At 41.4% G+C, this 1,131,582-nt stretch overlaps 1 protein-coding gene across 11 annotated transcripts; it reads left to right on the forward strand.

The window, feature by feature from the left end:
- The first annotated feature begins 54,651 nt into the window (after positions 1-54,651).
- CACNA2D1 (calcium voltage-gated channel auxiliary subunit alpha2delta 1) lies at positions 54,652-894,867 on the forward strand. Of its 11 annotated transcripts, XM_044280115.1 has the most exons (42): positions 54,652-55,719; positions 180,883-180,964; positions 209,064-209,180; positions 394,582-394,641; positions 449,907-449,951; positions 519,769-519,895; positions 619,437-619,568; positions 643,514-643,583; positions 644,940-644,990; positions 646,598-646,697; positions 713,237-713,395; positions 717,880-717,984; positions 752,340-752,418; positions 769,822-769,871; positions 773,118-773,207; positions 798,184-798,252; positions 801,103-801,177; positions 808,838-808,912; positions 809,846-809,902; positions 816,940-817,011; positions 819,958-820,029; positions 822,007-822,068; positions 836,982-837,058; positions 838,255-838,275; positions 838,509-838,538; positions 838,922-838,982; positions 840,301-840,398; positions 843,297-843,381; positions 846,971-847,033; positions 847,533-847,636; positions 848,072-848,158; positions 849,984-850,051; positions 860,855-860,896; positions 862,293-862,364; positions 865,032-865,184; positions 873,595-873,647; positions 874,489-874,544; positions 879,802-879,931; positions 880,453-880,565; positions 881,286-881,368; positions 887,593-887,657; positions 893,397-894,867. In XM_044280115.1, exons 1-42 carry the CDS (start codon positions 55,625-55,627, stop codon positions 893,431-893,433), a joined length of 3,342 nt encoding a protein of 1,113 aa, XP_044136050.1. In that variant the 5' UTR covers positions 54,652-55,624; the 3' UTR covers positions 893,434-894,867. The 11 variants fall into 11 exon arrangements, with proteins under 11 accessions (XP_044136050.1, XP_044136049.1, XP_044136052.1 ...); XM_044280114.1 differs by lacking the exon at positions 887,593-887,657 and having other exon boundaries at positions 54,653-55,719; XM_044280117.1 differs by lacking the exon at positions 838,509-838,538 and having other exon boundaries at positions 54,653-55,719.
- The last annotated feature ends 236,715 nt before the right edge of the window (positions 894,868-1,131,582 follow it).

Raw genomic sequence — 1,131,582 nt, forward strand, 5'->3', positions numbered from 1 at the left:
AAGCAATTTTTTGTCACCTTACATCATAAAAATTGCAACACCAAGCGATCAAAAAGGCGTGTGCCCCCCAAAATAATACCAATCAAGCCATCACCTCATCCCGAAAAAAATTAGACCTAACTAAGACAATTGGTCAAAAAATAAAAAAGCAATGGCTCTTAGACTATGGAGACACTAAAACATAATTTTTCTTGTTTCAAAAATGCTATTATTGTGTAAAACTTAAATAGATAAGAAAAAGTATACATATTAGGCTACTTTCACACTTGCGTTCAGAGCGGATCCATCTGAGACGGATCCGCTCATATAATGCAGACGGTGGATCCGTTCAGAACGGATCCGTCTGCATTATATTGTAAAAAAAATTCTAAGTGTCAAAGTAGCCTCAGACGGATCCGTCCAGACTTTACATTGAAAGTCAATGGGGGACGGATCCGTTTGAAAATTGAGCCATAGTGTGTCATATTCAAACGGATCCGTCCCCATTGACTTACATTGTAAGTCTGGACGGATCCGCTTGCCTCCGCACGGCCAGGCGGACACCCGAACGCTGCAAGCAGCGTTCAGGTGTCCGCTTGCTGAGCGGAGCGGAGGCTGAACGCTGCCAGACTGATGCATTCTGAGCGGATCCGCGTCCACTCAGATTGCATTAGGGCTGGACGGATGCGTTCGGGGCCGCTTGTGAGAGCCTTCAAACGGAGCTCACAAGCGGACACCCGAACGCTAGTGTGAAAGTAGCCTTAGGTATTGCCATGTCCGTACCGATCTGCTATATAAAAATATCACATGACCTAACCCATCAGGTGAATGCTGTAAAAACAAGTACATAAAAACAACCAATTTTTTGGTCACCTTGCCCCATAAAGTGCAATAATGAATGATCAAAATATCATATGTACCCAAAAATTGTACCAATAAAAACGTCAACTCTTCCTGCAAAAAACTAGCCCCTGCACAAGACGATCAGCAGAAAAAATATATATATATATGACATTCAGAAAATGGAGGCACAAAAACATTTTTTTTGTAAAAAATAAAGAAATAAAAACAGTCCAAAAATTTGTGGTTACCTTGTCTCACAAAAAACATAATATAGAGCAATTAAAAATCATATGTACACTGTAATGTTCTGAAGCGGGGCAGGTGACACAGAGGCAACAGTCCCAATGCAGTAATGTAGAGATTCATTTCAGCTCCACAGGATTCAGCAAGATAACATAAATAAATAAACCAAAAACACATTCGATGGGAGCATGGCTTCATGGGGTGGGGGCGTGGCTTCACAGGGGCGTGATACAGTGGGCTTGTGCCCCGGATGTTTTCAGACCCTAGCAACGCCCCTAGAAACACCATTAACTAACTCTGATGCTGAGTACTTTGTAGATGGCTCCAGATGGTGGAATGATGAACAAGGACACTTTGTCACCGGGTATGCGGTAATTCAAGATGGTATTTATACAAAAAACACTCCCATCCTGTGCTTCTGCACAGGATGCAAAATTGAAGACACTCACTGATGCATGTACATTGGATAAGGGACTGAGAATAAATTGTTATACAGATTTCAGGTATGCTTTCAGGGAAGCACATGACTTTGGTGTTATCTGGAAAACTAGAGGATTTCTGACTTCATTGGGCAAACCAATTAAGAATTCAGAAGCTGTACAGAGCCTCATAGAGGCCCTAAAGCTGCCCACAGAGGTAGCCATTAATAAAGTACCAGCCCATGTGAAGAAAGATGATCCGCAAGCCGTGGGAAAGGCTCAAGCAGACCAAACAGCCAAACAAGCTGACAATGTCTTTGCCAACTAGACAATAACACCTCAAGACAAAAAAGTAATGATGGAGGCGGGGCAACAAAGGCAGGAGAGCTCTGGCAGGTAAATGGCAGAACATGTTTGCCTCAGCGTTTGTATCCAATGATGGCCAATTTTGCACATGGCCCTACACATTTGTCGAAAGGAGCTATGAGCACACTAGTGTTAGAACATTGGTTTTCCCCTGGAATTCAGACTCTCTTTGAAAAGTTTGTTCAGGGTTGTCTTACATGTGCCAGATATAACCCTGGGAGGTTCGTAAAGACCCCCAAGAAACACATTTCCAAACCTTTGGACTAGTTTCAAAGAGTGCAGGTGGATTACATACAGCTACTAAAGGTGGGCACATATGATTATGTCCTTGTAGCCATTAAAGTATTCTCAGGCTGGCCAGGTGCCTGGCCAGTAACTATTGCTATGGCCAAAAACACTGCTAAGAAAATATTGTCTGCAGATATGGGATTCCAGAGGTGATAGAGTCAGACAGAGGAACTCACTTCACTGGGGAGATAATGAGACACATACTGAAGACCCCAGGGATCACACAAGCCCTGCACATTCCCCACCACTCAGAAAGCAGCGGAAAGGTGGAAAGACTTAACAGGACAATTAAATTAACATTGAAAAAGTATTTAGATACACACAGTTTTATGAACTGGGTAGAAGCTTTGCCAGTGGTATTATATACCATCCGCACTAGTCCTACTAGACAAGAAAAGCTTAGTCCTTTATTTGGTTCTGTGCCAAGGACAGGGTTATAATTTCTCCAACAGCTGCAAGCAGACTACTCTACCCAGACTTCATACTTGGTAGAGTTGCATGAACATCTCTCAAAGGTGCATTCACGTGGTTTCTCTTCTATACCAGATCCTAATTCTCTCGAAGGTACACATGCTCTGGTTCCTGGAGATTGGGTAGTCCTGAAGAGGCATGTGAGAAAGACCTTGGAGCCAAGGTTTAATGGTCCATATCAGATGCAACTGACCACACCCACCACCGTCAAGCTGAACAGGAGACCAGTCTGGGTCCATGCAAGCCACTGCAAAAAGGTTCTGAAGACAGTCACGAACAGGAAAGCAGTCCTACTGTTATGGATCCAACCAGTTGTGAAAGTAACTTGGATTAGCAGACTACCACAATGCATGTACCGCCTTGCCTGTTTCTTTGTATTTTATGTTTCTGTGCACAGATCAAAGGAGGGAAGCATACGAATTCCATCTGGCAACTACATCAGCAGACTGCCAAGCAGCTGAATGCTACTTACTGTTGGATATGCTCTCACACCCCTGCTAATCACAGAGGGATTCCTCTGATAGGTGTTCCAATCTCTATTAATGATTTGAATCTCACAGACTATAGTTATGATGTCCAAATAGATGTAGATCACACCTCACATAATGCAATTTCTGATCAAGGCATATACTTGGAAATTGCCGAAATAATCTCTCCACCCACTATATGTTTGTGTCACGGTGGGGAGTGGGGGAAACTCCCCACCGTATAGTAGGAACTGTTACTAGGCCAGACTACAGTAAAGGGAGCAGGCCACAACCTACAGCCACCCTAATCCTGACCCTGATTTTCTGACCGCATGAGCAAACCCTGAAGGTGGGAGGGATCCATACACTGGAACCTGGATCCTGCTGACCCTGACGGTCCCTGGCATGGGGGTCAGGAATAGGAGACAACTGGTTTCAGATGCCTAGTAACAGGTGGAGGGAAAGACCATATGCAGCAACTGAACGGCAGGTAACTACACAGTGTAACAACAGAACACTAGCAACAACCAACACTTACCTGCCACAGCAAAGATGGAAAGACGGCACCAAACATAACCGGACCTCCATGCGAACACCCGATGCACGAACGCTCCAGGCAGCGCTGCATACAGGCTTATGGTTCCCCCTCCGGGAAACCAGCCCCCTCGCAGAGGTACAACACACACAGGGAAAAGTCTTGCACACATGCAGGGACAAACACCAACAACAGCCCAAACATGTAACAACAAACAAGACGTACAACAAACCCTGAACAAAAACCCACACCAAACATACAAGTGAGGTTGGGTACATAGAGGATACAAGTGAGAAACTGAGAAGACCTTGATGACTAGTGTTGATCACGAATATTTGAATTTCGAATATTTATCGCGAATATAGGTACTTCGCAAATATTTCGAATATAGTGATATATATTCGTAATTTCAAATATTTGTTTTTTATAGAGGGTGGGACTTGTGCCGTCATAGGAGAAGAATGCTGCACCTTGGTCGAGAATTCACATGATCCCATAGAGGCCCACATGAATAAGGTGAAGGAATTGCAACAAAGGGCCAGAAACATAGCTAAAGAAGGATGGAACCCCTTCTCATGGATAGGGTCCATAGGTGTTTAGTTCAATAATATGATCTCTGACTTGCTGAAGTGCATAGTGGTAGTGATACGATTGATTTTGACATTGCTAATTGTCTGGAAATTACTAATGTTGTGTATTTCTCGTTGCAGTAGGGGAAACCCCCTCCCTTGAAAATAGATGATACAACAGCCCTGGAGATGACAGTCTGGAAGCTCCCCTGCTGCAGTGTATCTCTGGTTGATGTTGTCATCCACTTAGATAGTTTGTGCTTGTGTGCATTGTGTGGTTTTAATAAAAATGTATGAGTGCTTAGGAATAATGAAAACTGCTAGACAGACCGAAATTGATGCTTGCATCGCATGGTCTATGCAGCTTATCTGTATACTCTGCAGGGTGGATTTGATTTAAATCAAACCGATTTAAATCACGATTTAAATCACGATTTAAATCACTAGTCAGTAAGGCTTGATTTAAATCCTAGTTTTTTACATAAAGATTCATATTTGGACAATTTTTCTGTTGTACTTAGGAAGGAGAAAAATAATCATTACCTTAATAATAACAATTTAAATAGGATTTATTCAACTGAAACAATAACATTACAGCATGTTATTTGCTTAAACATCCATGTTTGTTGCAGTGTTTGCATTTTGCACACATGCCTGCCTTACCGATAGGTAAAGGAACTTCATTAAAATATTGCCAAACTGGGTCTCTTTTACGGCCTGCTGCCATTATAGTTTTTTTCCTCCAAGGAAAGAATGTGATAAACCTCAGGTCATACACACAAAAAGATCCAAAGACTGTCTGTCTGTGGCTGTGCAGTACTGTGCTCAGAAAGTTTCACTTTCATTTTGTAGTACTCCTTGTCTGCTTGCCTTTTCCTCCTTACACTTAGTTTCACTTTCTTCTTGTGCAGATCTATTCCACTCCAAACAATCAGAAAAATATTGTTTATATTCTATTCACTGAACTTTAAACTTAGCACTGAAGGGGTTGATTCTGTATTTATAGGTTTGTAGAAGTTAGGATTAAGATCTTTTTCTCAACTCTTTTCATGTTATAAATTCAGTTTTGAGAACTCCAAAATTAAACCAAGCATCTGTGATAATATCTTGTAGGCAGAGAAATTACCCAGTAATCTTACAAAAACCTCTAAAAGAGCATGACATTGTGAATGGATTAATGGAATTTAACAAAAAATTAAACATATACAGCCTTATTCTACATAATTAAAAAATTAATCTTAATTTCATAATGAAATAACCTTTGGATGGTAATATATTTTCCTCAAAAAGCATTTTATATTAAAAAAAATCTGATTTCAATCAAAAAAATCTGATTTCAATCAAAAAAATCTGATTTAAATAAAAAAAAACGATTTTTTTCAATGTAAAAAAAAAAAATCATTGATTTTTATCCACCCTGATACTCTGTTATATACGGGCTGTCTAAGGTGTCATTTGTTTGCTTAGGAAGGTTAGTAATTAGAAAAGAGATGCACAAACGATACAATGGAGCTTTCAGAGGAAACATCTACTATGTGAAGAGATGCTCCACTGCCCTCAGAAATTGAAACAAGAGGATGGAAATGTTAAAGAAGTATCTAGCTTTCCTGTGACTTCCATTTCCTAATGTACTTTTGTGGTTAAATTTCTGTGTGCCTATAAGAAGATGAAGATGGCGATGACATTCACCTTGAACACGTAGCTCGATTCTCACGTGACTGACCCTAGGTCTACCACAACACCATTATACAGCTCTGTAATTGCAGCAAACCGTTCTTGTTATTGGGGTGCAAGAGCTGTTTGATACAGCCATTAGCAGGGTTTATTACAAGGAAATATTTCTATGTCTTATTTGGCCATGTGCGGTGCAGTTATATGTTCTAAAGCATTTTTTGGCTTGTATTAGTGGGGAAAAAAGGGCTTATTAGCCGTTGTGTGGTGAAGTGAAAAAAAATAAGGGCGTATTTGACGTTCAGTGGTGCAGTTATATGTTCTAAAGCCCTTTTTGTTGTGTATTTGTGGCAAAATATAAATCTGTTGCTGTTCAGCAGTGCAGTTATATGTTCTAAAGCCCTTTATGCCATGTGTAAGTGGCAAAATAAAATACATTTGCTGTTCAGCGGTGCAGTTATATGTTCTAAAGCCCTTTTTGCCATGTATTAGTGGCAAAAATAAAAAATATTTGCATTTCAGCGGTGGAGTTATATGTTCTAAAGCCCTTTTTGCCCTGTATTAGTGACAAAAGTAAAATATATTTGCCGTTCAGCGGTGTAGTTATATGTTCTAAAGCCTTCTGTGGCGTGTATAAGTAAAAAAAAAATAAGGGCCTATTTGCCGTTCAGTGGTGCAGTTATATGTTCTAAAGCCTTTTTGCTGTGTATTAGTGGCAAAAGTAAAATATATTTGCCGTTCAGCGGTGCAGTTATATGTTCTAAAGCCTTTTTGCTGTGTATAAGTGGCAAAAGTAAAATATATTTGCCGTTCAGCGGTGCAGTTATATGTTCTAAAGCCTTCTGTGACTTGTATAAGTGGCAAAATAAAATATATTTGCTGTTTAGCAGTGCAGGTATATGTTCTAAAGCCCTTTTTGCTGTGTATTCGTGGCAAAATATAAATATATTTGCTATTCAGCGGTGCAGTTATATGTTCTAACGTCTTCTGTGGCGTGTATAAGTGGAAAAAAATAAGCGTCTATTTGCCATTTAGCGGTGCAGTTATATGTTCTAAATCCTTCTGTGGCATGTATACGTGGAAATAAAATAAGTGCCTATTTGCCGTTCAGCTGTGCAGTTATATGTTCTAAAGATGTTTTTTGTGTAGTAAAGTGATAAAATTACAGACTTTTTTGGGATGTTTTAATTTCCTTTTTATTTATTTATTTTGTCTAATAGCATGTCAGCCAGAGAAGTGCCAGACCCTTCACAGGGGAGTGTCAGAGGCCTAAATGTTTATGGCGCAGGCAGAGGTCGCAGCAGAGTAAGGGGCCATGGCAGCAGGGGTCACTTCGAGAGGCCTGAGATCCTAGTGTCAGCTAGCAGTCGTGTCTTGATCAGCAGCCCAGCGGTTCTTGAATGGTTGACCCGATCGTCCCAAGTGACATCAGACACCCCCAATCCAAGAGTCGGTGGGTTCGTCAGACACAGCCCTTAGTTGGCATGGCTCGGGAGCAGGCCCTGTGCCCTCGCCTGTCCTCAACCTGCCTATGTCCTTTTCTGTTCCCTCAGCCAGAGAAGTATTGTATGCTGTAAGCTCAGCTCCACTATACAGTGAGGACGAGCTACTAGAAAACAGTCAGCAGCTACTGGCAAGCCAAGATGTGGAGGAGACATCCACCGCTTCCTCCACTAGGCGGGAAAGTAGTCATGAGCAGAGTGGCATGGGAGCTGGTGTTGCGAGCAGTCAGGCTCCTGACCCAGTGACGGTTGAGGAGGACATCAGTGACATGCAGACATTACTCGGTGATGATGATGTAGCTGATCGCACTTGGGAGTCTGGTGACAAAGGGGCTTCATCATCAGGAGAATAGGGTGGCAGCTTGCCCGTGAGGCAGTGGCAGAGCCAGCAAGTCGCTAGCGTGGCCGGGAGTCAGCAGTGGGAGGTTGGTAACCAAACGTGCCACCCGCTTTGCAGAAGCCTACATGCCTGGGAAGTAGCAGTGCTCCATTTCGTGGAGGCATTGGTGGTAGCAGTCAGTCAGTAAGTAGTGTTGGGGGTAAAATAACCTACTTGGCGGTGTGGCAGTTTTTTGATAAACCGCCGAAGGTGAACATGGCCATATGTAGAATCTGTGGGAAGAAGGTGAAGCGTGGCCAGGGTGTTGGCACCGTAGCCCTGCGTCAACATATGCAGCGTCACTGGGAGAACCAGGCCATGAAGTGGCCTAGGAGAACCGTGGCTTTTATGTGGTTGTCCTGCCTGCTCAGCAACCGTTGCATCACCCAGTGGCACGCAGCCGATTTCATCACTCATCCATTAGCAATCGATCATCGAAGAGATTGCCAAGAGACAACAGTATGCATGCACTCATCCAATGGCGCAGAAGCTGAACGTGCTCCTGTCCAAGTTGCTGGTGCTGCAGTCCCTCCCTTTCCAAGTGGTTGACTCTGCACCTTTCAGAGAACTGAAGGCTTGTGCCGAGCCAAGGTGGAGAGTCCCAAGCCATCATTTCTTTGCCAAAAAGGCAGTACCAGCACTGCACACACATGTAGAACAGAAGGTGGGCCAGTCCTTGAGCTTGTCGGTGTCTGCCAAAGTGCACAGCAGCACCGATGTGTGGAGCTGTAACTAGGGTCAGGGACAATACATGTCCATTACAGCCCACTGGGTAAATGTGGTACTTTCACAGCCACACCAGCAACTTGGCCAAGTCACGCCGCTTCCGCCTACACGTTCTCATGCCGTTGGTCCTGGGAGAATATCCACCTCTGCCTCCTCATCCTCCATCATGTGGCTGGAAGTCAAGATATACATGGAATTTATTAAGCAAGTTTAAAATAAAAGTAATGAGCATTTTATAGCCCCCTCCTTTATTTGACTCTCTCTTATTTACTACAATAATTTTAATAATTGTCATGTAGGTTTAAAAATCTATATTGTGATAAAGCCATGAAAGTTAGTAGAATAATTGTGAATCTAATGAGAATTCCTCAACATGAGTTTAAGTTCATTTATTTTTCCTAAAATGCCTAACAAAGCTTGTCTATGTCTTTGTCTTACCCTATGCCTGCATCTGAGCAAGCAGAAATCAGTTTTCAATTTCTTCAGTAAAAGTATTACCTGTTGCTGATATTACATTTCTCCATAGGAACCCATCACCAGGTGGGCAAACACTTCCATTATGGAAGTGCTCATTAGTTCCGTAGGACCGGAAAGAGGTGAATCCAGCGCTCCCCAGGCTCTGTACTCACCACTTCCTGGTCCTCTGCTGTTGGCTGTGCTGTGGCTGCATCGCTGTGACAGAGCGCTGGAGGTGAGGAGCGGCGGCATCCGGAGCAGTAGAGGTGAGTGGATTTTTTATTTTGTCATCTGAGGCTGCTGAAATGAGGTTGGGGGCTGCTGAAATGAGGTTGGGGACTTATATATGGCTGGACTGATATAAGGTATAGGGGTCTCATCTGAGGTCTGATTGGGGGTCATTCACATTGGGGTCTGAGCTGAGATCTGATTGTGGGTATGATCTGAGGTCTTATTGGGGTCTTATTAACATTGGGGTCTGATCTGAGGTCTGATTGAGTGTCTTATTAACATTAGGGGTCTGAATGGTGCTATGAGCTGAGGTCTGATTAACATTGGAGTCTGATTGGTGGTCTGATCTAAAGGTCTAATAAAAAAGATATTTTTTGTCCTTCTTTTTTATTGTCCTTCTCTAAAACCTAGGTACATCTTATGCCCTGGTGCGTCTTATAGGGCAAAAAATATGGTACATAGCAGACATATTATGGCCACTTAAACACCGCACCTTAGGTTATTTCCAGCCTCAACTTAATGAATTACTTTTGGTGCAAAAATTCTCCAAACCAACATAATCCTGTTGCCTCTGAATTAACTCAAGCTAAAAACATTTATTATAAATATACCATAACTAGGAGGGGTAATTTCTCTAGAACCTTAAATGGGTTTTCAGGGATTAAACTTTTATTTTTCATTAAACATGCCCTGGCCATAGTAACATATGTTATATGGTTGTATTACTATTCTGCCCGGTTTGCTCCCTTTACAAACCAGTTATGTGACCTGTAGGAGGAGGGCACATCTGACTCCCATCCGGCACTATTCTTCCTACACAGACCAGCAGCTCAATGTGTGACAGTACATCATACTGGTGGGGAGCGCTGGCTGCTGAGGTGAATAGTGATGTGGAGAGCGAATGGCTCCCTGCTTCACCATTACAAGCGGCTGTCTCTGCGTCCTATGGACACAGAGATAGCTGAGAGAGACACATACCTCAGCCGAGTGGCATCCAACAAAGTGCTACTGTACAGTGGGTATGTCAAGGATGAGGAGGGAGGTGGTGGAGGCAGTAAAGGGGCATCAATGGAGGTGGGGAAAGGTGATGCAGGGCTGTGGACACCGGAGAGGGACATGCACATACACAGAGACAGTCTCTCCCTGACTCTGCCCCTCAATGCTGACATCACGTTGACAGGCAGTGCAGCTCAGGAGGGGGAAGGGGGAGGTTACCCATCAATGTGACATCAGCAACAGAACAAACCAGGTCACATGACTGGTTTGTAAAGTGTGCAAATGGGGAAGAATAGTTAATACAACCGCATTAGATATACTGTATGCTAGTATGGCCAGAGCATGTTTTATTTAAAAGTTTTTTTTTAACTCATTTTATTGAACAGATGCAATAAACAAAATAGTATCAAAAGAAATTAGGTATACAGATATACAGGTGTACATTGACATCAATCCACATAAATATACATGTGCAGCATTTAAGTAATAGAGGTTAAGGCAATGTTCAATGATTGAGTAGAGTACAAAGTATGCGAAGAAGAAAACCTTGATCCCTATATCCTCCAGAATTTGGCAGAACAGCATCTATGCTTATATACATTGTTTTCACACGGGATGATTGTATTCATGAGTAGAGTTGAGCGAACCCGCTCTGAAGTTCGGGTTCGGTGTTCGGGTGATATTATTATTTTCCGTTATAATATGGTTATAACGGAAAATAATAGCATTCTTAAAAGAGAATGCTATATCTTCATTCAGCAGGGCCTGCAGTGACGTCACCACTCTCACCACGTGGTGAGCGAGGTGACGTCACCACAGGTCCTTTTGCAGGTCCTGAAGAAAAGAAGATACCGGCTGTGTGATCAAGTGGATAAGGTGAGTTGTTGCTTTTTTAACCCCTCAATAGACATTTTATTTAACATTCCGTTTTAAGAATGCTATTATTTTATGTTATAACCATGTTATAACAGAAAATAATAAAGTGAAGTTCGGATCCCCATTGACTTAAATGGGGACCAGGTTCGGGTTGAAGTTCAGGTCAAATTCGGGTCCCGAACCCGAACTTTGACCTGAAGTTCGGCCGAACCCGGTGAACCCGAACTTCCACAAGTTCGCTCAACCATTTCATGAGGGCTTTCCAATGAGACAAAGAAGGGCATCTATCACCCATCCATCTGAGAACGATTGCTTTGCATGCCAAAAATAGGGATTCACGCAGAAATATCCAGATATAATGAGGATATCTAGCCTCATCTAAGACACCAAATAAACATATAAAAGGAAGAGTGGGAAGTAGAGATCTGGGAGAAACTTAACAACCTCTTTCCAGAACTTGTGCATATATGGGCAGTCCCAAATAAGGTGCCAGAAGTTTGCGTCCTCTCTATACAGTTGTGAGGGTGACAAATAACTTTGATGTAGGTACTGGGCTGTAACATAAAAGTTTAATCCTAAAAACCCATTTAATATTTCAGGAGAATAGGGCTTCTCAGACCCCAATAGCATGTCAGCTCATAATGGCCACTAAGGGGAAAAGATGTCAAGGAGAACTTTACAGCTGAGTGAGTCAGTTCTCCTTCTCACTATTTAGCAATTTGGTATCCTAACACATAATATATACAATATATTCCTTCTTTTACTGGGATAACCCTTTTAGTACCTAGTTAGCCCCAAAACACTAACAATGAATGGATATTAAGCCACTGGATAACTATCGATCATAGTGATAGTGAATTACTAAAGATCACAGGCGATAAACTACCCACGACTGTATTACCAGGGACTGGATACTGCTATATTGAAAATTATAATAAAGTATATGTTACGGACAGTGGGTGTGAAACTACTGCATCAACCAGTTTGACTTTGGGCTAATCCTCAGGCAGTCCCCGGGTATACACCCTTTAACCCCTATACAGGGATCAGGACTTTAATAAGGGGAGTCACTAGGCTGCTACCTCCTGCAGTGGTGTACAGCTTACCAACAGAGGTCAAAAACACCAATGCAAAGCCGCAAGGGATCAGGCAAAACTGGTAGTCAGTAACATTGCAGGCAGAGTACGTGCAAATCCAAGAAACAGGCCAAAGGGCAGGGCAGTCAACAGAGGATCCATATGGTGAATGGGAACAAGTCAGGTCAGACAACCGAGGTCACAATCCAGAAATCGGTACATTGGCACAAAATCAGATACAGCGCAACTTAGCAGGAACTAGAAGACTAGTGAACCTATTGCTCAGGCAGAGAATTAGACAAACAGCACAGCATATATCACAGACGTGGAATAGAAATTGGAAACAGCCTAGAAGCAGAACACAGAGCCACTTAGGGTATTAACCACTGCAATACTACAGAAGGAGGTGAGGTTCAATGAAGAGACACAGGGTGAGTAGAGCTGTCAACGTAACATTATAATTGGGATCATCAAAAAGAAAACAGTGAGTCATCATGGAGGCATCCAAAGGTAGAAAGATGTCACTGAGAAACCAGAAACAATTATCTGTGTCACCTGGGACCCATTAGTTTATGCACTGATGGATCACCATGCACTGTACTATGGTAACATACAGTACTTGAATTTCTGAAATTTTGTGCAGTTGTGTGGTTTATTTTACCTATGATATGAAAACCTAAACAGTCTTTATTTCTAGCTGTGAAGAATAGCTTCAGTGGTATCCAGGTACAATAATAATGGCATTAAGAAAATATTCACTATATTTAGCATGCACCATGTTCAAGAAGGTGTCATTGTGCCTAAAGAATAACTGAGAAGCTTCTCTCTTCGTACTTTGTTAACCAATAAAAATTTAATCCTAATTGTCCACATAGTAAATGGAATAAAATGAATATTCTTTCATATGTGTGTACATGAAGCATTGCAAATTCTTCTTTAACTTTTGTTTGGATGAGCTGAGGACACGCCAAGTTTTAGATGTTTACTGATTTAAATATAGTGAAGAATCCTGGAGCTAAAATGTCCATGATTTTTTTGTAGTAAAATATCGAAAAGCTTCCCAGAGGGTGTTACTCTGAGAGATGAATTGAATCCAGGAATGCATTTTTTTTATATATTTCAGGCTAAGGCCTCATGCACACGACCGTTGTTGTGTTCCATTCCGCAAAATGGGGTTCCGTTGTTCCGTGATCCGTTTTTGTTTCCGTGTGTCTTCCTTTATTTTTGGAGGATCACCAGACATGAAGGAAAGTAAAAAAAAGTCTAAGTCAAGTTTGCCATGCAAATGATAGGAAAAAACGGACGCGCAGACGCGGATGACAATCTTGTGTGCCTCCGTGTTTTTTCACGGTCCCATTGACTTGAATGGGTCCGCGAACCATTTTCCGTGAAAAAAATAGGACAGGTTATATTTTTTTGACGGACTGGAACCACGGATACGGAATGAAACAACGGTCGTGTGCATGAGGCCCAATGGGTAGAATTTTGAACCTAGTAGACAGAGATGAGCAAATTGATTCTACAGAAATCAAATTTATTTAAAATTTCCCAAAAGCTGTATCGGCGTATCCAAATCACGAAAAACGGAACAACGGACACGGAATGAAACAACGGTCGTGTGCATGAGGCCTAATGGGTAGAATTTTGAACCTAGTAGACAGAGATGAGCAAATAGATTCTACAGATATCAAATTTATTTAAAATTTCCCAAAAGCTGTATCAGTGTTTCCAAAACTTTTGACCCTGATCCATCGTTTTACAGATCAGAAGACAAAGAAGATACAGTAGGATCAAATGACCCTGGACAGTGGCCTACCCCAGTGAGCTTGCCCATAGTGCCTTGCAGGCAGTGTGATTTTCCATGTACTAACTCGACTTTGGCTATGATTAAGGATGTTTTTCATCTTAAACATGTGAGCGAGTTTTAGTTTACTGTATTTTGTACTGCACCTTTGTAGATATGTTGCAATAGAAGAAACTGCTTTAATGAGATTGCCCTGCAGTGCTGTAGCTTCCTTTATCTATTTGCGCTGCTCCTTCATCCTTCGTGCACATGGAACACCTCCAATTAAAGTCAGTTAGCTGGCTTTGGCTATTTTTTATTGCCTTTAGGAGTAAAGATAGATTTACACTGCCCAATAATTGGGCAGATTATCGGGAATGAACATTCCTGCAAATGCTCGTTCCTGACAATCTGCCATCTGTCACTAAGGGGTCTTGCGCTAGGGTGCAGCCTTTTCATTCTAGCACTTTAGCCAAAGCTAACGCTAAAACAAAGGGCTAAAGTTCCGGGCCCACAGCTACCTGAGGTAGTTAAGGGCTTGGAACAAAGATCTGATACCATAACAAGCTGTCTCTAATCAAGTGATCTGTGATACACTGTATCACGGCAATCCCTGAAAAATCACTCGGGCTGCTGGAAGGAAATAAGAGAGGAGAGAAAGTCTTTGGTGTCCTGTTCAGGTCCCCCAGTGTCCTGACCCCCCCCCCCCCCTCCTTCTCCGTAGCCCCAAACTGTATAACAAACTGGTGCACTCATGCACAATAGATTACTGTGCTCAGGCTTTTCCTCTAGCACAGTAACTATCAGGGACCATTACCACAGATTGTCGGTAAGTAGGTGTCAGTTATTGTTATTGTTATTGGTTAGTTGGTGACTGTCACTGGGCGTCCATTACTATCTGTCACTGGTCATCCTTTACTCTCCATCACTGGATGTCAGTTACTGTTCATTATTGTCCATCACTGAGCATTCACTAATGTCCATCACTGGATGTCAGTTAATGTCCGTTACTGTCCATCCCTGGGTGTCCATTAATGTCCATCATTGGACGTTCGTTATTGTCTATTACATCATTACTGAACTTGTTTTACTTTGTACATTTCTTTGTTTTTTACCTACTGGGGTTTATAACAAAAAAATGTTCAAGGCTGTGTAGTGTGGAGCAAGTATATGAGTTTTTATGCTCCAAGAGTTGAGATGTGAACTCCCACAAGTATCAAGGTCCAGGTGCTTCAGCACTACCTGATGAAGTGAAAAGAGGGCCTACTACAAAAAGGTAACAATCTATCTTATTCACATTGCTACCTATATTAGTTTTGTTTTATAAAAAGAAATCTGAAGAAATGTTTATTTTCCTTGAGTTCCAGGAAAAAGTAGTTTATCATGTTTGAGTCCTCCACAGTTGGACAATCATTTAAGTCTGAGGATGTTTCAGAACATCACTTTCTTCACCCTATCCCTGCCATTGATACACAGCTTAAGCCTGAAAAAAGATATAGCAACCACGGAAGAAGGAGGGATACCCACTGCTTTTACTGACCTAGTTACCAATCAAAAACAGGCCTTTAAAATTACCTATGTTTTGAAACGTACCATACGATTTCCAATTATTAATTGTATTTAATACTAAAAAGGGTGGTTTAGGGGGGTCTTTTCAGGAAGCAAATTTATTCTTATTTTCTGTTTAGTTTGTGGAATTTCCTGGTAAAAAGAAGATCAGAAGAACTGAAAAATAATGGTGATGTGAGATCTTACTAAGGATGCGTTGTGTTTTTTTTAGTTTTTTTTTTGCTGATGCAGATCCTCTACACTGCATTACCTGCTCAGCCACATCCCTTGGCAGAATGATTCTCATAGACTGCTGAACCACCAAAATAATCATTTCTATATACAGAGTCCAATAAGCTCTAGTAGACATGGCTATACAAATAAAATGTATGTTGGTTGGACTAGCTGTTTTTGGTGGAACCAACCGACCATCTAATGTGTATGGGCTCTCCCCTAACTTTCCCCCAGGGACAAAGGATTAGGCAGGTTGGATTTCAAATACCCAATCCTTTCGTTCCCAGGGAGATATGCCACTGCCAGAGGAGTCTGCCAGTGACCTCCTGCCCCTCTTCCTACTGACAGCATGTGCTTGATTGACTAATCTGAGCATGAGGGGATCGGTAGTGGTAATGACTGCTTTCATAACAGTCAACATGAGGAGTTAGGTGCAACACTGATGGCCTCCATAGCTGAAGCCCACAGAACTAGTGAGCTTGGGGGATGGTTAAATTCTGTATTGAAGCCTCATAAGTCTCAGTACCATGGGACAATGACCTAGGAAAGTGGCATGGGTTTGGTTGGTAAATGCAAGGATTCATCCACCCTTCTTCATACACTGCATGTGCTGTCCACATTTGTGTTAGGCTACTTTTGCACAGAAGAGATACAGGTCTTTCCATTATACCATTTCTCTGTAGGTACCATTCCTAGTTTTGCTGGAATGCTTCCCAAACGTGTAAAAGAATCCTGAATATAGTTGTTTTTCACCACATAAAATAGGAATATTTTGATTGAATTACATCTTGATTGAAGAGAAGCTGCTGTTTAGAAGCTTTTGAATCCGAAAATGCTTTCCATCCAAAGCCTATACGCAAATGACGAAGTGGGTGGATTTCAGTAATCCCTTTGCAACCATCACCCTCTGTAGATATCAACAATGCAAAGTCTATTAGTTTGGTCCCAAGCTTCAAAAACATCAATAATGCTTAGTTCCTCACTCTGCTAAAACAGTGACATACCTAAAATAAGTACTTTAATTTTACAATGTAAAAAGAAATCTGCAAAACTATTTCTACAGAGATATGGTGCTTTCCTTTTAACAATAGCATCAGGAGGGCATTAGCTTTAAGAGGTTGTCCAGGCTTTTTAATATTGATGATCTATCCTCAAGATAGGTCATCTATCAATATCAGATCGGCGAGGGTCCGACACTCAGCACCCTCGCTGATCAGCTGTATGTGGAGACAGAGTGCGCAGTGAGCACATGCAGTCTCCCTACTCTCTTCCTGCTCTCTAATTTATGTCTATGGGACCACAGAAGCGGACAGGAAGATGGAAGGGAGACACCACCTGCACATAGCGTGTGCCATCTTCCTGTACAGCTGATCGGCAGGGGTACTGGGTGCTGGGTGTCCGATCCCTGCCAATCTGATATTGATGACCTATCCTGAGAATAGCAGATCCTACATTGTGGCTTGCCTACTATTAAGGAATTTGAATTACCTCCCATGGTGGCATACAAAAGGGGCCCCAACATTCGTCATCGAGTTGTTAAGGCAGATGTTGGAGGGAAAGATTTAGATAGACAACTACTCCTGGCCCCCCAAAAATATGGGAATTTCCCTTGTCTCTCATGCTGCAACTGCAGTGGCATCATGAGAGGCGATAGCTTCCCACATCCATACAGTGGCAAAATATTTAAGTTGAAGGGATATTACACATGCAGATCCAGAGATGTCATTTATGAGATACAGTGACCATGCAGTTTTATATATGTTGGTGAGACGACGATGGAATTAAGAGAGCGAATCAATAAGCATAAGTGCACAATAAGGAAAGGCATGATTGATAAACCTGTAGCAAAGCACTTTATTGAATGTGGACATTCCATAAATCAATAACGTTTTCATGCAATAGATGGGGTAGGTTATCTCCGAAGGGGAGGGGACAAGAATAAGATTTTGAGGAAAAAAGAACTCAAATGGATACACAATTTGAAGTCACTCCAACCTTATGGATTGAACATTGAGTTCAATGCTGCCACAATAGATTAAGTTTAGGTTGTGTGATTTCTTTGTGGGTGTACAATGCTATCATTGTTTTTACATACAGTGGCCTTTTCCCCATCCAGGATTGTCTGAGGGAGTGTATATGCCAATTCTGTCATGAGATGTTGGTGCCCACATGTGACATTGAGGGGACAGAATTAAGCGATGAGGAGTGTGTATAGTGACATTACGACATGGATTATGCCTCTGTAAATTAGATTACATATGGGTTGCCCTGATCGTAATCGTGTCTGATATTACTGTAACATGCGGATCTATTATCTGGACAGTCTGGGGTCACTACCCCATAATCCATACCTTAGTGTGGATTGGGATGACTGGGGGTTTCCCCTATGTATGTGATTGATCACTGTTTACAGTCATGGGACTTCTATGGATCCCTGGATACCTTCAGTGTCGCTGTGGGTTGCTGTGGTAACATTGGGAGTAAGTTGCGCGTCGACACCAGGATGATATAATCGGGAGCGCTTGTCGTGACTGTATGACTTCGGCAGTGGAGGACGGAGCAACGTGACGATTAGGGGCGGACCCACGGATGCATTACGTGGACCATTAATGATGATGTGAATGATTAGACAGCTGGGTATACATGCGCACTGAGCGGTAAGGAACGCCGAACATGGCAATTGATGTTTTGCTTTATAGCTGATACATAGCAATTACAGACATTGTGCGATGATGGGGTTAACCTCTAGGAGGATTGGTGGGCACTCAGGTGAGAATTATAGGTGAATTAGGCTAAGTAAATATGCATTCTCATTGGTCAGTCTGTGCCATTGCCTGCAATTGGATAATCTGGATGGGGGTGGCGCACTTGTTTTTACTATAAATTTATGTATGTAACACAATGTGAGTAGGCTTGACAAAGGCTGTGCATCAGCCGAAATGTTGCTTTGAAGTCCAAATAAAGTCAATGTTGTAAGATGCTGCTGATACCGTCTGCACTTTTCTATATATTCTGGCCGTTGGATCCAAGGCCATCGGTGAGGCTGTTGCATCTATTTGGATACATCAACAAGGACCGAGTGGTGCTGCTTCTACACTTTGTTTATTGCTATCCTCAGAAAAGGTCATCAATATTAAAAAGCCCAGACAACCCCTTATATAATGACATTGAAGTGCTACTATGACTTTTCCATAACCAGTAACAGCAAAGTGGAAAACAAAAGTGTAGAACTACAGAATGCTCAGTTGAAAGCAATGGGCTGGCCTTGCCACTTTTCCGCTGGCCTTGCCACTTTCCTGAATTCCACATTTATTGTCTTCTACGCCAGTTTTTCTGGCATAGAAGAACACAAAAATCTATGCCAGCCAAATCTATGGTCTATTAATTTAGGGATTCTGAACCCAATGAGGAAGAAAAGGAAAAGTGAACCACTCAAATCCGTGGAGACGTCACTTGTGAGTCACTCGATTTAAATTTGGCTGGAGCCATATCTATACCCCTTCCCTCTACCTCTATCATGCTGGTGCACGTGAGATTGGGTTCACATCTGCGTTGTGAACTTCAGCACTCTGTTAGGGTCACTCTATCCAGCATATATACCGGCTTTTAGCCAGACAAAAATACCAAAAGGTAGCGCACGGTGGTATCTGGCTGGATATAGTGAACTTTGGCAGTCTTTTTCACCACCAGAACAGACTGTCGGAGTTCACAGCACATATGTGGACATGGTCTAAGGCAAGAATTTTAGGAGGAGGGAGCTGGGTTTAGCCTGGATAACTTTAGTCGCACGCAGCTTGAGTGGCCATTTTGTTGGAAGGAATCTCCTAGTTAGAAATAGTAAAATTAGATTTGGTCACCACCATGTGAAACTGTAATATATACATAAACTAAGCAAGTTTTAGACAAAAAAATTATATTTCCTCATTTTCCTAGTTCTGTTCTGGCCCTTTGTTGACATGCAGTTGCAGAGCTGTGGGGTGTGTGACAACCAGGGCTTTTTTTCTGGCGGAACGCACCGGAACGGCGTTCCGCCACCTTTTGACATCGCAGCCTGCCGTGCTCCAGCGTCGCAGGCTGCGATGTATCAGCGTGGAGGGACTGGGAGGAGGAGCTGGGGGCCGGTGCGTTCACTGTGCTCCGGCCCCCAGCTCCAGTAGAGTTATAGAATGTGGAAAATGAATAATGATTCTTCTATTCATGCTGCCCCCTCTGTGTACTTTATAACATTCAAAATATCCATCCGATCCTACTCACAGGGGCAGGGCTACTGTTCTCTTAATGCAGGGCGGCCGGGCAGATGAGCGGCAGCGTCACTGACTGACGTCACGTGCCTGCGCCGCCTACTTCATAAAGTAGGCGGCGCAGGCACGTGACGTCAGTCAGTGACGATGCCGCTCGTCTGCCCGGCCGGCCTGCATTAAGAGAACAGTAGCCCTGCCCCTGTGAGTAGGATCGGATGGATATATTGAATGTTATAAAGTACACAGAGGGGGCAGCATGAATTGAAGAATCATTATTCATTTTCCACATTCTATAACTCTACTGGAGCGGCAATGGGGGGTCTGTGGATGGCACTGTTAAGGGGGGGGGGGTCTGGATGGCACTGTTAAGGGGTGGGGGGGGTCTGTGGATGGCACTGTTAAGGGGTGGGGGGGGGGGTCTGTGGATGGCACTGTTAAGGGGTGGGGGGGGTCTGTGGATGGCACTGTTATGGGGTGGGGGGTCTGTGGATGGCACTGTTATGGGGTGGGGGGGGTCTGTGGATGGCACTGTTATGGGGTGGGGGGGTCTGTGGATGGCACTGTTATGGGGTGGGGGGGTCTGTGGATGGCACTGTTATGGGGTGGGGGGGGTCTGTGGATGGCACTGTTATGGGGTGGGGGGGGTCTGTGGATGGCACTGTTATGGGGTGGGGGGGGTCTGTGGATGGCACTGTTATGGGGTGGGGGGGTGTGTGGATGGCACTGTTATGGGGTGGGGGGGGGGTCTGTGGATGGCACTGTTATGGGGTGGGGGGTCTGTGGATGGCACTGTTAAGGGGTGGGGGGGGGGGTCTGTGGATGGCACTGTTAAGGGGTGGGGGGGGTCTGTGGATGGCACTGTTAAGGGGTGGGGGGGGTCTGTGGATGGCACTGTTATGGGGTGGGGGGGTCTGTGGATGGCACTGTTATGGGGTGGGGGGTCTGTGGATGGCACTGTTATAGGATGGGGGGGGTCTGTGGATGGCACTGTTATAGGATGGGGGATCTGTGGATACCATCCACAGATCCCCCATAACAGTGCCATCCACAGATCCCCCATTAACAGTGCCATCCCCATCTGGGGGGTTTCTTTGCTGGGCTGGACTTTTAAAACCCCACTCAAATTTTACTTGCATCCCTGTTCTCTAAAGGGGCGGTTTTAGGGGGCGGTCCTAGGGGTGGGTAGGGGCGTGGCCAGGGGAGGGGGGGGGTGAGTTCCACCACCTTTTCTCTGAGAAAAAAAGCCCTGGTGACAACAATCTCTGTCTACAAAGACTGCCTTTCCCCTCCCCCTTCTCTGCAAAGGGAGTGAATAAAATTGCTGCCCTGTCTGCGGTCTGACTGCTGGGATACTCATGTTGCATGTACAGTACAATGACATTGTGGATACACACAAAATACACACAGGATCTTCCTCCAACCCGTTCTTGTGCAATGCTCTGCAGACACTTCCTCACAGCCAACAGAAGAGTACAGAGGAGTGAACTCCTCCAGTCTCTGACAGCTCTGTGTTTCCACGGTGAGAAGGGAAGATCTTTTGCACAGCATTTATCTCTTCACTGCCTGGAGAAGAGGAAACCCTGCAGCTGCTTAGTACCTGAGGCAGAGCCAACGTCCCTGAGTATGTGCTGCTGATGATAGAAGGGGTTAAACTGTGCTGAAGAATCCAGAGGAAAGGGAGACACAGAGCAAATAGCTCAGCCAGCAGATCGGCAGTGTAGGGGGCATGGCTTATCACTCCAACCAGCACAGCCTTCACAGTGAGGTTCTATGCACAGAGGCAGAGCTGCTCCTTCTGCTCCCTAAGGATTGTGCATGGAACGTTATCGGCGCAAGGAAAGAAGCTGACATCATAGGTCTTGTGACGCTCAGCTAACTACGAAAACAGGGCCACTAGAGATTAAGTGAACTGAAAACCCCTTACATTTGCTTAGTTAGAAACATACAAAGAACAAAAAATAACTTGGACAACCCCTTAAATAAAACAAATAGATTTGCTTATCTCTATTTATAGGGGTTGGCCACCATCAGTAAAAATATCCAAAGTTTCCCAGATAATAAACAAAGCAAAGAAGGTATTCATATCATGACAAATATACTGTGTAAATAATGTCTGCTGGTGCTATATAAATAAGTAAAATAGATTCACACACAAACATATCACATTTTTGTGTGGGAAGGGTAATAACAAGTGATGGATGAACATCTGCCGGGACTGTTCGCGAACGCGATCAAATGTTCGCGAACCGCAAGTTTGTGGTGGGTCCCATTCATTTTAATGGCAGGCGAACCTGAAAAACCTTCAGCTCATATTTGCTCCATTTATTATTTTTTGCAATGCAAAATATCGGCAATATAATTTTCGCGTACGCGCATATGCACTATACAGTACCCAAATGCACTATAAAGAAAGTATATTGGTATATAACACCCCCCTTCAATCCGTTTTTTGGGGGACGACTGGTATATCACACCAGTAGAAATTATTTGTTCCAATAACGCTTGTCTCTCTATATACCTATATATCGCAGCAGAACCGCAGTATCGCAGCAGAACCGCACACAACTGCCACACAATACAAATGCACTATAATATACTTTTGTAATATAGAAAGTATATTATAACATTGTACAAGGAAAGCAATCCATTAGAATATACATAAAGATAATACGTAACCTTTAATAATGTTACTATGAGGGTCCATTCACATGTCCGTAAGTGTTTTGCAGATCCGCAAAACACGGACACCGGCAATGTGCATTCCGCAATTTGCGGACCGCACATCACCGGCACTATAATAGAAAATGCCTAATCTTGTCTGTAATTGCAGACAAGAATAGGACATGTTCTATTTTTTGGCGAAAAAAGGAAGCACGGATGCGGAAGTGCGAATCTACAAATGCGGATGTGGACAGTACATTCCGGCCCCATTGAAAATAAATGGGTCTGCACCCGTTACGCAAAATTGCGGAACAGATGCGGACCCATTTTGCAGACATGTGAATGTAAAAGATATCCCTTAAAATGAAAATAAATAAAATTATTAAAGTTAAGCAAAAAGCATAGATGTGGTAGGCAATAGCAAGTGCTCGGCGGCACTAAATCAGGTGCTCGGCGGCACCAAATCAGAAACCATATGTCCTACCACAATCCGGGAGGTTCCAGTGCACATCCATGAATCCCAGGGGGAAAGCAAAAAACATCCATCCCTGGGCTAGATGATGAAGTGGTATTGAAGGACAGGGTGGGCAAAGTACTGTCCCTGATATTACCCTACAGAGGGTGCTATTCTTGCCCTGATAGCCTAACCACAGACCACCCGCCCTGATAAGAGCGGCCCGTCCGGAACATTACCCTGTATAAAAATGGCCCTAGTAAGCCCCTAGCCCCTAGGCCCCTGACTTACAGGTGAGCACTATATAGATCTATGTGTTTTTGACTCATTATAAAAGTATATTATAAGTATATCGCACCCCTCTGTGTATCTCACCTATCGATAGCACACCTATACCAGTCCTTAAAAGGACTTTTGTGGCCCTATTAGCTAGCGTGTGGTGTCCCTTACAGTCTGTCCCTGCTCCACACAGCAACCTCTCCCTACACTGGCAAAACACTGAATGTAAAATGGTGGTCAGATCGGGTTTATTTATAAGGTGGGGTATGTCCATGTGCTGAAACGTCTCAATTGGCAGTCCTGTACCACCTGATGGATGTGTCATGGGTCAAAGTTCTTCACAATGTAAAAGAATATGGCGGGCGTGAATATCTCCATATGTTCGCATGTTCGTTGAATCGCGAACACGCAAAGTTTGCCGCGAAACGACCGCCAAGCGAACCGCAAGGCCATCTCTAGTAATAACCTGCATTTACTGCTGGAAATGAGGCTTCTCACCACTGTTATTATGTCAGTGAAATTATTTGCAGTGATAAGATGCTGTCTCTGTGGAAACACAAGTAGGCAGAGATGTCATGTGACTGCTCCTCTGAAGATGTTTGTTGTGATGCATTCTGGGATTTTTACTTTTACATTGCAGCTGCTCCACCCACACAGCCTGTCTGAGGATGCTCTGGTGATCTCATATATACCTGAGGACCGGCTCAGAGGAATTGGCTGGAGAGGATGGAAGTGGTGGCTGAGGAATATGAGGGGTGTAGTAGTCCTCCCAGTGGCTAATCCCAACTACAATTCTCTATGGGCAGCGGCTGCAGTGGTTGGAGGGGCACAGCCCTTCTACCCCTCAGGGGTAGTCCTTCCTAAACGTCTCTCTAGATACACAATGTCTAGCGGCCCAGGAGAAGTGAGCAGCGGATGGGAGTAGCGGTTTGGGCTCACTAGTGCTGTGCAGTGACTGGAGCTTGCATTCTTTCTTCCCTTGGGGCACACCTTGGTAGTGAGGCTCCTGTCTGGTGTTGGTTGGGGTGCCCTTGATATTGGTTGATTTTCTGGTGCCAGGCAGGACTGATGAATAGTGGAAAAATGATCAGGTCTGTTAGTTCTAATAAATAAAGTCTCTTTTTACTAAGTGGATGATAAGGTTAGTAGTACAAATAGCAGCAAGGCACAATTCCTCAGTATATCACAGTGTATTATTTTCCCAATAGCAGCATATGGACAGCAACAATGATGGTGGTTAAAGTACTCTTTCTCTCTGAAGAACACTTTGCAGTCCTTCTGCAGTTCATGAACAGAGGGGTGCAGAAGTTTTGAATCAGGTGGCCAATGTGTCTTAAAGTATGGAGGAAAGTATGAAGCAATAAGCCTTCCGTAGCAGCAAAGCCTTTTAGCCTAAATGAGCTTAACACAAGGGTGACCCATGAAAAAGTAGCCGGCCTCCATCGATAGTAAACAAGATGAACGAGCAAGTGGATTGTTGTTTTTTTTTAATTACCTACAAGTCACAAAAGATGCGGAAAGTGGTCCCATTCATGTCTATGTATCTTTGGGCACGTTGGATTATGTTGGCTGATACTGCCTGTGATGCTGTGGATAGTGTTTGTGATGTTTTCCTTGAGTTCATCGAGGGGATGTAGATTGTTAGCAGACACTTTCTGTTTTAAATTTTCCCACAGATAAAAATTGCATTGGACAAGTCGGAGGAATGTGGTGTCCGTAACCCCTTGATCACAGTTGGCTCCTCCGTAAACAGTTCATGTACCCGTATCAGTGAGTTCTGTGAGGTCTGGCATGTTTCCCCATCTTGTTGGAAAAAGCAGGAATTTTTTTCTTCTGGTGTTGGTTGTATAACTATTCAAATATGTCTAGATAAATTGCGGTATTCACAATTGTTTTCAAGAAAATTGGGCCCACTATTTGTATTCCTGACACTGAGCACTAAACGACAATGTTTTGGTCGTGAAGTGGTGTTTCGTGAGTCAAATGGGGATTTTCAGTGGACCAGTACCTAGTATTCTGGGAACTTACGTGACCTGATAAATGAAACCAAGCTTCATGCTTCATGAATTTCATGCACAACTTCATGATCGATAAAGGTCTCGATTTCTTCATGTTTGCAACAGAACCAGTTTGATGCCTTTTCCAAACCAGACTCTGAATACAATGTTTAGCTGGTAGTTTTGTTCCTGGGTACTTGTCGGCAAAGGTCTTTTGTGTTTCTTTAATCGATCTGCTTCGCACATAGCCTGTAGCTTTGCACTGAGCTCTAATTGGTTACTATTAGGCAGTTTGATTTGATGATATTGGAGGCAGGCTACTTTTTCGTGGGCCACCGTGTATCTTGCTATCGGAAGCTTGCACAGTCTTGTAAGTTCTAGACCTTGTCAGATGTCTAGTCTCTCTTTCTTCAGGGGTACTTCAGTAGTAAGGTTACTTCTACGGCAATTGTAGGCTCAGAGATAAAGATTTTCTGAACTTGGACCTAGTTGTGAAGAAGCTATAACAACCAGTCATCTTCCTTGCACTGTTCAGACTACACTCTCTACAGACTAACTAGACAGGGGGTGGACCTGGTCCATCTGACAACATAACACAATTTTTCAAGATATTAAGTATTAGTTGTCCATACTGTGCCATTTACTGCATGTACATAACAAAATACAACATTTAACTCAATAAACATTGCATTAACTTTGGTAATGGTAAACCTTTGCAGTAGTCCTTCTGAGGTACTGCATATGCAGTCTTCCGAAATTAACCATAGACATGCAAAGTCTCATTATACTTTCTGCAGTTCCCAGTCTGCAGGGTGAAGTCTTTAGATCCGGATCGACAGTCTCAGAAGTGTGTTGGCCACCGTAAGCAAGTAACACTTTCCACATGCAGTAAAGTCTAATGCCAGAAATGTGTTTACCTTCTCAGTCCAGCATGACCTTTAAAATGGTTCTCAATCTTCTGTAAGTATTCAATGCTTTCCTTTCTCAGGGGATAATCCTTAGCAGAGTTGCTTTCTGTTAGTTTTCCAATCTCAGGAATATTGTTTTCAGTAGCACTCGTAAACTGGTTGCTAGACACTGTACCTGAGGAAAGGGAAGGGGCATCAGGTTCAGCCTGTCTCCCAGCAATCAACTGAAGACTTCCAGATTAACAAATTTTTAGCCAGGGGGTGGCCTGACTAGGCATGTAAGCAAAAGCACTGTGCAGACTTGAATTTTATCATTTACCCGATAACCTGCTTGTATTGACTGAAGATGCTTCATACTCACTAAGGAACAGCTCTTTGCCTGACAAGGCACCCGCACAAGGTGAAATGACATGCCAGAAAGGATGGGAAGGAGAGCGCCCTGGCCACGCTGGCTAAACAACATAGAACCTTGCATGTTGCAAAGATATCAGAGGTGGCAGCAGGGCTTGTAAAGTTTGCCCATACCTCTGCACCTTCCCCTGACCACTCTGAAACGGAGGCCATGATAGAAGGTGCCTTGGGACCCGCCACTGCAGCAGGAGACCACAGTCACAGATTGCTGACTCAGTCGGCTATGGAGCATCAATATTTCCTGACTTCTCTGCAGAGGTCCAGAAAAAACTATCTTAATTCCTGGATGTTAAGAAAAGGCTCAGTGCTCTACAATTGTTGTACTTCATTACTTATTCTTGACAGACTACGCATTGTAGCGTTGGATGCCATTCATATGTTCAATACTCCTCTGGCGGCATCTGAATGGCTAGATATTCATCAAAAGGATCGTCACGGCACCATCTGAATTGGAGGGGGACTTTCATCTGTGCCTCTGTCAAACTCAGGTTACATACCCTGTACCGATTGTACAGATTCTAGATGATATGCAATGAAGATTGTTCCTATTCATAACAGAACTTATATGTATTTGCTGTTCCTTAACTGTTACCTTGCTTTGCAGCAGGACTTTTGTATTATGGTATGCCTGGCTAACGAACTGCAATTTATGTTATTCGGTTGACACCCCTTTTCCCATTCCTATTCTGCATTACAGGGTCAGGAATTTGTTATTCCCCTGGTTCTCCAATAAGGGGAGAAATGTCTGTACCTACACAGTTTTTTGTTAGGAATTGGAGGAGGGGGGTTGTTTAGGGGTGGGTTGAGACAGTATGCCGGGTTAATTTGCGATTGACCTATTCTGGGACTGCAACAAAGTGACACAAGTACTCTTCTGGTTTTATGATGGTGGGTCTTAACTTAGTACTAATAGCTCTCTATATACATCTGCCATACTCAGGTGAGGATTTAAAGAAAATCTTAACTTTTGTGGCTAAGTTCCCTACAGCACAGGTCCTAATCGTAGGAGATTTTAATATGTATTTGGATCAATCATTGGATAAATTTAGACCTGATGTCTCTGCATGTGTTGCTTCTCCTACGTCACTCGTTAGGTTGCTGGCGGAGGTGGATTTGTGCAATCTTTGGAGAACTAAACCTGGAGATGAACAAAGATATTTACGCTATTTCTCGTCTCACAACTCTCTGTCTAGAATTGATCTAGCGATAGGGTTCCCATCTTTGATGCATATAATGCAAGATGTCACCTATCTACCGCATAGGATCTCTGATCATTCACCAATCCTGATACACATAAGGGTGGGAGATGGGTGTAGAAGGAGTAGGCAGGCCTGCCCCTTGAATCCATTTTGGCTAAATCTTGTTGATACAAGCGATGTTATTTCTAATGTTATTGTGGAGTTTTTTCGCCTTAACACAGAATCTACATCGTGTTAGGTGGTGTGGGATGCCATGAAACATATATGCGGGGTTGATGAATTAAAATAATTAGTGTACACAAAACAAAAAGTAAGGAGCTATATCAATAGGGTAATAAGTACAGAACAGAAGTATGTGGAGTGCCCAAATACGGATGCTGAGAACAACTCGAAGGAAACACAGAAATTATTGAAGGAATGTCTATATCAAACCCCTCAATCAGTATTTTGTGGAAGCAGGTATCTCGCAGGCCTCAATCAATATTTGGTTTGAGCAGGTATATCAATCCCCTTAATCAGTATTTTGTGGAAGCAGGTGTATCGCAGGCCTCAATCAGTATTTGGTGGAAGCAGGTATATCAAACCCCTTAATCAGTATTTTGTGGAAGCAGGTGTATCACAGGCCTAAATCAGTATTTGGTGGAAGCAGGTATATTAAACCCCTTAATCAGTATTTTATGGAAGCAGGTGTATTGCAGGCCTCAATCAGTATTTGGTGGAAGCATGTATATCAAACCCCTTAATCAGTATTTTGTGGAAGCAGGTGTATTGCAGGCCTCAATCAATATTTGGTGAAAGCAGGTATATCAATCACCTTAATCAGCATTTTGTGGAAGCAGGTATATCGCACCCCTCAATCAGTATTTTGTGGAAGCAGGTATATAGAACCCTTTAATTAATATTTGGTGGAAGCAGGTATATTGCACCCCTCAATCATTTTTTTTGGTGGAAGCAGGTATATCAAACCCCTTAATCAGTATTTTGTGGAAGCAGGTATATCGCACCCCTCAATCAGTATTTTATGGAAGCAGGTATAGCAAACCCCTTAATCAATATTTTGTGAAAGCAGGTGTATCGCAGGCCTCAATCAATATTTGGTGGCAGCAGGGATATCAAACTCCTTAACTCCTTAAGGACACAGCCTTATTTCACCTTAAGGACCAGGCCATTTTTTGCAAATCTGACCAGTGTCATTTTAAGTGGAGATAACTTTAAAACGCTTTGACTTATCCAGGCCATTCTGAGACTGTTTATTTGTCACATATTTTACTTCATGACACTGGTAAAATGAAGTAAAAAAAAAAAAACATTTTTATTTATAGAAAAATACCAAATTTAGCAAAAATTTGTAAAAACATTGCAAATTTCCAAGTTTCAATTTCTCTACTTCTATAATACATAGGAATACCTACAAAAATAGTTATTACTTTACATTTCCCATATGTCTACTTCATGTTTGGATCCTTTTGGGAATAATATTTTATTTTTTGGGCATGTTACAAGGCTTAGAAATTTAGAAGCAAATCTTGAAATTTTTCAGAAATTTTCAAAAACCCAATTTTTAGGGACCAGTTCAGGACTGAAGTCACTTTGCGAGGCTTACATAATAGAAACCACCCAAAAATGACCCCATTCTAGAAACTACACCCCTCAAGGTATTCAAAACTGATTTTACAAACTTTGTTAACCCTTTAGGTGTTCCACAAGAGTTAATGGAAAATAGAGATATCATTTCAAAATTTCACTTTTTTGGCAGATTTTCAATTTTAATACTTTTTTTCAGTTACAAAGCAATGGTTAACAGCCAAACCAAACTCAATATGTGGTCGTAAACCACTGTACAGGCACACGGCAGGGCGAAGAAGGAAAGGAATGCCATACGGTTTTTGGAAGGCAGATTTTGCTGGACTGTTTTTTTGACACCATGTCGCATTTGAAGCCCCCTGATGCAACCCTAGAGTAGAAACTCCATAAAATTGACCCCATCTAAGAAACTACACCTCTCAAGGTATTCAAAACTGATTTTACAAACATCGTTAACCCTTTTGGTGTTCCACAAGAATTAATGGAAAATACAGATACAATTTCATAATTTCACTTTTTTGGCAGATTTTCCATTTTAATTTTTTTTTTTACTTTTACAAAGCAAGGGTTAACAGCCATACAAAAATCAATATTTATGGCCCTGATTCTTTAGTTTACAGAAACACCCCATATGTGGTTGTAAACTGCTGTACGGGCACACGGCGGGGCGCAGAAGGAAAGGAATGCCATACGGTTTTTGGAAGGCAGATTTTGCTGGACTGTTTTTTTTTTTTTTACACCATGCCCCATTTGAAGCCCCCTGATGCACCCCTAGAGTAGAAACTCCAAAAAAGTGACCCCATTTTAGAAACTACGGGATAGGGTGGAAGTTTTTTTGGTACTAGTTTAGGGTACATATGATTTTTGGTTGCTCTATATTACACTTTTTGTGAGGCAAGATAACAAGAAATAGCTGTTTTGGCACCGTTTTTATTTTTTGTTATTTACAACATTCATCTGACAGGTTAGATCATGTGGTATTTTTATAGACCAGGTTGTCACGGATGCGGTGATACCTAATATGTATACTTTTTTATTTATTTATGTAAGTTTTACACAATGATTTAATTTTTAAAGAAATAAAAACATGTTTTAGTGTTTCCATAGTCTGAGAGCCATAATTTTTTCAGTTTTTGGGCGATTACCTTAGGTAGGGTATGATTTTTGCGGGATGAGATGACGGTTTTATTGGCACTATTTTGGGGTGCGTGTAACTTTTTGATTGCTTGCTATTACACTTTTTGTGATGCAAGGTGACAAAAAATGGTTTATTTAGCACAGTTTTTATTTAGAATTTTTTACGGTGTTCATCTGAGGGGTTATGTCATGTGATATTTTTATAGAGCCGGTCGATACGGACGTGGCGATACCTAGAATGTATACTTTTATTTATGTAAGTTTTACACAATAATGTTTTAGTGTCTCTATAGTCTGAGAGCCATAGTTTCTTCAGTTTTTGGGCGATTATCTTAGGTAAGGTCTCATTTTTTGCGGGATGAGATGAAGGTTTGATTGTCACTATTTTGGGGTGCATATGACTTTTTGATCGCATGATATTACACTTTTTGTGATGTAAGGTGACAAAAAATGGTTTATTTAGCACAGTTTTTATTTTTTACGGCGTTCATCTGAGGGGTTAGGTCATGTGATAAGTTTATAGAGGCGGTCGATACGAACCCAGAGATACCAAATATGTATACTTTTTTTATGTAACTTTTACACAATAACAGCTTTTTTAAAACAAAAAAAATGATGTTTTAGAGTCTCCATATTCTGAGCCATAGTTTTTTTTATTTTTTGGGCAATTGTCTCAGGTAGGGGCTCATTTTTTGCGGTATGAGGTAACGGTTAGATTGGTACTATTTTGGTGGGCAAATGCCTTTTTGATCGCTTGCTGTTGTACTTTTTGTGATGTAAGGTGACAAAAAAATTGTTTATTTAGCACAGTTTTTATTTTTTACGGTGTTCATCTGAGGGGTTAGGTAATGTGATGTGTTTATAGAGCCGTTCGATACGGACGCGGTAATACTTAACATGTATACTTTTTTTTGTTCCCCTATTTTTTACCATTTTTTTTTTTACTTTATTTGGGGAAAATTACGTTTTTGTTTATTTTTACTTGAAACTTTTAATTTTTGGGGGGAAAACTTAATTTTTTTCACTTTATTTTTTGTCCCACTTTGGGATTTGAACTTTTCGGGGTCTAATCCTTTACAATCCATTCCAATACTTCTGTATTGGAATGCATTGGCTGTATGAGTAATACTGTGTGTATTACTCATACAGCTCCCGGGGCCTGTGAGATCCAGGGGGCTGGATCTCACAGGCACATCACCGGAAGGCAGTGCGATGTCTTCCTTAGACATCGCGCTGCCTTCCATGCCATCGGGTCCCCCCTACAGCCGCATGGGGACCCAATGGCTCCGCCCGCCGCCACAACTTAGAAAAGCCGCAAACCGCAGGTCTGAACTGACCTGCGGTTTGCAGCGATCGCCGACATGGGGGGGGGGGGTCACAGAACCCCACCGGACAGTTAGCCGAGGTGCCTGCTCAATGATTTGAGCAGGCACCAGCTTCCGATCACCGCCCGCAGGGCGTACAGGTACGCCCTGTGTCCTGAAGAGGTTAATCAGTATTTTGTGAAAGCAGGTGTATCGCAGGCATCAATCAATATTTGGTGCAAGCAGGTATATCAATTACCTTAATCAGTATTTTGTGGAAGCAGGTATATCGCACCCCTCAATCAGTATTTTGTGGAAGCAGGTATATAGAACCCTTTATTCAATATTTGGTGGAAGCAGGTATATCGCACCCCTCAATCAGTATTTTGTGGAAGCAGGTATATCAAACCACTTAATCAGTATTTTGTGGAAGCAGGTGTATCGCAGGCCTCAATCAATTTTTGGTGAAAGCAGGTTTATAAATCCCCTCAATCAGTATTTTGCGGAAGCTGGTGTATCGCAGGCCTCAATCAATTTTTGGTGAAAGCAGGTTTATAAATCCCCTTAACCCCTTCTCACCCGCAATCCATCTATATATGTGATAGCTGCACATACCCCATGCAGCTACCACGTGTATAGATGTCAGGCAGTGTCACGGATGATGTTGCAGAAAACAAGAAGTAACAAATAAAGATCCGACTGACTTGATATAAAACTAAGGAACAAAAGGGTGAGCCCTATTAAAGCCCTAGAGCTCTCCCTTACTGCTCAGCCCATGCAAAGATCTCAATGATAGAAAGTTGCATGTCCACGTACCTAGAGTGACACCTGCAAACCCTATAATAGTGAGGGGACACGACCACCGGCTCCCTGCACTTAATACAGAGGGAGTCAGGGTCACCTAGAATCAAACCAACAGGAAAACACAAATACAGAAAGAGACTTATCTGAGGAACCAGCAATAGCAACTTCAAGCAGTGAACACAATCCAGGAAGTAGTATAAACCGCAAAGTGAGGCAGTATGGGAGGAGATATAAAGGGAGGCAATCACTGCTAATAGATGACAGCTGGGAGAGGGAGAAGAGATGTCAAAGCAAAACAAAAAAAAAAGAACATCATGCAGGAGGTACTGAAGAACGTCTGTCAGAACTTCTCAGAGATCTGGCGGTGACAGGCAGTTATTTAATCTAAGCGCTGCAAAGCGCTTGGATTAAAGCTTCTTCCCCTGCCCTGCTGCTGTTCCGGACAGCATACAGTCTAGTAATGCCGGCAAGGGACCAATCTGAGTGGTCCCTTGCCAGCAATCGATCCGATTGATTAGTCTGTGCAGACTAACCAATTGGATCGCGGCAGTGTTAAAATGCCGGTTTCAGGCTCTGATCTGCACTCTGCACATCAGAGTCTGAAATCAGGTAATGTGGAATGAAGCCCCCCGATCTGTGCCCCCGATCTTTGCCCCTTCCTGTGCGCCTCCAACCCCCCACCCCACCTGTGAGCCCTGCCTCCGATGCGATCCCCGCCCCCCCATCCATGTATTGTACCCCTGATGCGGTCCGCCCCCTCCCCGCCCCATGCATGCATCCGACTCCCAAATGTGCCCGCTCCTGCTGGCCATGCCCCCCTTTACAATGCTGCCCCATTTGTGCCTCCTGCCCCCGATGCGGTCCCCCTGCTTTATTTGATGTTGGTGGCTCCATTCCTGAGCTGCCGACATCAGCAGCGAGTGTCAGCTATATGCTGACACTCTGCTGTAACCCCTAAGATGCCGCAGTAGCGGCATCCATGGGGTTAATAGAGGAAGCTCCCTCTCTCAACCATCGGGGCTTCTGCGCTGTGATGGCAGCGCCCGATGGTTGCCATGGCAACCGGACGCTTTGCAAAAGCGCCCGGTGTTGCCATCTAAAGGACATTTGATAGTATTGTACTTTGCAATGCAAAAGCATTGCAAAGTATAGTACAGCCATCAGCCCCACTGGATCTTCAAGATCCAAGTGGGACTTGATAAAAAAAAAAAGTGAAAATAATAAAAGTAAAAATAAATAAATAAATAAAAATGTAATTAAAAAAAATTAATTACCTTTTCCTATTAAAATTAAAAAATACACATATAAGATATCATTGCGTCCGTAATGACAGTCTTTTTTAAATATATCACATGATCGACCCCATTTGATAAACACCCAAAAAAATAAAAAATAAAAAATGTGTCAAAAAAAGACATTTTTGTCACCTTACACCACAAAAAGTTCAACACCGAGCGATCAAAAAGGCATATGTCCCACAAAATGGTACCAATAAAACTGTCAGCTCATCCCGCAAAAAATGAGACCCTACATAAGAAAATCACTAAAAAAATTAATAAAACTATAGCTCTTAGAACACAGAGACACTAAAACATCATATTGTGTTAAAGTTAAAAAAAAAAAAAAAGTGTACATATTAGGTATTGGCGCGTCCGTAACAACATGCTCGATAAAAATATCACATGACCTAACCCCTCAGGGGAACACCGTAAAAAAATAAAAAATAAAAAGAGTGCCAAAAAGCTATTTTTTTCACCTTACATCACAAAAAGTGCATATGCCAAGTGATCAAAAAGGCATATGCCCCCAAAAATAGTACCAATCAAACCATCACCTCATCCCTGCAAAAAATGATACCCTATTTAAGACAATCGGCAAAAAAATAAAAAGGCTATGGCTAATTTTTGGGGTTTCGAAAATGCTATTATTGTGTTAAACTTAAATAAATAAGAAAAAGTAGACATATTAGGTATCGTCACGTCCGTAACGATCTGCTCTATAAAACTGTCACATGACCTCCCTCAGATGAACGCTGTAAAAAGAAATAAATATAAACTGTTCCAAAACAGCCAATTTTGGGGTCATAAAGTGTAATAATGAATGATCAAAAAATCCTATATACCCAAAAATGGTACCAATAAATCTGGCACCTTATCCCCCAGTTTCCAAAATAGGGTCACTTTTTGGGAGTTTCTACTCTAGCTTTGCATAGGGGGGTCTTTAAATGTGACATGGCATCTAAAAACCAGTCCAGCAAAATCTGCCTTCCAAAAACCATGCGACAGTCTTTTTCTTCTGCGCCCTGCCATGTGCACTTACATCAGTTTACGACCACATGTGGGGTGTTTCTGTAAACCGCAGAATCAGGGTAATAAATATTGAGTTTTGTTTGGCTGTTAACCCTCAATGTGTTAAAGAAAAAAATGTAATAAAATGGAAAATCTGCCAAAAAAGTGAAATTTAGAAATGTATTCTCCATTTTCCTTTAATTCTTGTGGAACACCAAAAGGGTTAACAAAGTTTGTAAAATCAGTTTGAGTAACTTGAGGGGTGTAGTTTCTACAATGGGGTAGTTTATGGGGATATCCACTATGTAAGCCCCACAAAGTGACTTCAGATCTGAACTGGTCCTTAAAAAGTGGGTTTTAGAAATTTTCTTAAAATTTTTAAGAATTGCTTCTAAACTTCTAAGCCTTCTAACGTCCTAAAAAAATAAAATGACATTTCCAAAATGATGCCAACATAAAGTAGACATATGGGGAATGTTAAGTAATAAATGTTTTATGAGGAATCACTTTTTTTTTAAAAGCAGAGAAATAAGATTTTTGAAAATTGCAAATTTTTCAGACTTTTTGGTAAATTTGGGATTTTTTCATAAATAAAGGTGAAATATATTGACTCAAATTTATGACTATCATGAAGTAGAATGTGTCACAAGAAAACAATCTCAGAATGGCTTGGGTAAATAAAAGTGTTCCAAAGCTATTACCATATAAAGTGACGCATGTCAGATTTATAAAATTTGACCTGGACACTGGGGCATCAATGACCCTTGGTCATGAAAGGGTTAATCAGTATTTTGCGGAAGCTGGTGTATCGCAGGCCTTAATCAATATTTGGTGGAAGCAGATACAGTCCTGATTAAAAGTAAAAAAAAAATCATATTTAGCATGGCTGGATCTTAACAAGGTTCCAAGTAGAGCTTCAACATGCAACAAGAAGAAATGGGAGTGAGACAAAACATTTTTTGAGCATTCAATTTAATGAAAAAAATGAATAAACTGAAACAGGCTGTTTTTCAGCTGATCAAAAGTTTAGGACCACACCTCCCAAAAAAAAAAACGAAACCCCCCAAAACAGAAATTCAACTTCCAAACATGAACTCAGTAATGAGTAGCTCCGCCGTTATTGTTTATCGCTTCCAAAATTTGTTTCGGCATGCTTGATGCAAGCGTTTCCATGAGGTGAGTGGGAACATTTCTCCAAGTGGTGAAGACGGCCGCACAAAGGCCATCTACTGTCTGGAACTGTTGTCCATTTTTGTAAACTTCCCTTGCCATCCATCCCCAAAGGATCTCAATTGGATTTAGATCAGGGGAACACGCAGGATGGGCCAAAAGAGTGATGTTATTATCGTGGAAGAAGTCCCTTGTCCTGCGGGCATTGTGTACTGTAGCCTTGTCCTGTTGAAAAACCCAGTCGTTACCACACAGACGAGGGCCCTCAGTCATGAGGAATGTTCTCTGCAACATCTGGACATAGCCAGGCGCTGTTTGACGCCCCCGCCATTTCCTGAAGCTCCATTGTTCCACTGAAGGAAAAAGCCCCCCTGACCATTATGGCGCCCCCTCCACTGTGGCGCGTAGAAAACATCACAGGTGGGATCTGCTTGTCATGCCAGTAACGTTGGAAACCATCAGGGTTAAAATTTTTCTCATCAGAGAATAAAACTTTCTTCCACCTTTGAATGTCCCGTGTTTGGTGCTCTCTTGCAAAGTCCAAACGAGCAGTTCTGTGGCATTCAAGGAGACAAGGTCTTTGAAGACGTTTTTTGTTTTTGAAGCCCTTCAGTCAGCACCAGTAAGGGCCTTAATTTGGGTCGAGGATCATCCAGTGTCTTGACGGACAGCCAATTGGATCCTCCGACTCAGTGCTGATGAAATTTTTTGGGTCTTCCACTTGACTTTTTTGTTCCATAACCCTCAGGATCATTTAAGAAATTCCAAATGACTGTCTTACTGTGTCCCACCTCAGCAGCGATGGCGCGTGGTGAGAGACCCTGCTTATGCAGTTCAACAACCCGACCACGTTCAAAAACAGAGTTTTTTTGCCTTTGCCATCACAACGTGGGACTACCTGACAGAAAATGACAATGAATCCACATCTTTGCACAGATTTGGCCTTTTAAAGGCATGTCCTAAAATTTGAATCTGCTGAAAAACAGCCTGTTTCAGTTTAATAGTTATTTTCAATTAATTGAATGCTCAAAAAATGTTTTGTCTCACTCTCATTTCTTCTTGTTGCATGCTGAATCTCTACTTGGAACCTTGTTAAGATCCAAAAATGTAAAATATGATTTTTTGCCATTTTTCAAGTGGTCTTAAACTTTTGATCAGGACTGTATGTCAAACCCCTTAATCAGTATTTTGTGGAAGCAGGTATATCGCACCCCTCCATAAGTATTTTGTGGAGCAGGTATATAGAACTTTTTAATCAATATTTGGTAGAAGCAAATCTGACATGTGTCACTTTATGTGTTAATAACTTTAAAACGCTTTTACTTATCCAAGCCATTCTGAGACTGTTTTCTCCTCACATATTGTACGTTATGACAATGGTAAAATTGAGTCAAAATATTACATTAATATAAACGAAATTAACAAAACCTTTGGAAAAATTAGCAAATTTCAATTTCTCTACTTTTATAATAGATAGTAAAGAAGAAAACCTATAAACAATAGATAGTAATATCTCCAAAACTAGTTAATACTTTACATTCCCCATATGTCTACTTCATGTTTGGATCATTTTGCAAATGACATTAAATTTTTTGGGGGATGTTAGAAGGCTTGGAAGTTTAGAAGCAACTCTAAGAAAATTTCCAAAATCCAATTTTTTAAGGACCAGTTCAGTTATGAAGTTACTTTCTGGGGCTTACATATTAGAAACCACTCGTAAATCACCTTATTTTATAATCTACACCCCTCAAGCTACTCAAAACTGATTTTACAAACTTTGCTAACCCTTTAGGTGCCCCACGAGAATTAAAGGAAAATGGGAATTAAATTAAAAAATTTCACTTTTTCTAGCAAATGTAAAATTTTAATCTATTTTTTTTGCAACACATCAAGGGTTAACAGACAAACAAAACTCAAAATCTATTACTCTGAATTTGAGTTTACAGAAACACCCCATATGTGCTCAAAAACTGATGTATGGGCGCACAGCAGGCTTCAGAGTGGAAGGAGCACCATATGGCTGTAAGAGCGGATTTAGCTGGAATGGTAATTGGGAGCTATGTCACATATGAAGACACCCTGAGGTGGCCCTACAGTGGAAATCCCCAAAAAGTGACCCCATTTTGGAAACAACAGCCCTCAAGGAATCTTTTAAGGTGTTTAGTGAGCACTTTGACCTTAAAGGTGTTTCCTAGAATTAGGAAACACTTGGCAGTAAAAAAGAAAAAATGTATTTATTTTTTCACAAAAAAAGTTGCTTTACACCCACATTTTTCACTTTTCAAAAGGGTAACATGACAAAATTCACCGTGCATTTTGTTCCCTATTTCCTCCCAAATACAGAAACACCCCATATGTGCTCAAAAATGATGTACAGCAGGGCTCTTGAGTCAAACAGCAAAATATGGATTTTGCTGCACTGAATTGGCAGACATTTTAGGTGCCATGTCGCATTTAAAAGACTCCTGAGGTCCCCAGAAATTAAAAATCCCAAGTAGTGACCCCATTTTGGAAAGAGCACCCCCATACGAACATTTTAAGTATTGGAAAGATTTTCATCAAACAGGTGTCTCACAGAAGGCAGAAACACTTGTTAAAGGATTTTAAAGCACACATGTCACGGCTGAGGATGGGGGAAACCCTCAGCCGTGTGATGCCAGATGATGTTGTAGCTGCTCGGCCAGGAGAACAGGATAGGGAGCAGGTCACCTCCTACAGCGTCCCTACCCTGACCCTAACTCCTATCTGCATGAGCCGACCTTAAAGGTAGGAGGACCCATGCACAGGAACCTCAGAGCCCTGACTTACCCTCCGCAGATCCCTGAGCTAGGAGCTGGGTAAGACGACCTACTCCTCCTAGGCACGGAGAAGCAGGAGTCTCCATGGCCACGCTGCTGGGAAAAGGGGAACACAAACAGCTTTACGGGTATGGCAGGCTAACTAATAGTTCCACCAACCTGCCACAGCCTTGCTGACTGGATCCCTGTGCAAACAGGAATCCAGAACCGTAAACTGCACCAAATCACATAGGAAGGTCCCAACAGAACATCACATACAACATCACACACATAAAGACATAAACATAAGGACAATATCTTTATGACCACAGGGGTGGCTCTCACTGGCAGGTAGAATAGACAGGAGGCTGCTCCAGCCAAGCATGACTGAAGCAACCCTCAGACCTGAACTAACAGTGAGGCTTTATAGGCCAAGAAGCCACACCCCACAGTCAGACACACCCAGTGACACACACACACTGGGAAGGGAGTTAACCCTTCCAGCACCAGAGAAGGGAAACACCACTTAAAGGAAAAGTGTCCAACAGTAGCAACACACTGTGGTTGTTGCCGCTGGCAACGACATGGGTGGCAACCGTGTCCTGGGAGATAGCCCGGAGGCCGGGACACTGCCACCACATGTACAGACAGCCAAAGGTTGCCACAAGCAACCACAGTGCAGGAAAAGTGTCAGTGCACACCACACACTACACAGAGTGCACACAGACAACACAAAAGTGCATACATACACGCACACAAACTCCAAGGGACTGCACACACACCTGTTGTCCGCGGAAACCGCACCTGAGACAAGAAACATCATGCCTCAAGCTGCGGTTGAAACAACAACCCAAACCGCGGGCAACAGTATGCGGCTCCCAAGGAGTCACGGCCAAAACCGTGGCCGTGACAACACATTTGTGAAAATGAAAAATTACCAGCAGACCTCAATTTTTATTTTTCACAAGGGGTTAAAAGAGAAAATGCACCCCAGTATGTGTTCCCCATTTTCTCCCCATTCAAGAAACACCCAATATGTGCTTGTAGTTTGCTGTATGGGCGCACAGCAGGCAAACCGCTAAATGTGAATTTGGCTGGCCTGAATTAGCAGACATGGATTTTAGGTGCCATGTCGCATTTAAACAATTCATTAGGCCCCTAGAAATTAAAGACCCCAAGAAGTGACGACGATTTGGAAATACCACCCCCGTACTAACATTTGAAATGGTGGATAGGGTACTTTTCATCAAACAGCCAACACTTGTTAATGGATTTTAAAGCACACATTTGTTAAAATCAAAAATTACTAGCAGGCCCCAATTTTTCACATTCACAAGAGGTTAAAGGAGAAAATGCACCCCTGTATGCGTTCCCCATTTTCTCCCCATTCAGGAAACACCCTTTATGTGCTTGTAGCCTGCTGTATGGGTGCAGAGCAGGCAAACAGATAAATGTGAATTTGGCTGGCCTGAATTGGCAGCCATGTCACATTTAAAAAAAAAATTAGGTCCCCAGAAATGAAAAACTTTAAGAAGTGACTCCATTTTGGAAAGAGCACTCCCGTACAAACATTTTAAGGGGTGGAAAGGGCACTTTTGACCTAACAGGTGTTTCACAGAAATGAATATGTAATGGTTGGTGAAAAGTGGATCTGTAAGCTATGCGGACTAAATCAGAGATATAAGGTGGTAAAACTGCAGGGTACATCATGGATGAAATTAAATTAATACTCCATGGATGTGTGGTAGATTTTAAAACACTCCTGCATGCACAGGCCAGGTTTCGCAGTGGTATCCTTATCCCTCTTTTGGAACTCATCCTGCATCTTTTTTGGGTCCTTCCTTCCTTGCTGTCTGGGGGACTTGACCTGGAAAATGTTTCCCTGGTACAACCTGGGCACCATTACTTCCTGAAGTACTGGGACCCTCCCCTGACTTTGAAAAATTAGGGCCTTGATAACTACCTCTTGGAACTGAAGAAAAGTTCCTGTGTGTCCTGCAGATTGAAATAGCACATACGCATTGCATATTGCTATCTGTACAATGTGTACGGCTAGCTTTTTGTACTACACTTTCGTTTGGCACTGTAGGGCTTTAGAAGTTGATCTGAAAGATCCACCCCTCCCATTTGCCTGTTGTAGTCCAGGATACAAACTGGTTTGGGGGTAGTGGTTGTGGCACCTCATACAGGAGCAAGGGAGCTGGTGCTAGTGTGAATGGTGGACAGTACAAGAAGGTCCCTCTTGTCCTTGTACTTAACCACCAGCATGTTCTCATGGAGGAGAGCCCTACTTTCACCCATTCTCACTGGTTGCCCTACCAGGGATCTAGGGAGGCCTCTCTGATTTTTGTGCACTGTGCCGCAAGCCACAGTACCTCTGGCAGTTAGGGACATGACTAGGGGTATGCTGGTATAATAGTTATCCAAATAGAGGTGGTAAGTACCCTTATCCAGTAGTGGGTGCAGTTAGTCCCTCCCGATCTTCTCACTAACTCCTAGGATGGGGGGTCATTCTGGGGGTTCTATCCAGGAATCTTTCCCTTTGTAAATGCTGAATTTGTGGGTGTACCCGGAGCTACTCTCACAAAGTTTGTTTATCTTTATCCCATATCTTGCACGTTTGCTAGGCAGGTACTGGCGGAATATAATCCTCCCTTTTTTTAAAGTAGTAGGGACTCATCTACGCTGACATTTTTATGTGGGTTGCACACCTCAGCAAACTTGATGTTAAAGTGGTCAATGACAGGCCTAACCTTGAACAGTCAAATGTTAGGTCGTTTTGGGGTGGGCACTGTGCGTTGTCGTTGTAGTGTAGGAATTTCCTAATTGACTCAAATTGCTTTTCGGGTCATGGTCTTACTGTAAATTGGAGTCTGGTAGAAAATGTCCGAACTCCAATATTGTCTAACGTTTGGCTTCTTTACAACGCCCATATGCAGTACGAGTCCCAAAAACGTAATCATTTCTGCTGCACTTACCGGGATACAACCTAGGGGTCTAGCTTATGCCAATGTATGGTTCTGATCAATGAATTGTTGGGCGTATACATTTTTTTGGACCACCATTACATTTACAAAATCTTCAGAGAAGAAGATTTTTTAAAAATCTAGTTCAGTGAAGCCCGCACAAGCTATCTGTATTCCGGACCTGCCCTCAGAATCCGGAATTTGGGGCTGATAATCGTCACGGGGTGAGTTCCATAAGGTTTCACTCTAGGGGCTGCCTCCGCTGCTACCCTGGGGCGCCTTCTAGAGGGTTCCTTATCAGCGGATGATGATGATGAGGGGGTAGAGGAGTAGAGGAAAGTGGCATCCTCTTCTCCCTCACTGGCAGACTCAATATCGGAGGCAAGCATGGCGTATGCTTTTTCAGCTGAGTATACTCGTTGGGATGGATGGGATATTTTTATTTTTTTAGGGTGTGACGTGTGAAATGTGTAAATCTTTATTTCATGTGAGGGGTGTGTATGTTGTGATTTCACACGTAAAGGGGCTTTTAATAAATTTGAAACAAAATTTAGAAGAAAAAAAGGAGAAGGAGAAAAAAAATTGTAAAAAAAAAAGTATTTTCTGGAAAAAAAAGGATTTTCTGCGCAAAAAAAAGGTATTTTCTGCATGCAAAAAAAACTTCCAGTGCAAACTGAGCAGACGCGATCAGTAATAGACACTACTAATCGGTGCTCAGTGCACGTACGCAGATGGTGCATTCGTGCAAAATTCTAAACCGACTCTGACTGAAATGTGTGTATATAAATATATATTGTGAGGAAGTGACAGGCCTCATGGTTGTTAGGGGAGATATATGGCAGGATTTGCTGTGTCTTCCCCCAGAATCGCCAGGTCTGAAGAAAGACCAGGTGCAGTAATCACCTGGGGATAAAGGAATCCTCAGAGTGAGAGGGGGTGGGGACTTGCACACAGAAGGCTGGAGTGGCTCTGTGTGGTCTGAGCCGGGAGGGCTGAGAGACTTCTATCCCCCAAGAGACACTGGTGTGAGAGCAGCCTGGAGGCTGCAGGAGGTTGGGCTGGGAAAGCTGCATCTCATCACGGATGTGAACTGTGGTACGCTTTAGGTGAGTCAGGGAAACCTATGCGTTTAGATAGGGCTCTGACGGGCAAGGTATTTTATTTTGGCTTGGTGTGTTTTTGCTTTATGCCGTGTGCCACAATAAAGCACAGGTTGACCCCTAAATCCTGGTGTCTGTGAAGAAGTGTGTGTTTGCAACCCCTGAAAAAGAGCTAATCCCCTACATTTGGTGTCGGATGCGGGCACATGTCCGTGCTGAAAAGTAAAAAAACAACGTGGTTGCTAGGGGCAACAACATCACTGAAAAGAGCAGGTGCTGCTGAATCTTGCCAAGGAATTGCTGTGCAGTGATTTAAAGGGCCGGAAGCCTGCTAGTTTGCAGGAGCAGAGACTGCTGGTGTTAGTCTGGACATTTTTTTTTTTTTCTGTGGTGCAAACAGTGCAGGACTTAAAGGGCCAGTAGCTGAGTAAAAGAGACTGACTTGTGGCATTTTTGGTCAAAATGGCTGCAGCTTGGTATCATCCATGGGAGAAGGACTGCGAGCTAGTGATTGGGGGAATCCCGCTGGGGGTCACTCTAGATGCCCGCCAGCAGGTGTCTCGCGTCAGGCCTGAAGTGCTGGACTTTCTGGAGAGAGGGCCAGAGACAGATGTCACCGTGTCTCTGACCTTTATAACAGACTATGGCCCTGTGCAATGGGAGCTCTTAAAATGTGAGACCCTGGAAGTGGAGTTTGTGCTTGGCAAAGACTTCCCATTATTTTGGCAGCTGTGGAGCGGAGAAAATGCTACAAATTGTGCACCTGGAGAATCCGATGAGCAGCAGATATATGCCGTTGCCAAGGGCACCCGTCGGGAAGACAAAGAGGTGGAGAGCGGTGCGGTTCTCAGGAGTGCGTATCTTCCCTGCGACTGTGTCCGGAGTCCTAGAGAGGAAGTGCGGAGGTGCAGTAAAGCTGTTGCTAGGAGCAACCACAACCTTGATGAGTCCGCGGGAGAGGATGTCACTGCTTTACCGGAAAGGTTGATTGCAAAGGGTAAGACTGTTCCTGTTATTAACTATGTGGCAGACCCAGTGACAGTGAGCCGGCGGCAGTTGATAAGTCACACAGAGAAAAAACTGTGTCTGAACAGGCGGATAAGCCTGCTGTGATTGCTCCCTCGCAGAAATCTGCAGGGGAGAAGGTTTCTGGGTTACCTCAGTTGCCCATGACCAAAGCTAGTTTTGGGATGACAAGGATCCGGGATCCCATGCTAGCCCGGGTAAGAGGTAGCACCATATTGAAACCTGAGACTCCACCTGAGCATGAGACTCCAATGAGAACAGAGACTGATGAACTTGATGTTACAGATAAGCTCATGCAGAAGGGAGTGTTGGGGTGTAATTTTCCCTTATGCTGGGAGTTGTGGGGTAATGGAGACACTTCTGCAGAGAGTGCAAAAACTCCTGCAGAACTTGTACCTGTCCCTTTAAGTAAACGTGTAAGGGAAAGGACCATTGAAAACAGTGATGTAGTTGAAGTGAAAAATGAAAATGTGAGGTCATGTGACGTATATAAGGATGATGATGACATGCCTTTTCCCTTTCAGGATGTGATCAGGAGAGAAGCGCCCACAGGTGGTAAAAATGTAAATGATGATGAATCTTTATTTTCTTCATCTGCTATTTTTCATGAAGAACTTTATGACTTGATCAGGAGGTTTGAAGAATTGCATATAAGTAATGTGAACCAGGCACCTGAAAGAGAGCCTGAGCAAGTGCAGATGGTTCTCACTGAGGGGGAGTCTCCAGTAAGAACTGGGTCTTATGGACCTAATGTTACAAATATGTTCTTATATGATGTGATGTTGGGTTGTGATAACGTTTCGTTGTTATGGGGCAAGGTAGACACTTCTGCAGATAGTGACGAAACTCCTGCAGAACCTGTACTTGCCTGTGTAAATGAAGGTCTAAGGGAGCTGCACATTGACTGCCATAAGGAAAGAATCTTGCCTATTGAAAACAATGATGCAGAAGTGCAGATAAATGTTGTGAGCACTGAGTGGAGCAATCCTACTCTGGTGAATGTGCAAGAAAGGGTAGCAGTCCTAGAGGGAGTATCACAAGTACCAGAGGTGGACATGCAGTCTCCACAGTGTTTTATGGACCATAAAGTAATGTCCCAGGTAGGGATTAACTCAGCAGTGCCCCTAGAGGTCACAGTTAATAATGACACCAGTGACATAGGCGATATATGCGCTGTGACCATTAGCAACTCTGAGAAGGAAGCTACCAAGTCAAGGTATTGCAAAAATCAGGTGGTCACTAGTAGCGACCAGACGACAGTTATGCCTGACGTGACAAGAGCTGAGTGGGGAGATGGCAGCCTAGTGTCTGAGACCCATACCCAGGCAGGGGTAGATGACCTGACACGTCAGTACAGCTGCAATCCTGAAGATTTTTCTCTCTCCACACGGTCCATAGATATGTTAGAGAAGGGACTAGATGTCTTCACAGAGTCACCGAAGAAGACTGCAGTAGATACAAACAAAGTGCTTAAAGAGACCCTGCGTGGAACCCCCACAGGGTGGCCAAAAGAGAATGGTAATACTCCTACATCGGCTGCAGCAGAGCCAAGTGAAGAGCATCTGGAACAGGAGACACTCTCCTTGGCTCGATCCCTTGAAGAAGCGCTTGAGGAGCGAGATAAATGTGAGAGGCTGAACAGACAACTCAAGGCAGGGATGGAAGATCTCATGCGCTCAAAGGATGATGTCAGGAAGAACGTCTATGAGTTGAAGAAGTCTAAGCCAGAGCCTGTTAAGAATGGGTCTGGAGATGGTGGCGCCGTGGTGCAAACCGAGGTGGAGAAGATGGAAGATCTTTCTGCTCACCCAACTGATGGTGCTGATGTGAATGCAGAGGCCAAGAGACTCGTGGCAATAAGTAGCCAGGACCTGGTCATGAAAGATGTTCCCTCTGCCGTCAGTGCCTTACAGAAAGCCAGCGGTCTGCTGGAGAAGAAATACCAGGAAACAGACGATCAGCATACAGATGGTGTCTACTACTGTGATATGGCTCCACTAGAGCTTAAGCGATTGGGGAACAATATCCTGAGTGAACCTCTAGAGGGTTTGCCAGAAGGCAACGAGTCTGGTGAAGATCCTGATGTCCCCAGTGCCTCCAACCTTGATGAGAAGGAGGAGGCGTTAAGAAGGCAAGGATATGAGGCCAAGTCCGTGAAGGATGAAAAGGATAATAAAGCCACTGAAGACGCAGAAGACTCTGAAGTTGGCTCCAAACCCGAAGAAACCCCTACTGAGAATAATGGTAAAGGGGTCCAGATGTGTGGAAAAGGAGCGAGACATAAGAAACCTGCTCTGCTGAAGGAGCCCCGCAAGGCAAAAGAGAAATGGTTGGGACACTACCATGACTGGGACCAGTTCAGTCAAGAGTTGCCGCAGTCCAAGAAAGGACGTGAGGGGCCTGTGCAGAAGCCAGGAAATATAAAAAGACAGTACCTGCTCATGAGATGGGCAAGAAAATCCCAGAGGCCTTGTCAGCTCTGTAATAAACTCATGAGGGTGACAAACCAAGCGCTGTTGTTCTGGGTCTGGCAGAACAAAGGGAAGGTACGTGTCACCGAGGTTCCTGGCCTCGGTGAAATAAGAACCAGTAATTTTCTGTGTCAGTGGCAGCTAGTGCTCGCTGACACTGGGTTACTTAGTGTGGCTGTAAAGCGAATCTGGTCCGGTTCTTATTGGGAGCAGCCAAAGAGCAGGGTGGGTGGCTGTTCCCCACGTCCAGGCCAGGTGGATGCCCTCTCACCAGCCTCCCCTGGTTATGCAGGTGTTCACCCTTACGGGCTTGAACAAAGGGGGGGGGGGGGGGAATATGTGAGGAAGTGACAGGCCTCATGGTTTTTAGGGGAGATATATGGCAGGATTTGCTGTGTCTTCCCCAGAATCACCAGGTCTGAAGAAAGACCAGGTGCAGTAATCACCTGGGGATAAAGGAATCCTCAGAGTGAGAGGGGGTGGGGACTTGCACACAGAAGGCTGGAGTGGCTCTGTGTGGTCTGAGCCGGGAGGGCTGAGAGACCACTATCCCCCAAGAGACCCTGGTGTGGGAGCAGCCTGGAGGTTGCTGGAGGTTGGGCTGGGAAAGCTGCATCTCATCACGGGTGTGAACTGTGGTACGCTTTAGGCGAGTCAGGGAAACCTATGTGTTTAGATAGGGCCCTGACTGGCAAGGTATTTTATTTTGGCTTGGTGTGTTTTTGCTTTATGCCGTGTGCCACAATATAGCACAGTTTGGCCCCTAAATCCTGGTGTCTGTGAAGAAGTGTGTGTTTGCAACCCCTGAAAAAGAGCTAATCCCCCTACAATATATATATGAAAAGCAAAAAATTGGCCGCACCGAAAAATAGAGTATGAAAACTGGACGGGTGCTATGTCCTAGGGCATAGGCTGATAGCCCAATATATAAATGGAAAGATGGACAGCACTCCAAGGTTATAAAATATAAGAAAATGTATTCACCAATGTGGAACAAAATAGCAGCAGCAACGTTTCGGCTCATCCATAGAGCCTTCCTCAAGCCTACCACTAACTGCAAGTCTTTTTTCACACCCAAATTATTTTTTTTTAAACGTGCAGATGTAAATGAGCACACTACTTATCGGTGCTCTGCAGCACGCACGTACACAGATCGTGCGTGCGTGCAAAGACTGTAGTATAAAAATTCACTACAGTGTTAAAAAAATGAACACTGGCTAAAAATTAACTTTTTTTATCTCTCTCTCTCTCTCTCTCTCTCTCTCTCTCTCTCTCTCTCTCTATATATATATATATATATATATATATATATATATGTATATACAGTACAGACCAAAAGTTTGGACACACCTTCTCATTCAAAGAGTTTTCTTTATTTTCATGACTGAAAATGTCACGGACGGTGTACAGGAAACGAGACAAAGCAACATGCATATATGACTCACTGGATCCAAAGCTAAGGAACCAAAGGGAGACCCCTGCACAAGACCTGAGACTTTCCCTGGCTGCTCAGCCTATGCAAAGATCCCAGAGGTGGATGGTTGCATACCCACGTACCTCGACTATATAACCCCTGAACACCCTACAATAGTGAGGGGACACGACCACCGGCTCCCTACACCAGACACGGAGGGAGTCAGGGTCACCTGGGATCCAGCAAACAGAAAATAACAGATAAATGTTCAGCACTTAACTTTGTAGCAGACTGGAAAACAAGATCAGCATGCACACACACTCCAGGAAGTAGTATAAGCCGCCCAGTAATGCATTATGGGGCGGAATTTAAAGGGATGCAATCAGTCCAACTACATGACAGCTGAGAGAGGCTAACGAGATGAGGAACTGAACATCACAACAAAGAAACTCAAGGAGGAGGTTCTGAAAAGCTTCTGTCAGAGCTTCTCAGCTGTCTGGTTGTGACAGAAAATTGTAGATTCACACTGAAGGCATCAAAACTATGAATTAACACATGTGGAATTATATACATAACAAAAAAGTGTGAAACAGAAAATATGTCATATTCTAGATTCTTCAAAGTAGCCACCTTTTGCTTTGATTACTGCTTTGCACACTCTTGGCATTCTCTTGATGAGCTTCAAGAGGTAGTCACCTGAAATGGTTTTCACTTCACAGGTGTGCCCTGTCAGGTTTAATAAGTGAGATTTCTTCCCTTACAAATGGGGTTGGGACCATCAGTTGCGTTGTGGAGAAGTCAGGTGGATACACAGCTGATAGTCCTACTGAATAGACTGTTAGCTGCTTTTTTCTTGCCATAATACAAATTCTAAGTAAAGAAAAACAAGTGGGCATCATTACTTTAAGAAATGAAGGTCAGTCAGTCCGAAAAATTGGGAAAACTTTGAAAGTGTCCCCAAGTGCAGTCACAAAAACCATCAAGCGCTACAAAGAAACTGGTTCACATGCGGACCGCCACAGGAAAGGAAGACCAAGAGTCACCTCTGCTGCGGAGGATAAGTTCATCTGAGTCACCAGCCCCAGAAATCGCAGGTTAACAGCAGCTCAGATTAGAGACCAGGTCAATGCCACACAGAGTTCTAGCAGCAGACACATCTCTAGAACAACTGTTAAGAGGAGACTGTGTGAATCAGGCCTTCATGGTAGAATATCTGCTAGGAAACCACTGCTAAGGACAGGCAACAAGCAGAAGAGACTTGTTTGGGCTAAAGAACACAAGGAATGGACATTAGACCAGTGGAAATCTGTGCTTTGGTCTGATGAGTCCAAATTTGAGATCTTTGGTTCCAACCACCATGTCTTTGTGCGATGCAGAAAAGGTGAACGGATGGACTCTACATGTCTGGTTCCCATCGTGAAGCATGGAGGAGGAGGTGTGATGGTGTGGGGGTGCTTTGCTGGTGACACTGTTGGGGATTTATTCAGAATTGAAGGCATACTGAACCAGCATGGCTACCACAGCATCTTGCAGCGGCATGCTATTCCATCCGGTTTGCGTTTAGTTGGACCATCATTTATTTTTCAACAGGATGATGACCCCAAACACACATCCAGGCTGTGTAAGGGCTATTTGACCATGAAGGAGAGTGATGGGGTGCTGCGCCAGATGACCTGGCCTCCACAGTCACCGGACCTGAACCCAATCGAGATGGTTTGGGGTGAGCTGGACCGCAGAGTGAAGGCAAAAGGGCCAACAAGTGCTAAGCATCTTTGGGAACTCCTTCAAGACTGTTGGAAGACCATTTTAGGTGACTACCTCTTGAAGCTCATCAAGAGAATGCCAAGAGTGTGCAAAGCAGTAATCAAAGCAAAAGATGGCAACTTTGAAGAACCTAGAATATGACATATTTTAAGTTGTTTCACCCTTTTTTGTTATGTATATAATTCCACATGTGTTAATTCATAGTTTTGATGCCTTCAGTGTGAATCTACAATTTTCATAGTCATGAAAATAAAGAAAACTCTTTGAATGAGAAGGTGTGTCCAAACTTTTGGTCTGTACTGTGTGTGTGTGTGTATATATATATATATATATATATATATATATATAACTGTATATATATTTATATAAAGCCCTAACTACAATTTCTTCTTTTTGAACCAAAAAAAAAGGAGACATTGGCAAAAAAATCAACACAGATGTAAAAAAAAGAAACGGAAAGAAAAATCCCCAGGTAATGATCAGGCCGGTATGCACTGAACAGCACTTGGCGGTCACAGATCACACGCAGAAAAAGTGGTGCAGAGCTGGAAAATTGCAAAAAAACACTAAAATGGCCAACTAAAGCGCATGGACCAAATGGCGTCCTTAAAAAAATGACGGGGGGAGGGGGCGGGAAGGGTAAGGGACGGAGGTTGGTTTAGGGATCTGGAACAGCTGCAAATGAAAAAAAGAATTAGTGCAGCAATTCCAGATGTTCTTCCTTTCTTCTTTCAGCAGGAAAGTGTGAAATCGCAGTGGTGGTGCACCACAAGTCACAGCAAGCCAACAGCAGCACAGAAAAACACAGAACCACTCTGCATGCAGTCACCAGCTAGAATGGCTGCATGCAGGGAGGTTCAGCCCATTCCTGTGCAGCAATAGAGTTGTTCCAGCCAATCGCAGCGTTGGCAGGGGACGCCAAACACTGGTGTCCCCTGCCTCACCTCGGAGGAGACCGGTGCTGACCAGTTCAGCACCGGTCACATCCCCCTGACCCCCCCCCCCACCCCTTTCCTGACCCGTCCTGCAGCTTTTTTCAGCTTCCGGTGCTGCAATGTGCCAGTCTTCATTGACCAGCCAATCGCATCGCTTGGAGCTGCAGGGGGGTGGTGCTGCACGATGCTGCCCTTACCTGGCATGGCTGCCTGCCAGTAAGAGCAGCTATGGTGCCCCGATTCCCCCGCGATCCTCCCCCAGCACCTGGCGGACCTTGCGCAGTTCATGTACGGTGCTAGTCCTTAACCGCCTCCGGACCGCCTAACGCAGATCCGCGGTCCGGAGGCGGCAGTTCTGCGCAGAGTGACGCGCCGGCGCGTCATCTCGCGAGAGCCGAGACTTCCTGTGAACGCGCGCACACAGGCGCGCGCGTTCACAGGAACGGAAGGTAAGAGACAGGATCTCCAGCCTGCCAGCGGCGATCGTTCGCTGGCAGGCTGGAGATGCGATTTTTTTTAACCCCTAACAAGTATATTAGACGCTGTTTTGATAACCTGCTACCTGGTCCTCTGGTGGTCCCTTTTGTTTGGATCGACCACCAGAGGACACAGGTAGCTGTGTAAAGTACCACAAAACACCACTACACTACACTACACCTTCCCCTGTCACTTATTAACCCCTTATGAACCCCTGATCACCCCATATAGACTCCCTGATCACCCCCCTGTCATTGATCACCCCCCTGTCAGGCTCCGTTCAGACGTCCGTATGATTTTTACGGATCCACGGATACATGGATCGGATCCGCAAAACACATACGGACGTCTGAATGGAGCCTTACAGGGGGGTGATCAATGACAGGGGGGTGATCATTTTGGAAAGAAGACATCCCAAGGTATTTTGTGATGGGCATAGTGAGTTCATGGAAGTTTTTATTTTTTGTCACAAGTTAGTGGAATATGAGACTTTGTAAGAAAAAAAAAAATATCATAATTTTCCGCTAACTTATGACAAAAAAAAAAGTTATATGAACTCACTATGCCCATCAGTGAATACCTTAGGGTGTCTACTTTCCGAAATGGGGTCATTTGTGGGGTTTTTCTACTGTCTGGCCATTGTAGAACCTCAGGAAACATGACAGGTGCTCAGAAAGTCAGAGCTGCTTCAAAAAGCGGAAATTCACATTTTTGTACCATAGTTTGTAAACGCTATAACTTTTACCCAAACCATTTTTTTTTACCCAAACATTTTTTTTAATCAAAGACATGTAGAACAATAAATTTAGCGAAAAATTTATATATGGATGTCGTTTTTTTTGCAAAATTTTACAACTGAAAGTGAAAAATTACATTTTTTTGCAAAAAAAGTTAAATTTTGATTAATAACAAAAAAAGTTAAAATGTCAGCAGCAATGAAATACCACCAAATGAAAGCTCTATTAGTGAGAAGAAAAGGAGGTAAAATTCATTTGGGTGGTAAGTTGCATGACCGAGCGATAAACGGTGAAAGGAGTGTAGTGCCGAAGTGTAAAAAGTGGCCTGGTCATTAAGGGGGTTTCAGCTAGAGGTGGTGAGGTGGTTAAGTCACGTCCAGTTGCGCTGTACATGTTCAGTGAGGGTCCTTAAGGGGTTAAAGATAAATAGTGTTACATATTCTAGCATCTGTATTTTCTATTTGAAATTGACATGTGTGTAGCACTACAACTCCAAGCATGCACTTTGCAAAATACTATGGATTTATTATTTTAGCTAAGGTGATAAATAAATAATAAATAGTAAAATAACTGATATTCTAAATTAAGGGTGGCTGCGGATTCCACAAGTTTTTTTTATCGAGGATTTAATGTGAAAAAACTGCAGCAAAATGGTCCATTCACGTCCGTAAGTGTTCTGCAGATCCGCAAATTGCGGATCCACGAAACACGGACACTGGCAATGTGCATTCCGCAATCTGCGGACCGCACATCGCCGGCACTATAATAGAAAATGCCTAATCTTGTCTGCAATTGTGGACAAGAATAGGACATGTTCTATTTTTTTGCGGAAGTGCGGATCGGTAAATGCGGACAGCACATTCCGACCCCATTGAAAATGAATGGGTCCGGATGCGGACCCATTTTGCGGACGTGTGAATGGACCCTAATACAGTACCAGCAAAGTGAATGTGATTTGACAAATAGTTTTCTTGGGTGTAGAAATTGACCTGTGGTGCGAACTTTAAAATCTGCAAAATATCAATTGTTTGTGCGATTCTGTACCTTCTGTAGAGTGGTTTTCCCATAGACTTTTATGGGGTTGCTTACATCATCAAAAAATATAAAAAAAACATGCCAAAAGCTGCATAAAAACGAACCAAAACTGATAAATAATGTGGATTTATGTGCATTTTTGGTACAGATTTTCTGCACACATATCTGCACTGTGTACAGACACCCTAAGGATACTTTCACACTTGCGCTTTCCCTTTCCGCTATTGAGATCCGTCATACCCGGGGAAAGCGTTTCTGTTTCGTCTCCATTCATTGTCAATTGGGACAAAACTGAACTGAATGAAACAGAATGATCCAAAATGCAGTTTCGCTCCGTTTAGTTGCGCTTCAATCGTGGACAGAATAACGCTGCAAACAGCGTTTTTCTGTCCGCGATGTGGTGAGGAGAAAGACGGATCCGTCCTGACACACAATGTAAGTCACTGGGGACGGATCCTTTTCTCTGACACAATAAAAAAAACGGATCCGTCCTCCATTGACTTCCTATGGTGTTCATGATGGATCCGTCTTGGCAATGTTAAAGATAATACAACCGGATCCGTTCATAACAGATGCAGATGGTTGTATTATCAGTAACAGAAGCGTTTTTGGTGATCCATGACACATCCAGCTGTGTGAAAGTAGCCTAAGTCATATATATGGCACCACTAGTCCCAGCATGCACATTCTGAAAAAAAGTGTCCAATGATGTATGCTGTAGTACAACAAATCCCAGGATGATAATGTCGAACAGTCTTTCTGCTGGGTTTACTGAATGAAAACCATTCCAAGGGTTCTCCAACTGATGACTTAGGGCTCATGCACACGACTGTATGTATCTTGAGGTCCGCATAAAATACGGATGACGTCCGTGTGCATTCCGTATTATGCGGAACAGAACAGCTGGCCCCTAATAGAACAGTCCGATCCGTGTCCGTAATGTGGACAATAATAGGACATGTTCTATTGTGTTGCAAAACGGAGATAAGGAAACTGAATGCACGCGGAGTAACTTCAGTTTTTTTTTGCAGACCCATTGAAATGAATAATTATGCATATGGACCGCAAAAAAAACGGACACGGAAAGAAAATATGCTTGTGTGCATGAGCCCTTATCCTCAGTATCTGATCAGTGGGGGTCCGACACCCGGGAGCCCTGCTAATCAGCTGTTTGTGAAGGCACCGGCGCTCCTCTGCTTGGTATCGCTTTCAGCCCCATTCACTTCTATTTATTTATTGTATGCACTTATATGGCGCTACTATATTCCACAGCACTTTTCAGACACTAGCATCCAACTGTCCCCAATGGGGCTCACAATCTAAGGTCCCTATCAGTGTGTCTTTGGAGTGACTTCTATGGGGCTGAACTGCTCCTAGGCCACATGACCGATGAACGTGTCGTCACTGGCCTAGGGAAAACTGTGAGAATGCTGCGGTGCCTTCTCGATCAGCTAAACGGCAGGGGTCCCGGGTGTCAAACCCCCACCGATCAGAGGATAGGTCATTAGTAGGGATAAGCAAATCCGAACTTCAGGTCAAGGTTCGGGTTCGGGACCTGAACTTGACCCCCCACGGAAGTCAATGGGGACCCGAGCCTCACTTTATTATTTTCCATGGTTATAGAGGAAAACAATAGCATTCTTAAGACAGAATGCAAAAGAATATGGCCATTTAGGGGTTAAAAAAAAACAACAACTCCCTTCATCACCACGTGGTGAGCGCGGTGACGTCATTGCGGGCCGCGGCACCACGGTCAAGTGGATGAGGTGAGTTGTGTCTTTACCCCTAAGTGGCCATATCCTTTCGCATTCTGTCTTAAGAATGCTATTATTTTCCACTCTAATTATGTTATAACGGAAAATAATCAAATCACCCGAACTTCAGCGAAAAAGTCCAGTTCGTGTTTGCTCATCCCTAGTTATTAGTTGTAAAGTCTTGGGAAAACCCCTTTAAATATCGCAGTACCACAAGTCCCAGCCTGCACATCTGAACAGTCTACTGGCAGGTAAGTCTCTTCTATTAAACAGACGATAGGTAAATAGTGTGGCACTACAAGTCCCAGCATGTACATCTGAACAGTCTACTGGCAGGTAAGTCTCTTCTATTAAACAGACGATAAGTAAATAGTGTGGCACTACAGGTCCCAGCATGCACATCTGAACAGTCTACTGCAGGTAAGTCTCTTCTATTAAACAGACGATAAGTAAATAGTGTGGCACTACAAGTCCCAGCATGAAGCTTCTAAAGCAGCTCCTGAAGGCTGGGATTGGGCTGTCACTGCAGAGAATACTATGGGGGAGGCCGAATACTAGCCCGCCTCACGGGGGCGCCTCTGAGGCCGCTCGCCTCCCGTCACGTAGATGCGCCCGGAGATAAGAAGTGCCCGCTAACGCCAGACATGGTGGTAATGGGAAACAATAGCAGTAATTACGGTAATGAAGGGGCGGCCAGGCTGGGAGGCTCGCGCCTGCAGGGACTGACAGAAGTTGCACCTTGTGGTCCCTGGACAGGGCGTGGCTGCTGTCAGCCGTGATTGAGCCCCAGACTGTGCACTTAACTTTCCAGCAGCGTGTGATCAGTGCAGGAGCCTCCCCTCACTCCTCCCTGCAACTTACCCTCCTCATCCTCCCTCCTCTCCTCTGCCATCGGGGGATAAAGCAGACGAGGAAGCGGAGAGAGGGAGACTGGGAGCCGAGACCTCTTCCTAAAGTAGTCCTGATGGCAGCCGCTCAGATCTGACCGCCGGGAGTTTATTCTTCTCTTCTTCCCTTCCACCCCATCCCTGCCTGGGATTCTGGATAGCAGATCTGCCTGTTAGATTGTGAAGATGGCTGCTTCCTGGTTTCTAGTCCTTGTCCTGACACTTTTCCAATCCTTGCTGATCTGTCCTTCCTCTGAAGAATACTTTCCATCTGCTGCCACGTAAGTAACCCTGCTTTCATGTCTGAGAAGGTGCTAGGTGACCAAGGTGGTCCATGCTTCTTCATCCTGGGGCTGAGAAGGTGCTAGGTGACCTGTCCAGAAGGTGGTCCATGCTTCTTCATCCTGGGGCTGAGAAGGTGCTAGGTGACCTGTCCAGAAGGTGCTCAATGCTTCCTGATTCTGGGGGCTGAGAAGGTGCTAGGTGACCTGTCCAGAAGGTGCTCCATGCTTCTTCATCCTGGGGCTGAGAATGTGCTAGGTGACCTATACAGAAGGTGCTCCATGCTTCTTCATCCTGGCGCTGAGAATGTGCTAGGTGACCTGTCCAGAAGGTGCTCCATGCTTCTTCATCCTGGGGCTGAGAATGTGCTAGGTGACCTGTCCAGAAGGTGCTCCATGCTTCTTCATCCTGGGGCACTTCTGTCTTTTCTGCTAGTCATTAGATCAGCTTGTGATAGGGCTTTACTTTTTCATAATCCCTGGGAATCTGCAAGGGAGCAAAAGCCAGGTCCCATCTCTAAATATAACTGGCAATTCAGCTGAGCTGGGAATAAAGTTTCATGGTATCTCCTCCTCAGAGAAGGTCATGGATCTGGAATAAGCTTGATTAAAGTTCTCCGCTTTCTCCATGTGTTACCTTCCTCATTGAATATACTACCAAACCCAGGGAGCCATCAAGCACGCTTGTTGTGACAGTTCCTGGGGAAAAAAAAAGACCCATGAATCTCTGCTGCCTTTAGTCATCCATCAAGCATGTGTCTAGAAGACATGTGAGCAAGGCTGAGATGTCATCTGTGCCCCCAGCTCCACTCCAGGACTGCAGGGAGGGATGACGGATGCTTAGGTTACTTTCATGATGCACAACACTTTAGAAATGGAGGGATCTTAAATAGATATTTGATCTGCCCCCCCCCCCCAAAAAAATCTAGGAATTAAAATACCCATTTCCAGTATTCAGGAAGATGATTCCAGTCGGCTAATTACAGGGGCTGCTCCCAGCATGACGGAGACAGAGAATAGGACCTGTTCAGGAAAAGCACTCAACCAAACAAAGCCCAAGTCTTGATGTGATCTTCTCCTGCTACTATTGTGTCTTGGCTCTTAGGCGAGGGCAGTGCAGAATGGAAGGGAGTTTTCCCCGCTTGCCAGTAGTACATTTGTCCAATTAGCGCTGCTGTGTGCTGTTATAAATGGATCCTGTTCCCAGGATTTATTCCATTATGTATCCGACCAAGAATAATTGGCAGCACATAGCACATACAGTAGTTGACTGGGAAGCAGAGAACGTTGCAATGTTAAAAAATCCAGGACGGCGCGCCATTCATTACGGCTGATTTTGTATTAGGCGAAAATAATAAAATAGACATTTTCTTACATGAGCTTCACGTTAGCGCATTTCCTGGCAATTGGAGAGAAACCGCAATTGAAATGAGCACCAAGGCTCATTGGGCCATCTCTATACATTTCGCATGAAGTCACTTTTCCAAAGTGAGAGGATTCATTTTTAGGATGCTTTACGCTCTACGCGTATACGTTGGTAATTTGTAGTCTATAAAGTCTCAGGAGCGTCCTTAGATGTCTGAGTGCTATTCACCAACTCGGATGTCAGGAGCACATTAAATTTTCATTCACTGTTGTGAAAAGTGTTTACTATATTCCAGAGGGAGTTTATGTCACTGCATCCAGCCAGAAGAAGGGCTGCTTCATGGCATAGCCCGTGCTATGATACTCATCGGGATTCTAATAAAGAACTCGCTGTTTCCTGGAGATTTAAAAAAATATATATCTACAGGTCCTTTTTTAATACGTGAATCTGGGGGAAAAACATTTATGTCTATCTTACCAAAAAATAAAAATACATTATATTTATATATATATATATATATATATATATATATATATATAGAGGAAAAAATGCTTGAGAAAGGCTCTATTGTTGAGCTGAAATGTCGCTGTACCACATGGGTGAATAAAAGGTTTTATTTTTTGTATTTCTTGGAGTGCTGCCCGTTATTTCTATTAGAATATATATATATGTATTATTTGTGTATAGTGTGTGTATATATATATATATATATATATATATATATATTTATATTATTATATATATACAAATAATACTTAGAATATATTATGTGCATCTCTCTCTCTCTCTCTCTCTCTCTCTCTCTCTCTCTCTCTCTCTATATCTATATATATATAATATATATAGAATCAGTTTGGTATTCCCAACTATTCCTGTATAAAATTGTAAAAAAAAGTATGGTTATAAATATTTTTTTTTACACGAGTCACGTCTGTCTGTATATCCATCATGTGTGGATTTTTTATATGTTTACAGTTATATTTATATATATTTTTCCTAATTAATTTAATATACAGCTAAATACTCCCATCATTTATATATATTTATTTCGGTTCATGACGAGCTTGGTAAATTGTCCTAATTCCCTTGCACGTCTCCAACAAGAAAGTGACTACTAATATTCAGAAACGCGGTCACTTGTTTCACAGTAGAACAGTTTGCAGATTCTGGGAACAGGTGGCGCTTGCACATATTCTTTTCGGTTTAAGCTGGTGTGTCATCTGCTGTTATGTGTCAAATCTCTAATGATCTTGGACCCTGTGTATATATGTAACTGTTGTGAGAAACGGATTTCTTAAAGGGGGTTTGTAACTGTAGGATGCGATTTATATTGGAGATGAATGTGGCTGTGAAATGTACTACACTGATAAATACAGGATAACATTGTGCATATGGGCGTCCCCTGCAGACCTAAAAATGAATACAGAGCTGGTACCACCAGTGATGTCCACAGGTTTCTCAATAATAGTGAATGGATGCATGCCGACCTCTGCCCGTCACAGGGGCTCAATACCGGAAAAGAACTGATCAGTTTTATCCTAATGCATTCTGAATGGAGAGCAATCCGTTCAGGATGCATCAGTTCAGTCCCTCTTACGTTTTTTGGCCAGAGAAAATACCGCAGCATGCTGCATACTGAACACTTGCCAGAATGCTGGTATTAGTGATGGATCCGGCATCAAGTGTTCCGGCAAAACTGCGCATGCACAGACCTTTAAAAATGCAGAAATAAATAAATACCAGATCCGTTTTTCCGGATGACACCGGAGAGACAGATCTGGTATTTCAATGCATTTGTCAGACGGATCTGGATGCGCCAGGATTGCCGGATTTGGCAGGCAGTTCCAGCGACTGAACTGCCTGCCGGAATCCTCTGCCGCAAGTGTGAAAGTACCCTTATTGTAACCTTAATTTAGAACCTTCCATTTCAGCCTTTAGTTCGGAATATGCCGCCCTGCGACATATCGGATGCTGTTCGCACTCGATGTATAAGATTGTTTTTAAATGACCCATGTATCACAAAAGATCATTATACGGTTTAGATCCTCATAGAAGATTTTACTAAAGTGCAAACCTCGTGTATTTCATCTTTACAGACAACATGAATGTGTTTCCAGCACATTAGCATTCAAGGAAATGTTCATTCACCTGACGGATGCTTGAGAGAAAACATTGCTTTATGTATTGAAAGCAAACAAATCCCCAAAGTGGCTGGATTGTCACCTGGGTGGCACCTGCCAGCATTGTGGTACCCATGTACCCTGCCATCTGAAGACTAGACCAATAAATGGACACCGTACCTGTGCCATCACCTTTCTATTGTATGCTCTGTGTTGTAGGACACATTGTTATTGCTATTGTATACACAGCCCTGATTTATTTGGGGGGGTATTTTCAGTATTTCATGTTTCATTATTTTATCAAAATGTTATATAAAGTAACGTCTATTTAGGAAGTAAAGGCGCGTTTCCTAGCCGCGGTATTCAAGGTGATTCTTTATGTCTCATTATATTATAGTGGTTTTTATGTATTGTCTTATACACTGATATACAGAATTTTTGGTTGCCTCATCACAAGTATTGAAAATACAGGAGAAACTCGGAAAATGAGAATATCGTGCAAAAGTCCATTCATTTCAGTAATGCAAATTAAAAGGAATTGCATTAATGCAGCTTAAAATTAGAATTTTGTGAAAAGGTTCAATATTCTAGGCTCAAAGTGTCACACTCTAGTCAGCTAATTAGTCCATACCCCCTGAGACAAGGGGACCCGAGATTGTGACTTTGGGGTTTCATAAGCTGTAAGCCATAATCATAGAAATTCTAACAAATAAAGGCTTGAAATATCTCACTTTGCCTGTAATGAGTCTCTCTCATATATTAGTTTCACCTTTTAAGTTGCATTACTGAAATATATGAACTTTGCATGATATAATTTTTTTTTTTAGTTTCACCTGTATGTATAGAGATAGATAGATACATGGATGGATGGATAGATAGATATGAAGTAGGTAGGTAGATAGATAGATACATGGGGAGAGATAGATAGATATGAAATAGATAGATAGATAGATAGAAGAAAAAGCATCATCATCAAATGTTAGATTTGTTTCCAATATCCACCCAATTAAAAAAAATAATAATAATTGGCAGCGCTCCCAAGAATATACATGAAAAAATATATATCTTGTATTCACCCATACAATAGCTATTAGTGAGTAAAAGTCTTTTTATATATATATATTCTTGGCAGTGCTGCCAATGTGGTGTTTTTTTTGTTGTTGTTGTTTAGTTTTTTAGATAGATGATTGATATATAAGAGATAGATAGATGATTGATATATAATAGATAGATGATAGATATATAATAGATAGATGATAGATATATAATAGATAGATATATAATAGATAGATGATAGATATATAATAGATAGATATATAATAGATAGATGATAGGTAGATATGAGATAGATATATAATAGCTAGACAGACAGACATAGATAGATAAATAGATATGTAATAGACAAACAGATAATTAGATCGATCAATATTGGACAGATAGATAGATACAGTAGAGGATAAATAGATAGACGTGTTGCATGTAAATGTGAGTACTATCGGTAGCGACATCCAGCCCACCCCGCTATACCACAGCTGTGCACGCGCAGGATGTCAGGCTGGCCAATAGCTTTGTGTACTTGTTGCCTATGAGGAGAGGTATGTGGCTCTTCGGAGTAGGGTGCTGCCTATATTTTCAATGAATTGAGAACACAAATGGGATTTTCAGACAATAGCATGTTCAGCCCACAGCCAGTCTTAGCAATGTAAATCAAATTAAATGGATGTGCACATATATCCAATGGAAAAAACTGGTCCCTTCACAAAGGCAGCTCAGTGCTCCCCTGAATAATCTGATTAGCCGATCCGCCTAATTTGCATGTAGATCCCCGAGGGCAGACAGGGAGCATGTGTTACATGAGACAGTTATACATCACCACACACTACGAAATCAATCACCGGGCTCATCTTGAGCTGCACGGCTCTGGCACATACCCCGTTCGGATGCCTGTGTGTGTGAATTTACTGGAGCAGGTCCGATGGCCCTCCTTTGTGCTATGTGACACTTTGGTAAAATATGAATTTTAATTACATGTGCTTGGTTACCTTGGCGCCATCCTTCATTTATCCCGGCATTGCTGTCTGGAGACTGGCTTTCCCCTGCAGTCAATTCACTACTAGATGTGATTTATTTGTACAAATTAAGACCCGGTTAGATGCGATACTTCTGTATGGACCTAGGACCAATTATTATTTAGTTTATTTCACACTTGCTAATCAGGCAACGTCTGCTGGAACATTTTAATTAGAGCGGCTTAGTTCATGACCATGACCAGATCTTTTTCTTTAATTCCTGTGTATTACAAGTTGATTAAACGCGTTCACCGCAGCAACATTGTCTAGTCAGTCCTTTATGTGGCGCACGCTACTAAATATCTTCTTTTGTGTAGCATGAGTTATGTGTAGATCAGTGCTTTATGTGTTTCCAGCTTATCTACGTCTTCCTTAGGCTAGATGCCGTCACCAAATAATGGAGCCTACATTAGGAAATATCAATGTAAGACGTGATGATAAACGATTGAACCGGAGATATATAGTGTAATTATCGTTATAAAAATATACTCTCAATGTATTTATTGCAGAGTGTGTATTAATACGTCTGATTTCTATACGTTGCTTGATTTTGCTATGTAGATTGTATGATTATTATTGTTATATGTCTAGACAATAGATTTGAGTAACTAAAACCAGTTTAAATTGTTTTAAGGTATCGCCTTTGGCCTATATGTCTTAAAATTATCCTAGCATGTGCATCTGTTGTGTCCACAGACGGTGCTTGAGTGTCCTTTTTAGCATATGTTTGGGCTGTGTATTGAGATTGAGCCACTAGAGATGAGCGAAGGTCTCAAAAATTTAAATCGGCTGCTTTTTGAATTTCACTGAGAAATTAGCTTTGTGACGAATTATTTTGTCACAAAGCACATTTCTTTGTGAGTAGTGGTCGGCAATGATGAGGAATGTCGATGGTGCCTGCCCCCGTCATTGCACCCCTCAGATGCCTCGTTCATCGCTGTTCGCGTCATCTGAGAGGACCACTGAGGGCTGTCAGGGGTTAATCTGTAAAAAAATAAAATAAAAAATAATATACTCACCTCATCCATTTGATCACAAAGAGTCCACGGCAGCCATCTTGATTGAAGATCCAGCATGAAATCGCACAGTGTGTGGCGACGTCATACATCACAGCGCACAAGATTTTGTGCGGGATCTTAAAGATGGCTGCGGTGGACTCTTTGCTCATAAAATGGATGAGGTGAGTATGACATATTTTTTTTTTTAACCACCATTTTAGGAAAAAATTGATTCGTTACCACGAAGCACGAGGAAATTCGGCTCCACGGCGAATCAAATTTTCCCTGAAATTCTGATCGAAGTCCACTTTGTGAACTTCGCTTCACCCAACACGAATGGTGGCCACTGACTTCCCAGGGAGTCGCTCCACTTACACAACTGTCTCTGTGAGAAAAGCGGATTACGCATATTTGTCATGAATGTCAACCAAACCTGCTGTTTTAAGCAGTATCGGCATCCATCTAATGCTTATGGGGATGTCCAGAGAAAGAATGTCCAGAGATGTCCAGAGAAAGAAGGATCGGGCATGATTTGTTTCAACATGCTCAATCCTTTATTTCCATGAGATATTAGCCTCTGCCAGAACTTCCTGACAGCAACTTATTCCCTTCCCGTTCTTGAGCGCACATGCATGTTCATGTGTTTGGAGGGGGAACTCTGGAGTAATAGCTGTCAGCCAACAGCTACAGAGGTAGCCAAGCTAAAATTGACTTGGATAACAAGTGTCACAATGTTGTCTCGTGACAAAAGCCATTGAAACTAAATCCATTGAAAAGGCCCAAAAACTTTTTCTTGACATTGTTTACTTAATGCGTTAACCATCAAGTTTAGCTCCGCTCCATCTGTATCTAATGGTGATCATACCAACATGCCTGATCCTTCTTTCCCTCTACATGCGTAGTGCTCCCCATGAAGCAAGGTTGGTGGACAACTCTGGAAGTCACAATAATGGCTAAACACTGTTTAGAAGCATCATTAGGGCAAACATAGTGCAGCGTGCTACAGTAGATGTCTAAGGTCAGGAGACCCTCAATACGCACTAGATGGTCAGATAGTCCTGCCAAGACCAGCAGATTCAGTCAACATTATTCTAATGTGTATGGCCACTTAAATGAGGTTTGCCGGGATTACTATGGTTTTTCACAGATATGTTCATGTAGTTACTAACGTCAGGTACATATTCCCCAATATGGCCACAAACCAGAATGGAAGAGGCAATAAAGATGAAAGAATACGTTACAGAATTACAGCCATCTTCATAAATGATAATTTTAAGGGATGTTGATGCAAACGGGAAAACCCCTTTAAAGCGTATGTCTGGGGCATTGCCCAAAACCCCCTGAAAGATACCCAAACATGGCAGGGAGGAACTTTGTATCATATAACTGAATCAATGTGGCCTGTTCTGCTAGCTGCAGACGCCGCGCCATATATCACAGCGTAACCAACGGAGACCTGTTATTCCGGATTACTACTGAATGTAATAAATCATACTACAGTGTACTCCTGACTAGGGAAAGTATCCAGTTGGGATTTTGAGTATTCTATAGGCCTTTTTAGAGTATAATTAAACGTTATGTATTCATTTGAGCGCAATTACATGCATTTAATGGAGTGGGAATTGTGTATATTTTTGCCTGTGTGGCACGTTGGTGAACATCGTCAGTCTTGCCAATACAGGCATTCATCTTTAGCAATCTTTTCCATTAGCAGTCTGATTTCTTTATTTGATTATTATATTTAATTGATACATTACATTTATTTTTGGGTTTGTACACAAATGATGCGAAAAAAGGCTGAATCTGCAGTCCTTTCCTCTGTTCTCTCATGGTACCCAATAGTTCTGTCTTTTGTCTCCATCCTACCTTTTTTAGGTATATTGGTCTTCCAAGCAAAGACCGGTCTACTGTTTGCTTTGCCTTTACATAGAATAGGTATATGGTGTGTCAGATGTCGTAATAAATCCTGTCTCCAGAACTGTCCTGATGAAGTTTATTGTCATGTCTTCATGGCATATTTCCATATGAACAAAACTTTTAGATATCCTAGAAGTGTGAGCAGGTACTACATCTCCGGAACTCCCATAGAAATGAATGAACAGGCTGCTTCCATGTGATAATGGCCGCTCTTTTCATTTAAGGGGAGCTGCAGGCGTGATCGTGGGAAACCCCGTTGGTAGGACAGCCACCGATCTGATAGATATCCCCTATGCTGTGAATACCCCTTTAATGCTTTTCACATGGGCTGACAATCGGGAGAATGATCAGGAAGGAACATTCCTAAAAACACTTGTTCCTGATAACTGCCCTGTGTAAAGGTGCCGCCATTTACCAGATGAATGAGCAAGCGTTTATTCATTGGGTGAAGGCATCACTAGTTCAGACACCATCGTTTCTGTGTGGCAGATTGTGCTGTGTGAACAGCGATCAGCTGCCCCGAAACAATGATTCTCTATGGGGACGAGCATCCTCATACAGGGAGGGTGGTTTCTGCATGTAAATGCAGTTCTCACCTTCTCTGATGAGCATGCAATTATTGGGAATGAACAGTTTGTTCCCAATAATCGCCTGCTGTGTCATCCCGTGTAAAGGGGATTTTTATAATTGCATGCGCACTGCGATGCCCATTGCTGGCACGGCATCGCAGTAGCCTATGCGCATGCCCCGACCAAGGAAGTTATCGCGTCGGCGCGGGATCTCGCTGAGGGGGAGAGAAAACAGATGGGCGGACAGAGGAAGAGGCTGGGCGGGGATAAGAGCCGAAGAGGCAGAGCTGCCTGGGCTCCAACGCGGTGGACGCCGCCCTGGGCACTTGCGAGCCCTCATTTACATATGCATCAAAGTTTGTTTTTGGCAGTTTTAAAAGTCCACAAAAGCATATAAAGGTGCCGTTTTAATCATCTGTGTTGCGGCTACAGCGGTATGGCAACTGTTAAAAAGGGGTAAATGTGCTGACAGACTCCCTTTAAATAACATTTTGTTACAGCCTTACATTTGGCATATACTCTGGAAAATGACATACAGATGTGTGTCCTTCCTTACCTGTCATTTGGGTTGATTTTTACACCAGCCATATAGCAATGGAATATGCAATGGTGTTCTACAGTATATGGTTACATATATCTTCCATTGCTAGAAAAAAGTGGACAGCATGGTATACTTTTTCTGTGGCATCTCTTTGTATTACAAAGCATAAGTAACCATGTTCTGAATCTGTTCACATCAGGTTTGGTGCCTACAGTGAAAGTTTACTTCAGGAGGACCTCTTGATCTATACCTCTAATGCTGTGATGGCTAACCTCCGGCACTCCAGCTGTGGTAAAACTACGAGACATACACCTTCTTGACTGTTCTCAGAACTCCATAGAAATGAGGGAAACATGCTGGGAGTCGTAGTTTCTCCACGGCTGGAGTGCCGGAGGTTAGCCATTACTACAAATGAAATACAAAGAGATATGTTGCTGAAAGGCTTCTGCTCCATTGTTGCTGTACATCTTTGCACAGAATGGCGTAGTCTATATTGCTGTTTTTACCATGAGATATACTGACATAAACAGTCCCATTGGGTAACTGAAGCCAACATGGTTGCTATGGGGCTCACTGGAGGTACCCATTCTGGGACTGATCTGAAGAGTACCTGCTCTATACTACCGAGGCCCAGAACTCTAACTTGAAGGAGGATGGACCTTCAGGATACTCCTGTACGTTTAACTTTTATTACAGTTTTTTTCCAGATTGTTGCTGCTCGGTCTTGAACATAGAACCTGCTGTGCGGGAAGCAGGAACCTTACCAGTTAATCCACAGGCTGATTTTCTCTGTCTGAAAGCCTCAATAGTATTCCCATTCCAACGGCTGCATCTCTTTCAAGTGAATGGGATGGAACAGTTGTAATTACGCTGCACCTCTGCTGCAAAGGAGATCATGCGCAGGTCATTTTGGAACAGAAGCAGCGCTACCCCTTCTAACAGCTGGGGGCGGCCAGGTTGCCAGCAGTTGTACCCCCGTGTTTTGACATTAGTCCTCAGGATAGGTCATCAATATTAATCCACTGCACAACCCCTTTAATGCATTTGTTAGGGTGCTGCTAAACTATTGTATGTCTTTTTCTTGGCCTTTTTTTTTTTACAAACATTTTTTGGGGTAGTGTTTTTTAGTCAAGCAACCTTTTTTTTAGACATCTTTTTTTCCTATAGAGAAATCTATGGAAAACATCTGAAAAAAAAACATCACACCAGAGCATACTGGTTTTAAAAAAAAAAAAGACAAAAGAATAAAAAATTTAAGGAAACTGCCTTAAAAAAATAAAAACTGTATTGCTAGGGCACTTTATTCAGTTTCTTATTGGCCAACATGTAAGATCTGGTTGTGGTGCTTTTCACTAAAAAGAACAAAAAAAAAAATGGCCCAAAAAATCCAGTTTTTCTAAGATCTAGAGTGAAACCACCCTTAAAGAGGACCTTTCACCGATTTTTTACACTGTGAATAAAGAATACAGACATGTAGAGCGGCGCTCGGGGATCTCACTGCACTTACTATTATCCCCGGGCACCGCTCCGCTCTCCCGTTATGCCCTCTGGTATCTCCGGTCACAAAGTTATAGTAGGCGGAGTCTGCCCTTGTTCTTCTGTAGCGCTGGCCAATCGCATTGCAGAGCTCACAGCCTGGGAGAAAATACCCTCCCAGGCTGTGAGCTCTGCGCTGCGATTGGCCAGCGCTAGAGCAGAACAAGGGCAGACTCCGCCTACTATAACTTAGTGACTGAAATCTCCGCCTACTATAACTTAGTGAGCGGAGATACCGGAGGGAATAGCGGGAGAACGAAGCTGCGCCCGGGGATAATAGTAAGTGCAGTGAGATCCCCGGGCGCCGCTCTCCATGTCTGTATACTTAGTTCACAGTGTAATAATCGGTGAAAGGTCCTCTTTAAGCCAGCCATTGATAGAGTGATTTCTTAGCATGACCACTAGCACAGTATCGAAGGGTGATTCTCTCAATCTCTTTTAGAAAAGGGAAGGTGCATTAAAGTCATCTGGTGATTTACATCATGTCGTGTCCTGATAATGAGAAGTCCTTAGCAGCCTTATACATGGCGTGATTCTTAAACTGGGTGTAAAAAAAAAAAAACAGACCCTTTGTTCCCTCCAACTGCATTATAAAAAGAGATAGTTTTGATGCGACAAACCCTTATATTTCCGTACTGCGTGCTATTTTTGTATGTGAGACCTTTTAGTTTACCCAGAAAATAAATCTAAATTGACTGTGAATAGCCTCCATAGCATGTAGTGGAAACCTTCATTCCACACCACATTGTAGACGAGCTTCAGTTGTAAATTAATGGAACAAAGATTTTGCTGAAGGAAGAGAAGCGATTCTTGACCTTTGTAGGGCCAGAGGCCGGGGGAAAGTTTCCGTTGGTGCTTTGAAGGCATTCTGTACTCTCGTAATGTATATTTATGCATGTAATGTACAGTATCTACCCACTCTTTTTATGTTTCATCCCACTCAGATATAATCTGAATTTCCCAGCCAATAATGATGCTAAACTGCTCAAGGAGAAGCAACCTGCATATAATTATTATTTTTGACAGAAAGCTGAGATGGTATCCAGAATAGAAGGAAAAGGAGGCTATGAAATAAGCCATATGATATGACATTTAGGCTAGGACTACATGGTGTCTTTGGCTCTCTGACTGTGCCACATTTGGGGTATACCGTATTTTTTGCCCTATAAGACGCACTTCCCCCCCCCAAAAGGGGGGGGGGGGAAGGCAGTGCGTCTTATGGGGCGAATGCTGCCGTTTACACTGATACACCGCCGACCGCATGCTGCAAAGCGCGGTCGGAGGTGTATCAGCGAGGAGGGAGGATGGGCTGGGGGCCGGCATCTAGTTTTGTAATGGCAGCGGGGCCCGATGCAGTCACTGTATTCTATTGCACCGGGCCCTGCTCACTGTACTAATTGTATCTAACTGCAGGCAATGTTTAACTATAGAATAGCTTCAATCCATAAGCTGTACTTACGTCCGTAGCAGGCAGAAAGCACTAGAAGCGTAACTCACTATGTCACGCGCCTGCTCCGCCCACTTTATGAATGAAGCAGGCGGCGCGGGCGCGTGACGTAGTGAGTTATGCTGCCAGTGCCCGCCCTGCTACCGTCGTAAGTAAAGGCTGCTGGATTGAATATTTTCTATAGTTAAACATTGCCTGCAGTTAGATACCATTAGTACAGTGAGAGGGGCCCGGTGCAATAGAATACAATGACTGCACTGGGCCCCTGCTGCCATTACAAAACTTTGCAGATGCCAGCCCACACCCCCTGTATTGGGGGTCATTCACAATACACAGGGACACTGTTATGGGGGGATCTGTGGATGACACATAACATAAGATGCTATTTATCTGTCATCCACAGATCCCCCCCATAGCAGTGTCATGCCATCCACAGACGCCCCCATAACAGTGTCAGCCACAGACGCCCCCATAACAGTGTCAGCCACAGACGCCCCCATAACAGTGTCAGCCACAGACGCCCCCATAACAGTGTCAGCCACAGACGCCCCCATAACAGTGTCAGCCACAGACCCCCATAACAGTGTCAGCCACAGACCCCCATAACAGTGTCAGCCACAGACCCCCATAACAGTGTCAGCCACAGACCCCCATAACAGTGTCAGCCACAGACCCCCATAACAGTGTCAGCCACAGACCCCCATAACAGTGTCAGCCACAGATCCCCCATAACAGTGCGTCATCCACAGATCCCCCATAACAGTGTCAGCCACAGACACCCCCCCTTAACAGTGCCATCCACAGACACCCCCCCTTAACAGTGCCATCCACAGACGCCCCCATAACAGTGTCAGCCACAGACCCCCATAACAGTGTCAGCCACAGACCCCCATAACAGTGTCAGCCACAGACCCCCATAACAGTGTCAGCCACAGATCCCCCATAACAGTGCGCCATCCACAGACGCCCCCATAACAGTGTCAGCCACAGACGCCCCCATAACAGTGTCAGCCACAGACCCCCATAACAGTGTCAGCCACAGACCCCCATAACAGTGTCAGCCACAGATCCCCCATAACAGTGCGTCATCCACAGATCCCCCATAATAGTGTCATTCACAGGCTACCATTAGTTCAAAACCCACCAAACGCACACCTTTTGGTTCAAAATATATTTTTCTTATTTTCTTCCTCAAAAACCTAGGTGCGTCTTATGGGCCGGTGTGTCTTAGGCTACTTTCACACTAGCGTTCGATCGGATCCGTTCTGAACGGATCCGATCATAATAATGCAGACGGAGGCTCCGTTCAGAACGGATCCGTCTGCATTATATTGGCAAAAAAAAAGCTAAGTGTGAAATTAGCCTGAGCGGATCCGTCCAGACTTTTACATTGAAAGTCAATGGGGGACGGATCCGCTTGAAGATTGAGCCATATTGTGGCATCTTCAAACGGATCCGTCCCCATTGACTTACATTGCAAGTCTGGACGGATTCGCACGCCTCTGCACGGCCAGGCGGACACCCGAATGCTGCAAGCAGCGTTCAGGTGTCCGCCTGCTGAGCGGAGCGGAGGCTGAACGCCGCCAGACTGATGCATTCTGAGCGGATCCGCATCCATTCAGACTGCATCAGGGCTGGACGGCTGCGTTCGGGTCCGCTCGTGAGCCCCTTCAAACGGAGCTCACGAGCGGACAGCCGAACGCTAGTGTGAAACTAGCCTAATAGGTCGAAAAATACGGTATGTACACAGTGCATATTGCTTAAGTTTTTTTAACTGTAGATTTTAGGGTAGTAATTGACATGGATATAGAAATATGCTGCATGTCAGTTATGTTGGTGATTTTTGGTGTGGATTTCACCCTTTGCAATGGAAGGGTGGGATCTGCGACAACACCACATTAAATCTGCCTCAAAAACTGGAATTTTAACGCATGCGACTATTGGTGCAGTTTTGGTGTGGAAAAGCACAGAGATCTGCACAGAAATTTGTAGATCTCCTGCATATTGACTCGCACCTGTGTGCAGGTTCTGTATGGATTCAGGAATGTTTTAAAACAAATCTGATCACAAGAACAAACCCATAGGGTATATGCACATGATGCGTATTACACGTGGATTTTCCTGCAGAAAATTTGCAGTGTAAGGCCTCTTGCACACGACCATATGGCTTTTTCGGTATTTTGCGGTCCGCAAAAAACAGATCCACAAAAAATACGGATGACATCCGTGTGCATTCCGCTTTTTGCGGAGCGGAACAGCTGGCCCCTGATAGAACAGTACTATCCTTATTTGTTATGTGGACAATAGTAGGACATGCTCTATTTTTGAACGGAATGGAAATACGGAAACGGAAGGCATACAGAGTACCTTCTGTTTTTTTGCGGACCCATTGAAATTAATGGTTCTGTATACGGAACGCAAAAAGCGAAAAAAAAAGAGGCCTAATACAGTACCAGCTAAGTAGATGAAATTTTCTAAATGTCATGTACACAATGTGGAAATTGACCTGCGGTGTTGATTTTGAAATCTGTAGCAGCATGTCCGTGGTTTGTATGGATTTTCAGTGCAGATTTCAATACAAATGCTGAGATCTGGAGCAAATCCGTGTCAAAAAATCTGCAAGTAACACATGCGGATTTTGGTGCAGATTTTATGTGGAAGCACAGTGAAAACCACACAAAAATCTCCATGGAAAATCTGCATAAACTTAATGTAGATGAAATGTTCAAAATCTCAATGCAAAGGTTGAGATTTGGAGCAAAATCTGCATCACAATTCACAAATAACACATATGGATTTTGGTGCAGAAACAGCAAAAACAATGCACAAAAATCCATGCAGAAAACCCACATAAACAACACTGCCATATACTTGTACTCTTAGATCCCAATTAGGCTCCATTCACACGTCCGCAATTGTGGTCCACATCCGTTCCGCAATTTTGCGGAACGGTGTGGACCCATTCATTCTCTATGGGGACGGAATTTCTGGAGTGCGCCGTGATCTTCTGGTCCGCTGCTCCGGAAAAAAATAGAACATATCCTATTCTTGTCTAAATTGCAGACAAGAATAGGCATTTCTATAGGGGTGCCAGCCGGGTATATAGCGGATCCGCAATACACTACGGACGTGTGAATGGAGCCTTATTATTATTAGATCTGAATGTGGTTGCGTTGAAATTGAACAGATTTGGATTTCTGACAATTGTTGTGTTGCGATCACATTAAGTGGCGGGTTGCAACACGACCAAATTCACTATCCTAAGTTGCGGTTTAGCAGGACGACATTGCGATCTTTATATCACATGACCAAAGTCTCGGCTACAGGCGGCAATAAATCATTTATTGGGCCGATTTTACAGTTCACTAAACTAGATGAGGAAATCTATATATGAATATACAGTATATTTCAATGAAATACAAGGTAGAGCATATGATTTAAAAACGATACAACCTACTGTTGAGCTGGACCCCTGCTGATCAAGGATAAATTCAAAGGGATCCTTCCTTTTATGATAAATCAGGGGTCCTGAATAACATGGTAATACCCCTAGGAATTAAGTGGGAGGTGCAGGAAGAAGGACATGTTCTAACTTAGCTTTTTTTAAAATCCAATTATTTTGGTTACATCTTAATTGAGAAAAATAGAAAAAACGAAGTGTAGCAGCACAAGCGAAAAAATAGTAATAAATTACCTTTCCTTAATGTGGTGGTGCCAGCCGTGTTGGGAGTCAGTCCTGTACTCCCCCTAACATGAATAAACTGGTAAAGAAACCGCAGCACTCTCTAGTCTTCAGTATCCAAAGGTTTATTCACCCAAGCAATGCGACGTTTCGACCTCAAGCCTGAGAAAGACCACACAGGTCGAAACGTTGCATTGCTTGGGTGAATAAACCTTTGGATACTGAAGACTAGAGAGTGCTGCGGTTTCTTTACCAGTTTATTCATTGAGAACGAGGTATGCAAACCTTTCCTGAATCCTTAGTATTCACTCTAAGGACACATCCCCATAGCAGTGTCGTTTATGCAAATTGTCCACTCGGATTTATGAGTGGTTTTCGCATGTGTTATTTGTGAATTGTGTTGTGGATTTTGACTTGGATTTGTGCTTTTGCATTGTAAGGCGAAATCTACACTAAAGATCTGTACAAACAATTGACATGCCGCAAATTTTAAAATTTCCACGCCATGTACGTGAGAATTTAAAAATGTCACATCGGATCCTCCACATACTCCACAGCAGAAGCCAACACTGTTTGTGCTGCCATTTTTGAATTCCACGGACCCACTTGTGGTTTTGTCCCAGAGCAAATGGACACCCAGCGCAGCTTCCAGCGGCATCCCTCTGGACACTACACCCAGAAAGGACATGTCGGCGTCCCTTTGGACACTACACCCAGAAAGGACATGTTGGCGTCCCTCTGGACACTACACCCAGAAAGGACATGTTGGCGTCCCTCTGGACACTACACCCAGAAAGGACATGTCGGCGTCCCTCTGGACACTACACCCAGAAAGGACATGTCGGCCTCCCTCTGGACACTACACCCAGAAAGGACATGTCGGCGTCCCTCTGGACACTACACCCAGAAAGGACATGTCGGCGTCCCTCTGGACACTACACCCAGAAAGGACATGTCGGCGTCCCTCTGGACACTACACCCAGAAAGGACATGTCAGTGTGGTTGCAGCTTTAATCCGTTGGCCGTGCCAAAATTCTGACCCAAAAATGTGCAATACCATTACCTCATACTGTATTGTGCTGTGGACTTTCTGCACAGAAATCCGTGCAGGCAAAATCTGCACATAATACACGCCATGTGCATAGACCTTAGGGGGTTGTTCAACGGTCAGATTTGTTTTAGAAATTTCAGAATCCGTACATCTAAATGGCTTTTGCTGAAATTCATGTGCATGCTTCAGAAACGGCTCTATTGTGAGCATTGAATTGTGGTCTGAAACAAATCCGCCACGTGCTCCCGACATGTGCATTGTACCTCCCATCCCTATGGGGATGTTTTCACTTAGTATTTGGAGTCTTTGACCCAGAAGTAATCATGTCTATTACTTGCCTTAGCCATTGTCCGTAGACTTTTGTGGACAGGACTATAAGAAAGACTTGGTGCTTGACATGTCAGCAGTCTTGTCGACATATCGACCAAAAAATACTGGGAATTGTGTTTTCACATTTGAGTAGCATTAATTACCCAATGTGAGTATTGTCAATACCAGTTAGTGATAGGGACTAATGGCCACAACACAACCACTGGTTTTGGTATCGCTTTGCACCTGGAATGTTATAAAATTGATTCTACATAATAATGTAATTTCCACTTTTGAACCAATATAGGTTCAACATTCACTTTACATCCAAATTCATAATTTAGCTGTATAAATCTATTAGCTTTACGCCTGGATAATGGACTTCTCCCTCTCGGGGAAATACCTTTTGTCTATTATTATGCATTTACTGGCAATTTATTGTTTACAGCATTTTTCAGCCACTCTATTAGTATAATAAAACTGAAGGTGATTATAGGCGATGGGAACCGTCCCCTTCCCCCCAATGTGCGATGCCTTTTTCAGATTTTTATAAAAAATGTGTTCCTTTTGTAAACGAAGTGTTAAATTCAAGATTTAGCTGAGCCCATGTGCAGCACAACAAAGCTGTCTAAGAGATGTGACTCATTCCGCCAAAGCTGATATTAGAGTTGGTGCGAATAACTAAAAATAGCCTGTTGACGGTATTTCTTATTATATGCGAGTAGTGGGGAATGAACAGCCATTCAGATGATAGACGCCTTACCCTCCAATATCAATATTAAGAAGTCAGAGGTCACACGACAAACTCTAATAATGGAAGAATCTTCAATTGAAGTTCTGTCCATTTATCATAATGAATATATTCATCTTATTGTTCTGTATAAAACCCGGTGCTGTAGAAAGCGCGGCCATCCGAGCTGATTAACTCCGGTATTTTCCCCTCACAGCTCCCACAGATTTCTGTACAGACTGAAATAACAATGCATAATTTACATGTGTTTCACACAGAGCTTTAAAAGGAAAAGTGAAGTGATGTATCACTCCCTTTCTGAATTTAGAGGCAAGTATACATTGGCAGATTGTATACAGAAGCCAGCCGTCCCCCAGTATATATTACCTGACAGCATCTGGAAAGTGTTGCTTTCATTTAAGGTGCATGATATGTCTAAAACATACAGACGTAGCACCAATCTATCTATTTTTATTTTATTTTGCACTTAAACCACCTTCTATCATTAAGTACACAGTGCGTATCAATGCGGTCTGTAAGGCCCCTGTGGCACCCTAGAGAGAGTTGTGTTTTAACTTAAAAAGCATCAAGATATAGGTCAGATCCCCTGATTATACCAGATATAGATCAGATCCCCTGTTTATACCAGATATAGATCAGATCCCCTGTTTATACCAGATATAGATGAGATTCCCTATTTATATATGTTATGAATCAAACCCCTGTTTATAAAGGATATAGATCAGAACCCCTACTAATACATAATATAGATCAGATCCCCTGTTTATACCAGATATAGATCAGATCACTTGTTTATACATTATATAGATCAGATCCCTTCTTTATACCAAATACAGATCAGATCCCTTGTTTATACAGATATAGATCAGATCACTTGTTTATACATTATATAGATCAGATCCCTTCTTTATACCAAATACAGATCAGATCCCTTGTTTATACCAGATATAGATCCTATCACTTGTTTATACCAGATATAGATCAGATCACTTGTTTATACCAGATATAGATCAGATCCCTTCTTTATACCAAATATAGATCAGATCCCTTGTTTATACCAGATATAGATCATATCACTTGTTTATACATGATATAGATTACATCCCCTGTTTATACCAGATATAGATCAGGTCCCTTGTTTATACCAGATGTAGATCAGATTCCCTGTTTATACCATATATAGATCAGATACCCTGTTTATACCAGATATAGAGCAGATCCCCTGTTTACACATTATATAGATCAGATCCCTTGTTTATTAATGATGTAAATCAGATCCCATATTTATACATGATATAGATCAGATCCCCTGTTTATACATGATGTCGATCAGACCCCCTATGTATGGATGATATAGATCAGAGCCCTCCTTTGTAGAGCCACCTTTTGCGGCAATCACAGCCCCTTTGGATAATTGTCTATGAGCTTGCCACATTTTACTACTGGGGTTTTTGCCCATTCCTCCTTGCTAAACTGCTCCAGCTCCTTCAAGTTGAATGGTTTGCACTTGTGAACAGCAATCTTTAAGTCTGACCACAGATTTTCTATTGGAATAAGATCTGAGCTTTGACTAGGCCAGGCATGTCCAAACCGCGGCCCTCCAGCTGTTGCAAAACTACAACTTCCAGCATGCCCTAATAGCTTTAAGCTATCCAGGCATGCTGGGAGTTGTAGTTTTGCAACAGCTGGAGGGCCGCAGTTTGGACATGCCTGGACTAGGCCATTCCAACACATTTACATGTTTCCCCTTAAACCACTCAAGTGTTGCTTTAGCAGCGTGTTTGGGGTCATTGTCCTGCTGGAAGGTGAACTTCTGTCCTAGCCTCAAATCACGAACAGTGTGGTACAGGTTTTGCTCAAGAATATCCCTGTATTTAGCACCATCCATCTTTTCTTTAACCAGTTTCCCAGTCCCAGCTGCTGAAAAACATCCCCCCAGCATGATGCTGCCACCACCATGTGTCACTGTGGGGATGGTGTTCTTTGGATGATGTGATGTGTTGGGTTGGGTTTGCGCCAGATATAGCGTTATCTTTGATGGATGAAATTTTTCTTGTTTGGAGAGTTCCTTGGTCTTCATGGCAGTGTTTGCTTAGGTGTTGCAGCCTCTGGGGCCTTTAAAAAAAGGTGTGTATATGTAATGACATATCATGTGACACTTAAATTGCACACAGGTAAACATAATTTCACTAATTATGTGACTTCTGAAGGTAATTGGTTGCACCAGAGCTTTTTATGGGCTTTCTCACAAAGGGGGTGAATACATACGCACATGCCAATTTTCTGTTTCCTATTTCTAAACAATAGTTTTATTTATATATTTTTCTCATTTCCCTTCAACAACTTAGACTATTGTGTTCTGATCTATCACATACAATTCAGATTAACAAAACATTGAATTTAAAGCTGTAATGTAACACAATACAAAAAAAGTCAAGGGGGTTAATACTTTTGCAAAGCACTGTAGATCAGATGCCCTGTTTATACATGATATAGATCGGATCCCCTGTCTATACATTTTATTGATCAGATCCCTTTTTATTACACAATATAGTTTAGAACCCTTGTATATACACAACGTAGATCAGACTTCCTGTTCATACATGATATAGATCCGATCCCCCCTTTTTATACACTATATAGATCATCCTTTTGTTTATACAAAATGTGACTTCATACAAAGTGTAATGTTAAAGACAGTTTTTTGTACAGAGAACATGAAAATGAAGAAGCACACCCAAAAATGTATCACCCTATTTCTCCTGTCTTCAGAAATCTCCCCATTGTGGCCCTAGTCTAGACACATGGCAGGGCCCAAACATAAAGGAGCACCTAGTTACTTTCAGAACACAAATTGCAAATGCTTCAGGCCCCATTGCATACTTGTAAAAGCGTTGAGATGCCGAAACAATAGAATCAATAGAAATGACCCCATTTTATAAACTCAGTGCCTTAAAGCATGCATCCAGTGCTGTAGTGAGCATGCCGGGTGCAACATTTATATAGGACAAAATAATGAGTGCGTGTGGTTTTCTTCAAATTTTTATAAAATTTTTACACAGAACAGGAATTTTTTTTTTTTTTTTTTAATGGGTAACAGACGAGAAGCAAAGCTGTGTACTTTTAAGTAAGGTATATTTTTAAAAAAAGGCATTTGCCTGTGCATATGACTGTGTCTCGCTAAGGTTAGATTCACACTAGCGCTATGTATCTGGCAGGTTGTTCTGGAAGGGAACAGTCTGCCGGATCTCTCTGCTTTCTTGCATTGCCGGAAGCTTGAGCGTCGCTGTCTGGTCCCATTAACTATAATGGTGACGGCGGAGATTCGGACGCAACCCAGAAAATATGCCAAGAATCGGCCAGAGGAAAACGGCTGCGTGGAACAGCCTGCCGGATACGTAGCGCTAGTGTGGAACTTTCCTAACAAAGCAGTTGTCCTGCATTTCTGTCATTCTGATGCTGTTGTGAACAGCGGTCTAGTCTGACATATAATAAATTATTGCAGGAGAAAAACTGTACTGCAGTGAAAGCAACCTGTCCAAGAAAATAGAGGAAAATGTGGCCAACTACGTTGCAAATTCGAGTTTGTTCACATAATGAAAAACCACCTGTGGGGCGATAATGACAAGCTATTTTTCAAAGTGACTGGTCGTGCAACGTCTCTTTAGCCTCATCAATCCCTATATGTGAGACGAAGGTGCCAAGCTACAGGGTGCACCATAACAGATCCCTGCCCGGCAAGGTTGAAACCGCTACGCACACAAACTGCCAATCACCCACACAATATATTAAAGGACAGTGTCCAGGACCATCTGTAGGAACAGTAATTGATCACTAATTCCCAAAATGATGTCAGTGGTCTAGATGTATTGTTAGTTATAAGAGGTTCACCAAAAACAAAATGCTTAATTCTTGCTCTTTCTATACCTTGGAGTCCAGTTGGTGGTCCTACTTAATAATTAACAGCTACCTTTTGTATGCACCACTCATGGGGAAGGTGTCATTCATTTCACTGAACTGCCCTCTGGGCCCTAAGCTTAGAAGAGGCAGAGAGGTTTGAAAGCCTAAATGCAAAGTTTTACTGAATCTATGTATGACTCTGCTCAGATCCTCCTGCTCTATAACGCGCTTTATTGCACTTACTGTCAGGTTCGCTTTAAATATGATGCATAGTAAGATTGCTACACTTTGAGTGATACAATTACTTTGCCAGGTTTTCTATATTTTCCGAATTGCATATTTGTCACATAGTGCAGTCAATTGTCACATACATTTATAAAGCAATCCCTCCCCCCCTGTGTTTAATATGACCATGCTATTGCACAGGTCACATCTGCGGGTAAATATATGACACACTTCTAGGTGGCCTCTAGAGGGTTACTCTTATTTGCTATGCGGAGATTAAATTAAATCCCAACAGACTAAGATATCATTGTCATCCTTCAGCGTGTAACAGAACACAGTTTAATGTGTGATAAAATATGTGGGGGGAGGAAAGAAATCAAAGCAGAAGCCATGGCACTTTGTTTTATCTCATCCAATATATGTAGATGTGTGGGTAATACTTTGCAGCATGTCTTTTCCTATAGAAGGAAATTGATGAAAATGCTTTGCAGTTAATTTTAATTGAAACTGGACCTGTTCTACTTTACATTTTTATGCAGATTAGTAGCATAGCTTTTAATCATGAATGGACACCATATTAGGTATTTTGTATGTGAAAATAATATTCCTTCCATCAGGATCAATTATGTAGATGCTTAGATTTCAAGGTTAATTATGAAAAGGAAAACTCACATTATGAAACATGGGTATTATAGAATTGAATAAATGATTGGTTATATGCCAGACGATTCAGGAAATGAAGGCTGCGGGTTTGTGTGACCTGCTGACAACCAGAACGTGAGTGTTTGTTGTGTTGGCTCTTGGCTAAACATTTATTTGTGATTCAGGTGAACTCCAATTCAAATCTCATTAAAACCGAGTGTGATCAGTGCTCTCAAAGCACATGAGTAGTGAATTGATAACTATTGCTCTGCACAACTTCATAATACAAGTATATGGGCCCTTAGTGTAACTCCATATGTTTCCTCCAGATTCATAGAGGCCTACAGAGATTTAGCGCTGTTTCACACGAGCGGATGTCGTGCGTGGAATCCACTGTGTGAAAGAGAGCCAAGCCCAGTTCCGGACAGTAGAGACACGGAGCATTAACATGATTGATAATGCTCTTTGCCTCTTTGTGACCTTTTTACTACAAAATCACAGTGACAACTTTATCTCACTGTGATTTTTTAGTAAAAAGATCACAGAGAGGCACGGAGCATATGGTAATGCTCTGTGCTTCTGCTGTCCGGAACGGGGCTTGGCTCTCTATCACGCAGTGGATTACCCGCACGGCATCCACTCATGTGAAAGAGCTCTTAGTGTTGGAATATTTATGAATCTCTTGGAAATTGTGGCATTCTTCATTAGACAATAGGAGAGCATTTATTAAAGGGGTTGTCTCACTTCAGCAAATAGCATTTATTATGTAGAGGGAGTTAAAGAGGACCTTTCACCACGTCTGACATGTCTGTTTTAATAGCTTCATGCATTCCCCACGTACTAACAATTCTGGAGCATCTACTCTTATGGCTCTATGTTGTGCCATTCCTCTATTATTTCTACTAGAAGTTATGAATGAATTACTAGCAGTCTGCAGTAAGAGTACAGAGGGGAGGTAACCAGTTGGGGGGTGTACCTGCACAGTCTGAAAATGGGTAGAGTCAGTCTGTGCAGGTACACCCCCCCCCCCCCCCCAACTGGTTACCTCCCCTCTGTACCCTTACTGCAGACTGCTAGCAATTCATTTATAACTTCTAATAGAAATAATGAAGGAATGGCACAACATAGAGACATAAGAATAGATGCTCCAGAATTGTTATTATATGGGGAATGCATGAAGCTATTAAAACAGGAATGTGAGTGGTGAAAGTTCCTCTTTAATACACTTACTAATGTATTGTTATTATCATTCAGTTTGCAAGCTAGCATGCACCTTTTCTCGTCAGCATGCCTGAGGACCTAGTTCTTAACAGCTCTGCCTGCCACTGAGATGACTGGATGTCGGGATAATCAGTATCAGCCTTTTGCTTTTCCTCCACCACTAACTTTCCCACCTCCTCCTCCTCCTCCAGTTGTAGCTCCTCATCCTCCTGTTCTCTTTCTCCATGGGACTTTCTCCTTTTTGGTCCCCAGCACCTGTATGTGTAAGCTGTTCTTCCACCATCATCCCTTGTTGAATCATAGTGAGCATCTGTTGTAAGATAAATATCGAGGGAATTACATAATTTATGGAACAGTTGTCCCTACTTGAAAATTTTGTGGCCTCTTCCAAAGGCTTTAGTACACAATGGGTGTGTCTAATGAGCTGCCACTGCCTGACCTCAAAACAACACATAGTTTCTGCTGAGGTGGTCAGGTGCATGACAAAATCATTTACACTGCTCATTCATTTTAGTATCTGTAAAGTGGAATTCCAGCGATTTGGAACGTCGCAGATTAAGCAGTGTAACGACAGACCATTCTGTCGCTGCGAGTCCAGAAGGGTGTTCCTTGCAACATAAGAATGGATGAAATGTGAGGACATTGCCAGCACCCATTTCAAGCCAATGTACTTTATGAAAAAGAATTGCACAACTAGGTTATTTCTCCCAAATGCAGCACTGCCACAATGTTTCGAGTATTGTTGATGACCAGCTTGCCTAGTTGAGTTAGCAGGAAGATAGCTAGTGGGAAGTTTGCTGCTTAATGTATTTTAGCAAGTGATCAGCTTTGTGGCTATTCTCGCCCAGGCCATTCAGCGCTAACATCGCATGGCATCACTTCGCATTACACAAAACTAACCCTAAAATGTTCTTCAATTATATAAATAGTAAAAAGTATAAATCTGAAGGTGTCAACCCTTTACAGAGTGATGAGGGGGTAGTTGCCAAGAGCGATGAGGAGAAAGCAAAGCTATTAAATATTTTTTTTCTCCACCGTATTCACAGAAGAAAATAAACTGTCAGATGAAATGTAGAATGTAAAAGTAAATTCTCCATTAAAAGTGCCCTGTCTGACCCAGGAAGAAGTACAGCAGCATCTTAAAAAGATGAAAATAGACAAATCGCCAGGACCAGATGGCATAAACTGTTTGGAGCAGCTCAATGAAAATAAACTAATAATGCCATATCAGCATGGCTTCATGAGGGATTGGTCATGTCAAACTAATACATTTCAGTTTCTATGAGGATGTTAGTTCTAGACTTGACAGCGGTAAATCAATGGCTGTCGTATATCTGGACTTTTCCAGACACTGTACCGCATAAAAGGTTAGTATATAAAATAAGAATGCTCTGACTGGGAGAAAATGTCTGTATGTGGGTAACTGGCTCAGTAATAGAAAACAGGGTGGTTATTAATGGTACACACTCAGATTGAGTCACTGTCACTAGTGGTGTACCTCAGAGGTCAGTACTGGGCCCTATTCTCTTCAATATATTTATTAATTATCTTGTAGAAGGCTTGAACAGTAAAATAACCTTTTTTGAAGATGACACTAAACTGTGTAAAGTAATTGACAAGGAAGAGGACAGTATACTGCTACAGATGGATCTGGATAGATTGGAGGCTTGGGCAAAAAGGTGGCAGATGAGGTTTAACACTGACAAATGTAAGGTTATGCACATGGGAAGGAATAATGCAAGTCACCTGTACATACTAAATGGTAAAACACTGGGTAACACTGACATGGAAAAAGACCTAGGAATTTTAGTGAACAGCAAACTAAGCTGTAAAAACCAGTGTCAGGCAGTTTGCTGCCAGGGCCAATAAGATGATGGGTTGCATCAAAAGGATGCATAGATGCCCGTGATGAGAACATAGTCCTATCACTTTACAAGTAACTGGTCAGACCACACATGGAGTACTGTGTACAGTTCGGGTCTCCTGTGAACAAGGCAAACATAGCAGAGCTGGAGAGGGTTCAGAGGAGGGCAGCAAAAGTACTAACTGGAATGAGGGAACTACAGTACCCCGAAAGAATATCAAAATTAGGGTTATTCACTTTAGAAAAAAGATGACTGAGGGGAGAATTATTACCATGTATAAATATATCAGGGGTCAGTACAGAGATCTCTCCCATCATCTATTTATCCACAGGACTGGGACTGTGACAAAGGGACATCCTCTGAGCCTGGAGGAAAGAAGCTTTGTACACAAACATAGAAGAGGACTCTTTACGGTAAGAGCAGTGAGACTATGGACCTCTCTTCCTGAGGAGGTGGTGATGGTGAGTTCACTAAAAGAGATCAAGAGGGGCCTGGATGTATTTCTGGAGTGTAATAATATTACAGGCTACAGCTAATAGAGAGGGGTCGTTGAGTTATTCCGATTGCCTGAATGGAGTCAGGAAGGATTTTTTTTTTCCCTCTTAAGTGGCGAAAATTGGCTTCTACCTCACTTTTTTTTGTTTGTTTTTGCCTTCCTCTGGCTCAACTTACAGGATAACAGTCTTAACTGGATGGACAAATGTATTTTTTCGGCCTTATATACTATGTTACTAGGAGGGAAGGGGAGTGGTTGTGATGCTCTTCCCTGCTACTTTTCGGGATGGTAGGAGGTCCATGGAGGATGATGTGGAAGAGGCAGATAAGCACCTGGTGTAGGAACCTGATCGTCACAACCATGGAGGTATCAGTAGGACCTGGCCTTCTTGCTACGGTGCCATCTGACTGTGAAAAACATTGATCAAGTGAGCCATGAAAGACATGCATTGTACCTGCCCATAGCAGCTGATCCAGGTGTCCACAGTGGCATGCAGCATGCTGCACAGTCACAATTGCGTTGTTAGAGTTGTTTCTTGGCCACACATTTTATCGATGGCTGACGATGGAACGGAGTAGGAGGAGGAAGAATAGTCTGAGCACAAGAAGCAGTAATAAAGATGATGATAAGGACAACAAGAGCACTGCCCTGTATGTAAATGTGGCCTGGCTGCCGCAAAGTAGACCAGGAGAAGGAGGACACTCTTGTTGCTCTAACTAGAGGCCACTTCTATTTTCCCACTGGATCAGGTAATGCCACTACATGTGCTTCGGTAGAGCTGTGGTGCCTAAGTTTGTGTTTGAATGGTCACAGCTTATTTTAATCCTGTAGATCTTGCAAACAGCAATGCTTTTGTCTGTTCAGACACACTGCCAGATGGGAGACAATCTGACACTTGTCTGTACTGTCAATCTGAACTAAGGTATTTCACTCCAGAAAAGGCAGGAAGTGCAGAACTACAGACCAACGGTAAGCCTGAATAGATGAGAATGGACAATCCCTTTAGGCTTCCAAGAACAGCCCCAACCTCACCATGGCTGTCCATTTCTGAACGGGCCTTCCTGAAGCCCTGGCCACAATGGCACAAATGCATTTTTCCCAGTACCACCCCATTAATAATTTCTTTGTAACTTGTCATTATATCATATGCATTATAAAATGGTGCATTTCTCAACAAAAAAAGAAGAAAAAACAGAAAAAATAAAATGTTATGGGTCTTGAAATGCAGGAAAGAAAAAATAAATAGAAAAAAAAATTGTTTACGACATCAAGGAGTTAAAGGAGTTTTGTGGCTTTATAATATTGATGGTCTATCCTCAGGAAAGGCCATACATTTGTGATTGATTAGGTGTCTGACTCTTGGCACCTCCAAGAATCAGATGTGATGAAGGTGCAAAACCGCTTTAAGGGGAGTAAGATATATTTTACTATGTAGAGTTCAAAACAGGAAAACAACCCATAATCTGCTGTTTCCAATATGTTATTATTATTATTTTTTATTATGGAATGGATGCAATGTTCTCTAGAAATAGGACCAGGATTTTAAAAGAAACAATTGAATGCTACAGCACTGCTCTGTATATGTCTATATTCGTTATTATACCTAATGATAGACACAACACACGTACATCAGTGTATGGTGATATTGAGTTCACAAGTCAACCTTTTTAATGCTATCTAAACATTATTGCTCTTATTTCCTATAGTTGATTTGTAAAAAAATGTATACAAAAAAAATAATTGTTGAACTATCACATGCTATTTAACTCAAATGCTATTTAACGCAAATTTATTGAAATGAAAAAAAACTAAAACAAAAAAATATTATATTGACATAAGTATTTAGCCCTTTACTCAGGACTTAGTTGAAGCAGTTTTGGCAGTGATTACAGCCTCCAGTCTTCCTGGGTGTGATGCCACAAGGTTTTCACACTTGTATTTTGGGATTTTCTGCCATTTTTCTCTGCAGAGCCTTTCTAGCTCTGTCAGTTTAGACAGGGACCGTTGATTAACAGCAATTTTCCGGCCTCTCAAGAGATGTTTGATTGGTTTCAAGTCATGGTTCTGGCTGGGCCACTCAAGGACATTCACAGAGTTGTCCCTAAGCTACTCTTGTGTTGTCTTGGCTTTGTGTTCATTGAGGGACATTTATCAAGACTGGCATTCCAATACCTGTGCGCCAGAGTGAAATGCACCTAATTTATTAAGAGGCAGATGCCTCTTAATAAATTAGGCACATGACTGCCTTGTCGTGTGCCATAAACTGAAGTCTATGCCAGCTACTTGCTGGCGCAATCTTCAGCTATAACATATGCCATAGGCCCCTTAAAGCACCGCTCCCTCCCATGAAGCCCCACCCCTTTTCTTTGCACTTGGCATGGAAAAGTGTTGAGAAGCTCTAAAAGTTAAAAATGTTGGTGCAAATTTGGCATACGCCATAATTTACAACTTTTTTATGCTACAATAATGTCATAATACCCTTAATAAATGTCCCTTATTGTCCTGAGGGCCAGAGCATTGAGGCCAACAAATGTAATCTTGTTTCTTACACTCTGAGAGGTGGGCTTTCCAGATTGGCTTCCATGTGTGTTTTATTTAGGGGAGTCTTCTTCCTGGCCACTCTGTCATAAAGTCCGGATTGGTGGAGTGTTTCAGCGATGATTGCCCTTTTGAAAGTTTCTCCCATCTACACACAGGAGATTATTTAGTTTGGTGAGATGGCCAGCTCTCGAAGGAGTCTTGGTTGTTCCAAACTTTTTCCATTTAAGAATTACAGAGGCCACTGTAGTCTTTGGAACTTTTAGTGCAGCAGAATTTTTTTTTGTAGCTTTTTCCAGATTTGTGCCTCCACACAATCCTATCTCTGAGCTCTACAGGTAGTTGTTTCCTACTCATGGCTTGTTTTTTACTCTGATATGCATTGTCAGCTGTGAGACCTTATATAGTTAGAGTTGTATCTTTCCAGATCATGTCCAGTCAACTGAATTTACCATAAGTTGACTCTAATCAAGGTGCTGAAACATCTAAAAGATGATCAAGAGAAATGGTATGTCCCAGAGATAAATTTCAAGTATTTTTGCAAAGGTTCTGCATGTCTATGTCCATCTTCTTTTTTTTTTTTAATAAATTTGCATACATTTCTAAAATTATGTTTTAACTTTTTCTTTATGGGGTTTTGAGCGCAGAATGATCGGGGTAAAATTGCATTTTGTTTATTTTATCACAAGTCCGCAACATAACATATTGTAAAAAAGTTAAAGGGTCTGAAGAATTTCCAAAGAATTGCATATGGGATTTAAAATGGTCTGCTTTTCACCAGTGTAGCTGGTGCTTGGCATTAAACATAGTCCTCTCAGTGTGTGGCAGCTTAGTCGAATAACATGGCCATCGAACCATTTGCTGTTCTTTTGCTGTCATTGTTTCATTTTGTGACTTTTTGAGGGTTTGGAGCTTTTTTCCAAAAAGTGGGCTGACAGTGGACCAAGCGGTGCAGCCAACCCATCACATCTGATATAATCTATGCCAGAAAACTGGCATAGATAATAGCAGAGAACTACCCCAGCTCCCTTGCTGATACATATATCCGTTTTGGCGCACAGATCACTCACCTCTCCCTTAAATATGTAACCCATATCATCAAGAAGGAAAATATAGAACATAGAATCACCTAGTCATATGGTATCATTAATCCTTGTTTAATAAATCCAATAGATTAGGGCTTCTCAAGCTTTATATACTCAGGCTACATCATCGAAAAAAATACAAAAATGCCAAATATGGTGGTGCAGCACAAACAAAATGCCACCATGCAGTGAACATAATACCCCCTAGCATCACCAAATAAAAGTGCAAGACAGAATGAAGGTCACTTACTAAGATCATTATGGCAGTTTTATGGCGTAAAAAAGTGTTATAAGACTCAATTTTGAGACTTTTTAAGCAACCATATGACATAAATTTGTCGCACATATGTTTTTATACTGCCCTTGGCACTGGGGAGTGGGAAGGCGTAAATGACATCCAGTGAGGGACTGGAGTAGATTTTGAAATAGGTGCATGGACTGCTGTAGAATGCACTGAATTTAACACGCCTCATCATAGGGAGATGCTACAGTGCAGCACCACTAGCAGCAATGTTTCTTCCCTCCCCATGGGGAGCAACACTATCCCCCATATTACTTCTTCCCCACGGGCAGCAGGTCTGCCTACCTTCTTACCTCTCCTCCACTTGCATCAGCAGTGGCTTCTTCTTCCCCAGGGGCAGCAACATTTTTCTGGGTTGATGCATTTCTCTGTAAGGCAGTTCACTGCTGCTACTCCAATTAGAAAGCAAACAGTTGCTGCAGAGGGTACAAAAATGAATGCAAGGAAAGAAAATGGTAACATGTCTACCACCTCCAGGTACAATGTGCAACGTTAATCAGTGAGTGATAGGTCAGACTGCCCCTTCACTTTACATTACATTCCTAATTACATTTTATAGAACTGTTCCATAGAACTTCACATGGTGGATTTCAGTGTTTATTGAGCATTTTTTCCACCTTCCCCTCATTTTTTGCTAGCTGCTGTACTCAACTGTGAACTCTGTTCTGTTAGGCAGCTTCACTGCTCACTCAGCTTTCCTGGTTACTGAAAGGTAGTATCCAAACTCTATGAAGCCTCCATCCCAAAGTGATCATTCACCTCACTGTTAACATCATCATTAGGGTTAGCTATTATGTTGAAATTATTAATTTTTATTACCAGAGTGCATGAGATCAACATATTTCTCTGATATTACATCCTGCAGCAGCTTCAAACCCACATGACTAGCATGTTATGTGACCTTGTGACATCACAAGGTTCTTACGGCACATGGAGTTTAGATACAAGTGTTACTGAAAGTAAGCATTGATTGGGTGAAGGACCTTTGTGAAGAACCTGTGATGGTAATTTGATCATGACATCATCAAAGGTCCTTCATCACTTCTAGCCATGGAAAGTCCCCTGATAATGCAGATATCTGCAGTGTTGGGGACCCACATCACCTCACACTGCACCTCACCTCTTTCAGTGGCCCACTGGCATACCCGCCCAATGGGAATCTGCCCAGTAAGTAATCCTTTCATACAGTTGCCTAAATAAAAATGCTATGCACTGCTGTCATCGCTATACATTGTAAAAATAATATACTGTATATTAGTAGTGCCACATAGTTCCTAAGTCCAACTATACATTATTCAAATAGTACAAACATACAGTGACCAAATAACAGCTCCATATATAAAGTAGTGTAGTGTAATAATTGTGCTACACAATGTCTAATTGAAACTGCTACAATTAGAATCCATTGGGAACATGAATCTGGGGTGTTAGGCCTTCTGTGGCACCTCATTCACCTGCGGAAGCTGCAACTGCATAGGACACAGTTTGTCCACAATTTAACATGCAAAGGGTCATGTTCATGTTTGCTATACCCCTGTATTAGATTAAGTGCATAGAGAACTATTTAGTTCTAATAAGAGATCATAGGAGATAATCTTTTATTCCATTGTCAATGGATCCCACAAATGTAAAGTTCAGTTGAATGAATAAAAAAACATGAGATATACAGTACAGACCAAAAGTTTGGACACACCTTCTCTTCAAAGAGTTTTCTTTATTTTCATGACTATGAAAATTGTAGATTCACACTGAAGGCATCAAAACTATGAATTAACACATGTGGAATTATATACTTATCAAAAAAAGTATGAAACAACTAAAAAAATGTCATATTCTAGGTTCTTCAAAGTAGCCACCTTTTGCTTTGATTACTGCTTTGCACACTTATGGCATTCTCTTGATGAGCTTCAAGAGGTAGTCACCTGAAATGGTCTTCCAACAGTCTTGAAGGAGTTCCCAGAGATGCTTGGCACTTGTTGGCCCTTTTGACTTCACTCTGCGGTCCAGCTCACCCCAAACCATCTCGATTGGGTTCAGGTCCGGTGACTATGGAGGCCAGGTCATCTGGCGCAGCACCCCATCACTCTCCTTCATGGTCAAATAGCCCTTACACAGCCTGGAGGTGTGTTTGGGGTCATTGTCCTGTTGAAAAATAAATAATGGTCCAACTAAATGCAAACCGGATGAAATAGCATGCTGCTGCAAGATGCTGTGGTAGCCATGCTGGTTCAGTATGCCTTAAATTTGAATAAATCCCCAACAGTGTCACCAGCAAAGCACCCCCACACCATCACACCTCCTCCTCCATGCTTCACGGTGGGAACCAGGCATGTAGAGTCCATCCGTTCACCTTTTCTGCGTCGCACAAAGACACGGTGGTTGGAACCAAAGATCTCAAATTTGGACTCATCAGACCAAAGCACAGATTTCCACTGGTCTAATGTCCGTTCCTTGTGTTCTTTAGCCCAAACAAGTCTCTTCTGCTTGTTGTCTATCCTTAGCAGTGGTTTCCTAGCAGATATTCTACCATGAAGGCCTGATTCACACAGTCTCCTCCCAAAAGTTGTTCTAGAGATGTGTCTGCTGCTAGAACTCTGTGTGGCATTGACCTGGTCTCTAATCTGAGCTGCTGTTAACCTGCGATTTCTGAGGCTGGTGACACGGATGAACTTATCCTCCGCAGCAGAGGTGGCTCTTGGTCTTCCTTTCCTGGGGTGGTCCACATGTGAGCCAGTTTCTTTGTAGTGCTTGATGGTTTTTGTGACTGCACTTGGGGACACTTTCAATGTTTTCCCAATTTTTCGGACTGACTGACCTTAATTTCTTAAAGTAATGATGGCCACTCGTTTTTCTTTACTTAGCTGCTTTTTTCTTGCCATAATACAAATTCTAAGTCTATTCAGTAGGACTATCAGCTGTGTATCCACGTGACTTCTCCACAATGCAACTGATGGTCCCAATCCAATTTATAAGGCAAGAAATCCCACTTATTAAACCTGACAGGGCACACCTGTAAAGTGAAAACCATTTCAGGTGACTACCTCTTGAAGCTCATCAAGAGAATGCCATAAGTGTGCAAAGCAGTAATCAAAGCAAAAGGTGGCTACTTTGAAGAACCTAGAATATGACATATTTTTTTCAGTTGTTTCATACTTTTTTTGATAAGTATATAATTCCACATGTGTTAATTCATAGTTTTGATGCCTTCAGTGTGAATCTATAATTTTCATAGTCATGAAAATAAAGAACTCTTTGAATGAGAAGGTGTGTCCAAACTTTTGGTCTGTACTGTATGTATCTGCACTTCATGCACTTTAAATGGAATTAAGGAGACAAGAATACATTTGTCTCTCCTTACATGTAAATAATGCAGGAAATGGCTTGGGGATTATTACAATAGACACACAGCCAGATCAGGAGAAGGACATTTCTTAAAGGGCTTCCCACTAAAGTCTTTTTTTTTTTTGGGCTAGTTAAATTCCTTATAGTGCGATATATGAAAATATAATGGTGTTACTTACTTTCATTCAGCCGTTTCTTATAAAAACAAAGTTTTATAATATGTAAATCAGGTCTCTACCAGCAAGTAGGGCGTCTACTTGCTGGTAGCCGCCGCAAAAAAACGCCCCCTCGTCGTGTTGATTGACAGGGCCAGCCGCGATCTCCTCCTCCGGCCGGCCCAGTCAGCATTTTAAAAATCACGCGCCTGTGTTCATTCGGCGCAGGCGCTCTGAGATGAGGAGACTCGGCTGAAAAACTGAATGAACGGCTGAATGAAAGTAAGTAACACCATTATATTTTCATATATCGCACTATAAGGAATTTAACTAGCCCAAAAAAAAAAAATATGACTTTAGTGGGGTGACAGAAGCCCTTTAAAAGTTGGTGAAATAATTCCAAATGTTGTAATATTGTATATATGATCAAGGCGGGCTATGTCTACAATAAAAGCACATATTTGGGATTGACTCATGTACACAACTCCATTACTTTATGAAGATGTACTTGTGATTGGCTAGTCTCTGGATTCAGCAGCTGAGACCCCCAGAACTGGAGTAAGCTGTAGGTGGCCACACATTTCTGAGAAACGTGGTATTAGCTCCCATTCTAATTGAGAGGCAAGTATGTAATATATGATTGTGTCAAGTCCTCCAGAGTGGAACCGTTTTTTTGCAAGGATTCTCAGATCTGGCTAACGGAAGGGAATTATGATCAGAGGAGACCTCCCTTTTATGTAACCCTAGCAAACTTGGATACACTTGGTAAAATGTGCTAGATACCAGGGCAATTATAAAGTAATCACATTCTTTATCCTTATGCAGGCGAATACAGGCAGCTTGTTTATTGCAGTCTATGTTCTTCAGGAAGAGCAACAGGTTGACATAAAACAGCCTACAGTATGTCAGCAGAATGGCTGCAGCTAAACACAGGGAGTACAAATTCTCCATGGCTTTCTTGCTGTATTATTAGATTACTTCTGCTTCTGAAGGGAGCTGAACTAAAGATAAATGTATATTAGGAAATTCTGTTTACGCAAAAGGACAATCTGCCCTTTGAAGCCACGTGCAGATTTATTATGTATGTAACTTCTTGACATCTGTTGGGGATACCAGTTTTAAAAGGATTTGTAGAATGAGACATTGGAGTTTATTTAACTTGCTAATTATAGATTGGTTGCATGTTCGCCACATTGCTCTACTCAAGAGTCATGTAATTTTAATGCTGTTCATCTGTAAAACACCCAGTTGTCCTATTTATGGAACAAAAATGGAAATTGCAGTAGGAAACACTCCCAAAGGGCTTGTTCACACTTGCGATACATTAAAACAGGGCTGTGGAGTCGGAGTCATGGAGTCGGAGTCGTTGTCCATTTTGAAGGAGTCGGAGTCGTTATAAAATGGACCAACTCTGACTCCAAAAATGGATCATAAATTGGTACAGTTAGTTCAATGCAGTATGTGCTAAATATATTTTCATAAGAATTCGGGAAAATGATGAAATGTCCAATAAATGTTCGTTCTCTTCCTGATCTAAGGATCTAGGCTTTTAGTTGAGATGAATGTGTGCTACCATTTATGTAGATGCTCAGTAGTGAAGCTACTGGGCCACAATGGGTTCATATATTGGACCCGGGGGCCGGACCAAGAGTAGATGGATGGAGCGTTTGTGTGAATTAATATAAATAAAATTTAAATTTTGTAACATTAAAGGTTTAGTTTAATTCAAGGAAGGTAGAAAAGCATAAAAAGAGTTATTGTACAAAACTTTTATGCAATGTATTTCTTTCATAACATAGTATGCATAACTCACCTTCAATTTTAGTTGGAACAGTGTTGTTAGTCTCCCTTTTTTGCTAAGGCATCAAAGTCTGGAGTTAGCTTTGTTGTTGCAATTCGCAGAATAGGTACTGTGCCAGTATATAGGGCCTCCATAGTGCCCTCCTTAATGTGCCAGTATATAGGGCCCCCATAGTGCCCCCCATAATGTGCCAGAATATAGGGCCCCCATAGTGCTTCCCCTCTTCTCCATGGTGCCCCCATATTGTGCCAGTATATAGGGCCCCCATAGTGCTTCCCCTCTTCTCCATAGTGGCCCCCATAGTGCTTCCCCCTCTTCTCCCTAGTGCCCCCCTCATATTTTGGCAGTATATAGGGCTCCCATAGTGCTTCCCCTTTTCTCCATAGTACCAATCCATATTGTGCCAGTATATAGGACCCCCACCCCCTTTATTGCCACAGTATACTATAAATAATAAAAACATTAAACACATATACTTATGCTGCTGTCAGTGATGCGATGCAGGCCTCTTCCGGCCTGTGTCCCGCTCTGTACGGCAAAAAAAACGTTGCCAAAATAGCTATTTTTGTAAACTTGTCTCACAAAAAGTGTAATATAGAGCAACCAAAAATCATATGTACCATAAAATAATACCAAGAAAACTGCCACCTTATCACGTAGCTTCCAAAATGGGGTCTTTTTTTGAAGTTTCTACTCTAGAGGTGCATCAGGGTGGCTTCAAATGGGACATGGTGTCAAAAAAACAGTCCATCAAAATCTGCCTTCCAAAAACCATATGATGCTCCTTTCCTTCTGCGCCCTGCTGTGTGCCCATACAGCAGTTTGCAACCAAATATGGGGTGTTTCTGCAAACTACAGAATTAGGGCAAATAATATTGAGTTTTGTTTGGCTGTTTACCCTTGCTTTTTTAGCGGAAAAAAATTGATTAAAATGGAAAATCTTCCAACAAAGTGAAATTCTGAAATTTCCTCCCCATTTTCCATAAATTTTTGTGGAACACCTAAAGGGTTAGCAAAGTTTGTAAAATCAGTTTTGAATACCTTGAGGGGTGTAGTTTCTAAAATGGGGTCATTTTTGGGTGGTTTCTATGATGTAAACCTCACAAATTGACTTTATACCTGAACTGGTCTTTAAAAAGTGGATTTTGGAAATTTTCTGACCAATTTCAAGATTAACTTCTAAACTTCTAAGCCTTCTAAAGTCCGCAAAAAATAAAATAGCATTCACAAAATTATCCAAACATGAAGTAGACATCTGGGGAATGTAAAGTAATAACTATTTTTGGAGTTATTGCTATCTATTATAAAAGTAGAGAAATGGAAATTTGCAAATTTTTGGTAAATTAGGTTTTCTTATGAATAAAAATGAAATTTTCAGACTCTTTTTTTACCACTGTCATGAAGTACAATATGGGACGACTAAACACTCTCAGAATGGCCTGGATAAGTAAAAGTGTTTTTAAGTTATTACCACATAAAGTGACACTTTTTAGATTTGCAAACATCGGCCCTAGATTTAAGGTGGCTCGGTAGTGAAGGGGTTAAACGTGTGCCATGTATGAGGGATTATTCTGATAATGATTTTTATTTTTTGGGGACTTTAGAAGGCTTAGAATTTTAGAATCAATTCAAAAAAAATGTAAGAAAATTTCCAAAACCCACTTTTTAAAAACCATTTCAGGTCTGAAGTCACTTTTTGGGGCTTACATAATAGAAACCCCCCCATAAATGACCCCATTGTAGAAACTACACCCCTCCAGTTACTGAAAACTGATTTTACAAACTTTGTTAACCCTTTAGGTGTTCCACAAGAATTAAAGGAATATGGGGATTACATTTATAAATTTCACTTTTTGCAGATTTTCCATTTTAATAAAAAAAATCTTTAACACATCAGCCAAACAAAACACAACTTTTATTACCCTGATTCTGAGGTTTACAGAAACACCCCATATGTGGTCATAAACTAATGTAAGGGCGGAGAAGGAAGGGACTGCCGCATGGTTTTTGGAAGGCAGATTTTGTTGGACTGGTTTTTAGACACCATGAGCCATTTGAAGCCCCCCTGATACACGCCTACAGTGGAAACTGTCACTGCCTGCCCTGTGAGAGATCTGAGAAGATTGGATAGACTTGCTGCACGTGAGTCTAGGACTCACTGACAGGCCTTTCTGTGTTTCCTTTCTGTTTGTTGTTGTGGTCTGGATCCCACCACTCCACAGGTTCTGCTTGTTAGCTGTTTAACAGGCTCTATTTAAGTCCGCCTCTTACTGCTGAGTTTGCAGTTGATATTTTCCTTCTGGAGTTCTGTACTGGTTATTTGTGGATCCTCTACTTCCTGCTCGTCTCAAGCTAAGTCCTCCTGTTTTCTACTTTGTGCGTGTGTTGCTGCTATTTCTCAGGGAGACGTTGGTCTCTTCACGGTGGAAGTTACTGCTGTCTCAGTCCCCTCTCCCTAAGTTAGGGTTTGCTACAGTGTCAGCAGGGCTTAGGTTCCAACGAATGAGTTTGTTCACCATCAGGACTTTCTCATACTGTCAGCAGTCAGGGAGAGGCTCAGGGATTGTTAGGAGGTTACCATTTCCTCCTCCCTAGCTTTGGGGCCTAGTCTGTTTGCCTGTTGTTTGTTTACTTGGTGTTCCGCTTATTCCCACTTGCTGTTACAGAAACTCCCAAAAGTGACCCCATTTTGGAAACTAGGGAATAAGGTGACAGATTTATTGGTACTATTTTGGGGTACATTTAATTTTTAATCGCAAGGTAACAAAAAAAATTCTGCTTTGGCACAGTTAGATCATGCGCTATTTTTATAGAGCAGGTTGTTATGGATGTGGTGATATCAAATATGTCTACTTTCTTTGTTTGTTTCAGTTTTACATAATAAAGCATTTTTGAAAAAAAAAAAGTTTTTGTGTCTCCATTTTCTGAACGCCATATTTTTTTTCTTTTTCTGCCAATCGTCTTGTGCAGGGGCTAATTTTTAGCAGGAAGAGTTAACATTTTTATTGGTACCATTTTTGGGTACATATGATTTTTTTGATCATTCATTATTACACTTTATGAGGCAAGGTGACCCCAAAAATTGTTTTGGCACAGTTTTTATTTATTTTTTACAGCATTCATCTGAGGGGATAGTTCACGTGATATTTTTATATAGCAGGACGTTACGGACGTGGCAATACCTAATATGTATACTTTTTTTTCTTATTTATTTAAGTTTTACACAATAATAGCATTATTTTTTGACCGATTGTCTTAAATAGGGGCTCATTTTTTGTGGGATGAGGTGGTGGTTTTATTGGTACCATTTTTGGGGGTATACGCCTTTTTGATCGCTTGGACTTACGCTTTTTGTGAAGTAAGGTGGCAAAAATGGCTTTTTTTTAAACAGTTTTTATTTATTTTACGGTGTTTATCGGACGGGGTGGATCATGTGATATATTTATAGAGCCGGTCATTACAGACGCGGCGATACCTAATATGTGTGTGTTGTTTTTTTTCCGTTTTTTTTTATATAAAATCAGTGGAAAGGGTCTTTTATTCTTTTTTTTTACTTGAAACTTAATTTTTAAGTGGGGTTAATCCGCCAGCATGCCAGTGGATACAGCAGGGGCCTGGCTACCAGGGACTATAGGCCCCTGCAGTGATTGGGCGCACACCGCTCTGGTGACCGCCCGATCACCATGACGTAATAGTACGTAAAAATGCGGGAACGGACCTGCCGCCGTGACTTACTATTGCGTCATATGTCGGGAAGGGGTTAAGCAAAGATTTTGTGACTTTTTGAAGTTTTACACCACTTCTGTTTTGAAATATGGGTAGAAAGTGGGTGTGGTTATTTATGTTAATGAGCTTCACTCCAGATTTATCATTGAGACTTTTTTCAAAAGTAGGAGGGTGGAGTAGGAAAACTGGAGCAGCTTCTCTACACAAAAGTGGTAAGTTTAAGGATGATACAAATTTATCAAACAACATGAGACATTTGATAAATGTGGCATAAAATACGCCAACAAAAACTGACTTCAAATATTCCCCTCATGAAAAATTTCCCCATAGTATCAGAATTAGCACTAATTACTAAGTTATAGTCCTTAAGCATGATCACTGTAATTATTGTAGCTTGACAATGTATTTTGGTAATATACTAATAATTATCTGCTGATACTTAGGAAGTAGCTCAACGACCCTCAATCAGCAATAGGAACTTCACATAATTGTCACATGGCTCAGTAAAGCAGTTTCTTCTAGTGCTCCTTTAAAAAATGGTGTTCACCATGAGGTTTAATTATCATCTGTCAGTGTACCTGTCATGTTAGTCTACTTTCACACTAGCGTTTTGGCTTTCCGTTTGTGAGATCCGTTCAGGGCTCTCACAAGTGGTCCAAAACGGATCAGTTTTGCCCTTAATGCATTCTGAATGGAAAAGAATCCGCTCAGAATGCATCAGTTTGCCTCCGTTCTGTCTCCATTCCGCTCTGGAGGCGGACGCCAAAACGGTGCCTGGAGCCAAATGGAGACAAGATATCATGTTATTTCCAGCACATCCAGTTATTTGATAATTATTAGTTTAGCAGCTGTCTCTATATTATAACTAATCACTGAAGGTACATTGACTGCTTATACATGACTAGTGACTATAATAGAAAATGTGTCAACTGCAGAGTTCTTGTCCCAGGACAACAACTGCTATCTACATATATAAATATCCAGGCTTATAAAAATGACTTGTATAGCGAAATTGAGGCACACAGATTTTTTGTGTTGCAATCAAGATTTTAATTTTTTTATTTTTTTTGTTTTGCAGTAGTTTCATCAATCCAATTGCCCAAGATTTTTCTTCTATGTATAAACAGAATATCTAGACCGGACGTTTCGGTGCATCCGAGCCCAGATTACCCACTACTTCCACCAGCACAGATAAAAAATGTGACCGCTGATGAAGGTCTGAGATGACAAAAACGTCCGGTCTAGATATTCTGTTTGTACATTGAAGAAAAATATTGGGCAATTGGATTGATGAAACTACTAAACTACTGCGAAACTAAAAAATAAAAAAATCTTGATTTGCAACACTTAAAATCTGTGTGCCTCAATTTCGCTATATATATATATATATATATATATATATATATATATTGGCTGTTCCCAGCCCTTGATTGGCACCAGAATCAACTGAACTGAGTGTGGTTCTCCACTTTATGATATACATAAAAATTACTTGGTGAAATAGGAATAATAGTTATAATAATGCATCAGCGAATACGCAAAATAGATGACCTCAGCCTTCTTCTCGGCCTAGCATTTTGATGTATGAACCAAATTCAGCAGTCCCTGATCTGAGAGGCAATCCTCCTCCACTCCCCCACTTTCTCTTGCTTGGGCAGCGAGCACTACTTGGCACAGGAGCCAATTATCATGGACACCCTTGTGCTTACTAGCGCCCACATCCCACTTCACATTCCTTTACAGCGGTTTGATGTTGATGCTGAATGCAGTAGTAGCAGCTCGCCACAGGTTGGTGAAGCAGGAGAAGCTGAGTCATACGTGCAGGTAAGTGTAGCAGGAGCCCCTCCACTGCACTGCGGAGTGCAGGGTACAGAGCACAGTGGAATGAGTTTGAATGAGATGGCTTCCTTCTCCCGCCTGTACAGCACTTTGATATAGGCGCTGACTGTGAGTGTAGCATGAGCCGCTCTCCACTCCACTGGTAAGTGTTTTTTTCTCAACCCCCATCCCAGGCTTGTGGGAGCAGGCCACAGTGTCCTCTACAGTATAGACAATTAGGTGTCAAGTCCTCCTGTATTGGCCCACATATATAAATACCTTAGTGTGTCACAAGGTCATCCAACCACGTGGTGGCAGTATTTCAGTTACAAACTGACACATATATATTAGATTAGTCAAAGCTTCTGATGAAAAAATAGACAAACTTTTACCCTATTGTACAGAGATAGCTAAATGGACTAGTGGAAATCTTATCTGGTTCAGGGTATAGCCATATTTAGTATGTTCGTATTATACATTTTCTATTTTTGGGTTTTTGTGAATAAAGCAGGTTTCTTGTTTTTCTTTCTAGAATTTAAGCTTAAAGGGAACCTGTCACCAGGATTTTGTGTATAAGGTTGAGGACATGGGCTGCTAGATGGCCGCTAGCACATCCGCAATACCCAGTCCCCATAGCTCTGTGTGCTTTTATTGTGTAAAAAAACGATTTGATACATATGCAAATTACCCTGAGATGAGTCCTGTACGTGAGATGAGTCAGGGACAGGACTCATCTCAGGTTAATTTGCATATGTATCAAATCGTTTTTTTTGGTGGGGGAGCCGGGTGTGGGACACCCACCGATCTGATAATGACCTATCCTGAGAATCTGTAGACCAGAGAACTCTTTCAGTTCTTTATAATTCTGTTTATATGCCATATTTACATAAAGCTGGAAATCCTCTTAAATTCTACAGTTGCAATAACCCACCTTGAACATTCAAGATAATCTGTTCAGTCTGCTTCTTGGTGATGAAGAAAGCTAGACAAAATAATACTCGGCCATTACGGCAAATCCAAATATAAAATGTAGATGAGAGCTTAACAAGATTGCACAGATATGCTTCCTTGGCAGACTGACATACAAAGGTTCAATTACTGAACACTTCAGAAAGTGTCTGTACCCTGGAAGGCGTTGAAAAGCTTATATCATAGGTGTTCAATGTCATAATTGTGACATTTAAAGGGCTTCTGTCACCCCCCAAACAGCAATTTTCAGTATTGGACCTAATATAATTGCTAATGAACGCAGAATCCATATATACCCCTCTTACCTCTGGCTGTGCTTTAAATTCTTTTAAAAATAGTACTTTTGTGATATGCAAATTTCTTCACTACCAGCAAGTTTGGCGGTAACTTGCTGGTAGCCGCCGCATCCTCGGTCTAAAAAACGCCCCCTCCTCCACTTGATTGATGGGGACAGTGAGCGCACTCCTCCTTCCGCTGGCCCTGTTTGCAGCTCATATCCCGCGCCTGCGCCGTACCGGTCCTCATTCGACGCAGGCGCTCTTAGAGAAGGACACTCGCTTGGCTGCTCCTTCCTCAGTGTGCTTGCGCCGATGACGTCAACCCTACACCCGGAAGAGAAGACACCGGCATCGCTGGTAAGGAGGCGGAGAGTCCAGTGACGTTCCTGGATGCTTGATTCAGGTAAGTATTTGCCTAATAAGCATGCAGCCACTGCAACCACCAACGAAATGGGGTGCCATTATCTTACAAAAAGTATATTTAGACACACTATACCACCAACGCTTATAAATAATATACCCATAATTAATAAATTCAAATTCCCCAACACTAAAATAAACAACAAAAAATAAACTTTGTCCCAAAATGCCTGTACTATTATAAAGGGCAAATTGGGTATTTTTATATTTTTTGTCAATTGTCATAAAAAGTGATCAAAATGTCATGCACACTCTGAAATGGTATAAATAAAAATGCATAACCCGCCACAAAAAAATGTGCTCTCAAATGGAAAATCACCATGTCCTCCAAGGGTTTAAAATCAATACTTAGGTTTCTGAAGGTAATTGTTGCCTATAAAGAATTTTTTTTCCCGCAACTTGGCCTTATTTAACTTATTTCATTACATCTCAGTTTGAGACATTTTTACGGACTCGGTGATGCTAACAGCATTTCAGCATTTACTATGAGGCAGCTGTTGAACACAGCAAGACGTACCTGGCCGAACAGGTCATTTGATGATTGGATGTGTGTCAAATAATCAGCTCATATTCTTTCCTGGAACAACTTGCTGCCCTCCATTCCATTCACTTAAGATTCACACATTTTAGCATTTTTTCACTTCAAATGTTGCTACTGCCTTGAGTTAAGCTATATAGTAGATGTATTCTGTCGGTGCCTGGATTTACATACTGTATCTGATGCACCAGATACATGTGAGCTAAAAATACTCTGCGCTCACTGGTGGAACAGAACTCTTGCTGCCATTTATTTATGTAATGACCACAAATTCGGTTAATCTAACGTAGATGTGGAGCTTCCTGCTTTTTTCAACCACCAAATACCATTATCATTATGAATGAGCATTTCCATACAACCATATACGGAAATTGTATTTGTATCTGTTAATAACTAGAATTATAGCTTAAAGTCTTGTCCTACCACTGAATAGGTGATCAGTGATGCCTCTATATATGTATAGGCTCTATATGCAATATAATACCTAAAGGCTATGTACACCTTCGGGGGCAGTTTTTTATGATTGAATTTTACTCATTTTGGGCTAAAGATCTATTTATTTTTTTCAGTTGGTCTTTATTAAAAATATTCTGCCGTTGTGTCACAAAGGGTTAGCAGTTTGTCTAGCTGTGTGAATTGTACTTTTTGTGCCAGTCATCTTATCTCTGAATTACTAAAAGATCATAAACACTTAATTAAGACACATTCTTCTCAGTAGGTTAAGGAGCCCTCAGCTAAGCTGCCTTATGGGAAACAGTAAAAATATACAGTATGCTACTAGATAATCTCAAAGCTATACAGAGAAAGGGGCCCAAAATGCTAACAAGACCAATTGAAAGGTTAAACTTGATGGATGGATGTCTTTTTCAACCGTATTAACTATGAAAAAATGTTTAGTTATTTTTTTTTTGCTTAAAATGTGTACAATGCAATAATAAAATAAATTGTACGTAGCCTTTGAAGGGGTTGTCCAGCCTAGAAGCTGATAATCCCCATGGCCGTAGCTTGTGCTCCATTAAGAAAATAAAAACTCACCTGGCGTTCTGATGTATGTGACTGCTGAGGCCAGTGATTGGTTGCAGAGGTCAGGGGACCAATCCATTTCCAGTCCAGCGAGGACCAGGAGCGGCCCAGAACAGGGCATGTTAACATCGGGGACTGCAGACATTTATTTTTTATTTTTTATGTGGCACAAGTCAGGAACATTTGGGACGTCGGCTCCTAAGCCAGACAACCCCTTTAAATATTTTAGTGACATAGCCATGTATGGCATCAGGAATGTACGTATATGGAGTGCAGAGGTAGTAGATGCACTTAGCCACTGTTTCCTGAGAAGAAAACTCTTTTGCTACATAAGAAGACACCAGTATTACAAATGGAACATTGCAGATAATAGGGGCCCTGCTATAGATTCTGCACTGGGCCCAAAAGATGGAAGTCATGTTTATCTTTTGCATACAAAACTAAGATATTGGCACAATCAGTCATTGTCCTTGATCGCCACCAGCATATGGTGTTATTTTTATGTAGCATCAATGATCTATGGACTCCCTGGACTTGGGGGTTGCAACTTTTAAAATCTCTATAAATACACTAATTCAAACAAGATTTTCAACCTGATGTTCATGTCAGGAAGATATTTCAAATTGTCTGAAAAATGTTGAATTTAAGGGCATTTCCGGGTCCAGAAAGTACTATGACCCACTGCCATTAAGTGTGTAGGTAGCAGCATGAATGCAGTGGCCCATTCAGACAGATGTCTTTGGGCAATATAATGATATTACCAGCCCCATCAGTCACTTTTAAGTCTCATTTCGACGAGTAGATAATCCTTCAGTTGATTGACAACACGAGTGACCTACCGAGACAATACCAATGATAAGCATTTACTTGCAGGGAGTATCGTGTATAATTTGTTCATACTCTATCGTGTACTCACTTAAATCATGATCATTGACTGGGTTCGGACAGGTCTAGTCATCGTGCCTATCGGCGAAAGGTCAAGCGATGCATATTTACATTACCACAATTATTTAATGACAAACTATAATTTACTTGTTCACTTCAACAACTTCACAAGCACTGAATGAGCGTATATGGTAAAATCGTTCAGTCGGCTCATACATTCACATTACACGATTATTGCCCACCATGAATCGCTAGAGTTTCAATCATAACAATTGTCTACTCGTCTAAAAGAGCCTTCAGGCTTTGTTAAACGTGTGTTAAAGGACTGTTATATAATGATGAAGACTTTATCAGTGCTTACTGCAAAGAAGAGATAGAAATCTTAATCTGGTGTGATCCTCTTAAAAGAACTACAAGGTATGCTGTGTATATAAGCCTTGGCCAATACATGCGGCGCAGGCTGATTTTATTGGCTGGTACTTAGTGAATGGACCTGTAGTGATTGCTTGGTCTGTGTATCAGAAAAATGTGGGTCAGCTAGGTTCACCTCCAAGAAGGGCTTTTAATTAGTCTCTGACTCAATCTGAAAGCAAGTCTCGCTAGACAACTACCACCTGGCAAAGTAACAACTTAATGCATTTCATTTGGCCATTATTCTGAGTTACCTAAGCTTCCTTCAAGTGGTCTGCATCAAACCAATTGTACGGATTTCTTTCACTAAAAAGGACCAAAAAAATCAAAAGTAGTGTTTTAACCCTTAAACCCTTAAACATGTTATCCTCTTTGATGACTGATTTAGTAACACTTGCTTTATGCAGTTTAACGCTGTATTGTCACATCAATACAAATACATGTGACACGTTTCGGCTCAGACATGAGCCTTCTTCAAACATACATACACCCTTAGGGTACTTTCACACTTGCGTTTTTCTTTTCCGGCATAGAGTTCCGTCACAGGGGCTCTATACCGGAAAAGAACTGATCAGGATTATCCCAATGCATTCTGAATGGAGAGTAATCCATTCAGTTTGCATCAGGTTGTCTTCAGTTCAGTCGTTTTGACTGATCAGGCAAAAGAGAAAACCAGCAGCATGCTACGGTTTTATCTCCGGCGAACAAAACTGAAGACTTGCCTGAACGCCTGAAATCCGGCATTTTTTCCCATAGGGATGTATTAGTGCCGGATCCGGCGTTCAGAATACCGGAATGCCGGATCAGTCGTTCCGTTATGCGCATGCGCAAACTGAAAAAAAGGTGAAAAAAATAAATGCTGGATCCGTTTTGCCGGATGACACCAGAACGACGGTTTCGGCATTTCAATGCATTTTTTTCGACTGATCAGGCATTTTTAAGACTGATCAGGATCCTGATCAGTCTTACTAATGCCATCAGTTAGCATACATTTTGCCTGATCCGGCAGGCAGTTCCGGCGACGGAACTGCTTGCCGGATCTCTCTGCCGCAAGTGTGAAAGTAGCCTTAATGAAATAAAACCCCTTATATAACAACCTAGACACCTAGTGATGACATCATATTACCATAGTAACAATAATACACAGGAAATACTCTGCTCCTCTATTTTCTATAGTAGCGCCAACTGGGACACAGACTGGCTTTGAATCGGTAACCCTCTGACATACAGTGCCTTGCAAAAGTATTCACCCCCTTGACTTTTTATTTTTTGTGATATTACAGCCTTAAGTTCAATGTTTTGTTAATCTGATTTTTTTGTGATGGATCAGAAGACAATAGTCTAAGTTGGTGAAGTGAAATGAGAAAAATATATACATAAAACTATTGTTTAGAAATAGAAAACAGAAAATTGGCATGTGCGTATAAAATACTTTGTTAGGAAGCCCATAAAAAGCTTTGGTGCAACCAATTACCTTCAGAAGTCACATAATTAGTGAAATGATGGCCACCTGTGTGCTATCTAAGTGTCACATTATTTGTCACTACATATACACACCTTTTTTGAAAGGCCCAGAGCCTGCAACACCTAAGAGGCATCACAAACCAAACACTGCCATGAAGACCAAGGGACTCTCCAAACAAGTGAGGGACAATGTTGTTAAGAAGTCAAGGTTAGGTTATAAAAAAATATCCAAATCTTTGATGATCCCCAGCAGCACCATCAAATCTATCATAACCAAATGGAAAGAACATGGCACAACAGCAAACCTGCCAAGAGATGGCCGCCCACCAAAACTCATGGACGGGACAAGGAGGGCATTAATCAGAGAGGCAGCACAGACCTAAGGTAACCCTGGAGGAGCTTCAGAGTTCTACAGCAGATAGTGCAGTATCTGTACATAGCATGACAATAAGCCGTTCGCTCCATAGAGTTGGGCTTTATGGCAGAGTGGACAGAAGAAAGCCATTACTTTAAGCAAAAAAACAAAAAGGAACATTGTGACTTTGCGAAAAGGCATGTGGGAGACTCCCAAAATGTATGGAGGAAGGTGCTTTGGTCTGATGAGACTAAAATTGAACTTTTCGGCCATCAAAGATAGGCCTCTTTCACACTTGCGTTGTCCGGATCCGGCGTGTACTCCACTTGCCGGAATTACACGCCGGATGCGGAAAAACGCAAGTGTACTGAAAGCATTTGAAGACGGATCCGTCTTCAAAATGCTTTCAGTGTTACTATGGCACCCAGGACGCTATTAAAGTCCTGGTTGCCATAGTAGTAGTGGGGAGCGGCATACTTACAGTCCGTGCGGCTCCCGGGGCGCTCCAGAGTGACGTCAGAGCGCCCCATGCGCATGGATCATGTCATCCATGCGCTTGGGGAGCCTTGACGTCACTCTGGAGCGCCCCGGGAGCCGCACGGACGGTAAGTATGCTGCTCCCCGCTCCCCACTGCACTTTACCATGGCTGCCAGGACTTTAGCGTCCCGGCAGCCATGGTAACCATTGAGAAAAAGCTAAACGTCGCATCCGGCAATGTGCCGAAACGACGTTTAGCTTAAGGCCGGATCCGGATCAATGCCTTTCAATGGGCATTCATTCCGGATCCGGCCTTGCGGCAAGTGTTCCGGATTTTTGGCCGGAGCAAAAAGCGCAGCATGCTGCGCTATTTGCTGCGGCCAAAAAACGTTCCGTTCCGGAACGGAAGACATCCTGATGCATCCTGAAGGACGGACTGTCCATTCAGGATGCATTAGGATAATCCTGATCAGTATTCTTCCGGCATAGAGCCCCGACGACGGAACTCTATGCCGGAAGAAAAGAACGCAGATGTGAAAGAGCCCATAAGCTATGTCTGGCGCAAACCCAACACATTACATCTTTAAGGCAAAGATGGATGGTACTAAATACAGAGATATTCTTGAGCAAAACCTGTACCACTCTGCGTAATTTGAGGCTAGGGCTGAGGTTCACCTTCCAGCAGGACAATGACCCCAGACACACCGCTGAAGCAACACTTGAGTGGTTTAAGGGGAAACATGTAAATGTGTTGGAATGGCCTAGTCAAAGCCCAGATCTCAATCCAATGGAAAAGCTGTGGCTAGACTTAAAGATTGCTGTTCACAAGCGCAAACTATCCAACTTAAAGGAGCTGGAGCAGTTTTGCAAGGAGGAATGGGCAAAAATCCCCTTGTTAAGATGTGTCAAGCTCATATAGTTTTATCTAAAGTGACTTTGAGCTGTAATTGCCGCAAAAGGTGGCTTTACAAAGTATTGACTTTAGGGGGGGTGAATAGTTATGCACATTGACTTTTTCTGTTATCCTTTCCTATTTTTTGTTTGCTTCACAATAAATAAATAAAAACTCAAAGTTGTGGGCTTATTCTGTAAGTTAAATGATGCAAATCCTTAAACAATCCATGTTAATTCCAGGTTGTGAGGCACCAAAACACAAAAAAAGTCAGGGGGGGGGGGGGGTGAATACTTTTTCAAGGCACTGTACTCTTCATGGTGCAATTGTGTTTCCATTTACTAATTTATGGGGTCCAACATGTTAAATGCTGCTGCTCCGTCACAGATTTTCCTCAGCCACCCACTTTGCTGGAAACTGCATCCCACCTGCGTTCAAATATTTGGGGCTGTGCTGAAATTCGCTGCACAGTTGGAGGCCTGGTGCATTGCTGATCGGGAATATCTGCTGCTGGTGATCTGCCATTACCCATAAGTTAACTGTCGGCTAAATTCTTGTTCGGCCAACAATGATTTCTCCCACTCCTCTCATAAATATGCATACTGGAAAAAAAAGGATCTGGAATTTGAAATCTAACATGCCCAATCCTTATCTCCTCTGACATCAACTATCAGGAGAGAGTTGGGAGGATGCCATGCAAATTAGATGATTAACTGATCCCACCAAAATCATCTGACATAGATCTAATGTGTGTGGCCAGCATTTCACCTTGGAGCCACGATAAATCATACATTGCAAAGTTATAGACCTATTATATACATATTTTCAACCCAAATGTAAAGTTTGGTTTATGAATTGAGCCATCTGGCCAGTTTGATTCTCTTCCATCCCTGTCATATGAATACAGGCTTTCTCGTAAGAAAGACGCCCATTGACCGCCTTTAAATGGAGGGAAAAAAGTATCATTACCAGCTAAACGCCACTGAGACAGTCCTTCGGGTCTTAAAAGATGACGACTTTTTTTGCAATGGGAATAGGTTTATCTGAAGTACTGTGTGAAATCACACATGAAACCATGAAGTAGTGTTCTCACATTGCAAACTTCAGCCGATACTAAAGACAACATTTAAGGACTTATCCACTAAAATATAAAATCATACTGCACAATCTGAACCACTGAGTAGCAGTGGCATTTGTGTCGTAGTTTAGCTGCAGAATTCTCTCCTCTTGGGTAACAGCTTGAAGGACTCAAAAAGTGACAGCAGCTCCCATGAGGAGAAAATGTTCTCACAAGTTGTCACCACCCTGCCCTCACTTGGCATTGAGAAGTTCTTTGCACTGCTCTTTCAGAGGTTCAAAATGCTTGTGTATGGTCATGCAAAATGAATAGCAATGCACAGAAAGCCCCCGAGGTATACTGTACAACTAAAGCAAATCCAAATAGTTATGACATTAAATGTAGACATTCTCAACCATATTAGTATGAGGGAGTTATGAAGAAGCCTATAGGGTCTTAAAAACTAAACTCAATATTCTGAATCTTGGATTATGTATCTTGCTTTAATTGGGGTCATGTCAGCTTTGCTTGCATTGGTAACAGGAGGCATGCGGTAGATGTGTCAGTGTTCTTCATCACTTTTCCGCCAGATGTTTAGTAGGGTGAAATGTATTTCCCTACAGGTGTTTGTTGTGTTTTACAATACTGTACCTACTAAGGTGTTTGTTAGAGTAGTATCATACATGAACTAGCCATATGTATAGTGTAAAAATCTATTTATCTTCTTTACCTTTGCATAGGAGAGAAGAGCCCGATATCAAAAATCTAAGTATCCATCCTTAATAATTATTCATGTGTCTATAGCCTTCAGCGGGGGTCACTTGGAGGAGAGAAGGCTGAAACTATACACAGGTTCATGCCACCTATGGGCAAGGAGTATTGCAATATAGCTATCCTGAGCTGACCTAACGGCAGCCGTATTATAAATCCTACCTGCTTTTAATGCTCTTGTGTTTCGGCGCAGGTGTGACTCTACGGACTTACTGAATACATACACTTAGTATAAAAGGTAAATTTATAATAGAAAAAGATTAAAGAAGCACTCTCACCAAAAATTTGATTCTCTAGCCTGTTAGAAAGGTACATGATGTAAATTGCAGTGAGGATAATCTTCTTACCGGTTACTGTATTTGTGAATTATCCCCTCCCTTCTTGTCCTCGGATGTGTCATGTGACTAGTACTTTGACTTTCTGAGTCACAGTAGGGGAGATTTGTCAAAAGTGGCTTAGTTGCCCATATCAACCAATCCAATTCCACCTTTTGTTTTCCAAAGGAGCTCTGAAAAATGAAAGGTGGCATCTCCTTGGTTGCTATGGGCAACTAAGCCAGTTTTCCCTTACACTAGTTTTGATAAGTCTTGCGTGGATAGGAAGTCAGTTTCTCTATTCATTCCTATGTGACTGACATTGAGGCTCTCATAGGAATGTGGAACTGACATTCTGTCCACTCATAAGACATTGAGGGACATTTATCAAAACTGGCATTTCCATACAGAGTAAGATGCCTCTTCATAAATTAGTCTCATTTCTGGCATAGACTTCCACTATAACTTACTCCAGTTTTTGGCGTAAGTTATAGTAATGTCACGGTCTCTCCCATGACAGGGCTCAGAAGATCTAAGAGACTGGTTGCACGTGATGTGATCTGACAGCCTCTTTGGTTTCACTTGTTTCTGTGTTGTGTTGCTGGTTATGACCACACCTCTTGTCTCAGGTGTAGCTTAAGTGGTCATTCCAGCTCCTCTATTTAGTCTGGTCTCACTCATCATTCTATGCGGTTGATAGCTCCTTTCTGGTTGTGGAAGTGCTGGTGTTTGGTTCTCCTCTGAATTCCTGCTTGTCCACGTATACTTTTCCTATTTCTTGTTTGTTGTGTTCCCCTATATTTTGGTATTAGGCCTGAGGGAATCTCCTGTTCCTTCAGCTGGGAAGGAACAGGTTATCTTTTGTCCTGACACTATTTCCAGGGCCCTTTAGGGTCAGATAGGGTTCTTGGTTCCTGTGTATGAACATTCCTACCATCGAGGTCTGTTCATACTGATAGTAGTCAGGGCTCGGTTTAGGGATTCACTAGGTGGTGACCTTTCCCTAGTTTCCAGGCCTAGTACCTTTTCCCTTTCCTCCTGTGTTTGGTGTGGAGTTTACCATCCACACCGCACCATGACAAGTAAATCCGACAGGCTGTGTGAAGACTGCCCCTCCCACTAAATCCCACCCCTCTTCTAGACACTTTAGAAAAGTACCAAGAAGCTCAAAATGTAGCAAATTATGGCGTAAATAAGATGTACACCAGGGGCGGACTGGGAATTTAAAGTGGCCCTGGAAAAAAAAACTAAAAGTGGCCCCATGTTGTAGGCAGGTCCAAATTGACAGAAGGCAGGGCCAACACAAGTAGGCAGGGGCAACAGAAGTAGGCGGGGCCTGCAGTACAATACAAAATACTGCCCCAACAGAACCAAATACCACAGTGCAACACAAAATACTGCTGCCTTAGTCATCTGTATCACTGTCCCGAGGACGACTATACAGTTGAATTCAAGAGAGCTCATGCGGCCGCAAGCCAGGTGCATAAGTACCTGATGTCCCTAAGAGCATCAGATTATTATGTACCCTACATCTTTGGCAGCCCCCTGAACATTGGCCTACCGGGAAATTTCCCTATAAGGTCTATAGCCAGTCCGCCCCTGGTGTGCACCATGATTTTTTTGACTTTGTATATCACTATGTAAAAACTTTAGTAAATGCTCCTCTGTCAGTTGGAGAGTCAAAGTATTGGTGACTTGATACAGCTGAGGACCAGAAATGTCACAACTACAGTCACCGGTAAGAAGGTTATCTTCACTACAATTTACATCTTGTACCTTTCTAAGAGGTACATAGAATAGTTGGTGGTGCTTTTGGCAAAGATCAGTTGTCAGAATATTATGCAGGGTTTAGATGTAGGGAAGTTAATTATTTAGCACAATAAGCTGTTTATTGCAGATCCTGATAGTACATCTGCTTGATGAACAAGAAAAATCTTTAACAGATGTTAGCAAGGTGAGCATTAACTGCTGAGATACGTCATCTTGTGCCACTGGTTTCATTTGCATTTTCTGAGCATATGCATGTTATGCCCTGGAACATATGCTTAACTTTCATAGTGAATGCCTGTGATCTTACTTGGTATATTAATGCCTTTCTGCTTGAAAAACATTAGTCTGAAAAGTGTAATATTTCTGGATTTCAGATCTATTAATAAAGTTGCCAAAGGCCTATGCAGATCACAAATGTTACAAAAGGATGAAGTAATAATCAGAGTTTTATGAAAAAAGACCCAAGGCGTGTGCATTCTTGTGTTATAGAACTTTCCAAAATGTATTTAGACCATAGATCATGTCTATATGACAGATTAACAAATTAGTTACTAAAACATGAAAACAAAAATATAAATAAAAAATAAAATCAGCCACTAGTAACTCAATGCATACCGTCTGTTATATGTGGCGCTGCATTGATGACACATCACATATATCTATGTTGTTTGCAGGATGCAGGTGTCTGGTTTTATGAATGTGTATCAGGGCCAGAGGCAGGGCCGGTGCAAGGATTTTTGCCGCCCTAGTCAAAGATCCATTTTGCCGCCCACTCATGTCACTCACTCACTGACAGACACACACACACACACTGACAGACAGACATGCACTCAAACACTAACTGAATGACGTACACAGAAACTCACTGACAGACACACATACACTCACAGACACACATACACTCACTGACAGACAGACACACACTCACTCACTGACAAACACTCACTGACAGACATACACCTACCCACTGAAACACACACACACACAGAAACTCACTGACAGACACTCACTCACTGGCAGACAAACACACACATATACTCACTGACAGACACACACACACTGACAGACAGACATGCACTCAGACACTCACTGAATGACGTACACAGAAACTCACTGACAGACACACATACACTCACAGACACACATACACTCACAGACACACATACACTCACTGACAGACAGACACACACTCACTCACTGACAAACACTCACTGACAGACATACACCTACCCACTGAAACACACACACACAGAAACTCACTGACAGACACTCACTCACTGGCAGACAAACACACACATATACTCACTGACAAACACACAGACACTTACTGACCGACAGACTTCCACACTCACTGACATACACTCACTCACTGACATACACACACAGACACTCAATGACAGACACACATACATTTACTGACAGAAAGACAGACCTACATACACTCACTGACATAAATACACAGGCAGACACTCACTCAGTCAAACACTTAAACACTCACCTCCCTGGGGTCCAGTGTGGTGCAGCTCCTCAGTCCTCCAGCGCGCCGTTTAGTATGCTGGGGCCGGAATGCTGCAGCCCCAGTCAGGGGGAGCCCACCAGGGCGGCCCTAGCAGGCCGGCGCTCTAGGCGAACGCCTAGTTCGCCTATATGGTTGCGCCGGCCCTGGCCAGAGGTAATTTTATAAAAGATACATACATATATATATATATTTTTATGAAGATCACTTTATGCCTAGAAACCCCCCCCCCCCTCATATTTCTTACACTGAATCTGTCACCTTCTTTCTGCTGACCTCACTGAGTGACAGAAACACTGAAATCAGCGGTCTGACACTTTTATCTGCTAAAGATCAGCTGCTGCCAAAAATGTTGTTTAATGCCGGGAACTCACACTGGAGAAGAGACAAATGCTGCCAGCAAAGAATTAACGTTATCAATGGGTTTCATCCTCTCCCCATTCTCTGATGGCAGTTTTATTCTAGTGAGAAAACCAATGAGAAAACTGTCAATCACTGTCTCTTTGGCAGGGAGAGAGGAAGCTCATGAATAAGCCGGACTCTTCTCTGGCGAGTGTGACTCTCCAGTGTGCGCTGCCAATGTTAGATTATAAGGGAGATGACAAATTCCTTTTACCGTAATAAATGATGGGGGACATTATTATGAATAATACGCCACTTCATGGCATATTAATGTTGCAGATCTTTTCGCAATTGTTTTTTTTTTGCAGCAAATTCTGCCACTTTTTGGTACTGATGGTTGATTGATTGCCAAGAAAAGGGGAAGTGGTGTGGGCAGGGAAGAGGGCGGACCGATAGGCCTGGCTCATTTATCATTTTCCACGCCAGTTTTTGCACCTCCACCGGCAATAAAGAGGGACTAAGACTGGCATCTAAATTGCCGATCTTAATAAATGTCCTCCCATGTTTTAAAAAAATATTGTACAAACCTAACTTCAGTTCCCCCACAGCCAAACCTTCTAGCCAGCTGAATTAGAACAAAGTGGCCAGGCAGGTACTGGTGACTGATTTAAAAAATCTGTTCCTCAAACCCATAGCTGAAATATCTGCTGCATGTAAATATGGTTTTCAAAACCAATTCATATACGGTATGTTGTATCTGCAGCAACATTGTGTAGTAGAACTACCATTTCTGAATGTTGCCATTTAGCCTCAATATTTTGGCATGGAAATGTTAGCATAACAATGACCACCTTGTCATATTACATTTGTAATTAATGAATCATTTTTAAAATGATTTTTAATTGATGTGCTGTCTATTCACAATACATATCATTAAATGGTAATGGAATTATTATTATTTTTTTCTGTTGGAATAAATGTTAGAGTTATATAGAGATGATACAGTGAGTTATGTTCACATTGTTTTATTATTAAATATTGTTATATTCTAAATTATATATACCATATTTTTGGCTCTATAAGATGCACCTGCCCATAAGATGCACAGAGGTTTTAGAGGAGGAAAATAAGAAAAAAATATTCTTTTTTAGACTTCTGCTCAGACACCCAACGAACCCCCCAATGATAATCATACCTCAGCTCAGAATCCATATCAGACCCCCAATGTTAATCAGACCTTAGCACACACCTCCAATCTTAATAAGACCCCCAATCAGACCTCAGATCAGACCCCCAATGTTTATAAGACCCCCATTTAGACCTTAGATCAGACCCACAATATTTATTAGACCCCCATTTAGACTTCAGATCAGACTCCCATGTTAATAAGACCTCCATGTTAATCAGACCTCAGATCAAAGAAAAAAAAAATCAACTTTTCCTGCTCCGGACGCCAACACCACTTCTGAAATTCAGCTCCTGCTCTTCTTGTGCTGTGACCAAGTAAGCAGTGAATACAGAGCCTGCACAGGGAGTGCTCTATTCATCGTGCCCTGGTCCTGCTGTACTGGTGAACATATAATGGAAGTGCTCATTAGTATTTGTCCCTTAAGATGCACTGACATTTTTCCCCCACTTTGGTGGAAGGGGGGAGAAAAGTGCATCTTATAAGGCGAAAAATACGGTGTGTATATATATATATATACTCTGTACACTATTTGTTCAATACTAATTCAATCTCCTGCTGAGGAAGTGGAGCTTAGCAAAGGGGGAGGGAATAACAATGAGCGAGCATGCTCTGCTAAACTGCTGTTCGGCTCGAGTATCGCTATGCTCCGCAGATCCGAGTCCTCGGCCGAATAATTTGGGTTCTCGAATACAATTTAATACAATGGAAGTACCCCAGGCACCCCCTGCTCGGAAGAGAAGAGAGTGTCTGGTTCATAAAAAAAGGTTAGAAATTGATGGAAACCCCATCAAAATGGTTTGGCAACCGCATTGAATATAGCTGGATGCATCTTACAATCCTATTATGTACAACATACAATAGACAACCACACAAAGGCTATATGGCAAAAGCCAGGTATGTACAAGCCATCAATCTATCCATGAGATAGATAACAGCCAGCATACCTTACAATGGCAGTCTTGTGCACTATGAGATATTCCAAACCAGCTCTCATCTGACTTAGAACCAGTAAACCTCAAAGTTATTTTGCATCTGTTGGATGGCTTGGGTGGACCTGCACACCTAGATCAATATCATTAGGACGACAAAAAGTTTTCTGATTGTCCTAACATAATATTCAATAACCTTTCTATACAGTTTTGTCATGTAAAAACTCATTTGCATAAACATGGACATATGGGAAAGACATGCAAATCAGCAGAATCTCTCATGAACAGCTCCCTCTATTAGTTCCATAGTGTTATGACAAGACTATTCGCTGAGATCATATTCGCTATATTGCTCTACATTCCTTTTTTAGAATATTCCTAATAGTATTTGTGTCCTACTGTAAGATCCCAGGCTTGCTCTTTTGATGTGGTGGGAAAGGAGAGTTGTGAGGCACTCATTTAACCATTTACTTCAGGAAAAGACTCACAGGTCTCAGTAGCAGGTAAAAATGGTGGGAGCATCACAGTCCTTTAGTCCTTCTCTCTCAGCTGGACAGCACCAACATCACTGGTATGCCTCTGCTTGGTCCTGACATCTTGCAGCTTGCACTGTTCACCATTTTTGTGCTGACTCAGCAATTGACAGGCGTGGCTGTGCCGTGCATCAATTCTTTGTGCTTCTGGGACTCCCCTGACTGCATATGATTGACTCTTTGGTGGGATGAGTGACCTATGAGCCATCCTATGACCTGTGTGCCCACGCTGGAGAGCTTGAAGAGTGACTTCCCTCCCTTTAATGCATAAATACAGAATTTCTAACCCCTCCAAGACTTGAACTGATCCCTCCCACCATTACAACTCAAAAGTAGCAGGAGGAGATGAAGTGGGAAGTGCTGGGATATATATATATATTTTATTAATTTGTGCATTTTCTATGTTACTGTTTAGTGTAATAATTTTGTTTCCTTTATTCTTGGTAATTAGTAAATGGTGTGTAATACTTTTTCTTTTTAGCTGCAGAAAATCAATGTAGTCATATATGAAAGACTTCACAGCATTTGTGTATGATGTATGGAGATAGTGCCCCATGTTGTTCATACTGAACAAACAGATGGTGTTGGTAGGTCAGATATGCCACTCCATAGTCCACGCAAGTTTCATCAGTGACTTAATATTCTATGCTGCTAATGGAAAATCCAATACATGCCTGCCCAGTGACCTATCTGGGTGACCAGTATATTAAAGCTACATTACCCTGAAAGCTTTGGGTTATTAAACACCAGTAAGATTTTATAGGACAATTTCCAATCTGAGCACTTTCAGATGATTGATGTACATTAGACATGTCCATTTTTAGCAAGGGTGACTACTTATTTAAGACTATGGGCAAGTATATACTTGATCTGATCAAGGTCCTTTAAAGAAAAAAAAAAGGCACAAAGAGGTATCTTTAAACAGGGGTCATTTATCAAACCGTTGTAAAGTAGAACTGGCTTAGTAGCCCATAGCAACCAAACAGATTCCTCCTTTTATTTTCCAAAGGAGCTGTCCAAAATGAAAGGTGGAATCTGATTGGTTGCTATGGGCAACTAAGCCAGTTCTACTTTACACCAGTTTGATAAATGACCCCCGTCAACAGCTCATGATGAAAGGCATATGTTGTGAGCTGCAAGGTGGGTACATAGGTTTTGCACTCATGTCCCTTGTTGCTGTGATTAATAAAAGGGGAAACTTATCAGTTCCAAAAAGGGCTGATTATTGGCTTTCAGGACAAGGGTGGCAGTATTTTCTAAACTGCGCAGTTTATTAACTTTTCAGTTCTTCTATGGGGAAAGTGCATGGTGCGTGGACAAATATCAATATTACAAATAATCAATGTGGACACTGCTGAGCACCACGTGCTATTGATGTGAGAGGGAAACGTTGGCTACAAAGGTGCTCAAGGGCAGACTGACATCCTAGAGAAGAGCCGCTTACCATCATAATAAGCCAGAGTACAATCAGTGCTGCTATTTTCAGACTGTGCAGGTACACCCCCCCCCCCCCCCCCCCCAAACTGGTTACCAATCCCCCTGTACCCTTACTGCAGACTGCTAGCAATTCATTCATAAATTCTAGTAGAAATAAAAAAAGAAATGGCACAACATAGAGCCATAAGAATAGATGCTCCAGAATTGTTATTACATGGGGAATGCATGGAGCTATTAACACAGGGATGACATGAGCGGTGACAGGTCATCTTTAACCTTAGGGACTACTAAATAATGAATGACAGAATACATTCACTAAAGTTTACTGCTCAGCATGCATTTCCAGAGCAGAATGTATACATACGCAAGTAAAGTACAGTATAACATTTTAGCCTTTTTCTGATCACGTAATATACTGTAGATACAAATTTATGACATTATTAGGGAGGATAGCACCTTTAATTATAAGTAAAATGCATTTATTATATTGTTAGCTACATTACTAACCCAGTAAGACAGCCGATAAATTGGTTCAGTTGGGTGAGATTTATCGTTAAAATGATGCCAATTTGTAGCCAGGAATAAAATTCTAAAAATCGTATCCAACACAAATAACATATTAATAATACAGTAATTCTGCGCATGCCCCATTTTGTATCAGTAAAAACAGTGCAAGTGATTTACTAACATTAACACCACTTTTCTACACATAAACCTAGCATTGTTTTGTAGCAGGTTCTGTTCTCCTGCAAGCATGCTCCATGTGCAGACTAGTTCTGTAGAACAATCTTCATAAATGTGGCATAATGCTTATATAATCATCATTGTATACATTGTGAACTGTACATAGCCTGCAGCTAAAAGTTTCTTACAGTAGAAGATTTATTACAGTGATGCATGTTGGCTTTGGTGAGGTTCTCCATGAACAGCTGTCTCATGAATACATTTCTATTTGAACCATGAGGACTATGTTTTAGACTACCAGACTCGGAGGTGCCGTTTTTATGTCATATAACAGATAGATGTGTTTAAGTGTCTCCATTTTTGGAGTTGTTTTAATAAAATCCACAGTGTTTGGATTATGGTAAAATGTGGTTTATGTACAGTATGTAGCATGGTCATATGCCATAATGCTGTATGTATTAAGAGCCTCCCATACACTCCAGATGGTTGGCTAGTCCCTCTGAAATTGATGGTCTGGATGGAAAGTGTATTACTGGCTTTAGGCTTTGTTCACATTAGGATTTTACTGTTTTTGTGTAACAAAAAAAAAATAAAAAAAAAAAAAAAAAATATATATATATATATATATATATATATATATATGTATATATACAGTACAGACCAAAAGTTTGGACACACCTTCTCATTCAAAGAGTTTTCTTTATTTTCATGACTATGAAAATTGTAGATTCACACTGAAGGCATCAAAACGATGAATTAACACATGTGGAATTATATACATAACAAAAAAGTGTGAAACAACTGAAAATATGTCATATTCTAGGTTCTTCAAAGTAGCCACCTTTTGCTTTGATTACTGCTTTGCACACTCTTGGCATTCTCTTGATATATATATATATACCGTATTTTCCGCTTTATAAGACTCAATTGATAAGACTCACCTAAGTTTTTGAGGAGGAAAATAAGAAAAATATTTTTCATCAGACCTCAGACCCCCAAACTTCATCAGATCTCCAAATTAGACCCCTAGTCTTCATAAGACTTTACATTTGTCCCCCATATCAGACATTAGATCAGATCCCTATATCAAATCTCAGATCAGACCGCCATATCAAACATTAGATAAGACCTCTGTTAAAGATGCCCTCAATCAGGGCTAATTATGTTTGCTCTGCTGCTCCAAATCAATAGCAACCAAAGGGTTTTATGTGCACGGAAGAAAATAACTGACACACACACTGGGTTCAAAGCAAATTCTCATTTATTACAGGAAGTACAGCAGTTTAAAAAGACATCGGAGAGGCATTCCCCCTGAGGAATGTGGCATTGTTACATTGGCAATAATATGGAAATATGAAAAGAGATTTCACTTGGCATCTGCGCATTGTGTATTGTTTTACTAACTCTGGTATGTGAACTATGTAAATATCTAACTACAGGTGTCATCTTGTAATAGAGTCTACACGAACATCAGAAAAGCATATATGATGTAGCAAGGAGGCGTGTTCTCTTCGGTAGGATGAAACCTTCGTGGTCTGGAGAAGATAAGCTGTTGTCTGAGACCTGGAGTATATGGGAGCTTTCTTAGCTGATTCAAAGAATGAAGTCCACATCTCTATCACCTCCATATCAGACCACAGATCAGATCCCCATATCAGACCTGACATCAGATCCATATATCAGATCAGACTACCATGTCAGACCTCAAATAAGACCCCCATCAGAGATAAAATAAAGAAATGAACACACTATATCTTTCCTCCTCTGCTGCCATTCTGCAGATCCAGTGGTCTCTCCTGCACTCACCACTCCTTGGTCTTCTCAGGGTCCATACTGCACTGTGACCTGACGTTATACAAATGTCAAGGTCATAGTGCGCTCACTACGTCCTGATTCTGTATGCGGTCAGGACAGTGCCGTGTGTGCGCCCGGAGAAGACCAGGGAGCTCCCTGGGCTTGTGTTCACTTTATAAGATGCACTGCATAGCTAACCACACCTAATTTCCCTACCCACTTTTCAAAAGTAACGAGGCTGCCATAAAACAATAAGCAATGACATATTATTGCACAAAATGGCCCTTGTGACAAAATTAGTGATTTCCTTTTTTAATGCCAGCTTTCTGGAGTTTCCTAATGAAAATGTTATAATTAGTGTTGCGCGAACTTGTGGTTTCAAGTTCGGCGTACAAACGTGAAACCACAAGTTCACTCAACACTAGTTATAATGTTAATATTCACGACAGACAGAAAACAGTGCACAAATATTGTTCAAAGGAAATATGGACGTTATTGCCCGAGTCAGAAAAGTGTTAACACATTAGACCTATTCAGTATGGATTTCAGTACTTACTGTGATACAACCATTTATTTTTTTAATGTAGGTGTCCATCGGGGAAGGGGGGGGGGGGGTGCAAGGAATAGTCAACGTAACATATCTAGCCCCTTCATGGGTTTTATAGTTTAGTATAATAACAATAAATAACCATATAACTTTTCATGTTTTTGCATTTTTGAAATGAAGTAATTTAGTATGGGTAGAATGTTTCCTTGTCTCTTCTTTAAAACTGTGTAGTTAGTTCTATAAATCTCAGTAGACAATGGAGTCATCCCAGCTGAGCACATGGGTTTTACTGCTATAGCCTAGAAAGTGTGTTCACACTTCATGTCACACTTCAACATGTTCTATCAAGTAGGTGGGGATCAGCTCTGAGAGCACTGATTGCATTGTTCAAGCCTATTAATCTTACAGATGTCATCAATTAATAGGTCATCCTGTGATTGTATGGGCTGGCCTGCTTTTTAATCACTGCTTTATCTCTGTCCGTGCTTTTCAGAATGGAATAAGGCATTGCTGTATAATGGCCTAAAATATAAAGCATTCATCCATTATGTTCACGAAATTTCAGAATGTTATACGTCTCTGTTTTTTTATTTTATTTCTTTGTGATTTAATAATATTTTTTCCTGTTTCTGAAAGAGAAATTTTATTCCAAAAAGTTTCACCGATGTAGTAGATTTCATTTCAGTAACTTACCGCTAGTTAAATCTTATGTGTCAAGTCTCCTTTGCAACCCTATAGGAAATAAGCTTGGGAACATACTTTATTTATTTATTTAATTAATTTATATAAAAAAATTGTACAGATATTGTCTGGACCCACTGAGAATGATTGTGACTCCTGCTTTCCACAACATTTAAAGGGGTTGTCCCGTGAAAAATATTCTACAGTTTCAAAACCAGAACCTTCAGTAGCATAGCTACTGAATTATTCAATTAACTGTATCTGTATAGTGTCACCTGCTCTTAGTTTTTTTCCTGATTTCTTTGACCTGATCACTGAGAATGGCCGCACATGCTCAGTTTCATCCTTCAACTGCCTCCTGAGCTGTGATAGGGAGAGCTGAGACATGCTCCCTTAGCTGCAGCAGAAAAGACACTCCCTTGAGCTGTCAGCTTGATATACAGGTGAAACTCGAAAAATTAGGATATCATGCAAAGTTCATTTATTTCAGTAATGCAACTTAAAAGGTGAAACTAATATAAGCGAGATATTTCAAGCCTCTATTGGTTATAATTTGGATGATTATGGCTTACAGCTTATGAAAACCCCAAAGTCACAATTTTGAGGTACCCTTTGCTCAGGGGATATGTACTAATTAGCTGACCAGAGTGTGACACTTTGAGCCTAGAGTATTGAACCTTTTCACAATATTCCAATTTTAATTTGCATTACTGAAATAAATGGACTTTTGCACGATATTCAAATTTTTTGAGTTATCTTTGTCAGCAAAAATGGACAAGAATAGGACATTCCCTCCTGGCACTCGCCTGCTCACTAGCGGAGGAGACCACTACTATTATATGTAGCGATCTCCTCCGCAGCATGGGGAGGAGTGATCGCTATGCCATTTCTCGTGCCCATGCTGTGCAGTGGTTTAGCAGCAGATCTATTAGACACCACAATCTGCTGCCTGCAAAGGATAATTTTTTTAACATGTCAAAGATGGCTCATTCATCAGGGAATCGGCAGCAGTATTACACTGCAAAATTCATGCGAACGCTCCTTAGCGATTATCTGCCGAAAAATCGGGCAGTGTAATACGGGCTTTAGTGTCCGAGCTCGTATAGAGAGCTGTCGGTCATTGTGTGTGGACAGGGGAATCGGGACTCAAAAGCTTTTTCTAAGAGTCCTAGCAACATTTAACCAGTTACATACAAGTAACTGTAACACAAAAAAACTGACTGCTATATAAATAAATAAATATTACTATTATTTTCATTATTATTATTATTATTTACAAACCAAAATGCCATAAACGTCCGATGGGTGTTGGTTCCACCTCTTGGACCTGCTGCTATCTGAAGAAATGTGTCTAGACATGAATGAAGTGAAAGCTCACTGCTATAGGACTTCTGAAACTAGACGAGCATTGGCTCAGCTATTTTCGGATGTCCCATAGTGGTAAAAGGAGGGGTGGCCGTGCATTCGCTTTGTCCTCTACGATCACTGCTGTGGGAGTATCGAAAATAGTTGACCATGCTCACTCGGGTATTTTTCCCTCATAGCAGTAAATGGGAAAGAATGCTGCACACACGTGGCATGCTTTTCATTCATGTTGAAGCCCTGTACAGGAGATAGTAATGGATCCCAGATGTGAGACCCACACCTATCGGACATTTATGTCATTCGGCCGACCACCATCATTCTCAATGCCCCATGCAACAGCATGCTTGACACAGCCCTAGTCCTTCCAAAATTGGCAGGATGGCTGGCAGGAAATTGCTTGCGCAGTTTTAGGCTCTGTTCACATTAGGGGTTTATGTCCAGGTATGGAAATGGATCTATGCTGCAAATCCAGTACAAGGGTCCCGCTCCAACGACGTGATAAATCCAAGCATCAAGGTATTGGTCCAGCATCAGCATAAAAGCAACTCCTTTTATTGAGGAATCACATTAAAAAAATACCATGAGTAAGATCAATTGTATGTTAAAAACGCGTTGGAGGTACCTGGCAGTGCGGTACAGGAATTTTTTAATGTGATTTTTCAGGAAAAGAAGTTGCTTTTATTCTGGTGCTGATCAATACTTTTTTGCTTTTATGTCCAGGACTCCTTGTGTACAGTGAGTGCATCCTGTTGATGAGCATTAGGCATCTGCCAGGCAGGTAAATGTCGGTATACCCTTTCTTTTTTTTACTGTATAGGAAAACATAGTCTACAACACTTTCTTTTTATACAGTGGGTGACTTCAAAAACGATGTACCGTGTCATATTGTTTTTTTTTTTGCATATGGACAATATTTGCCATTGTATGATGTACCTTTACACTCAACAGGTCAGAATATTTCACCAGTGTAAATGCAGAAAGTAAAAATGAAAGCATATTGTGAACAGCGGCTTAGATGCTTGATGTTCTGAGCAGTACTTTGTATATCTGTGTAAAAAGAATTCTTTGATCACTGGTGTGTACACATTGCTTCTATGGCTGCATACAGGTTGGATAGTAAGAGCCTGCCATCTGCTATCCTGTCAAGCTTTATGTGCTGTTTAAACAAGCAGGACACCTATATAGTGCCGTCGGCCTTACCGTTCATTTCTTTCAGGCTGCGCACAGTTAAATCTCTTCTTAACAGATGTCGGTTAAGGATTCGTTTGAAACACAGATACATGTGATCTCCCTATTTTCTGTGCTGACAAAACATTAGATGAAAACATGTCATTATTCAGAGACTACAATTACAATATAGGTGAAACTCGAAAAATAAGAATATCGTACAAAAGTTAATTTATTTCAGTAATGCAACTGAAAATTAGAATTTTGTGAAAAGGTTCAATATTCTAGGCTTAAGGTCTCACACTCTAGTCAGCTAATTAATCCATATCCTCTGAGCAAAGGGTGCCTCAAAATTGAGACTTTGGGGTTACATAAGCGGTAAGCCATAATCATCCAAATTATAACAAATAAAGGCATGAAATATCTTGCTTTGCATGTATTGAGTCTATCTTATATATTAGTTTCACCTTTTAATAGTACTTTCACACTAGCGTTTTTTTTTGAGTTCCGTCAAAAGGGCTCAATGCCGGAAAATAACTGATCAAGCATATCCCCATGCATTCTGAATGGAGAGCAATCCGATCAGGATGTCTTCAGTTTTGACTGATCAGGCAAAAGATAAAACCGCAGCATGCTACAGTTTTATCTCCGGCCAAAAAAACTGAAGACTTGCCTGAATGCCGGATCCGGAATTTTTTTCCATGAGAATGTATTAGTTCTGGCATTCAAAATACCGGGATGCCTGTAGGTGAAAAACATAAATGCAAGATCCGTTTTGCCGGGTGACACCGGAAAGACGGATCCGGCATTTCAATGCATTTTTCTGACTGATCAGGCATTTTTAAGACTGATCAGGATCCTGATCAGTCTTACAACTGCCATCAGTTGGCATACGTTTTGCCGGATCACTCTGCCGCAAGTGTGAAAGAGGCCTAAGTTGCATTACTGAAATAAATGAACTTTGCATGATATTCTAATCTAGTTTCACCTGTATTGTAATGCATTTGTTTTCATGCTACGTGATAGTTATAGTCTAGTATGTACTTGTGCAAGATAGACTCATAAATTCTGGAGATCAGAAGCTGGAGGAAGTGAGAAGCAGTTTTCTAGTTTTGATGACCCTTATCCATTTGAAGGTTCCTGTCCTGTTCTTACAACATGTACCCCCGGGGTCTATATGCAGTTTAACAGGCAGATATCACCATTGTACTAGGTAATAAGATGAGACTTCTTTCTGTAGTCTGTGGTTTTATTAACCGGCAGGAGATAAGGTAAACTATAAGAAAATGAACATACAAGAACTGAATATACAGCACAATGTACACAAAGCCTATACAAAAACATGAATTAATCCCTTACCGACGATGCTTTAGTAAGAGACACACAATGTGCAGCTGTTCCTTCCATGAGGCGAGGGGAAAAAGGAAGAAGGTGCCTGTCTCTTTCCCAGAATGCACTGTGAGCAGGAAGTCAGGTGACCTAATGAATATGCATAATTTAAGAAGGCAGAAGATGCACTTACAGCTAAAGGTCACTAGATGGTGCTGAAGGCGCTCATATGAACACACACATTAACAAACCATGCAGAGAAGACAGTACACTCCCCGCTTGACATCAGCCGATGTCACTATTAGAGTCCTCAACAGATAACAGTAGGATTAGTTCAGAAGTAAGTCTGATAAACAGTTTGGTCTCATTTTGTTTGAAAATCTTGACCTCAACTTTACGGACATGTCCATCTTCACTTGGGAACACTTTAGTAATGAGGCCCAAAGGCCAATGATTTCTTTGAGCCTGAGAGTCTTTAACAAGAACAATGTCATCCGGTTTCAGGTTGGGCTTAACTGTGTGCCATTTCGTTCTTGTCTATAAGGTGGGAAGATATTGCTTCTTCCACCTATTCCAGAAAGTATCGGCAAGGCCTTGCACTTGTCTCCATTGGCGTTTGTAGAGATCTTTGGTGCCAAACTCTCCAGAAGGAGCATTCACTAACACACTGTCTTTTGATACAGGTTTTTTGTTGTTGATTGTAACGGAAGGTGTACAGGAAACAAGGAAACACAAAATGACTAAACGACTGACTGGATCCAAAACTAAGGAGCAAAAAGGGAGAGCCCTGCATCAGACCTGGCTCTCTCCCTGACTGCTCAGCCTATGCGAAAATCCCAATGGTAGATGATCGCATATCCTCGTACCTCGACTGTATAACACCTGAACACCCTATAATAGTGAGGGGACACGACCACCGGCTCCCTACACTAGATACGGAGGGAGTCAGGGTCACCTGGGATCCAGCAAACAGAAAAACACAAATGAATGCACAACACTTATCTTGTAGAAGACTGAGAAGTAGGATCAGCATGCACACACACTCCAGGAAGTAATATAAACCGCAAACTGATGCACTATGGGGAGGGATTTAAAGGTATGCAATCAGTACAACTACATGACAGCTGAGAGAGGCTAACGAGATGAGGAACTGAAAGCAAAACAAAGGAAGCTCAAGGAGGAGGTTCTGAAAGGCATCTGTCAGAGCTTCTCAGATGTCTGGTGGCTGACATTGATGCAGTAGAGTTCCTTAGCGAATGTCTCTCGTTGCATTGAACAAATAATTAGATTTTTCGATTGTTCTAGCTCACTTAGTGAGTATCCATTCTTACAATGGTGCCAACCTTTGCAGTTACATTCCATAACAAATAGGGCATGCTTGAAGGAACGGGCTACGTGTGCTAAGCAGGGAATAGCTCGCACAAGTGACTTCCAGGTGGAAAACCTGATGAAACGGTGACTACCGAGCTGATTGTACAAATTTACAGTAAGTAGCACAGATACTTGGGGGCGGATCAGAATCCGCATCTAACAACTCATATGAGTCACAGGCAGAAGAATGTTCTGAGTTGTATACAAAAGCAGGACCCGTGAACCAATCTGTGTCCTTAAGGTGACTGGCAGCAACTGACCTGGTTGCTAAGTCTGCTGGGTTATGGTCAATAGGTACAAAGTGCCATTGCTTTGGGAAAGTGGACCTTCCGATTCTTAACACTCGGTTGTTAACGTGAAAGTAAAAACGCCTAGTTTGGTTGTAAATGTAGCCATGGACCACTTTACTGTCTGTATAAAACTCTGTGTCTCGGATCTCTAGGTTTATCTCTGATGTTATTAATTCAGCTAGTACAGCGGCACAGGGTACTAGCCTGGGTATTGTATGTTCGAGAAGTGGTGCGAGTTTTGCTTTGCCCATGACAAACCCTGTGTGGCACTGACCTTTGTTGTCTAGCAGTTTTCAGATAAGCTACAGCGGCAATTGCTTTGACGGACGCGTCAGAGAATACGTAAAGTCTTTGTGTTTTTACTTCTGTGGATGGCACAGGAGCGTAAGAACCTGGAACATGGAGGCTAGATAAAGTCTTTAGGGAGTTTCTCCACTCTATCCATATGTTTCTTTTTTCAGGGGAAAGTGGGTGATCCCAATCCAATGTCTCCTGAGTTAAGTCTCTTAGTGATTTGCCCTGGATTGTAACGGGGCTGTGAATCCTAAGGGATCATAAAGACTGTTTATGTCAGACAGGACACCTCGACGGGTAAAACGCTTCTCTTCCTGGCTGACTTGGAAGGTAAACGTTTCGGATTTTAGATCCCAGAGGAGACCAAGGCTACGTTGTATAGGAAGGGATGCTTCTATCAGGCTATTTTGTGGAGTCTCAGGTTCGAGCATGAAAGCATTTTTTGAGCTCTCCTAAGGAGACTTATTGCACCCTCGACAGTGGGTAGTGATTTTAGACAGTCATCTACATAAAAGTCTCTTTCTACGAATTCGTGCCGCCGCTGCTGTACAGTAATACACTCATATAGATCATACCAGTGTATTACTGTACAGCAGCGGTGGCACTAAGCGCACAGTGTCATAGCAACCAATGACGCCGTGCGCTCCTGCACTCAGGAGGATGCCAGTTGGGTATCTCACGGACCGTGTTCCACGGACATCTGCATGAGGCTTTAGAGATGAGCGAAGTATTGAAACATTTGATTCAGCTGCTTCAGCGAGTTAAAAAAAAAATGGTTTAGTGACGAATTACTGTAGTAGTGGGTGCAATGACAGAGAGCCGCGATTGCGCCGCCCCCATGTCATTGTATCCCTCAGCTGTGACACAATTTTACAGCGTAAAATTGTGTCACAGCTTACAGGATTTCGTACAAGATCTTCAATCAAGATGGTGGAGACCGGTTCTTCACACTCATAAGAAGGAGGTAAGTATGATATATTTTTTATATTTTTTACAGCCATTCAGGCAAATCAATTTGCTACGATGAAGCACAAGGAAATTCGGCGGTGCCTTACAGCGCTGGGGTCCTAGGTTTGAATCTGACCATGGACAACATCTGTATGGAGTTTGTATGTTCTCCCCGTGTTTGGGTGGCTTTCCTCCAGGTTCTCCGCTTTCCTCCCACACTCGAAAGACATATTGATTGAGACTTTAGATTGTGAGCCCCATTGGGGACAGCTTGATGCTAATCTCTGTAGAGCGCTGCAGAATATAGTAGCTCTATATAAGTGCATAAAATAAATATAGTTGCAGTGTTTCTGAGAAGCTTTCTCCATTGAAGCCTATGGGAGTAAACAAGCATACTATACTGCAGAAAAAAATAGTGCTATACAGATAGCCCCCCCCCTCCCCCCCGAACTAGTACCATATAAAAATAATGATACCAAATAGATTGTCCTTAACAGTCATAGTGTTCCCTTATTGTGCCCCCAGTAGTTAGAATGTCTTCTTATAGTGGCCCCAATAGTGATATGCTCCTCCAGAGTGACTCCGTAGACCAGGGATGTCAAACTCGTGGCCCTCCAGCTGTTGCAAAACTACAACTCCCATCATGCCTGGCCATACTACAGCTATCAGGGAATGATGGGAGTTGTAGTTTTGCAACATCTGGAGGGCCATGAGTTTGAAATCCATGCCGTAGACTGTAGAAATAAAACTCCCTGTCGTGCCCACAGTAGTCATAAGGCCCCCTATAGTGTTCCTGGTAGTAATAAAGTTCCCTTTAGTGCCACCATCAATTAAAATGCTCCTATAGTGCCCCTAGTAATAATAATGCCCTGTATAATGCCTTGAGTAATAATGATGTCCCCAGAGTGCCCACAGTAATGACCCCTATAGGGCACCAGTATTAAAAATGTCCCCCTCTAGTGGTCCTAGAAATGCTGCTTTAGTGTGCCCAGTATTATTAATACCCCCTATAGTGCCACCAGCAGTAATAATAATAATGCCCACTATAGTATAGGAAATTAGAAAAAAAATCTAAAACTGACCTGAGTCCTATTCTATGTCATCATCTGCAATGCAGGCCACAGGCCTTTGAGTCCTCTATCACGCTGTAGGTGGTAACGGTTATGTCATCATTCAACCTGCATCCTGGCACATGTGGTCTTGATGATGTTGCCGCATTGTGACCTCTTGTACACTTCCTCATAAGCTTCAGGCCTAGTGGCCTGTGATGGTGAATGACGAGGCAGGGAGCAATATTTAACCATATAACTTTTCTGAGCATGGCGATACAGTTAAAATAAGGAGTGCACCAGTGGCCGGCGGCCGGGTACATGAATACCTGATGTTCCCAGTGTTAACGCTAGAAGCATCAGGTCATTAGTTATTCAGCTGGTGGCTGTGAGGAGAGTTTGGCCAGTCCCCTGGGCTTTGGCCAACCAGGAGTCTTCTCAATAGGGCCTATGAATATGATACATTGACAAGACTGGTAAGTTGCATGAAAACAATGGAAAGAACTCCTGAGCACAAGCTCAGAAGTCTTCTCTATGTATTACAGGGGAGGTTTTGCGGGGCGCACATTAGGGAAAAGGGGGGGCGGTGTCAACATATATACTATTTACCTTATTTTTTAGACTATAAGACGCACTAGACTATGAGACGCACCTAGAATTTAGAGAAGGAAAATAAGAAAAAGATATATTTTTCAACACACCTCAGATCAGACCCCCGATCATTATTAGACCTTCAAATCTGAACCCTATTTTTCATCAGATGTCAGATCAGATCCCAGACATCAGACTCCCAAGCTCCGTCAGCCTCAGATCAGACCTCCATCAGTCTCAGGTCAGACACCTCCCAGCCTCCCTCAGCCTCAGATCAGACCCCAACGTCTTTGAACTTCAGATCAGACCCCCATCAGCCTCAGATCAGACCACCATTAGACCTCAAATCAAACCCCATCACCCTAAGATCAGACCTCCATAAGCCTCAGATCAGACCCCCATCAGACGTCAGATCAGATATTTAAAAAATAAATAAATTACCTTGCTTGCTCCAGACAGCACTGCCAATCTCCAGATCCAGGACTCACCGGTCCCTGCTCTTCTTCTGGCGCATGCTGCACTGTGACCTGACATTGCACAGCATCAGGTTATAGTGCACAAATTATGTCCTGACGCTGTAAGCTGGAAGAAGACCAGAGAGGGTGAGTAGAGCCAGCACAGCGCTTCTGTCACCGCTCCCTGCACCTCCTGAATGCTGATGACTGCTTTCACAATGGAAGCGGCAATTTAGCATTCGGACTATAAGACGCACTGCCATTTCCCTCACTTTAGGGGGAAAAAGGTGCATCTTATAGTCCACAAAATACGGTAATTGTAGTGACAGTGAACTGAATGTAAGAACTATCATCACAGAAATAATCTGTCCTGTATCCATTTCAGCATCCTCCTACACAATTTAAGCTTGGAACACTGAAAGTTAAACAAATCATGAGCACAAGCACATAACCCAACTCTGGAAAGCAGAAAAGGCATACCACATATTAAATAATCATTACACTATATTTAGACTTGCAGCTGTCAGAAGCCCAACAGCATATATCAGAGCGCCCAAGTTCTCAGCAAACGTTCTGTACATTGCACATTATTGGGAAATAAGAATGGATTTATAGTGAGACATTGTTAGTTCTGGGTTTTATCTTGCATGGTGCTGAAAGGGTTATGTAAATGTTGGCTCGCTGGTGTCCTAGCAACCACATGCTGAGGTGCAGGCTGAAATGTATGCGCTCTATCCCCATGGTTTACACCCATTGAAAAGTATCAGGTCTGTGCATGAATGTGACAAAAGCAAGCAACATTTTTCGAAAATTTCCTGGTCAGGGATTGTGACCTGATTAAAGGGAGTCTGTCGCCTGGAAATTCACTGGTAAACCAGACACAATGCCTTGTGGGGCAAGCTCAGCTAAATGTAATGCTACCTCTCACTTAGTCATCAGTTGCTTTATTCTGGAGAAAAAAGAACATTGAATCCATATGCAAATGAGCAGTTATGTGCACAGAGGGCGGGCCCAAGCCAGTCTGTGCACCCTTTTACCTCCTGCTTGCTCTGCCAGCCCCTCTGATAGATAAGATGACCGTGCGGGAACCTGGCCCTGTCAATCAAGAAGAGAGAGGGGCAGGGTAAGCAAGGGTGCATAGACTGGCTTGGGTCTGCCCTCAGTGCACCTAACTGATGACTTCTATTTGGATTAAAAGTACTTTTTCACCAGAATAAAGCAATAGATCACTAAGTCAAATGTAGCAATACATTCAGCTAAGCTAGCCCTACAGTGAATTTTCTGGTAACAGACTCCCTGTAAATTAAAGAAGATCTCTCTGTCACGTTGTTGCAGCATGTAAGTGGGTCCTTCTCTGTCTGGTGCCAAAGGGGTTAATTTTTTTTCATCGAGGATTCGTTTGTGTCATGTGACCATGGAGCGGGAGTGAAGCGTTTGCTATAACTTACCGCTTTGTGGTCACCCGCTGGCCCGTTGGTGGCACTGGTGGGCAGTTGGTGGCACTGGGGGGCACTAGGGGGCAAGCTGGTGGCGCTGAGGGGGCAGCTGATGGGGCTGAGGGGGGCAGCTGATAGCGTTGGGGGGAGCTGATGGCACTGGGGGGAAGCTGATGGCACTGGGGTGGGGGAGAGCTGAAGGCACTGGGGTGGGGGAGAGCTGAAGGCACTGGGTAATGGAGCTGATGGCACTGGGGGGAACGGAGCTGATGGCACTGTGGGGAACGGAGCTGATGGCACTGGGGGGAACGGAGCTGATGGCACTGGGGGGAACGGATGCACTTGGGCTGATTGCAGAGGGGAAACAAAGGATGATGGGGACTGATGGCAGGGGGTCTGATGAGTTTAATTTTTCGATTAATCGTAAAAAAAAACTCAATAAAATACTAAATTTCTAAAGTAATCGTTTACTGCAGCCCTAGTTGATTCACTTTATTTAGTTGCATTTAATAATGCACAGTTTGTCTGCTACATTCTAGGCATTTAAGTGGATGGAAATAAAAAGACATGTTGCCAAATGCCAATCACATATATAGCTTGTATACATTAGTACAGATTTGTTTCCAGGAGATGAGTATATTGATCTGCCTGGAAGCCGTAAATCATTGACATCTGTAATCCTTTAAATGACTATAGGATTATATGGAATAGGGCACAGGTGTACGGGAGGAATTAAGTAGTTATCACTAACATATTCCACAGCACTGTGTCATCTCACATCTGTCCCTGTCCCCAAAGACGTGCACAAAATTGACATTGTGATAGAAGTACCACAGTATTTATTATTAATGGGAAAATGCTTTAATATTTCAATTTAAAGTTCTTCCATGCTAATTTCACCTTTATCTCAGTATACCTATTTAGCAAGGTTGGAGATGGTGGAATCCAGCATCCATAAACTGTAAAATCACACCTTTTATGTTCTCATAAAATCTAACATGACACTGGACAGCTGACACACATTTCAGGCTTGTATGGCCCTAAGGGTTTATTCAAGCAAGCATTGTTCATCTGTGTGCTGTCTGTGTGTGTAGAATAGACTGAGCACTGACCCATTATAATCCAAGGTACAATTCACAGGGGTGATTTTCCATATGGACTATTGGTCCATTCAGCATAAAGGTCCTTTTACATGAGGCAATTCTCTGTTGGGAAGAAATATCCATATAAACACTCGTTCCCAATAATGGACCCATGTAATAGTGAAGCAAATGCTGGTTCATCAGGCGAAGACATCCTTGATGCAGACAATCCTCGTTTCAGGGCAGTAGACTTTTCTATGTAAACAGGGATCTGCTGTCTGGAAACATTAACTCTGTATGGGGATGACAAGCACAGCTGGGATCCCTCAACATCATACAGTGTAGGTGATTACTGTATGTAAATGCAGCTCTCAAGTCTACTGATGAGCAAGCAATTATCGGGAATAAATAGTTCATTTCTGATAATTGCCTGCTCAGGTGGGCCATGTAAAGTGGTCTTAATTGGGTTATCTGGGATTCAATATATCTGTATAGGTCATCTGTCACGTGTCGGGGGCCCAAAGGCAGACCTCGGGGACATCTTGCAAACAGGACACAAGCAAGATTCAGACCAGGGACCAACAGAATACTTTATTACATATGTAATAAAAGAACATGACAGTACAGCAGTCAAGCAAAAGTGGTAGCTCTACCACAGAACCAAGTGCACCGGAAGACCAGAGACAAAACCCAGAGGGTGGACAGCCAGTGAGCCCCGTTCTTCACAGAGCCCCTGGTGGTGGGGATAAACTGGGCCGAGGGCTCACTGGTTGCACCTCCAGGACGGTCCTGGTACACTTGGCTGCTACCTGCGGAGAACCACGCTGGTGCAAGCACCAGCGGAACAGGCAACAGAACTGGGACCCAAGCAAACACAGGACATGGAACAGACAATAAGATGAACTGGAACCAGCACAGAAGCAGATGCCTGGACCCCAAGCGGAATGGAAGCATGGCGGTCTCAGGCAGAATAACACAGACCAGAGATTCTCCCTCCGGAGAACCCATTGGCCCTCTCACAAAGGCAGGACAAACACAGGAACAGAAGCAATAAGGCACTGCAGGACAGACAAGGAGCAGAAGCAGTAGGCACTGTCAGGCTGGACATAGGACAGGATAACAAGTAGTTTAGCACTGCCAGGCTATACAACGAACAGAATCAGAAGCAATTTAGCACTGACAGACTATCAGATGCAGTTAGAGCACTGCTAGGCTAGACATGGAACAGAGTGAAACCACACATAGAACAGGTACAGAAGATCAGACAAGGCAATAACATCAACAATACCAATGCAATACCAGGCGACACCACACAGAAAGGCAGTTGGTATAAAAAAACTGGGTCAGCAGCAGGGGGCTACATCCAGTAAGGCACAGGACAGACAGAACTTCCTGGTTGAGCAGCAAGGTACTACACTGAGCAAGACACAAGAAAGACTGACCACAAGCCCCCACAGCTCACAGATAGATATAGCTGGATAAACGAGGGTACCTCATAAGACACACCCAGGAACAGACCAGGGGACGTTAACCCTATCAAGACAGGAGTACCAGAACCATAGAACATGCAATCACAAGTGTATCCAAACTCAGTCCCAGTTCAAACACAAGGCCGCAGTCAGCACGCATCGCAGAACCAGCAAGCATGGGAACACCCATGTTGCATTGCGACACCATAGACTATCATTATAAAAATTGTTGCGCGAGATTGGTGCGACAAAATGTTGCGCGACAAATGTCTTTGTGTAGACCTAGCCTTAATGTTCATTTGAATTGGCCCACGATATATATGGACACCACACAGAGAACATCCATGTCTGGTCCTTTTAAAGAATCATTCATTTTTTCATCTGATACATGGACAGATTTCACATGGAATGTCTGAAAGAACCCCTAGTCATAGCCATTGCTGTATTCCTCTCCTGTCTTTGCATTCTATAGGCGAGATTTATCAGGATCAAAACATTTTAGGAGCATTCTCTATCAGTTCATGGGCCTAAACTGAAATCTACAGCAGCTCTGAGCTGCCAAAGTTTCCTGTCATTATTTAGATCAGGGAACTGGTGTAAATGAAGTTAAATATGCTAGTCTCAATGGCCGGGCCCCCTCCCCATCCTCACCACACCCTTTTTGGAAAGCGGTGAGGGTGGCTATATTTTGTCTCAATAACATTTAAAATGTAGAGAACACTGAGTTTGTGACTTTTTCTCTGCTAGAAAACTGATGTAGGGAGACAACAAATCTCCCTCTCTATGCCTCCTTACACCTCTTTGCATCCTTGTTGTGCAGATAGCAAGATTGAGTTATATTGTTTCACAGATACATTTCTGGACAAATAAAACACTTCTGGTAATATAAGATTTTGTAAAACATAAAAATAAAAGTTATGTAGCTTTTTCACACTCATTGTGTTTTAACTAATAACCATGTTATATATTTCTTTTTAGTTTTAAAAATGTGTTCTATTTTCGGGGATTTTCACTGTTGGGCTACCTCAGGGTCCCTTCAAATGCGACATTGCGCCTAAAACCATTCAAGCAAAATCTGCTCTCCAAAAGCCAGATGATACTTGTTCCTTTCTGAGCCCTGTGGTGTGCCCATACAGCAGTTTATGACCACATATGGGTGTTGCTGTATTCAGGAGAAAATGCATAAAAAATTGAGGGGCGCTTTTTCTCCTGTCACCCTTTGTGACATCTGTCGGGTCAAAGCAATAACTATACCCCTCAAAAAATTCCTTGAGGGTGAAGTTTCCAAAATTGTGCCACTCTTAGGATGTTTCTAATGTAGGAATACCTCAGGATTTCTTCAAATGTGACATGGATCATTACAGCAAAATCTGCCCTCCAGAAGCAAAATTATTCTCCTTCCCTTCTGAACCCTGCATTGTGCGCATACAGAAAATTACAACCACATCTGGGGTGTTGACATATTCAGGAGAAATGGGTAACAAATTGTGGAGTGTTTTTCTCCTGTTACCCCTTGTGAAAAGGAAAAATCTGGGGCTGAAACAACATTTTATTGACAGAAATAAAAATGTTCATTTCACAAGTATTTCTAAATTCTGTGAAATTCCAGTGGGGTCAAAGTGCTCACTACACCACTCCAAAATTTCCAAAATGGGGTCACTTGAATGTTTTAGTTAAATCATTTTGCTTTAATTTCTAAAGGATTAACTGATTCAAAAATCTGTTTTAATATATTTTGAGGAGTATAGTTTGTAAAATAGGGTCATTTATGAGTGGTTTTGGAAATTTTCTTGAAAATGTAAAAACATGTTTCTAAAATTGTAAGCCTTTTAGCATCCTTAAAAATAAAATGACATTTACAAAATGATAACAGCATAAAGTAGACATATGGTGAATGTTAATGAATAACTATTTTATGAGTTATCGCTATCTGTTTTAAAAGCAGATTTCAAACTCAGAAAATCGCGTTTATTTCCAAATTTTCTGAAAACTTTAAATTTTTTATAGGTTTTAGGTCAAACTGGTATGATTATGAAGAGGTTAAAGGGGTTGCGAAGGCAGTATATATTGTTGACCTATCCTCCGGATAGGTCATTAATATCTGATCAGCAGGGGTCCGTCACTCCACAAACAGCTTGTGAGCTCTGCTTCCTCTTCATTATATTACTTCACTTTAATGGAGTGAGTACTTTTAATTACACTATGCTGCTGCTGCAAGGGAGATGAAGTGTCGTGTGAGGAAGAGGAAGCTGCACTTGCATGGAGCGCCGCCTCCTCTTCAAACAGCTGATTGTGGGGGTGCTGGGTGTCAGACCCCTGCCGATCAGATATTGATTAACTATCCTGAGGATAAACTGCCTGCACAACCCCTTTAAGGCCCTTTTACATGAGACAATAATTGGCTGAACAAATGATCATACAGATATTATTTCCCAATCATTGCCCTTCGTGAAAATACCATAATTAGCATAAAGTCTTTTGGCAACTTGTCTTCGCATGTAAAAAGGTAATGTGTTGCCAACGAACATTGTAATTCTATAAGGGAGTTTTGAATGAATGATCGCAAGAATAATAAATCTTTACAAACCACTTGAGATAACTGCTGTGTGAAGATGAAAATAAAAGAGTGTCGACTACCTATAGCACTCATTCAGGCATTTCCTCTACCCATGTAGAAGGACCCTTACTGTTGTACGCACACTTAATAAACTGAAATAATAGCAACATTGCCTTCAGACTCCATCATAATCATGTAATCTGCTTCATGCTGAGATCATCTTGTTAGTCATCAGAGTTATGTCACATTGAGTATGAAGGAAGGCATAGCCTTTTTTATAGTGCTTTGCCACTGTATACAGTCCTAATGTAAAACAGCTTAATTTAATGATTTGTATAGAAATATAGAACAGATACATAAATGTACACAAATGTGAAGATAAAAGATACATTTAATTTAAAGAGGTATTTCCACCTTTAACCTTTTCAGGATGAAGCCATTTTTCACCTTTGTGTCCAGGCAATTTTTAGCAAATCTGACATGTGTCACTTTATGTGGTAATAACTTTAAAATGCTTTTACTTATCCAGGCCATTCTGAGATTGTATTCTCGTCACATATTGTACTTCATGACAGTGGTAAAATTGAGTAAAAAAATGTTGATTTTTATTTATAAAAAAATACCAAATTTACCAAAAGTTTAAAAAAATTAGCAAATTAGCAAATTTCAATTTCTCAACTTTTATAATAGATAGTAATAACTCCAAAAATAGTTACTACTTTACATTCCCCATATGTCTACTTCATGTTTGGATCATTTTGTGAATGTAATTTAATTTTTTGGGGAAGTTAGAAGGCTTAGAAGTTTAGAAGCAAATCTTGAAATATTTCAGAAAATTTCCAAAACCCACTCTTTGAGGACTAGTTCAGGTCTGAAGTCACTTTTGTGAGGCTTACATAATAGAAACCACCCAAATGACCTCATTTTAGAAGCTACACCCCTCAAGGTATTCAAAACAGATTTTTACAAACTTTGTTAACCCTTTAAGTGTTCCACAAGAATTAATGGAAATGGAAATAAAATTTCAGAATTTCACTTTTTTGGCAGATTTTCAATTTAAATCAATTTTTTCACACTAACAAAGCAAGGGTTAACAGCCAAACAAAACGCAATATTTATTGCCCTGATTCTTTAGTTTACAGAAACACCCCATATGTGGTCGTAATCTACTGTACGGCCACACGGCATTGCACAGAAGGAAAGGAGCGCCATATGGTTTTTGGAAAGCAGATTTTACTGAGATAATTTTAAGCTGCCATGTCACATTTGAAGCCCCCCTGATGCACCCCTAAAGTAGAAACTCCCAAAAAGTGACCTAATTTTAGAAACTACACCCCTCAAGATATTCAAAACTGATTTTACAAACTTTGTTAACCCTTTAGGTGTTTCACAAGAATTAATGGAAATATGGAGATGAAATTTCAGAATTTTACTTTTTGGGCAGATTTTCCATTTTAATCAGTTTTTTCCACTAACAAGGCAAAGGTTAACAACCATATTTGAAGACCCCCATGATGCACCCCTAGAGTAGAAACTCCCAAAAAATTACCCAATTTTGGAAACTATGGGATAAGGTGACAGTTTTGTTGTTACTATTTTTGGGTACATATGATTTTTGGTTGCTCTATATTACATGTTTTAGTGTCTCCATATTCTGAGAGCCTTAGTTTATTTTTATTTTTTGGTTGATTGTCTTAGGTAGGGTCTCACTTTTTGCAGGATGAGATGACGATTTGATTGCTACTATTTTGGGGTGCATATTACTTTTTGATTGCTTGGTATTACACTTTTTGTGATGTAAGGTGACAAAAATAGCTTTTTTGACACATAAAAAAAAAAAATGTTACGGTGTTCACCTAAGTGGTTAGGTCATGTAGTATTTTTATAGAGCAGGTCGTCACAGACGTGGAAATACCTAATATGTATACTTTTATTAATTTATGCCGGCGCATACAGCAGGGGTTCGGCTATCAGTGACTGCCGGACCCCTGCCGCGGATGGTGCGGGCGCAGCTCCTGCACCTGCCCAATCAGCACGCCGTACATGTACGGTGCTGGGCGTTAAGTCACGTCCTGTTAAGGGGTTAAAATTTCAGAAATGTATGATGGGTATGGCATGGGTCATACCTCTTGGACCCTATATTTCTGAATATCAGAAAAAAAACTAAAGAAGGAGCCAAGGCGCCAGATAATAAATGTAATAAATCCTTTATTATGATATGACAAATATAAAATGTTTTACATATAAAAAATGCAGGGGGACAAGAGAAAGAGGGAGCAGGGAGGTGAAAAAACGCCACCCTGGGAGGAACACTCCGTGTGAATGCTATAATATATGAGAGGTCAGCGGGATAAAAGTATACAGAAAGTAGATAGCCTGCCCGCAGACAACTCTGGTTATATGCTAAACAGGTGGGTCAAAGTAGATGACAGAACCCAACACCAAGCTGGATGTTGGCGCCCGGCCATGCAAGGATCTAGCATGGAGATGAACAATCAAAAAAGTGGAGACCGGGGAAAACAATAGACAAAACCTCACCTCAAACAGACCAGGAGTGAACCGACCAGGATGGCGCTACCCCAACGTGCGTTTCGGCGTGCCTTCGTCACGTTTCTGAAGCATGATCCCTTATTGTCAATTCTGTATGGCCACATTCCCCCTTTAAATATAACTAAGAGGTGGCCTTTGGTAGTTCTCCTCTTTGTATGACTCCCGAAAACTTTAAGGAAGAGAGGCATACGCATCAATCGATTGAGTTCTATAGGGAAAGCAGCTGCACAGATTTGGCAGCCAAGGGCCGTGGGACATCTGTGTATCTATATTCTCCTGTGTATATTCTATAAATATGTAAGATAAGAATAATAAATGCTAATTATATTTGTAGAGCTAGGATACTTTCTCCCAGAAATTGTTTCAATTTTCATGAAAAGCGTTTGAAGAGATCACTCTGAACAACCCAATAAATAATTTATAGAGAATACAATGAATTGTTTTTTTTTTAAGTAATTTCTCTGTGTTCATGTAAAATCATACAAGACTGACTTTTCCTTGAGCACCTGGGAAGTGCATACTGCATGCGCGGTTTAAAGCAGGGTATTTTTTACGTACCGTATGTGTATACAGAAATTTTATTTAAAATACCGCCCCTATTTACACTCTGTATTTTGTATAACCAGAGATCTGACTGTTACAGTATAGACAAGGAAAATTAATAATACATGGACAATTGGTTGAAGAAAAAGCTCATACAATAATAATAGAATGATATATGAATGCACTGTGCTTTCTTCTTAGTTGGGAACAACACACAATAATATGGTAGGTAAGCTGGGACGTATAGCAGTTTAACCCTTTCATGACCTGAATGTCCAGGCAATTTTTTCGTGATTTTGTGCACGTGGAGGTTTAGTGACTTTAACTTTTTTATTTGTTTGACACTTAGGACTTTTTTTAACATGTTTTTTTTAGAGATTTTTTTTTTCTTTTTTAGGCTTAAAGGCGGCCCGGCGGTAAACAGTGAGAACGCCGCGGCGCTGCTGGAGCGCCGCTGCCTTCTCAAACAGCTAAACGGTGGGGGTCCTGGGTGTCGGACCCCGGTCGATCAGAAGCTGATGATCTATCCAGAGGATAGATCATCAGTTAAATGAAAGTGCAGAACCCCTTTAATTTGGGGGAAAAACTGCTTATTCGTATTAAAAAGTCATTTTTTTTATAATTATAGCTTTTTATTTCTGAAATATTAAAACTGACACAAAAATAAATTATTGCAGTGGGTTCCCTATTTTGTGACGATAGTTTTGATGCATAACATGTATAGGTTTCGGTTAGCGGGGTGACTTTTTTTTTTTTACTCCACAGGAGCCCCAATCATAGGGGAAAACAGACCATTATGGGGGCATTACACACAGGCAGAGGTAATCAGGGTCTCCTTAGACCCTACAGTTCTGCTCCTGCCCCCAGACACCCAGCAGTCACGTGACCGCCAGGACTAACAGAGGAAGCGACTCGGCCGCTTCCTGCTCTTCCCCCTGCGCTCGTGCAGCGCTTTCCGTGCGGCACAGGTGAGGGCAAGTGCGGGAATCAACCACTACTGTTTTCTACTAAGGGTCCCCGCTGTGTCTCACAGCCAGGACCCGACCTGCTCCTGCTAGATTTCAGGAGCAGAAGCTTTAACCCCTTAAGGACATAGGGCGTACCGGTACGCCCTATTTCCCGAGTCCTTAAGGACCAAGGGCGTACCGGTACGTCCTAACTTAAAATCTTAATTCCGGCGCCGCTGGGGTTAATCGGAACGGGATTTCGGCTGAAATCATTCAGCCGGCATCCCGTAACAACGCAGGGGGGGGTCATTTGACCCCCCCGTATCGGCGATCGCAGAAAACCGCAGGTCAATTCAGACCTGCGGTTTGCTGCGCTTTTTGCCGTTTCTGATCCCCGCGGTCCCTGACCGCGGGGATCAGAAACTTCAGAGTGCCCGAAATCAATATTGTTAACCCCCCCCTGCACCCCTGCACGATTTGATGGCGGCGGGTGGTGCAGGGGGGGTGTCGCATGCAGTGGGGGCGTTGCGGGAGGCGGGCGGTGCGGCAGGCGGGATCGCGATCCCCCGCCCGCCTCCCATTGCATAATCGTTGGTGTACAGTGGGTATACCAGGGTGCCAGCACATTGCTGGCACCCTGGTATAAACGGCTGACATCGTTGATGCAATGTCAGCCGTTTAACCCTTTCCATACAGCGGTCCGTACGGACCGCTGTATGGAAAAGGTTAACAGTAAGAGGGAGCTCCCTCCCTCTCCGATCGGGGGGCTGCTGTGCCTTTACAGCCCCCCGATGGGAGAAGGAGAGAGCCCCCAGACAGCCCCCCCAGAACCCCGTCCTTACCCTTCCCCGTCTGCGAAGTTCTGACCATAACTGAGCAGACGGGGAAGGTTCCCATGGCAACAGGACGCCTGATCAGGCGTCCTGCTGTCCATGGTGCTGAACAGATCTGTGCTGAAAGCATAGACCTGTTCAGTGTAAGTAAAATACAGTGCAGAAACCTATATAGGTTCTGTTCTGTATTTTACAGACATCAGACCCACTGGATCTTCAAGAACCAAGTGGGTCTGGGTCAAAAAAATCAAATAAAAAGTGAAAAAAGTTAAGATAAAAAAAAAAAAACATTTATCACTGAATAAAAATTAAAAAAATAAAATACACTACACATATTAGGTATCGCCGCGTCCGTAACGACCTGATCTATAAAATGGTCATGTTACTTTCCCCGCACAGTGAACGCCATAAAAATAAAAAAATAAAAACTATGAGAAAATTGAAATTTTGCCCACCTTACTTCCCAAAAAAGGTAATAAAAGTGATCAAAAAAGTCGCATGTACGCCAAAATAGTACCAATCAAACCGTCATCTCATCCCGCAAAAAATGAGACCCTACTCAAGATAATCGCCCAAAAACTGAAAAAACTATGGCTCTTAGACTATGGAAACACTAAAACATGATTTTTTTTGGTTTCAAAAATAAAATCATTGTGTAAAATGTACATAAATAAAAATAAAGTATACATATTAGGTATCGCCGCGTCCGTATCGACCGGCTCTATATAAATATCACATGACCTAACCCCTCAGGTGACCACCGTAAAAAAAAAAAAAAAAAAAACTGTGTAAAAAAAGCAATTTTTTGCCATCTTACGTCACAAAAAGTGTAATAGCAAGCGATCAAAAAGTCATATGCACCCCAAAATAGTGCCAATCAAACTGTCATCTCACCCCGCAAAAAATTAGACCCTACTCAAGATAATCACCCAAAAACTGAAAAAACTATGGCTCTTAGACTATGGAGACACTAAACAATTTTTTGGTTTTCAAAATGAAGTTATTGTATAAAACTTACATAAATAAAAAAAATTGTATACATATTAGGTATCGCCGCGTCCGTGACAACCTGCTCTATAAAATTACCACGTGATCTAACCTGTCAGATGAATGTTGTAAATAACAAAAAAAAAAAACATGCCAAAAAAGCTATTTCTTGTTACCTTGCCGCACAAAAAGTGTAAGCAACCAAAAATCATATGTACCCTAAACTAGTACCAACAATACTGCCACCCTATTCCGTACTTTCTAAAACGGGGTCACTTTTTTTGGAGTTTCTACTCTAGGGGTGCATCAGGGGGGCTTCAAATGGGACATGGTGTCAAAAAACCAGTCCAGCAAAATCTGCCTTCCAAAAACCGTATGGCATTCCTTTTCTTCTGCACCCTGCCGTGTGCCCGTACAGTAGTTTAGGACCACATATGGGGTGTTTCTGTAAACTACAGAATCAGGGCCATAAATAATGAGTTTTGTTTGGCTGTTAACCCTTGCTTTGTTACAGGAAAAAAAATATTAAAATGGAAAATCTGCCAAAAAAGTGAAATTTTGAAATTGTATCTCTATTTTCCATTGAATCTTGTGCAACACCTAAAGGGTTAACAAAGTTTGTAAAATCAGTTTTGAATACCTTGAGGGGTGTAGTTTCTTAGATGGGGTCACTTTTATGGAGTTTCTACTCTAGGGGTGCATCAGGGGGGCTTCAAATGGGACATGGTGTCAAAAAAACTGTCCAGCAAAATCTGGCTTCCAAAAACCATACGGCGCACCTTTCACTCTACGCCCCGCTGTGTGGCCGTACAGTAGTTTATGGCCACATATGGGGTGTTTCTGTAAACAGCAGAGTCAGGGCAATAAAGATACAGTCTTGTTTGGCTGTTAACCCTTGCTTTGTTAGTGGAAAAAATGGGTTAAAATGGAAAATTAGGCAAAAAAATGAAATTCTCAAATTTCATCCCCATTTGCCAATAACTCTTGTGCAACACCTAAAGGGTTAACGGAGTTTGTAAAATCAGTTTTGAATACCTTGAGGGGTGTAGTTTATAGAATGGGGTCATTTTTGGGCGGTTTCTATTATGTAAGCCTCGCAAAGTGACTTCAGAGCTGTAGTGGTCCCTAAAAATTGGGTTTTTGTAAATTTCTGAAAAATTTCAAGATTTGCTTCTAAACTTCTAAGCCTTGTAACATCCCCAAAAAATAAAATATCATTCCCAAAATAATTCAAACATGAAGTAGACATATGGGGAATGTTAAGTCATCACAATTTTTTGGGGTATTACTATGTATTACAGAAGTAGAGAAACTGAAACTTTGAAATTTGCTAATTTTTCCAAATTTTTGGTAAATTAGGTATTTTATTATGCAAAAAAATTAATTTTTTTGACTTTTTTTTACTAGTATCATGAAGTACAATATGTGACGAAAAAACAATCTCAGAATGGCCTGGATAAGTCAAAGCGTTTTAAAGTTATCACCACTTAAAGTGACACTGGTCAGATTTGCAAAAAATGGCCTGGTCCTTAAGGTGAAAATGAGCCCGGTCCTTAAGGGGTTAATCAGCTGGGTTTAAAGCACTTCCTGACCGTTGATATACATGCTATCTGCATGGAGTATGTGCAGATAGGACGTATATACCCAGTAGGCAGTCGGGAATTATGAACTATTAGTACATGCTGATCTAAACAAATGTCCCCTAAGGCCTCTTTCACACTTGCGTTGTCCGAATCCGGCGTGTACTCCACTTGCCGGTATTACACGCTGGATCCGGAAAAACGCAAGTGTACTGAAAGCATTTGAAGACGGATCCGTCTTCAAAATGCTTTCAGTGTTACTATGGCACCCAGGACGCTATTAAAGTCCTGGTTGCCATAGTAGGAGCGGGGGAGCGGTATACTTACCATCCGTGCGGCTCCCGGGGCGCTCCAGAGTGACATCAGAGCGCCCCATGCGCATGGATGACGTGCCATGCGATCACGTCATCCATGCGCCTGGGGCGCCCTGACGTCACTCTGGAGCGCCCCGGGAGCCGCACGGATGGTAAGTATGCTGCTCCCCGCTACACTTTACCATGGCTGCCGGGACTTTAGCGTCCTGGCAGCCATGGTCACCACTCTAAAAAAGCTAAACGTCGTATCCGGCAATGCGCCGAAACGACGTTTAGCTTAAGGCCGGATCCGGATCAATGCCTTTCAATGGGCATTCATTCCGGATCCGGCCTTGCGGCAAGTCTTCAGTTTTTTTGGCCGGAGCAAAAAGCGCAGCATGCTGTGGTATTTTCTCCGGCCAAAAAACGTTCCGTTCCGGAACTGAAGACATCCTAATGCATCCTGAACAGATTTCTCTCCATTCAGAATGCATTAGGATAAAACTGATCAGGATTCTTCCGACATAGAGCCCCGACAACGGAACTCTATGCCGGAAGACAATAACGCAGGTGTGAAAGAGCCCTAATCTGGGCAACCCCCCACTCATGAGCTAAAGTCAAGAGTCACTTTTTGTATGTTAAATACAGTAGACACCTGCACTCCCAGCAAATTCAACAAATGGGCTATGTGATACTGGTAATAATATTGAGATTAATAACAAAACCTTAAAGGGGTTGTCCCGAGTTTTCTAAATGGTGGCCTGTCCTCAGAAAGAGGATGGAGCTACACCTGAACAGCTGATTAGAACTTGGACCCCAGAGGTTTTTTCCAGGGCCCCCAATTTATTGGTTGCCGACTCTATTCATGTCCTCAGGATAGCAATACAGTTGGATTACTGCAGTAGGACATGGGAGCCAATTTTTTCCTGCTCTATTATTTACTCTCATAGGCCACAGGACACTAAGCCTGAAGCCTGTGAGGTGGGAGGATGGCGCAGGCGGTTGTGAAACGATGAAGTCATCTTCTGCGCCTGCGCCAAGAAGCTAGCAACTCAGGCCTGTAGCCTGCATAACAGATGGTTGTGGGGAGTGGGGAGTCATATGAGTTTTTTCTCTTTGTCACTGGGGGAAGATAGTACTGGGGCACTATTTTTGGGTGTTATAAGTAGTGGGGTTACTACAGTTGATCGTTATACCTATTGGGAGCAACTACTGTGGGAATTACATTGGGCATTAAAACTACTGGGGCACTACATGGGGCATTATACTTACTAGGAGCACTATTGGGGCATTATACTTATTGATGGCGCTACAGTGTAACATTATTATAACTGGGGTCATGACGGGAATATTATAACTACTGGTGGTACTAGCATGGAGCATAATACCTACTGGGGGAACTATAGAATGCATTATACCTACTGGAGGCACTACATGGAGTTATTATAAATGCTAGAGGGGGCATTATAACTACTGGGAGCACTACAGGGATGGCATTATAACAGGGGGGCCAATATACATACTAAGCGGGATCATATAGGGCATTATAATTGCCGAGGGCTCTATACATGGTCCTAATAGTGGGACCTTATTACTACTGAAGGCACTATTCTGTAGGGGAATTATGATCGGGCACAATATAGAGAGCACTACTACTAACAGGGGCACTCCTGGGGAGCATTATTAATGTAGGGGGCACCATTGCTAATGAAGGCATTCTGGGAAAGAATTATTACTATCTTGAGGACTTTTGGGAGCACTTTGAGAGCTATCTTTATGGCTCTGTTATTTCGTAAGTATAATATTTGAGAACATTGTGGACCACAGAGTGCACAGTATTGGGGATAGTAGCAGATTTAACACTGTTGGGGCACCAATCGATAGAGGTTGAATAGTGAGGAACCTAAGATGTCTGTGCAGAAAACTGCAGATATTAGGCATGGCTGAAAGAAGTTGTCATGACAGTCTGAGCCAAATGGAGAAGATGAGGAAAGTGAACATCCACATCAGAGGCGACATCAGTGGATGTAGCAGGTACATGGTGCTGTATTCTCCTAAATGTGTGATTGCGCTGAATGGAACGTGCAGCCAAATATGCCTTCAGAATTGGGTCTGGGGGGTTGGATTGAGAATTTAACACATATGCCCCTGCCAAATAAACTTACTATTCATCCTATGTTTTAGATCCTAAATGCACCTACTGTAGATGAGATATATAATTCCAGTGAATGTCTTCAAGGTTGTATTTTATTTGAAGTGTTCTTGTATATGCAACAGAAAAGACTCCTGGCCTGTATACCAAACATATTGGCCAGGGGGTATGCAAGTTGCAAAAGCCTTCCATTGCAAAACATATTGTGTATCATAGCAAACACCATCTTTTGTGCGATGTCTTGATGTCTTTGAATTGAAAAGCCTGGTCATCTATGCTTTTCAGTGCTGTTAAAAAAGTCATGCTGATACATACAAGCCAATATTTCAAAAGGACACTATTTAGCATACACTGGGTCCACGGATAACTACGGACGCTTTGGGTTAGTAGCCAGGAGATGACTGAATGTGCCACTTCTGCTCTCCGCATATCTCCTGTTTAAAATATAGACCTCAGTCATACGGCTGTCTGTTGGAAATGACCCCTACTAGGCCATGAAAGGTGCTGTCTTTATTGTCATGCTCTGTTACAACCTATTCTAAGAAGAGCTGAGAATCTAGCGCTCTCCAAAGCAGCTCTATCTGAAATCGATAAATGAAATCTAAGATGCTGGCAGAGGGACAGGAAGGCAGTGTGGCCCCAATGAAGCAAGTCAGTTTCTATTAGGTGCAAAGTCTGCCATGTGTAATGTGGGATCGATTGAGAATCTCTCTGACAAAATTTGGATAATGGATTAGCAGTGGTGGAAATTAAGTGATTCCATGACTTATTCTGCTTTGATGTAGATAATATAGTCAATAACGCTTAGAAGCAAGCAAAAAAATAAAGAAAGCATACTTATATAACAGCACAAAAGACCTCCAGCTAGGTTACTCCATTTGAAGAACTGTAAGTTCCAATATACCTTGTAATCTAGGAAGGTTACTTATTGTAAGAGGTTTTTATCCTGTTTATGGGAAGTACTGGATTTACTAATAAGGGGCACAAAGAGAATCCGTTCCTATGAAATATAATGCAATCCGCAGGCAGCATGTTATAGAGCAGGAGGAGCTGAGCAGACTGATATATAGTTTTATGGGGAAGGCTACTTTCACACTGGCGTTAAATACCAACAGAAGCTGGGACCAGCAAATTGTACCGTGCGGTACACAACCGTAAACTCCTATAAACAGCAAAACAAACCCGCGGATAGTTACTACATGATTCTTTATTGAACAAATATAATGACATACGTGATAAAAATCAAGAAATGCAGAGAAGTGTGGATAGAAGCCTCCAGAACCAAGGAAAATGCAATAGTAATATTGCAAAAAAGTCACTGTTGTGCGTGTGATACACCAGAAGAAGGAAAATATGCTGAGTACAGCCCTACATGCAAATATGTTTTTGCGCCAATAAATGGCATATGCAAGATTGAACATGAGAAATATGGGCAACCAGCGTACAAGTGCAGCACTATAATACTGGTAAAAATCACACGGACAACAGTGACAAGCATGAACATATAAAAAGTACCAACCCTGGCTGGAGGAACGGCTTTGAAAAAGCGCATTAGCGAAACGGACGTCGGGCCATTCCTCCAGCCAGGGTTGGTACTTTTTATATGTTCGTGCTTGGCACTGTTGTCTCATGTTCAATCGTGCATATGCCATATTTTGGAGCAAAAACATATTTGCTATACTCAGCATATTTTCCTTCTTCTGGTGTATCACACGCACAGCAGTGACTTTTTGCAGTATTACTATTGCATTATCCTTGGTTCTGTGGTTCAAATGGTCTGCATTGCTGAAGCTGGGATGAGCCATAGTGGCATGAGATTACGCCAGTAAATTACTAGCTGCAGAAGTCATGCGTCATCGCCACTGCTACTATAACTAAGGAATACTCTTTGGCGTGCATCAGTCCCATTATTGCCACATGTTTAACTGCCCCAGACCACCTGTGTATAGCTGATGACCATATGCGTCTCCTTATCATTGCAGAGGTCTCACCTTTAGGCTACATTCACACATCAGTATTTTCCTATATCCCGATTTTCGGTCCGTTTTTTGCGGATCCGTTGTTCCTGAAAATGTTTCCGTATGTCATCCGTTTTTTGCGGATCCGCAAAAAACGGAAACATGTATAAAGTTCAATATTCAAATAAAGTTGTTTGGATTTCTTTGAAAAAAAATTGAAAGGAACGGATTCCGCATAAAACGGATGACATACGGAATGACATCCGAATGTCTTCCGTTTTTTGCGGATCCATTGACTTTGTATTGTACCAGGATCCAAAATTTTGCGGACAAGAATAGGACATGTTTTATATTTAAACGGACATGCGGAACGGAACAACGGAAACGGACAGCACACATTGTGCTGTCCGATTTTTTCCAGGACCCATTGAAAATGAATGGGTCCAGATCTGGTCCTGATCTGTTCCGCAAAAAACGGACGTGTGAATGGACCCTTAACCAGAATTTTCCAACATAAACTAATATGTCACTTGGTTTCACAAATACGGCAATGAATTAAGTCTAGTTCAATGATTCACACATGGCACCTTCCCAGTTTGATAGTAAAATGATCACTGATTCAGCCTCTCCCAGTCTTCCCATAGGGCACACGCTCCCTGTGCTCTTAAAAGGCCACTGTGTATGCACCCTAATCTTCACCATCCAGTGGCTGTGGGAAAGTGCCTGAGCAATTGGTTCCTAGTCTGGTAGTATCCTGCTAAGGTGTGCTGTATTCTTTTGTCTGCCCATGTAACGATATGCCTGTTTCTTCAGCTGCCTGACCTGAACTGTGCCTCATCTCCATTTTCACCGTTTGCTAATTGCCCTGACCTCAGAATGTTTTCTGGATTTCACATACTCTGCCTACCCCAATCTTGGCCTATCCCTGACTTTAGTTTTGCCTGACCCCTTGGTTCCCTGCATCGGTGTCCCCTGACCACTGAGAGTCAGCTGTCAACCAAAGACTACTCCAGGAGCTAGCAGCCTCCTGGTTACCCTGCAGCGAAATCCAGATTGCTGTAAAGAGGTTAAAAGGTAAACTGGATAACTCCCTTAGAAGTTGCCCTAACTTCTGTCCAGTTGACACAGTGTTTCCACACCCACTGCATAACAGTCTCCCACTTTTGGGAACCCCAGCTATTGGTTGTTATCATTGGGAAGTATGTGTATAATTTCCTGGCAGCACCACCACAGGAGAAACTAAGCTTTGTCCATTCAGTAATGGGTTGTGTCATGCAGGACAGGTCCTCCAGAGCGAGGAACATTCTTTGTAACCACTCTCAACTGGACAAACCACCATTCAAGCCCTTTGATGAGCATTTGCCTGTAATATTAATCATGATTGTCACCTTTTAAACTTACTATACACTAAACATTTAGACATAGCAAATATTACTCATTACTAATTTTTAGTGGGCAATTTCTGTCTACTCTGTATCTACAACGATGTAATCTTAGCTGTAAATGAATACTATCCTTTTTGATCGTCTTGTCAGTCAGTTCTTTTAGCTCCCAAATGAACACATTGTATACTCGCCATTAGTATATGAGAAGAACTAATATTTCCTAAAATGGAAAAGGTGTTTGACTGTTCATTTGACCATTTTCAACCTTCTGCATCTGTTAATACAGTACCTATAGTGTATGGGTTCCTACTCTACCTCCACACAAAGCCCCAGGGACTCACTGTATGCGCCTACACACAGGCTCTATGCTCACTGATGTGAATTGACACAAAAATGCTATTTTATATGTCGGTATTTTATATTTTTTGTATTGGTCTGTCCACAAGAACATGAATGACAGAGGTCTCTGTGAAGAAATAATTTTACAGTGATCGAGTGATTTTATGACCTTGCAGCGGACCTGCTTGCCGTTGTAACATATAGACCGTCGATGTCAGGCTCCATTTTGCCATGAAAAAAAGAATTATTGAGTATTTTACAAATCTTGTGTTTACAGAAATGTCTGATGGAGCATGGTTTCATCCCTGTGTAGGTCTACCAGTAAATTGCTAAGGGAAATGAGAAAATCTGAATGTGTTTTCACTTAAATAGATTGTCTTTTAAGCAGCTGCTCATAAACAGCGCTGCTTTATGAGATGCTTTCATCAAAACGCCTCCAAAAATCAGACAAAGCAGTGGTGTGCTTCATTTCAGGCTTTATTTATGGCGCCTCCCGATTCCTGCCACCGTTAACTTTTCAATGTGACAAGATGAACGAGAGAGTGACAAAAATCCTGTGTCAGGACTCTAACCTCTCACTGGTGATGTCTTGATCAGCTTGTACATCTCCCTTAGGAATCCATGGGCAATTAGGTTTAGCCACTGCTCACCGAGCCCCCTCTGTACATACAGAATTTATAGAAGAATGGGTAATTCTTGTTAATGACTACTACATCTGTTCAATTACACAGCTTTATATTGCTGCTTAATTAGGAATGTGTCAAGATAGGGAAGAAAGACTGGAAAAGGGGAGGGAGACGCCATCGAAATGTCACTGACTGCTCTTCAATGGGCTGTCTTTGTGAATTTGTGACCCTGAACAGTTCAGCTAGTCGGGGAAAAGAATAATATGCCGTTCCAGGGCCGAAACTAATACAAATCTGAAATATGAGAGCGATCCCGAAGCGTTATCGTTATAAAACTATTCTGTATATTATATTCTAAACACAGTCACGTCATGCCTGATCAGTCAGATCTAACAATAATTGTCTGATGGAATATCTAATGTATGAGCAATTGCTAAGAATACGTTAGAGCAGTGCTAACTACTGGTCTTCAAAAGACCAATGCACCCTTAGGGTACGGTCACACAGTCAGCCAAAATCAGAGGTGGATCATAAATGGAGAGAAAGTATAAAGGACAGATGTGACTTCTCTTTGTATTTGAATCCACTCCTGGTTTTGGCTTCCAAAACTGCGTTTAAAAAAAACCCTGACCACATGGCCATACCCTTAAAGGAAATGTGTCACCTATAATTATTTCTGCCAGTTAAAACCATATAGTGACACATATTTATTTTTTATTTTTCTGACTGTAGATTTTTTTTTAAATTGTATTTCCTGAACATGATTATGGGGACGGCCATCTTGCCTTAACAGCATTTAGAGAATTGCTTTACAGCAGCCACTTGGACTTCACTGACTTCTATGGGAGAGTTTTCTAGGCATGCTCTGTGACCTGTGCAGAGGTCAGGAAGGGGCAGATAACCTGTGATGTCACTTATCGTGAATGGTGGATCCTGGGTTATCTATAAATAGATGAGAGCAATCATTGTAATCCTACTTGTGTTGATAATGAAATGACTGCAGAAAAGCGATCTGTATAGTCCAAGAAGTGGTGCCTGTTATTAAGCTTAGTGGCCTGTGCAAGAACTTTCGGATGAGACATTTCCTTTAAATATTTCAAGAATGTTTTCTTTCCTTGCTTAATTTCATGATCGATAATTGGCATACAAAGTCTACCTCCTAATTAGAATAGCAGTAGACGTGTGGGGGCTATGTATAGACTAATTAAGGGTCACATTGACAGCTGGCTGCTTGCAGAACCATCTGGACATTGTAAGGTGGAGCTTGACATGTATAAGAAGATCAGACAGGATGGGTTCCTTAGAGAGTGGAGTAGTACACATGGATGTTTAATGCAGTTAGGTAGAGCGGACTTATTGAAAAGAAGACTATTCACTACTTTTTCATCATTTGCTTCCATAGTTGTGATTGATCAGTGCTTATTAGGTAGAAAAGAAAAACAGAAATAAATTTGGTTTATGGTATGTTCTCATGGGGCATGGACAATGTGAATTCTCAGTATAGATTCTGCGGGTGTGAAATCTACAACATACTACTGCAGCAGCACAATGGATGAGATTTTAACATTGGTCATTCACACACTGTGGAAGAATATCCAATTAGAATCTGCAGAAATTGACCTTGTACAGAAATGCCGCATGAAATCTGCACCAAAACGCACAAAAAATGTACATAAATCAACACTATTTATTGCGTTTTTGGTGTAGTTTTTCATGCAGATTTGATGCGGATTTTGTGCAGATCTCACCCTTCCATTGACGGTGCAGATTTCAAAATCCACACAGCAGCTCAATTTTTGCATGGATGGAACTGTATTACAAATATTTGCGGGCACCCTAAATCTGCAATATATAGGGGTATGCAAATGAACGTATGCCAGCTACGAGCCTAACTGGAAACACCCATTTGCAGATGCTCCTCATCGGTACAGAACAGGGTACCGACTGCAGGATGAGATAGTTATGACACTCTCACACAGTCAGTTTGGTCAGTGTTTGATCAGTGATTTCCATCAGTGATTGAGAGCCAAAAACACAGAACCAGTGGCAATTTTTCCATTATACCTTATCAGTGTGTTGCCTCCACTTTTCAGGCAATGCTTCAAGCAAAAAATGATGCAACTCCACCCTTAAACAGCACTGTCTCCAGATGAGTGCCACAGGTGTGGCTGCTATGACTTAGGGGACGCATTCACACGACCGTACTGTTTTGCAGTCCACAAATTACGAATTCTTAAAACACAGATACCAGCCCGTGTATGTTCCGCAATTTGCGGACCGCACATGGCCGCCACCATAATAGAAAATGCCTACTCTTGTCTGCAATTCCGGACAAGAATAGGACATGCTCTGACTTTTTTGCAGGGCAGCAGAACAGCACCATGGATGAGGACAGCACGTGGTGTGATCCGGATCTTTTGCATCCCTATTGAATGAATGGGTCCGCACCCGTTCCGCAAAATTGCAGAACAGATTCGGACTCTTTCATACGGTCGTGTGAATGAGCCATAAGGCTGAGGTAACGTCACTGTTCATTTTCCTTTTCTTCTTATCCGTCACATTTGGCATTTGTTTGAGCCATTTCGGTCTGAGATCCGTTTTTTTTTAAAGATGGAAAAATAAGTCCTGCATGCAGAGCATGTGACCGTACCCTTAGAGCATGTTCACCTATCTGATTTTCCTCATGTAGCTTGTTTTACTGTATAGTCTATACCATAATTCATGTGAAAACCAAGAATTCCGCCTTCCATTGTTTTTCAGGTGTAAGGAAACTTCCACCATCATATTAGCCCCATTTAATGGGGTTATCCTCAGATTTCTGCGGGTTTTCCTTCAGCATCTCATTTTTTAGGATGGATAATCATCTATTTGAACAAGGCCCTTAGGCTTTTTGGACTTATGTACAGTACATTTTCTAGTAGCATTAGTATTACAATGGCCCAATACTTCTCTGTTCAGAGGTGTTCTCTGCGTTACTACATATGTGGCCTACTGTGAATGAGATTAGGGCTGCACGGACATTTTAAGCCTGACAGCTTCAGAACTGTGCAGTATTTTCAGTGTTGCCAGAGCTGGAAAGCAACTTGCCAGTGTTTTGAGTTATTTGGATTCCACTGTTGGATGGAGAAGATGTTGGTTGCATCATCATGTGTTTGGTCTATGTACCTTATATGCATATGGACTAATGCAAAGCCACTGCAGTGTCACATGTGTTATTTAAAAGGGTGATCCCATGATTAATGTAAAAAAATAAATAAAAAATCTGGCATAATATAACATGTGAAAATCTCTTTCTAACAAGGCTAGAACCTGTACCTCACCTGGATCCAGAGACCCCCCCCCCCATTCATTGCTCCAATTGGACTCTTGTTTTTTTTAGGCCAGCAGCTCAGAGGGCATGTCCTTTCTCATGGGGAGTGTCCTTGCAGAGGTAAGCTGTAGATAACTCAAGAAGAGTATATAGTGCTTTCATACAGTGAGAGGCTGGGGCACGCGAGGAAAGAGCTCAGATCTGTATAGTTGGACTCTCTTTTCATCTCTGTACAATCCTCTGTCCACTACTGTGTAAGTCTCCTTAGAAAACTGAGAAGACATTTTCTATTTGCTGTCAAGAATATCAATAAACAAGATCAGACTACTGTTTTGACACTAGAAAACTGGTTTGGGGGTTTGATACGTATGTTTAGTAATATAACACTCGTTTTTATCTCTGATGCTAACAGTTCAAAATTAGAGCATGTGATTATCCTGAATAATAATAATAATAATATTTATTTAAATAGAGCTAACCTATTCCATAGCACTTTACAATCAGAGGCTTCATGTACAAAAAGTCATAAATTACATATCAGCAGACAAGAGGAGTGAGGGTTCTGCTCAGAAGGGCTTAAAATCTGATGAGGAGATAGGGGTGACACAAAAGGTAAAAAGTGCTTGTTTTGTACAATGATCCATCCGTCTTAAAATTGGAGAGTATGTATGAAGCTGCATGAGCCAGGTACCTGCCGATATCTGTAGAGCTTCTGAGTGCATGGGGTGTGGATGTTTGACAATGGATCAGGTTCAGAAGAATGATGATGGTGAATGGTGATGAGTTAGATTAGGGGATGTGATAGGCCAACCTAAAATGATGTGTTTTTAGGGAGCACCGAAAAGTTTGGATGTTGTGAATTAAGGAAGAACAACATTTTTATTCTTTAACCTGTGTGGCAATGTGAACATTGAGGTGTGCAGTAAAGTCCCGGGGGAAGCATGATAAAAGGGGTGTTGTTTGCACCAGGACCGTGTCACCAAGGGGCCCGGCCTTGGTGGAGTAAAGGCCCCCTAGATAGGTGGCCACTAAGCTGGTGGACACCAATATAGTTAGAATAGCTCGTTCCAGCTAGTCCTTGGCTAGCTTTTACTGGGAACAGACAATGTGCTGGGTGGGTGCCTGTTCGGCATGCTCACATCCAGGAATTCCATTTAATCTGGTTTCTGGAATTGGGTGGGTCTCACTCTGGAGAGTGTGCAGACAGAGGCCTGGTGAGGCTCTGTCAGTGTGGTCTCAGCTAGGCAAGGCTGAGGGGCCACGAGGCTATGCAATAGCCTGGACTTGGGGGACTCAGCAATGCCCGGAAACAAGTGTTGAGAGGTCGGAGTTGGGAGGACTTCTAGACCACATCCCCCTCTAAAGGTACTGCAATTGTTACAGCCTGGGGGCTGGTGGACTGTATGTCTAGGGTAAGCTGCACCTGGTTTCATGTTTGAACGCTATTGTATAGCCGAATTAGGGATACGATGTTTATTATGTTTAGGTAGAGCCCAGACGGGCAGGCTTTTGTTTTATGCCATGCTGTGTATGAAGAGTGTCAAATAAATCGCACTGTTTGGACCTGAAACCCAGTTGCTATGAAGATAATAACCCCTGAATAAGAGACGATCCCTACACCTGTTAGAAAGGTACATGATGTCATCTGTAGTGAATGTTATCTTCTTACCAGAGACTGTATTATTAAGTTATACCCCCCTTATGCTTCTCACCTGTGTCATGTGACCAGCAATCAGACTCTCCAAGTGACACAGCATCTTATGTGTGGACAGGAAGTCAGTTTCTCTATGTATTCCTATGGGAGCCTCACTCTCAGTCTCATAGGAATGAATAGAGAGGTAACTGACTTCCTGTCCTGTGTCAGTTGGAGATCAGAGAGTTGGTCACATGACATCACTTTCTAGCAGGTCAGAGAATAAACATTTTGCTGGGAGGTCTACTTTAACCTTATTGCTTGGGTAGGGCATTCCAGACAACTGGTGCAGCTCGGGAGAAGCCTTGGAAATGGGAGTGAGGGGTTTGGATTATGGTGGATGTCATATTGTTTGCAGAACGTGGAGCACAGGTGGGGTTGTAGACTGAGATGAGAGAGGAGATGTAGGGGGGTGCAGTACTATGGAGAGCTTTGTGGGTGAGAATGAACACTTTAATTTGAATTCTATACTGTATGGGCAACCAGTGCAATGACTGGCACAGGGCAGAGGCATTGGAGTAGCGGTTAGACAGATAGATCAGCCTGGCTGCTGCATTGAGGTTAGATCGGAGACGGGAAAGTTTAATGAGGGGGAGACGACTAGTAATGAGTTACAGTAATTGAGACAAGAATGGAACTAGGCAACAATGAGGTTTTATTTGTTTCCATGGTAAGAAACGGGAGGATTCTAGAGATGTTTTTGAGGTGCACACAGCATGAGTAAGCGAGAGATTAAAGATAAGGGATGAACGAAAGATCAGTGTCTGGCTAGGTTTTATGGTAGTGCCACATGCTAAGAGGGAGATACCAGGTTCAGGTAGGTTAGTAGATGGAGAAAACACAAGTTCAGTTTTTGATGGTTTCAGATAGAGAGAGTACATGATGTTAGACAGCGGACAGTCACTGGTGTTTCCTTGTACAGCAGGGGTGATGTCATGGGTTGAAGTCTATTGTTGGGTATAGTCAGCATAGCGGTGGTACTGAAACCCAAATCTACTGATAATCTGTACGATAGGGGCTGCATGTAGACAAAAGAGGAGAGAACCTAGGACTGAACCCTGGGGAACACAAACAGAAATGAGGATGAGGAGACAAAGTAGAGCCAGTAAAAGACACACCGAAGGAGCAGCCAGAGATAGGAAGAGAACCAAGAGAGAGCAGTGTCCTTAAAGGAAATCTGCCAGTTCCAAAACACCCCCAAACCAGAGTAAGTGGTGTGTAGCGTGAGTGGTGTTGAGTCTGGCTGTGCAATTTTTGTCTTTATACTCTATTGCAGGGGTAGGCAACCTCTGGCACTCCAGCTGTTTTGAAACTACAACTCCCAGTATGCATACTTGCTGTGTTCTTTTCAGAACTCCAATACAAATGAAGGGAGCATGCTGGGAATTGTAGTTTCACAACAGCTGGAGTGCCGAGGGTTGCTGACCACTGCTCTATTGCATTCCGATGCTGTGCTCCAACAAACCAGCAGTAAAATACATTGAGAGGACTCCTCTTTAAGTCCCTCCCATTATGTGCATGAGCATAGGCGTCCTCCCAATGCATTTTACCGCTGGTTTGTTGGAGAAGTTACACCATGTATACCCACAGTGTGATAAAAGTACATGATTGCATAATTAACATCAGTTCACATCACCGTTCAGCCTTTCCATTCTCCTGCCCCGTTCAGGGGCAGGAAATCAGAAAGGAGGGATTCGGCACATAACTGAGGGGCCTCATAGACTATAATGGGGTCCGTTTAGGTTTCTGCTCAGAAGAAGAATTTTGAAGCGGAGACAAAAGTCCTGCATGCACAACTTTTGTCTCCGCTCCAAAATATATGGGCCCCTGTTCGGCTCAGTTATGTGCCGAATCCGTTCTTTCCATTTTCCTGCCCCTGATCGGGGCAGGAGAACGGAAAGGCTGAACGGTGATGTGAACGAAGCCTAAGTACATAAAGTGTAAAGAATTCATAATAATGTGATATATTACATGATTTCCATTAGATCAGTTATATCATGATTATATCAATATTATAAAAATATAATATGTTGTGCAAAAAATAAAATGACCAGTGCATAAGTGGTTAATGACACCACCTGAAGTGTCTAAAATCAGCTTAAGTGAAGACAGCAACAGCTATATATGTACATAATTATACCTAACATGTACTATACCATTGGTGGTTCCAGTGAAGAAAGTGGCATCTGTTGCTGGCCAGTGCTCATGTCCCGGTGACGCAATGTTGCCACACCGCTCGCCCAAGGACGTCAGTCACCCGCCCAGTGTTGCCTGTACATAATGTAAATTGATGTTAATTATGCAATCATGAACTTTTATCACACTGTGGGTATATATTGTTGCACATGACATTATCCTATTGCTTGACAAAGGCCTCATTGTGCTGGGCTGAAACGTTGCGACTGGGGAAATAAACAGGTCTAACACCTTCACTGATATTGGAGTGCTGCCTCATCATTTGGTTTTGGATACTGGTTATGGATTTTTGCCTGAAGTCCAGGAGAGATTGCCCCGAACCTCATTATTCTTTGGTTTTGTATTAGATAGATAGATGATGGATAGATAATAGATAGACAGATAAATAATAGATAGATAGATAATGAGATGAATAGATAGATAGATGATAGATAGATAGATAAATATGAGATAGATAGATAGCTATTAGATAGATATGAGATGGATAGATAGATAGGCGATAGATCGATAGGAGATAGATAATGAGATGGATAGATAGATGGATAGATATGAGATAGATAGATAATGAGATGGATAGCTAAATAGATAGATGGATAGATAGATGTGTAGTGATACATATATCTTCCATCTGAATCTTCTCACTATGTGAGCATTGTAGCAGTGATTGTGAACATGGTATTTTTTCAGCTAGAACATAGTAACATCTGTCTTCTGCCAAGGTTCAGAGCAGTGTGGTTAGTAATTAATGTGCCATCTGCCCGGGCCCACTGCTCATTGTGTAGTATTGTCTCTCCTAGCAGCACTGCTGAATGTCTGCCGTTCTCCATCTCAATGCCACCTATGCCTCTTTCAGTATGCATATGGGAATAGCCGTATTGTTTACTGGGAGGTTGTGTTCTAGTGGCTATGGGGAATGCCCCATAAATAGAATATTAATCTGCATTAATAAGGATTTGGAAGAAGTGAACTGATTCTGTTGAGGACTATTACCTTGTAAGCTCTCTTTCTCACTTCCATAGCTGGCACTGTGCCTGAGAATTGTAGCTGGCCGGCTGTCAGCATCTCGGTTACAGCCTGTTAAATAAGCCTTTCTTTAACCAGCTAATGTATAGTGTAGAAATTCACTAATGGGACTTTTTAGTATTAGATAAACATAGTATAAATTGTACGACAGCAGGAAATGTCATTTCTTAGGACATGTTAAAGAGGACCTGTCACCCTTCCTGAAAAGTCTGTTTTAGTAACTACTTCTCCATGTAATAACAGTTCTCGAGAATCATTTCCTAGGACTCTGTGTTATACCTCTATTATTCCTACTACAAGTTGCCAACAGTGTTTCCTTCCATTCCTATCCAACCAGTGCTGCCATTGTCAGACTGTGCAGGGACACACCCCAACTGGTAACACCCAGACGGACCTTTATTGCAGACTGCTGACAATTGATTCATAAACTTCTAGTAGGAATAACATAGGAATGGCACAACATAGAGTAACATGAAAATATGCTTCATAATTAGGTGACAGGTTATTAAGTTCATTGGCTGAAACTGTCTTGTATTCCATGTTCCTCATGTATAGCACACCAAGTGGCTAAGCTTGGTATTGCAATGGGGGGGGGGGGATGCAGTGATGGATGAAACGAGTGAGTGTAGGATCTTTTCTTATTTTAACATAACTCCTGTCTGTTACATCTGCGGACCATCCATGGCACCTTCCTGATGTTCACTGTAGGTGTCGACACCTAGCCACTTACCATGTCATCCAGCACCCTGGTCGCCGATGTCCTCTCCATGCTTCTGCCTCTATACTCCTGGATATTGCTGTGGGAAAGTGCACACTTCCAAATCCTTCCCCTGCCAAGGTCTGAGGGTCCCTGGGCATCTAAGGCACCCTCTCCAGTAGTTGGATGTTTGATAATCTTGTGCTATTTCAATTAATCTGTGTTTGTCCTGCATTATTTCCTGTATTCCTGCCGTGTTTCATCCTGCCTATGTGCCCAATGCACTCTCAAGTTTAAAGGGAACCTGTCATCAACTTTATGCTGACCTCACTGAGGGCAGCATAAAGTAGTGACAGAAATGCTGATATCAGCGGTGTGTCACACATGAGCTAAAAGTAAGTGGTTGCTGAGAACCAGCATCATAATCATTGCAGCCCGGGCCTGGAAAAGAGTCAAATCTACCTGAGAAGAGTCCTGGTTATCCATAATCTCCTGCACTCGCCCATCTGCTGATGGTTGGCAGTTCTCTCCTAGACAGAAAGGGAGAAAACTAGGTAGAGGACTGTCAGTAATCAGCAGGTGGGCAGGAGAGCAGGAATCCATGAATAACCAGGACTCTTCTCAGGTGGCCGGGAATCTTTTCCAGGCCCAGTCTGCAATGATTGTGCTGTTGGATCTCGGCAACCAGTTACTTTTAACTTATAAATGGCAGACCGCAGACCTGTCTCTACTTTATGCTGCTGTTAGTATGGGCAGCATAAAGCTGATGGCAGGTTCCCTTTAAGTTCATGATTAAGTTAACCCAGTTTGTCTACCCTGTCTGTGCTCCAGTCTAGTCCCGAGCCTGCCTTCCTTGTGTTTGTCACATAACTACTGCGCCCGCAAGTCTTTCCTGTGTCTGCATTAACCGTGCACTGCCTGGATCATTAAAAACCAGCATTCTAGTCTTGGTGACTGCTCAGACTATACCTGCAGTTTTCCAGCATTTTCTGTACCCTGAGCTTCTGGTTGCTGCACAAGAGTCCCTGATCCCAGTGGGTCAGCTGCCAACTACACTGGGACTATCCGAGGAGGTAGCGGTCTGGTTGCTTCCATGCAGCCCCAGAATGACGCCCTTAGGGGAAATTCTTCATTATCTCAAACAACCCCTTTAAGTTAATATCCTAAGCATTTTACATATGTGTATCTTTTGTATTGTACTCAATCCTAGACAAGTTCTATTCTTATTATTCTGGACTCTGGACTGCGTTGAAGAGCAAAGTCACAGTTCTAGCTTCTGTCCTGGTGAGGCTGGGTTCACATCACCCTTTCATTTTCCATTCTTCTGATCTGTCAAAAAAAACTAAAACGGATTCTGTATTATAAGAATCCATTATGCTCAGTTATGCACATTTTGCATCCGTTTTAGCCATTGCCGTCTGAGATCCATTATTTCAGATGAAAAAAAGTCTAAAATAACAGATCTCGGCCAGAAATGGCTAAAACGGATGCAAGCGGAGCACAACTGAGCATAATGGATGCTTACAATACAGGATCTGTTGTTTTTTTGTTCTGATAGATCAGAAGAAGAACGGAAAACTAACCAAACAGTGATGTGAACCCAGCCTTAGAGATCTCTTCTCCCATTGATGTGGGGGAAGGGAAATACAATCAACCGTCTCTAAAGGAGACTGGCTACCTTTTATGCCTTGCCCTCTCATCGAGGGGCTCCCACTGCTGTTTCATAAAATATCTGATTACTTTTCATAAAACATTTTTTTTGTGTTTGATACTCATTTCTAAGCATTTCGGAGCAGTGTTTCTGCTATGATAATTATAAAATGTGTTAGGTTGCTCTTCTACAGCCTCTATGCCGAAACAGTGTAGATAACCCTTTTTATGTGCTATACAGTAGTTGAGATCTAAAGACAGGCTGCAACTGAGAATCAAATTCTCCAAGAAAGCAGAGGTCATTCCGCAATAAAATGGATTTTCTGAGCAAGCTATGAAAAATTGTGATCCACGCTGGATAGCCCTGCTTGTAATAAACTTGTAGTGGTGAATATGTTGTACCCAAGTGTATCTTGTAAACACCTTGTAAAACTCATATACTGATTTTTAGATATATTGTATAAATCTTTTATTTTTATAACTTATCTGATTCCCAATAGTGACTGCTGTGTATATTACTGGGTGGTGTAGTGCTCTATTATTTACCTGGCTCTGCAGCACATTCTTTTCTTTATGTAACTTGACAGGCTGGCATTCATCAATTTGACATCTTTTTCAGTTGTATTAGATAATTTGTGCTCATAGATTTGAGAAATTTTCATATATTTTTTTTTCTTTTTTTTCTAACCAGGTATTTGTTAAGGGCCCTTTACACGGGCCGACAATTGAACAGATTATCACTAACGAGCGTTGCTAGTAATGCTCGTTAGCTATGTTCTTGCGGTGTAAATGCACCGCCAATTAATTATATATTTTGTGCAGCACAAAAGATCATCGTTTCCCAGTGGCAGATCGTGTTGACGGGAAAGAGTAAACGCGCCGGTCTCCTCCGCTAGCTATCAGCAGATTGTTGTGAAGGAACGCTTATTTCCCAACAATCTACTAGATTGTCATCCCGTGTAAAGGGACCTTTAGGCTCTTTTCATATCTGCATTTGGTCTCTTAAAAATGGAGAGCCACATCAAGGACACCAATGATATCCACTGGACTCCCTCTAACTTAAACTAAAGATCCCCATTAGGCTAGTTTCACACTAGCGATAAATTCTTCCGGCAGGCTATGCCGGCAGAGGAGCAGCCTGTTGGAAGACATCGCATCGGGCATAGCCGTAAAAGACCAGAGTGTTGTCAGGACCTATTGACTATAATAAGACTCAGCGGGGATCCGGCCTGGCCGAATCGCAGCATTGATACCTGAAATAAGATGGATCCCCACTACGTCCTATTATAGTCAATGGGTTCTGGCAGGGTCAGGTAAAACATTTTCTCTAGTGTAAAACTAGCCTATTGGGATTGTTGTGTTCCCCACAGTGTTTATGGCTTTAAAGGGAAAAATAGCAGCGCATACAATGTTGTTATACCCATTTAAAGACCCAAACCCACGACAGAGGCTCTTAACAGACCCATCTGAACAGACCTCTTTAGAAGCAGTTCATGGATTATGTGTATATGTCAAAATTTTTGTAGCATGGAAGTAGGAACTGCAACTAGTTCTAAACAGGAATCAAGTTGTGCAGTAGGCTTCATAATGTCTTTTTTATTGCCACACAACAAATAGATATCAATAAGAAAGGAAATATATGACAAACAGTTTGCACGTTGTATGCATTTGTCTGTGTATAGTCCCAGCCTTGGGGGGGGGGGGGGGGGTACTGTCATCTGGACAACTCTTGTCTACATGCCATAGAATACAACCATATCCAAGTGTGGTTATTACATTTCTGCTGCTTCTTGTAGTTCCATAAGGTTGTAGGAGACCACCCACTAAGAGCTCTGACTTCCCTCTTGCTGTCCCCCCTCCAGCTCTATAAACATACAAAAGCACGTACAAAAAATAGTGTAGTATGCCAGGACTTAAGGGCCCTTTACGCGGGCTGAGAATCCACACTAACGCTATTTATTCATAGGAACACTCGTTAGGGATTATCTGGCGGTGTAAAAGTGCCTGTAATTACCTGATGAACAAGCAAAGCGCTCTTTCATCTGGTAATTGGATGGTTTGTGTCGGCACCTAAGTCATCGTTTGCCACCAGTAGATCATGCTGTGTAAACAGCCTATACTGCTGGCAATTGAGTATATACATCAAGAAGCAAGCATAATGTGAACATTGCGCTAACTATTCATACACCCATAATTTTTTTAGGTATGCAGGCAACTATAGCAGCACCATTACAATTTTGCAAGAAAAACCTTAAAGGAGTCCAAGGATTTCAAAATGGATGGAAAAAGATTTAGCTTCACTAGATAAATGGTCCAAACAATGGAAACTGCGGTTCAATGTTTCCAAATGTAAAATAATGCACTTCGGGAGTGTTCTGTCTTCATACACGTTCACACAGTGTGCAGCCTGACATTCAGCATAAACCATTCCTGTCTTCCAAATAAGAGGACTGTTCTTTGTATTCTAACTTGTTTATTGGTCAACAGGTTGTACTCTCTGTGCAATGTGCGTGAATAAGTGATTGTACAAGTGTACGATTGATTGATAAAACAGGATTGTTTCGTAAAACTACAAGAATACAAATAGCAAGTATAAGCATAAAGTATAGATAGCATGTACTATAACATTTGCATTAACACTGAAGCACATGGTAAAATGGCTGCCTATCATAGGACTACATATCTAACTAACATTAGTAACAGCTCCCTGAGTAACAATTACAACTGACTGAACAGCTTTGTATAACATAATATCCCTGAAACAAAGGTAGATCTCTCACCAGATATGCTTTTACAAGGATGGTAGAGTTTGAGAAGGATATATGCAGAAGGACAGCTCTGCTGATGTGTCCTGGTGACTGGAGACTTCTCTTTCCCAGGATGCTTTGCACTCCCACAATGCAATGCACCACCCACAATGCAGTAGTATTGTAACAGAAAAAACAAAAGTGTAATACAACTTAACAACGCTAGATTCTGGTATAACCACACTAAACACTTGAGAAATACAAAGACTTAGGCAGGCGTGATCTGAAATAATTCTCTAACTCAGCTGAGCAGAACAGGGAGAAGGAAACTTCAGTCTGAATATAATATTGGCAGCTCTGTGTTTGTGAGGAATTCAGAACAGAAGGATTTAAGTGTTCTGATATCAGAGAGCTTCAAAATGAGAGCACAGTGTGGACAGGTAGCAGGGAAAGCAAGTAGGGTACTTGGCTGAATAACTAGAGGTATAACCAGTAGAGAGAGACTGTGATCCCACTGTATAGCGACCACATCTAGAATACTGTGTCTAGTTCTGGAGACCCCACCTACAAAAAGACATTCATAAAATAGAATAGGTGAAAAGATGGGCTACAAAAATGGTGGAGGGTCTGAAGCATAAAACATTCCAGGATAGACATAAAGAACTTAGGAGCCATTTATTAAGACTGGCTTTAGACGCCAGTCTTAAGCCCTATACCAGGCAGTGGATCCGCCAGAGTTATGAAGAGGCGTCGGCCTCTCCATAACTTTGGCATATACAGCGCCACTTCTAAATGTAAGACAACTTCCAAGCTGTCTTACATTTGGACCTTATTCTATGCCTGAAATAGGCATGGAAAATAGTAAATGATTTGGGCCTACTGGCCCGTCCCTTTCCCCGCCTGCACCACACCCACTTTTTAAGACCTGGCGTGAGCGGTGAGAAGTAGTAGATTGTGACAACTAACCGTTGTGCCACAATCTACGCCTGAAGTACGCCCACTTTAGGTGTATTTTAGCTTGATAAATGACCACTTAATCTGTATAGCCTTGAGGTAGGGTAAGGGGGACATGATCGAAACCTTTATGTATGTTAAAGGTCTAAATAAGCTTCAGGAGGGATGTGTTATCAGAAGCTAAATACAAGAACTAGGGGACACAATCTGAAATTAGCTGGGGGTAAGATCAGGAGCAATGTCAGGAAATATTATTTTACCGAAAGAGTGGTTGAAGCTCGGAACAAACTTCCAGCAGATAAGGTTGGGAAATTTACAGTAAGTGATCTAAAATAAAAAGGAAATAATATAAGGGCAGACTAGATGGAGCAGGCGGTCTTTTCTGCCATCAATCTTCTATGTTTCTATGATTTAACATACCAACACTACAAGTGCACACGTATAGGGATTAAACAGGTCTTTTAGAGCACAGCTATTCACCTGTATGAATGGAGGATTCACTGTAGCTATGAGAGAGTTGGGGCCCAATTAAACAAAACAATTTTCAGTCCAATTATCGGGAACAAGCTTTCATAGAAACACTCGTTCTCGATAATTGGCTTGTATAATCGTGATGACTGGTCTGCCGATAAATGGGCAATTACTCATTTGTCAGCTGATTTGCATCAGGATGAAAGATGCTCGATTAACTTCCGCACATGTCCCAGTGGAATCAGGGCAGTGCTGCCACTCACTAACAGAACTTTATGATAGAGGAATGACTGCCGTAGCAAGCATTTCTCCGAATTCACTTTGCGCCGGCCTGTATAATAGACTGGTGCAATCGAGCACTCTCTCGTCCATTGGTCCTTGTCCTTCCTGGATTTCTGGCAGTTTAATAGGCCCCTTAGCTCTCTCTGCCTAAGGACACACAAAGCCGGGTCAAAAGTAAGTAAAGGGTTGCTGGTGGTGTTTTTGTCACAGGTAAGGGAAAAGCTCTCAAGGAAGCTGTCTTACATTTAGGCCTCATGCACACGACCGTGCCGTTTTTTGCAGTCCGCAAACCGCGGATCTGCAAAACACAGAAGGCGCCCATGCTGCCTACCACAATTTGCGGAACGGAGCGGGTGCCGGCAATTTATATGCCTATTCTTGTCCGCAAAGCGCGGACAAGAATAGGACATGTTATATTTTTTGAGCGGGCCCGCGGAACGGAGCCGTGGAATGGAACTCCGTGTGCTGTCCGCATCTTTTGCGGCCCCATTGAAAACGGCGGCTTGGATGTGGACCTAAATAATGGGTGCATGAGGCCTTAGAAGCAGCTGTTAATCTGCCGAAGTTATGTAGACGCTGGCACCTCTTCATAACTTCAGCGGAACCACCGCCAGTGCAGAGCTTTATTAAGACCAGTGTCTAAACCGCCGGTCTTTATAAACGTGCCTCTATATCTACACATTTGTTTTCATATTCAGTATTGTCACCCACATTAGATTAAAGACCGGTGGTTTAATTTAGAGGTCTCAATCACCACGAAGAGGAACAAATATACATTAGCAACCAGGATCCAACTGAGCTGCATATGTGGGTCGCTCAGACAGTAAAATAATATGGTAATGGATGTGTGCAGGGTGGCAGCACTTTTCTTTAAACATTTATGACTTTAACCCATTAATGATATAATAATACACATTTATATGGTGTCCTTAACAGCAAGTACGAAACATGGATCAATAAAGTTCTTTTAACTTTTCAATCGAACCTCAAGGCTCTGCACTTTAAAGGGGATTGTCTCACCAGTACAGATTAGTTGAACAGTGACTTAAAAAAATAAAATGTCCACTAAAGAGGTCATCAAGGGTTATCTGGCTGGAATATCTTTTTTTTTTTAAATGGTAGAATGGCTTGAAAAATAAAATGGCAGACGTCTCACTGATTCCCCGATGCTCTTGTTCGAGTGCCTCCCAGCCCTAGCCGCAGTGATGACCTGCCTCAGCCTGTAATTGGCTAAGTGGTCATATTTCTGTGTTTAAAGGAACCAGGAAGGAACCTGGGAAATGTCAGAATAGGAATGTCGGAGAATTGGTTAGGTAAATATAATTTTTTTTACGCCATTCCCCGATGCTCCTGTTCTAGTGCTTTCCAGCCCTAGCCTCAGTGACAACCTGCCTCAGACAGTCACTGGCTAAGTGATCATATTTCCATGTTTAGAGGAACCAGGAAGGAACCTGGGAAATGTCAGAATAGGAATGTCGGAGAATTGGTTAGGTAAATATAATTTTTTTTACGCCATTCCCCGATGCTCCTGTTCTAGTGCTTTCCAGCCCTAGCCGCAGTGACAACCTGCCTCAGACAGTCACTGGCTAAGTGATCATATTTCCATGTTTAGAGAAACCAGGAAGGAACCTGAGAAACGTTAGAGAATTGGTTAGGGGAGTATGTTTTTTTTTTTTTTTATATCATTCTGCCCTTTTGACAGAAAATATTCCAGTCAGACAACGCATTGAGGACCCTTTTAGTGACATGGATTTGATGCAATAGCTGCTGGTGCTATTTAACACTGATTATAACCCTGTATTGTTTTATATATATTTACTCTGAATGGAATTTGTAGAAAAAAAAATACCGGTAGTTTTGTTTTTGTTTTTTCATTGGAGAAAACACGACCTGAATAAGACCTGGGAGATTATGGCTCGTTTATTGATGAGGCAGAATGATTCAGAGAAGGAATATCAGGCCAGAGGATTTCTTGGTGATATCTACAGTAGCATCTTTGAATTTCCATGGAAATAAATAAGGACCTTGGAGTGAGCTCTGTGTATTATATCCTTGGAGAATGGATGTCAGATGTTAGTTCTGTTGCCATAATCCAGGAAGGTAAATAACACATTTGTGAGCTCAGCTACATAAAGCCGCCTCTAGCTGCTGTTTACCAGGATGTTAAGCACATTTCAGTATTCCCTAGCAGTACAGTACTACCGGCTATATATAGCTTCACCATGGCTCATCCCCGAAAGGGACTCTGCCTCGCTGCCAAACAGAACATATCCGACATGAATACATTACTGACTACTTAAACAATTTTGTGGTCTTGGCTCCGTTTTAAAATAACATCTGATTTGACAAAGGAAAGATTAGGACTTACGTTTAAACCAATAACTTCCTATATCTAGACTATAATGGAATATTTAGTTAAAAGGTACACGAATGCTTTCCATTTAACATAATTACCCTGCTATACAGATTCAGTTTGTAATGTTGGGAGCAAATCTACCATATCTAGATGCAGTAAATAAGTGAGATTACATTAATCGAGGATTTATCAGTATTCACACGGGGTGCCCACACTAGTCATGAAGACAGGGGCCCTGTGTCTCCATATTGGCGCTCAGTTCACGCCCTGTGGGACCGCTGATAATAGCTGATCACTCCACGCGGCCACCTCCAGCAGTCTCGGAGAGAGTGAGCAGAGCAGGAGTGTGCCATCTTGACCTGTCACTCCATTCATATAGGGACCTTCTGTGATCAGTGGGTTTCCAGTAGTTAGACTCCCCCTAATCTCCTATCCTATGGATAGGAGATCATTTTATAGTATGAGAAAACCTCCTTGACCCAGGTATTCATGCATTGAGTCTTCCCAACTTCTATAAAGCAAACCCTGGCCCAATGAACCACACATGCCTTGGCCAGCGTTTTTTCTTCTGACTCGGAATTGTTCATAATCTAAAATCTACTGGTGTATTCAGACACGGCAGAAACGTCTACAACTGAAATATACTTCTGTTCTGAATAGACTTGGTTGGTTTTGTTGGAAGCACGTGGATTTCTGCAAGCCCCAGTCCCATAAATGAGACAATAGGAAAAACAAGCTCACGTCACCTATGTGTATAATGCCGTGGCCTGGGACATCATACAGTGGACAATCCAGAATAAGGACATTTCCAAAAGTCATAAACTCTTCTAGCATCATTAATCCAATGAGCTAGGCTGTGTCTTTTTAACTTACTGCGTTAAAGATTACCTTTTCGCAATCAGGATCAAGTACCTGTTGCTCTGTTCACATACAGGTGGTCCAGTTCTGAAAGTTTTTATGTTTTTTCATTTATTTTACTCAGGCTACTTTCACACCTGCGCTTTCCGCTATTGAGATCTGTCGTAGGGTCTCAATAGCGGAGGAAAACGCTTCAGTTTTGTCCCCATTCATTGTGAATGGGGACAAAACTGAATTGAAGGGAACGGAGTACACCAGAATGTATTCCGTTTCATTGCGTTCCTATGACGCACACAAAAGTGCAGCCAGCAGCGTTTTTAAATGCGTCCTGGGATGTGGAGCAAGACAGATCCGTCATGACTCACAATGTAAGTCAATGGTGATGGAGCCGTTTTCTTTTGTGTCAGAGAAAATGGATCCGCTCCCCTTTGACTTACAATGGTTTTAGAGACAGATCAGTCATGGCTATTTTATAGATAATAGAACCGGATCCGTTCAGAACGGATGCAGCAGGTTGTGTTATCATGACGGATGTGAAAGTAGCCTCACTCATGTAGAGCAGACATATTCTGCACATTATCACTTCCTGTCTCCAGTGGAGTTCACAATCTAAGCTCCCTGGAGTGTGGGAGGAAAGCCACGCAAACACACGGAGAACATACAACCTCCAGGCAGATGTTGTCCTTGGTCAGATTCAAACCCAGGACCCCTGTGCTGCAAGGCACCAGTGCTAACCACTGAGCCACCGTGCTTGAAGGGCTCATTCAGACGACTGCGCCGTGTTTTGCGGTCCACAAATTGCGGAACCGCAAAACATGGATGCCGTCTGTGTGCGTTCGGCAATTTGTGGAACGGACAGCACATTAGAGAAAAGGCAATTTTTGATTGCGGACAAGAATGAGACATGCTCTATTTTTTTTGCAGGGCCACGGAATTGAACAACCGTGTACTGTCCTCATCTTTTGCGGCCCTAAAATGAATGTGTCCAGACCTGTTCCACAAAATTGCCGAACTGATGCGGACCCATTCATACGGTCGTGTGAATGAGCCCTAATTATTATGAATAATTTGTGGGAAATTCAGAGCTATCTGTATAAGAAAAATATCCTTTGTGGATCAAAAATCTGGCCAAAAATGTTGCAAATTTTTAAGCATTGTGATTTTTGTTTTGGCCATTTGCTGACATTGGGGGAACTTTCCCAAAACATATACAGGGCTCAGTGGGAGGGAGTGTGACCTCCCATGGCCTGGTAGGTTTACTAATAATTTATTCCAGAAACTGGTATAAATAGCAGCTCGTCTACACTAACCCCTAGCTGGCTTAGACTTGACTTTCTGGTGCACACAGGGTCAGAGATGAGCCTAATTTATTAAGAGTCATCTGCCTCATAATAAATTAGACGCATCGCACCCCGGCGCACAGGGGATCAAGACTGATGCAGGAAACTAGTCTTGATAAATCTCTCATGTTTTTTATTTGGAAGGCAGAAAAGCACTGATGTAAAGAAACCAAAACACAAAACAGCATTCTTTGTCAGCAATAAATTTATAGAGGATTAAGAACTACAATCTTCAGTGGAGAAACATTTTGCTGGTCACAGGGGAATCACTGGAAGCACATTCGGATTCTTACAGTTCACTCAGGGGAGTAGGAACATAATATTAGTGAGAGAATATAAAGCTTAAAAAATGTACAAACAGCCAGAAACAATAATTCAACTTCATAGCAAAGGAGTAATTACTGCATGAATGAAGCATTTGTGGAGCAAATGACCTAATGAGGGAATGAGTACCCATAATTCCTTGATAATATGATATATGATTTCTGGCTTGAGAAAGGACTCATCGCAGTTGGCGTGAATAAAATCGGGTCCACCACTCTTCACCATATCTGGAGTGCTGCCTCTTCTTTGTAAATTTGACACTGAGTCCTAGAACCAACAGTTGGAGGGATTGCACCCAACTCCTACAGTCACAGGTCAGCTAGCTTCCCAGGCTTTTTGACACTCACTGGCCATCTGAGGCCTGATTTTATTCCCCAGTAATGGTCCCAGCAGTCACACCTGAGATCACCCCAGGCCAGAGGAAATAGCCATGCTGGAGTAAAGGCTCATTCAGATGTCCGTATGCTATCCGCAAATATGCAGATCTGTTTTTTTGCGGATTAGATGCTGACCTATTCACTTCTATGGGGCCCTTTTCTATTCCACTGTTCCGCAAAACAAATGAAACATGTCATATACTTGTCCATGAAAATCAGGACATGGCCCCATTGAATATGGGTCCGCAAAAATACTGAATGCTATCTGTTTTTTTACGGACATGCGGAACTGTCTGCAAAAAAATGGATCCACATTTTTGCGGACAGCATACGGCCGTCTGAATGAGGCCTAAGGGTGTGGACTGGTAGGTCCCACTTCCATCTACCCACCAGTCCAATAAAGTGCAGCCCAGAAGAGAATCTAACCAAACCTGGATCAGCAAACCACGCTTTGCTGAAACCACTGCAGCTTTCTGGATTTCATTTACCCCACCCATCGGAGGATTCTGGGTGAAATATACACCCAGGGGTTTAGCTATAGGGGTTCAGAGGTAGCAGTCGCTACCGGGCCTGGGGGCCCAAAGACCCTTGTGCCTCATAAGGCTGAAGGGAAGGGGTGAGGTAAAAAATTTGGCATAGGGGGTGCCGTTGAAATTTTTGCCTAAGGCAGCATGAATGCTATGTGCTTCCCGGCCCCTGGTCACAAAGCACTGAGGGAAGGGGGTCCCAAGCTAAAGCCTTGCACCAGGGCCCATGAGCCTTTAGCTACAGCCCTGCATACACCACTTCCAGCACTTTACCATACACCTTACCACTATATATATATATATATATATATATATATATATATATATATATATATATATACAGTATAATATATTTTCTTTTGTGTTTAGAAGTGAGTCAACAGATGAGGTTCACATTAAATTTGCTGAGATCATTTTAAATTTCACGCACCATTTTCTTCTCCATACAAATTAGATTGTTCTTTTTACCCAGCAGGCCCCACCTTAGTAGTAGAATTCATGTTCTTTGGTTTATTTTGCTTTTGGAATCATGACATTAAACTTCACGATATCATGTGAACACAGCACAACAGCCAGATGTTTTATTGCATCAGAAACTCTTTGTTCTGAAATTAGCTACTTTATTATTACAATGCAAAAGATGAAGGGCGTAAATAATAAAGAAAATATAACATTGTAGCGCTCATTTACTATTAACTGCCAGAAGCAATTTTTACAATGCTCATTATATTAGTACTTCCAACAGTTCTTGTTATTAGCTGTAAAGCTTTGCTAGTTATGAAAAACATTACTTTTGATAATACTCGAACACGCATTTACTTGACAACAAAACTGTTAAAATTACAGTTATCTATTATCTCCTACCTGATCAGTCTAACAATACACACATTAATATGGACATGTATTGTGAACATTGCTATTTTGGCTATTTTACAACACAATATTTTATTTACTGTTGCTTGTATAGTGCCAATATATTCTGGAGCCCTGTACAGAGAGCGCAATGTCTCACATCAGTCTCCGTCTCTGTTTGTATCTCATATATACAATGATAAACTAGAGTTGTGTTCGGATCGGCTATCAGAAAGGTGTCCCTAACCTATCTAACCCTATCTTCAACAAGCAGTAGAATTGTGCCGTAACTGCTGCTGTAGGGTAGCCTAAAGGGGCCAAAAAGCATGGACCTTATTTAGAGTAAATATATACATACCATTACGATGCCCGCTTTGAACGCCGAAAACTCTGCCCGATGAAGGTGCGGAATATACCGTACATATCAGCGACTTCTATATACCTTACCTCTTTGTCACGTGCCGTTGTTTTAGGAGGTAGCTAAAGTTGATGTTTTGAAAGAGCGGTCGGTAGTCAGAAACGATTTACCCCTATGTTGACGATCATATGAACATATTGCAAGAAGGTCTGAACCCGGGAGCTGCGGACTGAAATAACAATGGTGAATGTGATAGAAGACTTAATGAAGTCCAACCATTCGCTAAGGGCCCTGCTCGGACACCGACTATTGCTGGTAGCAAATACTACACCTATACTTATCCCCCAGGCCACTGCTTAAATTATTTCTTATTATTAATAAAGGACCCAAAAACTTAGAGGATGGCATAAGCCGCTTAAGGGTCCATTCACACGTCCTGTTTTTTTTCATCCTGAAAAACGGTCCGTTTTTTGCGGATCCGTTGTTCCTGAAAATGTTTCCGTATGTCATCCGTTTTTTGCGGATCCGCAAAAAACGGAAACATGTATACATTTCAATAATCAAATAAAGTTGTTTGGATTTCTTTGAAAAAAAAAAAAAAAAAAAAAATTTGGTTATGTGTTTCCAGGAACGGAATCCGCAAAAAACGGATGACATACGGAATGACATCCGAATGTCATCCGTTTTTTGCGGATCCATTGACTTTTGTATTGTACCAGGATCCGATTTTTCAGGACAAGAATAGGACATGTTTTATATTTAAACGGACATGCGGAACGGAACAACGGAAACGGACAGCACACATTGTGCTGTCCGATTTTTTCCAGGACCCATTGAAAATGAATGGGTCCAGATCTGGTCCTGATCTGTTCCTGAAAAAACGGAACAGATCAGGAAAGAAAAAACGGACGTGTGAATGGACCCTAACTCTGATAATGGATCGGGACGTAATCGCCTGAAGACGTGACAGGACTTATTAACCTGTAGACGTGACAGGATTTCGTAATCGCCTGAAGACGTGACAGGACTTATTAACCTGTAGACGTGACAGTATTTCGTAATCGCCTGAAGACGTGACAGGACTTATTAACCTGTAGACGTGACAGGATTTCGTAATCGCCTGTAGTCGTGACAGGACTTATTAACTGCCAGGCGCGAGAGACCCTAATGGCGGGGCCAGGCATCTGCGAGGGAAGAAATGTAACCTGAAGGAAAGCAGCTATGTTCATTTAGGAGAACGGTATCAGAGCAGTGCACTGACTGCCCCCGAGAAAATACTGAGTAACCATGATGTAGTAATGAAAAGAAAAATGCGGCCTTAAGTGGAAGCCGAAGTGATGTATGAACAGGTGGGTGAACGCAGCTCTGGATGTGAGTAGTGCCTGAAAACATGGTATGGGCCCAGCTGTGAGCATGAAGAGCACTGTATAACGCAGCTGTGAATGCAATCTGAGCTAACAGGGTATCAATGTTATGCAACAGCAACGCATGAACGCAGCTCTAGTGGTGAACAGAGTATAAATTGTAAATGAAGACACATGGACATAGCTATGAAGGTAACGCCCCCACATAATGCTGCAGGCTTTTTTTTTTTTTGCTTTTTTTCTTCTTCCAGGATGGTCACCACAGCACCACCAAAAAAGGAAAACAAAAAACAAAACATAAACGTGTATGAACATGAACCTTGAAGCAACGACAATAAGGCAACATATAATGCACCTGTACCCCAGCACAGAACCGCTGACACATGTGTGCCCATAACATACAGTTTATAGATAAACCACTCTTACCTATAGGAGCATCAGAACTCAAATGCAGGCGCCTCGACTGATCTGCATGGATCCCCACATGCAGACCCCTGGTATACATACCCCAACTCCTTGCCTGTTTGGCATTAGCTACGGATGTGCCCCTGCATGTTAAAAACACACATTTATTTTATTTTTTTTAATAGAGGAAACCTGCGACCATACCTACACCAGGCGCCTGCTAGGCCAACAACTATATGCAATGACCCCCAACAAGCCCCTGGACAGCCGAGCATTCACTAGACCATAAGCACCCCGCTCTGCTTTGAACCAGAGTACTGCACATCGCATGCCACCCTGTAGGCACCATGCCATCAAATGCAATACCACAGCATTTTTTATTTTATTTTTTCCTTACCATTGATATAAAACACAGCGTGCATGACTTGAACCAACTAACAACCCTCATTCAACCGTTTAGCGCCCGACTCTGCTACATCTCAGAGCGCTACATGTCGCGGACCGCAGCGTTGGTCCCATGCAAACCACTCCGATCCTACCGTGAATACCAGCGCCCTGCTAAGACATTCTGCCATCGCCCAGCCGTAAGGAGCCTCCACACCATGCTGCAGTATCCTAGAGCTGACTCACAGGTAGTGAAATCAGCTGACCCATCGTCAGCCTAGGCCTACAGGAGCCTATAAATAGCCTAGTACCCACCCAGCCTGGCCTCACAGGTGCAAGTAAGTAGCCGTGTAATCAGCCTCTCCTCTCACAAATACAGCCAAATACTAGTATTTTGCTTAACACTTAACTTTATAGGAAGCAGTTGACCAATCAGATCTACTAAGTGCTGAGGGTATCAGAAGTACACTGAGGAAACTATGGGGAGGACATATAATACAAACTTCATAAAGATGTTCTCCCCTGCTGAATTTAAATCCGCTGTACAGTATAAACTATGGAGGTCATTATCTATACTGAAATATGCCAAAATTTGGTGTATTTCAGGTGCAGATGGGGGCACAACAGTTAGTTGCACCTCTATCTGCGACTTTTCCAAGCTCTTCTCTGCTCATCCTTTCTGGAGTTTCTATTATGTCTTGTTCTTGCTTTAATTATATTCATATAAATTATGGCCGCTCTATTTGTTATTTGAAGTACTCAGAGATGGGATCAAAAATGATGTAATCACTGCCTTTAATAGTCCCAAGACCACATTTTCCCTGTTGTAACTATTTTCAGTGTTCTTTATGATGTTCTCAGTAGCTGACCACACACAACTTAATACTTTATATAGTTGCCATCAAGTTTTACAAACATTCTCCTGTTTGACCAGCTTAGAAGAAATAGTGTGTCTATTAACTTCTCTAACTTTTGATGAATGTATATAAATTTTACTTATGTAATCCTGTCTTGGTTTTTTATTTCTCAATCTCCATTACATTCATATTCAGCAATTTCATTAGCATAGCCTGAAATCACTAAAAGGGCTGTCTAATATAAAAGCTATGGATCGGAGATACTGTGCAAGTTTAAAGGGACACTGACAGGCAAATTCAGCATATTGTGTTATATATCTGACATTACAGGTCTTATACAGTCTATTAAAAGCATGTAAGTATCCCCCCTGTCCACCTTCTAAATACCGAAATATAAAGTTTTATAACTTGCCTGTCTCCTCACCAATGTGCCCAAGGGGCAGCATTTCATCTGAAAATGCGCCCAGCCAGCTGCTCCCAACTGCCGTTCTGTAGCCCCGCCCAGCTCATCAATATTCACTTCGCTGGGCGGGGCTACAACTCTCCCCAGTCACGATCCTGTGTATGGTTGATAGAATCCTCTTGGCAGCGTCCGTCTAATCCTCTGCGCCTGCGCCCCGCCGTGGTTAGATCGCGCCTGCTGTACATACCCTGCCTGCGTTCCCAGAGGCAGCTGCAGCCTCTGCCTCATGCGCATGCCCCAGGCACTGTTCAAAGCAGCGCTTCAGAGCGCTGCTCACTCACATCTCCAAAGGGGTTAATGATAGTGCGGAGAGTTGTAGCCCCGTCCAGCGAAGTGAATATTGATGAGCTGGGCGGGGCTACAGAACGGCAGTTGGGAGCAGCTGGCTGGGCGCATTTTCAGATGAAACGCCGCCCCTTGGGCAGATTGGTGAGGAGACAGGCAAGTTATAAAACTTTATATTTCGGTATTTAGAAGGTGGACAGGGGGGTCACTTACATGCTTTTAATAGACTGTATAAGACCTGTAATGTCAGATATATAACACAATATGCTGAATTTGCCTGTCAGTGTCCCTTTAAGGTGTTAGCTGGAAAGGGATTTTGGAGGGACAATGAGAATAGTGGAAATCCTAGCCCTCCTGCGCATATATAAGTGGCTCATCCCCCTTCCCAGCTGCCTCAGCATCAAAATCCTTGTGTTCTGCCAAGGTTCCTGATTTCCGCTTTTGTTCCTGTATTCCTGACTCGTACCTGTATTCCTGGACTCTTCTACCTGTTAGTTCCCTGCCTGCTTTCCTTGACTCTCCTGTTGCCAACTCGGATTGCCTGATCTGTACCTGTGCCGCCTACCCTGACCTTTTGCCTGTCCGACTTCGCCTCTTGCTCATCCTTCGGTCCTGCATTGTTGCTCCTGGTTATGACTCAGCCTGCCGACAATGCCTGCACCTCTGGTACCTTTCTCAGGTACCTCCTGGTCCGCTTGGACCAGCTGCCTCATGTGTCTATCCTCCTCAAGAGGTAGCGATCTGATGTTCTCGGGAAAATCCCTACCATCAGGGGTACTGTGAAGAATGAGGGGTTCATTTAGACTACGCCCTTAGAGGAGATAGGACACGTGGCACAGTGGGTTCACACCCACTGATTCGTGACAGTATGCTGAGGCTATGGACCCCACTTGTCACCCCAAGCCTATAGTTCAGGAATTGCAACATGAAGTGAGGCGTCAGAGTGAATGTCAGGATGTCATGATGCAGTTCTCCAGCTACTGCAGGGTCACCAGTCATTGCTACCCCTGCAATACCCACACCGGTGAATCCGGATTTGTGTGCCGCTGGTGTTCAACTCCCGCTGCCATCACGCTATGGTGGAGATCCCAAAAAAACTGTAGTGGATTCCTGAACCAGTGGCTGATCCACTTTGAGCTGCATGGGCAGAAGTTTACCACTGAGCGTCCAATGATGCCTTTATTGTGACCCTGCTGTCTGATGAGGCCCTTGCTTGGGCAAATCCTATTTGGGAACATAGAGGTCCAGAGACCACTAATCTGCAGATTTTCCTGGCTACCTTCTGGCTTTGAATAGCCCAGCCACACGTCCTCCACTGCATCAGCACTGCTGCGTCTACAAACAGGGTTTCTTGTCTGTGGGTCAGTACGCCATCCAGTTTTCGTACCCTGGCTGCCGAACTTGCATCGAACAAGACTCTACTGGCGGTGTTCTGGGAGGGCCTTTCTGGCCAGATTAAGGATGAATTAGCTGGTTGCGACCGTCCGTCTACTCTGAATGAACTGATCACCTTGGTCACAAGGATTGATATGCGTTTCAGGGAACGTTCTAAGGAGGTCACATGCATCAGAATACCACCTCGTTTGGCTCCATCCTTCCAGAGGCGGGTTCTTCCTCTAGTGCCCACCCCATCTAAAGAGCCCATGCAAATAGAGCGCCTACGATTGTCTGACCAGGAACTTTTACGCCGCAAAGCAGATAAGGCTGCTTTCACACTGGCGTTTCTGGGTCCGCTGGTGAGATCCGTTTCAGGGCTTTCACAAGCGGCCCAAAACGGATCAGTTCAATCCCAATGCATTCTGAATGGATAAGTATCCATTCAGAATGCATTAATTTGGCTGCGTTTGGTCTCTGTTGCGTTTTTTAGACGGTCACTAAAACGCAGTTTGCAGCGTTTTGGTGACCGTCTGACTATGCAGAGTCAAATGGATCCATCCTAACTTACAATGTAAGTCAATGGGGACGGATCAGTTTTTCACTGACACAATATGGTGCAATTGAAAACGGATCCGTCCCCTATTGACTTTCAATGTAAGTCAAGATGGATCCGTTTTGACTTAGACATTTTTTGAATGACTAATGCAAACGGATCCGTTATTAATGGATACAAGCGTTTGCATTATTGGTGCGGATCCGTCTGTGCAGATACAAGACAGATCCGCACCAAACGTGAGTGTGAAAGTAGCCTAACATGTGTCTGTATTGTGGAGGAAAGGCCCACTTTGTGCGTAATTGTCCACAGAAGCCGGGAAATGCCAATGTCTAGGATCAGTTGGATAGGTGGTCCTGTCTGTGCTTGCATTCTTAGACTCTGGGTCAGCCGGTAACTTCATTCAGCATCTGTCTAGAAAGGCCTCTGTCTGTGGCTTCCGTAAATGGACTGCCATTTCCTGAACCTGTGCTTTCTGTTACTTTGCCCTTTAAATTGCAAATAGGGGTTCTGCATTCAGAGATGAACTCCTTCTATGTGCTGCCAGCGTCCGTGAATCCTGTTATCCTGGGTCTTCTCTGGCTGCGTCGGCACACTCCAGTTGTGGACTGGCACTCCGGTCAGATTCTGCATTGGGGATTATCCTGTCTGTCCACCTAGCTTATCGGAGGTCCTGCCTCCTCGCCTACTGTACCTGTAGATCTGCCTGGACTTCTGCCTCGACTTTATGCCAAACTAGAGAATTGCATCTTTGAAAAATCTACTGTACCGTTCCTTGGATACATCATCTCGGATGCCGGGTTGCAGATGGATCCTGAAAAATTGAATGCAGTAAGGGAATGGCCCCGCCCACAGGGTCTTCGTACTATACAGCACTTATTTGCTAATTTCTATAATCAGTTCATCCCGAATTTTTTATCTCTTACATCTCTGATCTACGCTCTTACTAAGAAAGGGTTGAATGCCAAAGACTGGACTCCTGAGGCCACCTTCGTCTAATTAAAGAGGTCATTTGCTTCTGCACGTGTTCTGCATCATCCAGATGTCTCCCGCCAATTCTTTTTAGAAGTGGACGCCTCCTCCATAGGAGCCGGTGATCTTTTACTAAGGTTCCAAGGGCAAGATGTGTACATTTGGATTATCCTCCAAGCTCTTCTCCGCTGCTGAGAGGAATTACTGTATTGGAGACATAGAGCTTCATGCCATAAAACTTGCCTTGGGGGAGTGGCATTAGCTATTGGAGGGGGCCCAGCATCCAGTAATAATCTTCACCGACCACCGCGCCGCTGTTCCCATGCTTACCGCCGCGGCCCTGGGCGCTGTGTTCAGCAGTGATCTGCGGACGGTGCTTCCCATTCACCGCTGCAGTTCTGGGCTTTGTCTGTGTAGGTACTGTTGTTCTGGGATCCGCTCCACAGTTTCTTCTCAGCCCTGGCCTTTAATGCGTTTACTAAACAGATTTGGCTTGGAGCTCCTCCTGAGGGCTCTATCCTGGCGGCCCCCGGTCTTCACCCTTTAACCCCTATACAGGGATCTGGACTCTGCTGCAGGGAAAACAACAGACCATTACCTCTTGGAATAGTCTGTTTGATAGATATTTGACCCATGGGAGTCAAGAGACACCAGTGTAGAGCACCAAAAGATCAGGAGAAACCAAAGTCATGGACTAACCAAGGAAGAGCTATCCAGTGAACACTTAAAGGTCAGGGCCTACAGCTAAGGGTCAGAACGGGAATCAGGCTTGTCAGGCAGCAAAGTGTTAAATTCAGGAAACAGGCAGAAGTTGGTATATGGGCAGAGAAACTAATAAACAGCACACCTTTGCAGGAACCTAGCGAACTAGAACCTACTGCTCAGACACCCTTTAACAGGGGAGGTCCTTAAAGGGGTTATCTCATGATTATTGTAATAAATGAAAATCAGACATCATATAGTACTTGGTAGTCCCTTTCTAACAAAGCTAGAACCAGCCCTGTGCCTCACATGGATCCAGAGATCTCCCCAATTATCTCTGTGCTAGATTTATATTAATCTGACAGCTTAAAAGGACTGTTTTTTCTGCTGCAGCTCAGGAGGTGTGTATTTTCTGCTGGAGCTCTCTCCCTATCACAGCTCAGGAGGCTGTTGAAGGATGAAACTGAGCATGTGCGGCCATCTCAGTGAGCAGGACACAGAAATAAGAGAAAGAACAAACAGCAGGTGGCGCTATACAGAAACATTTTATTGAATAGCTCAGTGGCTATGCTAAATTTTTAATTACATGGAATTACAAAATAATTCCGATCCAGCTGCTGTAGACTATTTTTCATGCTCTTTAAGTACCCCTTGATGATCACATGCACAATCCTTTTAAGGGACAGGGGAAGCAGGCTCACCCAACAGGTACAGCAGAAGCAGGCCTAAATCTGCAAAGTAGGGGAGGAATGATGGAATTACTACTTCGGTGGCTGGTCCAGTCGAATGGGAGGAGAGAGATGCCACTGGGATTCCAGGACGGTAGAGCGGGTAAACAGAGCTGCGACCATGTCTGCCAGAAAGAGCAGAGTGACAATTGGCATGGGCTGCCACCATGACACCCAAGCATTGAGAAGGACTTCTCTTGAGTGCTGCACCTTATTCTACATGAAAACCAAAACACAGCTAACGCTAGTATAAACAAATGGGTCATATTTGGAGCCATAATTGCCTAGCCAACTGAATGACATGAACCACACATGTAGTATGAAAGAATCTACTTTATTATAGACAATCAGAGTAATAATATACAAAACATCAAAATGACATAGTAAAATATTGCGGATGAGTGCTATGAACCATGGTCCCCCAAAAACATAGGTTGTGTGTATTACATAAAAAGGATATCTGTCAAATAAATGCCAGTACATACAAAAAATATGCAATATAAACTATATCAAATTGTCAAATCTTGTACAAGGCATAATGCAATAATCCAAATTTGGTTGCATCATATACGAAACAGCAAACCATGGATGTATAATCATATACTATATATAGTCCGTAAACACGGCTCAAAAATCCAAACAGGATGCTGTTTGCTGGTATGAACAAATCAAGTCAACACAATCATGTAGGCAAGATCGAATAACATACAAACCCAATTTCCAAGGGGGACCGGAATTCCCATGACGTACGTTTCGCCTAGCTTTCTCAAAGGGGCTTGTACCTCTGAGTTATACCCTTATTCTACAAGTGAATACTTTCATAGAGACATACAGCAGACTGGACTAGGAGACTCACATTAGCTCATAAAGAAGTGTTGTACCCACCCTATAAATGACATTATTGATATGCAGATATTGCAGAATTTGTGCGCATTTATTCTATTATATTAGTAATCAATTAATTTGAACTATATATGCACTACTTGATCTGCCCAGAGATTATATCCAAATAAAGTAATTCTATTTTAGTCCATTTTAATGTATATTATAGAAACTGGATGGCACCCAATTTCCTCCTTTCATTCACCTCTGCATAACAGTCCAGCTTTTGGTCACTGAAATATGTATGCTTTATCTAAATGTGTTGCAATTCTACTAATAGCTTTCTGGCAGATTAGATGATTCATCATGATCCCCGTTCTCTGTGCCTCACTTGTCTTATTCAGCAGAATCATTATGTGAAAAAATGGCATAGTGAAAAGAAATCCACTTAAAAGGCCAGAAATGTCTTGATTTTGCGTCATTTTAATTGGTTACTATGTAATCTTGCTGATGTGTTTTAAAAGCCATCTTTTTAAATTTATGGTACTAAATTGCTTCTATTTATACAGCGCTGGTGGAATATTCTGCTTACTCATATTAAAATATGCTCCAAACGCCATTTATTTTTGCATATAAGCTTGATGAAACAAAAAATTTACGTGTTGCAGATAACTATATAAAACTGACATACAGATCACAGTTTAAGGCTACTTTCAGATTAGCGGCAGCTTCCCCGGCAGGCTGTTCCGGCGGGTGAACAGCCTGCCAGATCCGGGCTCCGCTCCGGCTCCATTGACTATAATAGTGGCGGAACAGCCTGCCGCGGAAGGCTGCCACTAAAGTGAAAGTAGCCTAAGGCTGACCATATACTTCAGACGGCTGTCTAACAGCTCTTCCTCCTGATCCCCTAGACACATGCACTTTTGGCTTGTGTTCCAAATGGGTAGACAGGAGAAAGATGCTGTTTGACACCTCTGGGGACAGCTTATATGTTGTGTATGGCTAGCTTTAGGCTCTGGTTGTACTACATTTGCTGTTTGCTCTATACAACTTTATGCCCTAAAAATGTACCGTATATGCAATATATGTAGACTTTTTATGTCATCGGTAGCAGACCTCATACAGTTTTATACCAGCCCTGTACCTCATATGAATCAAGAGTTCTCCCCATTCATTGCTCTATTTGTTCTGCTAGAATCATTTCAAGCTAACAGCTCATGGGTGTGTCCTTTCTCAGGGGATGTGACTTTTCTCAGGGGGCATGTCCATTTGGTGCAACTGGTGGCAGTTGAAAGATGGAACTGGTCAAAGGTGCCACCACCTCACTGACTTGGACAAAGGACATCTACAGATGGAGTTAATTAAATAACTTAGTAGCTATAGTAAATTACATGCAATTATAAAAGTATTCATATCTCGGTGGTGTGTTTTTTTTTTTCCCCATTGACAACCCCTTTAGCCCAGGTGTTTATTCTTACCTATGCTTTTTTTCTTCATTTTATGTAGATATTTTGTAGAGATGTGGGGGACAATAGGTTTCCTAAAGAGGTTGTGGCAAATCACCTACACAGAATACTTCTGTCCTTCACAAATATAACCTCAACAAATGAGGTGTACATGCCTAAATGCATATCATTATGTCTCTATGGCAATCTAAGGAGCATTATAATACATGGACGGTATCTTTTTCATTCGGGTGGGAGACACAGAATAGTGTGATCTGCCAATAACATTTGGGAGCAGTGCATTGTCTATGGATATCAATCTCAACCATTGGCAAGGTGGACCCTTAAATAAGTCATTTTAGTATGATATAATTTTTTGAGAAAATATACACAATTTCTTACCTAGTGACTGTACTTAATCTATTTTACATTCTTTTGTTTCCTTAGCATTAAGCAATGGGTTGATAAGATGCAGAATGATCTTGTAACCTTGGCAAGAACAGCAAGTGGCGTGGATCAGCTAGCAGAAGTAAGTGAACAGATTCACTACTAATTGTAGGGTATGTTAGGAACACCCTTCAGATCTGTTTGGCCGAAAATGTTTTTTGACTATACTATGACAAGAGGGTTTGTTTTGTGCAGACTCCCCATTTTTCAGTACATGATATGGCAAATTAAATGGTGACATTAATAAATACAATTTGTTCTGAAAAAAAAAAAAATAATATGTTATAGGACTATGTGAATGGAAAATAAAAATGTTATAGGTATTATAAACTGGGGAAGAAAAAACAAACACAAAAAAAATATGAAAATGTCCTTGAAAGGAAAGGGATAAATAGCTTTTTCCTGTTAATCAGTGCTTAAAAGCCTCACCGTGACCCCATGATGTTACCCCATAAAACATAAAAAGTCAACGGAGGTTAATGCTTTTAGAAATGGGTTATGAAATGTATTGCATATTCTTTTTGTGCAAATTGCAATGCTTGTTTTTGTATTAAATATTTGTTTTATTAGTAAAGACGTGATTTTTTTGCTCTCGAGTAAGCTGCTAACATTGATTTATTTCAATGTGAGCTTTTTATGTTATTTCGTTTGAAGAAACCAAAATCGGCCACTTTTTATTTTTTTTATTTTATTCCTACAAAATCAGCTAAACTTTTAAGTTAATATTTAATCATGCCCTGTATGTTTTACTGCAGTATGAGGCAACACATCTTTTGTGTGTTTTTTAGAACTAGATATGTATGGAATCAAAAGCAGGAATGAAAGCTAACAGCAGTGTAGCTTGCAGTGTGTTGACCTTTGCAGTGTTGGAAGTACTGCATGAAAGGGCTTCCCAAGATGACTTACAGTACTGGAAGGCTGCACGCTTCTGAGTCATACTGAGATGTATACTAATTACTCCAAGTCTTTCTCTGGCCTTGCAGCGATATACGAGAACTATTTTTAATAGAGTTAGCGCCAATATTATCACCATTTGTGAAAGTCTAAATACCTTCATAATATTTTTTAATGCTACTGGTAAAATACTGCAGCTCATAGAAACAGCAAATACACATAAAGAACAATGGATAACAAAATAAAAAAAGTATTGATCATTTTGGCAGCTTTCCCGGACAGAGCATAGCTTTGTCGCTTTTAGGCTTATTACTGGAGAATGTCAGCCAAATGCTTATGATTTAATTTTCTCGCTGTACTCCTTTACGTCATCTCTCCTTGCTCTTTGCTCTTAATGAGTTATATCAGCCATTCAGCTTCCCGCTTGTAATTTCTTTAGGAGAACTGGCTGTGCCTCTCTTTATAACTTAATTTGTCTTTGACCATCCTTCCTTCTCTATATTGATAGCATCTTTGCCATCTATTTATTTTGAGATTGTCCTTCCTTATGCCTCTTTTTTATCATTTGTCCTCACTATCTGCCTCTGACCCGTATATAATTGTACATATAGGTATTGATTGACTCTTTGTCTCAGATACCTGAAATTTGTGTTGACTTGCATTAAGAAGCTTGTTCTTGCTTCCTCTTGGGATGTGAGGGTACGGCCATACTGTCAAGTTTCTTCATGCAAGTTTTGGAAGACAAAACCAGGAGTGCACTAAAAAAAGAAGAGAAGTTGTATCTGTTCTGTAGGCTTTCTTTCCTCTTATAATCCCGTCCTGATTTTGGCTTCTAAAATTGCATGCAGAAACCTGACCGTGTGGTTGTACCCTTAGAAAAACCGCTGTAGCCTGAGTTTATAGGATATAGAAGATATAGGAGAGCTGAATTTGTAATTTAAAGTATTTCCCATAAAGTTCTTACTCTCTCTCCCTTATCACATCATTGTTATTCCTCCTAGAAATGTGTGAATTAATTTGACATCTAGGTGTTATAAATTCTCCTTGCCAAAGGACGTATCCCAACATACAATTAAATCAAACACATTCTATTGACAAGTGGAATGGTAATGTCCATCTATAAATTTATCCATACATTTTCAGGAGGAAAAATAGAAGAATGCAATTGTTAGAATCTAATAAAACTTTATATGTGTGGACACAAGAGGAGATACAGTTGGGGATGGAGGCATACTGGTTCAGTATGGTATCGTGCAGCACATTTGTCCACAGATATTGTAGCCTGGCCTGTAGATGCTGTGCACTCATATGTTGCTGAAGTTGGTATCCCAGTTGGTCCCTTAAATCGTCAATATAAATTAAATCTTGTGACTGGACAGGCTAAGGAACATTGGCGGATTAAGTGCATGATAGGCCCGGGGCTGTCTACCCAACTTGGGCCCCTCCCTCCATTTTAGTTTATAATTTTTTTTGTATGAAGAGACTGCGGTGCTTTGTGAGCTCCACAGTTTATCCTAGGCCATATGACATCTCCAGACTAAAAAAAAAATACCCCAACATACGCCAAATTGGCTCCTAAACTGAAAAATTTGGTCACCAAATTTAAAATACATATAATTATAATAAAATAAAATTGGAGAAGAATACAGCACCACATACCTCTTACATCCAGGGACTTCTCCTGTCATGTAGACCTTCTCTTTCCTCTTCTCCTCCATGACAAATTCTTTAAGCCGCATCTCATCTCTACATAGTTTGTAACACAGACACGTTAGATTTCTAAATTTTTCCATCAACCTCCCCATTCTGGTGTCCCGACAGTGTCATTCTGCTGCCACTCCCAATACTGTGCCCGTGGTGCTCCCCAATGTCCCAGGACTGCTGAAAAAATAGTGACCCTAATAGACATAATTGGGGTCATTTATCAAACTGGTGTAAAGTAGAACTGGATTTCAAAAAGAGCTGTCAAAAATGAATGGTGGAATCTGATTGACTGCTATGGGCAACTAAACAAGTTCTACTTTACACCAGTTTGATAAATTACCCCAAATGTCCCTATAGTGTTTACAGCAATTATAATGCCTCCTAGAGTGCCCCCAGTTATAATAACACCCTATATTGTGCTCCAGGTAATAATCCCTGTACAGTGTCCCCAAAAATAATAGAATTTCCCCTACATTGCCTCCCCAATAGCAACGCCCCCCCATGCTGCATCCATATAGTAATTTCCCCACACTGCCCTCACATTGTAATCCCCACATAGTAATTTGCCCCCACACAGTAATTTGCCCCCACACAGTAATTTCCCCCACTGCCCCATATAGTATTTTCCCCCACACTGCCCCCATATTGTAATTTACTCCCACATAGTAATTTCCCCCACACTGCCCCCACATAGTAGTTTCCCCCACACTGCCCACATAGTAATTCCCCCCAACACAGTCGTTTCCCCCACACTGCCCCCAAACAGTAGTTTCCTCCACACTGCCACCACACAGTAATTTCCCCCACACTGCCCAACATAGTAATTTCCCCCACACTGCCCAACATAGTAATTTCCCCCACACTGCCCCACATAGTAATTTCCCCCACACTGCCCTACATAGTAATTTCACCCACACTGCCCCACTTAGTAATTATCCCCACACTGCCCCACATAGTAATTTCCCCCACACAGTAGTTTCCCTCACACAGTAGTTTCACCCACACTGCCCCACATAGTAATTTGCCCCCACATAGTAATCCCTACCATAATAATTTTCCCCCACACAGCCCCCACATAGTAATTTCCCACAGACTGCCCCACATAGTAATTTCCCCCACACTGCCCCACATAGTAATTCCCCCCACACTGCCCCACATAGTAATTTCCCCCCACACAGTAGTTTCTCTCACACAGTAGTTTCACCCGCATTGCCCCACATAGTAATTTCCCCCACATAGTAATCCCTCCCATGATAATTTCCCCCCACATAGTCATTTTCCCCCTTACAGCCAGCCCCAATATAGTAATTTTCCCCCAATGTACTCAATGTCTCTTCACTAATATGTCCCCCTGTTTGTCCCCTCCATGTCCCCCAAATTAGGCACATAAAAAAAACTAAAAGCAAAATACTTGCCTATATCCGGGGCCAGGCGCTTGCTCGCAGATCGTACGAGCCGGACTGAGGCAGGCACGCACACGTCACAGAGCGGCACAGGTGCGCAATCATGTCATCACGCTCACCTGTGTTGGGATTTCACTTCCGCATAGGCCTCAGGCCTACTAAGCATGAGGCCTATGCCGGTGATTGGCGGCGGGGCAGGGAACTATGCGCTCCCATGCCCCGACGCAGTATGTGGGCGTTTGGGTCGGTATCGGGCCATTGCTAAGGAACTGTTGCAATCTGGTGGAGACATGCCTGAGAAAACTTTCCTGTGTGCAGGCAAGCATTATCCTGCTGAAAAATGAGGCAACACATAGCTGCAGGATGTTCTGTACATATCGCTGAGCTGTTAGTGTCCCTCGTATCACTACTCATGATGACAGCTGTTGTCAATGGCTCCCCAGATCATCACACCAGCAATGTGTCATTCCATAACAAAGGCAGTACTGAAGCACTTGCTACAAGGCCTCCATACTCAAACATGACTACCATGGGATTCCAAACAGAACGTGAATTCATTGCCAAAGGTGATGCAGTTCTAGTCTGTAGCTGTCCATGTTTCTCTTTCACGACACCACTGTAAATGAAGGTGATGGTGGCTGGCTGTCAATGGTAGGACACTTAATGGGCACAGTGCATTTTCCTTTTAATAAGAGCCTTAAAATGGTCTGGGCAGAGACAGAGATGTGTAATGAAGGTGCCACCGGTGGACAAGGAAAACTGTGAGAGCTGCTCCTGTTTGTTGGTGGATGATATAATCCTCACTACTGGTGGTTTGTCTGGGCTGACTGGAGCTTGTTTGTCATGTGTGCATGCCCTCAAGTAACCACTGCTCTTAAAACCTCCTAACAGCTAGGTCAGAATGGCCTAGATGGCAGACAATTTGTCAAACCAACCATCCTGCTTAGTTCCATAATGCATCCCCTCTTAAAGTTGTCAACTGGGTAAAATGTCTTCTTCGTTGTTTAGTTATGTCTAGCAGTAAATAATATCTCATCAACAGGTACGCTACCCAAAAGTAGCCTCTGATAGCCTTGTTATTGGTCAGCGGGGCAACACTTTTGCATGCCGAGCAATGCAACATTTCTATCTGGGAGCATTTTTTTTGTCAGTGAGTGCATATCATCTCACTACACACTGATTTTCTGTTGAGTTGGTGCTCAATTTTATACTGTAGCTGTATGCATCTAAATCAGAGCTAAAAAGTATTCAAGCCTGTAGACAGAAAATAATATCAGGTAAACATCATTCTTACAAATATGTAAATTTTATAGCTGATGTCTTTTATAAGGGTAATAGAAACTTTTTTGTCCAAATGACTGGACTAGAAGTTGAAAATATTGTTACTTCTGAAGATGCCAGTGCACTGGTAGTAGAGAAGGGCAGTATTAGTTGTATTCCACCACCATTGCCCAGTGTAGCTTCATGTAGCTGCTGACTGATCTTAAAATTGATATTACTAGTTGATGGCAAATCTCCTATTTAGTTATGCAACTTCACTAAAATATATTTTACAATTGTTTTTAATTAAAATTCATTTCAACAGAAACGTGTTATATATTTTACTTGATACAAGTTTAACACATGCTGAAATTGTATTCCATTTTGTGTTTATTCATATAGCTTGTCAATGTGGTAGCTTTTTGAGCCTCTAGAGACTGGAGATAGTCAAAAACAAGCATGCTCCAAAGGAGACAGATATTGAATGACCTACATGCAGCTCGAGACATCTTACCTAGTAGCAAGACAGAAGAGCGTTTACAAATGCCTAAAACTGTAAACTATGGCTTACACAATGTCAGGTTAACATTAGAATAGAAAATTTATGCAGCGTTTAATTTTTATGGTGCTAAAATGGTATACAATATAGAATAAAAAACAATTCTATACAGAACAGATGGTAGCAATAAATGTAGACATATAAATCTTAACCCACTACATGGAGACACTGTTTTATTGGAAAGGAAAGTAATGCTCAATGAGGCATCAAGCTATGGCAAGTGTGCCACACTGATTCATTGTCCATAGACTGCAATGGGAAAAATAATAAGCATATTACTCTCTTCGCAACAACCTCAACCATGTGAAATCATTTCAACCAACATATCCCAATATACAGTCAGGTCCACACAATTCTAACATTTTTGGCTCTATACACCACCACAATGGATTTGAAATGAAACAAACAAGATGTGCTTTAACTGCAGACTGTCAGCTTTAATTTGAGGGTATTTACATCCAAATCAGGTGAACGGTGTAGAAATTACAACAGTTTGCATATGTGCCTCCCACTTGTTAAGGGACCAAAAGTAATAGGACAGAACAATAATCATAAATCAAAGTTTAACTTTTTAATACTTGGTTACAAATCCTTTGCAGTCAATTACAGCCTGAAGTCTTGAACACATAGACATCACCAGACGCTGGGTTTCATCCCTGGTGATGCTCTGCCAGGCCTCTACTGCAACTGTCCTCAGTTCCTGTTTGTTCTTGGGACATTTTCCCTTCAGTTTTGTCTTCAACAAGTGAAATGCATGTTCAATCGGATTCAGATCAGGTGATTGACTTGGCCATTGCATAACATTCCACTTCTTGCCCTTAAAAAATTATTTGGTTGCTTTTGCAGTATGCTTTGGGTCATTGTCCATCTGCACTGTGAAGCGCCGCCCAATGAGTTCTGAAGCATTTGGCTGAATATGAGCAGATAAATTGCCCTAAACACTTTAGAATTCATCCTGCTGCTTTTGTTAGCAGTCACATCATCAATAAATACAAGAGAACGAGTTCAATTGGCAGCCATACATGCCCACGCCATGACACTACCACCACCATGCTTCACTGATGAGGTGGTATGCTTAGGATCATGAGCAGTTCCTTTCCTTCTCCATACTCTTCTCTTCCCATCACTCTGGTACAAGTTGATCTTGGTCTCATCTGTCCATAGGATGTTGTTCCAGAACTGTGGAGGCTTTTTTAGATGTCGTTTGGCAAACTCTAATCTGGCCTTCCTGTTTTTGAGGCTCACCAATGGTTTACATCTTGTGGTGAACCCTCTGTATTCACTCTGGTGAAGTCTTCTCTTGATTGTTGACTTTGACACACATACACCTACCTCCTGGAGAGTGTTCTTGATCTGGCCAACTGTTGTGAAGGGCGTTTTCTTCACCAGGGAAAGAATTCTTCGGTCCACCACCACAGTTGTTTTCCGTGGTCTTCCGGGTCTTTTTGTGTTATTGAGCTCACCGGTGCATTCCTTCTTTTTAAGAATGTGCCAAACAGTTGTTTTGGCCACCCCTAATGTTTTTGCTATCTCTCTGATGGGTTTGTTTTGTTTTTTTCAGCCTAATGATGGCTTGCTTCACTGACAGTGACGGCTCTTTGGATCTCATCTTGAGAGTTGACAGCAACATATTCCAAATGCAAATAGCACACTTGAAATGAACTCTGGACCTTTTATCTGCTCATTGTAATTGGGATAATGAGGGAATAACACACACCTGGCCATGGAACAGCTGAGAAGCCAATTGGCCCATTACTTTTGGTCCCTTAACAAGTGGTAGGCACATATGCAAACTGTTGTAATTCCTACACCGTTCACCTGATTTGGATGTAAATAACCTCAAATTAAAGCTGACAATCTGCAGTTAAAGCACATCTTGTTCGTTTCATTTCAAATCCATTGTAGTGGTGTATGGAGCCAAAAATGTTAGAATTGTGTCAATGTCCCAATATTTATGGACCAGACTGTATAAGCAAATAGCAAAATAGGCAGATCAATGTGTTCATTTGTATCTACTATACTTATCCCTCTGTGTGGCTGTAGATCTACTGTAGCTTGTTTTTCTTCGTGAGCAAACTGGAAAATAAAAACCGCTCAGAAATTATTTTTAAGTCACCAACACTGATCTTTAGCTGGGCACATGTTGGCATGTCAGTTTTATTTGTAAACAGTTTACCCACATCTTAATTCTCCTGTTGGACTACTACATTTAGAGAACAGAAGCTATATTAGATGCATAGGTCACAGTTACATCTGGATTCCAGTGTCTTAGAGGGCCCAAAGGATCCTCTTCCTGTAAGGATGCACTAGCATCATAAATGGTACATGGAAAGTGGTGGCTTCACTCACAGGTTTTACACTGATGCCTAGGAGCGTCATTTTATGCCTCTGACCACATTTGGTGGCAGGCCTGTAACCAGGGTGGCCACAATGAGGCATATGAGCCACATGCAGCTTGCAGCTCTCTTTTACACCCCTAACCTCTCAAGACAATAAGTGTCAAGAATTCAGTGAGAAGTTTTAGGTTTTGCCACTCATGGAATATTGCATATTTGCTTTGAGATAGTCCATCTGCAGATAGAAAGGCACAGTGGTTCCATATATTGACAGCTGGAATTGCAATCCAATGTTTCTGAGTGTTCTAAGGAATCAGGAGTCTCTCTATCCCTTCTGGGTTGCAGTACTTCAATAAGACATGCAATTAGTAGAATTGGACAGTTCTTTTCTACGGTATATGCAGTTCTTCTGTTACAGGTCAGATGTCCTGGCACTCCCACAGCTCTTTCTAGTTCACACAGGCCTTATGCAATGCTCTTGGTACCAGTGTCTTAGACCTTTGGTCAGACAGTCAACCTTACTTCAGGGCCTGCTCACTGAACCCCAAATAATTGGCTCAGTTTTATTATTTTATCCTTTTTGGCAACTGTGACACCATGTACTCACAAATGTCTTGGCTAACATGAACATCTGCCCTAATCATGGCAAATTGAGTTTGTGTTTTCTCTACCACCATCCCTGAATTAAGGAACAAATAATACACATGTATATATATTTTTTATTAAAATGGAAAGCCACTGCTGTGGACAAGAGCAAATCTCATCACAATTGCATAACAAAATGGACACCAGAGGAAGGATCACTCCCCACTTAACAGAGTAGAGAATAGGGCGAGACCATGCAGAACATAAACGTGTTGTTGATGGGGTCTGAGAGACCTGGTGTGTCCATACAACTGCCTGGTACATTGGTCTAGGCAGTACTAGAACAGTAGTTAGTCTGAAGGCACTGCAATGGGATTATGGCGTGATCACTATTGTGTTGCCATAAGGGCATGTTCAAACAGCATAAATACCTGTAGGAAGAAATCATCAGATGAAGGATGATCCTCAAGTTTCTGCTGTGGTTTGCAATTTTCACTGCCACAAAATCTGCCTGGTACAATTTCCACATGGAAACTGTTTAATTTTTCCAATTTTTTTTTTCCATGATGTGGATTTCAAATCCACTGACTGAAAAATTCACCAATGACCTTACTTAATTGAAGGGAAAAAAACTGCTCCCATGGGTTCAGCACACATGAAATTCATGGGTTGCAGCACACATGAAAATTAAGGGTAACAATGCTTTACAGTAATTCCATAAAAGCATAACATGGCTTATTACTAGAGATGAGTAAATTTCTTAAAAGTTTGATCTGGCTGATCCGCCAAATTTCACCCAAAAATTTGCTTTGTGACTAATTACTTCGTAACAAAGCACAGTTTTTTGTAAGTAGGGGTACCCCTAATCATACATGATTGCGGCATCTGATTGTAAAATTACCAATAAAAAATAATTTTTAATCAAACTTACTGCCTCCATTTGCTTGCGATGGACCGGCCCCCACCATCTTGCTTGAAGATCTCAGCCAAAATCCTGTGCGGCGCGAGATTACGTCATCACCCGCTGCACGGGATTTCGGCCGAGATCTTCAAGCAAGATGGAGGCTGGCGTCCCGTCGCTAGCAAATGGAGGAGGTAAGTTTGATTTTTTTTTTATACTATTTCAGGATAAATCGATTCGCTGACGCAAAGCACGAGGAAATTCGACTTCTAGGCGAATCTTATTTATCCTGAAATTCGGATTGAATTCCATTTAGTAGCATTTGATTCGCTCATCTCCACTTATTACCTTCTATCAAGAAATTGTTCAAACATATTAGCATAGTAAACACAATTATTGAAAGACTCCCTGATGAATAAGACTTTGGTTTGTACTTAAGTATCCTAATTTCAGCATTTACAAACAGAATCTTTTGCTATAATGAACAATTTTATATCAGAAATATTTCCCATGCTACCAAAATTAAAGGAGTTATCATGTTTCATAATGGCATTTTTTTAATCTACCCAGATATACCCCTTTTTTTTTTTCTATCCAGATGTACCCCAAACACTGCTTTGTTTTTCTCCCATATACATGTTTTTATTGTCAGCATGTTACTCCCCCTTATATCAGCCTGACTGCATCCTTGCAGGATGTTTACATGCAGGACTTCCTGTTTTCCCATCAGCTTCCGGCTGGGTTTTTCCAACCATGCTCAGCTCTGTGATGTTCCCTGACCTTGGTCCACCTGCCTTACCGTTCTCTCTGAAGTAGTCAAGACTCCGACACCTTCCCTCTCCATGTTACTTAGGTGGAGCAAGCCCTATGAAATGTTACAGAGCAGAGCATTATGGATTTGGTTAGAAAACCCAGCAGGATGCTGATGAAAACAGGAAGTTCTGCATGTAAACATCCTGCCAGGATACAGTGAGGATAAAAAAAAAAGGGGGAAGGAGAATGCTGACATGACAAACAAGTATATGGGGCAGAAATATGCAGTGTTTGGGGTACTCGGGACAGATAAAACATCATAATGAACACTAAATAGCCCCTTTAATCTCTACCATTTTCTAAAATGTAGATTACTCTGTGATCTTTCAACCACAACAGTAACATTTTCTTAAAAAGAGAAAATATATGTGGTTCTCGCAGCAAATATTTCACAGTGATACATTGCTGCTAAACCACTGTAAGATATTTGATGCCTGGACCATACTATACTACATAACCATAATAATATAACCCTGAGTGAAAAAAGGAAGCTGCAATAAAGCTAAAAAATTACATTTTCACTGGACAGTATTACATCATTTTAACAACCTCTTTTGGATCCTTGTGATCTTCATTTAAGGCCACAGCTTACAAGCATTCAGACATTAAATGATTGCAGTTCAGACACAATGATAATTGTCTAAAAAGCTGACTGCACAATGAACAGTGCTGTTGTGAGCATGTCTATAAGATACTGTACCTAACAAAGGCACAACACAATGGAAGTAATATAACTGAACTGCTCTGTTATGAATCACCCTGGAGTATAAGAAATTCTTAGCAAAAAATGCTAATATTTATGTCTAATTTATCTGCCCAATTTTTTTGTAACAAAGATCTGTTTCCCATGCACTGATGAAAAAATAACCAAGTTCAGATATTTAGATCTGCGCTGTCAATATCTTGAACCAGAAATCCAAAGCAGCTGGGAAGACCAAATTCCTCCTCTCCACATGAGCACACAGACAATCACTGCAAGCTGGCCATGTTGTCTCTCTCTCTCTCTCTCTCTCCTCTCTTTCTATCCCCTCTCTCTCTCCTCTCTCTCTTCTCTCTCTCTCTCTCTCTCTCTCCTAGTTTCTTCCTCCTTTAATCCCTCTCAGAGACAAACCAGAGAAGATCCAAGATAGTGAAGTACTGCAACACTAGGTTCAACCAAGGATATTTATTATACTTACAAGATATTATATAAAACACGCATATAATAAAACCAGTTGTCCTGGCAAGCCTGACTCAGGTTTCACCATGCTTTTTCAAGGCGCATAGTATCTTCTATGTTATTTGATCTTAAATAACACCCCGATTTGCATATGGATGGGTCTTACATAGCTCATTCAAATGTTCAAATTGCCAATCGCAAATACCAATATATAGAACAAACAGACATACGTAGCAAATGTAAAATTATGACTAAAATGCATTTATAATTCATAAAACAATTTCATAGGGCCTATTTAGCCCATATTCACACACTTCCTCATTCGCAGTCCTTTTAAACCGATCACATGTTTCTGGCAACCAATCATGTATTTCTGTTTGTTTTACTTTTTGTTACTTATGATTTATAAGGATTTGGCAATTTAACTTTTGAATGAGCTATGTAAGACCCACCCATATGCAAATAGGGGCAATATTTAAAGGGGTTATCCAGGAATTAAAAAATGAAAATACTTAAATATTATTTTATAATAAATATATTCACAAACACCTTTCATTACTTACAATTACTTGTTTTGTCCAGGGAGCAATCATTAGGAGACATAAAATGGCCGCCGTCCTATCAGTACACACAAAACCTGTCCTAATCACACAGCAGGACAGGTTACTTCACCACAATGAGCCATAGTGCTGCCTCATCCTCCTCTCTGCTTGTCAGGAATCATGATCCTGAATACAGGTGAATCTCTGTGGGAATGGAGATCATGAGGAGACATGAGAGGAGGGTGAAATGTGGCTAATGAGCAGCAGCACTTCTTTACAGTCTCCATTATCACAACAACACATTACCACAGTCTGCCCTGTCCATCCTCTCTGTACCTCATGTCTCCTCATTAACTAAATTCCCCAGAGATTCAGCTAAAGTTCTTATAATCTGTATTCAGGATCATTATCCCTGACAAGTAGAGAGGATGAGGCAGCTCTTTACCTCAGTGTTGTAAAGTAACGTGTCCTCGTGTGATCAGGACAGGTTTTGTGTGCACTAATAGGAGGACAGCATTTTTTTCCCTCTAATGATTGCTCCCCAGACAAAACCAGCCATTTTAAATAATGAAAGCTATTTGAGAATATATTTATAATAAAGTAATATTTAAGTATTTTCATTTTCTTTATTCCCGGAGAACCCCTTTTAAGATCGAATAACATGGAAGATACTAAGGTGAAACTTGGGTCGGGCTTGCCAGGACACCTGGTTTTATTATATGTGTGTTTTATATAATATCCTGTAAGTATAATAAATATCCTTGGCTGAACCTAGTGTTGCAGTACTTCAATATCTTGGATCTTCTCTGGTTTGTCTCTGAGAAGGTTTACAGGAGGAGGAAACCAGGAGAGAGAGAGGCAACATGGCCAGCTTGCAGTGATTGTCTGTGTGCTCGTGTGGAGAGGAGGAACCTGGTCTTCCCAGCTGCTTTGGATTTCTGGTTCGGGATATTGTCAGAGCAGATCTAAATATCTGTTCTTGTCTGCAGTAAAGGTGGCCAACTTCTACAGATCCTGCAGCACCAAAAAACAGTGGACTCTGGACAATAAGGTTTTTTATACTTTGAAAAAAAATAACCAAGACATTGTAGAGACAAACAATGAATATAGATTATTCTTTTTTTTTTATTTTTAGGTTTTTAATTAAATTTTAAATATATTTGTAAAGATAATCGGTAAAGACAACCATTCTATCAATCTATTTCCCCCAAAAAATACAACGATGGTGGCAGCTTTCCAAAATGATATCAGTGATGCAAAGCTGGTACTTTATTCACCTATTTGTGCGCAAATTTTCAGCTAATACAGAGTCCTTTTCTATCCATATATCTGTACACTATCTGTCTGTCAGGAACAACACTGTTTGGTAACAAGCCTGCAGAACTGGACTTTACCTATGTCAGTTATCTCTATTAGTCCTTGGTACTAATAGTGTCTCCCAGTACTCAGATACCCGCAACAGAACCAAATTATATAACAACCAGACAGTCACTAGAATAATATTATGAAGTATAGTAGGCAACAAATACACAGAGGAAAACCTACCTATACATGACAGAAACCAAATTATGATGGTAAATGGATGACAGCAGAAACAGATGACGAAGATGGCAGTGGACCAAATGGAAAATAGTGATAGTATACAGATAGAGAGCAGATGGATGACAGTGTGAAAAAATAAATGACAGTGACAGAGAATGACCCTAATCTGCAATACTACACCAGCAAGAAATTAAGAAAGATCTAGGACCTGGAGAAAAAACTAAGCAGATAGACATTGACACAGGAAAGCAACTCACTTCAATGCTAGCTGCAATGAAGGTGCAAGAAGGACTATAGGTACCAAACTGCACAGACATGATACATACAGTGGGATGCAAAAGTTTGGGCAACCTTGTTAATCGTCATGATTTTCCTGTATAAATCATTGGTTGTTACGATAAAAAATGTCAGTGAAATATATCATATAGGAGACACACACAGTGATATTTGAGAAGTGAAATGAAGTTTATTGGCTTTACAGAAAGTGTGCTACAATTGTTTAAACAAAATTAGACAGGTGCATACATTTGGGCACTGTCATTTTATTGATTCCAAAACCTTTAGAACTAATTATTGGAACTCAAATTGGCTTGGTAAGCTCAGTGACCCCTGACCTACATACACAGGTGAATACAATTATGAGAAAGAGTATTTAAGGGGGTCAATTGTAAGTTTCTCTCCTCTTATAATTTTCTGTGAAGAGTAGCAACATGGGAGTCTCAAAACAACTCTCAAATGACCTGAAGACAGTTCACCATCATGGTTTAGGGGAAGGATACAGAAAGCTGTCTCAGAGATGTCAGCTGTCTGTTTCCACAGTTAGGAACATATTGAGGAAATGGAAGACTACAGGCTCAGTTCAAGTTAAGGCTTAAAGTGGCAGACAAAGAAAAATCTCGGATAGACAGAAGTGACGAATGTTGGGAACAGTCAGAGTCAACCCACAAACCAGCACCAAAGACCTACAACATCATCTTGCTGCAGATGGAGTCACTGTGCAACGTTCAACCAACTTCACACAAGGAGATGCTGTATGTGAGAGTGATGCAGAGGAAGCCTTTTCTCCGCCCACAGCACAAAAAGTACCGCTTGAGGTGGGCTGAAGCACATTTGGAAAAGCCAGCTTCATTTTTGAATAAGGTGCTGTGGACTGATGAAACTAAAATTGAGTTATTTGGCCATAACAAGGGGCGTTATGCATGGAGGAAAAAGAACACAGCATTAGAAGAAAAACACCTGCTACATACAGTAAAATATGGTGGTGGTTCCATCATGCTGTGGGGATGTGTGGCCAGTGCAGGGACTGGGAATCTTGTCAAAGTTGAGGGAAGCATGGATTCCACTCAGTATCAGCAGATTCTGGAGACCAATGTCCAGGAATCAGTGACAAAGCTGAAGCTGCGCCGGGGCTGGATCTTTCAGCAAGACAACGACCCTAAACACTGCTCAAAATCCACTAAGGCATTTATGCAGAGGAACAAGTACAACATTCTGGAATGGCCATCTCAGTCCCCAGACCCGAATATAATTGAAAATCTGTGGTGTGACTTAAAGAGAGCTGTCCATGCTCGGAAGCCATCAAACCTGAATGAACTAAAGATGTTTTGTAAAGAGGAATGGTCCAAAATACATTCAACCAGAATCCAGACTCTCATTGGAACCTACAGGAAGAGTTTAGAGGCTGTCATTTCTGCAAAAGGAGGATCTACTAAATATTGATTTCATTTCTTTTTTGTGGTGCCCAAATTTATGCACCTGCCTAATTTTGTTTAAACAATTATAGCACACTTTCTGTAAATCCAATAAACTTCATTTCTCTTCTCAAATATCGCTGTGTGTGTCTCCTATATGATATATTTAACTGACATTTTTTATCGTAACAACCAACGATTTATACAGGAAAATCATGACGATTAACAAGGTTGCCCAAACTTTCGCATCCCACTGTATAAGCTAGAAGCAACATATAAAGAATACTAAGGATTATGGATACAAACATACAGAGCAGTCGCTATACCCGACAACTAAAGAGCAGAAAGCATGAACATTTAAAGGGAGGCTGACTATTCATAAACTCCCACGTAAATTAAAAAAGAGATCAGAAGTAAGGTATAGCAACTGCTATAAACAATGTTAGGAAACAATAGAGAAATCACTGCTGCTCGTAACATTATCTCTATCTATCTGTCTATCTATCTGAACTTTATTTAGCCTGTGTGTGATGTCGCAGTCCATATAACAAGCTTGAGAAAGGATATTGTTATATGGACTGAAACATCGCATATGGGCTAAATAAAGTCCTCACTTTTTTGGATATTGGGAGCTCTGCCTTTTTTCTGCTTTATATATGAAGGATTGAATGATACAGTAGATCCCTATCTGTCATTTATTTCTTATAATACCGTTTATTTCAAATTATATATTCTAACAAAGTTTATAGAACAGAAAAGATAAAGCATAACAGTGTATTTATTGACTACAGCACTGTGAGCAAAGAATGTATATATGAACTAAAATCGAATTACGACGTCAGAATAAAAAAAATTAAAAAAAATGTTGAGCAAGCTGTATTCTTTTTTCCTTTCTAATAGTCTCTTCCATAACAGACTGAATTGCCGTAGGACATAATTAGCAGTTAGAACTCCTGTAGGCTATTGCCTCTACTTGTTGAACTCTCCCTTTTCTTTTTTCCCCCTAGTAAGTTGGGTCGTGCTGTCAGAGTATTCTAGCAGAAGATTCTGATATGTGCAACAGTGGCATTTGTCCAGAGCACTGAGTGCCAATTAGTTGTTTAATTGATGGAAGAGATTCAGGAAGAATGAGGGATGTGTACTTGGGAAAAGTAACAGTCAACTACTTTGTGACATTTAGAATAAAATGTTGGGCTCACATCAAAGCTGTGCTTCCAAAATGCCGCAAAGAAAAATCACATACAGTACATGTATGCGTATTATTATACAACTCCATATCTTACCAAAAGCTGGACATTGCACACCCAGGATTAAGTGCATTCTTATTTTCTCTCAGTTAACACTCTTCTATATGCCTTCACGTTTTGGATATTGTTAATACTTTATAAATCTTAAAGGGCATTTATTTTTTCCCCTTGAATGCAATTTTTTATTTTATTTTATCCAGCAGCATTTTAAGTAACAGCAACAGCCCAGGGAAACAGTGAACTTACCAATACATACACATAGTGAATAGAAGTGTTTATTCACCCATATCAGTCCTGTCACAGGGCTTTTTTTCAAGCAGTGCAATACAGATGATGCAGGCCGGTACTGTATATAAACCATGTGGTACAGTGATGTCATTATTTACAGTACAATTAAAGTGATTCTGTCATCTCGTTTTCGGTTATAGAGCTGCGGACATGCACGGCTAGATCGCTGGAACCTAGTGATCGGCACTTGGGGCAGCAACAATGGTATATAAATTAAATATAGTGGTAGGCTGAAGTGTAACATACAAACGTAATACATTTTTCATTTTGACATAATGGTGTCAGATATTATTTTGTGATATAATTAATCAACTAGGCTTTTTTTATTACAACAATGTTGTATATTGTGTTGTATAGCTTGTTAGCATGTCTCTATCTATCTATCTATCTATCTATCTATCTATCTATCTATCTAAAGACAAATGGTGAGGAAGTACTCAAGGTACAGTGAAAGGGTGTTAGACCCATCTATCTATCCATCTTTTTTTTTGTTTATTTTTAGATTTTTAGGAAATCCTTCAACTCCAAAATCAGTTATAAACTAAGTAGAGATGAGTGAATTTCCAAAAATTAGATTCAGGTTTGATTAATCAGAATCGGACAAGAGGTTCGATTTGACTATGAATTGATCCAAATGAAATGTACTGTGAATGCCCGGAAAAGTCTCTCTATCTGTCTCTCTTTCTCAAAAAATTCTCCGAAATTGAATCTCAGGAAATTTGGATTCTGATGAATCAGAATTTTTTGAAAAACTTTGAGTCAAATTTCAATTCTAAAGAATCTATTTGCTCATCTCTAATAGTATGTATAGGTCCCCAGAAATATAACTATACCATTCTTGTGAAAATCCGGACCTAGAAATGCTCATTTTGTATTTTTGATCTAATACGGTTTTTGGTGCACCATGGGCAGGGCTGCTCTGTCTGGTGCACCATTTAATAATGCCACCCAGCACCTCTACCTCTTCCTTGTTGACATGGGAACCCAATTGCACCAAAAACCTATTTGTATAAAAATAAAAAGAAGCATTTGCCAGAATGAGAGGACTAGATTTTCACAAGGAAGGCATGGTTATGTTTCGGGGGACCTACCCTACATGGCTGTATGCTTACTATGAGACTGATTATGGAGATGGCAGACTCCCTATTTAACCATTGTTCCAATAATAAATATTATAAAAACTGTAATGGAATGAGAATATTCTGATCTTCTCTTTCAAACCTTTCTTTCCAGCAGCAATGGTCTGATGGGAATTATCTGCATATTACTGCATCTGTCATACTTTGATAGTATAACCAATTATTGCAGAGGATAAGATAGTTGGGAAGAAGAGAAATATTAAACACAATAAACATCCTGTAATAACACTGTACCAGACATAGCAATATTCAGATAAAAAAGTGACCTTTTTTTTTTTTAGCTAGAATTGTAATAAACAAGCATAGAAACAAGATTATGTTTCATGTCAGTGCGCCATGTCTTATGAAGAGCCTGTGGTTCTTGTAACACCTTTTAGAAACTATGGGGGTGCTTTATCAAACTGGTGTAAAATAGAACTGGCTTAGTAGCCCATAGCAACCAATCAGATACCTTCTTTCATTTTCCAAAGGAGCTGAATGAATGAAAGGTGGAATCTTATTGCTTGCTATAGGTAGCTAAGCCAGTTCTACTTTACACCAGTTTGATAAATGACCCCCTGTGTACCTAAACAGAACCCCAAGATGCTGTGTGTATATTGAGGCTACAAAGCTTTACTGTTATAGCAATTATCTGTTAAGGGAGTATTCTAGTTTTAGTGAATACATTCCTTGTGCTTTTCATGATTTCTGCTTCAATTGGAACCTTAACATTTTCCTTCCATGGATAAATGTGGCCTGTCATATGAGGGACACACAGGTTTAAAGAGGACCTGTTGCCACAAAATGCATGTTATAGAGCAGGAGGAGCTGAACAGATTGATTTATAGTTTTGTGGGAAAAGATTCATTAAAACCAGTAATTTATACATTTATATCTCAGCTTTTTCTGCTTCCTGTGAATACCTATCGGTACAGGAGGGAGGTGTTATCAGTGATTGATAACATTGTATGTATGTGTTCATATACAGAAGTGAACAAAGCAGAGATATGAATGTAGAAATTACAGGTTTTACTAAATATTTCCCCACAAAATTATTTATTAATATGCTTAGCTCCTCCTGCTCTGTAATATGCTGCCTGTACATTACACTGCATTTTGTGATAAGTCCTGTTTAACCCCTTCTACCCCGGGCCAGTTTGCACCTTCCTGCCCAGGCCATTTTTTGCAAATCTGACATGCATCACTTTATGTGGTAATAACTTTGGAACACTTTTACTTATCCAAGCGTTTCTGAGACTGTTTTCTCGTGACACATTGTACTTCATGACAGTCATAAATTTGAGTCAATATATTTCACCTTTATGAAAAAATCCAACATTTCCCCAAAATTTAGAAAAATTAGCAATATAAAAAATTTCAATTTCTCTGCTTTTTAAACAGAAAGTGATACCTCATAAAATATTTATTACTTAACATTCTCCATATGTCTACTTTATGTTGGCATCATTTTGAAAATATCATTTTATTTTTTGGAACGTTAAAAGGCTTAAAATTTTAGAAGCAATTCTTTAAATTTTTAAAGAAAATTTCCAAAACCCACTTTTTAAGGACCAGTTCAGGTCTGAAGTCACTTTGTAGGGCTTACATTGCAGAAATGTAGTGTCCCACTAGGTAAAGGTGGGCACTACACAAGGGTCAATTGGGCCACGTTGTCCTCCTACTCATAAGGGACAGTGGCAGTGTGTTTTAACAGTCCATTTTAATGTATTTCCATATGCTTTTATGTGTATTCTTCCCTGTGATGTGTGTAGCAGGCCTATTAGGGTGCAGTTTATCATCCTCACTAGAGGGAGCTAGAGAACCCTATTATGTATAGTTAGGCCCAGACAGGAAAGAGTAGTGCAGTCCAGGAGGCTAGTAAGTGCAGTCTAGCCTGCCTGAAGTTCCTGAGCCTCAGTTAGCTCAGAAGATTCACCCGAAGAGAAGAGTTTACCTCCTGTGAGAAACCAGGTTCTCTAACCAGAGCAGAGCAGAGCCATTGCTCCAGCCAGACAAGTAAGCTGAAGGGCAGAAGGACTATTAACCTAATGCAAGGGATATATACCTGAGGAAAATTGCTACCAAGGATAAAAGCCAGCATTAGGGCATACGGGCCTTGGAATACAGACAGCCAGGATATCCGAGGAATAGTGCAGCCTGGTCTGTGAGTGTTGTTTTACCCTCTGAGTATCTTGCAAAGAACATTACCTGCCATTGATGTAAAAGCCTGCTATTGATTGCTGCTGCAAAGTGGAACTGAACTCAAACTGTATAAAGTTGAACTGTTTCCAGTAAAGAAAGTTTGGTTCACCATAACATTGTGTTTCTTACTTATTACTCCTATAAATTGGTGTGCCACCGTTACAGGCACTGGCGTCACAAACCTTAAAGGGATCTTGCCCTAGGCACATTAAACACCTGCAACATCCAGGGCACCTCATCCACCATCTGGCCTTGTCCCTAAATCCAGAGTGTGCCCCAGAGGACCCCTGTGCCAGCCTCTCCATCACTGCTGTACGCCTGCCCAGGGTTTTCCTACAAACTGTGAGTAACCCTCGCTTGCCCATTAACCGTGACCTCACATCGCAATACCCCGCAGGTCTGCGTACTGCAGAAACCACCCATAAATGATGCCATTTAAGAAACTACACCCCTCTAATTATTTAAAACAGATTTTACAAACTTTGTTAACCCTTTAGTTATTTCACAAGAATTAAAGGAAAATGGAGATTACATTTTTTAATTTCACTTTTCTGTCAGATTTTCCCATTTTATAAAAAAAATTATTCTGTAACACATCAAGAGTTAACAGTTAAAACTCAATATATATTATCCTGATTTTCAAAAAACACCACACATGTGCCCACGGCAGCGCGCAGAAGCAAAGGAGTGCCACATGGTTATTAAATGGCAGATTTTGCTGGACTGATTTTTAGACACCATGTCCCATTTGAAGCACCCCTGCAGTAGAAACTCCCCAAAAGTGACCCCATTTAGGAAACAAAGGGATAAGGTGATGGTTTGATTGGTACTATTTTGGGGGGGGGGGGCATATGCCTTTTTGATCACTTGGCGTTGCACTTTTTGCGATGTAAAGTGACAAAAAATAGCTTTTTCTTCCATAGTTTTGAAAAAGAAATTACAGTGTTTTTCTGACGGGGCCACATTGTCTGATTTATTTATAGAGCAAGCCGTTACAGACGTGGTGATACCTAATATGTGTGGTTTTTTTTATTTATTTATTTATTTTTATTATAATATCAGGCAAAGGGTTGGTTTTGTTTTTTACTTGAATTTTTTTTTTTTTACTATAAACAAACTTTTAGCTTTTTTTTTTACCTATTTTGACTTCAACTTTTGGGGGTCTGATCCCCTCTGCAATGCATTACAATGCATCTGATATGAGTGTTAAATTACCAGGAGTGCTCTCCCTGTTTCCAAATGGTTCCCTCACGGAGAGACAGTGGAAACCGTTCTGTTGCTATGGCAGCCTCAGACCTTCTTAAGGGGCCAAGGCTTACCATATCCCATGGCAGGGTTTGATAGGAACGTAGCAAAGCTACAGCAGTAAATCATGGTAAAAAAAAAAGTTTTTAAAACTATTAAAAAAATATGAAGAAAATGTCAACGGAACCTCAGCTGTTTACGTATCAGGATTGATGGGAGTTCCAGAGGTAGAATCCTAATTGATCAAAAACAATGAACTTAATTATTTATTGACTTTACTACTTATTGAAATATTTCTTTAGCTTCTCTGGAATTCATGACTTCCAATTGTACATCACACTGTAAGTTGCTTTGAAGGTAATGCAGAGGCATCAATAGTTATGGTAACCTACTACTTATACAACATCCAAAGGCCACATAAAGGCCTCATCTATAAATGGTAAAGATCAAAATGGCCTTTCCTGTACAGGTTTAAAAAATAGAAAGTTGAACTCTAAATGGAGGCAAAAATATTTTTTAAAGATGATCCTTGATGACAGCATAAACTGGTGACAGATCCAGTGAGCAAAACACGGGTTCACTTGCTTGAAATAAAACTGCTGTTTTGCTAAAATCAGTATCAAGCAGGCGGGTGCAAGCCAAGCACTGGAGTCCACTCAATTCACTGCATGCACCAGGGAGTCCTCATATTTATGAACTTACATCTCTCTACGCCCCTGCCACTGATTCCTATAGAAAGAGAGCTGCCAATCAGTGTGTTGGTGAGGGGGGGGGGGGGGGGTGAAAGAGCTGAGAGCTTAGGAATTTGACCTATTTTATGCAAAATGCTGGGTCATTCCAAGAAAGTAAGAGGGTATCCGTCAGCAGCAATACTGCCCTAAGACAGAACAGCATAAAACTGATGACAGATTCTGGTTAAATGGCAAACACTCCAGAATCCAGATAACGGGGTGAGGGGGACAAAAGTTTTCTTCATCTTTCTCTCTAGTATGGGATTTCTTTCCACTTTTCATAAAAACCTAAATACCTGTGACCCGGCCTTAGCTTTTCAATTCAGAGGATCTAATTGAGGATCCATGTGCGTTGTAATATTACACAATATATTTGTTAATAAGGAAAACTCTGATACAAAAAAATGAACAACACAGACATCCATTAATGGAGTTTGAAACAGCACAAAGAAGCCCCATGATTACTGGCACAAATCTCATTGCTTATATGTAACACCTGCCTTTTAGGGTCTGAAATTCATGTAGTAGTTCTAATGAGCTAGTTCCCTCAATGCTTTTTTGAATGTGCCTTTCAGACTAATTTACAAAATGAATTCTGTTCCTTTAGCATAATATAATATATATTGTATATGACAAAATAATAAGCTGACAGGTTCCTTTATAGGGATTTTTGGGCTGAACAAATTTAAAGGGGTAGTTCGTTAAAAAAAATTGAACTGCATTAAGGCTGCAAGCTGTGACCCAACCAGAACCCATACCTATACATATAACCAGTTTCATTTTACCTTGCAATCCATTTGTCTAGCTCCTGTGTGAGTCTACAACACACAGAGTATCATGGAGCCTGATCTTCCCTCGCAAAACTACAATCCCCACAATCCTTAGCTTTCCTGCTGTGAGTGTTGCTGTTTGTTGATTGGCTGCCTGATATACAGTCTGGTCACGGCCCCTCTACTCAGTAATCACCAGCATACTGACACGCCCTTTGTTTCACAAGACATTTAGCTAGAGAATTGATAGCAACACACTGAGCATGCTCGAACTAACAAAGGCTCAGAACTAGAGGTCGATGCCATGGTAATTTATGAGGAAACACAAAGGGTAGCTGAGGAAGAAACTACTTTTATAACTACTAACTGGTAAATATGTGAAATTTACATTATATAATTTACATTATATTAGGTAATTATTGATGATGAATTAGTCTAAAATATAAGTTATATTTATGGTAACCGGAATACCCCTTTAAAGTATTTTTCTACATTGATTAATATTCAGTCCAAAAAGTGGGAAACAATATTTTAAATAAATCCCTAAAAAAATACAAATATTTCATGTTATGGAAGCGGGAAATGAGTGATATACAATATATTAAGTTTGCTAGAATTTTATGGAGAATATGTTCTCCGCTAGAAACAATAGAATATTTATGGAATACAGTGCTGCAAGGAGCACCATGTGATATGGATCTGCAGAAACACCTCATCCTTCCTTAAAACACAGGAAAAGTATGTCTCATATGCATACTTGTAAGAGGAGCTCCCTAGAATTACGCAGTTCTACCAACTTCTTTTTAACAAGTGTCATAACTTTTTGTTGAGCGACGTGAGCTTTGGATGCTTCATCCGAAGTCACCTTGTTGAAAACTTCAAAATAATACTGTACGAAGATTAGTACCTGTACAGTATTAGAATGTATGGGCTCCGATGAGCCGAAATTAGTTATTTACGAATTCACTCGTGACTTAGTTGAATAGTACCTCGAAACCGAAGCCGAGTTCGGTTTTAAGTTTTAAAGTGGTTTTCCACTTTAGAAAATCAACTACCAAAGTTATTCAACAAAGTCACGCGCGACCTTGTGAATAACTTTCTCCGTACAGTATTATTCTGAAGTTTTGAACAAAGCAACTTCGGATGACGCATGCAAAGCTCGCTTTCCTCAACCCTAGTAACCTTTCAAAGTGGTCCTTAAACTGGGATTCAGGGTCTCACCTTTTACAGTAGTTTCCACCAAGTCAGTCTGCAACAGAGTGACTTGTCATATAACCCATCCTACTGTGTAGCGACAGATCTTTCAAAGGCTAGCCTTTACTATACCTTGACCCACCCATGCATCAGATAAGGGTTTGCAGAAGTTTCTAGGAGGAATGCTCTGTGACTTTGTGGGATCTCATAGTTGCTAAGGCACTGCCTTTTTATAGATCTTGACCACCATCGAGTACAAGTGTGCAATGTGCATGTCACAAAATATTTTATGAAACATGATGAGAAAGGTCCCCTAAGCAAAATGTTGGTAGATACAGTGCCAGTACTATATAATGGGGTAAAAAATAGGGTACAGTTTACCTAAAAAACCACACAGCTTTAATAACAGAAGCTTCAATAACTGTAGTAGGGCTTGTAGTTCCGGGATAGCTAGTGACTCTATCCACTGCTTAGTCCATCTCTTGGTAGGTCATCGTTTTGTCCCTAATAGTGGACAAAGTTTGACAAAGTGTCCTTCAGTCTCTTGCGCTCTGTCCATCTGCTTGTCTCACAGCAGTTGAAAACAGACCTACTGCTTTGCAACATTGGCAGCATATACTTCTGCTATTACAGGCGGTGACTAAGACACTGTTGCTGACTTTCTTCTTCTTCCACCTTAAACACACTATTTTGGTTCATCTCTATGCGGCAGCGCCATGGTGCAACATTTAGTATTATACCACTGCTCCCATGTCAGCATTGATCCCCTCATGGGTCCATGATGATTCCAAGCTCCTCCTCCTGTCATTTTCTGGTGATCATAAATGCTGTGCTGCTGCATGCATTGGCCGACCAGACATCAGCAACCATGGAGGAACCAGGCAATTACCCAGAAAAAAGGAAAGATGCACCAGAGCCAGAGGTTAAGGTCACACACACAGTGGGGACAGCAATAAATATAAATAGGAGAACACAAATATTATAAGGGAGAATAAGGGTTACCACTAGAGATGAGCGAATCGAATCCAACGAAGTTGAAGTCGATTCGAATTTCAGGATAAATTTGATTTGCCGTGCTTCATGGTAGTGAATCAATTTAACCTGAAACAGTGTAAAAAAAAAAATCACACTTACCTTACATTTTTTTGCAACGGGCCAGCGACTGCCATCTTGATTGAAGATCTCAGCTGAAATCCTGTGTGTGGTGGCATATGACGGGATGATGTCATCTCCGGCCGCGCAAGATCTTCAAGCAAGATGGCGGCATCTGGCCCATCACGAGCAAATTACTTAATTATTTTTTATGTTAATTTTACACTGTATTATTAGTCTCAGATGCCACAATAATGTATGAACGTGGCATCTGAGGGGTACAATGATGAGGAGCGGTGCTATCGCAGCTCCCTGTCATTGCACCCGCTAATTACAAAAATATGCACTTTGTGACAAAGTAATTCGTACCAAAGGAAATTTTTTGTAAAATTTGGCAAAGCAACCAAATTGAGTTTTCCAAAACTTTGCTCATCTCTAGTTACCATCATTAGGGTGGTGTTGCATAGCGTTTGTGGAAATTTTTTAGTCAGAATCAGAAGTGGATTAGTAGAGAATGAGAATTATAAAGGAATGACTTCTGGATCCATTTTTGCCTTTGGCTCAAAAACTGTATCATAACGTCGCCATGGTTATATTTCTATAATCCATACAGGTTGCAGATTACAATACAGAGCATATCATATATTTCAAAAACATACACAATGCACCCACCTCCAGTGACCTACTGCTGCGGTGTGACATGAGTAAGCTCTGGTTATGCCAATTACAAATGATTTATCATGTTGATTTCATCACTCTTAGGGCTGGTTCACACGACCGTGCCGTTTTTTGCGGTCTGCAAATTGCGGATCCGCAAAAAAAAGGATTCCGCCCATGTGCCTTCCGCAATTTGCGGAACGGACCAAGAGGCCCATTTTAGAAATGCCTATTCTTGTCTGCAAAATAGACAAGAATAGGACATGCCTCATAATTTTTGTGGGACCACGGAACGGAGCAACGGATGCGGACAGCACACATCTTTTGCGGACCCATTGAAATGAATGGTTTTATATACGGACCATATGCGGAATGCATAAAACGGCCCGTATACGAAACGCTAAATACGTTCGTGTGAACGAGCCCTTAATCAGAGTAAGATCTGAGATGCTGAATGGTAATGACGCAAGCCAGAAATAAATCAGTTGATTTTCAAATGATAAGAATTGTCACTTGATAATTATCTTGCACTGATGGACGTTAACACCTGTGCAGCACGGTACAGGAACTTATATGATGTTACAGTGAACATTCAGTTGCATTCACTTTGGTTGCATGTGACAGCAGAAATTGGGAACCTGTAAAAGAAATGGTACAGTCTGTACTCTCATCATACAGCTAAGCTCTGGCCTTGTGCGCCCAAACGTTCCCATTCGGCACATCCAGCACTATTGTAAAAATGCCTATTCTTGCCCTCAATATCGACAATGATCAGACATGTTCTACCTTTTTTTGCGGAGAGGTGGAGCGGACATACACTGTGTGCAATAATAAATAAAATAAATGCAGATCAGATCCAGAGAAAAAAAAAATGGTTGTGCGCATTGGGCCTAACTGAAAGACTTCTACTTGTCACAGTTCCAACATATTGCTACTTTCATTCATACTAGGACTTGTATAAAGTAAAACATATGATGTCTTTCACGTTGTAAATTCTTTATCTAATATGTTCCTGTGGCAATGCTCAAGCCTTTATGGGCAGAAATTATTTGTAATGCACTTAGGTGCCCGAGGAGTCACACATGCTACACTGAATGGGCCTGTGTCTACCCTTTGCCATCAGGTGCAGGTATCCCACTGACCCTTGTTTGTGATAGGAATAGCAATAATTTTTTAATGAAACAGCAGAATTGTGTGGTCTATACTTTCTTTTAAAATTAGTGGCACTTGCTAACCACCTTTTGACTATATATGTCTGGGCTATCGGCATATCTCTGCTCGGATGTATTTAAAAGTCTTTGCATAAAAGTCTTTGATCGACAGTGACAGCAGGGCTCCCCATGGAGAAGGCAGGCATGATGTTTCACCATCCACTCGCTATCCACCGCTCAACCACTGATCCCTTTAAGCCGCGGGATTGAAAGAGTTAAAAATCCAAACTCTGCAGTGGTTTAAGCTGTTATTGGGATCATTTATCCTCATTACCATGTTGTTTTCCCTTAAAGAAGACAAGGATGGTTTTTCACTATCCCTGCCTTCACTTCAATGAGCGATGTGTATAGAGATCAGGAACAGTGATGTCAGTTCGCAGTGTTCGCCAGCAAACACATGCGGGCTGCCATTTTTAGTAAGGCAGACTCACCGTTCCGGCGATGCACAGGTAAGCCCTGACCTGTGCCTGTGCCGGGAACCTGTCTGAAATCAAATGCAGTCACCGGGAGCAGGCAGTTCTGAGAACAGCCCGATGAAGGTCCCCGGCGGCTGTTTCCGGAACTACCTGCTCCCAGTGACTGCAATTGATTTCAGACCGGCTCCCGGCACAGGCACAGGTAAGGGCTTACCTGTGCATCGCCGGACGGGTGAGTCTACCTTACTAAAGATGGCAGCCCGCATGTGTTCGCTGGCGAACACTGCCAACTGACCATCACTGTTCCTGATCTCTATACACAGCGCTCATTGAAGTGAAGGCAGGGATAGTGAAAAACCATCCTTGTCTTCTTTAAGGATGACAGCCAGTTCCCCGCTCTGTGGTTAAAATAGTTTGAGAAGTAACTGTTTAATTACATTAAATATCTGTTTAATTACATTTCTTCTAATGGATATGTTTGAAAGTGGATTTCTTACTTGACACTGAAAAAAATAAAACTCCGCTATGCTGTAATTATAAAATCAGAACAAAACATAAAATATTCTGTTTAAACCATCCTATATTGTTTTCAAATGTATTTTTTTCATTATTTTTCATTAGATTTACTTGAAAAACAAAAATTTGTATACGGTGGAGGCCAATAATGCACGGCAGCTGGTGGAAAGTGCTGCAACCAATATAGAAAAACTTCTAAGGAATCGATCCAAAGCACTTGAGGTGAGTCCGTTGAAAATTTCAACAAATTTACCAGCGCTTACTTTTAATCATATTTGGATAGGCAAAAATCACTTGTATAGCTTTACTTCATAGTTTTCTGTTTTAATTTCAAAACCTAGAAATGTTTAACTTTTATTGAATATTTAGGATTTTTAAGAAGCATTGTACGGTAGTGTTTCAGTGGACTGTATATGCTACTGCATATTCTCATACTGATTATTAAAGGGATTTTCCTGCAGTATTTATAGGTGATAAATGTCTTATTGTTAAAGAAACCTCCTCTACCCGATTATTCAAAACCCATGGGACCAACATGACTGCTCCATTTTATCTGTATTATCTGCCTGCTTTTCTTTGATTCTCATTTGTACTTATTTTGGACTGAGTTTTGAAGGCTTTGAACTAACTTATAGACTTCCATAGAGTTAAGGTCTTTAAGGGATTAACGAGGACCTTGTTTGTGTTAATAGCTCCATGGATTCCCCATGTAATAACAATTCTGGAGCATCTATTCTTATGGCTCTATGTTGTGCCATTCCTTTATTATTTCTACCAGAAGTTATGAATGAATTGCTAGCAGTCTGCAGTAAGAGTACAGAGGGGTGGTTGTCCCTTAAGAAGTGACCGGTGGTGCGCATGCTTGACCACTGCTCCATTCACCCCTATGGGGTTGCTACAAGGGCTGTACTCAGCAGTCCCATATAAGAGAATGGAGCCATTCAACAGATGCTTTAAGTTACAATATTTTTTTAATTTACAATGGTCATACAGGAACAAATTACAAATATATAATAATACCATTGAACTTTGTGACTAGAATAAGGCTATTTTCACATCTGCAGCACCAATTCTGGAAACCGGAATGCGCGCTGTACCTGGAATGCTGAGAATTGGACGGTTAGAAAACGTTGCATGTTGCAGTTTGTGTCCAGCCAATTCCCAGCATTCTCTGCTCAAACTCGCGGCGGGATTACATTATCTTTACACATTTTGTTGTGCTGAGGCCAGACATGCAACGGGAATTTGGGTTTTGTTTATGTTACACATTTTACATTGAATTCTGGTAGGTACAAGTTATCTTATCTAATTAACAGGATTTATTCCTTTAAAAGTTAGAGCAACATTGATAATAGACAACATTTTTCAGATTTACAGTTTAGGTCTTGTTGGTTTCTTCCGTCTTAATTTATCTTGTTAACATTCACTGTAGTATTGCTGTTACTTTACATAGAGTACATTTGTAATCGGCAAAGCATGCTTGAAATGTGTTTTCCATTTCCTCGACCGTACATGCTATAACAGTCTAATTTTGCTCCATTGAATTCCATGAGATAACATTAGTTAATCAAGGTCACCAGGACTGTCAGGTGGCATAATGTCATCTTATATTAGGTGTACCAGAATTGTGTTACATTCACTATATTATTTCTTGTTTTGCTTTATTAAAAAGGGCAAAATCATGCCAAATTCCTAAATGGGTTTTCTGAGAGTTTTTTTTTTACTGATTAATAGTGTTAAGCGAACTTGTATTTTCAAGTTCGGCGTGCAGGTTCCATAATGGAATTCTATGATGACATGCACCAAGGAAGCCTATGAGAGGCATTCCGCATTGCATTCCATCATAATAGAAGTCTGCTGGCTTGGTGGGCTGAGAGAAGGCCGCAGCACTAATGTGAGCACCGGTGCCTTCTCAAACAGCTGATCAACAGGTGCTCCGAGTGTTGGACCCCCACTGATCACATGCTGATGACCTATTCATAGGATAGATCATCTGTAAAAAACTCTCAGAAAACCCCTTTAAATTTATTAACAAATGAGAGAATAAAACAATTTATTTGTGTTCTCTAGTAGAACCTCATAATTTCATATGACTTGTTCATATTAGTTCTGCTGTTTGTTAAGGTAGTCACAAGTGAGTCAATCATACCATAATGGTGCTCTTAAGCACATTTCATTTAAAAATCAAGAGAACCAATCACAGTTCACTTAAAAGAGCTCATGATTTAGGTCACAACTGACAGTGATGAGATATATAAACATGATCTTAAGTATTAGACATCAACAAATATAGAAATTTCTGTATTTCTCTTTCAATGCCCACACAGGTAAAATCTGAAATATCTCCACAAAGGGCCCCTTAGCAAAATAAGTTGTGGCTTTACCACCTAGTGTAAGAAAATTCTAATTGAAGTATAAGTATAAGTAATTAAAGGTATGTATAACAGCACCATTTATCAGAGAACCAACATTATAGCAAAAAGTAGAGATGAGTGATTCGAAGTTGACGAAGTAGAATTCAATCAGAATTTCAGGAAAAAATGTATTTGCACCGAATCCAAATTTACTAATGCTTTGTGGTAATGAATCAAATTTTTTCCTAAAATGGCTGCTACACATGTTAGGACATGGAGCAAAGAACTCTGGGAACGAGGGATCACCCACAATGCCATGCATGCAGCCAATCAGCAGCCAGCCAGCCCTGTGATGTCACAGCCCTATAAATAGCCTCAGCCATCTTGGATTCAGCCATTTTCCAGTGTGCTTAGTGCAGGGAGAGATGTCAGCAGGCGCTAGGGAAAGTGCTAGGAAAGACTTGAAAACTTTTATTTTGCTGAATAGAAGTTCAGGGAAAGACAATTAGAAGTGTAGGGAAAGGATAGGGAGGAATTATTCCACAGTACTGAAGCAGGACAGGGTCCAATAGGGGAGTGTACAGCCTGGGTAATAGGAGCAATTCTATTACACCTTGCTGCTCTGATTGGAGATCCAAATTGCCATTATAATGTGGCTCATTTCAGATTTGCAATAGATGATACCTCTGTAATTCCAGTAAACCTTGCTTGTCATTGGGGTGCACGTGCTGTGTGATACAGCCATTAACAGGGAGTATTACTAGGAAATATTTATATGTCTTATATTAGCCCTTGTGCAATGCAGTTGTATGTTCTAAAGCCTTTTTTGGCGTGTTTAAGTGGAAAAAAATAAGAGTTTATCTGCCGTTATCAGCGGTGCAGTTATATGTTCTAAAGCTTTTCTTAGGGTGTACTAGCGCAAAAAAAAGGGCTTATTAGCCGTTGTGTGGTGAAGTGAGAAAATTACAGCCTTTTTTAGGGTGTATTAGTGGGGAAAAAAAGTATTATTTGCCGTTCAGCGGTGCAGTTATATGTTCTATAGCCTTTTTTGGCGTGTATTAGTGGGGAAAAAATAAGGGCTTTTTTGCCGTTCAGCCGTACATTTATATGTTCTAAAGCCTTTTTTGGGGTGTATTAGTGGGAAAAAAGGGGGCTTATTAGACGTTGTGTGGTGAAGTGAGAAAATTACAGCCTTTTTTGGGGTGTATTAATTTACTTTTTATTTATTTATTTGATCTAACAGTATCTCAGACAGAGAAGTGACAGGCCCTGCACAGGGGGAGGGGCAGAGGCCTAAATGTTTCTGATGCAGGCGCAGGTCGCAGCAGAGTAAGGGAGCGTGGCAGCAGGGGTCACTTCAAGAGGCCTGAGCTCCTGGTGTCATCTAGCGGTCGTGTCTTGATCAGCAACCCAGCGATTCTTGAATGGTTGACTCGGTCATCCACTTCGTCCCAAGTGACATCAGACACCCCCAGCCAAGAGTTGGTGGGTTCGTCAGACACAACCCTTAGTTGGCATGACCCTGGGAGCAGGCCCTGTGCCCTCACATGTCCTCAACCTGTGTCTGTCTTTTTCTGTTCCCTCAGCCAGAGAAATATTATATGCTGTGGGCTCAGCTCCACTATACAGCGAGGATGAGCTACTAGAGGACAGTCAGCAGCTACTGCCAAGCCAAGATCTGGAGGAGTCATCCGTTGCTTCCTCTGGTGGGCATGCAAGTAGTGATGAGAAGTGGCGTGGGAGCTAGTGTTGTGAACGGTCAGGCTCCTGTCTCAGAGACTGTTGAGGAGGACATCAGTCACGTGCAGACAGTACTCAATAATTATGTAGCCGATCACAATTGGGAGTCGGGTACTCTATGATCATGTAGCCAATCGCAATTGGGAGTCGGGTGATGAACAGGGTCTCAGTTTGCGCGTAAGGCAGTATCTGAGCTAGAAAGTCGGTTGTGTGGCCGGGAGTCAGCAGGGTGGCAGCAGTGGTAGGTCGGGAGCCAAATGTGCCCGGGGTAGACCACCTGCTTTGCAGGAGCCTAACTGCCTGGAAAGTAGTGGTTCAGGGGTTCACGGAGACAGTGGCGATAACAGTCAGTCAGTGCGGAGTGTTGGGGTAAAATCACCTACTCGGCAGTGTGACAGTTTTTTGTTAAGCTGTCAGAGTAGGTGAATAAGGCAATTTGCCAAATCTGTGGACAGAAGGTGAAGCATGGCCAGGGTGCCAATGTTGGCACCAAGGCCCTGCCTCAACATATGCAGCATCATTATAAAGTGGCCTGGGAGAACATTGGCTCCAATGTGGTGGTCTAGCCTTCTGCAGCAACCACTGCATCACGGAGTAGCACAGACCCAATTTCAGGCAGTGAAGGCTTCACCACCTGATGCTTCAGTTCCTCGCCCTCCTACTCGTCGTCAGTCATTCTGTCAGTAATCGATCACCGAAGCAAATTCCAAGAGACAACAGTATGCATGCGGCTAAACGTGCTCCTGGCCAAGTTGCTGGCCTCCCTTTCCAAGTGGTGGAGTCCCAAGCCATCATTTCTTTGACAAAAAGGCAGTACCAGCCCTGCACAAATATGTAGAACAGATGGTGGGCCAGTCCTTGAGCCTGTCGGTGTCTGCCAAAGTGCATGGCAGCGCCGACGTGTGGTGCTGTAACTACGGTCAAGGACAATATATGTCCTTTATGGCCCACTGGGTAGATGTGGTTCCTGCCCAGCCAAACTAGCAACTTGGCCAGGTGATGCCACTTCCGCCTCCACGTTCTCACGCCGTTAGTCCTGCGACAATGTCCGCCTCTGCCTCCTCATCCTCCACCGTGTCCTCAGCCTCCACTGCAGGGACAATTCACAGTGCCCCTCCAGCATACCACATGTGCAGGGCACAGTGGTGTCATGCTGTTCTGCATCTAGTTTGCCTGGGCAAACTGAGTCACACAGGGGAGGAACTGCTCCGCGTCCTTCATGAAGAAATGGAATCCTGGCATTCTCTACAACAACTCAAAATCGTAACCATTGTGACCGATAACGGGAAGAACATGGTGTCGGTACTGCGTCAAGGAGGGATGAGCCTCGTGTTCCATCTGGTTGTCAAGCGTTTCCTGAAGTCTTCCAGCCATCTGCAAGATATCCTTAAAATGGCCAGGAAACTTTGCATGCACTTCAGCCACTCGTACACCGCAAAGCACACCCACCTTGAGCTGCAGCGGCAGAACGGCATCCCCCAACATAGGCTGATATGCGACATTTCTATACCACTATACAGGTTCTATGCAACCATCAAATAGCTGTTTTTTATCGCGATTCGCTGCAAATAAATTCGGATCAAATTGAATATTTTCGGAAAATTCAGCAAACTGGACAAATCAAATTTTTGAGACATTTGTTCATCTCTGGCAAAAAGCCAGCATATTGTTATTGCGCACAAAAAGGTGCAATACTCTTGCACCTGATTGGACTCTGCTTCCATCGCTGTGCCACATAGCAAGTTCTATGGCTGCGATGGCTATAATTACAGCCCTGCTAAGAAAAGTCTTTTCACATCTGATGAAACACTAATGCTGTAAGAAATTATTATATATAAATATATATTAAATATATAGTATATACAATACACCCTCTTACTGGGTCTGATTCGAAGATTGGATGCAATAAATGAGACATAAGAGTGAACGTGTAAAAAAAGATATATTGTATAGTGTAGAAAATTGATATTACAGTATTATTGATGAGTATATATGGCGTTACAGTGGAGCAAAAAGAAATAAATATTACATGGGGAGAGACTTATACACACATAGCAGTAATTATAATTACTAGCAATTTCCAGGATACAATATAATGCTACTATAACCCAACAGTAAAATTCCTTACAGTTACCACACATGGGCCTCCAATCCTTGTCTGTCCTCTGCCCTCTCCAGTCCTCTCTTCCTCCTAGCCTCCATCTCCAGCTTCCCCTCCAGCTTCCCCCAGCATGCATGGGATAGGCATAAGGCCATCCTTCATATAAGATAGGGCGAGGGGGTATCCATAGTACTTAGTATATTGGGCAGACTAGATGGGCCAAATGGTTCTTATATGCCGACACATTCTATGTTTCTATGTTTCCCCCATATACCCCAAACATGGATCTTTTATCCCTTGAAAGCTCTCAACCCCCATCCTTGCCAACGCCCCATATCAGTTATCTGATAGTCTGTAGGCCTGCCGAGAAACTGAAACCAGTCATTTTAGCATTTTATGACACTGTGCTCTTATTCACACATTTTGAGTGCCTTTTGTTCTCTACCAATCAGCATATAGGATATTCCAGGACCTTTATCTGTGAGAATCAGAGTAAGACAAAAGGATCTAGATACATACTAATGAAGTATACACACGTACAGTCACCTACCCGTCTTTGATTCACACAAATAAATCCCTCATAATCTATAAAATATAATGCATATATTATTTCTCAAACCTGTATTTCTTACAATGCCACTCCTGTCTCATAGAAGCTTTGTGTAGGAGCAAGTATCAGGTATCTGATTGGTGGGGGTCGCTGATGATCAGCTATTTGAGAAAGCATTGACGCTCGCAGTAGAGCTGCGGCCTTCTCCAGCTTTGCCTAGTCCATGTGAAGCAAATGTATGGCACTGTGCCTGGTAAGCAAGCGCTACTGCCTTCTGAAACAACTGGTCGGCAGGAGTCCCAGGTGTGCCAAATAACAAGACACTGGTATTATTGAAAGTGCATGCTTGTCAAGTTACACCTCTGGCTGGAGGGAAGGGGTTAGGTCAATTTGGCATGGGTGGAAGAGTGCCATTTCACTTTTTACCTCAGGCAGCTTGAAGGCTATGTGCTTCCCTACCTCTTGCCACAAAGCACTGAGGGAAGGGGGGCCCAAGCTGAACTCTTGCACCAGGGCCCATGAACCTTTAGCTACGCCCCTGGTAATAGGCTTGATTTTTGTGTTCTGATCAGGACCTGGAAACTCTGGTCTACAAAGCTACTCTTATTGCCAAGAATACTAGGACACTAATAGACCGCAGATCTGTTTGCTATGAAATCTGTCATGACTGTTCCTGCTCCATTATAAATGGAAGCAATGACAGTAGTGTAAATAGTGTTGTCAGTCTGCAGAATTATGTTCACTTACTGATGTCATTATTATGAACAGCGTTCTCCAGCAGACAGTATTGTACACCATTAAAGAGGTTATCTCAAAACTGCTGTGTCACAAATGCACTGTCCAAGCACCTTTTGCACGCATGATTGAAAGAGGTTAATCTGTTTCCACTCACTCAATCTTGCTCTTAGCTTCTGTTTAGATTGCAGATTGAGCATAAATTACACACCAGCGCAGTCCACACATCCCAGATACAATGTTTAACCACTTATCGAAAAAGCTGATAATTAAGCTCTAATAGAAAAGGTGTAGTACTTACAAAAATAAAAATGAGAAAATACATAAAATTATAACCCATTTACAAGCTGTAGCCTTTTCTGCTACTTGAAAGTAAGAGAGTTCAGAACACAGTCTCATTTAGGCTGACTCCCCCACAAATGTGTACCCTTCTCAAAAAAAAATCCTTCACCATTGGGTATGAGGGATGTTCAGTTTGGATGAATAGATGGCCATGTTCTTTCTCATTCTTTGAACCATGTACAGACCGGCTTAAGGGTTATAGGGGGTCTGTTACCAGTGGCATCCCTATACAAATAAGAGATCACTAAACCAATTGCTCCTCCAACCCACCCTGATGTACAGTAGCTCTTCTTCAGGCAGAGGAGAGCAGCAGGACCACATGTGTCAATAAAGTGCTATCCCCAAGACTCCCTACATAACATATCCAGACTGCTGCCCTGCAGTACTTTACACATTATCCTATGATAATATTTTTCTTTAAAGACCGTCTACAAGGGCTGCAGTCTGGGAAATAAAGACAAGTTGATATGGCAGGGCAACAATATTTTATGTTAGTAGAGAGGAGCAGGACAGAAGACAGAATGTCCCACATCCTGGCCTCCAGAAGATCAAGTCTCAGAATTCCCTGTAGCCCCTGCTATCAATGTTCCGTTTGAAAAGCAGGAAGGGAAGAAGTCCATCACACACTGAGGATAGGTCACTTATCTGTGCATCTACATCCACCTTAGAATTCTACGTCTAGTGGATTTTCCCTAGAAAAACCAATACAAACAGTGAGTGCTCTATTGTCTATGCCCTGGCAGGCAAATTGTCACCTATGCATTTTTAACTACATATAATTAAAAATATTATTGGTTATAAGTATGGAGGCTAATTAGAGAACAGGAGAAGACTGTGGTGAGACAGCCTCTTTAACCTACTTACTAATCTATTGAGTTACTGTATTTTTTGCCCTATAAGACTGACCGGCCCATAAGATTCACCTAGGTTTTAAAGGAAAAAAAATAAGAAATTTTTTTTTTTTCATCAAAGCTCAGTTTAGACCCCCAATCAAACCTCAGCACTGAGCCTCAATCAGACCTCAGTGTTAATCAGACTTCAGAACAGACCCCCCCAATGTTAATAAGACCCCCTATCAGACCTCAGATCAGACTCCCAATGTTAATAATAACTCCAACCAGACCTCAGATTAGACCCCCAATGTTAATAAAGATCCTATTCAGACCTTAAGATCAGACCCACAAACAAACCTCCATGTGAAGCAGACTTGAGATCATACCTCCATGTTAAAAAGACCCCCATATTAATCAAACCTCAGATCAGAGATAAAAATAAATTAACTTACCTCTCCTGCTCTGGATGTCGCTGCCGCTTCTAACATCAAGCACACTTCCTGATCTTCTTGACACGCTGTTCTGCGTCCCAACACCGCACAGCGTTAGGTCACAGAGCGCAGATGCCCTTACGCTGTGAGCAGGACACAGCATAGCAAGCAGCTGAGGAAGACCAAGAAGCAGTGAGTATGCTCCATTCACCACTTCTCCATCTTCCTGTACTAATGAGCGATTCCATAAAGTAAGCACTTAATAGTATTTGCTCCATAAGATGTACTTAAACTGTGTCTTATAGGGCAAAAATATGGTATATTGCTGTAGTGTGTAATAACATAATTATTGCCAAATTATGCCAAAATAATAGCAAAACTAGATAAAAAGAGTCCTAATAATAGAAATAAAAATCAGAAGACCCATTTAGCCTTAATGCCTAAAAGTAAAGTATTTCACAGTATTTTTTTTTATGAAAATAGTGTAGGGGAGATTTGGGGTGACAGTCACAAAGTGGTGTGCATCTCTTCTGCAGTATCTCGTGCCACCACAGTTTATCTCAAGACTGATGTTAGAAGCACCTGTAATAACTTTTATTATTGATTAATCAGATATCCTAGTTGATAATAATTTTTTATATTATTTTTTTGCTCATCAGTGTATTAAGTAATAAATGAAGTAATATAGTAGTATTTTGCTACACCGTTATATGTTTAGAGGGCAGAGGACAGACATTTTTGGACCTTGAATATTAAATAGACTACTATTATAATAGTGAATTAGTATGACTGAAAACGAAGCCATGGCTTTACTATAAGGACAACGCTCTTTTTCTCTTTATGGGGTGCTTATAGCTGGCATTACACTAGAGCAACGTCCTGAGTACTTCTCGTGTTGGTCGGCTGTCCATAGAGAAGCTCAAAGTATTGTGCATGCAAGTGGCAATTCAAGAGCAGCAGCTCATTGCAACTTGGATGGATTTGCTGCATTAATGCTTCATTAAGAAAGTACATTGTAATTCTTGTGGCAAATTTAGTGCGACCAATGTACAACAGATCATGGACGAGAGTCAAAGAGAAATTACATTCTGGCTCTGAACCAATCTATTTGTTTTTTTTTTCCTCAAATGAGAGAATGTGACTTGTACGCGGCAAGGGGTTGTTAAGTCATTGCTGACCTTTTTTTGCATCAGGTTTGAAGCCTGTTAGCAGTAATGTGAAATAGCACATTTTCCGGCTGCTGAATTTAATAGGACTGTACAGCTCTGTATGTTAATGTTGCAACCAAAAGGAGCATAGTTTATAAAGGATAGCATCCCCAGTGACTACATCACATATTTTAATTTCATAATTTTTAAGAATTTTCAACACTATTGTATAAACAATGAACATTTGGGACATCTACGCTAAGCAAAAATTATTTGTACCCTATTGGGGTTAATAACAGCTCAGAATACTTTGTCAACACTAAGCATTATTATTACTGCATTAATTATTCCAGTGATGCAAAATGACCTTTTTTTGCAAGTGAGACAGCGTCAGGAAGAATTCTGTGCGCTGTCGGCTGTGTTTACGACTGCTATTTGCAGCTCTTCCCTGAAGATACTAAATAATGGGCAGAATGGGATGCACAAAACACACAAACCAATTCTACTCTCAACCATTATGTAAATAATATATCAAATAAAAGTCTTCCATTCGGCCATTTTCCAAGGGTGCCAAACTCAAAATCTGGGCAAAGTTTTTTTTTGCATTTACTTTGCTACATGTTCCTGCATATATTTACATATTTTAATCCACAAATATAATTCCTTATTTTTTTCAGCACTGGTAAAATGTTAATGATCCAAATGGATATTGATAGGTTATATAAACATAGTAAAAATAACTGAAAATGTACAGTGCGGATGTGCTGGGCTCCAATGTGTCCGTATCGACAAAAGAAAATCACCATTCACAAAGCTGGTGCTGCTTAGATAGCAGCTCTAAACTGACCAAACAACCAGCTAAGTAAACGGAGCAAAAACTAAGGCAAGATGGATTATTCATAGCCTCATAGAATCAGAATATACTCAAAAAAGGGTCTGCATGGCTGATATATCACTATTGTAATTATGCCTGCGCTATGTCTTGAAAGTGAAAAAAGGTGGGAATTATTTTTTTTATTTCCTGGTGCTTTACAGGGGGTTCAGACCTGAGCGTTCTGCAACGAGCGCTCTGTATGCGCGATTGTACGAGCGTTTACAATCGCGCATACAGAGACAGGCGTGCACACATTGTCGCGCGTTCCCGAATATCTATGTGCGGGAACGCGTGACAAACGCCCCCAAAAAAGCTCAAGAACTTGTTTGAGCATCGGGCGTTTTACAGCGCGATCGTACGCGCTGTAAAACGCCCAGGTGAGAACCATTCCCATAGGGAATCATTGGTTTCTCCGTGTTGAGCGTTTTACAGCGCGTAGGAACGCGCTGTAAAACGCTCAGGTCTGAACTTAGGGTTAGTCTGCCCAGTGTAAAGGGCACCTACTGTTAGCAGCAGCATCATGGATATGGAGAATCTGTTGTAGTAGAAATGAAAGTGCTTTAGTGCATCATCTTTTATACAAGGAAAGCTGCCTGCCAGTAAAACAATAATGTTTTCGTTGGGTTGAGTTTTCACAAAAAAATAATTTATAACTAGTGATGAGAGAATTAATTCTCCAAGAATTGAATTTCTTAAATTTTTCCACCAAAATTAGAATTTTGTGAATATGAAACTTTTGTGATTCATCCCTCATGAATCATTCAAAGTAGAGGCTGCCATCAGTGACAGAGCAGAAGACATAGAAGAAGGTATCTGCCACCAAAACTGACTATTTTTTAATTAAAAAAATACAACAGTGCATTGTGTTTTATATTGGCTTTGTTATCACTGCCTACCATACGTTTACCCATCACCATATATGTGACTTTCACATTGACGTTACTAATGCTGTCTTGGTGTTAAAGAGCTAAAAGGAGTAGGAAACGGTCCTATGAGACCTCCGACTATCATACATGACTTTCCAGTGCAATTGGGGCACCTTCAGTTCGGGAAGAAGTTATTTGGACTGAGTTAAATCTAACAGCCGATTCTACCAAAGTGGACTCGAACCAAATTTTGGGAAATGTGCTCATGATAAATGTTAGATTAGTGGTTACCTGATCGGGGGACCCCATCCCCAATTCTTTCTTCCATATAGTGACACAGTGAGGGGAAGAGTTTTATGGAGTGCTGGCAAAGCATGCACTCCATACAATCCAATGGATTACAGCAACAGACATGTAAAGAATGGTCAACTGCACTCCCTACGCAATCTATTAGCCGTGCCCATCCTCTATAGGTAAAGCAGCCAGAAAAATAAAAATATAGGGGCACATTTATTAAGACCAGCGTTTTAGATGCCAAACTTAATAAACCGCTAAGCTGGCAGTGGATATGCTGGAGTTATGAAGGAGCGCCAGCCTCTTCATAACTTTGGCTGATCCAGTGCTGCTTCTAAATGTAAGACACCTTTCTAGCTGTCTTATATTTAGACCTTTTCTAAGCCTGAAACAGGTGTAAAAAATGGTAAATCAGACCGGCCTACTGGCCCATCCACTTCCCCGCCCATGCCGTGCCCACTTTTAAGATCCGGTGTGAGCAGGGAGAAGTTGCAGATTGCAGCACAACTAGCCGTTGGGCTGCAATCTGTGCATGAAATGCGCCTAATATAGGCGTATTTCAGCTTCATAAATGACCCCCCAAATCCTTATAGCATCTGTGTGACATGTAGCATTTCCTTAGAGAAGGAAATCTACAGCATTTAGCTAATACATCTGTCACTTTTGAACTGCTGAAGGTCGATATGCAAATAGCGCATTTACTACTGTGCAGTAAGCCATTACTGTTACCTGGTGAATTGACATTTTAGCTTTTCTGAAGTTTTATCACTAGCTGCTTTGTTAGAACGGCTGTAAATCTGGTATCAGAATATGGTTATTTTGTGTCATGAATTGTATTTTTCTACATTATTGTTGATGCTGTATGCAATTTATGCCCAGAGCCTACATTAATGAGCTTTGCGTAACCGGGTCTTTGATGTGTGATGCATAATAAAAGCGTTTGATGAATCAACCAGGAACTGGCATTTAGAGACATCAGAGATTTATTTATTTCCTGTAACATGAATGAGTTTCTGCGTAAAAAACAATCATCCAGGGAAGTTCTAAACCTACACACAGTGCGTGTGTACAGTAGAGAATATGCATTACTTTTCATACCGTTGTGTATTCGGTACCATCAGAATATTTTCCAATAGAGTATCTATACTATGAGATATCAAAGTAGGATTGTGTACAATATGCATACAGTATAGATACTTTGGTTCAAAAACAACTCATACTTCCTTGGTAGTTGTAGATGGTCATTAGAAGTAGTTTTGTTAGTGTTTTGTGTAATCCACCTTTTCGTCTCTACAACCTTTCTTAAAATGTTTATTCTTGCTGAGTTGGCATTCTGAGATGATGTCTGAACTTTGCTCTGTGCTATGAGTCAATCAAATGTCTCCATCTGCATATTTCCCCTCCCCACATACTGCACACGTTAGAAGCTGCAGCTGCGTTCCCCTCCTCACCCACAATTTCTGTCTTCTATTAATTCTGTTGCTCTAGATCAGGGATGGCCAACCTGTGACTCTCCAGCATGCCCAGACTGCCTACAGCTATCGGCCTACAGGAGGGCATGGTGGGAATTGTAGTTTTACAACAGCTGGAGAGCCACAGGTTGGCCATTCCTGCTCTAGATTGACATTTTGGTGATTGAAGAGGCTTCTAAACAGTAACAGTGAGCCTGTGGCCAGTTAAAAGTGGACTGCATGTTTGTTGATGGTGACGAACATATCACGTTTCCCACAAAGATACATAGATAAATCTTTCCAAATGACCCCCTCTTTGAGACCTTCCCCTTATCCAGATCAGATTTTCAGTTCCACCATGCACACTTTCTCTCTTCCTTGTAAAGTCTGCCCCCTCAAAAGACCACATATTAATGCAATTTTGGTTCAAATTTGTTTTCCAAAGTTTTATATATTTACATGTCTTAAGTATGCAAATCAATAGCGAATTGAAGTTAATGCAGTGGACTTTGACCAGAATTTCAGGGAAAATTCAATAAGCCGCAAATACGAATTTCCTCGTGCTTTGTGGTAATGAATCAGTTTTTTATATAATGGTGGTAAAAAACATTCAAGCTCCCCTCATCCATTTGAACGTGAAGAGGCAAAAACTGGGTAAAACTGTGTGTTTGTCAATGAGGTGAGGACTGAAGGACCTACAAACTTCTATAGGCCAGTAGGGTTCAATATTCGAATTTGCGATATTTCACAAATATTTGGGCTAATATTCATAATATATTTGCAAATTCGACATTATTTTCTTGATTGCGAAAATCGGCAATGTAATATGCGCTTATTGCGTGTGCAATACAGACATGGGTCACTTTTGCTACATTTTTCAAGCTGCTATAAGTTTCCTGAGACTGAAGAAAATGTTTGGCAATACAGAACATTGCAATAGCTTTATATGCAGATAGAGTGCTCCAATATATTCGCGATTGCGCAAATCAGCAATTAATGATGCACATATTTTAGCACAATACGTGCAACTTCACATTTTAGCAGGTATGACTACGTATTACTGATTGGTCACATGTATTGTTGTGACATCACAAGCACTATGTATGTATGGACAGTAGAACCATATATCAGCTACACTATATCACTATCTAACCTACACTGACTATCTCCCACTAACTATCTGTAATATATATATATATATATATATATATAAAAGCTAACTAACTATCTAATGTAATGACACAGCAGAGCACAGAGCACAGCAATGACACTGCTGTCTCTCTCAGAACTGCAGAAAATGGCTGCTGTCGAGGTTCTTATATAGTAAGGGGTAGGCGACTTTCCTATTGGTTGCTAGGGATGTTGCTAAGCTCAGACAAAGACATTGCAGCCTTTTCATTGGCCCACAAGAAAGAAGCAGGGAAGGATCATGTGTTCAGATGAAAAAAAATCTAGAATATTCTTGAATACGAATATATAGCACTATATTATAAATCTTCGCAAATTCTCGAAGTCGTGATATTCGCGATTAAAATTAGCGATTTGAATATTTGTGCCCAACACTAGTGACCATGTATATGTCAGTTAGGATATAAAAGAAGGACCTGAGAGCTTATATAGGGCTAATACTGGTCATGTGATGGTGACATATTAGCTTTTTTGTGAATATTCAAGAACTGTACATCTGAGAGAGATGAAACCTGGTCTACAACCCTTCTAAGCACCTGGTTTACCTATATGCCACGTTTGGCCATGCATACAGAACAGAAGACAACAGATAGAAATTAATTTGTATATATAAGAGATAAAAGATTATGTAAGAGCTACAAAAAATTGTCTGTTTCTTGAAATTCATAAAACAGCAGGCCTGATTTTTTATTTTTTATTATGTAAAGATATTACATGGGGGATTCAGCCCGCACAACCCTATGCAGGTGCAGATTGATATGGCGAAATACAGATACAAACGCAAAAACACAAATGCAATCGCACTCTGCAACCAGCACTCTGCCCTGCCTCTATGCTGGATGTTGAATAAGGCATTGGTGTACATTTTGGCCAAAGCGTAATAAGCCACTCACCACGTCAAGGTCGCCTCCATGAGTGGTCCCTAACACTAGTTCCTACCTGTTATGGGCCATGACAACCACACAAAGTCCAGGGAGCGCAGGTACAGCATGCACACCAAGCACACTCTGCTTTTAACCCCGTCCGGTGCCATTACAGTTTTCATCGGATCCAGGGATGCAAGTACCAACAGGCATGCTGAGCCCACTATATACCTCTCCTGGAGCCAAATGGCTACTGGTAGGTGCTATATGAGCAGACTCAGTTTTAAACTGACTTTAAAACCAGCCTCCAGGGCATACTAACTGGTCAGGTGTGCATGACTGCATGAAGATCGCCACGCCTCCAATATATACTACAAAGAAAAAATATGGGGGATTCAGCCCGCACAATCCTATGAAGGTGCAGATTGCTATGGCGAAATACAGATACAAACGCAAAAACACAAATGCAATCGCACTCTGCAACCAGCACTCTGCCCTGCCATGGCCAATAACAGGTAGGAACTAGTGTTAGGGACCACTCATGAAGGCGACCTTGACGTGGTGAGTGGCTTATTACGCTTTGGCCAAAATGTACACCAATGCCTTATTCAACATCCAGCATAAAGGCAGGGCAGAGTGCTGGTTGCAGAGTGCGATTGCATTTGTGTTTTTGCGTAAAGATATTACATGTTTTCCAATTCAAGCAAGTACACTAATCACCTATTTTTATTTCAGTAATTGTCTATCTTTGTTCTGGGATTACAAATAAATGTAATCATTTCAGGCGCTAAATTGTTCATAATTTTTCAAGTTTCTCTTTTGGCAAAAGTAAAATTCATATACATCTCGCCTGTCATAAAATAGCTAACATAATATCTAACACATAAAAATGAAGCTATTCAAATGAGGCTGAATTTGTTTCTGCTGCAATGAAATCTCTGCAAGCAGTAATATAATATTTCTACTAATTAATGTTCATCATCTTTAAGCGGCTAAAGTTTCTTGGTATCAAAGTGTTGTAGAGTACACCCTGAGAAGATATTGCTCATTAGTGATAGTTCTTCATGATAATTTTGTGTTTAATGTCTTTTAAGTGGTAGATTTCTTATTAAAACTTCAATCACCTTGTACTTGATTGTAATTAAATCCACCCTGGGCAATACATTGTTTCCCCTGTAAATATGGCAAACATAATTATGAGAAACTTTATAGTTCATGTATCATTGGCTTTCAAGCAGTGATTAAGCTTGCTAAGGGAGGCAAAATTGTAATTCACTCAAGGCATAATATTTATTTCAATAATTCATGCATACAATATTTCTACACTATTTCTTCCATGGTTTTCATCTTAAAAAGTTCTTACAAAGTTACTTTGAGTGATGGATACCTGAAGATTAAAGGTGCAAAATATTTGTATAACATCTATATTTCATAACTGTTCAGTTTGAATTATCCAAGTCTATTGAGTTGAGATGAACACTTGATGCAATTTGTGATTCATCCAAAAGAAAAGATTGATTCCTTTGAAATACCTAAGGGTAAGTGATATGGAAAGAAGAGATGTTTAAGACATGCATTTTTAACATTTCTAAATAATATTGGAGACTGTATTATTACAAAACTTGGGTGAAATAAGATTTGGCAATCAGCAAGATAAGTAAGGATTAAAGGGGTTGTCCAAGTTATATTTATTGATGACCTATCCTCAGGATAGGTCATCAATATCAGATCGGCGGGGGTCCGACACCCGGCACCCCCTCCGATCAGCTGTTTGAAGAGAAGGCGTGCGTGGTGTCAGCGCTGCCTCCTCTTCACTGTTTACCTTCTAGCTGTTGCATCTGCAGTGGTGAGCAGGTGTAATTACACCCAAGCCGTCCAATTGAAATGAATGGGAAGGTTAGGTGTAATTACACCTGCTCACCACTGCAGATGCAACAGCTAGAAGGTAAACAGTGAAGAGGAGGCAGCGCTGACACCACGCACGCCTTCTCTTTAAACAGCTGATCGGAGGGGGTACCGGGTGTCGAACCCCCGCCGATCTGATATTGATGACCTATCCTGAGGATAGGTCATCAATAAATATAACTTAGACAACCCCTTTAAGGAACCACATATGTTTTTGTTATAAGAATGATACTTTTAGGGTCAATATGGCAATCGGGAAACCCTTGTATATCTCACTTTGTAACATACCGTACAATAGACATAATTTCTGAAGAATAATTGAAATGCTGGAGTGTGTTGCTCATATCCATGACTCAAGCGTTCATGGTAAGAGAAAAGAGGGCCGGAGTGCTCTCAGTTTGGAACCCTGATGGGATATTGATTGTGTATACAATCTATGCCGCTTACTAAGAACTGTTGTGCTGGGGGTACAATGCCATTGAAGGTCCTGCGCGATCATATAGAGCAAAATCAGCTGCTGCTTCCTCCTGCTGGTGGCTCTCAGACATGGCCTCCATCTGAAGATCAGCAATGTGGAGTAAATAAAAGAGGTATCAGGGGCACTGCTGGTAAGAATATTTATTGGATTAAAATTACAGTACCATGAATGGGTCAATATGCACAACATACTTCAGAGGCAAACCTCTTCATTCCTTAGGTGCTTACAGAGATTGGGGAGACTGAGGGCTTCATATACCCCTGATCCAGAAATGCAACTGGAGTCAGAGTTCACATGAAAAAAGTGTTAGATAAATGGCATTAAAAAAGAACAAATTACATATAAAACAATAAGACTTAAAGTGAAATCACACTGTTAATAAAAGACACCGAATAAATGGACTGGTCGCTATCTGACACCAGATGGTATCAAAGTTTGTCCACATGGCAGATAGTTGGAGTGTCTTAGTGTTGACAATGCTGGGTGATACCTCTGGGTTTGATGGGGTCCCTATGAAATTATGTAGGGCACTACAGGAAATACTCATTCCTCTTATGTTACCAATGTTTAATACATCTCTAGAGAATGGTTATTTGTTATTAGAAATCCTTCCCTTGGAAGCTGGCACTTGCGCTTTTGACTTTCATTTGGAGATAATTTATGAAAACGCTCCATTTAAATACTTAGGTGTGGTAGTGTCTAGTACAGGGATCAGCAACCTTCAACACTCCAGCTGTTCTGAAACTACAACTCCCAGAATCCTCCTTTCACTTCTGTGGGAGTTACAAGAACAGCCAAGAAAGTGTGCATTCTGGGAGTTGTAGTTTCACAGGAGCTGGAGTGCTGAAGGTTGCTGATCCATGGTCTAGTAGATTTGAAGATTATGTTGATTTTAACATGATCCTCTTGATGCATAGATTGAGTGGGGAAATTAAGAAACGGCTTCCATTATCCTTTGCTTCTCAGGTGCTGTTATGTAAAATGGATGTACACATTTTTTGCAAATACCCCAGTGTGGTTCCCCCCGAAGTGTTTAGGACAATTCATGCATTACTTACTGAGTTGATTTGAAGGGGTAAATGTCCAAGAACTGCTCTCCCATATCTGTAGCTTCCAAGAGATTTTAGTTTTTTTAGCAGGCCAGTTTAAGCATTTTCTGTATTGGGAGTCTGGTTGGTCAATATATCCAGAACATGTGTCTAGGTGGTGGAAACTGTTGCTGTTTGAGTTTTTAGATGTGGGACAATTTGGTTTTAAGTTCGCTAAGTATGGTACTGTTATTTTAATGCATAAAGTGTGGAGAGTGATTAAGAAAATGTCTTCAATTACAGAATATACTGTGCATGGGTCTCACCTCTCTGAGGTAATAATATACTGCCTTGCTTTACATTTGATCTGGATCCACAATTCTCGATTAAATTTGATATTATCTGAATTGTTCAATTGATGCATTTGGGGATTTTTATTTCATTTAGGTAGTGAAACAATATTACAACTTCTCTATTCTCCATTATTTAGATATTACCAGTGAATTAACGCTCTTAGGGGGTCATTTATTAAGACCGACATTTTAGACACCGGTCTTAATAACCCTTCTAGCTGGATATATTTAAATATATAAATAACAATTAAATAAAATTGTTTCCATTAAAAGGGTTGCTGGAGATATATATATGTTTTGGTCATAGATTAGAAATCAATTATTTTTCCAATATGCATGTGTTTAAAATTTTACCCTCATACCTTTCTTATATCAGTCTGGAAAGAAAATGGTATATCCCGCAGAGAAATAGATAGAAATGCTTCTCATAGCCCAGCTAAGTGGTCTAAACATGGCATCAGTCACGTGACCCACTACAGACATGTCATGTATCCAATTTTTACTATCCAGATTTAGATAATTATTGAGTAACAGTACCTACAGCAGCTTCTTATTATGTAGGTCATACTGTAGTTGCCAACAGTCCCAACTTTGCAGAGACTTTTCCTAATTTTCAGAGACAGTTAAAGCAGATTTGAGCTTTCCTAGGCTGAAATGGGAGGGACTTATGTAAGCCCTGTCCGTAAGTGGCCAGTTCTGGATGGGTGTGGAGGCGTTCTTGACGTAGGGCTTACTTCTTGAATATACCAGCTAGGTTAGTACGTATGGTCTGTGAGTGTCTGTGCAGCTCTTACATCCCCCTCACTCTCCTTTGAGTGATTTGTTTAACTTTATTAACAACATGAGAACTTCACCTAAAGACAATTGTCTTTTTAATCAGCTAGCTTTATTAACAATAAGACAGACAGATGCAAGTAAATATACACAATGAATTTTTTTTTACAATAACCATAATAATTACTTCTCTACCCATATTTTAATTTAGTTAGCACATATCATGTTACCCTGTTGACAGTTGAATTCCAGGGTCACATGTCTAGCCTCATTAAGTTAGCCCATGGACGCATTACAATGATCAATGGGCGTTACTTTACTGTGTAGGCGGTGTAATTGTATTGGTACCAGACTCCGCCTTTCATTTTACAATGCAGCTGTAAAAAATTTAAGGTGGAATCTGATTGGTTGCTATGGGCAACTAAGCCAGTTCTACTTTACACCAGTTTGATAAATCTCCCCCTGTCTGTAAGCAGAATTTTTAAAATACATTTATGTTAGAAAATTGTGTGATTTTCTATTTTATATATACATACTTATATATGAGCAGGAGGGCTAGGATTGGTCAGCAAGGTCACATGACCTAACCCATAAATCATAAGAAGTGACGCACGCCGGCCCTTAAGGAAGTGCTGCAGGAAAGAAGCAGCAAGCATGCTGTGGCCAGGGCTGAGAGGAAACTGTGGACCAGATCCCAGAACAACAGTACGTACACAGACAGAGCCCAGGACTGCAGTGGTGACTGGGAAGCACCGGCAGCAGATTAGCGCTGAACATGGCACCCGGGACCGCGGTGTTAAGCAGCGGAACAGCGGTGCACAGCAGCCGCTGTTACAATTTCACATTAATGAAAAGTGCACCTTGTCTTAATGACTATTGATCCTTGCTTCTCTGGCCAATATGCGATACCTCTTTGCATATTATTTTTCCATGAAGCATTGCACTCTCCATACACCAATGACCTATTTAAGGAGAAACACTAACCTCCCTAAGCTACTTCCGAGGCATCTTACTCAGCCAGTTAAAATCCTACTCAATATGAAAGAGTTTCAAACACCTTGAAACACCTGTCTGTAGACCGATATTTGGCTATACTATTTCGCCTGTCATCTTCCAAGACTTATAGGGTGACAATTCCAAAAGATGCCACTAGTGAGATGGTTCATTTTCCTGGGATATACCTCTTTGCCCAATTTATTAAGTGTGCGTCATTGTTACCTTGCTTACCAATATTCTGATTATTCTTGATGGATACCACCACAAGGATGTCCACTGTGAGCACAATAAGTGCATCTAGTGTTGCAAATATGGCGAAAATAAAATAATGCAACATACAGTGCAGTAGAAAGTTTTGTTAATGGGTTTGTTCCATGATCAGTAAAGTTTTTTTTTTCAATATTTCAGAAAAGTGAACACAGTACTGTTTATTGCAAAACCAAGACAATGAGTTTTGCTATTTTTTGGTGTCATATTCACTTTAGCATAAACTTGACAGACGGATTCTTCTTGTCGACTGCGAAAATAATTGGAAAAACTGTGCATGCTGTGTGCACAATTGAGTGTTGAAAGCAACAGTTTCTCAAGGGCATTGATGAACTACACTTATACAAGTGCAGCTTGAACGTGTTTTCTTAGCTCCAGTCATTTATAGTGGGGTCATTCAAGTTACAGAACTCTCCGACAGAACAGCCTCACTTTTTCAGATCACATTTTTATGTGACACTGGTATAAGAGTCTGGAGATGAGTACAGTGTGTCAGGAAGAATTCAGTTAAGAAATAACATTCCTCTTTATTTTGGATTGTAATTATCAATAAGTCTACAATAAGGACCTCATGGCATCTCTGTTTTAGCAAATAATTGAAGCCCCAAGAAGTAACCCTTCAGGAGCATATTTTCTTAGAAAGCAGCATTTACCAAGGAAATGTTAAGCCTGCATTCTGCCAGATGATCGCTAAAGAGTATTCATAGTAATGCTTCTTATAGATCATCCATGCACACGAACGCGGGTCCGCAATAGATGGGCAACAGCCATGTGAACTTTGTATCATTGATTCAGACCCATTCACTTGAATGGATCTGCAATCCATACGGGGCAGAGGCATGGAGTGGAAGGCCATGGTAACTCTATAGAACACTTCTGTAGCATTTCGATCCGTGCCTCTGCACTGAAAAAATATTGAACATGATGGATTTCATACTCATTCCAGTTGAATGAGTCTGCCTCCGCCAGCCCCGGCCACATGGATGGTGCTCTTGCATTGGGGACCGCAATGGATGGCACACGTTCATGTGCATGAGCCCTAATACTGCCTCTGATTACCAGATGAATGATCAAATGCTCGATCATCAGGCAATCCAAATCTTCTGACGTTAAAAAATTATCATTTGCAGGCGGCATATTGTGCTGTCTAATCACGCTCTGCTGCTAGCAACCAGTGATCCAGTGTAGGGAAGTGTGATGGCATATAGATCCCTCTTCCCTATACTAAGGAGACGATCACTGCATGTAATAACAGCAGTCTCCTACACTAGCGAGCAGGTGATTGCCGGGAAGGAATGGTTCCTTCCCAACAATCGCTGGCAGAATCAAGCCGTCTAATACACCCTTTACACACAGCTGTCAATTCATTTATGTGCAGGAATAATAGAGGAAATGCACAATGTGGCGTTCTAAAAAAAAAATGCCCCAGCATTGTTATTTCATCTGGAGAACAAGTGTTACTAATAGAGATCATTTAGAATAGTGGAGAGATTTTGAGCAATATTGGCTTACCTTGGATGCAACAAATTTAAAATGAATAAAATTATTAAAAAAATAAGAAAGTATCTAGTACAGATAATATGGGGGACATGTAAGATGTGTAAAATCAGCCATTTTTATAACTATTGGTTCTAAAATAGTGAGATTGTGAAGATTTGACCTATGACACATCCTATCTAGAGATGAGCGAATTTCTGAAAAGTTTAATTCAGACAATTCGGATAGCGCCCCCCCCCCCCCCCCCGTCATTGTACCCCTCAGATGCTGCATTCATACATGATCGTGGCCATCTGAGTGTAAATACAGTGTGAAATTAACATTAACATTTTTCAATCAAACTTACCGCCTCCATTTGCTCGCGACCGTCTTCATCTTGCTTTAAGATCTGGAGCAAAACCTTGTGTGGTGCAACATTACGTCACCACACACAGGATTTCGGACCAGATCTTCAATCAAGATGAAGGCTGGCAGGCCCATTGAGAGCAAATGGAGGAGGTAAGTATGCTTTTTTTTTCTTTCTTTTTTTTTACACTATTTCAGGTTAAATCGATTCGCCGACACGAAGCATGAAGAAATTCAAGGCAAATCGAATTTATCCTGAAATTCTGATCGAATTCACTCATCTCTAGTTATATCTATTCTGTATGTTATATGTACTGTATATGATATACTTGTATGACTAGGATTGTCAGAGTTGACCAGAGAGCTCAAAAATTGGGAGTTGTATTATGGCTTAAAATGGCACCTTTCAGAATGATTTATTGTCGGCATCAATATTCCTATCACTTCTGCTCTGAGTCACTGACAGACTCGGAAACACCATACAAAAACAGAGGCGATTCCTTCATAGTGTGACATGAATATATACATTTCAATAGAAATTCCAATTCAGGCTTTTCGTAGCACTCACATATATATCCTCAATGACTAACCACCACATGTTCAAGGAAGATCACATTTCTTAGCATTACTGATGCAGGCTAAATAAACTGTAGTGAAATAAAGGCAACAATCTATTTTATTTTCATGTTTACAAAGTATAATAGTTTGGTTTATTTTGTGATTAATCTGATCAAAGACTTCCCGTTTCCCCGAAGACGCCAGAGTTACTGGCGAAACATGTCGGGGGCAGTGTTTGAGAATTGTTAAGAGCAGGAGTGAGGCATTCTTAGAATTGGAAGAAACTTAAAGTGACTGTAGCAATGAAAGACAGATTATGACCTGGAACTAGCGCGTAAGGACCAGCCCCTTAGAGTCCCATGGTAATGCAACAGTACCGTGGGAACAACAGCGCTCATATATTTTAAACATAAAAGGAAAAAGAATGTGACACAACTGAAAGTTTTACAATGATTTAATTGGTTCATTATTTATTTTATACATTGATAATTAAAAGTTATGTCTTATTAATAAGTAACAAGAGACATATGTGAAAATAAGGCAACTACTAGTCTGAATGACTATTTGTAAATAATGTTCTAAAGTGCCTTTATGTATGTCTAGGGTCTCTTGTCCTTATAAACCATTACTAAGTAGACACCACTGCAGCACCTTCAACCTTCAATGGGTTGTAGAGAGCTGGAACTTCACTGATCTGATATCAATATCCTGAGGATAGGACATTATTATTGTCATCTTGGAAAATCCCTTTAAATATTGAACTATTGCTTTTATAATTTCAATTACAGTATCATTGTATAAGTCTACAGAGTGATCAACGCTTGAGTTCAGCAACATGAGACCTCATTTCATACTTGTATTTCATACCTATGTATATATCCTGGATGTAACACCTGGACTCCCTTATAGAAAGAGAGAAAGCCCTGTTACACCACTTTTAAGGCTACTCTACACACTCGCGTTTTGTGTGGACCCGTCATGGACGGATCAGTTCACATATTACAACCGTCTGCATCCGTTCAGAACGAATCAGTTTGTATTATCTTTAACATAGCCAAAACGGATCCGTCTTGAACACCATTGAAAGTCAATGGAGGACGGATCAGTTTTCTATTGTGTCAGCAAAAACGGATCAGTCCCCATTGACTTACATTGTGTGCCAGGATGGATCCGTTTGGCTCAGTTTCATCAGACAGACACCAAAACGCTTCAAGCAGCGTTTTAGTGTCCGTCTCCAAAGCGGAATGCATTCTGAGCGGATCCTTTTCCATTCAGAATGCATTAGAAGGCAAACTGATCCGTTTTGGACCGCTTATGAGAGCCCTGAACGGATTTCACAAATGGAAAGCCAAAACGCAAGTGTGAAAGTAGACTAAGGCAGATTTTTGATTTGCAAATCAGTACAGTAGGGGGGAGCCATAGACAAATCAGAGTAGCATTTGTAGATAAAAGTCTTAGGTTTAGTGTCAATTCACACGTCTGCAATTTCATATCATATCAGACCTTATATCAGCCCTTTATTAACCCCTATAAGACCTTTATTAACCCCTATCAGACCTCAGATCAGCCCTTTATTAACCCCTATCAGACCTCAGATCAGCCCTTTATTAACCCCTATCAGACCTCAGATCAGACCTTTATTAACCCCTATCAGACCTCAGATGAATAAAATAAAAAAAACTCCTCTTCATCTCCGGGTCCGGCGTATCGCTCCCCTGTGTTCTCTGGCCCACGCTGCACTGTCACCTGATGCTGTATGGGATCAGGACAGTGCAGCACGGGCCCCATCAAAGAAGACCAGGGAGGGTGAGTATCCGAAGCACTTGGTGCGCTTCTTCCCCACTCCCTCACCCGATGCATACTAATGCACGCTTCCATAATGAAAGCGCTCACTATTCGCTTTATACGCATTATCAGTATATCGGCAAGGTTAGATAAAGTTTTTTACTAGATAAAATGTTATTACTAGAAATACTGCTTAAAGGGGTTGTCTGTGATTCAAAATAAATGACGAACAGCAGAAAAGTTTATAAACTAACAAAAAGTGCCCTAAACTCACCTGTTCAATCCCCCAGCGCTGTTGATCATTGGGCTGCTGCTTGTCTCTGCAGTGATGATGTCACGTATATATGCTCGTGACCACTGCAGCCAATTACTGGCCTCATCGGTCATGTGCCACAGTATGCTAGCATCACCACAAAGGCAGTCATGTGCATGTAGAGCACGTCCTCAGAGACTGGCAGGGTCCACCAAAGGGACAGCACTGTAGTGGTTGGGGATTTAACACGTGCAAATAGTTATTTTTATATTTTATCAGCTTTCCTGCTCTTTGCATTTTTTTTATGGTGAAAAGCCCTTTAATAGCTCATAGTATAAAACTTCTCTCCTTTTTTACATCCGCTTGTCACAAAGGATGACTTTCATAATAGTATAATCATAATAATGTGTGTCATGCTGTTTACTGAGTACTGGATGGAAGAAATGTGTAAAATGATCCTCGGAATCTGGGATAGATAAAATATGTCAGCATCTCACTGTGTGACTTGTCATTCTTGCTATCCTTTGGATGTGTTTTCTAATACGTTAAACATGCTAAATTGTTGCTTCTGGTAAGTAATTATAGGTTCTCAATGGAAATAACACAGTTTTGCCTGCTGGATGGTGCTTGTCACAGTGGTGAGAGCACAAAGCATACATAGACCACGGGTTTACTTGAGAAAGCCCCCTCCCTGTGATAATGATAGATCTGTTTGTTGGACTGAAGGGATCAGATATAACCTGGTGGGAGGGTATTCAACAATCACCTTATATGAACAGCGGCACCATTCAAGAAGAAGGAACAGAAAGATTTTAGAGTAATAAGAGAAAACACCCACCCTGTTTATCACTGGGGGTTAGACTTTTTAGAGGTTCTATACTTGGATGATCACAATTTATAATCAGAGAAAATGTATGTGTGGAAGTTATGTAAGGAATAGGATCTGTAATCACAGTGAAATAGACTGATCAGTGGTAAAGTTGTCAGCACATCCTAGAATGAAAAACTGTAATCCTCCAACAATGAAAACAACACAATCTTAAGCTATTCAATTAAGATATTTTCTCTATATATAATCAGGTCCGATTCGTCAAAGTTTGATTCGGATACAGATCGATTCTACTCAAATCAAATATGCTCCAATTGCTCTTAAAGTTGAAAGTTCGTATGTTAAACTCTCTGGTCTCTTAAACTCTAGAATGAGAGAGAGAGAGTATGTTGTAAGCCAGTCAACGCTCCTCTGGTTTCCTTGGAAAAGTAAAGCAACATTCAAATTTGAATATCTTTCCCAGAAACCCAGAGGGGCATTCCCTAGCCTACAAAACTCCACACCGTTACTAGACACTCTTGCTAATAAGAGAGTATCCCCAGACAACACATCTATATTGCCCAGAAACCAAGAGTACCATACTAGTCTCTCTCTCTCTCTCTCTCTCTCGCGTGCGCAAAACTAATCACCAAAAATTTGGGTTTGTTAGAATCCAAAATTTAGGACACATTATGAACCAGTAAAATTGATTCACTCATCTTTAATGTATATATATATATATATATATATATATATATAGTGGGAATTAGCTCTGTGGCGGTAGACAAAAATGCAATCAAATGCAGTCACAGACAATGACAAGCAGGGCCGTCTTTACCAAGGGGAAAAAGGGGCAACTGCCCCGGGCCCAGTTGCTCCTGGGGGGCCCAAGTGTGGGGGCCTGTATACTGTGTGGGGGGGGGCTGTATACTGTGTGTGGGGGGGGGGGCTGTATACTGTGGGGGCCTGTATACTGTGTGGTGGGCTGTATACTGTGTGGGGGCCTGTATACTGTGTGGGGGCCTTATACTGTGTGGGGGGGCTATATACTGTGTGGGGGTGCTGTATACTGTGTGGGGGTGCTGTATACTGTGTGGGGGGGGCTGTATACTGTGTGGGGGGCCTGTATAGTGTGGAGGGGGGCCTGTATAGTGTGGGGGGCTGTATATTGTGGAGTGCTATACTGCTGTACTGTATACTGTGGGGGTCTGTATACTGTGGGTGCGGTATAGTGTGGAGTGCTATACTGCTGTACTGTATAGTGTGGGGGCTGTATCGTGTATAGTTTGGGGTGCTGTATACTGTGAGGTTTTGTATACTGTGAGGTTTTGTATACTGTGGGGTGCTGTATACTGTGGGCTGCTATACTGCTCTACAATATACTGTGGGGTACTGTATAGTGTGGGGTGCTATACTGCATACTTTGTGGTGCTGTATACTATAGGGTGCTATACTGCATACTGTGGGGTGCAGGGGTGCACTGTAACACTAGGGTGATCCGAGCCCTGGTCTCCTTCCTGCAGAGCGGTGCCCACTTCCAGCCCAGAGCACTGATCCTGAGCCGCTGCAGTCTTTAGAACTGGAAGTATTTACAGTCATTCACTGTACTCTACCAGATGTGTGGATTTTTTGTGTGTGTGTTGTGGTGGAGGGCGTGATTGCCTGCTAAGGTGTGGGAAGGCGGGATCCAGGGGGCCCAAGTAAATTTTTGCCCAGGGTCCAATCAATATTAAAGACGGCCCTGATGACAAGTAAGTTCAATCAGGGCTTTGCCTCTTCTTTGTTTTGTTGATTGTATCGCTTATACATTGAAGCATGGAAACTAAATTAACCTCAAATTAGCTGAGCGCTAACTAACCAAAAGTTTCCCCTACTACACGAGTGGCATACTACCAACTACTCGAACAAACAGCAAATGTCCATTTGGAGCCTAGCAACCTCAGTAGCTCCAAGCCAATGTCTGCTAGACATTCAGACTTAGCTGACCTTATGCTGTCGCAAAGCTGGACCTGTCACGTGGTGCAGCTCATCATGATATCATAATTTAACATAAGCCTCCTGGGAAATGTGCTACATTATCTTAAAGCAGGCTTCCTCAAAATCCGGCCCTCCAGTTGTTGCAAAACTACAACTCCCAGCATGCCCGAACAGCCTACAGGTATTGGCCTACAGCAGGGTATTGTGGGAGTTGTAGTTTTACAACAGCTGGAGGGCCGCAGTTTGAGGATGCCTGTCTTAAAGGGATACTAACCAAGAAAACAAGTTAATTTAATTTAACAACAAACTGGTCATTCTACTTGTAGGCCATGAACAGTAGAAATAGAGATTTATCTCAATAAATTAGAATATCTTTGAAAAGTTTATTTATTTTAGTAATTCAGTTAAAAATATTCAACTCATATTTTAAATAGATTCATTACACGCAGAGTATTCTACTTCAATTATTTATTTATTTTAATGTTGTTGATTATGGCTTACAGCTAATGAAAACCCCAAAGTTGATTTCTCAGAAAACTAGAATATTATATAACACCAACTAATAAAATTATTTTTAATGTTATTATTAAAATGGCCTACTGAAAAGTATGTACAGTATATGCAGTCCGTCAATACTTGGTCAGGGCTCCTTTTGTATGAATTACTGAATCTATGAGGCGTGGCATGGAGGCTATCAGCCTGTGGGACTGCTAAGGTGTTATGGAAGCCCAGGTTGCTTTGATAGCTGCCTCAATCTTGTCTACATTGTTGGGTCTGGTGTCTGATCTTCCTCTTGACAATACTCCATAGATTCTCTATGGGGTTTAGGTCACACAAGTTTGCTGGCCAATCAACCTTAGTGATATCCTGGTTATTAAACCAAGTATTGGTACTTTTGGCAGTGTGGGTTTGTGCCAAGCCCTGCTCTAAAATGAAATCAGCATCTCAATAAAGCTTGCCAGCAGAAGGAAGCATGAAATGCTCTAAAATGGAATGGTAGATGGCTGTGACTTTGTACTTGATATAGAACATATAGACATTGCTCCCCAAACCATCACTGACTATGCAAACCTCACACTGGACCTCAATCAACATGGACTCTTCCTCCAGAATATGGGACCTTGATTTCCGAATGAAATGCAACATTTTATTTCATCCGAAAAAAGGAGCAAAAGTCCAGTCATTTTTTCTACTTCACCCAGGTAAGACACTTCTAACGTTGTCTCTGGGTCATGAATGGCTTGATACAAGGAATGCAACAGTCCTGGATACGTCTGTGTATGGTTGCTCTTGAAGCACCGACTCCAGCCACAGTCCACCCCTTGTAAATCTCCCCCAAATTCTTGAATTACCTTTTTTGACAATTCTTTCAACGGTGCAGTTGTGCAACTTTTTTCACCACACATTTTCCTTCCGCTCAACAGTCCATTTACATGATTGGATGCAGTACACTGTGAACAGCCAGCTTCTTTATCAATCGCCTTTTGTGGCTTACCCTCCTTGTCATTGACTCTCTTCGGGACAACTGTCAAGCCAGGAATCTTCTCCTTGATTGCAACTTATTGAACCAGACCGAGGGATCATCTAAATCCTTAGGAAACCTTTGTAGGTGTTTTGTGTTGATTAGCTGATTTTAGTGTAACACCATGAGTCTACTATATTGAACTTTTTCACAATATTCTAGTTTTTTCTGAGATACTGACTTTTGGATTTTCATTAGCTATCAGCTTCCAACAGAAGATACAGCTGGTGGCATTTGAACATTTAAACTGATCACGTTTGACCAACTCAATGAGACTGACAACAAATAAAGAAAACAACAAACAGCAGGTGGCACTATACACATACAGATATTGAATAGCTCACTGGCTAGTCTAAATTTTTAATTACATGCTATTACAAAAGTATTCAAATCCAGGTGCTGGTTTTCGAAATGTAGAATAAGTTTTCTGACACAACCCCTTTTAAGAAATTACTGTTCTACAAAATTATTTTATATTTATATTCCTGTATGCTAATATAATATATTATGCTCTATGTCTCTTTGGCACAGGCTGTGGTTAGGGCAACACTAGTCTGAATGCAGAGGGCTTGCCCATCCTCCAATCATATCACTGAGACCTAATCAGAGGGGGAAATCCCCTTTGATCATGCCACGGTCACAGACTGCAGCAGTCAAAGGGTTACCTGTTGGGATTGGAGCTACCTTTGATCCTGGCTTTATAATAAAAGGCTGCTCTAATAACCAGAGCTGTTCATTCATAGAACAGAAATGCTCACAGAAGCAGGCAGCTCCCTCTAAAACTCAGATGACAAAGATAGTGGGTTGTCATTGAGGGGTTATATTACCTTGGATTTTAAAGCAATTACATCTGAATGAAAAATAAGTTCTGTGCTTCAGTAATATATAAAGGGGGACATCCTCTATAGTGAGGATGTTTACATTGGGAGGTCATCAGTTCATGTCCATGCCGTGTTGTCATTTGGTATCTTTCCGTGCTTGTTAACATAAAAACATATGTGCTGCCAATGGGGATTACCTAGAGCGGTTTCATAATGGGGTTTATGGAGTAGAGTAATTGGCAATACACATGGACTCTCTCTTTGAAATAATGATTGTGTTCACAGCCAGCCTTCCTTTTCGGAGTTCTGTCATGCCTCATCTGCCTCATTGTGTGCTGTCTGTTTTACTACTTCTCATGCATGTAATTAACATTTAATTATACATGGTGAATCATGTTTAAGGTCATCTATTGATTGGTATGAAATTCTATGAGAATTGCTTCCTGTTTTCAGAGTGTTTATCCCAAACACAGATACCATGGTATTGTACTATGGGATATAGAGATGTCAAAAAATTATTAATAGGCAAATCAACAACGGCCAGAAAATGGACGGTGCTTAGGGAGTAAGAAAATACACCAGAAGTTGAAACCATACAGATGAGTTGATACTTTATTGACATTCTCCACACATTAAGGTATGAAGGGCACCACTAGTGTTTCGGTACTACTAGGACCTTGATCACCGTTTATAATACAGTATATCTCTCTTTCTCTCTCTCTCTCTCTCTCTCTCTCTATATATATATATATATATATATATGTATATATAGGTAAATGATGGCGGCACTGGAAAAACAAGTGCTAGCGGGTGCTAGGTCCAGGGATATAGCTGCTTACCCCGTATAGATAAAGACGAAAAGCGGACAGCACTCCAGATAAAAAAGCAATGGTGTTTATTTACCCAAGGCAACGTTTCAGCTCATACAAGAGCCTTTCTTAGGCTTGAGAAAGGCTTTTGTATGAGCTGAAACGTTCCCTTCCACATGGGTGAATAAACACCATTGCTTTTTTATCTGGAGTGCTGTCCGCTTTTCGTCTTTATATATATATATATATATATATATATATATCATAGTAACATAGTAACATAGTACATAAGGCCGAAAAAAAACATTTGTCCATCCAGTTCGGCCTGTCATCTTGCAAGTTGATCCAAAGGAAGACCCCTCTCTAGTAGCTATAGCCTGTAATATTATTAAGCTCCAGAAATACATCCAGGCCCTCTTGAATTCCTTTATTGTACTCACCATCACCACCTCCTCAGGCAGAGAGTTCCATAGTCTCACTGCTCTTACCGTAAAGAATCCTCTTCTATGTTTGTGTACAAACCTTCTTTCCTCCAGGAGCAGAGGATGTCCCCTCGTCACAGTCACAGTCCTGGGGATAAATAGCTGATGGGATAGATCTCTGTACTGACCCTTGATATATTTATACATATTAATTAGATCTCCCCTCAGTCGTCTTTTTTCTAAAGTGAATAACTCTAATTTTGATAATCTTTCAGGGTACTGTAGTTGCCCCATTCCAGTTATTACTTTAGTTGCCCTCCTCTGGACCTTCTCCAGCTCTGCTATGTCTGCCTTGTTTACTGGAGCCCAGAACCGTACACAGTACTCCATGTGTGGTCTGACTAATGATTTGTAAAGTGGTAGGACTATGTTCTTATCACGGGAATCTATGCCCCTTCTGATGCAACCCATTATCTTATTGGCCTTGGCAGCAGCTGCCTGACACTGGTTTTTGCAGCTTAGTTTGCTGTTTATTAAAATTCCTAGATCCTTTTCCATGTCAGTGTTACCGAGTGTTTTACCATTTAGTATGTACGGTTGACTTGCATTTTTCCTTCCAATGTGCATAACTTTACATTTATCAGTGTTAAACCCCATCTGCCACTTATCTGCCCAAGCCTCCAGTCTATCCAGATCCCTCTGTAGTAGTATACTGTCCTCATCAGTGTAAATTATATATATATACCAGTGAGTCAACGTATATGCAGAAATATACTAATATATATATATATATATATATATATATATCTATATATGTGTATAGAATAAATGTAAGTCCTCCAAATGACTTCCCACTATGTAACATAAAATAACACAAACATATACAGCTATGATGTCTCAAGAAAAAGCAACTCCTAATGTAAGTACAAGTATGGAGGTAACTAGCTCAAGTATGGAGGTAACTAGCTCCAATGAGGGTCCCAAGAAAGAGGCTCTTCAAGTTAACACAAAAATAGGACTAGACAGCCCCATTCACTATTTCTCATAGATCCTGCTTTAACCTTCTCAGTAGGTAAGCCCCCTCAGTGTAAAAAGATACAGCGCCAAGTGCTACATAGACTAGTGGAATGACAATGAGTGGTACATCTGTAGGTATTGCTCTCACTGTTGGTGGTTGTGAACAGTTACAAGCACTATATACACATATCTCTATTACTCAGGTGAAGTACAGGCTGCAGGTGCACAGCAGTCATCACAGGTGTGATCTAGACGGCAAGCACCTAAGGAAGATAAAATGGAGAAAAAAAGGCTCCAAAACATGAGCGCTCAAATACCAATGATCCAATAACGTTAAGTCCTTTACTCTGTACTTGTAATGCTTTTCGGGAGTAACCTCTTCTTCAGACAAAACATCACGTCCACTGTTTGTGTTAACCCCCAAAGCATGTTACAAGTGTGGAATAAAGGTTTCAACATTGGTGTTTGGGCACTCGTATTCAAGGAGGCTCTTTCATCTGGATCAACCCTTTTAAACTAGGCATGCGCATCATGCTGCTTAAATCCATACCTTTATTTTGTCTGTATGATAAATAGCTGCAGAGAGATCTGCATTTTATTCATATGCAAATTAGAAGTTGGAGCACCAGGAGGCTTGTACACTATAGGAAAAAGTGCCGGCCTCTCTGGTGACCGTGGAAGTGCACATAGGCTGGTGGTTTTTCCTACAGTGAGCAAGCACGGCCACTGCTGCTGGATTGCAGGGTGATCATAACCCCTGGATACGAGCAGTGTATAATGTGATGAAAAAATGAATCAAGCCAGCAAAGGAGGCAATATGGACAGTCACAATACATTAGTCAGTGCCCTGTATTAACTTTATTTTCAGGAGTGACACAACTCCTTTACCCTAAGTTCACACCTGAGCGCTTTACAGCGCGTTCCTACGCGCTGTAAAACGCTCAACAAGGAGAAACCAATGCTTCCCTATGGGAATGGTTCTCACCTGTAAAACGCCCGACGCTCAAACAAGTTCTTGAGCTTTTTTGGGGGCGTTTGTCGCGCGTTCCCGTACATAGACTTTCGGGAACGCGCGACAATGTGTGTTCGCTTGTCTCTGTATGCGCGATTGTAAACGCCGGTACAATCGCGCATACAGAGCGCTCGTTTCAGAACGCTCAGGTCTGAACCCAGGGTAAGGCTACTTTCACACTAGCGTTTTTCTTTTCCGGCGCTGAGTTCCGTCCTAGGGGCTCAAATCTGGAAAAGAACTGATCAGTTTTATCCTAATGCATTCTGAATGGAGAGTAATCCGTTCAGGATGCATCAGGATGTCTTCAGTTCAGTCTTTTTGACTCATCAGGCTTTTCAGAAAACCGTAGCATGTTGTATTTTTACCTCCGGCCAAAAATCCTGAACACTTTGACTGAACGCCGGATCAGGCCTTTTTCCCATTGACTTGCATTAACGCCGGATCCGGCGCCGTGTGTTCAGTCAAACCTGGGGGGCCGTGTGTTCAGTCAAACCGGATCTGGCTTTTGCATGTTAAACCCGAAAAATGTGAAAAAAAAGTCAAAGTCCATAAATGGCGGATCCGTTTTTTCCAATGCATTTTTTCATTGTGATCAAAATCCTGATCAGGATTCAAATGTAATCCATTTTCACACGTTTTTCCGGAATTGAACGCCAGATTTAAACAACGCTAGTGTGAAAGTAGCCTTAAGCACTTCCAATATACTTTATAGCAGTTGCATGCAGTCATGTGATCCATATTACCGTTACCTAGTGATGGATTGTCTTCCTATTGAGGGATCAATGCTTTCATTTGTTTCTTTTTCTCCATGTTGCCCCTTTTACATGTTGTTTATTGCTGAGGATATTTTTTTTATGAGCAAGTGGGTCCCTTTGAGTTGGTCCTCTTGTGTGCGACCTCCAACTTTACTCATTTATCGTATATATAATTATTTCATTACTAATAGCCCTATTTTAGACAACAGTCTTTATTTTTACTGCTGCATGGTTACATTTTGCTATTTACATCATGTGTAGTCTATTTGATGCTGAAATCATATATCTCTATTTCTGCAGGACCCCTAGTATTACTTGATATTCATTGGGGGATACCTATTCCTATTTTTGTACTTACCTGAGGAGTGACTCTTTCTTGAGATATCATAGCTTTATATTCTCATGCCATTCTATCTTACATAGTGTGTAGTCTGTTGAGGGACTTACATTTATTTTTTTTGTACCATGTATTTGTTGGCTAATGGGTATATATATATGTATTGTAAGCCGTGATCCAAGTCCGAAACACTACTGTTAGCCCTCTTGCTCTAATATGTGGAGCATGATTTCTTCTTCAACTTCTAGAAAATGATAAATAGAGACAGTTTTCAGCCACTATTACGGCACCTCCACACACAGCTTTATGTATTCATTTTATTGGGGGGTGGAGGGGTGGCCAGATGTTTGGAATCTATAGCTCTTCTTGAAAAATACAGCCAGTGGAAGGTATGGCATATTTTAAGTTGCTTATCTTTGCATATTTTTCAATAGAAAAATAAAAGAGAAAAAGGTTGTAAAAATGTATATAAATGCAGGTAAAGTGCAGACATTTTTCACATTTGTTGTTAAAAGCTGTTTCAAGGAGGATTTCATTCAGGAATGGTAGACTGGAGTTTTTACAACCAATTTGAATAGGGATAGCAGAAATCCATGTACATGCTTCAGAAACAGTCTAATTCAAATGTACAGAACGTATTTTCATTTACAGGAATCTGCCATACCGTAGGGGACCATTCCTTACTGTTCAGCACAATACAGAACATACAGGATTTTCATTGTCATTGAATGCTCTTAAAATTGGAGAAATTACCCATAAAATACAATTTATAACATAGAGGTTTGATAAGACCATGATTCACATGTACCCATAAAACATTGATTGTAACAGAACCATCATTTTAGTGTATTATTTATTACAAAATCAGTACCTAAAAACAGTGTATTAAACTCATTACCAAGACCATATCTAAACTGCAACTTCCACCAAAAATATGTCTTCCATATAAGAATTCTAAATGATAAAAAATTATTCTCTTGTTTTTGGAAAGTCTTTCCAGCTCCATGTTGTGATGATGATATCATGATGTCTTGTCCATGACAATGTCACATTAGTTAAAAAGCCAATGATATATCTTCAAGGCCAATTGGCCATCCATCTGTCTGATTTTGTCTGATGTCAACCGTTAGCTGTAGGACCCCTTTACACATGTATCAAATTATAAGGTCAAGTGAACGAACTAGACCAATTACTCCCAAAAATGAATGGCAAATATACTAATCCCCTAGGGGACAAAGGGGTAAAACTTAACATTTAATGTGAATGCTCCTAAAATGAATAAGCGCAGAAGGAGCCTCTAAAATAAACAAATATAAGACAGCCCAATAGGGTCTAAACAAGATATACACAGCGTGGTGACAAAAAAAAGAGAAAAATGGAAAAACAGGAACGTTCTCACCCATGTATGCAGTAGAACTGGATATTGAATTCTCTTCCGTGTTGCGGATGTCAGACAGTAGACATTATTAATGTGTCACCACACCAAATCATTATCATCACCACAGCATAGACAGGAATCGGGAGCAGCAGGCTCTAGACTACCCTACTAGAGGGGCAGGGGCTATTACACCCTACCTGTCTATACGAGGTACTTGAACCGCAAGGAGCATCCCCGTCCGGATACCTATCCTTGTGTGGGGCAGAATTCCTAGTACACCCTATTCAGGTAACTTACCCCTTTGTCCCCTAGGGGATTAGTATATTTCCCCTTTACACATGACAGCTCAGCAGGCAATTATTGGGAATTAACCATTCACTCCCAATAACTGCCGGCTAGTCAGAAGAGGTGAGAGCTGCATTTACATGCAGTAACATCTCTTCTATATGGCTGCTGTGATCGCTCTTCTCCATTAAGAATCATTGTTTCTGAGCACCAGATCCCTGTTTACACAGGATAATATGCTGCTCATAATCAATGATTTTTGTGTCTGCATCAATGATGCTTTTACCCAATGAAAAAATGTTTGCTCATTCATTGGGTAATCGGCGTCACCTTTATACATGACCTCCCTAAGAATGTTTCTTCCTGATAATTGCCCCAATCATCAACCTATGTAAAAGGACTTTCAGACTCTCAGTGTTTGGCTTCTCGGGTCTGAAAGACCTTGGAAGTGCTGTACCGACATTTAATGTCCAAAAGGCAAATTGCTTGGAAAAGTGCTTGAAACCACCCTCTATGAGCCATATTAGATTCAGGGTTCCCCTATAACGCTTGAAGTGCCATTTATATAAATGGCTACCCTGTATATTTTCCCCGCAGCAGACATGACATGCATGACCGGCTGACTCTCCCGGTCCCCTCAACAACAAAAAAAGAAAAGAAAACAAACTGCCAAGATCTTTGAATTGTTTGCAAGGTAATGCTTATCACGATGTGTTTTGTAAATTATTGATTAGCCAATTTGTCCAATGTAAAAGAAGGTATTAGTGAATGAAGACAATGCACTGTTCAGGCAATTGACTTGTAAGTGATATCAAGGTGAGAACATCAATAAGTTGTTACAACGTATAGCATTGTGTATAATCTTAAAATTCCATGTTAATTAAAGTTAATTTACTTTGGAGGACAATCCGATTACCTGATAGTATTATAGATAATGGCTCTAAAGTACATTTTCTTAAAACATCACATAGTAGTCATTTTACTGTTGTTTAAAAAAAAAAAAAATAAGACTTTTTAAACATAATTTTGAGTAAATTAGTGGAGAAATTTGAGATCCCTCAGTTTATAGTTAATTAATGGAGAACAAAAGATCATCTTTCTCTCATTGGGTCTTAGCAACAGAACAAGAAGGACTTTATTTTTTTTGGAAAAGTGCACAACCTACTTTTTCTAGGTTAGTTACATTTATCTAGGGGTTCATTTTACTCATTTGCACATCACATATTAAATAGATTTCCTTTTAGTTAATAAAACATAAGTCTCTGGAGATATACTGTATAAATCGTCAATAACAGGTCACCAAGGTCACTAATATCAATCAGCTGCTTCTAAGGCCGCCAAGATACTGTCATGCATTTAACGAGGCATGGAATCAATCGCGGGGCAGGGATGTAATATTACTACTTTACAAAGCGCTGGTGCGGCCTCATCTGGAATATGCAGTCCAGTTCTTGTCACCAGTCAATAGAAAGGGCACACTGCAGCTGGAAAAAGTACAGAGGAGAGCGACTAAACTGATAAGGGGCATGGAGGGTCTTCGTTATGGAGAAAGATTAAAAGAATTACATTTATTTAGTCTTGAGAAAAGACGTCTAAGGGGGGACATGATTAACCTATATAAATATATAAATGGGCCATACAAAAAATATGGTGAAAAACTGTTCCATGTAAAATGCCCTCAAAAGACAAGAGGGCACTGCCTCCGACTGGGGAAGAAAAAGTTCAGTCTCCAGAAGCATCAAAGATTCTTTACTGTAAGAACTGTGAATCTGTGGAATAGGCTTTCTCAGAACGTGGTCACAGCAGAAATAGTGGACAGTTTTTAAAAAGATTTACAGTAGATGAATTCTTAAAAGTAAATGACATTAGTGCTTCTGAAAATGTGTAGAAATCTGAGTCTCACTTGATGGACTTATGTCTTTTTTTTCAACCACATTAACTATGTAAGGTATTTGCAGGGAATATACCCATTTTTTCAGTTAAACACAGAAACCTCCAAGACTTGTTTTTAATTAAAGATCATCTTCTACCTGCACCTATTAAACATATACGTAATATCCAATCGATATGCCATCATTCTCCACATAGGAAAATCCTTTTAAAGAGGACCTGTCATCAGTTTTGACATAGGCTAATTAGGGTATTTCCTTGTAGGGCTGCTCCGACTGATGCCATGGGTGTATTTTTTTCCTGTCCGCTGTGGTCCCCCGTTATTTTGGCGTGCTGTATTGTGATGAGCTGTAACTTTGCAATGGGGAGGAGATGCAGTCTTCTGCTGTGGGCGTCTCCTTCTCCCTGGCTGTGAGCGCGATCCAATCAGAGCGGACCGCTCACAGCCAGGGAGAAGGAGACTCCCACAGCAGAAGACTGCATCTCCTCCCCGTTGCAAAGTTACAGCTCATTACAATACAGAGCGCCAAAATATTGGGGGACCACAGCGGATGAACAGTGTGGGGGGGGGGGGGTTGAAAAAAAAAACACCCACGGCATCAGTGGGGTCCGCCCTACAAGGTAATACCATAATTAGCCTATGTCAAAACTGATGACAGGTCCTCTTTGATGACTCTTTAGGATAATCTTTAAGGAAAGATATTGTGTAACATTGTAAGTGCATGCATTTTGGTCATGTTTTGCAGTTGATAATTAGAGCAAAGCAGTATTCGCGTGAAATAAAATGTAACTTGGCACCTGGCATAATAAGTGAAACATTATGCCCCTTACATAACATCCCTGTGTCATTACCAATACATTTTATCAGGCAAAGCTGCCATCCTAAAGTTGGGATAATCTCATTTTAAAGCCTTAGGCACAGGCAGAACGAGTTATGCACTGAAATCCCTGATGTAAACGTAAGCAAAGGAAGCAAACTGCATCATGCGTATAAAAGAAATGTTTGTTATAAGACACAATAAGAAGTTTCAACTTTGATGAATAAGGGATGCATTTCTTTTTGATAAAGTTTTCCTCCAGTTTGTCACCCCATAAAGTGTTCTATTCCCATAGCAGCTGCCAACATTGGTCTATATAGCTGCTGATAAGCACATGAAGCGATGTGATCACAAAGTGGCTGTCATTTATTTACTACCTATCATTTCCAGGAGACAGACACCCTCACTTCTCACGGTACACTGACAATTCATACAGGACACAAGTCATACAGACTTTTTATACCTAGAGAAAGTGATTTTGTGATTGCAGTCATCATTTTGCCCACCTTGTCACCATCTGCTTGATATTAGGTGACATAGAGTCATAGAGTCTGGGATGTTTTGACAAAATCAAAATTATTTTTTACTGGAAGATAATTTTGATATCAGAATCTGGTTTTAGCAAATGTAATACATTCATTGTATAATTAAAAGTTTATATGCATACTTCTGATATATTCTTTTATATTCAGTTCTTGTGTGTGGCGAAACTAGAAATGACTGGGCCCCACAGCACATTTTTGAACACCCCCCCAACCCAGAAATGTATTTGCAACCCCATCCTCCTGTGCATCTCCTATTCCTGGGGCTAGTCAACATATCTCTCTCAGACGAGGTCCGACACCCACTCCCTCCATCTCTTTCCTACTTTGTCACTGTATATAATGTCATTGTTATAATACTGTTGAGGGGGCTCTGACAACGCAATCTATTAGACCTCCTCCTGGGTGGGCCCTTCAGAGTTCGGGCCCCAAAGCAGCCTCTTCCCCTGTTTACCCTATAGTTATGCCCTGGTTCTCAGTTTGCATTCAGCGAATGGGACTTTAAAGCATGAATATTTATCTTGATCACACAAGTGAATACATTACGATTAATTAATCATTACAAGCTTTGTTAACTGTACTACAATGAGTCAATGAACCTCTATGAGAATCCCACGGCTAGGACAGATTTTCATCCTTTGTACTTAATGAAAGTTTTAATTCAATAACAATCAAATCTTATTTTTGATTATACAATGAGAACACTGGTTTCGAGCAGCAGAATAATCCTTTGACATATGCTTTGCCTTCTAGGGGTTGCCTCATCAAGGTATTCCTCTTTAAAGGGAACCTGTCAAGTTGAATGTGGTGTCTGAGCTACAGTCTGTATCTCATAGAGCAGGAAGAGCTAAGCAGATGGATATATCGTTTTAAGGAAAAAGATTCAGTAAAACTTGTAATTCATCCATTTAAATTCTTGCTCATTCTGGGCTTAAAGTCAAGGAGTCGGTCCTGTGATGGGGGTCAAAGACACCCAGGGTCAGATTGGCCATAGACCTTACAAGGAAATTTCCCAGTGGGCTGCCCAAGCCCCCATCACTGCTGCTAGCTGGGTACACAATAAGCTCTCAGTGGTAATTAACGCTTTGAGAATCAGGTACTCGTGTACCCAGCCAGCAACAAGCCCTCTTGAATTCATTTATGTCCCACATCATACCTTAGCCCCCTTCTCCATATCTTATTCAGAAAAGATTGGAGGAGAAGGAAAGAATATAGCTGCTACTGATGGCCAACTCAGAGGCACAGCTTTTGGAGCAATACATTGAATGGAAATGTGGTATATGGTATTTTGTGTTATGATATTGATGACCCCTCTACTTTTGTTGACCCTCCTACAACATGGGGCACTTTGAAGTATTCTTTCCAGGGCCACTTTAGGTTTCCAATCCGCCCCTGAAGACACCAGTGCGAATGCAGATCTGTAAGAACAGCATATTGCAGGTTCAACTCAAACTTGAAAACAATTTGTGCTGTTTGGTTATAGCAGGAGGACTAATAGCTCAGATTCACACATGGTGTTTTGTCTGTCTGTATTTCCTCTGTGTGTGACAGCCTTACTGCTGCTTCAACTAACCTAAAACTCACCGCATTACAGGATTCCATGATGCTGTGAGCTCTTGTCAGATAAACCCATGGTCGTGCCATGGCATAAGTCGGTAATTTGGCCTTATAGATCTGCCGCAGTGCTACCATGTTTTTATGTATCATTGTACTTAATCTGTGATATGCCATATACCATAATTAGTTTTTTTTATCATATTACATTTTTTACTTTTTTATAGTATTTTATAAATCTTTATTTTGTGTCATTAATTTTGTGTCATTTGTGATTGCAGATGATTAGACCACAAAAAAAATGTTTACTTATCCATTACTGGATTTTTAAGATAATCTTATCAATGTGATTCCTACACTTTCACTTATTTCTGAACTTATCATGGTGGTTATCCCTTCCAGGGATTACAGTTCTTTGGCCATTGGTTCCTGGAATCCTACAATGTTCCTTTCATCAATACAATGGAGAAATATATAGACCTCTAGGAAGGATTATTTATTAAAAACATATTGTAGACCGACTACAGACAGATTAACTAATCCTGTGTAGATGCTGTAAACATAGGCTTAGTTTACTCTTCTGTGTTGTGGTTAGTGTTTGGTCAGTGATTGTGTTTCCAAAACCAGGAGTAGGATTGGAAAGATGTGCACCTGTTCTGTGTTTTTGACCTGGAGCTGGTTTTAGCTCACAATCACTGATGGAAATCACTGGCCAAACACTGATCAAAAAGGTATAGAAAAAAGAAAGGAGGTTAGTAAGACCTTAAAACAAGGGAAATCCCACTCGCAAGGCGCCAACGGTGATGGGGCTAGGAGATATTGAAATGAAATAAATAAATAAATGGGTTGGAGTAGTAAGGACAACAGTGATAGGGGAGGCTGCACACAAGGAAAATGATTAGTGTTAACACCAGGTTAAACACTTAGATAGCAAGAAGATGAATTTATGTGTAAAATTTGGTCTATAATGTTGGTGACCTTTAGAACTTTTAAATACACATAGATGGCGCCTAATCCCCACAAACATAAAACTATGTAAAAAGCGCAATGGGATATAGCGATACCCCTAAAAGACGAATAATCAGCGATAGCCATAAATAATAATGGATGATAACTTACTTTGGTGGGGGGCTGTCAACCGGTATAAAGGCACCTGTGACAGTGGCCCCCCAAGTAGGAGAAACACAAATAAATAACAGTGTTTGATATTTTGAAGTGAACTAAGGTACTCACTTCACTGGGGGGGCTGTCACATAGGTCAGGTGTCACAACTACCTAGGACAGTGAACCCCCCTGGCCTGGGTTGCTGTAATTCACTTGGGAACACAAGTGGATCAAAAAAAGGGCAGTTTTTACTCACTTCACTGGGGGGCTGCCAAACAGGTGTAATGCAAGTTACCTGAGACAGTACCCCCCCCCCCGGCCGAGTCTGCTTCTCACAGTCCTCAATTGGAGAATTAGTGTCCTCACTCTTAAAATGGGTATCTTCAAGTACTTTAATAAGGCTCAACGCGTTTCGGGGTTATACAAGACCCCTTCCTCAGGAGCAAGGTATTGAGTAACACTGATAAACACTGATAAAAACAATGAAGTGCGAACTAGGCCTTAGGATGGATGGCTCCAGAAAAGTGGAGTGTTTTTGTCCTGTTTTGGCTGTGGAGTAGGCATTTGCAACAAATTTACGGAGTGCATATCTCATTTTTACTATGGTTTATGCTATGCTGGCAGTTAACATTCACCTTGAGGAGGCCAGAAATGTTCCGGATGGAGACAGATTTTTAGCCAGATTTATCATTGTGAATTTGGCCCTGGCTGTGTACAAACCGAGAGAACCTTTGTAATAAATATGACTACAATTTAGACTAAGGGTACTTTTACACTAGCGTTGTTTGAATCCAGCGGGCAGTTCGTCGCCGGAACTGCCTGCCGGATCAGGGAAAACGTTTGAAAACAGATTACATTTGAATCCTGATCAGGATTCTGATCACAATGAAAAAATGCATTGGTAAAAACGGATCCGCTATTTATGGACTTTAACTTTTTTTAAAATTTTTGGGATTTAACATGCAAAAGCCGGATCCGGTTTGACAGAACACACGGCACTGGGTCCGGCATTAATGCAAGTCAGTGGGAAAAATAGCGGATCCGGTGTTCAGTCAAAGTGTTCCGGTTTTTTGTCTGGAGCTAAAAATACAACATGCTACGGTTTTCTGAAAAGCCTGATAAGTAAAAAAGACTGAACTGGATGCATCCTGATGCATCCTGAACTGATTGTTCTCCATTTAGAATGCATGGGGATAAAACTGATCAGTTCTTTTCCGGATTTGAGCCCCTAGGACAGAACTCACTGCCGGAAAAGAAAAACGCTAGTGTAAAAGTACTCTAAGAAATGACTATTCAATTTGTATGACAAATTTAACAAATGGGGTACGATATTTGTCGCAAACATGGATTCAAACCAAGCAGGCACGGCAAAGAAAACTGCAAAAAATCATATCTTGATCATCAAGATTTGATGCACTATACCCTTAGACCAGGCAGTTTAAAGATCACCAAATTTGTCATAGTGGCTTATGCGGGATGATAAATTTGGTGAATTGATGCATATGTTTGTCTAACTTTACACTATTGGTTGGCTTGCTGTACTGTTTTACTCCCAAAAAAAATTCCAATATTGTTGCTCAATTTATATGCACCTTGTCACAAATTAAGAAAAGCCATGCCCCGTTCTCAAGCTTCCTTCAGACTAGGTTTCTGGGATTTCACCCAAAACTGAGGATACATTTGTAGTGCCCACAGGATTTGGAGGGTGCCTTCACACACAGCAGATTTTGGTGCAGAAATTTCTGCATCTGAAAATCAGTTCCATTGATATGAAAGGGGCTTGAAGAAATCCATGTGCTTAAGGCCTAAACAACCCATTCAGACAAATAAAACCGATTTTCAGTCGCAGAAATTTCTGCAACAAAATAGGCCACGTATGAATTCATCCTTCAATTCTAGCACAAGGAATGGTACAAGTAAAGGAAACAGAATCTAGAAGAGTAGATACTGTACGTCAATAATAAAAAATAATAGTAGTAAATTATCTCTAAATAGTATCAGGCAATACATTGATAGTATAAAGCCCTAAAGAACCATGCCTGGTGTAACATTATGCTCTTGGCTGTTAGTAGAGGCATTGATCTGCTTCCAATGCACCTTACATCAATATCCTTGGCAACATTCAAGCTTAATAAAGCCCCCAGACGTGTCTCAAAGCATAACTCACAAATAGGAAATTTATCTAAGCAGAAAGCTCCAAAAGTCAAACTCTATTCCTATGTTTTAAAATAATATATTTTGTTATTTCAATGAAAGATAACCACCGTTCTGATCAGATTTTGCACTAAATCCCTCTGAGCCATTCTGTGAAATGTTCTTTTTTTTCTGGTGCACTAAGCCATCAGAGATCCCAGCCCCATTAAGATGTGCTACAGCTTGTTGAAGAATAGAAAATAAGATTGGTTCATCGGCTGCAGGCAAATTTCAGTCCATGGATCCATTCACCCTTCCCTCCCTCCTACTAACTTCCATTCATTTCTCAGTCTACATTTCTCTTCAGGTCAGGGGCTTGTAACGTAATTAAAATTTGAATTATTTATGAAGAGCCATTTAAGTGGGCGGCAGGCAGCTTAGTCAAAGGCAGACTCTCTGTGGCATCCAGACGCATGCCTGCCTCTCTAGCACACAGTGAATGATGCTTTCCCTGGGACTTTTACTTATGAGTCTGAACTGTGTTTATGTGGATCAAAATTAGTTTTCCTAAATGACCATATCTGTCATTTGTTTTATGGGGTGGTCATATGTGCTATTTATTTTTATTTATTTATTTATTTATCATGTTATCATACATCTTATATGTCTCTTTTATAAAACCCATTAACTGCCAGTAGTACTGAAATTGCTTATCATAGTTTTACCCATATATTAACATTATCGTATAAGTGATTTGTTACTGGGACCCCTAAATAAAATAAATACATTAAATGAAAACAATTGCATAAGGATGGATTTCTTCCTCCATACTTATCATTAGAATTATCCAGAGTTATAGATTACCCTAAGTAGAATTGGATGTGATTAAAAGCTGGTGTCTCTTTTCCGAGTCCAATTTTGAGCTGCAAGTATCTCATGATGTTAGTTTATTGTTATAGAAAGAGTTAGCGGTGGAGATTTTTACACCACATGACTAGTGCAGACTTGCTTCAGGCTCACCATAGACATCAGTGATTTGGTGAGTAAAAGTATCTTTGACAGGACGATCCATCTGTTCAAACTGCACGTAAGCACATGATATGTGTAATCTGTCAGTGATAGTAGCCAAGTAGTAGATATAAACAACAGCACTCTGTATGCAGAATTCAATCTTTATTCATAAGGCAACTTCACATTCAAGTGATGTTTCAGTCAGACATGACCTTTTTCAAACACTGTGAGACAATATAAACAATATATAGTAGTGAAAAAAAGAATGACATCAAGTGTGAACATGTTTAAAGAAAATAAATAAACGTTCAATTTGCATTATAGTAGTTATCAGGTCTGAATATTAATTTGCAGACATTGGATTCATGTCAAAAAACATATTAGTTAGGCATGTATAAATATTGGAAAAATACAGAAGCAATGATAACTGAATGTGCAGAGCTCACGATATGCCCAGTATGAGCGGCTTAGGCATAACAGTATAGAATTAGCTGAACAAGGCATACACGAGGAGTAAAATATACGATACCCAAAAAAGATAATGTAGGTTTGCATATCTATCTGGAATAGTCAAGGACATATAGAAACATAGGCCTTACAATGCACTGGAAATGTATGGTTAAACATAACAGATAAAATAAAGTAAATACAGTAAATCTCTAATTTGAGAGAGGAATTGGGTGCCCCCATGTGGGGTTGAACTTACCAAGTTGCCAGAGAAGTAACTAGAAGAAAGTACATGAAGAAAATCGAGCTCAGGAATGGTGTATGAACACCGATTTATAAGCTAGCCCTTATGGACTAAAGCTTTCTTAAATATCCCGGGCACCGGACATGGCGTCCGGAAACCGGAAGTGGGATGCGTTTCAGAGTGGAACGCATGCCTCCAATGGAGAAATCTAAGCATAAAGTCTCCAATACTGGGACTGTGTCCAAATAAGATAGGTGCAGATATTTGTAGTAATATGGGTATAGCTATATGGCATGCAAAGAGGATTCAGTGTGCTGCTCTGGGCGCCGAGGGTTCTGAAGTAGGCGGGAGATCGGCTGAGAGCGGCTAATGTTCTCGAGCATTATGTGTAGGGAGCGTTGCGTTTCACAGCGGAACGCATCACAGACCTGTGTAACATGTGTCGGAGGGAAATGCATGGAAGAACAGCGCAGCGCCCGTGGAACACGCTCATCGAGATGTCACTGTGTTTCACTAATATTAAAGAGGCATAATGGAAATAAATGTGTATATGATTATATTATTACAAAGAGAAATGATTATATTATTGTCACTTGAAATGTTAGAGATATGTTGCTAATAAATAAGCCAAAAAGAAGAAAAAAAAAGAAAAAGATGGGAAAAAGGGGATTGTAAATAAGTGGTTTATAATGTTCAGTCAATGCATGTGATCAGATGAAGGCTGACAGCTCGTAATCTCTATTGAGACCCCTAGGTTCCAAGCTTTGTAGCCTGTGTATCCAGTATGCTTCTCATTTTGTCAGCATATGTTGTCGATTACCACCTTGCCTGTGCATATTGATCTGTTCTATGACCTAGAGCTTAAGTTGAGATATATTGTGCTTCATTTTGTAAAAATGGTGTAGAACTGGAAGTAGGAGGTTTTGGCAGCGGATAGTGGATTTGTGCTGGCAGACCCTATCTCTAACACTTTGGGTTGTCTCGCCAACATACATCAGGCTACAAGGGCATTTGAGGAGATAATTTACATAATTAGAATGACATGTGTGATAACCCTTGATCTCTTGTCCCCTTTCAACACATTAGAACACTGTGCACAGTGTAGGCAAGGGAATGTACCCTGTCTGGCCCTCCCTAATATACATTGGACCATGTAGCTATTGGCGTAAGGTGGTGCTGCATGTGAACCCATAGTGGTTCCTTGTTTCTGGATATAAAAATAGTCCTCAAACATAAAAAAATTATTTTGTATAATGATGGTTAGAAGATCAATGTAAAACTCAATCAAATGAGGTGACATACTTGCTTCTTCCAACAGAAGCCTGGTGGCCCTGATCCCTTTAGTGTGCTGGTTGGAGGTGTACAGGCTGTTTACATCCCAGGTTACAAGTCTGCATATTGTCAGAGAGGAGTTCTACTTGTCTGATCAAATTAAGAAAAGTGGATGTGTCCGATAAAAAAAGAAGTAGTGGTTTTAATGAGTGGGGTCAAGACATTTTCTAATAGAATAGATAGGGGTGCTAGGATTGAATCTGTGGATGCAACAATAGGTCGTCCAGTAGGTTTTTCTAATGTTTTATGGGTCTTTGGGAGTACATAAAAAATTGGAGTAATGAGATGTAGATTGGTCAAGAAATGTATTATATCCTTGTTGATGGTGTCCTGTCTAAGATGATGGGCAAGTGTTTGAATCAAAGTGCCGAACTTAGAGGATAATTTTTCATATATCTCTATGTTGTTAAGCTGCCAATGTATTGCTTCAATATATATAATCTGAGCGATCCATAACCACAATAGCCCCTCCCTTGTCTGCCGGCTTTATAATTAGTTTACAATTTTTAGTTTGAGACATCAAGGTTTGTCGTTCGATGTTGGACAAATTTGGCGAGACCCGGTATTCTCTATCTTTAATTTTTTTCGTGAATGTAGAGACATCCCTATTTACCAGATTCACAAAAGTCTCAATTGTGGGGGCTGTTTTGGGTGGGGTAAATGAATATTTAATTCGTAACACCAAAGTCTTAAGGGTAACCAGAGGGGTCGTACCCGGTTCAGGGGTATTAGTGGCCGGTTTGTCACTAAAGTATGTCTTCAATCTTAGGCTATGAAAGAATCTCTGTAAGTCCATTTCTAGCTGAAAAGTATCAAATGTATATATCGGACAGAAGGATAACCCATTCTGGAGCCGGACTTAGGAGATGTGGGGAAATGTTAATAACTAAAGGTTCCGCCTTACCTTCGAATGTGTGGTTATTGTACCCCTTTCTCTTGGATTGCCCGCCCCTCTGCACTGGTATCTGCTTTATGGGCATTGGCCTAAAAAAGTCGCTGATTGGGTGGATTCCATTCCCATCTTTGTGCTGGATCCTGATGAGACTTGTGAAGAAGATATTCTGCGGTTGTATGTTGCGTATGATTCTTGCTATCTATAAACTCGGTTGTTCCTGTAGTCTTCTGAATCTCTTAGAAACTTTTTCCTTTTAGTTGCTTTGGCTTTCCTATGATTGGCAAGAGTAGATATTACTCCTTCTTATAGTTGTGAAAAGGCCTCAGGTGCTAAGGTGGTTTTGAGCTGTTGTTCAGCTGTAAGAACAGAATCCTTGATCGTTTTGATGGACGTCTGTAGATGTGCTATGGTCAGGGTCATCAGGTCCAGGGAACACTTGTTGAGAATCTGTTCTCAACTGGTCACAAAAGGCCATATCTTTCTCGGATATCGTTGGTCGTGTAGACATACATAGGCCTCTAGGGATACATTTTACCCTCACGTATTCAGCCAACGTAACACAATGCAGTTCATAATTTAGCAGCTTTCTTGAATCCCGTTCATTTTATTCACCGGCTCTAAATTCAGACACTGGAGTCTGTATGAACTCACTCGGGAGAGTGACTTGAGATAAGATGGATGCTGTTTCCTCTTGGTTGTGTGAGAAGGTCAAACTTGACATCGCGGACTGGTGCCACTGTCAGGGAATTCTCAATTGTGTAGAAATGGTGCGGCACTCTTGCCTACTCTGTCTTAGGTGCTAGTTGTTATGGCTTCCCGGAGTGCTGTTGTTTATACCTACTACTTATATCAGGCTAGGAAGCCATAACAACTAGCACCTAAGACAGAGTAGACAAGAGTGCTGTGCCATTTCTACACAAGTGATAGTGCCCAGTCAGAAAAGTCAGTGTTGAATTGAACAGGATGTTACTGGTGATAATCTTCATTAGAGTAAAGCCTCATTCAAATGTCAGTGTTCCACGGCCGTGTTCTCCATGGACAGCACATGTCCCCACTCATTTAATATGTGTATTCAGACAGCAGTGTTTTAGCACGGTCTGTAGATCCGTGTTTTCAGCATGGATGCATGCTCTATTTTGTCCGTGTTCACGGATCCATAACGCCCATTATAGTCTATCAGTCTGTGAAAGCCATGGATGCAACACAGATGCCATCCATGTTGCATCTGTGTTTCACGGATCATTAGGAAGAGATGTTTTGAAAATTATTTTTCATCTGTGCAGTGTCAGTGAAACACGGATGGCACATGGACAGCAAAAAATGGACACACGAACCACACATGGATCCTTCATGGACAACTCCACGGATGCATCACTGACCACCTTCTCACGGATTTCCGCACGGACATGTGAATGAGGCGTAACACTGTATGTGCAAACAGTGGGTAGATTTCCTAGAAAAAATCTGGATTCTGTCTTAAATTGTGTCAAGAAATAGTAGAGTGTATAACTTTGCCAAATTTATTATATATTTTATACATTTTTACACCTTGTTCATAAGTTTTGCCAAAAATGTTATCTCCGTATCTGGTTGCTTAGCCAGTGGAGGCTACTATTTTGTTAAAAGAGATTTTTGGTGATTGGTTATTGTATTCTGTTACCTGGTAAAAATTGTAAAGACTGTGAGAGACAAAATTTCAACATGTGAAAAACCTGGTGCATTTTAATGACATGTTAAATTATGTTAGGTCTTCAGTTTTTCATTGGACATACAGTAGAATACTAAATGAAGGAACATGACAAGACAAGTGGAGGTAACAAACAAATGTGTAAGGATGAGATGGTGGCTCTCCATATTCATACAAATGTGATTATTAGTAATTTTGAAAAAAAGAAGGTAGTAAGGGAGTAAAATTTTTATATGAAGATAATAACAGTTGATCTACCAGTGGAGAGGCTGAAATATCCATGTTTTTTTTTCCCAGGATAGGTGTGTGACCCACGCAAAGAATAAAAAATAAAACGGTTATCTAAGCGAGGTAGACAATAATGATTTCCATTTAGAGATGAGCGTATCAATTCCAAAATTGCTTGACAAAGGCCCCAGTGTGTGGGCTGAAACGTTGCCTGGAAATAAACGGGTCATCACCTTTATCACATTTGGAGTGCTGCCTATTCTTTGGATACACTATACTGGAGGAAAGGTTGTCCACCTTTTCAGAGGATTTTGCACCCTAACTACTCTTGTACACTGTGCTGCTGTTGCTATCTGGTTTTTGTAATTCCAAAATTATGAAATATGCCCAATTTTTATGAAAAAGTTCTCATTCTAGTGAACCTGAATTCTGCGCACTTCAATTCAGGGAGCAGAGAGAAAAAAGAAAAAAAGATTTTCCACACAATCAAACACTTTGATTGATTCAAACCCAAATTTAAATGGCTCACTGTCAAACCCAAATAGAATTTAAGAAGTTTGCACATATCTATTACATATACAGAGAGAAAATGTCAATGTTATTGGCACTGCAATTTGCAACTTTTCCCCGCTCACAGGTCTAAAAAAGGGTGTGTGGCGTGGGCGGGGAAGGGTGTGTGTCTCCAGGTCCATCTCATTTATCATTTTCTACACCTGTCTTAGGCATAGAAAATGTTCTAAATCTATGCCGGCAAGGAAGCTGGCGTAGGTTTAGACTGGCGGTGGATTCGCAGAAGTTATGTACAGGCTGGCGCCTCGACAAAACTTCGGCTGATCCACCTCCAGCGCAGACATTATTAAGATTGGTGTCTAAAATGCCGGTCTTAATAAATGCCCCCCAGTATGTCTAGCCACCACCATGCTTGTTTCCAAATTGTAGACCATTTCAAGGGAGCCATTCTGCTTATTTTGTGGTTTAAGAATATAATTTTATTTCCTGTTTTTACTAAAGTCTGCTATAGTAGTTTGAATATAGTTTAATTAATATTAAGGTAATTTCAAAAATGGTTTTGTTGTGCAAATACTAGAGTTTCATCTTTTTACAGATTTCTGTTTATAGATCACTTATGGTACCTAAGCATTTAGGATAGCAACCTATTTTATATTTCTGTTTGACAACCCAAAACGAATAGACTAGGAAGCTCTGGAAATATTACTGATTTTCTCAAGTTATTTGTTGACCCCAGCATGTTTCTGGACTCACTGAAGAAGCCTAACAAGCGGATCCACTGTATATAGGGTATCTCAATGCTCTCTTATTTATCTTCACCTGTTGAGATGTATACTGCCTTTCATGAATGTTCTTTCTGACCTTAGCTAAATATAATGTTTTATTTTCTTTAAACAAATAATAGTAATGTACAGCAGCTACCTCAGCATACAGAACTGAAACAGATTCTTTGTACAGCCCAAAATTGGTTCTAATTCTAAGCCTTTTCCCATCTCTGAGATATATTTCTCTTTTACACTCTGTATAATCAAACAACTAATCAATACTGACCCCACCTCAATGGCCAACATCACTCACAATTTCTTGATGGAACATATAACAGTAATGGATTGCAAGGCAACTCATCTCTTTGAAGTAGCTTGTTAGAGTATTCCCAAGTTGACTGATAGATCTGCTGTCTCACACAAAAAGAAGCCTCTGACTTCTGGTGTTAGTGTAGACTTTGATACCATCACGGTGTAAGTAGGAAGCAAAACATATACAAGGAATCACAGAGACAAATCTTGATTGGAGCCTTGCTTGTATGCAAAGTAAACTACTGTTAGTAATGCTCTACTGAACGAGGACAATATACATCATTGTATTTTGCAGAATATAAGTACAAACTGTCTTATGGCATTGGCATGAGTAATGGTAGTGCACAGTGGACATTTTGGCTAAACAGATGGTTGCTCATAGTGTTCAGCGAATCGAAGTCCATGAAGGGGACTTTGATACAAATTTAAGGGAAAATTTGATTAGTCGCAAAGCCAAATTTCCTCGTGCTTCCCGATTTTCCCTGGAATTGGGCAAAAAGCTAAAAAGTGATACTTACCTCATCCATTTGCTCGAAACGGCCCAGCCACCATCTTGAATGAAGATCTTGCACAAAATCCCTTGCATGGTGACATATGACGTCACCATGCCAGCTGTCGTGACGATGTCATCACCGGCCGTGCAAGATTTCACGCTAGATCTTCAGTCAAGATGGTCACAAGCAAATGTATGAGGTAAGTATGATTTTTATTTTTTATTTTTTTACACTTGTTTATTACTATCAGATGCCGCAATCATGTATGAACGCTACATTTGAGGGGTACAATGACGGGGAACACTGCAATCGCCGCTCCCTGCCATTGTTCCCACTACTTACAAAGAAATGCGCTTTGCGACAAAGTAATTAGTCACAAGGCAATTTTTTTTCTTAAATTCGGCAAAGCAGCTAAATCGAATTTATAAATACTTCGCTTATCTAAAACTCCCATCCATATCTATCAATATCATATCTATCTGATATCATATCTATCATCTTTCTCATATCTTTCTATCTAGAAAAAGCAAAAAATAAAAAGCAGCACACTGTAATGAGGGTGCAAATACTTCAGATAGACCGGAGACCAGGGTCCACTTAATAGTAGTAGAAAAAGAGGCAGCACTCTAGCGTAACGTGAAAGTGGATGGTTGATTAACCCATCTAGCAGCAATGTTTCAGCTCTACTCAATGGAGCCTTTGTCAAGCTTTGATAACATGTGCCATACAGGATATATAAATACTAGTGTCAATCATGTGTAACATAAATGCATGATTAGTGATGACTGCAAGAGCACAGTGCAGACTGCTCAATGAGGTGAAGAAGAATCCTAGAGTGTCAGCTAAAGACTTACAAAAGTCTCTGGCATATGCTAACATCCCTGTGAGTCAAATCTACGATACATAAAACACTAAACAAGAATGGATTTCATGGGAGGATACCACAGAGGAAGCCACTGCTGTCCAAAAAAAAATTGCTGCACGTTTACAGTTTGCACAAGAGCACCTTAATGTTCCACAGCAGTACTTGAAAAATATTCTGTGGACAGATGAAACCAAAGTTGAGTTGTTTGGAAGAAACACACAACACTATGTGTGGAGAAAAAGAGGCACAGCACACCAACATCAAAACCTCATCCCAAATGTGAAGTATGGTGGTGGGGGCATCATAGTTTTGTGCTGCTTTGCTGCATCAGGGCCTGGACGGATTATTATCGAAGGAAAAATGAATTCCCAAGTTTATCAAGACATTTTGCAGGAGAACATAAGGCCATCTGTCCACCAGCTGAAGCTCAACAGAAGATGGGTGTTTCAACAGGACAACGACCCAAAGCATAGAAGTAAATCAACAACATAATGGCTTAAACAGAAGAAAATACGCCTTCTGGAGTGGCCCAGTCAGAGTCCTGACCTCAACCTGATTGAGATGCTGTGGCATGACTTCAAGAAAGCGATTCACACCAGAAATCCCAAGAATATTGCTGAACTGAAACAGCTCTGTAAAGAGGAATGGTCAAGAATTACTCCTGACCGTTGTGCACGTCTGATCTGCAACTACAGGAAACATTTGGTTGAAGTTATTGCTGCCAAAGGAGGTTCAACCAGTTATTAAATCCAAGGGTTCACATACTTTTTCCACCTGCACTGTGAATGTTTACATGGTGTGTTCAATAAAAACATGGTAACATTTAATTCTTTGTGTGTTATTAGTTTAAGCAGACTGTGATTGTCTATTGTTGTGACTTAGATGATCACATTTTATGACCAATTTGTGCAGAAATCAATATCATTCTAAAGGGTTCACATACTTTTTCTTGCAACTGTATATATATCTAATCATCTATCTCATATATATCTATCTATCTGATTATATCTATCTTTCATCTATCTATCTATCTATCTATCTATCTATCATAGATATATATGAATATTAATGAATACTTTGCTCATCTCTAGTTACTAACATGTTGGCATCCTTATGATTGTTCATCAATATCAAATTGGCGGTGGTCAAATTCCCATCCCTATCAATCTCATATCTATCTGATATCGTATCCTATCTATCTCCTATCTATGTATAGTATGTTATGTTTTTTGTTTTTGTTTTTTACCACATAAGCTGTGATTGAATAAATGCAAAGGAAACTGAAGACATCTCCAAGAAAATGCCAGTAGTTAGCTATGTATCTGTTATTTATACCTCATTTCTACAGCTGGGTAGCTCACCAGACCCCATAACAGCTGTGGTTCATAACAAATTGTAAAGTGAACTATCTATAATATGAGGCTGTCTTGTGTTCAGAGAAGTTAATTACAGTTCTCGAGATTAGCTAAAACATTATAATACATGTAAGAAACAACACACACGCCCTGATTTGCTGCGTGAATATGCACAGTGGAGAGAAATTGGGGGATGGGCGCCATCATTCTGGAGAGATACTGCATAATTGTGGAAAGCAAGAGCCTTCAGAGTGAAGCAGATCTCTGTGAAGAGAAATCCTATTCACTGGTGTATGGCTAACAACACTTTTAACCTATGTAACCTTTCATGGCAAGATATTACACACAAAAATCTGGGACCTAGTCCCATTGGAAGTTATTAAGGGCACATTTGAATTGTAGAGTGAATTCTGCAATAAGCAGCCAGAATTGCCAGGGGCCTCGCTGTCTGACAAAAACAAATTACCGGTATGCTTTGGTGGATGATAGAACAGGGTTAGGCCCAAGAGAAATGCAAAACTGATCTCTACCTGCAAAATTCTGGTATGTGTGAATGGGGGCCAGTAACACTGATGTAATAAATGGAAACAACTGTGCCAAATGCAGATTTTGCAGATGGCTACCATCTGATGTGGCCTGACATTTGAGAACAGTGTATCTTGCAGACTCATGCAATGATTATTAATATAGCTTTTTAGCATCTGGTAGATAGCAAACCATATATTAGCATATCTGTTAGAAAGCCCTGCTGTATTGCAGTAAATACATTTAAGTAATACATTGCTTTTATAGCGCATTTGTTTGGTTACATAATGAATATATTATATATATATATATATATATATATATAATTTTTTTTTTTTTACTTTGCAGAAAATATTTGTAGGTCTCTCAGCAGAAATCTAACTACATTTCCTTTGGAATGTGTTTTAGGTATTGGATGAATTTAATGTAGCGTTGATTCTTGCCTGAATATCAAATAAGCTGCTCCAGTAATGTCTCATACCCATTGCATTCTCATAACCCCCACAGCATAGATTGTACCCACAACATTTTGCTAACTATCATGGGTAAGAATAAAACAAATTTGCATTGAATGTGTATTATTAAGATATAAGTAAAATGTAATAGTGCTCTTTTATTCATAGCCATGAGATCTGGTTATAACTAGCAACCAGCCTATGACACTGGAGGTTGTGGGAATGCTGGCATGATGGGAAACTTCACAAATCAACACTAGAGATGAGAATCAGTAATTTGTATAACTGAGAAACTCCCTAAAGAGATCTTTATTTGTATATTTTGTAGTATTTTGTTTATATTTCCAAAATATTTTTGTGGGGGTCTATCTCTCTATAAGTTAAAGGGGGGCCACTCACGATAAAAGGCCCTCTTTAAAAAAACATGCATATACTGGAGAAATATGAAAGTATGTAGTTGGTAAGGTTGAAAAAGTCGAGCCTCAATTCCCTCAATTCCACCACATTGATCTAGGGGAAGGCAAAAGACTCCTATGAGACAGATGCCAGTGGCCCCATATTAAAGGGGTTCTCAGGGAATTAAGAAAATGAAAAAAACATAAATATTACTTTATAATAAATATATTCCAAAATACCTTTCTTTATTTACAATGGTTTGTTTTGTCTAGGGAGCAATCATTAGGAAAAACAAAATGGCTGCTGTCCTATTAGTGCACACAAAACCTGTCCTAATCACACAGCAGAACAAGTTACTTCACAACACTGAGCTAAAGAGCAGCGTCATCCTCCTCTCTGCTCTACGTTTCAGGGATTATAATCCTGAATACAGCTGATAAGAACTATAGCTGAATCTCTGGGAAATTTAGTTCATGAGGAGACATGAAGTACAGAGTGGACGGACAGGACAGGATGTTCATTAGACATATTCCCACCCTCCTCTCTGTACTTCATGTCTCCTCATCATCTACATTCCCACAGAGATTCAGCTGAAGATCTTATCAGCTGCATTCAGGATTGATTGGAGGATGTGGCAGCTCTTTTGCTCACTGTACTGTAGTAACTTGTCCTACTGTGTATTTAGGACAGTTTTTGTGTGTACTAATAGGACGGCGGCCATTTGATTTCTCTTAATTATTGCTCTTGAACTTGTAAAAAATCAAACATACAATTACATGGTGTTAGTGCTCTTACAGTATAGAATTCCCATCTAATGGTGAATTCTTTGTTTTTGAAACCATTGTCCGTACATACTATATGGAGATAAGTATTGAAACATCTATACCTTATGTCTACAGGAGTTTTTCTGACATCCCATTCTAAAACCATATACATTAACCCCTTAGTGACCACCCATACTACGTTGCTAAGGGGCCTTAGGTTGGCCCACCGCTTTTTACGTTTTACGGCTGCCCAGTCTAAGTGCTGCGGGGACCCGGTTCTCATATGAGAGCCGCGGCCCTTCTCTAACAGCCCAGACTGGCAGGAGTGCTGATCTGGGCTGTTTAACACTTTACATGCAGTGGGCAATGGTGCCCGCCACATGTAAAGTGCTGACAGAGGGAACGGACTCCCTCTGTCTCCCATCGGCACCCCGCAAATGCGATTGCGGGGTGCCGTTGTGTGTGAAGACTGCCTGGGGTCTGATGTAGGTCCCAGACCAGCCTTCAGTAATTTCCAGATCTGGCGCCTCTCTGGCGCAACCTGCTGGTCAATGTCAGAATAGCATTGCCATTAAAATGCAATGCACTATAGGGATAGTGCATTGCATTTTAAAAGCAATCAGAATGTTGTCTGTTATAGTCTCCTTGTGGGACTATTAAGTGGTAAAAAAAAGTAAAAAAATCTAATTTATTCAATAAAAAAATCCCATTAAAAAAATTATGCTTTTTTTTCCATTGAAAATATGCTTTTCAATGAAAAAAAAGATTTTTTTTTTCCTGCGGTATTGCCGTGTCCGGAACGACCCAGACCACATAAATATCATGTAAATTATCCCCTACAGTGAACACCGTAAAAAAAAAAAAAAAATGACAGAATTGCTCATTTATTCTTAGTTGCCACCGAAAAACGTAATAAGAAGCTATCAAAAAGCGCCATTTACTCCAAAATGATACCAATGAAAAATACAAGTCGTCCTTCAAAAATCAAGCCCTTACACAACTCCATAGCAAGAAAAATAAAAAAGTTATGGGTCTTAGGAAGCGGCAATGCAAAAGTATTTTTTGCTTTTAATAAAAGGGGTTTTATTGCAAAAAGGTAGTAGAATGTAAAACAAAACTATATGTATTTGGTATCACTGTAATCCTACTCACCCAGAGAATAAAGATATTATGTTATTTATACCAAAAAATGAACACCGCAAACAGGGCCGGTGTCAGGGGCCCACTGCTCTTGGGAAGGCCCACTGCACTGCTATGAGTGCTTCCATCAATACAGAAGGAAGCACTCATTGCTGGAGCGCAGGGAGCTAAGTCACATGAAAGCCTTTTTCAGCAGCATGCAGAGTCTGGCTGCCATTGTCCCCCTTACAAGCTTCCATTCTTTGGAGCTTCACAAACGCCCCTCTTGCTGTGTCCACCCCTCCTGTCCATCCAGGGAAGAAACTTAAAATTCTGTTCAGTAAAGCAAATCATTATCTTTGCAATGTTTTGCAAAAAAGGTTGAAAATGTACAATTACACTAGGAAAAAGATAAGTACATCAGAGTCTGCAGTTTGAGTTACACTCAGAATATTGACTTTAGAGCACTGTTTAAAAGAAACAGCCAACTTGCAGATATTGAGAAAATGTTAAAGCGCAAAAGAACAGAGGCATTGGTGGCAGAATAACTAGAAAAAGAGTATGTGGAACAGATAACTCTTCAGAACTTGATCTGTGTAATATAATATAGTAGTATAAGGCTACTTCGGTGCTAGTAAGATTACATTAATATACCATCATACCAGAAATATTGCCACTCTGTTTTTCAGTGTCATGCAAAGCCATGTGACCAGCACTTAATTAATGCAGATTTCATCTTGCAGCAAGATAATAGTATGAAACATATACTATATGGAGAAATGTATAAATACATACCTCTTAATCATTGAACTTAGGTGTTACAGGATTGCTACAGGACAGGTGTATACAATCGAGCTCTTAGCCATGCAGTCTGCCTTTACAAACATTGGTGAAAGAATCGGTTGTTCTAAAGAACTCGCTGAATTCCAGCATGGTATTGTAATAGGATTTTACAGTTGTAACAAGTCAGTTTGTGAAATTTCTCCCCCCCCCCCCCCTAGATATTCTATCAACTATGAGTGTTAAGGAACCATAGCAACTCAACTACAAAGTGGCAGACCAAGTAAAGCTGCAGAGCAGAGTCACCAAGTTCTAAGGCACATAGGGCATAAAAATCACCAACACTCTGCTGACTCAATAACTATATACACCAAACCAAAATACAAATCCCCCACAAAAAAATCATAGATACTGATTAACAATATCTTTATTAATTTACATCAAGATTATAAACATATAAAATCAATCACAACAGCGGCATGCACATATAGAAAAAGGAGGATACAGTTGTCATGTAGTAAGTAATTTCAGGAGGGCTTGATTAGTCTTAATAACTATAAGGCGTTCAAATCAATCGGCAAAATTCATGGGTACACAAAATTAGATTAAATTTAAAGTGCATAGTGCTAACCAAAATGGAGGATATAAGTCCCAAGACAATAGAAAATGAAAACAACAATACATAAAAACCAATAGTGGTTTCACATATTAAAAAGACAAGGTATAGCCCAACATGATTGTCAGATACAGACCAGTGTGCCTCCACTTTTTTATTTTTGGTGGGAGATTTGTATTTTGGTTTGGTGTACATAATTGTATTTAGCCCCACAATACCCCACCAGCAGTCATTGGCTAGTGGTTTATATTTTTTGTGGGGATCTTGACTCAATAACTGCAGAGATCCAAATCTACTCTGGCAATAACAACAGCACAAATCTTTGTGCTGGGGATCTTCATGGCATGGACTTTTTCATGGCGAAGTAGCTGCATGCAAGCCTGACATCACCAAGAAATGGAGTGGTGTAAAGCACCCCACCGCTGGACTCTGGAGCATTAGAAATGTGTTCTGTGGACAGATGAATTATACCTCTTTATCTAGAAGTCTGATAGATTGGTCTGGGTTTAGTGAATGCCAGCAGAAAGTTACCTGTCTGACTGTATTGTCCCAAATGTAAAGTTTGGTGGAGGAGGGATAATGTTTTTTTCAGGTGTTGCCCTAGGCCCTTTACTTCCTATGAAGGCAAATCTTAACCCCATAGGGACACAGCCTTATTTCACCTTAAGGACCAGGCCATTTTTTGCAAATCTGACCACTGTCACTTTAAGTGCTGATAACTTTAAAACGCTTTGACTTATCCAGGCCGTTCTGAGATTATTTTTTCATCACATATTGTACTTCATGACACTGGTAAAATGAAGTCCCAAAAATTATTTTTTTTGTTGCACAAAATAATACCAAATTTACCCCAAAATTGCAAAAATTAGCAAATTTCTAAGTTTCAGTTTCTCTACTTCTGTAATACATAGTAATACCCCCAAAAATTGTGATGACTTTACATTCCCCATATGTCTACTTCATGTTTGTAGCATTTTGGGAATGATATTTTATTTTTGGGGGATGTTACAAGGCTTAGAAGTTTAGAAGCAAATTTTGAAAGTTTTCAGAAATCTTCAAAATCCCACTTATTATGGACCAGTTCAGGTTTGAAGTCATATTGTGAGGCTTAGATAATAGAAACCTCCCAAAAATGACCCCATATAAGAAACTACACCCCTCAAGGTATACAAAACTGATTTTACATACGCCGTTAACCCTTTAGGTGTTGCACAAGAGTTATTGGCAAATGGGGAAGAAATTTGAGAATTTCATTTTTTTTGTCTAATTTTCCATTTTAACCCATTTTTTCCACTAACAAAGCAAGGGTTAACAGCCAAACAAGACTGTATCTTTATTGCCCTGACTCTGCTGTTTACAGAAACACCCAATATGTGGCCGTAAACTACTGTACGGCCACACAGCGGGGCGTAGAGTGAAAGGTGCGCCGTTTGGTTTTTGGAAGGCTGATTTTTATGGACTGGTTTATTTACACCATGTCCCATTTGAAGCCCCCTGATGCACCCCTAGAGCAGAAACTCCCTAAAAGTGACCCCATCTAAGAAAGTACACCCCTCAAGGTATTCAAAACTGATTTTACATACGTTGTTAACCCTTTAGGTGTTGCACAAGAGTTATTGGCAAATGGGGATGAAATTTGAAAATGTATTTATTTTGCCTTATTTTCCATTTTAACCAATTTTTTCCACTAACAAAGCAAGGGTTAACAGCCAAACAAGACTGTATCTTTATTGCCCTGACTCTGCCGTTTACAGAAACACCCAATATGTGGCCGTAAACTACTGTACGGCCACACAGCGGGGCGTAGAGTGAAAGGTGCGCCGTTTGGTTTTTGGAGGGCTGATTTTTATGGACCGGTTTATTTACACAGTGTCCTGTTTCAACCCCCCTGATGCACCCCTGGAGTAGAAACTCCCTAAAAGTGACCCCATCTAAGAAAGTACACCCCTCAAGGTATTCAAAACTGATTTTACATACGTCATTAACCCTTTAGGTATTGCGCAAGAGTTATTGGCAAATGGGGATGAAATTTAAGAATTTCATTTTTTTGTCTAATCTTCCATTTTAACCCATTTTTTCCACCAACAAAGCAAGGGTTAACAGCCAAACAAGACTGTATCTTTATTGCCCTGACTCTGCCATTTACAGAAACACCCAATATGTGGCCGTAAACTACTGTACGGCCACACAGCGGGGCGTAGAGTGAAAGGTGCGCCGTTTGGTTTTTGGAGGGCTGATTTTTATGGACCGGTTTATTTACACCGTGTCCTGTTTCAACCCCCCTGATGCACCCCTGGAGTAGAAACTCCCTAAAAGTGACCCCATTTTGGAAACTATGGGATAAGGTGGCATTTTTTGGAGGACTATTTTTAGGGTACATATGATTTTTGGTTGCTCTATATTACATTTTTGTGAGGCAAGGTTACCAAAAATTGAAATTCTGAAATTTCATCTCCATCTGCCATTAACTGTTGAGGAACACCTAAAGGGTTAATAAAGTTTGTATAATCAGTTTTGAATACCTTGAGGGGTGTAGTTTCTTAGATGGGGTCACTTTTCGGGAGTTTTTACTCTAGGGGGGCATCAGGGGGGCTTCAAAACGGACATGGTGTCAATAAAAAAGGCCATCAAAATCGGCCTTCCAGAAACCATGTCGGTTCTTGCACACCAAAATGGATTGAAATGAAAAAGTGCCCAAAATTGCGTTTTTGGCACCGTTTTCTATTTTTTTTTCTTTTCTTTTAACCGTGTTAATCTGTGGGGTTAGGTCATGGGATATTTTTATAGAGGAGATTCTTACAGACGCGGCAATACCTAATAAATCTACTTTTTTTTACAATTATTTAGGTTTTTGACTATGTTATCCTTTTTGATACAAAAATAAATTTTTTGTATCTCTAAAGTCTAGGTGTCATTTTCTTTATTTACTTTTTATCCGATTATCTTATGTGGGGGCTCATTTTTTGCGGGACGAGCGGACTGTTTTTTTGGCCCTATTTTGGGGGCTATATGACTTGTTTATCGCTTGCTATTAAATTTTTTGTTATGTTTGGTGACAAAAAAATCTTTTTTTGCCCCTTTTTTTTATTTGGAACCGTGTTAATCTGGGGGGTTGGATCATGGGGTATTTTTATAGAGGAGATTCTTACGGACGCGGCGATACCTAATAAGTCTACTTTTTTTACATTTATTTAGGTTTTAGACTATATTATCCTTTTTGATACAAAAAAATAATTTTGTATCTCTAAAGTCTAAGTGTCATTTTTTATTTTCTTATCCGATTATCTTATGTGGGGGCTCATTTTTTGCGGGACGAGAGGATGGTTTTATTGGCACTATTTTGGGGGCTATATGACTTTTTGATCGCTTGCTATTAAACTTTTTGTTATGTAAGGTGACAAAAAAAAAAAATTTTGCACCTTTTTTCTTTTTTTTCCTTGACCGTGTTAATCTGGGGGGTTAGGTCATGGGGTATTTTTATAGAGGAGATTATTACCGACGCAGCAATACCTAATATGTATACTTTTAATGAATTATTTTAGTTTTTTTGGGTGTCTCAAGTCTGAGAACCTGTTTTTTTTAATCCGATGTCAGTCCTAAATTGGGATATAAATTTAGTACTCCATGGAAGTGTGATACTCCTTGAAGCAACCAATAATGCAGAGGCCCGGATGATCGGGGCACGTGTCACATTGAGTTGTGGTGTCCTTCCGTATCCCCCTCCTGTGACACACTCTGCACCTTTTTTGGGTTCGTCCCTTCTTTCCAGTATGGGGGACCACACCTGGAAAGTGTTGGCCAGGGACGATCCGGGTGCCTACAGTTCCCGAGGTACTCCGGCCTGCTCTTTCCCGGTCCGAAAAGACCAGGGCCTTGAGGACTGCATCATAGAACTGGAGGAATGTCCCTGTGCTGCCAGCGCTTCGGGATAGTACAAAAGAGTTGTACATGGCAACCTGCACCAAGTAGACCGCAACTTTTTTGTACCATGCCCGGGTTTTGCCCATGGCGTTATATGGCTTGAGGACTTGATCAGAGAGATCAACTCCTCCCATATACCGATTGTAGGCGACGATACAATCGGGCTTGAGGACCGTTGCCGCGGTACCTCGCACAGGGACAGGGGTGATGCTGTTACCATGAATTGTGGACAGCATAAGGACATCCCTCTTGTCCTTATACCTGACCAGCAACAGGTTTCCAGTGGTAAGGGCACAGGTCTCACCCCTGGGGATAGATACCTGGAGGGGGAGGGCAGCGAGGCCGCGTTGATATTTCCGCACGGTCCCACAAGCGAACGTGGATCTGGCGGCAAGGGACTGGAACAAGGGGATACTGGTATAAAAGTTATCCACGTACAGGTGGTAACCCTTATCCAGCAGTGGGTACATAAGGTCCCACACAAGTTTCCCGGTAACACCCAGAGTGGGGGGACATTCTGGGGGTTGAATCCGGGAATCTCGCCCCTCGTATATACGAAATTTGTAAGTGTACCCTGAGGTACTCTCACAAATTTTGTATAGCTTCACGCCATACCTCGCCTGCTTGGAGGGCACATACTGGCGGAAAATGAGTCTCCCCTTGAACGCAATGAGAGACTCATCAACCGCGACCTCTCTTCCAGGTACATCCATGAATTTGGCCCCAAAGTGATCGATGACCGGCCGTATCTTATACAGACGGTCATGGGCAGGATCACCTCGGGGGGGACATGCTGCATTATCGGAATAATGCAGACATTTCTGGATGGCCTCAAACCGGGAGCGTGTCATGGCCGTACTGTAAAGTGGGGTCTGGTAGAGGACGTCCCCACTCCAGTACAGCCTGACACTGGGTTTCTTGACCAGGCCCATATGCAGCACAAGGCCCCAAAATGTCCTCATTTCGGCTGCACTGACCGGCGTCCAGCCACCGGGCCTGGCCAAAAAGGAGCCCGGGTGTTGAGCGACGAACTGTTGGGCGTACAGATTCGTCTGCTCCACCATAAGATTTACCAGTGGATCACTGAAAAAATGACGAAAAATGTCGTATTCAGTGTAGCCCACTGTGGAAATCTGGATTCCTGATTGGCCTACAAAATCAGGAATCACGGGCTCGTATCGCTCTGGGCTACACCAGACAAATTCACCGGCAGGGTGCTCCGGTGGATTTAACTGGTGGGCTGGGAAACCAGCTGGTGGGCAAGTGACAGCACCCCTGGGGGTCTAGGGTCACACAGCTGTGCTGTGGACCCCAGACACCCTAACTAGGGTGATGCAATGAAAAGTTAAAAAAAACTAACTTTCCCTTTTTTTCCCTGCCTAACCCAACTTTCCCTAGCTGTCCCTATGTACCTGATGGGGGTGCTGGTGGCAGAGATCGGGTCCTGGGGGCACAGATCGGGGTGCAGGCAGCGGTGCAGCGGTGGCAGCAGACACGTGCAGGCAGCTCCTCTCTCCTCCGGCTCCGGAACACAAAAGGAGGAGGAGAGGAGCGCCTGCCTCTTTTGAATCTGCCGCCGGACCGCCCACAGACCAATCAGAAAGCGATCCTGAGTGGTGATGTCACCATCACCACTCAGGATCACTGGATGGTGATTGGTGGAGTGAAATCACACCACCATCACCATCCTGTTCCGGGTTATCGGGTCTTCAGAGACCCGAATAACCCGGAAACGCAGAAAACCGCAGGTCTGAATTGACCTGCGGTTTTTTGCAATCGCCGACATGGGGGGGTCACAGGACCCCCGGCGCATTTGCCCCAGGTGCCTGCTCAATGATTTGAGCAGGCACCGGGTTCCGATCACCGCCCGCCGAGCGGCGGTGATCGGAACCATTCATGACGTACCGGTACGTCATGTGTCCTTAAGTACCAGGACATCATGACGTACCGGTACGTCATGTGTCCTTAAGAGGTTAATGCTTCAGAATACCAAGACATTTTGGACAATTGAATGCTTCCAACTTTGTGGGAATAGTTCGGGGAAATCCCTTTTCCATTACAGCATGACTGTGCCCCAGTGCACAAGGCAAGATTCATAAAAGCATGTTTGGATAAGTTTGGTGTGCAAGAACCTAACTAGCCCAAGCAGAGCCATGACCATCAGCTTTAGCAGCGACGTGTTGCTTGTGGACATGTCATAGCTGAAGCCATTCTTTGGTTTCAGAAGAGCAGATGACCTTGCCCATGCCCGGCCAGAAGTAAACAAGACAGAGACTGGACTCTGGAGACCCGGGAGCCAGCGAGCAGGACTGGAGTGGCGGGGAGCATGTACTGTAAGTATGAATCTTTCAATAGTGGTGGCAGGTTGCAGGCATCAAAATTTTTTATTCCTGGAGATCCTGTTTAAGGACCCACTTGTGGCTAGGTTAGCAAAATATTAACCAAAATACATATGTGAAAGTAACTTAAGACAATGAAGACCTATATTTCTACCAAACATCAGCTGTTTCCATTTTTTATCTTTACCTATGTTTTAAGATCAAGACTTATTCTACAGGTGAATCGCAATAAATTAGAATATCATCAAAAAGTTAATTTATTTCAGTATTTCAACTCATATATTATATATAGGGTGGGCCATTTATAATGGATACACCTTAGTAAAATGGGAAAGGTTAGTGATATTAACTTCCTGTTTGTGGCACATTAGTATATGTGAGGGGGGAAACTTTTCAAGATGGGTGGTGACCATGGTGGCAATTTTGAAGTCGGCCATTTTAAATCCAACTTTTTTTTTTTCAATAGGAAGAGGGTCATGTGACACATCAAACTTATTGGGAATTTCACGAGAAAAACAATGGTGTGCTTGGTTTTAACGTAACTTTATTCTTTCATGAGTTATTTACAAGTTTCTGACCACTTATAAAATGTGTTCAATGTGCTGCCCATTGTGTTGAATTGTCAATGCAACCCTCTTCTCCCACTCTTCACACACCGATAGCAACTCCGCAGGAGAAATGCTAGCACAGGCTTCCAGTATCCGTAGTTTCAGGTGCTGCACATCTCGTATCTTCACAGCATATGCTGTAATAAATTACTAATTGGACTTTATTATAAACGAACCTATATACCAGAGTCCACAGAAAATCTGCTACTAAACGAGACAGACGAGGCGGCAAATCATAATGAGTTGGTTATTATGGGGGACTTCAACTACCCAGATATAGACTGGGAAACTGAAACTTGCATATCTCATTAAGGAAACACGCTCTTGGCAAAAAAACAGATAATTAGACAATTACTTTTCCCAACTGGTTCAGGACCCGACTAGAGGGACGGCCATACTGGACTTAGTATTAACCAATAGACCTGACAGAACAACGGATGTGCAGGTCGGGGTACACCTGGAAAATAGTGAAAATAGTTTGACACCCGGCACCCCAGCAATCAGTTGTTTGAAGAGGAGGTGCGTGCCGTGCCAGCGCTGCCTTCTCTTCACTGTTTCTCGCTTTCACCTCTGCAGCGGTGAGCAGGTGTAATTACACCTAACCGGCCCATTTAATGGCACGGATCGTTCCCATACACTTGTATAGGAGTGATCCAGTCCCATTGAAATAAATGGGATGGCTTGGGTGTAATTGCACCTGTTCACCGCTGCAGAAGTGACGGCGAGAAGTTAAACAGTGAAGAGAAGGCAGCTCTGGCACGGCATGCACCTCCTTTTCAAATAACTGATTGCTGGGGTGCCGGGTGTCAGACTATTTTCACTATTTTCCAGGTGTACCCCGACCTGCACATCCATTGTTCTGTCAGGTCTATTGGTTAATACTAAGTCCAGTATGGCCGTCCCTCTAGTCGGGTCCTGAACCAGTTGGGAAAAGTAATTGTCTTTGGTTTTTTGCCAAGAACCTGTTTCCTTAATGAGATATGCAAGTTTCAGTTTCTCAGTCTATATCTGGGTAGTTGAAGTCCCCCATAATAACAAACTCATTATGATTTGCCGCCTCGTCTGTCTCGTTTAGTAGCAGATTTTCTGTGGACTCTGGTATATAGGTTTGTTTATAATAAAGTCCAATTAGTAATTTATTGTTTTTGCCACCATGTATTTCTACCCACAGTGACTCAACATGTTCATGTCCCTCACGTATATCTTCCCGGACTGTGTGCTTTAGACACGACTTAACATAGAGGCAGACCCCTCCCCCTCTCCAGTTTTGGCAATCCTTTATAAACAGACTGTAACCCTGTACGTTAACTGCCCAGTCATAACTATCATCCAGCCATGTCTCTGTTATTCCCACTATGTCATAGTCCTCCTCCCACATCACTAATTCCAGTTCCCCAGTTTTTTAATTCAGGCTTCTGGCATTAGTATACATACATTTAAGAGGTTTGCGTAGTAAACAGTGTATGAAAATGTAATGGAATAACAAAATTTCAAAAAGTGTTGTTTTTCAGTTTAAAAGTCTTACTTGAGCAAGGCCCAGTACTTTAGGCATCTGATGTTGCGTTCGTTAACTGTCATATTTACCTGTTGCAAAAAAACAGCAGTAGTGCCCCATCATGTTGGGATTCCAGCGGCCTTGATACCTGTTCTCCATTGTGGAAATATATTTATGGAACCGCTCTCCATGTTAGTCACTTACGTGTCCCAAATTGCGTGGGAAAAAGTCAAGATGGGAATGTAAGAAATACACTTTCAATGACATTCAGCAGCCAAGTTGTTCATATGCTGTAAGCATGTTGACTACTAATTCAGCATAGTTTGCAGCTCGTCTGTTCCCAAGGAAGTTCTGAACTACTAGCACAAATGCATCCCAAGCTGCAAGTTCCAGGAGGTTGAGTTTTGTTCTGAATGTGTCATCATGCATTAGTTTGTTGATTTCGGGGCCAATAAAAATCCTGGGCTTTATTTTAGCATCACTTTTCAGTTTGCTAAACTTCTCCTTCAAATACTGGAAACCATTTCCATCACGATCAAGTGCAATTACAAAATTTTTCATTAAACGAAGTTTAATGTGAAGTGGTGGAAGATAAACTTGAAGTGGTTCGACCAGTGATTTGTGTTATACATTGTACTGACCATCTGTGTGCTCGACTCTGAGAGGTCACGGTCTCATTTTGTAATGATTTTTGTCATCACGACTGTTCCATAGGCACAAGAAACACATATACTTTGTGTACCCTAACTGTAGGCCAAGCAGCAGTGCTACCACTTTCAGGTGAACACAAATTTTCATTATGATTCTGGATCAGGAAATACATTGTTACAATCAACATTTTCTTCTTCATCAGGATCAGAACTGTCTGTTTCAATTGCCGTTTCTGCAGTGGGAGGGGCAGGCACTGTATTCTCTATATCGTGTGGTACTGGTTTAAGAGCAGGCTCACAGTCAGGATACACAATTTGTGACTTATTTCTCTTTGAATATCCGTCAATTTTAGTAATGCAAAAATAACAGTCTGAATGGTGATTTTTCTGCTCACGCCAAACCTTAGGCACTGCAAAATCCGGAATTCCTTTTACCATTCAACCACTGACCACTGTGTTAGCCTACAGTAACACACAGTGTAACAAACATGAGGTGCCCAGCTTTTATCATGATCTCCAATTTCACAGTCAAAGTAATACTTGTAAGCAGGACGCACTCGCTTTGAAAGATTCTTGCGCTGATCATAAATAGTGTATTTGCCACATATGTAGCAGAAATTCTCTTGATCGTTAACACATTTGCGTTTATCCATCTTATGTTTCAAAACTGATAGCACTATAACAGATCACTTTATCAAAATCTGTTTAGCTTGTCTTATATACTTATTGCTGACATCAGCCTGTGTGTGTCCAGACAGGTCTGGACATGTCCATTAGAATATTTACAATATAATGCATTAATATTATAACTGAATAGGCTTTGCACGTATCACTTAAAATCTAGATTCTCTCAGTAGCAAAATCATTGTTGTGCGGTGTTATTAATATAGCTTTTTAGCATCTGGTAGATAGAAAACCATATATTAGCATATCTGTTAGAAGGTCATGCTGTATTGCAGTATATACATTTAAGTAATACATTGCTTGTATAGCGTATTAAGCCAGGAATTGGTACTTTTGGCAGTGTAGGCAGGTGACAAGTACAGCTAGAAAATGATATCAGCTTCTCTATAAAGCTGGTCAGCAGAGGGAACTATGAAGTGCTCTAAAATTTGCTGAAAGATGGCTGCGCTGACTTGAGATGAACATTGGACCAACACCAGCAGATGACATGGATTCCCAAACCATCATTGACTGTAAAAACTTCACACTGGGCCTCAAGCAACTTAGATTGTGTTCCTCTCCACTCTTTTTACAGACTCTGGAACCTTGATTTCCAAATTAAATGCAAATTTTACTTTCATCTGAAAACAGGTGCCGGGTCCTCCACAGAGAATGAGACGGAGAGATGCGCTTTTTGAAGCTGTTTTCTGTCCTGGGACCTCCTTGTACCATCTCAAAATGTCCCTATAGGGTATTTTAAAATGTTTTTTCCAAAACCAAACAGCCCATTTAACTCAGAAAATTGTTATTTCCAAAGAATTCCACCAGATTTGTTTTTTACATTGGGAGTGCCCCACGGTATCACTCTGATTGATTGAGCAGAACACTCGTCTAACCTAGTCCCTATAGAGAATCTAGGGTTTTGTCAAGATGAAGATGATAAACACCATCAAAATAAAAAGAAATAAAGGTTTGAAATAGACCACTCTGTGTGTAATTAATGTCTAAATTATGACTTTCACTTTTTTAATTAAATTCCTGAAATAAATTAACTTTTCAATTATATTTTAATGTATTGAGATGCACCTGTAAGTGTTAAAACTGCATAGTGCATTTAAAATGTGTTGTACAGGATATTGTCATGCATTAAATGAGGCATGGACTCGCGGGGCAGGGATGTAATACTAACACTTTATGAGGCGCTGGTGCTGCCTCATCTGGAATATGCAGTTCAGTTCTGGGCACCACTCATAGAAAGGATGTGCTGCAGCTGGAAAAAGTACAGAGGAGAGCGACTAAAATTATAAGTAGCATGGAGGGTCTTCGTTATGAGGAAAGATTAAAAGAATTACATTTATTTAGTCTTGAGAAGAGAGGTCTAAGGGGGGACATGATCAACCTGTACAAGTATATAAATGGGCCATTCAAAAAATACAGCGAAAAGCTATTCCATGTAAAATGTGCTCAAAAGACAAGGGGGCACTGCCTCCGACTGAAGAAGAAAAAGTTCAGTTTCCAGAAGCGTCAAAGCGTCTTTACTGTAAGAACTGTGAATCTGTGGAATAGACTTCCTCAGGACGTGGTCACAGCAGGAACAGTGGACAGTTTCAAAAATGGTTTAGATTAATTCTTAAAAGTAAAAAACATGCTTATGAAAACGTGTAGAAATCTGAGTCTCACTTCCTTCTGGGATTCAGGTCCCCACCTATCCTTTGGTTGAGCTTGATGGACTTGTCTTTTTTCAACCATATTAACTATGTAACTATGTAAGTGCAGTGGTCGGGAGGGGCGGGGTTAAAAATAAATCACTACATGAGCTTTCCTTGACTTTCATTCGTATGCCTCTGCCTACTGTGCTTTACAGGGGAATTCTATGGTGTGGCACTTGTTAAAGATAGTAAGATGAAGGACAATACCTCATGACGTTTGGACAGTGAAGCCAATTTTCCAAGTTAAAGAACGCTTGCTGGTATGCTTGTTTAAATGGTCTAGCATTCACAGCCATTTATATAGTGGAAATTTGATGCCAAAGAACACTGGTATGAAATACATAGTAGGTTCAACTCTGCAATAATATAGGTGTTTTTTTTATTTTTTTATTCAAAACTTTCTATTTTAAATGTATTTGCTTTGAGATATTTTCAGCAATCATGTACATTAAATAGCTCTGTGTTCAGACTATGATGATGAAACAGCTCTCTCTACTCCTCTTGCAGCAGGAAGTAGCAGTACAATCTCAATTGTCAATTGTTATATTACTCCACTAAGCTAAATTTTGACAAACCCTTGTCTTTCCACTTCATCTTCATGAGTTACTGAAAATGAACTATAATTTTCTTTATATTCTATATTTTGGTTCTCTTATATAACATGGCCACCCCTCTAGAAGCCCATCCTTCACTATAATTTTAGGTTGCCATTTTGTTTTGTTTATATACTGTAGCTGTATGTTAAGTTCCAGAGAAATTAACTTAAAAACTAAACATCACAATATCCTTACATTTCCAGGTCAAGATTTTAAGAAAACGAAAATTAGGTCACAATGAAAATGTATTCTGTCGTGTTATGTGCCCCACATTGTTTACTACTGTTTCACACTTATGTGTGAAGAAGCTGGTGGGTCGCTGTATGTACTAGCACTGCAGTAAGACGTGCCCAGCATCTGTATCGACCCATGGATAGAATTATGGCTGGGGTTGGGCAAGGAAAAGTGTTATAAAGACATACTTTTGTGTCAGAATCAGTGTAGCCAGACCGCGTGAGTTGCCTGAGTATAGTGTCCAGACTTTGTTAGTGCAACAGGCCAGAGAACTGCCACTGTGAAATTCATTGTTGGTCTGAAGACAGAGACACAGTGATGGGGAGCTTGCATTGGAGTGGTGGAGTGTGATTCACTGGAACCACTGTGAAATTGTTGGCTGGCCAGAAGGAAAACTAGAGAATTAAGAGTTTGTGTGTAGAGGGACTTTAGAAGGACTGTATCAAGCCAAATGCCATTGTGAACAATAAGCCAATTGTCATTCCTCCTACTGCATGAAAAAGTTGGTGCCTTTTCTTACAAGTAATAGGTTTAAGACTGTGTTGGCCACTCCAAGTGGGACCATATTCCTTTGGGGCAGAAAATTATTTGGCTGGCACATTTAACATACACAGCTGTGTACCTCCCATGGAGACACATGGCATATCCAGACAAAGTGGCTTGTACAAGTGTACATGAAACACCTATGTGGAGCAGACTATGATGCAGAGTAGCCTCCCAGAGACCCACATAAACTTTGTAGCAAAAGCAAAAGCCATAATGTAACTAATATGCGCAAGTGATTCAATAAATAAAGTTACATCCCTCTTAGAAGGCATTTGTGACATTTTTCAAGCAGCTTTACCAGCAAAGACTCATGGTCATTGTGGTGAAACCAACCTCGCCACAGTGTTTTGGAGGGGGCTGTTTGCCAGCCTCCTGCCCCAGGATTACGGCCCTTTGAGATACTTTTGCTAACTTTTAAACCCCTGAAGCTATTCAAGAGAATTTTGGATAGGTTTGTCCCCAAGTTATACTGTTTAAATTGATGTAAGTTATATGTATGGACAATGTAACCTCACAAAGTTGTAACAATTTATAATAAGTGTAACTTGTCAGCTTGGGAGGAATATGCTGGGTGTGGTTCTATTGTCCCATTGTGTGTTTAAATGGTGATGTCTGTCCTGTTGTCTCCACATGTGTATTGGCGATCTCCCCTTTGTCCTGAGAGATAATTGGATTGCCCTCGGTTGTCTCTGGGACAGAGAGGAGGAAACCATGATGCATTGTGGGGATATGTTGTATCTGTTCTGTGTCGCAGTCTCCCTTCTGGTCCTCTAGGGGTCGTGAACGATTGGTTGCTGTACTTGCATTGTGTGTGTTGTAAGATATTGATTGGTTGGATTTCAAAACCCTGTGGGCAGTACTATGTTTGTTTTTTATGAATAAAAGAGGCTGTATCTGAAGTACAGTCAGACCACTGCTTGACCCTGATCACGGAGCCTTGTCTCGTCATTGGGGGGATTCCCTGTATGCTGTTGGAGACTGATTGCCAGGAGTGTAAGCTGACTGTATGCTTTTCCTGTTCGTCTGCTGGCAGCTATTCGCGAGGTTCCAGTTTGGAGTGCTATTTTGTATCCAGTTCGGGAGTTTGGTGTTCTGCAGTAGCTGTGCCTGTCTCTCAGAAAGGGGCATATCGCCTAAACAGATTTTAACCCCTTGTCTGCTGAAACGGTCCGTTACTTTTCATGAACAATCATGGATACGGTTTTCGGCTACTTGCCATTACCACAGCGTAGGGCAGTACCCTAAAGTTCTCATGGATTTAAATTAACCTGTTTGGTTCCGGTTGACATAACATATTGCTAGATACAGGAATATAGTTCTTGTTATGCAGAATTGTTGTCAGGTAGCAATTGTTCTATAACACAAGTAATATCCCAAGGACATTATTAGAAACAGCACCATTCTAGACAAAATAAGCAATAAGTCTACCATAAGTAAGCTGAATATCATGCCTCAGGTGGTAGGATGCAAGCAGATACACTGCAGACTGTACTCATCCTCCCTCCTGTGCTGAGGATAAGGCTGACAGGTGAAGGAGCATTTTGTGACAGTGATAATACCAGGGACAGGATAATATTGTGCTGAAACAACTTCAGTTGCTGATATAATTTTTCTTTTTTCTTCCCTTTCAAATATACTCCCCTATTTAATTATATTGTTAACAAGTTGTGTGCCTTCTTTCTTGCTGTTGAGAACAAGAACAGAAGTGCCAATATATGGTGCACATAATGAAGTGCCCATATATACAGAACATAAAAATAAAACACAAAGGAGGATTATTAAATACACAGAGTTTCAAAACTAGTAAAATATGTACATATGAATCAGTCTGTGAAGGGTCTACCACTACTAAATTCCAAAAGATGCCCAAATTTCTTAGACAAACAGTTCTTTCTATAAACATATTTGTGCCAAGAGTTTCTCCAATGAAGTCAAGGAGTAAAAGGCAAGATAAAAACCACAAAGAGATCCTGTTACAGTATATAGTTAGTTAGCTAGTGTAGGTGGAATAAAATGGAACTTATCTGCAAAGATTAACCTTTCACAGCTGTTTGAGCCAAAGAATAGCAAGAATATCTCCTTGGCCAGTTGTAGACAAATTTACAAGGTCTACAGATTCTTTTTGACCCCACACGACAGTCAGATAATATATCTGGATCAATTGATGGGATAGCATGCACCAGTTTTTGCTCAAATAAGCTATAAATGAACTAATGTAACTGAAATATAGCTTAACCTAAAAAGAAAAAGCGGGCTGTGCATAATTTTTTATAAAGGGAAGAGTGCTGAGGGTACAAGTGGGCGGGACTCCTGAACATGTGACAGAATATTCTTTACATGTTATATTTACATAGTGTTTTTATTTTATTTTTACCGTTTGTGCCTTTTTTCTAGCTTTGCTATAAGGAATATTGCATCTTTGATTCACGTCTGGCTACTCATATATGTTTTCAACTCTAAGAAGAATTATCTTGCAGACAAATGTGCTGACACATTTTGTACGCATGCTATATTTTTTGACAGGATAGCTTCATAATTGGACAACCACATTCCAGATGAAATGTTTCATGTTAGATGTAGAAAATACCTAATACATTTATATTGTTTCTAGGCATTAGCAGAATTTTGAACACTAGTTGAACACAATATTAATGTATGGACCTTGGATCTGTTGAGTCTAATTAAGTAAATAAGAGGGATACATAATCTTCAAGATATATCTACTGTACGTGTGCCACACACATGACTGTAGCTTTTCTGCTTTACTGAAACAGATATCATCTAGATTTCAGTATTGAAATCCAGTATCATGTCAATCTTATTGTAATAAAGTGCAGCAATATCTTTATAAGTAAATGTATTTCCTATGAAATTATCTACAGCATCTTTTCTTAGATCTCTGCATCGTGCACTTCCTCTGTTTTTGTCTACATAAATTTGCCACCGGACATTATCATTCCCCATCATCAATAGGTGATGGCCCTACACACTCTTTTCAATCAGGGTTGACAATTTAAAGGCCTCTTTATTGACTACTGACTCTGCAATAATCTCCAACAAAGTTAACGTTCCCAATAATTTGCTGATCGTTAGCAAAGATGAGAGCACTCATCCCCTCTGTATTGGGATGAATGATCGCTACTGTGATCACTTATCCCTCTACAGATGTATTGTTTGCTCGGAGTATGTCCCGTTTCATACAGGAAGAAGTGCTACCAGCAGTAATTTTATGTGCCACATTAAAGATGTGATCACCTAATGACCAAGAGTTTGCTCGTTTATGAGTGGTCACCAGTATATTTAAACTGGCAATTATCAGGAACGAGAGTGTGTACGAATGTTTGTCCCAGATTATTGCCCCGATCCTTTACTCTTGTATTTGTAAGAGGGCCTTAAAGGGTTGCCTCACTTCAGCAAATTGCATTTATCATGTAGAGAAAGTTAATACAAGGCACTTACTAATGAATTGTGATTGTCCATATTGTCTCCTTTGCTGACTGGATTAATTTTTTCCATCACATTATACACTGCTGGTTTCCATGTTTATGACCACCCTGCAATCCAGAAGTAGTGGTCGTGCTTGCACACTATAATAAAAGGTGGCACTTTTTCTAATAACCATCTACCCAATGGTGGGCTTATTTTTGTTTCTGTACCCCCAAAACACACATTTGAAATGTTGTATTATGTGGCATTCACTAGAATGAATAGATAATCCTGTAATCCCAGACTAACTATGTTGGCATGCAGCAGCTCTCCTGTCTGGTTACATGTGGTAACCTCCTTCATGACATATATCCTGATAATGGTAATAGATAGGAGCTGTCCAAATTGGACAACCTCTTGAATAAGTAAGGGCAGGGTCATCCATAGCTACATATTTTAGTATCTCATTATTTGCAGAATGTCTCAGGCACTAAATATTAATTTGCAATAACCAATACGCCAGCAGAAAATGTTTTGACAGTTGTAGGCAATTAACATTTTTGTTTAATTATAGTATATAGGCAATCAATGTAACGCTAACAATCTTCTGTAACGTGACATCCAGCAACTTTCCTGCATGCAGTGATCTCTACTGTAGATCAGTTTTCTCTTCTGTAATAATTATATTAATCATTATAGAAAATCTCAGTTTACTATTATGCTAGAGAACGTTCATTAAAAATGAAGCATCTATAGCTGCCTATATCTGTTTGCTGCTGTCAGGTTGATGTAGCCGGGGTTTAGCATCCAACAGCAGTTCTATAATGACAGCACAGTGCTGTGCTTAAAGGGAACCTGTCATCAACTTTATGCTGACCTCACTAAGGGCAGCATAAAATAGTGACAGAAATGCTGATCTCAGCGGTGTGTCACTCATGAGCTAAAAGTAAGTGGTTGCTGAGAATCAGCATCATAATCATTGCAGCCCGGGCCTGGAAAAGAGTCAAATCTACTTGAGAAGAGTCATGGTTATGAATAATTTCCTGCACTTTCACCCATCTGCTGATGATTGGCAGTTCTCTCCTAGAGAGAAAGGGAGAACACTAGGTAGACACCTGTCAATCATCAGCAGGTGTGCAGGAGAGCAGGAAGTCATGAATAACCAGGACTCTTCTCAGGTGGCTGCGACTCTTTCTCAGGCCCAATCTGAAATGATTGTGATGTTGCTTCTCGGCAAACACTTACTTTTAACTTATAAATGACAGACCGCTGAAATCAACTAACCTGTCTCTATTTTTTTCTGCCGTTATTATGGTTAGCATAAAGTTGATGAAAGGTTTCCTTTAATAACTATAGCTTACCATGTGTCTATAATATGCATTTGGCATATGGCCTGTCCTTTGAATTTTCATCTACAGACTAATGGACAACTGCACCCATTGGGTTGTAAACTCCAACATCTGAGTCATGTGTGTTTATGTCTGGATTTGTCATAATAGCCTGTGAATAGTGATGGCCTTGCGGTTCACGGTGAACTTTGCGAGTTCATGATCCGCCGAACATGCGAACATACGGCTATGTCCGTGCGCGCCATATTCTTTTGCATTGCGCCGAACTTTGACACATCCATCAGGTGGGACAGGACAGCCAATTGAGATGTTTCAGCACATGGACACTCCCCCAACCCTATAACAGAACCCAATCTGGCAGCCATTTTACATTGTGTGTTTTGCCAGTGTAGGAAGAAGTTGCATTTTGGAGCAGGGACAGGCTGTTAGGAACTTAGGGACACCAAACGCTAGCTAATAGGGCCACAAATGTCCATTTAAGGACTGGTAACATTGTGCTATCAATAGGTGTGATACACAGAGGGGTGTGATGTACTTATAATATACTTTCTAACATAGAAAGTATATTATAGTGTATTTGTATGCTTCCAGAAAATACTGATTGAGGATTGCGGGCTATCAGCTTCCACAAAATAGTGATTGAGGTTTTCCATATACCTGCGTCCAAAAAATTACTGCTTGAGGGTGATATACCAGCTTCAACTAGCAACTGATTGAGGCCTGCCATATATCAACTTCCACAAATACTGTTCTTCTCTAGGGACTTTGGCACAGAATCATTTTGAAAATGACAGGCAGAGGATGAGGCAGGCCATTCCGCAGGGGTCGGACAGGTGCACCAGACTGGAGCCTAAGTGGGAAGTTGGAGAAGGTGCATGCGATTATGTCAAAGAACGCAACAGAGTTAGTTGAGTGGCTCAATCAGCCTTCCGCTTCTGCACACTCCTCATCCTCTGTATCTGCACCCTCCTTACTCTCTGCTGTGTGCACCCCCATAGACACCACTACCACCATAGCACCTCCACTCGAGTCAGATGAATTATTTTCCCATCCATTCACAGAACTTACCGATGCGCAGCTATTCTTGGCATCAGATGAGGAAGAGGAGGTAGCAACGGCCGCCACCCAGCAGTCTGACAACAGTACCCAGATCAGCCCAAGGGGGCTGGTCCCCACTGTTGCTGTCTACTCCAAGATCTCTATTGTCAGTGGTGGTGAAGGTGATGATGATGATGGACATCACGCGGGGGCCCACAAGAGAGGAAGAGGAGGGGAGTTCAGAGGGAGAGATGGAGCAGTAGATAGGGAGGAGGAGGAGGAGGAGCAGCAGGCAGTACTCGCAGTGCACAGGAGGCAAAATGTATCTGGAGCGAGACATCCACCATACATGGTCACATCTTGCGCTCCCAGGATGCTGGCAGATGGCTCTGCAGTGTGAGCTTTTTTTAATGTGTCAGCTGCTGACAATAGTGTTGCCGTTTGCAGCCTGTGCTGTCAATGCATAAGTTGCTGTAAGCCCAACACTCACCTGGGGACGACCGCCTTAAGAAGGCACCTGGCCTCCCATCACCGGGCCCAGTGGGAGCAATGCCGTCAGAACCCACAAAGCCACACTCCCGGCGCTCCATGTCCTGCCTCTTCTTTTCCTTCTCCTCTTTCCTCCCATTTGTTTTCCACTCCACCTTCCACCGTGCCGTCGTTGTGTTCATCTGGCACAAGGCAGGCTTCCGTGGCCCTAATGTTCGTAAAAAAATTATGACATCGGATAATCCTCTTGCACAATGGATGACCGCTGGCTTGTCGGAACTGCTAGCCTGCCAACTACTGCCATATAAATTGGTAGACTCAGATGCCTTTAGAAAATTTGTGGTCATTGCACACCGCAATGGAAGGTCCCCGGAGGGAAATATTTCTTCCAGAAGGGCATCCCTGAACTATATGGCCACGTTCAGCGGCAAGTTACTGTCACGGCCATGGTTATGGCCGTGACTCCTTGGGAGCCGCATACAGTTGCCCGTGGTTTGGGTAGTTGTTTCAACCGCAGCTTGAGGCATGTTGTTGTTTGCCTCAAGTGCGGTTGCCGCGGACAACAGTGATGTGTGCGGTTCCCTGGGAGTTGTGTGCATGTGTGTATGCACGTTTGTATGTCTGGTGTGCACTTTGTGTTGTCTGGTGTGCACTTTGACACTTTCCCTTCACTGTGGCTGCCCGTGGCAACGTTTGGTATGTTGTACATGTGGTGGCAGTGTCCCAGCCTTCGTGCTGTCCCCCAGGACGGCTTCCACCCATGTCGTTGCCTGCGGCAACAGCCACAGTGTGATCTTAGTTTGGTCACTTCCCCTTTTATGTGTGTTTCCCTTCTGTGGTGCTGGAAGGGTTAACTCCCTTCCCAGTGTGTGTGTGTCACTGGGTGTGTCCGACTGTGGGGTGTGGCTTCTTGGCCTATATAGCCTTGGTGTTTGGCATGGCTCAGTAGGTTGCTTCAGTCATGCTTGGCTGGAGCAGCCTCCTGTACATATTACCTGCCAGTGAGAGCCACCCCTGTGGTCATAAAGATATTGTCCTTATGTTTATGTCTTGCTGTGTGTTGTTGTTGTATGTTATGTTCTGTTGGGACCTTGCTATGTGTTTTGGTGCAGCTTACGGTTCTGGATTCCTGTTTGCACAGGGATCCAGTCAGCAAGGCTGTGGCAGGTTGGTGGAACTACGTGTTCGCCTGCCATACCCGTAAGGCTGTAAGAGTTCCCCTTTTCCCAACAGCTTGGCCATTGAGACTCCTGCTCCTCCGTGCCTAGGAGGAGTAGGTCGTCTTACCCAGCTCCTAGCTCAGGGATCTGCGGAGGGTAAGTCAGGGCTCCGAGGTTCCTGCGCATGGGTCCTCCTACCTTTAAGGTCGGCCCATGCAGGTTAGGAGTTAGGGTCAGGTTAGGGATGCTTGAGGAGGTGACCTGCTCCCTATCCTGTTCTCATGGCCGAGTAGCCGCAACATCATCTGGCATCACACGGCTGAGGGTTTTCCCCATTCTCAGCCGTGACAGTTACTATATCTCTGGCACACAGTGTGGGTGCCAAGATACATCTGACCACAGACATGTGGTCTAGCAAACACGGACAGGGAAAGTACATAACTTTTACTGCCCACTGGATGAACCTTCTGACGACCATCAAGCATGTAACCCGTGGCACCCGTGTGGATCTGGTGTTACCACAACGGATTGCATGCAGGCCGGCCTCTTCTTCTCCTCCTCCTACTCCATCCTAGATCTCCTCCTCGACTGACTCCTCCTTTTCCACTGCTACCGCCTCTTCCGCTGCACCCCCCAAACTCCTCAAAACCTATTCAACGTGCCAGGTGAAACGTTGCCATGCTGTGCTGCGGCTGTTGTGCCTGGAATCCAAGAGCTACACCGGTCCTGCACTGCTTTCAGCTCTGCTGTCACAGGCCAATCAGTGGCTAACCCCGCTCAATTTGACAGTTGGTAAAGTGGTGTGTGACAAATGTGCCAATCTGCTGAGCATGCTGAAACAGGGCAAAATGACACATGCATGGCGCATGTCCTGAACTTAGTCATGCAGTGATTTGTTGCAAAATACCCCGGGGTCCAGGACGTCTTACGGCAGGCCAGGAAAATCTCTGGCCATTTTAGAAGATTTTACACGGCCATGGCTCGCCTTGCTGATTCTTAGCGACAACACCATTTGCCCGTCAGACGTCTGATTTGTGACTGCCCGACACGCTGGAACTCCACTTTGTATATGCTTGATAGGCTGCTCCAGCAGAAATGTGCTGTTAATGACTACCTGTACGAACTCTGTGGCAGGATTCTTTTCACCACGCCAGTGGCTGCTCATGCGCGACACATGCAGACTTCTGCAGCCATTTGATGAGATGACCAAACTGGTCAGTCGCAGCCAGGGCACCATCAGTGACATCGTACCTTACACCTTCTTTCTGAAGTGTGCATTGCATTGTGTCATTGAAGAAGCCACTGAGGAGCAGGAGCTGAAAGATGAGGAACTCGCAATGCTGAATGAATTCCCAGGGAGGGGCTACTCCATCTGAGACAAGTCAGCAGGAGTCTGAAGAGGAGTCAGAGAAGGATGGTGGCTGGGAGAGGAGGAGTCCTGGCGACTGACAAATAACGTGGCCTCCTCAAAGGGCCTGAGCAAACGGCAGGTGTCACGTATACGCTGCCACCGGCTGACATTGAAGTTACACAGTGGAGTACTCCTATCCACTTGCATCATCAATAAATCGCTGATGACCTTTCTCTGTTCGCATAGTCGGTCCAACATATGGAGGGTGGAATTCCAAACGGGTCAAAACGTCGCATATCAGCCTATGTTGGGGCATGCCGTTTTGCCTCAAGGAGGTTGTGCTTTGCGGTGTATGAGTGGCTGAAGTGCATTCCAAATTTCCTGCCTATTTTTAGGATGTCTTGCAGATGGGTGGAAGACTTCAGGAACCACTTGACAACTAGATTGAACACGTGTGCCATGCGGGGCTCATGGCACAGCCTTCCTTGACACAGCGTCGACACCATGTTCTTCCCATTGTCGGTCATTATGGTTCCGATTTTCAGTTGTCGCGGAGATAGCCAGGATTCGAGTTCTTGATGCATCACACGGAGCAGTTCATCCCCTTTGTGACTCCGTTTGCCAAGGCAAACCAGGTGCAGAACAGCGTGACATTGCCAATCCCAGCACATGTGGTATGCTGGAGGGGCACTGTGACTTTTCCCTGCAGTGAAGGCTGAGGACACGGTGGAGGATGAGGAGGCAAAGGCAGACATTGTTGCAGGACCAATTGGCATGACAACGTGGAGGCGGAAGCGTCGTGACCTGGCCAAGTTGCTGGTGTGTCTGTGCAGGAACCACATTCACCCAGTGGGCCGTAGAGGACATGTACTGTCCCTGACCGTAGTTACAGCTCCACATGTCGGCACTGCCATGCTCTTTGGCAGACACCAACAGGCTCAAGGACTGGCCCACCTTCTGTTCGACATATTTGTGTAGGGCTGGCACTGCCTTTTTTGCAAATAAATGACGGCTTGGGTTCTCTGAAAGGTGCAGAGTCCACCACTTGGAAAGGGAGGGACTGCAGCACCAGCAACTTGGCCAGGAGCATGTTCAGCTTCTACGCCTTTGAAAGCGTGCACACATACTGCTGTCTCTTGGCAATCGCTTCGGTAATCAATTACTGACAGAATGTCTGATAAGGAGTAGGAGCAGGAGCATCTGGACCAGCAGAAGATGAGATTGACAGACAGCTCCCTTCGGCTGAGGTGGTGGGGCCTTGACTGGGTGAAACCAGATGTGTGCCACTGGGTGATGCAGCGGTAGCTGCAGCAGGCTGGACCACCACATTGGAGCCACAGTTCTCCCAGGCCACTGCATAGCAACGCTGCATAAGTTGATGCAGGGCCGTAGTGCCAACATTGGCACCCTGGCCATGCTTCACCTTCTTCCCGCATATTCTACATGTGGCCATGTTAACCTCCTCTGGCAGCTTAATAAGGTGATTTTCCCCCCCAACGGTCTACACTGACTGACTGCTACTGCCGCTGCTTTCATGAACCCCTGCACCACTCTTTCCCGGGCAGGTAGGCTGCTGCGAAGCAGGTGGTCTACCCCGGGCATGTTTGGCTCTCGACCTGCAACTGCTACCACCCTGCTGACTCCTAGCCATGCTACCATGCAGCTGGCTCAGCTGTTGTCTCACAGGCAAGCTGCCACCCTCTTCTGATGATGATGAACCACCAGGCTCCCAAGTTCGATCGGCTTCATCATCATCAAGTAGTGTCTGCATGTCACTGATGTCTAGTGTTGAGCGTGAATATTCAAAAAGCAATTTTTTTTTCACGAATACTGCCACTTCGAGAATTTGCGAATATATATAGAATATAGTGCTATATATTCATAACGACAAATATTAGTTTTTTGTGTTTTGTAACACAGTACATATCAGGTGATCATCCCTCCCTTCTTCTAGCTTGTGGGCCAATGAGAAGGCTTTGTCACAGCTTAGCAACATCCCTAGCAAGCAATAGAAAAGTTGCCTGCCCCAGGCCGGTATTTTGCACGCATTACGCAAATAATACATTAATCTCAAATTCGTGAATTCATGAATATATTACGAATAATCTACTAAATATTCGCAATATCAAAAATTCGAATATTGCCCCTGCCGCTCATCACTACTGATGTCCTCCTCAACGGTCTCTTGGTCAGGAGCCTGACCACTCACAACACAAGCTCCTGCATCACTCTCCTCATCACTACTTGCCCACCTAGCAGAGGAAACTGCGGATGTCTCCTCCAGATTTTGGCTAGGCAGTAGCTGCTGACTCTCCTCTAGCAGCTCGTCCTCGCTGTATAGTAGAGCTAAACCCACAGCATACAATACTTCTGTGACTGAGGGAACAGCAAAGGACAGAGGCAGGTTGAGGACAAGTGAGGGCACAGGGCCCCCATGACAAATAAGGGTTGTATCTGATGAATCCACTGACTGTTGGCAGGGGGTGTCTGATGTCACTTGAGATGACGTGGATGACCAAGTTAACCTATCAAGAACCACTGAGTTTCTTGTCAAGGCACAACCGCTAGATGACACCGGGAACTCAGGCCTCTCGCTGTGACTCCTGCTGCCACACCCCCTTACTCTGCTGCAACCTCTGCTTGCACCCAAAACATTCAGGCTTCTGCCACTACTCTGTGCATGGCCTGTCACTTCTCTGCCTGACATACTTGTAGCTGAACTACACAAATTAAACATTAATTAAAAGAGCCCTGAAAGCGACAAATATTTTTTTTCTTTTTGTACTAAAATAGTCCACTAAACACTTTCACCACAATTAACTGCAGAAATGCACTGAGAATATATTTTTCTAGTAGTACTGAAATATGCCCTTATACGCTTTGACCAGAAAAAACTTAGAGTTAAGTGCGTATATATATTTCTGGAAGTACTGAAATACGCTACTAGTCGCTTTAAACAGAAATAACTGCAACAGTGCAGTGTGTATATATTTTTCTTTTTTTACTGTAATATTCCCCTAAACACTTTAAACTGAAATAACTGCAACAGTGAAGTGCGTATATATATATATATATATATATATATATTTTTTTTTTTTTTTTTTTTTTTTTTTGCTGTAATTCGACCCTACATGCTTTCAACAGAAATAACTTCAGAAGTGAAATGTGTACATATTTTTCTTGTACTAAAATACACCCCTATACACTTTCAACAGAAATGACTACAGAAGTGAACTGAGAATATATTTTTCTTGTAGTACTGAACTACCCCCTATACGCTTTCACCAGAAAAAACTGCAGCAGTGCAGTACGTATATATTTTTCTTTTTTTTTACTGTAATAAGCCCCTAAACGCTTTAAACAGAAATAACTGCAACAGTGCAGTGCATATATTTTTCTCTTGTCGTACTGAATAAGATACTATGATATTACTGACTAAAGGCTTTTCAACATAACACTTGCAGCCCAATAACAAAAAGCTGGAATGACAGAACTGTCTAATGACTATTTGTATCCCCAAATAATCATTCCCTGCACTTGTAAATCACTTTCTTATCAATGTCCCTGGCGCCTTCTGACGTCTCTTTTGCACTAAGATGCTGTGAAATGATTCCTCCCTATCCTTTCCCTGCACTTATAAATCCTTTTTTCATTATTTTTATTTTTTTTAAACATAGAGGTCTTTCCAAGTGCTGTCCCCAGTGCCTTCAAACGTCTGTCCCTGTACTCTTAACACTGGAAAATGGAAGAATCTAAAATGGCTGACGTATTTAAAGGGCAGTGAGATCACAGGGCTGGCTGGCTGCTGATTGGCTGCATGCAGGCATGTCAATCTGCGTGATCCCGCCTTCCCAGAGTTCCTTGCCCCATGTCCTCAGTCCTCACACATGTACCGCAAATTCGCATTTGTTTCCTGCTATTTGGATTGAATTCCAATTTGTCAGCTTCGATTCGGTCATCTCTAATTACTGCCAAAAATCATAAATTTTACTTTATTATAGGAAACTTTTATTATAATAAAGTTATATAATGATTTATGAATTGCATTAGCAAATTGCTACATAGATTTTTCTATGCTTTTTTTTTTTCCTCCCACAGCTGAGAAAATTAAGTAAAAGCATAGATCCCTCTGGCCCTCTAGTGGTTGGTTTTAATATTACAGTTCATTCTTTTTTTCTGCAATCTGTCAGATTTATCTATAATAGATACAATGTAAGATATCCATGCAATTTAATTCTACACATTCATAACACATGACAGTCGTACACAATTACACAGAAAAAATAAAATTGTAATTCAGTAATTATTCAAGCAATTTACATTACAGCAGATTGTATATTTGCTATACAATATGATTCCTAATTGTGTGTGTGTGTGTATATATATATATATATACATATATATATATATATATATATATATATATATATACACTCACCTAAAGAATTATTAGGAACACCATACTACTACGGTGTTGGCCCCCCTTTTTCCTTCAGAACTGCCTTAATTCTACGTGGCATTGATTCAACAAGGTGCTGATAGCATTCTTTAGAAATGTTAGCCCATATTGATAGGATAGCATCTTGCAGTTGATGGAGATTTGAGGGATTCACATCCAGAGCACGAAGCTCCCGTTCCACCACATCCCAAAGATGCTCTATTGGGTTGAGATCTGGTGACTGTGGGGCCATTTTAGTACAGTGAACTCATTGTCATGTTCAAGAAACCAATTTGAAATGATTCGAGCTCTGTGACATGGTGCATTATCCTGCTGGAAGTAGCCATCAGAGGATGGGTACATGGTGGTCATGAAGGGATGGACATGGTCAGAAACAATGCTCAGGTAGTCCGTGGCATTTAAACGATGGCCAATTGGCACTAAGGGGCCTAAAGTGTGCCCAGAAAACATCCCCCACACCATTACACCACCACCAGCCTGCAGAGTGGTAACAAGGCATGATGGATACATGTTCTCATTCTGTTTACGCCAAATTCGGAGTCTACCATTTGAATGTCTCAACAGAAATCGAGACTCCTCAGACCAGGCAACATTTTTCCAGCCTTCAACAGTCCAATTTTGGTGAGCTCGTGCAATTGTAGCCTCTTTTTCCTATTTGTAGTGGAGATGAGTGGTACCTGGTGGTGTCTTCTGCTGTTGTGGCCCATCCGCCTCAAGGTTGTGCGTGTTTTGGCTTCACAAATGCTTTGCTGCATACCTCGGATGTAACGAGTGGTTATTTCAGTCAATGTTGCTCTTCAGCTTGAATCAGTCGGCCCATTCTCCTCTGACCTCTAGCATCAACAAGGCATTTTTGCCCACAGGACTGCCGCATACTGGATGTTTTTCCCTTTTCACACCATTCTTTGTAAATCCTAGAAATGGTTGTGCGTAAAAATCCCAGTAACAAAGCAGATTGAGAAATACTCAGACCGGCCCGTCTGGCACCAACTACCATGTCACGCTCAAAATTGCATAAATCACCTTTCTTTCCCATTCTGACATTCAGTTTGGAGTTCAGGAGATTGTCTTGACCAGGACCACAACCCTACATACATTGAAGCAACTGCCATGTGACTGGTTGACTAGATAATCGCATTAATGAGAAATAGAACAGGTGTTCCTAATAATTCTTTAGGTGAGTGTATACAGTACAGACCAAAAGTTTGGACACACCTTCTCATTCAAAGAGTTTTCTTTATTTTCATGACTATGAAAATTGTACATTCACACTGAAGGCATCAAAACTATGAATTAACACATGTGGAATTATATACATAACAAAAAAGTGTGAAACAACTGAAAATATGTCATATTCTAGGTTCTTCAAAGTAGCCACCTTTTGCTTTGATTACTGCTTTGCCTACTCTTGGCATTCTCTTGATGAGCTTCAAGAGGTAGTCGCCTGAAATGGTCTTCCAACAGTCTTGAAGGAGTTCCCAGAGATGCTTTGTACTTGTTGGCCCTTTTGCTTTCACTCTGCGGTCCAGCTCACCCAAAACCATCTAGATTGGGTTCAGGTCCGGTGACTATGGAGGCCAGGTCATCTGGCGCAGCACCCAATCACTCTCCTTCATGGTCAAATAGCCCTTACACAGCCTGTGTTTGGGGTCATTGTCCTGTTGAAAAATAAATGATGGTCCAACTAAACGAAAACCGGATGGAATAGCATGCCGCTGCAAGATGCTGTGGTAGCCATGCTGGTTTCACCAGCAAAGCACCATCACACCTCCTCCTTCATGCTTCACGGTGGGAACCAGGCATGTAGAGTCCATCCGTTCACCTTTTCTGCGTCGCACAAAGACACGGTGGTTGGAACCAAAGATTTCAAATCTGGACTCATCAGACCAAAGCACAGATTTCCACTGGTCTAATGTCCATTCCTTGTGTTCTTTAGACCAAACAAGTCTTTTCTGCTTGTTGCCTGTCCTTAGCAGTGGTTTCCTAGCACATATTCTGCCATGAAGGCCTGATTCACACAGTCTCCTCTTAACAGTTGTTCTAGAGATGTGTCTGCTGCTAGAACTCTGTGTGGCATTGACCTGGTCTCTAATCTGAGCTGCTGTTAACCTGCGATTTCTGAGGCTGGTGACTCGGATGAACTTAGACTCCACAGCAGAGGTGACTACTTGGTCTTCCTTTCCTGGGGCGGTCCGCATGTGAGCCAGTTTCTTTGTAACGCTTGATGGTTTTTGTGACTGCACTTGGGGACACTTTCAAAGATTTCCCAATTTTTCGGACTGACTGACCTTAATTTCTTAAAGTAATGATGGCCACTCGTTTTTCTTTACTTAGCTTCTTTTTTCTTGCCATAATTCAAATTCTAACTGTCTATTCAGTAGGATTATCAGCTGTGTATCCACCTGACTTCTTCACAACGCAACTGATGGTCCCAACCCCATTTATAATGCAAGAAATCCCACTTATTAAACCTGACAGGGCACACCCGTGAATTGAAAACCATTTCAGGTGACTACCTCTTGAAGCTCATCAAGAGAATGCCAAGAGTGTGCAAAGCAGTAATCAAAGCAAAAGGTGGCTACTTTGAAGAACCTAGAATATGACATATTTTCAGTTGTTTCACACTTTTTTTATTATGTATATAATTCCACATGTGTTAATTCATAGTTTTGATGCCTTCAGTGTGAATCTACAATTTTCATAGTAATGAAAATAAAGAAAACTCTTTGAATGAGAAGGTGTGTCCAAACTTTTGGTCTGTACTGTATATATATAGTGTCTGTCTAAATGTTGTTTTTTCTTGATTGTAGTTAATTCTTCTAAGCGAGTAAATTGTAAGTTTTATAACAATAATGTTTTAAAAAATCTTTTGAGATGTGCCCGTTTCACTGACATTTAGAGGAGGAAATGTTGAACCTTAGATAGCCTGTCATCATTTTAAGACACACATGATAAATATGTGTATACATGAGAGCCTTTTGAAGGTAATTTTTGTAACGCCTTTCCTTGGCCATGCCTGACACCAGTCAGCAGTGCCAACAATGTCAGATAGGTCTTTGCATTTGTATCTTCATGTTTATAGTAGTTCATAATATGACTACAACTGCTTAATAAAGCAAGGAAAAAAGACAAGTGATCATTACTCTAAGACATGCAGGTCAATCAATATGGAAAACTGCAAATGCAGTAGCCAAAAGCATTAAAGGAAACCTCTCACATTGAACATAGTGTTTGAGCTGCAGGTGGTCCTATCAGCCTTACCTCTCTGACTGTGTATACAGGAATAGCTGTCAGTCACTGATAGGACCGTCTCCTAGACTTCAAAGCCCAGAATGATCAGGAATTTACATGAATAAAATTCAAATTTAACAGAATCTGCTCTACTCCTCCTCCTCTATAGTGTGCTGCCTGCAGATTGCGCTGCATTTTCATGGTGGCAGGTTCACTTTAAACACCATAATGAAACATTTTCTAATGAGGGTCATGACAGAAAAGGCTGACCAGTAGGCAGATTTATCATTTTGTGGCATTAAAAAGTCACAAACTGCACTCTTGTAGTTTCTCCACAAAAGTGGGTATGGAGAGGGCATCGAGGAGGCAGGGCTGGGGGGCCTGCAACGTTTATCATCTTCTACACCAGTTTTCTGGCGTAGAAGGACACAAAAATCTATGGAGCCAGTCAGTTCAGGCACACGGACTACTGGAGGCTGAGCCTAATTTATGAGTCGTACACTTCCTCATAAATCAAGCGCAGCATCCGGCAACACGTCTGGTTATCATAAACTGGTGTACGCTGCTGGGCTATGATACATTTGACGCCAAGTGTCTGCTGCACAGGATGAATATACTCAAGTCCCCAGCCTCAGAAATTGCAATTTAACAGCCCTTTAGTCCAACTGAATTCTTCAGTGAGTTCAAGCAGCAGACAAATCTCATCTGTTCATGGCAGAATTTTTGCAAGAAATCAGTAATTGGTATTAACTGGTTAAGGTCCACTGTATTTTGGTTCTTCGGAGCCAGTACATTTTTAGTACATGTTTAGGGGCTATGGGGGGAATTTATTATAGACTGACATCTATGGAGGATGTATCTAATATATAATAAGGCATAGGCCTCGTCATAAATTAGGTGCCTCTTCTGGCAGTCCTTGTGCCTAAACTGAAATCTATGGCAGCTAGGAGCTAGAATAGATTTCATTTTCTTTTGTACCAGAAAAACTTGTAGAAATGCTGCTTGCAAGGTTTGCAACTTTTTTACACCAGTTAACATTTTTATTTGTTTGACCATTGACATGATTTCTGCTGTTTTGGAAATTTTTATTCTTTGTAGAATTTTAAACTTGATTTTTCTGCATGATTTTTCTAGTTAATTGTTTAGGTAATCCTGTAGTTTTGCCTGAAAGTATTTTTTATTTTATTTGTCTTTATCACATTAATTTTGGTATATTGCATGCCTATTATACAGTACGTGGGCCAGGGGTAGGGTTATCACAGTGATGGGTGGGGCTATCTTATTTATTTATTTTCTTTTTCTTTCTGTTTATTTTTCTTATTTACATTTTTTTATTGCTTATTGCCTAATGGTCAATAAAGACCATTGGGTTTTTTTTGGGGTGATTTACTTCTGACTTCACTCCAGGGACCCAGCAGTCTCTGACTGCTGAAATCCTGATGTGTAGCTGCCCAAGTTGCTCAGGTAGCAGCGGAAAACCATTATATGCATACCAATTTCACAAATTTAAGGACCTTGAATGCCTGCCACTTGTGAATAGAAGGTGACCGTTAATTGGTTAATATTGATTCAGTTGTTACAAATGGTCACAATGCATTCTTTTTTTTTTTAACTTTAAATATTTTATTAATTATAATACAAAAAAATACAGATCAATACAACATTTGTAATACTATAAAATCCACAAGTCCGTCTATTCCAACCCTGAGCATACTCGGCAATAATTACATAAAGACAAATGCCCATAACCATATGAGTATTGAAAATCAAATGGAGATCCCACCCTCTGGGGGAGAGGCCAGAATCCCCCAGCATCCATCATTTAATGCCTGAGGGACCTGCCATCCCCCAGCATCTCTACAGCTTCTGCAATACTCCAGAACAACTGCACATTCTTTGCCGATACAGACAAGTAGAAAAGACCGGACTTATGAGATCTTCCCCATCCCGCCCCCCAAACCCCCCACCTTTCAGAAAAAAAAAAAAAAAAAAAAAAAAAAAAAAGGAAAAAAAAAATAATAATTCCCAATTAATTATCCGTGTCCCAATCTTCCCACAGCTGACTCCACTTTGCGCAGGATCCTCTTTGTTTGTACAGAATCCTCTCATAGTTTCTCACTTTCTCAACCAGACCCAGCCAATTACTGCAGTCTGGAGTAGAAGAGCAAAACCATGATCTGGAGATGAGAAGCCTAGCCAAAAACATCACCTTGATCAACAAACAGCGTTTTATAGGCTGGTAATCCACCTCCGATAGGTCTCCCAGGACCCATATCCTGGGAGACAAAGGAACCACAATACCGAGTTTACGAGCCAGATTGGATTGGACCTGTCTCCAATAGCTGCTCACTATTGGGCAGTCCCAAAACAGATGTAAGTGATCTGCCTCGGAGTCACCACAGCGTGGGCAGTCAGAGGAGGCTCTAAGTCCCCTCCTATATAACCATACAGGTGTCACATAGATTTTATGCATAATATTAAATTGTACAACCGTGTGATTAAAATTATGTGAAACCAACTTTAAACTTTCCCCTATATTCTCCCAATTTGGAGGGCCCACCTCTGAGAGCAAAGAAGACCAGGATTTCTGTCCTGGAGAGAGAACATCTAAAAAAAAATTCTTCATTAAGTGACTATAACAATGTGATATTTTAATTCTCGTGACAGTTTTCTTACAAATTAAATCGTGTAAAAATTCAGGAGTGTCTATAATAAAGACGTGACTATTCGTAGTGCTAGAGAGTGCTGACCTCAATTGAAAGTATGCATACCAAGCCACCTCATCTAAATTTGCCCTTTGCTTTAGTTCCTTAAGGGGCAGGATTTGTCCACCACTAACCACTTGATGTAAATACTGGATATTTTTGGTCCTCCAGTACTGGCTACAGCTCAGATCTCTCAGGTTCATAAGCTTTGAATTATGCCACAATGGGGTACAAACGAGTGATGCCTTGACTCCGCACCAACTCCTTATGGCCGCCCAAGTCTTTGTAGCCATTCTGCAGAAAAGTGTATAGCCACCCAGTATGTTTAATAAGTAGTCAGATTCCAATACGGTAAAAAAATCCGAAAAACCTGAGTCCTTCACCACTCTGCTGCAGAAATGGCTATTTTCCCAATCATTGAAAAGGCAGAGTTGGGAAGCCACAAAGTAGCCCTTAAAATAGGGGAGGTTAAGACCTCCCCGATTATAGGGCATAGAAAAATAAAGTGCCTTCAGTCTCACGCGCTTCCTCCCCCATACTAAGTCGTTAAGCATCCGCTCTATCAATCTAAAGTATTTATCTGCAATCCAAACAGGTGAGTTACGCAGGACGTAAAGAACCTGGGGAAGCACTACCATTTTTATTAAGGAAATTCTGTCCGCTCTTGCAAACAGAATTTTTTGCCATATCTTAATTTTAGCCCTCAGTTTTATCAGCAAAGGGATCAAATTGAGTTGTAAATATTCCTGTGGTTTAGCAGAAACTATTATCCCCAGGTACTTTATTGAGTCCGAGATCGTTAACTGGTTATCCCATTCGCCCCGCAACTCGTCTATAGGGAGAAGAACGGTCTTGTCCCAGTTGATCTCCAGACCAGATGGATCAGAAAAGAGACCAACCAGGTCCATTATACGAGGGAGAGTGGTATCTGTTTGGTGAATAAAGAGCAGAATATCGTCTGCATAGAGGGATACCCGATCGTGCTTCCCCATTATACCGAAGCCGACCACCTTCGGATCCTGCCTTATACTAGCCGCTAGGGGTTCGATGTAAATGTTAAATAAAAGGGGGGAGAGGGGACAGCCTTGACGGGTACCTCTTTCTAGAGCGAAGCTCTCTGTCGTCATATCATTGATCCTAATCCTAGCTACTGGAGAGTTATATAATAGCTGAACCATCGCCATAAATCTTGGGCCAAAGCCCATTTTTTTCATCACCTCCCAGAGGAAAGTCCACTCCACCCTGTCGAAGGCTTTAGTAGCGTCCAGCGACAGGATGGAGCGAGTGCCACACTCCGGGGACTGAATATTCATAAATAGCCTATGGAGATTATGCTGGGTGCCTCTTTTTGGCATAAAGCCATTTTGATCTGGATGAATGATAGTAGATATTACTCGCGAAAGCCTCCTAGCCAAAACTTTTGATAGTAACTTAACATCAGTATTTAATAAGGAGATTGGCCTGTAGGAGCTCAATTCTGCCGGGTCCTTATCCTTTTTTGGGATTAAAACAATGAGAGCCTCCATCATAGAGCATGGTAGTCCCCCTCCCTTTAATGCCTGAGTAAAAACCTCTAGCATCTGAGGGAGAGTCACCTCACTGTACTTGCGATAAACCTCATATGGAAGGCCATCCAGTCCTGGCGATGAGTTCCCCGAGATAGACCCCAGGGCCTCCTGCAGCTCCGAGAGAGACAACTCCTCTTCCAGACATTCTATTTGAGCTTTATTTAAAGTAGAGAGAGGAATTTTCTCCAAGAACCGCATCGCCAGTTCGGATGACAAACCAGGTGAGGATCTATATATCTGAGTAAAGTATTGTAAAAAAGTATCTCTCACTCCTTCTAAATCTGTTATGATTACCCCCTCTGTGTTGCGAATCAAAGTAATAGATTGTTTTTTCTTATCTTGTTGTGTAATAATTCTGGCTAAGAGCTTACCAGGGCGTCCAGACTCTGAAAAATATTTAATCCCCTTAAAAAATACTCTATGGTTTGCTTTCTCAGTTACATATTTCTCCAGAGAACAACTGGCCTTCTGAAGCTCTTCCCTGTTGTGCTCAGTGGGTTGACTGATAAATCGCTCAGTTGTAAGTGCGACAGTCTTGACCAGTTCCTCCTCTTTTTTCCTAAATGTTCTCTTTACTGCCGAGATCTCACTTATAAAAACCCCCCTCAGGTATGCTTTCATGGAGTCCCACACTATATTAATGTTAGCAGAGGGTAAATTCACCTCCAAAAAGGAGGATATCAGTATCCTGATGGACTGTGGATTGTCCAGAATAGTGAGCCAGTATGGATTCAACTTGAATCCCAACCCCCCACCATCCTTATTCTCCCCAGTGCGCACCTCAATTAGTACGGGTGAGTGGTCCGAGACTGTTCTTACTCCATATCTTATCTTCCGAATGTTACTCAGATTGCTCTCATTAGTGAATGCTAGATCGATCCTGGACATTGCTCTGCCACTCCTACTAACACAAGAGTATACTCTCTTTCCTCCGCCCAGGTGTTCCCATATATCCACCACTCCTACTTCCAAGCAGAACTGGGGCAGCGACGAATTACAAAGGTTCCTTTCCCGTGCTGCATCTGATCTAAATCTGTCTTTTTTGGGATCCATAACCGCGTTAAAATCCCCCATCAGGATTAACCGACATTCTGGTCTCTGTTCAAAAAAAAGCGTTAACTCGATAAGTGGGTACATTGAAAATGGCGGAGGTATATAAAAAAAAGCAAGGATGTAACTGTATCCATACAGCTTACCATGCAGAAAAATAAATCTGCCCTGATCATCTATATGGGATTTTATAAGGATGAAATCTACAGAGTTATGAATCAGAACTGAGACACCCCTAGAAGAGCCGCTAAAAGTGGAGTGGTAGGATTGAGCATTCCATCCCGTTGTCAAGCGGGACAAGGTTTCCTTAGTGAGGTGAGTTTCTACTATGCAGATAATTGCTGGGAGATATCTTTTTAATGCATCCATAATAGCTTGCCTTTTTACCCTTTCCCCGAGCCCTCTGACATTCCAGGATACAATTCTAGTGGACATCAATCACCAAAAAAAAAAAAAAAAAAAAAAAAAAAAAAACCCCTTCCTGCAAGGTGGGTTCCCTCCCACCCCTATCCTCCCACCCCCCCTCTCTATTGGTCCGCCCGATCTCGTCGGCGAGCCTCTAACTTCCGGCTGTTCTCCCCGTCCTGGCCCCGCCTCCCATCCATCCCTTCAATTATAGTAGTAAACAGATTTAAATATCCCTTTGCTCCATCCAATCTAACGCTTGTTGTGGTGTCTCAAAAAAAAAAGAAGTCCCACTATGGATCACTCTTAATTTCGCTGGATACTGTAAAGAATATTTAATCTCCTTAGCCGCCAAGCGTTTCTTTATCTCCATAAACTTTCTTCTTTTTTCCTGAGTCTGCCGCGCAAAATCAGGGAAGAAGAGCAGTTTAGAACCCTGATGTTCAATGGGAGTGCATTCTCTTGCTCTTCTCAGTATCATATCTCTGTCTGCGGACAGTAATAGCTTCATTAGAATCGCACGCGGCGGCCGCCCTGGGGTGGGTTTCCCTCCTGGGATTCGATGGGCTCTTTCTATTTGAAACATGGAGGAAAAATTATCGCTGCCAAGGTTGTGCATGACCACCTCTTTGAGTTGTGCCTCCAAAAGTCGGCCTTCAGCTCCTTCTGGGAAACCAATTATGCGTACATTGTTTCGCCTAGACCTATTTTCCAGGTCCTCTAGCTTATTTTGTAGAGCTAGATTTTCTGTAGTAAGAAGGAGAAGTTTAGATTTTATCATGTCCATGTCGGTTTGCAGAAGGTCGACTGTTTTTTCCACATTGAGGACTCGGTCACGGATTTTTAACAGATCTTCTCTTATTAGAGAAATATCACTCTGTACCGACCCCAGTTGAGTGGACATCCCTTGCACTACAATGCCGTTGTTTTCCACAGCGCCAAGGATTCTATCCAGAACAGATGGATCGTATTCAGTTTGCATTTGTGCAGAGAGACCTTCCTCTCCTGCCTCCGGATCCACCACCCCTGATCCATCCTCAAAGGGGTCAGCAGTTTGGGGAATTTTAGCAAATTTCCTCAAATTAGCAGAGGATTTAATTTTAGCTGGATTTTTTTCGTTTAAGAAAGGTGATTTCAAGAACTTATCGATCTTGTTCTCTGGAGTCTTAACCCCCAGTTTAGTTGCAGTAGAGTCAACAGACCGTCGCTTAGGGGCCATTCTTTTCCCTTCTTCCTGTTCCTCTATTTTGCCCTTTGTATCACCGTTTACTTCTTTTATTTTTTTTATTTTTTTTTTCCCTTTTTTTTTTTCCCCCCTTTTCTGTTCTTCCTCCTTTTAACCCCACTCTCTCTTGTTATCTTCTCCCCTTTTTTTTTTTTTTCCCTCCTTTCCTTCCCCTTTTCCTTTTTCTTTTTCCCCCTTCTCTTTTTTTTTTTTTTTTTTTCTCCTTTCTCCTTCTCTCTTTCTTTCCCCCCTCTTCCCTTCCTTCTTCCTCTTTTCCCTTCGCCGGGCACCGAAAAAATAAATAAATAAAAAATTACATAAGAAAACAGAAGTGTATCTCCTCAGTGAGCAGTGCAGCAATGCAAAGCAGCAGGGAAACCGGCAGTCCAGCACAAAAAAAAAGAGAGCAAATCATATGGAGAAGAAAGAGGCGAACAATAAGCTAATCTCACGTGTCCAGAAGAAATCTCAATCCTGGTGTGCACTGCAGCCGTGTCGGATATTAAAGTTGTACACGAAGACAACGTCCTCCCCAATCCCCAGGGCAGCAAACAGTCCAGGCGTCAGGCCGTCGCACACCAATGGAGGGAAAACTTCAAGGAGATCCACGCGGCAAACAAGTCCAGGGGAGGAAAGGAGAGCAGAGCAGGCAGCGGAGAGAGAGGTTAGGAGGATCACCAAGCAGGATCAGAGGCAGAGACGCGGCACCCAACAGCATGAAACAAAGCAGGAGAACCAGCAGGCAGACCAGCGCAGCGCCGCGGCTCAAGGCATCAGCTGTTCGGCGTCAGCGCAGCGCAGCTGTTCGGATGGAGCCGGGAGCTCGGACGGAGGAGGCCAGTGAGAGGGGAGAACGAGACGTGACGTGTTCACGTCATCACGCCGCGCTCAATCGCCGCTCACAATGCATTCTTAGGGAGATTTATCATGAGGGGAATAATTAAAGTCAGATTTGCAGGAGTCTGCGCTGCTGTAATTTGTGCCAAATGTATCTAATGCTGCATGATGCAAAACCCTACTTTATGACTTTTTGAAGCCAGACTTCCAGAGCGCTAAACTTGATAAATTTCCCCTCAAGGTATTAGAAATGGAAAGAGCTAAATATAGTACAATTTATATTAAAGGGGTCGTCTGCTTTTTACCACTGAAGGCCTATCCTCAGGATAGGTCATCAATATGAGATTAGCAAGGGTCTGACTCCTGGCACCCTCACCGATCAGCTGTTTGAAGAGAATCATATGAGCACTGCCTTCTCTGCTCTGTTTGAGAATTGCAGTGATGAGAAGGTGTAATTACAAGTATGGTGTCCCCAATGACTTCTATGGGATACCTCTGTAGTATTCACTTAAACAGACAGAGCCGTCCCATAGAAATGAATGGGGACGCCATACTTGTAATTACACCTTCTCACCATTGCAATTACTGAGGCGAGCAAAGAAGGCAGCGCTTATACGAGCTGCCTTCTCTTCAAACAGCGGACATAGGTCATCAACAGTAAAAAGGGGACAACCCCATTAATCATATTTTTTGCTGGCTACTAGAAGTTATATTGTACATAATTCTACTTCATATTTCATGTACATGAATTAGATTTATGCTCTAAATATCTTTTTGTATAACAGTTTTTGTACCTTGTTCATCTATAGATTATATTATTCATGTGGTTGATTTGGTGAAATATTCTCTCTTCTTGTGTATGATTACTTTAATTGTTTGGAGGACAAAAAATGGATAACTTCTAATTGACTTACCTTATATGCAGCATACATGTATCTATTTCCCAGACCCCTGCACCTTACTTTGGGATGATATCGTTGATTTGATAATTTATTATAACTTATGAGAGTTGTTTCTGCATCCATCTTCTAATTTAGCATTTTGTAAGCTGTAACCTTATGTCACAAACAAGAATATGTCTCGTTTTATGGAGACATAAAGGCCATAAATCTTTCAATGTGGAAAAGAACACTGTATTTCTTTATGTAAATGAGTTTACTGTAATCTAATTGTTTTGTACCTTGGTGAAATCTCATCATTAGAAAAAGTTCTAGACATTCTCAAGAGTTTTTCGCCATCTGGTGACATTTTGAGGTCCACCTATTAACTTTAATGAAATAGCAATTGGAAATGCTTGGAAGATTAAGAGCTTATGTGCTGATCTATAAATGAAATGTGGTAAAGCAATAAGTAAAGGTCTCTACTTGCCTGACAGCCAAGGTTCACACATAGAAATGTTTTATTGCAGATCTGCAAAATTACTAGGTTTCTGAGAGTGTATTTACAAAATGTGTCACTCTGCAAAGGGAGTTACCCCAAAATATTTGCATGCACATACTGTATAAATGTTTGTCTTATTGTGGGTACTATAGGACCTCATAGAATAACATGTAATCTAACATATTGTTATTGTTGGATAACAATAACCGCAATAAATGTCCTTTACTAGAGATCTGCAAATTGACTCTAAACTAATTGAGTTCAACCCAAATTTTGTAAAAAATTTGACTCAGATCTGAATCCCAATTTTGTAGAGAAATAAAACAATTAAAAAGATTAAAAAGAGATAGACTGCAGGAAAAAGTATGATTTCTATAGTGTCATACATACATTTTTATGTCAATTAGAGTACTTTCAATATGGGTAGAATCGATCTGGTTGACCAATTTGGCCGAATGAAACCCAAATAGAATTTTAAACATTGGCTCATCTCTATTTTTTGCTTATTTTTTATTTATTTTTTTATACCAGCTGTGGTTGTGATAACGATATAACAAATCATCATACACTAAATTTACTTTTTATAGTGATAAAGTGATGTACAATTATAGTTGGAGATGCAGTACATCAGCAACACTATTTTGCAAGACTTGTCATAAATGTCACAACGGACATCTTCATCCACATTAATCCAGCAAAAAGTCTAAAAAGTTATGGATTGTCCTACCAACTTATTACCTATCCACAGAATAACAGATATATTTCTGATCAGTGGAGTTCAACTGTTGCGACCCCACGATCACAATGATGGGGAGATCCCCGAGTCCCTCAAGTGAATATACTGTAGCAACGGTCACACATGCTCACTGTCATTCTATTCATCTCTCTGGGACTACCTGAGATAGCCCAGCATTCATAATCCTATCAGTCAACCACTTATTACCTACATTAGATCACCTTGATTATATTATCATTAAATAAGATCCATTTTAAAGTATATTTTAGCAAATAACATTATCAACAGCACAACATATCAGCAAATTGAGAAGAAACAATATTGTCATTGACCAAAATGGGTACCGAAAGGTATTCTTATTGACCAAAATGGGTACAGAATGGAAGTGTTTACAGGGTGTAGAAGCTTGAAACCAAGTGTAGGCTTTGGGCACACTCTTATTGTTATATTACCCCATTCTCATCCAATAAGTGTTGATATGGGTAGGGCCACAATATTAATGTAATGTGCCGTGGATAGACTATTATGTTGTAAAAAATTGTGGTGCCAAAGATTCTAACATTTCGATATGTTTCCCCCAAACACTTGCTTCGGTTCACCAGAAGAAATAAAGAGACAACAGTTTGGAAGTTCCAGACCGAAGCATATGATTACTTTGACTAATATTAATTTTGTTTCTTTGATAAACCAACACCATCTTCAACTTCAGATTCTTTGAATCATTGGAACAGATTTGCTAAACCTCTAGATAGCATAAACTTACATAGAATGTCTAGACCCACACCAGATTTATCACAGAAACCAAGGTTGGATGATAAATTTGGTGCAAGACTAACAGGATACCAGCTATTGGCTTACTTTGTTGGGCAACTATAGCACAAAATGTTGCCTCTTAGGCCATGCTCCTTTCCAGGCAAGCCCCACTCTTTCCTATCAAGCCACATCCCCTTTCTAGACCAGACATAAAAATTTGTAGACACTTTGTTGCACCACATTGTGCCAATTTGCTTCCCTTTTTAGATATGTTCTAGGTCAGACACGTTATTGAATCTGGGCCGCTGTTTATAATCTTGATTGGTTTTAAAAGAATTTTTTCCTAATATAAATAAACCTTAAAGGAAACCTGTCACCGGGATTTTGTTCATAGAGCTGAGGACATAGGTTGCTAGATGGCCGCTAGCACATCCATTAGTAACAAAAAAAACGATTTGATACATATGCAAATTAACCTGAGATGAGTCCTGTCCCTGAGATGAGTTGGGGACAGGACTCATCTCAGGTTAATTTGCATATGTATCAAATCTTTTTTTTTATACAATAAAAGCACAGAGAGCTATGGGGACTGGGTATTGCGGATATGCTAGTGGCCATCTAGCAACTCATGTCTTCAGCTCTATGCACAAAATCCCGGCGACAGGTTCCCCTTAACGTAGGTTAAATGGTTATCAAAATGTTCCTTAAAGAAGAACTCCCGCAAAAAATTGTATTCTGTGACTTGCTAGAAAGATACCTGATGCTATCCGTAGTGAAGGTAATCTTCTTACTAGTGTCTGTATTTGTGAGCTTTCCCCTCCCTTCTGTTTCTTGGCTGTGTCATGTGACCAGCAATCAGACAAAAAGCACAGCTTCCTATGTGTGGACAGGACGTCAGTTATGTGTCAGTTGGAGATCTAGGAGTTGGTCACATGACACAGCTAAAAATTAGAAGGGAGGAGATAGCTCACAAATACAGTCACTGATGAGAAAATTACCTTCAGTACCAATTACATCATGTACCTTTCTAGCAGGTCAGATAATAACAATTTTTGCAGGGGTTCTTTAATGCTTTAAAGGATTGGCTGTTTTGGCACCCCATTTTTGTTACAAGGTTCCAATAACAATAAGCTGATTGCATGGTATCCTGCTCCACCACAGCAGAGGGAAGCATTATTCATTACTCATTGAACTCAATAGGCTGTCTGTAAACAGTAAAGATGTGTTGGGTGCTCCAGAGAAAGAGAAGGTAGCTTTTAATAGGTCCTGTCTACTCTAGTTAATATTGCGTTCTAAAATAGGATGCCAATTTAGATAGCCCCTTTAACCAATATGATTTTCTGGCTATGATCTGCAGAAAATCCATATTTTGTCCATACTGTAAAAGTAATAGCTGTTTACTGCTGATGTCACTCACTGAACCTCTAAATAGGTTCTACAGAACCCTGCCTTGGGAATAATATATATAAATATATAGGCAGAGGTGTAGTTAGACTTTGCTGTTCCGAGGGCAAGGATTCAGATTTGTGCCCCTCCCCCCGCGACTCAAATTTACATAGTAGTGTAGTTAGTTTTTTTTACACTAAGCCACTTCTCTAACTCCGCCCAATGCATAACTGTACTCAACCAGTCCCACCTAATAAAACTCAGCACAAACAAATATATTGTTTCAGCTGCTATGTATAAAGTCAATGACAAAAACACAGCAGGTTTTCCAGACAAAAACAAGTTTCCATACATAACAACATAGCTAAATCCAGACATTTAAAAGGCCAGTCTGTCTACTTTTTGGTGGTAAACAAGCTTTGGTTTCCCCTCCAAAACTTGGTGGTAAACAAGTCTGTTTTTTCCCTCCAAAACATGGTGGTTAACATTATTTTTGTTTTAATAAGAAACAACGCATTTCGGGGATGAAACACTCCCCTTCATCAGTGAAACCCGATGAAGGGGAGTGTTTCATTCCCGAAACGCGTTGTTTCTTATTAAAACAAAAATAATCTATCTATCAAGACCGATCTTACTGGTGAATTTGCGCCGATGCAGAACTTCTTCTTTCCTTTACCTACGAATTATTTTGGGTGGACTGGACAACCCAGCCAAGAGATCCCAAAATCTGCGGCTCAATCCTGGTTCAAATGGTCTTGTTCTTATTAAGTCTACAGTAGCGTTGTGCCTGCCGGAGCACAACCCTATAAGGTGAGTTTGGATATTTCTCACTGTGACATCCTCATCTGGTGTTTGAACATACTACCCTATTGTGCGCTCTTCTTTCTTTTTTTTCCCCTTGTTCCCGAGGGAAATTTAGACCTGTCCATGTTTTATGCTTTATTGTTTTAAAGGCGTTTTCTATTTTATATTTAAAAAAAGAGTAGAATACCTTGCGCTCCTCCACCTTCAGTTTGAAGATGCCCTACAGATGCTCAATAGGGTTTAAATCTGGAGACATGCTTGGCCAGTCCGGCACTTTTACCCTCAGTTTCTTTGGCAAAGTAGTGGTCATCTTTGAGGTGTGTTTAGGGTTGTTATCATATTGGAATACTAAGTGGGCATTCCATATAATTTCTATTGTACCAAACTCGGGACGTGGAAATGAAGAGCAACTTTGGAATTTCATTCAGATCCATTTTGAAAAAATATATAAAAATATTCCCCTGACTGTAATACCTGTTTAAAGACGAGTACTTAAAAAGTTATATGGAAATGGAGGGAGATGTACACTATAATAATGTTGGTAACTTGATGGTGAGGATTGAATATGTTGGACAGGAAATGGGTTTATGCTAAATGGTAGCATAATGCCTCTTTGAAAATATTAGTACAGAATATAAGGTTAGATTCTGCATTCAGAATGGATTGATGTTAATCTAGAATGTTGATCAATTATCTAATGATTAAGGGTTCATTTCAAGAAGCAGATTGTAAATTATTTAGTGGAATCTAAGGTAAGGCTCCCACAGATGTTATAGATTTGCTATAGGGTAATTCATTTTTATGTAAGGTGCTTGGAAGGAGGATAGAATGAGAAAAGTGTGCATATAAGATTCCTGGGAGGCAGGATGCGATAAAGCTCCCATAGAGCTAAAGTTAGAATACAATTGATTACCTTCTCTATGTTAATGAATAGTCTCTGTAAATTGCTTTATTTTGCAAGTGAATAGAAAGCAGCACTTGCATTAAATGTTTTTAGTAAATGTTGTTGTAAACAAATCAATAAATCAATGTGAAAATTGAATGCACAGAAATGGCCAAGAACCATGAATAAAAACACAGCTTTTAAAAATGGGTAGAAAGCACCAAGTTGGCAATCACATAACAAGTAGAGTTGAGCGAACACCTGGATGTTCGGGTTCGAGAAGTTCGGCCGAACATCCCGGAAATGTTCGGGTTCGGGATCCGAACCCGATCCGAACTTCGTCCCGAACCCGAACCCCATTGAAGTCAATGGGGACCCGAACTTTTCGGCACTAAAAAGGCTGTAAAACAGCCCAGGAAAGAGCTAGAGGGCTGCAAAAGGCAGCAACATGTAGGTAAATCCCCTGCAAACAAATGTGGATAGGGAAATGAATTAAAATAAAAATTAAATAAATAAAAATTAACCAAAATCAATTGGAGAGAGGTTCCATAGCAGAGAATCTGGCTTCCCGTCACCCACCACTGGAACAGTCCATTCTCAGATATTTAGGCCCCGGCACCCAGGCAGAGGAGAGAGGTCCCGTAACAGAGAATCTGTCTTCATGTCAGCAGAGAATTAGTCTGCATGTCATAGCAGAGAATGAGGCTTCACGTCAGCCACCACTGCAACAGTCCATTGGCATATATTTAGGCCCAGCACACACACAGGCAGAGGAGAGAGGTCCCGTAACAGAGAATCTGGCTTCATGTCAGCAGAGAATCAGTCTGCATGTCATAGCAGAGAATCAGGCTTCACGTCAGCCACCACTGCAACAGTCCATTGTCATAAATTTAGGCCCAGCACCCAGGCAGAGGAGAGAGGTCCCGTAACAGAGAATCTGGCTTCATGTCAGCAGAGAATCAGTCTTCATATCATAGCAGAGAATCAGGCTTCACGTCACCCACCACTGTAAGAGTCAATTTTCATAAATTTAGGCCCAGAACCCAGGCAGAGGAGAAAGGTCCCGTAACAGACAATCTGGCTTCATGTCAGCAGAGAATCAGTCTTCATATCATAGCAGAGAATCAGGCTTCACGTCACCCACCACTGTAAGAGTCAATTTTCATAAATTTAGGCCCAGAACCCAGGCAGAGGAGAAAGGTCCCGTAACAGACAATCTGGCTTCATGTCAGCAGAGAATCAGTCTTCATATCATAGCAGAGAATCAGGCTTCACGTCACCCACCACTGTAAGAGTCAATTTTCATAAATTTAGGCCCAGAACCCAGGCAGAGGAGAAAGGTCCCGTAACAGACAATCTGGCTTCATGTCAGCAGAGAATCAGTCTTCATATCATAGCAGAGAATCAGGCTTCACGTCACCCACCACTGTAAGAGTCAATTTTCATAAATTTAGGCCCAGAACCCAGGCAGAGGAGAAAGGTCCCGTAACAGACAATCTGGCTTCATGTCAGCAGAGAATCAGTCTTCATATCATAGCAGAGAATCAGGCTTCACGTCACCCACCACTGTAAGAGTCAATTTTCATAAATTTAGGCCCAGAACCCAGGCAGAGGAGAAAGGTCCCGTAACAGACAATCTGGCTTCATGTCAGCAGAGAATCAGTCTTCATATCATAGCAGAGAATCAGGCTTCACGTCACCCACCACTGTAAGAGTCAATTTTCATAAATTTAGGCCCAGAACCCAGGCAGAGGAGAAAGGTCCCGTAACAGACAATCTGGCTTCATGTCAGCAGAGAATCAGTCTTCATATCATAGCAGAGAATCAGGCTTCACGTCACCCACCACTGTAAGAGTCAATTTTCATAAATTTAGGCCCAGAACCCAGGTAGAGGAGAAAGGTCCCGTAACAGACAATCTGGCTTCATGACAGCAGAGAATCAGTCTGCATGTCATAGCAGAGAATCAGGCTTCACGTCAGCCACCACTGCAACAGTCCATTGTCATAAATTTAGGCCCAGCACCCAGGCAGAGGAGAGAGGTCCCGTAACAGACAATCTGGCTTCATGTCAGCAGAGAATTAGTCTGCATGTCATAGCAGAGAATCAGGCTTCATGTCAGCCACCACTGCAACAGTCCATTGGCATATATTTAGGCCTAGCACACAGGCAGAGGAGAGGTTCATTCAACTTTGGGTAGCATCGCAATATAATGGTAAAATGAAAATAAAAATAGGATTGAATGAGGAAGTGCCCTGGAGTCCAATAATATATGGTTATGGGGAGGTAGTTAATGTCTAATCTGGACAAGGGACGGACAGGTCCTGTGGGATCCATGCCTGGTTCATTTTTATGAACGTCAGCTTGTCCACATTGGCTGTAGACAGGCGGCTGCGTTTGTCTGTAATGACGCCCCCTGCCGTGCTGAATACACGTTCAGACAAAACGCTGGCTGCCGGGCAGGCCAGCACCTCCAAGGCATAAAAGGCTAGCTCTGGCCACGTGGACAATTTAGAGACCGAGAAGTTGAATGGGGCCGAACCATCAGTCAGTACGTGGAGGGGTGTGCACACGTACTGTTCCACCATGTTAGTGAAATGTTGCCTCCTGCTAACACATTGCGTATCAGGTGGTGGTGCAGTTAGCTGTGGCGTGTTGACAAAAGTTTTCCACATCTCTGCCATGCTAACCCTGCCCTCAGAGGAGCTGGCCGTGACACAGCTGCCTTGGCGACCTCTTGCTCCTCCTCTGCCTTGGCCTTGGGCTTCCACTTGTTCCCCTGTGACATTTGGGAATGCTCTCAGTAGCGCGTCTACCAACGTGCGCTTGTACTCGCGCATCTTCCTATCACGCTCCAGTGCAGGAAGTAAGGTGGGCACATTGTCTTTGTAGCGTGGATCCAGCAGGGTGGCAACCCAGTAGTCCGCACAGGTTAAAATGTGGGCAACTCTGCTGTCGTTGCGCAGGCACTGCAGCATGTAGTCGCTCATGTGTGCCAGGCTGCCCAGGGGTAAGGACAAGCTGTCCTCTGTGGGAGGCGTATCGTCATCGTCCTGCCTTTCCCCCCAGCCACGCACCAGTGATGGACCCGAGCTGCGTTGGGTGCCACCCCGCTGTGACCATGCTTCATCCTCATCCTCCTCCACCTCCTCCTCATCCTCGTCCTCCAGTAGTGGGCCCTGGCTGGCCACATTTGTACCTGGCCTCTGCTGTTGCTAAAAACCTCCCTCTGAGTCACTTCGAAGAGACTGGCCTGAAAGTGCTAAAAATGACCCCTCTTCCTCATCCTCCTCCTCCTCCTCCTGGGCCACCTCCTGTTCCATCATCGCCCTAAGTGTTTTCTCAAGGAGACATAGAAGTGGTATTGTAACGCTGATAACGGTGTCATCGCCACTGGCCATGTTGGTGGAGTACTCGAAACAGCGCAACAGGGCACACAGGTCTCGCATGGAGGCCCAGTCATTGGTGGTGAAGTGGTGCTGTTCTGTAGTGCGACTGACCCGTGCGTGCTGCAGCTGAAACTCCACTATGGCCTGCTGCTGCTCGCACAGTCTGTCCAGCATGTGCAAGGTGGAGTTCCACCTGGTGGGCACGTCGCATATGAGGCGGTGAGCGGGAAGGCCGAAGTTACGCTGTAGCGCAGACAGGCGAGCAGCGGCAGGATGTGAACGCCGGAAGCGCGAACAGACGGCCCGCACTTTATGCAGCAGCTCTGACATGTCGGGGTAGTTGTGAATGAACTTCTGCACCACCAAATTCAGCACATGCGCCAAGCAAGGGATGTGCGTCAAATTGGCTAGTCCCAGAGCTGCAACGAGATTTCGCCCATTATCACACACCACCAGGCCGGGCTTGAGGCTCACCGGCAGCAACCACTCGTCGGTCTGTTGTTCAATACCCCGCCACAACTCCTGTGCGGTGTGGGGCCTGTCCCCCAAACATATGAGTTTCAGAATGGCCTGCTGACGTTTACCCCGGGCTGTGCTGAAGTTGGTGGTGAAGGTGTGTGGCTGACTGGATGAGCAGGTGGAAGAAGAGGAGGAGGAAGCCGAGAAGGAGGAGGTGGCAACAGGAGGCAAAGAATGTTGCCCTGCGATCCTTGGCGGCGGCAGGACGTGCGCCAAACAGCTCTCCGCCTGGGGCCCAGCTGCCACTACATTTACCCAGTGTGCAGTTAGGGAGATATAGCGTCCCTGGCCGTGCTTACTGGTCCACGTATCTGTGGTTAGGTGGACCTTGCTACAGATGGCGTTGCGCAGTGCACACTTGATTTTATCGGATACTTGGTTGTGCAGGGAAGGCACGGCTCTCTTGGAGAAGTAGTGCCGGCTGGGAACAACATACTGTGGGACAGCAAGCGACATGAGCTGTTTGAAGCTGTCTGTGTCCACCAGCCTAAATGACAGCATTTCATAGGCCAGTAGTTTAGAAATGCTGGCATTCAGGGCCAGGGATCGAGGGTGGCTAGGTGGGAATTTACGCTTTCTATCAAATGTTTGTGAGATGGAGAGCTGAACGCTGGCGTGTGACATGGTTGAGACGCTTGGTGACGGAGGTGGTGGTGGTGGTGTTGGTGGTACATCCCCTGTTTGCTGGGCGGCAGGTGCCAACGTTCCTCCAGAGGCGGAGGAAGAGGCCGAGGCGGCAGCAGCAGAATAGGCCGAGGCGGCAGCAGCAGAAGAGGTAGCAGGGGGAGCCTGAGTGACTTCCTTGGTTTTAAGGTGTTTACTCCACTGCAGTTCATGCTTTGCATGCAGGTGCCTGGTCATGCAGGTTGTGCTCAGGTTCAGAACGTTAATGCCTCGCTTCAGGCTCTGATGGCACAGCGTGCAAACCACTCGGGTCTTGTCGTCAGCACATTGTTTGAAGAAGTGCCATGCCAGGGAACTCCTTGAAGCTGCCTTTGGGGTGCTCGGTCCCAGATGGCGGCGGTCAGTAGCAGGCGGAGTCTCTTGGCGGCGGGTGTTCTGCTTTTGCCCACTGCTCCCTCTTTTGCTACGCTGTTGGCTCGGTCTCACCACTGCCTCTTCCTCCGAACTGTGAAAGTCAGTGGCACGACCTTCATTCCATGTGGGGTCTAGGACCTCATCGTCCCCTGCATCGTCTTCCACCCAGTCTTGATCCCTGACCTCCTGTTCAGTCTGCACACTGCAGAAAGACGCAGCAGTTGGCACCTGTGTTTCGTCATCATCAGAGACATGCTGAGGTGGTATTCCCATGTCCTCATCATCAGGAAACATAAGTGGTTGTGCGTCAGTGCATTCTATGTCTTTCACCGCTGGGGAAGGGCTAGGTGGATGCCCTTGGGAAACCCTGCCAGCGGAGTCTTCAAACAGCATAAGAGACTGCTGCATAACTTGAGGCTGAGACAGTTTCCCTGGTATGCATGGGGGTGATGTGACAGACTGATGGGGTTGGTTTTCAGGCGCCATCTGTGCGCTTTCTGCAGAAGACTGGGTGGGAGATAATGTGAACGTGCTGGATCCACTGTCGGCCACCCAATTGACTAATGCCTGTACCTGCTCAGGCCTTACCATCCTTAGAACGGCATTGGGCCCCACCATATATCGCTGTAAATTCTGGCGGCTACTGGGACCTGAGGTAGTTGGTACACTAGGACGTGTGGATGTGGCAGAACGGCCACGTCCTCTCCCAGCACCAGAGGGTCCACTAACACCACCACGACCATGTCCACGTCCGCGTCCCTTACTAGATGTTTTTCTCATTGTTATGGTTCACCACAACAACAAATATATTATTTGGCCCAATGTATTGTATTCAAATTCAGCGGGATATAAATTTGAGGCCTAGTATTTAGGCGCTGGGTGACCGGTATGGATTTAGTGACAGAATTAGACTTGGAAATGCACAGAAGCGTGTGTGTGAAGTTATTCTGAATGACCCAATGTGCACCTTGAATATTATATACCCTTTTTGGGATAGATTTCAAATAGCTCTGATATAGCAGGAACCACTAAATTATGAAATTGCTAAATTGGGAATTGTACTTCAACCCAGAACAAAAAATGTGCTTTGACGGGCACTAAATAACTTTCCCAGCTACAACAGGACAGCGGTAACGAGAGATTTAGAGGGATTTAAATTTGAGGCCTAGTATTTAGGCGCTGGGTCACCGGTATGGATTTAGTGACAGAATTAGACTTGGAAATGCACAGAAGCGTGTGTGTGAAGTTATTCTGAATGACCCTATGTGCACCTTCAATATTATATACCCTTTTAGGGATAGATTTCAAATAGCTCTGATATAGCAGAAACCACTAAATTATGAAATTGCTAAATTGGGAATTGTACTTCAACCCAGAACAAAAAATGTGCTTTGACGGGCACTAAATAACTTTCCCAGCTACAACAGGACAGCGGTAACGAGAGATTTAGAGGGATTTAAATTTGAGGCCTAGTATTTAGGCGCTGGGTCACCGGTATGGATTTAGTGACAGAATTAGACTTGGAAATGCACAGAAGCGTGTGTGTGAAGTTATTCTGAATGACCCTATGTGCACCTTCAATATTATATACCCTTTTAGGGATAGATTTCAAATAGCTCTGATATAGCAGAAACCACTAAATTATGAAATTGCTAAATTGGGAATTGTACTTCAACCCAGAACAAAAAATGTGCTTTGACGGACACTAAATATCTTGCCCAGCAACAACAGTACAGCGGTGGGTAACGAGAGATTTAGAGGGATTTAAATTTGAGGCCTAGTATTTAGGCGCTGGGTCACCGGTATGGATTTAGTGACAGAATTAGACTTGGAAATGCACAGAAGCGTGTGTGTGAAGTTATTCTGAATGACCCAATGTGCACCTTCAATATTATATACCCTTTTAGGGATAGATTTCAAATAGCTCTGATATAGCAGAAACCACTAAATTATGAAATTGCTAAATTGGGAATTGTACTTCAACCCAGAACAAAAAATGTGCTTTGACGGACACTAAATATCTTGCCCAGCAACAACAGTACAGCGGTAACGAGAGATTTAGAGGGATTTAAATTTGAGGCCTAGTATTTAGGCGCTGGGTGACAGGTATGGGTTTAGTGACAGAATTAGACTTGGAAATACACAGTAGCGGGTGTGTGTGAAGTTATTCTGAATGACCCAATGTGCACCTTCAATATTATATACCCTTTTTGGGATAGATTTCAAATAGCTCTGATATAGCAGGAACCACTAAATTATGAAATTGCTAAATTGGGAATTGTACTTCAACCCAGAACAAAAAATGTGCTTTGACGGACACTAAATATCTTGCCCAGCAACAACAGTACAGCGGTAACGAGAGATTTAGCGGGATATAAATTTGAGGCCTAGTATTTAGGCGCTGGGTCACCGGTATGGATTTAGTGACAGAATTAGACTTGGAAATGCACAGAAGCGTGTGTGTGAAGTTATTCTGAATGACCCTATGTGCACCTTCAATATTATATACCCTTTTAGGGATAGATTTCAAATAGCTCTGATATAGCAGAAACCACTAAATTATGAAATTGCTAAATTGGGAATTGTACTTCAACCCAGAACAAAAAATGTGCTTTGACGGACACTAAATATCTTGCCCAGCAACAACAGTACAGCGGTGGGTAACGAGAGATTTAGAGGGATTTAAATTTGAGGCCTAGTATTTAGGCGCTGGGTCACCGGTATGGATTTAGTGACAGAATTAGACTTGGAAATGCACAGAAGCGTGTGTGTGAAGTTATTCTGAATGACCCTATGTGCACCTTCAATATTATATACCCTTTTAGGGATAGATTTCAAATAGCTCTGATATAGCAGAAACCACTAAATTATGAAATTGCTAAATTGGGAATTGTACTTCAACCCAGAACAAAAAATGTGCTTTGACGGACACTAAATATCTTGCCCAGCAACAACAGTACAGCGGTGGGTAACGAGAGATTTAGAGGGATTTAAATTTGAGGCCTAGTATTTAGGCGCTGGGTCACCGGTATGGATTTAGTGACAGAATTAGACTTGGAAATGCACAGAAGCGTGTGTGTGAAGTTATTCTGAATGACCCAATGTGCACCTTCAATATTATATACCCTTTTAGGGATAGATTTCAAATAGCTCTGATATAGCAGAAACCACTAAATTATGAAATTGCTAAATTGGGAATTGTACTTCAACCCAGAACAAAAAATGTGCTTTGACGGACACTAAATATCTTGCCCAGCAACAACAGTACAGCGGTAACGAGAGATTTAGAGGGATTTAAATTTGAGGCCTAGTATTTAGGCGCTGGGTGACAGGTATGGGTTTAGTGACAGAATTAGACTTGGAAATACACAGTAGCGGGTGTGTGTGAAGTTATTCTGAATGACCCAATGTGCACCTTCAATATTATATACCCTTTTAGGGATAGATTCCAAATAGCTCTGATATAGCAGGAACCACTAAATTATGAAATTGCTAAATTGGGAATTGTACTTCAACCCAGAACAAAAAATGTGCTTTGACGGACACTAAATATCTTGCCCAGCAACAACAGTACAGCGGTAACGAGAGATTTAGAGGGATTTAAATTTGAGGCCTAGTATTTAGGCGCTGGGTGACAGGTATGGGTTTAGTGACAGAATTAGACTTGGAAATACACAGTAGCGGGTGTGTGTGAAGTTATTCTGAATGACCCAATGTGCACCTTCAATATTATATACCCTTTTTGGGATAGATTTCAAATAGCTCTGATATAGCAGGAACCACTAAATTATGAAATTGCTAAATTGGGAATTGTATTTCAACCCAGAACAAGAAATGTGCTTGAACGGACACTAAATAACTCGCCCAGCTACAGCACTAGGGACAGATTTAGCTGGATATAAATTTGAGGCCTAGTATTTAGGCGCTGGGTGACCGGTATGGATTTAGTGACAGAATTAGACTGGGATATGGCCAAAAAATAAACAGACTATTGCTGGTTAAATGCACTTGGTGTGACAGCTTCACCCTGATGTAGGCTTTAGCCAAAAAACAACCACACCATTGAGGGTTAAATGCACTTGGTGACAGGCGCAGCTTGCCCCTGATTTTGTATATGGCCAAAAAATGAACAGACTATTGCTGGTTAAATGCACTTGGTGTGACAGCTTCACCCTGATGTAGGCTTTAGCCAAAAAACAACCACACCATTGAGGGTTAAATGCACTTGGTGACAGGCGCAGCTTGCCCCTGATTTTGTATATGGCCAAAAAATGAACAGACTATTGCTGGTTAAATGCACTTGGTGTCACAGCTTCACCCTGATGTAGGCTTTAGCCAAAAAACAACCACACCATTGAGGGTTAAATGCACTTGGTGACAGGCGCAGCTTGCCCCTGATTTTGTATATGGCCAAAAAATGAACAGACTATTGCTGGTTAAATGCACTTGGTGTGACAGCTTCACCCTGATGTAGGCTTTAGCCAAAAAACAACCACACCATTGAGGGTTAAATGCACTTGGTCGCAGCTTGTGCTGGCGCACCACAAGACACAAAATGGCCGCCGATCACCCCAGAAAAATGAGACTGACAAACGGTCTGTGCAGCCTAAAAACAGTGAGCAATTGAGGATCAGCAGCTCAATGATCCACAGCTGCAGATCGATCAGTTAATCAAGTCCTTTGGAGGAGTTAATCTGCCTAATCTCGCCCTACTGTCGCAGCCGCAACCTCTCCCTACGCTAATCAGAGCAGAGTGACGGGCGGCGCTATGTGACTCCAGCTTAAATAGAGGCTGGGTCACATGGTGCTCTGGCCAATCACAGCCATGCCAATAGTAGGCATGGCTGTGATGGCCTCTTGGGGCAAGTAGTATGACGCTTGTTGATTGGCTGCTTTGCAGCCTTTCAAAAAGCGCCAAGAAAGCGTCACAAAAGCGCCAAGAAAGCGACGAACACCGAACCCGAACCCGGACTTTTACGAAAATGTCCGGGTTCGGGTCCGTGTCACGGACACCCCAAAATTCGGTACGAACCCGAACTATACAGTTCGAGTTCGCTCATCCCTAATAACAAGCATTGGCATTAATATATATTCCACTGAGAAAGTAAAACATTCACAGAGTAAATAGATGGCTTAAGCCTCATTGTATTGTCAGTTAGAAATACCAACAGTTTCTTCGATCAAAGCTTTTTTGGGGCTAAAAAAGGAAAGTATAATTAGCTTAAGAAGGAACATTTTTAAATTGTCCTAAAATTCCAGGACATTCATTGAAATAAGAGTAAGTAAAATATAAGTGGCTTAGATATGTGTCTCTTTGGGTTTCTTTTTTCTTTTCTTTACATAAGAAATAACTTGTTAAAAAGCATTGAATGTTACAACTAGTGTTGAGCGCGAATATTCGAAAAGCAATTTTTTATTGCTAATATCGGCACTCGAGAATTCACAAATATTTGTCATTCGTAATGACGAATATTCATTTATTTATTATTTAACACAGTACACATCAGGTGATTGTCCCTCCCTTCTTCTAGTTTGTGGGTCAATGAGAAGGCTTTGTCACAGCTTAGCAACATCCCTAGCAACCATTAAAAAATTGCGTACCCCTTAGTATATAAGAACCTCCCCAGGAGCTATTTACTAAAGTTTATTGCAGTTATGAAAGAGACAGTAGTGTCATTGCTATGCTCTGTGCTTTGTTGTATTACATTAGACAGTTAACTTATATGTATAATTCAGGTAGTTAGGGGGAGATAGTCAGTGTAGGTTAGATTGATCTATAGTGTAGCTGATAGGTTCCAGTGCAGTGTGTTAGGCAGTGTGATAGGTTCTGCTGTCCATACATACATGCTACAGACATAGTGCTGTGATTTCACAAGTTGCACATATTGCGAAAAAATATGTGCATCATTAATTGATGGAAATTTGCAAGCGCAAATATATTGGAGCACTCTATCTGCACATAAAGCTATTCTAATGTTCTGCTGTTCCAACCATTTTCTCCAGTCTCAGGAAACTTATACCAGCTTTAAAAATTTAGCATAAGTGACCCACGCCGGTATTTCGCTGCATTACGCAAATAATATATTGCCGGTTTTCGCAATCAAGAATATAACCTTGAATTCTCGAATTTGCAAATATATATTATGAATATTGTACAAAATATTAGCAAAATATCACAAATTTGAATATTGCATCTGCCGCTTATCACTAGTTAAAACCACCTGCAATCCAGCATTGGTGGTCGTGCTTGCACTACAGGAAAAAGTGCCAGCCTCTCTGGTGGCTGAGGCCCCGGGAGCTCACAAATGCATGCATATGCAGCAGTTACCATCCCGGCCACCACGTATCTGCGCTGCAGCGGTGGACGTAACCCATGGAAATTAGCAATGCATAGTGTGATGGAAAAATGAGTCACGCCAGCAAAGGAGGAAATATGGACAATCACCTATCCAGATGATAAGTTATCAATATCAGATTGGTGGGGGTTCGACACCTGGTACCCCAGCTGATCAGCTGTTTGGTGAGGTTGTGGTGCAGCTTACCAAGCACAGTGCTGTCCGCTTGAATGGGAACGAGCTGTGCCTGGGCCATGTGACCTCCATCGGTCTTATGGTCTTAGGCTGGGTTCCCAACACCTTTTTCACATCCGTTAAACATATACAAAAAGCATATACATTAAACTGATGTTTCAGACTGATGCCATAAAGTGGCATCCGTTCACCATAGAGTTCCACTGTAAAAAAAAAAGTATACTTTTTTTACCATTTTACTATGAAGGATACAAGAACGTGGTGTGCTGTGTTTTTGTATTATTTTTTTATAACGTATACGTCAAGCAGAGGCATAAAACATGATAGCATGTGAATCTAATTTAGCCTCTATTTCTGAAAACTTTATGTTGGGATTCAAACTCACAACCTTCTACATTACAGCCAAGAATGTTAACAACTACACTATAAAGCTGCATGGCCATTTACAAAAAAAGGAAAAAAAGAGACTTCTGCTGTATAGGTATACTTACTAGTATTAAGTATTCCTATACAGCAGAAGTCTCATATTTTATTTTTCATTTATTTTTTGTAACTGACCATGTAGTTTTATAGTGTAGTGGTTAACATTCTGGGCTGTAATGTAAAAGGTTGTGAGTTTGAATCCTGTGAGAAACATTTTACAAATAGAGGCTAAATTTAATTTAAACATATATATATATATATATATATATATATATATATATGTGTGTTTTTGGCCATAATATATTTACATATATTATATATTTAGAATATATAATGTATTATAATATATGTAAATATATTATGGCTAAAAAATCTGTAGTAGTTTCCCACATATTATGCATTCATATATATCAGAAGTATGATGATTATATATATATATATATATATATATATATATATATATATATATATGTGTGTATATAGAGAGAGAGAGAGAGTACAGACCAAAAGTTTGGACACACCTTCTCATTCAAAGAGTTTTCTTTATTTTCATGACTATGAAAATTGTAGATTCACACTGAAGGCATCAAAACTATGAATTAACATGTGGAATTATATACATAACAAAAAAGTGTGAAACAACTGAAAATATGTAATATTCTAGGTTCTTCAATGTAGCCACCTTTTGCTTTGATTACTGCTTTGCACACTCTTGGCATTCTCTTGATGAGCTTCAAGTGGTAGTCACCTGAAATGGTCTTCCAACAGTCTTAAAGGAGTTCCCAGAGATGCTTAGCACTTGTTGGCCCTTTTGCCTTCATTCTGCGGTCCAGCTCACCAAACCATCTCGATTGGGTTCAGGTCCGGTGACTGTGGAGGCCAGGTCATCTGGCGCAGCACCCCATCACTCTCCTTCATGGTCAAATAGCCCTTACACAGCCTGGAGGTATGTTTGGGGTCATTGTCCTGTTGAAAAATAAATGATGGTCCAACTAAACGCAAACTGTATGGAATAGCATGCCGCTCCAAGATGCTGTGGTAGCCATGCTGGTTCAGTATGCCTTCAATTTTGAATAAATCCCAACAGTGTCACCAGCAAAGCACCCCCACACCATCACACCCCCCCCCCCATGCTTCACGGTGGGAACCAAGCATGTAGAGTCTATCCGTTCACCTTTTCTGCGTCGCACAAAGCCACGGTGGTTGGAACCAAAGATCAGACCAAAGCACAGATTTCCACTGGTCTAATGTCCATTCCTTGTGTTCTTTAGCCCAAAAAAGTCTCTTCTGCTTGTTGCCTGTCCTTAGCAGTGGTTTCCTAGCAGATATTCTACCATGAAGGCCTGATTCACACAGTCTCCTCTTAACAGTTGTTCTAGAGATGTGTCTGCTGCTACAAACCGGATTCCCAAAAAGTTGGAACACTAAACAAATTGTGAATAAAAACTGAATGCAATGATGTGGAGATGGCAAATGTCAATATTTTATTTGTAATAGAACGTAGATGACAGATCAAACGTTTAATCCGAGTAAATGTATCATTTTAAAGGAAAAATACGTTGATTCAAATTTTCACGGTGTCAACAAATCCCCAAAAAGTTGGGACAAGTAGCAATAAGAGGCTGGAAAAAGTAAATTTGAGCATAACGAAGAGCTGGAAGACCAATTAACACTAATTAGGTCAATTGGCAACATGATTGGGTATAAAAAGAACTTCTCAGAGTGGCAGTGTCTCTCAGAAGCCAAGATGGGTAGAGGATAACCAATTCCCACAATGTTGCACAGAAAGTTGTGGAGCAATATCAGAAAGGTGTTACCCAGCGAAAAATTGCAAAGACTTTGCATCTATCATCATCAACTGTGCATAACATCATCCGAAGATTCAGAGAATCTGGAACAATCTCTGCGCGTAAGGGTCAAGGCCTTAAAACCATACTGGATGCCCATGATCTCCGGGCCCTTAAAGGACACTGCACCACAAACAGGAATGCTACTGTAAAGGAAATCACAGAATGGGCTCAGGAATACTTCTAGAAACCATTGTCAGTGAACACAATCCACCGTGCCATCCGCCGTTGCCAGCTGAAACTCTACAGTGCAAAGAAGGAGCCATTTTTAAGCAAGATCCACAAGCTCAGGCGTTTTCACTGGGCCAGGGATCATTTAAAATGTGGCAAAATGAGTGTGGCAAAATGGAAGATTGTTCTGTGGTCAGACGAGTCACGTTTCAAAGTTCTTTTTGGAAATCTGTGACGCCATGTCATCCGGACCAAAGAGGACAAGGACAACCCAAGTTGTTATCAACGCTCAGTTCAGAAGCCTGCATCTCTGATGGTATGGGGTTGCATGAGTGCGTGTGGCATGGGCAGCTTGCATGTCTGGAAAGGCACCATCAATGCAGAAAAATATATTCAGGTTCTAGAATAACATATGCTCCCATCCAGACGTCATCTCTTTCAGGGAAGACCCTGCATTATTCAACAAGATAATGCCAGACCACATTCTGCATCAATCACAACATCATGGCTGTGTAGGAGAAGGATTTGGGTACTGAAATGGCCAGTCTGCAGTCCAGATCTTTCACCTATAGAGAACATTTGGCACATCTTAAAGAGGAAGGTGCAACAAAGAAGGCCCAAGACGATTGAACAGTTAGAGGCCTGTATTAGACAAGAATGGGAGAGCATTCCTATTTCTAAACTTGAGAAACTGCTTTCCTCGGTCCCCAGACGCCTGTTGAGTGTTGTAAGAAGAAGGGGAGATGCCACACAGTGGTGAAAATGGCCTTGTCCCAACTTTTTGGGGATTTGTTGACACCATGAAATTCTGATTCAACATATTTTTCCCTTAAAATGGTACATTTTCTCAGTTTAAACTTTTGTTCCATGATTTATGTTCTATTCTGAATAAAATATTAGAAGTTGCCACCTCCACATCATTGCATTCAGTTTTTATTCACGATTTGTATAGTGTCCCAACTTTTTGGGAATCCGGTTTGTAGAACTCTGTGTGGCATTGACCTGGTCTCTAATCTGAGCTGCTGTTAACCTGCGATTTCTGAGGCTGGTGACTCGGATGAACTTATCCTCCGCAGCAGAGGTCACTCTTGGTCTTCCTTTCCTGGGGCGGTCCGCATGTGAGACAGTTTCTTTGTAGCGCGTGATGGGTTTTGTGACTGCACTTGGGGACACTTTCAAAGTTTTCCCAATTTTTCGGACTGACTGACCTTCATTTCTTAAAGTAATGATGGCCACTCGTTTTTCTTTACTTAGCTGTTTTTTTTCTTGCCATAATACAAATTCTAACAGTCTATTCAGTAGGACTATCAGCTGTGTATCCACCTGACTTCTCCACAACGCAACTGATGGTCCCAACCCCATTTATAAGGCAAGAAATCCCACTTACTAAACCTGACAGGGCACACCTGTTAAGTGAAAACCATTTCAGGTGACTACCTCTTGAAGCTCATCAAGAGAATGCCAAGAGTGTCAAAGCAGTAATCAAAGCAAAAGGTGGCTACTTTGAAGAACCTAGAATATGACTTATTTTCAGTTGTTTCACACTTTTTTGTTATGTATACAGTATAATTCCACATGTGTTAATTCATAGTTTTGATGCCTTCAGTGTGAATCTATAATTTCCATAGTCATGAAAATAAAGAAAACACTTTGAATGAGAAGGTGTGTCCAAACTTTTGGTCTGTACTGTGTATATATATATATATATATATATATATATATATACACACACATTTTAGTAATTACACATTACTAAAAAAAAACATAAAATATATACATTTAATTTAGCCTCTATTTCTGAAAAGTTTCTGACAGGATAAAAAAAAAAAAATATGAGACTTCTGCTGTATAGGAATACTAGTAAGTATTCCTATACAGCAGAAGTCTCATATTTTATTTTATTTTTTAAGTAACTGGCCATGCAGCTCTATAGTGTAGTGGTTAATGTTCTAGGCTGTAATGTAGAAGGTTGTGAGTTCGAATTCCGCCAGAAGCTTTTCAGAAATAGAGGCTAAGTTAGATTTAAATACACGAGTATGAGCATACGCGACGCAATATTCGGCCAAGCATACTCGCCCAACACTAGTGATTACATCATCAACCTAGAGAGAATGACCTCTCAGATTAATGTATCGACTACGATATAGATTCCTAAAGAACAACATTGTCCACAGCGATAATAATCAGTTTGTAAAACATTTTGTAACCACTTAATACCCTCATTTTGCAGCTTAAGTAACCGACCGTTCACAAGGACGTAACATAGATTTTTTGTACGTCTGAATGAACTAAGTGTCTGTTCACCGGCTATCTTACCCTGTATGGGATCTTCCGTCAGTATATGCCGGTTCTTACAAATTACAGTTTTTATTACCTCTGGCATAGGGCTATATTGAAATTTAAATATGAATCTCCTCCTATTTTTCATTTTCTTTTTGTTCACCATTAATTAATACCATACAACCTTAGGTTTTTGGAAGAATTCTTCTATCAGGGCTCTAGGGTAACCATTTTTATTTAGTCGGTCACACACATTGCTAGCCTGCGATTCAAACATTACATCATCATGAAGATACTCAGGGCATATCAAGATCTGGAGACCAAAATAATGCCTTTAAACCAAAGACGCTCTCTTTAGAAAACATATGAGGAGGGGTCGGAAAGCACTCAAGAGGCAGGAGAGGAGGAATTAAATGCAAGCAGGTCCCCTGTCGGTAGGAAATACAAAATTGGACTCCGATAAGGTTTCTACTGACACTAATGTTATACATTTTACATCAGTAACACTTACAAAAGACTGTATTTCAGTATTATCTAGGGGTCTCAATTACTGCATTTTTTTAAATGTAGATGTGAACATAAAACAAGGTACTATTCGTACAAGTTAATGCAGAAAAACAACCACAACTAGCTCTCTATTGAGATATGCTAGTTACTAGAGATGAGCGAATTTCATATTTTTAAATTCATTCATGCTTCGTTTGGTGGTAAAAGCAGAATTACGTTATGGATTCCGTTACCACAGACCAAAACACAATTCTATGATGGTATGTATGCATAATAGAATTCCTTTAGAGACATTCCATCATAATATAAGTCTATGGCAGTGATAGGCAAACTGCGGCTCTCCAAGAGCATGGGAGCGTCGGACGTGTGACGCTAGGCCCCGCCTCCCCGCGCTCCTGCACGATGGCCGCCCGTCCGTCCACCACCGCCGCTGATCGCTGACTCAATGTCTGCAGCCGCTGTAGACTCCGTGCTGTGCCTGCTCTGAGACGCACTGTGAGACCCTGACGTCGATGCTGAGGCCCCGATCATGTCCGGTCCCGATTTGGTTTGAACACTGTGCCGTTGGGAGAAGCTTGAAGCTGGAAGCCGGAAGGAGGTTTGGCAATACCAAATGTTAGTCTGTGGCTCCTCACCGCGGTGAGAGTGGAGGGGATACACGCCTGAGCCAGCGAGAGCCGTGTATTAAGGTCGGAGCGGCTGGAGAGGTTGGGGCTGCTCTTCCTGCCGCGGCCTCTGATGACTTTTTTTTTCGGGGGAAGATATACAGCAGCTGAAAAAAATACTGAAAAATACTATCGGGCCTGATACAGAGGGAGTTTATCGCTCTGTGGGTCTGTTTTTGATTCTCTCTTAAGCTGGAAGGAATAAATTAATAAATAAGAGTGGAGAGAGGGAAACAAGGAAATAGGGAAGGAGAGAGGAAAGAGAAAAAAAAAGAGTGGGACTGAAGACATCTGCTGGGAGGGAGACACAGATTGCCGTAGTTGTTGTGTTTTCCTTTGGGGATGTTCTCATATGTGTCCTGACCCTAACCCACTAAAAAGAAGTTGCTTTTTCTCCAATGGATTAACCCCCTCTTTAATACTGTCAAACTCTCTCGGACTAACCAGGAATTGGAGTTCTTCTTTCTGTTTTTTTTTTTTTTTTTTTTCTATTTGTTATGTGACACTAGAAAGTGTCTTAACTTGTTCTCTTGAATTTAACCACCCTCCCTCTATATTAACAACTTGTGGCAGTGGGTGCCGATACCCGTTCTGAGATTCCGGCAGCTTGCGGTTTTGTGGGGCTCGGCTTGGGAGACACTGAGACGTTGATATCTTGGTCTGGAATGGATAATCCAACTAACATTGTATTTTTAACCCTCAGCCGGGTTGAACCTGAGGGGACTATTTGTGCTCTATGAAAAAAATAAAAAAAAATAAGGACAGCACCTTTAACTCTGGACGTTTCCCCTTGTTGTTTTGTTTGTTCCCATTCTCCCTTCCCTTCTTGTGTTCTCGTGTGTGTTTTATTTTTTTATTTATAAGTTGTGCTCACTTTGCCTATTCTGATCTGGTTTCTAGGGACTCGGTAGGGGTGGGCGGGAGGTGAGTAGGGGAGGGAGGTAAGGAGATTCCAAAATGCCACCCAAGAAAGGCCCTACAGGGGGTGGTAATAGGAGATCAGTTACGGGATTGGAGACTGGGCCCAAACAGCAGGGCTTAAATAAATTTTTAGCTCCAAGCTCGCCTGGACTGGGGTCCCCACAAAGGGAGAGAAGGATAGAAGTAGGGTCTCAAGATTTGGTCCAGGATAGTGGGACTTCGGTGGGAGGGGGGGGAGAGGGGAACAGTAGCTGTATTTACAGAAAATGATGCAAAGATGATGAAAGACATACTTTGCACTGTCTCGAGGATGGAGAACCTAATGGGGAATATGGTCACCCAGATCGGGACAGTGCAAATGGATGTTAGTGTAATACGGGTTGAGATGGAGAAGATAAGGCAGCGTTTGCATGAGATGGAAGACAAGGTTCCCGTTTTGGAATATTCGGTACAGAAATTGGAGAAAGAGGTGGTTCTGTTAAAGGAAATGAATACTAGGATGGAACAAAAAATAATAAGTCAAGAGGATAGATCAAGGAGATCCAATATAAGATATATAGGGATTCCAGAGCGCATAGAAGGTGATAATTGTACCGAATATATGGAGAGATGGATAAGGGATAATTGTACGGAAGGTGTTCTATCTCCATTGTTTGCTATTGAAAGAGCGCATCGGGTCCCTACAAGAAAGAAAGTTCCAGGAGAATCTCCTAGACAGATATTGGTCAAATGTTTATTAGGTCGGGATCGAGATAGAATATTAAATGATGCAAGAACCTCCGAAAAGTACCAGATACAGGGTGTAAAGATAAGGCTATTTCCAGACTACTCTGCGCACACTAACGCCCACAGGAAAGAGTACATTGTGGTTAAGAAAAGATTAAGGGAAGCAGGTTTAAAGTACAGTTTACTCTTTCCGGCAAAATTAAGGGTGGAATATAAAGGCAGGACTGTTTTCTTTCAGACCCCGGAGGAGGTTAGCGATTGGGCGGATGGGGAGGGCCTTTGAGGCTGGGGGATGCGGAGAGGGAGGGAGCTAGTATGCTAAGTTATGGAGTCGCCCCGACTGCTGTACAGCAGGGAGGGGGGCTATCTGGGATGGGGGTGTGTGGGTGGTATGAGGGAGAGGGAGACGTGTTGTGAATTTTTTTTTTTTTTTTTGTTGTTGTTTGTTTTTCTTCCCCCTCTGCTAGATGGTTAGGATTGTCTCGTTGAATACGAGGGGTTTAAGGGAGAGAGTTAAGAGGTATGCTATCTTTGAGTGGATGAAGGGGTTTCTGCCAGCCATCATCTGCCTACAAGAGACACATTTGGATAAGGAATCTTTAAGATGGTTACAGAAGAGATGGATAGGGGAAAGTTATCATTCTGTATACACTACTTATTCAAGAGGGGTCTCAATTTTGATTCACAATAAAATAAAATTTGAATGTCTGATGTGTGAGGCCGATGACTGTGGCAGGTACCTCTTTCTATATTGCAATATAGATGGGGTTAAAATGGTAATTGCAAATATTTATATTCCTCCACCGTATACGCCAGAGATCTTATATCAACTGTATGAATTCATGCTGGATAGACAGGAGGCTATAATGATTGCGATTGGAGACTACAATGCGGTAATGGACCCACTCAGGGATAGAACCTCTAGCAGAGGGGGAAGAACACAGAAAGTAGATTTTTACAAACTAGCCCATGAATTTAACTGGATTGACGTTTGGCGTCTCCAGAACCCGGATGAAAATATGTATTCCTGTTACTCTAAAACACACCAAACCTGGTCTAGAATAGATATGGCCCTGGGAAATAAAAATCTGATGTCCTATGATAGGATTAAAATAAAGTATCTCCCCATGGCTCTATCAGATCATAATGCCGTGGTAATGGAACTAGATCTGAATAAAAAGAAGGCTCTATTACCGTTTAAGTTTAATTCCCATTGGTTAGCAATGATCCCAGATAAAGAAAGTATACTGGAAGAATTAAAACTTTTTTTTAGGGAGAATAATCACTCCGCAAGTAAGTTAATTGTTTGGGATACGGCTAAAGCATATTTAAGAGGATTGCTTTGTAAAAAAGTGAATCATTTAAAAAATTTTTTTAGGGAAAAGGGGATTGCTTTGGAAAAAAAAGTTCAGGAACTAGCAACAACATGTATGAGATATCCTACTGATGATAATAAGAAAATATGGGAGGAAGAACAGGAAAAGTTAAAGGTATATCATATGGAGAGAAGTAGGAAAGAATTAAGGTTTCAAGGGATCCGGCTGGCCACAGAGGGAGAAAAAGTTGGTAAAATCTTGGCAAATATAGCAAGAAATCAAAGAGAGAAAGCCTGGATAGGGGTGATTAAAGATAAAAAGGGTGAGACAATTAACACACCAGAAGGAGTTAAAGAAGTGTTTGTAAAATATTTCCAGGAGGTATACAAGTCCAGGGTACGATACTCAAAACAAGAATTAGATTTGTATTTAGATCAGATCCCTCTCAGGGAGATATCCCAGGCCCAAAAGACATTTCTTGAAAAAGAAATATCAATCGCAGAAATAAATAAGGTCCTGGGGCAAGTAAAATCTGAAAAGGCACCAGGAAGTGACGGGCTCCCTTTTGAAATCTATAAATCCTTCTCCCAGGTGTTAGTACCTGAACTAAAAACAACATTGGACGAGGCTAAAAAAATTGGGGACTTACCAGACTCTATGAAAGAGGCAATTATAACATTAATTCCAAAAAAGGGTAAAGAACAACTAGACCCGGGATCATATAGGCCAATATCACTTTTAAATACCGATGTTAAAATCTTGGCAAAAGTTTTGGCCGATAGACTTTCAAGGGTGGTTAAGGGTATAATAAATCTAGATCAAACAGGTTTTATACCGGGCAGAACGATATATTCAAATATAAGAAGGTTGTATTTAAATATCGAAGCTAATAGAACAGAAGCGGGGGAGAAAGCCGTATTATCATTGGATGCCCAAAAGGCATTCGACTGCATTGAATGGGAATATCTATGGGCAGTTCTAAAAAGGGTCGGTATAGGGGAAGGGTTTATAAGATGGATACAGTTAATATATCAGGATCCGCGGGCCAGAGTGAAGGTGGATGGGAGCTTGTCCCTGCCCCTTGCCCTATATCGGGGCACTAGGCAGGGGTGCCCTCTCTCTCCACTGTTATTTGCCATTGCGATCGAACCTATGGCAAGTATAATAAGAAACGATAGGGAAATTAAAGGCTTTCACTATGATGGAGGGGAAGAAAAATTGTTAATGTATGCGGATGATATTTTGCTATTTATGCACAATACTGGAGCCCAGTTTAATAGAGTTATAGATATAATAGATAAGTTTGGTTGTTTTTCTGGATTAAATATTAATTGGGGGAAATCATATATGTTGATGTTGGGAGATGCACAACCACAGGGGTTCCTAAAGGTGCAGGTGTTGGGAAAACAAGAAAATTTTAAATATTTAGGGATACAAATTTCCGGAAACATAGGAGATTATGAAAAACTAAATGTACTTCCCCTAATAAAAGAACTTAGGGCCAAAATACATGTCTGGCGCAGATTACCAATTTCAATACAGGGTCGGGTAAACTTAATAAAAATGGTTTTTCTCCCCAAAATACTATACGTTCTTCAAAATGCCCCAGTCAGGCTGTCGCAGGATACCTTTAGATTGCTTGATAGGTTAATGGGAGATTTCCTGTGGAAAGGTAAGAATCCCAGAATAAAGAAAGAGATACTTCAGCTCCCAGTGAGAGAAGGTGGACTCGCAGTTCCGAATTGGTTTTTCTATTATATAATTACACAATATGGTCAAATAAAGAGTAGTTTGGATGGGTTAGTGGGTAGTCAGGTAGTAAATAGATTGGGATGGAAAGAGGAATGGAACTTCTTAGAGGTGTTGGAATCGGGTACACTGGGAGGAAAAAACACAGGAAATAGAGTTTTAAACTTAATGGAATATATATGGGTAGAGATTAAAAAAACACTAGAGATTAAAGGGTTTCTGCAATACACGCCTATATGGAAAAACACTAATCTTAAGGAACTGCAGGGGATTAAAATGTACATCGACTGGGAGAAAAATGGGATGAAATACTTAAACCAGATATTCGAACAGGGTAAATTGAAAGACTTTAATACAATGGTTAGAGAGTTCGGTATACCGCATAAGGACATATATAAATACTTTCAGCTTAGGAATGCATTGAGGTCAGCTATGCAAGAGGATAAATATAAGATGGAAAGATCTGAGATATTACACAAATTTACTAACTTGGGTGAAAGAAGAGGAACAACGGCAAAAAGATATAAGATATTGATGGGGGGAAAAAAGAAACGGGTTACAATATTAGCTAGGAAAAAATGGGAGAATGAACTGGAATTTTTCACGGAAGAAAAATGGAACGATGCATTAAAGAACTATTCTCGAGTCTCAAATAGGGGCTCACACAAGATTTCACAATTTTTTGTGGTCCATAGGTTGCATAGGTCCCCATGGATACTAAAAAGAATGGGCGTTAGATCCTCGGACGATTGTGTAAAATGTGGGGGGGAGAGAGCGGACTTAATGCATTGCTTCTGGAGATGCCCCAGATTGTTTAGATATTGGACAGAAATAACAGATACTATATATCGAATTTTGAAGGTTCAAATATCAGAGGATCCGATGTCATGTATTCTGGGGGCAACCGAACATCTGGGTTTGAATAGAGATATAAGTATGGTCCTTAGTAAGGTTCTATTTCAAGCTAGACTCTTAATACTTAAGAAATGGGTAGGGGTTGACCCTCCAACAGTTCGGCAGTGGAGAAAAGCAGTAGAGGACATGATTAAAGATGAACGGGTGATGGAGGGCCACAGTAGAAAAGGAAAAATTATGGATGAAATATGGAAGAGCTGGATACTTTAGGGGCTGGATAGATAAATGTTATTTTATTTTATTATTTATTTATTTATTTATTTATTTATTTTTTTGTACTACACGTCTCCCCCTCCCCCCCCCCCCCTAAGGAGGGTGGGGGGGCGGGAAATGGGAGAGTAAAAATATTTGGGTATGTAGGGAATAAGAATGGAATGTTTTTTCCTTTCCTTTTCTCTCCATCTTTCTCCGATGGTTGTAAATAAAGTTCTAATTTCTATTTGATATATAGATGATTATTTTTGAGACGCTGGTAATAAAAGGTTATTGGTAAAGGGGAAGAGGGAGGGTGGGAGAAGGGGAAAGGAAAGATAAATATAGCTATATACTGTTGTTATATATGGTATTTTGTACTGTTTGTATAAATAGCGATGCACTTGGGACCGGGGGGGTGGTATGGGTAAAAAGTTAACTTGAATGACCATTGTAACGACCCGTTGGACGGTCAGATACTGTATATTTAATGTGCTATTTATAATAATAATAAAGAAATATAAAAAAAAAAAAAAAAAACTGCGGCTCTCCAGCTGTTGCAAAACTACAACTCCCATCATGCCCTGCTGTAGGCTGAAAGCTGTAGGCAGTCTTTGCATGCTGGGAGTTGTAGTTCTGCAACAGCTGGAGAGCCACAGTTTGCCTCTCACTGGTCTATGGGCTCCATAACGCAATTCTGCTTTTACCTCCAAACGAATTTCATAATTTCATGAAATTTGCTCATCTCTAGTAGTTTCCATCCAAGGCATGTAAAAAAAACATTACTATATGGACAATTTCTACTGTTATGGAGGCTAAACTATGATAATGCAATGTTGATGATGAATCGCAGGCTAGGAATATGGGTGACCAATTAAATAAAAGCGATTACCCGAGAGCCCTGATAGAAGAATCCTTAAAAAATGCAAAAAGTCAGGATTGTATGTTATTAATTCATGGTGATAATTAGTGATGAGCGAATTGACTTTGGATGGTACAAGTTCAGGAATTAATTACTAGTCTAAAAAACTTTGGTACTGAACGGGTCCTTATCCTAGTGGTAGTTTCTCTTGTAGTAAGTATTACATTTATATATTATATATTTTTTTTAGTAATCGTAAAAAATGTATGACACAAAATAAATGTGTAAAATATATATATAATCATACCTCTGATATATATGAATGCATAATATGTGGGGAACTACTACTGATGTTTTTAGCCATAATATATTTACATATATTATAATATATTATATATTCAAAATATATAATAATATATGTTTACATTAAATTTAGTTGCTATTTCTGAAATGTTTCTGCTGGGATTTGAACTCACAACCTCCTACATTAGAGCCAAGAACCTTAACCACTGTGCGATGGAGCTGCATGGTACCCTGCAGGTAAATATAAAATGATTCTTCTGCTATATAGGAATACTTACTACATGAGAAACTACTATGAGGTTTTTCTGGCACAGTTTATCATTCAACTTTATAGCTGAGTGGTTATGGTTCTTGGCTCTAATGTATAAGGTTGTGAGTTCAAATCCCAGCAGAACATTTTCAGAAATAAAGGCTAAATTAGATTTAAATACACTGGGTGTCCCCAAGCACTGACTCCATATATGGACATAGCTATATATGGAGTCAGAGCAGGGACTCCTAACCACGTACTCACACTGGGGGATTCTCCCACTGTACAGCAATCTTCTGCATAGACCTCAGTGGGACCCTTCATCCTCCCCTCTTCAGAGCAGGGGGGTGCTTGGGTTCTCCCATTGACTTCCATTGTGCTCAGGTACTCTGTAGAGCACTCGACCACCACTGTTTAATCAACACTAATATATTAACCAAGGCACTTGGAGCCCTCAATGAAAGAAATTACATGAGTGCATTTCTGGATTAGGTAAAATGTGATGATTTCTGAGGATCTATTATTGTTGTAATGAGTTGTTTGTATATTGAAGTGTTGACACTATGTATTAATTAGTTGTGTTATACTATGCTTAATTAATCATGTGCGTTCATGTGGATACAAATGGGGTGGCACATTTGTGCAGCTTTGGAGCCAGATGAAGTGCAGCCGGCACGGAATGGCCGTTGCTCTAACCTTGTCCACACCAGGCTGTTTTTTATGCTTTAATAAAGTGGATGAAAAGGTTGGATGGTGAGTGAGTTAAAGGGTGAATACCAGGGGACTGCCAGTATAATGCCCTCAGTTCTATCCCAATGCCAACTATAGGAATTTGTCATGGTTTGACAAATATCAAATATATTTTCATAAATGGTAAACTTGGCTGTATCCTGAAACAGTAATTATAAAAATATTAATAATAATAGATCTAGACCATACTATACATGGAAATGAGCTTTAGCCTGACAACTACAGTATGGCTCTTGAGACTTTTGAAATTCTCATTATCCTCTATAGACTACATAATCACTACATAATCCTTGCATGATGCAGCCATACATAGTCCAGTTCTTAGCCTGGTTACTGTATAGGGGGAAAAAAATGATGACATCTGACCACTTTTGCAAATCTTTTAATCTTGTAATTTAGTTAGCTCCCTGTCGTATGACTTTAATTCAAATATTGCTTTAAAATGAAGGAGAGTAGACAGCTAATAATACAATGGTTCCACTTCAAATTGCAAGGTATAGACAACTTAATAAAATAAAATAGATTCACAAATTTGCATTTCAATTGAAAAGGGAAAACACTAAAATTCTGCTTCTCCTTGCACCTAAATGGCTTTTTGAATTTGCAATGTAAATTAACTGTTACTTTTAGTGTTCAGCAGAAACAAAATTATTTGAGGATATCGTTTAAAGTTGAAAAGGAATGTTATTTGTCATTTAGCATCTCAATGTCTGCTGTCAAGTTCAGATATAGAACAGAAGTGCAAGCCGTAGGACTATTGAGACAAGTTACCACCCAGATTTTGATAAATGAACAAAAGCCTTGGACTGCTGCTGATTCAGGTAGAAAATCAGCACAAACCAGAGAATACTTGATGCATAGCTATAAAACTCCACTGCCTTCAAGGTCATCAGTGTACACTATATTAGGGGCAATGAATCAACAGGTAGGTGAGCACAGTATGAGAAGACCAACATTTGACAACCAAGGTCCACCCTATCAATTTGTATTCATGTTAATAGACACAAGCTGTGCTGTACAAATAGATCAGTTTAACATCTGCAGTATATATTTAACAGGAGCAGATTTTTATTTATTTTTTACTTATAAACATATGGGTTCCAATCAGCTGCTTGATATATACACCTGTCTAACAGCTAGGTAATTTTTGAAAAAATAAACTTCAAGCCCAACCTGGTTCAAGGTTAATGAGAGTTTTAGTTGTGGGTTGACAGGTTGACATAAAGCTCAGTCAGCTGTGGCTAGGATGAGTGATACATGCGGAACGGAAGTCAATACGTTAACGCTCAGAGTTAAAACTGTACGCCTCAACGAATCACTTGCAGCTGTCTATTGATTGAAGCAAAACATAGCGTCTGTTAAATAGAAGCAGCTCCTATTTGTACAACACTGCTAATTGGAAGCCGAACATCAGAGGTGATTCATCAGTACTTCTCCTACAGCTATAGCTTGGCTATTGATTTTGATTAAAAAAAAAAAATGACTACATTTTATATGATTTTCTGATGAATTATTAGCAAATATTAGATGCTATAGAACACTTTCGAAGTGTTACTTCATACAGTTCACTTTGAAATTGATATACTGTATTTTTGGGATGGTGGACCTTAGTTGTGTTGGGGGCTTTTGATCTAGTCACAAGGATTTAAACAATGTGGCAACCATTCAACTCTAATTTATGTATTACACAATATTTGACCTCTCAATTAATAAAAAGTAGAAAATGAATGCAACTACTTGTGCTTTGCGCTACATAATGACGTAGACATCAATGAACTTTTCTTTCACTGACTTGACTGAAGTGCTGGGACTATTGAAGTAGTTTAACCACAGGAACGACTTGTAGCCAACATCAAAGTAAAAAGGCTATGATAGATCATCAAACAGTTTTGCAACAATATATATTTGTACAATACAATTGTATCTCATCACTGTTCTCAAATATCCCCACCACATGATTAGCTTGGTCAGTAAATTTCCTAATATGGATATCAGATTATACTCTATCCACAAATTAATCTGAAACATTCTGAACTGTGCTACACATCCAGTAGATGGTTAGAATATATGAATGGTTACCTAAATACCTGATTTGAGTTGACTTAAAGGGGTTGTGTTGCCTGTATTTATTTTTTCCAGTTGTAAAGGATCAGACAAATATGGCTGCTTTCTTCCAATAACAACATGCCTTCTGTCCATAGGTTATGTGTGGTTTTACAGCTCAGCCAATGGTCAGGTGTGGTGCTGTTTCTGGAAGAAAGCAGCTATGTTGAGGGATGAACTGGCTATAGACCCTACAGGGAAATTTTCTAGTGGCCCGATGCCCAGTGGGCCACCAGAGCCCTCCTCACCGCTGCCGGCTGGGTATAAAACAATCTGATCCTTTAAGCATTAATTAATACTAGCGACATTAGGTACTTATCTACCTGGCCAACAGCCGCAGGAGCCCTCCTGTACTGCGCTGTTGCCCTCTGCTACTTAGTTCTGCTGGGTCACTATTTTGTGCTGCACTACAATATTTCAGGCCTAATCTATATCTGTTATCCATGCCTACTTGTGTTGTCCCGCCTTCTATCAATTTGGACCTGCCTACAACATGGGGCAACTTTTAGTTTTTTTTTTTTTCCAGGGCCGCTTTAAGTTCTAGTCTGCCCTTGGTCATGTTTTTCTAACCCTAGTCAACAGTCCCTTTTTTTTTCTAATCTGTTTTTATTTTTTGATTGTAGATTTTTTTTCTGTACAGTGTTATGATGGCGGACATCTTGCCTGAGTGCTGTTATCAGCATTTAGAGACATTCTTTAAAGCAGCTACATGGACTGTAGATCAAAATAGACAGGAGAAGTTTTTCAAGACATGTTCTGTGACCTGTGCAGAAGTCATTCTGCAGGGAGAGGGATAGATTTTTTTTTAATATACAGATGTGGCCGAGCTAAAATTGACAAAAGCTGGTGGTGAGCGAATTGAAGTCCAACAAATTGATTTCGATCCGAATTTCAGGAAAAATTAGATTTACCAAAAAGCTGAATTTCTTTGCACTTCATGGTAACAAATCAATTTTTTCTGTAATAGTGGTTAAAAAATAAAAACATACTCACCTCATCCATTTGCTCACAAAGAGGCCATTGTGGCCATTCTGATTGAAAAAATCTTGCACGCGGTCAAGTGAGATGTCACCATGATAGTGCTCTGCCTGGATGCTGTGACGTCATCAGTGATGATGCGACCGTTCCCGGCCAGCGTGATGATGTCACCATGCCACCGGGCGAGATTTTGCATAGTTTCTTCAATCAAGATGGCTGCGACAAATGGATAGCAAATGGCGCAAGGTATATCCAAGCAAATGGATAAGGTATGTAAGTCAGATGTCAGATGATCAGCGATGAACTCAGCACCTGAAGGGTTAAATGATGGGGGGCGGTGTGATTGCCATTCCCCATCATTGTGCCCGCTACATACAATGGATTGTGATCCGTGATTAAGTGATTCATAACAAATTGAATTTCTTTGTGAAATTCAGCAAAGCAGCCAAATCAAATTTCTTATAACTTCGCAAATATCTAACAAAAGCCATTGAAGTCCATTGAAAAAGTAAATGAAAATTTCTTTGCCATTGTTTACTTAATGCGTTAACCATCAAGTTTAGCTCGGCTGTATCTAAAGATAGTGACATGTAAAATTGAAAAATCACCAAAATTATACCATATTGTTCATTTTTTCTGGTTTGTTCTTTCTAATAGTTTAATATTGTGCTCTTGGATTTAATTTCACATTTGACATCTTTATATTTTAGGTAAAGAAGCTTCATGTTTTTATTATTATCTGGCAGCTTATTTAATTATGCTTTAAGCATCCTTTTTTAATTTTTAAGCCAAGCAAATATACTGCTCCCCTCTGTAGTATTTAAAACACTAGTCTATAATACAGAAGTTTCTCTGGAGAACATTTAAGACACAGCTAGCCAATAAACAGCACCAGCTTTGCAGAGCCTAAGGTATTGACAGATGTTTTAAATTGGATCCTACACGATCACTACCTGCTGTGCTGAGAGAATGATTATTCAAGTCATGGCATTGCTAATTTATTTCTTTACTGAACTCTAGAGAAATGAGGCCTTAGATCGGTTTCATAATTTTGCAGCACAAATCATTTAATGTGAATGTGAAGTGACATGAACTTATTTATCTGACAAAATAGACTCCATATGCCTTTCAATATCTTCCATGGATAATACAATGAACTTTGGGTGACTTACATGATAAGAAGCGCTGGTATACCGACATGTGTGACATAGTGAGGATAGCCCAAGAACTGTAAATACACTGTAAGTTTGTAGTTAGAATCCATAACTAGAATCCAACACGTCTACCATTAAGTGCATGGATACCATAATGCATCTATTAAAGAGGTTCTGTCACAGTTTAAGGGAAAGCACCAAATACACACCACAAAGAATAGATAACAACCTAGGCCTCAAAAGCTAAGGAAGAGGGATGGTGGCCTCCTAGTAATCCCTAGGCCTTTCCCTAACTCCTGCCAGTATGAGCAGATCCTGATGGTGAAAATACTCATACACTCGATACCTAAAGCCCTGCAAAAACTGATGAGCTCTAGGATAGGTAGCCAGGGGATGAGAAAGCTGGTTCCTTTCAGAATAAAGGAACCTGCATCTCCCTGAGACCTAGAAACAACACACACCAAATAATAAGAAACAGCGAAGGCAAAAAGTACTTACCTTAGAGATGTATAGAGAAGCAGGAGATCCAAGACAAACCAGCACTAGCAACTCCAAGCAGAAAACATCAACCGCATAGTCAGCAGTGTGAGGCAGATCTAAATACCGGGTGGGCCATTTATATGGATACGCCTTAATAAAATGGGAATGGTTGATGATATTAACTTCCTGTTTGTGGCACATTAGTATATGTGAGGGGGGAAACTTTTCAAGATGGGCGGTGACCATGGCGGCCATTTTGAAGTCGGACATTTTGAATCCAACTTTTGTTTTTTCAATAGGAAGAGAGTCATGTGACACATCAAACTTATTGGGAATTTCACAAGAAAACCAATGGTGTGCTTGGTTTTAACGTAACTTTATTCTTTTATAAGTTATTTACAAGTTTCTGACCACTTATAAAATGTGTTCAATGTGCTGCCCATTGTGTTGGATTGTCAATGCAACCCTCTTCTCCCACTCTTCACACAGTGACAGCAACACCGCAGGAGAAATGCTAGCACAGGCTTCCAGTATCCGTAGTTTCAGGTGCTGCACAGCATATGCTGTGAAGATACGAGATGTGCAGCACCTGAAACTACGGATACTGGAAGCCTGTGCTAGCATTTCTCCTGCGGTGTTTCCATCGGTGTGTGGGAGAAGAGGATTGCATTGACAATCCAACACAATGGGCAGCACATTGAACACATTTTATAAGTGGTCAGAAACTTGCAAATAACTCATGAAAGAATAAAGTTGACATGACCCTCTTCCTATTGAAAAAAACTAAAGTTGGATTCAAAATGGCCGACTTCAAAATGGCCGCCATGGTCACCACCCATCTTGAAAAGTTTCCCCCCTCACATATACTAATGTGCCACAAACAGGAAGTTAATATCACCAACCATTCCCATTTTATTAAGGTGTATCCATATAAATGGCCCACCCTATAGAGCCTCATCACTGATAATGAGCGGCACCTGAGGAGAGCTGAGATCCTGCCAAACAACAACATACATAGAGGAAAACAGAGAGAGACCTGTCAAATAGCCTCACGTTCAGCAAGTCTATCAGATCTTCTCAACTCTCTCACAGGAGGGACCGTGATAGGTTCCAACTGGACAACCCCTTCAGAAGATAAGCCACCCTTTTAATCTGCTGATTGTTGTGTGTTGAGCTGCAGAAATGATTAGATATTCTCTGTGAAAGAAGTTGAACGTGGACATAAATTACCCTTGCAATGGCCACAATGGCTACAGTGTAGTATAACACCCATTGAAATGAATGGCTGAACATACAATACATGGTTGTGTCATATCCACTACAGTAGAAGTGGTTTTAACAAGAAAATCACCCTTCTGGTTAATGGAGGAAGGCCCTATGCTAAGATAATCATATACCCTAATAGTGTTCTACTTTTTGAGGAAAAAACGTGTTTTATGTCAATATCTTATGAGAGCAACAACTTTTCTATAGAGATGTGTGAAAGAGCTTTAGTTTTTATCCATATCACTTTGGGGTATATATGACTTTTTGATCACTTTTTCCCCATTTATGGTAAGGTGGGATATACAAAAATAGTAGATAAGGTTGTTTCAGACACAATAGTGCCAATTTATGTGTACGTTATTTTTTTATTTTTTTTTAATAATAATTTATATTTAATGAGGAAAGGGTTCATTTTGTTTTTATATTTTCAAGTACTTTTTTGTTTGTTTGTATATTATGCTAGTGATCAAGTGCCTTAGTGGTGAAATACTCTAGGGCAGGGATCAGCAACCTCCGGCACTCCGGTGTTCTGAAACTACAACTTGCAGAATCCTCCTTTCACATTTTTTGGGGCGTTGCAAAGACAGCGAAGAAAGTGTGCTTGCTGGAAGTTGTAGTTGTACAACAAGTGGAGAGCCAAAGGTTTCTGATCCCTGTCCTAGAGTATTTCACCACTAAAGCATTTGATCAATAGTATAATAAACTGCAATACAGAGAGGATCGAGATGGCAGCATGAGGGCTATTTCCAGTCCCTCAGATGCCCTAGCAATCATCGCCACTTTGTGATTGCATAGGGGAATAGGGCTATGGTGTTGTCCCTTATCCAGGCAAATCAAATCCTTTAGATGCCGCCAGTCTTTAGGCCACTATCGACCATGGCAAGTTAAGGGGAAAAATGGTCTACATCAGAGTTATCTATGATCTCAACCACTGCTGTTGAAGCCTGGGTATTTATTTCATGGCATCCCATACACTTAACTGTATGTCCATGTGTATCAAGGAGTAAACAGGAAGTACTGTATGACTTCCATGTTCCAAAGAAAACTCTATATAAGATACACTATATTTTAGTATTTCTATGCCTTTCTTGTCTACATGGCTTAGGGCTCCATGCATTTTTTACAATATATGTTTACCTTGTAGCAACTGGTAGCTGTTACCTTTATTCCATCAATTTTTCAGCTTCACCAAAAGACTCAAGCTTCATATTGTTACTACCAGAGCCTTACACAGATGTCATTTGACAGATGTACTGTATGTAGTGTCTAAGCTCTATCCATCTATTTAGAAACTGTTTATTGGAAATTAGTAGTCCTGTGAACTAACAAAAATTAAAATGAAGTACAGTATACATAAGTTTGTTTTATGCAGAATTTAAAGGGCTTCTGTCACCCCACTAAACACATTTTTTTTGTCTACTTATAATCCCTATCCTGCCATATTGCCATACATTATGTTATTAATAATTTTCGTTCAGTAGATTTAGCCAAAACTTACTTTTATGATATGCTAATTACCTTTCTACCAGCAAGTAGGGCGTCTACTTGCTGGTAGCAGCCGCAGAAAACCGCCCCCTCCTCTTGTTAATTGACAGGGCCAGCCGCGATCTCCTCCTCCGGCCAGCCCTGTCAGTATTTTAAAAATCACGCGCCTGTGTTGATTCGGCGCAGGCGCTCTGAGATAAGAAGGCTCGCCTACTCAGCACTCCGTCAGTGCGCCTGCGCCGAATAACGTCACCGAAAGAGAAGACGTCATCGGCGCAGACGCACTGAGGGAGTGCTGAGGAGGCGAGCCTTCTTATCTCAGAGCGCCTGCGCCAAATCAACACAGGCGCGCGATTTTTGAAAAGCTGACAGGGCTGGCCGGAGGAGGAGATCGCGGCTGGCCCTGTCAATCAACACAAGGAGGTGGCTGTTTTCTACGGCTGCTACCAAAATTATTAATAACATAATGTATGGCAATATGGCAGGATAGGGATTATAAGTAGACAAAAAAAAATATGCGTTTAGTGGGGTGACAGAAGCCCTTTAAGCCGTATCATTATTGGAATCCTGTTGGTATGTGATAACCTATTTCTATTTTAAATTGGGTGCCCACCCTTGAATATACAATAATTCTGTTGCCCTCATTTAAACATGTCTGAAATTCTGTGATACAACTTTTCTAATATATTTAATAGTAATTGTAGCTCTTTTTGTGACACCTAGCTCCAATTTCCCCATATAGACATAAAGTGACATTGATATTACTAATAAAACACTTTGCAATAAGTGTCTAAGCACCCTTGTGACAGGTGCAGAGGACAACATTTGTCATTTATCTCTATGGGGCAGATTTATAAAGGATGGTGTTTCATTATGCCATTCTTAACCTGAAGCTTGTTGGAGTGCAGTAAAAAGTCACAAATTATAATTTTAGTTGCACAATACTGTTGCAAATTGAATAATAAATTCCCCCTATGTCTTTGCAGAAGAAAAAATAGCACCATTAGAAAAATAGATTTAAACATTTTTTGACAGCATTTACAATGTAAGAATTGCATTTTAATAAAAGGTGGATAATTTTGTGGGTTCTAATTCTCAAAAAATCCAGTAATGCATACTTCTTAAACTAACTTTCAAGGATTATCAAAAATGTTGCCCTCTCTAGTATTCCTTTATTAAAACGAGCATCAACAGATCAGTAACATATATAGTTCAGACACAATTTGCCCAAAAAGAGTGCTCTGTGAATGGGACATGTGAAGAATGTCAACAGAGCCCTGTGCAAGAGTTCTAGTCAAAACCTTATGTTAGCAGGCAATGCCATGAGAATTGAATTTTTAAAGGTATTTTCTGAGATTTTTTTAACTGATGGGATAGGTCATCAGTATCTGATAAGTAGGGGTCCAGTACCTGAGACTTTCACTGATCAGCTGCTCACAGTAGCTGCACGACCTTCTCACAACTTTGCCTGTGATGTCGCATTCATTAGTCACATTTTCTAGGTGCAGCTAAGCCCCATTGAAGTGAATAAGGCTGAGATGTGATACCAAGCACAGCCACTATACTGTTTGTTGAGCTGAGAGAAGGCCACAATGCTACTGCATAAGTGGGTGCCTTCTCAGACAGCTGATCGGCGGAGGTCCAGGGTGTTGGACCCTCACCTGTCACATACTGATGACCTTGACATTAATACCTTAGATGCAGTATCTTACAGAAGTGAGTACACCCCTCACATTTTTGAAAATATTTTATTATATCTTTTCATGAGACAACACTGAAGATATGACACTTTGATACAGTGTATAGTAGTCAGTGTACAGCTTGTATAACAGTGTAAATTTGGTGTACCCTCAAAATAACTCAACACACAGCCAGTAAAGTCTAAACTGCTGGCAACAAAAGTGAGTACACCCCTAAGTTAAAAAATAAATAAAAAATTGACAAATTGTTCTCAATTAGACACTTTCCCTCCCCGGTATCATGTGACTCATTAGTGTTACAAGGTCTCATGTGTGAATGGGGAGCAGGTGTGTTATAAGTTGGTGTTATCGCTCTCTCACTCTCTCATACTGGTTACTGGAGGTTCAACATGGCACCTCATGGCAAAGAACTCTATGAGGATCTGAAAACAATAATTGTTGTATTTAAAGATGGCCTAGGCAAAAAGAAGATTAACAACACCCTGATACTGAGCTGCAGCATGATAATCAAGACCATACAGTGTTTAATAACACAGGTTCCACTCAGAACAGGCCTTTCTATGGTCGACCAAGTTAAGTGCACGTGCTCAGCGTCATATCCAGCGGTTGTCTTTTCAAAATAGACGTATGAATGCTGCCAGCATTGATGCAGAGGTTAAAGGGGGTCAGCCTATGCGTATGGTCAGACCATATGCACTGCAGCAAATTGGTCTGCATTGCCAGGGGTGGACTGGGAACTTAAAGTGGCCCTAGAAAAAAAACTAAAAGTGTCCCCAGTTTTGTAGTCAGGTCCAAATTGAGGGAAGGCAGGGCCAGCAATACCATATTGTTGCACATTATACCACCCCAACAGAGCCAAATGCTACAGTTCATCACAAAATACTGCCAGCAGCACAAACTACATCCCCAAAAACGTCCAATGGCCGGCCGTGAGGAGGGCTCAGGTGCCCCCTGGGCATCAGTCCACCGGGAAATTTCCCTGCAAGGTCTATGGCCAATCTGCCCCTGTGCATGGCTGTTGTCCCAGAAGGAAGCTTCTTCTAAAGATGATGTACAAGAAAGCCCACAAACAGTTTTCTGAAGACAAGCAGACTAAGGACATGGTTTATTGGAACCATGTCCTGTGGTCTGATGAGACCAAGATAAACGTATTTGGTTCAAATGGTGTCAAGCGTCTGTGGCGGCAACCAGGTGAGGAGTGCAAAGACAAGTGTGTCTTACCTACAGTCAAGCATGGTGGTGGGAGTGTCATGGTTTGGGGCTGCATGAGTGCTGCCGGCTGTGGGCAGCTACAGTTCATTGAGGTTACCATGAATGCCAACATGTACTGTGACATACTGAAGCAGAGCATGATCCTCTCCCTTCGGAAAGTGGGCTGCAGGGCAGTATTCCAACATGATAACGACCCCAAGACGATCACTGCCTTGCTAAAGAAACTGAGAGTAAAGTTGCTGGACTGGCCAAGCATGTCTCCAGACCTAAACCCTATTGAGCATCTGTGGGGAATCCTCAAACGGAAGGCGGAGGAGCACAAGGTCTCTAACATCCACCAGCTCCGTGATGTCATCATGGAGGAGTGGAAGAGGATTTCAGTGGCAACCTGTGAAGCTCTAGTGAATTCCATGCCCAAGAGAGTTAAGGCAGTGCTGGAAATTAATGATGGCCACACAAAATATTGACATTTTGGGCACAATGTGGCCATTTTCACTTAGGGATGTACTCACTTTTGTTGCTAGTGGCTTAGACATTAATGGCTGTGTGTTCAATTATTTTGAGGCCACGCCAAATTTAAACTGTTATACAAGCTGTACACTGACTACTCTACATTGTATCAAAGTGTCATATCTTCAGTGTTGTTCCATGGAAAGATGTAATAAAATATTTACAAAAATGTAGTGGGTGTATTCACTTTTGTGAGACACTGTACACCAAAAGAAAAACTGTTGCATTCTTTTGGATTATTGTATATTGGAGAATCCTACCGCAGTACCACCAAGTTCTTAGTTGTGCGATTTCAATATTTGACTGTGAACCTTAGATTTTCTAGATTTAAGTAGTAGATTCCTATTAAAGTAGAAAAGCATAAGTGAAATAATAATCAGTCTTGGATTCATACAGTATGTCTAATTCCAATGTTGTACATTTGAAGACTTACATATTTAACAGGAGGCAGATATGCACAGCAATAATTAGAATCCTACTGTTGGCAAGCAGAGATAGGTTGTTGATGTTACCTCAAATATTCTATCTCAAAGATGTACTATTCCACTGAGTATTGCTTAATCAAGCAAAGCTCTGCTTTAACAGATGGGTCCTAAAAATCTGAGTGATGTGATAACTTTTGAAAAATTTGACTATTGACTTTTCGAGAACTTGAATTGGCAAATAGTTCCAAAGCATACATTCTCGAGATAAAAATAATGCTGTACTCAGCCAAGAAAACAGACATCCGCAGGATGATATGTCTATGGGTTTGATCACGGGTCTAAAATTACTTACAATGTAAATTGCATTTAATACATGAATATAAAGAAGTATGTAGCAAATTATGGGTGAACAAGATATCAGGTTTGCACAATATGATTTTGTCATGTTGGGCCAAAATTCTGAGCCAAGAATATTGCTAGAAAGGATAGGATCGATTCTTATTGGAAAATACTTTTTATATGCCGGTATACTTCTAATAAATTGGATTTTAACTGGAACTTTTTACTGGGTATCAGTTTGCATGCACTGTTCTGACCTTACAGTTATACAGGAAGTGCAACCCAACTTTTCTAGGCAAATCTGGCATCCATCAGTGTGAGAAAGCTGGATAACAAGTCTATATGCAATATATATATACACATTATCCAGAGAATGTTACCCTTGCATTATAGACTCAGCTTTCCCAAGAAACTGAAAGGCAAATCTGCCTAGCCATGACACTATTTAGGAATGGGGAGCAAGGTTTATCTTGATAGAGTTAATATTCTGCAATCTCTATAACAGTTCCACACGGTGGTAACCTAGCTTTACAAGGACCCTGAAAGGCAAATCTGTTTAGCTGTGGCACTATTTTTGAGTGAGGATGGTGATTTGTCCTGGTAGAGTTAGTATTCTGCCTAGCTATGGCACTATTTAGAAGTAAAAATGGGTCTGCATTACAGTTCCACATGCTGGTAACCCAGCTTTCCCGGGACAATGAAAAGCGAATGTGCCATGCTATGGCACTATTTAGGAGGGGGATTTGTCTTGGTAGATTTAGTGTTCTGCATTCTTTATTAGAGTTCCACATAGAGGTAAGCTTTCCCAGGACCCTAAAAAGAAAATCTGCCTAGCCATAGCCCTATATAGGAGTTCGGAGGACTTGTCTTGGTAGATTTCGTATTCTGAATTCTGTATTACAGTTCCACATGGTGGTAACCCACCTTTCCAGGACCCTGAAAGGCTCATGGCTAGCAAATCTGGCTAGGTATTCTACAATGCTTGGCGTTTACCAGTTCATAAATTTTACAGTCTGGGAAAGCTAGGCAACAGTCTTTATGGGGCAGTTATGGGGGCCTAATGGTTATATAAAGTACACACAATACTGCCCTGATATATTGTGTGAATCTGTCATATGGTACTAGGGCAACATCATTTGCTGTCACCAATGCAGCTCTACAGTCTTCTCACCTAACTTTTCCATAACCCTGAATGTGAATGTGAAGTTGGTCTAGCTGAAGGGATATATTACTACGTAGCTAATTTGAAATTCAGCAGTCTTGGAAATCTCTGCAGAGATTCAATGGAGGCCACACTTAGTACATGCATTCTGCATGCATTATATGGATAAATATAATATCAGGACAACCGTGAGTGTGTACTATGTATATAGTTTGCTCTCTAGCATACTTCAACTTGCTCCTCAGTTTCCAAATCTGCTGAAAGGTAAAAATGCACAATTAGCTATTCATCTGTATATACTATGGCTGGCGCTATGTAAATAGTACAGCTTGTACAATTGGTTCTGTGGCTTGCAGTTACAAATCTATTTTGAATGATTACTAACTGGGATATTCCGTCTAACAAAATGCCATGCTCACTGTGCAGTCAAATGTTATCCAGACCAAACCCAGCACCGTTCTTCTACACTTCCTGGCTCACATGCACTAGCATCAGAGGTGGGAGAGGGAGGGGGAGAAGTCATGGCTGCCACCTGAGAAAACAACACACTTCTTTTTTATTGTATTTTTTATGGTCTGCAATTGTGATATCTGAGGAAACAAGAAACAAATAACAAAGACAAAGAGTTTGCTATGTTTCGTTGACCATAGTTTTTTTGTGTTTGGATTATGGATTTCCCCTTTAATCTTGGGCTACACAGCCCACAGACTTTTTATAGAATACAAGGATGTACTAGAACAGACAGGTTACGATAGGTGACAGATCCTTTGTAAATCCAGTGATGCACAGCTGACATCTTCACTTTCAGTTTCTTCTCTATTCTGGTCCAGATTGCAATGTAGACTTCTGTAAAACTGCAAAGTTTGCTGCCAAGACATATTTGGCCCAAAATACTGCAGCAAATCTGTGCGTCCCATTTGAAAATGCATTCACATGGGACGGCCCATGCATGTAACATGCATGTAATTTTCATAATAAAGATGAATTGGTTTATTCTTAACTTTTGGACATGTCTGTTTTTGTTTTTGGTGTTATCAAGTTAAAAAGCAGGTACCTATGCGAGGTGAGCATAGTGGTGGACCAAAATATGTTGCAACTGGGCAGAGGGGAGCAAGTAAGTATGCTTATCTCCACCGATCCAACTATAAGGGGAGCCAAAACTATCTTTGTGTGTTTTATGGCCCTGTCTTCTAGATTTAGGTCTCTTTGCATTATCACCGTAGTGTTTGTGCAATTCATGGTTACAAATGCAACAAAAACATTGGTGTTTTATGCAAATCTGATACAGAACAATTTCTATCTTGCATTGCTTAAAAAACAGCGTAAAGTGGTATGTCAAAAGCAGAAATCTTTTTGCCATGGCAACAGCACAGAATAAAATCGCACTGTTTTTTGTTTTTTTTGTTTACCAGGCAGAGGTGTTAAATTTAATTCTGCATCATATTTGTTCTTCATTACCTCTCTTGGTAGCCATTATGTCTTGTATTGCCATGAGTTTAAGAGAAATTATGACTCCTGGCACAATGTGATCATGTTATTGCCATCATTTAGTTTTTTTATTACCATCGTGAAAAATAACAGAAACAGATTTTTGTATATTGAATATACTTTCATGGATTTATGATCTCTGTACTAAATTTCATTTATTCTAAATAAATATCTTAATAATAAATTATATTCTATAAAAATATTGCATGACATCATTATATAATGAACATATCGTTTCTCAATAATGCGAAACAGATGCTGTAATTTGAACTATGAGAATTACTTTATTGTGATTTAGTAAATTAACATTACCTCTCAGCATGGAAACGGGACTCATTCGCTATAGTAAATGTGAAAGCTTTTTTGCAATAAAAGCATGTACGCTTTGAGTATGACTCAGTGCTGCCACACCAGCTGGTCTTTGCAGTTTTGAAATGAAAAGGTTGAAGGGGAACAGCTAACACCTAGATTTGACAGGTCTGTGATTGGGTAACAAGAGCTGTGGCTGACCCACTGACTTTTCCGTGTTATCACAATAAGTTCCCAAGAGAGACATATGGATAATTAGTGGATGCAAGAACAGCACATCCTGTCAGGTATAAATAAATGAGAATGCTTTCCAAGTTCAGGAGTTTACGCGACATCATCAATACCAATTGTATACGTACGGAAGTCCTGTGAAATTAAGATTCAGCAGAGCATAGAGGCTGGTGGCTAAAATCTACAGTATTGATATGCTATAAGAAATAATACATTATCTTGCTTTACTATAATAAACATTAATTATTTTTCTGAATTATTTAAGTTAAAGCATACTTGTCGTTATAAAATAATTTTTGAAAAAAGCTTTTATGTGTGTACTGCACAAGCATAATAGCACTATTTATGGTCATTACATGACTTGTATATGCCATTTTTTATCTTTTCCGCTCAGGAGGCTCTCAGCTCAGGTCTAGAGTGGGTGGGGGAGATCCTGCTCCCCTATCTCTCTGTAGCATAGCCTTAGAAGCAGCAGTGTTTAGGGCATTATACAGATAATCAGTGTATGAACAGTGCTGTGAATCCAGCATTGGGACAGTGCTGTGAATCCAGCATCGGAGCGAGATAAAAAATTCCAGTCTAGGTCCTCACTGCTATGTGTAGGAATATACATTTTGTTAATTTAAACAACCACATTATGCATGGCATTAGATAATTCACTCGGCTCAAAGTTCTTTTTATATACTCTGATTTGTATTATATGTATATTTAACAATTTTATTAGAATACTGAATGTTGATGTCTGTGTAACTATAAGCATTACTAGATCAACCCATGTAATCTGTATATATTTCAATTCTTCAAGACAGGCTATGAATTTAAAGTGATTTTTGAAAAATGAGATCAGTGCTAGATAGAGGTTTTCTAATGGAAATGTCTATAGTCAATGTAATTTATGTTCCCTCCAAGTTAGGAAGCAATTAGACACATCAGCCATGAGGAATACAGAAGGTGTTCAAGATGCATAATTAACAGTTCAATGAATCTTCTGTTCATAAGTTCATTGATTTTGTAATAAACTTTCCTTGGTACTAACATTTTACTGGCTTCACACATTGTTTTACATGCAAAGCCATTACGCTAAATATGCAAATGTTGCATTGTGCTTGAAATGAATCTGTAAAAATAAGATCTTGATACAGCTCACAAATATCCTTTTTTATAATGTTTGCAAACACAACCAATGCTGCCCATTAAACCAAATAGTCAAGTGGAATGAAGATAACGTACATTACTTTGTTCTCATTTACTATTTGTCCCTAATCAGCTCAAATTACTTCTTGCATAATTACTGTTACATTGAATATTCATGCCCATACTTAAATGTCTGTAAAATCAAAAGCTGTTTTTCAGATTAGGTAATGAAAAATAAACTACTAAACTACCCGTTGAGGGCATTGCAATTTTCCATTTTTGGGTTTTTGTTTTTACCCCCTGCCTTCCCAGAGCTATAACTATTTTTTTTTCTGCTCACTTAGATTTATATTTAGAGTCATAGTTTTATGGGTTTAATTTTTGCAGCATTACCTATGTGGTAAAACTGACATGTTCCCATCATTCTCCAGGTCAGTATGATTTAGGTGGCACCACTGTATAGTTTTACTTGTATTTTAGTACAGAAAAAAAAAAAACAAGATTTGGAATTTGCTTTCCCTTTCTCATTGCCATATTCGAACTCCCATAAATTTTTTATTTTTCCATTTATGGAGCTATGTGGGGTCTAATTTTTGCTGGGTAATCTGTATTTTTTGCTGATACAATTTTGGAGTGTATATGACTTTTTGATTACTTTTTATTCCATTTTTTGGGGGGGAGGTTAAGTGATGACTAAACTTCATATTAGCCATTTAGATTTTTTTTTTTTTCGTTGCAACGTTCGCAGTACGGGATAAATAGATTTGTATTTTGATAGTTTGGGAATTTTGGGATGCTGTGGGACATATGATCTTTATTTTTTGATAAAGTAGTCTATAGTAGATTAAGTATATTTAAATGCAGAACTACCACCTGTGATTGGCCTTGTGGCCTTGTAGCCTTGTACAGGCTCCAGGATACCACCACCAACAAATGGCTTCTTCAATCTCAGTGTGGGTTAACAAATTGGGCCTGGGAGGGCAGTTCTCCTGGGGAAAGCCACCTAAAATGCAACCACTGCATCTAAGGGTTTATATGTCTGCAATCTGCATTATTGCCAATCGCAGAAATTAGCCCGACTTGTCTGCTTTGTGAAACAGCATGTACCCATGGCCTATGGCATCCACTCCACTCCAGAGTGGACAACATCTTTAAACAGTTGGCATTCAATGTATGTATATGGAAAATGTCATCCTTAAGCTGGCCATACAGTTGACAGACCCCTCTTGTGATCCTCTCAAACATGCCCTAGTTATCTCAGCTGATCGTGCATGTGTTCTCAATGGTAAGAAAGGAAAAATCCGCTGCCAGTCACCTCCGATGGTGACTTATTTCCCCTAAGAACAAAGGGATTGTGCAAGTTGAAGTCAAATAGCCACAGCACTCTCTTCCCACCAACATCTTCTGTGAGAAGGCCTCCTTACACATTATAGATGGTCAGCTTAAGTCCTAGTGTTTTTGCATGGCAAAGGGAATAAACACACCTCAAAGTTATTTTCCACAAAGATTTAGATTTTTTTATCTCATTGTATTAAAGGCTTAGCCCAAGAGTAAAACAAAAAAATCCAGCTGAACATTTAATGATTTCTCATATTACATCAAAAGGCCCCTGTCCATCTACGGCCTGCTAATTTTATTAGGAACATTATTCATTGTGTAGAGATTATGGAAAAATGTGAAGCTGTGTTTTTTTTTTTTCCTCTAAGGCTAGGTTAATATCACTGTTTATTTTTATTTTTTTCTGATCTGTCAAATCTTTTCGACTCAGGATAGTCGAAACGTCAAGTTCTATAATTATGCCTTTTGGTTAATAAATACATCACATTGCTTTGAACTGAAGGGGTGCTTAAGATTTCTCTTTGGATCTAATCACCAGGTAGTCATATATACTAATTAGAAAAATGTAACCTGTTTATAATCTGTTCAGTGACTCAACCACTGGTGGCTATTTTTGCCTGTTTTAATTGTTTCTTTTATTTTCTTCTAGCAGACAAGAACATAATGGTAGATGCCTCACTTTTTCCTTTTTTTTTTTTTTTACCCTACTGATTGTGAAATGGAACCTCACTAGATAATAGATCTAGCCTGTATTGTGGCTTCATTTTAGATGTCCAGGGAAAACATATAGGCAAAGACGTGTCCTCACCTGGGGGTATAAGTCTAAACTAGCGGGGCATCCAGGGATTTGAACAACGATTGAAATCATATCCAGGTATTACTGCTGGTTGTCTCTTCATCAAGATGTCCAAAACTTTGTTTCTGCGTGTGTGAATTGTGGCCAGAGCAAGTCTTCCAGACAAAAGCCAGCTGGTCTACTTCTCCCTTTTCCAATACCTGATACTACATGGCAATGCATTGGACTGGATTTCATTACTGAACTTCCTTCCTTTTCCAGATATACAGTAATTTGGGTAGTTGTGGACTGTTTCTCGAAAATGGTGCACTTTGGGGGTCATTTATTAAGCAGAAATACACCTATATTAGGCATATTTCTGGTGCAGATTGTGGCACAAAGGTCCTTTGCTCTGCAATCTGTGACTTTTCCCCTCTCACGCCAAGTTTAAAAAAATGGGTGCGGTGTGGGCGGGAAAGGGGACTGGCCAGAAGGCCCGTCTCATTTACCAATTTCTACGCCTGCTTTAGTAAGCTGTCTTACATTTAGAATCAGCCAGTTCCTCTACATAACTTAGGTGGATCCACCGCCAGCGCAGGGCCTTATTAAGACCGACATCTAAAAGGCTGGTCTTTATAAATGTTCCCCTTTTATCCCCTGCCTGGACTACCATCTGTCATACAGCTGACCCATTTGTATATCAAGTATTTGTTTAGTTTACACAGTATTCCTCAACATATTATTTCAGACAGAGGGGCATAATTCACTTCTAGGTTCTGGAGATCACTATGTAGGTTGTTGGAGGTGGATTTCTCCTCTGCCCATCACCCACAGTTCTCTGGGCAGGTAGAAATAAGTAACCAGATTTTGGAGAACTATCTGCACTTTTTTGTCTCTGCTAAAAAAGATGACTGGGTGTCCTTGCTCCCTTGGGCAGAGTTCTGGGACAATAACTTCTACAATTAGTCTGCCTACAGGTCACCATTCTTTATTGTTTATGAGCATTGTTTAATGTTTATAACATCCTCATTTTCCTGTACCAGCCACAAGTGCCTTGCCCAATATTTATTTGCAGATCTGGCAAGAAACCAAGGCTTCCCCTACTTGGGCTTATGGATCCACGAAGAGATGTGCAGAGAAGAAAAGTTCTTGCATAGTGTCTTCTGTGTAAGGTGATGCTGGATTTAGCAGCTGTGTCCCATTAAATGTGATAGATCTATAATGCCCTGCACCATTACTATTAATTAGATGGTGTAGAAGTAGTCAGACTAATGTCAACAGTGAAGAGGCTTCAAACAGCTGATTAATGGGGGTGCCAACAGCCATTCCTCACTGTAATCTATATTGTGAAACAAGAAATCCCTTTTAATAATTTAGTAGGGATGAGTGAACCGTGGACCCAAACTTGACCCTAAACCCAAACCCTATTGAAGTCAATGGGGACCCGAACTTCACTTTATTAGTTTCCGTTATAGTATGGTTTTAGCTGAAAATAGAATTCTTAAGACAGAATGGAAAAGATTATGGCCATTTAGGAGTGAAAAAAAAAATATATCACCTCATCCACTTGATTGTCCTGCCACAGTGTCTTCTATCTTCTTCCAGCAGGACCTGCCAAAGGACCTGCAATGACGTTACCTGAGAACAAACCTGAACTTTGCAGTTCGGGTTCGCTCATCCCTATAATTTAGCTGAATTCATTCTGTGTGTACTCTGTGGGGTAAAACAGGGCATTTAAAAAAGTAAATGCAGATTTTTTATTATTTTTTTACTCACTCCTGCCTGCCATTACCAGTGTTTTTTTCACATTAGTATGTCTAGCTTTAGTGGCAATTATATACAGTATCTAAGGGCTCTTTCACACCTGCGTTCTTTTCTTCCGGCAAAACCTGTGCTTTTTGCTCTGGCCAAAAATCCTGAAGACTTGCCGCAAGGCCGGATCTGGAATGAATGCCCATTGAAAGGCATTGATCCGGATCCGGCCTTAAGCTAAACGTCGTTTCGGCACATTGCCGGATCCGACGTTTAGCTTTTTCTGAATGGTTACCATGGCTGCCGGGACGCTAAAGTCCTGGCAGCCATGGTAAAGTGTAGTGTGGAGCGGGGGAGCAGCATACTTACCGTCCGTGCGGCTCCCGGGGCGCTCCAGAGTGACATCAGGGCGCCCCAGGCGCATAGATGACGTGATCGCATGGCACGTCATCCATACGTTTGGGGCGCTCTGACGTCATTCTGGAGCGCCCCGGGAGCTGCACGGACTGTAAGTATGCCGCTCCCCGCTCCTACTATGGCAACCAGGACTTTAATAGCGTCCTGGCTGCCATAGTAACACTGAAAGCATTTTGAAGACGGATCCGTCTTCAAATGCTTTCAGTACACTTGTGTTTTTCCGGATCCGGCGTGTAATTCCGGCAAGTGGAGTACACGCCGGATTCGGACAACGCAATTGTGAAAGAGGCCTAACAAAAGTGAGCACACCGCTCACATTTTTGTAAATATTTTATTATATCTTTTCATGGGACAACACTGAAGATTTGATACTTTGATAGAATGTAAAGTAGTCAGTGTACAGCTTGTATAACAGAGTAAATGTGATGTTCCCTCAAAATAACTCAACACACAGCCATTAATGTCTAAACAGCTGAGTACACCCCCTAAGTGAAAAGGGCCAAATCGTGCCCAATTAGCCATTTTCCCTCCCCAGTGTCATGTGACTCATTAGTGTTACAAGGTCTCAAGTGTGAATGGGGAGCAGGTGTGTTACATTTGGTGTTAGTGCTGTCATACTGGTCACTGGAAGCTCAACATGGCACCTCATGGCAAAGAACACTCTGAGGATCTGAAAAAAAAAAAAAGAATTGTTACTCTACATAAAGATGGCCTAGGCTATAAAAAGATTGCCAACACCCTGAGACTGAGCTGCAGCATACAGCGGTTTAACAAGACAGGTTCCACTCAAAATAGGTCTCGCCATATTTGACCAAAGAAGTTGAGTGCTCATGCTCAGCATCATATCCAGAGGTTGTCTTTTCGAATAGACATATGAGTGCTGCCACTATTGCTTCAGAGGTTAAAGGGGTGGAGGGTCAGCCTGTCAGTGTTCAGACCATACGCTGCACACTACATCAAATTGATCTGCATGGCTGTCATCCCAGAAGGAAGCCTCTTCTAAAGATGCACAAGATGCACAAAAAAGCCCACAAACAATATGCGGAAGACAAGCAGACTAAGGACATGGATTACTGGAACCATGTCCTGTGGTCTGATGAGACCAAGAAAACCTTATTTGGTTCAGATGGTGTCAAGCGTGTGTGGTGGCATCCAGATGAGGAGTACAAAGACAAGTGTGTCTTGCCTATAGTCATTCATCCGGCTACTTCTGTCTTTACTCACATCATCAAATAACACTAGTGACCCAGTACCATTGAAAGCCATGCATGCCCATGCCATCACACTGCCTCCACCATGTTTTACCAAGGATGTGGTGTGATTTGGATCATGAGCTGTTCCAAGCCTTCTCCATACTTTATTCTTTCTATCATTCTGGTACAGGTTAATCTTAGTTTCATCTGTTCAAAGAATGCTGTTCCAGAACTGGGCTAGCTTCTTTTGGTGTTTTTTTTGGCAAAGTCTAAACTGGCCTTTCTTTTTTTGAAGCTGATTAAAAGGTTTCTACCACCAGAAATTAGCGATGCACCCATGTCAGCACTACATAACAGTATGTTTCTAACATTAGTCCCTGCAGCCGTTTTTGTAAAAAAAAAAAGCACTTTTATTATATGCTAATGAGCATCTAGGTGCTATGTGGGCGTAAAATCAGCACCTAGAGGCTCCGTCCGCTCACCCTTTATCCTGCCCAGGTCCAGTGTTGTGCCCACCCAGCTCCTCTTAATTGATGACACTGTTACCTGCATCGTTGGCGAAATCCAGCGCCTGCGCCGTTCACCTCTGTTTTCGGCGCAGGCGCAGTGAGTGAAGGCCGCTCTACTGATGCCGGCTTCCTCACTGTGACGTAGTCGGCGCAGGCGCAGTGAGGAATCCGGCACCAGGATCGCATCATTCATTTACTGCGCCTGCGCCAAAGACAGAAGTGAATGGCGCAGGTGTGGGATTTCACCAATGATGCAGGGAACAGTGGCATCAATCAAGAGGAGCTGGGCGGGCACAACACTGGACCTGGGCGGAATACAGGGTGAGTGGACGGAGCCTCTAGGTGCTGATTTTACGCCCACTTAGCACCCAGAGGCTCATTAGCATATAATAAAAGTGCTTTTTTTTTTTTACAAAAAACGGCTGCAGGGACTAATGTTAGAAACATACTGTTATGTAGTGCTGACATTAGCTAATGTCAGTCAGCTACATAACAGTATTTCTTGTGGTAGAAACCCTTTAATCGTTTGCACCTTGTGGTGAACCCTCTGTATTTGCTCTCACGAAATATTCTTTTTATGGTAGACTTAGATACCGATATACTTCTTACTACTTACTTCCTGGAGAGTGTTATTCACTTGGGTGGATGTTGTGAAGGTTTTTTTCTTCACTATGGAAAGGATTCTGCGATCATCCACCACTGTTGTCTTCTTTGGACATCTAGGCCTTTTTGAGTTCACAAGCTCACCAGTAAGCTCTTTTTTTTTTTTACCAGCATGTACCAGTTGATTTGACCACTCCTAACATTTCGCCTATCTCTTTGATGGATTTCTTATTTTTTTCAGCCTAATCATGGTCTGTTTCACTTCCACTGAGATCTCCTTTGACCGCATGTTGTGTTTGGGTTTACATCAACAGCTTCTAAATGATTAAGCATAAAGTGTCCATGATTAAAATACATATAGTGCAACAATATTTCAGTGCAAAGCCATTAGATGATTCCGATATCAACATCTATATTATCCAACATGATTAAACTGTAACAGTGTAATTCATAGTATACTGTAAAATCTCATAACCAAAGTTGATTGGTGCGCTCAGGTGTTAGGTAATTGATGAATACATTAAAATACTGATTGAAATCCTCCTTTGGTGCCATGGCATCTCAACATTTAATCTGCGCCTGTCCAAAGTTCAAACCTTGCTCTAAGGGCGAGCTGAACACACAGTGCCGCCCCTGTCTCCTAAGACTGCACATTGTGCAATAGAACCCACTCAAAGATCGGGAACTCCGCACATATGAGCCCTGTTGGGAGACATGATGGTGGCCATCTTGGACTGGCGCATATCACTTAATATTAAATTACAAACATTAATAAACATTATAAACATTCTAGTTGCCATATTTCATTTGTTCACAGGCATTCCACTGATTTCCCCATCTGATTTAAATCCTTGAAGTACTTTACAGCAATGCAACATATTATATTGATTCTAATGTCACCATACGTGTTACATTAGGACAGACATATTACCTGCCCCTCTGTGACATATCACAGTGTATCACATCCAAATGATCCAGGTACCACAAGACTCCACCAGAAAGATAAGGAAAAATTTTGCCAGAAACTATAGTTATAATATAGAAACAACAGAAAGGAACGAAGACGAAAAGAAGAAAGGAACATCTTTAATGTGATTGTGTATGCCACAATTCCAAGGTGGCCTTGAAGTTTAGGCGCACTCTATGCACAGCTTCTAATCCATGGCATCCCAAAAAAAAAAGATAAATATAACATCTTAGTTATTATATTTCTATAATAAATAAATAAATATATATATATATATATATATATATATATATATATTTATATTTATCACAACCCCTGTCTTGTACACAAATTTAAGGAAATATTTTTATTTTTCCTTTTCTCTTTTTTTTTTTTGTTTCTATATAATCAGTATGGATACTTATGGAAACACTTTTCCTTAGCTCTTTGGTGGAGTCTTGTGGACCATCCAGATAAGAAACACTGTGATGTGTCACTGAGGGGCAAGTAATATATCTGTCCTAATGTATAGTCACATTAGGAATACTATAATCTGTTGCATTGCTTTAAGTGATCTTTGAGTGGCTTCCATCATGAGATGTGCTCTCTTGGGAGAGAGGGGTGGTGTTGTGTGTTAAGCTCACCCTTAGATTGAAATTTGATCTTTGGTCAGGCGCAGTTTGAATGGTGAGCATATTAATGAATCATTAGATAATTACCTAACACCCAAGCAAGTTTGTTTTTACTTACACCTATTAGTTGATCCAGTTATTGAAAAGTTATTTTTCTCATTATTTATTGTATACTTAGTGTCAATGGATATATTAAATAACAAAAATTAATGTATTTGCTATTCATATAGTGCGTTGAGTGTGGGACATGATTGACAGGCTGGGTATTCAACATCAGCCATCATTGCTAAGTCCCTAACCTCCGTCTGTCTGCCACTCACTTCCTCACTGTCATCTGAGCCTCTTATAAATGTCTGTTATTTATTCCATATATTGAGCCATGATGGATTGCCCTCTTGGGACTTCTAGGACATCTTAATAACACTCTGCCAGAGTTCTCCACCGTAAATAATGTGAAAGGCAAGATTTTAAATATAATAGGATCATGAAGCCCAGATTTATTAACACATGAAAAGCAGCAGCCTACAACATATTCAAGTACCTTTTATTTTCTGTCATTTTTTAATAATACCAATGGCTGGAATCTACATTTATGTGACATGGTAGATCAATGCATAATTCATAGAATAATAGAAAGAAATAATAGAAAATATAACTAATATATATTGTGGGGTTTCGCTCTGGTAGACGAGATTAGCGGACGCAGTATAGAGGCAACAACAAGTTCTTTGGATCAAACAGTTCAAACAGTGTTTAATTCACACTTTACCCAAGTGACAAAACAAGCAGTCATAAACAAGCAAAAAGTCACTGGTGTTGGTGGTAATTCACACCATCCGGCAATTCTGCCTCATAGAGTCCTTGAGCATAGCAGCACCTACCTGTTTTCAGGCCAAACAGGTAGCAAGCCTTCATCCAGACAAAAGGATCCCAGATCACAACACAGAGACCTTGCTTCTGAGCCCAGCTGCCTGTTTAAGGACAGCCAGGTGCTGTCAAAATCCGGACCGGCACTTAAAATCCGGTCCGGTATTTGACCTCACCTGGCTGTAAATGATAGCAGACAGATTCTAGTGCCCACTTGATTTCCAGGCACACTCTCTCCACTATACTATACCGGGTCTCAGCAGGGGTGAGCTTACAGCTCTGGAAGACAATGGGATGCTCCTCCTCGTTGACTTCCTGAGACAGTACAGCACTGAGGCCTACTTCGGAGGCATCGGTCTGTAGTATAAGCTCCCTTTTGAAGTCGGGCGTCACCATAACTGGGGATCCGCACAGGACCGACTCCCAGCGATCATCCCAGCGAACCATCCTTGACTTGTGTCCCTTCAAAAGTCCTGTCAAGGGCGTGGCTAGAATAGCAAAGTGGGAAACAAACCTCATGTAATAGCCAACCATTCCCAGGAATTACTTTATTTGCCTAGTGGTGACAGGTTGGGGCCGATTCCCGATTGCCTCTACTTTGTTCACTTGTGGTTTGATGACTCTGCGCCCAATTATATACCCCAGGTACTTAGTCTCATCTAACCCTATCGCACATTTTTTGGGGTTAACAGTTAGGCCAGCTTTCCGAAGGGAGGCCACTACAGCCTGCACTTTGGGTAGGTGACTTTCCTAGTCGGTACTGTGGATGACAATATCGTCCAGGTAAGCCGAAGCATACCAAAAATGTGGACAAAGCACAATGTTCATTAGTCGATGAAAAGAGGCAGGGGTGCCATGCAGACCAAAGGGTAAGACCTTATATTGTTACAGCCCCTCAGGCATGATGAAGGCAGTCTTTGGTAGCCTCTGTTAAGGGCACCTGCCAGTACCTTTTTGTGAGGTCCAAAACAGAAAAATACCGGGCTTGTCCTAACCTCTTGATGAGCTCATCCTCCAGGGGCATGGGATACGCATCAAACTTGGAAAATTTGTTAAGTTTTCGAAAGTCGTTACAATGTCACGTTCGGCTTGGGTATCAATACTATAGGACTGTCCCACTCACTTTTTGACTCCTCAATGAGGTCTAGCTGCAACATTAGCTGCACCTTCTCCGATATGGCTTATCGCCGAGCCTCGGGTACACGGTATGGTTTTAATCGGACCTTTGCCTGAGGCTCAGTGACAATGTCATGCTGGATTGTGGAAGTATGTCCAGGGAGATCCGAGAACATATCCTTGTTCCGAACTCCCTGGCCTCCTGAGTCTGTTTAGAGGAGAGGCTGTCAGCAATTTTTTCTGTGGCTGCCGCCTTTCTTGCATAAGACAGGGTGGCTGGTACCTCTTTTCCTAGAAAACCTGACCGCGGGCTGTTTTCTGTACAGATTTCCCTATCTTTCCACGGTTTGAGTAAATTCACATGGTAAACCTGCTCTGACTTTTGCCACCCTGGCTGGTGTACCTTGTAGTTTACATCTTCAATTTTCTCAAGTACCTCGTAGGGCCCCTGCCACCTAGCCAGGAACTTACTGTCCACGGTTGGCACCAGAAACAAAACCCAATCACCCAGGTTAAAGATCCGTACCTGAGCTTGCTGATTATAGTCTGACTCTGGGCTCGCTGAGCTGCCTTCATATGCTCCCTAACAAGAAGCAACATTGTCTCTATCCGACCTTGCATCTGGGTAACAAACTCAATTACACTTTTATGTGGAGTGGGTTGTTGTTCCCACGCCTCTTTGGCCACGTCCAAGAGACCATGAGGGTGTCTGCCATATAGCAGTTCGAGGGGCGAGAACCCAGTAGAGGCCTGGGATACCTCGAACATGAGATAGGGCAGAAGGAGATCCCAGTCCTTCCCATCTTTAGACACTACCTTTTTCCACATATTTTAATGTTTGGTTAAACTGTTCTACCAGACCATCCATTTGCGGATGGTAAACGGACGTCAGTAGTTTTATGTTCATCAACTTACTGATTTCCCTCATCACCTTGGACATAAAAGGGGTCCCTTGGTCAGTCAGAACCTCTTTAGGTAGTCCCACTTGGGAAAACATCTCCATTAACTCCTTAGCTATGAGTTTGGCCAAGGTATGTTGCAGTGGCACTGTCTCCGGGTACTGAGTGGCATAATCTAGATTGACTAAGATGTGTTGATGCCCTTTGGTGAACTTTTGTACTGGGCCTATGAGATCCATAGCTATTCGGTCAAATAGTACTTCGATAATCGGGAGAGGTACTAGGGGACTGTTGAAATGTGGCTGGGGGCTAGTTATCTGGCAGGTTAGTCAAGACTTACAAAACTCTTCCACTTCTTTGACTATGCTGGGCCAGTAAAACCGCTGTAAAATACAATCCTGAGTTTTCTGCAGCCCCAGGTGACCCCTGAGAACTTGTTGGTGGGCTAGATCTAACACAAGCTTGCGATAAGCCTTGGGGACCAACAATAATAGTTGGTTTAACCGATACAACATATCCTGATGAACCACAAAACAGGTAAACGCTGACTCTGCCCAAGATTGTTGTGGTTCACAATCTACTATTAACATATTTTCCCAGGCGCGGGATAGGGTTGGTTTCCGACATTGGGCGGTACCAAAATTATCCCCGGAGACATTGAGGTCTGGCAATTCAGGACCCGGCGGCACCTCCACGTCTCCCACCATCACACTTAGCTGGGTTGTCTCCCCCTCTTCCACCAAAGTGACGACTGGCGTATCGGTCTCAGGTTCCCAGGGTTCTGGTCTCCCCCTGAGCCAGGCCACTCTGCTAGGGTTACCTCTGTCTCATGTGTATCAGTCACTCTCATAGCAGACCACAGTGCCGGTAAGCCCACAAAGTCTCTCCCTATTATGAGTTCATAATGTAGATTTGTGGCGACAGCCACCTCATGGGTCCATCTACCGGCCACTGTGGTTAGAGACACCAGCTCGGTGGGTGGGGTAGTGTTTTAAGTCTCCGAGGATGCACATGACCCCAACCTTCCGGCTAGTATACTCAGCGGACCGCACCAGGGTAGCCCTTACTAGGGTCACCAGACTCCCTGAGTAAAGCAGAGCCTCCGCCGGAGTGTCTCCCACTTCCACCAGGCACAAGTGATCTAGTGACTCTGGGGTACCTGTTACACACAGCCTCCTGGCATATAGCGACTGATGGTAGCCATAGTTAGTGTCCATGGGCTCAACCCGATGAGGACAATCAGCCCTTACATGGCCAGGTTCCTGCCGCCGCCAGCAGTCTATCAGAGCCAGGTCTGTCGTAGGTACATCACAGGCGGGTTTCATCAGCTCAAATCTCTGGGCCTGGGGTAGAGATTTCCAGGGTTTGCCGACCCCCCCTCCCGACAGAACCATCCTTTAGATTCCTGGTAGCTTCATAGAGTTCCAAAAGGTCCACCATCTCAAGGGCATTGCCAGGAGACACCTGACCGATCCAGTGCTGTAGAGGGTATGACAAAGCCCTCCTGAACATATCGGCTAACAGACGATCCAGCATAGCAGTGGGACTCAGCACGTCAGGCTGTATCCATTTTTGCAAGAGGTGAAGTAAGTTATAATACTGATGCACCCTCTGGGCCCGGACCAACACATTCACCCCCAATCTTGCCAGAATCTCACCCTTGACTTTCTGATAGTCGGCCGCTTGATCGTCCGGCAAGTCGAAATACAGGGGGTCATCTTAGGAATTGTGGCACAGACTGCTTACCGGGCATCATGGATGCTGTAGGTTGCTTCTTCTGTATGCAAAGCCATCACGTGTTGTAGCAGCAACTGGTTAGTCTCCTGCTACTGCTTATTAGCCTTGCATTGCTGCAGGTTTGTCTCCATGAGGGCCTTCATAACCTCCATTTTGTTGTGGGGCACTGGTTGTAATACAGCTGGTTTAATGTACGACATACAACCGTGCCTGAAAAATGCAGAAACCAAAAATATCGGTGTTCACGCCAGCCTCATTGCTCTTGCACGCATCCTCCACCAATTGTGTGGTTTTGCTCTGGTATACAGGATTAGCGGAAGCAATATAGAGTCAACAACAAGTTGTTTGGATCAAACAGTTCAGTGTTTTATTCACTTTAGGCAAGTGACAAAACTAGCAGTCATAAACAAGCAAAAAGTCACCGTGCAGGTGGTAATTTACGCCATGCAGTAATTCTGCTTTTAAGAGTCCTTGAGCATAGCAGAACCTACCTGTTTTTTTACGCCAAACAGGTAGCAAGCCTTCATCCAGACACAAGGCTCCCAGAGCCCAACACGGAGACCTTGCTTCTGAGCCCAGCTGCCTATTTAAGGACAGCCAGGTGCTTCCAAAACCCGGACCGGCACTTAAAATCTGGTCTGGTATTTGACCTCACCTGGCTGTAAATAAGCCTAGCAGCACATGCTGGGAGGAACATACCTGTTTTTCCAGATCAAACCTCTCACTGGGTCACATTATATACAGTATATACAGTGAATATAAAAAGTCTACACACCCCTGTTTAATTTTCAAGTTTCTGTGATATAAAATGCAAAAATACTATGTTCGTGTGAATGTGCCCTTAGTCTAATATGTATGGGCATCTTTACACTTGATAAATGCATTTGAACATCACTTGACTGATGTGCTAGATAAATGAAACTGTATGCCTATACAGTTACATACAGTGGATATAAAAATTCTACACACCCCTGTTAAAATGTCAGGTTTCTGTGATTTTAAAATGTTAAAAAATGAGTCAAAGATAAATCATTTCAGAACTTTGTCTACCTTTAATGTGACCTATAAACTGTACCACTCAATTGAAAGCAAACTGAAATCCTTGAGGTGGAGGAAAGAATACAAAAAAAATATAATGTGGTTGCAAAAGTGTGCACACCCTCTTATAACTGCAGATGTATCTGTGTTCAGATTTAAGCAATCACATTCAAAATCATGTTAAACAGGAGTCAGCATACACGTGCCATCATTTAAAGTGCCTCTGATTAACCCCAAATAAAGTTCAGCTGCTCTAGTTGGTCTTTCCTGAATTTTTTTTAGTCGCATCCCACAGCAAAAGCCATGGTCCACAGAGAGCTTCCAAAGCATTGAGGGATCTCATTGTTAAAAGGTATCAGTCAGGAGAAGGGTACAAAATAATTTCCAAGGCATTAGATATACCATGGAACACAGTGAAGACAGTCATCATCAAGTGGAGAAGATATGGCCCAACACTGACATTACCAAGAACTGGACGTCCCTCCAAAATTGATGAAAAGACGAGAAAAAAAAAATGGTCTGGGAGGCTACCAAGAGGCCTACAGCAATATTAAAGGAGCTGTAGGAATATCTGGCAAGTACTGGCTGTGTGGTACATGTGACAACAATTTCCCATATTCTTCATATGTCTGTGTTATGGGGTAGAGTGGCAAGATGAAAGCCTTTTCTTGCCAAGAAAAACATCCAAGCCAGGCTACATTTTGCAAAAACAAATCTGAAGTCTCCTAAAAGCATGTGGGAAAAGGTGTTATGGTCTGATGAAACCAAGGTTGAACTTTTTGTCCCTAATTCCAAAAGATATGTTTGGCGCAAAAACAACACTGCACATCACCAACAGAACACCCTACCCACAGTGAAGCATAGTGGTGGAAGCATCATGCTTTGGGGCTGTTTTTCTTCAGCTAGAACTGGGGCCTTAGTTAAGCTAGTGGGAATTATGAACAGTTCCACATACCAGTCAATATTGGCACAAAACCTTTATGCTTCTGTTAAAAAGCTGAACATGAAGAGGAACTTTTATCTTTCAGCATGACAATGACCCAAAGCATAAATCCAAATGAACAAAGGAATGGCTTCATCAGAAGAAGATTAAAGTTTTGGAATGGCCCAGCCAGAGCCCAAACCTGAATCTGATTGAAAATCTGTCAGGTGATCTGAAGAGGGCTGTGCACAGGAGATGCCCTCGCAATCTGTCAGATTTTAAGTGTTTTTGCAAAGAAGAGTGGGCAAATCTTGCCAAGTCAAAATGTGCCATGCTGATAAACTCATTCTCAAAAAGACTGAGTGCTGTAATAAAATCTAAAGGTGCTTCAACAAAGTATTAGTTTAAGGGTGTGCTCACTTATGCAACCATATAATTTTATTTTGTTGTACAGTTTATAGGTCACATTAAAGGTGGAAAAAGTTCTGAAATGATTTATCTTTGTCTAATTTTTTTACATCACAGAAACCTGACATTTTAACACGGGTGTGTAGACTTTTTATATCCACTGTAAACATATAGTGAGGAACATAAGTATTTGAAAACCCTGCAATTTTGCAAGTTCTCCCACTTAGAAATCAGAATGTAAAAAATAAAAAATAAATCAGGAAATCACATTGTATGATTTTTTAGGAATGTATTTGTCTTGCACTGCTGAACATAAGTATTTAAACACCTGAGAAAATAAGTGCTAATATTTGGTACAGTACCCTTTGTTTGCAATTACATATTTCAAACATTTTCTGTAGTTCTTGACCAGGTTTGCACACACTGCAAAAGGGATTTTGGACGACTCCTCCACACAGATCTCCTCCAAAATCGCTAAGCAACACCAGAGTTTCAGCTCCCTCCAAAGATGTTCTATTGGATTTAGGTCTAGAGACTGGTTAGGCCACTCCAGAACCTTGATATGCTTCTTACGGAGCCACTCCTTAGTTTTCCTGGCTGTTTGCTTCGGGTTGTTGTCATGTTGGAATACCCCATCACGACCCATCTTTAATGCTCTGACTAATGCTCTGACTAAGCTAAGGAGGTTGTTGCTCAAAATCTCACAATAAATTGCCTCATTCATCCTATCCTTAATACAGTGGAGTTGTCCTGTCCCCTTAGCAGAAAATCACCTCCAAAGCATGATGTTACCACCACCATGCTTCACAGTAGGTATGGTGTTCTTGGGTTGCACAACCTTCTTTTTCCTCCAAACACGACGAGTGAAGTTTAGACCAAAAAGTTCTACTTTGGTCTCATCTGACCACATGACTTTGTCCCATGCCTCCTCTGGATCACCCAGATGGTCATTGGCAAACTTTAGACGGGCCTGGACATGTGATGACTTGAGCAGGGGAACCTTCCGTGCAATGCATGATTTGAAACCATGACGGCGTAGTGACCTGACAGTGACCTTTGAAACTGTGGTCCCAGCTCTCTTCAAGTCATTTACCAGCTCCTCCCTTGTAGTTATGGGCTGATTCCTCACCTTTCTTTTCATCAGTGATACACCACAAGGTGAGATCTTGCATGGAGCCCCAGTCCGAGTCGTCTTTAGCCTCTTCCATTTTCTAATAATTGCTCTAACAGTTGATCTGTTTTCACCAAGCTGCTTGGCAATTGCCCCGTTGCCCTTTTCAGCCTTGTGGAGGTCGACAATTATGTTTCTGGTGTCTTTTGACAGCTCTTTGATCTTGCCCATGGTAGTAGTTGGCGTCTGTCTGACTGTGGGGTAGACAGGTGTCTTTAAAGAGCTAAGACAGGTGCTACTAAGTTAGATTAATGATTGGAGTAGAGGTGGACTTTTTAAAGGCACAGTAACAGGTCTTTGAGAGCCAGAATTCTTGCTGTTTCTCAGGCGTTCAAATATTTATGTTCAGCAGTGCAAGAAAAATAAATTATTTAAAAATCGTACAATGTGATTTCCTGATTTTTATTTTTATTCTGTCTCTCAGAGTGGGAATGCAACTACAATGTGAATTTCAGACCCCTCCATGATTTCTAAGTGGGAGAACTTGCAAAATCGCTGAGTTTTCAAAACCTTTTTGCATATGTTTAGTGTAACACTTACAGTTAGCATTGGGCACGGATCAGACACCTCAAAATGAATACATTGATATAAGTGGTACAGTTTAGTGACACATAGACTCACTTAAATGGGAACACTTCCTTCATGAAGGAGTATTTATTTGACCAATATTAAATAATAGAAAACATTTTAACAATTTTTGACAGTTTTTTGTTTTAACTTTGGCAGTACTACACTGTTGTGAATTCAATGCAAAATATTGTTCTTATGCTCCAGTCAGCACAGATAGATGCATGGATAAGTAATCCATATTTTTGTTTATTGCTACTACAAAGGAATATTAGTAAAATAGCTGGTTAGTAGAGTTAAGATAACAGTGTAACATCTCTGTTGTAAGTCTAGATAAAAATTCTCACAGAAGAGCATTTCACTTAGTGTAATGTGATGCTCAAATTGGGTCACAGATTCTCATTTCTTTTCTGGAAGCATTGCATGGTCTGACTGAGAAAGTTATGCAAGGCTGCTTGTCAAGCTAAAAGTCCAAACACAGGAGGAAATAAAAGATCCAAGAAAGAAAGCAAAAGTGTTATCCCCAAAAAATCCACCCATTTAAAAAATAAAATAAAAAATAATATTCACATATAGCCTTCAAGGTAAGGAAATAAATGATGGTAGTGTCTCTTTAAAGGCTATGTACACCTATGGGGGCATTTTTTTGTTGTTATAACAGTGTACATATTTTGAGCAAAAATCATTTTTTCATTTGGTCTTTATTAAAAATGTTGAACCATTGTCTTTGTGCATCCCTCAGTTTCTCTAGTAGCGGGATCTGAATTTTCACTCTAATCTGTCAGGCAGCTCAGTATCATTATCTCTGATCTCTGACCTTGTAAACACTCCTTATAGCTCAGTTATTATCTTACCAATAAGAAAATGGTGTAAATTAGTGTTTATGACCTTTTAATAATTTAAAGATAAGGTTTATTAGATGACCAGCACAAAGGGAAAGTACCATTCACATAGCTAGACAAGCAGTTAGTCCTTTGTGAACTGCTCAATATTTTTTTTTAGTAAAGACCAATTGAAGAAATTATTTTTAGTCCAATATCAGTGAAATACAATCACAATCCAAATTGCCTCCGAATGTGTACATAGCATTTAAGTTTGATGATTATAATGATGTTAATAGTAGTTATAATAGTAGTAATTATAATACTAGATTAAGAGAAATGATGGTAAAGAGATAAAATCAATAAATAAATACAGCCTTTTATTACACAAATAACCATCTTGACCTTTTGCACTCAAATGTACACTGTAAGGGCAAATTTTTGGATGCAGTGGTTGAATAGTTTGTCCTAGTGTGAGCCGGCCTAATGCCGCCCTACTACCCTCTGCTCTGCCTCAAAAATTAAATACATTTGCCAAGTCTAATTTAACTAATTATGCAGAGCCTGCACCATCTGTTACTGGTGACTCCTGGGCTGAATAACTGCTGAGTGAAGGTGCATTACCACTCATGTTAGCCACTCTATCAAGTATTCATTTAAGTCAAGTTACTACTTATGCATTTTATGTAGTGTATGATCTTTGTGATTTTTTTAGTGTAAAGCAGTGCCTATTAGCATTTTAGTAAGGACAGCATAATTAAGTGTGATCTGAACCTATAATTATAGGAAGCCCTGGCTGCTAATGTTAATAACCCTTGCCATTTTAATTGCTTACACTGAGTTCCTTTCACGCTTCAGGTCACAAGCATCCATGGGCAGGTTCCCAGTAATCAGGAGTGTGTCCTTCTAAACCAGCATCGACAGAAACATGTTCTATTATAGTGATTTCACCACACATTAACCTCATCCATTACCCAGGTTTCTTGTCCATCACACGCTTTACACAATTCCAATCAAATAAAAAATAAAAAAAACTTTGAAAATGTATAAATTAATATTACTATTATTTTTTATGAAGGGCTTGTGATTGGCTTATTAGCATATTCCTTTATAAATTAAAAGTATAATGTTAATACAAAATCTAAATATATTGAGGTATTCCAGTGTTCTTCAGTCAAAACTGTAAATTTAGGTTGACACTACATACAAATTCTAAACGTACCCACCTACTGTGTTACAGATCTTCAAAAGAACACAGAGGTCTGCTTGTGTCACGCCCAGGCCACAGGGCACAAAACGCACAAATTAATCATTGCAGCTAAAAGTTTTCAGTGGTATTGCCCCATAGCAGACTCTGCTCCAGACGCCAGGCAAAGATGAGTTCACCTGTTCTGGAGCAGAGAGGCGAAAGGAGGCCTGGCTTGAGAGCCAGTCATTTTGATCTCTGCTCTACTTAAATCCTACTGTGGGATTAGTTTTTGCCAGTTATTGAGGTTTCAACCCGCCTTTTGTGTGTGCTAATTTATTATATGAATTTTGTGAGCATTCTTGTTTGCTACTGTATTTGACCTGTTTAGTGACTATTCTTATGCCTTTGCATCTCTGTACCTTTGTATGTCTTGGTTCTGAATTGGCTTTTTTTCCCCTTCTCATTGCCCATGGCTTGTATGACCACTTGACCTGTCCACTCCACCTGCTAGCAGCTACTCAGTGAATGCAAGATATGAATTCATACTTCCCACAGGTACTGGCCACAGTTAACTAATTAGGTTTCTGATAGTGGGATCATCTGTGGTTGTAGGCTTGCTGCAGGGCAAGTTTTTTAACTGTTGCTGAATCGGATGACTACCAACAAGTCTGATAGTGGATGCACTATCTCCTGGTCATATTACCTGTGTCCTGTCAGTTCTGTCACATTCCCTTCACATTAAACATTTTTGGGAATTTGGTATGTTAGAAAACATGCTAAAAATGTGATAGGTCATACAAGTTCTATTCTCTCTAGTCTTATTTAAAGTAAATCTCCTTTTCGTGATAAGCAAATGTTTGAGGTTCAATATTGCTTACACACATTGCTGGTATTAGCAGTGATATTACTGGTATTATTTCATTTTATTAGCATTTCCACAGCTGCTGTCAAACTGATCTATTGCTTCCACCAGGGTCTGTCATCTATTACATTAATTAAGCTGTAAAGTCTAAGGTATTCATTGCTTCTCTTCAGACTTCATTTCTATGGACCTCTTTGACAGTCTTTTCAAAGAATGCCATACAGCTCTAACATGCTAGGCATCCTTATGTGTTTTCATCTATGTACATATTTAGACTGTATAAAACCTTCAGAGCACAAAGGAATAATGTGTTTATGATATAAAATTAGGACATGGAACATACTGTAGGGTATAAAAACAGTTTTAAAGTAAAAGAGTGAAGGTAAGAAAAGTAGACAATAGTATTATATTAAATAGTACATCACTAGCATGATGTCATAGGGGTACATATATTGCACCCAGTGGTTCGGAATGCTGACAGTTGACATAAAAAAAAAATATATATATATGATATTCATCATTTAATCATTTGTACATTGCAATCAAACACTGATCGTGCTGTACATATAAATACACAAGCAGGTTCCTTCAAATATATCATTTTTGTTAACTTACATGATTGCTAATAGTAACAATCTTTGCTTGTACAGTCGTGGCCAAAAGTTTTGAGAATGACACAAATATTAGTTTTCACAAAGTTTGCTGCTAAACTGCTTTTAGATCTTTGTTTCGGTTGTTTCTGTGATGTAGTGAAATATAATTACACGCACTTCATACGTTTCAAAGGCTTTTATCGACAATTACATTACATTTATGCAAAGAGTCAGTATTTGCAGTGTTGGCCCTTCTTTTTCAGGACCTCTGCAATTCGACTGGGCATGCTCTCAATCAACTTCTGGGTCAATTCCTGACTGATTGCAACCCATTCTTTCATAATCACTTCTTGGAGTTTGTCAGATTTAGTGGGTTTTTGTTTGTCCACCCGCCTCTTGAGGATTGACCACAAGTTCTCAATGGGATTAAGATCTGGGGAGTTTCCAGGCCATGGACCCAAAATGTCAACATTTTGGTCCCCGAGCCACTTAGTTATCACTTTTGCCTTATGGCACGGTGCTCCATCGTGCTGGAAAATGCATTGTTCTTCACCAAACTGTTGGATTGTTGGAAGAAGTTGCTGTTGGAGGGTGTTTTGGTACCATTCTTTATTCATGGCTGTGGGCTCACTCAAAATTGTGAGTGAGCCCACTCCCTTGGATGAGAAGCAACCCCACACAATGAATGGTCTCAGGAATGCTTTACTGTTGGCATGACACAGGACTGATGGTAGCGCTCACCTTTTCTTCTCAGGATAAGTCTTTTTCCTGATGCCCCAAACAATCGGAAAGAGGCTTCATCGGAGAATATGACTTTGCCCCAGTCCTCAGCAGTCCATTCACCATATTTTCTGCAGAAGATCAATCTGTCCCTGATGTTTTTTTTGAGAGAGAAGTGGCTTCTTTGCTGCCCTTCTTGACACCAGGCCATCTTCCAAAAGTCTTCGCCTCACTGTGCGTGCAGATGCGCTCACACCTGCCTGCTGCCATTCCTGAGCAAGCTCGGCACTGGTGGCACTCCGATCCCGCAGCTGAATCCTCTTTAGGAGACGTTCCTGGCGCTTGCTGGACTTTCTTGGATGCCCTGAAGCCTTCTTAACAAGAATTGAACCTCTTTCCTTGAAGTTCTTGATGATCCTATAAATTGTTGATTGAGGTGCAATCTTAGTAGCCACAATATCCTTGCCTGTGAAGCCATTTTTATGCAACGCAATGATGGCTGCATGCGTTTCTTTGCGGGTCACCATGGTTAACAATGGAAGAACAATGATTTCAAGCATCACCCTCCTTTTAACAGGTCACGTCTGCCATTTTAACCCAATCAGCCTGACATAATGATTTCCAGCCTTGTGCTCATCAACATTCTCACCTGAGTTAACAAGACTATTGCTGAAATGATCTCAGCAGGTCTTTTAATGACAGAAATGAAATGCAGTGGAAAGTTTTTTGGGGGATTAAGTTAATTTTCATGGCAAAGAAGGACTATGCAATTCATCTGATCACTCTTCATAACATTCTGGAGTATATGCAAATTGCTATTATAAAAATTTAAGCAGCAACTTTTCCAATTTCCAATGTTTATGTAATTGTCAAAACTTTTGGGCACAACTGTAGTATGGTATTATTACTATAGTGTTGAGAGAATCGAGGTGGACTTTGATCGAATTTTAGGAAAAATCTGAATTTCCTCATGCTTCGTGGTAACAAATAAATTTTTCCTAAAATGATGGTTAGAAGAAAAAAAAAAACACTCATCACCTCGTCAATGAGTCAATGATAATGTCATCGTGCACACCCAGCATAATCACATGGTTCATTACACCAGATCCTTTGGTGGGTTTTCTTCAATCAAGACGGGAGCAGACAGCCTCTCTGTGAGCAAATGGACGAGGTGAGTATTATTATATTTTTAACCCCTGTAAAGCTGATTGTAAGTCACAGATGCTGTGATTGCCGTTCTCTGTCATTGTGCCCACTCCATACAACAGAAAGCGATTTGTGATAAAGTAATTTTTAACAAATCAAATATCTTGTCAAAGTTCAGGGAAGCAGCCAAATAAAATTTCTCAAAACTTTGCTAATCTCTAATTACCGTTAATAATTTAAATGTTTTGAACATGTACTGAGTACATGCTGGGTTGGAACCATCCAGGGTTATACAGTCAGGTTCATAAATATTGGGACAATATCGACACAATTATATAATTGTTGGCTCTATACACCACTACAATGGATTTGAAATGAAACAAACAAGATGTGCTTTACCTGCAGACTGTCAGCTTTAATTTGAGGGTATTTACATCCAAATCAGGTGAACGGTGTATGAATTAAAACAGTTTGCATATGTGCCTCTCACTTGTTAAGGGCCAAAAGTAATGGGACAGAATAAATCATAATTCAAACTCTCACTTTTTAACACTTGGCTGCAAATCCTTTGCAGTCAATTGCAGCCTGAAGTCTGGAATGCATAGACATCACGAGATGCTGGTTTTCATCCCTGGTGAAGCTCTGCCAGGCCTCTACTGCAACTGTCTTCAGTTCCTGCTTGTTCTAGGGGCATTTCCCCTTCAGTTTTGTCTTCAGCAAGTGAAATGCATGCTTAATCGGATTCAGGTCAGGTGATTGACTTGGCCATTGCATAACATTCCACTTCTTTCCCTTAAAAAACTCTTTGGTAGCTTTTGCAGTATGCTTTGGGTCATTGTCCATCTGCACTGTGAAGCACCGTCCAATGAGTTCTGAAGCATTTGGCTGAATATGAGAAGATAATATTGCCCGAAACACTTCAGAATTCATCCTGCTGCTTTTGTCAGCAGTCAAATCATCAATAAATACAAGAGAACTAGTTCCATTGGCAGCCATACATGCCCACACCATGACACTACCGCTACCATGCTTCACTGATGAGGTGGTACGCTTAAGATCATGAGCAGTTCCTTTCCTTCTCTATACTCTTCTCTTCCCATCACTCTTGTACAAGTTGATCTTGTTCTCATCTGTCCATAGGATGTTGTTCCAGAACTGTGAAGGCTTTTTTAGATGTCATTTAGCAAACTCTAATCTGGCCTTGTTAAGAGAAAGATACAATTGATGACTGTCAGCACTGTATTTTGTGTATTAGGCCAGTGTTCATTGTGTTATATTGAAATGTAGTGTGCAATGTTGTGCCTCACTATATTTACATGTACAGTAATTTGATGCATATTGTACACTTATGAAATAGGTGTCACAGTAGTATATTACATACAGGCTTTCAGCTGGGAAGAGGCAATAGTGTTTAGCTGAAGCCACATGGTGTGAGAGAGGACCCTTACTCAGAAGTCAGGTCAGAGTGGCAAGTCAATTAGCAAATTGTTGTGTGACAGGGAAATCACAGTTTTGGATCATCTAGATCAAGTAAAGGAGACTACTGCCAATGTGGACTGAGACCTGATTGTTGTGCTGTTTATCATTGTTATTGCCTAATAAACTTGACTGGGGACAGATGAACATCCTCTTCTCCCACAGGCTAGAGAATATATTCAAGGCACCTTAAAGTGCAATAGACTTGTAGCCAATGTAGTGCTCCATTACCACAAGTATGTCCAGAGTGCCTAAGTGGCCTTGTGAAACCATGATGCATTTGAGCCTCAAATTAGAGTAACCTTTAAGACCTGTGCCTAGATTATGTAACCATAAGCGCAAGTTCCACTAAGTGAGATAAAAATGAATTCAGCTTTTACACGTGATATCACCCAAATTCTTCAAGAACCATACCCACACAATGTCTTATATACTTCACAAGCCCTAACTCCCCCACCACCCACCCCACTGCCTGGTCCATCTTCCTGCTTTTCACCACTCTCCTGGATTCCTGCACTCAAGACCTCCTCCTGCTTATTCCCCTACTTTTCATCTACATACTCCTGGATTGGACAGTAGGGGTTCAGAAGCTGGTATTCCCAGTCAGGATTTGGATTGCATCCTGTCATTTTAGTACAATGCAGTCGTTGCAAAGTTCAGACATAGGACTGTATCATTAATTAGACTCTATGAAAATTATCTGAACTTCTAAACATGCTTGTACTTCAATGACTTGAACCACAGAAGGTTTAATAAGTTGGATATTATTGACCATTGAGGAACAGTTTCTTTATTTTCTTACCTTTTTTTTAAATGGAAGTATTACAGATATGACAGGGACTGAAGTATCAATGTCATCTTTCCTTCAGGAATAAAAGCCACAAGTTCTGAACATTAGCAGTTTGAGCCCTGGCTTTGTTGCATCTAATAATGATACTTGACTATGTTCTTTGATCTAGCTTTTGAATATGTTAGGCGATAGACATTCTAATTAAACACCTTTTGCTGAAAGAATAAAAGTATCCATGATATGACTTCTATCTGTCTCTAAACATCATTTTGTTCATAGTTATATAAAGTATTGCTGAAGATCATTCTGTTTAGTGGAATGGTGACTTCCAGTTCATACACATTTTACAGAATAATAATCTATTTTCTAATTAACTTGTACAAGCTTTGCAACACAAAATCCATACAAATATGATGCAAACAGTGTATGCATCAGATTCAGAAATAAAATTGTATCACATTCAATGTTGAGGCTGAAGATAATAGATATACACTTATTCTGGGAATTGTTTGGTCTTTCATAAATGTCATACATCTTGCATCAAGAGAAAAATCAGAAAACATATTAAAAATTGTGAATGACACTCCAAACATATTTCTTACTGTAAAACTTAAAGGGACACTACAGTCAATTTTTATCACATATTAAACAGCCTACATGTGGAGGTTCTTTTTGCAATGGGTGGATGTTTTTTTGAATATAATTTTTAAATGTTTTTCTTCCTAGCCCTCTTACCTTTCTCTCTTTTCTGGACTTTGATCATAGTAAGTAACTTCACTTAACTTTTTTTTTTTTACCAGACCATTCACTGTGGTTAGAGATGGACTATAGTGACTCAATTAGATGATCACACACTATACTGATAAGTGCAATTCTCTTCTGTGGCCATCTTCGTCCATGACTGTCAAGAGAACAATAGCGCTGTTATACTGCCATCCTAAATTCTACATTTACTATTATACTAGCCAATTATATATTTCCCTTGCAGCAGCAGTATAATAACAGTGGGATCCCTATCTATATTGATGTTTTATCGCTCAGTGCTGATAGCTATAGAAGGACAATATTTGCTTTTTAATTTAAAATGGTATAGTTCCACCAAAATGAAAAAGAAAAGCAGTCAAAAATTATTAAAGAAAAATATTTTCTCTCAATATTCAGTTTAATAAAACCCTTTCTGGAGAAACTGTCCTTTAAAGGGTTTACATTAACTTTTTGTATTTTTTTGTATTTAATTCCTTAATTTAAGCATGCATTCTCCCAAATTACCCCTGGATTGGAAGCAACATCTTTCATGACTGCTTGTGTCTTTTTTTTGCATAGAGATTCCCTGTTTCGCTCATGCTTCTTTCCTACCAAATACAATTTTTAATACCTGGTTCTCATTTGTTCTTGTTGTAAATGAAGTACTAGAGATGGAAAGAGGCAAATGAAGTGTAAGGCCTGTATTACACCAACAGATTATAGGACATATTTTCTGACCCTTGGTCTTATAGCCAATTACACACACAGATCTTTTGTTTTACACACCAACTATTGGTCTGATTGTACCAATATTTGTCAGCTAATCTGTTGGTGTAATACAAGCCTTACACAATAGTGGAAATTAAGGGGTAATTTAATAACCAAAGATATGCCTATATTAGCGACTAGTGATGAGCGGGAGGTGCCATATTCGATTTTTCTATATTTCGCAAATATTCGATTGAATATTCGTCTTGTATTCGTTGAAATCGAATATTTGTCATTATTCTATTTATCGCGAATAATATGCGATTTAATTATTTGTGTATTGCGATTTTCTTTTAACTGTATAAGGAAACTTTCCTATTGTTTGGCTATTTATATTCGTTATTTAGAATATTCAAATATTTTTTTCCAATCGGCTGTTCGCATACTCCTCCCCGACAAGCGTCCCCGTCACCATGGGAACACCTGAGGGTTAGAAAATACCATCGGATCTGAGTTTTCCCTGAGATAGTGAAAACTCAGATCCAATGGTATATTCTAACCCACAGGCGTTCCCATGGTGACGGGGACACTTGTCGGGGAGGAGTATGCCAAAGTGGAATAGCAGTACAGATTGAAAAAATAAAAAAAAGACTAAAATTTAAAATAACAAATATATTCACCATATTGCTATAACTTCGGTTTTTAGAATATAGTGAATATTCATGAAATACACATATAGACTGCAATTTAGCTAATATAGTGCTATAATTTTTTTTTATAGTCAATTTTTTTTTGTCTCTTCTGAAGTTCAGATTTGGAAAAAATGTACACTATTTAAAAAAAAAATACTATAGCACTATATTAGCTAAATTGCAGTCTATATGTGTATTTCACGAATATTCGCTATATTGCTATAACTTCGTGTTTTAGAATATGACGAATATTCTAAAAAAACAAAGTTATAGCAATATTGCAAATATATTTGTTATTTAGAATATAAAAGTGTCCCCGTCACCATGGGAACGCCTGTGGGTTAGAATATACCATCGGATCTGAGTTTTCACGATCTCAGTGAAAACTCAGATCTGATGGTATTTTCTAACCCACAGGCATTCCCATGGTGACGGGGACGCTTGTCGGGGAGGGGTATGCGAACGACCGTACAGATTGGAAAAAAAAAAGCGAATATAGCACTATATTCTTAATATTCGCGAATTAGTGAAGTTGCGATATTCGCAATTAATATTCGCTATTTGAATCTTCGCGCTCAACACTATTTGTGACTAATCTGTGACTTTTCCCTGCTTATGCCAGGTCTAAAAATTTTTTTTTTTTACACCTGGTTTAGGCGCAGAAAATGGTCTTAATGTAAGACAGCTAGGAAGCTATCTTATATTTACACGGTAACTCCGGCAAATCCACCGCCAGCTGTAGGGTATATTAAGACCGATGTCTAACACGCCGGTCTTAATAAAGGACCCCCTAAGTCTTTATCTGATTTGAGATGTTATTGCATGTAAAAAATGAGGGTAGTGGAAAAAAAAAAAACATTATGCTTGAACAGAAGTTCAATTGATTTCTTTTCTCTGCATATGTATAGTTTTTAATAAATTTATAAACTGTCACATGAATTACTTTACTTAAAAGTGTTGTTTAGCATTTTAACATTGATGGCCTATCCTCAGATCTGCGGTGGTCTGACAAGCCGCACCCCCACTGACTAGCTGTTACCCTGTAGCTTTTTGTAACAATGTGTCATGGAACTGATAACTGCATTTCTGCTTCTATTGATATGAGCAGGAGCAGTGCCGCAGTTCCAATCTCCATCCATTGCACAATGGACAGTGTTGTGTAGTTCCAGTGTTGGAGCTACAAGGAAATAGCTGATTAGTGGTGCGGGGTGTCAGACCTCTGCCAGTCTGATATTGATGGCCTATCCTGAGGATAGGCCATCAATATCCAAAACAAATCAGTCAACATTTTTAAAGGGGTTCCAAGTTAATTATTTTTTATAGCTAAAGTTTAAATAATAAAAAATAAAATAAATCAACCTACTCAATATTCAGAAACTCCTACTTTACAGTTCCACTGCTTCAGTCCTCCCACCCAGGCTTTGTTTTCATGACTGCAGCAGTGACACACCCATATACGACACATGACCACTTTATGTGCTTAAGTGTAGCCAAACTAAGCTACTTTTAGTCCTTCATATTTAAACTTTAAAGCTGATTTATTGTATTAGAGAGAAAATTAAGCTGAAACATTATACATTTTTTTCAATTTTAGTGCCAGCCACATGAGAAAGCAAATCTAATATATTATTTACCATTCCTTGTGTGCTAGAATTGTGGCATAGTCTGTACCTTTTTTTCTGGCACAATTTTCTGGTCCCATTTCATTTATTAGGTGTTTGCACTAAGAATGAACAAGTTTCTCAAAATTCATTTAGTTCTGATTTATACAAACCTGCAAAGAAATTCAATTCTGGTATTAATAATTTCTACCCAAATGGGAGAGAAAGAGAGAGATGGACTGACTTGAGGACCCTTACAGCCTAGACAGTCCTCCCTTGGGTATGCAAATTAGATTTCCTTCCAAAAGGAACAGAAAGCCTCTGATTCCACCAAATATTAGGTATCAGTCTAATAAGTCAATGCTTAGCTCAATCATTTATGCTTTTGCACCATGCATCTCACTTTTGACAGGAATAATAGACATGCCTTTGGTGAAGTAAGCGCTCTCAGAAAATGTATCTTTTATGCATTTTTTAAGAATTCACTAAATGTTTGTGCAATGCTACTCCATTACTAGGGTAAAGTAAAATACTGAGAAACATTTTTGCAAATGTGCAAAATTTATTACAGAGCAAACAGCTATTTAATTATTTGGTACAATTTAGTTTGTCAGGAAAAAAAAGCACCTAAAAAAATTGCATAAAAATGTACTCTTGATGTTTCCCCTCCAATATTTTTTGGCCATGGCCAAACCTCTGTTTAAATTCAGCAATATTTCTCTTTATATAATTTTATTTAGACACTTTTTTTATATTACAAGAAATCGAATGTTAATTTTCAAGTGTGGTACTTAATCATTTCAAGGTTTGTTTGGAAGCTGGCAGTCTTTCAAAAGAGCATAATTTGCATTGAAATTCTTGCTAAGTTACCAAAATCATTAAAGAAGAAATCTTAATGACTCTTTGATTCTTACGTGTCCTTGATTCTTCCTGCAAAAGAGAAGTCACAATGAATGTTAAGTCATAGCAACTCACCATCTATTCTCTCCCATCAGTCTGGGCATCATATAAAAAAAACTATTTTTGACTTTATATAGCATGGGAAGTGTCATCGTAACCCACGTTCGGTCATGTTTCCCACAACTAGTAGAGGAGGGCTTGCAGCTCCCGATATGTTACATTATTATTGGTCAACTCATTTGCGTGCAATTCCGTTTTGGGCCTCACTACTCCCTTACACTAAATGGATGGAAATTTAAAAATTGTGGATGGCTCCAGTTCATCCGAATATTTTCCTCTGGCACCAGATGACAAATCTCCTGAGTTGCCCTCTATTGGGCCCTATGTGCTACACAAAACACATGGGACACCTATCAGAAGCATTTTCAATTGGCTTACCCCCATTGGTTTATGATCTCCTTCTGATATAACGTGAATATCCCGCTGAGCCTGACGTTTTCCATCGTTAGGGTCTTGTCATGAATGGGTCTCTTTTGGCTGGTGGATATAGTAGATGTTTTTACTTTACAACTCAATTTTTTTTCCCAATTGCAAATCTTGTTTAATCTCCCTGACTGTGAGCATTATCAATACCTGCATATATGCAACTATGTATCCTCTATTTTTGGGTCTACTCAGGTGTCCCTTCCTTACCAGTTTGTATGCCTTTATCGGATGGACACCTCAATAAAGGGGCTGATTTTGGTTATCTATAGACTTTTAGCTTCTATGGAATGGGAGGTCCCTAACCATGGTTATATGACTAAGTGGGCAGATACCCTGAGGCTCCTATACCCTACAGCTCTTGGCTGATCATTTGGAATAGGGCAGAACAATCGTCCATTTGTACAGTTTACAGAGAACCCTAATACAAACAACTAATACATTGGTATCACACCCCAGCTTTATTACACACCCTTAATCCTACTGTGACATCTGATAGCTGGCGTTGGCAGGGGTCCTTAGGCACCCTCTTTCACATCTTTTGGAAATTTCCCTTCATAAATGGATTTTATAGATTGATGAAATCTGTGACCTTTTTTCAACTTTTATCCCATTGGACCCTAAGCTTTACCTATTTCTTAGTTGCTGGGCTTGGGGAGAAACTCCTCCAGGCTGTTCCAGTACTTATGCATGGCCACAAGCTCACTCATAGCGAAATCTTGGAAACAGACATGTTAACCCAAATAGTACATGCTGCTTTCCAGGATGTGTGAGGTTCACTCACTGAGGCGTTAACTGCTCTTTACACAATTCTGCAGAGGTGTTTCAACATGTCTGGGCAGCATGGGACTTATTTGCATAACCTCCAAGGTCTGACGACAAAATCTATTTCCCCCTACCCTTTAATCACATTACTATCTTTTAAACTTTCTCTCCTCCTTGTTCTCTGTTTGTGTTGTCTTTTGTTGTATTATTGTGTTCTAATGGCGTGTTAAAGACAGTTGACAATGTGGACCAGATTCCCATCATTTTGGTTGCTTGTGCAGTCCCTGATCCATACTGGGCTTAAGTCCTGACTGCGGATCCCTGTCATGGCTCATTATTTTCATGTCTCTTTCTAATGCTCTATTCTACATGTTGTGGCTACATGTCACATTTTCAAGTCGTTCTTGTTGATGTGTATTTTTTTTTTCATATAATCAAATTAATACAAGTTTACAGTAAAAAAAAAAGGCAGAAGCACTAGAACAGTAATGTGCCACGTCTCTTGACAACTATTTCCAGATGCTACATGATCCCACCCAGCCCATTATCATGTGTATCGAAGTAGAATATACAATTTAAGCACAGGCACATTCGTACTGGTAAAGAAAGTTGGAATACGTAGAAGGAAAGAGCTGGCTAAATAACAGCTACAGAAGAGCAGAAGAACCCAAAAATATGTATGTTTTTTGTAGTTACCATTAAACATAGGAAAAGATATTGGGGGCATTTATTATATATTATACTCCTCTTTTTGGTGTATTAATGTTGCATATTTTGATTTTTTGCGGCAAAATCTGCAACTTTTTGCTGCTCAGATCACTTTTCCAGAGTGCCAACAAAATGGGGCGGGCAAGAGGGCGGGCCGCCAGGCCTGTCTCATTTATTATTTTCCATGCCAGTTTTGGTAGGAAGCTGGCATAGATTTTAATATGTCACAAGACCTGCTGGAGGAAGCGCCAAAGTTATGTAGAGGTTTGCACCTCCACATACCTTTGGCGCATCCTCCGGCAGCGCAGATGGACTAAGACTGGCGTCTAATTCGCTGGCTTTAATACATATCCCCCATAATTTCCTAAATTGAGTACTACATGCTGTCTGCATTTGTTAACACGTTGATGTAATATTTTATATTGTCAAATTAAGCTACTTATATATTCTTTATAGACTAGCATTCAAAATATTCTTTTCACTTTTCATCTTGTAATGCTGTGCTCTCAAGAGGGAACTAGATGTGTGACTGGAATAGACAGGAAAGTTGCATATCACCGGCTTAGCAGGCTGAAATGTCTAGATGTCAGGAAGTTATTTAAGAAAGCATATAAAAGATAGCAGTATTAATAGATGGGGCTGTCTATGGTCTGCTTTTGTTGTGTCTTATCAATTGACAAGTCTCAGTAGCCCTGTGGCTTTGGAGAAGATAAAACGAGAGGCGTTGTCTATTATATGAAGAATAGCTTTATTGAATGTGAATATTTTACTGATCTGATAACATTATTGGAGATTTTACTGGTCTTATGGATATGGAGAAAATTTAAGCAGAATGTCAAGACTGCAAGACACATAGCAGTAAGTTTCAACTACACAATCCATACAGAATTTGCCTGACAAAGAGGATTCTTCGCCCTCGAAACGTGTATCAAAATAAAAACACTTTTAAGCATTATACTTACCTGCATAAGCAGCCTTCCGAGGGAGTGCGCCACAAATCGGGACCGTTCTATTCTTGTTTCCTTAAGCTGACTTCATGACCTAAGCATATGTCACTATGCCTGCAGAGGGACTGTGGCTGCCACTACCCCAATTCCGCTCACTTTGCAGGATAGACAAACAGCCGTAAATAAAGTGTTGTGTCTCACACAACATGAAAAGATAACCTAACTATACATAGCTCACATATAGGACGATTCTGCACATGTGGTGCTGCCTCTTTTTCTTATACAGATAAATCAGAGGGATATCTTATATGGCACATCTCTTACAATCCCAAGCACATTTACTCCACTCTCCACCTCCCCTGAGCAGGTATGTGTGCCAAATATCTTACCCCATCTTACCGTTGCTGACCTGGCGGTCAGGACCAGTGTGCTCTCATCTGTCACCAGTAGCTGGTGCCTTCTGCTGTCCCACTCCTATGTCGCAGGCCATGGCCTATGCTCTTCTTCCTGGTCTGTCCCCTAGGGTGCAAGTGCACTCGGTCTTGGCCTTTTAAAAGGGCAGCGTGCACATATCCAAATCCTTTCTAAGCCTGTAGCTGGTTGTCCCTGGGTATTTCTAGTGGGAGAAAGCCTGTTCTAGTTAACCAGTCAAATTGTGCTGTTCTAATAGAAGTAAAAGACCCCCCTGCGCTCCTATTGTTTAGATGTGTCAGTCTACCTATAGAGGGAGACTCCGCTGCTGAATGTCTGGCAAGGAACTATTGTCCTCCTTAAATTGTGGTATATTAATAGTATATCACCCGTGGGTGATGTGGGACATAAGCGCTGGTGGACACAGTAAACCAACTTTTTTTTTGTTTGCGTTTATTGGCCCATCATTTATTCTTTGAAAAAAAAAGTTCTGTCTGCCAGTGTACCATCCTCTCGCCTGTTTACCAACTCTGATACCCTCTGCCTGCCCTGACCTCAGAATAGTTTCACAAATATGCATGAACTCCACCTGCCCAAACCTCAGCTTGTTTCCTGACTACCAGTGCTGCCTGATCCTTTATTGCTTTTCACTGGTGTCTCTGGCCCCATGGATCAGCTGTCAACTACACCAAGACTATTCCAGGAGGAAGCAGACTGTCTGGCTATGTACAGCAAAGTCCATATCCCTGAAGTCTATTATAAGTAACATAGAGAGTAAAAATGGTTGAGCATAGAGATGAGCGGACCCGTGATTGTTCAGGTTTGGCCGAACTTCGGGTAAAAGTTCGGGACCCGAACTTGATCCGAACTCCATTGAAGTCAATGGGAACCTGAACTTTGGTGCACTAAAATGGCTGTAAAATAGTTGTAATAAGGGCTAGAGGGCTGCAAAAGGAAGCAAAATGGGGATAATAGTAGGACAATTGCCCTGCAAACAAATGTGGATAGGGAAATGATTTAAAATAACATAGAATAGAAAAAAATTAATAAAAAAATAATCTTGAACTAGGAGGCGGAGGTCCAAGTGGAGTAGGAGGTAGAGGAGGGGGTGGACGTGGTGAAAGCGGCAGTGGAGGAGGTAGCCAACACTGTTTTGGAGTGTTTTTTGTATTATAATAATAGCTGGGTGCAGCCTGTATACTTGTCTACTCAGCACAAGGTACGGACAAGTCCTGTGTGATCCATGCATGGTTCATTTTAATAAACAAGAGCTTGTCCACATTGGCTGTGGACAGGCAGCTGCGCTTGTCTGTGATCACCCCCTCTGCCGTGCTAAACACACATTCAGAGAATACACTGGCAACAGGGCAGGCCAGCACCTCCAAGGCGTAAAGGGAAAGCTCAGGCCATGTGCCCAATTTGGAGACCCAGAAGTTGAATGGGGCAGACCCATCAGTCTGTACGTGTAGGCGTGTGCACATATACTGTTCCACCATGTTGCTGAAATGCTGCCTCCTGCTAAGACTTCCGTATCAGCTTGTGGTGCTGGGTGTTGTGGCGTACTGACAAAGCTTTTCCACATTTCGGCCATGCTAACCCTCACTTCTGAAGTGCTGGCAGTGGCCCAGCTGCGTTGGCGACTTCTTCCTCCTCCTCCTCTGCCTTCGCCTTGTGCTTCCACTGAGCCCCTGCTGTCAGGTAGGAATTCCATCAGTAACGCGTCTACCAGTGTGCACTTGTACTTGCACATCTTCTGATCATGTTCCAGTAACGGCATTAAGGACAGCACATTGTCCTGGTATTGGGGATCCAGCAGTAGTCAGCACTGGCTGGAATGTGGGCAACTCGGCGGTTGTTCTGCAGGCACTGCTGCCTGTAGTCACTGCAGAAACCTCTGCACCACCAAATTCAACACACACGCCAGACAAGGGATGTGCGTCAAACAGGCTAGGCCTAGAACTGCTAAAAGATTTAGCCCATTATCGCACACCACCAACCACTCTTCGGTCTGTTGTTCTATGCCCATCCACATCTCCTGCGCTGTGTTTTTTCCCCAAACAGATGAGTTTCAAAAAAGCCTGCTGTCCTTTTCCCCTGGCCGTGCAGGTGTTACACTGACCGGATCAGGAGACGGTAGATGAAGAAGCGGAGTAGGAGGAGGCAACGAGAAACGTCCTGCAATCATCGGTGGTGGTAGGACATGCGCCAAACTGCTATCTGCCTCATGCCCAGCCGACACTGCATTTACCCATTTGTCCAGTTAGGGAGATATACTGTAACATCCCTGCCCTTGCTTACTGATCCACGTATGGGTGGACCTTGCTACAATTTGTCTGCCACTTGGTTGTGCAGGGCAGAGATGGCTTGCCTGCAAAAGTAGTGTCGGCTGGGAACCACATACTATGGGACAGCCACCGACATAAGGTTTTTAAAAGTCTCTGTCTCCACCAGACGGAATGACAGCATTTCAAAGGCCAGGAATTTTTAAATGCTGGCATTCAGGGCCAGGGATCAGGGGTGGGTAGGGGGATACTTCCTATTTCTCTCCAGTGTTTGGGGGATGGACAGCTAAACGCTTCCATGGGTTAGTGTGAAGATGTTTGGTGACTGTGGTGGAGGTGGTTTTTGTTTCTGCCACATCCTATGTTTGCGAGGTGGCAGGTGCTACTGTCACTGCAGAGGGGGAGGCCGCAGCTGAAGAGGGATCAAGAGAAGCCTGAGATCTTTTGTGGTTTTTCAGGTGTGTACTCAACTGCAGCTCGTGCTTTGCATTTAGATGCCTGGTCATGCAGGTGGTGCTCAGGTTTAGAACATTTATGTCTCGCTTCAGGCTCTGATTGCACAGCATGCAAACCACTTGAGTCTTGTCATCAGCATATTGTCTGAAGAACTGCCATGCCAGGGAACTCCGTGGAGCTGGCTTTGGTGTGCTTACAGTGGGCAGCAGCAGGCGTACTAGCTAGGGAACGGCCACTCTGCTTTTGCACCCTGCTCACTCATTTGCTGTGCGGCTGGCGCTATGCGTCCCCCACCTTTTCCTCCGAACTGCACACGTCACTCGCATGACCTTGCTTCCAAGTGGGGTCTAGGACCTCATCATCCTCCACATCATCTTCCACACACTCTTCACCCCTGACCCTCCTTGCCGGCCTGCACACTGCAAAAAGCCGCAGCACCTGTGTTTCATCATCATCAGAGACGTGCTGGGGTGGTCCTCCCATGTCCACATACTGAAGCATAAGTTGTTCGGCATCAGTGCACTTAATCTCTTCCACTTCTGGGGCAGGGCTAAGTAGATGGCTGATGGAAACCCTGCCAGCAGAGTCATCAAAAAGCTTAAGAAACTGCTGCATGAGTTGGGGCTCAGACTGCTTGGCTGATTTGCAAGGAGGTGAGGTGAAAGACTGATGCCCATGGGCTACAGGTGCCAACTCTGCACTTTCAGCAGGGGACCGGGTGGGAGACAGTGTGAAAGAACTGGAGGCACTGTCAGCCATCCAATCTACTACCGCCTCTACTTGTTCTGGCCTCACCATTTGTACACCAGTATTCAGGCCTACAAAATGACGCTTAATGTCCTAAACATTATTTAATGTTCTCATTCTTTGAGGTCAGCCACCGAACTAACAGACAGATTAACTGTATTAATTTTCCTGGCACGTATGCAGTGCAGGTGTACTTCACACCAAAAATGGGTAAATGTCACCCACCGATCTATCAGATGAATTAACTATATTATTTTCCCTGTCACGTATGCAGTGCAGGTGTACCTCACACCAAAAATGGGTATATGTCACCGGCCGAACTAACAGACAGATTAACTATATTAATTTCCCTGTCATGGATGCAGTGCAAGTGTAGCTCACACCAAAAATGTGCATATGTCACCCACCAGTCTAACAGACAGATTATATTAATTTTCCTGGCACGTATGCAGTGCAGGTGTACCTCACACCAAAAATGGGTAAATGTCACCCACCGATCTAACAGATGGATTAACTATATTATTTTCCCTGTCACGTATGCAGTGCAAGTGTAGCTCACACCAAAAATGTGCATATGTCACCCACCAATCTAACAGACAGATTAAATATATTAATTTCCCAATCACGAATGCAGTGCGGTTGTACCTCACACCAAAAATGGGTATATGTCACCCACCGATCTAACAGACAGATTATATTAATTCCCCTGTCATGTATGCAGTGCAGGTGTACCTCACACAAAAAATGGGTATATGTCACCCACCGATCTAACAGACAGATTATATTAATTCCCCTGTCATGTATGCAGTGCAGGTGTACCTCACACAAAAAATGGGTATATGTCACACACCGATCTAACAGACGGATTAACTATATTAATTTCCCTGTCACGTATAAAGGGCACACGTATCTCACATAAAAAATGGGTATATGTCAACCACCGAACTAACAGACAATTATATTTTTGTGTCAGGGGTGCAAAGATGGTGCATTGCACCCACAAAAAATCACTATAGGTCACCCACAGAATTAACAGCCAGATTACTTATTATATTTCTGTCAGGGGTGCAAAGCTGGTGTATTGCACCCACAAAAAAATCACTATAGGTCACCCACAGAATAAATAGCCAGATGAAATTCCTAACACTCTCCATCACTTCAGCTGCCTGCTTTCTGTCCTCGCACTACTCAGAGCTGATGGACAGTTCTACACTTGTATAGAGGCTGGGTCACATGATGCACCAGCCAATAACAGCCATGCCATTTCTAGGCATGGCTGTAATGGCTTCTAAGTGCCCACAGCTTAAAAACTGGTTGATTGTCTGCCCTGCAGCCTTTCAACAAGCTTCATTAATTGCCCGAACACCAAACTCGAACCTGAACTTTTGTGGCAAAGTTCGGGTTCCAGTCCGGGTACCCAAACTCGCAAAGTTCAGTACAGACCAGAACTTTGAAGTTCGGGTTCGCTCAACACTATTTGAGTATTTAAGTTATAGCTAAATGACTAAATGAACTTGTAAAAAATTTGATAGTCAGAATATTGTTTATTGATTTATTTATTTAGGATATAATAAGTTATCAAATTATATATCTGTTATATTATTTTATGTAGTCTCTGCCTGTTTGTGCATATGGAACATAGAAGTTAAGAATGCAATGCCATACCTAGCATTGTTCATGATAATTTTTCACTTGATATGACCAGAAAGCTACATCTTTTAGCAACATTAATTACAAATATTTCTTGAGTTGCAATAAGTAGTAGTGGGCCATAAAAATGGTGCTTGCACTAAATGCTCTGATTAACAAATCAATTTTTCCAGTTGTATAACTGTAATAAACTGCAATAGAGGCATTAACCCCTAGAGGACCTTTTTTGCATTTCCTTTTTTTACTCCCCGCCTTCCCAGAGACATACCTTTTTACATTTTTCTGTTCATATTCTGTTCACAAAATAAGGTCTTATTTTGCAGGACAAGTTGTACTTTGTAATAGCACTATTTTATATTGCATATGCTGTAGTGGGGAGCTGGAAAAAAAATTCCAAATGGGGTAAAACAGAAAAAAAAAAAAAAGCAACTTTGGCAATTTTATGGGAGTTATTTATGGTGCTCCCTAAGCTGTAAAATTGACCTGTTACTTTCATTTTCCAGGTCTGTACAATTGCAAAATACCACACTTGTATAGTTTTTCATTTTAATACTGAAAAACATTGAAAAAAAACATTTTTTTCTTTTCATTGCCATATTCTGACCCCTATAACTTTTTTGTGGTTTGTGTAAGGAGCTGTATGAGGGGATCTGTATTTTTCATTGATACCATTTTTAAGTGTGACTTTTTGATCATTTTTATTATATATTTTTTCAGGTGAAGCGGAAAAAAAATGGCAAATTGGCTATTTTGTGTCCCATTACTCCATTCACTGTGTGGGACAAATATTGTTATATTTTAATAGTATAGGCGTTTTCACACATGGCAATGCCCATTATGTTTTTTTTTATTGGTTATGTATTTTTATTTTGGGGAAAGTGGGGTGATTTGAATTTTTATATATATTTTTTTATATTTAAAAAAATTTTTTTTGTTTTTTAAGTCACCCTGGGTGACTATAACTAGCAATCATTAGAATGCCCATCATAGAACACTTAATTTACAATATACCAATACAATGCTGCCAACTGCTGGCCTATATTGGTATATTCTATTAACAGCTTCCCGGATTTTGTTCCAGACTGCTCAGATGCCATGTTCACATTTGACCATTGCATCCGAAGGGTTAAATATATGAGATCAGCGATAGGGCTGATTGCATACATCCGCTGCGGGTCTCTGCTGTTTCAAACAGCAGAAACCCAGCGGCTATGGCGCCCGCTGCCATCTTCAAAATGGCAACTTCCACTGTACATTTATGGAGGAGGTCACCAAGGAATTAAATAGGTTTTATAGGACTTAGATAGATATTGATGTCCTCAGGATAGTTCATCAGGATAACATGGGTTGGGATCCAACACTCCTACCAACACTCCTACCGATCAGCTGATCACTTGAATGGGAGTTATCCTGCAGTATCCCAGCCCAGATACTACAGAGTCGATGAAGCATACAACTGATTGGTGGGGTGTCAGGAGTCAAGTCCACACAGAATAGCTAAAACATTAAAGGGGTTGTGTCACTTCAGTAAGTAGCATTTATCATGTAGAGAAAGTTAATACAAGGCAGTTACTAATATATTGTGATTGTCCATATTGCTTCATTTGCTGTCCGGATTCATTTTTCCATCACGTTATACAGTGCTCGTTTTTGTGGTTACTACCATCCTGCAGTCCATCTGTGCCAATTGTGCTTGCACACTATAAGAAAAGGTGCGATCTCTAGAGTGGCCGGGACTGTGAGTGCACATAGGCTAGTGCTTTTTCCAATAGTGTGCAAGCATGACCACCACAAAAAAAAAAAAAAGTCATATCAGGTATCGTCATGTCTGAAAATGTCTGAACAATTATTATCTTTTTTTTTTATTCCTTTGCGGTGAACGCAATAACGGATAACATGAAAAACACACGATTTGCCGTCACCTTTACCCCCCAAATTGAATAACAGTGATCAAAAAGTCGTATGTACCACAAAAATGCTACCAATAATAACTACAGTTTGTCCATTAAAAAACAAGCCCTTATACAGCCCTGTGGATCGAAATTTTGAAAAGTTATGACTATCAGAAAATGGCGATGTGTAGAATTTATTTTATTTTTTTTCAAAGATTTTCATTTTTTTTAAAGTAGTAAAAATAAAAACTATAGATGTTTAATATTGCCGTATTCATTTTGAGCTGCAGAATAAGGAAGGCATGTCATTTTTAGAACACAGTGAACGCTGTGACGTCATTACCCCAAAAACCTTGGCGGAATTTATATATATATATTTTTTCTATTTAACCATGCAAAGATTCTTTATTTTTCATTTTCCAATTACAGACATGGTAAATGAAATGGTGCCCTTAATATACACAACATATCCGGCAACAAATAAGTCTTTATATGGCTATATAAAACAAACAAAAAAAAAAAATATGGCTATTGGAATGTGGGGAGGAAAACATGAAAATGTAAAAGAAAAAATAGGCCCAGTACTTAAAGGTTTAAGGAGGTTAATATTTCTAAAATGCTGATTTTGTCTATATTTACACCCATTCTTTCCAGTATTGAAGAATATTTTAACCAATATCTGACAGCTTTTAAGCAAGGTTTTAAAAGGTCAACATATCCATCAGTGGTGCACACACATAGTAAACTCCTGTAAAATTGTCCATTGATTTTTTTTTTCTCTTGAAACTGCCTTAAACAGTGGGACGTACTGCTTCCTATTCAGCAAGTTAATGATTTAACAGACTGTTCGATAACCTGCTCTGCAGGACGTTATTGTCTAAATAGGGTATCCTAAAAAGTGAGCACATCATATGTGAGGCTCTGCAAGTACAGGAGAGATGTATCTACCCGTATTTATTCACTCTGATTTCGAAAAGTATTTTCTTTTAATAGGCAACTGAAATATACTCTTTGTTCATTGAATTACTTAGATAAATATATTTAAATGAATAATTTTCATATTAATATTTTGAGGATGCAACATTTCCAATATTATTAATAAAAAAAAAAAATGTCCAGCATGATGGTCACAAATTGTCACATGTAAATTCTAATCTGCAGATCAGATAAAAATTGCAAAATCTATCCACAAAGTCCTATTTGTGTATGTAGGGCATGTGTTTTAGATGTACAGTATGCCTAGGGTTTTAACCTGTTGTACATGTTCACAAGAGTACACACCATGGGACAGATTTGCCAAGCCTATAGATGGTGCAAACTTAGACAGGCTGTCTAGACCTGCATCAGACACTTTTGTCTAGCTCTACCATAGACACTTTTGTCTAGCTCTATGCAGCTACCGGTTGGCCTTCTTTAAAAAAAAAATTTACACCAGATTTGTGGTGTAATTTTAGTGCAAAGCATGCATATTAGGACACACACCTTTTATTTTAATCCACACCCTTCCTGCTAAGCCACACCCTTTTTTGATCAAGTGAGGGAAAAATTGGAGAAACCTTAATTGTGCTAAATGCTCCAAAATGCACCAATCTGCATCTCTTTATAGACATATTCTAGACGCAGGCACATTTGTAAACCTGTCTCTAGGGGGTACTTGCCGTATTCTCATGCTGTGCTTTTAATAGATTCAGCACAATGTATGATCATAGCCTTGGAGGAACTTTGATGTAATATATTTGAATTATGGGGCACTTGGCTTCTGAACAATAAGAAACACTGCTTTATTGTGTATATAAAGTATTTAATATATGCAAACTACTTTTTGTTTCTTGCAGCATCTTGCAGAAAAAGCAGAAGAGATACAAGGATCACATCAATATAGGGACGTTTTTGCGGTATGTTTTACACATTTAATAATAAAGAGAATTTTATTTTATTTTTTTCATGACGAATCCATAAGTTTATGGACCAGCATTGATTGTATGTTTTGTTTTTCCGTTTGCAGATTATTATATCTTTCTTTTGAATATTATGAATATTATTATTTTTTTTATTATTTTGATAACTTTTTTGTGGCTTGAGAACACACAGTGTAGCCATTTATTTAACATTATTCCCCTGTAGTTTCACTGTGCCATTGTTACATTTGTATTTTGAAGTCAGTTAGGATAAAATAAAATGGATAAAACAACTTTAAGCGGTTGTCTGGGTTCAGAGCTGAACCTAGGTATAACCCCTTCTTCCCTCACTATGGGTATGCTAGGTGGAGACTTCTGCCTAGCAGTGATCCCGGTGACATCACCTGCACTAATAGGCGGTCGCTGCCCTAGCTTGTAAAAACAGGGTAGGGCAGCGCTATAGATCTCCCATTAGTGCAAGTGACATCACTGGGATCAAAACAGCCCTTGACCTGTGCGATTCAGCACAGGAGAAGTGGGAGCATCGGAGTGTGAAATGATGAATGATGAATGAGGAAAGAAGGGGTTATGTCTGGGTTCAACTCTGAACCTGGACAACCCCTTAAAAAATGTAAAAAATTATAGTTAACTGTAAATGTTGTAGGGATGTATTTTCAGTTGTTTAGTATAAATCACAGAAAAAATGCACCACACGGATATGCCACTGACTATACTGGCTAGTCATAAATGCAGATATTAAAAGCTGAGACTTTTGCCAATATATTCCTGTCAGGAAGATATCGGAGCCGGAGCCGGATGTATTTTCAGTTGTTTAGTCCATAACTCAGTATTTTAAGCTTCAAACTTAAGTTTAGCATAGACTGAAAAGGTCTCTGGAAGATGTCAGTACAGAATAATTGTTAAACTGACAGAGGTTATATCTGCGTGTTGTGCTTTGGGCAGTTTTCTAGCTAATGGTTGCACTCTTTTCAATCCTAATTACACAGCGCCTCAATCATCTACTATTGCTCTTTGTTTCCCTCTGGATCACTTATAAATATTCACTGCAGATGAATACAAAATGTTCATTCTATGTAGAAAAGGTGTAAATATGTGTAGTAAATAAGGACACATTGGTATATATTTCATAACACAACATTGTTATTCTATTTTTCCATAATTTAATGATACCGTTGAGATTATTTGCGTGTGTTATTAGTCCTATTATGACACTGGACCACTGCCAACAGTTCAACAGGCCTCAAGCACAAAGCAGAGAGGCTGTAAGCCGACATAGGGTTCCCATATAAGGCCATACAAAGCTCTTGGGTGACATATGTACAAAGCTGTTCTTCTCTAGAAAAGTTTGACATATTGGGCATCCAGTGGTATACAGTATATCACAGTTTTTTATTGTTAAAATATCCCTCTAGGCCTCTATATGAAATTGAAGACATACAGATATACAGTACAGACCAAAAGTTTGGACACACCTTCTCATTCAAAGTGTTTTCTTTATTTTCATGACTATGAAAATTGTAGCTTTCCACTGAAGGCATCAAAACTATGAATTAACACATGTGGAATTATATACAGTATAGACCAAAAGTTTGGACACACCTTCTCATTCAAAGTGTTTTCTTTATTTTCATGACTATGAAAATTGTAGATTCACACTGAAGGCATCAAAACTATGACTTAACACATGTGGAATTATATACATAACAAAAAAGTGTGAAACAACTGAAAATATGTCATATTCTAGGTTCTTCAAAGTAGCCACCTTTTGCTTTGATTACTGCTTTGCACACTCTTGGCATTCTCTTGATGAGCTTAGAGAGGTAGTCACCTGAAATGGTTTTCACTTCACAGGTGTGCCCTGTCAGGTTTAATAAGTGGGATTTCTTGCCTTATAAATGGGGTTGGGACCATCAGTTGCGTTGTGGAGAAGTCAGGTGGATACACAGCTGATAGTCCTACTGAATAGACTGTTAGAATTTGTATTATGGCAAGAAAAAAGCAGCTAAGTAAAGAAAAACGAGTGGCCATCATTACTTTAAGAAATGAAGGTCCGTCAGTCCGAAAAATTGTGAAAACTTTGAAAGTGTCCCCAAGTGCAGTCACAAAACCCATCACGCGCTACAAAGAAACTGTCTCACATGCGGACCGCCCCAGGAAAGGAAGACCAAGAGTCACTTCTGCTGCGGAGGATAAGTTCATCCGAGTCACCAGCCTCAGAAATCGTAGGTTAACAGCAGCTCAGATTAGAGACCAGGTCAATTCCACACAGAGTTCTAGCAGCAGACACATCTCTAGAACAACTGTTAAGAGGAGACTGTGTAAATCAGGCCTTCATGGTAGAATATCTGCTAGGAAACCACTGCTAAGGACAGGCAACAAGCAGAAGAGACTTGTTTGGGCTAAAGAACACAAGGAATGGACATTAGACCAGTGGAAATCTGTGCTTTGGTCTGATGAGTCCAAATTTGAGATCTTTGGTTCCAACCACCGTGTCTTTGTGCGACGCAGAAAAGGTGAACGGATGGACTCTACATGCCTGGTTCCCACCGTGAAGCATGGAGGAGGAGGTGTGATGATGTGAGGGTGCTTTGCTGGTGACACTGTTGGGGATTTATTCAAAATTGAAGGCATGCTGAACCAGCATGGCTACCACAGCATCTTTCAGCGGCATGCTATTCCATCCGGTTTGCGTTTAGTTGGACCATCATTTATTTTTCAACAGGACAATGACACCAAACACACCTCCAGGCTGTGTAAGGGCTATTTGACCATGAAGTAGAGTGATGGGGTGCTACGCCAGATGACCTGGCCTCCACAGTAACCGGACCTGAACCCAATCAAGATGGTTTGGGGTGAGCTGGACCGCAGAGTGAAGGCGAAAGGGCCAACAAGTGTTAAGCATCTCTGGGAACTCCTTCAAGACTGTTGGAATACCATTTCAGGTGACTACCTCTCTAAGCTCATCAAGAGAATGCCAAGAGTGTGCAAAGCAGTAATCAAAGCAAAAGGTGGCTACTTTGAAGAACCTAGAATATGACATATTTTCATTTGTTTCACACTTTTTTGTTATGTATATAATTCCACATGTGTTAATTCATAGTTTTGATGCCTTCAGTGTGAATCTACAATTTTCATAGTCATGAAAATAAAGAAAACTTTTTGAATGAGAAGGTGTGTCCAAACTTTTGGTCTGTATTGTATATATATATATATATATATATATATATATATATATTTATGTGCACTTAGTGAACAGGTTCAGTATGGGTAGACTGATTGCATCGGGCATAAAAGCATAGTTTTCTGCATTTTTCTGTCTGGCACTATTTTAAATCTGATATCATAAATGATGCGCCAGATGAATATGAAGAATCTCATAGGAAACAATGGGATTACTACTAGCTTCAGCTTCTCTCTAGCTTTTTTTGGACCACACTGGATGGAAAATGGTCAGGATTGCTGACGCATGAGATGACATTTTTTTTTTTTTACTTTAAAAGCTGAGACATTACTTGGTGTTATAGACACAAATGCCAATTTAAGTGGATGTTTCAAAGACACACAATGTAAAATTGAATTTCAATAATTTATCCTCTTTTATGATGGTTGCATTTCATAATTGCATTATTTTTTTAAACTCTTTTATTAGTAGAAGTAAAAATTGTATAAACAGTCATACAATATAGAATACAGTCAACGAAGTGATTGGTATACAGCAACAATCTTTAGTGCGCTGTTGCCTATAGCTTGTAATATTAACAAAAATGGCAGCATGCATGGAAATAATATAATGCCCTTTAGGAGAAATGAGCAGAGGGATTGTGGATAGCTGACAGATCTACACCATATGCCCCAGACTTTGTCAAACTTCTGAAGTCTGATTTATCTGTGTTTTCCACATGCTTAAAGTTGGCACATTTGGGCTGTACCACCTCAAAGCAATAAATTTACGTGCCAGGAACAGCAACTCCCGCAAAAGGATGGACATATAATGATCTCCGCGATCATCCATAATTGCATTATTAAGATAAATATATGTCAGATGAAGAAATGTGCAAACATATGGAAATAAATACATTATATATATATACATTATCCATAATGTGAATTTAATGTGGCAAATATGCAAAGTCTCCTTATGCCAGTTCTTCCACACATTAAAGCTAAACATAAAAATCTTCCAGAGCTCATATAAAGAGCCAGTTATTTGCATAATAAATACAAAAAGATTTATCTATCCAGGGCTGGGTTAAGGACCTTTTACACGAACCCACGATTGGGATCTTTACACCAACAAGCATTTCCTGATGAAGCGTGGTTCTTTCCCATGCAGAAATGCGTTGAGCGAGTATTAATTACCTCACTATTTTAGTATGTTAGGCAGGATTGGGATTAGCTGGGCTTAGTACTTGTGGCACCACAGCTTCTAGGTTTTAGTATATTAGCTCCCCGACCCCCAGGCGTGTTCAGGTTGGTATAACAAATTTAGGGGACTGCTAACACTTCCCGACATCTGCTGCAATTTTTGCTGTCTTATGTTGACCCTCGTGTAATATGCTCACTTTATTAAAATCAGTAACAAGAGTGAGGCTACATACACACAGGGCACTATCTATTTTTTGTCAGGCTATCGGGCATGTACAAACCGGATTCCCAAAAAGTTGGGACAGTAAACAAATTGTGAATAAAAACTGAATGCAATGATGTGGAGATGGCAAATGTCAATATTTTATTTGTAATAGATTTAATCCGAGTAAATGTATAATTTTAAAGGAAAAATAAGTTGATTCAAATTTTCATGGTGTCAACAAATCCCCAAAAAGTTGGGACAAGTAGCAATAAGAGGCTGGAAAAAGTAAATTTGAGCATAACGAAGAGCTAGAAGACCAATTAACACTAATTAGGTCAATTGGCAACATGATTGGGTATAAAAAGAGCTTCTCAGAGTGGCAGTGTCTCTCAGAAGCCAAGATGGGTAGAGGATCACCAATTCCATTTAAAATGGAGTGTGGCAAAATGGAAGACTGTTCTGTGGTCAGACGAGTCACGTTTCGAAGTTCTTTTTGGAAATCTGGGACGCCATGTCATCCGGACCAAAGAGGACAAGGACAACCCAAGTTGTTATCAACGCTCAGTTCAGAAGCCTGCATCTCTGATTGTATGGGGTTGCATGAGTGCATGTGGCATGGGCAGCTTGCGTGTCTGGAAAGGCACCATCAATGCAGAAAAAATATATTCAGGTTCTAGAACTGTTCTGTCTGCTCCCATCCAGACGTCATCGCTTTCAGGGAAGACCCTGCATTATTCAACAAGATAATGCCAGACCACATTCTGCATCAATCACCACATCATGGCTGCGTAGGAGAAGGATACGGGTAGTGAAATGGCCAGTCTGCAGTCCAGACCTTTCACCTATAGAGAACATTTGGCGCATCATAAAGAGGAAGGTGCAACAAAGAAGGCCCAAGACGATTGAACGGTTAGAGGCCTGTATTAGACAAGAATGGAAGAGCATTCCTATTTCTAAACTTGAGAAACTGGTCTCCTTGGTCCCCAGACGTCTGTTGAGTGTTGTAAGAAGAAGGGGAGATGCCACACAGCGGTGAAAATGGCCTTGTCCCAACTTTTTGGGGATTTGTTGACACCATGCAATTCTGATTCAACATATTTTTCCCTTAAAATTTTACATTTTCTCAGTTTAAACCTTTGTTCCGTGATTTATGTTCTATTCTGAATAAAATATTAGAAGTTGGCACCTCCACATCATTGCATTCAGTTTTTATTCACGATTTGTATAGTGTCCCAACTTTTTGGGAATCCGGTTTGTAGATGGCATGTATTTGAGTCCCTCTGTACATGCGGGGTATCCTGTTGGCCTATTTTTAGATATATGGTTCTAATAAAAATGTATCATTTTGTTTTTGAACGTTTTATTAGGCTGAGAATTTAGGAGCACACCTAGCTCCTAGATTGAGAACATTTCAGTCAACATTTACTCCAGTAAACAGGAGTAAATGATAATGAATGTGTTGGGGACGATTACACACCACGTTTCTGTCACTCCTCCTTTTCAGAAAGTGGCAAGGTTGGTGTAGAAATGCCAACTTGCTCCTAAATTTAGGCATGTTGTTCGACCAACCACAAATCAGTTTCAGGGACAGGGAGTCATAATAAATGACCTGGAATGTTCTTTGGTCCCAATTACGGTAGATTCTGATGACTGGTAAAATGGTGTAAATTGGTTTTCCTTCTATTAAAGTCAGTCAATTCAGAAGTGTTGTATGTTTTAACCTGCCCAAAGATACTCGGCTAGGTGGAGCCAAAGCAGTCAACATTTCTTGTCAGTAATATATCACTAGGCAAGCATTATACTACGCCAAGCTTTTTTGAGGGAGAAATGGGCTATCAATCAAGCATCGGTGGTATTATGCACATGTCATCTAGTCAAAGTGACATTAGAACCACATACAGCTATATATTCATGATAAACTTCACTTGACACAATGGTGCGAATTGATCATGCTTTATACACCAGCATTCTGTCTTAAAAAAATAAATCACAAAGTAGACTTTTAGAACTTTTTGGGCTTATTTGCATGGAAAATGGGAAACTTTTAGCATTTTTACGCCACACACTCCAGTTTTGAGCGTTTTGGTGTCCATCTGACGAAACTGAGCCAAACGGATATACAATGTAAGTCAATGGGGATGGACCTGTTTTCACTGACACAATTTGGCACAATAGAAAATGGATCTGTCCCTGTTGACTTTAAATGGTGTTCAAGACGGATCCGTTTTGGCTATGTTAAAGATAATACAAACAGATCCGTTCTGAACGGATGCAGATGGTTGTATTATCTGAACTGATGCATTTGTGCAGATCCATGACGGATCCACACCAAACGTGAGTGTGAAAGTAGCCTTACCCTCATGAAAAATCCCTCCATGTCTTTAACCTATTCATGACCAAGGGTCATTATTGCCCCGTGAACACATCTAATTTAGCAAATCTGACATTTGTCACTTTATGTGGTAATAACTTTGGAATGCTTTTACTTATCCAAGCCATTCTGAGATTGTTTTCTAGTGACACATTGTACTTCATGGTAGTCATAAATTTGAGCCAATATATTTTCCCTTTATTTATAAAAAAAATAAAAAAATTATCAACAATTATGAAAAAAAAAAAAAAAGTTCAAAATTTTTATTTCTCTGCTTTTAAAACAGAAAGTGATACCTCATAAAATATTTATTACTTAACATTCCCCATATGTCTACTTTATGTTGGCATCATTTTGTAAATGTCTTTTTTATTTTTTTTGGGACGTTAGAAGGCTTAGAATTTTAGAAGCAATTCTTAAAAGAAACTACACCCCTCAAGTTACTCAAAACTGATTTTACAAACTTTGTTAACCCTTTAGGTGTTTCACAAGAATTAAAGGAAAATTAAGATTACATTTCTAAATTTCACTTATTTGGCAAATTTTCCATTTTATTCCATTTTTTTTCTTTAACACATCGAGGGTTAATAGCCAAACAAAACTAAACATTTATTACCTTGATTCTGCAGTTTACAGAAACACCCCACATATGGTCGTAATCTGATGTGAGAGCACACAGCAGGGTGCAGAAGAAATGGAGCGCATATGGTTTTTGGAAGGCAGATTTTGCTGGACTGGTTTTTAGATGTCATGTCCCATTTGAAGCCCCCCTGATGCACCCTTACAGTAGACACTCACAAAAAAAGACCCCATTTTGGAAAGTAGGGGATAAGGTGCCAGTTTCATTGGTACTATTTTGGGGTACATATGATTTTTAATTGCTCTTTATTATGTTATATTTGTGAGGCAAGGTAACAAAAGAATGGCTGTTTTGGCACCGTTTTTATTTTTTATTTTTTATAACAATTATCTTAAAGGTAAGATCATGTGCTATTTCTATAGAGCAGGTTGTTCTGGACATAATGATATCAAATATGTATACTTTCTTTGTTTGTTTGTTTCAGTTTTATATAATAAAGCATTTTTGAAAAAAATGATGTTTTTGTGTCTCATTTTCTGAAAGCCTTATTTTTTATTTTATTTTCTGCCGATCATCTTGTGCAGGGCCTTGTTTTTTGCAGAAAGAGTTGACAATTTTATTGGTACCGTTTTTGAGTGCATATGATTTTTTTGGTCATTCATTATTACACTTTATTAGTACAACCAAAAAATTGGTTGTTTTGGAACAGTTTTTATTTGTTTATTTTTACATTGTTCACCTGAGGGGTTAGGTTATGTAACATTTTTATAGAGAAGATCGTTATGGATGTGGCGATACCTAATATGTATACTTTTTCTTATTTATTTAAGGTTTTACAGAATAATAGCATTTTTTTAATAAAAAAAATTATGTTTTAGCTTCTGCATAGTCTGAGAGCCATAGCTTTTTTTTTTTTTTTTTGACCAATTGTCTTAGGTAGGGTATCATTTTTTGCGGGATGAGGTGACTGTTTGATTTGTACTATTTTGGGGGGCATACACCTTTTTGATCACTTGGTGTTGCACTTTTTGTGATCTAAGGTGACAAAAAATTGCTTTTTTGGCAGTTTTTTTTTTTTTTTTTACGGTGTTCAGCTGAGGGGTTAGGTCATGTGATATTCTTATAGATCAGAATGTTATGGACACGGTGATACCTAATATGTATACTTTTTAAATTTATTTCACTTTAACAATAATAGCATATTTGAAACAAAAAAAAAAATTTGTAGTGTGTACATGTTCAAAGAGCTATAGTTTTTTTTATTTTTCAAGCGATTTTCTTATGTAGGGGCTCATTTTTTGTGGGATGAGGTGACGGTTTTATCGGTACCATATTGTGGGACATACGCCTTTTTTATTGCTTGGTGTTACACTTTTTGTGATGTAAGGTGACAAAAATGGCTTTTTTTTACACCGTTTTTATTTTTTACTTTTTTATAGTGTTTATCAGACGGGGTGGAGCATGTGATATATTTAAGAGCCGGTTGTTACGAACACAGTGATGCCTAATATGTGTCGTTTTTTTTTTTTTTTTTTTTTTCATTTTTTAATCAATCTCTAATAAATGAGCGGATATAGGAAAAGGCAATTTATTTTATTTTTATGGCTGTACTATACTTTGCATAGTACCATCATGTTTCCTGGTTGATGGCAACACCGGACACCTTTTCAAAGCGTCTTGTTGCCATGGCAACCATCGGGCTGCAGTGCGGCAGCCTGATGATTGAGAGAGGGAGTCCCCTCCTTCTATTAACCCCATTGATGCCGCTGCCTCGGCATCTAAGGAGTTATAGCAGAGTGTCAGCATACAGCTGAGACTCTTTGTTGATGGATGCGGCTTTTCTGTCCTGACCGCCATCACATTCAGCAGGACCCCAACAGGGGGGAGGGAGGGGGTAGGGGGCTTAAATGGGGCAGTGTTGTTAATGCCAGGGGCCGGCATGTGCAGAGCACACCGGCAAAGTTAAAAGCAGGGGGCACAGATGGGCAGCTGGCGCTCATCGGGCAGATGGCACAGAAGGGGCTGCAGGACACATTACAGGGGACAGATGGGGGCACAGATTGGGGGCACAGATCAGCAGAGTGCAGATCAGAGCCTGAAACTGGCATTTTTACACTGCTGCACTCCAATTGGTTAGTCTGCTTAGACTAACCAATCAGAGTAATCGCCGACAAATGACCACTCTGATTGGTTCCTTACTAGACTCTGCACTGTCCCTGACATCAGCAGTGCAGGGGCAGAAGTTTGAATCCAAGAACTTTGCAGTGCTTGCTTTAAAGAGCTGCCATGACGTCTATACACGTGCTAGCTGCACGGGGCATGTGTGATTAGCACGTATATCGCCGTATGGCAGTCGGGAAGGGGTTAAGATTAAATATTGGATCCCTTCTTTTATTCATTCACACAGTGTGGTCATTATTTGCGATTAAGTTGTTTAAGATATCAAATAACATAGTAGTTATATCTAGTGAAAATAAAATGTATGACTGTGACTATTGTTTCCATTAAAGCACCTTTTTTTACTTATACAATTTTTATATGCTTTTGTTTAAATTATTAGTTATGCTATAAAGGTATAATCAAATGTAATTCAGCCACTTCCAAAGTACCCAGCCATGTTCTCAGTGGAAAATGGCCAGCACATGTGTTGAATATTGAAATACATTGAAGGACACATAGTTTAATAAATTATTAGTATTGGACAGCAATTTAACCTGAATACTACAGTCCAGTATAGTATATATTCTAAGTACTTTATCATTTAGCTATAATAGCCTGCCTACATTCAGTCCGCTGCCTGTGTCATGTGCCGTTCATAGTGCGCCCTACACTGATGAATGGCAGGAAAAGTCTAAAGCATATTGGTACAGCATAGATTTTTTTCCTGGGCGGGGGTGCCCACATAGAGTTCTCTGAGTACCACCTCTGGCATAGGAGAACCTACATTATTTCCTATTGTATATAGTTGAACTCCAGATGCATCTTATACTATAATTGCATTCTAGAGAAGATTATGCATGGATGAGATGGATTTTAAATTCAATTTCTTATCATGCTAAATATTGTTTCTATTTTAGTCATTCTGCTGAACTAATACTAATTAAGTGACATATTTTGCTCTGTTCTGCAGTAGAAAGTTTAGTAAAAAATGTAGGGCAAAAGAAAGAAACATATGTTATTCAATTCTTTTGGGACAGACAATGAACGCAATAACTTATAAACAGGAAATTATGAAGCACGCTTTGTAACAACATTGAACCAAACCTCTATTTTAACAGTATGTCTAAAACTAATTCAAATTCTAGGCATGTTACATTGTAGAGGCTTGTGAGCTAGAAGCTTTTCTCAAGGTACTTTTGTGGCCCTCACCATCTGTGGCACTCCCTAACTAATCTATTGTATGACATAATTTTAAATACTGTTTGGCTCACAAACAAAGTAGATGAAGCCTTATGTATATGGTTAGGGTGTCCTGGATTGCAGATGATTAGACAGTTTAAAAATGCCACTGCAGTGTTTGATGCATTGTTGAGCCAAATCCAGAAATGGATCCACTAGGAAAATTAATCCTTTCTTTATATTTCTAATTCTTTTTAGATACATTCCAGACTTTTGCTAAAAAATTAAATAAAAAACAACATTAAAACTTTACCTCAGGGTATTCATATCTGGCATTTTAATATACTTTGGGCCATTTTTCACTCTATTTTTGTTGTCTATTTTTTTATTTTCATGAAAAACTGTAGAAAAGTCTACAAAAATGCATCAAAATGTCAACATACTCATACTCCATACTTTTAATATTCAATAAGCGAAATAAGGAAATATCTGGACTGAATGGTGCTTACATTTTTATTAAATTACAACGGGCAATTAGGTAAGTCATAGATTATTATTTTAAAATTAGCATATGTAGGAAATAAGAATGAGCGAAGTGAGCTTTGGATGTTAGGTCACTTTGCTCAAAACCTCGGTTTAATGCTGTACGGAGATCTGCCTCCATACAGCATTAAAATGTATGGCCTCCGACGAGGCGAAGTCAGTTATTCCCGAAGTCTCGCGAGATAACTCCAGTATTTAAATTTTAAACTGGAAAAACATTTTAAAACTTGAACTCGGCTTTGGTTCCAATTGGTACCTCAGAACCGAAGCCAAGTTTGGATCCAAGTGACGGATCTCCATACAGCATTAAATGGATGTTTTGAGAGAAGCGACTTCAATCATCACTAGTAAGAAATACAGTGGCTTATCTGCCTAGAAGCAAAAGGATTGGGCAGTTCCTCATTCCCCGAATGCCCATTAATTAATTTCTATATCAACCTTACGATAAATGAATATACAACCATATCTATAACGTTCTAGTGTTCAGTTTTACATTGTGGCTGAGACGATCTGCAATAACTTTAATAATATTCCATGGCATTTTAATTTTTAGAGTAACACATCTCTAAGAGCTGTAGATTGTAGTCTTATTACAAGATGAGGGAAGGAGAGCATTTGCTAATAGTGCTTTCTTATTACAAGTCTAAAGCAATGAAATGGAAACATGTGGAACTATGCAACATTAAATATAGTTAATTCATGCTTGACCTATACAGAACTGCTTCAGCCATTAAATATGAAACTAAACATCCTTCAGTGCTTGGTTCACAGTATCAGGTCACTTTGTGCTTGCATCCTACAAAGCAAGAGCACATGATTTGGTTTTCTTTGTAGCATTAATAGCCCTTGGACAAATTCAACTGTATAGCTGCAGATTTAAGATGCCTTACAGAGAACAAATATAAAGTATTTTACCTTTACTGTATAATGCTCTTAAACCTCAATATCACACTAAGTGCCCCAAATGTTCTCGCAGCTAAAATGGTGGTTTTTTTTTTTAAATTGTCCCCTCTCCGTAATAGTCAGTTTTATATAGGGGAGGTATGGGCTATGCTCACCTGGGGCAGGGCTAGAAGCTGTGGTCTGGCAGCATTTTTATTTATTTTGTATTTTATTTATTTTTTAATGTGTCTTTTTATTTTACACTCTGTGCTCCTCATAAGGGCATACAAAACCTTTAGGGGGATACTTAACATTAAATTTTTTTATTGCTAATTCCTCTTGCAACTGGGATGCACACAGGCTGCTAAAAAAATAACGGGAACACTAAAATACCACATCCTAGATCTCAATTAATGAAATATTCCAGTTTTAAATATTTAATTATTACATAGTGGAATGTGTTCAGAACAATAAAACATAAAAAAGATCAATGTAAATTGATATCCCATGGAAGTCTGAATTTAAAATCAAAGTTGAAAATTAAATTTCAGGTTGACCCAACTTCAGTGGAAATGTCTCAAGACAAATAAATGAGGCTCAATAGTGTGTGTGGCCTCCACGTGCCTGGGCATGCTCCCGATGAGGCGGCAGATATTCTCCTGAGGGGTTTCCTCAAATACCTGGATTAAAGCATCAGTCAATTCCTGGACAGTCTGTGGTGCAAAGTGGCGCTGGTGGATGGAACAAGATATGTTGCCCCAGATGTGCTTGATTGGATTCACGTCTGGGGAACGGGCAGGCCAGTCCATAGCGTCAATGCCTACATCATTAAGGAACTGCTGACACACTTCAGCCACATGAGACCTAGCATTGTCATGCATCAGAAGGAACCCAGGGCCCACTGTACCCATGTATTGTCTGAGGCTCTCATCCCATTACCTAATGGCAGTCAGAGTATCTCTGGCTAGCACATTGAGGGCTGTGCAGCCCTCCAAAGAAATGCCTGCCCACAGCATTACTGACCCAGTGCCAAACCAGTCATGCTAGAGGATGTTGAAGGTAGCAGAACATTTTCCACGGTATCTCCAGACTCTGTCACGTCTGTCACATGTGCTCAGTTTGAACCTGCTCTCATTCGTGAAGAGCACAGGGCACCAGTGTTGAATCTGCCAAACTTGTTGTTCTCTGGCAAATGCCAATCACCCTGCATGGTGTTTGGCTCTAAGCACAACACAACTTGTGGGTGTCGGGCCCTCATACCACCATCATGAAGTCTGTTTCTGACAGTTTGAGCAACTTCTGTGGGTTGTAGACACCACCTCATGCTACCTCTAGGAGTAAGAGCAATGACAACATGCAAAAGTGACCAAAACAAGTGCCAAAAAGGATGAGAACATAGAAATGGTCTGTGGTCACCACCTGCAGAACCACTCCTTTATAGGGGTTGTCTTGCCAATTGCCTATCATTTCTACCTGTTGTCTGTTCAATTTGCACGACAGCAAGAGAAATTGATTCACAATGTTGCTTCATAACTGGACAGGTTGATTTCACAGAAGTGTGATTGACTTGGAGTTACATTGTGTTCTTTAAGTGTTCTCTTTACTTTTTTTAACAGTGTATTAACCCCAGTGAAACAGTTTTTGTGGCAAAGTTATGTATAAACCAATAGTTTACTTAATTGTAATTTTACACTATGTATTTCATCTGACAGTGAATACAGTGGAGAAAAAATATATTTAATAGCTTTGTTTTCTCCTCATTGATCTCTGCAGCTCCCCCTTCATCACTCTGTAAAGGGCCGACACTTTCAGATTTATACTTTTTATAATTTATCTAATTAAAGAACTTTATATGTTTAGTTTTACTCTCTTTGGCTATGAATCTCTCTCTGTCTCCAGTTTGGCTGCTTTTATTTGTCTTTTACATATTCTATTTTTTTTTTCCTTATAAAGTACAATTAAGAGGTTTTTGTATATTTGTTTTACCCTACACCTTTCCTTACATTCCTCCCCCAGTTTCATTACCTCGCCCCTGTCTCTTCCCCTCTTTTAATGTAGTTACCCTCACCCACCAGTCCATAGATTAAACACTCCTCCAACCTTCTAGCCATCTTCTCCCCCAAAACAGCTGCACATTCCCCATTGAGGTGCTGCCTATCCCTACGATAGAGCTTGTAGCTGACAGAAAAGTTGGCCCTGCTCTCTAGGAACCCATACCCCTCCTACCCACACTAGTTCTTGAGACACTTGTTAATCTCCTTAATCTTCCAAATATTCTGCTGCCTTCCTGGTCCTTGCCCTGAGCTTTTGACCTAAATCGCTAAAATCATTTTAAGGCCTCTCCACCTACCTCTAACTTTGTCATTGGTTCCAATGTGGACCATGACTGCTGGATCTTCGCCACCCCTCCCAGTAAACTATCAACCTGATCCACAATACGGTATGTCGAACTCGAGTTCCAGGAAGACAACAGACTGTTCGACAATCCCATTCTTTAAGACAGATCACCCTTTCTGTACCCTTATTGATTTAGTTTCCCACTACCATCACCTGTCTGGCCTGCCCTGCTCTCCTGGTCACCTGCTTACTGAAGCTGATATTTCCCTGACTGGCAGACGAAGTATCTTGCTGCAGCAGTGCTCTCACTGAACTGACATCCCCCTCATCTGCTAACCTTGCAAACTTGTTGAGGTGTGCCAGATCAGGGCTTGCACTCTTCCTTTCTCTTGCAGTCATCCCACTCCCCCGCTTTCTGTTACATAGCTAGCTACTTCACTTTCCAGATCCTCCATACCACCACCCTCTACCCTTTGAGTGCCTGCTCAGTGAGCAGCAAACTCTTTTCAAAATTACCAACAGTTCTCAGTGTCAAAATTTGCTCATTTAAATATACAATATGTGATTCCAAATGGACAATTTGCTTACATTTTGAACAAAAATTTGCATACATTTGACAAGATTTGCACTGGACTGCATTGACAATAATGGAACACATGCTAATGGAAATTACACAAGAAAATTGAAAGAAAAAATACCACAATACAGTGCAATGAAAAGCAACTAGTGTAGTCCCCTTCTAAAGTCTCTAAATCTAAAGTTACTTAATCTTAAGTCATGCAATTCAAATCAAACATGCAAATGCTCACAAACTTGTATTTTTTGTCTGCTTGTATAGGTGCTGCTCCCAAACAACTTCAAACCAGACTGCTGACTTTTTTTCCACTCTGGATTTAAAAGGTGTTGGTTCACTCAGCAGAATCTAGTGATAAGTTTAATTCATACTCCATAAAACTAGAACTATCAAATAATATAAATACATATGAAAAGCAAAGGCCTGAATTTGACCTTTTCTACCACAACATCGCAACATTGTGCAACCGCAAAGAGAGAAAAAAAAAAATTATAGATGTTTTTTACAGTGAGAAAGACAAAAGATGCAATATGAGTCCTAGGAGACCTCAGAGTGGCATACACAAATTCAAGCCAATTGGAACACTTTCTATTCTGGTAGAAAAGTATCCAGACCCGAATCGAATCATTCAACCGATTTGGCCAAACCAAACCCGAATGGAATTTTGGGCGATTCACTCATCTCTAATTATCTCCAATAATACTGTAAAGTAGTATGTAACAAATGGTATAGAAACCCCATGTATATTTTAGTTTCCCCGTGGGTGACCTGGATGCTATGAAAATAGCTGATGAACTACTGTAGGGGGTAACGGTTTAACTGAAAGTAATGATGAATCGCTGCATGGTATGTGGTATAGCATCCTTCTCCTATCCTTAGCTTTATACAGTTGAAATCTTGACACTCAATAATCCATGCATCTATATATGCACTGAGCCATAATTTGTTTTCTTACTGCAGGAAAAAAAAAGAAGCAGGAAAAAAAGTCAGTGTCATAGGCAGTTTAAGCTTGATGAATTACAGGATGAAGGCTTATTGCTATAAATGGAAACAGAATTGTTCGGAGAGAGAAGCGTAGTGCTCTGCTTTTTCAGAGTTTGACAGTGTTCCTGTTAATGAACACAGACTGTGGATGCCTGGGAACACAGAAACATTAACTCTGATAACAACAAACAGACATTTCAGATGGGCCGTATTTTAGCCACAAATTCAAGTTGTTTTTTTTAGCAACATTTCCTGTGCACACAAAGAAAACTGATATGCACTATCAGTGCTATCAATTGTTTTATTGTAGCAAGATTTCAATGGAATGGACACTCACCGCTAAGCACAATGACACCAGTGTCAATAAATTCAGGTAATACTTTACTTAAACTAGAATATAACTAGTGATGAGCGGGAGGTGCCATATTTGATTTCGACGGAATTCGTGATTCACTAGAATATTCGTTTCATATTTGTTGAAATCGAATATTCTTCCTTATTCTAGTTATCGCGATTAATATGCGATTTAAGTAATCACATATTGCAATTGTAACTTAAGGCTACTTTCCTATTGGTTTGATATCTAGAATTAGCAAAGGTGACAAATATGATGAATGTATTCGTCATATTCCTCAAAACGAAGATAACAAAGTATTCTCCATCTTCGTTTTAGCTCCATATTCGTAAACTTCACTAATTCTAGCAGTCAAATAGGAAGGTTGACTATAGAAACAGCTGTGTTTAATTCGCTATGCGATTATATTACTTAGCTTTTTTTTTAAGTATTATAACTATTCTATATATTTTTTAAAAGTAATATAATCGCATAGCGAATTAAAAACGTAGCTGTCTCTACTAGTCAACTTTCCTATTTGATTGCTAGAATTAGCGAAATTGACGGATATGGAGTTAAAACGAAGATGGAGAATATTTAGTTAACTTCGTTTTGAGGAATATGACGAATACATTCGTCATAGTCGTCATCTTCGCTAATTCTAAAAGGCCAACCATAGTAAACCAGGTCTAAGTTGAAATCGCAATGCGTTTAATTCAAGTTATATTAATCACATTGCGATTACAACTTAGCACTGCTATATTCCATATTAGGCTGGAATGAACCAATATGGAATATAGCAGTGCTAAGTTGAAATCGCACTGCGATTACTTCAAGTTAGATTAATCGCATTGCGATTTCAACGTAATTCTCAAATCCGACAGTACATTCTAGTATGGAGAGGTTCCCATCGTCATGGGGACGCTCCATGAGCACGGAAGTCGGCAGAAGCGGCAACAGGCACTGACTGGAGCAGCCAGGAAGCCAGGAATCCTAAGGACAGGTAAGAACTACTTTTGGGAATTGGGAAAGAAAAAAATATAACAATAAAAAAAATATATATAATATTCGAAATAGCGAATTTATAGCACTATATTCGAAATATTCGCGAATTAGCAAAGTGTCGATATTCGCTAAAAAAAATTGATATTTGAATATTCGCGCTCAACACTAAATATAACCTTAACGGCAACAGTTACTGTAGAAATCAGGTAAATAGCTTAGCAAGTATCCACTGAAGTTTACAAGCATCTCTCGGTGGGGATAAGCTGACCCTACAGAACATTTTTATACTTTAAGGATATTTTTTAAATTTAAAGGGATCCTGACATCCCGCTTTTCTATTGTATCCTATGCCCATTACTTACTAGTTCTGACAAGTGAAAAGTTACTTTATTCCATGCCCTGCTCGTATGTAAATCCCCAAATAGGCAGGGTCTTCCCTGCAGCAAGTCGCATACTTTTCCTGCCCTCTTTTCTTTTGGTGGACATTTCAGACCTGTGTCCATGTCATCTTCTTGTGTCTCCTATTCTTGCGAACACTAATAACACTGCAATATGTGCAGGAGATACCGCGGCCACATGTGTTACCTCTCACGGCAGCGCTTCCAACTGTCAATTTTCAGCAAGCTAATGCTTGCCCACACAGAGCAAAGGTTTCCCAGGAATGTCTCTGCCGGATTGCAACACTTCCTTTGTCTGCTCAGTTGCTAGATTTATCACCTATAGAGCATTTATGGGACCAGATGGGATGCCAGCTTCAGCAGTCTACAAGTGTGCTACATCTGTGGGCAAATGTGCCGCAGGATATCATACAGAACCTATGCCTACATGCCCAACCATTTCTCATTTTGTATTCAGGCTAGAGATGGCCCAACACTACAGTTTCCTTTTAATAGTACAGTTTTTCCCAATAAACATATTCTTTTGCTCTAATATTGTAATCACCTTTTTTTTTTGTCAATGAGTGTATTTAGATTTAAACCCACTCAAGGTTTCTATGAAAACACTAAATCTGAACTAGAAGAAGGCATGTCCTCATCCCAGTCTTTCATCAATGCTGCCTCAGAGATTAAGGGGATCATTTATGAAGACTAGCATTTTAGGCGCCAGTCTTAATAACCCATTTATCTGGCAGTGGATCCGCCATAGTTATGAAGAGGCGCAGGCCTCTACATAACTTTGGAGCATCCTGTGCCAGTTTAAACGTAAGCTAACTTCCTAGCTCACTTACATTTAGACCATTTTCTATGCCCAAAACAGGCGTATAAAATGATAAATGAGGTGGGCCTGCTGGCCTGTCCCCTTCCCGGCCCACACCACGCCCACTTTTTTAGACATAGCCTAACTGTTGCGACACAATCTGTTCTAGAAATACAACTAATATAGACATATTTCTGGAAAATAAATGACCCCCAAAATATTTTTTTGAAATGTCACATTTGTAATGAAGTGTTAATTATTTTATCATGTAATAGCATAGCCTGAAATCCACTGGATTCTGATATTTCCTTTGAAACGGTTGCATTGTAAAGATGCTACCTCGCTTGCCTAGGTGGAAGGCAGAAGCATACTGTGGAGGAAGCATGTCTAGGAGGCAGCTATATAATGATTACTACTGTTCTACGGTCAATAAACTTTGTCTGGACCCCATAAGCATCTTCAATCAGTATCCCATTAACCGTATGCCATTATCTATGTTGTTTAGAATTAGGAATGTTTGTCAATGTTTGGCTGGTTTTTATTGGCAGAAATATATTATTAATCTTGATAGTAAATTAATGGATATCATCAAGCATCTGCAAATTATTTGCATGCAGTCTGGTTTATTATTTGTTTCATTCCTGGATGCGGCCCAGGGACCTGTGACAGAGCTGTCACTCAGATATTCCTGTGTGAAAAGAAAAAGGAAACAATATTCATGGAGTAATTGCTCTGATTCCCTAACCAGATATGTTACAATTATATTGGATATCATATTTGATTGCTCTGAAATGGATGGTTAGCAAAACCAATTTTGAATCATGCCATCATATAGTACTCATATACACATGTATATTATTAAAAATTAATTTCACAGCCTTCTAAAAGTACTGTACTGTAATTATCTCTATATCCTGTCCCTGAAAATACAGAAATTGTAATAAATGACTAGTATGAAAACATTAATTGGAAGAATATTTAAGTTAGGTTATAGGTTTTAATTAATCTTTATATTACCCAGTAGCACAAGAATAAAACCAAATATTAGTTTATGCTATTCTTATATTCCCCTATGGATACAACCTATTATAGCTTTCAGGACAAGACATCTATTTTATATTTTTTTTTATTGCTGCATTTAAATACACGAGACATGTTTTTTCTTATCAATGTGGCCATGTGAGGGCTTGTATTTTATAACACAATTGTATTTTGGAATGTTACCATTTTGGAGTAAATTTTGAAGATGTAACAAGCATAATCCAAATAAAAAGAAGAAGTAAAATTTCTTTATTTCATTATTTCATAATGAATGGGAAGGATGTGGAGAAGCAGGTGATGGTCCTTTTGTTTATTACTCGCTTCCTTAAGACTTTTTCTTCCTCAAGCCTTTTTCTTTTTGGGATTTTGGATACTATGCAAGTGTAGAGCACGACCTATATTTTGGTTTCTCTGCTGAAAGTGCTACAGTATTAAAGGGGGTATCCCATGATTAATGTAAAAAATAAAAATCAGACATCCTATAGTACATGTCATTCTCTCTAAAACAAAGGTAGAACCAACCCTGTGCCTCACATGGATCCAGGGATCTCCCCATTCATTGTGCCAATAGTTCTACTGGATTTATTTCAGGATGGCAGCTGAGATGGTGTCCTTTCTCATGGAGCATGTACTTTCTAAGGCAGATGTCTACTTTATTTGTAACTGTCACACCTTCTAACAGTAGATATGGCTGTTGATTCAAACTGAGCATGTGCGACCACCTCAGTTAAGAGGACAGAGAAAGAAGGAAATGTGCAAACAACGGGTGTCGCTATACAGATAGATTTTATTGAATAACTCAGGGTTTATATGGAATTATTAATTACATGCAATTGCAAAAGTATTCAGATATTGGTGGATGCTGTTTTGAAAAATGTAGACTATTTTTATGGTACAACCCACTTAAGCTAGCATGCAGGAATGAATGATCTTTATGTTTTCTCCCTTAAGGCAGCCTGCATATGAGTGTGGGTTTATAAACAGATTTTTAGTAGAGTTTTTCATGCAGATTTCTCTGTCTGTGCACACCAAATCTGCACCAAAATCCGCAACTGCTATTTGTGGATTTTGTTGTGGTTTTTTAGCAGTTTCTGCATGAAAAGAAATATGCAGAGTGCACATTAAATTTGTCAAATCTCATTTATTTTCTGGTACTGTATTATGCTATGGTTTTTCTGCATGAAAATCTGCATGGAAAAATGCTATATAATCTGCAATGTTTGCAGTTGTCCTACCATATGAAATCCCCTATCCAATCAACAGGGAAAACGTATCAGAATGTGAAGTTTGGACCATCAGGACCACCATCATCAGTCCCCTGATCAAGTTCACACATGCATGCTGCCACTCCGAGCACTCACAAAGTTAAATAGAGATTCAGCAAGCATGCGTGACCAGCAATCCATTCACTCCAGGGCTTGATGTGACAACCACTTCAACAATCACCATATAGTTAGGAGTGGTATTCCAAACAAAACCCCAATATTGCAAACTGACATCTCAATAGTAATAATGTTAAAAAAAAAAGTGCACAATTACTTAAAAGGGTTTTCAAGGATTTTTATATTGATTACTAGAAGAAGGACCTGGCTTCGCACGGATATATTTCATCTATTTCATTTAATGTTTGTGTGTGTCATTAAAAGATATTGACAGTATCCACAATAACAGTGACATCTACAGTACACCGCCCATTTAACAGTGACCCCCACAGCGGCCTGCCCCCTTAACAGTAACATCTACAGTGCCCAATCTCTTTAACAATGATTTCCACAATAACCGCCCCTTAAAAGTGACCTCAGCAGAGCTCAGTTCCCTTAAAATGTGACTTACACACTACCCCACCCCCTTAATAGTGATTTCTACAGCACCCCGCCCCTTAAAACTGACCTCCATAGTGGACCGTCCCCTTAACTGTAACCTCCACCGTTCCCTGCCCCCTTAACAGAGACCTCCACAGAGCCCACCCCTTTAACAGTGACCTCCACAGCATCTCGCCCCTTAACAGTGACTTCCACAGCACCCCGTCCCATTAACAGTGACGTCCACAGCATCCCGCCCCCTTAACAGTGGCCTCTACAGCAATCTGCCCCTTAACACTGACCTCCATAGCGTACAGTGACCTCCACAGCAGCCTGCCCCTAGGGTGGCCAGAGGTCCAGTTGTAGGCCAGACAGTTTGGCTTTCAGACTCCCTGTCCTCCATCTGGCGCAGGGATGTCCTTTTGAACAGCTCATTCTCAGACAGCAGCACTGTACTGTCTGAGTTGCAGGGAGAAAGTCACCATCCCTCCCACCCCTGCAGCTGACAGTAGTTAATTTCTACCTTCATTTTTTTCAATCACCGTCTGCTGGGGGGGGGGGGGGGTTCGGGGGAGGGGGACAGCCTAACCGGATTGTGGCATGGCTTAGCTGGGCCTGGTGGTAGGGTTTTCATGTCGGTCTTTTGAGGGTGGCCTGAATGGCCACCCTACCTGTCCCCTCAACAGTGACCTCCATAGCACTCCACTCCCTTAACAGTGTTATCCACCTTTAAAAATGGCTGGGTTGTTAGGTTGCTGTAGAAACCTGGAGTAAAACTGTGTGTATGTGGATACTAAGGGCCTGCAAGCATCTATTAGCAGAAGATAAAAATCATGTGACCAGGCTTCTATTGGCAAATTCATTTTTTGGGAATTATCTCAGGAACGGTACGTGCTAGAGAGCTGAGACCCGGTCTAAGACCTCCCCGGACACCTGATGTACCTGTTTGCCAAATTTTGTGATTGTAAATGTGATGGTGCAGATTCCTTTAGCAGACATACACACATATACACACAATACACTCCGCTTTATATATTAGATAACCTATCTTTTGGACATTTTAGACATTAAAATGATATGGAAACTTGATAGAACAAGTTAAATAATTTCATTTCAGTAGTAGAAGATGAGGATGTCAAATATTTTGTTTATTAATTCCTCAAATTACTAATCATATACTGTATATAGATAAATTAGTATTGAATGCAATAATAATGTCTATAGATTTTTTATAATGAAAGGGATCAGCGGAAATTATTTCCAGTATATTAATGAGTTTTTCCAGACTCCTGATATTAATGACCTATCCTCAGGATAAGTCATTAAAGGGGTTGTCCGGGTTCAGAGCTGAACCCGGACATATACATATTTTCATGTTAGCATCGGAGCATCTCATGTTCTGATGCGCTCCCTTGAGCTGCGCTAGATCACGCAGGGCAAAGGGCTCTTTCGTTTACAATAACACACTGCCAGGCGGAGGCTTCCATCCGACAGAGTGTTCGGTGACGTCACCGGCTCTGATGGGCGTGCTTTAGCGCTGCCCTAGCCGTTTTACTGGTCGTTGACGTCACTGGGCTTCCTGGCAGCCCCATTGAGAGCCTGGATCGTCACCAGAACTCCTGAAAATGCCTTTGCCCTGAGCATTTTCATTTTACAACAATGAGTGATTGTCTTAGGTAGGGGCTCTTTCTTTGCAGATTGAGTTAACAATTTGATTGGTACCATTTTGGGGTACATAAGACTTTTTGATCACTTAGTATTACATTTTTTGGGAGGCAAGGTGACAAAAAAAATGGCTGTTTTGGCATAGATTTTTTTAATGTTTTTACAGCATTCATCTGAGGGGCCATCTCGTGTCATATTTTTTAGAGCAGGTTGTTGCGGGTGCAGCGATACCCAAAGTGTCTATTATTTGTTTTATTTGTTTATTTGTTTTAAGTATTACACAGTGAGAGCCTTTTGAACAGAATAAAATCTTGTTTTTGTGTTGCCATTTTCTGAGAGCTATATTTTTTTATTTTTCAAGCAATTGTCTTAGGTAGGGGCTCTATTTTTGCGAGATGAGATGACAGTTTGATTAATACCATTTTGGGGTACATAAGACTTTTGATCGCTTGCTATTACACTTTTAGTGAGGCAAGGTGTCTAGAAAATGTCTTTTTTTTTTATTTATTTTTTTATACGGCGTTGACCTGACGGGGTGGATCATGTGATATTTTTATAGAGCCGGTCGATACGGACGTGACCATACCTAATATGTATACTTTTCTTTTTTTTTTCCTATTTTTCTTTTTTTATTATAACTTTAATATGGGAAAAGGACGCTTATTTTAATTTTTTAAATTGCACCCGCCCAATCAGTGTGCCATAGTACTACGGCGCTGATATTTAAGCCGGAGCAGCCAGCGCTGTACATGTATGGTGCTGGTAGCGAACGGGTTAAACTGAATGTTAGATGAGCTGCATTAACCCAAAATGACCAATAAACATTGACTGGAGCTGTGCTTCCATTTAAAGTACTAGTTCCAGCTTTGGGGGCTGCAGGGAACAGCGGGTGCGGGGTGTCGGGCCCCAATGATCAGATATTGGTCATCTGTTTTTAAAAAATAGTTCATCAATATTAGGAGCCTGAAAAACCACTTTAAATATATATAAACCGGATTCCAAAAAAGTTGGGACACTATACAAATCGTGAATAAAAACTGAATGCAATGATGTGGAGGTGCCAACTTCTAATATTTTATTCAGAATAGAACATAAATCACGGAACAAAAGTTTAAACTGAGAAAATGTACCATTTTAAGGGAAAAATATGTTGAATCAGAATTTCATGGTGTCAACAAATCCCCAAAAAGTTGGGAGAAGGCCATTTTCACCACTGTGTGGCATCTCCCCTTCTTCTTACAACACTCAACAGACATCTGGGGACCAAGGAGACCAGTTTCTCAACTGTTCAATCGTCTTGGGCCTTCTTTGTTGCACCTTCCTCTTTATGATGCGCCAAATGTTCTCTATAGGTGAAAGATCTGGACTGCAGACTGGCCATTTCAGTACCCGGATCCTTCTCCTACGCAGCCATGATGTTGTGATTGATGCAGAATGTGGTCTGGCATTATCTTGTTGAAAAAGGCAGGGTCTTCCCTGAAAGAGATGACGTCTGGATGGGAGCATATGTTGTTCTAGTACCTGAATATATTTTTCTGCATTGATGGTGCCTTTCCAGACATGCAAGCTGCCCATGCCACACGCACTCATGCAACCCCATACCATCAGAGATACAGGCTTCTGAACTGAGCGTTGATAACAACTTGGGTTGTCCTTGTCCTCTTTGGTCCGGATGACATGGTGTCCCAGATTTCCAAAAAGAACTTCGAATCGTGACACGTCTGACCACAGAACAGTCTTCCATTTTGCCACACTCCATTTTAAATGATCCCTGGCCCAGTGAAAACGCCTGAGCTTGTGGATCTTGCTTAGAAATGGCTTCTTCTTTGCACTGTAGAGTTTCAGCTGGCAACAGCGGATGGCACGGTGGATTGTGTTCACTGACAATGGTTTCTGGAAGTATTCCTGAGCCCATTCTGTGATTTCCTTTACAGTAGCATTCCTGTTTGTGGTGCAGTGTCGTTTAAGGGCCCGGAGATCACGGGCATCCAGTACGGTTTTACGGCCTTGACCCTTACGCACAGAGATTGTTCCAGATTCTCTGAATCTTCGGATGATGTTATGCACAGTTGATGATGATAGATGCAAAGTCTTTGCAATTTTTCGCTGGGTAACACCTTTCTGATATTGCTCCACTATCTTTCTGCGAGACATTGTGGGAATTGGTGATCCTCTACCCATCTTGGCTTCTGAGAGACACTGCCACTCTGAGAAGCTCTTTTTATACCCAATCATGTTGCCAATTGACCTAATTAGTGTTAATTGGTCTTCCATCTCTCCGTTATGCTCAAATTTACTTTTTCCAGCCTCTTATTGCTACTTGTCCCAACTTTTTTGGGATTTGTTGACACCGTGAAAATTTGAATCAACGTATTTTTCCTTTAAAATGATACATTTACTCGGATTAAACGCTTTATCTGTCATCTACGTTCTATTACAAATAAAATATTGACATTTGCCATCTCCACATCATTGCATTCAGTTTTTATTCACAATTTGTTTAGTGTCCCAACTTTTTTGGAATCCGGTTTGTATTAAATATGGTAAATTATTTATATTAAATATTGCATCAATATTAAATATTAGATGATAAAATCATTAAATAAATATCTGGAGATAAAGGGGTCCCCAATTCCCCCTCTAAATTGAGTGGCAGTGCACATGTCAGTGCATCACTCCAGTGGGATTGACAGTATACGGCTATGTGAGGCTCATTGAAGTGAGTGGAGTGGTGAACCAACGTGCGCAGTACTGGTCCATTCATAGAGGGCACTTGAAAACCCTATGTTTTTCAGCTCGCAGGGAGTCCCAATGATCAGACCACCCCAAACCAAAATTTATTCCTTTTCCTGTGGATAACTGATAAATAATTTGCGTTGGATAGCCCCATTAAGAAACCTCAAGTTTTCTTTAAATAGACCACCTTACATACACAATATAACATACATAACTAACGATCAATAGAGGTCAGTTTGCTGGAACAAAACCATTTGTACTTACTCAATAATCCACAAAGCGACAGGTCCCTTCCTCAAATCATGTTAGGTGCACGGACCACTCATTGGCTTGTGAGATAACCTGAATCTACTATATAATGGAAAGTCTAGTGCTGAGGGCATCTTAAAGTTTTGACAGCCAGGCTGATTTTAGCAGTCGTGCTATTATGAGGTGATTGCTGATTGCTTACAGTATAATGATGGCAGAGGGTTCCCGAGAAGAATCAATGGCTAACAGACAAGAGTCCTTCTCTCCCCATCCACCCTCCAATGATTGACAGTTGTCTCCTTTTCTCCCAAGGAAAGAAATGTCAAAGTCATTGTTGAAAAACTACAACTCCCAGCATGCCCTGATAGCTGTATGCTGTCAGTTCATGATAGAAATTATAGTTTTGCAACAGCTGGAGGGCTATGACTTTTACATCGCTGTCCTAAGAGAAATTGTTTAAACAGTTTAAAAATAATTTTATGGTTAACAGCATAATATGGGGATTGAGAACCCGGATCCCTATTTATTGCGCACATTTACTAATGTAAGTGCACTTAGACATTGTAATAAATTGTGCCAAATTATGCAATTGTTCAATTTGGCATAATCTGATGTAATTTGGCACACAGTTTTAAAAAAAGTCCATTGCTTCTAGTTTCACAAGTGGGTGTGGTTTAGCGGGAAAATAATGTGGCTTAGCATGAAAGGTGTAGGCTACGATATGACATTGCCAGTCCAAGCATAAAATTCTGTAAAAAAAATAAGTCAACCGGTAGTTTGTATACAGTTAGACAAAATTGTCCAGCCAAGCACCAAACTTACTTTAGACTTGATTTAGTCATCAAAATTCTTTAGCTAGCTTTTTAAAGCACAGTTTTTACTTGGGTTGCATACAGTAACTAACATATTGTTCACATATTGCATGGAAGGCATCCTCTCAAGGACCAAGTTCTTCTTTGTCATTATTTTTCATGACACTGGATATACACTCACCTAAAGAATTATTAGGAACACCATACTAATACGTGGTTGGACCCTCTTTTGCCTTCAGAACTGCCTTAAAGGGTTTCTACCACTTGCATATCACATATTTGGTGATCAGACACTAGCGATCCGCTAGTGTCTGATGTAGCTTACAAGCTAATTATTACCTTAATCCGTTCGGCCCATACCTCAAAAAAAGCACTTATATCTTTATGCAAATGAGCCTCTAGGTGCTATGCAGGCGTTTTTCCAGCACCTAGAGGCTCCGTCTACCTTGCAGTTTGCCGTCCATCGCCTCGCTCCTGCACGCCCATCTCTTACCGTATTCGATCCTCCCCCTGCTTCAGCCTTCAGAAATCCCGCGCCTGCGCCGTTCGTCGCGGCATTCGGAGGCATTCGGCGCAGGCGCAGTCAATGTCTGACCGCTCCGTGCTCAGACATTTCCACTGCGCCTGCGCCGATGTAATCGGCGCAGGCGCAGTGGAAATGTCTGAGCACGGAGCGGTCAGACATTGACTGCGCCTGCGCCGAATGCCGCGACGAACGGCACAGGCGCGAGATTTCGGAAGGCAGAAGCAGGGGGAGGATCGAATAGAGTTGAAGATGGGCGTGCTGGAGCGAGGCGATGGGCGGCAAACTGCAAGGTAGACGGAGCCTCTAGGTGCTGGAAAAACGCCTGCATAGCACCTAGAGGCTCATTTGCATAAAGATATAAGTGCTTTTTTTGAGGTATGGGCCGAACGGATTAAGGTAATAATTAGCTTGTAAGCTACATCAGACACTAGCGGATCGCTAGTGTCTGATCACCAAATATGTGATATGCAAGTGGTAGAAACCCTTTAATTCTATGTGGCATTGATTCAACAAGGTGCTGATAGCATTCTTTAGAAATGTTGGCCCATATTGATAGGATAGCATCTTGCAGTTGATGGAGATTTGAGGGATGCACATCCAGGGCACAAAGCTCCCGTTCCACCACATCCCAAAGATGCTCTATTGGGTTGAGATCTGGTGACTGTGGGCGCCATTTTAGTACAGTGAACTCATTGTCATGTTCAATAAACCAATTTGAAATGATTCGAGCTTTGTGACATGGTGCATTATCCTGCTGGAAGTAGCCATCAGAGGATGGGTACATGGCGGTCATGAAGGGATGGACAAGGTCAGAAACAATGCTCAGGTAGCCCGTGGCATTTAAACGAGGGCCAATTGGCACTAAGGGGCCTAAAGTGTGCCCAGAAAACATCCCCCACACCATTACACCACCACCAGCCTGCACAGGAGTAACAAGGCATGATGGATACATGTTCTCACTCTGTTTACGACAAATTCGGACTCTACCATTTGAATGTCTCAACAGAAATCAACAGTCCAATTTTGGTGAGCTCGTGCAAATTGTAGCCTCTTTTTCCTATTTGTAGTGGAGATGAGTGGAACCCAGTGGGGTCTTCTGCTGTTGTAGCCCACCTTTCTTTCCCATTCTGACATTCAGTTTGGAGTTCAAGAGATTGTCTTGACCAGGACCACAACCCTACATGCATTGAAGCAACTGCCATGTGATTGGTTGACTAGATAATCACATTAATGAGAAATAGAACAGGTGTTCCTAATAATTCTTTAGGTGAGTGTATACAGAGTGGCAGATTTACTAATCATGTAAACAGACTGCCTAGACCTGCACCAAATTTATCAGAATGGCTCATACTGGATAATAAATTTGGCACAAAATGTTATTAAAACATGCCCTTTCCCGCTAAGTCACACCCATCTCAACTTGAACTACCCCTTCTGGGACATTAATGGCATATTGTTAGGTGTGGGTCGCTTGTCTGGAACCCGCTCCTATCCTCAGGACCATCAGCTGCACATGTGTGGCCACCCTCAGTTCACTGCTATGGGAGTTCTGCAAATAGTCAATCACTGGCTCAGCTATTTTGTGCAGTCCGTAGAGGTTAAAAATAAGGTAGCAGTGCTCTCTATATATACTGCTTGGGACTTCCGAAAAATAGCCAAGCATGCTTGGATGACAATTTTTGGAACTCTCATAGGAATAAATGGAGAGCACAACATGTATGCACTGTGTGCTCTCCTTCCCTTTGGGGGGCCCTGTTTGCTAGATAGAAGCGAGTCCCAGAGGTGGGACCCAACCTATCTGACAATGATGGCTTATCCTAAAGAAATACCATTAATGTCCTAGACAGGTCAACCCTTTTAAGTCACAAGGGGACAATCCTTTTAAGGTGCAACAGAATCTTCTAAATGAGATGGGTTAAAAATGTGCCAAATTGTGCTAATTTATGTAAATTTTGATGCAATTTATGACAAGGTCTAGTTGATGTACATGAATGTGGGCCAAAGTGTTTCGAATATGAATATTGTTTCTTGTGTGTCCTGCATTAATATATAATTCTGCACTGTGAAGATTATAAAAAAAATATAAATAAAACATAAAGTAAAATGAATCACTTCACATTGCTGTAAAGTGATTGTTTAAAGCCATCGTTTTATCAAATATTGGAAGTCTATCTGCCATGTCACAGTGACCTCAATTCTCATGGCTCCCTGTACTAGCATCCTGGTCAGTAAAGCTACATTTTGAGAATAATGAAATTTTCTTTACTGCAGTCTGATATTGGAACACAGTCTCTGGTATAAAATACCACTGGGAGATTAAATCATGTAAACTGTGTTCTCGGTTTTTATAGTAACACTGCAAATAGTATAGCAGTCCTGCGTGACACATAGAAACTAGCAATGACTAGATAAAATGCAGATTTAGAGAATAATTCATGTGATGAAAAAAATAACATATATACATAAAATACATAAAAATTAGTTTCTGTCTGTCTGTTCTTTATGGGCGACCAAACAACTGGACCGATCTTCACCAAATTTGGCACACAGGTACATCAGGTATCCAGGAAGGTTTTAGACCGTTCCTGAGATATTCCCCACAAATGACCCACATTAGCCAATAGAAGCCAGCAAGCCTTTCACTTAAATTCAAACTGCCATTTACACGGTCACATGTCCCTTATTAGCCAATAGAAGCTCGCAGGTCCTACTCCAGGTTGCCGTAACAACTGATCACAGGTTTTAGCAGTTCGCATGTCCTTAAATATTCAGTCATATGACAGAACAACTACACTGCTACATGCATGGGGGCAAGTGGCCACTATTAAACGGACGGCCGCTGTGGAGTTCACTGTTAAAGGGGCGGGCACTATGAAGATCACTGTTAAAGGGATGGGCACTGATAAAGGGGTGGGCACTGTGGAGGTCACTGTTAAAGGGGTGGTCACTATTAAAGGGACGGGCAATGTGGAGGTCACTGTTAAAAGGGCAGGCATTGTGGAGGTCACTGTGGAGGACACTGCTAAAGGGGCGGATACTGTGGAGGTCACTGTTAAATGGGCGGTCACTATTAAAGGGACGGGCAATGTGGAGGTCACTGTTTAATGGGCAGGCACTGTGGAGATCACTGTTAAAGGGGTGGGCATTGTGGAGGTCATTGTGGAGGACACTGTTAAAGGGGCGGCTACTGTGGATGTCTCTACTAAAGGCGCGGGCACTGTGGAGGTTACTGTTAAAGGGGAGGTCACTGTAAATAGGGCGGGCACTGTGGAGGTCACTGTTAAAGGGGTGGGCACTATGGAGGTCTCTGTTAAAGGTGTGGGCACTGTGGAAGTCACTGATAAAGGGGCGAGCACTGCGGATATGAGTGTTAAAGGGGCGGCCATTTTGAAGGTCACAGTTAAAGGGGTGTTCAATGTTAAAGTGGCAGGCACTGTGGAGGTCATTGTTAAAGGGGAAGACATTGCGGAGGTCACTTTTAAAGGGGCGGGAACTGTGGAGGTCACTGTTAAAGGGGCAGGCACTGTAGAGGTTACTGTTAAAGGGGAGGTCACTGTAAAATGGGCGGGTACTGTGGAAGTCACTGTTAAAGGGGCAGGCACTGTGGAAGTCACTGTTAAAGGGGCGGGTACTGTGGAGGTCACTGTTAAAGGGGCAGGCACTGTAGAGGATACTGTTAATGGGGAGGTCACTGTAAAATGGGCGGGTACTGTGGAGGTCACTGTTAAAAAGGTGGACAATGTTAAAGGGGTGGGCACTGTGGAGATCATCGTTAATTGGGCAGGTACCGTGGAGGCCACTGTTAAAGGGGCGGACACTGTAAAGGTCACTATTAAAGGTGCGGGCACTGTGGAGGTCACTGTTAAAGGGGCAGGCACTATTAAATGGATGGGCAATGTGAAGGTCACTATTAAAAGGACGGGCACTGTGGAGGTCACTGTTAAAGAGGCAGGCACTATTAAAGTGATTGGCATTGAGAAGGTCACTGTTAAAAGGGCGGCCACTATGAAGTTCACTGTTAAATGGGTGGTCAATGTTAAAGGGGCGGGCACTGTGAAAGTCAATGTTAAAGTGGTGGGCATTGTGAAGGTCACTGTTAAAGGGGCGGCCACTATGAAGGTCTCTGTTAAAAGGATTGGTACTGATAAAGGGGTGGGCACTGTGGAGGTCTTTGTTAAAGGGTCGGGCACTGTGGAGGTCACTGTTAAAAGGGGCGGACAATGTGGAGATCACTATTAAAGGGGCAGGAACTGTAAAGGTCACTGTTAAAGGACAGTCATTGTGTAGGTTACTGTTAAAGATGCGGTCATTGTTAATTGGGTGGGCACTGTGGAGATCACTGTTAAAGGAGCGGGCACTATGGAGGTCAATGTTAAAGGGGCAGTCACTGGAGGTCAGTGTTAAAGGGGCGGCCACTGTGGAGGTAATTGTTAAAGGGGCGGGTACTGTAGAGGTCACTGTTATGGGGAATACTGTTGATATCTCTTTACGACACACGGAAACATGAAATAAAATACAGTACAGACCAAAAGTTTGGACACACCTTCTCATTCAAAGAGTTTACTATTACTATGAAAATTGTAGATTCACAGTGAAGGCATCAAAACTATGAATTAACACATGTGGAATTATATACATAACAAAAAAGTGTGAAACAACTGAAAATATGTCATATTCTAGGTTCTTCAAAGTTGCCACCTTTTGCTTTGATTACTGCTTTGCACACTCTTGGCATTCTCTTGATGAGCTTCGAGACGTAGTCACCTGAAATGGTTTTTACTTCACAGGTGTGCCCTGTCAGGTTTAATAAGTGGGATTTCTTGCCTTATAAATGGGGTTGGGACCAACAATTGCGTTGTGGAGAAGTCAGGTGGATACACAGCTGATAGTCCTACTGAATAGACTGTTAGAATTTGTATTATGGTAAGAAAAAAGCAGCAGTAAAGAAAAACGAGTGGCCATCATTACTTTAAGAAATGAAGGTCAGTCAGTCCGAAAAATTGGGAAAACTTTGAAAGTGTCCCCAAGTGCAGTCACAAAAACCATCAAGCGCTACAAAGAAACTGTCTCACATGTGGACCGCCCCAGGAAAGGAAGACCAAGAGTCACCTCTGCTGCGGAGGATGAGTTCATCCGAGTCACCAGCCTCAGAAATTGAGGTTAACAGCAGCTCAGATTAGAGACCAGGTCAATGCCACACAGAGTTCTAGCAGCAGACACATCTCTAGAACAACTGTTAAGAGGAGACTGTATGAATCAGGCCTTCATGGTAGAATATCTGCTAGGAAACCACTGCTAAGGACAGGCAACAAGCAGAAGAGACTTCTTTGGGCTAAAGAACAGAATTAATGGACATTAGGCCAGTGGAAATCTGTGCTTTGGTCTGATGAGTCCAAATTTGAGATCTTTGGTTCCAACCACCGTGTCTTTGTGCGACACAGAAAAGGTGAACGGATGGACTCTACATGCCTGGTTCCCACCGTGAAGCATGGAGGAGGAGGTGTGATGTGGGGGGTGGGGGTTCTTTGCTGTTGACACTGTTGGGGATTTATTCAAAATTGAAGGCATACTGAACCAGCATGGCTACCACAGCATCTTGCAGTGGCATGCTATTCCATCCGTTTTGCGTTTAGTTGGACCATCATTTATTTTTCAACAGGACAATGACCCCAAACACACCTCCAGGCTGTGTAAGGGCTATTTGACCATGAAGGAGAGTGATGGGGTGCTGCGCCAGATGACCTGGCCTCCACAGTTACCGGACCTAAACCCAATCGAGATGGTTTGGGGTGAGCTGGACCGCAGAGTGAAGGCAAAAGGGCCAACAAGTGCTAAGCATCTCTGGAAACTCCTTCAAGACTGTTGGAAGACCATTTCAGGTGACTACCTCTTGAAGCTCATCAAGAGAATGCCAAGAGTGAGCAAAGCAGTAATTAAAGCAAAAGGTGGCTACTTTGAAGAACCTAGAATATGACATATTTTCAGTTGTTTCACACTTTTTTGTTATGTATATAATTCTACATGTGTTAATTTATAGTTTTGATGCCTTCAGTGTGAATCTACAATTTCATAGTCATGAAAATAAAGAAAACTCTTTGAATGAGAAGGTGTGTCCAAACTTTTGGTCTGTACTGTAGATGAAATATACCCGTCCGAAGCTGGGTTCTTCTGCTAGTATATTATAAAATGGCTGCCAACACATTTTCACTATATTTCACTGGGTTCTTTCCAATTTTAGTCAGACACCTGAATGGCAAATCTGGCAGCTTAAGGGCTCATTTACACACCTGTTTCCCCTCCGTTGCGGGGAACATCTCCATGTATTGCGGGCCTATGGCGGGTCCGCAATACACAGAGATGCGGTGCGGAATGGAACCACAGAACGGAAGCACTACGGAGTGCTTCTATGGGTTCCGTTCCATGCCTCCGCACTGGAAAAAGATAGAACTTTCTCTATCGTTTTGCAGAACGGATGGTTTGCGGACCTATTCAAGTGAAGGTGCCCGTGCATTGATGACTGCAATTTGTGGTCCACAGTGCGGCCATGGACAGCACACGGTCGTGTGAACAAGACCTAACAGTGATGCATATTCCCACTCAATGAAGTGGTCCCTCAAGTCTCAAAGGACCTGAGGTTACAATATTTTTAACATTTAATGGTCTTTTCTGGGCCACTGATACTTGAAACCACATTTAATATACAAGGCAACAGTCACAATATTTTCAAACCACAACAGTCAGCCTGTACTTTCCTGTATAGGTACTGCAATATCTCATATAGGTAATTTGGGGCTTACGGTGGCCATATACACTAGAGAGTAGTGATGTACGACTCGCGATCAAATGTTCGCGGTGTGACCGCATTCACTTTAATGGCAGCCACCAAATACTTACAAGAACTGCACAAATCGTCCCACAACATGGACAGTGACATACCAGAGGGGAATCGATGGCAAAAATTCCCACAATATATATGTATTTTAATCATGGGCCATTTTTATGCGTCTTAAAGGGAAACTGTCAAAAATATGGCCTGCTGGAGCCTAGAAAATTTTTATTTTAGGTCACGGGATTACAGGCCCCAAAAATTAGGCATTGAACTGACAGAAAACATCAAGTGATTATGTGGCTGGAGGTATAGTAGACAGTCACTGGATATAAATTTTACTGCAGGCCAGTACAAATAAATGTCAAATACATATGTTTAAAAGAGTAAAAAATATACAATGGGATTAAAAACATGGCTAACGAAATCCCTCTTGAAAAAAAAACAAATGATAATAGTTGAAATTCGATAACACGTGGTCGTCGTCAACAGGTGTTACATTACTCCGAGGTCCCAAACATTAAGTATTCACCGGACAGAAAAGAACAAGTAATTATGTGGCTGGAGGTATATCAGGTCATTCAATATAAATTTTACTGCCATTGGGCTACAGGCCCCAAACATTAGGCATTCACTGGACATAAAATAAAAATTGATACTGTGGCTGTAGGTACATTAGGCGGTTACCGTAGAACAATTTTACTGTTGGCCAGTTAGATTATAGGCCCCAAAAATTATGCATTCAACATACATAAATGATCCAGTGATTATGTGGCCGGAGGTATATTAGACGGTCAGTGGATATCAATTTTACTGCAGGCCAGTACAAATAATTGAAAAACAAATTATTTGTACTGGCCAGTGCACCTCAATTGAAAAACAAACTGAAATCTTTTTAGATGGAGGGAAGAAAAATAAAAAACTGGGGATGTAGCTGTGTTCAGAATTAAGCAATCACATTCAAAATCATGTTAAATAGGAGTCCGCATACACCTGCCATCAATTAAAGTGCCTCTGATTAACTCCAAATAAAGTTTAGCTGCTCTAGTTGGTCTTTCCTGAAATTTTCTTAGTCACATCCCACATCAAAAGCCATGGTCCAAAGCATCAGAGGGATCTCATTGTTAAAAGGTATCAGTCAGAAGAAGGGTACAAAATAATTTCCTGGCATTAGATATACCATGGAACACAGGTAAGACAGTCATCATCAAGTGGAGAAAATATGGCACAACAGTGACATTACCAAGAACTGGACATCCCTCCAAAATTTATGAAAAGACGAGAAGAAAACTGTTCTGGGAGGCTACCAAGAGGCCTACAGTAACATTAAAGGAGCTGCATGAATATCTGGCAAGTACTGGCTGTGTGGTACATGTGACAACAATCTCCCGTATTCTTTATATGTCTGGGCTATGGGGTACAGTGGCAAGACAAAAGCCTTTTCTTACGAGGAAAAAAACATCCAAGCCAGGCTATATTTTGCAAAAACACATCTGAAGTCTCCCAAAAGCATGTGGGAAAAGGTGTTATGGTCTGATGAAACCAAGGTTGAACTTTTTGGCCATAATTCCAAAAGATATGTTTGGTGCAAAAACAACACTGCACTTCACCAAACAAACACCATACCCACAATGAAGCATGATGGTGGCAGCATCATGTTTTGGGCTGTTTTTCTTCAGCTGGAACTGGGGCCTTAGTTAAGCTAGAGGGAATTATAAACAGTTCCAAATACCAGTCAATATTGGCACAAAACCTTCAGGCTTCTGCTAGAAAGCTGAACATGAAGAGGAGCTTCATCTTTCAGCATGACAACAACTCAAAGCATACATCCAAATCAACAAAGGAATGGCTTCACCAGAAGAGGATTAAAGTTTTGAAATGGCCCAGCCAGAGCCCAGACCTGAATCTGATTGAAAATCTGTGGGGTGATCTTAAGAGGGCTGTGCACAGCAGATGCCCTCGCAATCTTTAGTGATGAGCAGCAGGGGCAATATTCGAATTCGCGATATTTCGCGAATATTTGGGCAAATATTCGCCATATATTCGAGAATTCGCGAATTCATGATCTCCAGGCATTATTTTCTTGATTGCGAAAATTCGCATAATATTCGCATAAAAATTCGCATGAACTATTATTTCCACAAAAATCGAATATTCGCAATTACGAATATATTTTGCGAAATTCGAAATATTCGCGAATTCTCGAAGTGCCGATATTCGCGATTAAAATTTGCAATTCGAATATTCATGATCAACACTAGCAATCTTATGGATTTGGAGTGTTTTTGCAAAGAAGAGTGGGCAAATCTTGCCAAGTCAAAATGTGCCATGCTGACTTATACCCAAAATGACTGAGTGCTGTAATAAAATCAAAAGGTGCTTCAACAAAGTATTAGTTTAAGGGTGTGCACACTTATGCAACCATATTATTTTATTTTTATATTTTTTCTTCCCTCTACCTTAAAGATTTCAGTTTGTTTTTCAATTGAGTTCTAAAGTTTATAGGTCACATTAAAGGTGGAAAAAGTTCTGAAATGATTTATCTTTGTCTCATTTCTTTACATCACAGAAACCTGACATTTTAACAGGGGTGTGTAGACTTTTTATATCCACTGTATGTCTACTATTGACTCTCATTGTAAAAAAAAATCCCCTTGTATTGCAAAGCATAGACAACTATATGATTCCATACAGTTTAAACACAATATATAGCTGTATACAGAACAAACATATGGCTCATATAGATTTAATGCCTTTTCTTTTGGAAAATCTTTTATTTCCGTCAAAATGTGTATAGTAGACATAGCCCATAAACATGGTGTAAATAGAATTTCGCTCCATATGAGAGATTTAAAGGCAGCTATTTTCTGCTTTCATTGAAAAAAAAAAAGGAGATAATAAAGAAGCAAATAAAAATAACTTTTATCAGCTTGAGGACTCATGCACACAAACTTATTTTCTTTCTGTGTTCTTACCGGTTACTTTTTCGGACCGTATACAAAACCGTTCATTTCAATGGGTCCGCCAAAAAAACGGAAGGTACTACGCGAGCATTCTGTTTCTGTATGTCCATATTATTGTCCGCATTATGGACAAGGATAGTATTGTTCTATTAGGCCTCTTTTACACGGGCGTCGCGTGTGAGGGCCGGATGGAACGCGGGTGCGTTTAATGCTTTTGGCACGCGCGTGAGAAAAATCGGCATGTGTAGTACCCAGACCCGAACCCGGATTTGGGTTAGGTGTTGTGTAGATTTTAGTATTTTCCCTTATAACATGGTTATAAGGGAAAATAATAGCATTCTTAATACTGAGTGCTAAGTAAATTAGGGATGGAGGGGTTAAAACTAAATATAATAATAATTAAACTCACCTCATCCACTTGTTCGCACAGCCCGGCTTCTCTACTTTCTTCTTCTTTGATGACCTGGGAGAAAAGGACCTTTGGTGACATCACTGCGCTCATCACATGGTCTATCACACAATCCATCACCATGGTGATCATTTCCTAGCAACCATGCGTGAAAATCGCACCGTATCCGCTCTTGATTTTAACGCAGCCCTATTCACTTCTATAGGGCTTGCGTTGTGTGAAAAACACACAATATAGAGCATGCACAAGGGATGCGTGAAAATGACCGCTTATGTGCACAGCCCCATAGAAATGAATAGGTCCGTATTCGATGCGGGTGCAATGCTTTCACCTCGCACATTGCACCTGCGCAGAAAACTCGCCCGTGTGAAAGAGGCCTTAGGGACCAGCTGTTCCGTTCTACAAAATACGGAATGCATACGGATGTCATCTGTATTTTTTGCGAATCCATTTTTTGCGGACCACAAAATACATACGGTCCTGTGCATGAAGCCTGACAGATGAGGACCACTCAAGGACTAATATATCTATGGTGGATAGTCTGATTCAGTGCTTTCGGTTTAGTCTTAGAATAACAATGAAAAATTCAATGCACACAATATAAAATATTTGCACTAGTAGCACAATATGTGTTAACTAGTTTCAATGTTTTCATTTGCTTTTAGGCAAAAAAAATACATTTCCATGTTTTTAGAATGGCATTAAAGCATTTGTATCCCTCACACCAGCACAATGTTCCTTCAGTGCAGTAGATTCATATTGGTTTAAATTTTCCTTTTAAATATTCATGAACACTTTTCACCATGAAAAAGAATGCAATAAACCATTCACAACCCATTAAAATTTAATTTTAATGATATATTTTCAGTTGAAATTAGCACTTTTTCACTGTGGGTAGCAATATTTACATGGCTTGATTTGTGAGCGTGAAGGCATGCTTGGGGCTATTGCTTGTCACCTTGCAAATGTAAAATGACAAGAATTATAGAGGCATAGCTATTAATGCTAGTGAATGCTGTGTTTAGATGGTGACTGCAGGACACAAAAATGAAGTATTGTCTAACAAAATGGGTAAAATGTGTAGAAGTGAAAAATTAGACATTGTCAGAGGTTCATTTTATAATTTTTTATTAGTTTCATATACCGTACTATTTAGGTTTTTTTAGAATAGGTTTTTTTTTTACCCTTCTTTTTATCCTTCTTTGTACTGTGACTTTGGCCTTCACATTTGGTTTGTATGGTCTATTTCTAAACCCACAAATCTTGCAATATTGCACTATAATTAAGACATTTCACAGAAATTAAGGGTCCACACACACATGAATTTGGCTGTGACATTTTTTATCTGTACAAAACACCAGAATAAACCCTTGTGCACACGGCTGTTGCCCGGCTGTGGCTGTATTGCTGCCTATAAACAGCGGGTCCGCAATATGCAGGCACCGACCGTGTGCTCCCCGCATCACGGATGTGGACCCATTAACTTGAATGGGTCCGCAATCCATAGCTTGCGGTGCGGAACTGGAGGCACGAAACCCCATGGAAGCACTACGGAGTGCTTCCGTGGTGTTTCTGTCCGTGCCTCCGCACCTCAAAAAAATAGAACATGTTCTATTTTTTACGGTGTGGAGAGATCACAGACCCATTCAAGTTGAATGGGTTTTAATCCATCCTGACCACTGCACGGACATTGCCCGTGCATTGGAGATCGCAAATTGCGGTCCCCAATGCATGGAACGGCCGCACGACGGCCGTGTGCATGAGGCCTAACTGAAGTTTTTTGGGAAGCTTTACCACCTGTTTCTTCCTAGTATTTTTGCACAGTGTGTTTTGCATTTTTTCATGCTGTTTTTCCCCTATAGAAAAGGTGTTTTCAAAACACTAGGAAAAACTCCAAAAGCTACAGCATGTTACAGCATTATAAAGAAGTGAGAAAGAAAAAAAGCAACAGAATGGACAAATATGCCAATAGCAAAAAAAAGCTCCTGATTTTCCTATTTCCCATAAACCTTCAGTAAACATTTTTAGCTACTAAAAACACAGATTCAAAAAAGTGACAAAAAATGTAAAACTGCTGAAAAATTCCAGAAAAAGAAACTAAATGTGAAAAGACCCTAAAGAAGTTTTTCGGAGGGAGATTTTTTTTAAAGGCCAAAGAGGGTTAAAATAAAATATAAACATGACTCACCTCACAGATCTACCTTCCTGGCAGTCCCAATTCTGCTTTGGTCCCCATTACCGCTGGCTCCTTGTTCAATTTTTGAATTTTTTTTTTTTTTACCCACTGGAATTTCATCTTTCTTTTTCTTAGCATTCACACTCAAAATGTTTTTCTACTACAATGAGCTGAGGGTCTGAGGAACGACGAGTTGTGCATTCGGATATGTTAGTTGGAGCACCAGCATTGTAGTTGGCTACAAAATGCTTGGCGATCCACTCCTCAATGATTCCTTCCATCTTCCTTTCAACCCTTTCGCCGATGACTTGTTTGCATCCCCAGAACCCCCTCTTGCTGGATGTTCTTTCCGAAATCGCACCCTTTTTTGGATGCCCTGTAAGCAAATTAGCGGTGCCTCTAATATTACCAAATTTAAGGTAGCTCTCCTGTAGTCAATGTATGGCATTGACAGAACATGCCTCCATGTAAGGGATCATATGTACTGATCAAGAACATGTTGTAGCTTCTCCTGCCACCTGTTCTTACTATGGAATGATGATTTTTTAAACTCTTCTCAGTAAAGCCCAAAATGTTATATTTTGGACAAGTGCTGAACCCTTTGACATTTCGATTACTGAGACACTGTGCATGATGTGTTAAGATTGATTAATACACTTCTAGCAATAACTGAAGAACGGAGAAACATACAGTTATATTAAAAGATGCTCCAGAATTATTTTTTTCATGGGTAATTCTGGTAGAGATTGGAACTTCTCTTGAAATAAGTGCTTCAACATGTAAAGGTATTGTGTCCCCACCATTCCCAGCAGTCAGCTATAGTGTGAAATGTATTTTTGCCTAATGGAAGGACACAATGAAGCTGCTGATCCATTGGCTTTAAAAGTAAATGCAATTCCCCAAGCCGCTTCCTCGCTTATAGAGAACCTCTCCAACCTTTTCTGCTGGAATAGAGTTTCAAATTAAAAACCAGGCAACAAAAAAGAGAAGGAATCAGATTATAGATAGCCTATTTCTTAAATGTATTCTCTGTGCCAGCCAGGTGCATTTCCATTGAATTATTCAGCATCATATACTTTCATCTTTGGATTGGATTGTGGTCTTTGGTTGTTTGCTTTGACATTGGTGATAAGTGTATTTTACTCTTCCATTATTTTCCATTGAATATATACAATCAAATGTTTAATTGTACTAGATGTAATAAAGTCATTTCAGCGACCAAGTAATACAGTTTTTCTTCACACTGAGAAATCTATATGTAGTTCATGCACCATATAATTTTTTCCGTACATGAATTGATTTACCTGATGGCAGTTTCATTAGATAAGGGAAGAAATAAATTGAATGAAAGTAACTGAGGTTTTAATGTGCGGTTTGTGGGGGACGCGGCCAAATCCATATACAGCTTCTGCTTCGCTTCCCATATATACAATCTGTAAATGTATCTGTTTATTAGGTAATGCACTGTAATGTCTTTCTCTGTATGCTTTATATGAGCTACAAAATATATTAATGAAGTTTGGCCATACAGTCAAGGTTACCAACCAGAATTTATATTTTTTTTTTTTCTGGACAATTTATCCTAAAATTATGGACAGCCAAAAATTTTTACAGACAAATTGGAAAAACATAATGAATAATACAAATTATAAGTAATACATGTTTATAGCTCAATATACTGATACGAACCTATTACAGCATTTACTGTGAACTGTAAAATGATTAGTTACCACCAAAATAATCTAGTTAAGTACCAGCAGTCTCAAAAAATCATGTCATGGGCACAACAATTTTTTTTAGACACAGGAAAAAGTTGCCAATTTTTACGGACTGTCCAGAGCATTCTGGACAGTTGACAACAGCATACACTGCACAGACTTAAGATAGTTGTCACTGCTATCACTCCCAGACTCCTCAAGAGGTGGCTTATAGAGATGGCCTTGTGGTTCGCCCGGCGGTCATTTCACTGCAAACTTTGCGTGTACGCGATTCGCCGAACATGCGAACATATGGAGATATTCGCTCCCACCATATTCTTTTACATTGTGAAGAACTTTGACCCATGACACATCCATCAGGTGGTACAGGACAGCCAATTGAGACATTTCAGCACATGGACATACCCCCTACCTTATAAATAAACCTGATCTGGCCGCCATTTTACATTCAGTGTTTTGCCAGTGTAGGGAGAGGTTGCTGTGTGGAGCAGGGACAGGCTGTTAGGGACACCAAACGCTAGCTAATAGGGCCACAAAAGTCATTTTAAGCACTAGTATAGGTGTGCTATCGATAAGTGTGATACACAGAGGGGTGCGATATACTTATAATATACTTTTATAATAAGTCAAAAACACATAGATCTATATAGTGATCACCTGGAAGTCAGGGGGCTAGGGGCTTACTAGGGCCATTTTTATATAGGATAAGGTTCCGGACAGGGTCGCTCTTATCAGGGCGGGTGGTCTGTGGTTAGGCTATCAGGGCCAGAATAGCACCCCCCTGTAGAGCAATATCGGGGACAGTTCTTTGCCCACCCTGTCCTTCAATACCACATCATCATCTAGCCCAGGGATAGATGTTTTTTTGCTTTCCCTCCTGGATTCATGGATGTGCACTGGAACCCCTCGGATTGTGGTAGGACATATGGTTTCTGATTTGGTGCCGCCGAGCACTTGTTATTGCCTACCACATCTATGCTTTTTGCTTAACTTTGACCAGCTCAGCTCCCCTAGCTTAAACCCCCTTAATGACCAGACCACTTTTAACAATTCTGCACTACACTACTTTCACGGTTTATTGCTCGGTCATACAACTTACCACCCAAATGAATTTTATCTCCTTTTTTTCTCACTAATAGAGCTTTCATTTGGTGGTATTTCATTGCTGCTGCCATTTTTACTTTTTTTGTTATTAATCAAAATTTACCCAAATTCAGTTGTAAAATGTTTCCAAAAGAAAACTACATTTCTATATAATTTTTTCTCTAAATTTATTGTTCTACATGTCTTTGATAAAAAAATTGAATAAGTGTATATTTATTGCAAAATGTGAATTTCCGCATTTTGAAGCAGCTCTGACTTTCTGAGCACCTGTCATGTTTCCTGAGGTTCTACAATGCCCAGACAGTACAAACACCCCACAAATGACCCCATTTCGGAAAGTAGACACCCTAAGGTATTCGCTGATGGGCATAGTGAGTTCATAGAACTTTTTATTTTTTGTCACAAGTTAGCGGAAAATGATGATTTTTTTTTCCTTACAAAGTCTCATATTCCACTAACTTGTGACAAAAAAATAAAAACTTCCATGAACTCACTATGCCCATCATGAAATACCTTGGGGTGTCTTCTTTCCAAAATGGGGTCACTTGTGGGGTTTTTATACTGCCCTGGCATTTTAGGGGCTCTAAAGCGTGAGAAGAAGTCTGGAATCCAAATGCGTAAAAATGCCCTGTGAAATCCTAAAGGTGCTCTTTGGAATTTGGGCCCCTTTGCGCATCTTGGCTGCAAAAAAGTGTCACACATGTGGTATCGCCGTACTCAGAAGAAGTAGGGCAATGTGTTTTGGGGTGTCTTTTCACATATACCCATGCTGGGTGAGAGAAATATCTCTCTAAAAGTAAACTTTTCCCATTTTTTTATACAAAGTTGTCATTTTAGAGAGATATTTCTCTCACCCAGCATGGGTATATGTAAAAAGACACCCCAAAACACACTGCCCTTCTTCTCCTGAGTACGGCGATACCACATGTGTGACACTTTTTTGCAGCCTAGGTGGGCAAAGGGGCCCAAATTCCAATGAGTACCTTTTAGGAGCAATTTTTAGGCATTTAGATTCCAGACTTCTTCTCACACTTTAGGGCCCCTAAAATGCCAGGGCAGTATAAATACCCCACATGTGACTCTATTTTGGAAATAAGACACCCCAAGGTATTCCGTGAGGGGCATGGCGAGTTCATAGAAGTTTTGTTTTTGTTTTTGGCACAAGTTAGCGGAAATTATTATTTATTTATTTTCTCACAAAGTCTCCCTTTCCGCTAACTTGTGACAAAAAATTCAATCTTTCATGGACTCAATATGCCCCTCAGCGATTACCTTGGGGTGTCTTCTTTCGGAAATGGGGTCACATGTGGGGTATTTATACTGCCCTGGCATTTTAGGGGCCCTAAAACGTGAGAAGAAGTCTGGAATCCAAATGCCTAAAAATGCCCTGCTAAAAGGTACTCATTGGAATTTGGGCCCCTTTGCCCACCTAGGGTCCCTAAAGCGTGAGAAGAAGTCTGGAATATAAATGTAAAAAAAAAATGTATGCATTTGGATTCCGTGAGGGGTATGGTGAGTTCATGTGAGATTTTATTTTTTTGTCACAAGTTAGTGGAATATGAGACTTTGTAAGAAAAAAAAAAAAAAAAAAAAAAAAAACAATCCGCAAAACACATACAAGCATCTGAATGGAGCCTTACAGGGGGGAGATCAATGACAGGGGGTGATTAGGGAGTCTATATGGGGTGATCACCCCCCCTGTAAGGCTCCATTCAGACGTCCGTATGTGTTTTGCGGATCCGCAGATCCATGGATCGGATCTGCAAAACACATACGGATGTCTGAATGGAGCCTTACAGGCGGGTGATCAATGACAGGAGGGTGATCAGGGAGTCTAATATGGGGTGATCAGGGGTTAATAAGGGGTTAATAAGTGACAGGGGTTGGTGTAGTGTAGTGGTGTTTGGTGCTACTTATTACAGAGCTGCCTGTGTCCTCTGGTGGTCGATCCAAGCAAAAGGGACCACCATAGGACCAAGTAGCAGGTATATTAGACGCTGTTATCAAAACAGCATCTAATATACCTTTTAGGAGTTAAAAAAATCGCATCTACAGCCTGCCAGCTGTAGATCCATTCGCTTACCTGCAGTTCCTGTGAACGCGCGCGCCTGTGTGCGCGTGTTCACAGGAAATCTCGCCTCTCGCGAGATGACGCTCTGGCGCGTGATTGTGCCTGAGTCAGCCGCCTCCGGACCGCAATCCTGCGTTAGGTGGTCCGGAGGCGGTTAATAATTTTATTTATTTTCACTTTGAGGGATATCTTTTCCATTTACACGTCCGCAAAATGGGTCCGCATCCGTTTCATAATTTTGCGGAACAGGTGCAGCCCCATTCATTTTCAATGGGGCCAGAATGTGCTGTCCGCATATGCGGATCCGAACTTCCGCATCCGTGCTTCCGTTTCCGAAAAAAAATAGAACATGTCCTATTCTTGTCCGCAATTGCAGACAAGATTAGGCATTTTCTAGTATAGTGCCGGTGATGTGCGGTCCGCAAATTGCGGAATGCACATTGCCGGTGTCCATGTTTGGCGGATCCGCAAAACACTTACGGACATGTGAATGGACCCTCATAGTAACATTATTAAAGGTTCCGTTTTATCTTTATGTATATTCTAATGGATTGCCTTCCGTGTACAATGTTATAATATACCGTATTTTTCGCCCTATAAGACGCACCGGCCTAGAAGACGCACCTAGGTTTTTGAGGAGGAAAATAAGAAAAAAAATATTTTGAACCAAAAGGTGTGCTTTTGGTGGTTTTTTAACTAATTGTGGTCTGTGGGTGACGCACTGTTATGGAGGATCTGTGGATGACACACTGTTATGGGGGATCTGTGAGTGACGCACTGTTATGGGGGATCTGTGGATGACGCACTGTTATGGGGGATCTGTGGGTGACGGACTGTTATGGGGGATCTGTGGGTGACACTGTGGGTGACACTGTTATGGGGGATCTGTGGGTGACACTGTTATGGGGGATCTGTGGGTGGCTCTTATTGAGGTCTCTGGATGGCACTGGTATGGGGATCTGTGTATGACAGTTATGGGGGGGATCTGTGGATGACACATATATAGCATCTAATGCTATGTGTCATCCACAGATCCCCTCCATAAGTGTGGGGGTCGCATTTGCTTTTATAATGGGGGTGGGGGTCGCATCTGCTTTAATAATGACAGCGGGGCCCGTGCAGTGACTGTATTCTACTACACGGGCCCCGCTTACTGTATAATCATGTCCCTAATAGTTAATTGTTGTATGCATGTAAAAGCATAATGAGCGTTAATGAGCGCTGTGTATTACTTACAATTAGAAGCGCTCGCCGTTCGGAGCAGAGATCAGAGAGGAGGGAGGAGGCAGGCCGGGAGGACGGGCGCTGGCAGTGTGAGTCATACGTCATGCGCCCACGCCGCCTGCTTCATTCATAAAGTGGGCGGCGCAGGCGCGTGACGTATGACTCACACTGCCAGCGCCCGGCCTGCCTCCTCCGTCCTCTCTGCTCTTTGCTCCGAACGGCGCTTCTAATTGTAAGTAATACACAGCGCTCATTAACGCTCATTATGCTTTTAGATGCATACAACAATTAACTATTAGGGATGTGATTATACAGTAAGCGGGGCCTGTGTAGTAGAATATATATAATTATTATTGCAGATGCCGCCCCCAGCCCCTCCTCCCTCACAGCTGATACACCCGCCGCACGGCATCGCGGCGGGTGTATCATTGAAAACAAGGCAAAATCAGCTATATTCGCCCTATAAGACGCACTGCTATTTTCCCCCCACTTTTGGGGGGGGGGGGGGAAAGTGCATCTTATACGGCGAAAAATACGGTACTTTCTATGTTAGAAAGTATATTATAGTGCATTTGTATCGTGCGGCAGTTGTGTGCGGTTCTGCTGCCATACTGCAGGTATATAGAGGGACAAGCGTTATTGGAACAAATAATTTCTACTGGTGTGATATACCAGTCGCCCCCCAAAAAAACTGATTGAAGCGGGGTGTTATATACCAATATACTTTCTTTATAGTGCATTTGGGTACTGTATAGTGCATTTGCGCCTGCGCATACGCGAAAATTATATTGCCGAAATTTAGCATTGAAAAAAATAATGAATGGAGATCGCTAATTCGAATAATACATCTGGTATGTCACTGTCCATGTTGTGGGACTATCTGTGCACTTCTAGTAATCATTTCTTGGCTGCAAATATGAGCTGAGGTTTTTCAGGTTCGCCTGCCATTAAAATGAATGGGACCCGCCGCGAACATGCGGTTTGCGAATATTTTATCGTGCTCACGCGATCGCGTTCGCAAACCGGCAGATGTTTGTCCATCACTAGTGGCTTATATCCCTGAGGACAAAAGGATCAGGACAATTAAAATCCTACATGGGCAATAAAGAAAATACAAAAAATCTGCAGCACTCGTCAATTGTAGCAAATATGGTGTAGGTTTATTCCATAAAAAACAGCAAGATGATGCGACGTTTCGACCGTCCCCGGTCTTTTTCAAGCAATACAATAAATACATAACATGTGTCTTATATAGTGCCTAATAGACAGGGTAAACCCTCCCCCAGGTGAATCAATACATCCTCATTAGTACATAGTAGTGATACGTCACCACATGTAATCATTAGTAAACAACTTTCCGGTGCAATGTGTAGTACATTAAGTTACCTCTCCTATAGGGGTAGTGTCCACGTGGGCCTCATTCCCTCTCCGCAAGTTCTTCTAGGACGAACCACGCTCGGCGTCCCAAAATTGTAGTGCGCATGCGTCCCCTTCAGTCATCAGCCAATGAGAAAAGTTCCCCAACTGACGTCACCTGTTGTCAATGACGTGGGAGCAGATTCTGTTCCACGTCATTGTAGTGCATCCACCTTGTCCCTTGTCAATGACGTGGTTCTCGTCATGGAGACGCGGTCGTCAACATAAACATCCATGCAACGCACGCGTCACCCGACTCCTCCTCTGTCACTACTCAATCGGTTCCCGGACATGTCCCGATGGGTGTAAGTGCCTCCTCCTTGAATCAGAACACCTCCAGTATTCCACTTGGGGTAATTTCTTGACAAAGTGAATTAGAGAATCCCCGTATTCACTAACTATTCAACATGGTTCTTCCAGAGTGATCGCCGTTCTCCTTCAGCCATACACCCCTCTGAAGATACCACATCTCAAACATACCATCCCTTCAGGTGAGCGGCCCCGTCCCATCCATATCACACGATGGGGCAGATGCCTCCTATTGGGATTTCTTCAGGTCGTACCAAGTGTCACAAGGGCCAGTCATGTTTAGTGACAATAGCCCCCGTGGCACTCCACGTCCATCCAAACATACACTATATTCTTCATTTTAGAGGTAATAGACCACGGATAGGACTCACCCCCCACTCTGGACACGCCCGTCGACCATACAACCTGGACAAACGACTGTATGACCTTGGGGACATCGACATTAAGAACTGCGGAACAGGGATATATATCCTCTCTATATATCCTACATTGGCAATAGACACAATGGTCAGGAGGGGACACCATATACTTCTGTAGGAAAAATTTCTAGGAATCCTCTATCATCTGTGCAGGGGTCAGGAGAGAACTGATAAACTGTGATATTACTTATTGCGAATGATGTATCCTGTGTTACCTATACAGATGTGTTATCTGTCATTGTAATGCTGCTTGTAATGATAATGAGAATATTGCTGAAAAGTAATCTATACATACCTGTAAGTGGCACCTTTTTAGTGAACAATGCAGATTTTAGTATTTTATAGATATTAGTAAAAAAATATTAGAAAAAATGCAATTCCGACAGTTTTATGGGTTGTTTTTACAGTGTTTATGGGTCAGTATGATAATGGTGATACCACATTTGCATAGTTTATCTTGTGTTTTAATACTGAAAAAAAAAAACTTTGGAAAAATATATTTTTTTCTTATTGTTACAACATTCTGACCCCATAACTTTTTTATAGTTATGTCTACAAAGCGGATGGAGTGTTTATGACTTTTTAATCACTTTTTGTTCAATTTTTTGGGGTGGTGAAGTGATAAAATAAAAAGGATAATCAGATTTTAATTTTTTTTTCTTCACACCATTCATTGTTAGACTGCAAGAAAATTTACACTAGCACATCCAAAGTCATAGGTACACATCCATAAAGGTAACATACCAAAAGCAGACAAAATATGGTAGCACACGGTTATACATACAAACAATAGAACTAGGGATTAGAGATTATTCTGGATTACAGTGGTACTATACATACTATACATGAAAAATGGAAGCTAATCTAAATTTTATTATGGTGGATTGGAAGGGGGTTAAACAATATGTAATTTTCTGATTATAAATTGAAATTAAAATAGAGCCCAGAGCACCAAAGTTAGGGCTCATGCTCACGACCGCATGGCTTTTTCAGTGTTTTGCGGTCCATTATTTTACGGATCCGTTGTTCCGTTTTTTGTTTCCGTTGTGTTTCCGTTTCCTTTCCGCTTTTCCGTTCTGTTTTTCCGTATGCGACATACAGTATACAGTAATTACATAGAAAAAATTGGGCTGGGCATAACATTTTCAATAGATGGTTCAGCAAAAATGGAACGGATACGGAAGACATATGGATGCATTTCCGTATGTGTTCCGTTTTTTTTGCGGACCCATTGACTTGAATGGAGCCAAGCACCATGATTTATGGACAATAACAGGACATGTTCTATCTTTTCACGGTACAGAAATACGGAAATACTGAAACGGAATGCACACGAAGACACTTCATATTTTTTTTTTGCTGAACCATTGAAATGAATGGTTCAGTATATGTACCGCATACTGAACTAAAAAACAGCCAGTATACTGAACGCAAAATACTGTCGTGTGCATGAGCCCTTATATCTACAAATCCACTAGTGTCTGTTAGCCATGAAATTCATTAGCTCACTCACTTATATGAAATCCAACGGAAAGTAGGATGGAGTTTTTAAGATTACATTGGACACTTTGCCTCCCGGGCCCCTGTATAACGGCACAGATTGCACATGTGATATGTCGGCCCCTGGGTGTGAGTCTTTGTAGAGTTCAATTGAGATGTCCTTTGGCTCATAATATATAATGGATCTTCAATTTAAATTATTCAGCAGCAACTCCCTGCCCTGCACAGCTTAGGTATCATGCACACAACTGTAAGGCCATGATTTATCATACCTTAACTCCAGAATTCTGGCATCAAAAAGTCACATTAATGGAATTTTTGCGACTATTTGCACTTACTTGCGCAAAATTTAAGCGATTTTTGCATTTTTATTCCACTCGCTCCAGTGGTGGAAAGTAGGTGTAGTTAGCTATTTTAATGAGTTTCACTCCAGATTTATCATTGAGACTTAAAAAAAAAATAAAGTTGCAAAAATGTGACATTCTCACTCCAGGAGGAGGGTGGAGTAGGAGAACTGGAGCAGCTTCTGTAGACAAAAGTGTTAGGCCTCTTTCACACGGGCGTCGCGTGTGAGGGCCGAACAAGATGCAGGTGCGTTGTGGGAAAATGCACAATTTTTCCGTGCGAGTGCAAAGCGTTTTTACGCGTTTTGCACGCGTGTGAGAAAAATTGACATGTTTGGTACCCAGACCCGAACCCGGGTTTCTTCACAGAAGTTCGGGTTCGAGTTAGGTTTTGTGTATATTTTATTATTTTCCCTTATAACATGATTATAAGGGAAAATAATTGCATTCTTAACCACTTCCCATCTGGGCCATTTGCCCCCTTCCTGACCAGGCCTAATTTTGCAAAACTGACATATCTCACTTCATGTGGTAATAACTTTGGAACGCCTTTATTGTTTTCTCGTGACACATTGTACTTCATGATAGTCATAAATTTGAGTCAAAATATTTCATCTTTATTTATGAAAACATCCCAAATTTACCCAAAAATTTGAAAAATTCGCAATTTTCTAAATTTCAATTTCTCTGCTTTTAAAACAGAAAGTGATACCTCATAAAATATTTATTACTTAACATTCCCCATATGTCTACTTTATGTTGGCATCATTTTGGAAATGTCATTTTATTTTTTTAGGACGTTAGAAGGCTTAGAAGTTTAGAAGAAATTCTTCAAATTTTTAAGAAAATTGCCAAAACCCACTTTATAAGGACCAGTTCAGGTCTGAAGTCACTTTGTGGGGCCTACATAGTGGATACCCCCATAAATGACCCCATTGTAGAAACTACACCCCTCAAGTTACTCAAAACTGATTTTACAAACTTTGTTAACCCTTTATGCGTTCCACAAGAATTAAAGGAAAATGGAGATCAAATTTTTTAATTTCACTTTTTGGGCAGATTTTCCATTTTAATCCAATTTTTTCTTTAACACATCGATGGTTAACAGCCAAACAAAACTGAATATTTATTACCCAGATTCTGCGGTTTACAGAAACACCCCACATGTGGTCATAAACTGCTGTATGGGCACACGGCAGGGCGCAGAAGAAAAGGAACTCCACATGGTTTTTAGATGCCATGTCCCATTTGAAGCCCCCTGATGCACCCTTACAGTAGAAACTCCCAAGAAGTGACCCCATTTTGGAAATTAGGGGATAAGGTGCCAGTTTTATTAGTACTATTTTTGGGTACATATGATTTTTTGATCATTCATTATAACACTTTATGGGGCAAGGTGACCAAAAAATTGGTTGTTTTAGCACAGTTTCTATTTATTTATTTTTACAGCGTTCACCTGAGGGGTTCAGTCAAGTGACATTTTTATAGAGCAGATTGTTACGGACGTGGCGATACCTAATATGTATACTTTTTCTCATTTATTAAAGTTTTACACAATAATAGCATTTTTGAAACAAAAAAATTATGTTTTAATGTGTCCATGTTCTGATAGCTATAGTTTTTTTATTTTTTGAGAGATTTTCTTATGTAGGGGCTCATTTTTTGCGGGATGAGGTGACTGTCTTATTGGTACCATTTTGTGGGACATACGCGTTTTTGATCACTTGGTGTTGCAGCTTTTGTGATGCAAGGTGACAAAAATTGCTTGTTTTGACACAGTTTTTTTTTTTTTTTTACGGTGTTCATCTGAGGGGTTAGCTCATGTGATATTTTTATAGAGCTGGTTTTTACGGACGTGGCAATACCAAATATGTCTATTTTATTTTATTTTTTCTATTTTAATTTTTTTTTTATTCCTTACTTGGGGACCTTTTTATTTTTACATGTGAAACTTTTTTTTATTTTATTTTTTTCAACCCTTTATTTATTTATTTATTTTTTTTACACTTTTCGTCCCCCATAAGGTCATACAAGACCTCTGGGGGACATTTGCTTCCCTTTTTCTTTTTTTTTTCACTGTTGATTTCTCCTGTAACTGGGGCTGACATAGTAGCCCCAGTTACAGAAGAAATGCACCCCCCAGAGAGGCTGTACAGCGTGATTCTGCGCTGTACAGCCTCAGAGCAGGGCTGATCGAGGTCTGTGAGAGACCTCACACAGCTCCTGCAGCTCCGGTCCCGGCGGTCACATGACCGCCGGGCCGGAACAGGAAGCGCACAGCGCTTTCCGCTCTGCAGACACAGCGCTCGGTGAGCGCTGTGTCTGCAGCGATCCGGAAGGCAGGGACACCTGGGCACTGTCCCTGCCTTATCTCTGGGTTGCCCTGCTGTCACTGACAGCGGGCAACCCGATCAGCAGCTGCACGATTAGCGTGCAGCTGCTGTTTCTGAAAGGACGTTCAGAAACGTACGTTCAGAAATAGAGGTCCACCCATAGGACGTTTATATCCTATGGGCGGACGTAAAGCGGTTAATACAGAATGCTAAGTAAATTAGGGATGGAGGGGTTAAAAAAGATCTAAAAATAATTAAAATCACCTGATCCACGTGTTTGCGCAGCCCGGCTTGTCTTCTTTCTTCTTCTTTGAGGACCTGGGAGGAAAAGAACCTTTGGTGACGTCACTGCACTCATCACATGGTCCGTCACATGGTCCATCACCATGGTGATTGACCATGTGATTTGTGCAGTGACGTCACCAAAGGTCATTTTCCTCACAGTTACTCAAAGAAGAAGAAAGAAGTCAAGCCTGGCTATGTGAACCAGTAGATCAGGTGAGTTTATTATTATTATTATTTTTTAACACCTCCATCCCTAATTTACTTAGCATTCTGTATTAAGAATTAGCCATGTTATAAGGGAAAATAATAAAGATCGGGTCCCCATCCCAATCGTCTCCTAGCAACCATGCGTGAAAATCGCACCGTATCCGCACTTGCTCGCGGATGCTTGCGATTTTCACGCAGCCCCATTTACTTCTATAGGGCCTGCGTTGCGTTAAAAACGCACAATATAGAGCTTTCTGCGATTTTCACACAACGCACAAGTAATGTGTGAAAATCACGCTCATGTGCACAGCCCCATTGGAGTGAATGGGTCCGGATTCAGTGAGGGTGCAATGCGTTCACCTCGCAGAATTCTCGCCCATGTGAAAGGGGCCTTAGGTTTAAGGGCTCATGCACACAAACATATTTTTTTTCTGCTTCTGTTCTGTTTTTTTTGCGGACTGTATGTGGAACCATTCACTTCAATGGGTCTGCAAAAACAACGGAAGGTACTCCGTGTGCATTCCCTTTCCGAAATTCCGTTCCGCAAAAATGTAGTGCATTTCCTATTATTGTCCGCAAATCATGGTCCAAGGCCCAATTCAAGTCAATGGGTACGCAAAAATTACTTAATGCACACGAAACATATCTGAATTTCATCCGTATTTCACCTGTATTTTGTGGATCCATACTGTAGAAATGCTATGCCCAGCCCATAGTGCTAATGTGTTTGGTGAGTAATAAGTTACTGTTTACATCTCCTATCCACAAAAAAATGGATAGCATACGGAAACCATACAGATATGTTGTGGAATAACGGAATGGAAGAGTACTTAAATCAGAAAAAAAATAAAACTCAGATACAGAACAATGGATCTGTGAAAAATGGACTGCAAAACAACAACGGTCGTGTACATGAGCCCTAAGGATAAGCCAAATTTATCAAGTAACGTGAGACCTTTGATAAAAGTACTCCAACGCAGACTCAAGCAAAACTGACTTAAAATTTTCCCCTCATGATAAATCTCCTCGTAAGTGTTTTGCAGTCTGAAAACCACAGATCTGCAAAACTCGGATACCAGCCGCGTGCATGCTGCCATTTTTTTTTTTTTCTTTCAATAGTTTTTATTGAAAATGAAAGGTATTACATATGACAAAGCTTGATGAAATACATACTGATATCAATTAAAGACATATGTATATTAACAATAACCAGACAATAAGACAGGTTCCATCTTACACCATTTCCAAAGGATGTACCGTACATCAGAAATTACAGGTCGCATTAACAGTTGACACATCTATAAGGGTTCGCTACCCTCTATTATTACAGTCCTCAAACCTGAGGAGTAGGTGGGGAATCATTGCATATGATATTTATGTTTCTATATGAAAACCATTCTTTCCATTGAGTTCTATATGACAGTATCCTACGGCTTTCCCACGCTGCTAACTCCTCAAACCTGCATAGCTGGTCTATTTTCCCTAGCCATAGAGAAATGGAGGGTAATTCTTCAGAAAGCCAAAATTTTGGTATTAAAAGGCGTGCAGCACTTAACAATGTATGAAATAGCCTAATTATGCTGCCATTTTTTGACAGCCAAAAAATGTAGACATATGCAGATACAAATACAGTTGTGTGCATGAGGCCTTAACACAATGTAGCAGCTCTGCTGGGAATATTCCTTTAAAGGGAACCTGTATTTAACTTTATGCTGGCCGACCGTACTGAGTGTAGTATGAAGTAGTGATAGAAATGCTGATTTCAGTGATGTGTCACTCATGAGCTAAAAGTAAGTGGTTGCCGAGAACTAGCATCATAACCATTGCAGCACAGACCTTGAAAAGAGTCACGGCCGCCTGAGAAGAGTCCTGGTTATTCATGAATTCCTGCTCTCCTGCCCACCTGCTGATGGCTGACAGTCTTCTACCTAGTTTTCTCCCTTTCTCTCTAGGAGAGAACTGCCAATCATCAGCAGATGGGTGAGAGCAGGAGATTATGTCTAACCAGGACTCTTCTCAGGTAGGTTTGACTCTTCTCAAGGCCTGTGCTGCAATGATTATGATGCTGATTCTCGGCAACCACTTACTTTTAGCTCATGTGTGACACACCGCTGACATCAGCATTTCTGTCATTATGTTCTGCTGCCCTCAGTGAGGTTAGCATAAAGTTGATGACAGGTTCCCTTTAAATAGACCCAAATTTAAAAATGAATTTGTCCGCTCTTACCCAGCAGATTATGTTATATGTGATCGTAATTAACATGGTATACCGTCTCTTTTTTTTTTTGTACTGTCACATAGGCAAGCTTGTTAAAATGGAGTGTTATTATATACAGTACAAACTATACAGTATGGTTAAAATGTAACATTTTTTTATCTGTTTTTGACAGGCTAATGATGTTGTTTACTACAACGCAAAGGAGGATCAGATGGAAGTAAGTAATTATTTCCACCTATTTGCCTCTATTTTGTCATCCTCAGCTTTCACTGATGGCTAAAAAAAAAATTATCCTTTAGCTGCTAGTTTTGCTTTTGCTTGTGACATTAAGGTTTATTCGCACTTTCATGTTTAATTTGGCTTTCGTGTGTATTATTTTTTTTAAATGGTGTCAAGTTGGCAAAATCAACTGAAGTTGTTTATTAACGACTGACTTGTATAATTGAGATCAGTGGCCTTTACTTGACAAGTTATATGAAAAATCTCAGCCATGCTTTTGAAGTTCACTGTTAACTTCCCACTGGCATTAAAGCTAATTTTGTTTTAGAGGCTGTTTTAACAGAAATGAAATAGAAGAATTGTATTTCCTATTGAAATTTTTGTATTCATTGCACTTCCACCAAGCTTTATAAGATTTACCCAAAGTGAAAGGTTGGCTTGCCTGACTGATAGATGCTTGAGAGAAACATCTTTGCGATGTCACATCACATTACCTACAGAGACATATTTATGATGTCATTAACACCTTATGTCACAGAAGCATAGTTGTGATGTCACAATTCATCATTACCCGATAGAAATGCATTAACTGGCAGAAACAGACTTGTGATGTTGCAACACAATTAGAGATGATTGAAGTTTACAAAAGTTTGATTTGGCTGCTTTGCAAATTTCACAAAGAAATTTGCTTTGTAAGAAATTGTTGATTGCGGCATCTGAGATGAAAAATGAGGGCTTTCAGGGGTTAATTTTTTTTTTTTTTAAATATTCACTTTATCCAATTGAGCGTGCAGAGGCCACCATTGCCATCTTGCTTGAAGATCCGGCACTGAATCTTGCGCGGTGCATGATGACCTCATCTCACTGGCCTGCCTGGTAACAAAATTCTGTGCGGGATCTTCAATCAAGATTGCCGTGGCAGTGTCTACGCACTTAAATGGATGGATAAGTATGTACTGTTGCATCGGGTATCGAATTATCGATACCCAATTGATACTTTTGTACCCAGATCGATTCAATACCAGGGTTTTCCTTTTATCGATACTAGGCTGCGCTAATGCAGAGAACACGCTCCATGTTCTCCTTAGCAGCACAGTGGAGAAGGAGTCTCTCCCTCCCTCCCTGCTGCTGCTGCCACCAATGTCAAGAGAGAGGGGAGGATGAGGGGAGGGACTGTGGCTACTGTGCCACCAATTAAGATAACTAACTAATTCAAATACAGGGGGCGGGTGCTGGCGGCAGAATCACAGGTCCCTGTTAAAGAGGTCGGGTGCCGGGTATGTGATTATGCCACCGGCACCCGCCCCCTTTATTTGTATTAAAAGGTTAGTTATCTTCATTGGTGGCGCAGTGCGCCCCCCCAACCCCAGTATTAGAAACATTGGTAGCGCAGTGCGCCCCCCAACCCCTTTCACAGCCTTTGGTTTGCGCTGTGACACTGTTGCCACACTTGCGGTTGCCCGCGGCAACTTGTTGCTGTGAGACCATGCGGTGGCAGTGTCTCGGCCTTCTGGGTGATTGCCGTGACATGGTTGCCATGCATGCTGTTGCCTGTGGAAACGTTTTTGGTATGCTTGTGTGTGCACTTTCCCTTTAAGTTGTAGCCTCCCTCTGTCTGGTGCTGTAAGGGTTAACTCCCTGACTGGGTGTGGTGACTTCCTTATATCTTCTGTGGTTTCCTGGCTGGAGTCAGTGGTACTTCAGCTGTGGTTAGTGCTGGAGCTCTGCTCCAGTCCAGGGTGTTCCATTTGTCCAGTGAGGGCCACCCTTGTGGTCATCAATGTTATCCCGGTGTCTCCTTCCCTTCCTGTCCCTATTTGTATGGAGTGGGTTATGTTCAGGGTGTTTGTATGTCTAGTTTGGTGTTTCATGTCTGGTGGTGTTTGGTGTCCAGCATGTTTACTAGACATTCCCCTGTCTCATGTTATTGCAGCTATGGGTGTCCTGGGCTCCTGTGTGGTTTGTGGTATGTGCTGTGTCCTTTAATGTTGGTGTGAACAGCTGCACTAGTGCACGGGTTCCAGTCAGTGTGTCTGTGGCAGGTAAGTGTGTTATTAATTGCTTACCTGCCATCTCCTTATGCTGTATGTGTTCCCCTCTCCTTGCAGCCTGACCTCAGATAGAAACTCCTGTTCCTCCATTACTGGGATGAACAGGTCGTCTCTTCCCTGCTCCTTGGTGAGGGATTACCAGGGCGACTTAGGGTCTCTAGGTATCCTGAGTATGAGTCGTCCTACCATCGGGGTCCGCTCATATGGTGAGGAGTCAGGGAGAGGATTAGGGATGTTGTAGGAGGTGACCTGCTCCCTTATTACACCTTTTGGCCAGGCTGATTCCCTTTTACCCTTTGACTCCGCACTGTGGGGGGTTTCCCCTACTCCCCACTGTGACAACCCCCTAGTATTAAAGTCATTGGTGGCAGTGGCCACAGGGTCCCTTGCCCTTCTCTTCATTGGTGGTGCAGTGGTAGCTTCTTATCTTAGCCCCAGAAGCGTAAGTGCGGGACTCCAATTGGTTGCCAGGATCCTACTGAATCCCTGGCTGCCACGGTAAGCTCCCTGCTGCTGTGTGCACAAAGGCCAGCAGGGAGAGTGTGAAGTCCTATTCACCCTAATAGAGCTCTATTAGGGTGAATAGGACAAGGGATTAAAAGATCCTAGGTTCTAACCCCTAAAGGGGCTAATAGTTATAAAATTAAAAGTAAAAAAAAAGTTTAAAAAACAAACACCAAAATATTAAGTTTAAATCACCCCGTTTCCCAATTTTGCATATAAAATATATAAAACATAAATAAGCATATTACATATTGCCACGTGCAAAAAGTCCAAACTATTAAAATATTAAAAAAATATCTCCTATGCGGTGAACGCCATAACAGGAAAAAAATAAAAAAATCACTGGTTTTTTTTGTCACCTTGTCTCCCCAAAAAATAGGATAGGACTGATTAATTATAGGTCAGACGTTCCATAAAATGTGGAATGCATGCATATTTTTGAGTGTTTTTATTCTTTTGCGTGGTATCAAATGGTATTGAGTATCGCAATACTTTTTTATGGTATCGAAATCAAATAAAAATGTTGGTATTGTGACAATCTTATGAGTATGATTGTATGATTTTTTTATGATTTTCTTTTTTACCACAATTTCAGTGAAAATTGATTCTATACTACTAAGCATGAGAAAATTCGGCTTTGAGGCGAATCAAATTTTTGCTGAAATTCGGATCGAAGTTCACTTTGGATACTTCAACACTAAACTCAATACCTGACAGAAACATAGTTGTGATATCAAAACACAATACCTAACAGAAACATAGTTTGATGTCAGAGTAGCTTAGTGAAACCCACTTCTCAGTGTCCATGTCACAGCATCATACCTGACCAAAAGACACTTGTGTAGCTTGTCTGAAAAAAGACTACTCATTGGCTTCAGTGGTGCACAAGATCCTGTTCATCTAGAAGTTTACAGGATGGGGTCTAGAAGATTGCTGAAGGGATCCAGGGAGATGGAATGGTGGCAGGAAGGTAAGTATGATTTTTTTTCAAGAGGCTAGGATTGAAAGGTAAAAAAAAAATAAAAAATCCCAAAAAACTAGACAACCCCTTTAACCGAATTCCCGATTCACAGTTTAGGGAATGTGTCTGATGACTGACTGCTGGGATCCCCACCAGCCATGGAGTTCCTCCAAATGACTGGAGCTGCTGTTATGTATGTGTACTGCTTTTCCATTCCTCTCTGTGGGACTGCCGAGATACCTGAAGACAGGCCTATGAAGAATAGAGCAGCAGTGTGCATATACAATCACCACTCTATTCATGTGGGAAGAAGGGAGCTCTCTAGTTAACAGAAATATTTAAGATATTTAATTTAATTTTTAAATTATGTAGCACATGAGCGGTCATTTTCCAATCAGAAATATGCCTATATTAGGCATATTTATGGTGCAGATTGCAACGCAAAGATTCTTTGCACCGCAATCTGAGACTTTTACCCACTAACACCAGGTCTAAAAAAGTGGGCGTGGCGTGGGAGGGGAAGGGGATCGGCAATGGATCCACCGAATTGATGTAGTGGATGGCGCTTCTACATAATTCTGGCGGATCCACCGTCAGCTATAGAGAATATTAAGACCGGCGTCTAAAACACCAGTCTTAATAAATGACCCCCACAGTTTTCTGTAGTATTCTGCAAAAGACTAAACAAAGCAACCAACTGTAATCCCTTCAGACTGAATTTGTTTTATATATGGATTTCACTGTTTTCAGAATCATTGTTATTCTGTTGCCATGCTTTACATTGTGCTTAGGTAAATCCCTGATGTTGAGTTGTTTGCCATAAATCTGTCTTAGATGAAAAACAATTTTATAATACACTATTAATGATAATAAGCTGCTGTTTCATAAACGATGAACCAAAATCTCTGTGACCTAATTTATCATATAAACTTCAAAAGACTTTCCGAATGTACTAATGAGCATCTGGAGGCTATGGGTGTTATAATAATCCATACATGTTTTATTTACATAATTTTAATATAAAATGTAATACCTATAGCTAAAAATAAAGGTAAATACATATATGTATTCATCTCTAGCCATCCAGTAAATGTTAATCACATGCTATAGAGGCGAGATCCAAATTATTTTTGTCCAGATCGCTAGAATGGAAGCATTAAAGATACTTAACATAGGGTTAAAGGGAACCTGTCACCAGCAACATCTCTAGCAAACTATTTGCATAGAGACATAGGAGGTCATTTATTAAGACTGGTGTTTTAGACTCCAGTCTTAATAAGCCCTTTAGCTGGTGGTAGAACCGCCAAAGTTATGTAGAGGCGCTGGCCTCTACATAACTTTGGCACATCCAGTAGTGGTCCAAATGTATATCAGCTTCCTTGCTGGCTTAAAGTTAGACCATTTTCTACACCCAAAACAGGCATAGAAAATGATGAATGAGATGGGCCTGCCAGCCCGTTCCCTTCCCTGCCCATGTTTTTCAGGCTTGGTGTGAGTGGGGAAAAATCACAGATTGTGGCGCAAATAACCTTTATGCCACAATCTGCGGAAGAAATATGCCTAATATAGTAAATTACCCCCATAATTGTGGTTCACCTGATTTAAACATTGTTGTGCTTTTGTTGATCCGTGGCTACATTCCAGAGTTATGATACTTTTTCTTAATATGCAAATTAGTCTTTTGGTGCAATGAGGGCATCATAATTGCTCTTGTTGCGCCCAATCTTCAAAAGTATTATAACTAAAGAACAGAAACTCAAATCAACTAAAGAAAAACTGTGGTTTAATCAAGTGAACAACAGATATGCGTCTACCAAACAGTTTCCCTTTAAAACCCTTTAGTGACCACGCACATTTTTTCTAAATTGCATTCCAAGAACTATAACTTTTTTGTTTTGTCATCAATATACCTTTATGAGGCCTTTTCTTTTGCAGGACAAGTTATAGTTTTTGATGAACCATTTTGGGTACATGTAATCATTGATTAACACCAGCTATCTACCTTAAATTCCCTTTGTTTACGTCAGTAAAAAGGCATATTGGTGGTCACTAAGAGGTTAAGACAATACTTTTGGTGATCCAGGTAGCCATACAGGCTAATGGTGAATCTTATAGTCTTAGATATCTAAATGGTAACTGTTGAGTATTCTTAATGATCTAAGATGACTTATGAGGTTTTGGAAAGTTTATTATAGCATCTCTATGAAACAATATATAGAAGTATTAAAAGTTTATTTTAATCAATTAACAGAATACAAAGTAAATGAACAAAAGAGAAATCTAAAGCAAAACAATATGTGGTATAACTCTTTATCTTCAGAGCAGAATCAATTTTTCTAGGTACACTTGCACACAGTTTCTGAAGGATTCAATGGGTCGGTTGTTCCAAACATCTTGGAGAACAACCCGCAGAACGTCTGTGGATGTAGGTTTGCTAAGATCCTTCTGTCTCTTCATATAATCCCAGAAAGACTGGATGATATTGATATCAGGCGTCTGTGGGGGCCATATCATCACTTCCAGGACTGCTTATTGTTTCTTATACTGAAGATAGTTCTTAATAAAAAAAGAAACTATTAACACTTCTATTTTTGAAAGGGTCCTTACTTTGAAACATTTTCTATACATATATAGTGTTGCTTCAAAGTTTGTCAACCCTTCAGAATTTTCTATATTTCTTCATAAATTTGATCTGCAACTGCATCAGACACACACATCCTAAAGGTAGATACAGATAACCAAATAAAATAAATGAGTCAAACATATTAGACTTGACTATTTATTTATTTAGGAAAATTATCCAATATCACATGTGAGTGGCAATAGTATGCAACACTTTGCTTTCGGTAGCTGGTGTGACTCACTTGTGCAGCAATAACTGCAACTAAACATTTCCGGTAATTGTTGAATAGTCCTGCACATTGGCTTGGAGGAATTTTAGCGTATTCCTCCATACAAAACAGCTTCAACTCTGTCATGCTGATGGGTTTCCTCCAACAAACTGCTTGTTTCAGGTCCTTCCACAACATTTCTATAGGATTAAAGGGGTTGTCCGAGTTATGAAAAAAAAAAATATATAGCACTGAAAATCTGATGGGCAGCCATATATAACTAAGCTAAGCAAGTTTTATGCAAAAAAAAAATATATATACATATATATATATATATATATATATATATATTCTCATTTCCCTGGTTCTTTTCTGGCCCTTTGTTTACATGCAATAAAAACAATCTCTGCCCCTCCCCCTGCTCTGCTAAGGGAGTGAATACAAGTGCTGCCCTGAGTGACATGTCTGCCTGCTGGGAGAATCAGCAGCATGTTGTATCTGTAGGACTACAAGTCCCAGCTGTATAATGACACTGCTAATACACACAGGATCTTCCCTTTACATTCTTGTGCAATGCTCTCTCTAGTCCTTCAGCTCCTGTGCCCAGAATTATCACTGCCTGCTAGCTGCCTGTTTTCAGTCTGTGCAGCTGAAAGGGTTAAGAATCCTAGCAGAGAGTAGACAGCAGTGAAGGGGGCGTGGCCAGCACAGTGACATCTCATTTACAGGCTTGTAAGCGAACATTATCAGAGCAGGGAGAGAAGCTGACATCACAGGTCATGTGGCCATCAGTGAAATCTGAGAAACCAGCCACTGGAGATAAAGTGAGTGAATTGGAAAGCTGTTATATTTGCCCAGTTAGGAACATAGAAAGAACAAAAAAATAACTCGGACAACCCCTTTAAGGTCAGAACTTTGACTTATTTGTTCCAAAATTTTAATTTTATTCTTTTTAAACATTCTTTGGTAGCAGGACCTGTGTGTTTATGGTCATTGTCTCATTTATGACCCATGTTCTCTTGACATTGTCCTTAAGAATTTGCTGGTATTATTTCAAATTCATTGTTCTGTCAATTAATTGGCAAGATGTCCTGTCCGGGATGCAACAAAACAGGCCCAAACCATGACATTATGACATTACTTCTAGAATGCAGTGTTTTCCTTTCTCCAAACATAATGCTTTTCTTTTAAATGAATCAAGGTTTTGTTTTGGTCTCATCTGTCCACAAAACATTGTTCCAATAGCCTTTTGGCTTGTCCAAGTGATTCTTAGCAAACTGCACACTATTACATGCCTTGCCCGTGTAGTGATCTTTGATGGTCGGCCACTGCTGGGGAGGATAATAATGGTCTTGAATTTCCTTAATTTGTACACTATCTGACTGTGAATTAGTGGAGTCCAAAATCTTTAAGATGGCTTTGCAACCTTTTCCAACCTCTTTTGGGGTGACTGGTGACTGTTCAATACCTTCAAGAGGGCCCTTCCTGATTATTGAGAGTGTGGAATGAGTTGCCACTGTGGTAGGGGCTGACTGTCTTATATAGTTTACACCCAACTGCTTCGACTGGAATTGGAGATAACTTTAATCCTGGGCATTAAATTCCTCCAATCTCCTGATCAATAAAGATCCTAGACCTTACCCCAGGTCTGCAATGTTACAGCTCCTCTTATACTCTACCTTTTGCAGGGTGTAACAGAATTCCTATGCATCCTATGTAACAGTATTCGTTTTTAAAGCAGTTCTCCTTTCAATTATTTACTATATATTTGCTTTTTCTCATATCCCCTTCTAGCAGAAGCTAGTTTAGACCAAATGCTGGAGCCCTATTTTTCAAATCTCAAATGTGTCACTTTATGTGTCACGTGATGAGTGTGTTGACATCATCGCAGGTCCAGAAGAAAGAAGACCTGCGCAATCAAGGCTGCACGTTCAAGTGGATGAGGTGAGTTTTTTTTATTATTTTTAACCCCTCCATGGTCATTTTATTTAGCATTCTTTCTTAAGAATGCTATTATTTTCTGTTATAACCATGTTATAACGGAAAATAATAAAGTGAAGTTAGGGTCCCCATTGACTCTAATAGGGTCCGGGTTTGGGGTCAAGTTCGGGTCCCGAACCCGAACTTTGACCTGAAGTTTGGCCGAACCCGGCGAACCAGAACTTCCCAGGGTTTGCTCATCCATAATCTTTGTGTGCATATTGGCTTATAGTTCAGTGTGGGTTTCTTTAGCATTTGGGTATGTTGTTGTCCAGGCCACCATGACTGTAATCATATTTGCTCTCTTTACGAGTGATTCTTTACTAGAGGAAAAAAGCTGCTGGGCAGTCTTTCCTGTCAGCTCATCAGCAAACATGGGCTGTTTTCCAGCAGCCTGTGTCTACTCTGGCTAACACAAAACACAGACTGCTTTAAACAACAGGGTACATGTGCAGGCATACAGTAAGGACATACCACTTATGGGGATTTACAAAATCACTCTTGTGATACTGATAATACTAGTAAACCATGGATTTTCAGTGTAAATTTAATCTGACAGACTTATTTATAGAAAACAAAGATTTATAATTGCCACTCATCATATATGCATAATTTTACAAGCGCATAAAGAACTGAGCATGCACTGATCATACTCTCACTGGCACATGCACAGGATTTCAGGGCAAGGTTTCCAAACAGTGAGGATACCTAACCCTGTCAATTAATGAGAGAGGGGGGAGCGGGGGAAGAATGAGGTAAAGCTGTGCTCCAAGGGCATAGGCCAGCAGCTAGCTACTCCCAGCATCTCATTAACATAAAAATTAAAGTACAAATATCTCTAAAAAGACACCTCTGTGTGCAACAAAAGGCAACAGGTGTTGTTGCACTCAACATGATCAACCCTACCAGTATGTCGTGTCTACTAGAGTTGGTTATACTGACAGATGTTCCTTAACCCCAAAACCCTCCAATGCATAATGCCATACATGTATGGAATTAGTGTGCAAGAGATATATAGAGCAATCTGATCACAGTCAACCCCTCAGATGTTGGTATCAATAGCGACCACTATATCTGTGCGGTTAGACAGAAGGAGGTGGCTCCATTTGTCCCCCATGGCAAAATTGCATGGATCAGATCAGTTGCATTGACAGCATTGTGAAGGCTGTCTAAAAAGCTGTGCCTGTCAGAATCCTATAGACTGCAAGAGTATTCCGTTGCAGTTTATGAGAAAAGCAATCACATGTTCAAGTCACCTAAGGGGACTAAAAAGTACAATATGAAAAGTAAACAAATGTTTAAGAAATAAACATTCAAATCATCCCCTTTCCAAATTTTACATATGAAAAGAAACAATAAAAAATAAATATAACAGGCATGGCTGCTTCTGAAAATGTCAGGAAGCATGTTTTCCTGCTCGGTGAATAACGTAATGGAAAAACTAAATAAATAAAGGTGCACATTTCACCATTTTTAGTCACCTTGTACCCCCACAAAATTTAATAAAGAGTAATAAAAAATGATGTACCTCAAAATGGTACCAATAAAAACTACAGTTTGACCCATGTAAAACGGTACAATATTAATAATTAATAATCACCACCTGTAGCTTAGGTTCAATAGGGGTAAAACACAACTACACTATATATATATATATATATATATATATATATATAGTGAATTAATGAACATCTGCCGGGACGGTTCGCGAACGCGATCAAATGTTCGTGAACTGCAAGTTCACGGCGGGTCCCATTTATTTTAATGGCAGGCGAACCTGAAAAACCTTTAGCTCATATTTGCAGCCAAGAAATAATTACTAGAAGTGCACAAATAGTCCTACAACATGGACAGTGACATACCAGATGTATTATGCGAATTTGCGATCTCCATTCATAATTTTTTTTTAATGCGAAATATCGGCAATATAATTTTCACGGACGCGCATGTGCAAATGCACTATACAGTACCCAAATGCACTATAAAGAAAGTATATTGGTATAAAACCCCGCTTCAATCAGTTTTTTTGTGGGACGACTGGTATATCACACCAGTAGAAATTATTTGTTCCAATAACACGTGTCCCTCTATATACCAGCAGCAGAACCGCACACAACTGCCGCACAATACAAATGCATTTTACTATACTCTCTAACATAGAAAGTATAATATAACATTGTACAAGGAAGGCAATCCATTAGAATATACATAAAGATAAAACGGAACCTTTAATAATGTTACTATGAGGGTCCATTCACACGTCAGACACCGGCAATGTGCATTCCGCAATTTGTGGACCGCACATCGCCGGCACTATAATAGAAAATGCCTAATCTTGTCTGCAATTGCGGACAAGAATAGGACATGTTCTATTTTTTTGCGGAAACGGAAGCACAGATGCGGAAGTGCGGATCCGCAAATGCGGATGTGGATCCGCAGATGCGGATGCGGACAGCACATTCCCGCCCTATTGAAAATGAATGGATCGGCACCCATTCCGCAAAATTGCGGAATGGATGCAGACCCATTTTGCGAACGTGTGAATGGAAAAGATATCCCTCAAAATGAAAATAAATTAAATGATTAAAGTTAAGCAAAAAGCATAGATGTGGTAGGCAATAACAAGTGCTCGGCGGCACTAAATCAGGTGCTCGGCGGCACCAAATCAGGAACCATATGTCCTACCACAATCCAGAGGGTTCCAGTGCACATCCATGAATCCTGGAGGGAAAGCAAAAAACATCTATCCCTGGGCTAGATGATAATGTGGTATTGAAGGACAGTGTGGGCAAAGAACTATCCCTGATATTGCCCTACAGGGGGTGCTATTCTGGCCCTGATAGCCTAACCACAGACCACGCGCCCTGATAAGAGCGACCCCGTCCGGAACCTTACCCTATATAAAAATGGCCCTAGTAAGCCCCTAACCCCTAGCCCCCTGACTTCCAGGTGATCACTATATAGATCTATGTGTTTTTGACTCATTATAAAAGTATATTATAAGTATATCGCACCCCTCTGTGTATCACACCTATCGATAGCACACCTATACCAGTCCTTAAAATGACTTTTGTGGCCCTATTAGCTAGCGTTTGGTGTCCCTAACAGCCTGTCCCTGCTCCACACAGCAACCTCTCCCTACACAGGCAAAACACTGAATGTAAAATGGCGGCCAGATCAGGTTTATTTATAAGGTAGGGGGTATGTTCATGTGCTGAAATGTCTCGATTGGCTGTCCTGTACCACCTGATGGATGTGTCATGGGTCAAAGTTCTTCACAATGTAAAAGAATATGGTGGGCGCAAATTTCTCCATATGTTTGCATGTTCGGTGAATCGCAAACACGCAAAGTTCACCGCGAGACGACCGCTGGGCGAACCGCAAGGCCATCTCTCTCACTCTCTCTCTCTCTATATATATACATATGTATTGTAAGGTAACACTCTCTCACAGGGGGTCGACAATTACAGTCTTCTCAACAAACAAGGTGTTTTCAAGGTCAGATTTGTTTATTTGTCACACAGCACATCACGATTCCAAGTTTGGCATCACTCGGCACAATGAAGTCGAAGCTTCATATCACATGTTACATCAACACAAAACAAAAAATCCTTGCCTGGCTAAGCACTTACTATACAGAGGTTTTCTCTCACCTCTAGATCATAGAAAAATAGAAACATAGAATGTGTCGGCAGATAAGAACCATTTGTCCCATCTAGTCTGCCCAATATACAGAATACTATGAATAGCCCCTGGCCCTATCTTATATGAAGGATGGCCTTATGCCTATCCCATGCATGCTTAAACTCCTTCCCTGTATTTGCAGCTACCACTTCTGCAGGAAGGCTATTCCATGCATCCACTACTCTCTCAGTAAAGTAATACTTCCTGATATTACTTTTAAACCTTTGCCCCGTTAATTTAAAACTATGTCCTCTTGTAGCAGTTTTTCTTCTTTTAAATATTCTCTCCTCTTTTACCTTGTTGATTCCCTTTATGTATTTAAAAGTTTCTATGATATCCCCTCTATCTCGTCTTTCTTCCAAGCTATACATGTTAAGGTCCTTTAAACTTTCCTGGTAAATTTTATCCTGCAATCCATGTACTAGTTTAGTAGCTCTTCTCTGAGCTCTCTCCAAAGTATCAATATCCTTCTGGAGATATGGTCTCCAGTACTGAGCACAAAACTCCAAATGAGGTCTCACTAGTGCTCTGTAGAGCGGCATGAGCACCTCCCTCTTTCTACTGGTAATGCCTCTCCCTATACACCCAAGCATTCTGCTAGAATTTTCTGCTGCTCTATGACATTGTCTGCCTACCTTTAAGTCTTTTGAAATAATGACCCCTAAATCCCTTTCCTCAGATACTGAGGTTAGGACTGTATCACAGATTTTATATTCTGCTCTTGGGTTTTTACGCCCCAGGTGCATTATCTTGCACTTATCAACATTAAATTTTAGTTGCCAGATTTTTGACCATTCCTCTAGTTTTCCTAAATCCTTTTCCATTTGATGTATGCCTCCAGGAACATCAACCCTGTTACAAATCTGTGTCATCAGCAAAACGACACACCTTACCATTGAGGCCTTCTGCAATTTCGCTGATAAAGATATTAAACAATATGGGTCCCAGAACTGATCCCTGAGATACCCCACTGGTAACAAGACCATGTTCACACTGCGGTATTCGGCTTCACTCAGCCACGCAGTCAGATACTGTAGCTTCCTAGCTGTAACCAATGCAATCCATTGGGGACTCAGTCCACCAGTTCTCCTGACGATGACCACTCAATACCTTTGGGGGATATGGTCCAACAGTCCTCCCTACTATGACTGTGCAACACCTCTTTTCTTCAGGTGTCGCTGTGCCCCCCAAAACTCACACTTTATCAGCCTTGTGGCCCTCCAGCCCTCCTGGCTGGGACCACACAGAATCTCTGCAGGCTTCCTTTTCAAATTCCCCCTTCCACACACTCTGAGGATTGCTTTATTCCTGAGTGATTCTCACACCTGGCCTCACCTCCGGCCAGCTAAACACCTGTAGTGGACTAGGGGTGAGGACTGAGATAGAAACCCCCACCACACATCTCCCCCTAACTTCATTTCAATATATATACACACTACTCAGAAAAAGTTAGGGATATTTGGCTTCCGGGTAAAATTTATGAAAAAATACAAAAAGTTCACGCTACAGTGATATTATATCATGAAAGTAGGGCATTTAAGTAGAAGTATGCAATGGTTATTTCCTCATTTCAAACAATTGATTGAAACAAAATCCAACAACAGTGGTGGGTGTACCCCCACAAAAAAAGTCAATGTCTCAATAACTTATCATATGGCCTTAAGCATCAATTACATGCTGTTCACAAGTTGACTTATTGACTGCTGAGGCATGGCATCCCACTCTTCTTGAAGGGCATCCCTTAGGTCATTGAGGTTCTGGCTTACAGGGTTACAAGCCTCTATGCAGCGACTCATCCGATCCCCTATGTTTTCAATGGGATTCAGGTCTGGAGAAAGTGCAGGCCACGCCATTTGAGGTACCCCAATCTTTAGCAGCCGTTCCATAATGATGCAACCTTGATGAGCTGGCACGTTGTTGTCCATGAAGATGAAATTAGGCTTGCGTTGTTCATGCAGTGACAAAATGACTGGAGAAATTATGTTATTCTAGTAGTATGGGCTTGTCACTTGACACACCTGCCTACACTGTAACACCACCACCACGAAAAGCTCATCTGGTAACAACAGTGGCTGATGCATAACACTCACCTTGATGTCTCCAACATTGTTGGCGACCATTTTTTCTACTCAGGGTGAATCTACTTCCATCAGTGAACAGCACTGAGGCCCACTGATCCCTTGTCCAGCGTAGATGCTCCCTGGCCCATGCAAGATGATGACACCTGTGGTGTGTTCAGGTTATCTAGCACGCAGACCATGCTGATGTAAATAGTATTAAATGGTCTGACATGACACTTGGGTGCCTCTCACCTCCCTTAAATGTGCCTGAAGTTGTGTGGCATTCATCATCCAGTTCAACAGGTCACTCTTCAAAATGAAGCGGTCATCAGTGTGGGATGTGGCCAATTCTGTGACTCTTCCAGTCTCTCTGTATCTTTGCTGCAACCCTCTAATGACACATTGTATCACTCTAAGCTCAGTGTTTACTTCCATCTGAGAACATCCTTCTTGAAGCCTGTTGATCAATTGTTAGGTGTTGTCTTGGTCCCATGATGTCAAAATGTAAACAGCATGATGAGGAGAATTGTTTTGTTTAAGTACCAATTCTTATTGGGTGATTCATGGATCAAACACCTGTTATGAATTTTGCCGTTAAGCTCCTTGTTAGAGAACAGCAAGTAGTGCAAAAAGTAATGAAACATTAAACAGTTGGACATTTGGAAAGTTTAGAGAAGGTCACATTAAGTTCAGCTGTAAAGGTTAGAGTGCATTTTAGGTTCATCCTGAAATTTCACCCACAAGCCAAATATCCTTTACTTTTTGTGAGTAGTATATATATATATATATATATATATATATATATATATAGACGAAAACGGACAGCAACTCCAAGTAGTACAAAAAATAATAATTTATTGGGCCACAGTGGCACAGAGGCAACGTTTCGGCTCAAAATCCAGAGCCTTTCTCAAGCATCAAAACACAAAGGTGAGTGCACATATAAATAGGTATACACAATTATAACATTATAATCAATTAAGTTTTGCAATTAATATCAAAGTAACAAATACATCAATAAATAGTGTTACAAAAAATGATAACATACAGGGATAAATCCAATAATACATAATTGTGAATGTGATTCATAATAAATACATGGAAAGAAATATAATTCATAATATAAACATAAGTGGCTCCAATGTAAATCATCTGTTTCACATCTTCTTTAATAATCTATAATTAAAAACAAGGAGGTGCCAGAGAGATAAGGGTGACGTACCACAGAGTTCGCTTGTATCCACATCCTGACAATGGCCACACTTGGCGTCTAGCTGAATGAAGTGCGCAGGCGCCAGTATCCGTCCCTACAGAATCGCGTCATGTTACGTCCTGCTGCGGCGCGCCCGCATCATACCTTACGTCATCAACTGCACACCACTAGCTCCACTTCAGTGCGCATGCTCAAAGCGTTCTATGCCACGCCATATTTGGTTCTGGACGGATTGCCCATAGTTCCTGAATCTATACTTGGGATGGCTAACAGGAGGCAAGAATAAGAGAACCATAACCCTCTGTCAGGGGATCATGGTAATCCCATGTTGGGCATGCATTATGGTCCCGACCGACACCTCAGTATCGGTCGCGTACCAAGTGCCGCCCCCATCTTGTCACCCATAGCCACTCAATAAGGGTTCTCCTTAGTGTTACATATTCTTAAAAGAAACAGGTATGTACAGTATGTCGGAACATGATCCGACCCCAACACGCAATCCAATCCAGATAAGACCAAATATGTGGATATCATCGGACGTGGGATACAGCACACTTCCATGTGGAAAAACGACACCCAGACTTCATAGCTCCTTTTTCTCTAATATTCATTAATCATCTGCAATATAATGATAATGACAATTAATAATGTTCAATTGAGAAAGAACAAAATCAAGTTAAATCTCATAATAACCTTTGTATAGGATCGCCACCTACAGTCAGGTGAAAGACATATAACAAATGACACAAGATCTACCAGGGGCAAACCACCTCTTCAAGTACATACCCCTAAATTAAAATCTACATTGAGACCATTTGGCCTCAAGGTGTTTAACCTGTGTATCCACAGTAATTCTCTCCTTTTTAATAATAAATTCCTATTGCCCCCCCGTCTGGGCATGGGAATGTGATCTATAATCCAGCATTTTAGTTGGTATTCTGTATGATCCATCTCAACAAAATGTTTAGGGATAGGTAGATCCCGACGTTTTTTTTCTTATGGTGGAGCGGTGATTGTTTAATCTGGTTTTCAGATCGGTGGAAGTCTCACCTATATACAGTAAATTACACGGGCAACTCAAAATATAAATCACATAATTAGAGCTACAGGTGAGATAAAAAGGAATAGGGTATCTCACATTGGTCACCGGGTGTATAAAGGTTTTTCCTTTACAGATATATTTACAGTTCACACAGCAGAGACATGGGAAACCTGTGGGGCGAAATCCTATATCCAGGACACCACAGATTTTCTGTGTAAATTGCGAGAGGTGGAATGTGAGAGATATGAGAATTTGATATTGGCGTCGTTCGATGTGACATCGCTTTACACGTCAATTAATCATGATCTAGGGATCAGAGCGGTTAGACACATGTTAGAGATGTCATCCCTTACTATAGAAGCATGTGAATTCGTGATTGATCTTTTGAATGTTATCCTGAGGCAGAACTATTTTCTGTTTCAGGACACATTCTATAAACAAATCAGAGGCGTGGCGATGGGGTCCCACGTGGCCCCCACATACGCAAATATTTTCATGAGATGTTTTGAGGAAGATGTCGTCCATGTATCCCACCACAGCAATAAAATCTTGAGGTGGTGGAGATACATCGACGACATCTTCCTCATAGGGACTGGTGACTGCCTGGAACTATTGGAGTTTCAGGAATATTTGAACAGTGTCAATAAAGAGTTACAATTTACCCTTGTGTACTTTAGTACTGAAATCCAATTTTTGGACACTACTGTCATGTATGATGAAGGACGTCTAGAAACTAGGTTATTTACTAAACCTACGGATAAGAATACCCTTTTACACTATCAGAGTAGTCATCCACGAAATATGGTGAAATTTCTTCCTTTTTCTCAGTTCCTCAGGGCCAAGAGGATTACCTCTGACCCTGATGTACTAGAGAAATCATTGGAAACCATGGTGGATAAATTTAAACACAGGGGTTATCTGACTGAACTACTATTATCCCAGGTAGACCGTGTCCATGATTTGAATAGAGATGATACATTGGTGAGGAAGATAAGAAAGGGTCCTCATAATAGAATCCCTTTTATCACAAAATATACAGAACATAGTAGTATCATCAACCGCATCATCGTCAAACACTGGGGCATCCTGGGGGGATGCCTCAGTCAAATACCTGAATTCAAATCCCCTCCATTGTTTTCTTACAAAAGATTTAAAAATTTACGTGACCAATTGGTACATGCGGATATAGGTGCAGGACCTGGTTTAACACAGAGAACATTGACACAGCAGAGCACGGGATGTTTCCCATGTCTCTGCTGTGTGAACTGTAAATATATCTGTAAAGGAAAAACCTTTATACACCCGGTGACCAATGTGAGATACCCTATTCCTTTTTATCTCACCTGTAGCTCTAATTATGTGATTTATATTTTGAGTTGCCTGTGTAATTTACTGTATATAGGTGAGACTTCCACCGATCTGAAAACCAGATTAAACAATCACCGCTCCACCATAAGAAAAAAACGTCGGGATCTACCTATCCCTAAACATTTTGTTGAGATGGATCATACAGAATACCAACTAAAATGCTGGATTATAGATGACATTCCCATGCCCAGACGGGGGGGGGGGGGGGGGGGGGGGCAATAGGAATTTATTATTAAAAAGGAGAGAATTACTGTGGATACACAGGTTAAACACCTTGAGGCCAAATGGTCTCAATGTAGATTTTAATTTAGGGGTATGTACTTGAAGAGGTGGTTTGCCCCTGGTAGATCTTGTGTCATTTGTTATATGTCTTTCACCTGACTGTAGGTGGCGATCCTATACAAAGGTTATTATGAGATTTAACTTGATTTTGTTCTTTCTCAATTGAACATTATTAATTGTCATTATCATTATATTGCAGATGATTAATGAATATTAGAGAAAAAGGAGCTATGAAGTCTGGGTGTTGTTTTTCCACATGGAAGTGTGCTGTATCCCACGTCCGATGATATCCACATATTTGGTCTTATCTGGATTGGATTGCGTGTTGGGGTCGGATCATGTTCCGACATACTGTACATACCTGTTTCTTTTAAGAATATGTAACACTAAGGAGAACCCTTATTGAGTGGCTATGGGTGACAAGATGGGGGCGGCACTTGGTACGCGACCGATACTGAGGTGTCGGTCGGGACCATAATGCATGCCCAACATGGGATTACCATGATCCCCTGACAGAGGGTTATGGTTCTCTTATTCTTGCCTCCTGTTAGCCATCCCAAGTATAGATTCAGGAACTATGGGCAATCCGTCCAGAACCAAATATGGCGTGGCATAGAATGCTTTGAGCATGCGCACTGAAGTGGAGCTAGTGGCGTGCAGTTGATGATGTAAGGTATGATGCGGGCGCGCCGCAGCAGGACGTAACATGACGCGATTCTGTGGGACGGATACTGGCGCCTGCGCACTTCATTCAGCTAGACGCCAAGTGTGGCCATTGTCGGGATGTGGATACAAGCGAACTCTGTGGTACGTCACCCTTATCTCTCTGGCACCTCCTTGTTTTTAATTATAGATTATTAAAGAAGATGTGAAACAGATGATTTACATTGGAGCCACTTATGTTTATATTATGAATTATATTTCTTTCCATGTATTTATTATGAATCACATTCACAATTATGTATTATTGGATTTATCCCTGTATGTTATCATTTTTTGTAACACTATTTATTGATGTATTTGTTACTTTGATATTAATTGCGAAACTTAATTGATTATAATGTTATAATTGTGTACACCTATTTATATGTGCACTCACCTTTGTGTTTTGATGCTTGAGAAAGGCTCTGGATTTTGAGCCGAAACGTCGCCTCTGTGCCACTGTGGCCCAATAAATTATTATTTTTTGTACTACTTGGAGTTGCTGTCCGTTTTCGTCTACATACAAGGGTAAGCAGTGAATTCCCTGGACCTAGCACCCTATCTTCTCTTTTTGGTATAATTGGTGCTGCCACACATTTTTCTTTTTATATATATATATATATATATATATATAGATATATATATACAGTACAGACCAAAAGTTTGGACACACCTTCTCATTCAAAGAGTTTTCTTTATTTTCATGACTATGAAAATTGTAGATTCACACTGAAGGCATCAAAACTATGAATTAACACATGTGGAATTGTATACATAACAAAAAAGTGTGAAACAACTGAAAATATGTAATATTCTAGGTTCTTCAAAGTAGCCACCTTTTGCTTTGATTACTGCTTTGCACACTCTTGGCATTCTCTTGATGAGCTTCAAGAGGTAGTCACCTGAAATGGTCTTCCAACAGTCTTGAAGGAGTTCCCAGAGATGCTTACACTTTGTTGGCCCTTTTGCCTTCACTCTGCGGTCCAGCTCACCCCGAACCATCTCGATTGGGTTCAGGTCCGGTGACTGTGGAGGCCAGGTCATCTGGCGCAGCACCCATCATGATCCTTCATGGTCAAATAGCCCTTACACAGCCTGGAGGTGTGTTTGGGGTTATTGTTCTGTTAAAAAATAAATGATGGTCCAACTAAACACAAACCGGATGGAATAGCATGCCGCTGCAAGATGCTGTGGTAGCCATGCTGGTTCAGTATGCCTTCAATTTTGAATAAATCCCCAACAATGTCACCAGCAAAGCACCCCCACACCATCACACCTCCTCCTCCATGCTTCATGGTGGGAACCAGGCATGTAGAGTCCATCTGTTCACCTTTTCTGTGTCACACAAAGACACGGTGGTTGGAACCAAAAATCTCAAATTTGGACTCATCAGACAAAAGCACAGATTTCCACTGGTCTAATGTCCATTCCTTGTGTTCTTTAGCCCAAACAAGTCTCTTCTTCTTGTTGCCTGTCCTTAGCAGTGGTTTCCTAGCAGATATTCTACCATGAAGGCCTGATTCACACAGTCTCCTCTTAACAGTTGTTCTAGAGATGTGTTTGCTGCTAGAACTCTGTGTGGCATTGACCTGGTCTCTAATCTGAGCTGCTGTTAACCTGCAATTTCGGAAGCTGGTGACTCGGATGAACTTATCCTCCGCAGCAGAGGTGACTCTTGGTCTTCCTTTCCTGGGGCGGTCCACATGTGAGCCAGTTTCTTTGTAGCGCTTGATGGTTTTTGTGACTGCACTTGGGGACACTTTCAAAGTTTTCGCAATTTTTCGGACTGACTGACTTTCATTTCTCAAAGTAATGATGGCCACTCGTTTTTCTTTAATTAGCTGCTTTTTTCTTGCCATAATACAAATTCAAACAGTCTATTCAGTAGGACTATCAGCTGTGTATCCACCTGACTTCTCCACAACGCAACTGATGGTCCCAACCCCATTTATAAGGCAAAAAATCCCACTTATTAAACCTGACAGGGCACACCTGTGAAGTGAAAACCATTTCAGGTGACTACCTCTTGCAGCTCATCAGGAGAATGCCAAGAGTGTACAAAGCAGTAATCAAAGCAAAAGGTGGCTACTTTGAAGAACCTAGAATATGACATATTTTCAGTTGTTTCACACTTTTTTGTTATGTATATAATTCCGTGTGAATCTACAATTTTCATAGTCATGAAAGAAAGAAAACTCTTTGAATGAGAAGGTGTGTCCAAACTTTTGGTCTGTACTGTATATATATATATATATATATATATATATATATATATATATATTTATTCATTTTATCTATATAAATATACTGTATATAAAGAAAATTTGGTTGCAAATGTGTTTGAACTTCCTTTTTACCCCACAAAAAATAAGTACTCATATACAGTGGATATAAAAAGTCTACACACCCCTGTTAAAATCTCAGGCTTCTGTGATGTAAAATGAGACAAAGATAAATAATTTCAGAACTTTTTCCACCTTTAATGTGATCTATAAAATGTACAACCCAATTGAAAAACTGAAATCTTTTAGGTAGAGGGAAAAAAAAAATATAAAAATAAAATGATATGGTTGCATAAGTGTGCACACCCTTAAACTAATACTTTATTGAAGCACCTTTTGATTTTATTACAGCACTCAGTCTTTTTAGGTATGAGTCTATCAGCATGGCACATTTTGACTTGGCAAGATTTGCCCACTCTTCTTTGCAAAAACACTCCAAATCTGTCAGATTGCGACGGCATCTCCTGTGCACAGCCTTCTTAAGATCACCCCACAGATTTTCAATCGGATTCAGGTCTGGGCTCTGGCTGGGCCATTCCAAAACCTAATCTTCTTCTGATGAAACTATTCCTTTGTTGATTTGGATGTATGCTTTTGGTCGTTGTCATGCTGAAATATGAAGTTCCTTTTTCCTGAAGGTTTTGTGCCAATATTGACTTGTATTTGGAACTGTTTATAATTCCCTCTAGCTTAACTAAGGCCCCAGTTCCAACTGAAGAAAAACAGCCCCAAAGCATGATGCTGCCTCCACCATGCTTCACTGTGGGTATGGTGTTCTTTTGGTGATGTGCAGTGTTGTTTTTGGGCCAAGCATATCTTTTGGAATTATGGCCAAAAAGTTCAACCTTGGTTTCAACAGACCATAACACCTTTTCCCACATGGTTTTGGGAGACTTCAGATGTGTTTTTGCAAAATGTAGCCTGGCTTGGATGTTTTTCTTCATAAGAAAAGGCTTTCGTCTTGCCACTCTACCCCATAGCTCAGACATATAAAGAATATGGGAAATTGTTGTCACATTTGCTACACAGCCAGTACTTGGCAGATATTCCTGCAGCTCCTTTAATGTTCCTGTAGGCCTCTTGGTAGCCTCCCAAACCAGTTTTCTTCTCGTCTTTTTCATAAATTTTGGAGGAACGTCCAGTTCTTGGTAATTTTCTACACTTGACCATGGAAATTCTTTTGTACCCTTCTCCTGACATAATATTTTAATAATTAGATCCCTCTGATGCTTTGGAAGCTCTCTGTGGACCATTGCTTTTGCTGTGGGATGACACTAAGAACATTTCAGGAAAGACCAACTAGAGCAGCTGAACTTTATTTGGGGTTAATCAGAGGCACTTTAAATCATGGCAGGTGTATGCTGACTCATATTTAGCATGATTTAGAATGTGATTGCTTAATTCTGAACACAGCTACTTCCCCAGTTATAAGAGGGTGTGCACACTTATGCAACCACATTATTTTAGTTTATTTTTTTCTTCCCTCCACCTAAAAGATTACAGTTTGTTTTTCAATTGAGTTGTACAGTTTATAGGTCACACCTCAGCCCCCCTAGCTTAAACACCCTTAATGACCAGACCACTTTTTACAATTCTCACTACACTACTTTCACCGTTTATTGCTCGGTCATGCAACTTACCACCCAAATGAATTTTACCTTCTTTTCTTCTCACTAATAGAGCTTTAATTTGGTGGTATCTCATTGCTGCTGACATTTTTTACTTTTTTTGTTATCGAAATCGAAATTTACCTAAATTTTTGCAAAAAAATGTAATTTTTCACTTTAAGTTGTAAATTCTTTTTTTTTTAAAACGACATCTATATATACATTTTTCTCTAAATTTATTGTTCTGCATGTCTTTGATAAAAAAAAGTTTGAGTAAAAAAAAAATGGTTTAGGTAAAAGTGATAGCTAGAGTTGAGCGTACACCTGGATGTTCGGGTTCGAGAAGTTCGGCCGAACTTCCCGAAAATGTTCGGGTTCGGGATCCGAACCCGATCCGAACTTCGTCCCGAACCCGAACCCCATTGAAGTCAATGGGGACCCGAACTTTTCGGCACTAAAACGGCTGTAAAACAGCCCAGGAAAGGGCTAGAGGGCTGCAAAAGGCAGCAACGTGTAGGTAAATCCCCTGCAAACAAATGTGGATAGGGAAATGAATTAAAATAAAAATTAAATAAATAAAAATTAACCAAAATCAATTGGAGAGAGGTCCCATAGCAGAGAATCTGGCTTCCCGTCACCCACCACTGGAACAGTCCATTCTCAGATATTTAGGCCCCGGCACCCAGGCAGAGGAGAGAGGTCCCGTAACAGACAATCTGGCTTCATGTCAGCAGAGAATCAGTCTTCATGTCATAGCAGAGAATCAGGCTTCACGTCACCCACCACTGCAACAGTCCATTTTCATAAATTTAGGCCCAGCACCCAGGCAGAGGAGAGAGGTCCCGTAACAGAGGATCTGGCTTCATGTCAGCAGAGAATCAGTCTTCATGTCATAGCAGAGAATCAGGCTTCACGTCACCCACCACTGTAAGAGTCCATTTTCATAAATTTAGGCCCAGCACCCAGGCAGAGGAGAGAGGTCCCGTAACAGACAATCTGGCTTCATGTCAGCAGAGAATCAGTCTTCATGTCATAGCAGAGAATCAGGCTTCACGTCACCCACCACTGCAACAGTCCATTTTCATAAATTTAGGCCCAGCACCCAGGCAGAGGAGAGAGGTCCCGTAACAGACAATCTGGCTTCATGTCAGCAGAGAATTAGTCTGCATGTCATAGCAGAGAATCAGGCTTCACGTCAGCCACCAATGCAACAGTCTATTGTCAGATATTTAGGCCCAGCACCCAGGCAGAGGAGAGAGGTCCCGTAACAGAGGATCTGGCTTCATGTCAGCAGAGAATCAGTCTTCATATCATAGCAGAGAATCAGGCTTCACGTCACCCAACATTGGAACAGTCCATTGGCATATATTTAGGCCCTGGCACCCAGACAGAGGAGAGGTTCATTCAACTTTGGGTAGCCTCGCAATATAATGGTAAAATGAAAATAAAAATAGGATTGAATGAGGAAGTGCCCTGGAGTCCAATAATATTTGGTTAAGGGGAAGTAGTTAATGTCTAATCTGGACAAGGGACGGACAGGTCCTGTGGGATCCATGCCTGGTTCATTTTTATGAACGTCAGCTTGTCCACATTGGCTGTAGACAGGCGGCTGCGTTTGTCTGTAATGACGCCCCCTACCGTGCTGAATACACGTTCAGACAAAACGCTGGCCGCCGGGCAGGCCAGCACCTCCAAGGCATAAAAGGCTAGCTCTGGCCACGTGGACAATTTAGAGACCCAGAAGTTGAATGGGGCCGAACCATCAGTCAGTACATGGAGGGGTGTGCACATGTACTGTTCCACCATGTTAGTGAAATGTTGCCTCCTGCTAACACGTTGCATATCAGGTGGTGGTGCAGTTAGCTGTGGCGTGTTGACAAAAGTTTTCCACATCTCTGCCATGCTAACCCTGCCCTCAGAGGAGCTGGCCGTGACACAGCTGCCTTGGCGACCTCTTGCTCCTCCTCTGCCTTGGCCTTGGGCTTCCACTTGTTCCCCTGTGACATTTGGGAATGCTCTCAGTAGCGCGTCTACCAACGTGCGCTTGTACTCGCGCATCTTCCTATCACGCTCCAGTGCAGGAAGTAAGGTGGGCACATTGTCTTTGTAGCGTGGATCCAGCAGGGTGGCAACCCAGTAGTCCGCACAGGTTAAAATGTGGGCAACTCTGCTGTCGTTGCGCAGGCACTGCAGCATGTAGTCGCTCATGTGTGCCAGGCTGCCCAGGGGTAAGGACAAGCTGTCCTCTGTGGGAGGCGTATCGTCATCGTCCTGCCTTTCCCCCCAGCCACGCACCAGTGATGGACCCGAGCTGCGTTGGGTGCCACCCCGCTGTGACCATGCTTCATCCTCATCCTCCTCCACCTCCTCCTCATCCTCGTCCTCCTCGTCCTCCAGTAGTGGGCCCTGGCTGGCCACATTTGTACCTGGCCTCTGCTGTTGCCAAAAACCTCCCTCTGAGTCACTTCGAAGAGACTGGCCTGAAAGTGCTAAAAATGACCCCTCTTCCTCCTCCTCCTCCTCCTCCTGGGCCACCTCCTCTTCCATCATCGCCCTAAGTGTTTTCTCAAGGAGACATAGAAGTGGTATTGTAACGCTGATAACGGCGTCATCGCCACTGGCCATGTTGGTGGAGTACTCGAAACAGCGCAACAGGGCACACAGGTTTCGCATGGAGGCCCAATCATCGGTGGTGAAGTGGTGCTGTTCTGTAGTGCGACTGACCCGTGAGTGCTGCAGCTGAAACTCCACTATGGCCTACTGCTGCTCGCACAGTCTGTCCAGCATGTGCAAGGTGGAGTTCCACCTGGTGGGCACGTCGCATATGAGGCGGTGAGCGGGAAGGCCGAAGTTACGCTGTAGCGCAGACAGGCGAGCAGCAGCAGGATGTGAACGCCGGAAGCGCGAACAGACGGCCCGCACTTTATGCAGCAGCTCTGACATGTCGGGGTAGTTGTGAATAAACTTCTGCACCACCAAATTCAGCACATGCGCCAAGCAAGGGATGTGCGTCAAATTGGCTAGTCCCAGAGCTGCAACGAGATTTCGCCCATTATCACACACCACCAGGCCGGGCTTGAGGCTCACCGGCAGCAACCACTCGTCGGTCTGTTGTTCTATACCCCGCCACAACTCCTGTGCGGTGTGGGGCCTGTCCCCCAAACATATGAGTTTCAGAATGGCCTGCTGACGTTTACCCCGGGCTGTGCTGAAGTTGGTGGTGAAGGTGTGTGGCTGACTGGATGAGCAGGTGGAAGAAGAGGAGGAGGAAGCCGAGAAGGAGGAGGTGGCAACAGGAGGCAAAGAATGTTGCCCTGCGATCTTTGGCGGCGGAAGGACGTGCGCCAAACAGCTCTCCGCCTGGGGCCCAGCTGCCACTACATTTACCCAGTGTGCAGTTAGGGAGACATAGCGTCCCTGGCCGTGCTTACTGGTCCACGTATCTGTGGTTAGGTGGACCTTGCTACAGATGGCGTTGCGCAGTGCACACTTGATTTTATCGGATATTTGGTTGTGCAGGGAAGGCACGGCTCTCTTGGAGAAGTAGTGGCGGCTGGGAACAACATACTGTGGGACAGCAAGCGACATGAGCTGTTTGAAGCTGTCTGTGTCCACCAGCCTAAATGACAGCATTTCATAGGCCAGTAGTTTAGAAATGCTGGCATTCAGGGCCAGGGATCGAGGGTGGCTAGGTGGGAATTTACGCTTTCTCTCAAATGTTTGTGAGATGGAGAGCTGAACGCTGCCGTGTGACATGGTTGAGACGCTTGGTGACGGAGGTGGTGGTGGTGTTGGTGGTACATCCCCTGTTTGCTGGGCGGCAGGTGCCAACGTTCCTCCAGAGGCGGAGGAAGAGGCCGAGGCGGCAGCAGCAGAAGAGGCCGAGGCGGCAGCAGCAGAAGAGGTAGCAGGGGGAGCCTGAGTGACTTCCTTGGTTTTAAGGTGTTTACTCCACTGCAGTTCATGCTTTGCATGCAGGTGCCTGGTCATGCAGGTTGTGCTCAGGTTCAGAACGTTAATGCCTCGCTTCAGGCTCTGATGGCACAGCGTGCAAACCACTCGGGTCTTGTCGTCAGCACATTGTTTGAAGAAGTGCCATGCCAGGGAACTCCTTGAAGCTGCCTTTGGGGTGCTCGGTCCCAGATGGCGGCGGTCAGTAGCAGGCGGAGTCTCTTGGCGGCGGGTGTTCTGCTTTTGCCCACTGCTCCCTCTTTTGCTACGCTGTTGGCTCGGTCTCACCACTGCCTCTTCCTCCGAACTGTGAAAGTCAGTGGCACGACCTTCATTCCATGTGGGGTCTAGGACCTCATCGTCCCCTGCATCGTCTTCCACCCAGTCTTGATCCCTGACCTCCTGTTCAGTCTGCACACTGCAGAAAGACGCAGCAGTTGGCACCTGTGTTCCGTCATCATCAGAGACATGCTGAGGTGGTATTCCCATGTCCTCATCATCAGGAAACATAAGTGGTTGTGCGTCAGTGCAGTCTATGTCTTCCACCGCTGGGGAAGGGCTAGGTGGATGCCCTTGGGAAACCCTGCCAGCAGAGTCTTCAAACAGCATAAGAGACTGCTGCATAACTTGAGGCTCAGACAGTTTCCCTGATATGCATGGGGGTGATGTGACAGACTGATGGGGTTGGTTTTCAGGCGCCATCTGTGCGCTTTCTGCAGAAGACTGGGTGGGAGATAATGTGAACGTGCTGGATCCACTGTCGGCCACCCAATTGACTAATGCCTGTACCTGCTCAGGCCTTACCATCCTTAGAACGGCATTGGGCCCCACCATATATCGCTGTAAATTCTGGCGGCTACTGGGACCTGAGGTAGTTGGTACACTAGGACGTGTGGATGTGGCAGAACGGCCACGTCCTCTCCCAGCACCAGAGGGTCCACTAACACCACCACGACCATGTCCGCGTCCCTTACTAGATGTTTTCCTCATTGTTATGGTTCACCACAACAACAAAAATATTATTTGGCCCAATGTATAGTATTCAAATTCAGCGGGATATAAATTTGAGGCCTAGTATTTAGGCGCTGGGTGACCGGTATGGATTTTGTGACAGAATTAGACTTGGAAATGCACAGTAGCGTGTGTGTGAAGTTATTCTGAATGACCCTATGTGCACCTTGAATATTATATACCCTTTTAGGGATAGATTTCAAATAGCTCTGATATAGCAGAAACCACTAAATTATGAAATTGCTAAATTGGGAATTGTATTTCAACCCAGAACAAAAAATGTGCTTTGACGGACACTAAATAACTTGCCCATCCACAACAGTACAGCGGTAACGACAGATTTAGCGGAATATAAATTTGAGGCCTAGTATTTAGGCGCTGGGTGACCGGTATGGATTTAGTGACAGAATTAGACTGGGATATGGCCAAAAAATAACCACACTATTGCTGGTTAAATGCACTTGGTGTGACAGCTTGACCAACCACACTACTGAGGGTTAAATGCACTTGGTGACGGGCGCAGCTTGCCCCTGATGTAGTATATGGCCAAAAAATGAACAGACTATTGCTGGTTAAATGCACTTGGTGTGACAGCTTCACCCTGATGTAGGCTTTAGCCAAAAAACAACCACACCATTGAGGGTTAAATGCACTTGGTGACAGGCGCAGCTTGCCCCTGATGTAGTATATGGCCAAAAAATGAACAGACTATTGCTCGTTAAATGCACTTGGTGTGACAGCTTGACCAACCACACTACTGAGGGTTAAATGCACTTGGTGACGGGCGCAGCTTGCCCCTGATGTAGTATATGGCCAAAAAATGAACAGACTATTGCTGGTTAAATGCACTTGGTGTGACAGCTTGACCAACCACACTACTGAGGGTTAAATGCACTTGGTTACGGGCGCAGCTTGCCCCTGATGTAGTATATGGCCAAAAAATGAACAGACTATTGCTGGTTAAATGCACTTGGTGTGACAGCTTGACCAACCACACTACTGAGGGTTAAATGCACTTGGTGACAGGCGCAGCTTGCCCCTGATTTAGTATATGGCCAAAAAATTAACAGACTATTGCTGGTTAAATGCACTTGGTGTGACAGCTTCACCCTGATGTAGGCTTTAGCCAAAAAACAACCACACCATTGAGGGTTAAATGCACTTGGTGACAGGCGCAGCTTGCCCCTGATGTAGTATATGGCCAAAAAATGAACAGACTATTGCTCGTTAAATGCACTTGGTGTGACAGCTTGACCAACCACACTACTGAGGGTTAAATGCACTTGGTGACGGTCGCAGCTTGCCCCTGATTTAGTATATACTTGGTGTGACAGCTTCACCCTGATGTAGGCTTTAGCCAAAAAACAACCACACCATTGAGGGTTAAATGCACTTGGTGACAGGCGCAGCTTGCCCCTGATGTAGTATATGCCCAAAAAATAAACAGACTATTGCTGGTTAAATGCACTTGGTGTGACAGCTTCACCCTGATGTAGGCTTTAGCCAAAAAACAACCACACCATTGAGGGTTAAATGCACTTGGTCGCAGCTTGGATGCACTTGGTCGCAGCACCGCACAAGACACAAAATGGCCGCCGATCACCCCAGAAAAAAGTGACTGACAAACGGTCTGGGCAGCCTAAAAACAGTGAGCAATTGAATTTCAGCAGCTCAATGATGCACAGCTGCAGATCGATCGATTAATCAAGTCCTTTGGAGGAGTTAATCTGCTTAATCTCGCCCTACTGTCGCAGCCGCAACCTCTCCCTACGCTAATCAGAGCAGAGTGACGGGCGTCACTCTGTGACTCCAGCTTAAATAGAGGCTGGGTCACATGGTGCTCTGGCCAATCACAGCCATGCCATTAGTAGGCATGGCTGTGACGGCCTCTTGGGGCAAGTAGTATGACGCTTGTTGATTGGCTGCTTTGCAGCCTTTCAAAAAGCGCCAAGAAAGCGTCACAAAAGCGCCAAGAAAGCGACGAACCCCGAACCCGGACTTTTACGAAAATGTCCGGGTTCGGGTCCGTGTCACGGACACCCCAAAATTCGGTACGAACCCGAACTATACAGTTCGAGTTCGCTCATCCCTAGTTATAGCGTTTACAAACTACTGTATGGTACAAAAATTTGAATTTCCGCTTTTTGAAGCAGCTCTGACTTTCTGAGCACCTGTCATGTTTCCTGAGGTTCTACAATGCCAAGACAGTAGAAAACCCCCACAAATGACCCCATTTCGGAAAGTAGATACCCTAAGGTATTCGCTGATGGGCATAGTGAAATCATGGAAGTTTTTATTTTTTGTCACAAGTTAGCGGAAAATGATAATTTTTTTTTTCCTTACAAAGTCTCATATTCCTTTAACTTGTGACAAAAAATAAAAACTTCCATGAACTCACTATGCCCATCATGAAATACCTTGGGGTGTCTTCTTTCCAAAATGGGGTCACTTGTTGGGTAGTTATATTGCCCTGGCATTTTAGGGGCCCTAATGTGTGAGACGTAGTTTGAAATCAAAATGTGTAAAAAATGCCCTGTGAAATCCAAAAGGTGCTCTTTGGAATATGGCCCCCTTTGCCCACCTAGGCTGCAAAAAAGTGTCATGTGGTATCGCCGTACTCAGGAGAAGTTGGGCAATGTGTTTTGGGGTGTCTTTTTACATATACCCATGCTGGGTGAGATAAATATCTCAGTCAAATGCCAACTTTGTATAAACAAATGGGAAAAGTTGTCTTTTGCCGAGATATTTATCTCACCCAGCATGGGTATATGTAAAATGACACCCCCCAAAACACATTTCCCAACTTCTCCTGAGTACGGCGATACCACATGTGTGACACTTTTTTGCAGCCTAGGCAAAGGGGGCCACATTTCAAAGATCACCTTTAGGATTTCACAGTGCATTTTTTACACATTTTGATTTCAAACTACTTCTCACGCATTAGGGCCCCTAAAATGCCAGGGCAATAGAACTACCCCACAAGTGACCCCATTTTGGAAAGAAGACACCCCAAGGTATTTCGGGATGGGCATAGTGAGTTCATGGAAGTTTTTATTTTTTGTCACAAGTTAGTGGAATATGAGACTTTGTAAGAAAAGAAAATAAAAATCATAATTTTCCGCTAACTTGTGACAAAAAATCTAAAATTCTAGGAACTCGCCATGCCCCTCACGGAATACCTTGGGGTGTCTTCTTTCCAAAATGGGGTCACTTGTGGGGTAGTTATACTGCCCTGGCATTTTAGGGGCCCTAATGCGTGAGAAGTAGTTTGAAATCCAAATGTGTTAAAAATGCCCTGTGAAATCCTAAAGGTGCTCTTTGGATTGTGGGCCCCTTTGCCCACCTAGGCTGCAAAAAAGTTTCACACATGTGGTATCGCCTTACTCGGAAGAAGTAGGGCAATGTGTTTTGGGGTGTATTTTTACATATACCCATGCTGGGTGAGAGAAATATCTCTCTAAAAGTCAACTTTTTCCATTTTTTTTATACAAAGTTGTCATTATAGAGAGATTTTTCTCTCACCCAGCATGGGTATATGCAAAAAGACACCCCAAAACACATTGCCCTACTTCTCCTGAGTACGTCAATACCACATGTGTGACACTTTTTTGCAGCCTAGATGCGCAAAGGGGCCCAAATTCCTTTTAGGAGGGCATTTTTATACATTTGCATCCCAGACTTCTTCTCACGCTTTAGGGCCCCTAAAATGCCAGGGCAGTATAAATACCCCACATGTGACCCCATTTTGGAAAGAAGACACCCCAAGGTATTCAATGAGGGGCATGGTGAGTTCATAGAAGATTTTTTTGGGGGGGCACAAGTTAGCGGAAATTTTCTTTTTTTTATTTCTCACAAAGTTTCCCTTTCCGCTAACTTGGGACAAAAAGTTTAATCTTTCATGGACTCAATATACCCCTCAGCGAATACCTTGGGTTGTCTTTCCGAAATGGGTTCACATGTGGGGTATTTTTGATGCCCTGGCATTTTAGGGGCCCTAAAGCGTGAGAAGAAGTCTGGAATATAAATGTCTAAAAAAATTTACACATTTGGATACTGTGAGGGGTATGGTGAGTTCATGTGAGATTTTTTTTTTGACACAAGTTAGTGGAATATGAGACTTTGTAAAAAAATAAATAAAAAAAAAATAAATTTCCGCTAACTTGTGCCAAAAAAATGTCTAAATGGAGCCTTACAGGGGGGTGATCAGGGAGTCTGTATGGGGTGATCACCACCCTGTCATTGATCACCCCCCTCTAAGGCTCCATTCAGACCTCCGTATGTGATTTGCGGATCCGCGGTGTCCGTGTTTTGTGGATCCACGGATCCGCAAAACACATACGGACGTCTGAATGGAGCCTTACAAGGGGGTGATCAATGACAGGGGGTGATCAGGGAGTGTATATGGGGTGATCGCCCCCCTCTCATTGATCACCCCCCTGTAAGGCTCCATTCAGACGTCCGTATTTGTTTTGCGGATCCGATCCATGGATCCGTGAATCCGTAAAACATATACGGAGTCTGAATGGAGCCTTACAGGGGGGCGATCATCTCATATAGACTCCCTGATCACCCCCTTGTAAGGCTCCATTCAGACGTCCGTATGTGTTTTGCGGATCCGATCTGTGGATCTGCGGATCCGCAAAACACATACGGACGTCTGAATGGAGCCTTACAGGGGGGTGATCAATGACAGGGGGTGATCAGAGAGTCTATATGGGGTGATCACCCCCCTGTCATTGATCACCCCCCTGTAAGGCTCCATTCAGACGTCCGTATGTGTTTTGCGGATCCGATCCGTAGACGCGTGACTCTGCCCGAGGCGGACCGGAGGCGGTTAAAGGTGGAAAAATTTCTGAAATGATTTATCTTTGTCTCTTTTTTTTTTATGGGTGTCAGAATATGGCGATAAGAACATTTAGATTTTTTTCAAAGTATTTTATTTTTTAAAAGCTGTAAAAAAAATATATATACAAACTTATTATCACCATCGTACTGACCCACGGAATAAGGACCTGATGGCATTTTTGTGCAATTGCTGAGTTGTTGTTTTTTTCATTTTCACCCCATAAACTTTGTTTTTCCCATTTTCCAGTATAGATTATTGGAAATAAAATGGTACCATTAGGACTACAACTTGTCCAGCAAAAAATAAGCCCTAATATGGCTATGTGAACAAAAAAAAAAAAAAAAAATATTTTTTGGAAGATAGATAAACTAAAATGCAAAAACAAAAATAGGGCCTTAAAGGGTTAAGTCTCATATAGCAAAGTAATGATTTGTAAGCTATGCCTGTGCATTACCGTAGGTTAAAGAAGCTTTGAAGAGGCACAGTAGTCACAAGTTTTATGCAATTCTTAAACTTATATGCAAATTACTTCCAGCATAAATGTGAATTTTCTATTACGCTAAATGTTTTGGCTTCAATACAAAGACAGGCCAATACTTTATACCCTTACATAATCCAATTTGAGCTGACTTCAAGTCATTTGGATCTACAGTTATGCTGTGTGTTTGCTAATAGCTCTAGTGCTTCCTTTCCATCTCCCCTTCAATTAACTGCACACATTTCTCCACAGCAAGGGCTTTGTGCCTAATTGACAGCACTGATTTATGGGAGCATAGGACTACTTGACTTAGCCTTTTTTTCTTTATTTGTATGTTTTTTTTTCAGTTTGTGTTCCTTTTGTCATCATAATTTAGAGTTCTCATAAGCAGCTTTTATTTATCCATAATAATCAATGAACTTATCCTCTCTAATAGCAAGTTACCACACATAATGATAGTGTTTTGCTCTAAGGTGGCATAAATAGCCATTTTCACGTGTTGCATTTTATTAGATAAATGTTAAAAGATCCAATTCTGACGTGTTATAAGTACTTTTATGTGAGGTTTCTGACACACGTCACTGTGAATGAAACAGCATTTACACTTATTAAATGTATCACCACAAGTCATCACAACCCATTCTCAGTCTTACACAAGTGCTGGCAGAAATTGATAGCACTTTGATGTATAAATAAGAAGGTTCAGATTTGACATTATTCTTATTTTATCTGAAATTAAGCAATGCAAAATATTCATTTTCCAAATAGTGTTTTTACAAATAGGTCTACTTCTCCGTTATAATTAATATAGCTGGCTATGATTGTATGCTACCTAAAGTAAGGCACGAAAAACTGACAAAGGATAATATCTTATCAATCTGTTTTCTTTTTGGTTGATGAATAACAGAGGAAGCAGGGCTTAACCAAAGTATGGGCCTAAGTAACCATTATGTCCAGCTGCAGATAAGGTGTACAGTAGGTAGGATTCTCCTGCTGCAGTCAGTTGTCTTACAGCCAGTCACAGATTTGTGTGCAGGGGAGTCACTAGGAAAAAACATTTGTATGGAATAACTGTGTGCAGGGGTTGACCAATTTCTGGTTACTATTGACCAATGCATTTGTAAGATAACTATATAACACTTACTAATATAGCCTTTGTTTAAATTCTGTGCCATTTTATATATTTCATAAGGTATGCCACCTTTTTTGCCAAGTCTTTTGTGCTGTCCATACAGAGATCTTGTCTATAAAATGGCTGCTGATGGAAGGTCATGTGATCTGGCAAATCATCTTCATGTGATGTTTCCTCTGTTCAAATAAACTGCCCCTACCACCTGCTCTTTAAATGGTGGGAGTTTAGTGCAGGTGCAGTGTGTTTGAATAGAGAAAACACCACATGGAGTTCATTTGTCTGGTCACATGGCCCTCCATCAGTGGCCATTTTATGGACAGGACCTCTGTGTTGACAGCACAGAAGAGTTACCTAATAAGGGGACATGGCTTATGAAGTATAGAAAATACCAACAAAGCCTATATTAGCAATTGTGATATAGTTATCTTACATACCCACTGGTCACAAGTAGCAAGAAAGTGGTTAACCCCATTTAACTTGTAAGCTCAGCCACTTGTGCTGAAGAGTTTTCCTGCTTTAGGCACCTAACACAAGAAAGGTACTTCCTGTCAGCCAAACTACTTCTTGTGTGGCTAATGTTTAGTCTCCCGGTAGATGTCCCAGTCTCTACCACAGTACCTTCTAACATAAGTGCTACATATAACTGTAAGCACAGTTTAAATATTAACATCAAACTGCTGGAATTAGTCCTCATAATGTTACTAACTATTCACATACTGCGATTAACTCTTCACATAAATGCCATTATCCTTGAAATCAACAAGTAAACTGCAACCTAGTATACTTGTAAAGAAATCCATCATTTGCTCCATACCACTATGTTCCAGCTCTCTGGCTCTCTTCATTGGTCTTCCTGTCCCCGTCTGTCACTTTCTGCACTGATGGAGTTACATTTACCGTTGCAACCAAAGACTAGCCTCAGCGGTAATGTGCCCTTCAACGGCACATGATCCAGCACTAGCAATTACTTGTCCCCATACAGAGATGATTGCTGCATGTAGAGGCATCTATCACCTCCACCAAAGATAAGGCAATTATCGGGAACATTTGGTTTGTTCACACTAATTGCCTGTGCATAGGTCAATGTAAAAGGGCCTTAGCACAATATTTAAGATAAACGTGAACAAAAATTATCCTTAAATAATTTCTTCTCCATAGTTCAGTAGATCCACAATTTTGTATTAGGTTTTTTAAGTGATTTTGTGTCTAGGTCTGTGATCTAGTTAGCGCAGTTCTATTATTATATGATTGATGGCCAAAGCTGTAAACTTTTGCTAAAATGGACAAATCTGGTTACTAACTGGTTCTTTTTAAAAAAAGCACATTTCATGATATTTAAACGTGTCTGTAATTTATATTTACACCATCACCAACAATCTAACTAGTAGGCATTTACTAGGATTTTACTATAATTCCCAAGGTGCAAGCTAGTTTAATCTTTCAAGACTTCCAAAATAGTTAGATATTTGATAGTGTTATTAGTGAAAATAGTTTTTACTATTTCTAAGGTGTCGAAATATCCACTAGAGACTGGTAGAGTATTGGAATTGTGTAGCCTGTGTGACTGTGGAAACTAATCTACCTTTAAATTTCTGCCATAGTCACACTTGTTCCAATTAACCTGCTGCTCTTGTGACTGTAGATAGTGACTAGAGTTGAGCCGACACCTGGATGTTCGGGTTCGACGGGTTCGGCCGAACTTCACAAAAAAGTTTGAGTTTGGGAGCCAAGCTTGACCTGAACTTGACCCTGAACCTGAACCTCATTGAAGTCAATGGGGACCTGAACTTTTGAGCACTAAAATGGCTGTACAGATGTCATGGAAAGGGCTAGAGGGCTGCAAAAGCGGCAGTGAAGGAGGAGGTAGCCTAGACTGCTTTTTGGTATTAAAGTTATTTTTTTTAAAATTAGGATACACCCCAAAACATTGGGAAATATAACCTGTGATAACCCCCTCCAGTCCTGCCAAACACATGTTCAGACAATACATTGGCTGCAGGGCATGCCAGCACCCCCAAGGTGTAAAGGGCAAGCTCAGGCCATGTGCCCACTTTGGAGACCCAAATTGCAGGGGGCAGACCCGTCATTCAGTGCGTGTAGGCGTGTGCACATATACTGCTCCACCATGTTGCATGTCCCCGTGATGTTCACGCTTAGCGGCGAATCAGGGTACCACACCGGAGAGGGAGTGTGAGAAAGAGAGACCACATCTAAGGAAGATCAATGGATGAAATTTAATTGTGATCGAGCGGAAATGTGGGAGAAGCTATTAAAACTGAAGAATTGAAGAAAAGGAGGGGGTGTGCAGCAATTACCCACTCCCGACTTGGGGAGGTAGTGACAATCAATAACAATACAGGACTCTTAAGATGCCCTGTTATTGGAATGATTAATAAAAAAATAATAGGGAATTTTACTGGGGTATTTTGTATTTGGAAACGTTAGACAGGAGAGGCCCTGCAGCCGCTTTGTTGACTCTAGATAACTTCTGCCTGATCGCACGTCCCCGTGACGTTCACGATCCATTTGGATATCTTCTTTATCAACTATCAATTCTCTTTTCTGAGCCTACCATGTTGATCACAGTTATCGGCGAATCAGGGTTCCACGCCAGAGAGGGAGCGTGAGAAAGGGAGACCACATCCAAGGGAGGTCAATGGCTGCAATGTGGGACAAATTATTAAAGCAGAAGGATCAAATGAAAGGGCCAATTAAAGACAAATTTTACAAATTGAATTCCCTGTCACCTATGCAGAAATGGGTTAAAGTCACCCACCAATGGAACAGATGATTTTTAAAAATTTTGGTCCCTTTCACCTATGCAGAGCAGGGGTTTATTCATGCCAAAAATGGTAAAATGTCACCCAAGAATGTAACAGAAAAATAAATGAATTTTTTTTAACTGTCTACTAGGTATAGCAGTGGTATATCACACCCAAAAATTGGTAAATTACACCCGAATATGTAACAGACAAATTAGTGAAATGTTACCTGCTACTAGGTAGAGCAGGGGTATATCACCTCAAAAAATTGGTGAATTTCACACGAATATGTAACAGACAAATTAATGATTTTTTTTTACCTGTCTACTAGGTATAGCAGTGGTATATCACAGCCAAAAATTGGTGAATTTCACCCGAAAATGTAACAAATTAGTGAAATGCTTTTACCTGTCTACTAGGTACAGCCGGGGTATATCACACCCAAAAATTGGTGAATTACACCCGAATATGTAACAGACAAATTAGTGAAATGTTACATATCTACTAGGTAGAGCAGGGGTATATCACACCCAAAAATTTGCAAATTTCACCCGAAAATGTAACAGACAAATTAGTGTTTTGTTTTTACCTGTCTACTAGGTATAGCAGTGGTATATCACACCCAAAAATTGGTGAATTTCACCCGAAAATGTAGCAGACAAATTACATAAAATAAAATATGTACAAAAAAACAAACAAAAAAAACGTGATTTATGAGGTGGAGGTCCATATGGCGTTTGAGGAACCGGTGGATGTAGCGGTGTAGGTGGAAGCGGCGGTGGAGGAGACCAAGTAGCCAACACTGGTTTTTGGTTGTAATTTTGTATTTATTTTTATTAGGGTACACTCCAAAAGAGTGTGAAATATCCAAAATACAAGAATGAGCAATTGCGCTGTAGTATAAGGCCGGTATACATGTATATTCTGCACAAGTTACGGACAAGTCCTGTGGGATCCATGCCTGATTCATTTTAATGAACGTGAGCTTGTCCACATTGGCTGTGGACAGGCTGCTGTGCTTGTCTGTGATAACGCCCCCCACCGTGCTAAACACACGTTAAGACAATACACTGGCTGCAGGGCAGACCAGCACCTCCAAGGCGTAGAGGGCAAGCTCAGGCCATGTGCCCAATTTGGAGACCCAGAAGTTGAAGGGGGCAGACCCATCATTCAGTACGTGTAGGTGTGTGCACACATACTGCTCCACCATGTTGGTGAAATGCTGCCTCCTGCTAAGACGTTCCATATCAGCTGGTGGTGCTGGTTGTTGTGGCGTGCTGACAAAGCTTTTCCACATTTCGGCCATGCTAACCCTGCCTTCTGAGGTGCTAGTGGTGCCCCAGCTGCGTTGGTGTCTTCTTCATCCTCCTCTGCCTTCGCCTTGTGCTTCCGCTGTGCCCCCGTTGTCAGGTGGAAATGCCACCAGCAGTGAGTCTACCAGTGTGTGCTTGAACTCGCGCATCTTACGATCATGCTCCAGTGACGGAATTAAGGATGGTACATTGTCCTTGCAACGGGGATCCAGCAGCCTTTGCCATCCAGTAATCAGCACAAGTTAGAATGGGGGCAACTAGGCGGTCGTTGTGGAGACACTGCAGCATGTAATCGCTCAGGTGTGCCAGGCTGCCCAGAAGCAACGAAAAGCTGTCCTCTGTGCGAGGTGTATCGTCTGTGTCCTCTGTATCCCCCCAGCCACACACCAGTGATTGCCATGAGCTGGTTTGGGTGCCACCCTGCTGTGAACATGGTTCCTCCTCCTCCATATCCTCATCCTCCACCTCGTCATCCTCCAGAACTGTGCCCTGGCTGGACAATTGTGTGCCTGGCATTTGTGGGTGCAAGAACCCACCCTCGGAGCCACTTGTGAATGACTGGCTGGAAAATTATGAAATGATCCCTCTTCCTCCTCTCCCTCCTGTGCCACATCCGCTTCCATCATCACCAGCAGCGTTTTTTTCAAGGAGGCATAGAAGTGGGATAGTAACGCTTAGAAAGGCGTTATCAGCACTGGCCATGTTGGTGGAGTACTCAAAACAGTGCAACAAGGAACACAGGTCTCGGATGGAGGCCCAATCATTGGTGGTGAAGTGGTGCTGTTCCACAGAGCGACTCACCCGTACGTGCTGCAGCTGGAACTCCACTATCGCCTGCTTCTGCTCGCACAGTCTGGCCAGCATGTGCAAGGTGGAGTTCCAACTTGTGGGCACATCGCATATGAGGCGGTGAGTGGGAAGGTCGAAATTACGCTGCAGCGCTAACAGGAGAGCAGCAGCAGGGTGAGAACGCCGAAAGCGCGCACAGGCAGTCCGCACTTTATACAGCAGCTCTGACATATTGGGGTAATTATTAAGAAATCTCTGCACCACCAAATTCAGCACATGCGCCAGGCAAGGGATGTGCATCAAACCATCTAGTCCCAGAGCTGCTACGAGATTTCGCCCTTTATTGCACACCACCAGGCCGAGCTTGAGGCTCACTGGCACCAACCATACATCGGTCTGTTGTTCAAGGCCCATCCACAGCTCCTGCGCGGTGTGGGGTTTGTCCCCCAAACAGATACGATTTAAAACTGCCTGCTGTCGTTTACCCCTGGCTGTGTTGAAGTTATTGGTGAAGGTGACCTGATGAGGAGCCGGTAGAGGATGAGGAAGCGGAGTAGGAGGAGGAAGCAATAGGAGGCAAACTGAAGCGCCCTGCAATCCTCGGTGGTGGATGGACATGCGACAAACTGCTATCCGCCTCAGGCCCAGCCACCACTGCATTTACCCAGTGTGCTGTTATAGAGATATAACATCCCTGACAGTCATTTTGAAATGCTGGTATTCAGGGCCAGGGATCGCGGGTGGGTAGGGGAGTATCTCCTCTTCCGCTCTAGTGTTTGGAAGATGGAGAGCTGAACGCTTCCGTGGGACATTGTGGAGATGCTTGGTGACCCAGGTGGTGGTGTTGCTGGCAGATCCTCTGTTTGCGGGGTGGCAGGTGGCACTGTCACTCCAGAGATGGATGAAGAGGCCAAGACTGCAGCAGAAGAGGAAGCAGGAGGAGCCAGAGACCTTTCTTGGTTTTTGAGGTGTCTACTCCACTGCATCTCGTGCTTTGCACTTAGATGCCTGGTCATGCAGGTTGTGCTCAGGTTGAGAATGTTTATGCCTCGCTTCAGGCTCTGATTGCACAGCGTGCAAACCACTCATGTCTTGTCGTCAGCACATTGTCTGAAGAACTGCCACGCCAGGGAACTCCTTGGAGCTGGCTTTGGTGTGCTCAGTCCCTTGCTCCCTCTTCTGCTGCGCTGGTGTCTCTGTGCGACCACCGCCTCTTCCTCCGAACTACATAGGTCACTCGCATTACCTTGATTCCATGTGGGGTCGAGGACTTCATTGTCCTCCACATCATCTTCCACCCAGTCTTCACCCCTGTCCTCCTTGTCGGTCTGCACACTTTTGAAAGCCACAGCAGTTAGCACCTGTGTTTCGTCATCATCTGAGACGTGCTGCGATGGTCCTCCCATGTACTCATCTTGAAAAGTAAGTGGTTGAGCATCGGTGCACTCAAGCTCTTCCACTTCTGGGGCAGGGCTAGGTGGATGGCCCTGGGAAACCCTGCTAGCAGAGTCATCAAAAATCAGAAGAGACTGCTGCATGACTTGGGGCTCAGACTGCTTGGCTGATTTGCAAGGGTGTGAGGTGAAAGACTGATGGACATCGGCTGCAGGTGCCATCTCTGATCTTTCAGCAGGGGACTGGGTGGGAGACAATATAAAGAAACTGGAGGCACTGTCAGCAACCCAATCTACTATCACCTGTACTTGTTCTGGCCTCACCATTCGTAGAGCCGCATTAGGCCTGACCAAATACCGCTGAAGGTTCTGTCGCCTACTAGCACCTGAGGAAGGTGTTTCACTTGTGCGTGTAGCTGGCAAAGATCGACCGCATCCTCTCAACAGGAGCTCCACCAGCAGCACCACGACCGGGGCCACGTCCCTTATTTGACGCTCTCCTCATATTTCTCAAATTTAGGATCTTGCCCAAAATGTTTATTTTTTTTTATAACAGAATAGAACAACAGTATATAACGCGTGTATCTCACACTGACAGATGCTGACAAGGCTGTAAATTAAGTATTTTGCCCTAAATGGGTGTTTTTTAAAACCCAGAAAATTATAGCTGTATTTCTAGCTTAAATTGCACACTGACTAATGCGGCAGAGGCCCCAGATGGAGGGTATTGCAAAAAACTGGTGTTTTTTAAAACCCAGAAAATTATTGAAGTATTTCAAGCTTGTTTTAACAATAACAGATGCAGCAAATAGTGCAATATTAGGTACTTTAGCCAAAAAGGATGTTTTATTAATAACAGAATATGACAGCAGTATATAACACTTGAATTTCACACTGACAGATGCAGACAAGGCTGCAAATTAAGTATTTTCCCCAAAATGGGTGTTTTTTTAATAACATAATATGACAGCAGTATATAACGCTTGAATTTCAACCGTACAGATGCAGCAAGGGCTGTGAAATTTAGTATTTTTCCCAAAATTGGTGTTTTTTAAAACCCTGAAAAATATAGCTGTATTTCTAGCTTAAATTGCACACTGACTAATGCGGCAGAGGCCCCAGATGTTGGTATTGCCAAAAATGGGTGTTTTTTAAAACCCAGAAAATTATTAATGTATTTCAAGCTTGTTTTTAACAATCACAGTTGAAGCAAAGGCTGCAATAATAAGTACTTTGCCCAAAATGGGTGTTTTTTTTTACTAACAGACTATGACAGCAGTATCTAAAGGTTGTATCTCACACTGACAGATTCAGCAAGGGTTGTAAAATTGAGTATTTTGCCCAAAAAGGGTGTTTTTTAAAACCCTGAAAATTATTGATGTATTCATAGCTTAAATTGCATACTGACAAATGCTTTAGAGGCACCAGATGTAGGATATTATGAAAAATAGGATTAAGGCGGCTCAACTGGTCAGTAGAATGGCTGAGGTGCTGAACTGCTGGTTTTGACTCACCCAGTCAAAAGGAGAAGATTTAGGATAAGAAGGTAGCAGGCACACTCATAGATGGGATAAATAAAGTGTTTTTTTTATTTTGTTAAAATCTTACATATGTTAAAATTGGGTACTGGTGTTTCAAGAAAAAAGGTGGGTGTAATAGTCTGGGCACTTGTTACGGGTGCCAGATGGGAGGTGACTGATATTAGGTGATCTTGGGGTAAATTCGCGGAGAATGGATGGGGGAAAAAATGGACGGTATTTAGTCCGTTGGGGTAGGTGGTGTGTTGTGATAAAAAAGGGGGATGGTCGGGGAGTACAGTCTTTTGAGACTGGCTAGAGTAGGTGGGGTAGCCTTTCCCAGTAGTTTGTGATATATGGTGTAGAATAGAGTGAATTGGGCTAAAAGGGAAAAAAACAATTCATGTAGTAGGTGAAATAAAAATGGATAAAAAATAGAAAAAATATATAAAAATAGAAAAGAGTACAGTCTTATGTATTATAGTTCAGCATCCGGTGGTCCCAAAGATAGCGCTAAAAAGAAAAATTAAAAATTAAAAATAGTAGAGAGATAGTATGTGTTACGTATGTAACATATTGTCCCATAAGTAGCACTTTAAACAAGATTTCAGTAAGTTAAAAAGTGATACTTTTCTGTGTAATAGAAGGCCTTATATTTGTGGGAAGATGTATAGCTCCTGTGGGGGAATTGGTGCTCTGGACCTCGGTGCGGCGTCCCGCACTGTCTTAGGTACAGAGATCGCTTACCCGCCACGTGGAGGTGTCTTCCTTCACTGCTCCGGTCAGTTGTTGCTTGCAGTAGGATTCTCCGGCTGTCGGCGTCCCTCGTGGTCTCCAGGCGCGCGCGCTCGTAGTTAGGTCTGTAATGTTCACGTGACCTAGTGTCGGTCACGTGATCGGGATCTGCCGGGCCGGTTTGCAAGTAGAAATAGAGCTGGGGGAGCGCTTCTACTTCTATATCCACTATCACTGCCCCGTTTGGCAAGATTCCTCCTTTCTCCTTATTTTTTAATAGAAGGCCTTATATTTGTGGGAAGATGTATAGCTCCTGTGGGGGAATTGGTGCTCTGGACCTCGGTGCGGCGTCCCGCACTGTCTTAGGTACAGAGATCGCTTACCCGCCACGTGGAGGTGTCTTCCTTCACTGCTCCGGTCAGTTGTTGCTTGCAGTAGGATTCTCCGGCTGTCCGGCTGTCCAGATGTAGGATATTGCCAAAAATGGGTGATTTTTTTTAAACCCAGATTATTATTGCAGTATTTCAAGCTTGGATTTGAATGTCACAAAAGCACATATGCTGTGCTGGTGCACTGAGCTTGCATAAAATGGCCTCCGCTGTTCACCTATCAGACTGATAAAAGTTATTTTTCTCTGTCACAGGGCTTAGGGCAGGGTAAAAAGATTGTGCACTGCACCCACAAAACTAAAGCTATGTAGATCGCTGAGTTAACAAGCACTTCAGATTAAAGATTCTTTCCTATTCTCTCCCTCACAGCATCCTCTCAGCAGCAGCATCCTCTCCCTACACTAAGCACAGCAGAGTGACGTGCAGTGCTACGTGACTCTAGCTTATATAGAGGCTGGGTCACATGCTGCACTGGCCAATCACAGCCATGCCATTAATAGGCATGGCTGTTATGGCTTCTAAGAGCACAGAGTTAAACGCTTGTTGATTGGCTGCTCTGCAGCCTTTCAAAAAGCGCCACTAAATTGCCGAACACCGAATCCGAACCCGAAATTTTACTGAAATGTTCGGGTTTGAGTCCAGCGTCCAAAGATCCTAAAGTTTGGTACGAACCCGAACTTTACAGTTCGGGTTCGCTCGACCCTAACAGTGACCCAATAAAATTAAATACCCTTTGAATGCCTGAATATATCTATATATCTATAAACAGCAACACTAGACAATGAAGTATCCAAAGTGTGGTTCACACAATCCAGACATTTGTCAAATAGCTTAAATATACTGTGTACAGTATATTTGTGGTACCTTACATGGGTGCATCATGCATACAGCAGCATACTGTATTAGGCCCCATGCACTCGGCCGTGTTTCACAGCCGTGTGCAGGCCGTGGAACCGCGGCCTGGATCCCTCCTGAGAGCAGGAGCGCACGGCGTCACTGGTTGCTATGACGTCGTGCGCTCCCTGCTGCCGCCGCAATACATTAATACACTGGTATGATCTATACCAGTGTATTACTGTACTGTGCCGGCAGCAGGGAGAGCACGGTGTCATAGCAACCAGTGACGCCGTGCGCTCCTGCTCTCAGGAGGGATCCAGGCCGTGGTTCCACGGCCCGCACACGGCTGTGAAACACGGCCGTGTGCATGGGGCCTTATAGAGCATTTATGACACTCAAAGCTGAGCTAAAAAAACGTTATGATATTTAATTTGTTTATAAGGAATTATTATTTTACAAAAACTTATTATGTAGAAAGTATCAAGAAATAATTGCAAAGGAAATGTCCATAGAAATTAGAGTTGAGCAAATCAAAATATCTAAAGTGGACTTTGATCCATATTTCAGTGAAAATTAGATTTGTGGTAACAAATCAATTTTCTCTGAAATGGCAGGGGAAAAAACATACCCACCTCATCCATTTGAGTGCAAAGAGGCAGCCGCGGCCTTCTTGATTAAATATCTTGTGCAAAGTCTTGTGCGCAGTGACGTATGACGTCAACACGCACCACGCAAGATACTTACAAAGAAATGTGCTTCATGAGGGAGTAATTCGTCTCAATGCTAATTTCTTTGTGAAATTCAACGAAGGAGCCAAATCAAATTTTTCAAAAATTTGCTTAACACTAATATAAATGCTTAGAATGCTGATATTCACTTGAAATTGTATAGTATGTAAACAAAAAAGCCAACTGGTTTCTGCTGTGTAATACTGGGAAGACCTGCCCCTTTAAATGTAACATACAAGTCTAAGCCAACATACTTTTCGGATCATATTGCCTAATTCTTACGTGTAACTTTACTAACCTTTAGGCTGGGGCTGCAAGCTTTCAGGTCATGCAACAAAAAGAGAAGGTATATGACTTGCTGTTGCAGTAGAGCAGGGGTGGGATTTAGGTGTCAGATGCATGAGAACTAGCCAACAATAAAACAGATGGGCTGATATGTTGCAAATGAGTCACCGTCACCGTGCGTAATCTGTGTGTTGCACTACCAGAATTATTCTAGCTTTAGAACCTAGGTTAACAAAGGGGCTATCAGAATTTTATGGTTTAAATAAAGATAAAAATCTTATGATGAACAATAACTGTGATATCTATTCTATCTAAGAACCTTATACAGTATTAATCCTGGCCTTCAGAGACAAGATGCTATTAGCTTTTCACTCTTTCATTTCCACATCACTCAGTTTATAGAGAACATTGGTTGTGATCCATATAAGTTTTAATTATCTTTCTATTCTCTGAGTTTGTGCCTTCCCTAAGATATATTGATTTTTTTTTCTATTCAGTGCACAGCTTTCCCATATGCCATCTTCTGATCTTTCAACTCCTATTACAGCTGATGTCATATGAAGCCCAAACTTTTTTACAGCTGACATCTGAAACGCTATACAGAAATGTTAGACAATTGTTTCCCAACTTTACAGTTATCATGTAAAACAAAGCAATATATATATATATATATATATATATATATATATATATTATATCAAACAGCCTTAGGTACATTGCCTTTCTTTCGGTGCGTCGCAAATTCCAGTAGTGAAGTGGGCAATGTTCACATCTATCGACACGTTTTCTTTAAAAGGACAGCGCTGTACCCGGACAGAGCTGAAAAATTCTCCTTTCCAGATCTCACAGGAATTTCTTGACTATGGGTAAGCAATCAGCTCACTTAAGTACACCTCTCCTCCAGGTAACCTTATGAGAAATCAAGGTGCCACCAATAGTGAAGTACATTCACACGAGGTTCCAACTGCAAGGTTTTTATTATACTTACAAGATGGATAAAATCACATGCGGTGTATACAAATCAATTCACCCGACCCGGGTTTCGCTTTGTGAAGCTTCGTCAGGGGTATCTACTACGCCTACCAAGAGGCGGTCTTTATATATCTGCCACTGATAGGCTACACTTTTTTTTTTTAATCATCATAGACCAAAGGGCTCTATACAAACATTAATACATCCAAAAAATACAAAAACATTAATTATACACATATCACATATAGACCTCCTTTGGGTCACCAAATAATTGGTTACAATGTGAATTATAAATTTCAAACATATCTGAGCTGCTTCAGACTGATCACATGACATTAAACATAATACCAGTTAAAATAATATCAAAACACCATACATGATCGCATGTTTAGCACAGAGACAAATAAATCTAAACCAGTTTAAAACCAGACTTCCTATGAATAGTAAAAAAAATACATACGCTCACACAGAGTAGTTGGGTTAAATGATATTAACAAACTCAGCCATGGCACTCCCAGGGTTAATGGACAAAATAACCACGTACACATCTCTGTGCATGCGGCACTTCCAGGGTTAATAGACAGAATCCCACATACCCATGTCTGGATTAATTATATCCTATTTGTATAGCCTTCTCCTAATCGCTACTATCCACCTATTACGGACGCATATTGCCTTATTCAATAAACCTTAGAGGCTAAACCCTCATTCACGGACAGCCAAAACGTCACCACCCCCTTAGTCAATCATAACCCCTGATCAGTCATAACTGATACCGCCCTCCTCCATACCTCACTAACCCAGAAGTCTCACATAGTATAGTTCCACCAATGAAGACGTCAAGAGACACGCGGTTCTTCCCGGCCTATAACAAAATGACACGTCATAGGGACGCACCCCAAGTGTCATAGGACTGGCCTTCAATAGTTTACACCGTGGGAACAATGATGATCTCACTTTGCGCTCTAAAGTCCTCCAACTTTGTGCAATTACGATGGATCCTTTTAAATTGGCCCCTAGGTATATTTTTCAGCCAGGGGGCATGATGACAACTGGAAGTATCTATATACCCATTGACATCAGTCTCCTTGAAGAAAGTTTTGGTCTTCAAGTGATTGTCCTCCACAAAGATTGTCAAATCGAGGAAATCAATGCTGCTGCTGACCGTACTTGTGAAGGAGAGGTTCCATTGATTGCTGTTTAGACTGTCAATAAAGTCCAAAAGACAGGGTCTTGTCATCATGCCCCCTGGCTGAAAAATATACCTAAGGGGCAACTTAAAAGGATCCATCATAATTTCACAAAGTTGGAGGACTTTAGAGCGCAAAGTGAGGTCATCAGTGAGCGGTTTCTGGAGAAAGGTTATTGCAGAGAAGATCTAGAGAAACGTAGAGAAGAAGTAGAGAGAGAAAAAATAGGAGAGGGGGCCTCAGGGAGAATAAGTAAAGATTTTTGCTTTTCCTTTCTCACTCAATACAATGTCCAAGCTGGTAATATTAAGAATATAATAAGGAAACCCTGAAAAATGATCCGGTGCTGGGGAAGGATATCCCAGAACATCCCAATGTGATTTTCAGAAAGGCACCAAGTCTACGAACTAGATTGGTGCATAGCTCTCTATATTCGGAGGGTATTTGGAAAGGGAGTAAGTTTACCTGGTGTGGGTTCTGTCTGCCGTGCCGCAATAGGAAGAAAGAAAAAAGAAAGAGGGACACCCAAAATGTACATTCGAATCAGAAGGGTCAGGATTATAAAATAAAAGGATGCATTATATGTGAAAGCATAGGGGTGGTCTACATGCTGGAGTACCCGTGTGCGCTCCAGTATGTGGGCCGCACCATGCGTAAGTTGAAAGTTAGGGTTCAGGAGCATGTCCGGAATATCAGAAAGGGACTTCAGACCCATAGTGTCTCGATGAATGGGGTAGCGTTCCCACGTTGTATAAACTACTATTGAAGGGCGGTCCTATGACACTTGGTGTGCTTCCCTATGATGTGTCATTTTGTTATAGGCCGGGAAGAACCGCGTGTCTCCTGACGTCTTCATTGGTGGGACTATACTATGTGAGACTTCTGGGTTAGTGAGGTATGGAGGAGGGCGGTATCAGTTATGACTGATCAGGGGTTATGATTGACTAAGGGGGTGGTGACATTTCGGCTGTCCGTGAATGAGGGTTTAGCCTCTAAGGTTTATTGAATAAGGCAATATGCGTCCGTAATAGGTGGATAGTAGCGATTAGGAGAAGGCTATACAAATAGGATATAACTAATCCAGACATGGGTATGTGGGATTCTGTCTATTAACCCTGGGAGTGCCATGTCTAGTAATCCTGGGAGTGCTGCATGCACAGTGATGTGTATGTGGTTACTTTGTCCATTAACCCTGGGAGTGCAATGGCTGAGTTTGTTAATATAATTTTACCCAGCTACTCTGTGTGAGCGTATGTATTTTTTTACTATTCATAGGAATGCTGGTTTTAAACTGGTTTAGATTTATTTGTCTCTGTGCTAAACATGCAATCATGTATGGTGTTTTGATATTATTTAACTGGTATTATGTTTAATGTCATGTGATCAGTCTGAAGCAGTTCAGATATGTTTGCAATTTATAATTCACATTGTAACCAATTATTTGGTGACCCAAAGGAGGTCTATATGAGATATGTGTATAATGAATGTTTTTGATGTATTTTTTGGATGTATTAATGTTTGTATAGAGCCCTTTGGGCTATGATGATAAAAAAAAAGAAAAGGTGTAGCCTATCAGGGGCAGATATATAAAGACTGCCTCTTGGTAGGCGTAGTAGATACCCCTGACGAAGCTTCACAAAGCGAAACCCGGGTCGGGTGAATTGATTTGTATACACCGCATGTGATTTTATCAATCTTGTAAGTATAATAAAAACCTTGCAGTCTTGTGAATGTACTTCACTATTGGTGGCACCTTGATTTCTCATAAGGTTACCTGGAGGAGAGGTGTACTTAAGTGAGCTGATCGCTTACCCATATTCAAGAAATTCCTGTGGGATCTGGAAAGGAAGATTTTTCAGCTCCGTCCGGGTGCAGCGCGGTCCTTTTAAAGAAAACAAATCATGTTAAACAAAGGTAAAGACTACCATTAGCAAGGGGTGAATTAAACCAAAGAGTAGGGAAATAAAGTCCAAGGACAAGGTCCTTTCCACCAATGTTTTTATCACATATGAACAACCTTTATGTGAATATTTTTCTTTGGAATTTTAAAGGGAGTCTTTCACCTAATCTGAGCGTTTTAGACCGCTCAGATCAGGTTATAGACTCTTTAACCCTCATTACGATCATACCTTTCTCTTATGTGTCCCTCGCCCAGATAATGAAAATAACACTTTTTAAACTTATGCAAATTACCTTCTGAAGGTGCCCAGGGGCGGCGTTACTGGGCGAACAGCTTTTCAATATGAAAGGATGTTCCTCTGCCCATAATGGGCAGAGCAGTGCGCAGGTGCGGGCCAGTTCCCAGCCCGCCGTCCTCTGGTGCCGCTCGTGACGTCCGCCGGCTGGAGGTGTGTTTTTCTGGGCACATCGCCCAGTAACGCCGCCCCTGGGCACCTTCAGAAGGTAATTTGCATAAGTTTAAAAAGTGTTATTTTCATTATCTGGACGAGGGACACATAAGAGAAAGGTATGATCGTAATGAGGGTTAAAGAGTCTATAACCTGATCTGAGCGGTCTAAAACGCTCAGATTAGGTGAAAGACTCCCTTTAAGCACAGTCTTGCTTAATTTTTTCAGTCAAACTAACCCTTCAACCAGAAAGTCCCTATAGTGTTCAATTAGAGCAGTATGCCTCATTCATATGTCATTGTTTTGGTCAGTGATTTCCATCAGTGATTGTGAGATCTTTCCATTATACCTTATATCTGTGGAGGCTCCAATCCTGGTTTTGACTCACAATCACTGATGGAAATCACTGACCAAAACACTGACGTGTGAATGAGGCATAATGCTCTAATCGATCATTATAGGGGATCTCTGGTTGCAGGGTTGGTTTGAATGAGGCTTAACACACTACACTGGTGTGTGCAATGCTCTTCTGTGGGCATATTGTCTAGTCCTATCCATAGAATAATAGAGCTCTCATATTGTTATTATGTCTCTACACCTAGTGTTATCTTGATGATTACCCTTCAGACATCTTCAAAGCAGCAGAGTCCCCAAAAGAAGTGACATTCCAAGTACGCAGCATACTAATTTCCCCTCACATTCTTTCCACTTTTGGCTTTATTTGATTACTTTGTTCTTTAGGGCTATTCACTTATTAGCACTTTGGGACATCAGTTTAAAATATCTCTCCTATCAAATGGTTATGTATTGGGATTATACTTGAGTCTACATGCTGACCATCCAGTTATTTTCCCTCTTTTCCTTGCTGATGCATTTACATTTTTGAATATATATATATATATATATATATATATATATATATATCACAAAAGTAAAAAGTTTGCAGCACTTTGAAATGCCAGGTGCAATGTCCTTGTATGGGAACAAATCCACCAATTGTAGTAAAAGTAAGCACAGGGCAGCACTCCGGACTAGGGTGAAGAATAGTAGATCCTTTATTACACCAAATACAATGTTTTGGCTCACCTCAATGGAGCCTTTGTCAAGCAGTATATATATATAGTATCTCACAAAAGTGAGTACACCCCTGACATTTTTGTAAATATTTTATTATACCTTTTCATAGGACAACACTGAAGATCTGACACTTTCATCCAATGTAAAGTAGTCAGTGTACAGCTTTTATAACAGTGTAAATTTGGTGTGCCCTCGAAATAACTAAAACACACAGTCATTAATATCTAAACCACTGGCAACAAAAGTTAGTACACCCCTAAATTAAAATGGTCAAATTGTGCTCAATATTTTGTATATTTGTATATATCTCTTACACTCCTCCATGACGACTTCATGGAGCTGGTGGATGTTAAAAAGCTTGCGCTCCTCCACCTCCCATTTGAGGATGCCCCACAGATGCTCAATAGGATTTAGGTCTAGAGACATGCTTGGCCTGTCTAGCACCTTTACCCTCTGTTTCTTTAGGAAGGCAGTGGTAGACCTAGAGGCGTGTTTGGAGTCTTTATCATGTTGGAATACTGCCCTGTTGCCCAATTTTTGAAAGGAGGGGATCATGCTCTGCTTCAGTATGTCACAGTACATGTTTGCATTTACAGTTCCCTCAATGAACTGTAGCTCCCTAAAGCCGACAGCACTCATGCAGCCCCAAACCGTGACACCCCCACCACCATGCTTGACTGTAGGCAAGACACACTCTACTCCTCACTTGGTTGCTGCCACACATGCTTGACATCATCTGAACCATATAAGTTTATCTTTGTCTCATCAGATCACAGGACATGGTTCCAGTAATCCATGTCCTTAGTCTGCTTGTTTTCAGCAAACTGTTTGCAGGCTTTCTTGTGCATCATCTTTAGAAGAGGCTTCTTTCTGGGACGACAGCCATGCAGACTAATCTAATGCAGTGTGTGGTGTATGGTCTGAGGACTGACAGGCTGACCCTGCACCCTTTAACCTCTGCAACATGAGCTGGAAGCACTCATATGTCTATTTTGAAAAGACAACCTCTGGATATTACACTGAGCATGTGCAGTCAACTTTGTTGGTCAACATTGGCGAGACCTGTTCTGAGTGGAACCTGTCTTGTAAAACCACTGTATGGTCTTGGCCACTATGCTGCAGCTCAGTTTCAGGTTGTTGGCAATCTTCTTATAGGCTAGGCCATCTTTATGTAGAGCAACAATTATATTTTTCAGATCCCCAGAGCATTCTTTGCCATGTGGTGCCATGTTAAACTTCCAATGACCAATATGAGAGAATGTGAGAGCGATAACACCAAATATAAAACACATGCTCCCCATTCACACCTGAGACCTTGTAACACTAACACTAACGGCTCACATGACAGGGAAAATAGCTATTTGGACAAAATATTTACAAAAATGCGAGGGGTGTACTAACCTTTGTGAGATACTGTATACAGTGCTGCCCCTAATTATTCATACCCCTGGCAAATTTTGACTTAAAGTTACTCTTATTCAACCAGCAATTAATTTTTTGGACGGGAAATAAAATAGGTGTCTCCCAAAAGATAATAAGATGATGTACAAGAGGCATTATTGTGGAAAAAAACAAACAAACAATTTCTCAGCTTTTATTTACATTTGAGCAAAAAATACAAGATGTTCCGCACCGTGGAAAATCTCAGAGGACGTGGTCGGAAGCCAGAAGTGACACCTTTGCTGGCCAGGAGGATATTTAGAGAGGTGAAAAAGAATCCAAGGATCACCACCAAGGCCATCCTGGTGAATCTGGGCTCTGCTGGTGGCAATGTCTCAAGGCAGACAATCCAACGGGCACTGCACAATGCAGACCAAGGAGGACGCCACTTCTCCAGATAAGGCACACAAAAGCTTGCTTGGCCTTTGCAAAAGCTCATCTGGATAAAGAAGAAGACTTCTGGTCTTCTGTGTTATGGTCAGATTAAACAAAAATTGAATTGTTTGATCACAATGATGTTTCCTTCATTTGGCGTAAAAAAGGAGAAACCTTCAACCCAAAGAACACCATCCCCACTGTCAAACATGGGGATGGGAACCTAATGCTTTGGGGGTGTTTTTCAGCCAATGAACCAGGGAACCTAATCACAGTAAACGGCACCATGAAAAAAGAGGAATACATGAGGATTCTCAACGACAACATCAGGCAGTCTGTAGAGAAACTTGGCCTTGGGCAACAGTGTACATTTCAGCATGACAATGACCCAAAACACATAGCAAAAGTGGTGAAGAAATGGTTAGCAGACAACAACATTAACTTTTTGGAGTGGCCCAGCCAGAGTCCAGACTTGAATCCAATTGAGAATCTGTGGATGGAGCTAAAGATCAGGGTGATGGCAAGAAGACCCTCCAAACTGAAAGATTTGGAGCTGATTGCTAAAGATGAATGGGCAAAAATACCTGAGCTGGTCTGTAATTATAGGAAGCGTTTGATTGCTGTAATAGCCAATAAAGGCTTTTCTATTGATTATTGAGAAGGGTATGAATAATTTTGGACTGGACACTCTTTGCTCAAATGTAAATAAAAGCTTAAAAATGTTTTTTTTTTCCCCACAATAATGCCTCTTGTACATCGTCTTATTATATTTTAGGAGACACCTATGTCATTTCCCGTCAAAAAATTACTTGCTGGTTGAATAAAAGTAACTTTAAGTCACAATTTGCCAGGGGTATGAATAATTATGGGCAGTGCACTGTGTATATATATATATATATATATATATATATATACATATACATGTATTTTATATATATATATATGTATTTTTATTTTGTGACACAGTAAGGGGTTGTGTCTGGCAAGGCAGGTATTTTCCTCCCAGCATGTGCGGATGGGCTGGTTTCCAGCCATGTCAGTTCAAATACTGAACCGGAGTTTAAGTGTCGATCCAGGTTTTGGCAGCACCTGGCTGTCTATAAATAGGCAGCTGGGCTCAGCAGATGTCTCTGTTTTTGGGATATGAGGCATTGTACCATGCTGGAGGGCTGAGAGCCGCGCAATGGGGAAACAGGCCCCCTAAAGCCTGCTGCGGACTACTGGAGGCAGAACTGCCAGCAAGGTGACTTGTGTTATATGAACTTTCCATTTGTGAATTAACACCAAGACTGCAAAGTTACGTGCTGTTTTGTGCAATTGCCTCAAGTTTGAATAAACATTGACATTTTGAGTTAAGAACTTGTATTTTGCCTCTGTACTGCGCCCGCTTACCCTATCTACCAGAGAGAAACCCCACAATTGCTGGAGGATGCTAGCAATAGCAGTGAGGCTGGCGTGAACGCCAATATTTTTAGTTTCTGCATTTTTCATGCACAGTTGTATGTCGTACATTAAACCAGCTGTATTACAACCAGTGCCCCATGACAAAATGGAGACTACCAAAAAGTAAAGGGTGAGATTTTGGCAAGACTGGGGGTGAATGTGTTGGTACAGGTCCAGCGGTACATCAGTGGAGGTTAAAGCCTGCTGAGCCTGCAAGTACCCAGTATTATGACTTACTCCACCTCTTGCAAAAGTGACTACAGCTTGATGTGCTGAGTCCCATGGCTATGCTGGATAGACTATTGGCTGATATGTTCTCGAGGGCTATGCCACCCCCTTTTCAACACTGGATCGGCCAGGTGTCTCCTGGCAACGCCCTAGAAATAGTGGACCTGGTGGAGCGCTACAAAGCTACTAAGACTGTTACAGGGGGTTCTTTAGGGAGGGGGGCAGTCAAATCCCATAAATCTCCATTCTAGACCCGGCGTCTTGTACCAGCCAAACCCACCGGGGTGTACCCTCTACGGACCTGGCTCCAATAGTCTGCTGGTGGTGTCAGGAGCCAGGCCATGTAAGCTGACTGTCCCCATCAGGTGGAACCCATGGATACTAACTATGGTTACTGTCAGTCACTATATGCCAGGAAGCTGTGTGCAGCAAGCACCCCAAAAACTGTAAACCACCTGTGCCAGGTGTAGGTAGGAGACACTCCAGCGGAGGCTCTGCTGGACTTGAGGAGTCTGCTGTCCCTACTAAAGGCTCCTCTGGTACGGTCAGCGTAGTATACTGGCTGGAAAGTCAGGGTCATGTGCAGCCATGGAGACTTAAAAGACTATTCCATGCCCTGGTGTCTCTAACCACAGGTGCTGGCAGATGGACTCACAAAGTGGTAGTGGCCCCAAATTTACACTACAAGCTTAAAATAGGGAGAGACTTCCCTGCACTGTGGCCTGCTATGAGAGTGACTGATACCCATGAGACATGGGTAACCTTTGCAGAGTGGCCTGGCTCAGGGGCGAGACCAGAATCCTGGGAACCTGAGAACGAAGGGCCAGAGGTAAGGGTGACCGCCACTTCGATGGAAGAGGGGGGAGACAACCCCGCTAAGTGCGATGGTGGGAGATGTGTAGGATTTGCTGCCGGGTCCTGACTTGGCAGACCTCAATGTCTCCGGGGATAATTTTGGTACCGCCCAACGTTGGGACCAAACCCTATCCCGCGCCTGGGAAAATGTGTTAATAGTAGATGGTGAACCACAACAACCTGGGGCAGAGTCAGTGTTTCCCCGTTTTGTGGTTCATCAGGATATGTTGTATTGGGTAAACCAACTACGGGGTGAGCCTGTTGAACAGTTGGTGGTCCCAGGGCTTATGGCAAGCTTGTGTTAGATCTAGCCCACAACACGTTCTCGGTGGTCACCTGGGGCTGCAGAAAACTTAGGATCGTATTCTACAGCGGTTTTACTGGCTCAGCATATTCAAGAGAAGTGAAATTCTGCCCTATCTCATGTTCGCAGTGCGAGCGTTAACCAAGGCATCTACTTGGTTCTAGTCCAAATATTTCTTCACAAAAGTCAGTGCTGTGGGGGTGTAGGCAGGTGGGGTGGGTTGTACCCGGCCGGACCTAGCCAGTCAGCCTCATGTATTACAATTTAGACCAGAAAACTGGCCTAAATTATACCTGAAATCTACACCAGCTCTTAGCTGCGGATCCATGTGAGGTAGAGGGCTGGTTATAACTTTGTTAGACATAGATTGTCATGTATAGAGATAAGCAGATTTTTTTAATAATTTTTATTTATTTATTTAAACTAAAAATTGATTTAAGCTGGATTCGACTGAATCAACCATTTAATATGACCCGAATTGAAAGTGCTCAGATTGCCTAGAAAAGTCTCTGTCTCTCAGTCCTTCTCTTTCTTTTGTCCTTGATTCTCCCGAATCAAATCACACTAAACTCAGGTTCGGTAGAATCAGAACTTTGTCAAAATATTGTGTCAATATCAAAGTTTTAGAATTGATTCGCTCATCTTTAGTTGTGTACTTTATGATGCCTGATTTCAATTTTTACATCTGACACCAGCAGAGGAGAAATTAACTGACATATAAAATATTACCTTACCCACTATGTGTGAGTCCATGGCTCTTTCCCAGAGACCTCCTCTCAATAAGATCTCCTGTATCTATTCGATGCTGATTGAGCAACACACCCCTTCAGAGCACCATTTCTTACTCAATGGGAACAACAGGACCTTGGTGTGTCCTTTCCGTCCAGAGAAAATACATTTCTTCTAGATCAAATTCCTTATATATCAAGGTGTGTTCGACTCCAAGGGAATTATAATAAAGTACTAACCTGCTAGTATTACACCCCTGAGAAGCTGCATAAATTATTCACTTTAATTAGAGATGGGCGAAGCATTGGAAAATTAGATTCGGCTGCTTTGCCAATTTTTTTTTTTTAATTGCTTTGTGACTAATTACTTTGTCACAAAGTGCATTTCTTTGTAAGTAGTGGGTGCAATGAAAGCGGTGGCAATTGTACCCCTCATTGTACCCTTCAAATGCTGCGTTCATACATGATCGGGGCCTCTAATATACGTAACACTGAGTAAAATTTAAAAAGACAAATAAAATACATACCTGATCCATTATCCATTTATGGACCCGCTGGCCGCCACTATCTTGCTTGAGGATTTGGCACAAAATCTCGCATAGCCTGAGATTACACCACGCCACCTGGCATGGATTTCATACGTCACCGCATCACGATTTCGGCCGAGATCTTCAAGCAAGATGGCAGCGGCCGGGTGGCAGATTAAATGGGATCAGATTTTTTTAGAGTGAAACAAATTGTGAACTGGGACCTGGGTTTGTCACACCTTTTAGATTTGGTCACCCTGGAAACAATATAGACACTTTGCCCTAGATTGAGGTACCACCTAAGGACACGGTTGTTCTTGCAGGCTTGGCACCACATTAAGTGCATTTTTCTTAACATGCCCTTTCTCGTTGACTGATCTTTCATATCTTCTACCCCCCCCCCCCCTAAATTTGTTCATTTATCTAGTTGGTGCTTACTCTACAGTTAGCTTTCTATGTTGCTTGATTGTCACCAACGCAATATACACTGAATGTACCTTATCATTTATATGGATAGAGCTCTGTTATTGTATAAACAAAAAATTGGACATTCTAATTTGGAATGTGAAGTCAGGGTGTTCTCTCAAGTACCTTGTTGTAAGATCTACTGATTATCTCCCGTGTATGCAGTGTCTTTAATAAAATATTTTAAAAACTTACTGTAATTAAGGTCCCTTATAGCCTTTAGTTTCTGTTGTTTCCCAGAATGTGGGATACTTGATTTTATAGAACTTCTTACTTATGGTTAGGTTTCCTTGACAAAATGTGAGTTAAAATTGTAGCATTGCCACTAATTATGCTCCAATATCAATGTATCCCTAAGGGAAAAGTAATAAGTGACCTTGAGAGCCTTAAAAAAAGTCATGTACATCTACAGAGTCAGAGTCCTTATTAAAGTGTGCTATTTGCAGAAAGAGTGGCTATTTACTTGGGCTGTCCGAGCAGGCAATTATTGGGAAGGTACTGCTAGACAGCGGAGGAAAGAGCTGCATTTACTGCAGTGATCACCTCCACTGTATAGGAATGATCGATGGCTACTGCCATCACTTGTCCTAAGACAAAATAAATGTTTTTGTTCCATGGGGAACATGTCCCTTCTTGGCGCTGTCGTGACTTTAAACTGCCGTTCCACAAATTGCAGAATTGCCTCCCTTTGAAAACAATGGGAGGCAGATACCATGCAGGCACCAAAATTCTAACAGCAAGTTCCACCATCTTAACAGGCCTGTACTGTAAAAACAAATTGTCTTGTGTTAGACATTTGCAGTGAAACTAAGGAAAAAAGGATAAAGATGGATTGACAAGCCCCAAGCTTGTTGCACACATACTGATATGATCTGTATGTGCAATAATTCTTCATCTAATTGGTGTTCTCATACATTGCCAACTAGCTGACAAATGATCAGTATTTTACTTTGAAACCAACTGCATTTCCCTGTGTGCACACAGCTTTAAAGGAAACAGTACCACTGGGATGGCAGACGCTGCAACATTGGAGTTTGGATGCCAGTGTTGTAAGCTTGCTTGACAGTATTAATAAAATGAGACTGAATCTTATATCTTCCTTGAAAGAATCATTTTAGTATGGATTTAAGAAAAAGTATTATAAAATTCTTGTAGTATAGACAGCTATAGAAATACAGTGTAATATTTCTCCTTCCTAAGCCTGCATAAAGTAACTGTCAATTCTGGTAAATGAGAGATGACTGAGAAAAGATGAAAAATTAATCAGTAGCCCACCATCCTACGGGAGTTTTCTCTGCCACTTTTGATTGAATTTCAGTCCCTGCCTCATGAGACGAATTGGTTGCGGTTGTATTTTAATTGTTTTTGCAGCATCTGAGGATTACATTCTTGAAACTGTTCAATTTTACCCAGAGACAAGAGCATTGCAGTTATGAAAAATACAGTAGGCAGACAGTTTACTCCATGAAGAATTTTTATTCTGTGTTGGAATTTTCTCCATAATGATAATGTTTTTTTTTTTTTTTTAAAGTTTCTGTTCATCTAAAAAGAGAACAAACAGGCACTAAATGCAGTACATATGTATACACTGCTATTAGACATGAGCAAATTCATTCTAAAATTTAGAAATTCAATGAATAAATTCTGATTTTACCAAATTTTTGTGTTATTCGATTTGGCAGAATCATGAGAGAGTGTGTGTGTGAGAAAGAGAGAGGCAATCACAGCACTTTTGATTTGGGTAGAGTTCAGAACTAAAATCAAATTGCATGGACAATTCAGCCAAATCATTGAAATTTGCTCATCTCCACTATCTACAACATACTGTATGTTTACTCTTTGTCCTCTAGGTGGAGAGCTTGAATATATATTTATATTCAGAAGTAAAGACTACCAGATCAGTGGAAATTTGTTTTGCTGGTGTTTCACCACTGAATACATTTCCTATCTAGGAGCAAAATTTTCATTACCTAAGACAATTGAGACTGAAATATAGACCTGTTTAGGAACATTTCACCTTATTTGTGAAAGAGGGACCTATTTAGAAATATTTTCTTCTGCGTAATAGGAAGTTTACTTCTTAGCAAAATTGCTTTTTGTAAAAAAATAAATAAAAATCTACTTGGGTTTCTACTAAAACAAATTAGTCCAATTACCTTCTCAGGTTTAATGAGCTTCCTTAACCATGTGAAGATGCCTAGCAAGAATGCTTCTCTTTAGGGCTGTATTGACTCCTCAGATCAATGGAGGTTATGTTTTAGACGGCCACTAAACCTGGAATCAAAACACAAGAAAAAGAACTATCAACTAACCTAACTAATGTGTCTTTGTTATTTGCTCTTGTTTTATAAGGTATCACAATAGCAAAATATAAAAAAAAAATACAATAGAAAAGCAGTACATTGTTCTCTCAGGTTGCAACTATGTATTCTTCCCCCTCTTATGCTAGTGCACGTGAGCCAGGAAATTTAGGAGGGGGAGGCCACAGTGAACATGGTCATTTTGTTGATAGGAGTCTCTTAGTAATAGTACAAAATAAATTTGGAAATTGTGCAATTCATATAGCCAGAAATAGTGTTGAGCGAGTAGAAGTTAATCAAGTGGAATATGATTTGAAGTTCCAAAATATTAGATTCACCATGAATCCAAATTTATTGGTGCTTCGTGGTAACTAATAAATTTTTTACTGAAATGGTGGTAAAAAAAAAATACATGCTCACCTTGTCCATTTGAGAGATAGGCCATTGCTGCCATCTTGATTGAAGAAATTGCACCAATTCTCACATGTCTTCACCACGTCTTCACACTGGGAAGGTGCCATGATGTCATCAATGTGAAATAGCGGAGACCACGTGAGATGAGTTTTTTAAAGGGCTATGACATCACAGGGGCTGGCTATCTGCTGATTGGCTGCCTACACGGCATTATGGATGATCTTGTGTTCCCGGGTTTCTTACTTTCACTTTGTAATGCATGTAGCTGCCATTTTAGGGGAAAAAAATTGTGACCACGAAGTGCAAGGAAAATCAAATTAGTTGCAAATCAAATTTTTCTTAAACTTCAGATTGAATTCCACTTTTGATGCTTTAATTTGCTCAACACTAATTGTATTCTCAATCCCTTTCTGGAAAAAAAGACCCCCATATGTTAGATTTCACCCATGTCTGTACTCAAGGATCCATCAGGAGCTTCCCTTGCAGATACTGTCAAAAATATAGGACATAATAGTGCAGCACGCGGTGTCTTCATGTCCAGTAAAATTCCAGGTTTTCTAATAGGAACAAGATCCCATTATAGTCAATGTGGCCTGTCAGGAGGTAATCATTTTAAAGTCATTACGATCTATCAGGTGGTGTTCATTTTATAGTCAGTGTGGTCCTCCAGGAGGCATTCATTTTATAATTAGTGCAGTCTGTCGGGTAGCATTCATATCCATCATTTGATATAAATGCCCCTTTCATTATTTTAATTGTTCTCCTTCTATAATGAACAGTTTTGTGAGTATTGTAATTTATTCAGTGCCATTAAATTAGATTTCTGCTTTTATTATCTTAATAATAAAAAAAATAAAAAATAAAATAAACACCCATACAATATACTGGTTTATAGTGATAGATATATCTGTAGATATCAATACATTACACATGAGAAAAATTCTTAAAGGGGTTGACTGGATTCAGAGCTGAACCCGGACATATCCCTATCTTCACCCCTCTGGATCTCTTGACATGAGCAATGGAGCATTTCATGCTCCGGTGCTCTCCCTTTCCCTGCGCTGTATCGCAGGGCAAGGGCGTTTATAACAGCACACTGCTAGGCGGAGGCTTCCGTTCAGCAGTGTTCCCAGTGACGTCACCGGCTCTGATAGGCAAAATACACCACCTAGAAGTCCCTATGGAGAGCTCGGTATGTCTCCTAAAAATGCATTTTTTTTGCGCAATTTAGCAAAGGGCAAAGGAGAGCATTGGAGCATGAAATGCTCTGAAACTCATATCAGGGGGGTTGGAGGGGTGAAGATGGGGATAAGTCCAGGTTCAGCTCTGAACTCGGACAACCCTTTTAGAGGGAACCTGTCATTAACATTATGCTGTCCATACTAATGGCAGAATAAAGTAGAGACAGGTGAGTTGATTTCAGTGGTCTGTCATTTAAAGATTAAAAGTAAGTGGTTGCCGAGAACCAACATCATTATTACAGACTGGGCCTGGAAAAGAGTCATGGCCACCTGAGAAGAGTCCTGGTTATTCATGAATTCCTGCTCTCCTGCCCACCTGCTGATGACTGACAGGCTTCTACCTAGATTTCTCCCTTTCTCTCTAGGAGAGAACTGCCAATCATCAGAAGGTGGCCAGGGAGAGCAGGAGGTCATGAATAACCATGACTCTTATCAAATAGAGTTGACTCTTTTCAAGGCCTGGGCCGCGATGATTATGATGCTGGTTCTCAGCAACCACTTACTTTTAGCTCATGAGTGACACACCGCTGAAATCAGCACGTCTGTCACTATTTTATGCTGCCCTCAGTGAGGTCAGCATAAAGTTGATGACAGGTTCCCTTTAAGGTATTTAGTATAGAAAGCCTTGGGTTCAATACCCGACTGTGATAGGTTTATGATTATTGTAATTTGGGCCATTGATTTTTTTGCAGTTACTAAAAAAAGATAAAATTATATTTCTGATTTTATCCTTTTATAAGAAAAACACCTATATAATGTAATGGCATATATACAAAGATATGTATCTGTAGGTACCAGTCCATTGTGCAAATGAATATGTTTGCCTGGTTAATGGATTTGCCTCCAATACATAAGGGCCTTGCTTTATGACCCAGCACTGACAATTTACAAGTAGAAACAGAATAAAAGTTGAATATACAGAGGTATCCTTAAAGGGGTTCTGCAGTTTGTTTAAACTCATGATCTATCCTCTGGATAGATCATCAGCATCTGATCGGCAGGGGTCAAACACCCAGGACCCCCACCGATCAGCAGTTTGAGAAGGCAGCTGCGCTACAGGAGTGCTGCGGCCTTCTCACTGTTTACCGCAGGGCCAGTGACGTCACGACTTGTATCAACTGGCCTGGGTGTGGCTAAGCTCTGTTCACTTGAATGCAGCTTAGCCCCACCCAGGCCATTGATACTAGTTGTGACGTCACTGGGTATGCGGTAAACTGCAAGAAGGCAGCGGCGATACTGCCGACACCACTGACTTCTCAAGCAGCTGATCGGCGGGGGTCCCGGGTGACGGACCCCCGCCGATCGGATGCGAATGATCTATCCAGAGGATAGATCATCAGTTTGAACAAACTGCAGAACCCCTTTAAGCATATATGGAGGGAAGCAGGGACTTATAATCAATATATGGAGTCAGCTGCAGAGCAGGGACTCCTAAACTATAAATGGAGTCAGAACAGAAACTCTTAAAGTTTGATGTAATTCACCTAGCCATTCTGTAGCCAAAGATTGAGAAGACCGAGGGAAGGAGACAGTTTTTTCCTGCAAGATCATATGGCAGAATTTTGGGGAGCACCTTACGAACATGGCTGTGTGTGCTTTATGGAGTTAAACATACTTTTTTCAGGTTTTAGTGTTCCTTTAATGTTTTAGATTTGTCATAAACTCAGTCCAGTAGAGATGGTGATATAATGAAATGCATTCATTTCTAGATAAAAGTGTTGAGTTTTAAGATGCACTATATTCAACAAACAATATGAGGTGATGTTTGATACACTTGCACAATTTATGCCATCACAGAGTCAAGGAAAACTGACTTCAAACATTACCTACATAATAAATTCCCCAAAATGTTTTTAATTTGCGAAATTTGTGTCATAGATCCTCACTGTCACTAATACACAGCCAGAGCTCCACTCTAACGTCAGAGATCAGAGGAAGGACTCCAGGGCTGTCTGATTATATTCCCTGTTCTCTTAGTACACAGGCTGATATGCTGGAAGGTACTGTAGATGTGGTTAAAAATCTAAATTATAAATACTTCTATGGGAGTTTAAAAAATCAGTTTAAAAAAATCACAAACTTTTTTACTATCAACTTTATTTAAGGAAGCATTTTTCAGTCTCCAGTCCATTAGAAAGGTACATGATATAAATGGTAGTTAAGGTAATCTTCTCACTGGTGACTGTATATATGAATTATCAACTTTGTTCTGGTCCCCAGCAGTGGCATTATGTCTTATGTGTGGACAGATAGTTTCTAAAAACCATATGAGAGCCTTAATGTCCATCTCATAGGAATGATTAGAGAAACTGGCTTCCTGTCCACACATATTTTATGTCAGTTGGAGAATCAGAGAGGCCATAGAGTGCTTCTTTAAAGGAAATGGGTAATAAATAAATAAAAAATGGCCTATTGTTTAAATCTTTTTTTTTTCACATATTAAATAATTTTTGATTATTTTTTATTTTCCATGTCACTATCTATATTTAAATAAAAATCATAACACCCTGCAGTTTTCACACCGACCACTAAGTCTAAAAGGCACCATTTTCTTAATGCTTTCTAAATGCTGTTAACCACTTAAGGACCACAGGTTTATACCCCCCTAGTGACCAGGCCCTTTTTTACAAATCGGCACTCCACAACTTTAGCGGTTTATTGCTCGGTCATGCAACTTACCACCCAAATGAATTTTACCTCCTTTTCTTCTCACTAATAGAGCTTTCATTTGGTGGTATTTCATTGCTGCTGACATTTTAACTTTTTTTGTTATTAATCGAAATTTAACGATTTTTTTGCAAAAAAATGACATTTTTCACTTTCAGTTGTAAAATTTTGCAAAAAAAACGACATCCATATATAAATTTTTCGCTAAATTTATTGTTCTACATGTCTTTGATTAAAAAAAAATGTTTGGGTAAAAAAAAAAAAAATGGTTTGGGTAAAAGTTATAGCGTTTACAAACTATGGTACAAAAATGTGAATTTCCGTTTTTTGAAGCAGCTCTGACTTTCTGAGCACCTGTCATGTTTCCTGAGGTTCTACAATGCCCAGACAGTAGAAAACCCCCACAAATGACCCCATTTCGGAAAGTAGACACCCTAAGGTATTTGCTGATGGGCATAGTGAGTTCATAGAACTTTTTATTTTTTGTCACAAGTTAGCGGAAAATGATTTATTTTTTATTTTTATTTTTTTCTTACAAAGTCTCATATTCCACTAACTTGTGACAAAAAATAAAAACTTCCATGAACTCACTATGCCCATCACGAAATACCTTGGGGTGTCTTCTTTCCAAAATGGGGTCACTTATGGGGAAGTTATACTGCCCTGGCATTCTAGGGCCCCTAATGTGTGGTTAGTAGTTTGAAATCAAAATGTGTAAAAAATGGCCTGTGAAATCCAAAAGGTGCTCTTTGGAATGTGTGCCCCTTTGCCCACCTAGGCGGCAAAAAAGTGACACACATCTGGTATCGCCGTACTCAGGAGAAGTTGGGGAATGTGTTTTGGGGTGTCATTTTACATATACCCATGCTGGGTGAGAGAAATATCTCGGCAAAAGACAACTTTTCCCATTTTTTTATACAAAGTTGGCATTTGACCAAGATATTTATCTCACCCAGCATGGGTATATGTAAAATGACACCCCAAAACACAGTGCCCAACTTCTCCTGAGTACGGCGATACCAGATGTGTGACACTTTTTTGCAGCCTAGGTGGGCAAAGGGGCCCACATTCCAAAGAGCACCTTTAGGATTTCACCGGCCATTTTTTGCAGATTTTGATTTCAAACTACGTCTCACACATTAGGGCCCCTAAATTGCCAGGGCAGTATAACTACCCCACAAGTGACACCATTTTGGAAAGAAGACACCCCAAGGTATTCCGTGAGGGGCATGGCGAGTTCCTAGAATTTTTTATTTTTTGTCACAAGTTAGTGGAATATGAGACTTTGTAAGAAAAAAAAATATATAAAATCATAATTTTCCGCTAACTTGTGACAAAAAATAAAAAATTCTAGGAACTCGCCATGCCCCTCACGGAATACCTTGGGGTGTCTTCTTTCCAAAATGGGGTCACTTGTGGGGTAGTTATACTGCCCTGGCATTCTAGGGGCCCTAATGTGTGGTAAGTAGTTTGAAATCAAAATGTGTAAAAAATGACCTGTGAAATCCGAAAGGTGCTCTTTGGAACGTGTGCCCCTTTGCCCACCTAGGCGGCAAAAAAGTGACACACATCTGGTATCGCCGTACTCAGGATAAGTTGGGGAATGTGTTTTGGGGTGTCATTTTACATATACCCATGCTGGGTGAGAGAAATATCTCTGCAAAAGACAACTTTTCCAATTTTTTTATACAAAGTTGGCATTTGACCAAGATATTTATCTCACCCAGCATGGGTATATGTAAAATGACACCCCAAAACACATTGCCCAACTTCTCCTGAGTACGGCGATACCAGATGTGTGACACTTTTTTGCAGCCTAGATGCGCAAAGGGGCCCAAATTCCTTTTAGGGGGGCATTTTTAGACATTTGGATCCCAGACTTCTTCTCACGGTTTCGGGCCCCTAAAATGCCAGGGCAGCATAAATACCCCACATGTGACCCCATTTTGGAAAGAAGACACCCCAAGGTATTCAATGAGGGGCATGGCGAGTTTTTTTTTTTGGGGCACAAGTTAGCGGAAATGTTTTTATTTTTTTTTCTCACAAAGTCTCCCTTTCCGCTAACTTGGGACAAAAATGTCAATCTTTCATGGACTCAATATGCCCCTCACGGAATACCTTGGGGTGTCTTCTTTCCGAAATGGGGTCACATGTGGGGTATTTATACTGCCCTGGCATTTTAGGGGCCCTAAAGAGTGAGAAGAAGTCTGGAATATAAATGTCTAAAAAATGTTACGCATTTGGATTCAGTGAGGGGTATGGTGAGTTCATGTGAGATTTTATTTTTTGACACAAGTTAGTGGAATATGAGACTTTGTAAGAAAAAAATAATAATAAATATTTCCGCTAACTTGGGCCAAAAAAAATTCTGAATGGAGCCTTACAGGGGGGCGATCAATGACAGGGGGGTGATCAGGGAGTGTATATGGGGTTATCACCCCCCTGTCACTGATCACCCCTCTGTCATTGATCACCCCTCTGAAAGGCTCCATTCAGACGTCCATATGTTTTTTACGGATCCACGGATACATAGATCGGAACCGCAAAACACATACGGACGTCTGAATGGAGCCTTACATGGGGGTGATCAATGACAGGGGGGTGATCAATGACGGGGTGATCAGGGAGTGTATATGGGGTGATCACCCCCCTGTCACTGATCACCCCCCTGTAAGGCTCTATTCAGACGTCCGTATGTGTTTTGCGGATCCGATCCATGTATCCGTGGATCCGTAAAAATCATACGGGCGTCTGAATGGAGCCTTACAGGGGGGTGATCAATGACAGGAGGGTGATCAATGACAGGGGGTGATCAGGAAGTCTATATGGGTGATCACCCGCCTGTCATTGATCACCCCCCTGTAAGGCTCCATTCAGACGTCCGTATGTGTTTTGCGGATCCGATCCATGTATCCGTGGATCCGTAAAAATCATACGGACGTCTGAATGGAGCCTTACAGGGGGGTGATCAATGACGGAGGTGATCAGGGAGTCTATATGGGTGATCACTCCTCTGTCATTGATCACCCCCCTGTAAGGCTCCATTCAGACGTCCGCATGTGTTTTGCAGATCCGATCCATGTATCAGTGGATCCGTAAAAATCATACGGACCTCTGAATGGAGCCTTATAGGGGGGTGATCAATGACAGGGGGGTGATCAGGGAGTCTATATGGGCTGATCAGTGGTTCATAAAGGGTTAATAAGTGACAGGGGGGGTGTAGTGTAGTGTATTGGTGTTTGGTGCTACTTTGGAGCTGCCTGGGTCCTCTGGTGGTCGATCCAAACAAAAGGGACCACCAGAGGACCAGGTAGCAGGTATATTAGACGCTGTTATCAAAACAGCGTCTAATATAGATGTTAGGGGTTAAAAAAATCACATCTCCAGCCTGCCTGCGAGTGATCGCCGCTGGCAGGCTGGAGATCCACTCGCTTACCTTCCGTTCCTGTGAGCGCGCGCGCCTGTGTGCGCGCATTCACAGGAAATCTCTGCTCACGCGAGATGACGCCTATTGGCGTTAGCGTAGCCTGGGAGAGCCGCCGCAATGATGCCTTTCGGCGTTAGCGCGGCGGCAAGTGGTTAAGAACAGTCCCCATAATGCAGTTCAGGGAATAGAATAAATAAATCTTCAATCAGAAAATAAAAAATAAAAATAGATTAGAAAAAACACATGTTTTGCTATCTGGTTTTAACTGGCAGCTAAAATTTTTGGAGACAGATTTCCTTTAATGTAAATCCCAAACACACACATATTAATTTGTCAATTATTTGCCTAAAATCCTTACTGTTAGAATATTATGCCTATGGGATATTTACCGGGGATGTTGATCATGCCTCATAGATTCTGATAAGTTGCAGATAAAAGTGTTTCCCTTTAAATGCTTTTTACACATTGCTTTGTGATTTTATTTTCTTGAAAGCCTGTGCGTAGATGAGAAAGGTGAGCCATCTCATCTTGGCAAACTGGCAAGTTAGTGATTGGGTTTAAGAGTTTGTGTAGCAGCTGAGCATAAATTCTTAACCGAGAGGAATTGCTTAACGTTTACTTTCTCTAGGGGTCAAGTGATATATTCTGCAAATAAAATACTTGCATTATTTTAAAATCATGTTACTCACTCTGATTTCATTTGGAGATCAGGAGGATAGAACAGATTATTGGTATATTTTATTATTATTGTATACTGACTGTTTTATATTGTGCTTTCACCCTATATGACTTGGGGCCTTAGTGACCAACCAATTTTGTATTTTTTTTTGATTGTTGAATTGCAAAAGCTATATTATTTTTTTCTGGCGATGTAGCAATTTGAGGGCTTATTTCTTGCAGGACAAGTTGTTGTTTTTAATGGCATTTTGGTGTACATATAGGCTTGAGCGAATCGTGCTTTGGAACATTTTAAAATAGAAATCCAAATTCAGCCTTGGTACTAAGGTACCAGCCAGTACCAAAGAAGACCTCGGTTTCCTATTAATTATTATTATTTTTTTTTTAAACGGCAGTTCCTCCATTGCAATTTTGCAGTGTGCATTTTTTTGTCATAAATAACATGATAACTTTATTTTTTGGGTCCGTACCATTACAGTGATACCAAATACATATAGTTTTTTTTTTTGAATACTTTTACACAATACTTTTTTTTTTTAAAGAATACTTTTGCATTGCCACATTCCAAGGTTTATAATCATGCAGCTGCTGAAGCTAGGAGCACACTGTAAGTGACAGTAGGGCTTCCCATAGAGAAGGCAGGGGCAGTTTTTCATCATCTCTGCCTCTATGAGTAATGGGTATACAGATCAGGAAGTACAATGCCACTTCCTTCCTGGATCCAGTCCCAGTGGTTATGTCACTGCTGGGGACTGGGAGTATGCACAAGTTGCTGGGTCTTGCTGGGTCTTAGCATACTTTTATAGTTATAAAACTCTATATATTGTAGGTACAACCTCTCTGGGGGCTGTATTCTCCCAGCTATTTTTGGTCACCTCACTTCCCAAGAAACATAATATAAACGCTAAAAAGTTGTATGTTCCCCAAAATGGTACCAGTGATTTGTGTGGTTCATTCCGATAACCAACAACACTCCTCCCATATAGCAATAATCCAGCTGCCAGGCTTGATCCATCCAGCAAGTTCGGCCCATCGGGTTATAACCCTAATACATGTCAAAAGCAAAATATCATTACGTTCATAGTATGGAGGTATCTTGGACCCTCTGGAGGGATCTACATGGACTACAATTTAATTGCACTACACAGTGACATAGAATTTGTTTAAAATTTGTTGTGGCTGTCAGAGTGACGCACAATAATATTTTCCCTAACAGAATGTGCTAGCTAGGAATGTGGAATGTGTGGTTCATTCCGATAACCAACGACACTCCTCCCGTCTTGGAATTAACTCGTAAGCTGAACTTTTTTTTATCCTTTGGTATGACAATCCCATCCAAAACATGGCAACTGATAAAGGGTCATATGAGCGGCCTATGTTAAATAACACTGCTCTCAGAACTGTGTATACGCTAGTTTTTCTTGCCATGTGCAGCATTAATTATTGGAGTCCGCTGATGTACATGTCGAATAACATGTCGAGTCAGCATCTTCTGGATGGGAGCAATGCGCAATCAGTGAAGAACTGTACTGAATAATTAGGTGGCAGTTGACAGCTTAGGACTTCTGATGTGATTTCATAACAACATTATATTTGTAAATGTATGCCTCTAGGTGGTAACGCAGAGCAACCAATAAAAAAATTATATATATATATATATATATATATATATATATTATATTGTTTAAATGATAGGTTGCTAAAGGACATTATTGTTAGGAAAAAATATTGGAAGAGGGTGTTTTGCTTTTTTCAAGGTTCTTTCTACCTATCTCTGCAGCAGTGCCTACACAATGTGCACCCAGAAGTAGGGCAGTATTTCTCCAGGGGTTGGAATGAAGTCAGGAACTTTTGTGACAAATTCTTTTTGTAACTTGAATCTATTGCCCTAGTCTATTTTTCTGGTTGTTTTCTGCATCCACCTGACCTATCTTGAACAGAACTTAATCTGCTAAGAGGGTGTTGAAGGGTGTCATATCTATTCATCTATGTATGTTGCATTTGGCTCCCTTGTCAGATAATTTAGCTCCGGGCGTGGAGTCAGATTCTGTGCAAACAAACGAAAAAATTTTCCCATCTGGAAGTCTCAACATTTCTATCACTTATGGATTATTATTTTTATCAGATTAATCTTTGGCACTCTAGCTGTTGTGTAACTACAATTCCCAGCATGCACACTTGCTTATCTGTTCTCAGAAACCCCATAGATGAGAATAGAACATGCTGGGAGTTGTGATTTTACAGCAGCTGGTATGCCGAAGGTTGCAGATCCGTGCCTTAGAGTCTACAGTAGGTAACATCAGTATATACATTGTTGATACTTTTATGCTGTATAATTATACTGTGTATACTTTGCATGAATACATAGTTTTCTCTACTAATTTTATGTAACATCTTTTTAGTCAGATAATGACAGTGAAGCAATAAGTCATCGTATCAAGCCTGCATTTCAAGAGGATCCTGTCTTTCGTCGGCAAACATCGTACCAGCACTCTGCTGTTCATATTCCCACAGATATTTACGAGGGCTGTAAGTTACTTTTATTCCTATGAATGTTTCCTTTGTTAATATATTTTGTACTAAAATATTTTACCACATTTTAAAACGTAATATAATTTCTTTATGTGTAGAAATGTTTAAGATATGTTCATCCTTGTATTAAAAAGAAGTAAAATGGGCACTCATATATCTAGATCACAAGGTAGGCAAAGTGACTCAAATATTAATTTATTAATAGCGATGAGTTGAACAAATTTATATGAGCAATGTACCCTAAATAAAACTAATTTCCCGAAATCAGCATAAAATAGTAAAACTTATAAAATTGATAAAATAAACATTACAACTGTCCACTGTTATAGCTGATAAAAGATCCAAGTGTCCAATCCAGTGTTAATAATTCAATCTGGCATTAATAGATGTAACACAGTACTTTTGTCTTCTATTATCTACAACAGTGGTTTACAGCAAATATATCTCCAGAAAATAAATAAATCAGTGAGTGAATAAATAAATTGATAATAAGTGCACAGTGACTAATAGTGACCAATGGGTAAAATGCAGCATAAACTGCTACATAAAATCCACTGGATCAAGGTATAATTATAAAACAATAAGTGAGATAATGTGTATAAATAAGTATATAAATATATTTCTGAAGAGTCAATAAAGTGGCTGTATACCACTGATGCCGCAATGTTTCTTTAGTAATAGAACATGTGGCCTAAAATCCTGGTTTGGTCCGTGCAATTGTCCACAAATATGTTCAGTCTGAGCAGATATCTGCCTGAATAGGCTGTATGTTTGAACAACCGCAATATAAGCAGCAGGATACTTGGGCAATGTTATAAATATGTCCAGCAATGTTGCGCAATATTCAAACAGCAAATCAAGATGTTTGGGCAGCAATATACATATATCCAGCAGTGTTATGGAGCTGTATGGCTCTTACTCACATATCGTCCTATTCCCACCGTGGCGTCCCACGTAGTGTAGAAGCAAACAGGACTTGCCTTTGGATAACACAGCTGAATTAGCTGTTAACGATGCTGTATCCACCCGGCTGTGAGCAAAAATGCTGGCTGTGTCAGGCTGCAGATCCACGTCCAATGTCTTTGCTTGAGGTAGATGGATATTCTGCCTCTTTGGATCGATGATAGTAGTCTTTTTAGAAAGCGCTTTCAATCCAATATCGTACAAAGTTGTTGCCGGTGATTTGTCAGATCCAATTGCTCCTTGCCAGACGCGTTTCAAAGGCTACCTGCCTTCTTCCTCAGTGGCTAATTTGGGTCTGACTAACTTGCCGGCTATTTATCCTCCCAAGGGCTCTTTGGTAAACTTGAAATGGACCCAAAGGATCTGGATCCAATTGCCTTATATTGCGATAATCCTGTGAAAATTCGCGGTTTTTTTGCGCACATGCGATTTTTTATGTGCGATAATCCTGCGTTAAATCTGCGGTTTTTATGCGCACATGCGCTTTTCTTTTTTGTGTATTCCTAAACCAACCAGAATCATTATACATAACAAATTGTACAATAGCTAGTTACAGTTAGGACCAATGTAAATAATAACATTCCATATCAAACAAAAATAAAATAAAATAAATATACAACTTCTAAATCTTTAATAATCTTATATTAAAAATGTATTAAATAATAGGGAATTTCTGTATAGGGTCTAAGATATAAAAATATAAGAAAATATATAAAAAATTTAAAATGTTTGTAAAAGATTATCGGGTATTGTATTCCATAGGGGACTCATATATATTTTCTTGTTGAATATAATTCCATCAACATTATTCCATGGGGCTCATTGCCCGAAATGGTTCGGGCGGAGTACATGGGATGAAAAAGAATATCCAGAGATAGTTTTAGAAAAAGAATATCCAGAGATAGTTGTCGAGAAAGCACTATGTAAGGTTAGAAAAATGGATAGAAAAATGTTTTTCGAAACCAAACGAAAGAAGGATGATAAACCCGCTAATGAGAATAAATTCCGTATAATACTGCCATATAATGCACAACATAAAAAAATAGAACAAAGCATCAAAAAGAATTGGCATCTTATTCAGAACGACAAAACCATAGGCCCCTTAATCCCACCTTTTCCAGAGATAGTGTATACAAAGGCCCCCAATCTGGGGATAAAAATAGCACCATCCATTAAAAATCAGACAAGGGAAACTGGATCTGGAAATAAATGGTTAAAAATGAGTGGGTTTTATAGATGTGGTCGTTGTATAAATTGCAGGAATACGTCCTTTCCAAAAAGAACTACGCGAGTGACTTCAACACAGAACAATTTTTCAGTAGAGATAAAGGATCTTCTCACTTGCAATAGTTCAAATGTAATTTATATTATTGAATGCCCATGTGCTAAACAATATATTGGCAGGACCAAAAGATCCCTAAAAGTTAGGATTACGGAACATATAAACAATATCAAGAAAGGGTACGAAAAACATGTACTATCAAAACATTTTAAATTGGTGCACAACCAAGATCCCAAGTTTTTAACTTTTGCAGCTTTTGAACAAATAGAACGCCATTGGAGGGGAGGGAACCATATTGCCCGGATGTCTAGGGCTGAGTCCAGGAAGATTTTCGAATTTGGCAGTTTGGCCCCAGCTGGACTAAATGCCGAATTTGAAATTTTTGGGTTTTTGTGATGGGTCGGGTGTCTTTGGCCCATGGGGAGTACTAGTCGGGCTGTTTAGCAGCACTATGACCCCCCCTGTGCTCGGGATCCCCGACCCCAATCCACATATACCATCATCCCATGTACTCCGCCCGAACCATTTCGGGCAATGAGCCCCATGGAATAATGTTGATGGAATTATATTCAACAAGAAAATATATATGAGTCCCCTATGGAATACAATACCCGATAATCTTTTACAAACATTTTAAATTTTTTATATATTTTCTTATATTTTTATATCTTAGACCCTATACAGAAATTCCCTATTATTTAATACATTTTTAATATAAGATTATTAAAGATTTAGAAGTCGTATATTTATTTTATTTTATTTTTGTTTGATATGGAATGTTATTATTTACATTGGTCCTAACTGTAACTAGCTATTGTACAATTTGTTATGTATAATGATTCTGGTTGGTTTAGGAATACACAAAAAAGAAAAGCGCATGTGCGCATAAAAACCGCAGATTTAACGCAGGATTATCGCACATAAAAAATCGCATGTGCGCAAAAAAAACGTGAATTTTCACAGGATTATCGCAATATAAGGCAATTGGATCCAGATCCTTTGGGTCCATTTCAAGTTTACCAAAGAGCCCTTGGGAGGATAAATAGCCGGCAAGTTAGTCAGACCCAAATTAGCCACTGAGGAAGAAGGCAGGTAGCCTTTGAAACGCGTCTGGCAAGGAGCAATTGGATCTGACAAATCACCGGCAACAACTTTGTACGATATTGGATTGAAAGCGCTTTCTAAAAAGACTACTATCATCGATCCAAAGAGGCAGAATATCCATCTACCTCAAGCAAAGACATTGGACGTGGATCTGCAGCCTGACACAGCCAGCATTTTTGCTCACAGCCGGGTGGATACAGCATCGTTAACAGCTAATTCAGCTGTGTTATCCAAAGGCAAGTCCTGTTTGCTTCTACACTACGTGGGACGCCACGGTGGGAATAGGACGATATGTGAGTAAGAGCCATACAGCTCCATAACACTGCTGGATATATGTATATTGCTGCCCAAACATCTTGATTTGCTGTTTGAATATTGCGCAACATTGCTGGACATATTTATAACATTGCCCAAGTATCCTGCTGCTTATATTGCGGTTGTTCAAACATACAGCCTATTCAGGCAGATATCTGCTCAGACTGAACATATTTGTGGACAATTGCACGGACCAAACCAGGATTTTAGGCCACATGTTCTATTACTAAAGAAACATTGCGGCATCAGTGGTATACAGCCACTTTATTGACTCTTCAGAAATATATTTATATACTTATTTATACACATTATCTCACTTATTGTTTTATAATTATACCTTGATCCAGTGGATTTTATGTAGCAGTTTATGCTGCATTTTACCCATTGGTCACTATTAGTCACTGTGCACTTATTATCAATTTATTTATTCACTCACTGATTTATTTATTTTCTGGAGATATATTTGCTGTAAACCACTGTTGTAGATAATAGAAGACAAAAGTACTGTGTTACATCTATTAATGCCAGATTGAATTATTATCACTGGATTGGACACTTGGATCTTTTATCAGCTATAACAGTGGACAGTTGTAATGTTTATTTTATCAATTTTATAAGTTTTACTATTTTATGCTGATTTCGGGAAATTAGTTTTATTTAGGGTACATTGCTCATATAAATTTGTTCAACTCATCGCTATTAATAAATTAATATTTGAGTCACTTTGCCTACCTTGTGATCTAGATATATGAGTGCCCATTTTACTTCTTTTTAATACTATTGTTTTTGGTGATTGGGTACAACATCTATTTTGGTGCACCTTGCCATCCCAAACCAGAGGTGAGCCGTCCTTTATCCCTTTATTACTTATGTTCATCCTTGTGTCAGGAGAATAAAATATCTCATCTATTTAAAGCATGAAATCCAATAAATCTACGAGCCGATCTTATTTGCAACATTGTTAACAGTACAGTTTGAGAAGAAACAATTCAAATTGCTAATTAAAAATGACAAAGACAATATATAAATATATATATAATTTATATTTTATTAAAGAGAATCTGTCGCTAGGTTTGGTTTGAAATGAATTCAGGAAAATGGGTCTTACAGCCTCCAGTGCATCTGCATTGCCCAAATAGAGGACAGTAAACATTACTTTAATGCAATTTTCCCTTCATAAGTTAATCTTCCCATAGGTCCCTTTATCAGTAAAAATACACTTATAAACCTGCAAATATGTGTGTATTTTTTTATGATGAAAGGGACAATCCAGTACCAAAATGAACTGAATTTTGAAATCATCTAAACTAGCAAGATTGTTATACTTGCCATCAACTTAAAAGTTCACTTACCTTTCATAAAACTTTGCATAAATAAAACATCATACAGTATGTACGTGTGAATATAAAAAAAAACGTTGTAATATATTTTATTAGAAGAAATGCCTTGTTCTATAGTTATCAGCTGTTTTCTTCCTCTCCACTTTTCTACATTAACTATCTCCGCAATTTGTGAGAAATAAAAGCAAGATTATTGTTGGCTCACTAAAGGACCAGGTTACCACAAAAATCTACATAGAGGGGAGGAGGAGGAGCTCATGGACAACTTATAATTAAAGATGTAGCATGCAAAGGAGAAAACTGCTAAAACAGGCCAGATATAGGTCATATAATTGTCATATAATTGGTATCACTCATGTATACACAAATGGGCAGTTTATTTGAAAAGTTATCTGAAAGTTTAGGTATGCTTTAAGTTAGAATTCCATCAGTTTTTTTGTTTCATTTTTTACAAAAAAAACCCTGCATATTTAACCCAAAAAACACTTACAATCAGATACATTGATGGCTTAATGGAGCTATATAAAGTGAACCCTTATCTATTATTTTTCATACTTTATTGACTACTTTCTCAACCAATTCTAAACCCACAGCAACTTTTGACCAGGCACATTTTTTTATTTCTTTAGTACATGCATCTTTGAAAGCCATAACTTTTTTTTATCCATTCTATTATGTCAATTTTGTGCCTTTTTCAGTTATATATGGGGGCTTTATTTTTATGTGTTTTTTTTATTATACAGTAGTATTTTTTATACTCTGGGAAAGGTTAAAAAAAGGAAAAATTGTTTGTTTTCAAATTCCTTACCTTTTTTGTGTTAATATGCAACTAAGATGCTTTTTTAAGTGATGTCTCCTTTCAATAATGGTTGTTTTTATATAGTGGGTTATGTTTTACGTTTGCCAGGGGTGGGGCAAGAAGCTTCAGTGTGATGTGTGGTGGCGTTCTGTATTATTATTTTTTGTCTAATCTTTAAAAAAAAATGTTTTGTACTCCCTTCTTGTATGACCAAAATGTCATACAAGAGGGGGCATTTAACATTCCCTTTTTTTTTATTTGTTGATTTCTCCTTTAACTCATGCACACATATTAGACCCAGTTACGGGGTCTCACTGCACAGCTCATCTGGATCTGCGAAGACCCAGCAGCTCATGCAGACACCAAACTCCCAGCGATCGCATACTGCATGCCGGGTTCTGATCTGTATACACTGCAGTCACTTAATCCATCCCTGCGCTCTCTGTGGGGAGCCCTGCTGTCACTCCCACAGTTGCATGATAAAGATTTCTGAACATCCTTGCAGAGAAAGGTGCCCAGATGAATATATGCAATCAGCAAATCCTCCATACTCTGGGGAGTGGCTTATTAGAGTGTATGCCAAGGAGCTGTTTAGTGATATAGAATTTAAAAGTGGATGCAGACTTCAGAGTGTCTTAAATAGTAAGCTCTAATAGTCTAATTCACAAAGCCACCTTAATTCACAGGTAGCATTCTAATGGAGGTCTTTTATTAAATCAGTTTACTTGTATATCCATCCACTTGTGGAGGTACTCGGCAATTATTGTATTCTTCCTTTTGACATTTTGATAGATAGTGTCTATTTGTCTTCTGTGCCTTATTGTGCAGCAAACACAAGGCCCTGCAATAAATCAGTGTCCATTTATGTCTTGTTCACTTGGTAAGGCCCAGACTTTATTGATGTTGCATCATTTTCAACAGTTATAGCAGTTTCCATGCTCAGCAGCTTTCTTGATGTAAAAAGTATTTTAATGTCAGCTTTTATATAGAGATATGTGTAAATAGTTTGTAGAATTTTTTTTTTCATAGAGACAAAACATTTTTCAAATTCCATATAGAAAAATGAATATCGCCTGACTACATGCATGAAGAGGTAATACAATTAGATCTTATTGATACTGTGCAGATTGTGCACTGCAAAAATGTCATTATTAGTGTTGAGTAGTGTTGATCGAGCACCAAAATGCTCAGGTGCTCTGGCTGAACACATTGGGATCTCAGGTGCTCTACAAGCACACAAATATAATGGAAGTCAATGGGAGAACCCCTCTGAAGAGGGGAGGGTGCCTAGTTCATAGAAAAAGGTCAGAAAATGATGGAAACACCACCCAAATGGTTTGGGAACAGCATGGGGAGGATGTCTGGATGCATCTTGGACTCCCAAGTTGCTGCTGGGAACGATGTTGCCCGAGTAGTACGCCACTTTTACAGACTGACAATAATACGCACAAAACCGAAGATAAAATCGATTTTAGAGTAAAAATTGTTCGGAAACAATCTTTCCTGTATATTTCCTTGTATATACAGTGCTAGTGCTGCCAAATTTACAAGGGAGAGGCACTCCGATACAACCTGTATATCACATAAAGGAGGGCCTCATTACAATTGTTCATGTATTTGGACTCCTACACTCATAAAGCCTATGCACTAAGTGAAAGGTCTGCCAAAAATTACAAGGAATTGGCACTGCAATACACCCTTTGTTACACATAGGAGGGCATCATACACAGCCTTGAAAAATTATGATTGATGGCCTGCTGGTGACCATCAAAAACATTTGGAGCAAGGGCCTGCTGATCTGACCATCTAAAACATTATGTGCGAGGGCCTGCTGCTTTGGTGTCTCTAGATAACCTGGGGCCAATCGCCTGTCCCCGTAACGGCGACGATCCATTCGGATGTCTGCCCTATCGACTTTCGATGTTATTTTCAGCACAAACCATGGTGACCACGGGTAATGGTGAATCAGTGTCCTGAGAAATGGCTTTGTCTACCACATCCAAACAAGGAAGCATGCGCGCAAATTACCTATTAGGTATAATTAGGTGAGGGCCTGCAGGTGAGCTGACCCTGTAAAAGATTTTAGGTGCAGGCCTGCTGGTGAGCTGACCCTGTAAAAGATTTTAGGTGCGGGCCTGCAGGTGAACTGACCCTCTAAAAGGTTGTAGGTGAGGGCCTACAGGTGAGCTGACCCTCTAAAAAATTATATGTGAGGGCCTGCTGGTGAGCTGACCCTGTAAAACATTATATGCAAGGGCCTGCTGGTGAACTCACCCTGTAAAAGATTTCAGGTGCGGGCCTGCTGGTGAGCTGACCCTGTAAAAGATTTTAGATGTGGGCCTGCTGGTGAACTGACCCTGTAAAAATGTATATGTGATGGCCTGCTGGTGAGCTGACTATTTAAAAGATTGTAGGTGAGGTCCTGCAGGTGAGCTGACCCTGTAAAAATGTATATGTGAGGGCCTGCTGTTGAGCTGACCCTGTAAAATATTGTAAGTGATGGCCTGCTGGTGAGCTGAACCTGTAAAAAATTTTTATGTGAGGGCCTGCTGGTGGGCTGACCGTGTAAAACATTGTAGGTGAGGACCTGCTGGTGAGCTGACCCTGTAAACATTATATGTGAGGGCCTGCTGGTGAGCTGACCCTCTAAAAATGTATATGCGAGGGCCTGCTGTTGAGCTGACCCAGTAAAATATTGTAAGTGATGGCCTGCTGGTGAGCTGACCCTCTAAAAAATTATATGCGAAGGGCATATATGCAAGGGCATTATATCCGACAAATAAGCATGTTCATATGATGAAAGAGGAGAAGGAGGATGAGAAAAGGAAGATTCAACCATATACCTTTATTTGTGGTAGAAGGGGTGCATGGGAATACAGTGTATTCAGTACACATTTAAAGTGCTTTTATGTTTATCAGCCGGTCAGCATTTTCAGTTCACAGGCGGATACGCTTATCTGTTATAATGCCACCAGCAGCACTAAATACCTGCTTAGACAAAACTCTGGCGGCACAGCAGGCCAGCATCTCCAAGGCGTAGAGTGCCAGTTTGTGCCACGTGTCCAGCTTGGACGCCCAATAGTTGTAAGGCACTGAGGAAACATTGAGGATGCTGACACGGTCTGCTATGTACTCCTTCCCCATCTTCCAAAATGTTTCCCTCCTTGTGACACTAGGCCGCGCATCAGGGTGAGGGTGCTGGCGCGGTGTCATGAAACTGTCCCACTGCCACGTTCCTTACTGCTCACCTTCTTCATATTAAATGTTATATATGATTGAAAGTCTGTCACACATACAGTAGCATAGGATTTGGAAGTGTATGCGCAAACCAATTTAAGAAGGAATTTGAAAACGTCACACAGGAGATATACTGCAGGTAATGTCAATGCTGTCACTAGCGGCTAATTAAAAATGACATGGAATGTCACAGATATTTGGGATAAGGAAGTGTTATACAGGAGAGGTACCACCGGTAATGTCACTGTCCGCAGCGTCTACGCAAAAAAGTACACTGTACACTGTATGTCACAGATACATTTTTGAAGCGCACACGTTACACTGCAGATGTGGGCCTGGTAAGGTCACTGTCAATAGATGGTGTCCGCTTCTGACAAAGTACACTGTATGTCACAGATATTTTTTGGGCTGTACACAATTTACTCAGATGTGGCACAGCTAATGTCACTGTCCGCATGCGGACACCGTCTATGGAAAAAGTACACTGTATGTCACAGATATTTTTTGGATGCACATACTTTACACAGGAGATGTGGAACACCTAATGTCATTGTCTGCAGCGAACACCGTCTACGGAAAAAGTACACTGGATGTCACAGATACATTTTTTCAGCGCACACTTTACACTGCAGATGTGGCATCAGTTATGTCACTTTCAGAAGCGAACACCGTCTATTCAAAAAGTAACTGTATGTCACAGAGATTTTTGAGATGCGCACACTTTACACGGGAGATGTGGTACAGCTAATGTCACTATCTGAAGTGGACACCATCTACGGAAAAAGTACACTGGATGTCACACCTAATTTTTGGATGCGCACACTTTACTCTAGAGATGTGGTGCAGCTAATGTCACACAGGGGCGTAGCTAAAGGCTCATGGGCCCTGGTGCAAGAGTTTAGCTTGGGCCCCCCATCCCTCATTGCTTTGTGGCCAGGGGCAGGGAAGCACATTGCCTTCCTGCTGCCTGAGGCCAAAATTTTAACTGCACCCCCCACCATGCCAAATTCTTGACCTAACACCTTCCCTCTAGCCAGAGGTGTAACTTGTCCAGCATGCACCTTCTATAAACCAGGTGTCTTCTCATGTGGTACAAGGATCTTTGGGCCCCCTCAGGCTCCTGGGCCCGGTAGCAACTGCTACCTCTGCACCCCCTATAGCTACGCCCCTGATGTCACTGTCTGCAGCGGCCTAACTATGCGTAGCAGCCAAGAAACGTGCAGGGCGGAGACTCGAGCATTGTGCATTCTTGGGTCTTTTTCAGAAAAGTTTGGGTTCGAGTTTGGTGTTCGGGAATTTAATAAAGCTTTTGAAAGGCTGCAGGAAAGCTAATCAACAAGCTTTTAAGCTGTGGGTACTAAGAAGCCATCACAGCCATGCCTAGTAATGGCATGGCTGTGATGCGCTGGTGCATCATGCGACCCAGCCTCTATACAAGCTGGATCACATGTAGCATCGCGCCCATCAGCTCTGAGTAGTGCAGCAACAGGAAGCAGGCAGCTGAAGCAAGAGAGAGTTTTAGGAATCTGGCTATTTGTTTTGTGGGTGAACTATAATGACTTTTTTGTGGGTGCAATACACCAGCTTTGCACCCCTGACACAGAAATGTAATAATTAATTGGGCTGTTAATTCTGTGGGTGATCTATAGTGATTTTTTTGTGGGTGAAATGCACCATATTTGTACCCCTGACACAGAAATATAATAATCTGGCTGTTAATTCTGTGGGTGACCTATAGTGATTTTTTTTGTGGGTGCAATGCACCATTTTTGTACCCCTGACACAAAAATATAATAGTTAATCTGTATGTTAGTTCGATGAGTTACATATACCTATTTTTGATGCGAGATATAGTGATGAGCGGCAGGGGTCATATTCGAATTCGCGATATTTAGCGAATATGTCATAGAATATTTGTTGAATATTCACGAATTGGAATATTAGTTTTATTCTACAATTTTTTTACTCGGAAAATCGGCAAGGTAATGATCGCGTAACATGCGAATATGCAAATTTTTGTAATGCTAATTTTTATCGTGAATTTTTCAATTGCCGCGTAAAAACATGATTCCTCCCTGCTTTTTGCTTGTGGGCCAATGAGTCATTGGCACACAAGCAACTTAAACAGGGAGAAATCATGACTTTAGATGGGAAAAATTATGAATATTCTAAAAAACAAATATATAGCACTATATCGAATATATTCATTTTTTCAAATATATGTAATAATCTAAAACAAGAATATATAGCAATATAGCAAATATTCGAAAAAAACGAATGTAGAGCAATTTAGCTAATATAGTGCTATAATCTTTTTTTTAATAGTTGTATTTTTTTTCCAGTCTGAACCTCAGATGAGAAAAATTACAACTATAAAAAAAATGATTATAGCACTATATTAGCTAAATTGCTCTATATTCATTTTTTTCCCGAATATTCGCTATTTTGCTATATATTCGCAATCAACTCTACTCCTAAAGTAAAAAATACTGCAGCCTTCTCATTGGCCCACAAGCTAGAAGCAGGGAGGGATCATGTGTACTGATTTAAAAAAAAAAATCTCCAATATTCGAAATTACGAATTTATATCACTATATTCTAAATATTCTCGAATTCTCGAAGTGTCTATATCCGCAATAAAAATTTGTAATTCGAATATTTGTGATCTACACTAGTGAGATAAACCTGCGCTTTATACGTGACAGGAAAATTAATAAAGTTTTTCTGACAGTTAGTTCGGCCGGTGGCATATACCCATTTTTGGTGTGAGATACACATGCACTCGTCTGTTAGTTCAGTGGGTGACATATACCCATTTTTGGTGTGAGATACACCTGCACTTTATACGTGACAGGGAAATTAATATAGTTAATTTGACTGTTAGTTTGGCCGGTAACATATACCCATTTTTTGTGTGAGATACTTGTGCACTGCATATGTGACAGGGAAATTAATATAGTTAATCCCTCTGTTAGTTTGTTGGTGAACATATTCCTATTTTTGGTGTGAGGTGCACCTGCGCATAAGTGACAGGGAAATTAATATAGTTAATCTGTCTGTTAGGTCGGTGGGTGACCTCAAAGAATGAGGAGAGCATCAAATAAGGGACGTGGCCCTGTTTGTGGTGCTCCTGGTGCTGGTAGAGCTTCTGTTGCAGGGAGAGGACGTGGTCGATCTGTGCCAGCTACACTCCCAAATGAAACACCTTCCTCGGGAGCATGTAGGCGACAGGATGTTAAGCGTCATTTTGTAGGCCGAATACCAGTCTAAGAATGGTGAGGACAGAACAAGTAGAGGCAGTAGTAGATTGGATGGCTGACAGTGCCTCCAGGTCCTTCACATTGTCTTTCACCCGGTCCCCTGCTGACACTGCATATTTGGCACCTGCAGCCCATGGGCATCTGTCTTTCACCTCACCCCCTTGCAAATCAGCCAAGCAGTCTGAGCCCCAAGTCTTGCAGCAGTCTCTTATGCTTTTTGATGACTTTCCGTGGGCCACCCAAACAGCCCAACCCCAGAAGTGGAAGAGATTGAGTGCACTGATGCCCAACAACTTATGTTTCAGGATGTGGACATGGGAGGACCACTGCAGCACATCTCGGATGATAATGACGAAACACAGTTGTCAACTGCTGTGGCTTTCTGCTGTGTGCAGACCAGCAAGGAGGGCAGGGGTGAAGAGTAGAGATGTCCCGAACTATTCACCGGCGAATAGTTCCCGGCGAACATAGCTTGTTCGCGTTAGCCGCGGCAAAAAACTTTGACCCTGTATCTCACAGTCAGCAGACCATTCCAGCCAATCAGCATACCCTGGTGTCACCCCTGCCCCCATCCCCCCCGAAGCCATAATAAAGAGATAAAAAGAAAAAAATAGAAGTCACTAAGTCAGCTCCAATCAGATATCTGCATAGACCCAGAGACTTGGTCTGTGTGCAGATATCTGATTGGAGCTGACTTCTTATTTTCTCTTTTGCACATAAACTTTTAAACTATATTCCTTAGTAAAAATGACCAGTCCACACCATGTGGGTCTATATTTATGAGGGCCCCCCTGAGCAAAGATTATTAAATGTGGCCGGGTGGCCCCAGCCCACAGTTCAACCCAACCCCTTATGTCTCCTGTATGTAGATAAATGTAGGGGAGGATTGCGCTGCAGGAAAGGAATCTTCTTGTAAATATAAGTTCCCTTTTGAAAGTCTTATACCAATGGGATCACAGACCAACTTTACAAACCTTCACTGGTATGGAAATCTGTGGTATAGAAAAAACACTCTATGGTGTAGCGAGTTCAAACATCTAACACGCCATGTGAACAGGATATACTCACAGGATTCCAGATAGGTGAGTGCACGTAGAGATCTAAAATGTCTCCTATAGAGCTCTGCTGAAAGGAGAAAACTATAGTGTAGTATGCAAAGACACGGTGCACGCCTGCAAGACAATTGTACTTACAGAGCTCCACTGGAAAAATGCATGTAGGATCCTGGCAAAATCTTCACAGGCAGCTGAGCAGATCGAACGGACGGAGGTCCAGGGGCGTCAGTATAGGAAATCAGCAGATTGAATACTCCTAAACCTGGATGGTATCAGACCACAGCTTTCAGAAAGATCTCAGTAGAGGGATCGCAGATGTAATACGCACCAAGGGGTCAGATGAAAAATATTTAATGTGTTTGATAAGAACAAAATTACAGCTAAAACTGTTTTTAAAAAGTCTCTAAAAAGCCCGACCCGGGTTTCGCAATGCTGCTTCGTCTGGGGCATTTCCATACCAGTGAAGGTTTGTAAAGTTGGTCTGTGATCCCATTGGTATAAGACTTTCAAAAGGGAACTTATATTTACAAGAAGATTCCTTTCCTGCAGCGCAATCCTCCTCTACATTTATCTACATAGCGGACTTCTTCCCACATTGTCTTTTGGATTTGCAGCGCTAGAGAGGACAAGTATCTTCAATAGAGACTTTATCCTTTTTATCCCTTATGTCTCCTGGCCTGGGGCCGTCTCTATAATAATCCACAGTAATTTATGAATGGGGTTAGGTTATTAACTTATTACTATTGGGGTATTCTATAAAGTACAGAGCCGCTCTACCTACCTCCTACTCCCGGCACCAGAGACTCGTGCAGGGCAGCTGTCCCACCGCTCACCAGGCTGCAGTGTGTCACAACCCTGTCCCCTTTACCACGTGACGGTGCGACCAATACAACCATTATGAACTCAGACCTAAGTTGTAATCGCAATGCGATTAATACAGGTATATTAATCGCATTGCGAATTCAACTTAGAGCTGGGTTCCTAATGGTTGTATTGTTAGAATATAACAAAGATTGAGAATAAAGTGCTATGTTCGTTATATTCGTCAATTCTAACAATACAACCATTAAACCATTAGGAACTCAGATCTAAGTTGTAATCGAAATGCGATTAATGCATGTTATATTAATCACTTTGCGAATTCAACTTACCACACTCTGCGTCAACTACGTAATTTTCCATGGGAGTTTTGCCATGGATCCCCCTCCGGCATGCCACAGTCCAGGTGTTAGTCCCCTTGAAACAACTTTTCCATAACTATTGGGGCCAGAAAGAGTCCCTGTGGGTTTTAAAATTCGCCTGCCTATTGAAGTCTATGGCGGTTCGCCCGTTCGCGAACATTTGTGGAAATTTGCGTTCGCCGTTCGCTCCACAGATGATGTGGAGGATGATCAGGTCCTAGACCCCACATGGAATCAAGGTCATGCAAGTGACGTGTGCAGCTTGGAGGATAATGTGGTGGTCACACAGCGCCAGCTGCACAGCAAAAGAGGGAGCAAGGTGCAAAAGCAAAGTGGCCGTACCCTTGCCAGTATGCCTGCTATTGCCCACCACATCCAGGGACTGAGCACACCAAAGCCAACTACAAGGAGTTTCCTGGCGTGGCAGTTCTTCAGACAATGTGCTGACGATAAGACACAAGTTGTTTTCACACTGTGCAATCAGAGCCTGAAGCGAGGCATAAATGTTCTAAACCTGAGCACCACCTGCATGACCAGGCATATAAATGAAAAGCACGAGCTGCAGTTGAGTACACAGCTGAAAAACCACAAAAGTTCTCAGGCTCCTCTTGCTCCCTCTTCTGCTGCGGTCTCGGCCTCTTCCTCCCCCTCTGGAGTGACAGTGGCACCTGCCACCCTGCAAACAGAGGATGTGGCAGGCTGGCAGCAACACCATCACCTCCACCAAAGTCACCCAGCATGTCCACACTGTCCCATGGAAGCGTTCAGCTGTCCATTCCCTAACCACTGGAGAGAAAGAGGAAGTACCCCCCTACCCACCCATGATACTTGACCCTGAATGCCAGCATTTCAGAATTCCCTGCCTTTGAAATGCTGTCATTCGGTCTGGTGGAGACAGAGACTTTTAAAAACCTTATGCCAATGGCTGTCCCACAGTATGTGGTTCCCAGCTGTCACTACTTTTCAAGGCGAGCCATCCCTGCCCTGCACAACCAAGTGGCAGACAATATCAGGTGTGCACTGCACAACGCCATCTGTGGAAAGGTCCACATAACTACCGATACGTGGACCATTAAGCACGGGAAAGGACGTTATATATCCCTAACTGTACACTGGGTAAATGCAATGGCGGCTGGGCCTGAGGCAGGTAGCAGTTTGGCACATGTCCTACCACCACCGAGGATTGCAGGACATTTCCCGTTGCCTCCTGTTGCCTCCTACTCCGCGTCCTTCTCTACCGCCTCCTAATCCGGTCAGCATAACACCTTCACCACCAACTTCAGCACAGCCAGGGGTAAACAATAGCAGGCTGTTTTTTGAAACTCATCTGTTTGGTGGAAAAAACCCACACTGTGCAGGAGCTGTGGACAGGCATGGAACAACAGACCAATGAATGGTTGTTGCCACTGAGCCTCAAGTCTGGACTGATGGTTAAATCTCCGGTTTGACGCACATCCCTTGCAGGGCCGTCTTTACCAAGGGGCAAAAGGGGCAGCTGCCCTGGGCCCAGTTGCTCCTGGGGGGCCCAAGGCAGCTGCCTCTTGAGCCCTGCTAGCTACTGCCCGGGGTGTCAGGCTGTCGGCTACACAGGCATCATGATCGTACTGTGTTAATGATCTTAATTCTAGGACCTTAATGAGTTTTGCTCTAGGACCTTAATGACATCATTACCATGTGACCAGTAACCTAGCAATTACTGGTCACATGGCTATGAGGTCATCACAGGTCCTACTGAGTTGCAGAAGTTAACTGTGGAGCTTTTTTGTGTAAAGATTACATCAGAAAAAGGTGACAGGGGCTGTTATGTTAATATACTGTAAACTACTGTATAGTGGGGTGCTGTATACTGTGTGGTGGGCTGTATATTGTGTGGTGGGCTATATATTGTGTAATAGGCTGTATATTGTGTGGTGGGCTGTATACTGTGGGGGGGGGGCTGTATACTGTGTGGGGGCCTGTCTGTATACTGTGTGGTGGGCTGTATACTGTGGGGGGCCTGTATAGTGTGGGGGGGCTGTATAGTGGGGGGGAGTGCTATACTGCTGTACTGTATAGTGTGGGGGGCTGTATCGTGTATAGTTTGGGGTGCTGTATACAGTGAGGTGTTGTATACAGTGAGGTGTTGTATACCGTGAGGTGCTGTATACTGTGGGCTGCTATACTGCTCTACTATATACTGTGGGGTACTGTATAGTGTGGGGTGCTAAACTGCATACTGTGTGGTGCTGTATACTATAGGGTGCTATACTGCATACTGTGGGGTGCTGGGGTGCACTGTAACACTAGGGTGAGCCGAGCCCTGGTCTCCTTCCTGCAGAGCGGTGCCCACTTCCAGCCTGAGCCCAGCTGCCCAGAGCACTGATCCTGAGCCGCTGGAGTCTTCAGAACTGGAAGTATTTACAGTCATTCACTGTACTCTACCAGATGTGTGGATTTTTTGTGTGTGTGTTGTGGTGGAGGGCGTGATTGCCTGCTAAGGTGTGGGAAGGCGGGATCCAGGGGGCCCAAGTAAATTTTTGCCCAGGGTCCAATCAATATTAAATTCGGCCCTGATCCCTTGCCTGGCGCAGGTGCTATATTTGGTGGTGCAGAGGTTCCTGGAAAATTACCCCGATATGTCAGATCTGCTGGAGAAAGTCTGGGCTGTCTGTGTGTGCTTTAGGCATTCTCACCCTGCTGCTGCTTGCCTGTCTGCGCTGCAGCTTAACTTCGGCCTTCCTGCTCACCACCTTATATGCGATGTGCCCACAAGGTGGAACCCCACCTTGCACATTTTGGAGAGACTGTGCAAGCAGCAGCAGGCGATAGTGGAGTTTCAGCTGCAGCACGCATGGGTGAGTTGCTCTGCGGAACAGCACCACTTCACCACCAACAATTGGGCCTCCATGCGGGACGTGTGTGCCGTGTTGCGCTGTTTCGAGTACTCCACCAACATGGCCAGTGCTGATGTTGCAGTCGGCGTTACTATCCCACTACTATGTCTCCTTGAAAAAACACTTTAAGCGATGATGGGAGAGAATGTGGCACAGGAGGAAGAGGAGGAGGAAGAGGGATCATTTCCATGGCTATCAGGCCAGTAATTCAAAAGTGGCTTGGAGGGTGGGTTCCTCCCACAGAGGACAGCTTGTCGTTGCCTCTGGGCAGCCTGGCACACATGAGCGACTACATGCTGCAATGCCTGCGCAACAACTGCCGAGTTGCCCACATTCTAACCAGTGCTGATTACTGGGTGGCCAACTTACTGGATCCCCGCTGCAAGAACAATGTGCTGTCCTTAATTCCGTCACTGGAGCATGATCGGAAGATGCGCGAGTGCTGCTGATGGGATTAACACCTGATAGCGGTGGCTCAGTGGAAGCACAGGAGAAGGCAGAGGAGGAAGAAGTCGTCAATGGAGCTGGGGCACCGCCAGAACCTCAGAAGGGAGGGTTAGCATGGCCAAAATGTGGAAAAGCTTTGTCAGCACGCCACAACAATCAGCACCACGAGCTGATACGGAACGTCTTAGCAGGAGGCAACATTTCAGCAACAGTGGAACAGTATGTGTGCACATGCCTACACATATTGACTGATGGATCTGCCCCATTCAACTTCTGGGTCTCCAAATTGGGCACATTTTCGCCTTGGAGGTGGTGGCCTGCTCTGCAGCCATTGTATTGTCTGAACATTTGTTTAGCATGGCAGGATGGGGTTATCACAGACAAGCGCAGCCGCCTGTCCACAGCCAATGTGGACAAACTCTTGTTCATTCAAATGAACTAGGCATGGATCCCACAGGACTTGTCCATACCTTGTGCTGAATAGGTATACCTGCCGCACCCAGCCATTGTTATACTCCAGCACACTTTCTCTTTGCATTCTCTTTTCTATTTCCCAATGTTTTGTGGCCTTCCCAAATTTATAAAAAATAAATAAAATAAAAAATAAAGGAAAATAAATAAAAAACAAAACAAAAACAGTGTTGGCTACCTCCTCCACTGCCGCTTCCTCCTACACCGCCACGTCCACTGCCTCCTCAACCTCCTACTCCACTTTGACCTCTGCCTCCTAGTTCAAGATTATTTATATTTTTTAATTTTCTATTCTATGCTAGTTTAAGTCATTTGCTTATCCACATTTGTTTTCAGGGCAACTTACCTGCTCTTACCCCCATTTTGCTTCCTTTTGCACCCCTCTAGCCCTTACGTTACTATTTTACAGCCATTTTAGTGCACTAAGGTTCAGGTCCCCATTGACTTTAATGGGGCTTGGCTTCGGGTTCGAGTTCAGGTCCCGAACTTTGACCCGAAGTTCGGCCGAACCCAAACATCCAAGGGTCCACTCATCCCTAATAAGCGAACCCAAACATCCAAGGGTCCGCTCATCCCTAATAAGTGGGCCTATAATTCAAATTTTCTTGAGGACAACAAAACAATAAATATCAGGAAACACATTCCAAATGTACAGTAGCATATTTTTTTTACTGTATTCACCCAAATGGTGATAATTTTTTTTTTATAGTACATATACATATATATATATATATATATATATATAATTTTTTTTTTATATTGGTTAAATTATATTGGTGACAACTATTAAATGCACTTTATAATTGCTGAGCTAAGTGAATATATGCTATACTAATGGCTTTCCTATAAACGTAACATGCTATTTATGCAATACTAAAATACCAAATGCTGTTTTATCATGCACTGTAAATCCGTCCTGCACCTGTTTACATTATTGAATGAAGGAGATCATATTTATTGCTCATTTGACCTTCATTAATCATTTTGGCTATATTTTTAGACAGAGCCTCCATCACTTTGACAGTTTCAAACTGTAACATGTTAGTTGCATGCCACACGCGTCGATATACGTTTTATATAAGTGTAAACTGGAAATATTTAATTTGTATTCAGGTCATACATGAAGGAGAGGTGGGGCACACTGGGAAGGATCTTATTCCTGAGAAACAATGAAGGTAGAAATACTTGATAAATATAGAAATAAATTATTGTGAACTTATTGGGATTTATATACAGAAGAACCCGGGGTTGTACACAGATCTTATAGGGCCCTATTGCAAAACCTTTTATGTCCTCCTTCCCCATTGAGATTTTCGAAAAATAAAAATGGAAGATTTTTTTTAAAATAACATAAATAGTGCTCCAAATTACCTACTTTACTTGACTACTATGAACACTCATTCTATGAGTGCTCATTCTGAGCACTATGAGGGTCATTTATTAAAACTGGCAATAAATTTATAACCTAAAAACTCAGTGGTAGTATTGCTGTTTTATCCATCTCCCTCCCCAAAAAAGTTCATCAGAAAAATGTATGTGTACCCCAAAATGGTGCCATTAAAACTTCAACTTGTCCCGCAAAAAACAAGCCCTTATACAGCTAAAAAAGTTATTGCTCTTAGAAGGTGACAATGAAACAAGGAAGAAAAGCATTTGGTCAGAAAGGCCCAAAACAGGCTGGTCACTAAGGGGTTAAGTATGGTTGGAAAATAATTTACAATATATTCCGTGTGATGTGATAACTCTCCAGGTTAAAATAATATATTTACAATTTTTTTAAAAAAAGTCTTAAGATTCTGTTTTAATTTTTAATTAAGAAAGTTCACAAGACATATCCTTTGTGGCATCTCTAATTTAGAATTATTTAAGCATCTAATATTCTAATGAGTTTTATCTTGTCAATTTCATTGACATTATCTTGGTTTTCTTGAATGTGTTATCCCAAATATAATTTTGTAAACAAATATAATTATCAGCAATTAGTTGGATGCATATTAATTATGTGATGCCCTACTTACATATCCCTTACTTTATAAATATTTGCTTTAATCTTTTGATTCTAATTTCCGCAAATATATTAGATCAAGCAATATAGTTTCTTTCCAAAAGTGTTAATGCTTCAGCTAAATTAAAAGTGTCATTGATGAATAAACTAGATATGTTTACAGTGTATTATCCGAGGTGCATACATGAAAATTAGTTATTCCACCATACTACAAATTCTAGGTGCATTACATTTGCAGTTTAAACTTATTATAATTAGTCTGGTCTGTGATATCAAAGATTTGTGAACCTTACAGGTACAATGCCTAAATGTGCACAGCAAAATGTATATACTATGCAATGCCTAAGACATTGGTGAATCAAAGAACACCAAAGATAGAATACATAAGTTTTGCCTGCAGTGTTCCTTCATAGAGAAACCTATTTGAATACAAATGAATGCCTTTCCATTTAAATTGAGTAAATAGTTTCTACCGAATCAGAAATCATCTTGAATTTCCCATAAAGTTCGGATTCTAATGAACTTTTTGTAAATTGTTTCGGGTGAGTTAGGGTAGTGTTCTACTCTGCGTTTCTGGGCAATATATATATATATATATATATATATATATATATCTATATATATATATATATATATATATACAGCACAGACCAAAAGTTTGGACACACCTTCTCATTCAAAGAGTTTTCTTTATTTTCATGAATATGAAAATTGTAGATTCACACTGAAGGCATCAAAACTATGAATTAACACATGTGGAATTATATACATAACAAAAAAGTGTTAAACAACTGAAAATATGTCATATTCTAGGTTCTTCAAAGTAGCCACCTTTTGCTTTAATTACTGCTTTGCACACTCTTGGCATTCTCTTGATGAGCTTCAAGAGGTAGTCACCTGAAATGGTTTTCACTTCACAGGTGTGCCCTATCAGGATTAATAAGTGGGATTCCTTGCCTTATAAATGGGGTTGGGACCATCAGTTGAGTTGTGGAGAAGTCAGGTGGATACACAGCTGATAGTCCTACTGAATAGACTGTTAGAATTTGTATTATGGCAAGAAAAAAGCAGCTAAGTAAAGAAACGAGTGGCCATCATTACTTTAAGAAATGAAGGTCAGTCAGGCCGAAAAATTGGGAAAACTTTGAAAGTGTCCCCAAGTGCAGTCACAAAAAACATCAAGCGCTACAAAGAAACTGGCTCACATGCGGATCGCCCAAGGAAAGAAAGACCAAGAGTCACCTCTGCTGCGGAGGATAATTTCATCCAAGTCACCAGCCTCAGAAATCGCAGGTTAACAGCAGTTCAGATTAGAGACCAGGTCAATGCCACACAGAGTTCTAGCAGCAGACACATCTCTAGAACAACTGTTAAGAGGAGACTGTGTGAATCAGGCCTTCATGGTAGAATATCTGCTAGGAAACCACTGCTAAGGACAGGCAACAAGTAGAAGAGACTTGTTTGGGCTAAAGAACACAAGGAATGGACATTAGACCAGTGGAAATCTGTGCTTTGGTCTGATGAGTCCAAATTTGAGATCTCTGGTTCCAACCACCGTGTCTTTGTGCGACACAGAAAAGGTGAACGGATGGACTCTACATGCCTGGTTCCCACCGTGAAGCATGGAGGAGGAGGTGTGATGGTGTGGGGGTGTTTTGCTGGTGACACTGTTGGGGATTTATTCAAAATTGAAGGCATACTGAACCAGCATGGCTACCACAGCATCTTGCAGTGGCATGCTATTCCATCCGGTTTGCGTTTAGTTGGACCATCATTTATTTTTCAACAGGACAATGACCCCAAACACACCTCCAGGCTGTGTAAGGGCTATTTGACTATGAAGGAGAATGATGGGGTGCTGCGTCAGATGACCTGGCCTCCACAGTCACCGGACCTGAACCCAATCGAGATGGTTTGGGGTGAGCTGGACCGCAGAGTGAAGGCAAAAAGGCCAACAAGTGCTAGCCATCTCTGGGAACTCCTTTAAGACTGTTGGAAGACAATTTCAGGTGACTACCTCTTGAAGCTCATCAAGAGAATGCAAAGAGTGTGCAAAGCAGTAATCAAAGCAAAAGGTGGCTACTTTGAATAACCTAGAATATGACATATTTTCAGTTGTTTCACACTTTTTTGTTATGTATATAATTCCACATGTGTTAATTCATAGTTTTGATGCTTTCAGTGTGAATCTACAATTTTCATAGTCATGGAAATAAAGAAAACTCTTTGAATGAGAAGGTGTGTCCAAACTTTTGGTCTGTACTGTATAACTGCACCGTTGAACGGCAGTTAGGCCCAATTAATTTTCTATTTTCACACAAAAGGCTTTTCAACAGATAAGTGCAACGATGAACGGTGAATATATTTGTATTTCGCCAGTAATACATCTCAAACTGGGCTGTAAAATATCTCACTGCACCACTGAACAGCAAATATATTTTTCCTTTTTCCACTAATACATGCAAAAAAGGGCTTTAAAACACATAACTGCACCACTGAGCGGCAAATATATTTTACTTTTGCTACTAATACACAACAAAAAGGGCTGTCACTTTTTGCACTTCACCACACAATGGCTAATAAGCCCCACTGATACAAGCCAAAAAACGCTTTAGAACATATAACTGCACCGCACTAGGGCAAATAAAATGTAGAAATATTTCCTTGTAATAACCCTGTTAATGCCTGTACCAAACAGCACTTGCACCCTAATAAGAACGGTTTGATGGAATTACAGAGCTGTATAATGGAAATTTGGGTCCCCAGTCAGTGCTGTAAGGTCTAATAGGAATGTTCCTATTACTCAGGCTGTCACCTCCCCGAATGAACCCTGTTCTACAGAAATGCTGTGGATTGATTCCTCCCTATCCTTTCCCTACACCTTGAATGATCTTTCCCTGCAGACACGTCTCTCCCTGCACTAAGTACACTGGAAAATGGCTGAATCCAAGATGGCTGAGGCTATTTATAGGGTTGTGACATCACAGGGCTGGCTGCTGATTGGCTTCATGCCTGTCAGTATGGGTGATCCCGCCTTCCCAAAGTTCCTTTCTCCATGTCCTCACACGTGCAGCAGCCATTTTAAGAAAAATGTGATTCGTTACCACAAAGCACGAGGAAATTCAGAACTAATTCTACTTTGTCAGCTTCGATTTGCTTATCTCTAACAGCAATAGATTAAAAAAAATCTTATTCTGAAAAAGCAATGATGAAACAATTTGAGTCTACCACTAGGGAAAAGTCTTATTATGAAAAATCACTCATTGAAGAGTTTGAGGCTACCACCAGAGGAAAGTGTTATTATGGAAATGCACTAATTTTCTCTCTCGCCTTCTAAAATGTGTATTTCAAGAAAAAATACACGTCCTAGGAGACCAGAGAGTGTTATATACAAATTTTCAGGGCAATTGGAGCTTATTTCATTTGGGTAACATTGATTTGTACCGGAATCAATTTTTTACATAAATTCTGCAAATTCAAAGCAAAATTGATTTCAAGAAATTCACTCATCTCTACTTTAAATCAAAAAAGCCATATTTAGGAAGACCCTGAGCAACACATTTATGAAGCCATGCTTCTAGTATATGCAATACAAAACATGATACATTTTGATAGGGATATGGAGCAAGACACTTTTTTTAACTCAAAGATTTGTAATAGATATGTCAGAAAATAACATCTATATGCTATATGAAGTTGAAACCATATGGAGGTACAGTAGAGTCCTTATGTACCTCTATGGGAGCCCTTTTACAAAACAGGTCTATAATATGTGTTCTTAGAAACACACTTTCTCCATAGAGGTTACATTTCTGCATTTTTCATAGTTAAATCTTTTGTTTCAGTGTCTTCATTTTTTCAGTTTAGTAAATAAAGGAAGACATAGATTTAAATTTGTGGGCTATACTTGTAAATCTGCTGACTAGCTTCTAAAAGATTTTTTATTCAATTATGGTCAGACAATACTTGTCTACCTTTTTTTTGGATTATTGGATTTCAGTGTTGTCTGAGTCCTCAGCAGCCTCACTACTAATGTGTTTGCCCTTTCAGAAGCTACTTCAGAACTAGTTCCTATGGTTACAGCTCAGTGTTAACCATCCTCCTAATTCAATGTTACTCAGTACTACATGACCTGGAATATTTTAGATACTTTTGCCTGTTTAACTCCTGCTCGATCATTGAAATTGATATGTACCATGGTTAACCATGGAAGTACTAAATAATATATTTGCTCTTAATACCTTAATCCAATTTTATAGAAAACAAGCAACTTTTCAACTTATCAGAATATTAAAGGTCCATATGGGTGTTACCAGTTAAGGGTGTGCATAGTCTGACAATGTCAGGACTGATTGGATAGTGGCAGACTGTACAGGAACACCCAGTTATCCCAGTGTCTTCTCTTGGTGATATATGATTATATGATCAAGACTTATGTCCCATGGAGACCTGTGATGGATAGCATACAGTGGCATTGACATCTAGAGTCCCACTATTTTGGCCCCTTTATAGTGAATAAAGACCTTTGGAAATGATAAACAAAGTTTGATTGCCCAGTTTGGGCTAGTTCCCCACTACTGGCGACTATCCGGCAGGCTGTTCCGGGAGGGAACAAATTGCTGGATCTCTGCGCACTTTAGCATTGCTGGAGGTTTGTAAGACTCCATCCGGCTCCATTCACTATAGTGGGGAGCGGGCAGAGATCTAGGCTCATTCAGGTAAATATGTTGAGAATCATCAGGAAGAAAACTGCTAGTGTGGAACTAGCCTTGGATGTTTTTACATTCATGTGTACTATAGACTTAGTTGTTGTTTTTTTTCTTTTAAAATTTTTATTAAAAAAAAAATCACTAAAATAAAGTGGCCTAAATGGGAGGAAATGCAGAGCATATCCAAAAACATTTCATACAGTATTTTGTGTAGTTGTAGTTGTTCTTTTGAATACAATAAAAAAGATATACCTATGCATACAAGACAAATATACAGTATGCCAATTAAAACTCTTTTGGTATATACTCAGCTAATGAAGTCCATGACATATGAAATGTGAGTCAGATTTGTAGACAGCTCCTTGGACAAACCAATCCATAGCATAATAATATACTGAAATAGAAATGGCAGCACTGTCTGAAAAAATAATGGTCAGGTGCAACAGCCCTATAGGGGTAAGGACGGCTCCTATATGCACAGTCAAGAAAAATGGGCAGCACTCCACAAGAAGTAAAATAAAAATAAAACTTGTATTCACCCATGTGGAACAAACGATGGACACAGTGCTAAGTACCTATAGCATACTCAATCAAGTGAACATTACAACAAGGCCATAATTAATAAAGGCAATTAATAGTGCAAAGTGACAAACAATGAATAAAACAGTGTTGTAAAAATAGAAGTGCTAAAGATTATTACAATATATACTCCAATAAAAAATGTGACATATAAAAATCATCAATATTGCATTTATAAATCAAATATAACATAATTACTAATTAAAGTGCATGCAATACAACTGTGTACTAATAAAATGACATGTGCAGCAACTTACATATAACGAAATGACGTGTGCAAATCATATGATGTATCTCAGATTGGGAGGAGGGAGAGAGGGCATAGGAAAATAGTGGAGTCCTTTTGACGTCTGACCAGATGAATGGCGGCATCAGCCTGTCCAGCGTGTCAACAAAACAATGCACATGTCCGGATGACGTTCCCAGCCAGTGTTACCTCATCATGTAAGGACAGCACTTCGAGCATGTGCCCAGCCATCCCATCCTAGATATGGCCATATTGATTAAGGGAAATCCACCGCAATCCACCTGGCGTATGCATACACATACATCATAGTTTACGGATCACAACCAACAGATGCGTCCAAAGGACAGAACTCACACAAGGCTTGGCAGTTGAGTGGCAGGGATTTAGTACCTCGGAGCGAGGTGTAGGATGCTTGGCATCCAAAGTTTACTGGAGGAGATATATGGGGAGTGGTTTTCAGTTTATCAACCAGTGCGAATGGGTATATCTGATCATGGGATTATTAGGGGCGGACACTCACATTGGGTCCACCAATTTAGATTTAGCCCACCATAGTAGTACTATTTAAAATGCAGCCTTTTCCCTGGCATAATGGAGATGTATGTTTGCCCCCTGGAGCCCCCCAGCTGCACATTGTGTATCTGCGAGAGGATTCATCTGGATCAGCTAAGTAGTTTCTACTTCATGGGAATATTAAGCAGTTTATCTTGATTAGTTGTTTATGCCTAATTTTTTGGCTCCTCGTTGCAGACTAATGCTGGTCTGGGGTGCTCCAGCATATTGTTTATCATGTTTTATCTGTGTATAGAACATCTAAATATCAGTCTGAATGCCGTAATTATCATTTGGTGCATCTATCACCTTTTACTATCATTATTTATGTATACGGTATTCCACCATCATACTATTGTATGTACAGTGGCATGCGAAAGTTTGGGCAACCTTGTTAATCACATGATTTTTCTGTATAAATCGTTGGTTGTTACGATAAAATATGTCAGTTAAATATATCATATAGGAGACACACACAGTGGTATTTGAGAAGTGAAATGAAGTTTATTGGATTTACAGAAAGTGTGCTATAATTGTTTAAACAAAATTAGGCAGGTGCATAAATTTGGGCACTGTTGTTGTCATTTTATTTATTCCAAAACCTTTACAACTGATTATTGGAACTCAAATTGGCTTGGTAAGCTCAGTGACCCCTGACCTACATACACAGGTGAATCCAATTATGAGAGTATTTAAGGGGGTCAATTGTAAGTTTCCCTCCTCTTTTAATTTTCTCTGAAGAGTAGCAACATGGGGGTCTCAAAACAACTCTCAAATGACCTGAAGACAAAGATTGTTCACTATCATGGTTTAGGGGAAGGATACAGAAAGCTGTCTCAGAGATTTCCGCTGTCTGTTTCCACAGTTAGGAACATATTGAGGAAATGGAAGACCACAGGCTCAGTTCAAGTTAAGGCTCGAAGTGGCAGATCAAGAAAAATCTCGGATAGACAGAAGCGACGAATGGTGAGAACAGTCAGAGTCAACCCAGAGACCAGCACCAAAGACCTACAACATCATCTTGCTGCAGATGGAGTCACTGTGCATCGTTCAACCATTCGGTGCACTTTACACAAGGAGATGCTGTATGCGAGAGTGATGCAGAGGAAGCCTTTTCTCTGCCTACAGCACAAAAAGTGACACTTGAGGTGGGCTAAAGCACATTTGGACAAGCCAGCTTCATTTTGGAATAAGGTGCTGTGGACTGATGAAACTAAAATTGAGTTATTTGGCCATAACAAGGGGCGTTATGCATCGAGGAAAGAGAACACAGCATTCCAAGAAAAACACCTGCTACCTACAGTAAAATATGGTGGTGGTTTCATCATGCTGTGGGGCTGTGTGGCCAGTGCAGGGACTGGGAATCTTGTCAGAGTTGAGGGACGCATGGATTCCACTCAGTATCAGCAAATTCTGGAGACCAATGTCCAGGAATCAGTGACAAAGCTGAAGCTGCGCCGGGGCTGGATCTTTCAACAAGACAAGACAACACTGCTCAAAATCCACTAAGGCATTTATGCAGAGGAACAAGTACAACGTTCTGGAATGGCCATCTCAGTCCCCAGACCTGAATATAATTGAAAATCGGTGGTGTGACTTAAAGAGAGCTGTCCATGCTCGGAAGCCATCAAACCTGAATGAACTAAAGATGTTTTGTAAAGAGGAATGGTCCAAAATACCTTCAACCAGAAGCCAGACTCTCATTGGAACCTACAGAAAGCGTTTAGAGGCTGTAATTTCTGCAAAAGGAGGATCTACTAAATATTGATTTAATTTCTTTTTTGTGGTGCCCAAATTTATGCACCTGCCTAATTTTGTTTAAACAATTATAGCACACTTTCTGTAAATCCAATAAACTTAATTTCACTTCTCAAATATCACTGTGTGTGTCTCCTATATGATATATTTAACTGGCATTTTTTATCGTAACAACCAACGATTTATACAGGAAAATCATGATGATTAACAAGGTTGCCCAAACTTTCGCATCCCACTGTATATTGCATTCTATTACCATACTGATACTAATAGTCCCCTGATGAACCGAAGATTACTTTTAATGTGGAATCGCATTGGGACAGTTCATGGTGTGTCAGAAAGTGATAGGGTTGTATAAGGACAGGTTAGCCTAGGAACGTGGACAGAGTACATCTACCTTTAAGGTGTGTCTCTGGGCTGAGCAGTGGAGATAAGGGCAAGAATATGGACAGATTTGACACATATTTATGTTCTGCCCAAATGCATCCTGTCCTTGCTGTTTGCTAATAGTGTTGATCACGAATATTCGAATTTTGAATTTTTATCGCAAATATAGGTACTTCGAAAATTTGCAAATATTTCGAATATAGTAATATATAGTCGTAATTTCGAATATTAGTTTTTTTGTTTTTTTTATCAGTACACATGATCCCTCCCTGCTTCTAGCTTGTGGGCCAATAAGAAGGCTGCTATATACTTGACATTAGGAGTAGTGTTGTTTGTGAATTTTCGTAATGCAAATTTTTCAACTTACAACTATTAGACAAAGAAGATTATAGCACTATATTAGCTAAATTGCTCTATAATCGTTTTTTTTTTCTAATATTCGCTATATTGCTATAACTTCAATTTTTCGAATATTCGTAATATTCTAAAACAAGAATATATAGCAATATAACGAATATTCGAAAAAAAATGAATATAGAGCAATTTAGCTAATATAGTGCTATAATCTTCTTTGTCTAATAGTTGTAATTTTTTTCTCATCTGAAGTTCAGATGAGAAAAAAATTACAACTATTAGACAAAGAAGATTATAGCACTATATTAGCTAAATTGCTCTATATTCGTTTTTTTTTTAATATTCGCTATATTGCTATATATTCTTGTTTTAGAATATTACGAATATTCGAAAAAACAAAGTTATAGCAATATAGCGAATATTCGAAAAACGAATATAGAGCAATTTAGCTAATATAGTGGTATAATATTCTTTGTCTAAAAGTTGAAAAATTTGCAATAAAAAATTGCATTACAAAAATTTGCATTACAAAAACTCGCATATTACACTATCATTACCTTGCCGATTTTTCGAGTAAAAAAAATCGTAGAACATAACGAATGTTCAAATTTGCGAATATTCGACAGATATTCTACAAAATATTCGCGAAATATTGCGAATTCGAATATGACCCCTGCCGCTCATCACTATTTGCTAACCGTCTAATGTTTTTGATAGGTTTTGTTACACTCTAAATATTCTGATTCAGCAGTCTTGCTGTATTAAGGGATATGGTATGTGGTGTTAGAAAGTGATAGGGTTGCATAAGGACAGGTTTGCCTAGGTATGTGGACAGAGTATATCTACCTTTACGGTGTATCTCTGGGGTTAGCACTGGGGTTAGGGGAAAACTAAGGACAGCTACTGTATATTTATTTGAATTGTCCCAGATGTATCCCACCACTGACTCTTACTAACCTCCTTTTTTTTGTACTATAGGTATAACACTCAACTTGTGGTTGGTTGAACAATTTTGTATTTTTATTGTATGTAGATTAAAAGTTACGTTTTAGGAAATTGCCCTCAGTATTGTCTATAGTGAAACATAAGCTACGGGCTTACACATGAAGCCATATGAAGTTATCAAAAATATTGAAATATGATTCTGGCAATTTGCCAATTAGAGGCCCTCAACTACTGTTGCCTAGCAACTAGCCTAGCATCACCAGCAGTCTGTCTCCAGCAAACGCAGAATAATTACAAAGGCAGGTCCTTTAGAAAAAGAGAATGACCCAGAACTGATAAGGTTACCATAATAATGTGTAGAACACCCATTTTTCCTATTTCCTCCTGCCCTGTTGCTTATGTTATAATGATTTATAACTTATCTACAGGAAGTTCTGAGGTTGAGTGGTTTTACTAGTCACATGGAATCATAGGAAAAATACTTTTTAGTTCTTCAGGCAATAATGTATCATGTTTTTCCTATTCATAAAGAAATTTCAGACTGCCGAAATGTTTATTTTTTATTGGTGACATCACTGGATGAGATCACATTGTGCAAACACTATGTGATCTCATCTTGTGGTGCCGCCATTTTTTTTTCCCTGCACTGTTTTTAACTCTTTTTAATGTCATTTATTAAAGTGATTAATTCTAATGCGGTATGGCATCTCTTTGATAGGTTCTTTAAGTAATTCACATAAACTGGAATCAATAAAGATACTTAATAGAAAAATAATGGATAAAATATGATATAAAGCATACAATGCAAAAAAGGTTGATTCATGTAAGTTAGCAAGAAATAAAAATAAAAATAGGGACAATTATCAAATGTTTTATGCCACCAGTGTGGCATAAAAAAGTATCAAGTTATGGTGAACTTCATATTTGCGGCATCATTTGCAACTTTTTACTTTTCTTGCCATGTTTCAGAAGTGGTAAAAAAAAGTGAACCGAGCTTAACAGAAACTGGCATAAAGCACTGTCTGCCTGGAGACGTGCCAAATTTATGAATAGGTCTGTACCTCTTGACAAATTTGGTGCATGCTGTGTCATAGGACTTTATACTAAGACATTTGTAATTCCTTTCTTATTATATCTGCACCATTAATTCCTATGGAAAAATTACAATCATTATAAAAAAATGCACTAGTACAGTATATTGCTTCATTTGAGGGGTTGTCCCACCTTGCTGTTTCTGTTTGATTATGGTAACAGCCGAGCGCACCTCTGTTTCAGTAGTTCCAGGAATCAGAATTTCCTTTAGATATGCAGCTTTATAATCTGAATAGACTACTCCAAATCCCCCTTTACACAAGCAAATGATTAGGGCAATTATTTGGAAAGTGTGTGCCTAGGAATGCTTGTTCTTGATAATTGCCCAGTGCTGATGACCCAAAGAATAAACAAAAGCTTGTTCATCAGGTGAAGGCACTATTGATGTGGTCACATAATTCATTGTTTCTGGGCTGCAGATTGTGCTGTCTAAACAGTGATCTACTGCCCAGAAACAATGATTCTCCATGGGGACGAGTGATCACAACAGTAAGCCCTTGTTCCTATACTGCAGAGGTGATTATGGCATGTAAACGCAGCTCTCAGCTTCCCTGGCAAGCAGGCAACAATGTGTAACAAATTGATTGTTCCTGATAACTGGGTGCTGTGTCGGTTCATTTAAAAAGGCATTTAGAAAGAAAAATATTAGATAGTAGAAGTTTACTAGAGAATATGACATAAATCTAAATGTAGGTTGTATTGCTTGCAATAAAATATACTGTAATATATACTGTAGTGATGCTTGGCACATCGCAGTGTTCGGCCGAATAACGCAAGTGCTCGAGCGCCAGGTAAGTACTGCCACTCACTGCAATGCCACTCACTGGCATTATAGTGATTTGCTGGCCGGTATGCGTCATCAGGTGCTATAAAGCACCTGATGAGACGTGGTTCGGCTCAGTCTTAGTCAGGGAGATCTGTGCTATAGAAGGGACATAATGTAGGGAATTAAATTTTATTTTTTTGTATGTATTTGGATGTCTGACCTCTGTGAGGTTTTACGCAACTTTGAGGAATCAACACAGATGGTGAGTGGCAATAACGCTATTATTAGCGTAACCATCCCACTTCTGTGTCTACTGAAACGCTCGCTGCTCACAATAAAGGCAGATGCTTTGCATTTGGAAGAGGTGAAAATGGAGGAAGACAGTACACAGGGTGATAGCCAGACCATCCTCATTTTGTCTTCTCAGCGCGAATTGGATGATGATGAGGAGGAGCAGGAGACTGTTGCCTCTGCTACATAGGGTAGTACCCAGTCCCAGAGCAGGTTTATTCCATCTGTTCAGAATGGATGAGCGGAAGAGGAGGAAGAGGATAAGGAGATTGAGATTCATCTTCCTGATGAGGCACACATGGCTGACTTTATGTTATGCTGCCTTTCCCGTGACCCTTGAGTGGTACGCATTTTGGCCAACACTGATTACTGGTTGTTCACCCATCTCGACGCCCGCTACAAAGAGAACTTCTCATCTCTCATTCTTGTGGTGGAGAGGATTAGCGAAATGGTGCAATGTTAGAAGGTCCTTGTAGAAAAACTGCTTCAAAAATTTCCAGCTGACAACGCTGTCCGCACAGTACATAGTTCCTTGGGTAACTGAGGAGGGGAAATGAGGGGAACTCAAAGCAGTTCCAACAGAGGCAGGGCAACACTCTCCAAGGCCTTGGACAGCTTTACGACACCCTGCCAGCACCCTCACCCTGATGGGCGTACTGGTGTCACAAGGAGGAAAACATTTTGCAAGATGGTGAAGGAGTACGTAGCAGACCTTGTCTGTGTCCTCAATGATCCCTCTGTGCCTTACAACTATTGGGTGTCCAAGCTGGACACGTGGCATGAACTGGCACTCTACGCCTTGGAGGTGATGGCCTGTCCTGCCGCCAGTGTTTTGTCAGAACGGGTATTTAGTGCTGCAGGGGGCATATTAACTGATAAGCGCATCTGCCTGTCAACTGAAAATGCTGACCGGTTGACTCTTATAAAAATGAACAAGGCCTGGATTTCCCCTGACTTCTCTACTACACCAGAGGAAAGCGGCTAAACATAAAGGCACTTTAAATGTGGCTTTTATGGTGTATTGACCCTCACCCCTAATGTTTTAGATGGTCAGCTCAGCAGCAGACCCTCACCCCTAATGTTTTAGATGGTCATCTCAGCAGCAGACTCTCACCCCTAATGTGTTAGATCGTCATATCAGCAGCAGGCCCCGGTCCCTAATGTTTTAGATGGCCAGATCAGCAGCAGACACTCGCCCCTAATGTTTTAGAGGGTCAGCTCAGCAGCAGGCCCTCGCCCCTAATGTTTTAGATGGTCAGATTAGCAGCAGGCACTCTCGCTTTTAATGTTTTAGGTCCTTGCTCCAATAGGGTCACCAATCAATCATAATTTTTCAAGGGTGTGTATGATGCCCTCTTTTATGTGTAATAAAGAGTGTATTGTAGTGCCAGTTCCTTGTAATTTTTGGCAGCCCTTTCACTTAGTGCATAGGCTTCATATGTAGGAGTCCCACTACCTGAACAATTGTACCACAAAGTGAATGAGGTCCTCCTTTATGTGATATACAGGTTGTATAGGAGTGCCTCTTCCTTGTAATTTCTGGCCGCACTTGCACTTTAGCAACAACATATTTTGCCCCCTGGAGGCCCATTCCAAGACGGTTTTGGTTGTGGCCTCCAGTTCAATGATCCATCTTTACGGATATCTGTTGAACACTTGTTGTGTTTGATTGACATTTGTTTTTGTCCCCTGATGAACCCCCCTCAATGAGAGGAAGGGGGGAAACGCGTCGGGATACGTGATTGTACAACTGATATCTATCATATATACTATTACCCAGATATCCATATGGGATAGTATACAAAGGGCACCATAAGGATAGACAGCATAGGTACGTGGACGGAGTGTGCCTACCATTAAGACACATCTCCGGGCTGAGGAGTCAAAAAGGGACATCATAGGGACAGATACTGATATGGCACAGGTTGCCTTGATGCGTTCCTCCCCTTTATCCCCCTCATATTGATCCGCTTGTCTGATCCTGATTCCGTGTGTAAATTGTTCTGTGTTTTTGTTGTGTTTTTTTTTTGCACTATTTGTGTTCCCTTCTTAGGGAATACTCATTTTTAATTGACCAAAATAAAGGTTAAATTTTAGGTAGTCGTACTTCGGTGACATTGATTAAATAGCTTTACGACCACCCGCTTTATCTAGATTTAGAGCTTTATCGCACTTGCACTTTATATACAAGTAAATATACAGGAAAGAATGTTTCCTAACAATTTTTCTCTAAAATCTATTTTATCTTCTGCTTTGCGCGTATTATTGTCAGTCTGTAAAATTGGAGTACTACTCGGACAACATCATTCCCAGCAGCAACCTGGGAGTCCAAAATGCATCCAGTATTCTTCCCCATGCTTTTCCCGAACCATTTCAGTGTTGTTTCGATCAATTTCTGACCTTTTCATGTGAACCAGACACCCTCCCCTCTTCAGAGCAGGGATTGCCTGGTTTAATGCTCGGGTTCTCCCATTGACTTTCATTGTGCTCGGGTGCTCGGTAGCATTTTGAGGTGTTCTACTCGGGCACCCGAGCACCTGAGCACTTTGGTGCTCGATCAACACTAATAATTTGTGTTAAACTTGAAATGCTACCTATTCCCATCCCAAACCTCCTACTATCTGTATACTATTCCTTATGATAGAGAGATCTTTATACGTTTCTGATTTATGGTACTACATTATATTCAATGGATCTTAAACTGTACAGTTCAACATTAAAATGCACTTTAATAGATGAGCTGAAAGTGCAATTAGGAACAATATTGATTTGCATTGATTTGGGCTAGTAATGATTGCGTGTGTCTGATCATAGCAGTCAGGCATTCATAAGCCTCTTATCGGTTGACACTCCTTAGCATTAGGTCAGTGAATCACTAAAGGATAGTTAGCTTAGGCATACAACATTACAGCTGTAATGTGCACATACATTAGGCACACATGTTGATAGGTATGAATTCTACAGGCAAAATGCTTACCTGACAAAATTTTGATGCTGAACAGTATCTGTAGTATCTGCTGCCTATAAGCTTCCTGGGAATAATAATGACATTTTAAATCGGATGAGGCATAATAAGGTCAATTTAGTTGATATTTGTCAATAATTAAAAGCCAAAACATGCTTACCTTTCCTGTATAAGTAGAAACTATTATTAAGATATTACTACATACTATGTGAACAGTATATCTATATGACTTGAGAAAGGCTCTAGTGCTGAGCCGAAACGTTGCGCTGCCCACATGGGTGAATAAAAGGTGATTGTTTATTCATTTATTTCCTGGAGTGCTGCCTATAATTGATATTTTTGTATTGAAAGGACTGCTTATCCTTTGGGCCGTGCACCCTTCCACTGATTAAATTCTCTGTGCTGCCTTATTTTTCTATATATATATATATATATATATATTTATTTATATTTTGTTAATGTGATTTGAGACTTGTTAAGTGAATAAATATATTAACTTAATTTGAGAAAAAAAAGACAAATCACATACAGAGTAGTAAAGGTAAATAGCACTCATTCACCTACCCTGCAATGCAATGCGGGAGCTCCTGTCGCCAACCTATCAACATGTTATATGGCCACTGCCTCATGGTAATACAAGAGAGAGAGAGAGAAAGAGAGAGAGTGACGTAAAACATCCTACCTGGATAATGTTCTCATTGGGTCTGTGTCCTTTGTCTTTGTGCACAAAGGTTTATACTTTTCTTCCCCTCTTCCTACCGTTGCCCAGTGTTCATCACGCATGTCCTGTAGGTTAACCACTCAGAAATGTGGCCTGGTTGCCATCTAAAACAGAACATAATATATATAATTTTTCAATTTTCCCTTTAAACTACCAGATTGCAAAGGATAATTCTGCATTTCAGGGAATGCATTTCCAATGTTTTAGGGTCAAATTGCACCATGCTTTGCATTACTCTCCAACAATGATGAAACAGCCTATAGGAAAGAGGTTGAGAACCTAGAGAGATGGAGTAAGAACAATAACCTCATACTCAATACCAAGAAAACAAAGGAGCTAATTCTGGATTTTAGGAAGAAGAAACAAAATGGACATCAACCCATTAGCATTAATGGTGGAAACGTGGAGATAGTTCAAAGTTTCAGATTCTTGGGAGTTCATATTAGTCAGGACCTGTCATGGATAAAAAACACAACAGAAATTACCAAAAAAGGCCTTTAGATGCTTTATTTTCTGAGGAGTCTGAAGAAAGTACAACTCCCAAAACAGCTGCTAGTCAATTTTTACAGGTGCACCATAGAATCTGTTATCACATACTGCATTACAGTGTGGTACTCCGGCTGCTCTTCTGAGGACAAGAAGACCCTCAAGCGCATCATCAGAATGGCTGGAAGAATCACTGGTACTCAGTTACCATCACTGGATGATATCCTCACTGCTCGCTGCAGCAACAGGGTAAAAATTATCTGCAGGGATCCAACTCACCCTGGCTACAGCCTTTTCATTCCCCTACCCTCTGGTAGGCGTCTTAGAGCCCTACATGCCCGCACCACTAGACTGAAGAACAGCTTTCACCCCAAAACAATCAGTCTCCTAAATGCTAAGAGATTATTGCCCCTTCCTAGGATAGAAACTACTACAGACTGAAAGTGACTGCTGCATTCATGAACCCATGATGACCTCTTGTCTGCTGTGGTGTCTGAATCAGTGTGTATATATACTCATAAGCACTTCCTACTTTGCTCTTGCTATATATATGCTGTGAACTGTGAATAGTAATGCCTTCTAGTGCAATGTTTAGTTTTTTTCTAGTGTAATCCTTTAGTTTAAATGTCAGTTCTTGTTCCTCTGTCCATGGCATCTAGGATTGCTCCAAACAACATTTCATTGTATTGTACATTGTATTACATTGTATTGTACAGTGACAATAAAGGCATCTTATCTACTCCAGCTGAGACTTAGAATTGCTTAAAGCTATCTCAGGCTTAGATTATGCATAAATTCAGGCCCATGAAGAATTTAAGGATTACGTACTATGTAATGCTAGCCTAACTTCTAGGCACTGTACAGCGCAGGCACTTTTCAGTTGAGCTGTTATTGCTTTAAGACATGAGAATGACTATTAAGGTAACAGGTGTCGCAGCATAGTAAAACCAAGCAGTCAAGGAAGCCCATCTGTTTAGAGGTGAGTAGTGTTGAGCGCGAATATTCGAATAGTGAATTTTCATCGCGAATATCGCCACTTCGAGAATTCGCAAATATTTAGAATATAGTGCTATATATTCATTATATCGAATATTCAGCATTTTTTTTTCCATCTGAACACATGATTCCTCTCTGCTTCTTGCTTGTGGGCCAATGAGAAGGAAGCAATGTCAAGTTCACAACAATACTACGTGCACCAATCAGTAATCTGTAGTCAGACCTGCTAAAAGTTGCACGTAGTGCGAAAAAATATTCTAATCGCTGCCAATTTACATTGACGATTTTTCGCATTCAATAAAATAATCTCGAATTTGCGAATATATGATGAATATTCTACAAAATATTTGCGAAATATCGCAAATTCGAATATAGCCCCAGCCGCTCATCACTAGAGGTGAGGTGCAGTTATCGTATTTTTAGCCCTATAAGACGCACCTGCCCATAAGAGGCACCTGGGTTTTTAAGGCGGAAAATAAGAAAAAAAAATTTAACCAAAAGGTGTGCTTTTGGTGGGTTTTGAACTACTGTAATGGTGGTCTGTGGTTGACACTATTATGGGGGATCTGTGGATGGAACTGTTATGGGGGCATCTGTGGATGGCACTGTTATGGGGATCATTGTGGGGGTATCTGGATGGCACTGTTATGGGGGCATATGTGGATGGCACTGTTATGGGGGATCATTGGGGAGGCATCTGTGGATGGCACTGTTATGGGGGCTTCTGTGGATGACACATATATAGCATGTTATGTGTCATCCACAGATCCCCCATAACAGTGTCCCTGTGTAGTGAATGGGGGCTGGCATCTGTTTCTGTAATGGCAGCGGGGCCCGGTGCAGTCACTGTATTCTACTACACTGGGCCCCGCTCTCTGTAGTATACGGTAATCATATCTATCAATGGCTATTGTTTAAAGTATTCCAATCATCTTAAATCTAGCGCTGTACTACTTACAACTAACTTCTTGGCAGTCAGGAGGCCGGGCGGCTAGGCGATCGTAGCATAGCTCACTACGCTCACTGCTCCTGCGCCGCCTTCTTCATTCATAAAATGGGCGGCGCAGTGACGTAGTGAGCTACGAGCGCCTGTTCGCCTGGCCTCCTGACTGCCAATAAGTTAGTTGTAAGTAGTACAGTGCTAAATTTAAGATGATTGAAACAATAGCCACAAGTTAGATATCATTACTGTATACTACAGAGAGCGGGGCCAGGTGTAGTAGAATACAGTGACTGCACCGGGCTCCGCTGCCATTACAGAAACAGATGCCGGCCCCCAGCCCCCCCTCCCTCTCAGCATATTCACCGGACGGTCGCAGCATTCGCCCCATAAGACGCACTGCTACCCCCCCCCCCACTTTGGGGGGGGGGGTGCATCTTATAGGGCGAAAAATACAGTAGTTATCACTATTGATGATGTTGGCTAACTCTTTAGAACAGGTTTCAGGGAGGTTCAAGAACCACTTGCAGCACAGAATTGTTTTTGCTTGTAAGCCCAAGCTTCAAAAACTAGTCATTCTCCCAGAGAAGCCAGCCTTCATTATCAGAACCAGCCAGAGTTTCTACATAAACAGTGCCAACTAAATGATGCCCTATTAACAGTACTGGTAGAGAATGTACACATGAATAGCAGTCACCTGTCACTTCCATTCTTAGCACTAATCCAATCACCCAAAAAGTGTTCTGCTTCACAAGGTAGTCATTGACTTATCACTCCAGCAGGCAAAAAGACTCCTTGGCGTTGTCTTTTAGTAGATTTCTGAAAATATATCGGTTGTCGGAAAGTATGGGATTATATACAATGAGAGGTCATTGGGTACATCTGCACAAAGATATACTTTGATGACCTGAGATCAATTGCTACAGGAAATAGTCATAATGGGTGGGAGGGGGGGCATTATGTTTTGCCATATAACTCTATAGTTACAGATGTAGCAGAGTTAACAGTCAAATTGGTGAGTGATTACGTCTTGTTAAATCATTATGACTAACTGTTATGTTTGCTACATCTGTATTTGTATAAAAAAAAGCATATGAGATATACAAATGAATGGGGAAACTCCAGCAGACAGACATTTTACAACAGATGTTTGACAGGTGGAATCCTTTAACAATGGTATGTTAGAACACATATGGGCAGATATATGAAAAGTATTAAAAAGAAAGAAACTGCCTTTACTGCCCACAGCAACCAATCCCACCACAGCTTTCATTTTTTAAGAGTAGAATAAGAAGTGGAAGCCGTTTGGCGATTGGTTATAACAAAGAAAGTTTTCTTTTAGATGGTTTTATTCTCTTCCAAAGAGTTCCCCAGTTAACAATGTATTGATTTCAATTGTAGTTTTCTGATAGCAAAGGCAGTTTATTGGTATCACTTAAAGGCAACCCATCAGGTTAAAATTGCATTCCAGAGTGGCATGAGATGATCAAACTGATAAGGTTAAGTATAACTTGTATGTAGTTTACTGCTTGATCCCTATTGTTATGTCCAGTAGGTGGTCCTACATATTGTTTGACAGGTATCTCTGTATGCACAGTCCTAACGAGAGGGCTATCAACCACTGAGTAGATCCGCCTACAGGACTCCAAGAAATGGAAACAGCAGAGAGTTCAATGAGTAAATTACAGGTTATACTGAATTGTTTCCCACAAATCCTTATATCAATCTGTTCATCTCATCCTGCTCTATAACATGCTGCCTGCAGATTACTCTACATTTTCATTGTGACATCCTTTAACCTCCATTCTGTCCAGTTTAGTTCTTTTGGTGGGTAGCATATTGTAGTGTTATACCATTTGATCACTGAAAAAAAAATCTAATGTTTTGTGTTACCAGTGGCATCATTTATGACCATTTATATCTCCCATTTAGATACTTTCCAAAAACATGTCAAACTGAGTATTGATATACTTGTGAACCGATCCATGCTAACCTAAATATTATACACTATAATCTACACATTAGAAGTCAGTTCAACATGTAATAGGCCTATCTAAGTTGTATTACATTATAATAATGCATTTGTACTATTTTGTTTAATGCAGTATTTTCCAGATTCAGTTTTCCAATGGAAGGTTTACTTTCAAAGATTTTGTGTGCTTTTAGAAATGACAGGGTTTGTGTTTTCTTTATAAAATTATGGCTCATTTTTCAACCATCGACTCATCTATGACAAGTAATACAGTCAAGGGAGCAAACTGATCCCAAGTACAGCGTTGTTGGGATTATTTACAGGTTTTCAAGATGGTTCAGCCATAAAGAAACTGTGATATAGAAAACATATCCCCCGTCTCCCTTTGGCTGAAATCAGAGGTGTGCTTGACTTGTTCAGGCTGATGAGTATAACTTGCGACAGATCACTCAGAGGCTGAAAGAAAGAAGATAATGAAATCTCAAATTAGAAGAGTTCTCAAAACAGCCTGAGAAAGAAAAGTCCAAAAAACAAATATGAGAAGGTTTAGTGTTTTAATCGCTATTGTAATTTGATTTTAAAAGTTTTAGAGCTTTGAACAGCTTTGAGCTCCATGTACTCATTGTTACAATATGATTTCTACACTGCAACAGCTTGTGGCTTTTATCTCAGTATTCCCACACCATAACATATGTCAGCCATATGTTTATCCCTTCATCCGCACAGTTGTAAGGTGCACACAGCCATGCTTTGGCCAAGCATCTCCCAAAGTGGAAAAGCAGGAAAATGGCTGCTAGTATTAATCCATGTGACCTAGCCAATACATTAAGTCATTATTTTGTGTTTAGGCCTAATAATCACTGGTGTATCTCTTGAGGGTTATCACTATTATTTTATGGTGTCTGGAGTTTTCTTTTAACTATATTAAATGCATTATTTCTAATATTAATGGAAACTGTTCTCAATTCATGTTGGCAAGCATAGGCACTATTATTTCAGGTTTAATTGTCCACCTGTCAAATATGTTTTTAAAGTGAAATCTGCTTTTGTAATCAGCAGATTCTTATGATTCTACTTCTGCATGGGAAAATGTACTATATTGTTCTGTATGGGAAAATAGACAGCCATGTTATACTGGCTGAGTATATAAGAGTCCGAGCTGCTGTTGGGGTTCTCTAAAAATTTTAGGAGAAAATTAGACAATAAATAAAACAATACTCACCTGATCAATCCACCATCTCTATAGCGCTGCTTCAGTGGTCCCCACTGGTCTCTGTTCACTTTCCTACAGAGATGATGCGCCCATCTACCCACACAACTATTGAAGCCAATCACTAGCCTTTGCATTCCTATGCTGTAGTCATTGCCTGTGACTGGCTATAGTGGTCATTTGGATAGACAGGCACATCATCACTGCACCAAAATAAAGACCAGTGGGGACCACTGAAGAGATGGTTCTGGAGCAATAGGGGATTTAACAGGTCAGTTTAGATTTTTTATTTTTTTTTGTATTTTACCTTAATACTTTAAGCCTAATTTCTTAGATTCTCAATAAACCACTTTAGAAATTCCCACTGTGGGTAATAGATGTTGGCTTTATGATGTTCATATGTGCTTTAACTAAACATTGTAACATTCCTTTGTTGTTATAATACGGCAAATACTAGAAATTTTCAAATTTATTAAAATTTGTTTTGGGAATGAATAGTCCAAATCAACCATATAAATCGATTCTACCTGACTCAAAAGTTCTTTAAATGTCGGGAAACGTTTCTCTCTCTCATCAAGAAATTCTGATTTTAACTAATCAGATTTTTTTTTTTATGTTTGGATCAATTTTTGATTCTTACTAATTTATTCGCTCACCTCTTCCCCTATCTCTAGACAATACCCACCTTTCCAGGCACAGACACTTTGCTGGCCATATGCACTTTAAGTAATCTTACAACAAATATCATGGATCCAGTATGTATAGTCATCTATCATATCTGCTTATGTTATACCTTATGACAAAAGCTTGTAAAGCCTGACTGCCTTGCTCGATCAATGTCAACCACATTTCAGGTGATATTATATTATTGTGTACAGTGAGTCGTTCATATAGGAAAAAATTGAGGTTTAGAATCAGACGTTTTCTGGGCAAGGGCTTATTCTGCTAGTTCATCTTTATTAAGCTTGACAGATCGTAGATAAAATAAGACATTGCCTAGTTGGGGAATCAGGTCATATACAAAGACAGCTGTTGTGTGTTAGACAGAGTTACTTTTCATTGCTAGCACTGATTTAGTTTCATTGTACAAGGGTAGAAAGGCTTGGCAGATATAATGATATATCCTAATAGTTTGAGTGTTAATTTATAACTTGTATCTGTTTCTTTTAAATCTCTGCATCTTATGACTACTTGTCCATTATATGGACTCAACATTAGCTTCCAGAAAGCTTCTAAATTCAATGCAGTATTATCTTCTCTGAACAGTGTGAAACTTATCAAAACTCTCACCGAGAAAAAGTGGCCATGTTACACAAAGTAAGCAAAATGCAGTTGTCATTTTTCCAAATCAGAATAAAAAAGTCGATCAAGCTGTTTGCCAAGTAGAGCACACAACTGTTCAATAGATATAGCAACAAGTTATCCCTGAATTCTACTCCCTTTAAGTCATCCATGATAATATAATAGACTGTGAAGGCCACCATGACTATTGAAGCTTACAGCTATTCTCTTTTATAATCTGCAATGGAAATCATTGCTTTTTATAATAGAAGCTGTGACTGGGATGATTTACTTGCTCTCTGGTACATATTTTGTGTAGCATGCCTCATGTCCCGTTGGGGAATATAGATTACTCTTCTGAACAATAACAGCCATGTCTCCCTTTACTATGTATGTTTTTTATTTTTTTGGACCTTGGAGTGTTGACCTGGCATGTACTGTGCTACAGTATTTAGAAAATAAAATGGGGATTTATCAGGCTCCACGCTTCAGAATTCTTCCTTCAAACAGCTGCAATATAGAGCTTTGCTACTTTTTGGGATTAGTTCATAAAATGTTTGCTCTGCTCAGTCCAGTTTTGAAAAATAGGTGGGGAAGCGGGCATGGTTAACCTCTCAAGCTGGTATAAGCCAAATTTATCAACTGGAACCTTTCGAAAAATCTGAAAAATTGTCAAGGTATTTCTCCAGTATAGAGTGTGTAAAAAGTAGAGAAAAATCTCAAGATAGAAATGTTAAACTAAATTTATCAAACCACATTTGATATATTTGATATAAATTACAAAAATGCAGACTCCTGTCAAAGTCACTTTAAACATTGTCCTCATAAAAAAATAATTATATAAGACTCATTAGACCAATCTATGCAAATTGTGTTGAACAAGGTTGCAGTCCTGTTGGAACTAATAAATACTGTCCATACTAGTGTAAATGTATGTCTTTTTTGTTAGGGAGCACAGCATTTTTGTGTAGAACTATTTGACTTTTTGCAATAAGAAACATCACTAAGAGGATGTGCTGTAGAAACAATTCAGCAATGGGGAAATGATGGCTGTCTATGCATTCTGTTTTGTGTCACTTGTTTTACTGAAATGCTTATAGCTTTCTGATTTTAGGATCTAGTTTTACTATTATAAGAAAATGTGGAGAAAAGCATAACACATTTAAATAAAGAATTTACTGCACCACTTCCTTAGGCAAATGTCAGGATTCATTTAGTAGAACCTGATTTTCCTGGGACTGTGGCTATAGGCTCTCTGGTCATAACTTCCTCATGGAAGTTCCCAGCATTCTGCACAAATAAGGCTAATTTTATTCCCGATCTGCTATGACCTGCAGCTTGAAGACATTGACATGAATTGTCTGAAAAAAAATCTCTTTTTCCTGACGTACCGATTCACCAAGGTAGAATGGTTCAAAATGATTAGGATTGTTTTATTTAGACTGTTCGGATACTAGAACCAGACTAGACTTGGCAGTTTTTTTTTCGTGCTATAAAAAAAAAAAAAAAAAAAAAGACACATTTATTATTGTGTTATGGGTCAGTAATTTAAACTTATGAATGTAAGCAGGACTATTTTGCATTTCTCATGCAATCTATAGGTACTTAACCACAGCAGATGAAACTTTGGAGCTGAATGATTTATTTACAGAGCATTGGATTTCATATGTGTGACTTTATATTAAAGTCGGGCTAGTCATCAGCTGATCACCACCTTCTGGATTCAGCCATTCATTTAAATTTAGTCAGTCAAATTAATGATATTCCTTGTAAAAGATGAATGGCTGAGGCTGGTGTTTGTTCATTGTAGTGGAATGTTCTCTGTTGTCCATCATAGGGCATAAAAAGGGATTTTTCCTTATTATAAATTCCAGTCTTTAGTTGTCCATAGTATGAGTATAAAATGGTTTCCTCATCAGGGACATTTATGGTGTATCTCTATGTAGATAGGACTTGTTTTTGTCCAGAATAAAGCCCCCAAAGTATGCATGCACAGTGTTCTCTCCATTCACTAATGTGGGACTTCTGAAAATAGCCAAGTGAGCAAATTCAGCTATTTTCAGAAATCAAGTGCGGTACCCCACCATTCATCGAATATCTGAAACAACTCTCATACAGATGCAGCTGAGCTAAAGTTGATGGTTAACGCGTTAAGTAAAGAATGGCTTTTGTCACAAGATAACCGAGATAACACTGTTACGTGTTATCAAAGTCAATTTCAGCTTGGCTACTGTACATCTATAGTTGTGAATGGAAAGTGGCCGTGCATATGTGGGTTTCTCTTTCTTCATTTTGGAGTTCCGTTCTGGAGATCTGACATTTATTGGATAGCTTAGTGATATCTTATGTGTCCCAGATGGGACAACTCTAAGAAATAATTTGAAGGACCATCCACATGTCTATGCAAATCCAAACCAAAATCACCACAATGCAGCGAGTGTGGTTCAGATAAGCAGTGTTCAGTCTGAGAAATGCGTCCATCGCACAGAGCAAATTTCCCAGACTACATATCCCATATCAAAATAGCCTTAGACGAAACCAGTCTTCAAAGCTCAGAAATTCATATGCATGATAACAATCGTTGTAATTTGCTGTGCAATAGTCAGGCACTATATAAGAATTGAGAAATAAATATTTATCATAACAACCAGTATCCAGAGCTGAATAGAATCAGGATCTACGGTACCTAGATAAGGCAGAAAATACTAAGCTCTTCTATTCCTTCTAGTGTAATATGTCAGCAATTCCAGATAACTTTCTACATTGAATACATATTTATCAATTCTTGTTTTGTTCAACTTACAAATACCAAAAACATTGTAAATAAAACAAATATGATGAGTATTTAGTCCCTCATTTTTGATGGACCTTAAAGTAATGTACACAATCTTTAACAATTCTAGTGAATTTGAACTTTGTTGAAATATCCGAAAAAATAACGAGAACATGGTTTGCACACCAACATTCTATGCATTGATCTATAACTGCTTCTCAGCACAACTAACATCGCTTCTCAGCGTAATAAATAGTATAAAGCCCCCTAAGCTACATACTGTGCATAATACATTAGTATACATTTTGATCAAAAAGCATAAGCCCACTCACAAGGTTGCCTCCTCGAGTCAGAACCTACTATAATTTGGCACGGCACCACATGGTGACCATCGACACTGCAGCACTGTGCCAGCAGGTGGGCAGGACCCAGCAGCCAAACAGCATCCCTGCTACTTGACAATGCCACTGAGGTACTGAGCCATACCAGCACAGCACCATAGCAGCAATGTCAACCACGCAGCACTGCGTGAACAGTTGTCAAAGCTTACCTTTTCATATGCTTTCAGGAACTGCAACTAAGAACCTGTAGGAATTTATTAACCCTTATGCAGTCCCCTGCTAATTCAAATCAACTAGGACTTTGTTCTGCTTAAAATTAGTTTATGCGACAAGATGTTCACAAAAATTGTTGCAACTATCTAGACATACTGTATACATTACGATTAACCTGGCATTCTCTGGGAACTAATAAAATAGTTACTTAACTTAAAATACTTAAATATTACTTTATTATAAATATAGTCAAATACCTTTCATTACTTATGTCTTGTTTTGTCTATGAAACAATCATTAGCAGAAATAAAATGGCCACCGTCCCTATAAGTACACACAAACCTGTCCTAATCACACGGGAGGACAAGTTACTTCAGAACACTGAGCTAAAGAGTTGTCTCAGCCTCCCCCCTGCTCTACTTGTCACGGATGATCCTAAATACAGTTTATAAGATCTTCAGCTAAATCTTTGTGGGAATAGAGTTCATGAGGAGACAGCTAAAGCACAGAGAGGACAGGCAGAACAGACTGTGGTAATATTGGGCTGTGGTAATATAGCCAACTGCATACTAGTGCTGCTGCTTATTAGCCACATCTCCACCCTCCTCTATGTATTTCATGTCTCCTCATGAACTCCATCTTTATAGATCTTTTAGCTGCATTCAGTATCATACTCCCTGATAAGTAGAGCAGAGAGCAGGATGAGGCAAGTCTTTAGCTCAGTGTTGTGAAGTAACTTGTCCTTCTATGTGATTAGGACAGGTTTTCAGATTACTAATATGACGGCAGCCATTTTATTTTTCCTAATGATTGCTCCCCAGACAAAATAAACCATTATAAATAATGAAAGATATTTGGGGAAATATTTATAATAAAGTAATATTCAAGTTATAGATCATATTGTAAATAGATATGAGATGGCTGGATAGATAGTGTTGTGCTTGAAGGTTTGTGAAGCCAGAATTTTCTTTATTTCTGCATTAAAACTACATCATATTTTCACACAGTCATAAAAGTAGATAAAGATAACAAAGCGTGTTAACCAAATCAAACAATCGAGTCAAAAATATTAGACTGCCATTTATTTATTGAGGAAAATGGTCCAATATCATGTGTATGTGATTAGTAAAATTATGTGAACCTTTAGATTTAGAAGATAATTTAATGGTTAAACTAGGTGTATTCAATCGTGTGAGTAGGCACCTGTTTTATTTAAAGAACATGGATCTATCAAAGTCCGATATTTACAACGCATGTTTGTGAAATTGTATCATGGCATAAACAAAAGAGATTTCTGAGGACCTCAGAAGAAGAGCTGTTGATGCTGATTAGATAAAAGGTTACAAAACATCTCTGGTTTAGACCCAAACTTCAGTCAGAAAAATTGTCACTCCCAGGAGTAATTGACCAACAAAGATCACACCAAGAGCAAGGCATATAATAGTCTTTGAGGTCACAAAGGAACCCAAAATAAGCAACACTAGCAACCTCTAAGTAACTAAAGGCTTTTCTTACATTAGCTAATATTAATATTCATGAGTTCAACATCAGGAGAACACTGAACAACGATGGTGTGCATGCAGGAGAAAGTCACTGCTCTCCAAAAAACACATCGCTGTCCATCTGCAGTTTACCAAAAATCAACCAGACCAACTTTTTGGTTTAAATGAGAAATGTTATGTTTGGAGAATGGAAAACACAGCATTCCAGCATAAAAACCTCATCCCACCTGTGAAAAAGTAGTGTTATGGTTTTAACTTGTTTTGCTGCATCTGGGCTAAGATATCATGCCATCATTGATGGACCAATGAATTCTGAATTATACCAGTAAATTCTAAAGGAAAATATCAGGACATCCTTCTGTGAGCCAAATCTCGAGAAAACATGAGTCATGCAGCAAGATAAGTTGTTCTACCAAAGAATGGTTAAAGAAGAATGAAGTAGCTTTGGAATGGCCAAGTCCAAGTCCTGACCCTAATCCAATAAAAATATTGTGGCAGGACCTGTAGTAAGCAGTTCATCACAAACATATTGGAGTTGAAACAGTTTTGTACGGAATGGGCTAAAATTCCTCTAAACTGATGTGTAGAACAAATCAACAATTTCTGGTAACGCTTAGTTGTAATTATTGCTGCAAAAGAGGTCTTGCTAGATACTGAAAGCAAAGTTTCACATGCTTTTTCCACTCACAGACATGTGATACTGGATCAATTTTCCTCAATAAATGACCAAGTCTAATATTTTTGACTGATTTGCTTGATTTGGTATCTTTATCTACTTTTAACCCCTTCACTACCAGCGCCATAGATGTAAGGCACTGTAGCAATGTGAAAACATGGGGCCTGCTCGCATGTGCAGTGTTTCAAACAGCAGAGACCTGCGGCTAATTACCACAACTGAAAATAATGCTGATCATGGTAAATAAATTCTTTAGATGCCATGCTCAAGTGAGATCACAACATCTAATGTTTTAACATTCCTGCGGCCAATGGGGATGTCGGTAGTTGCTTTTAATGCTCTGAGTCTCGCTGACAAGACACATAGCATCCATGCTGCCATTCTAATTTTAGCCACTAGATGGAAGCCAACATAATAAATGAGCAACAGACAGTAATAAACTAATTTTAAAACTACATGATTGTTCAAAATTAAAAAGCAGATTTTATAGGCTCATATATAAGCTTCAAAATAATTACAAAAATGTTTTAAAAAAGTAAAAAAAAAAAAAATATAAAAGTTTAAATCATCCCCTTTCTATATAATAAAAAATAAATACCTAAATAACAAAAAATATAAATATCATAGGTATCACCGTGATAAAACGCCCGTACTATTAAAATATAAAAATATTTTTCCCAATTTTTACACTATTTAGACACAAAAAAAATATACATATGTGGTATCGCTGTAATCGTACTGACCCAGATAATGAAGGGCATGGGTCAGTTTTGCCACAAACAAAACGCTGTGGGAACAAAACCCGTAAAATGGTGAAGGAATAGCATTTTTTCAATTTCACCCCATTTGGAATTTATTTTAATGCTTTCCACTACATTGTATGCCATAATTAATGGTGGTATTAGAAAGTACAACTTGTCCCACAAATAATAAGCCCTCATACAGCTATGTGAACGGAAATATTTATAGTTATGGCTCAAGGAAGTTAGGAAACAAAAATGAAAAAGCAAAAACAAAAAAACTCTGATATCCTAAGGGTTATGACTGATGGATTTTTAAGTCAAATTTATGCAGAAATATAGAAAATTCTGAAGGGTTCACAAACACCACTGTAGTCAGATAGAGCTTTTTTATTTTTTATTTTAAAGATCGCAGGGAGAAATTGAAGCCCCTGAAATACCTGCCAAGTATACCACACTTCATTATTACAACAAACGCGTAACACGTTGAAAATGTCACTACTGTCTTACAGAATCTATAATGGCAGGAAGAAGGCAATGGCAGATGCAGTTCATATACAAAGCAGCCATTCCATGTTCTTTTCTGCAGTCAGCATGACATTTTTAGAAAGGCCATGTCACCTGGAACTGTCAAGGTTTTTTTTTTTCTTTTCTTAATAACACTGTATTAGGAAAATACTAATTCTATTATACGTGATAATAAAGATATGATATGATATACACTGTGCTGTGAGTGTCTCAGCAAAGATATATATATATATATATATATATATATACCGTATATACACACAGAGCCTAGGGTACCTGTTCCTGCTGCAATTAGTTTTTTTTTTTTATCAGCATACACTGTTTGTAAATGTTCTTAAATGATACTGTGGCTTTTTGCTTGTTTTATTTTTAATGTTATCTATCTTGTTTTATACATACATATTCCTAACATAATAGTCCCATAAAATTATTGAAGAATCAATATGCACTCTTTGAGAGCCTTTATTTAATTGCAGCTTATATTTTTACTCTACTATGTAATCACACCACTTATCATCTCAGACGATATTCAGATAGACAATTGCAATAGCTGAGAACCAGCTTTAACATAAGGGTTCAACTTCTGAAAATTGATGATAGTTAGGACAGTTGGCCAAATACCCTGCCGTGTTATGCTGGGTATGCATACAGTGTTTTGCCATATTTTGTACTGCATTTTCATTGGGTTTTTCAACAGTTTTTTTGTTACACTATGGTCATATGTTATTTTAAAGTAATTGGCCACTTTGTGGTTACTGGTTTCTGCTGACGGAGGGTCATGTTTTCTGGCTACTGTTGATCAATGTGTTTGTAAGATGATTATATGGCACTTACTTATATAGTCTTTGTTGATATTATGCACCATTTTCTATATTTCATAAGGCATTCTCTCTTGTTGGCCAAGTCTTTTGTGCTGTCCACACAGAGGTCCTGTCCATAAAATGGCTGGTGTTGGAGGGTCATTTGACAGGCAAATCACCTCCAAATGATGTCTCCTCCATTGTAATGCATTGCACTTGACATCTACCCTTAAAATATTGGGTGTTTAGTGAAGGTGCAGTGTTTTTGAATAGAGGAGACATCACATGGAGGTGATGTGTCTGGTCATATGACCCTCCATCAGTGGCCATCTTATGGACAGGACCTCTATATGGACAACAGAAATTTGTCTAACAAAAGAGAATGGCTTAAGAAATATTGCAAATGACACAGAATATCAACAAAGGCAATTACCATATAGTCATCTTACCTACACATTGGTCACATGTAGCCACAAAGTGGCCAACCCTTTTTAAGTATCTAACTAATTATTAAAAAAATTGGGGTACCTTAGGTTTTCAAAACGCAGCATGCTCTTGGTTATTTTCTGGCAGTTTTTTAGGCTTTCCTTTAGGAAGAAGAAAAATGCACGACTTAAATATTTTAGAATAAAAATATGGCAATATAAATGCTGTATAACATTTTGATGACAAACTCATGAAACTCTTGGTGTTTTTTTTAAAAATATGCTTTTAAAAGTGTAGAACAAGTGTGTGTGTGGGTGAAGGAGCCCTCTCTCTGGGAGAAAATTTTCTGAAAATTATTCAAGATATTCTCTAATTTAATTGTGTGGGTAAATGTACCCCTAAAGCTTAAATCCTGCATATACCGACAGAACTGATACCACATGCAGTGGCATTTTTCCTGCAGTATGACGGCACTTATGCCAAAAAACTCAACGGTGAGTCAGCAGGGCCCAGCGTTGCTCGACAGTGTGCTGCTATGCCAGAGATGGTAACTCCAGAGCAGACTGCTGGATTTGTTAAAACAGCAAGCAACAGATGTCTTACTGACTATTCTTCTCCATTTAGATATTCGACATGGCAAAAAAAGGGAGTTGAGTAACTAAAACATAATCTTTAATTATGATACCAACATTTTCCCATTGGCTGCTCTAGGGCAGTTTCCACCCGAAATCTACCTGATTTACTGTACCTGCAGCTACACTAAAAAAGTTGAGACGACTGCAATCCTTATGTACTTATGGATATCAAGGGTATGATTATAGGGATCAGAAGGTAATAATTATTGCTGAAAAAGAGTTTACAGTCTTTAAAATAATGTACAGTACATTGGGAATTTAAGGCTGTATTAGACTGCCAGATTTTCTGGCAGATGATCGCTAATAAGCATTGCCTATGAACGTTCCTTACCGATCATCTGGCAGTCTAATACTGCCTCCAAATGCCCAATGAATGATCAATCGTTTGTTCATCTGGCAATTGTGATTTTTAAGCATGTTGCAAAATCACAATGGTGCCAGCGGCAGATCGGCTGTGTAATCGGGGACCTGCATGGGGACGAGCTATGGCATAGCGATTGATCCTTCCCATGACACGGAGGACATCACTGCATATAATAGAAGTGGTGTCCTCTGCTAGCTATCTGACGATTGCCAGGACGGAATCCTTTCCTCCCGACAATCATCTGTGATATTGAGGTGTCTAATACATCCTTAAATTGATAATATTAGTGTAGGAAGAAGGAACAAGCTTCTTCTTCTATTGGGTTTTAACAGAAATCAGTAGAATTAACTGAATCCATTCTAAGTGAATCTGATTGACATTAACTTTGTAAAATTTCCAGTTGATCCAGTTTGAATGTATAGTCATTCGATCATGGAAAATTTAGGTGACCGGGAGAGAGAGAGGGAGGAAAAAAAACGAAGAAAGAATTTAAAAAATGGAGAGACAAGAGAGAAAAAAAATATGAATCCTAGGAGACATACCCAAATTTCCAGGTCAATTGAAGCACCTTTGATTCAACCAAATGTAACCCCAATCAAGTTTTGAGCGATTCCCTCATCTCTATCAGTACAGATGGCAGCTCAGGACATTACAGCATGCCTTAACCAGACATAGGATTGCTACAAATTACACACATAACTGGATACAGACATAATTAACCCTATGCTCTGTGCATTCATGCAAAAAATATAAAAAATACAAGGCTCATAATTAACGCAACTAAAATCCACATGGTCATAGAGCATACATGCTCTTAGAGGATGCAGAGGCAGAGCATGCACATAGTTAGGACATTAGGTAGGAAGATCAGTATGTACACTTTTTGGGACTGTATATTTCTGCATCAGTTTTGGCCGCACTATGTCCATACCTGCCCCTGTAACATATTAGCTATGTCTACAACTTGTAAAAGCATGGGAAACAATTAGGGATTAACAGTCAAGGTTGATAATTTGCAAAGAATGCTTTGGGAAGTAAAATGGTCTAGCACTGGGATGATGAGAAATGAGCTGTTCCACAAAATAGTGCTTATTAAGAGACTGGAAAGAGAGTTTAATGAGTTACTGTACTGCTAAAAGCAAAATAAGCATCATTTTCTTAATTTAGAAATATAATTGGTGCTTTAACAGTTTTTTAAATGAAGGAAGATATCAAACAGCATATGTAAGGCTTTGTTAGATCCCCTATGATGTCCTGAGTAACAATTCATTCAATTCACTGACAGGCTGCTCTTTAATTTAGAGAGACAATATTGTCCCCTTAGTAACACATTCTCTCGTATTCTTGCAAAGAATGTTAAAGTGTTATGAAAATTTTTAAACTTTAAGATTTTTCTCAGCTAATGCTTTAACATTAGTTATTTCAACCCCCCCCCCCCCCCCCTCCACATACACACAGTTTCATAAAGTGTGTTTTTATACCAGTAAGGCTACTTTCACACTAGCGTTCGATCTGATCCGTTCTGAACGGATCCGATCATAATAATGCAGACGGAGGCTCCGTTTTTAGAGCGGATCCGTCTGCATTATATTGGCATATAAAAGCTAAGTGTGAAAATAGCCTCGGACGGATCCGTCCAGACTTTCAATGTAAAGTCAATGGGGGACGGATCCGCTTGAAGATTGAGCCATATTGTGGCATCTTCAAACGGATCCGTCCCCATTGACTTACATTGTAAGTCTGGACGGATCCGCACGCCTCCGCACGGCCAGGCGGACACCCGAACGCTGCAAGCAGCGTTCAGCTGTCCGCCTGTCCGTGCGGAGGCGAGCGGAGCGGAGGCTGAACGCCGCCAGACTGATGCAGTCTGAGCGGATCCGCATCCATTCAGACTGCATCAGGGCTGGACGGAAGCGTTCGGGTCCGCTCGTGAGCCCCTTCAAACGGAGCTCACAAGCGGACAGCCGAACGCTAGTGTGAAAGTAGCCTAAGTATTCATGTTATTACTTACTTGTTCTCCATGGACAGAGCTCATATCCATTGATATAAGTGTCGTGTGTATTCATGTAACCTTGTTTTTCCAAAACAATGGAAACGTGTTCTACAATATTTTGGTCCAGCCCAAACAAGCCCATTGAAGTCTATAGGTCTATAGAAACCACTGAGTGGATTCTCACTGCAAATCCGCGGTGGACTTTGCGGTATTTTTTCAGTCATGTGAGGACATGCCCTTGGAGCTCATTCAGATGAGCGATGTTCATGTCCGAGTGTTGTCTGCAGAACAAACAGAGCATGGAATGAACATTGACCCATCAAAGTCAACAAGCATTTCACATGTCCAATATTCTTAATGGATGTGGTAAGTGGAATTAATCAGAACATTCACCATGTTGCTGAGGCTTTCTGTGTCCATTGTTAGGATTGTAAAGAAATGCCAAGGCTTCTTTCACACAAGCTATATTGATTGTGTCAGGATCTGTTCAGGAAAACATTGATGGGTTTGCAGGCAAGTTCAATCAGTTTTTTCTGTTTCCGTGTGGTTGCTAAACACATTACATCTGGACAGAAAACTTGCTTGCGTGAAAGAGCCCTGAGATAAAAATGAATAATAAAAGTAAGCAGGAGACAAATAGAGATGGAATTGCGGTTCGCCCGGCGGTCGTTTCTTGGCTCATTCGCTGTTCGTCGAACAGGTGAACATATGATGATGTCCACTGGTGCCATATTCTTTGCATTGTGCAGAAGTGTGACCCATGACACATCCATCAGGTGGTACAGGACAGCCAATTGAGACATTCCAGCACATGGACACCCCCCTACCCTATAAATAAGCCTAATCTGACCACCATTTTACATTCTGTTTTTTGCCAGTAAAGGGAGAGGTTGCTGTGTGGATCAGGGACAGACTGTTAGAGAGTATAGAGACACCAAATGCTAGCTAATAGGGCCACAAAAGTCCATTTAAGGACTGGTATAGGTGTTCTATCGATAGGTGTGGCATACTGAGGGGTGTAATATACTTATAATATACTTTCTAACATAGAAAGTATATTATAGTGCATTTGTATGGTGCAGCAGTTGTGTGCGGTTCTGCTGTAATACTGCAGCTATATAGAGGGACAAACGCTACTGGAACAACTAATTGCAGCTGGTGTGATATAACAGTTGCATTTGTATTGTACAGCATTTGTGTGTGGTTCTGCTGAGATACTGCAGGTATACAAACAGACAAACGCCAATGGAACAACTAATTGCAACTGGTGTGATATAACAGTTGCCCCCAAAAAAATCTGATTGAGGCAGGGGTGTGATATACCTACAATATAATTTCTATATAGTGCATTTGTATGTGCAGCTTTTGTATGCGGTTCTGCTGAGATGCCGCAGCTATAAAGACAGACACACGCCATTGGAACAACAAATTGAAACTAGTGTGATATACCAGTTGTCCCCCAAAAATCTGATTGAGGCAGGGGTGCGATATACCTAGAATATAATTTCTATATAGTGCATTTGTATTGTGCAGCATTTGGGTGCGGTTCTGCTGAGATGCCGCAGCTATACAGCGAGACAAACACCATTGGAACAACTAATTGCATCTGATGTGATATAAAAGTTGACTCCCCAAAAAATCTGATTGAGGCAGGGGTGTGATATACCTATTAAATAATTTCTATATATTGCATTTGTATTGTGCTGACCACCTAATGTACCTCTAGCCACATTATCTGTATGGTGAATGAATCATTTTTGGGGCCTGTAGTCCACTGGCCTGCAGTAAAATTGATAGCCAATGACCGTCTAATATACCTCCCGCCACATCATTACTTGTTCTTTTCTGTCAGGTGAATGCCTAATGTTTGGGGCCTGTACTCCAGTGGCCTACATTAAAAAATGTATACATTGACTGCATAATGTACCTCAAACCACATAATCACAATTTATTTTATGTCCGGTGAATGCCTAATTTTTAAGAACCGTACTCCCGTGGCCTAAAATAACATTTTTCTATGCTCCAGCATTTCTGAGAATTTCCCTTTAAGACGCATAAACATGGCCCCTGATTAAAATACTTATTTTTGGGGGGGATTTTTGCCATTGAAACCCCTCTGGTATGTCACTGTTCATTTTGTGGGACGATTTGTGCACTTCTTGTAAGTATTTGCTGGATGCAAATAAGACATGGAGGTTTTTCCGGTATGCCTGCCTTTAAAGTGAATGGGGCCTGCCTCGAACTTGCAGTTTGCGAACATTTGATCGTTGACCGTTGAGCGTTCTCGAATCGTCCCGGCCGATGTTCGTCCATCACTAGATATAAACTTACTCCCAGTATTTATCAATCTGCTGCATTTTCTGAATAATCCTCTAAGAAACAATCTTGTAGAAATCTTGCATTAATCTCCTGATCCTTCCATTTTTGACTGGTAAAGAGCTTAGAGGTAGGGCTTCATATTCTTATCTATTAAAGGCACTTATTAATGTATTGGTATTGTCCATATTGCCTCCTTTGCTGGCTTAATTTTTCCATCACATTATACACTGCTTGTATTCAGGAATTACAACCAACCTACAATCCAGCAATGGCGGTTGTGCCTTCAGACCTTAGGATAAAGCATTGGCCTATGTGCGCTCCTGTGGTCCCAGCTACCGGTCTGCCACTTTTTCTTATAGTGTGCAAGCATATCCACTGCTGCTGGATTGCAGGGTGGTCGTAACCATGAAAACGAGCAGTTTTTAATGTAATGGAAATATGAATCATGCCCAAAAATTAAGATTGATAAATTGCAGTCTCTGATTAATTAATTGCAGTAAGGCAACCCATGAATGCAGAGATCAATAAGGAGAGGCACCTTCCATTTTTTTAAATTTAGTTTTATGTATTTTCTATATTTAGTGTTTCTTTATATACTATATATATATATATATATATATATATATATATTAGCAGAAGGACTTGGCTTCGCACGTGTATATTTCATCTATTTCATTTAATGTTTCTGTGTTTAAAAGATATTGACAGTATCCCCTCTATAGCACCCGCCCCACTGTCTGCTGTGATGTGTATCTAATCATATCCTGTGTGATACTGTCTGCTGAGCTGTGTATCTAATCCTATCCTGTGTGATACTGTCTGCTGAGCTGTGCATGTCGTCGTTTAGCCCTAGCCTAAAGCTGACTTAAAGCAGTGAAGAAAAATGGTTGGGTTATTATGGAAACCTGGAATAAAACTGTGTGTATGTGGAGACTAAGAGCCTGCGAGCTTCTATTGGCTGATAAGAGACATGTGACCATGTGCATGGCGGTTGTAGGGCTTGTATTGGCTAATGCAGGTCATTTATCTAAAACCTTCCCGGACACCTGATGTACCTGTGAGCCAAATTTGGTGAAGATTGGTCCAGTTGCTTGGTCGCGCATAAAGAACATCAAGACAGAGGTCTAGACAGACAGACAGAAACTCATTTTTATAATATAAGATATATATATATATATATATATATATATATATATATATATAAGAGAGAGAGAGAGATCTCACCCATTGAAGGATTTATAGCTTGCAGCAGAAAACAGCCACCGATTTACGGAAAGCTAAAACAACCAATACAATACAGTGCTGCCACCTCCAAGCTTGTATTTGTATATTTTAATAATAGTTACTGAAGCCTGCTTGAGGCTTCGGGCTATTACTATACTGTAACAGGTTCATGATCTCAGCCAGACATCACTGTTATGGATGTGGGAGTGCAGGGCTCCTGCTTCCGGTGTCACATTTGACCACTGCATCTGATGGGTTAAATGCATGTGATCAGTCGTAGGGCTGATTGTATACATCCGCCATGGATGTCTGCTGTTTGAAACAGCAGAAACCCTGTGGCTATTGAGCCCACTGTACGCACAGGTGGGTGCTATCTTTGTATGTACGGCAGAGATCGCAAGGGGTTACAAATAATGTCTATGTAAATAGCATATGGAAGTATTGTATGCTAAGGACACACAGACCATTTTTATGGCTGCAGTTGAAGTTTTACTTTTTGTGAATGATGTAGTAGATTTACAAAGATCGTCAATTATGGGTTTTCTTAGGTCTCAATGGTACAGAGGCATACTGTATCTAGTGACAGAGTGGAGGTTGAATTATTATTTATGTCTACAGTATAACTATTCTTCTACTTCAGAAACATTTCCCATCCTCAGAATTTTTGACCTGATAATTGTTTCAGACAAGAAAATTGGATGGTTCTAAATAGGCTTATTCGTGAAGAAAACTGAATGTAATATTGTAGTTTGAAGCATATTTCTTTCATTTTCTGTTACCATTCTCTGAATGTAGTCAGCAACATAAGAAATAAATGTTCTCATCCTCGCTGCCATAGCTTCCCATGGATATGAACACATTTCCACAGTAATCATATTACTGTCCTTTAAGAATAAGATCCTGTCTATTAAGCATTATTGTTACATATAGAGATTGTGCTAAAAAAATGATTGTGCAGGGAAAGATTATTTAAGGTGTAGGGAAAGGATAGGGAGGAATCTTTCCATAGCATTTATGTTGAACAGGGTTCAGTAGGGGAGGTTACAGCCCGGGTAATAGAAACAATCCTATTACACCTTGTTGCACTGACTGGGGATGCAAATTGCCATTACACAGCTCTGTAATTCCAGCAAACCGTTCTTGTTATTGGGGTTCAAGTGCTGCTTGATACAGCCATTAACAGGGTTTATTACACGAAAATATTTCTATGTCTTATTTGCCCTTGTGCGATGCAGTTATATGCTCTAAAGCATTTTTTGGCTTGTATTAGTGGGAAAAAAGGGCTTATTAGCTGTTGTGTGGTGAAGTGCTAAAATGACAGCCCTTTTTGGTGTGTATTAGTGGCAAAAGAAGAATATATTTGCTGTTTAGCAGTGTAGTTATGTGTTCTAAAGCCTTTTGTGGCGTGTATTAGTGGCAAAAGTAAAATATATTTGTCGTTCAGCGGTGCAGGTATATGTTCCAAAGCCTTTTGTGGCATGTATTAGTGGCAAAAGTAAAATATATTTGCTGTTCAGCGGTGCAGGTATATGTTCCAAAGCCTTTTGTAGCGTGTATTAGTGGCAAAAGTTAAATATATTTGCCGTTCAGCGGTGCAGTTATATGTCCTAAAGCCTTTTGTGGCGTGTATTAGTGGCAAAAGTAAAATATATTTGTCGTTCAGCGGTGCAGGTATATGTTCCAAAGCCTTTTGTGGCATGTATTAGTGGCAAAAGTAAAATATATTTGCTGTTCAGCGGTGCAGGTATATGTTCCAAAGCCTTTTGTAGCGTGTATTAGTGGCAAAAGTTAAATATATTTGCCGTTCAGCGGTGCAGTTATATGTCCTAAAGCCTTTTGTGGCATGTATTAGTGGCAAAATATATATATATATACAGTGCTGCCCATAATTATTCATACCCCTGGCAAATTTTGACTTAAAGTTACTTTTATTCAACCAGCAAGTAACGACGGGAAATGACATAGGTGTCTCCCAAAAGATAATAAGACGATGTACAAGATGCATTATTGTGGAAAAAAAATATTTCTCAGCTATTATTTACATTTGACCAAAAAGTGTCCAGTCCAAAATTATTCATACCCTTCTCAATAATCAATAGAAAAGCCTTTATTGGCTATTACAGCAATCAAACGCTTCCTTTAATTGCAGACCAGCTTTTCGCATGTCTCCACAGGTATTTTTGCCCAATCATCTTTAGCAATGAGCTCCAAATATTATGGGCAGCACTGTATATATATATATATATATATATACAGACGTGGACAAAATTGTTGGTACCCTTTGGTCAATGAAAGAAAAAGTCACAATGGTCACAGAAATAACTTTAATCTGACAAAAGTAATAATAAATTAAAATTCTATAAATGTTAACCAATGAAAGTCAGACATTGTTTTTCAACCATGCTTCAACAGAATTATGTAAAAAAATAAACTCATGAAACAGGCATGGACAAAAATGATGGTACCCCTAGAAAACACAGAACATAATGTGACCAAAGGGACATGTTAATTCAAGGTGTGTCCACTAATTAGCATCACAGGTGTCTACAACCTTGTAATCAGCCATTGGGCCTATATATATGGCTCCAGGTAATCACTGTGTTGTTTGGTGATATGGTGTGTACCACACTCGACATGGACCAGAGGAAGCAAAGGAAAGAGCTGTCTCAAGAGATCAGAAAGAAAATTATAGACAAGCATGTTAAAGGTAAAGGCTATAAGACCATCTCCAAGCAACTAGATGTTCCTGTGAGTACAGTTGCACATATTATTCATAAGTTTAAGATCCATGGGACTGTAGCCAACCTCCCTGGACGTGGCCGCAGGAGGAAAATTGATGACAAATCTAAGAGACGGATAATCCGAATGGTAACAAAAGAGCCTAGAAAGACTTCTAAAGAGATTCAAGGTGAACTTCATGCTCAAGGAACATCAGTGTCAGATCGCACCATCCGTCGTTGTTTGAGCCAAAGTGGACTACATGGGAGACGACCAAGGAGGACACCATTGTTGAAAACGAATCATAAAAAAGCAAGACTGGAATATGCCAAACTACATGTTGACAAGCCACAAAGCTTCTGGGAGAATGTCCTGTGGACAGATGAGACAAAAATCGAAGTTTTTGCCAAGGCACATCAGCTGTATGTTCACAGACGAAAAAATGAAGCATATCAAGAAAAGAACACTGTCCCTACTGTGAAACATGGAGGAGGCTCTGTTATGTTCTGGGGCTGCTTTGCTGCGTCTGGCACAGGGTGTCTTGAATCTGTGCAGGGTACAATGAAATCTCAAGACTATCAAGGAATTCTAGAGAGAAATGTACTAGCCAGTGTCAGAAAGCTTGGTCTCAGTCGCAGGTCATGGGTCTTGCAACAGGACAATGACCCAAAACACACCGCTAAAAACACCCAAGAATGGCTAAGAGGAAAAAATTGGACTATTCTAAAGTGGCCTTCTATGAGCCCTGACCTCAATCCTATTGAGCATCTTTGGAAGGAGCTGAAACATGCAGTCTGGAAAAGGCACCCTTCAAACCGGACACAACTGGAGCAGTTTGCTCATGAGGAGTGGGCCAAAATACCTGCTGAGAGGTGCAGATGTCTCATTGACAGTTACAGGAAGCGTTTGATTGCAGTGATTGCCTCAAAAGGTTGCGCAACAAAATATTAAGTTAGGGGTACCATCATTTTTGTCCATGCCTGTTTCATGAGTTTATTTTTTTACATAATTCTGTTGAAGCATGGTTGAAAAACAATGTCTGACTTTCATTGGTTAACATTTATAGAATTTTAATTTATTATTACTTTTGTCAGATTAAAGTTATTTCTGTGACCATTGTGACTTTTTCTTTCATTGACCAAAGGGTACCAACAATTTTGTCCACGTCTGTATATATATATATTTGCCGTTCAGCAATGCAGTTATATGTTATAAACCCTTTTTGTTTTGCATTAGTGGCAAAATAAAAATATATTTGCCATTCAGCGGTGCAGTTATATGTTTTAAAGCCCTTTTTGGCGTGTATTAGTGGCAAAACTAAAATATATTTGCCTTTTAGCGGTGCAGTTATATGTTCTAAAGCCTTTTGTGGCATGTATTAGTGGTAGAAGTAAAATATATTTTCTGCTCAGCATTGCAGTTATCTTTTCTAAAGCTCTTTTTGTCGTGTAATAGTGGGAAAATAAAAATATATTTGCCAGGTGGTGCAGTTATATGTTCTAAAGTCTTTTTTGGCGTGTATTAGTGGCAAAATAAAAATATATTTCTAGTTCAGCGGTGCAGTTATATGTTATAAAGCCCTTTTTTCTGTGTGTTAGTGTGAAAAAAGGGCTTATTAGCCGTTGTGTGGTGAAGTGAGAAAATTACAGACTTTTTTGGGTTGTTTTAATTTCCTTTTTATTTATTTATTTGATCTAACAGTATGTCAAACAGAGAAGTGACAGGCCCTGCACAGGGGAGTGGCAGAGGCCTAAATGTTTCTGGCGCAGGCAGAGGTTGCAGCGGAGTAAGGGGCCGTGGTAGCAGGGGTCACTTAGAGAGGCCTAAACTCCCAGTGTCATCTAGCTGTTGTGTCTTGACCAGCAACCCAGTGGTTCTTGAATGGTTGACTCGGTCATCTCTGTTTTGGATACACTCCTGTTTTTTTGGGGCATTAGCAGTACTGATGGATTACTGACCAAATGCTGACCGAGTGAAGGCGAATGCTCAACAGACAGGATCTGTTTTTTGGGGTTATTGTTCTGACGGATCAGAGGAAGGGCAAAATAATCAGTGATGTCAACAAAAACTTACTGTTGACACCCTCTCCACTCTGTTTGGGGACTCTACTTGTATAAGTGTTTAATAGATAAGGTTCTGTAGTCATCTATGTGGAATCAGCTGATGACGGTGTAAAAGGAGTGTGCTTCTTCTTGACGCTAACATCGACCTGTAAGGTTGAGTTCATACTTGAGTTATGTGGTCAGTTTTATCCCCATGACTGCCCTAATAAGTGACTTGTGCAGTGATTCTAAGAGTGACACCTGTCATCTGCATGTCATACTTAGGCCTCATGCACACGACCGTTGTGTGCATCCATGGCCGTTGTTCCGTTTTCCGTTTTTTTCCGCGGACCCATTAACTTTCAATGGGTCAGTGGAAAAATCAGAAAATGCACCGTTTGGCATCCGCGTCCGTGATCCGTGTTTCCAGTCTGTGAAAAAAATATGACCTGTCACGGACAACAGTTCACGGACCCATTTAAGTCAATGGGTCCGTGAAAAATCACGGATGCACACAAGATTGTCATCCGCGTCCGTGATCCTATCCGTGATCCGTGTCCGTTTTTTCCTATCATTTGCAAACTTGACTTAGATTTTTTTTTCATTTTTCATGTCCGTGGATCCTCCAAAAATCAAGGAAGACCCACGGAAGAAAAAACAGACACTGATCATGGAACAACGGAAACCGAGTATTATTTCACTACCACAGCAAACATGCGTTTTACTGCAAAGCACAGTATTCTACACCACTATAAAGGCTCTCTGCAGCCAGGAAATAGCCGTCTTTTAACACGATTTGCCGCAAATAAATTCGGATCAAACCAAATTTTCCCAAAAATTGGCGAACCCGCCGAATCGAATTTTTTTTTAAGTTTCGCTCATCTCTAGTTACATAGTATATTTGTATAATGGTGTAGTATAACCAGTGCTGGATAGATGAGAATTAGTAACTAAATCAGGATTTATGAGTATTATTTGAAGTATAACTTTTAATTATAATACTGAAAGAACCTATAAATACTTATAGTTTGTAATACTGATAGAACCTATAAAGAAGTACAAAGCAGTAAGTGCATGCTCTCATAAGACTAAACATACAAGTGAAACAAAAAAAATTGAATATCATGCAAAAGTTAATTTATTTCAGTAATGCAACTTAAAAGGTGAAAAATATGAGATAAACTCATTACATGCAAAGCAATATATTTCAAGCCTTTATTTGTTATAATTTGGATGATTATGGGTTACAGCTTATTAAAACCCCAAAGTCACAATCTCAGAAAATTAGAATATTACATGAAATCACAAAAAAAAAGGGTATTAAATAGAAAAATGTAGGACCTCTGAAAAGTATAATTATGCATATGTGCTCAGTATTTGGTTTGGACCCCTTTTGCATCAATTGCTGTCTCAATGCGGCGTGTCATGGATGCTATCAGCCTATAGCACTGATGAGGAAAATAAAGTCACCATTTCCATAAAGCTCGTCTGTGAAAGGAAGCATGTGTTATGGATTCATTAACTAGAGTGTGACACTTTGAGCCTAGAATATTGAACCTTTTCGCAATATTTAAATTTTCTGAGATTGTGAATTTGGGGTTTTCATAAGCTGTAACCCATGCTCTGTGTCCTCCTCCGACGCGTTTCACCAGGTAAGGACCTGGCTCTTCAGGGAGAATAGAGGATTGTTCGGACGCCTGGAGCAGTGGCTGTGCGCCTATTAGGATCAAGCGGCCTCTGGCCACTGCCGCTTGATCCTAATAGGCGCACAGCCACTGCTCCAGGCGCCCGAACAATCCTCTATTCTCCCTGAAGAGCCAGGTCCTTACCTAGTGAAACGCGTCGGAGGAGGACACAGAGCATGCCTATCATCAGGGAGGTAAGAGCGAGGTTCTGGAGGCTGGGGGTCGTCCTTTTAAGGACGAGTGCCTCGACTACGGCCAGTGAGGCTCCTCCACTGATTAGACTAGGCCAAGTAGGGTTAATATATAGGGAAAGTTACGGGTCCTGTTAGGCCCATCCCAATTATATACCAAATATCCCCTGCAGGCATTCTAGTAGGTCTACACTTCAACTATTTAGTACCTATGCTACCCTCCATATAATCCATCGCAGGAATTCACTATTATTCCATAAGTCTCACTTTTTTTAATAGATATAAATTAAAAGTTAAATCTTAATTTAAATACAATAAGGCACACTCAGTACAGACCATATATATTTTGAGACCACTGAGAAATTCTATGAGTGGGTCTATCTGACTTAGACACCAATCATAAACGTATCCTACGTGTTTCACTAATGCCTCAGAGAGCTACAAGAGGATTCTGAAAGATTGTGGTGGCTTTGTCCGTTGCAGAACATTGGCATATATATTGAAAGCACTAACCTCATGGGTGGGGTAGACTGGTTTGCAGCCAGAGAGTGAGCATTTGTGGATAAAGTTTAGGGTGTTTAGTTACAGATGTGGACGCTGCTGTACATAGATGGGCCTGTATCTCTATTGTCGTTGCCCTACATCTACCAAACTGTATGTTCTTTTTAGCCCTATCACAGAATGGACTGAATGCTTTATTTTTCCTTAAACATTCTATATGCCTTTTGCCATTATTATCAGCAATACAAATAAAGGCAATGTTTTTATTTTATAAAAATTATACCCATAGATTTATTTTTATTTTTTATTTTATTCTTTATTTTATTCTTTATTAAATCTCGTGTAACGATGTCTTTAAAGTACAGATGTTTCTTGTTCTTTTCAGGAATCCACGCTCACTCTGTCTCTGCCAAGAGACAGAGTGAGCGTGGATTCCTGAAAAGAACAAGAAACATCTGTACTTTAAAGACATCGTTACACGAGATTTTTCTCCTGCATCAAACTGGAGCACAAGTCGCACATTACTGACGTCAGTTCAACGTCAATCCAGTGACGTCAGCTTAGCGTTTAGCCGGCACCCCAGACTACCAGGTCACGTGGGACGCCACGTCTTGACCGAATACACCACACGGGACGCTGTGAGTGCACGGTAACCTGAAAAATCAACGCTGTAAGGATTCAGCCAGGAGGGGTGAGCGGAAATATCGCAAGCGACAAGAGATTGTAAGTACGGGAGCACAGTCTCCAACTTGCCATACACCTCTGTTTATCTTGCTAAGTACGGGAGCATAGTCTCCAATTGATATATACTGCTGCATGTTCAGCATACTGGACAAAGAGACATTAATATCATCAGCGCTCCAATAGGACTGGGCCATAGGGCCGATACGGACTACACTATTGCTCTAACGTCACAGGCCTTAGTCCTACACCTCTGTGGAAAGAACTCTCACTGGAATAATCATTACTAGTGAAATCTTGCACATTTTTGTTTTATGTATGTTTTAATGTTTTTAAGGGTATGTTCTTAAAATATTAATAAATACAATTATCTATACTTTATCCAGTGATCCCTCTTGAGTGTGCCCCCTCATTTCTACAATTCTCCAGTTTCAGAGTATGTAGGATGCACAGGAGAAATCTTGGAGGTGATTGTGGGAAGAGCAGATAGGAGGAGAGTAGAAAAGGAGGTCTTGTGAGAATCAGATATTCCATGAGAGAAGGTACTAGTAGATCAGGTCGTCAATCTATGGAGGGAACAGGTTGTGGATAGCTTTTTATGTCATAGTTAATGTGTTTTTTTACTGGATTCTTTGGGCAAAGGGTAACTAGTGAAGGGATTAGCAGATAAAAGAGGCAGAGTAATGGAAAGAGAGATGGATTAAACACGCAGTACAGTTGAGAATGGACTGGAGGATCTGTAGGATGGCAGATCTGGACCATTCACCCATTTATAATGATGCCCTTCCCTTATTGCGGTTTCCCATGACTGTAACAACTGATGGTAGGGGGTTATGGAATCTGAACCCATGATGTGCTATGCTGTCTTCCATTTGAAAAGTGTCTGTCGTTAGGAATCTAGCAGTTTAATCACCAATGTTGTGAAAAAGAAACCATGGACAATATAAAAGAAAGTTGTTAGGCGGATGATTTACTGTATGTACAGAGATGACAGTTGTGACAGTGTTGACAATATAAATTCCAATTTAACGTACAAAGAAATTGAATTGTATTTTATATGAAATTCATAGCTATCAAAAGGTAATAAACTTGTATAAAAACAATTAATAAAACTCTTTTATCTGTCAAGATGTCTAGTTTTGCATTTCCTTAAATTGATATTCAATTTGTTTTGTAATTGGATTTGTTATATTTCATCTCATATTTTAGTAGCGTTCCCTCACCTCATGTAGAGCAATTAATTATAGGCAATTGTGTGAGGATGCTATAGTTGCAAATGGCAGTACAGAGCCACCTTTTAACCTAAGCTGATCTTTTATCTTATGATAGAAAGGCAATCATAATTTTTTTATTTTTTTAGCCAGAGACCATGTCATAGCTCATACACTGTGAGCCGTCCCTTCTTTATGGAAAGGCTCTTTTGATAGAATTTACCTACTGAGTTCACTTGCCAGTGGTGGTTTAATAGTGGCCTACTTGAGTAGTTTCTTTATTGTTATTAGCAGTGTTCCCTTAAAGATCCATGCTTATGAAAATTTCAGGCCTGTAATACTCTGGTCACGAGATGCATAGCTAATCATATGCCTACTGTGCTCAGATTATAAAAGTGTTTGTCTACTACAAGAATAAACAGTCTTTTCGACTTTATTCATTTGCCAGATTTTAGGAACTGTTTTCTGAGTAATACAGCATAAAGTTTCCCGTTCAGTACTTAACCCCTTAGGGACCCATGACGTACCGATACGTCATGTATATTTCCGATCACCACCGCCCGGCGGGCGGTGATCGGAAACCTGTGCCTGCTCAAATCATTGAGCAGGCACCTTGGCTAAATGCGCGGGGGGGGGGGGGGTCCCGTGACCCCCCCCCCCCCCGTGTCAATTCAGACCTGTGGTTTGCAGCGGCGTGTGGCAGTGCCATCGGATCCCCATGCGGCTGTAGGGGGGACCCGATGGCATGAAAGGTAGCACAATGCCTAAGGTGATGAGCCTGTGAGTTCCAGCCCCCTGGATCTCACAGGCCGGAAGCTGTATGAGTAATACACACAGTATTACTCATACAGCCAATGCATTCCAATACAGAAGTATTGGAATGCATTGTAAAGGATTAGACCCTCAAAATTTCAAGTCCCAAAGTGGGACAAAAAATACATTTTTCAAAAATTCAGTTTTCCCTCCAAAAATGTAAAGTTTCAAGTAAAAATAAAAAACATTGGTAAAAATAGGGAAAAATAAAAGTATACATATTAGGTATCGCTGCGTTCGTATCGACCAGCTCTTTAAAAATATCACAAGACCTTGTCACCTTACATCACAAAAAGTGTAATAGCAAGCGATCAAAAAATCACACGCTTCCCAAAATCATGCCAATAAATCATCTCATCCTGCAAAAATCTTACCCTACCCAACGTAATCGCCCAAAAACTGAAAAAATTATGGCTCTTAGACTATGGAAACACTAAAACATGATTTTTTTTGCTGCAAAAAAGAAATCATTGTGTAAAACTTACATAAATAAAAAAAAGTATACATATTAGGTATTGCCGCATTCGTGACAACCTGGTCTATAAAAATGTCACATGATCTAACCTGTCAGATAAAAACGGTACCAAAACAGCTATTTCTTGTTACCTTGCCTCACAAAAAGTGTAATATAGAGCAACCAAAAATTCTATGTACCCTAAGCTAGTACCATAAATACTGCCACCCTATCCCGTAGTTTCTAAAATGGGGCCACTTTTTTGGAGTTTCTACTCTAGGGGTGCATCAGGGGGGCTTCAAATGGGACATGGTGTCAAAAAAAAACAGTCCAGCAAAATCTGCCTTCCAAAAAATGTATGGCATTCCTTTCCTTCTGCGCCCTGCCGTGTGCCCGTACAGTGGTTTACAAGCACATATGGGGAGTTTCGGTAAACTACAGAATCAGTGCCATAAATATTGAGTTTTGTTTGGCTGTTAACCCTTGCTTTGCAACTGGAAAAAAATTATTAAAATGGAAAATCGGCCAAAAAAGTGAAATTTTGAAATTGTGTCTCTATTTTCCATTAATTCTAACCTAAAGGGTTAACAAAGTTTGTAAAATCAGTTTTGAATACCTTGAGGGGTGTAGCTTATAGAATGTGGTCATTTTTGGGTGGTTTCTATAAAGTAAGCCTCGCAAAGTGACTTCAGACCTGAACTGGTCCCTAAAAATTGGGTTTTTGAAAATTTCTGAAAAATTTCAAGATTTGCTTCTAAACTTCTAAGCCTCGTAACATCCCCCCAAAAAAAAATCATTCCCAAAATGATCCAAACATGAAATAGACATATGGGGAATATACAGTAATAACTATGTTTGGAGGTATTACTATGTATTATAGAACATCCGATATCCACCTCAACCGAGGGATGATTACTTTATCCAAGTAATTGATTAAGCCTATGGCAGCTATCATATATATATAGAACCTACACAGAGAATTGCCAGACCGCTTATACTATTCAAATTCTTTATTACAAAAAATTACAATTATTTGCATGATTAGACATAAAAACAATAAAGTGCAGGAGATAAAAACGACATCACTGGAGGAGATCTACAGCGGATCTAAGTCCATATGTATTCAACATGATTTTCACTTTTTAAAGTGCATCCGCAGCAGAATGACATAAATGTATAGTAAATATTTAGTAAGTCTTTGGACATTTACCCATGCTGTTTCTCCTCCAGGATGGCGCCAACCCCAACGCGCGTTTCGGCGTACCTTCGTCTGGGGGTAGCGTCATCACTGGAGGACCCGGTTTAAGTACAGATACTGCCCAATCAGTACGCACCATCCATTGCTGATTAGCCGCATCACTGCGATCGCGCCGGAAATACGCCCTTGCATTGAGCGCCGGCGCTCAAGGAAACCATGCGATCCCGGCCGGTCACATGACCTTGCCGCAATCACATGGTATGGACGCGTCACGTGGCCGCGCACAGCCGTTGCGACCACGTGACGTCATCCTGCATCCGCATTTGAGTCGCACAAAAATGATCACATGAATATATTCGATATGCAGCATTCTAGATATGCAATAGATGTTGTGATTTCTGAAAACAAAAGATAAAAAGGGATAGACAGATGGCCACCTTCATTAGACATAAGGGAGAGGAGAAATATAGAAGGGGAGCAACAATTTTTTAAGAGGAAACACAGATTTTCGACATAGAGCAGATTACACTACAGAGATTAGAAGTATTTTGGTGCTCATTACATAAAATTTATATCAGTGATTATAAACGTTATCCAGTACAATTTGCACAATACATCATATATTATATTGCACCAATTTACCAATGGTAATTGGTGCTATATCACATTCATACCAAACATGGTGTCTTTATAAAGTGCTCACGTGCATGTATAGTCAAAATATGGTGGTAAAGAAAATAATAAAAATGGAATGATAAAAAAATAGAATAATAAAAGTAAATGGGTGATAGTATCAAGGAGATCGATATCATCATATCATCAATATCCCAGATATTTATCAGAGACATTAATAGTATCTCAACTTATACGTGAAAATACACTCAATGAAAGTGAGAATTACAAAAAATGCAAAAAATCTGTCGCTCTACCAGAATGATGATACATCCCATGCTGGAAAAGGGTAGAGGCTGTCTCCCTCGATCCCTACCATAAAAGAAAGAAAACGAAAGAGAGACCTCCATCCTCTGCCAGCCCAGACTCTCTTTAGAGCCTGTTGTCCCATCTCCCTCAATGTATTCTATGAAGGAATAATTGTATATGGTCAAACAGTAATGACCCTTAAGAATAAGGGTTAAATATATATTTCTAAAATAACGTTAAAACTAAACAAAAACCCCTTTGGGTGTGGAGACCCGTGAGCCCCATATTATAGAAATGAGGAGAAACCAGTGGATTCATTGAGACCACTCGGATGCAATGTACCCAGCTTCCAAATCCATTTGCATTCGAGCTGTCCCAATCTTTTAGTTATGTTACCACCCCTGATATTTTTTATAACACAGTCTATCGCCCGCACCTTAAAGTGTAGTGGACTGCAGTCGTGATACGCCTTAAAATGCCTTGCCACCGGTTTTAGATTGGACAGATCTTCTTCACTGGCTGCTGCTCTTATGTCCCTAACGTGTTCTCGTACTCTCACCTTTAGTTCTCTTGTGGTCAGACCCACATAAATTTTTGGACAAGGACATTTTGCATAGTATACGACTGCAGTACTGGTGCAGGAGAGACACTGCGTTATTTTGAACGTTTTCATGTGGGTCGAATCCTCAAAAGAATTTGCTCTTTCCATATTTGGACATGCTATACACTTTCCACATGGGACAAAACCCCATTTGGGTTTTCCAATTCCCGGAAACAATGATTGATTCTGCTTCACAAATAAACTGCGTACAAGGTGATCTTTTAAATTTTTAGATCGTCTGGCTGTTACCATGGGATACGGTGCGAGATATTTTGTCAAGATGGGATCAGTCATTAAAACGGGCCACGATCTCCCCAGGACCTCTTTCATCTCCATCCACCTTCCATGATAGCCTGTGATGAAACGTGTCTTGCTATCGCTGGTCCTTTGGTTTCCAGAAAACAGAAGATCTTGTCTAGAGCATATCTTTGCCCTCCTATAGGCCTTCTTGATCGCACGTTGACTGTATCCACGTTTAGTGAATCTCTCTTTTAGTTGATGGGCTTGTTGCTCAAAAATTTCGTCTGTTGAACATATCCTCCGGGCCCGAAGGAATTGCCCCGTCGGGATCGAGTTGATCATCTGTGATGGATGAGATGAAGATGCATGCAGATATGAGTTTACTGCTGTCGGTTTTCTAAATATATTTGTTACTATGGATCCATCACCACCCCTTTCCAATTGCACATCCAGAAATTCTATGGATTCCCTATTATGTTTATACGTTAGTTTGATGTTCTTGCAATTATTATTTAGTATCCCGAAAAAATCATTTAATTCCTCTGTACTTCCCTGCCAGATCATAAATACATCGTCGATGTACCGCGCCCAAAAGGTGACGCGGTCCATCGACGCGTACTGATCTGACAGGAAAAGGTCCCTCTCCCACAGCCCCAGGAACAAATTGGCATATGACGGTGCACAGGGCGCCCCCATTGCCGTACCCTGGAGCTGTAGGTAGAAGGACCCCCCAAAGGAGAAAAAATTGTGTGTCAAGACGAAGGATAGGAGTTCCACCAGGAATCCTCTCCTACTAATGTCTATATTTTCTTGCATTAGAAAAAAGTCAACAGCCTGGATACCATCTGGGTGTCTAATACTCGTATATAGTGACTCAACGTCACACGTCACCATAAGTGTGTCATCCCCAAGGTGAACACCATCAATCTTACGCAAAAAATCTGTCGTATCTTTAATATACGAGGGAAGACTACACACTATATTTTTTAGCTGGGAATCCAAATATCTCCCCACTTTCTCCGTTAGGCTTCCACGGCCTGAAATGATCGGCCTACCAGGCGGTACTTTGGCATTTTTGTGAACTTTAGGTAATAGGTATAGGGTGGGTATCACCGGTTCTTTGACAATCAGAGCATCATATAGATTTTTTGATATTATTTGATTGTCAACCGCTTTCCCCAAGATTTCACACAGGTTACTCTCAAATGATTGTAATGGATTGAACGTTAGTTTTTTATAACATTCTTTCTCCCTCAGTTGTCTATAGGCTTCTCGTTCATATAAGCTGTGGGGCCATATAACAATATTGCCACCCTTATCAGAGGGTTTGAATACCACATCCTTTAGTCTACCAAGGGTCTTCAAGCTCTGCCGTTGTACTCCTGACAAATTGTCTTTTGGAGTAAATACCGCCATGCTTTCAAATTCTTTGGAGACAAGTTTTACGAATAAATCAACTGCAGGGCATAATGACAATGGAGGGAATTTTTTAGACTTACATTTTATGGAAGCCGGAATTTCCTCCAAGGTATGTGACTCATCTTCTCCTGCTAATTCCTCCAATATTTGTACTGCCTGTAACTCTTCCACAGTGGAAAGAGACCCAGGATCGCCCTCTTTATGATGCCATCTCTTAAAAAGGAGGGAACGGGCGAAAAGATGTAGATCCTTTACTGCTGTAAATGAATCAAAATGTGCACAGGGAGAAAATGTTAAACCCTTCTCCAGCAGTGATACATCTGCTGGTGTCAAGATATGATCCGATAGATTAATTACCTTTAGCCCGTCACGATCGCTAGTGTCCCTTCTGTCTCCAAAGGGCCTCCTCTTTCCATTTGAGGTTGATCCGGGTGGTATCTTTCTTTTCTGTGTAGTACCAGATCTAGTCAATCTTCCATCTGACTCCTGGTTATCAGAGATTGATGACAAGGACAATGTTGACGATGTCCGATTCCAGGGGATATAATTCCCTCTTCTCTGCTGGTGTGTATTCTTCCGTCTCCATTTATATACATGTTTCTGTTGGAAATCCTCACAATCTCTAGTGAATTTCCTCGATTTCACTTCTTGGATTTCTTTTTCCCATTTTTCGAAATTTTTGTTCAACGTGCCCTCAAATATCACCAGAGATTCTTTGCTACATTCTTGTTTCAGGATAACCTGTAGCTTCTCAATATCTGTATCCAGTGAAGTGAGAGTCTGGCTATTGTGTTTCACTACCAGATTCATTAACTTCCTTGCTGATTCCGTACATATTTCTTCCCAGTTGGATAGAAAACTTTCACTGTCAATATCAAAGGATGGTGTCACCTGTATACGTAGGCCACGTGGTATCAAATCCATCTGAAGGTACCTCTCCAGGAATGCTTTATTCCACCATGTTTTTGTCCTTCTATGGAAGAGATTCATCAGGGTTGATTGCATCTCCTTCACATTCACTGGGTCTCCACACCCAACACCCGCACCCTTGTCTTTAAAAATACATTCCAAGGATGTAAGCCAGGATTGCTCCCTGGCCCTATAATCCATTGTGCTGGTTGCGGTTAAATCTGTAACAAAACAGAATATAAATACAACATCCGATATCCACCTCAACCGAGGGATGATTACTTTATCCAAGTAATTGATTAAGCCTATGGCAGCTATCATATATATATAGAACCTACACAGAGAATTGCCAGACCGCTTATACTATTCAAATTCTTTATTACAAAAAATTACAATTATTTGCATGATTAGACATAAAAACAATAAAGTGCAGGAGATAAAAACGACATCACTGGAGGAGATCTACAGCGGATCTAAGTCCATATGTATTCGACATGATTTTCACTTTTTAAAGGGCGTATTTCCGGCGCGATCGCAGTGATGCGGCTAATCAGCAATGGATGGTGCGTACTGATTGGGCAGTATCTGTACTTAAACCGGGTCCTCCAGTGATGACGCTACCCCCAGACGAAGGTACGCCGAAACGCGCGTTGGGGTTGGCGCCATCCTGGAGGAGAAACAGCATGGGTAAATGTCCAAAGACTTACTAAATATTTACTATACATTTATGTCATTCTGCTGCACATGCACTTTAAAAAGTGAAAATCATGTCGAATACATATGGACTTAGATCCACTGTAGATCTCCTCCAGTGATGTCGTTTTTATCTCCTGCACTTTATTGTTTTTATGTCTAATCATGCAAATAATTGTAATTTTTTGTAATAAAGAATTTGAATAGTATAAGCGGTCTGGCAATTCTCTGTGTAGGTTCTATATGTATTATAGAAATAGAGAAATTGAAACTTGGAAATGTGCTATTTTTTACTTCATTTTTGGTAAATTTGGTATTTTCTTATAACTTAAAATTATTTTTTTTACTACATTTTACCAGTGTCATGAAGTACAATATGTGACGAAAAAACTATCTCAGAATGGCCTGGATAAGTCAAAGTGTTTTAAAGTTATCAGCACTTAAAGTGACACTGGTCAGATTTGCAAAAAATTGCCAAGTCCTTAAGGTGAAATAGGGCTGAGTCCTTAAGGGGTTAATATTGGTTAAAAGCATGAATTGCATTTGTAAAGGAAAGCTTATGGTCCTGTGTAGGCATTGTCATCAGCAGCATAGATGATAATTTAAACTTAATGGTAGTTTATTGAGCAAAAGACAGACTACGTGTTTCTGGACTGGACAGATCCCCTTCATCAGGTCAGATTACCTACATGTCTCATGGTAAAGGCATGTTTACATTTAAAGGCTTTTTGTAAAAAAGAAAAAATGATTCCAAAAGGTCACATTGCAATAAAGTATTCAAAACACATACTAATCGAGAAATATTCTAAATATTGTAGTAAATTCATGTGCTATAAATAGTAGGTTCACGTGATATAGCTTTTTCTATGTGTGGAACCACTAGTCTAAAACCGGCCTAAATATTGGGCATTGCTGCTGCTCAACTATCTTGCTTAAAAATATTGTATAGTTACATTAGTTCACAATGTTAGTGTTCTATCTCAAAATTTGTGCCCTAATCAACATCTAATAATGTATCGCAGAGCTATGATGGAACGTAGCTCCTCACAATTATACAGCCTTGTCTGTTCAATGCTGTGCTGCTACACCTGCTGCTACTATTGCTGCCATATGCTACGGTGACCAGTAAACATTTGACATTAACAGTTGTGTATATAAACAGGGGGAAGCATCTGCCCCCTTTAAGAAATCATTGTTGGACAATTGTTCAGAACAAGCATCTGCTTCTTCAGACACTACCGGGTGTGTAAGCACAGTCAAGCATTTGCTCCTGTTAACCACCTCAGCTCCCCTAGCTTAAACCCCCTTAATGACCAGACCACTTTTTACAATTCTGCACTACACTACTTTCACGGTTTATTGCTCGGTCATACAACTTACCGCTCAAATGAATTTTACCTCCTTATCTTCTCACTTGTAGAGCTTTCATTTGGTGGTATTTAATTGCTGCTGACATTTTAACTTTTTTAATATTAATCGAAATTTACCAAAATTTTTGCAAAAAACTTCATTTTTCACTTTTGGTTGTAAAATTTTTCAATTAAAACTACATTTCTATATAAATTTCTCTCTAAATTTATTTTTCCACATGTCATTGATAAAAAAAATGCAATAAGTGTATATTTATTGGTTTGGGTAAAAGTTATAGCGTTTACAAACTATGGTGCAAAAATGTGAATTTCCTTATTTTGAAGCAGCTCTGACTTTCTGAGCCCCTGTCATGTTTCCTGAGGTTCTTCAATGCCCAGACAGTAGAAACACCCACAAATGACCCCATTTCGGAAAGTAGACACCCTAAGGTATTCACTGATGGGCATAGTGAGTTCATGGAAGTTTTTATTTTTTGTCACAAGTTAGCGGAAAATTATTATTATTATATTTTTTTTTTACAAAGTCTCATATTCCACTAACTTGTGACAACAAATAAAGTTTTACATGAACTAACCATACCCCTCACAGAATACCTTGGGGTGTCTTCTTTCCAAAATGGGGTCACTTGTGGGGTAGTTATACTGCCCTGGCATTTTAGGGGCCCTAAAGCGTGAGAAGTAGTTTGGAATCCAAATGCGTAAAAATGCCCTGTGAAATCCTGAAAGTACTCATTGGAAATTGGGCCCCTTTGCGCATCTTGGCTGCAAAAAAGTTTCACATGTGGTACCATGCTGGGTGAGAGAAATATCTCTCTAAAAGACAACTTTTCCCATTTTTTATACAAAGTTGTCATTTGACAGAGATATTTCTCACACAAAGTTTGGGTATATGTAAAATTACACCCCAAAACACATTGCCCTACTTCTCCTGATTATGGCGATACCACATGTGTGACACTTTTTTGCAGCCTAGGTGCGCAAAGGGGCCCAAATTCCAAAGAGTATCTTTTAGGAGGGCATTTTTAGGCATTTGGTTTCTCACGCTTTAGGGCCCCTAAAATGCCAGGGCAGTATAAATACCCCACAAGTGACCCCATTTTGGAAAGAAGACACCCCAAGGTATTCCGTGAGGGGCATGGTGAGTTCCTAGAATATTTTTTTTTTTAGGCACAAGTTAGCGGAATTTATATATTTTTTTCCTTACAAAGTCTCATATTCCACTAACTTGTGACAAAAAATAAAATTTTACATGAACTCACCATACCCCTCACAGAGTACCTTGGGGTGTCTTCTTTCCAAAATGGGGTCACATGTGGGGTATTTATACTGCCCTGGCATTTCAGGGGCCCTAAAGCGTGGGAAGAAGTCTGGAATATAAATGTCTAAAAAATTTTACGCATTTGGATTCCATGTGGGGTATGGTGAGTTCATGAACTCGCCATGCCCCTCAAAAGTGATCTTTTTATATCGCCGCAGCGATTTTACGGTGTTTTTGCAGTGATCATAAAAAAAATATTTCGGTCACTGCGGTGGGGCGGACTGAATGCAAGTGTGCACACAAGGCGAACACTGCGTTTTTTGTAGAGCCTATAGAACATGTCCTATTCTTGTTTGCAATTTCGGACAAGAAAAGGCATTTTCTATATAGGTCTGGCAATGTGCGGATCCGCAAAATGCGGAAAGCACATTGCCGGTGTCCATGTTTTGCAGATCCGCGGTGTCTGTGTTTTGCAGATCCGCGGATCCGCAAAACACATACAGACATCTGAATGGAGCCTTGCAGGGGGGTGATCAGGGAGTCTATATGGGGTGATCAGGGGTTAATAAGGGGTTAATAAGTGACGGGGGGGTGTAGTGTAGTGGTGTTTTGTGCTACTTTACAGAGCTGCCTGTGTCCTCTGGTGGTCGATCCAAGCATAAGGGACCACCAGAGGACCAGGTAGCAGGTATATCAGACGCTGTTAACAAAACAGCGTCTGATATACCTTTCAAGGGTTAAAAAAATCGCATCTACAGCCTGCCAGTGAACGATCGCCACTGGCAGGCTGTAGATGCACTCGTTTACCTGCCGTTCCTGTGAACATGCGCTCCTGTGTGCGCGCGTTCACAGGAAATCTCGCCTCTCGCGAGATGACGCGCCGGCGCGTGAAGGAGGAATAAACTTGCCGCCTTCGGACTGCAATCCTGCGTTAGGCGGTCCGGAGGCGGTTAAGGAATCATTTTTGGAATGCTTGTTAAGAACAATGCACACTGCGTGTGTAAGTGTATAATCCTTAGTTATATGTGTTCCCTTGCACAAAATGCATAAAGACAGGTTCATGGTATCTCTGGAGCTGAGATTACTTTTAGAACATTTAACATAAGAGACAGTAAAGATACTACAAGTGAATGCCTTTTACATATAAATAATGCCCATGTAAGTGAACGGATGAAGAAGTACATATTCTGATAACTTAGCAAATATATTTTTGGGATGAAAATGTCAGCAGGCTCTTCTGTTTCCTATTTGTGTTGTGTGCAGACCAACAGTTATATATAGAATTAGGGAAAGCCTGCCTTCTTTTGGCAGACAGCATGACCCAATTATTTCTGTATTGATTGTAAACCAGATTTTACAAATTGTAATGGAAGGGATATTGCGTAGCTTCTGCTGCTATTATTAGTTTTCTTTGTACTGAATATTGTATTCCTATACTGTATTATTGGATTTTCCTACATTGTATGTTGCACTGATTGTATCTTCTTCCTTATGAATTAACTATTACCATTCACAATAGACTATGGAATATGTTACGTGTAAGAGGTTTTTCATATGTTCTGGATGCATAGTTAGCCACTGGGGCAAAAAACATTTGCTTGTGTCTACCACAGCCTAAGATTACCAAATTGATTGGGGGTATTTGTATGAAAATTGTATACCAATACAGCATCTCCTGTTTTAAATGGAATGTATTACTTTTTATTACTTATTTAAATGTAGGCTGAAACATTATTTTTGCTATCCTGCATTTATTTCTGATTTTTTATATACATATATATATATATATATATATATATATATATATATTTTTTTTTGTTTTCTTTAAATGCTCATGTAGGCATCACCTTTCCGCGAGGCACTGTTAACAGCAGTTCAGAAATACTGTATGCATTTAGCAGTCAATTGGACATAGGCAACTTCAGTCTGAAAAAAAACCTCACTGATGTGGATGAGAGTGTGTTGTGTGCATGCCCTGTGCTATGTGCAGAGGTCACTGTGTAGGGAGATGGAAAAGGGAACATGTGGTGAGCTGTGACCACCACCCAGGGGCCAATTGGCCATAGACCCCCCACTGGGAAAATTCCCTGTGAGCTGATGCCCAGTGGGCCACATAAGCCCCCCGACCCATGACCTGAGCTGGATCATGCCCTTTAGGCAATAAGAGGCCTACTGTACATTGATGACTACAGTGGGGAATGGAATTCAGGTGAGTATTGCTTTTTTTCCCCTGACCTGGTCATAGGGGACATTAATGTAGGCATTGGGGGGGGGGGAAGCATTAGGGAGGGGAACTTACAAGGGACAATGGGAGTTACATTATTGAGGCAATGGGGTACATTGATTAGAGCATTGGGGGTCATTACAGGGGTAGTGGGGGGCACATTAATTGGGGCAGCAGGGGGACATTACTGGGACATTGGGGGGACATTAATGCAGCAGTGGGGGTGGCATTACCAGTGTAGTCGAGGACATTAATGGGTGCAGTGGGGGGACATTACTGGGGGAAAAAGGGGAAATTACTGGAGGCAGAGGCAGAGACAATATTTGGGGCAGTAGGAAGGAAATTACTAGGGGCAGTGGGGGAATGTTATTGGGGGGTGGAGAACATAAATGGGTGTAGAGGGGACATTACTGGGTGCAGTGGAGGTACATTAAAGGAGGCAGTAGCAGGAAATGATTAGGGAAGTCAGGGGAATTACTTGGGGCATTGGGGGACATTACTGGGGGCACTGTAAGGGATATTATTGAGGACATGGTGGAGTCAGTATTATTACTAGATTCACACTATGGGACAATATTGTTGGAGGCAATATAAGGTTCATTATTAACACTGTGGTACTATCGAGGCATTCTTACTTGGGAAGCAAAATAGGGGCATTATTGTTATTGTTGATGCTACAGGGGTATAAATATTGCTGGAGGCACTATGGGGGCATTATTATTAGGGGGCAATATGTAGACATTATTATTATTATTATTATTATGGGGGCACAATAGGGTGCATTATGGGGTAATAATAGGGGGCGCAATGGGGTGCATTATGGGGGTATAATAGGGGGCACTATAGGAGCATTATTGTTACCAGAGACACTGTAGGAGCATTATTATTACTGGAGGCGCTTTTTTGTAGGGTTATGGAAAAGTGTGGAATCTAAGATGTCTGTGTGGCAAACTCTGCAGAGATGAGACACGGCTGAAATAAGTCATCATAATGGCCTGGTTCTAATGGAGAAGTTGAGGAAAGAAAAAGTCTACCATCAGAAAAGATGTCATTGAAATAAATCATCATGGCAGTTTGATCTAAATGAAGAACATAAGGAAGGAGAGCATGTACATCAGAGGAGACATCACTGGATATAAGAGGTATGTAGTGCTTTATTCTCCTATATTATTATTATTATTATTATTATTATTATTATTATTATTTATTATTAAAGCACCATTCATTCCATAGCGCTGTAAATATGAAAAGGGATATACATACATAATACAGACAATTGCGTAAGCATAAACGAGACGAGTTACCAACTGGTACAGAAGGAGAGAGGGCCCTGCCCGTGAAGGCTTACAGTCTACATGGTATGAGAGAAGGACACAGTAGGTGAGGGTGAAGCTGGTCGTGGCAGTATAGAGGCAGCAGGATCGCTAGTTGTAAAATTCCACTGTAGGTGAGAGCCTGATATGTTGGGGTAGCGAGATCCAGAGTGTGGGAGATGCACGGGAAAAATCTTGGAGGCGATTGTGGGAAGAGGTGATAAGAGGAGAGAAGGAGGTCTTGTGAGGATCAGAGATTGCGTGTGGGGATGTATCGGGAAAGAGGCTCAGAAATGTAGGGAGAGGACAGGTTGTGGATGGCCTTGTATGTATTTGTTAGTATTTTGAACTGAATTCACTGGGCAATGGTGAGCCAGTGAAGGGATTAACAGAGGGGAGAGGCAGAGGAGTAACAGGGTGAGAGGTGGATTAGTTGAGGATAGATTGGAGGGGTGTGAGAGTGCTAGATGGAAGGCCACAGAGGATAATGTTGCAGTAGTCTAGGCGGGAGATGATGATGGCATGTACAAGCATTTTCACAAATTCAAAGTTGAGAAAAGCGCGAATGCGGGAATGTTTTTGAGTTGGAGGCAGCAGGTGGTGGAAAGGGCTTGGATATGCGGTCGGAAGGAGAGGGCAGAATCCAAGGTCACTCCACTGGACTCTGTTGACCGGGGAGAGTGTGCAGCCATTGATCATGATAGATAGGTCTGTTGGGGGGTTGAGCAATATGGGGGAAAGATGATACATTCTGTTTTATCCATGTTAAGTTTTAGAAAGCAAGTGGAGAAGAAGGATGATATGGAAGATAGGCATTGTGGGATTCTGGATAATAAGGTGGTAATGTCTGGACCAGAGAGGTAGATTTGTGTGTCATCAGCATAAAAGTGATACTGAAAGCCATGGGACTCTATGAGCTGTCACAGGCCGAAAGAATAGCTAGAGAAGAGCCTTGCGGGACACCAACAGAGAGGGAATGAAACGAGGAGGTGGTGTGAGAGTGGGAGACGCTAAGCATCCAGTCTGTGAGGTATGATGTGATCCAGGAGAGGGCCAGGTCAGTGATGCCAAGAGATGAGGGATTTTTCAACAGAAGGGAGTGGTCGACAGTGTCAAAGGCAGAGGAAAAGTCAAGGAGAAGGAGGACAGAGTAATGTTTTTTTTTTGTTTTGGCTGTTAGTAGGTCATTGGTGACTTTGGTAAGGGCAGTCTCAGTAGAGTGATGGGGTCGAAGCCAGATTGTAGCCGGTCAAAGAGGGAGCAGGAGGAGAGGTGAGAGGACAGTTCCGAATGGACATGTTCAAGTAGCTTTGAGGCATACGGAAGAAGTGATATGGGGCGATAACTGGACAAAGAAGATGGGTCAAGTGAAGGCTTTTTAAGGATGGGTGTAATGGTAGTAATGTTTAAATTCAGAGGTAGAACTGAAAGACAAGACAGGATGCTGAAGGTAGGCCAAGCTCTGTACTGTGGCCTGCTTTTCACCTCCTCATACTTCTCCTCCATATCAAACTGTGGATAGGAAACAAGCATAAGAAGGCTTCTGATTCACTGGAAGTTTAACCATTGAAACTTTTTTTTTGTAATTACTCCACTTTAGTACTGGGACATAAAGTGAACTATAAACTCCTCTAGGTGTAGTGAGAACTCTATGGTATATTGCAGAGCTTTTGAAAAGTGTAAATAATGTATAATAAATAAATATTTCAATGAATGTATCTGTTTTATAAGGCTATATGCAGATACCATAATCGAAATGGAGCATGACCTGGTGACATGTTCTAATGCATTATATCAAACAATTGTCCACCTTAAGAAAATACTGGATTCACATCTGTTTGAGGTTTACACCCTGCTGTGAGTAGTTACTTTAAACCCTTTAACTCTTTAGTGTTCGTTGGACTCAGCAGAATAAACTTTTGAGAGCACATCATGGAGCATGTACGCATCCATATACAGGACCAAATTAATTCATAGGAAACAGACCCTAGTGGCAAGTTTCAGCCAGCTTCAAATGTTTTTTTTTCTGCTGGACCTTTTGACCCTGTATTATGCCTCTGGCCCTCTAGTGCAGTGTTTCCCAACCAGTGTGCCTCCAGCTGTTGCAAAACTACAACTCCCAGCATGCCCGCACAACCAAAGACTGTCCGGGCATGCTGGGAGTTGTAGTTTTGCAACAGCTGGAGGCACACTGGTTGGGAAACACTGCTCTAGTGCACTATCCTTGTCCATAATGCGGACAAAATAATAGGACATGTTCTACTTTTTTGTGGAACGGAAATACAGAAATACGGACACATAATGCACACGGAGTAACTTCCGTTTTTTTTTGCTGACCCGTTGAAATGAATGTTTGTGCATACGGTCTGCAAAAAAAAAACAGAATGGACACAGAAATGAGCCCTAAGATATATTTAATGTGGACCTTGCAACCAGCCAGGAACACAGTTAAAATTTTTGAGAAAATGATTGCATAGTAGAAGAAAAGATCTCATTGTGGCCAGTGATCCCAAGCCATAATAAACAGTGCTGTCCCCGCCTTCTGCTAACGCCTCTTATTCACTAACCAGCTTAGAAGATATGGGAATAAACAAGAATTTGCAAATTATATATATTTTGACATTTTATTCTTTACTACTATATTTGTCTGAAATTCTATTTCCAAATCCCTTTTCAGTGATATGGGAGGCATAGACTGTATGATAAATAGTTTGAAAACAATTGACTCGGGTTGCTATCTTGAGTAGTAAATATTTATTAAAATATAATGCTTTTAAAAATTTCTACCATTTTAGGTAAGATGTCCTTGGCTGAAAAGCACTTTCTGTAAATATAGTATTAAATATATTTAGGCTTTCTGTGTTTCCTTAAGAATTATTTAGTCAATATCAAATATGGCCTACAGCAACTCTTCACTTATGTCCTTCTTTTAGCAATAATTCATTATTATGATCCATTTAGTAGAACAGGTTTATTGCTGTAGGAGTATTCTCATCAGAGAAAGCCATTTTGATAATGTAAAGGCAAATGTCGTCTGCATTTTAACTTTGCTTTGTAAAGAACCATAATGGCATAAAATATTAGGTGGTTTTAAATTAGTATTTCACATATGAGAAATAAGTTTATATGTATGTAAAATTCTGGGGGTGCTTGATATTTGTATACGTGTTTTTATCATATCATGCATTTCAATGAAAATTGTCTAATGACATGTAGAGTATGTAATTCATTTTGTTAATATTGCAATCTGATGGAGTTAGAAAGTGATTTCTAATATTCTATTTACATTTAGTAAGTAGCTAGTGCTGTCCAGGGTTTTTTATGTAATGATCTATCCTCATGATAGGCCATCATTGATTGGTAGATTTTCACAGGAGCATGATCGATCATGATCAACAACAAATGTTGTGTTTGTATACTTTGCCTGGTTGACCTTTTTGTACATTTAGACTGGTCTATGACCAATAAACGGATTTACATCATGAGGATTGGTAGCCAGTAAAAAGTTCTAAAAATTATAATGCTTCAATCCAAGTAGATTTTTTGATCTTGGCTTTTTTAATGCCAAGTAGAAACTTGACTTGTTCTTTAATGTTTATAATAATGCATAATACTTTTTAATCCCATGTCCAGTACAAAAATATGTGTTATACTTCAGAGTTCCTGAAGATGTTTTGAGTGTGTCATTAATCAAAATGTTGCAGTGATCTTGGTATACTGAAGTTAAACTGATTACGGCTTTCTAAAGTGGCTGTACTGATGTTCATGCCAATAGAAAAAAGATGAAAAAGTTTAGAAAGAAAGCTATATTTTAAACTGTTTAATTCTTTTCATCATTCATCCACTGAGGCCAAATGACCTTTCTAAATCAATGAATCACTGTCCAGTGCTGTCTAAAGATCAAGTAGTAGCAGTTTGTGCCAATCACATTAATGCAACATAGAACTCTTTGAAAATGTTGTGCAACATACTGTACTTAATTCTTGATTGTGTTCTTGTCTGTACTGGCAGCATTAATAAGCTTTTAAAATAATTCACCCAATTTCGGTTACAACTAAAAGAAGCCAAAATACAGTATCTGAGTTAAAATTTATAAGGAAGTCAAGATGTATACCATGAGCGTAAGAATTTGGAATGATTGATGAAGAGGATGTTGTCAGAGTACTAAATAATTCAAAGATGATCCTTTTCAGGATATTGAATGTTCCATACCATTATACATTAGGGAAATTTCCCTTAATTTATCTTCTTAGACACAGATCAGAAAATCTTCTGAGAGGTCCAACCCAGCTGTGAAAACAAAAAAAAAAAGTATTTAATGTTCTTTGATGCTTTAAAAAAAGTACTGTATGGTGCAGTAGTTTAAAAAAAGTTTTTCAGATGGACAGAAACCTCTGAATAGAACCAAATGGATTTCAGTACCTTGATCAAAGGGGCATTCCGAACTCAAACATTTATGGCATATCCATAAAATGTGGGCTAAATATGTGATAGATGTGGGTTCTGCTCAGCAAATCGGTGTCTAAGAATGCTAATGCTAGTGATTGGCTGATTAAACTATTCCTAGCATTTCTAGTGTGTCAAGCCAAAGCAGGAAGTACAGAGCAGGGAAGGAAGCAGAGTCATAAAAGCAATGATGGGAGATTGGTGGAGGGGAGTAAAGCTTCATTGTCATTTTCACCTTATCCCCAGAATATCCCTTTAACTAAAACAGAAAGAAGCTAAGAAATAAGAACAAATATTCAGAATAGTATACAGTAGTAGACTCAGGTCAAATAAATAACAGAAAAGTGATTAGTAACCAATGTCACGTCCATGTTTCCTTTTGGAGCAGAGCTAATTTGCATACGTTTTTCCAGGAAGCATTGCCTGTAAGACTCTTTGTGCCAGCTTGCGGTCTCTGCTAGAAGAAAGAGTACCACCCAGGCCCACTTCAATGAGTATTATCAAGAGTTAGTTTAAATGGCATGCACCTTTATAAAACATACATTTATATTGTTTAGTTTATTTAATAATTGCGATACACTGAATGGTTGATTGTTAAAACAGTGAAACATTCTCCCAACACTTTTGTATGGTCAGCTAGAAGTAACATCAGGCCCTCCAGTTTCCACAATAAAATCTAATTACAAAAATGTTTCTTGTTCAATGCTATCAATGTGGAAAAATAATTTTCTAAATGTTTGCTATTTTAATTTAAAGTACTTAGTTGAAGCCCCCTTTTTCAGTAATTACAGCCTCTCGTCTTCTTGGGTATGATGCCACAAGGTTTGCACACCTGGATTTGGGGATTTTCTGCCTTTGCTCTTTGCGGATCCCCTCAAGCTCTGTCAAGTTGGATGAGGACTATTTGTGGTCAGCCATTTTAGGTCTCTCTAGAGATGTTCGATTGAGTTCAAGTCAGGCTCTGGATGGCCACTCAAGAATATTCACAGGCATTTACTCCTGTGCTTTCTTGTTGAAAGGTGAACATTAGACCCAGTCTGAGATTCAGAGCACTCTGATAAGGTTTTCATTAAGAAAAACAGTCTCCTGCTGAAAAATACCACCACAGCATGATGCTGCCACCACCATGCTTCATTGTAGGGGTTGTATTGGGCAGATGATGAGCAGTGCCTAGATTCCTCCAGATGCTTAGAATTGAGGCCAGAATGTCCAATCTTGGTTTCCTCAGACCAAGACCTCTTATACAGTGCCTTGCAAAAGCATTCACCCCCCTTGACTTTTTTTTTTGTATTTTGTTACATTACAGCCTTAAATTCAATGTTTTGTTAATCTGAATTTTATGTGATGGATCACAACACAATAGTCTAAGTTGGTGACGTGAAATGAGAAAAATATATAAATAAAACTATTGTTCATAAAGACAAAACAGAAAATTGCCATGTGTGCATGTATTCACCCCCTTTGCTAGGAAGCCCATAAAAAGCTCTGGTGCAACCAATTACCTTCATAAGTCACATAATTAGTGAAATATTGTTCACCTGTGTGAAATCTAAGTGTCACATAACCATGCAACTTGAAAGAGCTGGAGCAGTTCTGCAAGGAGGAATGGGCAATAATCCCAGTGGTAAGATGTGGCAAGCTCTTAGAGACTTATCCAAAGCGACTTGGAGCTGTGATTGCCGCAAAATTGTTATGCACATTGACATTTTCTGTTATTTTGTCCTATTTGTTGTTTGCTATAATAATAAAAAAGAAAAAAAAAACATCTTCAAAGTTGTGGGCATGTTCTATAAATTAAATTATGCAAATCCTCAAACAATCCATATTAATTCCAGGTTGTGAGGCACCAAAATACGAAAAAAGTTAAGGGGGTAAATACTTTTGCAAGGCACTGTAGTCTTGAGAGCTACAGGTGCTTTTTTGCAAACTCCAAGAGGGCTTTCATATGTATTTTATGGAGGGGAGCTTCTTTCTGTGTTCTGTGGGGAACTGCAGTGATGTCTTGGTTTTTGCTCTGATGTTGTCACGGCTGAGGATGGGGAAAACCCTCAGCCGCGCGATGCCAGAAGATGTTAGTGGCTGCTCGGCCAGGACGACAGAATTAGGAACACACAGGAACCCAGATCCATAGGTGCATTAAATATGAAAAGGAAAACAACATCAACTAAACATCACATATAACATTTACTTATGACCACAAGGGTGGCCCTCACTGGCAGATGGTATACAAACCAGGAGGATGACTCCAGCAAAATGCCTGGAGTACCGCTCAGACCTCTGCTCTCAACTGAGGCTAAATAGCCCATGTAGCCACACCCACACACGGACACACCCAGTGTTCATACAAAGAGGGAGTTAACCCTTCCTACACCAGGCAAGGGAAAAGTGCACACAAACTAAAACCCTGTGCACACCAGACATACAAAAGATACATCTAACAAAGACAGGTTGCCAGGTGCAACCGCATGCACATTGAAGCAAGCTGCCTAGCACCAGCTCAGGCTGCTATACTGCAACATAAATAATGTTGCCAGCGGCAACCTTAGGTGAGGCAACATACTGCATGCGGTTACAGGAGGCACGACCATGACCATGGTCGTGACAGATGTGCATTGTCTGCTGTTAGACCTTATAGATATGGTCTTTCCAAATAATTTCCAAATAACTGAATTACCACAAGTGGACTCCAATCAAGGTGTAGAAACATCTTACATATGATGGAGAGAAGTGGGAGGCCTACAGAGCGAAATTTCAAGTGTCATAGCAAGAGGTCTGAATACCTGTGACAAGTCTGCAACATAACAACAACATAACAAAATGTGAAAAAGTGATAGGGTCTAAAGGCTTTCTAAATTCAGTGTATGCTCTTCAGCCTCCCTGTGAACTCTGATGAACAATGGCAAAGAATAGTGTTCAGTGATGAAAGCACATATTGCCTTGGGGCTAATGATGGCCGCATCAGAGCTTAGAATGACATATCACAGGAGGATATCCCTCATCTCTATGTCCATTACTATGCCAGAGTGGCAGCTTGTATCGCAGCAAAGGAGACTGCCACCCATTATTAATTTGACACAGCCTCAACATATATTCTGCTGCAGAACCAAAAATAAAGGGTGCACCACCTAAGTTGTGTCATCATTGACCAAGCACCGCTAGCAGTTTATATTTGTCAATCTCAGCTTAATTGTATTGTTTTTCAGGTCTTCTTTTTTCATTTTCTGGTGGTGTATATACTGGTAGTATACATTTTTCTGTATAACCTCTCTTTATAGAAAGTGCAGTTTGAAAAAATGCAAATGCATGCCATCATGGGAGAGGCTAAAAAACATAGTTTTGACTTCCCTTGGTTAAATGAAGCCCTATAAATTCATTTGACATGCTGTATACTCTATGCATTGTATATACTCCAAACATACCATAGGGTTCAGACAGTCTGCATTAAGCCTAAGCTTTTGCTATAATTGTAACATCCACACATGGAAATATGTTTGAAATTTGGCATCAGTTTAAATATATCAATGTAGGCACAGTATTATAAAGCTTTATAAAGGGTAATGATTTTTTTTTTCAGCCATCAAGATTGCATAAATTAGATCTGGAGGGCCTTCAGTTCCTCATCTAATTAATTGATACTTTACATGGAGATTAAATTAGATTCCAGTGGCTGAACCTAGAACTAGTGTTGATCGAGCACCATAGTGCTCGGGCCAAACACATTGGGATGCTCTAAAGAGGGGAGGGTGCCCGGTTCATAGGAAAAGGTCATAAAATGATGGAAACACCACCTAAATGGTTCGGGAACAGCATGGGGAGGATGTCTGGATTCCCAGGTTGCTGCTGGTAATGATGTTGTCCGAGTAGTACGCCACTTTTGCAGACTGACAATAATATGCACAAAACCGAAGATAACATCGATTTTAGAGGAAAAATTCTTAGAAAACATTCTTTCCTGTATATTTACTTGTATATAATGTGCAAATGCTGCCAAAAATTACAAGGAAGAGGCACTCCGATAGAACCTGTATATCATATAAAGGAGGGCCTCATTCACATTGTGGTACAATTTTTCAGGTATTGGTACTTCTACACTTATAAAGCTTATGTACTAAATGAAAGGGCTGTCAAAAATTACAAGGAACCGGCACTCCAATACACCATTTATTACACATAAAGGAGGGCATCATACACACCCTTGAAAAATTATGATTGATGGCCTGCTGGTGACCCTCAAAAACATTTTGAGCAAGAGGCTGAGGGATATGACCATCTGAAACATTATGGGGCGAGGGCCTGCCGGCGCTTTAGTGACTCTAGATAACCTGGGGCCGATTGCACGTCCCCGTGATGGCGATGATCCATTCGGATGTTTGCCCTATCAACTTTCGATATTATTTTCAGCCCAAACAATGTAGACCATGGGTAACGGGGGAATCATGGTTCGATTCCGGAGAGGGAGCCTGAGAAACAGCTACGGCTACCACATCCAAGTAAGGCAGCAGGCGCCCAAATTACCTATTAGGTATAATTAGGTGAGGGCCTGCAGGTGATCTGACCCTGTAAAATATTTTAGGTGCAGTCCTGCTGGGAAGCTGGCCCTGTAAAAAATTATATGCAAAATTCCAGAAGGCCTAGATGGTAAGGTGTGTCTTTTTGCTGATGACACAAAGATTTTTAACAGGGTTGATGTTCCTGGAGATATACACCAAATAGAAAAGGATTTAGGAAAACTAGAAGAATGGTAAAAAATCTGGTAACTAAAATTGTATGTTGATAAGTGCAAGATAATGCACCTAAGGGGTAAAAACCCAAGAGCAGAATATGAAATCAGTGATACAGTCCTAACCTCAGTATCTGAGGAAAGGGATTTAGGGGTCATTATTTCAGAAGACTTAAAGGTAGGCAGACAATGTCATAGAGCAGCAGGAAATGCTAGCAGAATGCTTGGGTGTATAGGGAGAGGCATTAACAGTAAAAAGAGGGAGGTGCTCATGCCGCTCTACAGAGCACTAGTGAGACCTCATTTGGAGTTTTGTGCGCAGTACTGGAGACCATATCTCCAGAAGGATATTGATACTTTGGAGAGAGTTCAGAGAAGAGCTACTAAACTAGTACATGGATTGCAGGATAAAACTTACCAGGAAAGATTAAAGGACCTTTCATGTATACAAACCAAAAAAGACAAGGTGGCATTAGCAGGAGGTGCTCAAACCCACATGCAGTCGTGCATATATATAGGGGAGCAAATCCTGCACTTGTGGCCCGTTGCTAATGGCGATCCCCAGCAAAATGCATACGGTGGAGGATGCCCGCGGCGAACCACAAGTACCACAATAGACATCTCACACAAGGTAACAAGTGCGGATGTAATAATCAATATAACAATATAACAAAACAACAACAAATACAGGTGCACTCTGCGGTCTCACTAAACCCTCAAACTGATTTTAAAATTGAGAGATTAGTCAACATGTCCTACGGTGTAGAACATGTCTAAGCCCGGGCACCACGTCAAGGTTTCTCAAGTAGCCCGGGACCTAACGCTCTCCTACCTGCGCCGTAAGGGCGATACCAGGAGCCAGTGGGCAAATTACAGGAGCATGAGGCCCACTCACAAACAGCTCACCAGTTACCTCCAGCATGTAACCATGCTTGCAATGGGAGGAGGGAGGAGTCTTTGAGTCCCACTCAAGACTGACTGATATGGCCCAGGCCTCACAGGTGCACCTAAATGTGGCCTGTAGATGGAAAACAGGCACATTTGAATTGGAGTTTATACACCTCCAGGAATCTATATATACAAACCAAAAAAGACAAGGTGGCATTAGCAGGAGGTGCTCAAACCCACATGCAGTCGTGCATATATATAGGGGAGCAAATCCTGCACTTGTGGCCCATTGCTAATGGCGATCCCCAGCAAAATGCATACGGTGGAGGATGCCCGCGGCGAACCACAAGTACCACAATAGACATCTCACACAAGGTAACAAGTGCGGATGTAATAATCAATATAACAATATAACAAAACAACAACAAATACAGGTGCACTCTGCGGTCTCACTAAACCCTCAAACTGATTTTAAAATTGAGAGATTAGTCAACATGTCCTACGGTGTAGAACATGTCTAAGCCCGGGCACCACGTCAAGGTTTCTCAAGTAGCCCGGGACCTAACGCTCTCCTACCTGCGCCGTAAGGGCGATACCAGGAGCCAGTGGGCAAATTACAGGAGCATGAGGCCCACTCACAAACAGCTCACCAGTTACCTCCAGCATGTAACCATGCTTGCAATGGGAGGAGGGAGGAGTCTGTGAGTCCCACTCAAGACTGACTGATATGGCCCAGGCCTCACAGGTGCACCTAAATGTGGCCTGTAGATGGAAAACAGGCACATTTGAATTGGAGTTTATACACCTCCAGGAATCTATATATACAAACCAAAAAAGACAAGGTGGCATTAGCAGGAGGTGCTCAAACCCACATGCAGTCGTGCATATATATAGGGGAGCAAATCCTGCACTTGTGGCCCGTTGCTAATGGCGATCCCCAGCAAAATGCATACGGTGGAGGATGCCCGCGACGAACCACAAGTACCACAATAGACATCTCACACAAGGTAACAAGTGCGGATGTAATAATCAATATAACAATATAACAAAACAACAACAAATACAGGTGCACTCTGCGGTCTCACTAAACCCTCAAACTGATTTTAAAATTGAGAGATTAGTCAACATGTCCTACGGTGTAGAACATGTCTAAGCCCGGGCACCACGTCAAGGTTTCTCAAGTAGCCCGGGACCTAACGCTCTCCTACCTGCGCCGTAAGGGCAATACCAGGAGCCAGTGGGCAAATTACAGGAGCATGAGGCCCACTCACAAACAGCTCACCAGTTACCTCCAGCATGTAACCATGCTTGCAATGGGAGGAGGGAGGAGTCTGTGAGTCCCACTCAAGACTGACTGATATGGCCCAGGCCTCACAGGTGCACCTAAATGTGGCCTGTAGATGGAAAACAGGCACATTTGAATTGGAGTTTATACACCTCCAGGAATCTATATATACAAACCAAAAAAGACAAGGTGGCATTAGCAGGAGGTGCTCAAACCCACATGCAGTCGTGCATATATATAGGGGAGCAAATCCTGCACTTGTGGCCCGTTGCTAATGGCGATCCCCAGCAAAATGCATACGGTGGAGGATGCCCGCGGCGAACCACAAGTACCACAATAGACATCTCACACAAGGTAACAAGTGCGGATGTAATAATCAATATAACAATATAACAAAACAACAACAAATACAGGTGCACTCTGCGGTCTCACTAAACCCTCAAACTGATTTTAAAATTGAGAGATTAGTCAACATGTCCTACGGTGTAGAACATGTCTAAGCCCGGGCACCACGTCAAGGTTTCTCAAGTAGCCCGGGCTTGGGAGAAAGATGAGACAGAGGGGATATGATAAAAACTTTAAAATAAATAAAGGGAATCAACAAGGTAAAAGAGGAGAGAATATTTAAATATTTAAAAGAAGAAAAACTGCTACAAGAGGACATAGTTTTAGATTAGAGGGGCAAAGGTTTAAAAGTAATATCAGGAAGTATTACTTTACTGAGAGAGTAGTGGATGCATGGAATAGCCTTCCTGCAGACGTGGTAGCTGCAAATACAGGGAAGGAGTTTAAGCATGCAAGGGATAGGCATAAGGCCATCCTTCTTATAAGATAGGGCCAGGGGCTATTCATAGTATTCAGTATATTGGGCAGACTAGATGGGCCAAATGTTTCTTATCTGCTGACACATTCTATGTTTCTATGGTGAGCTGACCCTGTAAAACATTATATGCGAGGGCCTTCAGGTGAGCTGACCCTGTAAAAGATTGTAGGTGAAGGCCTGCTGGTGAGCCGACACTTTAAAACATTATATGCAAAGGGCATTATATGCGATGAATAAGCATGTGTTGATATGATGGAAGAGAAGTATGCGCACACCTTAAACAGGAGATGTGGCGCAAATAATTTAACTGTCCGCAGCGGACACCATCTACGGAAAAAGTGCACTGGATGTCACTGATATTTTAGGGATGCGCACACTTTACACTGGAGATGTGGCACAAATAATGTAACTGTCCGCAGTGGCCTATTACTAACTGTCCGTAGTGGCCTATTACACGGTATTTAGCGCAGGATGCACTAAAAATATATATTGCTGCTTTCACACTCAATAGTCCTTTCAAGGACTTTTGGGTCTCTGAAACATTTTTGTACAAAAAAATATTCAATTACTCTCCCTACACTCTCTGTCCCTTCCTATGCTCAGCTCTCCCTGACTACGAATGAGCCGAACACTCATCATCGGGTGCTATATAACACGCGATGACGTGTTCCGACCAGCCAATCACTGTAATGCCAGTAGCCAACATGGCTACTGGCATCACAGTGAGGGCAGTACTTACCTGCACGTTTTGTTGGCTGCCAAGAAACGTGCGGGGAGGAGACTCGAGCATGGTGCTTGAGCACACGCGGTACTCGGTCGAGTAACGCCATGTGCCGAGCATCGAGATGCTCGAGCCGAACAGGTGTTCGGCCGAGCTTGCTCGATCATCACTACCCAGAACACATTTATTATGCTTTTAATATTTGCATATATTTTCAGCTCTTAAATCGAAGTCCTATTGTTGAGAAGTCAATTTGTGGATTTTTTTTTTTTCAAGAGAATATGTTTCCTTCACATAGATACTTTTTAATCATTGTATGGTCTGGGTATATGAAAATTTTTATCATGGAAGCAGCTTTTATCTCATGTTATTGTTCACTAAAGAATGCAGTTTTATTTATTTTTTTATTTCACCAACATTTGAAAGGGAATTTATAACCAGACAGACAATTTTAATAAACAAGCATCTTATAGCATGCTTATGTTATTGTACTTCAGAGAATTTAGAAAAAAAAATGTACACTGCATGGTAATTTTAGGACCTCCTCACCTGATTGGTAGCCAGGCGCTATATGGTTGTGATTGCCATTCCAGTTGGTCCATTAGTGATGTAGCCACAAACATGTAATGCTGTTGAGCAAGTCAGGCCATGAAGAACTGCACTGGAAGAGTCAAGTCTTCTGAAGTTGTCTATTGTATATGTGAACGCAAGCTTTAGTGACACATTTGCTAGGGCTGTTGTAACTATGAAAATGGCCTGGAACCTGACAAAAGTTTTCAGGCAGTATCTTGAAGCCTCTTAGAGCATACAGATGCCTGTGTGTATTTTTGTCTCAGTATATTGTAAGCAAAAACTCTATATACAATTAAAACCTGGGACAAAACAATCCACATAAAATAAACAATTAAAAAAGTAAACATGTCTTAGCTCAGGGATAAATCATGTAAAAAAATGTCTTAGCGGAATAGGTTTGCTTGACTTATCCTTCAAAATTTATATTATAAAATGTAACGCTATTGTATGCATGCTCTAAATTGTCATTTATAAATATATACAGGTGAAACTCGAAAATTTTTGCAAAAGTCCATTTTTTTCTGTAATGCAAATTAAAAGGAATTGCATTAATGCGAATTTTGTGAAAAGGTTCAATATTCTAGGCTCAGAGTATCACTATCAAGTATCATTCTAGTCAGCTAATTAAGCCATACCCTCTGAGCAAAGGGTACCTCAAAATTGTGACTTTGGGGTTTCATAAGCTGTAAGCCATAATCATCCAAATTATAACAAATAAAGGCTTAGAAATATCTCACTTTGCATGTAATGAGTCTATCTCATATGTTAGTTTCACATTTTATGGTTGCATTACTGTAATAAATAAAAACTTTGCACGATATTCAAATTTTTCGAGTTCCACCTGTATGTGCTAACTACCACAAGAATGAAACAAGACCTCATATCCATATGCCAATGAAAAAATAATAGTTATTAGTTGTGTAATGCTTAGATAAAGAAAAATTTTTTTTTTTTTTTATGTTTTATAAACCACAAAATAGTTGTGTGTGGGCACTTCTCCTTGACCAGACAATGCATTGGAGAAATAGTGTAGCAGTTTGCTATTCCTTAAACCTCCTCCCAATTTTGTATTTACTGTTTTAAACAGGATGGATTTTTGGGGCGAGTAGTATGTTACAAGGTGAAGAAATCACTATTCAAAGTGTAGGGGGCATGGCAGGTTATGGCAGCTAAGCTCCCATTCATTTCAGTGGTAGATGAGCTTCTGTAACCCAGCACAGCCACTTAACTTTGGACAGAGCTGTGGTTCTGCTCCATTCATGGGCTAGTTACCGTACCTGAAGTTGCTGGGATCAGCTGATTGTGGGGGTACAGGATGTCAGACTTTCACTGATCAGATATAAATGACCTATTCTGAGGATAAATAATCAGTATCATGAGCTTGGAAAACCCTTTTAAAGCCATTTTAGACAAGAGGACATTACTTATCACGGTTTAAAAGTAACATTATATCCAATTGTCTTATCAGATCATTAGAATGAACCCTTCACTAGTCCTAAAAATAAAAATAAAATGCAAAAAAAAAGATGTGCAGAATATAGTTTACAGCATTTTAATTAAGTCGCATATTAGACAGAGTAGTTAATATGTTATCAAGACAGTAAAACAGCAAAACATTATTTATTAAGGTTTGACTTTGCCATGACCCATTACTGGATTTTCTTTGAGGCAAACAGCCTTGTGAAAAAGATACAGTAAGCTAGGGGGAAACAGTGACACTGTTCAGATCTCAGGGGCTGTTACATATATATATATATATATATATATATATATACTTATATGAAGGCCTGATTACTGGAAGGGCACATGGGGCCAAGATAACGACCTCATGAGCTCCCATTACCAACCCACCCTCATGTCCATTTGCAGTACCCCAACATCAGTGTGTGCCCCAAGGGAAGAAATGGTGCACCTTCTTTTCACTGACCTGGCCCTAGAGAAAAAATGTGTGAGGAGAGCCACTGTGATATACTTGCAGCCAGAGCCAACACCACTCCCATCCTCTGCTCCAGCTCTTCAGGGGCTTATGGCACATTCAGTGATCTTGTATAGCCAAGAAGAGATAAAGAGGTGGTCTTGCATATTCTCAATTTTTAAGAGATCCTGGCAGACTCCATAACTGCTATAGATGCAAGACTGCCTCTCCTATTTGTGCCTTCCAAATTCTTGAATCAGGGGTTTCCACCTACTTCCACCAGCCTTGACTCATATTTCCATTTTGTTGGTTGAAAATATTATACCATGTGCATCTATACCTTTCTAAGCATATTTTATTATTTTCCATTATTTCCTAATACTGTAGGTTATATTGCTCATTAGATTATTAGTATAACATGCAATAGTTATAGTTTGTAGCTGTTCCATAAAACTTGTTTTCATGTTTCAGAAAATAGCCCCCAGGTTTCTAAAATACAAATTCATGCTGCATTCCATGCATTTCATGTTGGCTTTTGACCACACATTTTATTAAATGATTTAATAAATCAATAACAGTCTTTCATTTCTATTTATTATGTTTTTATTAGTTTTTATTTGGAAAGTGCCACAGCAGTATTGATTTTGAGAAATTATCAAGGTTTCCACTACCCATGTCATTAAGGGCTCATTCAGACGGCCATATGCTGTCCACAAAAATGCAGGTCCATTTTTTTGCGCATTAGATGCTGTCCTATTCACTTCTATGGGGCACTTTTCTTCCATTGCACAGCTCAGCAAAAAAAATTAACATGTCCTATACTTGTCAGTGAAAATCAGGACATGGCTCTATTGAAGTCTATGGATCAGCAAAACAACGGAATGCAATCCTTTTTTTGCGGACATGCTGAACTGTCCGCAAAAAAACTGATCCGCATTTTTGCAGACAGCATACGGCCGTCTGAATGAGCCCTAAGACAGAGAGAAAAGTCAAGGATACAAACATCTCAGCACTTAAGAGAAATCAGTAAACTAGTTGATTGACTTTTTTATCTTTTGTTCATGCCACAAGTGTTGGCAATAAAAAGAGTGGGAGTTTATAAAGCTGAAGGCCACTTACTTAAAGGAAGAGTCTGCAATATTTGCAATTACCTTTTGCAGTCGCAAAGAGGTGAAAAAATATATCAAAACCTAGCATTTATTATTGTCAGCATAAAAAACAGATATAGGGTGGGTTCACATCTGCGTTCTGGATTCCGTTATAAAATGGTTATAACGGAAAATAACGAAATCCATAAGATGTAAGTGAGAACGGAAGCCTTTAGAGGCATTTCGTTTTGATCCATCTTAATACAAGTCTATGGGGAATGATAACGGATCCGTCTGGGTCCCGTTATGCAAGACGGAAAACAAAGTCCTGTTGACAGGACTTTTTTCTCCGTTCTGCATAATGGAAACCAGATGGATCCGTTATGCTTCCCCAAATACTTCTATTAAGATGGAAAGCAAAATGGAATGCCTTTAAAGGCTTCCATTTTACATTCCGTCATGACACAAGTCTATGGGCAGCCTAACTGCTCCGTCCTTCTGTCTTATGGATTCTGTTATTTTCTGTTATAACCATTTTATAAGGGAAAGCCATAACGGAATCCAGAACGCAGATGTGACCCCACCCATATTGTGATTTCCAGATTTCAGCGCATCAAGGGTTACCTTGTCTGAAGTCCCTTAATCCATTGAAATCTGGAAATGACAGTATTCATCCTTCCTATCCTGCAATGTGGACCTTCCTCCTCTGCCAAACACTACATGTGGTAGCACAGAGTAGTTTACAAGCTCAATTGATACCACCACATGTCAGTCTCAATAAAGAAACTTTCTGGCATACAATGCACCTGAATTAGTAACAGGCACTAGCCTCTTAAAGGGGTTGTCTCACTTGCGTAAAATAGCATTTATCATTTAGACAAAGTTAATAAAAGGTAGTTACTAATGTAATGTGATTGTCTATATTGCTTCCTTTGCTGATTTCATTCAACTTCTTGTATCCAGGGGTTATGACCACCCTGCAAACCAACAGCGGTGGTCATGTTTTCACACTATAAGGAACAGTGCCGCTCTCTCTGGTGACTGGGACCACGGGAGTGCCAGCCATTTTTCCTGTAATGTGTAAGCACGACCACCACTGCTGGATTGTAGGGTGGTCGTAAATGAATCAAGCCAGCAAAGAAGACAATATGGACAATCACAATACATTAGTAAGTGGCTTGCATTAACTTTTTCTACATGATAAATGTCAGCGAGACAACTCCTTTTAATAATTGTGATGCACCCTCGGGAGGTCCATCCATGTGCTGGAAAATTACATCTACGATATATACTTGCAAGGAGCTGGAGCCAGTTTTCTGGCTTACATATTGGTAAATGTGTTGGGCCATGAGGTCCTTCCTATGACCCTCCCCCTCCTGCTGATGCTTCTCCCACTTTTTTTAATAGTGGAGAGGGTGCTGTAAAAAGGAAAAAATAAAATAAAAAAATAAACAGTGTTTGCAACAAATTTTGCCAGTTTTGAGTGACAGAAAACTAACATACAACTATGAAATAATCTAACTAGATACAGTATGTTTATTGCTGTGTAATATGTATGTAGAGTTTTTATATTTTTTCATATGATTTAAGGAATAGTGTTGATTTTCTTTTAAGGACATATACACTTGAATGTGCTTATTCTGCATTATCAATTTTTACTCTGTTGCTGCACATACAGTAACATCATAAATCAATAAAAAATACTGTAAAACATTCCTAGTATCCCTGGCAACTCTGCAATCCCAAAAATGAAGGGACCCAGAACACCACTATGCAGGGAACTGCAACACAGCTCTCTGCAATGAAGCGGCAACCAGGGCTGGCGAGAGTTACAAACGCAGCAGAGTGAGTTGTGCTTTGATGTTTCCGTAACTCCTATAGAATTTAAAGGATACCTGTCATATTTATTTGCTAGTTTATTAGAGCTAGGCGTGTATACCTGAGTTAGTCTGTCAATGATTGCCAAAAGAGCTGCAATTCCCTTATAATAACAGCTTTCATTAATGTCTCCTGTCCCTTTCCACTACTGCCTTAAAAGACCGTTGCTATGGCTCATCTGTCTCCGGCTAGGAAGACAGAGGGGCGGTCCTTCACACTGCATGCCTGCATTTGGCTTCACAGTAAGGAGGTGTGTCTCTCAGTAATCCAATCTGATTGGCTGGCAGGGAGCTGCTGGCTACAGCAAGTTTGTATGTGACCTGTGGGAATGCAGTTTTGGCCTCAGAGAACTGGCAGAGGAGCCATCTTGAGAAGATCCTCTTAATGTAGGATTCAAAACAGCCATAACTAAGGGGAAAACTCAAGGAAAACTGTGGTAAGTGAAGAAACTAAAGATTTCTTTATGCATAATGCTGCTACAGCAGTAACATATGCTAAAATTCTTTTTTTATTTTTATTTTTTTAATGAAAATATGACAGTTATCCTTTAACGAACCTACGGAAATACAGTGAGCCACGCTGTTTCTGTAACTCTTGCATTGGGAACTTATGATTTACATATAATTTTTGAGGTCATAACTGGAGAATTGCTTTAGTCATCACCATAGTACATGCAAATACTTGTTAAATGCTGCATGTATTCCTTCATAATCATTTTTTTATTTCCCGACAAATCTTAAGTGAAAAATGAAGCAACTTTCCATGTTAATCCCACAAACTTGCAGTCTCATTCTTTCTTCTATTTACTAAGACAAGGAAGTCCTGTCCCTCTGCTAAGTCCCAACCCAGTACTAAAATTATTTTTGCAAAAGAAAAAAAATAAGAAAATTCCAAAAATCCAATAAGTTGTACAAATTGTTACTTAATACTTATTGATTTGCTTTTTCATTTTATATACATTGAGAGAATAAAAATAAAAAAACTTTGGCTGCAAATGTGGACATAACGTTTTAAATGTTTTATTATTGGGAATATATCAACCTACAGTAGCAGTCAAGGATCTTAACTTCATATGTGCATGATGTCATTATAATTAGGCATGATGACACTGTTTATAAAAATCTTTATGATAAAGATTATTATTACAGTGTCAACGGTGCTGGCTATCAAACTAGATATACAGGTACATGATTGCCCTCAGTCACTCTAATAAGAATAACTTGGACTTTTGCAACTCTCCATTTTCAGGTATCTGACCACAAAGCAATAATTTGTTCATGCCTCTGAATATGAATTTTATCATAGCTCAGGTTCACTGTGCTATTGACCCACTGAATGAATATTCATGCACACATAACTGATTTTTCTAAGTTAGCACTTCCATAAACATGAAAATCTTGTTAAGTTGCATTAATGAGCACTGTGTTGGGAAGCTATTCCCCAATCAGCTTTAAAAGGCTAATAATATCACTGTTCTACATTATCTTTTTTGTGTTCTCTTTATATTGTTCTTTTTTTTTTTATTGGAACCTATTGCTAACCCTTATGTTGATGTCTTATTTATTTTGCCTGAGAAACTATAATATTGGTAATTATGGAGATTTAATAAAACAGTCGCAAACCATTTCTCTTTCTTTTTCAGCTGCAATCGTGTTAAATGAGCTAAACTGGACGGCTGCATTGGATGAAGTGTTTAAGGAAAACTATAATGAAGATAAAACCCTTCTGTGGCAAGTGTTTGGAAGTGCAACTGGACTGGCCAGGTATTACCCAGGTAAATAATACCAAAAATAATATTTAATGGATCAGCAAACCTGAAAGGTAACCTGTCAGGAAATTCACATATTGACAAACTTTCTCAAAAGACAGTTTTACTTTGAAATGGTGTGGCTTTTCATAGAAAACATAGTTTTAAAAAGGGCCAGGATTGGCCATGGCTCTCTCCCTATATTCAGGTGAGACCTGTCAATTAAGTCAAGCCAGGTCAGATCAGTATTTATCAACTCCAGTCCTCCGGACCAACCTGCTGTTCATGTTTTTTTTTAGAATTTCCTTAGGGTACTTTCACACTAACGGTTTTCTTATCTGGTATTAAGTTCCGTCCTAGGGGGCTCAATACCGGAAAAAACGCTTTAGTTTTATCTTAATGCATTTTGAATGGAAAGCATTCCATTCAGTATGCATCAGGATGTCTTCAGTTCAATCTCTCTTACGGTATTTGGCCGAAGAAAATACTGCAGCATGCTGCAGTATTTTCTCCGGACAAAATTCCGGAACACTTGCCTTTGAAATGTATTAATGCCGGATCTGGTACCTAGTGTTCTGGCAAAATGGATCCGGTTTCCTGGTCTGCGCATGCGCAGACCTTTAAAAATGCGGAAACAATTAATACCGGATCTGTTTTTGCAGAAGACACCGGAGAGACGGATCTGGAATTTCAATGCATTTGTCAGGCGGATCCTCATCCAGATCCATCTACAAATGATATCTGTTTGCATACGGATTTCAGGATCCTGCAGGCAGTTCCAGCAACTGAACTGCCTGCCGGATCCTCACAACGCAAGTGTGAAAGTACCCTTAGTATTGAGCAAGTGATATAATTAGTGTTGGTGCTTTAGGACTTAGCACATGTATTAATTCTATGGGATACTCTCAAATTATGACTGGCAGATGGGCCCTGAGGACTGGAGTTGAAGAACACTGACGTAGATGACCATGCTCCCCATTCTTGGCATGAATATCAAGTGTTTTCAGTAAATTGCCTGTTCATCTTTTCGTTGTTACTTCTCTTTCTGTTCCCAAATCTCAATTATGTCTGCAAACTATTAAGTGATATTAAGTAAAATGGGGATGGTTTTTGATGCAGGTTGATTCAAATACAGGACTGCAAAAGGCAGAAATATCAGTCTCTCTTTATACCATGCCATATTATAGTTTATCTTCATTTTCAATCCACTTATGATATATTTTTTAACTAGGCATATACATTTCTATTCTTGGTCTCTTATGTCAGACACATTGGAGGACATTTATTAGACCAGCGATTTAGAAGCCAGTCTTTATCCCTCTGCACTGCTGGTTGACATATTTATTATGAGGTGTAATTTGGATATACTAAATGCAAAATGTATGACCAGCAACCCATACCTACCATGTTCCTGATATCTTCCCACCTGTGCTGAGTTTATTCTGGTAAGCGCAACGCGACATAAGTGCAGCTAGACTGAAGTAGTTTGAAAACAGCAGGAGCTTGCAGGAGATATTTGGTGAGTACTTACTTTACTAAATAATTCCAGTAATCATTCATAAGGATGCCTGGCATGGTGAAATGCCTGTGAAGCAGCCCAGCAAACAACCTCCCATCCCCCAAAGACCTCAGAGGAAAAAGGCAAAGTGGACAGCTGTTGGTTCTGGGAGGTTGCAAGTTGTGGAGAATAAAAATGCTAATTGTATGTAATATATCTATCTTATATTATTCCTATAGTGTACTTTCTCACATAGAAGGTGACAATGTTGGTGGTTCAAATAGGGCTCACCATGTGGAGGATGATGTGACTTCTAAGGGAAAGATTGTCTTGCAAGATCAAGAATGATCAGGAAGAGAAAACATCTTCTTGTTGACTATTCAACCATTAGACGGGTAGAGTTAGTGCAGATGAAGGAGGTGAGATTTCATCAAGGTACCATTGTCAGTAGGGACAAGAGACATATTGCTACTAAGGATAGTGAATTTGATATTGTGGTGCATCTTGGCACCATTGATTTGGCTCATAATGATTTACAAAGGGAATTCCAGAATTTTAGCCAGGAATTAGGTAAAATAGCTGGTTCAGCTGACATTTTAAGAGGTTAAGCGGGTCCATGATCATAATAAAAATAAAAATTTTATCTCTGAGTTTAATGCGTGATGACAGAAAGTGGTGTGAAACAGAAGATTTTGGGTATGTTAGCCATAATGTAAGTAAGTGGTCTACTAAGAACTGTAAAAGAAGGATGGTTTGCATTCATCATATAAAGATATGCAAGAACTTGGTACAGAGTTAAGAAGTATTTTCGACATATATTTAAATTAGTAGGATTATTCAAGTGATGAGGATTATCTCTGTCCCCAGCCAGTTAGGATGAAGAACTGTGATGGTAGTGGTAAAAAGGTGGTTGTTTTTCTAGTACATGCAGCTGACATTGTTATGAATAATATAGGACATAACCTATGTTCAACATATATTGTGGACAAACACTCATAGCTTAGCCCTGCCCTACAAACCTATGGAGATCATGTCTAGGGATTATTTGGATCTGGTTGCTATAACTAAGACATGGTTAAATGATTGTAACGACTGGGAAATAGCCATACATGGTTACACACTGTAGAGGAAAGACAAAGTAAACAGATGAGGTGGTGGAGTAGCCATTTATGTCAAGGATAACCTTAAATATACTAAACAGTTCATTTAGCACTGAAGGGTTAAAAGGTATTTCCAGCTTTATTGAGAATACATATTAAAAACATTCCAGGGCATACCACTTCGCTATAACCCATCAACGCATTTCAACTGTTACACAGTCTTGCTCATGAGTACTCAGTGTTGGGCGAGCATGCTTGTGAAAGTAGCCTAAGAGGCAATTTCTAATATCCAGTTTGGATTGCAACATTTTGATTCAAAAGGTTTCTTATGGAGTTAGACACATTTAGTACACATTCACACTAGAGTTTCTTAATAATCAAACTTAAAAGTGTATAGTGAGTTGCAAAACTTTTTGTGCATATATCATTTTCTAATAAATACCTCATTGGCCACAGTGGGAATGTAAATAAAACAGGTTGACACTTCCTGTTCTGTAGCAATCACTTCTCAGCCGTGATCCACATTATCAATACATGTGGAATTACAATGAACAGTGACACTTCTATTATGAAGCCGGAGACTCAAAAGACATTGAAAATAAGCAATTCCACTACTCTTCCCTACATATTGACCTCTGCACATTTCACACGATGTGCCCGCAACACTATCCTGTAGCAATTAATAACACTATCCTGTAGCCAGTTATAAAACAAATCTCCACAATGACTGGTGCTGTAATACAGATAGGATGATTGTTCCCATAATCATGTAAACATATGATGATAAAATAAAAACAAATTAGAATAACAGTGTATTCAGAATATATGTTTAACCATTAACCCTTTTTCAATATTTTCTGTACATGTACAGCAGATGTCGGGTATTTAAGGATAGCTACTGCTCAGGAGCTTAGGGGGCGAATAGCCAGCAGAGTTTGTGAATGTAGACAACTCCTATCACACAGACTTTCAATCTCTCAGATGCTGTGGTCAATTGCAACCATAACATCTGATTGGTTATTTACTAGGAGATGACTGTTCCAGTAAGCAACCCCCCTTCCACAGGAGACTTTTGGTTGCTATGGCAGCTTGGAGCCATCTGAAGGCTCCTAGGTCTGCCATATTTACAGTATGTTCCCATTAAGACCTGCCTGTGGGAAGATTTAATAGAAATACAGTGACTTTACTATAGACTGCAGTAGTAAATCATTATATCTGTGATATAAGCTATCCAAAAAGAATATGTTCAAATACCCTGTGGGAAGGGAACATCTAATTACTCCCTATAAAAAAAAAAAAAAGACAAAATTTATATTTCCATATCTTAAAATGTCCGTAACTCAAATAAACTAAACTCATTTTTGCCACTTCACCTTTCATTTTATTTTATCTTTATCATAAGTGATGTACAATTTACACACATGGTGTCACGAATCAGTGGAAGTGGACCTACTGTGCTACAGACTGGCTGTACCCTGGAGGGGTGTGACTAAGCAGCTACCTGGTCTTCGCTAGAGCCTCTGGTGGTGAGGATAGACTTAGGCCGTTAGAGTAGCTACCAGGTACCACCCCAGGGCAGTCCCAGAGTTGGTAGCAGCTGGTCCGGGTGCACCAGGAGGCACCTGTGAAGGTACAGACAGTATAGACATTGTTAGGCAGGCAGGGTCATTACCAGGAGCAACCAGACAGGACCGGCAGACGAGTCAGAGACGTAGTCGAGACAAGCAATGGGTCAGGGCAGGCGGCACAGGAACGAAGTCAGACAATCCGAGTCGGTAACCAGAGGAGTGATGCAAGGAAGCAGGGATCAGACAAAGACCGTAGTCTAGGAACAAGGCAAGTAGTCAGGAACACAAGTGGTAGCAAGCTCAATTGCACAGGATAGGACCTTGACTCTGAGGCGTTTGGGTAGAGGGGTGAGCCACTTAAATACCTCCAGGAGAGCCAGGGTAGGTCAATGGAATCACCTGAAACAACTCAGCCCTGCCCAAGGAGTGATGCATCATACAGCAGTCACGCACAAGCAGCGTTCAGGTTGACTGGAAGCTGCGGAGTGGAATCTCCATAGCAGCAGCAGAGACAGGGAAGCACAGATCATGATCACAGATGAGCACGGCGCCCAGAACCGTGGTGGCGAGCAGGGGGACAGCATTGAACCGAGGACACTGTTACAGTACCCCCCCTTACGCCCCCTCTTCTTGAGTCTGAGGCGAGACAGAAATCTCTTGATGATTTCCGGAGCCTGAATGTTCTCCTGCAGCTCCCAGGACCTTTCCTCTGGACCAAATCCCTTCCAGTCCACAAGATAATAGGTCCTTCTGCCCCGCTTCTTGACGGCCATGATGTCCTTGATTTTAAAGACCTCATCAGCAGTCTCAGCAACTGGTATAGGTCTAGAAGGAGCCTAGAGAAGCAGTTAAGGACCACTGTTTTAAGCAACGACATGTGGAAGGCATTGGGAATGCGTAGCGAGAAAGGCAAGCGTAACTTGTATGTCACCTCGTTGATCCTCTTCAAGACCTCAAAGGGTCCAAGGAATCTCGGCATAAACTAAAAACTGAAGACTCTTAAGCAGATGTTTTTGGAGGAAAGCCATACCTTCTTCCCAGAGGAGAACTGAGGTGGTTTCATTCTTCTCTTGTCCGTATTGGTCTTCATGCGGATCACTGCTTTATCGAGGCAGACCTTGGTGTCACTCCAAATGTTCAAGAAATCTCTGAAGGAAGAGCAGGAACACCAGAAGATGCAGGAACAGGAAGAGGAGTACGGGGGAGTTGACCATAGACAACAAAGAATGGCAAGGATTCAGTAGACTCACTGGTGTGGTTGTTGTAGTAGAACTCTGCTCAAGGTAGTAGTGATACCCAGTTGTTATGTTGTGTTGAAACAAAATTAACCCGGATTAACCCGCTCTACTTGCCCATTGGTTTGGGGGTGATAACCAGAAGAGAGGTCCAGATCTATTTTTAAGAGACGACAGAGGGCTCTCCAGAGCTTGGACAGTAAACTGAACTCCTCGATCGAAAACAATATGCCCAGGCAAGCCATGTAGACGAAATATATGTTTTATGAACATCTTGACGAGCTCCGCGGCCAAGGGTAATCCAATCAACGGAACGAAGTCCGCCATCTTGGAGAAGCGGTCCACAACCACCCAAATCACGGTACATTCATCTGAAGAAGGCAGATCAGTAATAAAGTCCATGGCAATGTGTTGCCATGGAGCATCAGGAACGGGTAGATGTAGCAACAGGCCTTGAGGTTTGCTTGTGGATATTATATTTTGAGCACAGACGATGCAGGCCGAAACATTGTCACATACGTCTTTGGATAATGTGGGCCACCAGTGAATTCCCAGATAACCGGACAGTTTGGAGTTGTGTCCCCATGACAGGATGCTTTTCCTTTTGGCAGAGGATATGAATGTTCTCCCGGGAGGAATGTCTCTTACCAGGATAGGAGCCACCGTGATTAAACAAGCAGGATCTATCATGTATTGAAGCTCCTCCTGCTGGTCAGAAAAGTCAAAAGATCGGGACAGAGCATCAGCCTTTATGTTCTTCTCAGCCGGGTGGAAGTGTAACTCCAAATCAAAGCGAGAGAAGAAGAGTGCCCACCTGGCTTGGCGAGGGTTCCGACGCTGAGCTGTCTGTAGGTAAATAAGATTCTTATGGTCAGTGAAAATTATTACCGGACGCTGGGATTCCCTCCAATAGATAACGCCACTCCTCCAAGGTGAGTTTTATGGCCAGAAGCTCCCTGTCTCCTATACAGTAATTATTTTCAGCGGGAGAGAAGAGCTTGGAGAAGAACCCACAAGTGAACATCTTGCCCTTGGAATTCTTTTATAGTAAAACCGCACCGGCTGCTATGGAGGAGACGTCCACTTCTGAAAATAATTGATGGGAGACATCAGGATGTCGCAAAAAAGGTGCAGATGCAAAGGAGCTCTTTAATTGGACAAAAGCAGCCTCTGTCTTAGGAGGCATTCACCCCTTTCTTAGTAAGAGTGGAGATCGGAGACATTAGGGATGAAAAGTTCGGAATAAACTGCCGATAGAAGTTGGCGAATCCCAGGAAGTGCTGTATATCACGAAGACCCTGTGGGCAAGGCCAGTTCTTTACCACATTCAAGTTTTCAGGATCCATCTGAGATGATGTATCCAAAAAAACGGTACTGTAGTTTTTTCGAAGGTACATTTCTCGAGTTTGGCATAGAGCCTATTTTGCCTCACGCGGTGTAAGATTAGCCATACATGCCTCCGGTGAGTGATCCAATCTGGAGAGAAAACCAGTATATCATCTAGATACAAAATCACGCAGGTATAGAGCAGATCCTAGAAGATCATTAACTAGCTCTTGGAATATCGCAGGTGCATTGCATAGACCGAAGGGTATAACAAGATACTCGTAGTGTCCATCATGAGTGTTGAAAGCAGACTTCCACTCATCACCTTTTCGAATGCAGACCAGATTATATGCACCGCTCAGGTTGAGTTTAGTGAAGACTTTAGCCCCCCTGAGCCTGTCAAAAAGTTCGGAGATCAACGGTAGAGGATATCAGTTTCTTACTGTGATCTTATTCAGACCTCGATAATCGATACAGGGCCGTAAGGATCCATCTTTCTTCTGCACGAAGAAGAACCCGGCCCCGGCTGGTGAAGTGGACTTTTGTATGAACCCCCTCTCAAGATTCTCCTTGATGTAGTCGGTTATTGCCTGAGTCTCTGGGAGTGAGAGTGGGTAGACTCGACCATGAAGAGGAGTGGCACCAGGCAGAAGATCGATGGGACAGTCATATGGACGATGAGGGCTCAGAGTCTCGGCGTCCTTTTTTACTAAAGACGTCCGCATAGTTGGCATATTGCTGCGGTAGTCCATAGAAAAATTAAAACTCCTGTAACTCCACTGCAGTAGTCCAGGCAGGTCTACTGGTACCGTAGGCGGGGAAGTCGGTTGGACCTCCACTAAGCAGGTGGAGCGACAAGATGATCCCCATCGCAAAATCTCACCGGTGTGCCAGTCCACAATTGGTGATTGAAGACATAGCCAGAGTTGCCCAAGAATAATAGGATTTACAGAGGCTGGCAGGACATAGAAAAAGATCTGCTCCGAGTGCAGAACCCCAATTTGTAATTTAAGGGGCACAGTAACAGTAAGTACTGGTTCAGGAAGTGGTAGTCCATTTATTGAAGCCACTGACAAAGGCCTCACCAGTTGGATGGTGGGAAGCCGATACTGATTAACCAGCGCTTGTTGAATGAAGTTACCGGCTGACCCAAAATCCATGAATGCCGGCACAGATAGCGTAACTCCCTTGTGAGAGAGAGTCACTGGAACTGAAAGTTTTAAAGAAGACTTCTCCTGGTCTAGAACCACCTCTCCTACTGACCCTAGACAATGGCGTTTCACAGCCTCTGGGGACAGTTATGCACAAAATGGGTCTTGCCTCTACAATACAGACATAGATTTTCCACCTTGCGACGTAGATGCTCCTGATCAGTTTGACGAAGCCGCTCTATCATGCCGATGCTATTGGAAAGACCGGCCTCTGAAATAAAGGAGCCAGACGAAGTGGTCTTCTGGTGCATGCAACCTGTTTAGAACGTTCCCTGAAACGCACATCAATCCGTGTAAAGTAGCAACCAATCAGATTCCACCTTTTATTTTCCAACTTGCTTTGGGGAACTAAGCCTGTAATACTTTACACCAGTTTGATAAATGACCCCATATTTTTTAGACCGGCATATGAAACACCATCTTTATCTTAAATGATCTTATCTTAAAGGGGTTGTCTCGCTTCAGCAAGTGACATTTATCATGTAGTGAAAGGTAATACCAGGCACTTCCTAATGTATTGTGAGTATTCATTTTTATCACGAATATAGGTACTTCGAAAATTCGCGAATATTTAGAATATAGTAATATATATTCGTAATTTCGAATATTCAAGATTTTTTATTTTATTGAAAATTTTTGTAATGCAAATTTTTATTGCTAATTTTTCAATTGCCGAGTAAAAACATAATTCCTCCCTGCTTCTTGCTTGTGGGCCAATGAGTCATTGGCCTACAAGCAAGAAGCAGGGAGGAATCATGACTTTAAATGGGAAAAATGATGAATATTCTAAAAAACAAATATATAGCACTATATCGAATATATTAGTTTTTTCGAATATTCGTAATATTCTAAAACAAGAATATATAGCAATATAGTGAATATTCGAAAAAAATAATATATAGAGCAATTTAGGTAATATAGTGCTATAATCTTCTTTGTCTAATAGTTGTAATTTTTTTCTCATCTGAAGTTCAGATTGGAAAAAAAATTGCAACTATTGAAAAAAATGATTATAGCACTATATTAGCTCAATTGCTCTATATTATTTTTTTATATTCGCTATATTGCTATATATTCTTGTTTTAGAATATTACGAATATTTGAAAAAACAAATATATATTTTTTTAATATTCTTAATCTGAAGTTCAGATTGGAAAAAAATTACAACTATTAAAAAGAAAGATTATAGCACTATATTAGCTAAATTGCTCAATATTAATATTTGCTGTATTGCTATATATTCTTGTTTCAGAATATTACAAATACTTGAAAAAAATAATATATTCGATATAGTGCTATGACTCATTGGCCCACAAGCAAGAAGCAGGGAGGAATCATGTTTTTGCTCGGCAATTGAAACATTTGCGATAAAAATTATCATTATGAAAATTTGCATATTATGCGATCATTACTTTGTCGATTTTTCGAGTAATACTATAAAATATTCACGAAATATTGTGAATTCGGATATGACCCCTGCCACTCCTCACTACTCTTTTGGTGGCTTGATTCTTTTTTTTTTTCCACCATATTATACAGTGCTCGTTTCCATGGTCATGACCACCCTGTAATTTAGAAGTGGTGGTCGTGCTTGCACAATATAGGAAAAAAAAATAGGTCTCTCTGGTGATAGAGGGAGTGCACATAGGCTAGTGTTTTTCCTATAGTGTTCAAGCACGGCCACCACTGCTGGATTGCAGGTTGGTCGTAACCATGGAAATGAGCAGTGTGTAATGTCATGGAAAAATGAATCAAACCTGCAAAGGAAACAATATGGATAATAGCAATACATTAGTAAATGGTATGTATTAACTTTCACTACATAATAAATGCTATTTGCTGAAGTGAGACAACCCCTTTAACTGCTTCCCGACCGCCTAACGCATCCTAGCGGTGGTCGATTCATTCCTCCTGGACGCATCGGCGCGTCATCTCGCGAGACGCGAGATTTCCTGTGAACGCTCGCACACAGGTGCACGCGTTCATAGGATCGGCCAGTAAGCGAGTGGATCTACAGCCTGCCAGCGGCGATCGTTCGCTGGCAAGCTGTAGATGCGATTTTTTTTTTTAACCCCTAACAGGTATATTAGACACTGTTTTGATAACAGCGTCTAATATACCTGCTACCTAATCCTCTGGTGGTCCCCTTTTGCTTGGATCAACCACCAGAGGACACAGGCAGCTCTGTAATAAGTAGCACCAAGCACCACACTACACTACATTCCCCCCCTGGTCACTTATTAACCCCTTATTAACCCCCTGATCACCCCATACAGGGAGTGCAGAATTATTAGGCAAATTAGTATTTTGACCACATCATCATCTTTATGCATGTTGTCTTACTCCAAGCTGTATAGGCTTGAAAGCCTACTACCAATAAAGCATATTAGGTGATGTGCATCTCTGTAATGAGAAGGGGTGTGGTCTAATGACATCAACACCCTATATCAGGTGTGCATAATTATTAGGCAACTTCCTTTCCTTTGGCAAAATGGGTCAAAAGAAGGACTTGACAGGCTCAGAAAAGTCAAAAATAGTGAGATATCTTGCAATGGGATGCAGCACTCTTAAAATTGCAAAGCTTCTGAAGCGTGATCATCGAACAATCAAGTGTTTCATTCAAAATAGTCAACAGGGTCGCAAGAAGCGTGTGGAAAAACCAAGGCGCAAAATAACTGCCCATGAACTGAGAAAAGTCAAGCGTGCAGCTGCCAAGATGCCACTTGCCACCAGTTTGGCCATATTTCAGAGCTGCAACATCACTGGAGTGCCCAAAAGCACAAGGTGTGCAATACTCAGAGACATGGCCAAGGTAAGAAAGGCTGAAAGACGACCACCACTGAACAAGACACACAAGCTTGTCGTGCCTTTTCATAGGTAAATGCATTGATATCCAATTTATTTTAGTCAAGATGAATGTGCATTGCCTTTAAGAGCCATGCTCGACTATAGTTACAATTTTGTATGTCTTGAGTAGGCCAAAGTAAGGTCATACAAAGGTTTCTGCTCTTTAGTGTTATTCTTCTCATGAATGTACCAGTCTGAGAAGAGGCCTCCTTGTCTACTGATAAATTTATGACGGGAGGTAAAGATAAGCTCTATGCAGCTGGTGATAATTACCTATACAATTAGGCATTTATCAATGAAGTAAATATATAATATTCATGTATTCATTTAATGAACCTTAGTCCTTAGCATAAGACAATCAGTAGAACATATAATATATATTAAACTGTTATATGTGATGAAGACAACATGGATCCAGTATATTATATATATTTCACATTAGGAGAATCTTCATCTCTAAAAGAGTGTCTGTGAAGATGTGTGTTTTGTAACAATTATTCACCTCTTTGGTATGAGAGGAGATACTGATATCTCTGAGTCAACAAAGCCAGTGAAGTTATTTACGATTACACAAATAAACAGTGTGAGAAACAGTCAGAAAAGACGCCTAGAGGTCTGTCTCTAATTGCTACAAGTGTCAGAATTAATCCCTATAGCCTTGAATTAAAGCTTTTAAGGTCAAATGTATATAACACGTTTTACTCAGACTTACATAAGTTAACCCTTTATACTAGGATGCAAATAGCTTACACAGCAGTGCCACCTAGGTATGAGTAGGTGACATTACAACAGTAGCAAAAGTGCATTCTGGGTAAGGTTATGATGTCATTTCTTATCAATGATCACACCCATCCGACAATGATTGGAAAGCTCCAAATTAGGAAGGGGTGTCTAACTGATAAGTTTGTGTTCATAAACCATACACAGGGGGGAGAAGGAACAGAGGAAAAGACAGACAAGAAAGAGGAGAGGAGAGAGAAGTGGAGCTCTCTAGAGGGGTCTATCAAGATAAAAGCCATGGTGAGATGCACTATGATGGACCACCCAGCTTTCCTAGGAGCAGAAGTGACATTTCTACTAGGACTTGGTAAGAGACACAGAAAATGATATTTCATTTTATTAAGACTAATTTGATAGTGTGGGTGAAATTATACCATCTAGATTGGCGAATAAATAAATAAATTAATTAATTGATCATCTCCATATTGGAGGTGTAGTTTTAGGATATTATGAGGCTTCATTCTACCTGCAGAAGAATCAAGACTCATAATTTAGCAAAGCATTAAATAATTGCTTAGATATATATATATATATATATTGATAGAACATTCTTCGCCAAGCTAAGTGATGGATTCCCACAGGAAAGACATATTTCAAATCTTTCCCATTTAAGATATGGTCTAGGAAAAATCCTAGATCCCTGTTATTTGTCTTAATATTCTTACCAAAGTCATATGTGTGAAAATAGTCCAGGATGAGGCGGAAGGATACAGTTATCTCTTCTAAGTTATATCCTTGGATGGATTTGACCATGCCTGAAGTCATGTGACGTGTAGTTGGTTAGAGGGGGGAGGAATGTATTTAGCATTCCATATTGAGGTCTAGGATTAGACAGGCCCGTCCTAATATCATGAGGTTTCCTCTGAACAAAAGTAATATATATAACTTATGTTCCTACTTTGATATCCCAACCTAATAACAGCTTGGTTATAATGTGACAAGTTATTTCCACTCACATGTATTGTTAAGCTTGTAATGCTTTATATTAACCCTATATATATTCATTTGCTTGTATCATTGTGTTTATCTACTTATATATGTTTATACTCTTATAACCAATAAATCTGCATATTTTTTATAAACCTGTGTATTATTGTATAATGCAGAACTACATGTTTTATCATTAACGTCATCTCACGTCAAAAAGAACTTATTTATCTGAGGAAATAGTCGGACTCAGATGTGAATTGTATCAATTTGGTTGTCTACAATTCACCAGGTCATGATTTTAAGAATTTATGACAAATTTTATCAAATTAATTTTTTTATGGTTAATTATTTTTATGACCATAATTAATAATTCTTAATTGAATTATTACCACCCGACAAGCTGAAACGTCAAGACTGGGCCAAGAAATATATCAAGACTGATTTTTCTAAGGTTTTATGGACTGATGAAATGAGAGTGAGTCTTGATGGGCCAGATGGATGGGCCCGTGGCTGGATTGGTAAAGGGCAGAGAGCTCCAGTCCGACTCAGATGCCAGCAAGGTGGAGGTGGAGTACTGGTTTGGGCTGGTATCATCAAAGATGAGCTTGTGGGGCCTTTTCGGGTTGGGCTGCCAGTTTCTGGAAGACACCTTCTTCAAGCAGTGGTACAGGAAGAAGTCTGCATCCTTCAAGAAAAACATGATTTTCATGCAGGACAATGCTCCATCACACGCATCCAAGTACTCCACAGCGTGGCTGGCAAGAAAGGGTATAAAAGAAGAAAAACTAATGACATGGCCTCCTTGTTCACCTGATATGAACCCCATTGAGAACCTGTGGTCCATCATAAAATGTGAGATTTACAAGGAGGGAAAACAGTACACCTCTCTGAACAGTGTCTGGGAGGCTGTGGTTGCTGCTGCACGCAATGTTGATGGTGAACAGATCAAAACACTGACAGAATCCATGGATGGCAGGCTTTTGAGTGTCCTTGCAAAGAAAGGTGGCTGTATTGGTCACTGATTTGTTTTTGTTTTTGAATGTCAGAAATGTATATTTGTGAATGTTGAGATGTTATATTGGTTTCACTGGTAAAAATAAATAATTGAAATGGGTATATATTTGTTTTTTGTTAAGTTGCCTAATAATTATGCACTGTAATAGTCACCTGCACACACAGATATCCCCTTAAAATAGCTAAAACTAAAAACAAACTAAAAACTACTTCCAAAAATATTCAGCTTTGATATTAATGAGTTTTTTGGGTTCATTAAGAACATGGTTGTTGTTCAATAATAAAATTAATCCTCAAAAATACAACTTGCCTAATAATTCTGCACTCCCTGTAAAGACTCCCTGATCACCCCCCTGTCATCTATTACCCCCCTGTCATTGATCATCCCCCTGTAAGGCTACATTCAGACAACCGTATGTGTTTTACGGATCCATGGATCGGATCTGCAAAACACATACGGACGTCTGAATGGAGCCTTACAGGGGGATGATCAATGACAGGGGGGTGATCACCCCATATACACTCCCTGATCACCATCCTGTCATTGATCACCCCCCTGTAATGCTCCATTCAGACGTCCGTATGTGTTTTACGGATCCGATCCATGGATCCATGGATCCGCAAAACACATACGGACCTCTGAATGGAGCCTTACAGGGGGGTGATCAATGACAGGGGGGTGATCAGGGAGTGTATATGGGGTGATCACCCCCCTGTCATTGATCACCCCCCCTCCCCGCAAGGCTCCATTCAGACGTCCATATGTGTTTTGCGGATCCGTGGATCCGCAAAACACGGACACAGCGGATCCGCAAAACACATACGGACGTCTGAATGGAGCCTTACAGGGGGGTGATCAATGACAGAGTGGTGATCAATGACAGGGTGGTGATCACCCCATATAGACTCCCTGATCACCCCCCTGTCATTGATCACACCCCTGTAAGGCTCCATTCAGACATTTTTTGGGGCACAAGTTAGCGGAAATTGATTTTGTTTTTTTTTGTTTTTTCTTACAAAGTCTCATATTTCACTAACTTGTGTCAAAAAATAAAATCTCACATGAACTCACCATACCCTCACAGAATCCAAATGCGTAGAATTTTTTAGACATTTATATTCCAGACTTCTTCTCACGCTTTAGGGCCCCTAAAATGCCAGGGCAGTATAAATACCCCACATGTTACCCCATTTCAGAAAGAAAACACCCCAAGGTATTCCGTGAGGGGCATATTGAGTCCATGAAAGATTGAAATTTTTGTCCCAAGTTAGCGGAAAGGGAGACTTTGTGAGAAAAAACAAAAAAAATCAATTTCCGCTAACTTGTGCCCAAAAAATGCCATGCCCCTCATTGAATACCTTGGGGTGTCTTCTTTCCAAAATGGGGTCACATGTGGGGTATTTATACTACCCATGCTGGGTGAGATAAATATCTCCGCAAAAGACAACTTTTCCAATTTTTTTATACAAAGTTGGCATTTGACCGAGATATTTATCTCACCCAGCATGGGTATATGTAAAATGACACCCCAAAACACATTGCCCAACTTCTCCTAAGTACGGCGATACCACATGTGTGACACTTTTTTGCAGCCTAGGTGGGCAAAGGGGGCCACATTCCAAAGAGCACCTTTAGGATTTTACAGGCCATTTTTTACACATTTTGATTTCAAACTACTTCCCACACATTAGGGCCCCTAAAATGCCAGTGCAGTATAACTACCCCACAAGTGACCCCATTTTGGAAAGAAGACACCCCAAGGTATTTCATGATGGGCATAGTGAGTACATGGAAGTTTTTATTTTTTGTCGCAAGTTAGTGAAATATGAGACTTTGTAAGGAAAGGGAAAAAAAATTCATAATTTTCTGCTAACTTGTGACAAAAAATAAAAAGTTCTATGAACTCACTATGCCCATCAGCGAATACCTTAGGGTGTCTACTCTCCAAAATGGGGTTATTTGTGGTTTTTTTCTACTGTCTGGGCATTGTAGAACCTCAGGAAACATGACAGGTGCTCAGAAAGTCAGAGCTGCTTCAAAAAAGCGAAAATTCACATTTTTGTACCATAGTTTGTAAACGCTATAACTTTTACCCAAACCATTTTTTTTATCAAAGGCATGTAGAACAATAAATTTAGAGAAAAATTTATATATAGATGTGTTTAAAAAAAAAAAAAATTACAACTGAAAGTGAAAAATCTCGTTAAATTTCGATTAATAACAGAAAAAGTAAAAATGTCAGCAGCAATGAAATACCACCAAATGAAAGCTCTATTAGTGAGAAGAAAAGGAGGTAAAATTCATTTGGGTGGTAAGTTTCATGACTGAGCAATAAACGGTGAAATTAGTGTAGTGCAGAATTGTAAAAAGTGGTCTGGTCATTAAGGGGGTTTAAGCTAGGGGAGCCGAGGTGGTTAATATATGGTTTCATAATACATGGTGAGACATTTTCATTTATGTTTTGTTGGTTCAAAGTTCAGTTCCTACAGAAGATGAAATGATCTATTCGTAGTGAATTATTGAGAGCTATGGGTTATTTGAGGCAGTGTTTCTCAACTGTGGTCCTCAAATACACCCAACAGGTGATATTTTTCAGGACTTTTTCAGTATTACTGGATGACGTAACAACAACATCTGCAAACATTTACAATGCAATTTTCTCACATGAAGGACCTAAATTACTGCTTGGAAATTATTTTTATTATGTGAAGAGTAGTGTAACAAGGGAGTCAGTGACTGCCATCTAAGGTGCACATCCTACAACAACCACTAGGGTTAATGTCTTAGGGAGCCACTTAACCTCTCAGTATATTTTTGAAGTGTGGGTGGAGAATATACACACTGCATATCCATATAGACCAAGGACCACATGGATATGTGATCCTTGGACAGATTCATACCTAGGTCCTCAGAACTCCATCATGCCTCATGAATTGTCCTAGGTGTTGTCTTTTTTTGGATATCATTCTTACAGTGTTTTAACATTGGAACTGAAAAAGCTGCTTTAAAGTGCTTGATATGTATTTAGTAAAATGGAGATGCTTACTAATTTACCCTCTGCTAAAATGTGTTTTTTAACATTGATCATGGGAACTGTGGCCATATGTGATGCATTCCTTATCAGCATGAAGAAAGTAGTGCAGATGGGATAAATGTTGACAATGTTGTAATACTAAATATACAGTTCTTATTCATGATCATTTTTTGAAATGTATATCACTTTATAGAACTAGACTGTGGTATTAAAAACATTGGTAAGGGGACTCTCTGAAGTGCTTTGATTCTGTTTTCCCATCAGTATCTGAATCCCTGATGCTTTCTAAAAAACTGCTGCGCTTTGCAATCTAGAGTCAGTACAATTAAATAAACAGCTCTTGATTAGGATACATTGCTATAAATGAATCCAGTATTACATTACATTCAGTTTATGCAATCTATGGCCTACTGACCGGCGTAATGGCTTACACCATTATAAACGAATGTCCAGAGGGATTACGATTAGCAAGTCAGAATCCACGTTTGGCTTAAGGGTAGAACAGGTGCAGAGTGGTCATTTCAACTATTAATATTGCTAAAGATCATTCTTAATTATAGTTGTAATGCTTCTAATAACTATTAATCAATACTGCATGCATCACATTATCTTTCTCCATTAGTAATTAAGTGCTAGAAGGCTAATTTGTCTTTCTAAATTGCCTGCCCAGAATTTTCCACTCCTCATCTCATGCATATAACCTACAGCTCAGCATTACAGAACTAGTATGATGATATGGAAACATCTGATATAATTTGTGTTTTGTACTAATGTAATTGTATGCAATGTATTTGTATCACCAATCCCGCTTTGGGTTGACTGTAGTGTATATATACAGTATGTGTGTATATATATATATCATTTCATGCAAAAAGAGATATTTCAATCCTTTATTTGTCATAATTTAGATGATTATGGCTTATAGCTTATGAAAACCCCAAAGTCACAGTCTCAGGTACCCTTTGCTCAGGAGGTATGGATGAATTAGCTGACTGGAGTGTGACACTTTAAGCCTAGAATATTGAACCTTTTCACAATATTCTAATTTAAAGTTGTATTACTGAAATAAATGAACTTTTGCATTCAAATTTTTCGAGTTTCACCTGTGCATCTGGTGAAATGGTGAAATAAACACATAAACACATATCTATTTTTGGGAAGTGCCATGAAATTTCCATATAAATATATATATATATATATATATATATATATATATATATATATATGTATATATACTTTAACCCATGCCATGGAGTTCACCATATTTGTGCTATACTAATGATGAATATATATGACCTCACATTTAATTTTATAATTAAATGGGTTGCCCGCTTTTTTTATATTGATGGCCCATCTTCAGGCTGGGGTCTGACTGTCAGAACCCCCGATGATCTACTGTTTATCTATCTGTCTATCCTGGGGATAGGTCATCAATATCAGATATGAGCACTGCCTGCTCTTCATTGTTTGCCTGCTCGCTATTGCAACTGCATCAGTGAGCAGGTGTAATTACAACTCTACTGTCCCATTCACTTCAATGGGATGGCTCCGTCCTATTCACTTGAACAGGAAGAAGTCACCCCATTGAAGTGAATAGGATGGCGAGGTTGTAATTACACCTGCTCGCCTATGCAGTTGCAACAGCGAGCAGGAAACAGTGAAGAGAAGACAGTGCTCATATTTGATATAAATAACTTATATTAAGGATAGGTCATTGATACAAAAAAAGCAGACAAACCCTTTAATTCAATGCTGATGATTTTTGAAAAATATTACATACAATAACATAGATATTACATCAATGGATATTGCATCATTACTAGATCTCTAGTCATGTAAGCACCCATAAATTTGGCTTGGGGGAGGGGGCCCGGGGGGAATAAAGAAGGCGCATGTAGCACTCTGTGCAAAATTTTAAGCCCCTCCTACATATAATAGGCTACTCCCAACAAACGCTATACAGCTAAAAGATTATATTGTTGAGGATAAAGTTAAGAGTCTCACCCTCATCCTACATAGACACACTGTACTTAATACTCAGGGCCCCAACATAAAGCTACTGTACTCAAACTATTATTTTTCCCTCCCTGTGATAGGACTCGCCATCCAGATCTGTTTCACAAACTGCCCACCATGTGTCTGGCTCTGGCAGGAGCTGTTTCAGTTGTACTTCCTCCCTCCTAGTCCTGCAGGCACCAAAACAGGACTGGAGGAGAAGTTGCAAGATATTTAAGGTGTGTAGGTCTGGGTGGGAGGAGCCCAGCTCTACACATCATACAGAGAGGGCCTTGCCTGGCTGCACTGCCTGCTTTACATTATACAATAGACCACAGCAGGCACAGCCAGGAAGCTCCTCCCCTCCCCCTTCCGGATCCTGCTTGCAGCTTGTTATCCCCCAGCCCCTCCACCCATGCACAGCCTGCTGCCCCCCTCAGCTGTCATCACCAGCCAAAGTCCCACTTGTCTCATTTGGAGCCACCACCATGCTTATAGCTGCCATGCTCTGAATCTTCCCTCTGCAAATGGCAGGGGGATGAGCCTGAGCATCTCCTCTCCTGAATAGAGAGCCCGCTGCCCAGTGATCCATGTGCTGCGCTTGGAAGTGCTAAAAGCACAGGAATGCACCAAGCCATTCTGCTGCCTAAGACGAAAATTGAAATGGCACCCCACCAATCCTCATGCCAATTTCTCAACGGAACCCATTCCATCCTAACATTATAGGCATCACTACAAAAATTACAGAATAATATAGCCTCTTACATCCATTGATGTCTCCTTTCCTCATCTTCTCCATTCAGACCAGACCACCATGATGATTTTCCAGCCATCTCTTGTCTCTGAAGTTTGATAAACATACATCTTACTTAACTAATTTTCCATCATTCTCCCACCTTCTGAACACCCCATCCTGCTTCCCCAATACTGTGCATGCTATGCTCAGCAGTACTTATCTCAGACTGTTTCTATGTAGGTACAGCCCTGCCGGACTCTCCTGTGGATACACCCCTGTCTCTAATAACATAGTGTTGCCAATTGTATCAGTATTTTAAATAGACAAATAATTGAAGATAGATAGATAGATAGATATGAGATAGATAGAGGTAGGCTTAAATCTACAAGCCAGGGGCACAACAAGTAGCCATGGCCCACTATAGCAAAAATTGAAAATAGGACCCTCTACCAGGGTCTCTGGAAGTCACATCCATGATTCTATGATTTCTTTTGCCAGCTCTGTGTCTGTACAAAACATGTTCTTTTGATTTGCATTCAGAGAAGTGTTGTCTTTACTCCAGTCACTAATGAACTATACTGTAATTAAATTTATAAAAAAAAGTATGTTTTTGCAGAAAAAATGCACTGTAATTCAGTACCAGTAGAGTGTATGAGATTAGATAAATCTCATGTACATGTTGCCTTTTTTTCCCATGTGTAAATTGACCTGACTTTCTGCTGTCTGAGGAGAAAACTGAAATGGCGCCCCGCCTTCCCAATACAAATTTCGTAACCTAACCCCTTCCCTTCAGCTGCCCCGCCCCTACCTGGTGCTGCTTGAGGCGACCGCCTCACATGGCCTCATTGGTGGTACACCCCTGGCTGTGCGTATTAAGAAACCCACAGCATGTCAATTAGGTTGTGCAATTTTTGTTGCAGATTTCATCCTTTTCCATGAAACTACATCAAATCCGTGCCAAAAACCACAAGTAACACATGTGGTGTTTGTGTGTGTAAACATACAGAAATCTGCATGGAAATGTGTGCAGTTCTTCTGCATGTTTACCTGTTTACTTGTGTGTAGGCAGCTTTAGCGATGCTTCTGACAGCAAGCTTGCTGACAGTCAAATTACAACCAGCAGAATTATAAATGCATCTCTGGGCCTCGGGATCTGTACATTATAGTCATCTATATATAAACTAGAAAAAATGCTTAAAGAGGACCTTTCACTACTCCTGACATGCCTGTTTTAATAGCTTCATGCACTCCCGATGTAATAACAATTTTGGTGCATCTTATGTGAGATGTTTGTCTTTTGCCTGAGCACAACTAACACTGTGTGTAACTGGGTATCGGAGGACGTCCCATCGTGTGAGGAGTGACCGAGCAGTGCTGGCAGCTCTTTTCATTTCTTTTTTGAGTGGCACTAACGTAGGTGCTGGTGGAAACCCTAATCGACATTGGGTCCGCAATCTTTGGCATTGGTAGGACCTATGCCATCCCAGGGTACGATTCTCTCCCGGTCTCCACAACAATCACCCAGTGTGCCGTTATTGAAATGTAGCATCCCTGGCCGAATGCACTTGTCCATGTGTCCGTTGTTAAGTGGACCTTTCGTTGGTCAGGGCACATGTTAAGTAACTGCGTTGGTCAGGGCACATGTGATGTTACAGGACACATGTTGGTGTAAGGCTGGCACGGCACACCTTAAAAAATAGTGGCGACTGGGGACTGCATAAAGGGGGGACGGCCTCTGACATCAGGCTGCGGAAGGCCTCAGTGTCCACAAGCCTAAATGGCAACATTTCCAGGGCCAGTAATTTGGAAAGCTGTGCATTTAGTGCTATTGCCTGTGGGTTGGTGGCTGGGTATTTGTACTTACGTTGAAATGCCTGGGGTAAGGACATTTGGATGCTGCGCTGGGACACGGAAGTGGATGTGGTCGCTGATGGTGCTTGCTAAGGTCCCGGTGCAGGACGGGAGGCATCCGGGCCTGCGTCTTGGACAGGGGATTGGCCAGCACGTAACACAGGGGAAGAGGAGGCAGTGGTGTGATGCGCAGACACAGATTGTGGACTCAGACGTTCGGCCCACCTATTACAGTGCTTTGATGCCATGTGGCGGATCATGCTGCTGGTGGTGAGGTTGCTAGTGTTCACGACCCTGCTCATTTTTGTATGGCACAGGTTGTAAATTACAATTCTTCTGTCGTCTGCACTTTCCTTAAAAATGCGACAGACTGCGGAACACCTACCCCTTGGCAAGGGAGATTTCCGCAAGTGGGGGCTCCGTTGAACAGTTGTGGGCAACTGTGTCTCATCATCATTCACCTCAATAAACAGGAATTGACGCTCCCCACTGTCATCTTCTTGTGACTGTGGGTGCTCAAGAGTTTGGGAATCAGGGCACAAGATCTGTTACTCTTCAAGCCTGCTTGGCGGGAGGGCCAAATCAAGGAATAGCAAGGAAAAGAGGTCCTCTGAATATCCGAGTGTGGGATCACTTGTTTGGCCAGACTCTCCATGGTGGGAGGAAGGAGTATCAAGACTGGACTTGGTGGAAGATAAAGTGGTGCTTAACTGACTGGAAGCATTATCTGCTGCAATCCAACCGATCACCTGATCGCACTGGTCTGACTTCAAGAGTGGTGTCCTGTGCCGCCTTGCACGCATGGGACATGAAGCTAGGTATCGTAGGTGACAGTTTTTTTTTGCTCTGGCAGCAGGCACAGTTTCAACTCGCCCGGGGCCACGGCCTCTGCGTGCACCATCAGCATCACAGCCACTTCCCCGTCCGTTACTGCTCGCCTTGATTTCAAATGCAATATATGCTTGAAAGTATGTAACACGTACAGTAGCGTAGGATTTAGAAGTGTATGCACAAAAAAATGTAAAAATGTATTTGGGATGTGGAAACGTCACACAGGAGATATCTAGCACATAATGTCAATGCTGTCACCAGCGGCTAATAAAACATTACAGGGAATGTCACAGGTATTTGGGATGAGGAAATGTTATACAGGAGAGGTACCATGGGTAATGTCACTGTCCAAAGCGTCTATGTAAAAAGTACACTGTATATCACAGATACATTTGTAGGTGCACACTTTACACTGGAGGTGTGGCACTGGTAATGTCACTGCCCGCAGCGGACACCGTCTATTGAAAAAGTACACTGGATGTCCTAGATATTTTTGGGATGCGCACGCTTTACATTGGAGATGTCGTGCAGCTAATCTCACTGTCCACAGCGGACACAGTCTATTGAGAAAGTACACTGAATGTCACAGATATTTTTTGGATGTGCACACTTTACACAGGAGATGTGGCACGGATAATTTTACAGTCTGCAGCGGACACCGTCTGCGGAAAAAGTACACTGGATGTCACTGATATTTTAGGGATGCGCACACTTTGCACAGGAGATGTGGCGCAGATAATTTAACTGTACGCAGCGGACACCATCTACCGGAAAAGTAAACTTGATGTTACTGATATTTTAGGGATGCGCACATTTTAAACAGTATATGTGGCGTGGATAATTTAACTGTCCACAGCGGACACCGTCTATGGAAAAAGTACACTTGATGTCACTGAAATTTTAGGGATGTGCACACTTTACACATGAGATGTAGCGCAAATAATTTAACTGTCCGCAGCGGCCTATTAGACGCTATTTAGCGCAGGATGCGCTAAAAATATGTATTGCTGCTGTCACACACAATAGTCCTTAAAAGGACTTTTGGGTCTGTGAAATGTTTTTCTAATAAAAATCTTCCAATAACACTCCCTATACTTTGTCCCTTCCTATGCACAGCTCTCCCTAAAACTGAGCAATTTAGCGCAGATTGCGCTACAAACATATATTGCTGCTGTCACACACAATAGTATTTATTAAAGGACTTTTGGGTCTCTGAAAAGTTTTTGTAATAAAAATATTCCAATAACACTCCCTACACTGTCTTTCCCTTATTATGCTCAGCTCTTCCTGACTAAGACTGAGCCGAACATGTGTCATTGGGTGCTTTAAAGCTCCCAATGACGCTTTCCGGCCAGCCAATCACTGTAATGCCAGTAGCCAACATGGCTACTGCATTGCAGTGCATGCCAGTACCTCCCTTCTCGTTTATTGGCTGTGTAGGAGCCAAGAAATGTGCGGGAAGGAGACTAGAGCATTGCGCTCGAGCACATGAGGTAGTCGGCCAAGTACCCCCATGTGCCAAGCATCGAGATGCTCGAGCCGAACAGGCCGAGCATGCGCATGCTCGATCATTACTAGTAGTAATATAAAAAAAAAGGAAAAATAGAAAACTACTAAAATGTTTGGAGTAATATCAGTAATAGCATTACTTTTATTTATACTAAGTTATTATACCTTTAAACATTGATAATGGAAAATTAAAAGGCATACAAGAGCTATTGGTCATCATTAGTACTACCAAAAAGTTCACACTTCAGTTATTTAATCAGTTATTTCCATCAGTTTTTGGTAGCTAAAACCAGGTGTGGGTAAAAAATGCACAACAGGTGCAAATTTTTCCATTATACCTGATCTCTTAGTAGGCTTCACTACTGGTTTTGGCTCCCAGTCATAACTGGAAATAACTGAACAAATAACTGAGGTTTGAACTTGCCCTTGGTTCCTTTGCAATTATAATGAAAATAAATAAAATGTTTGTTTAAAAATAAGTACTGTAATTTCTGTTTTCTGTTTAGCATCTCCATGGGTGGATAAGAGCAGAACTCCAAATAAAATTGATCTTTATGATGTGCGGAGAAGACCATGGTGAGTGGACTTGTTTTCTTTATTTTAAATATAGTTCTTGTATTGTATGTTCCCTGAGGGGCAGTGAGTAAATGCTACTGTGTCAACATATCAGTGCAAGATGTAAGAAGATCAGTAAACAGGGATCATTTGGTTTTACTGCTTCATTATTTTTCATTACGAAAGCACACCAAAGAGCACTGCTTACAAATTACACTGGAATGGGCGCTGAAGTGGTCTATTAAAATGATTGTTGTTCCTGCTGAGCTTTAAGCAGAATATAAGTGTGACCTTTATTATACTAGTTAATTAGAAATTGTAACCTTAAACTGTCTAAACAGCACTTAACCAAATATGGTACCTTATTAGGCATCCTGTATTTTGTTTTATCAGTGATTTGTAATTGAAAAAAAACTAACAAACAAAAAAAAAAATGACCTGTCTATGAAATAACATCTTCTAGTATTTAGTATTTTTTATCTAATCTATGATCTGTAATTGAATGTGTATATTCATTTTATTTTTATGATGGATAAGCTAATGATTAAAATTACATACCTGCCTAGGAAATGATATATTCCTATGTTGTAAGCATTATCTAGCATTTCTTAATTAATAACTAATCTGTTTATATTAATCTCATTGTGCTTCATTGCAAATGATAGACGGTAGCCAGCTACATATAGATGTTTACAGATATACACACAGATAGAGCGATGTAAAAGTCATTCTAGCAGAGGTCAGTGCTATGTGGGAGCACATCTCTACTTTTCATAATAAGATACATCAATTAGGAAGCTATGTTCCATACAGCTATACCCTTGGAATTCTTTTGTCATACTCTGTGTTATGAGATTCAAAATAGATGTTGAGAGTTTGAATGGGAAGGTAACCACATGATGTTCTCTACTTTTGTATTTATAAAATACCAAAGGCACTTTAGCCTCGGTATAGCAGAAGGCTCTTCAAGTTCTATTTTTGAAAGACCTTTAGTACATTGCTAAAAACATCCCTCTTACACGGTTAATTGTGTTTTACGGCAAACTTCTCCTGATGCACACTACTAGAATACATACAATGCCTGCAATTAGAACAAGGTTACCATAAGTGGATACATGGAAAATGTGGTAAACACAATTGTAAGCAAAAGGGAATAAAGAGCTATTATAGAAATCCATTTCACAAAACAGCTGATCTCTCTGACTGAGTCATTTAACAACAATACTTGCAAATTAGAACCATAGAACTTCATTGAAAGTTCATGATACATATTAAATATGTTAGAATTAAATTTAGTTTATTAAATCATTTCTATTCAAAATGGGAAGTGATATATTCAGAATAACAAAACATATCCTATTTTCCTTTTTTGTTTAGGTACATACAGGGAGCTGCTTCTCCAAAGGACATGCTTATTCTGGTGGATGTGTATGTATATTGTTATTTTAGCTTTTGGGGTATTTTTTTCTATTTGAGTGGCTAACATTTTTCTCAACTTAAAGAGGTTATAGTGAAAATTTCCCTGTTTTCTGAGCAGTGGAGGGAGGTATCACGATAGGGATCAGTGTACCCCTGGACTCACCTGTCCCACTGTCCTTACCTACAGTACTTGCATGATCTGCCCTAGATAGCGGCCCACAATGGGTCAACAGTCCCTTCCTAAATAAGTGCAGGTATATATATATGGGGGAGGAAAACATAGATGTAGCCAAGCTAAACTTGCCTCTGATAACACATGTCACACTGTTACCTTGATTGTCTTGTGACAAAAGCCATTGTAGTCTATTGAAAAGTAAGTTACCCTTTTCTTGCCATTTTTTACTTAATGCGTTAACATCAAGTTTTGCTTGGCTGCATAAACTAGTGACAGATCAGCAGCCATGAAAACAGGAATAAGACAGAAACAGATCAAATCAGGGACCATAAACCAGCGTGACACCCCGAATTCTGTAACTTTGCACATTATATAGCACTATTTATTGAAAGAGAAGCCTTAGACCCACAGGCTCTCCTTCTTTTTTGTCCTCCTTCCCTTTTTCCCTGTTTTCTTTGCATCATTGCTTGATCTCTGTATTAATGTGTTGGATCACTGTTCCTGAACGTTGTTTGAGCCTCTGGTTAACCGTGCCACCTTCTTTAGGTTTCATTACCTTGACCTGTCTTGTTGCCACTGCTTTTATCCACAGCCCTAGTCTTTACCTACAGAACTTCAACTTTCAACATCTGTCTTTCTCAAGACAGCTTACTTAATTTTGGCTAGTGGGTGGAAGTGTGGGACAGGTAGCCTATATATTAGATTATACTGTCTTTTTGATGGTTTAGTTTGGAACAAATTGTTAGAAAACTTGAATAAATGTATTTAAAATATATGTTATCATTTTGATAAAAGTAATAATTAATAAACCTCTGTATAAATCTGTATGAAACTCTAGATTTATGCACATGCAATATTTAGAATTTATTTACAAAACCTGAAATGACTTTGGATTTGCTGATATTTTGCTTGCTTATTGATTCAATTTCCTAAATGTACAGATGGTATTTATTTATAGTTGTATATTCTGTATTTATAGCTGTATATTCTGAGTGAATAGTGAGAGATTGAGTCTATTAAAAACATATCTTGGTTTCCATAGAGGACTCTTTGTTAGGTTAATGTCAGGGGGAAAAGCATCAAGCCTAATGTGTCTAGTAGATTGCTTTGTACTAAAAAAAAAATCTATTCTCTAGTTTGTCGCTTTGATGAAATAGATTGCATCTGATGTTTTAAATGGATTGAGATACTTTTGTATTACTGAAATGTGTTTCATCAGCATTGGCAATGCCTCCTGTTTGAGCTTTGCCCTGAAGCAGACAAGCTGCCATTTAGATCCCTTAAAATGCCTATTATCCCAAGTAGGAAGAAATGGACGTACATGGAGAACCAAGAAAAGCTTTTCAATTAATTTCATTGACATTGCACCTGAAACTGATTAGGATATTTCAGACTGATTTATTTGTCTTACCCTCTCTCATTCTCATGTCTCTTTTTAAAGGAGCGGGAGTGTCAGTGGACTGACGCTGAAGTTGATAAGAACCTCTGTGTCTGAGATGTTGGAAACTCTTTCTGATGATGATTTTGTGAATGTTGCTGCTGTAAGTAACTCTTAAAAAAATCGAAAACTCCTATGTTTGTGATTATTAGTTTCTTGACATGCATGTGCTCTTTTGTGATACAAATAACTTATTAATTGTGAAGTTTATGAACTTTGGTTCGAAACTAATGCAGTTCTTGGTGATAACCAAAGTATTGACTTAGATAATCTCTTTTAGAAATTAAAATAAATGAAATTTTGGTGCCGTATTTTCCCCACTATTCAGTGTCCTTGATATTATATAGTACAATGCACATCATGCTTCCATAGCTTGACAAACAGAAGACATAGTAATAATAGTAATGTAGTAGATGTTCTCCTTCCAGTGGAAATGGAGGCACAACCCTGATTATAACTTATATCTCTTCCTGGCACTATTCACTTTGGAAATTATTTACCAGAAAATCATGGAAATTTTGTGTTCTTATCCCTGGTATAACATCTCCAGGCTATTAAGTGGAGTATTTCTAAGGGCTATTGTTGTTAAATAAATTCATTGCAGATCCTCTATTAGGACATTTTGAGTAGACTGGTTTGCCTTTTGGGGCTATAGGATTACAAGTATTGCTGTGCTTCTTACTGTAACTAATATTACACGCTGAATGTTGGAATGTATTATTTCACTATATCAGCCACTGTATGCAATAAACAATGATTGTGATTAGGCAGTTGGTGTGGTATCAAAGTGTCAATAAACCAGTTTTACTTTGGGCTAAACCTAAAGGGATTATCCTGGTGTCTCCCTTAAACCTCTATAAAGCTGATCCTCAGGGGTCAGAGACACCGGTGTAAGGCATCGAGGGATCAGGCAAAAGGTAGTCACAAATAGGCTGAGATCAGGGCAGGCTAAGACACAGATTCACACAAACAGAGAAGAAACATCTTAGCAAGGAACAGGTACCTAATTACTTAGGCAGCTCTGTGTTATAGCAAAGTTGATTATAAATTAGAAGCAGTTGTGCAGCTGTACACAGAACAATAAGAGGAGGGGAGTGGAACTCAAAGCAATAATAGGAGTAGTAGTTCTTCAATAAGTAATGTTCTTAACATAGAGGCAGTAATGGGCACGAGCCACTGATGTAACAGATTTCCTTGGACAAGGACAAAAAAAAACACCATTATCAGGGACCATGGTGAAGAGAGAGAATCCAAACCAAAAGCAGTAGCCTATATTTCTTACTAGGAGAACATGTCAGTACCGTTTTACAAATTTAGAGTACCACCACTGCCAAATACCATAGGTGTTCAGCTTTCTAAACATGCCCCTATCCATGTCACCTTGAAATGCAGTGCAATCTGCAGGCAGAATTTTATAGAGCAGGAGGAGCTGAGCAGATTAATATATAGTTTTATTGGAAAAGATTAAATAAGCTTGCAGTTTTATACATTTAACTCTCTGCTATTTCTGATTTCATTGTTCGCGGGGGAGGTGTTATCAATGACTGACAGCTATCTCTGTAAATACACTCTGTATACTGTAGACATAAATCTGCTCAGCTCCTCCTGCCCTATAAAATGCTTCCTGCAGATTGCACTGCATTTCTTAGTGACAGGTCTTCTTTAGTGCATTATGCAACAGAAGAACATAGATTACCACATGCAATTTATGTTAATAACTCAGAGGTGAAACTGCCCAGCTGAAGAGTTATGGTGGCCAGTCCCAAAGCATTCCTGGTTTGAATAATGTCCCTGAGGCCAGCATAAATAATCAATTGCCAGCTTTATTGCATGGGCAGTATACAGATGAAACCAAGGCCAGCACACCTCACTGTGCGGGGCACGCTCTAGATGCTGGTGGACGTCAGTCAAGCCAGATAAACTTGTTCGGTGATGAGCGTTCTTTATTCAGCAGCTAATCATCTACGGAATAAACAGTGGTAGTGCTTTAGGGGTATAAAAGCTACTGATAGTTCTCAATTACAGGAGCAAAACCGTGTGTAATGCCTAATGGAAAATGTGCTCTTCTGTGCTTTTTCATAGAGCAATCTTTAAGATGAGTTAAAGGGAGCCTGCCATGTTGAACATTGTGTTTGAGCTGAAAAGATTCGGTATAACTTGGCATTTATTCATTTAAGTTCCTGCTCATTCTGGACTGTGACATCAACGAGGCGGTCTTGTCAGTGATTGACAGCTATCTCTATATACATAGTCATAGAGGGAAGGCCAATCACTGATAGGACTGTGTCTTCTCTTCAGTGCCCAGAATAAGCATGAATTTACATTAATGAATCTTTTTCCATAAATCTATATATCAATCTGCTCAGCGTCTCCTGCTCTATAACCTGATGTAGCTAACATTGCATTTTCATAGTGACAAGTTCCCTTTAAGTGTAAAAGCCACAAAATGGATGATTTTTTTTTAATGGGCAAGTCTTGAGTGAAAATTGGGCATAGATAGGGCATGCTATGAATTTTTCTGCACAGACTAGTGGTCTGTGTGAATGACTCATAAGAATTGGTCCATTGAGTATAATGGGTCTGTCCAGACACCACCTGGATAGGAATATTTCTGAATGAGCCCTTGGTGTTCCTTTAATTCTTTTTGTCACGCACCACCCTTTCAGACTATGAAACTTTCATGATACAATGTATTAGTTTAGCCTAGAATGTCCCTTAAAAACAGGTTTTATTGTGTTTTATGACTCCCATATCAACTTGTTTCTAGTGCCAATATAGAGAGATGAAGGATATTCACACTTTCCAATCCCTTTAAATAAGACTGATGCAAAGCAATTAAGACACAATCCCCAAATATCTCTTTCCTATGCGCTTTAGACATGCAGTCCTCCAATTGCTTGCATCTATCTTGAGAATTAAGATAAAAATAAAAGTGGCACTACCAATCATGTTGTTAGCTGAACCTTACCTATCATTATTCATGGTCACAGCTAAAAGATTAGGATATACTTTCTTGCCAGTGAAGGCAGGAAAATGACACTGTGACTTAATCAGCCGTATCAGGATTTATGTTGGAGTCTCGACGAACAAGAGGCTTAAATATTAATGCCCAGAAACACTTAAGTACAGAGTTTTTAATTATATAAATGCATTTGTTTCTTGGTAAGCTGCAGTACGTGAACCATGCAGTGGCAATATTAATCACCTTAGGGTTAATGTGTCACCCCGTCCCATCTTAATTTTCATCTCTGCTACAGAAATGGCTGCTCTATGCATGTGAAGTGGAGCTTGCTGTTCTTAAAGGAAATGTGTCACCCAAAGTTTTATTTGCCAGTTAAAATCAGATAGTAACACATCTCCTTTTTTCTATTATTGCATTGACATAATTATTTAGAACATTTATTTAGTACTTAATTGAAACACCTTTGGCAAAGATTACAGCCTCCATTCTTCTTTGGTATGATGCTATATAGGGCAGTGATGGCAAACCTCTGACACTCCAGCTGTGGTGAAACTACTACTCCCAGCATGTTCCATTCATTTATGTGGCATTCTGAGAACAGCCAAGCAAGTGTCCATCTTGGGAGTTGTAGTTTTACCACAGCTGGAATGCCGGTTAGCCATCACAGCTATAGGGTTTGCACATCTGGATTTAAGGATTTTCTGCCATTCTTCTGTGCAGATTTTCTAAAGCTCTGTCAGGCTATACAAGATATGTTCTATTGGATTCAAGAAACGGTTCTGGCTGGGCCACTCAAGGACATTAACCCCTTCACGACCGCAATCTGTATATATACGTGATAGCTGCACATACCCCGTGCAGCTACCACGTATATAAACGTCAAACAAGCTCTTTAATCCAAGCGCTGCAAAGCGCTTGGATTAAAGCTTCTGCCCCTGCACTGTATGCTGTCACGGACAGCATACAGTGCAGTAATACCGGCAAGGGACCAATCAGAGTGGCCCCTTGCCGGCAATCGATCCGATTGGTTAGTCTGTGCAGACTAACCAATCGGATCGCGGCAGTGTTAAAATGCCGGTTTCAGGCTCTGATCTGCGCTCTGCAGATCAGAGCCTGAAAGCCGATAGTGTTCCTCATGCACCCCCCCCCCCCCATCTGTGCCGCTCTAAGACCATGATGCCCCACTGTGCCTCGCCGATCTGTGCCCTCATCTCCTTCCTGCCATGCGATCCGCCCCCTCCCCGCCCCCTGCATTAATTTTCTGTCCGCCCCTCCTGTAGTTTGTACCCCCCGATTTATCCCCCCCTCCCTTCCAGCGCTGCCCCCGATTCCCCATTCTGTGTGTGATGGCGGCGGCTCCATTCCTGAGCCGCCGCCATCAGCAGAGTGTCAGCTCTATGCTGACACTCTCCTGTAACCCCATAGATGCCGCGGTTGCGGCATCCATGAGGTTAACAGAGGGAGGGAGCTCCCTCTCTCCACCATCGGGGCTGCAGCGCTGTGATTGCAGCACCCGATGGTTTCCATGGCAACCGGACGCTTTGCAAAAGCGTCCGGTTGCCATGGCAAAGGTGTCCAGTGCTGCCACCTACAGGCAATCTGGAAGTACTATACTTTGGAATGCAAGAGCATTGCAAAGTATAGTACAACTATCAGCCCCACTGGATCTTCAAGATCCAAGAGGGAACTGATAAAAAAAAAATGTGAAAATAATAAAAGTAAAAATAAATCAATAAATAAAAAAATGTAAATCAAAAAAGACATTGCCTTTTCCTATAAAAAAAATGAAAAAATAAAATAAAATACACATATTAGGTGTCACCGCGTCCGTAACGACCGTCTCTATAAATATATCACATGATGGACCCCGTCCGATAAACACCATAAAAATAAAATAAAAAAAAAACAGTGCCAAAAAAGCTATTTTTGTCACCTTACATCACAAAAAGTGCAACAGCAAGCGATCAAAAAGGCTTATGACCCCCAAAATAGTACCAATCAAACCGTCACCTCGTCCCGCAAAAAATGATTCCCTATTTAAGACAATCGCCCAAAAAATAAAAAAGATATGGCTCTCAGACTATAGAGACACTAAAACATCATTTTTTGGGTTTCAGAAATGCTATTATTGTGTAAAACTTAAATAAATAAGAAAACGTATACATATTAGGTATTGCCACGTCCGTAACGATCTTCTCTATAAAACTATCACATGACCTAACTCCTCAGATGAACGCTGTAAAAATAAATAAATGAAAACTGTTCCAAAACAGCCATTTTTTGGGTCACCTTGCCCCATAAAGTGTAATAATGAATGATCAAAAAATCCTATGTACCCAAAAATGGTACCAATAAAAACCTCAACACTTTCTGCAAAAAACGAGCTCCTGCACAAGACAATCGGCAGAAAAACAAAAAACATATGGCGTTCAGAAAACCAATCCGGCACAATCTACCTTCCAAAAACCGTATGGCATTCCTTTCCTTCTGCGCCCTGCCGTGTGCCCGTACAGCAGTTTACAATCATATGTGGGGTGTTTCTGTAAACCGCGGAATCAGGGTAATAAATATTGAGTTTTGTTTGGCTGTTAACCCTCAATGTTTCAAAGAAAAAAAATATATAAAATGGAAAATCTGCCAAAAAAGTGAAATTTTTAAATTTCATCTCCATTTTCCTTTAATTCTTGTGGAACGCCTAAAGGGTTAACAAAGTTTGTAAAATCAGTTTTGAGTAACTTGAGGGGTGCAGCTTCTATATTGGTGTCATTTATGGGGGTTTCCACTATGTAAGCCCCACAAAGGGACTTCAGACCTGAACTGGTCCTTTAAAAGTGGGTTTTGGAAATTTTCTTTAAAATTGTAAGAATTGCTTCTAAACTTCTAAGCCTTCTAACGTCCTAAAAAAATAAAATGACATTTCCAAAATGATGCCAACATAAAGTAGACATATGGGGAATGTTAAGTATTAAATATTTTATTAGGTATCATTTTCTGTTTTAGAAGCAGAGAAATTGAAATTTGGAAAATTGTGAATTTTTCAATTTTTTTTGTAAATTTGGGATCTTTTCATAAATAAAGGTGAAATATATTGACTCAAATTTATGACTATCATGAAGTACAATGTGTCACGAGAAAACAATCTTAGAATGGCTTGGATAAGTAAAAGTGTTCCAAAGCTATTACCACATAAAGCGACACATGTCAGATTTGTAAATTTTGACCTGGACACTGGGGCATCAATGACCCTTGGTCATGAAAGGGTTAAGAGAAACCTTTAGACTATTTTTTTTTTTTTACTCCAGGTGGGCTTTAATGTGACTGAAGAGAGGCTTTTTTTGATGGTTGTCCTGGAAGTCTCTCTCATTTGTCCACAAGATTTTTGGAGCTCAGCCAGTGTGACCATAGATCTCTTAATCACCTGTCTTACCAAGGCCCCTCGCCCCTATTTATTTACTTTGGTGGGGTGGACAGCTCTAAGAAGAGTCCGAGTTGTTCTACACTTCTTCAATTTAAGAATTATGGAGGTCACCGTACACTTGGCAAATTTCAGCAGAAATATTTTTGTACCCTTCTCAAGATCTGAGCATCCACACAGTCCTGTCTCTGGGCTCTAGAACCATTTTTTTTCCTCCTCATGGCTTGTTTTTTGCTGTGATATGCATTGCATTGATACCCTATATATAGGTCCGTGTCTTTCAATCGACTGATTTTACCAGAGGACTCTAGTCAAGGTGTAGACTTTGGGTTTCTTTGTGGCCTCACAAACTATTACATGCCTTGCTTTTGGCGTGACCTTTGTTGGTCGACCTCTCCTATGGAGGGTAATAATGATCTTGAATTTCCTCTTTCATTTATTTGTACATAATTTTTCTGACTGTTTGGGTTCACAGTTCAAACTCTTTCAAGATGGTTTTGTCCTCAGAAATCTCTTTTGTTGATGCCATGATACACTTCCACAAACATGTGTTGTGAAGATCATACTGATCACTGTTCTGAAAACAAAACAGGTCGCCAACTCACACCTGATTGTCATCCTATTGATTCAAAATTTTGCCTTCAAATTTTCTACTAATCCTAAAGTTTCACATACTTACCCTATTTCCTGCACCATGAACTGCATCTGACTATAACACTCACCTAAGTTTTAGAAGAGGAAAATAAGAAAAAAACCTCGGATCAGGCCCCCAATCTTTATCAGACCCCCAGTCCTCATCAGACCTCAGATCAGAACATCCAAATTAGACCCTCAATCCTCATCAGACCTCAGATCAGACCCCAATATTTTATGTCTGATCTGATTCCTGATCAGACATAAAATAAATTAAAGAACTTACCTCTCCTGCTCTAGATGACACTGCCACTTACAGACCCAGTTAGATCTTTCTTTCTATCTATCTGTCTGTCTATCTATCTATCTATTATCTATCTACACACATATTGATTTCACAATTCTGTTGCTGAGGGAACATTTTGTTCTAATCTTTTCACTATCTCATTGCTATTTTCCTCATATCATACTGTATATGTAGAAAACAATGTAGCAAAGCAATCTTCCAAGGTTTTTCATTTTCATTACACGCACATAGCTTAGAATAGAAATGAATGACATCTGTAAACAAATGTATCTCATTGTTCAGTAGTCCGGACTGCTAAAGGTGAAGAATGCTTCATGTTTCAATGTGAATAGTGGCACTGCTGCAAAAATACCACAATGTTTTATTCCATTCCAGGAGCTGTTGCACCCACATATTAAATTGTTCTACAGTATTTAATTATTAGAACTGAACCCTGAGCAAAAGGATTCAGACTGAATGAAGCTTTTATATTTTTATTCTTTTGATTTTATAATTAACCAGGGTTTTTCAAAAAGTTATTATTTAACTATTATTTAACTAAATTAGCTTCACAATCCATTTTAATCATCTTACAATTATATAACATAGTAACATAGTAATATACTTTATAAGGCCAAAAAAAAGACATCTGTCCATCCAGTTCGGCCTGTTATCCTGCAAGTTGATCCAAAGCAAGGCAAAAAAAAAAAACTGTGAGGTAGAAGCCAATTTTCCCCACTTAAGGGGAAAAAATTCCTTCCCGACTCCAATCAGGCAATCAGAATAACTCCCTGGATCAACAACCCATCTCTAGTAGCTATTACCTGTAATATTATTACTTGAGATAAGAGAATTTCTAAAAAATTTAATTTTGCTTCGATCCAAATATATTCGCGCTGAATTGCGATAAAAAATGTCTATTTACGTGCTGCATATACCCTTTATATGGGTGTAAAACGCTGTGCCTTGCAGTAACACGCATAGGGAGTGGGCTGGGGTAGTGAAATAATACTGTCAGTCAGTACGACATGCAGATGACAGGCGTTGCTATTAGAATCACACTGCGCACTTCACTTATTTGGGCAATCACGGGGCCAAAACAGAACAAATAACTCAAGTATTACTCAGCCTTACAGGTCCATGTTAGTGTGAAGAAGAAGAACACTCCTTTTTTTTTCACCCTCGTCAGCTGATTCCACATAAATGTCTACAGAACCTGTTCTATTAAACGCTTATACAAGTAGAGCCCCCCCGACAGAGTGGAGAGGGTGTCAGCAGTAAGTTTGTGTTGAAGTCACTGATTCATTTGCCCTTCCTCTGATCCATCAGAACAATAACCCACAAAAAACGGATCCTGTCTGTGGAGCATACGCCTTCATTCAGTCAGCATTTGCTCAATAATCCATCAGTATTGCTAATGCCCCGAAAAAATAGGAGTGGATCTAAACCAGAGATTTGCATGTCGTGTGTATTTTCTACCCACTCCTGCTTTTGGCTACCAAATCATAAGCCAATTCTGATGGGACCATACAGGCCTTACAGCTGCTACACAGACAGGATCTGTTGTGCATCTCATTTTTCCTTCCTTCTGACAGATAAAAAGAAAGGTCAAATAAATGATTATGTCAGCCAGGCTGACAGCCAAAATAGTGGACCAGCCATAAAGTGGGGAGGGTGGAAACAGCATGAGAAGTCCACAGAGTGGCCCAATGACAGGGTCTGGTGGAGGAAGCAGTATAAGGAGGCTACCGAGTGGCACAATGACAGATTTTTGTGGATGGCAGCAGTATGATGAGGCCAGCAAGTGGCAAGGTGACATAGTGTGGATATAGCAGCAGCATGAAGAGACCAGAGAGTGGCAAGGTGACATAGTGTGGAGATGGCAGCAGCAGGAGGAGACCACAGAGTGGCAAGGTGACATAGTGTGCACATGGCAGCAGCAGCAGGATCCCACAGAGTGGCAAGGTGACATAGTGTGGAGATGGCAGCAGCAGGAGGAGACCACAGAGTGACAAGGTAACATAGTGTGGAGATGGCAGCAGCAGGAGGAGACCACAGAGTGGCAAGTTGACATAGTGTGTAGATGTCAGTAGCAGCACGAGGAGACCACAGAGTGGCAAGTTGACATAGTGTGGAGATAGCAGCAGCAGAAGGTGACCACAGAGTGGCAAGGTGACATAGTTTGTCTCTTGTATCAAAGTGTTGGTTTGGCACCATGGATGATCTAGTCTGATGCATCAGGAAATGGTGGTTGGAAATCCTGGCTGATCCACGCCTGATTCATCTTGACAAAGGTCAGTCTCTCCACATTTTGAGTGGACAGGCGATTTCTCCTTGGGGTAACTATGGCCCCCGCCGCACTAAACACCCGCACTGATGCCACACTATTGGCCGGTTAGGACAGCTTTTCCAGGGCAAACTCTGCTAGTTGCAGCCACAAATCTAGTTTGGCTACCCAGTAGTCCAGCGGATCTTCAATGTGGGGTGGCAGAGTGCTGTGCAAGTATGCCACCACCTTCTAGTTAAGGTCCTGCTCCAGGTCTAGCTGCTGCTGGTGAGTAGTTTCTTCACTATGCAGGTGAATAAAGCTACTTATCAGCGACTCTATACTCAGGCTGCTGCTGATGGAGTTGATAATGCTCCTGCCACCCCACCCCTGCCCAACAGCCATGGCAGTGGAACGTGATCGCAGAGGGCCCCCCGGTCAGACCTGTGAGAGGATGGACGATGGGGCCGATAGGCAGCGGCCAACTGACTACATAGGATGTCTCTGTAGTAGTTTAGTTTTTCCTCCCTCTCGTTGGGTGTAAAAAAGGCCCCCATTCTGGACCAGTAACGAGATCCAGCAAGGTGGAGAGCCAGAAGTCATCTCTCTGCTGAATGGTGACAATTCGGCTGTCACTACACAAGCAAATGAGCATGCAGCGGGCCATTCGTGCAAATGACTCGGAGGGACTCCCTGTCTCCATCTCTACTGCATACTGCCACGGTGTGTCCGGGTCCTCTGTCTTGTATTCCTCATCGTCCTGTAGCTCCTCTGGCTGCTCCTCCTGTTCTGTCAGCTGAGTAGAAAAAACAACCATTTGGCTACACATTGCCTGTCCTCCAATGTCCTCCTCCCCCTCCTCTTCCAGTTCAGCCCCCACATGGCTCATCTGGCCGTGAGGTCGAGGCGCCAAGTCTCCTGTCCCCTGACCAGCCATTGTTACCACCATCAGTTCCAGGACATTAAGCAGTGGAATGATGACGTTCATCCCGTGTTCCTGGTGACTGACAAATAACGTGGCGTCCTCAATGGGCCTGAGCAATCTGATTCTGCCAGTGGATGACATAGAAAATACACAGGGGAGTACTCCTATCGGCTTGCATCATCAAGAAATTTTTGATGGCCTTTCTCTGTTTGTATAGTCGGTCCAACATATGGAGGGTAGAATTCCAATGGGTGGAAATGTCGCAGATCAGCCTATGTTGGGGGATGCTGTAACTCAAGGAGGGTGTGCTTTGCGGTATACAAGTGGCTGAAGTGCATGCAAAGTTTCCTGGCCATTTTTAGGATGTCTTGCAGATGGGTGGAATACTTCAGGAACCGCTGGACAACCAGATTGAACACGTGTGCCATGCAGGGCGCATGGCTCAGCCTTCCTTTATGCAGCACCGACACAAAGTTCTTCCCGTTGTCGGTCACCATAGTTTGAGTTCTCGGGAGAAAGCCAGGATTCAATTTCTTGATGCATCACACAGAGCAGTTCCTCCCCTCTGTGACTCCATTCGCCAAGGCAAGCCAGGTGCAGAACAGTGTGACACCGCCGAGCCCTGCACATGTGGTATGCTGGAGGGGCGCTGTGACTTGTCCCTGCAGTGGAGGCTGAGGACATGGTGGAGGATGAGGAGGCATAGGCGCACATTGTGTGTGCAGGAACCGCATTCACCCACTGAGCTCTAAAGGACATATATCGTCCATATATCGTCCCTGACGGTAGTTACAGCTCTACACGTCGGTGTTGCTGTGCACTTTGGCAGACACCGACAGGCACAAGGACTGGCCCACCTTCTGTTCTACATGTGTGGACAGGGATGGTACTGCCTTTTTTGCAAAGAAATGACGGCTTGGGACTCTCCACCTCGACTTGGTACAAGTCATCCGTTCTCGGAAAGGTGCAGAGTCCACCACTTGGGGGATGGACTAAAGCACCAGCAACTTGGACAGGAGCAGTTCAGCTTCTGTGCCGTTGGATGCATGCACGCATACTGTTGTCTCTTGGCAATCGCTTCGGTGATCGATTGCTGATGGAATAAATGACAAGGAGTAGGAGCAGGAGCATCTGGACCAGCAGAAGATGGGATTGATAGACAGCTTCCTTTGGCTGAGGTGGTGGAGCGTTGACTGGCTGAAACTGGGTGCATGCCACTGGGTGATGTAGCGGTTACTGCGGCAGGCTGGAACACCACATCAGAGCCACGGTTCTCCTAGGCCACTGTATGGAGAAGCTGCATATGGCACCCTGGCCACGTTTCACCTTCTGCCCACAGATGCAACATATGGCCACATTCACCTCTGGTGCTTTGAAAAAAAACTGCTACACCGCCGAGTAGGTGATTTTCCCCCCAACAGTCCGCACTGACTGACTGCTACCGCCGCTGTTTTCGTGAACCCCTGCACCACAACTTCCCAGGCAGGTAGGCTGCTGCGAAGCAGGTGGTCTACCCCAGGCATGTTTGGTTCCTGAGCTCCCACTGCTGCCACCCTGCTGACTCTCAACCACGCTACCACCTTGTTGTCTCTGCCGCTGCCTCACGGGCAAGCTGCCACCCTCTTCTCCTGATGATGATGATGAAGCCTCTTCTGCACCCAGCTCCCAAGTGCGATCAGCTTCATTATCATCGATTAGTGTCTGCACATCACTTATGTTCTCCTCAATGGCCTCTGGGTCAGGAGCCTGACCACTCGCAGCACAAGCTTCCATGCCACTCTCCTCATCACTACTTGCCCGACTAGCGGAGGAAGCCGCAGATGTATCCTCCAGATCTTTGCTGGGCAGTAGCTGCTGACTGCCCTCTAGTACCTGTTCCTCACTGATAAGTGGAGAAGAGCCTACATACAGCATATACTACTTCTCGCAGTGAGGAAACAGAAAAGGACAGAGGCAGGATGAGGACAGGTGAGGGCTCCCGGGCCATGCCAACTAAGGGTTGTGTCTGACAAACCCACCAACTGTTGGCTGGGGGTGTCTGATGTCATTTGGAATGATGTGGATGCACGCAATGAAGAACCGCTGGGTTGCTCGTCAAGACACTACCGGTAGATGACACCGGGAGCTCAGGCCTCTCGCTGCGACTACTGCTGCCGTGACCCCTTACTCTTCTGCGACTTCTGCTTGAGCCAGAAATATTCATGCCTCTGCCACTCCTCTGTGCATGGCCTGGCCCTTCTCTGCCTGACATACTTGTATCTGAAATAAACAAATGAAATGGAAATTGAAACACCCCTAAAAGCAACAAATATATTTTTCTTTTTGTACTAAAATAGGCCACAAAATTATTTCTGCGCAAATAACAGCAAACGTGAACTGAGTATATATTTCTCGTATTGTGCTCAAATAGGCCACTAAATTATTTCTGAACAAATATAAGCAAACGTGGCCTGCGTGGCCTTCCTTTCCCCATGTCATAACACGTGTAGCCGCCATTTTAGCCGCCATTGTAGCCGACTAGCCGCCATGTTAGGAAAAATTGTGATTCGTTACCACGAAGCGCAAAAAAATTCACATTCCTTCAGAATCTAATTTTTCCTGAAATTCGGAATGAATTCGACTTTGTCAGCTTCAACTAGCTGATCTCTAATTATTACACTCCAGAAATACATCCAGGCCCCTCTTGAACTCTTTTAGAGAACTCACCATCGCCACCTCCTTAGGCAAAGAGTTCCATAGTCTCACTGCTCTTACCATAAAGAATCCTTTTCTATGTCTGTGTTCTTTCAGACGTAGAGGATGTCCCCTTGTCACAGTCACAGTCCTGGGGATAAATAGATGATGGGAGAGATCTCTGTACTGACCCCTGATATATTTATACATAGTAATTGGATCTCCCCTCAGACATCTTTTTTCTAAAGTGAATACCCATAATTTTGATAATCTTTCAGGGTACTGTAGTCCCCTCATTCCAGTTATTACTTTACTTGCCCTCCTCTGAACCCTCTCCAGCTCTGCTATGTCTTCCTTGTTGACAGGAGCCCAGAATAGGACCCAATACTGATCCCTCAGGTACTCCACTAGTGACAGTGACCCAATCTGAGTGTGCACTGTTAATAACCACCCTCTGTTTTCTATCACTGAGCCCGTTACTTACCCACATACAGACATTTTCCCCTATTCCAAGCATTCTCATTTTATATACTAACCTTTCATGCGGTACAGTGTCAAATGCTTTGGAGAAGTCCAGATATATGACATCCATTGATTCGTTGCTGTCAAGTCTAGAACTTACCTACTCATAGAAATTGAATAAATTAGTTTGACATGACCGATCCCTCATGAAGCCATTCTGAGATGGCGTTATTTGCTTATTTTCATTTACTCCAAGAAAGCATCTCTTAGAAAACCTTCAAACAGTTTACCCACAACAGATATTAATCTTACCGGCCTATAGTTTCCTGGCTCTGTTTTTGGACCCTTTTTGAATTATTGGCACCACATTTGCTATGCGCCAATCCTGTGGAACACTCCCTGTCAGTATAGAGTCCTTAATTATCAGAAAGAAGGGTCTGGCTATGACATTACTTAATTCTCTTAGGATACGGGGGTGTATGCCATCCGGTCCTGGCGATTTGTCTATTTTATTTGTTTTAAGACGCCTCTGTCCTTCTTCCTGGGTCAGACAGGTTACTTTTAATGTGGAATTTACTTTTACATTCTGCATTTCATCTGACAGTTTATTTTCCTTAGTGAATACAGTGGAAAAAAAATATTTAATAGCTTTGCTTTCTCCTCGTCGCTCTCTGCGACTCCCCCCTCATTACTCTTTAAAGGGCCGACACCTTCAGATTTATACTTTTTACCATTTATATAATTGTTGAACATTTTAGGGTTAGTTTTGCTCTCTTCGGCAATTAATCTGTCAGTCTCTAGTTTGGCTGCTTTTATTTGTTTTTTACATATTTTATTTTTTTCCTTATAGTTTTTCAGTGCTTCCTCGCTACCCTCCTGTTTTAGTGATTTAAATGCTTTCTTTTTGTCATTTATTGCTTTATTTACAGTTCTAGTTATCCACTTATTTTTCTTTCTTGTTCCCTAACCTTTTATTACCATACGGTATGTACCTCTCACAATTAGATTTTAGGATGCTTTTAAAAATATCCCATTTTATTTTTGAGGACTTTGTCCCAGTGAGTTAGGCCTATGGCCTCTCTTAGTTGTCTAAATTTCGTTTTTTTGAAGTTTGTTATGTTTGTTCATCCCTGAAGAAACATTCTTTTGAATGACAATTGGAAGGTTATTACTTTACAGCCCAGTTTGCCGTGAATTACTGACGAAATACAAATATATTTGCCGTTCATAGCTGTACTTATCTGTTGAAAAGCTTCTTGTGTAAAAATATAAAAAAACTTCGCCTAATTGCCTTTCATCGGTGCAGTGAGATATTTTTCAGCCCACGTTGGCGTGTATTAGTGGCGAAATACAAATATATTTGCCGTTCATAGTTGTACTTATCTGTTGAAAAGCCTTTTGTGTAAAAATATTAAAAAACTTGGGTCTAATTGACGTTCAGCGGTGCAGAGAGATATGTTACAGCCCAGTTTGCAGTGTATTACTGGCAAAATACAAATATTTTCGTTGTCCATAGTTGTACTTATCTGTAGAAAAGCCTTTTGTGTAAAAATAGAAAACAATTGGGGCCTAATTGATGTTCAGCGGTGCAGTGAGATATTTTATAGCCCAGTTTCCTGCGAATTACTGATGAAATACAAATATATTTGTCGTTCATAGTTGTACTTATCCGTTGAAAAGCCTTTCGTGTAAAAATATAAAAAAACTTGGGCCTAATTGTCATTCAGCGGTGCAGTGAGATATTTTGCAGCCCACTTTGGCGTGTATTAGTGGCCAAATACAAATATATTTGCTGCTCATAGTTGTACTTATCTGTTGAAAAGCCTTTTGTGTAAAAATATAAAAAAACTTGGGCTTAATTGATGTTCAGTGGTGCAGTGAGATATTGTACAGTCCACTTTGCTGTGTATTAGTGGCGAAATACAAATATATTCTCTGTTCATAGTTGTACTTATCTGTTGAAAAGCCTTTTGTGTAAAAATAGAATACAATTAGAGCCTAATTGCCGTTCAACAGTCAAGTGAGTTATTTTACAGACCACTTTGCCGTGTATTAGTGGCGAAATACAAATATATTTGCCGTTCATAGTTGTACTTCTCTGTTGAAAAGCCTTTTGTGTAAAAATATAAAAAAACTTTGGCCTAATTGCCGTTCAGCGGTGCAATAAGATATTTTACAGCCCACTTTGTCGTGTATTACTGGTGAAATACAAATATATACGCCTTATATTGTTGCACTTATCTGTAAAAAAGCCTTTTGTGAAAAAACAGAAAAAAAACTTGGGCCTAATTGCCTTTCAGTTGTGAGGTGAGTTACTTTACAGCCCAGTTTGCCGTGTATTACTGGCAAACAGTGATGGTCAGTTTGCAGTGTTCACCAGCGAACACATGCGGGCTGCCATCTTTAGTAAGGTAGACTCACCCTTCCGGCGATGCACAGGTAAGCCCTTACCTGTGCCTGTGCCGGGAGCCGGTCTGAAATCAAATACAGTCACTGGGAGCAGGCAGTTCCGAAACAGCCGTCGGGGGCCTTCATCGGCCTGTTCTCGGAGCTGCCTGCTCCATGTGACTGCATTTGATTTCAGACCGGCTCCCGGCACAGGTAAGGGCTTACCTGTGCATCGCCGGTCGGGTGAGTCTACCTTACTAAAGATAGCAGTCCGCATGTGTTCGCTGGCGAACACTGCGAACTGGCCATCACTGCTGGCGAAATACAAATATATTTGCCGTTTATAGTTGTACTTATCTGTAGAATAGCCTTTTGTGTAAAAATAGAAAACATCTTGGGCCTAATTGCTGTTCAGCGGTGCAGTGAGATATTTTGCAGCCCACTTTGCCATGTATTACTGGCAAAATACAAATATATTCGCCGTTCATAGTTGTACTTATCTGTAGAAAACCCTTTTGTTTTAAAATAGAAAAAAACTTGGACCTAATTGCCGTTCAGCGGTGCAGTGAGATATTTTACAACCCAGTTTGCCGTGTATTACTGGCGAAATACAAATATATACGTCTTTCATTGTTGCACTTATCTGTAGAAAAGCCTTTTGTGTAAAAATAGAAAAAAAACTTGGGCCTAATTGCCATTCAGCAGTGCCGTGAGACATTTTACAGCCGAGTTTGCCATGTATTACTGACGAAATACTAATATATTTGCCGTTTAATGTTGTACTTATCTGTTGAAAAGCCTTTAGTGTAAAAATATGAAAACATTTGGGCCTATTTACTGTTCAGCGGTGCAGTGAGATATTTTACAGCCCAGTTTGATGTGTATTACTGGTGAAATACAAATATATTTGCCGTTTAAAGTGGTACTTATCTGTTGAAAAGTCATTTCTGTAAAAAAAAAAATTAGGGCCTAATTGCCGTTCAGTGGTGCAGTGATTTATTCTAAAGCCCTGTTTGCTGTGTATTAGTGGCAAAATAAAAAATATTTGATCTAACATTTGGTTATTTGATCTAACAGTATGTCAGGCAGAGAAGTGCCAGGCCCTGCATAGGGGAGTGGCAGAGGCCTAAATGTTTTTGGCGCAGGCAGAGGTCACAGCAGAGTAAGGGACCGTGGCAGCAGGGGTCATTCCAAGAGGCCTGTGCACTCACCTGTCCTCAACCTGCCTCTGTCCTTTTTTGTTTCCTCGCCGAGAGAAGTATTATATGCTGTAGGCTCTGCTCCACTTTTCAGCGAGGAACAGGTACTAGAGGACAGTCAGCAGCTACTGCCCAGATAAGATGCGGAGGAGACATCCGCCGCTACTTACGCTAGGCGGGCAAGTAGTGATGAGGAGAGTGGAAAGGGAGCTGGTGTTGAGAGCGGTCAGGCTCCTGACCCAGAGACGGTTGAGTAGGACATCAGTGACATGCAGACACTAATCAATGATGATTATGTAGCTGATCGCATTTGGGGGCAGGGTGATGAAGGGGCTCCATCATGATCGGGAGAAGAGGGTGTCAGCTTGCCCGTAAGCCAGCGGCGGAGCCAGCAAGTAGCTAGCATGGCCAGAAGTCAGCAGGGTGGCAGCAGTGGGTGGTCGGGAGCCAAATGCGCCCAGGGTAGACCACACGCTTTGCTGGAGCCTACCTGCCTGGGAAGTAGCGGTGCAGGGGCTCAAGTAGGCAGCAGCGGTGCAGTCAGTTAGTGCATAGTGTCGAGGGTAAAATGACCTACTTGCCGGTGTGGCAGTTTTTTTTAAGCCACCGAAGGAGGTAAACGTGGCCGTATGTAGAATCTGTGGGCAGAGGGTGAAGCGTGGCCAGGGTGCCAATGTTGGCACTACGGCCCTGCATTAACATATGCAGCGCTGACATAAAGTGGCCTGGGACAACCGTGGCTCCGATGTGGTGGTCCAGCCTGCCGCAGCAACCGCTGCATCACCCACTGGCACGCACCAGGTATCTGGCAATTAAGGCTCCACTACCTCAGCCGAAGGGAGCTGTCTGTCCTTCCCATCATCTGCTGGTCCTGATGCTCCTATTCTTCTTCCTCCTACTCCTCGTCAGGCATTCCGTCAGCAATCGATCACCGAAGAGATTGCCAAGAGACAACAGTATGTGTGCACTCCCTCCCAGTCCCTTGCTGGTGGAGAGTCCCAAGCCGTAATTTGTTTGCCAAAAAGGCAGTATTAGCCCTGCACACACATGTAGAACAGAAGGTGGGCCAATTCTCGAGCATGTCAGTGTCTGCCAAAGTACAAGGCGGCACCGACGTGTGGAGCTGTAACTACTGTCAGGGACAATAGATGTCCTTTATGGCCCACTGGGTGAATGCGGTTCCTGCACAGCCACACTTGCAACTTGGCCAGGTGACGCCGCTTCCGCCTCCACGTTGCCACGCCGTTGGTCCAGCGACATTGTCCACCTCTGCCTCCTCATCCTCCACCTTGTCCTCAGCCTCCACTGCAGGGACAATGCACAGTGCCCATCCAGCATACCACATGTGTAGGGCACGGCGGTGTCACGCTGTTCTGCACCTCGTTTGCCTGGGTGAACAGAGTCTTCTGGCAAGAAATTGACTGCTGGCTTTCTCAGCGACAACTGAAAATCGTAACCATGGTGACCGACAATGGGAAGAACATTGTGTCGGCACTGCGTCAAGGAGGGCTCAGCCATGCGCCCTTTATGGCAGACGTGTTCAATCTGGTCATAAAGCAGTTCCTGAAGTCTTCCACCACATCCTAAAAATGGCCAGGAAACTTCAGCCACTCATACACCGCAAAGCACACCCTCCTTCAGCTGCAGCGGCAGAACTGGCATCCCCCAACATAGGCTTATATGTGACGTTTCCACCCGTTGGAAATCCACCCTCCATATGTTGGACCGACTATACGAACAGAGAAAGGTCATCAATGATTTCTTGATGATCCAAGTGGATAGGAGTACTCCCCTGTGTAACTTCGATGTCAGCCAGTAGCAGCTCATGCGTGACACCTGCCATTTGCTCAGTTCCTTTGAGGATGCCACGTTATTTGTCAGTCACCAGGACTACGGAATGAATGACGTCATTCCACTGCTTCATGTCCTGGAACAGATTCTGCTACATATAGCTGGTCAGGGGACTAGAGACATGGCGTCTAGATCTAACGGCCACATGAGCCATGTGGGGGCTGAACTGGAGGAGGACATTGGAGCACAAGCAATGTCTAGCAAAATGTGTGGTTTTTCTACTCAGGTGACAGGAGAGGAGGAGCTGGAGCAGCCAGAGGAGCTACAGGGCAATGAGGAAGATGAGGCAGAGGACCCAGACACACCATTGCAGTATGCAGTGGAGATGGACGCAGGGAGTACCTCCGAGTCACTTGCGCAAATGGCCCGCTGCATGCTCACTTGCTTGAGTAGTGACAGCCGAATTGTCACCATTCGGCAGAAGGATCTCCAACTTGTTGGACCCTCGCTACCGGTCTAAAATGGGGGCCTTTTTTACATCCGCTGAGAGGGAGGACAAACTGAACTACTATAGAGACATCCTATGTAGTCAGTTTGCCGTTGCTTATCCGTGCCATCGTCCATCCTATCGCAGGTCTGACCGGGGGGGGGGGGGGGGGGCCTCTGCGCTCACGTTCCACTGCCTTGGCTGCTGGGGATGGGTGGGGTGGGTGGAGCAGTATCAGCTCTATCAGCAGCACCCTGTAACTACAGTCGCTGATGACCAGCTTTCTCCTCCCGCATGGTGAAGATAATACTCACCAGCAGCTAGACGTAGAGCAGAACCTAAACCAGCAGGTGGTGGCATACTTGGAGTGCACCCTGCCAGCCGACCTTGTATATCCGCTGGACTACTGGACAGCCAAACTGGATTTGTGGCCGCAACTGGCCTTCTTTCACCGACCATCTTCAGCGTGTATTGGTATTGCCATCCATTTTCACACTCTGTCACCTTGCCACTTTGTGGTCTCCAGATGCTGCTCCTACCTCCACTATATGTCACCTTGCCACTCTGTGGCTTTCTGATGCTGTTGCCACCTCTACACTCTGTCATTGTTGAACTCTACGGCCTCCTGATGCTGCCGCCACCTCTAAACTATGTCATCTTGACACTCTGTGGCCTCCTCATGCTGCTCCTACCTCCACTCTATGTCAACTTGCCACTCTGTGGCCTCCTCATGCTGATGCCACTGACACACTCTGTCATTGTGCTACTCTGTGGCCTCCTCATGGTGTTGCCACCTCCACACTCTGTAATTGGCCCTCTCTGTGGCCTCCTCATGCTGCCGCCACCTCCAGACTCTGTCACTGGGCCACTCTGTGGTCTCCTCATGCTGCTGCCACCTCCACACTATGTTACCTTGCCACTTTGTGGCCTCCTCATGCTGCTGCCATCTTCACACTCTGTTGTTGTGCCACTCTGTGGCCTCCTTCTGATGCTGCTGCCTCCTCCAGACTCTGTCATTGGGCCAATCTGTGGTCTCATGTTGCTTCCACCTCACCACTATATCATAGCGCCACTCTGTGGACTTTTCATGCTGTTCCCACCCTCCTCACTTAATGACTGGGCCACTATTTTGCCTTTCGGCCTGGCTGACATCCTTATTTATTTGACCCTTCTTCTTATCTCTCAGAAGGAAGGAAAAATGAGACGCACAACGGATCCTGTATATGCAACAGCTGTAAGGTCTGCATGACATGTTCCCTATTTTACATCAGAATTGGCTTATGATTTGGTAGCCAAAAGCAGGAGTGGGTACAAAACACAGAAGACTTGCAAATATTCCGTTCACATGTCATCTCTGTTTTGGATCCACTCCAGTTTTTTATTTTTTTTTGTTGGCATTAGCAATACTGATGGATTACTGACCAAATGGTGACCGAGTGAAGGCAGATGCTCCACAGACAGGATTCGTTTTTTGTGGGTTATTGTTCTGACGGATCAGAGGAAGGGCAAAATATTTAGTGATGTCCACACACACTTACTGCTAACACCCTGTTTACTCTGTATAAGTGTATAAGCATTTAATAGAGCAGGTTCTGTAGACATCTATGTGGAATCAGCTGACGACGGTGTAAAAGGAGTGTACTTCTTCTTTTCGCTAACATCGACTTGTAAGGCTTAGTTCATACTTGAGTTATGTGGTCAGTTTTGGCCCTGTGGCTGCCCAAATAAGTGAAGTGTGCAGTGATTCTAAGTGTGATGCCTGTCATCTGCATGTCATACAGACTCACAGTATTATTTTACTACCAAGCAGACTCCCTTTGCGTGTTACTGCAAGGCACAATGTTCTACACCACTATAAATGCTCTGTGCAGCCAGGAAATAGCCGCTTTTTAACATAATTCACCGCAAATTTATTCGGATCAAACCAAATTTTTGTAAAAAATTCGGCGAATCGAATGTTTGAAAAAATCGCTCATCTCCAGTCATAGCTATCATCGAGCCATGTCTCAGTTATTCCCAAAATAGAATTCAAAATAAGTAAACTAGTGTTTTTGTAATTTATTTTATCATAAAGTATGAGTTCTCCAAAAACAAGTGCACTGTCCAGTCTTATCCACATGTTTGTACCTGTTTTTCACCCATGACGATGCCCATGTAATTTCTGTGTTTGTTCAGTGTGTCTGTTTGTGGGCCATTTGCTCTGAACTGTTCAAGCTGTGGACTGATAAGCTGAAAAAAGGATTTCCAGAGCATCCCTTACCAATAGTCTATGAAAAAATTAACAGGACAGAGACGGCATTCATGTGCTGTCCATTAACTCATAGATTTTAATGTGCGTGTTTGGTTTTGAAAGCATGCCAAAGTTGTAGATAAAACCATGATCTGTGATTTACTAAAGTGAGAATAAGACCTTAGTTAGACAGTAATCGACGTACAAGTACTGATCAGTGATGGTCAGTTCGTACTGTTTGCCAACGAACATGTGAGTCAAGATGGCAGCCCGCATGTGTTCGTTGGCAAACACTGCAAACTGACCATCACTGGTACTGATGAGAGAATTCCTAAAAAAATGTATACTGGGTCCAATTCGTCCAAATCATGTGTGATAAGATTCAGACCTGAATTGATTCTACCTGAATCAAAAATGCTTGGAGCTATACAAAATCCATCTTTCTCTGTCTATATCTTAAACTGTATCCCCTGCACAAATGATCCTAAATTGAATCACTGGAAATTCTCAATCCATAGTATCTAATTTTTTTTTTTGGGGGGGGGGGGGGAGTTCATGTTGAGTTTTGATTCTACAGAATAGATTCACCAATATCTACAAACCAGAAAGAGTCTCTCTGTCAGTCTCTCTGCCTCTGCCTTTCTGCAGCAGCTCCTCCCCTCTCCCCTTTCCCTATACTTCTATGTAATCTGATCCTTCAGGGAGCAGGCAGTTCACCTTCACTCAAAATAGATCTGATCAGTGAATTAACTTAATCGTAATGACACCTCAGCACACGTCTAATTTGAATGGCTTTTGTGGGTGCTCGTCTCTTGTTACCTCCTTCCACCCGCGGAGTGAGATTGTAGCTTTAAATAAATTTTTTCAGAAACAGCACACCGATGTAGTTTGTAATTCAACCTTTATTTACCAGTGGTATATTCTCAAGTTATTTTATGACATTTATTGCTGTCTGCAACGTTTCGGGCCCATTTGGTGCCCTTTGTCAAGCTATAAATGCAAAAAAATAAACACAGGACAATATAATTAAAAACAGAAAGGAAAAAAATTCATATACACATCACTTGGAATTCATATATATACATATATCTCAATTCTCATGAAACATATTATATTATTGCTCCTTAATGGATGGGAATTTTATCCATAATTTGACTATTTTTTCAATAAATCATTCATAATTCATATCCTTCAAAGTCCTTTGAAGGATATGAATTATGAATGATTTATTGAAAAAATAGTCAAATTATGGATAAAATTCCCATCCATTAAGGAGCAATAATATAATATGTTTCATGAGAATTGAGATATATGTATATATATGAATTCCAAGTGATGTGTATATGAATTTTTTTCCTTTCTGTTTTTAATTATATTGTCCTGTGTTTATTTTTTTGCATTTATAGCTTGACAAAGGGCACCAAATGGGCCCGAAACGTTGCAGACAGCAATAAATGTCATAAAATAACTTGAGAATATACCACTGGTAAATAAAGGTTGAATTACAAACTACATCGGTGTGCTGTTTCTGATCAGTGAATTAAGAGATAGTGAAAATGAAAGGGGAGCAGGAAAGAAATGTGTGTTTTATATGGTGAAAATACAGTATATAGTGAATATGGAACAAACTGAACATTAGAGGTTTAAACTTTTGTCAAGTTTAGCATGCAAATGTCTATGATAATAGAGTATGAAGCTTTAGTATTCAGTAAGGATCGAACAGTTGGATTTCAGCCAGATCCTTTGCCCAATCCTTTTGCTCTTAGGTAGATACAGTAATGCTTCATTTACACTGCCTATTTGGTGGACAGATTATCGGGAACAAACATTTATACATAGAATGATTCCCTATAATCTGTCTGTGTAAATGTTCAGCAGATCACCCAATGAATGAACAAAACACTTATTCATCAGGTGAAATGATTCTTTGTGCAGACACCTCAATCATTGATTTGGGGCAGCAGATTGTGGGGGTAGCACTCTTGTGTCCAGAAACAATAAACCTGTATGAGGACGAGTGATACCAGTAGCCATCGCTCATCCTCATACATTAGAGGTCATTGCTGCATGTAAATGCAGCTCTCCACTAACAAGCAGGAAATTGCCAGGAAGGAATGCTTCCTTCCAGATAATTACCTACCGTTCAGCTCAGTGTAAATGGGCCTTAAAGTGAACCTGTCACCGGGATTTTGTGTATAGAGCTGTATAGAAACAAATTAACCTGAGATGAGTCCTGTACGTGAGATGAGTCCTGTATGTGAGATGAGTCCTGTATGTGAGATGAGTCCTGTATGTGAGATAAGTCCTGTACGTGAGATGAGTCAGGGACAGGACTCATCTCAGGTTAATTTGCATATGTATCAAATTGGTTTTTTTACGGAATAAAAGCACACAGAGCTATGGGGACTGGATATTGCGGATGTGCTAGCGGCCATTTAGCAACCCATGTCCTCAGCTCTATACACAAAATCTCTGTGACAGGTTCCCTTTAAGTCAGTGTTAAAGCTGTTTGGTAGAAGTTTTCTCACCTTTCACCAGTTGGGAAAATAAGTATTCGGCCTAACCAAACATGCATGTAAATGGAGAGTTCAAGAGAGAAAGCTGTTAGCTGAAGTAGCGTTCTAGCTGTCTAATGTGTATGGTCAGCCTTATGTCATAGAAGTACACTAAAGAAATATTAATGGAAATGCTCTTCTTAGTTTTCATTATTTCAGCTGTACCCAGTAAGTCTTTTAGTTCTTGGGTGGAAGCTCTTCATTTACTGAGAAGCTGCTGTCTTTAGACAAGGAGTCTTTTCAGTTTAAGCTTGAAAGTGCACTTTACACAGAAAACATCCTGACAGCCTGCACAATTCCTTTAATGTGCAGACTTTTTTCATTATGGAAACTGACAATATCATGTTTTTTCACAAAATCTGAACGCCTCTTTCAGTTACTGCACTACACTTACACAGGGACATGATTTACCATTATATGACTGCTTTTCGTTTTTGCCCAGCTTTTGTTTAACTTTACACGTAAGTGCATTGTACAGTATTGGTATAAGAATTTGAGAATACCTGTAGGTGTAGTTGGTAAAGAGCAGAAAAATGTTGACAAGCTATTCTATATTATTCTGTCCGTGTAAAGAAGGACCCCACTGGCTATAGAGTAACACTGGGGTGGTCTCTCTTGCGTAGGAAAGCAGACAACCCGGCTGACCTTACCTAATTATCGGCAGCGGTCCAACCACTATAGGATCTGTAAGTAGAGTACAGACCAAAAGTTTAGACACACCTTCTCATTTAAAGAGTTTTCTTTATTTTCATGAATATGAAAATTGTAGATTCACACTGAAGGCATCAAAACTATGAAATAACACATGTGGAATTATATACATAACAAAAAAGTGTGAAACAACTGAAAATATGTCATATTCTAGGTTCTTCAAAGTAGCCACCTTTTGCTTTGATTACTGCTTTGCTCACTCTTGGCATTCTCTTGATGAGCTTCAAAAGGTAGTCACCTGAAATGGTCTTCCAACAGTCTTGAAGGAGTTCCCAGAGATGCTTAGCACTTGTTGGCCCTTTTGCCTTCACTCTGCGGTCCAGCTCACCCCAAACCATCTCGATTGGGTTCAGGTCCGGTGACTGTGGAGGCCAGGTCATCTGGCGCAGCACCCCATCACTCTCCTTCATGGTCAAATAGCCCTTACATGGCCTGGAGGTGTGTTTGGGGTCATTGTCCTGTTGAAAAATAAATGATGGTCCAACTAAGCGCAAACCGGATGGAATAGCATGCTGCTGCAAGATGCTGTGGTAGCCATACTGGTTCAGTATGCCTTCAATTTTGAATAAATCCCCAACAGTGTCACCAGCAAAGCACCCCCACACCATCACACCTCCTCCTCCATGCTTCACGGTGGGAACCAGGCATGTAGAGTCCATCCGTTCACCTTTTCTGCGTCACACAAAGACACGGTGGTTGGAACCAAAGATCTCAAATTTGGACTCATCAAACCAAAGCACAAATTTCCACTGGTCTAATGTCCATTCCTTGTGTTCTTTAGCCCTTCTGCTTGTTGCTCGTCCTTAGCAGTGGTTTCCTAGCAGATATTCTACCATGAAGGCCTGATTCACACAGTCTCCTCTTAACAGTTGTTCTAGAGATGTGTCTGCTGCTAGAACTCTGTGTGGCATTGACCTGGTCTCTAATCTGATCTGCTGTTAACCTGCGATTTCTGAGGCTGGTGACTCGGGTGAACTTATCCTCCGCAGCAGAGACTCTTGGTCTTCCTTTCCTGGAGCGGTCCGCATGTGAGCCAGTTTCTTTGTAGCGCTTGATTTTTTTTGTGACCGCACTTGGGGACACTTTCAAAGTTTTCCCAATTTTTCGGACTGACTGACCTTCATTTCTTAAAGTAATGATGGCCACTCATTTTTCTTTACTTAGCTGCTTTTTCCTTGCCATAATACAAATTCTAACAGTCTATTCAGTAGGACTATCAGCTGTGTATCCACCTGGCTTCTCCACAACGCAACTGATGGTCCCAACCCCATTTATAAGGCAATAAATCCCACTTATTAAACCTGACAGGGCACACCTGTGAAGTGAAAACCATTTCAGGTGACTACCTCTTGAAGCTCATCAAGAGAATGCCAAGAGTGTGCAAAGCAGTAATCAAAGCAAAATTGTTTCACACTTTTTTGTTATGTATATAATCCCACAATCCCAGTACCTAAAAAGTTTATGCCCGGTGACTATGGCACATACGATTGTATAACTGTATGACTTACTTCAAATGTTCTGTGCCGAGGGTCTCTGGGGTGCAGCAGTCAATGAAGTTTCAGAGGAATCCGATAGTTCAATGAGTAGAAGAGATCTTCTGTTTCCTCTACCAGTGTGCACGGTCCCGGCCGGTGACGCGCTAGCGCGAGGGAAACTACGCTGGAAACTTTGAAAAACTAAAGTTCTGCTTGGGTCACAATACTCCCGACACATTTCGGAATTCACAAATTCCTTCCTCAAGGATGGTCACTGACCGCTTCAATATAGGTATATATAGGCAAAGAAAAAGGAAAGTTCAGCAGCTCTCACCTGCCCCTCCTTCAGCTGTGTGCACGGAATACCCGGGTCAGGTACCGGGCGGCAATATGCAGAAAAGAGTTTCAAGGAATCCAGCTTCACTTTGATAAAGGAATACTATTTATTTTGCTTGCGGTAAAATCTCATCCATTAGTTACAAAAATAGCAGTCTTGTCTACGCGTTTCTGGCTACCAGAGACAATTCCAGCCATTCCAGATGACACTATATAGGTATATATAGGCGTTCGTCTCCATAGTTACCTAGTCTTCTGATTACTCATGATATACTCCATTAACAACATAATATTGAATTATAGTCCGTTTATACAAGGGGGAGGGAGGAGGAGATAAATTATCTATATATAATATTTTTCCTTAGAATCTTCCAAAATTACGCACCCGCACAGACTATAAAAATGTAAATAATTCTATATCCTGGTTAAGTCCCTTTGGGGCCAGGGTATCTAAGTTATATATCCATTTGGTTTAGTTTTTTGACATTAGTTTAATATAGTCCGGTATGATTTCTTCTGGTATGATTTTTTCTATCGCTCCGAAGTTAGATCCTGAAAAACTGCCTGCATGGTTAACCGCATAGTGTTATGAGAGTGGATGCCCTTCAAACTTCTTTTTAATATTTCTTATATGTTCTTTTATCCTCGTTTGAAGGCTTCTTTTTGTCCTCCCTAAATATCTTTTGGAGCACTGAAATTTTATGAAGTAGATTTTTGTGTATTTTGGGCAAAAACAAAACAAAAAAAAAACTATAAATTACTTAAATCTAACACAACAATTTAAACAATCTAAATAAATTAATAGTGAAAGGGAAAAGATTGGGGATAGTCACTAAAGATGAGGTGGAATTCATAAATACTCCCAACCCCTGTATAGCAATTTTTTATTATTTGCCCAAAATACACAATATCACTAATCCACCTGGCAGGCCGATTATATCAGGTAATGGCAGTCTGACATCTAATCTATCTAAATACATTGATGTAATGCTGCAGAAATATGTTCAAAAATTACCGGCCTACCTCAAAGATACCCAACATATTTGACGAATTCTAGAATCAATTAAATGGGAACAGGGGTATATTTCGGGCACCCTGGATGTTACTTCTTTATATACTATAATTGAAAACCAAAAGGGGAAGGCGGCCACAGAATATTTTCTAAACAAGGATGAGACACTACCCTCTGAACAAATCGAGTTCATTGGCGAATGCATTTTATTTATTCTGGAACACAACTTTTTTTAAATTCGAGGAACGTTTCTATTTACAGACGTGGGGTACCGCTATGGGGACCAGATTCGCACCGAGTTTTGCAAATCTATACATATGGAGATGGGAGGAGTCCACCATCTTTCCCAATGGACATCTTTGGGCGAATCTGGTCTTCTTGTACCGTTTTATTGTTGACATTATTTTTATTTGGAAGGGTGGTGAGGATCTTTTAAAAAAAAATATATTGAAATAAATAGAAACAAGTATTATCTTCAATTTTCTCCATGTTTTAGCTCACAACAGATACATTTCCTAGATCTAACTATCAGTATCCAAAATAACCAGATTCAGACCCAAACTTATATAAAATCCACAGACAGTAATAGTTTTATTTCCCTTGACAGTTGTCATCTACCAATCTGGTTAACCAATATCCCACAGAGCCAGTATATTAGGTTGCAACGTAATTGTACAACTTTGGCACAATTCAATAAGGAAGCCAATACCTTGCAGAATTAGTTTGAAGAAAAAGGCTATAAAAAGGATAAATTGGAGCAAATTAAATATGAAATAGCACAAATAGATAGACAAACCCTCCTTCATAGAAAAAAGGAAAAAACAATAACAGGTGTAAATAACGAAGATGAGACCACTATTTTTTAAATTCCCATTATGACGCCATATAATGAAAGAGAATTTCTCCTTAGAAGAATTAGCAAACGCCATTGGGATACTTTAAAACAGGATAAAGTTATAGGGGATAAAATCCCCCAATACGTGTGTAATATATTTAAAAAGGCACAGAATTTGGGTAATCTGGTGCCCCCCGCTGTCAAAATCCAAAGACATAAGAATTCAGAGATTACAGGGAAAAAAGTTTTTTTTTTTCCCATGTAAAATCTGTAAAGCTTGCAAACATATTAAACATAGTGGACCAATAAAAATAATAGAGGGTGCAAACAAGGTGTACAAAATATATAGCTATTTAACTTGCCATACAATCGGCGTAATCTACTTCATAAAATGCCTGTGCACCTAAAGATATGTAGGGAGGAAAAAAAGGAGCCTCCAAACGAGGATAAAAGAGCATATAAGAAATATTAAAAAGAAGTTTGAAGGGCATTCACTCTCATTCCACTATGCGGTTAAGCATGCGGGCAGTTTTTCAGGATCTACCTTTTGGAGCAATAGAAGAAATCATACCGGACAAAATCATACCGGACTATATTAAACTAATGTCAAAAAACAAAACCAAATGGATATATAACTTAGATACCCTTGCCCCAAAGGGACTTAACCAGGAGATAGAATTATTTACATTTTTATAGTCTGTGTGGGTACGTAATTTTGGAAGATTCTAAGGAAAAATATTATATATAGGTAATTTATCTCCTCCTCCCTCCCCCTTGTATAATAGGACTGTAATTCAATATTATGTTGTTAATGGAGTATATCATGAGTAATCAGAAGGCTAGGTAACTATGGAGACGAACGCCTATATATACCTATATTGAAGCGGTCACTGACCATCCCTGAGGAAGGAATTTGTGAATTCCGAAAGGCGTCGGTGGTATTGTGACCCAAGCAGGCATCCGTCCAAGGTGTGACGTCACACAGAACTTTCGTTTTTCAAAGTTACCAGCGTAGTTTCCCTCGCTGCATGTGTGTCACCGTCCGGGACCGTGCGCACTGGTAGAGGAAATAGGAGATCTCTTCTACTCATTGAACTATCGGATTCCTCTGAGACTTCATTGACTGCTGCGCCCCAGAGACCCTCGGCACAGAACATTTGAAGTAAGTCATACAGTTATACGATCGTATGTGCCATAGTCACCGGGCATAAACTTTTTAGGTACTGTGATTCATATACTTAACATACAGATCCTATAATGGTTGGACCGCTGTCTATAATTTGGTAAGGTCAGCCGGGTTGTCTGGTTTCCTACGCAAGAGAGACCACCCCAGTGTTACTCTATAGCCAGTGCGGTCCTTCTACACACGGACAGAATCCTATCTGGGCAGAGCTTTGCTAATTCACCCAGTAGTACTTATTAACCCTTTCTTTCCAACTATACAGGGGCAATCGGTGGTGTTCCTCCTTTGTGGCCAGCATGGTTTTAGGTCTTATATCCCATTTATACAGTTTTATATACTTGGAGGGTGTTTAGGCAATTAACCCTCTCTGAACCAGCAGCGGCTCAACCATACAAAGATTTTCACCATCACCTACCTCTTTTTTTCCCCCTTTTTTGGCAACGTGGGTATCCATTGCTATTTTACCTAATCTATATTATATTCCACAAAAGTATTGAGCTTTATAGCTTAAATTGAAAATATTATATGAAAAAAAGTTACTTTTTTCTTGTGCTAGAAATGCAGTTCCTTTATAATAGTTAAAAGCTTGCCTACGGGTGAGGATAAAGGAGTAAGGTTAGACAGTGGGGTCCTTGTACCTAGGTGTCATTATGCTCAAACTGAAAAATGTAGCAAATCAGTTAATGTAAGGGCAGTGCTTTTATACAGGAATGTTATGCTACTCAGTGACAACACTGAGTGCCGACCCTATGCACCACAGGGTTCAATGATGATCTAGGTTCAGTATAGTAGAACCAAGGGAGGTCTGAGTATTGGGACTTTAATGAAGACAGTAAAATGTACGAAAATTAAGGCCATTTGAAAGCAGTTTAAGGGATGTGTTACACCAGCCTATTCTGCAGGTGATTGTCGCGAAGGAAGCATTTATGCCATCGCTCAATCCTATGAACAAGCTTCTTTCTTGATTGTGAAGGACCTGCACTTTGTGTGATGACATCACCATACTCCCAGCATGATTCCATGGTGACGTGATCATGCTGAACTCAGGTCCTTTGGCAGGTCTTTCGGCAGGTACTTCACAATCAACAGAGGAGCAACTGCCTCTGCGCATCCAAGTGAATGAGGTGAGTAATTTTTTTAACCCCTAAAAGGCCTTATTGAACTAGCATACTCATTTTTAACAGCCGTTAGACGGATGAACTCCTGTCTAAGCGGCCTTTAAAAATAGTCCGCTGGCTATGAAAACAGGCAAAAATAGGACATGTCCTATTTTTTTATGGCCATGTGAATAGCCCCGTAGACTTTAATTGATGCTAAAAATGGCCACGTGATGGATTAGGATTGGAATGACAGATATCACCTCTATAAAGATAACACAGAATCCTCCATTCTCAATAAGTCTTTGTCAAAGCTGGTCTACTTGTTCCTTGTAAAATGACTACAGCACGGGTCACAGATTCTCCTCCAGTCCATTGAGAGACATTTATCAACCTATTTAAGTCACTATTGAGGATTAAATAAGTTGCAAATTATGGCACATGCCATGTATGCACAATAATTTGTAACTTTTTAAGCTTCTTGCGACTTTTCTGAAGTGGCTAAAAAAGATATAAGGCTTAGCGGGAGGGAAGGGCTTCACACAGCCTGCTAAACATGCAAAGATATGGCAATGTACGCCTGCGCCATATTCTATTGCATTGCGCTGAACTTTGACCCATGGCACATCCATCAGGTGGGACAGCAGAGCGAATTGAGATGTTTCATTACATGGACACACCCCAGCCTATAAAAGAACCCGATTTGGCAGCCATTTTACATTCTGTGTTTTGCCAGTGTAGGGATATGTTGCTTTGTGAAGCAGGGACAGGCTGTTAGGGACACAAAACGCTAGCTAATAGGGCCACAAAAGTCCTTTTAAGGACTAGTATAGGTGTGCTATCGATAGGTGTGATCTACTGAGGGGTGTGATATACTTATAATATACTTTCTAACATAGAAAGTATATTATAGTGCATTTGAATTGTGCAGCAGTTGTGTGCGGTTCTGCTGCAATACCCCAGCTATATAGAGGGACAAATGCTATTGGAACAACTTATTGCAATGGGTGTGATATACCTGTTTCCCCCCAAAAAAACTGATTGAGGGGTGTGATATACCTTCTTCCACAAAATACTGATTGAGGGCTGCAATATACCTGTTGCCCCAAATAAACAGGATGGTGTGATATAACAGTTGTGGCAAAAAAATAATAATTGAGGGGTGTGATATACCTGCTTCCACAAAATATTGATTAAGGGGGGCAATGTACCTGCTTCCAAAAAATACTGATTAAGTGGTTTGATATACCTACTTCCACCAAATATTGATTGAGGGTTGCGATATGGCTGCTTCCACAAAATACTGATTAAAGGGTTCGATATATCTGTTTCCACCAAATATTGATTGAGGGGTGCAATATACCTGCTTCCACAAAATACTGATTAAGGGGTTTGATATACCTGCTTCCACAAAATACTGATTGAGGGCTGCGATATACCTGCTACCACAAAATACTGATTAAGGGATTGTATATTTCTGTTTCCACCAAATATTGATTGAGGCCTGCGATATACCTGCTTCCACCAAATACTCATTAAGAGGTTCAATATACCTGTTTCCACCAAATCTTGATTGAGGCCTGCAATATACCTGCTTCCACAAATACTGCTCTTGTCTAGGGACTTAGGCACAGGGTCATTTTGAAAATGAAAGGCAGAGGAAGAGGCAGGCCTTTCCGCAGGGGTGGTAGGGGTCGGGCATGTGCACCAGGCTGCAGCCTAAGTGGGAAGTTGGAGAAGGCGCGTGTGATTACTTCAAAGGACGCACCAGGGTTGGTTGAGTGGCTCACTCAGCCTTCTGCTTTTGCACCCTCCTCATCCTCTGTATCTGCACCCTTCTCACTCTATGCTGTGTGCACCCCCAAAGACACCACCACCATAGCCCCTCCACTCGAGTCTGAGGAATTATTTTCCCATCTATTCCCAGACCCTACTGATGCGCAGCCATTATTGACATCGGATGAGGAAGAGGAGGTAGCAACGCCCGCCACCCAGCGGTCTGACGATCTCTAATGTCAGTGGTGGTGAAGGTGACGATGATGACATGTCGATGGACGTCACGTGGGTGCCCACAAGAGAGGGAGAGGAGAGGAGTTCAGAGGGAGAAACGGAGCAGCAGATAGGGAGGAGAAGGAGGAGAAGCAGGCAGAACTCACAGTGCACAGGAGGCAAAAAGCAGACTGCAAATGTATCTGGAGCGAGCCATCCACCATGCACGGTCACATCTTGCGCTCCCAGGACGCCGGCATATGGCTCTGCAGTGTGAATTTTTTTTAACTTGTCAGCTGCTGATAATAGTGTTGCCATCTGCAGCCTGTGATGTCAATGCATAAGTCGCATAAAGCCCAACACTCACATAGGGACGACCGCCTTAAGAAGGCACCTGGCCTTGCATCACAGAGCCCAGTAGGAGCAATGCCTTCAGAACCCACAAAGCCACGCTCCCGGCGTTCCACATCTTGCCTCTTCTCCTTCTCCTCTCTCCTCCCATTTGTCCTCCACTTCATCTTCCAACATGCCGTTGTCGCGTTTATCTGGCACAAGGCAGGCTTCCATGGCCCAAATGTTCGAGCGTAAAAAAATTATGATGCCGGATAATCCTCTTGCCCAACGCCTGACTGCTGGCTTGTCGGATCTGCTAGCCCGCTAACTACTGCCATATAAATTGGTGGACTCGGAGGCCTTTATAAAATTTGTGGCAAGTGAATGTATCTCTGGCACACAGTGTCGGTGCCAAGGCTACATCTGACCGTGGTCAAGCAAACACGGGCAGGGAAGGTACATAACTTTTACTGCCCACTGGGTGAACATTCTGATGGCCGTCAAGCATGTAACCCTTGGCACCCATGTGGATTTAGTGTTACCGCCACGGATTGCATGCAGGCCGGCCTCTTCTCCTCCTCGGCTGACTCCTCCTTTTTCACTGCTACCGCCTCTTCTGCTACACCCTCCAGCTCCCCAGAACCTATTCAACGTGCCAGGTGAGACGTTGCCATGCTGTGCTGCGGCTGTTGTGCCTGGAAGCCAAGAGCCACACTGGTCCTGCACTGCTTTCAGCTCTGCGGTCACAGGCCGATCAGTGGCTAACCCCGCTCAATTTGACAGTTGGTAAAGTGGTGTGCGACAGCGGTGCCAATCTGCTGGGCACCCTGAAACAGGGCAAAATGACACATGTGCCGTGCATGGTACACGTTCTGAACTTAGTTGTGCATCGATTCGTTGCCAAATACCCGGGGTCCAGGACATCTTGCAGGCTTTAAACTTTTTGGGGATCCCTGGTGTCATCCATGAATGAGGGGAGAAGACAGAGGACGACATTCTCCTGGGTGATGAGCAGGATCCAGGCCAGTCCACTGCTTCCAATTCAGTGTACATGGGGGCCTTTATGCTCCAGTGTTTGAAGAGAGACCCCCGTATAAAAAGAATAAAGGGCAAGGGCTAGTACTGGGTGGCAACGTACTTAGACCCCCGATATAAACACAAAATGGCGGACATGTTACCAGTATCACAGAGGGCTGTCAGAATGCATTTACAGGCCTTGCTGAAAGAGATGCTGCATTCTGCTGCATTCTGCTGTTGCGGGCGATGGCAGAGGAATTTTCACCCACAGAGAAACAGTTGTGAGTACCAATCCTACAGCACATGCAAGAAGAGGGCGGATTGAAGATGTGTTGGTCACTTTGGATATGAGATCATTCTTGCAGCCAACCCATCAACAGCCACCCTCCTGATCCAGCCTCAGGTAATGCCTAGACCAGGGGTGGCCAACCTGTGGCTCTTAATCCGAATGTAGCTTTTTGCTTCTTCAAGTGCGGCTCTAGCTGTGGAACTGGGAAGCAGTCAGACCGGCTCACTCTCCACCCCATGCTCAGATCTCTTTTATTGATCAGGCACTGTTGCTACTTTGCAGCTCCAGCTCACTCTCCACTACGTCCTGAAGCACACAGTGTGAGAACGTAGTACGTGGAGACACGCACTATGACCTGACGTTGTGCTCATCAGGTCACAGTGGAGAGCGTGTCAGACCTACAGAGTAGCAGGTGCCCAAGCAGGAGCCAAGTGCCTGATCAGGAGAGGGAAGAGATGTTTTTAAATGATCGAACTGAGCATGGGGGCTGATCTTAGCATTGGAGGTTATGATCTGAGCATGGGGAGGGGGGTCCTGATCTTGGCAATGGGGTTCTGATCTGAGCATGGGGGGGGTCCTGATCTGAGCAATGGGGGTCTGGGAGGGATCTAAGCATGGGGGTTCAGATTTGAGCATGAGGGGCATATCTGAGCATGGGGGGGTCTTGTTAGAGCTTGGGTTGGTCAGGTCTGAGCATGGGGGGTCAGATCTGAGTATGGTGGGGAGATCTTAGCATGGGGGGGGAGATCTGAGCATTGGGGGGAGATCTGAGCACTGAGGGTCTGACACTGGGAGTCTGATTTGTGTTCTCCGATCCAAGCATTGGGGATCTTATTTTGAGGGTCTGGTTTGGAGGTCTGATGAGGTTTGGGGATCTTATTTTAGGTCACATGAGGATTGGTGATCTGATTTAGGCTACTTTCACACTTGCGCTTGATCGGATCCGTTCTGAACGGATCCGATCATATTAATGCAGACGGAGGCTCCGTTCAGTACGGATCCGTCTGCATTAATAACCTAGAAAAAATTCTAAGTGTGAAAGCAGCCTGAGCGGATCCGTTCAGACTTTCAATGTAAAGTCAATGGGGGACAGATCCGCTTGAAGATTGAGCCATATGGTGTCATCTTCAAGCGGATCCGTTCCCATTGACTTACATTGTAAGTCTGAACGGATCCGCTCGCCTCCGCACGGCCAGGCGGACAGCTGAACGCTGCAAGCAGCGTTCAGCTGTCCGCCTGTCCGTGCGGAGGCGAGCGGAGCTGAGGCTGAACGCCGCCAGACTGATGCAGTCTGAGCGGATCCGCTCCATTCAGACTGCATCAGGGCTGGACGGAGGCGTTTGGGTCCGCTCGTGAGCTCCTTCAAATGGAGCTCACGAACGGACCCATGAACGCTAGTGTGAAAGTAGCCTTAGGAGTCTGATCTGAGTTCTGGTGAAAAATATTTTTATCCTTTTTTCTCTGCTAATGAAAAATAAGAAAAAAATATTTTTATCAGACCTCAGATCAGATAAAAAAAATATTTTTTTCTCTTATTTTTTTTTTTTTTAATTCTAGGTGCATCTTGTAGGGCGAAAAATATGATGACTAGTGTGTAAATGTATAGCTTGTGGCTCCTGGTAGTCATACGTTTTTTGGGGGGCTCTTTGTGTCTGTAATGTTGGCCACCCCTGGCCTAGACCGACAGGTGTCCGACTACATCGGGTCAATGGCCAATGTGGATGCTCTGAGTAGCAAGGAACCCCTGGACTACTGGGTGTGCAGGCTTGACCTGTGTCCAGAGCTGGCACAATCTGCCATGGAACTCTTGGCTTGCCCCTTGTCGAGTGTCCTGTCCGAAAGGACGTTCAGCGCAGCACGGGGGATCGTGACCGATAAGTGCACTCGCCTAGCTCACAACAGTGTGGACTACCTCACATTTCTAAAAATGAATGAGGCATGGATCTCGGAGGAATTCAACACCTGTGACAATCACGTTTAATTGAATTTCCTCATGACAGCCCACAAATATCCACCCCAGAACAAATAATGGTCTTAAGTAAATACAGCAGCATAAAAGGCCTTTTCTGTCCGATGAATGCCTAATGTTTGGGGCCTGTACTAACTGGCCTGCAGTAAAATTGATATTGAATGCCCGTCTAATATACCTCCAGCCACATAATCACTTGATATCATTTATGTACACTGAATGCATAATTTTTGGGGCCTGTCCTCTAACTGGCTAACAGTAAAATTGTTATACGGTGACCGCCTAATTTACCACCAGCCACATTATCAATTGTGCTTTTCTGTACAGTGAATTAATTATTTTTGGGGCCTGTAGTCCACTGGCCTGCTGTAAAATTGATATCCATTGACCGTCTAATATACCTCCAGCAACATAACCACTTAATCTTATATGTAAATTGAATGCTTAATTTTTGGGGCCTGTAATCTAACTGGGCAACAGTAACATTGTTATACAGTGACCGCCTAATGTACCTCCATCCACATTATCAATTGTTCTTTTCTGTCCAGTGAATGCCTAATGTTTGGGGCCTGTACTACACTGTCCTGCAGTAAAAATGTATATTGAATGACCTTCTAATATACCTCCAGCCACATAATGACTTGTTCTTTTCTGTCCGGTGAATGCCTAATGTTTGGGACCTCAGAGGAATTCAACACCTGTTGACGACGACCATGTGTCATTGAATTTAAACTATTATCATTTGCGTTTTTTTTCAAGAGGGGGGATTTCGTTAGCCATGCTTTTAATCCAATTTTATATTTTTTGTTCTTTTAAACATATGTATTTGACATCTATTTGTACTGGCCTGCAGTAAAATTGAAATCCAATGACCGTCTAATTTACCTCCAGTCACATAAGCATTTGATGTTTTCTGTCAGGTGAATGGCACATTTTTGTGGCTTGTACTTCTGTGGCCTAAAAAAAGAAAATTCTAGGCTCCAGCAGGGTATATTTCTGAGAATTTCTCTTTAAGACGCATAAAAATGGCCCCTGATTTAAAAAAAATTGTGGGAATTTTTGCCATTGATCCCCCTGTGGTATGTCACTGTCCATGTTGTGGGATGATTTGTGCACTTCTAGTAAGTATTTGGTGGCTGCAAATATGACCTTATGGTTTTTCAGGTTCGCCTGCGATTAAAGTGAATGGGGCCCGCCGCGAACTTGCGGTTCGCGAACATTTGATCGCGTTTGTGAATCGCCCCAGCCAATGTTCGTCCCTCACTACTGGCCTACAGTAACATTTTTATCCAGTGACCGCCTAATGTACTTCCAGCCACATAATCACAAGTTCTTTTATGTCAGGTGAATGCCTCATTTTTAGGGCCTGTACTGGCCTACAGTAAAATGTTTATCCAGTAACCGCTTAATGTACCTCTAGTCACATCATCACAAGTTCTGTTCTGTCAGGTTAATGCCTAATTTTGGGGCCTCTAATAGCCTACAGTAAAATTTTATCCAGTGTGACCGCCTAATGTACCTCAGGCCACATCATCACAAGTTCTTTTCTATCAGGCGAATGCCTCATTTTTGGGGCCTGTACTGGCCTTCAGTAAAATTTTTATCCAGTGACTTCCTTATGTACCTCCAGCCACATAATCAAAAGTTATTTTCTGTTAGGTGAATGCCTCATTTTTGGGGTCTGTACTCCTGTGGCCTAAAATAAATAATTTCTAGACTGCAGCACGGCAAATTTTTTAGAGTTTCCTTTTAAGACACATAAAAATGGCCCCTGATGAAAATACATATTTTTTGTGGGAATTTTTTTCCATTGATCTTCCTCTGGTATGTCACTGTCCATGTGTTTTCGGGTTTGCCTGCCATTAAAGTCAATGGGGCCTGCCACGAACGCAATTCACGAACCATCCCAGCCATTGTTCGTCCATCACTAATGGTCAGCTTTGTCTTTCTCATGTGGCAAGAATCAGGATCACCCCTTTAATGAATGATTTTTAGGTCTGTCTGCAATGAGCACTTATAGCAGAATGTGAACATTATTCTGTGGATATGGCTTTTCATTATTTTTTTTATGAAATTACATTAACCACAGTCAGATTGTAAAAGCAATCAAAAGTTCAAGATCTTTGTAATAAACAGGGTCTTATGTTTGACATCTGCAAGAGATTAACTGATCTATCAAGTTCTGATAGTGTTAGAACAGGTTGAACTGTCTACACATATTAAATCAAGACTTACCCCAAAGTACTGACATGTTAGAAATGCCATGTTTTTTAGCTCAATGAGGGGAAAGCTCTTGATGAGATAATCATAGTGAACTGGTGGAAATGAAAAGCACAACGTATTAACGTATTCAGACATTCATAGTTCTATAACTAGAAGGGATCATTAATTGAACTTTTGCAGCAAGCAGTCATTCAACTGCCCATTAACACAAAGGTCAAAGATAAGATCCTGATCAGAATAAACGACCACCTGCCATATAATCCATGTTCCCTGAATATCTATCTATCTAATAGAAGAAAAAATTCCATGGCACATCCAAGGCGTAAAAGAAGAATGGTTTTCTTTTATTCACTAGGCAGCCTAGTGTGCTTCTCCGTTGTGCGTCTCATTTTTCCTTGCTTCTGACAGATCAGAAGAAGAGTAAAATAAATAATGATATCAACCAGGCTGAAAAGGCAAAATAGTGGCCCAGTCATGGAGTGGGGAGGGTGGGAACAGCATGAGGAGACCACAGAGTGGCCCAGTGACAAAGTGTATAGGAAGAAGAGATTGCTGGTATGGCGCTGTCCAAGTAATCTTTATACAGGAGTCTGCTTTATGGCTTCAGAAGGCTTTATTATGGCTTCTGAAGGCTTTATTATGACAAGTCGACACATTTCAAGTGTTTAGAGCCCTCTTCATCAGTACAATTACAATTACAATTTTACCAGCTTAAGATGGTAAGTGGCAGTAGGAGCAGCAGGTGTGGCATCAGGTGGGTGGCAGCTTCAGAATATTATCAGAAGCAGGTAGCAAGAAGAATCAGGTCTCTTTTGTCAAAGTGTAGGTGTGGCACCATGGAATATGTAGTCTGATGCATTAGACATTGGTGTTTGAAAATCTTGGCTGATCCACACCTGATTAATCTTCACAAAGGTCATTTTTCTCCAAATTTTGGGAGGACAGGTGAGTTCTTCTTGGGGTAACGATGGCCCCCGCCGCACTACATACCTGCTCTGATGCCAAACTGCAGGCTGGACAGGAAAGCTTGTCCAGGGCAAACTCAGCCAGTTGCAGCCACAAATCGAGTTTGGCTGCGCAGTAGTCCAGGGGATCTTCGATGTGGGATGGCAATGTGCATGTCAAGTATGCCACAACCTGCTGGTTCAGGTTCTGCTCTATGTCTAGCTTCTGCTGTTGGTGAGTAGTTTCTTCAGTAGGCAGGTGACGAAAACTGCTCATCAGTGACTCTAGGCTTAAGTTGCTGTTGATGGAGCTGGTACTGCTCCTGCCACCCCACCCCACTTTAACCCCAGCAGCCATGGCAGTGGAATATGAGTGCAGAGGGCCCCCCCGGTCAGAACTGTGTGAGGATGGATGATGGCGCACATGGGCAGCGGCCAACTGACTGCATAGGATGTCTCAGTAGTAGTTCAGTTTGTCCTCCCTCTCAGCGGGTGTAAGACAGGCCCCCATTTTGGATTGGTAGCGAGGGTCTAACAAGGTGGAGAGCCAGTAGTCATGTAGTCATCTCTCTGCCGAATGGTGAAAATTTGGCTGACACTATGCAAGCAACTGAGCATGCATCGGGCAATTTGCGCAAGTGACTCGGAGGGACTCCCTGCCTCCATCTCCACTGCATACTTCCTCATCTTTATCTTGCTCCTCTGTCTCCTCCTTCTCCTCCTCTCCTGTCACTAGCGATGAGCGGCAGGGGCAATATTTTGCAAATATTTAGGTAAATATTCTTAATAAATTAGCAAATTCGAGAATTTTAAATTATTTTCTTGATTGTGAAAATCGGCAATGTAACATTCGCGTAATGTGCACACAATACAGGTGTGGGTCACTTTAGCTACAATTTTCAAGGTGCTAGAAGTTTCCTGAGACTGGAGAAATTAGTTGGCACAGCAGAAGATTACAATAGCTTTATATGCAGATAGAGTGCTCTAATATATTCACAATTGCAGAAATCGGCAATTAATGATGCAATTTTTTTTGCTCAATACATGCAACTTCACATTTTAGCAGGTCTACTACATATTACTCATCGTTGCACTAAGTATTGTTGTGAACTTCTGACATCACAGCACTATTTATGTATGTATGTATGTATGGACAGTAGAACCATATATCAGCTACACTATATCAGGATATAACCTACACTATCTCCCACTAACTGTAATATATATATATATATATATATATATATATATATAAAAGCAAACTAACTAACTATCTAATGTAATGACACAGCAAACCACAGAGCACAGCAATGACACTGCTGTCTCTCTCAGAATTGCAGAAAAATGCAGAAAATGGCTGCTGTGGATTTTTTATATAGGAAGGGGTAGGCAACTTTCCTATTGGTTGCCAGGGATGTTGCTAAGCTCAGACAAAGACATTACAGCCTTCTCATTGGCCCACAAGCAAGAAGCAGGGATGGATCATGTGTTCAAGTAAAAAAAAAACAATCTAGAATATTCGCAAATACGAATATATAGCAATATAGTCAAAATCTTCACAAATTCTTGAAGTGGCGATATTCGCAATTAAAATTTGCGATTAAAATATTCGCGCCCAACACTACCTGTCACCTGTGTAGAAAAATCGCCCAATTTGCTACGCATTGCTTGTGCTCCAATGTCCTCCTCCTCCTCCAGTTCAGCCCCCACAGGGCTCATGTGGCCATGAGATATAGGCACCACGTCTCCTGTCCCTTGATTAGACAGATTTACCAGCATCTTTTCCAGAACATGAATCAGTGGAGTGATGTTATGCATCCAGTAGTCCTGGTGACTAACAATCAAAGTGGCCTCCTCAAAGGGACCGAGCAAATGTCAGGAGCCACGCATGAGCTGCCACTGGCTAACATCAAATTTAGACAGGGGAGTACCTCTGTCTGCCTGTATCATCGATAAATCGTTTATGGCCTTTCTCTGTTCATATAATCAGTCAAACATATGGAGGGTGGAAACGTTGCCTATCAGCTATGTTGGGGGACGCCATTCTGCCGCTGCAGCTCAAGGAGGGTGTGCTTTGTGGTGTACGAGTGGCTGAAGTGCATGCAAAGTTTTCTGGCCGTTTTTATGATGTCTTGCAGATGGGGTGAAGACTTCAGAAACCGCTTGACAACCCAATTGAACACATGCAACATGCAGGGCACATGGCTCAGCCCTCCTTGACGCAGCGCTGAGACCATGCTCTTCCCGTGTTGGTCACCATGGTTCTGATTTTGAGTTTTAGAGGAGAAAACCAGGTTTCAATTTCTTGATAAAGGACGCGGAGCAGTTCCTCTGCTGTGTGACTCCGTTCACCCAGGCAAACTAGTTGCAGAACAGTCTGACACTGCACATATGTTATGCTGGTAGAGTACTGTGAATTGTCCCTGCAGTGGAGGCTGAGGACAGGGTGGAGGATGAGGAGGCAGAGGCGGACATTGTCACAGGACCATTGGCGTGAGAATGTGGAGATGGAAGCAGCGTCACCTGGCCAAGTTGCTGGTTTGGCTGGGCAGGAATCACATTCACCCAGTGGGCTGTAAAGGACATATATTGTCCTTGACCATAGTTACAGCTCCACACATCGGCGCTGCTGTGCACTTTGGCAGACACCAACAGGCTCAAGGAGTGGCCCACCTTCTGTTCTACATATGTGTGCAGGGCTGGTACTGCCTTTTTGGCAAATAAATGACAGTTTGGGACTCCCCACCTCGGCTCGGCACAAGCCATTAGTTCTCTGAAAGGTGCAGAGTCTACCACTTGGAAAGGGAGGGACTGCAGCACCAGCAACTTGGCCAGGAGTATGTTCAGCTTCTTCGCCGTTGGATGAGTGCACGCATACTGTTGTCTCTTGGCAATCGCTTCGGTGATTAATTGCTGATGGAATGACTGATGAGGAGCAGGAGCATCAGGACCAGCAGATAATGGGAAGGACAGACAGATCCCTTCGGCTGAGGTGGTGGATCCTTGACTGCATAAAATTGAGTGCATGCCACTGGGTGATGCATGGGTTGCTGCGGCAGGCTGGACCACCACATTGGAGCCACGGTTCTCCCAGGCTACTTAATGATGACGCTGCATGTGTTGATGCAGGGCGGTGTTGCCAGCATTGGTACCCTGGCCACGGTTCACCTTCTCCCCACAAATTCAGCAAATGGCCATGTTCACCTTCTCCAGCGGCCTGACAAAAAATGGCCACACCGTCAAGTATGGCTTTTTTCCCCCAACACTCGCTGACTGACTACTACCACCGCTGCCTCCATAAACCCCTGCACTGCTCTTTTTCCAGGCCGATAGGCCCCTGCAAAGTGGATAGTCTATCTCGGGCATGTTTGGCTCCCGACTTCCCACTGCTGCCACCCTTCTGACTACCGGCCACGCTACCACCCTGTTGGCTCAACCGCTGCCTCATGCGCAAGCTGCCACCCTCTTCTCTTGAGGAACCATAGTATAAATATGCGGCACACAGAACACTTTTTGCAATTTAAAGGTAATTTTATTTTGTGATGTTCACAATAAGAGGTTCTTGATCCAATTGATAGGAAATTAAATGCTGCGTAACCACTATCCATATATGAGCCAGACTTTTCGGTCCATAGGGACCTTCTTCAGCGGATTGGAGTTTCTGTGGTCAGAGATAAAGGGATATCTGGATCCAGATATCAATAGGGACATGTGTATAGAGAATATATTTTGAGAAGGCTCAGTGAATAGAGGAATATGCTAATGACCAATTTCACAAGATACCTTGTTTCTCTCAAACATTCTCTTAAAAGGGAGAACATTGTTATAGGGCTTGTCGCACAAATGATATTCTACAGTTTTCAAACCAGCACCTGGATGTGAATACTTTTGTAATTGCATGTAAACATTTTTTTTTAGTTACTGAGTTATTTAGTGAAAACTATCTGTATAGCGCCACCTGCTGTTTGCTCAGTTCCATCCTTCAACTGCCACTAGCTGCAGCAGAAAGTACACACCCCTGAGAAAGGGCATGTCCCTAAGCTAACAGCTTTAAATAAATCTAGCAGAACAATTGGAGAATGAATGTGGAGATCTCTGGATCCATGGGAGGTACAGGACTGGTTCTAGCTTTGTTATAAAGAGATTGTCATGTGCATTATGACATCTGATTTTCATTTTTTACACTAATCATGGTATAACCCCATTAAGTTGTTTTTAACTGGAAGGCCACCACAGTCTTACAACACTAGTGACCATTTTTCTTTATGTTGATTAGCTTAGGGAGGTAAAATGATTACAACCATCCAGTTAAACTATCAGGGAACTTTTGCTAAAAACACCATTTTTTTCACTTGACCAAAGCATTGCCTTTTCCCGCTGTAGCTTGTAAGTAATTGTGTTCATTTCCAGCTATATTTTCTCATGTGGGCATATTACTAAGATGCTAGGGGAACAAAATCCATTTTGCTGTTTTGGTAGATTCAACAAATTTGTATGCTTAATATTGTGAGTGTTATTTACAATGCCGGCATCTGATTCCTGTACTGTATGGAAGAGAGTGTTGTATTGTAACTGTAATGTATTGTAACTGTAATGTACACTCAATTAAGCTCCATACACCATTACCTTCTCAGCCGCCACTAGAGACCATGTAAATACTTGGCTGCCACCTAGTGGCTGTATTTAAGAATGCTTACCTTCAATCCTGTTTCTCCAGTTGTAATTACATTAATGGCATATGTATTTCAAAGACATTTTAATAACGTAATGGTCTGAGATATATTACAAACATTAAGTTATTGTTAAGTAGTGTTCTTTGCAATACTGTACTATGCTATCTACAGTATTTGTGTTAGTTGTGAAATATACTAGACCCGAGCTGCTTGCTCACATATAGCCCTTCCACAGTGCCCCTAACCTGCTGACATGGTTTTATTGTATTTCTTATTCCAATTGAACATGTTTGTGAACTTTGTATTTTGTTTAGTCTACAGCTAATAACATAGGTCTGTGGTAACATACATAATACATAGAACTTTCTTCAAATCTCTTTTTATTAAAAGAAATAAGGCATACAGAAACCATCACATTGTTAAACAGGACATAGAATTGATCAAATTAGAATTGGATAGGATAAAATTGATCAAATGATTGTAATGCAGTTTCAAGGTATTAATGGGGTAATTAATTATAAAGAAAATGATAAATGAGATGGTCGGCCCCCTTCCCTCACCCTTCGCATCCCCCCCCCCCCCTCCTTTTTTACACCTGGCGATAGCAGGGAAAAGTCACAGATTCGGCAGCAATTTCCCTTTGCGACTGAATCTGCAACAGATATACTCCAAAAATGGGTGTATATCTAATAATAAATGACCCTCTAAATTTGTATATTGCGTCCAAAATGTAGTAAATACAAAGACAGACAGATAGATATAAGATAAATAGATAATAAATAGATAAATGATAGACGATGGATGGATAGATAGATAGATAGATAGATAGATAGATAAATAGATAGACAGATATGAGATAGGAAGATAGATAGACAGATATGAGATAGATAATATATAAATATGAGATGGATAGATAGATATGAGAGATAGATAGACAGATAGATATATAGGAGACAGATGGATAGATAAATAGATAGATAGATAGAAGAGAGACAGATAGATATATAGGAGACAGATGGATAGATAAATAGATAGATAGATAGATAGAAGAGAGACAGATAGACAGCAAGACAGATGGATAGATAGGAGACAGACAGACAAATAGGAGACAGACAGATAGATAAGAGAGACGGATGGATAGATAGGAGATAAACGGATTGATGGATACATAGAAGATAGACGGATGAATGGATAAATAGGAAATAGACGGATGGATGGATGAATAGATAGGAGATAGACAAATGGATGGACAGATAGATGCATGGATAGGTAGAAAGACAGATATGAGATAGACGGATGAATGGTGAGATAGCTATTAGATAGACAGAAGGGTGGATAGATAGACGGATGGGTAGGTAGATAGACAGACAGATATGAGATAGATAATAAATATATATTAGATAGATAGATAGATAGATAGATAGATCATGTGTATAAGAAAGTAGTGGAGGGAGTGTATATCTCACCCAGGTTCCTTAGCTGGGTGAGATAGCAGAAATCTAGAAAGATGCATTTGCTTCAGCAGAATGGGAGAATGAAGCCTGTAGCGCTGAACTGTGTGGTCAGAGCCTTAAGCTTGGAAGCCTGATCTCCCTGTTCTGAACAGGACTCTATAGGTCAGACAGGAATCGCCTGTATGTTAGGTAGAGCCCAGACAGGTATTTATTTTGTATTATATTATGTTATACTGGTGCTATAACTTTACCTCACTAAGTGATGCTATGGCTTGGATGCTAATCTGTTATCCTGAAGTGACCAAATAAAGCACAGTTTGGACTTTGAAACCTGATGTTTCCTTGAAAAACTGTCATTGCCAACCCTACTGCTAGTACAGATCCCTACGATAGATTGATAGTGTGGGGTTTCGCTCTGGTAGACAGGATTAGCGGATGCAGTACAGAAGCAACAACAAGTTCTTTGGATCAAACAGTTCAGTGTTTTATTCACACTTTAGGCAAGTGACAAAACAAGCAGTCATAAACAAGCAAAAAGTCACCTTGCAGTTGTTGGTGGTAATTCACACCATGTGGCAATTCTGCCTCAAAGAGTCCTTGCTGATAGCAGCACCAAACTGTTTTCACGCCAAACAGGTAGCAAGCCTTCATCCAGACTCAAGGCTCCCAGATCCCAACATAGAGACCTCGCTTCTGAGCCCAGCTGCCTATTTAAGGACAGCCAGGTGCTGCCAAAACCCGGATTGGCACTTAAAATCCGGTCCAGTATTTAACCTCTTAAGGACACATGACGTACCGGTACGTCATGATGTCCTGGTACTTAAGGACACATGACGTACCGGTACGTCATGAATGGTTCCGATCACCGCCGCTCGGCGGGCGGTGATCGGAACCCGGTGCCTGCTCAAATCATTGAGCAGGCACCTGGGGCAAATGCGCCGGGGGGTCCTGTGACCCCCCCATGTCGGCGATCGCAGAAAACCGCAGGTCAATTCAGACCTGCGGTTTTCTGCGTTTCCGGGTTATTCGGGTCTCTGAAGACCCGATAACCCGGAACAGGATGGTGATGGTGGTGTGATTTCACTCCACCAATCACCATCCAGCGATCCTGAGTGGTGATGGTGACATCACCACTCAGGATCGCTTTCTGATTGGTCAGTGGGCGGTCCGGCGGCAGATTCAAAAGAGGCAGGCGCTCCTCTCCTCCTCCTTTTGTGTTCCGGAGCCGGAGGAGAGAGGAGCTGCCTGCACGTGTCTGCTGCCGCTGCCTGCACCCGATCTGTGCCCCCAGGACCCGATCTCTGCCACCAGCACCCCCCATCAGGTACATAGGGACAGCTAGGGAAAGTTTGGGTTAGGCAGGGAAAAAAAGGGAAAGTTAGTTTTTTTCACTTTTCATTGCATCACCCTAGTTAGGGTGTCTGGGGTCCACAGCACAGCTGTGTGACCCTAGACCCCCCAGGGGTGCTGCCACTTGCCCCCCCCCTGCCCCCCCTCCCCCCCCCCACTTTTTTGGGGTGCAGGATTTTTTTTTTTTTTTGTGTACGCTGACTGTGGCCGGCACTCTTAGTGTCCGGCCACTGTTAGCGCATCGCACACCCCACCGCTGATCAACTTCGGACGGTTGATCAGCGGTTTTGAATTTTTTTTTCCACATTTTTTGGCCTTTTTTTTAGTCAGTTTATTTTTTTATTTTTTTAGTTTTAGGGTGAGTTCGTGAACACCCGTGCCCCCACACACACGCACACAAAATAAAGAGTTACACACACGCACATATACACGCAGACACACACTCCCCTATGGCCCGCCGGACGTTCTCGGCCGAGGAGGCATACGCCCAGCTTGCCTCCGAATCCGAGAGTCCCAGTGAGGATGAGGATGACCCCACATTCCTGTTGTCATCCGCATCCTCCTCATCATCTAGCGATGATGATGAGCCCCCAAGGCGGCGGAGACGCCGCCAGGCGGAGCAAGGGGACCGCCATGTTAGGGACCCTGTGGCCCAGCCTAGTACGAGCAGCTCTGGGGCTCGTACTGGTTTCCCGGCCCACCAGTTAAATCCACCGGAGCACCCTGCCGGTGAATTTGTCTGGTGTAGCCCAGAGCGATACGAGCCCGTGATTCCTGATTTTGTAGGCCAATCAGGAATCCAGATTTCCACAGTGGGCTACACTGAATATGACTTTTTTCGTCATTTTTTCAGTGACCCACTGGTAAATCTGATGGTGGAGCAGACGAATCTGTACGCCCAACAGTTCGTCGCTCAACACCCGGGCTCCTTTTTGGCCAGGCCCGGTGGCTGGACGCCGGTCAGTGCAGCCGAAATGAGGACATTTTGGGGCCTCGTGCTGCATATGGGCCTGGTCAAGAAACCCAGTGTCAGGCTGTACTGGAGTGGGGACGTCCTATACCAGACCCCACTTTACAGTACAGCCATGACACGCTCCCGGTTTGAGGCCATTCGGAAATGTCTGCATTATTCCGATAATGCAGCATGTCCCCCCCGAGGTGATCCTGCCCATGACCGTCTGTACAAGATACGGCCGGTCATCGATCACTTTGGGGCCAAATTCATGGAGGCCTATGTACCTGGAAGAGAGGTCGCGGTTGATGAGTCTCTCATTGCGTTCAAGGGGAGACTCATTTTCCGCCAGTATGTGCCCACCAAGCGAGCGAGGTATGGCGTGAAGCTATACAAAATTTGTGAGAGTACCTCAGGGTACACTTACAAATTTCGTATATACGAGGGGCGAGATTCCCGGATTCAACCCCCAGAATGTCCCCCCACTCTGGGTGTTACCGGGAAACTTGTGTGGGACCTTATGTTGCCCACTGCTGGATAAGGGTTACCACCTTTACGTGGATAACTTTTATACCAGTATCCCCTTGTTCCAGTCCCTTGCCGCCAGATCCACGTTCGCTTGTGGGACCGTGCGGAAAAATCAACGCGGCCTCCCTGCCCTCCCCCTCCAGGTACCTATCCCCAGGGGTGAGACCCGTGCCCTTACCACTGGAAACCTGTTGCTGGTCAGGTATAAGGACAAGAGGGATGTCCTTATGCTGTCCACAATTCATGGTAACGGCATCACCCCTGTCCCTGTGCGAGGTACCGCGGCAACGGTCCTCAAGCCCGATTGTATCGTCGCCTACAATCGGTATATGGGAGGAGTTGATCTCTCTGATCAAGTCCTCAAGCCATATAACGCCATGCGCAAAACCCGGGCATGGTACAAAAAAGTTGCGGTCTACTTGGTGCAGGTTGCCATGTACAACTCTTTTGTACTATCCCGAAGCGCTGGCAGCACAGGGACATTCCTCCAATTCTATGAGGCAGTCCTCAAAGACCTGATCTTTTCGGACCGGGAAAGAGCAGGCCGGAGTACCTCGGGAACTGGAGGCGCCCGGATCGTCCCTGGCCAACACTTTCCAGGTGTGGTCCCCCATACTGGAAAGAAGGGACGAACCCAAAAAAGGTGCAGAGTGTGTCACAGGAGGGGGATACGGAAGGACACCACAACTCAATGTGACACGTGCCCCGATCATCCGGGCCTCTGCATTATTGGTTGCTTCAGGGAGTATCACACTTCCATGGAGTACTAAATTTATATCCCAATTTAGGACTGACATGGGATAAAAAAAAAAAAGGGTTCTCAGACTTGAGACACCCAAAAAAACTATAATTTATTAAAAGTAGACATATTAGGTATCGCCGCGTCGGTAATAATCTCCTCTATAAAAATACCCCATGATCCAACCCCCCCAGATTAACACGGTCCAAAAAAAAAAAAAAAAGTGCAAAAAAAGATTTTTTTTTGTCACCAAACATAACAAAAAATTTAATAGCAAGCGATCAAAAAGTCATATAGCCCCCAAAATAGTGCCAGAAAAACCGTCCGCTCGTCCCGCAAAAAATGAGCCCCCACATAAGATAATCAGATAAAAAATAAATAAAAAAAATGACACCTAGACTTTAGAGATACCAAAAAAATGTTTGGGTATCAAAAAGGATAATATAGTCAAAAACCTAAATAATTATAAAAAAAGTAGACTTATTAGGTATCGCCGCGTCCGTAAGAATCTCCTCTATAAAAATATCCCATGACCCAACCCCCCAGATTAACACGGTTAAAAAAAAAAAATGAAAACGGTGCCAAAAACTCCATTTTTGGCACTTTTTCATTTCAATCCGTTTTTTTCGGTAACAAAACAAGGGTTAACAACCAAACAAAAGTTAATATTTATTACCCTGATACTGCAGTTTACAGAAATGCCATATTTGTGGTCGTAAACTGCTGTATCAGTAAAAGGGAGGCCGCAAAAGGAAAGGACCGACATGGTTTCTGGAAGGCCGATTTTGATGGCCTTTTTTATTGACACCATGTCCCTTTTGAAGCCCCCCTGATGCCCCCCTAGAGTAAAAACTCCCTAAAAGTGACCCCATCTAAGAAACTACACCCCTCAAGGTATTCAAAACTGATTATACAAACTTTATTAACCCTTTAGGTGTTCCTCAACAGTTAATGGCAAATGGAGATGAAATTTCAGAATCTCAATTTTTGGTAACCTTGCCTCACAAAAATGTAATATAGAGCAACCAAAAATCATATGTACCCTAAAAATAGTCCCCCAAATAATGCCACCTTATCCCATAGTTTCCAAAATGGGGTCACTTTTAGGGAGTTTCTACTCCAGGGGTGCATCAGGGGGGTTGAAACAGGACACGGTGTAAATAAACCGGTCCATAAAAATCAGCCCTCCAAAAACCAAACGGCGCACCTTTCCCTCTACGCCCCGCTGTGTGGCCGTACAGTAGTTTACGGCCACATATTGGGTGTTTCTGTAAACGGCAGAGTCAGGGCAATAAAGATACAGTCTTGTTTGGCTGTTAACCCTTGCTTTGTTAGTGGAAAAAATGGGTTAAAATGGAAAATTAGACAAAAAAATCTAATTCTCAAATTTCATCCCCATTTGTCAATAACTCTTGCGCAACACCTAAAGGGTTAACGACGTATATAAAATCAGTTTTGAATACCTTGAGGGGTGTACTTTCTTAGATGGGGTCACTTTTAGGGAGTTTCTACTCCAGGGGTGCATCAGGGGGGTTGAAACAGGACACGGTGTAAATAAACCGGTCCATAAAAATCAGCCCTCCAAAAACCAAACGGCGCACCTTTCACTCTACGCCCCGCTGTGTGGCCGTACAGTAGTTTACGGCCACATATTGGGTGTTTCTGTAAACGGCAGAGTCAGGGCAATAAAGATACAGTCTTGTTTGGCTGTTAACCCTTGCTTTGTTAGTGGAAAAAATGGGTTAAAATGGAAAATTAGACAAAAAAATCTAATTCTCAAATTTCATCCCCATTTGTCAATAACTCTTGCGCAACGCCTAAAGGGTTAACGACGTATGTAAAATCAGTTTTGAATACCTTGAGGGGTGTACTTTCTTAGATGGGGTCACTTTTAGGGAGTTTCTGCTCTAGGGGTGCATCAGGGGGCTTCAAATGGGACATGGTGTAAATAAACCAGTCCATAAAAATCAGCCTTCCAAAAACCATACGGCGCACCTTTCACTCTACGCCCCGCTGTGTGGCCGTACAGTAGTTTACGGCCACATATTGGGTGTTTCTGTAAACGGCAGAGTCAGGGCAATAAAGATACAGTCTTGTTTGGCTGTTAACCCTTGCTTTGTTAGTGGAAAAAATGGGTTAAAATGGAAAATTAGACAAAAAAATGAAATTCTCAAATTTCTTCCCCATTTGCCAATAACTCTTGTGCAACACCTAAAGGGTTAACGACGTATGTAAAATCAGTTTTGAATACCTTGAGGGGTGTAGTTTCTTAGATGGGGTCATTTTTGGGAGGTTTCTATTATCTAAGCCTCACAATATGACTTCAAACCTGAACTGGTCCATAAAAAGTGGGATTTTGAAGATTTCTGAAAAATTTCAAAATTTGCTTCTAAACTTCTAAGCCTTGTAACATCCCCAAAAAATAAAATATCATTCCCAAAATGCTACAAACATGAAGTAGACATATGGGGAATGTAAAGTCATCACAATTTTTGGGGGTATTACTATGTATTACAGAAGTAGAGAAACTGAAACTTTGAAATTTGCTAATTTTTGCAATTTTGGGGTAAATTAGGTATTATTTTGTGCAAAAAAAATAATTTTTTTGACTTCATTTTACCACTGTCATGAAGTACAATATGTGACGAAAAAACAATCTCAGAACGGCCTGGATAAGTCAAAGCGTTTTAAAGTTATGTGCACTTAAAGTGACACTGGTCAGATTTGCAAAAAATGGCCTGGTCCTTAAGGTGAAATAAGGCTGTGTCCCTATGGGGTTAACCTCACCTGGCTGTAAATCAGCCCAGCAGCACATGCTGGGAGGAAACTACCTGTTTTCCCAGACAAAACCCCTCACTGTGATAGATAGATAGATTCAGACTATTACATTTTTTTAATTGATTAGAAGACTAATATAAAATTATGTAAAACATTTGTGTAGAAGTTGCTGCAGAGTAATGGCTGTAATATGGCTGTACTATATACAGTAAGCTGTAACCTGTCTTGCCGTATCATCTATTTGCATTCTTCTGACAGTAGTTGCTCGGGGAGTTTTCACATTAACAAATACGGTAATACATTTACCTCATTTATTTAATTTCTGGTTCAGCTAAAATGCACATGGTCAGCAGGCTACTGATTAATATAAATTACCCATGTGTTATTGTACTAGCATGGGGCTAATTCAAGATGAATTACAGCAGGTCATCAAAAAAATGGCTGCAGTGCTAATGTAGATTTTTCATATGCTTGTTTAATTGTGTAAAAGCACATAGTGAAATTCAATGCAGTGTGATGAATAATATAAATTGCTTACTTACCGTGGATAATTATCATTAATATCTATAAGTTAGTTGGTAAAACGCACAACTTTTTTCAAATAATGTCCTGAACAATTTGTTTTGCTGAGCTCAGTGTATTCCTATCCTATACAGGGATAGTGATGGTTCTCATTGACTTTTAATGGATCTTCAAGTTTTTCTTTTTATTAGATTTTTTCCTTTTAACTGGGCAGAAAATGTAACTCTATTTTGTCCATCTGAGCATTAAAAAATTTATGGAATAGATAGTCTGTTCTGTCCCAGCACAAGGAGATTCATTTCAATATCATTAAATATCATATCTGCTGGATTTCTGTAGTTATAGTTAGGTTATAGAACCATATAGTGGTGGTAAAAATGTATTACACTTTGTTTTTATGTTAATAAAGATTATTGTATTTTTGGGTGGTGCAAAGCATTGTGGGACTGTAATGCATCCTGAGAAAGAGAAGCCCAGTCCCCAGTCTTCATGTTACAGGACATCAGCACTGCTGTCTCCTGCATATCTCCTTTTCAAACCCCACAATCCTTTAACAAGCATACCTGGTAAGAATTCTACCTTTGTTTCTGGGACATTATGTATGCAGTGCTGTTTAGCTAGGTATAAGTGTTACTTAGGGAAAGAGGTTGTAACTGTTAGATGCTAGACATGCATTCCTATGTATAGGCAGCCATTTTGGACATATGCCCAGTTTTAATGTAACGTTATATACATGCTGTTCTATATTTTCTGCTGATACATGTTATGCTTTATACTTATACAAGTTTTTGTATTATAGTTTTACCAATCTCAAATACTCCTGTTTTGCCAATAAACAAGTTAGACCACAGAGAACAGTCCTCTTATTTGGAAGACAGAAATGGTTTATACTGAATGTCACACTGCACACTGTGTGAACGTGTATGAAAACATAATATGGGCCTGTCACGGAGGTATCGAGAACCACGCCTGACTCCGTTATACCCGGGGTCAGGAAGTCGCAGCGGTTGGCTGCACACTCTATTTAAGATAGGGCTGTTTTCCTTACGGTAGCTTTCTGGGTTTGCTTTGCAAACCCTTTTGGCTCACTCAGGGATCCATAGCTCCTTCTCCTCAGCTGTTCCTTGTCCAGCACTCCCAAACCTCCTTATATTCCTCTCTCACACTTCTCTGGTTGCCAGAGATAGAGCTTCCTGCCTGGACATCTATCCTGACCCACTGGAGCTGTGTTGCTGCGTTCTCTGACTGTTGATTCAGAACGCTACCCTCCGGATCCCTGTTGGACCTTTGTGGACAGTTGTTGTCGTCCACCTGGGTGTTTGTGTTTGTCTGTGTTTGTCTGTCCTCTCCCTGGTGTTTCCCTCTTAGTGCAGTGGTGAGGACTAGCGATCCCACCGGCCTGTTCACTATCTAGGGCTCATTTCAGGGAAAGCCAGGGTTTAGGCACGTGATCGCCGCACGGGTGAGGAACCCGTCTAGGGACGTCAGGGCAGTCAGGTGCCAGCCGCAAGGTGAGTTAGGGGTCACCACCTTTCCCTCTCCCTTAGGCAGGGCTTTCCCTGTTTTCCTCCCTGTGCGTGACACCGGTCATTACATTATCTCTGGCCCTTATTTTGTGTAGGTAAAAAAAATTAAAAAAAAAAATATATATATATATATATACAGACGTGGACAAAATTGTTGGTACCCTTTGGTCAATGAAAGAAAAAGTCACAATGGTCACAGAAATAACTTTAATCTGACAAAAGTAATAATAAATTAAAATTCTATAAATGTTAACCAATGAAAGTCAGACATTGTTTTTCAACCATGCTTCAACAGAATTATGTAAAAAAATAAACTCATGAAACAGGCATGGACAAAAATGATGGTACCCCTAGAAAACACAGAACATAATGTGACCAAAGGGACATGTTAATTCAAGGTGTGTCCACTAATTAGCATCACAGGTGTCTACAACCTTGTAATCAGCCATTGGGCCTATATATATGGCTCCAGGTAATCACTGTGTTGTTTGGTGATATGGTGTGTACCACACTCGACATGGACCAGAGGAAGCAAAGGAAAGAGCTGTCTCAAGAGATCAGAAAGAAAATTATAGACAAGCATGTTAAAGGTAAAGGCTATAAGACCATCTCCAAGCAACTAGATGTTCCTGTGAGTACAGTTGCACATATTATTCATAAGTTTAAGATCCATGGGACTGTAGCCAACCTCCCTGGACGTGGCCGCAGGAGGAAAATTGATGACAAATCTAAGAGACGGATAATCCGAATGGTAACAAAAGAGCCTAGAAAGACTTCTAAAGAGATTCAAGGTGAACTTCATGCTCAAGGAACATCAGTGTCAGATCGCACCATCCGTCGTTGTTTGAGCCAAAGTGGACTACATGGGAGACGACCAAGGAGGACACCATTGTTGAAAACGAATCATAAAAAAGCAAGACTGGAATATGCCAAACTACATGTTGACAAGCCACAAAGCTTCTGGGAGAATGTCCTGTGGACAGATGAGACAAAAATCGAAGTTTTTGCCAAGGCACATCAGCTGTATGTTCACAGACGAAAAAATGAAGCATATCAAGAAAAGAACACTGTCCCTACTGTGAAACATGGAGGAGGCTCTGTTATGTTCTGGGGCTGCTTTGCTGCGTCTGGCACAGGGTGTCTTGAATCTGTGCAGGGTACAATGAAATCTCAAGACTATCAAGGAATTCTAGAGAGAAATGTACTAGCCAGTGTCAGAAAGCTTGGTCTCAGTCGCAGGTCATGGGTCTTGCAACAGGACAATGACCCAAAACACACCGCTAAAAACACCCAAGAATGGCTAAGAGGAAAAAATTGGACTATTCTAAAGTGGCCTTCTATGAGCCCTGACCTCAATCCTATTGAGCATCTTTGGAAGGAGCTGAAACATGCAGTCTGGAAAAGGCACCCTTCAAACCGGACACAACTGGAGCAGTTTGCTCATGAGGAGTGGGCCAAAATACCTGCTGAGAGGTGCAGATGTCTCATTGACAGTTACAGGAAGCGTTTGATTGCAGTGATTGCCTCAAAAGGTTGCGCAACAAAATATTAAGTTAGGGGTACCATCATTTTTGTCCATGCCTGTTTCATGAGTTTATTTTTTACATAATTCTGTTGAAGCATGGTTGAAAAACAATGTCTGACTTTCATTGGTTAACATTTATAGAATTTTAATTTATTATTACTTTTGTCAGATTAAAGTTATTTCTGTGACCATTGTGACTTTTTCTTTCATTGACCAAAGGGTACCAACAATTTTGTCCACGTCTGTATATATATATATATATTTTTTTTTTTTTACCTACTTAGAATCCAGTATGGATCAAATTGCTGCTCTGTCCAAACAATTTCATGGCCTGTCTTTGGAGGTGGTAGGATTGAAGGCGTCGGTCCTCCAGCAACAGCAGCAATTACAACTGACCGCAAGCCCAGCGGTTGCTACTGGTAACCAGGTTGTTGCGGAACCCAAGGTCCCTCTCCCTGACAGATTTTCTGGGGGAAGGGACAAGTTTTTGACATTCCGTGAGGCCTGTAAGTTATATTTTAAACTGCGCCCTCACTCCTCTGGTAATGAAGATCAGCGGGTGGGGGTTGTTATTTCCCTGCTGCAGGGGGACCCGCAGTCCTGGGCGTTCTCTTTACCTACTGATTCCCAGGCTCTTCGGTCAGTGGATGAGTTTTTCGGGGCCTTGGGTCTCATATATGACGACCCTGACCGAGTAGCACTGGCTGAATCAAGATTACGGAGACTCTTACAAGGAGAACGGCCGGTAGAGGAGTATTGCTCTGAATTCCGTAGGTGGGCTACGGATACCCAATGGAACGACCCGGCTCTCAGGAGTCAGTTCTGCTCTGGGTTATCCGAAAGGGTTAAGGATGCGCTTGCATTATATGAGACCCCCTTTTCCCTTGATGCGGTTATGTCCCTTTCTATCCGTATAGAGAGACGCCTTAGGGACAGGTTGAAAGAACTGGAGAAATTGGTAACTCCTCTCAAGCAGCAGTTAGTCTGTACGGACTTAGACGAGCCTATGCAGCTAGGAGGAACTACTCGTCAGGTCCGTCCTCCTGAGGCTCGCCGTAGGCATGGGGTTTGTTTTTTTTGTGGGGAGAGGGGTCATTTCATTAATGTCTGTCCTTCTTTCCTCAGAAACAAAAGACCGTCGGAAAAACTACTAACCCCAGGCTGTGTGGAGGATGTCAGCCGGGGGGTATACGTCTCCTCCATACGTACATCGCAATTTGTGTTGCCAGCGGTTATTATTTTTGGTGATAAGACGGAGACTATTTCTTTCTTTTTAGACAGTGGAGCAGGGGTAAATTTGATAGATGCCCATTTTGCCCGCACTTTGGGTTTGTCTCTCTGTACGTTACAGAGACCCATTCCCATATTTGCTATTGATTCTGCTCCCCTGTCTCAGAGAAACCTCACCCACATTGTTCATAATTTACACCTTCGGGTAGGGGACCACCATAACGAGATGCTTTCAGGTTATGTTCTGGAGGGGTTTCCCACTCCGGTGGTGCTGGGTCTTCCCTGGTTGGTAGCGCACAATCCAGTAGTGGATTGGCAGGCCAGGGAGATATTGGAGAGGAGTGAGCAGTGCAGAGAAAATTGCTTAAATATTTCGGATTTTGAGGATGTTTTTTCTGAAAAGGGTTTTTAGAAGTTACCACCTCATCGTCCTTATGATTGCCCGGTTAACCTTATTCCCGGCGCAAAATTACCCAAGACCAGGTTATATAATCTTTCGGGTCCAGAGAGACAAGCCATGAAAGATTATATCTCCGAGAGCTTGGCTAAGGGACACATCAGGCCCTCTTCTTCACCCGTGGCTGCAGGGTTTTTCTTCGTTAAAAAGAAAGATGGGGGCCTGCGTCCTTGCTTAGATTTTCGCGAATTAAATCGGATAACCATCCGAGACCCATACCCTCTTCCTCTCATTCCTGACCTGTTTAATCAGATTGCGGGTGCTAGGTGGTTCTCCAAACTTGATCTTAGGGGGGCCTACAATCTGATTCGTATTAAGGAGGGGGATGAGTGGAAGACAGCGTTTAACACCCCTGAGGGGCATTATGAAAATCTAGTTATGCCTTTCGGTCTGACCAATGCTCCTGCCGTCTTTCAACATTTCGTTAATGACATTTTTAGTCATCTAATCGGCAGGTTTGTGGTAATATACCTAGATGATATTTTAATTTATTCGTCTGATCTGAGAACACATGAGGAGCATGTCAGACAAGTACTGCAGGTCCTACGGACGAATGAATTATATGCTAAAATTGAAAAATGTGTCTTCGCCGTTCAGGAGATACAATTCCTGGGTTATTTTTTATCTGCTTTAGGTTTCCGTATGGATCCTAGGAAGGTCCAGGCAATTTTAGATTGGGATCTTCCTGAGAACCTCAAAGCACTACAACGGTTCTTGGGCTTCGCGAATTTCTATAGGAAATTCATTAAAAATTATTCACTTATTGTAAAACCGCTTACTGACATGACTAGGAAGGGGACTGATTTTTCTAAATGGTCTGACGCCGCTAAAGTTGCTTTTTCCTCTCTAAAAGAGAGGTTTACCTCAGCACCTGTACTAGTCCAACCTGATGTCTCTCAGCCTTTTATTGTTGAAGTCGATGCGTCAGAGGTGGGAGTGGGGGCGGTGCTGTCTCAGGGTCCGTCTCCTGGCAAATGGTGTCCTTGTGCTTTCTTTTCGAAAAAACTATCTGCAGCAGAAAAGAACTACGATATTGGCAATAGGGAACTATTAGCTATTAAACTTGCGTTTGAGGAGTGGCGCCACTTCTTAGAGGGGGCAGTCCACCCCGTCACTGTGATTACGGACCACAAAAATCTCCTGTACCTCGAATCAGCTAAGCGTCTCACCCCTAGACAGGCTAGGTGGTCGCTATTTTTTACCAGGTTTAACTTTGTTATTACCTATCGTCCTGGGGCAAAGAACACCAAGGCTGATGCACTATCTCGTTGTTTCCCTGGAGGGGGTAATGTGAGTGATCCGGTGCCCATTCTACAAAGAGGAGTGGTTGTCTCTGCGGTACACTCTGTTCTCTGTTTTGGAGGGGAAGGTGTTAGAGGCCCAGGGGGACGCCCCGGTCTCTTGCCCCTCAGAGAAATTGTTTGTACCGTTGAACCTACGTTTCGAATTATTAAAGGAACATCATAATTCGGCACTTGCTGGGCACCCGGGTAGTAAAGCAACCTTGGAGCTATTGTCTCGTCGTTTTTGGTGGCCAAGGTTGCGTCAGGATGTATTGGATTTTGTGTCTTCTTGTTCTACCTGTGCGTGCGCAAAAGTTTCACATACACGTCCTGCAGGGTCTATATTACCACTCGTCATTCCCAATAGACCGTGGACACATCTGTCAATGGATTTTATCACTGACTTACCTTTGTCTGCGGGTAAAACAGTGATTTTGGTAGTAGTGGACAGGTTTAGCAAAATGGTACACTTCATTGTGTTACCCGCACTACCTAATGCTAAGACTCTTGCTCAGGTATTCGTCAGTGAAATCGTGAAGCTTCACGGGGTCCCCTCCGATGTTGTTTCGGATCGGGGTACCCAGTTTATTTCTAAATTTTGGAAAGCTTTTTGTTCCCGTTTGGGGGTACACTTGTCCTTTTCCTCAGCTTTCCATCCTCAGTCGAATGGACAGACTGAGCGTACCAACCAAAACCTTGAGGCATATCTAAGATGTTTTGTGTCTGAAAACCAAGACTTGTGGTCATCATATTTACCGTTAGCTGAGTTTGCCATAAATAATCGTCGTCAGGAATCCACTGGCAAGTCACCATTTCTTGGTGCATATGGTTTTCATCCCCAATTCTGTACTTTCAAAGAGGGGGGGTCTTCTGGGGTTCCCGAAGAGGAACGTTTTTCGTCATCTCTTTCATCGGTATGGCAGAAGGTGCAAGCTAACTTGAAAAATATGGGAGGTAAATACAAATGCATGGCTGATAAGAGACGGTCGCCAGGTCCGGACCTAGGAGTGAATGACTATGTGTGGTTGTCTACTAGGAATATCAAATTGAAGGTTCCCTCTTGGAAACTGGGTCCTAGGTTTATTGGCCCTTACAAAATTGTAGCCATCATCAACCCCGTGGCTTTTCGCCTGGAGTTACCTCAGACTTTTAAAATTCATAATGTTTTTCATAAGTCGTTACTCAAAAAATATGTTCCACCTCTAGAACCATCACCGCTGCCACCCCCTCCTGTTGTCGTGGATGGTAATCTAGAATTTCAGATATCCAAAATTGTTAATTCTCGTCGGGTCCGCCGCTCTCTTCAATATCTGGTGTATTGGAGAGGTTACGGTCCCGAGGAAAGAATGTGGGTTCCTGCGTCTGAGGTAAACGCCGACAGGTTAGTTCGGGTTTTTCATGCCTCTCATCCTGAGAGACCTGGTCCTGAGTGTCCGGAGGCCCCTCGTAGAGAGGGGGGTACTGTCACGAGGGTATCGAGAACCACGCCTGACTCCGTTATACCCGGGGTCAGGAAGTCGCAGCGGTTGGCTGCACGCTCTATTTAAGATATTTTTCCTTATGGTAGCTTTCTGGGTTTGCTTTGCAAACCCTTTTGGCTCACTCAGGGATCCATAGCTCCTTCTCCTCAGCTGTTCCTTGTCCAGCACTCCCAAACCTCCTTATATTCCTCTCTCACACTTCTCTGGTTGCCAGAGATAGAGCTTCCTGCCTGGACATCTATCCTGACCCACTGGAGCTGTGTTGCTGCGTTCTCTGACTGTTGATTCAGAACGCTACCCTCCGGATCCCTGTTGGACCTTTGTGGACAGTTGTTGTCGTCCACCTGGGTGTTTGTGTTTGTCTGTGTTTGTCTGTCCTCTCCCTGGTGTTTCCCTCTTAGTGCAGTGGTGAGGACTAGCGATCCCACCGGCCTGTTCACTATCTAGGGCTCATTTCAGGGAAAGCCAGGGTTTAGGCACGTGATCGCCGCACGGGTGAGGAACCCGTCTAGGGACGTCAGGGCAGTCAGGTGCCAGCCGCAAGGTGAGTTAGGGGTCACCACCTTTCCCTCTCCCTTAGGCAGGGCTTTCCCTGTTTTCCTCCCTGTGCGTGACACCGGTCATTACAGGGCCATAATGAAAACTTGCCGTCCTGGGATGCAGAGCAAAACGGATCCGTCATGACCAACAATGCAAGTCAATTGGGATGGATCCTTTTTCTCTGACACAATCTGACACAAAAGAAAACGGATCCATCCCCGGACTTTCAATAGATTTCATGACGTATCCGTTTTGGCTATGTTACTTATAATACAACTGGATCCGTTCATAATGGATGCAGATGGTTGTATTATCAGTAACCGAAGCGTTTTTGCTGAACCCTGCCAGATCGAGCAAAAACGCTAGTGTGAAAGTAGCCTAATAGGTCATTCAATGTGGATATTTAAATAATGCTTTAATATCTAATTTCAGTACTCAGATATGGTAAATTGAATTTATAGGCTCAAACCTTGAAGCTGAACTGCTGACGGGTTTTTGTAACATATTGTCCCATTGTAATGTTGGAATATGCTGATTCCTGGTGGTGAGCAAGTATGATAAAGGAACTCTAGTGAAAGATGGCTGAGTAGGCTTGTGGAGGTACAATATGTACTGTATACACCTGCATGAATAGGCAATGACCAGTCTACAACTGTACTCCCAATACACTCCAAAGACAGATTCTGGTGGAAAATTGGTGAAAAAGCACTATATACAATTATTTTTATTTTTTTAAAGAACCAAATTCGGAACCGATTTTTTTTTTTTCTTAATGTGGATTAGTTTCCAAAAAGTATCTATTACATCAGCATGGCCACTAGTCCTGTACTGTCTCAATTACACCCACAGTATAGCTGGCTTATAAGGAAAACAGGATCCCTAAATTTATAGTAGTTTGGAATAATTGACAAAATGGTATGCCATGTCTTGAAATGATCAAATACAATACTAGGATGTGTTACCATTGTTCATTTCCTGTAGTCTTTCAATTTATTTTTATTCTCTTGTCGTATATATTTGTTATGTATTGGTACAGTAAAGTAGGTTTTATTCACATGGGGATCCATTCCTGTTCTAACCCATCAATCTATATGGAATGTGTCAATCTGTATGAATAAGCTATATTGAGAAATACATTTATGGTACGTAATGTCCAATATTTGATATCTCGTACAATGTATCTCTCTAAAGGTTATAGGGTTCAGTTGAAATAAAGAGATTGAGTAAACTAGCAGAAGTCTCAAGCACTTAACTGTGCACTGGGTTGACCCCTTCCTTTCACATTACCAACAGGTCATCCGAATGTTTCCTGAGATCAGATTAAATATCAAGTTTAATACAGTTTGGTAGCTGATGCAATACTAACACTGCCGGAATAGTTTTACTCTAGTTGAGTAATGGCTGAATGTCAAGTTTTATATATATACTCAGTGATGATTCCCTTTTAAGCTTTTCTCATGTGGGTCAGAAAATGGAATGTGGGTCAGAAAATGGAGTCCGAGAACCTTGTGAATGCTATAAAGTTACTTACTTTTTCACTAAGTAGTTGTAGAATATGCTTATTGTCTGTAGTAGATTATTTTTTTTCCGATAAATTCTAAAATCTAACTCTATGTATATTGTATATGACAGTCTACACATATAAGATAAAATATTTATTTTTAAAGGACAGGTATAATTATTTTAACTATTAAAATTAACAAAAAATACAGGATAAAAATGTACATAGCTTTTATACAGCACTTTACTTATATAAATATTTATATGCATTCTTAGAGGATATGTACATTTTCATGACTAAAGTACAACTGAAAGTAAAAGGGAATACATTAAGCCCTATAGATCAGGATAGATCATCAGTATTTGATTGGCGGAGTCTGACTGGCAATCCCGTAGATCAGCTGTTGGTGAGCTTTGCGGTCTTTCCTTAGGCCAGTGATAGCGGTATAGCTAGGCTTTCCATGCTTTCCTGGCAAGCCTTCTCACAGGTACAACTTTGTAGGCAGGTCACTATGACAACGCTGGGCTCCAGGCTGTCATATCAACTCTTCAGAGCCCCGCAATTTTGTCACCGGATATGAGAACAGAGGGAGCCCCCTCCTCTGTGTAATTGCTGATGTGCCGCAGTCAATATTGAATGCAGCATCTGAGGGGTTAAATGTATTACACAGCCAGCAGCCATTGCATATGAGGTGGGATCAGGTAATGACCCTATTCCATACACCTCATGCCCATTGACATACTATTATGTCAGTGGTTCGGAATAGGTTAAAGCTTTGCTGGATTACTGATGCACACTGAGTCCTGACAATATGGATTACCTCCGGAAAGCTCATGTAGTACTGCAGTTAAGAGGGCTTGATCCAGGTGACAGACTCCTTTTTAACAAACTGCAAATAATCTTGATTGGGAAAAAAAAATCCAACCATTTTGAGTATGTGGCTCATAGGCAGATCTATATGATTCCTTGGTTACAGATTATATAATATTATTGTGCCCTCCCCAGCCTAGTAGCCTAGAAGTAGTAAAACAGTAAAGAATCAGAGTGACTGAGGTAACGTAACTGCAGGATCATTATATGCACAGTTAGTTGTAACTTGTAGCCATGGAAACACATAAGTTTACATTTGAACTGTATACACAAAAAGGATTTCTTTAATTCAAGACTATTGCGATTTGCTTAACCTTTTAGATGCACTGGAGTTATACAAATGGTCGATATGTATACATATCCGTTAATAATGCATGTAATAATTATAGATGAGCAAATCAATTCTAGATTTCAAAAATACTACCCAAATTTTCCAAAAAGTTCTGATTCTAATGAGCCCAAATTTTCCAGGCTATTGGGGCACTTTAATTTTGATCAAATTTATTACAACCCAATCAAATTGTAAGGCTGTTTCAACCAAGTAGAATGTGAATTAAATTTTAATAATAATTTCTATTTTTAATAGCAATTAGAGATGAGTGAAGTTTTCAAAAGTTCGAAAATCTTCCCCAAAAATTTGATTCAATCTGAAATTATTTGTGATGAAGTCATTTATTTCATAGCTGCAGAAAGCCTGTATATTGGTGCAGAACACTGTGCATCAAAGAAACATGCGTAGGTAGTCTTCTGTGGTAGTGAAACAGTTATTGTGTGTCACTGTGATAGACAGTTGACAGTTACGGAGCCAAAATTGACCCAAAAAATTAAGTGCAAACTCAGCCTTACAGGTCAATGTTAGCGTCAGGTATAAAGGACTTAACCTGCAGTGGCCACTCCTTTTACACTGTCTGCTGATTCCACATTGATTTCTACAGAACCTGTTCACACTAAAATTAGTAGTATTAGACCACTATTTCACCCCAATTACAGAATCAAGGATGAAAGGATTTACTTATGTATAAAAGAACGTGAACACCCCAAAGTCAGTAGTATCAGGCCACTATTTCACCCCAATTACAGAATCAAGGATGAAAGGATTTACTTATGTATAAAAGAACGTGAACACCCCAAAGTCAGTAGTATCAGGTCACTATTTCCCCCCAATTATAGAATCAAGGATGAAAGGATTTACTTATGTATAAAAGAACGTGAACACCCCAAAGTCAGTAGTATCAGACCACTATTTTACCCCAATTACAGAATCAAGGATGAAAGGATTTACTTATGTATAAAAGAACATGAACACCCCAAAGTCAGTAGTATCAGACCACTATTTCCCCCCCAATTACAGAATCAAGGATGAAAGGATTTACTTATGTATAAAAGAACGTGAACACCCCAAAGTCAGTAGTATCAGACCGCTATTTCACCCCAATTACAGAATCAAGGATGAAAGGATTTACTTATGCATAAAAGAACGTGAACACCCTAAAGTCAGTAGTATCAGACAACAATTTCACTCCAATTATAGAATCAAGGATGAAAGGATTTACTTATGTATAAAAGAACGTGAACACCCCAAAGTCAGTAGTATCAGACCACTATTTTACCCCAATTACAGAAACAAGGATAAATGGATTTACTTATGTTTAAAAGAACATATATACCTCAAAGTCAGTAGTATCAGACCACTATTTCCCCCCAATTATAGAATCAAGGCTGAAAGGATTTACTTATGTATAAAAGAAAGTGAACACCCCAAAGTCAGTGGTATCAGACCACTATTTCACCCCAATTACAGAATCAAGGATGAAAGGATTTACTTATGTATAAAAGAATGTGAACACCCCAAAGTCAGTAGTATCAGACCGCTATTTCACCCCAATTACAGAATCAAGGATGAAAGGATTTACTTATGCATAAAAGAACGTGAACACCCTAAAGTCAGTAGTATCAGACAACAATTTCACTCCAATTATAGAATCAAGGATGAAAGGATTTACTTATGTATAAAAGAACGTGAACACCCCAAAGTCAGTAGTATCAGACCACTATTTTACCCCAATTACAGAATCAAGGATGAAAGGATTTACTTATGTATAAAAGAACGTGACCACCCCAAAGTCAGTAGTATCAGACCGCTATTTCACCCCAATTACAGAATCAAGGATAAATGGATTTACTTATGTTTAAAAGAACATAAATACCTCAAAGTCAGTAGTATCAGACCGCTATTTCACCCCAATTACAGAATCAAGGATGAAAGGATTTACTTATGCATAAAAGAACAAGAACACCCTAAAGTAAGTCGTATCAGACAACAATTTCACTCCAATTATAGAATCAAGGATGAAAGGATTTACTTATGTATAAAAGAACGTGAAGACCCCAAAGTCACTAGTATCAGACCTCTATTTCACCCCAATTACAGAATCAAGGATGAAAGGATTCACTTATGTATAAAAGAACGTGAACACCCCAAAGTCAGTAGTATCACACCACTATTTCACCCCAATTGCAGAACCAAGGATGAAAGGATTTACTTATGTATAAAATAACATGAACAACCTAATATCTGTAGCATCAGACCGCAGTTTTACCCTAATAACAGAATCAAAGATTACTGGAATTACTTATGTATCAAAGAATGCAAATAACCTAAAATCTGTAGTATTAGAACACATTGTATCCCCAATTAGTGCAGCAAGGTGTAATAGAATAGCTCCTATTAGCCAAGCTTTGCACTGTTCTATTGTCCCCTGCATTCTCATTATAGTGTGGATAAAGTCTCCCTATTATCTTCCTACACTATCTCAGTGCTGTCCCTGAACTGTTGAAAACTACTATTTTTCAGATAAAGTCTTTCAAAATCACTTTCCCTAGCACTTGACACATCTGTCCCTATGCTCAGTTCACTGTAAAATGGAGGACACCAGGCAGGATAAGGCTTTTTATACGGCTGTGACATCACAGGGGCTGGCTATCTGCTGATTGGCTGGCTGCATGACATTATGGGTGATCCCTCATTCCCAGGCTTTTTATTGTCACTTTGTAACATGTGCAGCAGCCATTTTCAAAAAAATCTGATTCATTACCACGAATCGCCAGAAATTCGGATTTGTGGCGAATCTAAATTTTACTGAAATTCGGATCAAATTCCACTTCATTAACGTCATTAAATTCCACAATTGCTCAACACGACTAGCAATAATCCCTATAATGACTACAGTACTGTATAAACCTTATGTACACTGCTATCATTTTCCTTTGCAGTACAGCATCTGATTTGGATGCAGTTCTAACAGAAGAATTCACCCTACATATGTCCACATAACCAATAAATCAATATCCAACAGGGTAAACAGATGGAAACTAGAAGCATCAATGACAGTTTCATTGCTTTTTAATTGGGAATCGAGCCAGGAGAATGTATAACTTGTACTGTCTTTGATTTCCTTCCAGAATACTTTCTTTTCTGTAAGAAAAATTTAACCAACCATTAGATTAGAACTTCCTTACACTGACCTGTTCTCATTTCCATCTTTTAGTTTAACAGCAATGCTCATGATGTCAGCTGCTTCCACCATCTTGTTCAAGCAAATGTGAGAAATAAAAAGGTTCTTAAAGACGCAGTCTATAACATCACTGCCAAAGGAACGACAGACTACAAGCAAGGCTTCAAATTTGCTTTTGATCAGCTTCGTAATGTAAGTATTTAATATAATGACAGTTATTTATCCCATACTATAACTATAGAGATGAGCAAATTCATTCTAAGTGAATCTGATTTATCACAAATTTCACAAAGATTCATGTTGCAGCTTTTCTTTACACTCCTCAGCGTACCTGGACCTGTGGTGGTAATCATTCTTATCTGATCCCTACCGTTGGGTTCCAGCTCCACCACCACCCAGCAGTTCTGCCGGTCTCAGGTCTTGCCACATCATTATTTATTTTGATGTGGATTACATGACTCCTGCAGCCAGTGACTGGCCACAGTGGTCACACATGTAGTACATAACCTAGTGATGGGCCGCATGGATGACTTGTCACAGCTGTGGTCATGTGATCCTTATCAAACTTAATGTTTACATGGGGAGACATGGGGCCTGTAGGGCGGGCAGGGCAGTGATGGAGCTGGAAACCCAGTGGTAGGGGTCAGGTACGTATGATTACCACCATGGGTCTGAAGAAAAACTCACTACTGGTGAACTACCTCTTTAAACCATATTTCCACAAGTGGTTTAGTGACATAGACACCTTTAGAGAAACTTTTTTAAATTATCGTACTTACATGTATTTTGAATTAAAACATGTTTGTAAGGTCAACTTTTATTTGGGCATAAATCAGATTATAAAATCATTCAGCAGTTAGACCAGAGTTGGAAGCTATGCCTTCAGATAGTTGATCTCATGGATTTTCACACAAAAAGCATTCTGTAGCTGCTGTGTATTGTGAAACATAGAAGCTGCAGAAGACCAACAATACAAAATGTTTAAAAATAAAGTTAAAAGGGTTTTCTGACATTTTAATACTAATGAACTATCCTCAGGATAGGTCATCAGTATCTGATCGGTGGGGGTCTGGTACTCCCAACGATCAGCTGTTTTGAGAAGACACTGTGAGCGCCACTTCCTTCTCACAGCTTACCAAGGAGAGTGCCGTACATTGTATAGCATCTGTGCTTGGTATCGCAGCTCAGCCCCATTCACTTGATTGGTACTGAGCTGCTCCTAAGTCATGTGAACATTGAACATGATGTCACTGGCCTAGGAAAAGCAGCGTGAAGGCCAAGGCACTCACAGGAGTGCATCTGCCTTCTCGAGCAGCTGATCAGCGGGAGTTCCAGGTGTCGTACCCCCACCAATCAGATACTGATGACGTATCCAAAGTTTAGGTCATCAGTAAAAAATAAAAATCTCGGAAAGCCCCTTTAAGACAAATGGTTTCAAAATTGACCATAGCCTTTAATGATTTGCCTAAAGGAGGGAAATGTTTTTGAAGACTATTAAGTCCATATCAACTCATGCTTTTCTATATCTTTTCATGTTTTTCTTCCAATTAGTAACCCCAAGTACAGAACCAGTTCAATCTATCCTAGAAAAAACTTTACTCTGTTGCTAGATGCCCACACATGTTTTTAGCAGCAAAACACATATGATAAAAGTCATCTGGACCCGCCAATATTGTCTGGAGAGTTGAGCTTCCTCATAGGAGCAACTGATCTAATGAAGGAGCCTCTATGCTCCATAAACATGCAAATCTAATATTTAAGGTTGGCCAATGCTACATTTGCTTCTTTTAACACTAACGTTTTTAACATCACATAGATTTGTCTGCAGAAATATACTTACAGCTTTTATATTTAAATAAACTCCAGGTAAAAAGTAATGGCTGTGTTATGTATAGTGCAGGACTTGAGAGCGTGGTACATGACAGAGGGATGCAGGAAATATCCTTTGACTGCTGAAGTCAAGCACTGTCCTCTTCTGCCATGCACGAGGCATAATGTAGAATATAAGTTTGCCCAGTCTGGAGTGTTCCTTTAAAGATTTTTTCATAATGACTAATTCACACTATGTCTTTAACTTAGATAGACTGTACTGTGTGTGTAATATTAATACACATGTATGTATGGTAGGTATTCATGTATATCTGTATCTTATTTAGTGATACTTCATTTTCTAAGCAAAATCAGATTTCCTCCTTAATCATTCTCTGATAAAATTTTGCTCACGTAAAATTGCTTCATAGAAGGTGTCCAATTTCCCAAAGGCTTTAATGAAGGATTTCCTTTCCAAATACCACTTTTTCCATTTATGAGAGATATACTTATTAGTCAAATAATGTTGCTACAGTTTAGCCTATAAAATGAAGAGAAGAGCTGTGCAAGATTGTGAGGCTGATATATCTGGGGAAATTAAGATACGGAGAGTCACAGACTCTGGGGAAATAGAGATAATCAGTCTTTGCTGGAATCAGTTATGTATGACTAAATAATAATTTGACATTCTATATATCCTCCCAGGACAGTTACCCCACAAATAAGAAATATTACCTTTCATTAAACCATAAAACCAAGCAGTTGAAGCTTCAGGATGAACTGTAGAGTATGAATCCCACAAACTGATATATCAGATGTTTATTAGGTTTTGTAAGATTAGGTTAAATAATCCCAGATGATCTTGGAAAATGTAAAGTAAATATTTGTAAATATTACAGATTGTAATTTAGATGAGTTTCTTCAATATGTGTCATATTACTTTCTGCGTATATTGTGTCTCCCTGCGTAAAGTAGACGGATGTTTTTCTAAATCACTGGCGATATCCACATTGTAGAGAAACAAAAGTAAAAGAGGATTATTAAGACTTAAAACTTTAGTTAAACAAATGAGCTTTGGTTTTTCCTATTCCGAATTTGATATAGAAATTCCAAATGAACACAAATTGCAGCTGAGATTTGTTTACCGTGTACATTGAGGAATACTTTTCCCTTAGTGACTCTGTGGAAGACACAGAAATATACAGGGCAAATATTGTTCAAATGACTTGGCCAAAAAGAGTGTCTTTCCTATCAAAATGACCTCTGTCCATATGCTTTCTGAGGTGCATTATACAAGGGGGGTCTTCTTTAGGACCCCAAATATAAACCACAGTGGAGAGGCAATACAAATAGTCCTGTTATACATAATACTATATTATTAATACAGTGTGATAATTTAATACTATAGCTGTCATATTTCCCCCTAGTATTAGCACACCCTCTGCCATCAGTTCATTGTATCCGGGGATCCTCTTTAAAGGACACCTGTCACAGGTTTCATGCTATACTAACCACAGGCTGGGTGAAATGTTGTCAGGCTCCCTTATTATAATGAAATGACATTTTAAAAAGAGATAGGCACTGGAAAAAGGGTCTGCTGGGCAGCTCCCCTCCATATTCCCCTAACTTGGCTCAACTTTATTGACAGGTCTCTCCTTACTTGCATATAGGCATAGATGTGTCAAGCAAGCCGAGTCTTGCAGGGAGAGGTTAAAAGGTTGCAAATTATGTTTTCTATGAAGAATGGCAATATTTTGAATATTTTTTAAATATTTCAAATTAGATTTAAAAATATATTGTGCTTTTGCCATACCACTGACCCTTATCCTGCCAATATTTTATGGGGATGGTTGTTAAAGCACCAGGGAAATACTAATAGGTACCCTTGTAGCTTGTAGTAGATGGAGGTACCTGGAATGGAGTCATCTTATTGAGAATTTCTCATCAGAAAATGGCCTACTCAAATCATATTTTCATGCTAAACTTTTTTTTAAAGTGTTTTTGGTGGTTATTTAGAATTTTCTATGTCAATATCTATATTAAAAAAAACATACAATTCTGCAGTTTTCCCGCTAGACACTAAGCCTAATAATACGGGCCACTTCTTGGTGTGTGAATATCATTTTACTGCAGTTATCTGCCTATTGTTACATGCAGGATTAGAATGACATACGGTATATCACCTATACTGTAGATAACACATGATCCACCATTCACAGGAGACACCTAGAAAACTCACCCAACAGAAGTCAATAAAGTTCCCTCCTGTCCATTGCGTCTATGGCCAATGGTGATTGCTGTAAAGCATATCTCTAAATGCTGTTAAGAACAGCTCAGGTAAGATGGCAGCCCCCAGAAAATTGATGAGGAAATAGAAAATTAAAAATGATTTAGTTTTAACTGCCCTTTCCCCTTCAAAGGGCTTCAGCACACCCAACAATACTTGGCTATGATAAGAATGCTTACACTGGACCACATAATGTAAAAGCGAATAGTGGCTTTGACTAGTGACACCAACTGTAGTGCGCCTCTTGTGGGAGATCTGAATTGCTTTATTCAGGTCTATTTTAAACTCAGTATACAATATCTAACTTAGAATAATGTGTGTGTATACCCATTAAATAAATCTTATCTTAAACCATGATACTTAATTCATGGACTAATATCTATGAGGCTGGATGCTGTTATATTGCTTTCATCATGTCACGGTAATTTAATACCCAATATGACACTTTTTCATTGCTTATATATTTAGTTGCTATAATTTGCTTGTTTAAAATGTCATTGTAATTATTATTTATAAGAGGTGTCCAAAATATGTAAACACATTGTTTTTTAATGACATATCAATGATAATCTTCCTGCAGACAAATGTATCCAGAGCGAACTGTAATAAGATCATCATGCTGTTCACCGATGGAGGAGAGGATAAGGCGACAGAAACATTTAAGCTATACAACAAGAATAAAACAGTGAGTACTGTCCTAGTACACAATGTGTGTCATAGGAATATCTACAAGTATAATATCCAGAACTGCTTGTTATTGTAAGGTGAACTCGGCATTGACAGCACAGGGCAGAGTGGTGTGATCCAGATGGGCAATCTATCACTATTTCCTTGTTGGTCAGGTTTTTGTGATCAAAATTTGCTTCTCCAAACCTATAAATGTTTTTTTTTTCTTTCTTCTCCATTGGGTTAAATGGGGATCTATACAGTTCAATCACTGGCGAAGCCATTTCTAAAATGACCATCACAGTGAATCAATTTCAGGTGATGTCTAATGAGCTTTATATGCCTGAGACAGCATTATTGTCTCTTATTCCTACTCCTCTAAAAATCTACAAAAAATACCTACTTAGACACTTCTTATCAACCGCAATACTGAAACATGTAAGATATTGGAAAGTCTTAGGTTTCACATGGTGCACTGACCGACTGACCGAGTCAAATGGTGTTTGTTTAAAGTTGCATTTCATAGGACCTGATGTAAAGGGACAATTGATTGATTCAACTTTATTGTCATTACACGTATAAATACAGGGTAATGAAATGCAGTTTGCATCTAATCAGAAGTGCTGATGCGTACATACATACAGATATGCAGATGTGCTGATGTATACATATATACGGACAAACATTTGTTATTAAGACCAGGATGTTTCTAACTTTTATATGATTGGAGCTTTATAAGCCCTTCTTATTTAATGCCCATGTGAGATGAGCAAATTGTGGTAAACTCTATTCAGGTCCAATCCGATTCTTTTTGATCCAAATTGTAAGTGCTTCAATTGTCCTCCCTCTCCCTTTCTCACTCTCTCTCTGTCTCTCTCCTCCTCCCAAAAAGTTCTCCCAAATTAAATCACCTAAAATTCGAATTCTATAGAATACTAATTTTAAAAATGTTTATTTTGTTTACAAATTTGGATTGAAATCTACACTTTTCACTAATTATTATAACTATTACAATTTTTACTTTCCCTCCTCCTTTCTTCCCTTTTGCGTTCCTGTCTTTACCTGTGGTTACTAGTGATGAGCGGCAGGGGTCATATTCGAATTTGCGATATTTCGTAGTATATTCATCGAATATTTGGGATTTCTAATATTCGTTAGTAGTGTTGATTGTGAATTTTCGTAATGCAAATTTTTGTAATGAGAATTTTCATAATGCAAATTTTCGTAATGAGAATCAATGAGATTGTGAAAACGCAGATCCGATGGTATATTCTAACCCCCCAGGCGTTCCCATGGTGACGGGGATGCTTGTCGGGGAGGAGTATGCCAAAGTGGAACAACTGTACAGATAAAAAGAAAAGACAAATATTCTAAAAAACAAATATATTTGTTTTTTTAGAATATTTATAATATTCTAAAACAAGAATATATAGCGATATAGCGAATATTCGATAAAAAAAACTAATGTAGAACAATTTAGCTAATATAGTGCTACAATTTTTTTTTTATAGTTGTAATTTTTTTCCAATATGGACTTCAGATGAGAAAAAAATTACAACAATTAGACAAAGAAGATTATAGCACTATATTAGCTAAATTGCTCTATATTAGTTTTTGGAATATTCGCTATATTGCTATATATTAGTTGTAATTTTTTTTCTCATCTGAAGTTCAGAATGGAAAAAAAAAATACAACTATTTAAAAAAAAAATTATAGCACTATATTAGCTAAATTGTTCTTCATTAGTTTTTGGGGGAATATTCGCTATATTACTATATATTCTTGTTTTAGAATATTATGAATATTCTAAAAAACTAATATATTAGTTTTTTAGAATGTTTGTCTTTTTTTTTTCTATACAGCTGTTCCACTTTGGCATACTCCTCCCCGACAAGCATCCCCGTCACCCTCCTTCTTTTGCATCAGCACTGGTTAATCCCTATGGAAATTCTCTATGACAGTAGGCTAGTGCATTGAATTGTAGGGTAGGGCCGGTTCTAGGTGAAATGGGACCCTGGGGCGAAAAACGATAAGGGACCCTGCCCCCCCAACACGACACTTGCTGACTTTAACGTCCCCCCCATCACTACAGAAATACAGAGACCCATACCTCTTACATCTATTGACATCTCCTTTGATGTAGATGTTCTCTGTCCTTGTCTTCCCCTTTCAGACCAGACCACCATTTTGTCGCCATTTTCCGTCTCTGCAGTTTGACAAAAAAATCTTAGTTTACTACTACCCCCAATATTATACTGCAGAAACAGATAATACCCCTGATAATACTAGTACCACACAGAACCCCTCCTATACAATACCCCTTCTTTGTGGCCTCAGTAGAAGCCCCCATAGTGCCCCATAATAATGTGCCAGTATCAAGTGCCTCTCCATGCCCCCCATGTGCCAGTAACAAGTGCCTCTCCATGCCCCCCATGTGCCAGTATCAAGTGCCAAACCCCCATGTGCCAGTATCAAGTGCCAGACCCCCCAATGTGCCAGTATCAAGTGCCAGTTTCAAGTGCCAAACCCCCAATGTGCCAGTATCATGAGCCAACCCTCTCATGTGCCAGTATCAAGTGCCAACCCCCCATGTGCCAGTATCAAGTGCCTCCCGCACCCCCCATGGGGCAGTAAAAGTCCGGTATAAAAAAAAATAACACTTATACCTGGCATGGCAGCGATGTGATGCAGGCCTCTTCCAGCCTGTGTCCCATGCTTTGCACCGGCCTCTGATAAGCTGTGGGCCTTGTGTCTGCAGCCTATCAGAGGAACAGGGAAGGGAGACGCCTCTCCCTCCCCTGCCCCACAGCACAACCATCTGTATCGCTGGCGATACAGATGACTATGGAAATGAACGCTTCCACAATGGAAGCGTTAATCTCCCTGTCACCTGCCGTTGTCAGGTGGTGGGCTTGGAGGCCCCTAAGGACTCGGGGGCCCAGGGGCAATTGCCCCCCTTGCCTCTATGGAAGCATTGGCCCTGCCGGGGTTGCTCATCCCTATCATCTCCTAGCCATCATGCGTGAAAATCGCACCGCATCCGCACTTGCTTGCGATTTTCACGCAGCCCCATTCATTTCTTTGGGGCCCACGTTGCTTGAAAAAGAATATAGAACATGCTGCGATTTTCACGCAACGCACAATTGATGCATGAAAATCACTGCTAATCTGCACAGCCCCATTTAAGTGAATGGGTCCGGATTCAGTGCGGGTGCAATGCGTTCACCTCATGCATTGCACCCACGCGGAAAACTCGCCCGTGGGAAAGGGGCCTTACACGTTGCATCCCCCATAAGGTCATACAAGACCTTTGAGGGACAGTTAAATTCTCTTTTTTATTTTTTTTTCACTGACATAGTAGCCCCAGTTACAAGGGAAATACACCCCCCAGAGAGGCTGTACAGCAGAATACAATGTTGTACAGCCTCAGTGCAGGGCTGATCGAGCTCTATGAAAGACCCGACAGCTCCTGCATTCTCCCAGCCCTGGTGGTCACATGACCACCGAGCCGGGACAGAAAGCGCATAGTGCTTCCTGATCTGTATACACAGCACTCGCTGAGCGCTGTTTATACAGCGATCTAGAAGGCAGGGACACCTGGGAACTGTCCCTGCCTTCTCCCTGGGGTGCCCTGCTGTCACTGACAGCGTGCAGCTGCCATCTCTGAATGGACGTTCCAGAATGTCCATTCAGAGATAAACATCCACCCATAGGATGTTTTTATCCTATGGGCGGATATGAGGTGGTTAAAAACATATTATAATATACACCTCAGCTGCTGCAGAACCACTTTTAGTCTTCTAGTTTAGCACCTAATTGTCTGGACCATTATTCTGTAAATGATCTCTACTCAAAGTCTGAAATCAATCAACATAACAATAAAAATTATTTTATTAATGGTGGCATTATTTCCTGTTGATGATATAGCGCTAATATATTCTACAGCACTATACAGGACATGACCACTATTCATATTAGGGACAATTTAGAAGGAAGTCAATTAACCTATCAGTATATTTGATAACAGTTTACATCCAGTTAAACAGTATCTGATACACATGCAAGTTGGATGTGATTAATCCCATTAACAGGCTATGCTGATAGTATTGTGTCAGGCTACGGTAGTTAGTTATGTACTCACTGATAAAACAGCTCTTTGCCTTGTTTCAGTGTCAGTTGAGGTACTTCAAGTCTTTATCCTCTACACACAAATGATACAACAGAAATCTTATCTGTCCAGAAAATAATGGTGAGTCTGCCGGAAGCTAATAAATCCTTCTCGGCGGTTGTTGCTGAGACACTGCAGCATGTAATTGCTCATGTGTGCCAGGCTGCCCAGAGGCAACGAAAAGCTGTCCTCTGTGGGAGGTGTATCGTCTGTGTCCTCTGTATCCCCACAGTCACGCACCAGTGATGGCCATGAGCTGGCTTGGGTGCCACCCTGCTGTGAACATGGTTCCTCCTCCTCCATCTCCTCCTCCTCCTCCACCTAGTCATCCTCCAGAACTGTGCCCTGGCTGGACAATTGTGTACCTGGTGTTTGTGGGTGCAGGAACCCACCCTCTGAGCCACTTGTGAATGACTGGCTGGAAACCCTATGAAATGATCCCTCTTCCTCCTCCTCCTGTGCCCCATCCTCTTCTATCATCGTCAGCAGCGTTTTTTCAAGGAGGCATAGAAATAGAAATACCGGCCCAAGAGTAAGCAGACTCCATGGATGACAGAAACAAGGAGGAATAAATATCTCTGAAAATAAGGACAGAGAAGGATAAAAACTGGATTTTATTGATCAGACAAGAACTCTACCTATAACACAGACTACAAGCAACTGGGAGCATCAGACTGAGCTGAGCATCTGAAGGTATCTAAAGGTAAGAGCACCCGGCTCCATCACCTGTCTAATAGTCCTTCTAGAGAGCACACCCCATAGAAGTAAAGAATATGGAGAGCCTGCAGAAAATGGAAAACTACAATTTAGAAAATGATAATTTAGAAAAAGAAAGCTCCAAGATTATAACTGACCATAGGATAGAGCTGGAGACTGCAGCCTCAGACAGCAGGGGGTCAGACACCCAGGAGATCACATACTGTGAAGGCCAGAGAAGCACTCAAGCGAGAAAGGCCATAAAACATGGCAAAATTAGAGAAAGACCAGAAACCCTTTTCAGTGATTTTACCCTAAAAGAAGAAGAAAAGAGAAAAACTAATGTGCTTTTCTATAGCCAGCAGCCCACTGTCTGGCACACAGCCCTGTGCAGGCATTATAAGAATATCACCAGTTGTGGCATCAACAAGGGCTGACAGATCAGGGTAAAAAACCCACAAAATGACAATGACGTCACACTCACCATCAACATGTACAATAACAGCACCAAAGTCATCCAGGGCACTGAGGACAACCTCGGCCAGTTTGAAAATATCTTCCCTCATATCAAAGTCCAGGCCAAAACCTACAAAGAACTAAGAGCAGTGGTGATCCTAAATCTACAGAGACAACCACTAGAGTCCCCCTAACCCCTACAGAGAAAACTACCATAAACCCCCCTTTAGCCCCATGTCCTAATTCCTCACACCCCTTCCTAGAGATCCCAAGAGATTACTTATCTCAGCTAGAAAGAGATTTTATACACTTTAAAGAGACGCTTCAAAGAAATTCTGGTGACAAAAATGCAAATGACCAAGTGGCTGAAGAGATAACCAGACTGAAGTGTGAACAGGCCTCAGCCCTGCAGGAAATAAGAGGTAAATTACAAGAACTGCAGCAAGAAAACACAGAACTGAGAGGAGAGATAGAAAAACTGAAATCCCAGACTTATCCCCTAATCAAGGAGAAGAACCCAGGGAAAGAAGGGTCTGAGAACCAAATGAAAGCCAGCAGCCATGACACCAATACATCAATGAACTGCCAAATGGAATTTACAGAACATGAGAGCAAAGCAAAGAACAGCAGAGTAATACAAGGGGGGCCAGAGCTGACAACCTCCAAAACACAACCACAGCCGACCATTACCAGAATCCTAACACAGCAGCTTCCTACAAAAAGCCCAAGCAGCAGGCAGGACACGATCATGAGCAGCAAGCCACAGTGCCCTGATACTGTTCTGATTATAGACGCCGATGGTAAATACTTGAAAACAAAGCGACTTTTCCCAGGAAAAAGAGTCAGTAAAATTTGCTGCTCTACTATCAAACAAGCAGCATCCATCATCAATAATCCATATTTCATCAAACCCAACCACATTATCATACATATAGGCACCAACAACTTCCAGGACCAGCACCAGCAGATAGCAGGACAACTGAACCAGCTAGCAGGGATGGCACAGCAGAAGTTCCCCAGCTGTAAAATCATCCTGTCATCTCTGCTCCCAAGAAAGGACATCCCTGAACACATCATCCAGAGCATCAACACACAGCTGGCAGCTAAAATCATCGCCATGCCAGAAATCACCGTGGCACAACAACCCTCCATAAACCATCATCACCTATATGACAATAAACACCTCAATAACCAAGAAGTCAGCCTTCTAGCCAAAGAATTCAAAGACATAGTGCTCAACAGAGACCCCCGGCCCAGACCCCATACAAGACAAAAGCCTATGAAAAAGTCACCAACAACAAATAGACCTGAAACCTCATACCCTCCTCAACAAACTGGAAATGGTGACCTTTACCCAAAATATGGCCATCAGAGACACAAACCATGGAGGAATCCACCTGCCTCACATAGAGTAATGCAGAGCAGAGACATTGAGGAGATAAAGACTCTGCTCAGCACTCTGTGCAGAACACTGACTGGACCAAACTGCTAGAATATGGCCACCAGTCAATAATCCAGCTTGTCCTGCTCAGGGCAGCTCATTATAAGGTATACGGACAAACAATTACATCTCTTATTGTCAGCAGCTGTAACATTCAGGGCCTGAATGCTTCAGCCTTTGGATGTAAGACACACGATCCAGACTTTACCTAAAGACTATAAAAACATTGACATACAGATCCTCCTAGAAACATGGACTAAAACAGAGAATAAATCCTTGGTGCCCACCGGATACAGGGAGATCTTTGTCCCTGCTCTAAAAAACAAAAGGGTCAAGCTGGGCCGGAGCTCAGGAGGAATATTAGTCTGGTATAAAGAGGAGCTCCATGAGCAGATCAGACCAGTAAAGAGAGGAGACAGCCACATCTGGGTAAGGATAGCCTGCTCCATCCTCACATCTCCGACTGACGTCTACCTCTGTGCAGCATACATAGCTCCACCAGAGTCTCCATACTTCAGTCTCGACAGCTTTGAGATCCTACAGAGGGAAGCCGCCCATTTTCAGGCCCTGGGCAATGTTCTCATCTTTGGAGACCTCAATGCAAAAACAGGGAGGGAGAGAGACTACCTGACAACTGATGGAAATGTCGATATATTTGGAGCAGACACTGACTGTCACAGCTCAGTGCACACCGAGGGGAACAGCTATGACGGCACAGTAAATAAAAGTGGCAGAACACTGCTGAACTTATGTCGAAGCCTCGGACTTCATATTCTCAATGGCCGCACCAAGGGAGACTCTCTTGGTAGATATACCATAAACTCCCATGTAGGCAACAGTGTGGTAGACTATGCCATCACAGATATGGACCCCAAAAATGTTGGTGGCTTCATAGTCACCCCACAGACACACCTGTCAGACCACAACCAACTGCTCCTATACATAAAATCCACAAGTAAAGTACCGGCACTAACATCTCAGCAGACCAGCCTCTTTAACCTACCTCCATCTTTTAAATGGTCCAAGATGTCAGCCCCAAAGTATATGGAGACCATAAACAGTGCAGAGATCCAGGAGATGCTCCATAACTTCCATAGGAAAGTGTATGAGCTGAATCCAGAAGGAGTAAATCTCGTGGTAAGGGACTTTAATAATATACTTTGCACCATGGCGGAAATGTCTGACCTCAAAAGATGCAACAAAAGTCCAAAAAAGCAACAACCCAACAGTTGGTTTGACCGGGAGAGTTAAGATATAAGGAAGGTGCTAAGAATGGCCTCAAATAGGAAACACCAAGATCCGAACAACCCCAGTCTGAGGGAAGCCTACAACAACATACAAAGGCAATACAAAAATACCATCAGAAAGAAAAAGCAAGGCAACATCTCAACCAAGCTTCCTCCAACTCCAAGATGCTCTCCAGGACTACTGCTTCTGGGAACTATGGAAGCAGATGGGCAAAACCAGCAATAACACCAACCTCCACATCCAAAATGGCAACATCTTACTCCAGTACTTCAAGGATCTTTACAAAGCCATCTTGAGGGAGGACCAAAGCATAGAACAAAAATAAATCACACAAAAAGCTGAAGGATATGGAGGAAAAAATCAAAGATTTCCAAAACCCTCTAGACACACCGATCAGACTGCAGGAGATAACAGAGAGGATCTCAAAGATAAAGAGTAAAAAAGCCAGCGGCCCAGATGGGATCCTTCTAGAAATGATCAAATACAGCCCGCCAGGTATCCAGGCCGCATTAGTAAAACTCTACAATGTTGTGCTGAGTGCCGGCTACTTCCCCCAGAGCTGGAACCAGGGCATCATCACCCCCATACACAAGGGGCGGAGACAGGTAAGACCCAGCTTACCCAGCCAACTACAGAGGGATATGCATCAGCAGCAACCTGGGAAAACTCCTCACTAGTATCCTGAATAAGAGGATCCTCAGCTTTCTCACCCAGCACAACATCCTCAGCAGAAGCCAAGCAGGCTTCATACCAAACCACCGCACCACGGACCACATCTACACCCTGCAGAGCCTCAATCAAGGGTCATGTCCACAATACAAAGCATGGAAAGATCTTTGTGGACTTTAAGAAGGCCTTTGACTCAGTGTGGCATCCGGGCCTATTCCTGAAAATTCTTGAAAGCGGAATAGGAGGAAAAACATATGATGTCATCAGAACTTTTTGCAGCAGCTCTGACATATTGGGGTAATTTTTAAGGAACCTCTGCACCAGTAAATTCAGCACATGCGCCAGGCAAGGGATGTGCGTCAAACCGGCTAGTCCCAGAGCTGCTACGAGATTTCTCCCATTATCGCAGACCACCAGGCCGGGCTTGAGGCTCACTGGCACCAACCACTCATCGGTCTGTTGTTCAAGGCCCGTCCACAGCTCCTGCGCGGTGTGGGGTTTGTCCCCCAAACAGATATGTTTTAAAACTGCCTGCTATAGTTTACCCCTGGCTGTGCTGAAGTTGGTGGTGAAGGTGTTACGCTGACTGGATGAGGAAGCGGAGTAGGAATCAACAGGAGACAAACTGAAGTGCCCTGCAATCCTCGGTGGTGGAAGGACATGCGCCAAACTGCAATCTGCCTCAGGCCCAGCCGTCACTGCATTCACCCAGTGTGCTGTTATGGAGCTATAACATCCCTGACAGTGCTTATTGGTCCACATATCTGCAGATGGCTTTGCCAGTGCACACCTGATTTTGTCCCCCACTTGGTTGTGCAGGGAAAGGATGGCACGCCTGGAAAAGTAGTGGCAGCTGGGCATGACGTACTGTGGCCATAAGGCTTTTAAAACTCTCCGTCTCCACCAGACGGATTGACAGCATTTCAAAGGACAGTAATTTTGAAATGCTAGCATTCAAGGCCAGGGATCGCAGGTGGGTGGGGAGGGGGTACTTCCTCTTCCGCTCTAGTGTTTGGGAGATGGAGAGCTGAACGCTTCCGTGGGACATTGTGGAGATGCTTGGTGACCCAGGTGGTGGTGTTGCGGGCAGAACCTCTGTTTGTGGGATGGCAGGTGCCACTGTTACTCCAGAGGTGGATGAAGAGGCCGAGACTGCAGCAGAAGAGGAAGCAGGAGGAGCCAGAGACCTTTCTTGGTTTTTGAGATGTCTACTCCACTGCAGCTCGTGCTTTGCACTTAAATGCCTGGTCATTAGGTTGTGCTAAGGTTTAGAATATTTATGCCTCGCTTCAGGATTTGATTGCACAGCGTGCAAACCACTCGTGTCTTGTCGTCAGCATATTGTCTGAAGAACTGCCACACCAGGGAACTCCTTGGAGCTGGCTTTGGTGTGCTCGGTCCCTTGGAGCTGGCTTTGGTGTGCTCGGTCCCTTACTGCGGTGGGCAGTAGCAGGCGTACTGTCTAGGGGACGGCCGCTCCGCTTTTGCACCCTGCTCCCTCTGCTGTTGTGCTGGTGGCTCTGTGCGACCACCACCTCTTCCTCTGAACTTTATAGGTCACTTTTCATGTAGGGTCGAGGACCTCATCGTCCTCCCCATCATCTTCCACCCAGTCTTCACCCCTGCCCTTCTTGACGGTCTGCACACTGCAGAAAGTCACAGTAGTTGGCACCTGTGTTTCGTCATCATCCGAGACGCGTTGCGGTGGTCCTCCCATGTACTCATCTTGAAACATAAGTGGTTTGGCATCTCTTTCACTTCTGGGGTAGGGCTAGGTGGATGGCCCTGGGAAACCCTGCTAGTAGAGATATCAAAAAGCAGAAGAGACTGCTGCATGACTTGGGGCTGAGACTGCTTGGCTGATTTGCAAGGGGGTGAGGTGAAAGACTGATGGACATCTGCTGCAGGTGCCAATTCTGATCTTTCAGCAGGAGACTGGGTGTGAGACAATGTAAAGGAACTGGAGGCACTGACAGCAACCCAATCTACTATCGCCGGTACTTGTTCTGGCCTCACCATTCGTAGAGTCGCATTAGGCCCGACCAAATACCGCTGAAGGTTCTGTCGCCTACTCGCACCTGAGGAAGATGTTTCACTTGTGCTTGTAGCTGGCACAGATCGACCACGTACTCTCCTTGCAACAAGAGCTCCACCAGCAGCACCACGACCGGGCCCATTTCCCTTATTTGACGCTCCTGATATTTCTCAAATTTAGGATCTTGCCCAAAATGTGTGTTTTTTTAATAACAGACAGAATATGACAACAGTATATAACGCTTGAATTTCTCACTGACAGATGCAGACAAGGCCGCAAATTAAGTATTTAGCCCAAAATGGGTGTTTTTTTTAAATAACAGAATATGACAGCAGTATATAACGCTTGAATTTCACACTGACAGATGCAGACAAGGCCGCAATTAAGTATTTTGCCTAAAATGTTTTTTTTTTTTTAATAACAGAATAGCACAGCAGTATCTAAATTGTGTATCTCACAATGACAGATGCTGCAAGGGCTGTAAAATTTATTATTTTGCCCAAAAATTTATTTATTTTTAATGACAGAACATGACAGCAGTATATAATGCTTGAATTTCACACTGACAGATGCAGACAAGGCTGCAAATTAAGTATTTTGCCTAAAATGTTTTTTTTTTTATTAACACAATAGCACAGCAGTATCTAAAGCGTGTATCTCACAATGACAGATGGTGCAAGGGCTGTAAAATGTATTATTTTGCCCAAAGTGGGTGTTTTTTTTAATAACAGAATATGCCAGCAGTATCTATCTATGATGAGCGGCAGGGGTCATATTCAAATTTGCGATATTTTGCGAATATTTTGTAGTATATTCGTCGAATATTCACGAATTTGAATATTCGTTAGTAGTGTTGATTGCAAATTTTTGTAATGAGAATTTTCGTAATGAGAATCAATTAGATCGTGAAAACTCAGATACAGTGGTATATTCTAACCCCCAGGCGTTCTCATGGTGACGGGGACGCTTGTCGGGGAGGAGTATGCCAAAGTGGAACAACTGTACAGATTTAAAAAAATATATTCTAAAGAACAAATATATTTGTTATTTTATTTATTTGTAATATTATAAAACAAGAATATATAGCAATATAGTGAATATTCGGGAAAAAAACAAACAAATGTAGAACAAAATAGCTAATATAGTGCTATAATCTTTTTTTTTTTTAATAGTTGTAATTTTTTACCAATCTGAACATCAGATGAGAAACAAATTACAACTATTAGACAAAGAAGATTATAGCACTATATTCAGCTAAATTGCTCTATATTCGTTTTTTTTTCATATATTCTCTATATTGCTATATATTCTTTTTGTTAATATTCTTAATATTCTAAAACAAGAATATATAGCAATATAGAGAATTATTATATTACAAAAAATTTGCATTACGAAAATTCTCATTTCAAAAATTTGCATTACGAAAATTCGCAAACAACACTACTCCTAAAGTGAAAGATATTGCTGCCTTCTCATTGGCCCACAAGCTAGAAGCAGGGAGGGAGCATGTGTACTGATTAAAAAAATCTTGAATATTTGCTATATTGCTATATATTCTTGTTTTAGAATATTACAAATAGTCTAAATAACGAATATATAGCAATATCGCGAATATAGTGCTATAATCTTCTTTGTCTAATAGTATTTTTCTCATTGAAAAAAATACAACTATTAAAAAAATTATTATAGCACTATATTAGCAAAATTGTTCTTCATTAGTTTTTTTAAAATATTAGCTATATTGCTATGTATTCTTGTTTTAGAATATTACGAATATTCTAAAAAATGAATGTATTCGTTTTTTAGAATGTTTTTTTTTTTTTTTTTTAATCTGTACAGTTGTTCCACTTTGGCATACTCCTCTTGACAAGCATCCCCGTCACCATCGGAATGCTTGAGGGTTAGAATATACTACCGGATATGAGTTTTCATGATCTCTTTGATACTCATTACAAAAATTTGCATTATGAAAATTTGCAATCAACACTACTCATAAAGTCAAAGATATTGCAGCCTTCTCATTGGCCCACAAGCTAGAAGCAGGGAGGGATCATGTATACTGATTAAAAAAAATCTTGAATATTCAAAATTACATATATATATATCACTATATTCTAAATATTCTCGAATTTTCAAAGTGCCGATATTCGCAATAAAAATTTGCAATTAGAATATTCGTGATCGACACTAGTGATTACCTGTGATTAGTGGGTCCTTAATGACTTAATGATATCATACTATTGTACACCATATGTTACTTCACATAGTCAATTTTTTAGCTTCATTTTTCCAATTAGCAAAAACGAATAAATGTATTGTTCACAACTACTGTTTTCTTCCTAGTAATAGAAGAACGGTTCACATTTTACAATTCATGTAACCCAACTCATACACAGAATTAAGTTATTTGAAAAAGATTTCAGCTCTGAAAACTGAACATTATGCTGAGTGATTAAGGATGCACCCAGTAGGGGACTACCTAGCCATATGTTCACAAAATGTATCAGAGTCCCTAACTACATTATTCAATGCTGTTACTTTTACAGTTAATAAAGAGACAGTACTTTAAAGGGACACTGACAGGCCCAATAACCATAATTAGCTGTACATATCCATGCACAGGTCTTCTAATGTGCATAAAAAACATATAAGTATCCCCCCTGTCCACATTATGAATACAGTAAACTCACGTTTTATAACCTGAAGTAATCGCTGAAGCATCAGCCCAACAGCTGTTTTGAAGCGCCGCCCAGCTCATCCATATTCACTTAGCTGGGCGGCTTCTGCAGTCCCCGACCTTCCCGAGATCCGGCGCATGCCCAATAGAAAGCTATGGGTGTCGGGCGCATGCGTAGAAGCTGAAAGCGAGTCCGATGCCCATAGCTTTCTATTGGGCATGCGCGGGATCTCGGAACGTCGGGGACTGCAGAGGCCGCCCAGCTAAGTGAATATTGATGAGCTGGGCGGCGCTTCAAAACGGCTGTTGGGCTGATGCTGGCTGGGCGCAAGAGAAGCTGAAACCCCGCCCCTTGGGCAGAAAGAACAGCGATTACTTCATGTTATAAAACGTGAGTTTACTGTATTCATAATGTGGACAGGGGGGGGGTACTTATATGTTTTTAATGCACATTAGAAGACCTGTGCATGGATATGTACAGCTAATTATGGTTATTGGGCCTGTCAGTGTCCCTTTAAGCAGGTTATTTGTAGATCTACTAATGTTTATTAGCTCTGCTCGATTTTGGACAGCCATTGTTGGTGGCTTGCAGTGCTCCTCTGTCCCAGTAGCCAGAAAGAGAGAAGTTAGTGCTGTAAAATATAAACAGGGGCTTTCTCATGTACCTCTTAAATTAAGAGAGAGCTCCCATTCCTCTATTATTATTACCTGCACCATTTCTTTATTAAAATTCAGTAAGATATTGTTCTGTTATATGGCTATGAAAGTCCTGGGTGACTTCCATATCTTTGAGATTTGCTTTTAAATGTAAAATACATTTAGCTGCCACAAGGTGTCAGTAGTGAGACACTGTAAAAATGATATCAACAGCAATCCCTTTTGCTAATTTCTCATAGGTGTTCCATGTTATTCAGGGATGAAGTCAATTTAAAGAGTATGAAATATAAATCAAACTGTGGTCCTTGAGCCACTAAAGATGTATTCTGAAGCCTACAAGCTGCTTTCATTTGTTCAGCTGTTTTCTAGAGGTTTGACGCTGTTTTAAATCAGGAATCCCCACAGATGTAACCCCTTTTGGACGTATTTTGGTGCAATTTAAGGCAGAATCTAGGCGCACCCTCATTAGTAAATTTGGGTCAATGTGAGCAATGTTTATAGCTGATAGTATTTCCAGTAGTGCCAGTCTCATCAAGAGTGGTTTTGGTTCAGGGATCAGCAACCTCCGGCACTCCAGCTGTTCTCAAACTGCAACTCCCAGAATCCTCCGTTCTCTTTTATGGAAGTTACAAGAACAGCCGAATAAGTGTGGATGCTGGGAGTTGTAGTTTCACAGCAGCTGGAGAGCCAAAGGTTGCTGATTCCTGTTATAGTACTTATAGTGCAAGCTATCAGTGAAGCACATATCTGTTCCACATAGAGAAAGACACGGAGTAGTACAATTACTCTATTACTGGTCTTGTAGGGACAGAGCTAAGATTAAACGTGCATGCAAATAGAAAAATATTGCCCCCTGTTGTCCAAGAAAATAGATTTTATTTAAAATATGCAGCCGAATGCCATGGCCGAAGCTTGGAATTTCTGCATTGGATTTGCAACTGCATTAACATGGACTCACACATGGATTGGCTCTATTGAAGGTAAATGGTAATAGTTTTCAGTGTGGAATCCATGTAAAGAATGAACAGGTAGTGGATCCAAATCGGCTTCTGTTCATTATTCTATGCAAGTATTTTCCCTAAAATTCATATGCATTTACAGGTATAGCTGATGGGCAGTGGATTCTGTCCTGATTTCAGTGTGTACATCCAGGCAGAGGGCCTTATGAATTGGATGGCGCTCCGCTGCCCAGAGGAAGCCAATGCTGTAACAACACAAATACAAAAGCCATGCATATAATGCCCGTCTCAGATTTGAGCCAATAGCCATGTTCCCCTCTTATTGTTGTCTCCCTTTTTTAATCAGATCTTAGTTCTGGAGCTACTCCGGCATGCTGCAGAGTGATGTATAGATAGTGGAGGATCATGTATTTTGGATTTTTTTTAGGAACTGTTTGTATTTTAGAAGTAATACTCTCAGTAGTTACTAGATTGTTGTGCAGTGAAGCAGACAGCTCCACATTTCCATGGCTGAGCAGCTCCAGTGGCTTCAGATTAACAACTTTAGGCCTCATGCACACGACCGTATTTTTTTTTTGGTCCGCATAACACGGATCCGCAAAAAATGCGGATGATATACGTGTGCATTCCGTATTTTACGGAACAGCTGGCCCCTAATAGAACAGTCCTATCCTTCTCCATATTGCAGACAATAATAGGACATGTTCGATTTTTTGGCGGAACGTACATATGGACATACGAAAACTGAATTCACACTGAGTAACTTCAGTTTTTTTGCGGACCCATTGAAATGAATGGTTCCACATACGGAAATAAAATACATTCGTGTGCATGAGCCCTTAGGGTACGACCCCTTGGTACAGCTGGGCACATGCGACCAATCCTTGCCCACCCACTGCATCCAATGCCTGCATGATTTTCCCGCAGAGTGTCATGGCTTGACCGCATGGGGCCAGTCTCACCATGGGGTTTTAGGCTTAGGGCTTATCCATCCTGGTGCTGTGCGAGTGTAGACTGGACAGCACACAGATGAATAATGCATTAATGGGTCAATTTACATTTCAGCTTTTTTTCACTGACCATCCTTTCGTTCAGGAATAAATTGCAGTATGTTCTATCGTCAGTTGTTTTTCACGCTAGACTGGCCCATTCAAGCGAACAGGACAGTGAAAAAAAATACTGACAGCACATGGACGCCATCTGTGTGCAGTCCCTTATTTACTGATGGTTGCTAGAGATGTGGGTGTGCATTCCACTTATGTTCTTTCACTGACGTTGAAAACTGATGACAACTGAACTGATGCCACACAGATGGAAAAAAAGGACAAGCTAAAGACTGTCTGAGATAATGGAAAACAGGTTTTCATTAACAAAACTTAGGACAAATGTTACATCAGTCCTCTAAACGAGCCCTTATAGGATCCAATTAAAGCAAATCATCTCCCTATTTGCAAATCTTTCTGTTAGTGGTAAAAAGTGTTGATTTAACTATTACTAACAGGGGTATAGCTATAGTGGATACAGAGGTAGCGTCTGTGCATGGGCCGAAACCCAGAAGGGGCCAAACTAGGAGGAGGACTAAAAGATTTTATTGTCCAATGACAGTTTTATACAATGACATTATACTGTATACAATGACACTCGTCTGAGAGCCTAATCGTGAATACCTCAAGAGTGGTGGTTGCACAGGAGTTGGGAGTTGCTGGTGGAGGGGGGGGGGGGAGCCTATTCAAAAATTTGCCACTGATTACTAAGTTATGCCACTGATTACTAAGGATATGTAGTTAGTTTTCCAATAGAAATGCATAAATGTTGCCCAATTTATTATCTCTAATCTGATAGTGATGGATGTGCTACAGTATTGGAAATATACTTATTCTGTTCAGCATAAGAACTTTCCACACGTGCAGAAACCTGCCATTTTACAAGGCAATATTCCTGGATATTTTTTATATTAACATCTAGTACATTAATCAGAATTAACAGTATGAAAAAGTATGAAACACAAGCAGATGCTGAAGCGTCCTCAGAAGTCCAACTCTATTAAATTAGGTCTCCAAACACCTGCTGGTGCTGGGCCTGGAAGAGAACGGAAATTATACAGGATAATAGCATGCCGGCAAGTGGATACAAGGCGGTTAGACTATCCATCATATACAGACTTCTCAAAATCTCTTGAGAAAGGACAGCGAGATTTATTCAGCATAGATATGTAAGGCTTGTTTCATAGGCTTACTCTCTGCTTCCGTTGAATAATGTAATAGTAAATTTAAAACTGCCTGGTACTGCAGTAAGAAGATGATGGGACACAAATCATGTGTCCTACCAAGAAGGTCTCGTACGGAAGGCTACAGTGTGACAATTTTCCATGTATTTACTTGGTTTATTGTATGTGAGAGCAGTTATGTTGTATAGTATCTCGTTTCAAACCATGAATAATCTAACAAGGTAATTGAGCTATTATACTTTTTCTGGTGGAGTTGTCCTTGCACTATGTACTTCCCCTTGGGGAGCATGCAGATGTAGGAACTCTGACTTTCTCAGTGATCCGTTTTTCATGAGCACTGCTATTATTCACAAATTTAAGGTAATGAGTACATTTAAATGTTGTATGGAAAACCACAAACACGGTGCTCTGGGCAGTGTAGTACAGAGCTGAGTAGATAGATGTATTGTGTGAAAAGATTGTGTGATTGACAGCACAGCCATACAGGCAGGGCCGTCTTTGCCGCAGGGCAAAAGGGGCAGCTGCCCCGGGCCCAGTTGCTCCTGGGGGCCCATGAGAGCTCCGTTTCCCGACTCCCATTCACTAGTGGGCATCGCAAGGTTAAAACATTTGGGGCCTGGGCCCCGGATGTTTTGTCCCAGGCCCCGAATGTCCCAGGCCCCGAATGTCCTGCCTGCCTGCTAGATACAACTGTATTGCCGTACACAGAACGGCAATACAATTGAATCTAATGAAGAGGAAGAGGCGAAGGACCTTTGGTGACATCACAGGTCATGTGATCAGCAAAACAGGCTGTGATAGGATGACCTGGATGATGTCACCATCATGTGACCAGTGCAGGATTCGACTGGAGTGAAGAGGAGTACTAGGAGCCTAATGCTGATGTCTGTATATCAGGACTGGAGAGGTAAGTGAAGGGAGAGGCAGAGCAATGCTGGGAGTTGTAGTTATTTAACTGGGATGTATGTTAAGGCTGAAGGGAGGGATGTTATTGACATGGGACTGTATGTGGAAAGTGGATGGGGGGGGGGTGATGTTTATGTACATGGGACTTAATGTTTTGGCTACGTTCACACTTGCGTTTGGGGATCCGCTTGTGAGATCCATTTCAAGGCTCTCACAAGCAGCCCCAAATGCATCAGTTTAACCCCAATGCATTCTGAATGGATGCGGATCCATTCAGAATGCATTCGTTCAGCTCCATACGGCCCTCCGTTCCATTTTGGAGGCGGACCCCAAAATGCTGCAAGCAGCGTTTTTGTGTCCGTATGGCCTTGCGGAGCCAAACGGATCCGTCCTGACTTACAATGTAAGTAAATGGGGACGGATCCCTTTGCATTGACACAAAATGGTGCAATTGTAAGCGGATCCGTCCCCCATTGACTTTCAATGTAAGTCAGGACGGATCCGTATTGGGACTTAGGCTACTTTCACACTAGTGTTCGGGGCTCCGTTTGTGAGTTCGGTTTGAAGGCTCTCACAAGTGGCCCCGAACGGATCCGTCCAGCCCTAATGCATTCTGAGTGGATGCAGATCCGCTCAGAATGCATCAGTCTTGCACCGTTCAGCCTCCGCTCCGCTCAGCAGGCGGACACCTGAATGATGCTTGCAGCGTTCAGGTGTCCGCCTGGCCGTGTGGAGGCAAACGGATCCGTCCAGACTTACAATGCAAGTCAATGGGGACGGATCCGTTTGAAGTTGACACAATATGGCTCAATTTTCAAACGGATCCGTCCCCCATTGACTTTCAATGTATTCAATGTAAAGTCTGGACGGATCCGTCTGAGCAACTTTCACACTTAGAATTTTTTCTAAACTATAATGCAGACGGATCCGTTCTGAACGGATCCCATCGTCTGCATTATAGGAGCGGATCCATCTGTGCAGACACCAGACGGATCCGCTCTGAACACAAGTGTGAAAGTAGCCTTAGAAATTCAAATCTAATACAAACGGATCGGTCCTGAACGGATGCATTTGTTTGTATTATCGGTGCAGATCCGTCCTGTACAAGTACAGGACAGATCCGCACGAACGCAAGTGTGAAAGTAGCCTTAGGGGGTGATGTTTACATTGGATTGTGCGTTGGAGGCGGCTGGGGAGGAGGTGGTGTTATTTACATGGGACTGTATGGTGGAGGGAGGAGTATAACTGCAGGGGGCACTGCAGATCCAGGGGACATTATTGGCGGTCTTATTACTACTGGGGGCTCTATAGGAGGGACTTATAGATCCGCCTTATTTCTACTAACTGCACTATGGGGGCCTTATTACTACTGAGGGGTCTGTAGGGAGCTTTATTACCACTGGGGGAACAATAGGGGGCCTTGTTTCTACTAGGGACTCTGTGAGGGTATTAATAATATGGGAAGGCTCTTCTAATAATGGGGGCATTGTTGAGGAGCATTATCACGGTTGGGGCAGTGTTACTAATGAGGGCATTCTAGAAGGGAATTACTATTGGTGGGACTATGAGGAGCACTATTACTATGGGGGCAGTAATGTTTCTTCAGGATAGTATTTGGGGGTATTGGGGGGGGGGGGCATAACTAAAGGCTCATGGGCTCCGGTGCAAGAGTTCAGCTTGGACCCCCCTTCTCTCAGTGCTTTGTGTGTCTTCTTATGCGGCACAAGTGTCCTTGGGCCCCTTCATGCTCCTGGGCCCAGTAGCGACTGCTACCTCTGCACCCCCTATAGCTACACTCCTGGGGGAAGGGGGGGGGGGGGCACAGAAAGCAGCAGGATAACACTGTGGGGACTCCAGTTGGGGGATAATGATAGAATGTGAGGGAGCTAAGATGTCTGTGTGTCACACTCTGCAGAGACGAGGCGGCTGAGAGAAGTTGTCCAGACCGAGTGGAGAAGATGATAAAAGAGAAGATGATGACAGAGAGGAGACATCACCTGGAGGCCCTGGACGTGACAGGTAAGTGCTGCTGTATAGCAAGTACAGCAAAGTGCGGGCGGGTGGGGAGGGCGGGATCCAGGGGGCCCAAGTAAATTCTTGCCCAGGGTCCAACCAATATTAAAGACGGCCCTGCATACAGGGAACGTTTCAGTAATCGGGCAAATTTTGCTAAGACAGCAAAAAGATAGAGCGCACCATAGGGTAGTAGGTTCATGGGTTGTGGAACAATTGCAGAGAATAAAAAGTGGAGGCTCACCTTATGGAGTTGTGCTATCAATAGGCACAACTCTATCGTGCGTTTGTAAGTAAAACGTGTCCGGCAAACGGGTATGCAGCCGTCGTGTCCCACAGCTTCAGGAGATGAGACCCAGTCTTCTCCAAAGAAATTTGCAATGTATTGGTGCAAAAACACCTTACCAGGACACTTGGGTAGAGAATAAAGGATCTTCTTTATTGAGTATTCTTTTTTGCCAATTTGAAAACAATGCGTTTCGGGGGTCTAGAGCCCCCTGTATCAGGTTAAAATGGCTTAATAAACAATAAAACATGTACAGCAGGTATTTAAACCCAAAAAAACTCTAAAAGGAGCATCCCTAGACAGCCTAGTGGGAGTGGTACTGTCTAAGGGTTTGCATATAATTAAAAATGTATTTACATTAAAAGTAGACAATCATAGGCATATATGTGCTGCTTAAAATGCATAACGATAAGATATGTGGCAATTAGTGTGCTTTTCATTCATATTTATTTCTTTTTAAAGAGATTTAAGTAGGGTAGGGGGCTGGCGTGTGGTCGCTGTGTGGTGTGACCACATGACCTGGTATCCAGGGAGCGATAGACGCTATCGTGTTCCCGGATAGTGTGTTAACCACTGAGGTCGTGGAAATGTAGGACTGGACGGGGGAGGTCTTCCAGTCACGTGATCGCTGTGTAGTGCGATCATGTGATTTAGTCGCCAGGTAGCGAAATACACTGTTGGGCTCCTAGCTGGAGCCTCTGGGTCGCATGATAGCCTCAATAAGTCACACGACCAGTGTTGCTATAGAAATAGGACGCCTTAGAATTAATTCTTTTGGAGGCGCAAGCATAGATAAAAATGAAACAATGTGACTTCTATAGGCGAAAAATACCAAGGCAGAAGTATACTTATCAAAGAGCATAGGAATTAACTTGTGTAAATATATAAATAAAGATATGATATCATGAAAAAATGTCATATATATGGGCAGAGGTTATATCATGGATGATATCATAGAACAATTTCATATATATGGGCGGAGGTTATATAGTTGTTGACGGATGGTATCCTATATGGTTATTAGGGGATAATATCATGAAGCAATTTAATATATATGAGCAGTGATTATATAATTACTGTGGAAATATGAAAATGTAGGTATGGGGAAAAAGTATGTAATTTGCTTGCTTATGGATAGTAATGTGAATGAGCCGAAATACTAATACCACTCGATGGTGTGTTTTTTTAAGAGACTGTGTATTTTATATTGTTGTTTTAGGATTCGGATCAGGAAGAGTTTTTTTTTTCTGGACCCCTACTGGACCTCTGTTCTATGGGTGTGATTTTGAACCCAGAGAAAAGTCCTCCATGCATATTGGGCGCATGCCTGGAAACACTGTGCTTTTGAAACAGTTTTTTTTTTTACATTGGATCAGTGCTTATTTAATCTGTTCCTGAGTGTTTGTGTTGTCCTACCCACGTACTGTAAGCCACACGGGCACTCCAAGATGTAGATGACGTGGGTTGAATTACAATCCAAGCTGCTCTGTATTTGGAAGGATTCCCCCTCTTTGTTGTTATTAAATATAGTTTTTTGACATATGGTCTTACAACTCAGACACCTTGGTTGACCGCATTTTTTGCTTCCTAGTTGTTTGGGTATACTGGTATGTTTGGTTGCAGTTTCAGACTTCTTCAGCTTACTAGGCGCTAGGATGTTCTTTAGAGTCCGAGCACTTCTATATGTAAGGCGAGGTACTCTTGGAATGATTGAGGTAAGTATCGGGTCCTTTTTAGGGAGGTACCAGTTTTTGGCAAGGATTGTACTGATCCTATCATGATCCTGATTGTATGTGGTGATAAAATTCATGTCAAACTCATTCTCTCCTTTTCTCTCTGAGCCCGATTTGGGTATCAGGCAATCCCACTGTGTGAGGTTGGATACTCGTTTCTTATCTTTGTTCACTACCCCACTTGGGTATCCTTTTTCCGTTCAATCTTGTTAGAAGGGTTTTGCTTTGTTCTTCAAAGTCCACTTCTCGGGTACAATTACGTCTCACTCTCTGGAACTGGTTAAATGGGATATTATTTTCCATTTTCTATAGTGGATAACACTATAGAAAATAGAAAAATAATCTGAAACAGACAGATAGTCACTGCACCTCTGTTAACGAAGTTGCATCAGTAGAAAATACTTACATTTTTGCAGCAGTATTGGTATTAGACTCCTGCTGCTTGCCAAAGAGTTGCTTTCTTCCGTAACATTTTTTTGCTTCATTAACCAGAGAGACATTGGCATGTCAGGTGAGAAACAGAGAAAAAACACTCTGCAACCATTGATGGAAGAAAACATGCTGGTGGTGGCAGCATTATGGTCTTGCAAATGTTCTTGTGACATTCTCTGGGCCCACTCATCCATGTGGAAGGTACACACAAATCAACCGATTTGTGTATGAATCCATCCTTGCATATCATGTACACCCATACATGCTGTCTTCCCTGGGGTGGATGGCATTTTCCAGCAAGACAATGTGAAATGTCACACAGCTAGATATGTCCAACATTGGTTGAAAGAGCATTGGTTGATATTCCCCAGACTTGAACCCAGTTAAGCATTTGTGGGGTCACTTTGATCATCGTGTTTACCCTATGGATCCTCCTCCGGGGACCCTCCAGCAGCTGTGGGATTCACTACAGTCAGCATTGCTCCAGATAACTGAGACAACCTACCAGGACCTTTTGAGTCACTGTCAGCCCTTCTAGCTTCTGTCCATGCTGCACATGGCAGCTGCTTTGGAAATTAGCTGGTGGTCATATTAATGTGACTCAGCTATGTATATTCTTGATGGATCTTACGAGATGTAAAAAAAATTATAAAAAATGTTGATAGGATATTGAGGGAGGGCCATCAATATAAAAATCCTGGTGAACTATTTTAACTATATTAGGAGGACAAAAACGATTCTTGAAGGATATGACCATCTACATCTTACAAAGGTTGCAGCACTAGTCAAGGCCATTCCCCTCTTTTTAAATCAGTACTATGCATCCATTCTGCTAGAGATGCAGAAACACAATTGTGGAAGCAGTTTTCTGTGAAACTAAAGATAAAGAAATTGCTTTTGAGATGGACATTTAAAGAAAAAAAGTACTTGATCTAATTTGTCAATTAATTTTGACAACATACTTGAAATATTCCTGATTAAACACTACCAACATTTTGAAGGATATTACAGAATGTGCCATGTTTTTGTATTTCTTTTATCCGATGAACAACTCTCAAATGAACAGCAATTAAAATATTTACTGCATCAAGTGTTTAACATCCTTCTTTGGTACCAATTCTATTCAAGTAGATACTGGTCCATACGAGATTTTACAAACTCTGACATTGTCAGCAAAAATCCAGTTGTCTCAGTTATAACAATCTAATCTAAAAGTTAATATTTCCCGTAATGTTATATACTGATGTTGTTTATTTATTCTAAATTTCCAGCAAAAAGTTGTGTACGCAGAACAAGTGACATTTGTAAAAGTCATGTTTCTTTGCAGGAGGTCAATTTAGAAATATTATGGTAAATCCTAAAATAGCATCAGAGTAACATTAATAAAAATTTTTGTAAACATGTCATATATTTCGATAAGAAAGAAGAGTTCTTAGGAAAACCTCCTAATGACCCATATTCTACAGAAGCAGAAACATTGTCATTGATAGAAATGTACTCATGTGTCAATATGAGCTTGCCAATTTAGCCAGGTTAACGGTCCATTCACACGTCCATTTGCGGATATGCAAATTGCGGGTCTGCAAAACTCGGACACCGGCAATGTGCGTTCCCCATTTCACGGGCCGCAACATCGCCGGCACTATAAAACAAAATGCCTTTTCTTGTACGCAGTTGCGGACAAGAATAGGACATGTTCCGGCCCCATGGAAAATGAATGGGTCCGCACCCATTCCACAAAATTGGAACAGATCCAGACCATTCATACGGGAGTGTAAATGAAACTGAATACTTTTGTAATTGAATGTAATTTAAAATTTAGTGAAGCCACTTATTCCGTTAAATGTATCTGTATAGTCTGCCGTTAGTTTTTTTCTTATTTCTCTGCCTCCTCAGTAACATCACTGAGGTGGACGCTCATGCTCAGTTACATCCTTCAACTGCCACCAGCATGTGGATTCAAATAAAAAATCTACAAAAAAAGAAATTTTTAACATTTCACCGCCATTTTGCTTTAATTTAGGTGGAACACCTAAAGGGTTAGCAAAGTTTCTGAATTAAGTTTTTAAGTGGTGTAGTTTATAAAATTGGGTCATTTATTGCTGTTTTCTATTATGTAACCTCTCAAAGTCACTTTAGAACTGATTTGGCTCTTAAACTCTTCAGGACCCTACCATTTTTCACCTTAAGGACCTGGGTGTTTTTTGGAAATTTGACATGTGTCACTTTATGTGGTAATAACTTTGTAACTCTTTGACTTATCCAAGCCATTCTGAGATTGTTTTCTCGTGACACATTGTACTTCATTACAGTGGTAAATTTCAGTCAATATATATATTTTTTTTAAATCCCAAATTTTCCCCCTAAAAATAAAAAATTTGAAACTTTCCGATTTTCAATTGATCTGCTTTTGAAACAGATAGTGATACCTCATATAATAGTTATTACTTTACATTTCCCATATAGCTACTTTATGTTTAGATCATTTTGTGAATGCCATTTTATTTTTTATTCACGTTAGAAGGCTTAGAAATTTCCAAAACCCAGGACCAGTTCAGGTCTGAAGTCACTTTGTGGGGCTTACATAATAGAAACCAGCCCATTTTAGAAACTACACTCCTCAAGGTATTCAAAACTGATTTAACAGAGTTTGTTAACCCTTTTAGGTGTTTCACAAGAATTAAAGGAAAATGTACTTGACATTTCAGAATTTCACTTTTTTGGCAGATTTTCCACATTAATCCATTTTTTTCCGGTAACAAAGCAAAGAATTAAAGGAAAATGTACATGAAATACACCCATAGAGTATAAACTCCAAAAAAGTGACCCCATTTTAGAAACTACACCCCTCAAGGTATTCAAAACTGATTTTACAAACTTTGTTAACCCTTTAGGTGTTTCACAAAAATTAAAGGAAAATGTACTTGACATTTCAGAATTTCACTTTTTTGGCAGATTTTCCACATTAATCAATTTTTTTTCCGGTAACAAAGCAAGGGTTAACAGCCAAATAAAACTCAATATTTATTACCCTGATTCTGTAGTTTACAGAAACACCTCATTTATTATTGTAAACTGCTGTACGGTTATGGCAGGGTGCAGAAGGAATGGAGCGCCATGTGGATTTTGGAGGGCAGATTTTATTGGGATAATTTTAAAATAGCTGTTTTGGCACAGTTTTTATTTTTTGTTTTTTACATTTTTCACATGATACAGGTTAGATCATGTGCTATTTTTATAGATCAGGTTGTTACGGACGCGACAATAATAATTCTGAATATTTCTTTTGGTTGTTTGTTTCAGTTATACATAATGAACAACTTCTGAGAGCCATAGTTATTATTTATTTTTTTGGGGGGGTGATTGTCTTTGGTAGAGTTCCATTTTTTTGCGGAATGAGAAGACTATTTGATTGGTACTATTCTGGGGTGTGTAAGACTTGATCGCTTGGTATTATACTTTTTGTCATGGAAGGTGACAAAAAATGGCTTTTTTGACACAGTTTTTATTTTATTTGCTTACAGCATTCACCTGAGTGGTTAGATCATGTGATATTTTTATACAGCAGGTCTATACCTAATATGTATACTTGTTTTATTTATTTAAGTTTTACACAATAAAAGCATTTTTGAAATGAAAAAAATCATGTTTTAGTGTCTCCATATTCTGAGAGCCATATTATTTTTATTTTTTGGGCAATTGTCTTAGATAGGATCTCATTCTTTGCGGGATAAGATGACGATTTAATGGTTACTATTTTGGGGTGCGTATGACTTTTTGATCGCTTGGTATTACACTTTTTGTAAAGTAAGGTGCCAAAAATGACTTTTTTCACATATTTTTTTTTTTTTTTTTTGCGGAGATCATCTGAGGGGTTAGTTTATGTGATAATTTAATAGACCTGGTTGTTATGGACATGGCGATACTTAATATGTCTACTTTTTTATTTTTTAAACTTTTACCACAATAAAAGCATTTTTGAAACAAAAAAAATGTTTTAGTGTCTCCATATTATGAGAGCCATAGTTTTTTTTTCTTTTATGTAGGGGTTGATTTGTTGCGGGATGAGGTGACAGTTTGATTGGTACTATTTTGGGGGGGCATACGCCTTTTTGATTGCTTGGTGTTGCACTTTTTGTGATGTCGGCATATTCAGCAGGGCCCTGGCTGTCAGTGACTGCCGGTTCCGTGCTGCTGACCGGGCGGACGCAGCTCCTGCACCCACAAAATTACATTTACAAAATGATGCAAACATAAAATAGACATATGGTGAATGTTAATTAAGAACATTTTTGTGACGTATCACTGTCTTCAAAGCAAATTAAAATTTTGAAAAATTACAAATTGAATTGCACCTATGATGCAAACCCTGCAGCATGATTGTAGATCTAGGTGTATGACAGCTCAAGGACCTGTGGTGACATCATCATCATAGGTACTTAACCGTGCTTAACCCCCTGAGAGTACAGAAACTGCACTTATAATTAGCGCAGTTCCAAGGTTAGGAGCATCCCAAGCACCTGTGATGGCATCATTACCCACCTAAGAGTGCAGGTTACAGCACTAAGGGTACAGTTCCATGTCATCACAGGTCCTTAACCACCTAACAGTACTGAATAAGTGAAAAGTAGCATTTATGTAAGTGTTTTTGTATTTTGTGGGGTGAGAGACTTTTTTTCTACATGTTCTGTGTGGTTTCTTGTGTGATTTAGAGTAAAAGTTGTTTTGGTAGACATCAGTAAAATGATTTGGAGGCGAGGTTAGATCCTCTCAGAAGCCCACACATCCTAAGCACAACCAGGCTCAGTGTTTCTATGCTGTCACTCTGGAAGAGAGGTGAGAAATTTAACTCTTTTCTGACATCTACCAAATATGTATGGTGGATATTGGAGCTGGGTGGATGCTGTAGCCACTGTGTGCCAACTGTTTTACATAACAGACACTGAGCGGCAGAGTCTGTGATTGGCAGTATTGCTGATATGCAGACTTTTAACCCTTCAGATGGCATGATGCTCAATAGGGGAAAGAGCTACACTCTGACTAGATCCAAATATATTGTATCCATGCTTTTATTGTATATGTATACTGACTGCTCCTGAGGAAGGGGGTATTTGTAAACCCCCAAAACGCATTGAGCCTCAATTTAAATAAAGGGAATTTTCCAGAAGTACCTCCCATGGTGACTGCGGTTCTTTCTGTGATTCTACTAGCAATTCTGGAAGGGGAGTTTATCCTATGGGTGTCTTGAGCTTATCCCATAGACCAGGGGTGGCCAACCTGAGGCTCTCCAGCTGTTGCAAAACTACAACTCCCATCATGCCTGGGCAGTCTACAGCTATCAGCCTACAGCAGGGCATGGTGGAAGTTGTAGTTTTACAACAGCTGGAGAGCCGCAGGTTGGCCATGCCTGCCATAGACTATCTCCCCTAGTGAAGTGAGACACTCATACGTATACTTACTTTTACCTACGCTTTTATATGCTGGTATGCATAGATTTTTTTTTTTATATGCTGTTTATATGCTGGTATGCACTGATTGCTTTTATATACCAATTCTACTACACCGATCCTCCTATATATACAAATTATTCTATATCATAAGAACCTGGGATAAATATCCTTCGGGACTTTACTCTTTCCTAACCCTATTTCATTCCCACACTACAGTACTTCATTTAGGTGACTGGCACCCCTGTTGTGGCTGGGCTCTTCCTTTCCTTTTTCTTTTCCTCACTCATAGTATAATCAGGCCAGCTGTCGAATGCTCAATATGTTTCCCTGTTTACTTTGAGGGAGCTGTTCATCAGGAGCACACAGGCAGACAGCTATTGTTAGACAAACAAACATATAGGGGGAGATTTATCAAACTGGTGTAAAGTAGAACTGGTTTAGTTGCCCTTAGCAACAAATTATATTTCACTTTTCATTTTCAAAAGGAGCTGTGAAAAATTATAGGTGGAATCTGATTGGTTGCTATGGGCAACTAAGCCAGTTCTACTTTACACTAGTTTGATAAATCTCCCCCATAAAATGCTAACCACCACTGATATCAGGCGGAAGCATGATCTTCTCCAACTTACAAAGATGCTACTCTTATAACAGGAGAGAGCTCTGATACATTGTATGTCAGTTATCCATGACAAGTTTTCGACCTCAAAATGTATACAAAATGGTACACATTCACAGAAATCAAGCAGAGAACTTGAACTTATGGAAGAATTCAGACACCAAGTCATTTTATTTTGTTTTAGAAAGTTAAATAACTTTTAATTATCAGTGATTAAAGGGACACTAACACTTTGTAGGATTTAGGGAGATCAGTGCAATCATCCAATCTTTGGACTTTGGTGATCAGGAGAGTGAATATGAAATATTATTTTGCCCAGTTCTGCTATTGCAACTGCATTGGTGCACTCTTCTTATTGAGCTGCTTCACAGCCCCACTCCTTTGCTAGTAGTCTCCAGATTGGATGCAACAGCTGTCACTCATAGCGGAGGGAGAGGCCTGTGATGCAATTCAATGCAGAGAGCAGAGTTTGCTTCAGTGTGAAATTCTGCCTCCAGTGCACTTAACGAGCAGAATCTGGATAAATAAAACTTCATATTCACACTACTGCTGATATAAAAAGCTCCACCAAAGTTATATTTGTACTGCTCTCCCTATCCCCCCTATTCTCTGGTGCTTAGCATGGCTTCATTTTCATAACACTGGGTACCCCATAGTGAATTAAACCTGTTATTCAGTACAACAATTCAAGTTGTCCATTTTTTTAAATATATATTGGAGAACAGATTAGATAACTAATGAAAAAATATATTTGTACAATCCCATCTGCACATACAGTCTAAAAGACAGTAATGTGAATGTACCCTATGCAGAGTCATTTTTAGACTTTTACTCAGACAGAGAGAAGATTAAATGGGGTTTTCTGAGATCATTTTACTGATGACCTATACTCTGGATAGCTGTTTGTGAAGGCACTGGCACTTGCAGTAGCATTACAGCCTTCTCTCAGCTCACCAGGCACAGCGCAGTCCATTGGATAGCGGCTGTGCTTGGTATTGCAGGCAATGTGACCGATGAGCGTGACGGACCATGGCCTAGGTAAAGCTATGAGAATGCCGTGGCGCTAATGTGAGCTCGGTTGCCTTCTAAAATACCATAGGTCCCGGGTGTCGGAAACCCACCTATCAGTAAAAAGATCTCAGAAAACCCTGTCCTAACCCGCTATCTAAGTACCCTAGTCAATGCAGAGGGCATTCTTGGTACCCCCGAGTACCCACCATCCAGGGGAAAATAACCAGTCAGCTCCTAGCTACACTGCTGGTTTTATAGATGTTTTGCTATATAGAAAAATGTCTACATTTAGAAAGTATGATCTAGTATACATTATAAAAGTACTAATTTTTCACATTCAATGACATGGAAAGCACTAATGGATTCAGTCAGGGAAGCTGTTGTCTCATATTTGTTATATGTTTTTATTAAAAGTATTACTTAGAGAACCTGATACTTAAATGTTTGGATAAGTCCGTTACCTCCTTTACTTTACAAAGGTCAGTGTTTAATGCACTGTATTATGTCTCTAAACTTTCGTGGACGCATCTGCAATTTAGAGATGTACATTCACCGGTCTTTTGTGTCTGGTATATCTCAAAAGGGTTTCTATGGTATCCCAAGTAAGGTCATGCAGAGGAATGATTCAGATCTGTTAGTATTTTACATTTTTCACTCTGTTCTTTTTCCACAAATCCTCTTCCAATTACTGATTTTCTCTCTGTTATCATTAGAGGTGATCATGGGCAATTTATAAAGTGTTGTTCTTCATGTGACCTCTTACAAATTAAGGTCAGAAAGAAAGAAGCCACCACCCCCGGACATTAGTAAAAAAAGGACCTGCTGTTATTATTCCAATAATTAGGCAATTTTTTCAACTTCTTACAACTAATTTACTGTTTGTTGATTTTGCAAAGACACAGGACATTCTGTTTACATATATGACATTGACCCTCTGTCAGTAAGCTCAGTGACGAAAATATGGTAGAGAGGAATAGGAAACTAGACATACCGGAATGCTATTTATTTTACGCAGAGTTCTGGTCTTCAGAGCACTGCAGTAAACATGTATTTTAATGCCCTAGCAGAGTGAAATTATAGCGCCCCCTCCCCCAGCTGCCTTCCCCCAAGTATTTCAGTTTTAAAACTATGATATTTTTGCTCCAGGTTTACATAGAAGCTATGATATCTGTCTATGATGTGGTGTATTATCTCTCTAAAGACTTCTCTTTGTCTTTAGTTTTTGCACACACCCTCATTCCAGTACTTGCAGGTAGCTGTTATGAAGCCATAAGATTACATGCAATATTCTTGCTTCTTGTTTTCTTTCATGCCGGAGCGTTAAATCCTGGAGTAAACTCTGCTCCTTTGAATGGACTGCAGTGCATTATACTGATTTATAATGCTGTGTGTCTCTGTCCAACTTCAACTTTAATGATTTGCAAATTATTACAGTAGAAGTAATGAACAGGAAGTCTTGACATATTTTATCTTAGTGTCCATTTTATGAAAACTGCAGGATTTTACCATTTGTATTTAAATATAGATGAAGAAAAGGAAAACAAAATCACCAAAAAATATAAAAGATCTCTAACATAACTTGATTTAAACAATTCATTATTTTCTGATCACACATTCCCTTAAGAGTTCTGGGTAGTTTACCATTAAAGGAGTCATGCCACCTGGCTCACATCATCAAATGATTGTTACAGCAACCGGACCTGTAGCATTCTACTGATCACCAGGGCAGGTTGGTTTTCAGAAGTGGTTGCCTGACTGAAAATAAGTCTTAAATATTTATTTTTATTTTTTACAAAATATAGGGGGTCAATTATTAAGACTGGCGTTTTAATAAGGTCCTGTGCTGGCGGTGGTTCTGACAAAGTTATGTAGAGGTACAGGCCTCTACATAAAGTCAGCAGATCCACTGCCACTTCTAAATCTACTCCAGCTTCCTTGCTGGCATAGAGTTACACCATTTTCTATGGCTAAAACAGGCATAGAAAATGATGAATGATACGGGCCTGCCGGCCCATCCGCTTTATTATTATTATTATTATTTATTATTAAAGCGCCATTCATTCCATAGAGCTGTACATATGATAAGGGGTGCACATACATAATACAGACAATTGCACTAATCATAAACAAGATGAGTTACAAACTGGTACAGAAGGACAAAGGGCACTGCCCGTGAGGGCTTACAATCTACATGGTAAGGGAGAAGGACACAGTAGGTGTGGGTTAAGTTGGTCATGGCGGTATAGAAGCAGCAGGGTCACTGGTTGTAGGCTTGTCTGAAGAGGTGGGTTTTCAGGTTTCTTTTGAAGGATTCCACTGTAGGTGAGAGTCTGATATGTTGGGGTAGCAAGTTCCAGAGTATGGGGGATGCACGGGAGAAATCTTGGAGTCGATTGTGGGAAGAGGCAATAAGAGGAGAGGAGAGAAGGAGGTCTTGTGAGGATCGGAGAGTGCGTGTGGGGGTGTATCGAGAAAGTAGCTCAGAGATGTAGGGAGGGGACAGGTTATGGACGGCCTTGTATGTATTTGTTAGCACTTTGAAGTGAATTCGTTGGGCAATGGGGAGCCAGTGAAGGGATTGGCAGAGGGGAGAGGCAGAGGAGTAGTAGGGTGAGAGGTGGATTAGTCGGGCAGCAGAGTTGAGGATAGATTGGAGGGGTGCGAGAGTGCTATATGGAAGGCCACAGAGGAGAATGTTGCAGTAGTCTAGGCGAGACATAATGAGGGCATGTACAAGCATTTTCGCAGATTCAAAGTTAAGGAAAGCACGGATGCGGGAGATGTTTTTGAGTTGGAGGCGGCAGGTGGTGGAAAGGGCTTGGATGTGCAGTCAAAAGGAAAGGGCAGATTCCAAGGTCACTCCAAGGCAGCGGGCTTTGTTGACTGGGGAGAGTGTGCAGCCATTGATCATGATAGATAGGTCTGTTGGGTGAGTTGAACAAGATGGGGGAAATATTATGAGATCTGTCTTATCCATGTTAAGTTTTAGAAAGCGAGAGGCGAAGAAGGATGATATAGAAGTTAGACATTGTGGGATTCTTGATAGTAAGGTGGTGATGTCTGGACCAGAGAGGTAGATTTGTGTTTCATCAGCATAGGAGTGATATTGAAAGCCATGGGACTCTATGAGCTGTCCCAGGCCAAAATTGTAGATAGAGAAGAGCAGGGGTCCTAGGACAGAGCCTTGCGGGACACCAACAGAGAGGGAATGAGACGAGGAGGTGGTGCGCTAAACGTCCGGTCTGTGAGGTATGATGTGATCCAGGAGAGGGCCAGGTCAGTGATGCCAAGAGATGAGAGAGTTTACAACAGAAGGGAGTGGTCAACAGTGTCGAAGGCAGGGGACAGGTCAAGTAGAAGGAGGACAGAGTATTGTTTCTTGGTTTTGGCTGTCACTAGGTCATTGGTGACTTTGGTAAGGGCAGTCGAGTGGTGGGGTCAGAAGCCAGATTGTAGGCGGTCAAAGAGGGAGCAGGAGGAGAGGTGGGAGGACAGTTCTGAATGGACATGTTGTTCAAGTAGCTTTGAGGCATACAGAAGAAGTGATATGGGGCGATAACTGGACAAGGAAGATGGGTCAAGTGAAGGCTTTTTGAGGATGGGTGTAATGGTAGCATGTTTAAAAGCAGAGGGGAAGACACCAGAGTTTAGTGATAGGTTGAAGAGATGAGTTAGGGCTGGGATAAAAACTGTCTGTGGTGAGGTTAGGGATGAGGTGGGATGGGATTGGGTCAAGTGGTCAGATGAGATTTAGAGAGTAGAGTGGAGAGTTTTTCTTCTGTAATGGTGGAGAAGCGGGTTTTGGGAGAAGAGGACTGAGCAGTTGTGTAGAGGGTCTGTGGGGACTGTGTAGTAAAGCTTTCTCTGATGTTGACTACCTGAGCAGGAAAAAGTACCAGATTGCAATCTGCGTGAGAAATACGCCTAATTTTGATGTATTTCTGTAAGTAAATGACCCCCATAGTTTCCTAACCTCCACATTATTTTCAGATTGTATTCTTCTGTGATTCGTTAGGTTAATCAAGAATTTGTGATTTCATCTATTTATTAAATTCTATTTGCATATTGCATTGCATTCTGAAGTTTTGTATTTTTCATTAGTTTTTTATTTATAACTATATAAATAACGTAAGAATACTCTCTTACGTTTTCTCACATAAATGTACAATATATGGTATGTCGACCATATATGATTATTTTATGCATTTCCCTGTTTATAAGCATAGCTTATTATAGAGGACCACTCCTGTATTCCCATTAAATAACCATTTTGGAACATTTATTTTGCATAATTATGTATAATCTCTTTGTTATTCCTCCCAGAAATATATAAATACATTGACATTTGGATGTTGCCAGTAGTGGGTGTGTTCCTGTGAGACTGTGCAATCAGAATGTGCAGGGACACACTTTATTTATTTGAATCACACTGCAGAGTTATAAAAAAAAAGATGTGGCAGTTTTATTATTTTATGGAGAATGCAAGCATTTACTGAAACAGGCATGTCAGGAGTGGTGCGAAATCCTCTTTAATTATACATTAAGAAAAATAATCTAATAAGTAGTTCCGTTTATTAGCGTTTATTTGGCAATTATGAACATTTTACATTGCAGTACAACCTACTGTATAAGACGTAGACATAGATCATAAATTCTTCAAATGCTAACTTCAGTTATGTATTCCTTTCTCTAGGTTCGTGTATTCACCTTTTCTGTCGGCCAGCATAATTATGATAAGGGACCCATACAGTGGATGGCTTGTGAAAACAAAGGTACATTACTTGGAAAATGTCTTATTATAATGCTAATGTGTTTTTGTAGGTGATAACTAGGCGCATTTGAAAGAGATTTGTGTGTTCATTCATTTTAATTCCCACTTGTAGGATATGGAGTCCTTATCTAATATTTCCCTCCGTTCTATAATAAGCCTCAGACCTGTATCTGAAATGTTTAATTTTACCACATGTCAGGTTCTCATTACTACTGCAGTTTTAAGGCCCTTAACAAGAGTGGATCAAAGTGATCAATTACTGACTAGTGTAAAAGCACTGAATGATCGAATAAGAATTGGTAATTTAGTTTGTCGCTCTTGTGATCGCTGATGTAGACACCTAAATCATCGTCCACAATTCCACAAGAGTAAACAGGTATCAATTACAGCACAGGCAATGCCTGTGGGCGTGGAATCCTTACGATAGTCATGACATGCTAATTACTTCATCCGGAAATACGTGCGCAAACCACAAAAGGGTGTGGATTTGAAATGTGTTCATCCCTTCCATCTCTATAACATAAACCAACATTTTCTTGGCAAGATGACATTTTGCCCACAAGCTCTTCTTGCAATTGTGAGGTCCGAACTTAAAACAAAATGGAGATTGCATAAAAGAGGGAAGGCTGCCTTTGGTGGTAAAGATGGTGGATCAAAGGGTCTTTAAACACCTTTTTAACACTCCCTTTTTCACACCTTCAAGGGTATAACACAATTGATTTTTTTTCCCAAACACCACCTACACAGTCAGTTACCTTTTAGTGTAAATGCAACTGTTACACAATCACACTCATACACAATACTCTGCCCATCTAAAAGGTTGTCACTTGAACTTTATAGACTCAAATAACTTGTTCATCACTCAATTGAATCAATTATCTACTCATGTAAAGTAGTCTTTAAATGCCATCAGTCAGCCATCAGAAGAGTCTATTTTTCACAAAAGTACTGTGCTGTTTTAGTATTGCGTCTTACTGTCTGCTTATACCGCAGCTATTATGGGGCAAAGTTACCATACTGCTCCTTGCCACAGAATAAATCTAATTACTATGATCACCAACTGGGTGAAAAGTTTCACCTTTCTTTTAAAGGGTTGCCTGGGAATCATCGGATGATCTATCCTCAGGAGAGGTACTAGATATCTGATTGGTGGAGGTTCAAACTTCACTAATCTACTGTTTGAAGAGGTTACAGTGCTCATCCAAGTTCACTAAGCACTTGAATGGAACTGAGTTGCAAAAAGACACTGTGACTGAAGAAGAGGCTATAGCACTTGCCCAAGCACCGACACCTCTTTCCAAGAGCTGATAGGTGGGATATTGGATGTTGGACCCTCACTGATCAGATGCCATCAGTATTTAAGTCCCAGATAATGCTAGCAAAACACTTCAGACCAGATTTACTCTTACTAAAGTTGGGGAGAAAACTAAAGCTATCTTTACACGAGTAGATGATTGGTAAGATTGAGTGACAAATGAGTGGTAGCTTGAGTTGCATGCTTAAAGAAGAACTCCCGACAAAAATTGTATTCTCTGACTTGTTAGAATAGTACATGATGTAATCTGTAGTGAATGTATTTTTTTTTTTTTACCAGCGTCTGTATTTGTGAGTTATACCCCCTTATGCTTCTCACCTGTGTCATGTGACCAACTGACAAAGCATCTAATTTGTGGACAGGAAGTCAGTTTCTCTATATATTCCTATGGGAGCCTCACTCTCAGTCTCATAGGAATGAATAGAGACGCAACTGACTCCCTGTCCTGTGTAATTTGGAGTTTAGAGAGTTGGTCACATGACATCACTTTCTAGTAGGTCAGAGAATAAACAGTTTGCCAGCAGTTCTACTTGTACAATTGTTAGTAATTGTGCATGCAGTGAACAATTCCTGTTTGCATGTATGAAATCGTTAACGTTGATTTTTGTGCCCACACAAACGACTGAACCAACAAGAAATCTATTGATTGTTGGTTGGCGCTCTATTGTTCGTTGCTATTACATCGCTCGATAACTGTGCAGTTTTGCTTGATTTAATTATAATTTACACGATATTCGCCTTGTGTAAAGGTACCTTTAGACCTGCACAGGTTTTATCACACAGGCTCATACATGATGATAAACTTGTTGTTTCTAACTCCTGTGGGGTTTTGCTTTGGTAGACAGGATTAGCAGACGCAGTATAGAGGCAACAACAAGTTCTTTGGATCAAACAGTTCAGTGTTTTATTCACACTTTAGGCAAGTGACAAAACAAGCAGTCATAAACAAGCAAAAAGTCACCTTGCGGTGTTGGTAGTAATTCACACCATGCAGCAATTCTGCCTCAAAGAGTCCTTGAGCATAGCAGCACCAACCTGTATTCACGCCAAACAGGTGGCAAGCCTTCATCCAGACACAAGGCTCCCAGATCCCAACACAAAGACCTTGCTTCTGAGCCCAGCTGCCTATTTAAGGACAGCCAGGTGATGCCAAAACCCAGACCGGCACTTAAAATCCGATCTGGTATTTGACCTCACCTGGCTGTAAATCAGCCCAGCAGCACATGCTGGGAGGAAAATACCTGTTTTCCCAGACCAAACCTCTCACTGTGTCACACTCCATACAAGCTAGCTAGAATTGTGACTCAACTAGTTTAAAAAATATGTCTATCCTCCTGTCTGCATATGCAACAAAGGACCAATTGTACTTTATATCCAATGTTTGTATATGGTAATTTTAGTTCTACATGCACAGATAGATGGCGTCCAGCCTTTCCAAATAATCGCAGTGTAATATATGCTACAATCACTTTATGAAATATGAATTATAAGATGGTAGAAAAAAAATAACGTGCTTATTAAAATAATTCCTTTATTAATATTAGGGGGTAACGGAGCAAGAAACTGCTCAAGTGATAACCTATGCTTAAATACAGATACTTTAAGAAAACTCCCACCATGAATAAAATATTAGGATAAATACTTGCAGGGAGACATAGATATTCACATAGGTAACTGATATGGCTATATGGAGACAGGTAAAGGGCATTTTGGACAGGAAAGGAATATCTTTCCCTAGACGTCCCTGGAGAACTAAGACCTGTGCCCAGGGATACCCCTTAATGGTGGAGGAATCCTGTCCCTTTACCTATGTCTATACTGAACCCTGATAAGGCCCTACTTCAATGATAAGTACATTTCATGTCCTATGGGATATATAAAATTGCCCAAGGAAGAAAAAGAGATGTCTATATATTTTATTAAATGAGTTTCACCTGTGCCTGGCAGCTCATCAGGGGGTGATAGACAGAAAATATTCGTAGGGAATATAAATGGATAAATATAGATGATACTTAGCTCCCATAAGTGAAATATGAATTAGCTTGCAATACCTGTATGGCGACTTTGTAGATATGTTCAATATCCAATTTGGTCAATATACATCATTTTAGATTGTGCTTTAGTGCCCATAATGTTGGTGATATTCCCATACTTTGCCTGCTATACACTGCATATATATAAGACGTGCAATGAGGTTCAGTAAGTTGATATTTCCTTCAACAATCACATAATATCTATAGTCACATCATATATAGTGGTTTTATTTGTTCACTCCTTAAATTGGTGTACCTCACCTGAGATTAGTTGACTCTATGGTTCCTCCATGTCTTGCTCTTTTTGTGTAGGTTCACTGTATTCTGTTCCAGGGACTTTGTGCATGCATAGTTTGAAGCTCCAGACCCCAATATTGTATTGCTACAATCCACTGTCACAGTGTCTTAAATTACACCGTGCAACAATGATTTTGCTACTGAGAGAAAACATGTGATTTATACTAAAATGAGCGCGCGGATTCCAAATATGAACTCGGAATTTGTCTGACGCGTCTAGATTTTAAGTTATACATGCAAAGCCTATTCAGTTATAATATTAATGCATTATTTTGGAGATATTCCAATGGACATGTCCAGACCTGTTCGGACACACTCAGGCTGATGTCAGCAGTAAATATATAAGGCAAGCTGGACAGATTTTGATAAAGTGATCTGTTATAGTGCTATCAGTTTTGAAACTTAAGATGGATAAACACAAATGTATTAACGATCCAGACAATTTCTGCTACATATGTGGCAAATACACTACTTATGATCAGCGCAAAAATCTGACAAAGCGAGTGCGTCTTGCAGCTTGGGATGCATTTGTGCTTGTAGTGCAGAACCTTCTTTGGGAACAGACGAGCTGCAAACTATGCTGAATTAGTAGACAACATGCTTACAGCATATGAACAACGTGGCTGACGAATGTCATTGAAAGTGAATTTCTTACATTCCTATCTTGACTTTTTCCCACCCAATTTGGGACATGTAAGTGACAAACATGGAGAGCGGTTCCATAAAGATATTTCTACAATGGAGAACAGGCATCAAGGCCGCTGGAATACCAATATAATTGGGGACTGCTGCTGGTTTTTGCAACAGGAAAATTTGACCGTTCACAAAAGCAGATGCCTGAAGCACTTTTAACAGTACTGGGCCTTGCTCAAGTAAGACTTTTAAACTGAAAAACAGGACTTTTTGGAATGTTATTCCATTACATTTTCATACACTGTTTACTACGCAAACTTTGATGTAGATCAGGTAATTGTTGGAGTAAAACTCGTTCTGTTTAAAATTATTCAATGCTTTCCAAGTGCTTAATTCATTTAGGCATACTTATGCATAAAATCACAGAAATATAGTGGCCAATATGGTGGAACTTCTCAGACCCCAAACACTGTAGCGTGTTTCTCATTATGGGAGCAGTCCCACCGCATGTGGACCGCAGCAAACGACCATCCCCAGCAAAAAATGGAGGATGCCGGCAATAGAGGATGCAATGGAGGATGCCGGCGCGGTCCACATGCACCACAAAGGCATCCTACACAAAACGGAGCATTGTGCGGATGAAAATATAATTATATAAATCACAGAAAAAAAATGCACCAAACGGATATGCTACTGACTATACTAGCTAGTCATACAAGCAGATATTAAAAGCTGAGACTTTTGCCAATATATTCCTGTCAGGAACATATCGGAGCCCATCATGCACCACGTCACGGTCTCTCAGCATGGCAAGGGTCCTACCACTACACTAACTATGGTGTGAACACGGTCTAAAGGTGATGAAATCCAGCTCACAGCCAAGCTTCCACACAACCGCATAGCAGGACAACTAATGCAATGTGAACAAAGCAAGACACCCATATCAGACCGTGTGATGGAGGTTACCAGGTGCAAAGGAATGTTTAAATGCCAGGTAAAGGCACATTCAATACATATAAAACAAAATCACAGAAATATAGTGGCAAATATGGGGGAACTGCTCAGACCCCAAACACTGTAGCGTGTTTCTCATTGGGGGAGCAGTCCCACTGCATGTGGACCGCAGAAAACGACCATCCCCAGCAAAAATTGCGTACAATGGAGGATGCCGGTGCGTTCCACATGCACCACAAAGGCATCCTACACAAAACGGAGCATTGTGCGGATGAAAATATATAAATATATATAAATCACAGGAAAAAAATGCAATTTCTGTGATTTATATACTTATGCATAGCAAAATTTTGTGACGTGTTACAACAATTCTGACTTCGGATTTATAATCCCCACACTCGATTCAGTATAGAACAAATGGTTTTTGCCCAGTAGCAGACAAATATATATTTTTTTGTTCGGTGGTGTTATAGATGGAGGCAGACAGACTGTCGTTTATATTGGTATATTGTTCTAGATGTGTTTTGGAGACACTGTAATCTCCTTCCTCAGTTGACTAGTTTAGTAGATGAAACTATTCATGAACATTTGTGATTAGGTGCAGCGTATAAGTGAGTTTGCCCAGATCATACAACTTGGTCAAAGGCTCTCTTTTACTTATAGGAAGGAACTCTTGTGTACCCAAGCCTTTTAACAAAAATGGGCCAAGCATAGGTCATTTAATAGGGACAATGCATTTCAAAATGTCCTTTTAGCATGTAACTCCTGATGATAAACACATGACCAAGGCTACTTTCACACTGGCGTTTTGGCTTTCCCTTTGTTAGATCCATTCAGGGCTCTCACAAGCGGTCCAAAACGGGTCAGTTTTGCCCTAATGCATTCTGAATGGAAAAGGATCCGCTCAGAATGCATCAGTTTGTCGCAGTTTGTCTCCGTTCCGTCTCCATTCCGCTTTGGAAGCTGTTTTGGTGTCCGTCTGACGAAACTGAGCCAAACGGATCCGTTCTGACCACACAATGTAAGTCAATGGGGACGGATCCGTTTTCTATGACACAATGGTGTTCAAGACGGATCCGTCTTGGCTATGTTAAAGATAATACAAACGGGTCCGTTGTGAACGGATGCAGACATTTGTATTGACTGCACGGATGTCTGTGCAGGTCCATGATGGATCTGCACCAAACACGAGTGTGAACGTAGCCTTAGGTAGGTTCACATCTCCACTAAGGTAATCCACATGGGATACAATGTGGATCTGGCAGATTGCAGCATAAATGCTGGCTTTCTGCTGGAGAAATACTCCTACATGATCTGGTGCCATTTAAACCCACAATACATATACAAATGATAAATGAACCTCAGTAGCCATAAGCCATGTGTTATTGTGGTATGCCCTTGGTAAAATTGTGATGGTAGGGGAGTAATATATCTGAAATTGGCCTCAAATTGACATAAGCCATGCAGAAAACATTTAAGAAACAAAGACAAGACGTATGCCTTAGATTTTAATTAGTAAGGTATTTTGTATATACTTCCTGCCCTTTTATCAAGTTTTAAGATAGTATCAAGCAGTTGGCATGTGTTCAAAAAAATATACACTATTTAAGATGAAATACCAAGGTCAAGACACTGATATCCAGTCTTCTTAGATCACTGAAGCAGAAATGCAAGAGAGTATTTAGCATTGAGGTTAAGGTTTGTTGGCAAAAGTCTGGTTTTACTCATCTGGAAAATAAATGGTAAAATACAATTATCTTTGTGTCCAGAGTAAATTATTATTGTCAACCTGCTGAAATCTGCATTCAGAAGCTAAAAGCCTGACCTATTCCCTGTTTCTTTCAGTGAATATACTACTGCACTGACTTCAGTTCATGTCTGTCATATATCTATTTTATTATATTGTTAGCTTTTAGTTTGTCTTATCTTCTTTTTAAATGGATGGTAGCTTTTAGGTTATCAGAGACATAAGTAATTTGGACTGAGACACAAAACAAAGGTCTTCTATGTGGAATACTTTTTAAGAGGTGACATAAAACAAAGGTGAGGACAATTAACAAGCTAATTGTAGATTACTTTGATATCTTCAACCTATTTGGTGTAATATATATGATATACTAAAGAGTCATATATTTACAATCTATTTTCCCCTATTTCACCCACACACTGGGGCCAGTTTCATAAGAAGTCAATAAAGCTATCAGTATATGCGGTAAGAATCCCATGAAAACACTGGAAGACCATGCAAACTTTATGCAGATGTTGTCCTTGGTTAAATCAAAAAAAAACTGTGCAAACCATAGAGCCTTAATGCTGCCATAGACAAAACAGCATGTAATAAAAAACAGAAATAGTCATTCCAAGTCTCAGAATAATTGAAAAGCCTGGGAGATTAGGTCTACATATAACAATTCTTGAGTAAAGGAAAAGCATCATTCGCTATTTTATTTTTTTACTAACAGCTTCACTAAAACCAATAAAATGGGCAAAATAAATTTTCAGCAATTGAGGGCGATAGTAGGTACCTTGGAGACTCTCTTTACTGTGTATTATCACCACTGTTCAAAAATGTTCATTAGATACTTGAAACTCTTTTTTGTTGTTCAATGGAAAACTGAAACATGCAAAGACACGAGAAGGATGAGATTAAAGGGGTTCTTCACTTTTGCTACATTGATGACATATCCTCAGAATAGGTCCCTGCCAATCAACTGTATGAAGAGAATGCAGCTCTCGTACAAGCGTTGTGGTCTCTTCACTATTTACCTGTTTTCTGTCAACATGCAGGTGTAATTGCAGATCTTCTATACCATTCACTTCAATAGGAATGGCTCTGAGTGCTGAGTTCTCTTCCCACAGCTGATGCCTGTCTGCTGGCAACCCACCAATCTAATATTTATCTTAAGGATAGGGCATCAATATAGGAAAAGAAGGGAACACCTTTAAGCATTTTGACACTACCCATATTTATTGTTCTTTTATAAGATACTACACTACAAATCTGCAAGTTGTGCCCTTCTGCAGCGGTACAGAGTGTACCTTCCGTAGTCTACCGCACTGTAATCAACAATTGTATTGGAAGGGAGCAGTAGTGACTACTAAAACTTAACTTTTAATAAATAAATGGTAAAAACCATAAGGGAATGACTTTAAAAGTCCCTAAAACATCATGCCCCAAAAGAAAAACAAACAATGAGTTCTAGTGGACCAAAAAAGCACCACATACAAATGCTTGACCCTTAGTAGGGTGTATAGGGTGGACAGGTAAATCAGTAGGTAGTTCTTACCCGTCCGGAGGTTCAGTAGCGTATGGACAAGGCTTTGAATCGAAATAGGTGTATAGTGACTTTGTCTTGTTGAGGTTGTGCCTCTGTCAGCTATCAGTCCATATGGATGCGGCCTAGGGACCACGTGCATATGTTGTCATTCAATCATCTTACTAATGTAGATGTTGTGTTCACTCTTGACTCCACACCTGGCGGATAAAGACAGAGGGCCAGGTACTATACTGACCCTAGTATACCCTACTTCGGCTAATGGACCCTAATGACCTCCTAATACGGAGTCATCACCCTGAAAAGAGCGTCCCGTTCTGGAACCTTACCCTATTACAGGACTCTAGACAACCCTATCACTTATAAAAAATATGTAAGGCTAAAAGGGAACGAGAACGGTGCTAAATACACTAAAAAACGTGCCACCAAAAAACCAAAGAAAAGGACTCTTTGGTTTTCTTTTGGGGCTTGATGTTTTAGTGACTTTTGATGTTATTCCCTTACCATTTATTTATTAAAAGTTACGTTTTTTTAGTCACTACTGCTCCATTCCAATACAACAAAGGATACTACATTACCCCTTCATCAAAATGTGATGAAGAGACCCGAAAACTAGCAAATTTGGTATTTGTAGGCATTGTTGTCTTCTTTTAAGTAGCCATTAAACTATATCACATCTAAAGGATTATTGTATTTCTTATTCCAAACAATGTATTTCTGTCTACTGCCTCTCATTGAATGGTCTTTTCATTAGAGATCAACATCTAGTAACATGCTAGACCTTTTGTCTTCATAACTGCAGAAAATCATTGTGACATAGATTCCACTAGGGGTTGGAAACGTTCTGCAGGAATATTGACCCTTGTGGACTGGTTAGCTTCTCACAGTTGCCACAAGTTAGATGGACATGCTCTAAACAGCCTGTTCTAACTTGTCCCAGAGATAAAGGATTGAGAGTTGGTGACTGTGAAGGTCAGGGACGCAATGAAAGCTGAATGTCATATTCCTGGTACCTATTGATGAATATATGACTCTTGTGCCATGGGGCATTGTCCTGCCGAAAGAACATAGGGCAAACAGCTACCATGAAGGGGGGAACTTGGCTGGCCACAATTCATAGATAACACCTACTGTGGACAAGTCTACCCGCAAGACCCAAGATATAAGATGAAAGCGTTCCCTGCACCATTACGCCACCTCTACTAGCCCAAACTATTGGCACCTGACAGGAAGTATTCATTTATGGTGTAGCAGAAATCTCGATTAATCTGACCAGGCAATATTTTGACACTGCTCAGGAATTCAGTCTTTGTACTCTTTAACCCACTGAAATTTTTCCTTTCAACTTATGTTAGACAGCAGTGGCACTCGACGTGTTTGTCTGCAGTTCTAGCCCATTCATGCTAACAACAAGTGCATTCAAACATGTTGATTGTAACACCAGCACTGTATCTGACTTCAGTTTGCTTGACTGCACACTGCCCGTTTATTAGAACGATTCTTGACATCAACTATATCTGACCCCTTTTGTCAACGAGCTGTTTATATTCCCTTTCGCTGGAAGGTTTTCCTTGATCACACCATTCTCAGAATGCTCTCGGTTTGCAGTTTTTGAAATAATGGGCCATCTAGCACAGATGACCATGCCTCATTCAAAGTAACTCAGATTGTTCAATTTTACCGTTCTAATGTTGACTCACATTGAAATTGATTAACTCTTTCATAACCAAGGGTCATTGATACCCCCGTGACCACGCCTAATTTTGCAAATCTGACATGTGTCATTTTATCCGGTTAATAACTTTGGAACGCCTTTACTTATCCAAACCATTCTGGGATTTTTTTCTCGTGACACATTGTACTTCATGTATGTCATAAATTTGATTCAATATATTTCACCTTTATTTATGGAAACATCCCAAATTTACCCAAAATGTTGAAAAATTAGCAATTTTCAAAATTTAAATTTCTCTGCTTTTAAAACAGAACATGATACCTCATAAAATATTTATTACTTAACATTCCCCATATGTCTACTTTATGTTGGCATCATTTTGTAAATGCCATTTTATTTTTTTAGGATGTTAGAAGGCTTAAAAGTTTAGAAGCAATTCTTAACATTTTTAAGAAAATTTCCAAAACCCACTTTTTAAGGACCAGTTCAGTTATGAAGTCACTTTGTGAGGCTTACACAGTAGAAACTCCCCACAAATGACCCAATTTCATAAACTACACCCCTCAAGTTACTCAAAACTGATTTTACAAACTTTGTTAACCCTTTAGATGTTCCACAAGAATTAAAGGAAAATCGAGATGAAATTTCTAAATTTCACTTTTTTGGCAGATTTTCCATTTTAATGTTTTTTTTCTTTTACATATCGAAGGGTTAACAGCCAAACAAAACTCTATATTTATTACCCTGATTCTGCGGTTTACAGAAACACCCCACATGTGGTCGTAAACTGATGTAAGGGCACAGAAGAAACGGCATGCAATATGGTTTTTGGAAGTCAGATTTTGCAGAACGCCATGTCCCATTTGAAGCCCCCCTGATGCACCCTTACAGTAGGAAGTCCCCAAAAGTGACCCCATTTTGGAAATGCTCTATATTAGGTTTTTTTGTGAGGCAAGGTAACCAAAAAATTGCTGTTTTGGCTGTTTTTGCAAGATTCATCTGACAGGGTAGATCATGTGCTATTATTATAGAGCAGGTTGTTACGAACACAGTGATATCAAATATGTCTACTTTCTTTGTTTCAGTTTTATATAATAAAGCATTTTTTGTATATTTTTTGTATATTTCTGCCAATCGTCTTGTGCAGGGGCTTGTTTTTTGCAGAAAGAGTTGATGTTTTTATTGGTACCATTTTTGGGTACATATAAATTTTTGATCATTCATTATTACACTTTATGGGGCAAGGTGACCAAAAAATTGGTTGTTTTGGAACGTTCACCTGAGGGGTTAGGTCATGTGACATTTTTATAGAGCAGAATAGGGTTTAGAGTGCAGACTCAGTGCATCCTTATGTTATTCATAAAGGGCAGACAGCCGTCCATTAGGTCAGTCTAGACTATTGACTGCTTGAATGCAAGGGGTATATAGGGACTAGCAATGTGTCAGTGGGGGAGTCAGTGAGGATTACCCACATAGTGCTGTCAAGTCCCCTCCCCTTAGCTCAGCATAGTCTAGCTGCACATTGATATGGTACATCTACATTTTTAATAGAGTGATATTAACCTGTGAATATACTGCGCTACAGCATTTTCCACAGGAATTATATCAGCTTTAGGGTACCAAAATTTAAACAGCGTTTTAAATGTACATGTTGTTGGTCACTATCTAGTACAGCCACTGTGTTCCCACCAGACACGCAATGTCATAGATACTGGTGGCTTTTGGTTGCATTTTATGGTTGTTAAGTGACAAAACACATTTCTGTGTGTATGTGTTCATTTAGAGATTCACACTTCTTCCCTTATTTTTAGTGTATATCCAATAAAATACTGAAGTTTTACTTCACCCACAACATTTCTCTTAGCTATGACCATATTACAATAATGAAAAATAAACTTTCATCACCTAGCAGTGTTTTTCTGAGTATCTCCATAGTCTGAGAGCCATAGCTGTTTTATTTTTTCTAACCAATTGTCTTAGTTAGGGTCAAATTTTTTTGCGGGATGAGGTAACGGTTAGATTGGTACTATTTTAGGGGGCACACACCTTTTTGATCGCTTGGTATTGCAACTTTTGTAAAGTAAGGTGACAAAAAAAGGCTTTTTTGGCACTATTTTTTTATTTTATATTTTTACGGTGTTCAGATTAGGGGTTAGGTAATGTGAGCTTAGCTGGTTGGTTAGCTGGTTGTTACGGACACGGCAATACCTAATATGTATACTTTTTTAAATTTAATAATAGCATATTTGAAACAAAAAAAATATATATTTTAGTGTCTTTCTAAGCGCTATAGTTCTTTTTAACTTTTTAAGCGATTTTCTTATGTAGGGGCTCATTTTTTGCGTGGTGAGGTGACAGTTTTATTAGTACCATTTTGTGGTACATATGCATTTTTGATCGCTCAGTGTTGCACTTTTTGTGATGTAAGGTGACAAAAATGGCTTTTTTTTACATCGTTTTTATTTTATGGTGTTTATCGGACAGGGTGGATCATGTGATATATTTATAGAGCCGGTCATTGCGGACGCGGTGATACCTAATATGTGTAGTTTATTTATTTTTTTCAATTTTTTATCTCTTATAAATGAGCGGATATAGGAAAAGGCAATTTATTATATTTTTTATTTAAATTTGTATTTATTTATTTATTTTTCCTTTTTTTATTTTCACACTTTTATTTATCAAGTCCCACTTGGATCTTGAAGATCCAGTGGGGCTGATGGATGTACTATACTTTGTAATGCTCTTGCATTGCAAAGTATAATACTATCAGTTTTACACTGATAGATGGCAACACTGGACGCCTTTGTAAGGCATCCAGTTGCCATGGCAACCATCGGGCTGCTGCCATCGCAGCACAGCAGACTGATAGTTGAGAGGGAGCCCCCTCCCTCTGTTAACCCCTTGGATCGAAGGGGTTATAGCAGAGTGTCAACATACAGCTGACACTCGCTGCTGATGGTGGCGACTCAGGAACAGAGCTGCCGCCATCAGATACAGAAGGCGGACCACATAAGAGGGCCCATACGAAGGCTGGGGAGGGCACACATGGGCAGGGGACATGTATAGGGGCAGTCGCTGAGGCCATGGATGGGGGCAGGCCAGCCGGCACATAAACAGTGCACGGACAGCAAAGTTAGAGGCAGGGCGCACAGAACGGGGCACAGATCGGGTCAGGGGGCTCACATATTGGGGGCACAGATTGGGGTCACGGAGGATATGGTACCTGTTTTCAGGCTCTGATCAGAGAGATCAGAGTCTGAAACCGGCATTTTAACACAGCCGCGATTCGATTGTTTTTTCTGCACAGACTAACCAATCGCAGCAATCGTTGGCAAGGGACCATTCTGATTGGTCCCTTGCCGGCATTACTGGACTGTATGCTGTCCATGACAGCAGGAGTGCAGGGGCAGAAGCTTTATTTAAATGCTTTGCAGTGTTTGGATTTAAGAGGTGCCATAACGTTTATATACGCGCTATCTGCATGGGGCATGTGTAATTAGCACGTATATAGCCGTATGGCAGTCGTGAAAGGGGTTAAAGAAAGCTTGCTCACTTAATTTTATGCTGCTCTCCAGGATCATGTGTCAAATACAGGGCATCTCTAAATGTGAAGGGGCAGGTGTTGCTCATAAAGTGGCTTTTCAGTGTACATAGTACTATGTGGTTGCACTCGCCCGAAAGTGTATGTGTATTCTGTGAGAAGAGCAGAGAAAGCTGATGCCATACTCTACTGGTAGTGGGCCGTGGCCTGTCTCCCGGAAGAACAAAACAATGTTTAAAAAAAAAAAAGATTCTCCAGGATTGTTATTTCATGGGAATAGAAGTTCTTATTAAAACAGACATATCAGGAGAAGTGACATCATCTTTGCAATGATATATACTACTAATACAACAATTAAGAACAGTATTTAACATATACAGTTTTTGGTTTTATCATTTCTGCATATTTATTTTGATTGAATTGGATTTAAGTACTTCTACACTACATCATGTGCGTATGCTCATGTTACATATGAGATAGATAATGATACCTTCCACATTATAATAACCCAGTAGATTATGAAGTAATGAAACTATTAGCTGGTAAAATAAGTATTGTCTCAAATACTGTAGATAAGATCAATGTTATAGTAAAAATGCCTTGCTTTTATTAAAATCTAAGTACAGTCATTGTTATATATTTATTGTTAAAATGTAACACCTGATCTGTATTATATCCTATAATTTAATAAACTAGAATTATTTTGAAATCTTTGCTGTAGTATAAATAAAAAACTGGTGGAAATGGAATACAGAGTAAATATTGCTCACCTTCTTTTTTTTTTTTTTTTTTTTTTACAAATATTGGGCGCTGGAATGTAGGTAACATTATCACATAACAAAATCATCTCTAACTTTAATATCATTTGATTACAGATAATAATAATAATAATATAATAATAAAATAATTGTGTGTGTTATAGATTTTATTAGTCTACCCATTAAGAAAGGAGGCAGCTTTGGCTTTGAGGACACAGGGATTCTTTTTTAGGTTTGGTTAGTCTGCACTCCAGCAGCCGTAACATTTTTATTTTTTATTTTTTATATGCATGTACTGTATGAGAGCTTGTGTTTTACAGGACCAGGTGTATTATTTAACGGCAATATTTTGGGTTACATATATCTATAGTATTTAATTTTGCATTCAATTCTACCAATGATTTTTATTATATTTTTTTAAAATGCTACTTACTGTATGGTATAAAAGGTTTTCCGAGATTTAGATATTGATAACCTTTCCTCAGAACAGGTCATATATATGTGTGGGGTCTGACTCTTAGCACCCCAATCAGCTGTTTGAAAAGGCCATGGCCCTCCAAGTTAGTCTCTTTATAGGTCAGAGGTGTCATGTTCATTACTCATGTGGCATAGAAACAGCTCAGTCCCATTCAAATGAATGGGGCTGAGCTGCAATACCATGCATAGCCAATTTACATTGGATGGCACTGTACTTGGTAAGTTGCAAGGAGGCCGTGTTGCTCACTAGACTGCCACAGCCTCCTCAAAAAGCTGATCGGCGCGGGTGCTGGGACCCAGCCCCACCAATCTTGATGACCTATCCTGAGGATATGTAATCAATATGTAAATCTTGGAAAAACCCTTTAACTCTATTTTGGAAGAAATAATGTTTTCTGCATATGACAGCTATGGGGACTTTTTTATGACCCTGGCTGCCATATTTGACCTTAAGCTCTCATGACTGGAGTTGAAATTGGGACATAGAGACATAGGGCCAGATTTATCATTACAATTACATCTTATTCCACTTTTACATTTGTCCAAAGTCACTTTTGGCTAAGTCAGATTTATTAATGGTCCTTTAATACTGTGATAAATGTGGTTTGGCAGTAGCAGTTTATCCTTCAGTAAGCGGCTTTGCAAAAGTCACACATCTTTATAAAATAATCGCATGTTCTATTAAAAAGTCGTATAAGATAAGCATGGTCCTCACTGGAGTGAAATTGCACAACTTTTTAAATTGTCGCAATAGTAAATCTGTCGAGATACATTTACATAAGAAAACACCCCCACTTTCAGAAAACTGGCGAGCATAGTGCAAAGCCAATACAAGTCACACATTTCTGCGCAGTTTTAGCGATTGCGCAAACATTTGTGACTTTTTCACTCCATTATTTTTACTTGAGCTAATGATAAATCTGACCCATAAAGACTACAGGGACATTCAACATTTGGAAAAAAAATGGCATCTAAAGGGTTGGAGATCCAAGATTGCAGTTATCTCTGATTTGAGCGATTGCCATTAGAGGCCGGCTAGATCATCCTCTTGTGGGTCATGATATAAGTTTAACCATTGTGTCCACATCCTTACTGTGCTGCACATTTATGGCCCTGGCCTTTAACAGTAGACTTTCTGTGCTTTAAATGTATGATGTATGGTGCTAAGGGGCTAAATTCCTCACATTTAAACCTAAATGTGATGGCTGTATAAAACAAGTTACCCAAAACTGACCCCTGGGTTTTCTTTGGGGTCACTTCTGGCATCTAACATTTGACTTTCAGGTTAGGACTACATGGCGACATGTGTCGAACGACTTCTTGTCGCAAAATATCCATCCAATCCAAGTTAGATTTTTCTGCAACTGTTGCGTCACAGTCGCAGCATGTCGCATGGCAAAGTGCGACACCTTTAACTATCATTACAAAAAATGTCAAACAACACATGTCGCAGTGTAGTTGTACCCTGTTTGTTGCTCGACACTTGTCACCGTGTAGCCCTAGCCCTAATTCCAGATGTCTCCCTTTGCTGGTCAGAAAAATGTAAAAATATTCACTGGAGCGAGACAAACCATGCATAAGTGTTGTCAGTTGGGCCTGTTAAAGGGAATGTGTCACCATTTTTTTTTCTGTCAATTAAAACCAGATAGTAACACGTCTTTTCTAATTGTATATATATTTTTTTTATTTCCTGAACATGATTATGGGAGCTGCCATCTTAAGGCCACTAGCGTTTTCCCTTTCCGCTATTGAGATCCGTCATAGGATCTCAATAGCAGGGGAAAACGCTTCCGTTTTGTCCCCATTGATTTTAAACGGGGACACAACAGAACTGAACTAAACGGAATGCACCAAAATGCCTTCCGCTCGGTTGCGCTCCCATCGTGGACAGAATAACGCGGCAAGCTCCGTTTTTCTGTACGCTATGTGGTATGGAGCAAGATGGATCTGCCCTGGCACACAATGTAAGTCAATGGGGACGGATTTGTTTTCTCTGACACAATAGAAAAATGGATCCGTCCCCCCGTTGACTTTTAATGGCTCTAAACCATAATACAACTGGATCCATTCATGACGGATGCATGCGGTTGTGTTATTGTAACGGAAGCATTTTTGCAGATCCATGACGGATCCGCACCAAACGCGAGTGTGAAAGTAGCCTTACCTGAGCTGTTCTTAACAGCATTTAGAAAGTATTTAAAGAATTGCTTTACGGCAGCCTCATGGGTCATAGACACAATAGTCTGGAGGGGACCTTATTGACTTCTATGGGAGAATTTTCTAGGCATGCTCTGTGACCTGTACAGAGGTCATTGTACAAGGAATGAATAGATAAGCTGTGATATCACCTATTGTGAGTGGTGGATCCTGTCTTATCTATACACAGAGGTGATCTATGTCATTCTAGACCTGCCTATTTCATTGTTCCACTTTCTTATTTAAGGTTACTACTATGAAATCCCATCCATTGGAGCAATTCGTATTAACACACAGGTTAGTATATTACTTTTTTAAATTCTAATTATGCATGTATAAAAACACCAATTGCTTTGTATTCTGCATTGCTAGGGTACCACCCTATGGTGTTGGTGGCTGCCACTCTTACTTCAAAGTACTATAGTGTTTCTTGTGTAGAGTGTGGAGACTATCAGTAAGGCAAATTTCACACCAGCATACAGTAATACAGGCACATTGTCAATGAACCAACACTATTATAGGAATCTGTGATGCTATTAGTTAAGTTCATTAGACTCCAGCCAGAACATGTCGCCAAAATATGCAACCCTATTATGTTTGTGTTACAATTTTAAATGTCTCTTCTGAAGATTCTCAGAAATATAACATCACCAAGTGAACACTGCATGTGCATTAACTTAAATACTATCCTTATGTTAAATACAGAAAGTGTCCTTAAAGTACATTTTAGAATATACAAATGTTCGGACGTACAGTGAGTCGTTTTTTAGCGTTTCTTAATTGCATGATGAAGTTAGTGTTTGTAACACGCTTGTGATAGGTGCACATATGTGTCCAATATAATAGGGTATTAGAGAGTAAATAATGGTTTCAGAGATTTTAAACACAGCTGCCCCGCCTGACCTAACGTTCTGCTTGGCACATTAAGTGTGAGCAGCTGCAGTAACATAAACTCCTTGACACTAAGACAACTTCACAAATTTAGTCCATATTTTGATAGAACACTTACTGTTGCTTTGATAAATATGAATTAACTACTAATTGTCATGCATAGAGATGCTGCAACGAATGTGACCTACGGAAGCGCCCACCCTAGTACTCATCTTGTAGAAATCAGTAGTGTAGCAATGAGGGGTGTAGAAGTTTCAGTTGCCACTAGGCACCTATGTCTAAAGGTGGTCCCTCAAATAATGTAACTAGGTGGAATATAGAAACAATGAGCCATTTTGCTAATCTAATATTGCAATGTAATTATACTTTATAAACAAATACATGATATTATATATAGATCCTTACTTGTTCATGATGTCATTGTCGCATGATGCCATTGTTTCTTGGTAGAAAATCCAAATAAAGATTGACCCTAAGGCCGAATAGATTTTAAGTATTCATATACGTATGCATTACGTGTTGGAAATATCCAATGAGAAGATTGTCTAATTAAAACAAGAAATGTGCAATTTGCAGCAAAAAAAAGCAAAAAACTTTTTTGTAACACATTTAGTTTTTAGACACTTTTTCTTACTCATTTGCCTGTGATTTGGAAGAAAGGGGTTTCACAGGAAAGGTATATGACTTATAAGTGGCACATTAGTAAAAACTTCTAACAATTTTTTTTTAAATGAACTAAGCCAGCAAATAGGTGGTGTATCCTAGGCAGTAGAAAGATGTCCCATAATTATTATTTAGCATCAGACACTGTGATAAACCAGGTGTGCTGGAGGAGGGCTGCTGCGGTGAGCAAATTCCATATGTGGCGGGTGCCAGCAGGAAAAATACAACAGGCACCTGGCCACAATGGCCAGGATCGGTGATGATGCCGAAACCAGTCATTTAACCCCTCAAATGCTGTGTTCAACAGCGATCACAGCATCTGTGAGGTTAGACAGAACCCCCGCAGTGAAATTGCAGGGCTCCAATCGGTTACCAGGACAGCCTAATGCTGCTGAAGCTTTCCAGGCCTGCCATGGTAAGCTTCCTTCTAAGCTGATACAGTTGACCAAGGCTAGATGGTGGCATGTTATTTACAACGTATTTACGTTTGGTCTAGGACCACAAGTCAGAGCATTGTACAAGAACAGGTAGAGGATAAATCTTGTGTATCGTCAATTCACTGTACTGTATAGCTGGAACTTGTCCCACGCATATAACATAAGTATCCCAGCAGTCAAACTGCAGGCAGGGCATTAATTTTATTCCCTCACTCTGCAGTGCAGGGAAAGGGGAAAGGCAGTCTTAGTTGACACCCACAGAGGCTATTGTTACATGCCCCCACAGCTCTGCAACTGCATGTAAACAAAGGTGCTAGAACAGAACTAGGGAAATGAGAAAATATATTTGTTGCCTAAAACTTGCTTAGCTTATGTATATATTGATGAACCATAAGATTTGCAGTGCTTTATTTATGTACTTATTTATTTCATGCAAATTGGATAACCCTATTAACTCCCAAGTTGTCTCTTTTGGAATTTCACTGGTTGTCCTAGTTTTATCTTGTTCACAGGGTCTACAGAACTCCTGTACTTTTAACAAGGACAGATAACTGATAACAAAAAATGGCTGCAGTAATGCCCATGTGATACATATGATGTGGAAGTGTACTCAGTTGCAGGGATTCTGGAAGGAAGTCTTGGGGTTAATCAAAAGGATATGTGATTTTTATCTTCTAGTATGATGTAGACTTTGCATTTTGTAAATTCCTGACAGTCTTCAATCTAGTCCAGACGTAACCCTTGGTCTCCAATGTTTGTTGTACGAACCCAGGAATCTAATAGCCAAGATTCATCTGGTTCCCCCCTCTATCTCCGAATCTATTAATAGAGTGAATACCATCATTAGGTTGGAGTGGCTGGGGTATACTTTAAGAGGGGTACAATTTATGTTTTTTATTAGATCTGGGGACCTTGGCTTCAGACTCTGGGACTTCCTTCCCTCTTTCTAATGTTGCAGTAAAATCCACACCTATTGGTAGTATTTGGGACCACTTGCTCTGTTATAGAACAATTTCAATATGTTAGTGCTCTGTAACTGTGTATGGGTCTTAAGTCCTTATATGATATGCCCTATTCTGTGTAACTATACAATGCTGTCTGTGGAATGGGGTAGGAGGGTGGTTGGTGTTTATGTACTGTTCTTTTTCTGATTAGTATTTTTTTTGGTATGTTTGAAAAATACAATAAAAACTATTTGATCCCAGAAAAACAAAAGCAAGCATGTCAGGATCATAGTCTGTTCTCAAGCACAAGTGAATTTGTAAATCTAAGATTCATTTTCCCCATCAACCTCTGCTTGCTTAGTGTCTACTCCTTGGTGTTCTGTTATAGGATGTGTAGTTTTTTATACCAAACTTTGCATAGGATTAATATGGAGGTAAAACTCTTTCAAAATGGCCAGCTATAGAGAACATTGCAATATACAAATGAAAATATTCCCTCCATGCCATGTTCAGCAAATAATGCTTAAATCTAATGTTACAGCAGAACTGCAATCTTTGTGTAAGCTAAATTAGAGCTCTTTCATTGAATTCATTTCTCTTTTTGACAGGAATATTTAGATGTCCTTGGAAGACCAATGGTTTTGGCTAGAGAAAGGGCAAAACAAGTGCAGTGGACGAATGTTTATTTGGATGCTTTGGTAAGAACAAAATTAATTCAGGAAATGTATAGAAATAAGCTTGACATATAGTATACAATATGGATTAACACTAGCACATGTGCAAAATTCTATTATAAAATTACCTAAGTTAATAAAATTAGCTAAAATATGGTATTATACATGAAAAGTATATAGCACACAAGTACACTGGTTCATTATTTTTCTCCCATTATTCAAAAATATAGCCGTCAGTCAGTAAAAAAAAAAAAAGGTATTAAAACGGGAAATACAGAGACACACTTGCTAAGTACAAAAAACATATTTCCATAAAATATATTAAAAACGTGTTTAACATCCCTGTCCCTACACTATATTAAAGATATTAAACTGAAACAACAGTTACACAGTAAGGGTTTTTGTAACTTTTGTCCTACTTACATATTTAACTCTTTCATGACCGGGCCAAAAAATGGCCTGAATGTCCAGGCAACTTTTTGTGATTTTGTGCACGTGGTGATTTAGGGCACGTAGCTTTTTTTTTTCTTTGACTACCAAAATAATGTTTGCAATTTTTTTTTACTTGACACTTAGGATTCTTTATTAGAATGTATTTTTAGAGATTTTTCCCCCTTTTTTTAGGTTTAATTTGGAGGAAAACCACTAATTATTATTAAAAAGTATATATTTTTTAATTATAGCTTTTTATTTCTTAAATAATAAAAATGACACAAAATTAATTGTTGCAATGGGTTCCCTATGTTCCCCAGGAGGTCTCCCCTGTAACTGGGGCTGAGACCTCCTGGGGAACATATTATGCGCCAAAAAATATAAAATAAATAAAATATATTTAAAAAAAAACACAAAAAAAAAATATTATTTTTTTAAATGCAGTCTCTAAAAGAAACCATCACCAAAATCACCCAATTCGCTCAAACCTATACATTTTACATATAAAAACCTATTTTATGACGATAGGTTTTTATATGTAAAATGTATAGGTTTGAGCGAATTGGGTGATTTTGGTGATGGTTTCTTTTAGAGACTGCATTTAAAAAAAATAATATATTTTTTTTGTGTTTTTGTTTAAATATATTTTATTTATTTTATATTTTTTGGCGCATAATATGTTCCCCAGGAGGTCTCAGCCCCAGTTACAGGGGAAAACAGAACCTGTGGGGGCATTAATCCTTAGACCCTGCAGCTCTGCTCCTGCCACAGACACCACTGGCGGTCACATGACCTGCAGGATTCACAGAGGAAGCAGCACTGCCGCTTCCTGCTCTTCATACCTGCACTCATACAGTGCTCTCCTGCAGGCACAGGAGAAGGCAGAAGCGGTAATAAACCGCTCCTGTCTTCTCCTCAGGGTCCCCTCTGTGTCTCATAGCCAGGATCTGACCTGCTACTGCTAGATTGCAGGAGCTTTAATTTAAGCGCTGATCAGTGCTGGGATTAAATCGCTGCCTGAATGTGTATATACATGCTATCTGCACGGGGCATGTACAGATAGGACATATATACCCAGTTGGCAGTCAGGATGGGGTTAACAAAGGGGCATAGCTTCCAACTGGAAAGAGGAGTAAAGTAAGGCTTATATTACAGATCATATGAACACTTGTTAGCAATGATCTGGCAGTGTAATGCTGATGCTGATTACCTGATGAACGAGCAAACACAATTTTTAAACATGTTGAAAAATCATCATTTGCCAGCAGCAGATGATGCTGTTTAATCACAATCTGCAGCTAGCAAACAATGATTCAGTATTGGGACGAGCAATGGAATTAGCGATTGCGTCTCCCTATACTGTGGAGGAGATTGCTACATGTAATAGCAGCGGTCTCCTCCACTGATGAGCAGGCAATTGCCAGGAAGGAACGATTCCCTCCCAACAATCGCCTGGCTGATCATCTGGTGTATTACTAGCCTAAGCCAACTAATAATTGTTATTAAAAGGGTTTTCCAAGATATTTTTATTGCTGACCTATCCTCAGGATAGGTCATCAATATCAGATGGGCGGGGGTCCGACATGCTGGTTGAAGAGAAGGCCACGTGCCGTGACTGCGCAGCCTTCCCCTCATTGTTTACCTGCTCGCCGTTGACATTGCAGCAGTGAGCAGGTGTAATTATGAAAGCCATCCCATTCACTTCAATAGGATGATTCGCTCCTATACAAGTGTATACAATCCATAGTCATCAATATTAAAAAGAAGTAAACATTTGAAATTAGAGATGAGTAAAGTTTACAAAACTTTGATTTGGCTGCTTCTCCGAATTTCACAAAGAAACAATTACTTAATCACGAAGAACATTTCTTTGTAAATAGTGGGCACAATGAAGGGGAATGGCAATTGCGCCATCCCCTGTCATTGAACCCCTAAGATGCTGCATTCATCACTGATCTCAGCATCTGAGATAAAAAATAGGGCTTTCAGGGGTTAATCGATTAAAAACAATACTCACCTTATCCATTTGAGTGCAAACATGCCACCATGGCCAACTTGATTGAGGATCCAGTGCGAAATCTCACATGGCGTGGTAACGTCATACGTCATCGTGTACGAGATTTTCGCATTGGATCTTCAATCAAGATGGACGCAGCGGCCTAATCGCACTCAAATAGTTGAGTTGAGTATGATTTTAAATTTTTTTAACAGCCATTTTAGGGAAAATTGATTTTTTTACAACGCAGCGCAAGGAAATCCAGCTTCACGGTGAATCAAATTTTCCATGAAATTTGCATTGAAGTTCACTTCAGATACTTTGATTCACTCAACACTTCTTGAAATAGATCACTCTGTGTGTGATCAATGTATATAATATATGAGTTTCAATTTTTGATTTGAATTACTGAAATAAATTAACTTTTTGATGTTATTCTAATGTAGGCTAGTTTCACGTTAGCACTAAACTAAATTAGCACTCAAGTTTTGGCAGGAACAGCCTCCTGTGCAGAGTCCGGTAAAATCTGGTCACAGATCATCTTTAACATGTTTAGTGCTCTCATGAACAGAAACAAAATAAGAGTATTGCAGGTTTGATACCTTTAAAATAGAAGTTATATGATGTTACATAGCGAGCTTTTGAGACATCACCAGTCCCTTCATCAGGCGTATTACAAGAATATATGAAGAAACAGCAGTATATATACAATAAGAACAGAGGCATGGGGGGAATGAATGCACATTTGAAAAATAACAGAACAACATATTCTCATCTTGAGAATGAGTTCTTAATTATCTTACAGATAAGCGGTGTGAAAGTTTTATGGTCTCTAAATTGATGTTATCTGAGACCTGGTGCCCCGACTTTATCTATAGAAGACTCCTTAGATCTTGTAGTGTGTCATAAATCCTGGGGACAAATTCAGTCCAGTATACAAAGTGTCAAGCAGTGTTATAAATTTGTTTTCCCAAATTCTTCTAGCTCTTTGGGATTTGAAGTTACCTTTAAATATGAGAACTTTCATGTGTTCTTCATTGTGTCCTGGGCTACAGAAATGCTTAGCCACAGGAAAGTGTAGCTTCTTCTCTTTAATTGTGTGGTGGATGGACCTCATCCTTGCATTGAGTTTCTGTCCTGTTTCTCCAACAGGACATTTAGTGCAGAGAATCAGATAAACAACATTAGATGTAGAACATGTGAATGTCCCAGGGATCTTATAGTCCTGCTGTGTGTTTGCATCCTCTTATATCTTTAACATGTGGCATGTGTTACATGTGACAATTCATTGGTTCATACAGATATCTGTTTATCAAAAAAGAAAAGAAAACTGTCTCTAAGGTTTCATTTACCTATATGGCGACCCTGTAAGTCAATACTTCGCACATATTAGCTTCCCAGATACAACAGTCGATAGATTTGTTTCAACCTCCTCAGCACAGAGCAGGGATGTGGTAAAATATGGAAGTGATACAATAGAGACAGTATTCTTCATTTTAAATAAGCTATTTTCAGACTACTGATAAAGAGAAGACATTCCAACTGATTACAATCTTAAGCACATTAGGACAAGCATTAAATCTTATACAATTATTCACAACCTACTATGAAATGCAGACATCTTTGACATCTGTCACGTTATTTTGTCACAACAGACTGATTCCCAGACTCCGGTCTCTTGATATATTGCACATTGCTCTGAATAACTCTATTGACCATTGTATTGTGGTTTCAATACTGGCTAATATACAGAAATATTGTATTGATTTTTTATTTATTTTGAAGATCTTTAGTTTGGATTTTGTGTCATAAGATCTTCAGTACGTTGCAGTAATTTATAAACAGGTGGAAATTAATTGTCCACTGTATGGCAAAGAATGAGTGCCAAAAAGTCTGGAGTCAGAGTTTGATACACACCATACTTGGGGCTTGGAGTCCCTCTTATCACTTTTCCAAAAAGTTGGAGGAGCTGGAGGTACAGGGTTGGCTTGTTACATTTTTTGTGATCTACACCAGGGAACTGGCATGGCTTATAGCAGAAATCTACACTGGCTCTCTTGCTGGTGTAAATTTCCATTCTGGCACATGGATTTGCACAAATGCGCCAAAATGCATAATAAGTGTGGCACCTCTGATGCCAGAAGGGGGCAGGTTAAGACCAACATTTAATATGCCAGTCTTAGTAAACCCCCCTCCCCAACAACGTTTTCACCAATGTCATATAAACATATTACAAAAATAAAAGCTTGACTTTTCTGTAAATACAGAATGCAGAGATTTTTTTTACAACAATTTTATAGACAGAAACAGCAATCACAAAGTCAGAGAAAAAGCCCCATTCCAGCCATTTAAGCTCATAAATATTGCAATCAAAACTGCTTTAAGCATCTAAGAAGTTTCGATAAGGCTCATTTTCTTTCATCCCAGTCAGCTCCAGCATTGTGACTGTACTACTGTCATGTACCGGAGTCCCAAGGCAGACCTCCGGGACGTCTTGCAAACAGGACACAAGACAGGCAAGATTCAGACCAGGGACCAACAGAATACTTTATTACACATATAGTAAAAGCACATGATTGTAAAGCAGGTCAGGCAATAGTGGTAGGACTACCACAGAACCAAGTGCACCGGCAGACCAGCGGCAAAACCCAGAGGGCGGAGATCCAGTGAGCCACGTTTTTCACAGAGCCCCAGGTGGTGGGGATGAACTGGACCGAGGGCTCACTGGTCACACCTCTAGGAAGGACCCAGTATAGTTGTCCCCTACCTGCAAGGAACCACTCTGGTGCAAGCACCAGCGGAACAGACAACAGAACCGGAACCCAAGCAAGCACAGGACATGGATCAGACAACAAGACAAACGGGAACCAGCACAGAAGCAGATGCCTGGACCCCAAGTGGAATGGAAGCATGGCGGTCTCAGGCAGAGCTGCACACAGACTACAGATACTCCCTCCAGAGAACCCAGGGACCCCCTCAGGAAGGCAGGACATACTCAAGAACAGAAGCAGTAAGGCACTGCAGGACAGACAAGGAACGGACTGGATCAGAAGCAGTAGGCACTGCCAGGCTGGACATTGAACAGGCAGGAACAGAAGCAGTTTAGCACTGCCAAGCTATCAGATGCAGTTAGAGCACTGCTAGGCTAAACATGGACAGAGTGGATCCAGACAGAGAACAGGTACAGAAGACCAGGCAAGGCATGGACAAGGATAACAACATCAGCATCATCACAGGACAGGTACAGAAGAACAGACAAAGCAACAATAATACCAATGGTTTAGCAGGCGACTACACAAACAAGGACAGATGGCCAAACCCCCTGGGTCAGCAGAAAGGGGCTACACCCAGTAAGGCACAGGAAGGTCTGGCTCCTGGGTGAGCAGCAAGGGCTACACCAAGCAAGGCAGAAGATAGACTGACCAAAGCCCCACAGCTCACAGATAGATATAGCTGCCTAATGAGGGCACTTCATAAGACACACTCAGGAACACACCAGGGGAAGTTAACCCCATCAGAACCAGGAGTACCAGAACCATAGAACAAACTATACAGTCCACAATTCACACACACCATCGCAGCCAGCACGCAGTCCCAAGCAACCAGCATACACAGGTGTCAGCCTGCAGCCAGTACCCTAGGAAGCCTGCAGCCAGCCTGCATGGCATTAGAGACAGGAACTGCACAGAGAAGCAGACATGGGGAGTGCACACATTCACAGGCAGTAGTCCACACAAGACACCACAGCCAGCACGCAGCCCCAAGCAACCAGCATACACAGAAGTCAGCCTGCAGGCAGTATGCAAGAGGGCATGCAACCAGCCTACAAGGCCACAACTGTCACAGTGAACCATACCGTGACAACTACATGATATCTCGAAGTAGGTTGGTGGTAGAACAACCTTTGAATTAACTATTGTTGAGCCTTAATTTTGTAGATGTGGCCATACACATTTGGCCATTTTAGTTCTTCACACTGGCTGTACAGTCCAGTGACACGGGGTGAAGTACAAAGTATTTTTCTTGGAATTTTATTTGAAACTATGAGACCTAAATTTCAAAGCAGACAATTTCTTTTCTTTGGTCACCTAAGAAGATCATTTGTTATTAAACTTAAATCCACAAATGATCATATTGGTTTAAATCATCCATCCATTACATTAGACTAATATGCATGGGCATCTTTCAAAAGACCCTATGATATTTACTGTTAAGGTTTATATAAACTTTATTTAACAAAACATGTACAAAATCCATATATTCACTAGTGGTATCCACACAAAAACAAAACTTATTAGTCAAACAAATGGACGTCTAAAAACAAGTTACTTTAATAAGGTCAATAATTAAAAGAGGAGACCCTAAAGATTATTGGTCACCTAGAGAGCTAACTATAAGCCAATTTAGTCAAACAAGGTAAGCAATATATCCACACTCGCTAAATACAATATCAAATACTAGATGTAGTGATATCATACCATGATACTAATGTAATGATCATATCATACACAAGAGTCATAAGGCAAGGGACAATACCCGGGAGGTAAAGTGGCAGAGGTAAGGGAAGGGGACAGGGGGGCCGTATGGGCCCAAAATATAGTCAGAACAAGATAGCCCTTGCTCTTTCCCTGAGCCAACCCTAATATTGCCTCTGCCCGGAGATAGCCCCTGATGGTGGGATTGCTCCGTCCTTGTACCTATACCGAATGACCCTGGATGTCCCTAATACATCTGACTTACAGAAATATTTTCCACTATGCATTTCCCCCCAAAGAAATGGGTTCCCCAGGATGCATATCAAGTGAAAAAGATAGAAGTAAAAATGTATATGATACTTATGGTGGGAGTTCAGTCAGGAGTGTATAGAAGGGCCTTGTATGTAATCACTGTGGATGCTGATGGATGTTTACCTATAGATGGCCCCAAACCAAGTATACCGGCTGTCCCACATGTGATGGTCCCTTGCCTTATGACTCTTGTATATGATATTATCATTACATTAGTATCATGGTATGATATCACTACATCTAGTATTTGACATTGTATTTAGCGAGTGTGGATATATTGCATACCTTGTTTGACTAAAGTGGCTTATAGTTAGCTCTGTAGGTGACCATATACATATTAACCTACCGAGAATGGATAGCTCCCATCTGTTCCCCATTGGATGATGTTGGGGAAGAGAAGGATGGGGTAAACTGATTATTTTAACTCTATCCTTTTATATTCCCGGGAGATAAGCCACTGGCTTATCTGGCACCAGTTTAGAGATAGCAGTTGGTTGATGGCAGTTGGTTTAAAGTGACATTTATTCCATGGCACTGTACATAGGAAAAGGGGTATGCATACATAATAAAATAAAATAAATAAAAATAGTGCAATAAGCATGAACAAGACAAGTTACAAACTAGTACAGAAGCAGAGAGGACCCTGCCCACAAGGCTTACAATCTACGAGGAATGAGAGAAGGAAACAGTAATTGAGGGTAAAGCTGGTCATAGCTGTATAGTGACACAGGGTTACTGTATGTTGTAGGCTTGTCTGTAGAGGTTTTTTTTTTTTAAGGTTTCCACGGTAGTTGATCATCTGATATGTGGCAGTAGAGAGTTCCAGAGTACAGGGGCTGCACTGGAGAAACCTTGGAGGCGATTGTGGGACGAGGACATAACAGGAGAGTAGAAAAGGAGGTTTTGTGAGGATCGGGTATTGCATGTGGGAAGGAACTGAGAGATGAGGTCACAAATGTATTGAGGGGACATCAAGTAAGTGTTTTATACTGTATTCTCTGGGAAACATGGATCCAGTGAAGAGATTGGCCGAGAGAGCAGACAGGAGAATAATGGGAAGGGGTGGATTATCCTGGTGACAGAGTAAGGGTAGATTGGAGATGTCTGAGAGTGCTAGATGGGACGCCACAGAGGATAAAGTTACAGTAGTCTAGGCAGGAGATGATGAGGGCATGTACAAGCATTTTTGCACACTCTGGATTGAGGAATATGTGGATCCAAAATATATTTTTGAATTGGAGCTGTAAAGAGATTGGATGTGTGGTTCATATTACAGAGCAGGATTGAACATTACTCTATGGAAATGGACTTGGTTGACCAGGGAGAATGTGCAGCCATTAACTATGATAGAAAGGTCTGAAGAAGGGGCTGAGTTAGAGGGGGGGTGGGGATGATAAATTCTGTTTTATCCATGTTAAGTTTTAGAAAGTGAGAGGAGGCTATAGAGGATAGGCATTGTGGGATTCTGGATAGTAGGGTGGTGATATCTGGATCACAGAGGTAAATTTGCATATGATCAGCATATAAGTGATACTGAAAGCCATGGGACTCTATGAACTGTACCACGCCAAATGTTTAGATTGAAAAGAGCAGGGGTCCTAGGACAGAGCCTTGAGAGACAACGACAGAGAGGGGACGAGGCAAGGAGGTGTTGTGTGAGCTGGAAACACAAAATTCACACATTTATTCACAAAATTACATAGGAACAGTGAGTTAGATGTGACAAGATACAGATCCCCAATACAGGACTACAAGCTGCCAGGCACCTTCATCTGCACCACACTAAATGTAGTCTACTTGTTTATATGTACTAGATGTCCTACTGGGCGCCTCTATGTACGTAAAACTGGTCAGAGGCTTAAAACAAGAAAAGGAAAGATCTACCTGAACTGAAATGTTTGGGTAGCCATAACCACAACATCACATATATGAAAGGCTTGATACTAAAAGGAAATTTCAAATCTCAGATGGACAAGAGAGTCTAGGGGTCTCTATGTAGGTGAAATTGTTCAAGAGCAACAAAAATGAAATTTTAGCACCACACAATAAAAGAAAAAAGGAAAGATCTACCTGTACTGAAACATTTTTGTAGCCATGACCACAACAACATCACAGATATGAAAGTCTTGTTATTAAATGCAAATTTCAAATCTCAGAAAGGCAGTAGAGTCTGAGAATATAAGCTCATGACAACCTTTAACACACTCAGACCAGGAATTAACGTGTTGCCTGGATTTATCTCCTACATCTCGTAAGTAATTTGGGGGTTATTTATCAAACTGGTGCAAAGTAGAACTGGCTTAGTTGCAAATAGCAACTATATTTCTCCTTCCCCCCCCCCCCCCCCAAAGGAGCTGTCTAAAATGAAAAGTTAAATCTTATTGGTTGCTATGGGCAACTAAGTCAGTTCTACTTTACACCTGTTTGATAAATTACCCCCTTTGTCCCTAAGACCTCTTGGGTTCATCACAACAGACTGGATATCTATCAATGAACAACACTCCTTACCTTTAACTGCTACCGCAATTTACTGCTACTGTTTGTTTACTCCTCCACTAGTGTTGAAAGAAGCAAAGCATTCAAAGCGGTCTGAGGTTTAGGAAAACCACAATTTGCAACAAATCTGAATTTCCTTGTCCTTCATGGTAACAAATCGATTTTTTCTAAAATGGCGGCTGCACATGTTACAAAGTAAAAGTAAGAAGCTCGGGAACGCAAGATCATCCATAATGCCATGCAGCCAGCCAGCAAATCCACAGATACTCATCCCCTGTGATGTCACAGCCCTATAAAAACCCTCATCCCATGGTCTCCTCTTTTGTCTGTTGAGTTGAGCATAGGGAGAGACACGGCAAGTCTCATGCGCTAGGGACAGTGTTGCTGAACACGATTAATAGAAGAATATTGGAGAGTGAGAGTGCAGGGAGTCTTAGTCTGCATCAGCTTTATTTATTCCTACATTTACTTATTCCTACATCAGCCATAAATGTAATTACATACCAATAAGATGGAAGCTTTTATTACTCCACTGCCAGCGTGGCAACCAATACCTTCCAGTCTGCACCCCTTAGGGGGGCTAGATCTTAATGATGACCATCCTCATATTTTGTTGGCTACATTATTTCTTCATGTCCTACAAAAGTCATGTCCTACAAAAGTCAACAAGATAGAGTGTAGTCTTCATTATAGACTATAGAGTGTAGTCTTCATTATTAAATGAAAGGCAGCTGCGGGCTAATTGGCAGCATTGTTCTTCACCACAGCAAGGACAATTTGTGTGGCCATACCTTAATGCAGATTGGCCTGGGTATACCTGATCTATAGCGATCCGTGACAAATTAATTTGTAACAAATAGGGATGAGCGAACTCGAACTGTATAGTTCGGGTTCGTACCGAATTTTGGGGTGTCCGTGACACGGACCCGAACCCGGACATTTTCGTAAAAGTCCGGGTTCGGGTTCAGTGTTCGTCGCTTTCTTGGCGCTTTTGTGACGCTTTCTTGGCGCTTTTTGATAGGCTGCAAAGCAGCCAATCAACAAGCGTCATACTACTTGCCCCAAGAGGCCGTCACAGCCATGCCTACTATTGGCATGGCTGTGATTGGCCAGAGCACCATGTGACCCAGCCTCTATTTAAGCTGGAGTCACATAGCGCCGCCCGTCACTCTGCTCTGATTAGCGTAGGGAGAGGTTGCGGATGCGACAGTAGGGCGAGATTAGGCAGATTAACTCCTCCAAAGGACTTCACTTGATTAATCGATCGATCTGCAGCTGTGCATCATTGAGCTGCTGAAATTCAAATGCTCACTCACTGTTTTTAGGCTGCCCAGACCGTTTGTCAGTCACTTTTTTCTGGGGTGATCGGCGGCCATTTTGTGTCTTATGCGGTGCTGCGACCAAGTGCATCCAAGCTGCGACCAAGTGCATTTAACCCTCAATGGTGTGGTTGTTTTTTGGCTAAAGCCTACATCAGGGTGAAGCTGTCACACCAAGTGCATTTAACCAGCAATAGTCTGTTCATTTTTTGGCCATATACTAAATCAGGGGCAAGCTGCGCCTGTCACCAAGTGCATTTAACCCTCAATGGTGTGGTTGTTTTTTGGCTAAAGCCTACATCAGGGTGAAGCTGTCACACCAAGTGCATTTAACCAGCAATAGTCTGTTTATTTTTTGGCCATATACTACATCAGGGGCAAGCTGCGCCCGTCACCAAGTGCATTTAACCCTCAGTAGTGTGGTTCGTCAAGCTGTGACACCAAGTGCATTTAACCAGCAATAGTCTGTTCATTTTTTGGCCATATACTACATCAGGGGCAAGCTGCGCCCGTCACCAAGTGCATTTAACCCTCAGTAGTGTGGTTGGTCAAGCTATCACACCAAGTGCATTTAACCAGCAATAGTCTGTTCATTTTTTGGCCATATACTAAATCAGGGGCAAGCTGCGCCCGTCACCAAGTGCATTTAACCAGCAATAGTCTGTTCATTTTTTGGCCATATACTACATCAGGGGCAAGCTGCGCCCGTCACCAAGTGCATTTAACCCTCAGTAGTGTGGTTGGTCAAGCTATCACACCAAGTGCATTTAACCAGCAATAGTCTGTTCATTTTTTGGCCATATACTAAATCAGGGGCAAGCTGCGCCCGTCACCAAGTGCATTTAACCAGCAATAGTCTGTTCATTTTTTGGCCATATACTACATCAGGGGCAAGCTGCGCCCGTCACCAAGTGCATTTAACCCTCAGTAGTGTGGTTCGTCAAGCTGTGACACCAAGTGCATTTAACCAGCAATAGTCTGTTCATTTTTTGGCCATATACTACATCAGGGGCAAGCTGCGCCCGTCACCAAGTGCATTTAACCAGCAATAGTGTGGTTATTTTTTGGCCATATCCCAGTCTAATTCTGTCACTAAATCCATACCGGTCACCCAGCGCCTAAATACTAGGCCTCAAATTTATATCCCTGCTAAATCTCTCGTTACCGCTGTCCTGTTGTGGCTGGGAAAGTTATTTAGTGTCCGTCAAAGCACATTTTTTGTTCTGGGTTGAAGTACAATTCCCAATTTAGCAATTTCATAATTTAGTGGTTCCTGCTATATCAGAGATATTTGAAATCTATCCCTAAAAGGGTATATAATATTCAAGGTGCACATAGGGTCATTCAGAATAACTTCACACACACGCTACTGTGCATTTCCAAGTCTAATTCTGTCACTAAATCCATACCGGTCACCCAGTGCCTAAATACTAGGCCTCAAATTTATATCCCGCTAAATCTCTCGTTACCGCTGTCCTGTTGTGGCTGGGAAAGTTATTTAGTGTCCGTCAAAGCACATTTTTTGTTCTGGGTTGAAGTACAATTCCCAATTTAGCAATTTCATAATTTAGTGGTTTCTGCTATATCAGAGCTATTTGAAATCTATCCCTAAAAGGGTATATAATATTCAAGGTGCACATAGGGTCATTCAGAATAACTTCACACACACGCTACTGTGCATTTCCAAGTCTAATTCTGTCACTAAATCCATACCGGTCACCCAGCGCCTAAATACTAGGCCTCAAATTTATATCCCGCTGAATTTGAATACAATACATTGGGCCAAATAATATTTTTGTTGTTGTGGTGAACCATAACAATGAGAAAAACATCTAGTAAGGGACGCGGACGTGGACATGGTCGTGGTGGTGTTAGTGGACCCTCTGGTGCTGGGAGAGGACGTGGCCGTTCTGCCACATCCACACGTCCTAGTGTACCAACTACCTCAGGTCCCAGTAGCCGCCAGAATTTACAGCGATATATGGTGGGGCCCAATGCCGTTCTAAGGATGGTAAGGCCTGAGCAGGTACAGGCATTAGTCAATTGGGTGGCCGACAGTGGATCCAGCACGTTCACATTATCTCCCACCCAGTCTTCTGCAGAAAGCGCACAGATGGCGCCTGAAAACCAACCCCATCAGTCTGTCACATCACCCCCATGCATACCAGGGAAACTGTCTCAGCCTCAAGTTATGCAGCAGTCTCTTATGCTGTTTGAAGACTCCGCTGGCAGGGTTTCCCAAGGGCATCCACCTAGCCCTTCCCCAGCGGTGAAAGATATAGAATGCACTGACGCACAACCACTTATGTTTCCTGATGATGAGGACATGGGAATACCACCTCAGCATGTCTCTGATGATGACGAAACACAGGTGCCAACTGCTGCGTCTTTCTGCAGTGTGCAGACTGAACAGGAGGTCAGGGATCAAGACTGGGTGGAAGACGATGCAGGGGATGATGAGGTCCTAGACCCCACATGGAATGAAGGTCGTGCCACTGACTTTCACAGTTCGGAGGAAGAGGCAGTGGTGAGACCGAGCCAACAGCGTAGCAAAAGAGGGAGCAGTGGGCAAAAGCAGAACACCCGCCGCCAAGAGACTCCGCCTGCTACTGCCCGCCGCCATCTGGGACCGAGCACCCCAAAGGCAGCTTCAAGGAGTTCCCTGGCATGGCACTTCTTCAAACAATGTGCTGACGACAAGACCCGAGTGGTTTGCACGCTGTTCCATCAGAGCCTTAAGCGAGGCATTAACGTTCTGAACCTGAGCACAACCTGCATGACCAGGCACCTGCATGCAAAGCATGAACTGCAGTGGAGTAAACACCTTAAAACCAAGGAAGTCACTCAGGCTCCCCCTGCTACCTCTTCTGCTGCTGCCGCCTCGGCCTCTTCTGCTGCTGCCGCCTCGGCCTCTTCCTCCGCCTCTGGAGGAACGTTGGCACCTGCCGCCCAGCAAACAGGGGATGTACCACCAACACCACCACCACCACCTCCGTCACCAAGCGTCTCAACCATGTCACACGGCAGCGTTCAGCTCTCCATCTCACAAACATTTGAGAGAAAGCGTTAATTCCCACCTAGCCACCCTCGATCCCTGGCCCTGAATGCCAGCATTTCTAAACTACTGGCCTATGAAATGCTGTCATTTAGGCTGGTGGACACAGACAGCTTCAAACAGCTCATGTCGCTTGCTGTCCCACAGTATGTTGTTCCCAGCCGCCACTACTTCTCCAAGAGAGCCGTGCCTTCCCTGCACAACCAAGTATCCGATAAAATCAAGTGTGCACTGCGCAACGCCATCTGTGGCAAGGTCCACCTAACCACAGATACGTGGACCAGTAAGCACGGCCAGGGACGCTATATCTCCCTAACTGCACACTGGGTAAATGTAGTGGCAGCTGGGCCCCAGGCGGAGAGCTGTTTGGCGCACGTCCTTCCGCCGCCAAGGATCGCAGGGCAACATTCTTTGCCTCCTGTTGCCACCTCCTCCTTCTCGGCTTCCTCCTCCTCTTCTTCCACCTGCTCATCCAGTCAGCCACACACCTTCACCACCAACTTCAGCACAGCTCGGGGTAAACGTCAGCAGGCCATTCTGAAACTCATATGTTTGGGGGACAGGCCCCACACCGCACAGGAGTTGTGGCGGGGTATTGAACAACAGACCGACGAGTGGTTGCTGCCGGTGAGCCTCAAGCCCGGCCTGGTGGTGTGTGATAATGGGCGAAATCTCGTTGCAGCTCTGGGACTAGCCAATTTGACGCACATCCCTTGCTTGGCGCATGTGCTGAATTTGGTGGTGCAGAAGTTCATTCACAACTACCCCGACATGTCAGAGCTGCTGCATAAAGTGCGGGCCGTCTGTTCGCGCTTCCGGCGTTCACATCCTGCTGCTGCTCGCCTGTCTGCGCTACAGCGTAACTTCGGCCTTCCCGCTCACCGCCTCATATGCGACGTGCCCACCAGGTGGAACTCCACCTTGCACATGCTGGACAGACTGTGCGAGCAGCAGCAGGCCATAGTGGAGTTTCAGCTGCAGCACGCACGGGTCAGTCGCACTACAGAACAGCACCACTTCACCACCAATGACTGGGCCTCCATGCGAGACCTGTGTGCCCTGTTGCGCTGTTTCGAGTACTCCACCAACATGGCCAGTGGCGATGACACCGTTATCAGCGTTACAATACCACTTCTATGTCTCCTTGAGAAAACACTTAGGGCGATGATGGAAGAGGAGGTGGCCCAGGAGGAGGAGGAGGAGGAGGAGGAAGAGGGGTCATTTTTAGCACTTTCAGGCCAGTCTCTTCGAAGTGACTCAGAGGGAGGTTTTTGGCAACAGCAGAGGCCAGGTACAAATGTGGCCAGCCAGGGCCCACTACTGGAGGACGAGGAGGATGAGGAGGAGGTGGAGGAGGATGAGGATGAAGCATGGTCACAGCGGGGTGGCACCCAACGCAGCTCGGGTCCATCACTGGTGCGTGGCTGGGGGGAAAGGCAGGACGATGACGATACGCCTCCCACAGAGGACAGCTTGTCCTTACCCCTGGGCAGCCTGGCACACATGAGCGACTACATGCTGCAGTGCCTGCGCAACGACAGCAGAGTTGCCCACATTTTAACCTGTGCGGACTACTGGGTTGCCACCCTGCTGGATCCACGCTACAAAGACAATGTGCCCACCTTACTTCCTGCACTGGAGCGTGATAGGAAGATGCGCGAGTACAAGCGCACGTTGGTAGACGCGCTACTGAGAGCATTCCCAAATGTCACAGGGGAACAAGTGGAAGCCCAAGGCCAAGGCAGAGGAGGAGCAAGAGGTCGCCAAGGCAGCTGTGTCAATGCCAGCTCCTCTGAGGGCAGGGTTAGCATGGCAGAGATGTGGAAAACTTTTGTCAACACGCCACAGCTAACTGCACCACCACCTGATACGCAACGTGTTAGCAGGAGGCAACATTTCACTAACATGGTGGAACAGTACATGTGCACACCCCTCCACGTACTGACTGATGGTTCGGCCCCATTCAACTTCTGGGTCTCTAAATTGTCCACGTGGCCAGAGCTAGCCTTTTATGCCTTGGAGGTGCTGGCCTGCCCGGCGGCCAGCGTTTTGTCTGAACGTGTATTCAGCACGGCAGGGGGCGTCATTACAGACAAACGCAGCCGCCTGTCTACAGCCAATGTGGACAAGCTGACGTTCATAAAAATGAACCAGGCATGGATCCCACAGGATCTGTCCGTCCCTTGTCCAGATTAGACATTAACTACCTCCCCTTAACCATATATTATTGGACTCCAGGGCACTTCCTCATTCAATCCTATTTTTATTTTCATTTTACCATTATATTGCGAGGCTACACAAAGTTGAATGAACCTCTCCTCTGTCTGGGTGCCGGGGCCTAGATATACAGACGTGGACAAAATTGTTGGTACCCTTTGGTCAATGAAAGAAAAAGTCACAATGGTCACAGAAATAACTTTAATCTGACAAAAGTAATAATAAATTAAAATTCTATAAATGTTAACCAATGAAAGTCAGACATTGTTTTTCAACCATGCTTCAACAGAATTATGTAAAAAAATAAACTCATGAAACAGGCATGGACAAAAATGATGGTACCCCTAGAAAACACAGAACATAATGTGACCAAAGGGACATGTTAATTCAAGGTGTGTCCACTAATTAGCATCACAGGTGTCTACAACCTTGTAATCAGCCATTGGGCCTATATATATGGCTCCAGGTAATCACTGTGTTGTTTGGTGATATGGTGTGTACCACACTCGACATGGACCAGAGGAAGCAAAGGAAAGAGCTGTCTCAAGAGATCAGAAAGAAAATTATAGACAAGCATGTTAAAGGTAAAGGCTATAAGACCATATCCAAGCAACTAGATGTTCCTGTGAGTACAGTTGCACATATTATTCATAAGTTTAAGATCCATGGGACTGTAGCCAACCTCCCTGGACGTGGCCGCAGGAGGAAAATTGATGACAAATCTAAGAGACGGATAATCCGAATGGTAACAAAAGAGCCTAGAAAGACTTCTAAAGAGATTCAAGGTGAACTTCATGCTCAAGGAACATCAGTGTCAGATCGCACCATCCGTCGTTGTTTGAGCCAAAGTGGACTACATGGGAGACGACCAAGGAGGACACCATTGTTGAAAATGAATCATAAAAAAGCAAGACTGGAATATGCCAAACTACATGTTGACAAGCCACAAAGCTTCTGGGAGAATGTCCTGTGGACAGATGAGACAAAAATCGAAGTTTTTGCCAAGGCACATCAGCTGTATGTTCACAGACGAAAAAATGAAGCATATCAAGAAAAGAACACTGTCCCTACTGTGAAACATGGAGGAGGCTCTGTTATGTTCTGGGGCTGCTTTGCTGCGTCTGGCACAGGGTGTCTTGAATCTGTGCAGGGTACAATGAAATCTCAAGACTATCAAGGAATTCTAGAGAGAAATGTACTAGCCAGTGTCAGAAAGCTTGGTCTCAGTCGCAGGTCATGGGTCTTGCAACAGGACAATGACCCAAAACACACCGCTAAAAACACCCAAGAATGGCTAAGAGGAAAAAATTGGACTATTCTAAAGTGGCCTTCTATGAGCCCTGACCTCAATCCTATTGAGCATCTTTGGAAGGAGCTGAAACATGCAGTCTGGAAAAGGCACCCTTCAAACCGGACACAACTGGAGCAGTTTGCTCATGAGGAGTGGGCCAAAATACCTGCTGAGAGGTGCAGATGTCTCATTGACAGTTACAGGAAGCGTTTGATTGCAGTGATTGCCTCAAAAGGTTGCGCAACAAAATATTAAGTTAGGGGGTACCATCATTTTTGTCCATGCCTGTTTCATGAGTTTATTTTTTTACATAATTCTGTTGAAGCATGGTTGAAAAACAATGTCTGACTTTCATTGGTTAACATTTATAGAATTTTAATTTATTATTACTTTTGTCAGATTAAAGTTATTTCTGTGACCATTGTGACTTTTTCTTTCATTGACCAAAGGGTACCAACAATTTTGTCCACGTCTGTATATGCCAATGGACTGTTCCAATGTTGGGTGACGTGAAGCCTGATTCTCTGCTATGACATGCAGACTGATTCTCTGCTGACATGAAGCCAGATTGTCTGTTACGGGACCTCTCTCCTCTGCCTGTGTGCTGGGCCTAAATATATGCCAATGGACTGTTGCAGTGGTGGCTGACGTGAAGCCTCATTCTCTGCTATGACATGCAGACTAATTCTCTGCTGACATGAAGCCAGATTGTCTGTTACGGGACCTCTCTCCTCTGCCTGTGTGCTGGGCCTAAATATATGCCAATGGACTGTTGCAGTGGTGGCTGACGTGAAGCCTCATTCTCTGCTATGACATGCAGACTAATTCTCTGCTGACATGAAGCCAGATTGTCTGTTACGGGACCTCTCTCCTCTGCCTGTGTGCTGGGCCTAAATATATGCCAATAGACTGTTGCAGTGGTGGCTGACGTGAAGCCTCATTCTCTGCTATGACATGCAGACTAATTCTCTGCTGACATGAAGCCAGATTGTCTGTTACGGGACCTCTCTCCTCTGCCTGTGTGCTGGGCCTAAATATATGCCAATGGACTGTTGCAGTGGTGGCTGACGTGAAGCCTCATTCTCTGCTATGACATGCAGACTAATTCTCTGCTGACATGAAGCCAGATTGTCTGTTACGGGACCTCTCTCCTCTGCCTGTGTGCTGGGCCTAAATATATGCCAATGGACTGTTGCAGTGGTGGCTGACGTGAAGCCTGATTCTCTGCTATGACATGCAGACTAATTCTCTGCTGACATGAAGCCAGATTGTCTGTTACGGGACCTCTCTCCTCTGCCTGGGTGCTGGGCCTAAATATATGCCAATGGACTGTTGCAGTGGTGGCTGACGTGAAGCCTCATTCTCTGCTATGACATGCAGACTAATTCTCTGCAGACATGAAGCCAGATTGTCTGTTACGGGACCTCTCTCCTCTGCCTGTGTGCTGGGCCTAAATATATGCCAATGGACTGTTGCAGTGGTGGCTGACGTGAAGCCTCATTCTCTGCTATGACATGCAAACTAATTCTCTGCTGACATGAAGCCAGATTGTCTGTTACGGGACCTCTCTCCTCTGCCTGTGTGCTGGGCCTAAATATATGCCAATGGACTGTTGCAGTGGTGGCTGACGTGAAGCCTCATTCTCTGCTATGACATGCAGACTAATTCTCTGCTGACATGAAGACAGATTCTCTGTTACGGGACCTCTCTCCTCTGCCTGGGTTCCGGGGCCTAAATATCTGAGAATGGACTGTTCCAGTGGTGGGTGACGGGAAGCCAGATTCTCTGCTATGGGACCTCTCGCCAATTGATTTTGGTTAATTTTTATTTATTTAATTTTTATTTTAATTCATTTCCCTATCCACATTTGTTTGTAGGGGATTTACCTACATGTTGCTGCCTTTTGCAGCCCTCTAGCCCTTTCCTGGGCTGTTTTACAGCCTTTTTAGTGCCGAAAAGTTCGGGTCCCCATTGACTTCAATGGGGTTCGGGTTCGGGGCGAAGTTCGGATCGGGTTCGGATCCCGAACCCGAACATTTCCGGGAAGTTCGGCCGAACTTCTCGAACCCGAACATCCAGGTGTTCGCTCAACTCTAGTAACAAATCAAATTTCTTGGCTAACTTCGGCAAAGTTGCCAAATCAAATTTCTCACAATTTCCACTCATATTGATATGCTTTACATCATTTGGCGTTGCATAGGTGAAGGTACCTGGGATCTTGTAGTCCTGATATGTATTGGGGATCTGTATCTTGTCAAATCTACCTGACTGTTCCTATGTAATTTAGTGTTTAACTGTGTGAATCGTCAGATAGTGTCTGTCTTATATCATGTCTGATGAAGAAACCTGAGCAGTCTTGAAATATTGCAGCTTTGTCATCATCTTTAAGTTAACCATTAAAAGGTATCAAGCACAAAGAATTCTCTTTTATTTATTTATTTGGAAATATAGCATGCAGTGGCCATAATGAGTGCCCAACTGCATTACAGGAGGTCAGATAAGCTGCTAGACCAGGGATCAGCAACCTCCGGCACTCCAGCTGTTCTGAAACTGCAACTCCCAGAATCCTCCTTTCACTTCTGTGGGAGTTACAAGAACAGCCGAATAAGTTGTGGGAGTTTTAGTTTCACAATTGTAGTTTCATAGCAGCTGGAGTGACGAAGGTTGCTGATCCCTGTGATAGACTGTTTACCATTTCCAATCACAACCAGATGAACTTTAAATCTATTGTTGCTCTTTAATTTAAAGAGTAACTACAGGTTTTTTTTTCTTCAATTTTTGATATGTCATAGGGACATATCAGAAGTGTTCCCAGCTGTATCAGAAGGGGTCCCAGCTCTGAGAACGAGGAGTCAGAAGTGCTCAGCTTCTCCTTGCTGCTGAATGCAAGACTGTAGACTAACTCAATAGAGAGTCTACGAGTTTGTCTACAGTCTCGCGCTCAGCAGCAAGGAGAAGCTGCGCTCAGCTAAGCGCTTCTGATCTCTCGTTCTAGCGATCGGTGGGCGTCTCAGAGCTGTCCCTATAGCATATAAAAAAAACAAAAAAACGATAATTTCCCTTTAACAGGTTTTGATTCAGCATTGGAGAATTTATGCCATTCATTTGCAAAATGATTCTACTATTCATACAGATGATATCTATCTATAAAATGTTGAATAATACAAACCTGCACAAAATCTACTGAGGTTTTACTATTAAGATGACATTTTGAGTCAATGCCACAAGCCTAGTTGTTAAAAGGTTTGGAATATGATTACAATACAATGCTCTATTACATGTGATTTATTGCATTTGTTTCCTGCTGACTCTGACTTTAGCTGCTGCTCTTTTGCCAGTATTTCTGACGAAGCATATAGTATTGCCTCTTATCTTTGCTTGCTCCTCTTGTGGTGTAAACATCTGCAGGAAATCCGAGCATTTAGCAACATTTAGACACTGTTCCTTTGCTCCATGCTAGCGAAACTTACTGTCATACAGCAAATCTATCTCCTTACAATTACAGTAAAGTTTCTCGGCATCTCTGGTGTATCTGACAGGATACAGCACAGAAAACAGCCACTTAATAGATTTATTTGTTATATCTATTTCTACTTTGCTGACCAACAGTTCATTGGCCAGACCTTTTTATAGTCTTGTACTTTTACTGGAAACCTTAAGGACATGTTAGACTTTATTTGTACTCTATTAATTAGCTTAAATAAATCTGCAGTGAAGACTATTTTGTCTAATGCCTATAAGGGTGGACATACGATATAGTATAGTGTGAGTGTGTCCGTAAGTTCCATGTATACAGCAGATGGTATGACTAGATCTCACATTGATACCTGTATAAACATCCAGTCCAGTGTTTACAGTCATTTATAATTTTAATGTACGACTCTGTATATTTGAACTATTTTCTACATATTTTAGTTACCTAGTGTGCGTATTTTCCATGTAGTGACTGTATATCTATAACTATGTTGCTAAAGTGCCTTTACATGTAAAAAAAAAAAAAATCTAAATACTTTTAAATCCTTAAGTTGTTCTTTTTTCTTTATATATATATTTTTTTAATAAAAGTTATTAAAATGCCATTAAATTTGCCCATAAACTTCCAATAGCTGTCAGCCCACAGCTGTCTCTCCTGTATCCCCCATATACCTACACATTTGGTTTGGCTAAGCATAGTGTATGTATTTTTAAGGAAGAGAGAGGATAAAGAGGCTGTCAGACACCTCTGGAGGCAATATTTTCCTGGAGAACAAAAGGATCTGGAGTCAAAGTTCAAAGTGCTGGATCTTTTTTTCGTGACTGGGCCCGGCGGGGGATGGTTGCTTTGTGCCGCTGCACTCACATGTCACTGTCACTGTACTTCAAGCTGGGCCCCCCTTCAGATCGCTAATCACCGCAGCATTCCATCCACTCGGTCCGGCATCTATCAGGCCCCAGTGCTGCTCTACTAGTAGTAGTCACAAACTAAGTGGGTGGAGCCTAACTAACATTGGTCAGGCCACCAGCGTCATACGGGAATACTACAAAGTAGGGCAGCTCTAGGGCCTTTCAATCACATAGCTGTATTAAGGCCCTTAATTTAATAGCGGGACAAGATGCACTTTCTAATGGCACCATTTACGGTTAAATACAATTAAACATTTTTTACATTTATTTAAAATTATTAAAAAGTACCATCCCACCACACTTTTGTGTTTTTTTATTTACTTCATTTCCTATTTGGGAAAAATGACCTGTTACTTTTATTGTCTGGGTCACTACAATCACAATGATACCACATATGTATCGTTTTTCTTGCGTTTTAATACTGAAAAAAATTAAAAACTTTAGAAAAACTAATTTTTCCATTTTATTGCGACATTCTGTTCCTTTAACTTTTTTATTTGTATGTGTATGTAGCTGTGTGAGGGCTCATTTTTAGCGGGACAATCTGTACTTTTTGTACTTAGGTTGTGTACTTTTAAATTTTTATGTGTATGGACTGTGTGATGGCTAATTATTTTGCGGGAAGATCTGTATTTTTTGTGTGTATGACTTTCTGATCTGTTTTTGTAAAAAAAAAATTGTAGGAGGTGAAGCTACCAAAAGGCCATTTTGACTTTTTTTTTCAGTTTTGCTATTTGCCATATGGGATACATATTTTTTATATTTTAATAGTACAGGTGTTTTAGCGCCCAACAATGCCCATAATATTATTTTAAAATGTTTTGGAATTTTGGAAAGGGGAATGATACATTTTTTATTTTATTTTTTTAATTAATTTTTTTTTCACACTTTTTAGGGATCTATAGCAAGGAATCATCAGATTGCTTCTCTAATAGACTCCAATGCATCTATTAGAACTACACTAAGGGGGTAATTTGCTGTTCTGAAATTTCAGGCGCAGATGGCGGTTAGTTGCGCCACTATCTGCGACATCACCCCGTTCACACCAGGTCCAAAATAGTGGGTGTGGAATGGGCAGAGAGGGAGATGGGTTGGCAGGCCTATCTTATTCATCATTTTATATGCTTCGTATAGGCGTAGAAAATGGTCAAAATGTAAGACAGCTTGGAAGCTGTCTTACATTTAGAACTGGAGCTGGATGTGCCGAAGTTATGGAGAGGTCTTCATAACTTTAGCAAAATCACTGTCAGCTTTGGGCTTTGGTCTAAAACGCCATTCTTAATAAATATGTCCCTAACTTCCTATGGAGCCCTGCTATTCCTGGGTTTAGGGCCTAATGCACATACTCCGGCTCCCCTGATCCTCGTCGGGGGAGCTGAAGCATTGCCAGGAGCACACACATGCGGTCTTTAACTTCCCAGGTGCCGGGGTCATATTTGAGGGGCTAAATGTATGTGAACGACATTATTGTTCATCTCATATATTAGTCCCAGGTGCCTGCTGTTTACAATGGCTATGACACTCGCCCCTCTCGCGGGCAAGCACCATTTTTAAATGCCTGACTGCCAACGTAAATTTATGTGGGTAGGTCAGAAAGGGGTTAAAAAATAACTGAATATAATTTTGAGAATTTGACACACGAGGATAATTTTGTGACCAATGTACATTTACTGGTAATTATTTCTTCTTGATTTTCACTAGAAACTCACTTTAATCTTTAATAACATTAGATCCACACTTTTACAGTCATTATAATGTGTGTGTTTAATCCGTTGAGATATATACCATCCATTGGCTGGAAGTTTTGCATTAAAAAAGTCTCATAGTCATGATCCACGTGATATTTATTCTGGTAACACTTTCTGCTACTTGTGTGAAACCTGGGGGAGTTATCCTTCCATAGCGACATTTTAAATACAATGTGTTGTGCATCAGTTATTTCTCACTCCAAAAACACAGTTAGGTATCCTGGTTAGAAGCATTTATCACCAATCCAACCACTTAGACCTTCATTGATCACCAGTGCTTGGCTCTTTTCAAGTAGTGCCTTAGACATTTAAAGGTGCATCAGGGGGCAAATACTCAACTGCCACTCCATTTAAACTACTCCTATCTGAGGTCTTGTAGGTAGGGGGAATGTGGGGATCTGAGTATTCAGATCCCCCCATCTACCACTTATAAAAGGATAGATGATGAATGTTTATGATTGGAAAACCCATTGAAATGCTATAGTATAGATGTCAATAGAATTGGGTACACTGTTTTACAACATTACTGCGGTGTTAACAATAACCTCAATAAGGCAGGAAAAAAAGTTTGTTCAATAAGACACTCACTAATGGCACGTCATGTACTATAAGGCCAGACACGAGTGAATTGAATGTGAGGAACTCACAGTATGTGTCAGTGTGAGCTCCTGTTCTGGTGTCCCCTTCTCTGACAGGATCGCCCAGCATTATACTGATTTATAATACCGTGTGACCCTGATAGTTCTGAAATGTATTGTATTACGCTGACAGAATTATGTCAGTGTCATTAAGTATATACCAGGGTCACACTGCATTATAAATCAGTATAAAGCTTTGCGATCCTGTCAGAGAAGGGGACGCCAGAACAGGACCTCACAGTGACACACACTGCGAGTTCTTTGAATTCAACTCACTCGTGTGTCTGGCCAAACACTATAGGAGCCTATTTCCAGTATTCTCCAATATAGTTACTGTATATGAAGTTGACTGTGATGTGAACCTTTCCACTATCATTAGTTTGCTTTTTTTTAACCAAAATTATGCCAAACTGTAACAAATTTCTAGAATGTACACACAGCTTGTATCTATTATTTTACTAACCAGCATGATTAATACATGTAGTTATCCTTAGGGGCATCCAGTAATATTTTATGGCTGAAAGAATAATATGGATCATAATATTATGGACAATAAGGTTCAGACAGTATGGGAGAATGTGAAGCAAAAATAAATTAATAAATACATTTGTAATCTTGACTTTTCTTTATGTTTGCAGGAATTAGGTCTTGTTATCACCGGAACGTTGCCTGTTTTCAATGTGACAGGGGACAGAAAAGAAATTAAAGTAAGTTTTACAGATCAGCGTCTCATTGTTTCAGGGCACCACTTTATTAGTATTGACCTTAGGAACGAGGTGCTAAAACACCAATTACCATTTGTTATTATAAAAGCTTGACACTATTTAACACACTTGCAATTTCGTAATTACACAACTTTGCAATTTACCCTCAATTCAATAGACCAGTGAGGGGAAAATAGGCTAATAATAGCTTTAATATAACATCACTCACCTCCGTATGTAAGTGCTTAGTGCTGATGACTGTAATTTATTTTTTACGATAAAAGCAGGTGAAATGTGTAATATCTACCTAAAATATGTTCCTAATTTCCCTTTCGGATTATCCGTAGCCCTAAGCACACAGGATTTCCATACAGCAAAGTTTGCTTTCTTTATGACTTGCCAATATCATTGCACTCCAGGGAGGTGTAATTTATTACAATAAGTATTTAAGCTCATCCCTGCTAGCCCACAGATATTCCATTTTATGACACAGAATTTACCAGAAATGCTGTATTTACATCTTGGAGAACACGTGTGTTATAAGTGTGAGAAGTGAAGGAGCAGATGAGATAATATAGTATGTATACTACTTGAAAGGCCAGTAAAGGGACCTTCCATTGTTATGCCGTACAATTGACCATAAAACTTTTTATGTATTGTACATGCAGCTATGACATTTTTCTAAAGGCTGGGCCAATATAGAGCCTATTAAGCTAAGTCAAGACCAAACAATGTCTTAAAATGCTTTGATGACTTTGAGGTTCTAGTATCAGGAAAGAAATTTACTTTTTCGAAAAAGGGGCATTTTATGGTAGTAGCACACTGTAAGTCATCAAGCTCTTTATCCACACCCACTAGTCCTATGGAGTTGTAATAACTGTGCTTCATTTCAAGTATACTACTGTATATGGCCATGTAGTGTATCACTTTTTATACAATAAATACTATTTTAAATTCAATATATATGGCATATATTTAAAACATTTAGTAACATAAAGATACTTAAAAGGGTTTTCCCAGATTTTAATACTGATAACCTATCCTGAGGATAGGTCATCATTATCTGATCGTGGGGGTCCGACACGCGGGACCCCCGCCGATCAGCTCTTTTAAAAAAGGCAGCGGTGCTTCTTTGAGTGCCGCTGCCTTCTGTCGGCTTACCAAACACAGTGTCATATCTAGTATAGCGGCTTTGCTTGGTATTGCAGCTCAGCCTCATTCACTTGAATGGGGCTAGGCTCCTAGGCCATATGACACATGAACGTGTCGTCACTGGGCCTAGGAAAAGGAGGGAGAAAGCTGCGTCACTTAAGCGAGTGCCTCTGCCTTCTCAAACAGCTGATCAGCGGGGGTCCCAGGTGTCAGATTCTGAGGATAGGTCATCAATAAAAAAAAAAATAATGTTTAGGCTACATTTGCATGACTGTATAAAGGCCAATTTTACAGAACGGGTGCGGACCCATTAATTTCTATGGGGCCACTAAATATGCGGACAGCACACTGTGTGCTGTCCGCATCTGTAGTTCTGTGCCAACCCCCCCCCCCCCATTAAAGATAGATCATCAGTATTAGATCGGTGGATGTCTGACTAGCAGTTTAAATAGAGTTAAAAGCATAGCTCCATTCAAAGGGTAGTGGCCATGCAGCTCAGCTTCCATTTCCTCTCAACTTTTTGTAGGTGTCCGCCCAGAGCTTTCTGGTTAGCTGCTTCCTGGTGTATGCAATGGCTTCTCACAACCCCCCCCCCCCCCAACAGCATATGAAGTCAGATGTAATAACTGGTGATGTCCAGAGATCAACTGTTCCCTGCAGCCTTCAATACTGGAACTAGCATTTTGGACTAGAGTCAGAAGCAGAGGTCTATTAGAAGAGTAGTGCTTGTGTGAGGTTACTGTGGCTCAGCTCCCTCCACCTATCAACTTCCCTCCAAGAGTTGGCTGGTTAACTGCTTTCAAAGATTCTCGGTGGCCTCCATAATCCCCTACGACATATGTAACTAGCAAGATCTCACTAAATAGGTGCTCTCTACAGAATTGCCACAGCGAATAGGTTACTGCTCTGTTACCAATTGGTATCTGCGGTGTTAATTTAGAAAAAAATATTTATTTTTTGGGGCGAGCTAATGATTTTTGCAGTAAAACACATATACGCGTCCTGCTGATATGCTGATAGGTTCTCCTTAAAATATATCTATGTTCCAGTATGCTTTCACATATGTAGTCATCTGTTTCTAGTTCTCTCCTTCTGCACTGTAAAAATAAACCAGTGTGGATATAGACATATTATGCTGTCCTTTTGACAGGGAGATTCAGTCATTTTCCTCATGGCACGCTATATTTCTGTACTGTAAAGTGAAATCTAGCATGTGAGCTCTCCTTGTTGATTTCTGGTGGTTATTGATGGTGCTTTTAAACTACCCACAGTATAAATCTTAGAATCATTATTAAAGCATTTGTTTTATTAGACTTTCTAATCTCAGAAGGGAAAATCACTCTGGGCTTCCTGACAAAAGTCCATGTAATATAAACTTGGCCACACACATTAGATATTCTTTATTGGTTCCATGAGACCAAAAGAAAACTCTAATGTTTAATTGAAGTCTGGGGGAAAATACAATCAATAAGCCTTATTTATGTAGGAAGTATATTAACGTAGCCTGCACTCAGCTACTTACATCATTATTATCACTCATGATGCACCCTAGGTATTATGTAACCATTTTCAGATACTATGATGCATTCATATCTTGTTATGCATGTATAGTTTATGATCATCATTCAGTTCACAGCTATTTTCTTTTATTTTGAGCTAGCTATTGTGCTGACTTTCTTTTTGTGTGCCTTATTGTTTCAGAACCAGTTAATACTTGGTGTTATGGGCGTTGACGTTTCTTTGAAAGACATTAAACGACTTACTCCTAGATTTACAGTAAGTTTATTGTATATCCTGCATTACATGTTATAATATGTGATACGATTTATATTATGAATTTGTTTTAATCTATTATTTCATTTTTATATGTCTCAGATTAAGGGGCAGAATACATTTTTATGGGTCTGATTTAGAGATGAGCAATTTCTTGAAATTCGTTTCTGATCTTTTTCGCGAAATAGGTCCAAAATTTATTCTAGTCAAAGCAAAACTGTTCTGAAAATTAGTACATGACACTATGAGGTCTCCATGGACTATATATTTTTTTTATCTCTTGTCTTTTTTTTTTGTACTTTTCTTTTTAATTTTTGCTCTCTTCCCTCCTTTTAATCCCCTTAACGCAATGACAGTAATTGTAAATAATGTCGGAGTGACATTTACATGTATAGCTTTGGGTAAATGCATGGTTAACAGTGTTAACAAATAATAAGTTGTGTGGGTGCTCACCCGTCAAATATCATGCAAGGTGCTCTACGTCTATCTGGCTCACCCAGCCAGTGACAGGGTTACGTAAAGATAAGTTAAGAATTTAGACTGGCACACTAATATCTGGGATTCAGTGAAAAGCAAAAGAGCAAGGAGCGGAGATAATTGTATAAAATCCAATTTATTGGTCTAAAACATTGATATAAAAAATGTATACAGTATTCTAAACTGGAGCATAAATAAAAAAATAGGAAAAAAATAAATATAAGAATAAAGAATGGTGAATAGTACAGTAGTCCGGATGAAAATAGTCTTATAATATTCCAGGGAGAATGTCTGGTGTTCCAAAGAAAAAGTCAATGAAGAAATTGGTGGAAAATAGAAGAAAAATGAAGAAAAGCGAGAAAAAAGAAAGTCTCAGTGTATCGACATAGTTGTCTGTGCCTGTGCACAAGGGATGGTACACTGTGTTAGGGTGATAGTTGTGGTGCACAATATGGAGTGCTAGTTGTAGTACACGTAGTAGGAGTAAGGTAATAGATGTTTTAGAGTGGTCACATAAAATGGTGATGGCTTATTAAGAAGTAGTGTGGCAGGCAGGTGAATTGTGTGGATCTCCGGTGGCGTCCCACACGGAGGTGATTCCTCTGCCTGTTACCTTAGTGACCTCTTCTGGGTGCTGCCAATCTGATCCTATGTGCTGCGGGTGGGATTACCGGCTGGTGGGCGGAGTGCGCGTATGCTCTACGCCCCACGTGATGTTGGCGGCGAGTGCCATGTCACATTTGAAGGCGCCCTGATGCACCCCTACAGCAGAACCTCACAAAAAGTGACTCCATTTTGAAAACTACGGGATAAGGTCACAGTATTGATGGTACTATTTTGAGGTACATATGAGGCTTTTTGTGAGGCAAGGTAACAAAAAAAATGGCTGTTCTGGCACTGTTTTTATTTTTAGTTTTTTTACAGCATTATCCTGAGGGGGTATATCATGTGGTATTTTTATAGAGCTGGTCGTTATGGATGCAGCGATACTAATATGACTATTTTTTATTTTAGTTATTTCAATCTTACACACTAAAAAGCATTTTTGAAAAACAAATCTTAAAAGTATCACATTTACACTGCCTGTAAACTAAAATGTAGAGGGTGCGCCAACTGCAAAGAGAAGTCTCTAGGTGTAACGTTAATCCCCCTTTGCTCCTGGAGGTCCATTTGCATATATTAAAACTTCATTTTTCTTAACAATGCAGGCACATATGAACATGGCAGCAACAGGTGCTACGCACACATGTTACAGGTCAGCTAGTTTTATAGGTACAAATCTGCTGACAGATGCCCTTTAATGCAGAACTACAATGCTTAGAATTAAAATATTTTATTTGCGCATTAGTATAATGCGTTAAACGCTGTGTAATTTTAATGGTCCAAAATCTATTCAGCACCTCAGTGCACTTTGATTAGACGTGCCAAGGTATATAGTCACACTCCTATGTATATCAAAAATTCCTGTGTGGACAAGGTAATCTCATATTCTAAAATATAACTTTTACTAGATATGCCATAAAATAGATCAGTATAGTTAAAAACACCAAATAAAGTGAATAAATCAATGAACTGAACCGCTGTCAACACACCCTACTATTCTCTTATCATCTACTCTAGTTGCCTGAGGATGGATCACAAATTAGTAAGATACAGTCTTACCGCTTCCGGACGTGTAGATTGCAGATGAATGTAGGGTGTCCCTCGTTAGGGGCCTACTCCCTATGCTTGCCCTCACTAGATCCCTACATGCCACGTTTCGTCCTTATTGTAGGACTCATCAGGGGAGTTTATTTAGTGAAGTTCAATATTATTGCATCGACTTCTAAATAGGGGTGGACACAGTCCGACAGTGGTCCCTCTGTGTCTAGATGTAGGGAAGTGTCCCATACATCCTGCTACCGTTAGAACCGTTATGCACGGATCCTACACCATTTTAAGCTTGCAGAGGGGGGGGCAGCGTACGGTTCTGGACATTCACAGAGGCACAGATAATATAAAGATCACTTCACTTTTATTTAGGGTCCGATTTCAGGAGGTTTACATCAACACATGCTTTTAAGTGGAACCCAGGATTTCCAGTATTGCAGTAACAAATCACAAAACAAAAGTCTTCCCATCTGGGACCTACTAATAACACAAAGAGTTTGTCTCACCTATGCTACAGTTGTTAGGCTGACGTTCACACAGCAGGTAGTCTGTTCCCTGGTCCTCAGTATTCACAGCACTGTGTGCTGTCCTTGCAGGCCTCTTCCTAAGTGAGCCACAGCACTCTGTATATAGTAACTTAATGAGGTTAATTTCCTTAAGGTGTTTCAGAGCATACCAACAAACTGGCCTGGAAGGAAGGGAAGGGTTGCTCCCTCTGCGAACCTTAACAACTGTTCTGCCAGGCCCCATGTATTTCCAAAAAGAATCCTGCCTAAACAACTAAGTTTGTTAAGGCTACAGCACTCCCTGGATTACACTTACTTCACCCAGATGAGAAATCTGGGTGAAATATACCTTCCTTCCACCAGTATTCCACCTACATGACCACAATATACAGGGAGTGCAGAATTATTAGGCAAGTTGTATTTTTGAGGATTAATTTTATTATTGAACAACAACCATGTTCTCAATGAACCCAAAAAACTCATTAATATCAAAGCTGAATATTTTTGGAAATAGTTTTTAGTTTGTTTTTAGTTTTAGCTATTTTAGGGGGATATCTGTGTGTGCAGGTGACTATTACTGTGCATAATTATTAGGCAACTTAAAAAAAATTATATATATATACCCATTTCAATTATTAAATTTTTACCAGTGAAACCAATATAACATCTCAACATTCACAAATATACATTTCTGACATTCAAAAACAAAACAAAAACAAATCAGTGACCAATATAGCCACCTTTCTTTGCAAGGACACTCAAAAGCCTGCCATCCATGGATGCTGTCAGTGTTTTGATCTGTTCACCATCAACATTGCGTGCAGCAGCAACCACAGCCTCCCAGACACTGTTCAGAGAGGTGTACTGTTTTCCCTCCTTGTAAATCTCACATTTGATGATGGACCACAGGTTCTCAATGGGGTTCAGATCAGGTGAACAAGGAGGCCATGTCATTAGATTTTTTTCTTTTATACCCTTTCTTGCCAGCCACGCTGTGGAGTACTTGGACGTGTGTGATGGAGCATTGTCCTGCATGAAAATCATTTTTTTCTTGAAGGATGCAGACTTCTTCCTGTACCACTGCTTGAAGAAGGTGTCTTCCAGAAACTGGCAGTAGGACTGGGAGTTGAGCTTGACTCCATCCTCAACCCGAAAAGGCCCCACAAGCTCATCTTTGATGATACCAGCCCAAACCAGTACTCCACCTCCACCTTGCTGGCGTCTGAGTCGGACTGGAGCTCTCTGCCCTTTACCAATCCAGCCACGGGCCCATCCATCTGGCCCATCAAGACTCACTCTCATTTCATCAGTCCATAAAACCTTAGAAAAATCAGTCTTGAGATATTTCTTGGCCCAGTCTTGACGTTTCAGCTTGTGTGTCTTGTTCAGTGGTGGTCGTCTTTCAGCCTTTCTTACCTTGGCCATGTCTCTGAGTATTGCACACCTTGTGCTTTTGGGCACTCCAGTGATGTTGCAGCTCTGAAATATGGCCAAACTGGTGGCAAGTGGCATCTTGGCAGCTGCACGCTTGACTTTTCTCAGTTCATGGGCAGTTATTTTGCTCCTTGGTTTTTCCACAAGCTTCTTGCGACCCTGTTGACTATTTTGAATAAAACTCTTGATTGTTCGATGATCACGCTTCAGAAGCTTTGCAATTTTAAGAGTGCTGCATCCCTCTGCAAGATATCTCACTATTTTTGACTTTTCTGAGCCTGTCAAGTCCTTCTTTTGACCCATTTTGCCAAAGGAAAGGAAGTTGCCTAATAATTATGCACACCTGATATAGGGTGTTGATGTCATTAGACCACACCCCTTCTCATTACAGAGATGCACATCACCTAATATGCTTAATTGGTAGTAGGCTTTCGAGCCTATACAGCTTGGAGTAAGACAACATGCATAAAGAGGATGATGTGGTCAAAATACTAATTTGCCTAATAATTCTGCACTCCCTGTATATATATATAGTTACATATTTCGGGGACCAGGCGAGCCCACCACGTCACGTGACAAGGGTTGCAAAAGCCCTATAGGCAGATTCACCTCACACGCTGTTACGCCCTGCGCCGGGCCGTAACTCGAGCATAAATCGCCACCTGAAGCCTGCAAGCACACGCATGCAATAACACGAATCTTTTGCCGCCACTACCTGCCCGTTATAAGGTCGAAAGGACACCCCTGAGTGTTCCACTCGCAAGAAGACACACACAGGATAGTAAGCCTCATGGAACAACAACATACAGCCTCAGACTGCACACATACTCTTCATCGAGCTAACAGGTTCTTAAGGTTACAAGATTAGCCATCAAACTTTTCGGTTTAATGTATGAAAAATGGACAGCACTTGGTTAAAAAAAAATGATTAACAAGAGACATACATAAATGGCAAACAATTGTAAAATGAAAAGCAGAAAACATAGAAAGTTCTGAAACTTAGCAGTTGCATGGCAAAAGTCCTTTCCTCCCAGGAGATTTGGGCAGTTTAATGGTGCACAAACCAATTTGATTGGATCTCCCACTATATGACACTAAAATATCCCAGTTATTTAATTTTTATGTCATTCCTCAAAGGCCAGGCCTGAGGGGGATTCCCCCTCACACCTTTGACTCAGCCCCTCTGGGCTGAGCTTCATTACACATGCAGCCTGCCCCCCTGACCATCTAGGGAACAAGTGTGAAAATATCCAAGTTGGCAAGGTCAGTAATACCATAGTGCAGCTCAGAATACCATCCCAGAGAACCAAATACCACAGTGAGGCACAAAATACCTTCCCAGCAGCTGTCCCTCTGTGGTGGCCATCAATAACAGGTGAAGATACAGGCCCCAGCCCTTCTTCATAATTCATATCTCACCGTTCCAAGTCGTAGCATATCAAACGAGACATGTCCAGGACTCTTGGAAGGTGAGATCCATCTTTTAGGAAGATGAAGGCGAGTTGATACACCATGTCTGGTGTCCATGCGATGCCCCCATCATACCAAAGGTGATGAGCTGGATTTTGGAGACATCCGCCCCTCCTGAACAAGTCAGGATGGAAGTCCGCGATGGTCCGCTGGAATGACTAGGCGGAAGATACATTTTCCACATTGAAGTCGGTCCTGTGCGGCCCCTCCTGAACAAGTCAGGATGGAAGTCCGTGATGGTCCGCTGGAATGGCTAGGCGGAAGATACATTTTCTGCATTGAAGTCGGTCCTGTGCGGGTCACCGGTTTTGGTGACGCCCGAGTTCAAGAGTGAGTTTGTGGTACAGACCAATGCCTCTGAGATAGGCCTCGGAGCTATACTCTCTCAGGAAATAAATGGGGAGGAACATCCTGTTGTTTTCTTGAGCCACAAACTCACCCCAGCTGAGACTAGGTGTAGTGGAGAGAGAGTGCCTGGCCATCAATCAAATGGGCACTCGAGTCTCTCTGCTATGATCTGTTGGGGAGAAAGTTCTGTCTGGTGACTGACCACTCCCCTCTCAAGTGGATGAGCCAGGCCAAAGAGAGGAATGCTCGGGTCACCAGATTGTTCTTGTCATTACAGAACTTTAAGTTCTCAGTGGAACACAGGGCAGGCTGCTTACAGGGAAACGCAGATGCCCTGTCCCGGGTACACTGCTGACAAGTGTTAACCCCCTCAGGGTTGAACAAAGGGGGGAGGTATGTAGGAAGGCGCAAGGGTCATTCGTTGACGGAAGGTATGTGTCACCGAGGTTCCTGGCCTCGGTGAAGTAAGAGCCGGTATTTTCAGGTGTCAGCGGCAGCTAATGCTGATTGATACTTTGCTATTTTAGTATGGCTGTATAGCTGATCCGGGATGGCTCTTACTGGGAGTAGTTAAGGTGATGGGTGGGTGACTACTCCCCACATTCCAGCCCAGGTCTTGACTGGCCTATACAAACCCAGCCAGCAGTGTCAGCTGGGAGTGATTACCTCTCTCTGACAGAGTTGCTCTGGCAATCAATCGCTGGTGTGGGAACTGAGCTCTGTTCTGGGCTGAAAAGCTGAGACCTGTGTATTGGGCGAAGAGGCCAGAATGAATCCCCACTATATATATATATATATATATATATATATATATAGTTTACCCATTTTATGCACCCTTCACCTGTTTTCAAAGTTATACATATTGAAGCATAAGAAACTGTATTGACCATGACATGTGCATATTATTCTAAAGAGAAATGTGTAATCAGAAAATGACTTATTTAAATTACAGCAAGAAATTGTGCAATTTTCAAACAGGCCAAAGGGCCTAATATATGTGAAGACTCCCTGTCATTTGAGAACTGCTACGTGAGCCATAAATACAATGGACAGCAGGAGTTGACGACTTTTACTTATATGGAAGAGTTCAAGAGAGAACTAATAAGCTATATTAATATCACTTATTGTGAGTGGTGGATCCCGTGTTATCTATACAGAGATGTAACTTCTATAGTATAATAATAATAGCTACTGAAAAAGTTACCTTACAGAACAGGAAATCATGACCTAGTGTAATAATTGCAGGATAATATACATTTTTTAAATACAGATAGTGACATGGAAAAATTATTTTTTTTTAAATCACCAAAAATTCTAAACAATACGTTTAACATAAAACATGATTTAAATAATAGGTCTTTTTCTGATGACACATTTAATTTAAATGATTTGTAAGTCTGTCCTAGGGAGACTATTTTTATTTACATAAAACAAAGTAATGTTCAAAGGGAACTTTGCACTTGAATGGCATTAATAACTCAATACAAGTTTACGTAACATGATTTAGAGTAACCTTGTAAATTGTTTGGTTTGCTTATCTTGTACAACAATTTAATGACATGATGGACCAGACAGAAGTGCATTGTTGGAGAGACAGTTATACATTTAAAACATTCAGACAGTGAAATTGAGCTAAACCACTGTCTAGTCCAAACGAAGCCAGTAGAATTCTGAACAAGTATAGAAATAAATTATGAATAACTACAGTTATCTCTAAGGTGAGCATATAAAGTGCAGCAATATGTTTCAAATTTGTAATTTTATACATTTTTCCTTAGCTCTGTCCTAATGGATACTATTTTGCTCTTGACCCTAATGGTTATGTCCTGCTCCATCCAAATCTTCAACCAAAGGTATGAATGTGCTTTGTAAAATGTATTTTATGTATTATTGACCTGTAATTAATACAAAAAAATAAAATAAATACAACTGTTTCTTTAATGTATATTTTCAAGTTGAGAGAATAGATTGGATCTAACAAATATGGTCCTAATTAGTATTTATTATGAAAAATTGTATCCCACCCTGGAGGTTTTGAATTCAAGCTACAAACACCCCCACCCCCAATATGGTCTCACAATTTTTTTATGAGAAAATGAAGAAGGGAGCAGCAACATCAGTTCAAAGTTACTTTGAAGTACTGTGTCATTCTTCATCAACTTGCAAAGTATTAAACCGGACCTGTCACCTCTGCTGACATCTATGGATGGAGGGAAGGATAGACAGCAGGGTCAGACTGGGAACATAAAGTGGCCCTGGAAAAAAAAAATAAATGTAGCCTCAATGTTGTAGATGGGTCCAAACTGATAGCTGGTGGGGAAACACAAGTAGATGGGGCCAATAAAAGTTGGCAGGGTCAGTAATACCATAGTGCAGCTCAGAATACCATCCCAGAGAACCAAATACCACAGTGAGGCACAAAATACATTCCCAGCAGCTGTCCCTCTGTGGTGGCCATCAATAACTGCCATGTTCTGTCTTCCTCCTCCTCCTCCAATTGTCTATAATTTGGATATGGAGCAGGGGGCTTGTGAGATGAGATGTAGGCTACAACACCAAGCCAGACCCACCTTTACCATGCTGCCTGGACTTCCTCTAATAATGACCCCAATTGTTCCCCCAGTCGTATGTACCCAGCCAGCAGTAGTGAGGAGGGCTAGGGTGGCCCTATGGGCATCAGGTCACTGGGAAAATTCCTTATAGGGTCTATGGCCAATCCGCCCCTGATAGACAGACAGACAGACAGAATGTTCAATATGTAAGATCAACTTTCTTTGCTACTTCAGCCTATAGGCTTAGGTATTCCTATGGTAAATTTGAGGAAAAGAAGGCCTGGTTACCAGGTAAAATTGAATGCCAGTGAAAAGCTGAAAGAACTAACTTAGAAGGCTGTATTGTGTATCTATTTATAAGCATGCATTTGGTTTCCATAGTATAGTTGCTATTTTATCATATTTGAAAATCACATTTGAAAAATTTAAAAAGCTTTAACAGGGTTTTCCCATGACAACCATTTATTCTCTATGTACAGAATAGGGGATACATGTCTAATCTGCGGCGGTAACAGTGACTAGACCCCTGCTGATCAAACACTTCTTCCTATACTGTGGAAAGGGGATAAGTTGTTGTCATAGGACAACCCCTTTAGTGCTTTGAAAAAAAATCTGCCTTTGCCAAGCCTACTAATATGCTTTATCTTTGTATGGGCAACTTGATGCTTGGGGTGAACTCTGCTGTAAGAAATGTTAATAGATGATCTTAAAAGAGCAACAAAGTAAAAGTAGGAATTATAGAACCTTCACAGTTCTCATATAGTTATAACATTCTCAGTTATGGGCAAATTGTATAAAACGGGCAGTAGTAAAATATAACTTTTAATCTAATATCTAAAATTGAAAGCCCACAATTCTGTTCATAGACACCACTACCATTGGGCAAGTATCACCAGTGGTCCCTACCATCAAGGTTTATTCCTTAAAGATGGAGGGAGAAAAAAGAGGGTAAACTAACAAACTAACAGATTTGTCCTCAATGTGGCCATCCAGCTAAGGCTAAGACGCCACAGGCAAAACAAGGGACACCAGACATCATTTCTGGGAGCGAACCTTTGCCGCAGCACCCCCCATCTTACAAGGGGTATTTGGATCTGGAGGTGGGACCATACACCGCCCTGGATGGCCACATTGAGGACAAATCTGTCCATATTGAAGTAGTGTCAGCCCCGTGTCCCCTGACGATTCTGGGGCTATAAACTAGATAAAACGCGTATGGACACATACATCTATCATTATCTATCTACTTGAGCACTTATATAGGTTTTCTTGCACCCTTCATTATTAGTGGTGGAATCTACCCTGTGTCTGTTGTTGGTTGTCTCTCTTGGCTATATACACATACACGGACCAGACGGTGATACAGCAGCGTGGTTCTGGTCAGTTGAATACAGCAGTTTCCCTGTTTTTGGGGGAGGAGAACAACCTGAAGGTGTGCAATATTTGAAGCAAGTCACCACCTGTGTAGACTATCTGGTAAGAAGCGTTGCGTCTCAATGTTAGTTTACCCTCTTTTTTCTCCCTCCATCTTTAAGGAATAAACCTTGATGGTAGGGACCACTGGTGATACTTGCCCAATGGTAGTGGTGTCTATGAACAGAACTGTGGGCTTTCAATTTTAGATATTAGATTAAAAGTTATATTTTACTACGGCCCGTTTTATACAATTTGCTCTGCACATTGCGGTAGTCTGCTTGGACCATACAGGCCCATAAAGCAGAACAGCTTTAGGCTGTTTTTTGATCGAATTCATTCTCAGTTATGGGTCTACTCTGACTACTATATTCATATTTTATATTTTAATCATTTACTTTAACATAAGAAAGGTGGGGTTAAGGAATAAAGCACATTTTGGATACAGATGGAAACATTCTTAAAAAGATTTGCTACTTATCACTTATCACTCAGGAAGACCTAATATTCCCATGTGTTACCTAGGGAAACCATTCATAATTTAGATTGGAACTCTGTAAAGTAGGGATGTGCAAATTGATTGGTATGAACCCATTCATTCATCTGAAAAAATTCCCCACTGTGCCAGCTGACTAACATGGCCGCACATCTCACAAGACAATGATAATGTTGCATGTGTGCCATTAGTGTGAGTATCTTGTCCATACACAGGTGATATACCTACAAGAATGAACCAAAGCTTGTGCATGCCATGCTAAAATTTGTTTAGTGGCGCATGCTTATTCATTGATGCAGAGTTGTAGGCATATCATCCACACGTGTGCAGATACGCGCAGTAATGGCACATGCATGAGATTATTAAAGCAATGTGAGATGTGCAGCCATGTTAATTTGACTGGCAGAGGGAGCGTTTAGAGCTGTGGGGACACTTTTTTTGCAAGCTCAAATTTTTAAAGGTGGATGAAACTATTCACTCATCCCTAGTGTAAAGCTTTATTTCCCCTATAGAGGCACTGCAGGGAAACTGAACCTACCTGCCCAGGTTTTTGACACAGTTAACAGCTGATTGGTAGCGGTCCTGGTAGAGAAACACCCATCAATGGGCTTATCAGGGGATACTTTAAAGAGAAGATTATTGGTCAAAGTTAACATCATCTAGATTATTTTTTTATATTATGAATTATTTGTACTGTATTACATTTTTAGAACATCTACTATTGTGTTATCTGCATTTCAATATGCATTAGACAAATCTGAAGAAAGTGCCCTTTTACTTTATTGTATTTTTGTTTGACCTATGACAATAGTTTTCTTTGCCTTGTACAAACATTGGTTCATAAAAAATTTTTTCATGCGATTGTGTTTATACATTTATAATTTTTATCTGTATATCCCGTTGATTATTAGCATTTACACATGCACTATAATATACAATACAATGCAGGTCACCAAACTAAAAAATCCAAACAAATTTAATTAATTTAGTTAAAGGGAACCTGTCACCGGGATTTTGGGTATAGAACTGAGGACATGGGTTGCTAGATCGGTGCTAGCACATCCGCAATATCCAATCCCTATAGCTCTGTGTGCTTTTATTGTGTATAAAAAGAGATTTGATACATATGCAAATTAACCTGAGATGAGTCAAAGCTTGAAAATATGACTCTTCTCTGGTCACACAAGTAAGATATGACTCTTTTATGTTGTTTGCATATGTATCAAATCGGGTTTTATTACACAATAAAAGCACACAGAGCTATGGGGACTGGGTATTGGGGATGTGCTAGCGGCCATCTAGCAACCCATGTCCTCAGCTCTATACACAAAATCCCGGTGACAGGTTCCCTTTAAGGTTTTGTTGGAATGCCCTTGATGATAAATCCCCTTTCAGTGACATATTCCTAACAGTGATGCCAATCTCCTCATGCTGAACAATAAATGTAATCATGAGAATCATTAATTATCTTCATCATTTAAAAATTAATGCAATGAGTAATACAATAAATGAATGCAATACATTTAGACTAGCTTAGTTGTTATGTGTACTCATTTTAAGTAACAGATACTATCATGCTATACATTTTAATTGCATGATCATTAGGATAAATTCATACACTAGATTTGTTGCACAACTTAAAATCAGTTCCATACAACCCTTAGGTCAGATAGTTTGCGGGAGGCTGATCCACTGTGCCAACCAAGCAGTTTGACATTGGGCTATTCCTAAGGGCTTTATCCGCTACTTCTTGGAATAGTCTGGCTGCAGTTGGTTGCTGACCCACGGGGATCAGAGACATTGGTGTGTTGCACCAAAGAAATAGGCAAACATAGTCAATAACAGGACAAGATCAGGACAGGCAGAGTTTGTGCGAATCCGTGAAACAATCCAAGGGTGAGGGCAGGTGGCACAGATTCAGAATCCAGAAGACAGGCAGCAGTCAGTAAACAGTGATACAAATGGAGTATAGAAGTTTTATAGGCACTAGCTAAGTAGAGACAGACCTAGGAAGCTCTGAAGACAAGCAGAGATGAATTGCACAGGCTAGGAAGTGACGTCAGAGGAAAAGCTATAAAGGTGAGTTAATTAGCTCATTAGACAAGCTGCTGAGAACAGAGTCAGAAAAGGCATTAACCCCTTCAGTGCTGCAGGGAAAAGACTCACTAATGCACACACAGACTTTGGCCTGCAGCAAGGGACACAGGAGTCTGATGGGCAGGCAGAAGCTAAGTGAGTGATGCTGCTCCTGTGTCCGTCCTGGATAGTGGGAAGGTAGTGGGCACATAGCACCACATCAACATACAGAATAGAAATTTACCCTAAAAGTTCATCATACATTGCATGAAATGTTTTATGTCTGAAAACTAATTTGGTACTTTGGTTAATTTTCTTGCATTGCCTGTTTTGATTAGCATGCCATGTTTTTATGTTATTTTATTTTAATACTATCAAAACATACATCATTCAATACATCATTCAGTACATCATACGTCAATGCTATTCAGTGCCAAAACATTTTTTACTATTTTTTTTTTTTTAAAACATCATAAATGAGTGCATTTCTTATTACTTTATATTATGTTCTTCTGTCTTCTGCTCTTTTTTGGTTGGAATGGAAACATATCTATTCTGCATTGGCATTGCATGCTGCTTGATCTGGTCCTTCTGTTCATTATCCATTGCATGTAAGAAACTGTCTTCTTTTGCATTTTTATTATTTGTATCTATTATTCATGTATGTTTATTTATGAATGAAGAAGAGGATCAGAAATCTGAAACTAGTAATTGTCCTTTAATCTATAAATATACTTTACAGCACATTTGTAGTAAAGTATGAAGGGATCTTTTTGCACTCACATATCACCATCAAGATGGGAAATAGTCATAATTTGGCATTAACTGAGTGCTACTGTATTTATGCTCATTGCCAACTTGCACACAGTGAATTAATTTTCATTATTTGTCAAACAGTACAATCTCATGGATATGCTATAGTGCAGTAATATCCTATTTACACATAAAGTTTTTGTTTTTTTCAGGATTATCTCAGTTTTAGCTGGCCCCTCCTAGTGTGATTGACCTAATAAAAGAATCACCCTTCCCTGATTTGTTCTGGTTCTGCTCTCTGGTTACATCCAGTGATCTTCCAGTCCTGAGCTTGTTTACCCCTGGTCAAGCTACAGACAGGGTCACTAGTGCTGCTGCAGCTAATGACTGGCCTCAACAGCAATGTGTGACCCAGCAGTGACGTGCCACTTCAGGACACATGACCACATAGGCCAGTCATTGGTTGCAGTGGTGCTCATGAGCCTATCTATAGTCTGACCATCAGTAAACAATCCTGGAATTGGAAGAATGATGAATGCAGCAAGGGTGCAGAACTTGAGACTGGTAAAGTATGATTCTTTCATTCGGTCAAACACGGAAAAAGATCTACCTGAATACCAAAGGAGTCCTGGAAAATCCCTTAAGGTATTTTTAGGTTTATCTGCAGATATGCGTGCTAAGAAAACTTTGGAGATATAAGAACATATTATTAATACTATACATACAGTATATAGATGGACTTAGTATTTTTGGAACACTTGAAGTCCTGGGTCCCACAGCAAATCTGTAACAATCCCCCCACCTACCATGTGCTTTCCATAATTCTGGTATCTTCTTATGTGGCAGAGGGGGTCTTTGGGCCTTCACAGGCTCTTGAGCCTGGTAGCAAATACTGCCTCTGCACCCCTTATAGCTAATAAGTAGTACATAAGTAAGGCACATCATTTGTTTTTAATGTACTTCCTTAAAAAGCGGTTTTATTAATTATAAACACTATTTTGTATTGATTTAAAGAATAGACATAATTTTCATGAATTACATATTCCAAATAACCTTGCATAAGGGTATATTGACCACTAACTAAAAGGAATTAATGATGAGCCATAGAATTTTAGATCAAAATTTCAAAAATTAGGGTCAAATCTAAATTATTTTAATTAATTATTTATTTCAATTATTTGGTTCCGTTCATGTTGATTGATAGGTGGAGATGACACATTTTATTGTATAATATGGCACCTTAGGGCATTTGAAATGTTCTCCATTTATCGCAGTCTGAATTTATAGAATACAATTTTAACAGAGCAGGGTGATAGAACTATAATACTTTAAAGAGGAACTTCTGCAAAAAAAATAATGTTTCTGTGACCTGGTAGAAAGGTACATGATGTAATCTGTAGTGAATGTAATCTTCACATCAGTGACTGTATTTGTGAGCTATCCCCTCCCTTCTGTCATGTGACCGGCAATCAGACTCTCAAAATCACCCAGCATCTTATGTGTGGACCCAGCATCTATGTATTCCTATGGGAGCCTATAGGAATAAACAGAGAAGTAACTGACTTCCTGTCCTGTGTCAGTTGGTCACATGACACAGCTGAGGATCAGAAAAGAGGGGTTAGCTCAAAATACAGTCACTGATGAAAAGATTACATTATGCACCTTTCTAACAGGTCAGAGAACAACATTTTTTGCAGTGGTTCTTCTTTAACTAGTCTGGATCTGTTCTTGTAGCACTGGTATCTACAAGTGAGCTCATGCAATTCTGTGTTGATGTAATGTGAAAAATGTTCAATTGTAAAAAAAAAAAAAAAATTATCTTCTGCAACCAGTAACAATCCCTCCCTGTATACATCATAATATACTGTACATAGATAAAACTTACCATTGTTCACATGCCGCTATGCAATGACATGTTGTCTAGCACCACATCACTATACATGGACCATGGCAACTGATTGCAAGCATGGTTGGAATATCTATTTAGTTTAATAGGATTTATTATAAAGCAGTGTTTTTATGGAGCCATAATTAACAGTGACAGACAAAACTCAATGTGATGTCAACTTTTGTCAAAGGATATGATAAATGAGGAATGGTAAATCCAGCTACGTACATGCAACATTTTCTGGTAATTATGTAGGGAAAATATAGTTTAAAGGGGTTCTCCTTATACAGCTGATCAGCGGGGGTGCCGGCTGTCAGACCCCCACCGACCTGATAATGATGACCTATCCTGAGGATAGGTCATCAATAGTAAAAAGTGGGCAACCCCTTTATTTAACACTATTATCTTTAGTTGTATTGCTTGCCTACAATAATTCTACATAGCCATTACTAAGATAAAAGAATTGTGTTACTGCCTTTGCATTGTAATAGTATTCTAGATCTTAGCTGTGTGTTATTAGATATTCCATCATTTTAGTATATCTATATAATATGTTGCTGAAAATGGTTATTGTTTCATAGCGCAACAAATCAAAAGGGGTAAGTTACATTTCTAGTTTAGCATAGTTTAGGCTCTTTTTATAGATTAAACTAGCACAATCAGGCAAAGCTATTGTTTTATACTGTTTATTCTATGCTCTAGAATCAAAAATCCCAGGACCCAGTAACACTAGACTTTTTGGATGCAGAACTTGAAAATGAACATAAAGTGGAGGTAAGGTATCATCTTTATCACCTGTTTATGAGCAGTTCTATAATCACCCCACATTTCTTCTAGCTTAAAGGGGTTATCTTATGACTAATGTGGAAAATGAGAATCAGACATCACATACTACATCACAATCTGTAACAAAGCTAGAACCAGACCTGTACCCCACATGGATCCTGAGCTCCTCTTTCATTTCTTAAAATTCTCTTCTAGATTTATTTCAAGCTGGCAGCTCAAGGGATGTGTCCTTTCTACTGCAGCTCTCTGCCTGTCACCACTCAGGGGGCACATCCTTTCTGCTACAGATCTCTCCCTTTAGTTGTCACAGCTTCTAAAGCCTCATGCACACGTCCGTGAAACACGGACCGTGTGATACCGGCCTGGATTCCTTCTGAGTGCAGGAGCGTACAGTGTCATTGGATGCTATGACACCGTGCACTTCCTGCTGCCGCCGCAGTACAGTAATACACTGGTATAGGTCATGACGCCGTGCGCTCCTGCACTCAGAAGAAATCCAGGCCGGTATCACACGGTCCGTGTTTCACGGACGTGTGCATGAGGCTTAACATATGATATAGCTAGGGGCAGTTGAAGGATGAACTGAGCACATGTGCAGTAGACAGAGAAATAAGTAAGATAACAAACAGCAGGTGGCAATGCAGTAATAGTATAGTAATATATGTATGTGATATTAGGCATGATAACTTTATAGTTGGAAACTCTGAAAAGGAAGTGAAACTTTCAAAAACGAAAGCAGTCTACTATTACTGTTTGTGTCTCTTGAACTATGGCAGAGTTCAAGCTATTCCTGACTCTGTTTACACCTGCATTACAAGCTCTGTTTGGAGCCTCTTGCAGATTCAATCAGATTTCATAGGAAATATAGTATTTTAGTTCAATAGTGTTGATCACGAATATTGTTATCGCAAATTTCTATTGCGAATATCAACACTTCAAGAATTTGCAAAGATGTAGAATGTAATGCTATATATTCGTAATTCGCGAATATTCTAGATATTTTTTTTCATCAGTAACCTCCCTTCTTGCTTGTGGGCCAATGAGAAGGCTGCAATGTCTTTGTCTGAGCTTAGCAACATCCCTAGCAACCAATAGGAAAGTTGCCTACCCCTTACTATATAAGAACCTCCCCAGCATTTTCTGCATTTTTTTTTGCAGTTCTGAGAGAGAGAGCAGTAGCATTGCTGTGCTCTGTGCTTTCATCTGGATCCTATTCCTTATCCAATTACATTAGATAGTTAGTTAGTTAGTTAGTTAGTTAGCTCATATATTTAATACAGATAGTTAGTGAGAGATAGTCAGTGTAGGTTATATCCTGATATAGTGTAGCTGATAGATTCCAGTGCAGGGTGTTAGGTAGTGTGATAGGAATTACTGTTTCTATGTTGTCCATACATACGTGCTACAGACATAGTGCTGTGATGTCACAACAATACTTAATGCACCAATCACTAATATCTACTCAGACCTGATAAATTGGGAATTTGCATGTATTGCGCAAAAAATATGCGCATCATTAGTGCCGATTTGCGCAATAATGACTGGAGATCACGAATTCTAAAATTTGCTAATTTATTGTGAATATTATGCGAAAAATTCATGAAATATTGTGAAAACGAATATTGCCTATGCCGCTCATTACTATTCACCATTACTAATCTGGAAATGCATCTGAAAATCCAATGCAAGCGCATGCATAGCATAAACTAGGCTTCAAATAATGTGTGGATTTTTAGGCTATATGGATGTAGGTATGGAATTTTTTTGGGGGGAAAACATCTAAACTATTAGAAATATACACTGGGATAGATTTACTATTGAAAACGAGACAGAATTATGTCTTAATCTAAGGCAGAATTCTGGTGCAGAGGCCATATGCCACATTTATTAAGTGTCATAGGCACGTTCTTTGCCTCTGCCAAGGTGTAAAAAAATAAGGCGTAGCTTAACGGTGGAGGGGGCATGGATTTAGATGCACTACTATTGTTCAAAAATTTGGGTGTGTGATTTGGGCACAAGGTAAGCCACCTAAAGGGTATTAACCCCTTTGTGACCATCAATATGCCTTTTTATAGCGGTCACTAAGGGGCCTTAAGCTAGACTGTTGCCTTTTCATGGCAGCCTAGTCTAAGCACTGCACAGGTCTCTTGTCCTGCGAAATGTAGGAGCTTTGCTCTCAGATGAAAGATGAGCTCCTGCTCTAATGGCTAAGCTCGGCAGAATCACTGATCCTGGCCATTTAACCCCTTAAATATTGCAGTCAATAGTGACTATAGTATCTAAATGATTTCAAAGGGAGTGGGCTGCTACATTTAAAAAGTGATTAAAATGTGATATGTACTCCAAAATGATATCAACAAAAACTACAGATCAATTTCTAAAATCAAGCCCCTGATATGGCTCTGTAGAAGGAAAAATAAATTGCATGATAGGATGCATGATGGGCACTGGGCTTTATTGTGCAAATGTAGTAAGACTTAAAATATATATATTTGGTATGTTAGTTATGCTGTAAAGGAAATTTACAGCATAAAAAAAAAACTATGACAATATTGCTTTTTGCCCCAGAAAGAGTTAATAAAAGTCATGCCTCAACTATGTGTACCCCAAAATGGTGCATTAAAAATTGCAACTTTTCTCACAAAAACCAAGCTCTCATCGACATAAATGTAAAAAAGTTATAGCTCTTAGAATGTGACTCAAAAATGAAAAAAATAAAAAATAAAATGCTAGGTCACTAAAGGCCTAAAAACATTAGACAGTCACTGTGAGGATTTTTTTGACTGTTACATTTCACTTAGTATTAGTAAATTTGCCTCTATGTGTTTTACTGCATATCATAGATTTGGACATTTGATTATCCCACTCAGTAAAGTTGGAAATTGGTCTACAAAGACAGATGACTAGGATTCAGCTGTATTTTATCCTTTTTAGATACGTAATAAAATGATAGATGGAGAAATTGGGGAACGGACCTTTCATACTTTAGTCAAATCTCAAGATGAGGTAAGAATCCATCTAGATAAAAGAATAGTAAATGGAGATGTATTGTTCGCATAATTGCTTTGTTTAATGTTGTAGATAGCATTGAAATACATGTAAGCAGGGAGAATGCTGTTAATGTTAAAATATGATAATTTATTATATAAAAATATTTTTATTACCTGTTTACTAAAACATATTTAAGTCATGGTTATATAATGAACATGGACATAAGGTCCACACTTTTAGCTTTCATTTGACGGTATCCACATAAAAATTGGATGAAGTGTTTAGGTGTTTCAGCTCCTTTACATGTGGCACACTGTTTTTAAAGGGACCTAAAGTAATTGGACTATTGACTCAAAGGCTGTTTCATGGGCAGGCATGGGCAATTCCTTCATTATTCTCAATTAAGCACATAAAAGAAAAGGCCTGGAATTGATTTGAGGTGTGGTGCTTGCATTTTGAAGCTTTTGCTGATAAGTAAACATGCGGTCAAAGGAGCTCTCTATGCAGGTGAAACAAGCCATCCTTCATCTGCGAAAACAGAAAAAACCCATCCAAGAAATTGCTACACTATTAGGAGTGGCAAAATCAACAGTTTGGTACATCCTAAAAAATAAAGAAAACACTGGTGACCTCAACAATGCAAAAAGACCTGGACACCAAAGGAAGACAACAGTGGTAGATGATCGAAGAATAATTACCATGGTGAAGAGAAACCCCTTCACAACAGCCAACAAAGTGAACAATACTCTCCATGATATAGGCGTATCAATATCCAAATCTACCATAAAGGGAAGACTGCATGAAAGTAAATACAGAGAGTTCACTGCACGGTGCAAGTCACTCATAAGCTTCAAGAATAAGAAGACTAGATTATACTTTGCTAAAAAAAATCTAAAAAAAACCTGCATACTTCTGAAAGAACATTCTTTGGACAGATGAAACCTCAACTTCTACCAGAATGATGGAAAGAACAAAGTATGGCGAAGGCATGGTACAGCTCATGATCCAAAGCATACCACATCATCTGTAAAACATGGCGGAGGCAATGGGATGGTTTCAGCATGCATGGCTGCCAGTGGCACTGGGTCCCTAGTGTTTTTTGATAATGTGACACAGGACAGAAGCAGCCGGATGAATTCTGGGGTTTTCAGAGACATATTGTGTGGTCAAATCCAGCCAAATGCAGCCAAACAGATTGGTTGGCGTTTCATAATCTGATGAACAATGAGCCAAAACATAAAGCCAAAGCAATCCAGGAGTTTATTAAAGCAAAGAAGTGGAATATTCTTGAATGGCCAAGTCAGTCACCTGATCTGAACCCAATAGAGCATTTCACTTGTTAAAGACTAAACCTCAGACCGAATGGCCCACAAACAAACAGCAACTGAAAACCGCTGCAGTAAAAGCATGGCAGAGCATTAAAAATAAGGAAACACAGCGTCTGGTGATGTCCATGAGTTCCAGACTTCAGGCAGTCATTGCCAACAGAGGGTTTTCCACCAAGTATTAGAAATTAACATTTTACTTACAATTATTTAATTTGTCCAATTACTTTTGGTCCCCTGAAATGAAGGGATTGCGTTTCAAAATGCTTTAGTCCCTCACATTTTTATGAAATCCTTAAACCCAGTGAATTAAAGCTGAAAGTTTGAACTTGAACAGCATCTGAATTGTTTTGTTCAAAATCAATTGCGGTAATGTACAGAACAAAAATTTGATAAAAGTTGTCTCTGTCCAAATATATATGGACCTAACTGTACATATATATATATATATATATATATATATATATATATTCATATGCTATTTCAAAAATGAATGTGTGGGCTATAATTAATATGGAAGTAGTGCATTTCAATTTTGCTATGTGGCATGTAAAACACCCCAGGAAAACCCTGAAAAAACACTGCACTATGTGTGGAACTCTTCTTATAGGGAAGGTTTAGCTCAAATGAAACTAATCAAAATGATATATTTTTTTTATTGTTCTAGAGGTATATTGACAAAGCGAACAGGACATACACTTGGGGACCAGTGAACGGAACAGACTATAGGTATCAACATTTTAACTTATTTTATTATTTTGACTTGCAAGCACCTAATCTAATGTAATGTTCACATGGAAGTAACAGTCACATCTCTTATCTGCAGTAATATACAAATCCTGACATTTAATGCAGCTCTTCTTCAAGTATTAACATACATTAATCATTAAGGGGTTCTCCGGGATTTTAATATTGATGACTTATCCAACACGCAACACCCCTGCCACTCAGCTGTATGAGGCGACGGAGCGCGCAGTGTGCATGTGCCGTCTCCTCCTCTCTTCCTGCTGCTATGACTATGGGAAAGCAGCAATGAGCGGGAAGGGAGATGGCACTTGCACACTGTTCACCTCATCTCCTCATACAGCTGATTGGCGGGGGTGCCAGGTGTTGGACCCCCGCCGATCTGATATTGATGACCTATCCTGATAACTCCTTTAAATACAATAAAAATATCTTAACTCATTTCACCAAGTAAAAATGTGGAATGGTACATTTGATTTATAGTTATGATATATTTGGTTTATAGTTATATAGTATAGTGTAGGGGTAGGAACTGTAGTTTCACAGCAGCTGGAGCACCAAATGTTGCTGACCTCTGGTATATTGGGTAAGGTTAAAAAAGACACAGATCCTTCAAGTCAAAACCTGCTTAAGGTTACATTGACAATATAAAACCCAGATCAATCGTTTCAAAAGTCCAGCTCACCTGTAATTCCGTCGTGCACGGCAAAAGTTGAAGTTAAACTTGTATAGTAACGTAAAAACAAAGGTGATCCGGCACTGAAGGGTCCTATTTTCAACTTTTCTTTATTGCCAAAACTTGAACATATATGGAACAGGACAGGAAGGACCTCTTAGGGAGAAGGACCCTTCAGTGCCGGATCACTTTTGTTTTTACATTGACAACAGACATGTTCTTTCATAAATCCCATGACACAATAAGATACCCCGATAATCCATAACTGGAAAGTGATTTGAATAACAGTCATTATCTTATTACATTAGCAACTGTCAAAGGGTAAGATACATGAGGAGGAAAGTGGACAGTCAGTACACTCCATTACAATGATATTCCTAATGGCATGATAAGGCAAAAATTAGCACCTGTACCCATCTCCATGTTGACCTAACCAATGTTCTTATATCCACCACATCTCAGATCAGAACCAATGGGGAGGTAGCTATGCATGTGCACAGTTCTGTCTATTCACTTCTAGGAACTGAAACAGCCAAAACTGCTTGCATACCCTAATAGAAGTGATTGGAGAAAGTTGTGCACATGTGTGGTCACCTCCGAATTTACTTGACAAATAGATGTGGCAGCTAGCAGGCACCTCAACAAGGCAAGATAGGATTTGGGTGTCTCTCATTCTCAATATACTATAGTAGTGGGTTCCACATGTTTTAGATTTATGACATCCTAGCAGAAGGACCTGGCTTTGCTGGGTATATTTCATCTATTTCATTTAATGTTTGTTTGTCATTAAAATATATCAACAGTATACCCCATAACAGTGACCTCTACAGCACCCCGCCCCTTTAACAGTGAACTCCACAGTCCCCCACCCCTTAACACTGACCACCCCCACAGTGCCCCTCTACTTTAAAATGGGACTTCCACAGCAGCCCATCCCCTTAACTTTGACCTTCACAGCAGCCCGCCCCCTTTAACAGTGAGTTTCATAGCACGCCACTTCCTTGACAGTGACCGCCTCAGGGGCCCACCCCCTTAACAGTGACCTCCACAGTACCCCACTACCTTAACAGTGACCTCACATTACCCTGCCGCTTTAACAGTGTCCTCCACAGCAGTTGCCCCTTTAATAGTGGCTCCTGCCCTCTTAACAGTGACCTCCACAGTGTCCGCCCCTTAAACAGTGACCTCCACAGCGGCCTGCCCCCTTAACAGTAACACCCACAGTGAACACCTTTTTAACAGTGACCTCCACAGTGCCCGCACCTTTAACAGTGACCTCCACATAGCCCTGCCTCTTTAATGCTAAGGCTACACGATGACATGTGTCACGCAACATTTTGTATCAACAATTTTTATAATGATAGGCTATGGTGTCGCACTGCGACATATGACATGCTGCGACTGTGACATGACAGTTGCAAAAAATCCATCCAAGATAGATTTTTCTGCGACTGTTGCAATGCAGTCGCAGCATCTCACATGTCACAGTGCAACACCGTAAACTATAATTATAAAAATTGTCGTGCGACATTGGTGCAACATTAATGTTGCGCGACACATGTAGCAGTGTAGTTGTGCCCTAAGTGTCATGCGACTTATTGTTGCACGACATATGTCGTCGTGTATCCCTAGCGTAAGGCTGATCTACAGCAGTGAAAAAAATGGCTGGGTTGTTATGGAAAACTGGAGTAAAACTGTGTGTATGTGGAGACAAAGGGCCTGCAAGCTTCTATTGACTGATAAGTGACATGTGACCGTGTGTATGAAAGCTGGGATATGAAGAGAGAGACTCGCAGGCTTGTATTGGCTAATTAAGGTAATTTTTGGTGAATATTTTAGGAATGGTATGTCCTAGAGAGCTGTGACGCCCACAAGATTTCTTTCCAGGTAGCAAGGGATGTGTATGCCAAGTTTCATTGAAATCGATGGTTGCGTTTTTGAGTGATCACGGAACATGGATACATACATCCTTCTTTATATATATATATATATATATATATATATATATATATACAGTACAGACCAAAAGTTTGGACACACCTTCTCATTCAAAGTGTTTTCTTTATTTTCATGACTATGAAAATTGTAGATTCACACTGAAGGCATCAAAACTATGAATGAACACATGTGGAATTACATACCTAACAAAAAAGTGTGAAACAACAGAAAATATGTCATATTCTAGGTTCTTCAAAGTAGCCACCTTTTGCTTTGATTACTGCTTTGCACACTCCTGACATTCTCTTGATGAGCTTCAAGAGGTAGTCACCTGAAATGGTCTTCCAACAGTCTTGAAGGAGTTCCCAGAGATGCTTAGCACTTGTTGGCCCTTTTGCCTTCACTCTGCGGTCCAGCTCACCCCAAACCATCTCGATTGGGTGACTGTGGAGGCTAGGTCATCTGGCGCAGCACCCCATGGTCAAATAGCCCTTACACAGCCTGGAGGTGTGTTTGGGGTCATTGTCCTGTTGAAAAATAAATGGTCCAACTAAACGCAAACCGGATGGAATAGCATGCCGCTGCAAGATGCTGTGGTAGCCATGCCTTCAATTTTGAATAAATCCCCAACAGTGTCACCAGAAAAGCACCCCCACACCATCACACCTCCTCCTCCATGCTTCACGGTGGCAACCAGGCATGTAGAGTCCATCTGTTCACCTTTTCTGCGTCGCACAAAGACACGGTGGTTGGAACCAAAGATCTCAAATTTGGACTCATCAGACCAAAGCACAGATTTCCACTGGTCTAATGTCCATTCCTTGTGTTCTTTAGCCCAAACAAGTCTCTTCTGCTTGTTGCCTGTCCTTAGCAGTGGTTTCCTAGCAGATATTCTACCATGAAGGCCTGATTTACACAGTCTCCTCTTAACAGTTGATCTAGAGATGTGTCTGCTGCTAGAACTCTGTGTGGCATTGACCTGGTCTCTAATCTGAGCTGCTGTTGACCTGCGATTTCTGAAGCTGGTGACTCGGATGAACTTATCCTCCGCAGCAGAGATGACTCTTGGTCTTCCTTTCCTGGGGCGGTCCGCATGTGAGCCAGTTTCTTTGTAGCGCTTGATGGTTTTTGTGACTGCACTTGAGGACACTTTTAAAGTTTTCCCAATTTTTCGGACTGACTAACCTTCATTTCTTAAGGTAATGATGGCCACTAGTTTTTCTTTACTTAGCTGCTTTTTCCTTGCCATAATACAAATTCTAACAGTCTATTCAGTAGGACTATCAGCTGTGTATCCACCTGACTTCTCCACAACGCAACTGATGCTCCCAACCCCATTTATAAGGCAAGAAATCCCACTTATTAAACCTGACAGGGCACACCTGTGAAGTGAAAACCATTTCAGGTGACTACCTCTTGAAGCTCATAAAGAGAATGCCAAGAGTGTGCAAAGCAGTAATCAAAGCAAAAGGTGGCTACTTTGAAGAACCTAGAATATGACATATTTTCAGTTGTTTCACACTTTTTTGTGTATATAATTCCACATGTGTTAATTCATAGTTTTGATGCCTTCAGTGTGAATCTACAAATTTTCATCGTCATGAAAATACAGAAAACTCAGTGAATGAGAAGGTGTGTCCAAACTTTTGGTCTGTACTGTATATATATATAAAAATATATAATATGAGAACACATCTATCATCAGATCTTCTGCTAACATCTTGATTAGAGATGAGTGAATTTTTCAAAAATTAGATTCGGCGGTTTGGCGAATTTTGTTTAAAAAATTTGGTTTGCTCTGAACTTATTTGTGGCGCGTTTAGTTAAAAACGACTATTTTCTGGCTGCAGAGAGTCTTTATAGTCGTGTAGAACACTGTGCCTTGCAGTAACAATCATAGGGAGTCTGCTCTGGTAGTGAAATAATACTGGGATTCCATATGATATGCAGATGACAGGCGTCGCTCTTAGGATCACTGCAAACTTCACTTATTTGGGCAGTCACGGGTCCAAAACTGACCAAATAACTCAAGTGTGAATTCAACCTTACTGGTCGATGTTAGCACCAAGAAGAAGTGCACTCCTTTTACACCATCGTCAGCTGATTCCACATAGATGTCTACAGAACCTGTTCTATTAAACACTTATACAAGTAGAGCCCCCTGACAGAGTGGAGAGGGTGTCAGCAGTAAGTTTGTGTTGACGTCACTGATTATTTTGCCCTTCCTCTGATCCATCAGAACAATAACCCACAAAAATCAGATTCTGTCTGTTGAGCATCCGCCTTCACTCGGTCAGCATTTGGTCAGTAATCCATCAGCACTGCTAATGCTAATATTTGCATGTCTTCTGTGTTTTGTACCCACTCCTGTCAGCCATTCAGAAAGGGAAAATAGTGGCCCAGTCATGAAGTGGGGAGGGTGGGAACAGCATTAGAAGTCCAAAGAGTGGCCCTATGACATAGTGGTGAGTTTGAAGCAGCATGAGAATACCACAGAATGGCACAATGACAGTGTGGAGGTGGCAGCACTAGCATCAGGAGGCCACAGAGTAGCACAATGACAGAGTGTGGAAATGGCGGCCGCAGTAGAATCAGGAGGAGGCCACAGGGTGGCAAAATGACACTCCATGTCCATGTCCTCAATGCTCCATGTCCTCACACGTGCAGCAGCCATTTTATGTGATTCGTTACCACGAATTGCGGGGCAGTCCGGCTTCAGTGCTAATCAAATTTTTCCTGACATTCGGATCAAATTCCACTTCGTCAGCTTTGATTCCACATACCACAATACCACATGAGACCTTCAGAATTCTTGTGGAATCCATGTCTCAGTTGGTCGTAGCTATTTTGGCAGCCAATGGGCTACACATTGCAATATTTTACTCTATTTTAGAGAATATGAAAAACAGCTCAACTCTAATACTAAAGACATGTTTGTATTTCTTTATTTTTTTCAAAAAATAATAAGACTTAATCTGAATAGAAAGAAAAGGATTCCCAGCAAAAGTTTAAGGTTGCATTCCTTCTTCCGTTCTCTTTAGATTCCACATTGTTTTTTATTGTTTTTTATTTTTCCATAGTAAATGTGGTGTGACTGCTTCCAAAATGTTTTTCTTCATCTCCGCCGTCAGTATAGTAGCGAGATGAGCCATGTCTGGTTGCTCAGGACACACTGCCTAACAACAAATGCCAACTGTACCAACTTGTCTTTCACCAATAACTAAAATCTTAATGCAGACTTGCCATTGAATAAAATAAAATTTATATCTATTCAACTTTTTGTAAATATAGGAGACATTTTTTTTAATTCACAATTTTCTTAAAGTTCACAAAGTAATTAAAAAGGGTGGGGCTTTTATTGCCTCCTCTCATTCAAAGAGCAATAGCCTTTTAATTTTAAAGGATAAATAGCTCACGTGGCATCATGCAAACAGGACACAGGCAGAAACAGACCAGGGACCAACAGAATACTTTATTACAGATGTAATAAAAGAACATGACAGTACATTATATGCAGGTTAGAAAATAGTGGTAGACCTATCACAGAACCAAGTGCACCGGCAGACCAAAAGCAAAACCCAGAGGGTGAAGAGCCAGTGATCCCTGTTCTTCCACAGAGCCCCTGGTGGTGGGATGAACTGGGCCAAGGGCTCACTGGTTGCACTTCCAGGAAGGTCTCAGTACACTTGGCCGCTACCTACAAAGAACCACGCTGGTGCAAGCACCAGCGGAACAGACGACAGAACTGGAACACAAACAAACACAGGATATGGATCAAATGACAAGACAAACCGGAACCAGCACAGAAGCAGATGCCTGGACCCCATGCGGAACGGAAGCATGGCGATCTCAGGCAGAGTCAAACAGACTAGAGATCCTCCCTCCGTAGAGCCCAGGGACCCTCTCACGAAGGCAGGACAAACACAGGAACAGGAGCAGTAAGGCACTGCAGGACAGACAAGGAACAGACTAGATCAGAAGCAGTAGGAACTGCCAGGCTGGACATAGGACAGGATGGATCGGAAGCAGTTTAGCACTGCCAGGCTATCAGATGCAGTTAGAGCACTGCTAGACTATTCTACCAATGCTTTACCAGGCGACACCACAAACAAGAGCAGGTGGCAAAAACCCCTGGGTCAGCAGCAGGGGGCTACACCCAGAAACACACAGGACAGACTGACCCTCCTGGGTGAGCAGCAAGGTGCTACACCCACCAAGACATAAGATAGACTGACCCCAAGCCCCACAGATCACAGATAGTTATAGCTGGATAATGAAGGCACCTGATAAGCCAAACCCAGGAACAGACCAGTGGAAGTTAACCCCACCAGAACCAAACAGGGAGGGGAGCCTGCATCAACAGGGAAGTGAACACACAAGCTGCAGTACTGGGCGTTGCTCCTGGTGACCAGCATACACAGAGTCCAGCCAGTGCTTCAGAGCACAAACATAAATGCATCCATACTGAAACCCTGTTCACACACAAGGCCGCAGCGAGCACGCATCGCAGAACCAGCATACTGTACATGGGGACACCCACAGCCAGTACACAAAGCACATGCAGCCAGCCTACAAAGCATCAGGGACAGAAGCCACAGAGATGCAGACATGGGAAGTCACAAACACAGGCCACAGTTCACACACTACACTGCAACCAACACGTAGTCCCAAGCAACCAGCATACACAGGTGTCGGCCTGCAGCCAATACGCAAGCAAGCCTGCATGGCAACAGTGATAGGAACTTCTATGTTATCTTAACGTAAGCCATTTTATAGCTGTCTAAAGGTTTCAGTCATAGTTATAGTTACAAAATAGTTATATATAGTACCATGTAAAAGTATTAGGCAAGTGTGAGAAAATGCTGCATAGTAAGAATGCTTTCAAAAATAGAAGTGTTAATGCAAAGTGAATGAAGACGAGAAATGTAAATCAAATCAATATTTGGTGTGATCACCCTATGCCTTCAAAACAGCAACATTTCTTCTAGGTACACTTAACACAGTTTTTGAAGGAATTTGGCAAGGAGGTTGTTCCTAACAGCTTGGAGAGCTAACCACAGATCTTCTGCGTTTCTTAGCATGAGCAACCCTATTAACCCTTTCACACATTTGGATGTAATTGTACGTCCAAATTGCAAGTGACTTACTGCATATGGACGTACAGTCACGTCCAATCTGCTTACCGGGACTGTGACACTATGAAGTGTCACAGCCCCAGAGTCTCCAGTATCTTAGAGAGCCAAAACCCCAGGGAAGCCGGGAAGGGACCAATCAGAGTGGTCCCTTGCCGGCAAGTGGTCTGATTGGTTAGTCTCTGCAGACTAACCAATCGTAGCACTGTAGTGTGAAAATGCCGGTTTCAGACTGTGATCTCAATGCTGGAGGTCACAGCCTGAAATCAGCCATGACTCCCACTATGTCCCCAGTGCCCCTGATGATTATACTGCCCACATATGCCAAAATTACCCCCCATTGTCCCCCATCGCCCCGTGCAGCCTGATCCTCTGTGCGGCTCTGATGGCAGCAGCTCAGAAACTGAGCCGCTGCCATCAGCAGAGAGTGCCAGCTGTAATTTACAACTGACAATCTGCTGATACAGCCGAAATCGGTGCTGGCACCGATCTCGGACGTTTAACCCCATAAATGCAGCGGTCAGCAATCGCCTGCAGTGTCCATGGAGCTGAGAGGGAGGGAGCTCCCTCTCTCTTCCATCGGGCCACTGCTGCTGCGATGGCAGCGGCCTTATGGTTGCCATAGCAACCGGTCCCATTACAAATGCATCCGGGCTGCCATGTACCTAAGGCTGATCAGACCCTGAGGGTCTGGTCAACCTTAGTGTAAGAGTAATACACACTATACAGTGCATTGCAATATATGACTATTGCAATGCACTGTATAGCCATCAGGCCCACTGGATCTTCAAGACCCAGATGGGTCTTGATAATAAAAATAAAGTTAAATAAGGGGAAATAAATTAATAAAAATTTAAATAAAAATAAAATAAAAATTGTCTTTTCTCAAATCCGTACATTTATGTCATTAAAAAAATAAAGTACACATAATTGGTATCAATGCATCCATAACGACCTGATCTATAAAAGTATCATATTACTAATCCTTCGTGGTGAACGCCGTAAAAAATTATGTAGAAAAAAAATGACTGTCACCTCACATCCACAAAAAATAAATAACAAGTGATCAAAAATACATATGTACCCCAAAATGATACCAATAAAAACTACAGCCCAGCTCGCAAAAAACAAGTCCCCACACAGCTATGTAGTATATGGCGATGCAAACTATAATTTATTTTTAACACAAAAGTGATTTCATTGCTGAAAAAGTTGTAAAACATAAAAAACTACACTTGGTATTACCATAACTGTATCAACCCACAGAATAAAAAAAAATCATACACTCACTTAAAGAATTATTAGGAACACCTGTTCTATTTCTCATTAATGCGATTATCTAGTCAACCAATCACATGGCAGTTAGATCAATGCATGTAGGGTTGTGGTCCTGGTCAAGACAATCGCCTGAACTCCAAACTGAATGTCAGAATGGGAAAGAAAGGTGATTTAGGCAATTTTGAGCGTGGCATGGTTGTTGGTGCCAGACGGGCCGGTTTGAGTATTTCACAATCTGCTCAGTTACTGGGATTTTCACGCACAACCATTTCTAGGGTTTACAAAGAATGGTGTTAAAAGGGAAAAACATCCAGTATGCGGCAGTCCTGTGGGCGAAAATGCCTTGTTGATGCTAGAGGTCAGAGGTGAATGGGCCGACTGATTCAAGCTGATAGAAGAGCAACCTTGACTGAAATAACCACTCGTTACAACCGAAGTATGCAGCAAAGCATTTGTGAAGCCACAACACGCACAACCTTGAGGCGGATGGGCTACAACAGCAGAAGACCCCACCGGGTACCACTCATCTCCACTACAAATAGGAAAAAGAGGCTACAATTTGCACAAGCTCACCAAAATTGGACTGTTGAAGACTGGAAAAATGTTGCCTGGTCTGATGAGTCTTGATTTCTGTTGAGACATTCAAATGGTAGAGTCCGAATTTGGCGTAAACAGAATGAGAACATGTATCCATCATGCCTTGTTACCACTGTGCAGGCTGCTGGTGGTGGTGTAATGGTGTGGGGGATGTTTCCTGGGCACACTTTAGGCCCCTTAGTGCCAATTGGCCATCATTTAAATGCCACGGGCTACCTGAACATTGTTTCTGACCATGTCCATCCCTTCATGACCACCATGTACCCATCCTCTGATGACTACTTCCAGCAGGATAATGCACCATGTCACAAAGCTAGAATCATTTCAAATTGGTTTCTTGAACATGATAATGAGCTCACTGTACTAAAATGGCCCCCACAGTCACCAGATCTCAACCCAATAGAGCATCTTTGGGATGTGGTGCCCTGGATGTGCATCCCTCAAATCTCCATCAACTGCAAGATGCTATCCTATCAATATGTGCCAACATTTCTAAAGAATGCTATCAGCACCTTGTTCAATCAATGCCACATAGAATTAAGGCAGTTCTGAAGGCAAAAGTGTGTCCAACACTGTATTAGTATGGTGTTCCTAATAATTCTTTAGGTCAGTGTATATTATTTACGACAAGAGGAGCCCCGTAAAATATAAAAATAAAAAACACTGACAGAATTGCCATTTTTGCCCACTTCACCTCCACAAAAATTGTATAAAAAGTGATCAAAAAGACATATGTACCCCAAAATGATACCAATAAAAACTCCAGCCTGTCCTGCAAAAAAGAAGCCCCCACACAGCTAAGTTGGTGAAAAATAAAAATGTTATGGACTTTAGTATATGGTGATGCTAAATATAATTTATTTTTAACACAAAATTGATTTTATTGCTGAAAAAAGAAGTAAAACATAAAAAAACTTAATAAATTTGGTATCGCCATAACCGTATGAATCCACAGAATAAAATAATCATATAATATTTACCACAAGAGGAGCCCCATAAAAATAAAAAATAAAAAACACTGACAGAATTGCCATTTTTGCCCACTTCACCACCGCAAAAATTGGTATAAAAAGTTATCAAAAAGACATATGTACCCTAAAATGATACCAATAATAACTACAGCCTGTCCCACAAAAAAAAAAATAATTCCCAACCACAGCTACATTGGTGAAAAAATACTACCCATTTCACCAAATACATGTTAGAAAATCCTGATGCCGCTCATTCCCTTCTGAATGCTGCCATGCACCCCAAACAGTGGTTTATGACCACGTGTAAGGTGCTGCCATTCTCAGGAAGAAATGCTACTTTTGGGGTGGATTTTCTCCTGTTACCCCTTGTGAAAATGAAAAATTTGGGGATAAAGCAATTTTATATTGGAAATAAAAGTTAATTTTTCATTTTCACAGTCATGTGTTTCTAAATTCTATAAAATGCTTGTTGGGTCAAAGTATTCACTTCACCACTAAATTTATTCTTTGAGGGGATAGTTTCCAAAATGGAGTCTCTTTTTTGGGTTTTCTTTCTAGGAGTACTTCAGGGTCTCTTCAAATGTGACATGGCACCTGAAAACCATTCCTGCAAAATCCACCCTCCATTAAAAATATAGTGCTTCTTTCCTCCTGCGCCCTGCCAAAAAATGAAATTTTAACATTCCCCCCCCCCATTTTGCTTTAATTCTTGTGGAACACCTAAAGTGTTAATAAAGTTTGTAAAATCAGTTTTGAATAACCTGAGGGGTGTAGTTTCTAAAATGTGGTCATTTATTGGTGGTTTCTACTTTCTACTATGTAAGCCCCACAAAGTGACTTCATTACTGAAATAGTCCTTGAAAAAAAGTGGGTTTTGGAAATGTTCTTAAATATTTAAAAATGTGCTTCTAAATGTCTAAGCCTTCTAAACTTCCTAAAAAAAATGATAAAATTCAAATAAAATAATAAAAATAAAATTTTTACAAAATGATGCAAACATTAAGTAGACATATAGGGAATGTAAAGTAATAACAATTTTTTATTGAGTATCACTATTTGTCTAAAAAGCCAAGAAATTCTAATTTTGAAAATAGAAAATTTTCCAAATTTTCTGCAAATTTTAGATTTTTTATGCACAAAGGTAAAATGTATCAACTCAAATTCACCACTAACATGAAGTACGATGTGTCATGAGAAAACATTCTCAGAATGGCACATGTCAGATTTAAAAAATGTGGCTCCAGCATTTGGTCTAACTGGCTGTCGTTTGAAGGGGTTAAACCAGGCATACAGCCTGTTAGGGTGACCATACCCTTATTATAACTCTCTGTGACTCCATTACTGAGAAAACATATTAACCTAGGCACTAGACAACTAGCCCTGTTAGTCCAGAGTAAGCATGTAGGGACCGAAGATGAAGGAGGTGTAACAAACGGTTGGTCCAAGAGCTTCAGTTAGGTCATTTGCATATAAATAAAACATTTCGTTTTCTCAGTAATGGGGTCACGTACAACCATAGTAAAGATATAGTTTTTATCAGCATGATCGACCCTATGAAAGGTTGATCATGCCAACAAACGCTTTTTAATAACATTGGCTGTATGTTTGTGGTCTTTTTCCTGCTGCAGAATAAATTTTAATGCATTTTTTCCACACCTGACTAAAGCTTTTGCACACTCTAAAATATTACTATAAACTGATTAGGACCACAATTCCAAAAGTAGCTTAGAAATACAAGAATTATGGGTATTTGATGAGGTAGCAGCTGTAATCTGTCGCCAGCATCATAAAGCTATGTGTTATAGACGTGGTGACACTGTGAAAAATAACGGTATGCTAATGTCGAAAAAAAACTTTTTTCTCCCTGATTCACTGAACCTAAATAATTTCCACCTGTGCACAGACGGGAAGAGATTTAATGAACCCAATAACATGCAAGATGTTTGACTCTGAACAGATGTAGCCTGACGTTTTCCAATAGCTTCTGTATCAAGTTCTAAATTACAGACATCTAGAACTCCACTTCTACGGTTCAGACGTTTGTCTGCAAGCTAATTGGCTGTGTGAGTTGAAGCCATAACTTCATGACTTCATTTAAAGCCCTGTATGAGGAGGTCATCCATTTTATGTTCTGCTGCAAAGTCGTAGATCAGATTTCTTCTTATCATTTCATGAACATAAATAAATATTAAAAAGTAATTAGAAAAGGACCATATTTTGCAATATATTTTAATAACAACTTGTATTTAAATATAGTAATAATAGCAACCTATATTAATATAGTGCCATATACTTTATCTTCTTCCTTTTTTTGAACCATCTTACAGCAGTATACAATATACATACGATATGTGCACATGCTTAACAAGGACCACATAGACAAAAAGACCACTTCATCCTGAAAAGGAAAATAAAACTACTGCCTACACGATTGCATGCAAAGAGCTATACTAATGGTTCCCATGGCCCACAATTATTGGTGGATAGGTGCTTTATAGAGAGATATAAGGGAGACTCTGTCTCACCCTCAAGCTTAGCAATTGGAGCGCAACGGGCTGTTGCTATTACTGTACATGGATTTAGGGGTCATTATTTCAGAAGACTTAAAGGTAGGCAGACAATGTCACAGAGCAGCAGGAAATGCTAGCAGAATGCTTGGGTGTATAGGGAGAGGCATTACCAGTAGAAAGAGGGAGGTGCTCATGCCGCTCTACAGAGCACTAGTGAGACCTCATTTGGAGTATTGTGCGCAGTACTGGAGACCATATCTCCAGAAGGATATTGATACTTTGGGGAGAGCTCAGAGAAGAGCTACTAAACTAGTACATGGATTGCAGGATAAAACTTACCAGGAAAGATTAAAGGACCTTAACATGTATAGCTTGGAAGAAAGATGAGACAGAGGGGATATGATAGAAACTTTTAAATACATAAAGGAAATCAACAAGGTAAAAGAGGAGAGAAGATTTAAAAGAAGAAAAACTGCTACAAGAGGACATAGTTTTAAATTAGAGGGGCAAAGGTTTAACAGTAATATCAGGAAGTATTACTTTACTGAGAGAGTAGTGGATGCATGGAATAGCCTTCCTGCAGAAGTGGTAGCTGCAAATACAGGGAAGGAGTTTAAGCATGCATGGGATAGGCATAAGGCCATCCTTCATATAAGATAGGGCCAGGGGCTATTCATAGTATTCAGTATATTGGGCAAACTAGATGGGACAAATGGTTCTTATCTGCTGACACATTCTATGTTTCTATGTAACATAGTATTAGAACATAGTCATAGATTTACAGTTCTCTTGAAAGACTAGCAGTGCCTACTTGTAAATTGTATCAGGGAGGGAGCACATGTTACTAAACAGAAAATGTGTTTCTTTAATAGTTTTAGGAATAAGCACTTCTCGATAAATTGTATTTTACTCATTTAGTTTAAACAATGCTCATTGAAATCAATGGACAGAGTGCTCCATCACCTGCTGCTGCAGGGAAAATACAAATGTCTATACACAGTAGGCAAAACTTAGCTAATACCCTCCATTGTTAGATAGAAAGTGTGATGATTTCATGTTTATGGGGGAAGGGGGGGGGGGAGATATGAGATAGATACTAGATAGATAGATATGAGATAGATAGGTAGATAGATAGATATGAGATAGGTAGATAGCTATAGAAAATAGATAGATAGATACTAGATATATAGATATGAGATAGATGGGTAGATAGATAGATATAGAAATAGATATAGAAATAGATAGATATATAGATAGATAGTGTAGGGATTCGCTCTGGTAAACAGGATAAGCGGACGCAGTATATATTCACATGTTAGAAAGTTCACAGAACAAAAAAAAACCTTCAAACAAAAGTCACTTTGCAGTATTGGTGTCAGTTCACACCATGCGGCCTGTTCTGCCAACAAGAGTCCATCAGCAGGCTTTAGTCGGCCTGTTTCCCCTCACATGGGTCTCAGCCCTCCACCCCGGCACAAGCCTCAGATCCCAATACTGAGATCCCAGATGTCTTTTAAAGGCAGCTAGGTGTTAACAAAAACCTGGACCGGCACCTGCGATCCAGTCTTGTGTTTGACCTTACATGACTGCTAACTAGTCCAGCAGCACAGACTGGGAGAAAAATCCCTGCCTCCACATACAATTCCCTTTACTGTGTTACAATAGATAGATATAGATAGATAGATAGATAGATAAATATGAGATAGAAAAATAGAAATAGATAGGAGATAGATAGATATGAGATAGATCAATATTGTATTCTACCTTTCTAAATCAATTTTATTTTTGTGTTGTAGTCTTGCCCTAGTGCTGCCTTCCTACAGCTTTTATTACATTAAAGCAAAACTTGAAGAAACAATAACTCAAGCAAAATGTAAGTACTGGAATAATTGCTAACTATCAGAAATTGAGTTTTATTGCAAAGTGTCTGTTACACTTAACCGGATGATGTCATCAGTTAATGACGGTGGCGCTTTCATGAAAACCCAAAAAGATTACAATGATTCTTAGATGCTGCTGCTCAATCTGCAATGCTGATACAACTCTGTGCCTACTTATATTAACGGATTTGTCACTATATAATATAAAGGCAGCTTTAAACTTGCAGATTAAGAAGCAAAAAGTTTATATTCTGTGCAAGAATATGAACATATGTTCCCTATTTCTGTAACCAAATATTTTTTTTTTTATATTAAGAGAATCATTGTTTAATCTCTTGCTGGTGTATCAAGGATCACTTTGCAAATGTATGTGCATGGCTAGAAAGTAAATGCTAGATTATGAGGAAGCTAATGATCTACTTTAATAAATTAGCAATGTGAATTTTTTCTTCCCATTGCCCCGTATTAATCCAGGCAGAAGAAAGAGCCTTAGCGGTTCTGTTTTTGTATGGGCTCTCTACACTGGTGTGCAGACTCATGGGATCAGTATTTCATACAGATAACTAGGGGATGAGAAGATTTTCCACAAAGCTTTATCTTCCACTAACATCTCCTACGATCTGGCATAGGGTATGATAGGTTATGACAGTCTGTGATACATTTAAGGGGGATTCTCAACAAGTTATACAATAAACCGGTTGGACCCTCATCGATCAGACATTTGTGGCCTATTATCCTGTAAATAAATGTCTTAAATCAGAACATCTATTTAAATTAAAAGAAATACAGTCTTGAAATAAGTGCAAAGATACCCTGAAAACTGTATACCGTAGTATGGATGAAATAGGAAATAGTAATATGCTACACAGACACGAACATCAAAAAGGTGGTGTAAATGTGTGGACTATCCACCAATTTGGTCAGCAAATACACTGTGGCATTATTATTACTTTTGCTTAGAAGATCCTTTCAGCAACAAGGTATTACTGGGACATTAATACATTCCTGTTGTGATGGGTGTTTGTCTTTGCTTTCCAGACTTCGACTGTACATAAACCTTTGATCTTGTCACAATATCTTTATTCAAGAATTTCATTGGATAAAATATTGTTTGTGACCCCCTTTACCTTTACCCTGTTTTTCCTGTTTTTGTTTTCTCTTGCTTTCTCTCTTTGACGGATAATCACAGCCAAAAGGGGCAAATTGAAGGGCAAGTACTTCCTTTATGCTTACTTTGCTAGTCTTTACTGTCCTTTTAGCCACCTTATACTTCCCTTTATTTTGGTCTGTCATTTCTTTGTGCATGGCATATAGATATTTCAGATCCTTACAGTGGCATGCAATATCATAGCTACATGGCAGCCATTCACAAATATTAGAAGTAGATCCGTTAGTTTTAAATGTAGTTGTTAAATGGAAATTTATGTGCGTTTTTATACAAAGGACCAAGACAGTTAAACAATACTTCTAAAGGTAAGTTCAGTGGCACAGATTCATGTAAGAGTAACACAATGCCATTTGAAAGTTTTCTCCTTGCACTGTTAGGATTATTAGCAATCTAGACTATCATATTCACAATGTATAAGGTGCATGATGCCTATTGTGTAGCGTCTTCACAACATTTGCACATCAATTTGACCAAGTTTTACAACATTACTCAAGAGGCTTTTTGATTTTCCAGCACAGAATACACTCAGATTTCATCTTATTTTTCCCACTTGCCTGAATTTGCCTGACAAAGCTGCACAAATGTCTTGCTGTTGGCAGAACATTCTGCCATTCGTTGCATCAGAAGGACCCGGTGGAGAAAGACAGTAAAGCGTTCTTTATATTAAAGTCAGGTTCTTTTATTTCAGACTCTGAAACTCTGAAGCCTGAGTATTTTGAAGATGTTGGTGCAACTTACTTAGCTCCAAGGTCAATCAATTTTCTACTACATTTTAATGCTTTACGTGTCTTACATTCCATTTTGTTTATTTTAACATATCAAGTACTGTAGTTAAGTTGGTATATATACCAATTTGCATTTTCAACTTTTGTTATCTGTTTTTGAGAATTATGAAATCATCCCTAAGTTCTAATTTTGTTAACATAATAAGAACAAAGAAAGTATGCAAAAAAGAAAATAAAATCTTTGGTGCCACCATTTAGAAGGTAGCTATTCTATTTTTAAACAGGCCTTGAGAATAGAGATGGCTGAATTGATTCAAAATTAATTGAATTCAACATGCATTTTATAAATATTCTAAGTGGATCCAAATCTAATTATTTTGCGATTCAGTTTGAGCGAATTCTGGAGAGAGATGGATAGGGAGATTTAAAAAAAAAAAGTGAGAAACAAGAGACAAAAGTATTAGCCCTAGGAGAAACAAATATTCAGGCCAATTGGAGAACTTTCAAAATAGTAGAATCAATTTGGACCCAAATTGAATATGGTAATAAATTTTGCAGAATTGTACCCCAATTGAATTTTCAGTGGTTCGGTCATCTCTACTTGAGACATAACCTATGATTATAGCCAAGTCAGTGCCTCATCATCATACAGCTGCATTGGTGTGATTCCCCTTTTTCACTACTACAGAGAGAACTAAGTGAGAGGCATTTGTCTCTGCAATGATGATGGGCAATCATCTGAAACAGCTGTCTGCAGATGAGGAACTGGCTTTGTTATAGTCCTAAGTTTTGTCTCCAGGCCTATTTAAGAGGTCAGACATTGACATAGGATAGCTTGCTTCTAACTTGTGGCACGAGAAGCACAGTTTTTTTTTTTCTTTTTGGGAAGACAGTTAATCTTTCAAAATTAGAATATCATGCAAAGTTCATTTATTTCAGTAATGCAACTTAAAAGGTGAAACTAATATATGAGATAGACTCATTACATGCAAAGCGAGATATTTCAAGCCTTTATTGGTTATAATTAGGATAATTATGGCTTGTAGCTTATGAAACCCCAAAGTCACAATTTTGAGCTACCCTTTGCTCGTGGGGTAAGGATTAATTAGCTGAATAGAATGTGACACTTAGAGCGTATAATATTGAACTTTTTCACAAAATTCTAATTTTAAGTTGCATTAATGCAACTCCTTTTAAGTTGCATTACTGAAATAAATAGACTTTTGCACAATATTCAAATTTTTCGAGTTTCAATTGTATAAGACTTCTTACTCTTATATCCAACAAGAAATACGTTTTGTATTAACTCCTTGGAATTAATCTTCTCTATTCATATCAACAGGGAATTCTGCACTGACCTTCAGATGTCCAATAATAATACAGAATTCCTACTAAATTTTAATCAGTACATAGACACCAAAACACCAAGTAGCCCATCATGTAAGTAGATTTTTGTTTTGCTAAATAATTGAACTTGTTTTTTTATATTACATAATATTCCAGTGACACAAAATAATTAATAAGGTTTGAGCTCCTTTAATACCAGCTATCCTTTTATCATCTACTAATGGCTTCATGAATTAGATGTTGATTATTGTTTTTTTTTTTTACCAAAATGTAATGGTGCATCCATAGTTCAGCCATAGATAGCGCATAAAGCATATTCTATTATACCCTTGGACCTCATTAAACCTTTTGGACCTCATTTGTACCTTTTACTGTATATATGTTTTGTGAAAATTAGTTTTAAAAAAATTGAAAGGAATGATATCTGTTATGGTGATAGACCTAAATTACACCATCTAATGAACACAAGGCCTCCTCTTCACCACCCTTAAAGCCTGGTGAACAGAAAATACACAGTATATTTCAAGTGGTACAACAATAATAATCTTTATTTATATAGCTCCAACATATTCCATGGGGCTTTACAATAAGAGGATCTTGTAAACATGAAATCAGACATTACATACTGTAGTGATCAACAGTTCAAACAACAGGAATGAGGACCCAGAACTTACAATCTTTGAGGCAACAGGGAAGACACAAAAGGTAGCAGTGCTTGTTTTGTACAATGGTTCAGCCATCAACTAGATAGGGGAGGACTAGAGATGAGCACATTTTTTAAATTACCAAATCGACCAAGAAATTTGATTTGTGCATGAATCGATTCTACCTAAGTAGGGGTTGTTCAGTGAGTCATAAATATCTGATTGGTGGTGGTCCGACACCAGACACCCCTGCTGATCAGCTGTTTGATGACGTGGCGCTCCATGTCAGCACTGCTTCCTGGTCATTACACTAGCGTCATCTCCTGTGGAGGGAGCGGGAAGTCTTGGAGACAGGAGTTTGAAGTCCATATTATGGAGGATGTTGTAAATTATTGGCTGAATACAGAGCACATTTAGGGTAGTAGATATAGATGAGGGAAATATGTAGGGAGGGGCACCACTGTGGAGAGCTTTGTGAGATCATAGATAAGAGGCTGCATGATGGAAAACAGTAAAAACACATAGCGTGTTACTAGAGAATTTAAAGCCTGTACAGAGAAAGAGTCTCAAAATTTTTAATAAAGACCAAATGAAAAAAATATTTTTTAGCTCAAATTGAGCACAATGCAATAATAAAAAATACCCCCTAAAGTGTCCATAGCCTTTAAATTAAACATTAACTGCTTATCTTCAATATAAATAAAGTGATGAAACCATCCTTGATAAGGTACAGTATACCTCCAAATACACAATACAACTGGACCATATATCAAGGCCTTTACATTACACAATTAAATATAAGAAGATGGTGAACAATAATGATTTCAGTATCAATATAAAGGCACAGAGTAGTAATGAATATAATGCAAAAAATGCCCCAATAATTATTAAAAAGAAACAACAAAAACATAACAGCAGATATGTATAAGCTAGCACATTTTTGGATTAAGTCTAGTGGTAACCACTGAATGTGCAATTCACATCCACATATCATTTGTAAGATTTTTACATTTTGGTCTAGACTCCATGCATCTTCTTTTTTTGCACTTATAAATAAGTGCAAAAAAAGAGATGCATAGACCAATATGTAAAAATTCTTACAAGTGGTAAAAACTGTTCTAATTAGCTGTGTTGGTACTTCCCCACCCATATCTCCAAAAATATTGGGTTCCTTGGAGGCTTCTGTGTTGTTTTCCAGAAATGGATGTGAATTACATGTTTAATGCTTACCCATCATACTTGATCTACTGTACTTCAACAAAATTAACATTAACAAGGATTGATTAAAAGTGAATGTATAACATGAAAACAAAACTCTATAACCCATGCTGTGATTAATATCATGTTTTGGCGCTGTGGCATTTGGCTGTATATTAGCTGGAAATTATGAATCCATTCATGCTCATGGGTAACATGCAGCTGTATTGAACTCTTTGACACATATAATCATATGGATCATGCAACATTGTCTAACATTTCCTCCTTGTTTTACAAACAATACGTTATGACAGTATGTTATCTTGCGTAAAAATGCTATCCACCAAAGTGACTTCTGTCCTTCCTAATATGACCAGTCAGGAAATGTCATAGGTAATGATCCTGGGCTTTATCTAATATATTAACTATAGTACTGGGAAATTATGTAAACCGTTCCTTTAAAGTAGTTATGAGTCTGACATTTTCCTGTTCAGACCAGTAGGATACAACATTTCTATCTGTACAAATACAAGACACCTGATGGTCCTTATTTGCACAGTTAGCATTTAGTTGGTCACTGCCTATTCCGCCTTGCCCCGAAAATAGATGTGCTCATTACTTTCTTTGTTTCTGTGAATCTGATGTAATTTCTTTATATCACATATATTACTTTCCATAGAATACTGGCTAAGTGAGGGCCTGTTTGTCACCTCTCCTAAAATGTCTATTTTAGTGCATACTGATATTGTCTATGACATAGCAATAATGAGGCATCTTTTCTCAGAACTCTTTGTTGTACCATTCTTCTGTTATTAGAAATTCATGAATAAACTGACAATTGGGGGCGTTTCACTGCATGGTCTGGTATTGTGGAATCAGCTTTGACAGTGCCAGACTGTGTAGGGACCCGCCCCTTTGACAAGGAAAATTGTGGCACCCAATTGTCAATTTATTCAACAGTAAGGAAGAGAACATAAGAAACAAAATGCTTCCAATTCTTGGCGCTTTTCTGAGCTATTTAGCATGGTTTGTTTTCTTATAAGAGTTTAGTAAAAAAAGATTAATCACATTAAAACAATGGCCTTTTTGTATACTATAATCTTTCATACATTCTCAAAGTTTGCCTTCAATTCTTTATTCCATTTAATAGGCAATAAGGACCTGATTAACAGAGCTTTGCTGGATGCAGGATTTACATACGAACTGGTACAGGCTCACTGGAAAGGACCGCTACCGTAAGAAGCTAATTTATTACAGCTTATTATCATTAAACTGGACAGAGAGACATGTTGCAAATGTGAAAGTTTTATATAATATGTTTTGTAATATACAGCATCATAAATATATTTATTTGCCCTGGATTATAATGTCTAAGGGTCTTTGAATTTTATTGTCAGTAAAAGAGGTCACTGAAAACATACCTTGCTGGTAGCACGATGACTGCCAAATGTCCCATTACATAGCTGTATTCTGCCAATATAATTCAATAATTGTATACTATACAAATGAAAAAGAAGATGCAGAGCTTCATAGGATAAGTCCTGTTTATAACAAGCTGGAAAAAGTAACCTAATATGCAACTTCAGCTACTTGTCTTTGCTGGATCAAATGATCCGCAGATATGCCATTTCAAAATAGTAGGAACAAAAAGATCTATCTTGGCAGCACTGCTTTCAGAAGAATTTAAGGAGTTCCAGAATCTTGTTCAAGCACCTTATTGGGTCCAAAAGATCTACACATACCTGCACTGACATATAAGGTGTAGATGTTTTTGCACCCAATAAATTATTTGAACAAGCTTCTGAAACTCTTCTTTACTTTGACTCCTGGGAATCTGGCTATATTAAGCTGCCATGCACCCAACAGAAGTTAATTGCGGATGGGATGAGTGGACCTTACATAATGTGTTAATATTTTACTTGAAAAAGTAATTGAATTTACTTTAGATAATTTCATATTGATTAAATTGCTATTTTGTTTTACTCGACTTTGACTAATCAAGAGGCTCAGACATATCACACTGTCCCTCATTTTACATGTATGATTAAGACTAGCAGAAGGACCTGGGTTCACATGCATTTCATCTATTTAAATTCATGTTTGTATGTGTCATTAAAAGATATGGACAGTATCCCCCATAACAGTGACATCTACAGGACCCCGCTCCCTTAACAGTGATCTTCACAGCCCCCTACCACTTAACACTGTACCCCCACAGTACCCTGCCTCCTTAAAATGGGACCTCCACAGCAGCCCACCCTCTTAACTTTAACCTTCATAGCAGCCTGCCCCTTTAACAGTGAGCTCAAAAGCACCCCACCTCCTTGACAGTGGCCTCCACAGGGGTCCGCACCCTTAACAGTGACCTCTACAGCGACTGCCCCTTTAACAGTGACTTCCACAGTACCACGCTCCCTTAACAGTGACCTCACAGTACCCCACTGCCCCTTTAATAGTGGCCTCCACAGTCTCCTGCTCCCTTAACAGTTACCTCCACAGTGCCGCTTCTTTAACAGTGACCTCCACAGCTGTCTTCCCCCTTAACAGTAACATCCACAGTGCCCTCCCCTTTAACAGTGACCTCCACAGTGGCCACCCCTTTATTAGTGACCTCCACAGTTCCCCGTCTCCTTAACAGTGATTTCCACAATAACCCGCCCCCTTAACAGTGACCTCCACAGCAGCGGCCTCTTTAATAGTGACCTCCACAGTCCCCCAACCCCTTAACAGTAACCTTCACAGTGTCCACCCCTTTAACATTGACCTCCACACCGGATGGCCCTTTATTTGTGACCTTCACAGTACCCTGTCTCGTTAACAGTGATTGCCACAATAACCTGCTTCCTTAACAGTGACCTCCACAAAGTTCAGTTCCCTTAAAATGTGACCTTCACAACACCCTGCCCCCTTAACAGTGACCTTTACAACACCCCACCCTTAAACTGTGACCTTCACATTCCCTGCCCCTTAATAGAGACCTCCACAGCGCCCACCCCTTTAACAGTGACTGCCACAGTACCCCGCTACAGCAATTTGCCCCTTAACACTGAACTCCATAGTGGACTGTCCTCTTAACTGTGACCTCCACAGCAGCCTGCCCCCTTAACTTTGACCTCCACAGCACTCCCTTAACACTGTCATCTACAGCACCCTGCCCCTTTAAAGCTCATCTACAGCAGTGAAGAAAAATGGCTGGGTTGTTATTGAAACCTGGTGTAAAACTGTGTGTATGTGGAGACTAAGGGCCTGCAAGCTTCAATTGACTGATAAGGGTCACGTGACGATGCCATATTTGCATTTTTTGGGAATATCTCAGGAATGGTATGTGCTAGAGAGCTGAAACCTGGTTTAAAACCTTCCCAGACACCTGATGTACTTGTGTGATTGTAAATGCAACGGTACGGATTCCTTTAGGGGACATACATACATACATACACTCAATTTTATAAATTAGACTAGCAGAAGGACCTGGCTTTGCACGGGTATATTTAATCTATTTCATTTAATATTTATGTGTGTCGTTAAAAGATATCGACAGTAGCCACTATAACAGTGACTTCTACAGTACCCCGCTCCTTTATAACATTGATATCCACAATGACCTGTCCCCTTAACAGTAACATTCACAACGCCCCCCCCCCCTTTAACAGTGACCTTTACAGTGGCCTCCACTTTATTATTGACCTCCACTGTACCCCGTCTCGTTAACAGTGATTTCCACAATAACTCGCCCACTTAACAGTGACCTCCACAACACCCCGTCCCCTTAACAGTGACCTCTACAGCACCCCGGCCCTTAAAACTGACCTCTATAGCGGACTGTCCCCTTAACTCTGACCTCCACTGTTCCCTGCCCCCTTAACAGAGACCATAACCCTGCCCCTTTAACAGTGACCTCCACAGCGGCTGCCCCTTAATTAGTGACCTCCACAGCAGCCTGCCCCTTTACCAGTGACCTCCATAGCGGCCACCCCTTTATTAGTGACCTCCACAGTACCCCATCTCCTTAACAGTGATTTCCACAACACCCCATCCCCGTAACAGTGGTCTCTACAGCAATATTCCCCTTAACACTGACCTCCATAGCGTACAGTTCCCTTAACTGTGACCTCCACAGCAGCCTGACCCTAGGGTTGCCAGAGGTCCGGTTTTAGGCTGGACTGTCTGGCTTTCAGACTCCCTGTCCTCCATCCGCAACTGACAGAAGTTGATTTTTACCTACATTTTTTCAATCCCTGTCGGCTGCGGAGTGAGAGGGAGTGTGGCCTAACAGATTCGGGGGCGTGACTTAGCGGTAACTGGGTGCAGAGTTTTTAAGTCCATCTTTTGAGGGTGGCCTGAATGGCCACCCTACCTGCCCCCTAAACTCTGACCTCCACAGCACTCCACTACCTTAACAGTGTCACAGCGCCCTGCCCCTTTAAAGCTGACCTATAGCAGTGAAGAAAAATGGCTGGGTTGTTATGGAAACCTGGTGTATAACTGTGTGTATGTGGAGACTAAGTGCCTGCAAGCTTCTATTGTCTGATAAGCGTCATGTGACCAGGCTTCTATTTGCTAATGCATTTTTTGGAAATATCTCAGGAACGGTATGTGCTAGAGAGCTGAGATCCAGTCTAAAACCTTCCCAGACACCTGATGTACATGTGTGCCAAATTTTGTGATTGTAAATGCGACGGTGCGGATTCCTTTAGCGGACATACACACACACACACAGCTTTATATGTTAAATTACCAAGTAGGAATCATCCTGGTATTAAATGTGTTTCTAGCATGTAATAATCTTTTCAATAATGTGTAACGTTATATAATATTTATTTTCAGGAAAGGAATTATAGCTAGATTTGTAGCCACTGATGGTGGAATTACAAGAGTTTATCCGATGAGGTAAGTGTATACAGAAGCTGGGCATGTAAGTAATGATTCGGACAGCAGCATTCACTGCTGCAATATTCACTATAAAACATGTTATATAATAGACAGATATATTATATAGAATTTGTACTTAAAAAAAAGTTAAAGTGTCAGTAAACCTTGTCATGGCCATAATCAATGACAGATTTAGACTCACAGTATTTGGCAAATTGCCAGACAATCAAACCACATGTGTTTTACGCTGTGGTTTTTCAATGTGTTATTGGTGGTCCAGTGTGTTACTGGTGAAACATATTAGAAAATGTGTTTCACTTGTAACATTGCGACAGTGCAAGCATTTTTTGTCAAAATGTATAGGAATAGGGTCTCACCTTACACAAGTGCCCATCTGGGGATTGACTTGTTCCCCTGCAGACCGTAAAGGTGAACATATATTATTACATAGTAAGTATATAGATTTTGTTTTACTCTTTGCAAATTGATTATTTCATATCTGTCTTCAATTTTTTAGTGCTGGGGAGTACTGGTACGAAGATCCAGAAACATACGAAGATAGCTACTACAAACGCAGCTTGGACAATGACAATTATGTGTTTACTGCCCCTTACTTCAACAGTAAGTTACATTGCAGTGGAAATTGAAAAGTAGAGTGTGTTATTAGCCCACTCCTATACTGGTATGTTTGTGTATCTGAGAAAGCTATTTTAGATCACAAAATTGTACAAATCACTTTTGAGTGACAATTTGCTGACACTTGTGAGATGGCTGAGCATCGGTTTTAGCATTAACAAGATCATATTTCATTATTATTTGGCATTAAGATCAGTGTCATTATATTAGCTGGAACACTGTTTAGAAAGGAATCCTCTGACTGGTTTATTTTCAGATAAAATTTTGATGGTACATGTAAAAAAAAGTATGGCCCAGCCTTCTACCAGTAGGGGCCTCCCTTTCTTCTAGTTTTCTTGTCACATATAGCATTTCATATAAATCAAGCTGTATTATACCTTTCTGTTTTATCAAACCAATAGGTATTCTCTTTTTTCCTAGGAACTGGGCTTGCCACTTTTGAAAATGGAATAATGGTGAGCAAGGCAGTTGAAATAACCATTGATGGTAAACTTCTTAAGCCTGCTGGTAAGTAGTAACATATGTGTATAATTAAAATGGTTGTTGAGATGTTTAAGGCTTGTTTATTGTGGGACAAGTTTTAATTTCTATTGCATCGTTTAATATTCAGTACAATTTAGGCAAAAAATGGGGTGGAGATGAAAAAAAAATCCCAACAATTCTGATATTGGTTTATGGGTTTTGTTTTTATGATGTTTCTATGCAATAAATATTACATGTTAATTTCATTCTTCAGGTAGTATGAGTATAGCAATGTTTGTAGTTTTTCCTGTGTTTTATTACATAAATATAATAAATATGGTGGAGTCATTCAGTCAGCAGGAGTGAAGCACTCCCAGTAAATGACCACTAAGATGCCATAGTTACAGTTGACCATGGCATCTGAGGGGTTTATAGTCCATGATCAGAGTTGATTCCAAACATGGACTCTGCTTTAGCGCTCATTAACATGACCGTGGTTTGGTTCCGCATTTTTTTCAGCTTAGGTGCGGACCGATTCAGTTCAATTGGGCTGCAAGAGATGCACACTCTGTGTGCTGTTCGCATCCGTTTCTCTGTTCCGTCATGTCCTATTCTTGTCCATTTTGCGGACAAGAATAGGCATTTCTATAAAGGACCGTCCGTTCCATTCCGCAAATTGCGGAAGACACACGAGATGCATCCATGTTTTGCGGATCCACAATTTGCGGACGGCAAAATACGCCACGTTAGTGTGAACAAGACCTTACATGCATGTTGGCATGAAGTAAAGGTGTCAGGGATTCTTATCATACTTTAATGGAAGCTAACTACAGCTATGACCTGATAATATAGTAAGACCTCTTGTATATAACTTTGAATGTATTTTTGTTGAAGGCTATAGGGGTCATTTATTATACTGAAATATGCCTATGTTCAGCGTATTTCAGGCACGGATGGTGCAACGGTTAGTTAAATAATGATAATCTAATATATGGATGACATATGTACCCAAGTCAGTGCCCCCTTATATTTTAAATGAGAAAGCCATACAGGTGCACCTTCACCCACTCTCAGCTGGATAGTATTTCTGAATAACCATTGATTCACATTTTTCTGAGATTTGGGGTGGTCCAGAAGGGAGCAGTGTATACACTAACTATAAAAATAATGACTACCATGAGTTTAACTGGAAGCCCCTTAGGTCTCTGTGATGGTAGAGACCCGGGGGCAGGTAGCCCTTTCCCTTTTTATAATCCAGCTGTGTGTATGATAGAGAAATTAGATTGTAGGATAGAATAACAAAGTAATTGAAATGAAGGGTTACAACTTACGTACAGTGCTTTGAAATACATCTGCTGAAATATATCATCAGCAGGAATTAAGTAATTATCTACAAAAATGAACTTAACATGGATAGAATACAGAAACCCCTACATAGCACAAAAATAGATTTCTTTATTATCCTACCTTACATCTTTATACTTCTTTGGAACACATTAAAAATTCACCCCACATTGAAAAAAAAAATCATTTTGTTGTTAAGCTTATGTGTGGGCATGCTTTGTGAGCTAATGTGAATGTGGCCTATCAGTATGTGTCTAACCACAGGTATTTATTGGACACATCTTCACACTAGAACCCTACTGGGTGAGTTAGTTGATTTTTTTACACTAATTGCTTAGGCAGCAAATAAATCAGTCTAAAAGATGCACAAATCTATTTTATATTTGACTTTTTAATTAAGTGGTGTGTTGTTCTAAAATATATGCCTGCAAAATACAGCCTTTATTACTTTACTGGAAAAATCATGTGGTAGGTCTCTCTTAAAATTAAGTTAGTAGACTTCAAGAATGTTGTCTTTTCATTTTAGTTGTTGGAGTAAAAATAGATTTTCAAAGTTGGATGCTGAATTTTACAAGTGCTACCACCAAAGACCCGGTAAGGTTTTTCTGTATTTTTTTACACTTGTACTAAAATGACAGAGTCCTCCAATGTTGAATATAATCTTCAAACAACATGTTATATTACAGTTTTTATATTTGACTGCATGTTTGACATAACCTCTGCCATTACAGTTTGTTGCTAAGGGCTTCAGGACAATAAGGTCTACAAAACCATACACCCTCACAGAAGCCAGATATATTCAGCATTTTTTACTCATATTCACCCTTGCTCAAGTTTGAATCAAAAAGTATATTTTTTGTTTAAAACAAATGCAGTTTGAGTAATAGTCTGCCCAGGCACAGACTTAGCCACCTAAAAATAAAATTTAAAACAGTATGCTCATATATACCACTTAGGCTTATTTCAACATGCACATATCTTTATAACATTTTTAGGACTGGAGAACAGAAAAATCCAAGTTTGAGCAACAAAATTAAAAATAAATCATATCTTATAACAACAGGGCTAATAGAAGACTACTGTCACATCCCTATAAAGCCAAAATCCAAATCAGACAGCTCACAACCTTCGTATCAGTGTTTGCACTGGAAAGGGGCAATCCCCATATGAGTAATAGAAGTAATCCTAGCAAACGTGCTTGCTCTTAATGATATACTTTAATCTTCAAAAATATTAAAGTATATCATTAAGAGCAAGCTTGTTTGCTGGGATTACTTCTATTACATCCCTATATAGGACCTGTCACCATATTAATAAATGTAAACAGAGGGGAGTGATTTCTTTTTCCCCTCTGACAGAGTCCAATCAGATGGGTGAAAGAAGGAGCACTTGGCATCAGAAATGGCAGCATCAGAATAGTAGCTGAGTCAGGTAGCCAGAAGTAGCGATGGACGAATATCGGGCGGGACAATTCGCGAATACTATCATGCGAAACGCAAGTTTGCGGTGGGCCCCATTCACTGTAATAGCAGGCAAACCTGAAAAACCTTTAGGTCATATTTGCAGCCACCAAATACTTACTAGTAGTGCACAAATGGTCCCACAACATGGGCAGTGACATACTAGATGGGGATCAATGGCAACAATTCCCACAAAAAGTGTGTATTTTAAACAGGGGCCATTTTTATGCATCTTACAGGGAAACTGTCAAAAATTTACCCTGCTAGAGCCTAGAAAAATTTTATTTTAGACCACAGGAGTACAGGCCCCAAACATTAAGCATTCACTGGACAGAAAACATCAAGTGATTACGTGGCTGGAGATATATTAGACGGTCATTGGATATCAATTTCACTGCAGGCCAGTGGACTACAGGCCCCAAAAATTATTCATTTACCGTACAGAAAAGAACAATTGATAATGTGGCTGGAGGTATATTAGGCGGTCACGGTATAACAATTTTTACTGTTGGCCAGTTAGATTACAGACCCCAAAAATTATGCATTTACCGTACATAAAAGATCAAGTGATTATGTGGCTGGAGTCATATTAGACGGTCAATGGATATCAATTCTACTGCAGGCCAGTTGACTACAGGCCCCAAACATTGGCATTCACCGGACAGAAAACATCAAGTGATTATGTGGCTGGAGGTATATTAGACGGTCATTGGATATCAATTTTACTGCAGGCCAGTGTACTACAGGCCCCAAAAATTATTCACCGGACAGAAAAGAACAATTGATTATGTAGCTGGAGGTACATTAGGCGGTCACCGTATAACAATTTTACTTTGTTCCAGTTAGATTACAGGCCCCCAAAATTATGCATTTAATGTACATAACAGATCAAGTGATTACGTGACTGTGTTGCTCCCACTGGGCTCAGTGATGGGAGGTCAGGTGCTTTCTTAAGGCGGTCGTCCCTAAGTAAGTGTTATGGCTTACCGCGACTTATGTGTTGACAGCACAGGCCTGCAGATGGCAACTCTATTGTCAGCAGCTGACACCTGCTTCTCCTCCTTCTCCTCCCTATCTGCTCCTCTGTCTCTAAAGTCCCTCTAAACTCCTCTCCTTTTTCTCTCTTGTGGGCACCCATGTGACGTCCATCAACACGTCATCATCGTCACCTTCACCACCATTGATATTAGAGATGTCAGAGTAGGCAGCAACAGCGGGGACAACCCTCCTTGGGCTGATCTGGGTACTGTTGTCAGACCGCTGGGTGGCGGCCGTTGCTACCTCCTCTTCCTGATCCGATGCCAAGAATAACTGTGCATCAGTAAGGTCTGGGAATGGGTGGTAAAATATTTCCTCTGACTCTAGTGGAGGGGCTATGGTGGTGGTGGTGGTGTCTTTGTGGGTACAGCAGAGAGTGAGGAGGGTGCTGAAGCGGCAAGCTGAGTGAGCCACCCAACCAACTATGGTGCGTCCTTTTATGTAATTGCACGCACCTTCTCCAACTTCCCACTTAGGCTCTGGCTTGGTGCACCTGCCCGACCTCTACCACCCCTGCGGAATTGCTTGCCTCTTCCTCTGCCTGTCATTTTCAAAATAACCCTGTGACAAAGTCTCTATAGAAGAGCAGTATTTGTGCAAGCAGTTATATCGCAGGCCTCAATCAATTTTTTGTGGAAGCCGGTATATAAATCCCCTCTATCAGTATTTTGTGGAAACAGGTATATATAACCCAATAATGAGTATTTGCTAGAAGCTGGTAAATAAAACCCCTTAATCAATATTTGGTGGAAGCTGGTGTATCGCAGGCCTCAATCAATATTTGGTGGAAGCTTTTATATCAATACCCTTTATCAGTATTTTGTGGAAACAGGTATATATAACCCAATAATGAGTATTTGCTAAAAGCTGGTAAATCAAACCCCTTAATCAATATTTGTGGGAAGCTGGTGTATCGCAGGCCTCAATCAATATTTGGTGGAAGCTGGTATATCATTACCCTCTATCAGTTTTTTTGGGAAACTGGTATATAGAACCCATTAATAAGTATTTACTGGCAGCTGGTAAATCAAACCCCTTAATCAATTTTTGGTGGAAACCAGTGTATTGCAGGCCTCAATCAATATTTGGTAAAAGCCCGTATATCAATACCCTGTATCAGTATTTTGTGGAAACAGGTATAAGGACCAGTGGTGTATCTTGGTTTTGTGCTGCCCTAGGCGAGACTAAACTCGGGCACCCCCCCTAATATAAATTTGACCCACCCCTTCCTGCCATGGCCAAACCCCTTCCTCTGTAAACCCCACCCTTCCTATTTAGGCTCCACCCTTTCCTGTTTTGCATAACCATATTAAGAAATTTATCGCGATAACGATATATATATCGCAATAAATACCCGTTTAAAAGAAAAAAACACAAGGAGGCGTTATACTGTATGGGGGCAGCCTCAAGGAGACGTTATACTGTATGGGGGCAGCCTCAACGAGACGTTATACTGTATAGAGGGCAGCCTCAACGAGACGTTATACTGTATGGGGGCAGCCTCAAGGAGACGTTATACTGTATGGGGGCAGCCTCAACGAGACGTTATACTGTATGGGGGCAGCCTCAAGGAGACGTTATACTGTATGGGGGCAGCCTCAAGGAGACGTTATACTGTATGGGGGCAGCCTCAACGAGACGTTATACTGTATGGGGGCAGCCTCAACGAGACGTTATACTGTATGGGGGCAGCCTCAACGAGACGTTATACTGTATGGGGGCAGCCTCAACGAGACATTATACTGTATGGGGGCAGCCTCAACGAGACGTTATACTGTATGGGGCAGCCTCAACGAGACGTTATACTGTATGGGGGCAGCCTCAACGAGACGTTATACTGTATGGGGGCAGCCTCAACGAGACGTTATACTGTATGGGGGCAGGGGCAGCCACAAGGAGACATTATACATACTGTATGGGGGCAGACATAAGGAGACGTTATACTGTATGGGGGGCGGGGACCGGGGCAGCCACAAGGAGACACTAAACTGTATGGGGGCTGCCACAAGCAAATAGTGCACTCTGCACTGTGTCATAAATAAATGTGGTATGTGTGTCAGACTGTCTATGGTGGCCCTGGCCTCTCCTTGAGGCTGCCCCATACAGTCTGTATGGGGCAGCCTCAAGGAGAGGTCAGGGCCACCATAGACAGTCTGACACACATACCACTATTATTTATGAGTCTCACTCTCACTGTGCATGTGCACTATTTGCTTTTTAACTCTCTCGTCTCACTCACATTTGTTCCTCTGCCTGGACCTGGTCCTGTAGTGTTGGAGCCATGAGTAATGCCATGAAGTGTGGTGTTGAAGCCATGAGGGACGACTGAGGAAGTCAAGTGCAGGTGGAGCGCATCTGCGTTCCAAAAACGAGCTGTAGAGGTCGTCACTTCCGGTTAGACCACATCCGGATGCTGGTGCCAGTCATATGTGGAACGCATGTGCGTTCCAGCCCGACTCTTCCTGAAGTGTAAGAGCCAGGAAACAGAGCCGAGGGGAGAGACGCACCTCTCACGTCACTACTAGAAGTGACGTGGGTAGCAAGGCCGGTTAGGTGAAAATTCCGGAAACACAGGGAGGAGGAAGTAAGTAGTAAGTCACTCCTTCACTATGCGGCGCCGTGAAGGATCGGCAAGCATCGGACAAAGCAAGGGGAAAAACTAACTAGGCAAACAAGGCATTTTGCCGCCCCATTGGCAAGTGCCGCCCCAGGCAAATGCCTTGTTTGCCTCGTGATAGATACGCCCCTGATAAGGACCCAATAATGAGTATTTGCTGGAAGCTGGTAAATCAAACCCCTTAACCGGGTTTGTCCCTCTATATAGCTGCAGTATCTCAGCAGAACCGCACACAACTGCTGCACAATACAAATGCACTATAATGTTTCATGCTATGTTAGAAGGTATATTATAGGTATATTACACCCCTCTATCAAATCTTTTTTTTTGGGGGGGCAACAAGTATATCACACCTGTTGCAATTGCTTATTCCAATAGCGTTTGTCCCTCTATCTAGCTGCGGTATCTGAGCAGCACCGCACACAACTGCTGCACAATACAAATGCACTATAATATGCTTTCTATGTTAGAAGGTATATTATAGGTATATCACACCCCTCAATCTGAATTTTTCGGGGGCAAACAGGTATATAACACATATTGCAATTACTTATTCCAATAGCGTTTGTCCCTCTATCTAGCTGCGGTATCTCAGCAGCACTGCACACAACTACTGCACAATACAAATACACTATAATATACTTTCTATGTTAGAAGGTAAATTATAGGTATATCACACCCTTCAAGCTGTTTTTTGGGGGGGGCAACAGATCAGTTGCAATTAGTTATTCCAATAGCGTTTGTCCTTCCATCTAGCTGCAGTATCGCAGCAGAACTGCACACAACTGCTGCACAATACAAATACACTATAATATACTTTCTATGTTGGAAAGTATAAGTATATCACACCCCTCTTTATGTCACACCTATCGATAGCACAACTATACCAGTCCTTAAAAGGACTTTTGTGGCCCTATTAGCTAGCGTTTGGTGTCACTAACAGTCTTTCCCTTTACCACACAGCAACCTCTCCCTACACTGGCAAAAAACTGAATGTAAAATGGCTGCCAGATCGGGTTTATTTATAGGGTAGGGTGTGTGTCCATGTGCTGAAATGTCTCAATTGGCTGTCCTGTCCAACCTGATAGATGTGCCATGGGTCAAAGTTGTGTTCTCATGTTCTGCGAATCACAAATTAGCAAAGTTTGCCACAAAACAACCGCCGGGCAAACCGCAAGGCCATCTCTAGCCAGAAGAAACCGGTCTCTTTTGTCAAAGTGTTGGTGTGGCACCATAAATGATCTAATCTGATGCATCAGGCATTGGTGGGTGGAAATCCTGGTGGATCCACGACCGATTCATCTTGACAAAGGTCAGTCTTTCGACATTTTGGGTGGACAGACGAGTTTTCTTGGGGTAACTATGGCCCCTACCTCACTAAACACCCACTCTGATGGCACACTACTGGCCGGGCAGGACAGCTTTGGCATATATAGGCAGCTGCCAAATGACTACATAGGATGTCTCTATAGTAATTCAGTTTGTCCTCCCTCTCAGTGGGTGTAAAAAAGGCCCCATTTTGGACCAGTAGTGAGGGTCCAACAAATTGGAGAGCCAGAAGTAATCCCTCTACCGAATGGTGACAATTCGGCTGTCACTACACAAGCAAGTGAGCATGCATCGGGCCATTTGTGCAAGTGACTCGGAGGGACTCCCTGCCTTTATCTCCACTGCATACTACCACGGTGTGTCTGGGTCCTCTGCCTAGTCTTCCTCATCACTCCTAGCTCTGGGTCCTCTGCTTAGCTCCTCTGACTGCTTCTGCTCCTCCTCTCCTGTCACCTATGTGTAAAAACCACCTATTTTGCTACACATTGCTTGTGCTCCAATGTCCCCCCTCCTCCTCCTCCTCCAGTTCAGCCCCCACAGGGCTCATGTGGCCGTGAGATCTAGGCGCCACATCCCCGGTCCCCTGACCAGCCAGATTTACCAGCATCTTTTCCAGGACATGAAGCAGTTAAATGACGTTGTTCATCCCGTAGTCCTGGCGATTGACAAATAATGTGGCCTCCTAAAAGGGCCTGAGCAAAAGGCAGGTGTCACGCATGAGCTGCCACTGGCTGACATCGAAGTTACACAGGGGAGTACTCCTGTCCGCTTGGATCATCAAGAAATTGTTTTTGGCCTTTCTCTGTTTGTATAGTCTGTCTAAGATTTGAAGGGTGGAATTCCAACGGGTGGAAATGTCACATATCAGCCTATGTTGGGGGATGCCATTCTACCACTGCAGCTCAAGGAGGGTGTGCTTTGCGGTGTACAAGTGGCTGAAGTGCGTGCAAAGTTTCCTGGCCATTGTTATGATATCTTGCAGATCGGCGAAAGACTTCAGAAACCGCTTGACAACCAGATTGAACACGTGTGCCATGCAGGGCACATGGCTCAGCCCTCCATGACGCAGCGCTGACACCATGTTCTTCCTGTTGTCGGTCACCATGGTTCCGATTTTGAGTTGTCACAGAGAAAGCCAGGATTCAATCTCTTAATGAAGGACACAGAGCAGTTCCTCCCCTGTGTGACTCAGTTCACCCAGCAAACGAGGTTCAAAACAGCAAGACACAGCCGTGGTATGCTGGAAGGGCACTGTGAATTGTCCCTGCAGTGGAGGCTGAGGACACAATGGAGGATGAGGAAGGAGAGGTGGACATTATTGCAGGACCAATGGCGTGAGAACGTGGAGCTGGAAGCGGCGTCACCTGGCCGTGTGGCTGGGCAGGAACCACATTTACCCAGTGGGCCATAAAGGACATATATTGTCTTTGACCATTCTTACAGCTATCGACCAATTTTCCCCAAAAAGGCTGTATCACAAAAAAATAAATGGCTAATCTACGTAATTTGGTTCATACAGAAGAAAGTCTACACTCACCCATCAATTTTCCCCATAAAGGCTGTTTGACAAAAAAATGTCACTAATGAATGGCTAATTGACGTTATTTGGTTCATACAGTAGAAAGTCTACAATCACCCATCAATTTTTTCCATAAAGGCTGTTTCACAAATGACTTTCACCAATGAACAGCTAATCAACATAATTTGGTTCATACACTAGAAAGTTTACAATCACCCATCAATTTTTCTGTATTCTCTTTCCTTTTTTGTCACCTTACATTACAAAAAGTGCAATACCAAGCGATCAAAAAGGCGTATGCCCCCCAAAATGGTATCAATAAAATCGTCACCTCATCCCGCAAAAAATTAGCCCCTACCTAAGACAATCGCCCAAAAAATAAATATAGCTTTCAGAACATGGCGACACTAAAACATCATTTTTTTTGTGTCAAAACTGCTATTATTGTGCTTAAGTGAAATACATAAAAAAGTATACATATTAGGTATTGCCACATCCGTAACAAACAGCTCTATATAAATATCACATGACCTAACCACTCAGATGAACACTGTAAAAAAAGAAATAAAAAAAATGTGTAAAAAAAAAATATTTTTGTCACATCACAAAAATTGCAACAGCAAGTTATCAAATAGGTGTATGCCGCCCAAAATACTACCAATCAGACCGTCACCTCATCCCACAAAAAAATGAGACCCTACCTGAGAGAATCGGTCAAAAAATAAAAAAGCTATGGCTCTCAGACTATGAGACACTAAAATATCATTATTAAAAAAAAACGGTGCCAAAACATCTGTTTTTTTGTTACCTTGCCTCACAAAAAACATAAAATAGAGCAATAAAAAATCATATGTACCCCAAAATAGTACCAACAAAACTGGCCCCTTCTCCCGTAGTTTTTAAAATGTGGTCACTTTTTTGAATTTCTAATGTAGGGGTGCATCAGGGAGGCTTCAAATGGGACATGGCATCTAAAAACCAGTTCAGCTAAATTTGCTTTCCAAAAACCATATGGCGTTCCTTTTTCTTCTGCGCCCTGCCGTGTGCCCGTACAGCAGTTTACGATCACATGTTGGGTGTTTCTGTAAACCGCAGAATCAGAGTAAAAAATATTGAGTTTTATTTGGCTGTTAACCCTTGCTTTGCTACTGGAAAAAATGTATTAGAATGTAAAATCTGCCAAAAAAGTGGTATTCTGAAATTTCATCTCCATTTTCCATCAATTCTTGTGGAACATCTAAAGGGTTAACAAAGTTTGTAAAATCAGTTTTGTATACTTTGAGGGGTGTAGTTTCTAAAATGGGGTCATTTTTGGGTGGTTTCTATTATGTAAGCCTTAAAAAGTGGGTTTTCAGAAAAATTTGCTTCTAAACTTCTAAGCCTTCTAACGTCCCCCCCCCCCCAAAAAAAAAAATTTTCAAAATGATCCAAACATGAAGTAGACATATTGGGAATGTAAAGTAATTACTATTTTTGAAGGTATTACTATCTATTATAAAAGTAGAGAAATCAAAATTGGCTAATTTGCTAATTTTTCAAAATTTCTGGTAAATTTTGTATTTTTTATAAATAAAAATGTTTCTTTTTTTACTTATTTCTACCACTGTCAAAAAGTACAATATGTGACGAGAAAACATTCTCAGAATGGCCTGTATAAGTAAAAGCGTTTTGAATTTTGCACCACATAAAATTGCGCATGTCAGATTTGCAAAAAATGTCCTGGGAAGGAAGGTGAAAACAGGCTCGTGGTTGAAGGGGTTAATGGCTGTATAAAACAGAACTTGCACCCCAATAACACGAACGGTTTTCTGGAATTACAGGGCTGTATTATGGCAATTTGGATCTGCAGTCAGTGCAGCAAGGTGTAATCGGATAGTTTCTATTACCCAGGCTGTAACCTCCCCTACTGAACCCTGTTCTACATAAATGCTATGGAATGATTCCTCCCTATCCTTTCTCTACACCTTGAATAATCTTTCCCTGAACTTTTAAATAGTTTTTTTTTTAGCACAATTAAGTCTTTCCTAGCACTGTCCCTGACGCCTGCTGACGTCTCTCCCTGCACTAAGTACACTGGAAAATGGCAGAATCCAAGATGGCGGAGGCTATTTATATTGCTGTTATAGGGCTGGCTGGCTGCTGATTGGCTGCATGCATGGCATTATGGGTGATCCCGCGTTCCCAGGCTTCCTTGCTCCATGTCCTCACAAGTGCAGGAGCCAGTTTAAGGAAATTCGGATTCAGTGCAAATCGAATTTTTCCTGAAATTCGGATCGAATTCCACCTCGTCAACTTTGATTCACTCATCTCTAGTAATGGAACAACATAGAGCCATAATAATAGATGCTCCAGAATTGTTATTACATGGAGTATGCATGTAGCTATTAAAACAGGCAAGTCAGGAGCGGTGTAAGGTCCTCTTTAAAATAAAATTATATACTCACCCATTTCTCCAGCAGTGTTCTCTGTGGTGCTGGTCCGGTACACTCGGTACTGTCTGTTTCCAAACCACTGTAGCCATTCACTGTCTTTAGTGGTCTACAGCTGAGGAGAGCAATTTGCCAAAGCAATGAGGGGCAAAATCTAGACATATCACTTTACACATCATTGACAACTAGTGGCATAAAATACCAGGTAAATGTCCCGCATTGTGTGTTCACTATACTTTGGCTTGTTCCTAGGTTCTTTTACTTGTTGGTTCTTTACTGGGTAATGCCTCTTGATATCAACGGCATAGCGAATTCATAGCTTGAATAACTGGTCAGCGCATATACAGTAATGTAGGCTTTTCCTACTTTGAGTTAACATTATCACTTGAAATATTATTTTTACGGTATTCTCTCATTTATCATAAGAATAACTACAATGAATTCACCAGTCGTGAGCAAGTAGTAAGCATCTGGTGAATACATTACAGGGCAATGCACACTAAGTGAATGTGGAAGAAGTTTGAAATGAGCAATGGTCTTATATTAGGAGCTACAACTATGATAATCTAATTATAGAAGGAATGTCATACAAGGAGTATAGTTCTGGTTCAGTCCATTGACACAGGAAGTGCAACCACAAGTTGAATACTGATCTAATGAGCAGCGCATTAAAGTGAGATTGTCTTGCTTTGACATTTAACATCTTAATCAGTACCATTCTCTATTGTAATCAAGTACAATCTGTGTTATTGATGCATAACATAATCATACACCAGCATAACATGATTTTTATAATGTTATTAGAATAATCCCAGTGACTAGTTATGTAATTACATGCTGTACTGTATTTACATAACAAAAGTGTTTGCATTAACTCATATTAACAATGTGAATTTCTGCCTGTCTCTGGAACAATTGTGCTGTTGTCTTCAGGATACTCCCAGAGCTTGATCATGTTCCTCTGTGTCTTTTTAATGAATACAATTTTCCATTTCCCCTCCGCAGTGCAAGATGGATGAAGTCTGTAACTGTAAACAGGACAGCTCGGTAAGGGTTCTCCAACTTGTATAAAATAGAAATCTGGAGCTACAGCTGTGTTTTCCCAATTGTGATCAGTGAAAATTTTAAAAGGAAATATAATTTACTGTGATTTAGAAAAATGTACCTTTTATAGTTTTATTTTAAGAAGGGTTTCACAGGCGAACAACGATGTATTTTTGTCTGTATACATTCAATGATGAAACTAATGTATAGTTTGAAGAAATGAAGGGGTTGCTTCAAAATGACAACTTATCTCTTATCCACAGTGTAGGGTATTCAACTGTAGCGGTCCACCTACTGAAACCTCTACCGATCAAAAAAATGGTGATAATGTTACAGTACATAGTACAGTTCAATAAAGACACAAGTCCATCAAGTTCAACCAAAAGGATGGGTGAGGATGTGAATTTAGGAAAGGGCAGTGAGAACACTTTTCATAAACATAACTGTTTAATTGTAAGATATCATCTAAACCTTTTTCTTAAACTGTCAACTGTTCCTGCAGTGACAACCTCCCGAAGTAGACTATTAACAGGTCTTATGGTAATGAAGCCTTGATGCCTCTGGAGACTGAACTTTTTCTTCTCCAGAAGGAGGTAGTGCCCTCTTGATTTTACATGGAAAAGATTTTCACCATATTTTTTTCACAGAGACATAGGATCCTCCTTCACAGGGGTTTTAGCCTTTAGACCCACATCTATTACTTAGCACCTATCTTGAGGTGAAGAGATGTATTTCCGGATTAACCCCACTTTAAGTTATAATTTCTGGAATTGAATGGTGAAATCCAACTATTCAATGTCTATATGTTCCAAGCTTGTAGAACATGTTTTTTTTTCTAGTTAAACAGGTACAAACCAAGGGGCTTTAATTATATATACTACCAGTAGACTCTTTTCAATAGTAGATCTCAGAGCAGGGACCAGTAGATTTGATGTTAGGACACAAGCCTGTTCTCCTGTTGACTTCTACACTGAGGTGAGAAAACTATATGCTCATAGTTTTCAAATACTAAGTGATGAATCTTCTTGAGATTCATCCACTTCTATAAACTTCTATAGGCCTCACACACTATCTGACAGCAATGTACTGTATGCTGTAACACAAAACAAGTCAGAGTAGAGGAGTACCATAAACATGCATGATGAAGATATGACTGTGGAGCAGGTGAATTGCCATGGGGGTACTAGAGCTTCTGAAGAAAGAGCATGCAAAGAAATTGCTAAAGTGTCCTCCTCATGAAACATGTGCCATTCTCTGGTCCCTTGGAGGACCTCTGAATTCCTCCAAAGGATGCAAGCAAACAGATCAGGACCTCAGTTTGGCAAACTACTTTCTATTAGTAGAAAAAAAAATGATGGCAATAAAATTATCCTTTTAAAATGTACCTAATATCTTACAGCAATTGGACTGCATAATTCTTGACGATGGTGGCTTCCTAATAATGTCAAATCAAAACAATTACAACACTCAGGTATGGCTATGAATTTTTCTTATATTTCATATCTACTGGGACATTGGCTGTAAGTTTTCAGACCTCACAGTTGTTTATATCTGTACTAAAGTATGCTGATTTGAGCCAAAAAAGGGCCTCTTCAGTTTCCTCAGAACATTTTTGAAGATAACTGTATGTGAAGTATTTATTGATTGGGTATTTAAATGTTCTTGTTGATATTTCTAAACCCAGAAACACCTTACATGTGGAAGTATTATTTTACACATAAAGTTTTGGAAAATGGATTACAGATGCTAAGCCTTTGCATAAACTTGGCATGCAAAATCGGAAGACAATATGTAGTTTATTCTTTTGACTTGCAGTGGATGACTTAAAACTGCTTATATTGTACACTAATACATTTTTTTTTAACTAAAGTTGTTCTATAAAACGTGATATTCTTAAACTAGACATGACTATTTTGGCAGCATTAATATGTAATATGATAGTGTATATTTATCACTGTGTACTATTGTACTTGTGCTGTAAAATCCTTTGCAAAATGTTCTTTTTTAATGCATGTAGGTATGTATTTTTATTACAAATATGCCTTTATTTTTTATACTGTCAGCTCATTTTGGTTCTGGTGAGCTGGAAGCTAGTTTTCTATGTTGACACATCCAAAAAGATGGGTTCCTAAAAATGTAATTTAAACGTTTGAATCTGAATACCAACAAAAATAAAATTGCAGCTAATTATACATTTCCATTCCACCAGAAGAGCTGTTCTATGTTAGCAGTGTAGTAGTGGTGTACTCCATAGAAAGACATTCCTAAGAATCATGTGGAAATGGGGAAAAAAATAATTGGAGCATGAAATAAAAAATTTTTTTAAAATGACCGCCATGGTTTTTGGGGTTTCACTTTTACAGTGTTCATTGTTCACAAAAATTAGATTACGACCTTATTCTGGAGGTCACAACAATTACATACCAAGTTTACACACAGCTGATAAGACACACCTAGGCTTTAGGCAAGAATAAAAAATATTTTTCATCAGTCCTCAGAACAGACTTCATCTTCATCAGACTTCAGATCAGACATCCATATTAGACCTCAGATCAGACCCCATATCAGACCTCAAATAAGACCCTCATATCAGATCTCAGATCAGACCCCCATAGCAGACCTCAGATCAGACCCCCATATCATACCTCAAATCAGACCCTCATTAGAGCTAAAATAAATTGACTCACCTCTCCTGCTCTGCCGCCACTCTGTAGATCTGTTTTTCTCTATATATTAAAAAAAAATTAAATCTTTTTTACTATAAATTTTTAGGGGACTTGAGCATGCAAACTTCTGATCACTTCTACAATACTTTTGCAGTCTATGGAATATTTATAGGCTTCCTATTGAGCCCTGCGGGGGCAGATCCTGGAGCCTTCACAAGGTATTAGACTTCCATAGCATCCGATTGGAACCTTGTGATTTTGTGGAGTGGGGTATTATTAGAGAACAGAAGTTGCGGCCTCCCTCTGTCTAACCTATTAGATGCAGTGGTCACTATTTACCACATAATCTGAAAAGTTAAATGACCTGAATCTGCATTATCTCTAATCTCAGCCATTGCATCCTGGTGTCATCTGTATAAAACAGTTGTGTATGCAGCAGGCTCAGCTCTTGAGCCTGCTTTATAACCTCCTTAGTGACCAATAACGTGCATGTACAGTCCCAGGTAGCTAAGAGGTTTCAAGCACAACATGCCTGAGAGGTATACATAATGTCAAGAGATGAAAATAAACACCTCCGAAAAGGCTTGTTAAAAATGCTAACGCTGAAAAAAACTGTGAGGCTGCTTTCACACATAGGGTACGGCAACACAAAGTTTTTAGGATAATGTTTTGAGGCATATTTCAGCCAAAGCCATAAGTGGATCCATCAGGAAATAGAAGTATAAATTCTTCCTTTATATTTCTGATTCCTTTTGAATCTGCTTCTGACAAAAAAATCCTTCAGGTAGATCTGCTTCAAAACATTGTCCAAAAAACTCTGTGTGACCATTTGTGGTGGCACTTTTCTGTACTTTTACATCGTAATGGTATTTTTGCAGCATTTTTTTGATGTACAAATGCTAGCTCCACATATATTAGCTGAAGGAGAAAGCTGCATTTTTTTATATTTTTTTTCCCCTGGGCTTCTATAAAAAATGCTGCATGCTGTAGCTCTTGGTGTTTTTTCAGATGTTTTCACAACTCTTTCTAATAATAAAAAATCCTCTAGTGGTCAAACACAGTTTGCAAAATATGCTACAAACCAGGCGACAAAACCACAGGTTACAAAACAAAAAAAGGCTTGTGGTTATTCTGGAGCCCTTACTGCTACTTAAAACTTTAGTTTGTAATTGCAAAATATATTTTACAGGATCTGTTCACAACACATAAACTTTTTATAAAAATATGCTTAAACAAACAGGAATTCAACAGTACACCATCTGTCAAACAGATCCATCAGAAAAAGATATTAAATTGCGGACAGCTGGCATCCGTTTGACAATAAAAGCCTAAGGGTATATCACAGTACACCTATTTTGGTGTACAGACTTGTATGTCTGCCATGGTCCATAATTGTAGTGTGAGTAGCAAGCCAAGATGGAAAAAATAAATAAAAATAATGACATTTTTAAATATATTTTTGTTATTTCTAGGTTGGCAGATTTTTTGGAGAGATTGACCCAAGTTTGATGAGAAAGCTTGTCAACATTTCTGTATATGCATTTAATAAGTCTTATGACTACCAGTCTGTATGTGATAAAGGTGAAGAGCCAGCAAAAACAGCTGCCCCTCGCTCTGTGTTTGTGGTAAGTAATATACTAAGCACTTAAAGAGCATCTGTCAGTATGATCAGACATATTATAACTGGCATACAGTGTTCATTTTCCTTTTAGGACACGGTCAGATATCATAGTCACATATCAGAACAATAGCAGTATGAGGCAAAATACTGACCCTGACTCCTGACCCTGACTCTTGACTCTGACTCCTGACTCTGACTCCTGACCCTGACTTTGATATTTGACTCTGACACCTGAGTTTGACTTCATATGCTCTTCATAAGTCAGGGTCAAAGTCAGAATGAGTTATAGATATACTGTGTATTTGTATGCTAAATCACACAACCAAATAGTCTATAGCTGAGCTTCTGGCAATGTCCCTAAAATGCTGTAAGCTAGCATGTCACAGTGTTATATGAGTGCATAGCTCAGTGCTTAGGTTACTGGTTTGTACACTGGAGTTTCTGCGTTCAAAACCCATTAGAAACCTTAAAACAACACGCTAATGTTTTTAAACATTAGATAAGAGACAAATTTAAGTGATGTATGATGCTGATGTCTGACTTTCCTGACTAGTCAGCGTCACAATGACTTTTAGGTTTACTGTATTTTTGTATGCTAAATCACATAGATGAAGAAAATCCCAGCCTAATATTAGGCAAGCCTTTAGCTCAGTAGTAAGGCTGTTGTCTCATATAGTGTTCCTTGGTTCAAAACCCCTTTCAGCCTTTAAAAAAAAAAATACATTTTATTAAGCCCTAGATAAGCGACAAGCAACGTGTGATGCTGATATCTGACTTTCTTCACTGGTCAGCGTCAGTATCACAATGACTTTTAGGGTTATTGTATTTTTGGTATACTAAATCTCATAGATGAAGAAAATTATAAACATTGATGTCTAAAGCAATAGCTCAGTGGTGAGACACTTGCTTTACATGCAGTGTTACTGGGTTCAAAACCCCTTTTGGGCTTTTAATTTAATTAATATTTTATTGAGCCCTAGAGACAAATTCAAGTGATGTGTGATGTAAGTAGTCTTTTTTTACTTTATTAAGAGTACATGGGCAGCACTATAGTAAGGGGGACACTAATTTACTGTGTCTTCATCTATTTCCAGGTAACTGAGGGCTATTTCATTTTCTTGTTATCTTGAAAGAGTCACTGTACAATACAATAATGTATTCTTATTTCTTAGGAAGGAGTCTAATTATCAGATATATAATTCACTTTTTTGAAATTATTTGTAGGCATCCACCCAAACATAAGATGCAAAGATATGACCACTAAGGGCTGTTTCACACGAGCGGATGCCGTGCGTGACATCCGCTGCGTGAATGACAGCCAAGACCCGATGCAGACTGCAGAGGCACGGAGCATTAACATGATTGATAATGCTCCGTGCCTCTCTGTGATCTCTTTACTACGAAATCACAGCGAGATAAAGTTGTCACTGTGATTTCGTAGTAAAGAGATCACAGAGAGGCACGGAGCATTAGGAATCATGTTAATGCTCCGTGCTTCTGCTGTCCGCATCGGGTCTTGGCTGTCATTCATGCAGCGGATGTCACGCACGGCATCCGCTCGTGTGAAACAGCTCTAAGAGTCTCACTAGTCCACTGTCTGTGGTTAGGCATGGTCCAGCTCTCCCAGCAAATACAGGCAGGAGGAAGTGTGGGAGTGTTCCGGAGTAGCTGATGCTGCAGGAGACTTGCAGGATTCACTACCTCCTCACAGATCTGCAAACCAACTTATCTTCTAAATGTGCTCTCCCTCCGCTATCTTATATGGCTTATACATTGTTTTACCTCTCTCAAGTGTGTATATTGTTATTCGCAAGAATCATTATCTTTCTGGGACTCCTGAAAAAGTTGAGTATTCACTATATGCAGAACTGTGTCCTGGCTTATACATACCTACTGTATATATGTGTATTATTCACACAGCGTGCTATAGCTTCACCACACTGAGATCTGATCAGAAAGCTAATATTCATATTACTGCTTTATTCACAGGCACAATTTAAGAATTAATGATGATCGAGCATGCTCGGCCGAACACCAGTTCAGCCGAATACCGCGTGTGCTCGAGCGCCATGCTCGAGTCTCCTCCCCGCACGTTTGTTGTGTCTGGTAGCAATATATATTTTTAGCGCAACCTGCACTAAATTGCATTCGATTGGAGACCCAAAAGTCCTTTTAAGGGCTATTGTTGTATCTGGCAGCAAAATATATTTTTAGTGCAAGCTGCGCTAAATTGCATGCAATTCTTAGAGATCGAAAAGTCTTTTAAAGGACTATTGTTGTATCTGGCAGCAATATATATTTTTAGCGCAATCTGCGCTAAATTGCTTTCAATTATTTGGCCGCTGCAGACAGCAACATTATCTGCACTACATCTCCTGTGTAACTTGTGCGCAGCCTAAAAATATCTGTGACATCCAGTGTACTATTTCCGTAGACGCTGCAGACAGTGACATTACCTGTACTACATCTCCTGTATAACATCTGCGCATCCTAAAAATATCTGTGACATCCAGTGTACTTTTTCCGTAGACGCTGCGGACAGTGACATTGCCTGCGCTACATCTCCTGTTTAACGTGTACGCATACTAAAAATATCTGTGACATCCAGTGTACTTTTTACATAGACGGTGTCCGCTGTGGACAGTTACATTACCTGTGCTACATCTCCTGTATAACGTTTGTGCATCATAAATATCAGTAATATTCCCTGTAATTTTTTATTAGTCGCTGGTGACAGCGACATTGCCTGTGCTACATCTCCTGTATAATGTTTGCGCATCCTAAATATCAGTGACATTCAGTCAAATTTTTTTGCTGCTGGTGGCAGCGACATTACCTGTGCTACATCTCCTGTATAAAGTTTGCACATCCTAAATATCAGTGACATTCAGTTTAATTTATTTGCGCATACACTTACAAAACCTGCGCTACTGTAAGTGTGACATACTTGAAAGCATATATACCATTTATTAAGCAGAAGGCGAGCAGTAAGGGACGGGGAAGTGGCCATGCTGCTGATAGTGCACGCAGAGGCCGTGGCCCTGGGCACAGTGAAACTGTGCCTGCTGCCAGAGCACAAGAAACAAACTCATCCACGATACCTAGCTTCATGTCCCAGCATGAAGGGCGGCGCAGGACACCACTCTCATAGTCAGACCAGTGCAACAAGGTGGTCAGTTGGATTGCAGCAGATAATGCTTCCAGTTGGTTAAGCACCACCATGTCTTTCACAAAGTCCAGTCTCAGTAGCCAAGAGTCTGGTCAACAGAATACTCACCCTGATCCTCCTTCCTCCCACCATGGAGAGTCTTGGCAAACAAGTGATCCCACACTCGGATATTCCGAGGAGCTCTTTTCATCGCCATTCCTTGATTTGGGCCTCTCGTCAAGCCCGCGTATAGAGGGACATGAGTTGATCATGTGCACTGATGCCCAAACTCTTGAGCATTCACAGTCACAAGAAGATGACGGTGATGAACGGCAAGTAGTGTTTAACCAGGTGGATGATGATGATGATGAGACACAGTTGCCAATAAGTCAACGGCAATTAGTGTCTCAAGAGGTTGATAATGAGGATGAGACACAGTTGTCAATAAGTGAGGTTGTTGTTAGGTCAACAAGTCAGGAGGATGACCAGAGTGACTAAGTGGACGAGGAGGTGGTGGACGATGAAATCACTAACCCAATCTGGGAAAGTGGCAAGCCCAGCGAGGACAGCAATACAGAGGGGGAGGGATCCACAGCACTGGCAAAATGGAGAAGGCAGGCCACAGCAAACAGGCCCGCAACTGTTCCCCGGAGCACCCCCTTGCGGCAATCTCCCTTGCCAAGGGCTAGGTGTTCCGCAGTCTGGCACTTTTTTGAGGAAAGTGCGGACAATAAAAGAATTGTCATTTGCAATCTATGCCGTACTAAAATAAGCCAGCAACCTCACCAGCACCAGCATGATCCTCCACATGGCATCAAAGCACCCTAATAGGTGGTCTGAACACCTGGGTCCACAATCAGTGTCTGCTGATCACACCACTGCCTCCTCTTCCCCTGTGTTACGTGCTGGCCAATCCCCTGTCCAAGACGCAGGACCGGATACCTCCCACCCTACACCTGGACCTTTGCAAGCACCATCACCTAGAACATCCACTTATATGTCCCAGCGCAGCATACAGATGTCCATACTCCAGGCCTTTGAATGAAAGCAGAAATACCAGCCACCCACCCACAGGCCATAGCATTAAATGTGCACCTTTCCAAATTTCTGGCGCTGGAAATGTTGCCATTTAGGCTTCTGGACATTGAGGCTTTCCGCAGCCTGATGGCGGCTGTGGTCCCTTGATAGTCAGTCCCCAGCCGCCACTATTTTTCCCAGTGTGCCATCCCTGCTTTACACCAGCATGTGTCCCATAACATCACCCGTCCCCTGACCAACACAGTTATTGGGAAGGTCCACTTAATAACTGACACATGTACAAGTGCTTGTAGCCAGGGATGCTACATTTCCCTGACGGCACACTGGGTGAACGTTGTGGAGGTCGGGAACGAATCCTACCCAGGGATGGCACAGGTGCTACCGAAGCCAAGCCAAGGATTGCAGGCCCTACTTCTATGAGGATTTCCTCCACCACCTTCATTAGTGGCTGCAACCACCTCTTCTTCTCCTCCACATCCTCCTCCTCTTCCACCTCTGGATTATCATCTTGCAGCACCAATCAGCCATCAGTCAGTAGCTGGAATCAGTGTAGCACTGCAGTGGGGAAGCGGCAACGGGCCGCGCTTAAAATAATATATTTAGGTGACAAACAGCACACCTCCGGAGAGCTGTGGCAGGGTATAAGGAACCAGACTGAGCTTTGGCTCTTGCCACTCAACCTACAACCAGGCATGGTTGTGTCTAAAAATGGCCGTAACTTGGTGGCGGCTTTGGAGCTCGCCAAGCTCACACACATACTATGCCTAGCCCACATGTTTAACTTAGTGGTTCAGCGGTTTATCAAAGCCTACCCCATTTTGTCTGAGCTACTGGTGAAGGTGCGTCTCGTGTTTGCCCATTTCCAAAAGTCATCTACAGCTGCTGCCGGTCTGGCAACACTGCAGCAGCGCTTGTATTGGCAGCTCACTGACTGTTGAGCAACATGAGCACGCGCTGGAAATCCATGTTTCACATGTTGGCCAGGCTTTGTGAGTAGAAGAGGGCAGTAGTGGAATACCAGCTGCAACCTGGTCGTCGCCTTTCCAGTCAGCTTCCTGTCTTCACAAGCGACGAGTGGGCATGGATGTCTGACCTCTGTGAGGTTTTGCGCAACTTTGAGGAATCAACACAGATGGTGAACAGTGATGCTGCTATTATCAGTATAACCATCCCACTTCTGTGTCTACTGAAACACTCGCTGCTAACAATGAAGGAGGACGCTTTGCATGTGAAAGAGGTGGAAATGGGGAAGACAGTACACAGGGTGACAGACAGACCACCCTCCGTTCGTCTTCTCAGCGTGATTTGGATGATGAGGAGGAGGAGGAGGAGCAGGAGACGGTTGCCTCCGCTACAATCTGTTTGGACTCTGGCACACATGGCTGACTTTATTTTATGCTGCCTTTCCTGTGACACTTGCGTTATATGCATTTTGGCCAGCACGGATTACTGGTTGTTCACCCTTCTCGACCCCCGCTACAAAGATAGCTTCTCATCCCTTATTCCTGTGGTGGAGAGGACTAGCAAAATGGTGCAATTTCCAGCTGACAATGCTGGCAGCAGAGTACGTAGTTACAGAGTACGTAGTTCCTTGGGAAACCGAGGAGGGGAGACAAGGAGAACACACAGCAGTTCCAACAGAGGCAAGGCAACACTGAAGGCCTGGGAAATTTTCATGACACTCCACCAGTAACCTCACCCTGATGCGTGGCCTAGTGTCACAAGGAGAGAAAAGTTTTGGAAGATGGTCAAGGAGTAGGTAGCAGACCATGTCGGCATCCTCAATGAGCCCTCTGTGCCTTACAACTATTGGGCGTCCAAGCTGGACACGTGGTACAAACTGGCGCTCTACACCTTGGAGGTGCTTGCCTGCCCTGGCACCAGTGTTTTGTCAGAGCGGGTATTTAGTGCTGCTGGGGGCAGCTCGGCAGCATGCCCTTGCCCCTAATGTTTTAGAGGGTCAGCTCAGCAGCAGAACCTCACTTTTAGATCAGCAGAAGGCCCTCACCCCTAATGTTTTTGAGGGTCACCAGCAGGCCATCAATCATAATTTTTCAAGGATGTGTATGATGCCCTCCTTTATTTGTAATAAATGGTGTATTTGAGTGCTGGTTTTCTTGTAATTTTTGGTAGCCCTTTCACTTAGTGCATAGGCTTTATGAGTGTAGGAGTCCCACTACCTGAACAATTTTACCACAATGTGAATGAGGCCTTCCATTATGTGATATACAGGTTGTATCGGAGTGCCTCTTCCTTGTAATTTTTGGCAGCACTTTCACTTTATTTACAAATAAATATACAGGAAAGAATGTTTCCTAACACTTTTACTCTAAAATCGATTTTATCTTCGGTTTTGTGCGTCTTATTGTCAGTAAAATTGGCGTACTACTCGGACAACATCGCTCACAGCAGCGACCTGGGAGTCCAAGATGGATCCTGACATCCTCCCCATGCTGTTCCCGAACTATTTTAGTGGTGTTTCCATCAATTTCTGACCTTTTCATGTGAACCAGACACCCTCCCCTCTTAAGATCAGGGGGTGTCTGGTTTAATGCTCGGGTTCTCCCATTGACTTCCATTGTACTCGGGTGCTTGGTGCTCAATCAACACTAATAAGAATATATTATTGTATTATATAGTGACTCAAGACAACAAAAAACAAAATAGTTATCATTCACCTGGAAATAGATGAAGATACAGTAAATTAGTGCCCCCCCTTACTATAGCGCTGCCCATGTACTCTTAATAAAATAAAAAAGGACTACTTACATCACACATCACTTGAATTTGTCTCTTATCTAGGGCTCAAAAAATATAAATTTTATTGAAAGCCTAAAAGGGGTTTTGAACCCAGGAACACTGCATAAAAAGCAAGTGTCTTACCACTGATCTATTGCTTTAGACACTAATGTTTAAGATTTTCTTCATCTATGAGATTTAGTTTACTAAAAATACAATGAACCTAAAAGTCATTGTAACGCTGACGCTGACCAGTAAAGAATGTCAAATATCAACGTCACACATCACTTGAATTTGTCTCTTATCTAGGGCTTAATAAAAATTTTTTTTTTTTTTTTTTTTTTTTAGGCTGAAAAGGGTTTTGAACCCAGGAACAATATATGAGGCAACAGCCTTACTACTGAGCTAAAGGCTTGCCTAATTTTAGACAGTTTTTTTCTTCATCTATGTGATTTAGCATACAAAATACAGTAAACCTTAAAGTAATTGTGACGCTGACTAGTCAGGAAAGTCAGACATCAGCGTCACACATCACTTGAATTTGTCTCTTATCTAATGTGGCATGTTAGCTTACAGCATTTCAGACACATAGCCAGAAGCTCGGCTATAGACTTTCTTTGGTTGTGTGATTTAGCATGCACATACACAGTATATCTATAACTCATTATGACTTTGACCCTGGACCTATGAAGAGCATAAGTGAAACTCAGATGTCAGAGCCAAATATCAAAGTCAAGGTCGGGGGTCAAGAGTCAGGGTCAGGTGTCAGAGTCGGGTATCAGGGTCAGGTTTCATGTTTAGGTGTCAGTGTAAGGGTCAGGTATCAGTGTCAGGTTTAGATGTCAGGGTCAGGGTCAGGTATCAGGGTCAGTATTTTGCCTCACACTGACATTATTCTGATATGTGACTATGATTTCTGACCATATCCTAAAATTAACACTGTTATAGGCATGTTGCCTGGTAAGATTGTTCGTGCTGATTAAAATGCTACCTTTATTATGTTTCTATGTTGCCCTAGTGTCTAAAAATTACTCTTTTTATAATTATGCAAATTAGATGAGTTTCAGCACTGATGAGCCGGCTAGAGCCCTTTGGGCACCAGTTTTGTAACACCTCTGTCAGAAAGCAGAACCACTGCATAATCGCCAAGACACAGAGCCGTGGTACAGAGGTGAGAAGACTGGGATATCCCTGTCATACCAGGGGGGAGGGGGACTGGCTATAATAGAGGGGTATTACAAAACAAGTGTCCCAAGGGCTGTAGCTAGCCCCTTGGTGTTTGAATCATTTAATTTGCATAAATAAAAAAATAGTGATTTCTAGACAAAGAGGCCACTTAGAAGCATAATTAAGTAAGTATTTTTTATCAAATTGATCAACCCTACCAGATAGTATACCTGGTTTTATGAGGTTGATTATGGTAACAGATTCTCTTTAATAACACATTTATTACTGTTATTTTGGTAACACATATGTCCTTTCATTATAGCCCACCATAGCAGATCTTCTAAATCTTGGATGGTGGGCTTCTGCTGCTGCTTGGTAAGTTTTGTAAACTGTAGGACCTTGGTAACAAAAGTTAATTTATGTTTATTTCCTTTCTGCTAAGACATATAATAATTATATGGGGTTCCCTTTCTTGCAACCCCCCTCTGTTAGCCGCTAACACAATCACAGTCTAACCTCAGCAAACAGGCTGCTGTACTTGCCCAGACATTGTGACTTCGTCAAACAGCTAATTGAGAATCTGACCACACTATACTACAGTAATATTGATGGCCTCTCATAAAGGCTGGATAACCCCTTTAAAACGGTTCTCTGGGAATGATTTAAATGGCTGTCAGCAACCTGTCCTAGAATGTGAGCAAGACTGGTTGCCACAACTTGCGGCGCTGCCTACTGGAGTGAGGGGGTTGGAACTCACTACACAATATGCTCCCGCACTTCCATATACTACATATTGATGAGGGTTCCCAGAGGTGCACTTAGCCTTTCTGCTGCCTTAGGTGAAAACTGAAACGGCGCCTTCCACCCTTCCCAATGTAAACTTCTTAACCGAACCACTTCCCTTTAGGCCATGACCCATCGGCTGCCCCCCTCTTGCCCCTACCTGGTGCTGCCTGAAGCGATTGCCTCACCTGGCCTCATTGGTGGTGCACTTCTGAGAGTTCCTGTCAGGCTACTAAGTTATGATAGAATATCATAGGCAGGATCACATCATTACCATCTATTGTACTGCAGTGTGTAGTGAGTTGTGTTGCTTTAATCCATGGTCTAGTACATCCAGTAGTAATATTCTGGCTTTCTCCATCAATTTAAGAATTTTCCACCAATTATTGCTTTCTTGAATAGTTAATTAATTGCTAATAAACATTTGTTTCAGGTCTTTATTGCAACAGCTGTTCTTGAGCCTTACTTTCCCACGGTATAATGAAGCAGGTAAGTGTGGTTCTCATTAGTAGCACTATTTATTGGTGTTATTATGTTTTGTAAATTATGTAAAATTATTGAATTAAATATTTTATGGCAATGAAGGTTATGAAAGGAGCTTAACATAACACATAATGTAAAAATGTTTGCATCCTTCCAAATAATACATATTTCATAATTGTGAAATTTTAAAGTTTACAAAGTTAAAAGGTTATTCCATTCTCCTAAAGTGATGGTGGTCTACCTCAAGGACATGCCATTTGTGATTAGTGGGCTCCCTTTACAGCAGCACTCCTGGCCACCAGTTGTGTAGGGACCTGTAACTCTGGTCCATTCAATTAACTGGAACTGTGTTGAAGTTTCCTGCTAGCTGGGTACTACAGTATGTAGGAAGAAATTTGAGGGGGAAATTCTGGAAATGCAGATCCCACGTGGGCACCTTCTCATACATCTGGTGGGAATCTTAGAAGATTCAGTAATTCTGGAGAGTCTGCAGAAACTTTGCTCTGCAGTATGCAAAATTATGCTCCACCTCACAACTGCCCTGATCCTTCAGTGTGCACCCTTACATCACTTTCGGCCCACAGAAGGATAACTCATCATTATCCACATTTTCTCAGTATCTGAACTTTTAGAGGGACACGATTAGCAACATTTTTTTATTACATAGCAAAAGCTTATATGTCAACACTTACCGTATTTTTCACCCCATAAGACGCACTTTCCCACCCCAAAGTGGAGGGAAATTCCCCTGCGTCTTATGGGGTGAATACTAATGAAGTGCTTCCATTATGGAAGCGCTTCATTAGTACCGGAGGACCGGAAGCGGTGAAGGTTCTGTACTCACCGCCTTCCTGGTTCTTGGCTCGGCTATCAGCTGTGCAGGGCTGCGCACAGCGTGAGGGCGCTCTGTGACCTCACACTGTGCGCCACGATACACAGCCGACAGCAGGATGAAGAGGATTGCGATGGTGAGGAGCTGTGGCGTCCAGGAGCAGGAGAGGTAAGTGAAGTTTTTTAATTTTATTTGCACTGGGGGCTGATGACTGACATATAGGGGTTGATATATGGGGCTGATGGTTGACATATAGGGGATGATGGCTGACATATAGAGGCTGATATCTGACATATAGGGGCTGCTAGCTGACATATGGGGACTGATGGATAACATATAGGGGCTGAATATATGGGGCTGATGGCTGAATATATGGGGCTGATGGCTGACATATAGGGGCTAATGGCTGACATATGGGCGCTGATGGCTGGCATATGGGGGCTGATGGCTGGCATATGGGGGCTGATGGCTGGCATATGGGGGCTGATGACTTGCATATGAGGGCTGCTGGCTGACATATGGGGGCTGATAGATGGCTGAAGGTTGGGGGGTTGATCTTAAGCATTGGGGGTATGATCTGAGGTCTGGTTGACATTTGGGGTCTGATCTGAGGTCTGATTGACATTGGGGGTCTGATTGGGGCTGTAAGCTCAGGTCTGATTAACTTTGGGGGTCTGATTGCTGTTCTGACCTGAGGTGTAATGGAAAATATGTTTTTCTTATTGTTCTCCTCTAAAACCTAAGTGCGTCTGATGGGCCGGTGCATCTTATAGGGCGAAAAACACGGTAATTGTAAAATGGGTGGATGGTTTTCTGGATAGTCATTCCATGTATTTTACTTCCTGTCCTGGTTTTTTAACTTCATTCCTTGTTTGGACTTTTAGAAAAGCAAACAGTCTTGCTTGACCTTCTCAATCAAACCATTCACTCTATCCATAAAAAGAAGGGGGTTAAATGACTCTTTTAGAGCATCACACATTACACTGATAAATGCATTGCTCTTCTGTGAGCATCCTTCAGCCTATCATGATAACATTAGAGCTACAGTATCATGCATTTATCCCAATTCTACAATCTACTGTTATAGTAGTAGATAAGTTCTTTAAGGCATAATATTGCTGGAATGAAAAAGAAAAACAGACAAATCCATCGTCACTGAAGACAATAGGACCTTTCTTCCTTACAGGTTTGGTCTGCTAAAATGGATTCCCTGGCCAGAAATGAAAAACTAGCCAGCTGAGATATCAGGGGACATGAACTTTATAAAGAGACATGGGGCATTTGCCTTTCCTATAGATCCTCTGCAACATGAACTCACTATTGTCTTAATTTGCCTATGGTCAACTCAGCTCCCAAGGATCCCTCCTTGCTTTTAGGACTTGTTCTTGCTTAACCTTCCAGCAACCATAACCAGGATATTCCTAATCTATCCAGACTATTAAAAGATGCTTTAGAATGAAGATGTATTCCTTCTCCTCTTCCTTCCTAAACCTTTACCTTCCCACCTCCACCTGCACCCCCAGCCTAGAGGTCAGGACTCAATTCAAATTAATGGTCACTTATCTTGGAACTTTGTAAATATTTTATCTGTCTACTTTAACCCCTTTGTCAACTCTGGTCTACATGCACAGTATGTCATAGGTGCACAAGGGGTGTATGGAGTGAACTTAGTTATAGGGTACTGTGCAGTATATTGTGCAAGCAATTACGTCCATACAGGTTCAAGTACCCTCAGAGGTCTAAGAAAAGATGAAATAATAACATGTTAAAAATATAAGAAATGAAAATTAACCCCTTAAGGACCCTGCCATTTTTTACCTTAAGGACCTGGCCATTTTTTGCAAATCTGACATGTGTCACTTTATATGGTAATAACTTCGGAACGCTTTTAATTATCCAAGCCATTCTGAGATTGTTTTCTCGTCACACATTGTACTTCATGACAGTGGTGAATTTGAGTCAAAATATTTCATTTTTATTAATAAAAAAATACCAAATTTACAAAAAAAAATTAAAAAATTGTAATTTTCAAAATGTATATTTCTCTGCTTTTAAAACAGATAGTAATACCTTCTAAAATAGTTTACTTTACATTTCCCATATGTCTACTTCATGTTTAGATCATTTTGTTAATGACATTCACTGGTCACACAGCTCCCCAAACATAGCACTAAGGAAGGGCTATGGATGTGTGAGGAGTACTGAAGGGGTTAACTCTGCAGCTGAGGAGGAAGGGCAGGCAGTGGAGTAGACACCTCAAAAACCAAGATAGGTCTCTGGCTCCTCCTGCTTGCTCTTCTGCTGCAGTCTCGGCCTCTTCATCCACCTCTGGTGTGACAGTGCCACCTGCCACCCCGCAAACAGAGGATCTGCCAGCAACACCACCACCTGGGTCACCAAGCATCTCCACAATGTCCCAAGGAAGCGTTCAGCTTTCCATCTCCCAAACACTGGAGCAGAAGAGGAAGTACCCCCACCCGCGATCCCTAGCCCTGAATGCCAGCATTTCAAAATTACTGTTCTTTGAAATGCTGTCATTCCGTCTGGTGGAGACGGAGAGTTTTAAAAGCCTTATGGCGCCACTACTTTTCCAGGCAAGCCATCCCTTCCCTGCACAACCAAGTGGGGGACAAAATCAGGTGTGCACTGTGCAACGCCATCTGTGGCAAGGTGCACCTCACTACGGATATGTGGACCAGTAAGCACGGTCAGGAACGTTATATCTCCATAACAGCACACTGGGTAAATGCAGTGTGCTATTACTACACACAGGTCTGCATAGGAGATTTTTAATTAAGACTATTAGCAAATTTGATTCATTCTGCATTTTAGGTGCATTAGATTTATTAAAAAAAATGGCTGTGATGGTTGAGACATCAGTATATTTAGTTTTTTTTTTATAACAAAAGATCAGAAACAAAAAACGGCTACAACAATAGTTTCTTCCTGAATTTTACTGTGATTCTCAATTTAGGAAATACTTCAGGGCAATGTGGTAATATAGGAAATCAAAGCAGCTGTTAAGTGAAGGTCAGAAAAGCACATGTTGAAATTTAATGAAACTGATATGTTCTTATAGAGCGCCAAATCTGTAGGTGATTTAAACTATATCCTTGAAGCAATTTGTAATAAAATCACTTGGCTAAAGTAAGAGACCTAAGGGGAACTACTCACTGTGTATACAAAAAGCCTAAGGGCATTAATGAGTACAGTTCAAGGATAAAGAAATATGTAGTGGATACATGTCAGAGAAAGCCTTCCGCCTCTGGGATAGCAAATTATTTGATCATTACAGTAAAATTCTACCAAAGTTTTCAATTTAAAGTTGCCCGATTTATCCAAGCTCAAGCTCTACAGTGACTTCAAGTGAATGAAGACATGGTTATTGTCTTTTTTTAGTAGTCTAGACTGTATAAATAGAAAACAATATTGTTTTTCATCTTGAAGGGGTTATCCCATGAAAAGTGATAAAGGATAAGTGATAAAGGTCAGATTACTCAAGACCAAGTGTATGAGTTGGTCCACTGCTCCATTCTTTTCTATGGAACTAGCCCCCAACAACTGGCATTTTATTTGACATTTTATATAGATAGGTGCTAAAGTTTTCTTGGCATAATCTCTTTAACTGCACAGATCACCAACCAATAGTATAATCTCCCTTGTTTTCTTTATTTTATTTTTTAACAAAAGTATATAAAACCACGCTTAGATAACAATGAAGATGAAAATGCTACTGTATAGATAATTGATCTATCTTAATGACAGGTTGAAGGGAATATGTCGTATGTGTAATATATTTAAAAAGGTTGTACACTCAGTACATATTGATGATCTATCCTCTGCATTGGTTATCAATATCTGATTAGTGTGGGGGTTGGACTTCCCGAAACCCTGACAATCAGCTTTTTGAAGAGGAGGTAACACTTCTACAAGCACTGCTTCCTCTTTAAGATTACAATGTGCACTATCTCGCTTGCAGTGGCAATTCAGTGAAATTATAAGTCCTTGTCCCAGTCAAGTGAATAGAACAAGTACTTATAATTACTAGGGGCCCACCTTGCTTATGGGCCCACCAGTGGATTCACCTGTTCCCCATTGGGGCAATGCAAGGCTGCTAGTGAGAACCTTCACTGGAATGTGGTCTCCACAAGTGCTGCAGTATTAGTATACACAAATGTTGAAAAGGAACTTGAGTAGTGAAAATGGGTTGAAGTCACCAGGACATCTTGTATCAGGTGATTAGTAGTGCCTACTCTTATCTTATCTTAGTTATCCTATATAGAAGCCACGATGTTTTCTTATGATGTACCTTTATATAGTATTGACACAATTAACCATGAAAATGTTAATCATTACTTCTGTCGAACACAATTTTCTGTGATGTTTCCTGGTACAATAAATATCCTTACTAATAACAAACTTGTATTCCAGCTGAAATTGATGATGATGACTTTTCCGCAATTTTGGCAAAACAGAGCTGCATAACTGAACAAACCCAATATTTCTTTGAAAATGATAACAAATCTCTTAGTGGATATTTAGAATGTGACAACTGCACAAGGTAATGAAAATAATTCCTTTTTTGCACTATATTGTTTATTAGTATTAAGAGATGTTTGCTTTTAAATGGAAAATCATTAAATGCAAGGATTTAGAGGGAGGGGGGTTCAATAATGTTCTCTGGGTGCTGAAGATCTGCAATAAACCTAGGCCAGGGTATTTTGATAGGGCAGTGAACTGAATCTTTACCCCAGGTGAAGAAAACTTTAGCTGCAACTCCGAATTAATGGAGAACGTCTATGAAAATGGAATCTTGAAGCCTTCTTATTTGCAGATTTCTCTAAATGCCATTAATTTATTAATTGATTGCATCAAATAACATTTCTCCATTGATGGATTTTACTATGAGAGTCTACTTGCAGGATTGGTGGGTGTTTCAAAGTTTCTTCCTAGTCAATCACACTTTTATAGCATACTTAATTAATAAAAGGGCAGAAAATTTTGTAATTTTGTGCAACGACTTATTAATGTTATTATTTACTGTATTATTGATAATTAAAGGTATACATTAATTTCTTCCAGAATTTATCACGTTGAAAAGATTATGAACACTAATTTATTATTTATAATTGTTGACAACCAACATACATGTGAAATCTGTGACCAGCAGCCTCTGATACAGGCAGAACAACGCTGTATCCTTTTATATAAAAAAATAAATAAATCTATCTATCTATCTAAGTTACCATTAAAGGGAATCTATTACATTGTACATGCAGTCGTATTTATAGCCAGCATGGTATAGAGCTGAAGGAGCTAAGCAGGTTGATATACAATCAGCTACAGCTGTACTTTATAGCTTTGTTGGAAAAATTTAGTTTAACTTTTCATTCATTGATATAAATTTCTGCTGATTCTAAACTTAGTCCAGTTGGCGCTCCTGTTCACTGATTGACAGCTATAACTGTATTCACAGTCATAAAGGAAAAGCTGTTGGTCACTGCATAGGTCCAACCACATGACTACTAAGCTCAGAATAAGTGGAAATTTAAATGAATGAAATACAAGTTATGATGGATGATCCTTTCCCAAATCCAAAAACCTATACATCAATGTGCTCATCTTTTCCCACTTTATAATATGCTGCCTGCCGAACGGACACCATGTTCAACATGACAGGTTTCCCTTAAAGTCAAGCTAATCAAGGTAAAGTTTTATTCCCTGAAGAGTTTCCCCTATTGTGACACACACCATTTCCTTCTTTAATCTGAAGTATGTTTGTATGATTTGTGATATGTTTTAGGTCATTTACTAGACTTTGGTATAATACAATCTGGTTTTAGCAATGTGCCATTCAGGTGTATTACAGTTGTTTCTAAATTATAAATTTATTTTTCCTTGATTCAAATCTTGAGCTAATGGACCAGATCCATGCCTGCTGGCCCAGAATCCAAGGTATAGAAAAGGTCCTGATGTTTGTTTTGATCAAGACGACTTGGTAAGTCCTAATGTTGAATAAGACACTTATTATAGAAGAACAGAGATTGAATTTATCTGAAGGTGATGGATGTGGATACAGATTCACTTGAAAATCAATACTTTTTTTGTTCCTGAAACAATTGTTTAAAATGGTTTAATTGTCTTAATTAGTAGGATTTAACAAAATGTCCCCAAACTGTCTATATTCTCATTGAGTCATAATTATTTAAAACATTGTCATTGGCAATTTTATGTAATGTGAATTTTTTATACTCATTATATATACTCATATTGTATTTTGTGCATCTCTTAGACTCTGCATGTACTTATTTTCATTTTGATATTTAAGTTTTGTCTTATCACTGTTGTCATTTATGATTGCCGCATATCACGAGATTTCACTTTCACACAATAATGGTTTCCATAGAAAATAGCAGACTTTCAAGGTCTAGGTGGATGATATTATTTGGAAGGGTTTTAATTTCTGTAATAAAGAAAAACATGCATTTTTGTGATAATATTTTGGATATTAGCTTGTTGGCTAGAAGATTAATTTGACAAAACATTGTGTGAAACTATAATTGACAGCATTCTCACATCAAGATACTTTTAATGTTCCATGTTATCTTCTTAGGTTATCTTACTATTCAAAAGGCTGTATTACATTAAAAGATTTTGTAGGCGATTGTCAAGAGGGAGGTATTCCTTCCTGGCATTAGCCTGCTCGTTAGTGGAGGAGACCGCTGCTATTACACACAGAGATCTCCTCCACAGTATGAGGAGAAGTGATTGTTAATTCCATCGCTCTTTACCATTCCGACTGTTTAGTCAGCACGATATTCCACCAGCAAATGATGATCATGAAGCCTGCTTAAAAATATGGATTGCACAATAAGGGGTCGTTCATTGGGTAATCGGCAGCAGTATTACACTACCAGATTATTGCTAATGAGCGCCCCTACAAACACTCATTAGCGATCATCTGGTTGACTATCGTCCAGTGTAATACAGCCTTTATATTTGCTCAAGCATTCACTGCTGAATGCATAATGCAGGGCAGCACATCACTGTTCTGTGAAGTATTACTGCATGTGTGATAGCATTTCTGAAGGGAACTTGTCATCAGAACATGATTAAGTCACGCTTTTATGTTAAACATATTTTAAAATAATTTTTGGTGGTTATTTTTTCATTTTCCATGCCACTATCTATATTTAGAAAAAGAACTAATTACCTGAAGTTTTTGAACAGACCACTAAGCCCAATAATAGCCACCACTTCATGGTCTGTACAGATCGCTTTTCTGCAGTCATCTCATTATCATCACAGGTAGGATTACAATGAAAGATATCACCTATATATAGATGACACAGGATCTACCATTCACTAATTGGTGATGGTCACATCTTATCTACTACTCTCTTGTACAATGACCTCTGCACAGGTCACAGAGCATGCCTAGAAAACTGTCCCATAAAAGTCAATGAGATCCCTTCCTGTCCATGTTGTTTACGCCCATGGTGGCTGCTGTAAATCCTATCTCTAAATGCTGTTAACAACAGTTCATGTAAGATGGGTGCCCTCATAATCATGTTCAGGAAATAGAATAAAAGCCTCTAGAATTAGAAAATAAAAACCGATTAAATAAGTGTCGCTATATAGTTTAACTGGCAGAAAAAAATTATAGGTGGCACATCTCCATTAACCCTTAGGATACCGGAGGGTTTTTTGTTTGCGCATTTTCATTTTTCTTCCCTATCTTCCTTGAGCCATAACCTTTTTATATTTCAATTCACATAGCTGTATGAGGGTTTATTTTTTGCGGGACAAGTTGTACTTTCTAATACCATTAATTATGGCATACAATGGTAGTGGGAAGCGGTAAAAAAAATACAAAAGGGGTGGGTCATTTGTGGCAAAACTGACCCATGCCCTTCATTCTCTGGGTCAGTACAATTACAATGATACCACATATGTATAGGTTATTATGTATAAATAATGTAAAAATAAATGCAAACTATGACATTATTTTTTTATATCACCATATTCTGACCCCCATCATTTTTTTATAGTTATCTACTGAGCTGTATGGGGGGCTAATTTTTTATGATAATATTTTAGAGTGTGTGTGACTTTTTGATCACATTTTATTAAATTTATTTTATGTAATAGAAGCAATGACAAATTGGCAAATTGGCCATTTTGACCCTTTTTTCCGTTAAACCATTCGCTGTATTGTAAAAATATTTATAATAATAGTATGGGCGTTTTCAGTCGTGGTGATACCTATGATGTTTATATTTTCTCATTTAAGTATTTTTTTTATTATACAGAAAAAGGAGTGATTTAAACTCCTATATTTTTAAAAAATGGTATATATTTTTTAACAGTTTTTTCTTTTTTGCAATGATTTTGAGCCTACAAAATCAATTTTTTATTTTTTATTTTGAACAATCGTGAATTTTTTAACTGGACATTATTGAGAATTGCTCATTTCTTATGTTTGCCTGCCGTCTGGTGGTTTCTTATCTTGGCTTGCCAACAATACCATATAAGTATAGTTTTTCTTGTGTTTTAATATTTAAAATATAAAAACATTGGAAAAAATTACTTTTTCTTTTTATTGCCATATTCTGTCCCTGTTAACTGTTTTATAGTTATGTTTACAAAGCTGTGTGAGGGCTCATTTTTTGTGTGGCAAAATATACATTTTAGCGATACCATTTTGCTGCGTGTATTTTTTATTTTTTTATGGAGAAGAAGCAATGAAAAAACAGCAAATCGTCCATTCAAGTCAATGTGTCCGCAAAAAATACAGAATGCATATGGAACACATCCGTATGTCATCCGTATTTTGCGGATCCATGCCCACTTTGCCCATCTGTTTACTGTTTACAAACACTACAGTACATTACAGTAATGATAACAAAGTTCCTGTTTCCGTTCCGCAAAAAAACATATGGATATGTTTTGTGGCAAGGATGCAAAGGAATGGATGTGGCCACAAAACAGAAAAAAAAACTTAGATATGGAACAACGGATCCGTTAAAAACGGACCGCAAAACTACAACAGTCATGTGCTTGAGCTCTTATATTGGTTATCTTGTGACAAAAGCTATTAAAATTCATTGAACAGTTAGCTTTTTCTTGCCATTTTTTACTTAACGTGTTAACCATCAAGTTTAGCGCGGCTGCATCTGTAAGTCACAAAGACTTCAATGAAGAGGGTTATGTTTGGCAGAGGGTTATGTTTGGCACGTTACGATATAATATTCTGGGGGGAATTTCTCACTCCCCCATGCCAGTTTTCTGTAGTAAAAAAGTCAGAAACTTTGTGTTTACAACTTTTTAAATGCCATTGAACTTAAATTTAGGTGCAATTTCATCTCTTTTCTGCCCTCACTACTTTTCCTAGAGAGGGGACCCTGCTGAGGGTTCGGTAGAGGGCGGCACCAGTGGACCCAGCATATTTATCTTCTTTTACACCAGTTTTCTGGCATAAAATAAGACTTACATCTTTGCTAGCTCTGAGCTAGATAAATTAGACTTTACTGCCAGATGATGTGCCAAATTTATGATAAGGTATGCGCCTTGTCATAAAGTAGGTGCATCCTCCTGCAACACAGGGGATATTATAAACCTGCATAAAACACTGGTTTATGATTCCCCCCTCTATTTTTTTAAGAAAAATCTAAAAGGATTTACTAAATAAGATCGCACTTTAGAGGTAGAGGGTACAAGTGGGTAGATATGTATTACCTGTCATACTGATTTTCCGTATTTGCTTTTTTGTTTATTTCTCCCCGCCTTCCCAGACCCATAACTTTTTTTTATTTTTCTATTCACATAGCCATATGAGGGTTTATTTTTCTGTTGTACAAGTTGTATTTTCTAATGGTACAATTTAATATTGTGTACAATATTTTTTACAGTGTTGCCTACGCAATAAAAATGACCTGTGATGCCATATTTACAGTCAGGTCCATAAATATTGGGACATCAACACAATTCTAACATTTTTGGCTCTATACACCACCACAATGGATTTGAAATCAAACAAACAAGATGTTCTTTAACTGCAAACTGTCAGCTTTAATTTGAGGGTATTTACATCCAAATCAGGTGAACAGTGTAGGAATTACAACAGTTTGCATATGTGCCTCCCACTTGTTAAGGGACCAAAAGTAATGGGGCAATTGGCTTCTCAGCTGTTTCATGGCCAGGTGTGTGTTATTCCCTCATTATCCCAATTACAATGAGCAGATAAAAGGTCCAGAGTTCATTTCAAGTGTGCTATTTGCATTTGGAATCTGGAGCTGTCACTATCAGCAAGCCATCATTAGGCTGAAAAAAACAAAACATACCCATCAGAGAGATAGAAAAAATATTAGGCGTGGCAAAAAAACAACTGTTTGGAACATTCTTGAAAAGGAGGAACGCATCGGTGTGCTCAGCAACACCAAAAGACCTGGAAGACCACGGAAAACAACTGCAGTGGATGACCGAAGATTTCTTCCCCTGGTGAAGAAAACACCCTTTATAACAGTTGGCCAGATCAAGAAGACTCTCCAGGAGGTGTATGTGTGTCAAAGTCAACAATCAAGAGAAGATTTCACCAGAGTGAATACATAGGGTTCACCACAAGATATAAACCATTGGTGAGCCTCAAAAACAGGAAGGCCAGATTAGAGTTTGCCAAACAACATCTAAAAAAGCCTTCACAGTTCTGGAACAACATCCTATGGACAGATGAGACCAAGATCAACTTGTACCAGAGTGATGGGAAGAGAAGAGTTTGGAGAAGGAAAGGAATTGCTCATGATCCTAAGCATACCACCTCATCAGTGAAGCATGGTGGTGGTAGTGTCATGGCGTGGGTATGCATGGCTGCCGATGGCACTGGTTATCTTGTATTTATTGATGATGTGGCTGCTGACAAAAGCAGCAGGATGAATTCTGAAGTGTTTTGGGCAATATTATCTGCTCATATTCAGCCAAATGCTTCAGAACTCATTGGACGGCGCTTCACTGTGCAGATACACAATGACCCAAAGCACACTGAAAAAGCAACCAAAGGGTTTTTTTAAGGGAAAAAGGTGGAATGTTATGCAATTGCCAAGTCAATCACCTGACCTGAATCCGATTGAGCATGCATTTCACTTGCTGAAGACAAAACTAAAGGGAAAATGCCCCAAGAACAAGCAGGAACTGAAGACAGTTGCAGTAGAGGCCTGTCAGAGCATCACCAGGGATGAAACCCAGCATATGGTGATGTCTGTGTTCCAGACTTCAGGCTATAATTGACTGCAAAGGATTTGCAACCAAGTATTAAAAAGTGAAAGTTTGATTTATGAATATTATTCTGTCCCATTACTTTTGGTCCCTTAACATGTGGGAGGAACATATGCAAACTGTTGTAATTCCTACACCGTTCACCTGATTTGAATGTAAATAGCCTCAATTTAAAGCTGACAGTCTGCAGTTAAAGCACATCTTGTTTGTTTCATTTCAAATTTATTGTGGTGGTGTATAGTGCCTCCTTTCTGCATTGTACCTTTAGGATTGCGGACCCATTCAAGTGAATGGGTCCACATCCATTAAGCGGTGCACTAACGACCGGTGCCCATATATTGCGGACCCATTGTTTGCGGGCCACGCTACAGGCACGGTTGGGCAACAGCCATGTGAATGAGCCCTATGGGAGATGTTTAGGTCCTGGGAGCATAGCGCTCCTGTGGTTTCACTACTCAGATACCACTGATCATATTGATTACGGGTGTTTGCTGTTTAAAACAGCGATAAAACCCAGTGGCCATGGCATCCGCTAAGCTTCTGAGTAAGCACCATGTTTAAACATCTCCCGCTGTAACAGGATAGTTATGGAAAATTTTAAACATCCACTGTTAAGTAGAATTTTGGGGATTTTGTAATAGCTAAATTTAATAGAAAATAATTTCTAACCACTTTTAGATGATTAAAGCTATTCTACACAATAAGTTTAACAGCAAATTGGGGTCTGTTATTTAGTATATTGTTGTGTGAAAGAATCTTGTGCATTTTTTTCGTTCTCATGCATGTTGATGTTTTAGGGTTTGGGTTTAATTTCTTTTTAGTATTTTCTGTGTTTGCTCTAAGTGAATTGTTGCACTTATCTAACTGCTTGCCAGCTGCATGATAAATCATTGTATGTGTCTTTCTTTGTTTCTTTTTTTTTTCTATATTTGCTTTGCCTATAAATAATAGGATGAGCCTTTATGCACAGTGAATGCTGCATCTTCAATGACGACTACAACTATCTTCATTTTACTGCAAGTATTCAAATATATATATATATATATATATATATATAATATTTCAATATACAAGCAATGCAATGTATAAGCATCTTGAAGGACATGCCTTATTACCCCATATTAAAAACAAAACAAAAAAAAAACACTCCCTGGTCCTTCTGCACAATGGCAAATGATCATGCCGTGCACATATAGTTTCTTCCGAATTCCAAACAGCCAACATTTGACAGACATTTTTGACCATCATGAACACTTTGGTAATACTCTAATGTGTCTGGCCAGATTTAACCACCTCAGCCCCCCTAGCTTGAACACCCTTAATGACCAGACCACTTTTTACAATTCTGCACTACACTACTTTCACCGTTTATTGCTCGGTCATGCAACTTACCACCCAAATGAATTTTACCTCCTTTTCTTCTCACTAATAGAGCTTTAATTTGGTGGTATTTCATTGCTGCTGACATTTTTACATTTTTTGTTATTAATCGAAATTTAACGAAATGTTTGCAAAAAAATGACATTTTTCACTTTCAGTTGTAAAATTTTTCAAAAAAAAACAACAACATCTATATATAATTTTTTCTCTAAATTTATTGTTCTACATGTCTTTGATTAAAAAAAAATGTTTGGGTAAAACAAAAAATGGTTTGGGTAAAAGTTATAGCGTTTACAAACTATGGTACAAAAATGTGAATTTCCGCTTTTTGAAGCAGCTCTGACTTTCTGAGCACCTGTCATGTTTCCTGAGGTTCTACAATGCCCAGACAGTAGAAAAACCCCTCAAATAACCCCATTTCGGAAAGTAAACACCCTAAGGTATTCGCTGATGGGCATAGTGAGTTCATAGAACTTTTTATTTTTTGTCACAAGTTAGCGGAAAATGATGAATTTTTGTATTTATTTTTTTTCCTTACAAAGTCTCATATTCCACTAACTTGTGACAAAAAATAAAACTCACTATGCCCATCATGAAATACCTTGGGGTGTCTTCTTTCCAAAATGGGGTCACTTGTGGGGTAGTTATACTGCCCTGGCATTTTAGGGGCCCAAATGCGTGCAAAGTAGTTTGAAATAAAAATCTGTAAAACAATTGGCCTGTGAAATCTGAAAGGTGCTCTTTGGAATGTGGGCCCCTTTGCCCACCTAGGCTGCAAAAAAGTGTCACACATGTGGTATCGCCGTACTCAGGAGAAGTTGGGGAATGTGTTTTGGGGTGTCATTTTACATATACCCATGCTGGGTGAGATAAATATCTCGGTCAAATGCCAACTTTGTATAAAAAAATTCGAAAAGTTGTCATTTGCCGAGATATTTATCTCCCCCAGCATGGGTATATGTAATATGACACCCCAAAACACATTGCACAACTTCTCCTGAGTACGGTGATACCACATGTGTGACACTTTTTTGCAGCCTAGGTGGGCAAAGGGGCCCACATTCCAAAGAGCACCTTTCGGATTTCACAGGCGATTTTGTACAGATTTTGATTTCAAACTACTTTGCACACATTTTGGCCCCTAAAATGCCAGGGCAGTATAATTACTCCACAAGTGACCCCATTTTGGAAAGAAGACACCCCAAGGTATTTCGTGATGGGAATAGTGAGTTCATAGAAGTTTTTATTTTTTGTCACAGGTTAGTGGAATATGAGACTTTGTAAGAAAAAAATAAAAATTAAATAAATCATCATTTTCCGCTAACTTGTGACAAAAAATAAAAATTGTAGGAACTCGCCATGCCCCTCACGGAATACCTTTGGGTGTCTTATTTCTAAAATGGGGTCACTTGTGGGGTAGTTATACTGCCCTGGCATTTTAGGGGCCCTAATGCGTGACAAGTAGTTTGAAATCAAAATCTGTAAAAAATGGCTTGTGAAATCCAAAAGGTGCTCTTTGGAATGTGGGCCCATTTGCCCCCTCGGCTGAAAAAAGTGTCACACATCTGGTATCGCTGTACTCAGAAGAAGTAGGGCAATGTCTTTTTACATGTACCCATGCTGGGTGAGAGAAATATCTCGGCAAAAGACAACTTTTCCCATTTTTTTATACAAAGTTGGCATTTGACCAAGATATTTATCCATGGATGCGTGGATCCGTAAAACACATAGGGACGTCTGAATGGAGCCTTACAGGGGGTGATCATGGGTACATGTAAAATGACACCCCAAAACACATTGCCCAACTTCTCCTGAGTACGGTGATACCACATGTGTGACACTTTTTTGCAGCCTAGATGCGCAAAGGGGCCCAAATTCCTTTTAGGAGGGCATTTTTAGACATTTGGATCCCAGACTTCTTCTCACGCTTTAGGGCCCCTAAAATGCCAGAGCAGTATAAATACCCCACATGTGACCCCATTTTGGAAAGAAGACACCCCAAGGTATTCAATGAGGGGCATGGCGAGTTCATAGAGTCTCCCTTTCCGCTAACTTGGGACAAAAAATTCAATCTTTCATGGACTCAATATGCCCCTCACGGAATCCGATCCATGGATGCGTGGATCCGTAAAACACATACGGACATCTGAATGGAGCCTTACAGGGGGGTGATCAATGACAGGGGGTGATCAGGGAGTGTATATGGGGTGATCACCCCCCTGTCATTGATCAACCCCCTGTAAGGCTCCATTCAGATGTCCGTATGTGTTTTGCAGATCCGATCCGTGGATCCGTAAAACACATACGGATGTCTGAATGGAGCCTTACAGGGGGGTGATCAATGACAGGGGGGTGATCAATGACAGGGGGGTGATCAGGGAGTCTATATGGGTGATCACCCCCCTGTCATTGATCACCCCCCTGTAAGGCTCCATTCAGACGTCCGTATGTGTTTTGCGTATCCGATCCATGTATCCGTGGATTCTATATGGGGTGATCAGGGGTTAATAAGGGATTAATAAGTGACCAGGGGGTGGTGTAGTGTAGTGTGGTGCTACTTATTACAGAGCTGTCTGTGTCCTCTGGTGGTCGATCCAAGCAAAAGGGACCACCAGAGGACTAGGTAGCAGGTACATTAGACGCTGTTATCAAAACAGCATCTAATATACCTGTTAGGGGTTAAAAAAAATCGCTTCTACAGCCTGCCAGCGAACGAACGCCGCTGGCAGGCTGTAGATCCACTCGCTTACCGGCCGATCCTGTGAACGTGCACGCCTGTGTGCGTGCGTTCACAGGAAATCTCGCGGCTCGCGAGATGACGCGCCGATGCGTCAAGGAGGAATGAATCGACCGCCTCCGGAACGCATCTCTGCGTTAGGCGGTCCGGAGGCGGTTAAATATGGAGCATATGTTTTTGCCATAGGCAACTTCCACACTAGGTAATCTGCAAATCAGCAATTTTTTCAAGGTCCACTTGATGTTAATAAAAACTTAGGCTTCATATAGTCTAAATGGTTTTGGTTAAAAATGATAGGACACATGTTAGCATTTTTTGCACATGGTGATTACTGGCTCTTAACTTTTAAATTACATTTTCGACCATTTTTGTTACTTTTTATGAAGATATATACAGCTTTTGTTCTTTATTTTTTCCACTGTTGCAGGTAGAGAGAAGTCCTCTTCATGCCCACTGGGACTTATTTGCTCCTATTTTTTTATAATAGTATTCTCTATATCACAATTCTGGCATGTGATTAGTTTCTTTTTTATGATTGCTGTGACATTGTTTACCAGGAGACTTAATCTGGGCTTACTAAGTCTCAGCAGCTCTGTGGTGCTGGAGGGCACCTATTTCTTTTCTACTCAGTACTTACTGACCACTGTATAAGGCCTCATGCACACAACCGTTTTTTGGGTCCGCATCCGAACCGCAGTTTTTGCGGCTTGGGTGCGGACCCATCCACTTCAATGGGGCCACAATATGGTGCAATTGAAAACAAATCCACCTCCCATTGACTTTCAGTGTAAGTCAAAACGGATCTGTTTGCATTATCATGAACAAAAAAAAAAATGGTAATGCAAACGGATTTGTTCTGAACAGATACCAACGTTTGCATTATAGGTGCGGATCCGTCTATTCAGATACCAGACGGATCCGCACCTAACGCAGGTGTGAAAGTAGCCTAAGATGTAGTTTACTAAAGTGTATAATAGGGTTGATATCCCAGGAGCTATCTGTAATGTGAAAAATTATTTAACTTTGCTGGAAATATGGTTAAAAAAAACTGGAAACTGTTGTGCAGTGTTTCCAAATGTGTAAAATTCTGCACCTGTAGAAAAGGAATCCTCTGCTTGACTATCATATTTGCAGTTTTGTTATGACTTCAGAAGAGAAGGGTTTAAGAGTTCTGATTTTTGACTATTTTCTGATGGGCTACAAAAATGATGGAGGTTCTTAGGCATAAACCTTATCAAGAAAGATTTAAAGAGCTTAGTTGTACATGACGTGACATGATAAAAACCCTTAAATATGTAAGATAGTTAAATAAGGTTCATGAGGGATGTGTTTTATAAGAAAATATTTCACTGAAAAGTGTAAAAGGTGCTTGAAACAAATGTCCAGCAGATTTGGCTTGAAAATCAACAGTAATATGTCTGGGATAAACCTATATGTAAGCATAAAAAATAAATAAGGTAGTGATCAGTGAACCAATACAATCTGCAGTATTCTTGTGTATGCCTGTTACTATAAGATGTGGTGCAGGCATTAATGTAGTACATTAACGATTGTGGGTTCAGATTTGTAATGTAATACATTAATGCATGCGCTGAAACTTATGGTAACTGCCGCCATCTTGAAAGAATCTCATCGGAGGCAATACATTTTAGGCATGTACGGAGCTAGGGATCGGGAATGATCATGAGTTTTATAAAGATGAACGAATTGGGTTCATCCAAAGCAGGACGAACCGGTTCGCTCATTACTAATATAAGGTCTTTTTCTGCCATCATTATCCTATGTTTCTTCTAACTTATGAATGTGTACTTTGCAATTGTATAATATATAATAATAAAAATATTTAGGCAATACTTTTTTGGGTATTACCATTAGAGATGAGCGAACCCATGCAAGTTCAGGTTTGCTGGGTTCGGCCTAACTTTAAGTCCATGTTTGGGTTCGGGACCCGAACTTGACCCAAACCCCATTAAAGTTAAAAGGGACCCAAACTTCACTTTATTTTTTTCGTTATAACATGGTTATATCGAAAAAATAGCTTTTTTTTTACACTTAAATGGCCATATTCTTTTGCATTCTGTCTTAAGAATGCAATTATTTTTCGATATAACCATGTTACAAGGGAAAATAATAAAATCACCCGAACACCGAACCCGGACTTCAGTTAAAAATCCTGGTTCGAGTCTGGGTACCTGAACTCACAAAGTACGGTGCGAACCCAAACTTTGCAGTTGGGGTTCGCTCATCCCTAATTACCATCTATGATGGTGGCACACTTTTGAATAAAAAAAAATTTAAGCTAACATTTTCAGTAACTCAGTGCTGGAATTGGAATTATTTGAATTCAAGGCATTTGTAAAGTATTCATTACTGATTCATACCTTATAAATTTAGAAAGAGCCCTGTCAAATCAATGTTTGGACATGTAATATACATAGCGTTAGGTCCACTAATTAAAAACCACTTCTTCTAATGGCTCTTCTGAATGGTGTACCGCTCTATATATAGTTGTTTGTCTTTAGTTAGTCTATCAAGTAGCATGTCATTGTTAGAATATTTGTTACATTTTACTTAATTGATCAATGTTAGGTATTAATGTTTAATTATTCTAAATAAAAGTTACTTTTTTTCTTTGTAGGAGGATGACAGTGATTGTGGTGGTGTTTCTGGTTTGAATCCTTCACTCTGGTCTATGATAGGCATTCAGTTTTTCCTGCTCTGGCTTTTATCTGGTAGCAATCATTGTCAGTTATGACCCTGAAAACCAAAATCTACATTTCTTAACTCAACATCCTGCCAAAAGATTAACCCTGGATTTACCTTAAAGTCACTTAACTGAGACAATTGAAGAATGGCTGTTTCTACGCTGTGACTTATTCATCTGTGAAAGATTCACAGAGACACCTACAAAGTCTGCATGTCGGAGTGTCAAATCCTCAGTGGCAACATGTGTGAATGCTGCATAATCTATGCCATCAGAACGGAAAGCTACAGTAAATGTGCTTTATTGAACAAAATATGATGATCTTTTTGTTGCATCGTCAATGACTTTATGTAAAAGGGCTCCCTTTAATATTGCTTCTGTACAACATGATTTGTAAAAATTTATTTGACCTTCAGTTTGTTGCACCCTAGCCCTATATGTGTCTACTTGTGTACATCAGATCTATTTTATTATTGTGCACTGTGTTTAGAAGAGCACTACTGCTTTTAATATATAAATGTATGTGGGAAAAAAACTGAAATGCTCCTGTTTTAGTCAAGTGCAAATACTGTATATTGGTTAGTCTTCTTAAAAAACAGAAAAAACAAAAAAACAAACTGAAAATGCCTTATATTGTATATTGAATGGCTTGATTTGCCAAATAGAAGTACGAACACAAAGACATATATACTCAAATGGTTCTTTGAGCATCAGATATCAAAAGGTGATTAAGTGTATACTGTACAATATTTGGTGGGTGTTTGAGAGCTTGATCTTTGTGAATCTCTTTGGGTGCCGTGTAAATCTTTTCAACTCTAGTTTTGTACATGTGGTTCTGTATATCAAAGCTAACCAATCTTTTTCAAGCCTGAGAGATATTGAGTTGGAAGCATTTTGGTTAGGAAACTTACCAACGGTATTTAGCATGCTCATGCTGCTGCTGTTTTATTTTTGGTCAGGATTCAATTTGTAGTCTTTTCTGAGTGAATATTTCTTGTGTGAAAAATACCTGAGCACTGCAATATGATGCTAATTAATTACCTTTACAATGATTTTCCAAGTGTAATCTGCAATTCAATACAGATAGTGTAAATGAATGTACTCTAAGGGTATCATTATACCATAAACATTTATTTATTCTATTACTTGCCTTTTATAGTCAACTACATACATTCAGAATGATGTTTAACATCCAAAAATTGATGGTGAATGCATGATGTAGCACGTAGGTGGTTAATAACCACCATTTCAAAACTTTATTCTCAGTTTATTTGCTTTTTCCACTTATCCTAAGTTGAAAATCAAACAAATGCCTAAACATGGTTAATTATAATGTATTTTTTTTATTAATCAATGAAAAAAGATTGCATATAATATATTATAATAAACTGATGATATAAATAAACAGTTTTATTATTTTACTATTTATTTTATTTTAATATATTTTTTTTCATTTCAAGGTAGACAAGATGATTACTAACTTATCAGTGGGGATCAGACCACTGGGACCTCCACTGATCCGGAGAACAGGGGTCCCATTCTCCCATCTGATGGAACGGCAGGTCAGACATGCCTAACCTGCCACTCCATCACATCAGCGGAACAGATCCTCATTTGCGGTCTCAATGGGAGTCTCAATGGTTGGACCCAATTATCAGATAGTTATCCCCTATCCAGTGGATAGGGAATAACTTCAAAATGTGTCACAAACACTTTAATTTAGACAAGAAATTTAAAGGGAACCTGTCATATACTTTATGCCGACTCACTGTGGGCAGTATGAAATAGTGACAGAAATGCTGATTTTAGTGGTGTGTCATTTATAAGCTAAAAGTAAGTGGTTTCCAAGAACCAGCATCATAATCATTGCAGCCCGGGCATTGGAAAAAGTCAAATCTACTTGAGAAGAGTCATGGTTATTCATAAGTTCCTGCTCTCCCGCCCATGTGCTGATGATTAGCAGTTCTCTCCTAAACAGAAAGGAGGAAAACTTGGTAGAAGACTGTCAATCATCAGCAGGTGGGCAGGCAGAGCAGGAATTTATGAATAGCCATGACTCTTTTCAGGTGGTCGTGACTCTTTTCCAGGCCTAGTCTGCAATTATTGTGATGTTGGTTCTCGGCAACCACTTACTTTTAACTTATAAATGACAGACAGCTGAAATCAATTCAGCTGGATCTACTTTATGATGCTGTTATAATGGACAGCATAACGTTGATGACAGGTTCCCTTTAAGACATATAATCAGTGGTTTTGACAGAAGTGTAACTTGTAGCTCTGGGGCCCCAATGCAAATCATTAAGAGAGACCTCCAACTATAATGCTTCATATACAGTATTGGTTTTCTCATATGAGGAAGAGAGACCAAACACTTATTATCTCATATTTGTTGTGCTGCAAACTATGCTTTTAACTTTTGCTTTATTAGGGGGAATGATCAGCGTATCCCAAACTAACAAATGTCTAGGCATATTAAGAGCTCACATTTAATAATTTCAATTGAGGATATATCCAAATTAGTTTCATTTAAAAATATTTATCGGTTATTTTCAGTATTTGTAGATATAAAACTATAATTTACAGTTAAATGCATGTATTTATAAAGACTAGTGCAAAATATTTAAAATATATTTAAATATATAATAAAAGAGTAAACTATGAAGAAACAAATTTATAAATTTAGTTTTGAATTTAACCCTTAAAAGAGGTCATCTGTCCTAGAAACCAAATGGTTGTACCCTGTGACCAATAAAAAAACAAAAAAAAAAACACTTGTCTTCCATCCAGAAGTGGCTTGGTCCTGTGACAACTGTGGCTAATCACTGGCCTCAGCAGTCACATATGCTAGAATGGCACATCACTGATGTTATGTTCTAGAACATGTGACAATGGTGCAGGAACTGTAAGACTGTGGACAGGTAAGCGTTTTTTATTATTGACCACAGGTTGCAATTATTTGGTTTGTTAGCCCTTAGGTTGGAAAATATATTTAATTCCTCATATTTCTATTGATTTGTGAATTAAAAAAATAATTTTGTTGAGTGTTTTGCTTTTTTTAAAGCATTGTAACTTCTTAAATAAAGAAAAATTAAAATAGAATTATGTTGACAACACAAGTGCATTGGAAATATGCAAAGATTTTCAGAAAGATATATTGAAAGTTTTACCATAAAAATCCTAGCCCAAAAATAGTCATAGAAATGTGCTGACATTAAAATGCATAAATAGTGGGTTATGATGTCCTCTTTCAAGATATGGGTCATTGTGTGAATATGAAACATTACTAATATCTGAGAATGAAACTCAATTGCCTCTTTGTTTCTTGCTATAGTAAAAGTGGTATGTTTATAAGTATCAAATTTATGTAACAATAAAACTTTCCCTGTTGGCAATGCCTAGTCCCTAATACAGGGAAACTGTTCTCGAATAATGGGATGAGGCTTTCTTAGCTGATTATATTTTTATTTTGAAGAATTGTTTTTCCTATATTAATTTTGAATTAGATTGTACCCTCATGTTCCATTGTATACACATTTGTTAGACTCTTTTATATTTGGTGAACACCTGCTTTTATAAATAATAGTCAAAAGAATTTTCTGAGTCATTTAGTAAACCAATAGTAAGTTAAAGGGGTTTTCCTTGATTTTGATACTAGTATCTGAATGCTGGGAGTCTGACACCTTGGGCCCCCACTGATTAGCTGTATGAGAAGACACAGGCGCTCCTTCTTGCAGCTTCATCTCAGGATAGGTCATCAGTATCAATATCTCAGAAAACCCTTTTAAGTATCCTAAAACTGTACCAACTACATAATTGTATTGTCAACCCAGCCAGTTTTTAATTCAATTCTTATTTTAGAGAATAGTACTTTTGAATTTGTTTAAATGAAGTGTGTTCAAAATGATATTTGTATACTTAAATTATAGTTGTAATGAATGGACATTTTCATTTGAAAAAGTACAAAAATTGTCAAGTTAAATATAAAAAAATCTTTCTTATCTTGCTTGCTTTTGTAAGCCCTGTTTACAATGATATTATATACAGTATGTATAAATAATTTATTCTTCAAGTTTTTTTTTTTTTTTTTAAGGAATATATATAGTGAACAATATATTTCTTATTTTCCATTTCAGGTCATTGTGTGTTACATGCATAATTTGTTCATAAAATTATAAATAGTTTCATTCTGTTTCAAACACAACTAAAACTGGGTTTAAGCTCAAATTTGTCTTTGATTTTGATACGTGTACTAACAAAAATGTTACAGATGGGACTAAAGAGTTTGTCCAGGATTTTGATATTGATGGCCAATGAGTAGATTGATAAAAACAAGTAATACCCATAGCAACCAATCGATCTCTATTCAATAAAGCAGCAACTACTCTACTTTTTTCCTGCACTAATTTTGATAAATCTCTACCATAATGAAGTCATTGACCATTATTACAGAGGAATTGCAATTTTTTTTATTTGCATTCTAAAAGTAAATACATTCAGTAATATTCTGTATATTATTTTACTGGGAAACCTTTCAAATATTTTTTTTTTTTAAATTTGACTCAATGTTATACTTTTGTTGGGTGAGAAATACATATGTTACTGGCAGTCACTTTATTTACTACATAAAGCAAATCTTCTCTTTAGTTTCAAGATTGTAACTATTTGTCTTGCCTAAGAAAAGGATAATACAATCCATTAGTAACTATGAGCCAAAGGATTAAGAATAACATTTTGTATTTAATTTACATAAAAAGCCAGCATCACTGCCAAACCACTGAATGTAATTTCTGTTTATATCTACATTGTAGCAAACTCTCTTTGGCACGCCTGAGTACATATTCTTATACCTGAAGGCGTTTAGTATATGCTGTATATTCATTTTGATATTTCTACCATTTGTATAATTGTTTCTTTGATATTGACTATTGCTGGGTTTACACTGTATTAGGTAACATCTCTATTAAAGAGGTTTTCTGGTTTCAGAAGGAACTCGGACAACACAGAGCATCCATCAAAATATCATTACTTACATGGCAGATCCTGTGCTGCTGGAGTATCCTATCGAAAGTCTCTTTACCCACTGCAGTTGCAGGATCTGCCAGGTAAGTAGTAGTCTTTTAATGCAGGCAGATTCTCTGTGTTTTCTAGTTTCCTCCTGAAGCTAGACAACCTCTGTAAGTGACGTTTTACACCTATAGTGTAACTTTTTCCTAAATACTTTAAAGAGGACCTTTCATGGTTTGGTATTTATTGTGATAAATACCTTTACTTGGGGGGGGGGGGGGGGGGGGTACTGGCTGATGCTGTCACCCTGCCTGATTTTTTTAAATATCAGTCCTGTGCACCGCTGTGCCCCCCCTGCAGTTTTTCGCACTCAGTATGCTAATACTGAGAATCGGTACAGGGAGGAGGTGACACCAGGGTTTCTTAATGGGCGTCTCCTTCTCCCTGGCTGTGTCGCGATCTAATCACAACGGAGAGCGTAACAGCCAGGGAGAAGGTGAGTTTTTTTTTTCCCCTGGCTGTGACTCTCTCCGCTGTAATTGGATCGCGGCACAACCAGGGAGAAGGAGACGCCCATTGAGAAACCCTGACGTCTTCTTCTTCTCTCTGTACCGATGCTCAGTGTTGGCATACTGAGCGCAAAAACTGTGTGGGGGGGGCACAGCGGGGCGCAGGAGCGATATTTTTAAAAATCAGGCAGCGTGGCAGCATCAGCGGGGGTACCCCCCAATTAAAGGTATTTATTGCAATCATTACAAAACCATGAAAGGTCCTCTTTAAATATAGATTTCATCTTTTTATTATCAATCCTAGATTTTATTTAGGTTGCATGAATGTCTTTATATTATGTCTTATAATTAATCAGGAATAAAAAATGGAGCTTAGGAATTTGTGTTGACTAGTGTCTATAATGAGACTACCCCTTTCAGCTTACTGACTAGTAATATTTAGAAGATGAATGAATAATGCGATTTAGCATGGGTAAGACTAAAATATGGCATGTATTTTAATGTGTCATAAAGCTCTAAGAATTCAAATTCATTTTTTGATGAAATTAAAAGGTTCTTTCTGTATTGTAAATTTATTAACTATATTTCTGCCAAAAGAATTGTTCTGTTGTTTTGAATATTACGCAGTAGCTTTATGTTCTACCATAATTGATAACTGCATAAATATATAATTTGAAAATTCTCTGCATAGACACTTTTTTTCTTATATTTTAACTGGAACACTTTTATTGGGTTCAAGAAGCATATTGATATATTTTGTAAAAAAAAAAAAATGTATTTCTTGTGGAAAACGGTAACTTAAAAATAAAGGGTTTTAATTTCAACTCAAAGGAATGAATTTATAATTAAAACCAGATGGATGATCCAATATAGTGCTCTGTTTCCTACCCGAAACTTTATGGAAGAGAATGACCCAGTACAATGTATAATTTCAAGATATCACTTTACAACACGTCCTTCATTGTTCATTTTATTATATAATATATGAATGAAAGTCCATAATTTCACAGCTATTTATCTCTTGTGTGTAACATTAGACTCCAAGATAGACTAATAAATCCAAAGGCTAACTCTTTTGTGCATTTTAATGTGTATGATAACAATTCTTAGCCATTTTTTATACAACAGCAGGACAAAAATGATGACAACATAGATTGGCATCTGAGTTCTTTAGACTTTTTTTTGCGATAATTTTAACAATTTTAAAAATCTTTCATAACTTTGTAAAATTGCTTAAAGTACTGCATGTATATGTTGCAAACTTTAGCCTGACACATAAAGGGGTTTTACAGGTTGTGAAAACAACTTGAGGATGGCCAGGCATATTGTAGCATAAGATATATCCATATCTACCGGTATGTATTTCAATACTATAAATGTATGTAATTATGAAAACTATGTAGTAAAACAGTAACGTGACACTTATTACATTAAAAACCTGTGGCAGCAAACATTAACTTGACTAGGCATTTGCCAGTCAGTCAGCATGAGTGATGATATGTTTGTTCATTCAAGGCACAAAACAGCTTTGATTGACAAGCTGTGGTGACATGTGGGGAGTTGGCATGTCACACTTCTGTCCAGGCATTGACTGGAAGTAGTGGAAATGCATTTCAGGAATTGGGACAACCAAAGCTGCCCCTTCAATAGGTTAACCTCTTACGGACACAGGGCATACAGGTACGTCCTGATGTCCGAGTCCTTAAGGACATAGGGCGTACATGTACACCCTGTGTATTTCTGATCACCGCCGCGCAGCGGGCGGAGATCAGAACAGAGTGCCCACTGAAATCATTCAGCAGGCACTCTGTGACAATGCCGAGGGGGTTCATATTGGCAATCGCAGCAAACCGCAGGTCAATTCAGACCTGCGGTTTTCCTGCGTTTCCCGGTCATTCCGGTCTCCGGTGACCCAATAACCCGGAACAGGATGGTGATCGGTGGTGTGATAATACACCACCAATCGCCATCCTTAGATCCTGGGAGGTGGCGGTGACATCACCTCTCAGGATCGCATCCTATTGGCTGGACAGGCAGGGGTTAACTTCCCCCAGCTCTGCTCTCCTCCTCCACAGTGCTTCCTTGGAGCCAGGAGAGAAGAGCCTGTCCGTCCACCTCTTTTACACACACGCACACAGACATGCACACACACACTCCTTTATGGCCCGCTGGATGTTCTTGTCGCTCTGCTTGTCTCTGACTCCGAGAGCCCCAGTGAGGACAAGGATGACCCCACTTTCCTCTTGTCACAGTGTGGCCCACACTAGTATGAGCAGCCCTGGGGCTCGTACTAGTTTTCCGCCCCACCAGATAAGTCCACCTGAGCCCCCTACCGGTGAACTTGTATCGTGTACCCCAGAGAATTTTGATCCTGTGATTCCTGACTTTGTTGGCCAACCAGGAATCCAGATTCACACAGGGGCCTTCACTGAATATGACTTTTTTAGTTTTTTTTTTAGTGACTTTGTGAATTTGATGGTGGAGCAAACAAACTTGTTCGCCCAACAGTTCATTGCTAAACACCCCGAATCCTTTTTGGCTAGGTCGGGTGGCTGGACTCCGGTTAGTGCAGCCAAGATGAGGACGTTTTAGGGCCTCGTGCTGCATATGGGCCTAGTAAAAAAAACGGTGTCAGGCAGTATTGGAGTGGGGACGTCCTCTAACAGACCCCACTCTACTGTATGGCAATGACACTTTCCCGTTTTGAGGCCATTCGGAAATGCCTGCATTATGCAGATAATGCAGCATGTCCCCCCGAGGTGATCCTGCCTATGACCGCCTGTGCAAAATCAGGCCGGTCATCGATCACTTCAGAGCTAAATTTTTGGAGGCCTAAGTACCTGGAAGGAAGGTAACTGTTGATGAGTCTCATTGCTTTCAAGGGGAGAATTATTTTCCACCAGCATGTTCCCTCTAAGTGGGCGAGGTATGGCGCGAAGCTGTACAAACTTTGAGAGAGTACCTCAGGGTACACTTATAAGTTTTGTGTGTACAAAGCGCGAGATTCCAGTATTGAACCCCCAGAATGTCCCCCCACTCTGGGTGTTAGCGGGAAACTTGTGTGGGACCTTATGCACCCACTGCTAGATAAGGGTTACCACCTGTACGTGGATAACTTTTATACCAGTATCCCCTTGTTCTAGTCCCTCGCTGCCAGACCCACGTCCGCTTGTGAGACCGTGCTGAAAAATCAACGTGGCCTCCCAACCCACCCCTTCTAGGTACATATCCCCAGGGGTGAGACCCATGCCCTTACCAGTGGAAACCTGTTGCTCGTCAGATATAAGGACAAGAGGGATGTCCTTGTACTGTCCACAATTCACAGTAGCGGCATCACCCCTGTCCCTGTGCGAGGTACCACTGCAACGGTCCTCAAGCCCGATTGTATTGTGGACTACTCTCTGATCAAGTCCTCAAGCCATATAACACCATGCGCAAATCCCGGGCATGGTACTAAAAAGTTGTGGTCTACTTGGTACAGGTTGCCTTGTACAACTCTTTTGTGCTGTCCCCAAGCGCTGGCAACACAGGAAAATTTCTGCAGTTCTATGAGGGAGTCCTTAAGGACCTGGTCTTTTCTGACTGGGAAAGAGCAGGCCGGAGTACATCGGGAACTGGAGGCACCCGGATCGTCCCTGGCCAACACTTTCCAGGTTTGGTCCCCCATTCTGGAAAGAAGGGACGGTCCCCAAAAAAGTGCAGTGTGTGTCACAGAATACAGAAGGACACCACCACTCAGTGTGACACGTGCCCCGATCATCCGGGCCTCTGCATTGACGGTTGCTTTAGGGAGTACCACACTTCCATGGAGTACTAAATTGATAATCCCCTTCCCCAATTTTAATTATATTTGGCCACAGACAATCGCCCAGAAAAAAAAAAAAAAAAATGCCTCTAAAATGATATTATTTTGTAAAACTAAAATAAATAAAATAGTATACATATTAGGTATTGCCGCATCCGTAAGAACCATAGAAGAACTATAAAAGTACCACATGACCTAACCCCTCAGATGAACACAAAAAAAAAATCTAATAAAAACGGTGTAAAAAAAGCTATTTTTTTTGTCACCTTACATCACAGAAAGAGTAATAGCAAGCGATTAAAAAGTCATATGCACCCCAAAATAGTGCCAATAAAACCGTCCTCTCATCCCGCAAAAAATTAGCTCCTACCTAAGACATTCGGCTAAAAACTAAATAAAAACGGACTCTCAGACTATGGAGATACTAAAATGTTTTTTCTTTGTTTAAAAAAGGATGTTATAGTGTAAAAAAGTAGACATTTTAGGTATTGCCACATCCTTAAGAATCTGCTTTATAAAAATAACACATGACCTAACCCCTCAAATGAACACAGTCAAATAAATAAAATAAAAACTGTGCCAAAACAGTAATTTTTGGCCAAATTTTATATTTTTATCAATTTTTTCAATTAACAAAGCAAGGGTTAACAGTAGGGATGAGCGAACTCGAACTGTATAGTTCGGGTTCGTACCGAATTTTGGGGTGTCCGTGACACGGACCCGAACCCGGACATTTTCGTAAAAGTCCGGGTTCGGGTTCGGTGTTCGTCGCTTTCTTCGCGCTTTTGTGACGCTTTCTTGGCGCTTTTTGAAAGGCTGCAAAGCAGCCAATCAACAAGCGTCATACTACTTGCCCCAAGAGGCCATCACAGCCATGCCTACTATTGGCATGGCTGTGATTGGCCAGAGCACCATGTGACCCAGCCTCTATTTAAGCTGGAGTCACATAGCGCCGCCCGTCACTCTGCTCTGATTAGCGTAGGGAGAGGTTGCGGCTGCGACAGTAGGGCGAGATTAGGCAGATTAACTCCTCCAAAGGACTTGATTAACTGATCGATCTGCAGCTGTGGATCATTGAGCTGCTGATCCTCAATTGCTCACTGTTTTTAGGCTGCACAGACCGTTTGTCAGTCTCATTTTTCTGGGGTGATCGGCGGCCATTTTGTGTCTTGTGGTGCGCCAGCACAAGCTGCGACCAAGTGCATTTAACCCTCAATGGTGTGGTTGTTTTTTGGCTAAAGCCTACATCAGGGTGAAGCTGTCACACCAAGTGCATTTAACCAGCAATAGTCTGTTCATTTTTTGGCCATATACAAAATCAGGGGCAAGCTGCGCCTGTCACCAAGTGCATTTAACCCTCAATGGTGTGGTTGTTTTTTGGCTAAAGCCTACATCAGGGTGAAGCTGTCACACCAAGTGCATTTAACCAGCAATAGTCTGTTCATTTTTTGGCCATATACAAAATCAGGGGCAAGCTGCGCCTGTCACCAAGTGCATTTAACCCTCAATGGTGTGGTTGTTTTTTGGCTAAAGCCTACATCAGGGTGAAGCTGTCACACCAAGTGCATTTAACCAGCAATAGTCTGTTCATTTTTTGGCCATATCCCAGTCTAATTCTGTCACTAAATCCATACCGGTCACCCAGCGCCTAAATACTAGGCCTCAAATTTATATCCAGCTAAATCTGTCCCTAGTGCTGTAGCTGGGCGAGTTATTTAGTGTCCGTTCAAGCACATTTCTTGTTCTGGGTTGAAATACAATTCCCAATTTAGCAATTTCATAATTTAGTGGTTCCTGCTATATCAGAGCTATTTGAAATCTATCCCAAAAAGGGTATATAATATTGAAGGTGCACATTGGGTCATTCAGAATAACTTCACACACACCCGCTACTGTGTATTTCCAAGTCTAATTCTGTCACTAAACCCATACCTGTCACCCAGCGCCTAAATACTAGGCCTCAAATTTAAATCCCTCTAAATCTCTCGTTACCCACCGCTGTACTGTTGTTGCTGGGCAAGATATTTAGTGTCCGTCAAAGCACATTTTTTGTTCTGGGTTGAAGTACAATTCCCAATTTAGCAATTTCATAATTTAGTGGTTTCTGCTATATCAGAGCTATTTGAAATCTATCCCTAAAAGGGTATATAATATTGAAGGTGCACATAGGGTCATTCAGAATAACTTCACACACACGCTTCTGTGCATTTCCAAGTCTAATTCTGTCACTAAATCCATACCGGTGACCCAGCGCCTAAATACTAGGCCTCAAATTTAAATCCCTCTAAATCTCTCGTTACCCACCACTGTACTGTTGTTGCTGGGCAAGATATTTAGTGTCCGTCAAAGCACATTTTTTGTTCTGGGTTGAAGTACAATTCCCAATTTAGCAATTTCATAATTTAGTGGTTTCTGCTATATCAGAGCTATTTGAAATCTATCCCTAAAAGGGTATATAATATTGAAGGTGCACATAGGGTCATTCAGAATAACTTCACACACACGCTTCTGTGCATTTCCAAGTCTAATTCTGTCACTAAATCCATACCGGTGACCCAGCGCCTAAATACTAGGCCTCAAATTTAAATCCCTCTAAATCTCTCGTTACCCACCGCTGTACTGTTGTTGCTGGGCAAGATATTTAGTGTCCGTCAAAGCACATTTTTTGTTCTGGGTTGAAGTACAATTCCCAATTTAGCAATTTCATAATTTAGTGGTTTCTGCTATATCAGAGCTATTTGAAATCTATCCCTAAAAGGGTATATAATATTGAAGGTGCACATAGGGTCATTCAGAATAACTTCACACACACGCTTCTGTGCATTTCCAAGTCTAATTCTGTCACTAAATCCATACCGGTGACCCAGCGCCTAAATACTAGGCCTCAAATTTAAATCCCTCTAAATCTCTCGTTACCCACCGCTGTACTGTTGTTGCTGGGCAAGATATTTAGTGTCCGTCAAAGCACATTTTTTGTTCTGGGTTGAAGTACAATTCCCAATTTAGCAATTTCATAATTTAGTGGTTTCTGCTATATCAGAGCTATTTGAAATCTATCCCTAAAAGGGTATATAATATTGAAGGTGCACATAGGGTCATTCAGAATAACTTCACACACACGCTTCTGTGCATTTCCAAGTCTAATTCTGTCACTAAATCCATACCGGTGACCCAGCGCCTAAATACTAGGCCTCAAATTTAAATCCCTCTAAATCTCTCGTTACCCACCGCTGTACTGTTGTTGCTGGGCAAGATATTTAGTGTCCGTCAAAGCACATTTTTTGTTCTGGGTTGAAGTACAATTCCCAATTTAGCAATTTCATAATTTAGTGGTTTCTGCTATATCAGAGCTATTTGAAATCTATCCCTAAAAGGGTATATAATATTGAAGGTGCACATAGGGTCATTCAGAATAACTTCACACACACGCTTCTGTGCATTTCCAAGTCTAATTCTGTCACTAAATCCATACCGGTGACCCAGCGCCTAAATACTAGGCCTCAAATTTAAATCCCTCTAAATCTCTCGTTACCCACCGCTGTACTGTTGTTGCTGGGCAAGATATTTAGTGTCCGTCAAAGCACATTTTTTGTTCTGGGTTGAAGTACAATTCCCAATTTAGCAATTTCATAATTTAGTGGTTTCTGCTATATCAGAGCTATTTGAAATCTATCCCTAAAAGGGTATATAATATTGAAGGTGCACATAGGGTCATTCAGAATAACTTCACACACACGCTTCTGTGCATTTCCAAGTCTAATTCTGTCACTAAATCCATACCGGTGACCCAGCGCCTAAATACTAGGCCTCAAATTTAAATCCCTCTAAATCTCTCGTTACCCACCGCTGTACTGTTGTTGCTGGGCAAGATATTTAGTGTCCGTCAAAGCACATTTTTTGTTCTGGGTTGAAGTACAATTCCCAATTTAGCAATTTCATAATTTAGTGGTTCCTGCTATATCAGAGCTATTTGAAATCTATCCCAAAAAGGGTATATAATATTGAAGGTGCACATTGGGTCATTCAGAATAACTTCACACACACCCGCTACTGTGTATTTCCAAGTCTAATTCTGTCACTAAACCCATACCTGTCACCCAGCGCCTAAATACTAGGCCTCAAATTTAAATCCCTCTAAATCTCTCGTTACCGCTGTCCTGTTGTAGCTGGGAAAGTTATTTAGTGCCCGTCAAAGCACATTTTTTGTTCTGGGTTGAAGTACAATTCCCAATTTAGCAATTTCATAATTTAGTGGTTCCTGCTATATCAGAGCTATTTGAAATCTATCCCAAAAAGGGTATATAATATTCAAGGTGCACATTGGGTCATTCAGAATAACTTCACACACACGCTTCTGTGCATTTCCAAGTCTAATTCTGTCACTAAATCCATACCGGTCACCCAGCGCCTAAATACTAGGCCTCAAATTTATATCCCGCTGAATTTGAATACAATACATTGGGCCAAATAATATATTTGTTGTTGTGGTGAACCATAACAATGAGAAAAACATCTAGTAAGGGACGCGGACGTGGACATGGTCGTGGTGGTGTTAGTGGACCCTCTGGTGCTGGGAGAGGACGTGGCCGTTCTGCCACATCCACACGTCCTAGTGTACCAACTACCTCAGGTCCCAGTAGCCGCCAGAATTTACAGCGATATATGGTGGGGCCCAATGCCGTTCTAAGGATGGTAAGGCCTGAGCAGGTACAGGCATTAGTCAATTGGGTGGCCGACAGTGGATCCAGCACGTTCACATTATCTCCCACCCAGTCTTCTGCAGAAAGCGCACAGATGGCGCCTGAAAACCAACCCCATCAGTCTGTCACATCACCCCCATGCATACCAGGGAAACTGTCTCAGCCTCAAGTTATGCAGCAGTCTCTTATGCTGTTTGAAGACTCCGCTGGCAGGGTTTCCCAAGGGCATCCACCTAGCCCTTCCCCAGCGGTGAAAGACATAGAATGCACTGACGCACAACCACTTATGTTTCCTGATGATGAGGACATGGGAATACCACCTCAGCATGTCTCTGATGATGACGAAACACAGGTGCCAACTGCTGCGTCTTTCTGCAGTGTGCAGACTGAACAGGAGGTCAGGGATCAAGACTGGGTGGAAGACGATGCAGGGGACGATGAGGTCCTAGACCCCACATGGAATGAAGGTCGTGCCACTGACTTTCACAGTTCGGAGGAAGAGGCAGTGGTGAGACCGAGCCAACAGCGTAGCAAAAGAGGGAGCAGTGGGCAAAAGCAGAACACCCGCCGCCAAGAGACTCCGCCTGCTACTGACCGCCGCCATCTGGGACCGAGCACCCCAAAGGCAGCTTCAAGGAGTTCCCTGGCATGGCACTTCTTCAAACAATGTGCTGACGACAAGACCCGAGTGGTTTGCACGCTGTGCCATCAGAGCCTGAAGCGAGGCATTAACGTTCTGAACCTGAGCACAACCTGCATGACCAGGCACCTGCATGCAAAGCATGAACTGCAGTGGAGTAAACACCTTAAAACCAAGGAAGTCACTCAGGCTCCCCCTGCTACCTCTTCTGCTGCTGCCGCCTCGGCCTATTCTGCTGCTGCCGCCTCGGCCTCTTCCTCCGCCTCTGGAGGAACGTTGGCACCTGCCGCCCAGCAAACAGGGGATGTACCACCAACACCACCACCACCACCTCCGTCACCAAGCGTCTCAACCATGTCACACGCCAGCGTTCAGCTCTCCATCTCACAAACATTTGATAGAAAGCGTAAATTCCCACCTAGCCACCCTCGATCCCTGGCCCTGAATGCCAGCATTTCTAAACTACTGGCCTATGAAATGCTGTCATTTAGGCTGGTGGACACAGACAGCTTCAAACAGCTCATGTCGCTTGCTGTCCCACAGTATGTTGTTCCCAGCCGGCACTACTTCTCCAAGAGAGCCGTGCCTTCCCTGCACAACCAAGTATCCGATAAAATCAAGTGTGCACTGCGCAACGCCATCTGTGGCAAGGTCCACCTAACCACAGATACGTGGACCAGTAAGCACGGCCAGGGACGCTATATCTCCCTAACTGCACACTGGGTAAATGTAGTGGCAGCTGGGCCCCAGGCGGAGAGCTGTTTGGCGCACGTCCTTCCGCCGCCAAGGATCGCAGGGCAACATTCTTTGCCTCCTGTTGCCACCTCCTCCTTCTCGGCTTCCTCCTCCTCTTCTTCCACCTGCTCATCCAGTCAGCCACACACCTTCACCACCAACTTCAGCACAGCCCGGGGTAAACGTCAGCAGGCCATTCTGAAACTCATATGTTTGGGGGACAGGCCCCACACCGCACAGGAGTTGTGGCGGGGTATAGAACAACAGACCGACGAGTGGTTGCTGCCGGTGAGCCTCAAGCCCGGCCTGGTGGTGTGTGATAATGGGCGAAATCTCGTTGCAGCTCTGGGACTAGCCAATTTGACGCACATCCCTTGCTTGGCGCATGTGCTGAATTTGGTGGTGCAGAAGTTCATTCACAACTACCCCGACATGTCAGAGCTGCTGCATAAAGTGCGGGCCGTCTGTTCGCGCTTCCGGCGTTCACATCCTGCCGCTGCTCGCCTGTCTGCGCTACAGCGTAACTTCGGCCTTCCCGCTCACCGCCTCATATGCGACGTGCCCACCAGGTGGAACTCCACCTTGCACATGCTGGACAGACTGTGCGAGCAGCAGCAGGCCATAGTGGAGTTTCAGCTGCAGCACGCACGGGTCAGTCGCACTACAGAACAGCACCACTTCACCACCAATGACTGGGCCTCCATGCGAGACCTGTGTGCCCTGTTGCGCTGTTTCGAGTACTCCACCAACATGGCCAGTGGCGATGACACCGTTATCAGCGTTACAATACCACTTCTATGTCTCCTTGAGAAAACACTTAGGGCGATGATGGAACAGGAGGTGGCCCAGGAGGAGGAGGAGGAGGATGAGGAAGAGGGGTCATTTTTAGCACTTTCAGGCCAGTCTCTTCGAAGTGACTCAGAGGGAGGTTTTTTGCAACAGCAGAGGCCAGGTACAAATGTGGCCAGCCAGGGCCCACTACTGGAGGACGAGGAGGACGAGGATGAGGAGGAGGTGGAGGAGGATGAGGATGAAGCATGGTCACAGCGGGGTGGCACCCAACGCAGCTCGGGTCCATCACTGGTGCGTGGCTGGGGGGAAAGGCAGGACGATGACGATACGCCTCCCACAGAGGACAGCTTGTCCTTACCCCTGGGCAGCCTGGCACACATGAGCGACTACATGCTGCAGTGCCTGCGCAACGACAGCAGAGTTGCCCACATTTTAACCTGTGCGGACTACTGGGTTGCCACCCTGCTGGATCCACGCTACAAAGACAATGTGCCCACCTTACTTCCTGCACTGGAGCGTGATAGGAAGATGCGCGAGTACAAGCGCACGTTGGTAGACGCGCTACTGAGAGCATTCCCAAATGTCACAGGGGAACAAGTGGAAGCCCAAGGCCAAGGCAGAGGAGGAGCAAGAGGTCGCCAAGGCAGCTGTGTCACGGCCAGCTCCTCTGAGGGCAGGGTTAGCATGGCAGAGATGTGGAAAACTTTTGTCAACACGCCACAGCTAACTGCACCACCACCTGATACGCAACGTGTTAGCAGGAGGCAACATTTCACTAACATGGTGGAACAGTACGTGTGCACACCCCTCCACGTACTGACTGATGGTTCGGCCCCATTCAACTTCTGGGTCTCTAAATTGTCCACGTGGCCAGAGCTAGCCTTTTATGCCTTGGAGGTGCTGGCCTGCCCGGCAGCCAGCGTTTTGTCTGAACGTGTATTCAGCACGGCAGGGGGCGTCATTACAGACAAACGCAGCCGCCTGTCTACAGCCAATGTGGACAAGCTGACGTTCATAAAAATGAACCAGGCATGGATCCCACAGGACCTGTCCGTCCCTTGTCCAGATTAGACATTAACTACCTCCCCATAACCATATATTATTGGACTCCAGGGCACTTCCTCATTCAATCCTATTTTTATTTTCATTTTACCATTATATTGCGGGGCTACCCAAAGTTGAATGAACCTCTCCTCTGCCTGTGTGCTAGGCCTAAATATATGCCAATGGACTGTTGCAGTGGTGGCTGACATGAAGCCTGATTCTCTGCTATGACATGCAGACTAATTCTCTGCTGACATGAAGCCAGATTGTCTGTTACGGGACCTCTCTCCTCTGCCTGGGTGCTGGGCCTAAATTTATGACAATGGACTGTTGCAGTGGTGGCTGACGTGAAGCCTGATTCTCTGCTATGACATGCAGACTGATTCTCTGCTGACATGAAGCCAGATCGTCTGTTACGGGACCTCTCTGCTCTGCCTGTGTGCTAGGCCTAAATATATGCCAATGGACTGTTGCAGTGGTGGGTGACGTGAAGCCTCATTCTCTGCTATGACATGCAGACTGATTCTCTGCTGACATGAAGCCAGATTGTCTGTTACGGGACCTCTCTGCTCTGCCTGTGTGCTAGGCCTAAATATATGCCAATGGACTGTTGCAGTGGTGGGTGACGTGAAGCCTCATTCTCTGCTATGACATGCAGACTGATTCTCTGCTGACATGAAGCCAGATTGTCTGTTACGGGACCTCTCTGCTCTGCCTGTGTGCTAGGCCTAAATATATGCCAATGGACTGTTGCAGTGGTGGGTGACGTGAAGCCTCATTCTCTGCTATGACATGCAGACTGATTCTCTGCTGTCATGAAGCCAGATTGTCTGTTACGGGACCTCTCTGCTCTGCCTGTGTGCTAGGCCTAAATATATGCCAATGGACTGTTGCAGTGGTGGGTGACGTGAAGCCTCATTCTCTGCTATGACATGCAGACTAATTCTCTGCTGACATGAAGACAGATTCTCTGTTACGGGACCTCTCTCCTCTGCCTGTGTGTGTGCTGGGCCTAAATATATGCCAATGGACTGTTGCAGTGGTGGCTGACGTGAAGCCTCATTCTCTGCTATGACATGCAGACTGATTCTCTGCTGACATGAAGCCAGATTCTCTGTTACGGGACCTCTCTCCTCTGCCTGTGTGTGTGCTGGGCCTAAATATATGCCAATGGACTGTTGCAGTGGTGGCTGACGTGAAGCCTCATTCTCTGCTATGACATGCAGACTGATTCTCTGCTGACATGAAGCCAGATTCTCTGTTACGGGACCTCTCTCCTCTGCCTGTGTGTGTGCTGGGCCTAAATATATGCCAATGGACTGTTGCAGTGGTGGCTGACGTGAAGCCTCATTCTCTGCTATGACATGCAGACTGATTCTCTGCTGACATGAAGCCAGATTCTCTGTTACGGGACCTCTCTCCTCTGCCTGTGTGTGTGCTGGGCCTAAATATATGCCAATGGACTGTTGCAGTGGTGGCTGACGTGAAGCCTCATTCTCTGCTATGACATGCAGACTGATTCTCTGCTGACATGAAGCCAGATTCTCTGTTACGGGACCTCTCTCCTCTGCCTGTGTGTGTGCTGGGCCTAAATATATGCCAATGGACTGTTGCAGTGGTGGCTGACGTGAAGCCTCATTCTCTGCTATGACATGCAGACTGATTCTCTGCTGACATGAAGCCAGATTCTCTGTTACGGGACCTCTCTCCTCTGCCTGTGTGTGTGCTGGGCCTAAATATATGCCAATGGACTGTTGCAGTGGTGGCTGACGTGAAGCCTCATTCTCTGCTATGACATGCAGACTAATTCTCTGCTGACATGAAGACAGATTCTCTGTTACGGGACCTCCCTCCTCTGCCTGGGTGCTGGGCCTAAATATATGCCAATGGACTGTTGCAGTGGTGGCTGACGTGAAGCCTCATTCTCTGCTATGACATGCAGACTGATTCTCTGCTGACATGAAGACAGATTCTCTGTTACGGGACCTCTCTCCTCTGCCTGTGTGCTAGGCCTAAATATATGCCAATGGACTGTTGCAGTGGTGGGTGACGTGAAGCCTCATTCTCTGCTATGACATGCAGACTGATTCTCTGCTGTCATGAAGCCAGATTGTCTGTTACGGGACCTCTCTGCTCTGCCTGTGTGCTAGGCCTAAATATATGCCAATGGACTGTTGCAGTGGTGGGTGACGTGAAGCCTCATTCTCTGCTATGACATGCAGACTAATTCTCTGCTGACATGAAGACAGATTCTCTGTTACGGGACCTCTCTCCTCTGCCTGTGTGTGTGCTGGGCCTAAATATATGCCAATGGACTGTTGCAGTGGTGGCTGACGTGAAGCCTCATTCTCTGCTATGACATGCAGACTGATTCTCTGCTGACATGAAGCCAGATTCTCTGTTACGGGACCTCTCTCCTCTGCCTGTGTGCTAGGCCTAAATATATGCCAATGGACTGTTGCAGTGGTGGCTGACGTGAAGCCTCATTCTCTGCTATGACATGCAGACTAATTCTCTGCTGACATGAAGACAGATTCTCTGTTACGGGACCTCTCTCCTCTGCCTGGGTGCCGGGGCCTAAATATCTGAGAATGGACTGTTCCAGTGGTGGGTGACGGGAAGCCAGATTCTCTGCTATGGAACCTCTCTCCAATTGATTTTGGTTAATTTTTATTTATTTAATTTTTATTTTAATTAATTTCCCTATCCACATTTGTTTGCAGGGGATTTACCTACATGTTGCTGCCTTTTGCAGCCCTCTAGCCCTTTCCTGGGCTGTTTTACAGCCGTTTTAGTGCCGAAAAGTTCGGGTCCCCATTGACTTCAATGGGGTTCGGGTTCGGGACGAAGTTCGGATCGGGTTCGGATCCCGAACCCGAACATTTCCGGGATGTTCGGCCGAACTTCTCGAACCCGAACATCCAGGTGTTCGCTCAACTCTAGTTAACAGTAAAACAAAACTCTTTATTTATTGCCCTGATTCTGTAGTTTACAGAAACACCCCATATGTGATCGTAAAATGCCGTATGGCCAAACTGCAGGGCGCACAAGGAAAGGAGCGCCATATGGTTTTTGGAAGGCATATGGTTTTTTGACACCATGTCCCATTTGAAGCCCCCCTGATGCACTCCTAGAGTAGAAACTCCATAAAAGTGACTGCATATAAAAAACTACACCCCTCAAGGTATTCAAAACAGATTTTACAAACGTTGTTAACCCTTTAGGTGTCCCACAAGAGTTATTGGCAAATGGAGATGAAATTTCAGAATTTACATTTTTGGTCACCTTGCCTTCTTTTTGTAATATACAGCAACCAAAAATCATATGTACCCTAAAAATAGTCCCAACAAAACTGCCACCTTATCCCATAGTTTCAAAAATGGGGTAACTTTTTTGGAGTTTTATACTCTAGGGGTGCATCAGGGGGGCTTCAAATGGGATAGGGTGTAAATAAACCAGTCCAGCAAAATCTGCCTTCCAGAAACCATATGGTGTTACTTTACTTCTGCGCCCTGCCGGGTGCCCGTACAGTAGTTTACGACTACATATGGGGTGTTTCTATAAACTACAGAATCAGCGCAATAAATACGGAGTTTTGTTTGGTTGTTAACCCTTACTTTGTTACTGTAAAAAATGGATTAAAATTGAAAATTTGCCAAGAAATTGAAATTCTGAAATTCCAGCTCCATTTGCCAATAACTCTTGTGGAAGACCTAAAGGGTTAACAAAGTTTTTTAATTCAGTTTTGAATACCTTGAGGGGTGTAGTTTCTAAAATTGGGTATTTTTGGGTGGTTTCTATTATGTAAGCCTCACAAAGTTACTGCAGACCTGAACTCGTCCTGAAAAATTTCAAGATTTGCTTCTAAACTTCTAAGCCTTGTAACGTCCCCAAAAAATAAATAGGCATTCCCAAAATGATCCAAACATAAAGTAGACATATGGGGAATGTAAACGAATAACTATTTTTGGAGGTATTACTATGTATTATAGAAGTAGAGAAATTGAAACTTGGAAATTTGCAAATTTTTCAAAATTTTGGGTAAATTAGGTATTTTTTAAAATAAGCAAAAATGATTTAATTTACTCCATTTTACCAGTGTCATGAATTACAATATTTAACAAAAAAACTTTCTCAGAATGGCCTGGCTAAGTAAAAGTGTTTCAAAGTTATTCACACATAAAGTGAAAAAAAATGGCCTGGTCCTTAAGGTGAAAATGAGCTTGGTTCTTAAGGTGTTAAAGGGGTTCTGCAGTTTTTTTTAAAACTAATGATCTATCCAATGGATAGATCATCAGCATCTGATTAGCGGGGGTCTGACAACCTGGGACCCCTTCCATCAGCTGTTGGAGAAGGCAGTGGCGCTGGCAGAAGCGCCGCAGCCTTCTCGCTGTTTACCACAGGCCCAGTGATGTCATGACTAGTGATGGACGAACATCGTGAACGCGATCAAATGTTTGCGAACCGCAAGTTCGTGGCGGGCCCCATTCACTTTAATGGCAGGCAAACCTGAAAAAGCTTTAGCTCATATTTGCAGCCAGAAAACACTTACTAGAAGTACACAAATAGTCTCACAACATGGGCAGTAATATACTAGAAGGGGATCATTGGCAAAAATTCCCACAAAAAATATGTATATTAATCAGGGGCCATTTTTATGCATCATAAAGGGAAACTCTCAAAAATGTGACCTGCTGGAGTCTAGAAAAGTTATTTTTTCCTATCGGTTTGAGGTATACAAATGTGCAGCACTCCATGTTTTTGTATCCTGCAGAATCTATTTAAAAAATGCATACGTTAACATACATTTTTTTTCTACCATAGAACTGTATGGTGAATAGACACCACTGTACGGCATCAGTCTGAGGCATCTGTTAACGCATACATTTTTGGTATGCATTAAATGGATGTCAAAATTAGGATGTGAACCCAGCCCTAGTGTCAGCCCACATCGGAGCAGCCCACATCGGAGCAGCGTGGCAGAGAGGGGAGGCCGCCATGTACTGACAGAGCACTAACTGGTCCTGGTGGTCAGGGATGAGGACTGTCTTTCCCAAGGATCATTTTGTACTGGGAAATACAGGGCACAGTATAATACACTAGAATCTATATAATATAAAGATATTAGCCCTACCCCCGAATTATAATACAATTAGGTGGTCATTTATTATATAGAAATACGTCTATGTTAGGCGTATTTCTGACACAGATTGTGGCGCAAAGGTCCTTAGCACCGCAATCTGCATATTTTTACCTCTCATGCCAGGTCTAAAAAAGGATGGCTTGGGCAGGGACAGGGATACAGTTATGGCGATCCAGATATTGGATACCACCGCCATACATTGACCGGGTAACACCTCTGCACAGTGACCAGATTACACCGCCATCCCGTGACTGGATAAAAGAGTATAAGAAGGCACAGTACAGGGAATGACTAGGGGCACTGCACAGGGTGTGGTAAGAGGGCACAATGCAGGGTTTAAGGCAGGACAGTACGGGGTGAGGAGCACAGTACGTTGTGGGGGCACAGTCACATGACCTTGTGACATTAAAAGGTCCTTATTGTGAATGTGGTTCATACGCCACCATAATGAGAGGCAGAGGAGTGAGACAAGGGTGTGATTATGTGGCTAGAGGTAAAAACTGTCGACCAGTACAGGCGCAAAGAATTAGGCAATAGGCATTTACCTGACAGCACAGACCTTTGGATTCTGTGGCTCGAGGTACATTAGGCGGTCACAGAATAAATATGTAACTGTCGGCCAGTATAGGCCCCAAAAATTAGCCCATAGGCATTCACCTGACAGCAAAGTACTTTGGATTCTGTGGCTGGAGGTACATTAGGTGTTCACAGGATAAATATATAACTGTCGGCCAGTATAGGTCCCAAAAATTTGACATTCAATGGGCATAAAAGGCCTTTTATGCCGTTGTATTTACCTAAGACAGGGACCATGATTTGTTAAGGGTGGTGGCGGATATTCAATAAAACATAGTCGACTCGTCACATGTGTTGAATTCCTCCGAGATCCATGCCTCATTCATTTTTAGAAATGTGAGGTAGTCCACGCTGTCGTGAGCTATGCGAGTGCGCTTAACGGTCACGATCCCCCCTGCTGCGCTGAACATCCTTTCGAACAGGACACTGGACGAGGGGCAAGCCAACAGTTCCATGGCAAATTGTGCCAGCTCTGGCCACAGGTCAAGCCTGCACACACAGTAGTCCAGGGGTTCCTCGTTTCTCAGAGCATCCACATTGGCTGTTAACCCAATGTAGTCAGACACCTGTCGGTTTAGGCGTTCGTTGAGGCTGGATCCGGAGGACGGCTGTCGATGGGTTGGCTGCAAGAATGATCTCATATCCGAAGTCAACAGCACATCTTCAAACTGCCCTCTTCTTGCAGAATGCAGCATTTCTCGAAGCAAGGCCTGGAAGTGCTGCATTCTGACAGACCTTTGTGATGGTGGTAACATTTCCGCAATTTTGTGTTTGTACCGGGGGTCTAAGTACGTTGCCACCCAGTACTGGTCCTTGCCCTTTATGCTTTTTATACAGGGGCCCCCTCTTCAAACTAAACTGGAAGCAGTGGAGTGGACTGGCTCCTGCTCATCATCCAGGATAATGTTGTCCTCCTCCCCCCAGCCACGGACAACACCAGGGATTCCAGAAACGTTTAAAGCATGCTCTTCTTGGTTGTGTCTGATAATGTCTGTAACTTGGTGGTGGGTTTAGATCTCGGCAAGCTCACACACATACTATGCCTAGCCCATGTGTTAAACCTAGTGGTTCTGCGGTTTCTCAAAACCTGACCCATTTTGCCTGAGCTACTGGTGAAGGTGCGCCGCATGTGTGTCTATTTTGGAAAGGCATCTAAGGCTGCCGCCGGTCTGGCAACGCTGCAGCAGTGCTTGCAATTGCTAGCTCTCTGCCTGTTGTGTGACGTGAGCACCTGCGGGAACTCCACGTTTCATATGTTGGCCAAGCTTTGTGAGCAGCAGAGGGCAGTAGTGGAATACCAGCTGCAAAATGTTTGTCGCCTTTCCAATCAGCTTACGCTCTTCACAAGCGACGAGTGGGCATGGATGTCTGACCTCTGTGAGATTTTACGCAGCTTTGAGGAATCAACACAGATGGTTAGCGGCGATGCCGCTATTATCAGCATAATCATCCCACTTTTGTGTCTACTGAAACGCTCGCTGCTCACAATTAAGGCGGACACTTTGCATGTGGAAGAGGTGGAAATGGGGGAAGACAGTATACAGGGTGATAGCCCGATTACCCAAATTTCGTCTTCTCAACGCAAATTGGATGATGAGTAGGAGGAGGAGCAGGAGACAGTTGCCTCCGCTACAAAGGGTGGATGGGCAGAAGAGGAGGAAGAGGATGAGGAAATTAAAAGTCATCCTCCTGATGAATATCTGTAAAGAATAAATCAAGGCAACTAGACGTACTGTAGATTTCTTGAAAACGTTTCACTCGTTCTTCCAACGAGCTTTCTCAATTCTGAGTGATTGTACAAAAATTCTGGGAATAAATATGTAACTGAATCCACATCTGGTAATTATACCCAGCATTGAGTCAAAGGTGTTGATTCCATTATCCTAATTGGAGTCAGTAAGCGATAAAGACTTCCCAGAAAAAGGTGTCAAGACAGCATTATACGTGGCAGACAATAGATGTCTAACCCCCCCACCTCTATTCAAGCTTGGCTTCTCCATTTTTACGTAGATGGCCTCCTTCACGCCTCGTATGTAGCAATCAGCCTCCTTATCCAAAACACATACTTGACTGTTTTCAAAGGTGTGACCTGTTCCTTTTAGATGTAAGTACACGGTTGAATCTTGACCAGAGGTTTTTGGAGAAGCCAAGCTTGAATAGAGGTGGGGAGGTTAGACATCTATTGTCTGCCACGTATAATGCTGTCTTGACACCTTTTTCTGGGAAGTCTTTATCACCTACTGACTCCAATTAGGATAATGGAATCAACACCTTTGACCCAATGCTGGGTATAATTACCAGATGTGGATTCAGTTACATATTTATTCCCAGAATTTTTGTACAATCACTCAGAATTGAGAAAGCTCGTTGGAAGAACGAGTGAAACGTTTTCAAGAAATCTACAGTACGTCCAGTTGCCTTGATTTATTCTTTACAGATATATACCATGACCTGGATAAATGAGAACATTTTTTTTAAATTTCCATATTTTATTTATAATGCAAAAATACATATCCACATAACATTTGTAGTATTATAAAATCTGAGATCATCCCCGACCCACCCCACCTATCCCCCCCCCCTCCCAACCTTGCAGGAAGAAAAAAAAAAAAAAAAGGGGTATATATAATAAAGAAGGAAAGTTCCGAATTAATTAAACCATGTCCCACTCTTCCCACAGTTTACCCCATTTTAGATAAGATCCTCTTTGTTTGTGCAGAATCCTCTCATAGCTTTTCACTTTCTCGACTAGAGCCAGCCAGTTGCTGCAGTCTGGAGCGGAGGAGCTAAACCATAGTCTAGCGACAAGAAGCCTAGCCAAGAACATAACCTTAATCAATAATTGACGTTTTATGGGCTGATAGTTAACCTCCGATAAGTCTCCCAAGACCCATATCCTGGGAGACAGAGGAACAACAATGTTAAGTTTACAAGCCAAGGTGGTCTGGACCGATCTCCAGTAACTACCCACCATTGGGCAATCCCAAAACAGGTGTAAGTGGTCGCCACAACGTGGGCAATCAGAGGAGGCTCTAAGTCCTCTTCTATATAGCCACATAGGTGTCACATATATTTTGTGCAAAATGTTAAATTGTACAACAGTGTGATTAAAATTATGTGAAACATATTTTAAACTTTCCCCTATATTCTCCCAATCTGGGGGACCCACCTCTGAAAGTAACAAAGACCAGGACTTCTGTCCTGGAGAAAGAAGACCCAGAAAAAAATGTTTCATTAAGTGTCTATAACAATGTGATATTTTGATTTTCGTGGCAGCTTTCTTAGTAATAAAATTGTGTAAGAATTCAGGAGTGTCTATAAAAAGAAGGTGGCTATTCAGAGTGCTACAGAGTGCAGACCTCAATTGGAAATATGCGTACCAGGCCACCTCACCCAAATTTGCCCTGTGCCCTAATTCCATCGAGGACAGAATTTGTCCACCACTAACCACCTGATGTAAATACTGAACCTTCTTAGTCCTCCAATACTGGCAACAATTCAGGTCCCTTAAATTCACAAGCTTTGGATTATGCCACAATGGGGTGCAAATAAGTGATGCCTTAACTCCACACCAACTCCTAATGACCCGCCAGGTCTTTGTAGCCATTCTGCAGAAAAGTGTATACCCGGTCTGTATATTTGATAGGTAGTCGGACTCCAATACAGTAAAGAAATCCGTAAAGCCTGAGTCTTTCACCACTTTATTGCAGAAATGGCTATTTTCCCAGTCATTAAAAAGGCAGAGTTGAGAGGCCATAAAGTAGCCCCTAAAATAGGGGAGGTTAAGGCCTCCCTGGTTATAAGGCATGGAGAAGTAGAGCGCCTTCAATCTAACACGCTTCCTCCCCCATAGTAGGTCATTAAGCATCCGCTCTATCAGTCTAAAATACTTATCTGCAATCCATACAGGCGAGTTGCGCAGGACATAAAGAACATGGGGCAGTACTACCATTTTTATTAAAGAAATTCTATCAGCTCTTGTATGCAGAATTTTTTGCCATATCTTGATTTTAGCCCTCAGCTTTATCAGCAGGGGAATCAAGTTAAGTTGTGGATATTCCTGAGGTTTGGCAGAGACTGAAATCCCCAAACCTCAGGAATATCCACAACTTAACTTGATAAATGAGAACATTCACAGACATCCTCCTCATAAGGACAGCGAAGTCTTGTCTGTTGGAACGCTGGAACACATGACTGAAGGTCCTTGTGGAAAAATTGCTCAAAAGATTTCCAGCTGACAACGCTGGCTGCAGAGTATGTAGTTCCTGGGACAACCGAGGAGGGGAGATGAGGGGAACACAAAGCAGTTCCAACAGAGGCAGGGCAACACTCTCCAAGACCTGGGACAGTTTCATGACACCCTGCCAGCACCCTCACCCTGATGCGCGGCCTACTGTCACAAGGAGGGAAACATTTTGGAAGATTGTGAAGGAGTACGTAGCAGACTGTGTCTGTGTCCTCAATGATCCCTCTTCGCCTTACAACTATTGGGTGTCCAAGCTGGACATGTGGCACAAACTGGCACTCTATGCCTTGGAGGTGCTGGCCTGTCCTGCCACCTGCGTTTTGTCAGAGTGGGTATTTAGAGCTGCCGGGGGCATAATAACTGATTAGCGCATCCGCCTGTCAACTGAAAATTCTGACCGGTTAACTCTTATCAAAATGAACAAGGCCTGGATTGCCCCTGACTTCTCTACTCCACCAGAGGAAAGCGGCTGAACATAAAGGCACTTTAAATGTGGCTTTTATGGTGTATTGAATACACTGTATTCCCATGCACCCCTTCCACCACAATAAAGGGTATATGGTTCAATCTTCCTTTTCTCATCCTTCTCCTTTATCATATCAACATGCTTATTAGGCTGCCCTTGCTTCTAATGTTTTAAAGGGTCAGCTCAGCAGCAGGCCCTCAACCATATTTTTTCCGATGGTCAGCTCAGCAGCAGGACCTCACCCATAATTTTTCCATGGTCAGATCAGCAGCAGGCACTCGCCCCTAATGTTTTAGAGAGTCACCTCAGCAGCAGACCCTCAACTATAACTTTTTCGATGGTCAGCTCAGCATCAGGCCCTCGCCCATAATTTTTTCCATTGTCAGATCAGAAGCAGGCCGTCGCCACTAATGTTTTAGAGAGTAGGCTCACCAGCTGACCCTCAACCATAATTTTTTAGATGGTCAGCTCAGCAGCAGGCCCTTGCCCCTAATGTTTTAGATGGTCAGCTCAGCAGCAGGTCCTTGCCCCTAATGTTTTAGATGGCCAGATCATCAGCAGGCACTCAACCCTAATGTTTTAGAGGGTCAGCTCAGCAGCAGGCCCTCGCCCCTAATGTTTTAGATGGTCAGATTAGCAGCAGGCACTCTCGCCCCTAATGTTTTAGGTCCTTGCTTCTAATAGTTTTTGAGGGTCACCAATCAATCATCATTTTTCAAGGGTGTGTATAATGCCCTCCTTTATGTGTAATAAAGGGTGTATTAGAGTGCCGGTTACTTATAATTTTTGGCAGCCCTTTCACTTAGTGCATAGGGTTTATGTGTAGGAGTCCCACTACCTGAACAATTGTACCACAAAGTGAATGAGGTCCTCCTTTATGTGATATACAGGTTGTATAGGAGTGCCTCTTCCTTGTAATTTCTGGCAGCACTTGCACTTTATATACAAGTAAATATACAGATTTTCTCTTCTGCTACTTTTGTGAATAAAATATATAAATACTGTGGGGATTTGCTCTGAAAAGACAGGCTTATGGACACAGTATAGAGGCAACAACAACATCTTTAACTTAAACAGTTCAGTGTATTATTCACACATAAGGAAGGTGACAACAAAGTCAGTTTCAAGGAAAAACAGTCACCTTTAGTCTGGTGTTTTTTCACACCAGGCAGCAACACATAAGTCCTTGGGTGAAACAGATGTCCACGTGCTTTTATCCAAACAAGATAGCAGGCCTTAATCCCGGCCCAAACTCTCAGACCCCATCACAGAGACTGGCAAAGCTCCACTGTCAGATGGAGGATAATTCACACCAGCTGAGACTGCTGGCTGGGTTTTATATACCTAACCAAAACCCGGCCTGGAACATGAGGAACAGCCATCCACCCAGCACTTTGGCTTCTCCCAGTAAGAGCCAGCCCGGATCGGCTTTACAGCCACACTAAATAACAAATAGTGTCAGTCAGCACTAGCTGCCGCTGACACTTAAAATTACCAGCTCTTACTTTACCGAGGCCAGGAACCACGGTGACACATACTGTATCTTCTGTCAATGACTGCCCCTTGCGCTTTCCTACATACCTCCCCTCTTTGTTCAACCCTGAGAAGGTGAAAACCCACCAGACAGTGTACCCAGGACAGGGCATTTGCATTTCCCTGTAACCTTCCTGCCCTATGTTTAATGGAAAACTTAAAGTTCTGTAGAGAAAAAAAACACCTGGTGACTTGAGCATTCCTCTCTTTGGCTTGGCTCATCCACTTGAGAGGGGAGTGCTCGGTTACCAGACAGAACTTTCTCCCCTACAGATAATAGCAGAGAGACTCGAGTGCCCACTTGATGGCCAGGCACTCTCTCCACTATACTGTACCTAGTCTCGGCTGGGGTGAGTTTGCGGCTCAGGAAAACAATGGGATGTCCTGAGAGAGTACAGCTCCGAGGCCTACTTCAGAGGCATCGTCTTGAAGTCGGGCGTAACCAACACTGGGGACCCACACAGGGCTGACTTCAGAGCGAAGAAACCTTTTCTGCCTGCTCACTCCACTGGACCATCACTGACTTGAGTCCCTTCAAAAGGCCTGTCAATGGTGCAGCAACTGTAGAAAAGTGGGGGACAAACCTCATATAGTATCCCACCATTCCCAGGAATGACTTTACTTGCCGAGTAGTGACAGGTCATGGCCAATTCAGAATTGCCTCAATTTTGTTTACCTGAGGTTTAATAATTCTGCACCCAATTACATACCCCAGGTACTTGGTCTCTTCTAATACTATTGCGCCCTTTTTTGGGTTAGCAGTTAAGCCAGCCTTCCTAAGGGAGTCCACTACAGCCTGTACTTTAGGTAGGTAACTTTCACAGGCTGTGCTGGGGATAATGATATCGTCCAAGTAGGCCGAAGCGTACCGACGATGTGGATGGAGTACAATTTCCATTAGCCTTTGAAACATGGCGGGAGCGCCATGTAAACCAAAGGGTAATACCTTGTACTGATACAACCCCTCTGGCATGATGAAAGCTGTTTTTTCCTTGGCAGCCTCCGTGAAGGGTACTTGCCAGTACCCTTTGGTGAGGTCTAACACAGAATAATACTGGGCTTGGCCTAACTTCTCAAAAAGCTCATCTACTCAGGGCATGGGATATGCATCAAACTTAGACACCTCATTCATTTTGCGGAAGTCATTACAGAAGCGCAATTTCCCATCCGACTTGGGTATTAAGACTATCGGACTGGCCCATTCACTTTTTGACTTCTCGATGACACCTAGCTGTAGCATTAGCTTCACTTCCTCCGCGATGGCTTGTCGCCGAGTCTTGGGTACCCGGTATGATTTTAACCGGACTTTTGCCTGACGCTCAGTGATAATGTCATGTTGGATTATTGAAGTGCATCCAGGAAGGTCCGAGAACACATCTGTGTTCCGACTTACGAATCCCCTGGCTTCCTGAGAAAAATTTTCACTGTGGCAGCCGCTTCCCTTGCTTCAGAGGAACCGAATCCGCTTGCCCTAGAAACCCTGGATGTGGGCTATCTTCCGTACAGGTTTCCCTATCTTTCCAGGGTTTGAGCAGATTCACATGGTACACCTGCTCCGGCTTTCACCCCCCCGGCTGATGTACCTTGTAATCTACCTCTCCAATTTTTTCAAGTACCTCGTAGGGCCCCTGTCGCCTAGCTTGGAACTTACTGTCTACGGTTGGCACCAGAACCAACACTCGATCACCCGGGTTAAAGTTCAGGAACCGAGCCTGCCGATTATAGATCATATTCTGGGATCACTGCGCTGCCTCCATATGCTCCCTAACCAGAGGTAACACTGTTTCCATCCGTACTTGCATCTGGCTGACATATTCAACAACACTTTTGTGTGGTGTGGCTTGTTCCCACGCCTCTTAGTCCACGTCCAACAGGCCACATAGGTATCTGCCGTATATTTAAAGGGTCAGAACCCAGTAGAGGCCTGGGGAACATCTATTGGAGATATGTGAAGACGGGAAGGTGCCTGTGTAGGGGGCACCTCTAGTGCACACAAGGAGGGTTGAGCGAACCCGAACTTTAGGATTTTTTCTGTAAAAGTTCGGGTTCAGAGTTTGGCGATTTCTTAGCGCTTTTTGAAAGGCTGCAGAGCAGCAAATCAACAAGCGTTTAACTGTCTGACCTTTTTGGGCAAAAAACTTAATTTTGTAGCCTTTGCTGCATATGTCATTGTGAGATACACACTTTAGATACTGTGGATATATTTATTTATTTGAAAAACAGGCATTTTGTGCACACAACTTTAATTGCGGCCTAGTCTGTATCAGTACGTGTCAGATACACCCTTTAGATACTGTGATTCTATTCAGTTATTTGAAATAAAGCCATTTTGGGCAAACAAATTTAATTGCGGCCTAGTCTGGGTCAGTCGGTGTGAGATACACCCTTTAGATACTGTGGTTATATTCTTCTATTAACAAAACACCCTTTTTGGGCAAAATACACAATTTGCTTGCCCTTGCACCATCAGCACGTGTGAAATTTAAGGGTTATGTACTGCTGTAATATTCAGTTATTAAACAAACAACAGTATTGGTAAAAAAAAGTTTATTTTGCAGCCTTTGCTGCATATGTCAGTGTGAGATACACACTTTAGATACTGTGGTTCTATTTAAAAATTATAAAACAGCCATATTTGGCCAAAAACTTTAATTGCGGCCTAGTCTGGATCAGGGCGTGTGAGATACACCCTTTAGATACTGTGGTTGTACTCAATAATTTGAAAACCAGCCATATTTGGCCAAAAACTTTAATTGCGGCCTAGTCTGGATCAGGGCGTGTGAGATACATCCTTTAGATACTGTGGTTATATTCAGTTATTTGAAAAACACCAATTTTGGGCACAAATCTTTAATTGCGGCTTAGTCTGGATCAGGGCGTGTGAGATACTGTGGTTCTACTCAATAATTTGAAAAAACAGCAATTTTTTGCCGAACAATGTAATTACGGCCTAGTCTCGATTAGGGCGTGTGGGATACAAACTTTAGATACTGTGGTTCTTTTCAATAATTTGAAAAACAGCCATTTTTGGCCCAAAAATGTAATTGTGGCCTAGTCTTGATCAGGGCGTGTGAGATAAACCCTTTAGATACTGTCGTTTTGTTTAGGCTACTTTCACACTTGCGTTCAGAGCGGATCCGTCTGAGACGGATCCGCTCATATAATGCAGACGATGAATTTGTTCAGAACGGATCCGTCTGCATTATATTGTAAAAAAAAAATCTAAGTGTGAAAGTAGCTTCAGACAGATCCGTCCAGACATTACATTGAAAGTCAATGGGGGACGGATCCGTTTGAAAATTGAGCCATATAGTGTCAAATTCAAACGGATCCGTCCCCATTGACTTCCATTGTAAGTCTGGACAGATCCGTTTGCCTCCGCACGGCCAGGCGGACACCCGAACGCTGCAAGCAGCGTTCAGGTGTCCGCCTGCTGAGCGGAGCGGAGGACAAACGGTGCCAGACTGATGCATTCTGAGCGGATCCGCATCAACTTAGAATGCATTAGGGCTGGACGGATGCGTTCGGGGCCGCTTGTGAGAGCCTTTAAACGGAACTCACAAGCGGAGCCCCGAACGCTAGTGTGAAAGTAGCCTTAGTTATTTGAAAAACATCCATTTTGGGCAAACTAATTTAATTGCGGACTAGTCTGGATCAGTCGGTGTGAGATACACCCTTCAGATACTGTGGTTATATTATTCTATTAATAAAACACCCTTTTTGGGCAAAATACACAATTTTTTTGCCTTTGCAACATCAGCACGTGTGAAATTCAAGGGTTATATACTGCTGTCATATTCAGTTATTAAACAAAAAACTGTTTTGGGCAAAAAAGTTTGTTTTGCAGCCTTTGCTTCATATGCCATTGTGAAATATACACTTTAGATACTGTGGTTCTATTCAATAATTTGTAAAACAGCCATTTTTGGCCAAAAACTTTAATTGCAGCCTAGTCTGGATCAGGGCGTGTGAGATACACCCTTTAGATACTGTGGTTCTATTCAATAATTTAAAAAACACCAATTTTTGCCACAAATCTTTAATTCCGGCCTAGTCTGGATCAGGGTGTGTGGGATACAACCTTTAGATACTGTGGTTCTTTTCACTAATTTGAAAAACAGCCATTTTTGGCCCAAAATTTTTATTGCGGCCTAGTCTAGATCAGTGTGTGTGAGATACACCCTTTAGATACTGCGGTTCTATTCAATAATTTAAAAACAGCAATTTTTGGCAAACAAATTTAATTGCGGACTAGTCTGGATCAGTCGGTGTGAGATACACCCTTCAGATACTTTGGTTATATTCTTTTATTAATAAAACACCCTTTTTGGACAAAATACACAATTTTTCTGTCCTTGCAACATCAGCACGTGTGAAATTCAAGGGTTATATACTGCTGTCATATTCAGTTATTAAACAAACACCCGTTTTGGGCAAAAAAGTTTTTTTTTGCAGCCTTTGCTGCATATATCATTGTGAGAGATACACTTTAGATACTGTGGTTCTATTCAATAATTTGTAAAACAGCCAATTTTGGTCAAAAACTTTAATTGTTGCCTAGTCTGGATCAGGGCGTGTGAGATACACCCTTCAGATACTGTGGTTATATTCTTCTATTAATAAAACACCCTTTTTGGGCAAAATACATAGTTTTTTTGCCCTTGCAGCATTAGCACGTGTGAATCTTAACGCTGGGTTCACACCTGAGCGTTCTGAAAGGCACGCTCTGTATGCGCGATTGTACCGGCGTTTGCAATCGCGCATACAGAGACAAGCGAACGCCCATTGTTGCGCGTTCCCGAAAGTCTATGTACGGGAACACGCGACAAGACGCCCCAAAGAAGCTCATGTACTTCTTGGGGCGTCTGGCGTTTTACAGCGCGATCGTACGCGCTGTAAAACGCCCAGATGAGAACCATTCCCATAGGGAAGCATTGGTTTCTCCTAGGAACGGGCTGTAAAACGCTCAGGTGTGAACACAGCCTTAGGCCCCTTTCACACGGGCGAGATTTCCGCGCGGGTGCGATGCGTGAGTTGAACGCATTGCACCCGCACTGAATCCTGACCCATTCATTTCTATGGGGCTGTTCACATGAGCGGTGATTTTCACGCATCACTTATGCGTTGCGTGAAAATCGCAGCATGTTCTATATTCAGCGTTTTTCACGTAACGCAGGCCCCATAGAAATGAATGGGGTTGCGTGAAAATCGCAAGCATCCGCAAGCAAGTGCGGATGCGGTGCGATTTCCACGCATGGGTTCTAGGTGACAGTCTATTCACTGTATTATTTTCCCTTATAACATGGTTATAAGGGAAAATAATAGCATTCTGACTACAGAATGCTTAGTATAATAGTGCTGGGAGGGTTAAAAAAAATAAAAAAAGTTAACTCACCTTATCCCCATGATCGCCTAGTTCCCGGTCGGTCTGTTCTTTAGCTGTGGCTAAAGGACCTGTGGTGATGTCAGATCACATGCTCCATCACCATGGTGATAGACCATGTGATTGGAGCATGTGATCTGACATCACCAAAGGTCATTCAGCCCACAGCTAAAGAACAGACCGGGATCTACACGATCATGGGGATAAGGTGAGTTAACTTTTTTATTTTTTTTAACCCTTCCAGCGCTATTATACTAAGCATTCTGTATTCAGAATGCTATTATTTTCCCTTATAACCATGTTATAAGGGAAAATAATACAATCTTCAGAACATCAATCCCAAGCCCGAACTTCTGTGAAGAAGTTCGGGTTTGGGTACCAAACATGCGCGATTTTTCTCACGCGAGTGCAAAACGCATTACAATGTTTTGCACTCGCGCGGAAAAATCGCGGGTGTTTCCGCAACGCACCCGCACATTTTTCCGCAACGCCCGTGTGAAACCAGCCTTAGGGTTACATACTGCTGTCATATTCAGTTATTAAACAAACACCTGTTTTTGTCCAAAAAGGTTTTTTTTGCAGCCTTTGTTGCATATGTCAGTGTGAGATACACACTTTAGATACTGTGGTTCTATATAATAATTTGTTAAACAGCTATTTTTGGCCAAAATCTATAATTGCAGCCTAGTCTGGATCAGGGCGTGTGAGATACAACCTTTAGATACTGTGGTTATATTCAGTTATTTGAAAAACACCCATTTTGGGCACAAATCTTTAATTGTGGCCTACTCTGGATCAGGGCGTGTGAGATACACGCTTTAGATATTGTGGTTCAATTCAATCATTTGAAAAATAGCCACTTTTGGCCACAAAATTTAATTGCGCCCTAGTCTGGATCAGGGCGTGTGGTATACAACCTTTAGATACTGTGGTTCTTTTCAATAATTTGAAAAACAGCCTTTTTTGGCCCAAAAATATAATTGCGGCCTAGTCTGGATCAGGGCATGTGAGATACACCCTTTAGATACTGTGGTTACATTCTTCTAATAATAATACACCCTTTTTGGGCAAAATACGTTATTTTTCCACCCTTGCAGCATCAATACGCGTGAAATTCTAGGGTTATATACTGCTGTCATATTCAGTTATTAAGCAAAAACCCGTTTTGGTCAAAAAAGTTTCTTTTGCAGCATTTGCTGCATATATCAGTGTGAGATACACACTATAGATACTGTAATTCTATTTAATAATTTGTAAAACAGCCATTTTTGGCCAAAAAATATAATTGCGGCCTAGTCTGGATCAGGGTGTGTGGGATACAACCTTTAGATATTGTGGTTCTTTTCACTAATTTGAAAAACAGCCATTTTTGGCCCCAAAATTTAATTGCGGCCTAGTCTAGATCAGTGCGTGTGAGATACACCCTTTAGATACTGTGGTTCTATTCAAAAATTTAAAAAAACACCAATTTTTGACATAAATCTTTAATTCCGGCCTAGTCTGGATCAGGGTGTGTGGGATACAACCTTTAGATACTGTGGTTCTTTTCACTAATTTGAAAAACAGCCATTTTTGGCCCAAAATTTTTATTGCGGCCTAGTCTAGATCAGTGTGTGTGAGATACACCCTTTAGATACTGCGGTTCTATTCAATAATTTAAAAACAGCAATTTTTGGCAAACAAATTTAATTGCGGACTAGTCTGGATCAGTCGGTGTGAGATACACCCTTTAGATACTGTGGTTATATTCTTTTATTAATAAAACACCCTTTTTGGACAAAATTTTTCTGTCCTTGCAACATCACCACGTGTGAAATTCAAGGGTTATATACTGCTGTCATATGCAGTTATTAAACAAACACCCGTTTTGGGCAAAAAAAGGTTTTTTTTGCAGCCTTTGCTGCATATATCATTGTGAGATATACACTTTAGATACTGTGGTTCTATTCAATAATTTGTAAAAAAAGCCAATTTTGGTCAAATTTTTTTATTGTTGCCTAGTCTGGATCAGGGCATGTGAGATACACCCTTTACATACTGTGGTTATATTCTTCTATTAATAATACACCCTTTTTGGGCAAAATACACAGTTTTTCTGCCCTTGCAGCATCAGCACGTGTGAATCTTAAGGGTTATATACTGCTGTCATATTCAGTTATTAACCGCCTCCGGACCGCCTAACGCAGATCCGCGGTCCGGAGGCGGCAGCTCTGCGCAGAGTGACGCATATACGCGTCATCTCGCGAGAGCCGTGACTTCCTGTGAACGCGCGCACACAGGCGTGCGCGTTCACAGGAACGGAAGGTAAGAGACAGGATCTCCAGCCTGCCAGCGGTGATCGTTCGCTGGCAGGCTGGAGATGCGATTTTTTTAACCCCTAACAGGTATATTAGACGCTGTTTTGATAACAGCGTCTAATATACCTGCTACCTGGTCCTCTGGTGGTCCCTTTTGTTTGGAGGACACAGGTAGCTCAGTAAAGTACCACAAAACACCACTACACTACACCCCCCCCTGTCACTTATTAACCCCTTATGAACCCCTGATCACCCCATATAGACTCCCTGATCACCCCCCTGTCATTGATCACCCCCCTGTAAGGCTCCATTCAGACGTCTGTATGATTTTTACATGTGGACTGGAATACACTGCCTATCTCCTGTCTGGGCCGTCCTATATATAACCAGGGCTCTCTAGCTCCCTCTAACGCCCGGGAGGCTAAACTGCACCCTGACAGGCCTGACACCCAGTTAACACAGGGAAATACATGCACATGACATTCAATGCAATAAAACACATTAACTGCTTTTGTGTAGTGCCCACCTTTACCCAGTGGGACACTACAGATGTTGTTTTTTTTGCAAAATTTTACAACTGAAAGTGAAAAATGTCATTTTTTTGGAAAAAAATCGTTAAATTTCGATTAATAACAAAAAAGTAAAAATTTCAGCAGCAATTAAATACCACCAAATGAAAGCTCTATTAGTGAGAAGAAAAGGAGGTAAAATTCCTTTGGGTGGTAAGTTGCATGACCGAGCAATAAACTGTGAAAGTAGTGTAGTGCAGAAGTGTAAAAAGTGGCTTGGTCATTAAGGGTGTTTCAGCTAGGGGGGTTGAAGTGGTTAAACAAACACCCGTTTTGGTCCCAAAAATTTTTTTTTTGCAGCCTTTGCTGCATATGTCAGTGTGAGATACACACTTTAGATACTGTGGTTCTATATAATAATTTGTTAAACACCCATTTAGAGAAAGATCCTAAATTTGAGAAATATGAGGATTGAGTAAAAAAAGGGACGTGGCCCAGGTCGTGGTGCTGCTGGTGGAGCTCCTGTTGCAGAGAGAGGACGTTGTCGATCTAATGCCAGCTACACGCACAAGTGATACCCCTTCCTCAGGTGCGAGCAGGCTACAGAACCTGCAGTGGTATTTGGTCGGTCCTAATTCAGCTCTACTAATGGTGAGGCCTGAACAAGTGCAGGCAATAGTAGATTGGGTTGCTGACAGTGCCTCTAGTTCCTTCACATTGTCTCCCACCCAATCTCCTGCTGAAAGATCAGAGTTGGCACCTGCAGCTGATGTCCATCAGTCTTTCACCCCCCCCCCCTTGCAAATCAGCCAAGCAGTCTGAGCCCCAAGTCATGCAGCAGTTTCTTCTGCTTTTTGATGACTCTGTTTGCAGGGTTTCCCAGGGCCATCCACCTATCCCTGCCCCAGAAGTGGAAGAGATTGAGTTCACTGATGCCCAACCACTTATGTTTCAAGATGAGTACATGAGAGGACCATCGCAGCACGTCTCGGATGATGACGAAACACAGGTGCCAACTGCTGGGCCTTTGAAAGTGTGAAGACCGACAAGGAGGGCAGGGGTGAAGACTGGGTGGAAGATGATGTTGAGGACGATGAGGTCCTCGACCCCACATGGAATCAAGGTCATGCGAGTGACCTATGTAGTGCGGAGGAAGAGGCGGTTGTGGCACAGAGCCAGCAGCACAGCAGAAGAGGGAGCAGGGTGCAAAAGCGGAGCGGCCGTCCCCTAGACAGAACGCCTGCTACTGCCCACCACAGCAAGGGACCGAGCACACCAAAGCCAGCTCCAAGAAGTTCCCTGGCGTGGCAGTTCTTCAGAAAATGTGCTGACGACAAGACACGATTGGTTTGCACGTTGTGCAATCAGAGCCTGAAGCAAAGCATAAACATTTTCAGCCTGAAGCACAACCTGCATGACCAGGCATTTAAGTGCTAAGCACGAGCTGCAGTGGAGTAGACACCTCAAAAACCAAGAAAGGTCTCTGGCTCCTCCTGCTTCCTCTTCTGCTGCAGTCTTGGCCTCTTGATCTACCTCTGGAGTGACAGTGCCACCTGCCACCCCGCAAACAGAGGATCTGCCAGCAACACCACCACCTGGATCACCAAGCATCTCCACAATGTCCCACGGAAGCGTTCAGCTCTCCATCTCCCAAACACTGGAGAGGAAGAGGAAGTACCCCCCTACCCACCCGCGATCCATAGCCCTGAATACAGCATTTCTAAATTACTGGCCTTTGAAATGCTGTCATTCAGTCTGGTGGAGACGGATAGTTTTAACTCCTTAAGCACAGGCTCATTTTCACCTTAAGAACCAGGCCATTTTTTGCAAATCTGACCAGTGTCACTTGCCATTGTGAATTTTTTTTTCATCACATATTGTACTTCATGACACTGGTAAAATGGTGTCCAAAAAATTCATTTTTATTTATGAAAAAAATACAAAATCTACTAAAACTTTGAAAAAATTAGCAAATTTCCAAATTTCAATTTCTGTACTTCTATAATACATAGTAATACCTACAAAAATAGTTATTACTTTACATTCCACATATGTCTACTTCATGTTTGGATCATTTTGGGAATTATGTTTTATTTTTGGGGGATGTTACAAGTTTAAAGGCAAATCTTGAAATTTTTCAGAAATGTTCAAAAGCCCACTTTTTAAGGACCAGTTCAGGTCTGAAGTCACTTTGTGAGACTTACATGATAGAAACCACCCAAAATTGCCCCCATTCTAGAAACTACACCCATCAAGGTATTCAAAACTGATTTTACAAACTTTAACACTTTAGGTGTTCTACAAGAATTAATGGAAAATAGAGATACAATTTAAAAATTTCACTTTTTTGGCAGATTTCCATTTTAATATTTTTTTTTCCAGTTACAAAGCAAGGAGTAACAGCCAAACAAAATTTTATATTTATGGCTCTGATTCTGTAGTTTACAGAAACACCCCATATGTGGTCGTAAACCGCTGTACGGGCACATGTCAGGGTGCAGAAGGAAATGAATGCCATACGGTTTTTGGAAGGCAGATTTTGCATGTCCCATTTGAAGTCCCCCTGATGCACCCCTAGAGTAGAAACTCCAAAAAAGTGACCCTATTTTAGAACCTACGGGATAGGGTGGCAGTTTTGTTGGTAATAGTTTAGGGTACATATGATTTTTGGTTGCTCTATATTACACTTTTTGTGAGGCAAGGTAACAAGAAATAGCTGTTTTGGCACTGTTTTTATAATTTTGTTATTTACAACATTCATCTTACAGGTCAGATCATGTGGTATTTCTATAGACCAGGTTGTCACGGACACGGCGATACCTAATATGTACACTTTTTTAAATGTATGTAAGTTTTACACAATGATTTCATTTTTGAAACCAAAAACAATATTTTAGTGTTTCCATAGTCTTTCCATAATTTTTTCAGTTTTAGGGCGATTATCTTGGGTAGGGTATGATTTTTGCGGGATGAGATGACGGTTTGATTGGTACTATTTTCGGGTGCGTATGACTATTTGATCGCTAGCTATTACTCTTTTTGTGATTCAAGGTAACAAAAAATTGCCTTTTATTACACCGTTTTATTTTTTTACAGTATTTACCTGAGGGGTTAGGTCATGTTATATTTTTATAGAGTAAGTTATGACGGACGCGGAGATACCTAATATGTATACTTTTTTATTTATGTAAGTTTTACACAATAATATCATTTTTGAAACAAAGAAAAAAATCATGTTTTAGTGTCTCCTTATTCTGAGAGCCATAGTTTTTTTTTCAGTTTTTGGCCGATTATCCTAAGTAAGGGCTCATTTTTTGCGGGATGATATGACGGTTTGATTGGCACTATTTTGGGGTGCATACGACTTTTTGATCGCTTGCTATTACACTTTTTGTGATGTAAGGTGACCAAAAATTTTATTTAGCACATTTTTTAGGGGTTAGGTAATGTGATATTTTAATAGAGCCGGTCTTTACAGACGTGGCGATACCTAATATGCATACTTTTTTTGTTTTTGTTTTACACAATAACAGCTTTTTTTTTTAAAAAATGATGTTTTTGTGTCTCCATATTCTGAGCCATAGTTTTTTTTATTTTTTGGCGATTGTCTCAGATAGAGGCTCATTTTTTGCGGAATGAGGTGATGGTTATATTGGTACTATTTTGGTGGGCATTCACTTTTTTGATCGCTTGCTGTTATACTTTTTGTGATGTAAGCTAACTTAAAAATGGTTTATTTAGCACAGTTTTTATTTTTATTTTTTTACGGTGTTCATCTGAAGGGTTAGGTCATGTGATATCTTTATAGAGCCAGTCAATACGTATGCGGCAAAACCTAATATGTCAACTTTTATTCCCCCCCACCCTATTTTTTACCAATTTTTTTTAACTTTATTTGTGGAAAATTACATTTTGGTTTATTTTTACTTTAAACTTTTAATTTTTGGGGGAAAACCTTATTTTTTCCAACTTTTTTTCACTTTATTTTTTGTCCCACTTTGGGACTTCAATGTTTGGGGTCTAATCCCCTTTACAATGCATTCCAATACTTCTGTATTGGAATGCATTGGCTGAATGAGTAATACAGTGTGCATTACTCATACAGCTTCCGGCCTGTGAGATCCAGGGGGCTGGATCTCATAGGCTCGTCACCGGAAGGCAGCGCCAATGCCTAAGGAAGGCATTGCTCTGCCTTCCTTGCCATCGGGTCCCCCTACAGCCGCATGGGGACCTGATGGCACCGCCGCCCGCCGCCTGCAACATGTAAAAGCCACAAACCGCAGGCCCTGTGAATTGACCCAAAGTTCCAGCGTAATAATTAACCTGTTCAAGAGGTTGAAGGCCTTATGGCGGTGGCTGTCCCACAGTATGTTGTGCCCAGCCACCACTACTTTTCCAGGCGAGCCATCCCTTCCCTGCACTACCAAGTTGGGGAAAAAAACAGGGGTGCACTGTGCAACGCCATCTGTGGCAAGGTGCACCTCACTAGGGATACGTGGACCAGTAAGCACGTTCAGAAACGTTATATCTCTATAACTGCACACTGGCTAAATGGTGGCTGGGCCTGAGGCGGATAGCAGTTTGGCGCATGTCCTTCCACCACCGAGGATTGCAGGGCACTCCAGTTTGCCTCCTGTTGCTTCCTACTCCGCTTCCTCATCCTCTACTGGCTCCTCATCCGGTCAGCGTAACACCTTCACCACCAACTTCAGCACAGCCAGGGGTAAACAACAGCAGGCAGTTTTAAAACGTATCTGTTTGGGGGACAAACCCCACATCGCACAGTAGCTGTGGACGGGCCTTGAACAACAGACTGATGAGTGGTTGGTGCCAGTAAGCCTCAAGCCTGGCCTGGTGGTGTGCGTTAATGGGCGAAATCTTGTAGCAGCTCTGGGAGTAGCCGCACATCCCTTGCCTGGCTCATGTGCTGAATTTGGTGGTGCAGAGATTCCTTAAAAATTACCCAGATATGTCAGAGCTGCTGCATAAAGTGCGGTCCGTCTGTGTGCGCTTTCGGAATTCTCACCCTTCTGCTGCTCGCCTGTCAGCGCTGCAGCGTAACTGCCTCATATGCGACGTGCCCACAAGGTGGAACTCCACCTTGCACATGCTGGCCAGCAGCAGGAAATAGTGGAGTTTCAGCTGCAGCACGCACGGGTGCGTCGTGCTGCGGAACAGAACCACTACACCACTAATGACTGAGCCTCCATGCGAGACCTATGTTCCTTGTAGCACTGTTTCGAGTACTCCACCAACATGGCCAGTGCCGATAACGTCGTTCTTAGCATTACTATCCCACTTATATGCCTCCTTGAAATAACGCTGCTGGCGATGATGGAAGAGGATGTGGCACAGGAGGAGGAAGAGGGATCATTTTGTAGGGTTTCGGCCAGTTATTCACAAGTGGCTCCGAGGGTGGGTTCCTGCATCCACAAAAAGCAGGTACACAATTGTGCAGCCAAGGCAAAGTTCTGGAGGATGACGAGGTGGAGGATAAGGAGGAGGCGATGAAGGAGGAGGAACCATGTTCATAGCAGGGTGGCACCCAGACCAGCTCATGGCCATCACTGGTGCGTGGCTGGGGGGATACAGAGGACACAGACGATACACCTCTCACAGAGGACAGCTTGTCTGTATTCATGGGGACTTAAAGGACTATCCCACCGCCTTGGTCTCTCTGTCAATAGTGGCCGGCAGGTGGATGCATGAGGTGGCCGTCGCCACAAAGTTACTGTATGAGTTAATAATTGGGAGAGACTTCCCCGGTTTCCCGGCACTATGGCTGGATACAAAAGTTACCGATACCCGGGAGACAGATGTAACCCTAGCAGAGTGTACTGGCTCAGGGGGGAGGCCATAACCCTGGGAACCTGAGTCAAAAGGGCCAGCAGTAGGGGTGACTGCCACTTCTGGGGAAGAGGGGGAGACAACCCCGCTGGGAGATGTGGAGGACTTGCCGTCTGGTCCTGAGCTGGCAGACCTCAATGTCTCAGGGGACAATTTTGGTACAGCACAACACCAGGACCCGACTCTGTCTCGAGCCTTGGAAAATGTGGTAATAGTTGAGGATGAGCCGCAACAACCGGGGGCTGAGTCTATGTTCCCCAATTTTGTGGTTCAACAGGAGATGCTGTACCAGATAAATCAACAGAGTCGGGTCCTGGTGCTGTGCCAAAATTTTCCTCTGAGACATTGAGGTCTGCCTGCTCAGGACCTGGCGGCAAGTCCTCCACATCTCCCACCATCACACTTAGCGGAGTTGTCCCCCCCTCTTCCACCGAAGTGGCAGTCACCCCTACTGCTGGCCCTTTTGACTCAGGTTCCCTGGGTTATGGCATCTCCCCTGAGCCAGTCCACTCTGCTAGGGTTACATCTCCTGGGTATCGTACGGTAACTTTGTGGTGACGGCCACCTCATGCATCCACCTGCCTGCCACTGTTGACAGAGAGACCAGGGCAGTGGGATAGTCCTTTAAGTACCCATGAATACAGACAAGCTGTCCTCTGTGAGAGGTGTATCGTCTGTGTCCTCTGTATCCCCCCAGCCACGCACCAGTGATGGCCATGAGCTGGTCTGGGTGCCACCCTGCTATGAACATGGTTCCTCCTCCTTCATCGCCTCCTCCTTATCCTCCACCTCGTCATCCTCCAGAACTTTGCCTTGGCTGCACAATTGTGTACCTGCTTTTTGTGGATGCAGGAACCCACCCTCGGAGCCACTTGTGAATAACTGGCCGAAACCCTAGACAATGCCAACTTTCTGGCCAGTATACTCGGCGGGCCGCACCAGGGCAGCTCTTACCAGGTACACCAGGATCCCTGAATTCAGGACTGCCACCACCAGAGTGTTCACCACTTCCACCTGACACAGGTGACTATTGTCTACAGTCCTGGAGGCACCTGTGGCACACAGCTTCCTAGCATACAATGAGTGGCGGTAGCCATAGTTGGTATCCATGGGTCCACCCTGATGGGGACAGTCAGCTCTTATGTGTCCAGGCTTGTGACACTGCCAGCAGACCACCGGGGCTGGGTCTGCAGGGGGTACATTGGGGGTACATTGTAGTGGAGATTTCCAGGGTTTGACTGGCCCCCTCCCAAAAGAACCCCCCTGCAGATTTCTGGTGGCCTCGTAGCGATCCACCAGATTGACCATCTCCAAAGCATTATCTGGAGACACCTGGCCGATCCAGTGCTGGAGAGGGTATGGCAAAGCCCTCCAAAACACAACTGATCCAACACAGCAGTGGGAGTCAATGTGTCAGGCTGCAGCCATTTTTGCAATCGGTGCAGCAGATCATAATATTGTGGTCTGGCGGGTTCAGTCGGGTTAAATTCCCACTGATGCATCCGCTGGGCCCGGACCAATACATTCACACATAGTCTCGCCAGGATCTCACCTTTTACTGTTTGGTAATCGGCTGCTTGATCATCGGGGAGATCAAAAAATACTTGCTGGGGACCAAATGCCAGGAACGGATCAACGACCTCAGCCCACTGGTCTCGGGGTAACTTTTCCCTCACGGCCACCTCACTGTGAAGCGCCATCCAATGAGTTCTGAAGCATTTGGCTGAATATGAGCAAATTATATTGCCCGAAACACTTTAGAATTCATCCTGCTGCTTTTGTCAGCAGTCACACCATCAATAAATACAAGAGAACCAGTTCCATTGGCAACCATAGATGCCCATGCCATGATACTACCACCGCCATGCTTCACTAATGAGGTGGTATGCTTAGGATCATGAGCAGTTCCTATCCTTCTACATACTATTCTCTTCCCATCACTCTGGTACAAGTTGATCTTGGTCTCATCTGTCCATAGGATGTTGTTCCAGAACTGTGAAGGCTTTTTGGGATGTCGTTTGACAAACTCTAATCTGGCCTTCCTGTTTTTAAAGCTCACCAACGGTTTACATCTTGTGGTGAACCCTCTGTATTCACTCTGGTGAAGTCATCTCTTGATTGTTGACTTTGACACACATACACCTACCTCCTGGAGAGTGTTCTTGATCTGGCCAACTGTTGTGAGGGGTGTTTTCTTCACCAGGGAAATAATTCTTCCACCACAGTTGTTTTTTGTGGTCTTCTGGGCCTTTTGGTGTTGCTGAGCTCACCAATGCGTTCCTCCTTTTTAAGACTTTTCCAAACAGTTGTTTTGGCCACGCCTAATGTGTTTGCTATCTGCAAATAGCACACTTGAAATGAACTCTGGACCTTTTATCTCCTCATTGTAATTGGGATAATAAGGGAATAACACACACCTGGCCATGGAACAGCTGAGAAGCCAATTGTCCCATTACTTTTGGTTCATTAACAAGTGGGAGGCATATATGCAAACTGTTGTAATTCCTACACCGTTCACCTGATTTGGATATAAATACCCTCAAATTAAAGCTGACAGTCTGCAGTTAAAGCACATCTTGTTTGTTTATTTTCAAATCCATTGTGGCGGTGTATAGAGCCAAAAATGTTACAATTGTGTCAATGTCCCAATATTTATGGACCTGACTGTAAGTCCTTGGGTGAAACAGAAGTCCACATGCTTTTATCCAAACTAGATAGCAGGCCTTAATCCTGGCCCAAACTCTCAGACCCCAACACAGAGACTGGCAAAGCTCCACTATCAGATGGAGGATAATCTACACCAGCTGAGACTGCTGGCTGGGTTTTATATCCCTAACCAAAACCCGGCCTGGAACGTGGGGAACAGCCACCCACTCTGCACTTTGGCTGCTCTCAGTAAAAGCCGGCCCGGATCAGCTTTACAGCCACACTAAATAACCAATAGTGTCAGTCAGCACTAGCTGCCGCTGACACTTAAAATTACCGGCTCTTACCTCACCGAGGCCAGGAACCTTGGTGACACATATCTTCCGTCAATGACGGCCCCTTGCTATTTCCTACAATACCTAATAGATGAGCAAATACTGCTAATAATTTGTTATATTCTGTCAACCTGTCCATATTTTTAGATTATGCACAATGCGAAGCACGTTAACTGGCAGTTAAGGGTGGGTTTACATAAGCGTTATGTGTTCCGTCATGGCTTTCTGTTATAACATAGTTATAATGGAAAATAACGGAATCCATAAGACGGATAGTTTTTAAAAGGCATTCCGTTTTGCTTTCCTTCATAATAGAAGTCTATGGGAATTATAACGGATCCATCTGGTTCCCGTTATGCAAGATTGAAAAGAAATCCCTGTAGACAGGACTTTTTTGTCTGTTCTGCATAACAGGAACCAGACGGATCCGTTATGATTCCCATAGACTTCTATTATGATGGAAAGCAAAACGGAATTCCTTTTAAAGACTTCAATTTTGACTTCCGACATAATACAAGTCTATGGGCAGCATAACGGATACGTCCTGATTTCCGTTATGCAGGACTGGACTCCTGCATAATGGATCCGTTATGCTGTCCATAAACTTGTATTATTATGAATGATCAAAATGGAATGCCTCCTAAAGGCTTCCGTTTTGACTTCCGTCTTATGGATTCCGTTATTTTCCATTATAACCATGTTATAAATGAAAGCCATAACGGAATGCATAACGCTAATGTGAACCCACCCTAACTGGTGAAAAATCTGCTATAATTCTGAAGAAACAATGTGATTGAGATGCAACATAATTTTAAAGAATATTCTCTACACTTCAACATTTAAGTACCTCAGGAGAGTTACAGTTAGTGTGCAAAGAACCAATTTCCTTAGAAACGTCTGCAATAAAGCGTAATAATGATACATAATTTGTATTATTTTCTGCACTTTCAGATTAAGAATAAATGTAAAACACAGAATCTTGTAATTTTACACTAAAAGAAATAAAAAAATAATATGCAAGAAAGCTCTTGCTGATCACACATGTATATAGATAATTCCCTTGCTATTATGTAACAATCTCCTGCTATTTATATTACATAAAGCAATCCATTCTTAGATTCAGAGCAATCTCCTAACCATTGTGATTTGAGAAATATGAATTTCCGGCTTTCTCCAGAACACTCATTGAGCTCACTACTGAAGCAAATTTTACAATTTTCATTACCTATTTATTCCCAAAGGCTCTTTGGTCAGTTCATTTTTTGCTAAAAGAAGTCAAAACAGAAGTTTTCTATGCTTTTCTTGAAATCCCCTCTGCCACCATAGGGTGCACTTAATTTGCCTTGTCATAACTTAAGTGCATCCTCCAGCAGTCCGTGTACCTACAACCTAGTACCTAGTCATCATTTATATCTATGGCTACACCCTGCTCACATCACTTCCTTTTTTTCTGAAAGTGGCAAGTGCACATTTTAACTCCTTCCAGCAAAAGTGAGTTTGGACTAAATGCTGAAGCCCATGTGTCAATTTATCTGGTAATAACTCTGGAAACCTCTGGAACGTTTTTGCTGATCCAAGCAATTCTAAGATTATTTTCTCGAGACACTTTGTACTTCACACTAGTGGTGAATTTAAGTTTATATGTTTTACCTTTATGTATAAAAAAATCCAAAATCTACTTAAATGTTGTCATTTTTTTCTCAGATTTTAAGACAAATAGTGATTCCTCGCAAAATAGCAATTAATTAACATTCCCCATGTGTCTAAATTATGTTGCCATTATTTTGGTACTGTCATTTTATTTTTTTAGGATGCTACAAGGCTTAGAATTTTGATAGGAATTTTTTACTTTTTTTAGGAAAATCTTCAAAACCATGGACCAATTCAGTTCTGAAGTGATGCACATAATGGAAACCACCCCCCAAAAATATTATATTTTAGAAAAATCAACTAGGGATGAGCGAATGTCCCAAAAATTATATTCGGACAGTTTGACGAATTTTTTAATTTTTTTTTTATTTGATCCGAATCGTGGCGAATCGAGTTAAAAAAAGGCTATTTCCTCGCTGCAGAGAGCCTTTATAGTGGTGTAGAACACTGTGCCTTGCAGAAACATGCATAGGGAGTCTGCTGTGGTAGTGAAACAATACTGTGAGTAAGTATGACATGCAGATGACAGGCGTCGCTCATAGAATCACTTATTTGGGCAGTTATGGGGGCCAAAACTGACCAAATAACCCAAGTGTGAACTCAGCCTTACAGTTCAATGTTAGCATAAAGAAGAAGCACACTCCTTTTACACCGTCAGCAGCTGATTCCACATAGATGTCTATAGAACTTGTTCTATTAAGTGCTTATACAAGTAGAGCCCCCCCCCCCCCACAGAGTGGAGAGGTTGTCAGCAGTAAGTTTGGGTTGGTGTCACTGCACTGAATATTTTGCCCTTCCTCTGATTAGTCAGAACAATAACCCCCAAAAAACGGATCCTGTCTGTGGAGCATCTGCATTCACTCGGTCAGCATTTGATCAGTAATCCATCAGCAAAAAAAAAAAAAACAGGAGTGGATCCAAAACAAGGATGACACGTGAATGGAATATTTGCATGTCTTCTGTGTTTTGTACACACTCCTGCCTTTGGCTACCAAATTATAAGCCAATTATGATGCAAAATCGGGACCATGCCATGCAGGCCTCACAGCTGTTAGGATTCATTTTTTTTCCTTTTGACAGACCAGAAGAAGAATCAAATAAATGATGATGTCAGCCAGGCCGAAAGGCAAAATAGTGGTCCAGTCATGAAGTGGGGAGGGTGGAAACAGCATAAGAAGTCCACAGAGTAGCCCTATGACAATAGTAGTAAGATGGAAGCAGCATGAAGAAACCACACAGTGGCCCAATGACAGAGTCTGGAGATGGCAGCAGCATCAGGAGGAGGCCACAGAGTGGCACAATGACAGTGTGGAGTTGGCGGCAGCATTAGGAGGCCACAGAGTAGCACAATGACAGAATATGGAGGTGGAAGCAGCAGTAGCATCAGGAGAAGGCCATAGGGCAGCACAATGACAGAGTGTGGAGGTGGCGGCAGCAGCATCATGAGGAGGTCATAGGGTTGCACAATGACAGTGTGGAGGTGGCAGCAGCAGCATCAGGAGGCCACAAAGTGGAAATGTGACATAGTGTTGAGGTAGCAGCATCATCAGTAGACCACAGAATGGCAAGGTGACATAATGTGGATGTGGCAGCAGCATCAGGAGACCACAGAGTGGCAAGGTGACATAGTGTGGAGGAGGCAGCAGCATCAGGAGACCACAGAGTGGCAAGGTGACATAGTGTGTAGGTGGCAGCAGCATCAGGAGACCACAGAGTGACCCAATGACCGAGTGGGGAGGTGGATGGCAATACCAGTGCCAGCTGAAGATAGTGAGTGAAATAAGGAGCACTTGGCATCAGATGTGTGGCATCAGGTGGTTGGCAGCATCAGAATAGTAGCTGAGGCAGGTAGCAGAAGAAACCGGTCTCTTTTGTCAAAGTGTTGGTATGGCACCATGGATGATCTAGTCTGATGCATCAGACATTGGTGGGTGGAAATCCTGGCTGATCCACGCCTGATTCATCTTGACGAAGGTCAGACTCTCCACATCTTGGGTGTACAGGCGAGTTCTTCTTGGGGTAACTATGGCCCCTTCTGCACTAAACACCCGCTCTGATGCCACACTACTGCCCAGGCAGGACAGCTTTTCCAGGGCAAACTCTGCTAGTTGCGGCCACAAATCCAGTTTGGCTGCCCAGTAGTCCAGCGGATCTTTAATGTGGGGTGGCAGGGTGCTGTCTAAATATGCCACCACCTGCTGATTCAGGTCCTGCTCCAGGTCTGGCTGCTGCTGGTGAGTATTTTCTTCACTAGGCGGGTGAAGAAAGCTGCTCATCAGTGACTCTAGTTTCAAGTTGCTGCTGATGGAGCTGGAACTGCTCCTACCCCCCCCCCACCCTGCCACAGCAGCCATGGCAAAGGAACGTGAGACCCGCGAGAGGATGGTTGATGGGGCAGATAGGCAGCGGCCAAATTACTACATAGGATGTCTCTATACTAGTTCAGCGGGTGTAAAAAAAAAGGCCCCCATTTTAGACTGGTAGAGAGGGTCCAACAAGGTGGAGTGCCAGAAGACATCCCTCTGCCGAATGGCTGTTACTACGCAAGTAAGTGAGCATGCATCAGGCCATTTGTGCAAGTGACTAGGAGGTAATCCCTGCCTCCATATACACTGAATACTGCCACGGTGTGTCTAGGTCCTCTGCGTCGTCCTCCTTATCACCCTGTAGCTCCTCTGGCTGCTGCTGCTCCTCTTCTCCTGTGACCTGTGTAGAAAAACTACCCATTTTGCTACACATTACTTGTGCTCCAATGTCCTCCTCCTCTAGTTCAGCCCCCACAGCCCCCATAGGGCTCATGTAGCCGTTAGATCTAGGTGCCACGTCTCCAGTCCCCTAACCAGCCAGATTTGGTGGAAACATTGCATATCAGCCTATGTTGGGGATACCGTTCTGCCGCTGATGCTCAAAGAGGGTGTGCTTTGCGGTGTACGAGTGGCTGAAGTGCATGCAATGTTTCCTGGCTATTTTTAGGATGTCTTGCAGATGGGTGGAAGACTTCAGGAACCACTTGACAACCAGATTGAACACATGTGCCATGGCTCAACCCTCCTTGACGCAGCGCTGACACCATGTTCTTCCCGTTGTCGGTCATCATGGTTCCGATTTTGAGTTGTCTGGGAGAAAGCCTTTGTTTGTCCAGGCAAATGAGGTGCAGAACAGCTTGACACCTCTGTGTCCTGCTCATGTGGTAGGCTGGAGGGGCACTGTGAATTGTCTTTGCAGTGTAGGATGAGGAAGCAGAGGCGGACATTGTCACAGGACCAATATTGTGAGAACACGAACTCGGAGGTGGAAGTGGCATTACCTGGCCAAGTTGCTGGTGTGGCTGTGCATAACCCACATTCACCCAGTGGGCTGTAAAGAACATGTATTGTCCCTGACCGTAAATAGAGCTCCACACATCAGCACTGCCGTTCAATTTGGCAGACACCGACAGGCTCAAGGACAGGCCCACGTTCGGTTCTTCATACGTTTGCAAGGCTGGTACAACCTTTTTGGCAAAGAAATGATGGCTTGAGACTCTCCACCTCGGCTCAGCACAAGCTGTCAGTTCTCTGAAAGGTGCAGAGTCCACACTTGGAAAGGGAAGGACTTCCGCACCAGCAACTTGGCCAGGAGCACGTTAAGCTTCTGCGCCATTCGATGAGTGCTCGCATAATGTTGTCTCTTGGCAATCTCTTTGGTGATCGATTGCTGACGGAATGACTGACGAGGTGTAGGAGGAGCAGGATCATCAGGACCAGCAGATGATGGGAAGGACAGACAGTTCCCTTCGGGTGAGGTGGTGGAGCTTTCACGGCTGAGGATGGGGAAAACCCTCAGCCGTGCGATGCCAAAAGATGTTAACAGCTGCTCGGCTAGGACGAGAGAATTAGGGAGCAGGTCACCTCCTAACGCATCCCTAATCCGTCCCTAACTCCTAGCTGCATGGGCCGACCTTGAAGGTAGGAGGGCCTATGCTCAGGAACCTCTGATCCCTACTTACCCTCCGCCGGTCCCTGAACTAGGAGTGAAGGGTAAGACGACCTGTTCCTTCTGGACACGGAGGAACAGGAGTCTCACTGGCCAAGCTGCAGGAAAAAGGGGAACAGAAACAGGCCTATGGATATGGCAGGTGAACTGCATAAGTTCCAGCCACCTGCCACAGTCTTGCTGACTGGATCCGTGTGCAGGCAAGCTGAAGTCCACAAACAATACAAATAGAACTCAGCACACACACATCCACACACAGGGATTCAGATCCATAGCTGCACTGAATAATAAAGGAAAACATCAACTAAACATCACGCAAACCTAAACTTATGACCAAAAGGGTGGCTCCCACTGGCAGGTGAAATAACACAGGAGGCTACTCCAGCTAGTCATGGCTGAAGTACCCCTCAGACTGGAGATAACACAGAGGCTTTATAGGCCCAAGTAGTCACACCCACACAGACACACCCAGTGTTCACACACACAGAAGGTAATTAACCCTTCCAACACCAGGGAGTGTAGTGAGACCACATAAAAGGAAATTCACACAAATACTCACTGCGGCTGTAACCATTGACAACGACATGTGTGGCAAACGTGTCCTAGGAGCCGGCCAAAAGGCTGAGACACTGCCACCACATGTACTAACACCAAACGTTGCCACGGGCAGCCACAGATGAAAGGAAAATGTCAGAGTGCACACCAAACATAACACAGAGTGCACACCAGACATACAAAGTGCATACATACACACATACCACGTGCAACCGCATGCACAACATAGCAAGCTGCCACGATACAGCTCAGGCTGCTATGCTGCCACATAAATACTGTTGCCAGCGGCAACCACAGGTGAGGCAAATACCACAGCCCTCACCTGTGATTGACAACAGACCAAACCGCTGACAACCGCATGCGGTTCAGGAGTCACGACCATGACCATGGCCGTGACAGGAGCCTTGACTGCATGAAATTAGGTGCATGCCACTGGGTGATGCAGCGGTTGCTGTGGCAGGCTGGACCATTATATCGGAGCCACGGTTCTCCCAGGACACTCTATGGTGACGCTGCATGTTTTGACGCAGGGCGGTGGTGCCAACATAGGTACCCTGGCCACGCCTCACCTTCTGCCCACAAATTCGGCAAATGTCCATGTTCACCTTTACTGGCGGCCTAACAAAAAATTGCCACACCGCCAAGTATGGCATTTTAACCCCAACCCTCCACGCTGACTGATTTCTACCACCACTGCCTCCTTGAAACCCTGCACCACTACTTTCCGGTCCGATAAGCTCCTGCAAAGTGGGTGGTCTACCCCAGGCACGTTTTAAAACTGCTGCCACCTTGCTGACCCAAAGCTATGCTACCACCCTTCTGGCTCAGCCGCTGCCTCACGCGCAAGCTGCCACCCTCTTCTTCTGATGATGATGAAGCCCCTTCTTCACCCTTCTCCCAAGTGCGATTGGCTAAATCATCTTTATCATAGGCCCTTACTTTTTTCCACTTATACGCTCCACAAAAGCCTTTAGAATATGCACTGCTGAACGGCAAATATAAAATTTTTGCCACTAAAACACGGCAAAAAGACCTGTAATTTTCTCACTTTACCACACAATGGCAAATACTATTTTTGTGCCACTAACACACTCCAAAAAGGACTTTAGAACATATCAGTGCACCGCTGAATGGCAAATAGGCCCTTACTTTTCTCTTATGCACTCCACAAAAGGCTTTAGAACATAAAACGGCATCACTGAATGTCAAATAATATATATTATTTTTCCACTAATACATGCCAAAAAAGGCTTTAGAACTTATAACTGCACTGCTGAACAGCAAAAAGGACCATACTTTTTTCCACTTATACACTTCACAAAAGGCTTTAGAACATATAACTGCACCGCTGAACGACAAATATATATTTTTTGCCACTAACACACGAAAAAAGGGCTTGGGAACATATAACAGCACTGCTGAATGGCAAATAGGCTCTTACTTTTTTCTCTTATGCACTCCACAAAAGGCTTTAGAACATAAAACAGCATCACTGAATGTCAAATAATATATATTATTTTTCCACTAATACATGCCAAAAAAGGCTTTAGAACTTATAACTGCACTGCTGAACGGCAAAAAGGACCTTACTTTTTTCCACTTATACACTTCACAAAAGGCTTTAGAACATATAACTGCACCGCTGAACGGCAAATATATATTTTTTGCCACTAACACACGAAAAAGGGCTTGGGAACATATAACAGCACTGCTGAACGGAAAATAGGCCCTTACTTTTTTCCTCTTATGCACTCCACAAAAGGCTTTAGAACATAAAACGGTATCACTGAATGTCAAATAATATATATTATTTTTCCACTAATACATGTCAAAAAGGGCTTTAGAACTTATAACTGCACTGCTGAACGGCACAAAGGCCCTTATTTTTTTTTTTTTACTTATGCACTACACAAAAGTCTTTAGAACACATAACTACACTGCTGAACAGCAAATAATATATATATTTTTTGCCACTAAAACACGCCAAAAAGGGCTGTAATTTTCTCACTTCACCATACACGTCAAAAAGGGCTTTAGAACATGCACAGCTGAACGGCAAACATATATTTTTTTGCCACTAATACAGGCCAAAAAGGCCTGTAATTTTCTCACTTCACCATACACCAGCAAATATTTTTTTTTCTGTCACTAATAAACACAAAAAAGGGCTTCAGAACATATAATTGTACAGCTGAACGGCAAATAGGCCCATACTTTTTTCCACTTATACACTCCACAAAAGGGCTTTAGAACATATAACTGCACCGCTGAACGACAATTTTTTTTTTTCCACTTATACACCTAAAAAAGGGCTGTAATTTTCTCACTTTACCACACAACGGCAAATACTTTTTTAGTGCCGTTAATACACACAAAAAAGTGCTTTAGAACATATAACTGCACCACTGAATGGCAAATAGGTCCCTTTTTTTCCACTTCTACATGCCACAAAAGGCTTTAGAACATATAACTACACAGCTGAACGGCAAATAAAATATATATTTTTTTCCACTAATACACACCAAAAAGGTCTTTAAAACATAACTGCACCACTGAACAGCAAAAATATATTTTTTGCCACTAATGCACGCCAAAAAGGGCTGTAATTTTCTCACTTCACCACACAATGGCAAATACTTTTTTTTGTGCCACTAATACACACAAAAAAGTGCTTCAAAACATATACCTGCACTGCTGAACGGCAAATAGGCCCTTACTTTTTTCTACTTATACAATACACAAAGGCTTTAGAACATATAACTTGCACCGCTGAAAGACAAATATATTTTTTCTTTTTTCCACTTATACACGCAAAAAAGGGCTGTAATTTTCTTACTTTACCACACAACGGCAAATACTTTTTTTGTGCCACTAATACACACAAAAAATAGCTTTAGAACATATAACTGCACCACTGAACGGCAAATATAAATATTTTTTTTGCCACTAAAACACGCCAAAAAGGGCTTTAAAATATAACTGCAACGCTGAACGGCAAAAATATATTTTTTGCCACTGATACACGCCAAAAAGGGCTGCAAAACATATAACTGCACTGCTGAACGGCAAATAGGCCCTTACTTGTTTCTACTTATACACTACACAAAAGGCTTTAGAACATATAACTGAACCGCTGAACAGCAAATAATGTAGTTTTTTTGCCACTAATACACGCCAAAAAGGGCTTTAGAACATATAAATGTACAGCTTATTGGCAAATACGCCCTTACTTTTTTCCACTTATACATGCGAAAAAAAGGCTTTAGAACATATATTTGCACCGCAAAATGAAAAATATAGTTTTCTTTTTTCAACTTATACACGCCAAAAATGGCTGTAATTTTCTCACTTTACCACAGAACGGCAAATAATTTTTTCGTGCAACTAATACACGCAAAAAAGTGCTTTAGAACAAATAACTGCACCGCTGAATGGCAAATAGACCCTTATTTTTCCACTTTTCCACTCCACAAAAGGCTTTAGATATATATAGCTACACAGCTGAACGGCAGATAAAAAAAAGAATTCCACTAATACAAGCCAAAAAGGGCTTTAGAACATATAACTGCACCGTTGAACGGCAAATATATATATGCCAATAATACACATCAAAAAGGGCTATAATTTTCTCACTTCACCAGGCAATGGCTAATTAGCTCTCCCCCCCCCCCCCCACTAATACAAGACAAAAAATGCTTTAGAACATATAACTGCACCTGACAAGGGCAAATAAGACAAAGAAATCTTTTCTTGTAATAAACCCTGTTAACCCCTTAAGGACTCAGTCCTATTTAACCTTAAGGACTTGGCCATTTTTTGCAAATCTGACCAGTGTCACTTTAAGTGCTCATAACTTTAAAATGCTTTTACTTATCCAGGCCATTCTGAGATTGTTTTTTCGTCACATATTGTACTTCATGACATTGGTAAAATGAAGTCAAAAAAATTATTATTTTTGCATAAAAAAATACCTAATTTACAAACAATTTGGAAAAATTAGCAAATTTCAAAGTTTCATTTTCTCTTTTTCTGTAATACATAGTAATACCCCAAAAATTGTGATGACTTTACATTCCCCATATGTCTACTTCAGGTTTGAATTATTTTGGGAATTATATTTTATTTTTTGGGGATGTTACAAGGTTTAGAACTTTAGAAGCAAATATTGAAATTTTTCAGAAATTTACAAAAACCCAATTTTTAGGGACCACTACAGCTCTGAAGTCACTTTGCGAGGCTTACATAATAGAAACCACCCAAAAATGACCCCATTCTATAAACTACACCCCTCAATGTATTCAAAACTGATTTTACAAACTTTGTTAACCCTTTAGGTGTTGCACAAGAGTTATTGGCAAATAGGGATGAAATTTGAGAATTTAATTTTTTTGCCTAATTTTCCATTTTAACCCATTTTTGTCCACTAACAAAGCAAGGGTTAACAGCCAAACAAGACTGTATCTTTATTGCCCTGACTCTGCCGTTTACAGAAACACCCCATATGTGGCCGTAAACTACTGTACGGCCACACAGCGGGGAGTAGAGTGAAAGGTGCGCCGTTTGGTTTTTGGAAGCCAGATTTTGCTGGCCTGTTTTTTTGACACCATGTCCCATTTGAAGCCCCCTGATGCACCCCTAGAGTAGAAACTCCCTAAAAGTGACCCCATCTAAGAAACTACACCCCACAAGGTATTCAAAACTGATTTTACAAACTTTGTTAACCCTTTAGGTGTTGCACAAGATTTTATGGAAAATAGAGATACAATTTCTAAATTTTACTTTTTGGGCAAATTTTCCATTTTAATATCTTTTTTTCAAGTAACAAAGCAAGGGTTAGCAGCCAAACAAAACTCATTATTTATGGCCCTGATTCTGTAGTTTACAGAAACACCCCATATGTGGTCATAAACAGCTGTACAGGCACACGGCAGGGCGCAGAAGGAAAGGAATGCCATATGGTTTTTGGAATGCAGATTTTGCTGGACTGTTTTTTTTTACACCATGTCCCATTTGAAGCCCCCCTGATGCACCCCTAGAGTAGAAACTCCAAAAATGTGACCCCATTTTAGAAACTACGGGATAAGGTGGCAGTTTTGTTGGTACTAGTTTAGGGTACATATGATTTTTGTTTGCTCTATATTACACTTTTTGTGCGGCAAGGTAACAAGAAATAGCTTTTTTGGCACCGTTTTTTTTTTTGTTATTTACAACATTCATCTGAAAGGTTAGATTATGTGGTAATTTTATAGAGCAGGTTGTCACGGACGCGGCGATACCTAATATGTATGCTTTTTTTTATTTATGTAAGTTTTACACAATGATTTCATTTTTAAAACAAAAAAAGTTTTAGTGTCTCCATAGTCTAAAAGCCATAGTTTTTTCAGTTTTTTGGTGATTATCTTATGTAGGGTCTCATTTTTTGCGGGATGAGATGACTGTTTGATTGGCACTATTTTGGCGTACATACTTTTTTCATCACTTTTATTACCTTTTTTGGGAAGTAAGGTGGGCAAAATTTCTATTTTCTCATAGTTTTTATTTTTTAATTTTTATGGCGTTCACCGTGCGGGGAAAGTAACATGACCGCTTTATAGATCAGTCGTAACGACCGTACGGACCGCTGTATGGAAAGGGTTAAACGGCTGACATCCATTCACAGATGTCAGCCGTTTATACCAGGGTATCAGCAATGTGCTGACACCCTGGTATACCCACTAGAAGCCAACGATTATTAGGCGGGAGGCGGGCGGGGGATCGCGATCCCGCCTGCCTGTCATGGTCTTACCTCTTGCTGTCTCCTTCGTTTGACATGTGCTGGCGGCCATCTTGGTTTCTGGGTTTCTGTAGCCTCCCACCCTGCGGCTTCTCCTTCCCACTGGGAGGAGCTGGATGCCTAGCTCATATATATAGGAGGTCTGTGGCTTCAGTTCCTTGCTTGGTCCTCCTGTGTGCACATGCTTCTAAGACTGCTGCTGCTTCTGGTTCCTGATCCTGGCCTCGTCTGACTATCCCCCGGTGGTTCCTGATCCTGGCTTCGTCTGACTACCCTTCTGGTTCCTGATCCTGGCTTCGTCTGACTACCCTTCTGGTTCCTGACTTCTGGCTTCGCAAGACCCTGCTCCGGTTTAGCCATCCGTTTGGACTTTTGCTTACAGCTTGATTTGCAATAAAGCCTTCTTAATTCCACGTATCGCTTGTTGTACGTCTGGTTCATGGTTCCTTGACATTAGGACCAAGCCATGAATTCTGACGGTACAGGGCCATCCTCGCTACCTACGCTGGTTGCCAGACTTGATCAGCAGGATCACCTGTTGGGTCGGTTCGCTGTGGCGTTGCAAACCCTGCTTGAACGCACGTCTCATTTCGCTTCCGTTGCCGATGGGTCGGTTGTCGCTCCTGGGCCCGCTCCTACTGCCGCTCCGGTTGTTGCGCCAGAGTCTACCCCGACACCTGTCGCTGCGCCTGCGGTGTCTCGGGGTATGACCGATTCTGCCCCCCTTCCACAGCGCTTTGGGGGAGAGCCAACTCAGTGCCGAGGTTTCCTTAACCAGGTGGGCATTTATTTCGAGTTGCTGCCACATGCCTTTCCTACTGAGAGATCAAAGGTGGGCTTCTTGATCTCGCTGCTCTCGGACAAGGCCTTGGCCTGGGCCAGCCCTTTATGGGAGAACAACAATCCGGTGGTTGCCGAGTTTTCCGGTTTTGTTGCTTCTCTTCGGAAGGTATTCGATGTGCTGGCTCGTGCTGCCTCTGCTGCGAAGCTCCTTATGTCCATCAGACAGGGTTCACGATCCGTAGCTGAATACGCCATTGAGTTTCGTACCCTGGCAGCAGAGGTGGGCTGGAATAATGAGGCTCTGGTCGCTGCTTTCTCTCATGGTCTCTCGGATGCCTTGAAGGATGAGGTTGCAGCTAAGGACCTACCAGTGGAGCTCGAGTCTCTTATTTCTTTCCTGATTTTGATTGACACCAGACTCAGGGAGAGACCTTCCTTTAAGGAGAGCCTGCGGAGGTCTTCTAACAGATTGGCGCCTACGTTTGCTGTCCCACCCGTGCCTCCCTCTCCTCCCACGCCTCCTGGGGATGACTTGTCTGGGGGTGAACCCATGCAGCTGGGGTTTGCTCGCCTGTCCGAGGGGGAGAGGGTACTCCGGAGACGCGAGGGCCGATGCATGTACTGTGGTCTCGGTGGGCATTTTCGGTTGGCATGTCCGAACCGTCCGGGAAACGCTCGCACCTGAGATCCTGTCGGGGGCAGATCTTGGGTGGAGTCTCCTCGTCCCCGGTTTCCCGTGTTGACAAACCACTGATCACTGTATTCCTCTCCTGGGTCGGGGGCTCGGTGACGACCCAGGCGTTGGTGGACTCTGGTGCTGGTGGTTTGTTCATTGATAGTGTGTTCGCTGCCGCCAATTCCATTCCTCTGCAGCCTCGAGGTTCCCCACTGGCTCTTGAGGCGATAGACGGCAGACCCCTTCTGCCGCCACACGTGACTCATGAGACCCTTCCAGTGGGGATAGCCATTGGTGCCGTTCACAGAGAGTCGGTCTGTCTCCAGGTTATTTTGTCTCCACACTACTCGGTGGTCTTGGGGTACCCCTGGCTCCAGAAGCATAATCCGACTTTCGATTGGAGATCGGCCGAGATCCTCTCGTGGTCACCGCAGTGTGGGGCTAGTTGCATCCATGGGCCTGTCAAGTTGCTGTGTACTTCCTCGGACTCTCTGTTGCCTCCTGAATACGAAGAGTACCGGGATGTATTCGATAAGGTGCGCGCGGTTGCCCTACCTCCGCACCGCCCATACGATTGTGCCATAGAGTTACAATCTGGTGCCGTTCCTCCTCGTGGCAAGGTCTATCCACTGTCGGTAGCGGAGAATGAGGCCATGGAGGAGTACGTGAGGGAGGCGCTTTCACGCGGACACATCCGCAAATCCTCGTCCCCGGCAGGGGCTGGATTTTTCTTTGTGAAAAAGAAGGGCGGTGAGTTGAGGCCTTGCATCGATTACAGGGGTCTCAATCGCATCACGATCAAGAACGCTTACCCGATACCCTTGATTTCCGAGCTGTTCGATCGCCTCAAAGGGGCCACGGTCTTTACCAAACTCGACCTGAGGGCGGCATATAACCTGGTAAGGATCAAGGCGGGCGATAAGTGGAAGACCGCGTTTAACACCAGGACCGGTCATTATGAATCCTTGGTTATGCCCTTTGGGTTGTGCAATGCGCCCGCAGTCTTCCAGGAATTCATCAACGATGTTTTCCGTGACCTGTTGCAGCAGTGTGTGGTGGTCTATTTGGATGACATCTTGGTATATTCTGAATCCATGGAGGCCCACATTATGGATGTCAGACGAGTGTTGCAACGGTTACGAGAGAACAGGCTGTTCGGTAAGCTTGAGAAATGCGAATTTCACCGATCCCAGGTAACCTTCTTAGGTTACATCATTTCCGCTGAGGGGTTCTCCATGGATCCTGAGAAGGTTTCGGCTGTCTTACAGTGGCCCCAGCCCAGTGGTCTTCGTGCCCTGCAGCGCTTTTTGGGCTTCGCCAATTATTATCGGAAGTTCATCAGGGACTTTTCTATGCTAGCCAAGCCTCTCACGGATCTGACCAGGAAGGGCAGTAATTTCCAGGTCTGGCCGCTCGAGGCCATCCGAGCTTTTGAGGCTCTAAAGTCCGCCTTTGTGTCGGCTCCGATTCTGTCGCATCCCAACCCTGGGTTGCCCTTTGTCCTCGAGGTGGACGCGTCTGAGACGGGAGTAGGCGCCCTTCTGTCTCAGCGTAGAACACCAGAGGGTCCTCTGCTTCCTTGTGGGTTTTACTCCCGGAAACTGTCTTCCGCGGAGTGCAACTATCAGATTGGTGACAGGGAGTTATTGGCCATCGTGCAGGCCCTTAAAGAATGGAGGCACTTGCTCGAGGGTTCGGTGGTTCCGGTTCTCATCCTGACGGACCACAAGAATCTGACCTACCTTTCTGAGGCCAAGAGATTGACACCACGTCAGGCCAGATGGGCTCTGTTCTTGTCACGTTTTAATTACGTGGTCTCCTACCTACCCGGTTCCAAGAACATCAGAGCGGATGCCTTATCACGGCAGTACTCCGAGCTGTCCGGGGAGGAGTCTATTCCGACTTCGGTCATACTTCCGAATCAGATCCTGGCCGCCATTCGCACCAGCCTGACCTCTCCCCTGGGTGAGCAGATTTTGGCGGCTCAATCTGGTGCTCCCTCTGGGAGACCCAACGGCAGATGTTTTGTGCCTGAGGAGTTGCGCACTCGGTTGTTGCGAATCTACCATAACTCCAAGGCCGCGGGGCATCCTGGAAAGAATCAGCTGTCCTGGGCTGTTTCACGTCTGTTCTGGTGGCCTTCTCTACGTTCCGACATCGCCGCATATGTAGCGGCATGCTCCGTTTGTGCCCAGAGTAAGTCCCCTCGGCACCTTCCGTTGGGCCTTTTGCAACCCATAGCCACCGGGGAGCGCCCATGGTCACACCTGGGGATGGATTTCATTGTGGACCTCCCTGCATCCCGAGGCCATACGGTCATTCTCATGATTGTGGATCGGTTTTCCAAAATGTGCCACTGTGTTCCTCTCAAGAAGTTACCCTCTGCACAAGAGTTGGCCACGATTTTCGCCAGGGAGGTCTTCCGGTTGCACGGTTTGCCCAAGGAGATTGTGTCGGATCGGGGGAGTCAGTTTGTGTCCAGGTTCTGGCGCGCCTTTTGCTCCCAGTTGGGGATTCATCTCTCTTTCTCCTCGGCCTACCACCCTCAGTCCAATGGGGCCGCAGAACGATCCAATCAGGCCTTGGAGCAATTCCTTCGTTGCTATGTCTCCGATCACCAAGACAATTGGGTTGACCTCCTGCCTTGGGCTGAGTTTGCCAGGAACACGGCGGTGAACTCTTCCTCTGGGACGTCTCCCTTCATGGCCAATTATGGGTTCCAACCTGCCGTGTTACCGGAGGTATTCTCTCCCCAGGATATTCCGGCTGTGGAGGATCACCTTTCCGTCCTACGTGCTTCTTGGGTACAGATCCAGAGGTCCCTTGAGGTCTCTGCGCAGCGCCAGAGACTCCAGGCTGATCGCAGACGAGCGCCCGCTCCTTCCTACCAGGTCGGAGACCGTGTATGGTTGTCCACCCGCAACCTCAACCTTTGAGTGCCCACTCCCAAGCTGGCGCCTCGCTTTGTTGGTCCCTTCCGAGTGCTTCGCAGGGTAAACCCGGTAGCCTATGCCCTTGCGCTTCCTCCTGGCATGCGGATCTCCAACGTGTTTCATGTCTCCCTGTTGAAGCCATTGGTGTGTAATCGTTTCACTTCCTCGGTTCCTCGGCCTCGTCCGGTCCAAGTGGGCAATCGTGAGGAGTATGAGGTGAGCAATATCCTGGACTCACGCCTGGTCCGCGGTCGGTTGCAGTTTTTGGTCCATTGGCGTGGTTATGGTCCAGAGGAGCGTTCCTGGGTTCCCTCCGCAGATGTCCATGCTCCTGCCTTGCTCCGAGCCTTCCACGCACGCTTCCCTCAGAAACCGTTCCTTACTCCGCGGAGGAGGGGCCCTTGAGGGGGAGGTACTGTCATGGTCTTACCTCTTGCTGTCTCCTTCGTTTGACATGTGCTGGCGGCCATCTTGGTTTCTGGGTTTCTGTAGCCTCCCACCCTGCGGCTTCTCCTTCCCACTGGGAGGAGCTGGATGCCTAGCTCATATATATAGGAGGTCTGTGGCTTCAGTTCCTTGCTTGGTCCTCCTGTGTGCACATGCTTCTAAGACTGCTGCTGCTTCTGGTTCCTGATCCTGGCCTCGTCTGACTACCCCACTGGTTCCTGATCCTGGCTTCGTCTGACTACCCTTCTGGTTCCTGATCCTGGCTTCGTCTGACTACCCTTCTGGTTCCTGACCTCTGGCTTTGCAAGACCCTGCTCCGGTTTAGCCATCCGTTTGGGCTTTTGCTTACAGCTTGATTTGCAATAAAGCCTTCTTAATTCCACGTATCGCATGTTGTACGTCTGGTTCATGGTTCCTTGACACTGCCGCACCGCCCGCCTCCCGCACCGCCCGCAACACCCCCCTGCACCTCCCACTGGGCTAAAATCATGCAGGGGTGCAGGGGGGGTGATAACTATATATTTGAGCCACACTAAAGTTTCTGAACCGCGGCGATCAGAAACAGCAGAAATCGCAACAAACCACAGGTCTGAATTGACCTGCGGTTTGCTGCGATCGCCGATACGGGGGGGGGGTCATATAACCCCCCCAGGCGTTGTGACAGGATGCCGGCTGAATGATTTCAGCCGGCATCCTGTGCGGATTAACCCCTGGGGCGCCACAATCTCAATTTAAACTCATGACGTACCGGTACGTCATGGGTCCTTAAGGACTCGGGATCCATGCCGTACCGGTACATCATGGGTCCCTAAGGGGTTAATGGCTGTATCAAGCAGCACTTGCACCCCAATAACAAGAACGGTTTGCTAGAATTACAGAGCTGTATAATGGCAATTTGGATACGCAGTCAGTGCAGCAAGGTCTAATAGGATTGCTCGTATTACCAAAGTTTTAACCTCTCCTACTGAACCCTGTTCTGCTTCAATACTGTGGAATGATTCCTCCCTATCCTTTCCTTGAACTTCTATACAGCAGAATAACTTCGATTCACTTATCTCTAAGTTCAACCCTTAATTTATCCAAAACGGATGATACAAACTTTGTTAACCCTTTAGGTGTTCCTATTGCTGTACAGTACACTGCAATAGTCATGTACACCGACACTAAGCCTGATCAATCCCTCAGGGTCTGGCAGGCTTAGATACATGGCAAGCCTGGATGCCTTTATAAGGTGTACGGTTGCCATGGCAACCATCGACCCACTTTTGTCACAGTGTAGCAGCCCACTGTGGGAGAGAGGGAGCCCCCTCCATCTGTTAACCTCATATAAGTTGCAGGTGGCTATTGACTGCGGCATCAAGAGTTTACATGCCCGGGATCGGTGACAGCACTGTTCTGGGTCCTTGCAGCAGAATGTCAGCTTTGTGTTACAGCTGACACTCACTGATGATTGTGGTGGCTCTGTTCCTGAGCCACCACCATCTTATACTGGGGGACCGCACGAGGGGCATCAGGGACACAGGGGCATCAGGTACACTAACAAAGTCATGCCTGATTTCAGAAGCTGATCTCCAGAGTGTACATCAGAGCCTGAAAATGGCATTTTTACACTGCTAAGCTCAGATTGGTGAGTCTGCACAGACTAGCTAATCAGAGTGATCACAGGCAAGGGACCACTCTAATTGGTCCCTTGCCAACTTCTCCCATCCAAATATGTAAAGGGATTAAACTAAATGCAATTGATAGAATTCCACTGATATTCTAAATATTTTTAAAGATGTTACCAAAAATGCAGTGCAATCTGCAGGCTGCATGTTATAGAGCAGGAGGAACTGAGCAGATTGATATTTTTGTGGGGAAATTATAATTTTTACATTTAAATTTGTGTTATGAGGTTAAAATTAAATAATTTTAACCACACTGTCGTACAATTTAATATTTTGCACAAATTATATGTGACACCTATATGGCTATATAGGAGAGGACTTAGAGCCTCCTCTGATTGCCCACGTTGTGGTGATCCCGAGGCAGATCATCTACATCTGTTCTGGGACTGCCCAATGGTGGGCAGGTATTGGAGACTGGTTCAAACTAACTTGGCTCGTAAACTCAACATTGACGTCCCCTTGTCCCCCAGGATATGGGTCTTGGGAGACCTATCGGAGGTTAATGACCAGCCTATAAAATGCCGACTGTTGATCAAGGTGATGTTTCTAGCCAGGCTTCTCATATCTAGATCATGGTTCTCCTCCTCTGCTCCAGACTGTAATAACTGGTTGGGTTTGGTTGAGAAAGTGAAAAGCTATGAGAGGATTCTCTACAAACAAAGAGGATCCTACTTAAGGTGGGGAAAACTGTGGAAGGATTGGGACACGGCTAACTAATCCGGATTCCCCCTTTTTTTTCTTTTCTTTTTTTTTTGGGGGGAGGAGGTTCGCGGGGTGGGTTGGGGATGATCTTATCAGTCTGGTCTTTTCTATACAAATTGTAATTGTTGAGATGACTAAAATAAAGGAAAATTATTTATAAAAAAATAAAAGAAAAATTTGTGTTATGAGTTCAGCTAATCACAGGGGCCATCTTTGATCAGTGATTTTTAGCATTCTCTGTGTGAGTATACGGAGATTTTTGTCAGTCATAGATAAGATGCCCTCCTGTACAACCTAAATCAGAAAGAGCTGAGATTTAAATGTATAACTTTTGCAAATTTTGCTAAATCTTTTTCCTACAAAACTATATATCAGTCTACTTGGCTTCTCCTGTTCTATAATATGGGTTCAGTGAGGCTGCAAATTTTGGGATTCACATCTGATGAAACTGTCTGGCTGTTTACAAGAAAATAGCAATGGTGGCCTTTACATAGTAACATAGTATATAAGGCCAAAAAAATACATTTGTCCATCCAGTTCGGCCTGTTATCCTGCAAAATAAAATACTGTGAGATAGAAGCCAATTTTCCCCACTTAAGGGGGAAAAATTCCTTCCTGACTCCAATCAGATAACTCCCTGGATCAATGACCCCTCTCTAGTAGCTATAGCCTGTAATATTATTACACTTCAGAAATTCATCCAAGCCCATCTTGAATTATTTTATTATACTCACCATCACCACCTCCTCAGGCAGAGAGTTCCATAGTCTCTCTGCTCTTACCATAAAGAATCCTTTTATATGTTTGTGTATAAACCTTCTTTCCTTCAGATGCAGAGGGTATACCCTCGTCACAGTCCTGGGGATAAATAGTTGATGGGAGAGATTTCTGTACTGCCTCCTGATATATTTATACATAGTAATTAGATCTCCCCTCAGTTGTCTTTTTTCTATGAATAACCCTAATGTTGATAATCTTTCAGGGTACTGTAGTTGCCCCATTCCAGTTATTATTTTAGTTGCCCTCCTTTGAATGCTCTCCAGCTCTGCTATGTCTGCCTTGTTTACAGGAGCCCAGAACTGTACACAGTACTCCATGTGTGGTCTGACTAGTGATTTGTAAAGTGGTAGGACTATGTTCTCATCATGAGCATCTATGCCCCTTTTGATGCAATCCATTATCTTTTTGGCCTTGGCGGCAGCTGCCTGACGCTGTTTTTTTACTGCTTAATTTGCCGTTTATTAAAATTCGTAGGTCCTTATCCTTGACAGTGTTATCGAGTGTTTTACCATTTAGTATGTATGGGTGATGTGCATTATTCCTTCCGATGTGCATAACCTTACATTTGTCAGTGTTAAACTTCATCTGCCACTTCTCTACCCAAGCCTCCAATCTATCCAGATACATCTGTAGCAGTATATTGTCCTCTTCAGTGTTAATTACTTTACAGAGTTTAGTGTCATCTGATAAAATTGATATTTTACTGTGCAAGCATTCTACAAGACCATTAATAAATATTGAAGAGAATAGGGCCCAATACTGACCCTTGAGGTACTCCACTAGTGACAGTGACCCAATCTGAGTGCGTACCATTAATAACCACCCTGTTTTCTATCACTGAGCCAGTTACTTACCCACATACAGACATTTTCTCCCATTCCGAGTATTCTCATTTTACATACTAACCTTTTATGTGGTACAGTGTCGAATGCTTTGGAGAAGTCCAGATATATGACATCCATTGATTCATCACTGTCAAGTCTAGAACTTACCTCCTCATAGAAACTGATTATAAATTAGTTTGACATGACCAGTCCCTCATAAAGCCATGCTGATATGGTGTTATTTGCTTATTTTCATAGCATCTCCTAGAAAACCTTCAAACAGTTAACCCACAACAGATGTTATACTTACCGGCCTATATTTTCCGGGCTCTGTTTTTGCACACTTTTTGAATATTGGCACCGCATTTGCTATGCGCCAATCCTGTGGAACACACCCTGTCAGTATAGAGTCTGTGAATATCAGAAATAAGGGTCCGGCTAGGACATTACTTAATTCTCTTAGGCTATGGGGGTGTATGCCATCTGGTCCTGGCGATTTGTCCATTTTAATCTTTTTAAGTTGTAGTTTTACTTCTTCCTGGGTCAGACAGGGCACTTTTAATGGGGAATTTACTTTTACATTCTGCGTTTCATCTGACAGTTTATTTTCCTCCTCAGTGAATACAGTGGAGAAGAAAATATTTAGTAGCTTTGCTTTCTCCTCGTCGCTCTCTGCAACTCCCCCCTTATTGCTCTGAAGAGGGCCGACACCTTCAGACTTTTTAACATTTATATAATCTAAGAACATTTTAGGGTTAGTTTTGCTTTGACAATTAATCTCTCGGTATCTAGTTTGGTGGCTTTTATTTGTTTTTTACATATTCAATTTTTTCCTTATAGTTTTTTAGTGCTTCCTGGCTACCCTCCTGTTTTAGTAATTTAAATGCTTTCTTTCTGTCATTTATTGCTTTCCTTACAGTTCTATTTATCCACATTGGTTTCTTCTAGTTCCTTAACCTTTTATTCCTATAAGGTATGTACCTCTCACAATTAGATTTTAGGAAGCTTTTAAAAATATCCCATTTTGTGGTGGTATTTTTTCTTTTTGAGGTATTTTGCCCCAGTTAGTTACTCCTATGGCCTTTCTTAGTTGGCTAAATTTAGTTTTCCTGAAGTTTGGCATTTTTGTCCCTTATGTAGAAACGCTCAATTGAAGGATAATTGGAAGGTTATTACTTTATTTTCACTATTTCCTAGGTGTCGCCCAACCTGCACATCTGTTGTTCTGTCAGGTCTATTGGTTAAGACTAAGTCCAGTATAGCTGTCCCGCTTGTCGGGTTCTGAACCAGTTGGTAAAGGTAATTGTCTTTGGTTATTGCCAAGAACCTGTTTCCTTTATGAGATGTACAGCTTTAAGTTTTCCAGTCTATATCTGGGTAGTTGAAGTCCCCTATAATAACCACCTCATTATTATTTGCCGCCTCGTCTATCTCGTTTAGTAGTAGATTTTCTGTGGACTCTGGTATATTAGGTGGTTTAAACTCCTATTAGTAAATTTTTATTGTTTTTGCCTCCATGTATTTCTACCCACTGTGACTTCAGATGTTCATGTCCCTCACTTATATCTTCCCAGAGTGTGGGCTTTAGACAGAACTTTACATAAAGGCAGACCCCTCCCCCTCTCCGGTTTTGACAATCCTTTCTAAACAGACTGAAACCCTGTACATTAACTGCCCAGTCATAGCTATCATCCAGTCATGTCTCAGCTATTCCCACTATGTCATAGTCCTCCTCAAACATCCCTAATTCCAATTCCCCAGTTTTATTAGTCACGCTTCTGACATTAGTATACATACAATTAAGAGGTTTATGTATATTTTTTACCCTACACCTTTCCTTCTGAACTGTTCTAGTCCCTCCGTCCATGAGCAAATCAAATCCAATAAAGTGGAATTTAATTTGAATTTCAGGATAAATTTGATTCGCCGAAAAGACGAACTACCCCGTGCTTTGTGGTAGCGAATCAATTTAACCTGAAATAGTGTAAAAAATTAAAAATAAATCATATTTACCTCCTCCATTTGCTTGCGACAGGCTGGCCACCGTCATCTTGATTGAAGATCTCGGCCAAAATTCCGTGGTTGGTGATGTATGACGTCACCTCAGGCCGTGCAAGATTTTATGAAAGATCTTCAATATGGCGTTAGACGGCCCGTTGCGAGAAAAAAAAGGTGGTAAGTATGATTAAAAAAAAATATTATGTTCATTTTACACTGTATTATTGCTCTCAGATGCTGCGACCATGTATGAATACAGCATCAGAGGGGTACAATGATAGGGAGTGGCACTATCGCAGCTCCTGTCATTGCACCCATTACTTACCAAAAAATGTGCTTTGTTACGAAGTATAGGTCATCAACAGAAAAAGCTCAGACAACTCATTTAAGTTAAATAGTTAAAAGGATATAGTGGCTCACTGTCTAGGTAGCAAAGGACGGGGGCTCTTTCTCAGTAGTGATTTCACCCAATCACAGAATAATGTAATCTACGTTTTCCAAATAGCAGGCACTCACCATCTGGTTATATTGAGTAATCAATAAAGAGCGGTTGATGTAAACATTATATCATTTATTATTAAAAAATTAGTAAAAAAGAGCGCTTTTGCTCCTCCTCACAATCATCCTTCTTGGACATCCTTTCGTCCCTACCAGAAGCAGGGCAGAGCATCACTCCCACTCCCCCTTGCTCCTATCACATGTATAAAGTAAGACAGTAACATAGTTTGTAAGGTGTAACAAAAAGACATATGTCCATCCAGTTCAGCCTGTTATCCTGCAAAGTTGATCCAAGAGAAGGCAAAAAACCCTCATGAGGTAAAAGGCAATTTTCCTAATTTTAGGGCGAAAAATCCTTCCTGATTCTAATCAGGCAATCAGAATAACTCCCTGGATCAATGACCCTTCTCCAGAATTCTAATAACTATAACCTGTAATATTATTACATTTCAGAAATGCACCCAGGACCAGGAACTAATTTATTGAGTTCAGCATCACAACTTCCTCTGGCAGAGACTTCTATAATCTCACTGCTCTTACAATAAAGGATGGTTGTTGATGGAGATAGCTTTCCTCTAGACATAGTGAAGTGTTACTATGCCATGTTAGAGCTGATTGGCCTGGGCGATAGTAGCCACACAGCTGATCACTTGCTAAAGTGCATCAAGCAGCAAACATCCTGATGGCTGTCTCCCTGCCAACTCCAGCTGGGTAATAAGATCAGTAACAGTGTCAGGAACATTGTGTGCTGGCCATGTCCAGGAGACTATCCTTACATTTCAGCTATTCTTTTGTAGCAAGGAACTTGCAGTGACAGATCAGTCTGCCACTACACTGCTTGATGCATGACATTCCAACTCGCTGGAATTCTACCTTTCAAAGGCTAGGGCATCTGTACAAGCAGCACAAAGTGGTTAATTATTTTGTCATGCTCCAGACCACCTCAGCAGAGAGCATGTGCTGTTTCAAGGTCAGAAAGTGGCAACTTGTCATAGACGTCTGCTACATACTGAAGCCCTTAGAATGGCCACAAAATTTGTCAGGAGGAACAAATATGGCATAAATTACCGTATGTCATCTCTTTGATATTTATCTCAGAGCAAATACTAATGTTTACACAACAAGGGATGGCAGAAGTGGTTCCCCATAGCTGTTGGGGACCCACATAGAGAAAGTTCCATGGAGGAGAAGGGTGAGGAGCTGCTACTGGAAGAGGGGGACTCGTGGTGAAGAAGCAGGATGATAACTAGAGATGAGCGAATTTCTTAAAAGTATGATTCAGCTGATTCGCCGAATTTCACAAAAAAATTTCCTAGGTAATCAGGGAATACCTGAGAACAGTGGAGAGTGGAATGGAAACATCGTAATAAAGTAAGTATTAATAGGGTATATTGTTTAACACTCAACCTAATTTATATATAATTGAAATCTTGTTTAGTGTAAAACATAGAATAAGGGATAATACTTAATTTTGCAATTTTAAAATACACGAATGACACATAAATAGAATTTAGGGAATATTTTCCAGAATGACAAACACATCTGGTGTAAAGTCATGTGCTGACGTAGATTGTGCAGCTTGAAGCCACAATCACGTCATATCTCCTTCCTGTTGAGTGTTCTTTATAATAAAATTATGCTATCTATTTTATAATTCTTACTTTCTCAGGAAATGATGCCATTTAACCAGGTTTGTTGCTCTGTGCCATGTAGGGCTCTAATTGCATACATAATATACTTATTTTAGCATATTGGAGTTTCCAGAAAAAAAATTGCAATACTGTTATTTTTATCAGTATTTTAACTATATCCAAATAGTATAAAATAGAATAGAAGTGCAGAGAATGTATCACATATACAGAAGACACAATTAAATGCATCAGATGTGGTGATTCATGTTATTGAGAAACATCAAGACACACTAGATATATTTTGTTTCACAAACATATAAAAAGTCAGGAAGTTGGGACAAGGAGGTGACTAGAGAAGATGTGTTTTAAGTCAAGAAGCCTTTTGCACCCTGTATCTTGAGACAGGGTCCCCAGGAAATATGAATTATAGGAGCAACTTATTATAAACACAGTGTACTAACTCCATGTAAAGTAAGAAAATAGTAAAGTAATGTCAATGTACAATCTCAGTGGTATATACGTTGTGGTTATTTCTTTGCTCTGCACTAAGGATGAGTCAACCAGTTCAGACCAAACTGAGTTTGGTCCGAACTTTGCTATTTTTCAGACAATAGACAAATCTGAATCTTTTCAGGTTTATTTCAGACAAATCCAGATATATGATGCATAGTACCATTTTCAGTGCACATGGTGGAGAAAAAATACACAAGGGAGGAAGAAGAAGGGTTCTCACATGACACTGAGAGGAATTGAGGGGAGGTCTTACCTTTATTGGCTCCCAGGCCAACAGACAGCCTAGATGAGCCAGTACTGCAATGTTGCAGCAGGCAGGGAGGTGCCCTAGCAGAACGAACAGAACGTCAGTGTGTGCTGGGCTAGAAGAAGAAATGTATGTGTAGAATAGGGACAGGGAAAGCTGTCAGCTAGGGAGTAAGAAGTGAGAAGCTGAGGCTTGTGTGCCTGCTAGCATAAGTGCAGCTGCTGCAAACCTCAGAATCAGCTACCTGCAAGTAAATCATTTCATTTTTTCCCCATTTTTACAGAAATATTTTATTTATTTATTTTTTGGGGGAAGGGGGTGGTAGCTGGAATAAGTGAAAACTGTACAACTTGTGTTATAACATTAATCTAGCATATCATAAAGAATATTAGTGAGAACTCTGTATCAGGTCATCTCACATATACAGGTCCTTCTAAAAAAATTAGCATATTGTGATAAAGTTCATTATTTTCTGTAATGTACTGATAAACATTAGACTTTCATATATTTTAGATTCATTACACACCAACTGAAGTAGTTCAAGCCTTTTATTGTTTTAATTATGATGATTTTGGCATACAGCTCATGAAAACCCAAAATTCCTATCTAAAAAAATTAGCATATCATGAAAAGGTTCTCTAAACGAGCTATTAACCTAATCATCTGAATCAACTAATTAACTCTAAACACCTGCAAAAGATTCCTGAGGCTTTTAAAAACTCCCAGCCTGGTTCATTACTCAAAACCGCAATCATGGGTAAGACTGCCAACCTGACTGCTGTCCAGAAGGCCATCATTGACACCCTCAAGCAAGAGGGTAAGACACAGAAAGAAATTTCTGAATGAATAGGCTGTTCCCAGAGTGCTGTATCAAGGCACCTCAGTGGGAAGTCTGTGGGAAGGAAAAAGTGTGTCAGAAAACGCTGCACAACGAGAAGAGGTGACCGGACCCTGAGGAAGATTGTGGAGAAGGACCGATTCCAGACCTTGGGGGACCTGCGGAAGCAGTGGACTGAGTCTGGAGTAGAAACATCCAGAGCCACCATGTACAGGCGTGTGCAGGAAATGGGCTACAGGTGCCGCATTCCCCAGGTCAAGCCACTTTTGAACCAGAAACAGCGGCAGAAGCGCCTGACCTGGGCTACAGAGAAGCAGCACTGGACTGTTGCATGTCATTCGGAAATCAAGGTGCCAGAGTCTGGAGGAAGACTGGGGAGAGGGAAATGCCAAAATGCCTGAAGTCCAGGGTCAAGTACCCACAGTCAGTGATGGTCTGGGGTGCCATGTCAGCTGCTGGTGTTGGTCCACTGTGTTTTATCAAGGGCAGGGTCAATGCAGCTAGCTATCAGGAGATTTTGGAGCACTTCATGCTTCCATCTGCTGAAAATCTTTATGGAGATGAAGATTTCATTTTTCAGCACGACCTGGCACCTGCTCACAGTGCCAAAACCACTGGTAAATGGTTTACGGACCATGGTATTACTGTGCTCAATTAGCCTGCCAACTCTCCTGACCTGAACCCCATAGAGAATCTGTGGGATATTGGGAAGAGAAAGTTGAGAGACGCAAGACCCAACACTCTGGATGAGCTTAAGGCCGCTATCGAAGCATCCTGGGCCTCCATAACACCTCAGCAGTGCCACAGGCTGATTGCCTCCATGCCACGCCGCATTGAAGCAGTCATTTCTGCAAAAGGATTCCCAACCAAGTATTGAGTGCATAACTGAACATAATTATTTGAAGGTTGACTTTTTTTGTATTAAAAACACTTTTCTTTTATTGGTCGGATGAAATATGCAAATTTTTTGAGATAGGAAATTTGGGTTTTCATGAGCTGTATGCCCAAATCATCAATATTAAAACAATAAAAGGCTTGAACTACTTCAGTTGGTGTGTAATGAATCTAAAATATATGAAAGTCTAATGTTTACCAGTACATTACAGAAAATAATGAACTTTATCACAATATGCTAATTTTTTTAGAAGGACCTGTATATGGCAAAGTGTCATATACTTGTGTTAAACATTTTTTTTTCGATCGGAATTTCAGGAAAACTTTGATTCGCAACGAATGCGAAATTCATTGCACCTCGTGGTAACGAATCACAATTTTCCTAAAATGGTGACTACACATTTGAGGACAGAGGACAGGGGGCAAGGAATCTGGGAAGGTGGGATCACCCAGATTGACATGCCTGCATGCAGCCAATCAGCAGCCAGCCAGCCCTGTGATGTCATAGCCCTATAAATACAGCAGTCATTTTAGATTCTTCCATTTTCAAGCGTTCAGAATGCAGGGACAGACATGTGAAGGCGCTAGGGACAGCTATTGGAAAAACCTAGTGCTGATCGAGCACCGTAGTGCTCAGGAGCTCGGGCCAAACACATTGTGATATTCGGGTGCTCAACCGAGCACCCAAGTACAATGGAAGTCAATGGGAGAACCCGAGCATTATATCAGGTACCCCCTGCTCTGAAGAGGGGAGGGTGCCTGGTTCATAAGAAAATGTCAGAAATTGTTGGTAACACCACCAAAATGGTTCTGTAACAGCATGGGGAGGATGTATGGATGCATCTTGGACTCGCTGGTTGCTGCTGGGAACTATATTGTCCAAATAGTACGCCACTTTTACATAATGACAATAATACGCACAAAACCAAGGGGTAAAAAAAAACTATTTGAGAGGAAAAATTTATAGAAAACATTCTTTCCTGAATATTTACTTGTATATAAAGTGTAAGTGCTGCCAAAAATTACAATGAAGAGGCACTCCAATACACCCATAAATACACATAAAGGAGGGCATCATACACACCCTTTAAAAATTATGATTGATGGTCTGCTGGTGACCCCTTAAAAACATAAGGAGAAAGGGCCTGCCCTGCTGATCTGAGCATCTAAAACATTATGGGCTGTGGCCTGCTGACGCTTTGGTGACTCTAGATAACCTGGGGTTGATTGTGACGATCCATTCCGATGTCTGGCCTATCAACTTTCAATGTTATTGTCAGCTCAAAACCATTGTAAGCTATGGGTAATGGGAATCAGTATTTAATTCCGGAGAGGGAACCTAAGAAACGGCTACCACATCCAAGGAAGGAAAGTGGGTGGCGCGCAAATCACACACTCCCGACTCGTGGAGGTAATGACGATAAATAACAATACAGGACCCTTAAGATGCCCTGTTATTGTAATGAGTAATAAAAAATTACAGGGAATGTCACTGCAGTATTTTGGATAAGGAAACGTCATACACACGCCGCTTTGTTGACTCTAGATAACTTGTGCCTGATCGCACGTCCCCGTGACAGCCACGATCCCTATCAACTTTAGATGTTCTTTTATGCGCCTAACATGGTGACCAATGGTAATGGGGAATCAATGTTCGATTTCGGAGAGGGAGCCTGATAAACGGCTACGGCTACCACTTCAAAGCAAGGCAGTATGAGTTGCGGGCCTGCAGGTGAGCTGACCCTGTAAAAGATTTGAGTTGCGGGCCTGCTAGTGAGCTGACCCTGTAAAAGATTTTAGGTGCGGGCCTGCTGGTGAGCTGACCCTGTAAAACATTATATGTAAGGGCCTGCAGCTGAGCTGAGGGCCTGCAGGTGGTATGACCCTGTAAAAGATTTGAGTTGCAAGACTGCAGGTCAGCTTACCTTGTAAAAGATTTGATTTGCGAGAGGGCCAAATCAATTAATGGCGATGAAAAGAGGTCCTCGGAATATCCGAGTGTGGGAAAACTTGTTTGGCCAGACTGTAAATGGTGGGAGGAAGGAGGATCAGAGTGAGGATTGTGGCCACTGTGAATCCTGGCTACTGAGACTGGACTTGTTGGAAGACATGGTGGTGCTTAACTGACTGGAAGCACTATCTGCTGCAATCCAACTGACCACCTGCTCGCACTGACTTCAAGAGTGGTGTCCTGCGCCGCCCTGCAAACTGGGACATGAAGCTAGGTATCTTGGATGATTGTTTTTCTTGTACTCTGGCAGCAGGTACAGTTTCAACGCTCCCAGGGCCACGGCCTCTGCATGCACCATCGGCATCACGGCCACTTCCCCGTCTCTTAATGCTTGCCTTCTTCATATTAAATGTTATATGCACGCTTGACACATAAGATGTGGCACGGATGTTACAGTTCACAGCAAGCACAGTATATAGCAAAATTATGTAAAAGTATGGAAAAAGGAAAATAGATTTAATTTACATTTTTACTATCTCTTGTCCTGACACACACGCTATTGCAGCACAGATGTGACAATTCACTGCAGGGACCGTTTATAGAACAAATTTAAATAAATTATGGAAAAAATATAATTGTTTTTGCTAATATTTTTTCCAAAATCTGGGCCTGACACAAACACGCTATTGCAGCACAGAGGTTACAATTCACTGCAGGGACTGTTTATAGGAAAATTATGGATAAATTATGGAAAAAATATATTTTTTGTCACTAATATTTTTCCCGATATCTGGCCCTGACACACACACGCTATTGCAGCGCAGATGTGACCATTCACTGCAGGGGCCGTTTATAGGAAAATTATGGATAAATTATGGAAAAAATATATTTGTTGTCACTAATAATTTTCCTAATATGTGGGCCTGACACACAGACGCTATTGCAGCGCAGATGTGAAAATTCACTGCAGACACCGTTTATAGGAAAAATGTGGATACATTTGTAAAAAAAATAATTGTTTTCAATAATATTCTTCCTATCTCTGCCCCTGACACACCAAATTAAATATGATAGAGTGGAAATATGGGACAAAGTATTAAAGAGCAAATGTGGGACAACTTTTTAAAGTTTAAGCATTGAATGAAAGGATGTGGCGCGCATCAATTAATGAAAAATTTCTTAAATTTTAATTCCCTGTCAACTATGCAGAGCTGGGGGTTCTATCCGGCAAAATTTGAAAAATGTCACCTGACAATATAACAGACGATTTTTTTACATTTATGTTCCTGTCACCTATGCAGAGGTGCCCCAGTAACATCCACCATCCATTTGGATATCTTCTCTATCAACTTTCGATGTTCTTTTCTGAGCCTACCATGTTGATCACGGTTATCGGCGAATCAGGGTTCCACGCCAGAGAGGGAACATGAGAAAGAGAGACCACATCCAAGGGAGATAAATGTATAAACATTTTTGGGGATCGTGCGGAAATATGGGAAAAGTTATTGAGGCGCAAATGTGGGACAAATTACTGAAGCGCAAATGTGGGACAAATTATTAAAGCGCAAATGTGTGACAAATTAGTAAAGCGCAAATGTGGGACAAATTATTGAAGCGCAAATGTTGGACAAATTAGTAAAGCGCAAATGTGGGACAAATTAGTGAAGCGCAAATGTGGTAGAACTGGTTAAAATTTTACCATTGAATGAAAGAAGGTGGCGCGCATAAATTATAGAAGAATTTCTGAAATTTTATTCCCTGTCATCTATGCAGTCCAAAATTGCAAAATGTCAACCCAAGAATGTAACAAAACATTACAGAAATTTATTAACCTGTCTACTTGGTAGAGCAGGGGTCTATGACAGAAAAAAATTGATTATTGTCACCTGAAAATGTAAAAGAAAAATTATTGAAATTTATTAATCTGTCAACTAGGTAGAGGAGGGGTATATTACACCCTAAAATTGGTGAATTTCACCCGAAAACAGACAAATTATTTTTACCTGTCGACTAGGTATAGCAGTGGTACAGCACACCCAAAAATAGGAGATTTTCACCTGAAAATGTAACAGACAATTTTTTTTTTAACCTGTCTACTAGGTATAGAAAATGTGTACCATCAAACGCAAAAATTTGTGAATTTCACCCGAAAATGTAAGACAATTATATATATTTTTTTATGATGTATTATAGTGGGCACTCAATATCTGGCACTACGTATTGGGTACAACAAATTTAATCGGATAAAACAATATTATCAATCAATTACATACATGAAATAAAACTTGCAAAATATTCCCAATTATATGACAGTACAATTCAGTAAAATGTTTTTATAAAAATTCATAGAGGTTAATAAAAATAATATTCCAAGAGGAAGAGGTACGCAACCTCGAAACGCGTATAGCGGGAGTGGATGAGATCCTTATAGTAATTAGACGTCTTATATTACTGCAACCAGCAACAAACTATTGCGAAAAACTAGCAAGATTATCGCTAGAAAGCTGTACAAGCGGAGGCTGGTACCGCCTCCGGAACTTTAATCAATCCAATCGCATCAGATCTAGGTTACGTGGAATACCGTGACGCTCTGAAGCTCCGATCACGTGACAAACTCTCTACACGTGGGACGCTGAACAGAGACCGTCAGGAAACCTCACGGACATTGCAACAATATTGCCAAGTGGAAAGCGCAGTTCACATACGGCATATAAGAAGAGGGGTGAGTGAACTGACCAGTAGTGGGACGCCACGAAAGTCAGAGAAACTAACGAACATCAAGCAGTAAGTTAATCTCAATAAACTGCATACAATTAACCCCTGAATAGCTACCATTGCAACCCTTCATAGAAGCGGGACTTATTAGTAACATAGTAACATAGTACATAAGGCCGAAAAAAGACATTTGTCCATCCAGTTCGGCCTGTCATCCTGCAAGTTGATCCAGAGGAAGGCAAAAAATTGACCCTAATGCATAAGCGGATGAACATTGCCAAAGCTCAGTGCATAATACATCGTATACCATATTTTTTTCGGAAGATTTTAAAGGGACTTTTAGGAAATAAATGTGAATATCTATATATATTTTTATGAACCTCTAGGAATATTATTTTTATTAACCTCTATGAATTTTTATAGAAACATTTTACTGAATTGTACTGTCATATAATTGGGAATATTTTGCAAGTTTTATTTCATGTATGTAATTGATTGATAATATTGTTTTATCCGATTAAATTTGTTGTACCCAATACGTAGTGCCAGATATTGAGTGCCCACTATACCCATATTTCTCTTGCTATTCCATATTGTGGTCAGGGTGAACCACAACTTAGTGAGAGCACCGGCCTATATTAACAGGAGGGCAGGAGGGGTGAGCCACTATATATATTAATTATCATATATATTTTTTTAAACTTGTCTACTAGGTATAGCAGTGGTACATCACACCCTAAAATTGGAGAATTTCACCCGAAAATGTAACTGACAAAGTAGTGAAATGACGTACAAATAAAATAAAAAAAAATCGATTTATGAGGTGTAGTTCCATATGGAGTAGGAGTTTAAGAAGGCGGTGGACGTAGCAGTGTAGGTGAAAGCGGCGGTGGAGGAGGACGAGGTAGCCAACACAGTTTTTTTTTTTTTTTTTTTTTTATTAGGGTACACTCCAAAAAAGTGTGAAATATCCAAAATACAAGAATAAGCAATTACGCTGCAGTATAACAATGGCTGGTTAAGGCCGGTATACATGTCTATTCTGCACAAGGTACGGACAAGTCCCGTGGGGTCCATGCCTGGTTCATTTTAATGAACTCCAAGACATAAAGGGCAAGCTCTGGCCATGTGCCCAATTTGGAAACCCAGAAGTTGAAGGGGGCAGACCCATCATTCAGTACGTGTAGGTGTGTGCACACATACTGCTACACCATGTTGGTGAAATGCTGCCTCCTGCTAAGACGTTCCATATCAGCTAGTGGTTCTGGTTGTTGTGGCATGCTGACAAAGCTTTTCCACATTTCGGCCGTGCTAACCCTGCCTTCTGAGGTGCTGGCGGTACCCTAGCTGCGTGGGCGACCTCTTTTCCTCTGCCTTCACCTTGTGCTTCCACTGTGTCCCCGTTGTCAGGTGGGAATGCCACCAGCAGCGCGTCTACCAGAGTGCGCTTGTACTCGCACATTTTACAATCACGCTCCAGTGAGGGAATTAAGGACGGTACGTTGTCCTTGTAAAGGGATCCAGCAGCGTGGCCACCCAGTAATCAGCACAAGTTAGAATGTGGGCAACTCGGCGGTCGTTGGGGAGACACTGCAGCATGTAATCGCTCATGTCAGGATGCCCAGAGGCAAAGAAAAGCTGTCCTCTGTAAGAGTTGTATCATCTTTGTCCTCTGTATCCCCCCAGCCACGCACCAGTGATGGCCATGAGCTGGTCTGGTCGCCACCCTGCTGTGAACATGGTTCCTCATCCTCCATCTCCTCCTCCTCATCCTCTACCTTGTCATCCTCCAGATCTGTGCCCTGGCTGGACAATTGTGTACCTGGCGTTTCTGGGTGCAGGAACCCACCCTCAGAGCCACTTGTGAATGACTGGCCGGAAACCCTACAAAATGATCCCTCTTCCGTCTCCTCCTCCTGTGCCACATCCTCTTCCATCATCGCCAGCAGCGTTTTTTCAAGGAGGCATAGAAGTGGGATAGTAATGCTGAGAACGCTGTTATCGCCACTGGCCATGTTGGTGGAGTACTCGAAACAGTGCAACAAGGAACACAGGTCTTGCATGGAGGCCAAGTCATTGGTGGTGAAGTGGTGCTGTTCCGCAGAGCGACTCACCTGTGCGTGCTGCAGCTGAAACTCCATGATCACCTGCTGATGCTCGCACAGTCTGGCCAGCCATTGCAAGGTGGAGTTCCAGCTTGTGGGCAAGTTGCATATAAGGCGGTGAGTGGGAAGACCGAAGTTACGCTAAAGCGCTGACAGGTGAGCAGCAGCAGGGTGAGAACGCCAAAAGCGCGCACAGACGGCCCGCACTTTATGCAGCAGCTCTGAGATATCGGGGTAATTTTTAAGGAATCTCTGCACCACCAAATTCAGCCCATGCCCCAGGTAAGGGATGTGTGTCAAACCAGCTAGTCCCAGAGCTGCTACGAGATTTCGCCCATTATTGCACTACTAGGCCGGGCTTGAGGCTCACTGGCACCAACCACTCATTGGTCTGTTGTTCAAGGCCCTTCCACAGCTCCTGCGCGGTGTTGGGTCTGTCCCCCAAACAGATACGTTTTAAAACTGCCTGCTGTCGTTTACCCCTGGCTGTGCTGAAGTTGGTGGTAAAGGTGTTACGCTGACCGAATGAAAAGCCGGTAGAGGATGAGGAAGCGGAGTAGGAGGAGGAAGCAACAGGAGGCAAACTGAAGCACCCTGCAATCCTCGGTGGTGGAAAGACATGCGCCAAACTGCTATCCACCTCAGGACCAGCCGCCACTGCATTTACCCAGTGTGCTGTTATGGAGATATAACATCCTTGATCGTGCTTAGTGGTCCACGTATCCGTAGTGAGGTGCACCTTGCAACAGATGGCGCACCTTATTTTTTCCCCCACTATGTTGTGCAGGGAAGGGATGGCTTATTGGAAAAGTAGTGGCGGCTGGGCATGACGTACTGTGGGACTGCCACTGCCATAAGGCCTTTTAAACTCTCCGTCTCCACCAGACGGAATGACAACATTTCAAAGGCCAGTAATTTAGAAAGCTGGCATTCAGGGCTAGGGATCGCGGGTGGGTAGGGGGGTACTTCCTCTTCCTCTCCAGTGTTTGGGAGATGGAGAGCTGAATGCTCGCGTGGGACATTGTGGAGATGCTTGGTGACCCAGGTGGTGGTGTTGCTGGCAGGTCATCTGTTTGCGGGGTGGCAGGCGGCACTGTCACTCCAGAGGTGGATGAAGAGGCCGAGACTGCAGCAGAAGAGGAAGCAGAAGGAGTCAGAGACCTTTCTTGGTTTTTGAGGTGTCTACTTCACTGCAGCTCGTGCTTTGCACTTAAATGCCTGGTCATGCAGGTTGTGCTCAGGTTGAGAATGTTTATGCCTCGCTTCAGGCTCTGATTGCACAGCGTGCAAACCACTCGTGTCTTGTCGTCAGCACATTGTCTGAAGAATTGCCATGCCAGGGAACTCCTTGGAGCTGGCTTTGGTGTGCTTGGTCCCTTGCTGCGTTAGACAGTAGCAGGCGTACTGTCTAGGGGATGGCTGCTCTGCTTTTGCACCCTGCTCCCTCTTCTGCTGTGCTGGTGGCTCTGTGCGACCACTGCCTCTTCCTCCGAACTACTTAAGTCACTTGCATGACCTTGATTCCATGTGGGGTCGAGGACCTTATCGTCCTCCACATCATCTTCCACCCAGTCTTCACCCCTGCCCTCTTTGTCAGCCTGCACACTTTTGAAAGCCCCAGCAGTTGGCACATGTGTTTTGTCATCATCCGAGACCTGCTGCGATGGTCCTCCCATGTACTCATCCTGAAACATAAGTGGTTGGGCATTGGCATCTCTTCCACTTCTGGGGCAGAGATAGGTGGATGGCCCTGGGAAACCCTGCTAACAGAGTCATCATAAAGCAGAAGAGACTGCTACATGACTTGGGGCTCAGATTACTTGGCTGATTTGCAAGGGGGTGAGGTGAAAGACTGATGGACATCGGCTGCAGGTGCCAACTCTGATCTTTCAGCAGGAGATTGGGTGGGAGACAATGTAAAGGAACTGGGGGCACTGTCAGCAACCCAATCTACTATTGCCTGTACTTGTTCAGGCCTCACCATTCGTAGAGCTGCATTAGGCCCGACCAAATACAGCTGCAGGTTCTGTCGCCTACTCGCACCTGAGGAAGGGGTTTCACTTGTGTGTGTAGCTGGCATAGATCGACCACGTCCTCTCCCTGCAACAGGAGCTCCACCAGCAGCACCACGACCTGGGCCACGTCCCTTATTTGACGCTCTCCTCATATTTCTCAAGTTTAGGATCTTGCCCTAAATGGGTGTTTAATTAATAGCAGAATAGAACGACAGTATATAAAGGTTGTATCTCACACGTACAGATGCAGACTAGGCCACAATTAATTTTTTTTGCCCAAAATGGTTGTTTGTTTAAAAACTGAATATAAACACATTATGCAAAGGGTGTATCTCACTCCGACTGATCCAGACTAGGCCGCAATTAAATTTGTTTGCCCAAAATTGTTGCATTTCAAATTAACGAATAGAACCACAGTATCTAAAGGGTGTATTTCACACTGACTGATCCAGACTAGGCCGCAATTGAATTTGTTTGCCCAAAATGGCTGTATTTCAAATAACTGAATAGAACCACAGTATGTAAAGGGTGTATCTCACACGTACAGATGCAGACTAGGCTGCATTAAAGTTTTTTGCCCAAAATGGGTGTTGTTTAATAACTGAATATGACAGCAGTAAATAAGCCTTGAATTTCATACGTTCTGATGCAGCAAGGGCAGAAAAATGTTTGTATTTTGCCCAAAAAGGGTGTTTTATTAATAGAAGAATATATCTACAGTATCTAAAGGGTGTATCTCACACCGACTGATCCAGACTAGGCCACAATTATTATTTTTTGCCCAAAATGGCTGTATTTCAAATAAATGAATAGAACCACAGTATCTAAAGAGTGTATCTCACACGTACTGATCCAGACTAGGCCGGAATTTAAGATTTGTGCCCAAAATGGATGTTTTTCAAATAACTGAATATAACCACATTATCTAAAATGTGTATCTCACAATAACATATGCAGCAAAGGCTGCAAAATAAACTTTTTTGCCCAAAACGGGTGTTTGTTTGTTTTTTTGTTTTTTATTTATATTTTTATTGTTATTTTCATTAGAGAACAGGGGGTAACAGGGTACCAAGATACAGGCAGGCCACGATGTTATACAAGTGAGTACATTGCGAGTACAAATCAAATACATGGCTAGTACAATATGAACATAGTGAGAATGAGTAGACAAATAGGTGAATAAGTGAACAAGGCATCTAGATATAACAGTATTGGTTGAATGCAGTATAATAGGGATACATATTTGCATCATAGTGGAGTCCAGCTTTATGTAATAATGCTAAATACCAACAGATGGGAAGGTAAGGTGAGGACCTTTTTGTTCTGTAAGTTGGTAATGGCCAAAGGAGGCCGGAGTATAAAGCTTTAATGAAGGAGCAAATCTGGTCTGCTGTTGTCCCATATACAACTCATGATATATGGAGGCTATTTGTGATTTTTGGGGCCTCTATATGATGACCAGAGGAGCCATTGTTTAAGGAATGTGTGCGAGTTTCCCATGAGGACAATTCCTCAAACCTATGAAGTTGGTCTACTTTCTGAAGCCATTGTTCCATTGAGGGGGTTTGGACTTGCATCCAGAATCTAGGGAGCAAGAGACAAGCAGCTATCAGCATTTGTGAGAAGATATAGGGTGGCTGGGTGTGATTTTTTTTCCCGAGTGAAAAACAATAGGGCCAATTGTGGGGATGGTTGAAAAGAGGTGTGACAAATTTTGTTGGCAAGAGAAAATATCTTGGACCACCATTTAGATATGAGGGGGCAAGTCCACCATATGCGAAGGAAAGTCCCCTTCTCCTGAAGGCACCTCCAGCATGTGTCCGAAGCTGTTTCAAGAAAAGTGACGTCTTATCTGGCGTATTGTACCATCAAGTGAGGATTTTGTATCCATTCTCTTGGATTCGGACACAGCGGGAGGCCCTATGGGGAGATTCAAGGAGTCCGTGGAGGGAGGCGAGGGGGATTGTAGTGTTTAAGTCTAGTTCCTATTGTTTTATGAAAGATGGCTTAGCCAGCATAGGTGGAAGACGTAATCTGCTATAGATTTGTGAGATAAGTCTTTTAGGGGTTGTAGGTTGGGAGATTACTGACTCGAGCCAAACCAGGGGTCGTTGGAGGTCACCCAATTGGACATGCTGTCTTATGTAGGCTCTGAGGTATAAGACTGAGAAGAGATCACATGGGTGGGGGTCAAGTAGAGCGTTCATGGCTTCTAAGTCTATCATATTACCATTATGGTTCGTCAGCGATGATAAAGAGGTTAGTGAGGATTTCAGCCCTTGCGAGGCAGATGTTCTCAGGGCAAGGGGGCCGTGCCAATTACGTCTTGTATCGTTAGGAGTGGGGAGGGAAAAGGGATGGAACAGTGAGATGTGGATAGCCACTTCCTTGCCTCTAGAGTAGCTTTGACAATTGGGTAGTGGGTAAACGGGTCAGCTAAAACGTTTTGATGCCCTAGCAGGAGTGCTCTAGCTGGCCTATTTAGTATATCAAGTTCTATTTCTACTGCGGTAGATTGCGGAGAGGGGCATAGCCAGGCTGCTGCTCGGGAAGGAAGTATAGCCTTGCCATAAAGTTCTGGGTTTGGAAGACCTATACCCCCAGCTTGTCGAGGTTTTGTGAGGAGGGAAAATGCAAGTCTCGCTTTCCTCCCATTCCATACAAAGGATCTAAACTTTTTTTGTAGTGAAGCATAATAGTGCTTGGGTATGGGAATAGGAAGGACCTGTTGTAAGTAAGTGAGACGGGGGAGAATTAGGGATGAAAGCAGGTTTTTGCGGCCAAACCAAGACAAGGTAGGATTGGATTGGGTAAGATTGTCTATAGCGTTAAAGATTATGGATCTTAGAGGAATATAGTTGAGGGAAAAGAGGTCTGTTATTTTGGGGCTAATTTTAACACCCAGGTAGGTGATGCTGGGAGAGGACCAATTGAAGGGTGAGTTCTCCATTAAGCGTCCCTTGGTGGAGAGGGGAATACCCGAGCATAGGACTAGGGATTTATTCGCGTTGATCTTGAAGTCTGAAACTGTGCTATAAAGGTTGAGGTGGGACTGAATGCAGGGCAGGGAAACTGCTGGGTTTACTGTCATCATCAGAACGTCATCTGCAAATGCTGCAATTTTCTGTTACTTACCTCCCAAACATAGACCCTCAATCTTCCGGTCCAACCTTATAATAGATAAGAGCAGTTCCAATGCTAAGATGAATAAAAGAGGAGAGAGGGGACAGCCCTGACGTGTTCCATTATTTGTAGCAAATGGAGAGGAAAGATTCCCGTTAACCATAACCAGAGCTGTTGCCTGGTCATACATGGCAAAGGTAGCTTGCACAAAGGGACCAGGAAGGCCAAACCTTAACAAAACATGTTTCAGGTACGTCCAGTTGACCCTATCAAATGCTTTCTCAGCGTCAGTACTGAGGAGGAGCATAGGGGAAGAGATGTGACTGGCATGACAGAGTGCATTGATCACTCTAGATGTGTTGTCTTTGCCCTCTCTGTTGCAGATAAAGCCAGCCTGATCCTTGTGAACAAGGTGGGGGAGAAGATTAGTCAGCATGTTGGCCAACATTTTGGCCAGGAGTTTAAGGTCTATATTTAGGAGGGATATGGGCCTGTAATTGGAGCATTGTTTGGAGTCTTTCCCTTCTTTTGGGATGAGTGTGATATGGGCCGCTGTCATGTCTCTAGATAGCGGAACTCCTTTAAGCGCAAGGTTGCAGACTTCAAGAAGGTAAGGGAGGAGTTCATGAAAGGTTGTATAGTATGAGACCGGAAGACCGTCCGGACCTGGACTCTTCCCTTTTGGCATTTGGCTTAAAGCTTTACTGAGTTCGGTTAAGGTGAAAGGGGCTTCCAATTTTGACCTTTGGTCAGAAGATATGGAGGGGATATTGGATGAGTCTAGGAAGTTTGAAATAATGTAAGCTCGGTTTTCTGAAGTTATGTTGGAAGGGAGGTTGTAAAGGTTTTCATAAAAGGAGTGGAACTGAGCGGCAATCTGGATGGCAGAAAGGACTGGTTTACTATCAGGTGAGGTCAGCTGATGTATGTAGTTTGCAGCTCTTCTTCCTTTTATGCTATGCTTTAGGAATTTGGTGGCCTTGTAGCCATGGGCGAAGAATTTGTGCTGGGAGTTCATATAATATTTAGCAGCTTTTGCTAGTAGAAGGGCCTTAAGTTCTGCTCTACGGTTTGATAGTTCCTGTAGGTGGGAATCAGTGGGATTCTTTTTATGGCATGATTCGAGCCTTTGAATGTTTTTGAGGGCCTCGTCTATCGCTTTTTCTCTCAACTTTTTTTGGTAAGATCCAATATTGATGAATTGACCCCTGATGAAGGGTTTGTGGGCATCCCATAGGGTGTTGGCGGAGAGGTCAGGGTACTAATTTAAGGAAAAATATTCTTTATGTGTTTAGAGACCAAATCAATCGTGGCTTGGTGTCCCAATAAGGATTCATTTAGTCGCTAGTTAAAACATGTGGGGTTACTATTTGGGGCCATTACTGAGAGGAAAATTGGGGAATGGTCAGAAAGATGCATGGAACCTATTGAGGCCTCCCTACAAAGATTTAGGTGTTCTTTGGAAATAAACAGATAGTCTAGGCGGTGATAGGTACCATGCATTGGGGAATAGAATGTATAATCTAACATGTTGGGATGGTAAGATCGCCACACATCTATCAACTGTAGATTCCAAAGACTATCGCGTATGGCTTTAAGGGACTTACAGGAATGGGATGATTTTTGGGATGATGTATCTACTTGTGGGTACAAGGCAATGTTTAAATCTCCTTCCAGGATCACTATCCCTTCTTTTAAAGAGTCAATGAGTGGATAGATGTTTGAGAGCCAATAGGACTGGTTAGAGTTGGGGGCATATAAATTTATGAAGGTGTAGGTTTGTGGGCCTATGGTACCCTTGACCAAGATAAATCTTCCATCGGGGTCTTGAGTATGGTCTACATATATAAAGGGAATTTTTCTCTGAAATCCTATGCTAACTCCCCCTGAGGCTGAAGTACTTCCCCCACAGTGATACCAATGAGAATAATGGGAAAATTGCATGTTAGGGTAATGGTTAAGGCGAAAGTGCGTCTCCTGGAGGAACACAACTCCGGCTCCGGTTTTCCTTAGGATAGAAAAGATTTGACTTTGCTTTGAAGGAGAGTGGAAGCCTTTTACATTATAAGAGGCTATGTGTAGGTCAGCCATTGCAAGCTGTGTATGATAGGGTACCTTGTGGCCATTGATGTGTCCTCCAGGAGAGTGCATTAACAGAAAGGGGCTCCGCCATCTGATTCCGGATGCGGACCGAGGTATTGGGAGTCTCACATTGTGTTAGGAAGGAGGTCGAGTACCTTGGAAAAAAGATAGGATAAGAAACAAATACATAACAGATTAAAACATTAGAACAGAAATAAACGTGCATACAAGAATATGCTTTAGACATGTGGGGGATAATTGGTCAGGTGACTGGATAGTAGACCGTATAGCACCCTAATGAGGGCCATAAGGTAGAGGGCAAGGATGGGCCTAGCAATTTGTAATCTATAAGACAGAGAACACACAGGGTTATACTCTTAATATGTCAAGACCGGAAGCAGCAGCGGATGGCTGAGGCATGAAACTTTCAAGGAATGGTGAGCGATGCAAGTAAGTCCATTTAAGGCTCCTGGGAGAGGCTCCTGGGGGTGAGCTGGTGGCCCCTTTTCTTAGATCTTGATGACTTTGGGGTTCGCTAGATTTCAAATGGTGACACTTTGGGGAGGTCTGGCAAGTCTCCCAGGTCGTGATATAGTTCCCAATTTTCAATCTGCATAGGGGGAACGTCCAGATCTTCAAAGATAGGTGCAAGGTCAGCGTAGGACGAGATGTTGATCCGCTTGCCTGCAAATGAAAATGAAAGTCCAAATGAATAGGACCAGCGGTAAAGAACCTTGTTAGACCGGAGCCAGTCGGTCAGTGGCTTTAATGCTCTCCATTTCTTGAGAGTAGAAGGGGCCAGATCTTGATATATCTCCAGCCTGGAGTCCTCATAAGAGAGGTCAGTGTGATAACGTGCAGCATCCAGGATGGCCGCTTTAACTGGGAAATTTAGGAACTTGCAAATGACATCGCGAGGTGGCTCGGTCGGCTTAGGTTTGGGGCGTAGCGCCCTGTGAGCGTGTTCAATAATGATTTCTTGGGGAAAATCGGGACCTAACAGAGAGCCGCATATGGTGAGAATGGTAGCGGTAATCTCTCCCGGTGGTACTGATTCTGGGATCCCTCTGAACCTTAAGTTGTTGTGGCGCCCTCTATTCTCCTGGTCTTCCAGGGCATTGTGCAGTTCGTTGAGGTGCGCTGTGCAGTGACGGAGGGAGAATGATACCGTTGACTGTTGGTTCAGGGTTGCGGCCTGGTGGGTTTCCAGTGTTTCCACCCGTTCCCCAATTTGTCTCACCTCTTGTCTAAAAGCAGAAAGTTCGGAGAGAATAGGCTCCATGACTCTGCTGAGTGTTCGATCCAGGTATCGTCTGGTGAGCGGTAGGTCAGAGATGGGTTGTCGTTCTTCTGGATCGCTGTCTCCTTCGGATGGTGCAGGGACGCGCTTCAGGGCCTTGGGGTGCTGAGCCGGCGCCATCTTTGGCTCTCGTGGCGCGATCATTGTGGCTGCTTTTTTGAGGAATTTTTCCATTTTGCCACTTGGAATCTGGCCTTTGGGGATCACAGGGTGTTCTCCAAGGTTGGGATTCCCAATTTTCACCATCCTCGCTTGTTGGGGCTAATTAAAGCTTGTGCTAGGGACGATCTTCTTTGCAGAGCAGTGACCTAAGAGTCCATCTCAGTCTGGCGCTAGCTCCGCCCCCCCAAAAAACGGGTGTTTGTTTAATAACTGAATATGACAGCAGTATATAACTCTTGAATTTCACACGTGCTTATGCTGGAAGGGCTGTAAAATTGTGTATTTTGCCATAAAAGTGTGTTTTTAACAGGTACGCCCTTGTGCCCTGGTACTAAAGGACACAGGGCGTACATGTACTCCCTGTGTATTTTCGATCACCGCCGCGCGGCGGGCGGTGATCGGAACCCCGTGCCTGCTCAAATCATTGAGCAGGCACTTGGGGCAAATGCGCCGGGGGGTCCGGTGACCCCCCCATGTATGCGATCGCAGAAAACCGCAGGTCAATTCAGACCTGCGGTTTTCTGCGTTTCCGGGTTATTCGGGTCTCTGAAGACCCGATAACCCGGAACAGGATGGTGATGGTGGTGTGATTTCACCCCACCAATCACCATCCAGCGATCCTGAGTGGTGATGGTGACATCACCACTCAGGATCGCTTTCTGATTGGTCTGTGGGCGGTCCGGCGGCAGATTCAAAAGAGGCAGGCGCTCCTCTCCTCCTCCTTTTGTGTTCCGGAGCCGGAGAAGAGAGGAGCTGCCTGCACATGTGTCCGCCATCGCTGCCAGCACCCCCAGGACCCGATCTCTGCCCCCAGGACCCGATCTGTGCCCCAGCACCCCCCATCAGGTACATAGGAACAGCATAGGGAAAGTTTGGTTTAGGCAGGGGAAAAAAGGGAAAGTTCGTTTCTGAACTTTGATTGCATCACCCTAAGTTAGGGTGTCTGGGGTTCACAGCACAGCTGTGTGACCCTAGACCCCCCCAGGGGTGCTGCCCACATTTTTTGCCCTTTTTTTTTGTTAGTTTATTTTATTTTTTTTCTGTTAGTTTTAGGGTGAGTTCGTGAACACCCGTGCCCCCACACACACGCACACCAAATAAAGAGTTACACACACGAACATATACACGCAGACACACACTCCCCTATGGCCCGCCGGACGTTCTCGGCCGAGGAGGCATACGCCCAGCTTGCCTCCGACTCCGAGAGTCCCAGTGAGGATGAGGATGACCCCACATTCCTGTTGTCATCGCATCCTCCTCATCATCTAGCGATGATGATGAGCCCCCAAGGCGGTGGAGACGCCGCCAGGCAGAGCAAGGGGACCGCCATGTTAGGGACCCTGTGGCCCACACTAGTACGAGCAGCTCTGGGGCTCGTACTGGTTTCCCGGCCCACCAGTTAAATCCACCGGAGCACCCTGCCGGTGAACTAGTCTGGTGTAGCCCAGAGCGATACGAGCCGTTATTCCTGATTTTGTAGGCCAATCAGGAATCCAGATTTCCACAGTGGGCTACACTGAATATGACTTTTTTTGTCATTTTTTCAGTGACCCACTGGTAAATCTGATGGTGGAGCAGACGAATCTGTACGCCCAACAGTTCGTCGCTCAACACCCGGGCTCCTTTTTGGCCAGGCCCGGTGGCTGGACGCCGGTCAGTGCAGCCGAAATGAGGACATTTTGGGGCCTCGTGCTGCATATGGGCCTGGTCAAGAAACCCAGTATCAGGCTGTACTGGAGTGGGGACGTCCTATACCAGGCCCCACTTTACAGTACAGCCATGACACGCTCCCGGTTTGAGGCCATCCGGAAATGTCTGCATTATTCCGATAATGTAGCATGTCTCCCCCAAAGTGATCCTGCCCATGACCATCTGTATAAGATACGGCCGGTCATCAATCACTTTGGGGCTAAATTCATGGAGACCTATGTACCTGGAAGGGAGGTCGCGGTTGATGAGTCTCTCATTGCGTTCAAGGGGAGACTCATTTTCCGCCAGTATGTGCCCTCCAAGCGGGCGAGGTATGGCGTGAAGCTATACAAAATTTGTGAGAGTACCTCAGGGTACACTTACAAATTTCGTGTATACGAGGGGCGAGATTCCCGGATTCAACCCCCAGAATGTCCCCCCACTCTGGGTGTTACCGGGAAACTTGTGTGGGACCTTATGTACCCACTGCTGGATAAGGGTTACCACCTTTACGTGGATAACTTTTATACCAGTATCCACTTGTTCCAGTCCCTTGCCGCCAGATCCACGTCCGCTTGTGGGACCGTGCGGAAAAATCAACGCGGCCTCCCTGCCCACCCCCTCCAGGTACCTATCCCCAGGGGTGAGACCTGTGCCCTTACCACTGGAAACCTGTTGCTGGTCAGGTATAAGGACAAGAGGGATGTCCTTGTACTGTCCACTATTCATGGTAACGGCATCACCCCTGTCCCTGTGCGAGGTACCGCGGCAACGGTCCTCAAGCCCGATTGTATCGTCGACTACAATCGGTATATGGGAGGAGTTGATCTCTCGGATCAAGTCCTCAAGCCATATATAAGGCTATGCGCAAAACCCAGGCATGGTACAAAAAAGTTGCGGTCTACTTGGTACAGGTTGCCATGTACAACTCTTTTGTACTATCCCGAAGCACTGGCAGCACAGGAACATTCCTCCAGTTCTATGAGGCAGTCCTCAAGACCCTGATCTTTTCGGACCGGGAAAGAGCATGCCGGAGTACCTCGGGAACTGTAGGTGCCCGGATCGTCCCTGGCCAACACTTTCCAGGTGTGGTCCCCCATACTGGAAAGAAGGGACGAACCCCAAAAAAGTGCAGAGTGTGTCGTAGGAGGGGGATACGGAAGGACACGACTACTCAGTGCGACACGTGCCCCGATCATCCGGGCCTCTGCATTGACGGTTGCTTCAGGGAGTATCACACTTCCATGGAGTACTAAATTTATATCCCAATTTAGCACTGTCATCGGATAAAAAAAAAATGGTTCTCAGACTTGAGACACCCAAACAAACTAAAATAATTAATTAAAAGTAGACATATTAGGTATCGCCACGTCGGTAATAATCTCCTCTATAAAAATACCCCATGACCTATTCCCCCAGATTAACACGGTCCAGAAAAAAAAAAAAGTGCAAAAAAAGTTTTTTTTTTGTCACCTTACATAATAAAAAGTTTAATAGCAAGCGATCAAAAAGTCATATAGCCCCCGAAATAGTGCTAATAAACCATCGTCTCATCCCGCAAAAAATGAACCCCCACATGAGATAATTGGATAAAAAATAAATTAAAAAAATGACCCTTAGACTTTAGAGATACCCAAAAAAAAATTGTATCAAAAAAGATAATATAGTCTAAAACCTAAATAATTGTAAAAAAATTTAGACTTATTAGGTATTGCCGCGTCCGTAAGAATCTCCTCTATAAAAATATCCCATGACCTAGCCCCCCAGATTAACTCGGTTAAAAAAAAAAAACGGTGCCAAAACCGCTATTTTTGGCACTTTTCCATTTCAATCCGTTTTTTCCGGTAACAAAACAAGGGTTAACAACCAAACAAAACTTAATATTTATTACCCTGATACTGCAGTTTACAGAAACACCACATTTGTGGTCGTATTCTACTGTATCAGTAAAAAAGAGGCCGCAAAAGGAAAGGACCAACATGGTTTCTGGAAGGCCGATTTTGATGACCTTTTTTATTGACAGACACCATGTCCCTTTTGAAGCCCCCCTGATGCACCCTAGAGTAAAAACTCCCTAGAAGTGACCCCATCTAAGAAACTACACCCCTCAAGGTATTCAAAACTGATTATACAAACTTTATTAACCCTTTAGGTGTTCCTCAACAGTTAATGGAAAATGGAGATGAAATTTCAGAATTTCAATTTTTGGTAACCTTGCCTCATAAAAATGTAATATAGAGCAACCAAAAATCAGATTTACCCTAAAAATAGTCCCGCAAAAAATGCCACCTTATCCCGTAGTTTCCAAAATGGGGTCACTTTTAGGGAGTTTCTACTCCAGGGGTGCATCAGAGGGGTTGAAACAGGACATGGTGTAAATAAACCGGTCCATAAAAATCAGCCCTCCAAAAACCAAACGGCGCACCTTTCACTCTACGCCCCGCTGTGTGGCCGTACAGTAGTTTATGGCCACATATTGGGTGTTTCTGTAAATGGCAGAGTCAGGGCAATAAAGATACAGTCTTGTTTGGCTGTTAACCCTTGCTTTGTTAGTGGAAAAAATGGGTTAAAATGGAAAATAAGGCAAACAAATGAAATTTTCAAAATTCATCCCCATTTGCCAATAACTCTTGTGCAACACCTAAAGGGTTAACGACGTATGTAAAATCAGTTTTGAATACCTTGAGGGGTGTAGTTTCTTAGATGGGGTCACTTTTAGGGAGTTTCTACTCTAGGGGTGCATCAGGGGGCTTCAAATGGGACATGGTGTAAATAAACCAGTCCATAAAAATCAGCCCTCCAAAAACCAAACGGCGCTCCTTTCGCTCTACGCCCCGCCGTGTGGCCGTACAGTAGTTTACGGCCACATATTGGGTGTTTCTGTAAACGGCAGAGTCAGGGCAATAAAGATACAGTCTTGTTTGGCTGTTAACCCTTGCTTTGTTAGTGGAAAAAATGGGTTAAAATGAAAAATTAGACAAAAAAATTAAATTCTCAAATTTCATCCCCATTTGCCAATAACTCTTGTGCAACACCTAAAGGGTTAATGACATATGTAAAATCAGTTTTGAATACCTTGAGGGGTGTAGTTTCTTAGATGGGGTCACTTTTAGGGAGTTTCTACTCTAGGGATACATCAGGGGGCTTCAAATGGGACATGGTGTAAATAAACCAGTCCATAAAAATCAGCCCTCCAAAAACCAAACGGCGCACCTTTCACTCTACGCCCCGCTGTGTGGCCGTACAGTAGTTTACGGCCACATATTGGGTGTTTCTGTAAATGGCAGAGTCAGGGAAATAAAGATACAGTCTTGTTTGGCTGTTAACCCTTGCTTTGTTAGTGGAAAAAATGGGTTAAAATGAAAAATTAGACAAAAAAATGAAATTCTCAAATTTCATCACCATTTGCCAATAACTCTTGTGCAACACCTAAAGGGTTAGCAACGTATGTAAAATCAGTTTTGAATACCTTGAGGGGTGTAGTTTCTTAGATGGGGTCATTTTTGGGAGGTTTCTATTATGTAAGCCTCGCAAAGTGACTTCAGACCTGAACTGGTCCCTAAAAATTTAGTTTTTGTAAATTGCTGAAAAATTTCAAGATTTTCTTCTAAACTTCTAAGCCTTATAACATCCCCAAAAAATAAAATATCATTCCCAAAATAATTCAAACATAAAGTAGACATATGGGGAATGTAAAGTCATCACAATTTTTGGGGGTATTACTATGTATTACAGAAGTAGAGAAACTGAAACTTTGAAATTTGCAAATTTTTCCAAATTTTTGTTAAATTAGGTATTTTTTGGTGCAAAAAAAAATTTTTTTTTACTTCATTTTACCAGTGTCATGAAGTACAATATGTGACGAAAAAACAATCTCAGAACGGCCTGGATAAGTCAATGCGTTTTAAAGATATCAGCACTTAAAGTGACTCTGGTCAGATTAGCAAAAAATGGCCTGGTCCTAAGGTGTAAAAAGGCTGTGTCCTTAAGGGGTTAAAAACACAGAAAATTATGGCTGTATTTCTAGCTGAAATTGCACACTGAATAATCCAGATGTTGAATAATGCCAAAAATTGGTGTTTTTTCAAAGCCAGAAAATTATTTAAATTTTTAAAACTTGTTTTTAACAATCACAGATGCAGCAAGGGCTGCAATATTAAGTATTTTGAACAGAATATGAAAGCTGTATAAAACTATTGAATTTCACACGTACAGATGCAGCTAGTGCTGTAAAATAGTGTATTTTGCACAAAAGGGTGTTTTTAAAAACCCAGAAAATTATGGCTGTATTACTAGCTTAAATTGCACACTGACTGATCCAGATGTTGTATATTGCCAGAAAAAGTGTGTTTTTTTTTTAGTAACAGAATATAATGGCTTTATATTACGCTTGAATTTCACACGTGCAGATCTGTATAATAGTGGATTCAGCAAAAAAAAAGGCTGTTTGTAAAACCCAGAAAATTATGGCTCTATTTCTAGCTTAAATTGCACACTGACTAATCCTGCAAATGCAGCAGATGTTGTATACTGCCAAAAAATTGTGTGTTTTTTTAAACCAGATTATTAGTGCAGTATTTCAAGCTTGGATTTGAATGTCACAAAAGCTCAGATGCAGTACTGGTGTACTGAGCTTGCATAAAATGGCCGCCGCCACCGCCGCCCACCTAACAAACAGACGGATACAAGTAATTTTTTTCTGGCAGGGTAAAAAGATTGTGGACTGCACCCACGCAACTAAATGTATGTAGATCGCTGAGTTAGATTCGAGTTTTGATCACAGATTCTGTCCTATTCCCTTTCTGAAATCACCAGTAGCATCCTCTCCCTACACTAGTAATAGCAGAGTGACGTCCAGCGCTACATGACTCCAGCTTATATAGAGGCTGGGTCACATGCTGCACTGGCCAATCACAGCCATGCCATTAGTAGGCATGGCTGTGATGGATTCTAAGGTCAGACAGTTAAACGCTTGTTGATTGGCTGCTCTGCAGCCTTTCAAAAAGCGCTAAGAAATCGCCGAACTCCGAACCCAAACTTTTACTGAAATGTTCGTGTTTGGGTCCAGGGACCAAAAATCCTAAAGTTCTGTATGAACCCGAACTTTACAGTTCGGGTTCGCTCAACCCTAATAGGGAGGAATCATTTCACAGCATATTAGTATAGGGAGAGACGTCAGGCGCTAGAGACATGATAGTAAAGTGATTTACAAGTGCAGGAAACGATTATTTGGGGATCCAAATAATCATTAGACAGCTCTGTCATTCCAGCTTGTTATTGGGCTGCAAGTGTTATGTTGGAAAGCCTTTAGTGGTTTATATCTTAGTATCTTATTCAGTACGACAAGAAAAAAATATATGCTCATTTTACTTCTGCAGTTATTTCTGTTGAAAGCATATAGGGGCATATTTCAATACATCAATAAAAATATATATGCACTGCACTGTTGCAGTTATTTATGGTCAAAGCATATAGGGGCGTATTATAGTGAAAAAAGAAAAAAATATATACGCACTGCACTGTTGCAGTTATTTCTGGGGAAAGCGTATAGGGACGTTTTTCAGTCCAACAAGAAAAATATGTACGCACTGCACTGTTGCAGATATTTCTGGTGAAAGCGTATAGGGGCGCATTACAGTAAGAAAAAAAAAAAAATATATATATATATATATATATACGCACTGCACTGTTGCAGTTATTTCTGTTGAAAGCGTATAGGGGCGTATTTCAGTACTACTACTAGAAAAATATATACGCACTTCACTATTTAATTGTTTTCTAGTTAAAGAATTTTGGGGATTGGCTCTGGTAGACAGGCTTGCGGATGCAGTATAGAGGCAAAGACAACATCTTTAACTTAAACAGTTTGATGTTTATTCTCACGTAAGGATAAGCAAAACAAAATGTCATTTTCAAGGAAAAATAGTCACCTTGAGTCTGGTGTTTGATCGCACCATGCAGCAATGCAGAGGTCTTTGGACATAGCAGAAACCACCTTCTCTCACTCCAACAAGGTAGCAGGCCTTTACCCAAGCCAAAACTCCCAGGTCCCAACACAGAGACTGATAGAGCTTCACTGCCAGAGAGAAGAAAATTCCTACCACCTGACAGTGCTGCCTGTGTTTTATAGCCCAAACCAAGACCCGGCCTGGAACGTGGGGAGAGGCCACCCACCCTGCACTTTGGCTGCTCCCAGTAAGAGCCGGCCCGGATTGGCTTTACAGCTATACTAAATAGCAAAACCATGTCAGCCAGCACTAGCTGCCGCTGGCACATGACATTACCGGTTCTTACCTCACCGAGGTCAGGAATCTTGGTGACACATACCTTTTGTCAATTAAAGACCCTTGCGCCTTCCTACAGCGTATAGTGGCCTATTTCATTCTAACAAGAAATATATATTCTCAGGTCACTTCTGCAGTTTTTTCTGGTTAAAGCGTATAGGGGCATATTTCATTCCAACAAGAAATATATATTCTCAGGTCACTTCTGCAGTTATTTCTGGTGAAAGCGTATAGGGCCGTATTTCAGTAAAATAAGACAAATATATGCACACTGCACTGTTGCAGTTATTTCTGTTGAAAGCGTGTAGGGGCGTACTTCAGTAAAAAAAGACAAATATATACTCACTCCACTGTTGCAGTGTTTCTGTCGAAAGCATATAGGGGCATATGTCAGCACTACCATAAAAATATATACGCACTTCACTATTTAATTGTTTGCTGGCTAAAGAGTATAGTTAAAATCACTGAATAAAGTGGCCTAAATGGGAGGAAATGCTCAACCCCAAGCACTGTAGCATGTTTATAATCGGGGGTGCAATTCCTTTGCAAGTGATCCGTTGCTAACAGCAATCTCCAGCAAAAATGCATACAATGGAGGATGCCGGCAGCGGACCACATGCACCACAAAAACATCCTACACAAGGTGAAATAATGTGTGGATGAAAATATAAGCATACATAAATCACTGAAAAAGTCGCACCACAATAGTATGCCACTGACCATGCTGGCTAGACCCTAATGCTGATGTTAAAAGCTAAGACTTTAGCCAATATATCCCAGTCAGGAACATATCGGAGCCCTGCGCACCCTGTCAAGGTATCTCAGTGTGGCGTGGGTCCTACCGCTAAAGTACCTACCTGTCGTGTGTGAACACAGTCTGATAGGTGCTAAGGACTGACTCACAGCCATGCTCTTACATACCTCCATAGTAAGATCACTAATACAATGGAAGGAAGGAAGAGGCTGTAAGCCCCACCTATAACAGGCCATGTGACATAGGCTACCAGGTGCACCAGAATGTTACCAATGACCAGCATTAGCACATTCAATACATGTAAAGAAAAATAACTGAATAAAGTGGCCTAAATGGGAGGAAATGCTCAATCCCAAGCACTGTAGCATATCTATAATCGGGGGAGCAATGATCTGTTGCTAACGGCAATCCCCAGCAAAAATGCATACAATAGAGGATGCCGGCAGTGGACCACATGCACCACAAAAATATCCTACACAATGTGAAATAATGTGTGGATGAAAATATAAGAATACATACAGTAAATCACTGAAAAAAGGTGCACCACAATAATATGCCACTGACCATACTAGCTAGACCATCACGCTGATGTTAAGAAGGTATGTAGGAGATTGATAGGTGCTAAGGACCAACTCACAGCTAATCTCCTACATACCAGTGACCATACCGCGTCTCTTGAGCTCGTGAATTTTTTGTAGTATATTCTGGATTTGTCAAACTCTCAATTCCACAAATTGGAGTATTACTTTCACCCTGAACTATAACAAATCCACCATCAAATTCCTAGATATCATAGTTACCAGTATAAACAACAAACTTACCACCAAAACATTTTTTAAAAAAGTCGATACCAATAGATACATACATTTTTCCAGTTTTCACCACAAAAAATGGTTAAACAATATCCCATATAGACAGTACAAAAGAATTAGTAGAAATTGCGCCAACATAGAAGACTTTAAAGAACAGGCAAAAACCTTGGAAAAGAGATTTACGGGTAAAAAGTACCCTAAAAAACTAATTCAGAATGCATACAAAAAAAGCCTTAAATTAACGCAGAGTGTTTAGAAAAAAAGCCAAAAAAAAACACAGGATCACAAAAACACCAATCTAATAACTCAGTATAGTACTTGTAATAGAGAAATCCAGAATATACTACAAAAACATTGGCACATTCTCCTTCAAGACCCCCATCTGAAAAAACACCTCTCAACAAAACCAAAAATCACCTACAGACGAGCACCCACAATCAAGAACCTAGTGGCCCCAGTATACCAAAACAACAAAAAAACGGAAAAAAAAACAGGTCAATAGGACACAAATCGACCAATTAGGCAGCTACAAATGCAGAATACCCCGATGTCTATGTTCCACAATATAACACATAATAAACAGACATTTACATCCAACACCAACCAAGCCACTTTTAAAAAAAAACATCACCTCACATGCCAGTCATCATATGTAATTTATCTCATTGAATGTGCCTGCGGCCTACAATATGTCAGCCGCACAAGTCAACCACTACACTACAGATTAAACCAGCACAGGCACAATATCCAGAAACTCTACCCTAAACACAGTGTCTCTAGACACTGTGCCAACATGACCAGAGAAAGAAAAAATAAAATAAAAAATTTGCTCTGATCGATCATATTCCATATAATCTTTACAATAGGTTAAGTCTCCTCCAAAAATGAGAAATCTATTGGATATACCAACTGAATACACTCATGCCAGAGGGTCTAAATGAAATCCATGAACTAATCGTATAATTCATCCTGCCATCTGCCTCAAATAACATCCAATAATGCATAATAATTTACTAATTCCACTACTAGATCAACCGATCCACAAAATAGGTATATAAGTACGCCATGACCAGACAAAAGATACAAAAACAAAACTGTGATAGGATGTCATAGAAAAAAACGTTCACACCTCACAATAGTACACATCAGTGCACGGCCAATGTTATTGGTTTCATTGTTCTTTTTTATTTCTCCAATATGTGCACCTGTTTTATTTTATTTTTCCCTCCAATCCTTTCCCTTCCATCCATGTCTGAAACCTTTCAAGCAAGAGCCAGAAAAAGCGGTCAAAATACTGTTTGCACTATTTTTCCTTTCCTTTGATATACATTTACAATATGAGGACCTTCAAAGATGGCTCCTCAGCCAGTTCTCTGAAGCCAAAGCTACTCACATACAAACTGCTATAGCCAAAAGCTCCCTGCCAGCCAATAACATTGGAGTAATAGGAGGCACACCTCCCCACTCTAAAACCTAGCACAGACATGCAGCGTGGGGGACTGCCCCCCTCCAGTCTTCTTAACTGGACACAAACAAACCCCAGCAACTGTCTGTAAAGGAGCAGTGAAAAAGGACAGGAGACATCAAGGTATCATAAGGTAATTATAGATCTTTTGGCAACCAACTACCGGCAGTTACATGGTAACCATTCCAATATACTATCACTATTTAAGGGTCATACACATACACCTGTTTTTTAGGCCATTCCCATATATACATAAGGGCCAAGACTTCCAGCCACACATATATGTGTATGCATGGGTGCGTGTGTGTATAGAAAAATGTGTATATGTGTATTTTTGTATATGTGTATTTATGTGTGTATATATATATATATATATATACACTCACCTAAAGAATTATTAGGAACACCTGTTCTATTTCTCATTAATGAGATTATCTAGTCAACCAATCACATGGCAGTTGCTTCAATGCATGTAGGGTTGTGGTCCTGGTCAAGACAATCTCCTGAACTCCAAACTGAATGTCAGAATGGGAAAGAAAGGTGGGCTACAACAGCAGAAGACCCCACCGGGTACCACTCATCTCCACTACAAATAGGAAAAAGAGGCTACAATTTGCATGAGCTCACCAAAATTGGACTGTTGAAGACTGGAAAAATGTTGCCTGGCCTGATGAGTCTCGATTTCTGTTGAGACATTCAAATGGTAGAGTCTGAATTTGGCGTAAACAGAATGAGAACATGTATCCATCATGCCTTGTTACCACTGTGCAGGCTGGTGGTGGTGGTGTAATGGTGTGGGGGATACTTTAGGCCCCTTAGTGCCAATTGGCCATCATTTAAATGCCACGGGCTACCTGAGCATTGTTTCTGACCATGTGCATCCCTTCATGACCACCATGTACCCATCCTCTGATGGCTACTTCCAGCAGGATAATGCACCATGTCACAAAGCTCGAATCATTTCAAATTGGTTTCTTGAACATGACAATGAGTTCACTGTAGTAAAATGGCCCCACAGTCACCAGATCTCAACCCAATAGAGCATCTTTGGGATGTGGTGGAACGGGAGCTACGTGCTCTGGATGTGCATCCCTCAAATCTCCATCAACTGCAAGATGCTATCCTATCAATATGGGCCAACATTTCTAAAGAATGCTATCAGCACCTTGTTGAATCAATGCCACGTAGAATTAAGGCAGTTCTGAAGGCAGAAGGGGGTCCAACACCATATTAGTAATAGTTCTTTAGGTGAGTGTATATATATATATGTATAGAAAAATTGATAAGCAGGACACAAACCCAAAAAGCGGTGCAATTTCTTGAAGCGGATCATGGACTGGATCCTACTAGATATATGTAAGAAAAGGCCAAGGCAGCACGCAAATATCCGTGAAAAAAGGGTATTTTATTCACCCATATGTAGACAGTAGTGATGAGCGGGAGGTGCCATATTCGATTTCGCTAGAATATTCGTTTCATATTCGTCGAAATCGAATATTCGTCATTTTTCTAGTTATCGCGATTATTATGCGATTTAAATAATCGCGTATTGCGATTGTAACTTAAGGCTACTTTCTTATTGGTTTGATATCTAGAATTAGCGAAGATGACGAATATGACGAATGTATTCATATTCCTCAAAACGAAGATAACAAAGTATTCTCCATCTTCGTTTTAGCTCCATATTCGTCAACTTCGCTAATTCTAGCAATCAAATAGGAAAGTTGACTATAGAGACAGCTAAGTTTAATTTGCTATGCGATTATATTACTTAGCTTTTTTTTTATAAATAGAATAATTATAATACTTGATAATTATTATAATTATTCTACAAACCGGATTCCAAAAAAGTTGGGACACTAAACAAATTGTGAATAAAAACTGAATGCAATGATGTGGAGATGGCAAATGTCAATATTTTATTTGTAATAGAACGTAGATGACAGATCAAACGTTTAATCCGAGCAAATGTATAATTTTAAAGGAAAAATACGTTGATTCAAATTTTCACGGTGTCAACAAATCCCCAAAAAGTTGGGACAAGTAGCACAAACAGGAATGCTACTGTAAAGGAAATCACAGAATGGGCTCAGGAATACTTCCAGAAACCATTGTCAGTGAACACAATCCACCGTGCCATCCACCGTTGCCAGCTGAAACTCTACAGTGCAAAGAAGAAGCCATTTCTAAGCAAGATCCACAAGCTCAGGCGTTTTCACTGGGCCAGGGATCATTTAAAATGGAGTGTGGCAAAATGGAAGACTGTTCTGTTCTGTGGTCAGACGAGTCACGATTCAAAGTTCTTTTTGGAAATCTGGGACGCCATGTCATCCGGACCAAAGAGGACAAGGACAACCCAAGTTGTTATCAACACTCAGTTCAGAAGACTGCATCTCTAATAATATGGGGTTGCATGAGTGCTTGTGGCATGGGCAGCTTGCATGTCTGGAAAGGCACCATCAATGCAGAAAATTATATTCAGGTTCAGGGAAGACCCTGCATTTTTCAACAAGATAATGCCAGACCACATTCTGCATCAATCACAACATCATGGCTGCGTAGGAGAAGGATCCGGGTACTGAAATGGCCAGTCTGCAGTCCAGATCTTTCACCTATAGAGAACATTTGGCGCATCATAATGAGGAAGGTGCAACAAAGAAGGCCCAAGAGATTGAACAGTTAGAGGCCTGTACTAGACAAGAATGGGAGAGCATTTCTTATTTCTAAACTTGAGAAACTGGTCTCCTCGGTCCCCAGACGTCTGTTGAGTGTTGTAAGAAGAAGGGGAGATGCCACACAGTGGTGAAAATGGCCTTGTCCCAACTTTTTGGGGATTTGTTGACACCATGAAATTCTGATTCAACATATTTTTCCCTTAAAATGGTACATTTTCTCAGTTTAAACTTTTGTTCTGTGATTTATGTTCTATTCTGAATAAAATATTAGAAGTTGGCACCTCCACATAATTGCATTCAGTTTTTATTCACGATTTGTATAGTGTCCCAACTTTTTTGGAATCCGGTTTGTATTTATAAAAAAAAAGCAAAGTAATTTTATTGCATAGCGAATTAAACTTAGCCGTCTCTATAGTCAACTTTCCTATTTGATTGCTAGAATTAGCAAAGTTGACGAATAGGTAGCTAAAACGAAGATGGAGAATACTTTGTTATCTTCGTTTTGTGGAATATGACAAATACATTCGTCATATTTGCTAATTCTACCAAGCCAACCATAGTAAACCAGGTCCAAGTTGAAATCGCAATGCGATTAATTCAAGTTATAATAATCGAATTGCGATTTCAACCTAGAGCTGTGTTTCTAATAGGTCAGCTTGCTAGAATTAATGAAGTTAATGAATATGGAATATAGCAGTGCTAAGTTGAAATCGCAATTCTATTAATTCAAGTTATAATAATCCAATTGCGATTTCAACTTGGACCTGGTTTACTATGGTTGGCTTGGTAGAATTAGCGAATATGACGAATGTATTCGTCATATTCCACAAAACGAAGATAACAAAGTATTCTTCATCTTCGTTTTAGCTCCATATTCGTCAACTTCGCTAAATCTAGCAATCAAATAGACAAGCTGACTATAGAGACAGCTAAGTTAATTCGCTATGCGATAATATTATTTTGCTTTTTTTTTATAAATAGAATAATTATAATAATTACCAAGTATTATAATTATTCTATTTATAAAAAAAAAGCAAAGTAATATAATCGCATAGCAAATTAAACTTAGCTGTCTAGTCAATTTTCCTATTTGATTGCTAGAATTAGCGAAGTTGACGAATAGGTAGCTAAAACGAAGATGGAGAATACTTCGTTATCTTCGTTTTGAGGAATATGACGAATACATTCGTCATATTCGCTAATTTTACCAAGTCAACCATAGTAAACCAGGTCCAAGTTGAAATTTCAATTCGATTATTATAACTTGAATTAATCGAATTGCGATTTCAATATAATTCTCAAATCCGACAGTACATTCTAGTATGGAGATGTTCCCATGGTGATGGGGACGCTCCATGAGCACGGAAGTCGGCAGAAGCGGCAACGGACACTGACTGGAGCAGCCAGGAAGCCAGGAATCCTAAGGACAGGTAAGAACTACTTTAGGGAAGTGGGAAAGAAAAAAAATAACAAAAAAATAAAATAAAGAATATTCGAAATATCGAATGTATAGCACTATATTCAAAATATTCGCGAATTAGCAAAGTGCCGATATTCGCCCAAAAAATTAGATTTTCAAATTTTCGCGCTCAACACTAGTAGACAGCAATGTTTCAGCTCACTCCATGGAGCCTTTGTCAAGCTTGACAAAGGCTCCATGGAGTGAGCTGAAATGTTGCTGTCTACACATGGGTGAATAAAATACCCTTTTTTTCACAGATATTTGCGTGCTGCCTTGGCCTTTTCTTACACACACACACATATATATATATATATATATATATATATATACTGCCCACACCATAGTTAAAATACATAAAATATAAACTTGAGACAAAATTTTTACCTGACTGCTATTCTGTGAGGCAAACTGTTATTTTCATGAGACAAACTGCACCAGATTGCCAACCACACACACATACATATGAATGCGACCCCAGAGACATCCTTAGATACCTTACATATAGGTATCCGTACACGCATCACTGCTGGAAACACAGGGCAACCTTTGCTCCGCAAAAATAATGTGTGCCTGCTATAAAAAAAGTAATTTATTTATTTATATATATATACATAAATATATATTAAAAACTACTATAAGCAAAGAGTAAATTTTATTTTTTATGGATTGGTTTTAATTAAGCATACACCATTGCTATATGATGTATAATGAGAAGGGTAATGTCAATCAACCCAACCAAAACACGCTTCGATCCCCTCCTCCCCCCCACCCCCCTTGGCCAGCGCGCCAAAAATGTGATCAGATTTTTAGTTTTAAATGTGCTGTAATTCCCCTCAGTGTATACAGTTCTGAAGAAGAGAGCAATCCAGCCCTCGAAATGCATTGACTACACTGCAAATAAAAGTTAGCCGGTGTGCTGGTCGGTTAACTATAATTACCAGCAAGGCTCTCTACAGTGGTTGTAACTCCTTACAACCACAGATGGTAAGCATACCCTAACCTTTATCAAACCACTCTCTACAAAGTGACACCGCTCATGTGGCGCTGCCTCCCTCTTTAAGATTAGATAGGATTAGATACAAAGCTCAGCAGACAGTATCACACATGATAGGATTAGATACATAACTCAGCAGACAGTGTCACACAGGATAGGATTAGATACATAGCTCAGCAGACAGTATAACACATTATAGGATTAGATACACAGATCAGCAGACAGTATCACACATGATAGGATTAGATTTATGGCTCTCGCACACTTAATATTCTCAATAGATCTCACCAAATTTAGCTGGGTCTGCCGATAAATATCTCAGCTAAACAGAAGAATAAGCAGCTTGAGCAATAAGCTAATTGTGGAGCACTCACCACCCAGTGGTTGTGCTGTGTTTTATATTAATTTAGAGTTTAGTTAAAGTCCCTCGATATTAAGTTGTTTTGCTGTCAGGACAAAATTGACACTACTTTCTGTTTGGAGATCAGGTAACAGTGGACGCATCTGTAGGTAGGGTGAATCTTTTAATGATGATGATAGTTCCCAAACTATTCTACCTCTTCCAGACTTTGCTGATATTTCTACCACTCTCCTTTTTTGCTAGATACACGTGGGGAAATGGACTTTGTAAACTTGCTTATGCCACCCTGGTTAAGCTTAAAAACATGGGGGGGGGGGGGGGAGTGGGGATTCCTGACATTAAAAATCTGTATAGTTCAGTCCAACTGTCTAGTATACTAGACTAGCCTAGGAGCCCTCCCTCCAAACTCTATATGCGCGTGGCAGAGGAAATAGTTATGTTTTCCCTCAGTCAGGCTTTACTATGGGTTCAAACAGGGAAACAGCCTCTTTCGGTGACTTCTATTTTAACCAAGGTTCCACTCTACAGTCCCACTTAGTATCCACTATATTAATGGGTTTGGGAGACTTCCTGGGCTTATATGACCTGTTCACTACTTTATGGACCTCTAAACAACACATTCTAAATAACCACAAACTGAGTGAAATACTAGTAAATGGGGCTTTTCCAGCCCTCCCTCTTCTAAAAACCAAACCTTTTTGTGCAGGGATAGATCATCTTACATTTTCACCTCTTGTGTGTGTTCTTTTAAGTGATTACTAATTGCAGAGATGCTCCAATCTTGGTTTTAGCAGTTAGCAGCTCAGCAATCTCCATCCCCGAAATTGATCTCCAAGATTTATAAGACATTAGTCACTCCTCCATATAGCTCCACACTTTCGTACATCAAAGCATGAGTGTCACGAATACAGGGGAGGGGAGGGACAAAGAACTAGGCCTTAAGGCTAGTGAGAGGGAAAAGGTCACCTTCTAGGAAACCCGTAAACCTTGCCATGACTCTTGTCAGTATGTATAGACCCTAGAGGTGGGAAAATACATACGCCATAACCTAGACCCTAAGAGCCTTGAAATGCCCTAGGTAGGGGCAGGGAATGAGACAACTGGTTCCTTCCCAGATGAATGAACCAACGTCTCCCAGAGGCCTAGTGACAACAAGCACAGGGGAAACAACCAAATACAAAGAGCAGTGCAACTTATCTTATAGAAAATGGATGAGCAGGAACACAGGAAGGTCCACACACCAACTCTTCAAGTATCATTCGCATGGTATAAAGTGTGAGACCAAACTAAGTAGGGAATGCATTAATGACCAGGGGCTGCACCTGACAAGAGGTGTGGTCATTACTAGTCATGAGCGGCAGGGGCAATATTTGAATTTGTGATAATTCTATTTGCGATATATAATTTGAGAATTCACGATTATTTTCTTGATTGTGAAAATCGGCAATGTAATATGTATGTATTGCGTGCGCAATACAGGTGTGAGTCACTTTTGCTAAATCTTTCAAGCCGCTAGAAGTTTCCTGAGACTGGAGAAAATAGTTGGCAAAGAAGAAAATTACAATATCCTTATATGCAGATAGAGGGCTCCAATATATTTTCCGACTGCGCAAATCGACAATTAATGATGCACATATTTTTGCGCAATACGCGCAACTTCACATTTTAGCAGGTCTGACTACATATTAGTGATTGGTGCACTAAGTATTGTTGTGAACTTGTGACATCACAGCACTATGTCTGTAGCATGTATGTATGGACAGCAGAACCTATCACACTACCTAACACCCTGCACTGGAATCAGCTACACTATATCACTATCTAATCTACACTGACTATCTCACATTAACTTCTGTATCATACATATATATAAGCTAACTATCTAATGTAATGACACAGCAAAGCACAGAGCACAGCAATAACACTGCTGTCTCTCTCTGAACTGCAAAAAACTGCAGAAAATGGCTGCTGGGGAGGTTCTTATATAGGGGTAGGCAACTCTCCTATTGGTTGCTAGGGATGTTTATAAGCTTAGACAGACATTGCAGTTTTATCATTGGCCCACAAGCAATAAGCAGGGAGGGATCCTGGGTTCAGATCTGAAATCTCGAATATTTGTGAATATTAATATATAGCACTACATTATACTTTATATATACAAAATCTTCGATTTTCCCAATTAAAATTTGCAATTCGAATATTCACGTCCAACAACAGTCTTTACCAAACCACAACACTGAGAATCAAGAGACTGTCAGTTAACCTCAAGTGCAGTCAGTCTCTCCGATCTTCTAACCTCGGTCACAGAGGGTACCGTGACAATCAGAATCCAAATTAGACATCACTTTGTCTTCAGAGGAAGCTTCCGAGATCTATAAGAACTATTGTGGCTTATCTAGGTGTATAACTTTACAGGAGACTTCTTAAAAGCTAGTGAGCAGATGATATAGGACACCAGCGGCCTTACCATCTACCTGTTGGAGATGTCTTGGGTCTTATATCCATATATGGTGGGATTGTCCCCTGATTAAACTGTTTTGGAATATAGGTAAGAGAGATTCTATCAAAGGTTTGTGTGGGGACCCCTGTCATTACGAAGGTCTGGATGTCTTGGCTGACGTTTGCTACAGGGCCTGCAGCCCTACCATACTTATTTGATTTGCAGGCTTAGCTCTAAATGACAGCTTTGGCACCACAGGTTGTGCTGAGGGCCAAGGAAATTCATATGAACAAAAATTAGCCAAAAACATGTTTGTTTTTTATTGTTTAATAACAAACAGTATTTTACTAATAGTTATTACATTTCAACTAAGAACCAGGGTAAATTATGAGCCAATTTTAGTCAATAATAAAAGTAAGAAAAAACAAACTTGTAAATTATATTTAATTTTTAATTTTGACATTACCATTATCAATATAGTGCAGGCATACAATCCAATTCTAACATCCTGGGGTGTTTTTTCAGCAAAAAATAAAATACTTTGTAATATTGTATTTATCATTTAAATAAGGTAGGCTAAGTATTAAAGAATCACAATGCAAGCATGTCTGCAGAGCATCACACTATAGCTGACAGCCCTGTGGTTTGATCTCAATTTTTGTTTTGTCTTAGCCAAGATTATAACTTTTACTGAAATTTTGGTTTTATTATCTTTGTCAATAATCTGCCTCATAAACAGTGGAGGAAATGTATGACCATGACTTCTAAGAGAGGCCCCGTAATCATAGATAGATTTCTATGTCTTAAACGCTATCCAAAGAAGTTTTTAAATAAATTTGTTTCTGCTAGAAAAACCTTAGAAAGAAACATTTTAAAAGGAAAGTAAAATGGACTGTTAAAGTAAAACTCAACTGATAACTAGTGCTCCCATGTAAATTATTCATGTCAAAGTCCTTTAGATTCTCCTAGTGAATAGCTGTTTGCCAGTGTTTGTTTTGCTAAGCAACGGCCATACTTTTTGTATGTAAAGTACTCCATAGCTACAACATGCAATGCCTCTAGTGTAGCTCCACTACTAGGGGACACTGCATGATAGCTGCCAGGAGCTCAGCTTGTCACAAAAGAGGATTCTGGTATGTGTACTGCAAGGACTCATGCACTTGGCCGTAGCCACTTTTGCGGCCCGCAAATTGCGGATCTGCAAGACACGGATACCGGCCGTGTGCCTTCCATATTTTGTGGAATGGAATGTCCAGCTCATAATAGAACAGTCATATGCTTGTACATAATACGGACAAGAATAGGACATGGTCTATATTTTTGCAGGTGCCACAGAATTGACATACGAGTGGGGACAACACATGGTGTGCTGCTTGCTTTTTTGTGGCGCCATTGATGTTAAGGGGTCCACATCCGACCCATAAAAAATTCAGTTCGGATGAGGACCAAAAATAAGTTTGTGTGCATGAGCGCTAACGGTTGTGAGGCTTACACCTGTGTGTCCAACACATGACCAGGACAATTTTTTATCATACGGAAGCAAGCATTGATTGGTTTTATTGAATAACTGCAAGCAGAGATCTTGAGAACTACGGCATGTGGGCCTGAGATAGAATATATATTGCACGATTATATAACTATTCATTGTACCCAGTTTAGTCGGACCTTGTTCTCCTTAAACAGACTAGCTGTTTATGGAGAGTTAAAATCAGACATCATTTAGTAAACGACAATACCTTTCTAACAAAGCTAGAACCAGCCCTGTACCTCACATGAATTCAAAGATCTCCACATTCACTGCTCCAATTGCTGTGCAAGATTATCTTTTTCCTGGCAGCTCAGGGAGCATGTCCTTTCTCAGGCAATGTGTCCTTTCTGCTGCAGCTCTTTCCCTGTAACTGCCACAGCCTCTAACAGAGGATATGGCTGGTGGCAGTTGAAGAATTAAGCTGAACACGTTCGACCAGCTCAGTGAGACGGACAAAAATAAGGAAAAGTACAAACAGCAGGTGGCGCTATGCAGGTACATTTTATTGAATACCTTACTGACTATGTAAAATATTTAATTCCATTAAATTACAAAAGTATTTAGATCCAGGTGCTGGTTTGAAAAATAGAGAATATGTTTAGTAGCACAGACCCTTTTATGGCATTGCTCCATGGAAAAAATATTATGCAAAGGGATATCCCCCCAAGTTCACATGCCAGTTTACCGATAGCCTGCTGGAGCCAAGAGAAAGAGCAAGCATTGTTTGGATGACACAAGGTTATCGCACGTTTGTACAAGTAAAAACTGTTAAACTTCACCAAGTCTGGACTCTACTCATTCCACCAACTACAACACAAAACTATCTGGGTCACAACATACCACTTGACATTTTTCACACTGGGACCCGATCGGCCCTGGGGGAGGAAGGGGGGGCGACACTTTTCAATAATGGATTTTACCTGAAGATATATATGAATTTAGATAAAATTATAATGTACATTATGCAGCTGAATACGAGCACATCCACTTCTCAGAAGAGCCCACAGTCAGTCGAGTGGTCACATGCGGGATGGGAGAATCAGCTGCACGACAGAAGCGTAAGTACAGCAGAAATTTTTTCTCTTCCACAGGTTAGCTGATATCCAGGATTTAGGCAAAGCTAAGAAAAACCCTTTAATTTATAGTATAAGTGTGAAGTGTTGTAAAACCTAGAAACAAGTCATCTGCATCTGATCCAATGAGAGAGTGCTTCTTCACAATTTCTTATCCTAAACGTCTAAAAAAAAGATGGAGCACCCATGCAAACCTTTTTCTTTTTCTGTGGTTTTTGGATCATAACTTGTACTTTCTAATTGCTAAACTTTTATGAGATTTTATGTGTCTATTTAGGGTGAAAGCTTTTATTTGGAACTACATTGAAGACAGTATTTAAATGGTCACAGTCATGTATGTCAGCACATTGTTTCCAAGAATCTGATGTGGAATTTAACTCCAACTCAATCCATTTTCCTCTGATCCAATTTCCAGTTCTGGGCCCAAGGGATATGCAGCACAGCCTTTTAACAAGCCAGTGACTGAAAGAAAAGACGTAATTCTTAAAAGGAGTGATAAGGCTGTTTGTGTTGGCCAGTAAAATGCACTTTATTCCTTTTAATTGAAGCTGTCGCTTGAAAGTAAAAATCATCAAGAAAAAAATTTGTGTGTTGATTAGACTTTATTGCTATGTCTGAAGATGAAAACCATTCTAAACATTCAGCTACATAGATACATGAAAACTGTGTGTGGGGAGGAACATTAAAATGAATGCATCTAATGAACAATTTCTGTAAGTATCCTATAATAATCCATGGTATAATCCTTTTACAAACCAATTAAAATATTGGAGTGTCATGTTGACAACTTTCCTTTTATGACAATTGATAGGTCATAAACAGATCAGTAGTGGCACCAACTCTCATCATCCTGGCCCATCAGCTATTTTCAGGGTCCTAGTGTTAAGGCAATGGGAGTTGCTCCACTGTACCAACCAACCAGTTGGACTGTGGGCTAACTCTAAGGGCATTATCTTGACTGTCCACTGGTATTCACCTTTTAACCCCTCTACAGGGATCCAGACTTCATTGCGAAGAAGCCACCAGAGAGTCCCCGAGTGGTTGGCGGATGACTCACAGGAGCTAGGCAATAAGGATGGTCTGCATAATAAATACTTGCCAATCTTCTATGAGGACACTAAATTACAACATATCTTATCACAAGGATGCAAGATAGCATATAAGAAAGCATGAACACTGAAACAGACGATTGCACCAAGTCATTTGAAAACTACAGGCAAGAAAACCACATGGTTGGAACATAAAGGTTTCTTCCCCTGTGGTACTCACCCTTGCAGAACCTTCACACATGTTCACTCAAACAAGCAATTTTCCAATATTTAACAATCTAAAACATTTTTCATAAAAAATTAAATTAATTGTAACACCGAAGGGGTAAATTATGTGATAATTTGCATAATATGCCATTCATATTTATAGGCAGCACTAAACGCAAATTTAAAAAGCGGTTCTTGGAACATGTATAAGACATAGCAAGTAAAAGTACAGTTCTGTGACGCGTGTTTCGTCTCACAATACAAGCCTTTCTCAAACAGATAATGGCATACACACAGTATAACATACACGATTTAAATAGACCGCCAAGGCGGAAATGACATCAGGTAGCCTTGGTGATAAACCAAACAAAAACAACAGAAACACGTGAGGGAACAGCCCAACTGAAGCAGCATCAATCAAAACAACATTACTATAACATATAAGGAATTCTCCAAAAGTAGGGACAATTTCAAGGTGAGATGATGCGGTTGGGGGTTCATCACGTTTTCTGAAAAAGATAATAGAAAAACAAATAATTATATAAAGTATACATAAACAATGGAGCTTGGAGATTACAGGAAGCTATTGAGATCATACTCCCGGATCAAACCCCTGGGTTCAAGTGTCTGCAGTGTGTGAATCTAATAGGCTTCACGTTTTTTTAACATTTTAATCCTGTCACCACCTCTGCGAGGTTGCGGCACATATTCAATAATCTGTGCACAACTGCGCTTCCAGATTATTGAATATGTGCCGCAACCTCGCAGAGGGGGTTATCTGTTTGAGAAAGGCTCGTATTGTTAGCCGAAACGCGCGTCACAGAACTGTATTTTATATGTGACGATTAAAAGCCTGAGTTCGCAAAAGACATAGTGAGTGCCGGTCTTTTCTTCCAAATACATGTGAGATTGTTATCTCGGACGCGTGCACCACACCTCTTGAACAGAGTGTCGGCTGATCATTACCTGATTGTATGAAAATTATAGGTATAAAAAAGATCAGATTAAGAAAAAGGGGAGGAGATATACAAAAATTATTACTGGAAAGAGAGGCATTTGGGATATTTACCCTTAACATCACTGTTCCTCTAGGTATGAATTATCATACAGATCACTTTTTACATTATCAAGTATTGATTAAGAACATTGTATAATACCATATTAAATTCAAATATTATAAAATTTACAATTGAGGAGTTATGTATTATTATAAGTGGATATGAACATGCTTTATATGATTTATATGTCTATATGTGTCCCCTTGTCACACTTTGTAAATTCATTGCAAGTTAAACATGGGATTAGTTCAGTCATTTGTTTACCTATCCTTTTCATCTACTTTTGTATATCTTGTAGCTACCGAGCTAGATGTATTGGTTGTGTAAGCAAAAGCTGGCATATTAGAGGTTAATTAGACCTGAAATTCCTCTCTTTTTTATTTCAACACGTGTGCAAATTTGTGCAAGTCCAGCCCTCCTTGCACATTGGAGCCCATATATTCCAGCTTGGTTGAGCCAGTCCTTCATTCTATGACTAAAATTCATATAGCTCAAAATGTGTCAGACTGGGAACTATGGATTGTTGTGCTGTATTTTAACTCTGAAATGAAGAAATAAAATAACACTGGTTTTTATCCGCTGGATCCTCCGCTTTATTTTGATCATTTGTATTGAGGAGACTGGACCGACAACGGATCCGTGCGTGATTAAATAGCTAATTTTTCCACCTGGAGAGTTGGACATACACTGCATGAATAATGTTCTGCATACAGGCCGAGGTCAGGATAGGCGGAGTACTAGCATAACCAGAACATGGAACCGAAGTTGGGGCAGGTGGCTAAGGAGCAATACGAGGAACGGGAAAAAGATCAGAGCAGGCAGTGTGGAGGCAGAGTCAGGAAGGAGTTTGGTACACAGGTAGTCAGACAATATAATTGTGCATTGACTGGTAAACTAGACACTAAAAAACCTTAAGCACAGGCATCTTCCCACTGGAGAGGGTGGCATAAATACCCAGAGACATACAGTCATTGTTTGGGGAAGCATTTGCCTGCATGATGGCCCTTTTAGAGGAGGGGAGAGAGTGTCATATAGAAGGAGGACAGAAACTTAAGAAACTCATAGGCTGCAGCCTGCAGGAACTAACAAGGATGCAGGTGGTCTGGAGTGCTACCAGCAGGAGAGCGGGATAGTGGCGTGGCAGTGGTGGGCACAAAGTGAGTTGCACAATGCCTGTGCCTGCATGGAGAAGCAGAGCAGTCATAGGTACGGACCACCAGTGTAAGCACTGTGACCTCCTCATTATAGCTATTGGTCTGTCTTCCTGCACATCTTCTACTTGTCAGTAATGCAGAATATTGCAACTCCACTCTATTCAAGTAAATGGGCAAAAGATGCAATACCCTGCACTACCACTGCTAAATAGATGTGACTAGGCTGCACCACTGTAACCAATCCTGTGGCTAGGCCATACATATTCTGATTCTAGAAAGCTCTTTTATGGAGGCTTCAAATGTGAAACTTTAATCTAGACAGCATGCTCGGACAGTGCTAGGACAGGGGGTATACATTTCTATACATTGCTGCGTTACATGTTTGTATGGGCCTTATGTTTTATTTCTTTTGTCATTTTGTGCTTTAAAATATGCAGATGGGATATAGAGCAAACATATAGCTGTGTATGGTTTTGTACCTTACTCAATTCGCCAGGTAAGATTAACTTATGCAAACTATGGATAAGCTGGTAACCTCTAACCAGGGGCATAGCTAAAGGCTCATGGGCCTGGTGCAAGAGTTCAGCTTGGGCCTCCCTACCCTCAGTGGCCAAGGGCAGAGAAGCACTTAGCCTCCATGCTGCCTAAGGCACCGCCCCCCACCCCCCATGCCAAATTCTTGACCTAACCCCTTCCCTCCAGCCAGAGGTGTAACTTGACCAGCATGCACTTATAATTCCAGTGTCTTCTTATGTGGCACAAGGATCTTTGTGCCCCCTCAGGCTCCTGGACCTGGTAGCAACTGCTACCTCTGCACCGCCTATAGCTACTCGCCTGCCTCTAACTGTATGCAGCACTACAAGTTGTTTGATATGCAATGAACACAAGGAAAAATCTTGACACCCTTTGCAGACTTTACATTCATAGTGCCCTACTCATGATGACACAGATTCAATGGAAAAAAAATGGAATCGTCTTATTTGAGAGATGCTAAACAAAAATGGTAGTTACCCTAAAAGGGTAACTACCCTTTTATTTAACTTTATTTATAACTATTCTTAATTGGCTATAATTAGGTTTTGTCATATACTATATTTACTCATGTTACTGTTTTGGTGACATAATAGGCACCCAAAGTTCACTTGATTGGGACCAGCATTGGTAATTACACTGCACCACCATTGTAAAGAAGACAACACACAGGTAGTTTAGAAAAGGAAGTAGTGCTTGTACAAGCACTGCTATCCTTTGAAACAGCTGTTCAGTGGGGTAGCCGGGAGTTGGACCCCCGTTGATCTGATAAATGATGACCTAATCTGGGTATTGGTCATCAATATCTTAGCACTGCACAACACCTTTAAACATCTACCAGCAGCCATGTTCTGCTAATTGCAGTGCATGTGATTGGCCATATACTTCAGCATTCAGCCAACGGTTTTCCCTCTCAGCTCCCTATATACTGTACATGACTATATACATGACTACTCGGCTGAACATATATATGTTCTGAATGGCAGAAGGGAGTAAGCTGCTTTCAGAGGAAAAATGACAAGTATGTTGAAATCCAACGAAATCAAAAAAGATAGGGGCACATCCAATAATATAAGGGGAGAGTGCCGGCCCTCGGTATGTGAAGCACAATGTAACAAAAGAGAAAAAGAATACCGAAATGGGAGCCGCACATCTACAAAAATATAAGTTTATTAAGGCAACAGACACAGCATAAAAAAGTTTTTTTAAATCGTTGTATACAACAAATCTGGGCCATGTAAGCCGTGTGTCGGCGCATGTCCCATCTGAATCACCACAAATTCATATATGAACCACCACATCAATCAGCATATAATGATATAAAGTGCATGAAATCCATCAACAATAGATAATAAATACTTATCATAAAAATGGCATAATGGGGGGTGTCTGTGGCGGTCAGCAGAAGAGCCCAACGCGTATCGCCAGACTTGCTGGCTTCCTCAGGAGTGTCTGGTTCCTAGTGGTAATCATCAGATATATATATACAAAGTAATCAATATACTGCTACCTTGCAGCTGGACACTGATTCCTGATGGAGAAAAGGGGGGGCGGTGACCACCTCGTCATCATCAAGCGACAGAGGGGCGATATGGGGAAGTCTCCAATGATATAAATGTAAATTGATTGTGGGACGCGAACGGCGTCCGGATGCGCCGTCCACGCATGCGCCCATCCAAGCCGGCCCGTGCTGCGTTCCAAAGACCGGAAGTAGCAGCACGTGCCGGCTCACAGGGCTCCCACTGCGTGTCAATAACCGGAAATGACATAGGTCCCGGTGTGTGACGCGACGGAGGGGGCGCTGCAGATGTGCACGGAGCAAAGAGATAAGGCAGGAAAGAGCTTCTTGCAATAGACATGATATATCCATTATCATAGACAAAAGACCAGTACCGGGGACTCTGACCAAAGATTGGAATAAGGAGAAAGAGACTAATGTCAATCCAAGAAATAGAGACATGGAGAGAATGCCAAAAACGAAATAAAGTGAATTAATAAGCACACAGAAAACGTGACAAATAATGATAATAAACAAAATCCAGAAAATAAATCGATTTTTTGTATTGTTATTTGTAATTATTTAATAATTTTGTACTTTTTTTCCCCTCCCTTCCCCTTTTTTTATATAATAATATATTCATTTGTTATTTTTTTATTTTATTATTTATTTTATTTTTTATATTTGATATGAATATTGTTTTCGTTTTTTATTTCATTATTTTTTCGTGTATATACTTCTTATTGTTTATTTTTTATATTTTCTATATATTTTATAGAGTTTGTTTTCTATTATTTTTTATATACTTTTCAGTTTATTTCTTGAATTTTGATGTATTAATTAGTGCATTAAGGGGCTATATAGATGCCCAGAAATGAAATCCAAAAGTAAATACTATAATTATATCATGTGCAGAAATAACTACCTGTCAAGGGAATCACCCGGTCGGCTACATGATATTACATCCAGAAGTGCTTGGATAGGCATTTTGTCCCTTAATTTTAGTTATTAATCACTCCTAATTTTTGTCTAGTTTGGAGATTTTATGGTATATGCTCAATAATCACCCCGAAAAAAAAAAAAAAAAAAAAAAAAGGGAGGAGGGAAAGGGGGAGGGAGAAGAGAAATGGAAACAAGAATTTTATAAAAGAAGAGAAGTAGAAGAAAACGAATATGAAGCACCGTGCCCAAATCCGCAGCTCCCCACATCGAAGTCCCAGTATCGAAGAGGGTTGTTCTTCAAATAATGGCCACACCAGGGATTGCAGCATCAAAGGACCGTCAAGAACAAATAAGGTGGGGACATATATAGATTGAAGTAGGCTAATCATCACAAGTCCAAGCAAACAAAGAAGTCCTTGAGGAAAAGGCATGATAATCCAGTGAGATTCAATGTGATGAACAATATTCAAGTGATTTCCCAACCAAGGTGCAGAAAGGGATAACCCGATCCCGGAGTCGAAGACCAGGTGATCACATGTAATGTGAACAACACGTGTATCTGAAATTGCAAAATATTTTTTTTTTTATTATTGAAGAAGAAAAAGGGAAAGAAAAGAAAAGAAAAACAGGCAATTGAAAGGTGCAACAAATCATCTAGCATAAAAGCCTGTGAACAAAAGCTCCTCATTGAGGCCCTGGGGGGATAAACAGTCAAGGTTATAAATCCATCGGGATTCCGCCTTCAACAAACATTGTGTTATGTGTGTCCCCCTGATATTGGAATACATTTTTTCTAAGCCTACAACTTGTAGGTCATTGTGCTTACCCCCATGATGATCCAAAAAGTGTGAAGCCACAGAAGTGAGAGTCTTCTCCTCGTCGGCTCGGTCCCGAGCGGCCAGGTTAATGTTAGACATATGCTGCTGGATCCGTTTTCGCAGTTCCTGTGAGGTCTGTCCCACATATATTTGTCCACATGGACAGATGATCCCGTATACCACATTTCTCGTGCGACAGTTGATGTAATGCTTAAAGCATATACGTATATGTTCCTCACCATTCATGAAATTATCTCTTTTGTTACTTAAAGTATGTTGAAATCCAACAGCTTGATCCTTCTTTTCTTCCACATCTTCCATCAGAGAAAAGTCAGGATGCCCCCATAGGCATTTGCTGTTTGGTTTGTCCTGCTGAAATGGTGGGATCCAAGATCCGAAATCGATTTGTTCAAAAATTCATTTGAATGCTGTATGGAGATTTGTCTCCGTAGAGCAGGGTTGGCCAACCTGCGGCTCTCTAGCTGTTGTAAAACTACAATTCCCACCATGCCCTGCTGTCGGTTGATAGCTGTAGGCTGTCTGGGCATGCTGGGAGTTGTAGTTTTGCAACAGCTGGAGAGCCGCAGGTTGTCCATCCCTGCCATAGAGCATTCAAATGTATGGGCTTTGGCGAGGAAAATTCATTATCACTAAATGACTCCAGACTTTTTAAACTTGAAAGCCATTTTAAAATTCGGATCCGAAGTTTAAAATGTTTTTTTTTTTTTTTAGTTTAAAAATTGAATGCCAAAGTAATTCACCAAAGGCCGCGAGACTTCGGTGATAATGAATTCCCCTTGCCGAAGCCCATGCTTTTTAAGGCTGTATGGAGCTGGATCTCGGTACAGCATTAAAACGCACTTCTGAACGAAACTTCTTCGGATCTTGGATCCGAAGCTCGATTCGCTCAACACTAGCATGAACATTAGATAAATGGCGTCTGAACCCACCATTTTATCCGGACAATAAAAATAATAATAATAAAAATGTATTTATATAGCGCCACCATGATCCGCAGCGCTGTGCAAATTTATAGGGTTCATATACAAAACAAAACTAACTGGCTAATATGCAACTGATACACTAGGAGTAAGGGCCCTGCTCGCAAGAGCTTACAATCTATGAGGAATTGGAGGTGACACATAAGTTGATTGTGATAAGTAGGATTTGAGCTATTATTGAACTGACAGGAGTGGTGCCGGCCGATCTGCTTCGGGTTTGAGACTACTAGGAGGATTGAGTTTAGGCCAGAGGAATTGGTGGGGGGAGGTTTAGAAAGGGAATAGTCAGTTTAGATAGCTTGATAAGCCTGCCTGAAAATATGTGTTTTTACGGTATGTTTGAAGGTTAAACATGCAAGTGCAGGTTCCCCTTTCTTATTTCCAGCAAGGTTCACATGGGTTGGTTGCAAGTTAAGATTAGACAAATTATAGATGACTGCAGTGAATGTATTATACTACACACTTTGTATTATTTTGTGAAGTCTTTGTCTGTGTTCCTATTATGAGAGTCTCAGTAATGTAGTCACAGGATGATTGGTCATCTTTGTGTAACCTTTACAAAGCTCCTCAGTTCCAGGCTGTAAAATCCCACTGTGTATTAGTCATACAAATGTAAATACTGGCTGCGAAACACATCAGTATACCTAAAATCAAAGCATCATGCAAAGATCAAGAGCAGATTTTGTTTATCTTACACTGGCAAAACTGGATTGTTTTTGTTTCCCAGTTACACATATGACCTTTAATTTGTCACTTATAGGGTCTTCGAATTAGTAAAAGGGAAGTGGCAATCTTAATGAAAACCACACTATGGATAGATGTTTTTCAGCTACTTTGATACAATCGTACTGCTGCTGATACTTTACTGACTGAATTACTGAAGGCGGGGGATACATGGACCATTTTATATTGCTAGATATGTCTGTGACTGTGAAAGAGACTTGATATATTTGCCATGGCCCTGCAGAACATATGCCTATTAGGCAGAATATGTGTGCTGTTGACTACCACTGAAGACACTGCACAATTTACAGTACCTTCTATTTTTGCATACAGTTGTATTGAAAGATATAATAAACTGCTTGGAAGCAACTTTATTTAACCATAGAAGCAATAGAAAAAAAACTTGTCGTAAGACATGTTCAAATGGCTGACTTTCCATGCTGAAAGAAAATCTTTGGCAGAAATCTTAAGGTGGATTTTTACGAGTAGATAATCAGGCAGATTATCAGGATGAAACGCTTGGTTATCGGGTAAAACTTTCATCGTTGCAGTCACCTAAATTATCATTTCTGGGCAGTAGATTGTGGTGTCTAAACTGGCATCTGCTGCCCAGAAACAGGACAATTGATCACAATAGCGATCCCTCAACCTCATACTGTGGAGGTGATCACTACATGTAAATACAGTGCTTCACCTCCACTGAGTGAGTAGATGACTGTTGGAAATGAAATGCTTCCATCCCGACAATCTGCTGCTCATCTGGGAGTGTAAATGTGCCTTTATCCTCAAATTACTGCTCTGGATTGTCAATCTGCAGTCAATGAGGCTAATCTGAATCATGGCTACCTCTGCGGTTTCTGTAAGGAAACTGCTTTAAAGGGGTTTTGTCACTGTCACGGATGATGTTGCAGATAGCTGGAAGTTAAGAATAAACGTCCGACTGGCTTGATCCCAAACTAAGGAGCATATAGGTGACCCCTATAAAACCCTAAGAGCTCACCCTGACTGCTAAGCACATACAAGGGTTTCAAAGATAGACGATTGTATGCCCACGTACCTAAGACTGTGTGACACCTGAAAACCCTATAATAGTGAGGGGACATGACCACCGGCTCCCTGCACTTCATAAGGAGGGAGTCAGGGTCACCTAGAATCAAGCCAGCAAGGAAATACGAAACATGAAAGGACTTATCTGAACAAGCAGCAGCAGAAGCCTCCAGCAGAAAATACTTCAATCCAGGAAGTAGTATAAACCGCAAAGTGAGGCAGTATGGGAGGGAATATAAAGGAAAGAGGATTAGTCTAATTAGGTGACACCTGGGAGAAGGAAATGAGATGAGAAGGTGAAACCAAAACAAAGAACATCATGCAAGAGGTAGAGAAGGACGTCTGTCAGACCTTCTCACAGAACTGGTGGTGACAGTCACTTAAGCAAATAGCATTTATCATGCTTTCTTTGCTGGCTGGATTCATTTTTCCATCATATTATACACGTGTTGTTTCAATGGTTACGACCACCCTACAATCCATCAGCAATGGCTGTGATCAGTCTCGGACTGGCCTACAGGGGTACAGGTGAATCCCCCGGTGGGCCCCTAGTCTCCCACCCCCCCGCACATGTGGCACATAACACTAGACTTACTGCACTACATACATAAAGTACAGACCAAAAGTTTGGACACACCTTCTTATTCAAAGAGTTTTCTTTATTTTCATGACTATTAAAATTGTAGATTCACACTGAAGGTATCAAAACTATGAATTAAAACATGTGGAATTATATACATAACAAAAAAGTGTGAAACAACTGAAAATATGTCATATTCTATATTCTTCAAAGTGGCCACCTTTTGCTTTGATTACTGCTTTGCACACTCTTGGCATTCTCTTGATGAGCTTCAAGAGGTAGTCACCTGAAATGGTCTTCCAACAGTCTTGAAGGAGTTCCCATTGATTCTTAGCACTTGTTGGCCCTTTTGCTTTCACTCTGCGGTCCAGCTCACACCAAACCATCTCGATTGGGTTCAGGTCCGGTGACTGTGGAGGCCAGGTCATCTGGCGCAGCACCCCATCACTCTCCTTCATGGTTAAATAGCCCTTAAACAGCCTGGAGGTGTGTTTGGGGTCATTGTCCTGTTGAAAAATAAATGATGGCACCAACATTTCTGGTGACCGCATACAATTAAAAAAGCACCAGCCTATGTGTACTCCCATGGTCCCGGTCACCAGAAATGTTGGTGCCTTTTTCCTATACTGTGCAAGCACGGCCACCACTGATGGATTGCAGGGTGGTCGTAACCATGGAAGTGAGCAGTGTATAATGTAATGGACAATATGGACAATCACAATAAATTAGTAAGTGCCTTGTATTAACTTTCTCTACATGATATATGCCACTTGCTGAAGGGTAACAATCAAGTACCAGACACATCTCATGCATATCATGCATACAGTACTTTTTTCCATCTAAAAATATGGGCCTCAGACTGAAATGGCTCAAAGGGATGCCAAATGTGCTTAACTGATGCACAGGATCCTTTTTTTTTTTTTGTTCTTCTGATCGATCAGAAAAACTGAGAAATAACGGTGGTGTGAACTCTCCCTTAATTCCTTATGCGTTTCTTCATTATTTTGATATCTTTAATATGAATACACAATGTAAAAAAAAAAAAAAAAAAAACATAGAATAAATGTCTGCGTGTCTAACTTTTGACTGATATTAGATATGAGATAGATAGATAGATAGATAGATAGACAGATATGAGATAGGAAGATAGATAGAAAGATAGATAGAACTGAGATTAATAGACAGATAGATAAATAGATAGAGAGATAGATAGACGGATATAAATGAGATAGATACTGTAGATAATAGATGATAAGATAGATAGATATAGAAAGATAGATAGATATGAGATAGATAGATATATATTAAATAGATAGATAGATATGAGATAGATTACATATATGATATTACATAGATAGATAATAGAGATTTATTTGATGTTTAATGTGAAAGAGTACTTTACATAAACATAGTGATATTTGGTAAAAACACAAGTTTCTCTTTCAAAACCGGTTCAATTTGCTTAGGAGATCTTAAAGGAGTTTTTGGGTTGCTCCCCTATCCACAGTGCTGTGCTTGGCTGTCTTCAAAACTCCCATAGACATGAATAAAACGATCTCACTCATGTGCCACCTGCCTCTCCCATCATTTCAGGGGAGCTGCAGGGGGTATGGGGTCCCGATTCTTGTGATCGATGTGAGTCACATTGGTAGGACACCCACCGATCTGATAGTTGATATCTTTACCAACCAGAAAACCCCTTTAAATATGTTCACTTTTTAAATTATTTTTTTTCTACCTCGCGAAAAATCAAAGAGTTCTGAGATTAATAATCATTTGTTTGATTTCAAACACACCACTAAGAATATGGTTACTGCTTTTAGTGGGAAAATAGAGAACATTTGCTTCATTATGTTTTTGAGTGTCTTATTATTTCCCAGTGGGGTTGTGTTAATCAGAAACATCTGCATTATGCTTGTGTAGATCTTAATTTTTATCCAGAAAAGTCCCCGAGATATTGTCTGCAGGACTGAAACAATAATTCTCAGTTCAATGCAGAGAGGATATTTGATTGGCTTTGTTTGCAATTACATTTCTGGATAAACAGACATTATGTTTAGTTATATTTACAGTACAGTACAAAGCAGGCAAAAAGTGAAGATTCCAAACCTGCTCAGCTCACAGCTCATCATAATAAGCACTTGTGATGGGCTATAAAGCATCTAAAATATCACAATATGACCTTTTACCTTTTTTCCTAAAAAGAAATTAAAAACATGAACTATGGGGTGTTATGAGCTGCCTTAAAGGTTTGTCACTTTTAATTAAAGGGGTTTATCCCCTACCCACAGGATAGAGGATAACTAGCTAATCACTGGGGCTCCGACCACTGGGACACCCACAAACTTGAGAACAGGGATGGCATGTCCCCATCCTGGTGGAGTGACATGGTGATCATGCACCCTACCTTTTCATTAATTCTCTATGGTACTGGCGGAAATAAAAGACGGCTGTACTTGGCTATCTCTGGCAATCCCATAGACACTGAATGGACCGGGCAGAGTGCGTGATCGATCTAATAATTCATCAGGATGGGGACATGGGACCTCAATTCTTAGAATCGGTGGGGGTCTGAGCAGTCTAATCCCCAGCAATCAGTTAGGTATCCCCTATCCTCTAGAAAAGGGGATATGTATATGTGTCTACCTGTCCCTGTTATGTACCCATAAGCATTCTGTGTGTCAATGTGTGTACCTCCATGAATCACTATAATCTCCTATAGAAGGAATGTTTCAAGGGGATAGTATTACTGTAATGAAATATGACACAAATGGGTTGTCAAACCCTGCACTCCAGAATTCTGGTTTTAACAAGTTGTTAAATAAGGCTTTGGGCTAAACTTGTGCAGAAAGTCATGACCACTCACTCTAGTTTTGGAAAGAAGGTGGGGTAAGTGGGCATAGTTAGCTATGTTTATTAGATTCATTCCAGGTTTATCACTGCGTCTTTTTAAAAAAAAAATTGCAAAGGAAGTCGCAAATTCACTACAGTAAGGGGGTAGACAAATAAACAAACACATTTAAAGATGTGCCAAATTTAATCTCTGGAATGCTGGAGGTTTTTTTGTTTTTGTGTTTTCATTTTTCTTCCCTGTATGCCTACAGCCATAACTTTTAAAATGTTTTGTTCACCTCTGCCAGATGTCAATACCAGAATTAACAACACAAATGTGAAAGTAGCCTAAGCTTCCAGTGAGGGCTTCGATGGGGTTGAAAGGATTTGTGGTCTGGCCTTGTTTTTTTTTACTTCTATACAGGGCCGGATTAAGAGCATCATAGGCCTGGTGCTGAGGATTTTGCCTTGCCTTTTTATGGAAATATATACATAATATATAAAATCAAACCAGATGTAAGTGTTCGCTGAAGAATCACTACTTCTCTTTGTGTTGCCAAGATAGACGCCAAATGAAAGGGTAGTTGCAGGAACAAAATACTTTAATGGTATTGGTAAAATATATATATATATATATATATATAAATATAGACAGCATATACTGAATCTCCAAATAAAAGCCAACTGCACTCAGTGTCTTAATTACATATATATTTTATCGATACCATTAAAGTATTTTGTTCCTGCAACTACCCCTTCATTTGGTGTCTATCTTGGCAACATGGAGGGGGACCACGGGAGGGGAACCCTGAGGGTGGGGGCACCCTCAGGGCACTATAGTGTCAGGAAAACCGCTTTGTTTTCCTGACACTATAGTGATCATTTAACATGACTATGAAGATTACTGTTTTCTAGCTGCTGTGGACTGTGGACTGTGGACAACAGCAGCTAGAAACAGTAATTTTCATAGAGCTGTTCTGATTTATGGACACAGCACTCAGCTTGCGTAGCCGGTCAGATAGAAGGCTGGCTAAGCATGCTGAGAGCTGTGTCTAAATAACATAACACATTAAAGGGATTCTGTCACCAGGTTTCACGCCTGTCAGCTAAAAATATGCTGATGTTCAGGGCGTCTTCACGATTTCTAATGTGGGCTTATAAATGTCATCTGTGGACTTATTTTGCTAAAAAACAGCTATTACTAACCTGTCAGTCAAACAAATTAGGTGCCCAAGGGGATGTTAATGGATGCAAGGTGCCCAGCGCCGCCTTTCCAGACTTCCGCGCCGCCTCCTAATCCTCTGTGCCGCCTCTCGCCCTCCCTCCCTCCCCCCTCCTCCTGCTGTAAGATCTCGCGCATACAGGGGTTGAGCGAATTGCCGGCGCATGCGCACTTCGCTGTAAGAAGCCAAATGGAGAAGTCTGCACGGGCGCATCAGGCAGAGCCCTGTGCGCAAGCGTGAGATGTTACAGCAGAAGGAGGGGGGAGGGAGGGAGGGCAGGAGGCGGCACAGAGGATTAGGAGGCGGCGCAGAAGTCTGGAAAGGCGGCGCTGGGCGCGAACGGTGGCGGGTGCGGCCGGCACCTTGCATCCATTAACATTTATAATGCCCAATAAAGCATGCTGCTGAAAGAATACACAAGAATCCCACCACTGCAAGGAGTACACAACATTGTAGACGTCTTTGGGAAGGAAGTGAATGTTGCAGTTTCATTGAGAGCTTTTGTATCCTGTTATAGATCTCATTGCACTTTATCAGCTCTTATCAAATACCTGTAATGGCTCAATAAGGACATACATGTCAACTCAAAACCCAATTACTATGCAATTAGTACCTGATATAGATCCAATTTAGAACCTTTTAGGTCTGCTTTCTCCTTTTAGAGCTATGTATTCACTCTTCTCATTCAGCCCGGAAGTGAACAATGTTTTCAATGCATCTGTAATGTTAAAATGGGGAGGGGAAGGCACTCCATCATAAACATTACAACAATATGAGCCACACATCTTTGTTCTCTTTAGTGCATTACTTAATTATAATATCCTATATACATTATACTGTACAACGTGTCTGTAACCTAATAGATAGCATTGTGTGGGCAGTTATAATCTTGACTTCTACCATGTTTTGTCTTTGACCCTTTCTAGTTTGTGAGTCATTCTGAATCATTGTTTTTGCTAGAAATCTTAGTCTGAAGATTGGCTCTCTAGTCTGCATGCTGTATCAGAATAGTCCAGTTTAAACAACACCTTTTTACATAAATTATACAATATAGTAGGGGTCCGAATTGTGAAAACAGATATAAAAATCAGCGGTCTATGATGCCACACAACATGCACTGTCTAAGTTGTAACATCACCTTAAATAGGGTGTCTATATTTTTTTAAGTGATGCAAATATCTTGAGGTTACTGGCTGGTGACTAACAGAGCAACATCTGGAAGAAATGACTTGAATATTTATTAGTCATTCAGCATAGAAATAAGAATGGTTTGACCAGAAACTATACACAATAATCTTTTTGGAAATCTAAATGCAGTAAAGTCTCACAAATCATAACCCTATCGCAATTACAAAAAAAATAAAAATAAAAATCTATCCAAGACAACTCATTAAACTCATGGGATGTGAGGGAGTGCATGACCCCATGTATTCTTGAATGTTTAAGTAATGAGTTCTTTATGCACAGAAAGTCAAGTAGTGTTGAGAACAAAAGTCATAATCATGTAACAAGGTTGTTTATATATAGTAGCTTTTTAGCATTTTTCTGTTTTCTTAGAGCCCATTTTAATCAGTTTAACAGAAATCAGTTAATATTGGATAGAAGTGACCATTTTTGTAAATTAAAGGTCTATATACACTATGTACTAGCACAGGGATGGGCAACCTGCGGCTCTCCAGCTGTTGAAAAACTACAACTCCCAGCATGCCCAGACTGCCTACAGATACAGCAGGGCATGGTGGGTGTTGTAGTTTTGCAACAGCTGGAGAGCCTCATGATGGCCATCCTTGTATTAGTACTTAATTCTTGGATATAGCTAGGGGCACAGCTATCGGTGGGCTGTAGGTGGGCAGAGGTAGCAATGAATGTTCGGGGAACCCTGTTACAGATTTTTCATTGGAGTCTAGGAATTTAAAGTTGTGCATTTAGATTTAGCTAAGTTACTGTGACTATTTTAATAGAAATGCTACTCACAGTTAAACTGGAAGTATTTATGCTTATTAGTAGAGATGGCCTTGCGGTTCACCCTGCGGTTGTTTCGCGGCAAACTTTTCTAGTTTGCGGTTCGTCGAAAGGGCGAACATATGGCGGTGTCCGCCGGTGCCATATTCTTTTACATTGTGAAGAACTTTGACCCATGACACATCCATCTGGTGGTACAGGACAACCAATTAAGACGTTTCAGCACATGGACACACCCGCTACCTTATAAATAAACCCAATCTGGCCGCCATTTTGCATTCAGTCTTTTGCCAGTGAAGGGAGAGGTTGCTGTGTGGAGCAGGGACAAACGCTAGCTAATAGGGCCACAAAAGTCCTTTTTAGGACTGGTATAGGTGCGTTATCGATAGGTGTGACTTACTAAGGGGTCTGGTATACTTATAATATACTTTCTAACATAGAAAGCATATTATAGTGCATTTGTATTGTGCAGGAGTTGTGTTCATTTCTGCTGCGATACTGCAGCTATACAGAGGGGCAAACACTCTTGGAACAAATATTTTCAACTGGTGTGATATACCAGTTGGCCTATAAAAAAACGATTGAGGCAGGGGTGTGATATACCAATAATATACTTTCTATATAGTGCATTTAGGTAGTACAGAATTTGTTTGAGGTTCTGCTGCGTTACCGCAGCTACACAGAGTGACAAACGCTATTGGAACAAATAATTTCAACTGGTGTAATATACCAGTTGCCCCCCAAAAAATGTGATTGAGGCAGGGGTGTGATATACCAATAATATACTTTCTATATAGTGCATTTGGGTAGTGCAGCATTTGTTTGTGGTTCTGCTGCGTTACCGCAGCTACACAGAGTTACAAACACTATTGGAACAAATAATTTCAACTAATGTAAAATACCAGTTTCCCCCCAAAAAAACTGTTTGAGGCAGTGGTGTGATATACCAATAATATATTTTTTATATATAGTGCATTTGGGTAGTACAGTATTTGTTTGCGGTTCTGCTGCGTTACTGCAGCTACACAGAGTGATAAACGCTATTGGAACTATTAATTTCTACTGGTGTAATATACCAGTTGACCCCAAAAAAATTGATTGAGGCAGGGGTGTTATATACCAATAATATACTTTCTATATAGTGCATTTGGATAGTGCAGCATTTGTTTGTGGTTCTGCTGCGTTACCTCAGCTACACAGACTGGCAAACGCTATTGGAACAAATAATTAAAACTTTTGTGATATACCAGTTGCCCCCCCAAAAAACTGATTAAGGCAGGGGTGTGATATACCAATAATATACTTTCTATATATAGTGCACTTGGGTAGTACAACATTTGTTTGCGGTTCTGCTGCGCTACTGCAGCTACACAGGGTGACAAACGGTATTGGAACAAATAATTTCTACTGGTGTGATATACCAGTTGCCCACCAAAAAAGTGATTGAGGCAGGGGTGTGATATACCAATAATATACTTTCTATATAGTGCATTTGGGAAGTGCAGCATTTGTTTGCGGTTATGCTGCGTTACCGCAGCTACACAGAGTGACAAACGCTATTGGAACAAATAATTTCTACTGGTGTGATACACCAGTTGCTCCCCCCAAAAAATGATTGAGGCAGGGGTGTGATATACCTTCTTCAACAAATACTGCTCTTCTATAGGGACTTTTGTCACAGGGTCATTTTGAAAATGACAGGCATAGGAAGAGGCATTCCGCAGGGGTGGTAGGGGTCGGGCATGTGCACCAGGCCGGAGCCTAAGTGGAAAGTTGAAGAAGGTTTGTGCGATTACGTCAAAGGACGAACCAAAGTTGGGTTAGTGGCTCACTCAGCCTTCCGCTTCTGCACCCTCTTCGCTCTCTGCTGTGTGCACCCCAAAAGACACCACCATTACCACCACCACCACCACCATATCCCCTCCGCTCGAATCAGAGGAATTATTTTCCCATCCATTCCAAGACATTACCGATGCGCAGCAATTCTTGTTATTGGATCAGGAAGAGGAGGTATCAACAGTCGCCACCCAGCAGTCTGATGACAGTACCCAGATCAGACCAAGGAGGGTGGTCCCCGCTGTTGCTGCCTACTCTGAGATCTCTAATGTCATTGGTGGTGAAGGTGACGTTGATGACATGTCGATGGACGTTACGTGGGTGCCCACAGGAGAGGTAGAGTAGGGGAGTTCAGAGATGGAGCAGCAGATAGGGAGGAGAAGCAGGCAGAACTCGCAGTACACATGTTTCTGGAGCGAGCCATCCACCATGCATGGTCACATCTTGCGCTCTCAGGACGCCAACACACGGCTCCGCAGTGTGGGCTTTTTTTTTACTTGTCAGCTGCTGATAATAGTGTTGACATCTGCAGCCTGTGCTGTCTACGCATAAGTCGCTGTAAGCCCAACACTCACCTAGGGACAACCGCCTTAAGAAGGCACCTAGCCTCCCATCACCGAGCCCAGTGGGTGCAACATCGCGAGAACCCACAAAGCCACACTCCCGGCGCTCCACATCCTGCCTCTTCTCCTTCTCCTCTCTCATCCCATTTGTCCTCAACTCCACCTTTCACCATGCCGTCGTCGTGTTACACTGGCAAAAGGCAGGCTTCCATGGCCCCAATGTTCGAGCGTAAAAAAATGATGACGCCGGATAACCCTCTTGCCCAACGGCTGACTGCCGGCTAGTCGGAACTGCCATATAAAATGGTGGACTCGGAGGCCTTTAGAAAATTTGTGGCCATTGGCACACTGCAATGGAAGGTCCCGGAAGGAAATATTTCTCCCAGAAGGGCATCCCAAAGCTATATGGCCACGTTCAGCGGCAAGTGAATGTATCTCTGGCACACAGTGTCGGTGCCAAGATACATCTGACCACAGACACATGGTCTAGCAAACATGGGCAGGGAAGGTACATAACTTTTACTGCCCACTGGGTGAACCTTCTGATGGCTGTCAAGCATGCAACCCGTGGCACCCGTTTGGTGTTACCGCCACGGATTGCATGCATGCCTGCCTCTTCTTCTCCTCCTCCTACTACATCCTCCTTCTCCTCCTCGGCTGACTCCTCATTTTCCACTGCTACTGTCTCCTGCACTGTCCCCCCCAAGCTCCCCAGAACCTATTTGACATGCCAGGTGAGACGTTGCCATGCTGTCCTGCGGCTGTTGTGCCTGGAAGTCAAGAGCCACACTGGTCCTGCACTCCTTTCAGCTTTGCTGTCACAGGCCGATCAGTGGCTAACCCCGTTCAATTTAACAGTTGGTAAAGTAGTGTGCGACAACACTGCCAATCTGCTGAGTGCTCTGAAACAGGGCAAAATAAAACACGTGCATGGCACATGTCCTAAACGTCATGGCACATGTCCTAAACTTCATCACGCAGCAATTCGTTGCCAAATACCCCGGGGTCCAGGACATCTTGCGGCAGGCCAGGAAAATCTCTGGCCATTTTAGTTAATCTTACACGGCCATCTCTCGTATTGCTGACGTTCAGCAACGACACCATCTGCCCGTCAGACATCTGATTTGTGACTACACGACGCGCTGGAACTCCACCTTGTATATGCTTGATAGGCTGCTCCAGCAGAAATGTGCAGTTAACGACTACCTGTATGAACTCTGCGGCAGGACAGGTTCTGTGGATTTTTTTTCACCGCGTCAGTGAGTTGCTCAATCGCGACGCATGCAGACTTCTGCGGCCATTTAATGAGATCATCAAACTGGTTAGTCACATCCAGGGTGCCATCAGTGACATCGTACCTTACGCCTTCTTCCTGGAGCTTATATTGCGTCGTGTCATTGATTAAGCCGTCGAGGAGCAGGAAGATGAGTAAGTCGCAATGCTGGATGAATTCCCAGGGGGGGTTACTCCATCTGAGACAAGTCAACAAGAGTCCGAAAAGGAGTCATAGGAGGATGGTGCAGGGATGGAGGAGGAGGAGCAGCAAGAAGAGCATGCTTTAAACTTTTCGGTGATCCCTGGTGTTGTCCGTGGCCAAGGACAACATTATCCTGGACGATGAGCCGGGAGCCGGGCCACTCCGCCGCTTCCAGTTTAGTGCAAATAGGGGCAACGTACTTAGACCCCCGGTACAAGCACAAAATGGTGGATATGTTACCAGCATCACAGAGGGCTTTCAGAATGCAGCACTTTCCAGTCACAGAGAAACAGTCGTGGGTACCAATCCAACAGCGCATGCAAGAAGAGGGTGATTTGAAGATGTGTTGGTCACTTCGGATATGAGATCATTCTTCCAGCCAACCCATCGACAGCCGCACTCTGGCTCCAGCCTCAGGAAATGCCTAGACCGACAGGTGTTCGACTACATCAGATTAACGGATGATGTCGACGCTCTGAGAAGCGAGGAACCCCTAGACTACTGGGTGTGCAGGCTTCACCTGTGGCCAGAGCTGGCACAATTTGCCATGGAACTCTTGGCTTGCCCCTGATCCAGTGTAGTGTCTGAAAGGACGTTCAGCGCAGCAGGGGGGATCGTGACAGATAAGTGCACTCGCCTAGCTCACGACAGTGTGGACTACCTCACAATTCTAAAAATGAATGAGGCATGGATCTCGGAGAAATTCAACACCTGTGACAACCACGTTTAATTGAATTTCCTTATGCCAGCCCACACATATCCTACAACACCAAGAACAAAGAATGGTTCCTGTCTTATGTACATAATGAGGCATAAAAGGCCTTTTCTGTCTGTTAAGTGCCTAATGTTTTGGGCCTCGGAGGAATTCAACACCTGTGACGACCACGTGTTTCAACTATTATTATTAGTTTTTTTTTCAAGAGGGGGGATTTCGTTAGCTATGTTTTTAATCCAATTTTATATTTTTAGTTCTTTTACATGTATTTGACCTGATCTGTTTATTATTATGAAATAAAGTATATATTTTTGAATACATTGGGCATTCTTTTTTTGTTATTTGTCTAACAACACTTTAGGTTTATACTGTATTTGTACTGGCCTGCTGTAAAATTGATATCCATTGACAGTAGCGTACCTAGGGTGTTTGGCACCTGGGGCGGGCCTTTCTCTGGCACCTCTCTTCCCCCCCAATACTTGACCACATACCTCTTACATCCAGGGACATCTCCTGTCATGTAGACCTTCTCTTTCATCTTCTCCTCCGTTAGACTGCCATGATAAATTCTTTCAGCTGCATCTCGTCTCTACAGAGTTTGAAATACAGACACGTTAGATTTCTCAATCTTTCCATCAACCTCCCCAATGCCCCAGGTACTATACTGCTGAAAAAATAGTGACATAATTGGGGTAATTTATCAAACTGGTGTAAAGTTGAACTGGATTTCCAAAAGAGCTGTCAAATATGAAAGGTGGAATCTGATTGGCTGCTATGGGCAACTAAGCCAGTTCTACTTTACACCATTTTGATAAATTACCCCAAATGTACCTATAGTGTCCACAGAAGTTATAATGTCCCCTAGAATGCCCCAGTAATAAGAACACCCTATATTGTGCTCCAGGTAATAATCCCTGTATAGTGTCCCCAGAAATAATAAAATTGCCCCTACAGTGCCTCCACAATAGCAATTTCCCCCACACTGCCCATATAGTAATTTCCCCCACACTGCCCCATATAGTAATTTCCCCCACACTGCCCCATATAGTAATTTCCCACACACTGCCCCCATATAATAATTTCCCCCACACTGCCCCCACACATTTGTGTCCCCCACACTGCCCCCACACATTAGTGTCCCCCACACTGCCCCCATACAGTAGTATCCCCCACACTACCCCATACAGTAGTTTCCCTCACACTGCCACCCACAGTAATCCCCCACACTGCCCCATACAGTAGTATCCCCCACACTGCCTCCATACAGTAGTGTCCCCCATACTGTCCCATACAGTAGTTTCCCCCACACTGCACCCATAGAGTAGTGTCCCCCACACTGCCCCCATACAGTAGTATCCCCCACACTGCCCCCATACAGTATTTTCCCTCACACTGCCCGCTCAGTAATTTCCCCCACACTGCCCCCATACAGTAGTTTCCCTCACACTGCCCCCATACAGTAGTGTCCCACACACTGCCCCATAGAGTAGTGTCCCCCACACTGCCCCCATACAGTAGTATCCCCCACACTGCCCCCATACAGTAGTTTTCCTCACACTGTCCCCTCAGTAATTTCCCCAACACTGCCACATACAGTAGTTTCCCTCACACTGCCCCATACAGTAATTTCCCCCACACTGCCCCCACACAGTAGTGTCCCCCACACAGTAGTTTCCCCCACACTTCCCCCCCACAAACTAGTGTCCCCCACACTGCCCCCACACAGTAGTTTCCCCCACACTTCCCCCCCACAAACTAGTGTCCCCCACACTACCCCCACACAGTAGTTTCCCCCACACTGCCCCCACAAAGTAGTGTCCCCCACACTGCCCCCACACAGTAGTGTCCCCCACACTGCCCCTCACACAGTAGTGTCCACCACACTGCCCCCACACAGTAGTGTCCCCCACACTACCCCCACACAGTAGTGTCCCCCACACTTCCCCCATACAGTAGTATCCCCCACACTGCCCCCATACAGTAGTTTCCCTCACACTGCCCCTATGCAGTAATTTCCCCCACACTGCACCCACGCAGTAGTTTCCCCCACTTTGCCCATATAGTAATTTCCCCCTACATAGTAATCCCTCCCATAATTATTGCCCTCACATAGTAATCCCTCCCATGATAATTTTTCGCCACACAGTATCCCACCATATTCCCCCCCCCACATGTCCTCCTGTGTGCACCCCTCTCATGTCCCCCAAAGTTGGCACATAAAATAAAAATAAAAAACAAAGAAAAAAAAACCTAAAAGCTAAATACTTACCTGCGCTTGCTCGCAGAGTCCCGGCACTGTGCTGCTGAGTCCCGGCACAGGCGACCGCAATTACGTCATCGCACGCGCCTGCGCTGGGCTTTTACTACCACATAGGCCTCAGGCCTACTGGGCCTGAAGCCTATGGCGGTGATCGGTGGTGGGGCAGGGAACTATGCGCTCCGTTCCTGTGCCCCACCGCAGTATGTTGGTGTCAGCGCTTCAGCAATGAGCGTTTTCATCTGTATTGATGGAAGCGCGCATTGCTTTTAGGCCTGGCAGTGACATGCATGTTGGTACCTGCACTCATTGGATACAGTGGAGGCCATTTTGACAAGAGGCACCCAAAATGACAGTTATTGAAGCAGACCCAGCATGCATGGGGTGTTATGTGATCATGTCTCAATAAATTACATATATTTTATATGTGTGTCTCCCACTTTTCTTTGGGGTTATTGGTTCTGTTTTTGGGTTGGCCCAGCATGCATGTGGAACCTACACTCCCTGAAGTGTATGGTAGCCGTCATGGCACTTAACAGGTAGAATTTAGTGTTAGGAACCCGTCTAACAGAGATCGCCTTGACGTGCGGCAGACGGGCTCAAATAATTTTGAACAAAACGATTTGCCAAGCATCTCTCACTTATAGTGTAGCACTTGTAATTATTATGCAATTTTGTACTTTATATTGCAGTGAGTTGTCGCATTTCATGTTTCGTCTTTCACTGGATGATACAGTTTCGGTGGCATAAATGTACTTTTTAAACTGAGTTCAGTAAGATTCTGACGCCCTTCAACCGCAGCGCATTTCCCCTTTGATATCACATCTCTCGCTTCAGGTTCAGCAAAGTGGGCTTTCAGTCTGTTCCTACAAGTCTATGTCAAGCTGAAAGGTATCAAAAGCAGAGGTCGGACTAAATGTCAGGCCTTTCTGCAGTACTCTCATCTGCTCGGGGTTTAAATTCTTAGATGACAAATTTATAACAAGGGAGTTTCTCCTACCTAGGAGCGAGTCTGTACCGGCTGCTTGGATCTCATCACGGATGTTCCGCCGGTGTTTGTGGCCCGCCATGCAGCTCCTTCTGTTGGACGCCAGCCGCCTCTCTGCGGAAAAGACACATGGGGTTCCTGTGAGTCGGCAGATTCACTCCCAGAGCTGGAGGAATAAAATCCAGATCTGTAAGAGCCTCTGTATCCAGAACGGACTTACGAATCTTGCCAGCTATAGACTCTATTGAACAAATAGTCCTCGTTATCCCGTAAGAACTTTTTCCTCTTTTTCTCCACGGTCTGTAACTTGTAAGTAGCATTATGGGCATCCACAGTTTCCTTCAATTTCTCAAAATCCCCAGTTGTTAAAGAGTCTTTCAGGCAGTCGAGGACAGGATAGGGATACATAAGTCCACCATAAGAATTAAGAATTTGCTGCTACCATTACCACACCATTTTGACAAATGTGGACACACAGTGTCACAATTAAAATTTCAGGTATTAGAGCAAATTAAGAGACCAAGGAGAGGTGGGGACATCAAAAAGCTCCTTTCACGGAGAGAGGCATATTGAATCCATACTTTGGATACCTTGTATCCTAGAGGTTTAACTCCTTAAAGACTTATTTAACCTTAAGGACCAGGCCATTTTTTGCAAATCTGTCTACTAGGTACAGCCGGGGTATATCACACAAAAAAAATTGTGAATTTCACCCGAATATGTAACAGACAAATTTGTGATTTTTTTTTTTACCTGTCTAATAGGTAGAGCAGAGGTATATCACACCCAAAAATTTGTGAATTTCACCGAAAAAAGTAACAGACAAAATAGTGAAATGACATTAAATAAAATACGTACAAAATTAAAAATGTTTACTTGATTTATGAGGTGAAGGTCCAAATAGAGTAGGAGTTTGAGGAGGCGGGGAAGTAGCGGTGTAGGTGGAAGCGGGAGGTGGAGGAGGATGTAGCCAACACAGTTTTTTTTTTTATTAGGATACACTCCAAAAGAGTGTGAACTATCCAAAATGCAACAATGAGCAATTGCGCTGTAGTATAACAATGGCTGGTTAACCCCTTTAGGACACAGCCATATTTCACCTTAAGGACCAGGCCATTTTTTGCAAATCTGACCAGTGCCACTTAAAGTGGTGATAACTTTAAAACGCTTTGACTTATACAGGCCATTCTGAGATTGTTTTTCGTCGCATATTGTACTTCATGACACTGGTAAAATGAAGTAAAACATTTTATTTTTATTTCTAAAAAATACCAAATTTACCAAAAATGTGTAAAAAATTGCAAATTTCCAAGTTTCAATTTCTCTACTTCTATAATACATAGTAATACCTCCAAAAATAGTTATACTTTATATTCCCCATATGTCTACTTCATGTTTGGATCATTTGGGGAATTATATTTTATATTTTGGGGACGTTACAAGGCTTAGAAATTTAGAAGCAAATCTTGAAATTTTCAGAAATTTTCAAAAACCCAATTTTTAGGGACCAGTTCAGGTCTGAAGTCATTTTGTGAGGCTTACATAATAGAAACCACCCAAAAATGACCCCATTCTACAAACTACACCCCTCAAGGTATTCTAAACTGATTTTACAAACGTTGTTAACCCTTTAGGTGTTGCGCAAGAGTTATTGGCAAATGGAGATGAATTTCTATATTTTTTGCCAAATTTTCCATTTTAATAATTTTTTTCCAGTAACAAATCAAGGATTTACAGCCAAACAAAATGCTATATTTATTGCCCCGATTCTGTAGTTTGCAGAAACACCCCATATGTGGCCGTAAACTACTGTACGGGCACACAGTAGGGCGTAGAGGGAAAGGTGTGCCGTATGGTTTTTGGAAGGCCGATTTTGCTGGACTGGTTTATTTACACCATGTCCCATTTGAAGCCCCCCTAATGCACCCCTAGAGTAGAAACTCCATAAAAGTGACACCATCTAAAAAGCTACACCCCTCAAGGTATTTAAATCAGATTTTACAAACTTTGTTAACCCTTTAGGTGTTGCACAAGAGTTATTGGCAAATGGGGATGAAATTTGAGAATTTTTATTTTTTGGCAAATTTTCCATTTTAATCCATTTTTTCCAGTAACAAATTAAGGGTTAACAGCCAAACAAAATGCTATATTTATTGCCCCGATTCTGTAGTTTGCAGAAACACCCCATATGTGGCCGTAAACTACTGTATGGGCACACAGTTGGGCATAGAGGGAAAGGTGTGCAGTATGGTTTTTGGAAGGCAGATTTTGCTGGACTGGTTTATTTACACCATGTCCCATTTGAAGCCCCCTGATGCACCCCTAGAGTAGAAACCCCATAAAAGTGACACCATCTAAGAAACAACACCACTCAAGGTATTCAAAACTGATTATATAAATGTTGTTAACCCTTTAGGTGTTGCACAAGAGTTATTGGCAAATGGAGATGGAAAATTTGCCCAAAATTTTTAATTCTCAAATTTCACTTTAATCCATTTTTTCCAGTAACAAAACAAGGGTTAACAGCCAAACAAAATGCTGTTTTTATTGCCCCGATTCTGTAGTTTGCAGGAACATCCCATATGTAGCCGTAAACTACTGTACGGGCACACGGTAGGGCGTAGAGGGAAAGGTGCGCCGTATGGTTTTTGGAAGGCAGATTTTGCTGGACTGGTTTATTTAGACCTTGTCCCATTTGAAGCCCCCCTGATGCACCCCTAGAGTAGAAACTCCATTAAAGTGACCCCATTTTGAAAACTACCGGATAAGGTGGCAGTTTTGTTGGGACTATTTTTAGGGTACATATTATTTTTTGTTTATTTTTGGTTTATCTATATTACATTTTTGTGAGGCAAGGTTGCCAGAAATAGAAATTCTGAAATTTAATCTCCATTTGCCAATAACTCTTCTGGAACACCTAAAGAGTTAACAACGTTTGTAAAATCAGTTTTGGATACCTTGAGGGGTGTAGTTTCTTATATGGGGTCGCTTTTATGGAGTTTTTACTCTAGGGGTGTATCAGGGGGGCTTCAAATGGGACATGGTGCCAAAAAAAAAAGGCCATCAAAATCTGCCTTCCAGAAACCATACGGCGTTCCTTTCCTTCTGCGCCCTGCCGTTTGGTCATACAGCAGTTTACGATCACATATGGGGTGTTTCTGTAAACTGCGGAATGAGGGTAATAAATATTAAGTTTTGTTTGGCTGTTAACCCTTGCTTTGTTAGTGGAAAAAAATGGATTAACATGGAAAATTTGCCCAAAAATTGCTTTTTTGGCACCGTTTTTATTTTTTATTTTTTACCCTGTTCATCTGAGGGGTTGGGGGGGGTATTTTTATAGAGTTGATTCTTACAGACGTGGCGATACCTAATAAGTACTTTTTATTTATTTATTTATTTATTTAAATTTTACAAAATAATATTTTTGTAATTTTTTTGTTTTGTTTTAGTGTCTCAAGTCTGAGAACCAGTTTTTTTATCCGATTGTCAGTGGCTAAATTGGGATATAAATTTTGTACACCATGGAAGTGTGGTACTCCCTGAAGCAACCGTCAGTGCAGAGGCCCGGATGATCGGGGCGCGTGTCGCACTGAGTAGTGGTGTCCTTCCGTATCCCCCTCCTGCGACACACTCTGCACTTTTTTGGGGTCTGTCCCTTCTTTCCTGTATGGGGGACCACACCTGGAAAGTGTTGGCCAGGGACGATCCAGGCGCCTCCAGTTCCCAAAGTACTCCGGCCTGCTCTTTCCCGGTCTGGAAAGATCAGGGCCTTGAGGACTGCCTCATAGAACTGAAGGAATGTCCCTGTGTTGCCAGCGCTCTGGGACAGCAAAAAAGAGTTGTACAAGGCAACCTGCACCAAATAGACCGCAACTTTTTTGTACCATGACCGGATTTTGCGCATGGTGTTATATGTCTTGAGGACTTGATCAGAGAGATCAACTCCTCCCATATACCGATTGTAGTCGACAATACAATTGGGTTTGAGGACCGTTGAAGCGGTACCTCGCACAGGAACAGGATGTGATGCCGTTACCATGAATTGTGGACAGTACAAGGACATCCCTCTTGTCCTTATATCTGACCAGCAACAGGTTTTCACTGGTAAGGGCACGGGTCTCACCCCTGGGGATAGGTACCTGGAGGGGGTGAGCAGGGAGGCCGTATTGATTTTTCCGCATGGTCCCACAAGCGGGCGTGGATCTGGTGGCGAGGGACTGGAACAAGGGGATACTAGTATAAAAGTTATCCACGTACAGGTGATAACCTTTATCTAGCAGTGGGTGCATAAGGCCCCACACAAGTTTCCCGCTAACACCCAGAGAGGGGGGACATTCTGGGGGTTGAATACGGGAATCTCGCCCCTCGTACACACGAAACTTGTAAGTGTACCCTGAGGTACTCTCACAAAGTTTGTACAGCTTCTCGCCATACCTCGCCCGCTTTGAGGGAACATACTTGGGGAAAATGAGTCTCCCCTTGAACGCAATGAGAGACTCATCAACCGCGACCTCCCTTCCAGGTACATAGGCCTGTACAAATTTGGCCCCAAAGTAATCGATGACCGGCCTGATTTTGTACAGGCGGTCATAGGCAGGATCACCTTGGGGGGGGGGGGACATGCTGCATTATCTGAATAATGCAGGCATATCCGGATGGCCTCAAACCGGGTAAGTGTCATGGCCGTACTGTGAAATGGGGTCTGGTAGAGGACGTCCCCATTCCAGTAATGCCTGACACTAGGTTTCTTGACTAGGCCCATGTGCAGCACGAGGCCCCAAAATGTTCTCATCTCGGCTGCACTGACCGGGGTCCAGCCACCGGGCCTAGCCAAAAAGGAGCCCGGGTGTTGAACAACAAACTGTTGGGCGTACAGGTTTGTTTGCTCCACCATTAGATTTACAAAGTGGTCACTGAAAAAAAGACCACTGTGGAAATCTGGATTCCTGGTCGGCCTACAAAATCAAATCGTTCTGGGGTACACCAGACAAGTTCACCGGCGGATTTAACTGGTGGGCCGGAAAACTAGTACGAGCCCCAGGGCGGCTAGTACTAGGGCGGGCCACAGGGTCCCTAGCATGGCAGTCCCCTTGCTCCACCTGGTGGCGTCTCCGTCGCCTTGGGGGCTCATCCTCATCGCTAGATGATGAGGAGGACGCGGAGTGTGTGTCTGCGTGTGTGTATGCGTGAGTGTAAATCTTTATTCAGTGTGCTTGTGTGTGTTCGCGTACTTATCCCTAAAACTAACAAAAAAAAAAGACTAACTAAAAAGAGGGGGAAAAAGGGGAAAAAAATAAAATAAAAATCAAAACCGCTGATCATCCGTCCGAAGTTGATGGGGTGTGCGATGAGCTAACAGTGGCCGGACGCTAAGAGTGCCGGCCACAGTCAGCGTACGCACAAAAAAAAAAATGCCTGCGCCCCAGAAAAGTTGTGGGGGTAGGGGGGCAAGCAGCAGGACCCCTGGGGGGTTTAGGGTCACACAGCTGTGCTGTGGACGCCAGACACCCTATTTAGGGTGATGCAATCAAAGTTTTTTTTTCACTAACTTTCCCTTTTATATCCCTGCCTAGCTCAACCTTTCCCTAGCCTTTCCCTAATTTCCTGGCTGATCAGATAAGGGGTGCTGGGGCACGGATGGGTGCTGGGGCACAGATAGGGTGATGCTGGCTGAGATCCGACACATGCAGGCAGCTCCTCTCTCCTCTGCTCCACAGACACAAAAGGAGGAGGAGAGGAGCGCTGCCAAGATTTGAACCCCCGCCGCCCGCCCATCTACCAATCAGAGGCGATCCTGAGAGGTGATGTTAGATCACCTCTCAGGATCGCAGGATGGTTATTGGTGGTATAATATCACACCACCAATCATCATCCTGTTCCGGGTTATCGGGTCCTCAGAAACCCGAATAACCCGGAAACGCAGCAAACCGCAGGTCTGAATTGACCTGCTGTTTGCTGCGATCGCCTACATGGTGGTAAGGGGTTCACAGGACCCCCCGGTGCATTGGCCCCAGGTACCTGCGCGGCAGTGATCGGAAATACACAGGGCGTACAGGTACGCCGTGTGTCCTAAAGAGGTTAAATCGTGATTATGAGATAATGCGCTTGTAATAACGTATTAATTTCTGATTCTGATCATTGGTTTATATTGTTTTATAGACAACATCTTCTCACTAATCCTGCAGATGAATAATAGGGTAGCTCCATTTATTTGATTTGTTTGTGTATACAGGGAGTGCAGAATTATTAGGCAAGTTGTATTTTTGAGGATTAATTTTATTATTGAACAACAACCATGTTCTCAATGAACCCAAAAAACTAATTAATATCAAAGCTGAATATTTTTGGAAGTAGTTTTTAGTTTGTTTTTAGTTTTAGCTATTTTAGGGGGATATTTGTGTGTGCAGGTGACTATTACTGTGCATAATTATTAGGCAACTTAACAAAAAACAAATATATACCCATTTCAATTATTTATTTTTAGCAGTGAAACCAATATAACATCTCAACATTCACAAATATACATTTCTGACATTCAAAAACAAAACAAAAACAAATCAGTGACCAATATAGCCACCTTTCTTTGCAAGGACACTCAAAAGCCTGCCATCCATGGATTCTGTCAGTGTTTTGATCTGTTCACCATCAACATTGCGTACAGCAGCAACCACAGCCTCCCAGACACTGTTCAGAGAGGTGTACTGTTTTCCCTCCTTGTAAATCTCACATTTGATGATGGACCACAGGTTCTCAATGGGGTTCAGATCAGATGAACAAGGAGACCATGTCATTAGTTTTTCTTCTTTTATACCCTTTCTTGCCAGCCACGCTGTGGAGTACTTGGACGCGTGTGATGGAGCATTGTCCTGCATGAAAATCATGTTTTTCTTGAAGGATGCAGACTTCTTCCTGTACCACTGCTTGAAGAAGGTGTCTTCCAGAAACTGGCAGTAGGACTAGGAGTTGAGCTTGACTCCATCCTCAACCCGAAAAGGCCCCACAAGCTCATCTTTGATGATACCAGCCCAAACCAGTACTCCACCTCCACCTTGCTGGCATCTGAGTCGGACTGGAGCTCTCTGCCCTTTACCAATCCAGCCACGGGCCCATCCATCTGGCCCATCAAGACTCACTCTCATTTCATCAGTCCATAAAACCTTAGAAAAATCAGTCTTGAGATATTTCTTGGCCCAGTCTTGACGTTTCAGCTTGTGTGTCTTGTTCAGTGGTGGTCGTCTTTCAGCCTTCCTTACCTTGGCCATGTCTCTGAGTATTGCACACCTTGTGCTTTTGGGCACTCCAGTGATGTTGCAGCTCTGAAATATGGCCAAACTGGTGGCAAGTGGCATCTTGGCAGCTGCACGCTTGACTTTTCTCAGTTCATGGGCAGTTATTTTGCGCCTTGGTTTTTCCACACGCTTCTTGCGACCCTGTTGACTATTTTGAATGAAACGCTTGATTGTTCGATGATCACGCTTCAGAAGCTTTGCAATTTTAAGAGTGCTGCATCCCTCTGCAAGATATCTCACTATTTTTGACTTTTCTGAGCCTGTCAAGTCCTTCTTTTGACCCATTTTGCCAAAGGAAAGGACGTTGCCTAATAATTATGCACACCTGATATAGGGTGTTGATGTCATTAGACCACACCCCTTCTCATTACAGAGATGCACATCACCTTATATGCTTAATTGGTAGTAGGCTTTCAAGCCTATACAGCTTGGAGTAAGACAACATGCATAAAGAGGATGATGTGGTCAAAATACTCATTTGCCTAATAATTCTGCACTACCTGTATGTTTTAGCAATTGCAAATAGTGAAACTAAACTCCTGATTGGTGCTGACCCATTTACTGCCGTAACCGGGCATCTGATGTCACCTGTGCATCATTTGTACTTTGTTATATAAGACTGGCATTAATCACTTGTCTGTAACCTTGTTGACAAAGGTTATTGTGCCGAAATGCGTCATAAAATACAATATTATGACAGAGAAATAAAGAGCATCTTGAATAGCAACTGCCGGCTGCCAGGATTTCCTTTCACTTGCATGTGGAGTTGCACTCGCACGCCGTGGTCGAGTGCCGGCAGATTTGAATTAATTAAAGTGAATGGGGCTCTCAGCAGCTTTCCAAGGAAAGCACCATACATTGTATAGTGACTGTGCTTGGTATTCCAGCTCAGCCCCATTGACTTGAATAAGGATGAGCTTCAACTAGGCCATGTGACCAATGTTCAGTGATTTCACTGGCCTAGGAAGAGGCTGAGGCGCTCAAAGCCTCTTCTAACAGCTGATCAGCAGGGGTTCCTGGTGTTGCACCCCCAAATACCTGATACTGGTGACTAGTGATGAGAAAAGCGAGCTTCAGATCCTAGATCCGAAGTTGCTTCGCTCAAAACTTAGATACGCCTCTGTACAGCATTATAATGTATATCCTCCAATGAAGCTAAGTAAGTTATTCCTGAAGTCTTGAGAGACTTCGGTGAATAACTTTGGTATTTGATTTTTAAACTAAAACAGCATTTAAAAACTTGGATCCGAACGTGACTTCAGTTCCGACTGGTACCTCGGAACCAAAGCTAAGTTCGGATCCAAGTTTTTGACTTTGCCTCGTTGGAGGCCATACATTTTTATGTTGTACGGAGACGGATCTCGGTACAGCATTAAACCGAAGTTTTGAGCAAAGCGACTTCAGATCTAGGATCTGGAGCTCACTTCGCTTTTCCCTACTGATGACCTTTGAGTATAAGTCATAAATATATTTTCCTGGATAATACCTTTAAGGCCACATTTACCTATTCTAGAAGCTACAGATGAAACTCAGCAGGAAAATCTGAGATCTTGCCTTCAAAATTGCTCACCTAGGAAATGCTATGAGTGGATATGTTATAGCAACACATGATGTTTGAAAAGTCAACAAAAGTATTATTAAAGATTTGGGTGGACATCAATCCACAGTTAGAGACATTCTCCAATTCCATAAAAGGAGAAAATTGACTGTTGCCATGATCCCTACATATGGGTATCTAGTAGTGTTGATCGAGCATGCTCAGCCGAACACTAGTTCGGCATTATCTGCACTACATCTCCTGTGTAATGTGTGTGCATCCCCAAAATATCTGTGACATCCAGTGTACTTTTTCCGTAGACGGTGTCCACTGCGGACAGTTACATTAGATGCGCCATATCTCCAGTGTAAAGTGTGCGCATCCAAAAAATATCCAGATACACGACATCCATTGATTCATCAATGTCAAGTCTAGATCTTTCCTCCTTATAGTAACTGATTAAATTAGTTTGACATGATTGATCCCTCATAAAGCCATGCTGATATGGTGTTATTTGCTTATTTTCATTGAGATCCTCCAAGATAGCATCTCTTAGAAAACCTTCAAACAGTTTACCCACAAACTTACCGGCCTATAGTTTCCGGGCTCTGTTTTTGCACCCTTTTTGAATATTGGCACCACATTTGCTATGTGCCAATCCTGTGGAACACTCCCTGTCAGTATAGTCTGTAAATATCAGAAATAAGGGTCTGGCTATGACATTACTTAATTATCTTAGGATACGGGGTGTATTAATTTTCTCAGTGAATACAGTGGGGAATTTTTTTTATATAGCTTTGCTTTCTCCTTGTCACTCTCTGCAACTACACCCTCATTGTTCTGTAGAGGGCCGACACCTTCAGATTTATACTTTTTACCATTTACATAATTGAAGAACATTTTAGGGTTAGTTTTGCTCTCTTTGCCAATTAATCTCTCGGTCTCTAGTTTGGCTGTTTATTTGTTTTTTACATATTCTATTTTTTTCCTTACAGTTTTTCAGTACTTTCTCGTTACTCTCCTTTTTTAGTGATTTATATGCTTTATTTTTATCATGTATTGCTTTCTTTACAGTTCTATTTATCCACATTGGTTTCTTCTTGTTCGCTAGCCCTTTATTACTATAAGGTATGTACCTCTCACAATTAGATTTCAGGATGCTTTTAAAAATATCCCATTTTGCGGCAGTATCTTTATTTTTGAGGACTTTATCCCAGTTAGTTAAGCCTATGGCCTCTCTTAGTTGGCTAAATTTAGCTTTTTTCAAGTTTTTTTTTTTTGTTCCTCCCTGTAGAAACACTCGTTTGAAGGATAATTGAAAGGTTATTACTTTATGGTCACTATTTCCCAGGTGTCCCCTGACCTGCAAATCTGTTGTTCTGTCAGGTCTATTAGTTAATGCTAATTCCAATATGGCCGTCCCTCTAGTCGGGTCCTGAACCAGTTGGGTAAGGTAATTGTCTTTGGTTATTGCCTAGAACCTGTTTTCTTTATGAGATGTACAGCTTTCAGTTTACCAGTCTATATCTGGGTAGTTCAAGTTCCCCATAATAACCACCTCATTATGATTTGCTGCCTCGTCTATCTCGTTTAGTAGTAGATTTTCTACTAGTAATTTATTATTATTTTTGCTTCCATGTATTTCAACCCACAGTGACTCCACATGTTCATGTCCTTCACTTATATCTTCTCGGACTGTGGGCTTTAGACAGGACTTTACATAAAGGCAGACCCCTCCCCCTCTCCGGTTTTGACGATCCTTTCTAAATAGACTGTAACCTTGCCCAGTCATAGTTATCATCTAGCCATGTCTCAGTTATACCCACTATGTCATAGTCCTCCTCACACATCACTAATTCCAGTTTCCCAGCTTTCTGGCATTAGTATACATACATTCCTTCTGAACTGTTCTAGTCCCTCCTTCCATTCCTCCCCCAGTCCCACTACCTTGCCCCCGGTCTCTAGCTGCACTATCTTTCCATCCTATAACGTAGTTACCCTCCTCCAACCTTCTAGCCATCTTCTCCCCGAACACAGCTACCCCTTCCTCATTGAGGTGCCGCCCATCCCTACAATAGAACCTGTAGCAGAGAGAGAAGTCGGCCCAGTTCTCCAGGAATCCAAACCCCTACTTCCTACACCAGTTCTTGAGACACTTGTTAACCTACCTAATCTCCCGCTGCCTTTCTTGTGTGGCTCGTGGTACAGGCAGTATTTCAGAAAACACTACCTTTGTGGTCCTTGCCCTAAGCTTTTGAACTAAATCCCTAAAATAATTTTTAAGGACTCTCCATCTTCCTTTAACTTTGTCATTGGTTCCGATATGGACCATGACCGCTGGATCTTCTCCAGCCCCTCCCAGTAATCTGTCAACCTGATCAGCAATGTGTCGAACTCTAGCGCCAGGAAGACAACACACTGTTCGGCAATCACGGTCTTTGTGACAGACTGCCCTTTCTGTACCACTAATAATAGAGTCTCCCACTACCAGCACCTGTCTGGCCTGCCCTGCTCTCTTGGTCCCCTGCTTACTGGAGCTGACATTCCCTTTACTGGCAGAGGAAGTGTCCGGCTGCAGCAGTGCTGTCCCTGAACCGACATCCCCCTCATCTGCCAACCGTGCAAACTTGTTGGAGTGTGACAGATCAGGGCTAGTGACAGATAAGGGCTAGCCTCCCTGGTACTCTTCCCTCTACCCCGCTTTCTAACTGTTACCCAGCTAGCTAGCTCACTTTCCTCAGCCTCCTCGCTTTCAACCTGCCCCTCATCTACCCCATAGAGTGCTTGCTCAGTGAGCAGCAAACTCTTTTCAAAATTGTCAACACCTCTCAGTGTTGAAACTCGCCCGTTTAGATACTCGATTTGTGATTCCAAACTGGTAATTTGCTCACATTTTGAACAACTATATGCACCCTCAAACGGCTGTTCCAGGACTGCATACATCAGACAAGATGTGCACTGGACTGCGCTATCAATTAGGGAACACATGCTATATGGGGATTATGCAAGAAAGAGAAAAATACAATATAGTGTAGTAATAAGAAACTAATTTACTGCAGCCCCCCACTGAAGTCCCTGAATCTGAAGTCACTTAATCTAAAGTCGCACACTTATACAAACATACACTTAACCCCTTAGGACCGGGCCATTTTCCACCTTAAGGACCATGCCATTTTTTGCAAATCTGACGTGTCACTTTATGTGGTGATAACTTTAAAACGCTTTTACTTATCCAGGCCATTCTGAGATTGTTTTCTCGTCACATATTTTACTTCATAACAGTGGTAAAATTGTCCAAAGAATTAATTTTTATTTATAAATTAGCAACTTTCTAAATTTCAATTTCTCTACTTTTATAATAGATAGTAATAACTCCAAAAATAGTTATTACTTTACATTGCCTATATGTCTACTTCATGTTTGGATCATTTTGTGAATGCCATTTTATTTTTTGGGGATGTTACAAGGCTTAGAAGTTTAGAAGCAAATCTTGAAATTTTTCAGAAAATTTCTAAAACCCACTTTTTCCGGACCAGTTAATGTCTGAAGTCACTTTGTGAGGCTTACATAATAGAAACCACCCAAAAATTACCCCATTTTAGAAACTACACCCCTCAAGGCATTCAATATTGATTTTAAAAACTTTGTTAACCCTTTAGGTTTTCCACAAGAATTAGTTGAATATAGAGATAAAATGTCAAAATTTCACTTTTTGGGCAGATTTTCCATTTTAATCCATTTTTTCCAGTTACAAAGCAAGGGTTAACAGTGAAATAAAACTCAATATTTATGGCCCTGATTCTGTGGTTTACAGAAACACCCCATATGTGGTCGTACAAACTGCTGTACAGGCACACGGCAGGGCGCAGAAGGAAAGGAATGCCATATGGTTTTTGGAAGGCAGATTTTGCTAGTTTTTTGACACCATGTCCCATTTCAAGTCCCCCTGATGCACCCCTAGAGTAGAAACTCCAAATAAGTGACCACATTTTGGAAACTATTTTAGGGTACATATGATTTTTGGTTGCTCTATATTACACTTTTTGTGAGGCAAGGTAACAAGAAATGGCTGTTTTGGCACCATTTTTATTTTTGTTATTTACAACATTCATCTTCAGGTTAGATTATGTGTTTTTTTTATAGAGCAGGTTGTCACGGATGCGACAATTCCAAATATGACTACTGTTTTGGGTTGTTTGTTTCAGTTTTACATAACAAAGCATTTGTGAAAAAAAAAGATTTTTTAGTGTCTCCACATTCTGAAAGCCGTTGATTTATTAATTTTTTGGGCGACTGTCTTGTGTAGGTGCTCATTTTTTTCAGGATGAGATGATGGTGTGATTGGTACTATTTTGTAGTGCATGTGACTTTTTGATCGCTTGCTATTACACTTTTTGTGATGTAAGGTGACAAAAAATTGCTTTTTTACATCGTTTCTTTTTTTTTACAATGTTCACCTGAGGGGTTAGGTAATGTGATATTTTTATAGAGCAGGTTCTTATGGATGCAGCGATACTGAATAGGTCTACTTTTTTTATTTACTTAAGTTTTACACAATACCAGCATTTTTTACACAAAAAAATGAAGTTTTAGTGTCTCCATTTTCTGAGCCATAGTTGTTTTTTTTTTGGTCGATTGGCTTAGGTAGGGGCTAATTTTTTGAGGAATGAGGTGAAGGTTAGATCGGTACTATTTTGGGGGGCATACACCTTTTTGATCATTTGGTGTTGCACTTTTTGTGATGTAAGGTGACAAAAATGGCTTTTTTTTTTACACCTTTTTTTTATTAATTTTTTTAATGGTATTTATTGAACAGGGTGGATCATGTGATATATTTATAGAGCCGGTCATTAAGGATGTGGCGATACCTAATATGTGTTTTTTTTCAGTTTTTTTATTATAAAATAAGGGGTAAGGGGCATTTTTTTTTCTTTTTTTACTTTATCAATTTTATTACTTTATTCATTTAATTAAAAACTCATTTTTTAAAACTTTTTTGGGGGGTTCTGACCCCATCTGCAATACATTACAATACATTTGGATTGTAATGCATTGCGTGATCGTGTACTACAGTGAGTAGTACACAAACAGGTTGCCTAGGAGACCCAGCCTAAGGCGATCCACTGACATAGTAAAAAAAATTCAGCAACATTTATTTAGAAAAGGGATCTAGAAAAAGAGTCAGTGGGGCACATTTATTAAGACTGGCGTTTTAGATGCGCTGGCGGTGGATCGCTGAAGTTATGTAGAGGTTGGCATATCCATTGCTGGTCTAAATGTAAGACAGCTTCCTTGCTTGCTTTCCTTAGATGTGGGTTAGGGTACTTTCACACTAGTGTTATTATTTTCTGGTATTCAAATCCGGTAAAGGGTCTCAATATCGGAAAAAAACGCATCAGTTTTGTCCTAATGCATTCTGAATGGAAAGCAATCAATTCGGTATGCATCAGGATGTCTTCCATTCCGTCCCTTGTACGGTATTTGACTGGAAAAAAATACTGTAGCATGCTGCAGCATTTTTTCCGGCTAAAATCCCGGAAACAATACAGCACTTGTGATGTATTAATGCCGGATCCAGTACCAAGTGTTCTGGAAATTGCCGCATCGCCAGATTTGGTTTTACAGTCTGCGCATGGGCTGGGATATAGAAGGAGCGGGTTTCTCTTTTGATCTTTGCAAAAAAATTAAATACCGGATCCGGAAAAAAAAGCTTTTAGTTTGTATACAGATTGCCGGATCTAGCAGGCAGTTCAGTTGCCAGAACTGCCTGCCGCATTCTAACAACGCTGTTGTGAAAGTACCCTTAGTCCAAGGCAAATGTTTCTATATGGTTCATGTAAAAGTCTGATCTGCTTGCAAAAAGAAGTGTAGGGCTATTCCCACAGCTGATTCACATAGTCTACAATTCTTTCTAGAAGAGATAGTTAATAAGAATGAGATGTTTTTAATCTATGATATGAAATTAGGGCAAAACATTTCAGGATTGCTAATTTTTTTGCTATTTCTATTTTTTACCAATTTGTTTTTGCTATTTTGCGAGTTTGCGGAGCGTCATTTGTTAGGGCAATAACAGCATAGTCTTCAATAATAGCCATAAATAATAATAATAATACAGACTTCCTCACTGCATCAATATGTCTCACCTGTCCAATGTAGTTGCTATGGCAGCCTTCTGCCTTGCCAAGTGCTGAAATCTATTAGGCTGTGACAAAATGGCGCTTGCCAATAAGATACTGATTGAATTAAGCTATCAAAGTATTGCAGGTACAAGTATCCTTGTAAGACTAATAAATAGTGTTGAGCGTAAATATTCAAAAAGCAAATTTTTGGGGAGAATATCGGCACTTCAAGAATTTGTGAATATTTAGAATATAGTGCTTTATAATCAAAATAACGAATATAGTTTTTTTTTTAACATAGTACATTTCAGGTGATCATTCCTCTCTTCTTCTAGCTTGTGGGCCAATGAGAAAGCTTTGTCACAGCTTAGCACTTTTTTTTATCAAGACTCATTTGGATCGTGACGATCAAGTGGGTTTGATGCATATACAGTGCATTGCAATAGTTATCTATTGCAATGCACTGTAAAGTCAGTGCTACATTTACACTTGCACACAAATGTATTTTCTTTCCGCGTCCGTTCCATTTTTTTGTTGCGGACCATATACGGAATCATTCATTTTAATGCGTCCACAAAAAAAGGAAGGTACTCCGTGTGCATTCCGTTTCCGTATGTCGTATTTCCATTCCGCAAAAAAATAGAACATGTCCTTTATTGTCCGCATTACAGACAAGGATAGTACTGTTCTATTAGGGGCCAGCTGTTCCGTTCCGCAAAATACGGAATGCACATGGACGTCATCCATATTTTTTGCGGATCCATTTTTTGTGGACTGCAAAATACATACGGTCATGTGCAAGAGTCCTAAGGCTGATCAGACCCTCAGGGTCTGATCAGCCTTAGGTATATGGCAGCCCGGACGCCTTTGTAAGGCATCCGGTTGTCATGGCAACCATGAGGCCCCTGCCATCGCTTCGGCCAATCTAGTAGAGTGTTTGCTTTAAGTTACAGATGACACTTTGCTCATGGCAGCAGCTCAGGAACGGAGACGCTGCTGTCACACTGAGACTTACTGCAGTGGTAATCATGTAGGGCAATGGCACAATCAGGGAGCAATGGCACAATGGGGGCATGATCAGGGCCACAGTGGGGGTCATTAGATTATCTGGAGCACTGGCGGCTCTAGATAATTATCTGGAGCACTGGGGTCTTGCCTGATTTCAGACTTTGATCTCCAGCGTGGAGATCACAGCCTGAAACTGACATTTTGTCACTGAAGCCCCGGTAAGCGGATTGGACATAACTGTACGCCCAAATGCAGTAGGTCACTTGCAATTTGGATGTACAGTTACGCCTAAATGCCTGAAGGGGTTACACAAAAAATGTATGCAAAATTGGTATAACCTTGTCCATAATGATCCGTACTATAAAGTTATCACATTAATTAACCTGCACTGTAAACACCATAAAAATAAATTAAAAACAATGCCAAGAACAGAATAAAAATGGATTGTGAATTCATTTGTTGGCACATAGCTCGCCAATGTAAGATAAAAAGCTATGCCTCTCAAAATATGATTAATTTAAAGAAAGTGATATTTTATACAAAAATAGCAAAACATAAAAAAAAACTATAAACTTTGGTCTCAGAAAACATTATATCAACCCACAAAATAATGTTAACATACCAATTACACTTCACAGTGAACACAGTAAAAAATAAAAAATAAATCTGAGTTGCTGTTTTGCTCATCATTTTCCCCCTTCCTACACATATAAAGATAAACTGATCAATAATTCATATATACCTTAAAATTATGCAATTGAAAACCACAGGTGATGGGGTGAAATTTACCCCGAGTTTTGCAGATACTGGGAGAAATAATTTATAGATGATCCAGTACAGAAGGGAAGTCTAGCCAGCCTCAAATTATAGAAAAAATAAATAGACAATTGCATTTTTATCTGGGAGAGTACTGAAGTGAGATTGTATAATTTTGTTAGGTATATTAACACAATTAATTTAAATATTGTTTTTTTCTGAGACCATTAACCAGCCATTTGAGAACTTTTTGGATTTCAAGAGATTTTTTTTTTTTAGAAGGTTTTTAAAAACCAGAACATATTTTAAACCTACCAATAGAAATGCTTTTATTGATGTCCCTCTAGTTGTCACTATTCCCACTGGATAGCCAATATTGTGAAGAATTTATAGTAATTGTTTAAAGAGGGAGGAGTTTCAAACTAGCGATTTTAGCTTTTTTTTTCTATCACTCAGAAGGACATTTTAAAGATATACTGGCACATCCTAAAACATCGTCCTTTAATTAGGGCCATTTTACCTAACCCCACTCTAATTTTTCCTAAGACACCTAATTTGAAAAACAAGTTACTGCATAGTAGTAATCAGGATGAATTGACAGGGTGTATGTTCACATGGTGCATCTTTTTTGGTGCAAGAAGCAGTTTTTGTGGTCTTAATAAAGCCCTGCACAGGCAGTGGATCCGGTGCAGTTATATAGAGGTGCGGGCCTCTACATAACTTCAGCGGATACTCCGCCACTTCTAAATGTAAGGAAGTTTCCAAGCTGTCTTACATTTAGACCATTTTCTAAGCCTAAAACAGGTGCCTTCCAGCCTGTCCCCTTTTTTGCCCACCCCCCCCTTTTTTTTTACCTATTATGAGCAGGGAAAAGTCACAGATTGAGGCACAAAGGATCTTTGTGCAACAATCTGTACCAGAAATATGACAAATTTAGGCTAATTTCTGTTTAATAAATGACCCATTGCTCATTTATAAGAAGTGTAATGGTAGGAATGTGAAGGGGCTTTAGTTTTTTGGTGTTGTGCTGGTTAAAAAGAAATAGAGGGGGAAGAAAATAGGAGTTCTAAAGATGGGAGAAGTGGCTTTCCTAGTGTGATTGAATGTTCGAAAAATGTTAACAGGATAGAAAAGGGAATTCTTAACCCCCTATAAGTTAAAGTGGTAACACAGTTCTTTTAAAAGGCCCTAGGGTGGACATTTTAAATACAGGGGATAAATTGATGTAGGAACAAGAAAATGAATCCCAGTCTTGATTGGATCAGGAAATCACATGGTTTTTAAAAGGGCCGAAAGGCTGGCTTTTAAAATATAAAATACTGTTAAAGGGAACCTGTCACCATGAAAATACAGGGCAATTAGCCAGTAGCATGTTATAGAGCAGGAGGGACTGAGCAGATTGATATATAGTTTTGTAGAAAAAAGCTCAGTATAGGTTGCATTTAATTAATTTAAATCCCTGCTCATCCCTGGCTTTGAAGTCAAGGAGGCAGCCCTATCAGTGATTGACAACGTCCCCTCTATGACTGTGTATACAGAGAGAGCTGTCAATAACTGATAGGACCTACTCCCTGACTTCAAAGCCCAGAATGAGCAAGAATTTGAATTAATGAAATGCAACTTATACTCAATCTTTTCCCACAAAACTAGATATCAATCTGCTTAGCTCCTCTTGCTCTATAACATGGTTTCTGCAGATCAGATACTGGGTTCCTTTTAATATGTTTTAATATGAGAAATGTACCTCAAAGGTGAAGTGTTTATGGTACTATTATTTATATATATATATATATATATATATATATATATATATATAAAAATGTTTTATGTTTAATATTACTCTTCCTTAATTTTTTTGTAAGGAGAGGGTGTGGTATTTACATAATTTGGTATTTGTGCACATTTGTTCTGAAAAGTATTCCCTGCCTTTGCTTTTATCACTTTTAACATCATCTCCTATTGACTTTAATGTTTTAGTTGTATAATCACACTAATTAGAAAAAGGTGTATTTGATGTACATAATATTAAATTATGATTAAACCGCAAACGGAAATTCCACAATGGCCCCTTGATAATAGGTGTGAAATGTTTCTTACTTTTAATCAAATTTAGGTGGAAAAAGTTGAGGTTCTTAATTACTGTATTTTTTGCTCCATAAGACACACCGGATTATAAGACACAACTAGGATTTTAGAGAAAGAAAATGTCATCAGACCTCAGATCAGACACCCAATCTTTATCAGACCTCCCAAATCAGACCCTGAACTCTTATCAAGCCTCAAATCAGATCTCCAATCCTTATCAGACCTCAGATCAGACCCATATTCCTCATCATACTCACATCAGACCTCAGACCAGACCCCTATTGATTATTAGTAGAGGTGAACGAATCGAAGCTGACAAAGTGGAATTCTTTCCAAATTTCAGGTTTTATTCGATTCTTACCAAATCCAGATTTCCTCACGATTCATGGTAATGAATCACATTTTTCCCTAAAATAGCTGCTGCACATGTGAGAACATGGAGAAAGGAACTCTGAGAAGGCAGGATCACCCACAATGCCATGCATGTAGCCAATCATCAGCCAGCCAGCCCGGCGATGTCACAGCCGTATAAATAGCAACAGCCATCTTAGATTCTGCCATTTAACAGTGTACTAAGTGCAGGGAGAGATGTTTGCAGGCTCTAGGGACAGTGATAGGAAAGACTTAATTGTGGTGAAAAGATGATTTAAAAGTGCAGGGAATGGATAGGGAGGAATCGTTCCACAGCATTTGTGCAGAACAGGGTTCAGTAGGGAAGGTTGACTGGGTAAACAAGCCTATTACACCTTGGTGCACTGACTGGGGATCCAAATTGCCATTATACAGCTCTGTCATTCCAGCAAACCGTTCTTGTTATCGGGGTGCAAGTGCTGTTTGATACAGCCATTAACAAGGTTTATGACAAGGAAGTATTTCTACAGTACGTCTTAGGCTACTTTCACACTAGCGTTCGGGGCTCCGCTTGTGAGTTCCGTTTGAAGGCTCTCACAAGCGGCCCGAACGGATCCGTACGGCCCCAATGCATTCTGAGTGGATGCGGATCCGCTCAGAATGCCTCAGTCTGGCACCATTTGGCCTCCGTTTCGCTCAGCAGGCGGACACCCGAACGCTGCTTGCAGCGTTCGGGTGTCCGTCTGGCTGTGCGGAGTCAAATGGATCTGTCCAGACTTACAATGTAAGTCAATGAGGATGGATCCGTTTGAAGTTGACACAATATGGCTCAATTTCTAACGGATCCGTCCCCCATTGACTTTCAATGTAAAGTCTGGACGGATCCGTCTGACTACTTTTCAGACTTAGAAATTTTTCTGAAATATAATGCAGACGGATCCGTTCTGAACGGATCCCATTGTCTGCATTATAGGACCGGATCTGTCTGTGCAGACACCAGACGGATCCGCTCCGAATGCAAGTGTGAAAGTAGCCTTATTTTCCCTTGTGTGGTGCAGTTATATTGCACCTTGTGTGGTGCAGTGTATTAGTGGCAAAATAAAAATATATTTGCCATCCAGCGTTGCATTTATCTGTATAAAAATACAATTTTTTAATGTAGAGATTCAAGCATTATGTTGGAAGCATGTAGTGTATGCAAGTCAGGTGCTACCCCTCTTATCATTCTCACACTGTTCTGCACCTGGTTTGCCTGGGTGAATTGAGTCACACAGGTGAGGAACTGCTCCATGTCCTTCAGCAAGAAATAGAATCCTGGCTTTCTCTGCGACAACTGAAAATCAGAACCATGGTGACCGACAACGGGAAGAACATGGTGTCGGCACTGCATCAAGGAGGGCTGAGCCATTCACCCTGCATGGCACACGTGTAGAATCTGGTTGTCAAGCGGTTCCTGACGTCTTCCACCCATCTGCAAGACATCCTGAAAATGGCCAGAAAATGTTGCATGCACTTCAGCCACTTGTACACCGCAAAGCATACCCTCCTTGAGCTGAAGCGGCAGAACGGCAACATTTCCACCAATTGGAATTCCACCCTCCATATGTTGGACCGAATATATGAACAGAGAAAGGCCATCAACGATTTCTTGATGATCCAAGCGGACAGGAGTAGTCCCCTGTGTAACTTCGATGTCAGCCAGTGGCAGCTGATGCATGACACCTGCCGTTTGCTCAGGCCTAGGCTGAGCGAACCCAAACTGTAAATAATTTTACAGCCATAATTTTCTGGGTTTTTAAAAACACACTTTTTTGCAAAAATACCCAATTTTACAACCCTTGCAGCATCAACATGTGTAAAATTCAAGAGTTATATACTGCTGTCATATTCAGTTATTAAACAAACACCCATCTGATTATGGCGTGTGAAATACACCTTTTATATACTATGGTTATATTCTTCTATTAATAAAACACCCTTTTTCGGGGCAAAATACACAATTTTTCTGGCCTTGCAGCATCAGCACGTGTGAAATTCAAGGGATATATACTGCTGTCATATTCAGTTATTAAACAAACACCCAGTTTGGGCAAAAAAGTTTATTTTGTAGCCTTTGCTGCATATGTCATTGTGGTTCTATTCAGTGATTTGAAATACAGCCATTTTGGGCAAACAAATTTAATTGCAGCCTAGTATGGATCAGTCAATGTGAGATACACCCTTTAGTTACTGAGGTTCTATTCAGTTATTTGAAATACAACAATTTGGGGCAAACAAATTTAATTTTGGCCTAGTCTGGATCAGGATGTGTTAGATACACCCTTTGCATAATGTGTTTCTATTCAGTTATTAAACAAACACACAATTTGGGCAAAAAACGTTAATTGCGGCCTAGTCTGCATGTGTACGTGTGAGATACACCCTTTACATACTGTGGTTCTATTCAGTTATTTGAAATACAGCCATTTTGGGTAAACTAATTTAATTGTGACCTAGTCTGGATCAGGCGGTGTGGGATACACCTTTTATATACTGTGGTTATAGTCTTCTATTAATAAAACACCCTTTTTTGGGCAAAATGCACAATTGTTCTGGCCTTGCACCATCAGCACGTGTGAAATTCAAGGGTTATATACTGCTGTCATATTCAGTTATTAAACAAACACCTGTTTTGGGCAAAAAAGTTTATTTTGAAGCCTTTGCTGCATATGTCATTGTGAGATACAGCCTTTACATACTGTGGTTCTATTCAGTTATTAAAAAAACAGCCATTTTGGGCAAAAAACTTTAATTGCGGCCTAGTCTGGATCAGGGTGTGTGAGATACACCCTTTATATACTGTGGTTCTATTCAGTTATTAAACAAACACCTATTTTGGGCACAAATCTTTAATTGCGGCCTAGTTTGGATCAGGGCGTGTGAGATACACCCTTTAGATACTGTGGTTCTATTCAATGATTTGAAAAACAGACATTTTTGGTGAAAAACTTTAATTGCGGCCTAGTCTGGATCAGGGAGTGTAAGATACACTGTTTAGATACTGTGGTTATATTCAGTTATTTGAAAAACACCCATTTTGGGCACAAATCTTTAATTGCGGCCTAGTCTGGATCAGGGAGTGTGAGATACACCCTTTTCATACTGTGGTTCTATTCAGTTATTTTAAAAACAGCCATTTTGGTCAACAAACTTTAATTGTGGCCTAGTCTGTATCAGGACGTGTGTGATACACCCTTTACATACTGTGGTTCTATTCAGTTATTAAACAAACACCCATTTTGGGAAAAAAAACTTTAATTGCGGACTAGTCTGCATCTGTACGTGTGAGATCCAACCTTTATATACTGTCGTTCTATTCTGCTATTAATTTAACACCCATTTTGGGCAAGATCCTAAATTTGAGAAATATGAGGATAGCGTCAAATAAGGGACATGGCCCAGGACGTGGTGCTGCTGGTGGAGCTCCTGTTGCAGGGAGTGGACGTGGTCCATCTGTGCCAGCTACACGCACAAGTGAAACCCCTTCCTCAGGTGCGAGTAGGCGACAGAACCTGCAGCGATATTTGGTCGGGCCTAATGCGGCTCTACGAATGGTGAGGCCTGAACAAGTACAGGCGATAGTAGATTGCCTCCAGCTCCTTCACATTGTCTCCCACCCAGTCTCCTGCTGAAAGATCAGAGTTGGCACCTGCAGCCGATGTCCATCAGTCTTTCACCTCACCCCCTTGCAAATCAGCAAAGCAGTCTGAGTCCAAAGTCATGCAGCAGTCTCTTCTGCTTTTTGATGACTCTGTTAGCAGGGTTTTCCAGGGCCATCCACCTATCCCTGCCCCAGAAGTGGAAGAGATTGAGGGCACTGATGCCCAACCACTTATGTTTTAAGATGAGTACATGGGAGGACCATCACAGCACGTCTCAGATGATGATGAAACACAAGTGCCAACTGCTGGGGCTTTCGAAAGTGTGCAGACCGACAAGGAGGACAGGAGTGAAGTCTGGGTGGAAGATGATGTGGTGGACAATGAGGTCCTCTACCCCACATGGTATTAAGGTCATGCGAGTGACCTATGTAGTTCAGAGGAAGACGCGGTGGTAGCACAGAGCCACCAGCACAGCAAAAAAGGGAGCAGGGTGCAAAAGCGGAGTGGCCGTCTCCTAGACAGTACGGCTGCTACTGCCCACCGCAGCAAGGGACTGAGCACACCAAAGCCAGCTCCAAGGAGTTCCCTGGCATGGCAGTTCTTCAGACAATGTACTGATGACAAGACACAAGTGGTTTGCACGCTGTGCAATCAGAGCCTGAAGCGAGGCATAAACGTTCTCAACAAGAGCACAACCTGCATTGCCAGGCATTTAAGTGCTAAGCATGAGCTGCAGTGGAGAAGACACCTCAAAAACCAGGAAAGGTCTCTGGCTCCTCCTGCTTCCTCTTCTGCTGCATTCTCGGCCTCTTCATCCACCTCTGGAGTGACAGTGCCACCTGCCACCCTGTAAACAGAGGATCTGCCAGCAACACCACCACCTGGGTCACCAAGCATCTCCACAATGTCCCACGGAAGCGTTCAGCGCTCCATCTTCCAAACACTGGAGAGGAAGAGGAAGTACCCCCCTACCCACCCATGATCCCAAGCCTTGAATGCCAGCATTTCTCAATTACTGGCCTTTGAAATGCTGTCATTCCGTCTGGTGGAGACAGATAGTTTTAAAGGGCTTATGGCGGTGGCTGTCCCACAGTACGTTGTGCCTAGCTGCCACTACTTTTCAAGGCAAGCCATCCCTTCCCTGCACAACCAAGTGGGGTAAAAAATCAGTTGTGCACTGCGCAATGCCATCTGTGGCAAGGTGCACCTCACTACGGATACGTGGACCAGTAAGCACGGTCAAGCGCATGCTGGTAGACGCGCTGCTGGTGGCATTCCCACCTGACAGCGGGGGCACAGTGGAAGCACAAGGCGAAGGCAGAGGAAGAGGTCTCCAACGCAGCTGGGGTACCGCCAGCACCTCAGAAGGCAGGGTTAGCATGGCCGAAATGTAGAAAAGCTTTGTCAGCACACCACAACAACCAGCACCACCAGCTGATATGGAACGTCTTAGCAGGAGGCAGCATTTCACCAACATGCACACACCTACACGTACTGAATGATGGATCTGCCCCCTCCGGCGTGGAACCCTGACTCCCCGCCACCCATGATCACCATGATAGGTGCATAAAAGCACATCGAAAGTTGACAGAGCAGATATCAAATTGGATCGTGAACATCACAGGGATGTGCGACATGGTGGGGTAGTAAGTGTGCACACGCCTACACGAACTGACTGACAGGAGTCAGCCCCTGCAACTTCTGGGTCTTCAAATTTGGCAGATGGCCTGAGCTTGCCCTTTACCCCTTGGAGGTGCTGGCCTGCCTTGCAGCCAGTGTATTGTCTGATCGTGTGTTTAGCACGACTGGAGGGGGTTATCACAGGTTATATTTCCCAATGTTTTGTGGTGTAAAATAAATTTAAAACCAAAAAGCAGTGTAGACTACCTCCTCCTTCTCCACCGCCGCTTCCACATACACTGCCACATTCACAGCCTCCTCAACCTCCTACTAAATATGGACCTTGCCCTCCTAGATCAAGACTATAATTTTTTCTTTTTACGTATTTTATGATATTTTAAGTCATTTCCCTATCCACATTTGTTTGAGGAGCACTTGCCATGCTCTTAACCACATTTTGATGCCATTTGCAGCCCTCTAATCCTTTCCATGACATTTTTACAGCCATTTTAGTGCTCAAACGTTTGGGTCCCCAGTGACTTCAATGTGGTTCGGGTTTGGGGTCAAGTTCGGGTACCGAACTCAAACTTTTTTGTGAAGTTCAGCCGAACCTGTTGAACCCGAACATCCAGGTGTCCACTCACCTCTACTCAGGCCCTTTGGGGAGGCCATGTTATTTGTTAGTCACCAGGACTACGGGATGAACGATATCATTCCACTGCTTCATGTCCTGGAACAGATGCTGGTAAATCTAGCTGGTCCGGGGACTGGAGACGTGGCACCTAGAAATATGGCTGCAGAGTTTGATACATTTGTCTGTCAAGATCTCTGTTTACAGTCAGTGAACAGGAACATCATTTATCTCAAGGATATGCAAACATCAACTGATGGGGTGTGTTAACCCCCAGAAGTTGGTCATCGGCACGAAGGAACAGTCATTTTCACAGCCCAAGGTATCCCCCTGGAAGCTTGACCTCTGCAGGTTGTTGGTTTGCATTGCGAAACCTGTCTAAAAGGTAAATCCCGCAGTGCACCCCCTTGGAGGAAACTCTTGATTCGGCACAGACTGCTTTGCTCCTTCAAAACAATGGACTCTGTACAGCGTGACACTGATGTATAATTTCTCATACACCAGACTGAAAGAATATTTCAAGCACCTGTCCACTCACATAGCTGCCAAGAAGCAGAAGGGACTTGCTATTGAAGTGGGCTCAGAGCCAAACCTAAAATTTTCCTGTTTACCTGGACTCAAAGGAAAGGACAGAGATCCACTGGCTATGCTCATACAGATTTCATCAAAGCCTCCACTCACCACTCTGTGCCCGTCAAACCTCGCATGGACATTTCTTATGCCATCCACAAAGAGGACTTCAAGACTTTATGGAATGATATTCATAGATCAAAGGACAAGGTCACTTTGGAGGAAGTGCACAATTTATTCCAATGTCTTTACTCGCAGTTCTTCACACCCTTTAGAATCCACTTATCAGCAACCCAGCTCGTTAAGGTGATAGCATCTGTGGCATCAGCGCATTGTGTAGGAAAAGTAAAGTTCCTCAGTAAGGACTCCCTAATCCTAGTGCTGGGATTCATCATGGCGCTGGCCATCAATAACATCCAGTATTGAACACATGGACGGCTCTCTTCTTGGACCTTGTCCACAATGTTTGGGACCCCCCCCCCCGGACCTCTTACATGTTTTAGACATGATCCCTGCAGTGTTTACTACATGTTATACCGCTTGTTACCATTCTGTTACAGCGGCTGTGAAACCTGCACATACTAACGGTTATATATGAAGATTATTGGGTGTTGCCTATACCGACCAGTTACCTTCCAGCTGTGATTGTGTAGCCTGCACTGTAGGAATGAGCTGGAGTCAGTGTGTTTGCTGGACTGTCCTCCAGTTATCAGCCATAACCCCATTCATTTCATGATCAATATGCATTACCATCGTGGTCACCCCAACACTGGTCGTTTATACAATCTTGTTGATGAAGCACTTTTTTCCAGTTTCTCTTTTAAATCTTGTGTTTTTTTTCCCCATCTGTGTTGTATTTTGTGTGTGTTAAATTAATGTCCTGTATGTTAAATAAACGTTGTTTTTTCTCCCCCGTAAAAAATAAATAAAATTGCCTTGCGATTTTGTAGGCAAAAGCAGGAGTGGGTACAAAACACAGAAGACATGAAAATATTCAGTTCACGTGTCATCTCTGTTTTGGATCTAATCCTGTTTTTTTGGGCTTTAGCAATACTGATGTATTACTGATCAAATGCTGACCGAGTGAAGGCGGATGCTCCACAGACAGGATAATTTTTTTGTGGGTTATTGTTCTGACAAATCAGAGGAAGGGCAAAATAAATGACGTCAACACAAACAAATGACGTCCACTCTGTCGAGGGGGCTCTACTTGTATAAGCGTTTAATAAAACAGCTTCTGTAGACATCTATGTGGAATCAGCTGACGACGGTGTAAAAGGAGTGCGCTTTTTCTTGGCGCTAACATCGACCTGTAAGGCTGAGTTCATACTTGAGTTATTTGGTCAGTTTTGGCCCATGACTGCCCAAATAAGTGACGTGTGCAGTGATTCTAAGAGTGACTTCTGTCATCTGCATTTCATACTGACTCTGTGTTTTTTCACTACCCAAGCAGACTCCCTATGCTTGTTACTGCAAGTCACAGTGTTCTACACCACTATAAAGGCTCTCTGCAGCCAGGAAATAGCAGTTTTTTACCATAATTCACCGCAAATAAATTTGGATCAAACCAAATTTTTCCCCAAAAATTCGGAAAACCGGTAAATCAAATTTTTTTTAAATTCACTCATCTCTTATTTTTAGACCTCATATCAGACTCTCATAAGACCTCAGATTAGACCACTAACCTCAGATTAGACCTTAGCCACCATCAGACCTCAGATCAGACCCCCATTCCTCAGATCAGACCCCAATCAGACAGTAAAATAAATAAATTAATTTACCTCTCTAGCACCAGACCATGCCTCCACTCTGCAGATCCAGCAGCTTTTCCTGCTCTTACTGCTCCCTGGTCTTCTACTGGCCAATGCTGCACTATGATCTGACAGCACACAGCATCAGGTCATAATGTGAGCACTACATCCTGATGCTGTATGCAGTCATTTTAGTGCAGCTCCTAGAAAAGACCAGGGAGCAGTGAGTACAGCCAGCAGCAGGAATGCTGTATTCACTGCTCCCCTGAGAGCCCCTGATGGTGGGGATAGACTTTGCCGTTAGGGTAGCTGCCAGGTACCACTCCAGAGCTGCACTCGTACAGTAGCAACTGGTCAGGAGGACCAGGAGATACCTTTGAAGGTATCTATAGTAGTACAGGCATGAACCGAAATGCAGGCAAGACAGAAACCAGGAATAGACAGTACACAGTCAGAAGCAGTTACCTGCGCTGCAAGCAGTAGGAGCTAAGTGGCCCCAGGCAGAGCAGCACACGGGTGGCAAATTCCCCTCCGGGGAAGCCAGGAACCCACTTCCGCTGCAGGCGGACAAACAGACATGAACAGAAGCAGAGTAAACTACCACAAACAAGAACACAAACAGGCATAACATAAACAGACGCAGATTAAGGTCTGCTGGGCTATGGACAAAACAACAGTTAACAGGCATAACAGAAACAGACGCAGATTAGCTCTGCTAGGCTATGGACAGAACATGGCATACAAACAGAATGAAAACAACAATGCAGAGCAAGGTGGAACCACACCAAAGTATGGCAGACTGAACCCCAAGGATCAGCAGCAAGGGGCAAAAACAAAGCATAACAAGACATAACAAGGAACTGACTACAGAACAGAACAAACAAGACTGATCCCCCGGAACAGGACACACAGGGAGAAATAGGTGCTGAACAAGTGCACCTGCAAAACCACACCCCGGCACAGCAGACAGAGGAGTTAACCCCATCAGCACCAGAGCTGGACACACAAGAACAGAACCGGGCATTTCCCATGGCAATCGGAACACTGAACAGAACTACAGACACAGTCAAAGGAATACACACGTACACGGGCAGGTTCACACGAATACAGCAGCCAGCACACAGCCAAAAGCAACCAGCGTGCACAGAATCACCCGCAGCCAGTACGCAAAAGGTGAGCAGCTAGCCAGCACGGCAATACAAGTCACGGTGAACAGCACCGTGACAGAATGTATATTATATGAATGCATTTATTTTTCTTGGTATTACTGGCCCACTGTACTTCTATTGTCCCACTGCTACCCATTCATACAGCTTTTGGGGTGTGGATTAATTTGGTAGGCATTTTTTGGGAAAGGTGGCAATCCTATAACTACAGCTTCCTTTGGCAATGACAGCTTGGAAATGGAAAGCAAGGAGAGATGGAGCAACCTGTTTAAAGTGTCAGAAAAATATTGGACAGTTATAAAGCAAACAGTAAGAAGGTTATGCATGCATTGCCAAGCATATAAACGGATTGGGAGGAGATTCTATGGAACATGCTGATGTAATCATGATGAAAGACTCCAATTTGCATGTCAATGAGAAACATACTGTCTGACTTTGAATAAACAGACAAAATACTCCTCACACTTATTACACGTGTTACTCTGAAATGGTCATTCTGAGAAAATGTCAAAATCAGAGTATTGCTTAAACTCCTTGTTTCCTATGGCCTACAGTCTTGTTATTTTTATTGTCAACAGATTTTTTTCTTTTATTTCCTGGTAAAACGAAGTGCCAACTAACATGCTCCACAAACTGTGTACTAAATTCAATACAGAGGGCTGATTTGTAGTGTTGAACAAGCACCGTAGATCCTCGGGGGCTTGGGCCGAAGGCATCGTGATATTCGAGCGAGAACCCGAGCATTAAACCAGGTACCCCCTGCTCTAAAGAGGGGAGGGTGCCTGGTTCATAAGAAAATGTCAGAAATTTTTGGTAACACCACTGAAATAGTTCTGTAACAGCATGGGGATGATGTATGGATGCATCTTGGACTCGCTGGTTGCTGCTGGGAACTATGTTGTCTGAATGGCACGCCACTTTTACATAATGACAATAATACACACAAAACCAAGGGGGAAAAAAAATGATTTTAGAGGAAAAATTGATAGAAAACCTTCTTTCCTGAATATTTACTTCTATATAAAGTTCAAGTGCTGCCAAAAATAACTACCCTTGGTAACTGAGGCAACCGTTTCCTGCTTCTCCTTCTCCTCCTCTTTAGCCTCCAATTCGCACTGAGAAGACGAACTGAGGGTGGTCTGGCTATCATGAACCTGTGTAATGTCTTCCCCCATTTCCACCTCTTCCACATGCAAAGCGTTGTCCTTAATTGTGACCAGCAAACTTTTGAGAAGACACAGAAGTAGGAAGGTGATGCTGATAATAGCGTTATCGCCGCTCACTATATGTGTTGATATGGCTGGTTATTTGCGCTTGCGTTTAAATGCCTGGGGTAATGACATTTGGATGCTGCGCTGGGACAGGGAAGTTGAGGTGGTCGCTGATGGTGCTTGTGAAGGTCCAAGTGCAGGGCGGGAGGCTTCTGGAGGCCTCCGTCTTGGACAGGGGATTGGCCAGCACGTAACACAGTGGAAGAGTAGGCAGTAGTGTGACCCGCAGACACAGATTGTGGACCCATTCGTTCGGCCCACCTATTAGGGTGCTTTGATGCCATGCTGGGGATCCTGCTGGTGGTGGTGAGGTTGCTAGTGTTCACGCCCCGGCTCATTTTGGTATGGCACAGGATGCAAACTATTATTCTTTTGTCTTACGCACTTTCCTAAAAAAAAAACCGCCATACTGCCAAACATCTACCAAGGGAGATTTACGCAAGGGGGTTCTCCGTGGAACAGTTACGGGCCTGTTCAGTGGCGCCCACCTTCTACCTTTTGCCACCCCACTGCCTCATCCAGCCTGTTGCGGTGCTGCAGATCTCTCCCCCTCAGTACTGCTCTACTCGCTCGGCTTGTTGTCACCTTCCCAGGTTGGGTCAGTGACCTCGTCTTCCAGCACCTCCTCTTTCACTTCCTCACTCTGATCATCCTCCTGATTTGTTGACCTAACCACAACCTCACTGATTGACAACTGTGTGTCATCCTCTTCCTCAACCTCTTGAGACAGTAATTGTGGTTTAGTCATTGGCAACTGTGTCTCATCATCATCCACCTCATTGAACACTAATTGCCTTTCCCCAGCGTCATGTTCTTGTGACTCTGGATGCTCAAGAGGTTGGGAATTTGGGCACAAGATATCAGGTCCCTCTTCAAGCGATGAAATGAGGTCTTCGGAATATCCAAGTGTGGGATCACTTGTTTGGCCAGACTGTAAATGGTGGGAGGAAGTAGGATCAGGGTGAAGATTGTGTGGACCAGACTCCTGGCTACTGAGACTGGACTTGGTGGAAGACATGGTGGTGCTTAACCGACTGGAAGCACTATCTGCTGCAATCCAACCGACCACCTGCTCGCACTGGGCTGACTTCAAGAGTGCTGTTCTGCGCTGCCCTGCAAACTGGGACATGAAGCTAGGTATCTTGGATGATTGTTTTTCTTGTGCTCTGGTAGAAGGCACAGTTTTAACGCATCCAGGGCCACGGCCTCTGCGTGCACCATCAGCATCACGGCCACTTACCCGTCCCTTAATGCTCGCCTTCTTCATATTAAATGTTATATGCACGCTTGACACACAAGATGTGGCACTGATGTCACAGTTCACAGCAAGCACAGTATATGGAAAAAGTATGGAAAAAGGAAAATAGATTTCAATTATATTTTTACTATCTCTTGTTCTGACACACACACACACGCTATTGCAGCGCAGATGTGACAATTCACTGCAGACACAGTGCAGACACGTTTATAGGTAAAGTGTAGAAAATTATGGAAAAAATATATTTGCTGTCTGTTGAGGGAAGTGTTGGATTAAAATATATATATGTACATGCAGGTAGATGTGCCCCAAACATCTATATATGTGTATCTGTCATGGCTCTCCCCCAGGTAGATATATATATATATATATATATATATATATATATGGGCCTATAACTGCCCATGTATGCCCCAGGTTTATAATAAGTATATATGTGTATATAGATGCGCCCCAAGTATCTATATGCATATATATATATACTTAAATTCCCCCCATAGGGACAGCGTTAAGCCAGTTCCTTCAGGGGGGTGGATATGTCTCCAGGTGGCTGGTGACTTCAAAGGCTAAGGGATCAATTGATCTGAGGCCTTTTGTTGAGTTTATCAGCCTAGTTACTATGCTCTGCCCCACCTTATGTTTGTGACATGGCTGGGCGTGTGGTGCTGCTAGCCTCAGGGGGCCAACTGGTAGGCATACCTCACAGTCACACTATGATGTCGCATCCCTGAGGAGGGGGGAGGTGGGCTGTTTCTGAGGCTGATATAGGAGCCCGAAACTAGGAACAGGGCTCTCTTGCATCTGGACTACAATCAGAGACACATGGGATGGGAACAGCTCCCTGAAGGAAGAGAGGCCACATGCGGCCACATGCTCCTGAAGATGGCTGAGTACCAACCATCCTCTAACCCATGCCTCAGCATTAATCCCTAATGAGCCTGTACCCTGGAGGCAGCCCAGTTACCCCTTTAGCTGCCCTGTAATCCTACCCCTTCACTGCTGCCTGCTTACTCCAGCAGCAGCTGATGGTGTGTCAACCCTTTGCCTCCCATAGGGATAGCTTAGAGCAGGGATCAGCAACCTTTGGCACTCCAGCTGTTGTGAAACTACAATTCCCAGCATGCTCCATTCATTTCTATGTGAGTTCTTAGAAGAGCAGAGTAAGTATGCATGCTGGGAGTTGTAGTTTCACAACAGCTGGAGTGCCGGAGGTTGCCTACCCCTGGCTTAGAGCCAGGTTGGGTTGGGCTGCTAAGGAATGTATGCAAGTGTATTGTATAGCTAGAGTGTGGGGTGGAATTGGGAATTGTCTAGTGTAGATAGGTTTGGATTGTGGTGTGTGCGTCTATATGTGTATATATATATATATATATATATATATATATATATCTGTATAACCATTGATCTATAAATATATATAGATATAGCGTATAATTAGACTTGTATTATTGTCCCTGACCATTAACCCCTTCACTACATGCTGCCCTGCCTCTGCCCTGCAAGTCCCTGCAGAGCATAAACACCCTTTCCTGAGTTACCCCTTGCCCCGCCTTGCACAGATGTGTTTACCCCTTACTGATATTTGTGTGTATGTAAATGTATTATTGTAATTGTAGTTAGATTCTGGAGAGGATTTGGGACTGTGTTAGTGTAGTTAGAACCGTATTAGTGTGTTGTTATAGTGTGTTTACTTATATTGCTGTGTGCTGCTATAAATATATATATCTATTCCATTGATATAGATATATATAATTATAAGCAAATATTAGACTGTTACGTATAGTGTGTTAATAAATACCTTTTATTTAAGCACAGTGTGTAGTCTTTTGTTGTAGTAGGTGCCGCAGCAATAGCTGTAGTGTAGTTCAGTGGAGTGTATAGGTAACAGAGGTAGTTAGCTAGTTAACGTAACCTAGCTAGTTAGGTATCTATATTTTATGATTTAGGCATAAATAGGTGGAGTCATAACTAGACAACTCGCGCCTATTTATGAATATTAATTATCGATATTTGCAAATATTGGTGATTAATATTCCCCCTTTAACACTGTCACTAATATTTTTCCCAATATCTGGGCCTGACACACAGACGCTATTGCAGCACAGATGTAACAATTCACTGCAGGGACCGTTTATAGGAAAAATGTGGATAAATTATAGATAGGGTTGAGCGAACCCGAACTGTAAAGTTCGGGTTCGTACCGAACTTTAGGATTTTTGGACCCCGGACCCGAACCTGAACATTTCATAAAAATGTTGGGTTTAGGTTCAGTGTTTGGTGAGTTAATAGCGCTTTATGAAAGGCTGCAGAGCAGACAATCAACAAGCGTTTAACTCTGTGCTCTTAGAAGCCATCACAGCCATGCCTACTAATGGCATGGCTGTGATTGGCCAGTGCAGCATGTGACCCAGCCTCTATATAAGCTGGAGTCACGTAGCGCTGCATGTCACTCTGCTCTGATTAGTGTAGGGATAGGATGCTGCTGCTGTGAGGGAGAGAATAGGACAGAATCTTTACTCAGAAGTGCTTGTTAACTCAGCGATCTACCTACATTTTTTTTGTGGGTGCAGTGTACAATCTTTTTACCCTGCCCTGAGCCCAGTGACCCAGAAAAATAACTTTTATCTGTCGGCGGTGGCCATTTTATGCAAGTTCTGTGCAGCAGCACAGCATATGTGCATTTGTGACAGTCAAATAGAAACTTGAACTACTGCAATTATATTCAGCCTTTGCAGCATCTGGGATTGTTACAAACAAGCTTGAAATACTTCAATAATTTTCTGGGTTATAAAAAACACCCATTTTTGGCAATACCCTCCATCTGGTGCCTCTGCCGCATTAGTCAGTGTGCAATTTAAGCTACAAATACAGCAATGATTTTCTGGGTTTTAAAAAACACCCTTTTTGGGCAAAATACTCAATTTTACAGCCCTTGCTGTAAAGATACTGTTGTTCTAGTCTGCTATTAAATAAACACCGATTTTGGGCAAAAAAATTAATGTGCAGCCTTGTCTGCATCTGTCAGTGTGAGATACAATCTTGAAATACAGCAATAATATTCTGGGTTTAAAAAAAACACTCATTTTGGGCAAAGTACTTAATATTGCAGCCCTTGTTGCATTTTTTATTGTGAGATATACACGTTAGATACTGGTATTCTATTCTGTTATTGAAAACACACCCATTTTGGGCAAAAATCTTAATTTGCAGCCTTTGCTGCATCTGTCAGTGTGAGCTACATGTGTTAGATACTGCTGTTTTATTCTGTTATTAAAAAAACACCCATTTTGGGCCAGAAAACTACATTTGCGGCCTTGTCTGCATCTGTCAGTGTGAGATACACCCTTTAGATACTGTTGTTCTATTCTGCTATGGTGCATGTGGACCGCGCCGATATCCTCCATTGTGTGAATATTTTGCTGGGGTTAGTCGATTACTGCGGTCCACATGCGGTCGGGCTGCTCCCCTTATAAATGACACGCCACAGTGTCATGGGCTGAGCAGCTCCTCCAGAATTGCCACTATATTTTTTTGTTTTTCATTTTCTGCCTTGCTAGATTTGAGTGCATTTGCCTTTACTTGGCATTCTAACACTTTTTTGCACCTGGTAACCTCCATCACATGGTCTGATGTGGGTGTGGCTCACGGCCTGGCTTCATTCACATTGTACAACCGCAGTATTCATGCTGGGCAATTGTGGGAAGCTTGGCTGTGAGCTGAATTATATCACCTCCAGACCGTGTTCACACCATAGTTAGAGCAGCGGTTAGGACCCCTTGCCATGCTGGGAACCGTGACGTGGTGCATGATGGGCTCCGATATCTCCATGACTGGAACATATTGGCAAAAGTCTCAGCTTTTAATACCTGCATTTATGTCTTGCCAGCATAGTCAGTGTTATATCTGTTTGGTGCATTCTCTCTGTGTGTTTCATATAAAAAAAAAAAAAACTATTTGGGGCAAAAAACTAAATTTGTGTCCTTGTCTGCATCTGTCAGTGTGAGATACAATCTTGAAATACAGCAATAATATTCTGGGTTTAAAAAAAACACTCATGGGCAAAGTACTTAATATTGCAGCCCTTGCTGCATTTGTCATTGTGAGATACACACGTTAGATACTGGTGTTCTATTCTGTTATTGAAAACACACCCATTTTGGGCAAAAATAATAATTTTGCAGTCTTTGCTGCATCTGTCATTGTGAGATACACCCTTTAGATATTGTTGTTCTATTCTGTTATTAAATAAACACCCATTGTGGGCAAGTTCCTAAATTTTAGTTTATATTTCAGCTTTACACATAAACCTGCTTTACAAGTAAAGGCTGCTTTCACATAGTTAGTGTATGGTCAGTGATTTCCATCAGCAATTGTAAACCAAAACCAGATGTGAATCAAAAACACTGAACATGTGCAAATCTTTCCATTATACCTTATTTTGTATAGGCTTCATTCCTGTTTTAGTCTAACAATCACTGATAGAAAGGACTGACCAACCAGCCCCATATGAGATACTTCAACCTCTGTCAACCTCACAACAGACCCCAATCAAACCCTCCAGCCTCCATCAGACCCCATCAACCTCAGATCAGACCCTATTAGCTTATATAAGACCCCATCAGCCTGAGATCATACCTCATCATCCTCAGATCAGACCCCTATCAGACCTGAGATCAGACCCCCATCAGCCTCAGATCAAACCCCCATCAGACCTCAGAACAGACATAAAAAAAAAAATGTACCTTGCTTACTTTGGATGGTGCTGCCACTCTCCAGATCCAGGACTCAGCGCTCTCTGCTCTTCTTCTAGCCCACACTGCACTGTGACCTGACGTTGTACAGCGTCAGTTCATAGTGCATTTCTACATCCACTACATCCTGGCACTGTATGCAGTCAGGATGCAGGGCAACTTAGCACCTGGAAGAAGACCAGGGAGGTTGAGTAGAGCCAATGCAGCACTTCCCTAACCGCTTCCCTGCATGCCGATGACCGATTCCATAATAAGACTATAAGACTCAATGCCATTTCCCCAACTTTTGGTGGAAAAAAGTGCATCTTATAGTCTGAAAAATATGGTACTGATCTGTTTTAATTTGGGTTTCCAGGGCTGAAACACTTTTGAATTTAGGCTTAAAATTAATGATGAAAATTGCCTCACTTGTCCCATTGTCACTACATGTGCAAGCCGACGAAACATCAAGTGAAAACATGTCAACATCTTAGCATAACTATACAGTACTTGCTATGTTTTCCACAGCAAAGAGTAAGATTGGGTTATCAAGATTAGAAAAAAATGCAATTCTGTCACAGTTTTTTGTGTTTTGTTGTACAGTATTCCCTTTGAGCTATAGAAGACTATACATCCTTATTTTGTCAGTTGGTATGAATATGGTGACACCAAATTTATATAGTTGTATTTTGTTAAGTTTTAGTACTTAAAAAAATAAAGATTTTGATAAAAACTGGATTTTCTGTGGATTGCCATATCCTGACACTTGTAACTTTTTCATATTTTCATCTACATAGCTGTTTTAGGGATTGATTTTTGCAGGATGAGCTGTAGTTTTGTTTGTATCATTTTGTAGTAGATATAACTTTTTGATCACTTATTTTTTTTAGGGAATGAAGTGACCAAAAATTGTGATGCATTTTTTTTTCTGTTATGACATTCACTGTGCGGGGTAAATACTTTTATATTTTAATATTTTGGGCATTTTCATATGTGCCAATATCAATTGTATTTCATTTTATATGCATAATTGGAGCAATGATTTGAATTCTTAATACTTTTTTTCCTCATTCATTTTTAAAATACATTTTCAAAACAATATTTTCCTTTTATTTTTAGTGCTGCTAGAGCATTTGAATATGTGAACGTTTTGATTGCTTATACAATAGACTGCAACAATTTACTGTTGTAGTCTACAGGGATTATTTGGCTTAATAGGCAGTTTACCAATGCAGGAGCTATCACAAGGTTCTTAACTTCTATAGTGAACAATCAGCACCTTATTACCAAGGGAGGCCAATCAGAAGATAGAGAGAGCCTTCTCTTATTGTCTAACTGCTCATGTCATTATTGACAACAGCATCTGAGGAAATAAGCTGCTGCGACTCAAGTTATTTCCTATCCTAACCACAGAAGATTGACGTGACTAAGTAACACAGCCAGCAACTACCGTGTATGTAGTATGCTTGGCTTTTGAGCCGCTCAATACACTTCTTGTAATTCTTGGATATAGAGTTACATCAAGGAGCACAAAGAGGTGGCTTGTTCCCCATCAGATCTTACAAGCTATACCTCTGCAGCAAGATCATAACCGAACACCATAGTTATCAAGAGTGGACATGGACCTACTACTACATTAAGGCTACATTTCAATGGGATGGCTCGTTCCTATACAAGTATATAGGAACAAGCCTTCCCATTGAATTAAATGGGACAGCTTAGGTGTAATTACACTTGCTCACAGCTGCTGTTGCGGCGGCAAACTGGTAAACAATGAAGAGAAGGCTGCCCTTCGTGGCGCATGGCACCGGCACTTGTTGAAGAGAAGACAAGTGTCAGACCCCCACCAATCTGATATTGATCACCAATCCTGAGGATAGGTCATCAATAAAAATAACTTGGATAAATTTAATATTTGTGGGGGGGGGATTACTATGTAGGTAACTTTTCTATATACTTTGTAAAGAGCAAATACATTTAATTAATATATTTTCAGCTACCTTGAAGTGGCAGAAGATCTGAGGAGCTCTAAATGCTTCACTTGGGCACGTAAACTACATTCTGTAATTTATCTTTTCTTTATCACAAATAGCAATCTAAACAGTGTTAATATTTGTAAATGTAATATCTAGATGAAGTTACAAATATATATTTTTTAAATATATATTTTTACAAGTAAGCTAGAAATTTAATATAAATTAAAAAAAAATGAATTATTACCACATAAAATTCCTTCTGTCATTTAAATCATCCTCTGAGACTCGTAAGCCACCATAAACTTTTTTTTTACAGGGACGCACAGCAGTGAAGCTATTTTATTACCTGGCTTACAGAAAATAATAACTTCGAAATGAGGCTTCCATTACGTATTGTATCTTCTAAAATACAGTACTTTTCAGTCTTTGGAGATTACACTTTTGGTAATTTTATTGGCTTACCCCGAGAATGGCATCTGTGTCTCAGTGATGTACGATCACATATGCTGAAAATATCATACATAATTTATTGATGAATGAAACAATCTTGACATTTTGCTATTTAGGTGAGGTTAACACTTTAGCACAAAATTTGAAACAAGTGAGAAATGGGTGGAACGTAAATCAAAGTTCACATTTAAAAGAGTAGTTTTGGATCTTGGAAGCACCATCTGTAGCGTTGTATCTATAGCCTAATAAAGCAAAATATAAATATATGGCTGCAACCACTCTGATTTATACATGCTCACAATTAAAAAATTGCTAACATGTGTAGTGTAAATATATTTTGTACAGTAAACTATTAGAACCACTATTATATTGGTTTTATAAATACTTCACTAAAGGGCATATGTCACCAGAAAATTTGCCGGTAAACCATGGACAATGCATTTTCACACTAGATCAGCTGAAAGTAATGATAACATTTTCTTAGAGATCCATTGGTAAATTCTGGAGAAAAATTATTTTTGAATCTGTATTCAAATGAGCAGTTAAGTGCACAGAGGGTGGTGTCAAGCCACTCTGTGTATCTTCGCTCCTCCTGCTTCCTCTTCCTGGTACTTCCTCTACTTCTTGATTGACTTGCTGGGGTGTATGGTTGTTATTAAAGTCTTTATTGATTACTGCAACCTCCCTGAACATCATGAGGGGCATTTATCAATGTGTTAAGTCCACTATTGTGGGGTTAAAAGGTTTCAAATTAAGGCATATTTGTGATATAATTTGCAACGTTTTGAGCTTCTTGCCACATTTCTAAAATGGTGAGCAAGGGAGAGTGGCTTGGCACCAGCCCACCAGATTCACTATGCCAAAAACTGGCATAAGTTATAGCCCAAGTCTACTCCAGCCACTAACTGGATTTGAGTTTTTGGTGCACGGAGCATCAGAGAAGTCCCCAACACAGGGGATCAAAACTGTATATGGGAATACCAGTCTTGATAAATCTCCCCTATGAGTCTTTAGTCTGTATAAAAGACCGCACAGTTCCTAAATCCTCAGTGGAAATATCAGTATTCAAAAGCACACAGACAGCGTCCTCTGATGCAATCAATCCCTGGATTGAAATCCGAACTTCAACTCCAGTCGGAGCTTTTGCCTTCTAAATATTATGCAAGACAGCTTGACATAGTGAAGTACCTCAAATATTCTGATAATCACACTTTTTTTTAAATTATACTTACAATGTTAAAACAGGTAAATTCATATAAAACCAGTTAAAATGCATCTATGACCGTCACCTGCCCGACCCAGGTCTCGCTCTTTGCTTCATCAGGCGCAACTCCATACTAGGCGAGTGTTGTCAAATGAGGCTTCTATAATAAAATGACTGAATAACAACAAAATACCTTCTACTCCTCCTAACAACCTCATAGTTAATGCTCACCTCTAATTTTTTTTTTTATCATCTTATCGCTATATTTATTATACCCACATAATGCTTGCATACATCCCTCCAACTTCTCTATTCCAATCGTGTGGTGCAGTCCCTTCAGTTCCCAATCTCTAATCCATCCAAAAGGGATCCCAAGGGTCGCACACATCGTGCTCCACCAAATATAAACTCAGACATCAAATCCCGAGCTATATATTACATATGTGTGAGGGATACCATCCCTCGTGCCCGCTTGATGTCAACTATGAGGTATGGTCCCTGGTTAGCAGAGGAGCATATAAGGTCAGCTTGGTACAACAAGCTGAAAGAACCTTTTTACTACCACAATGAAACAGCACTTTTTCATCCCGGGTAATCTGCCACCAGCTTCTCGTTTGATATAAGCCTGGTCCGCTAACGGGATTATATAGGGTGAGAAACCAACCCACAGTAGCTTATAAATAGGCCGAAACACGGACGTGGGGATTTTGATCGAGATACAAGACAGCACAAGATTAAATTATATATTTAATCGCCTTAAGGGCACACTAGATATAACACTATAAACATAGAATATACAGGTGAAACTCGAAAAATTAGAATATTGTGCAAAATTCATTTATTTCAGTAATGCAACTTAAAAGGTGAAACTAACATATGTGATAGACTCATTACATGCAAAGCAAGATATTTCAAGCCTTTATTTGTTATAATTTGGATGATTATGGCTTACAGTTTATGAAACCCCAGTCACAATTTTAAGGTACCCTTTGCTCAGGAGGTATGGATTAAATAGCTGACTAGAGTGTGACACTTTGAGCCTAGAATATTGAACCTTTTCACAAAATTCAAATTTTAAGCTGCATTTATGCAATTCCTTTTAATTTGCATTACTGAAATAAATGGACTTTTGCACGATATTCTAATTTTTCGAGTTTCACCGGTATACAGTGGTCTGAGGTTACAAATACAGGTAATTTGGCACACACAGGATTACACAGAGCACAAGTCAGTTACCAGGTAGATGAATGTTCCTTTGCGTTCTGATTAGTCCTTTGCTGTATTCACATGGAGGGCAGTGATTTCAGCTGGTTGCAGGTCCCTCTAAACACATGGCACGATGTGACCCTCCTTCAGAAAAAAAAGACACGCCCGCTTGCTGCAACAAGCCTTTTAACCTGTAGGCGGTCCCTCCCCTCCCGGGCTTTGGGAGGGGTCCACCCCCTCTCTGCTGGGCTGGCAGCAAATGACCCACAAAACCCATTAGGGTTCATGACTCCAGGACAGAAGGTCACAGGGAGATGGTCCAAGCATGGTACCATTATTGGGTTTCTGTGGGGAGATATGTATATCTCCCTTCCCTGGCACATCCCTTTATACAATAATCCCTAAAGATAAAGGGGTTAATGCGGTTGAATACTTTTTAAAAAGAGATTCTGGGATGGCAATAAAACAAAGGATGTTCTTACTTGAATGTCTTAAATTTTGTCTATCTCATAATTATTTTTGGTTTGATGGGAGTATATATTTACAGTGCACAGAGACTGTGATGGGGTCGAAATTCGCCTCCAGTTTTGCTAATTTATTCATGGCCGCCTGGGAGGAGGAATATATAAATCCCAAGTTATGTACTGATAAAGGGTGTCGAGTATTTTGGAAAAGATACATAGATGACTGCTTACTTATATGGAAAGGATATATGTTGGGACTGGAAGGTTTTACTGAAACCATTAGCTCTACCTCTGTGACTTTTTTGGATTTCAATATCTTTATAGAGGGAGGAGAATTGAAAACTAAAACCTATTGTAAACCGACCTATGTGAGTGCCTATATAGAAACTACAAGCTGTCTTCATAAACCATGACTACGGAATATTCCAAAGGGCCAGTTAAAAAGAGTTTATCAGAATTGTACTGACCCAGAGGAGTATAGTAAGCAGAGTATACTAATTGAGCAGAGGTTTCTAGAAAAAGGATATACAATTTTTTTTTTTTGGAGAAATGTAGGTGGTGGTGAAAGAAGATGTAAAAAAAAAAAAAAAAAATGAAGAAATTTAGAGTGGTACAAATGAAATAATCCCTGTGAAGGATAAGAGGGACAAATATAGATTAGCCTTTATCACACAATATAGTAATAATGCAAGTTTGATTAAAAAAATGATATATACCAAAACTGGTTTGTTTTAAAAAATGATCCAATTTTGGGGGCAATCCCAAAGAAACCCACAATTACCTTCAGAAAAACCCCCAACATTAAGGATGAACTGGTACATAGCTTTTTACCTAATAAACAACAAGACATTAATTCATATAGTGCGGTTTTTGTGCACCTTGCAAGAATCGCTCTAGAGCAAATAGGCAAAGTCACATTGGAGAGGTTGTCTCTAGGACTAAAGGGACAACCTTTAAAATAGAAGGTGAAGTGTCATGCGAATGTAAATGGGTGATCTACATGCTGGAGTGCCCTTGTGGCCTCCAGTATGTAGCGAGGACCTTGAGGAAATGAAAAACATGTGTGCAGGAGCACAGTCCAAAATATTAAGAAGGGTGTGGAAAGGAGGAACATAATAAAAATCCAATATGCTTAAAATTTGTGGGGTTGAAGTGGAGAGGGGAGGATCCTGTTAAAAAAAAAAAAATTATTAAAAAAGAAGGTGATTGGATTTACCGTTTGGGTACATTACAACCAACCGGATTTAATATTGAGTTTGATATTAAGACTTGCATAAAATGGGAAACATATGTAATATATAGCTCAGGATTTGATGTCTTAGTTTATGTTTGGTGGAGCGCGATGGATATGAGACCGGGAACTGAAGGGACTGCACCACACGATTGGAATAAAGAAGTTGGAGGTATGTATGTAAATATTATGTGGGTATAATAAATATGGCGATAAGATGGTTGAAAAGATATTTGAGGGGAGCATTAATTATGAGGTTGTTAGGAGGAATGGAAGGTATTTTGTTGTTATTCAGTCATTTGATTATAGAAGCCTCAGATCATTATGAAAGGAAATGTTTTAGCCAAGTATGGAGTTGCCCCTGACGAAGCGAAGAGCGAAACCCGGGTCGGGCAGTCGAAGGAACTAGATGCATTTTAACTGGTCTTATATGAATTTACCTGTTTTATTGTAAATATAATAAAAAAAAGCGTGATTATCAGAATATTTGAGGTACTTCACTATGTCGAGCTATCTTGCATAATATTTAGGGGGAAAAAGCTCCGACTGGAGTTGAAGTCCGGATTTCAATCTAGTGATCGATTAATCGGAGGACTCTGTGTGCCTTTGAATACTGACATTTCCGCTGAGGATTTTGGAGCTGCGCAGTCTTTTATACAACATTTAGGACCATGTGTGAATTTGAACCTACCTCACCATAGACTTGCTGCGCTCCAGGAGAAATTTCGGTTTGAGACTCTAGTTTTAAATAACTTTTTTTCTTTTGTACAAATTTTACATAGGCATGTATGTTGCCTCTGTCTGCACGTCTTACTGTTCCACCACAGTTTAAGACTAGAAATGACCTGGAGGCGCGGCAGCATGACGTAGGCAACGTACGTGCAGCGGTCCGCCCTACCCCCAACGCCGGCTCCAGCTCTGACCCTCGATGCCGCCGCTAAGACACCGCTAAGCTCACCTTCCTTCTGTTGAATTCCGGACGCCGGGCACTAAAGTGTTTTACCGCTCTGCCACGCCGGCTCGGCCCTAGGTTGCACAGGGCATTGCGGCTTCGCTTATTGAGCTGATACCTGATGCTGTTGTCCGGGTCCTTACCTGTTCCACGCTGCTCCAGGCTCCACACGCTCCCCATACCTGACGCTGTCGTCCGGGTCCTTACCTGTTCCACGCTGCTCCAGGCTCCACACGCTCCCCTTGTGCTGTGAAATCGAACAGTGAGTGAGTGGTCGTCATCCCTGTCCCTCTGTTTTTGGGTACCTTGAGTGCTTTTGTGCCATAAGCTTGGTGCGGCCATTTGCAGAGTGTTCGTCTGTGTGCTGCTTTGCCCACCAGGGTTTGCTCTGCCTGCTGGGCAGTTGTGGGGAGTGGGGGAGTTGGCGGACTATGAAAGGTAGCTATTCACTACTAATACTGCTGCCCCGTCAATTCTCCACCTTTTTCACTCTAAGCCGCTTGACAGATCGCAGTGGACGCCTTTGTGAAGCTACTTTGATTGCGATAAAGTTAAGAGGCTTCACCCTGGATGCTATATTAGTAGATATTAACGTCATCTCTGTACTGTTTCTGGACTATGTACTGCACTGTATGATTTATATATTGAAAACCGCTCTGTCATCTCTTTGAGCTCCGGATACCCGAGTATACAAGATCCATTTAGCTGTTGGAGGGCCGTTGAAGATCGTAGGCAGACTGTGCCAAGAGAAGGGAGGGAAGGGAAAAAAAAAAAAAAAGAAAGGAAAATGGCCCCTAAAATTCCCAATAGAAAATCTATTGGTACATCATCTCCCAAAGGGGGCACTGTAAGGACACAGTTAGATAAATATCTCAAATCACCACCCCCACCAACTAAGACGAGGAGTAACCAGAAACAAATACCACAAACGGAGGATTATGAAGAGAATGGGAACCCTGTAAATAGGGCGGGAGAAAGTCAGCCATCTGAAGCAGATAACCAGATGAATAATATCGATCGCAAATTAGCGGGCATACTGGAGGCAGTCAGAACAACTAATCAATCATTAAACACGTTGACAACGACGGTGGCAGCAGTGCAGACCGATATCTCAGTAATTCGAGATGACCTAAACAAAATGAGGCAACGTGTTAAGGAGTATGTAACCCTGACTATAGGGCTACAAAAAGAATCCACCCAGATTAAAAAAAGGATAGAAATATTAGAAAGTGACAATAAGGCACTAAAGGGGAAAATGGTAGATCTGGAGGACAGATCCCGGAGAGATAATCTCAAAATGGTGGGCTTTCCGGAGGGAGTGGAAAAAGACGACCCCAGGGGCTTTATCCAAAAATGGCTATCAGATAATGTAACAATGGCAGAGGCAGCGGTAACACTAACAGTGGAGAGAGCACATCGCATCCCAACCAGAAAACCCCCACCAGGGTCAGCACCAAGGCCATTATTAATTAAGATGACCTCCTCGAGAGATCGGGATTATATCCTTAGGTGGAAAAGAGAGATACAAACGGTGAAATATAGCGATTCCAATATAGAGATATACCCGGACTTTTCGAAAGTCACGCAAGATAAAAGAAGGGAATACAAGGATGTGAAAAAGAGACTGATACAAGCGCAAGTGAAATACTCCATGCTGTACCCCGCAAAACTACGGGTTGTATATAAAGAGACCGTTCTTTTTTTTGTTAACCCAAATGACGCAGCCGATTGGATGGACTCAAAGGGAATTAAATAATAAGCCGGTGATGCATCGAGAAGAAGCTGGGGGGGTCGACGGTGTGGGGGAGGAGGGGGGATAGTCTATGGTCAGAGTCCTATGAGTCACAGTCTGCGACTCGAAGGACAGAATGGGTGTGGGGTTTGGGGAGGTGGGAGGGTTGGGGGGTTGGGGTTTTGGGGGAGGGGGTTTCTTTCCGCGGGGGACTGTCGTGGTGTTGAGGGTATGTTGCCATGGTTCCCCTGTTCTTCCGCTCAGTGTTGCCATATTCTTTAAAATGTCTAGCATATTGACATGGAATATCCGCGGTTTTGCGGATAAAATTAAGAGGTGCGCAGTGTTCGATTTAGTTTCTAGACATTTACCAGCAATAGTGGCCCTGTTAGAAACACATCTTACAGGTGAAAAAGTGGCGGCACTGGGCGGAAGGAGATGGGCCTCCCATGAATACCATTCCTGCCACTCTATATACTCCAGGGGAATTAGTGTGTATATTCATAGACAGGTAGACTATGTCCCAATAGAACAGCTAATCGATCAAGAGGGCCGGTACATCTTTTTGCACTGCTATTGGCAGGGGCAAAGGAGAATCATAGCGTTCATATACATCCCGCCCCCCTTTACTACTACTGTATTATGTAAACTGATGGACTATATTGCAGCACGAGAGGAGTGCCCGGTGCTGATGATGGGCGATTTCAACTCGGTCATGGACATTAAAAAAAGATAGGATTTCCACTATAACTAATTATGAATTAAATTTAGGATCAAGTACAGTGCTATCTAGAATTTGTACGGAGATGGCACTGGTCGATATCTGGCGATCCCTTTACGGAAATAAGCAGGTATTTTCTTGTTTCAGTAACACATATAGGTCCATGTCCCGAGTTGATCTGGCCCTCGCCAGCCCCGGGCTCATTAATAGGGTTAAAAAAATGAATTATGAATGTCATGGCATCTCTGACCATAGCCCGGTTATGGTAATACTGGACAGTCCTAAGAAACCAAACCAAAATAGAATTTTTAAACTTAATCCCCATTGGATGACATTGATAAGGGATCTAGATAAGATCAATGAAGAAATAAAACTCTTCTGGAGGGATAATGTTAATTCAACACATATCCATATGGTTTGGGACTCGCTCAAGGCATACCTTCGGGGTATATATTCATACGAAATCAGGAAACAGAAAAATCGCTTTGCCCAAACTCAAAAAGAAATAGAAGGGAGGCTCAACCAGATAACGAATGAGATTATCCACGTAAATACCCCAGAAAAACAACTCCAACTTAAAAAGGCACAAGAGGAATATAAACAAAACTTATACAAAAAAGCACAGAATAAAATGTTTTTTTCAGGGTTGAGGAGTTTTAGTGAGTCCGGCAAGCCAAGCAGATTATTATCTATGATAGTTAAAAATCAAAGGGGAGGTTCCAATATCACTGGAATTAGGACAGAGGCAGGAAACATTCTACGAGACACTGATGACATCCTAAGGGAATTTACTAGGTACTTTTCAACATTATATCAAGCCGGGTCCCAAAATCAGGGAGAAAAAATAGATCAATATCTGGATAACATTGATATCCCTGAATTTGACCAACAAGACATTGACTGGTTAAATAGACCTATACAACTGACCGAGCTACAGACTACGTTGTATTCCATTAAGGGCAATACATCCCCAGGGGTGGACGGTTTCCCATTTGAAGTATATCGGAAACATGAGGGAACTATTCTTCCCCCAATGTTGGAGGTACTAAATCAATCTTGGACAATGGGCTCCCTACCCCCCTCATGGATGGAAGCCACCATCACATTGATCCCCAAAAAGGGGAAAGATCCGCTGTTAGCTGCTTCTTACCGCCCCATCTCTCTGTTGAATACAGATTACAAAATTCTCGCCAAATTGTTAGCCAACAGATTAAAAACTGTCATACATAAAGTTGTCCATGTAGACCAAACCGGGTTCATTCCCAAAAGAAACATACAGGATAATATAAGGTGGGCTTTCCTGAATATCCAGACGGGGGACGGGGGGGACTGCTCCATCCTGTCCCTGGATGCCGCTAAGGCCTTTGACAGGGTGGAGTGGCCCTTCCTTTGGAAAGTATTATCACGGGTGAGGATGGGCGAGTATTTCTCCAGATGGGTTCGCATTCTGTACCAAAACCCGGTATCGAGGGTCCGAATTAATGGTGAGTACTCTGCCCCTTTTCACCTGAACCGAGGAACACGTCAGGGCTGCCCCCTTTCCCCTTTGCTCTTCTCGCTATTCCTGGAGCCAATTGCATGTAAAATTAGAACAGATGAGGAAATATCTGGCTTCGGGTGCGAGGGGGAAGCTGACAAAATTAGTTTATATGCGGACGATATGCTGCTCTTCTTGGGGAAGGGGTATATAAACTTGCCTAGGGTCATGGAAAGTCTGGATGAGTTTGGATCCCTATCTGGATACGATATAAACTGGGAAAAATCTAAATTTCTTCCATTGAGACGCCCGGTTCCACGGGGCTACAATTTTCGGGTTAGTATACTGACCCCAGCAGACTCCCTACTGTAGCCCTTAAATGAAATATTACCAGACATCACATTAGGATTTATTGATAAATTTCGATATGAACAATTACGTCACGCTATACAACACACGGAGAATAAGAACTATTTGAAGATAGTAAGGAATACTTTTTTAGATCTTTGTCAAGACATGACATTTAACACTTCCATATCACATATATACGCTAAGTTAAAATATGAACACACAAAAATGATCACATTTAGGGGTGAGGTTAAATGGGAAAGAGACTTACATAAAGGGGAACCTATAATTTGGAATACTGTGTACAGAAACATTAAAAGATCGACCGTCTCACCCGCTCATGCATGGATTCTTTTGAAAATCATACACCGCCTCTATTATACACCAGCACTGTTGCACACCATTTATAAAGATAGGAAACAGAACTGCTATAAATGCAACAAAGACAGAGGAGATTATAAACATCTGTTGTGGGAATGCCCAGGGATAAATGAATATTGGATAAAAATATTTCGGAAACTGCAGGACCACTCCCCTATAAAGTACCAGGCATGCATTGATTATGCTATCCTGGGCACACTCCCAGAGACAGACGAAAATAAAACAGAGCAGATACTGTGGTTTCGGGGCATTGCACTAGCCAAAATAATAATTGTGAAACACTGGGGCACCACGAAATACCCCAGTTTTCAGGAGTGGTTGGAGTGGATGAACAGAGTTAGGCAGTATGAACACACTCTAGCCCAAACAGCACGGAGGGAGGCAGTCTGGCAGCGGATCTGGGGTAACTGGAAATAACGTTAGCCGATGTGGACATGGCGGTTTTGTGGAGGAAAAGGGGGGGGGTAACTGGCAACTGGAAACAATAACAAGGTTAAAGATGCAGACACGGCAGCCCCGCGGAAAGAAAAAAAAGGGGGGGGGGTGGAGGGAGGGATAGGGGGGGCTTATAAATAAAATAGAAACTCAGCACAGGTTTAGATGGAATTATTATTAATGCACTCTCATTTTACTGCTTTGTGATATTGAAATAGAAGAATGTTATATATTATTTTTTGGAAAATATAATATATTTATAATAAAAAAAAAAAAAAAAAAAAAAAGACTAGAAATGACCTGATGGTTCGCCCGGCTGTCGCGATTCCCTGAACATGCAAACATATGGCGATAGTGTTTATGTGATATTGTCAGTGTAGGGAGAGGTTGCTTTATGGAGCAAGCACAGGCTTTTAGGGACACCAAACGCTAGCTAGCAGCCACTATTTTTCACGGTGTGCCGTGCCCGCCTTAACCCAGCATATGTCCCAGAACATCAACCATGCCCTGACCAACGCAGTTACTGGGAAGGTCCACTTAACCACGGACACATGGACAAGTGCTGATGGCGATGGACGCTACATTACTGGCTCCAACCCCCACTTCTCTTCTTCCACCGCCGCCTCGTCCACCACTTCCATCTCCAGCAGCAGTCAGCCATCAATCGCTAGCTGGAAGCAGTGTAGCACTGCTGTGGGTAAGCGTCAACAGGCCGTGCTGAGGTTGATCTGTTTAGGGGACAAACAGCACACCACCGCAGAGCTGTGGCAGGGTAAAAGGGACCAAACCGAGCTGTGGTTCTCGCCACTCAACCTACAACCAGGCATGGTTGTGTCTGGCAATGCCCGTGACTTGGTGGCAGCTTTGGAGCTTGGAAACCTGACACACATCCCATGCCTAGCTGACATCTTAAACTTAGTGGTTCAGCGGTTTATCAAAACCTACCCCAATTTGCCAGAGCTACTAGTGAAGGCGCGCCGCGTGTGTGCCCATTTCCGCAAGTCATCCACAGCTTCGGCTGGTCTGTCAACGCTGCAGCAGCGCTTGCGGCTTCCAGCTCACTGACTGTTATGCGACGTGAGTACGCGCTGGAACTCTACGTTCCACATGTTTGCCAGGCTTTGTGAGCAGCAGAAGGCAGTTGTGGAATACCAGCTGCAACATGGTCGTCGCCTTTCGAGTCAACTGCCACTATTCACAAGCGAGGAGTGGGCATTGATGTCAGAACTCTGTGAAGTTTTAAAAAACTTTGATGAATCCACACAGATGGTTATTGGTGATAACGCTATTATCAGCGTAACCATCCTACTGCTGTGTCTACTCAAACGATCATTGCTCACAATTAAGGACGACGCTCTGAATGTGGCAGACGAGGAAATGGGGGAGGACATTACACAGGGTGATAGCCAGCCCACACCTAGTTTATATTCGCAACGTGAATTGGACCATGAAGAGGAGGAGGAGGAGCTGGAGACAGTTGCCTCAGCTACAGAGGGTAGTACCCATGGAACTTTAATTCCATCTGTTCAGCTTGGATAGACAGAAGAGGAGAAGGAGGAGGATGAGGAGATTAAGAGTCATCCTGATGTCGATATCGACGTCTTGCCTGTTGGTACTCTGGCACACATGGCTGACCTTGTTAGGCTGCCTTTGCAGCGACCCTCGCGTTATACGCATTTTAGATAACACGGATTACTGGGCGTTCACCCTTCTCGAACCCCGCTACAAAGAGAAATTCTCATCTCTCATTCCTATGGTGAAGAGGACGAGCAAAATGGTGCAATACCAAAAGATCCTTGATCCATTGCTCCAAAATGTTCCATCTGACAACGCTGGTGGCATAGTCCGTACTTCCTTAGGCAACCGAGGAAGGGAGACCAGGGGAACACACAGCAGTTCCAACAAAGGCAGGGCAACACTCTCCAAGGCATGGGACACTTTCATGAAACCCCGCCATGAATCTCGCCCTGAAGCGCGGTCTAGTGGTACAAGGAGGGAAAAGTTTTGGAAGATGGTGAAGGAATACATAGCAAACCGTGTCAGCGTCCTAAATGATCCCTCAGTGCCTTACAACTACTAGGTGTCAAAGCTGGACACGTGGAACGAACTTGCACTCTGCGCCTTGGAGGTGCTGGCTTGCCCTGCTGCCAGCATTTTGTCTGAGCATGTATTTAATGTTTCTGGTGGCATTATAACAGATAAGCGTATCCACTTGTCCACTAGCAATGTTGATAGGTTGACTCAGATAAAAATTAACAAGACCTGGATTGCCCCTGACTTCTTAACTCCACCAGAGGAGAGCTAAGCTGGTGATGAACATAAAGTCAATTTCAATCTATCATTTATAATGTACTCAATCTACTGTAGTGTATTCCCATGCACCTTTTCCACCACAAAAAAAGAGTATATGGTTGTATCTTGTTTTCTCGTCCTCCTCCTCCTCATCCAGATTGTCTATATTCCCTCCACTCAAATTTGTTTAATAGGATCAGCTCAACTGCAGGCCCTCGCCCCTAATGTTTTAGAGGGTCAGTTCAGCAGCAGGCCCCCGCCCATAATGTTTTAGAGGGTCAGTTCAGCAGCAGGCCCTCGTCCGTAATGTGTTAGAGGGTCAGTTCAGCAGCAGGCCCTCTCCCCTAATGTTTTAGAGGGTTAGCTCAGCAGCAGGCCATCGCATATAATGTTTTAGAGCGTCAGCTCAGCAGCAGGCCCTCACCCCTAATGTTTAAGAGGGTCAGTTCAGCAGCAGGCCCTCATCCAAAATACTGCAGTGACATTCCCTGTAATTTTTTATTACTCATTCCAAAAACAGGGCATCTTAAGAGTCCTGTATTGTTATTTATCGTCACTACCTCCCCGACTCGGGAGTGGGTAATTGCCGCGCGTCTGCTGCCTTCCTTGAATGTTTCTGCTTTAATAACTTGACCCACCCTCTCCATCCAATCAGATTTCAGCCATTGACCTCCCTTGTATGTGGTATCCCTTTCTCATGCTCCCTCTCCTGGCATCAAACCCTGATTCTCCGTTCCCCGTGATCACCACGGTAGGCGCAGAAAAGAACATTGAAAGCTGATAGGGCAGACATCCAAATGGATCGTCGCTGTTACGGGGATGTGCATTCGCCCAGAGGTTATCTAGAGTCACCAATGCAGAGGCAGGCCCTTGCCCCTAAGGTTTTAGATGGTCAGATCAGCAGGCCCTTGCTCCAAATGTTTTTGAGGGTCACCAGCAGGCCATCAATCATAATTTTTCAAGGGTGTGTATGATGCCCTCCTTTATGTGTAACAAAGGGTGTTTTGGAGTGCCGGTTCCTTGTAATTTTTGGCAGCCCTTTCACGTAGTGCATAGCGTTTATGAGTGTAGGAAACAAAAACAACCAACACTTGTTTCCCTCTACTTGCTACGTAAGCAATCCAGTATCACCGTTAGCGAAACCAATATTTAGATACATAGATCAATTCAAATCACAAATTATAACTCCACCAACAATTGCATTTTAAATAATCATCAATTTTATTGGTACTCACAGAGTTACGACCATTTCTGGCCTCACAGAAATTAAGAACATTTAAAATTCTATTCAGACTTCAGGTGTATGGCAATTACAATTCATACGTATAAAGTGAAAGTGCAACAGTATATATGGGAAAGTGCAATCAGTGCATACAAAAAGTGTTATCCTGTCCAGGCACCCTCCCCTCTTCAGAGCAGGGGGTGCCTGGTTGTCTTTCATTGACTTCTATTATACTCGGGTGCTCGGCTTAGCACATGAATATAGCAATGTTTTCGGCCTGAACACCCAAATACTTTGGTGCTCAATCATCACTAATTGTAACTTCACACAACCGACCAAAAGTATCTCAATAGAACTAAGCTCAATTAGACAATGTCCAATGCAGTAATATGACTGCAAAAGTGTAAAGTGGATAAAACATCAAACAAATGTATATAGTACCGACCACGAGATGGTGCAGCCTCCAATGACTCCCCAACGTGCGTTTTGCCAATGTCTTCTTCCAGGGGTCGTACCAACCTAGTCCTGGGAGCACTTTATGTAGCCAAGTCACATGTATGTCAGATACCTCATCAACCAATCTGTGTCTCATTCATCAAAATCTAAAACTAATTACTCCCCCGTATAGTCGCGGCACACCATGATTAAAGCACAAAAGAAACCTTGCAAGATTGCGGAGTCCCGCGCATGCGCAGTCAGGGAGGAAAAAGGAGAGGCGCCATTTTGGAAGAGGTCAAGGAACATCCAGATGGCCGTCATTATACCCACTCCTACCTCCAGCGTATTAAGTCAATGCGCACATCCATATCTCAGATATTGTCGCAAAGAGCTTGATGGTATGAAATGACAGGACAATGAACTTAAATATGAAGCAGTACATTGTGCCTAAAGTTGATTTATAGTGAAGGAAAAACCCAAGCAAAAATATATAAGGGATCGTGACATTACACAGCTGAAAACATAGTGATTGTGAAAGTGCAGAGTGCAAAGTGCAAAGTCCAGAGGTGTGGTGTACAAACAATAAAAATAAATGCTTAAGAATTTGCTACAGAAGAGGACAAGGACTTGGTGGAACCGGACCACTTTGGAGAGGTACTTAATGAGGGACCTCATACCACGTGGATTGAGAGTCCATATTTTCCCACATACGGACGAGATGACAGTGAACTTTGTAATAAATGGGAGTCGATTTGTGACACTTGCTCAAGCGGGTTGAATACCCGAATGTTTGCTGATCAGTTACTGCTGCCCGATCACTGTTAATGGCACTGTAATACAACGCTTTGCCAGAGGTGAATCAGATGTGGCTTGAGCGCTGTGACTTAGCTGATGTACTTGGTACATACAGTCAGATCTCTTCACCTCTGGCAAAGTGTTGTATTACAGTGCCATTAACAGCGATCGGGCAGCAGTAACTGAGCAGCAAACATCCAGCTGCACCCGCATCTGCAACACACCAGACTTGATAAAGGGGTCATACGCACCCCGAAATGCGTTGTCTCTCAATAAACTTGTATATCCCAAATCCGGTTGTGATTTGCGCCTCACGTCCACAAGCTCTCCAGATTACCAAAATCGTGACGGGCACCGCTTCTACTTCCTGATTCTAGAATACGTCAGAGACATGGAAATTCACTATCACACATACAATTACCTGTACGATCATGGGGGTGGTCTACTGGGCGGTTTGCCCATGTAGGAAGATCTATATCGGAATGATCTCAAGGCCATTTAAGAAGAGAGTACGGGAGCATATATTGGGAATTGAAGCGGCCAAAAAAGTGAAGGATATTGATATGCTATTACCTATCCCCAAGCGTTTTAATGAACAGCATAATTTGGATGGTTCATTTCTCAGGTTTAGAGGTATTGATCAAATTCTGATTTCATCACCGGGGGGGGGGGGAAATTGGAAGAGATTGCTCGCACAGCTGGAAACTAAATAATGAATTTACCTCTTGGACACGATGGTACCAAAGGGATTGAATGAGACAAATTTGTTTGTTCCCTTCCTTTGATCCCTCTGGCTAGGTATAGTTTATTGTGCTATATATAGTTATATGTGGTTACATGTATATCTCTATATTTTATGTTTTTTATTATGTTCTCCCCTTTTTAGTTGACATCGTAAGCTTATTGCTTTTAAATATTTTTAATTATGTTTTAGTTCCCTAGGTGCACATTTGAGATCATTATGTGTGGAATGCTTCTATTTACCTGTGTGTCTCTTTCTTTTGAGGTCCCATTGTGGTGGAGGAGATACAGATTCGAGGTACTGTGTCTATATCTAAATGGAAATACGAAGAATCAAGATCACTAAAAGAGAAGGAGTACTAAAACTTTAATCTCTGCTTATGGGCACTTGTCACTGTTTATGTAATTGTTATTGTCATGGGGATATATATATAAATATATATATATAAAATAATCCTTTGATAATATTATTTTTTTGGACACACTAAGGGTTTTTAATTAATTACTAATCATTTAGCTATTGCTCTTCTCACTGTGTATATGAGGAGTTTGTATTTTTATGCATTTATTTTTATTGTTTGTACACCACACCTCTGGACTTTGCACTTTGCACTTTCACTGTCACTATGTTTTCAACAGCGTAATGTCACGATCCCTTATATATTTTTGCTTGGGTTTTTCCTTCACTATAAATCAACTTTAGGCACAATGTACTGCTTCATATATAAGTTCATTGTCCTGTCATTTCATACCATTGTGCTCTTTGCGGCCATATCAGGGATATGAATGTGTGCATCAACTTAATACGCTGGTGGTAGGAGTGGAGATAATGATGGCCATCTGGATGTTCCTCGACCTCTTCCAAAATGGTGACTCTCCTCCTTCCTCCCTGGCTGCACGTGCACGGCCAACTGCAATCTCGAGAGGTTTCTTTCACGCTTTGATCGCGGTGTGCTGCGCCTGTACGGGGGAGGAATGAGGTTTACATTTTGATGAAGGAGACACGGATTGGTTAATGAGGTATCTGACAGACATGTGACTTGGCTACTTAAAGTGCTCCCAGGACAAGGTTGGTATGGCCCCTGGAAGAAGCCATTGGGTGAAACGCGTGACAGGGAGTCATTGGAGGCTGCACTATCTCGTGGTCGGTACTATATACTTCGATGTTTTATCCACTTTGCACTTTTGCAGTCTTATTACTGCATTGGATATGGTCTAATGGACCTTAGTTCTATTGATGTACTTTTGGTCAGTTGTGTGGAGTTACAATGACAGTAGTTATATGTACGCACTGCCTTTTTGGTGCATGACCTTCCATGTGCTGCTGCTTAGGATCCGCTTTTAACCACATTGATGAAATTATATGTGATGTTTGTAATAAATAAAGAGTGTATATTTTCTACTATTTACTAATGCATGGTTATTTTTTTGGGTGTATTGTGGTTTATGCTCCACGTATGTGCTATAATGCTATGTTTATAGGTGTAGTTATATAACTGTTGTGGCAAAAATAATTATTGAGGGGTGCGATACACCTGCTTCCATAAAATACTAATTAAAGAGTTTAATATACCTGCTTCCATTAAATACTGATTGAGGGCTGCGATATACCTGATTCTACAAAATACTGATTAAGGGGTTTGATATACCTGCTTCCACCAAATATTGACTGAGGCCTACAATATAACTGCTTCCACAAAATACTGATTAAGGGGTTTGAAATACCTGCTTCCACAAAATAGTGATTGAGGCCTGCGATAAACCTGCTTCCACAAAAACTGATTAAGGGGTTGATATACCTTTTTCCACAAAATACTGATTGAGGGCTGCGATATACGTGCTTTTATAAAATACTGATTAAGGGGTTTACTATACCTGTTTCCACCAAATATTGATTGAGGCCTACAATATACCTGTTTCCACAAAATACTGATTAAGGTGTTTGATATGCCTGCTTCCACAAAATATTGATTGAGGCCTGTGATATACCTGTTTCCACAAAATACTGGTTAAGGGGTTCAATATACCTGCTTCCACCAAATACTGATTGAGGGCTACGATATACCTACTTCCACAAAATACTGATTAAGGGGATTGATATACCTGCTTCTACAAAATACTGATTGAGACCTGCGATATACCTGCTTCCACAAAATACTGATTAAGGGGTTTAATATGCCTGCTTCCACCAAATATTGTTTGAGGAGTGCGATACACCTGCTTCCACAAAATACTGATTAAGGGGTTTGATATACCTGCTTCCACCAAATACTGGTTGAGGGCTACGATATACCTGATTCCACAAAATACTGATTAAGGGGTTTGATATACCTGGTTCTACAAAATACTGATTGAGGCCTGCGATATACCTGCCCCCACAAAATCTTGAGTAAAGGATTCGATATACCTGTTTCGACCAAATATCAATTGAGGCCTGCGATATACCTGCTTCCACAAAATACTGAGTGAGGCCTGCAAAATACCTTCTTCTGCAAAATACTGATTAAGGGGATTGATATACCTGCTTCCACAAAATACTGATTGAGGGCTGCGATATACCTGCTTCCACAAAATACTGACTAAGGGGTTCGATATACCTGTTTCCACCTAATATTGATTGAGGCCTGTGATATGCCTGCTTTCACAAAATACTCATTAAGGGGTTTTATATACCTGCTTCCACAAAATACTGATAAAGGGGGTTCGATGTACCTGCTTCCACCAAATATTGAGCATTAAAAGTTGATGATGCTGATAACCCTTTTGCCCAATGGCTGACCGCTGCTTGTTGGAACTGCTAGCTCGCCAACTACTGCCATATAGACTGGTGGACTCGGAGGCCTTTAGATAATTTTTTGCCATTGGCAGACCACAATGGAAGGTCCCTGGAAGGGCATCCAAGAGCTATATGGCCACGTCCAGTGGCAAGTGAATATATCTCTGACACACAGTGTCGGTGCCAAGATATATCTGACCACAGACACGTGGTTAAGCAAACATGGACAGGGAAGGTACATAACTTTTACTTTCCACTGGGTGAACCTTCTGATGGCCATCAAGCATGTAACCCGTGGCTCCCGTGTGGATTTGGTGCTACCACTACGCATGCAAGCCTGCCTCTTCTTCTCCTCCTCCTACTCTATACTCCATCTCCTTCTCGGCTGACTCCTTCTTTTCCACTGCTACCGCCTCTGTGTACCTTTAGTTCAGGTGGGTGTGGCTGCGGAGCACGGGTGCTACTCTGATCAATGCTCACTGGCACTGCCTGCCATCTATGATTCCACGCTGGTCCAGACCGTCCAGTGCTTGAAGAGCCAGCAGAATCAGCACTTAGCCCACTAGGCACAAACATAGCACAGATCCCACTGCCCCAGGTACTTACAGGACTATATATCCAAGCATAAATTATATATGGATTATAAATGTACATTATAAATGTACAGCTGGTATAAATTATAATAATTTAATTAGATCATGCTGTTATAACCTGGGTATCTCATGGGGATAATTATATATGTACAGCTGGTATTCGTTATACATCTTCTTATATATAGTAATATGGACCATGCTGGCATATCCTGGGCATCTACTATGTAGTATTTAACTATTATGTGCCACTGTCCCCAGTACGCTGTCCTCCTTTTTGGGGGCTCTGCAAGTGGCCACCCTAACACACACACACACACACACACACAGAGTCTGTAGATTTGAGTTTGGGTCCTGTTGGTCAGGACTCAGGAGAAGCTTTCTTTGTCTGACCGCCAGTATTTGCTGGTTTATTTAGCATTACCCAGGGTGCACCACGGGGAGGCGAACCAGCTGTGCACCCCATACCGTACCTTCACTTGACTAGACAGCTACATCTCTGCTTTGCTGGCCAATATCCGATTGCTCAGACCCCACACACATACAATTGCAATACAATCAGATCTTAAAACGGTAACATTAAATCTAATATTTCCCCTTCAAAGACTTAAACACTTTTAGCTATGTTGTTGAGGACATTATATTAAATGCTTTTAGTAAAAAAAATTGGGATTATATGCTTGCTTCTAGAATCTTGCAGCGCATGTTGGAGCGGGGCTATGACCGGGCCCAGGTCCAAGAAGAGAAAAAGCGAATTGTGAGGGAAATACAGAAGCAACAAGTGACCCCTTTTTGGAAACAGCACCCCCGTATGAACATTTTAAGTGTTGGAAAGGATATCTTTCAGCAAACAGGTGTCTCACAGAAGGCCGAAACTATAGTGAAAGCATTTGAAAGCACACATTTGTAAAATGTTAAATTACTAGCAGTCCCCAATTTTTCACATTCACAAGGAATAACAGGACAAAATGCACCCCAGCATATGTTCCCCATCATTTTCTCCCCATTCAGGAAACACCATATATATATATATATATATATATATATATACACTCACCTAAAGAATTATTAGGAACACCATACTAATACGGTGTTGGACCCCCTTTTGCCTTCAGAACTGCATTAATTCTACGTGGCATTGATGCAACAAGGTGCTGATAGCATTCTTTAGAAATGTTGGCCCATATTGATAGGATAGCATCTTGCAGTTGATGGAGATTTGAGGGATGCAGATCCAGGGCACGAAGCTCCTGTTCCACCACATCCCACAGATTCTCTATTGGGTTGAGATCTGGTGACTGTGGGGGCCATTTTAGTACAGTGAACTCATTGTCACGTTCAAGAAACAATTTTTCCAGTCTTCAACAGTCCAATTTTTGTGAGCTTGTGCAAATTGTAGCCTCTTTTTCCTATTTGTAGTGGAGATGAGTGGTACCCGGTGGGGTCTTCTGCTGTTGTTACCCATCCACCTCAAGGTTGTGCGTGTTGTGGCTTCACAAATGCTTTGCTGCATAGCTCGGTTGTAACGAGTGGTTATTTCAGTCAACGTTGCTCTTCTATCAGCTTGAATTAGTCGGCCCATTCTCCTCTGACCTCTAGCATCAACAAGGCATTTTCGCCCACAGGACTGCTGCATACTGGATGTTTTTCCCTTTTCACACCATTCTTTGTAAACCCTAGAAATGGTTGTGCGTGAAAATCCCAGTAACTGAGCAGATTGTGAAATACTCAGACCGGTCCGTCTGGCACCAACAACCATGCCATGCTCAAAATTGCTTAAATCACCTTTCTTTCCCATTCTGACACTTAGTTTGGAGTTCAGGAGATTGTCTTGACCAGGACCACAACCCTACATGCATTAAAGCAACTGCCATGTGATTGGTTGACTAGATAATCGCATTAATGAGAAATAGAACAGGTGTTCCTAATAATTCTTTAGGTGAGTGTATATATATATATATATATATATATATACAAACCGGATTCCAAAAAAGTTGGGACACTAAACAAATTGTGAATAAAAAATCAATGCAATGATGTGTAGATGGCAAATGTCAATATTTTATTTGTAATAGAACGTAGATGACAGATCAAACGTTTAATCTGAGTAAATGTATCATTTTAAAGGACAAATACTTTGATTCAAATTTTCACGGTGTCAACAAATCCCAAAAAAGTTGGGACAAGTAGCAATAAGAGGCTGGAAAAAGTAAATTTGAGCATAACGAAGAGCTGGAAAACCAATTAACAATAATTAGGTCAATTGGCAACATGATTGGGTATAAAAAGAGCTTCTCAGAGTGGCAGTGTCTCTCAGAAGCCAAGATGGGTAGAGGATCACCAATTCCCACAATGTTGCGCAGAAAGATAGTGGAGCAATATCAGAAAGGTGTTTCCCAGCGAAAAATTGCAAAGACTTTGCATCTATCATCATCAACTGTGCATAACATCATCCGAAGATTCTGAGAATCTGGAACAATCTCTGTGCGTAAAGGTCAAGGCCGTAAAACCATACTGGATGCCCGTGATCTCCGGGCCCTTAAACGACACTGCACCACAAACAGGAATGCTATTGTAAAGGAAATCACAGAACGGGCTCAGGAATACTTCCAGAAACCATTGTCAGTGATTACAATCCACCATGCCATCCGCCGTTGCCAGCTGAAACTCTACAGTGCAAAGAAGACGCCATTTCTAAGCAAGATCCACAAGCTCAGGCGTTTTCACTTGGCCAGGGATCATTTAAAATGTAGTGTGGCAAAATGGAAGACTGTTCTGTGGTCAGACGAGTCACGATTCGAAGTTCTTTTTGGAAATCTGGGACGCCATGTCATCCGGACTAAAGAGGACAAGGACAACCCAAGTTGTTATCAACGCTCAGTTCAGAAGCCTGCATCTCTGATGGTATGGGGTTGCATGAGTGCGTGTGGCATGGGCAGCTTGCATGTCTGGAAAGGCACCATCAATGCAGAAAAATATATTCAGGTTCTAGAACATCATATGCTCCCATCCAGACGTCATCTCTTTCAGGGAAGACCCTGCATTTTTCAACAAGCTAATGCCAGACCACATTCTGCATCAATCACAACATCATGGCTGCATAGGAGAAGGATCCGGGTACTGAAATGGCCAGTCTGCAGTCCAGATCTTTCACCTATAGAGAACATTTGGCGCATCATAAAGAGGAAGGTGCAACAAAGAAGGCCCAAGACGATTGAACAGTTAGGGGGCCATTTTAGTACAGTGAACTCATTGTCATGTTCAAGAAACCAATTTGAAATGATTTGAGCTTTGTGACATGGTGCATTATCCTGCTGGAAGTAGCCTGGGTACATGGTGGTCATAAAGGGATGGACATGGTCAGAAACAATGCTCAGGTAGCCCGTTGCATTTAAACGATGGCCAATTGGCACTAAGGGGCCTAAAGTGTGCCCAGAAAACATCCCCCACACCATTACACCACCACCATCAGCCTGCACAGTGGTAACAAGGCATGATAGATACATGTTCTCATTCTGTTTACGCCAAATTCGGACTCTACTATTTGAATGTCTTAACAGAAATCGAGACTCATCAGACCAGACAACATTTTTCCAGTCTTCAACAGTCCAATTTTGGTGAGCTCGTGCAAATTGTAGCCTCTTTTTCCTATTTGCAGTGGAGATGAGTGGTACCCGGTGGGGTCTTCTGCTGTTGTAGCCCATCCGCCTCAAGGTTGTGTGTGTTGTGGCTTTACAAATGCTCTGCTGCATACCTCGGTTGTAACGAGTGGTTATTTCAGTCAACATTGCTTTTCTATCAGCTTGAATCAGTCGGCCGATTCTTCTCTGACCTCTAGCATCAACAAGGCATTTTAACCCACAGGACTGCCGCATACTGGATGTTTTTACCTGTTGCAGCAGTGGCCTACAGTAAAAATGTTATCCAGTGACCGCCTAATGTACCTCCAGCCACATCATCACAAGTTCTTTTCTGTCAGGTGAATGCCTAATTTTGGGGGCCTGTAGTCCAGCGGCCTACAGTAAAAATTTTATCCAGTGACCGCCTAATGCACCTCCAGTCACATAATCACAAGTTTTTTTTCTGTCAGGTGAATGCCTAAGTTTGGGGGCCTGTCTTCTGGCCTACAGTAAAAATTTTAGCCAGTGACCACCTAGTGTACCTCCAGCCACATAATCACAAGTTTTTTTCTGTCAGGTGAATGCCTAATTTTTGGGGCCTGTAGTCCAGTGGCCTACAGTAAAATTGTTATCCAGTGACTGCCTAATGTACCTCCAGCCACATAATCACAAGTTTTTTTCTGTCAGGTGAATGCCTAATTTTTGGGGCCTGTACTCCATTGGCCTAAAGTAAAATTTTTATCCAGTGACCGCCTAATGTACCTCCAGCCACATAATCATAAGTTCTTTTCTGTCAGGTGAATGCTTAATTTTGGTGGCATGTACTCCAGTGGCCTACAGTAAAAATGTTATCCAGTGTCAGCCTAATGTACCTCCAGCCACATAATCACAAGTTCTTTTCTGTAAGGTGAATGCCTAATTTGGGGGGCCTGTACTCCAGTGGCCTACAGTAAAAAAAAAAAAATTCCAGTGACCGCCTAATGTACCTCCAGCCACATAATCAAAAGTTATTTTCTGTCAGGTGAATGCCTAATTTTTGGGGCATGTACTCCAGTGGCCTACAGTAAAATTTTTATCCAGTGACCGCCTAATGTACCTCCAGCCACATAATCACAAGTTCTTTTCTGTCAGGTGAATGCCAAATTTTTGGGGCCTGTACTCCAGCGGCCTACAGTAAAAATTTTATCCAGTGACCGCCTAATGTACCTCCAGTCACATAGTCGCAAGTTCTTTTCTGTTAGGTGAATGCCTAACTTTGGGGGCCTGTATTCTGGCCTACAGTAAAAATTTTAGCCAGTGACCGCCTAATGTACCTCCAGCCACATAATCACAAGTTCTTTTCTGTCAGGTGAATGGCAAATTTTTGGGGCCTGTACTCCCGTGCCCTAAAATTAAATTCTTGTGGGCTCCAGCAGGGCACATTTTTGAGTGTTTCCCATCCCGGCCGATGTTTGTTCATCACTATTTAAGACCTTCTTTGCATATTTTGCAAGCAAATTGACAAAAATCTCCAAGAAAAATTGTTCTTCATTTATACATTTAATATACATACATTAAATATGTTCTTTATTTATACATTAAATATGACACCAATTCATACAAATATCAAAATAATTGCAATGTAGACATTTTACTTTAAACAAAGAAAATGTTAAATGTTTGTCTGACATAATAGAGAAATCTACAATGATATAGAAAATAAATCAGTGTCCTCATTTGTCTAAGGTATTTTTAGAGACAAATTGCTAACAGAAGTGGAAAGGATCAGGACTGGTTGTAAACAAAAGAGGACAATGAGGACAAGGAGGATACAATTACCACATGACGAAGACCAGATCACGTACTAAGAACTGATGGCAAATCTATCTTTTCCTAACTTATATTTTTAAGATTAAAACGTGTTATAGAATAATGTTTCCTGTTCACCACAGTAAAGCAAATGCTAAAAACTAAATATGAGAATGCAATTGTATACTGTGATTTTATCTCTGAATAGCCCTTTATTGGCTATAATAATATGAGTAAGAATATGTTCCCCCAGCTGCTGGAATGTTTGTGATCAGTATATTTCTCTTGCTCAAGTAGAAGAAAATCCTTTCTGTAAACATGTCCAATGAAAAGACATAGAATGTGCCGTTCACATTAATACCTCCTCCATTGAATGCAGCAGATAAATGGAGGCCAGCATGCTGCTTAATGAGGAATTCTATGGGCATCTTTCATGTTAGACTCCTAAGGCTTTAATTATGTCATGTTTACTGAAATACCAACAGAAGAAATAAGACCAAACCTTTTTATTAGATCTAGGACATATTTTACTGACAGCTTGAAAGCTGAACATTTTCCTAATTTTTGTTATATAACATCAGGGGAATTATTGTTCTGGCAAAATTAAAGATGTTGTTTGGGTAAAGGGACAACCTTGCCACTGAACGAAATATTCATATAATAATATATGGATGGTTTGAGAAGGTATAATAGGTTTCCTCAATTTACTGTTCGTCAAACTGGATACTACTCAGCGTTTTATTACAGTGAGAATAAATGTTATTAATCAGAAACTTTAAAAGGACGAGGATTGACATTTGTTTGACTATTTAAAAAAAAGTAGGAATAAGCTTGAGGTGTGAGGAAAGAAGTGAAGTGGAAGGTATATTTAAGAAGCCAGTATTTTCTTGTTTCCGAACAAAATAAAAAAAATGGGACTTCAGGTATGTTTTAAACCATTGCTCAGTTTTGATGACCTATTTACAAAATATGGACTGAATAAAATATTTATATTTGGACTATTTCATCTGTTCAAATGACTATGTCAATCAGTATGGTCAATATGAGGAATGAGGTAATCAGTGATGCAAGGTGGAGCATGTGGTAATTGACTGCCATACTCTCAGGAGGCAATGGAGTCGTGATATAGTCAGTGGACACAGAAGGTTGCTTTAAGTAGTTATAGCGGACAGACTCCATTGTTGTATACACAGGACAGATTATGGTTGGGTAGATAAAAGTAAGGTCAGGAAATGTGAGCTAATAACCTAGGAAAGACAGCAGGAACCCGGTATATGAACAAGTTTACCAGAAACATAGGGCAAGGAACTCTAAACAGAATTTCAGAACCATGACACAGACTAGGAACTTGTAATAGGAGGAGGAAAGAACAGAGCACTTGGATCAGCTTGTGGAACATAGTTGCAAAGAAAGAGACTGGATTCAGACATACAGTTGCAAGAAAAAGTATGTGAACCCTTTGGAATGATATGGATTTCTGCACAAATTGGTCATAAAATGTGATCTGATCTTCATCTAAGTCACAACAATAGACAATCACAGTCTGCTTAAACTAATAGCACACAAAGAATTAAATGTTACCATGTTTTTATTGAGCACACCATGTAAACATTTACAGTGCAGGTGGAAAAAGTATGTGAACTCTCAATTTAATAACTGGTTGAACCTCCTTTGGCAGCAATAACTTCAACCAAACGTTTCCTGTAGTTGCAGATCAGACGTGCACAACGGTCAGGAGTAATTCTTGACCATTCCTCTTTACAGAACTGTTTCAGTTCAGCAATATTCTTGGTATGTCTGGTGTGAATCGCTTTCTTGAGGTCATGCCACAGCATCTCAATCGGGTTGAGGTCAGGACTCTGACTGGGCCACTCCAGAAGGCGTATTTTCTTCTGTTTAAGCCATTCTGTTGTTGATTTACTTCTATGCTTTGGGTCGTTGTCATGTTGCAACACCCATATTCTGTTGAGCTTTAGCTGGTGGACAGATGGCCTTAAGTTCTCCTGCAAAATATCTTGATAAACTTGGGAATTTATTTTTCCTTCGATGATAGCAATCCCTCCAGGCCCTGACGCAGCAAAGAAGCCCTAAACCATGATGCCCCCACCACTATACTTCACAGTTGGGATGAGGTTTTGATGTCGGTGTGCTGTGCCTCTTTTTCTGCCACACATAGTGTTGTGTGTTTCTTCCAAACAACTCAACTTTGGTTTCATCTGTCCACAGAATATTTTGCCAATACTGCTCTGGAACATCCAGGTGCTCTTGTGCAAACTGTAAACGTGCAGCAATGTTTTTTTGGGACAGCAGTGGCTTCCTCTGTGGTATCCTCCCATGAAATCCATTCTTGTTTAGTGTTTTACGTATTGTAGATTCACTAACAGGGATGTTAGCAAATGCCAGAGACTTGACTGCGCTGTGCTCTTGCAGTCAACTTTACAGGATGTCCACTCCTAGGGAGAGTAGCAGCAGTGCTGAACTTTCTCCATTTATAGACAATTTGTCTTACCGTGGACTGATAAATAGCAAGGCTTTTGGAGATACTTATAACCCTTTCCAGCTTTATGCAAGTCAACAATTCTTTATCGTAGGTCTTCTGAGAGCTTTTTTGTGTCAGGCATCATTCACATCAGGCAATGCTTCTTGTGAAAAGCAAACCCAGAACTGGTGTGTTTTTTTATAGGGCAGGGCAGCTGTAACCAACACCTCCAATCTCATCTCATTGATTGGACTCCAGTTGGCTGACACCTCACTCCAATTAGCTCTTGGAGATGTCATTAGTCTAGGGGTTCACATACTTTTTCCACCTGCACGGTGAATGTTTACATGGTGTTTTCAATAAAAACATGGTAACATTTAAATTTTTGTGTATTATTAGTTTAAGCAGACTGTGATTGTCTATTGTTGTGACTTAGATGAAGATCAGATCACATTTTATGACAAATTTCTGCAGAAATCTATATCATTCCAAAGGGTTCACATACTTTTTTCTTGCAACTGTATACAAGCTATATATCATATACAGTATAATCCAAAATAAAAAAAAAGACAAAATACTGCAAAAATACATGCTGGGTTGCAGAGCTACTAGATTGACTCAAAGTATGGCCCAGAATATGACACTGGTAATTACCATCATTTGACATTGAGAGTCCACTTTGACATATTTTCAGTGGAAATAATGATTTATAAGTATTTGCACCAAAAACACTTACTAATCAGTAAGTGACTGACTTTACTCAATTGGGCAAGGTTGTTATCCATAATTATGAAATACAACTTAAAAAAAATTAAAAAGCTTTACAAGTAGAGTTGAGCGAACACCTGGATGTTCGGGTTCGAGAAGTTCGGCCGAACATCCCGGAAATGTTCGGGTTCGGGATCCGAACCCGATCCGAACTTCGTCCCGAACCCGAACCCCATTGAAGTCAATGGGGACCCGAACTTTTCGGCACTAAAACGGCTGTAAAACAGCCCAGGAAAGGGCTAGAGGGCTGCAAAAGGCAGCAACATGTAGGTAAATCCCCTGCAAACAAATGTGGATAGGGAAATTAATTAAAATAAAAATTAAATAAATAAAAATTAACCAAAATCAATTGGAGAGAGGTTCCATAGCAGAGAATCTGGCTTCCCGTCACCCACCACTGGAACAGTCCATTCTCAGATATTTAGGCCCCGGCACCCAGGCAGAGGAGAGAGGTCCCGTAACAGAGAATCTGTCTTCATGTCAGCAGAGAATTAGTCTGCATGTCATAGCAGAGAATGAGGCTTCACGTCAGCCACCACTGCAACAGTCCATTGGCATATATTTAGGCCTAGCACACAGGCAGAGGAGAGAGGTCCCGTAACAGAGAATCTGGCTTCATGTCAGCAGAGAATCAGTCTGCATGTCATAGCAGAGAATGAGGCTTCACGTCAGCCACCACTGCAACAGTCCATTGGCATATATTTAGGCCCAGCACACACACAGGCAGAGGAGAGAGGTCCCGTAACAGAGAATCTGGCTTCATGTCAGCAGAGAATCAGTCTGCATGTCATAGCAGAGAATGAGGCTTCACGTCAGCCACCACTGCAACAGTCCATTGGCATATATTTAGGCCCAGCACACACACAGGCAGAGGAGAGAGGTCCCGTAACAGAGAATCTGTCTTCATGTCAGCAGAGAATTAGTCTGCATGTCATAGCAGAGAATGAGGCTTCACGTCACCCACCACTGCAACAGTCCATTGGCATATATTTAGGCCTAGCACACAGGCAGAGCAGAGAGGTCCCGTAACAGACAATCTGGCTTCATGACAGCAGAGAATCAGTCTGCATGTCATAGCAGAGAATGAGGCTTCACGTCACCCACCACTGCAACAGTCCATTGGCATATATTTAGGCCTAGCACACAGGCAGAGCAGAGAGGTCCCGTAACAGACAATCTGGCTTCATGTCAGCAGAGAATCAGTCTGCATGTCATAGCAGAGAATGAGGCTTCACGTCACCCACCACTGCAACAGTCCATTGGCATATATTTAGGCCTAGCACACAGGCAGAGCAGAGAGGTCCCGTAACAGACAATCTGGCTTCATGACAGCAGAGAATCAGTCTGCATGTCATAGCAGAGAATGAGGCTTCACGTCACCCACCACTGCAACAGTCCATTGGCATATATTTAGGCCTAGCACACAGGCAGAGCAGAGAGGTCCCGTAACAGACAATCTGGCTTCATGTCAGCAGAGAATCAGTCTGCATGTCATAGCAGAGAATGAGGCTTCACGTCACCCACCACTGCAACAGTCCATTGGCATATATTTAGGCCTAGCACACAGGCAGAGCAGAGAGGTCCCGTAACAGACGATCTGGCTTCATGTCAGCAGAGAATCAGTCTGCATGTCATAGCAGAGAATCAGGCTTCACGTCAGCCACCACTGCAACAGTCCATTGTCATAAATTTAGGCCCAGCACCCAGGCAGAGGAGAGAGGTCCCGTAACAGACAATCTGGCTTCATGTCAGCAGAGAATTAGTCTGCATGTCATAGCAGAGAATCAGGCTTCATGTCAGCCACCACTGCAACAGTCCATTGGCATATATTTAGGCCTAGCACACAGGCAGAGGAGAGGTTCATTCAACTTTGGGTAGCATCGCAATATAATGGTAAAATGAAAATAAAAATAGGATTGAATGAGGAAGTGCCCTGGAGTCCAATAATATATGGTTATGGGGAGGTAGTTAATGTCTAATCTGGACAAGGGACGGACAGGTCCTGTGGGATCCATGCCTGGTTCATTTTTATGAACGTCAGCTTGTCCACATTGGCTGTAGACAGGCGGCTGCGTTTGTCTGTAATGACGCCCCCTGCCGTGCTGAATACACGTTCAGACAAAACGCTGGCTGCCGGGCAGGCCAGCACCTCCAAGGCATAAAAGGCTAGCTCTGGCCACGTGGACAATTTAGAGACCCAGAAGTTGAATGGGGCCGAACCATCAGTCAGTACGTGGAGGGGTGTGCACACGTACTGTTCCACCATGTTAGTGAAATGTTGCCTCCTGCTAACACGTTGCGTATCAGGTGGTGGTGCAGTTAGCTGTGGCGTGTTGACAAAAGTTTTCCACATCTCTGCCATGCTAACCCTGCCCTCAGAGGAGCTGGCCGTGACACAGCTGCCTTGGCGACCTCTTGCTCCTCCTCTGCCTTGGCCTTGGGCTTCCACTTGTTCCCCTGTGACATTTGGGAATGCTCTCAGTAGCGCGTCTACCAACGTGCGCTTGTACTCGCGCATCTTCCTATCACGCTCCAGTGCAGGAAGTAAGGTGGGCACATTGTCTTTGTAGCGTGGATCCAGCAGGGTGGCAACCCAGTAGTCCGCACAGGTTAAAATGTGGGCAACTCTGCTGTCGTTGCGCAGGCACTGCAGCATGTAGTCGCTCATGTGTGCCAGGCTGCCCAGGGGTAAGGACAAGCTGTCCTCTGTGGGAGGCGTATCGTCATCGTCCTGCCTTTCCCCCCAGCCACGCACCAGTGATGGACCCGAGCTGCGTTGGGTGCCACCCCGCTGTGACCATGCTTCATCCTCATCCTCCTCCACCTCCTCCTCATCCTCGTCCTCCTCGTCCTCCAGTAGTGGGCCCTGGCTGGCCACATTTGTACCTGGCCTCTGCTGTTGCAAAAAACCTCCCTCTGAGTCACTTCGAAGAGACTGGCCTGAAAGTGCTAAAAATGACCCCTCTTCCTCATCCTCCTCCTCCTCCTCCTGGGCCACCTCCTGTTCCATCATCGCCCTAAGTGTTTTCTCAAGGAGACATAGAAGTGGTATTGTAACGCTGATAACGGTGTCATCGCCACTGGCCATGTTGGTGGAGTACTCGAAACAGCGCAACAGGGCACACAGGTCTCGCATGGAGGCCCAGTCATTGGTGGTGAAGTGGTGCTGTTCTGTAGTGCGACTGACCCGTGCGTGCTGCAGCTGAAACTCCACTATGGCCTGCTGCTGCTCGCACAGTCTGTCCAGCATGTGCAAGGTGGAGTTCCACCTGGTGGGCACGTCGCATATGAGGCGGTGAGCGGGAAGGCCGAAGTTACGCTGTAGCGCAGACAGGCGAGCAGCGGCAGGATGTGAACGCCGGAAGCGCGAACAGACGGCCCGCACTTTATGCAGCAGCTCTGACATGTCGGGGTAGTTGTGAATGAACTTCTGCACCACCAAATTCAGCACATGCGCCAAGCAAGGGATGTGCGTCAAATTGGCTAGTCCCAGAGCTGCAACGAGATTTCGCCCATTATCACACACCACCAGGCCGGGCTTGAGGCTCACCGGCAGCAACCACTCGTCGGTCTGTTGTTCAATACCCCGCCACAACTCCTGTGCGGTGTGGGGCCTGTCCCCCAAACATATGAGTTTCAGAATGGCCTGCTGACGTTTACCCCGGGCTGTGCTGAAGTTGGTGGTGAAGGTGTGTGGCTGACTGGATGAGCAGGTGGAAGAAGAGGAGGAGGAAGCCGAGAAGGAGGAGGTGGCAACAGGAGGCAAAGAATGTTGCCCTGCGATCCTTGGCGGCGGCAGGACGTGCGCCAAACAGCTCTCCGCCTGGGGCCCAGCTGCCACTACATTTACCCAGTGTGCAGTTAGGGAGATATAGCGTCCCTGGCCGTGCTTACTGGTCCACGTATCTGTGGTTAGGTGGACCTTGCTACAGATGGCGTTGCGCAGTGCACACTTGATTTTATCGGATACTTGGTTGTGCAGGGAAGGCACGGCTCTCTTGGAGAAGTAGTGCCGGCTGGGAACAACATACTGTGGGACAGCAAGCGACATGAGCTGTTTGAAGCTGTCTGTGTCCACCAGCCTAAATGACAGCATTTCATAGGCCAGTAGTTTAGAAATGCTGGCATTCAGGGCCAGGGATCGAGGGTGGCTAGGTGGGAATTTACGCTTTCTATCAAATGTTTGTGAGATGGAGAGCTGAACGCTGGCGTGTGACATGGTTGAGACGCTTGGTGACGGAGGTGGTGGTGGTGGTGTTGGTGGTACATCCCCTGTTTGCTGGGCGGCAGGTGCCAACGTTCCTCCAGAGGCGGAGGAAGAGGCCGAGGCGGCAGCAGCAGAATAGGCCGAGGCGGCAGCAGCAGAAGAGGTAGCAGGGGGAGCCTGAGTGACTTCCTTGGTTTTAAGGTGTTTACTCCACTGCAGTTCATGCTTTGCATGCAGGTGCCTGGTCATGCAGGTTGTGCTCAGGTTCAGAACGTTAATGCCTCGCTTCAGGCTCTGATGGCACAGCGTGCAAACCACTCGGGTCTTGTCGTCAGCACATTGTTTGAAGAAGTGCCATGCCAGGGAACTCCTTGAAGCTGCCTTTGGGGTGCTCGGTCCCAGATGGCGGCGGTCAGTAGCAGGCGGAGTCTCTTGGCGGCGGGTGTTCTGCTTTTGCCCACTGCTCCCTCTTTTGCTACGCTGTTGGCTCGGTCTCACCACTGCCTCTTCCTCCGAACTGTGAAAGTCAGTGGCACGACCTTCATTCCATGTGGGGTCTAGGACCTCATCGTCCCCTGCATCGTCTTCCACCCAGTCTTGATCCCTGACCTCCTGTTCAGTCTGCACACTGCAGAAAGACGCAGCAGTTGGCACCTGTGTTTCGTCATCATCAGAGACATGCTGAGGTGGTATTCCCATGTCCTCATCATCAGGAAACATAAGTGGTTGTGCGTCAGTGCATTCTATGTCTTTCACCGCTGGGGAAGGGCTAGGTGGATGCCCTTGGGAAACCCTGCCAGCGGAGTCTTCAAACAGCATAAGAGACTGCTGCATAACTTGAGGCTGAGACAGTTTCCCTGGTATGCATGGGGGTGATGTGACAGACTGATGGGGTTGGTTTTCAGGCGCCATCTGTGCGCTTTCTGCAGAAGACTGGGTGGGAGATAATGTGAACGTGCTGGATCCACTGTCGGCCACCCAATTGACTAATGCCTGTACCTGCTCAGGCCTTACCATCCTTAGAACGGCATTGGGCCCCACCATATATCGCTGTAAATTCTGGCGGCTACTGGGACCTGAGGTAGTTGGTACACTAGGACGTGTGGATGTGGCAGAACGGCCACGTCCTCTCCCAGCACCAGAGGGTCCACTAACACCACCACGACCATGTCCACGTCCGCGTCCCTTACTAGATGTTTTTCTCATTGTTATGGTTCACCACAACAACAAATATATTATTTGGCCCAATGTATTGTATTCAAATTCAGCGGGATATAAATTTGAGGCCTAGTATTTAGGCGCTGGGTGACCGGTATGGATTTAGTGACAGAATTAGACTTGGAAATGCACAGAAGCGTGTGTGTGAAGTTATTCTGAATGACCCAATGTGCACCTTGAATATTATATACCCTTTTTGGGATAGATTTCAAATAGCTCTGATATAGCAGGAACCACTAAATTATGAAATTGCTAAATTGGGAATTGTACTTCAACCCAGAACAAAAAATGTGCTTTGACGGGCACTAAATAACTTTCCCAGCTACAACAGTACAGCGGTAACGAGAGATTTAGAGGGATTTAAATTTGAGGCCTAGTATTTAGGCGCTGGGTGACAGGTATGGGTTTAGTGACAGAATTAGACTTGGAAATACACAGTAGCGGGTGTGTGTGAAGTTATTCTGAATGACCCAATGTGCACCTTCAATATTATATACCCTTTTTGGGATAGATTTCAAATAGCTCTGATATAGCAGGAACCACTAAATTATGAAATTGCTAAATTGGGAATTGTACTTCAACCCAGAACAAAAAATGTGCTTTGACGGACACTAAATATCTTGCCCAGCAACAACAGTACAGCGGTGGGTAACGAGAGATTTAGAGGGATTTAAATTTGAGGCCTAGTATTTAGGCGCTGGGTGACAGGTATGGGTTTAGTGACAGAATTAGACTTGGAAATACACAGTAGCGGGTGTGTGTGAAGTTATTCTGAATGACCCAATGTGCACCTTCAATATTATATACCCTTTTTGGGATAGATTTCAAATAGCTCTGATATAGCAGGAACCACTAAATTATGAAATTGCTAAATTGGGAATTGTACTTCAACCCAGAACAAAAAATGTGCTTTGACGGACACTAAATATCTTGCCCAGCAACAACAGTACAGCGGTGGGTAACGAGAGATTTAGAGGGATTTAAATTTGAGGCCTAGTATTTAGGCGCTGGGTCACCGGTATGGATTTAGTGACAGAATTAGACTTGGAAATGCACAGAAGCGTGTGTGTGAAGTTATTCTGAATGACCCTATGTGCACCTTCAATATTATATACCCTTTTAGGGATAGATTTCAAATAGCTCTGATATAGCAGAAACCACTAAATTATGAAATTGCTAAATTGGGAATTGTACTTCAACCCAGAACAAAAAATGTGCTTTGACGGACACTAAATATCTTGCCCAGCAACAACAGTACAGCGGTGGGTAACGAGAGATTTAGAGGGATTTATATTTGAGGCCTAGTATTTAGGCGCTGGGTCACCGGTATGGATTTAGTGACAGAATTAGACTTTGAAATGCACAGAAGCGTGTGTGTGAAGTTATTCTGAATGACCCTATGTGCACCTTCAATATTATATACCCTTTTAGGGATAGATTTCAAATAGCTCTGATATAGCAGAAGCCACTAAATTATGAAATTGCTAAATTGGGAATTGTACTTCAACCCAGAACAAAAAATGTGCTTTGACGGACACTAAATATCTTGCCCAGCAACAACAGTACAGCGGTGGGTAACGAGAGATTTAGAGGGATTTAAATTTGAGGCCTAGTATTTAGGCGCTGGGTCACCGGTATGGATTTAGTGACAGAATTAGACTTGGAAATGCACAGAAGCGTGTGTGTGAAGTTATTCTGAATGACCCTATGTGCACCTTCAATATTATATACCCTTTTAGGGATAGATTTCAAATAGCTCTGATATAGCAGAAACCACTAAATTATGAAATTGCTAAATTGGGAATTGTACTTCAACCCAGAACAAAAAATGTGCTTTGACGGACACTAAATATCTTGCCCAGCAACAACAGTACAGCGGTGGGTAACGAGAGATTTAGAGGGATTTAAATTTGAGGCCTAGTATTTAGGCGCTGGGTGACAGGTATGGGTTTAGTGACAGAATTAGACTTGGAAATACACAGTAGCGGGTGTGTGTGAAGTTATTCTGAATGACCCAATGTGCACCTTCAATATTATATACCCTTTTTGGGATAGATTTCAAATAGCTCTGATATAGCAGGAACCACTAAATTATGAAATTGCTAAATTGGGAATTGTATTTCAACCCAGAACAAGAAATGTGCTTGAACGGACACTAAATAACTCGCCCAGCTACAGCACTAGGGACAGATTTAGCTGGATATAAATTTGAGGCCTAGTATTTAGGCGCTGGGTGACCGGTATGGATTTAGTGACAGAATTAGACTGGGATATGGCCAAAAAATGAACAGACTATTGCTGGTTAAATGCACTTGGTGTGACAGCTTCACCCTGATGTAGGCTTTAGCCAAAAAACAACCACACCATTGAGGGTTAAATGCACTTGGTGACAGGCGCAGCTTGCCCCTGATTTTGTATATGGCCAAAAAATGAACAGACTATTGCTGGTTAAATGCACTTGGTGTGACAGCTTCACCCTGATGTAGGCTTTAGCCAAAAAACAACCACACCATTGAGGGTTAAATGCACTTGGTGACAGGCGCAGCTTGCCCCTGATTTTGTATATGGCCAAAAAATGAACAGACTATTGCTGGTTAAATGCACTTGGTGTGACAGCTTCACCCTGATGTAGGCTTTAGCCAAAAAACAACCACACCATTGAGGGTTAAATGCACTTGGTGACAGGCGCAGCTTGCCCCTGATTTTGTATATGGCCAAAAAATGAACAGACTATTGCTGGTTAAATGCACTTGGTGTGACAGCTTCACCCTGATGTAGGCTTTAGCCAAAAAACAACCACACCATTGAGGGTTAAATGCACTTGGTCGCAGCTTGTGCTGGCGCACCACAAGACACAAAATGGCCGCCGATCACCCCAGAAAAATGAGACTGACAAACGGTCTGTGCAGCCTAAAAACAGTGAGCAATTGAGGATCTGCAGCTCAATGATCCACAGCTGCAGATCGATCAGTTAATCAAGTCCTTTGGAGGAGTTAATCTGCCTAATCTCGCCCTACTGTCGCAGCCGCAACCTCTCCCTACGCTAATCAGAGCAGAGTGACGGGCGGCGCTATGTGACTCCAGCTTAAATAGAGGCTGGGTCACATGGTGCTCTGGCCAATCACAGCCATGCCAATAGTAGGCATGGCTGTGATGGCCTCTTGGGGCAAGTAGTATGACGCTTGTTGATTGGCTGCTTTGCAGCCTTTCAAAAAGCGCCAAGAAAGCGTCACAAAAGCGCGAAGAAAGCGACGAACACCGAACCCGAACCCGGACTTTTACGAAAATGTCCGGGTTCGGGTCCGTGTCACGGACACCCCAAAATTCGGTACGAACCCGAACTATACAGTTCGAGTTCGCTCATCCCTATTTACAAGCACACAATGAGCAGGCGGGTGTAAATGTAAGTCACAAACCTAAATCAAAAGCACTACATGTTCTTCTCTATAAAAGTCAATACATTTAAAACAATGGCTTTACAAAATCAACTCTTCCTAAGAGCTGTGGGCTCTTGCCTGGAAGTTACTTCTTATCATTCGTAACTTTGGATTTTATCTGAAATTTTATAACAGAATTGAATTGTTAGTATTGTGTAAGTAGCTGATGTTTGTGAGAACGTTTTCAGTTAGGAGATCTATAATTTTACCTTAGAATGTGCTTCTGCAAAAAACCTTAAGGTGTGTGCCAGGTTACAAATAATAACAATATAATAACTGACTGGAGAAGAATTGGTGTTTTTCTGCATTGCTATACATTTACCTACAAAGGTTTTTATATCTGAGAACATCTCATCAGTGTGCTTTATCTATGCATCTTCAGAAATGTCCATAACTACAATTTACCCAAATGAATCAACTTTGTTTATCCAGTGTACAACATATTATATATTAAGATTTGGCTTATACTGAGCTCTTAATCTTGACTTAATTATTTGTATGCACCTCCCGGATTATTGAGGCCATTGACACTGTGCTTACATTGAAAAATGGGAGGAGAGCAAACAGCCCAGGTTACTCTGGTCTTTTAGTAGTAAATGTACTTTATGTCAAATGACTAACACTCAAATCCCTAATGTAGCAATACATTCTGTCAGTGTCGGATTGGGGTGTCTAGGGCCCACCAGTAAAATTTATTCTAGGGACCCACTCTATATCTACATGAAAATCTTTCCTGCTCACACAGCGGCAGGCAGCAAGATGTTACAAGATGATTATGGGCACCCCTGCAACAACTTTGAGAAGGTGGGTCCCTGAGGAAAGAGGATACTGTCTGAGCTGCATCTGTACCTAGAAGTTATCTCAGCCACCCGATGCATCTATAATAATAAACTGGGTAGTTTGTTAAAGAGGATGGTCCTGCTCGGACATTGATAGGATATCAATCACTAGCATATGCTATCAATGTCAGATAAGTGCAGGTCTTACCTCTGGCACCCACTCTTATCTCCAAAACAGGGCCCCTGAAGTGAACACACGAACAGCCACCCTCTCACCACTATGGGAGTTCTGAAAATAGCCAAGTGCTGGCTCCGCTATTCCCAGCAGCCACAGAGCAGTAAAAGGAGAGAACGTTAAATATGTGCAATGTGCTCTCCTTTACTTCGGGGTCTTGTTCTGGAAATAGGCATGGGTCTTAGACAAGGTTGCCAACCTGGTTTTTCTGGACAACTTATCCCAAAATGATGGACAGCCGACGTTTTTTCATGGACAAACTGGAAAACCATAATGAATGATAAGAATTATAAGTAATGCACATCTATAGCTGAATATTCTGATAAGAACACATTACTAGCGAAAAAACAACAGATGGGAGCTCATAATACCAAAAAATATATATATGCTTTATTTAAGACATGATTAAAATTGACATAAATGGGAATAATGGATGAATAAATTTGATGCCATAGACATAATGAAAAGGGGGCGGAGGACAAAAAAGAAAACGCCACCCTGGGAAGAAAAAGCACACGGATCATAAGACATGGTACATGGTATATGTATGACATGGGAATCACATGCAGAATAAATCATAAGACCCATGTGCAAATTGCAAAAATGGTGAAGTACCAGATGAGGCACCTGTCAGCGCATATCCCCTCAATGAATGGAAGGCAGGTATGCAGATAGAAAAATAAATAAAGATGGAGGTATGCTGCAAACCAAAATTCATGGGAAATAAATGAATGGAGGAGAGTAGCGAAAGACAGGGGCTCACCAAAGCAGGTACCGTGTGCAGAAAAGACCCAGGGTGGCGCTACCCCAACGCGCGTTTCGGCGTGCCTTCGTCAGGGGGTAGCGCCATCACTGTGAATCAGGTATAAAAGGATTCCCACAGCCAATAGGGGGATCGGAACTCACTTGTCCCCAGGTGTGTATGGGTAGAGGCACGCGAAAATCCGAAGCAGAATCGAGTCCACCCACCCCACGGCCGGCGTCCCGTCGGCACGCCCCCACCACGTGATAGAGTCACATGATTGGGCAGATCCGACATAAGGAGGCACAGACGTGAGGCACCGGAGGCGATGCTGGATGACGCGCGCACACATCACACAGGGGGAGGAGAGTCAGGCAGCCAGTATACAAGACATGACCAGAACAGGACAGAGTATAGGATATAAATAGTCACAGATGGCGCAGCATATATTGTATTGAAACAAACCATACAATGAATCGAACGGCTAATATATAAAATATAATCAAAACAGGACAAGTTGTAAAATCTAAATTGCCACATATATATATGGCGGCGCAGCATATATTATATTTACGCAAAAACATACAAAGAATCATTATACAAAATATATTAATAGATAACATATATCTAATAAGTGCATATATGTGTATATACATAAGTACATTACATATCAGTAATCAGGATTAATTTCTGGGCAGTTGGCAACCCTGGTCATAGAGGTGTGACTCGCACCTATCTGACATTGATGGCATAGCCTAGTGATATGCCATCAATGTTTGAGATGGGTTAACGCCTTTAAATAGGCTACCCAGTTTTTATATAGATATATGCTAGTTGAAATTTTGTGCTTGGAGGAATGGGGACCCACCCTTTTCAGGGGATTCACCTGTTCCCCTGTGGGCCAGTCTGAGCCTGCATACTGTATTTTTTGAATAGGACAGATTTTAAAATAACATTGTAAAATTATATAATATATTAATTTATAATACTATATTTTGTGTATTGACAATGAAAATGGGAAATAAAAAAGTAAAATAAGAAGATTGTTTAGTACTTAAAGGGAGTCTTTCACCGAATATGACCATTACAGACCACTCAGATCAGGTTCTCCATTACTTTCCCCAGCTTACTATGGTACCTTTCATATTGCACTCCATCGCTGATTTGCTCCAAAAAACACTTTTGTACCATATGGTAATTAGGTTCTGAAGGTGCCCAGGGGCGGCGTTCTTCCGGCCGGTGCCCAGGCCCCTGGACGCTTTGCTCATCAAACCCCTCCTCTTTCACCCCTCTGGCCCGCCCTTGTTTAATCTGATTACCTGCTCCTCTCCATCTGAAATCCCGTGCCTCCGCCGGCTGGATCGCACGCATGGCGCATGCGCATTTAAAGTCCCTGTTCCTCTGCCCATAATGAGCAATGCAGTGCGCACGCGCCGGGAATGTGTGGAGCGGCGAGGACGCGGGATTTCAGAGAGAGGAGGAGGTAATCAAATTAAACAAGGGCGGGCCACGTGGGTGCAAGAGGAGGGGTTTGGTAAGCAAAGCGCAGAGGGGCCTGGGCACCGGCCGCATGAACGCCGCCCCTGGGCACCTTCGGAACCTAACTACCATATGGCATTAAAGTGTTTTTTGGAGCAAATCAGCGATGGACTGCAATATGAAAGGTACCATAGTAAGCTGGGGAAAGTAATGGAGAACCTGATCTGAGTGGTCTGTAATGGTCATATTCAGTGAAAGACTCCCTTTAAAGCGTTTTTCTGGGAATTAACAAAATTACTGAGTATAACTAAATATGACTCTTAAAATCCCATTCCCAAACAGCATTTATTACTTATAATGGCTTGTTTTCTCTAGGGGGAAATTATCATGGGGGGGGAAATGGGCACTGCCCAATTAGCACACACAAAATGCATTCTAACACACAGCTAGCTCAAGAGCTGTCTTAGCTCTCCTCATGGCTCTGTCTGTCATCTTACAATATTACACATAGCTGATAACATCTTCAGCTGCGTGTGTGTGTGTGTGTAGGAACAAACAAAGTGAACGTGCAGACAGGACAGACAAGACTGCTGTGGAGCTATGGTAATGTAGTAGAGTACATGCAAGTTCAACTGCATATTAGCCACACCATCCACCAATCCATCCTGTCTGTACTTTCACTTTGTTAGTTAAAGAAAGGGATATAAATGAGCTCTTAACAAGCTCTGCCTCTAATGCCACCAAATGTAAGCAGCTGTCCTTTAAGTTAGTGTTTGACCCTTTAACTAGGCCTTGAGACATTTGATATACCTGCTTACACAAAATTCAGATTGAGGGCTGCGATATAACAGGTACCACAAAATACTGATTAAGGGGTTTGATAAACCTGCTTCCACAAAATACTGATTGAGGGCTGCGATATATCTGTTTCCACAAATTACTTATTAAGGGGTTTGATATATCTGCTTCCACAAAATACTGTTTAAGGGGTGCAATTTACCTGCTTCCCCCAAATATTGATTAAGGGGTCCTATATAGAAACATAGAAACATAGAATGTGTCGGCAGATAAGAACCATTTGGCCCATCTAGTCTGCCCAATATATCTGAATCCTATGAATAGCCCCGGCCCTATCTTATATGAAGGATGGCCTTATGCCTATCCCATGCATGCTTAAACTCCTTCACTGTATTTGCAGCTACCACTTCTGCAGGAAGGCTATTCCATGCATCCACTACCCTCTCAGTAAAGTAATACTTCCTTATATTACTTTTAAACCTTTGCCCCTCTAATTTAAAACTGTGTCCTCTTGTGGTAGTTTTTCTTCTTTTAAATATGCTCTCCTCCTTTACCGAGTTGATTCCCTTTATGTATTTAAAAGTTTCTATCATATCCCCTCGGTCTCTTCTTTCTTCCAAGCTATACATATTAAGGTCTTTTAACCTTTCCTGGTAAGTTTTATCCTGCAATCCATGTACTAGTTTAGTAGCTCTTCTCTGAACTCTCTCTAGAGTATCTATATCCTTCTGGAGATATGGCCTCCAGTACTGCGCACAATACTCCAAGTGAGGTCTCACTAGTGATCTGTACAGCGGCATAAGCACTTCACTCTTTCTACTGCTTATACCTCTCCCTATACATCCAAGCATTCTGCTTGCATTTCGTGCTGCTTTATTACATTGTCTTCCCACCTTTAAGTCTTCTGAAATAATTACTCCTAAATCCCTTTCCTCAGATACTGAGGTCAGGACTGTGTCGAATATTCTATATTCTGCCCTTGGGTTTTTACGCCCCAGGTGCATTATCTTGCACTTATCCACATTAAATTTCAGTTGCCAGAGTTCTGACCATTCTTCTAGTTTTCCTAAGTCCTTTTCCATTTGGCGTTTCCCTCCAGGAACATCAACCCTGTTACATATCTTTGTGTCATCAGCAAAAAGACAAACCTTACCATCGAGGCCTTTTGCAATGTCACTTATGAAGATATTAAACAAAATTGGTCCCAGTACAGATCCCTGTGGAATCCCACTGGTAACATGACCTTGTTTTGAATGTTCTCCATTGACTACAACCCTCTGTTGTCTGTCACTCAGCCACTGCCTAATCCACTCAACAATATGGGAGTCCATGCTCAATGACTGCAGTTTATTGATAAGTCTTCTATGTGGGACAGTGTCAAAAGCCTTACTAAAATCTAGATATGCGATGTCTACTGCACCTCCACCGTCTATTATTTTAGTCACCCAGTCAAAAAAATCTATAAGATTTGTTTGACATGATCTCCCTGAAGTAAACCCATGCTGTTTTTCATCTTGCAATCCATGGGATTTTAGATGTTCCACAATCCTATCCTTTAATAGGGTTTCCATTAATTTGCCTACTATTGATGTCAGACTCACTGGTCTATAGTTGCTCGATTCCTCCCTACTACCTTTCTTGTGAATGGGCACGACATTTGCCAATTTCCAATCTTCCGGGACGACTCCTGTTACTAATGATTGGTTAAATAAATCTGTTAACGGTTTTGCCAGCTCACCACTAAGCTCTTTTAATAATTTTGGGTGTATCTCATCAGGCCCCTGTGACTTATTTGTCTTCACTTTAGACAGCAAACTTAGAACATCTTCCTCTGTAAAGACACATGCATCAAACGATTTAATAGTCATCCTTTCTAGTGGAGGTCCTTCTCCTTCTTTTTCTTTTGTAAAAACTGAACAGAAGTATTCATTAAGGCAGTCGGCTAGCCCTTTATTCTCTTCTACATACCTTCCGTCCTTTATTTTTAATTTAGTTATTCCTTGTTTTAATTTCCTTTTTTCATTTATATATCTGAAGAATGTCTTATCCCCTTTTTTCATAGACTGAGCTAGTTTTTCTTCTGCCTGCGCTTTAGAAGTTCTTATAACTTGCTTGGCCTCTTTCTGCCTAATCTTGTAGATTTCCTTATCTTCATTGCTCTGGGTTTTTTTATAATTACAAAATGCTAGCTCTCCTCTTTTATATACCTGCTTCCACAAAATACTGATTGAGGGGTGCGATGTACCTGCTTCCACCAAATATTGATTAAGGGGTTCTATATACCTGCTTCCACCAAATATTGATTGAGGCCTGAAATACACCGGCTTCCACAAAATACTGATTAGGGGATTAGTATAGATGCTTCCACCAAATATTGATTGAGGCCTGCAATACACCTGCTTCCACAAAATACTGATTAGGGGATTAGTATAGCTGCTTCCACTAAATACTAATTGAGGCCTGCGATATACCTGCTTCCACAAATACTGCTCTTTTCTAGGGACTTTGGCACAGGGTCATTTTGAAAATGACAGGTAGGGGAAGAGGCAGGCCGTTCCACAGGGGTGGTAGTGGTTGGGCAGGTGCACCAAGCCGGACCCTAAGTGGGAAGTTGGAAAGGTGCGTGCGATTATATCAAAGGATGCACCAGAGTTAGTTGAGTGGCTTACTCATCCTTCCGCTTCTGCACCCTCCTCATCCTCTATATCTGCACCCTCCTCACTCTCTGCTATATGCACCCCCCAAAGACACCACCACCACCACCATAGTCCTTCCATTCGATTCAAATGAATTGGATGAGGAAGAGGAGGTAGCAATGGACGCTACCCAGCGGTCTCATGACAGTACCCAGATCAGCCCAAGGAGGGTGGTCCCTGCTGTTGCTGTTCTCTGAGATCTCTAATGTCAGTGGTGGTGAAGGTGACGATGATGACGTGTCAATGGACATCACGTAGGTGCCCACAAAAGAGGAAGAGGAGGGGAGTTCAGAGGGAGAGATGGAGCAGCAGATAGGGAGGAGAAGGAGGAGAAGCAGGTAGAACTCGCAGTGCACCAGAGAAAAAAAGCAGACTGCAAATGTATCTGGAGCGAGTCATCCACCATGCACGGTCACATTTTGCACTCCCAGGATGCTGGTACATGGCTCTGCAGTGTGTTTTTTTTTTAACGTGTCAGCTTCTGACAATAGTGTTTTCATCTGCAGCCTGTGCTGTCAATCCATAAGTCGCAGTAAGCCCAACACTCACCTAGGAACGACCACCTTAAGAAGGCACGTGGCCTCCCATCACCAAGTCCAGTGGGAGCAACGCCACCAGAACCCACAAAGACACACTCCCGGCGCTCCACATCCTGCCTCTTCTCCTTCTGCTCCCATTTGTCCTCCACTTCACCTTCCACCGTGACATTGCCTCATTCATCTGGCAGAAGGCAGGCTTCCGTGGCCCGTTCAAGCGTAAAAATTTGATGACGGCAGATAACCCTTTTGCCCAACGACTGACCGCTGGCTTGTCAGATCTGCTAGCCCGCCAACTACTGCCATATAAAAATTGGTGGCCATTGGCACACCGCAATGGAAAGTCCCAGAAGAGCATCCCAGAGCTATATGGCCACATTCAGTGGCAAGTAAATATATCTCTGGCACACAGTGTCGGTGCCAAGATATATCTGACCACAGACATGTGGTGTAGCAAACATGAGCAGGGAAGGTACATAACTCTTACTTCCCATTGGGTGAACCTTCTGACGGCCGTCAAGCATGTATCCAGTGGCACCCATGTGGATTTGGTGTTACCGCCATGGATTGCATGCAGGCCTGCCTCTTCTTCTCCTCCTCCTACTTCTCCTCTTTGGCTGACTGCATCTTTTCCACTGCTACCACCTCTTCTGATGTACCCCCAAGCTACCCAGAACCTATTTGATGTGCCAGGTGAGACGTTGCCATGCTGTGCTGTGGCTGTTGTGCCTGGTAGCCATAAGCCACAACGGTCCTGCACTGCTTTCAGCTCTGTGGTCACAGGCGATCAGTGGCTAAACCCGCTCAATTTGACAGTTAGTAAAGTGGTGTGCGACAATGGTACCAATCTGCTGAGCTCGCTGAAACAGGGCAAAATGACACACGTGCAATGTATGGCACACGTCCTGAACTTAGTCGTGCAGCGATTCGTTGCCAAATACCCCGGGCTCCAGGACTTCTTGTGGCAGGCCAGGAAAATATCTGCCCATTTTAGAAGATCTTACAATGCCATGGCTCGCCTTGATGACGTTCAGCGGCGACACCACCTGCCCATCAGACGTCTGATTTGTGACAGCCTGAAGCGCTGGATCTCTACCTTGTATATTCTTAATAGGCTGCTCCAGCAGCAATGTGCCATTAATGACTACCTGTACAAACTCTGTAGCAGGACAGGTTCTGGGGAGCTTGGTTTCTTTGCACCGCGCCATTGGCTGCTCATGCGCGACACATGCAGACTTCTGCGGCCATTTGATGAGATCACCAAACCGGTCAATCGCAGCCAGGGCACCATCAGTGACATTGTACCTTACTCTTTTCTGGCACATGCATTGCATCGTGTCATTGATCAAGCCGTTGAGAAGCAGGAGCTGGAAGATGAGGAAGTCGCAATGCTGAATGAATTCCCAGGGGGAGCTACTCCATCTGAGACAAGTCAACAGGAGTCAGAGGAGGATTGTGGCTGGGGGGAGGAGGAAGAGCTAGAAGAACATGCTTTGAGGGGGACTTTAAACTTTTTGGAGATCCCCAGTGTTGTCCGTGGCTGGGGTGAGGAGACCGAAGATGACATTCTCATGGGCGATGAGCAGGATCCAGGGCTCTCCACCGCTTCCAATTTAGTTCATACTCCGGTGGTTGAAGAAGGACTCCTGCATAAAAATCATAAAGGGCAAGGACTAGTACTGGGTGGCAGCATACTTAGACCCCTGGTACAAACACAAAATGGTGGTCATGTTACCAGCATCACAGAGGGCTGGCAGAAATTTCATGCCTTGCTGTGAGAGATGCTGCATTCTGCTGTTGCGGGCGCTGGCTCAGGAATTTACACCCACAGCGGGTACGGGTACCAATCCTACCGTGCATGCAAGAAGAGGGAGGTTTGAAGATGTGTTGGTCACTTCAGATATAAGATCATTCTTGCAGCCCTCCAGATCCAGCCTCAGCGATCACCTAGACCGACAGGTGTCCGACTACATTGGGTTAGCGGCCGATGAGGACACTCAGAGAAGCGAGGAACCCCTGGACTACTGGGTGTGCAGGCTTGACCTAGGGCCAGAGCTGGCACAATTTGCCATGAAACTCTTGGCTTGCCCCTCATCTAGTGTCCTGTCCGAAAGGACGTTCAGCGCAGCAGGGGGGATCGTGACCGATAAGTGCACAAGCCTAGCTCACAACAGTGTGGACTACCTCACATTTCTAAAAATTAATGAAGCATGGATCTTAGAGGTATTTAACACCTGTGACAACCAAGTGTAATTGAATTTCCTCATGCCAGCCCACACGTATCCGCCACCACCCAGAACAAAGAATGATCCTTGTCTTATGTATATACAGCGGCATAAAAGGCCTTTTCTGTCAGGTGAATGCCTAATTTTTGGGGCCTGTACTCCAGTGGCCTACAGTAATATTGTTATCCAGTGACCACCTAATGTACCTACAGACACATAATCACTAGTTCTTTTCTGTCAGGTGAATGCCTAATTTTTGGGGCCTGTAGTGGCCTACAGCAAAATTTTTAGCCAGTGACCGCCTAATGTACCTCCAGCCACATCATCACAAGTTATTTTCTGCCAGGTGAATGCCGCACAAAATGTGGGGCCTGTACTGGCCTACAGTAAATTTTTTTGCCTATGACTGCCTAATGTACCTTTAGCCACATAATCACTTGTTCTTTTCTGTCAGGTGAATGCTTAATTTTTGGGGCCTATACTCCACTGGCCTACAGTAAAATTGTTATTCAGTGACCGCCTAATGTACCTCCAGCCACATCATCACAAGTTATTTTCTGCCAGGTGAATGCCGCACAAATTTGGGGCCTGTACTGGCCTACAGTAAAAAAAAAATGCCTATGACTGCCTAATGTACCTTTAGCCACATAATCACTTGTTCTTTTCTGTCAGGTAAGTGCCTAATTTTTTTGGGCCTGTACTGGCCTACAGTAAAATTGCTATCCACTGACCATCTAATATACCTCCAGCCACATAATTTTGGGGGCCTGTACTCCACTGGCCTATAGTAACATTTTTATTCAGTGACTGCCTAATGTACCTCCAGCCACATAATCACTTGTTCTTTTCTGTCAGGTGTATGCCTAATTTTTGGGTCCTGTACTCCCATGGCCTAAAATAAAAAATTTCTAGGCTCCAGCAGGGCACATTTTTTAGAGTTTCCCTTTAAGACGCATAAAAATGGCCCCTGATTAAAATACTAATTTTTTGTGGGACTGTTTACCAATAATCCCCCTATGTTATGTCACTGTTCATGTTGTGGGACTATTTGTGCACTTCTATTAAGTATTTGGTGGCTGCAAAGTTTTTTTTAGGTTCGTCTGCCATTAAAGTGAATGGAGCACGCTGAGAACGCGTGTTTGCGAAACGTCCCGGCTGATGTTCGTCCATCATTAATAGGCAGGCTATTCCACAGGGGTGGTAGTGGTCGGGCAGGTGCACCAGTGGGAAGTTGTAGAAGGCGCATTTGATTACTTTAAAGGGCGCACCATAGTTAGTTGAGTGGCTCTCTCTTCCGCTTGTGCACCCTCCTCATCCTCTGCATCTGCACCCTCCTCACTCTCTGCTATGTGCACCCCCAAATACCCAACCACCACCATAGCCGCTCCACTCGAGTCAGAGGAATTATTTTCCCATCCATTCCCAGACCTTACCAATGCACAGCCATTCTTGACATTGGATGAGGAAAAGGAGGTAGCAATGGCCGACAACCAGCGGTCTGACAGTAGCCAGATCAGCCCAAGGAGGGTGGTCCCTGCTGTTGCTGCCTACTCCGAGATCTCAAATGTCAGTGGTCGTGAAAGTGACGATGTATATGGACATCACGTGGGTACCCACAAGAGAGACAGAGGACAGGAATTCAGAGGGAGATACGGAGCAGCAGAGAGGGAGGAAAAGGAGGAGAGATAGGCAGAGAACGCAGGGCTCAGGAGGCAAAAAACAGACTGCAAATGTATCTGGAGCGAGCCATCCACCATCCTTGGTCACTTCTGGTGCTGCCAGGACGCCGGCATATGGCTCCGCAGTGTGGGCTTTTTTTAAACGTGTCAGCTGCTGACAAAAGTGTTGCGATCTGCAGCATGTGCTGTCAACGCATAAGTCGTGGTAAGCCCAACACTTACCTAGGGACGACCACCTTAAGAAGGCAACTGGCCTCCCATGACCGAGCCCAGTGGGAACAACGCCGTCAGAGCCCACAAAGCCACACTCCTGGCGCTCCATGTCCTTCCTCTTCTCCTCTCTCCTCCCATTTGTCCTCCACTCCACCTTCCACCGTGCCAACGTCACATTCATCTGGCAGAAGTTAGGCTTCCATAGCCCAAATGTTCGAGTGTAAATGTTATTTTTCTCCCCATTTTAGCTATCAATGGGCACCTATTATATATCACTATGACATCAAAAGTATCTTGTATCTCGGGACATATAAAACAGAAACAATGTAATACCGCAAGCTACAGTTTCCTATATATCACTGCAAACAGCATAGCCATGCTGTTTCCGCGGTCCGGATCTCCGCTGGCCACTTCATCCAGGTGTGAGGAGGTTAGGGATCCATTCTAAGATTAGAATACCTCTTTAAGGCGCAAAATGGGCTACATTGTGCTAAGTTTTAGGAAGATAGTAGGAAATAATGCATTATGTGATTTAACTAAATACCTAAGATTTATATATTTCTGCTATACAAATATCAAGTATTAACAACTCTGTTATCCTTTAGACTGTGTTACATACAATTTAGTTTACCATGTGATTGAACAAAACATAAGATTAGTCTTTGAATATGGAAGTACTTTTTAACCTCTTAAGGACACATGACGTACCGGTACGTCATGATGTCCTGGTACTTAAGGACACATGACGTACCGGTACGTCATGAATGGTTCCGATCACCGCCGCTCGGCGGGCGGTGATCGGAACCCGGTGCCTGCTCAAATCATTGAGCAGGCACCTGGGGCAAATGCGCCGGGGGGTCCTGTGACCCCCCCATGTCGGCGATCGCAGAAAACCACAGGTCAATTCAGACCTGCGGTTTTCTGCGTTTCCGGGTTATTCGGGTCTCTGAAGACCCGATAACCCGGAACAGGATGGTGATGGTGGTGTGATTTCACTCCACCAATCACCATCCAGCGATCCTGAGTGGTGATGGTGACATCACCACTCAGGATCGCTTTCTGATTGGTCAGTGGGCGGTCCGGCGGCAGATTCAAAAGAGGCAGGCGCTCCTCTCCTCCTCCTTTTGTGTTCCGGAGCCGGAGGAGAGAGGAGCTGCCTGCACGTGTCTGCTGCCGCTGCCTGCACCCGATCTGTGCCCCCAGGACCCGATCTCTGCCACCAGCACCCCCCATCAGGTACATAGGGACAGCTAGGGAAAGTTTGGGTTAGGCAGGGAAAAAAAGGGAAAGTTAGTTTTTTTCACTTTTCATTGCATCACCCTAGTTAGGGTGTCTGGGGTCCACAGCACAGCTGTGTGACCCTAGACCCCCCAGGGGTGCTGCCACTTGCCCCCCCCCCTGCCCCCCCTCCCCCCCCCCCCACTTTTTTGGGGTGCAGGATATTTTTTTTTTTTTTGTGTACGCTGACTGTGGCCGGCACTCTTAGTGTCCGGCCACTGTTAGCGCATCGCACACCCCACCGCTGATCAACTTCGGACGGTTGATCAGCGGTTTTGAATTTTTTTTTCCACATTTTTTGGCCTTTTTTTTAGTCAGTTTATTTTTTTATTTTTTTAGTTTTAGGGTGAGTTCGTGAACACCCGTGCCCCCACACACACGCACACAAAATAAAGAGTTACACACACGCACATATACACGCAGACACACACTCCCCTATGGCCCGCCGGACGTTCTCGGCCGAGGAGGCATACGCCCAGCTTGCCTCCGAATCCGAGAGTCCCAGTGAGGATGAGGATGACCCCACATTCCTGTTGTCATCCGCATCCTCCTCATCATCTAGCAATGATGATGAGCCCCCAAGGCGGCGGAGACGCCGCCAGGCGGAGCAAGGGGACCGCCATGTTAGGGACCCTGTGGCCCAGCCTAGTACGAGCAGCTCTGGGGCTCGTACTGGTTTCCCGGCCCACCAGTTAAATCCACCGGAGCACCCTGCCGGTGAATTTGTCTGGTGTAGCCCAGAGCGATACGAGCCCGTGATTCCTGATTTTGTAGGCCAATCAGGAATCCAGATTTCCACAGTGGGCTACACTGAATATGACTTTTTTCGTCATTTTTTCAGTGACCCACTGGTAAATCTGATGGTGGAGCAGACGAATCTGTACGCCCAACAGTTCGTCGCTCAACACCCGGGCTCCTTTTTGGCCAGGCCCGGTGGCTGGACGCCGGTCAGTGCAGCCGAAATGAGGACATTTTGGGGCCTCGTGCTGCATATGGGCCTGGTCAAGAAACCCAGTGTCAGGCTGTACTGGAGTGGGGACGTCCTATACCAGACCCCACTTTACAGTACAGCCATGACACGCTCCCGGTTTGAGGCCATTCGGAAATGTCTGCATTATTCCGATAATGCAGCATGTCCCCCCCGAGGTGATCCTGCCCATGACCGTCTGTACAAGATACGGCCGGTCATCGATCACTTTGGGGACAAATTCATGGAGGCCTATGTACCTGGAAGAGAGGTCGCGGTTGATGAGTCTCTCATTGCGTTCAAGGGGAGACTCATTTTCCGCCAGTATGTGCCCACCAAGCGAGCGAGGTATGGCGTGAAGCTATACAAAATTTGTGAGAGTACCTCAGGGTACACTTACAAATTTCGTATATACGAGGGGCGAGATTCCCGGATTCAACCCCCAGAATGTCCCCCCACTCTGGGTGTTACCGGGAAACTTGTGTGGGACCTTATGTTGCCACTGCTGGATAAGGGTTACCACCTTTACGTGGATAACTTTTATACCAGTATCCCCTTGTTCCAGTCCCTTGCCGCCAGATCCACGTTCGCTTGTGGGACCGTGCGGAAAAATCAACGCGGCCTCCCTGCCCTCCCCCTCCAGGTACCTATCCCCAGGGGTGAGACCCGTGCCCTTACCACTGGAAACCTGTTGCTGGTCAGGTATAAGGACAAGAGGGATGTCCTTATGCTGTCCACAATTCATGGTAACGGCATCACCCCTGTCCCTGTGCGAGGTACCGCGGCAACGGTCCTCAAGCCCGATTGTATCGTCGCCTACAATCGGTATATGGGAGGAGTTGATCTCTCTGATCAAGTCCTCAAGCCATATAACGCCATGCGCAAAACCCGGGCATGGTACAAAAAAGTTGCGGTCTACTTGGTGCAGGTTGCCATGTACAACTCTTTTGTACTATCCCGAAGCGCTGGCAGCACAGGGACATTCCTCCAATTCTATGAGGCAGTCCTCAAAGACCTGATATTTTCGGACCGGGAAAGAGAAGGCCGGAGTACCTCGGGAACTGGAGGCGCCCGGATCGTCCCTGGCCAACACTTTCCAGGTGTGGTCCCCCATACTGGAAAGAAGGGACGAACCCAAAAAAGGTGCAGAGTGTGTCACAGGAGGGGGATACGGAGGGACACCACAACTCAATGTGACACGTGCCCCGATCATCCGGGCCTCTGCATTATTGGTTGCTTCAGGGAGTATCACACTTCCATGGAGTACTAAATTTATATCCCAATTTAGGACTGACATGGGATAAAAAAAAAAGGGTTCTCAGACTTGAGACACCCAAAAAAACTATAATTTATTAAAAGTAGACATATTAGGTATCGCCGCGTCGGTAATAATCTCCTCTATAAAAATACCCCATGATCCAACCCCCCCAGATTAACACGGTCCAAAAAAAAAAAAAAAAGTGCAAAAAAAGATTTTTTTTTGTCACCAAACATAACAAAAAATTTAATAGCAAGCGATCAAAAAGTTATATAGCCCCCAAAATAGTGCCAGAAAAACCGTCCGCTCGTCCCGCAAAAAATGAGCCCCCACATAAGATAATCAGATAAAAAATAAATAAAAAAAATGACACCTAGACTTTAGAGATACCAAAAAAATGTTTGGGTATCAAAAAGGATAATATAGTCAAAAACCTAAATAATTATAAAAAAAGTAGACTTATTAGGTATCGCCGCGTCCGTAAGAATCTCCTCTATAAAAATATCCCATGACCCAACCCCCCAGATTAACACGGTTAAAAAAAAAAAATGAAAACGGTGCCAAAAACTCCATTTTTGGCACTTTTTCATTTCAATCCGTTTTTTTCGGTAACAAAACAAGGGTTAACAACCAAACAAAAGTTAATATTTATTACCCTGATACTGCAGTTTACAGAAATGCCATATTTGTGGTCGTAAACTGCTGTATCAGTAAAAGGGAGGCCGCAAAAGGAAAGGACCGACATGGTTTCTGGAAGGCCGATTTTGATGGCCTTTTTTATTGACACCATGTCCCTTTTGAAGCCCCCCTGATGCCCCCCTAGAGTAAAAACTCCCTAAAAGTGACCCCATCTAAGAAACTACACCCCTCAAGGTATTCAAAACTGATTATACAAACTTTATTAACCCTTTAGGTGTTCCTCAACAGTTAATGGCAAATGGAGATGAAATTTCAGAATCTCAATTTTTGGTAACCTTGCCTCACAAAAATGTAATATAGAGCAACCAAAAATCATATGTACCCTAAAAATAGTCCCCCAAATAATGCCACCTTATCCCATAGTTTCCAAAATGGGGTCACTTTTAGGGAGTTTCTACTCCAGGGGTGCATCAGGGGGGTTGAAACAGGACACGGTGTAAATAAACCGGTCCATAAAAATCAGCCCTCCAAAAACCAAACGGCGCACCTTTCCCTCTACGCCCCGCTGTGTGGCCGTACAGTAGTTTACGGCCACATATTGGGTGTTTCTGTAAACGGCAGAGTCAGGGCAATAAAGATACAGTCTTGTTTGGCTGTTAACCCTTGCTTTGTTAGTGGAAAAAATGGGTTAAAATGGAAAATTAGACAAAAAAATCTAATTCTCAAATTTCATCCCCATTTGTCAATAACTCTTGCGCAACACCTAAAGGGTTAACGACGTATATAAAATCAGTTTTGAATACCTTGAGGGGTGTACTTTCTTAGATGGGGTCACTTTTAGGGAGTTTCTACTCCAGGGGTGCATCAGGGGGCTTCAAATGGGACATGGTGTAAATAAACCAGTCCATAAAAATCAGCCTTCCAAAAACCATACGGCGCACCTTTCACTCTACGCCCCGCTGTGTGGCCGTACAGTAGTTTACGGCCACATATTGGGTGTTTCTGTAAACAGCAGAGTCAGGGCAATAAAGATACAGTCTTGTTTGGCTGTTAACCCTTGCTTTGTTAGTGGAAAAAATGGGTTAAAATGGAAAATTAGACAAAAAAATGAAATTCTCAAATTTCTTCCCCATTTGCCAATAACTCTTGTGCAACACCTAAAGGGTTAACGACGTATGTAAAATCAGTTTTGAATACCTTGAGGGGTGTAGTTTCTTAGATGGGGTCATTTTTGGGAGGTTTCTATTATCTAAGCCTCACAATATGACTTCAAACCTGAACTGGTCCATAAAAAGTGGGATTTTGAAGATTTCTGAAAAATTTCAAAATTTGCTTCTAAACTTCTAAGCCTTGTAACATCCCCAAAAAATAAAATATCATTCCCAAAATGCTACAAACATGAAGTAGACATATGGGGAATGTAAAGTCATCACAATTTTTGGGGGTATTACTATGTATTACAGAAGTAGAGAAACTGAAACTTTGAAATTTGCTAATTTTTGCAATTTTGGGGTAAATTAGGTATTATTTTGTGCAAAAAAATAATTTTTTGGACTTCATTTTACCACTGTCATGAAGTACAAGACGAAAAAACAATCTCAGAACGGCCTGGATAAGTCAAAGCGTTTTAAAGTTATGTGCACTTAAAGTGACACTGGTCAGATTTGCAAAAAATGGCCTGGTCCTTAAGGTGAAATAAGGCTGTGTCCCTATGGGGTTAAATAAAAAGACTATTTGTCAACCAAGGAGTACAAGCATATTTTCACTTAGGAAAGTGTGTTTTTGTTACTAAACTGGTAATAAGCCACTATGCTTCTAAAAGACACACATTCCCTGGCATAATTGTATTAATAGTTTATTATCCTTGTGGGTTTTGTATTATTCTTTACCTATTGAGGTTAATTGACCCTTGAGATATAATTGACTTGCTTGTTGCACTTTAGTTTAGTGGAGATCCGTGGTTGGGTTTTCAAAGGCATTTTCAGCCAAAGGTTTGGAACTGAACTGGTCCATTGTAGATAAATAATGGTCCCTTTATATTTGAATACATTCTATTGAACTATGCTGTAATGATTTATTGACTGCTGTTAAAGAATTAATAATATTGGGACCCTTATTTTAAAATGGACACATGACATCTATTAGAAAATCCAATATTGTATATTATGTTCCTGAATATATCAAGAGCTGTCAAAATAAATATTAGAATCCGATCTTATATTTTAGATAATTTTACTGTAGCAACATGATTTGAAAGGTTCCTTTAAATCTAATCAGTCCTGCATTTTTACTGAATGAATCAATTTCCATAGCTCGCCTCAAATCCAATGCCAATTTTAAATATGCATTCCCAACAGGGATATGTTTCTAGCTAGCATATATGTAATGTGGTACTGTATAACTCTAACTTTATTACAGATGGCTTGCTGTTCTGGTAGTAAGTTTAAAAAAAAAATTGTTAGGAATTTTGAGTCCAACTGACACTTCATTATTACAATAATTGCCTTCTTTACTTGAGAGGGACTGAACTGCTGCCTTATTCTTCATGCCCTTACATTGGCAATTGACAGACTGCATGCTAGATCTGACCAGATTACTATAATTTATACATTTTCAACTGCTTCACTGATTTCCAAATCATTTCTTGGAGTTATTTTTTAGACAACATAGAAACTGATTTTAAAATATTTGGATAATTTCAAACATCCGACATAGAAAATGTGAAAAGTAAAAAAATAAAATGTCTCTTATTTTAGCTATGCCAACTTAGTATTCAAACATTTTAAACATTAATTACAGATTTGCATCCCCAAAAGAGCACAGAAAAGAACATGCAACATTAAATATGTGTTGTTATTCTTTCTGGTTCTGGTTTGGTTTCATCAGTGCAGAGCAAATAGAATCAGTTCCACTTGGGACACTATGCTTATTTATGGTCACAAGGAATCATTTATAAAATGGAAAATGTAGATGCAGAAAAAAAATCCATTCTTCATTCCCTTGTGATAGAATTTGGCAAATATTGTGCAGGCTGAAAAATGTACCTAACATTAAGTTTTTAGTTTTTTAATTCTCCATGTTAATAAATGGTCAATTCACATTTCTATGCTTTCCATGGCCATAACCAAATCATAAAATTTCACCTGCCTGCAACAGCCACTAGGTGGACTTTAGGAACCTACTGTGTGACTCTTGCTCTTTTCTGCACTAGCAAATTCTAGAAGAAAGCATCCAGTTATCAGCCCATGAGAGTGGCATGAGAATGATTTAATGTACAAGAACACGTTCATCTCTGATTGGCTCGAGAGAAAAAAGTAAAGTTTTAGATTTGAACTGAATAGACATTCTCAAAGAGCTATCACTGGATAGTCCTGATGTTTTCTCTAATGGCCAGGCTGCCTTGATAAATAAACAACAACATTTTGTTAATACACAGAAGGCCTGTCCTCAGATCTGGAAAGAGCAGAGGTGATGTCAGATAAATTTATTGCATCACTTAGTGATTAGCGAATCAGCTTGTCCTGCTTTGAAACAACCCCGATTCGTTACTCATTTTCAATGTTATCTCTATCTCCATATGAGTATTGAAATGTATTGCTTCTGATGAGGCTCTTTCAATATGGCCATTGTTAACGTGATACTTCATTAGTCTCGCTCATGTGCTGTTACTTTGAGTAGCGGTGCATGCACTAATGTATTATATAACAAATCAAAACCCAGATTCGTTAATGATTGTGGTGTGTGCCATGAATTCAGGTTCGGATTCAATATATTGCACCACCACTCACATGGTTGACATGCACCAACACTCATATTAATGGCATATAAGTAAGACTAATGAAGTCTCATGTTAACAGTGACCATTTTAAAAAAGCCTCATCCAAGGCATACATTTTAATACAGGTACAGAGATAGGAATTGCAATGAAAATGAGTTATGTAGACATTATACCAAGGGACTGACGCAAGGCGAATGTGGTGCCCATTTTTAAAAAGGGTGCTAGGTCTTCACCAAGAAATTATAGACCAGTAAGCTTAACATCTATAGTAGAAAAATGTTTGAGGGCCTTCTATGGGACTACATACAGGATTATACAAACCAAAAAGACAGGGTGGCATTAGCAGGAGGTGCTGAAATCCACATGCAGTCGTGCATATATACAGGGGAGCAAATCCTGCACTTGTGGCCTGTTGCTAATGGCGATCCCCAGCAAAATGCATACGGTGGAGGATGCCCGCGGCGAACCACAAGTACCACAATAGACATCTCACACAAAGTAACAAGTGCGGATGTCATAATCAATATAACAATATAACAAAACAATAACAAATACAGGTACACTCTGCAGTCTCACTAAACCCTCAAACTGATTTTAAAATTGAGAGATTAGTCAACATGTCCTACGGTGTAGAACATGTCTAAGCCCGGGCACCGCATCAAGGTTTCTCAAGTAGCCCGGGACCTAACACTCTCCTACCTGAGCCGTATGGGCAATACCAGGAGCCAGTGGGCAAATTACAGGAGCATGAGGCCGACTCACAAACAGCTCACCAGTTACCTCCAGCATGTAACCATGCTTGAAATGGGAGGAGGGAGGAGTCTGCGAGTCCCACTCAAGGCTGGCTGATATGGCCCAGGCCTCACAGGTGCACCTAAATGTGGCCTGTAGATGGAAAACAGGCACATTTAAATTGGAGTTTATACACCTCCAGGAATCTATATATACAAACCAAAAAAGACAAGGTGGCATTAGCAGGAGGTGCTCAAACCCACATGCAGTCGTGCATATATATAGGGGAGCAAATCCTGCACTTGTGGCCCGTTGCTAATTGCGATCCCCAGCAAAATGCATACGGTGGAGGATGCCCGCGGCGAACCACAAGTACCACAATAGACATCTCACACAAGGTAACAAGTGCGGATGTCATAATCAATATAACAATATAACAAAACAATAACAAATACAGGTGCACTCTGCAGTCTCAATAAACCCTCAAACCCCGGGCTACCTAATGGGTAAATTGAGGTCTATTGGTTTAGAAAATATAATATAATATAACTTATAATATAAGTGGATTCAAAATCGGCTTCAAGATTGTATCCAAAGAGTTGTGGTCATTGATTCTTACTCTGAATGGTCCCCAGTTATAAGTGGTGTACCCAAGGTCCTGTGCTAGTGCTGCTATTATTTAATTTATTCATTAATGACATAGAGGATGGGATTAATAGTGTTGTTTCTATTTCTGCAGACAACGCCAAACTTTGTAATACGTAACAGCGTATGGAAGATGTTAAAAAGTTACAAGCTGACTTGGACAAACTAGTTTGTGCCTCCACTTGGCAAATGAGGTTCAATATAGATAAATGTAAAGTTATGCATCTGGGGCCTAATAATCTGGGGGGGGGGGGGGGGTAAAACTGGGAGAGTCACTTGAGAAGGATCTATGTGTATTAATAGATCATAAACTAAATAACAACATACAATACCAGTCAGTTGCCTCTAAGGCCAACAAACTTTTGTCTTGCATTAAAACAGGTATGAACTCGCGGGACATGGATGTAATATTGCCACTTTACAAAGCTTTGGTATGGCGTCACCTGGAATATGCAGTGCAGTTCTGGGCAGCAGTTAATAAAAAGGATGCTCAGGAGAACAATTAAACTCATAAAAGGTCTGGAAGATCTTAGTTATTAACAAAGATTAAAAGAAAAAAAATTTTAGACTTGAAAAAAGATATCTAAGGGAGGACATGATTAACCTGTACAAATATATAAATGGAACATACAAAAAATATCGAGAGATGATATTCTGTGTTAAACCCACTCAAAAAACAATGCCTGGAGAAAAAAAGAATGTCATAAGAAGCTACAAGCATTCTTTACAGTAAGGGCTGTGAATCTCTGGAATAGCCTGTCGCAGGAGCTGGTCACAGCAAATGCAGTAGATGGCTTCAAAAAAGGTTTAATTACTTTTTATTTTAAAATAACATTGAAGCTTATGACAATGTTTAGAAATTATGTTCTACACAGCCTCCTGCTCATCCATTTGAGCACAAAGAGGACCCGGCCATATTGCTCGAAGATCCCACGCAAAAAGTTGTGCACGGTGACGTATGGCGTCACACTAGCCGACATGACATCAGCATGCGGCGCGCAAGATTTTGCACTGGATCGTCAAGCAAGATAGGTCACGGCAGGCTCTTCACGTTCAAGCGGATGAGCTAAGTACAATTAAATTTTCTATTTTTTTTAGGAGCAACCAATAAAATGCTTTAATATTGATCTTAGATGCCGCGCTCAGCATTAAACCTTGCATCTGAGAGGACGAATGAAGGGGCAGCAGCGAAGCATCTGAATTTAATTTTTAAGAACTTTGCTCATCTCTAATTGTCATAGTGTATTAAATGATAAATCAGAGGTTTCTTGGTTGGTTTATTGATTTATTTCCCTTTTTTGGCTTTAGTATATTTAGTATATTGCTGCTGTTAAAATACCATGAGGTGTGGTTCTTTTTTTTACACTGCCACAGTAATCACTGACTTATGCTTCATCTTGATCTCCTCTGTATTAGGTCATAGTCTAAAATACTGTATATAAATAGCTATTATTTCCATAGAAATAACATGACTTTCATTCACATCAAAACTAGACCATTCAAATGTGTCAATCAAATTCTGGAGAGTGTTGAAGTGGCCCAAAGTCTGGCTAGACTACACAATTGAAATGTCCCTGCAAAGGAATGTTTCTAAGAATAAAAATGTAGTAAAGTAGGGAAAGAATAGTTAACATATAAAGTAATAAGGTCATAAAGTGAAATAGTCATTGAAAAAAGCAGCCAGGCCAGACTCCTCACGTTCTGAACATTTTATACTGTCAGGATCAAGAGTTTAACTACAAATATACAATTCTCTATAAGCCTTCAAGCAAGACACCTGTTTCATTGTCACATAAATGCCAAATTATATGATCACTATTACAAAAGTGAGTTTATCATTAATGACGGTCTGAATGTGTTGCTATCTGACAGATTTCTATGCCATATGCTATTGTATTATGAGAGACAGTATAGGACAGTAATAAAGGTATATTTCTGTGATAAAGTAAAACATAACAGAATGAAGCATACATAGTGACCCACATTTGCTATAATAAATGATCCTCTTGGTGCACTTCATTTTATGATGTGTTTCATTGCCGGATAGGATGTTTAAAACAGAGGAAGACATCTTTATTCTAAATAATAATTAAGAATATATACGGGCTACATGCATTGGAATAGAAAATCAACAGTTTGACACAAAATATCATTGTCTATGTTGCCTACATTCTCAGTCCCTTTGTCACTAGCCTTCCATGGTCCACCAGGGATATATGGAGGTATTGAACAGACTGGATAGTATCTTTTCTTAGCATGATACATACCTGGCAGGCTTTGATGTTGAGGCACTATACAGCTTGAAACCCTGTGAACTGGGATGTTGGGCTGTTTGTACTAGAATTGATCCACTTCATTTTGGAATAAAACTTTTTCACCTTTGACCATAAGATCTTTGTCCAGCTCAGGTGGATGGCTATGGGCAGTCCCTCAGGCCCAATTTGTGCCAACCTCTGCCTTAGCTTTTAGGAGTGATGTCATAGATAATTAGGTAGCCACAATCGCTCTTTGGATCAGGTTTTTTGATGATGTCCTGCTGTTATGCAGGTGACCAAAAGTTGACTTCCAGTAATTTGTTGCAGTGCTGGGTCTCTATTTGACCTCCAAGATTAATGAGGCTAGTATTGCGATTCTGGACTTTTCTATTAGGAAAAATGACATGGTCCACATTAATATGAAGATTTTCCCACTTGTTTTCAAACTAACAACTTTTTATTCTGGGAGAGCTAGCATCTGCTCTCCTTTAAAAAGAGGATCCCCAGAGCTTGACGGAAGTGCTCTGAGATGTTGGACTTTAAGGTGGCTGCAGATGATCTCAGGCTCAGATGTTTGCTGCAAGGACATTTGCAGGATGTTCTGAAATTAGTTTATCAGAATTTATTAAGCTATAACATAGAAAGCTTGCCTAAATTTTAAGAGCAGACCTGATAATGGATGGCAAATTCAGATTATTGGCACCTATGGCTCGGCCCACAGGAAGGGTAGGGGGAACCTGAAAACATACTGGGGATCCTCAAAACAGACCCTGAGATTGGCCACCTATTTGGAGCAGGTCTGTCTATTACATATAGTAGTAGGGGAAATCTGCATGACCGTTTAGTCCGCCATTTTTTTCAATCCCCCATGCATTCGACATAGCTCAGTAATCATTGGCACTTACAAATGTGGTTCAGGTATTGCATGTAAGTACATGTGGCACAGCAAGGAATTCATAAGTAACACCACTGGCATCACCTTTAAAAACAGATTCTTCATTAAATGCAAGAGAGCAGGAGTCACGTATCTGATCACGTGCATGCGTGCTGCTCAATATATGGGAAAAATGAAACGTGAGTTTAGGAAGCGCATTATCAAGCATCTGAGTGATACTCAGAGACAGGCAGATACCCCGATCATGTTTGTAAACTGCACGGCTGGCAGATATTGGTACTCAGATTCCAATGGGTGGAGCAGGTGAATAATAATAATAATGATAATAATCTTTATTTTTTGGGCTCCTACTGTACATATTACGCAGCGCTTTACAGTCCATGGGTTCATGTACAAACAGTCATATATTACATAGCAAAAGTCAATAATTACAACATGAGGAATGAAGACCCTGCTCGCAAGAGCTTACAATCTATGAGGAGATAGGGGTGACACAAAAGGTAAAAGTGCTTGTTTTGTACAATGGTCCAGCCATCTTCAGAAAATAGGTAAGCAGATATAAAGCTGCATGAGCCAGTCGTAAATAATTTACAGAGCAAAGAGCATGGGAAGGGTAGTAGACAGAGATGACGGAGGAGATGGGGGAAGCACTGTGGAGAGCTTTGTGGGTGAGAACAAGCAGTTTAAATTTGATTCTATACTGTATGGGCAACTAGTGAAATGACTGTCACAGGGTGGTGGCATTGTGTTGCAGTTGGACAGATAGGTGACCATGGCTGTTGCATTATAGAGAGATTGGAGAGAGGAGAATCTGGTGAGGGGAAGACCAATTAATAGTGAGTTACAGTAATCGAGGCGGGAATGCATCAAGGCACCAATCAGAGTCTTAGTTGCTTCCATAGTGAGAAAGGGAGGTTTGAGAGATGTTTTTGAGGTGCAGGCGACATGAGCAGGTGAGAGACTGAATATAGGGAGATAAAGGAAAGATCAGTGGCAAATGTAACACTGAGACAGCGGGTGTGCTGCCTAGGAGTGATGATGTCGCACACTGAGAGGGAGATATCAGGTTTGGGTAGGTTAATAGACGTGAAGAACACAAGCAGTTCCGTTTTTGAAAGATTCAGTTTCAGATAGCCATCCTAGAGGAGTAACCTCAACAAGGGATTACTACGAAAGAGGCTCAGTGGATTTTTTGATTACAGAGAGTTAAACTTAAAGAAGTAAATAACCAGATTTCATATGTCTGTTTTAACTAAGGCCAGTTCTGGGCAAGTAGTTGACTAGATTATCCTACTAACCACCCATCGTATGGTCCTCTGGTGTGTAATATTGTGTCCCATGCTGTTTTCAGATGACACTCAGCTGAGTAATGCCTGAAGATAGTCTGTATGTTCTCCCTATTCTCCCCTCCCTAATTATCCATCTTGGGTTTTTGTTTACCTCAATACCTGAATGTCTTTTATTTGTGCCTCTCTGCGGAAACTCTTGTGGGCACTCTTTTATCACCGGTACCAATTTTTTTCCAGGACCTATGGTGTGTCAGTGGACACTGTGTCCTATAACTCACCCTTAAGGGACATATAAATGTATATGCTACCTATACAAAGGGGCATATTTTGTATTGTGTTTCACAATCTACTCATATAGGCATTTCCATAATGGAATCACACACTGTCTGTGTTTCTGCCCTGAGTGCTCATTAACCACCTTATGGTCCCCCCAAATTTATTTTTTCAGGAGGTGTCCTCTCATGCAGGTCATCCCAAACAATGGGCATTCTTTTGGAATCCTTTTAGGGTGCTGGCCTCAGCAGCAGTTCCCCAGAACTGTCTTCAAGACTCCAGGTAAGAATTCTCTTTCTCTCCGGGGTCTCCTGGAAGTGGAGCTTGTTAGGTGGAGTCCAATATCAATTAGATAGGTTGTAGACGAAAAATTAAGCTGAATATATTATCTCCCCCCTGTACTGCTGACTTCTGGGCTGGAGCAGACAGGTTGGGCAATACGCATAGCAAAACAAACAAAATTCATATAAAATCAGCACAGGACAATACAGGGAAGGAGGGGGCCTGTGCTGTAATTTCCGCCCATATTCCTAAGATTGGTTGTGCCAGTCATTTTCACACCCCAGGGGAGGAGCAGTCCTGTTATATACAATAATCACCAGGCAGCTGACATGGTTATGCCAGTACTGGATGCTCTGCTAAAGGCTCTGCTAGCCACATGCCATCTGCAGAGGCAAACATTATTGTGTGTCTACAAATTGTTCCTCGTATGCTCCAGGTGACATGCCAAAATTGTTGGCACAGATACATGTGGAGCAGTAAATTAGGGGAAAAACTTTTCAGTCAGAGGGACTAGTGCTTGCCTCTATGTGGCTTCAAGAGTGCTGCTAAGACTCACACATTGCACTTCGCCTCTTCTTAGTACAGATGCACCTGGAGTAATACATTAATCCAGGGGTTTATTGGAGGGAAGAGGGTGACTTATGCTATTTGTTATGTCCCTACTGGTCCTGGTCCTATTTGTTATGTCCCTACTGGTCCTGGAAACAGTACCAGTATTACCCAAAGGTTATGTCTGGTATTGCAACTCATCCACAGGCTTGGGGCTAAAATGTAATACCTGACACATGGATAAAAAAGCATTTTTTTAATGATCCAGATAAATCCCTTTAGAATTATGGGGAAATTAAATGAAAGGGAGGTTATTATGATGTTGTTGCCATCTTGATGCCACTAATACAAATATATACAACCTCACGTTGTTCAAATTTGGTTAAGGACTCCAATTTCTCATTAACAAGTTAAATACAATATTGCACCAATCATCTTGCACCACACATCTCGAGATATGTTGAGCCAAGAGTGAAGGACACATTTGAAAAATTTTTGTTGTTGAAAATCTTGGTTTATTGTTTTGTTTATATGTCAGAATTATGACTCCTTTAACAGAAATGTGTTAAAAGAGCCATTATACACCATAGTGCTGTAAAATACTATATTATTATTTGAGATGAGCGAAGTTTTGAAACATGCTGTGGGCAGGTTGCAGCCATGCTGTGGTGAAGAGCCGCATGGCCAATTAGCCCTCAGCTGCTCTTCATTTAATAATGAAGACCTCACTGTAAAGTCCTTCTTCATTGTTAATGGCTGTGTGCCACCTTTAAATAGGGGTGGTTGCTGGTATGGGGTTTGGCTGGTTAGGTGGGGGCACAATATGCAAATTATTGCTGTTCTTACCTGCAATCTCCTGCAGATTATTTGACAGTAAACACAGAATATTAATCAGCTCTAGCATACCCACTTCTCCAACCCCCAGCACTCTTCTGCGCTACAGATGGGAGCCCTTCTTCTGCCATCTGCTTTTCCTCCTTTTTCACATCATATATTATTGATGAGAATATTTCATCAGGAACATACAGCTCCTCCTCTCTCTGGCTCTTGCTGGTTTTTGGTGGTAGGACATGGAGACTTTGAAGCAGGATTTGGAAGAAAAAAAATCCAGAAAAAGCTGAGGATTAAGATTAAACATTAAGATCTAGCCCCCTTATGGGGTGCAGACTGGATGGTATTGGCACTGGAATAATAAAGGCTTCCATTTTATTTGAATTGAATTACATTTATGGTTGATATAGGAATAAGTAAATGTAGGAATAAATAAATAAAATGGATGCAGCATAACTCTCCCTGCACTCTCCCTGCACTCTCCCTCTCCAATATTTTTCTTTAAAACTGTTTGCAGCAACAATGTCCCTAGCGCATGAGCACTTGCCATGTCAATCCCTAGGCTGAGCTCACATGACAATCACAGAGACCGCACAGGATGAGGGTTTCATAGGGTTGTGACATCACAGGGGATATCCATCTGTGGGCTGGCTATTTGCATGGCATTATGGGTGATCTTGCGTTATAGAGCTTCTTACTTTCACTTTGTAACATGTGCAACTACCATTTTAGGGAAAAAAAAGAGTAGTTACCACAAAGCGCAAGGAAATTTCAGATTCACTGCGAATCTGCGAGTTTTGCTAAACTTTGGACCAAATTCCACTTGAATGCTTCACTTTGCTCAACACTAATTATTATGTATTACTTTGTTTTCTATATGGCATGTAATTTTTTCAGTTTTTTTTTGTTTTGTTTTTCCAGCATCTGTTTCATTGTTGTGGGCTATGAACTAGATCCTAAGTGTTTAGTGCTCGATTAGTGTTTGAAGATATAGTAATAAAGTAACATGATACAGGATATTAAAGTTTAAAAACAAGAGAATTTCATGTAGTTCAACGTACAGTATTTATCTGTGATGTTGATCCAGGCCAGTATTTTTCTTGCCTCAGTTAAGAATAATATCCTTTCTCCAAATATTGCAATCAGAATTAATCTCTCAATGAAGGATCCAACAAGCACATATGCTTGCAAATATTTGTATCAACAATAGTTAACAAAGTACCTATTCTTTTGATGGGCAACCCTTGTTAAATTTTTGTATTCTGGCTATAGTGTGCTTTTGTTTTTTATT

This window comes from Bufo gargarizans, chromosome 2 (assembly GCF_014858855.1).
Source record: "Bufo gargarizans isolate SCDJY-AF-19 chromosome 2, ASM1485885v1, whole genome shotgun sequence".
Taxonomy (NCBI): Eukaryota; Metazoa; Chordata; class Amphibia; order Anura; family Bufonidae; genus Bufo; species Bufo gargarizans.

Coding starts and splice junctions, on each gene's coding strand:
- CACNA2D1 (XM_044280114.1), top strand. CDS start 55,625: ATGGCTGCTTCCTGGTTTCTAGTCCTTGTCCTGACACTTTTCCAATCC. Junction 519,896..619,436: donor CACAGATATTTACGAGGGCT/GTAAGTTACTTT, acceptor TTTCTTTTTCAG/CTGCAATCGTGTTAAATGAG. Junction 850,052..860,854: donor GTGCTACCACCAAAGACCCG/GTAAGGTTTTTC, acceptor TCCCCTCCGCAG/TGCAAGATGGATGAAGTCTG.